Source organism: Lissotriton helveticus, chromosome 4_1 (genome assembly GCF_964261635.1).
Source record: "Lissotriton helveticus chromosome 4_1, aLisHel1.1, whole genome shotgun sequence".
Lineage (NCBI taxonomy): Eukaryota > Metazoa > Chordata > Amphibia > Caudata > Salamandridae > Lissotriton > Lissotriton helveticus.
Window position 1 is genome coordinate 1,601,852,329 of NC_136063.1, and position 1,153,433 is coordinate 1,603,005,761.

The 1,153,433-nt window shown below is 45.1% G+C and overlaps 2 protein-coding genes and 1 pseudogene across 3 annotated transcripts; 1 reads left to right on the plus strand and 2 right to left on the minus strand.

Moving 5' to 3' along the window:
- Positions 1-229,764: 229,764 nt before the first annotated feature.
- On the minus strand, positions 229,765-755,335 carry SEPTIN7 (septin 7). 2 transcript variants are annotated; one of them, XM_078688224.1, is made up of 14 exons: positions 755,116-755,335; positions 595,161-595,263; positions 485,607-485,713; positions 431,685-431,785; positions 377,664-377,798; positions 361,412-361,529; positions 350,278-350,370; positions 331,960-332,056; positions 326,905-326,956; positions 296,615-296,740; positions 277,890-277,910; positions 272,122-272,257; positions 250,844-250,983; positions 229,765-230,457 (listed from the first exon to the last, which is right to left on the minus strand). In XM_078688224.1, the coding sequence occupies exons 2-14, from the start codon at positions 595,168-595,170 to the stop codon at positions 230,418-230,420; spliced, it is 1,176 nt and encodes a 391-aa protein (XP_078544350.1). In that variant the 5' UTR covers positions 595,171-595,263; positions 755,116-755,335; the 3' UTR covers positions 229,765-230,417. The 2 variants fall into 2 exon arrangements, with proteins under 2 accessions (XP_078544350.1, XP_078544351.1); XM_078688225.1 differs by lacking the exon at positions 277,890-277,910.
- Positions 755,336-915,880: 160,545 nt separating this feature from the next.
- LOC144828186 (uncharacterized) lies at positions 915,881-916,693 on the minus strand (annotated as a pseudogene).
- Positions 916,694-954,431: 37,738 nt separating this feature from the next.
- HERPUD2 (HERPUD family member 2) lies at positions 954,432-1,150,921 on the plus strand. The gene is made up of 9 exons (XM_078688226.1): positions 954,432-954,629; positions 971,954-972,342; positions 995,800-995,877; positions 1,030,406-1,030,519; positions 1,049,850-1,049,989; positions 1,060,815-1,060,919; positions 1,083,541-1,083,867; positions 1,123,509-1,123,626; positions 1,149,455-1,150,921. Exons 2-9 carry the CDS (start codon positions 972,196-972,198, stop codon positions 1,149,614-1,149,616), a joined length of 1,191 nt encoding a protein of 396 aa, XP_078544352.1. The 5' UTR covers positions 954,432-954,629; positions 971,954-972,195; the 3' UTR covers positions 1,149,617-1,150,921.
- Positions 1,150,922-1,153,433: the final 2,512 nt, after the last annotated feature.

Below are 1,153,433 nucleotides of genomic sequence, written 5' to 3' on the forward strand. Positions count from 1 at the left end.
TCTCCTCTACCTTACGGGACACACTCAAACTGACCTTTACTTCCCTTACTCAAAAAATTCAGTCGCTCCTTCTACTATGGTCTCCCCTTTTCCTTTCCTGGTGGGGTCGTTTAGACACCATCAAAATGATGATTTCCCCACACATTTTATACACTGTATCCATGCTTCCTGTGAAAATCCCTAAACTGTATTTCAATCGGCTAAACTCCATCTGCTCCAAATTTCTATGGAATAATAAAAGACCTCGTCTTGCCCTCCATAAACTTATACGCCCAAAATCTGAAGGTGGGGTTCGCTTTCCCGATTTCCAATCATACCATTCTGCCTTTTTAGTAAAACAAGCCTTCTCTCTGGCATTCGATTTTAATGTTACCCCCTTACCCAGATGGATTGTTATTGAACGGTCCTTGTTGAAAGACTTTTCTTTCCAACACTCCCTTTTCATGTCAAATTGTTCATTCTTGTCTACACACCCTGTACTAAAATACTCCCATACCCTATTGCACAACATCTTCTCGAAAGACTCTTCCCCCCTACAAACATTTCTTTCCTCTAGTGTATGGTATAACAAGTATCTTAAGTACAAGGGTAAATCTTTCTATTTCAAATATTGGAAAGAAAAGGACATTATGTTTGTGCACCAATTTTTTTCTGATTCCTCCATCGTTTCATTTGATGTAATGCAAACTATGTTTGATTTACCTGCACATTATCGCAAAGAATTTGACATTATTACTTCTGCCATTTTATCTCACCTGTCTACCCTTCCTACCTTTGATCTCCTTCCCTCCCTTACTCCTTCCACTCCTTTATATCCTATCTTTACTAAACAAATACCCAAAGCTGCTCTGATTTATAAAATGTTACAAGAGAATGTTGGTCTTAGACCTAAAACCGTTACTGAAAATGTTTGGGAAAATGATTTATCTTTCTCGTTATCTGTTGATGTTTGGGATCGCTTATGGACTAAACTGTTTAAGACTTCGATTTCAGCTCGTATTACTCAGTCACTTTTTTTTCTTTACCATAGAGCTCTTATTACCCCCGTAAGCATAACTAAATTCTCCCCTTCCTCCTCACCCCTTTGTTGGTCCTGTTCCTCCCACCGAGGCACGCTCAAACACCTCCTATTTGATTGCCCTTCTGTTCTTACTTTTTGGAACTCAGTTTGGAAATATTGTTTGCGTATTTTTCATTTCTCTGAACCGTTTTCATCATTGCATATTTTTCTAGGCTCCTTATCTGATGTTTTGGACCTGCACTCGTATAATGCTAAATTGTTTGATCTTCTCATTGCAACTGCGTTCAAAGTAATTTTGTCTTGCTGGAAGGACAACTCTAAATTGTCTGTGCATACATGGTGGAATTTTGTATGTGATGAGCACAGAATTGCACTTGCTTCTGCTTCTTCTGTCGCCTTAAAAATTAAAACTGATCTTACCTGGCTGCCTTTCTCTACTTTTCTATCCTCTTCTTCCTCTCCATGACTATTCCTTTCTCTTCTATCTCTTCCTCTTTCTCTCTTCTCCTTTCTTCTCTCTCTTTCCCATTACTATTATCTTCCTTTGCATTTTTTCTCTGAACCTTTTTCATCTCCACTTTTATTTCATGATTATCGTATATTGGTTCTGTTCCCTGACTTGTTGTTATATTATGCTGTACTATTTTTCTTAAACAAAATAAAACCTTATTAAACTGAAAAAAGAAATTTCTGGAATCTGGTATACTATATAATAGACTGCCACCCGCATATCCCGGGCCATATCCGGCAAATAATGTTCAAAACAACGAGTGTTTCCTCCTTCTCCATGAATTCCCTCACTACCACTCACCAACAATGCACCTCCTCTCTCTATAGCACCTTTCTGGCAAACATATAATTTTTTTATAGTGCTACTCATAGTTTCATCATACTCAGGGGCATATGTACAAGTCCCTATAGACACCACACATTCACTTTTTACGACGTTGTGGTGGCGATAGGGGCATTGCCATATTTATAAGGCAGAGTTAAGCCACTTTACTTGGCTTAACGCTGCCTTGTAAATAAGGCCCCCTTTCATGCTATGCTTAGCGTGAAAGGGTGGGCAGTGGGTGTTGCGGTGGGTGTTCCACTTCAACAGGCACTGATTTTGATATTGCGCCCTATTTACAAGGGCAGCGTAAAAGTGAGGCAGCGTTAAAATTAAGAACAGGGAAAACCTGGTCTTAAGCTGGCGAAACTAGGAGAAATGCATTATTTCTCCACATTTTTGCTTCATCCATGTTTGCTGCCTTGTGCAGCTCACATGGAAAAAGCAAAATACCTTGTATTTGTAATCTTTAAAAAAAATCCATTTTGTGATTTCTGTGTGTGCTGCATTAAGCAGCACACATGGAAGTGAGACATATGGCATTTAAAGATTCTTTATGTACAGGAAGGTCCCTCTTCTATACATATATGGTGCAGCCTTCTGTTTCTGAAGTGGCGGAGGGAGGCCTTAACCCGTGGATGCTAACACCTCACTCTGCAACTTCCTTGAACATATGCCCCTCAGTTCTTTGATCTGCATGGTACACCTTCTTTGTATCAGGCCCATTAACCCTCTGTGCTGTGAGGGTGGCAGGAGTGCTCATGTGAGTGCACAGTTAGGTATGCGACTGTGTGAGAGTAGGGTAAGCGGAGTGACTACAGGGTGAGTGAGGTGACCATATGAATTGTGTGCATGTTAGTGCAGAGTGGGACTAATGAATGCATGGTTAGTGATGGGCTTGTTTAAGTGAGATTGCAGATTGAGCAGTTAGGGGGACAGGTGAGTGAAGTGTCACATGAGTGCAGGGTGGGTAGTGTGCTTGTGTGGCTGCAGGTTGAGGTACAGGGAAAACCATGCAAGTGCATTGTGAGAGCAGAGTGATCACTGAGCACTGAGTGCAGGGTGAATGTTGTGAGTACATGGGGGTCAGTGTGAGGGAATAGTGATCGCTGTGAGTGCAGGGTGAGCATGAAAGTGAAGGGCGAGAATGAGGAGCAAGTTATCTGAATGCAGGGTGCATTCCCAGACACTTGCAGTAACTCAGCATGCTATTGACGGCAGCGCAGGGCTTCCGATATGTTAAACTATTGCTATTGCAATTATGGCATTAAACAGGGATCGAGGGTGGAGGAAATACATACTGGGCTGATCTTGCAACAAACTTCCAGTATTATGATTAGGGTTGCCAGCTCATTATTTTGATGTCCCAGATGGTACAAAAATAAGCAGTTACCTAAAGCTCTATTTTCAGCACTTATCTGTGCATACTCTGAACAGCAAATATAAATAGAAAGCACTTTAAATTGTGTTTTAGGGCTGCCTGAATGATATGACTGATAATAAAAGGGAATAAAGACAGAAAAGTCACCTCATAAATGAATACATACTTCTTTATAACCCATATTTAGTGTCAAGAGAAGCAATTTGCAGGCTGTTTAAACACCTGACTGGGATTTGTCTTTTGGCAACTTAAAACCCTTTTAGCCCTGTGATCATTGCGCTCCTGCCGGTGTAATTTAAAAAGCAACATTGTCGCCTTTCTGGGAAGAGCTGTCCCTCCCTGGACGGGGTTAAATTCCGAAAGCAAGTATGAGACATTCATTTCATCTGCAGTGTGAGGCAAGGAGTCTTCTCTACTATTTATTTATTTTATTTTATTTTATATGCTTGTATAGCGCCTGAATAGACCCCCGAAGGGGTATCTCCGCGCTTTTGCCAACAGAAGGAACATAGATTATCCCAGTTCATGTTAAAAAGTAACTGAGGGAATGAAGAATGTTTAACTACTTGTAAAAAGATGGGTTTTGAGGGGTTTTCGGAAGGATAGGTGATTAGTGATAAGTTTTAGTGTTTGTGGAAGAGAGTTCCAGAGAGCAGGTCCAGTGTGTGCCAGAGCACGGCCTCCTTGGCGAGATTTTTTAATTCTGGGAACCTGTAACAGTTGGAGGTTGCTGGATCGTAAGGAGCGACCTGGGACATAGGGTTGGAAGGCCTTTGTTAGATATTTGGGCCCCTTTCCTATCAGACATTTGTGGATAATGCACAAAATTTTAAACTTAGTGCGTTGCCGCACTGGCAGCCAGAGGAGTTTAGTCAGTAGAGGTCGGGAGGGGGTCCTGGATGGAGCGTTTAGGACTAGCCTCGCCGCCGTGTTTTGGACTACTTGCAGTTTGTTAAATTGGCCTTCGTTGGTTGATAAAAGAAGGTCCTTGCAGTAGTCCAATCTACTAATAACTAATGCCTGGACTAAGGTCTTCCTATGGTTGTCAGGTAGGTAGGGAAACACCCTTCTCAACAGTCCAATGGCCCTAAAACATGTACCTGCAACTTGGTTGACATGGTCTTTAAATGTCAGGGCTTGGTCAAATATCACTCCCAAGTTTTTCACGGTCTGTTTTGGGATGGGAACAGGTCCCAGTTCTAGGGGCCACCACTCATCAGACCATAGTGTGACCGCTTCCCCAAACAGTAGTACTCCTGTTTTGCCTACATTGCATTGTAGGCAGTTCTTAGCCATCCACTTTGACACAGCCCTCATTCCTTCTGCAAAAGATTTTTGTAGAGCAGGTGTAAAGGTTTTAAAAGGAAACAGAAGTTGGGTGTCGTCGGCGTAAGACACCGGGGTAAACCCAAAGGACCTCACTAAGTCAGCCAGGGGGGCCACATACACATTAAATAATGTGGGGCTTAGACATGAGCCCTGTGGCACACCCCTGGTGAGCTCCCTAGAGATGGATTTATGGGAGCCCAATCTGACTTCTTGAGAGCGGCAGGAGAGAAAGCTTTCCATCCAGGACAGAGCTACACCTCCCAGTCCCACATCCCTCAGACGACCGAGAAGCACTTCGTGAGACACCGTATCGAAGGCAGCGGATAAATCCAACAGCACCAGAATCATAGACCCCCCACTATCCAGTGTCATCCTGATGTTGTTGGTCACTGCTAGGAGGGCTGATTCGGTGCTGTGATTAGGCCTGAACCCAGATTGTGAATGGTCCAGGCCTTCCGCTGCCTCGATATGATTTGATAGGTGGGTGTTCACGTGCTTCTCCGTCATCTTACCGATGTATGGTAGGAGGGAGATGGGCCGAAGGTTAGAGAGATCTGTTCAGGGGGAGGCCGCTTTTTTCCTTATTGGGTTTACCACCGCAATCTTCCATTCCCTTGGGACTTGTCCTTCAGTCAATGAGATGTTCATTACAGACTGGATGGAGGGTCCCAAGAGGGTGATCAAATGGGCGACCATTTTTGCAGGGAGGTAGTCATTGGGAGAACCGGTTTTTATGTGGTTGATGAGGGTTGGCAGGTCTAAATCACTGACTGGAGGGAAGGTAAGTAATGAGTTTTTATTCTGTGTGGGTGGGTCATTGGGGAGGGAAGTCGTGGTTCCTGCACCCCTAGAGGCTAAAATTTAGTTGTAGATGAGATTAATTTTGTCCTCAAAGAACATAGAGATCTCATCACAAAGTGTTTGTGAAGAATCATCGGGGCTCTCACTAGCTGTGGGTTTTACAAAACTCTGTAAGATTTTGAACAATTCCTTTGGACAGTTGCCTGCCTCTGCAAGTTGTAAGGAGAGATTGTTTTTCCTCGCTTGCTTTATGTTTTTATAATAGATTGACTGGGCCTCTTGGAAGATTTTCCTTTCCTTTTCATTTTTAGATTTCCTCCATGCTTTTTCTAACCGCCTACATTTCTGTTTTTCTATTCTAAGATCTAGAGTGTACCATTTTTCTTGTTTGGTTGGAGAGTACTGCTTATGGAGTTTTAAAGGAGCCAAGGTGTCGATGGCTAGCTTAAGTGAATTATTACATTCTTCCAGTGCAGTGTCTACTGAGTCTTCATCTGTAAATGATGGTTGTTGCCAGTTTTCCCGCAATTTTACCACTGATATTTTGTGCCATTGGCGGCGCAGAATTGGCGGGGGCGGTGTTCTGTGCAGTTGTTTAATCGGTCCAGCCAAATGGAACTCGATCAGAAAATGATCTGACCAGTGGACTTCTTTGGTGGGTAAACATCTTATTTTAGTACAGTTGGTGAATAGAGAATCCAGCGTATGACCACCTGTGTGGGTAGCACCACTATTTATTGCATTTAGCCCAAGGTTAGACAGGTCTGCTGTTAGTAGGATTGTTTCAGGATGTGTAGGATTATCCATGTGTATATTGAAATCCCCAAGGAGGATAAAATCCTCCTTGGCTTTGATGTGTGGAGCTAGTAGCTCCAGAAGGGATAGAGCAAAGTCTGGATTGGGGCCTGGTGAGCGGTACACTAGTGCGCCTTTCCAGGAAATGTTACCTGCTAAATTGATCTTAAAGATCATAATTTCCAGTTGAGGACTAGACCTTTGTTCTAAAATTGCTACCTTATATGTGTCTTTAAATATGATGGCTAATCCACCACCAATTTTATTTGGCCGGTCAAAATTTATGATCTTGTAGCCTGATGGGACCCCTAGTGTTATTGCTGTTACCGTGTGTGGTTTCATCCATGTTTCGGTAAAAAAACATATATCAGGCTGCATAGTGAAGATAAGATCCCAAATCTGCAGTTGATGTTTTGGGAGGGACCGTACATTTAAAAGGAAGCATTTTAGTTCCGCTGGAGGTGTTACTTTAGGAATATTCTCGTTGGTGCTCTTCCTTACCGCATGTGATTGAAAACGACATTGTAGGCACGAGAAACAGCCCTCAAGCTGTTTACAGGGTAATCGAATGTCACAGTTTCCCATAGGGTGTAGAAGATGAAGAGTTTTGGCGGGGTATGTAATGAATCTCGGGCCTGTGGTGTCAGGGTCCATAGTGGTTGGGCCCATAGCCCCTATGCCTCGTACTGTCGCGGACGGGCGCAGACGGGCAGCTCTTTGGCTGGTCTTCGGCGTCGCTTCGGCGACGCTGCGCACGATCGCTGCGCGCTTATAGGGGGCGATGGCTAAATAGGCCCTCAAGAAGCATCCACTAGAGCGCTGACCGCTCGGGAGGTGCCCCCGCAGGAAGTGACTGGCTCTCCCTGACCCGACCTCCGCGCAACGGTAATGGCTACCACGTCGGACCGGGGAGGGCAGGAGTAAAGACGAGCACAGGCTTCTAGGCTTACTGTGAGTATTCCCTCCCCCTTGTAATCAGGGTAAGGAAGGTGGTACAGATCGCACAAAAGCAGCAAGTGTGGCGATTTTACAATGCGTGCAAATTAATTGAGTGAGTTTTTAAAAATGAGTAAACAAGTTAAAAGTTCCGTTTTGCATTTAACACAGAGACATCGTTTTTAAATCAACAATGAATTTTAAAATTATGCAGGCAGTTCACGTGTCTTACATGCATCAGTACTCAATACAGCGCGAGGCACGTTCGTATTTCCTTCAGCAAGCAAAGCGGAACGGGGACTCTGCCACCGTCTCCGCTATGAAATCGTTGCTTTCAGTTTTAGCAAAGGGGGCTCCTTGCCTCCCACTGCAGCTAAAACATTTCAGCTGTAGGAATTAACCAGGATAGCCCCTCCCCCTCCCAAACCCGGTGTGTGGCAGCCTGGATGAGACACCTTCCCGGGCACGCACACAGCCGCACCGGAGTATTTCACAGGTCTTTAAAAGACCTTTTCTTGTTAATGAGGCTTTGATGGTTTTAACCCCGTCTTAGGGCCCTGCAGCTCCACTCTGCAGTTTGTTTGAAGAATCAGTAGAGGACAAAGGTGAGATTTTAGGGAGGAGTGCGCGCCCCCCCTGAGACGGTGTCGCAGAACTCTGCCTTAGGGCATGTATGTGTGCCACATGTGCACACATGCACGATTCAGGGGTGCAACAGGGTGTCAATGTGACACCCTGCCACCCTTGAATGTGTTCCCCCTATTACCGATTCGGTATTTACCGAATTGGTAATGGTGAATGGCTTCCCATTCATTCCTATGGGCCTCCAGGCCCATAGGAATGAATGGGAATTATCGATTCAGTAAATACCGAATCGGTAATACCGAATTTTACCGATTCGGTAAAATTTACCGAATAATTACCTACATACTATTTACCTATTCTTAAATACCGAATCGGTAAAATTCTGTATTTAAGAATAGGTAAATAGAGATTACCTACATATGGCCCAAAGTCTGAATACTTATCAAGTTACTTTTATCTAAATATTTCAAAATATGAATGGTCAGTATACAAGTACATAGGAAATATCAATTCTTCATTGTTTTGATATTACAGGTAAATTCGCAATAAGGAAAACCAGTTCATGACATATACATCATAAAATTCAATAACAGGTGTGAGAGGGAGACAGATAGAGAGACAAAAGAAAACAGATTTCTTTGCAATGTCAGTATGCAATTTAGAAATTCATATGAATCTAGATCAGAGAAAACTAATGCCCAGCGTGCAAAAGTTCAGCAATAGCTAACCCTACGGCCGAAAAGGTATAGCTTGAGCAATATCACCAGCCGATGAAGTGCAAAATAAATAAGGATAGTCTTGCTCAGGTATTGCAAGGATAATAGCCAGCCAGAGTAGCATAGAGGGTGTAGCAGCAAAGTTCTCTTCTCATAGAAATAGCTACTGCTAAGCTTTTTTCTCTTGGTAATAATTATACCCAGAATGTTTAAAAATCCAACCCGCCATAGTTGCAATTTCACAGTTCAACACAATCTTATTGGTCAAACCTATGAGATGATCTTTGTCTCAGTCAGGTCATCTGGATTTCTTTGTTAAAGTTCTTTATTAAAATGAATATCATCATCGCTCTTCTGAAGCAGGAAAGGAAATAGAGATTTCTTAAAGTCCCTGCGCTCGCTTCCACATCAGCTTGCAACAAAGTTGACACCATTATTCATAGAAAGAAATACTCTAACCGTAGAAAGGAAATCCTAGTGATATGCTTTGTGCACAACTAAACAAATAAATTAGCATTTCCGAAATGATGAAGGACAAAGTACATTCTTCTGTGGCTTACGTTAGAAGGGAAAATTAACTCTAGCAGGTTTTGAGGCCTTCATAGAGAAACCATAAACCGTTGGTTTTCTGAAGAATACAACACACTTCAATGAAAGAGAAATACAAGAAAAATACATACAATAATCAATATTTTAAAGGATTCATTATTCTAATTAAGCTCATAAGTATAATCTAAATTTTCAATGTTCAAGCTTTAATAATCAATTATATTTTCTCTTGTTACGAGGAAGGGATAAACATTTCACGAAACATTTTCTGTAAGCTGTTTATAATATTACTATTTAATATTTTCTATGTTTAAGTTACTAATGCATATTTATCAAGTTTCTCTCTCACACTACGTGTGTTTACTTAAAACCCATATTTTTCATTGCTTTCTGCACAGTAAATCATTGTTGCTTTTGATTGTTAAACGTGTCATCTTTCTTGAACATTCTTCACGGAAATCTTTAAAATAACTATGTTAAAATGTTCATACCATTAGTTATTGTTTTGTTAATAACACAGTTATGAGTAGATTTGATCAAGCAAGATTATTTCGCAAAAATCATTCTTTATCACAACCCACCAAAAATCGGCTAACAATTTGAACAACGCTATTTTAGATAATTCTCATGCCTCCAAATCATTGGATGGTTAATATTTTCGCTGTCGTAAATGAAAGAAGCTATCTGTTCACAACAGCCAATTGCTCCACCCAAGTGGTGCCCCCACTTGGTGCAGGAAATCTGGTATCAAATTGTAATGATAACATATTACAATGTATTAGTATTATTGCTCCTCTAGAGAAGGTCCAGAGAAAAGGATAAAGGCACAAAAAAATACGGGTATATCCCAGAATTAAGACAGATGAAGAAGGATCTGCAATTTTTAGAACTGAGTCCTGGAGCTTAAAACTCTGACAAGAAGCAACCGCATTTATAAAAAAGGCAATTAAGCTCTGCAAAGCAGCATCCTAAGCTGAGAATAATATTAATACTGCAAATCAATCACTCATGATCTTCTCAACTATGAAGGAAGTTATTGAGTCTTTCCATCCCACTGACACACCTAGTTCGACCAAAAGATGTAATCAATTTGTGGATTACTTTATTAATAAAATTGACAGTATTGCAATAGCTCTGAATACGAGAAAACAGCTGGTTTAAGTCAGCATTTCCTGCAGCTGGCCCTACCATGACCAGTTTCCCACTTCTTGGTGGTGAGGATTTTGCCTACTTGGTCCAAACCTGCCACCTCTCCGGTTCACTTGAAGACATTCTTCTATCTCGAATACATAAGGATCTACTATTGACGGAGGGTGATCTGGGGAAACATATTATCATTTCTTCTTTACTAACGGGACTGGGTCCAGCTGAATAGAAACCATTGTTCTTCCCATTCTAGAGAACCTGTCTTTGGACCATAATCTATTGATAAGCTGTCTCCCAATTTCAAAAGTCCATCATCTCTCACATTATTCCCCCACTCTGTGCAAGCAGGCAGCGTCGAGAGAGTGGTAGCCACAACTTTGGATGAACTAAGATGATCCATCGTCATGGATCATTCAGTAGCACTCATTTTGTTTGTTCTATTGACTGTGTTAGACACCATAAACCATGGCCTCTCAATAGATCAGCTCGTGAGGATTGGTGTACACAAAACCACATTGTTTTGGACCCAAGATTTCTTAGATGCTTGAACTCTGAAAGTTATTTGCTTCATTTTTCTTGACTAAACACAAACTCACATACAGGGTCTCCAAAGAGTCTACCTCTTTCACACAATTATTCAACCTATGTATCCTATATCTTTCTTTTCTCATTCAATTGTTCCAGCTTCTCTTTTTATGTATGTGGACAACGTACAATTGGTCATAAAAAACAAAAAAGATCAAAGGGCAATCAAAGAAAATCTGCTTCAGTGCCTAATGGGTTTTATACTTGGATGAGCTTCAACCAGGTGAAACTGAATGGAGATGTCCCTCCCAATGTCTCATCATTTTTCTGGCAACTTTCCTTCTTCCCACTAGTAGTGGGTTACTGCCCCACACTATAATCTTGTGTTAGGAGCTTGGGGGTTACGTTTGTTGCGCAGTAGTCTCCTACATTTTAAATTAGAGCAGTGGTCAGCTCAAGTTTTACAATCACAGGCAAACCAAATTGTGATCATGTTACACCCTCACTCGCTCTACTGCAATGGCTCCCTATTAAGTCAAGAGTGATATTCAAGTCTATGTGCCTGATGCATAAAACTCTGTATGAATGAATGAAGAATGAAGAGATATTTATAAAAGCGCAACTGGTGATTCAGAAGAAGCACTCTGTTGTTTGCGTAAGGCAGGTAGGAGAGGAGTCTTACAGCTCACCGAACCTCAGTGTTTTGAACTGTGCCTTGAACAGGCTTTCGGAATATATGGGAGGGAGGATGGGAGATTGTTCCAGAGACCTGGAGCCAAAGCAGAGATACACCTGCCTCTAGATCTGACTATGCAAAATATGGAGCTGCACAAGAGGTTTTGGTTAGGAGAACAGAGAGCCCGTGCAGGAGAGTAGTATTTAAGCTTGATCTTGGATGTAGCAGTGACCCCTTTGGTGAAGTGCTCTGTGAGTGATCATAAGCATTTTGAACTTTATCCTAGAGTTGATCGGTAGCCAGTGTAGTTCTTTGAGCTATTGACTGATAGACTGACGTTTGGTGATATTTCGAATAAGGGCCTGTTTTAGATCTTGGTAGATGGATTGATCCGTCACAATGGTGATGGATATCCCGCCTGCCGAAATATAAATCCCAATATGTCCGATTTATATTTTGGCGGATGGGATATCCTGTCGTGACGGAGTAACTCGTCCGCCGAGATCTAAATCAGGCCCTAAGTCTGGCTGTGGCATCTTGTACACACTGCAGTCGAGACATCAGATTCTGGGAGACATCTAGATAGAGTATGTTGGCATAATCCAACCTGGTGGCGATAGATGCATGTACAATCCCCTTGTGGGTGTCCAGGGGCATATATTCTAAAAGCTTTCTCATGGAGTTTAAGAGACTGAAGCAGGTTACTGCTGTGGCATTGACATGGATTTTGAAGAAGAGGGCAGTGTCCTTCATGACCCCCATGTTCCTAACAACTGTAGAAGAGGTGGAGGCCGGCTCTAAGTCAGAAGGCCAGAGACACAGAGTGCCAAGGGGGGATGAAGATCCAAATATCAGAATTGTCGGAATTGAGTTGTGGACAGCTGTTATGTATTCATTGCGCAACAGACTTAAGACAACCCTGAAAGTGTCCAATTACGGTGTCGTCGAGTTGATGGAAGGATAGCACTAGTTGGGTAACGTCTACGTAAGAGACGATGTTCAAACCTCAACTTTGTGCAACTAAAGCTAATGGGGACAGATATACGTTAAAAAGGGTCGGACTTAGTGATGACCCCTGAGGGACACCACAGCTAATGGCTCTAGACTGGGAGGTAAAGGGTGAAAAAAAAAACTGTGTGTTGTCTATCGGCTAGAAAAAAACAGAGACATTTCAGAGGGCAGCTCCTGATACCCGCCTGCTCCAGCCTTTATAAAAGGATCATGTGACACACAGTATTGAAGGTAGCGGAAAGGTCTAGTAGGATGACCCCTGCTTCTGCCCTAAGTTGAGGTTGCCTCTGATATAGTCGGTGACTCAGAGAAGAGCTAGTTCTGTACTGAAGTCTGCACAGAAGCCAGACTGGGTAGCATGTAGAATCTTGTTCTGTTCCACATAGCTGGTGATCTGATGGTTCACCAGGGATTCTAGCATCTTGCCAAAATGTGGGAGGAGAGAGATGGGCCTATAATTACTCAGGGTGCGTGGGTCGGTATTTGTTTTTCTTAACAGGGGAATCACCAGTGCCTTTTTCTAGTTTAGAGGCACTTTTGCACACTCTAAAGACAGGTTATAGAGGGCATTGATTTGCGGATTAATGACAGGAGCAGCCTTGGCGAGCATGAAGGGGGCAGGAGATAGGAGTTGAGTAATATTTGATTTTATGAATTTTTTGCTCCGAATCGGCTAGTGAGATTGACTCAAATGATTCAAACCGTGCCATCATCTTGTCTATGGTGGTGGGAGAGGCTGACTTGGGAAGGGGATTCGGACTGTTTGCTAAACGTGGAGTAGATTTTTCCTCTTTTGGATGGAAGAATAAGACGATGTCTTGTGACAGAGACTGAGATGCAGGCACACTTTGTTTGCTGGCCTCTTGCTGCAAAAAGGTTTTGACAATTTGGAAAATCATTCTGGGGGTTCTATCAGTGGCTGCTATTTGTGAAGAAAAGAAAGCAATTTTAGCATTTTTTTTATATTTCTACAGAACTGTTCAGGGCTGTGCTATAAGCCCACTAGTTCTCAATGTCATAGTTCCTACGCCACTTGCGTTTCAATTGCTTGCATTTGAGTTTTTCTTCCTGTAGACTAGGTGTAAACCAGTTAGTAGACTGTGTAGTTTGCTTACTGGAGAAGGTTTTGGGGGAGTCAAAATATTAAAGACTTGTCCTAGGGCATTGTTAAAGGAATTGATTGCATTCTCCATGCCTTCCGAGGGGATCACCTCAATTTGAGAGAACATATGTGATAAGTTGCACTCAGGGATGTTCCGCCCGGTTCTGGAAATGTTCATGGGCATAGTAGGGCCCGACTTGGCGAAAATGATACAGGGAAGGGCACTAAAAAGTGATCTGTCCAGACAAGTGGTAGGGGGCAACCAACTGTAAGGGAGGGGTAGTTCGAAAATATAAGATCCAGAGTATGCCCACCACTGTGAGTGGCCCCCGTTACCAGTTGAGGAAGGTTAAAGTCACACATGGCCTCACTGCATTGCTCTGTGGTCTACAGTTAGGATTGTTCATGTGGACATTGAAATCTCAGAGGACTACAACATTGGAGTATTGTAGGTAGAAGGGGGTAGGTTCAGTGATAAGAGTATTGAGGGCTGAGGCAGAGGCTTTTAGAGGGCAGTAAACTAAAGGGCCTGATAGGGAGAAATTGGGGATTTCTCGAGGTAAAAGACCAGTCCCTTAAGAAGGTCTATGCCCTCAAGCCTTGCAAAGGTGCAGCTAAAAACAGAACTGTAAAAGATAGCGATCCCACCACTCAATCTGGCGGCACAATTAATGTGAGTGATTGAGTAGCCTTCCGCGATGGCCAGGGCAATATCTGGGGCTGAGTGGGTGTTAAGCCAGATTACCATTAAGAAGAGGATATCCCAGTTATTGTCATTTAGCAAGTCCCAAATGTAGGTTTTGTGTCTGGGGAGGGATCTTATGATGATTAAATCAATATGAATATAATTTTGGGAGAGGGAGGAGGATCTCTTGCTACCCTTATCCTGAGATGGTACACAGGAGCTCAAGGTGTTACATGGGGCTGCACAGGAAGAGGGACAATTAATGTTATCGATAAAGAAGTGGGACAAAAGGCGAGCTTGCTGGGCACGAAACAGCAGGGTACAACAAGGTTCAGGACTGAGGGCCATGAAGGCATCATAACCATAGTGTAGTTTTGTTGATTGGGTTGGGGAGAAAAGGGCAGCATGGCGGGTGCTGTGTGCGCTCTGGACGCGGATGGGCGCAGATAGGCACAGATGCGCTTGTGTTTGGTGCGACGGCGGCACACCCGCTAGACATGGCCGCTGCTCGTCCTTTCCCTTACTGACATAAAATAGGCTGAGAGAGCTCTGGTGGCCTGTTGAAAATGGCAATGTATGTGTACATAAGTGGCGTTCATTTGTGTTCACTGTACCCCTTGTTAGCAGACCGAATAATTACAAAACACTGACTGTGTTATCCCGCCAGCATAAGACCCATGCACATATGTACACGACAGCTATTTTAGGCACCATGGCCTCTCTGACCGTTTGCTAAACCCCCGACACCCCTCCCCGCGCGCACTGCTCATGCAACGGCCACAAGACCCTCTCCCTCTGCGTGACCCTGCTCTAGAAGTTAAAGACAAAAATGGTTCTGTCGGGTGAGTAAATTGCTTTTACGTGAAGGCTAGGTTAGCTCATAACAAAAGATAACAAATAAAAAGAGAAGACCTCTCTGACAACAAATATAATTCAAAATTTTTATGAAAGAGCAAAGTCACATTAAAACACCGGAATTACTTCATTCCATTTCAATTTCAATTATAAGTGAAAAAGTGACTGTTGGTGAACAAAGTGAATAGTGCAACAATTTCAGTGACACTTATTTACAAATATATACAAAGTTTATACAAGGAAGAATGGGCGAGGGGGAAGATTTTTGGCGGTCAGAGTTCTAAGTTAATACTCCAAGGAGACAGATGGTGACTGTGCCCGTTCCCGGAGGGTTCTTGACCAGTATTGTGCGTCGACGTTTCGATCCTAATGTGCCCCGGTTGGTGGTCACGCGGATCTTTATCAAGACGGGGGGGGGGGTTGGTACAAGGGGAGGGGGGGGGTGACTGGGTTGTTTTGATTTTCGGATACACAGGAGGCGACAGTCACACACTGTGCGTAGGCCAATAGGTCAATCTAACATGGAGGAACACTTTCCAAATGAGCAGGGTACCGGCTTTCATTGCTCGCGGTCGCTCGATCAAGCGAGATGCTGGGCGCGCAGTGTGTGACTGTCGCCTCCTGTGTATCCGAAAATCAAAACAACCCAGTCACCCCCCCCCCCTCCCCTTGTACCAACCCCCCCCCCTGTCTTGATAAAGATCCGCGTGACCACCAACCGGGGCACATTAGGATCGAAACGTCGACGCACAATACTGGTCAAGAACCCTCCGGGAACGGGCACAGTCACCATCTGTCTCCTTGGAGTATTAACTTAGAACTCTGACCGCCAAAAATCTTCCCCCTCGCCCATTCTTCCTTGTATAAACTTTGTATATATTTGTAAATAAGTGTCACTGAAATTGTTGCACTATTCACTTTGTTCACCAACAGTCACTTTTTCACTTATAATTGAAATTGAAATGGAATGAAGTAATTCCGGTGTTTTAATGTGACTTTGCTCTTTCATAAACATTTTGAATTATATTTGTTGTCAGAGAGGTCTTCTCTTTTTATTTGTTATCTTTTGTTATGAGCTAACCTAGCCTTCACGTAAAAGCAATTTACTCACCCGACAGAACCATTTTTGTCTTTAACCATACATACCCAGGTTCTGAGGGACACAGGGTTACCCCTTCTTGGTAAAAACCTGCTCTAGAAGTAGCACTCCTGCTTGACCCACACCCCCCCATTTCCTCCCAGGAACACCCTTCCCCTCAGCTGACAACCCCCCCCCCGGCTGCACTTGACCTCTCGACCCGGTCCCAAGTCCTAAGACCAAGCCTCGTGGATGTACATCCCCCTTTTCCCTGCCCAGCATAACAAAACCGTGATACACCAACCGAAGTGTCCGACCTTATCACCTGATCAACCTTTGACCTGATCATCCCCCTCCTGCCCTCGTGCCCTGTAGGAATGTCCAGCTGAGAGGTCACAATCTCTTGTTACATTCAGGAGGGGAGGATGACATCTGAGCGACTGGTAGGGGAATAGGCCTGAAGCTGGGATTCCAAGCATGCCTTTTCCCACTTCAAAGCGTCTTTATTGTAATAAGGAATGTTTGTGCATCATAAACATGTGTATAAAAGACGAAGCCTCAGAGAACTTGTTAGAGCACCTCCTGAAGACACTATGCGAGTGTCCGAAATGACAGGCTCTCCTCATGAGAAATAAAACTCTATTCTTGTCTTCCTGCTTCCAGCGCCCGTCTCTTTATTTGGTAATTGTTCAAGATGGGAACTAAGAGGCGTCCTGCGCCAGCAGCCTGGGCATCAGGTGTGTTATGGGCTGACTTTTCATCAATTGGCGCCCAACGCGGGGCCCATCAGCGACATAAGGTCCGGTAAGAGAGGTCCAGACGATGGGGTGAACATCTAAACGATTGGAGTATACCTGCCTTGAGAGGGCCCTCGTCCGGCTGCCGATTGAATGAACTTCACCGATTCTGAACGGACCTCTCTCAAGTGACCTACTGTCCTGACTGGAATCCCACAGGAATGCTGCGGTAAAAACATGGAGAAAGAGAACGATGGGGCGCTGGAGAAAGGAAGGCGAAGAATTGCCCACATGGTCCGGTCCGGGTAAGGTTAAGTAGGACGTCTATACGTCCGATTGGTAGGATGGCTTTATCCATCTGATTGATTGATTGATTGATTGTTTTGAAATCAGTATTTAAAATACTGGTATTGTTCATTGATTGGTTCATTTAGCCTCGGTTGCTACTTGAAGTATTGGTTCTCTTGGAGACATTCTCCGTTTGCAAACAGCGACGAATAGGAACGTTCCTTTCTCTTTGCAAATAGTGAAGGATAGGTAATGCGGACTTTTGTCCCCCGTTGTAATCCGTCATGCCTATTTTTCTCCCCGCTGATTGATTGGTTGCTCTGTTGCTCTTTGAGACATTCGCTGTCTACAAACGGGGAAGAATAGGAATATTCTGTCTCCCTTTGCAGATAGCGAAGGGTAGGTAATGCAGACTTTTGTCCCCGTTGTAATCCGTCATGCCTATCTTTCTCCCCATTGATTGTTTGTTATCGGTTTTTATCGATTATTGCTCTTTGAGATATTCCCTGTCTACAAACGGGGAAGAATAGGAATATTCTGCCTCCCTTTGCAGATAGTGAAGGATAGGTAATGCAGACTTTTGTCCCCGTTGTAATCCGTCATGCCTGTTTTTCTCCCCACTGATTGATTGATTGTCTGAACATTTATTGTTCAAGGAATAATTCTTTTGAGGCATTCTCTGTTTGCAAATAACGTGGAATAGAAATGTTCTGTCTAGTCTTTGCAAGTAAGGAAGGGTAGGTAATGCGGACCTTTGTCCCCCGTTGTAATCTGTCATGCCTATCTACTCCCCACTGATTGGTAAACCAGTTCCACCCGGACCATTTATTGGAGGTAGGTCATCTGGCTCGGCCAGGAGGGTACCCCTAATACAAAAGGACAAATATAAAAATGCGGATTAGCCGCTGTATCGTGCTAGCAAATAAAAGAGAAAAATATATATATAAAAATCGTTAGGGAAAAGAAAAGGAATAGAGTGAAATCAGTAGGCCGCTGATGAGATCTCTTTTCAACCTCGCTGAAATGGAAACATAGGGAACAACCCCTCAGGAAATATGAAACTGGTGAGGAAAGCGGAACTTAACGCTATGACTTCGAGACAGCTTGGCTCCACCACCCACCCCGCCCAATTAACGACAAAACTTAGGCGAATAATAGAAAAATATATAACACTCTAGCGAAGTAACAGGTGAACACGTTTTAATTTTTTAACAAACAAAAAAAACATTTAAGCAACTATTTACATGACAAACTGCTGCAACAACAAACGAAACCCACAATGCATTTTGCCGTCTGCCTGACGCCGTTCCAGCCCTTCCTTCCCCAAAGTAGCAATGTTGGGCTACTTAGGGCTACTTTCTAGTAGTTTTTGGGAGTTTTAAAGTCTACAAAAACCGTCAGGGGCGGTGGGGTGGAAGGACCACTACGCGAATAGCCCGAAGGCGGCGCCACACGCCAAGGCCTGTCCGCCGGATGAACCAAGGGACCCGTTCCTGGGGCCAGGGCGAAGAAGCGTCCGGCCGCCATCGGCTGTGGGCCCGGCCCGAAACCTGCCATGCGTCCCCACTTCTTTAATAATGGCTGCGACAACACTGGGGGGGGATGTCTTGCCCATGCCTCCGACCCCCCCCTCGTCCTCATCGCCTGGTCCGGCCATAACAAATGTCAAGCAAGACGCCGTGGGGTGCACCGGGAGGGAGAGGCGGCGCGAACGAGCCTCTCCCACCTCCCCAGGTGAAGGCTCCCCAGCTGCACCCGGCAAAGGGTTCGTCCACTGTGGCGATGCTGCAACGCCTCGCCCGACAGGTTGGAGCCCGTCTGCTCATTTGACCCCGCGATTGCCGGTAGCTGCCGAACTCTCAAAATGGCGGTCGACCTTGGAAGAGCGGGCCCAGCATGAAGGAATGGCCCGGTTGCTTGTTGACTCCACCATCATAAAAGTTCTCCTCGACCTTGAAGATTCTATAGGAGCCGCGGGAGTCCCCGACCCCCGCAGATACCCCCGATGGGGAATGACTGCCATAACTGCCCGCGGAACGATGAAAATGTAGCCGCGGGACGTCGGCGCTCCCATGCTGACGCCAGCCTCAATTTGAATGACTGAAATCCTGCAGACTACAGTTCGGATCAGTTCCGGTGAAAACGCGGTATGACCCGGTAGAAAAATGTTGCTTCCCTCCCCCCTTTTTGACTGATGGTTCATACTGCTGATCCCTTTCTGTTGCCCTTTAACGGAACTTTTTGGACTGCCGAAAGAGGTTCTGGGCCAACCACGAGTTGGTGGAGGTTTTGACTGTGCCTGGATCTGCCTGGCTGCACCCAAAATGGCGCTGGTACAAATGAAACTTTCAACTCCTTGTTGTACCCCGATTGCTCAGCCTTGATGTCATGAAATATGTATACAGTTTTTAAACACAATGAATTAAAGTGAGATGGGTGCTGATTGAACCTTCGGACAATGAATTGTTGTTAAGTTTGGCGCATCATGACTATTGAAAGTTCGAATTGCAACACTTATGATACACGCTTACACTGAAGTTTCGATATGATTTTATTGCACTTGTCGCACTTTTTCCAATGACCACCGACTCCATTAGGTTTTGCACTGATAAGTACCCCCACATGTACAGTTTTGGCCGGCCCACAGGGTTGTAGGCCCATATTTATGCACCGACATTTTTATTAAAGATTTTTGGAGAAAAACGAACGTAGTTGTCACGTGTGAATTGGTAAGTCTCGAATAACTGACCACTGTTTCCGATATAACTGAATTACAGGTGAAATGGCTCAGCCCGATTAGTTAAGGGTTAAAAAGTATAGTACGCAGAAATATTGCAAATATGAATGGTCCAGGTTTTTGTTGTATGTACTTTGCACATTTTTGTACAGCCTAAAGCAACCGCTAAAAGACCCTGGAATTCAGTCTATACTTTATATGCTACCTGTATCAGGAAAATTGTGCTAAAATGTCCCTAAGTCGCCCCGAAGGAGTGCCACCTGGCCTCCCTACATCCGGTCCGTAATACCACACTTGGGTGACCTATGCTATCCACCGGCTTCCGATAATCATCTCTCCCACACTAAAAGGTTCATCTGGGCTTAAATGCCGAGTTGGCAAGAACTGCGTTCCGTGGAGATAGACCGAGTATGTAGTAAGTAAAAGCCTTTTCGGGTTTATGCGCGCTGATGTGTTTTTAAATGCTGCCCCCGCCCCCTTCTTTTTCCCTCTTTCTACAGGTCACTTTGGAACATCGATTAAAAATACGAAAAAGAAAATGGTGATCTAACGGACGAAGAGACGGGAAAAAGGCGTTCGATTATGGTGCCTACGCACCCCGAATAATACAACCAAAAATAATGTGCACTCATGATTAAGCACTCTACACTTAGCTAAATAGGGAAAGGTTTAAAGAATATTCTGAGGTGAGGTTTACTCTAGTACCCTCCGCTTGGAGGACTAGGAATGTTGTCAGTGTTTGGAAATTACTACATCCTTTCCTCACCCTCATGGACCGGAAACTCAAAGCTGCCCTATTGTTCCCCCAACTGACACCCACTGTTGCCTCAGCCTGGAAACACATTAGCCCGACCAGGTTAGTTCTTGACTGGTTGCCAAAGGCGTAAGTGTGTGCAACCACAAAGACCAGTAAAGGCAGCCGACAATAAAAGGAAAGAAACGGGTAAAAAGAGCGTAGGATGCTAAGGATGCGCAGCATACAGGAAGAGATCATTATGACCAATAACGGTTATATGTCTTGTCTTGGATTTTTTTATATAATACATGTACTGTCTCCCTCACCTGAGTATGTGTGTACGTAATGTATGGAGCTACGTCATCCCTCTGCCTGTGTTTCCGTATTACTTAACTCCTGTTGTTCTGTGTTGTGCGCGCACTGAATGACCCATTATTGTACACGTCTCTCTCTCTCTCTCTTTCTCTCTCCATGTCATACGTGTACCGAATGGACCATTTAGAGTGCGGTCTCTCTCTCTCTCTCTCTCTCTCTCTCTCTCTCTCTCTCTCTCTCTCTCTCTCTCTCTCTCTCTCTCTCTCTCACTCTCTCTTCCTCTCTCTCTCTCTCCAAAAGCCCCCTGCTCCCTCTTTCCTTGTATGGTGACGTTGTGCCCCCCTGGCACAAAACTTAATTGGGTCTCCTCGAACAAAAAGGTGTTCGGCAAAAATTGACAGGAACTAAAAAAAAACGATTGTGACTTGCCATATTACTACCTCTCCTTTCTGCAAAACGATAGAACCCGAGTTGGTAATAAAGGAAAGGACAGGTAAGACGACGGATGTCCCCTAATCTGGCCTTTTATAGGGGGACTATAACGTCAATGGCCTTCTGTTTTCCAGTTCGCTAGAAATGCAATTCCCAATGCACCGATCACTTCACCCCTCTGCACTTAAGTGCGGATGTCCAAAGCGCCCCCGCTTCTCCCGATTGACCCCAGCTCCCTGTCCAAAGCGTCCCCGTTTCCCCCGATTAACCCCAGCTTCATGTCAGCTACCCTCGAAGCGTAATTGATGACCTTGATTAACGGTCGCTCCCAAGAAAAGCATGTTTAACATCTGCCCCCTCCCCCTTCTTCCTGACGATAACGCCCCTGCTTGCAAGAGTTAGCCGACCCCAAAGGGAAATGTAAGATTGTCGGTACTTGGGTTAAAAAAGAAAAAGGGCGAGTCTCTACATAAGGACTCGATTTTGAGTTTGATATAATACACTGTGTATAAAGGTCCAATTTCTCTCCACATACGTCACGAATGAACGCCAAACAGGTTTATGAATTCAATGGTAATGCCCTCCTACTTACTCCATAAGTGATGACTTCTGACTGTGACCATGAACTTATATCCCACCTACATAGGATTGGGGACGGAATTGAGATGTATAAATGTTTTCTCCTGCCAGTTTTTCTAAAACTTATTTTTACCCATTCAAAGATACAATCACCGGAGGAGAGGAGCTGGACGTGACGCACAGCCTGGCCATGGATCATGAAGCACGTGTGACCGCGACCAAAGGTGGAGCCAGCGAGCAACGAGACGCGGGACGAGGCACCACTCTCAAACTCGGCAGATGAAGGAATAAAGGGCCGCCTTGAAGCCCTCGATTTGCTGACCCACTCGTGCCTGAAGTCCCCGTCCCTTTTTGAGCCCGACTGATGGGCCTGCCTGCTCGTCATCTTTTGCTCCTTTTGGTCCCTTGATGTGCTCAAAGATCTGATCCCACTCCGCCCTCTCTTCCCTTGATTATTCAACAACATCACACTTTTCGCATAACTTTTGACTATAGAATGAGGTTTTGCCACGGAAAAAGAAAGACACGCAGGTGCCCAGCATGAGGCACCCCTAAGAAAATCAGTTAAGAAACAGGACTGTGATCTAACAGCAGAGGACTGATCGCACCCTGCAACGTGTAAGGATGAATCCGAGCTGGACCTATAGCTCCACCGCCGGTGCTCAACAGCGCCAACAAAAGAAGACGGACTCTGTTAAAAAAGACATTGTGACGAAAACCCCCCTTCCTGAACTTTCTACTCACCCCCTTGACCAAATTGCTTGTATCAACTTGAACTCCTCCCTCAGCCATTTTGTATTGCTTTCTAAAATGTTTCATCGATCACTCATGCATTTAGTTTTCCAAAAGTCTCTTATAGCACTGACAAGACCCGAAGGTATCAGAGCTCTTTCTACTGTATTTTGATGTCAGCGGAGAGAAAGCCAGAACATGATTCTATAATGTGTCTGAACGTTTTTCTTGATTAACCCCGACTGAAGTATAATATCGATCTCTAGACTTGTATGAAGAACCCAACAAATGTAAATTAACATGTATTGCATTCTGCCTATCGTATCGACTATATAGAATTGAACTTGCTTATGTAAAAAAGCGGCGACTGTTGAAAATGGCAATGTATGTGTACATAAGCGGCGTTCATTTGTGTTCACTGTACCCCTTGTTAGCAGACCGAATAATTACAAAACACTGACTGTGTTATCCCGCCAGCATAAGACCCATGCACATATGTACACGACAGCTATTTTAGGCACCATGGCCTCTCTGACCGTTTGCTAAACCCCCGACACCCCTCCCCGCGCGCACTGCTCATGCAACGGCCACAAGACCCTCTCCCTCTGCGTGACCCTGCTCTAGAAGTAGCACTCCTGCTTGACCCACACCCCCCCCATTTCCTCCCAGGAACACCCTTCCCCTCAGCTGACAACCCCCCCCCCCGGCTGCACTTGACCTCTCGACCCGGTCCCAAGTCCTAAGACCAAGCCTCGTGGATGTACATCCCCCTTTTCCCTGCCCAGCATAACAAAACCGTGATACACCAACCGAAGTGTCCGACCTTATCACCTGATCAACCTTTGACCTGATCATCCCCCTCCTGCCCTTGTGCCCTGTAGGAATGTCCAGCTGAGAGGTCACAATCTCTTGTTACATTCAGGAGGGGAGGATGACATCTGAGCGACTGGTAGGCGAATAGGCCTGAAGCTGGGATTCCAAGCATGCCTTTTCCCACTTCAAAGCGTCTTTATTGTAATAAGGAATGTTTGTGCATCATAAACATGTGTATAAAAGACGAAGCCTCAGAGAACTTGTTAGAGCACCTCCTGAAGACACTATGCGAGTGTCCGAAATGACAGGCTCTCCTCATGAGAAATAAAACTCTATTCTTGTCTTCCTGCTTCCAGCGCCCGTCTCTTTATTTGGTAATTGTTCAAGATGGGAACTAAGAGGCGTCCTGCGCCAGCAGCCTGGGCATCAGGTGTGTTATGGGCTGACTTTTCATCAGGCCCTCCCACCTCAACCGCTCATGTGCAGTCCAGAGTAAAAGGGAAAAACAGCGTCTGAGTGGGAATTACCCCAGTAGAAGGACTATTTTCCAACTAAAGTGCTTGTGCATTAAAAGAAGCTTATTTTAGCACTGCATGTCTGCGCTCTTACTGACATGAAAGAGGCTGGGAGAGCTCTGGTAGTCCCTTCCACCTCAACCACTCTTGTGCTGACGAGAACACGAGGGAAAAATGGCGTCTGAGTAGGGATTACCCCAGAGGAAGGACTATTTCCCAACTAAGGTGCTTGTGCATTAAAAGGAGCTTTTCCCAAAGGAGTCGGTATTTAGCAGCAATAGTTTTCAGAGTTTTCACACAACGCTTTCACAAATTTCACAATTGTAACAGTTTTTGCATAGATTAAAAAAATATGGCAGAGTAATGATCCTACATGTCTTAGCACTCTTATTGACATAAAATAGGATGGGTGAGCTCTGGCAGCCCCTCCCACCTCAACCACTCGTGAGCTGAATGGAGCTAGAGGGAAAAATGTAAGCTTAGTGGGGATTATCCCAGAAGAAGAACTTTTTTTCCAACTAAGGTGCTAGTGCATTAAAAGAATCTTTTCTTAAAAGAGTTCTTGTGTGCACGAACTAAGACACCTCTGACAGAGCATCTCAGTTGGTACTGTCTATAATGACTGTTAAGATCTCAGCATCAATGACTTCTTCATGGTCTCAAAGTTAAGCGAACAAGAATTGATGGCCAGGCCTTCTCGTTAGTCACACAATGGAATAGCCTTCTCTTTACTTTGCAGTGTGAGCCGAATGTCCTGAATGTTCAGAAGTATTATGAAGCTTGTTATATCCATTTAATACTAGCTATCTAACTAGCTGCTGTCCCTGCCTCAGAGTCTAGGTGACATCGGATAGAAAAGTGCTCTATAAAAGCCTAAAAATAATGAAAGGAGTGGCTCCCTGGCTTTTCATTGTGAAAGAGCATTTTTTTTGCACCAGATAATATTTGTGATGTGATTGCTGGACACATATATTTCAGCAGTGGAGAATCAGACAATATTAACAGATCAGAAGTTGCAATGAAATTTATGTTACCTAATGCACATGCCATGTTTACCTGAAGTGTGGCATGGGCTTATCTAGATGTGTAGTGATGGTATATCAAGCACTCAGTTGGATGCTCAACACTTTCTTCTTTAGTTCCACCTTTTATTCCCTCAATGCTACAACTGATTATATTGAGAATCTGCTCCTCGCATAAAGTCAGTTCGACTCCGGTGCACTTTCACCCTCGGTTCTAAGGGTTTCATGTCTGTATTTGAAAAGGAGGTCCCTGACATGGTGTTTGTAGCCCTGAAACATCTTCTTGCCATCTACAACAGTCCAAGGGGACCTGGAGGCAGCAGTGATCTTCTGTATAATGTTATGCCACATCTACGGTCTGACCTTCATTCAGGCTAGTCTTGTGAAGCAAATAACCAATGAGCCTGCGGTCTTCCTTTCTTGCTTATTCAGCAAGAACCAGCAGCAGTTTAGGCTCACTAAATTTAGCCATTTGCATTCAGTCAGAAGCCATGGTAACCAGTTTGGCGTTTTTAAAGTCTGGATTGCTTTGCCTTTTGAGACTGGAATGGATTTTAAATCCCAGAATGGCTTTTAGTAAACATGTTCATTAAAAGCGGCTTCCACAAACGAGCAACATATTCAGCAGGTTGCAGTAGTCAAACTGGCATTCATCCACATGATGTTTCTTGACACTGGCAGAGAAGATGGCATCCAAAAAATTGTTTTTTTTCCTGTATTTTTACGTGGTTTCCTGGTGATGCGGTGTCATCGTGCATGGAATTGCTGGTCAGTAATATTGCCCGGTGTTACCAGCCGCAGATTGCTTGCAAAATTATTGTATCACAGATTTGATTTGATTTGAAAATGTATAGAGCGCGCCTATGCCCGAGGGGGGTCTTGGCGCTAGGGTCGATGTAAGTAGGATTGCCGAGGATGCAGTGATCTGACTATGGAGTGAAAAAACTGTTTTTTTCGGCTTTTCTAAACGCCAAAAGCGAGGGGCTGTTTTTTATCGAAATTGGGAGAAAGTTGCAAGTCTTAGGTGCCTGCAACATATAGGTTCTTCCCCCCCACCTGACCTGTTTGAATTTATGTACCTGTTAGAGTTTTGCGTGAACAGATCTCAGGTACCTAACTGGCACGTACCGTTTCAGATGTGTTTTTAAAAAGTGTGGTCCTGAACCATGAAGGGCCTTGTAGGCTAAGCAGACTGTTTTAAACATTATCCTCTTCTCCATCGTTAGCCAATGAAGGGCTCCCAATCTGTGGGCGACTGGCTCTGATCTGGAAATATCCAGCACCAGCCTTGCTGCTGCATTCTGTAAAGGCTGATGTTTAGTTAGCTGTTGAATTTGTATCCCAGAACACAAGGCGTTGCCGTAATCCAATCTGGACAAGGCCAATGGCGTTACCAATATTTTACATGGCTCTTGGGGGATAAAAGGTTGTACCACACAGTGGAGGACAGTTTATTTTTCTGGGCGTTAAAGGTCAATTTATTATCAAATATAACTCCCAGGTTTCTGACTTTGTCTCCTGGGGTTGGGCACTCGCCCAAGCTATCCGGCCATCATTTTGGTGACCAAAAGTTCATATCTGCCCCCTGTAGCATAACTTCGGTTTTGTCACTGTTCAATTTTTTAAACAGTTGAGCTGCTATTTATTCAGCAATTTTTCCAACACTTCGGCTGGGAATGGGATTCTTGATATTGGTCTGTAGCTACTGGGTTCATTAGGGTCCAAATTAGGTTTTTTAATGAGAGGGAGGACTGAGGCTGTTTTCCTTGCATCTGGGAAGTAGCCGGACTGTATTTTATTAGGTGAATACCGAATTTAGTTGTTCGCTAAGCAGTTCTGGGAACATATGCCTAACCTTAGGTGGACAGGGGTCTGTTGAGTCCCCAGACCTAATTGTCATCATTGCCTGGCTGATTTGTTCCGCTGATGGGGGTGAGAAACAGAACCCAGAATCGGTGTCCTTGCCTCGTTCTGATACTGTAGGACCTGAAAAAATGTATTACTTCTGGGTATTGTACATGGAGTTAGTGGACGGAATTGGAAGTACTGGGTCTGGTATAAGTGCCTCTGATTTCCACCCCACTCATAATTGAGAACTTGATGCTTTAAATGGAAACAGAGGGGTGAAAAATAGAGTAAGGCAACCCAGCGCAAATCACTGCGATGCCTTACTCTGCCCTGGGTAGGTGTTCCATGGGCAATGTGTTGGGTGTTTCCAAGCAACTCCAACAGGTTTTGATGCATTCCCAAATTTACAAAGACATGCAAATCTGGGAACGCTCCAAAATCTTACATCTTTCCAGGGTGGTGTAACTAGGAGAAATAGCTTTATTTCTCCTCGTTTTTTCCTGTTTCTATGTATACTGCATTCTGCAGCACACATAGAAAGAGGAAATAGCCCCTCAGGATTGTTTTTGTGCAAGAAAGTGTTCCTTCCTGCACAAAAACAATCCTGCCCACAACAGATGAACCCTTTTGCTAGGCAGCCAAAATGGTGCCAGCGCAAGGGAAGAGGACAGGAATGTGCTGTATTGGATACATACGGCTCATTCACTCCCTTTCCCTGTGACACAGGGCAGCGCAGCAAGGTGAATTTCTGAAATGCTCTGTGCCACAATTTTCATAAATATGCCCCCGAATGTTCACTCTATGCTAAGTAGAGAGCCAATGAAGATAAAAAAGACTACTGAAGAACAGACACGGTATAAACCATATGAACCACACCGAAAACGATCAGCAGCAGTTTCACAAATTTGTGGCAGTGACTCGTTTCATATCTTCTCCTTATGCTCCTTTTCTATATCGCCCTTGTATATTCCTTATGTTTCTAGACAAAATTAAAATATACATATATCACTGATAGAACAGTAAGCGTGATTCATTTATTGCCCAGTTTTATATTGCTCAGACCCTATCCCCGCCTCTCATCAGCTGACCCCTACACCAGGCTGCAGATCTAGCAGTGCAATTAAGAAGCAGGTGAAGGGTGCTAGCAAGAAGAGGGGTGCAGTCTAATGCTTCCACTGCCTTGAGATGTGTGTGACCCTCCTGTTGGCTTCATCGCTTGATTAGGGGAACCCAAAGATTGTGGCTGCGCAGCTCAACATGTGTAGACGAGAATGGAGAGGAATGTCTATGGTTCCATGATTCACAAAATGCAGCTTGACTCCTGTGCTGCCAGATGGGTCTCCTGCCTGGCCAGGTGATGTCCAGTATCTCCACGTGGGAACCCTTCTGCTAGGCTGGTCTTCACATCTGACTTGTCGATGATGGGACCAGCATTGAATTAGATGACGGGGAGGCACCATGGGATCTAGCGGAAACAATGCTGCCACCAATATCTTCTGAGTTCAGGGCTGGACTGGCCGGACTGGGCATCGGGTGTTTTCCCTGGAGGCTGGAAGTGTGGGGGACAGTTTTGTTACAGGGGGATGGTTTTGCAGCGGTACTGCTATATTGGCCCCCAGTAACAAAAGCAGCAAGCAAGCGTTTCTAGACTCCAGGGACCAGGCAGTGCTTCCCCCAGGGGCTGGTCTGATGAAATTGCCAGGGCTGCTTTGGGTTCTCAGTCCGGATCAGATTGAGTAGGGGCCCATGCATTTGCTTTAGCCATAATCTTATTCAAATAATGACACCCTTTTGTTTTCCGTATTACATGTTCAATAATATGATATCTGCTATCTTATAGAGGCTGTCTTAGAGCAAGCAGAAAGAGGACACTTGATACAATAGGGCAGGATGTAGGCGTGTCTAGTAGGGCAGGGAAGAGACATCTGTTGAAGCAATGGGAGGGGTAAGGAATAAATAGCCAATCAACTATTTCTTCTGAATTATGTTTCCCTGAAAATCCAGTCATTAACCGATAAGGAGACATTTATTGCAGTATGGTTATTTAATGCACTGTAGGCATGTTTGTTCACGTTCTGAACGTCAGCTGCTTTTGGAAATGACACAGTAAACGTCTTACAATATTTGGTTTAAACAATTATAAGGTGCATAGTTGTGTATTTATTTCACATTGAAGAATTTACATTTAGTTCATGTATCTGCAGCCATTGAATCTCTCTGCATGATGTGAGATTGTAAGGAATTAAATACCTTCTGATGTACTTTATAAGGATATTGAAAGTCATCTTAGAGTTTTATGGTTTTAAAGGAGGGACCCATGGGTGACGTGCAATTTCCATACTTGGCTAGATTTAGAAACACTTTAGGGATGCAGCAGCAGTGGCACATTAATTATTCACACTCACGTATGGCACAGACTACATGACATAAGAGGTAGTAACTAGTCTTATTGGCTGGCTCTGAGGTTAGTAATACTACAGGAGGCTTTCCTGAGTTGGATTCTCACTGCTAACCCATGTGGTGATCTGAAGGTCACCAGCTCGAATATCAGCAAGGCAGAGTCAGCCTTCCATCCATCTGAGGCCAGTAAATTGACTACCCTAAATTGATCTATATGTAACATCTGTAATTTAAAGCATTTAGAAACAGCAGCAGTGAGGAATGAAGGGACTAAACAAAAAACATGTATTATTATTGTTATTATGGTTATTGTTTTGGTTATCTGGTTATCAGTAATAGTAGTAGCAATAATAATAATAGGACTAATAATATTAATAGGAATAATAATAAAAACCATAATAATTACAATAATCACAATAATAATAATAATAATAATAATAATAATAATAATAATAATAATAATAATAATAATGATATTATCAACAATAATGTTATTATTATTATTATAATATCAATGCCCATATGTTCTATGAATGTTCCTGATTCCCTACACATTGAAATTCTCCTCTGCACTCAAGCTGCTTCACGCTACAATTAAAAGATGTGGCTCTGAACATATTTTGATCTACATTTCGCATTACTCCATAAATAAGTCCCAGACACTAGAGTGCTACAGGTGAAGAGACCATCAGATTGCTTTAAAGGTGCTTGGGAGGTAATGCTGTTATATGAGACCTGATTGGTTCAGTAGGAACAAATATTTAAAATGCCACAGGACTGATATTTTAATATGAAAAGCTATGATTAACGCTGACGGCCCAACATATTGATTGCAAAAAACATAAATTAAATGTAGTAGGTGTTATTTCACTGTATTAAAACCTACAGTTGGGAATTTCATTTCACAAAATGTCACAGATTATTTGTTGGGAAGGAATTCAGCAATGGTTAAAGTCTCTAAAAAAAACTCTAGGGGTAGAATAATAATACTGTATAATTCTTGCTAGATTCTCTTCGTAGCTGTCTGCCTGGATCTTGTAATAAAAATAACTAAATAATACATACATCTATGTATATAAATACATATCTATATAGATACATAGCTGGCCTTTGGGGTGTCTATGACCTGCCATTGGTCTTTCTGACTGTCATTTACAGATGCCTCCATCCTCGATAGCACTGCATGGGTTAATGCTTCATTCCACATCACCCATTGTCATGCTTATCTTGTCAAGGTCATCACAGATGTACACCCACCTGAAAATGAGTGAGCTTCAGTGTCATGGCTTAAGTTTAAAATGTTCCTCTTTTAGTTCCACTTTCATTTCTTTGCTTCTTCTCTTTTTATTTTAATATTTCTGAAGAGGATGCTACTGTCCAAATTCACAAAGGGTTTTTGTTGGGCTTGTGTTAGTCCTTTATCAAAATCCCAACACAAAATCCTTTTTGGGGTTTACAAATCAACGCAAATTGGTATTTGTGTTGGTTTGTAAGAAAAAGTCATGCAAACCAGTGCAAGTAGCTGCTTTGCATTACCCTGCATCTACGTGGCGTTCCTTGGGTGGTACATGGGCGTTTCAGCACAACAACCCATGTTTTTCGATGCAAAATCCTACCTACTAACATTAGTAGACAGGCTTTTGCACCAAAAATGAATGCCACTTAAGGACAGGCGTTAAAAAAAGGAGAAATGTTTTTATTTCTCCTACATCCAAAGTGGGAAAAGTTTAAATTTAGTTTGAGCATAGTATTTTGGACTGGATGGGTACCCTTTCACTACAAAACTTTTGCTAGACTCATGCAGACTGTTTTGCACTATGGTGCAAAGATGAGGGCGTGGAGCTTGGCAGCCTGATTGTACGTCAGCGATAGGGAGAGAGTAGGATAGTGCCATATCTCTTTGAGTGCTGCGCTGCATTGTGTGACAAGTTTGTACATTTGTGCCCACAGCTTTCCAGGCAGTGCTATCGGGTTGCTTCCTTGCTTCTCATTTCATTAGCAGTGCGCCACATACTACATGGCCACTTCATAAATCAGGAGACCATTATGGAACATTATGGAATGCTTTTGTCCATAGTGTATCATTGTTTTACCAGTCCAAGACGACCAACATGTTGTCTATATATGTGGCGGCCATGCTGGAACTTTAAAACAACTATACACTATTTACTATATCTGTGAAAAGATGAACACCTGCTGCTACATTTAATTTAATTATTGAATGCATTTTCCCCCCATGTTGAGAGAGCAGCATGTTTTCTTATTTCTACTTGTATTCTTCTATTTTATTGTGTATATGCCTTTGAGTTTCTGGGTGATTTAAAGCAGTTGTGTCAGAGGACGAATGCAAAAATGAGTCAGTAGGTGGACAAATGGATGCATGAGTTCAAAGATTACATACATGATGACTCATTGAGTACTAAAACTCATCTATGACACCAAAGGCAATTTTACTAATAAGCCTTACCTATTGGCATTACCAATGCTTGTTCAGTGTTTTCCAGTTTCTAGCTGCTTTAAACAGCAGGAGGAGGCAACTTTGTGTCTGCTGCTGCTGTAAACACTGCATGATGGATTGCGGGCCTAATGTGGTTTGCTTACATGTTCTCCAGCACCGGATAACTATGCACTTGAAACCCTCCCAGTATACAATGGATACAAAATGCCTGGGAATAGTGACGTGCATGCGCACCTTACTTAAAGCAAATTACATTTCCACAGCACTTGAAGCTAAGTCTTCTAAGTGCACGTCTTTGTTTGACGATATATTACATTTATGTAAACTGTGTACTGGTGAACTGTAAAGCATTACTTATTGAAATCTATCCTAAACATTCGAAAGTTCACTGGCGCAGTGCGGGGTACCGTCTGTCACGCGCGCAGCTTGGCCTAATTAAAATAGCCTGCAGTCGTAATCAGTGTTACTTTGGGCATGGCCTGTGTTTGTCATCCAATATACAGTTATGCTGGTCACGGGTGGAATGTGCGTATGTACATCTTTGCATTGCAGCAAATCACCAGTAGGCGCTCGCTGTGCGTTCTGCCTGGCAATAGCCTGACAGGGGCTAAAATTGGTTGGCTGTTCCCCTGGTGACCCAGGTTTCCAGTCAAAACACCCACTTGTTTTCAGGGATGTGCGTTTTCCATGACACGCTGCATTGCTGGCATCGGGAGGTGTACCCTTACTGGAGGTTTGCCACAGATCCACTGTACGGCTCAACGCACACAACCCTGTACTGGAATATCTGCTAGAAATAACCAGCAGTGGGCTTGTCTAGGTCAGCTATTTACAAGCTAGGGGTTTACAAAATGTCTCAAGTTAAAATAATTCGAGGTGACTATTTATGATGCCAGAAACTCGGTGGGAATTTGGAACCTACTCTTTCGGAAGGGAACAATCAGTCATCATACTAAGATAACACTGTGCTCACAAAAATGTGCATGTCATAAGTAACATATTTGCTTCTTGGTAAGATAAAATGCAATGGCAAAAACACTTTTATTTATTGCAAGTAACAGAACAAACTCACTTCCGTATCAATTTAGCCAAAGTAAAAAACTAAATGTTTCTTAGTTATTAGTGATGGAGCGCGATGGTGCTCTTTAATTTGTAGGGGTGCATTATAATCACGAGTAGTCTGCACCTACATTTTTTGCTTTGCTGTGTTAAAATTTGGTCATTAAGATGTACTCTGTTATAACATGTGAGAGTGAAATGTTAGAACTATTATGTGCCTGGTAAAGAAAAACGTGGCAGCTGTGTTTTGAATACTGTAATCATTTTGCAATTGCTTAATAAAGTTGAATATAATGCGAAGAGATAAACGTGCACTAGATTAAAATTGTACTGGCAACTCAAATCTAAATGTGTAGAAGTTATCAGGCTGCCTATAATTATTTGCACATTCAAATATGCTTATGTAACATGATTATTTAGCAATGCTTAAAGAAAACTGTTCATTTATATTTATTCTCATAGGGCCTATGTGCTTTATTCTTATGTTGGCCGATTTCTGTAGGCCTGAAGTGTATTCTCCCTGATGGCTCTCATAGTGGGGTAGAGAGATGAATTTCATGTGTTGGAATTGTTCTGTTCTCACACTTCTGTTGCTGGTGGAGAAAGTTGTCTTTGTTAGTTAGAAAAACGTCTTTTGTCTTAGGAGTTAGGCTCAGGGAGGAGATGATACTGTTATACAAGAATGCTGATAATTGGGAGCCCATGTTCTTTCTCACTGAAGAAGGCCTTCGAATCAAGGTCATTGAGGCAGGAGCTGGGAGTATCGAAACTAAAGGAGAAAATCACCTATGAGAAGTGCCCCGCAGGATGAGGTGATCGAGATGCAAGCAGTGGGCGTGTTTTACGTTTTGTGTTTTGACTTAGGGACAGTGCCCCTGGGGTTGAGTCAGGAGAGGAGGTGAGGAGGTCGATGGAGAGGAAAGGAGCATCTTAGAACGAGCGCTATAGCTTTGGCTACTTGACTCATACAACATGACTGCACTTCTTAGGAAGTTTTCACGAGCTGATCTGGCCCAGGGAATGCTAAGTAAGGGTGTCAGGGTAGTGGTAGTGTAGGGAGAGACTAATGCTTTTCATTTATTCTCCCCAAATGAAGACAGATCTCGACGTGGGGCAATCATTGCCTGTGTCCTGGGTCTGGAATTTGTCATTATTTTTATGATCCAGCGTCTTGGTCTTGCTCGTAGATTTGGATTTGTATTAGTTTCCATGTACTTTTACAACCTCGTCTTGAGGTGCATGTATGTCCAGTTATTTTTGGCTTTGTAATAAACCCACTAACTTGGAATTCAGAGTCTGTGATTCTTCAGAGCCATGGTTCTTTAAAGTTGTTAAGCTTATCATAATGAGTTATCTCTCCCCTCTACACTTTTCAGCAGGCAATAAAGATTAATTGACCATGGGTTCCAGAGTAAAACGGTAGTGAGGAAACCGGCCACATCATTAGATTTGTCACTGTCCTAAAAGAAAGTACAGTGATACCTCTGAAAGGTGTATGAGAAGGATGGCCACTCATCCATGCTACCAGCTTACTAGCAATTGCCTGTTTGATGACGTGTTGCTAAAGGTCATGCACCAAACTAGCTCCAGAGTAAAATGAATACAGGTCCTCATAATGCTGCTGAGGAATAGCAAGTCAAATATTAAAAGCAAGGTTTCCAGTAATTCCACACATTATTCCATATTTTTGGGAAATAACGTGGGAATCGGATTTTACTTTCTAGCAGACGAAGCCTCCAGGCAAAATACCCAAGGTATGCAGTGTTCCTTAAAGGCTTAGAATTCCCATGGAGCAGGTGCTCTCATTACTGTTCAGGTCAGTTCATTATACTTTACTGGTCTTACTGGAATTCTCGGGTCACTAGGTACACGGTGCACAGGAGTATGCTTTCGGATACACAGACAACAGCACAACAAAGGATAGCACATAAAAATGTCACTGGGTGCTAATACCAAAGCCTCTGCATACGTGTGAAATAATACCCACAATGTCTCAATTTTTAAGAGTTGTCCTGAGTACTGATTGTCAGCATCATTAAAAGACGTATTTGGTTGATACACTTTTTGTTAGTGCACTAACCTTAAGGATGGTATAAAGCCATGTTTTCTCCTTTTAGGTGCGGCGTTGCAGAGCTGGTGTTTCCTGCTTCACTGGATTTCCAGGGGAGATGATGTCCGCAGCTCAGAGATTCATAGGCGATCCGTCTGGCGTTACAGGGATGGAGTTTGCTGCGTTGCTGGATTTGCAAGGCAGAAGATGTCCACAGTGTTGGAGAGTTGCAGGAGAGCCATAAGGCAGAAGAAGCTCGGCATGGTCGTGGAGACGTTCAAGTGAGTGGAATCGCTGAAGAGGATCCATCCTCTTCAACCAGTGGGTTCCTGGTTTGAGTGTGGTATACATACAGTTCCCAAATGCTGATGAGTCAGCCCAAATATCTCCAAAGTCATGTGCCTATGAGTCAGCCCAAATATCCCCATAGTCATGTGCCTATGAGTCAGCCCAAATATTACTGTAGTCATGATGAGTCGGCCGGAAGGCCCTGGGGGATGTTACTGTTAGTACTTTGGTGTTTCATGACTCGGTAGCCGAGGGCCTCAGGGGATAATTACCATGCCAAGAACGTTGTCAAGTCTATGGGACAATGAGTTCCATGAACAGCTAGGAAGGGATTGAGACGTCTGCTCAATCCCACAAGCCCCCACACAAGGTATAAGAGGAGTGAGAACACAAGGATGTCAGGGGCATGACTGCCTTCAGTTGTAATGTCATACTTCAGATCTAAGTTTACCTTTTTGAATTGGGCCCTTAGCTTTCAAACTTCACAGAGAACAAAAAAGGAGAGGGATGCTGGAATTGCATCGCTGCTTATCATCAGGTTCTGATTACATTAAGGTTATGCTTTCTCCACTGCAGAGTGTGCTAGGTGCATTTGCTCAGACAATCAAGGAATCAAGAACTGGTGAAGCATTCTCTTGTGGTTACCTGTATTTTGATAATTAAAATTTGGGGATTTAAAATTTGCAAATTGGGTTTTACTCTTCATACCAACTAACGATTTGCAAAGTACATATTTTGTCTGTGTAGTTGGGTGAAGTGAGGCAACTTCACTTCGATGAAGGCAGCAGTTGTGTAACTTTGCTCTACTTTGCCTGAAATAGGCCCACATACACATATTGGTACGGTTTTTATTGGGAGACATGTGAGAACATTTGGTAGTAGGACTTTTACCATTTGTCTACATTTTTGGAGTTTTCTGTCACAGAAAATGGAAGAAGTTGTGATCCATGGCATGTTGGGATTTGATGCAAGCGACATCACAGTGTGCTCTCCTGTTTCTCTGGTTTTCAGAAATGTCTGAGAAAAATTGGTTCTCCTGGGTGTCGACTGGCCCTAGGTCCTCTTTTCCACTATAATATTACAAGTACTGTGTCCAAAATATCCTGAAGTGAAGAATATCATGGGCTAGAAAATAGCAGGCAAGAATATAATTTTGATTTTTTTAAAATATAATTGTAAAAAATATCACCATGTTTGATATTGTTGTAATCTATATCATTTTTTATATGCGTGAGTGTTTTGTTTTAAAATATTTTTGTAGTTTTTTAAACTGCATGTTATGCTATTGCATGTTATATCTTTTAATATAATTGTTGCAGTGGGATGTGGGGTTTAGAAGGAAAAAGTGTGGGGAGTATTTTTTTTACTTGGTAATTTTTTATATATACACCATTTGATAAAAAATAGCTATTTCACTTCAGTGATATATTCACTTTTTAAAAAAAAATTGAGGTTAATTATTAATAATATAAAAAATGTAGATATGTTGTTTATGTATGATATTTTGTCCTTTGGCTTTTTTGGTAATGGTATGCTCTTTTTTATTTAATTGGGGTAATTTTTTAATTTTATCATTTTTTATAATTAATGTGAAATCAATATTTAATCTGAGATTTATTAATACTTTCAATGAATTTTAATTACAATTCAATAATATGTTTATATAAAAACCATTATTTTTTACAAATTGCATTATTAGATATATGTTTATGTTTAGGGAATTTGTTGAGCGCACGAACACTGAAAGGTCTCTTGGCGCTAATTGGAGGTTGGAAGCCGTCCCGAGGAAGGATCTAACAATAAGCTTGGGTGAACAGCCACGTTTTCAGTTTTTTCCTGAAACCAATGTAGTCCGGCGTAGTCTACTATCAATTGGAAGAGAGTTTCACAACTTGGGGCCTAGTATAGAAAAGCGTGAGCCACCCATTCTCTTATGCTTGAATCTAGGAGTTGTCAGCAGATTCATTGAGGCTGATCTTAGATTCCGTTTGGGATGGTAGGGCGAAATCTTTGTGGAGATAAATTTAGGGCCCCTATCATGGAGTATATTGAAAATTATGCAGCCTGCCTTGAACATAGACCGCTGAATCACGGGAAGCCAGTGAAGCTGCTTCATCAATGGCTTAGTGTGGCAGTGTCTTGGCTGCTGGAAGATGAATGTGCAGCTTTGTTCTGTATTAGCTGCAGTCTGTGCGTTTGATTGACTGGGAGACCCAAATAGATAGCATTGGCATAATCCAGCCTGGACATGATCATGGCCAGCATGAGCACCATACTTGCCTCCCTAGTAAAGAATCTCCTGATTTGCTTGAAATTTCTTAGCTGGTAGATCCATGATGATGTGACCAGGCTAATCTGTGCATGCATAGATAGGTTGGTGTCAATCTGGATGCCCAGACTCTTTACAGAGATCTTAGGGATAGGCGAAGTGCCTAAAGTAGCCAGCCAGTGGCATGGCGTCCAACGGTGGAGTCTGTTGTTTGAAATGACTATCTCTGTTTTATCAGAGTTCCATTTGAGGTGGTTATGACCATATACAATTAAACTGCTTAGTTGTATTTAGTATATTAGAATTTATCAATATTGTAATTGAGGTTTTTATCTGTTTTAAATTAAAAGCGAAATTTTAAAAAACAGAAATATTCATATAGGGAATTATTCTTTTTAATTAAATTACATTTTTAGCATAACATTTTTTTAACCCCTTCCGTGCTCCCGTCGGCCATTGGCCGACGGGAGCACTACCTCGCTGGTGCTGCCGTCGGCCAACTGTGCCCCACCCACTCTTTAGAACGCCCACGCCGCGGCGGAAAAAACGCAGCGGTTAAGGCGTTAAGATTACGTGTGAATTAATATATAGTTTGTTTTTAAAACTAAAATATAGTTTTTTTAGATTTTTTTTTTACTTTGTATCTGTAATATTTATTTATTCATGTTTTATTATAGTCTCTATTGTATTTTTTGTATTCTTTTATTTGTTATTATACATGTTAGGCTTACCCTAAAGTCCAACACTTTCCCCAATGTGGCTAAGTTTGTGTGAGTAGCAAATTGGGCCTCTCCAAAGTCCAACGCTTTCCCCAGTTTGACTAAGTTTGGAATGGGAATAGTGAATCTGACTTCTCCAAAGTCCACTGCTTTCCTGAATGTGGCTGAACTTGGAGAAGTAATAGTAAATTTGACCTCCCCAAAGTCCACACTTTCCCAGAAATGGCTCTGTGTGGTGTGGGAGTAATAAATTGGACGTCCATGAAATGAAACAATTTGCCAATATTTGTAATTTTGTAATTTGGGTAATTATAGCAATTTTTGGCATTAAATATTTTCTAATTTACTCACACATATTATATTTATATACTATGTATATCCATATGTATATATTTTATTACATTTTAGTTAATCACGCCAACTTTCTATTCTATTCTATTCAGGAGTTTTAGTATCGCCCTTAGATACCCAATCCGGCATCCCAGTGCTCCTGACAACTTACCAGCCCGTTTGCTGGATACGCTTTAAGGTCGGACTACTGGGGGGCGCAAGCTACCAGGCTGCTTGGCTTTCGCTCTGCTGGGTAAGGGGAAGGGCATCCACGAATGGCAGACCCTTGAAGGTCACAGTCACTGGTGGGGTGAAAACTCTTTGCATGAAAGAACAGCCGAGGCTGGTCAAGCAGTCCACCCCTAAAGGGACCTAAACAAACTTTTTGGTGACATCATTTTATTAACACAAAAGAATCTGTTTTATAGTATACAAATATTATTTTTTATTTGTCCACATACCTTTTAACATGCAATTTATTTAAACATTGTATACAGTAATGTTTACTATGAAAGTCTTTTTTGCACATTATTTTTATACAGTGTTATATATAAAAAAGTATGGTAAAAATATTACATTTATTTTTTAGTTTTTTTAATATATCACTTATTTAATTTTTTTATCTATTCTACACAAGAAAATTCAATGTAATTTTTTTCCATGCTGTATATTAATGGACAAACATTAATAATAGCTGTTTGTTTATTCGTTCTATTGTTTCTTGGGAGATGTAAGTCTTTATATGTCAATGCTGTTGCCTGTTTAACCTTGATTTTGTAGTCTGTCTTTGTCAAAGTCAAAGTTTCTTTATTCGGTTAAAATTTAAAACCATCAAAGCACAAATCACATCACAACTACCTAATATATATTATACATTATAATTACGACAAACATCAATACATAAATCAAATTTAAAAGACCATTTGCCATCTATTAGTACGCCCCCCAACCAAAAACACCCTCGGCTTTCAAATAAATAGATTAAAAAGTTTGTCACATACCAAAATACATAGGTTTAAAAATCTAATTTTACATAAAAACTTTAAAAAGGAAGAAGAGAAATAGTACTATGTTTGAAATCTATTTCTTCGCCTAATTGCCCCAGTGATATAACTAGCAACCCCAAAGCACACAACCGAGGAACAGAGCATTTGCAAATAGGCTAATGCTGGCCTAACTTGCTCAAAATTAGCCCCTCTTAACAATGATAAAATAAAATTCCTGTGCAGTGGTACATAAAAATCACAGAAAAAAACCATGTGGAGGGTGTTCTGCTCTGAAAAATTATCACAGGGGCATGGACCCAAAGACCCCTCTTTTGAAAAGCCTTTTCGGAATGACAGCAACCAGGGGAGCATGTTATACTTGAACCTTGTTAACACAAACAATTGATAGGGTTTATTTATGTAAGTTAAGTATGGCTGTATTTCTCTACATAAACTCAACATAACAAAACTCCTCACCGAAGGTTTTACTAATTACGCCTCCTCCCTTGCTGATATTACCCTGTTTAGGAACTGGGGCTTCAAGTCTCTAATAGCCGCCTTGCCAAGAGCTCTAGGTTTTAAAAATAAATCAGAACAGCCCAATAAATCCAATTGTGTCTTAATATAGCAAATCCACGGAATATCAGATCCTCTATCTAAAGACACACAATCCTGAATAATCAACTGATTCAGATTTGGTGGTGGCTGCGCCCAGATTCTTAGCCAACATAATAATGGGGCAACCCTAATCTGGTCTGAGATAAATCCGGCACCTAGATCCTCATGAAGATTATAAATTGGAGTGGAGGCTGGGAGCGATAACAGCTTACGGAAAAAAAAAAATTCTGCTTTCTGTATTCCACCAGTCTCCGTATAGCTCCATATGTGACTCCCACACGTAACCATCGGGAGACACTTAGCATTATAGATCTTCATGAGCGCCGGGAGTGGTTTAGAACCTATCCTTTTTGCGAATCCTAATAATGACCCAGTCGCTCTGGCTAAGGTATTCTTTTTATGAGCACGCTGCATAACCCATGATCGCCTTTCGTCAAAAAGTACGCCTAGATATGGGAAAGCAGGGACTTTTGTAAGTTCAGTACCCTTGCAATAAAATTTTAGCCCATCCCTTTCCGATAGTCATAAAGTGTGACTTTTTTGAGGTTAGTGATTAAATCTAAAGAGTCCATAAAATCAATAAAACAATCTAAAAGGGATTGTAGCCCCCACGACGTCCTAGCCACCAAAACAGCATCATCTGCATACAATAATGCCGGAATCATTTTTGAACCTGCTCTGGGGACGTCCTTGCAGGAAGAGATCAGGGCATCACCCAATTTGTTAATGTAGAGTGTAAACAGCAGGGGTGCAAGAATGCACCCTTGTCATACTCCTCGTTTCACTAGCCATTCCTAAAGTTAGGCTTCCGTTTTCATTATAGCGGACAGCCGCCGTGGTATTTTCATGGATGGCTGCCAAGAAGGAAATCAACGCCGGTTCTAGCCCAATGCAATGAAGGGAAGCCCAACGTTTTTGCCTGTTTACAAGGTCGAAGGCAGTGGATAAATCCATAAAGGCTATATGGATATCCCCCCGCTTAGTGACCATGTACTTCCCTATAACTAGGTGTAAATTAAGGCATTGTCCCTTCGTGCCCTTTCCCTGCCTAAACCCATACTGCAGGTCCGATATGATGCTGTTTTTGTCTAACCAATCTGTTAGACGGGTGAGTACGGCCTTCCCCATTATCTTAGCTGCAGAGTCCAAGAGAGAGATCGGCCTATAACAGGCCGGATCCTCTCTTGCACCCTTTTTGAAAATTGGAATTATGACAGCTTTGGCCCAGGACTTGGGCGCGGCATTAAAAACAAGTGTCAAAATTCTACCCCATACAATGGGATCGGCCCTATAGAGGTCTGCCTGTACGCCATCTGGGCCTGGCGCTTTACCCTTTAATGTCGACATAATCGCCTCAGTCACTTCCTCCTCTGTAAAAAGCACACTTGAAACATGTCTTTGTCATTTTCGGCTGCTTGTGGACTTTGCAGAAAAGAAGGGTGGTTCATTTAAAATAGCATTTTCTTTTTACTTGTTTCTCCAGTTTTCCTAGAGCATTTAAAAAAATGTATTATGTGGGTTTTGGATGGATTCCCTGGATTAATAACATACTATTGAATGATTTATTTTTGTGTGGTTTATTTTTTCATTTTTTTGAGTATCTTTTCATGGACACTTTTTTGGAGATTACTTTATTTGGGATGTGATTTTATTTAAGAGAACTTCAACGAAATTGTAAGTGTTATTTGAATTTATATAATTTATATTATTGGATGGGAAAAGTTAATGTGCCGATGTTTTTTTAGATATCATGGTATTATGTATTCCTATATTTCTTTTCTATGTGAGGATGTGTGAATAAGTCATAGACAATGGTTTGGCTAATCAAATCACTTAAGATCATGCAGGTTTTTATATGTATTTATTTATAAATTACTTGCAATTTTCTTTATCATTTTGAACAATTAGGTATTGAACATTTACTTTTGTTTTGAGATTGATATTCAAAAAGGGTTTTAATATTACTTATACAAATATTTGTAAAATATGTTTTTTATTATTTGAGAAGGTTTATAATGTGTTGATGTTAAGTGTGGTGGTTTTAAAGCAGTGTTCTTGCAATTAAATCTAGATATGGTAGGCCTAGCTAAATGCTAACATTTATTTGCTACAATTTAATTCATTCCTTTAGTTTTGTTGGATGTTTTTGGATTGCCTTGGGTTGGGGATTGCATCATTCTTAGTTCCTTGCAGCTTTAATCTTCTTTCAGCAATTGTACAAATTGGTATAGTGCAGAGTGGCTTTTTTCGAGGAACTGTGCCACATTTCCACTGCGTTATTTTTGTTTGCTTATTGGGGAATGGTGCTGTGGTGCGCAATTCACCATGAAATCTGATACCTGGATTGGCCTCTGTGTCCTGGCCTCTGAGTCCTGATCGGTGCAGGCGACCAACTCATGTATCTTAGAAGTAATCCACTAATGGGGCTTATTTTGTTTGAAGCTTAGAATATCATAATGTATAGTGGTTTATTTTACAAGGATGCTTGCTAAAGGTGTATGATTTGTAGTCTCATGTGTAAAATCTATGTTAGCTGCATACTCTAAACTCAGGTTGGATTTTTGTAGGTGCCCCCATGTGCTCTAGTTAAAATGATGCTGACACCCCTGAATTGGAGTGTGTGGGTAAGTTTTCTGTGCAGTATAAATTATTGTATGTTCAAAGTTTGTGATGACTTCCTGAGGTTAATATTTCTATGTTTGTTCTTTTCTTTCATATGTGTTAGCATTTTATTATAAGTTCACTTTGTTTGTTGGGTAACATTGCACACACTAATGAGATTTTGGGATTTGGGTATTTAACATGTATTGTGTACATTTGATTGAAGGGTGGAGGGCACAACTTAAATGGGCCATCCATCATCCATGTAATACATTGTGTTAAGGTTACTAAAATGTTATTAGTAACATAAACCTTAATTTATCTGCCATTATTGTGGGTTGTCATATAGTAAGCAAGTGCCATTTTTATGGGTGGTTCGTAAGTGTTAGGGCATGTCTATTCCTTCATATCTTCTGGGTGCTACTCCTGTTTCCCTAAATGTTCTATGTGTTCTGGTGATTATTCTTTTTTTGATATACCAGGGACTTTTGCCTGTTCACGAATGTATGGAATGATATTTGTCAGTATTAGTCCTGCTGATCCTTGTGAGCCTCTACTGGCCTCTTTCAGGTCCTGTAAGACATTTCTTTTTTTGTAACATTAGGGGAATTATTATGTTCCCTAACGTTTTATGCAATGTCATATTTAGTGGTAGCCCTGCCATGGCATGCAATTGAGTAACGTTTGGTTCAGTTCCATTCTGTTTTTCCACTGGTGGTGCTCTCTTTACTGTAGAGATATTTCTTATAACTTAATATAAGCTTCACTTCTTGAGATTTGATGCGTATTGCTGCTTCTGTCATTTTATCTGGGTGTTTTAAAATATAAAAAATCTATATTCCTTTAAAAAACCCAGATATTACGTATTTTAATGTTTGTGTATACATTTATTCGTTACAACTGCACATTTCTACTTACATTTTGGATATTTTCTCTACTTAGGCTACTCTATACATTTCTGTTGCAAAGGGCTGCTTCCGTCTGGTTTTGATGCAAGTTGGCATTTCTTTCAGTCTGTTGAGATGAAGAGCTATATTAGTTGTGCTAGTTTATTTTGTAGTAATATGTTCTGTTTTTAATATGTTAGTATTTGTTTAGTTTAAATTATGTTAGGTAGTTATTTTGCTTACTTTTGAGTTTGCCTTTCTTCGACTTGTAATTTTCAAATATCTGTGGCTTTATTTTCTTTGTCCTTTTCTTCCTTTTATTATTTTTTGTGGAGATACCTGTGTTTTGGAGATAAAAATGTATATTATTGTTTTAGTTAATTTTTTTAGTTGCTTAATGTGTTTCTTTTTTATTGAAGTTACTATAAGGTTACAATATTTGTATACACAAGGAGATAATGCACAGAGTGCTGAAACATTTCAGACACTCACCCCCCGTCACAGATTTCGGTGAATCCATCGTCGTTCTTTTTTTCACTTCACCCGTCAGTTCAGACCCAGCTATATGAAAATCAGTCTTGCCCCTGTGCCCTATTGGAACAGTTCAGCCCGAACTGCCAAGCCAGGTCTTCCCTGAACCGGAAAGAAGCATCTTGGAACCTGTTTCTGGGTAACACCCATCATCAGCCAGGCTAGCTTGAATCCAGTGGCAAACTGAGCAAGGGACCCATGTCTGGGCATACCCTGCCAACTTAGGGCGAACAAAGCAAACACAAGGAGATGATGGATCGTTCTTTAGCTCACTTTGCCACCTCAGTTCAGACCCAGCTATATGCAAATTAGCCAGGCTAGCTTGAATCCAGTGGCAAAGTGAGCATGGACTCCTTGTGCTTGCTACATTATTTGCATAACTTACTTGATGGGTTGGGGAACATCCTTTTCAACGCAACTTTTACCACGCAGTGCTTTTACAACGCAGGCTTTACCACGAAAACCATTACAACGCATTGCACTGGGGGGCGCTCTAGGATAAGTAATAGTTTAATTTACTATCCAACACCTTCCCTACTATCCACGGGGACTGGAGTTGGAATAGTAAATTAAACTATTCACTATCCAGCACCCCCCAAAGCAATGCGTTGTAATGGCTTGCGTGGTAAAACTTGCGTTGTAACAGCATGTGTGGTAAAAGCATGCGTTGTAACAACGTACATCCGATGGGTTGAAAGTAATATTCTTTTGAAGTGTAGCAATCTTCTTAAGTGGAGTTTCAATCCAGCTTAGTGATTCTTTTCTGCTGTGGTTGCTTGTTAGGAGGCTTTTTGGTTGCATGTTTTGATGTCCTTTTATACTATTTCTAAATTGGAAATGTGTTTCTATTTGTTAATTGCTTTTTTGCTTAATTTCATAAGATGTTTGGAAAGTAGTTTTTTTTAAAGTGTATTTAAATTATATTTTTTTAAATATATTTTGGGACATTTTAAACATTTTCATTATATACGTTTTTTGCTGTTTGATGGTTTTGTGGTTATTGTTATGTTTCAATAGCTTTAATGTAGTCACAATATTTTTATTTCTTTTGGTCTTGTTTTTGGTATTGTTGTCCTTTAGATATTATTCAACAATATTTTTGTTGTCGATTTATGTGTATTTCTTGTATACGTATAACGTCACAAAAGTTGGGCTGTCAACAGTGTTGGCAACATTTTTGCATTTTTATATAGTTTTTTTCAATATAGTTTCATACAAGCCCTGGGCTCAAATACTACAGACATCCTTCATGGGATCTCCCCATGAAAAATATTTCCTGGAGCCTAGTTTGTGAATCTCCGCTCAAACTCATGGATAGCCCTACTATGTCTGATATCCTCACACTCATAAGAACAAGAACATGCTTTGGGTTGGATATGTTCCTGTGTGTGAGAAAGCCTGAAGCAAACTATGATATTTTGAGGAAATAAGTGCTTTAGCAGAGATGCGTCAAGTCATGAAAAACTAGAAAATGTATAGCTTGAAACCTTCTGCATAGTCTTGAGGTGTATATCTGTCATTAAATGAACAGTGCAACTCTGATTCCGCCACAGTTTTAAGTCCTGGGCTAATACTAAATAATTGATTATACAGACTACATTACCTAGTAAAACCCACACATACTTTTTTTTAAACTCAAGTTATCCCAGGCAATATTTCCTTTTTAATAGCATATCTTCAAGATGCAAGAGGTGTTGAAACAGGCTTTGCACCTATATGGGACCCTGAAGTTGTTAAATAAAAGCCATATAGTTTGTATGGGTGAACAGAGAGGTACAAATGCTTGATCAAACCTATTGCTCCTTTTTTAAAGCTCTGAAACAGAGGTGTGCAAACCTCTTGTCATTGAAAGAGCTAAACTGGGATGGGCCCACTGCAGGCTGGATTTCCTATGATAGGATGTCTTGAAGTCAGGAAATTTAAATTTTATTTGGGGAAATGACAGGGAGACAAGCAGCAACTCTTCAGTGCATAAGTATGAGTTGTACAGAGGGAAAGGGGGGAATTGAAAGTGTGGAGGGTGAAAGCGGTTTTTCCAGAAGGCAGAGAAGAGCTCAGTGGTGGGATGCTTTGGCAGACAAAGGCTGTGCAAAGAGTGGACCATCCGGACTTTGCTCGATTGGTGGAGGTCTTGAACAGTCAACCACCAGCTGCAAAGAGCCTGTGATTACAAAAAAGTGGTCGGCTACATAACATTTCATAGCACAATTTCATCAATGAATGCTAAAAAAGGTACACAAAACTGAGGAAATTTAGAACTGAATTTAATTCAGTTGTATGCACTGATGTCAATTACTTTCACATGTGTTATATTTCACATTTCATTAACTACATAGTAATTTCCACCATAGTTCATAGAGTCATCATTCAATAAAGTGCTCAGTGGGTGTCAAAGAAAAGGGGGTTTGATTAAGTAAGGTAGGGTGTGGTTGGAATAGGTAAAGGGACAAAGAAAAGGAATTGTGTCCTGTGAACAATTCTGCATCAATCCAAGAACATTTCCAGTCTTAAATAGATCACAAGGTTCCCTACATAAACATTACACGGGGGCCATATATGGCTAATTATGTCTTGGCGTGTATGTTGAAGAAGATACTGTCGACGTTTCGACCCCTGTGGTAAGGGCAGGTTATTCCTCAGTCTAGGGTCTTCATCAGGAAAGAGCCTGTGAGGCTTCCTTTTAAAAATAAAAAAATAAAAAATACTTTGAGAACTTCACACATTGTGAAGCTTATAAAGGTTAAAAAACTGAAAAGTTTTGAGTTGCCCCTTGTACCAATATGAGTCTTGTAATTGTGAATGTATTTATATAGTGATTATGGCCCCTGATGAGGCACGGAAGTGCTTTTTTGGCACATAGAACGTCACTCCAGAACATAAAATTAGTAGTTTAGTCATTTTTTTTTCTTGTGCATTAATTGTGCTAGGTTTGTGCTCTTGATTTCTTGTGTGCTTGATAGAGTTTGGCGTAGCGATAGAATGAATAGAATGAATTTGAAAAGAGGAGTTTGGAGTAGGGATTGAATTATAGGAATGAATTTGAAAAAGGGACATAGTAAGTGTTGGACTTGGCCCTTCTGGCAGGTTCACCCCTAAACTTTTTGCTTTTGATATGTGACTTGGTGTTAGAGATTTTTTGTTTCTGCGCACTTTACCACTGTGTCCCAGGGTAAAGTGCATGCGTGTGGTAAGGTTGGCCCGCCCTCCCGTAGGAATGCATGGGGAATGTATGTGTACCTGGTAGTTCCTGATGCGTGGGGAGTGCAGGGTCGAGTTTAGTATGTGCGAACTCGTGAGAATGAATGCTGCGCGATGATATGTGTGGCGTTCGTGTGTCTAGTGTGGAAGTGCCACTTCTAGAAGTTGGCATGTCTGTGTAATTTATGTGAATTGGCTGTCTGGCTTGTGATTGGCTGGAGCTGGCTGGTGAGCCTGGCACCAGGAGTCAGGATGGGTCTGCCCCGGTGGTGAGTGGAGAGATCTGTATGACTGATGTGAGGGAGGAGTGCACCTGGGACCTGAATAGGGCTGAGCTTTCCCCACACAATGCTGGCTCCGCCCCGTGTGGTGCGACTGATGACCCTAGCCTGTCCTGTGAATGGGAAGAGGGACTGAGCAAAACAAAGCGCTCCAAAACCAGCTGGGTCTGGTTTTCCCCCGCCCTGCACTCTAGAGACAAAGGGATTTGGTGTATAAAAAGAGGCTGTGACCTCATGTTAAATGTTCTTGTGTTCCTACTTGAATCTACCAGGGGCGTGCTGCTGCTGGGGCACAGGGGAAGGCTTGCCGCACTGGGCCCTGCTTAGCCCCTGGATTGCTGATGGACTTTGTGCTGGCACCCCTCTGCCTTGCCTGGGTGCTGGAGGACTTCTCTTGGACCCTCCTACCCTCTGCACCTAGGAGGACCTTGTTGCTGGAGGATTTCTTTGGGACCCTTCTTTGGTTACTTTTTGAGGTTTCATAAGGAAAGGGCACACAATCTAGGGTAACACAAATATTCACCTCACAATTTAGCAAAATATATCATTTATACAAACTATGTTAATTCAAAAGGTCAATCCAACAACTGATCATAATAAAAGCAAATTTCCCTGCGTGATATTTGCCTAAGGTGTTTAGGATTGCATAGGCGGTACTTACCTTTTACCAGTGGTTACTGTTTGTGTGCTATATGTGTTATTTGGTGCTACAGTTATTATATGTGCTAAGTGTTAATCCTACAAAGTGCTAATTCTACCAAGTGCTAGTTCTAAAAGTGCATATTCCTGACAGTGGCCCACGTGGCCCTGTCCGAGTCCCATGTATATAATCCCCTGTAAATTCTGCCCGTGCCTATGGCACATTGTAAAGTGTGTGTTTATTATCTAATGTGTTTGGTATAATACAAAGGCTATTTTTATATATATAACCTTGTGTGGAGTTCCTTTTGTGGGTGGTGCGTGCGCAAATACTTAACTTACATTGCCTCTGGGATAAGCCTTACTGCTCGTGTCACGTTACCTAGAGGGTGAGCAGGGGTTATCTTTGGCGTGTAACTCCCTTGCCCTGACTAGAGTGGTGGTTTCTGCCTGGCTTTGGCAAAAGCCTTAGCCAACTGGAAATCCCCAACAGTAAGTTGTATTTGTGAGTATAAGTTGGGTGTGCTTGTTAGTTGGGTGATCTGGCTACAAAGGCATGGTGAAAGTTAGAAAAGGATGTTTGGAAGTTTATAGTAGTCAAAAAGGTTTGGGACGAGTCAGAGGGGCAGAACAGATTATTTGAACAGCAAAATATAAATAATTTATATGTACAAATAAATATATCCACATGATGCTTGTTAAAATTGTGTTTGCTTGATTAAACCCCTCTGTATAAATACCCATATGTCTACTGAAGCGGTAATATTTACATGGTCTGCTGTTTATATTATGATATATTTTTTATGATTTTAAATAATTGTAGTTAACTTATAAATACATAAATATACACATGCCACTTATTGTGGTTATTAGTACCAGGCGTTATCCTCTATATATGCACATAGAAGCAGCAATTTTGACATGGTCTGATGTATCTTGTGGTGTAATATATAATGTTTCACTCATATAAATGTATCTGCTTATAATAGGGGCATAGTTCAAAGTACAATGATATGTAGTTCTATAACAATTGCTCTTTTCCATACTGTTTATAATGTCTGAGTATATAATACATTCTTGATTTGTGAGTATAGTCGTCATGTGGGGAAGAGTCATCTTGACTAATCTTTTGAAATGGAGATGGTTGTCTGTGGAGCTTGTGTTTGTGGGGCGGGAATTCCATAGTATGGCTGCATGAACAGAGAAACATGTTCCAACCATGTATTTTTTCTTGTATGTATGAATTATGAGGCAGAAAGGCATTCTTGAGCATAGGTTACTTTGATGTATGTATTTGTTGATTTTCTTCCTGATGAAGAGTCGTCCTTGCCATGTGTTCCTTTGTGTGTGATATAAAGAAGATTGAAGAAGTATCTTCAAGCAACTGTTAACCAGTGTAGCGCCCTCAAGGCAGGGGAGATGTGGGCTTGTGGCTTTACATGTTAGAAGAGTTTAGCGGCAGCATTCTTTGTGAAACTAACTTTCTTGTCAAAGCTAATAAATACATTTGTAACCCCTTTAAAAAAAAGATGAATTGTGTTTTAATAACTCCATAATCATGTGAAATGCATCTATGTTATGCTGTGATTATGTGTTTAAGAAGAAGAGAGAAAACAGACTATATTTTTAAATGTATAATGTGATGAAAATTGGTAGCTAGAACCAGTTGTTTATTTAATCGTATATGTGAAATTATACATTTTAATGGAAATTACTCAAGAAAATTCCTTTATAGAAAAGCTATTATCACACTACAATCAAGGTGAATACCTTGGCTTCAGTCAACTGTCAGTCACTTTAGATCTCTGTTTAGTTCAGTGCTAGCATTATTGTCCCACTAGTGTAGACTTTGGTTTGGTCTGACAAGTTTGAGAAAAGCGTTTGAGATATCCATTTCTTTTCTCCTGAAACAATGTAATGCTTTGATCAAAAAAGCTCATGATTTGCCTCTATTGTATTGGCACCTCTAATTTCAATTCTTCAGTTTTCTTACAAGTATCATCGGCATGCACCCTGATGCAATGGCGTGTGTTTTTCAGTACTCTGGGTTAAAATTTTCACCACCACATTTGAGGCTGTAGTAAGGATTGCTTGGGAAACTTGGGTAGTCATGTAAAATACTGTGATTTAGGAGGAAGAGGTAAAGCCAAAGGAGAATTCCCCACAGTGGCAACTCCTGCTTCCTGGTACTCGTCGAGTTTTATGGGACCTTTGACATCACCAGTCCGCTGAATTTGCTATAGATTCCCTTTATATGCACTGACATCAAAGACACAGTATTGAAATGGTTCTACTTCCTCTTTGACAGAGAACAATTCGCTGAGATGGACGCATCTACATTTTGAGTGCTGCCTGCCACATGTGGCACCTTAAAGTGTTAAATACAAGCCTCCATGATTTTTATCGCTTTATGTGATTCAGATGAGAGTATTATTTTACCAACAGTATTTTACACTTTACAAATAGGCCAATACTAGTCGTTTTTACTTGAAATTGTCATCAGACAACGAAGTTCTAAAGCTAACATCAATCCGGACTTATGGCTTCAGAAGTCTATTCAGGAGTTGTTTTTGGATGGGCCCTGGTTCTATAGTGCCTAATATGGGGGATACGCTCTCAGTGAGGACTCACAACAGTTTTTAGGCTTCGCCTAGCGAAGCAGCGCATGCGCTGCTCGCTCTTGGCGAGATCTATTGTTGTCAATTTAGCTTGCGAAGCGGGGGTGGAAGCTCCACCCATGCTTCTTATTGGCGTGGCTCCCAAATGCATGCTTTTTATTGGGAGGGAGGCATGTTTAGTTACCTCCCTGTCTCCTGCTCGGCGTGCCTGCCCGGACAGAAGCTGTGCACGCGCACGGCGTCTTCTTTGTTCACGGCGAAGCACGTGACTCTGGAGATCCTAATCACCAAAATCTGCGAGTAGGAGTAGTGCTTGTTAACTATTCCAATAAAACATAAATGTATGTCACTGTCAGGGATACTTCGGTACACAGTTCAGGGTTATAGTCGCTTCCACAACGATTGCTTCACTCTACAATTGGTATGAGTCCTCGTTCTGAACTTAACGCCGTTTTAAGAGGAGGACCAGCATGGAGGTGGACACAAGATTTGTGTCCAAACTGCACCCGGCAGTGGATTATGCAGCAGGAGCGTTCTTGCTTGCGATAGGTGAGTTTGGATCGAAGGAGCAGAAGCTTCAGTGTTTTGGGTGTTGTGAGTACCTTCTCTGCCGAGCAGAAGACGTGCAGTTACCGAGATGCCGATTGGTGCACCGACATTTTGGCAGGTAAGGGAACTGGGAAGCCAGCAGAGATAGTGACCTGCACAAAGTCAGACAATTTGTGCACGTAGAGGAGGCACGATTCTTACTGGGTTCACTTAAGTCCCAAGTGCACAAACCGAAACAGTGCTACACAGTCAATGGGGGGGGGGAGGGACAGAAAATACATATGCTCAAGGATAATGCAGCGAAATAAGTTTTTTTGTCGTGGCTTTTATAAAGCCCATTTCTACCCCAGCGTCATCTCACATTTTTAAACAGATGAGTGTTACCTACCAGAATTTGTTTTATCGACCTTAGAAGGATGTAAGGCAAAGTGCACCGCTGGAGTCAAATCTGTGAACGGGTGAGTTGATTCATGAGTCATACTCCCCATAGTTGGGGTGAAACGATGCACCAGGCGCCTTGCAATGAACATCAAAATAAGGGCGACATAAAATGGTGAAAAAAGTGCCGATAACTGAGGGAGCTTATAGTTTGTTCTATATACGAGCTGAAAATGCAACAGGTACAAGAGCTGTTCAATTTCGCATTCATTTTCATGTAGAATAGATGCTTGTCGCAACATAACAAATGCTAATGTAGTTCTAAATTCAGGGCTCTGTTAGCCATGGTTAAGCTGTCACAGTTTCCGACAGCAGCTACTGTATAAATGCATGCCTGATCTTCTCTCCTCTCTGGCACTGCTCTATGATGCGCTCCTCCATCCACTGATTAACACTCTGTCACTTAAACGCTCGCTGCTGACACACGCTGTTACCTACTGGTCGGTCATGGCTTAGTGAGTTGAACGCAGGTCTCTGAAATAGGCTGTGATGTGTACAGGAAACGCACAGGGAGACAGTTGCATCTCTGCACGTGATTTTAGGGTAGCGGTTATGCAAGGGACAACCTATTAAAGAGATAGAGCCACCTACAACGAGAAATTGTAACCAGTTTATGCAGCTGTATACACACACTCGCGCATGCATGTACGCGCACACACACACACACACACACACACACAGACGTGTGTAATGTATAAAACCACTAACCTTAGTTTCTGGATCAGCGTGCTACCCACTGCAAAGCAGTTCAGTGCCTCGTCAGGGGTATTATGCACTATACAAATGCAATTACTATACAGTACAATACAATATACATCAACGGCACACTACATTTTGGGGCATGTAGTTTCATTGGCCACATTGCAAGTCAAATCATGCAGACACCAGACTTGGATTGAGTGACCCTGGTGACCCGGCCACTCTTGGCAGCCATGTATTTTTTCTAACAACATTTGCAATGCAATAGGTCTGGCATTTTCGCGCGTTTACACTATTGGCATTGTAAATGACTGCCTTTTATTTAAATTTTAAAAACAAAGAAAAGGCAGTAATTTACAATCTCAATAGCTCAAACTCGTGTTAATGCGAGACCTATTGCATTGCAAATGCTTGTTTTCTTTGAGGTGAGCGGGAGGGTACCTGTCTTTAAGGTGCACACCTTATATTAGTTGGGGCTGTGTTCAGGAATAAATGCATCTGGTTAAAGCCTGTGAACATAAAAGCCTCATGTAATCACTTTTTAAAATGCATTTTGTTTGAAGCCCATGGCAGATTTGTCTTGAGTAGTGCTTAATTTTGTAGGAAATTTTCACTTCCTCACAGGTGCACAGATTATATTAGTAAGGACTGGGATGAGGAAGAAATTAGAATATCATTTTGCCACTACAAGAAGCAGTCATCCCCTGCATGACCATTAGAGGGTTATTCACCGAGGCTTGGGTTTTTTCAGATGTTTGTCCAAACGATTACTTTGAATTTGCACACAATGAAAAATCACTTTCCTAGAAGACATTTTACAACCTCTTCCGGGTATGGACTTCCCAAGATGCTGCCGCACCCTTTCCCTAAACTTAAAATGTTCTGAATGTGTGTGTGCATAACTCTTTGAGTCTCCACAGCCCTCTATAGTCCAGGGACTCAACATGAATTTCTGAATGAGCTTTGTTACGTTACATTGATGTTAAATGAACTGTAAAATTATGTTTGCCTACCTGAGATAAGAGCCCAGTCACTCAGTTAGCACGATCGGATCTCGTGCGACCTTTGTGCTGTCCTGCTGGCACTGTAAGTTAAGAAAAAAAAACACTTTGAACTCGATATACAACGTAGGTTTAAGACCTGGAGTAGTGTTCCACGCCACAGCTAAACTCACACAAGCGAAGCAAAAAACAATGCAACACAAATCACCACTGCTTTGTTTTCACCAACTAACAGCCCCAAAATGTATGCTATCATATTGAGTTGAACAAAGCCCAATAAATAGGTTAAAATTGGAAGGTCTCCATGTGGTGGTGATGAGTACCAGATTGTGGAACAAACAATCTCAGCCCTAATGAAAAGAATATTCTGTTGGTTTGAAAAAATTACTAACATCTAACCTCTGTGGGAGAGCCTGGGCTAGGCCCAACATGAATGGGACTCCCTGCAAGCAATTATGTTTTGGGGCAGATTGAGGCAGATTGTCAGGCCATTATGACTCCATGTCCTGGAGCATATTCTGAAAACATCCTAATAATACATTACGGTATTATTATGTCTGTGCTAGATTTTTCAATACTAAATTGAGACCGATGTTTTAATGATGTTCATATTTATGACAGACATTCCTGCAAGTAAAATTGCCACACAAGAGAAAATGTAGCAGTTAGGACACAAGGGACAGAATAAATATTAAGTACTCCGGTGTACAGTTTAGTCTGCGCCGCAGTCATACTGAGCTATATCTAATTTTGTTATTTTTTGAGTTTATAATCTTAATTGGCCACAATACCATTTCTATTATTGGTACATGCGAGAGCCTGCTATTGTCCCAGGTCGCCATTTACCCAAGAGCAAAGTGACGAATCAAAATGTAATGTCAGTTTACCTATGGTCCACAAAAGATGCGTTTCTCCATTATGAGGCAGGGTAGCCCCAGGGTGGGGTTTCCGGCGTACCCCCATTCTATTTTTCACTTTAAACATGTCACATAATTTCGGAAGCAGCTACCAGTTGCCAGTTTCCTGACAGAGCAAAGTGTGTTGATGTTCCCCACAGAGCTGCTGTAAATTAAACTAAGGCTTTTATTTATTTTTTCTCTTTTAAAAGAGGTCAGATGGTGACATGAAAAATGCACTTAATAAAATGCGTACTCTTTTTTTCCTACATTTTAATACATAAAATATGAAAAGTGCCATTCACTGTTTGCTCCCTACTTATTGATCAAAAAAGCATTTAATTTCATCCCTAATCCATTTTGTGCTACGGAATGCGGTACATTTTGACTTGTTAAAAAATATATATGGACTGCACCTTTCAAGCACATTATGTACCTCTATGAACCCCTCTGTAGGAATACACCTATTTACTGCCCACAATCTATAGACACATTTTCGTATTTACACTAACATTTTCGAATACAAACTGGGGAGAAGGGTGAGGAAGAGTGAGCAGAGGTTTAACAATCCTTGTCGAACCTGGGAAGTTTGAAGCAAATTTATCCGGGTTAAAAGGGGTGTTATGGCCTTACAAGAGAGTAGTTACATTCATATGAACGCCGCATAGTTATCCTTAAAGGATCAGAGCTTAATTGGGTGGATAGGAGACAGGTTGGATGGTGGCTCCAACTTGCATGTATTGTGTGTTCTTTGTAGGTGGGGGTGTTCTAATATTGTTGACTTAAGGCTCCAATAGAGTATCCCATGCCATTGCTATAGGGTTCTTGTGCAGGCCCTTATCCTCCGTCTCTGCTCTCAGCTGCAGCCCAGTTGAATAGAGTTTGAATCCAAGTTGCCTCTGAGGCTGGGAATTAGAATTTCCAAAGCAGGGTAATGTTGCACTTTGCAATGAGAAGGGTAAGATTATCTATCTTGTAGAAGCGCAATCTTTCTTGGATAATTCGTAACTCCCAGCTCAATTGACTGCCAATCATGGGGAATAGGTTTTGCTGTGATGATGGAGAGAGAGTTTGTGATGTAGGTCCAGTATGGTCTTAGGTAGGGACAGGACCAAAGCTTCTGATCTCAAAAGAGCCCCGGGGGCAGGAGGCAGATACTGGAGGGAAGCATTTGTTGACAGTGGCAGGAAACAAGTAGTCTCTGTGTGGGATAACATAATGAATTAGTTTGAAATCTGAGTTATGGAATTCGAGGGCCTGTGTCTACTCTCTGTCACGAAGGACACTGCTCACATAAATTTCCTATCTATTAGTTGTGACTGCAGTATTGGAGGAGGCGGGGCAGTGGGATCACGGTTTATAGAACTGGGATATATGACCACACCCATGCCGCACAGTATACAAGGCTTGGCCAACCGGGTGCAATTCCGGTGCAGTGGCAGTAATGAACATTTACATAAAAGTATATACTAAAGTATATACAAGAGGTCTCGAATACTTGACCTAAAAATGTGCTTCACCTCAAATGTTCTGAGCGAGTCAGGGACATTTTTCTTCTGCTATTCACCAACAAACACCCTCGATGGGTAAGCAGAGGTGAGGATATCTGCCAACCCCACAGGCAAATGGGTGGCACTCAAAGCATGAGCCCTAACATCATAAGAGCCTGTTGAGTCCTGCATCCACTGTTTGGAACTGAAATCTAGCCCAACTGAAAAGTATTCATACGCTATAGCCATTTAATTACCCTCTCTCTACAGCAGACTCAGATGTCAGTATTCCCATTGATCTCTTGAGATAGGAGGGGAACGAACGGATTCATTTCCCATTAGAAAGGGGGTCAGGCAAGGGTGTGTCCTGGCCCCTTTTCTTTTTAATCTCTATACAAATGGCCTCTGTGAAGCCCTAATTAAGATCAACCGTGACTTTCCACAAATAGCAGAGCGTCCCCTACCTGCACTTCTCTATACAGATGATGCAGTTTTAATGTCACGTACTCCGAAAGGCCTACAACAGGTTTTAAATAGCTTTACTAAGTTTATGGGCCAATTGAATTTCAAGGGTAATACTGCGAAGACTTATATCATGAGATGTGGGCCTGGGAGCCAAAAATGCAGGGATATGTTCCTGGAGGGTCAGAAAATAGAGTTTACCTCCAGGTTTGCTTACCTGGGTATATTGTTCGATCATCATGATTGTTGGTCTGGTGCAATTATGGAAAAAAAACTCATATTGGCAAGATCAACAATGGCACTTGCAAACTTGGCAAAGAAACTGGAGAGGAGACCAACACGGGAGTTGCTGCAGATTTACAAGTGTGTTTCTGCTGCCATGTATGGAGCGGCGGTTTGGGGCTTTGTGGACACGCAGTCACTCCAGACAGGGAAAAATATTTTTCTGAGATATGTTTTAGCCGTCCCTGAGAGCACATCGGCATATGTTTGCCATGCAGAGTTGGGCCTCCCATTTATTTCAGATCTGATCAAAATGGAGCCAATCCTTTTATGGCACAGAATCTGGTCAAGGCCGGAGACTAAGCTTAATCAGGATATTTTAACTGACAGCATGAAACTTGAAGGTGTACAGTTGATCCCGTGGCTGAGGTATATCAAAAATGTTATGTCTGACCTCGGTCATCTAGAGTACTATAAGTCTCCATGTACAATGCAGTCGATTTCAAGAAAGGATGTAAAAAACAGGGTCTGATTCTTTTGGACAGTGTAAGGCTGGTTATTGAGAGTACACAATCCTCCGTTCAGCACAACCAATTGATTTTATCTTCTTTTAATATACAGCCGTATTTGTACTTGGTGGCTACGACAGATTAGTACTAACTTGTTTTAGATGTAACATTTATCACAGGCTAGTGAGTTTTCCATGTATGAACGATTGGGCACGAACTTTAGGCCCATGTCCGTGCGATAATTGTTCAGAGCAATCGACCATGCATGTTTTCTTATTCTGCAGATTTTATAGTACTTTGAGGAACGTTTGGCTTGTCCCGATAATGAGGGAGTTGGGTCTGAGACAATGTCGTCCCGCTTTTCTCGCACTGCAGATCTTAGACAATATTCGCAGGACCTGGAGGATATGTATGTTTTTAAAGAAAGTACTTAGCCACAGGAAAACAATTGTACTGTAATAACGGACTATAATATATTCTTTTAAATGATGATTTTTAATTGTGTATATATTTCTCACATTTTTATAACATTTAATATGTTTTTTATTGTGAACATGTACTTTTATGATTGTATTATAAAGCAATTGAATAAAGTCAGATTTGATTTGATTTGATTTGATATTGATCTCTTGAGAGTGTGAACTTACCTGAGATGTAACAAATTGGTGTACAAGAGAACGGATATTGGTGCAGGATCCTTTATATTGAGCATTTAGCAGTAAGCAAGAAGTGGTACCCGATGGGAAGGTTCCTGTGTTGAGGTAAGGACAGCCAAGAAATTATGGTCATTATCGATGATGGATGAGATGCTCCTTGACAAAGCAAGCATTGTAAAATCCATGATGCATCTTGGAGAAGACTTAACTCCTTGTCTTTTTTCCTTGTTACACTGCTTCACATAGAGTCTGGTGATCTTCTATTTTTTGAGTTTGGGCAGTCTCCCAAGGTTGTATGTTTTCCACCCAGATGTAATGGAGTACTAGATGCTACCTTATTGCATTTGATGCATCAGATTTTGAGACTAGCGTAGAATTGTGTGTGCTGAGGATTGCATACACGGGTATAAGAGAGTGTTCCAGTATCAGCCTATAAATCTAAAGTAAGATTCAGGCAGGTGAGGTTATATTTCCAAAGGAGAGTAATAGTTGTTACTGCACTGTCTGGATCGTCTTATCATTGTGAGTTTAGAATAATAGGCTGCTGTCAATGAGGATGCCTAGGGGTTTAGTACTGGGGGAGCTTTTGGGTAAGAATACACTGTGCCCCAACTTAGTCACTCATTTCCGGATTTTGGCTAGTTTGTTGTTAGAGATGCATTTATTTAGTTTGCATACTTTTCAAAAGTTTGGACCAAGTCTCAAGGTTGTCAAAGACAGTCAAAAGAATTTGAACTTTATAGTCCATATTAAAAAATTCAGGTGATGCTAGAGAGTAAAAATAGATGTGTAATTCAATCTATGACATGTAAAAGTGAGAAGTGCAAAGAATTGATGGATCAATACACTAGAAAATATGATGACAAAACAATATTTTGAGAGGGCCTGGGAAGCTATGGCTAAGGCATAAGGCCAAGCAAGAGCATGGAATGAACTTTATTTTATGTGGAATGAGCTTGGCATAAGTGATTTTCAACCATGCTTGCATCAAGTTGAATCATTCTTTCACACAATGTATGTAGTTTATTGAAGAGATTTTAGATAAAGTTGTGTATCCTTGGCATACTGAGGCACTTTCAGTCTGTTATTGGCAAGAGACCACCATAGGGAGGAGAATTGATCTCTGGTGCATGCCACAGGTCATAATCTCTTGAATCTGGATGAAGTGATTTAGATGTATTAGTAGAATGGGAAAAGAACCCGATGGCAATGATGCTTTTCGTTGCATGATGGTCGATGGGGTCAAGGCCACTGCAGTATTCAATAGCACCAGGAGGCATAAGCTTTTTGAGTCAGTGATATACATGGCATTGTCTGTCACTTGGATGGGAGCTATTTCAGTGCTGTGGCTTATATAGATCAATATAGCAAGATGATCAGACCAGTACAGAAGCACGGGCAGTTGAAAGTAAACATTGCAAGGAGACGAGGACCCAGTCGCGGGCATGACCTAAGTTGTGTGTGGGTTACGTAACAAGATGATTGATATTTACTTTGTTCAGTAGATCAATCAATGTCGGTGAAGATGTTGATACAATGGTTAACACAGGATGTGATGATGAGGTGAAAAATGTCTTCAGAGTTTCTTGGTGCCAGGTGGTCCATAGACCAGACGGAAGGTGACTCTCTGAGCAGTGGAGTATGGCAGGTAATGATCTGCAAACAACAGAAAGTGTTAGTTTTAATCATGAGTCATGATAGGAGGAGGGAATGGATCAGTTTTCTTTTGGGGAAGACTTTGTTAGTGTTGGTGGTGGTGAGGTTTTCTACATTGATAGTTTCACATTAAATTGAAGTTGGACATAACTAGAATTTTTACCTGTTCTAGTGGGAAACGGTATTTATGATGGTAAAATCAATGTTAATTTGATTGGTGATGTTACACATGCGTGTATTTTAGGTGTGCTTGATGTGTTGTTCTACCTGTAGGAGAATGAAAATTGTGAAATGGAGACTATGAATAAGTAGTACACGATAATATGTTAAATGTCATCTATTCTAGTAAGACAACTTTAACTGTACATTTTATTTACTCCATTCCCCATTACGTAACCACCAAAAATGCATTCGGTCCATTTTTTACATAAGTGCAACACTTTACTTCCTAAGGTCCGTGGTGCATGTCAAACCTGGGAAGTGCTGTTCCTGGACAATTAAATACCCGCTCGTCCAAATGAACAATAGCTACATTTGTTATGCTGGAATTTCAGGATCACTCTTGACTATTAATTAGCGTCTTTTTTATAGCATAATTTATTCATTTTCATTTTACAGGTTATAAATGCCAGATGAGTCACGTGACCGAACATACAAATATGCATGTTGGATTATTAAGATCATGCTTTCCTGTGTAGGACTGAGAGTTAATGTCGCCCATTTAATTATTTAGAATGAGTGTCACTCCATCACACTTATCAACCTGAAAATTATAATTGTAGGTTCTAAGTAAAAGCTTCTACATCACCTTCTATTTTTCTATGCCCCTGATAAATATCATCAATGGGGAATGGGAAGGTGGATTGTCTCAGACGTGGCTTGACAACAACTATAATTTCATATATTCAAGTCTGGCCGAATGATTCAGTGTTATTGGTAAAACATGTTTGCAAATCAATCCCAAAACGTATATCTCAAGATATTATCAAACATGGACAAAGTTTGATACCAATTCAGATATCATCTATATCTTGTAAAACTTGCTTTCTGAACCTCAAAGCCAATACATCCCAAAAGATCTATTGGCTATGCCAGTGCTTGTTTATTTTGGTTTTGGCACTCCTTAAGCCTACATATGTGTTATTGCTTTCTCCCCCTCTCCTCTGTGTGCTGCTTCCCTTTTCAAATTCTCTCCACCGCATTTGCTCCATGTTGTTCTGTCTCCAGCAACTCATGTAAAGCGCTCTGATACCTCCGGGTCTAGCCAGCGCTATATAAAACTCTGCAAATAAATAAATAAATAAATCAGTTACTTTCCACAATCCCCCCTCAGCTTATTTTATACCCCTTCATGCTCACTGCTACTTGTTGACAAAGTTGGCTTGCTTCCCCCACCTTCCTATTGCCCTCCTTCCCTGTTCTGCCTTATTTATTTATTTATTACTTTTTATGAGGACCCTGCGGCTACAATTTGCTATTGGACGATCCTCTATATAAATGCACCTAGGAACTCCTTATATATTTTTTTAACTTGCCACTCTAAGATGGACGTCTGCTTTCTTTTAACAGTAAATAAAGAAAAAAAGACAATGTGGGTATTGCACAGTGGCGGCTCGCACAGGGCGTGCCTAGGGGCAGTGGGGTGGGGTGGGGGAGGGCCAGGGAGGGGGGTAGTAAGCTTGGATATACGACGGAACGGAGGAAAGTAATTATTACTTCCCTCCGGTCTGTCGTATGTCTGAGTTTACTACTCCCCAACTCTGCCCCTCCCCCGCCCAACAGCACGCCCTATGCGAGCCGCCACTGGTATTGCATAATGACAAATGACAAATGTCTGCGTTATGTGTTTTTATTTTCAAATGATTAGTATGTGGCATGTTCTCGGCCATGACTTAGGACCTGATTACGAGTTTGGCAGTCTCGTAGCGGGCAGACACTCCAGCGTAACTGCAAGACTGCCAAACCCGTAGTCTGAGCGCCGGGCAGATTATGAGTATAATTCTGGCGGGCAGTCCTGCGATGGCGGTGCCTTTCTTAGGCTCAGAGGAGAGCCTTAAAAAGGCACTGCTCTAGGCGTGCCACAGCCCATGCCTGCACGGACAGAAATGCACAATGTTTTGCATTTCTTCCAATGCAGAAACAGGGGGTGCAAAAATACAGGGGGGTAACATCATGTGCCCCCCTGCATGCACCCCCATGCACAGAGGCATCGGGGGCCTGTATAGGCCTCCTGAGTTGCCTTACCGCCGTCCTTTACATTGTGGGGCGCACCACCGTGGGTAGGGTCGCAGTGAGTCAACTCGTAATATGCTTGCAGTGAGGCAACTCAAAATATGCTTGTTGGTGCTGCAGCAAAGCTCCTTCACAAACAAGGAGCTATAGAGGGGAATATAACTAAAGCCAGATCACCCTCCACTCAGCCATCATTTAAACAACAAAGACCTGGCTTTTGAAGTGGCAACACTGAATTTCTTACAGAAGAAAGGTAATTTAGGGGGTGTTGCAAAGTCATCCTGTGCCCTGGGCACCCCCAACGTTTTGCTGACTGGAACTGGTCTTAACTGACTCTGACTGACCCTGGGTTCTGTTTAACCAGGCCCAGGGCCAGTGCCAAGCTAAAAGGAACACATTAGAATACAGTTAAGGGGGAGGAGCCTAGCTCGCGACCGAGATGGCCGCGTTTTAGCTCGGCTCCGTTCAACCGCCTGCTTCTCTTCGTTTATCCTGTATTACTCCTGCCCCGGGAAGCCCTACTTGCTGTGTGTGGTATTTAAGTCGCTTCGCCGACACTTACCCGTTGCTCCGGTGATCCTGAGTGCTGTCGATCCTGTGCAGCGATCCCGCTCGGAGCCTCCGGGGCGGACTGGCCGGACCTCATTGCGGCGCCGAGGCGTTACGGAGCATGATGCTCGGCCCTTGCTGGCGCTGTGGAGCTGGACGCGGGGGCTGATGTGCGAATTGGCCGGCTGTGCCCGTTGGCGACCCGATTGACCTGGGCCCAGAGGTACGAACGCTGCCCCTCGCGGGAGAGCCTACTCAATTGTTCGGCTGGGTCCCCCTTCTGTTCCCCGGCCCGGCCATTTTGAATTTTTCCGCCCGGGCCCGGAGAACGGGGCCGGCGGCACGGGGGGACCGACGGACATCCTTCTTCTGTTGGCTCTCCTTCCTGCCTTGGGGCGCCTTGCCGCAGTTCGGCTGACCTTCCTTTGCTCTGGTCTTACCCCGGCCGGGGTCCCCGAAGACCGAGGACTTGCTGGGCTCCTAAGATGGCGGCCGGCCCTGGGAGTCTCTGCCGGGCCTGGGCGAGCACTGGGGGCCCGCCGCATGGCCCGGATGTCGGATCTTGTACAGATTTTCCTACGCTTCAAGTTGTCCTGGATGCACTGAACTCCTGGCGGACTACCGTGGCGGCGCCTGATTCCGCTGTGAGGGCGGACCCTCCTTCTGGACTGTGCGGGCCCCCGTCATCAGGTTTGGCCTCCTCGTTGCTGGTTGCGGCTGGAGTGCTCCTGGACTCTATGCTCCCGGCCGGGACTGCATCCTTGGGTCGGAAAGTCTCCGGCGCTCCTCGTCATCCTGTTCGGTTGCCTCGGCCCCTGGTCTGCGGTCCGCTTATCTCCTGGCCTGGCCTCGATGATCTTTCCAGTTTTTCATCGCGTCTACACCCCGGCCTACAAGCCTGTGCCGGCCCGGCTGGGCTTGCCTCGTTCGCACTGTCCTTGGAACTCAGCCTGCGATGCGACTGTTGTGCTATGCCTTTCCTGGACCTTCAGTATTTTCTTTCACGTTTCTTCTTAGGACTGCCGCGGACCTTACTCCTGTGCCCTGTGTCCCTCACTGTTTGCTCTTTGTTTGTTCGGATGGTTACAACTTTGGACAAAAGCGGACAGGGCTGAAACTATTTCTATATGCGGTAGTCTTGCTTCTTTTGATATGTGACTGACAAGTGCTGTTGTAATGTTGTGTACTTTATTGAGACTCCTGAAACTTATCCTAATATCATTGACTTTCCGTGGGCTCTACTCCTCCTTGTAGCAGGTGGCGGGATGGACGCAGATGATCCTGTTTTTTCGCCCTCCCCCCGTGTGCGCTGTTCTCTCCTTCCCCTGTCCCTTCCCTTTTGTCTTTGTTTCTAGCCTGTTTCTTTCTTCTACATTTCGGGTTCTATTTAGGGCGACAGGCACGCTGCCGGGGGGTAGGCCGTAGCCCTCTGCAGGGGTGTAGGGTGGGCTTGTGGGGTGGGTGGGAGGGTCTGTTGTTGTTTGTGGAGGGAGCTTCTGTCTCCTCCTCTTTTTCTCCCTTATTGGTTCTATGGCCCTTGTGTATCCCCTTTTTCGGGGCTCTGTCTCGTCATCTATCCCCCTGGTGTCTTTCTGGTATGTTTCCCCGGTATTGCAAAGATGGGGATTTGCTATGTCTGTTTTCCTATTTTGTGATCGATTTTGTACCGGACTTTAGTTTTTCCTGTTTTGTCACCTGGGGGCGGGTGCTTGGGTTGGGGTCCCTTCTTTTCTTTTTTCCCCTTTTTCCTTCCCCCTCCCCTTTTGTGGGGTTTTCTTCTACCTGGGGGTGCGTTTCGTATTGTATTGGTATTTGGGTCCTTTATTGTGCTGATTGGTGGGATGGGTGGTGGCTGCGGTGGGCGGGCAGTGGACAGTGTGCGCAGTTGCCTTTCATCATGCTCGTGGTTTGCCCGGTACTTATTGGTATACCTCTGTCGTACTTGCTTCTCCTGTGTCTTTAAGATCGCTGTGTGGCTGCCCGCCGCGACCCCGCCCCTCTGGTTTGTTTCCCGGCCCGCTATGCGCCTGCCCTCTCATACCCGTTCCTTTTAAAAGAAAACTACCTTCTATTTGATTGCTCCTTAGACTGCTCTACGATGCCTGTTCTTTCCCCTGACTCGTTGCCTTTGTATACTGTGACAATTGGTGTATGACTCCTGATACGTTTGCTATGTGGTGGCCAGCCCTGGTGGGTTGTAGGCCCGTATTTGTGAGCTTTCTCTGTCCACTAAAGGTTTTCCAAAAAAAAAAAAAAAAAAAAAAAAAAAAGAATACAGTTAAGATACCCAACATACACTAGGGTACACTATGGTATGGTGGGGTACCCCTGTAATTGGCATGACCTACCAGATAAGCCCCTAGTATGTAATAGGGCAGGGGATCGAAACTACCTAGACGTCTCCAGTATCCTGGGGCATGGCAGTTTAGAGGCCAGCAGATTTTCTGCACTAGCATGTGTGCAGTGCTGAAGCCTGAGGTCCGTTTAAAAGCATCCCTGGTGGCCAGGACAGCTTTTAAACCTTAAATTGTGCCCAAACTCGACTTTGGGGGTAGGGGCCCTTAAAAATGAATAACCTACCATGTTTATGCATATTAGGGACCTCCAGGGTCACCCCTAGGTATCCCAGTGGTGGGGGGTCAGTTATCTATAAGGAGCGCCCTTATAAAATGAGTTTTTATATGCCTGGGTAAAGTGAAATTTTACATTTCACTCCCCACATTGTATTAAAGAGCTGCTCAAATTCGACTTTGATGCTAGAAGGATTGGGTAAGGATGATCTGCAATATGTCTGCAGATTCAGAACCCCTGAATTCACCCCTAGTTGCACAGGGGGTGGGGGTCCTGTAGAAATTAGGAAAATACTTATTAAATATGGTTTTATAAGCCCTGGTTCTTGAAAAGTGGCCCAGGTCATTTTCCCTATTGCAAACCCCATGGCCCATAGGTTAAAATGGTAGGAAGTGATTGATTAATAAATATTGATAGGAGAGGACTAGCCGTACAATTCAAAGACTTCCCAGAATGATAGTAGTAAATCCAACAATATTATATTGTTAAATTTCTCCTAAAGTGTACATACAATAAGTTGTGAGACTTTCTTGTTTGTAAGTCCAAATTCAGCCTTTCAGTGGTCTGCCCTGATGGGTCAGAGTTAAGTGGATTAGTCAGGTTGCTGGGAGGGCAGTGTGTTGTTCAATAGGAATGCCAGGCCAGGAGGTGGCATCGTAAACTACGCTCTTCAAAGGCAATAGGGGAGGCCTGGGTTTCAGTCCACTATGACAGCCCTGACCCAGAGTCAGGGCTAGGTTTAAGAAAGGTATGTGCTGATGGTAGGGGGTGTGTTTAGCCAGCTTTTACCTCCATGCTGGAAAATCAGCCATTATGGATTTGGATAAATGATGCACTCTGGGACAAACTAATGCCACACTCCACAGGATGTGGTCATAACTATGAGGAGTTGCCCTGATCTCATTGGTCAGCAGTGACCTGGTGCTTGACCCAGAGAATTTTGAATAAGTATCTGAGAGGGGCAGAGCCCTCCGAATCTGCTGCTTGAACCTGAATGAAGCAAGAAGTACCCTGCTGAAGTTTGCTGTGCAAGGAACTCTAAGGCCTGACCTAAGAGGACTGCACCATTTGAAACTACAGCCCTGTGGATTACCTTGCTGCCAAAGGACTAAGAGTGGATTCCCTGCAAGCTACAGGTTAACAGAGCTCACCTGGACAGCCCCACAAAGAATTAAAAGCCTGGAGTACCAGTGGATTTGTAAGGGTTTTTTTCATGTGGATTGTGGAAATGAAGTTTCACCCTCTTGGAGATTCCAGAACCTTGAATTGTGTGTTGGATACTTTGGGACCCGCAAGCAGAACGCCAGGAAGGTGTTCTAACTGGACCCCGCTTGCTGAAGAAGGCGCCCACTACAATGGTGAGAATTCTTCAGAACAATTTATAAAGGTGTGTCCCTGACAGAGAAAACGAAATGACTTAAAGGGGCGCTGTTGGTTTCTAAGCACTAGAAAGTGACTAATCTTTAAAAATTCATATCTATTTTTGTTTTGGTGTCATTTTAAAGATAAAAATATTACCTATTGTTATAAATTGGTGTTGGATTTTTATTTTGTGTTGTGTCTTAATTATTTACTGAAATTGTGTTTTTAAATGCTTTACATACCTGTCTTTGAAGTTAAGCCTGTCTGCTCGCAGCCACGTTACCAAGGGTTGAGCAAGGAATAATTTTCTAAGATCTATGCTGAGTCCTATCATGTGTTAGTGGCCTTATTGCCAGTGGCAGACCTACATTTGCCCCTACCAATAACCCACTTTCCAACAGGGGGTATCTATCTCTACCCAACAGCTGATAATTTGTCCAGTCTAAGCCAATCCTAGGTCCCCCGAACTTTCAAATGACTTAAAATAAAAAACACTCTGCCAACATATACCCGTAAACCACAATAGGTGAGTATAGGACACATCAAAAAATGACACAAAAAATAATAATAAGTGAAAGAGTGAGAAAGCACCTCACGTACGCTATACCAGGGGAGCTACCGGCAGGTTCTCACCAGCATGCACACGTCTATCATCATCGGTTGCTTTCTCACTGAAAAAACAGAATTTGTGTCCAGTAAAGAGACAAAAGAAGTGAAAGATTAGAAATCAATATCTCCAAAGCAGAAAAACCATGTGAACTAAACAAGACAGTCTGTCACAGAATAAAAATTGAGTTAAGACTCACAATTGGCTTTGCCCTCTTTATTCATATTCGTGAGCTTACTCAAATTAAAAGCACAGCATGTTGCAAACCTTTTCAAAGTAGGGCAACATGTTTCATTGCCTATGCTTCGTCGTATCAATTTCGTTAGGGCGTGAGGTTAATGGTCACCTCACTGGACAACTGACTTTGGGTGCGGAGTGGCAGGTGGGAGCCAAGGGCGCATGTACCAGCTTCCACCATACCAGCAGGGTGTATATTCAACAAACATTCCCTTATCTTAAAGCACTTCTGTTGCTTTTAGTATACTGCATATGCAAGTCTTGTGAGGATTGTCTCATTAGAGTCAGTTATCCAGTGAGACGACAAACTACCAGCTGTTGGGCGGAGATTGATATCCCCCAAATTACCTTTCCTCTGTAAGAAATTGAATGCTGCCCCTTCAAAAGCCAGATCTTTGGTGTTTAAATGCTGCAGCAAAGCTGCCAGTATAGCGCTGCCTCAGACGGCTGTGCCAACACCACGGGATCAAGGTAGCAGCGGTCCAACCACCCTACTAGAAGTATGGCATGGGGACCACCACCATGAGTTTGGTGATCCCATGGACCCCCAGACTCATAATAGGACCCTTAGGGCCTGATTACGTGTTTGGTGGTTTCGCAGCGGCCCACAATGCCAGAGCCACACTACGAGTCCACCAAATCCACAGTCTGACTGCCCGATACATTATGAGTATAATCCTGGCGGGTTGTACAACGGGGGTGTTGCCTTTCTAAGGTTCCTAGGAGGGCCTTAAAGAGCCACCGCTATAGGAGCTCCTCAGACCGTTCCTTCCACTGTCTAAAAGTTACCACAGGACTACAATACAAATTTGCTTTTAGATTCAAATGTATTTTAGAATTGACAATATTTCAAGATGTTTACAATTCTTATTAGGGCCTTGGTTAAGTCCCTGTAGCATTTTTAAAAGTTTAAAAAGTCTACAATAGTTGGTGACAAAAGTGCATAGAAGTTTTTTCAGTCCTTTTAAGAAGGTCCCAACTTTAGTGAAATAATGGATACAGAGAATATGGTTGTGGAGCTCAACCTGACCCCTTACCTCCATCTTGGCATGAAGGAGCTGAGGACACTCTGTTGACTTAAGAAAATTAAAACTGGTTCCAATCCTACCAAGACCAAGTTCCAGGAGCTCTTGGCAGAATATGCTAGGGAACACCCTTCTGAAGAGGAGGTCCTCTTTGCAGAAACTAGTGTTGAGGGGGATCATTCCCAACCTCCTCACCCACACAGTGAAGATGTGGTCCCTGCACCCATCTTTCCAAGTGTAGTACAAAGGATACCTAGCTCCCAGAAAGGTGGGTCAGTCACCCCAAGCTCGAGGGTCGCTTAAATGAGGAGGACATCCTTTTAGCCACGATGGCTCATAGAATAGCCCTGGAGGGTCTTGTAGTGAACACCCGTCTTCCACCCTCTCTTCTGTCAGATGAGGAGTCAACATCTCAAGCTGAGCAGGTTGAGCCCCCCGCCCTCCAGAAGCCTTGAGTTATGACTGGTACTGGAGCAGTACCTCACGTTGGCTCAGACCAACCTTTGGGTGGTCTTTCCCGAAGAGACAGTCAAGAGGGAGGTCTTTACTGACTACCACCCTTCTCCAACTAAGGGACCCAGCTATTTCTAGGGACACTACAGCCACAGGCCTAACAGTGACCTCCCCTAGAATAGCCCTTCATCTTATTGCCTCACCTAGCACGTACTGGTTTGAGAGAACCAACCTGTCATGCATCACAGAGTGACTGGCACAGGTTTCTCTCAGAGTAGTGGCTGGGATTCAATTCACCAGTAGATGGTGGAAGTGTCTACTCCCCTTTTGAATCTCCCACTCACCTTTTTGGCCCACTTTCTAGTTGAAGGCTAGGAGGACTTCCTCATCTAAGGAACCATCCACAAAGGCAACACTGACAACCACTGAAGTTGCAGTTGAGGTTTGGTTTTTAGGACAGCAAGGGTCCTTAGATATGTGCCCTGTCTTGTTGCACTTAAGGCACCAAGCCTTCTTAGGGTCCTAGTTCTTACCCTGGTATACACTTTTGTTTTGCCATGTGTCTTGGGCCCACCCTCCTGATCAGGTTTTTATACAAGGGATTCCTTACTTTTATCTTTTTTAGAGTTCCCTTCTGTTTTGCCTGGGGGGTCTTTTTGGCCTCAGTCTTTTGGTCACTCCCACCATATTGAGTTTTGGACACCTTGGGTCTTACCCAATGACCAGTCTTCTTCGCAACTCTTGGGGAGAAACTGACCCCAAGTCTACTAGATACGTATGCAACATGTAATTAATGCAATTACTTAAAATGTTTTCTTTCATAAGCAGATTATATACACTTCACTTCCAGTTAACCAGCCATCTATTGTTTTTACTGAGTAGTCTATAAAATCAACCCAGAACTGACTCAAAGCTTTGTGAGCCCCCACAACCTATAGTTTTCAGTGGTGAGTCCAAAGCCCTCAAACAGGGTAGCCTTCATGAGGTCATAGAACTCAACATCTGTTGCAGTAAGTGTCAGTTGTCTATCCCAGCACCTACCAATGAACAGGTCCCAAAGCAACGTTCTCCAGTGTGACTTCTTCACATATCTCCACCCACAGGCCCTGTCAAAGGCTGTGAACCATTTTGTGATGTCATCACATTCCTCATATTTAGGGAAAATCCATTGGCATTTTAGGGTCATAAGAATTCTCTCTGTCCTCAGGTATTATGTTGCTACCACTATTTATGTGCTCTAGGCCCCCATTCCCCCTACTCTAAAACAGCAGACAGGCCATCTGAACCCAAAGAAGCCTTCAAATTAGCACCTTCACCTATCAGTGAAGAGCTAAAGATGTGGTTCTTGGCACTGACAGCTGCCATTGGCCTCTGCTGGATGTTAAACTTCATGGCTGCACTGCCGTTGGTATGGTGGTCTGACCCCATGCCAAATAATAAGTTAGGCCCCCCCCTGACCCTGTTTTCATGGTGGGGTTACTAAAGCTGTTGGCAACCTCTGTGGGTAAGATGGGCATTGCCCTGGCTAAGTTAGAATTTGCAGAGGTGGACACCTCTGGTCCTAATCTAAAAAGAGATTGTGTAAAAACACTAAAGAGTTAGGAAAAGAGAATTGTAAGGTAGGTTCTGATACTGTTGATGTAGGCCAGTTCCCCAAAGGGACTGACCTGGACAAAAGGGTGTGAGGCAAAGTATGCCCTGCAGCATTCAAACAGCTTTCTCTACTCTTCCTCGCCTGACAGACTAGGAAAGACTCTTTCAATCAATCAATCAATCAATCAAGAAATTTATATAGCGCGCTACTCACCCAGAGGGTCTCAAGGCGCTTGGGGGAGGGGGGGTCTGCTACTGCTCGAACAGTAGCAGGTTTGGCGGAGTCTCCTGGCCTGTGGGGTGGGAGGGGGGCTTGTGTAGGAAAGTGGTTTTCTGTTGCATCTTTGACTGAGTGAGCGTTGAGTTCCTGCTAACCAGGTTTCCAGTACCTGTGCTCTTTCCGAAAACCGTTCCTTTCTTTCCACAAATGGCACACCTCTAGCCCCTATATAAGTATTTGTAAAAGCTACCAGTGGTTCCAAGGGCATTGTAACCAGAGGGCATTGTAACTAAGGGCTATAGCATGTATTATGCCACCCTAAGAGGCCCCTCACCAAACACATTCACACTGCCACTGCAGCCCACGTGTTTTGGTGCAGATAAAAGTGAAGAGTCAACCTGGCACACATCCCTGTGTGCCAGGCCTACCAGCACTGCAAGAGGCATAGTTAAGTCACCCCTACAGGAGGCTTTACAGCCCTAAGGCAGGGTGCACTATACCTCCAGTGAGAGCATAACTGCACAAGCAGATATGCTCCTATAGTATCTAAGTCCATTTTTAGACATTATAAGTGAAAAGAAAGTGAAGCCATACTGAGTACATGGGCTTGGAGCTTCTCAATAAGAGTTCCACAGCTCCATGATGACTTCACTGAAGTCCAAGATGTTTGGTACAAAACATCTCAGCTTAATAAACCCACATTGGAGGCGGAGCTTGCCGGCAACTAAGATGGCCGGCTAAACCCAGAGCTCCATCTCGTTACATTTATAAATCCTTAATTATCCTGCATTAGTCCCAAATATTGCGACTTCCATTGTACCCCTTTAGACGGAGAACGACTGGAGCTGGCAGCGGTGTACCCGCGGCTGCGATTTGGTGCCGGAGTCCCGCAGTCCTGACACGAGAAGGGGAGGCTGCGTGGAGGGCCCTCAAGCCACGCCCTCGAGTGTGGAGACTGCTAAGGCGGCGTCAGTGTGCCTGCGTGCGGCCGGAGAGAGGAGGGGACCCGGGGGCGGCCGGCACAGTGTCTCCGGAGCTGAGATCGGGACTTTCTCTCCGCCGCCCTGGCCCTGTCCCGCCTGCGGTGTTGGCTGACACTGCACGCCCCCCCCTCCAACCCTCCCTTTTGATCGGGGACCCTACACATCGCGCTGCCACTGGGTCCTAGTGAAGAGAGGCAGACCCCCTTCGTGACAACTGCGCCCCTGAGTGCTGGGTGGGGGGCGCCCTCCAGAGAGTGCATAAGGGTGGCCCGAGCCTCGGTGCTCGGTGAAGCACAACCTCGGAGCGGCTCGCCTGGGCGGCAACGTGACCAGCGGTGTGTGCAGTCGGAGTCTTTGCCACGCAGCCTTTATCCAGCTTGAAGGGGAAGCGCCCTCTGCCCTGATGAAACAAGTAGACATCGTCAGTGAGTGGTCTGGAAGCGTGGGCAGGCCAGAATTTGAGCCCACAAGTACTAGATATAGCTGGAGACCCTTGGGGGAGACGGGGGACGGAGCTGCTTCATCTCGCGGGATCTACTTTCCACGCATCGGTGGGTCCTTTGCTGGACACGTAAGAGCAGTCTACAGTGTGAGTGCGCCCCCCCGAGCCCTGGGACTGTGGATGGTGGCCCATCTTTCCTGGTCTGCGATTCGGCCCTGGCACGGCCCCCTTTGCTGGACACAATTGCCCCATACTGTCGGAGGTGCGCCTGGTGGTAGGATTGGGGACCTCTAAGCGACTGGCGGATACGGCCGTGGGCGGGGCCGATCGAGCGTTGACTACGCGGGTGAGCCCACGGCCACTGGGACGATCTGGCAGCCGCGTAGACCTCACATAAGGCCCGCCTGTCCACCACTTGGTGCTCTCACAGATTTTTGAGGCTTGAGACTGGCAGGTGATAGAAGCACTTCTCCAAGATGGGGCGAGGCGACAAGACCCAGAGTAAACTTTACTTCGACCAACGGCACTCTAAATCACAGGATCCTGAGGGCGCAGGCAAAGCCGCTATGCAAGCTGAGGATGACGCCAAAGGAGGCTCGGACATTAAGAGCATGTTGCTAGCTATGGAAAAAGACCTCCAGAACAGCATGACATCCTTAGGCTCACCTACAGAATGGACAGAATGGCGGAACGGATTGACAAACATGCAGAACGACTGGATATGTCTGAGAGACGGTTGACTGAGGTGGAGGAGGCGCAAACGGAACTCGATACGGACCATAAAAAAATTGAGAAATTGATGCAAGCCCTGCAGGATAAAACGGAAGATTTGGAGGCGCGTTCCAGTCGCTGCAACCTACGTATAACGGGTCTCCCGGAAACGACCTCGACGGGCAACATGGAGAGGTTCATCGAAAAGCTTTTGATCACCTTGCTATGAGAGGAGATTTTTTCCCCAATGTTTGTAGTGGAGCGGGCTCATCACTCCTTCGGTCCACGTCCGCGTCCGGGTGCCCCTCCGCGCCCTATAATAGCCAAGCTCTTAAACTATAGAGACAGAGACGCAGCCCTATGTCAGGCCAGAGACAAGGGCACACTACAGTACGAGGGATCGGAGATTTCTCTCTACCCCGACTTCACTGCCAGAGTACAAGAGGCCCGCAAGCACTTTGTCCCGTTCAAACGTCAACTACGGGAGCTCGGCCTGGACTACGCCATGCTGTACCCGGCAAAACTTCGAGTCAATCGACAGGGACAATCGCACCTGTTCACGGACCCTCAGGCCTTACAACAAGCTTTAAAAGGCTGGTCGAGGGAACACCGCAGGGATGCTAATGTACCTCCGGACGAAGCTGGCAGCAGCAGTCAACTCGATGAACAGGAGTGACCGGCCTCTACGTGTTATTCACAGAAGGTGGTAAGGTGCATAAGCTGATGTAGTGAATAGTGATACTCTGGCGGACTCCTGTGTTGTTGGTCAACGGGTGGGATGGGACATATCAGGGCACTGGGTGTGACCGTGCAGTGTGGCCCCTTCATGCTGAGTAGTGGCGTGGTGGGGCGAGTATCGCCGGGCCCTGCGGTCTATGGACCCGGACTACGTCTACGGGCAATTGAACTACTGGCTGAAGGAGGTTTGCCAATTGATTGTCAGATTCAGGGACGAGGGTAATGGTCATATGTACGCATAGGTTTACGGAATCTCAGAATTGGTTCACAGTCTTAAAACCACAAAAATTGGCTGATGCACGCTATTAGACGGAGCGAGAGGGGAGCAGGGTGGCTCCAATGGAGTGTGTGTGATCGCTTCTTACTGGTGTGCTGGCAACCTCGGACCCTTCGCGTTATGCACCTGTTTGACTCTTTGGAGTTCATGATGTTTGGGGATGGGATGGAGGGGGGGAGGTGTGGGAACGCACTCTGCAAGGCCAAGTTGGGGGCGATCTGCTGTGGGCGGGGGATGGGAATGTTTCGCTGTTTGTTTCTCCAGCTGGGGGGGGTGTACTCTTACACTTCGCACAGCCAGCCCATGGCAGGCGTACAAGATAGCTCTGCATGCACACGACATAACACTAACCACCGCGATGAGCGCAGCTGATCCGGATGGTCGAGACCCATCGGCATCGATTTGCGCTCTAACATGGAAAGTCCGAGGCCTTAACAACTACCGCAAGCTACGGAAGGTGCTAAGCTACCTCCAGCGGCAGCACGTAGACATAGCGCTGCTCCTGGAGACCCATCTCCCACTCACAAGTAAGATGTTACACAGTAAGGGCCTGGAGGGCAATGTTACAGCAGCAGATTTTACGACTCATTTCAGGGGAGTATTAACCTTGGTGAACCCTAAATCAAAACGTACTCTGTCGCTATTGAATGCTGACCCTGAGGGTCGTTATGTAGTATCAACCTGTAAAGGCCTCGGGCTGGAACTGGTACTCGTTAACACATATGGTCCAAATTATGATTCCCCGGAATTCTATCACTCTTTAGCGCACTTGGTTCGTACCTACACTACTGCGCAGATCCTCTGGGGGGGACTTCAATTTGGTACTTAACCCAGATCTGGACAGAGCTGCTGGTCCGCCGCGTAAGCCTTTGGCGGCAGCACAGGCTTTGGGTAGTGTAATCACTAGTCTAGACCTAGAAGACGTGTGGAGGTAAAGACATGCAGCACAGGGAGGATACACACACTACTCGGCCTACCATGACATTCACACCAGAATTGATTACTGGCTAGTGTCCCTTGCAGTGATGGGACGCCTGAGGGACTGTAGGGTTCTGCCTCGCATACTGTCAGACCATTCGCCCATCTTATTGGTCCTGGCCACTACTGCTAAAGTAATCCCTCCGTTCACTTGACGGTTTCCACCATATTCTTTACTTGACCCCCTCTTCAGGGGTGAGCTGGCGGAGGCGATTGATATCTTCTTCGGAGCTAATATTGGCTCTGTGGATAACTTCCAGTCCGTATGGGAGGCCTTTAAGGTCTACATACGAGGCATAGTCATGTCCAAGCACTCTAGTGTTCTCAAATCTATCCGACAGAGGCTGTCAGACCTGGAGCGCCGGCTGGCGTCCCTTGAGGAGCAGCACCTGCGACACCCTGACCCTTCTCTGGCTACAGAGATGAAGACTCTGATAACTGAATACAATGAAGAAGCTCACAGGGAAGTTAAACACATGGGAAAGTACGTGGTAGCTCGGACCTATGGTGAGGGGGACAGGCCTAGTTCTCTTTTGGCTGGACTATTGAAGGGCAGCAGGGGGAGGCCGCAGGTCACTGAGTTAAAGGACCCGGAAGGCCAGGTCCTCACGGACGAGTCCGATATAGCTAACACGTTTCGTAGCTTTTATGCCGACTTGTACTCCTCCAAATGTGGAGTCCTTACTGATGAAATACTCGAATACCTGGAACACCTAGCTCTGCCCACGCTCACTAACACACATAGGGAATTCCTTATGCTTCCCATAGAGAAGGACGAAATAATAGAGGCGATAGCGAGCATGCGCTCGGGGAGTGCGCCGGGTGCCGACGGACTCACAGTGGGCTTCTATAAAGCTTTTCAGGAACAACTGCTCCCCCATTTATCCACGCTCTTTGATGATATTTGTGAAGAAGGTTGTATGCCACCATCCATGAGGGAAGCATTACTAGTTACAATACTTAAGCCTGGTAAAGCCTGTGGCGAATGCGACTCATATAGGGATCTCTCCTTGCTAAATGTTGACGCCAAGATATATGCTAAAGTGTTGGCGACCCGCCTCGCACTTCTCGCCCCCCAATTAGTTGGGCCGGAGCAGGCAGGATTCATTCCCAGTAGGAATCTAACCTATAATGTTTGCACGGTCCTCTGCACAATGCAACATGTCAAACAGGATTCCAAGGCTATTGCAGTGTTCCTTGACATGGAAAAAGCTTTTGATTCTGTTGAGTGGCCGTTCATGCGACAGGTGCTACAGCGGATGGGTCTGGGCATGCCATTCCTCCAAATGATAGGCGCTCTATACAACATGCCATCTGCCAGGATCCGAGTTGGTGACCTGGTTACGGATCCCTTTCCGATCGGCAGGGGGACCCGGCAGGGCTGCCCGCTCTCCCCCCTACTCTACGCCCTTGTGGCGGAAACACTCGCCTGCGCACTGTGGGAATATCACAGCAACGAGGGTATACAGTTCCCCACATACAAAATAGTGGTCTTGATGTACACGGATGACACCCTGCTTTATGTTCGTGACCCAGAAAACAATTTGACCTTGATGCTTAGAGAGGTGGTCCGGTTCGGGGCTCTCTCGGGTCTGCGGGTCAATTGGGCGAAATCATTAGCCTTCCCCCTCACCCTGGCTACCCGGAGATTCGACATGGAATATCCGCTGCAGTGGTCTCTGGATCCGATTAGATACTTAGGTGTCCGCTTACACACTGACCCTGAGATCTTACTGAGCGAGAACTATGAGGTAGCGTTCAGTAGACTTGAGGATGATGTGGAGACTTGGTGCAAGCTCCCACTGTCGCTGATGGGACGAATAGCCATCATGAAGATGGTGGTCTTACCCAGACTACTGTTTCTGTTCAGCACCATACCGATGGTACTGTCGAAGGCCTTCTTCTGGAGACTGACGCAACTCATGATTAAACTAGCATGGGCTGGTAAGCAACCCGGAGCAAAATGGACACTCCTTACCCTGCCATATCATATGGGCGGTGTTAGAGCCCCGGATATGGAGCTGTATTATAGAGTGGCACAGGCAGCACACTTGCATACTTGGATACATGGTGATGCACACATCCCACATGTGCGAATGGAGCGTGTATTTGCTGACCCACTTACGCTTCCAGCCACTGTATTCCAACCTACGGATCGTAGAGTAGGTGTTTTAGACTTGATTACCGCGACTAACCATGCTTGGCACTCCCTTTTGCAGGCACAGGGAGGGGCGCTGCTCTATTCTCCTAGCATGCCTTTGGACTGGGAACAATGGCTATCTTCTATCGGCGAGAAAGGTGTGGTCAAGGCGTTGCAGACACTGGGCATTCACCTGGCGGCCGACCTTTTCCATGATGGTAAAGTTAACACCTGGGACCAAGTGGCGAATAGCTGCGGGGACACTCCCTTGCTGCCCCGGTTCCAATTCCATAGAGGGCGTAGTGCCCTTTTGGAGTTGCTGGGTCCAGACTTAGCGGAGCCGCCGGAGGTCCCGGAACTCACGTATGCTATCAAATCGGAGACTCCCTGCAAGCTTCTAACGAACCTGTACAAGATCGCTATGTCCCACAGAGACCAACAGCTTATGAAAGCCAGGGTGGCATGGCAAAGGGATCTTCAGGTCACAATTGATGATGATATGTGGCGATACTGTTGTGTGAACACTAAGAAGTTATCCTTGAATGGAAAACATAAACTGGTACATTTTAAGTTTCTCCAGAGAGTATACTACACCCGAGAGAGGCTCCATAGGTATGGACTCCGGCAGTCTGCTGAATGTGAGAGGTGCCATGAGTCGATAGCTGACTTTATGCACTTGGCATGGCTGTGCCCAGGAGTTCAAGATTATTGGGGTAGTGTATTTACTGAGATGAATGCGATCCTGGAGCTGGAGTTGACCCCAGATCCTAAGCTGGCGCTCCTTGGCTATTCTAGGAAACTCCCGGTTGCGATCAGGAGACTCACAGACATGGGGATGCTTATTGCTAGGCGAGTGGTTGCAATGTGCTGGATGAAGGGGCCACTTCCAACGGCGAAACGCTGGGCACACGGCATGCTTTATTGTTGCACGCAAACTGAACATTACAGCGAGCTGCTTCCCACTACAAGCTGTCCGAAGAATTTTTGGGGTCTGTATCAGAAGGTGCTGCAGAAGTCGCACCAGAGGATGGTCCTGATAGCAGAGAACCCCATCCAGAGTGAATCATGGGGGTAGTTACGAGGGTATCTCGGGCCGTAGAACCATGGCTCCCTAGCTCTTTTGGTGAGGGGCGAGAATGGACTGGTGGGGAGTATGTCGAGATAGGGCGGAGGGCAGTATTCGACTGTCAGAGCCTGTTTGATGTGCAAGGGATAGACGGCCCACTCTTCAAATATTGAATCGGGGGACTCGATGCATGCCTGCTCTCAGGTAGGCTTGTTGGATGGGAGGGGATGCCCGATGGGAGTTCTGCACTGGGCAGCAATCGGGGGATCTTGTGTGTGTGCTAAGGGAGGGTGGGGGGTGGTTGTTTGTTATTGTTCAGGGTCTCAAAAGCTTAGTGATTTACCTTTTTGCAGCAGAGTAGACGATAGGGTATGGAGGGTCTTCACCCAATCACATGTGCATTCCTATAAGCTCTATGAACATTATGGCGTATTACTTTTTTCCACAAGCATTCATGTTGATTGATCTGCACGTACATGTCTTTATTTTGCCGCCGGACCCCCGGGTTGTCGGCTGAAAGGCTGTGTTCTCTCAGTAGAGATGTGATTGATTTTCTTCTTTTGCTGCCGGCCCCAGGGTTGTAGGCACACGGATGTTACTATTCGTACCTATCAATAAAGGTTTTTGAAACTTCAAAAAAAAAAAAACACACCGATGCCAGTGTAGGATATATTAAGAAATGCACCCAGAGGGCACCTCTGAGTGACCAACCCGCTAGTGTGTGCCTGTCTGGTCCTTGCTAGCCTGCTACCTCTAGAAATGTTTCTGATTCCCTGAAGTGGAAGTCTTATGCTCTTGTGGGTCAGAAATAAAGCCTGCTCTGGGTGGAGGTGACTCATACCTACCCCCAAGCAGGAACTGTGTAGATCGTGGTGAGCTTCAAAGGCTTCCTGTCCTTTGTTATGGTGACTAGGGTCTCTCCAGCTAGCGGAGATACCTCCCTGACCAAGGCCCATTTTTGGCAGCAAGGTCGGTGGGTAAATTAGTAAACAAGAGAGGTGTGTCCCACCTCATCCAGAACCACTGCTAAGGTGCCCTGAGCTGAAGTGTCCCCGTTCATTGAAAATCCTCCATATTGTTTTAAAGGATTCTAGCCAATAGGGTTAGCGGCATGCCCACCTAAACGGAGTGGACATTCAAAGGGTGTAGTCACCCTAAAGGTAAGTAGCTAGTTGGCTGCTACCTTCTAACCCCAGTAACACCCCTAAATGTAGTATTTAGGGGCACCCTGAACCTTAATTCTCAGATTACCGACGACCTATGAAAAAGAGGACAAAGAAGAGCTGTACAGAAGCAAAGACTGAAGACTCAAACTGACTTTTCCCCGGCCAACCCGGCCTGTCTGCAGCCCTCAAAGAACGTGCTAAAGAAGAGCTACTTGCCCCTCAGCCCAGTGACCTCCAGAACACTGGGAACCCTGCTTGCCTTCTAAAAAGACTCCTAATATCCCATGAACAGCGGACCTGTCCAGACGGAAACCAACTTTAAAGACAAAAGTGCTCTGTCTGATGAACCGTGAAAAGGACTACGTCTGCACCTTATGCCGATGGCCTGAATTCCAGTAGCACACCGGTCTAGCAAGAGTTCCCCAGTGATTTAGACCAAGCTTCCACCATGGATTGACCCCTGTCAGACTCGACGTCGACGCTTGCAGCCTCTGCACGGTGACCACCCCCAACTGCGACCTGCATCAGTAAGTTGATTTCCGATGCAGAAGGACACCCCTCCACCTGGAGCCCCTGTACCTTGGGGAGATCAATCGACAATGTCCCAACACCCCAGCACATCCCAACTTAACTGTGCAGCTGTAGGTTTCTTTCGTCCAGTCTCCTGCCCTGAGCCTACAGTCTTTTGCTAACTTCAAGATTCTCAATTTGTTTTCATTGAGTGCCCAACGATGTGTTAGCACTCTGCACCCGGCCGCCACTGTGCCCCTGAGGGTGTAAGTTTGGTGCTGCATTGTGGCCCCCTGTGCTTTTACCTTAAACCCCTGAGACTGGGTTACCAAACTGTTCTACTTATCTATAAGTAGTAACATTTTGATTGCCCCTTTCTCCACTGGATAACATTGGCACCAGATCCCGAGTTATGTTATTATGTTATGTTATGTTATTAAAATATTTATTGAGCGCACTATCACCGATTGGTTTCTTTGCGCTAGAGTATGACCTCTGCACCCGCCACCCCAGTCCTGCTGGTGATTTAGTGAGGTTACTTACCTGGTACTGATTCTTCATCCAAAAGCTCAATATCGTAAATCGTTTACTTACGTACATATTGCTGATTGTGTTTCCTCCTACAGGATAACATTGCATTGATTGAAAAATGCACTGTTGAATTTTTACAATCAAAAACAGTGATATTTCAAAACGTATTTTACTGCAACAACTTATCTTAGGTTCTTTAACATAAATATACTGAAAACAATATTTTTACAAACCATTGGTCTCAGATTTAGTCGATGAGTGTGTAATAATTTTTTGTTTGTGCGTGTACAACAAATGCTTAGAACTTACCTCTAATAAGCCTAACTGCTCGCCCACACTGCCAACTACCACAAAAGAGAGCATTATTATTATCTACTTGAGCTTCAGTAAAGCCTCTGGGAATCCACTGGACTCTGTGCACACTATACCTCATGTTGGTATAGTATATACAGAGCAAGCTTCCTACATACCGGTTTCCCCAAGACCCGTCTCTCTCCCTTCAATCTATCCTAAATTTGTCAGCACGCTTCGTTTACAGGGCCAAAAGAAATCATCACTTTACACCAATGCAGCTTACTCTCCGCAGGCTGCCCTTTGAAGCCACTGACTTATTTATACAAAACTGCTTGTATCACACACAATGCGCTACATATGTCCACTCCACACTACCTGGCTGACAACCTAAAGATCTCCAGGGGCACCGGATCGTCACGGAATACCACAATACTTCTACTTGAACACCCAACCTTTAAAAAGAAACGACTCATGGCACAATCATTCTCAGGAAGCGCAACCATAATATGGTACTCTTTACCTCCGAACCTATACACCACCACTTTGACCACTGTCTTCAAAACCGAATGATGCTTTTTATGGCTTTAACTACTCTTCTCGATTTGGGCATCTTTAGGCAAGCTGCTACCTCCAGTAATGAACCTACTTCTTGGAAATATCTGATCTGTGACTTTATATGACTTTTAATCCTATGTCTCTAGCACCTAACACTCTAGCACCTTGAGTAATATACGTGCTATATGAAAATGCATAAATAAATAAATATTATAGGGCAGATTTACTAAGATTTTATGCTGTTTGCATAACAAAAGTGATGCAAATCAGCACAAAATCTTCGCATGGTTGTTCCCAAGCAACATCCCAAGGCTTCTGACGCTATATTCAATTTCCTAAATAAAGTAGACAGTGTTTAGTGCCAGGAAATAGCACATCCTTCAACCAGGTGCTATGAAAGAGAAATACTTTTTTCTCCTATATTTTTCCGACTTTGCATGTGTGCTGCACTGTAAAGTACACATACAAAGTGGGGAGATATTTAAAATGGGTCTAATCATAGTATTTTGTACTGGAAGGATATCCTTCCAGTAAAAAAACCTATGCTTGACTCAGGAAGATACCATGCACTATGGCGCACAGGTGTGTCTTCACCATATTTCTGTAAATTTGGCGCTCTCCTGTTCTTTCCTTATGCAGCGCAGCATTTGCGGCTGCTGCACTGCACTGAAATTCATAATTTGCCCCCTCATGGCGGTTACGAGAGGTTGATGGATTTCCTATATGAAATGATGTTCCTGCCAGAAGTTCAGGAAGGGAACACCTAATCAGGAAATGTTCAGAACTGGCAATCATAGACCTCATTCAAAGGTCAGTACCCTGTCTTTATAATCCGAACAGTTTGGCGAAGTTTACAAACAGAGGATATAACATAGGTAATGATGAAAACATGATGACATAATGATGAAGCTGCACACTCAGCTGTAAATGAAAGGGCATATGTACAAGCCCCTATCGCCACCACAACGTCACTTTTTCCGACATTGTGGTGGTGATAGGGGCTTAGCCTTATTTACAAGGCAGCGTTAAGCCTCTTAACATGGCTTAACGCTGCCTTGTAAATAAGGTCCCCTTTCACGCTATAGTTAGTGTGAAAGGGGTGGGCAATGAGTGTTGCGGTGGGCGTTCTACTGCAACACCCATTGGTTTTGACGATGCCCCCTGTGTCGTCAGCAGATCGACTTTTCACTTGAAAGAAAGAGACACATAAAAACACCCCGGGAAGAGAGCATCATACATGGCCGAGGTTCGGTAAACAAACGCGAGCGAACAAAAGGAAGAGGCGTTCTAGGTGACAGCTAAATGCTGTAGAAAAGGTAACAGGGAGATACATTTCACCTAAGCACCGGCAGTGCACAAACTATTTCCATTTTCTGGATATAATCCGAGCTCAGTGGGAAAGAGAGGTCCTGATACAACTTGAAAATTACCTCCAGCCCCTGATGACTCTAGAACCCGATGGATTTTGAATAGCCCTAGTCCTGAAGAGGCCAGAATTGATTGGCTGAAACGCGTCGACTGTAAAGAGACAACAGATATATAAAAAACAATTTTGATTAATTTAAATAATTTGTTGAGGAACTAAAAAAACATTTGGTTGAAATAAGTTTTACCTATTTGTTTTCCTCACATTATTCTGTTTGATCTCGATAGGAATGTCCGGTTTATTCTTTCATTGTGACATCCTAGTTTGGAAATGAAGGGCTTCTATTGTATATATGTAAAAATTATTTGTATATACAAATGTGTTTGAATTGAAAACAAGAAATATTTTAAAATCTCTTTACTTTGATAAAATAAAAAATAAAAAATCAATCAGTAATAGTCTAAGGCGTGGTTGTGGTTCATGACGAGACAGGAGATTGTAAAAGGTAAACATAGATAAAGTGTGGCCATAGTGATATAAACACTGAATAGGGAATATTTTAGTTTTATTCCTTATTTCAATTCAGAATTTATACCGAGAACCAAGGTACCAGTTTCATATTAATTTACCCTATGTCCAAGGGCAGCGCCAAAATCAAGACCAGGGAAAACTTAACTGGGAGAAATAAGGAGAAATGCTTTATTTCTCCTTGTTTTTGCTTTTTTCCACACATGTAAAAAGCAAAATGCCATGAATTGTTTATGTACATAATTGTTTCCTGTACATAAAGCATCTGGAAAAAAAATGCAATTTTCTGGCTTTCATGTGTGCTGCATTAAGCCGCACACTTGAAAGTGACAAAATGGCATTTTAGGATTGTTTATGTTCAGGAAGGGAAACCTTCCTATACATGAGCAATCCTCCCCTGCAAGTAGACACCCTTGCACTATGGTGCAAGTCTGCGTGCGTTGGCGCTACACTGCTAATGTAGCGCCAGCGCAGGGGGAAACACAAGGCTGCACTGCATTCTTGTAAATATGGTGCAGCCTTGCGTTTCAGAAGTGGCGGAGCGCGGCATTAAGCCATGCTGGCTAACGCTTCACTCAGCTAGCGGAGCAGTTTGCGAGGGCCAGTTTCGGCCGTTTTTGTTACCGGGGGCCAATATTGCCGACCCCCGGTAACAAAAGCAACCCCCAAGGGACCCAAAAGCATCCCCCACCCTAGCGGCCTACCAGGGAAACGCCTGGTGCCCGCTATGGCCAGTCCGGCCCTGCTTCCTCATACATATGCCCCGTAGTCTCATCTTTCCTATAAGGTACTTAATCCTCGTCACATTATTGGCGATAAATTGACAATATCTCAAACTTTAGGAGGCAGAAGGAAATATCCTTCTGGGAACCGTGCCCTACTATTGCAGCTGAGCTAAATGACAGATGAATTCTAGGAACACGAGTAACACCTAGCCATGCCCTTTCCCATTAATTAGAGGCCATTTGGCGTTGGTGTTTGTTTCCAATGTTTTTTTTCCCCAGCGATTCATTCTTTTGAGAATACATTCAGAAATCACCGCCACGTGTCTGCACAGGCACAGTTCCTTAGAAGCATAAGGCGTTCTGAATTAGTTAGTCCATGGACTGGACTGAACGTGAGTTTTGAATGAGCACCGCTAAAACGTGCGGATAGTAAATAAACTGTAAAACGGTGCTTGCCTCCGGGAGATAAGGGCGCAGTCAGTCAGTCCGCCTGCAGGATGGGAGCCGGTGTGACCTTTGTGCTGGCCTGCTGCCACTGAACATTAAACACGCTCTCACCGCGTGTAACTCGATATGCGCTGCAGGCTTCAGGACGGGAATAGTGTTCAAACCCACAGCTGAGCACACACCGGCCAAACAAAAACCAACGTTACACAAAGCAGAAATGCTTTGTTTTCACCAGCTAAATAGCCCCGAATATTATGGTGTCATGTTCAGTTAAACAAAGACCCAAAACACGGTGAAGTTGGATGGTCGTGCCAGGGCGGTGATGGGTGTCAGATTTTAGAACCAACTACCTCTAGGCATAAGAAAACATGTTTTGTTGTTTAATTGGCCTCTTCAGGAGAGCTCGCACCTGGGCTGAGCTGGAATGAATGTTGCAGTACGTAGGTGTGTTGTGGGCAGGCCCGGTTCTAGAGGGTGGGCCGGGTGGGCCAGGCCCACCCAAACATGAGCCTGGCCCACCCAAAAATGAACCTTGGCCTTTGCAGCGACATCAAGAAGGCAACAGAAAATGTGCACTATAATTTAAAACGTTCCACTGAACGTAATTCATCATCTCCTTCTAGGAGTTGCGTGATTGGGCCTGGGCTCTCTCACAGGCACCCTAATCACGCATCTCCTTTAGAAAGGTGAGCTGTACCCCCGCCCACTCGTGTAGGTAGAATAGGGCATGGCGAAGGGGACAAATCCCTTCTTTGGCACCAGGTGACCTTTGCGTGCTGCATGGATATTTCCTTCTTTTCAGCGCTGGAGAAAAGGAGTCTGTTTATCCTGATTCACCTTTCCTGGCCCCCTTTAGCTACTTATCAGGTCGGGCTGTGAGATAGATTTCCAACCCTGCAGGTAAGAGAATATGTGGCTATTCCGTTTTAAAAAAAATCTGCAAAGGCCCAGCAAGATACAGACTTCATGTATGCTCCGAGAATATGTGGCTATTTCTTCATATTTTTAAAAACTGTGAGGGCCCAGCAAGACACGTACTTTGTGTATGCCGTGTATATTTCACTTAAATTATTTGTATCATTTTCATGACTGGCTCTGCCACAAATGCAAGACAACAGTACAAATGTCCAGATAACTCTGGTGATTAATTGTCCTGTTGGAGAGCAATCTTTTGTCTGTTTGTAGTTTTGGGATGCAGATAAACTGTAGTTTATGTGGATATGTCAATGGGTTACTTTACTGTCTTTGTCACAGAGATCCTTTTGGTACTTGCATTTCGGAAGTTACAGATCTAACATAGGACAGTGACCTATGAACTGTATTCAAAGATCTGCATACAAACCTGAATGGTATAATTAGAAATTGTTTTGTGTGTTGCAGTGTAGTTAGAATTTCCCCAGTCTTTCATTAGTCTAATGTTGCTATAAAGAGTTTGTTTGGGCAGATATACATTGTTATCAGTAAAGACAAACTCTAACCACTGGGGTATGCTTTAAATCATGAGTTTGTGCTTCTCCAGACCCATCCCTCTTAAAACATACTGCCCACCAGTATGGATGACATGTGATTCCTACACCTGGTAATCCTCATTGGATTATGTGACATTCCCTATAGGCTGATTTACATATTTGTATGATTCATTGTCTCTGCATAAAGTGTGCGTGATATGAAGTACTGTGAAACCCTATACTACGAGTAGCGCTATACAAAAAATGAAAAGCATATGAGAGAGTCGCTACGTAGAGGTGATGGGCACTGTTGGAGGATGGCAATGAGAGCATCCGATGAGGAAGTGAATATGGGCAGAGTCTATGTAGAGATGAGGGCACTGTTGGAGGGTAGCAGTGAGCTAATCAGAGGAGGATGTCATGGCGGGGCTACGCTGAGATGAGGGGCACTGGCGGAGGGTGGTAGTGAGGGAGTCTGAGGAGGAGGTCATGCGGGAGGGGCTATAGAGAGATATGGGACACTGGTGGAGGGTGGCAATGAGAGAATCCGAGAAGGACATCCTGCGGTGGAGGGGGGGGCTACAGAGAGATGAGGGGCACTGGTGGAGGGTGGTAGTAAAGATATCGAGAAAGGTCAGTGGTGGGGAACCAATAAAGACTTTCATACCAGCGCTAAAGACGGCCCTGTCATGGTTTTTCTGTTTTTGTTTATTTAATTAGCAATCTGGTCATTAGGGCCACTGTGGAACACATTTTAAAGTGTGTGCTAATTATATTTACTGGTATATTTAATGTTTTAAGTTTGAGGTGGATTTTACTAATGTTTTTTACCAGGAATAATGAAAAAGGATCCTGATGGTGGCTGATATGGGACTGGGGCACAAGGTCAGCTGTGAGATAAGGTGCACAACAGATGGATGGTAGAAAATGGATAAGTCCAGGGTCAGGTGGCGTTAGTAATGAAGAGAGATTCTCTCTGAAGGCTGGCAACAAGGGAGGCTGGGTGGTGTTATTTGCCTGATACTCCCACCTTTGAAACCTCCTCTTCTAATCAAAGGAACATTACCTGGGATGCATTTTAAAAAGAAAAATGAAACCTCGGTTTCATTTTTTAAGAGCAGGCAGCGGTCCGTGGGACCACTGCTTGCTCTTAAAAAATATTTTCACATCCTTTCACAAAGGGGAAGGGCTCCCCTGGCAACCCCTTCCTCTTTCCGAGTGGCTTACCACCTACTTGGAGTAGGTGGTAAACTTCAAGTGTTTTGTGACTTTAATTGTGATTGCAAAACAATGATATATACAAATGCGGCTCGCTATTAGGAAGGGACGCCCCTTTGTAATACTGTCTTGCACAATAGCGTTTGAACATGCGAGCAGGGCAGGGCAGCATAGGCCCCTGGCTGGGTGGCGAACTGACCAATCACAGCGCAGCCTGGCTGTCTGCTTCCTGTTTTTTTAAAATTAATATTATTACATTGAACCCCTCCCCACCAGACCTCTGTGCGCGACCCCCTCCAACTCACCATTCCTCCCCCCCCTCCCGCGAGTCGCGACTGCTGCAGTGGCCCACCCGAATGCACCCTTGGCCCACCCAAATAAAAATTCCTGGAGCCGGGCCTGGTTGTGGGACAGGCCACCGATTTCCGCTGAGCCAAGGACTGTGAAAAGGTGAAGCGGTCTGACTCAGTGGCGGCTCCTCCGCGTCACCCCACTGACCAGTCCAAAAGGAATAAATCAAAATGATAATAATTATTTGTTATTATCATTTTATTCTTCCCCTTGCTCAGCTGTGTTGTAGCGGGGCTGCTCTGCTCACAGAGCAAGGGAGGAGTGGTTTGCCCACTCCAAGTGCGCATCACTCTTTGGCTGGCCGTCTCGGGCCAGTCAAACAGTCATGCGCACTTTGTATGTTTTCCACAATTAGAACATGCCCAGCCTCCCATTCTCTGGCCGAGCGCCGATCCACGACGCTCAGACCAATCACAACGCTGCATTGCAGGATGAAGACGAGGAGGTGGCGGCTGCTGTGGCGGCTGAAGACAGGTAAGTGTTTATTTTAATTTTTTTCATTCCCTACAATCTCCCACAACACACACCGAACGCCGTTGAATAGCAGTCGCCACTGCTGTAGAAGGCAGCAGGAAAAAAGTCCTAGTCACATTTAGCCACATTCACTTATCCATCTTTATTGATTGTCACATAGACTTCAAGCATCATTCTTTTAATTTAATTTCATATAGATCAAAATCGTATTAGATTGTCAATCGAGCACAAGCATTGGCAAAGCCAATAGGTCTGCCATTGTCTGCTGTTTTGTTTTGTCATGGTTTTTGCAAAACTTTGTTTGAGAAGCTGCCAGGCGTTTATCAATCTAAACAAAAAATTATCTAAAGCCAAACTCTTTTTTAATCTAAAAAAAGCACATATTACCATACCATTGCCTGTTTCTGGAGGGAACTACTTCATGTGAAGATCTGCTCCTTGTGAGCTAACTCATAGTGAGGTCAGCCAATAGCTGAAGCGAGGTGAAGCATTGTCCCTTGATGCACGTTTGAGTGGGTTGGAGAAAAATTTGAATGTCACAACAAGGAAAAGATGTGATGCAGCGGCCAGAGTGGCTGACTCTGGAGCACAGGGCTCATGGTCCAATCATCGGCGGCAGCTCAGTTCAGCACCCTGTGACTCTGGCCCCCAGGACCTTAAGAGACCGGGGGTGAGTATTGTATTGTATTGTAATTGAATTTATATAGCGCTTACTACCCCTGATGAGGCGTCGAAGCGCTTTTTCGGCGAGTAGCACGCTACTCCGGGACCCATAGAGGATTAGTGTTGAATAAGTATAGTGAAACACGCAAGTACATTTTAAGTGGTGGATAGGTTAATCAGTTATTTGGATTTGGAATGATAGCAGAATGATAGAGGAGGACAAAGGTTTGTATTTATATAGCGCTTGTTGACGCACGCTATTCAGGAAGCCTATAAAGGATTAGTGGTTAATTAATATGGTGAAATATGATGTAATTTCCGTGGTGGATATTAGTCCGTTAGTTGGAGTGAGAAGAATAGCAGAGGGATAAAAGGGGATGAAAGATTTGCATTCATATAGCACTTGTTCCCCTGATGGGTGTTGAAGCGCTTTTCTGGTGAGTAGCACGCCACTCCGGAACCCATAAAGGATTAGTGTTGAAAATTAGTATAGTATAAATATAAAGTAATTTGAGTAATGGATATGTTATTCAGTTACTTGGGTAGTATATTAGTATAGTTGAATATGGAATTTGAAAAACGAACATGTTAGTCTGTTGATTTTGATTGAAAAGGATAGTGGAGGGATAAAAGAGTGAAGGATTTTTATTATTTTTTAGGTCTTAGCAGTAGGAGGAGGCTTTTGGATGAGTAAAAAGGAGTTTTGGAGGGGGGAGTCAGAGGGAAGGGTTTAGAAAGGTTTGTTTGAGGGGATCGATGTAGTAAAAAGAGGTGTCAGATGATGCAAGGAGGGGTAGAGTAGGAGAGACTTCAGAAAGGGTAATTTTGGCGATCATAGTAGTGGTATGGGGTTTGAGATAGATGAGAGAGTGGATGTAGAGGATGTATTGATAGATGTATAATATGAGAGATAGGGTAGTGCATTGGAAGGAGTAGTAGAAAGAAGTTTGAGATGAGTCAGAAGGTTGGGCTAGAAGATATATTGAGCGAAGTATAGGCTGAGAAATAGGGTAGTGCATTGGAAATGCTAAATTAGAAGAAAGTGATAAATATATAGATCCATAAGTACATTGAAAGTATATAGACAAATAAAGGAGGTAAGTATATGTAGATTAAAGATATGGATAGAGGCACAGGATGAGAAATAGGGTGGTGCATTGGATATGCTTTTTCAGGAGAAAAGTAACAGACACACAGATCCAAGTACATGGAAGGTACATAGATGCACAATGGAAGTATGTACATGTAGACCAAAGATGATTTTTATTTATTTATTATTATTTTCTCTCTTCACATAATATTATTTTACATGTTTATACAAAGTAATACAAAAAGATAGGTACATATCTATTGTGAAACAATTGCTTATATATTGTGGTGCAGGCTGGTACATTACTCTGTGCATAGTGTTGTGCATGGTGTACATTTGGTGTGAGTGTGTTGCTCTGTTTGTGGATGTGGATGGTGTTGGCTGGGTATTGCTAAATGAGAAAAAGGGCATAATTTCTGGCCCTAGTGCCGACCCGTCTCGAACAGGATCAAACAGGCAACTGCCCTTGTCCTCTCTGCCCATAACAGTATCAAACAGGCAACTGCCCTTGTCTTCTCCGCCCATAACAGGATCAAACAGGCAACTGCCCTTGTCCTCTCCGCCCTTAGCCATGACGCCTGGACTGAGATGCCCTAAGCCTGGCCTCCTATAGCCCTAGTAATCAGGTGACCCCTTCAAGCCAATGGGAACCCTAGCCCTAACACTATCCAATCACAACACTAGCCCTAAAATCTAGAACCAATAGGAGACCAGGACCGTACAGCCAATGTTAGCCCTAGTCCAAACAACCAATAAAGAGGCAAACCTGCCATTTCTGTCCGCTTAACATGGCACAGACAAATTCATGGAAATATCCAGCCAACAATAGCACAGTTGCTTAATTTTTAACCATTATGGGTCATATTTATGAGCCCCTTGCATCGCAAGTGAAAAAGAGACTTATAAAGCCACACAAGGCCACCTTGCATTTCCCTGCGTGGCTTCATACATCTCAAGTAATGCAATGCAGAGCAGATCGCTGAGTTGCATTATTCTGCACCAGAGAGGCGTTTCCATGGGTGTTGCGTGGTTATTCCCATGCAACATCCATGGATTTTGACAAATCTCCAGATTTACAAGAACTTTTAAATCTGGGAATGCGCAATAAGATACACCTCCCCAGGAGAGGAGTAAACAAGGAGAAATATGTTTATTTCTTTGCTTATTTTCCTCTTTCGATATGTGCTGCATTCTGTAGCACACATAGAATGAGGAAAAAGTCTCTCAGGGTTTTTCTGTGCAGGAAGGTGCCGCTTCCTGCACAAAAACATTCCTGCATGCAACGCAGGCACCCATGCACCATGGTGCAATGGTGCCTGCGTTGGCGCTAGGCAGCCCATTGTGCTCCAGCGCAGGTGAAAAGACTGGAATGCACCTTATTACCTTAGATATGGCACAGTCCTGCCCTTGCCCAGTGACGCAGCGCAGTACAGCAAGGTGACTTGCTGCGCTGAAACACTTTTTCAAACATATGGAACTTAGTGTATTGAAGAACTTTGAAGGAGTCAGACAGTCTGTTTTAGGAAGTCCATAGCAATGAAGAACTTTTAATTAGAGGTGAGGGTAGCCTGGGGAGACAAATAGTTTCTGAATACTTCTCATTATTAGCAGGCCAAGAAAGAGATGCCGATAGTCTTTCATGTGCTTGAAAAGGAAAGCCAGAGGCCACCACCAGTAAGTTAGGATAACAGGCTGCTCCCAGGGTGCTAGTCATGTCTCACCAAGGAACAGCATGTGTAGAGGCAGAATCTGGTTAATTTTAGGTGCTCCACTGGGATAGGCTGTCACAATTATGTCATTAATACACAATACCTGTTTGCTAGCTCTGCAACCATAACATGAGAATTGAGGTCCAGCTGGATTGGCTACGTTGTGGAGGGGAGCTTGGCATCAGCTCCACTCAGACTTTCTACTATGTCCTCCATAATTTGAAAATGTAGGTGTGCTGCACGATGGCCACAAAAAAGCAATGCCAGTCACCTTGCAATGCAGCCTGCACGGAGAAGGGTAAAGTACGCATGACTGGTTTGGGCAGCCAGAGAGGGCTGACCAAACAGTCTTTGTACACTCAGGAGTGGGCAAACCATTCCTCCCCTGCTCAGAGAGCAGAGAAGCCCCGCATACCCGCCCACCACCCGCAAAGCAAACACAAAATGGTAATAACTTTTAGTTATTACCATTTTATGTGTTGGCTTCTCGCAATGCGAGAAAGCAGTGGGACAATGCTCCTCCACTACATTGGTGGAGCCGCCTCTGACCCTGAGAGGGTACTTACAAGCAGAGACGCTGAACATATGTTTGCTGGGGTGCAAATACAAATGACATTTTTTCCTAATTCTGAAGTGTGATGGGTATATAGATTTTAATACTATCAAAACAAACCAAGATACTTTTCATGGTAATTTACAAATAACAAATATTCGCTGAAAGCTAATTTCCGTACATTATCCTTTGTGCAGTATATAGTTTTGTCAGTAAAACTGTATAACTGTGCAAGGTTAGGGGCATATTATCAAGAACAGCATTAACATTATCGCTGGTTTAGCGGCAGAAAACTGCTGCTAAAGCGGCTATAACTGGCTTGATAATATGCCCTGGAGAATTCCAATAGAAGCCCTTGTTCACACTAGAACATGGACTTCTATTGGAATTCTCAAGGGCATATTATCAAGCCCATTATCGCCTCTTTAGCGGCAGTTTTCTGCCACTAAACCGGCGATAATTTTTAACGCCGTTCTTGATAATACTCCCCTAGTGGTAATTTCAATGGAAAATTTACTGTCTGTAAATGACAGTGTGTTACCACAACATGCTTTAGTAATATATGTATGACAGCGTGGTCCTAAATGCCTCACAAGCTGCATAGTACACTCTTACCACTCTCTTTCTGAAAGGATCTGGATCATTTACGACACTTGCTCTTTGTGTGATCTTTGGATTTTTCAGAATCCCGATGAGTTCAGTGATGTAACATTGATGGCAGCACCACCAGTCTGAGAATTGTTCCAGTACCAGTGCCCACTAGAGCTATAGTAGCTCCTTCTGCATTGGGAGCTTTCTCTCAGATTCGTCTGATTGCTCAGCTGCAGGAGTCAGACTCAGAGCTGCAGAATTCACTGAAGCACCTGCAGGGGCACTGTGAAGGCATCATTCATTGTGCATCCACTGAATTGCAGAGCAGTGCGTGTGCTCACTTTTGTCAAAGCAGAGTCCGCCATTCTGCCCTGGTTGCCTGCCACCAACCAAGAAGTAGACGGTATGCCCATGCTGCTTTGCTTCTGAAGACAGTCATAGTAATCACTGCGTTCAGCCTGACAGGTGAAGAGCAGATGATGGCAGTTATTAAAAGTACAAAGACTACAAAGAGCTGGAACTGAGAAAAGGAATTTGAGTTTTGTTTGTTTCATTTTATGCTAAAAAAAAAGGTATGATAATTTTAAACCAGCTTCCTGGAGTCACTAAAGCACAATTTGTCCTTATTAAAACCAGAAGTAGGAATAGTTATTCTTCTGAGACCCATGTAAACCTGCCAGAATCTCGGAAAACATGGTGTTGCTCCCCAGAGCGAGATAATGAGAGAGAGGGAATTTGAGAAACTGTTAAACAGGGTACTGTAGTAGTGTTGCTGAGCCAAGAAATTAACAGTGAAAGCCAAGCCAAGGGTATCTCTTGGCTCTACGAGCCCAGGCACTAGCTGAGCCATGGGAACATTTGGGATGGAATTGGCAACACATATTTTCTAAAAATATGATAAAGTGTCTTAAAAACTAAAAAAAAATAATTCTTTAAGAAGTGTTTTACCTTAGTACATCAGATTATACCACTGCATTCAGAGACATTTATTTAAAGTAATAGTTTTTAAACATGAACTTAGAAACATTTATGCCCCCTCCCAATGACAATGCCATTGGTGAACTTCGAGGCAAGTCAGTTTGGCATGTGCAACCTCTATGTGGGTTGTATTTTTATTTTACATGGAGCAATATTATAGCCAATTACTTCAAACACAAGAGAGACTCTCTTACAGCACAAACACTCAACATTTTTTCATATGCAATAATGAAAAATAGGAGGCACAAAAAAGTAATTAATTGCCTAGGGTCTCACAATTTAGTCAAGTGGCCAAGCCGGGATTTGTACCAGGTTTCCAGTTTTCACATTATGTAATTCAGCCCTTTCTCGCTCCTGTTTGAAATTAACGTTTATTGCTATGTCTTACATTTTTGGTGCATGAGGTTAGATAGCAAGCAGAAGCTACATGTAAGCTCAGCTTATTTTGGGCTTGAGGGGTTAAGAGGATCACAAGCACCTACTCTTGATTTCAACTCAGAGACCAGGACACTTAACTAATTGTTGCCCCTACGAAGGAATTTTCTAGGGTCTATTAACAATAAATCCCTGAATTAAGGGTGTTTATGTAGAAAACAAGGATTCTCTATTGTTCATTCTTTTTGTCCCTAGTATGACAAGAAATCTGTTTTGATTTTATTGATTTGTGTAATATATGCCAGGAGGATTGTATTGAGAGACCGGCTTGGTATGTCTGTTTTAGTGATTGTGAGTTGGATTGTGGTTGTTTCAGGGTTGATGGAGCCTAGGTTTTCCCAGGGTATGTACATACTGTTATAAGTATTGTTTGTTGTGGTATGGGCAGTTGAATATATTGTTTATAACCTTTCCAATATTATAATAATCCTTGGAAATTGTGAATACATTTTTTGTATTCAATTTCTTGATAAAAACAGGGTTATAAGAGTTGTTTTTGTACTCAAATCTTTGGGCTGTGCTGCGACGTATTGCACACTGAAATCATTGATGAGATATACTTCTTTTATTCATTTACCCGGCAGTTTATTATTTTTTTTCAAGGATCATCAGCAGAACCTATACTTTACTCTGGGTATTGTAGCAGGGATTCTGCTCCTACACAGAACTGTGCACAGAGACCCAGGACCTCATTGAATTGTGGTGTACCAAAAAACTCACCTTAGTGTCTAGAAACCCTAACCAGCTAGCATCAGTGTCACATTAGCTCTTCGTCCTATAGCTAAAGAACCAATGATTAGACAACCCAGAACATGCGACTTAGGTTATACTCAGGAATGGTGGGAAGCAAGAACACTCTTTCGTTATACTCTCATACCAGTCCACAACAGGAGTAAAAGAGACACGGAAAAGGTTAAAATATTTATTTTAACGACGTGCTCTAAGATGCAGTATCTTTGCTAACATAAGCAGACATATGATTAGAAATAATATGATCAGCATTGTTACAGCTCCATAAAACGCAAAGGGAGAAATCATATTACAATGATGGTGAAAATAGGTCCTAGAGCGCCTAGTAAATCAACCTCCCTAGCTAGGAACTATGTTTTATAAAATATAGAAGGTCTCGTAGGCTTGTGTGGGGGACCCCATACCTCTAGAATCAGCAGGAATGGATCACATCACGATCTGCAAAAGCTCTCTGTCGCTCTGGAAAAATGGGATTCTTCCAAGTGTCTGAAATCATGCTTACAGTGCAATATTGAAGGTGCCAGAATCACGTTGGCTGCAGCTGCATATATGTTATGGCTAAAATGTGAGCCGTTCAGCCCGAACAACAGCTACCTTGTTATGATAACCTTGGAGGCTTTAGCACTCAGTGTGCAGACTAGAGTCAGGATGTAAGTCTAGGGATGCTGAAAACAAGCCATTCTCATGTGAAGCATTTCACGCAGACTAATTTGCAACAACAGTTTATATGCAGTGTCGTGTGCAAAAGTAGCAAAAAGGTAAATGGCGTTCAAACCTCTAATAAGCCTCTGCTAACATAGCAATGTGCGCAACAAGGCCCAGCCCACACTACAGTATTCTGTGCCTAACATAAACCTGGACACTGCTGTCAGTGTGAGAACTGTTTTGTATGAGAGGATATCATAGCAAATCTGAAAAGTCACAAATGTATTGTATTTAATGGAGGCATTAAATGGTGCTGCTAATGCGACACTTGCTCCATGTCTTTGAAGGAAGTTTGCTTTGGTTGTTCCTGCAGTACCACACTTGTGCCATGTCTTTGAAGGAAGCTTGCAGTGACCCTGCAGTGCCACACTTGTTCCATGTCTTTGAAGGAAGCTTGCAGTGGTCCTGCATTGCCACACTTGTTCCATGTCTTTGAAGGAAGCTTGCAGTGGTCCTGCATTGCCACACATGTTCCATGTCTTTGAAGGAAGCTTTGCCTTGGCTGGCCCTGCAATACCACACTTGTGCCATGTCTTTGAGGCAAGATTGTACTGGCCCGGCAGTAACACATTTGTTTCATGTCTTTGAATTAAACTTGCACCGGCCCTGCAGTACCACATTTGCTTCATGTCTTTGTGAAGGAAGCCTTTTTTTAATATATTTAATTTGTATTACTGAGGTATGTTAAAACACATTACAAATGAACTAGGCATCCCCCAGTTCGTTAAATTCACTGGGAGTAGCAAATAGTAAAACCACATCCAGTAAGAAGGCACGGTGGTAGAAAACAGAGAAACCCCAACAAATGTCGCTCTCAGATTTATAAAATCCAAATAAACAGCTTCATCTTCAGCCACCAAAAGGCAATCTCATAATTCCCCAAATTGTTTTAATTTGCCCACGCTCTCCCCTTATATCCTCTTTCTACCCCTTTGTCACAGGATGAGTCCGCAGACCAAGAGGTTTTATGTTTGATATGCTATTTATTGTTTAGACATGAAGCGACACCCTCCAACAAGTCCTGACGAAGGGTAAACCAGTTCTCCTCGTCTATGCTTCCGTATGTCCTCCCGACCGTCTCTCTGTAGTTACTTCACTCCCTAAGTGGTTCCTCTGAAGCCAGGAGGTCCTCGGGGAAACAAAGGCACAGGCGTAAATAACTGCGCCCTTTAACTGACAAATGTACCCTTCACCATCATTATGATCGTGCACACTCACGAAGGACTAGGAAGTGTTGGATTCATCAGGTGTTCTTTTATCAACTGTGTCTCTATTTAGCAGAGACGTGCTCTTTGGTGATGGAGTAAAATGGCGTGGAGATGAGGTGTCCGAAAAATAACGTGTCTTGCTCCCAGGACATCGCCTTACACCGCATTACACCCTGTTAGGCCTAGACTGTACCCTGAAACCCCTACCCAGCTGCTTGCCCAACCCGCAGAAGCCCGCAGCACTTGCCTGAAGCCGTGGCTCCTCGACAGAGCCACGGCCACCACGTCCGGCACGCCTTCCTGTTGGCCATCCTTGCTCCCGTCCTCCACCCGTTCCTTCTCTGTCTATGTCAGTGCATCCCATCTGGGGACAAAGTACTCTTGTCGGACTGCTCGCTCTCCACTCTTATTCTCCGCTGCCTCGCTCTCCTTTGGATCGTGCGTTCTCCTCCTTGCGCCAGCATGTCCACAGGTGCTGCTGACTCTGGAGATGAAAATGCCGATCCTTCCCTCTGCACCAGAAGTTCTGGTCCCGCAACAGATGACGCGACCAGAAATCAGGTTTTCTCTGTGCCCCTGGGACTCCTGTCACAAGCCCCCAAGGCCTCTTTATCACACCCTTACTCTCAGCATTGTCTTGAGCCAATCAGCAAAGTGTGGCACCACTTTGGACCTACAATTTTGTAAAACCTACGATCTTGCCACCAGTATAGAGAGAAGTATTACCTTCTGATGCCCATCGCTAACAATGTCATATGACCCAATTTTGTACAATGCCAAATCATATGAGACCAGTTTCTGTTATCAACCTCATCATACCTAAAACATTGATTCAGATGGTCTTTATTTTATTTAAAAACTGTGGAATCTGATAAATTAACCACTTGGGAATAAAATGCATTCTGCCAAAATTAGCTACCCCCGGGTTTTTTAAAATGTAATTCATTCTATCTTTGCCAGATGTCTCTTGTCAATGTTATCCCTTTCTCCTTAATTAATGTTGCTGAGATCTGGCTATAGGTATCTATTTTATCACATGACAACAGGTACCAATGCCAATACCTACTTTCCTCTTCTGCGAAATACAAATCACATTTTCTGTTAACTCCTTTTTCTCTACCAGGGCCTCGGGATCAATATGCTGTAGATAACCATACATAGCCCTAAATGACTATTGGAGCCAAGCTTTATTACCGCCAGGTTTTCTGTTTTTCACTCCCCAGGCAATCATATAATTTAACAAACCCATTGGCTTGCCAGCTTTTAACATTGTGGGCGTCCATAACTGTCCCATTACCCCACTCAATATGCCCTATAGTTGATTCAGAATTTGTGTAAGGGAGATAATTTCTTTTAAACAATAGTGCTTTTCTTTAACAAAAAAACAATTGTAGAGTCTTATACCTCACTTTTTTAGGAAATGTAGAGAAATATAAGGGATCAAAAATGTGGTTCTCTGAAGTCATTATATCCTCAAGATCATTGTGCAGATGATTAAATAACAAACAGGGGTTGCTAAATCTAAAAGAATAATGTGCAAAATAGGTGCTCAGGCCCGGAGTTCCTATATAAAACTTCTAATAATAGTCTATGACTACCTTTAACCCATAAAAATTATATTTCAAAGAAACCTGCACTGACTGGCGCTGCAGTAGCACACTTGTTCCTTGTCTTTCTGGGAAGGTTGTGCTGTGCTTGACCAGTGCTGTATGTCTTACGCTTATGAGCCAAGGGCCCTTTGCACTCCTACTCCCTGTGCTCTATCTATTTCTGTGTATTTTAGATCTGACCAAAGACTGCTTTAGCTGTCTCACCAGCATGATGTATTCTCAACAATAATACATAAGCTTGGCTTTGGGTAAACCCACTTCAGTTAGTCATCAAACAGAGTGTCAGTTACATATTGGGTCAGCCGTTCAGAACAGCATACATACCATTGGGCCATGTATAAGTTCTCTTCAGATATTAGCTTTTTTTGCAATATTTGGCCCTGCCTAGTAAACAACCACTGACCTTTAGGGTGTAAGGTAGTCTGAGTAATGCCTGTAGTCTGAGTAACAGTATTTTGCCTGCTTGCTCTGTGTTACTCTTCATCTAGAGGAGTCCTACCTCAGGAGATATTTCCTTTAGTTCATCCTTCAACAACTCACCTGTAACTGCAGACTAGAGCTAATTGAATAATGGAAATGCCAGAAGCTTCACTGCTATTGCTTGCTACTGGGCTACAACGAGGCATCCCTCCTGCAAGCTTCAAACCCATGACACCATCTTGAAACAGTATTCCGAGTACTCTACCATTTTTACTGTTCCATGATGGCAGACTAGTGCAAAGTATTACTTTTGTTTGTGTAGGTGGCATATGTTTGCATTACAAAGAAAACAACCTCCTTGTTTTTTAGAATTAAATAAATTTTTATTAGCAGAACACTTGGTAAAACATTACATTGCATCGCTGCCTACAACCCAACGGGCCGGCTGCATTGAGGTCATAAAATCGGAAGAAAACCCATGATGTACAGCAAATCTGTATAGGTTAAGTACACAGCAAGCCATCTACAACCCAATCTGGGCTGGCCGTGTCAAAACTGGGATAGAGAGCACGAGACGGCCAAGGTCATACTGAAACCAATATGAAAGAACACCTCAGTGTGACGTATATTTGCTCCTGTAAAAAGACCATGGGGCCATAACAGCAAGACCAGGGCTACTAAGTCTGCCTTTTCCAGAGCAAATAAACTAGAACACAGCAAAAGAAAACATGTAAAAGCCTGTCCTAATATGACCACAACACCCACCGCTCCTTTCCCTCCCAAACCCTCTGCAGGTGATTCGCGAAATACAGGCATGGGCTCGAGGCGGCCCGGCAAGGAGGCCACAAGCAAAACATGTCACAGAGGAAGCCCAACAGGGACCAGCAAACTCAGCCAACCCCCTATGGGTCCTGTATCAATTTCAGAGTGGCCATGGGGGTGATACCCAAGAGAGACCACAGATTATGGAGCCATTGGGTGTGGTCCAGAACCGTATCTGTTTTCCAGCCCTATAGGATCACTCCATGGGTGCCATTTAACGCCAGAGCAATCTGCCTGCCTTCGAGAGAATGCAGAGGAAAGGTCAAAGCGTTGGGCAAACCTAGTAAAGTGTGAGCAGGTAGCCTGGGAATGGTGATATCAAAGGCCCTGTCTATCTCGTCAAGGATTCTTTCTCAATATCTCATAATTTTCGGGGAGTTCCATAGCAGAGGAAGCGAGGGAACCAGGGCTCCCACACCCCCTCCAGCAGAGACCTTCACACTGAGGGTTCCATTTGGCTAAACGAGCCGGAGTGTAATACCAGTAAGATTATGATTTTATATGATGTTTCTGTGTGGCCCATGGAATGTGCAGTGTGGTGAGTCCTGTAAGGAACATCCTCCCACTCTTGGTCTGATAGTGTGCACCCAATTTCCCCCTCCCATTGTTTCTTCCCCGCAGTCCGATCCCTACGAATACCCTGGGAGAGGAGCCCATATATTTCTGAGATAAGTTTGTGGTCATACTTTTTCAGTAAGAGCCATTTTTCGAATGAGAGCATGGGCCTTCTTGCCAGAGGGTGTATTTGAGAGCCCAACACCCAGTGCAGCATCTGTACATGAAGGAAGGGGTCTGAACAGGAGAGGTTATAGTCAACTGCAAGTTGATCAAAGGGAATATGGCCCTCGAGGTCGAACAGGTGGCCCAGACGCTTGCAGCCACCCGCCATCCAGCGCGAGCCCACCCCCTTTGTCATACCCGGAGGAAAGTCAGGGTTCAAGAAAATGGGGGACAAAGGAAAAAGAAACGTTGTGAGGTTCGCTGTAGAGGACACCCACCACACCTTGTTTTTTAGAAGGCAATAGGGACTTTTTTTTATGCCAAGGCTCTTCCCTGCAGAAGTCCACAGAGATCAGACTGACATAGTCTACAGTGCTCTTCCAAGTGTGGCTGATGGGGGATCAGATAACCTCAGGACACATTCAGGCTCCAGTGTGGCTTACCTCAATTGAAGTGGATCATACTATAGGACAGATGCACAAAATGCTCAACCTGTGCCTCCTATGCCACCATATGTCCCAACTCTGCTCATTCCCAATGAGCGGTGTACCTGTGGATGAGCAGTGTGCTTGTGTGAGGGCAGGATAGCCACCTTGTTTTGAGGGGTGTTCATGTTTGAATCTAGGATTAGCATTGTCTTTTGTGAGCGCAGGTTAAGTGGTCTACAGCTTAAGGGGTGTGATATTGCTGTAGGGTGAATGTGAGTTCCCTGAATGTTATATCTTTGTATGCATGCACTTTGCAAGGGCCAAACCTATTGGCTTTGGTCATGCTTTCTAGGGTTATGACTTTATATTGCATAAATGCAGTGCAGAGAGAGGGAAATACAATAGTGTGTGTATGAGAATGCTAGTGAGTTTTGATATGGTAGCTGCACACTATATTGAAGGAGGTCGAGGCATGTCGGGGACAGTTGACAGACTGAGATGTCACCCTAATAGGGGGCAATTAATTTGCTTGCACTTACTTACACTAGGGCCAATGGAAGCCTACCTACGTCACTGCACGTACACAGGAAAAATTGAACCGGGCAGTCTATTGAAGGCAATGGTGATTGAAGTTTGTTTTAGAAAGGTTACATGGAGCAATATAATCGAAGGGTCATAGTTGGCTCTGAAGTTTACCTTATCTACCGGGGTCACTAATCAGCAGGGTACTTCCATCAAAGAGAAAACAAGAATAAGAGACGCGTAAGTTCACTGACCGGTTAAACAAATAGCATGAGCATAGGCCCATCTGACGTCACATTCATTGCCCCGGTGCTGGAGCAACGCCACCAAAGATTAACTTGATGGTATTTGTACAAAAGCAGACCTCTATAGTGCCAGGTCTGGCTTGAGTGAAATACCAGGATGTAGCAACCCACGGTACAATAATGAACATGTTTTTGATTACTATTAAAAATATGTGTCCAAACCTTTTAATAAAAAAACGAACACACTTAGTGTACATTTGGGAAATAAGGTCAATAAAAGATCAGTGCTGACTGAAGAGATTATTTTGTATTGTATTGTACTGCGCTTATGATCCCTATGTGGGCGGGGGTCTGAAGTGCTTCTCGAAGATTACATTTTTTATTGGGTTTTATCAACTTTAGACATTAGCAGGTCTAGCAGGATGAGATCAACAAATGGGCAGCATCCTTTTTTTAGACATTAACAATTGTAGCAGGTTAAGAACCAAAAACGGGTAGCAATTTACAGATACAATACAATTTCAGTACATGAAAGAAATCAATGTTCAGTACCTGCACAAACAATAGGCTAGTAGTGAATTGCACAGGCTCATAATGATGTAAAATGTCATTCAGCTACGTGATGCCATGTAAAAGCTTTCTCCCTATGTTCTAGGAGGAGGAGGGAGACTCAATGAAAAATGGGGATGGGTTGCAGAACTTGGGAAAAGAAACCAGGGAAAGCATGAGTGATAAAGATATAATGCTTACCATATTATGAAGGAGGTGGTGGGTAGCCGGGGACCTGTGGCCTTTAAGTTTGGCCTGCATAGCATAGTATCCCAGGCAGCGGCTATAGGAACCCAGCGTATATGACGGGCCTTCTCCCAATGCAATGCAGAGCTTTCTGCCTCTCCCCATCTAAGTCGTGCCTTGTTCAATTGGGAGAGAGCCGGGGGACGTTGGGTTCTCCAGTGCATTTTTAGTAAACGCTTTTCCAACAGGAGGGCGAGGTGTCGAAGCGCACCCGAACCCTATGATTTGTCTGTGGCCAATACCTATGGTGGTAGCTTCCCATGAATTTAACATGGTAAATTCTGTGACTGTGGTTATTGAAGTATTATTGGATGGATTTGTCAACAACAAAAAAGGAGAAGGAAAAAGGAAATGCAAACAAACCAAAATAATTTTTAAAAGTTAGTGGTTTTGGCTTTCTAGTCATATCCGTTGACTGTGCTCAGTTTTCATTTTCGTAATGTGAAGTTTTCTACTATGCGCTGTGAAAATAAAGCATGCCGAATATTCGGTCAGGATGGAGAAAGGTACCTGGCTGGAGCCGACTGTATATACATGAAGCGAGAGACACAGTTTGGAGGACTCAACATTTTCTATCAGGACTTAAGGACTGGGGGACAATTTAAGTAGTAAAAGAACAGTGGCAGCTCCTCCGCTCAGGCGGAGGAGCGTCGGCCCACTGCTCACGGAGCAGTGTAAAAGAAAAAAGAAAATGAAAATAACTGAAGTTATCATTTTATTATTAGCATTGTCCTGGTTGGGCAGGGTTTGGCTCCCCTGACGTCTAAAGTGTGCATGACGCTTTGGTCGGCCATTTCGAGCCGGCCAAAGCGTCATGCACACTTTGCATGTACTTCACCCAGGCTGCATTACAGTCTAGGTGGAGAACATGCTCAGGCCCCCAGCTCCTGTCTGAGCACAGAACCACGGCGCTTAAACCATTGCAGCATTGTGATTGGCTCAGGGGAGCCTGACTGCTTACCAATCACAAAGCTGCATTGCACCATTGTGATTGGCTGTGGGGAGCATGGATGCTTCCTGGAAGAGACATGATGTGGGAGGGACGGAGGAGAGACGTGGTGAGATCAGGTAAGTCAATTTTATAAATGTTTTAAACCCCCCCCCCTCCGCTTCGTGTCCCCGGTACCGTACTGGCCACCACTGTAAAACAAGCTCTAGAAAATGTTGTAATAGCAGCTGCACAGTATGGCTCATGATCTAGGATAGCAGAGCATACTTTGAAAGTTTGGACACAAATTAAACCAAATAATTCATTTCACATCGCACGTTTTGGAAGTTACAGCCACAGGTTTCACTGCACTTTTCTGCGGAAACTTGTGCAAATATCTCGATTTGTCATGGTCTGGCACAATACTAGAATCATTTGCCTGGAGCAGTAAATGATGTCTATGCCTATGAATATTACTGTGCCCTATAGAAATTCCTAATGCACAGCAGACAGATATTTCTACCACTGCTTAAACAATGTAATAAAAAGGAAACAGTATGCCCTAACTGAACTAAACTAAACTAAAGGGCCTATATAAAATCTATCAGGAGAAATACAACTAGTATTAAATATTTCACCAGGATATCTATTCTTCATTACTGTTCCTGTGCACGTTATTAGCCAGCCAAATGTATGTGCTAGTTTAAAAACGTTGGGGAAATTTATGAAAGGGGGCCCAAAATGTGATTTATGAAGCCATGCAAGGCCACCCTGCATGGCCCTGAGTGACTTCATATATCTGGAGTAACAGAATGCAGCGCAAATCACTTCATTGCGTTACTGTGTACTTTGAAGGCGTTCCATGGGCATTGCGTGGGTGTTTCCATGCAACTCCCATGGTTTCTGACGCATTCCCACATTTACCAGAAGTGGTAGATGTGGGAAGGCACCAAAAAGACATGCCTTCGCAGGAGATGCGTAACCAGTAAAGAATATGCCTTTCTTTTTTGTGCAGGCAGGTGTCCCTTCCTGCACAAAAACAGCCCTGCATGCAACTCAGGCACCCTTCTACCATGGTGCAAGGGTGTTTGTGCTGGCGCTATGCAGCCAAAATGGAAGCAGTGCAGGGTCAAAAGCAGAAATACGCTCTATTCTTTTAAATACAGCGAATTCCTGCTTTTCCCTTTCACGCAGTGCAGTAAACTGACTTGCTACTCTGCATGATTTCTTTTGTAAATATGCCCCAAAATATCAGAGTGGATGGTATTTCATGCCAGGTTCAGCCATCACATGCCAGGCTACATCTGGGTGTTGCTAAACCTTTCAAATATGCTGTCAATTATATTAGGATGCTGCTTGAAATTTCACATGATGTTTCCATTAATATAATGCTCAATGTGCTAGCATTACTTAGATATGAATCGGACTGCTGGTAGGTTCAAGTTGCAGACAGCAGCTAGCTATCCATCAGGTTACACACTACTGTGATGCGACATTCTCAGTCTGTACAGCATGCATTGCCATGCCAGGTTCCACTGTGACCCTTTGTGTACAGGACATATATCCATGGCAGTGTCCCCATCCCCCCATAATGAAGGAGAACACTGCAATGCTAGTTTCCATTTTGGCTCCAGTGTGGGTACTGCACCACTACCCTATCAATGCCAACATTGTTCCAGGTTGGAAATAACCATAGCAATGTCAGTTTCCACAGTGTCCCAGTATGTCAGGAACACTACTAAGCCAGTTTCCACATTGCCCAAGTACATCGAGCAGTAGCAGACCCCCTCCCCCCAGCGCCTTGAGACCCTCTGGGTGAGTAGCGCGCTTTATAAATGCTTTGATTGATTGATTGATTGATGAAGGATCATTAAAATATTTGTGGCTCCATTGCACTCATATGTACATCATAGGTAGATTGTCAATGTTTACATTTCCATGAAATAAACAGTACATTGCCATATTCATGTAAATTTCCACATTACCCAAGAATAATACATAGATTGTGGTGCAATTTTCTACATTGCCACAGTATATAGATCAACATTTCAATAACATAACTTAACAACATTTTTCAAATTAGCTGGGTCTGACAAAGCACCATTGAAATTTGAGAGTTACCATTGGCACAATATACAAACATATCATGTCAATTCCCACAATCGCATGGTATGTTAAGCGACATTGGGCCAGATGTAGCAAAATCAGAAATACCGACTCTTAATTACCGAATTTTACCGATTCGGTAATTAAGAGTAGGTATTTCTAATGTAGGTAAAAAATCGGTAAATTTTACCGAATCGCTAAAAATCGGTATTTACCGATTCGGTAAATACCGAATCGGTAAATACCGATTTTTGCAAGCGTGCAGGGGGTGTCACTTTGACACCCTCTGGCACCCCTGTTTTAGGCTTGTGTGCCACATGGCACAGGTGTACATGCACAGATGTGCATGTACACCTGAATCGGTATTTTACCATGCAATTGTATTGCATGGTAAAATACCGATTTTCAAAGCCCTGTGTCAATGTAAAACTTGGCACCTACATACCAAAAATGCATTTTCGGTAATTTTACCGATCGGTATATTTACCGATTCGGTAAAATATACAGATTCGGCAATTTTACCGATTCTGTAATTTTACCGAATCGGTAAAATTACCGATTCGGTAAAATTACCGAAAATGCATGTTTTTTATCCCCCTACATCTCCATGGCCATTGGCCCATTGTCATTTCCCATGGTCTCACTCCTATGCTGGTAAGGAGCATGCTGGGGCTGCTCAGACAGACCATCGCTCACTGTCCAAGTACCACTTGGCTCACAGCGGTTCGTTCTTAGATCCAAGCCATGAAGTCAATTCTAGAGCACATTTCTAACATGGGCTGGAGAGAAAGTAGTTTCACAGGTAACTTGTAAATACTATAGAAAGAAGCAAGTCACCTGTGAAACCAGTTGATTTTAACCTAGTGAGTCTCTGGTGCGAGGAACAAGTTGGTCAGCCACTGTGTTGCCGCAGGAGAGACGAGGGAGAGCGGGTTCAAGAGAGATTTAATCAAGAGGGAATTAGCTAATAATCCCTCCCCCTTCTGCCTGACCGTATTATCGCCTCAGTTATATGTAAAAGTCCTCAAAAGAAGGACCCATTGTGTGTCTTCTATGATTGTTCCTCAGCACAGAGCACATTTTATGAGACAGGCTAAAAATGATTGAGAGTAAACCAACCAAAGGCACACAGTAGATGAAGCCGCCACATTAGCAGCCACTCTAAGCCATAGAACTACCAGGTGCAGGTGGGAGGGACATCAGGGGCGGTTGGGTTGTGACACTTCAAATACAATCTCGTTTTGGTAGTTGGTTCAGGGGACCCTGAATTGGGTCTGCTATGTCTGTGTCAGTTCTTCCCTTCATTCTAATTTCCAGACGAGGTTTTTTTAGTATAAAAAAATGGTCTATTTATAACCATAAAAAGCAATATCATCACAAGGTAGTCAGTTACAACGTAGAATCCAATGAAAAATAACACAGTTAACAAAAGCATAATTGAGTATTATATTGAGATTATCAATATAAAGTTGCATAGCATTTCTGTGGGTTTTATATTTAGGAAGAGAAAGGGAAGGGGTAGAGCTTTTCAAAAGAACCATTTATCGAAATGTATATCATTCACCAGTAAACAAACAAGCTTAAACAACTATTATATATTTGACTTTAAGAGGGGCAAAATACAGGAGTGGCTCGTATTGGGGAAAACAACGGGGTGGGGCCGGGGGAATAATGGGGACAACGTAGATAAACAACATAGATAACAAGCATTGGCATAGCCAATACGACTCACCTTTGGGAGCTTATAAGTGTTTAGCCATGTAACAATTGATGTTATTGCACAAAGGATATTGTGCTGGATAACTAAACACTTATTAGGTCCCAAATGCGAGACCTATTGGCTATGCCAATGCTTGTTTCGCTTATGCAACTAACAACCATTGACAAAGCCAATAGCGTTGCCTTGTTGTAGCTAATCCTACTTGTTGTATGATATATATGGATGCAATGACAGAAGCAGAAAAATGTCAGGCATGTGGCACATTATGCTAAGTACAGATTTTTAGCTTAGGCGTTTTAAACCACGCCCTTAACTGCATCAGCCACACTCCTTTAAGAGACTCCCCAGATTTTTCATCTCACTTAAAGCCCTGGGTTCAACCTTTAGACAAGCTTACCAACTGCGTCACTTCAGGGCAGGACTGGGAACCACAACCGGCCCTGGCAAAGTGCTCGGCCGCCCCCTCTGGGAGTTGGAGGTGCCGCCGACCCCGATTTTGGTACAGGGCCGAAACACGGCCCTGTAACAAAAACGGCCCCAAGGGGCCCAAACACGGCCCCCACCCGTGCGGCGCACAGGGGGATTGCCTGGTGCCCGCTATGGCCAGTCCGGCCCTGCGTCACTTGCTGCATGGGGTTAGCGGACGACGCCAGCGTGTATCATTGGCTTTTCTTTGTGCATCTTTGCACGTTGCCTGCATGACTGCTTCGGTTTGAGAAAGAGGGGATTGAGACCTTCTTTAATCGCACTCACTGAAGCGTCCCCGCTTTCAGCCCTAATGGGAAATGAGAGTCCAGCTTAAGATATTATATGATATAGGGGTCGGCTTTAAAGCCAAGTAGGGTTGGTGGATCGCTGGATGTTAGGGACATTCAGGATGAACTACAACATTGAGTGAAATTAGTACCTACAACTTTGCAGCTCCCTCCTCTCCACCCGCTTGATCTTCCAACTGCCTGTTACTATTTTCCCCCTCTCCTCTGGCTGTCTTACTCAACGCCCCCTTTTCTCTCTTACTCTCACCTACTCTTTCTTTCTACACTCTTAGCTGTCTCGCTCCCCTTTCTATCCCTTACCTACACTTCGATCTTGCACCGTTCCGATGTTTCTTTCGCCCCGCCCTCTCCTCCTCTCTCTCTCTCTCTCTCTCTCTCTCCCTCTTCCTGCTTTCTGTCTTCCTCACTCGGTCTGCCTTCTTTTACTAGCTCCATCATTCTTCGACCTCTAGTCACGCCTGCCCCCTTTCCCATCTTTCATCTTTCGCCCCTCCATTCCATCTCCTCTCTACCATCTCCTTCTCTCTTGAAGGTTCTCTCACACCAGCGTGCGCGTGTCTGCAGACATTCATTTTACTGATTGACATATGCAGCCGTTTCTGAGCTTTCACAAGCTACGAGCCTGTACACCAGAAGAAATATTTCTAATTTCTGCTTGATTTATAAATATGTTGTATTCTATGTAAACAATTCCTTGTTTCCGTATTGTTACCGGAAACGTGCCTAAAAACTCAACGCTTCCTCCGGTCGTTGTTCAAGACTGTACATCCAGTTCACAAATAATGAAAAAAACTGTGTCGAATTAGAGGGGCTACATTTCCCTTTGTTTCTATGAGGACTTCTTTGTTCACTAAAACCATTTGTGAATCCTGATGTTACCCATTGGCGACCTAGATAAATAGTTTAAATGTAAGACTGCAAAGCCCCTACTTGGGTGCGTCTTTGGTGCAGGCAGCAACATTGTACATAATGAGGGCATGTGGGAATATGAGCATATGGTATTAGGCAGTGCTCTAAATATTCTTTCCACTTACGCATACAACAAAGGAGTTCCATGCTATGCTCTGAACATAGTCAGGGTACACAGTTACACCCACCAACACAGTGGTTAACTGTAAACAGACACCCACTCTCTTCACTTCTCTAAACTGTGTGATCTTGAGCAGATACCATTGCCCTCCCGGTTCCTTCACTTTCCCTCCGTCTCATGCCTAGCAGAATGGAGAATCCTTATGAACAGGATGTGTGGTGGTGTTAACAGAATTTACGCAAGTCTTTTACGTTGAGAAGATGTCATATAGAAGCGGTGCCAGCTTCACAGCACTGTGCCTACGTCGCTACGTATGCTCTTAGAATCGAAAGACCGTCGAGGCGCTTGTCGTCAAAACCCTGCTAGCTGCTGACATGCCATTTCTCTAAAACCTCGGCGGGGAGCAGAAGGGTTGAGTTATTCCAAAGGAAGAGAAAAGAGTTTTCGACGAGGTGCGCAGCCCGTCCCGCTAGTGGTGGGTGTGAAAGTGTGAAAGTGAAAGCATGCATAGTGTGCTTCAAGAACCAAACAAAACTAGTGTACACAAACACACTGCCTCCTGTGACCGTTTGTAGCTGTGGAATAGAATAAAAAAAGTGCTTATCCACTAATTAGAGGACAGTGTCTACAACCACCAGTAAAACATCCAATCCCGGGGGGGGGGGGGCGGGTCAAAAGAGGACAGGGTGGCAACAAGGAGGGATTAAAATGCCTCCGGTGCAATCATTACACTATATTTAGCATAATCCGTGACGACAAAGGACACGCACAAAAGAAAATTGGGGATGGAGCTGAGACACGACTTCTGGAACCGTATTGATTCCAAGAAGCCCTCACTAGGCGTTAGCCGCGCATGCACGCAGCTAACGCCAGGCGAGACCTAAAAACAAATGTACACAAGAGTCAGGGGAAGGGAGACAACAAATACAAAAAAAGAAAAATTAAATCTTACCTGCTGCCCTCTAGCATGGCGTTGTGCTCTTCGGCTCCTCTCCACAGCTGCAGGCAGGCAGGCAGGCACAGACTCCCAGCCTACCCTGCGGCCAAACCTGAAGCTGCTCTCAGATGAGAGCAGCTTTAGGATTGGGCTAAGCGCCGATAATTGCACTCCAGGACAGACTGGGAGTCTGTGTCTGCTCTCTCCAATCCAGCAATGCAGCTGGGGTAAGAGAGGGATCACTGCGCATGTGGTTTTTGTCCGGCCTAAGACCGCCGGCCAAAAAACACATGCTCAGTGTAGGTAGAGCACACCACTCCCCTCCAGCCTATCATGACCCTGGCCCCGCCCCAAGCTAAATAAAACCATAATAAAACGTGTATTAAACACGTTTTATTATCGTTTTATTTTTGCATTTTTTAAAGTGCTGGAGGGGAGGCAAGGCTCCTCCACCATAGCGGAGGAGCTGCCATTGGCAAAATACCCGGCTTTCAAGAGATGAACCTTCAACATGACCTAGAAAAAAAGGAGCACAGATGTCTCCACAACAGGTCCCTCTTAATCATATATTGAACAAAAGATGAATGAGCCCTACCGAGTCTATGATTATGACACAATACGTTCCACCATCTTATGAAAGTAATCTGCATAGTGTCTTTCCAATCTTAACTTATTATTGGCAAGGTAATAGCAATATGAAGGTCCACAAACTTTCCAGTCATGGTATCAACAATTTTGAGAGGATCCTCCTAGAAAAATGGAAGTTATATCCAATGGTAATTTGGTTCGTTTGAGATGGGCTAATATAATTGATTTGAACAAGGAGAAATATTCATGTTCAAGTCTTCAATTATTTTTTAAAAGGGAAGTAGTTTCAACCGTTGCAGTTGTTTTCTTGGCTGCTACGTAAGGAAATATTTTGTGTGTTACTGAGTGAAATTAATTCCTCAAACTTAGCAACAAAAGATTTATCATTTAAAAAGGATTATTAAAAAGACATCTATTTGATTTAGGAGTGTCAAAAACAAGATCCCAGTCTATAGTAGCAGGGGCATGATCTGAAATAAGAATATCATTTCTGTCTGCATTTTTAAATAATTCTAACAAGGTGGGACTCAAAAAGATGTAGTCTATCCTGGATCTAGACTGGTGACCGAGTGAATAAAAGGTATGTTCCAAGGTTTCAGGATTGGAAATACCCCAAGCATCAATCAAACCCCTAGATTAAATAGATTGTTTTAAGGCTTTTTGCATTTTAGTAGGTGTAAATCGTGCAGTAGAATTTCTGTCAAGAAATGGATCCATAATTCTATTAGTGTCACCTCCCATCACCAAATTGGTATTGGAGCAAGACATTATTTGAATAAAATATTTTGCCAAAACTTCAAATCAACCCCAGTGGGACCATACACATTGAATATCGATAAAGGTACATTGTTTATCTAATGGTGTAGCAAAATCCTTCTACCTTCAGCATCCATTTCTTGAAGCTCCACAGTGATCAAAAAAGATTTGTGAAGTAAAAAAATAACCCCATTCTTATTATTGACAGCAGAAGAGCAGAAGTAGTGGCCAACCCAGTTTTTTTTCAATGAAAGTACGTAATTTTCCATTAGATGTGTCTCTTGCAAGAGGGCAATTTGACATTTTAATTGCATTAGGTGAGAAATAACCCTTTGTTTCTTATCTGAATTGAAAATATCTGTACTGTTCAAGGAAAATATTCAAAGTGAATGCATAGCTACAAGTACAGATTGTTAATATAAAATAGTCCAGAGAAATAAAATCAACATATCAAAGCAGCATACCAACAATAACAATTCTGGTGAAAAATAACATAAGGTGAAACATATAGGCAGCAGAACAAATATGTAAGTAATAGGTAAAAGGAGATGAGAAAGAAAAATGAAGAATGAACAAATAGGAAAGAGAAGAAGAAGGAAAAAAAAGTAAAGTAGGATGCGGCCAATAAGTTCCTCTGAAGATAGAAAGAAAAGAATGGCAAAAGGATGGAGTTACCCAACTATAATAAGGGCACAAATGTAAAGAAAAGATAGAATTGGAACCGAGAAGTGATGAAACGCAGAGGCAAGAGCCTTCAAGGTCCCAAAAATTCAAAGACTTTATGAGTAACAATCATAGAAGATAACAACAAAAGTACGCAAGGAACAATATGGAAACACTAACCAGCCTGGAGAGGAATAGAAAATAAACAGATGGGTAAACAGAAGAGACATGAAAGATGCAACAACATTGTAGGTATATCCCTCCACTCAGCTGACAAGACAAGAGGAACCTGTGGCGGAGAGGAGGAAAAACAATACTTCAGTAAAAACATAATGAACCAAGTTCAAAAAAGAAAAATTGGACACTATTCGAAGGAATAACGGACTATGAAGATATTTCAAGACCCATAGCATCTCCTTGATGACGGTGTAGGAATTCTCATGGCTGGGCTGGAGACGCACAAACAGTGGTCTTGTCTTGAAAAGTAACCTTGAATAAACATGGGTGCAAGAAACCAAATCTAGCATTCATTAATTTCAAGGCTGGACGTATTACAGTAATTCCTTATGATGAGTGGCTGTGACCTGTGGCACGCCTTGAGCAATGCAGACTTTGTGACCTAGCCTTAGCATCTGCTTCCTATGTTTTGCCACTGAAAGAATCTTCATAAGATCAGTATTTGTAAGAAGAAAGCAATAATGTCCCTAGGCAGGGCATATTGATGTGCTTGTTGTATATTAAAAAGAGGAACACTTGAGAGATTAATCAATTTAGGAATAGCAGACTGAAGAAAGGTAATCATTTTAGACCCCTCCTCTCCTCCAGGAATACCTTATATGCTCAAATTATCATGCCTATTTCAATTCTTCAACACTTCAATTTGCTTTTTGATGAGATGAATTTCCTTAGACATGGAGTCCACCTTGGTGATGACATCCTGTGCATCACTAATGTGTTGTTAAACATTTGCTGTCCTGGACTCCAAGCTGCACCATTTCTCTTCAATTCATTTCAGTGTGAGATTGGTTTTAACTATGAATGCTTTTACGTTCTTAATTTCCTCCAGAAGATTCTCCAAGGTGAGAATAGGTGTTGATTTAGGAGGTGATTTGGGGTCTGTTTTATGGCATTTGTTGCCTCCAACAGAAGAGCCTTTACGAGGTAAGCCTCTGAAGTAGGAGAGGTGAAGCGTTTCGGGATAGATATTGCTGAGTCCATTTTAGTGGTTATAGACTCGGACATATCAGAAGAATTAACACCACAATGAAGGGTACGAGAAAATGTGCCACTGTGGGGTGGAGTTTTACTGATTGATTTGTGACGTGTGGATCTTTCCATCTACATTTGAGAGTGAATTAGCCAAAAAGATGATAGAGTATAGTCTCACAAGTGTAATTGCATATGGAAGAAAGTTATTCTGCCTTCTATCAGCAAAGTACTTAGAGAATAAAAAAATGGTGAATATAGAGCTTAGTGAACGTGGATAGCTTGTTTATTAAATGTCTGATGCACAAAAATCATCCAATGATGATTATCTGCCACAATCACCACTGGGGTGAAGATAACATGCTTCCACAATATAGGTCTACAAAGAAGGCACCAGTAGTTGGGTTATGAAACTTTAATACTTTAATACTTCTGAAGGATGAATCTAGAATTGTGTTTGATAATCTGAAAGGAAATACTGTCTATTGTGCAGAGACTAACATCAAAAAAAAACTCATTTCTGATTTTCCTTGTCCCTGATACATAAGCTGACCACGGCTTGGCCTCTCTTTCATCCAATATAATACTGCCTATTAGCTTGCTGAGCCAACACTCAGAGTAGACTCTATACATTGCCTGTTAAGCAACAAAAGAGGATTGCAGAATAGTGTCTGAGAAGAGGAATAGTTTCTTAGCACTAAAAATATGTTGGTTTGGATCACATGGACGAAAGCAGACACACGTTAAACTTATCTTAAGTAATAAACGAAAGAAGCCAAATAGGGATTAACTAAAACCGTAATGAAATGTTCAAAGAAGAGCGGAATAAAGAACACAAGCGCCAATTCTAATAGACATTTTCGCACTTTTTGTGCATTTTTAGTCAACACATCTATAATTTACCTTTGTCTGCCTCAACATCTTGGATTCACTAGGCAGGGAAAGTATGTATTTTTTATGCAGTCAGAAGCATTCTATCTCCTGAGGAAGGCCATAGATTCGAAAAATTGTAGTTGCCTGGCAAGTTCATGCCTTATCCTGTGGTTTTAAAATTGATAACAGTGAAGACATTTTGCTACATGAACACATAAATTAACTGACTTATTAAAATGAGTGAATAAGTAATATCTAACTTAAAAAAGGGTTTTCTTTATAAACTTGTGATCAGTTCAAAAGCAGAGTGAAAGTTTTTTTGCTAGAGGAGAGAAAACAGGTCTATTGTGTATGTTATTAATTTGAAAGATATAGTGGTAAAAGTGGGCATTTTAAACCACATATGTTTTGTTTGGGGATTCTTGTGTATGATAGCACACTTTTCTAATCCTGTGTCTAATTTATTCAGTTTTGCCCCATGCTCCTAGTGGTGCAGGTTTTAGTCTGTCTAGTGCCTCTGTTTATTAGATTCATATTGTATTTTGGGCTGGATGGCCAAGATTGCCACAAAAACATACTGAGGACTTCTAAGATGTTACCGAAGAAATATTTGATGGGAGAAAAAGAGTCTGTTAATTCCTACATTCAATCTCAGATGAGTCTTTGCAGGATCTAAGGTGGTACTGTCAACAGGGAAGGCTTGCCCCGGAGTGACAATGCGGGCCAACTAGAAGCAAAAAAAGAGGTGCAACGCAGGAGTTGCATAAAAGTTCCGTCAAGGTACCACCTCTCTCTGACTGGCTCCTTGTATTCTTCCAAGAGTGCTCGCTCTCCTGGAACTCTTTCTTTCTTTCTTTTCATGAGGCACTCCATGAGAGCGTATGTCGTTTCAGCTGTCTCTCTTGTATGCAAGTTGAGGAAACAGTAAACTGCTGTATTTCTTTGAAAAGGTTTTCCTGCCCCCTATTTTTCAGCTTAACTGATTCTATTTATCTATTTCTCATATGCCAGTGATGAAAAATGTTCTGTCTATGAGCTAGTTTAGTTTGGCCAGTGCTATTTACAATTAGCATAATGTAAACAATCCTCTTCCTCAATTTCACACCTATGCCATAGGCACTGGGCGTAGTGGAGTGGGAGGTGCTGAAGCACCCTCAAAATAACCATGCTAAAGTACAGATGTTAAAAGGAGCAATGAGGAGGCCGTTACATTTTATTTTTATCCTGTCACATTTGCTAAGCATTTACAGACAGAGATCAAATGTCAGGCTTTGTCTTCTGACAAATTGCTGTTTATTCTTTTTAAAGGGAGCACGTGGGAAACAAAAATGTTCCTATAATCAAAACAAATCAATAGACTAGAAGATGCCAATTTCCACACATTATCATTTGTGCAATGTATAGCTCTATTAGTAAAACTGAATGTCTGTTCAAATGTACTGCTCATTCAGATGGAAAATATGTTGTCCGTAATGGCAGTGCACTACCACACCATGTTGGAGTGATATAGTTTTTCACATAATGTGCTCCAAAATGTACCACCAGCTACATACCACATCCTAACCACCCTGCTGTTGACTATATTTACTATGCTTGTTCTTTTGTGTGACATATGGATTTATTATAACCCCTATGACTTCAGTGATGTAACATTATTGGCAGCACCCCCACTCCATAAATTGTTCCAATACCACTGGTTCATATCAGTTGTACAATGTCAGTTCATACAAGGCCCCTTGTTGATACACATCTTTTCAACTAAACTGTTTTGTAAGCAGGTCTTGAGTGAAGCATCATACTGTTATTTAAATAGCTCAAATATCTGGAGAAAACTTATCAGCTTTTACTTCAGTACTGAGTATTAACACAAAAGTGCTGAAATAGCCTAGTGTTCATCAATGAAGCATACACTGTGTTATTCATAATTCACATGTCACAAAGCATAATACTTTTTTATAGGATCCACTGAAAACAGTGCAGGGACCCATTCAGAGGACTTTACACAAGTTTCTAAAACTACACAGTCATTTAACCGCATGCGTGCGGTGCAGATTTCCGAGCTGCGCTGAGTTTTTTAAAAACCCGCGGTTCATGACGAGCTCAGCTCGTCATGAACGTACGAGAGGCGTAACTCATGACGAGCTGAGCTCGTCATGAGCGTAGAAGGGGTTAACCAAAAGCAATAAAGGAAATATGTGCACAGACATTACAATTGACTGTTAGAAAAATCCCAACCCAATATACTTCTTTTATCATCAACACTGTTGGACCTGGCTCTTTTGCCAGGGTTATCCCCAGTCTTTTTGCCTTCTTCTTCCTATTGTTTTTTACCCTTTTCTGTATGCTTTAGGACTCTGGGCACTTTACCATTGCTAATCAATGCTAAAGTGTGTGTACTCTCTCCTGTAAAAATGCTATGATTTGGTTTACACCTGTATAGCCTATTTAAATTACTTGTAAGTCCCTTGTACAGTGGTATCAAATATACCCAGGGCCTATAAATTAAATGCTACTAGTGGGCTTGCAGTGCTGATTGTGCCACCCACAGAAGTAGCCTTCCAAACCTGTCTCAGTCCTGCTACTGCAGGGCTCTGGTGTGCAGTATACTGCCACATTGGCTTGGCATTTAAAACGAGTTGCCAGACCTTAAACTCACCTTTTACTATATATTACTCACCCCTAAGGTAGGCCCTAGGTAGCCCTCTGTGCAAGATGCTGTGTAAGTAAAAGCTTGAAAATGTGCCTTTATTGTGTGGCATGTCCTGGTAGTGACAAACACCCTATTTTGCTTCTCATAGCCTCTCATAGGCTAGCATTGGGAATTCCCATAAATATAAATATTTCAGTGGTAATTCCTGATCTGAAAATGTTTTGAATAGTGGTCAAAAATCCTGCTTACTGTAGCAGGTGGATTTTACATTACTATTTTTGGAAATGTCACTTTAAGAAAGTGAAGCGAAGGAGAAAACTAGAACCTATGCCGTAGACACGAGGTGCACTACTATAATTACCTCAAAGAGTGTACACCATTTACATTCAAGTAATGATCAAGCTTAAACACTATATATTCAAGAATTAGAACCATGAGCAACATTCCAATGCACACAAGTCCATCATAGAATCATCACTGAAGCGCTGGATGTAGCTCATTCATGCTTTTATTGTACAAATGTAGGCACATCACAGGAAGGTTTCTTCCACATGAGATAGAAGGTCTATAAGCAGTTCCCACGTTGATTAAACAAATCCGAATGCATTTTGGGTATGAATAATAGCCCTTTATCAGGGGAATCCAGTACCACCGAACATTGGGGTCGGGGGATGAGCCAACGACTAGAAGATCGTGTAAACGTATTTTCACTTCGGTGCCGATAGAGAGAGGCTTCTCCTCTCTTCACCTCGGTATCAGGTTGCATGACAGATTAAGCACCAGCTTTTCAAGTAGACGCTGTATCGGGTTGACCGCGCCCTTTCACTCTTTCCTAATTTCAGTTTCGGTTGTTGACACTCATATGTACAAGGTGATTTTCTAGCCGCTGTTCGGAGGTACTGAATTCCCCTCACGAAGGGCTATTGTTTATGCCTGAAATGCATTGGGATTTGTTTAATTGACATAGGAACTGCTTAGAGACCATCTATCTCATGTGGGGGAATTTCTCAGTGCTTATGACTCTTTGTGCTTTGCAGCCTGGCTGCTATCCATGTCTGGGCCTGGTTGACAGCTACACTTTGTGCATACTTCCCAGACAGTCCTCACACTAGAAGGGTTGGGTGTGACAGAGTTACATCTGCATACTGATGGCCTTCCTGGGTTGGGAGAGAGGGAGGCGGGGCACACTTAAATTTGTATAGACTGAGATTTACCCCCTACTGATGTCTGGAGCCAGGGCTGGGATTGAAAGGGAGTGTTGTGCACTTCTAAGGTTTCTTTTGAAGTGTCCACTAGATCAAAGACATTTTGAGTATAAGTACAGTGGCTCTGACCCCATGTTTTCAGAGCATTTTTGAAACTGGGACTGAACCTCATGTCAGAAGGACTGCAGCGCTAAGGACTCATCTAGACTGCTTTTCTACTGTTGCCCAGCTGCCTGCTATCTGCTGGTGCGTAAAGGGCTCACTGGATTACTTTTTTGCTTGTTGGCCTGCTGTCAGCTGCTCCCTGACTCTGATTTCACTAGGGACTGTTGGGCTGCCAGAAGGAACTGCAATATAGCCTATTTGCCATATTGTGCTGGCCTGCCTGCCTGCCCCTTTGTGCCACCAAGGTGTCCTCTCAAGAGCCCCAGTGTGAGGTAAACATTGGTTGCTGCTCCTGTTATGTTATGTTGTTATGTTAAAAGTTCTTGTATCGCGCATGAATCACCCAGGGGCATCTCAGCGCTTCACCTGGAAGGAAAACCGACAAAGGGGCCCCTGTTCTCCCTCCAGCATGTGGTGGGCGCTTGAATTCCTGTTTCAAAAGCCTAGTGTGCGTACATCGCTTTGAGAGGCCAGAGGATTGGTGTATTTATTTGCCTCAATACGTCGGTGTCCGTCGCCAAGCCCGAGTCAGCAGAGGGTGTCCATTTAAATTAAAACCAGACCTGATCTGTCCCTATTTTGCTGCATTGCATTCTACCAGGGAAGAGTTCTGCCCTTTAAATCAAAACTCGACCCAAGCGGTCCCTATTTTGCCATGCTGTGCTCCGGCAATGAGGAATTTTTGCCATTCAAATCACACACCACACCCGAATTGTACCTATTTTGCCATGTTGCGTCCCACATGGCAGCTTGACCATCCCTTGCCAATCACCTGAACCAGCAGCCACTTAATTAGAGAAGTGCACAGCCAAGAGGGACCAAGGGAGACCTCGTGTGGTTGCACTGGGCATACTCCATATTTAAAGATCCCCAGATCATTCACTGGGACCTTTGGGTGCTTTGCTTTTCACGCACCAAAGGTGTCCGGGGATTATTCAAATGGTGTTCGTGGAAGGCGAATTACCGTTTTACAGGTACTAGGTGCCCAGGTGTTCTGGTGCCCTACAGTCTAAACCTAAAGGGCGCACCATTCAGTAGCGTATGAAGAGTAACATATAAGACCTAATAGGAGCACAGATGCTCCTATGCCCCATGTTTTCTGGACACATTTGACATTCTCCTTCAGAAGTGCCTACCTGAGGAAGTTTTTGGGAGTACTTACACTTAAAATGATATGCATTCAACGCTGACTACTGCTTAATTCACACAGTATTTATGACTTCATATTGTTTTGACCTAACTGAATTCCCCTAAAGAAGACCTGAAATACCTGAACATTGATTATAGTTGCTTAGGGATACTTGGTGGTTTATGTGGTTTCCCTCTAACCTAACTGCTCCCTTTCATGCCCTGCTGTCATGGTTTATGTCATGTTTCCTTGCATTGTCAGGATAATGAGTCTTGTCCCAGGATTTGCATGGTATGCACAATATTTCTAATTCATGTTGTTTTAGTCTGTGATTTATGTATAAACTGCTTTATATTTTTATACAATCCTGTGTGGACTCTCTTTTGTGGTGAGTTCATTGTGCTGCTGGTGTGAGGGTTTTGAGCAAATACTTTACACATTGCTTCTAATGATAAGCCAACCTGCTCTGCGTCAAGCTAACAGTGGGTGAGCACAGGTTATCTTTGGTGTGTAACTTACCTGCCCTGACTACAGTGGTGGGTTCTGTCTGGATTAGGTGTATACCCTAGTCAACCAGAAGCCCCATTTCAAACAAACACTTATAGTGCAAGTCGGAGAGATCTTCATCAAAGAACTTTTATAGCACTTGCTATCTTAATGGAGCCTGTTTCTAAGCATTCCTAAAGTTTACAAATGAGAGACCAAAGGAATGAGGAGATTGTGAGGTATAGGATACTCTTTCATTCCAACTCAGTAACCAAGTTACATCCTTTGCACACTTGACTCACTAAAAGTAGCAATAGCAACAGAGAAGGCTTACCCCAGTGAGTGGTAGAAGGACAGCAAATCAGACACAGCATAGCACACAGTATTGTCAAATCTGTGTCACATCTAGAGACTAGGGGCATAATTTATATTATGGAAGGAAACCCTCAAAATAACTCCACGACTCACAGTCCACAGCATGTACATCTTTCACTACACTTACACCACCGTACATCCACCTATGGCCTGGCCGCCCAGCCTTTTCCCTCAGCCACTCTACAGTCCATATTGTTGGGAAAATAGTTACGAGTGCACAGCATCACTAAAAACCACTGACAGAGCCTCTGGGTCCCAAAGGTGAGAACTATTTGCTTTTCCAATGTTTGTTATTAGTTTAAAAGGGGTGTTTTGCTCATATCGGGGAGAACAGGAATATCATTACTTCCTCCTTATCGTTTCCCAGTGCTGTATTAGAAATGTCGAGCTCTAGATGTGCCAGCCACTAGGGGACAATTTAAAGATTTCTTTGTATGTTCGGATGGAGGAGATTGCAGGGCCCAGTCTTGAGTTTATGTTGCTGATCTTTAAGGTACTGAAGAATGAATTTATTGAGTGTGCAAGTGGATTGTGTGAGCTTTAAAAAAAAATATTTGAGAGGCCGAATCTCCCTGTTAAAGACGTTGCTTCTCTCATATGGTAGAAAGAGCCCTTCCTACTTGACATTTTCCATTGCCATATTAGGGTGTTAGTACTCTAGATGTGCCAACAACTGGGGGACTATTTAAAGAAGCTTCCGGAGTGTTGCTGTGGCGGTGCACAGTGTGCCAAAGGCCAGGCCGTCTTCACTCATTCACGCCTGACCAGGGCTAGGAGCGCCCATTATGCTGGAAAACGAGTTGATTCAGCAGACAAACTCAAAGCTTTGAGATATGGAAGTTTGCCAACAACCACTTGATTTAAATACCACCCTATTGAAATATGGTATCCATTAATGTGTAACAGAAAGGCGAATTAAAAAGGTAGGGGGGTTGCTGCAATTATAAAATGTCATGTTCTGATATCAGAGCTGTCCATTGAACTGCTTCCAGATGCAGACACGCTGCTGTAGAGGCTGCATCTCTTTAGTAGCTCACGCACGATTTTACGTACATATCGCCCACCTAACTAAATGTGGGTTTTCCTAAACAATTTTTGGAACTTCTGTGCTCTCCACCGATTCATCATTCATTCGCATTTAATGATAATTGACGATTTCAGCTACTGGGCCAAAGGCCCAAGGGCACGACACAAGGACCTACAATTATGGCATTAACTCTTGTTTAATTTTAAAACTCTTGCCTTGAATATTTCCCCATGTATTTGGTCAGACTGAGTTCAAATATTCAGCAGGTAGTAGAAGATGAAGCCTGAGGCCATGATTACTACGCTCAGAAACACTCAGCCTAAGCTGAACTTAAAAGTAGATAATGCTGAAAAAGAATTTACATTATGGCTAAAGAAGCAGGTAATTTACTTGCTCCTAGGGCCAAGAGCTAAATATTAAAAACAGTTCAACTGACTCCACGGTGTGCTCCAGCTAGTAGTAGCTAATACAGAATGATGCCACCTTCAATGTCAATCGTGGAAAAATTATGATGAAGTACATTAGAACAGGTCCAAACAAGAAATGATGAACTGGAAACTTACATTATATAGGGTAAAAACAGCATATTACACCAATAAGAATTCCGAAGCCTCCGACCTCCAGAAAGAGGTTTTTTAAAAATGTGAACAAACTTTCTTCAGCACCCAGAGCCTCACCAAGATTTACACACTTTCAAAAAGTTTTTCGATAATTGTTTTATTTGAATTTTAAATTAATAAAATAGCAGCAATCAGATAAGCCAAGTCAAGTTGAATTACTGTATATTGAAACTCATAATATATCTATATCTAAATGTCAACTGATTGATATGGAAATGCTAAAATGTTTGATGACAAAACTAAGACCGGGTCCTCTTTATGACCGTGACCCCCTGAAACTATGAAAATAATCGAGTTTGCAATCATGGAATCCTTTTTGACTAGACTAGCCTTAATGCCTCACTCACCTCACAATAACTCACCCCCACAGGGCATAGTATCAAAATCTTTTTAACATGCCATTGAAATCCCATTGTTAAAGAAACAGATGCATTTCTTTAATTGCTAAAAATGATCGGCCGATCTCTTTGCTACCTTTTGGTGGTAACATAGTAGAAGTGCGTGTAGCGCATGGTATATGATGTCATCTTCAGGCCTCCAGCTATCTTGATCCCTCACAAGCTGTTTTTTGCCCAGCACATAGTACAGAAACTGTGCTACGGTCAGTTATGAATGTTCTATGAAATGATATAGACAAGTGATTGGTTGCCCTATTGGACTTGTCGGCCGCCTTCTACAATGTCGACTATGATGTTCCGATGGTGTGGTTGAGGCTGCAGGTCTTAGTATTCCCCTTTGATTTGAGTAAAATCATTTCTAGAGGCTCATGCAAAAGCTGCACAACTTTCACCTTTTTTGGCAACAAGTGTGCCTGTAAAATGTGGAGTCCATCAAGGCTAATATTTAAACCCTAATCAATTTATTATATATGTCAGACCTTTAGGCTAGACAGATGACTTGCAGATCATACTATGTTTGAATGGTAAAACTTCCTCACCAAAGGATTTTCAAAACATGATGCCCTTCATCAGTGGATGGGAAATAACCACTTGATGTTAAAAGCAGAAAGAGAAGAGTTTGTAATTATTGATAATAGACTCGACCTCTGGCATCATCATTACTGATCCATGGAAATGGATTCCCTCCCCATACCCAAAGACGCAGCAAAACGTCCCGGTGCAAAATGGACAGCAACCTCTCAATTTCTAAATCATTCTTTCTGCTATGTGTGTTTAGGACGCCAGTGCCCTTTCTTTCTGAGGAGGCTCTTAAAGTGGTAACCATAGCACTCATTGGGTCAAGGCTAGTTTAAGCAAACTCTCTGTACCTAAGACTCCTCGGAAATTACATATAAAAAATGCAAGCAGTGCAAAATACAGCTGCACAGTTAAGTACCAAACAGCTTCATTGGTTTGCATTTAGGCAGATAATTCAGTTTAAAAGATGCACCTTAAAGGCACTACATAGAAAGGCACCCTCATTTTTGGCTATACGTATCACTCGATATGAACCTACTCGTGCCCTATGCTCATCATCAGAGAGCAACCTAATGTTGCCCAGATATACCGAAGACAGATCTTGAGGGAGCAGTTTCCCTGTGCAAGTGCCTGGGTTGTGGAGCTCTCTAACTGATCAGTTCCAAACTGAACGGGAGTTCAGTTTCTTCAGAAAGAACTTAAAAACAAGAGTCTTCAAACAAGTCTACACCTGCACAGTCGTTTCTCTGCTCAGTGTTCTTTTCAGTGTTACCTCACAGTTAGTCACACAAAGAGCTATGTACCTAGCGCCAAGAAACCATTGGTGAACGTATGCTACATTAGGATTCCTTAACATAACAGAGCATAACGTTTTGGTTTTAAGCCAACCACAGCTCTTAGGTACCTTGCCCACTCTCACCATTGACTTCCTGTGCAGACTTGCAGTCCTTGGCCTCCTGTTCAGACTGGTCAGTCTGAACCTCGGTTCCAGCTCCACTGTGCTGTGGTCCTACAGTAAAACGACCTCCCACCCAGTTCAAAGGGCTCAATGCCACCACGGTGCAGGCATGAACCTCAGTCTTAGGTGAGGCTTTTGACCGCCTCACTGGATTTTGCAAGAAGAGAGCCACCACACCCTCAACTCCTTCCGCAGGGTGTCAATTCATACACACTGAGTGCCCCTTTGTGCAAAATTACTTCCCATGCTTGAACTGTTGTGAAAGGGGAAACAACCATTCCAACACAGTCATTACAATGTACTACCTTTACAACGCAGCTGTTACAACGCAACTGCCTTTACATCGCATGCAATTACAACGCATGCCATTACAACGTATGTCACTAAAACGCATGCCATTACACCGCATGTCACTACAACGCATGCCATTACAATGCATGCCATTACAATGCATGCCATTACAGCGCATTATAAGGTAAGTAATGGGGATTTTTTTTTAGGGTGGGTATGGGTTTTGGGGTGCATGGGGATAGTATTTTTACCCCTACACTATCCAACACTTACCCTACTGTTGCACTCACTGGAGTTGGGATAGTAATTGTTACCCCTACACTATCCAACACTTACCCTACTGTTGCACTCACTGGAGAAGGAATAGTAAGTTTTACCCCTACACTATCCAACACTTACCCCACTGTTGCCCCAAAAGTATTATGCGCTGTAATAGTATGCATTGTAATGGTAGTTTCTAAAAATGCTTTGTAATGGCATACCTTGTAAAATCATGGATTGTAATGGTAGTTGCGAGGTAAAATCCGGGTTGTAGAGGCATGCGGTGTAAATGTTTGCATTGTAACGTCATATATTGTTGCGGAAGAGAATGTATTCTCACTCCAAACCTAGTGCATGCAGATGAGAGCCAACGGCAGAGCTCCAGAAGGAGTCCTCCTCCCCAGATGTCAGCTGCTCCCCTTCTGAAAACTATTGTTTGCTCAGTTGTTGTCAAACCAGAATACCTTTAAAGGATCAATCGCAAAGAGAGAGTCAAGGGGGTTAAATCTCAATTTTTTAAATTTAAATTAATGTTTCCTAAATGTGCAATACCATTAACTTATCTCATCATGTCTGGGTTTGATCCTGACCTGCGTAGAGGAGGACAAACCTCCCTGGTTCAGAGTGCGGAGGAAAGCAAAGCAGTATCAGAATTCATCACATATTTGGTGCCTCCACCTGGTTAGTGGGGTACAGAAAACTCTATTTACATTAATCTCTCTGGCTGAAGAGAAACATATGCTCTGCTCCCACATGTCTCAGCAGTCCAAAGCTCCATCGACTTGTTTACACCCAGAACTCTTCAGAAAGTAGAAGGCGCATACATCTCACTCACTCGTCTGTGGAAGCATGTTGATCACCAATACCAAGCAAACTGATTTTTGTGGCACTCATTCATAAGTACAAGGCAGCATTCCATTATTTCTTTCTTCCTCATCTTGGATAGGGCAACATCTTTCCTCTCTGGAGGCCATCACTCAAACGTGTCCTGCAAGAGGGCCATTACTCCAGAGTCCAGAGTTCTCATCTGGAAAGCTTGCGGTGGTCTGACGTAGAAGGGAGCCAATATCTGGAGGAGGTTCTACCCTTGGATAGCGGTCATGATCTGACATGGTACCTTAAACCTCACCCACTGGGTTGGTGGTCTTATCAGTAGTGACTAGCGGTGTGTTACCCACCTACTGCCTACACAGGAATCTGCAGGCCTGGGTACAAATGACTCCTCTTCATCTTCTGCATCCTGTACCTGGTGAGATGGGCTGTGATACAGATGGCCCCAGGGAATGTACTCCTTTCAGACCTGTCCTAGCACCACACAGATCCAGCCATGGGATGCTCAGGGGTCTCTGGTGTTAGTGATTCTCCCAGAGGCAGATCTTTGATCTTCACCGGGTAGTGTCCAGAGCCAGTAGGACTTCAAAGCAGAAAGAGCTCTCGCTCTCAGATCTCACGCAGAACTCTGTGTAAACTTTCAGACATACACAGTCTCACTTGGCTGTCTCTCCTTGCAGAAACACACTGGTCATAATACGGTAGATTGCGTGACACCCGGAATGGATTACCTTACCTTTCCTTCCTGACTCGACATAAACGTTCTTAGAGATATATGTTATATCAGGGATGCCCTAAATCCATTTTTAAATTGTACTTTAAATGTTTAGTGAATGTCTTTTGCAAATAAATATTTTACATTTGTTTAGCCTTCTTTCTAATTAAGCTCAAATAGATTCAACTAAATCTATTTTAATTATGGTAATTACGTTTTCATTCTCTTAAGTATGAGGTATCTTAAGTGTCTATTACAAGTATTTTTACATTACATGTTAGGTGTATTTATTAATTAATTTTAATTACAGTAAATCATTTTGCATTACATCAATTATATTAACCTTTGACTATGTAGTGCCTGTTGTATGAGTGGTTAACTTGATGCAGTATTGGTGATGTGTTGATTTTCTGACCTCGGCATATCTTGCTCCTACCTCCTTTACTCTTCTTTTCTCACTTCTTCCTGCCATGAATCTTGTAGAGCTGGCTTTTTTTTTTAACCAGATTTTATTGGGTTTTAAGAAAGATGTTTGGTCACACGGGCCATAAAGTAGATACAGGATGTTGAAATGAATATACTCAAAAGCGAAAACAACAACAGAACTTACACAGTGACACTTACCCATCCCACCCAAATACCAGGTGACATCATGTATGTCTCGCAACAGAATAAGCATTAGTTGTGGCTCTGTATCACAAACGTCCTCTTCCAGAAGGGAATCAGCAGAGCAAACCGGATCCAAAACACCTCTCCAGGCACGCTGCAAGTTCTAGCCCCATACAATGATCCATCCTCTTTTTCCACACCCCGGGGGATGGAGGCACATCAGCTTGCCATGTCTTGGCTACATCCCTTTACGCCAGGGTAAGACCCGTAGTGCTGGCTCTTGACTGTGCTTTCTTCATTACAGGGCATTCACCCTTTCACCTCCTCTTTATGCCTCTCCCACCCAGCCCTCATAGTCTCTTACCTATAGTTGCTTTCCACCCTTTCTTCCTGGAGGTTCTGCCTGGCCATCCTGTTGGCCCTCGTTTCCCCTTTTCTGCCTCTCTTATTGTCTTTCTAATTAGTTTCAGCAGGTCTGTGTGAGAGAAAAAGATTATGAGGGATCAGAACTCTGTGGGTGTAACTAATATTAGTGCAGTGACACTAGGGTGTGTGGGGCCCCGGCACCTGTTATGCCTACATTTGACTAAACTACCAGGGGGGCCACTAGAGAGCGTATGTGCTGTCTGTTGCAAGACATATTGTTAACTTGCAGTGGGTTTACGGTCAGCCCATTGCTTGCCATTGTTTGCTTTCACTGTAACTCTCAACAGCTTGCTTCTTGTTCCTTATATTGTGTGGAGTTCATATGTGTTTGTCCCTCCCCTGGACCATCATGGCCGCATTATTTGTATCCTTCCACTGCTCATTTTTCAGGCACTTTTTCACTTTTTATTTAAGCACTCCACAAGGGTGCCTGGGTTCTCCAGCTTTCTCTCTTTAGTGTGCTTATTTTCCTCCTGGTCCATTGCCTTCTCACTCGTTTACTTCCTCCACAGGGCTCCACATTGATGCCTCTCCCTGTTAGTTTGCTTCTCTCCACACATTCTGCATGTTACTTTCTCCCTACGCACAGTGGCTTAACGATAATTGAGGGAGCCGCCCTGCAAGTTACATAGAGGGGCCCCCTCCCGACTCTATCAGGAGCTCTCTGGCCGAAGTACTGTGCTGAGGGGCCCCCTGTAGCTTGGGGCCACCCCCACACTGCGGGGTCTGTGTTAGGCCCCTGCCTACGCATATCCCTGTGTTGTGTATGCCCCACCCCCTGTTTTGCTTCTCCGCGCCTACCTTGCCCCCACTCTTATCCTCTGTGATTCCTCCGCCCATCCTCAGTATTGCTTCTATCCCCCTGCACACCACGTTGCTGTCATTCGCCCATGTTGTGTTTGACTCCCAGAGAAGCTGAGGAGTGTCTCACCCAAGGCACTCCTCAGTGAATGTCCAGAAGTAGGAGACAGGAAGGAGGAAGGTGCCTGGTTTGCCTGGAGAAGGACCTCAGGAACGCAGAAGTCGGAAAAGACGCCAGGAGAGATGAGAACGCCATAAACTAAATCAACGCCACTGAATCGGAGGCAGACACAGAAGAGTGGACCAGAGATTGGTGGCTACCCCCTGAGGACGCGGAGAGGCCCGCCGCAACGTGTAGCGTGTGAGTCCAGATAAGCTGGGGTTGGATCAGCTTTGTGGGGAGGAGAGTGGACCATTTCACGGGATGGGCACTGCGGGTGTAACATAGGAGGACTTCACTATTGAGACATGTATCACAAAGACCTCTTCACTGTGCCTCCCTTTATTTCACTTTCCTTTCTTTTGTTTTGCACAATAAACAAAAGCCCCTTCTGTAGAATATCTGTGACAAAAGAACAGACCAACCCTTGATTTTATTACATAATAAGAAAGGAGATATGTTCCCTCCTTTTGCAATGTTTGAGTTCTTTGTTTTGTTTCTTCACATTACTTCTACAAACTGGCATTCTTGTCTATAAAAGCCAGGATAAGGAAACGTTCAAGGTGATCTGTTGTTTAACCAACTGTAATACCACAAATGTGGTGTATGTGATCAAGTGTCCATGTGGGCTGTTGTATGTTGGGAGGACAACTCGCAAGGTGTGTGTCCGCATCTCGGAACACTGCAGCACAATTAGGTGCAAAAGGGACGCCACCAAGCTCACTGCCCACTATATCGAGAAGGGCCGTAATGCCTATCAGCTAGAGTGGTCTATCCTGGAGAAACTGACACAAAACCATTCGGACATGACAAACGCCCTGCTCCTCTTTGAACAAAGATGGGTGCATAGGCTTCACACAGATCGCCTTGGACTCAATGATGATATTCCGTGGGGAAGCCTACTGGCAGTATGAAAAGAAAGCGCTCACTTGGAATAGTGACAACGACGGGGTATGTGACAACCTCTATAATCATTGCCCTCTGGGTAAACATAATAATTCCCATGATCCCAGTCGAAGTAGAGCATACTTGGGATCTATATATTACTCAAGCATGTTTAGCCTCAGTCCAGAATAAACAAAAACAAAATGATACATAAAATAATAATTGTTAGCTTGGTTATTTGTCATTCTGAGTGGTCTTTGGGTGAGTTCTTATATATCCCCCTACGATCGTTCGGGCCATATATGGCTACCAGACCAGGGTAGGGAACTACATCCTCCAGACTCTCTTGTTCACACACGTCATTACAATCCATGACATCCACGTTCAGGCAATGCCCTGACGTACACGCCTCAACGTTGTATTCCAGGAAGTTTATCAGCCCCTCCGCTTCGGCAATGTGTTGTACCAGCAGCGAGGAGCAGAGAGCATTAGGTGATCCTTGAGTAGCTTGCCTTCTAACGAAGTAAGGAGTGCAGGGTGGGTTTGGTCTCTCCATGATGACTAAGAGATCCATAGTTACCATGGGAGAGGAATTGTATAGCTTTGCAGAGAGCCGGTCACACATTGTTTTCGGTCATGTTCTGCTGCGGGATTATTTCTCAAAGAACCATCCTATTATACCTATCTCGATTTAATGTTTTGCATCTGTTAGTTATGGTTATACTTTAATACAAGCGTGAGAGTGTTTCCATATCTCTGGCATAGTAGATCGTTAAGACCTGCCAACACAAGACTCTAGAATAATGTAAACACATGAAACCAGTGTTCGACTATTATATATGAAAATACCAGAACATACTATACCAATTTTAGTTCTGGAGTTATGTACTATTTTTAACAGATGATGTTGTCATCTTCTGAGGGGGATTCCTCCCAGCTGTAATATTTTGATTTGTTTATGTTTTCCTCCCCTATTTGTGTATCCCTGCTTTCATTAGTGTGTGACTACAAAGGACACCACCCCTTCCTTGACCGATTCTCTGGTATCCCTTAAAGCATAGGGTAAGGAGTCTTTACAACTATGATTAATTATCAAATACTGTTGACATTTTAGGACCTGTTTCACATAAACATGTGATGCTTTGCTTGATATGGTTAATAACAACTAAATGCTTGCTTGAAGTCTTATATACAATTGATGTAATGACACCCCCTCCTAACACAAGGGGGGACCTACTACATGAACTACACGCGCTCACAAACCACTGTTTACCCTGACTAGCTGCATGCACTGGGCGGGGTGTTAATCAATCATAGGGTGCCTTTGTAAATATTCATGCAGTTCATTAGATAATGTTTTTCGGCATGTATGTGATAAGTGAAATATGGATGCAAATTGTCCTTCGCTCTTTCCTTTTGTGTGTTTTCCCTGATCCAGGTGAAGGACAAAATATGGATATTAGTATCCCAGGTAGGATCACTTGGGTAAACATATAGGTGTAATTTCTCACATTAGTATGTAAAACATTGGTGGACCCCTATAATTGTTTTGATATGGATCCTATAACCCTGATGAATGCCCTAGACCTAGTAGGCTAAACAATATGGGCAGAAACATGTTGGTCATTTTAAAGATGGCAATACTCTCTAAGGTTCCATCACTCAATTTGATTTTAGTGTACCTAAGGTCCTCACTAATAAAGGCAATAGGCAAATCACTTCTTCTGTGGTTAACTTAATTAACTCCTCCCTGCACCCACCTCACTCACCTGTTAGGAAATATGCAGTTAAACAGAGGTAGAAGTTGGTCAGGTATATGGGGACCAGGGTGCTCATGTGTTTTTAATTTTACAAAAACAGTTCCCATACCGGAATTGTTAATGGGGATCTGGAGGAACCTCTGTATGAGAGTGAAAAGGGGTGGGTCAAAAGCGGTTAAATTTATGGAGTCCCTTGAAGCGTCATGATGACTAAAAAATATATATATATTTTTAGAGATAATGTAAGGATGCTGAGTTTTGGAAAGTGTCCTTTTAATGGACTTCTAACAACATCTGCACTAGGTACAGTCTGGTTAGCTATTAGTATTATGTGTTTTAAGCACCTGTTTTATCATATATCATATGTACTAAATCCTTGTGTGGCAGACTATCTTATACAGCGTGCAATACAATTTTAAAAATATGACTTACATGTTTACAATGCTTCCTGTTACATATTGGGACCTCATAGCTCTATAAATACACAAGTCACCATTATACACTGCACCAACCAGGATTCAAATCTGTGATTCTCTGGTCTCACAAACAGACATCTGCTGTGTTTGCGTTAACCAACTGACGTTTGATAATGTAAAAGAGTGCATTTCCCATCAATTAGTTCAATTTGCATTTATTTTTCATTTTAGGTGCATGCATTATTTGAAATGCTTATAGACTATTTTGTTGTTTTTAGCCATGTGTTTGACACCACCGCCACAGGGCTCAGGATCAAAGTTGGCATACTTTTGTTATGCACTGCAACCGCTTCATGTAAATAAAGTTAGCCTAAAAACACGAAAAATAAACAAAGTCGCATTTCCAGGCCATCTTCATTTACAAGTATTTACTGAAGGATTTGTGCACCCCTTGAAATGCTGCAATGGACCCTCAGGGCTGGCGCGCCCACCAATTTGAAGACCTCTGCGGATTTAGGACTGTTTAACTTGGTTATGTTTGCGAATGTTCAAGCACATTCTGCCCATCTCGTTTTGTAACGCTTGCTACCATTGGAAGAATTTCTTTGGAAATCACTTGTAGGTACTTTTTCAGTAGCTGAGATGTGTTACTACAAGCAGTGGAGTGTTTTCCAGAGCAGGGGGAGGTACAATTTGACTCCCTTAGCCTTTGCACTGAATTGTGGTCTGAAGGAGTGCTGGGAGTCAAAGAAAAAATTGCTAGACTTCTTAGGGTTGAAGGAGGCATCCATGGTCTGATAGCCAGATGAAGGCAAGAAAGGTGGCTTCTGATCTGTGTTGTTCCTCGTACACTTGATGGCCTGAAGCACTTCTGGGCTGAGTAGTAACCATTCCTCATCATTAACAAAACTTGATGGCCCCTTCTGGTTGCACTAATCAAGAGGCGCATCACATCTGACAGGAAGTGACATTACCAGTGATATGAACCAATTAGAGATTTACTACAATAGTGAAGCCAGGTCAGGTGAGGCGTCTCGGCTTCTACTGCTGGAGGCCAGGTCATTTTCAGGGTCTGTCTAGCATCGAAAGCAACACTGAGGGGGTAGCACATCAGTGTCTTACAAATGTGATTGATTTGCTGCTGGGGAGAAATACACCGTGCCAGACCCTGATCAATTGGAAGACTGAGAAGCTGCAAAACTATTTTTAGGCAATATATTTGTAATCTGAAAAACTGTACACTAAATAATTTTCCTTTATTTTTTTAATACAAGTTTAAAAAAAAAACATTCTTGTTGCGAGAACCAATAGCCTAACTCCTTCAGAAGAAATTCGGAGGTAGTCTCTGCACTATGAAGCCGGCACCGAAACATTAATCATTTAATCCGTTGCCACTTTTTAAAATTCTTAGTCCTGTTGTGCCTTTGACAAGGATTTGGGGCCTGCGATGTCCTTATGGTACAGCCCTCATCTGTTTCACCCACCCCAATGCTGGCTTTGTCTTGCTGATGAAATGACGAGTACTGAAGAACAGCTACCAACACAGATTTAAATGAAGCAAAAAGAAACCAATATGTTCTTGCATCACATTCCGCGCATTTCAGATGTAAAAGTTGATACATAAAATGCAACTCTGCAAAAGAGGAACTCTGACTGCAAAACACGTCTTCACAGAACTGGAAGGGCGAGATTTTGATCGATACCTTAGCACTATTGATCTAAACCTCGATCTGGTCGATTGAACCTTTGTTGCCTGTCTTTGAGGTACGAGGTACATCTATTTCCAAGTTAGTTCACCCAATAAAGGACTCTACTCCCAAAGATCACAAACAACTTCTAGCTTTCAAAAGTTTATTGTAAGGAAATGATAAGCTGCAAATACAGACATCTCAGAATGAGATTCACGAGATACACAGGTCCAATTACATACATGTGCTCTCGGAAAGCCCTCAGACGAGCAACGGAAATCACTAACACAAGTTCTAAGAATAATAAAGCTATCAGCATAGACGCATATCTCTCCTTCATTTAAGTTGGAGGAAAACGCACAGGTTAGGCTGTCCCTACCCTGCTCTAGATGGTATCCCTACTTAACCAAGTCCCAACCTAACAAAGGTGTCAGCAGTGAATGACCCCCAAGGGAAGTCACTCACTCTAAGTCTCTTGATGAAAACCTATAGTTCTCCAGTCATGACCCCTCTCTGCCTACCCATCCGCTCTCTCAAGGGTCCTCAGGTATCTGCTCTAACTCCACCCAGGGGTGCTGTCCCTAATACAAAACAGTCAACAACATTTGAGACGCCCCTTTCGAGACGCCCCTCACGTGGTGTAGCTTCTGGCTTTTTCCATGATGCTTTGTATTGGGCCTCATACGTTAGAGTTGACCTTGCTTCTCAGACTCTTCTCCGGCCCGCTGATACCCCTTAAACATTCCGGAACCCTCCTCCATGTCTGGGCCGTCCACTGAACAGACCTCTATTCATTCATTTATAATTGGATCCCCCCTTTTCCTTTGCAGACAGATATCTGCAGCCAAGAACCCAACTCTCATAGACTTCCAAAAAGGCCTGCAACATTTCTCAGCCCAGACATGTACGTGTAAATCAATGTTAAAACATTTCAGGCCTACAATATTTCTCATAATGATTATAGCATTCAATCTTCTTCATTAATTAAAGCATGTTAATACTCTTATTCTATCATTCAGTAAACATTTTATAAATCGTGGCCCATTAATGCAATGACCAAAACATTAATACAATCTTTGTCGTGAAACGAAACACCTTCCCTTTTAGCTCTGGCCCTGAGGCCTACCACATTCTGCGTTTAACCACCTACCATCTTACATTTTAACAGCTACACGACATGGATTCAGGAATAATCACATCTAATAAATCATATAGTGTCACACATTTCTGTATTAGTTCCACTTCTACTTAATCTCTATATTAGCTATACATTTAGAATATAAATGCAGATACTATTAGCACTCATGGCATTTCTCCTCATGATTTGTGCTTACTACAGGTAAGTGTGATGCACTCATACATTTAGGTCAGTTTGCGCTCTCTCAGTTCCCCCCTTTGATGACCTCTCGGGGTCATCACTAACATCTAAACTGCAGTTATTGGTAGCATAACTTGCCTCTGTGCTTCCAGAGCCCTCAGACTCCTGTACTGATTATCTTGTATGGCAGCCAATCTCTGCAGCTGCTCTCTTTGGGCCCTTTCTGACCTTCTTGCTCTGTACCATTTGAATACCCTCACCAATCCCCACAATATGATCCCACAGATCAATATTATGATGACAGGTTTTAGAATATACCACACAAAGCTTTTGCCTAAGGTGGAAAACCACCCACCAACTGCACTCATTCCGTGGCCCACCTTTTCCCAGACATTTTCTTTACTCAAGTCTTCGATCTCCTTGTGAATATCAGTTATGTTCCTAATAACTTTCTCAAGGGGTTTTGAATTGTCTGGAATGTAAGTGCAACATTCCTGGACCTTCAAAGCCTTACAGACTCCGCCCTCTTTTGCTAGTAGGACATCTAATGCAAGACGGTTCTGAAGAACCATAGCCCTTATCGATTGCATCTCTCCTTCTACCAGCATTAAGGACTGAGCAGTGCTGGCAGACAACCTGTCGACAACTGTTGCCAGTCGTCTAATTTTAACATCATTAAGGATTACTCCCAAAAGAGGGAACATAGCTCCAAAGACATCTCCAACCATTTCTGCATCACCTATATCTCTCCTTCCCCTCGAAGATGTCTTGCCCTCAATGATCACTAAGTCTTGTGCATGATATATTTTGGGGAAGACAATTGCTAAGTAACATGATCCATACCAGTTGTCAGGTAGTCTCACGTAGGCATTTCTTCCACATACAAAATACACATTTGGAATCACTTGCATTCCCTTCAGGAAATCTTTAGTATAGTACTCTATATTGAAAGCATGTTCACAGTCGACTTCTCCAACGTATACATTTTCATAATACGTTTTGGCTCGGTGAAGACATAGCTTTCCTCTCTGCGTTTTATCTAAAGCTATTGGACCACTACTACCCTTTCTCTTGTGTGCCTTTTCTTCCTCGGTCCAATCTGTTTTCCATTGTCCTGATTTTTTCAAAATCTTTTGTCTCCTGTAACGATCATCCACCTGCCCTATGAACTTCTTCTCGACTTCTGACACCTTGCATGTCAGGTTATTTCTACGGGCATGTGAAGTGTCTAAGGTAATCCAAGGAATGAAGAACTTGGCCAATCTGTCTTCACTCTTCCAGTAATCCCATTTGTTCATCTGCTTATAATTTGGGACTTCTGGCAACACTGAATCATAATTGGAGAAATAGTATTCAAAACTATCTCTCTCATAAAATATACTAAGCAATAAGCTACATGTAATGCCATATGTCAGCGGGAGGTGATGATATCGAATTCCCTCATCTACAGACGCCGGCAACTGCATGCAGACGTAGCAATCCTTAACCTCCATGGCATCCACGTATTCATATAAGAGTTTAGCATAAGCATTTGACCTAAAGTCTCCTTGGGACTCATCTACGTGTAACCTGCGGGCTTCTGCAGCTAATAACGCTCTCTCTTGAGTGTTTTCCCCTTTTTCACCAACAACAGTAGGTGAAAGCGTTTCTACAGAATTCACATCAGTTACCTTTGCCTCTTCCTCATGTCCCTTTACATAAGAAATTGTTACCACTAAAGCTATTAATATTATCACTCCTACTATTAGTGTACCTATTATACATTTAGCTCTGCGGTTCTGGGTGCCGGCCTCCATTTCATCAGACAATATGGCTCTCTCTTATCTTAGCAAAAGTTCTTTTCCTCTCGTTCCTTTACAGTCTCTTTTTAATCCTTTTGTCTTTAGAATCCACACAACTGGAAGCTGACAACCTTCTCCGCAAAAGTCCTTTAACAGTTCAAACAAGACAACCCTAGCCCTTCTCCATCAACTCAAGGGAAGTTCCCTAATATTCTCTGCTTCCTGGGCGCTAGGTAATCTTCTTTTTCTGGTTGCTTTATTTACAAAGTCCTTAACAATCTACTATCAGATTTGTTGTTGCAGCTTCAATAGCATAGTTCAATATTTCCAAACGAAGATTGTGCTCTTCATGTGCTGTTATCGTTGTACCAAAGTCGGGGAATTGCAATTCTGAAAGAAACATGTGTTTTAACTTGCTGAGGCGGGGAGGTCTGGGGAGCATGAATGTTAGTGACCCTTCTTGTTCGACACCGGGTACCAACAGTCGTATTTCCACGGTGATAATGGGCTCAGAACTGGACACCACCACCGCTCGGATCCTCCCTGTCTCCGGTTTCACAGACATTTGTCACCAGATATGTCCACTCAGGTGTGGAGTATCTTCTGTTAGGCACACGCACTCTTCTTGACCTTCTTCGGTCCGGTGCTTCAGCGCCCTGAGCACCTTCTTCCGGATCAGAGTCTTCTGATATCGGAGGAAGGGTTACTTCTGGAGTTGACCTCAGGCTAGAGCTCCTTCTTTGCGGCCAATTTGCTTCTCCACGTGCCCTTCTACTCCTTCTCCTTCTTGTCTGTTCTCTCTCTCTCTCAGACCTGTCTGTGTCTGACTCGTACTCCCAGCTACTTTCTCCTTCTGTAGCGTCGTCTGTTTCACTGTTGTACTGACCGTCCTCAGCTTGGTCAGACTCTTCCCCTGCTTCCGCTGGCACCTCTACAGCTTGGCTAGCCCCCTCTATGGCTTCTCGGTCCTCTGCTGGACGTCTATCCGAGAGAGGAGCTGTTTCTTCCAGAGGTGCTGGAACCCTTCGCGTATGTGACGCGTGGATCCAATTGGGCAGGCCTCCCACCTTCACAGCTGTGTTCGTGATCAGGATGATCTGGAAGGGCCCACGCCAACGAACATCCAGACAGCTTCTTCTCACGTGTTTTTTCACCAGGACCCAGTCCCCAGGATACAGGTCATGGCACGGGCCCTGGCACGATGGAACCTCGGCAGCCTGCACCTGAAGGGACACAGAACGAATGGCGTCAGACAGCCCCTTACAATAGTCCAGGATCATATCATCTGTGATATTTAACAGTGCAGCAGTTGGGACAGATGGCAGCCTCATTGCTCTCCCCATTAACACCTCATGTGGTGACAACCCTGTTCTTCTGTCTGGGGTACTACGAAGGCTCATGAGGACCAATGGCAGGGCGTCAGGCCAACTCAGGGTCGTTGAGGAGCACACTTTCGCTATCCTGGCCTTGATCGTGCCATTGATCTGCTCCACAATCCCTGAAGCTTCTGGTCGGTAACTGCAATGCAACTTCTGGTCTATATTGAGTGCTACACAAATCATCTTCACAAGCTCGCTGTTAAAATGCGTTCCCCTATCTGATTCCAAAAAGGCCGGCACCCCGAAGCGCGGAATGAGTTCTCTGAGCAGTAACTTGGCCACGGTGAGGGTGTCGCACCTACGTGTAGGGTATGCCTCAACCCATCTGGAGAACACACAAACAACCACCAGGACATAGCGGAGGCGGTTGCATCTTGGCATTTCAATGAAATCTATCTGCATTCTGTTGAATGGACCTCCAGACCTTCCTATGTGACTCAGTGTAACTGGTGTTCTTTTTCCTACGTTCAGCTGCTGACAGGTCACACAACGCTGGCACACTGCTTCTGCTGCTATTCTAAACTTAGGATTGTACCAAGTCTGTCTAAACACTCTCAGCATAGCATCTCTCCCTAAGTGTACGGGACCATGTATGAGTCTGGCCATAGGACTCACCATCTCATTGGGCAACACTGCTCTGCCGTCTGCTGAGACCCAAAAATGGGACTCACCCATTACACATCCTGCCTTTTCCCATGTTTCCTTTTCAATATCAGGAGCATTTTCTTGCATGTTTGACAGTTCATCCCAAGTATCAACAGTTTCCAATATCATGGCTAATTCAGTTCTTACATTTATTCCGCCCACTTCCACCTCTGTGAAAGAGTACCCTTGCTCCGCGCAATACCGCGCAACTTCATCTGCATATCTATTGCCTTTTGAAACAAAGTCCTCATTTCTGGTATGTGCGGTGCACTTTACAACTGCGATACCTGCTGGGCATTGCAACGCCTCTAACAACAGGCGCACAAACTCTCCATTGCGAATGGGAGAGCCTGAAGAGGTCATGAACCCTCTTTGAGACCATAACTGCCCGTAATCATGAACTACCCCATAGCCATATTGGCTGTCGGTGTATATGGTGACTCGAATTTGATTGCTTGCTAAGCAAGCACGTGTCAGGGCAATGATCTCGGCTACCTGAGCGGAGTGTACTCCTTCCAGGCACCCAGCTTCCACAACTCCAGCAATTGTACAAACAGCGTAAGCTGCTCTCAACTGCCCAACTTCGTCTCTTACACATGAGCCATCGACAAAGAAAATTTCGTCTGGGTCGGTCAGTGGCTCATCTACGATGTCGGGTCTGGGTTTGGTGCATAGTTCAGTCACATCGAGGCAGTCATGGTCTGTACATTCATCATCATCATCGATATCATTTGGAAGTGGCATCAAGGTGGCAGGGTTCAAAACAGAGCATCTCTTGAGGGTCACATTCTCTGCAGCAAGAATAACTTGCTCATATCGCGTGAGCCTGCTGTTGGTCAGATGCTGTGTTTTGGTCCTGGTCATCAACAGTTCAACAGAATGGGGCACGCACACCTCTAACGGGTGCCCCATGACGATATTTTCACATCTTTCAATGCTGACACCCGTTGCAGCAACGGATTTGAGACATCCGGGCAACGCTGCGGCTACTGGGTCTAAAGTAGCCGAGAAATAAGCAACTGGTCTACGGGCATTCCCATGGATTTGGACTAACACAGACAACGCACAACCCTCTCTCTCACAACAGTAAAGAAAAAATTGTTTATTGTAATCAGGCATTCCCAATGCCGGAGCACGACACAGGTCCTCTCGCAGCTGTAAGAATGCCATCAAACAGTCTTTGTCCCATGGTACCGGATCGCTCACCTCCTTGTGCGTCAGTTTTTGCAAGGGTTTTGCTTTCAGTGAAAAGTTCGCGATCCACTGTCGGCAATAACCCACCATCCCTAGAAACATCCTGACCTCTCTCTGTGTCTTAGGCGCATTCATTTTCATGATCGCCTCTATCCTGTCTGGTGACACCTTTCGTTTGCCTTTCTCTATTCTGTGTCCTAAGTACTGCACTTCTGTCAGGCAGTACTGCAATTTTCCCGGGGACACCTTGTGCCCATTGGCAGCTAGGTGATTTAACAAAGCAATGGAGTCCTCCCTGCAAGCTTCTTCTGTTTCTGACGCCACGAGGAGGTCGTCTATGTACTGGACCAGAACTGACTTCTGGGGCAGCACTAGACTTTCAAGATTTTTCTTCAAAAGCTGGTTAAAGATCGATGGACTCTCTGTATACCCCTGAGGGATACGACACCATGTTAGGACGCGATTTTCCAGCTTAAATGCGAAAAGAAAATGGCTTTCTTCGTCCAGAGGGATCGAAAAGAAAGCCTGACAAAGATCGATCACTGTGAACCACTCTGCTTGAAATGGAATCTGAAACAGTATCACTGATGGATTCGGTACCACTGGACAACACGAAACAACTATATTATTAATCTTTCGAAGGTCCTGCACTATCCGAAATTTCCCATTTGGTTTCTGCAGACCCATAATCGGGGAGTTGCATGGACTACCCACGATTTCTTTCAGTATTCCCTGTTTAATCATGGACTCGATCACGGGTTTTATGCCTGCAATCGTTTCTGGAGTCAATTTATATTGGGGTGTTCTTGGGAACTCAGCATGCGGTTTCACTACAATTTTCACTGGGTCCACCCCTTTGACCAAACCTATCTCTTCCCCAGTGAAATCCCATACTTCTGATGCCACTGTCTCCCTCAAGTCCCAGGGGAGCTCATCTACTGTCAAAGTAGGATACAGCTCCACGCATATTCTTGAGTTTGCAACCTTGAAATCTGCGTCATCATCATTGGTCAATACCTCCACTCCCTGAGGTGTACAGTATATTGTACAATTCAATTTACACAACAGGTCTCTCCCTAGCAGGCACACAGGGCTTGAATCGCAAACCACAAATTGGTGCTCATCGCTGTACTTCCCTATTTTCACCTGTACCGGTTCTGTCAATTGGCTGGTTATTCTCCTATTTGCGACCCCTACCACTTGTATGGTCTCTCCAGACATGGGCAGGTCTGGAACTGCAGCTGATCTGATCGTGGACCTAGTGGCTCCTGTGTCCACCAGAAATGTCGTAGGGCACCCTGCTACTTCTGCTTCGACATAGGGTCCCCTCTGGTCCACCTCTAAGGCTGCCCCAAGGGTGCAGTCTTCTCTTTCCACTCTCTGTCCGGTTAATGGGTCCACATAATAGCACTCTTCACCTTCCACAAACAGGGGCATTTGTCTATAGGTCTTACCCACAGTCCCTACTCGAGGAGGCTGCGGGAACTGGGCTCGGGGAGGAGCCCCCCCCCCCTTTGAGCACCTTTCCTTGATATGGCGTCGCCCCTCTTGTAGGTGCGCTCTGGACCTCTTCCTCCTCTATCTCTTGTTCTCCTATCTCTACATTGTAGGGACACTCGCGTTTCCAATGCCCCACCTCGTTACACTGGTGGCACCTAGTCGTTTTCTTCAAGGCAGCTATGTCTATTCTGGGTCTAAAGGTAGAACTCTCCTCATTGCCCTTGTTCTGACTGTACTGCTTCTTTCCTCCTGTACCTGTTCCTTGCTGCTGTTGCTGCGGTCCCCCCTTTCCTGCTGCCTGCATCTGTACCACCATCAACTTTTCCTTTAGTTTCTTAGCCTTGGAGTCTATCTCATCACAGCAGTACCTGGCATATCTCAGTATTTCGTCTAGGGGTTTACTTTGCCAACAAATCGAGTGTTGCTGAATCATTAAACTAATATCCGGTCTCAGTCCCAGGACGAACTTGGACACAAATTGCCCTATGTCCTTTGGATCCATTACATCCAAGCCGCTATACTGTTTAAACGCCTTCAGCAATCTCTCGTAATATTCGTGGACTGTCTCTTTGGGTTCCTGTCTGGTTCGGTCTATTCTGACCCAATCTATGTCTTGCATTGGCACTTTCTCTTTCAGCCAAGTCATCACTCTCTCGAATTTTGCCATCACAATCTCGGACGGCCCATTAGTCTTAGCATCTCTCTCTGGCTCCGTTGTGGGCCACTCAGCGCTAACCTTGCATGCTGTCCACAGATCTCCTGGTACTACAATGTCAAACAGCGTGTTCAGATCTATCCATAGGACCTTTGAGATTTTTACAAACCTCTCGACTTGCTTGTACCACTCCACGGGGTTTTCCCGCAATTTGGGGAAGGAGGTGGTAAAAGCAGCTAAATCTCCCCTACTCCAAGGGACATGCACATAGTTCCCATTTGCGACTTCCCGCAAAGGGTATGCTTCTATTCCCTGCAGTCCTGGTGTCATACCAAGCGTGCTTCTCCTGCCGGTCCCTTTCTTGGACCACCTCTCTTCCCACTTATCTAGTGCCCTCCATGTCCTTATTCCAGCGATCAGTTCCCTTATGTGCGTTTTCAGCCCAATCGTTCTCCTCTCATCTAGGTCTCGATCTGTGTAATGTAGCCTGTGGTTACCCTGTAATGCTTTGGTTCTTGACAGATCCACCATATATTTGCCTGCTAGTTCGACTAACTTCTCATGGACTGCTCTCGCCTTTCGAGTAATGTCCTTTGCCATATACAGTATTTCATCCTGTTCATACATTTCCATTCTTTCTAAAGGCAGGGTACCATCTACCATGTCATCCAGATCTGACCTTAAGCTGGCGACATCAAGTCTCTTGGCTTTTATCTCAGCTCGCAATATGTCTTTCGAAGGGGGCTCACTGGTCTCCCTACCATCCCAACTTCGAGCTCTGCGTTTGGGCTCGGGAGAGTTAATGGGTGCCCTCCCTTGCTCCCATCTTTCCAGGTCCCATGCTCGGCCATCCGATCTTGGAAGGTGATGGAACACGGGCCTGTTACCCCTACTCTTGCTCTGCCCACTCTCTTCTTCTTCTCTCCTCTCACCGTACACCTCTCTGTTATTTTCCCTCTGGTCGCTACTCTCCCTTTGCCTCGTATCGCTCAGTATCCGATACGATCCTTCCTGGTTCCCCATATTCCCTGGGCCGCGCTCATTTCCGTCATCACAGGGTCTATGGTGCGTCCTCTCACAACTCCCATTCAGTTCTCTGGTGCCAGGCACACAGTGTGGACACTTAAAGCTGTTTCTGTACTCTTGTGCTCTCCTCTCCCCTTCACTGAGTATTGGGCGCGCCACCCCTCCACTCCCGGGGCCCACGTTTTCCAGGTCTGTTCTATCTCCACTCCGGGCCCAATGGGTGACTCCCCTACTATCTCTCTCTCTACAGTCCCACTCCGGGCTACTCTCCCCAGCCCCGCAGTGAGTCCGAGCTCGGCTGTCCTGACTTTCCCTTTCAGCTTCCGCAGCTATGATGTTCTTTTGAGCCTTCACTGCCTCATCCCACTGCTTCATGTACTCATTTAGCTCTTGAAAGGATTTTCGTCCAGATCCCCTCAAATCCACTGGCCATCTAGGGCCCCCAGGATCTCCTCCTGGGTCCCCTACTGGGTGCACCGGAGTGCTCCATTCTCTTGGTATCGGCATCTGACTTGGGGAATTAATCGTATCGTTCCTTCTTGCCTTCTCTGCTCTTTCTCTGTCCTTCCGTACCCGTTCTTCCCCTCTTGCTCTCTCTTGGTCATATATCGATATTATAGGACCTATGGTAACAGGTACCTGTAGTGCATCTGGTAATGCGTAGGATGTGGCGCTTTCCGTTTCCGGCACTCTTTGTACCACAAACCTACCGACCACCTGTTGCACCTGACTAGGCTGGGACAGCTCTTTCTTTGCCTCAGGATCCCACTCTGAACTGGGAAGCGGTCTATGCTCTCCTGCATTGCCCCCCTTTTCTCCTTCTGTATGCTCGACCTCTCCCCCTGCTCTATTATACGGGGGTGGCCTGTCTGTCAATAATCTGTTTATCAGGCTGTCCTCTGTTTCGCTCTCATCATCTTCTTCTAGGGGGCTTTTATTTACGGGCACCTCTAATACTGGGTACAGTTTATTTACTTCCAGGTTATGCACTCTCCATCTTTTAGCATCCGCATCCCACCTGGCATCCTGCACTGCCCTTACCGAGCGTTTCACCCTTTCTTGTCGTCTGTTCATATTCTTTTCATGCGCTGCCCTAATCCATGCTTCAAGGGCTTCAAACTGGGTCGGTCTAGGCAAGGGTCTTATTGAGGTCATGACTGATTTTAATCGATGTAACACCTCTAATCTGAACGTCCCGTACTTCGGGAACGTCAGTTCCTCATTTCCTTCCGTAATCTTACTCCACTCTGATATCCAGAGGATCGTATGCAACCCAACATTCACTGCCATGTAACGAGCTGGCGTACCCTCCGGCGGGGCTTCTTCCCCTTCATACGATCCCCGCTTCTCTTTTTTAAACACCGCTTTCAACCATTTAAAACACTTCATAATTATGCGCACAATATCCAGCCTCGCTACTCTGTTTACTTCCTGATGACAATCCACCAATCCTGTCGCGGCTTTGCTAACTTGGCCTATCACAGCGCGGTCTTTCTCCGGTCGGCCAATCACGTCGCGACACTTTCTGACGTCACTTTTCTCCGCTTCGCAGCAGCACCCCTCCTTTCTCAACTCGTCTCCCGGTTATGCATGCGTCCCATTCATACACCAAAAAATGACTACTTCCGACCAAGCGGTCACTTCTCTCGACTGTACGTCCACAGTCTATATGTAATTGTCAACGTAACTGACGAAATGTCTATCGTCTCTCTGATAGGTTGCTTACACACACAGTAACTTCCGACCAGCGTCCGTTACTCACGCACTCACTCTTACGTTCCCCCTATCTCGGTCTTTCGGGTGATCAATGGTACCTCATGACCCCCTTCACACTAGTTGACAATTACTCTGGGTGTCCGATACACCCGAACCACTTAAGCTCTCCTTGAACTTAAGATTTCCACCGGTTGCGCGCGCTCACAACCTGTTCCCCAGTCACTCTACAGGCATTCAACTCCGCCAGACATTACAACATAGATACAATACAAAACACCGCAATCTAACACGCATAACCCTTTATACTCACTCTCGACCGATACTGCTGCTTTTTCTGTCTCACGTCATCCGGATCTTCTTCGGCGGGCTGTTCTTCCGATCATCGATTTCTATGGGCCTTGGGGTAAGCTAACCTGGCCTAGGTTACCGTCCTCAAGAAGGCAACCATCCTCTATAGCTACCAACTGGAAGGGCGAGATTTTGATCGATACCTTAGCACTATTGATCTAAACCTCGATCTGGTCGATTGAACCTTTGTTGCCTGTCTTTGAGGTACGAGGTACATCTATTTCCAAGTTAGTTCACCCAATAAAGGACTCTACTCCCAAAGATCACAAACAACTTCTAGCTTTCAAAAGTTTATTGTAAGGAAATGATAAGCTGCAAATACAGACATCTCAGAATGAGATTCACGAGATACACAGGTCCAATTACATACATGTGCTCTCGGAAAGCCCTCAGACGAGCAACGGAAATCACTAACACAAGTTCTAAGAATAATAAAGCTATCAGCATAGACGCATATCTCTCCTTCATTTAAGTTGGAGGAAAACGCACAGGTTAGGCTGTCCCTACCCTGCTCTAGATGGTATCCCTACTTAACCAAGTCCCAACCTAACAAAGGTGTCAGCAGTGAATGACCCCCAAGGGAAGTCACTCACTCTAAGTCTCTTGATGAAAACCTATAGTTCTCCAGTCATGACCCCTCTCTGCCTACCCATCCGCTCTCTCAAGGGTCCTCAGGTATCTGCTCTAACTCCACCCAGGGGTGCTGTCCCTAATACAAAACAGTCAACAACATTTGAGACGCCCCTTTCGAGACGCCCCTCACGTGGTGTAGCTTCTGGCTTTTTCCATGATGCTTTGTATTGGGCCTCATACGTTAGAGTTGACCTTGCTTCTCAGACTCTTCTCCGGCCCGCTGATACCCCTTAAACATTCCGGAACCCTCCTCCATGTCTGGGCCGTCCACTGAACAGACCTCTATTCATTCATTTATAATTGGATCCCCCCTTTTCCTTTGCAGACAGATATCTGCAGCCAAGAACCCAACTCTCATAGACTTCCAAAAAGGCCTGCAACATTTCTCAGCCCAGACATGTACGTGTAAATCAATGTTAAAACATTTCAGGCCTACAATATTTCTCATAATGATTATAGCATTCAATCTTCTTCATTAATTAAAGCATGTTAATACTCTTATTCTATCATTCAGTAAACATTTTATAAATCGTGGCCCATTAATGCAATGACCAAAACATTAATACAATCTTTGTCGTGAAACGAAACACCTTCCCTTTTAGCTCTGGCCCTGAGGCCTACCACATTCTGCGTTTAACCACCTACCATCTTACATTTTAACAGCTACACGACATGGATTCAGGAATAATCACATCTAATAAATCATATAGTGTCACACATTTCTGTATTAGTTCCACTTCTACTTAATCTCTATATTAGCTATACATTTAGAATATAAATGCAGATACTATTAGCACTCATGGCATTTCTCCTCATGATTTGTGCTTACTACAGGTAAGTGTGATGCACTCATACATTTAGGTCAGTTTGCGCTCTCTCAGAACCAATTTGATCATTTGCAATGCAAATAGTGAATGATTCACATTTTTCTTTCTTTCTCTATATTCAATTTTTTAGGGGAAGAGTTCAGACAGGACTCCGTGAACCCGAGAGTTCGATGAACCCGTCTTGGCTCGCGCTTTCACAGAAGCAGCGCTTTGTCAGCAAGACATGAGGCCATTCTGACGCAGCCAATCAGGGAGCAAAACGTAATCAACGAGAAGGCAGCCGAGGCCAACAAGCAGCCCACTTGGCAAAATGTGTATCGAAAAGAACTGGCGGAAAGGGCAACTTCACTTCCTGGCAATGCATTAGGCTGTGTTATGGTGTCCGTTGGAGTTTCCTTTACTGAACGTGTTAGTTAATATGTGGGAATTTGTCACAAGGCAGGATTTCCTTCATGATTCGTTTTAGACGAGGAAGACAAGATTGTTGTCAGGCATTTTATTCCCAAGTGTGTGCAGTGACAAGGACATTACACACTATTAAAACGAGAGTGTTGCCCGGACGACACACACTACCTCTGAGATGGGAAGCTGGCTTGGCCTTCCTCCCTGGCTCTCCAGGTAAACGTGGACGAGCAGAGACATCCTAGTTCCAAGGAGGTGGAGGAATGCGTGTAGGTACAGTACAACACAATTACACAACACAATTTTAATAAAGGAGTGAAGGCCCTTCCCACGTTTTTGTACATACACACTTTAATAATATTTTAAAATATATAAATATTGTATAGTAGAATGGGGATCAAATGGCATAAAGTACACAAAACACAATGAAAGCAATTATGAAACTAGCAACAGTCTTGAAAATGAGAACTCATAACACAATACCACCACAGTTGCTGCAATGATGGAATGTTCAAAATATGTACTGTTCGCAATTGCTCCCTGATCACAAACACAACACGGTAAAATGGAGAATCACAAATCGGCTCTCCAAGCTGACAAACTTTATTAGGGATCACATATCATTATAACCCAACACATACATAGAGCAAACACACAAACCAAGTGAATCAAAGAAAAATAAGTGGCCCTCATAAGTTAAAGTAGGGAGAGCCCACATCCTGGTATCCCTAGATGCTCCAGGTCAGTGGTTCCTCTCCCAGGGGGCACCAACCTCAATAATGAAGGGCAGGGGCGCAACTAGGTCTTAATTTCAGGGGGGGCTAAAATGGCAAATGAAGGGGCGTGGCTAATGTTAATCAATGGGGCGGGGCTAAAATGGCAGATAATCAGGATCGATTAATGCTTAGGTCAAGCGGAGAAAACATGCAACCCTAAAATTACCCCCTCGCACCCCAAAACCCATTACCACCCTGAACCCTGAAATCATCCCCCTAGAACCATAAATCCCATACCCGCGCTGATCCCTAAAATTACACCCTTACCCCCCAAAACCCATACCCACCCTGAACCCTAAAATTACCTCTGGCACCCCAAAACCCATACCTGCACTGATCCCTAAAATTACACCCTTGCCCCCTCAAATTCATTACCACCCTGAACCCCAAAATTACCCCCCTAGCACCCCACAACCCATACCCACCCTGAATCCTAAAATTACCCCCTGGCACCCCAAAACCCATTACCACTCTGAACCCTAAAATCAACCCCTGGAGCCCCAAAACTCATACCCGCGCCGATCCTTAAAATTACACCCTTGCCCCCCAAAACCCATACCCACACTGAACCTTAAAATTACCCCTGGCACCCCAAAACCCATACCGGACATTAAATTCTCCCCTGGCACCCCAAAACCCATACCCACCCTGAACCCTAAAATTGCCCCCTGACACCAGAAAACCCACACCCACCCTGAAATCTAAAATGTCCCCCCCTCACACCCTAAAACCCATACCCGCACTGAACCCTAAAATGAACCCCATGGCACCCCAAAACCCATTACCACCCTAAACCCTAAAATTACCCCCTGGCACCCCAAAACCCCTACCCACCCTGAACCCTAAAATTGCCCCCCTGACATCCAAAAACCCACACCCACCCTGAACCCTAAAATTCCCCCCTGACATCCTAAAACCCATACCCACCCTGAACCCTACAATTAACTCCATAGCACCCCAAAACCCTTAACCACCCTAAACCCTAAAATTACCCCTAGCACACCAACACCCATACCCACGTTGAACCCTAAAATTACCCCCTAGCACCCCAAAACCCATACCCACCCTGAACCCTAAAATTACCCCTGGTTCCCCAAAACCCATACCCACCCTGAAGTGTAAAATTACCCCTGGCACCCCAAAACCCACACCCACTCTGAACCCCTAAATTACCCTCCTGGCCCCCAAAACCCATACCCGTCCTGAACCCTAAAATTGCCCCCTGGCACACCAAAACCCATTACTACCCTGAACCCTAAAATTATCCCTGGCATCATAAAATCCATACCCACTGAGAACCCTAAAATTACCCCCTGGCACCCCAATCCGTAACCCACCCTGAACCCTAAAATTACTCCCTGGCACCCTAAAACCCACACCCACCCTGAACCCTAAAGTTAGCCACTAGCACCCCAAAAAATGAACACTACAAACTTACACTACATTTGCATATTCGGAGGGAACCCTCCTCTTTGACGTTTCCATGTATGTAAGTCAAAAACAACATTCACTTAGAGTAACCTAGATATGCAGGCAGTAGGTAATGCTGTGCTGAAGAATGCATTAATGTTACTGAAACTTACATAAAAAAGGGCTGCCCACTCTTCTGATACTATTCAGTTGAGTTGGGCTGATCAGCAGCACTGCGTCCTGGCATCCAGCCCCTCCCGAAAATCTCACAGTGTGGACAGGTGTGGGTCAAATATTTCGTGGTTTCTCCTTGCCAGGGCCTCCTCTGCTTCTGCTTCGTTGGTGCCCTTGGATGCAAAAAGAGAAAGGGCCCTGTTCACCTTTTATCTGGTGAGCGGCGCCCTGGATGTGAATTCCCTACAAGTGCACAGACAGCAGGGGGAAAGGGATGTCCAGTGCAGGTGAAGCTTTTTCTTTGTAAATTAATTCCTGCTGGCGTCATAGCCGAGGGTTTGCTGCCTGTGCACTTGTATGGAATACACATCTATACAAGTGCACAGAAAGCACACCCTGGGCTATGACGCCAGCAGAAATTCCTTTACAAAGGAAAAGCGTCACCTCCACTGGCCAGCCCTTTCCCCCTGCTGTGTGCATCTTCCCACTCCCACCCCATGCTGAACACATCAAGTGCTTAGGTGAAATCCCTGCCTTCAGGCAAGGATATCACCTCGGCGCCAGTAAAGGAAAACAAGAGGTGGGGGCAGGAGGTTCACCGAAACTGTTCAGAGGCTGGCTGGCTCGGGCTGCTGGGCCTCAGAAAGCATCATAAAAATGACATTCTCAGCTCCGATGCGCGGTCATTTCAGTGCGTGTCAAATTAGCCCGGGCTGAAGAAGACGACGGGAAGGGGGGGGGGGGGCTGAAGCCCGGTGAGCCCAATGGGTGTTGCGCGCCTGATGAAGGGGGACATATTGCAATTTTGATTCACAGGTAAGGGTGTACAAGTCTCCAATTCCCATCGACAAAAATAAACATCTCTTTGGTTAAATAATACATTTTGTTAAATTTCGTTTTTCCCCAGTTATGGGTATTTCTATATATTATTTAAGTAAATTGGTTAAAATAGTTTGTGGATCAGTCATTTGAGATTTGTTTTGAATATTTTATATCATAATACCAATCGAGTAACTGTTTGCTAATCAATTTGCTGGTATTAAGGGTTTCTATGGGAACAAAAGTTATGTTATCGCTACAGTAGAAACCCATCGGCACATAACATCCTTATTAGACCAATCAAACCCTTCTCAATCCAGCCAGCAAGGAGGCCACCCAGATGATAAACCGCTGCACAAATTCGAGGGTCAACTAAAATCAAAACAATAAAAAATTGTTGCACGGAGCCAGTTTCTTCTGCAGGCTTAATCTCCATTCAGCTCATTTGTCCTAAAGATGTCGTTTCTCGAGGAAGCCCCTTTTGATTTTTTGATGAGGGACTGAAAGGGCTTCAAGGCATCTCTAGACTCATTGGGCTGGCTGCAGCCTTCCAAACAGCCAAGGTCAGCACAGTGGACCAACAGCGCTTCTTTCCAGCCAAGAGGAAAAAGGTAGCACCACATTCTGGAGGCACAAACAAACATCAACCGAGTCCAGAGCAAAACACTCTTTCAAGATGGTGGGATTATTTGTATATTTTGCAGTCTTACAAATGTGATTTAATACATTTTTAATTTTCGTCTGGTTTACCTTTCTGACTTCGCCCTCCAAGAACAGCAGGCCTCTCTCCCTGTAACATCACCTGGTGGCGTTGTGTAGGACAGATCTCAGGTCAAGGGTTTCCACTGGCATAACCTGACGCTTCCTCAGTGGAACGCCTGGAATTCCACCACCTCTAAATGAGCAGGGCCACTCCAAGTTTGGTGGGATAGTTGAATCACCAATTTATGACGTTTCATATGCACCACCAAACTTGACCGTTGGTCAGGTATGAATATTTTATGGGGAGTTTAGATTGTTCATTGTCCATAAGAGCTGCAAAACGACCCCTTTGACAATAAAAATGGCACTCTGATGATCAGTAATTTTTCTTACATATTCTCTTTGGATAAAAACCCACAAACATAGGCTTGAAAAAGTCAAGACTATGACGCGATCTGTTTCCACCTGCACATAGAGTAGATTTTTTGGGTTTTGGGATTTCACCCTAGAAATCTGTGACGTTGTATAGTAGAGAAGTGTTCCTACTTCTTAAAGTGAACTAATGCAGATGTTTATCCTATACTCGCATAGTCGAATTATAGAACTCTCAATAAAGACAGGCCTGCCCTTTAGTTATTAGGTAGTCTGGCAAAAGGCCTATATTTGTGAAATGGAGTATGAAAGAGAGATGAAGAACGGGAGCAGCTTTGGAGTGTGCATTTATTTTGATATGGTTGGGAGTCAGGAGTACATGTTTTGATTGGGCAGAAGTTGTGTGCTTCCACAAAAAAAGTGCTTGCACTCGACACACCTGTGATCATTTTGTTTATTTATGCAGCTATCTGAGCTTGAACTTTCAGGAGCACACACATGACATTGGACAATTTATGATGTTGTTCTCTGGCAGCACTACAGATGGGAGAAGGGCAGCTATTAACCTACATGGAGTTTTAGGTCTGGCTTGACAGTTCAACCTTCTAACCTACACCAGCTTTATTCCACAGTTCTTTGCTTCTACACAAATACATATCCATCCCCATGCTATTTACTTGTAAAGCTCCACATTACCATGCAACTTTAAAGCCAGTCCTACAGGCATTGCCAATGGTTGTTTAGATTCCGGCTCCAGCATGGAAGCCGTTTATTTTATCAGTATGAGCATTAGCATGGAAGGCCCAGGTTTGAATTCCAGCTCTTTGGTGATGCAATCCAGAACTGTGTGTGGTCATTTGCATTCTTGCCCCTGCTGCTGCTCTCTCTTCCTTAGCAGCAGTGATCCTCAGCTCTGTATTTTCCACTTGCTCGTTTCAAACCTGATTTATAAAGCTGATGAACTCAGCCACCGCTCTGTGAAGATTGCAGCCAAGATCATTCATCAACTGGGTAAAGGAATTCTTGGATTCTCCACGCTGCAGGATTGCAAATGACGCCCTCCAGCAATTTCTTGTAAAGGCTGAAGATGCCTGACCTGCCAGGTATGCTCTGCCAAGTCTCTCCAGGATAAAGCAGAGTTTCTTCCAAAGCAAAATGTGATTTACTCCTCTCCTGGCACTTTAAAATCATTCAGTTTACAGAACCGTTTCTCAATAGATGTCTATTCCTAATCATCACCCTCTATTCTGTGCTCTACGGGACAGCTCAGGATATATACACTACAGCTCTTTGAGCTTTGATTGATATTGCTTTTATCACTTTTAATGTTGCCTCCTTAGTTGTTGTGTGTGAGAGACTGTGGTGCATCTGGAAATTGGGTTTAGCTTTTTATCACATTTTTAGCTATGTGTATTGCCAATCACTCAGAAATCAGTAACACACTTGTAACATTCTTGCTGTAATAAAACTCTGAAGAGTGCTATCAACACATGTCCAGCAGGTCTAGGTTTGGGGTAAGTATCTGGGCTTCGGTATTTTTGAGATTTAGGTTAGTATTGTGGTTAGTTTTCGGGTTGGTGTAGGAAATTGGATTGGTTTGTTCGGGAATGTGAGTTGATGTTGAGTTAGTGTTACATTTAGTTAAATTAGGTTTAGGGAAAGGGTAGGTCACGGGCAAGGTTAGATTCATTTATATAGATTACAGAGGTGACAAGATTTGTAACTTAATTGAGGCACAGTGTGTGTCCTTTGATGTATTTATTTTGCTGAATGTCATTTTTATAGCTATTTCATGACTTTTTGGTTAGTGTGCTTGCTCTTTGGATGCATTACCAGCCAAAGTGAAAGTGCTGATCACAATGTTTTACTTTTCAGTCACGATAACATATTTTGCGTGCGCAAACGTTGTCTAAAAGATGCAACTAAAATACTGGTCCTTTGTCAAACATATCTACTATGCAACATCTATCACGTATGCCTTTTAAACTCACCACTTTAAATACAACCTTCATCTTCTAACTCGATTTCATGACATTCTTCTTTGCAGGCGCAGCTTATCTCTGTTAATGCTGTTTGTGCAGCAACGGGGGGTTGTAGCCCAAAGTGTTTGGCATTATGAGACTCTCTTTCTAGAGCAGCTAGAGGCAACATACACAAATCCTTGCCGTCGTCAGTTTTGTCACTTGCTTATTTCACGCCCTCCAACATGGAGTACAAAACAATTGTCAGGACTAGAAAGCAGATTTCTAATTCGGGACCTTTTTAGATGGTAAAAAGAGATCACTCCAAAGAATGGGGAGGAGGCTGGGCAGTGAGGAATATGCAGTTAGATAGAGCATTACAGAAGGTAAGTTACTTGTTTTTCTGATGGATACTTCTAACCATAGATTCCTCACCTTTAGAACAGATAAAAAAGCAGTACCTTCTAAGGTGGAGGGTCCGTGTAGTGAGCTCACACTAAAACATATTTTCTGGACTGAACCGGAAAAATGCCATTCTCAACAGACTTGGCTGTCAAATCAGCAGTGCTTCATGATCGTGTGTGCTGATGCTCACATTGTGGGCAGGCATTTGCCCAGAACAGGCACTCTGCACGCCAACGCAGTGGTGGGAGCCTTTACCCTATGGCATCGCAAACAGCTTGGAAGGGAATCTGTGTGTCAAATCTTGAATAAACTGCATCATAACAGGTGACTTTGACAAGGATAGTTGATCAGGCTTACGTAAAAAGGCTGACAAATAACCTCTAATAGTGTCCACTATAAGACCTTAGTGGGCCAAAGTCAAAGCAAACAATAAAGCATCCAACAGTTTGGCTTATATGGAGTCTGTGTTTGTTCACTACACACCAGGCCACAAATATGTCCCACTACCCGATGTAAATAGACTTTGTAGAGGGATGTGTGGCAGCAGGGATAAAATCCATATCCTCAGGTGGAAGATTGAAGACAGTCAGCTGCCTGCTCAGAGGATAGATACTCATGCCCAGAAGTTCTGGGTACCACATGCTCATGGCCCAATTTGAAGCCATTAAAATAACTTGGGCCAAGTCGTTCCTCATCTTCCACAGAACCCTGGGCAGGAGGGGCAGGAGGGGCAGGAGAAGCAGGAGAAGCAGGAGAACAGGAGTCCTGTAGTCCTTGTTAGCCGGAATGTTTCTACCACAAAATCTTTCTTGGGAACTCCAATGCGCAAATGTTTTGACACACTCCGCTCTTTATGGTGGCAAAAAAGATCCAGCCAGGGTTCTCCCCACTGTTGGATGATGCCCTGTGCAACCACCTTTCATGATACACTAGTAGGCTCCCAGCAGAGCATATACACCCTGCTATTTAAATATCCTTCTAGGTGGTTAACAATCAGGGCGATATCCTTACACCCCAACTAACTCCATAGGTGCAGTGTCTTTGAGCACCGAACCCAGAACCCCTCTCCATCCTGCTTGTTGCAATACTGTATGGTGGTGTTGCTGTCTCTGTGAGAACCTGGTGAAGCCTCCCTTTGATGGATGCCAGGAAGACCTTTAGCACCAGGTGAATGGCTCTCAACTTCAAAAGAATGATCTGGAGCCAGGTTTATGCTGGAGGCCAGAGTCCTCAGATGTCCACCTCCCCCAAATGACTTCTCTACCCCAGCAATAACTGGGTGGAGCAGGGAAAGGGGATCTGCAGTTTCTCAAATTCCAGTCTAGCAGCCACCAGTGCAGATCTCTTACAGTCTCATCCAAAACCTGGATTGAATCAGACAGCTTTCTTTGGTGATGGGCCCATTAAAACTTCAAATTCCACTGTAGAGCCAGCATATGCCACCTAGCGTAGTCAACAAGCAGGATGCAGGAGGCCAATAGGCCAAGAAGCCTCAGAACTGCTCTCACCGAGATCCAGGACCAAGGATCATAGCCTGAATGTCTGCACTCGTGATGGGGGGGAAGGCCCTGAACTCCACCATATTCAAGACAGCTCATATAAAAGGAAACCTCTGAGAAGGAGTCAGGTGCAACTTCAGCACTTCGATTGAGAACCCCAACGATGTCAGAAGATGTGCTATTATCTGGAGGTGGTGCCTTACTGAATGTGGTGAGCTGGCACTAGGCAGCCAGTCATCAAAATAGGGAAAAGCTGGTACCCTCAAACTCCGAAGATGGGCCGCGACCACCGACATCACTTTCATGAACGCTCAAGGGTCGCTGCTGTGGCAAAAGCCAAACACTGTAAATTGAAATGATTCTGGTCTACCTTGAATCTCAGGTAATGTCTGTGGGACTGCAGGAAAGCTATATGAAAATACACATTCAGCAGGACCAAGGCACCATCCAGTTGTCTGGATCCATGGTGGACAGAACCTGCGCCAGCTTGAGCATTTTGAATCTGTCCTTCTGAAGGCAATTCAGAGGACAAAGGTCTAAAGTAAAACAGAGGCCTCCATCCTTTATTGTCATAAAGAAACAGTGGGAGTAACAACCAATCCCTACTTTTAAGCTGGAACTCTCTCAATGCCTCCTTAGGGAAGTAGAAATTGCAACCCTTGCAGCAAGATGGAAACAGTGCTACTCTGAGAGCTGCACTGATGTGTGAGGAAGCGGCAGTGGGCCGTAAAGGAATGGAAGGGCAGAGCCCTGCTGAACTATCTGGAGGACCCATCTGTTAGATGTGATGAATCGCCACCCTGCCAGAAAGTGTTGGATACTACCTTCCACATGGTGGGTATGCTCAGCTAAGGACATACTAAAGCGGCTTGGCCACAGATGCAGCAGGAGAGGTGAGACTGAGAAGATTGCTGCCCTCAGGGACCTGTATCATGGCTGCTTGATACTTACCCTCAGCCACGAAAGGACTGGGGCAACAGCTGAAGGGTTGGTGGGCCTGGAGCTTCCTGTACGCCAACCCCCTTGAGTAGCCCCAGAAAGGCCAACATTGGTGGGGAAACTGTCTGGCAGGGGGTGGAGAGACATAAAGAACATTCTGTGGCCTGGCCCTTTTTTAAATGTTATGAGGTGGAGTCAACCTTTTCAGCCAAAAAAGCACCCTCCATCTAAAGGCATATCTACATGGGATGCCTGCATATCTCCTGAAACTCCTGTTGACTGCATCCACACATGGCGACAGAGCATCCCACTAATGCAGACTGCTTGCATTAAGCAATTGTTCATATCCTGGCCAACATGAATGACTTATTTCACAGCATCCGGACCACCTTGATTGGTTTGAACAACAGCCGGTCAGTACTCTCTGGACGTGTCAGGTGCTATTCACATGGGATGGGCGCCAGCGGCCGAGTTCTGCTCAATGGTTGAAAGATATGATATATTGCCAGGAGCAACTGGAACTCTACGCTGATTAATAACAGAGGTCCTCTCGCCCTAAGGACATCTGGGCTCCCTTACGGGAATATTTACTAGCTAGGAGTGAACAAGATGGGTGACATTGCTGGGTTTACGATGTTCACGGGATTATATTGTTTTGTAATGCAAGGGTGTGGAGAGCATGTGTATGCTGATCTGTGCGTTATTTGCTCATAATGTACTGCCAAATTATTGCTGTCATTTAACACAGGAAAGAGTTTTGTGGGGGTTTGTTATGTTGGAAGCACTACAATTGTAATGTGTACTCAAGAGCTGTATAAGATGTGCACTGTTGAAAAATTTGATAAAATATTTAAAAAAAAACAAAAAAACTCTCTGGACGTGTCCCAGAGGGTATCTTTGTGTTGGTCTAATAGGAAAACTTTATTAACTGAGTTAAACATCAAGCTGGTCAAAGAGAACATTTGCTTCCCTAATGTCTCATTTCTCTTTAATTCCCTGTCCAGATGAGTCTCAGGGAATTAATTGGGATCCACTTTGCTGGTGGAAGCCTGGACCACCAGACTCTCAGGAGTATGATGCAGCATCAGAAAACCAGCATCGCTTGGCAACGGTCTGTGGCATCTGGCCACCTGTGTGTTCACCAGTGAGAAAGAGCAAGGCTTAGACCAGGTGCCCACCAGAGTATCCATTAGGGCTTCTTTGAATGGAAATAATGGCACAGAGGAAGTTGTCTCAGGCTTGCGTGTAAAACAGAGTAAATTTGTGTCTTCCCACAAACTCAAAGGGAGAGAGTTCCACAGTTTGTGCTCTGCTGTAGAAAAAACACAGTCTCCATAACTGACCTCTCTGGTCCTGGTTGTAGCAAATAGAATTGATTTGCCTTTCTCAGGCAGGATGACGGTTGATATTATGAAATGTATTGGCCAGAAAGTAGGGTTATCTGAGATGTAGGCCCTTATGGGTAACTGTTAGGGCTTTAACGGCTACCCAAGATCAAATAGACAGCTAGTGTAGCGATCGCAATGCGAGTGATATATGTGATCTTTTTGCAGAATGAGAACAAAACAAAGATGAGAAAGAGAATGACTTGTTTTGTGCTCCAAAAGATGTTGAATAGTTTTGAAATTATACCATTGAAGCACGACTAAAAACGAGCCTTGATATAGGCATAAAGGGCAACACAAGACAAATCACATAACTTAATTATCCTCAAAATGTCTTTTGAGGCTCAAGGTTAAGCAAGACCCTTGACGTATGCAGGAATTTCCACATACCAATGATATTTATCGACTAATGTTACTGTATCCAAATATACCATCTCACAAACTACATAGGTATTGGTTAGCTAACGGAGTAATTTGGCAGGTACTTCATGCTTGCATTTCGTTCAAGAATTTATAGTCACGTAAGTAGGGTGATGGTTCTACAGAGCACACATTGCTGGGGATGTCTGCCTTCCACTGGAGTAACAATTATATGAGAATGTCCCAAATCGGGGGAGAGTGTATCTCTAATAGTTTGTTGTGTTGTATGCTTGACACAAGATGTATGATTACATATGGAAATAGTTTTAATATTTCTTTGAAAATCTATTTTTCTAGTAAAGCGATTTTATGACTTATAACAGCTACACCTCCAGTGTCTTGTATTTCATGGCAACTCCTTGAGAAAGGCAATTTCATTTGATAGTATGCTAGATTCCTGAAAAGTGCTATGAAGAATTTGGAAAAGTTATCATTAATTGCATTGTCCTTAGAGACGATACATAAATCTATATAAATAAATAAATAGTTGGCTTTGAGTGAATGAATGTTGTGTTGGAAAGTCAGTTTACATTATACACTAGCTTTCCTCCATTCTTACTGACTCCCAAACATTTGATGTACGAAGAAGAGGGTAACTGTTGCTCTCATGGTATAGATGTTATTTACATCATCTTAGTCTTTCCAGTTTGCCACACGTCTGGACTGGGGTCAATTTAGGAAGCGTCCTCCTATTTAAAACCTTAAAATTATTTTTGGCTTTACTGTTTTTTCCCAATGTTCAATAGGTGATATGATATTTTCCCCTACCAAAGCTTTGGGGGCTTCTCAAATCATATACACATTTTTAATACTTCCAGAACAGTTGCAGAACACCGAAAGCTTACCTTTGATATGATGCACGGAGACGTGTAAGTTCCATTGTGAATGCGTTAGTTATTGTAGGAGGAGAGACAGAGCTAAACTAGCAAAGGTCTAGAAACAAAAGACATACCTCTTATGTCTGAGGTCATGATTTCATTAGTTTTTAATGTGTTTATTGAGAAGTAGTCAATGCAAGCATAAGATTGTGAAGAGCAGAGAAGCGAGTGCATTCTCTTGTGGTGGGATGGTTTAGTCACTATCAGTTAAGCCTAGATCTTGTTTGAAGGAGATTAAAGTCGAGATGTCACTCTGGTCTCTAATTTTTGCATTTTTTTTCTGTCTTGAATATGATGTGAGGTTCCTTTCATCACAATGCCATCACACACAATTTGCAACAGATCTGATAAGACTAGCTATGCATTAATAAACATTAACAATACGTATCGTTTCACTTTCTACTCCTCCCAACTGTGAAGTCAATTAAGAGCTTCAAAATCTGAAAGATGTGTATTGGACTGGATCCACTCCTTCCTCAATAGCCGGAGTCAGCGATTCATACTATCCCGTTCCTCTCAGAAGCTACAGAGACCAGCTGTGGAGTGCCCCAGCGTTCCTCCCTGTGCCCCACCATCTTCAACATCTAGATGGCCCCCCTCGTAGCCATCGTACGAAGCCACTGACTCAACATCGTCTCATATGCTAATGATACCCAGCTGATCATCTCGCCCCATCAACAAACCCAAAACTGCCCGAACCAACTTCCACAGCAGAATGAAGGACGTTGCTACATGGATAAAACATAGCTGCCTCAAGCTCAACTCAAACAAGACTGAAATACTCATCCTGGGACCCACCTCTTCAGCCTGGGATGACTCTTGGTGTCTAGTCGCTCTGAGATCTCCTCCCACCTCGACAAACCATGCATGCAACCTCTGCATCATACTGGACTCATCGCTCACAATGAACTGCCAAATTAATGCAGTTTCCTCAGCCACCTTCCACATGCTCGCTTGCTTCGAAAGACATTCAGATGGATCCTCACAGAATCCAGAAAGATGGTCACACACACACTCATCACCAGCAGACTTGACCACAGCACTCTAAGCTAGTGTAACTCAGAAACAGCTCAAGAAACTACAGAACGTCCACAACGCGGCAGCCAGACTGGTTCTTGACAACCACCTCCCCAGCCACATCATGCAACACCTCCTCTAACTCCACTGGCTCCCAGTCAACAAGAGAATCACCTTCAAGCTTCTCACACATGCCTACAAAGCTCTCCACAACGAAGGACCAGCATACCTGAACAACCGGCTCACATTCCACGTACCAGCCTGACAACTCTGTTCTGCTCAACGCACCCTAGCCCCCCGTCCCAGGGATCCACAAGACCAGAGCCAGAGGAAGATCCTTCTCCTATCTCACCGCCAAGACCTGGAAAACCCTGCCCCTTCACCTCAGTTTTTGTTGCTTGTGGATCCAGGTTGGGGATTAGAGACTGGATGGGGGTGGGGGTAAGATGTCGGCAGCCGCATCTATTATCCTTTTCTCGCACCCTCTCCAATGTGCTCTTCTGCTCCAGGAACTAAAGGTCCCATGAGCACATGCTCCCAGACACCCTTATAGCTAATCCCAGAGCTTCTCGAGAAGCTCTGGGATTGGCTTGAGCAGGATTTCTTTCCGCTCGAAAGGGGACTGGAAGTCTGCGCCTGCTTTTCTCTCCCCCCGGCAATTCAGCTCGGGTTAGGGAGATGTCAGTGCGCATGACGGTATGGCCGTCCTGAGACAGCAGGCTAAACCGACATGCCACTGACAACAGTACCTACCACTTCTACTGCTGATGGCCCCGCCCCCAAACTGGGCTCACGCTACAACAGGTAAAACATAATGATAATAAAGCAGTTTTAATAATTGCTATATTATCATTTTTTTCGCGTTTTGATCTGCTGCTTCCAGCAGTGCGGCGACGCTCCTCCGCCATAATGGAGGAGCCGCCCCTCAGAATAAGGAATTACATTCAAGGGATCTCACTAATCCATATCACACAACCTTCTTCATGCATTACTTTATCTGGCATGTGCTTTTTGAAAGTCACTAACAGAAAAATGTCTCCTATAACTCGTAGAGTAAATTCTTAGCTGGTTTTTTTTGTGTTCACTTTTCTCTTAAATTCGCCAGTCTTTCTATAAACAAGGAAGTGATGTGATTAAGATGATGTTTTAGTTCCCAACCACACTACTTAGCAAACACATTTAGTACCAAGACGGACAATATTCACCCAAGACACACACAAAACTGACACAGAAGCATAATATGTATTTTGACCAACATGAAAAAAGCACATGGATTATTCTGCTCCCCTCAGTGTGAATGCTCACTACTACTACCAAGCATCGGGATGATAGCCCTCATTCATGGTTGTTTTCTGAAAGCGACCCTGCACATTGAGACCAAGAATAATAATGCTAACATATTTTAGTTCTCTCCCAGGACAGTACTATAATCACCTGGATAGAGATACACCGAAAGCGTATTACCCACACATACTGGAGGGCAACTAATGTCCCCTCAACAGGCCATGTTGAAACTGACAGCAAGTTTGAAATGGATGAAAGTTAACCACTAACTGTGGGAGAGGCATCTACCGACTTCTTGGTATAATCTGTGCACTCTTGCTAACTGGGACGATTTACTAAGTCCTCTTCCTGTAATGAATTGTGGCATCCGTAGACGCCACCAGTTGTAGATGGGGTCATCTGCAATGCCACAATGCATGTTGCAGAAGATAGTGTTTCCCGCCATTGCCTTCCATTTTGGATAAAGAGTATCCATCTGGATCCAGTATTTTGCAATTTTTTGGCCTTTGGAAGAAGTTCTGCAATTCCAGCCAAGACGACAATGTGCTTAAATAAAGCTTTCCTCAATGCTAAAACTAAGCCTACGAATGAGGGACAAAGTATACATTACTGCACTTGCTTGAAGAACAGGCGACGAGTTACCTGGTAAGGTGACTATCTACCCTTGAACAATAGGATAACAATGCAGATGCTCATCTGAGACCCATTTCGAGAGTGACTTGAGGAGCTGCAACTATATAGATCTTGAGCCCACCCTAGATAAACCTTAGTGAGCCTGAAGCAATTGCATTATCACATCACACGAAGCGGGAGAATGCACGAGTGAGCCTGCATTGTCCCTCAACATGCCCCCAGAATACCTGTTGTACAGAGCCTAAGAAAATACTTGGACCAATGAACCAAAGCCACAACTTTCTTAATAATGTGAACAAAACCTTATTTATAACATGTTATAAGCTACATTAATGAAAATAAATTAAACCTTCTAAGGATTCAAATTTAGGCACAAGACCCACTGAATTTTACCAGGATTGGAATTTATGACCTGCAGTTTAAGCAAAAACTTCTGCAGTGGATCAATTCCTGAGATATCTTATTAGCATACAACTCAGTGACACTAAGCTTACATCTGACACCCTACAGCATGCACATTTACCCTATAAGGTTCTGTATGCCAATTTGCAAAAACATCTCAGGGGAGGAATATGCATAACCCTCCACTATCATAAAACAAGATCTGCTTGTCACGTTAATAAGTAAACCGGAGGAGTTCTGTTATGACGTTTCTCCTATATTTGTTAATTTCTCTGGTAGCAAAATTTGAAAATATTATGTGTATGTACTGACAGCTTAAAAACTCTCACTGGCTCCATCCTACATTCAGGGACTGCATTAGCGTCAGAGGCACCTGGTACCACAATTTTTTGGGGCGTCCCCGGGACACCCCTCACCTCCCAAGACCTCCTTCTCCACAGATTCCCGCACTACCAACTTCCAACAGTGCCACTCATTTCGCAACAGCCCCTTTCCCACATGCATCTCATTTTATTTATAGTGCTACTCATAACAACCCTACTGTGTCAATTCAGAGGCAATGAACTATGGGTATGGGAATTATTCTATATGAAATGTAACACAAAACAACAAAGAGTAATCACCGTTATGTGATCTGCCTGTACACATTCTTTGCAGCAGGTATATTAACCCTCTGTACTACACTATGACGAGTCAAAACTGCCACTAGACAAAAAGCCCATCTCTTTCCAGCAGAAACAATAATCACCTGGTTATCTTGACATTTTTATTGCTGCCTGAAAAATGCTAGGCACGCAAGAAAACAGCAGGTGCTTTTAAAACTGAAAGTTATTTCAGAAAATGAACCCAGCGCCTCTTCCGAGCCAGGTGAGCCTGCACGGGTCGCACCGTCCTAAAGCCGGCCTCCCTACATTAGCCCTATCCTCCCACCCAAATTTCTGAAGCTGCTCTCCAGATTTATTAGGCGGTGCTGTGCTGGCATTAATACTTGGAAACATGATATTGGTCGTTATGACTAGGCATGGATTGGTTGCTAATCACTTCAATTTAGAGGCTCCCTGGTCGCCGATCTAATGGCAGTCAATACTTTTCCAACAACAATCAATACTTATCTTTATGCGCCCAAAGACCCTTTCACTGAAGAGACAGTGGGCTTCAGAAATATCATCCCACTTGCCACCACAATTCCACTCATTAAACCGTACCTTTCCCTCAATGACCTAATGATGAGCCTCAATACAGCGATAAGGTGAAGCTCACATATCTACGCTGCCTGAAACCAAAGCAAAATAGGAGTACGTCACCCAATTCCCAGCACCTTTTTAACGACTGAGTTGCAGGCGCTCGGGGTATTAGCCCTGCTGGTTTACCTGTAGGTGCTCCGACTGGCTGTATCGCTCTCCCTTCTACTCCTTCCCTGGTTCGTATGTGGATTGCCAGCCTTACCGGCATTTCCGGTTTTCATCGAAAGTCGAATGCACGCATGCAACCCAAACAGGGTGGATCGGCGAGCTATGGAACGTCTATAGCTGCAGAACTATCATATCACGAAGCGGGAGTGATAACTTGGTTGCATAATGTATATGCTGTGCGTGACGTACTGCAAGACAAAAAGCTGTAGAACCTGTAGCATTCCATAGTCTCACGATGGTGGTAAGAACTTTTTAGGAAACTATAATCTAGCTTGTGGTCAAAGGCAAGCACAACAAGCGCTGAAAGACAAGTGCGGCCCCTCAAGTTAAAGCGACACGCAGCGTTTACCTTACGGGAGCGCGCAGTGGCGGGTCAATAATTGCAAACAGATGTGCCGCTGCTTGCTCATGCAAGGTAAATGCCGTACATGCATGAGGGCTCATTGGAAACAGTGCAGTACATGCACGAGTTTCCAAATAAGTACGGAGACATTCCAAAAGGTCACTCCAAAGCAGCGCTTGCGTGCTGCATAGGCGAGACCTAAAAAACTGCACTACTTTTTTCACAGAAGAAAATGAATTGAAATAAAGTGCTGAAAATGACACCCACAACTACAAAATTAGAGCAAGGGCCTTATGAACAGATCACACAGCTGGTGTAACCCCCTTTTTAGGTCGAGCCTGGGCAGCATAATGCGCTGCTTTGCGAGGCATGCTGTATTCAGGTAGGAACTTGAAGCTCTGCCCACTCTCCCCCTATATTGTTCATTGGCTTGTGTCATTGTCCACTGTAAACTGGAGCTATTCATTGGTCAATAGGCTTAGTAGTCCCTTCTTAGTACCGCCTTGTCTCATTTTTTTATCCTCCCAGGGCGACACGCCCTGTTACATGTGTTGTTACTCGGTTGGCTTTAATTACAGTCTCCGAGCACTATTTTCTCGAATAGCTTTGAACTGCCTACTGTTGCAGGCAGGACACTCTCTGTCCTAACGCTTTAAAAAATAGTTTATAGCACAAACGCATTTACAATGCAATAGGTCTCGCATTTGCAAACGCTTAAGCTATTGGCATTGTAAATGACAATGCCTTTATATATCTGTTTTAAAAACAACGCAAATAAAAGAATTGTCATTTACAATGCCAATTTCTCAAACTCTTGTAATTGTGAGACCTATTGCATTGCAAATGCGTGTTACCACTTATGTTTCCCTGTGCCTTAAATATGTTTATATGGCCCAGAGATACTCAAAGTACAGCCCAGGTGTCACCTGCGGCCCTCCTGACCTTTATATACGGCCCCTGAGCAGCAGCACTTAGTTGCTGTATACTCAACTCAGCCCTAACATGAAAAAAAAATTTAATATTCAGCAAGCACTTATTTAAAGGGTGATGGCAGGTAAACAAAAGGAAGTAACAAAAGGAAGTAACTCCCTCAAAAATCCTTAACACCACACACAACCGCTGAAGATCGCTCCCTCTCCAGTGCCGTACTCATAGACCTCTCCGCACCTCTAACCATCTCCGCCGACCTATGCAACTCCTACCTTCCTAATGTACCAACCACCAACCGTCCACTCCCTATGCCCCCATTCCTGTTATTATAGGTACAAATAGAAGCCCCTCCTCCTCTGCTTCCCCCAGACCACCACCCCAACTCACGTCAATCCACTCTTGCCCACATTCTATATATAACCCCACACCACTGAAGTGCATGCTCGTCAAGTGTTGCTCCGCTGTCCCACATGCAACTGAAATTTCAGAAACAATCCTGAGTGAATCCATTGATATTGCATTCCTCACAGAAACCTGGCTCAATGATCCGCGCCACCAAGAAAAATGCATACAAGGACCGACTGGACAACAACGCACACAACTGCAAGGAACTCTTCAACATCGTGAAAGAGCTCTCCAACCCCAACGCCGGAAACAACGACATCACACCGTCGCAAGACCTCTGCAACTCCCTCGCGTCCTACTTCCACAACAAGATCACGGACATACACAACAGCTTCAACAACCAACCAACGCAAGCCACAACCGCAACGACGCCACCATCCACCACCCTCCGCACCTGGACCCCGATCAGCACCGAAGACACCATCCGCACCATGAACTCCATCCATTCCGGATCTCCGACTGACCCCTGCCCTCACCACGTCTTCAACAAGGCCGACGCTGTCCTCGCACCCCACCTGCGGGACATCATCAACACCTCCTTCGACTCCGCCACCTTCCCTGAGAGCTGGAAGCACGCCGAACTCAGCGCTCTCCTCAAGAAACCCACAGCAGACCCCACCGACCTCAAGAACTACCGTCCCATCTCGCTCCTCCCGTTCCCGGCCAAAGTCATCGAGAAGACCGTCAACAAACAGCTGGCCGCCTTCCTCGAGACGAATGGATCCCTCGACCCCTCACAGTCCGGCTTCCGAGCGAACCACAGCACCGAGACCGCCCTCATCGCCGCCACCGACGACCTTCGAACTCTGATGGACAACGGAGAAACAGCGGCCCTCATCCTCCTGGACCTCTCCGCGGCTTTCGACACTGTCTGCCACCGCACCCTAGTACAGCGCCTCAGCAACATCGGAATCCAGGAGAAGGCACTGGAATGGATCACCTCCTTCCTCGACGGAAGAACACAAAGAGTCCGCCTACCACCGTACAAGTCAGAGGCCACCAAAGTCATCTGCGGCGTACCCCAAGGATCCTCGCTGAGCCCAACCCTCTTCAACGTCTACATGAGCCCCCTCGCGGCCATCGCACGCCAACACAACCTGAACATCATCTCCTACGCCGACGACACCCAGCTGATCCTCTCCCTGACCAACGACCCCGCCACCGCCAGAGCCAACCTGCACGAAGGGATGAGAGACGTAGCCGAATGGATGACGACCAGCCGCCTGAAACTGAACTCAGACAAGACGGAGGTACTCATCCTGGGCTCCACGCCCTCCGCCTGGGACGACTCCTGGTGGCCCCCCGCCCTGGGCACCGCACCCAAACCGACGGACCACGCACGCAACCTGGGCTTCATCCTGGACTCCTCCCTCTCCATGACCAGGCAAGTCAACGCCGTCTCCTCGTCATGCTTCAACATCCTGCGCATGCTACGTAAGATCTTCCGGTGGATCCCCACCGAGACGAGGAAGACGGTCACCCAAGCCCTCGTCACCAGCCGACTGGACTACGGCAACGCCCTCTACGCCGGAACCACTGCCAAACTCCAGAAGAGACTCCAGCGGATCCAGAACGCTTCGGCGAGACTCATCCTCGACATCCCCCGACGCAGCCACATCTCCGGACACCTGAGAGATCTGCACTGGCTCCCGGTCAACAAGAGAATCACCTTCCGGCTCCTCACCCACGCGCACAAAGCCCTACACGACCAAGGCCCGAGCTACCTCAACAACCGGATCAACTTCTACACTCCCAAGCGCCTCCTCAGATCAACCAACCACGCCCTCGCCGCCGTCCCCCGCATCCGAAGAGCGACAACAGGAGGAAGATCCTTCTCCTACCTGGCCGCCAAGACCTGGAACTCACTCCCGACCAATCTGCGCCTGACCCAAGACCACCTCTCCTTCAGGAAGAAGCTCAAGACCTGGCTGTTCGAGCAGTAGCGTCACCCCCCCCCTCCCAGCGCCTTGAGACCCTACGGGTGAGTAGTGCGCTCTACAAATGACCTGATTGATTGATTGATTGAATGACCACTCAACGAGCATACTTAACCTACTCTCCCCCGGGAAAGATAGACCTGACAGAGTTGGGGGTGGGCTAGCCATTATATTTAAAAATGAACTTCAGATATCCCTTGTCACTAACCCAGGCTACTCCTCCTGTGAATACCTGGAAGCTGAACTGTCAATTCAAAACTCCCTCCCAATTCGCCTACACAACATCTGTCGCCCCCGGGATCACCACAGCTCTTCATTGAGGACTTATCGGAGCTCCTGATGCAATCCACATTATCCAACTCAAAAAATGTCTTTCATGGGGATCTTAACCTCCATTCGAATGATACCAATGACCCCACTATCTCCCTCCTCACTACTCTTCTTGAGATCAGTGAACTCAAACACCTTTGCCTATCCCCAACACACACTAAAGGAGCCATACTGAACGTCATTCTGTATAACGAAGAACTGACCTCCGAGACCAATATAATCCCCATTGACTGGTCTGACCATCACCTTATACTGTTCACCATTGCTACCTCAGCAAGCCTCCCCGCCTCTTACATTAACAGACCTAAGAAATTGACCAGAAACCTAAAATGTATCCCCCAGATGTTCTCCAATCTAAACTCCAAGCTCAACTTCTTCTCATTCCCCCCTCACAAAATGCGAATGAGCTCACTGAACTCTTTAATAATACTGTCACTGGTATTCTTAACCAACTGGCTCCGCCTAAACTCAAAAACCAAAGAAACACCCCCTCAAACTCTTGGTTTAATACCGAGATAAATAATGAAAGACGGGCATTCAGACAGTCGGAAAGAACCTGGCGACACCATCCCTCACCCTCCCATCTTGCACTTCTCAGACGTGCTAGATTAACGTACAAAGACCACATCCTCAAGGAAAAGGCATCCTTCTTCCGCACTCAACTTGATCGTGCCAAAAACAGATCAAGGGAACTCTTCAAAATCATCCGAATCCAAACGTCCCCCGCACCTCCAAATATGACAGCCTCCTCAGCCAGATGTGAAGAAATTGCCCACTTCTTCTCAGAAATAATTGCCAAAATTGATCAAGCCTTCCTTCCCACACAACTACCCTCCGTCTCACTCCCTAATGACCCTTCTCACCCACCCATTTCCCTACACCCCCCCCCCCCACTACTCCACTGGCCGCTCTCCTACCACATCACCGGTAACCAACTCACCTAACTCACAACTAAAGAACAATGCCTCCTTGCTCAACTTCCTCCCCGTCACTGAGCTAGAAGTCCTTAAAATAATCGGCAATCGTAAACCGTCCTCCCACACAAAATACCCCATACCCTCTAACCTTGTTCCTGCCCTTAAGCACATCATCGCCCCATTCTGGACCACAATCATCAACACCTCTCTCTCCACGGGCTGTGTCCCCACGCCTATAATCAAAAACCCCAATGACCTAAATAAGCTCCACCCCATCACTAACCTCCCCCTTCTCTCAAAGGTCTTTGAAAAATGTGCCCTACTACAACTAGACAAACACATCGAAAACCTCAACCTACTCGACCCCCTTCCATCTGGCTTCAGGAAAGGCTGCAGCACCGAAACAGCAATGCTCAATGTCGTAGATGACATCCATCAATCACTTGATAATGGCAAGACCTGCCTTCTTATCTTTCTTGATCTCTCCACAGCATTCGATACAGTCAACCATTCAGCCCTACTTAATATACTTAGGACCCGTTTCGGCCTTAATGGTACCACCTACAAATGGTTCATCTCTTACCTACAACACCAAAATCAGCAAATCAAAATTCAAAATTGTCTCTCTAACCCCACTCCAGTTTCCCTTGGAGTCCCCCAAGGATCTATTTCTCTCTCCCTCCCTCTTTAACCTCTTTATGGAACCCCGTTCAATCATGGATTCCTGACCTTAATGTACTCAACTGCTCATTCACTCTGTCCAACTCCGTCAAATCTCTTGGTATTTCTATCGACAACACCCTAACCCTTAACATTCACATCAAAAACTCTGCCAAAGGAGCCCTCTTCACTCTCCGTCACCTCAAGAAAATCAAACCATTCATACCCACCGATGATTTTAAACTTGTAGTTCAGTCACTTGTTCTTTCATGTATTGAGTATGGTGACCCCATTCTCAACGGAATCCCCAAGGTCCACCTTGCTCCAATCAAAGCTGTGCTCAAACTTGCAGCCAGACTCCTCACAGACTGAAAACCCTTCGATCATATCTCCCCAGCTCTCAAATATCTTAAATGGCTCTCTATCGAAGGCAGATATGCTTACAAAACTGCCTGCATTAGTCATAAAGCCCTCCACCAAAATACTCCGCAGTACCTCTGCTGGCACCACTCGACCTTTGAGAAGCACCAACACCCTCCTCCTAATTCCACCTCTGCATAAAAAGAAAGCCACACAATCTCGCACCTTCTCAGGCAATGCCTCTACTATCTGGAATGCCCTCCCAAAAAACCTGCGCTGTAATCGCTCCTATTTCAGTTTAAAAAAAGACCTCAAAACCCACCTCCTCAATTACTATTGGGGATCATAACCTGTTCCCTACTCCTGATCTCCTATCACCATACTATATTTGTTCAGTAATATATGTCCTTCTTCCTGTACTCCATTCTCCCTAATTACTTGAAATGTATAGCTCCAGCTCCTGTTTATCTATCTTGATTTGTATAATGCTCATTGTTAGATCCGGGGGTCTCTAGTTGGCAGAGGTAGGTACCACTGACCAAATAGGGACCCTTGCTTCTAGTCAGGGCAAGGAGATAACCCTCTGAGATAACCCCTGCTCACCCTCTCGGTAGCTTGGCACGAGCAGTCTAGGCTAACCAGAGGCAATGCGTAAAGTATTTGTACCAACACTCACAGTAACACAGTGAAAACACCACAAACTGACTCCACAACAGTTTAGAAAAATAAAGGTATTTTTTTTATCTAAACTACACAAGACCAAAACGACAAAAATCCAACATACACAGTTTAAGAATATGGTTTCAAAAAGAGTTCTTAAGGTTGCGTTAAAATTCTTTAGGTTGCGATAAAATTCTTTAGGTTGCGATAGAATTCTCTACGTTGCGATAGATTCTCTACTGATGCGTGAAAAGTTCACAGTTGCGTCACGTTTACTCACAGTACCTTTTAGTTGCACAAAGTTCCAAAAGCAGAAGCTGGTGCGGTGGAAAACAAGCGATGCGTTGCTCCTGAGACCCTGGGGAGGCGTTTGCGACAGCCCCGCTGCAGCAGCGGGCGTGTTGCGACGAATCCGGTCTGTATGGGGAGGAAGGCCACTTGTATGGATTCCGGTGCGTAGGTTTCCGTAGGAAGTCTGTTCTCGCAAAGGCACGATGCGACGATCTCGTAGGGGCTGCGACGATCTCTGGGGCGACGATGCGTGGTCCAGCGATGATCCTCTCTCTCGCAGCTCCTCGATGCGATGGTTCTGCGACGATGCTCGCAGCAACGTGATGCGGTCCGCAAGCAAGCGGTGCGGCGTTCTCACCCAGCGACGACAGGTTCTGCGAGGACTCTCGCAGCGGTGTTCGATTCTCCCGCACCGGTCTGGTGTGGCCCGCAAACGAAGGATGCGACGTCTCTGGCAGCGGCGTCAGGTGCTGCGACGATCTCGACCTCCGTAGCGGTGGGAAACTTCTCGCACTGTCGGGGATGCGCTCCGCAAGCGAGCGATGCAACACTTTTCAGTTTCAAAAGTCACTCAAGCTTAGTTTCAAGTTTCTCAGCACAGGTACAACTTCCAGAGGCCCCACAACTGGATCAAGCACTCTAGGAAGGACAGAACTCTCTCAGCAGAGTTCAGGGAAGCTGGGGGTGAAGTCCTTTTGTTCCTGGGACTTCAAAACAGGGAGCCAGCTCTTCTCAGGCCCTTGGAGATTCCTTCAAGACAGGGGACACAGCTCAACAACAAAGTCCTTCCCCTCTCCTTGGCAGCAAAGCAACAGGTCAGTCCAGCAGAGCAACAGCAGGACAGTCTTCCTTCTTCAGTTTCAGCTTTCTCCTTGGGCAGAGGTTCCTTCTTGATTCCAGGATGATCTAATTTTCTGTTGTCAGGGGTCCTGTACTTATACCCCTAAAGTCTTTGTTCTCTTGGTGCATGTGGGCCCTGAGCCCGGTCTGAACCAGTTCTGGGTGGATCCTGAGCACTTTGTTTTGCTGGCTGCATCTTTCCTTTCAGAGTGAGGGACAAGGTCCTCAGCCGCCCAGCAGGAGGTGGAGCCAGCATTGTGGAAGGCAGGCACAGCCCTATTCAGGCCCAGGTGCTAACTTCTCCCACCACTCCAGTTGCAATTGCAGTCATTCAGCCTAGTGCTGACTCATCCAGCCTCCTGGGGAATACCCCAGCCCCTGTCACTCTCAAACCAGACAGTCAATACACAAACAGGCCCAGGCACACAGAAGGGTCAGACAAGAGAACAGCAACTTTCTAAAAGTGCTGTTCTCAAACACAGGATTTAAAAACAACCTTTCCTAAAAGATGTGTTATTAAATTCTGAGTTCAGGGATACTAGATACTTATGTCCTATCTTGTTCCTATGGGAAGAAATGCTGTTAACCACTGTAGCCAGCATCCCCCATGTTAACCTATGGAGCAAGATAGCCTTACAGTAGTGAAAAACGAAAATGGCTGCCATTCACTACCAGAGCATGTCACCTGCACCAGTACATGCTCTACCTTTTACATACACTGCACCCTGCCCAGGGGGGTACCTTGGGCCTTCCATAGGGGTGACTGATGTGTGCAAAAAGGGAAGGGTTAGGCCTGGTCAGTGGGGACACTGACCAGGAGGACATGGCAGTTCTAAACTGCACACAGGCACTGCAGTGTCAGGCCTGAGACATCATTTTAGGGCTACTCCTGTGGGTGGCACAATCAGTGCTGCAGGCCCACTAGTAGCATTTGTCATCACCAGCCCTGGCACACCCAGTGCACTTTACTAGGGACTTCATGGTGATACAAATATGCCAAACATGTATATTCAATCAGAATAACAATTTACACAGGGAGCACTTACACTCTGGCACTGATCAGCAGTGGCAGAGTGTCCAAAGCATCTAAACCAGCAAAAACGAAATCCAGCACAGCATCAAAAATACAGGAGGTAGAGGCAAAAAGATAGGGGAAACCACGCCAAAGATGCCACGTCTAACACTCATGTTGGTTTTACTCTGTATATTTCACATTGTTGTTTCATTACCTTTTATATGCTTTTATACCATGTTTGCATTACCTTTTATATGCTTTTATACCATGTTTGCCTTATACTATTCTAATCATGTAAAGCGTTGTGATACCTCTGGGTCTAGCCAGCGCTATATAAAACTTTTAAAATAAAAAAATAAAATAAGTAACTAGGCCATTAACTTTAGGAACACCTTCATTTTTAAAGACAGCAAACTTGTAAAAATATGATAGTCTTTTCAAATTTTTAAAAGTGTATTTCATTGACTTGTAGAACAATTTCCCCTTAGTAAATCAAAATATAGCAGTGCATTCAGAAGTAATTTTTGCCGTGATGGTTTTCAAACATGAATTTAGAAACATTCATGCTGCCCCCCCTGACAACAATGCAATAATTGATTACATCCAATAACAGGAGATGGTTTTGTACAACACGCATCCTGAAGTAATGTATTTGGAGGTCCTTTTATATGTGATAATGAAGAAAAAGGAGAGAAATTGAAATAAAACAATTGTCCAGGGTCACACAAGTTGATCAAGTGGAGAAGTCGGGATTCATCCCAGGCTTTCTTGTTTCACATTGCGCAATTGAGTTAAGCCAGTAGATGTACATGCGTTGCTTCCCCTATACCTACTTCATACCCCGCCCCTCCCCACTGGCAATAGTGCGGCCCTCGGTCACACCAAAGACCAAACTTTGCGGCCCCTGGGAAAATGTTTGCGAGTACCCATGATCTAGCCAGTGGATTTGTAAGGGGGGAGGCAGGCAGAAAGGGGTCTTTTCCACCCCACCCCCTCTTTTGCATAGTTTTTATTTTTTTTATTTACCACTCTGACATGGACGTTCTCTATTTTGGATTGGGAAATTATATTTTCAGAGGGCCTGTCTGCTGCAATTTGCTACTTAGCTTCTTCATGCCCTATAATGTGCTTTTGCATAGATTGTTTTATTTTAATTTATCACTCCCATATGGCTGTTTTCTGTTTAGGACTGTGAAATTATAAATAAACAAAATGGGTTCTACAGCGTAATGATGCTTACAGTGTAAGTCATGTACATCATCACAATGGGGTTTAGCATTCTGACTTTTTTTTTTTGCCAATGTTGCAACAATATGTTTTTTTTGGCTGATGCGGTTCAGTGCCGACAACAAGCATTGGCAAAAGATCAACTAATGTGTTTGCAATGCAAGACTTATTGGCCTTGCCAATGCTGGCCTCTCTTCAAAATAAGAGGGAACATAATATTTCCCATGGAGAAACTCCTTCCCCTACACCCCCTACTAGATTTGGGAGTGTCCTTATTTTCCCCCACCATGAGCAAGAATTCACTAATGCATTTGTCAGGAAAGCATGTGCAACCTTTGCCAGGGAAGGGGTTAGAGAGGTGTTAGTGGATAGCCACAAATATGCAAGTTTATGCGTCCCAGGGCATTCCAGACCAGGAAAGTACACCCGCTTCCCTGAAGTAGATTTGCTTACGTCAAAATCTTTCTGTAAGTTAATCCTTTTACAAGAGCAGAACTTTCATTTGTGGATTCAAGGGAGAGGGGTTGGCCTAACGGCTAAGGCGTTCGACCTCGGACCTTGGGGTTCGAGTCTCGGTAACGACGCCATAAACCTCCTGTGATTCTGGGCAAATCACTTAATCTCCCCGTGCCTAAAATGAAAGTGTGTCCTCATGTAACGTAACTGGTGCTATGTAAAGCGCTCTAATACCTGATTCGGTTCGGGTCTAGTTCGCGCTATATAAAACTCAAAAAAAAAAACGCACTTGTAAAAAAGGACTTCTGCATGCGTAAGCCAAACCTACACACTCAAATATCTTCATGAACAGTGGCTAGCAGGTACAGAACTCCAGCTGAAAGTGGGGAGAACTGCCCACCCTCTTGGGAGTTCTCTTCACTAAGGCGGAAAAACCTGGACAGACCATCAGCATTGGCGTGTTCTGTGCCAGGGCGGTTTTCCACCGTAAAGTCCATTCCCTGTAGGGAGATGGACCACCTCAACAGCTTTGGGTTCTCAACCCTCATCTGCATTAACCATCTGAGGGGCCTGTGGTCGGTCTGAACACGGAAGTGAGTCCCAAACAGGTGGGGCCTCAACTTTTTCAGAGCCCAGACCACAGCAAATGCTTTTCTCTCAATCGCACTCCACTTCTGTTCCCTGGGGAGTAGTCTCCTGCTAATGAAGGCTACCGGCTGGTCTCCTCCCTCCTCAGTGATTTGTGAGAGTACTGCTCCCACACCATGCTCTGAAGCGTCTGTCTGTACTATGAACTCACTGGAAAAGTCAGGTGCCTTGAGCACGGTGCGGTGCACATAGCAGTTTTCAGGGTTTCAAAAGCAGTTTGGCAGGCGTCAGTCCAGTCAACTCTTTTGGGCAACTTCTTGGAAGTGAGTTCTGTCAAAGGGGCGACAATGGTGCCATATCCCTTGACAAAACGTCTGTAATACCCGGTGAGTCCTAAAAAGGCTCTCACCTCTGTCTGGGTCTTGGGGGGCTCCCAAGCCAGAATGGTATCAATCTTCGCCTGTAGGGGCGCCACCTGGCCGCTCCCCACTTGGTGTCCCAAATACACCACAGAACCCTGCCCTATCTGGCACTTGCTGGCCTTGATAGTGAGGCCTGCCCTTTGCAGAGCCTTCAACACTTCACAGAGGTGTTGCAAGTGTTCCTCCCACGTGGAGTTGAACACAGCAATGTCATCCAGGTATGCGGCGCTGAATTCCTCCAGCCCGGTCAGTACCTGGTTAACCAGTCTCTGGAATGTGGCAGGGGCATTTTTCAACCCAAAGGGCATGACTCAGAACTGGAAGTGCCCCTCTGGCGTTGAAAATGCTGACCTCTCTTTGGCCCCATCAGTTAAGGCAATCTGCCAGTACCCAGAAGTCAAATCAAATGTACTGAGGTACTGGGCAGCTCCCAACCGATCCACAAGCTCATCAGCTCTGGGGATGGGGTGTGCGTCAGTCTTCGTGACCGCATTGAGCCCACGGTAGTCCACGCAAAACCGGAGTTCTGGGGGGGCCACCGGGCGTAGCAGCTTTCTTGGGTACCAAGACCACTGGGCTAGCCCAGGGGCTGCTGGAGGGCTCAATCACCCCTAGCGCCAACATCTTGGAAACCTCTTCCTTGATGCTGGCCCTGACCTTGTCAGCTACCCTGTAAAATTTTTGTTTCACAGGCAGACTGTCTCCAGTGTCCACATCATGGACGCACCAGTTGGTGACTCCTGGGGTCAGGGAGAACAGGGAGGAGAACTGACCCAACACTTGGCGACAGTCACTCTGCTGTTCTGGGGTCAGGGTGGGCGAGAGGACCACACCATCCACTGACCCATCTTGCTCCTTAACGGCCAGGAGGTCAGGGAGAGGATCACTATCCTCTTCCATTCCTGCATCTGTAGCCATGAGCATAGTAACTTCAGACCTCTCAAAGTGTGGTTTGAGGCGGTTCACATGCAAGACTCTCAGGGGCTGCCGGGGAGTCCTCAGGTTAACCAAGTAGGTTACCTCACTCTTCCTTTCCACCACCTCATATGGCCCAGTCCACTTGTCTTGGAGCGCACAAGGCTCCACTGGCGCCATCACCCACACTTTCTGCCCAGGTTGAAATTCGACCAGAGTGGTATTCTGGTCATACCATCTTTTCATTTCTTCCTGGCTTGCTTCCAGGTTCACCTGAGCGAGCTTCCTGAAGCGTTGTGTCTGGTTGCGGATGGCCAGCACATAGCTGAACACATCCTGGGGGGTTTTCCGACGGGACTTTTCCCAACCCTCCTTCACCAGTGAGAGAGGTCCTCTAACAGGGTGGCCATACAGGAGTTCAAAGGGACTGAACCCTAAGGACTTCTGAGGCAACTCCCTGTAGGCAAACAACAGGCATGGTAACAAGACGTCCCACTTACGTCTCATGGGCTCCGCTAGGCCCATAATCATACCTTTCAGGGTCCGGTTGAACCTTTCAACCAGCCCATTTCCTTGAGGGTGGTAAGGAGTGGTGAACTTATAAGTTACCCCACACTCCGCCCACAGAGACTTCATGTACTTAGAGATGAAGTTGGTACCCCGGTCGGAGACCACCTCTCTGGGGAACCCCACACGGGAAAAGATCCCCATCAATGCACGTCCCACCACGGGTGCTGTGATTGTCCTGAGAGGGACTGCTTCCGGGTGGCATGGTCCACCAAGACCAGGATGAACCTGTTGCCTAAGGCTGTCTGGGGGTCCAGGGGCCCTACTATGTCTATGCCCACCCGCTCGAAAGGGGTGCTCACTACTGGGAAGGGTTGAAGGGGTGCCTTCAACTTCATTCCAGTCTTGCCACTGGCTTGACAGGTTTGGCAAGATCTGCAAAAGGAACCAACGTGCTTTCTCATCTGGGGCCAGTGAAAGTGGGTGACAAGCCGGTTCAGGGTCTTGTCTTGCCCCAGATGTCCTGCAAGAGGCACGTCATGAGCCACACCCATTAGGAAGTTTCTGAAGCGCTCGGGTACCACCAGCACACGTGCTGCACCGGGCTCAGCAAACTTAGGCTCGCTATAGAGAAGGTCATCTTCCCAGTAGATAAAGTGATCTCTGGCTGCTCCACCTGCTGCCTGATCTACAGCCTGTTGCCGCAGACCATCGAGAGAAGGGCATTCCTTCTGCGCCTGGCAGAACTCCTCCCTGGAGGGACCACCTTCCTGCTGCCAATGGGTCAGCTCAGGTAGGTCTCCCAGTTCGGCCACTTGTTCCCCTGTAGGTTCCAGGGCATCCCCCTCAGGTTCTGCTTCCTCCTGGACCGTCGGAACGGCTGGGGCTGGTTTCCCACGCCCTCTGCCTCTTCCTCTCCTGGCAGGTCTCTGGGCCACTGTTTCAGGCTCCAGTTCTGCTGAATCACCTTTACTGGCTGCCATAGCACGCGTGGTCACGCAGATCCACGCAGGCAGACGCAACATTTCCAAATGAGTTCTGTGCTCCACATCCTTCCATGGAGAACTCTCCAGGTCGTTACCTAACAGACAGTCTACAGGCAAGGCATCACTGACAACTACCTCCAAGAGACCAGAGACTCCCCCCCCCCCCATGCAAAGGGAACACGCGCCAGCTTGCAGAGGTGCACTGAGCTGTCAGCTGCCACTACAGGGCGGAGCGCGCCAGGGATGATTTGCTCTTCAGACACCCACTGACACCTCACGGATGTCACGCTGGCTCCTGTGTCTCTCAGAGCCTCAATCTCCCTCCCATTGATGGTCACCTTCTGCTCATATTTCTTAGTGTTAGAGGGCAGTAAGGTTTCCTGGACCACCTCTTGGTCTCCTAGAGATACAAGGGTCATAACTGCTAGCTCCCCCCAGTCACTAGAAACCAAATGCCCTCCCAAAGCTACACTAGCTAACGCGGGGGCACCAGTGGGTGCTTGCTTCTTCTTGGGACATTTTGGAGCAATGTGGCCCACCTCATTGCAGTGATAGCAGGTAGGGGGGCCTTGGTTATCCCTTCTATCTCTATTGTCCCGCCTGCCCTTAGAGGGCATGGCTGTTTAGGTTTGGGGGGTTGGGATTCCTTTCCCTGGGAATTATTTTGGGGCCGTTGTGAGAACTCCTTTTGATTACCCTTGTCCCCCCCACTCTTCTGCTGGGGACCCTGCCCACCTTTGGCTGTGGTACCCACAATTCCTCTGTGGACCCTGGTACTGGTCCAGCGGTCCGCCTCCTTAGCAAGCTCAATGGGGTCTGTCAGCTTGCTGTCTAAAAGATGCTGGCGCAGCTCTGGAACACAAAGACTACTCAAGTGCTCCCAACTGATTAAATGCAACAACCCCTTAAAATCAGTTACTTTACTGCCCTTCATCCAACCTTCCAGTGCACGCGAGAACAAATTCACACACTCCATCCAAGTCTCAGACTCTCTTCTTGGAGTTCCTAAACTGCAGTCTGCACTGCTCTGGAGTAAGGCCACACCTGAGACATAAGGCCTCCTTCATATTGGGGTAGGTCATGGCACCTCCTAATTCTAAGGGCTCTAGAGCACTCCTCCCAGAAGCCTCAAAATGTTTCCACAGGCCCACCCCCCAATGCTGTCAGGCACACCATTCATTCTCAATGCAATCTCATACGAAGTGAACCAGGCATAAATATCCTCACTCCTATGGTAATTCTGCACCAGGTCCTTGGGAATGTATACTTTACCCCCCTGCACTGGCTGCGCACTGCCACCATTAGAACTGGCATCCACCTCCTTGGCTTTAAGATCCAGTTCTCTCATGCTCAACTCATGAGTCAAAAGCAATTTCTTTTCCTCCAAGGCGCGGGCACTTATGCTCTCCTCCGCCGCCTTTTCTCTCTCTTTATCCATTTCCAATTGCTTCATTTTCATGACTTCCAACTCATACTCTCTTACTCTCTGATTTTCTTGTAACTCTTCTGGGGAGAGGCCCCTGCTGGAATGGTTGCTGCCAACTCCTGCACCTACTTTGCCCACTGGCAAATCTGTGACTTGAAAGCCATTTTCTACATCCACATCATCCTCTCGCTCTTGTGCCTCCCAATGGGCCTTCAAGATTCTTTGCAGCTCCTCCTTTCTGTAGGCGCTCTTTACGGGGCACTCAAACTCAATGCAGAATTTCCTCAGTTGCTCAACTTTGTATGAATACAAATCTCCAATGACAAACTCCAATTCTGCTTCTGCCTCCTTACTGGGTGCCTTCCCATGCAAAGACATGATGTATTAGACGAGTTACTCAAAAATAGAAAAATCAAAATCAAAAACCAGTAGTATGCGGTGGCGTAGTGGTCTGCACTCACTAGTGATGTACACCAATTACTGTGGGTCAAGTACAAACATAAGTTCAAATCCCACCGCCTGACCACCAATGTTAGATCTGGGGGTCTCTAGTTGGCAGAGGTAGGTACCACTGACCAAATAGGGACCCTTGCTTCTAGTCAGGGCAAGGAGATAACCCTCTGAGATAACCCCTGCTCACCCTCTATGTAGCGTGGCACGAGCAGTCTAGGCTAACCAGAGGCAAAGCGTAAAGTATTTGTACCAACACTCACAGTAACACAGTGAAAACACCACAAACTGACTCCACAACAGTTTAGAAAAATAAAGGTATTTTTAATCTAAACTACACAAGACCAAAACGACAAAAATCCAACATACACAGTTTAAGAATATGGTTTCAAAAAGAGTTCTTAAGGTTGCGTTACAATTCTTTAGGTTGCAATAGAATTCTCTACGTTGCGATAGAATTCTCTACTGATGCGTGAAAAGTTCACAGTTGCATCAAGTTTACTCACAGTATCTTTTAGTTGCACAAAGTTCCAAAAGCAGAAGCTGGTGCGGTGGAAAACAAGCGATGCGTTGCTCCTGAGACCCTGGGGAGGCGTTTGCGGCAGCCCCGCTGCAGCAGCGGGCGTGTTGCAATGAATCCGGTCTGTATGGGGAGGAAGGTCACTTGTATGGATTCCGGTGCGTAGGTTCCATAGGAAGTCTGTTCTCGCAAAGGCACGATGCGATGATCTCGTAGGGGCTGCGACGATCTCCGGGGCGACAATGCGCGGTCCAGCGGTGATCCTCTCTCTCTCGCAGCTCCTCGATGCGATGGTTCTGCGACGATGCTCGCAGCGACGTGATGCGGTCCGCAAGCAAGCGGTGCGGCGTTCTCACCCAGCGACAACAGGCTCTGCGACGACTCTCGCAGCGATGTTCGATTCTCCCGCACCGGTCTGGTGTGTCCCGCAAACGAAGGATGCGACGTCACTGGCAGCGGCGTCAGGCGCTGCGACGATCTCGACCTCCGTAGCGGTGGGAAACTTCTCGCACTGTCGGGGATGCGCTCCGCAAGCGAGCGATGCGACACTTTTCAGTTTCAAAAGTCACTCAAGCTTAGTTTCAAGTTTCCCAGCACAGGTACAACTTCCCGAGGCCCCACAACTGGATCAAGCACTCTAGGAAGGACAGAACTCTCTCAGCAGAGTTCAGGGAAGCTGGGGGTGAAGTCCTTTTGTTCCTGGGACTTCAAAACAGGGAGCCATCTCTTCTCAGGCCCTTGGAGATTCCTTCAAGACAGGGGACACAGCTTAACAGCAAAGTCCTTCCCCTCTCCTTGGCAGCAAAGCAACAGGTCAGTCCAGCAGAGCAACAGCAGGACAGTCTTCCTTCTTCAGTTTCAGCTTTCTCCTTGGCAGAGGTTCCTTCTTGATTCCAGGATGATCTAATTTTCTGTTGTCAGGGGTACTGTACTTATACCCCTAAAGTCTTTGTTCTCTTGGTGCACGTGGGCCCTGAGCCCGGTCTGAACCAGTTCTGGGTGGATCCTGAGCACTTTGTTTTGCTGGCTGCATCTTTCCTTTCAGAGTGAGGGACAAGGTCCTCAGCCGCCCAGCAGGAGGTGGAGCCAGCATTGTGGAAGGCAGGCACAGCCCTATTCAGGCCCAGGTGCTAACTCCTCCCACCACTCCAGTTGCAATTGCAGTCATTCAGCCTAGTGCTCTCTCATCCAGCCTCCTGGGGAATACCCCAGCCCCTGTCACTCTCAAACCAGACAGTCAATACACAAACAGGCCCAGGCACACAGAAGGGCCAGACAAGAGAACAGCAACTTTCTAAAAGTGCTGTTCTCAAACACAGGATTTAAAAACAACCTTTCCTAAAAGATGTGTTATTAAATTCTGAGTTCAGGGATACTAGATACTTATGTCCGATCTTGTTCCTATGGGAATAAATGCTGTTAACCACTGTAGCCAGCATCCCCAATGTTAACCTATGGAGCAAGATAGCCTTACAGTAGTGAAAAACGAAAATGGCTGCCATTCACTACCAGAGCATGTCACCTGCACCAGTACATGCTCTACCTTCTACATACACTGCACCCTGCCCAGGGGGGTACCTTGGGCCTTCCATAGGGGGGACTGATGTGTACAAAAAGGGACGGGTTAGGCCTGGTCAGTGAGGACACTGACCAGGAGGACATGGCAGTTCTAAACTGCACACAGGCACTGCAGTGTCAGGCCTGAGACATTTTAGGGCTACTCCAGTGGGTGGCACAATCAGTGCTGCAGGCCCACTAGTAGCATTTGTCATCACCATCCCTGGCACACCCAGTGCACTTTACTAGGGACTTCATGGTGATACAAATATGCCAAACATGTATATTCAATCAGAATAACAATTTACACAGGGAGCACTTACACTCTGGCACTGATCAGCAGTGGCAGAGTGTCCAAAGCATCTAAACCAGCAAAAACGAAATCCAGCACAGCATCAAAAATACAGGAGGTAGAGGCAAAAAGATAGGGGAAACCACGCCAAAGATGCCACGTCTAACACTCATGTTGGTTTTACTCTGTATATTTCACATTGTTGTTTCATTACCTTTTATATGCTTTTATACCATGTTTGCATTACCTTTTATATGCTTTTATACCATGTTTGCCTTATACTATTCTAATCATGTAAAGCGTTGTGATACCTCTGGGTCTAGCCAGCGCTATATAAAACTTTTAAAATAAAAAAATAAAATAAGTACTAGGCCATTAACTTTAGGAACACCTTCATTTTTAAAGACAGCAAACTTGTAAAAATATGATAGTCTTTTCAAATTTTTAAAAGTGTATTTCATTGACTTGTAGAACAATTTCCCCTTAGTAAATCAAAATATAGCAGTGCATTCAGAAGTAATTTTTGCCGTGATGGTTTTCAAACATGAATTTAGAAACATTCATGCTGCCCCCCCTGACAACAATGCAATAATTGATTACATCCAATAACAGGAGATGGTTTTGTACAACACGCATCCTGAAGTAATGTATTTGGAGGTCCTTTTATATGTGATAATGAAATAAAACAATTGTCCAGGGTCACACAAGTTGATCAAGTGGAGAAGTCGGGATTCATCCCAGGCTTTCTTGTTTCACATTGCGCAATTGAGTTAAGCCAGTAGATGTACATGCGTTGCTTCCCCTATACCTACTTCATACCCCGCCCCTCCCCACTGGCAATAGTGCGGCCCTCGGTCACACCAAAGACCAAACTTTGCGGCCCCTGGGAAAATGTTTGCGAGTACCCATGATCTAGCCAGTGGATTTGTAAGGGGGGAGGCAGGCAGAAAGGGGTCTTTTCCACCCCACCCCCTCTTTTGCATAGTTTTTATTTTTTTTATTTACCACTCTGACATGGACGTTCTCTATTTTGGATTGGGAAATTATATTTTCAGAGGGCCTGTCTGCTGCAATTTGCTACTTAGCTTCTTCATGCCCTATAATGTGCTTTTGCATAGATTGTTTTATTTTAATTTATCACTCCCATATGGCTGTTTTCTGTTTAGGACTGTGAAATTATAAATAAACAAAATGGGTTCTACAGCGTAATGATGCTTACAGTGTAAGTCATGTACATCATCACAATGGGGTTTAGCATTCTGACTTTTTTTTTTTGCCAATGTTGCAACAATATGTTTTTTTTGGCTGATGCGGTTCAGTGCCGACAACAAGCATTGGCAAAAGATCAACTAATGTGTTTGCAATGCAAGACTTATTGGCCTTGCCAATGCTGGCCTCTCTTCAAAATAAGAGGGAACATAATATTTCCCATGGAGAAACTCCTTCCCCTACACCCCCTACTAGATTTGGGAGTGTCCTTATTTTCCCCCACCATGAGCAAGAATTCACTAATGCATTTGTCAGGAAAGCATGTGCAACCTTTGCCAGGGAAGGGGTTAGAGAGGTGTTAGTGGATAGCCACAAATATGCAAGTTTATGCGTCCCAGGGCATTCCAGACCAGGAAAGTACACCCGCTTCCCTGAAGTAGATTTGCTTACGTCAAAATCTTTCTGTAAGTTAATCCTTTTACAAGAGCAGAACTTTCATTTGTGGATTCAAGGGAGAGGGGTTGGCCTAACGGCTAAGGCGTTCGACCTCGGACCTTGGGGTTCGAGTCTCGGTAACGACGCCATAAACCTCCTGTGATTCTGGGCAAATCACTTAATCTCCCCGTGCCTAAAATGAAAGTGTGTCCTCATGTAACGTAACTGGTGCTATGTAAAGCGCTCTAATACCTGATTCGGTTCGGGTCTAGTTCGCGCTATATAAAACTCAAAAAAAAAAACGCACTTGTAAAAAAGGACTTCTGCATGCGTAAGCCAAACCTACACACTCAAATATCTTCATGAACAGTGGCTAGCAGGTACAGAACTTGGCATGTTTATGGTTCAGCAATTATGCTTATGGCCGGACTAGTCATTTATCTCAAAGGACATCTTCCAGGGGGATACATGAATATCTCTCCTTCTCGCCAGGGTACATCTCTCTCAGGAAGCACAAGGGAGACAGAGGCGAGGGAAAGAGAAACTGAGGGTAGGAAAAGTGTAGGTACATTAATAGAGAAAGTATGGAGAAAAGGAGCGAAACAGAGAATGGATGAAAGAGGGAGAAGGGTGTGGTAGGTGGGGCTAGTTAACTTTTTTTTGCAGGGGCTGCCTCATTGCTTCATTTGAAAAAGAACAAGTAGGGGGCCACAAGGTTTGCTCAGAAGCACGAGGCCAGTGTTATCAAAAGTCAGGGTGCTAAATGCCAAGGCTGCGGTCTTGATTCCACCTCATGTCTTTCTAATCCAACACCAGACACTCCCTGCCTCTTTACTTGGCTCGCAGATCTTTTTTTAATCCCTGATTTCTCTCTTAGTCACTTTATCCCCCCGTTTGTTTTTTTCTCTTTCTTGCTCTGGATCAAAGCCTGTTGAGGAAAACTAAGTGCCAGTCCACAAAAATGAGTACTCTTTGGCCCCATCAGGGATGTAGCTTCAGACCCCCCCCTACAAAATGTATTCTGTAGTAAATAGTTGAGGACACGTGCTCTCAGTGGGGTCTGGCGAGGTGTCATTTGAATTTCTCTCTCTCTCTCTCTCTCTCTCTCTCTCTCTCTCTCTGAAAACTCCCTCTCTCTCTCTGAAAACTCTCTCTCTCTCTCTCTCTCTCTCTCTCTCTGAAAACTCTCTCTCTCTCTCTCTCTCTCTCTCTCTCTCTCTCTCTCTCAAAACTATAATTTTAAGTACCCTAACAATCCGCACTCCTCTCTTTCCACTGCCTCTTAAGCCCCTGTCGTGTCGTGTCCTGTCCTGCTTTTCATAATGTATTTTTAACAAGGTATGCCAGAGTGATTGTTGGGAAATGTGCAGCTTAACACTCCCCCACCTGTTACCGACCAAGGTGTGCCCCTGGGCTCCACTTGCAACCACCAGTTCATATTAAGCGCTGGGCTGTTTTGGATTTGCAGTTTGACCCTGGTTATGCTGGGCAGGGCCTTTAGCATTTGGGCGCTGGGCCCACGCCCAGGGCGCGGACCTTCAGGGGGGTCCTGGAGCTCCCCGCAGCAGTCTCCCTGCACTAAGGTCGAAAGAAAAGTGTGTTTATAAAGTTTTTCTGACAGCTGCTGGCATCCTCATTGGTGTTTTTTGTTTGGTGGTGCTCTTGAATCTTGCCACCTCACCTTTCTTCGACTCCTCCCACATTTTCAGTAAATAGACATATAAAGAGGACAAGCAGGAGAAAGCATCACATTTGGTTTCACCCAGACAACTCCCTGAAAAAAGGCCACCTCTGATGCTGGGGGCTGCGCAGATAGTACGTTCATCCCAGCATATTTCATATCAGCACCCCATCATTTAGCCACCTAACAGACAAGAAGTTGCGCTCACTTTCCGGTGGGAAGCAAAATGCATTCTGTAAGCTACTGTAAGGAATTATTATATCTGCCCCAGTGCTGGAAAGTAGGAGGATCCCACCAGATCCCGGTTTTAGCAGCTATTTTGGTTCCGGATCTGGGATGCAGCTGACCCAAGGAATCATGCTGAATTTGTTCTAATGACAGTATCCAACACCTGGACATAATTCAGCCCTGTCCGCAAGTTGTCTGCATTTGTTTGAAGCAGCAACCTGCAGGCAACGAGTGGGCTTTCTAATTTTCACTTACAACTGGGCACAGACAAAGGCCTGATTTAAAGCACCATCACCCCTTCTTTTGTTAAAATATCACCCTGGATTAGAGATATCTGGGGCCTAACCTCTAGACACCTAAGCAGTGGAAGGAAACAAAGGAGCCGACAACAAGAACTGGCAAAAGATCAACTAATGTGGTAAAAAGATCTACTGGCTAGGGAAACAAAGGAGCACAGAATGTTATCACTTCACAACTTCTTAAGAGAAACTACCTGAGAAAAGTTGTTATCTTTGTTTAACACCCTAAAAAAAGAGATGTGCTTGCTCTGCAAGAATGCAAGATTTATCTGTCTGAGTAATTTGATAAATATTGATTTAAAGGGCACATACCCGTTTTTTTAAATGTAATTCTTCTATTGCGATTCTCATTCCAGTATACGGTGTCATAGTGCTTTACATCACACGCATGATAAATCATACAAGTATGTATATCAATGTAAGGAAATGTTGCATAAAACAATGATGGTTATAAGGTGTAGGAATTACTCATCATCCATACTCGTAGACTGTATATGTTAAGAGTGAATGGTCAGGAGAAACACAAGCTCAGGATATAAAAAGTAACGCAGTGATTGGGGTTGTCTGTACTAACAAGACTATTACTTTCCAAAGGAACCTTTCTTCTCAATCTTAGAACAAGAACAGATTGAGAAAAAAAAACAATAAGAACTTAACACATGACAATTTGCTTGGAGCCCCTTCACGCCTGAAGAGAGATCACTGTGCTCTATTAGAAAGCTTCCAACTTATGAATGGGAAGTCACAAAATGATTTCAGTGTCAAAAGCAGTAGCACGCTTGTCTATACATATAGAATGCAAATCTGTGATCTGCATGTTACACGATATGCTTTGCAGTAGGCACATTAAGCCTCCATTCTACTTTAGGAGTCAAAACTGTGACTGAACACAGAAGACTCAAAGAACTGTGTTACACTTGTGTAGCTTGGTCAGTAAGATTGGGGGACGTGAGGTTCTAATTTTCCAACAATCACATTGGGATATAATATTAAAATACATGTTACAACAAGCAGGGAGCATGAGAGGGTTAAAGGGGCAGTGGAAAGGGAGATAAGTAGGATTGGTAGAGGTACGAAGTGAACGAACAGCACAATTCTTTTAAAGAATCTCTATTTTTGAAGTTTTTAAAAAGGAGAGGGAGTGTAGTGTGTGCGTTTTGTCTGTGTGCATGGAACAATTTCTGGTGAAATCCAACAGAGACCTCAAAATACTCGAATGAAAGCCCATGTACACAACTATTTACCAGAACATACATTTACTAGGGATGTGTAACACAAGCTACGCCCCTGCTGTGTTAACCACTAAAGTTATCTCACCGCTATAATAATCCCCCCCAAAATTTCCTGAGCACACAAGGATCTCTGCAGCAGGTGTCTTAATTAACCCTGTAAGGTATTTCCAAATGCATCCTCTTTGTGAACAATTAAGTAATCTAGAACTGATTTACTGTCACATATGTCCTTGTTCCCAAATTCTTTGCAGCAGATACAAAAAATAATAATAAACGTATCAGACTCTGCTTTTCAAACTATGGCCCTCGTGAGTCCACCCTCTTTCTCTGCCACACCTTGACAACCAATTTATGAGTTCATGGAGTTAATTTTCTCCTATTTCATCACCGATCCACCCCATCTTCTTTAAACTAACTGCTTTGAAATGAGATCTTAAAAAACATACCTTTCGCCGAACTGCTTACGTACAACTGAGTAGAGATTGCCATCTGGTGGCTCACTTAGGAAGAACAATACGAGTCATGTAGAAGTTCTAACAACTTTTTGTTTAAAAACCAACGGGGTGTCACAAGTGCAAAAGAGATATTGCGAAGCGGTTTCCCAAAGAAATCACAATATTTGAATATGCTTTGGTAGCAGAGGGTCATAATCTAAGTAAATCTATGAGCTAAAGCATTGTTTATATGACTCTTCTGAGGCCAAGGAGTAACTGCCACACGAGACTGATCTATATATTAGTCCCAAATCTATCAAATCCCTAAAGATTATTTTAGTTTTCTTCTTGACGAAAAAGTGAAATTAACTCCTTTACTCCTTGGGCCAAGGTTGACTATCTTGAAGCAGCATTCTTTGCTATTAATTCATCTTTTGTCTTCTACATGGTGTTCCCAAATGCCTAGCGTGCTTTTAACTCATTAGAACCAAGTATTTTTTTGGGGAACTCACAAAGTATTCCAGGAGTACTCTGGGAAGCTGCAGAAGTCAGAAGGTTACAGGATAGTCCTGATTTTTTTTAAATTCCCGTTTATACCAAAGTGAAAGAATATTTGCCTTCATAATCGTGCACAGTGCCCATTTAAGTATGCATAAATGTGACGCATTAGTGCAACTGCACTTTAAAATTAAAACATTTTAATCTAATAATATTCTTCCTCCTGGAGAAACTCTTCCTCTTGCAAACCCACCAAGTGTTGCTCCTTCACCCTGTAGACATCCTGGGGAAAAGAAAGTTGTTGGGTTCAACGGTGTCTGTTGACTGACCTGGGGAACAAAAAACTACCATGGCAGTCTCCAGTGCTTGTCACATGGAGGGCACCCCCTCCATTTTGGCTGTGGCTCCTTCTGTATATCGAATATGCTAGTTGACGGACAGTGGTTATTTGAAGGTGGGGCTCCTGATGGAGGGCTGTACTTCTGTTCCTCACTTAGGGGTATGGCAACTATGGGGTAGAGTTAGCGGTTAGCCAATATCAGACTCTTTCTGTTACACTGAATACTATTAGCCCCACCTCTGAGTACAATATCCATTTAGAACTGTGACTCATAATATGTGCCTTCTTCCCAACTGTCAGTCATGCACCAAGAACTCACGCTCACAACCTTCCGTGGACCCGGCACCCAGCCCATCAAACGTCCTGGGCTAGGTCACTCACCTTACCACCACCAGTATTGTGACCTCAGTCCTCTATCACTTAAGTACATCAAACTTCCTACTTGACACAGTCACTGCGCAAGGTTCTAGAATGAACAAATGAGAGGATCCTGGATTTGGTAAGCTTGTGAAGGGACAAGCAAGGGAGCATGGTCAGTAATGAGTTCAAATGTCCAGCCTGCTAGATATCAAGGGAGATAGTTAATCACACACTTGCATGTGATATATAACTTTACAGTGATGGGGTAAGATTTCTCATGTGCCAAAAGTTCCAGACTTGTAGAGAATGGGCTATTTGGAATGGTCAAGAACTTGTGAAAGAACGATAGACAGATCCTTGGCCGAAGCATCCATCAGCAAAAGAAAAGATAGAGAAAAATCAGGTGTGATTAGCACAAGGTCTTTCCATAGGGCATGCTGTAAATCTCAAAATCCCTCTTCTGCCCCAGAAGTCCAAAGGACCAATTTTGGTGCATCTGTCCAGAGTAACGAAGTAAAGCTCTAACTTGATCAAATATATTTAATATAAACCGTTCATAGTATTCAACAAGCCCCACAAAAGCTTTAACATCTTTTTTTACATTTGGGATCTCAGGGTCAGCAAAATGGCCTGTACTCTTACAATGAGGTTAGAGGTTGGATATAACCACTTTCTTGCACGGCCAGGCATACTTGGGTTAGGCAGACAGTCGCATCAGGTAGCACTAGAGAGGATGATACTATGCAATTAGGCTGCCACATAGCCCTAATGGTCCTGAAACACTTTGCTCTTTATACATTGTAAAGTTGACGGTGTACCATGTGAGTCAAAGGACTTGGTTCTAAAGTGGAAGAGGCCATATGGAATATCAAATACAGTTTTTTCCAATCTTCAGAAGGGAGGACACTTTGTCAACATTTCTATGTCTGGTCTCTGGCCACCACAAGTGTGGAAGGGTATGCTCAGACATGAGTCCCTTGCTCACTGCTCACTGCACCATCAGGATTCAAGCAAGCCGGGCCGAAGACGGCTGTAATGCCAGAAACCGGTCCCCGGAAGCTTGTTTCCTTTCCAGTGAAGAATTGGCTTGGTAGTTTGGTCTGCCCTGTTCCCATGATGCACTGGGCCAGGGACAGACTAATTTGCATATAGCCAGGTTCTGAACTGGGATGGTGCAGTGAGCTAAAAAACGGTGATGGATCAAGCCCTGATCTGTTGACTGGGTAGGAGTGTTCTGATTAACTCAGATACTCTGTCCATCACCACCCCCTTTTTGTAATTATTTTGGCCACCACAAGTGTGGAAGGGTATGCTCAGACATGAGTCCCTTGCTCACTGCACCATCAGGATTCAAGCAAGCCGGGCCGAAGACGGCTGTAATGCCAGAAACCGGTCCCCGGAAGATTGTTTCCTTTCCAGTGAAGAATTGGCTTGGTAGTTTGGTCTGCCCTGTTCCCATGATGCACTGGGCCAGGGACAGACTAATTTGCATATAGCCAGGCTCTGAACTGGGATGGTGCAGTGAGCTAAAAAACGGTGATGGATCAAGCCCTGATCTGTTGACTGGGTAGGAGTGTTCTGATTAACTCAGATACTCTGTCCATCACCACCCCCTTTTTGTAATTATTTTGGCCGAGTGCACATATCAGTGCAACATTGATCTCACCACAACTCCTGTATTAATGTCGTATCGTACGTTTTCGGGTCCAAAAGTACAGGTAGAATGACGGAATGCTCCTTACTTTTCCAATTTTACTTTCAACATTCATAACACTTCATGAGTTGTCCACTAGGTACTAACAAAAAGGGGTAAGGCTTCTGGAGCATTAAGGGCTTTGACAGCAAATAAGAAGTAAATTAGCAGGTCTTCAAGGTAGCCACAGTTGGATCTCACAAGTTTAATTAATAACCCCTTGAAGGTTTCACGCTTTCAACAAGACCATCTGTTTCTGGGTGGAAATTGGTGATTTTTATGGCTTTTATTCATGGTACACATTGAATTTCCTTTATTACTTGAGGGGGAAAAAACAGCCCCTGGTCCATTTTCAGTGGAAAATCAAACAAAAATAATCTGGAGTGTGGTTGAAATCCTTGGAATACCAATATAGATGTATACCCTCTTTTGGAGAGTTTATAGGGCTCACTAAATTAAAGTTATACAGCTGATAGACACTTCAATGATGGGGAGCAGTTGAAAGCATGCTTAGAGGATTTTCTTTTGACAACATTTCTGACAAATCTTACAAGCTGCCCTGTGTCTCTGGGCTTCAGCCAAGACCACTGATCAATAGAATCATTTCAGCATAATTTTGGTCACCTTTTGAACACCAAAGCTGTAAACCACAGGTTTTTATGTTACTCCTGTTCCTTTTGTATTTGGTTCATCCGGTACAGAAGGCCTTCAAAGAAAAGGAGGGCTGTCTTGAAGTGGTTCTATCTTAATGAGTAAATGGTTGCGTAAATATTCGACTTAGGTTGATTTATTTTCTCTGTCCTGGCCCATATGTAGCCACTTGTACACAGAGGTAACAGATGCACCAAAAATGCTTATCTTTGAAGTGCGCACTATGCTATGGTACCTTAGTAGAGGGTTGTAATAGGAATGGGCTAATTGGGAAAAAGAAGCGTCAGATGTCCAAGGGTGCTGCAGACAGGAGAATTCATTTTAAAATCGTTCCTGGTGAGCGTACTACATGGGGATTCTGGCATTAAGGCTGTCAGCCTTCATGTATCTCCACGCCTTGCATTCATATACATTACAACAGATATACTGGCGAGGCTCCATTAACAGGTGATCGTGACATCCGAACCTTACTCTTGAACACAGAACAGATACTTTGTGCTGATAAAGATACTCAAGGAGCTCATCAGGAAGGTAGTCATTGTGTACGTCATATCATGGACTCATTGAAGCTGATGTTCTAGTGTAAGTAAGATATGCACGAGAGTAGGCAAGGCTTCTACAAATTGCTTGGAGCAAATCCGCCTTTTCTGAATAGTCTCCGAAGATTTTCCTCCTTTTTCTGGAACTTATTTTTGCAGGCTTTAAGACTTTGTGTACTTTGTCACTTCTAACCGGTAATAAAGTGCCTGTGCTTCCCCTCCAAAATGCATGCTGTACATTGGAATTCCAATTTAATGCCCCTATAAAGTAAATTGTAAATAGTGCCTAAGGTGTGCCTATGGCTGGAAAAGTTAAATGTCATAAGCGGGCTCAAGTGTAAATCTACTTGACCCACATATGTCGCAAAAAAAGGTCTGTCAGAGAAGCTCCACTGTACTCTGGCATGGCTTTACATATAAATGCACAGGAATGACACATGGCAAGGAAAATGCCTTTGTCATGTAAGCAAGTCCTATTTTTATATATGCAGAAGTAACTCCTAAAGTGTACCATATAAGTCCACAGGGCAGGGTTCCGATAGATACAAAATAGGACACTTTTACATATCGGGTTAGTGTGCCTTCACAATGAAATAAAAGCAAAAGGCTTTTCACTGTGTGGGCCTGACTAGACTTTTCCCCAAAAGGTCTAGGTGAGATTAAACTCTTTATTTTCCAATCCCTGTTATGAAAGGGCTATATAAATGCTTCAGAGTTTTTTGCTATTTTGATAACTTATCGAAAGAACTTTGTAAAAATTGCCATTAGGCTTTCAAAGCCAGAACTGGCTTAACATCAGTTCTGCCACTCATCACATCTCCAGACCTGGAATACACATCCTTGGCTGGGAGAGTTAACAACTTTAGTAGAAAGAACAATGGCCTGCCTCTGGGCACAGGAAGGTGTGGTATCTCCCACCTTTGTGCTCCCCCGGCGGCTCCGCATGTAATGGAGCTGCTTGCGGTGACATCACTTAGAATGTCACCGCGACCAGCATTCCAAAGCGAGCGCCGAGGGTTTGTGCGCGACTGACTCGTGAAGCGCGGCTTTGGCTGAGGTCCTAAGTTTGTCACTGGACTTACAATAAACGTCTTGTGCCAAGTTCTAACTTCGTCCTGGTATTTGTGGAGCTTTTACACTGGCGACGAGGGTGTTTCGAGATCTACGACCTCAACACGCACTGAAGTACGGAAGGAACTACAAGAAGTAAAGAGCATCCGTACGCTTTTGGGGAAGACTAAAGTAGAGAAGAAGTAGCGGAATGAGGAGCGACTGTGGGACAGAATGAAGAAAAGTACCGGTCCCGGGAAAAAAGAAGTAAGGTAACATCCGTCAGCTGACCATAAGCGTGCCGCGTTCATAAACGCCAGCTGTCCTTATGCGTGCTGTGTTCACCCATCTGTAGCTGTGGTGAACTGCGACAAGGTGAAGGAAGCGTGAGCTGTGACAAGCGTAGTGGCGGGCTGACGAACCTTGAAGCGCAGAGCTGAACGATCGTGAGGAGTATTGACGGCAGGTCAGGGGGTACCTAAGCAGCTGTCCGTGTTCGAGGAAGTAAGGAAGGTAACGCCAGTCTGCTGTCTTGAGACGCGTTGTGGGTAACTGACTAGCTTCAAACTGTCCGCGATGGACTTGTGGCAGAGGTTATGAGAGCAAGTGAAGTGGCTGCAGTAGCGAGCGCCTGACTGACTTTTACAAAAACCGCCAGCCCGACCTATCCTCCAACCAGCGGGTGACTGTCAGTTTACCGCAAAGCCAGGCGCGCTGTGCCCTTACCTTCAAGGGGAGACTGATGCGAGTTTGTGACAGGCTGTCACAGAAGTGTGGTGAGCGCACACCTTAGTTCCATGTCTAACACTTGTGCGTTGTAGCGCCAACGTCAGGGAAACTAGAGATGAATAGCATGGCCTGAGAAGTCTGCAGAGAGGTTATCTTTATGTGGATCTGTGGCAGAAACAGCGCGATTATTTGTCTAATTACCCTCCATTGCTCAACATCGTTTTGGGTTGCCCTCATCAGGAAGTGGCCAGCGTTCCAGGACGAACATCCTGTAGCCATCACCTTAGCCTGTATTTACACGGTGAAGTGACTTGCAGCGTAGCAGCGCTCTACCCTTTGTGTTTTGTTCAATTTAAAAGGTAAAACCTTTTGCGCCCTCCCAGTTGTGAATTTCGTTTTGGCGCAACAGTTTCGTGAAATTAAAACGATATTCAACCCTGAACTTGGTTTGGACTCCCCTCACGAGCCTTTGGCATTCTGCTCTGAAGGGGGTTGGCCGTGCTAGACACTTTGACTAGTCGTTGAATTGTAACTGTGGCCCCCCCACTGTGGTTGTAGAACACTGTGCAATTTCAAGGGACAAGCTATCCTCTTATACACAAATTTGGTATCCACGTGAACTGGCGCACTCGCCACTGTGCCTAGAAATGTTTTACATGCTTCCCAGATGAGAAAGTGCAGAATATGTGTGTGAGTTGAGTCTATGCACCCTGTAATATTTTGAGACTGGAAATACTAGTGTGCCCTCCTAGTACGCCGTTGTCTAGCTAACTTACATGGCTTCTTTGATCCTTCTCCTTACCACATTGCTCAGTAAAACCTTACCATGCAGAGTGTGACACCTCCGCCTTTTTTCCTGACTAACCCCGGGGATCCCACTATTCAATGGAAAAAGTGGAAAAAAGTGTTTTTGAATTATGCTACGGTGTGTGGGCCAAACCTTGGACTAGAAAGAAAGGTAGCATTATTGGCGTATTACCTAGGAGCAGAAGGGGAAGAAGTTCTAGATCACCTCCCAGAACTAGGGACGCAGGAAGCTAGGGGTCTTAATGAGCTAGAAGTAAGTCTGAAGAAATTAGATTTACACTACCTCCCTAAGACGAGCACCATAATAGAGAGATATCATTTTGGAAAAAGAGCACAGAAGGAGGGGGGATCTATTGAAGATTTTGTCTCTGATTTAAGGAAACTAGCTGCCACATGCAAGTTTGGTGGTGCTAGTGAGGAAAGGATTAGGGATCAATTTGTATTAGCTTGCAGAATGGAGCGTGTACGGGAGGAGTTATGGCTTAAGGATGACCCACCTTTGAGGGAGGTTTTAATTATAGCCAAACAAGTTGAACACATGTTATAGTGCGTCAAGGAAATAAAGCAAGACACTGGGGAAAAAAGAGGCGAAGAAAAACCCAATGTGAATGAAGTGGTGACCGAGTGTGAGGCTGTTTCGGTAATCAAAGGCCAGAAAATAGTGAGTAAAGAGCAGAAGGAGAGCAAAGTGGGAGGACAATTCAAGGGCACCTGCTATAGATGCGGTAAGCAAGGGCACCTAGCCAATGACAAAGTGTGTCCCGCCCTCAGATTCACTTCCAACAAGTGCGGAAAGAAAGTACATTTCAAGCAGTATTGCAAGAGTGGACAAGGTTTCAGTAGACAGAGTAGAGACAGGACGAATTTGGTGTGTGATGAAATTGTAGTGCAAGTGAACGAATGTCAGATCCAATGTCTTACTGACTCCACATGTGAAGAAATTGTTGTGCAAGTTGAGGAGGGTCAGGTCAGCAGCCCCAGTGACACCATAAAGGTGGAAAGTACCGAGTTGGAAGCATTATTTGATTCCTGTTCTAGGATAACTATCATTAGTGCAAAAGAATTCTCCAGAGTATCCAAGGGGAGGAAAATCTTGAGGAAAATGGACGTGAGGCCAGGGGGGTATGCAGGTCGTCCCATCGCAATGAAAGGTTACTTTTGGGACAAAATTGAGTACAGGGACAGGACAACAGTGTCCAAGGTGTATGTGTCCACAGTCGGGGAAAACATTTTGGGTTGGCAGGCACAGAAAGAGTTGGGGATCTATCTCAATCCTAATAGCAATCCCCAGATCTTGATACAGGAGGTACAGGAACAAAATGAAGACCTGGTGACTGAGTTCAAGGAAGTATTCAGAGAGGAACTAGGATGTTTGAAGAACTACTGTCACAAAATAAAGTTGAAAGAAAACGCAAAGCCAGTAGTGGCGAAGGTCAGGAAGCTCCCTATTGCCATCCAAGAGGAGGTGAAGGCCGAACTGGAGAAACTGTGCAAGGCAGGAATCATCGAACCGGTGGAAGCGACGGAATGGTTGGCGCCAATCGTGGCCGCAAAGAAAAAGGATGGGTCGGTTCGGCTCTGCATCGACCTGAGAGCGTTGAACAAGGAGGTTGTGGTCGATCGATTTCCACTACCGAACATTGCCCAGATGATGAGCATGCTAGAGGGGGCTAGGGTGTTCTCCACGCTCGACCTCACCTCAGCTTATTTCCAGATCAAACTGCACGAAGAGTCGCAAGAACTCACAGCGTTTGTGACACCCATGGGCGCGTACAAATTTAAGAGAATGCCTTTCGGGCTGGTCTCGGCGGCAGCCGTGTTTCAGAGGCTCATGGGGAACATCTTGAAAGATATACGTGGTGTTGTATGCTATCAGGACGATGTACTTATATTTGCAAAAAACCATAAAGAGCACAATGAGAGACTGAGACTTGTGCTGGGAAGATTTAGGTCGCAGGGACTAACTGTAAAAAGAGAAAAGTGTGTTTTTGACTGCGCAGAGCTGGATTTCTTGGGACACAAGGTGACTGCTGAAGGAATCTGCCCCAAGGCCGAGCTCCAGAACACTATTGTGAATTTGGTGCCCCCCACGAGCAAAGAAGAGATCAAGTCATTCATGGGAATGCTGGAGTTCTATGGAAAATTCATACAGAACCTGGCAGGAAGGACATACGCCATCAGGTTGCTACTAAAAAAAGAGACAGCGTTCAACTGGAGTCAGGAGTGCCAGAGAGAGTTTGAAGACGTGAAAAAGGCACTTGCAGAAGCCCCCATCCTAAAGTCCTACATACCCAACCGTGCGACTGTGGTCACCACCGACGCAAGCGCAAAGGGGCTGGGAGCGGTCCTCACTCAAGTAGGCAAAGATGGAGAAGAAACGATAGCCTTCGCCTCAAGGTCACTCCAGAAGTCGGAGAACAACTACTCAGTGATCGAGAAGGAAGCTTTGGCAGTATCCTGGGCATTAGGGAAATTCAGAGACTTTTTGTGGGGCACACAGTTCACCCTTCGTACTGACCACAAGCCGTTGGTGGAAGTCTTCAGCAAGAAAGGCCTGGATGCTATCTCCAGTAGGATCAGGCGTTGGGTGGGCAGTCTACAAGAATACACTTTCAGGGTCGAGTACGTCCCAGGAGCACGTAACCTTGCGGCAGACTGCTTGTCAAGGCTCGTAAATGAAAATGAGGCAAAGGAAACACACGACAGGATGGAAGATGATGTAGATGGAAATCAGATGGAAAATGTCTGCGCAATCCAGAGAGCAGTAGGGGAGTTAACATGGAAAAATGCACTGAAGGAGGACGAGGTCCTGGAGAAAGTGTGCAGAAGGGTAAAAGACAGATGGAAACACGAAGATAGACGCGAGGAGGCGCTGCGGCCATACTGGGTTATCAAAGACGAACTGTCCATAGTCGATGAATGTTTGTTCAGGGGGACGAGACTAGTACCACCCACATCTGTGAGGGAGAGCCTGGTCGAGATGGCTCACGAAGGCCACATGGGCATCACCAAGACAAAACAGAGACTCAGAGAGAGCTACTGGTGGCCGAGCATGGACCTGGCCATTGAAAGAAGAATAAGAGACTGTATTGCGTGAAGCAACAGCGACAAAGTCCTGAAACAAATGACACCTCCAATGGTGTGCAGGCCGCCACCATCAGGACCCTGGGAAGAATTAGCACTGGACATTGTGGGTCCACTGACTGGAGAAGTGCGCACGCCGTACATTCTGGTGCTCATGGATTTGTACTCCAGGTGGCCGGAGGTGAAATTAGTGAGTGAAGTCACAACCAAGGTCGTCATCGAGTTCATGAAAGAGTTGTTTGTCAGTGAAGGTTTACCCAGCAGCCTACTCACGGACAAAGGGGTGCAATTATGTTCTAAAGAGATGGAAGACTTCCTTGAGGAGAGAGGTATCACACACAAGCATTGTGCTCTGTATCACCCCGAGACCAATGGCATGGTCGAGCGTTTTAATAAAACCCTCAAGGAGAGCATCCAACTAGCCAAGGCCAGTGGCCTAAGCTGGAAGGAATAAGTTTGGAAGCGAGTAGAGGCGTACAGGTTCACTCCACACCAAACAACGGGAGTCACCCCTTTTGAGTTGCTCCGAGCTAGGTTACCCAACACCAAGCTTTCCCCAGGGTGGATGGGGTGGCACAAGGGATGGTCGGATCACTCCAAAGAAGCGGAAAGCCGGGTGAGACAAGAGGGAGCCATGGCAGAGAGGAAAGAAAGGTATGACAGGTTCAAATCCACACGGGAGGCCGGATTCAAAGTAGGGGACGACATCAAGATCAGGACCCCTACTGGTAGAGCAAAGTGGTCGGAATACAGTAGTCCAACCAAGATCACCAAACTGTTCAGGAATGCTGTAAAGACTCAAGAGGGGAAAATCTGGAACCTGGGAAGAGTAGTAAGATTTCACCCACCCGTGCATGACCCCAGTAGCGAAGGAGAAGGCGAAAGCAATGGGGAGGGGAGCAAAGACTAACACAAAGAAGTTGTTGCTGGTTCCCCACCCTGGTGGAAGGTCTAGTAGGAGAGTGACCAGACCCCCCAGACATTTTGATCAATATGTTATGATGTGATTTTCTAAAAGGAAAAGTTTCTGTTCTCTTTGTTTATCTTCCTGTTTCAGTCCGTAGGGGAGGGGGGTGTGTGGTATCTCCCACCTTTGTGCTCCCCCGCGGCTCCGCATGTAATGGAGCTGCTCGCGGTGACATCACTTAGAATGTCACCGCGACAAGCATTCCAAAGCGAGTGCCGAGGGTTAGTGCGCGACTGACTCGTGAAGCGCGGCTGTGGCTGAGGTCGTAAGGTTGTCACTGGACTTACAATAAACGTCTTGTGCCAAGTTCTAACTTCGTCCTGGTATTTGTGGAGCTTTTACAGAAGGTCAATGGGTGCTAACTGCTGACCATTTAGTAGAGATTAGCTATCTGGGAGTGGACGGAAGCAGTTTTCAGAACAAATAGCAACTTTAGCTGTACATCATTTGACCTCGAGATGCCAAGAATAACTTATCCTATTAACTCCCAAGCCTCTCCTAGACAGTGAGGCTCCAACCACAGTAGGAGGTAAACTCGTTTTGGTCCTGGCAGGTAGGGGGAGACCAAAAAGCTAAGCACAGATCTGCCTGATGGCAGTTGGGTTCTGCCATGTTAAAACAGGGGATCCCAGATAAATATGCAGTAAGGCAAAGAGGAAGCACTGGACAATGAGGTGGGGTGGGACCGCAAGAAAATAGTATTGGGTAGGAGATTTTCTCCAGTCACTGGCTAGAACACAGGATACATTCAGCAGCTCACCCACCACCTCCTAAGAGCAGAACTTAGAAGACTCCATCTGAAGGAGAACCTGCTTTAGAAAGAATTCCAACTTTTGACTCCTGCTGGAAGAAGACTCACAACAGGACTCCTAAATTCTGCTAGCACCCAGGAACTCTAAGGGTCTAGTTGTTGGTCTCCTGTTTACTTGCTTCAGAGAGACAAAAAGCAGAAGGACTCCTGGCCCCAAAAGGGCCCTGCAGACTAAAGAGGAGTAGATCCTGCAGGAGACCTGGCTGGAGAGAGAACAAGGTGCCCAGAAGAAACGTGCTCAGAAGAAACGTGCCCTGAGGAGCTAGGACCAGCAGGACTCACCAGTAGAAGATTTCCAAACAGTTGGAGACCAAATCTGAAAGTAAAATCTGTCAGGGACAGGCCACTTGGTGTATCCAACCTCCACTCCAAAACGGTAGGACTGAAATTGCGCCTAGGTTCCATGTTTACCGCAAACAGTTTTTTCTGTAGTAGTCGACTTCTTTCTAGGCACTTTTGGCCTTATAACTTTATGAAACCATATCACCGGTTCCTCTTAAACCATTTTCATGACCTTGGGGTCTTTTTGCTCATTCAATTTTGTAGATTGGTTTAGGGGATTTTATTGTGTGGTATTCTTTACATTTAAATTGCTGGTATTGCTTGAACTTTGCACACACCTCTCTAAGGATTGGCTTCTGCTTGTGCCATAGCTACTAGATGTTGAACAGAGATTCTCTAAGAACTATGTTTTTAACGAACTGGAGTGGGGTTATAGGTGTACACTATCCTAAATAAATAACCCCATTTGGGACAGTGATCCAAATAGGCTTAGTTCAAAATTAATAACTTACTTACCTTTGGTAAAGCCTTATCTGGTAGAGACAGGATCTAGCCGCCAATTCCTTACCTTTGAATTCTCCCCAGGCGTCAGACTGGATCCAGATTTTTTTTTTCTTTACAGCAGTTCCACCTCTGCGCATTGGTAGAGGACATCAAAGGACACTGTAGCAACATCGTCCCCCGTAAGTGGCATCGACAGAGTCCATTCTAAGCTCTCCCCTGAAGTGCTGATAACAGTTTTTTCCATTACTAATTTCTGTGCCAAAAATGCAGAGCCACTTAAAGAAACTGCCTATGGAAACTGTGTGCCCAAAAGAGTCACCTTTATGCCAAAACAATTACTAAGACTTAATGAAAGAAATTAGAATGCCCAGAAATTGATCTTGTAGGTAAAAGGAGAAACCAGTTTACAAAACGGGGAGGATGGGAGGGTCGGTAAGGAATTTGCAGCTAGATCGTGTCTCTACCAGATAATTGCGTTACCAACGGTAACTTATTCATTGATAGAGACATCTAGCCGCAGATTCCTTTCCTTTGATTTAGATGCACAAGCAATACCATGCCCGGAGGAGGGTCTGCAAATGGATCCCACCAAAGATCCCTGAATAGGACTAGCCGGTCTGTAACAAGACAGAGTGACCGGGCTGTCTTAGAAATATAGGTGAGGAAAGGGAGCAGTCTCACCGGAAGGACTGTCTTCATGTCTGTAGGGAACTGAAGTCAGTAAGACATTAAAAAGCATGGGGAAAACATTACCCCTGGTAGAGGAATAAATGAGTGTCAGAAGACAACGTTCCATACAAACAAATACTATGCAGTTCCCTTGATTGTATCCGAACCATGGTTGGACATGGTAGAAGGACCAAGAACAACAGCCAGTGCCACTGAGCCAGAGCTCCATGTCGTAGAAAACAATTATATGCTATAAACCTGCCCTGAGAAACACAGGGAAAAGGGAATCTCAGAATCACATAAGGACTGCAAGAAGAACAACTATTGGTATAGATCACTCGAGTTCCGAGAAAACACTTCCTGAGAAAAGGTAACCCTCTGGGACTATCTAACGTAGAAGCCAAAGAGAAGGAAGGAATAAACAATTGCATATGCAACAAACAAGTAAAGGTCCCACTGGAACACAAAGAAAGGTGCAGTTACTTAAGCAGATACGTAATCCCTTTGAAAAAAGTCAGTATAATAAAAAGATACATATAATTACACACATACATCGGCCATAGACTGAAGCGGTCAAAATTATAGATATACGAGGACCGAGTTGAGTAACCAACAACATGGTACCGTGTAAGAGGATAGAGGACATCACACTCGCCAGAAAAATAATGGCTATGAAAACAACTCTATTGACTGGTATGGCTATAATCAGGCGGTTGAGAGATGATCATAAAAAAAACAGGTGTGAAAACCCTGCTAGACTAGAGAAAGGAAGACCACCACCGGGGTCTAGAAAAGATTAAGATGAAACAAAGGCCAACACATGGAAGGCCTAGACAGATAACTAGCCTCAAATCTGATAGAAAAAGAGATGTCAGAAAGAGCAGGACCTGACTGAAGCATTGGATAAGAAATAGAGTATATAGTAGTGTAGGGAAAAGGCTCCCACTGAAGTTGAAGTCCGAAAACAAAATACCAGTATGAAAAAAAACGGAAGTAACAGATTTGCAATGCAAGCAAGTGAATAATTGTTGAGGCCAGGAAGGAATGTTTTTACAGGAGACAGGACCCAGGAAAATGACTGGAAGGTATAGTCTAAGTATAGCAAAAAAACCTTAATTAAACCACAACTAGGGAGGAGAAAAGACCCAGCATCTTCCAAAGGAAGAGAAGGTCAGAAGAAGAAAGAGAATCCTTCAAGCAGAAGGAATCTGCAAAATAAAGTAGAAGTGGTATAACTAGCCCTATAGGGTTAGAAACCTTATGACGTCCTGTGAGGAGTGAGAGGAACTCTCAGGAAAAGAATCTGAAGGGAGCACCAAGCCTCCTTGAGAGCCAATCACAAGAGAGATGGAACCATAATGTTCAAGGAACAAGCGTTTGAGAATGGAACTTGAGAGAACAGCCACGACACTGAAAAAATGGGGGTAGGTGGCAACATCTGAGGAACAACCCTTTCAGTAACCTAATGCCATGGTTGGTATCTGAACTGTCATAGAAATGTTGCCTGTGGGAACAAAGGTACAAGGCATGTCCCCAAAACGAAAAGTAAAAGCCGGGTCTTGCAGGGATAAAGCAGAGTAAAGTCAGCAAGATGGTGGCACAGGAGAATAGAGTTGTGAGCGAAAGCCACCTATAGCCGAAATATGGAAAAGATACCTCAACAAGGGATCAGTGGCAGGAGCGATTCTTGCCAATGCACAGCAAGAGTAGCAAAATAAGTGCCAAAACGCACTAAAAAATGACCTAAGTTGGAACACTTTCTAGGCCAGGAGCGGACAATATACTGTAGGCCAAGGACTAAGCCACCAATCCTGCTACTTTTGCTAGGGAAAGAAGGACGGCAGACAGTTTAAGAAATGCCCCATGGTGAAGATAAATGCACCTGACAAAAAAGGAGAGAGGGGCACTGATGCAAGGCAGTAACATTTGCACTATCCTTCCAGAGATACATAAATTGACGTCCCCCATAAGGGAAACTAAAGTGCCCATAAGGCATTCAGAAGATGGTCCCCGTAGAACAGGGAATAAAACAACAGTGCATCTGTACAATACTAATTTTCCCTCCACCAGACAAAGTGATGTGATCACTTCCTCCCTAACCACCTGACTTGACTGGCCCCTCGATTGGTGTTTGCTATGGAGGCCAACACAACCTGCCCGACCGAAGGTTCACTCTCTCTAGTGAGCCCCAGTACCTATAAGATCACCTATCCCCTACACCGCTCTAAAAATACTTCTAAAAAATGTAAACATATCTTAATCAAAAGAAACCCGGAAACACTTATTTCAGATACTTATTTCAGCATCTCTAATGGCGACATCATATCAGATCTAATCTTCTTCACTAACAAAAGGGCCCAATGCAGAAAATCTCTACTATCCTTCTTCCAGTGCAAACAAATAAAGAGAACTCCCCACGGTTTTAGTCTTTCCACTACATCCTCTCCTATTTATAAAATAGATCTCACCATTACTATCTACAATAATGGGATCGTACTCATTCAAGCTTCCAATCGAAACCTAGAGCAATTTGACAAGCTCTTTCTGAAGATCAAAGGTTCTATGGTGTACAACTCATCTTATGTACGAAAAGACCTAGATCTATCCTCCTCTAGCACCATTCAAAGCGATATCCTCATCTTCTCCTCAAATTTACCTCCCCCTTCACCCAATCTCCTTCCCTTGCCCCTGCCGATCCCGGTCTTGCCTGAACCTCATAATACGAGGCCATTAACTCATTCACCACTACCAATCTCCGGGCCATCACATTCAAGAACTCCTATAAGAATCAATGAACAACCTACTACGCAGGACTCTCCTACTAACGTCTATGACCTCTCTATCCCACATAGACATCCTTCCCCCTCGCCAGATCCTCAAACCCAGTTTACATACCGGTCAAGGCTTTCTTTAACTCCGCTCACACCCAATGTCCAACCTTCTCCATTGGAATACCCCTTCACCGCCACAGATCTCTCGAATACACCTATACTCCCTCCCCCCTCTCGGTTCTCCACACTCAACTTCCGTCCAGCTCCCACCACCCAGATGTGCTGGCACAATTGGATGATATCTCCCTCCATTTGAAACTTCTCTCCAACGAAATACACGTCTTGAAAGCACTCTCACTTGAATATCTCCCCTTGGTAAGTCCCCTCCTCTCTCATCCAAACTGGCCCGGTACCACCATCACAGATAAAGCTCCCCAGGACCATCCCTCCTCCCCTTCTATCGTCCCTCTTCTTAACACAGCTTCTCTCCCCAGATGCTCGTTGACAAGGCCTGCACCCAACAAATTTGATAGCCTATGCAAGCCCTTTTCTCCAAACACGGACACCAAATCAAGTACAAAGGGAATAATTCAAACAATTCACTCTAAGCCGAACAGAGAAGTCCACCATAACCGCAGAGTCATAAATAATGACAACCTGAGGAGAGTGAACATCATTCAACCTCCTTTCACCCAGACTCCGGCCACACTCAAATGCATACTACTCAACTGCAGGTCTGCCTACAAACATGCCTCTGAGATTTTCGACCTCATACAACATAAAGAGTTAGACATCATTATACTCACAGAAACCTGGCTCACCTCCTCTTCCACTCCGATTCTAGACCTATTGGTGCCCCCCTCCCATGACATAATACGTCTAGACAGTTACGAAATTGGGAGGTGGCCTAGCCTGTATACATCGAAACACACTTGGGATCTCCCTTTGAGAATCCTCTTCCCAATCATCCTGCGAATACCTTTGCCTCAACAGTTCCAGTAACAAACGGATGGTTTGCAAACTTCATACATTCGATTACCCTCCGGGTGACAACCTACCATTCATTGAACAATTAATGCAAATTATAGCAGATAATGTGGGTTCAGTGCAGCCCCACATCTACCTGGCAGACTTTAACCTACATTGGTCAAACCCTAATGACCAAGTGGGAGCATGCCTCAATTCCTTCTTGAAGGATCACGACTTGGTTCAACACTGTGACCAGCCTACCCACAGCAAAGGGGAAACTCTTGACCTCATCATCTCCAAAGGTCACTCAATCACTTTGGACTCCATCATACCCTGCGATTGGTCAGACCATCACGTCATTTCCTTCCAAATCAACTTGGAGGTTTCTCAGAGTAATTCTCAACCTACCAAACCAAAGATGTGGAAACGTGACCTCAGAAACAAACAGTTGACCTAGCAACCCGCTGTAAGCGTGCCCTCTCTCCTCATAGAGACCTAGTTGAAGTACATTCACTCACAGACTTCTATAACTCCTCTATTTCCAGCATCATGGATGACGCCCCTTTGCTGGGGCAGCTGTGCGCTATAGAAGTTGTGATAACATAACATAACATTGCTCCACTCCAACAAAAAAATGCTCCCTCAAAGATATCAAAATCATGGTTCAATAGCAACCTGAATTCAGAACGTCGCAATCTAAGGGCCCTAGAGCGCTCCTGGAAATCCACTCCTTCAGTGGACCATCTAAAAAACCTCAGATCAGCTAGAAGCTCCTATAATAAACAAATCAAGACAGCCAAGGCAGAATATTTCCGATCCCAACTTAATCAAGCAGCCAATCGACCCAAGAAACTGTTCGAACTGGTCAAATAACAATCTGTCATAGCCCCCAATCGTTCAGCCTCGGAGGTCAGTCCCCCCTCTTGCTTTGACTTGGCGGTATTTTTTACTGAGAAAACAAGACGGATTAACACTGATCTAGAAACCAGGAGGCCTCTCTTAACTTCCAACGGCACAACACCCCGCTGGTCAGACCAGACAAGGTCGCTTCACTGAGCAGCGGTATCAAACAACGATTCCTGGGACACCTTTACCATCCTAAATGAAAACGAAATCAATAAGGTCCTTCGCAGTATTAACCCATCTAATCACTTCAACGACCCTCTTCCACCTAACTTCTTCAAAGAAATTAAAGATTCTATCTCTCCCTTCTGGACAAAGATTGTCGATGCTTCTCTCTCCCAGGGTACGATCCCGGACTGCCTGAAGAGAGGCCCAGGTAACACCTATTCTAAAAAAAACTACAGCAAACAGCACGGATCTTAACAATTTCCGCCCCATCTCCAACATCCCCACTCTAGCCAAACTCTTGGAAAAATGCGTCCAGTCCCAATTATGTGCGCACATTGAAAATTACCATCTCCTGGACCAACACCTATCGGGCTTTCGCAGCGGGCATAGCACGGAATCGGCTCTCTCTCAGGTCATGGATGACATCCTAAGAATGCTTGACAGAAATGACTCGTGCCTCCTTATCCTACTCTACCTCTCCTCAGCTTTTGACACAGTTCATCACGAAAACCTCCTAGTTATTTTGGAGCAAAGATAGGCCTCTCTGGACAGGTGCTGAAGTGGTTCTCATCCTTCCTCCAGCATAGATCACAAAGAGTTAAGGCGAACCATTCTCTATCCCAGCCATCCCCTGTCACCATGGGGGTTCCCCAAGTATCCTCCCTATCCGCCATTCTATTCAATTTGTTTCTGGAACCACTAGCTAATGTACTAAAATCCATGGACATTCACTTCCATCTGTATGCAGACGACACCCAACCCTACCTGAAACACTCCCTCCCGGACAACATCACTACACTCAACTCCACCTACACAAAATTGGCTAACCAAGAACAACCTCCTGCTAAACACCTCAAAAACAGAATTCCTCCTCATTTCTCCCCCGAAACGCACTCCTAATATTGACCTCTGGATGAACCAACTCACAGCCTTCAACTGCTCCCCACTCATTATTGACTCAGCGAAATCTCTAAGACTCACACTGGACAAACATCTAAATATGAAGACCCATATCAGTAACGTAAGCAAGGGAGCTAACCACCTTCTGAGAAACACTCAGGAATCTCAAACCTTTCCTACCTCAAGCTGATTTCAAGCACGTGGTCCAAGCTCTGGTTCTACTGAGAGTGGACTATGGCAGTGCTACGTTGTGCGACCTCCCCAAATACACCCTGGCTCCTCTAAAGGCTTCTTTGAACGCTGTGGCAAGACTGATTACGGGCACCAAGCGAAATGCCCACATCTCACCGGTCCTAAAATCACTAAACTGGCTGCCCAACGAAGCAAGAATTCAACTGAAGATTGCATGCTTAGCGCACAAGGCCCTCCACTACAAAACCCCCAATTACCTGGTGCAAAAGTTAACACTATCCAGAGGGGGTAGACCGTCGAGGAGTGCTAACTCCCTCCTTCTGAAACCCCAGATCTTCCGTAAAAAGAGAACATGTCAATGAGCCTTCTCGGGTTCTGCTCCAAAAATCGGGAACTCTCTCCCACCGGAAATCCGGAGAATCTCCCCCAAGGTTACATTCAAATGGGAAGCAAAACGATTCCTCATGAACAAGTTCTTACCTTCATAAGACGTGCGAATGTCAGCCATTAGCGAATCGGACACACTACAAGAAAGGACATCATTCTGGTATTTTACTGTTGTATTGGCTCCCCTTTGTCGTTTTGTTTCAATGCATAGCACATTATACTCCTAGCCAAGGCATTTCTTGAGTCTTCTACATGTACAACTATTGTATTGCTCTTGTATACTCCCTATATGTCTCTCGTACTGTTACGTTACCTCATTCCCTCAAGTGTAAAGCGCTCTGATATCCTTCGGGATTAAGTTCGAGCTATATAAAACTTTATAAATAAATTAAAATAATAGACATTGAAACCCACATATGGCCACAAAGTAATGCACGTCCCTGAAAACTGGAACCATAGCCTGTCAGTGACAGTTTAAGAAAGAAGAAGAATACCTGCAGAAGGCAGGAACACCTCAACGGGTGAATAAGTAGGTTGAATAGGCACTTTGATAATATAAAAATAAACAATGGGATTTGCCCTAGAATGGCTAATATGTGAAAGGAATCAAAGAGGAACGTCCCCCGTACAAGTCTAGTACGGGAGGAAGTAGGTAAACAGACGCTATAGAACAACAGATTTAAGATTCTGTTCCTCCCCAACTGTATGAAAAACGCTGACATGCAGAATCGGCCCGAGTGCCAAACGGATGTACACCATCGAAGGCATGTCTATCAAGGTGGCTTAAACTGCTTTCAGAAAACCAGAGTTGCGTAGCCAGGCATGGTGGTGGAGTGCCACTAAAAGAGCCATGACTTGCCCTACATAGTCTGTGGTATCCATACCACATCCTATCAGCAATTTAGCTGCTTGTTGCCCATCGTGGAGTATCTGGGTAAGATCATTCAGGGTCGCATCCGGAAGTGAGGGTAGCAGGCGCATGACCAAATCTCACCACGCTGAAAAAGTCGACCAGAACACAAGAGGTATTAACTGACCATAAGGCTGAACTGGTGGTAGTGAAAATATGCCTAGCATAATTGTCGGGACTCCCTGTCCGGAGGTACGTAAGGAAGGGCGCTTAGGAGGCTGTAGCGGCCTCCACCACAAAACTGTGCAGAGTAGGCTGCCATAGAAGGTAGGCTGGGTCCCTGGGGTCAGGGCAGTGTCTAAGTACTATAGGCCGGTTCACAAAGGCCGCCCGTAGCGGGCTTAGCCCAGGACTCCAACAAGGTAGCATATAAGGCTCCGCTGTAGGGAAGCACAAGCTCAACCCGTTTGACCCTGATGAAGCACACAAATTAATGGATCAGTGGTGAATAAACACTGTCTCTTCTCTTCTAAAAACCTGTTTTCCCGGGGGTAAAACAGTAAAGGGCACTTCAGAAGTAGGGCAGGTGTCCGAGGTGAACTGCACTTACGGCCCAACCCCTGAAGCCGTCTGGTGAAGATGTGACGATGCCGTCCGGCATCAATGTGACGACGCTGTCTCGCGTCACTGGGGTTGACGCGCTCCAGCATTGGAGAGGAGAGAGGTGAAGCGTCAATCTGCACCACCAATATCAAAGTTGGCTGATCGGGCACTAGCATCGCAGGTTGGAACCCCGAAGGGCTGTGCACTGGAGCAGACATGGATCCAACTACGGATCCAGTGGATCTAACTGAAGCAGAGGGTGACCCCAACAGTGTGGATTCAGTCAAGACTCCTCAGACCTGCTTGTGGCTGAAAAGCACACAAGAAGAGGAGTAGACCCAGAGGGAGGAGTATACCCAGAGGGAGGAAGAGACCCAAAGATGGCACCCAGGGAGGAATAATACTCCCGCATCTGGTCCAGAGACGCCCTGGCTCCAGGAAAGGTAGGGAGGTGTGGGGTAGACTCTTGCCCCAGCTCCTCAACCAGAGGCCAGGAAGGGTCATCAGAGATGCAGTGTGTACACTTCAAAGTCATGGAATGGAGTAACTTTCACTGCTTGCATCTCAACTTACCTTTGGACATCAAGGTCGAAGGACGCCCTTGGGAAGGACATCTGGAGTGGGCTCTTGAACTTTCTCTGGCACGAGAATAATATCACGGACATTGCGGAGCCTGCAACAACCGCGCCGGCAACAGCTTCATGCAGCATTTCCGCAATGCCTTTGGGCAAATTTGGCAAAAGGAGTCGCACTCCTCAGAGTCATGGTGCTCCCTGAGGCACCACATACAAAGAGTATGAGAGTCTGTGGCCAATAGCTGCCATCCACAGGACCAACAGGGTTTGAACTACTAGTACATTAGCCAAAGGCACACTGTTCCGTCTACATAAATGTCAAGACAAGAAACAAAAGACCAGGCTTTTTTGTGGTCCATCGGAAATGGCGCCTCCCATGTGTAACATCCATATATAACTTGGATACCTAATCTGACGGTGCCGACAGAAAGGAGGAGAACCCACAACCTCCAATAGGGACCAAGATCCACAAACAATTGATACAACAGGGATCTGTGCACATGTCTACTTATTGCAGTGTAAATACTGTAAGTAATAGCACAAAGAAAAACAAGTAACAATAAATGCAGAGAAAGTCTTGATTGATGTATTTCTTCTATTCCAATTTATTCACAACGCCCCACCAACACGTGTTTCGTCAGGGTACTTTGCCCACGACTTCATCAGGGTTCCAATGGGCAGTGGTTCCAAAACTTTTGTCGCAATGGCTATATGCTCTCTGCCGGTTCTACTTCCGTCCCGGCTGTCGGGTAATATGGGAGATCATGCTAAAAGTGATCAGCAATTCGTAGGTTGGTCAGTACCAATTCTTAAGGAACACCGAAATCGTATCCTCCTGCGTGGCAGCTCGAGTCTCGCTGCCTTCCTGCCTGTCCGCGTGTGTACTTCCGCATACACACGCGGACAGGCAGGAAGGCAGCGATACTCGAGCTGCCACGCAGGAGGATACGCTTTCGGTGTTCCTTAAGAATTGGTACTGACCAACCTACGAACTGCTGATCACTTTCAGCAAGATCTCCCATATTACCCGACAGCCGGGACGGAAGTAGAACCGGCAGAGAGCATATAGCCATTGCGGCAAAAGTTTTGGAACCACTGCCCATTGGAGCCCTGATGAAGTCGTGGGCAAAGTACCCTGACGAAACACGTGTTGGCTGGGCATTGTGAATAAATTGGAATAGAAGAAATACATCAATCAAGACTTTCTCTGCATTTGTTACTTGTTTTTCTTTGTGCTATTACTTACAGTATTTACACTGCAATAAGTAGACTTGTGCACAGATCCCTGTCGTATAAATGTCAAGACAAGCCGGAGGAACCACTCTCCAGATCCACATTGGAAGAGTTGAAAAGAAGATTCTTTACATTAGCACCCAGCTTAGCATGACTGTACAAGACTTAAAAAAATATTAATCTATGATTAAATCAACCCTTTTGCGATTAATATGTTAACTTGGAAAAGGTACATAGATTACACAATCTTGGAGGGTGCTACTGCTACAGATGAAAACTTTATACATTGGCTCAACAATACCGACCATCACCTAGATTTCACTCAAAACCTTAGTACAGTCGACATACCATTTTTGTACCCATGTTAAACTCAGTTCACAGGAAACATATCAGTTAAGTTTATAGGAAACATACTGATAAAAAAAATTCCGTACTACTCTATCACAGAAATCATCCAAAGGCCTTCAGAGATAATCTCTCCTAGGACACATTTTAAGAATTAGGAGAAACTGCTTTACCTAATAACCTTTAATGCAGAACGTAAAACTTTGGCTGAGAAATTATGTCATCAGAACTATCCCCATTGAATCATTAAATTAAAAAAATCCTATAAAAATGTACAGATTTATATTAAGGATGCCTTACTTGACTCGCATCAAAGACCTCACTGATAGAATCACCTGTAACACAACTTTCTCCTTAATTTGCAAAAGAATTACGGGAAAAGATTGGAGTATTCTAAATGCAGGCCCGATCTCTAGGAAAACTTTTGTCCTTCTCCAAATAGGTAATAATTTACTTGGCATATTGATCCATACAAAACCCCATAAAGCAGTGGCTCCTGACGTTCAAAAGACACTGTGGTCTTTACCAGATGTGTTTGGCAATTTTCCTTGTGGGAACTGCAGTGTTTGCAAGTACTCTAAACATACCAGTTCCCTTGATCTGGGGCTCCCCTGTGCATGGGTAGCAAAGATCTCAGACCAATTACAGCACTGATTCTGTAATTTACCTGTATATGGGCACTTGCATCCTACAATACATTGGCAAGAAACGTTGGAAGAAAAGACATGCATCATCGAACATCACACTAACATTAAATTCAGGAAAGTTACCCACAGAATTAGTATCTCATACTAAACAAATGGTTAATTCCCAAAATATTTTACACTGGACAGTCATTGAGAGGGCCGCTAGGTCGAAATAACGGACAAGTTACTTACCTTCGGAAAATGCCTCATCTGATAACCGTAGATTCTTCACCTTAAAATATCCCTGAGGCGTCATACTGGATCCGAAAAATCTTAAGTACCTCAGAGTGCAGGTAGGTGGTATCAAGCGGCTCTGCGATGAAGCCGTTCAAATCATAAGTACTGTTGCACTGCCTTCATAAGCGCCATCCCGACGGGCTGACATCAGTTTTTTTTGTTTCCACGCTAAAAAACGTGGACCTATATTAAACCCAATGTACCAGTGGTGACCACTGTGCAAAATCTAACAGCATCTTTTGGAAAAGAGCCCAGTTCGCTGAGCAGTGAGTATGGAAGGGCCATTGAGGAATATGCGGCTAGAGTCTATCCGAGATAAGGTGCTACTGAAGGTAAGTAACATGTCCATCTGATACAGACTTCTAGCTGCAGATTCCTCACCTTAGAATAGATACCCCAGCATTACCTCCCCGGGGGTGGGACTGTGAATTGCCTAGACAAAAATTCCTGGAGGACTGAACGGGCGAAATGCCCATCATGCCAGACCTGGCTGTCAAGGCAGTAGTGTTTGGTAAACGTGTGCAGTGATGCCCATGTGGCTGCCTGAAAGATGTCCAGGATGTTGACCTTGCATGCTAACGCAGAGGTGGCGGCTTTAGCCCTGGTGGAATGGACATCAAACCCATCAGGTAGTTATTTCTCCGCCAGTGCTCAGCAGATTTTGATACAAATCACAATCCACTGGGTGATGATGTGCTTTTGAACGACCCAGCCCTTCTTTGACCATCAAACCGAATGAAGAGCTTATCGTCCATCCTGTGGGACTTGGTGCGATCAATATAAAAGTGGAGAGGTCGTTTAGGGTCTAGTCAATGGAGTCTCTCCCTTTCCTTGGAAGTGTGAAGCGGGGCAGAGAAAGCAGGCACAGTGATACTCTGGCCAACATGAAGGAGGGTGACCACTTGCAGGAGGAAAGAGGCACCTATTATAGGGACCAGCTTCTCTGTGAAAAATGTGGCAAAAGGAGGGTCCACAGACAGAGCTTGAAGCTCGCTGACCCTCCTGGCCGAGGTAATGGCCACACATTATGAACACATTTAGGAGTACACATTAGAAATGTCAAAACAAGGTTTAGATCCCACTGGGACATAACAAATGAAGCAGTAGGAAAAAAGATGCTGCAAACATTTTGGGAAACGAGTTACAAACCGTGAACCTAAGAGGGAAGGTTGATTCCGCAGCCACAGGATGTCCGAGATGGTCTACAAATAATCTTTGATAGTGCCCAAAGCAAGGCCTTGTTGAGCAAAGGAAAGAACAAAACCTCTGACAGAAGTGTAGAAAGAGGATCCACCTGGTGTGTGGAACACCATGCCACAAGCGTTTCCCAACAGCAAGTGTAGATGGATTAGGTAGAAGGACACCTGGTTGCCAAGAGGACATCACAAACCTTGAGAGGAAGATCAAACACCCTCAACTGTCACCTCTCCATCTCTACACATGAAGTTGAAGGGTACACAGGTTTGGGCGCAGCACTTGCCCTGTTACTGCGACATGAGGTCCTACTGTAGGGGCAACCTGATAGGAGGAGCAAAGCTTAAGCTCAGGAGATCTGGGTAGCACAACCTCCAAGCCTAATCCAGAGCCACTAGGATGACTTGGGCCCGGTCTCTTCTTGAGAACTCAGGGAAGTAGTGGTATTAGAGGAAAGGTGTACAGGACTCCTGAACTCCACTTGAGATAAAATGCATCTCAGAGCAAGAGGTACCGTGGAAACTCCAACACGCAGAAGCAATGACGTTGCGTATTCTCAGTGGTTGCAAACTGATCAAACCAAGGCTCCCCACACTCCTTAAAAAGTGTGTGGAACCTCTGGTTGTAAATGCCACATTTGTGGTTCGCCAGGCACCTTCGGCTGAGCATCCTGGCTTTCAAAGAGCCTGCCAGGTGCTGAACATCCAGGAAAATGTTCTAGTGCTCAAGCCAGTTCCAGAGGTGCAGAACCTCTTGAGAAAGGGCCCATGACACCACCCCACCCTGCTTCTAACAATGCCACATGGCTGTAGTGTTGTCTGTGAACTCCTGAACCAGCCGCCTTTGATGGTCGGTAGTAAGGCTTTCCCTGCCAGATGGATTGCTCCATAGGACACTAAAGTCCTCTGTTCTCCATCTATTCCTGATGGCTACTCCAACCCAGAAGTGATGCATATGTTATTGGGATAGGGGTCTGCCACTCAACCAAAGTTGCTAAGCCACCACTGCAGCCTTTTGCAGTGCCCTCTGATATCGGAGGCAGGTCGGAGAGATTCCCCTGATGCTGTGCCCTCTGGGACTTCAGGCATGTTTTACCTGCAGCAGACTGTGAGGCCCAGCAGTCTCAGAGCCAGCCTCACCGAAATCTAGGATAGAGGCGGAAACATTGGTATCATAACCAGAGTATGCCGGACTCACAGTTCCGGAGAATAGGCTACAAACTGCACTGTGCTCAGAATGGCTGTGATGAAAGGGAGTATCTAAGAGGGAGTTATGTAAGAATTCGACCTGTTGGTGAAAAACACTAGCAAATGCAGGTGGCTCACTATACGCTGGAGGTTGGAGACTGTCTGGGGCGAGCACGCCTTCAACAGCCAGTCATCGAAGTAGGGGTGGACTGGAACCCATGACCTCCCCAAATGTGCTGCAACCACCTTGGTGAATACCCTAGGTGCACTGGTGAGGCCAAAAGGGAGCACTGCAAATTTAAAGTGCTCATAGCCCACCATGAACCACATGCAACATCTGTAGGCAGGCAGGCTGGGGATATGAAAATAGGCACCTATATGATCGTGCAAGTGCAAGGTCAGTCTCCGGGATCCAGGGCCAGCAGAATCTGAGCAAACAAGAGCATTTAAAACTTCTCTTTTTAGAGTAAGTAACGGAGATGGCACAGTTCTAAGAAGGGGCAGAGGCCTCAGTCTTTCTTCAGTACCCCATTGGCCAAGAGTGCCTGCTCTTCCAGGCAGAATAAAGGGAGATGGTCCTCCTTTAACCATACTCAAGATGGTGGCAAGTGTTGAGGGGGTGTCCATCAATAGTAGGGCGTACTGCTTCCGCACTGTCTGGAGCCCCCACCGATCTGATGATGGACCAGTGGGACAGGTGATCTCTGATCTTGCCCCTCACAGAGTGCGTGTGCCGTTTGGAGGGAACACTAAGAGGCTTGAAGGCTGTGGCGGCAGGGCACTGGGCAGCTTGCTGGACATGGTTCACATGTCCTCTTTAGGCTCCGCAGCCCGTTCCCTGAAAGAACTGGGCCAGCTGTTGTACTGGCTAAGGCTGGCCACTACATGGTGGTCTTCTGGGAGGCATGCCTCACTGTGTGAAGGATCCACGGAATTGCAATGCTCCCATTGCCTGCCCAGTTTCATTGTGCTTCTTGATTTGTTGCAGTGCCAGATTGAGGCTGGGCTCAAAAGGGTGTTGCTTGAGAAAGACACATTAAAGAATGAGGCTTTAACCTCTGTCTTGAACTCCGAGACTCTCAGCCAGGCGTGGTTTCTAAAGGTTGTTCCGGTGCACATCTGCCTGCTGGTTGTTTCTGTCGCATCGAGAGCCAATGTCTAACAGGTGTTGGCGATTGCCTTGCCATCCTGTATCACAGTATTTGCTCTTTTATTATACTCCTATGGGAGACGCTGCATATGCCTCTCTAGCTTTTCCCTTTCTTGATGGACATAGCGGTTGACAAGGGTGTTGGAGTTTTAAATTCTCCAGAGAGTTGCTGCACCTCTCTCAATCTTCCTCCTCACCAGCTCCATGAGTTTTACTTTGCCTGTATGGCGGGCCCTGTTGATGTGCCTTGCTGTGGTCATGATGATTCTCAGCAACATTCCTCTAATGTAGATGCGATTCTGCAACGAGTGCTTGTAGGTCTTCGACACATGGTGTCACAGTTTACACTGTAGTTAATGTGTCACCACATAGCTTGGTGACATCCCTGTGTCTTGTGCACACCTTTGGTGCTCGAGCAAGCAAGCTTCCACAATGTAAGTTGTTTTTACAATGTATTCATATTTCATCATTAGTTTCATGATGTGAGCTGATTATTCTTATTTTGCATATTATACATTCTCGAAACGGCTCCAATGCATTTCCGGTGATGTACCCTTCGTCAGGGAGCTCGTGTACCCGGTGTTATACGGCATTAGTGATTAGTGTGCTCCGCGTTCTGAGGGCTGAATGCATTGGAGCCGTTTCGAGAATGTATAATATGCAAAATAAGAATAATCAGCTCACATCATGAAACTAATGATGAAATATGAATAAATTGTAAAAACAACTTACATTGTGGAAGCTTGCTTGCTCGAGCACCGAAGGTGTGCACAAGACACAGGGATGTCACCAAGCTGGTATACAACCTTTACCACGCAACTTTTACAACGACCTACCTTTACCACGCAATTTTTACAACGCAGGATCCATTACAACGAAGTACCATTACAACGCATGTTTTTACAACGCAGATACCTTTACAACGCATACCATTACAACGTAAGTATTGGTAAGTATATAATGTTATTAAAAATATTATATGTTTGGGTTTTTGGGTAAATGGGTATTTTTAGGGTTCAGGGCTAGGTTTGGGTTTTTGGGTAAAGGGGTATTTTTAGGGTTCAGGGCAAGGTTTGGGTTTTTGGGTAAAGGGGTATTTTTAGGGTTCAGGGCTAGGTTTAGGTTTTAGGGGTAAAGGGGTATTTTTAGGGTTCAGGGCTAGGTTTGGTTTTTGGGTAAAGGGGTATTTTAAGGGTTCAGGGCTAGGTTTGGGTTTTTGGGTAAAGGGGTATTTTTAGGGTTCAGGGCAAGGTTTGGGTTTTTGGGTAAAGGGGTATTTTTAGGGTTCAGGGCTAGGTTTGGGTTTTTGGGTAAAGGGTTATTTTTAGGGTTCAGGGCAAGGTTTGGGTTTTTGGGTAAAGGGGTATTTTTAGGGTTCAGGGCTAGGTTTGGGTTTTTGGGTAAAGGGGTATTTTTAGGGTTCAGGGCTAGGTTTGGGTTTTTGGGTAAAGGGGTATTTTTAGGGTTCAGGGCTAGTTTGGGGTTTTTGGGTAAAGGGGTATTTTTAGGGTTCAGGGCTAGGTTTGGGTTTTTGGGTAAAGGGGTATTTTTAGGGTTCAGGGCTAGGTTTGGGTTTTTGGGTAAAGGGGTATTTTAAGGGTTCAGGGCTAGGTTTGGGTTTTTGGGTAAAGGGGTATTTTTAGAGTTCAGGGCAAGGTTTGGGTTTTTGGGTAAAGGGGTATTTTTAGGGTTCAGGGCTAGGTTTGGGTTTTTGGGTAAAGGGGTATTTTTAGGGTTCAGGGCAAGGTTTGGGTTTTTGGGTAAAGGGGTATTTTTAGGGTTCAGGGCAAGGGTTGAGTTTTTGGATAAAGGGGTATTTTTAGGGTTCAGGGCAAGGTTTGGGTTTTGGGGTTCAGGGGTATTTTTAAGGTTCAGGGCTAGGTTTGGGTTTTTGGGTAAAGGGGTACAGGGTAAAAATTAAATAAAATTAAATTAAATTACATTAAATTAAATTAAATTATATTAATTGTAATTAATTTACATTAACAAAAATATTATATACTTACCAATACTTACGTTGTAATGGTATGCGTTGTAAAGGTATCTGCGATGTAAAAACATGCGTTGTAATGGTACTTCGTTGTAATGGATACTGCGTTGTAAAAATTGCGTGGTAAAGGTAGGCGTTGTAAAAGTATGCTATGTGGTGACACATTAACTACTTGTATTATAGACGTGTGCGGGACGGACACTCCACCTGTATGTAGCACCCAACCTTTCAAAAAAAGCACATCAAAAAACTTAAAAACTCAAAAACCCAACACAACCCGCTGTGCGCCCCCCAACCCACATTTTCCAGACAGTTTACACTGTGGCATGCTCCCAAAGACTCCCACTTCTGGTCCCCTGCTCCCAGCATCTTCTACCATGGCTACGCCATAAAGGAGGCTGTGTGCCGATTATGCGGAACAGCTCAGGAAGACCTGCTGCATTTACTATGCTCCTGTAAAGAACTCCTCAAAGAACGAAAGAAATTGTTGAAACAACTGTTTAATCTACGAGGGATTTGAACAAGGAGGCAAGCCCTGTTGGCATGCTTTGCGCCTAGCAATCCACAACTGAACTGCAGAGCAGTAAAGTTTCTGAGACTGTGAGGAAGTAAAATGCCAGAAATGGAACCTAGCCCAAAAAAATATAAGCTAATGTGCAAGGTAGCTCTGAAGATATTTTCAACCCATAATTTAAGTAAATAAAACTGACAAATTACTATGCTGCTTTAGTTGTTCAAAACTAGCGACTTTTTTAGCATGGTTTCAAGACATAAGCATTATGAAGGAATACGTTTTATGTATGTATAGGACAGATTTTTAATTGAATATATTTTTTTGTACTGCAACGGTTTTAATTAACGCTGCAAAAAAAAATGCGCTTACCCTCTTCTGGTCGAGGACATTCTGTAACATGGGAAGATAGAAGTTCCTCTCTTATGAGGGCATCAGTGTCTCTTAAAAGGAAAGAGGAATCCTTTTGCTCCTCGAGTTGCACCGTTGTTCTCTTGACAAGCTTATTGTAATAGCCAAGTCATCTGGAGGAGAGACCAATGAGGGATATGTGTCAATGCTCTTCTCAGGAGAGTCAGTGTCAGTATCGTGTCAGACTCCATCCTGTTGTTCATGTCCCTCTAAGACCGTGGTATTAGTCTTCATAGTCAAAGAACACCTCCTGCTCTTCTTCCCGAGGATCCATGTCGAAGGTGGTTTGATGTCCAGCTGTTCGTCCTCCCCTCTTCGACTCTGAAGGTTTTGGCGGTATTAAAAACCCACAATGGTTTAATTAAAATCTTTTTCCTCTAAACTGTGGTTTCGGCCTTGAGCCGGTGCTTCCTTCAATCTACCTCAGGCACCCTTAGTACAGTGTCTGTGGAGACTTATTTCTCAGAGTTTTCGTTTCTTGACCTTTGGCTTCATTCCTTCATCCTTTTTCGGAAGCTTCCCAGTGCTAGAATGTTTGGAAGATTTGCCCCCTTCAGTGACCATGTTTTTGGACCAGAGTGGGTTCTTTTGTTTTCGCCGTCCTTTAACTATCAAAGTGCTCTTCAAGGACTTATATGAGCCTTTTGACTCTTTAGTTACCTTCTGCTGCTTCTTGCAGTTTGCTTCCTTTGCTGTCTTACTTGCAGCCTCCAGTTATTTAATGCCAAAGATGCCTTCTTCAGCATCCAACTCTCCTCCCTGTGCCAGCTTAGTGTCTTCGATGCTCTTCTATTCTTTCTGGTCATTGCATAGGCCCAGCTCCTTAAGTGAGGCCTGTTTCTTCTGGGTGTCGACAATGGCATAGTGCCCCCAACGTTGTGTCTCCCTCACCTTAAATGTCTTAGGCTAGAACTCTGAACAGGCCTCAAAGTCCTCAGAGCCCCTTGGGAGGCAGAGATTACAGGTCATTCTGCATTGGGGTGGGAGCTCAGGCAGAATTTAAAGGGAGAATTCTCCGTTTTCTACCGTTGCCTACAGCGGCGGCAAGCCCGGATCGGAGGGAGGAGGTGGAGGAAGAGGGCAGCAAAAAATAAAATAAAAAAACGTATCTTCTCGTCACTTCCTCACTGTGTCTCTCCTCCAGAGTCCTCCTCGCTGACCTAAACAGGAAGTACACCCAGGCAATCACAATGCTGCCCTAGCATCATGGTTATTAGTCTGAGCGCCATGTTTCAGCGTTCAGACGCTGACTGGGAGCCTAGGCATGTTCTCCATGCATGCTGTAATGGAGCCGGCATGGAGAACATGCGAAGTGCGCCAGACTGTTTTGGGCAGCCAGAGAGGGACGGCCAAGCATGCGCACTTAGGAGGGTGCTACCACTCCCCCCCCACGCAAATCAAAAGTAGGAGAAAATAAAAGGATAATACCGCAAGTTATCATTCTATTTTCTCTTTATTTCATGGCTAAAGAGCAGAGGGTGAAGCTCCTCCGCCTTAGCGGAGGAGCCGCAACTGGTTAGCTAACCTCACTGCATTCTCTAATCACGTACTTCTTTTTTGAGTACTACCTCTTCATTGGAAAGAACCCTTTTCATGTTTCTTCACAGTATGTGGCCTTTACTGGTATTCTGTCATTTTATAAAAACAGAGTTCCTTCTCCTGGATTCAATAAATCATTGATTGTGTTAAGATACCAACAAGGGATGTTTGCACTTGCGAAAGGGGTTACAATGTTGCACCGGTTACCAAATTTACAACTACATGTATATAGGGCCTAAAGACACCATGAAAAACATGAAACAGTTCTAGTTTATAAAAACATTGTTCATTTATTTCAAAAAGATTAAAATTTGATGATAACATCTACAAGTCATATATACAATTTTTCATAAAATTTAGAAATTAAAAGTTAAGAAAGCATACAATATTCTTTAAAAATTGCTATTATAGCAATATGTAACACAAACATTACAACATCACATTAACAAATCAATAGATTGTTATAGGAACGAAATTGACGACGCGGCGTTTCGGTGCCTCTTTATCCTGCACCTTCTTCAAGGACTCGTTCACAGCTTAATTTTATCCAGGTAAGATCTTCCTGGTTATGTTTTATAGATTTATCCGAGCACATTTTCATCCGCTCATGTTTCTTTTATCCTTTTGTTCTTGTATGTGCGTTTTGTCGAAACTTCACTCGGGTTTCGAAGAAAATGGACCAACTTCAATCCAGTCCTATTTTCCTGTTCTTATTAGATGGTTGGAGGGACGCCTCTGGGAGTACCTTCCGTTGTTTCATAAACCACTTTATCTTTGTGGTAAAATGAATTGCTTTGTGTCTAATCCTTATGTGCTTTCCATCATTGGGTCAGGGGTCACCTTTTTGAAGCTTTTTTTAGAATTAGCTGTCCACTTTGTAACTGGTAGCTGAACTACGCGGCGTCCTCCTCCTTCCCGAGTTGTTCCAAAAAGGTGACCCCTGACCCAATGATGGAAAGCACATAAGGATTAGACACAAAGCAATTCATTTTACCACAAAGATAAAGTGGTTTATGAAACAACGGAAGGTAGCTCCCAGAGGCGTCCCTCCAACCATCCAATAAGAACAGGAAAATAGGACTGGATTGAAGTTGGTCCATTTCTTCTAAACCAGAGTGAAGTTTCGACAAAACGCACATATAAGAACAAAAGGATGAAAGAAACATGAGCGGATGAAAACGTGCTCGGATAAATCTATAAAACATAACCAGGAAGATCTTACCTGGATAAAATTAAGCTGTGAACGAGTCCTTTAAGAAGGTGCAGGCTAAAAAGAGGCACCGAAACGCCGCGTCGACAATTTCGTTCCTATAACAATCTATTGATTTGTTAATGTGATGTTGTAATGTTTGTGTTACATATTGCTATAATAGCAATTTTTAAAGAATATTGTATGCTTTCTTAATTTTTAATTTCTAAATTTTATGAAAAATTGTATATATGACTTGTACATGTTATCATCAAATTTTAATCTTTTTGAAATAAATGAATGAACAATGTTTTTATAAACTAGAACTGTTTCATGTTTTTCATGGTGTCTTTAGGCCCTATATACACGTAGTTGTAAATTTGGTAACCGGTGCAACATTGTAACCCCTTTTGCAAGTGCAAACATCCCTTGTTGGTATCTTAACACCATCAATGATTTATTGAATCCAGGAGAAGGAACTCTGTTTTTATAAGATTGTTGACCCAATCCTTTTCCTGTCAGAAAGGGTAGCTCCCAATATACATATTCTGTCATTTTAAACACCCATTCTCTTGGTTTCTGTTTTCTTCAACAATCTGTTGTTTTATTAAAGATTTTCTCAGAGGGACTCGGTCTTGCTTCCACTGCTTGTGAGACTGCTACCTGGATATGATAGTTTTGTCTTTGAAGGATGCTTGCAATACTGTAGCACCTGCTGTGTTTGTAGTGTGTAATAGAGACTGCACTGCTTCTACCAGTGTTAGGTCTTACAGAATGCACTTTCACCTAGGAGGTGGCTTTTATGTGCTGCATCGGATTAAATATTTATAACAGAATATCATATGCCCTTTGAAAGAGAGAAGTTTTCAAGCAACGCCGGAAAAAAGGGCGATCATCCACTTTATTTTTAGTTGCAAATGATTGCATTCCACATTCTGCATGCCTATACCACAGACGTGGGCTCCAGTGTGCACATAGGCAAAATTAAGTGTACCGTTCGAAGACATTTTTGAAAGGTAAATTAAAAAGAAAGGTACGTGTTCAATGCTGTGGAAAAAGATCTGAATGGCCAGTTACACAATTTAAAAACAAGTAAATAAATCAAGAGGGGTCGGGGCGAGCAACTGATCAACAACAGTGTAGATTTGGGGGGTGGATCAGACAGACAGGAGACAGCCATGGAGTTCCAATAGACTTCCCTCATGTCATAAGCAGGATACCATTCATCCAATCAAAGGACGGTAAATAAGCTGTACTGCAGTAGCAGGACAAAAACATGAATATGGAGAAGTCTTTGAATCTTAAGGAGGGAATAGAGCTAGACAAGAACACCATCCCATAATGAGCAAGGGCTTGACCGAAATCCCACTCTGGGCATTGTATTGTTTACAATAGGTTTTTCAACAATTAACAGTAAAAGCAGTCTGGAGGTGAAACGTGAAAATTAGAAGGGGAAAAAAAGAGGTGCGCTGTTTAACAGAGTATGATGCAAGCTTGCCCAACAAATACCAGGGCTGTGCAAGGTGCAGTTTTGTGTGGTCACATTTCTGCAAAGGAAAATTATGCTACTGTTTGCACAGCTGCACATGTTCAGTGCTTGTGTATGTGTGTAGCTTGTGCTGCTGCTGTGGTTGCAATGTGAGCCCCATTCATTAACTGTTTCAGTGTGTTAAGGATATTAGTACAGCAATGCACTGCTGCTTCAGTGCTTAATTTGAGCCACCGGTTTCCGAGGCCTGGCCCCTGCACTTAATTGTCAACATAGGCACTTATGGCAGTCAGGCACATGGTGGCGCTGTTGATCTAATTTAGAGATGAGCACAACAGTGGTTTATTAATTCAATAGACATACAAAATTACTAATACCTGCCACCAAAGTCATTCTTATTGCTGTTGGGGCCTGGAACAGTCTCAACTGTCACACTTGTAGGAGTCTGATAGTTAGTAGCTGTGCTGGTATTGTCATTGCCAGTCCTAGCAGGCGAAATGGGTGGTGCAAACTGCAGTGGCCTCTTGACGAGGGCTTGGACACTTTAGTTTTTTCACAAAATCAGTTCTGTGCTGCTCTTTCACTGCATCTACTGAAAGGAAAGTTTGTAATGCTGCCTGTACTGTACCAGGTGTATCAATGACTTTTAAGCTCTTCTTGCCTGTGTTGTCCTTATTGTGTGCCTGTAGTGAATGCATTCACATGGAATTGTGCATTGCTGCTGCCCCTAGTGTGTACAAGTTCAGTGTGTAGTGCTGATCACTACAGCGGCAGGTCACTTTTCTAGTTCTGTGCACGTATTTAGAAAATCAGTGTACTCTTGTATTTAAAGTTAAAAATGTGTTTAAACTGACCAAACTAGACTAACAGAGCTGTTGGACAGGATTGGTAGTGGGAATATTCGGATCTGTAGCTGTCGCAAATAACTGAAGCCTTCATCTTGCAATCCAATCTCTGAACCATGTCCTGCAGCCCAGAGGGAGACTGAACAATGCACTGCTGCTAGCTATGAATTTCTTCACTGCATGTGTGTAGGAAACTGGGGTTCTGTTGCAGTCGTCCCACCACTTTTTGCCCCCTTTTTAGCTACTGGATGCAGATTTTCGACTCTGACAGTGCACTGAGGCCTGCTAATCATACCTCAATGCCAGAGCTCTTTCCCGAAAACAAGGTGTTGGCTAATTGTGCTACAATTGGTTAAGGACTTTAGCACCCCTGTAAGTCCCTAGTAAATGGTACCCATGGCATAGGTGCTAAAGAGGGTGCCTGAGGGCCACAGCATATACTATGCGACCCAAGGGAACCAACTTAGAAATTCCACACAGACTGCCATGACATAATTGAAAATATGACAACACACTTCTGTGCGTCATGCCAAAGTCGCTGCATCTAATATATATATATGTTACCCCCTACAGCAGGCCCTTGAGCCCCAAAGCAGGGTGCATTATATTTTATGTGAGGACATATCTGCATGAGCAGATATGCCCCTGTGATGTTTAGTTCTATCACTAGATATTGCAAGTGAGCAAGGCTGCCATCTTCAGGTATGTACTATGTACTGGGTACTGGTCAAAACGAGTTTCCCGCTACATAATGGCTTCACTGAAACATATGGTGCTTGGTATCCAACATCTCTTGATAATAATAAACCCACACTGATTCCAGTGATGGATTTATTAATACATGTACCCAGAGGGTACTGGAGATACCCCCTAGAAACCTACATGCCCTGCCACCACAGATGAGTTTCTGCGCCACTAAGAGGTGATAGCCCCGCTCTCAGAGGACAGAAACTATGCCTGTTCTGGGGAGAGGTGTTATCACCGGTTTCCCCATGAAGGATGGTAATTTAACCTTCCAAGGCATGGAGATTCAAAGAGCCCAACGCCTTTGGTATGCTAATCTGGCTTCCCTCAGAGGTGAGGGGATGCCAACCCCCCTGTTCAGGGCCCATTAGGCACCAGGTCAGACTGGAAAGTTACCTATGCAGGGGGTGTGTTGCACTGCCAGTCTGCACACACCTCTAGGGTGACCAAGCCAGGTGTAAACAAGGATTTAGAAATTCCTCCATCTGGTGTGTGGTGAAATTAAGAATTCTGAGACAGGGTGATGTCCACTACCCAAAGGAAGTGGTCATCTACGGGGTCTAGCGACCCCAGGGGTAAGTAGCCCATTGGCTACTACCACTCAGTCCCCTGAATGCCCATAATTCAACATTTAGGGGACCCCCTGATACCAGGACTTCAGATTTCTACAGACCAAAAGAAGTGGGCAAAGAAGACTGCTGACCAGAGGACCAAGGAGCACAACCGACTTGGTGCCAACCCTGCCAGCCTGCTTGCTGCACGGACCAAAAAGGAGCAAATGACTCGTCCTGCCGCTGTGCAGACCTCAAGAAACCTAGAGAGCTGCAAGTGCTTCGCCAAGTGCCAAAATAACTCCCTTGGAGTAGAGGAGCTACTCCCATGCAGCTGCAGGCACCAAAGAAGCCAGACCCGGTACACCGACCAATAGTCTACGGGGCCTACTGGCACAGCAGCCGCCCAGGAAGAAGTAGCAGTGCTCCTGAAGGTCAGATCCATACTCCCTCCTAGTGAGGGGACACCAGGACCCCTTGTAGCAGCAAAGGATAGATGTGCCCACACCGGATACCAAAGTTGAGGAAAACCGACCTGCACATCGCTGACTTCAGGGACAGTGAAATCCACATTTTGAGTGGCCCAGGTGTGCTGTTTGCCCATCTTCAGTAGAAATCAAGACAAAGTGAGTCTGCAACTGCCATTACCCGTCGCCTCAAAGTACCAAAGCATCCACTCTCTAGAGCCAGAGTCCAAGGGAGGTGACTGTGTCAACGGGGTCCTCAGACCCACAAGAGCTAAGCCCATCCTTGTTATTTGCGCAGACTGACCTTCCATTCGCCACCTGCAGCTTGATTATGCAGGCCCCCTCCAACCACAAGAGATTTCAGCACCAGACTGGATGCCAAAATAAACCACTGCGCCACAGACTCACAGCGTGCCAGAGGATCTCGAAGGTCGACACCCTGCTGGTTCGCCTAGACTGGCCCCTAGTCCCAGCTTGCAACCTCTTTCTGACTTGACTGTTCCATTGAAGTGAATGGGGCACCGACGCCATCACACACCTCTGCACTCGGACACCCCAGAGGCTCCTGAGGTGATCTTTTGGTGTGGCCTTAGACCTTGCCCATACACATCTTTAGTACAGAAGATCAGTCCCGTAAGTCGTTGTGAAGTGCCCCGTTGGAGAACATGACCGCTCCCAAAAATTCTGTTGTGTCAACTTTTGCAAACTATAAAAAGTCATAACTCGAAAAGTACTTACCGAATTCCGAACATCTTGGTATTTAAAATCATATAAATGTGTTTTTTAATTATAAACTGGTGCAGGATTTCTAGGAGTGTGGTAAAGAGGCAGACTAGTGCGGTCTTTACTAAAAAAGTTTTTTTTTTAAACGATTTCCCTACCTGTGATTGCATCATCTTATTTTTTCTTTTAAAATTTCTTTAAATGTCTTTGCCTGTGTTTGTTACAGTTTAAAATTGTAGTTTGAACCTGCCAGTGATTGCATAGTTTATCCCATGTTTATGTTTAAACTTGTGGTTTTTCCCGCCTGTGACTGCTTCCATTTAACCTGTTGAATTGTGGGATTTGCCGTCCAAACGCTGTAGTTTTTGTCGCTCATTCCCCGTGACTATCAGTTTTTCCCTCCAAATGTCTCCTTTGCTCTGTGCTAAGACCTGTAAGTTAATCAGTGCACCCCCAGCAACCATTTTGTGTTTACATGTCAGTGAAACCAGCCTCCCCTTCCCCCCGAGACAGCAGTAATCTGCTGTAAGCCGTTTAAACTGTGTTTAATAGGGACTCTGCACTTCGTTTTTTGGCCAGGCGAGGGAGTAACCTTTTATACAAATAGTGTTGTTAGAGGACAAGTTTGTTAGGGCCTTACCAAAGTGTGGATTGAGCCTGTCCGTCTCCAAGGAGATTTCTGAATAGAGGAGCAACTTCCAACTCCATGGCCAGCAAACCTTGTCTGAGGTAGCTGGGACCTTATATAGTCTGATACTGTTTGTTACATGGTGGTTGTATCTGATGTTTCTAATGGATTAGGGTTAGTGTCCTCATTGGTGGGTATTTGGGGGTTCGGATTGGTTTCAGGGTCTGTGATTCAATCAATGTAGGGTTTGGACTAGGGCTAGGATTTCTATTGAAAGTAGGGACTAGGGCTTCCTGTGTTATTGGGACTAGGGTGGGACTAGGGTGGGACTAGAGTGGGACTAGGGCTAGGGTTAGGCCTTTAATTGTAAGTAGCGATTAGGGTTTCTGGTGGGATTGGTTGCTGGACTAGGTGTGGGAGTAAGAGTAGGGTTAGGCTTTCTACTGGAAGTAGGGACTATGGCTTCCTGTGCCATTGGTTGCTTGGACTAGGGTTGAGACTACTGGTAGGGCTGAGGTCTCTATTGGACGTAGAGATGAGGGTTTTTGAAGTTGATTGGGTGCTTGGACTAGGGGTAAGATTGGCTGTAAGGTCCTGGTCTCCTATTGGTTCTAGATTTTAGGGCTAGTGTTGTGACTGGATAATGTTAGGGCTAGGGTTCCCAGTGGCTGAAGGGGTCACCTGATTACTAAAGTTATAAACGGCCAAGGGCGTCTTAGTCCGGGCGTCTCAGCTAAGGGTGGAGAAGACAAGGGTGAGTGCCTGTTTGAGCCTGTTCGATACTGGTCGGAACCAGGGCCAGGAATGCTGCCCATTTTCCCATTCATTAATACCCACCCTATGTATTTGTTCCTCTGTATATAAGCCTTTATTTTCACTATAGATATGTGCCTATCTTTGTATAAACATGTACAATAATTATGGTATAAAAACAATTATCTTTGGTCTACATGTACTTGCTTCCATTGTGCACCTATGTACCTCCATGTACTTGGATCTGTGGGTCTGTTACTTTTCTCCTGAAAAAGCATATCCAATGCACTACCCTATTTTTCATCCTGTACCTTTATCAATATCTTTAATCTGCATATACTTACCTCCTTTATGCATCTATATACTTTCAATGTACTTATGGATCTATATATTTATCACTTTCTTCTAATTTAGCATGTCCAATGCACTACCCAAGTTCTCAGCCTATACTTCTCCCATTATATCTTCTAACCCAACTTTCTGACTCATCTCCAACCTCTTTCTACTGCTCGTTTCAATTCACTACCCTATCTCTCACCCTATAAATCTATCATTACATCCTCTACACCCACTCTCTCCTTTATCCCAACCCCATACCACTACTTTATTCCACAAAATATCCCTTTCTTGACTCTCTCCTACTATACCCCTCCTTGCATCATCGGACACCTCTTTTACTATACCAATCCCCCCAAACAAACCATTCTAAACTCTTCCCTCTGACTCTTTCCCTACAAAAATCCTTTTTACTCATCCAAAATCCTCCTCCTACTGCTATGACCTAAAAAAAGAAATCCTTCACTCTTCTATCCCTCCACTATCCTTTTCACACAAAATAACCGACTAATATGTTCACTTCTCGAATTCCATATTCCACTATACTAATTCACCACTAATCCTTTATGGGTTCCAGAGTAGCGTGCTACTCGCCAACAAAAGCGTTTAAACACCTCATCAGGGTTACAAGGGCTATATAAATGCAAACCTTTTTTTCTTTTTTACCCCTCCCCAACCCTTCTCAATCCAAATAACTGACTTACCTACCACTCAAATTACTTGATATTTCACTGTATTAATTTTCCACACTAATCCTTTATGAGTTCCAGAGTAGCCAGCTACTCACCAGAAAAGTGCTTCAACACCCCATCAGGGGTAACCGGCAATATATGAATGCAAACCTTTCTTTCCCTTCTATCCTTCTCACTCCTAATAACTGACTAATATCCACCACTCAAATTACTTTCATATTTCACCATACTAATTCACCGCTAATCCTTTATGGGTTTCCGGAGTAGTGTGCTACTCGCCCAAAAAAGCGCTTTAACACCTCATCAGGGGTTAGAAGCGCTATATAAATACAAACCTGCTTTCCTCTTCTATCCTTCTGCTATCCTTCCGAATCCAAATAACTGACTAACATGTCCACCACTTAAAATGTACCTGCATGTTTCACTATACTAATTCAACACTAATCCTCTATTGGTCCCGGAGTAGCGTGCTACTCGACGAAAAAGCGATTTGACGCCTCGTCAGGGATAGTAAGCGTAATACAAATGCAATTACAATACAATCTCACTTACTGTCTTAGTGTGTGCAATAAATGCTTAGCACTACCCTCTGATGCCTAAATGCTCGCACACAATATCACAAAAGAGAGAATTTAGGGTGTCATTGTGCCTCTGTATTCCTTTGGGGTTTGCCTGGACTCTTTACACAGTATACCTCTTTTTGGTCCACTATATCAACAGCCAGCTTCCTAATATATGCTAACATTAATTACATGATGTGATAGCACAAAGGTGGTCTCATAGCGCAGGGCCTTGTTCAATCACTGTAGACAAAATAACATGGTTGTAGAATAATCTATGTGGAAACTATACTCTGAATCATGCATATGGTTGCTTCACTGAGGCATACTTGTGTAGAGAGATGTGTGAGGGAAACAGTTAAGCGCAAATTGTTTTCAGACAACTCATCTGTATCCGTAGGACTGGTGATTGAGTCGTTCCTGATCAACCAGGACAGGCTCAATTAATGACCCACCAGTGTTGGCCAAGAAAGGTTTGATGGACCCAAAAGTATATTATCATTTCCACAATGTGTGAACTCTGGCAGCCCTCCTGGGCAGTGCCTGCAGCATGTGTTGATGTGGTTCTAGGCAGTCCTAAAACAAAGTTCCCTCATGCCAAACTCAAACATGGGCTCAGCAAGAGAGGAGCAGCACAAAGCTTTTTTTTCGCAGTGTCTGTTCTAACGCCTTATTCTGCTCGCAATATTGTGGTAAATAGATTTTTTAGCAAACCCATTTGTTTATCCAAGGAGTGTTAATGTTCGGTTATTATCAGTGCGTGAGTTGCTCACATTTGCATTTGAAAGCCTTTCTCTCACCTCGCACCCACTGGACTGAAAAAGTCAGGAACTAATTTTTATTTAGCATTTCTGCACAAGCCTGCTAAATAATACTCTGACGTATAATCAAGGCCACTGGAATTACTTGTTTCTGCCGCCACAATATTTTACAAATAATCTAGGATTTTCCGGATAGTGTAACAAATGCTGCATAATTTGAATGGTTCACCAAAAAAGAAATGTTTCTATCTCAAGTGGATCAAAACGTATTTAACAAAAAGCTTAACATGTGGTCTATAGTTTTTTCTTGATAGCTGCCATTATGAGATCAAAACCCCAGCATGCACAGTGTTGTTAGCTACAATGCCATACATTTCCTTAAGGTGTTATACATGGCATTAAGCCGCTTTCCAGGTACGTTTTACACTTTTACAAAGTAATCGGGTCTATTTAGTAAAAAACCTTGCTTCTTTCATACAAAGCCAAACGGAAAATCTGCACAGATGTTTCTCGAGGGTTCACGGTTTCATTCACATCATGTAAATAAAAAAGCATCGTCATTTTGTCTCTGGTGTTGTGTAATGTTTAATATGAAGGGTGGCGGCGGCAGCATCAATTTCCTTAACACAGTATAACACGGTTCACAGAAACAGGATTGACATCACATGGTTCTTTCACATATAGCAGAATAGATACAAAGCAGGTAGCTAACACAATAAAGAAAGAGTGAGGGGAGTTAAACTACTATTACATGCCCTCCGTGAACAGACGTAAACATGCAAGAAATATAACAATCCTGGAAGAAACAGCCAAACGTCCCATGGAATTATCATAGATTCATGTATTCAACATAGGGTGATGAACCCTCACCTACCTATGGCGATACGCTACTCTTTACTGGATGGAGTTTCCTAGTTATGGCTTCCCTAGTTTGAGTAAGGCTATGTCCCTCAAACTAACATTTGAGTTCTCTCTTTGGTAAACTTAGGTCTATATTTAAATTGTGTGTAGATGAGCTAAAAATGTTTGACTTATGTCTCTCCATTACAAGAATCAAAACAGGAGGGTCAAGCAACGGACATTACTTCTGTTTCGCGTTACCATGTTTCGAAGCTCAACTATTGCTCCTATGGGATCAGATACCTTCCTCAGGCTTAAAGGTCTTGGTATCTTACATTAAATATTTGAAACAGTTCTTGATTCATAGGGCGTATTATACATGTACCTTCGAAATATCATTTGTTTTATGATGGGATGGGACAATAGCAGTGCAAACAGCTATTGTACTATCCTCTTTTCTCACAGCTACTCTTGAACTCAATTATTCATCCTCTTCTTTAATGCTTGAGCCTTAGATTTTTTATTCTTACTACTCTAACTCCCTTTCTCTCACATGCATCCCTTTTCACTCACATTTCTATTTCTGTCCATCCTGACATTCTTCTCTTCCCATCCTTTTTCAATTCGCTAAAAATCACCACACAAACAACTCTTTCAGACATTTATCTAACTATTGCATCTCACACATTTCTTTATCACATCTTTCTTTCACATATCTACTAGTTGTACCTTCTTCACACACCCAGTCTTTTCTGTCACACACACACTCCTTTTACCATCCTATTTTCACTTGCACTCACACTGTTACCGCTCAATGAAATGCTCCTCTCACAAACACATGCACACATTACATTCCCTCTTTCAAATCCACTTTCCCTTGCAAACCCCACTAATTTCAGGATTACCAATTAGCCAAAGTAGGCACCAGCTTGTGGGACTCACTCCTTTTAGGGGGCGCGACAATAGATCAAAATAATATTGATTTGATCTTGAAAGAAAATTACAATCTAGCTTTCTTGAATATTCTTTGCAAAAGATAGAAACGTTTTATCATCTCAAATAAACGACAACTTTACATTAAAGACTATAGAGAAAATACTGTATTCATGTAATGTACTCATTAACAACAAAGTACATACACCAGAGACATCAGATTCACATAACAGCTTGTCTCTTAAAAGCTCATCTTCTGGCAACTGTCAGTTTGTTAAAAAAAATCCGGTGCATGGGGTTTTAGGAGATACTTTGCGAGGGGGCTCCTGAACTTTAGACTGCCTAGGGGCCCCTCCACAGGGCTTAATCCGGCACTGAACTTGTCCTTCTCACACACCTAAGCTCCCTTACACTATGCTCTATGTTTATCATATTCTCTTTCTCAGCTTTTGTTTCTCACAACACTTTCACTATTTCACGTTCACTCTTACACAGACACGCACACACTCAAGGATGGCTGTGGTCCCTTTACCAGTCTAAATGATGGATGATCATTTCTGAAAATTTCCATGAAGAAAATAAAGCTGTTTTTCACAGTGACCATACTGACTTGTAGGCCCTGAGAGAAAATCCTATGTAGGATTGCAGACTCAAATCAATGCAGTGTTCATTTCAAGATGGAACATGGCTATTTTGTAATACAATTGGACCAAAAGGAATGTTTGGGGCCCTTTACAAATTACTGGAGTTTATGTCGATTATTTTTTTTAGTTTTCACATGTGTTGAGAAGAAATATGCTATATATTGGAACGTGTGTGCCAACCTCCTCGTACAGGAATTTGAATGTAAGCGCACCACACATTGTGCAATCCCAGCCTCGGTGTTCTACCTGTTCAAAATGCTGAGGTCAGTCAGTGAGTGAGTGTAATGTCCATTCCTAAGTGTCGGTATGTTAATAGCAGCCACCAACTATCAGGAATACTCAACTTATGCCAGTATGCATATCAGACACACAAAAATAGTCACTTTTCCCAAAAAAAACTGAAAAGTTGAAAAAATGTACCTCTCACTAACTTAGTCGAGCATTACATTGAATATGAAGTCCTATCTGTCTCACTTAAGGCAATGTTGCTCAACACCAATTTAGCTGCCAAACACTGCCATGAGGTTGCAGGCCTCATTGAGTAAAACTTCTTAGACATGATCAATCTTATGGAAACTTGGCTTTCCACACTGTCAGTGCCCCTACCTTGGAACATTGAATGCTGCCGGACTGCAAATCTTTAGCGGTGTCTGCACTAATCGGTGAGGAAGTCCTATGGCCATCAGTGGACCATTACCAAGATTTTTTGGGTAAACCGGACTAAGAATAAAACTTATCCAAACTGCTCTTTTCGACACTGCTCTCTTAAGGTCTTTGCTTAATCTCTACTCGATTAATCAAGGTATCACTTCAACAAAAAAAATAAGTGGACAATTCACGTAGCATCCGCATATCTTACAAAGTTTTGTGTGTGATTTTACAAAACAAAAAAAAGTAGAAAACAGCTCAACATGAATACAGCTATATTTGGCTTAGTAAAAGACAGTGCTGGCTGAAAATGATGAGCAATGCCAGTTTTATATTGAGGACATTATGAAAAACGGCCTACTAATGCATCCATATACTGTGAGGCACAAAGCACAGAAAAAGAGGCAATTAAAACACGCATCGTGATCTGTTTACATAAGAGAAGCTACTTTTTTTTATTTGAGCAGACAACAGATGGGCTATAACACATTTAATGGGTGTTACAGAACTCATTTAGTACTGAATCGTTTCAGGCTAAAACATTACATGACAACAGAATATGTTTACAGAACACTTTAAAATGAAGTAAGAGAGGGCGCTATAAAAAGCCTGAGGTACATTGTAAGCATATACCATTTTCACCACCGAAAATGTCGAAATAGGCTCAATTGAGTTAAAGGTAACTTGCACCAAGCTACTTTGCAAGGACATATGATACTCTAGGCATGTAACAGTCGTAGCATATTATGGAAAATTCTAATCCAGACACATTCAAAGGTTTTGCATAATGGTATATCCTGCAAAGCAGCAAACACCAGAACATGATTGTGCATAAGTAGAATTATTTTATTTGCTTAAAAATGATACAATTAATTTTACAAGAAAAAGGACTTGGGATGAATAGCTTGCTTTGCTACACCCTAAACAGTTCAAGGCATCTCAATTTATCACGAATTATACAAAAAATGTCATACTGTTAAATCCATTATTAATGGTACAAATGGTGCAAAATTGGTCGATTGAGCCCAACCAAAACAGATGTCCCGGCTGGATTTGGGCCACTAATACAAGTTTTGTGCTCAAAATATCTTTCCTTTCTTCTTGTTCTTTTCCAAAGTTCTAAGGAAAATGAAAGAAAATCATTAAAGCGTTAGCATTACAAATCGATAAACAGGTTTAAAACATTGTATGCAAATAAACACAAAACAGATGCTGTAAAAAGTACAGCTGCGATTACCCAACATAGCTCATTACGCCCTTAATGCACAATTTAAGTTAAGCAGTCAAGTGCTTCTATAATTAAACTTCTGAAGTTCCAATCTGAAATATTTCTGGTTAACCTCCCTTTTCTACTCCTAGAGGCTATCTTGTCTTTGGGAACTACAAATAAAAACAAACCTGGCACAACTAGAACACACAAGACACGGGCTCTATGGATTACACATCAGCAGAACAAGCACAATTCTTAAGGCAAGATGGTTGGGGATAGTACTACGTTTAATTGACACTCATTCCAGAGATTTGGACCTAGAAATCCCAAGGGGGATCCCCCTACACATTTGACTTAAAGTGCCCTATAAAAGTAAAAGGAACCGGGATCAAGGAGAAAGGAACAGGTAAGACAATAGTAGAAATCATGCATTAGGCAGAGATCCGTGAACGCAACCTATTGCTTCACTGGTAGCCAGTACAACGCTGTGTATAATCCCGAAACATGCAGAGACGAGGATGCATCTATGGAAAAATCAGCTGTGATACAGCAGGTCTCTTAATGATCACCTGGTGTTTGTAGCTTAGTTAAAAATAACATTTCTTAACTGATCATAGCTGGAAGCATGGATGAGAGAACGGGCAATGCATGACAAAGCATGTATATCGTCACTAGCGGAAGCGTCTCTTGTCCATGTGGGCAGGCTTCGAAATAGAAGATTTAGTAATGCCCTTGGCCTCTCTTAGTTTCTCTTCATTTTGGTCCATGCATAGAAGACCCTGGCAAAAAGGACTTCGTAAAGAGCAGCTATTTTGATTTGTTGATAGGTTTTTATTACTTTAACTGCCTTACTGATCCAACCCGCTCATTGCGTCAGAATCCTTGCACCACTGTTTTAAAATACCTCTGTCTTGAGCCAGAACAGCAGCAGTGAATAGCTGTACCACAGACAGCAACAGAGCCAGACAGCAATTTCCCTAGGTTTTTTGCGAGAGCATAAGGCTGAACGCAATATTTCCTAATCTTAGCCTGCATGGGTCTACTGGCATACCAGCCAGCCACCTATGAATTTCGTTTTGGCTTACTCTAATGCAAGAATTTGGTTACTAGATAATATAAGGAAAATCTTACTCATAAATAAAGCGGAGAAACTTAACCATGCTCATAGTAAAGAGTGTTTTACGAAAGAACCACTAGCCCACCCATAAAGAATGTTAGAAACGTTGGTGCTAAATTTAAGTGATCATTTAAAACCAGGTTGCTGAATACTGGCCAACACATCTGGCCTGCGACTGCAGTTAATGCGACCAGGTCCTAAAATGCTCTTATGCACTTTAATCCAGATTCACAAAAACGTTGCTATTAGTAAGTTTGACGTACCTTTCTTGTACTACTACCTTACTCCTGAATTCCACGAGTAAGGCATAATTAATCCTGGCTTACTCCTGGAATTCAGGAGTATCTCAAATTGTATATGGATGATCCATTAAACAGTGTTTATTTTTTTAAATTAAACAAAAATGTACATCACTACTTGCAAGTATGTAATGTTTATCAGCGAGTCAAGTAAATACATTTCTTAGACAACCTGTCCTACTACCTTGTCATTACGCAAAGTAGGCCCCCCACCCGAAGTCCTCTTTCACCTTAGATTCTTTTAATTGAAATTTTTGGCTACCCTTCTCTTTCCAGTATTTTCCTTTACTCTATTTATAGTTTCCTGTTTGTGAGACTCCTCATTTCCGGAGAGGTCGCAGGATTTCAAGTGAATCTAGAAAATTCTTCAAATTGCAAAGCTACTCCTATAGGAAAGAAACCATTTAGTGTGCCCCATTAAATCTTTTCTGGATTCGCATGCAGTGCATCGTTTATGTAGCTGTATTGTACATCCCAGAAAGGTTGGGTTGAAATGAGTTTGAGGATGTTAACAGGTGTTTTTGTACTTTCAGTCCCACCTGTGACTCTTCTGGCATGGATACCCACGTTGCTATTTTTTTTAAGGTGTGCACGAGAGACCATGTGGCTGCCATACAGATATCTTTAATGAAGACATTCGCTATGAATGCTAATGTGCTCCTTTTCTTCCTTGTAGTGTGTGTGCTTGGTCTCTGTCCTAGCACTACTCCAACTGTTTAGTAGCATGTTTGGATTGTTTTATCTATCCACCTTGCAATGGTTTCCATGCTGACCGGTGCACCCTTATTGGTTGGTGCAAACAAGATAAAGAACTGGTTTGCTTTCCTGATGTTTTTTGTAAATAATACATGAATGAATAGGTCTAGAGTGTGTAGGGCTCTGTTTTCCTGTGTTTTAGGATCTTGAAACACAAGCTGGCAGCTGTATTGACTGCTTGACATGGAAGCGTGAGATAACCTTTGGCATTCTGCATATATTTTTAAGAAGGGTTCTTGTGTTCCAAGTGCTTGCAGTTCATTAACTCTTCAGAAGGATGTGACTGCAATCAAGAAGACCATCTTTATTGGCCATCTTGAGTGCAGACATTTGAGATCTACTGTTTAGCTCCGCTCGAATGGGGGTTTCAGGAGTTGTGTTCGCATCCGTTTTAGATACCATAGCAGTGCGGGCACTGCCCTTGGTGGAACTATCCTTTTTGCCCCTCCCAAAAATCTTTTTTATCTCTGGAGTATTGAATGCACTTATTCCTATGACCCCTGAAGTTTTAGCTACTATGGCAGTAGTGTGGATTAGAGAAGCATATGATAACACCTTGAGGTGAGTGAGGTACTTGACCACCGTGGTGTTGTGTCGTTACCCTTTAATCTTTGTCACACCAGTATATGGGCATTTCCATGATTTTCTTTGGAAGCCCTAGTTGACCAAACGCAATTTTCTCAGTAACCATGCTGCAAATCTGAGGGTTACTGGTTCTGGGTGGGATATATGTCTTCTTTTCATAGATAACATGTCTGGGTAAAGTGGCAATGACATTCTTCTGCCATCTCTACTGGGTATAAAAATGATGTCGGTCTGGCCTACTGAGAAGCGATGAGTATCACTGTCATAGGTACCTGTTGGCATGTGTTTATCACCAAAGATATCATTGGCATTGGGGGAAGGCATATGCAAATCTCTCTGATCAGCCTATTGACAGGGAATTCCCTTAGACCACTGGTTTGTTTGGGAACCTGGATGCAATGTTTTGAAATTTTGCATTCTCTTGTGTTGCAAAGCGGTGTATCTGTGGTTTCCTTTACTGGTGGAAGAGGTCTTCAAATATTTGCTGCTTCAGCTCCCATTCATGGGAGAAGTTGGTCTGCTTAGCCCATCTATTTTTGTGTTTTGAACCCCATGAAGATTGACAGCTACCAATGTCTTTTCTGAATGGCCCGCCTCCATAGTCCTGCACTGACTGGGGCAGTGCGTGACCTCGTTCCCCCGTTTATTGTGATAAAACTTTGTGGTTGTATGGTCTCTTTGAATCTGGACTGTTATTCCCATGACATGTTTTTGGAACGTCTTCAGTGCCAAGAAAACTGTCTTGAGATTCAGTATTTTATGTGCTTTACTGCTTCTCCCTGGACCCACAGGTTCCAACTGTTTTTTTTCTCCATATGAGCTCCTCAACCTCTTTGGGATGCGTTTGTTGTGATGGTCAGTGACGTTTTTTGTGTTCCACCACTGTATCATTTGTGTGCCAACCCCTAGATTTTCCAAACTCTCGCTTGCCTGAGAATATCGACCCTGTAACCCTGACCTTCTTATGCTTGTTGTCCATCAGGGCATGGAGGGAGGTGTCCGCAAGGTCTATGGTTGCCATACTTTCTCCCTTCCGCAGGTACAGGATATGCAGCTTGCCGAGTGACCCTTTCGAACTTTTGCAGCTCTATGAATCTGGTTAATGCACTCCAGTACAGAATAGGTCTGAGGGCAATTACTGGCTTTGATGCCAGGAAGTAAATTGAATAGACTCCTTGGTTTTCCAATGCTGCTGGTACCTTTTCTATTTCACATTTGCTTAAAAGCTCCTCGACCTCTTGCCGATGTTTAAGTTTCCAGTCTTTGTTGCAAGTTTTTTTTTTTACAATTCTTTACAATATCCATGTTGTGTTATCTTTAGAGTCCATTTGCCATAGGTGATTTTTTACCCCCCGTTCTTTGGGGAATTATCAGTTGTTACCTCCTAAAAGTGATGAATGTAGCGAGGGCCCAGATTTTAAATCATTTGCTTGGAGGCCCTGCTTCTCTGGGTGGGGTGCCTTTTCCTCTATCCCTTCATTTAAAGGACTGCCTTGACACACTGGGTATTACCATTGAGGTGGTATGTATTCTGAGCTGGCTGTCTTGCAGCACATAGCTAATGTGAAGGGTGAGTGGCTGTGATCCTCACCATGCCGATGGTCCGTATGGTTGGCATTGCCCAAAGGAGAAAGGGGAGGGAGGGATTAAAGATAGACTACCAAGACAATACAGGAGTCAGGCACTATATGGTGGAATAGGGCACAGATTGGGAATCCAGAAATGAGTCATGCTGAAAAACCTACATGTTCTACACTGCTTCCCTTAATGTAGACCTCACCTACTAAAATCCTTGACTTAGGCGTGAAATAAGGGTTCCGAGACAGGCTTTTGCTAGTGACAGGAACCTCTGACTGATGCATACCTTTGACCTGCCATGGTGCATACACTTGTGAGTTGGTGCCCAATATGATCCTGCAGTCCAGTCACCTGTGCATGTAGATTATTTATAGCATTCCTCATTAGCAAGGGTGCAACCTCTGCCTTGTCTACGTCGTGATAGGGAAACCTGAACGCAAGAAGCAGCCCTTACCCTTGCAAATGTTTGGCTATAGGTACAAGGAATCATCTCCCACATTTTGCCTCCACAGGACTACCTCTTCCATTCACCCAACCAGTCTATCTCTCAATGTCTATTGATGAATGAAACAAGTACAGCCTGAAAGAGATCATAGCCTCCATACTGTATGGAAACCAAACATTCATGGATAAAATTGAGGACGCTGCTTCTCAACTCATAAGTTTCTATGGGCAAACTCACTGACTGAAAACAGTACGAGTGAAGTGGACGATATAGACTTCCCTAACAAAAAAGCCCATCAAAGCTCTATAGCAAGCTTAAAAAATTCAGCAGCAGAAATTTAACGAACCAGAAAATGGCTGTGTATAGAGTCTCACTGAAAAGACAATTAGGATGAAATTCAAGATGCACTTGCTCCGAGGGGTTATCACATAAAAGGCCAAATTGAAAACCATGGTGGCTACATACTGAAGATCAAGAGGGTCCCATTTACCAAAGACTCTGTATATTTGCTCTACTTGGTGTCGATTGCCTTTTAAAAAGGCACATTCTGCTCCATACAGGCCACGATTTTAAAATCTATGTTCCCGATACTAAATGTCTCATGGTATGAGCAACTATCCACATATTTAGATGATCACTTCTTCAGAAGGGGGTGACTTAGCGAGCTCTGCACCCAGCAATAGATTAGACCCAGCAATAGATTAGCTCAGATACTATGCCTACCATCTGTGTACACAATATATTTCATAAACCCTGTTGGTTTACGCTTGGACTGTTCTGAAACTACTCCAATGTCATTGACAGTTTTTTCCAAATGTATCATTATATAGTCCCCCTAAATAGTACTTGCTGGAATGTCTGACACTCAATATCTGAGCAAAAGGTTCTCCGATCTCATTTACATCTTGGTCCCTACCCCTGAGCCACAGACATACCAAGAGCAAACAGTGGAAGCCAAAAATTAGAGATCCAGTGCAACGAGTTTATTTATAGGCTGTTACAGGGAAACTTCAAATTCAATTCCCTGTAAATGTAAATTGTAAATCGATACTTGTATAGCGCACTACTCACCCGCAAGGGTCTCAAGGCGCTTGTACGAATACCGCTGTGGAACCCATCCTGGCTTTCCCTGTGAGGTGTCCACTCCTGGGCACCCCCAAGGTGGAGGCCAGGCATCCTTAGCGTTGTGGGGGCAGTTGTGGAGATTAAGCAAGCTATTGCCCAGAGTTGCAGAGTGGGACTCCATGATTGGAATAGGCACCGAGGCGAGAATTATCAGGTCCGTGGAATTTTTGAGCTCAAGACCCGCCGAGGCGGGGAATTGAACCCTGGTCCCGGGCTAGACCCCTGCATCAGCGTCTGCCGCTCTAACCATTGAGCCACACTTCTCCACTGTCAGCATCAAGTGGAGGAGACCTTTCAAGAAATACATTCACAGTATCTACATTTACACTGAACGATGTCTGTACGAGACTAACACCAAACATCCTGTTCCCTCCTTCTGAGCTCTGATGTTGGTATCAAACTAGGACTGGTGGACAACAAGAAAATCAGTATGTTTTCAGCTTATCTGAAAATGATCTGTTCTATTATGACTTTCAGATCAGGATCTAATACTAGGAGTAGGTGGGTTGGGCTTCTTAGAGAATCCAGTCCAGGAAGTGATGACATCTCAAGGATCACTGGTGAGATTGGAGATTGCAAACAAACTCCTTTCTTGTTTTTTAATGAATTTATTTTTAAGTTCAGAATTTTTTTATTGGGAGTTTAAGAGATGATCAGCATGTAAAACAATCTTAAGTACAAAGTAATATTACATGTAAGAAACAAGAAAACATGAAGGAGGCGAACTCAAGGGAACCAATAAGGGGTACAAAAATTACATAAATTACAAAATACATAAGTGACGTGCAAGAAATCATATAAAGAATAGAATACAATATCGTTGCAACATTACATTGGTGTGAAGGTAAGTCAACAAGCAGGACTACAGGATATATATGAGCGTAAGCAGCCGTATTTTAAGAACGCTAGTGTAAAAGGAGGTCATGGTGGTTTGTGTAAATCAAAGTATTCATCCAGGGAAGTCCAGAGTTTCCTGTGTGGGGGGTGCCAGGGGGTGGAGAGGCAAGGGCTAGATTATCGGCTCCTCTGAGATTTGAGACCCAATTGAGCCAGTGGGGGAAGGAGGCTTTAGCAGTGTCCTTCCAGTTGTTTAGTATGATCTTAACCGCCGCCGTCAGTAGAAGGTCAAGAAGGGCATTGTCATTGAGTGTGTTGGTTTTGGCAAACTCCAACACGAGGGTTGAGAATTCTCTCGGAATTGAAACGTGTAAGACTTTGGTGACGAAATCAAAGATTCTGTCCCAGTAGGTGGTGACACATGGGAATGTAAGAATTAAGTGTTTGAGATCCCCGCTTTCTACCTTGCAGTTCCAACAGATGTCATCTTCCCTGATGTTGTGCAGGAATAGCCTCTTAGGCGTCCAGAAGGCTTTATGGAGAAGCCAGAACTTAGTTTGGGACAAAGTGGGGCTAATTTTGTGACGTGTGGTGGATTCCCAAGTTCTGGCCCACTCCATGTCAGAAGTTGGTGTTGATGAATAAGAATCCCAGAACACCCTCAGAGAGTCAGTCAAGGTGGAAACTTGTGGGCGGATTAGTTTGTAGATTCTCGAAGCTTGATGGCAGAGTTTGTTGAGTGTACGGAGAAAGTCGGGGAGGGAGGGGATGCGATCACTTAGGTTTGCCTTTGTGAGTGCCACTTTGATGTTTAGAAAGTTATAGAATTCCATGTGTTGGAGTTGATATCTGGTCTGTAATGCGCTAAAAGGGAGCGGTGACGAGCCCTCATAGAGTTGGTGCGGAAAGTGTATCCCTTTGGCTATCCATGAGGCGAGGTGTAGTGGTTTCCCCTTGTATGTTAATGTGTTGTTCTGCCAGAGTGATTCCCATCTAGACTTCCGGAACTGGTTTGGCAGATGTTTGCTCACTTGGAGTAAGGCCGTTTTGGTAATCTTAAAAATGGGGCAGGAGCCTAGGGTTGGGTTAATTTTAATGGTGAGAAGGGTGGCGGGATCAAGGCCTTGGAGGAGGGATTTTTTCACAGACAACCACACCGGGGTGTAGTCCGACTGTGGCGTTAACCAATATGAGCCTTGTTTGGCTAGGAAGGCAGTTTGATATAGTTTAAAGTCCGCCAGATTAACACCTCCTAGGTTTTTATCCAAACGCAGCTTTTTTAGGCTAATTCTGGCTATTCTGCCTTGCCAGAGGAAAGAGGAAATCAATTTGTCCAGCTTGTTGTGGATTTCTTTGGAAAGGACGAGGGGTAGCATCGTGTTAAGGTAGTTGACTAAGGGGGACACCATCATTTTTATGGTCTCTACACGACCCCACCAGGTGATGAACCGGGGAGACCAACCATCGAGTAGGCGTTTAATTTTGGTAAGGGTGGTGGATTCATTATGTCTAAGTGTGCCCAGAAGAGAGTCGGTAAATTCCAGTCCCAGGTATTTAATAGCGTCCGTTTGCCACGTTAGTCCTGAGTCTCCTAGGACCTCCTTGTTAGTGTGGACATTTAGAGGCTTTACTTCGGACTTATCTCTATTCAATTTATATCCCGATAGGGCTGAGTATTTCTCGATGGAGGACATGAGTCCAGAGATAGAAATAGCGGGGTCTTCTGTAGCGATTAAGATGTCGTCAGCGTAGGCTGCTAATTTTACCCGAGTGGCACCGAAAGAGACACCAGCTATTTCTTCGTTGTGCATTATGTCAGTTAAAAGGGGTTCAAGGGCTAGGAGGAAAAGTGCAGGCGAGAGTGGGCAGCCTTGCCTGGTGCCCTGGTAGAGTCTGAACGAGCTGGAGAGGGTACCATTAATTGCTATTCTGGCTGATGGTGAGGAGAAAAGGGCCATCACCATTTTAATGAAGGATTGACCAAGGTTGAAACTGTGCATACATTGTTGGAAGAAAGACCATGAGACCTTATCGAAGGCCTTTTCTGCGTCCAAGGTTATCGCTACCAATGGGGAGGTAGAGGTCTTAGCTTTTTCTAATAAGTGACACAATAATCTAGTGCGGTCATTCGACATTCGATGTTTTAGGAAACCAACCTGTGCTGGGCCAATCAGTTTGGGAAGGAGAGTATTTAATCTATTCGCCAAGATTTTGGCATAAATCTTGCAGTCAACATTTATCAAAGATATGGGGCGATAATTCTTGGTGAGGAGATGGGGATGACTATGATTGTGGCTTCACTCATTGAGGGGGAAACGCTACCACTGATCGCTGTAGAGTTAAAAAGGGAGTGGAGCGCGGGGTTGAGTTGGTTACTGAAGGCCTTATAAAAGGCCGCGGAAAAGCCATCCGGCCCGGGGGCCTTATTGCTCTTTAACGTTTTGATGGCCGCCGTAATCTCTTCGCGCGTGATGGGGGACCCTAATTGAGATTTATCGTCTTCCGATAATTTTGGAAGATGTAGGGACTCAAGATATTCAGTGCAGGCTGTCATGTCCAATGATTCATCGTTTTTGTATAGCTCTTCGTAAAAAGTTTTGAATGTCTCAAGGATTTTTGGCTGTTTTGTATGGGTGTTGTTTGCGGAGTCCTTTGTCGAGGATGTAGTGGTTAATCTCTGTTTATGTTTGAGATACGAGGCTAGGAGCTTACCCGCCTTGTTACCCTCGCATAGTTTCAGGGCGATGAAGCGATTGATCCATACACCCGCTCTCTTACTAGTGATGGTGTTGTACTCATATTTCTTTTGGGTCAAAAGATCTAGAGAGTTGGAATCGAGGGGGTCGGATTTATGGCGGGATTCTAGGAGCCTGATCTGGTGTTCTAGCAGTTCTAGGTCTTTATTTAGAGCTTTGTTAGCTTTAGCTCTGATGTTGATAATGACCCCACGAATCGTAGCTTTCAGTGCGTCCCACAAGATATTAGGTGAAGTGTCTTGAACATCATTCAATAATAGATATTCCTCGATGGCGTTAGCTACAAGTAGTTTGTTAGAAGGATCGGATAGCGTTTCCTCGTTAAATCTCCATCTCTTAGGGGGAAGAATTGAACGGGAGCCAGCAAGTTTGGTGCGGATACAGGCATGGTCGGATACTAATTTAGGGGCTATTTCAGTTTCCTCTATTAGGTGTGTGTAGGAGCTTGAATGTAGGATGAAATCAATTCGTGAATACGATTTATGTGGGGCAGAGAAGAAGGTATAGTCCCTACCGTCTGGGTTTTGGAGGCGCCAGGAATCTTTCAGGCAGTATCGCTCACATAGGCGTACGAGGGATGCGTGTGATCGGGAGGGGTGAAACGTGCATTTGGATTGTCTGTCTAGAATTGAGTCTAGAGGGAGGTTGAAGTAGCCCCCACTATGAGTAGGTCGTCTTGTGGGATGTTTTCTATCGAGCGAGAGACTGAGTCCCAGAATTCGGGGTCGTCAGAATTGGGGCCTTAGATATTCACCACATGGATAGGATCGTCTTCCCTTAAGAGGTATGTCACCAGTAGTCTACCCATTGTATCTTGTGTGTGTGAGACTAGAGTCAAGTTGGCTTTTTTCGCTAGTAAAGTGATAACACCTCCTTTTTTGTGTGTCGCGGGGGAGCTCAGAATGTGCGATGACCAATGTACGTTCAGGAAACGCATGTCCTCCTCTGACAACTTAGTTTCCTGGAGTAAGATGACATCCCCTTTTGTTTTAGCAAGGTAGTCGAAGATTTTACGTCTTTTAACCGGATGGATAAGCCCTTTGACATTCAAGGAGATGACGGTAAGGTCGTCAGCTAATGATTTGGTGCTAGCCATCATAGTGGATCTTACTCGCTAAGGAGCGAACTGGTGGCAAAAGTGTACGGTTAGCGTGGCAACGTGTTTGCCCTCGTGGTTCGAGTGGTGAATGTAGACCTTGACTTGTTGTATGTAGAAGGTGTAGCTTGCATATTTTACTGTTTGGAAATGCAACTTTAACTAACGGGACCAGGTTGCAGCATGTGGACAACGGTGAGTGTGTCAAGAAAAAGTTGGTGCTGTACCTGCAAAGAACAAACATAAGCATAAAACAGTACAAAAAAAGAGCTAGAAACTCTTGGTTTCTGGGTCATCTTAACTCTCTGGATCTCCCTCCCAGCCGATTTCACCCAAGGATCCCCCCCCTCCTCCCTCCCCACCCATCCCCCCCCCCTAATACGTACGTAGGGAGTACGACGACAGTACCCTGCTAGGTAGAACAGGAGTAACCTTAATACAACATAATAACATTCCCAGTGATGAAGTAATGTGGGATAGTGTAGCCCCGCTGTAATAGCCGGAGTATCCAAATGATAAGCCATCTAAGGCGGTAATAAAGTCGGTCAGAGTGACTAAGTTGGGAGCTTGATGTGTGAGAACATTGGCATAGTATGATAACCAAACAAACCAACATAGGGTTGAGGAACCCCAAAGTCAAGTAGATAACAAGGATGTAAACGAATTACAAGTCTGGGTACATAGAGACAGACTGATTGCGGCGGAGGCAGCTTGTGGAGAAGAGTACATCACAAGAGAACAGAGTGTGCTATGTACAGTGTTAGTGGCAGACACCCCAACTCTTAAAGTATTAGATTATAAACTCACAGACCGTGGGAACACTTAGGCATGATGCCGCACTTCTTGAGTATAACTGCTTCTGTCTAGGAGTCCATACCGTCGAGCACATCTCGGGTCTGCAGATAGCAAAACCTCAGGTGTGACAAAGCATGACATCAGTGGAACGCTGAGGCTGCATCATGAGAGATTGGGGTAGTAGTTTTCCTTTTGTTGGAGAGTCCGGTAGATTGGTCCATTTCTTGTGTAGAGTGATCTTCGAGTAGGTGTGCAAGGATCTTGGGATCCGTGAAGAATCTGGGACGGCCGTCCAACACGATCTTGAATTTGGCGGGGCCTGCGAAGGAGAAGGTTATGTGTTTGGATCTGAGCTTGTCGCGCAGGTCTAGAAACCCCTTGCGCACTTCCACCGTGTCCTTCGAGTAATCCTGTGTGAAGATGATTCTCTGGCCCTCCCATAGTATGGAGTGGTTTTTCCTTGCGTATTGAAGGATCATCTAAACGTGCTGGAACCTGAGTGGCTTACAAATCAGTGGTCTGGGGCCTTTGGAGTTTTTGCTAGTGAAAGTGGGGATCCTGTGTGCCCTGTCTAATTCGAGGCCATGAGGGAAGACTAGTTTGGTGACCATGGGGATCCATGACTCCAGGAAGGCAACGCAAGAATCCGCATCTTTCTCAGAATTCTCTGGCACGCCAAAAATTCTAATGTTCCCCCGTCTGTTCCGATCTTCTAATTCAGCGGTGTGGCGTCTAAGAGCGTCAGTTGCAACTTCTAGTCGTTGGATTTTCTTCGTTGATTGTCTCGATAGATCCTCCACGTCGCTAATGCGTTGTTCGGCCGCTCCCAGACTCGTGTTCAGGGCGCTCATGTCTGCCCTAAGCGCTGTCAATTCGAGTTGCATTGATTCAGTGTTAGCCTTGGTAGATTTGGAGATCTCGTGGAGGTCCGCTAACTTCTTAAGGATCATGTCCATCGTGGCCGCCATGTCTGCTTTGCTTTTTATAGGCGATTCTGAGATCGTTGGTTCCGGCTTAACCTTCTTAATAATGTTTCTATCTTCCCTGTTAGACATAATGGCAGAGAAGAGGCGACCAAAACGACAGGAAGTGCAGAAGGACTGGTAGGATTTCCAGTCGCAGTTATCACTTTGCGTGAGTAGTTCAAGCGTGCTGAAAGGAGCCGGAGTTACAGGTCTTCGCTTATGTGGAGGTTAGCAGTGTCCGGACCTGACGAGGAAGTGTGAATGAAGGCGAGAGCTATGAGCTCTACTAAGAGGCAAACAGAAGTGGCCCGCACCTGTATAGTATCTGGTAGGGCAGGTGAACGCAGATGGAGAGCTGGCTGGTAGCACAGGATATGGGCAGCCCTCCTCGTAGTGTGGAGACAGGAGGGGCTTGAAGATCAGCACCTCTGACAATGTATGGCAGCTCCGAGGTGCGGTGAACCCCTTGCAGTGCTTAACTGCATTTTTGATGGGCACAGGTTTTCTTTCTCCCCTGTAGGGCCTCACAGAGAGATCATTTGGTGGAGGACGGTCGCGCTATGGAGCGAGTGACTACACCATTAGTATTGATTGAAATAACATCGGGGCTCCGAGGGCGCCGCCATTTTGGGGTCAGGCAAGTCGGGCCGATTCTCAGGCTGTGGTGGCGTACACGTGAAGTCCTCTCACCTCAGTGGGGGTCCGATGGTAGTGGAGGGTGTGCTGCCTCATTTCTGTGCTTTGTGGATGGCGAACGTTGGTAGGAAGAGCTGGAGTAGCCTGCTGCGTCAGGCCGAGATTCCGAGACCGGGCGCCGCCATTTTATGAGCCTCTCGGGGCCGGAGCGCGGGCTGAAGCAGTTTCGAGCAAATACCACAAACAGAGGTCCAGGACTGCAAATCAGGGCACCGGAGGGTATTGTAGGACTCCGTGCATCGTTGGCTCTGGTTTCCGCTCGTTTGTATGTCGGGGAACACCGGGAATAAGACTGTAGTCGCTCTCCTGACTACGGAGCTCCGGATTAAGCGGCCATTGCTACCGCCATCCAAGCCACGCCCCCGGTTTTTTATGAATTTATATACATCAAAGCACCTTCAATTCGGTAAAATAAGACGGGACCAACACCTTGCGCATGTAGCTCAAGTATCAGTACCCGAATACAGTACACCCCAGGACCCTTGATGCACTGCATACTCTGGCTGAGATTTTCTCACTAATTGCCTCCATGAATAGAGACGGTCTCTTGGGGAGGTTGGATGGGGTTGAATTATACCCAGCCAGTGTCAGATTTCTAGCCTCTCTCCTTATATCCTTCTGACAAGTTGCTTTGTGTTAATGGAGGACTACCTTGTACCATGCTCCAAGCATATTCATTTGCATAATAACACTCAACAAGGATCCCTCAGGGGCATCTAAATTTGCCCAATCCCACCTACTAAAGGAGACGGATATGGGCAAAAGCCTTGACAAACAAACTTCATCAGCCCTGCCTGGTCTGATTTTCCCTGACCAGCTAGCTTTACCGCAGCTTACTCCACAGGACTACACTACAACAGAGACCACTCTCTATTCATTGTAGTGTCTGTCAACACTACTTTAAAGTAAAAAAATATCAATCTTGTCATGGTGCTACTAGCATGGTGCTACTACAATATGGTCTAGCCTTCCGCAGCATCTGTACAAGCTAATTAAGATCATACCCTTTAAAAACTGGTGTCACCAGTGATTTTTCTCACGGTGATGGAGTTACTGTCACGTCTGTCCTAATCACAGAGGCATACTTAACGAAAGACACTGTGGCACACTTCTCATTCATCTGTGCTCCTGATATCATCCTCTATGTCGACATTAGGGTTACCCTCCATGCTTCTCTGAAATACCTATCCAAAAGCATCACCTTCTGCAGTGGATCCCCCTCGCTTCTCCTAATGCGTTTTGTAGGCCTTGTCAAGTTAATGGTTTTCCCCCAGTTTCTTGAAACCTTTCTTTGTACCTCCATTGTGAGTCCAAAATAAAGATATACAACACTACACAGAAACCTTACAGATTTTTCCTTGGGTGAGAAAAATGCACAGAATAAAACTGAATACAATGTTGCTCCATATGTCAGATGGAAAAAAACTTTGCAGTACCTTCCTTTGAAGGCTATAACATAACTGATGTCCGTCTCATTGATTGAAATACCACCCCAATACAAGCGGAGATATTCCAAAGCATTCATAGCCACTATCCACTGAAACAGCTGGTTTATCTAATCACATGCTAAATTAACATATACAAACAACCATTTGCGTCCACTCGTATTGCGTGTCATAGGCTTGTAAAACACATTATACTTCTCAATAGATTTCTGCTGTACATACAGATGTGGAACAATCTCGCCTTTCACCACTCTTACAGACAGTAAAATATGGCATTTAGTTTCAAGTTACCAAGATCTGTATTTAGACTTGTCACTTAAGTCCTGCAAAACGTTAAGTTGAAAATGGATATCACCACAACACAATTCTAATCCTATGAACACCTGAAAAAGGTCATGATTCAATACAGTATCACCTCCTGTGCCCCCTTCTACTATAATTATAGCAGCTTTTATCTAATCTGGAAGACTGTATCCAAACAATCCCAACACTGTATTAAAAGATCTACCTGGGATCCCTAGGAGGCCTAACTAGATGTCCAAGGAAGACAGAAGGTGCCCCTTGTTTGTGCAGGTTTCGCTCGACATATGCCAGACATGGACAAATCCTACACAGGGAATATTTTATGCAGGCTTAACTATATAGCGTGGATTTGTCCAACCCACTAGATGTCCCTGATTTTCCACTCTAGCTTCTACATTCAAAAATATAGTCTGGGATTTCCCAGACGTGCACAGCTTTTGTGTATAGAGACAATAGGATTCTGAGCACCTTCACTAGGACCTTATTGCTCCAATTCAATAGTATTTGTATACTAGGCTTTCAAAGGCAGACATAAAATCCAATTAACATTGTAAAGATATCCTATTTGCCCTCTTCATAATACAATACCACACAGTTGTACACTGGCTGGAACCAGTAGCTCCATGATATCTCCACTGACTTAATAGGCTTATGGCTAACGTTGATCTGCTGAGAAAGTCTGTTTTCACTGTCACCTCCTGCAGTGAAACCACACATCTAGAATGTAGATTTTACACAGAAGAATCCTGGGTTCAGTTCAGAGAAATGCCTTCTCTAATTGAAAAAAGTCTGATTTTCCAACAAATCTTTAGTCTCCTTTTACGATATATCGAGTTGTATCTCTCCAATTCAAAGGGGGAGGTAATGTAGTGTATACTTTCATCACTGTCCACCTACTTTACTGTGCTGTAATACCACGAGTAAGGCCAGTACGTCTTACACTATTAGTCCATCTGATAGGAGCAGCTTTACAATGACCAGTTGTGGGTTCACGGACAATTAGGAACCTGATATCCCAGAATGGTGATTAATTGTCCAATATTATCCACAGAACTTGAACCACATGTCCAATTGGGCTAATTATCTGCTTAGAGGAAGGGCATGGTATGATATGTGGTGCCAGCATGCCGCTTGTAAGTGCGTGCTGTTCCCGTAGTTGCTGCTACATTCTTAATTTGCACTTGTAACATTTAAAAAAAAGATTTTATTTCACTTGTTTTAATTCAATTCTGTTTCTGATCTGGCGTTTTCCGTCTGTTAGAGAGGACCCGCTGTGCTCCGAGGTCAGCTTTCTAAGTTCTTGGGCCATAAAAAGTCACGCTGGCGCGGACGTGCAGCCGGCACGCCAAAGGCACGCCTGTCTGCACCTGTCCACACACAGCGCCAGCCATGCTGTCCGATTGGGAAGGTGCATTGCAGGTAAGATGGGGTATTGCTACATGAATAAACAATTGCGAGCTGGGAGGTGGGGCAGGGGAATACAAATTGGCGGAGACTGCTGGACTTTGTGAGAAGGGATACCCTTAGGTGTGGCCTGCTCAATGTTAGACAACTGCCAAAGCACTATTTGGAGATCCAACTATTGCTGGAAACACATGATCTGGATGCACTGTTCATGACAGAGACATGGACGCATTCAGGATCTGATTGGAACTGGGGTTAACGAGTCCACCTGGGTATAAAGCATGTCATAAGCCGCGATCAAGTGGTAGAGGTGGTGGGGTGGGGATTATTTTGAAAGAGATATGGGATATCAGCTCAATGGATATCGATAAGGTGGATGGTATGGAACTTTTAGCTTTTTCTTTAAATGAGCACAAAGGTCATGCAGTATAGTTTGTTATTGGCCCCATGGGGTAGCCAGCGTGCAACAACAGCAGGACCTAATTGATGTCTTCAGTAATATGGCGCTCACCCACACTAGATTGCTTATCTTGGGGGATTTTAACTTATGGGCTAATGGGAGCCTGGATTCAGGTTATAAAAATCTCCTCCAATCATGTGAGAACTGGAATCTGCAACAATGGGTTGCGGAGCCTACACTTAGGAGAGGGCATGAAATTAGACTTAATTTTTGCTGGCATAAACTCCATAGGAGTAGAAAACATCCTGCCTGTGTGGTGGTCGGACCGTTACTTGATTAAGTTCTGGGCACACAAGCCCAGGTTGAACTCCTCAACCACCGGTGTAGTAAAGAACTGCCATGGTATGGAATGGAATGGATTGCTGAAAAAGGAAAAATTATCCCCGGTATTTCATACTAACGGGCCTTTTGATACTGAGAAACAGGTGGAAGAGAATTATGTGGTATTCTGCGAACTGATAAGAAAAAGGTTAATCAGATAGCCCCTTTAAAAAATCTCAAAAAATCGGGTAGACCCTCAGCACCATGGTATAATGAAAAATTGAGGACGTTAAAAAAAGGGTTGCAAGCAGGCTGAACGGAAATGGAGAAAGGCATATGAAGATAAGGATAGAACTGTCTGGAAGGTGACAACAGCTGACTATAAAAAGGAGATATCCACTGCAAAAGCAGAGTACTTTGCAGATATCATTTTGAAGGCACCTAATAGTACTAGGAATATTTTTAAAATTGTGAATGATATTGCTAATCCAGACTGTACCAAAAATAAGATTCTTCCTGCACAAGACCCCTGCGATAGTCTAGCGACCTTTGATTGAGGACAAGATTAGTATGGGCTGAAAATGGGCAACATGGCTCATAATGATGATTCTAGTGGTGCAGCCAAGTGGCCACTACCAAACCGGAAGGAGGGGTGTGTAGATGAGGCTAAGTCCTTAGATCAAGTGGTCTGTTTAGATCATTTTGAGACACTCACTGAGGAGGTTTTTATTAATGTAGCTTTAAGTGCCTCCTCAGGCTCTCCCCTATGGACCCATTACCTCACAAAATATGGAAAGAACTAAGCTCAGAACTCTTCCCGGTACTTCGCATGATCTGCAGCCAATCCTTTAGTAGTGGGCTGGTACCGACCTGCTAGAAACAAGCAATAACCCCAACTTGTTTGAAAAAGCTACGCTTGATCCAGCATGTCCAAAAAGCAAAAGACACATCTCTTTTACCCTATCCGGTGAAGATCACAGAGCGTCTGGTCAGTAAGACACTCTCCCAGTTCCTGGAGGTTAATAACAAATTAGAAGATGTGCAATTTGGTTTCCGTCCAGGACATGGAACAGAGACTGCCTTGGTGACCGTACTGAACGATCTTCGAATGCGAGCAGACAGGGGACAGTCAGCTACATTGATTTTGCTGTACCTGTCTGCCGCATGCGATATGGTTAATCATGAGGTCCTCTTGGAAAAGTTGGAAGGAGTTGGGGTGAAGGGCATGACACCGAAGTGGTTTCAATCTTACCAGGCCAACAGACGTCAGGCAGTAGCCCTCCCCTCCACCCCCTACCAATCCGATATTGTTCAATGTCTACATGAGCCCTCTGATCGCTGTCAAAAAGTCGCATTACATCAATCTTATGAACTACGCAGATGACACCTAGCTTATCTTGTCACTGGAGGGGAATCAATCGATATCACTGGAAAATGTTCATGCCTGTATGCAGGACACTGCACAATGGCTAAAAAAGAATTCCCTGCAATTTAACGGCAACAAGATGGAAAACCTATGCTGTGCAGTTGGGAAAGTTCCATTCCTACTCCCAACTGGCTTCTGGCCTATCCCCACAGCCACATCACTGATACCCTCTGAGACGGTGCTTAATCTGGGAGTCAGTTTCAATGATAGGCTGAGTCTAGAGGATCAAATAAACAAGACAGTCGTGAGCGGATTCGCCCTCAGAGTGCTTCGGAAGATTCTGCCAATGTTACCAACTCATGCTAGAGCACTGATAGTAAGGAGTGTCATCTTGAGTAGGCTAGAATATTGCAATGCCCTATTGCTGGAGTCCCCAAGGTATTTGATTGGGAGAATCCAGAGAATTCAGATGATGGCGGCCAAATTCGCTTTGATGAGATCACGACGCTCATTAGCCTCCCAGGCGCTAATGGAGCTTCATTGGCTTCCAGTCTCAAAGAAGATACAATTTAAGTCTCTCTGTATTGTTTTTAAAGCTCTGCGAGGTCTGAGGCCTAAACCGCTGCAGAACAAATTCAAATGGTATATCCCTATCCGTAGTCTTCGCTCTTCATCAGCTAAATAGGTGAAAGTCCACAGATTCCAAAGAATAAAATCGGGAGGAAGAGCCTTTACTATTGCAGTGGCATGACTCTGGAATAAACTTCCAACTGATTTGAGACAGATGGAAGACCTGCTGAAGTTTACGATGGGTAGGGGATACGTATCTTAGCGCCAGGATACCCGTTGGGTCACAGTGCGCTTTATAAGTATTGATAACATTAACGTGGCCGACAGCTGTAGGTACCTCGTTCTTGAAATTCACTGTTTGGGTGTAAGCTGTATATCCTTCTTTAATATAACCCAGAGTGGGCCTGAAACACTCATCTGCATTTAAATCTCTCATTTCTTTTAACTTGCAACTTATGAAGAACATCACAAGGGGATCACCTAATAGGCCTATACTCTTACAGTACTCTCAAAATATAGGCATAATCAAGTGCTTAATGGTTATGGCTATTCACATGGGTCTGGGAATCTTGGAAGGACAGCAAAAAGCACTCAACATTTTAATTATTTAATACAAGAGGGCAAACGTGTGCCCTTCGATTATGTTCATTTTCAAATTCCCTGTTTGTAACAGTTACAGTTTTCATGTACCCTCAGGTCCGACAATCTATATTGACAGTCACATAAGGTACAGTAGAAACTGAGTTGAAAGATGAAGGGAACTTGCAATGGTGATTTAGAATACATAGACAACTAACCAGCCTTGGAAATGCTTCGGGCATCCTTGTCAGTTTCCTAACAAATAGGACCATAATATGAAGCAGACAAAAAACTCACATAAAACAGAATATTTCTAGGCTTTAAAAAATCATATTGCAACACATTTTGCCCAAGTTACCCTACGAAAACAGAAGGTGCTATACACAGCAACTACAGTTGTACAAAATAAGCGGTATTAAAGAATGACCTAAGAGACCGACATTTCTATCAGTGAAAGATGCACGGCATAGTCCAGTCAGCTAAAGAGGCTAGGAGCCCTCCTCGAACGCTAGAGGGAGTGGACAAGATGGCGACACAGCCTGGTGCACTTGGTATGACTTTGACCGACAGCAGGACTGAATCAGGCTCACATCTATTTTGCCAAGTCACCACACACCAGAAACGGTACATGCATCTTAATGTATCCATATTGTACGTTCTTAGCTGAATTCTTGCCACTTCATATTGGCAGTTTGTGCTCTTTACAATCAAAACTCTTCAGATATTTATAAGTACTAATGAGCAAATAATGCATAAATGCCTTAGACGGGGAGAAGCTAAGGGGTGGAGTTTTTCATTTTCCCATTGGAGACGCTTAAAATCAGTACAATTAACAGAACAAGATTTCACTGCAGTACCTGGAGGAGTTCTGCTGTTCCAGAATACGCTGTTGAGCTTCCCAATTCAACTTCTCATCTTCAAACTGGCGGCGCTTCTCCTCCAATTCTTTGTGTTGTGCTTCTAAATTCTTTTTCATCTGCTCATGACGCCGCTGGAGCTGAAAATCAAGAAAAAAACTCTTATGTTTTGTGGTTCTGTTTCAGGCTAAAATCCCACCTCCACAGACTACAAACGTGTTTGCGGCATGGCCTCCAGTAACTTATACAGTAGACTACAAGAGGAAAGTTCCAAAAGGTCTCTTTGATAGATGAAGGACTTTGTTTTTGGAATGGGGATGTTGTGTGCAAAGTATATTAACTAAAAACGTATTTCTTTACATATTACAACTATATATATATATATATATATATATATATTATATATATATTATTTAAAACACATAAAAGTAGACTGGTGGATGTGAAATAAAAATAAAGTTCCCACTCATGCCTAGCTCTGCAAACAACACCTACACCAAATGTAGTGCTCATGTCCAAATAACAAATGATCTCACTAGTAACATGATATATTACCTTTCCATTCACATTATGAATGGCACCTATGGATAAAATGTAAGCTCTTTGAGTAAGTGTTGTAATTTAAAGATGAGGTGTGTAGTCCACCTATTTTCTAAAATACATTTTTCGAGGTCTTGAACATTGCATTTGGTGCGCCAATTATGGTTTGCATGGCAGGTGTGTGAGCTATGGTTTGCGGAATTTCAGAGAGTGTACTTAAACATAATTGGACTTTGTTTTTTTTAAAGTGAATTTCAGAGGTTTTTATGAACACACATCAAGCCTTCAGCCGTGCCGAACAGGAGCTGGTCACAAGGCCTTCAGCCTAGACCAATGTCGAACCCTCCACTGGTGGCCAACCTCGACTGTGTACAGCTCTTGGTTGTGCGTAAAGGACATTGGCTAAGCCCAGCCCTGCGACCAATGCTCCATGGCCAGTCGAATCCCACTATACATGCTTTCAGTGGTGAGCTGAGAGAGATGGCAGCACAGCATGACCTATGGCCCTGCAGCCAACCCTCTGAAGTTCATCCAGCAGTAGCTGTGTACTGGAAGCAGGGGCCAACCCTCCTTAACAGTTGCATAATTATTATTATTTTTTTAAAGAAATTTGCTTTAAAAATAGCGCTATCTTAACTATTAATTAAGTAGATCCTATATGGATTCGTAAATCGGCAGAATATTCTCTATTCCAGTTTGAAAAATGAAGGCATGCTAAAGGGCAAGAGAGGTTTTCCTCCCATCAACCACTGCAGATCGGTTGATCTTATGCCAAATCCAAGCGTCCACATGGTCTGCCTGGCTGGTCATCACAGAAATATTTATGTTGCTATTGTCATTGTTTAAAGTAGTGCACTGAGCACCATAGTGTAAAATATAAATATGGTATAAGGGGACAGGGTGTGTATGCCCTGACCCCAGGCCCATCTTGGAAGCTCCAAAAGGACCCTTGTACATTAGAATAAAAGACCTATAAAATTATATACTATAAAATGATGTGTATTGAATATGCTACTTACCAGTATGCATCTGTTCTTGGCATGTAGGGCTGCTAACATTCATATCTTAGCATTAGATCGCCGCCTAGTGTTGGGTCCGGATGATCGCACATTGTTGTCCTGGAAGAGTCTTCGAAGTATCCTGAGATAGGTGGCTCCTCCCCTGGACTACAGTGAGCATGGGCATCGGCTCCATCCCCAGATTGTTTTTCGCCATTGTGGCAGAAGATGGAGTGAAAAGTGTAAAGGATGTCCATGCTAATGATTGAATACAATAGTATATCTGCAGCTGCGACAGGCACCGGGGAGGAGGGTGGGCGATATGAATGTTAGCAGCCCTACATGCCAAGAACAGATGCATACTGGTAAGTAGCATATTCAGTTCGAGGCATGTGGGCTGCTAAATTCATATCTTAGCATAGAATACATAGCAGTCCCTCCACCAGCGGCGGTTGCCCGTGCCAGCTGCAGAAACCTGAAAAAGTGTCTTGAGAACAGCCTGTCCTACAGCAGCTTGCTGCTTGGAATGCACATCAACACAGTAGTGTTTTGTAAAGGTATGTGGTGTAACCCACGTGGCTGCTCTGCAAATATCCTCTAAAGGAATGTTCCCTAGGAAAGCCATGGATGCCCCCAATTTGCGTGTGGAGTGCGCCCTTGGGGGTATCGTTAAAGTGCGCTTGGCCTTTTGATAACATATCTGGATGCACTTAACAATCCACCTGGCTATTCCTGCTTTGGAAATAGGGTTGCCTTTGTGTTGTGGTGAGAAGGCAACAAAAAGTTGTTTTGTTTTCCTAAAGTGTTGTGTTCTGTCAATGTAGTACATCAACGCCCTCCGTACGTCTAACGTATGGAGCATTCTTTCCGCCACCGTTTGTGGGTTTTGGAAGAATGCCGGTAAGTCAATAGTTTGGTTGAGATGAAACTGTGACACCACCTTCGGAAGGAATTTGGGGTTAGTACGTAGCACTACCCTATTTGGATGAATCTGAATGAATGGCTCTTGGATTGTGAGCGCTTGCAGCTCACTAACACGCCTTAGTGACGTAATAGCAATTAGGAAAGCCACTTTCCACGTTAGGAACTGGAGTTCACACGAGTGCAGTGGTTCAAAGTGTGGTCCCATCAGCCTGGTGAGGACCACATTGAGGTTCCACACCGGAGCTGGCGGTGTTCTTGGGGGAATGACTCGTTTCAGACCTTCAAGGAAAGCTTTGATGGCAGGCACCCTGAAGACAGATAGATGCTGCCTATTCTGAAGATATGCTGCGATGGCGGATAGATGTATCCGAATGGAAGTGTACGCTAGATTGCACTTGTACAGATGTAGCAGATAACAAATGATGTTAGGGATAGATGCATCTAGCGGGTTGATGTCATTAGCTGTACAGTAAATGACAAAACGCTTCCATTTTGCAGCATAGCATGCTCTGGTAGTCGGCCTCCGTGCCTCCTTGATGATGTTCATGCATTCTGGAGGCAGGTTAAGGTATCCGAACTCTAGGACTTCAGGAGCCAGATCGCCAGGTTGAGCTGTTGCGGATCTGGATGCTGAATTTCTCCATGGTTCTGCGTCAAAAGTCTGGGCGTGAGGCGCAGTCTTTGATGCGGCACCACTGAGAGTTCGAGGAACGTGGTGTACCATGCTTGGCGCGCCCACGTTGGAGCAACTAGGATGAGAGTCATCGCGTGCTGCCTTAGCTTTCTTGCCACCAGCGGTATCAGAGGGGCTGGCGGAAAAGCGTACGCAAATTTGCCTGACCAGTTCATCCATATCGCATTCCCCTGCGACTGTGGGTGAGGGAACCTGGCGGCAAAGTGTTGGCATTTTGCGTTTTCCTTTGTTGCAAACAGGTCTATCTCCGGATGACCCCACTGCTGGAAGTACGGGTGGAGTACAGATGGGTGTAACTCCCACTCGTGCATTTGATGGCTGTGTCTGCTGAGCAGATCCGCCATCTGATTGTCCTTGCCCGGGAGGTGTTCTGCCATGAGGAAGATGTTCCTCTGAATGGCCCACCGCCACATGCCCTGAGCCAGATGAGACAGCTGTGGCGAGTGGGTGCCCCCCTGCTTTTGAATGTAGTACATCGCGGTCATGTTGTCCGTCCGGACCAACACTACCTTGTTGCACAGATGTACAATGAAGGACTTGAGTGCCATGAAGATTGCCATCAGTTCCAGATAGTTGATGTGCATCTTCTGTTGCTGCGTCGTCCATAGTCCCTGCACAGTGTAATTGAGCAGATGAGCTCCCCATCCCTGGAGAGATGCGTCCGTCGTCAGGGTAATCTGTGGCACCGGCTCCTGGAACAGTCGGCCCTTGCAAAGGTTGTGTGGAGTCCACCAATGCAGAGAGTCGTATGCCCGACTGGTAACCAACACTAGGTCTGTTAATTGTCCCTGAGCCTGTGTCCACTGATTTGCTAAGCACTCCTGGAGCGGGCGCATATGTAGCCGTGCGTGAGGGACTATGAAGATGCAGGAGGCCATCATGCCTATCAACTGCATGAACACTCTCACTGGAAGTGAGTGTTGTGGTCTGAATTTCTGGATCAGAGACTGCATGCTTCTATCCTGACTTGGTTTGGTTGGGCCACGGCCGTCAGGGTATTGATCGTTGCGCCTAGAAACTGCCGGACATGTGCCGGTTGAAGGTGCGACTTTGGGTAGTTCAACGAGAAACCTAGATCGTGAAGGAGGTGAATGGTAGTCGACATGTCCGCGGCGCACTGTTGTTCCGACTTGGCTTGAACGAGCCAGTCGTCCAGGTAGGGGTAGACATGGATGCCCTGCCTCCTGAGGTACGCGGCTACTGTCGCCAGACACTTGGTAAATACCCTTGGGGCTGTGGTGACTCCGAAGGGTAGGACCTTGAACTGGTAATGCTTGCCTTGAATAGTGAACCTGAGGTATCTCCTGTGGGACGGGTGTAGTGGAATGTGGAAATAAGCATCCTTGAGATCTAAGGTTGCTAAGAAGTCTCCTTGGTTTAGTAAGGGAAGAATCTGTTGCAGTGTAAGCATATGGAAGTGTTCTGATAGTATGTACAGGTTGAGGGGACGTAGATCTAGAATGGGTCTGAGAGATCCGTCCTTCTTTGGAATAAGGAAGTACAGGGAATATACCCCTGTGCCTTCCTCTCCCACCGGCACGAGCTCGATTGCGCCTTTTTGCAGCAACACCACTACTTCCTGCTGCAATAAGTGCAAGTGCTCTGCGGACATAGGCCTTTGCCTTGGCGGGATGTTGGGTGGAGTGGATTTCAACTCTAGGCAATAACCATACTGGACTAGTTGTCGCACCCACCTGTCTGTGGTGATGTTTCTCCAGACGGGCAGGAACTGCTGCAGTCTCCCCCCGACAGGTGTTAAGTGGTCGGGGGGCAGTGACAGGGAGTCACTGTTTGCTTGGGGTAGAGGAGTGGGAGCTGTTGTTTCCTCTGCCACGACCTCTGTTGCTGTTATTTCTGTAACCTCCCTTGTTCTGTTTTGTGAACGAGGATTGTGTTCCACCTCTTGAGAATTGAGATTGTTGACCCATTTGTCCTCTGGTGACTCCACGTGCACCTGAGCGACGAAAATTGCTGCCACGAAACTGTTGTGACTGTAGGGCCCCCATGGACTTATCAGTTTCTGTGTCCTTTTTTATTTTTTCGAGGGTGGTGTCAACATCTGGACCAAACAGTCTATCAGGATTGACTGGCTGATTAAGGATGGTTGTCTGAATATCAGGTTTAAACCCAGATATGCGGAGCCAAGCCTGTCGTCTCAGCATGACGCTAGTGTTGATCGCCCTAGCTGCTGTGTCTGCGGCGTCAAGTGCACACTTGATGGCTGCGTTGGAGATCAATTTGCCTTCCTCTATAAGCAGTTTTGTGCCCTCTTGAAACTTTGGAGGCAGGTGTTGTATAATCTGCTCTAGGGTGTCATAATGCGCCCTATCGTAACGTGCTAAGAGTGCTTGTGTATTAGAAATACGCCAAAAGTTGGCAGCCTGTGCAGCTACTCTTTTGCCCCCTGCCTCTAGCACTTTGGACTCCTTATCCGGGGGAGGAGCTTCACCCGTTGTTTGGGAGTTGGCCCTTTTGCGGGCATTGGCGACCACCAGGGAGTCTAGCGGCAACTGTCCCCGAATGTATGCAGGGTCTGCAGGTGCTGGTCTGTACTTTTTTTCAATACGTGGATTGACCACTCTCGCCCTGGTAGGTTCTTTAAAGATGTCCGCAGCATGTTTGAGGACTCCCTTGAGCATAGGCAGTGTCTTTACAGTCCTCTCAGAGACTGAAAAGGTGTCAAAGAGAAAGTCTTCTTCAACCGGGTCAGCATGCATGTCCACATCATGATTAGCAGCTGCCCTCTCAATTAGTGCATGAAAACCTGCAGAATCCTCTGTTGGGGATGCACGTGCACTGAAAGGTTGTGGGTCTTGCCCCACACTCTGGGTGCCTTGGTCACCAATGTCATCATATGCATCTGGATGTGCATCTGGTTCATTGATGGGGAAGGTGTATTGGTCCTCTTCATCATATCCCTCACCCTCAGATGGTTCTGGTGAGGGAGTAGGGCTTCTACTAGGAGGAGGCTGAATAGGCTCTATGAGGTTAGAAGCGTCCTGAGGAACCCTTTTCTTCTTTAGTGGGATGACATAGGAGTCCAGAGGCTCTGAAGTGATCCTCCTTTTGTATAGGGTTAATTTGCCGGTGTTGGCGTCGATGAAGTGCTCAGAATCGTCCTCTGATTCGAGTTCTCGACCTGAAGGTGCTCCTGCCGTAGAAGAATCCGACTTCTTTGGCGTCGATTTCGTGGAAAAGGCCTTCGGAGCCTCTTTCGGCGGCAGAAGGAAGAGAAGCTTACTCTTAGGCTTTGCCGGAGCGTCCTTCGGCGTCTGAGGCGACGGCAACGGAGCCGACGTAGCAGCGGCCTTGTCCCTGATTCTCTGAAGCGAAGCGGCGATGGGGGACGCTTCACTCACAGTGGCTTTTGGCGCTGACGAGGATGTCTTGACCTTCCCCTCGGATCCGACGTCCTGGTGGCCTTTCTTAGGTTTGGACGCCGATGCAGTTGTCGCTGACCCAGAGTCCTTGGATCGATGCGCAGATGTGCCAGCTGTCGATCCGTGCGCCTGCGTCGGTTCCGTGCCCACTACGCGACCGACTAACGGAGTCCCAGGCGTAACCGGAGCCGTGCCGCTGGCCTTGGCGTGCTTAGACGGTGTCGCCCCGGTTGATCCGTGCCGACCACCCTTTGTAGAGGATCCCTCCTCTTGCGCCGTTTTTGACCCTTTGGAATCGACCGACTTCTTCGACTTCTGCGGACCGGAGGTCGACGGAGCCGATGCGGCGGCGGGTGCAGTAGTTTTCTGTGGGCCGGCCGCCATTTTAGGGACGCTCGAGTCCATAAGTTTCGGTTTCGTTTTCGGGTCGGCCATTTTAGGTGTAGTCGACACCGTAGGTTTCGGTTTCGATTTCGATGTGGCCTGCTCAGCAAGTATGTCCGTGGCCGGGCCTGATGGCGGGGCAGTGGCTTGCGGCACGGGGTCTTGGGTAAGGCCGACTGGCGATCCCGTGACCCGATCGTGATCTTCGAAACCTTCGGGGCATAGCTCGTCCCCTGAGCTATCTTCCGCGGCCCCATAAATCTCTTCGACGTCCCCTACCTCGTCGACGTATTCAAGGCCTTGACCCGCGACTCCTTCGTTGTCTACCGGATCCGCCTCGACCTCCGTTTCGGGTGGGGATATCTGGAGATGATGACCCTGTTCATCTTCTTCTTGGTCGCCGAAGATGTTTTCTGGATCCGGGGCCGCTTGTCTGGCCTCCATGCGCACCGCGCGCCGGAGCTTAAGAGTCTTCTTAGACCGGAACTGAGCGCAAGCCTTGCACTTGCCGTCGTCATGGTCCGGTGAAAGGCATTTGTTACAGACCGGGTGCAGGTCTATATGTGGGTACTTAGACCCACAGAGCGGACAGTACTTAAACGGACTCCGCTCCATGCTGGAAAGTTGCGGTCGTGTCGCGATGAGAAGGCCTCGACGTCCGAAGAGTGAAAAACTCCGCTGAATCCGACTCCAAGAGTTGGAAGAACTCGAGACCGTGCGCAAACAATACCGACGCTATAAAATATAAGACCTTTTGGCCTTAAAAAGTTAGTTTTACTCGGTTCCGACAGAGAGAAGTCGAGACCGCATCCGAACCCAATGGCGGAAAAAAACTATCTGGGGATGGAGCCGATGCCCATGCGCACTGTAGTCCAGGGGAGGAGCCACCTATCTCAGGATACTTCGAAGACTCTTCCAGGACAACAATGTGCGATCATCCGGACCCAACACTAGGTGGCGATCTAATGCTAAGATATGAATTTAGCAGCCCACATGCCTCGAACATTATAAGAGACCATAACTCTCTCTGGACACCCACAGATCCTCCTGGAGTTTTCAAAATGTGAAATCCTGAATAAATGCTTAAAAATAAAAATAAATAATCTGCACCTCAGCTATACATGCCTGAGGGCCATGCACAGCAGGGGTTAGCCACTGGCGAAGGGTAGGGTGCAGGTTTTGGCTGACTGCCAGGCCATGTGGTCAACTGCTGGTACACAGTCAAAGGTCCTATGCAGACGGCGTTCGCAGACTGTTGAAGGCTCGATAGAGTGCCTGGTTGCAGACTAGGCCTGGAGGCAAACCCCAAGTAGGCATGAACCATGGATGCACATAGAAGAGAATGGCCACCCATGGAAGGCAGTACAAAGGGCCTGATGATAGGCCCTATGTACAACTCTAGTTGTGCATGGCCTGATAGACGGAATGGATTTACCATGACAACAAATCTAAATCTGTTACCTCAAATTTCATGCAAACCAATGAAATGGTCCCACATTTATTAACACATCATACATTTACCCACTGTGATCCCTGCAACAGGCTTAATTTGAGAAACCAATAGCAAATGTAACGATTAATTACCTGCAAAATTTTGGGCAGGAGTCAAAACTTGCCAACATTAGGAAATTAACACTTTTTGCCCCTCTTAACCATGCCCTTTGACAGATCTACATAAACCTCACCATATTAGGAGTAAAACATGTAAGGTATCTGACACATTTCGTGCAAATCTATGAATGGCACCAACTTTACTGGCCATTCAAAGACGTTTGACCCGCCCCACCATCACTTTGTAGGTTCCCATCGGATTTCAGTGAAACAGATACGTTTTTGACACCCCTGCTTTTCATTTTAACACCCTTTACCTTTTCAGATCTACATGAAAATTCAGTTATTTACCTCAGTGATGCTACTTTTGGTGGATGGAATGTCGAGCCATGGATCTCTCATCTTTAAGATGTCCCCTTGTGTTTCTTTTTCGCATCCTCATGGGCACAGTGTAGAACAATTGTTGGCGACAGAATTGCCAAAGGTAAGAAACTTGTTCTTCCGATGGATACTTTTAATCATGGATTCCTCACCTTTAGACTAGACATCAAAGCAGAACTTCCCAAAGGTAAGGTGTGGCGAGTGAATGTAGCATGGCAGATGTCAAGAATAGGCACCCCTCATGCTAATACAGTCTTCTTGGCCTTGACCCGGTTAGCTCTCAGACCAGAGGGAGGCTTTTTAGCTAGTGTGTAGCAGGTCTTAATGGTGAGTGACTAGCCTACTTGACAGGGTCCTCTTTTGCCCCACCCTGCCTTACTTTGAATCCGAGAAGTTGATAAAGATCTGTCTGGTGATTTTTTTGTCTTGTTGATGTGAGAGCTCAACTCCCTCTCTGGATGAAGGTGAATGAGCTCACTTCTTTCAAGTGGCGGGGAGGAGTGAAGAATGCAGGCAAGGCGATCCGATGGCCACTGTGAAAGAGCATTACAACCATCACGACGTTACAGAGGAAAGCCTCTAGGTTCCTCACACCAACTTGACAGAAAAAAATAAAGTATTGACTGTTGTATGGACAGTGCCTGAAGCTCACTCGTGATAACCATGAGGAATACTTTTTTCTGCATCAAGAGCCTTAAGGAGCAGCTGAGCACAGGGTTGAAGGGTGTACACAAGGAATGTCAAACCAGGTTATGGTCCCAATGGGGTATTACAATTTTTTTTAGAGGAAACGGGCCAATCCTTTTATGAACACTATCACAGCTGGTGGCCTAAATAAGGGCGGTTAGCGGGGTAAATAAAGAATGGCTGAAAGGGCGGAAGAGTAACCTTTCACTGTGACCACTGTAAGGCCTTGCTGGGCTAAGGAGAGAACAAACAAAGGATGACAATTCAAGCATTTTAGCCGCCACTGTTCAGTCTCTATGCATGGAGGGATAAGTTGAGGAGATTCTGATGCAGAAACGTGTCCTTGTGCTAAGACAGAAGATTTACCAAAAGTGAAGCCTGAATGGAGGACAAATGCTCAGAATGTTTGGGTACCACACTCTTCCTGCGTAGTCCAAGGCAAACAAAATGATTTGGGCCTGATCTTCTTCGGAACCAAAGGCAGGACAGGCATCGGTGGGAAGGCATACAGGAGCCCCTCACTTCATTCTAGCCGGAATGAGTCTCCCAAAAAGTGCCTTGGTTAAAATGAGCAAAACTGTTGACACTGCATGTTCTCGATCTCGATGGGACTGTAAAACGGGTACATTAAAATATACGTCTGGCAAGCAGGGATACCATCCAATCTTCTGGGACTAGGGTGCAAAGGCTCTGAGCCATAGTAAGCATTCTTTATTAGTTGATCTACAGAACATAATTTAACCTGCGAAGGTCCAGGATAGGCCTGAGGCTCCTTTCCTTTTTTGAGAATCAAAATGTAGCACTAATAACAACCACACAACCCCCCCCACCCCACCCCTGTACACGGAGGGTGAAAGATGTACCTCCTGCATTAGGATTGTTAGGTATGCCTCCAAAATCTGTTATATCAAGGGAAGAAGATGGGGTGGGTAGGAAACAAATGGCAGGGCATAGCCCCTTTGAATTATCTGTATGAACCATTGGTCTGATGTACGGGATCTCCACATGGGGAAGAAATGTGGAATCCTGCTGCTCACTGACCTGCCATGGGCTGCAAAGGTCAAACTAAAGTGGCTTGGTAGCCATCGCAGCAGAGAAGGCGGAATTGGTGGACTGTTGACCCAGCTGCCCTGAGCTGTGTTTGATGATGCCACACCTATGACATGCCACACCTAATATCTGAAAGGACTGGACAGTTTGCTGTGCCACCAGTTGAGAAGCTGGACGTTCCCTACAGGCTAGTCCTCCTTTAATTGCCTCTTAATTTCCTAAATTGATGGTGAAACGGTCTCTGGCGTCAGTAAACCCAGACAGCATGCAGTAGCACAGATATTCATAAATCTTTATTACACAGATTTTGTTATGTTATGTTATATTGTGATTTGTAGCGCGCACAACTACTCCGGAGTATCCTGGCGCGAAGCAGTCTAGCACAACTGGCGAGAGAAGATGAGTTAGTAGGCCTGTTTAAAAAGGTGGGTTTTAAGTAATTTTTTAAAACATCTTAGGTCTTGAGTGTGGCGCAGCTCTAACGGGACGGCATTCCAAAGGATGGCTACTTTAACCGATAGAGACTGACCGCCCATCCTAGCTCGGCGAAAATGAGGAATTACCATCAGTCGTTGGGCAGCCGACCTAAGCGGGCGTTGGGGAATGTAAAAAGCCACTCTCTTCTTGATGTAGGAGGGGCCGGAGTCGTGTAAAGCTCTGTGTGCAAGGACCAGAGCCTGAACTTGTACCCTCTGAGTCACCGGCAGCCAGTGGACTCATTGAAGGGCATATCTATTAGGGACACTTACATAGCACCTGAAAACCATGTCAACCTTATCCATGTGTGCCTTTGGAGCACAACACCGGTCCCAACAGCCCTGTCAAGGCCTTCAGCAGTATCCAGGTTTGCACGGATGATGCACTTCACTGCATCCTGTCATGCATTGCCTGAGCCAGAGAATTTCCAATGTTCTCTGGCACTGCTAGAAAGATCTTGCTGACCATGTCTTAGAGAGCATGTGTGTACTTGTCTGTCAGTAAAACCACATTTATGAATCTAAGAACCAGGCTTGCAAGTGAGAATATAAAAAAAAAAAGTATTCCGTCGATGTCAGCCATGATTGAAGAATTGCTGATAGAACGGTTAATTTCATCTCAATGGAGGGAAACTGAATTTCTAGCAGCTCGGCTGCCCTCCAGACCACTGCCACAAATGAAGAACTTACTTCAATTTGTGTCCATGTAACAAGTCAAGCTTTATCTCAGAGAAGGTATTTAGCAGACTTGCATTTGTATATCCAACATAGCACATCTTCAGTATAGTGAGGGGCAGTAAATCACCTTGCTCCTTCTGTTATCAGTATCTTGGGTGATCCTATGTGTTTCTAGTACAGGGTCAAAAACAAAAAGAGTGAAGCTGCTGTTAATAGCTGCATAGCCACAGAAGCACCAGGTGAGAGTCAGGCTGCATTAAACCCGGTTGCCCTTCCATGCTCTTGTACCACAACATTAGTTGAGCTCAAGCCAACATCAGTTTGGGGTCAGACATGAGAGTCAACACCAGCTCTTTCATTGGTGCGGTGGAAGTCTGTACCAGAGTTGGTAGGGACCCAGGATCAGGTTCCAAGACGACAAAGTGTTGGAGGACACGCTGAAGGCAATATAACTGGCGGCCCGCAACTCGATGCTGCCTGAAAGTGCAATAAAGGGAGTCAGGATTGTGGTGGGATGGGTCAAAGTCTTCTTTTGCCTTTTTTTGTTTGCGCTTGGACTTCAACTTACCCTAAAACTGAGTAGGAAGTGGATTGATTGACGGAAACACCCCGTCACAGGGACTGCAAACTGAAGTAGGAGTTAGACTTGTATTTCAACTACAACCTCTTGTGAACGGTGATGAAGAGCTTCTCCTCCTGGTCCTTCATCATCTTTGGGTGCTTGCGGGCACACATGTTTCGCAACTTAAAGAGTCATGCCAGGAGTCCAAGCACCAAACACACCTCATGCAGGTCCATACCAACACCTGCTCCCAGCACCCTTAGCATGGCTTTATGCCTGGAGATTTCAGAGGGGTTATCATTTCAGAGCACAATGTCGGAAAGTTATTAGAAGTTGTTGGTAAAACAGAAAAGCACAGAGTAAAACTCTGTATTCACTGTCAAAGTTGCAGAGAAACAGAAATTGGCGCCAGCACACAAGTGTGGCGTTTACATGCAGCTCTGCTCCTTCAGTTCCAGGGCAGTACAGAGCAAACACAGAGCCGGACACGACCCTCACCTGCTGGCACGTAGGAGCACAGTTGCTGAAACTATGAATCCAGTTTGGTACCTGGGGACACTCAAAAGATGAGGAACCTGCATTTAGAATTATCCATCGGAAGACTAGGATTTCTGCACTAGGCTTGTCTTGCGAATAGCCCATTACATTGTATACAGATTGCTTAAACAGCACCAAAGTAATAAGTAAACAAAAATGTCACCCTTTTTTTTTTACTTTGGGCCGATTTGATGAACCTCCTGGAAACTTGTTCTACCAAAGAAGACTAGAAATGGTAAAAGTCTGCCAAATATACCATAGTGGTGCATAATTTTACAAAAGTTTGAAAACATAATGTGCATTCATTCAACAAAAATGCTATACATATTTTTGTACAACAGGAAGATGCAAACAAATTAAGTGAAGAACATGAAGTGTTTAATTAAGATTTCTCCTTTTTCTTTTGCTTAGTTCTTCTGTCAGATGATACATTACTTCATGTACATCCCATCCTCTTTTTCAGCTAATCCCAATGCATTTCGGTATGATTATACCTTCATCAGGGGAATACTGTAATTGAAATCAATACAATGACAATGATCAGAATTCAAAATTGGGGAGCCCCAAACTCCACCTCGTGTACATTTTGACTATAGTGCAAGTTTGTCATAACGAGTACCAGCTCAGCTAAACCCTCACCTACGTGTGCTCAAAAAACGTGTGCTCAAAATGCGTCCCAACACCACAGTCATGTTATCTCCATACCCGGAGTAATCTGATGTGCACATGTACCTGAATCTGTGCACTGATCGACTTGACTTTTCAAAAAGATGAGGTTCCTGAATAAATAAAGTACAAAAGTGACTCCCTGTCCAAGCCGTAGCATAAGGGTTATGTCTATACACATGACAACTGCTAACCCACCGCCTCCTACCTGTGTCAGTTCGTGTCCTCTCATATAATACCGCCTGAACCTTGTCCACGTTCTCGCTATCTGTGGGGTACATAAATGTCACCATAAATCCTCCGTTACCGAGACCTGCCGTCTCTCCGCCTTGCGCCTAACCCCTTATCCTGCCATGTACCTGCTAGCGGAAACTCCTCGCCTCTGCTCGTCGTCTTGCGTCTGCGAGCCGTTACATCACCGCCTTCCTTAAAGGAAAGCCGGCGATTCAGGGTGGACACTAAAATGCTGTATCCTCCTATGGGCGCCATTACTACATGGACGTCGGTGCATGAATCTAGTATGAAAATGCCTCATACAACAAAGCTAAAAGTGCAAACTTGAACATAAGGACCTTCAAAACGAAACAAAGAGATAAAGAGATAGTATTCTAATACTAAACTAAGTAAGTGCTGGTTGTGACAAAATTGCTAACAGTGTTACCATGATAATAACAGCCACAGTGAAAACAGGTGTTATTCTCAAATACAAACGCTTATTTACAAGAAACAAATTAATTCAATTTTTTCGTTAAGCCCATCCGGTTCTTGCGTATTCAAATGGCGAATCCAGTATACCTCCCTTTGTGCTAATTGGCGGTTGGAATCAGCATGTTGCTCTTGATTAATGCTCTCTAGCACTGTGAAACGCAATTGTGGGATTGTGTGGTGTCTCTCTTTCCAATGCATGGCTAAACTGGATTTAGTATTGCAGGTTCTTATAAGGCTCTTGTGTTCTGTTACGCGAACCTTAACCTTTCTGGTGGTCTTCCCAACATACACCAGCCCGCAAGGGCACTTGATGGCGTAAACAACCATGCTGGTGTTACAATCCGACGTGTGCCTTAATTGTATGTGCTTGCCTGTCTGAGGGTGTGTGAAAACGTCCCCTACCATTACATTTCCACAGTGTCCACAATTATGACACTTCACCATGCCTCTGTGTCGGACATCTGTCCTTCTTGTCTGAGATTGTTTTAATATCTCCTTTAAGTTCTTGGACCTCGTATGTGCAAACATTGGTTTGTCAAAGAACACATCTTTAAAATCATTCTCTTGTTCTATGACTTCCCATCTTGTCAGAATACTTTTCTTGATATGCCTACTCGATGTGGAGTGTTTGATTACGAAAACCTCCCTCTTCAATGGTTGTTTCACTGTTTTTACTAGCAATTGTTGTCTGTCTTTCTGACGAGCTTTCTCTTTAGCCTGCTGCAGTAGTGTTTCTGGATATCCTCTCTCTTTGTATGCCTGAACCATGACATCCATCTCATGTGTGCCTTGCTCTTCCTGTGAGCAGATCCTCCTTGCTCGTAAAAACTGCGAATAGGGTAAGTGATTCTTCAAGGAAAAGGTATGAAAGCTGCTATAATGCAATGCGCTGTTGCGGTCAGTGGACTTTTTATACAGCCTAGTGTGTAAACCATCTCCCTTGTTCTCTATGAGTATATCCAGATAGTTAATGGATGCACTGTCGATGGAGTATGTGATCTTGATTTGATCATGACAACAGTTCAGTTGAGTCAGTAGGGTCACTAGTTCTTCACGTGTTCCATCCCACACCATTAAAATATCATCAATGTACCTAACGTAAAGTCTAAGATGTTCCGACCACTGAGAGTGCTGTAGGATGTTGTCATCTTCATATTTTGCCATAAATATATTAGCAAAAGTTGGTGCTCCGGTAAAACCCATGCTCGTGCCTGTCCTCTGAAGATAAAAACTGTCCTGCCATCTGAAATATCCATGATACAGACAAAAATGGAGTAGCTCTAAAAGAAACACATTTGTGCCTTCCTCGTAATCATGTCGCAATAACATCCATTCTACTGCCTCTATACCCTCCTGGTGAGGGATGGAGGTGTATAGAGCTGCTATGTCATGGTTCAGGCATACAAAGAGAGAGGATATCCAGAAACACTACTGCAGCAGGCTAAAGAGAAAGCTAGTCAGAAAGACAGACAACAATTGCGGTAACGGAGGATTTATGGTGACATTTATGTACCCCACAGATAGCGAGAACGTGGACAAGGTTCAGGCGGTATTATATGAGAGGACACGAACTGACACAGGTAGGAGGCGGTGGGTTAGCAGTTGTCATGTGTATAGACATAACCCTTATGCTACGGCTTGGACAGGGAGTCACTTTTGTACTTTATTTATTCAGGAACCTCATCTTTTTGAAAAGTCAAGTCGATCAGTGCACAGATTCAGGTACATGTGCACATCAGATTACTCCGGGTATGGAGATAACATGACTGTGGTGTTGGGACGCATTTTGAGCACACGTTTTTTGAGCACACGTAGGTGAGGGTTTAGCTGAGCTGGTACTCGTTATGACAAACTTGCACTATAGTCAAAATGTACACGAGGTGGAGTTTGGGGCTCCCCAATTTTGAATTCTGATCATTGTCATTGTATTGATTTCAATTACAGTATTCCCCTGATGAAGGTATAATCATACCGAAATGCATTGGGATTAGCTGAAAAAGAGGATGGGATGTACATGAAGTAATGTATCATCTGACAGAAGAACTAAGCAAAAGAAAAAGGAGAAATCTTAATTAAACACTTCATGTTCTTCACTTAATTTGTTTGCATCTTCCTGTTGTACAAAAATATGTATAGCATTTTTGTTGAATGAATGCACATTATGTTTTCAAACTTTTGTAAAATTATGCACCACTATGGTATATAGAGCACCCGGAGGGGGCATGTGAATAGTGCGTCGCTTTCAAACAGGATCTGTTTGTGTTTATATTTTGTCACTGACTTGAGCCAGTCAGGTTAGGCGACAGCACCTGTATAAGATAGAACCAACATTTGATGGTCAAGCGAAACACATTTTCAATAAGGAGTGCAGAGTGTCAACTTCATACATATAAAAGTCTGCCAAATGACATGTGGATTCAGAAAGGAATGCAATAATAATTAGCAAATTAACACTTCTTAAGATCAGCCTTTTATCTGTGGCCCCCACCCAAAAATCAATCTGCATGAATCTAAAAACGAGAAGGGTAACCTAAATAAGCACCAGATTTCATATATATTTATCCACTGCGCTGATCTTGTAGGCAAACCAAAGAAATCATCTTCAACTGTTAGTGACCTCTCTATAATTTAATCCTTTGAAGCCCACTCAACATTTATATTGTAATACAAATTTCTCAAAAACTACTAAACTGATTTACCACAAGTCAAGCAAAGGCACTGCTCCGAGTAAAGTTCAAGTTTTAAAGCAAGCCTGGTGTAAGTCCAAATAATATTTTTTCCTCTTTAAAGAAGAGCAACGTTTACTATTTTGTTCTACCCCACCCTCTTTTACACACTTAAGCCGCTGATGGAGTTGGTCTTGAAGGTTAAAGTGAATTTATGGTTAGGAGTGCTTATAACACTTCAAAGAGGTTAGAACCACAATCCATAACTTGCTCAGGAGTCAGCAAACCATAACTCGTACACCAAAGCACAAATATTTGTTGTACGAAATGACCAATGTCTCATACTTCCAGGCCAGATAAACGGAGATCAAAATAAAAGGTACAGCGTACAGGACTTAAGCAGTTACTAAATAAGACAACTTTCACAATCGTATCTGCCTTTTTTAAACTTCTGGAGAAAAAAGGGGTTATTTGCTCTTCTCAAACCCTCCCACACATTCTCAAAAAAGGTTTAATGGAAAACTTTCCATATGACAACTAACATTCGACTGCCAAAACAGACCACTGAACTTAACCTGGCACTTTAACAGAACACTGTGCATATAAACAGTGTTAACCACTTTAGCAGACATTGTTCTATTTATATTTTACTCGTTGAGTAAAATGTTGACATTTTTCTAGAGTGACTCAGTCTCTTGACAATAAGCAGAAAGACACGAACCTCCCATTACCTTTCTCAAGCCACCCTTTAATGATTCACGGTCAATCGCCTCCAGTAGTCAAGCTTTGGGTGAATTCCCTATGCGCTCCTGCAATAGTATTCGATCTAGTGTGTTGTGGTTTGACAGTGGTACAAAAGGGGGTGGTGATGGACGGAGCATCTGAACCAATCAAACACTCGCACCCAGTCAACAGATCTGGGTTTAATCCATCACCGTTCTTTAGCCCACTCTGCCACCCCAGTTCAGACATGGACATATGAAAATCAGTCTGACCCTGTGCCTCATGGGAACAGTCCAGCCCGAACTGCCAAGCCATGCCTTCCCTGGACCGGTTTGACAGTGGACACCGGAGCTAGCATTGAGCAAGTATGCCCTGTACCAGTAGAAGATCGCAAGTGTATGCCACTCTCAAAGGAAAAAAACACCAAAAAAACATTAAACTTTAGATGCAAGTAAGGCTACTCACCTTCTAGACACTGTGACAGACATAACCCTTATGGAGACCTTTGCTTAGGCCAAACAGAGCTCAAGATATATTGACACCGCTGGGGTAATGTTTCATACAAAAGCAAAAAGGGCTCTATCCACTATTATTTTCTTTTCAGGGGGCAGGCACAGACAATTCCGACCATGAGAGTGTGAAACGTCGGGCTAGTAGGCCAAAATCATGTCTGGATTCCCAAAGCATCCCCATCACCGTAAAATAACTTCACACAGCACAATATATCACTGTTTATTCACACGCGCTGTTAAACAGGAAGTGTGCCATTACACTGTTCTAAGTTTACTGACAGGTGTCAGAAGCATTAAAGGTGGATTTACAAACTCATGACCTGTTGGTCTCACCAGAGGTTAGCAATGACCACTTAACTTGCGGAGTCATCTTAATTACTTAGTGTGCACCCAAAAAAATTCAATGCTTGGAATAGAGTGCCAACTTCGAAGTGACAACACTAGAAATTCTTAGCCTTCTTAAGAGGCATTTATGTTACTAGCATTTGTTGATCGCACTTGTCAAAGTGCCATTGATGAAAAGGGGTAGGCAAATGTTCCTGACCAGTCTATCGACAGTGCATTCCCCTGGGATAGGTGGTGAGGGTACCTGGAAACAAAGTCTTTGTATTTGCAGGTATTGTAAGCAGGTCTATTTGTGGTGTTCCTCAGGCTTGGAAGATTGTGTCTATCACTCTTGGATTAACTGACAATTGTGCAAGATTCTTATTGCCTACTTAGTCTGTCTGCTGTTTGTGTTGTTGTCTACCAAGAGAATCCTCTTTTGCACCAACCATCTCCAGATGCCCGGAGGTACTTGGATAGAGCATTTGATCTTGCGCCCCTCTCACCGCTCCCCACACCTCCCCCTCCTGTTCATGTGTACAATTGGGTTGGAGTGGTCTGTGTGGATCTGCACTACTTTCCCTGTGATCGTTGCAGAAGGTATTTCCAAAACATTTGGGTTGTTAACCTTTTGCTTGCAGCCTTAGCTGTCTCTTGATGTTGATTTTCTTTCAGCGACTTATCCTTTTAGGTGTCCTCATTTTTGGCACGGAATCTTGACTCTCTGCCATATCTATGCCCTCGCATGCTTCATTGTAGCTGTAGGTATCTCCCTGGGGATGTATTTCTGCACCTGTGCCAGGGCATAGTTAGCCAAGTTCTGTTTTTCTTAAGCCTTTAGTATTTTTGGCTACAACTCCGTACAAGCGCGGCAGTCCTCTGTCTGGTGGCACAAGTTGCATACCCCATGATTGACCTCTTGTTTAAAGTTGTGGTGGCAGGTAGGGCAGAACCTTAATGGCATTTGCTCCATCCCCGCACTACATTCTCCTGTGGACAAACTGGTGGGTGACAAGGATTTAAAACCAAATTTTGGGAGGGAAACAGTGATTTTCATGTAGGTCTTGCAGTGTTTTGTCCTCAGATGAAAACAACAGTTTAATTTCCTGAAAAAACAAACTACTTTCTTCTGCTCGTCCAGGAGGAGCTCCTTCCTTAAGATCCAGACCAAACGGTGAAGGAAAAAAAAAAGATCCCAACTACACTGGAAGGCTTGCGGGACGTATGTCCGAGGACAGTAAAGGCTAGAAATAACACCAAATGGTAAACAGCGCATACTCACTCAAAAAAAAAGAGAGAGAAGCACTATAAGGATAAACAGTTCTGGACCTAATCATTAGACTTGTGAGGATGTCCAAAATCCATATGGTGAGACTCACTCAGACCATCCACCTCCAATGAAACACCCTTCTGTTACAAATGGTCACTGACCCGAAGAACATCAACATTTAATCAGACCTTATATGTTGAAATAAATACATCTCAATTTCCCTTTCTGGGTAGGAATCGACAGATTTATAAAAATTATTTCATCCTCTGCCTGTACAGCACACTTATGAAATTCTACTGCAAGGACTCTACCACATTACATTACATCAGACAGATGCCCCAGCCATCTGAATCTAGTGAAGACATGTATTCCCAGTCTGAGAATGTTGCTCAGTCACTGTAGATATTAAGGCCTTAGGATTCTACCACTCCTATACTAACCACACTTTGACTCTGACAGCAACCTTCTGTCCATACATAAAACATCCATATACTGTATCCTGCAACCCTTCTGATCTCGTAGCATTCCCCCAACCCTTTGCTAATTAAAAAAACAACAATGCACAGCTAGTTGCCCCTCCCCAATAACCCCAACCTGCATCTAAAATATTACTAAATAATTAACAGGTGTTCGGTAAACCTGTTCTACTAACCTTCCTTGTGGATCCCCGAAGGCCTTGCTCTGCTCCGTAGACTAGAGCAGAGAGCCTCAGCCAAGCTGACTGTGGCAGGTCTTGAAGAGTTGAGAAATCGGTTGTCTTCTGGTGCGCACTGAACCACGCAAGGCCAGGGAGAGGGGGCACCTGCTTTTCCACTGGCTGCCTCGAATATTTGGAGACCAGTAAAAGGCTGAGAAAGCATTTGGACATCCACATTCCATCCACCATTCTACCAGCTCCATCAGTTCTCTGGATATTGAGCGGAGGCAGAGAATCAGTGCCAGCCCACCAACCTCTTTCATAAGGTCTGTGAAGACCTGGGTGAGGAAGCTACTTGCATCATGGCTAATCCACAGATAACAGCAAGTTAGAAGTCACCTCAGTTAATACCAGGATACTGATTCTGGTATTCACAATAGGGGCTTCATACGAAAGCAATACACAAAAAGATAATTAAATATCATACATATTTTATTACTGGAGCATGCTATCATATGCCACTTCAAGGCTCTTCGATTCACTGTAAGATTGGAATAGAAAACACAATAAAAATCTCAAAATGATGACACCGGTAAGGACTTGCAAGCATCTTCTACAATGGTTAATAAGGCACACTTCAAGTGAATGTAAAAAGCACGTGAGAGAAGTGAGACCTTTGACAAATTTATCTGGAGCCGGAAAAATCATTATTTTAGGATTTAGTAACTCCAAGGAGAAGTTAAAATATGGGAGAGGATGATGTCCCCATATTGTGATATGATTTTTAAGTAAAGCATCAGTACAAATTTGATTCAATGAACATCACTAAAACATAAGCAATTGGACATGTTTGTTATTTCACAGAAGATGAATAAGGTGTGTAGAGTAGAACATGTGCAAAGTTGTATTAGGTAATTTGTCATTAAATACCTCTGCTTCGGAGTCCTTCAGTTTCTGAATTTTTTCTTTAACCTTCATTTCAAAAACCTGCTCCATTTCCATCTCCATTTTTTTCATCTTGCTTACGTGGTCTCTTCTCTCCTCTTCCATTTGTGCAAGCGGGCTCCTATTTTAAAGCCAAGGACAAAAATCAGGTCCATAAACTATGACCCTTTTGATGCACAATAAAAAACATGCTGTATGCAAAGAAAAAAATGGCACTCACGTTTTAATTGAGCAACATCTAAAAAAAAGTAAAGACATCAGGGAACCACACTAACTTCAAAATTCCATCTTAAGTATCAAAACATGAGTGATGCTTTATGAATTTCTTGCGAATACTTCAGAGAGGCGTAGAAAACCACAGCATTTTCAAATGAATCACTCACAAGTGCACTGGCTTAGGTTTATCTGATCCTTTAGCAATTCCATTTGGCTGACTAGTTAAAGATTCAGTTATGCATAAACAAGGGTAAAAAAGGACATGAAAGTTTGAGCTTGGAAAATAGTCCCAAGAGACTCCTTAAATATTTAACTTTATGAGCTTGCCAGCATTGAATTGATAGTAAGCACACCACTAAGATGGGAATAAACGCATTCACGGCAAACTACAGCAATGGAAAATTTAGTCCACACCTAAACTTCACAAAAGACCTTTAGAAAGCATTAAAATACGCCACAGCGTGTTCAGTCCATGACACGAATTAACCAAACATAGCATATTTGGACAATTTTGAGAGTTAAAATTCAGCATAATAAGTCATCTCCAAGTTAAAGATAGCAATTTTTTTAACACACTAACTATCTTGGAGGCCTTTTCATCACAAAAGAACACATTTCTAATTTCAAAGAAGAAATCAGACCACCTTGGAGCCAGAAATGTGACTCTGCCTACTCGTATACTTCAAAGACAAAACAACCCACAACAACATAACTGCTTCCTTATCATTAATCGAAGATAATCTGATCACAACTATAACAAGAATTCAGCAGTTTAATGAAGCATTTAAAGAACCTACAAGAAATACTTCGAAATTGTAAGGTACAGAAACCCTTTTTCCTCTACTAAATATCTAATCCCGCCTAGGTTCTATAAGGGTTTAGAAAGGGGGATTTCGCTGCACCGACATTCTTGCAGCACTCAATTTTCCATTCTTTCCTTTCCCAAAGAATATATTTGACCTTGTTTAAACTTGCTAGATTTGATACCTAAATATACGGACCTTTTTGCAGTTTAATTATTTTAATGGCAATGTACATGCACGTCAGGAATTTGAAAGAAGGCAATGAATAAATGGTAAAATGAACAACTACACATAACCAAATCACAACTGTCAACTGAATGGAAAAGAAACCACTCCTGCTTAATCTTGCTTGGGTTATCTCTGTAATAAGCATTGGCAAAGCTAACCGGTATCACAAGAAAAAGAAAAGAAAAAAAGACTCCCGCTGCTTCGCCATTCCATAGAAGCGTGCAGGTGTCACTACGCATGTCTGTGCCTATGGAACGGATATGGGCATTTTTTTGTATTGATCTATTCAAGATAGAAATGCGGAGCACCTTGGCAACAAATAGCAGCTGCCAGGCCCTCTAAAAAAAGTTCAATTAAATATGTTTCTTTAAAGGACCTAGAGAAAAAGGGAGCAATGGAGGAGCTCATGGGGACAGGTGGGGAAGCAACAGGTAGGCGGGGTGAGGTAGCAATAAAGGAGTGGAGCAGCAAATGGTAGCTGCTGGGCTATGCCCCTCAAACAAAAACGACATTCAAATATTTTATTTAAAGGAGAAGTAAGGGAGCAATGGGTGAGAAGCAGGGAGCAGTGGGTGAGCAGCAGGGAGCAGTGGGTGAGAAGCAGGGAGAGGTGGGTAAAGTAAAGTAGTCAGGTACTTTTTTTAGGGGGCGCACACAAGAGAGCAATAAACACATGAACTCAGGGTGCTTAATGAAAAAACAGTTCTTCAATATAATTTGTGAGAAGTGGAATGGTACTCAGAGAATCTAAAGGATGGAAAAATCTGGCTCCCAGGGGACAGAAACACAAGTCAAAGTAAGCCATTGAATAAGAAGCAAACAAATGGCACTGCAAACATGTACAAATATTAACTGATGGCTATGCACAGTAATGTCTTTAACTCCCTTGTGCACATCATTATTCATATATTGCTAAAATGTACTTCAGTACCTAGGGCCCAAAAAGGCCTTGTTGCCAAAATTAACAGACCCAGGGGGGAGAGTGCACTCTGTTATTTTCTCTATTCATCTAAACTGTACAGACCTAAATCTACTGGCAACTCTGTTGGACTGGGATTTCACCTCACTAGTACGAGTGTATTCTCTGAATTAAGCATAACATTATTATTGGTCCTACATAGCCCCTTTATTAATACGTTTGCAGCAATTTTATACACAGTTGAAAGAGATGGAGAGTTTCAGGGATCTCTTTTTGATTTTAGCTTCATGTGACCAGCTAGTATAGCTGCAAGTAAATTTCACCGATTGACTCCAAAAGTAGTTAATAAAATAAGTTTCCCCTTTATAGTCACAGTTTTTGCAATTCTTTTCCTTCTTATTGTCCCTTTCCATTTCATTCACGGTTCTCACAGTATTGTTCCACCAGTACTGTCAGACCCAGTGGCTCTCAAATGTCTGCACAAATTCAAGAGATGGATTTTCAATCTGAAATTCTCATATGCAGTTTAATTTGAGCTGCTCCTGAAAGTGGGAAGGTTAAGGTGAAATTTCCAAAAGGCAACGATCTCACTTCAGGTTTCACTATTGCTAAAATTATCTTTGTAAAGCTAAGACTGCTGAGGCTGCAATTGTGAATACAATGTGTGCAGTGAGGCAATACACTGATAGGGGACTCTGAAGTCAGGGTGACCTTTTTTTATTACACCTGTTAATGGTTTACAGTGGTAGATGAATTTAAAATCCTGTAACTAAATTAACTCTAATGTTTTTTTTATTTTTTATATAACATAAGTGTAGCAAGGAAACGACTGATCGACAACTCTCAACTCCTTATAAATAAACAAGTGCCTTCTTCAAAGTTTCCGACAAGGTGTTACTGATGCCCTCCCCACAGAGAGGCACGTTTTCTGCCAGTCGGACTAGAGTCAGGACTCAGGAATGACTTGTAGGCTAATCATTTCACTCAGAAAGCGGATATTTTCTCTAGCCCAGAAAGTCGCAGTACAGACCATTTGGTGGGCAAGTTAAATTCCGCTGAACTGTGGCAGGATGTCCAGTTTCATATATCCTGGCTATTATTCCACCACTGTGTAGGGCAAACTTAAAATTTCCATTACTCTTAGGCGTTGTCCAATTCTCCGACTGCAAACACTGAACCAGAGCCATGAACATTTTGCTTAAGTTGGAGTGACCTACTGTAGTAGTACTCCTGTATTCCTCGAATGAGTGAACTGGGCTGATTTCTGAAAATCTGACAGAAGCACAGTACTACTGCGTAAGGCGAGGCAAAATCTTTGTAATTCGAACATAATGCATCTGACAGGGCACTCTAATCAGGCTGCATCAGCTAATGGACGGTCTGCTTCTTGTACGCAATGAGGGTGAGATGGTGACGGCATAACTTCATTTCAGCATTTCTAGGCTTCCAAATGAAAATAAATTGCGTACTATTTGTTGTGCACATGGAGACTAATGGGGTTTTCAGGTTTTGGAAGTCGTACAGATTAAATACATTTTATTTGGTTGCATAGTTATAAATAACATTTTTGGCATTCCAAAAAAGGGGAGAGAAGGAGACACTCTTACACTATACCTTTTCCACCTTTAACTCTAGAACTAATAATGCCTAACTGATCTTACTGTATGGCAAAGAGGAGTAGTCTCCTGTGACACTGGCTAAACACCACCCTTACTATTACTCTATATTAAACTGGAAAGCCTGGTACATAATCATACACAATTGAAATTGGTTTGCAGAAAACATCTCAAGTAGGACCTAGGTCTAGATGGTGGCCAAAAGTGCTTCAGAGCTGCAGATGATCCCCCCTAGTCATGCTCCACTACAAACGAATTCCCCACAGGGAAAAGCTGGTGCAGGTGGAGCTAGACTATTATGTGATGCCCTACGATAAGCAATTATTACCCATCGCACAGAACGGTCTCAGAGTGGGCGCTGGCACAATTAGTATCTGATAGAGGCTCCATGCACTCAATGCCACAATTTGCTGGATGCAGTCTATAGGTCATTTGTTAAGAGAACCCGCTGACAAGTATCCTAAACTAGTTGTTTCATCCAAGTTTTTTTAAGTTGGCGTATCTGTCAGTTTCTTGCACACTGTTCAGGCTGCTGGCTTTAGGAGTTCAAAGAGAATGTAGAAAAGTCATCAAATGACAAGGGGTTTTTGCAGAATGTGACTAGGGTCAAATCGAGAAGAAAAAAAAAGGGGCACAGTTCCATTCTGTTATGAACAGGCTAAGCCCAGTGCATACAGGGGCAGAACAACATACTTGTGTGTGTGTTGTACTATCGCGCTACTGACGCAGATGGTATTTGTGCGCTTTATAGAAAACTGTAGTTACATGTGCACTATATGTTTAAATTCGGCAAACGGGGCGAGAGGGGCAAAAAGGAGGGGGCGAGAGGGGCAAAAAGGAGGAAGCGAGAAAAGCAGGATGAAAGAACATGTCCCAAGTAGAAGGATCGATATAGAAAGGCGGAGTGAATAAAGGTAAGGGTTATTCAGTAAACGACTAAAAAGATCAAAGCAGAAAGCATTGTCCTCCGTGTTGCTGAGGGCTCATCCTTTGGTGCGAAGTGCCTACCACTGAAAGTCAGACTGGGGGTTACGGACCTGGTTTTAATGCAGAATAATTGACAGCGATTTGATTAGGGAACAGTGATTACCCCTTGTGATTTTCTATTCTTGAGCCAAGTTTATGCAACTCTACTTAGGAACAGATGAACATTGTCCCTTTCATGCCATTAGCACATGATAAATAACTGCCTGAAAATGATGTAGGGTATGTGACGTCACAAACAGTATCAACAGACATAAGTAGTACATTACAGGATTCCATCCGCTTACAGACCAGTCTATAGCAAAGTTATGATAACCTTGGAAGCTGCAGACAAATTATTCTTTCAGATCGATTTAGATTCGTGGGGCATTGCTGTAGAGAAAGGTGTGTATATTCTCGGAGATCTAAGAGTTAACTTCTACTGTTCTGGTTTAACACAACTTATTATAAGGTAGGTGTGTAATGTCACTGTCATACAAGCAAGTAATAAAACACACATTCAAGAATGCTTTCAGTTATGAAGGGTATGTTCTGAAAGGGTGGGAGGAAAGAGTTTGCACATTTCGTAAATATGACGTGTTAACACTATTCATGCAACACAACATCCTCGGAGTACAACAATGACAAAATGGCACAGATGCTGCAATTAAACGTTATTTCCAGATGGTTCACAATAAATACCGAGAAAGTCAGATCTGCCAACGTAGAAATTTGGAGGGACTGTTACAATAAGCAACTCTCTACAGTACTGAACATGACTTTAGACAGTTTCTCCAGGAAATGTTGTGATAACTTGTGGATATTTTGCAGTTTGAGGGGTAGTAAAGTTAACGTCACAGAGAAGATTAAATACAAATGTGCATTAATGATTACATAAAAATGTGCATTAAAGATTAAAAGAAAACTTGCATCTTGAAAAATCATATACCATTTTATAATATTAAGTAGTAGCATCAGCCTTTGAAATAAATTAAAAATACCACTTACATGCCGTCAACAGTGTCAAATCTAAAAAACAAAAATATAAACTCAGCATGCAATAAAGCAATCAAATTAAAAGAACATATTGCAAACAAGGTTCAATTAAAGAAGCAAATTAATGTAAACACAGCAAAATCAGTTGGAAAAAAACAAATCTATGATTAGGAAAAGTGAGTTAGACCATAACAATTAGTTTTCATTAATAGCAGGTGTTTCATAAAACGCTGCACAAAGCAGATGCTTACGAAATGACATCACTATTACACATGCATACACATTGTGTGAATTAGTATATACAAATTCCTCAGAGACATGATAAACTATATGTTTTTCTGCTACATTAAATATAAGCTCTTTAAAGTTTCAATATCCTTTTATGAACTAAAGCTCTACAACTCTAATGTGTATGTGTTATGTAATGCAATATACACATTACATGTATATTATTCCTATAAAGGATGTTACTTAACCTGTAGGCATTTTTTTTTGGCATGTGTGGCTGTAGATTCACATGCTTTGCATACTCCTACCATCTAGTGGAGGTGGAGAAGTGTGGCTCACTGGTTAGAGGAGGCAGATCCGGACGCTGAGATCAGACCCGGGACCAGGGTTCAATTCCCGACGCGGCAGGGTCTTGAGCCCAAAATGTCCACGGACTCGGTAATTCTCGCTTCGGTGCCTACTCGAATCACAGGTTCACACTCTGCAACTCTGGGCAATAGCTTGCTTAATCTCCACTACGGCCCCCCGCGGCGGGATGCCTGGCTTTCACCTTGGGGATACCCAGTAGGGGCTGTCTCACAGGGAAAAACCAGGACGGGTTCCCAATGCAAAGCGCTTTGAGACCTGGCGGTGATATTGCGCTATATAAAAACCCATCCATCCATAGTGTTGGGTCCGATGTGTGCAAATTGTTTTTCTTCATAGAAGTCTTTCCAGTCATGAGGGTAAGTGACTCTTCCTCTTGGTGATAATGCACATGGGCATCAACTCCATTGTTGGATTGTTTTCCCGCAGGAGAAGGGAGTTTGAGCAAGCATCAGTAAAGAGATGTCCATGCATGTAGAAAAGTAACAACCTTTTACAATGCAATGGTCTCGGCAGCATTAAAGGTAGAGCTATTGGCATTGCTCATGATTTTTTTAAAATCATAAATAAATGGCATTGTCATTTACATTGCCTATGGCTTCATCGCTTGCATATGCGAGACCTATTGCATTAGCACCCACACAGAGTAAGTAGTAGAATGAGATGTTGATAGTGAGTAGGAGAGAGTTATTAGTAAAGAGTATTAGAGAGCGCATCAGAGCTGTAATAATAACAGCTGTGAGCCCGTGCCTTAGGTGCATTATCAGAGCTGTGTGAATAATAACAGCCGTGAGCCCGTGCCTGAGGTGCATCATCAGAGCTGTGTGAATAATAACTGCGTCAGCCCGTGCCCGAGGTGCATCATCAGAGCTGTGTGTATAATAACAGCTGTGAGCACCTGCCTGAGGTGCATCATCAGAGCTGTGTGAATACTAACTGCGTCAGCCCGTGCCTGAGGTGCATCATCAGAGCTGTGTGAATAATAACAGCTGTGAGCCCCTGCCTGAGGTGCATCATCAGAGCTGTGTGAATAATAACTGTCAGCCCCGTGCCTGAGGTGCATCATCAGAGCTGTGTGAATAATAACAGCTGTGTGCCTCTACCTGAGGTGCATCATCAGAGCTGTGTGAATAATAACTGCGTCAGCCCTGTGCCTGAGGTGCATCATCAGAGCTGTGTGAATAATAATAACAGCTGTGAGCCCCTGCCTGAGGTGCATCATCAGAGCGGTGTGAATAACTGCGTCAGCACCGTGCCTGAGGTGATGACCTGGAAGACTAATCGTTTTTTAAGTATTTTACTCACCAACAATTTCACGCAAATAGGGCTTTTTCCGATCAACTATTGTTTTTACCCGACCTCACGTCATCCACACGTTTTTCGTGCTAAATCGTGAGCCCGTGCGTGAGGCGCGCGCGCAGGTCAAGGCACGCACATAAGGCCAGATGAGAAACACTTCAGACCACTTTCATTAAAACTATACGAAGTTTTCCCAAATACTTTACCAAGCACGTCAGTATTCTCAAGTCACTCGCAGGGGTGATTAATGTCGCAGCCCACCGTGAAAAAAAAAGAGCTGGGGGAAGATAACGAGTCTGCCGGGATCCCTCTGTCCTCCCTGTGAACCCCTGCGCCTGTGAGCTCCGTGCCTGCCCGACATTCCGACGCACGCCTTTGGATTGGGTCGCGCGCGTGAGCTGTCTACGTTACAAGCTCACACGCGCGACCCAATCCCAAGGCGCGCGTCGGAATCCGCCTCCGCCATAGACAATGCTGCGCGCCTGTCCAGCTCTTGTCTCCACTCCTTGTCAGGTCTTGTCGGCTGAGCAGACGACTATGGTTCTCTGGCGAGAACGCGCTTCTAGCCGAGACCCAAAAAGGAACTGCAACAGCCACAGGTGTACGAGGAGGAGGGTGGCTCATGTGAATCTGCAGCACTACATGTCAAGAACAGATGCTTACAGGGTAAGTAACCTAATCCGTTTAAGGTTTGTGTGGCTGTAAATACACATGCTTTGCATGGACTGTAAAACCATTTGGGTGTTGTGGTTGTTTGAAAAAGAGTACATAGCACTGGCTGACCTACATTAGCTTGCGGACATGCTAGAACATTCACACAATAATGTTTAGTGAAAGTGTGTGATGTCGACCATGCAGTTCCCTTACATATATCAGCTATTGGGATATTGCCTGGGAGACCATGGAAGCCCCTATTTTACAAGCAGCGTATGCTCTAGGGGGTGTACGTGAAGTCCTTTTAACCTTGAAGTAACATGTCTGAATACATTTAATTATCATCTAGAAATGTCAGATTTAGACACGGATTTTCCTTTGGGAGGAGACAAAAAGCAACAAAGTAGTTTAGCTTGACAGAAATCTCGGTTTCAGTCAATGTAGTGCATTAGAACTTTTAACATCAAGTTTATTAAGAGCCTTTTCGTCAACTGAGTCTGGTTGAGGGAAGAAAACAGGCAACTCATCTGATTGGTCAAGGTGGAAAGAGGAAACCACCTTTGGAAGGAATTTTGTGTTATGCTAAGGACCAACCTATCCCTATGTAGTTGAAAGAAAGGTTGTTCTAAGGTTAGTGCCTGGAGCTCACCGACATGCATAAGTGAAGTAATCGCAATTAAAAAGGTGACCTTTCAAGATAAGAAATTGGAGCGGACAGTTATGTAATGGTTCAAATGGTGGCCCCATAAGTCTGGTGAGAACAATGTGAAATTCTGGGTGGAATTACCCTTTTAAGGCCTTCCATAAAGGCCTTAATAACTGGCACTTTGAACAAAGGTAAGAATTGCCTGCTTTGTGTGTGGGCAGCCACTGCAGCTAAATGTACATGTATTGAAGTGTAGGCAAGGCCAGAGAGCTGAAAATGAAGGTAGCAAACAATGTTGTGTACAGTTGCATTAAATGGATCAATGTGCTATTAAAGCAGTAAAAGACATATTTTCCATTTAGCTGCGCAAGAAAAACTTTAAGCACTAATTCTTCACCAAGAAACGCTATTCGTAGATAACTACCGCAGTCTCACCTCTATCATAAAAACCAACTATATCTTCTACTCCAAGCGCCCCTCTAAATGGAAAAGCACCTTCCTTCACCACCTCCCCATCACAAAGTCATGCAAAATCCCATATGGCTTGAAACTATCTATCTCCCCTTCCCCTACTTTTTGTGGCGAAATAGACATCTCCATTTTCAAATCTGGAAATATCCTCATTCAAGCCTCAGAAAAACATCTCACCATCTTTGAACTCCATTTCAGCGCCTTAACCTACCTACTCTCGACACCATCCTCTGACCCATCACCCTCCCATTCACTATCTGACCCCCACGCCTCCTCTTTCACCTACTCCTTCCCACCCTCTTACAGACTGTGAAAACACCATGGAAGTCTCCCAAGCACTGACTCTCATTCTTTCCCATAACTTAACTGTCCCTCCAAATGATTCACCAACTGACTATGCATCCACCCTTACTCTCTCTCCCCTGCGTGAGACTCCAACATCTTACAGCAGTCCCCCCCTTCTATCAGCCTCCCTATCGCAATCGGACCCTACGCCTCCTCTGTCACCTACTCTAACCCCCCTCTAACACTTTGAAAACACCATGGAGGTCTCCCAAACACCATGGAGGTCTCCCAAACACAGATTCCCAGTCTATCCCCTACCTTAACTACGGTCCCTCCTAATGATTCACCAACTGCCTAAACAACCACCCTTACTCTCTCCCCACCTATTGAGGCTCCAACATCTCACAGCAGCCTCCCCTCCCATCTTCTTCTTCCTCCCAGCCCCCTCAATTTGACCTCTCGCCGACTCAAGCACCTGCTCCAACTTCTTCCCCTCTAGCTGACCTTCATCTTCTTAACCAGGAGGTCCACTATCCTCACTTCCAACGAGCTCCCCTTCCCTTCTCCTGACTTTCTTGGCCCCCATTGACTGACGCATCCCACTTCACCTCCCTCCTTTCAGCCATAAATCGAAACTCTTTTCTACACTCCCCACCCGGGCTCCCTTCCCTCCCTCTCCCCAGGCCGCTTGTCTTGACTAACATAAATCATCCTCCAAGTCCTCCTGAACTCGCATCCCCATACCCTTCAACCTTATTCCCCAGACGCTTTTTAACCTAGAAATCCATCTCGCTAACCTATAGTTTGAACTCTGCTTTCTCAGAAAAGATGTTAACTCCCTCTCCTCACTTAACCGCCCCAATCCTTCTAGTCCCCTGTGGACTGATCAAAACTACTCTACATTCACCCAGCAACAGGATACTACCCCCCTCCGAACCCTCTGCGCCCCGACCCTCCCCCCGCCTCTGATATCCCAGACACCTTTAATCCTTACCCCCCTGCTCTTATTCTCCCGACCCTTTGAACCCACAGGCTCCTATCCCCGTGATCCTTGGGACTAACAGAATTCCAACTTCACCAAGACTTCCCCAGCAATTGACCACAATCCACCCCTGCCCTCCCTCTACAAGCAACCCTATACCTTTGAATTGCATGCTGGTTAACTGTCGCTCGGCAGTCCGACATGCGATTGAAATTTCAGAAACCATCCATAGCGAATCCATTGACATTGCCTTTCTTACTGAAACTTGGCTTAAAGATCACTCCTCTTCCATTCTTCATATACTCTCCCCCCCTGGCTACTCCATCCTCAGAAAAGATAGACCTGTCAAAATTGGTGGCAGTCTAGCAATAATCTATAAAAACGAACTCCAACTCTCCCCTGTGCCTATCCCCGATCTTTCTACTTTGGTATACCTCGGAGCAGAACTTAAAGTGCTAGTCTCCCCTCCAATTAGACTACACAACATCTATAATTCTCCCGGCGACCCTCTTCCTTTCGTTGAAGAGTTGTTGGACTTTCTCACCCAGTCCTCCCTTTCCAACTCTAAAAACTTCTTCCTCTGAGATTTTAACGTCCATTGGAACAAAACGACGATCCTATGGTTAACCTCCTCACTGATCTACTCACTGATCTACTCGACATCAATGACCTTAAACAACTGTGCCACACTCCCACTCACTCCAAAGGAGCCACTCTTGACACTATCATTACAAACATGAGTTCCTCCATAGTTCCCATCGACTGGTCCGACCACCACCTCATCCTTTTCACGATCACCAATTCGGTTCCACCCCCTCCACCCAAAACCATCAACCAGATGAAACAGACCAGGAATCTTCACCTTATCCCCCCAGGCGAACTTGAGGCCAAAGTCAAAGGTCAACTTCAACTCTCTCCTCCCTCCCAAAATGCTAATGACCTCACCGAACACTTTAGCAAATCCATCGTTGAGGTCCTTGACCAAAGTGCCCCAGCCAAACTAAAACGAAAGAAAAACTCTTCCAATTCCTAGTTCAATCCGGAGCTCAACAATGAGCGGCGTTCACTTAGATCGACTGAACGCTTATGGAGGCAAAACCCTTCCCCCTTTAACCTCTCTCTCCTCAGATCCGATAGATCCAACTATAAAAAACACATCCTCAATGCTAAGACATAATTTTTCCGCTCCCAACTCGACCGGGCCAAAAACAGACCTAGGGAACTCTTCAGCATTGTGAAAAACCAAACTTCCTCTGCAGCCCCCAAGGGGATTGCTACCACTGAGAGATGCGAGGAAATTGCCAACTATTTTTCAGAAAAAATCTCCAAAAATTGATCAATCCTTCGCCATAACCCCCCTCCTTCTTAACCCACTACCCTCATCAGACATTTCCTCAAATTCTCCTTCACTCTCTACGCTCCCTCAAGACTCCTTATGAATCCCTCTTATCTTCCCTATTCTTGAACCAGGCCCCATCGTACTTGAACTAAAAAATAATGCTTCTTGGCACAACTTCCATCCAATCACTGAACTGGATGTCCTTAACGTCATTTCCAGACTGAAACTATCATCTCACACTAAAGATCCTCTCCCTCCCAACCTTGACAAGATCTAAAACATATATATCATTGCCCCCTATTGGACCTCAATCATCAACTCCTCCTTTACTTCTGTGTCCCTGCGTTCCTCCAACTGGGACAAATCACTCCCATCATAAAAAATCCCGCTGGTGACCCTAATGACCTAAATAACCTTTGTTTTATCTCTAACCTCCCTCTTCTCTCAAAAACCCTTGAAAAATGCGCCCTGCTCCAACTAGATAGACACATTGATTCTTTCAATCTTCTAGACCGGCTCCAATCAGGCTTCAGAAAGGGCTGTAGTACAGAAACAGCAATGCTAAACATAATTGATGACATCCATCACTCCCTCGACAAAGGCGAATCCTCCCTACTCATTCTCCTTGCTCTATCCGCTGCTTTCGACACTGTTAATCACTCTACGCTTCTTAACACACTTAAAGATCGTTTTGGCATCAACGATTCAGTCCTCAAATGGTTCACTTCCTTTTTCCAACATAGAACCCAGCAAATTAAAATCCACGACTGCCTTTCTAAACCTCCGCCCGTCTCTCTAGGGGTCCCACAGGGCTCTATCCTCTTCCCCTCTCTATTTAATCTCTTCATGGAACCCCTCACCCTCATCCTTAAACAAGCAGGAATCAATTACCACCTATACGCCGATGACACACAACTTTACTTTAAGATTCAATCCTGCTCAGACGTCCTTCACCTCAATGATGCCTTGAGTAAGATTCAAGCCTGGTTCCAACACAACCACCTCAAACTCAACCCAAAAAAGACTGAAATCATTCATTTCTCCCCTAAGAACAACTCTCTCCCTATTTTATCCTGGATCTCGGACCTTACAGCACTCAAATGCTCTCTCACTATTTCTAACTCAGTTAAATCCCTCGGTTTTAACATTGATCAGAACCTCACTCTTATCCCCCACATAAAAAGCTTGGCCAAAAGCGCTCTCTTCACACTCCATCACTTAAAGAAAATAAAACCCTACATTCCAGCTGACTTTAAATTAGTTGTCCAATCGCAGGTCCTGTCAAAAATCGACTATGGTAACGCCATCCTCGCTGGTACTCCTAAAGCCCACCTCGCCCCAATCAAATCAGTTCTGAACCTTGCAGCTACGCTCATTAGCGACCACAAACAGTTTGATCACATCTCCCCTACCCTTAAAGCCTTAAGTGGCTGCCCGTTGAAGGAAGAGCTTCCTACAAGACAGCTTGCATTACGCACAAAGCCCTGCATCAATGCACCCCGCAATACCCCACAGATAAACTTCACTCAGCCGGCTGCTCTAGACCACTGAGAAGCTCCAACACCCTCGCTCTTGTCCCTCCTCTATTAAACAAGAATACCACACAATCTCGATCCTTTTCTGGGAACGCACCATACTTCTTTAATTCCCTTTCCAAAGATCTTCGTTGCAACCCCTCTTACGCCAGCTTAAAAAAAGACCGTAAACTTCTCCTGCTTACCAAATACTGGGGTACTTAAATCCCCTCCTGCGCTCTCTTCCCTCCCCTACCTCCTATTGCTCTCCTCCCAATCTCTCATCTTCCTTCGCCCACTAACTCCTCGCTCCATTCTTTCCTATATGACCTGCCTCATCACACCTGGTATTACCGAAACCTCCCCCACCCAGCCTCCCTCCTTTTCCTTACACTTCCCCCCTCTTCTCCATCCTCTCCCCCAAACGCTAGCCTAATCTCTCAAGACTTGCTGTAACCCTTTGTAACTCATGTAATGTGATGGTATAATAACTAGAGTTGTTTTCACCTTCTTGTGGGGTTTCGAATACCACCTCATTGTAAACCTATTATATGCAAATAATTGTATCTATTTATAGCTGTTTCAAATTGCCTTAACTATCCCCCTCCTTTACCTCTCCCCTTCCTTACCCTTCCTCCCTATTTGACATCCTTCCCCTCTCGCTCTAGCCTAATCCCTCATGATTTGCTGTAACCCATGGCAACTTATTTAGTTTAATTTGATTGTGTAATATTTAAATTGCTTTCTATCGTCTGTATTAATTCTGAATACTACCTCATTGTAAATGTTGCTATATTACAATGTATACTCATGTAAACCACTCTGATACCCCCGGATCCAGCTAGCGCTATATAAAACATGTTAAATAAATAAATGCTCTAGTCGTAGGCCAACAAGCTTCTTTAACAATGGTCATACATTCAGGTGGGAGATTTAGGTAACCAAATTCTATTACCTCAGGAGCCAAATCGCAAGGTTGAGTTCCCTTGAATTTTGATGCCCGATTTCACCATGGTTCTGAGTGAGACAGTCCGGGTTGAGGTGAAGCTTCTTATGGGGAACTACAGGGAGTTTGAGTAGTGTGGTGAACCAGGGTTGTCGAGCCAAAGTGGGAGCTACTAGAGGGAGGGATGTTTGCCTGAGCCTCCAAACCAGAAACAGGGGAGGCGGATATGCATAGGCAAATCTCCATGACCAGTTCATTGACCTTGGAGGCAAAGCTTGGGCATTTTGTGTTGTTGGATGTGAACATGTCTATCTGTGGAAAAACCCACTTGTGGAGGTATGGGAGGAAGACCTGGGGTGGAGTTCCCACTTGTGGACCTGCTGCTGCATTCTGCTAAGGAGGTTGGCAAAGTTGTTCTCTGTCCTCTGGAGGTGTTCCGCTAGCAAATGGATGCTGTGAAGTATTGCCTAATGCCAATTAGTCTGACATTGGCATGATAACTGTAGAGGGTGTGCCACCCCCCTCCCCCCATTTTTGTACATGCTGTCATACTGTCTGATCAGTCTAAAACAACCCTGCCTATCAGATGTGGTAGGAGCGCTTTTAATGCTAGGTGAGCAGTCTGAAGCTGGAGGTAATTGAGGTGGAGACCCTGGTGTTTGGTGTTCCAGAGACCCTGAACAGTGAGATCCTGTAGGTGAGCTCCCTATCCTGTGAGGGAAGGGTCCGCTGCAGAACAATTTGTCTAACAGGGTCGAGAAATGGTCACCCTTTTAACAGGTTTTGTGTGTTCCACCACTGCAGAGAGCGATGAGTTTGGCTATCAACATTAGATCTTCTAACTGACCCTGTGACTGAGACTACTGTTGTGCTAGACATTCCTGCAGAGGATGCATGTGCAATTGTGCATGTGGCACTATGGTCATGCAGGAGGCCATCATACCCAGCAGACAATTATTTTGACTGTTAGTTTTTGATTGGCTTGAAAATGTGGTAGTATTCTCTAGAGTTGTTGAATCCTTGCTACATTGCGATAGGCCAATCCCACCTGTGTGTTGAGAATAGCCCCCAGATATGGCTGAACCTGTAAAGATTGAAAATAGGATTTTGTGCATTGATGGCAAACCCTAGTTGATGGAGCATATCTATAGTGACCAACAAAATGTCCATGGGTCTAATCGAGCCTTAAAGTCGTTTGCAACGCAGCTGGCACAAACAAAGGAAAAGAGAGGAGAAGAGAAAGGACCCTCTGGTGTGGTCTGTTCTGTGGAAAATTCTTTCAAAAGGAAGGAATCCCATCACTCACCGTAGTGACATGCTTCATCATCTGGGATCTCCTCTAGGTTGCATCTAGGTGCAACCAAGGGCTACAACCCCCTCTCTAAGAGGGAGGAGCTCACGGATGTTTTCAAAATAGAGTATCTTTAGGATTTGCTACAATCCAGCAGATGTGAAGACCAGAAAGTTTCCAAGTGTAATGGGCGCAGTGCTGAAGTGTCGGTGATTTTGTGCAATTTAAAATTGGTTAACAATAGAGAACACCTTTATTCCTCATCCAATGATCACCAAATTAAAAATCAGTGCAAAAACAGTTTGAAATAATAACTGCCTGAGTTCGAGTCAAGGTCTACATGTTTCAGCCATTCCGATCAAAAGAAATGTTGGCCTTCCTCAGAATCTAAATCAGATAATGCTACTGCGTGAAAAAGTGAAAAACATCCAGATAGGTTGAACCAATTACAACCTACCAAGTTGACGTGAGTTCTCTGTAGAATATGGTGTAATGATGACACCTATAATGCACGAGAGAACAGCTTCCCCTCCCCTGGTAATTACGTTTACGGCTCAGGCGTGTCCCGAGGTACCCACGGACAGAGCGGGGCCTCATTTCCTGAGTTGTTACCAGGGGAGGCGAGGCTGTTCTCTTGTTGCATATCTATAGTGTCGCGAGTGTGTTGGTGAAACAGAGAAAGGGTACTGCCCTGGATAAGTCAGTTGTCCAGATATGGGAAGACATGGAGGTTTTGTATGCGTATATATGCTGCTACCACTGCCAAGCATTTGCTGAACATCTGGGGTATAGAAGTCAACCTAAATGGGAGGACTTTGAACGGAGGTATTAGCGGTATTCTTGATAGATTGTGATATGAAAATAGGCATCAAGTCTAGTTCTGGTAAAGTCACCTTGTTGGAGAAGTGAGATCACGTCATGGAGGGTGACCATATGGAAATACTCTGATGGGATGTGATGATTTAAGGGCCTAAGATGGGCCATAGTTAGCTGTTCTTTTTGGGGGTGAGAAGGTATACCCCTGACCCTTGATGTTGAAGAGGGACAGGCTCTAAATCTCCTTTGAGCAAGAGAGCTTGAACTTCTTGTTTGAGCAGCTTTTGATATTCCACAGAGAGTTTGTGTGTGCAAGGTGGAATGTTTGGAGGTGTGATGAGAAGCTCCAGTCAATAACCATGTTGGATAATGTCCAACACTCACTGATCCAATGTTATAGATCACCTGGTTGGGAGAAATTATTGTAGTTGGCCCACACAGGTGTTAAATGATTGGGGGAAGAGAAGGGAGTCACTATTTAGTGGGGGAGTGCACCCATGGATTTAACAACGTCCATGTACTTCATCTTTTCTAATGCTTGGTCAACTTGTAAACCAGGCAGATGTTCCTTGTCAAATGGGGCATTTAAGAGTGCTTGCTGAATTTCTGGCTTAAAACCAGTTATGTGCAGCCAAGAATGACTTTCCAGCAATACACTGGTACTACTATCCCTGGTAGCACACTAGTATTAATATCCCTGGCAGCTGTATGCACAGATTCTAGGGCTTCTATAGACTCTTTATGGAGCTGGACCTAGTGATATGCTGCAGCCCTGCAGAAGAGGTATTATCAGGTGATGTCATCAGGAGGCAATAGTTTAGCAGGGTACAGGTCTGGATCAGTGTCCAATGGGGGGATCAACAACAATCTGGTATGGGGTCTGGGGATGTGGTGCATCATGAGAATCATCACACCCATGCCCGTCTGTGAGGAAATGTGGGGATCCCTTTAGAGTAATATCTAGCGGATCACTCTAAGAATGAGGCAGAGATGGCGAAAGTGGTGAAATGAACGGTGGAGGAGGTGACAGTAGTAGTGGTGGTGGGAGGGGTGGTGGATAAGTAGATAGAGGAGAGTGCAAGGGACTAGTAGCCTCGTCTCCCTCTTTTTAACAATGCACCGGCAAATCCATTACTTCTCCAAAGGAAAGTTACCATTTTCATGGAGGTGGCACAGATATCACAATCATGCCTAGGATGTGGCCAGCCTGAGGCTGTATGTGCAGCTATTTATGCCGTGGATCGAGCAGTTCCTGCATTGTTTGGAGGATTGGCTAGACTGAAGTAGCGTAGTAAAACCAGATTTTGATGCCAGTCTCGGAATTTTCGGTACCAAGAGTGGTTTCAGGGTGGACGTGGTCGGAGCCAAAGATGAAGAGGGCTGACAATGCGGAAGCAGATGGTTTTGGCGGTGCTTGTGGTGGCGAGCCAGAGATCAAGGCCTACGTAGCAGATGTTCATTGAAGACCATGGCTTGTTGGCAGTGGTTGCCCCGGGAGACATGTTCAGTCGGAACCAAATGTTTTGGCGGCAGGACAGGGACGTTAGTACTTAAGGTACGCTGACCCAGTGGAAAGTCCTGCATCTGGAGGTCGATCGCCAAGTCAGAGCCTTCTATGGAAAAAGCCACTTCTTCGGCCACAGAGGCCTTAAGGAGTTCCTCCGCCTCTCCCTCAACATCCTGTTGACCGAAGAGGTCAGGTGTCTCTTTAACCTCCCTACAGTGTATCTCCTGCGACGTGCCTGTCAGTCCTTAAGGATTTTTTCAACCGAAATGATCAGCATGATTGAAAGATAAGCATAGGTTGAAAAACTGATGAAGGTCGGTCCATGGGTACTCAGTGTGGCACTTCGGACAAAAATGGAATGGAGTCCATTCCATCGGCAAGGCATTCTAAAACGAAGAATAAGAGATAGAAATACAGGCCCGTAAGGACAAGGCCTGAAGGCCACAGTTGAAGCACGTAGATCCAACAGTCGGTAGTTTCCTGAATTTCAAAATGCAAAGATGGGAACGCATTCGATAACAATACAAACGAGGGTAAGGATGGATTATGAACCGAAAGGAGTCCGATACGGTCTTGAATCGGAGCGCAGTAAAACATGTCTGAACCAGATGGCGGAAAGAAAACAATCTAAAATGGAGTTGACGCCCATGCACATTTTCACCAAGAGGAAGAGTCACTTTACCTCACGCCTCGAAAGACTTCATTGAAGAAAAAGAACTTGCACCACACATGCAGACCCAACAGATGGTAGGAGTATGTAGAGCATGTGTATTTACAGTCAAACACGCCTCAAACAAATAATTTATAAACTTCTAGCCATACACAGCCTGGCTTTCTAGTAAGACTTATTATGGTTACATATTCAATAACCACAGTTATTTTTAAGCATTAAATTAATTGAAAACAGAAAAGTAGCATTTGAACAGTTGAGAGGTATATTTGATGGCTACGATAATTAAAAGTAGTTAGAGAGACATAACCTATACCTATTAAGGCGTCAAAACTGTTGGGAGATACCAGTGTTGCTAAATCTTCCTCACCTCAGCAGCGCCCTTGACTGCTAATAATTGCCGATCTGAACATGGCTTCCTGGGCAAACAATCGCTTACATGGCTTAAAAGAATTTAAAGAAAAAGAGTTTTGTAGTTTTTATTCAGTTGTCTTTTTTACAAATGAATCTAATGTGTTTTAAATTGTAATGGTTTTAAGTAATCAAACATAGTCTTATTATTATTATTAACCTATAGCTTCAAGTGTCATACTTTGACATTGTCAACCAATAGTGAATTGCACTTAAGTGTTACATTAGCACTTTGAAGCAGCAGAAGCAAAGTGAATAGAGTGTTATAGAAGTATGTCAATGTTGAAATAAAGAAAACCTGCATTCGTGTGTCCACATAACTTTATACATGAATTAAAGTACAATGCACTGTGTTTGCTACTACTAGATTATATGTCTGCAAAAGAGGTCTTCAGAAGCATGGAGAACTCATTTCTAGATAAACAATATTTCACATACACAACCTCTTTCGTTTATCAGCTCATTAAATGAAACACAAATTCAACCGGAATACAAAGATGCTTTATGTCTGCATACTTTCTGGGGCCAAAGTTCATTTCCCTGGGAAAGCGGCTCTGCTGACGATCCTTTATGATTCTCCGACTGTTGGAATTTTAGTTTCCGGATCTGTAAATGCCAAAGGAAAGATAAAGCAGGCGCATGACATCCATTTCCGGTGCTTGATCAAAAGACAGGGCCCGGCACTGTGCTGCTCTAAAAACCAGTCCATACAAACGCTTTAGAGGTTGAGCAGGAGTACACCCTCTCAGTATTGTGAATTGCACGGTTTGATCGGGGACGAGGGAAGGGAGCTAAGGCTGCTAAATGATATTACATTTCTGGTTATGTCTAAGTCACGAGCTTTTTGTAAAGAGCGGAGGAGACTTAAAAAATGTAAATCTTATTTATTTAAGATTGAATAAAAGACCCACAGGTGTATGAGTTCAGTAGTCTAGTCAGATCAGCTCTAACCGCTTTTCTGACAATCCAACTAGAACTCCCCACAAATACATTCCATATTGCATACCTAGCATTCTAAGTGATGACTAAAGAATACTGTCTCCAAACTACAAAGAACTACAATGATAATGAAAGAAAGACATTTACCACACTTTTAATCTCTAACTCTCTATCCAGTCACAATAGGGGACCACAGTAGAGCAGAAAAGGGGGTATCCTCTAGCCGAGTTTGCAAGTTTCCAAGATGGAAGCCGGAGGAAAGAAACATGCCTGGAGCAGACTCCAGTAAGAGCTATGAGAATGGAGGACAGCGACATTTCCTTGCAACATGCATGCCAGGGCAGATGAAGACCTTCAGGAACAGGGGTGGAGGGCAAGAGATAGCGGGGTAAAGATGCCTATGACATGTGGTAACATCAGCAGGGTCAAAGTGAGGTCCCTCTGTTTGATGGCCAAACTTGACTGGGTAAGGAGCATTTTGCTGGACACTATTAAAACAAGCATTGGCATAGCCAATAGGTCTCGCTTTTGGGACCTTCTAAGTTAGTATAAAACTTCACGTTTACATTTACTTCGTATTTAGGATGCAGTAAATGTAAACGTGAAGTCTTACACTTCAGTTTTTTTATTACTTACAATGGTCTCAAACTCGGGCTGGGTGGAGAAGAGGGAGACTATGTTTAGGCATTAATGAGTACCTAGGAGTGTACAGAACATTCAAAATGATGCTTCACCATCGCTACTCTATTTCCCCGTCTGTACTTCCAGGTCTTTGCAACTCAAAGGCTTTCACTGGCTTCCTATAAAGACACTTGCTCTTTAAATGATTGCGCCACAAGCAAAAGCTCCGATTGGCACGGGCCCACGCTATCTGAGTAGCAGCGGTGCTAGAATAAAGGGGGAACCAGTTGGACTGAGGGGCAAGATATACCAATAGTTTATTGTTAGGAAACCAGCTCCCCTACTTAGTCGAGACGGTTAATTACGAGTTGAAATGCTTCAGCTGAAGTGCCATTCGGGGAGGCTCCTGTGCTGTGAAACTGAGGGAGAGAAACAGCTGGACAAGCCTTCTTGCCATGAGGCTTGCCAGAAGTGTAAATGTACACAACTGGTCAGTCTGCAAACGTAATGGGCGCCTAAAATCCGGTAGTGGCTTTAATTGATGGTATAACTTGAAGCTTCCTCATAACACGTGTTCTCTGTGAGATATTGTAAGGGAGCCACCAGCTAAAATGTGAAGAATGCGCTTTAAAAAGAAAGTTACCAAAATTAATTGCTTACTGATATACATTCTTTGAGGAGTATTGTAACTCCCAAGAGCTACCAGCTAAGTTGTGGTATTAGCTTTTAAGACAAAAAAATATATACATTTTGAAAACCCCTTTTATCCCAAACCTTTTTGCACATTCTGGGGCAGCCTCTTATACTGTGTGTAATGCAAGTTTAAAAAGTGTATTTGTAAAGCGCAAGCTCACTGAGAAGGGCATCTTGGCGCTGAAAAGATGTTGGTTATCCAACTCAATGGTACTCATTAATAAATGGCGCACATGTTCAGTGCTTTCTAAAACAGACAGACCATGTAGCACTAAACACACACAAGTCACGAGTCTCCACTGCATCAACCAGGATTTTGTGCAATGCATTAACTATTTGAGGTTTCATCATTTATATTAGAATTAATTTAAGCTGCGTGTTTTATATGTAGCTACCGAAAAAACGTAACATTTTTAGCTTATTCCCGCCCACTTATTACGCCCCCTACCCCACCCCCTTGTGCGCAGCATCGCAGTTCCCATACCACTTTGTGCTCCGTCACCACTGTTAGCGGATACATTTACCTCAACGCGAATAATAAAAATAAAAATAAATAAGAAATGTGGACTGTTAGGCTGCTTTTCATGACTCCGCCCCTGCCGACTCCACCCTCTTTTTTTAGCCACATGTTAACCCCGAATTGATGGATTCCCAGAGTAAAAAGTTTTCCCCGACCTCATTATTTGCATCGGTCCCCCGCAACCACTATACAACCACGGCGGCCGCTCCTTTCCCTTCCTGGCAGCTCGTAATTTAAATACCCTAAGCTCTCTATCTCTGGCTGAGCCATCACTAATCTTCAAGGAACCGCTGAAGACGTGATTTTGATTTATATTCTCGGGTCTGCTGTTTTCTACATCGAGCCCAGTAATTTGATCTTCAGTGCTGGTGGGGGTGAGGCTTTACAAACCCCAAAAAACGCTGCGCGATGGCGAGTTACGCAATCTAATTGTTTTGTGAAGCGGAGGCGTGGGTGCAAGACAAAGTGGATCCAAGACCGTTTCAGAACCCCGTCCCTTTGGACAATGTTACGACAACCTCTGCCTAAATAATGTTAATCTGCAGAACCACAATCAAAAGGAGTTCGATGACCGCATGTTCGATAATATGAACACCCTTCGATAACAGGGAGGAAGCAGCGTTGAAGACATGGAGCAGTGTTGTGGTCCCGACTCGCATTACAGTTTACACTAACGTTCGCAATTCTGTCCCATTCACTTCGGGGTTTCAATGGTCAACAGTATTAAAGAGGCTTTATCTTGATCGGTCCATGACACTGCTGCCGCCAAATGCCCCAATTCCATGTGTTTCCCTGCCTTCGGTTAAGGGAAGCAGCGGACTAACAGTGGTCAGACAGTAAGTACGAACGTTCAGCCGGTTAACTCAGCTTCTTTATACTGTCCTAGACAGGGCATATATGAATACGACAGGGAGGGTGAGCGATGACAGGAACAAGCCGAAAGTGTATTCTCCCTTATCAATAACCGCGCACAAAGACTACTATGTGGGATGTATGTCGTTAAAACGCATGCTTTTTCCACGCATGCCTTTATAACGCAGTTTTTACAATGCAAGTCGTTACAACGACTTGCGTTGGGGGGCGCTGGATAGTGAATAGTTTAATTTACTATTCCAACTCCAGTCCCCGTGGATAGTAGGGAAGGTTTTGGATAGTAAATTAAACTATTCCCTATCCTACAGCGCCCTCCAGCGTAAGTCGTAACGACTTGCGTTGTAATTCCTGCGTTGTAAAGGTACTGCGTGGAAAAAGTTTAGTTGTAAAGGATGTTTCCCACTATGTGCAGTCAAAGCACGTGCGAAACCATGCCCAGTAGTGTGTCTGATGGTGGGCAGATTTATACTGAGTCTAGCCCACTAGAGCATACAGGCGGTCGTGTGCATACTGGTATTGTCTAAAAATATGCTGCAAAAATGCTGACATTTTGCGCTCACCGAAATGCTTGTAGCCAGCATATATACTACACCCATGAAACATCAGTAATAATTTGGACAAACTTGGACACTCAGTTAAAGTGGGGGAAGTGTGCCTGCAGAAACAGACGAGCAAAAAGATTAGAAAAAAAGACCCACAAAGTTTCTCTTGTGGGATCGAGCAGGGGCACCATCTGTTTGAAAGTTAATCACAAACAGATGTCGCCAAAAGCTCGCTCCCGCAAGGGAATTGCCAAACGTGCACGTGTTGCCATTGAAAGCATTGCAAAGAGTGCACGTTTTTGGGGGGGAAAAGCAAATTGATTCCTAAGGGTCTCCTCCTATGTAGCGAAATTCGTTTTTTTTGTAGTTCACCATGAAGGCGGCAAGGGTTCGTGGACGATGATGGAGATGATTTGCTGACAGAGAACCTTGTGGAAGGGCAGAGGGAAATGGTGGCGGTTTCACTGACAATTCTGAGAAAACTGGATAGAGGTAAGAAAATCACTGTGGTAATGGAGTCCAGACTGGAAGTGATGGAGAGACAGGTGTCCGAAACGTATACACATACACACACACACACACACACACTTGAGGACGGACAGATAGACAAAGGTTTGTGGGCATGTGGAGATCCAGGGATATTGTTTGTGATGGACGGCAGGATAGAAATATAGGCAAGCATGAAACGTGCAACAAACATGCTTTTGCTGTTTCCTGCCACCGTTCCAAACAGCACGGTGACAGGGGCATTGTAGTGATATTTTGCAGAGCAATTGCTTCCCCCCATCTCCCAATATTTCCACCACCAGGAAGGCAGTTTGTCACCAGTGCCAAAATTAGTTTATTGAAAAAACAATTCCCTTTCAAGGTAGCCGGAACAAGTATCTCTGAACCTATTAGTCGAGTAGTTATTTTCAAATTACAAAGTAAATCAGGTCACACAGTCGCTTTTTTTTGTAATTCTTGTTAGCAAAATTAGATTTCTATCTTCATAGCAATCAGCACAGGACTATATGCGGAGATAAACGGATTTGACTTTATGAAGAATCATTGCTTTTCTAGCGAATGCATTACCAGTAATAGGAAGATTAAAAACTGCATATGCACAGCACATCAATACCTACTTTGTGAGCTGGCCTTTATTTTTGTTGTTATCTACTCCATTGCATGTCACAGCTGCCAGTTTTCTGCTTCTGTAGTTCTCGTAATGTACATTGTTTGTAACATCTTTTAGGTCCTGCATGTGAGTTCTGTGAATAGAAATCCAAATGCTGGTTATACTAGCTGTCCATACCAGGTGCAGCTCACTGAGCTCTCTCAAGCAGTAAGGCCAATTGCTCTGGAAGAAAAAAAAGTTACTTACCTGGAACTGTAGTTCTCCACAATTGGTACCTTTCATAGACTCACATGTTTGGACCATCCCAGTCATCAAACTGGGGGTTTCACAGAAAGATGAAATTTGCAGTTACACATTGAATTTATAGGGAAGTGAAGTGACTTCATAGCTTTGACTGTGCTACTCTTTAATAGTTATGTGCCCGGCCTGTAAGCATGATATTGTTGTGCACACCCAAACATATTGTTCCTCAAGATAGTGGGGGAGGGTGGACTGCAGACATTTTACAATTGCCTTGTGAATGTTAGATCTTTACCTAAGAATGGTATAGATTTATTTGCCCTTCTATCACCTGGATATCATTCTCCTTACAGAAACCTGAATGACTGAACTTCACTCCCTGATATTGCGAATGCTATACCTCGCGGTTACCCGATTTCCCATTTTGATCGACAGGATCGTAAAGGAGGTGGAATTAGCATAATAGACATCTTTAGAGTGCAATGCAACCTATTTAAATCAACTAAACGCAGCAGAAGGAGCTGTTTAACCATTAAACTACGGTTATATCGCTCTCTCGGGGGCACCGATATATCTCTCTCCTGGTCACTACATGGAGTTCATCAACTCTTACAGATATAATTGCCCCCTACTGCACTCAGTTTTCTAATTTTACTACATTTTATTGGATTTTAACCTCCATAGCTATGTCCCAAACAAAACATAGACCCGAGCATTGACTGGTGTTTTCCTTGCTTTGAATTTAAATCTATTGGTCACTTCTCCGACTCTCACAACAGGACACACACTCAATTTGATATTTTAGAATAAGCCATGTATTATAATTGCCATGTCTCTCCCGATTACATGGGCAGATCATTTTCCTGTGCTTTTTCATTTTAAAGATGGCAACAACCAGCCCCTGCAACACTTTGATTTTAAACCTAAACTTTAGGCTTGGAGCAAGATTGGTGAACAGTCCCATTATCGTTTTAGTCTTCCTTCCCCTCATTGGAGGGCTCTTTTCAGGATAATGTCAATCAGTGTTAATAATTGGCTCATATCGGCTGTTAATATCTTAGCCCCCTAAAGTAAAAGTTTCAGGTTGCCGCTACACACCAGGGCCATGGTTCTCACAGGCCTTGAGGGAAGAAACAAGCAAGTGTAAAGCACTGGAAAGAATACGGAGATGGAATTACATCCTTTCGGACAAATCCTTCAACAAGGGAGAGTTAAAGTATCAAACTTATCAAGAAGACATAAGGAGACTTTTGTATGCAGAAAATTAATGAGGTCCCTAATGGCCCTAAGGAAATCTTCACAACTGTTAAATCTTACTTAAACCCTTGGGTGTGTAGTCCTGCCGTTACTGCCCTCCTTAGACCTTTGTGAATGCTTGCGTCCGATTTGTTTTTATTGACAAGAGAGAAAATGTACTCAGATTTTGTTTTTAGCTCCTCCAGGTAGTATAGACACTTTGCCTGCTACTGAGCCAGCTGCTTCTCTTAACCCCTTCGGGGCTGATGACGAGCTCAGCTCGTGATGAGCATAACCTGCCGTGCGCTCATGACGAGCTGAGTTCGTCATGTAACGCGGTAATTTCAAAATTACCGCGTACAGCAGGAAAAGCCGCCGCATTGATGCGGTTAATGGGCCGCAGCTCTTTCCATTAAACATCTGGTTGGAGAACTTGGCACATGCTTTCCTAAAGTGAAGATCCGGCTCCATGTTTGAACTGGGGGGGCCCACAAGTGCTTAAGAAGGCACTGCAAGTCATCAATCTGAAGCTTAACACATGGTTTAATCAATCACTGAAGACCGTGACTTGCCCTGACTGCTGGAAGCATACCTATGTTGTACCACTGCTAAAAAGTGGATTCTAACATCCTTTCGTACTATAGTGCGATATCTTGGTTACAAATAGAAGCATAGAGGCTCAAAATGTTGGTAAACTATTAGCTGTCTACCTAGAACAGTGTTTCCCAAACTGTGGGTCGCGTTCCATTGTTGGGACCTGAGCCAATTTTTGGTGGGCCACCAAAGTCCAGGAAATAAAGATGCATTTAAATTCGGTATTTATTATATCATGTTAGACCTGGCATCTTTTGGTGTGATTTCACCTGTCTTTTTGCTTCTGACGTTCTGTTTTTGACTGTGTGCTGCATTTAGTTTTTGCTGGTTTTAGGACTCGGGGCACTTTACCACTGCTGACCAGTGCTAAAGTGCAAGTGTTCCTGTGTAAAAGGTATTGGTGATTGGTTTATCCATGATTGACACATCTGATTTACTAGTAAGGCCTTAGTAAAGTGCACCAGGTGTGCCCAGGACCTGTAAATCAAATGCTACTAGCGGGCCTTCAGCACTGATTGTGCTACCCTCATGAGTAGCCCTGCGTTGTGTGTATAGTTTGCCATTACAACCCAGCAAGTGTACCCACTTACCAGGCCCAAACCTGCCCTTTTACTATATATAAGTCACCACCAAGGTGGGCCCAAGGCAACCACATGTGCAAGGTGCAGTGTATTTAAAAGGTAGGACATGTGCAGGTGTGTTTTACATGTCCTAATAGTGAAATACTGCTAATTTCGTTTTTCACTATTGCAAGGACTTTCCATAGGGTAACATGGGGATTGCCTTCAAATATCTTTTAAGTGTAATTTTCCAGCAGATAGAGATTTGGAGTTTGGGGTCTTTGAACTCACAATTTAAAAACACATCTTTTGGCAAAGCTGTTTTTTAAATTGCATGTTTGAAAATGGCACTTTTAGAGAGTGGGCATTTTCTTGCTTAACCATTCTTTGCCTCTGCCTGTCTGTAGAATGCACGTCTGGATTGGCTGACAGTTGGGCTTGAGTGAATACACTCAATACAGTCACACAAAGGGAGCTGCGGTGTGCCTTGCATATCCTGATGGCCCATCACAAGGTTGATGGGCCTTGCTGAGCTAGAGTGGTGGGAGGAGTTGTCACTGACACCTGAATAGGGCTGTGCCTGTCCTCGCACAAAGCTGTCTCCAACCCCCTGAAGTGTCTGGAGCCAGGACAGGGAAAGGCAGGGTCGTGTGCACTACAAAGACTTCTCTTTAAAGTTTGTCTACTTAAAAGGCAGAAATGAGTATAAGTATTTGACCTCGGACACCCCAAAAGCAGAACACTCCTGGACTGAGGTCATTTGCCAGGAAGAAGAGCTGGATGCTGTTGGAGGGACTGATCTCTGCCTGTTGCTTTGTTGTGTTGGCCCGCTGCTTCTGATGGGGAGTTAAAGGACTGGACTTTGCTTTCTATATCCTGCTTCCAAGGTTCTCCAAGGGCTTGTGTGCGCTATCCTCCTGTTAGGAAGTCTCAGGGAGATCAAAGACTTCACTTGGCAGTGCCTGGGCTCTCCTGCTGAGAGTCCTAACTTGCCACGTGGTGCCAAATTCAGTTCTGGGCCCTTGAAAGTGTAACCAGGCTATCTTAAGGAGAAGATCCACACATCGACTCCCAGCACCTGTTTTCTTGACACACTGTTGCAAAAGATTGATGCATTGTTGATGTCTGCACCGGAGCATGGTTCCCACTCGACGCACTGACAATCGCTTCCTCTGCAGACCCCAGCATGGCAGCGCATCAGACAAATCGCCGCAGTGTGAGTCCCAAGCATTGTGTCACCAACATCTGTGACACCCACTCCGGCACAGCACCTGCATCATAGCGCAGGAATCGATGCAGCGCTTGCTTCGCGGCTGTGAATTAGAGGCAGCACCTTCATCGCCGCAGCCTGTCTGGATTCTCGAACCATTGTTCCTCGACACTGTTTCTTCATTAACACCGCACCACAGTAAGGAACCCAGGCCACATGTCCGGAAACTGATGTATCACCTTCTCTGCCAGCAAAATACTGATTCTTCACCTCCCCTGCCTACAGTAAGGAACCAACATCACCTTACCTGCCAATAAGGAACCGAAGCATCACCTCCCCAGTGTAGTAAGGAACAGACACATTGCTTTGCTTTCCAACACCTCAACTCCCCTGTGCCTCACACTGTGTCTTCGATTTTTGACGCATCCAAGGAACTTTGTGCTAAAAAAAACACATTCATTGATTTCTTTGGACTAAAACTTGATTAATCTCTTAAAAGTGATATTTTGACTTGTGTATGTTGGATTGTTGTCATTTTGTTCTTGTTTAATTCAGATAAATATTGGCTATTTTTCTAAACTGGTGTGGATTCCTTTTGCAATGATTTCACTGTGTTACACTGTGTTTGGGTACAAATACTTTACACATTGCCTCTGAAATAAGCCTGACTGCTTGCACCAAGCTACCAAGGGATTGAGCAGGGGTTATCTTAGCTGTGTGACCTCCTTGCCCTGACTAGAGTGAGGGTCCTTACTTGGACAGGATGAAAACCACTGATAAATGGAGACCCCACATCTAACATATGACATTTGCTGCTGCTTTAAATACAAAGGTCAAATGCCATGCCATGTCTTCAGATGCTTATTTGTTTTAACACAAACACTGATGTTTACAACGTCCTGTCACTTTGCATTCAGAGAAAGAAAAGTAAAGGAAATTATATGGCTCCTACTGGGTTACATGAAGTGTGGAAGGAAAGCTGAAGGATGTAATTATTTGTAAAACAAACCAAATGTAAATACCTCTAAATGAAATGCACACATTCAGAAGATAGTAAAGTAAAATGGAGCATATTTTGTTTTTTGCAATTTTGAAGGGTGATGGAAACAAAGATTTTAGTAGTATCAGAACGAATCAAGACTCTTTACTTGGTGACACACAAAATACAGTTTCACTAAAACTATTTCCACACATTATCATTTGTGAACAAGATAGTTATATCCATAAAACTGTATGACTGTGCACATTTAGTGATCATTTCAATAATAAAAAAAGTGTACTGTCTGCAAACAGCAATGCATTACCACACAATGCTGTAGTTATATTAAAACAATTGCTTGCCTCATTGCCATTAAAGCTCAGTGAGTTGAGAAAGTTTGCCGTACTATAAAGTGGGTTGTGGTTCTAAAACGTTTGGGAAGCACTGATCTGGAACACAAGCTTTGCCATTGTTCCCAGGCCAGTTTTCGTCCGACTCACAGTAAAGAATAGACACTGCTCGAAGTTACCAAATGTATTTAGTTCAGCTTGGATCAAGGTCACGCTACTGCTCTGGTGCGGTTAGATTTATCCACATCATTCTACAGTGTTGCACTCCATCTGGCTTACACAATTTGAAAGTGCTTGGGTCAATGGGCCGGCCCTGGGCTGAATAAAATCTTTCCATTCTAACACCAGGTTGTCCTTCTACCCCCCCCCCCCATACATTGACCACTGCTGGCACCTGTTTTTCTTTGCTACATTCCTGAAAGAGATCTTTGGACATCTTGCCTGTCTCAATGCGATAGACAGTCGTACATGCTCTGGTTGCATCCAGAGTGGATCTATTCTAACTCTCTTCATTAGTGTTTGGTTAGGTGGCTTCATCTGTTTCAAAATGATGCAGCCAGGCTGCTTTTTAAAATACCACATCATCGTCGTAGCACCACATCTCCGATCCATACACTGGCTTCCGGTGAGCAAAATACTTCAATTTAAATATCTCGTTCTTACATATCGGGCTTTTCATGATATGGGTCCCAGATATATGAGTGAACGTGTAAAACATTGTCCAATCAGGGATTTCAAATAGTCAAATGCATGACTTAATTCCTAGGCTCAAGCAGGTGAGAAAAAGTGTCCTCTTGGCAGCAAAACTTTGGAATGATTTTCTGTTTGCTTTAAGTGGAATTAGCAATAAAATTTGCTTCAAATAACAGTTGAAAGCCTGGCTCTTTAGATCTGCTTAACCAATGCTCACATACTCTCATTGTGCCTCCGACTACTCATTGTAGTGCCACGATGCCGGCTTGGGTAGGTGTGGAGTTTTAAAATGGACCTACTCATTCATTTAAAACATAGCACTGAACCTGTGACAAATCATTCACATTATTAAACAAGAATTGAAAATGCAATAGGTCTCGCCTTTGATTAAGTTAAAGCCATTTGCTTTGCTAATGGTATTGTATTCTAGCTTTGCATTATTTAGTGTACATTTGTGATATGTGCATATATTTGCTTTCCCCTCGCCCCTTTCGTCTGCCTCATGCTATTGTAATACTCACTATACAAAATTTAAACTACTACACAACTAACAAAACAATTCTAACTACATACAACCATAACATATCACAAATATACACTAAATAATGCAAAGCTAGAATACAATACCATTAGCAAAGCAAATGGCTTTAACTTAGTCAAAGGCGAGACCTATTGCATTTTCAATGCTTGTTGAATCCATGCTCTCACCCATGTATGTACTCATTTACTTGTCTATTCACTCAGGTAATCACTCATCGATGGGATGAGACACCCATTCATTCATACATCTACTCAGGCAGACATCCATCCATCCATCCATCCATCCATCCATCCACCTGTTGTCCTGTTCAGCCTCACACATAAAATTCGCCATTCATAAGAATCTGTGTTATTTGAAAAGTGAAGCCTATTGGTTTTGGTAGTGCTCATTAATTAAAGGCAGTCACTGTCTGGGCTCATTGACAGGCAGAGCAGAATGGGTGAGACGCTGTTACTTCCTTTATGAACTATCTGTGATTTCTCTCACATGGCTATCATCAGAACTGGAGGAGAGTACTGGCAGCCTGGGCTTGAGGCAGCGCAAGTGGAGGCTGGCTGTCTGGGTGTCCCACGCTCCAACTCTTTCATAGGACGAGGGGGGCTTCCCTAGGACCCGCTGTGCGCTCTTGGGGTTCCTTCTGTCGCTTTTCAATAAGGCGTTATGAATTTCCCTCTTATGCACCCATTGCCCCATCAATGAATGCACAACAGAGGATCAGCGAGGCAAAAATGATTTCATAAACACCCACCAGACCCACAAAAACAACCTCCACACTACACAATAACCCAATGAGCTACAGGCACAAAAAACACACCTGTCTAAACATGCAACCAAGCGCACAAACCGCAAACACATCGGTAGAGCTGGTATTTAAGGTTGTTGTGACAGGATACGATTGCACCACTGTAACTGGATACAGTTTTCAGTAAATTCCTGCTACACACTGCTAAGAAGATTGCAGTGAATGGAAACAGCCCCGGACTGTTTAAACACGACTTAACTTCACACGCTTGTGTTAAGACGTGGGGGCGGGCAGCAGCGGGTCAAAGCTATCAACAGTGCAGCAGGTAAAATGGCACCAGGTTCTAGGATGTTGAGGCGCACACTGCACCCTAGTTGTGGCAGTGTTTATAACGGTCAGTCAAACTGAGGAATGCTGGAGCGGATCCATGAGTGCCTAGCAGAAAGTTGCTGGACTCGGACCTGGAACCCTGGCCTACTAAAGCCGTATGCCACAACCTCAACTTTCTGACAGTGGCGTGCATAGCCAGTGTGTCATGGGCCCGAGTGCAAGGGAGGAAATTATACCCCCGTCAGTGGTCGCTGCCTGAACTGTGAATCATAGCAATATCCAGGGTACAGTTGGACCCGGAGGGCACTGGTGGCACTGCACATGCGGCATCAATGGAAGCCACGCCCAGCTTTATGACGCTTTCATCTGGGCATCTACGTGTAAGTGGCTTCGGTCACCCTCTCCCTCCGCACAGAATAAGTTGATACAGCTTTGGGAGGGAGGGACTTCTGGGACAGTCCCCTCCTCCCGCCGGAGGCTCTGGGAGCTGAGCTCTCGCTACCCCAACCCCCACCCCCTGCCATGGCAGACATGCCTGGTGGACACACAACCAGAGCATTCATTTCTGAGGAAGCTTTAAATAGCTCTGCGGCACATGCAACTCCCTGTGCTGTATTTTTAACTAACAGCAACATGGGGATGTGACACCTCCCAAGCGGAGTGACAGGGAGACCACAGGGGGCGACGCAGTCTCCAGAAATAGCGGCGCATTAACACCTCATCTACAAACTGAGTATGACACACACTGGCCCTTTCTCAAATGTACTGCGTTCACTGTGGAACAAGCTGGATAGGAGCGATGCACCGTATGCTCCTTAAACTGAAATAATCAGACCCCCCAGGATATAGCGGCATAGATTTGCAAATTTAGCGGCACAAAAATGTAAATTTAGCGGCACAAAAATGAACATTTAACGGCATTATTGCGGCACTATTTTACTCTTAATCATTCATTTTCAGCCTTAAATCTACGCAAACTGATTTAGCAGAGTATTTAACTATGCAATAGGCATTATAAACTTCGAGTTTTTTTGCTATATTCTCCTTTGTGGTAACATTCCAGGAGTATAAGCTCAGTCAAGCACAAATAGACCCCAGGGACGCCCCTGACCATGAAGACGTCAGAGACACTCCGGACCATGGAGATGTTGGAGACACCCCATGCCATGGAGATGTTGGAGACACCCCATGCCATGGAGACATCTCCTCACCCTCTGTTCCGACAACAATGCTGGTTCGGGAAAGAGACAGCACTATTAACTGGCCCAATCTGTAAAGTGGCGCTAATGTCTTTGCATGTGACAGAAAACATTCTGGTCACTTTGCAAACACTTTGTCTAGTTGGATGCAGTTATTTTCCATGTATTGTATTGTATCTTATTTATTTACCCCTGTTGTCCCGAGTCTGCAGCTCGAACAGAATATGCCAGGGAAAGATCAACAAAATGTTTCTTTCCTTTTTTGGATCCATTTCACAAGGCAACGAATGGAGAGTTAAGAGCCGCTTGCTGAAGTCACGGTTTTCCTTCAGCAAGCTTGGATGTGGGAGGACATAGGGCTCCACGGACCACTGACCAACAATCCTCCCCAATCCCCCCCCGCGTCTCCCGCCCCTTCCTTCCTGAGGCTGCCGTAGGAACAGAAGAAAATGCCCGAGAAAGATGAAAGAGCACTTTCTCGAGCTGAAATTCAAACACTGCCTGGCTTTCAACGAAATTCTCGGAGACTCACCTCATCTTCCAAAGCGCATGGATATAAATCCCTTAATGCAATAAAGGCGTGCAACAGAAGTTATCAGGCTGTTACGGCTGTACAGTGCCACGGAGTGACGTGCGCGCGTACAGCCAATAAGATGTCACCATCTTTTTTGCTGCCTGCCGGAGTCCATTTTTTGCGGCCAAAATGTTCAATATCGCGGCCATCGCGCTCTTCTGCTGATTTCGCGATTATTTTGCAAATCGCGAAATCGCGAAATGCTGGAGGGTCTGAATAATGGAGTGGAGAACTGGGAATGCAGCCCCATCTGTGTAGTGAAGAGATTGCAACTTTGTCACGTAAAACCAAGATGTTGTCGGAGTGTCCAGATGGGCCGTCCGAAAAATGGAAAGGGCAGTAACAAAAAAGCCAGATATCCAATCACACGCCACCGTTTACCATAAACGATGACGCAAGCCAATGGGAAAGAGGGGCAGGCTTCAAGTTCCTTCCAAAAATGTATTGATTCCAAAAGGCCCTCACATGGCAAGAGCAGCGCATGCGCGCTGCTAACGCCAGGTGAGACCTAAAAAGAACCAAACTTCAACCAATCAGACACAGTCAGATTGAAGACTAAACCCTGAGACAGCACCTTACTTTAGATTTCATAAAGCACTAGTGTGAAGGAATATTACCAGTAGGTGACACCCACTAACAGGGAGGAAGGTGGGTCACATATGAACCAATAAAAGATAACAATTCTGGAGAACCACAGTTATAGGTAATTAACGTGTTTAATCTCCAGAATAGGATCTTTCATAGATTCACATGCTTGAATGAAAAGCAGTCATTGATATAATACAATTATTTGTGAACAGAGGGTAATTGACAAGAAGGCTCACCTATATTGAAACAGCTGGCATAGAATGGTGTGACCAACTGCAGCATTCCTCTGTGCCATAGAGTCTAGGCAATAGGTTTGAGTAAACGTATGTCTGTTTTATACATGTTGCAGGACAGAGGTCTGCTATCAACACTCCAGTGAACTAAGCCCTTGATGTAGAGACACTTTTTGCTGAATATGCTAAAACTCTTCCTCGCAAAGGATTGCGAACCTTGTCATGGCAGACTCCCAGCAAGCTATACTCTGTTTCAAAAGAGATTGTCCTTTCCTAGGTGGACCATACACTATGAACAATTGACCACATTTTCCAAAATTGGCTCGTTCTAAGTAAACTTTAAGCAACTTATGACATCCAGAATATTAAGAATTATTTCTGCTGCAGTACTGGAGTTTGTTAAGAAAGACTAAAGCATTACAGGCTTTTTCAAGTGAAAATCTGATGGCACTTTAGGTATGAAGCATGGAATAGTTGCTAAAATGATTACTGTCAAATTTGTAGATTAGGTTCTTTTACTATAAAAGCCTGAATTTCTCCTACTCTTCTTGTGGAGGTTAAAGCAAATAGAAGAGCCAGTTTCAAAGAGAAAAATTTAAGGTCTTCTTTAAGTTAAGCTATTGAAATATCCTTCTCACGACCCTAGTAGGTAACACCTGCTGGAATAACAGTAGCATTTTTTGTTTAGATTTGTTGGAAATGGGTCCAAATTCGGCTTGCCCCAGAGTCAGATCTTGGTTTGTTGAGATTGATGATATTGCGACTCTTGGCATTCCTTTTATATTCTGTTTAACCGCATCGTGGCGGCACATTTTCCCCTGCTGTGCTGGAATATGCAAAAACCCATTATTCATGACGAGCTGGGCTCGTCATGAGCATGCGAGGAGGCTACCTCATGACGAGCCCAGCTCGTCATGAGCGTCGAAGGGGTTAAAGAGTCTGTCCATGTATTGTCTATTCCAGGAAATTGCTCGGCTTCTAACAGAGTATAGTGCCAAATCCTATATAGTTTGAGCTTTTTTGGATTGAGTAAGAGATAGAGTGCCTCTGATTGTTTGCAAAGTACGTTGAAGCTGTACTGAGCCTGTAGATCAATACAAAATATTTTTTTTATTCTGGACAGGAAAGACTGCAAACCTAGAGGGATGGCACTCATCTCTGAGAAATTGATTTAAAGGGAGTTTCGTCCGGTTACCATGGTGCAGCGGCCAGGACAGCTGACTTCGGAGCACAGGGCTCACGGTTCGATCTCCGGCTCCGGCGACAGCTCAGCTCCATATGACTCTATAGCTTACTTAGTTTCCACGCTGGCCCCCAGCCCCTTGAGACCTGTAAGGGTGAATAGTTTGCGCTTTACAAAACCGGATTTATTATTATTATTAGTATTATTGCCAATCCTGTAGTTGCACTTCCCAGACGTCAAGGGAGGTATATATTGTCATCACAAAGCAAAGTATTTGTACCTACCACATCACCTTAGCTACAGAAATTCTGTTGTGGGATATGAATTAATACATGGCACTTACATTTGTTTTCCTTACTTGGCTGCTGCTGCCTGTGTGGGTGTGTTTTCACGAATTTGGAAGCACAAGTGTTTGCAGTATTAACAAGCTTTGCCAAAGTCAATAGGTCCATCTATTGGAGAGTTATTAGCTTTACCAATGTCTTTTAGCCATGTTGTAAAGCAGCATGGCTAAAAGTTATTTTTTTTTAAAACTGCTATTACACAAGAAGGTTACAAAACACGTATAGCCCTTTTTTAAATAACTTTTAGCCATGATGCACAGCAGTCATGGTGCTCTAAACCATGGTTAAAAGACATTGCCAAAGCCAATAGCTCTCACATAAACTGGTTTCTTTCTGAAGTTTCTGTATTAAGTTGGTTAAATGAGTCACTGGTTCTCTGGATGGAAGAGATTTGCATAGGTCTGTATCCAAAATTGCTCCCAACATTGAACTTTCTCTGGAGTGTAAGCACTAACTTGTACTTGTTGAGTGTCATAAGGGAGCACCATAAACTGAAAATGCTCCTGGCCTATGGTGAACTGCAGATAACATCTGTGGGCCTAAAGGACAAGAATATCAAATCACCCCCCCTGAAGTTTTATATGGCGTGAACTTGACCCGAAATCGGTTATCCGAGCGCTTTACCTGAGCATCAGTTGCATTACACGAGAACACATAAATTTTTGTTAGATACGGGGAGATGTTTAAAAAAAATTAGTAACTACATTTTTAAGTACAACTCTTGAAAACCAGAGTTTAACTAATACATCTTTAATCTACTTATACTTACTTCCTTTATGCATCTCTATACCTTCCATGTACTTGGATTTATGTTTTTATTACTTTCCTTCCCTCAAAAAAATGCATATTCAATGCATTAGCCTATTTCTCACCCTATACATCTATCAATATCTTTAATCTACATATACCTCCTTTATTCATCTATAAACTTTCCATGCACCTATGGATCTATATATTAATTATAAACACTGCAAGTAAACCTACCGCAGCGCCGTGAGGGAAACGGCAGGACCGACGGGCACAGGGGAAGTGCCGAGAGACATCCCAACTCGGCACCAGGCACTACAAGCCCCAGAAGCACCAGGGGCGGCGCGCCCGTGACACGCTCGGAGCGCCAGGAGGCGACTCCTCAAAAGGCTGACTCCCCGGGAGCCCAGTGGGGGAACACCACTCAAACTGCAAGTAAACCTACCGCAGCGCCGTGAGGGAAACGGCAGGACCGACGGGCACAGGGGAAGTGCCGAGAGACATCCCAACTCGGCACCAGGCACTACAAGCCCCAGAAGCACCAGGGGCGGCGCGCCCGTGACGCGCTCAGAGCGCCAGGAGGCGGCTCCTCAAAAGGCTGACTCCCCGGGAGCCCAGTGGGGGAACACCACTTAAACTGCAAGTAAACCTACCGCAGCGCCGTGAGGGAACCTGCAGGACCGACGGGCACAGGTGAAGTGCCGAGAGACATCCCAACTCGGCACCAGGCACTACAAGCCCCAGAAGCACCAGGGGCGGCGCGCCCGTGACACGCTCGGAGCGCCAGGAGGCGACTCCTCAAAAGGCTGACTCCCCGGGAGCCCAGTGGGGGAACACCACTCAAACTGCAAGTAAACCTAAGTGCCAGGAGGCGGCTCCTCAAAAGGCTGACACCCCTATCGCCCCGCGAGTCGCGCGCGGGAGCGCCCCGGGGCTAAGCCCGGGCAAAGGGCGGGCAAAGGGCGGGCCCTCTGTGGCCCTCAGTGGACAGCAGTGGTTGGGCGGGCAACCCCCCTTGTCTTTAGTTTACTTTATTTCGTGAGTACTTTTTCAATTTAATTAGTTTTTAACTTGTTTACCGGCTCTTACAAACCCCACTACCATTGGCATAATGCCTCCAAAGGAAAGTAAAGGGAAGAGCGTCACTGTTGCTTTTACGGGAGCTCTGGATCAATTTATTAAAAGAATGAACTGCGTGGTGGATGAAAGTATAAATATTATGGAAAGGAGGGTTTCGCAGGAATTGGCCATCGGCCATTGGCCATCGTGAGGAGATCTTCCCTTGGACCAATGGCACATGTTCAAACACCTGCTCCCAAAGACAGAATTAAAATAGCAGGAGAGACTAATGGTTCCCTAAGTAATGAAATCATTTGTGGATACAAATACTAATAATGATACACTGAATGTCTCTGAGGGTAGTTCTCTAAATGTCTCAGAATCTATATTGCAATCACCTAATAATTTACCTAATGCTCGTACTGCACCGGTACCCATTGAGTCAGCTAAAGTATACAACACTAGGCAGCAGAAAGGGGTGAACGCAGGGGCAATTCCAAAAAATAAGCAAGGGCCTACCACTAATATTGGTGGTAAGAGGAAGAAGGGTCCTAAACAGCCCGCATCACCTAATACTAGTTTGGACATAGCGGCTGTTGGTAAAAATAAGGATATAGCAGACCATGGGCCCCTGGTACAGGTTCCAGGGGGATTGCTGCCAGCAGGGATTGGCGCAGAAGGGGGGGATTCTGCTTCTACTGTCATACTTGAAGCACTAAGGCACCTACTACGCCCACTAGAGGAGAGATTGAGTAAAGTAGAGATATTTTTAAAACGTATAGAAAGGGACATAAAGGGGATATTAGACAACCCACAGAAGAAGTCTAGTACTAATCCGCAACTAACATTGCCAAAAGCTATGTCTGCAAAAACCCCAGATGTAATACTAGTGCCTAATGAAAAAGTAACACCTAAATCAAATGTGGGGGACCCCATGACATCTAGAGAGGTATCCACTAATAAACCACAAAAGCAAAGTGCACCAAGCACAGCAATAGGTAGTAAGGGGGTGGTAAATGGAAATAGACCAAGTAAAGACCAGACAAAGGATGTATTTAACCTTCCCCCGGAGGTCTGTCCATTTGTGGTAATCCTGACTGGAGTTCCAGAGTTAGGCAAACAGGAGTTGGAAAGCTCAACTTTCCTCTGGAAAAGGGTGACTCAATGGCTAAATATTAAAGTTACCCCCTGGCCTGATGGGTAACATTCTAAGCATCAGGAGAACACCCTGGGTGGGCTACTTGGCGAAAGACATAGAAGGTGATAGCATAGTTATTAATTTTGACAATCCAAGAATAGTTAATTACATCTGTAATTGGAAGTATCCCAACCCAGACCCAGCCACCACCATACAACCATTCAAACTAACATACTTTTACCCACCCGGTTACTTTCACTCTAGGACTGATGGGTGGACCATGGTAAGACACCGTGGCAGGAGGCACCAAGGAGGAGGTTGGTTAGGACAAACACATCATCTTCATGATTTCTTCTCCCATAACCAGTTTGATTGTCTTGAGTCTGTCGATTGACTACAGGTAATTCCCATCGACCATCACACCTGAGGTATCTTCATTACATTATGTAATTCCCAAACTTAGTGTAGTAGAGTGGGGGGGTCAATATACCACTTAATCACCAGGATATTGGCTGCGAAAAAGTCTGCAATAGCAATAACTTGGTAGGGAATGGGCACGAAGAAACCATGAGGCCATGTGATTTGAAGAAAGGAGATAGTGAAAATAGCGAGTTATTAGTGGATAGGTACGTGAATATCTGTACTATCGTTGACGAAAATCTACTCCCCATTATTAAACCTAGTACCCATTGTTTAAAAGAGGGACCCCCCATTGATAACATTAGTTTCGTGGAATATCGCTGGAGTTGGTACAAAAATGTGTGACCCTGATTGGAACATCTATATGAACACATTTGATATCTGTGTGCTACAGGAAACCTGGGCCACGGACCAGTCCATAGAATAGGATATAGAACCTACCAAGTGGCGGCCGTCCCTTCAGTAAGAGGGCGAGCCTCAGGAGGGTTGGTAATATGGATCAGTACAACCATTGATGTGGGGGTAAAAATGTTAAATACCGATTCCTTAGATATACTTGGACTGAAACTAACAACAAGAGATAAGAGGGTGATAAACCTCATAGATGTGTACAACAGACCATGTCCCGCCAATAGGGAATCACCATGTATTGAGAAATTGGAAATGTTTATGGACACTCTAGATCAAGATGTAAGTATCATTTTATGTGGTGATCTGAATTGCAATTTTGAGCCAATTGTGGGGATGGTTAAATTGTACGAGGATGAGGATGTTGCTAATGGGATACCAGTACTGAATAATGGAACTGTTCCTGGGACCACATTAGCACTACAGATCACAAGGCTGCTCACAGGCCATGGTTTAAGGGCTTGCAATGGGCGCATGCCATCAGACTCCCCGAAAGCATTTACCTTTAGTACGGGGAATTGTAGGAGCAAGATAGATTATGTTTCTGTTTCTTTTAATTTGTGGCCATGTACAAATGACTTAAAGGTTAGAGAACGCTTTGAGAGCGATCACTTTCCGTTGGAAATGAGTTTTTTGTCTAGTATGCTGAATGAACAAGGTGTTACTGAGGGTATACTTAGCCCAGTAGCCCCGTTAATTTGCGACAATGTCGTATTAAGCAATAATCGAAGGGCCGTCAAATGGGCATACATTCTTGAAAGAGAAGATCTGTTGGCTAACATTTATTACACATTTGTGAATATATTCGAATCTTATAACGTGGATGAATGTACTCCTGGTGAATTCATTGGACTGCATAAATCCTTTTGTAAAAAACTGTTGGACCTTATCACTAAAAAACCTAGGAAAGGGAGCGGGTTGGTGAATGCAAAACCTGTAGGCAAACCCTGGTTTAACAGGGAATGCCGAGCTGCCAAAACCGACCTGATTAATGCAGTAAAAAGTAAAGGCTCTGTAGAACTTAAAGCAAAAAGGAAAAGCTACAATAAGATAATAGCTGCAGCCAAAGCATCCTGGGATGAGGATTTATGGTCCAGTATGTTATTAGCTGCAAAAACAAAAGATCACAGGCAGTTCTGGGAGCTAGTAGCCAAAGGGAACAAACCAGATAAAGGTTCGAGGGAGGTTTTCTTAAACGAAGCCATATGGGTTGATCACTTTACATCATTATATGCAGCCCAAATTATAGAGGAAAAGCTCCCAGAAAACCCAAATCAAATACAAACCCAGGTAGAGAATGAGGAATACCCATTGGTAGTCTTTGATATACAAGAGACTGAAACAGCAATTGCTTCTGTTAAGCAAGGGAAGGCCCCTGGTCTGGATAAGATCCCTGGTGATCTTTATAAGCATAATACTGATATCTGGGCACCTTACTTAAATCATTTGTTTAATGTCATTGCAGCTGGTGACCATATCCCTGATACATGGGACGGGGCAGAAATTATCACTATTTTTAAAAAGGGGGATAGAGATGAGCCAGCGAACTATCGCCCCATCAGTCTTTTAGATATAACACAGAAAATGTATGCCAGGCACATCCTAAACCGCGTAAATACATGGCTGGAGGAAAACTTGGTTTTATCTAAGTATCAGGCAGGGTTCAGGGAAAAGACAGGGACCATCGATCAGGTATTAAGGCTATGCTGCCTGTATTGGAAATATGTCATCATCCGCAGAGGTAATTTATATGTTACCTTTGTAGATCTACGAGCAGCATTTGACCTTATTCCTCGTGATTTACTGTGGAAATCACTGAAAAAGCAGGGGTTCCCAGGTGACCTATTGAAACTAGTGATTGGGTTACACCAGAATAACTATGCTAGGGTAAGATGGGGCCCAAATGGTGAACTCACAGATCCAATCCCTATCAAGAGAGGAGTGCGCCAAGGGTGCGTGCTGGCGCCCACACTTTTCCCTTTTTGTCAACGATATTGCAGTTTATATGGAGAATTGTGACAACGATTCACCTCGCCTGGGGGGGGAACGAGTACCGTCCCTCCTCTTTGCGGATGACACGATTCTCATTTGACAAACCCCACGGGGCCTACAGATCCTATTAGATAGGTTCCAGCAGTATTGTATCACAAAAGGGTTAGAAATTAATATAAAAAAGACTAAATATATGGCTCTTAATCCTCATAAAAGTTTCAAAAAAAACCTAACGCTGAATGGAGAAAAGCTTGATTATGAACAAAGTTTTACTTATTTGGGGGTACTATTAGATTCATCATTAAATTGGAGACCCCAATTAGAAAAATCAAAAATTGTGTTCAAACAAAATTGTCTTCCGATTCTGAAAAGACATAATAAATGTGCAAATAAGGCAGTTACCCCAGCATTAGAGCTCTTTAGATGCAAGGTCCAGTCAGCAGTTTTGTACGGGGCAGAACTCTGGGGACCAGTGTGTAGAAAGACTTTCGAAATCTTGGAGAACAAGTTCATAAGGGGATTACTAAAGGTTCCTAACACTCCATTACTACCCCTACTCCTCGATATGAACATACGACGCACTGATCTACATGCAATATTAAGACCGTTATTGTTATGGGTCAGGTTGTGGATTACCCCTGAGTTAATTGAATATAAAAATGGACTGGTTGAAGTTTTGAAATTAGATACAGGTAATAAGATTTCTTGGTTTAAACATGTCAAAACATGGTTAACAGCCCGGGTGGTGGTGAATGGGCGTGACTCGACCCCCTTTGCTCTTGGTAGGGGGACACGCCAGGGTTGTCCTCTGTCCCCGCTATTGTTTGCCCTTGCTCTGGAGCCACTGGCGGCTTGGTTGAGATGGGAACCGTCCTTGAAGGGCATTAGATGGTCCCCGGAATTTGAGGATCGAATATCTCTGTATGCAGACGATATACTTTTGTACCTTACGTCACCTCGTAAGTCGTTAATCGTCCTTTTTGACGTTTTGACTTCTTTTCGTAAAAATTCCGGTCTAGTTATCAATTGGTCAAAATCCTGTATTTATGTTCTTTCTGGTGATGCTCCACTTCTGCCACGTGGCTGTCCCATCTCGGTGGCACTGGAAGGTTTTAGGTATCTGGGGATCTTTATTACCCTGGACCCCGTGCTTCGATATGAACGCAATCTGCTGCCCCCTCTCCAGCACCTCCGTGCAGATGTTGGAACGTGGAGTAGGCTTCCTCTCTCTCCTCTGGGACGAGCAGCGTTGTTTAAGATGATGTCGCTCCCCCGATTTCTCTATGCGCTTCAAAACACGCTTGATGTTGTACAGGCTGGCTATTTTCGGGAGATTGAAAGCCTCCAGCGGCAATTGCTATGAGGAGGCCGTTGTCGCTTTGCCCTTTCGAGGCTTACGCTCCCGTGGTACTATGGTGGCATCGCTCTCCCTGACATCCGTCGCTATTATTGGGCCTCTCAGCTGGGGGCCATCAACCATGGCACCTACATTCCTTCGCCAAACCCGGCCTTTGCAATGGATAAATGGTTGTTGCCCGGTGGTGACTACAACAGGGCTCTATACGCGAAGTCGACCGTCGGGTCGCTTACGGGGCCCACTAAAACAGTCGTGCAGGTGTGGCATCGGGCCACAGCTGCTACAGGATGGGCTGATAAGCTGACCCGTGCCACGCCGCTTTATGCTTCGGATAAACTTGGCTCCCTCTGGCAGTCGAAGGGGTTCGATCGGTGGGACATAATTGGGATCAGCAAGGTTGATGATGTGTGGATCAAGGGTAGGGTCAAGTCGTTTGAGGAAATGAAAGTTGAATATGGACTGAATGATCGGGAATCCTTTAGATATGCGCAGGTCCGACACGCGGTCCTGTCTGTTTTTCCCCTGGGCTCGGCCGTTCCAGAAGCGTCCCCGCTTGAAGATCGGATACTGGATGGGCATGTCCCTGATAGCACGATCTCGCTCATTTATAAAAAGTTAATCAATACCAGGACTGATCTATTGGATAGCCTTCGAGAGTTGTGGACTAGTGATGGCCTGGAGCTGGATGATGAGGATTGGCAGGCTACGCTCTCTTCTCCTAAGGAGGTAGCTATTCCGGCACGCCTTCGATTTGTCCAGCTCAAAATTCTTCATAGGGTATATGTGACTGGTCCGCGTCTGGTGCGCATGGGATTCTCGGCGGATGGATTGTGCAGACGTGGTTGCGGTATGGTGGCCACGTTCCTACATATCATTTGGGAATGCTCTGTTGTACTGCGCTATTGGGCTCGCGTGCATGATGTAATGAGTGAGGTCACAGGTGTGCGGTTGATGCCTGAAGCGCGGAGATGCTTGTTGAATGTCTGGGAACCGAATGATTGTACCCAAGCGCAGCTTCGATGGGTGACGTTGGGTAACATGGTGGCCAAGCGTGACATTGCCCAGCTTTGGGGCGCGCAGAGGCCTCCTACGATTCTGGCATGGCAACAGAACATGGACTGGTCCATGTTTCGTGAAAAGACTGTGTATGTCTCCCGAGGCAGACCTGGCAAGTGGGGGAAAATTTGGACTCAGTGGAACGCATACCGTGGAGATATATGTACCCCCCCATTTCGGAATTTGCTACCGACCTGTCTTCCTCTCAACCTGATGTTTCCTCCGCAGAAATATAGATGTATTGTTTGCTTCTGTTCTCCTTCTCTTCCCCCCATCCCACAGTATGTTTTGAATGCAATAATGTCTGCTTTCCATTTGTACCCCCCCCGCGCACCACATGGTGACACGCTTGTACCGTACTGCCTTGTTTTCTTTTGTTTCTCTGTTTTCTTGTTCTTTAAATTCAATAAAAAGTTTTCAAAAAAAAAAACATGGTTAACAAAATTGGGTCTATCCCATTTTTGGAGCCAGCCAGAATCTTTGACCGTGTCCTCAAAGAAAATAGTCAAACTTTCTTTTTGGGCCCTTGTGAGCCATGACGCAGTATACGTTGGAGCGCATGGCCCCATAACTGAAAAATTTTTAATGGTAAAAAATGTGGCCCAGTTTGAAATGTTTCTTGATGAGATTCGGCCACCATTGGCGAAAACCTTGAATCTAAAATATAGGTATGGCATACTAAGAACTCGGTAAACCGAGACAAAATGGGGGAAAATTAGCAACGATAAATGCACTTTATGCACAAATAATGCAAGAGAAGACATTTTTCACATACAATTTTTTTGTTCATGCTATATAGAAACAAGAAGGAAATGGATAGTGCCATTGTGCCGTAATATCGGATCAACTTCGCATAAGGAAGCTGGTAGAATATTAATTACGGACACTAGTCAAGTAATTGTGTTAGGCATCAGCAGATTTCTCTTGGCTGTAAAATTCATCAGACAAAAACTGTCTCTGCCATTTTAAGCGTATCTAGCGAGAATTGTTAACTGGCTGTTATAATTCAATTTAATGCATTTTTTTAACATTGTAAATATTTTTACAATTTTTTAACTATATTTATTGAAGTGTGTTTCAAGCCCCAACTCACGATTTATCTGTGTAGGGTTACGATAATTATTTGGTTATGCACCAGCACTTTTCTTGACTGTATATTTTTTGTACATCTGTCGATAATAATGTGGTCATGTCTATTATGTATTTTGTATATCTTTTATGATGCAATTGCAACGAAATAAAGATTATTGAATTGAAAATTGAATATTAATTACTTTCATCTAATTCAGCATATCCAATGCACTACCCTATTTCTCACCCTATACCTCTTTAAATATATCTTCTACCTCAACTCTGACTCATCTCAAACCTCTTTCTACTACTCTTTCCAATGCACTACCCTATTTTTCACCATATACCTCTATCAATATATCCTCTACATCCACACTCATTCATCTCAAACCCCACACCACTACTATGACCCTCAAAATATCCCTTTCTAGACTCTACCCCTCCTTGCACCTTCGGACACCTTTTTTACTATATTGATCCCCCAAACCAGCCTTTCTAAACTCTTCCCCTCAACATCCCTTTTTTCTCATCCTAAGCCTCCCACTACTGCTATGACGTTCCCCCCCCAAACATTCTAAATCCTTCTTTCTTTTATCCCGCCACTATCATTTTCAGTCAGAATAACAAACATATCCAATTATCAAATTTCATATCCCACTATACTAATTCACCACGAATCCTTTATGCGTTCAGAGTAGCGTGCTACTCGCTGAAAAAAGCGCTTCAACACCTCATATGTGGTGGCAAGCAATATATAACAAGCATTGGAAATGCAATAGGTCTCGCAGCATTAGAGTTAGTGCTTTTAGAATTGTTTATGGGTTTTTGTGTAAATCTTTAGCATTTTTGTTTCCTGTAGCCAATGCTAAAGAATTTAAAAAAAAAGCCATAAACATTTCTAAAAGCTCTAACTCAAATGCTCCGAGACACTGTATGCACCGATAGGTGTGAGAGGGGGCTGGGACACACTGGTATCTCCATAGCCCCGGGTGTGAACTGGGGTGAGCCGGGATAGGGGGCTGGGCTGCACACAGACCCCCTGCAGGTCTCAGGCCCTCGCACAATACTTCTAATCAGTTTAGCTTTGGAAGTGAACCTCTGAATTGCCCCCCTCCCGTCTCTTTCATCTCCCACACAAGGGCACCCAGGGAGCGCACTTCCTGAGGGGAGAGGCGGCTCCTGGGCCTACCGTTTTAATCCAGTTCACACCAGATCTGCACTTGGCCTGGGGGGGGGGGGCGGCTCCAAATCTGAAACCGGTCTCACTTCCAATCTGGCACTGGACGGAGGGGCGTCCAAGGGCAGCGCATTCAGGACACCATTTTAAAATATAGTGGATTGTTGAAGTTGGAGCGACGGCCCCATGAAACGGAGGGATGAGTCCGACGAGGGAGTGAGGCGCCCCCGGCAACAACTCAAGATCGCCGCTCCCAAGACGGACTGAGTGAGCTCAGATATGCCTCGCGACGCCGGAGACTTTCAATCGAGGTGAGCCCGACCCTCATACCCCATCCCAGGGCAAGCAAGAGTGAGCATGTGAGGGTGACGAAATCCAGCGGGTATAAGCACGGTGGCTCCATTCCGGGCCTCAATTTATTGCATGATCGCGAATAGTCATGGTTAACTTCCAAGTCGAGCTGAGGTTCTATTTTCTTACCCGAATTGAGAACTTGGTGCCCCCTAATGACAGGAAGTAATGTGATCTTCCTACTGTAGTAGGGTGGAGAGGCGCACTTGAATTGGGGCATTAACTTTGTGTACCTAGAGCTGGGCCCACATCGGGTACGAATATATAAAAATTAACCGTCATTTTCATTTTAAATAAATGTCGTCGGGATGGCGCTTTCAGGCTGAGGCACGGAAGTGTGGAGAGATTGGTGCCTACGCCGTCGGGTAATGGGGGTGGGGGGTGAGCGGCCTGGTTGCAGCTCGGAGACGGGCACCCAGTCCCGACAGACCTGCTCTCTGGCTTCGTGCTGATATTACCCCAGGCAGGCAGGAGAGGAGAGGAGGAGGGGGGAGGAGAGTAGGGGAGGCACGGCCTAGCGGCCGTGCAATCAAGTAGTGAGGGGGCGGAGCTGGGGGAGGCTGTGGAAGAGAGTAGGCAAGGCGACACGGCGGGAGGGGGCGGAGCGGGTAAACAAAGACGGACATGCACGCGCCCGTGACTTTTAAGGTCAATGCGCATGCGCATAAGCTTCATGCGCATGCGCATTGACCTTAAAAGTCACGGGCACTGCAAGGAATCGCCACGATTCCTTGCAGTGTGGATAAAGAGTGGATAACTCGCAATACTCTCGCCTTGCTCGATGCGCATGCGCATCGACAGGCGAGACCTAAAAACGACCCTTTTCTCCTCATCTATCCCTCCACTATCCTTCTCAATTCAAATAACTGATTAACATATCTTCCACCACTCAAATTACTTTCATATTTCACCATACTAATTCACCACTAATCCTTTATGGGTTCTGGAGAATCGTGCTACTCGCCGAAAAAGCGATTCAACACCCCTACAGGGGTAACAAGCGCTATAGAAATGCAAATCTTTTTCCCTCCTTTAGCCCTCAGCTATCCTTCTCAATCCAAATAACTGATTAATATCCACCACTCAAATTACTTTAATATTTCACTATACTAATTCACCACTAATCCTTATGGGTTCAGAAGTAGCGTGCTACTCACCAAGAAAGGGCTTCAACACACCATCAGGGGTAACAAGCGCTATATAAATGCAAACCTTTTTCCCTCTGCTATCCTTCTGAATCTAAACAACTGACTAACCTATCCACCACTCAAATTACTTTCATATTTCACTATACTAATTCAACACTAATCCTTCTTGGGTTCCGGAGAAGCGTGCTACTCGCTGTAAAAGCGGTTTGACGCCCCATCAGGGGTAGCAAGCAGTATATAAATGCAATTACAATTAAGTGATTTGCCCAGAATCACAGGATGTGGAGTGTCATTACTGAGACTCGAACCCGGTTCCCTAGATTGGAGGGCGACTGTCCTAGCCGTTAGGCTACATCCTCTCCCATAAGTGTCCTGCACGCCCATCCCCAACACTACCAACCAATCTTCATGATTCAAAGTAGACTGATATATTTAAGATGCTTTTGCTAGCCCATGTTCAATCTGCAAAAAGGCGTTGAGAGAGCGCAGATTTAAAATAGGACAAAGACCTTGTTCCTTCATCGAAACAAGGAAGTGGGTGGGGTGGCCAGCATTGGAGTAAAACTCAGTTAAACGCTTCGGCAGCCGGCACCCTATCTAAAGTTCGCTGGCTAAAAGGGCCTGCACTTTTGGCTGTAAACAGACATGTTTCTTTGTCAGCCACCCTGATGGGGGTGAAAGGTGTAGAGGGTTAGAAAGAAATGGGTGGCAATAGGCCTGTTTTATACATTAGAGTGCCCATTTGTTGGAACTAATGTCTTCCCAAACCTGGAGGAAAAGACTGATCTTGCCTCCTGCAGAGCGGGTGTGCGCCAGCAAGGATATATTACAGAGGTTTTGAAGTTGTGGTTACCAAAGGGTCAGGGACTAAACTGTGCATTGTCCCATATGTCCTGTGAATTGCCTCTGGGAGCCACAGCCCAACCTCAAAAGGTCAGTGGTGCCTTCTATGTGGATTCTGGCTACGTTGATATACCAAACTCCTGGCAAACCTCTCCTGCCCTCGCTGAAGGGCAAGGGAAGTTGAGTAGGCGCCTCTGCCAGGCTGAAAAACCTCTAAGGATGCTCGTTTTACCCTTCAGAGTCGGGTGGTAACGGTGAAAGACCTCGGCAGCCATTCTGATCACTATAGCAAAATATGCATTCTCCTCTGTAGCAGGACTAAAGAGAGGGACTAACCCTGTATCTGGTGAAGTATCCAGACTACTGACATCCTGGAGTCTTCGTACCGATTGTCCTTATCGTATGTCCCCATCATCTCCAAAATTCTGCTGTTAGTCTTAATCTGAACCAAAAATTTGATGTAGCGTCTGTGCATGACTGAGTGGTTAAGGCAATGTGTCAGATTCAGAAGGATTGCCAAAAGGCTGTGCCCAGATAGGCTTAGCGAGTGGCCTTAACTGAAACTTGTTCAGCTCAAGTCAGAGATCAGGTTGTGGATTCTTTTCCAGTGCTAGCACTGCCGACGTCAAAGGAAAAAGTGAAGTGTGTGGCACAGGAACCAAAGTCAATTCTAAAGCTTTTGCGGAACACAAGGTGGGTTTGAGAGGCACAGACCATGCTAGGGCGAACGTGCCAACAGAAGTCTAAATGAGCACTTGTGGATCCTTGGAATCCAAAGCTGCATTAGAGGGAACCAGATGCGTGCTGCAAATATGTAGCAAAACCTCCCTAAGGGCCTCAATTTGCTGCGACATTGGCAATGGACCTGGAAAGTCGTAAGGCATTTAGGCCGCTCAGGGATTCAGGAGCAAAATTGATGTTCTTGCGCCTTCTCTGGAGATTGATAATTGAGGAAGGCGAAGATTCCTGCTTCCTTAAGACTTCAACTACAACTATGCCTGCCACAGGAACAGGACCACCCTTTCGACTTCGAGCTGTCATGGCACAGAGTCTTGTGGTGTTTTGTGACAGAGCTCTGCCTTGCGTTCACAAGCAGCCTTTGGGTTCATCTGGGCACAGTCGACGCAGGTTCAGAAATCCTGCTCTGACCCCAAGATGCATATCTGGTGGAGATCCATCACAGTAATTTGTTTGGGACAACCCATACAAGGGTCAAACCCTGTTGTTTTACTCACTAGTACCGTCAATGAAGTTTATTGCCATGAGCTACAAGTGTGATCTCTTGCAAGAAGGGGACAGCAGGGAAGTTATCAACCTAAGGATACACTCTAAGAAGATTTCTCCATGAGGTGAAACAGAGAGGAGAAGTCACATGGAGTGGATACCTCCCTGTGCCTCTGTGCTACATTGTGCCTCAGGGGGCGCATGGGTATCTCAAAGCCCTGCAGCCTGAAAAACTGTTTCAATACCATTGTGCAGCTGACCTCGGACAACCAAGAAGGGTGGTGGCACAACATAATAAGGCAACAGAGTCTATGGTGCAGGTGAGGGCTTGTTTCTTCAAAAGCCCTGCATTCAAAGACATTTTGCACTATTACCCTGTACTTTAACAATCAGATCCCTCAGAAAAAGGTTCTAAGGCAGCAGGAGACAAATGGCTATGCAACTTGCCTAGGTGAGAAGGGAAGTTAGTTGCTGTCTCCCTGGGCTCGAATGTTTGTTATGCGCAAATCAGCATTTCTTGCCACTCGCTCTTGTTCTGAATTTGACTTGCATTTTAGCTTTGTTCTTTCCTTCGTTTTTAACACAAATCTGCTGCTGCTATTCTTTTTTACATTTAACATTGTTTTGGGAAATTGATTGTTTTAACACTGACTTAAATCGGACTGCTTACTTGCACTCTGCCCCATGCACACACTGGAATATTGGAGGGACACTGCTTGCTTGGCCGCCATCTTGGGAAGGGCGTGCTCTAGCAGCTGGGGGAATTCATTATAAAGCATGGGCACTGCGCGGATTCGACTAAGGCAAACCTGTCTCCACCAGTCAGCGTCCCGGAAGAGGCCAGCACCACTCATGCTGCCTGTTTTTCCTCTAATGTTCACTCTGTACGTACGTCCTGGAGCAGGGATAAATGGGGGTCAATTGGTGAGTCCCTGAGCAAGTGCGTTCACGTTTGGACCGTGCACGAAAATATGAATAGCATTTGCCTGAGCTGTAATTTGACATTTTAGATTTCTTCACATGGGGGACTCTATTCCTGTTACTAGCCATATTCCTCCTATCCCTTTGGCCGGTCAAAGTATTAAAGCAGACTTGATTAATGCACGGTCTATGGCAAAACATGTGTCTGATATCTTTGAGCTTCTGGTTGATAATCAGCTTGAACTTTTATTTATAACAGAGACCTGGTTAAATGATTGTTCGGCCCCGGTTATCACCTTGGCCATCCCTATAGGGTTTAAAATTGCCTGGGTTGACCGGAAAACAGGGGGGGGGTAGCGGTAGTTTTTAGGGAAAATTAGATTTTTACACAGGGGCATTCCCAGGACTTTACAGAGGGTGAAGTGTTGGATTTCTCCCTCACTCTTTCTCCGCATTTTTTTATGGGAGCCACGCATTGTTACCGCGCCCCCTAATCCTTTCCGCAAAGTGCTGGATGAAGTCATTGTGCCTAGAGTTTTAAAGTATTCTAACTATTATTCCTCAGCAATTTTAATATACATTTTGATTGTAGAGAGGCTCCTGATATTCACACCCTTAATGAGTCCCTGGATCTCGCCCAATTGACACAGTGGGTCAACTCCCCCACCCATAGTGGAGGTCATACTATTGATGGGGTTTGCTCCAACTTCCCGTTAACCGTATTTGACCCTCTTCCGGTCACTTGGTCGGATCACTTTCTAATTAAATGTTCCTAGTCTATTAAGCCATCCGCCTCTTCTATGAATACTCCGGTGGCCAGACCTCCCCTTCGCATCAAGCCTGCTGCTTTTGGTATAGGCACGTCAGGGGATCTACTGGAAGCAGTCGGCAGACTCAAGATTTGGTTGGTCGATGCGGTGGAGAATTTCTCTGTTCCACCTGGTCATAAAAGAACGGGAAAATCCCCGTCCCAACCCTGGTTCTCTAAGGAGTTAAAAGAACAAAAATCTTCATGTAAGAAGCTAGAGCGGCACTGGAGACCGTCGTACGGTCTTCTAGCCAAAATGGCTCTCAGGAAATCTCAGAATAATTATTAATCTATGGTGAAGGTGGCCAAAGGCCACTTTTTCGCAGAGAGCATTGCCCAATCGAAAAATAATTCGAAAGAAATATTTTCAATTGTTCAAAGTTTCCTGGATCCCCGGGCTGAACAGAGGACTTTCCCCGGTTCTAATGATTGGTGTGAGCAGCTCTCGGGGTTTATCAGTAAAATTAAAGCCATACAGGATAGTCTTGGGTCTGTCAATCAGCTTCAGGAGAATAATCTCCATCACAAAGTTGCAGCGTCTGGTTCAGTGCACCCATCCTTGGCTACATTCCCTCTCATTCCACTGTCTGACAGCCTGACTATTCTTAAATCGCTAAAAATCAGGCTCTCCTACTGACCCTTGCCAAGCAAGGTTATTGGCGGGAGTTGCGGATGTAGTTAATCTGGAAGTTAACAAAATTGTCAATATGTCCCTTCTGACCGCTATGATCCCACCTGAGTGGAAACAGGCTAAACTCCTCCCCCTTGCTAAAAAAACCTTCACTCAATCCTACCACCCCGGCTAGCTACAGCCCAATCTCAATTCTCCCGGCTGTGGCGAAGGTGTGTGAGAAGGCCACTCATAAGCAGCTCTCAGAGTTTGTTGAGATCTCTGGCGCCCTCCACCCCGCCCAGTCGGGCTTCAGGGCCTCCTACAGCACTGAGACGGCCTTGGTTGAGATGGCGGAGGCTATTAGAGAGTGCCTGGATGCTGGCGGAAGAGCAGCATGAGTGCTCTTAGATCTCTCTGCCGCGTCTGACACCGTGCCTCATCAACAACTTTTGGCACGGTTGTCCCATCTCGAGGCAGGTATGAAAGTGGATCAAATCCTTTCTAGCCAACAGATCACAGCACGTATGGCTGCACCCTTTCTCTTCTACTCTGAGAAGTCTGAATATGGGATTCCCTCAGGGCTCTACATTGAGCCCTCTTTTGATTCATTTTTATATGACACCCCTTGTCTACTTGGCAGAGGAGCTGGGCGCTAAGATTACAGCTTATGCAGATGATACCCAGCTGCTCTTCACGTGGAACAAAACGGACTCCTCTCCAACCATTGCTAAAAATTGTCTTGCTGAGGTCTTTAAATGGCTAGCAACGGCCAAACTGAAATGCAAAGGGGCAAAATCAGAGGTGCTCCTTTATGGTTCCTTCCCCCTGCATTTCAGAGAGGACATTTGGCCGGCGGGCTACCCCATGCCCAGCTCTTGGGGTGTCCGGCGAAAAATCTGGGGGTTTGGGGAGGATCTGAAATTTGTGCCCCAGATTAATAAGCTGGCAGGTGTGTGCTTTGGCACACTGAAACGCTTAAAGAAGTTCCTGCCTCTCTTGCCCAAAATGGCTAAGGAAAGGGTGACCCGTGTGCTCATCCTGTCAAGGCTAGACTACGCTAACGCCGCGTACATTGGTCTCCCGGCAGAACAGCTAAAAAAGCTACAGATTGTTCAGAACGCGACGGCAAGAGCTCTGTTGGGTATGCCAGGTAGATCCAGTGCCAGCCAGAACCTTCGAGATCTGCATTGACTTCCGGTTGAGCAGCGGGTACTGTTCAAGGCTCTTACACTAGCTCATGGTGCCCTCTATAAGGCAGGGCCTCAATATCTTAGATGAAGTTTTTCTTTTTATGTGCCGCCTTGACATATTAGTTCTACAGGCCAATGCCTTGCTGTTACTAGGTACCGCCTGACTAGATTAGGCGGCAGCTCCCTTTCTGTTAAAGCGGCTATGGCTTGGAATGCCCTGCCCATTGAACTACGAAATATTGAGAGCCTCAGGTTGTTTAAAAAAAACTGTTAAAAACCCTGCTATTTAAGTAATCTTGTGTCAGGCCAACCCTTTCTTTCTCCACCATTGTGCACTCGCGCCAGGACACTTTCGAGTAACCGTACGCGCTACAAATGGAGGCTAACATAACATCCTCTTGCACTGTACCTGTGTACAAGCCGATAATTGTTAACTCCATATGAAAAGGTGCCTGTGGAGCGGTTTCACTGACAGAAGGATGCTTGGCACAGCGCCTGGATACCTTTTAATGCCTTGTCTTAATGTTAAATCAAATTTCTGTTATGGGTAGGATTGTCATTACTCTGCATGCATAACAGTTGGCAATTGAGGGACCGTTAACTAAAGGTAGAACGCAGAGAACAGGAGTCTAGAAGAGAGATCTTGTTTGTAAATGAAAGAGAAGTACGATTACCTACTGCAAAAAGCCAGTGACATGGAGCAAATGGCTTGAAGCCTAACAGATGCATACTTTACCTTAAGTAAAAGTAAAGGCAAAGAGAAACTAAAAGACAGCAATAGAATCTTGAGGTAAAATAATGCCAGCCCACAGTTTTCTGTTCATCAAGTCATGAGGTGTGTTTTACAGGATTGCTCTGGTTCACTTTAGGGGGTAAGAAAACATTTGCAACATTAAACGCCACATGCAAATTAAGATGCAATGACATTCAACTATGAATATTTGTATTATCGTATTTGATAATCCTTTAGTAATATCCAACTAGTTTGCAGATTCTGCACAAAACATATAGCTTGCAATTTCCTTCAGCATTGTGTACTGCTGCATTTAAACAGTATCTTGGGTAAAATCTGTGGATTTGTCCAACCTGTAAAAATATTTTGATTAATATTTTAGCACAAGGAGACGTGTTATAAAAAAAATACCAAAGCTAAATTTTCTGCAACAAAAAATGCTTACCTTATCAACATATTTCGTAGAATTGTAAAATCGCAATGCTCACCATTTTCAACTAAACAAAAAGGAAACTTTTATTAGGTAACAACATATATATATATAATTTACAATTCCTTTAACTACATCAATTCATTCAATTCACACAAGATCATAACTTGTTAAAACAACCATAATTTTGATATATTTGGTCAACTATTTGTAACCTCTTGGAACTGGCATCGATAAAACAAAATGAAAGCCAACACTTGTCTTTATACTGAGCAGGTTGCACAAATTCTGAAGTTAGAAATATTTGGAAAATGGACAAAGCACTTCGTAGAGTGAAGACCATTAAACTATTGTTCCCAAAATCAAAAATTAGGGTCAGACACAACGTGTTTTGGAACTCTAAGTTGAGGATGGACAAAAGTTTCCTTACTAAATTATATAAAATCGCTTTAAATGTTGTAACAGTGTGATGGCTCTAAAAGAGATTCCCGCCAACAGCTCCTGAAAAGTAGAACAATAGAGGAATAAAGCAGTTCATGTAGCAACATCCACCAAAGGCTTAACACTGTCTAGTGGCAGTAGCATCATGCACAATCTAGGAAAGGGAGGCATGTGCACCATACATGTTTTTGTGATGAGAAGTGGTTTAGGTGGGTGCATTAATAGTATGATTTTACTGTTGGAGGAAAGCTATGGACGGGGATTGAAGAGTTTAAGTATTCATAGCCCAAAAAGTGGGAACAGGTATGCACTAACAAATCCTGCCAATGAGTTCTGTTCCCTCTCACATGGGAAACTAGAGACTAGATTTATTCTTGCTCACCAGCTGGGTCTTTTTTCCTCTGATCAGCACCTCTCCACCCTCCCCACATCGGATTATGCATTCTCATTACCAGGCCCATTCGTGCTTTGACATCCGTTTACCTTTTAGACCCTGCTACAACTTTGTACCACATCATAACCACATGATAACAGGCAGCATTTCTACAAGCAACTGTACCAGAAGTCAAATGTTGCCAATAATTAAAATTAGGAAATGTGTGATATCATAACAGAAGACAGAAGAGATATGAGCCGCAAATGGACTTCCATTAAATTCAGCTTCTACATTTGAAAAAAAAAAAATCAATTCAGGAGCCAGCTAGAAGTGGCGGTACATATGCGCTATGAGTCCAGTTTGTATAAAGGGGAATATGGCATATAGTGAAATCTCACTGCTTCGAAGAACCTGTAAGAAACTCATCAGTTTGGTTTGGCAAACAATTTCAATTGCCTCACAGAAATAATATCCTGGAATGGTAAGATGGAACTTATATGGACAGTCAAGAGTCAAAAGCAATCACGTTAAACATATTAAGTGTTATGCTACCTTTTCAGAAAAGTCATTTTTTGGGAGTCCATCATTCACCCCGCAGCGTGCAGACACTAGAAGATTGATGCATCTTATGCTGTCCTTTAAATAATACGGATATACCCTAGTCTTCCTCAATGGTAAAAGGCTAGGTTTAAAGTTGGTATGCAAAAAAAAAAAAAAAGAATGTGACGGACACTGACAATGCTGGAACAGACAAAAGGGATGGCAAGCTCAAGCAGAGATGGAGAGTTGGAAGATACACTGACTTCAATGTAAACCTCTCAGCCAGTGTAGAGGGTCCAACCAAGGCCAGAAGTGATGCAACTGATATAGTTGCTAATGCAGTGTATACACAGTGCGGCAGAACACCTGCATTGGTCCAGCATTGTTATCACAACCATCATGTTTTACAATATCGGGCATTCTCTAGTTACATTGGACACCTGGCTGATAAGAGTCCAGGTTTGGACACTGCAAATGATGTACAAGGTCAATCATTGGGCAGATGCCCCAGTGATATGTGGCACAGAGATACACCATGTGTGAACCCGTATTGAAATTCAAAGTCAACAGTACATATGTACTGTAAGAAGGGGGAAAAAATCGAATCCATTTTATTTCTGGAAAAATGCAAATATAGGACAGGTAAAAAATAGCAACAAAGGTAGGATGTACATAAGAGATAATTTGCAAGACATAAAAAAAAAAACCTCAAGAATTTTGCCCAACAGGGATGTTAAAAGGAAAAACCAATCATAATAAATAATACTAACCTAATTTGGTAGGAATTAAAGTGAAATTAAGAGAGCTCAAACAAACAAGCTTTTTCGGTGCTGGTTTCAAAACATTCTATGTCCTTACTCTCTTTTGTAAAACGTAACTGTTTTTAAAGCTTTTAAAAAGCATGTCCCCATTTCCTCAAATATCTGCTGTACAAACGTCCACTATTTAGATCTGTGAATATCTCACGTTGAGACGGTGGCTTTGGAAGGGTGGATGGAAGCATGCATCCAAATGGACGGAGCTGATTTACAAGGTGTGCTGTACTGTTTTTTTCCACTGCACCACCGGCAGTGTGTACTCTCGGAGAAGTACGTTTGAGCTCTTGGCTCGAAGCACATACTGGAAATGTTCATGCATATGGCACTAAGATATCCATGAAGCTTTTTCCGCCGGGGGTGGAGATAGGGGTGGTAGAAAAGGGAATACAGGCACCCGTCCTCTCCTCACGTAGAAGGTGTTGCAGCCCCATCCAATAGTGTAGTCAAGGTACGGCTGCCCTCCCTGACCACCAGTGACCGCTAGTGTGATCCTGGACAAGTATCTCTGCATCCCTGCGCTTCAGTTTACGGAGATGCAATGGGTAGCAATAAGACAGATTACGACGAGGCGCACATGTGGAATAAGCCAGAGTGCGGTGTCTGTGAAGAGGCACCACGCTCATCAATAAAGTTAAAAAAAAAAAGAAAGAAAGAAACTGAGCACGGTGTCCCTGAAGCGGGCACCGCGATTAACATTATAGTTAAAAAAAAATGTTTTAGTGGTATGGTGTCCCTAAGCGGCCGCCGGCCTCAGCATGAAAATTGTTACAAAAAAAAAAAAAAGGGGAACAAACGTGCTGTGTCCCTGAAGTGGACTCCGCTCTCTTCTAAAAAAGTAATAATAATTTAAATAAAGCTTTGCCATATGCCGTGAGTGCTGTGGGGGAAGAAGGCAGCCACTTTTAAAGTTAGAGCGGCATAATGCTCTATACGAAAAGCGGTGGACGCACTGCAAATACAAAAAAACAGCCGCCATTGATTGTTCCCATAGCCAATAAACAAAATAGTGCTCATCCACATATAACGCAGACCGTGTAACAACGGAAGTAAAAGGTCCAGTCCTTGTGGGCGGTAACAAATGGAGACAAGGCAGTACCAAGGAGGGAGTAACAAGCCTACTTATGAATCAGAAGCCAGCATTTATGAAGGACAATGACAAGCCAATGACAAATATTGGTGGAGAGTGGGAGGGGATTCCAGTGCATACTCCAATATAGCATGCCTCGCAGAGCAAGCAGTGCATGCGCGCTGCCCTTAGGCTCGACCTAAAAAAGCATGGCAACTGTGATCCTGAGTCCTATTGTGGCGGGGTCAAACACATGGCTAAAAAGAACGTGCTATGTTTTAAACCTTTACAGCTACTGCATTGAAACCAGTGCTTTAAATAGGCCGGTACTGTCTGGTATCGAGTACTGGCACTTTTTTATTTTGAGAGGACCAGTACCTGCCCTTCTCAAGAGTGACGTAATAAGTTTAACTGGAGAGTACCAGCACTTCTCAAAACAGGCAGGTACTCTGGTACCTGCACTTTTATCTTCCCATTTCATGCACGGATTTAAAATAATGTGCACACTTTCAATGAAAAATACATGGAAATTAAAACAATTGATGGGAAATTTACTCTTTTACATTATATGTCAGTTGGTTAATGCAAACACTACAGATGTCTATTTGTGAGACCAGAGTCACATACTTGAATACTGGTTGGTGCAGTACAGAATAGTGACTTGTGTGTTTATAGTGCTATGAGGTCCGAGCACATAACAGAAAGCATTATGAATATGTAACTTATTCATTTGAAATTGTATTACACACAACAAAAGATAGGCTACCACACAATGATTTTATGAATATAATAAAAACAAGTGCTCTCTCTGTAATGCCAGAAACCGGTCCTAGGAAGCTTGAATCCGGTCCAGGGAAGGCATGGCTTGGCAGTTCGGGCTGGACTGTTCCCATGAGGCACAGGGTAAGACTGATTTGCATATGGGCATGTCTGAACTGGGGTGGCAGAGTGGGCTAAAGAACCGTGATGCATTCAACCCAGATCTGTTGACTGGGTGTGAGTGTTTGATTGGTTCAGATGCTCCGTCCATCACCACCCCCTTTTGTATTACTTTATAATAATGGCATGCGGGAAAGCATCAATGCAGAGGCCACCCATGCTGCAATGAGGAGGCAACACGCGGGAGCTCATTTTCTCTGAAAGGGAGAGAGCGTGTTTCAAGACTAGACTGATGGCCAGGTTTGGTGGGGAAGGGGTTAACGAGCAAGCAGGGATGGACTCAAGACACTCTGCAGGTATCAGTAGTGCAAAATTAATTGGAAAAGTGTTTTCTGCCTATTTCAGTTCTTTTAAATTTATTTCCACTTCCAAAAGTCTCACATTTAGTGTGGATTATGAGCTACTGAAAAAGAACCCTGGGAAATGATCTTATAAGCTGCATCCCCCTGCGTTCAACTCTGCCCATCCCATGTTTTCCATAAATTTTTGGAGGGGTGGGCCGACTTTAAAACATTTTGGATAAGGGGAATCAGTGCGAAAACTTTTGAAGACCTCTGAATGTAAGGTTACCCATTCAATATCTTAAAAAAATAATCAATACCAACCACTAGGTGGCATAGTTAAGCAAAAGATGCCAACGTTTTACATGTGCATCCTGCATACAAGACAAAACTATGATTGTAATGGTAAACGAGAGTCGGATCAATACCTGCGAAATGGGAGATGGAAAGAGCATTAAACAGAGGTCGATTCGAAAAGAAAACAAATGCCACTGAGCTGACAACCAAGAGTAAAAAGTGGTGGTAGACTGCAGCATAAAAAGAAAGTGATCAACAGCATTTCGGAGTATAGCTAGCTACAGGAACCAAGCGAGTCGTGCAAATCCTTACCTTCTGCAACTCCCCAAGGATACTGTCGCCCGCGGACTCTTTTACCATTCACTTCAATGGTAGTATTACTACCAACCACGGCAAGAGGTAAACGGTCCTAAAAAAAAGAGGATATTTAAATAACTGTTTTTATAAGCTACTAAATTAAACGTTTTGAGGTGCGTGTGCGTACGTCAACAATGAGTAAAGTCTAATCAGAAAAATACGCAGCAAAATGTGTTTTCTTTTCATATTGGCATTACATTATGCATCTATATACTTTCAATGTACTTATGGATCTATATATTTATCACTTTCTTCTAATTTAGCATTTCCAATGCACTTCCCTATTTCTCAGCCTATACTTCGCTCAATATATCCTCTACATCCACTCTCTTATTTAACCCCAAGCCCCATACCACTACTATGATCCCCAAAATATCCCTTTCTAGACTCTCTCCTACTCTACCGCTCCTTGTATCACCTTACACCTCTTTTACTATACCATTCCCCCAAAACAAACCTTTCTAAACTCTTCCCTCTTTTCTACCCCTCTTCAACCCTTCTCAATCCAAATAACTGACTAACATATCCACCACTAAAATTACTTTCATGTTTCACCATACTAATGCAACACCAACCCTGATGGGTTCCAGAGTAGCGTGCTACTTGCGCTTCAAAACCCCATCAGGGGTAGCAAGCGCTATATAAATGCAAACCTCTTTCCCTTCACGATCCCGCCACATACCCTTCCCTACCCAAATAACTGAACAACATATCCACTACTCAAATTACTTCATATTTCACTATACTAATTTTCAACACTAATCCTTTATGAGTTCCGGAGTGGCTTGCTACCCGCCAGAAAAGCGTTTCAACATCCATCAGGGGTAACAAGTGCTATATGAATGCAAACCTTTCTACCCCCTTTATCCCTTCGCTATCATTCTCACTCCAAATAACGGACTAATGTCCACCACTAAAATAACTTTCATATTTCACTATATTAATTCACCACTAATCCTTTATGGGCTTCTTGAATAGCATGTTTCAACACCCCATTAGGGGTAACCAGCACTATATAAATACAAACCTTTTTTTCCTCCTCTCTCCTTCTGCTATCATTCCAAATCTAAATAACTGACTAACCTATCCACCACGTAAAATGTACTTGCATGTTTCACTATACTAATTCAACACTAATCCTCTATGGGTCCCGAAGAAGCGTGCAACCCGCCGAAAAAGCGATTAGACGCCTCGTCAGGGGAAGTAAGCGCTATATAAATGCAATTACAATACAATATCTACGGAGCTGCTCGCACCCCCCACAGCGCTGTGAGACTCACGGGTGAGTAGTGTGCTTTAAATCCCCTGATTCATAAGAAATAATTTGAAAACAATGTAATAACCTCAATAACCACGTTGCTGACAACATGGGGGCAAGGTCAGCCTAGATCAGGACTGGTGCTGACTCTTTGAAGATCTTACATAGCATGCACAGAGTGAGGAAGCAGGCAGAGGAGAAGGCGTGGACCTGTGATTTCATGATGATCTTTTTGTAAATGATGATTCCGAGGTTTCAGGCAAGATCGGAGGGAGAGGGTGCGGTCCCTTGGTGTGATGGCCACCAGAAGCCATTCCATGTGTCACTGCTATTGTCGAAGATATTACTTCCGTCTTGTCCGTGTTCCGCTGCAGGCAAATGTTCATACAGTCGGCGACGCTGGTCATGCATCTGTGGAAGTTGGTTCTGGTGGTGGTAGTGGGGTCATCGGTGAGTGAGAGGATTAATTGGGTGTCATCTGCATGGGGAATTATGTTCAGACTATGGGATCGGGCAATGTTGGCCAGCGGGGTAATATGTGCGTTGAAGAGCGTGGGGCTGAGTGATAAGCCCTTGGGGACATCACAAGTGATCTTCTTGGCTTCGGTGATGAAAGGTGGGTTCTTCCGGGGAGGAAGGAGGTGATCTATCTGAGTGTGTCCCCTTGGATGCCGATGTGGTGGAGTCTTTTGATCAGAGTGTTGTGGAATACAGTGTCAAAGGCTGCCAAAAGGCTGAGGAGGATCAAAGCTGCTGTTTCTCAATGGCACGGAGGGTTCAGATATCGGTGGTGGTTGTAATCAGGGGGGTTTTGGTGCGGTGATTTTATTTATTTATTAATTGATTTTGTTAAGCGCGACAGCTACCCAGGAGGGTTTACCGGCGCTAAGAGACAGAACGACAACATAAGGCAGAAGATTTTAGAGATCGAATAGCCAGGTCTTCACCGCTTTGCGAAATCGCATGTGACAGTTTTCCATCCGTAGGGCCAACGGAAGTGAATTCCACAGTCTGGGTCCTAAGTTCGCAAAGGAGCTACCGCCCATTCTGACAAGTTTGAACCTAGGTACATTAAAGAGATGGTGGGATGAGGAACGGAGAGAGCGAGCTGGGAGGTAGGGGCTGACAAGGGCCTGAAGGTAGAGGGGTGCTGATCCGGTATTTATCTTATGCATAAAGCTCAAAGCTTTAAACTTGATCCGGTTTTCAACACGAAGCCAATGCAGCTCTCTCCGGCGTTCTGAAATGTGGTCACGTTTACGACAGCCAAAGAGAAGCCGAGCTGCAGCATTTTGTACTAGCTGAAGGCGACGTATGACGGCCTTTGAAGACCCCAGATAGAGTACGTTGCCGTAATCCAGTCTGGAGGTCACCAAGGCGTTAACGACAGATCTCTGGGTGTTTTTGGGGAGCATCCAGAAGATTTTACGCAGCCATCGTAGAATGGTAAAACAAGTGGCTGTGACTCTTTTGACCTGATCTTTCATGGATAGTCCCATATCAATAATTACTACCAAGTTTCGCACTTGTTCAGATGGAGTTGGAAGGGGACCCATGGTAGTGGGCCAGTGAGTCAGGTTCCATAGATCGGGTTTGTTGCCAAGAATCAGGACCTCCGTCTTTCCGCCGTTTAACTTGAGTAAGTTGTTGTTCATCCATTCAGATATCTTGCTGAGTCCAGTTTGCAAAGGAGAAGGAGCCATAGGATCAGTTTGAGAGAGTGAGAAAACAATTTGTGAATCGTCGGCATAAGAAAAAAGATTTAATCCAGAACATTGTGCAACATAAGCCAAAGGTGTGACATAAATTAAAAAGAAGAGGGCTAAGAATAGACCCTTGGGGTACCCCATGGGGAGAGGGGTGGCTCTTAGAGGATGATGACTTAGAGAAAATTTAAAAAGTGCGGTCAGACAGGAAAGATGCGAGCCAGTCCAATGCTTTGTTACCAATGCCCAATGGCAGCAAGGGATTTGAGAAGGATACTGTGAAGCACAGTATCAAAAGCTGCGCTGAGATCGAGTAAGATCAGCACAACTGTTTCTCCTCGATCCAAGAGCAGACGCAGATTATCTGTAACGCCCAGCAAGGTCGTCTCCGTAGAGAAGCAAGGGCGAAATCCCGATTGGGAAGGATGTAACAGGTTGTTGTCTGTTACAAATTTTGAAAGATGGGAGTGGATGTGTCGATCCAGGACTTTCGGGAATGCCGGTAGTAAAGAAATGGGACGATAATTGGCGGTTATTTTGGGATCCGCCTGTGGCTTCATCAATAGTGGGGTGACCATGGCATGCTTCCAACAGCTAGGAACAGTAGCAGTCTCAAGTGAGTGGTTTAGCATCTTACAGATGGTGGATAGATGCGAAGAGTTCAGAAAGCGCAGAATCGGGGCGGGCAAAGGGTGCAGTGGGGATCCTGATTTGATTTTGCTCAGTGTTTCTGAGAGAGTTTCCGGGCAGAGATCAGGCCAAGACAGCAGTAGAGGCGAAGGTGACCCAGAAGAGTTTGTGGCCACATTCCCAGTCTGAGGAGAAGTGGAGGATGCAGTTATTTTGCTTTGAGAGAAAATGTCCTGATGTATATTCGTAATTTTGGCAATGAAGTATTGGGCGAGCTCATCACATTTCGTGTTAGATAATTGGGGAGGTGTAGGCGTGGTCTGTGAACCGGCGAGCTCCTTCACCACGTTGAACAGGGTTTTTGATTTATTTATTGCTTCGTTTATGGATTTGTTGACATGGATGGGTCTGGTTGTAGCACACGCCTTATGATGATAGCATTTCAGCTCAGATTTATAGGCGGTACCGGATGTAAGAGAATAGTCTTTCCTCCATAGGCGTTCTAATTTCTTACATTTTGATTTGTGCAAACGAAGCGACTCATTATACCAAGGAGCGGGTGTTTTGTGAATAATCCCTTTCTTGCGGGTAGTGGGAAGGCAGGTATTTAAGGCTTCCGAGAGCCAGTCGTTTGCAGCGCTGGCCATTACATCCATATCATTGGACGTAAATATATTATCTGGCTTAAGATCAGATAGGGTTGTATTGAAAACAGCAGGGTCGAACTTTTTCCAGTCCCTTTTCTGTGAGTAGGTATCAAGTTTGTGAGTGGGTGTATTTACATAGTTAGTGACGGTGAATTTGATTAAAAAATGATCAGACCAGATGATTGGCACTGCCGTGGAACACTTTACATGGACACTATTGGAGAAGATTGGGTCTAAGAGGTGACCGCCTCTATGAGTGGAACCCTTGTTAGATAAGCTGAGGTTCATGGAAGCAAGGTCTGCAATAAGGTTGCAGGCCAGATTGTCATTTTGATCGTCCAGATGTACGTTCAGATCACCAATGACGAAGAAGTTGCTAGATATAGATACAGCCGGGGCTATGATTTCAGAGAGTTGTGACTGCCAGGCGTTGCTAAGACCTGGAGGGCGATACACTAGTAGACCTGAAAGGGTAACTTTAGGTTGGAGAGCCAGCTTAAAAAACGCTGCCTCACAGCCGTTTAATGGAGCAGGATCCAGATGGCATTGATAGGTCTTTTTAAATATTATTGCAACACCGCCACCAATTTTCCTGGGGCGATCATGCCTTACGATCGCATATTGAGCGGGAAGAGCTTCTGCAATATCTGGTCCGGAGCTATCACGGAGCCACGTCTCTGTAATAAAGAGTGCGTCAGGAAATTCATCCGTGAGGAGATCAAAAATCTCACGTTTGTGCTTGGGTAGGGAACGGCAATTCAAGCTGAGGAAGGTGTAGCTTGAAGAAGAGTGGATTGCTGCTTGGGAAGCTAGACTACGACATCGTTGTGGGGTATCCAGATGGAAGGAGCAGTGGGGACAGCATTGTGGAAATTGATCTAGCATATTAAGAGTAGCTGTCGAATGGTCCAAATTAGAACTAAGAGCGAGGATCTGATCAGCGTCATAGCATAGTCGAAGACGTACCGTTTGACCAGGGGGTATGGCCCCTGGGCCCAGAAGGGCGCGGACAGGCGCAGACGGGCTTGCCTTAGGCACGCCCGATGCGCCCGTCCGCTGCGCGTACGGGGAAAGCTCATCATTAATAGAAAGGGAAGTGAAGGAAGGGTGTGGCCTGTTGGAGGGGGGCGTGGCCAGTGGCCTCTGGACAATGGCGGCGATGATGTTGTGGTACCGCTGCAGCTCTACAATCAGCTGCGCGGGACTGCTAGAGCCTTGAAAGTTTTTAAAGTGCAAGTGCTCAGGAGGGGGAAGAAGTGAGTAAAATACAATCAAGAATCACAATTTTAAAAGAAATAATAAGTTTTGCTATCTCCCGGCTTCCGCCTTAGGAGTTCGGTTTGCCTCTGTGATTGCAGCGGAAGCCGAATTGAGATGAGTCGAGTAGCTGGTTCTGCTCCAGGTGTGCCATGAGTTGCTTGTCGAGATCTTTTCCAGTACCTTCACTGGGAATGGAAGCATGGAGATTGACCATTAGTTTTTGAGTTCGGTGGAGTCAGCGAAGGGATTCTGGGTAGTGGTCTGACATCAACATGTTCCAGGTGTCTGGAAATATTGCGGTGGTGATAAAGGTGTTGAGCAGGGTGGTGAGTTGCTGGCCGATCCTTTGGTTTCAGAGGTTGATGCTGTGGGCATGGGTCTATGGGAGATACCAGGTGGATGAATGTTATGGTGAAGGTGGTTTCCTGGGTAGAGTGGAGATTCCAGGTGGTCAGCCTGTGTTTGTCGGTTGTGTTGGTGGGGTATCCGTCGAGTAAGTCTGTAGGTGTGGGCTGGGGTTAGAGGTTTCTGTATATGGTTATGGTCTTGTCATGGAAGAAGTCGGTGAGGCTGGGGCAAGAATTCACTGACACCCAGGATGAGAAATTCCTTAATGTTGAAAAGTTCCTTGGGGGTGTTATGGCTGGTTTCGATGCGTATGGCTAGGACTGTCTACTTTGTTGCCCTCAGCAGGGGTTGGTAGAAGTTAAGAGAGGTCTTGAAGGCTGCCATGTCGGAGGTGCTTTTGCTGGTGCGTCATCGCCTCTCCAGCCGTTTGCGGTCTCGTTTTGCTGTTCTGAATTATTAGGTGTACCAGCTGCTCTTTTTTGGAAGATTTTCTCTGGATGTCGCTTTTGATGGGGATGATGCTCCCTGTACAACTGGTGATCCAGGCGTGTAAGTTTGTCTCTCCCTGTTCAAGGTTGGTAGTGGGGTTGTAGGTGTTGAGAGCATCTGTCCAGCTAGTCTTTGAAATTTTGTTCCAACTGGATGGGGGGGGTTGAGGAGGGAGGAGACTGGTTGTCTTGGGGGTGGCGATGCAGGGCTGGAGATGTTGAAGTGGACAATGGAGTGATTGGTCCATCTGAGTTCTGTGGCGTGGCTCTATTTGACGCAGCTGCTGGAGGCGAAAATGGAGTCTAGCATGTGTCCTGCAGTGTGTGTGTATGTAGGGTCTTGGGCGATCTGAATCAATCAGAGGGTGCTCATACTGTTGAGAAGGTGTTGTCAATGTAGAAATGTAGGTTGCCGAGGAAGATGTAGTCCTTTGAGTCGAAGGTTAGGGGCTCAATGAAGTCTGTAATGGTGTTACAGATATTGGAGGCGGGCTTGGGGGTCAGTATGCCAGAGTGCCTCTGATGGTTGACTTGTCCTCTATGTGGAGCTTTAAGTTGAGATGTTTTATGGGGGTGGTGGTGTTGGGGGTGGTGGTGTTGTGGGTGGTGCACTGTATGGACACTTTGTGGGTGATGGCTGTTCCACCTTCAGGCTTGTTGGTTCGGTCATGGTGAATGATTTTATATCAGGTGGGGATCGCTGTGACAATGTCTAGGAAGATGTGTGGTTGAGCCAGGTCTTGGTGAGGAAGTCTATGTTGAGGAGCGGGGGAGGCGATGAGATCCCACAATTCAGATGAATGCTTGCATAGTGAGCTTGTGTTAAGAAGGGAGCATGTGAGTTGATGTTTTTGTTCGTGGTGTCTGTGGTATGTTCTGGGTTAAGGTGGTGGGTGGACTGGTGTGTGTGTTGTGGCAGGTGAAGTGGGAGTGGGTGCAGCTGGAACATCCTACAGTGGGGAGTTGATGTTTTGCTTTAGTGTTTGTTGCAGCATCTGGGATCAAGGGTGTCTAGCTCAGCGATGGTGCATCTTCAGGGAGCGAGAGGGCCCAGGGGGGTAGCGCAGAGCACGGATAGCTTTGTCTTTGTCGCAGCAACGGCGAGCCTGCTGCGTGGTTGACTCAGGCCTGCATCAAGTATATCCTGGGTTGGGTGGGGCTTCTTTTGGTGGGAGGAACAGTGAGTGGGAAACCCGGCCGGGAAAACTCCAGCAGAAAACCCAGGCAGGGGCTTAGTCACTGGATCAGTCTGTAACATGCAGGAACTGGAGGCCACAAGCATGTGGTAGGCTAGGTGTCCAGGTGCCTGGATAGGAACACCATCACTATTTAAATATACAAATTTAAGATAACTGCACATGCCGATCCAGACAACACTAAAGGCAAACATGTGCAGCAACACAGCATCAGCAAATTAGAATGATTGTGCGATGTGGGTTAGTGAACAAATGTAAGGAATCAAAGAGGACTACATTTATATGTGAGTTTATCCATCAACTAACACCAAGATAAAACAACAAAAGGGAAAAGAGTGTGGATATGCCACAGTCTTCCCTCTCTAAGAACTGGATAAAACATGTTTTCAGAGGGTTCAGAACATCTGCCTTTTTCGGAACTGCTATATTATGCAACATTAAACTGCACTTCTAACTTCACTTCTTCACGAATTTAGGACTTCCTAAGCTTCTGAAAATTGCTCAATGGGTTAAGAGCCAACTATGTGAACTGCACATCACAGGCTTTAATCCCGGCAGGACAAAGTCCTCAATACTGTGGCAGCAAATACTGCAAGTACTCAGAATAGCTCTTATTCTAGTTTAATTACTGTCAAACTGAAACCAGGAGAACGTTTTTGCTTTGTGTTATATCACGTTCTGAAATAACAAATTCTTTAATGCCTCCTTGAGGAAGTAAGTCTAGTGAATGCCAAATCTCTCACAGTGGCTCGAGCTTGTGGTCTGGTACACACTTTTGAGGGCAAAGTGTGCCTACTAAAAACGAATTTAAGGTACTCATTGTCTAGTACCAGTGAGTTTGTGAAAGGTAAGATTCCATCGAAATACATGTCAACTAAGACCCATGCTAATAGTCTGCAGGATAAACGTGTTGCTGTACAACATTCTCAAACGCTCAGTAAACCTGCATTTCCAAAAGTGGCAATGCAGTTACTGGCACAAAAACAGGAAAGGCAGATCACACTATGATAAGTGGGAACAAGAGCGTGTTTAAGGGCATATGTGTAAAAAGGGTACATCTTCAAGTACGCTCCCTTACAACGGTTGTCTTGTATGCTGAAAATAGTTTGTCTTCCCAAGTCACCAAACAGCTGCACAAATCAAAAACAAACAAAAAACAAGCATCGGCTGCGTGGAATGCACAGATGGGGGCTGGAGCGGAAGAGAGGCGGAGGGAGTTGGGTGCGCGTGCTGCGCGCAAAAGCACTTAATGAGCCATGACGGCTCAAACTGTAAAACAAGACTTAATGAGATAAGAAAGCAGATGGCTGCGCGCGTTCACTCGCACATGCATGCAAGCTTTAGGCCAGGAAAAGCTTGTGGGTAGCACTTTGAAACCCCCCTTACTAAAAGTCGAGCAAGCAGCGCATGCGCTGCTCTAGGCTCGACCTAAAGAACTCCACGAGTTTCAGTTTGGAGTCGGCGGTCACCCCCCACTCTTACCTGCCGTCTCGGGGGCAATAGCAAGAGCACCCCCCTCCAAACACCCCTCCCCTGCACCTGCTCCTCAATACATTTGCCGCAGGGCGGCAAGCAAAGCAACCTCGCCAGCACCCCTCCTACCCACCCCCCTACTACTCCACGGGCGGCCAGAGGGCTAGCTTCTCCAGTGTGCATGAAGCAGACAGTGTGAAGTTTGCGAAATTAGTTTGGTGTGCCTGAAAATCCTACATTGCTGATCACTGGTGAGTTGCAGCTACTACTGCTGAAACAAAGCCGATGGAGGTGCCAATGGGAGAGGCGGACTGGCCTCAAGGGCAAGGCCGGCATTAGCGCTGGTGAGGCCCTGTGCAACAAGGTTTTTTGTGTCCAAAATGACCACATCTGCCACGGATTACATTATCACCCTTTAACAGTGCCTCTCAAGTAACCACACTTTCTCTCAGATGCATTTTATTTGATTTATAGCGCCACTCATACCAATGTAGTGTCAGAGCACTTTACATCACACACATTACATAGAAACAATCAATTATACGTGTGTAAATCATTGTACAGGAAATGTTACCCAAGACCAAGGACTAAAAGGTGTAGGAGTCACATGACAATCACACTAGTAGGCACTATAGTTTAATAGAGATTGGTATGGAGATACACAAACCCAGAATTTAAAACAATACCATGGCTGGGGGTTCTCTTTAATAATCAGAATTGATTTATATCCGAAAGAACACTTGTTGCAACATTAGGATAATCAAAGACTGGGGCAAAAACCATGAAGCTCTAATTTATACCTTGCAGTTCGCATGCGGTTCTTAGATGACAGTTAATAGCTCACTGTTCTATGTTAGGGTTTTAACTTATAAACTGCAAGTAACAAAAGGATCTCTCTTACAAATGCAGTAACCCACTGACCTTTTTAAATTATGTGCACTTTGTAATCCGCCTGGTACATATTCTTTGCAGCAGGCACATTAACCCTCTTCGCTACCTTTCTAATGAAATTTTCATTAGACAAAACTCCAATCTCTCTCTCTCTCTCTGAAGAATATTCATCACCGGAGTTATGACATTTTTAATGTTGCTGAAAATTCCTGTAGGCCAGGAAGGAGACAGCAAGCGCTTTTAAAACCATAATATACTTGCAAACACAATGCCCCCACCCAAAGTCAGCAGCCGGTGTGGTCACAGCGGTCGCGAAGCCCTAGAGTCTTCTCAGGAGTCTTGTGACCTCAGTGACAGAGTCACTTGCTCTAGGGTGTGCTGCTTCATAGGCCTGCCCACAACACTGGAGGTGATCTTCAGTTGTGGTGGACAAGCCTTCAAGATTAACCCACACTTGCCACTGCTAGGGTCCACCTGCTGGTGCTATGACACCAGGGCTTCTAAAGTCTTGCAGCGCCTTTTAAGGTCTAGCATTTCCTCAGGAGAGTGGTCTGGGGTACTGGTCATGAAGACTAAACCTGGTTCCCCAGTTCCAAATTTGGCAGCTCTGACCATAGTGCCACATCCTCTCCCCCACTGAACACCATACTGCCCGAAGAAACTCGCACTTCCTTCAACTACAATCCAATTGTACCCCGCTATAATCACCTGGATGCGGCTCAATACAAATTAGGCACTAGACAAGAGCAAAATGCTGCCTAAAAAAGTAACATCCTCGAAAAAGCAATTACTAATAGGGAATACAAGATTAAGTAAAGCATGTGAAATGTAAGCAGAAACAACGTTACCTTAACGCTTGTGCACGCATTATTCAGTAATCAGTGAGTGGTTTTGCCTGAAAAGTTAAGTCCATGACTACAGGGCCCAGAAGGGACCCGTTTAAATGACCATTGCTTATATCCTTACAAAACTTAAGTAGTAAGGTAAAAAGACCACATCTGTTAACACAGAGCTGCGGTACACATTTTGTTTTCCAATCCACCCAATCAGGCATTGCAGGACCTCCAGGATTGGTGCACTGCCCCACTCAGGGAAAACAATGCTGTTCAAAGAAAGACAAGAAAACAAAAGTAGCGCTTCACTGGCAAACTCTGTAAAGTAGCGCTAATGTGTTTAGATGTGAATAAAATGAATCTGCCCACTTTGCTACCACTCGGTCTTGTTTTATTCAGTTATTTTTGACCTTTTATTCCTGAGGCTGCATTTTGGAATCGAACAATGTCAGAAAAAGACAACATTTCCAGCTTAAGTGGGGTTTTTTTTGGATCCATTTCACAGGGGAACAAATAAATGAAAGGAGGAAAAGTGGGTGAGAACCGTTTCTTGAAGTCACGGTTTTCAGTAAGTGAGGCGGAGCGAGACAAAGAGAGAAAAAAAGTGGAATAAAGGGGGTAGGGTGGGGATCGACAGCTGCCAGTGGCAAAGAAGACGCGGACATGGTCCTTGTCTTCCCTGGTCAAGAAGGAAAAGAGAGTCCTTTTCCTTCTCTGCCCACCAGCCCATCCCCAAGCCTAATCTGTAGGCTTTGGCTATGCCGTCCTGGGACGCATCTTTAGAATAAAGAAGTAGGGGAACAGAATCTATGGATTTAAAGAAGTAGGGGCACGCCGTGCGCTGCTGACACCGCCCACTTCGACCACTGCAAGGAGGCTGTTCTAGACTCTAAACCCCGCTTCCAGGCTGACGTCAGTGACAGATATGTAAAATGTCTTAAAATAATCACGTTTGTTTCCAGATTTATTTTGCTGTTGCAGTTTTATATAGTGTGAACTTGACCCAAAGGTATCAGAATGCTTTACAAGAGCACCAGTTGTGTTACAAACGTTCATTTTGTTTTAGGCACAGGGACATTAAGTGATTTGCCAAGAATCACAGAATGCTTGAGCCTCCCGCCAGATTCAAACCTGGTTCCCCAGCTCCAAAGTCAGCCACACTGGCCGTTAGGCCACATCTTCGGGCTTCACTTTCAGGACTTGACTCGTCCACCTGTGTGCATTAACGGATGAGGAAAGTTACAAACCAAATCTGGGTTTCAAGAAAAATGGAAGCTGCACTGGGTAGGGCTTTGTCTCTGTCCAACCAATTTAGCAAATCCAGCAGCTATGGAAGGAAGGTAGCATAACTGAGCAGAAAATAATACATCCAGTGGGACACTTAGCAATGCCGATGGTGAAAAATCACCTTGCAAACATCAACCGGGACAAAGGTCCCAGGTGGGAGTCTCGACGGAAGGTCCACATCGGGGACAGAGGTCCCAAGTGAGACTCTGGATAGTAAGTTCACAACGGGAACAAAGGTCCTGGTCCCATGAGAGTCACTGGACGGTAAGTCCATAATGGGGACAGTGGTCCCAGGTGAGAGTCTCGGTGATAAGTTCATTACGGGGACAGCGGTCCCACGTGAGACTCTGGACGGTAAGTCCACAACGGGGACAGAGGTTCCAGGTGAGACTCGGGACGGTGAGTTCACAATGGGGACAGAGGATCCACGTGTGACTCTGGACGGTAAGTCCACAACGGGGACAAAAGTTCCAAGTGAGTGTCTGGACAGAAAGTCCACAACGGGAACTGTGGTCCTAGGTCAGAGTTTGGACATGAAGTCCACAACGGACACAAAGTCAGTAAACCCGTACTTGGTACTAAGGTTCCAAGATTTACAGCAAGGATGGACGAATCCATCTTTTGGAGTGAAAGCTTCAAGAAAGAAAATGATTTTCATTACATCGCTTGTGATACTGCTCTTAGTAATCTTCTCTTTGGACAGTGTTTCCACAACGAGGGGCTAAAGTCTCTGAAGAGACTCAGGATTGTAAGTCAAAAGTGAGCCTCTGGACAGCGAGTCCTCAATAGTAGTAAAAAAAAAAAAAAAAACAAAGGTGTGTCTCTGGACTGTAAGTACAAGGTTAGCCTCTGGACAGTAAGTCCGCAACGAGAAAAAGTTCCTGGGGAGACTCGGGATGGCAAGTCCCAAGTGAGTCTCTGGTTGGTAAATCCATAACGGAAGACAAAGGTTCCAAATGAGAGACTCTGGTCAGCAAGTTGTAAGTGAGTCTCTGGACTGTAGGTCCACAATGTTGACGAACAAGAGACTCTGGTCAGTAAATTGTAAGTGAGTCTCTGGACTGTATGTCCACAACGTTGATGAAGAATCCAAGTTAGCTACAGAGAAAAGTCGATATGTGTTTCGGGACCGGAAAGAGACAAGAATTTCAGTGTCTAGCTGGGAGAGGACTAAGTTTACCGTCAAGTGTCTGGGACTGAAATTGTACTGATGGTGACTTCTAAACTTAGTTAAATCTAAATTGAGACTGTGAGTCCTGGAGCATGTCACTGAAGCAAGGTGAAGATTCTGTGTCGGAACGAATCCAGGAAGAAGATTTGAGACTGAAGAATTTCAAGATATTCCAGGTCTACGGATTTATGACAGCGAATTGTTACAGAGAGGTTCTGAGAAAGATCAGGATCACGAGCTGTTGTATCTTGTTGTTAGGCAGCTCATTAGCTTGTATTTTGGGGGTCTATGTGGAAAGTGTGTGGCTGTTCTTTCCCATGGCGGTGTCTTTTACCCAATGGTGTACCCTTCTTTGGGGAGGAGGTGGGGCCAATCGGTACCCATAGTATACTCTATGTAGGACGTGTTGGTATATATATATTCCAGGTGTGAATCTTGTGCAACGTTTGTTGTAGCTTGTATTTTGGGGGTCAATGTGGAAAGTGTGTGGCTGTTCTTTCCCATGGCGGTGTCTTTTACCCAATGGTGTACCCTTCTTTGGGGAGGGTGTGGGGCCAGTCGGTACCCATGGTGTACTCTACGTAGGGCGTGTTAGAGTATAAATTCCAAGGTATGAACCTTGTGCAACGTTTATTGTCACCCTGTTTTGTTGTGTTGTTGCTGGTTAGGTCACCGAGTTTGTTAGTAAATGTTGCATTATTGTGAGAGGTCAACACCAAGTGAGTGATGATGGTTTCAACGCGTCTCTTCTCCTTTTGTATTCTTTATTATGAGGTTACACTGATTTTTTTGTGTCTCATTCTAATCTGAAGGGCCATTTCCTCCGTTGTACTCTATCTAGGAGGGCTTATGTAGAGTGTTTTGGGGGTCAGTGTGGAAAGTGTTTTGAGAGCTGTTGTGTCTCTACTTTCCTATGCTGGTGTCTTTTACCCAATGGTGTACCCTTCTATGAGGAGGGTGTGGGGCCAGTTGGTACCCATGGCATACCCTATGTAGAGCATGTTGATGTATAGGTTCCAGGGTGTGAACCCTGTGCAACCTGTGTGAGTTGTTGTTGTTGTACTTTCCTATGCTGGTGTCTTTTACCCAATGGTGTACCCTTCTATGAGGAGGGTGTGGGCCAGTTGGTACCCATGGCATACCCTATGTAGGGCATGTTGATGTATAAGTTCCAGGGTGTGAACCCTGTGCAACCTGTGTGTGTTGTCGTTGTTGTACTTTCCTATAGTGATGTTTTTACTCATTGGTATACTCTTCTTTGGTGTGAGTGTGGGGCCTGTTGGTGCCCATGACATGCTGTAAGGTTTAGTTTCAGGGTTTGTACTCTGTGTTGTACCCTTCTGTGGAGCAAAAGTGTTGGAAGTTAGTCAATCTCCAGGTTAACCATCTTGTGCTGTCTTGTGGTGTAGTCTACTTTGGAGGGTGTAGAGTCGGTGAGTAATCAATACCTTTATTAGTTCTCCAGTTGTCTGGTTTAGTTCTTCTGAAATGGGTTGTAGGGTGAGTGCTGCTCTTATTGGTCATTACTCATCTGCTCTTATTGGTCATTGCTCATGTCAGTTCCCTGGTTGTCTATCCTGAGGTGTGCCCTGTTTAAGGAAAGTTGTGTTATTTACCAGGCTTGGTTCCTTATGTTGTTCCTCATTTTGAGAGGTCTTGTTTACACTGTCTGTGTGTCCGTAAAAAGGGAACTTTTGGTTTCTTTAACTTTCTTGGGGTAGGTTGTGTTTCTCCCAATCTCTAAGAGAGGGGGATGGAGTGTATTGATATTTCGAATTTATTTCGTTATTGTACAACATGGGGTAGGTGTTGTTTGAGTGTTTTGTTTCATCTGAGTGTTTCGTTTCATTCTGTGTTTCTGAATACTCTTTTGTCTTTGTGGTTGTCGTTGCAGTCTTTTGTATTGTAATCTTTGTTTCCTTTATTTCTTTTCTATTAAGGAGGGAGATGTGTTGTACATTGATTCTTCATGTATTATGGTTGTCTTTTGTCTTAGTCCTTTCTTTGTGTTTTCTTGTTCTCTCTCTACCACAATGCCTATGTATGTTCTGACTTCCACCTGGAGAATTCCACGAGTGTCAGTTGGTGGTCTGGTCAGCTGACGAGGCTTGTGCTCAGCTGTGTCCTACAATAAATCTACATGTAATCAACTAGAAGTTTCCTGTCATCACTTACCATCCTATCTACAACAAGAACCTGCCACCCAGAAGGCGGTGACTGCTTGCCCTTGCTACCCGGAGAGTTTTGTGCGGAAACGGTTGTACTTGGCCCAGTTTGTAGAGGCATAGTGAGATCGCCCCAGTGGCAAATGACCTTAACCACCACACTTGGGGCCGAGTAGCTACGGCCTGTCCTGTGCCCCTCCCCGACCAGGATCTGACAGTGCAAATAAACATCCTAAAACATTTCTCAAAGTACTGACCATGCTTATTTTAATAACTTTATGTATAGCGCTTTCTACTATGAAAGTATTCTCTGTCCCGTAACCAAAATAAAAACAACTCAAGAATGATGAAGTGGTCGGCTATTACAGAGATGTGGACATAGTCAAAGAAGTTTAGAGGATAATGATGGTTTTCAATATGAACAGGAAAGATAGGAGATGAAAAAATTACTCAAGCTGTAATACTGGTTAAATAGTAAAGTGGAAAGGGCCGATGACTTTTACAGCAAGTTAATAAATGGCCATTTTTATCGTATACTACTTGCTGCTTCCTACCGATGCAGCACGACGTAATGTAGCAATTACATTGTTCTTAAATCACTTACCTGGTAGGTAAGAAGCTCAGAATCAGCCCTGAATTGATTTGGACGCGAGACATGTCCATCACACAAGACACCAGCCGCAAATGCTCAGTTGAGCGCTAGCTCATGGACAACTTAAACCACTGAAGGATGCAAGCCAACAACACGCAACTCCTTTGCTACGTTTCATCTTTTTGGGGACGTTTCTGCAATGGCCTGGTTAGAAAAAGCTGTAGCTGTCGAGAGAATAGGAAGCACATGTCTGAGCTGCTCAGTTCCTATTATGTTCAAATGTGATGCCAGTCGCTGAACTAGAAAACAGGGTCATGGTTCCAGGAATGTAGGAGTTATACGTTTTGGGAGGCCTGGAATCCTTATCAGCAGTGCAAAAACAATTGATGAAACAGGACAGATTGTGACGGCTTCGTATTAATAGCCCCACTGCCTGAAAGGTCCACTCTCGGGAAAGAAAACTGCCCTTATTTTGAAACGGTTACCAAGAGGGGGAAAGGCGGAGAGTCAATCGAACGCCTTTATATCTGCATTTGTCATGTCGGCGTTTTAATAAAGTGCCCCTAACCACGTTGACCCATTTTTTCTGGTACAGGAGTGTGCTTATAAATCAAAGGAAAAATGAAATGATTAAATTCAGTTCTGTATGTGAAGGTGAATCTCACAGGACTTCTTTACACATATGTAACTACTTGTATATTTCTGTTACACTGTACTTTTTAGGTCTGGCATATAGACTGCTTTAACTATCTTAATAGCCTAAAAGCATTATATAAAACACACACAAATATATACCTCCAAGGGGCCTTTAGGTCAGTCCTATACGTACATTGATCTATTCAGATGTCATTAGAAGTTTGCCTCAATCCACCCCAACATACAGCTTAGTGAAATAGGTGAGTGCACACCAGCCATTTGCTCGCTCACATTGTGAGTAATGGCATTTTGCTTTAAAAAAAAATTCTAAACAAAATTTTATTGTTTTTAATTATTACCAGCTGTCTGTCACCAAATATGACAAATAAATATTAAATCTCGGCAAATGGTAATGCTCTGACCAAGCATAATACCTCTAGTCCTCCCGGTCTCAGTATCTTAGACTTTCCCAATATGTAATAGCAAAACTACCAGATTGAGGATGATGTCACATCAACCTTGCATCATCGTGAGCATCTTAGGTTAGCTTGCTCCCCACCCCGAGTGTGCCATGGCTGGGCATGCTAAGAGTTAGAATGCAGCAGTCAGACTTTTTCTCCATCGTGGAATGCAGAGGGTGTTGGACGAAGCCCTATTATGATTATTACTCAAGCCCTGAAATCCTCTACGAGCGCACATATGAGGAAGTTCCCAACACGTGTGCTCAGTTACATTAAAATTCTCTAAAACCCAGTCTAGGCTCACAGAGGAACTGTTAATGATGGTGGTAAAGCAGAGTGCATTAAGGGACACAGATTAGGGTGACTTGGACTCTAAAATCTTACTTCACGACCAGTCAAGGAAGTCATCATGGAAAGTGTTAGATACCTATTGAATAGTTCCCAGGCACAGGGGGTGCTAAATGTGCCCATCACGGACGTAAAGGGACTAGTAAGATACATTCTTAAGATGAGAGCTTGCAACCCAAAGGACGAGTAAGCATCATCACATGTGAATAATGGACAATTTGAAAAACAAGCATACGCCTGTTGAAATTACTTATACATGGCATTTAGGAGCTAGGCCTGGGTTGTGAACTCCGCTCTGCGTAGTGAAGCAGTTTTATCCCTGCTTGCAAATGGTAGGTTCACAAGCTACAACTCGGGCACAATTTCTACCAGAGTGGCAGTAAAACCAGCATGAACAGCAGTTAGCACAGCACTCTACCACTTGCGGAACTTCACGGAGTATTTTTGTCACAGAGCGGAGTTCTGCATAGCAAAACTCCACGAACTACGCCCAGGCCTGTTTAGGACCCAGGATCTCCACTTCAAACAATGTGTCCTTGGTTTTGTGGTCAGCAACTGGAAAACAATTCTACTCTTAACACTGATGTGTTTTTCGAAGACTACGAACAGGCGCAAAACCATTTAAGGCCTATCACAGACCTCAAAACAGGTCAGAGCGTCAACGTCCTGTGGATACCAAAAAAACTGTCTTTGTACATATGAATTTACAGAGGATGACAGAAAGTGTCACTTTCTAATGCAGAGAAAGCTTGAAAACAACTTATTTCCCCAGTTTGAAAAAGGTTTTTCAAGTTCACCACAGCCCAGAAGAGAGATCAGATTGTAGTGCACAGTGGAAAGTAGAATCATAACAGAATTACCTTACTTTAACAGGTTTATGTACCTTGATTTTTTTTACAATCCTGTTTTCTTCTTCATCGTCTGTTTCAGGAAATTCGTAAATCTTAATTTTATGTTCTTGTATTTCTTTCATTATCTAGAAAATGAAAGAAACAAGAAAACATTTTTCAGTTCTTTTCATTAGACATTTTTCACCAACTTGAAATTCTCAACATTAGGATTTTGCGACGTATTGCTTGTTTGTTAGCTTTGAGTTGTTTTGATAATGCTCAAAGTGTGCTTATTTCAAGGAAATGTAGTACTGTAAAAATAACGGAACAGAAAGCATGCAGCGAAGAAGCAATTATTACATTAACCACAAGCAGCATTTTAAAATTGAGTTTCATCAGGGCCTTACAACACACGGCATACAGGTCTATCAATCAATATAAGGTGGGGGCAGCTGCATCGCCAGTGAGAGTCTCAAGGCGCTGGGAGGGCAAGCTGCATGTTCTCCTATTGGTTGATCATCCAGGTCTTGAGGTCCTTTTTGAACTGCTGGATCAATGGTGACGCTAGGAGGTGTAGAGGAAGGTTGTTGCAGGTCTTCACCTCCAGGTGGGAGAAGAGGCGGCCTCCACTGATCACCCAATGGATGCGTCGAGTGGCTGCTAGGGAGAGGGATTCGGAGCAGAGTTTCCTAGTAGGTTGGTGGAAGTTCAATCCATTGTTGAGGTACGCCGGTCCTTCGTTGTTTTGTGCCCTGTAAGCTGCGGTGAGCAGCTTGAATTAGCATTTCTTTGCGACCGGTAGCCAGTTAAGTTTCTGAGGTATGGGGTGATAGGAGTCCATCTGGGGAGGTCGAGGATGAGTCTCGCAGCTGTTTTCTGGATAGTCTGGAGTTTCAAAAATGAGTTGGGCAGGTATTCCTACGTAGAGGGAGTTCCTGTAGTCTAGTCTGCTGGTTACAAACGCTTGCTTGACTGTTCGCCTGGTGTTGGGTGGGAGCCATCTCAAGAACTACGGAGTATTCGGAGGGTGAGGAGGCGGTGTTAACCAGCTTCTTCATGGATAGCTGACTGTCGAGGATAATACAGAAGTTGTGGGCATGTTCAGTGGGTTAGGCCCAGCTCAGGTGGCCACCATGTGTTTTCCAGAGGGTGTCCTTTCCTTTCCTGAAAAGGAGTACTTCTGTCTTGTTGGTGTTGAGTTTGAGACAGCTGTTGTTCATCCAGGCGGCCACGTCTTTCATGCATCTTTGGAACTTGTCTTTGGTGATCGCTCGGTCATTAGTCAGGGAAATTATGAGATGAGTATCGTCGGCGTAGGAGATATTAAGTCTGTGGCTCTTAATGATGTTTGCCAGGGTGTCAGGTATAAGTTGAAGGAGGTTGGGCTGAGTGATGAGCCTTGGGGTACACTGCAGGTGATGTTCTTAGGGAGCAAGGAGTAGGGCAGGAGGATGACCTTCTGCATTCTTCCAGTGAGGTAGGATGCGATCCACCTGAGAACCGCTCCTTGGATTCCAATCTGTGGGATTCAGTGTGTGGTGGGATACGTGTTGAAGGCTTCTCCGTGGTCTAACAGGATTCTGATGTGATCTGTGGCTCCGACTAGGGTGGTCTCTGTGCTGTGGTTAGCTCTGATGCCTGTTTGGGAGGGGGCCAGAAGGTTGTGGTTCTCCAGAGGTTTAGAAAGCTGGACGTTGATGGCTTTCTCAATGACCTTAGCTGGGAAAGGGAGATCGGTCGGCTTTTCTTAGGTTCCCCTGGGTCCGCGGATGGCTTCTTCATCAGCAGCTTCACTTCAGTATGTTTCCCTTTCTGGGGGAAGTGGGCAGTGGTGATTGAGGAGTTGAAGACCGTGGCGAGTTCTTTGCTGATGGGTTGATTGTCGAGATTGAATGAATGGTGTGGGCAGAGGTCTGCTGAGGCTCTGGAGTGGATGGACTTCATGATAGACTGCGCTTCATTCTCATAGAAAATGTTCCACAAGGTGGGCTGGTCTGGGTGTATCACAGTTGGCCTCATACGGGTGATGCTGTCCTTGAAGGGTTGGAACACAAAGTCTTGGGCAATGGCACTGATTTTGTTGTGAAAAGAGTCTGCAAGGGTGTTGCAGAGAGCTTGCGAGGGTGTAATATTTTCAATTGTTAAGGGGTTGGTGAATTCCTTAACTATGTTGAAAAGTTCCTTGCTGTTGCTGGAGTTGTCCTTAATGCGGGTGGCTAGGGTGGTCTTCTTGGTGTTCTTCAGGAGGTGCTGTTATCGGTTCAGGGCATCTTTGCAGCGTTCTAGGTCCTCGAAGGTCTTACTGGCATGCCATCTTCTTTCCTTCAGTCTGCAGTCACATTTCTGGATTTTCAGTTCTTCTGTGAACCAGTTGGGGTGTTGTGTTCATTTCTTGGGGTAAGTGGGTTTCTTTGGTGCGACTTCATCGGCGTTTGCAGTGAGTCAGTTAGCAAAGTTGCCCACCGCTTGTTCTGTGTCTCCAGTGGTGGTGGGTAGGTGGAAGTTCAGGGCGTTGGTCCATCGTTGTTCTGATATCTTTGCCCAGCGGCACTGTGTCTCGCTGGCGGTAGAGGCGGGAGGTGTTAGTGGTTCTAAGATGAGAAAATGGATGCTGTGGTCGTCGGTCCAGGATAGCTCCTCTGAATATATTATCCTGTTGCTGGCTGAGAAAATACAGTTGAGCGTGTGCCCCGCAGTGTGGTTGGGGTAGGAGACCAGCTGTTGAAGTTCACGGTTGACCATACTTTCTAGGAGGTCAGCCGTGATAGCATCTTCAGTGTTCTCAGATGGAAGCATGGGTCTCCTAGGACGATGTAAAGAATCAAGCAGATGGCCAAAGGGTGGATGGAGTCAGAGATGCCGTGGCAGAAGACGGGGCAGGGTCCCAGGGGTCTGTAGAATCCGAGACACCCTTGCCTACAGACCCCTTGGTCAGAGATTAGAGTCTCTCCAGCATTATCAAATGTAACTTGTTCTTTTAATTGAAAATTCTAACTACAGACTCCTCATCTTGTGAATAGATACCAAAGCACTGTTTCCCCAGGTGGGTATGTGAAATGATTCAGACCAGGAAATCCTGCAGGACTGACCAGCCAAAGAGCCAATCACGCCGGATATAGCTATCCAGGTAGTAGTGCTTTGTGAATGGATGCCCACATAACAGCCTGCCAGATGTCCGAGACAGGTACAATGCACAGCAGCACCTTTCGCTATGGTGGAATGAGCATGTAGGCTTTCTTGAGGTTACTAGTGCAAAACATATCTTGCTACACATGACAAGCCATCTGAAAATGGTCCTTTTTTTGTACAGCCTTCCCCTGTTCAACCCCAGATAACCCTACTAAGAGTTGATTGTCCTTCTGATGTTGTTCAATGTGACTGATGTAAAAGGTTAGCATTCTCTTTGGGTCAAGATGAGAACGACTTCCTTCCTGTTCAATCATGCTCCCCCCGATGCCTCCTTTACCCTGAATTACTGCCCCGCTTTCGGGTCACCCCCACAGGTTGAAGGTTTCATTTATCCTCTTCTACCAGATCCATTCCGCCTTCGTAGGGCCTCTGAGCCAACTAAGTTTGGCTGCTGTACAAAACACTCTAATGCATATAGCTCCAGTCGAGCCATCGAGTCTTCAATGTTTGTTTAAATTGCTTTATTAACTAGGTTTGTCAGTTTATGTCATTGTCATGTAACCGATTATTAATCGTCCATGTTTATTTTACACTGGTGAAACAAGAATGTCAGTCTTTGCATGCTCCTTCCTTAATTACATAGTACCCGCAAGCGTTGTAAAACATAAAACCTCAATAAAACATTTTTTTTTTAAAAGGAGGCAGGGTGAAGAAGGCAGGGTGATAAACTGTGGGAAGGCATGATAACTTTCAGGAGAGGTTACGCTTTTGTACTGAGGACCAGTTTGTCCAGGGAAAAGGTGGAGTCCAGCTGCTAAACAGACAGTGCCTGTAATTTCCTCATGGGATGAGCCGACGTGATCATTATGAGGAAAGTCATCTCGAGTTCATGTAGGCGCAGAGAGCAGCTCTGCATTACTTTAAATGGGCCACACATTTGAAAAGTGAGAACTAAATAAAGGCCCCATTGAGGCATTACAAATGGTGTTGGCAAGAACATATGGGTCAGCACTTTCAAAAATCTCATCAAAACAGCTGATTTGAATAAAAGTGGCTGACAAGACTAGGAAGGCCAAAAGTTGATCCTTAACTGTTGTCACAGCAAGTCCTTTTTTAGCAAGAGAAAGAAAACAACAGTATGTGAAACAACTGTGCTGAAGAGAGTGGATATTTTGGGAGGAATACTACCGAGCAACAAACTTCTCCCAGTGTCCCACAGAAACTGTTTTGGTGGAGGAGTCCATGGCTGCTAAGAAGAAATTTACTACTTCAGTAGAAACTCAAATTTCATCAACCGTACCCGCTCAATTTCCATGCATGGAGGTGTAAGTTGTGCAGGCTCGGTGCAAGACATTGTCTTGCGGCTGCACAGGTCCTTCTGAAGGGGCAGCAGATCGGAGGATAGATGCTCATGGTCAGAAGTTAAAGGAACCACTTTCATCGACTAGTCCGGAGCCACAAGGATGACGTGGGCCTGGTGTCTTTTGATCTTCAGAGCTGCGACACACTGACAATTCAGCCACTTCCAAAGGTAGAAAGCTGCCTGGCACATAACCCACAATCCCACTCTGCCCTGTTTGTTGCAGTAACACATGGAGGTAGTGTTGTCTGTAAAAACGAACCCCTGTTCTCCTTTAAAAGACAGGAGGAATGCCTTCAGTGCCAAGCAAATCGCCTTAAAATTTAACAAGTTGATGTGGAGACGGACTTCTACCGGAGAGCACAGTCCTCTGATTTCCACCTCTCCCAGGTGGTTCCCCCACCTTAGCCCCCTATTCATTAGTCAGAACCTTTATCTCTTGGTGGGGTAGGGAGAGGGGTTTGAACTAAACTATGGTCTAGTAGCCACAACAACATGTCTTCTGTAGTCTCCTCCAACACAGAGATAGAATTTGACTTGTTTCCTTGGTGCCAAGCCAACCGAACTTGGCCCAGGGTGAGCATTTCTAACTTGAGCTTCCTGAAAAAGAAGTTCAAAAGCAAAGGTCGAGGACATGGCAAAGGCCTCTGTTCTTTTTGGGCACCAAATAGTAATTAACGAGTGTAACAACACGTCCAGACTTCTGTCGCTGGTACCCTCTCCATGGCTCACTTGTCCAAGAGAGCCTAAACTTCCTCTCGCAGAATGCACAAGTGGTCCTTGAGGAGGAGGCATGGTGTAGGAGGCATATCATGAGGAGTAAAAGCGGAGGGCGTATCAGTTGTAGATAATTTGGAGTACCCACTGGTGTGATGTGATGCTACGCCATCCTTTAAGGTAAAAGGTGAAATAACCTTCCACCAGGAGTTCATGCACCACCACCAATACAATACATTGGTTACATTGGTTATACAGCAGCTGCAAAGGGGATGTACAAATTGGGTTTGTTTGTTGCCGGTGGTGCGATTCCCTTCCCTCGAAAGGCTTGGGAGGCATGTACGGACATTGCCTCTGCAGAAAGGGCAGGGATAATACAGGCCTTTAAGCATCTTGCCTAATGGCACTAGGATTTATAGATTCCCTGCCCAAAATTCTGGAGTGGAGGGGATACTTAACCAACTTCCCCTGCCTTGAAAATAGTCGATGGGCAATATGCCATCCTCCCCCCCTCACTAGGGTATCGGGAGTTCTTAAAAAACGCTTTTGCATAGTTGGCAACTGGGAGGGACCTTCATGGCCCACAGAATTCTAAAAGTAATAAGCATTTGCAATGCAATAGGTCTCGCATTAGGAAAGTGTGAGCTATTGGTATTGTAAATGACACATTTTTTTAATATGTGTTGGCTTTGAAAATAGAGTGATGTGGTGGTGCCCCCGAGTGATGTGGTGGTGCCCCCGAGTGATGTGGTGGTGCCCCCGAGTGATGTGGTGGTGCCCCCGAGTGATGTGGTGGTGCCCCCGAGTGATGTGGTGGTGCCCCCGAGTGATGTGGTGGTGCCCCCGAGTGATGTGGTGGTGCCCCCGCGTGATGTGGTGGTGCCCCCGCGTGATGTGGTGGTGCCCCCGCGTGATGTGGTGGTGCCCCCGAGTGATGTGGTGGTGCCCCAGAGTGATGTGGTGGTGCCCCAGAGTGATGTGGTGGTGCCCCAGAGTGATGTGGTGGTGCCCCAGAGTGATGTGGTGGTGCCCCAGAGTGATGTGGTGGTGCCCCAGAGTGATGTGGTGGTGCCCCAGAGTGATGTGGTGGTGCCCCAGAGTGATGTGGTGGTGCCCCAGAGTGATGTGGTGGTGTCCCAGAGTGATGTGGTGGTGTGATGTGGTGGTGTCCCCGAGTGATGTGGTGGTGTCCCCGAGTGATGTGGTGGTGTCCCCGAGTGATGTGGTGGTGTCCCCGAGTGATGTGGTGGTGTCCCCGAGTGATGTGGTGGTGTCCCCGAGTGATGTGGTGGTGCCCCCGAGTGATGTGGTGGTCCCCCCGAGTGATGTGGTGGTCCCCCCGAGTGATGTGGTGGTCCCCCCGAGTGATGTGGTGGTCCCCCCGAGTGATGTGGTGGTGCCCCGAGTGATGTGGTGTGGCCCCGAGTGATGTGGTGGTGGCCCAGAGTTATGTGGTGGTGGCCCCGAGTGATGTGGTGGTGTCCCCGAGTGATGTGGTGTGAAAGACCAACAGAATGAATGTACAGAGTAAAGGGACATGGTGAAAGATGATGAAAACCGAATGAGCAACGAGGACAGAATGACAACCTACCATAAACGCACAACAGAGTGAGAAGGAGTAGAAACGTGATGGATGTACAGGAGGAGAGGACAGGCAGGGGCATGTGGTGAGTGTGGGCAGAGGGAGGTTGTGTTGGATGGAGAGTCGGGGGAGGAGGAGAGACTGAGGCTCTGTTTTGGCAGGTTGACATGATTAGAATGACGTGACACGTAGAGTTCATGGTTGAAAGGGTATCGAGCGAGATAGAGAAAGTCTGCAGGGTGAAAGAGACAGGGTACGAGTGGAGAGACCGCCTGCAATAGAGTACAATAAAGAGAGACAGGACATTATTGAGCGCAGGTTACTGTGAGAAAAGAGCACCCCCCAGCGGCGGATGTAGAGACAGGGTGAGAAGAACCTGATGACATCCCCCGCATCATCATTCATTGAATTAATTTAGGGAGGTGCATAGAGAGAGGGCGTGACACTAACTGCTGGTGTAAATGCTTTTCTTGTGGTTAGAATAGACATCTACGAGTGGGTGTGTTCGAGAAACAAATTGAAACGTAATTTTGGAAGGTTCTTTTTGAATTCTGTTAAATAAGGCCATCTTTTTTTTCCCAAATGTAGCCTTTAAAAAAAACGAAACGTTAGTTTAGTTTAGAGCAGGCATCATGAACATGGAGAAAGAGGGAGAGAAGCTGGTCTTATCCTGTTTTTTTAACTGCATTGCAAAGTGTACACAGCAAACAAGTGCTGTTGAAGGTAACTAAACGCTGCACCCCACAGGGTTTTGGTGTATGTGAATAAAATGGAGTTGAATTATACATCAAAAGGACATGGACATACACACTATATGCCAAGTTACATACCAACAAACAATGTGTTGTAGAGATCTGTGACTGGCTGCAGCTAGACGTCTGTGCTTCTGCTAGACTCTTGGGTACTTTGCCGAGTCATATCAACTGATTGTCCTTCCAGACCAAGTGTACACATCAGTCATTTTTTTAAAAGAGAACATGACGATGAGCACAGTGCCAAGTAAGAGCACAGCTTCTCATAGCATAGAAGGATGCAAGAACTCCCAATACTCGCACAGCAGCTAAAGACAGGGCAACTTACAACAAAACAATGCACTTACTGAGGCAACTACTAAGGTCAGTGTGAGCTCAGGTAATTTAAGCTGACAGCAGCGTTGTTGCTGTATTGGATCGCAGAGGACGCACCGGAGGGGAGCAGGGCTACTACAATAATGGAAATTAATAAAACTTAATTGAGCATTAACTGACCAGGGTTGTAAAGGAGCAGAAACAACTCGGTATTGGTGATATTACTTACTAATAGGCCGTGAGGCCTAGGGTGCAAGGCGGCGAGGAAATCGACAGGCTGCAGGCATGCGGTCAGGTCAAATTAGAAATAAATAATGCACACGTTGTTAGTGTGCAGGCGCTTTGGGAGAAGAATTAACGAAGTGAATGAAAGCAGCTGCCGCGAGTGAAGGAAAAGGAAGGTAACTTATAAAGGGACTTACATTGAATTGGTGCTATCGGTCGTGGACGCTACTCTTTTGAAAATACAAATGCTGCAGCAGTGAAGCCCGTACCCAGTAGGTGCCCATGAGACCTATACATGGGGCTGTTGGGGGTGAGAGAGGGGTCGGGCAAAGTAGCGAATGGCTGTGGATGGAAATGCTTCTACAAACGCTATATTTTTAAAAATACAAATGCTGCTATGAAGCCCGCACATTATAGGAGCTCGCAGGACCTGTGCATGGGGTTGTTGGGAGCGAGGGAGGAGTTGGGCAGAGCAGGGAATGGCTACGGGAGGGAGGAGGAATGAGGGAGCGTTGCTGCTTAATTGAGAAAGGCTCCATTTGTGTTCAGAGGGTGGGGGAGGGCTCATAATGCGGAGCAGGAGGGGGAAGCAAAAACAGCTTCAAGCAATACGCCGTGCCATGCAAAGCAAAAGATAGGCGGCGCAGCTGCAAAAAGTATGTTATCCATGCTTCCGTTGAAAGTGTTAGCCTGTGTGTATTAAAGATAAAACATGGTGTGCATTTTGAAAAAACAAAACGTTTTAGCTACACAATGGGCTCTGCGTCATGCTTCCCGCTTGAATGCCTGAAGTCGAAAGGGTGGGAGGGGTAGTGAGGCTGAGTGCGCGCAAGTCGGATGGGGCTCGCGCCTCGGGCATGTTTACTGCGAACACATGGGAATGCAAAGCCATTAATCAAGCAGGATGGCTCTGTCTGCCTTCAGGCCCAGTGGCGCCTGTTGTCTGCTTACTGCGAGAATTAAAGAGGAAAAAGACCGAAAAGGAGAGAGACATTCAGCTAGTAGACTGTAATATGTGACGAATGTACTATTAAAAAACTGCTTTAAAAAGTCATTCCCGTTGTATAAAATACTAAGAAATATTCAATTGCAGAGGCCTTTTTACATAAAAATGAATGTTTTTTTCCTGGGAGCCCTCTTTTGTTTACAAAAGAAAGTAGCATTTCACTAGATATCGTGCACTGAAGCGTTTTGTCAATGACAATGTTCTGATTAATACGGTTATGAGGGTGGCTGGCCACTTTGCAGGTTGGGAGTGATCTGTGGTTGACGAGCTTTATGATTTACAAGGGCTGACTGCTGCATAGCGGCTCATTGCGTGTCTGGTCTCAAATTATATGTGTGCGCTGGCTGAATTCAGAATTGTATTGTATGTTAATGCCCATGTCAAACAAGCAGAGCAGCATGAGTCACAGCGATTTGGAATAAGTGTCTAGTGAGAAGTACAGGCAAATGAAACTAACCAAAAGGGAGGGGGGAGATGCGAGCAGAGCCAACAAAAAACAAGCTCTTGGCATTGCTGTGAAGGGGGGGGGGAAGAAATGCGAGTGGGCGGGGGAGCGGATCCCTTTGAAGTGGGAGTAAGGCGGCTCGGGAGCAAATGGTAAAAAGCACGTGTATGAGAACATGCACTGTACGAAATCCGCAATGGTTTCAAAGCTTATTTGGCCCACAATACTCTAGTCTATTTATTCCTTGCGGAATAGAATAGTCGAGACCTAAAAATCACCTATCCTCCACAGTGTGCCACTTGCCAGTGGATTGCTAGCAGCCTAGCACTGATGGAAATGAGTGGCACAAGTATTGGAAATGGGTGGCAATTGCAGAGGGTGCCTGCAGCTACCCTTTTCCCAAATTCAACACACAACAAGTCCGACACACACAGGGGTCACAGTAACTGCTTCCTCACTGTCAATGAAATGTGTCTTTCAGAGGTCACATGATTCCTGCATATCTAGGCTGAGTCACACTGCAAATTTGCTTTTCCACTCTTCCGGCATGGTGATTTCTTTTTCCCACCGCTATGTTTCAGGATGGAGCGTTTAGGCCAGTTCATTCACGCTTCGACCTCCGTATAATGGATACAAACTCCACTGAAACTATGTGAGAGGCATTAATAATAAGACTTTTAAGAGACAAGGCGACAGCATGTGGGAGTTTTAAGAGACAGCGACTCTGTATGCAAGTCAGAAGCCCGGTGACATTCACAGTACAAGAGATTTTGAAAGGTGACTCACAAAGGACAGGAATGAGTCTAGATTCTTAAAGATAAATCCTGCTTCAATGATGGGCATCTCAGAGACTGCATAAACAAGACACTGGCTTAAGGAATTTGTGTACAGGTGCAGGAAGAGACAGACCAATATTTCACAGGATTTGAGGGAGTCTCTCTGTTCAGCTAATAATTACAATTTCACACCCAAGTCCTTCATGGTCTTTCAATCCAACCTGTACTCTCGGGCAATAATTCTGCCAGAATGTTGGGGCAATAATTCCGCCAGAATGCTGGGGCAATAATTCCGCCAGAATGCTGGGGCAATAATTCCGCCAGAATGCTGCTCCACCACCATCAATCGCCTTCTCTGGGTCAATGTTCATGACCTTCACCAAATCAGGACCTCCAACCCTACTTCATAACAGCACCTAGTCACTCTTTAGAGCATATACCCGTTCTGCCCACTCATACCACACCGATAGGACCAAGTCACTACCCACAAAGGCCTATGGCTGCCATCCATGTAAATCCAGTGGAGGAAACAGTCTGTCTGACCTATCACGACTAAGTCTCAACTTAAGGTGTGGGCAGAAAAGCAAGACTTATTACTGTCCTAACACATTGCTTTATTGAGGTCTTGGCTACACGTGGCTCTAGCAGCAGAAATCAATACTTTTCACGCCTACAGAGCAGAAAAAAGGGTTTTCAATTTGGCCTAATGTTTCATTGGCAGACAGTCAAAATCAAGGGCTGAATACACCATAGGGAGTTCGGAACAGTATTTTTCAACATTTAGCTTCCAAAGTGAAGCAACTCATTTATAGGCACTTCAACAGAATGGTATGCAAACAATCTAAGAATTGTAGCAAACAACAATCTCCTTCCATCTTACCTGTCTTTTAAACTGTTGGCATTCTTCTGGCGTGAGTGTGTCAGCTTTGGCAATAAGTGGAATGATATTAACTTTTTCATGCAAACGCTTCATGAATTCTATATCCAGTGGTTTTAATCTGGAGAAAAGTTAAAAACACAAATATGAGAAATGCTGCAATAACACTACACCCAACATTTCTTGCCGAAATAGTCTACTTTCACTTTAAGACACAAAATGTAATACCCGTTTACTAGCCACCCATTTGTAATGTCATGCATCTGCAACAGTTGTTTTTATGTTGCCCAGAAGTTAATTAATCATAACGGATCAAATTAAGAAATACCTTACTGCAGGATACTACATGAAAGTTTCTGGTTTTAACTAGGATGGTTAATGTGGAGTAAAATGGTCACACATTTGATTATTTAGTGCAATACAAGATAAAAACATCCTTTGCTATTTAGACCTATCCTAGGTTCTCGAAAGCTCGAAAACATTACATACTTGAAGGTACTCAAAACCGTGAAAATATTATTTGCTTGAAAAATACAGAAGACGTCCCTTAACCAGCAATGTACTGCTTGCTGCCAAAAGGCTTTTTACTGCCCTGGAATTAATGGAGGGAATCATCTATCACCTATTATTGTGCCCAACCTGTTTCCAATGAACACACAAGCACGGCCAGGCCTAAACAGCTTGTGCCTCACACATGCAAACACAAGAAAGCCAAGGGTGATGTCTAGAGCTTTGGTAGCCTAGGCCATGCTGCAATGGGACTGGAGAGTGCTGTGGTTTGTTCTTTAGCTGGCGGATAAAGTTATTTCTCACTAACTATTAGTTCCTGTTAACATCGCCTTGTCTAAGGATTGGGATTCTTCAGAAAGCTGTCTATTCCGTTAAACAAAATCCACCTGTCCCTTTTGGTGTCACCTAGGAAGGTGACAAATTATGGCAGAGTGCTTAATATATCAGCCCCCTGATAACAGACACTTTGACTATGACAGAGCTCATAATATTTCAAGGTTTGACTCGGATTTTGCCACATTTCCACAAATTTACATACAGGGTCTGGAAGTGGGCAGGAAAGCCAGTTACAGTGTGGGACCGCCCTGTAAGTCTGTGCATAGCCATAATGATTTTAAGGGCATTTACCAACTTCCCTCAAATCTCTTCCTGCACTGGAAAAGGTTGGAAAAGTACTCCTGACAAAGGCAAGAGTAAAACCTTCCCAAGAATGAGAAAAGGGGACGCAGGGTAGTGAATTTACAGTCACTTAGCAGGTTTACGCATGAATAGCTACAAGTGAATATTTGGTTATGAGGAAATTAAATTCACAAATGTTTGCCAGGAGTACAGTGTTGATTCAGAAAAGGGGGTGGTGATGAACAGAGTGCCTGAATTAAGCAGACCACTCTTACCCAGTCCAAAGATCAGGGCTTGATCCATCACCGTTTTTTAGCTCACTGCACCATCCCAGCTCAGAACTTGGCTATATGCAAATTAGTCTGCTCCTGTCCCAGTGCATGATGGGAACAGGGCAAACCAAACTACCAAGCCAATTCTTATACTGGGAAGGAAACAAGCTTCCGGGGACCGGTTTCTGCCATTTCAGGCGTCGTCGGCCCGGCTTGCTTGAATCCTGATGGTGCAATGAGCAAGGGACTCACATCTGAGTATACCCTTCCACGCTTATGGTGGACAAAATGATTCAGAAAAGGGGGTGGTGATGAACAGAGTGCCTGAATTAAGCAGACCACTCTTACCCAGTCCAAAGATCAGGGCTTGATCCATCACAGTTTTTTAGCTCACTGCACCATCCCAGCTCAGAATTTGGCTATATGCAAATTAGTCTGTTCCTGTCCCAGTGCATGATGGGAACAGGGCAAACCAAACTACCAAGCCAATTCTTATACTGGGAAGGAAACAAGCTTCCGGGGACCGGTTTCTGCCATTTCAGGCGTCGTCGGCCCGGCTTGCTTGAATCCTGATGGTGCAATGAGCAAGGGACTCACATCTGAGTATACCCTTCCACGCTTATGGTGGACAAAATGATTCAGAAAAGGGGGTGGTGATGAACAGAGTGTCTGAATTAAGCAGACCACTCTTACCCAGTCCAAAGATCAGGGCTTGATCCCATGATGCACTGGGCCAGGGACAGACTAATTTGCATATAGCCAGGTTCTGAGCTGGGATGGGGCAGTGAGCTAAATAACGGTGATGGATCAAGCCCTGATCTTTGGACTGGGTAAGAGTGGTCTGCTTAATTCAGACACTCTGTTCATCACCACCCCCTTTTCTGAATCAGGAGTACAGTGTTAACTCCTACCACCTCTAAAATTATAATTCCGACCAGGTTTTTAAATATAAATGCAAAACTATCGACATAAGAATCCTGCACATTTTTTATGGGGACTAAGTGCATAATTAGATCATTCACAAGGTATGGCAAAACCCAGCCCGCCATTCATCTGCCACATAGCATGGGACAAATATTTTCAATCCCTATTGGATTGGGGCATCTATGCGGCTGGCATGAGGTAGTATTATTGGACCTCCCTTCTACCTCGGACTAATGACTGTATATTTTGAAACAGGGACTCAATCAAGCTCACTTAACCTCCTATACAGTGGTAGGATCTCTGAATTACTACCATCTGCCAACCAAAATGTTCTTGAAGCGTTGGGGGCAGTCCTGAAATGGATCGTGTGGCAGGATAGACTCACTGGTGGATTTTATTGCTGGGATCTAATTGGCATATCAAAAGGTAGGAATCATCTGGGGAGGCCACACATCTTGAGCCATATGAACAAATCCCTCACAAATCTGATCTTCACAGAGGTCAATTCTTTAGATTTTTACAACTGAGACACGCTTTGAGTGTTTGCAGCTCAAAACTAGAGACTTCATGAATATAAATCCGGAGAAGCGAAAATCACTATTTAGCACCATGGTAAGAAATGAATATAGCCACTTCGAGCACAATGGGAAAGGGGCATCCGACAACTCTAAGACCATGAATGGGTTTCAGCCAAAATGCCACCCAGGGAACCGGCCATCTCTGTGCTCCTGTGGTTGATATGGTTTAAGATTTTCCAAAGATAATATTATACCCCCAATACCCTTGCATAAAATTGGACCATTATCATACATGCAATGCCAAAGATATAACAGACTTCTGTACCTGGTATGCATGCTGTGTGGGTCTGAGCGCACATTAAGAAATATTTTGACAATATCCAAGAGACAGTAACTTGGGCTCTCTTGGTCCAAGTCACACGGTTATCAAAGACAGAAGTTAGGGATCACAGTTGAGGGTATACACACAGACAAGCAGAAGCTGATCGATAAGGCAGCTTAATCGCAAAAGAGACATCAGCAGCTACTGGTTGAGTAAGACTCTGCCGCCTCTCTACGAGCGGCAGCAGGGGAGGGATAGACGTGCTCAATTGGAATGAGAAATATAATATAATTGCGGCTGCCTGACCAAATACGAGAAAATATGGGGGCTCTGGCACCAACTCTTTGAACTTGGCTAATAGCATGCTGCTGGCTTGTGGATTAAATGGTGAGCTAGAGGCGGCAAGGAGATACTTCAGGTGCAAACTGCAATTTTGAGATGCCTTCAAGGTCGCTGTATTCTGTGTCAAATGTGTGAATTGTCTATGTACAACACTGTTTGTATATGCATTATAACTTTTGTTCCTCTCTATTGGAAAACAAATAAAATGTTATTATACCATCGAAAACTTATGAATTCCTGGCAGTCCGCACCAATGCAACAACATACACCTGGTGGTGGCACTGCTGCAACTTTCTTTGAGACTAAGGCCCCCAAATTAATTTTCATTTTACCCATAATGTTTGTATTTCTTAAACATTGACATGCCTCAAAAAGTAATTATAGTTGCACGATAGGTTAGTAAAACATTTCCATGTGAGATTTTCTTTGTATACTCACTTTCATGCTCATGGATTTCTTTTTTTCCCCAGAATCAGGGACAACTCTCGGAGTATTGGAAATATTCTCAAATTCTTACATTTGCAAATACGTATAGATATTGGAACCACTGGCAGTAGTGCAAGCTGAGCTCGCAGCATTTTCTTAGAATACTTGCCATAATAGCAGAGGTATTGCATTAGTGAATCATATATCTATCTATATATCTATCGATATATATATATATATATATATATATATATATACACACACACACACATATATATATATATATATACACACATACATACATACACACAATACACACACACAGTCTAAGCAGCTTATCCATATGGATATAAGACTTGCCTTATTGGCAGACAATTCTCTTACACAGACCCATACCATGCTACTGGAAACATGCATCCAAAAGATTTGTGCTGCATAGAGTTGGTCCTACTTTTCCAGTGGACAAAATAAACAAGGCAACTTGTTCTCTTGGATCCCAATCAATACACCCGAGTTTTGGATGATAGGAATTACACACCCCTGCCTCATGCTCAAAGAGGTTGCTGGTGAATCATGGTTAATTCTGTTGGATTCCGCTCTCGATTCATCATCGATCAGCTATGATACTGGTTGTAGTGTCCTCTTTTGCTCCGTAGCCTCACCTATTTTCGGTGGTTAAGTCTTTTCCTTCTCTTATCGTTATGATTGTGTCGAGAAACCTTGGCATATTTTGTGTAACATGCATGAGCCAAATAATACTGGCACTGATAGTAGCCAATATATTTCTGGTTACTGGTTAGACCCTTGTAATATTAATGCACAAATATGATTCATGGCACAATACGAAGCAGTGAAATCGAAAACTATTAAACTTATTTAGCAAACAAAGTTTCAAACATATGGCATCATATATTTAATACTGATAACTAAGACACATGAACATATTATAATAAGGACCTTTGTTACGTTAATGGGATATGCAAGTATATGTCCTGGCAATTCTAGGTTGGACTTTGTTTTCACAAGCAAAACGGTCTAAGTGACTTATCTGCACAAACAAATTAAAACCATCTGTTTTAAATACATAACAACGCATGGGGCCACTGATGGTTTATTTAGCACCAAATTGTACCCCGAGAAGGTATACTGTAATTTTTCGCTTAAAGACTCCATTGACAATGATTGTCCTATGGAACTTTAGGTGCTAGAGTTCAACAACCCAACTTTTGAAAAATAACACCAATGGCTATGCTGGACCACAAGAACTATTAAAATCTCCAGTGATTTACAAATGTGTACTTCAATTTAGTTTACATCTTGAAGTTTGAGTGATCCCATGGACACAGTACATTTAGGACATTTACAGCACAGCTCTCCCCTGAGATAAATGTAGTCTTTCATCTAATAATAACTCCGTTCCAATTCAAATGTTGCATCTCATATCATGAAAAAACTATTGAGTTGCAGGTCACAGGCATTGCATACAAGGGAAAAACAAAAATCACCAACTGTCTGTTGGAGTTCCAAAGTATTCGAATAGTAGTAGTCAGTCTCTGAACATCTGGGACTTTTCAGAGCTGAGGTTCTACTTGTAGATGCGTGCTTCTGCGTGGATTTACACAATACAGTACTTACAAATCTTCAGTCATTAAAATAGACTTGAAATAAAGTTCCTTGAAGTCAATAGCTCCGTCTGGGGCTATCACGGTGTCGTGAACGACAAATCCAAACAGTTCTGGCTGACAGCGGCGTCAAAGGCCAGCTACAGTGTCAGGAAGACCCGCAAAACAGTACCTTTAGGAATGCAGGGCGTCTGCGACCTCTCGTTGAGCTTCGAAATCACGTCGTCCACAAGCGTCGGTTCCGGAGGCTGGTGCAGGAGTCGCCGGGCCCTTGAACTCATACGTGTTGCAGATCGAGCTCCTCGCGGTTGAAGTCGGGAGCACCGGCGTCGGCAGGTGTCAAGGGCTGCAGTGCGATGTGCAGCACGCGGTGCCTTCAGGTTGTGGTGCAGGCAGCAGCTCGGTGACGGTCGTCCAGCTGGGTCGGTGAGACCAGGGCTGTGGTGCAAAGTGATGCGGTGCTCGTCACTGTGCTGGCAGGTGACCGTGCAAGCAGGGGCGTTGATGTCGGCGTGGAGCATCGTTGTCGGTGATACCAGGGCGACGGCATGTAGTGAGGCGGTGCGGATTACGGTGCCCACAAGTTGTGGTGCAAGCAGCGGCTCGGTGGTGGCGGCATGTGCTGTCGTTGGGGAGTCCAGGGTTGCGGTGTGGCGTTGCAGTGGTGCCTTCAGGACACAGAGTCAGCAGCGGCGTCCTAGACTGCGTCATGTTGCTTTTCTTCTGTTGCAGCACATAACAGTCCCCAGTGCTCATGGCAGAAGACTTTGAAGTCTTTGCTGTTCCTGAGACTTCTTGAACAGGGGGCAAGCTCTACCTCAAGCCCTTGGAGAAACTCAATAAAGAAGTTTGCAGAAAGTTCAGTCCAATCCTTTCACTGCCCAAGATGGAAGGAGCCACTGCAGGCCAACACAGGAAAGCACACAGCAAAGTGGTAGTTCCTCGCGTGCAGGCGGATATCAAGACATGGACCCGAATGCCACTGATATACAGCAGGTCGGCAATATTCAAAATGGTCGCACTCCCCCGCTTGTTGTACCAATTGCAGAACCACCCGCACCAGATTGCGCACAAATGGTTCCGGCTGGTGAATTCGGCGCTGGGACAGTTTCTTTGGGGAGGAGGAGTGGTGCGTGTTGCATTGCGCACATGCTTTCTCTCCACATACTGTTGAGGTCTTGCGACATCCTATATCCTTACATATTATCAGGCCTCGCACCTGTTGGTCCTCAACGAGTGGTGGTATGGAGATAGGGGGGACCCGGCCTACCCTGTGGAGCGTTAGCTGATGGGGCAGTTCACTCTTCATTCGATACTTTATTCACCAGCGCTGCGCTGTGCATTGCCACCGGCCACGAAAGTAATCTTTCAGATTTGGCACCAATCTCTGAAGCGTATGGGGTGGTGGAACACACTTACGGAGGAAAGCCTCTCCCCTGTGGCACAATGGGCGTTTGCCCGACTTAACCCCCTTCAGGGATTTCGGGGCTGGGATGCCATTGGCATATCCACCCTGGGCGACGTGCGGAATGGCTCCCTCAAATCGTTTCACGATCTGCATGAGGAGCTTGGCATGCCCCAGACGCAATTTTTCAGGTACCTCCAGCTCCGGCAAGTGCTCACCCCTATTCTGGAGAGTCTTGACTCTATACCGGAGTTTAGTCAGCTAGAGGCAAAAGTTTTTATGGGAGACCTTGAGACCAAAAAGATATCGCACATATATCAGACCCTGGTCACCCATAGTGTGTCCCAGTTGGAGAAACTGAGGGGGGCATGGGAGGAAGATGTGGGGGTCTTGGAGGAAGAAGATTGTTGGGAGGCCTTGACCGCACCTCGGGGGGGGGGGCAGCCATAGCTATGCGTCTCCGCCTCATCCAATTTAAATATATCCATCAAATTTATTTTACATTTTACTCGGGTGTGGCGGGCGGGGCTGGTGGCATTCCCTGAATGTCTCCGGTGCGGTGGGTCGGACGCCACATTCCTACACACCGTCTGGCAATGTTTGTCACTGGACCGGTTTTGGAGAGGGATATTCGCCTGCCTGTAGGAGGTCCTGGGGTGGTCGCTTCCACGTACTCCGCAGTTTGTCCTTTTGCATGTGATGGAGGGGATCGGGGCAACCTTTATAAGCGGCATTTGCTACTGTAGGGTCTCACATTAGCGAAACGTGCAATCGCCCAGTTGTGGAAGGATGTGCAGGCCCCCTCGGTGGCTGCCTGGAAAAATGGATTAGACTTCTGCATGGGGTTGGAGCAGCCAATCTTTGTGGCCTGAGGGTGTCCGCGTAAGCACTTCAAAATTTGGAAGAGGTGGGCTGACTATAGGGACCTGTGGCTGGAGTCCCCGGCTGAAAGACAATATTTTGCTGGAATGTGGATAGGGACAGGGTGGGGGGGCCTGGCGCAGTGTGAGTGGTTGGTTGTCGTGTGTGTGTGTGCTCGGTGGGTGGGTTTCAGTGGTGGTAGCGCAACTCGGGGGGGGGGGGAATAGTTGGGGTTTCGGGGGGTTGTTATTTTCAGTAATTCTTACTGTTGATTATGCTGATAATCTTGTTTTTCTTCAAAAGTCAATTGCTGATCCATGCCTCTGTAATGTGATGCTGCAGTGGACTCTGGTGTACAGGGTCATGCGCCTATTGTGCAAATTGACGAATAAAGATATATATATATATATATATATATATATATATATATATATATATATATATATATATATATATATATATATATATATATATATATTTTTTTTTTTTTAAAGTGGTAGTTCCTACTCACAGCTTCTCCAGCTCTTCTTCTTGGCAGTCTTCTTGGTGCAAAGGAGTTCTAAACTTAAGGGGTCGGGCCCCACTTTTTTATAGCCCAAAATCCTTTGTTCTCAGGGGCAGTGTGTGTCTGTGCCCAGCTAGAACCAGTGCTGTCCTCTCGGTCCTCAGCTTCTGGCAGGAGGTGGAAACAGCATTGTCAGAGGCAGACCAGGCCCATTCAGGTGAAAGGAAATCTCCTCCGCCCCTACTCTAAATGCATCCCAGGTCTGTTCAGCCCATCCCTGACCCATCCAGACTCTCTGGAGCCACTGCTCCTCCCCAGCCGCTGTCATGCCAAAGCCAGCAGTCAATACGCAAACCCAGCAGAGGCACACTGGATGGCTGAGCAAGAAAAAACCTGCCTTCTAAAAGTGGTATTTTCAAACACAAAATGTAAAAATCACCTCAACTAAAAGAAGCATCTTTAGATTCGGACTTTAGGCACACTAAACTTTATTTTCCTACCTTGTTCCCAGGGGTAGTAATGTGTATAAAATGTTATAAGCAAACTCCCCACTCTGTACTTTGGGAACAGGTAGCCTTGCAATAGTGAAAAACTACATTGGCAGTAATTCACTATCAGGACATACCACACACACCATGGCATGTCCTACCTATCACATACACTGCACCCTGCCCACAGGGGTACCCATGGCCTACCTCAGGGGTGTCTGATATATAAAAATATGGAAGGTTAGGGCCTGGCAAGTGGGTAAACTTGCCAAGTCGACATGGCAGTACCAGACTGCACACAGGCTTTGCAATGGCAGGCCAGAGTTACATTTATAGGCTCCTTGTGTGGGTGGCACAACCAGTGCTGCAAGCCCACTAGCAGTACAAAAGGGGGTGGCGATGGACGGAGCATCTGAACCAATCAAACACTCACACCAAGTCAACAGATCTGGGTTTAATCTATCACCGTTCTTTAGCCCACGCCACCACCCCAGTTCAGACATGGCCATATGCAAATCAGTCTGACCCTGTGCCTCATGGGAACAGTCCAGCCCGAACTGCCAAGCCATGCCTTTCCTGGACCGGAAACGAGCTTCCGAGGACCGGTTTCTGGCATTTCAGCCGTCTTCAGTCCGGCTTGCTTGAATCCAGTGGCAAAGTGAGCAAGGGACTCACGTCTGAGCATACCCTGCCAACTTATGGCGAACAAAGCGGTACAAAAGGGGGTGGCGATGGACGGAGCATCTGAACCAATCAAACACTCACCCCTAGTCAACAGATCTGGGTATAATCCATCCTAGGATGCTTGATTCCAGTCCAGGGAAAACATGGCTTGGCAGTTCGGGCTGGACTGTTCCCACGAGGCACAGGGTCAAGACTGATTTGCATATGGCCTTGTCTGCACTGGGGTGGCTTGGTGAACAAACTAACGATGGATTAAACCCAGATCTGTAACTGGGGGTGAATGTTTTGCCATTGTGCAACATTCCGTTCATCATCTTGTGTGTTTTGCTTTTCAGCCCACTAGCAGCATTTGCTTTACAGGGCCTGGGCGCACACTGTGCACTGTACTAGGGACGGACTAGTAAATCAAATCAGCCAATCATGTAAACCGCAGCCAATAACACAATCTACAACAGGAGCACCTGCTCTTTAACACTGAACGTCAGTGAGAAAGTGCGCAAAGACACTAAATCAGCTAAATCAGAATCAAAACCGGGAGGTCAGAAAGCAAAAAAAAAAAAAAGGGGAAACACGCCAAAAATGCCAAGTCTAATAATGTATACATAGCACCCTCAAAGAAACGTCCATAGACCATTTTATCCAATGAATGTGCAGGAAGGGTATTTATAATCAGTGGTTCAAAACAGTCAATTTGTTGTTATGAATATAGTCAGCAATTTCTTTGAAATATAGTATAATTGAAATAAAATAAAACCATTATCAGTAAAGACACCTTAAGAATATGTTTACAATAATTTCTGCATATTATCAGAGAAGATCCTCAAATAGGATATCAGTTTAACGTGACTCCCTTTATGAACCAGAAGCCTACAAATCACCAACTCTTAGTACCTTACTCAGATAATCGCTGGTCATAAGGGCATATTTTTGAGAACGAGGGAAAGGTAACACTTCCCATTCAACCACATAACACTAGAGCAAAATTAAGAAAAGAAAAATCACAGCTTCATGCAGCCAACATGGTATAGATTCAGTAAGTAACAGGTGCGTTATAAGCCCTTTAAGTTCTTGGTAAGTCCACAATGGTGATTTGCAACCAGATAGCTTGTGCTGTTGAGCTGGCTCGACCCCATAAATTATTCAAGATAGATATTCCTTAATCTACATGATATCTAGGAGTACAAGATCAAGATCCAACTTTATCAGAATGTTAATGCGATTCAAATATATACATTAAATCAATAAGTGTGATATTCCCCTTCCTTTCTGCTTTTCCTCAATTTTAACCATCCTTCTTCCCAACACGACTGCATTTGTTAATAGATTGCATTGTTTTGTCACTAGTTTTAGATTACTTTTTATAATAAAACAAATCTATTAAAAAAAAACTACACTGGAGATCAAAGTTAGATTGACTTGTGGCTTTCTCCGTTAACAACTTCTATTCCATTCAAGGTTTTCGGTATCCTTGTTGACAGAGGCAGTGTTAGAAATGGGGGTCTCTGGTTGGCAGTGGTTTGCATCCTGACAAATAGAGACCCTTATTCTAGTCAGGGTAAGAGGATTATGCAGCTAAAATAACCCCTGCTCACCCATTGTTAGCTTGGCACAAGTAATCAGGCTTATCTCAGAGGCAAGTGTAAAGCATTTGTACATATACACACAGAAAAGGAGAAAACACTACAAATGGACACCTCACCAGTTTAGAGAAATAACCAATATTTATCTGAATGAAACAAGACCAAAACGATAACAAACCTTGGCATAGTCAATAGGTCTCGCTTTTGGGACCTTAGAAGTATTTAGTTATGCAGCACAATATATTTGGTGCAACAACATCCACTGTTGCATGGCTAAACACTTATAAGGTCCCAAAGGCGAGACCTATTGGCTATGCCAATGCTTGTTCGTTTTTGGTTTTCAGCACTTTTAGTAGATATGCATAATAATTCACAGGAGCACCATTGGTCTTTATATATTAACATTATTTAGTAAGCGGCATGTATCGGACTCATGTTTCAGCAATCTGCATACAATCAGTATCCAGTAATATATGCAATATCCATACATATATGTGATGAAGAAGGCATGTAATGGTTAACTTAGTTTAAATGAGTAACAACTGTACAGTTATAGACAAGGTGAGTCTTCTAAGGTAAGTACATACAGTTTTGTGAGGGAAATCAGAAAACGTGAGGCTGTGGGATGTACTCAAATTGTGGCTAGGTAAAGGACATTTGTGATTGCATTGGACATTTTGGAACTAAGGGAGGGAGATTGTATAAATTGTGTTATGTCCAGTCGTTTTTTAATATGAACACCTCGCATAAGTAAATCGGCAGACGTTTGTAATTATCAGGGGGTCTGGTATCCTCTTTAATGCAATTTTAAAGGAGAAGAGCAATAACAAATAAACCCTCAGTCCGGCAATAAGCCGTTTTCGCAGACACCAGGTCTCCTTTATCCTCGGAGAGACAGAATCAACTTCGGCCCACTGTAATACAGTAGAGTGCCATTGAGACTTACCAGGTAAGGATGAGGCCCTCCATCTCATAGTGACTGAGTGTCTACCCAGTAAGAAGGGTAGGTCTAAACACCTGTCCGCAAACTTACCAGACATGGGGCACTTGTAGAGGCCCAGTATGCAATGTTCTAGACTATGAAGTTCCTGGGGGCCGGTGACAGATGACAATATGGTGCCAAGATCTCCCCAATAGTTGACTTTGTCAGACACATTCCAGAAGATGTGCTTGATATCTGCCCCATTGCAAGGCAACGAGGGCAGTTTCAACTGGCTGTAACCTATTTTACTCAACCACATCTATGACAGATAGGCCTGATTCTAAATATCATGGTGCATGTGTTGAAATCTAACAGTTGCAGTCCTTTTTCATTTAAATTGAGCCAACTGGACCAACACACTTGCTAATAATATGTGAAAGCATAGCCAAGGATTGGAAAATGGTGGCTGGTGGTAATAATATGGCAGCAAATGAGAGTTTGAGCCCTGGCATTGTTGATATTTGATAAAAATAGATTGGCTAAAGTTCTCTTTTAGCATTTCTGACTCATCACAGTGAACCAATCATGTGATGAAATATCCTAAAGGTCTTTAATGGTTTCTTTCTTTGCTATTCTGACAGAGGGCCATTGAACATCTAGAAAAAGAGTCATTGTAGTTCACTGCGTCCCTGTTCCCAGTAGCTTGTACGCTAGGGTTGTGTGTGGCAGGCCAGAGTGTTGTGTGTGCCCTGTTGGGCTTCAGTATTTAGCATTCAAGCATTCAGAGCAGTGGCTTTCTGTTTTCCAAGTTGGCACCGCTTTGCAGCAAAGTTTGTTTCTTTACATAGCGTTGTGTTTCCTCTCCGGAACGTGTGCCGCGAAGGGCAGACCCCAAAGTGACTTTACAGGCCACCTCTGCGCTCCCTGCCAAGTTCCCTCCAATGAATGGCACAACAGTCAGGAGTTGAGACGGCCCTCGAAATACCTCGGAGCTGAGGCGCAGCTGCCGCCGCGAGTGAAGTGGGCGCTGTGTAATAATAGGCCAGCCAGGGGGATCTCTGGGACTCAGTGCTCAGACCAGTCGGTGCACCAGAGGAAATTTAAATGAAATATGAAAGTATGAGGATCAAGGAGATCTCTTTGCGGCAGGATCCCGATCTATGGAAGGAGTTGGCGTTGCTGGCCCGGGGCTGTGATTTTGTCTTGCCCTCTAGGTTCAATAAGATACCAAAGGCTTTTCAGCAACTACAGGTTTGATGCTGCCATTTTCCGCTGTATTCTTTTTTTTATTTTAATTGTACCCTACACGCACGCTCTGTGAAGTAGCAAAATGTATTTTTGTTCAGACTGCCTACATCACAATGTTGAGAATTTTGAGAAACTTGTGCGCCTACCTTTTGTTTGTTCGGTTTTTCCCAGTTGTGTGACGGGTGGCGTCTGTTGCCACTAGCTGACCTAGAGCAGGTTTAACAAACCTTGCTTTGCAAACAGTCGTGTCCGTGCACGTTTAATGGTGTGAATACACAGCTATATGCATGTTTAACAAAGTATATATGCTGAAAGCTAGATTCAGATGTGCACACATTTCACAGATTGTTCAGGCTAAAGTTACTGAGCGACGCGATCTGTGGAGGGGGAGGGAATTGAGCAAGCAAGGCGGAGAGAGGCACGCAAGGCTTAATAAGCCTTGACAGAAACCCACATGGCGGCTGCACGCGTGAACGCAAGCTTGAGGCCAGCAAAAGCCTCTGGTAGCATTTCAAAAAGCCACTCACTAAATTTCTCGCAAAGCATGCGCTGGCTCAGCGAGACCTAAAAATCCAACAAGTAAAGACATCACTTTTAAAATGTTCAAAACAGTTTAGTCCATAGGAAACTAAATATGCGTCGCTTATCACAAAGTGCGTGGGATGCGTAAAAATCAAAGTTTAAACTGGAGCTGGGAAGGTGACGTACTGCAAAACCAAAGCGATGCGCCTGTTCCTTACTGCCAGGGGAGGTGATGCGTCTCTTCCTTACTGTCAGGAGAGGTGAGGCGTCGATTTCCAAACACACTGCTTCTGCTCCTTACTGCTGGGCCACGTCGAAGAAGAACTTGGCACAGAGGGACAATGCGTCGAAAATCCGGATGCGCTAGGTCGATGTGGCTGAACAAGTGCTGGGTCGATTTCTCAGTCACAAAGCAGGTGATGCGCTGATTTCTTCAGCCGCACAGCAGGGCCCGCATCGGAGCATGAGCCAAGGATGTTGGTGGCACAGTGCTCGGGACCCTAGCTGCAGCGATCTTTCAGCTGCACTGCTAGCGCTGCATTGATTTATCAGCCGCGTGGGTTTTTCTACCGTACGGAGATGCTGCTTCAGAAACACAGGCGCGGAGAGTCTATGCATGTATTTTCTGAGTTCTTATCAGCAAAACCACCTCAAAGGGGCCAGAACTGGAATTGGCACCACATGGCAAGTCAAAACTCCCAGCAGATGAGTTCAGGGGCTGCAGAAGAAGTCTTTGATGGCCTTGGGATTTCTTAAGAGGGAAGCAAGCACTCAAGCCCCTGGAGAACCCTGGAAGTAGGATATAGAAAGCAAAGTTCAGCCCTTTCACTCCCAGGGCAGAAGCAACAGGCCAGCACAACAAAAACAAAGCGACAAGCAGAGTGGCAGTTCTCCTCCTACAGCATCTAGCTCTTCTTCCTAGAAGAATGTCCTTCAGTCCAGAAGTGTTCTGAAGTTATGGTGTCACAGCTCCAGTACTTATACCAGTTTCTACTTTTGAAGTAGGCAAACTTTGAAGGAAAGTCTATGTAGTGCACAAGACCCTGGCTCCAGACACACTACAGGGGGGTGGTGAGAGCTCTGTGTGAGGACAGGCACAGTCCTATTCAGGTGTCAGTGACAATTCCACCCACCACGTTAGCTCAGGAAGACCCATCAGCTTGGTGGTGATGGTCCATCACGTTACACAGGGCACACCATCAGCTCCCTGTGTGTGACTGTCTACAGTGAATGCACAAACAACCCAACTGTTACCCTCCCTCAGACGTGAATTCCACAGGCAGGCAGAGGCACAGAATGTTAAAGCAAGAAAATGCCCATAAGATGATGGATGGATGGAGTCATGAAATCTTTCAACCACTTGCCCCCAGTCAAGAGATCTGGGATTAATCCATTGTTCTTTTGCTCACAATGCCACCCAAGTTTGAACCCAGCCATATATAAATCAGATTTCACCCTGCTCCTTATGGGAAAAGTCCACCCCGAACTGCCACGCTAGGTCCTCCCAAGACCGGAAACCAGCATCCTGGGACCATTTTCGGGGTATCACTCCTAGCATGCTTCATCATAGAATAATAATAAAACCTAGTGCTTTCTCTGTCCTGTGGAGGATTAGTTTACTACGTACGGACGGGCTCTTTTGTTTTTGATGGTACAAGTCAATAGAAGGACGCGCTCCTCAAGGAAATTCCTCTTATCTCCCCCTTTAAGTTGAGACTGGCTAGAACACTGCAATGTCGTCAGTGTAGACCAAAACTCTATTGTTCTGCAGAAACAAAATAAGCTGGTTTTGGAACAGAAAGATCACCTACACAGAAAGCAGCCTGAGCTGGGCAAGGGGAGAGTCATAAGGCATTTATGCCATCAACATGGGAGAGGATGTGCAACTTTATGGTGGAGCAAAAAGTGTAGGCCTGGGAATAGGGTTGGATTCTTTGTTCGAGGCTCATGGCATTTTTGGGGAGAGGATGTGAAACTTTATGGTGGAGAAGAAAGTGTAGGCCTGGGAGTAGGGTTGGATTCTTTGTTGGAGGTTCATGGCATTTTTGCAGACGGGTTGGGTCAACAACTTGGTGCTAGATTTGTGGAGCAGAGGGGAAGTGGGGAAGCTTTTGTGACATATGGATTTCAACAAAAACTTCAAGATTACACCTCAGCCTTGATGAGGATGCCGTCAATCTCAGCTCATGTGACTACAGGTAGAATCAGAACATCCAAGACTGGATAGTATCCAAGCAGTGGCGTGGGTCCTGGTTGTCAGCTGGCACCTAAGTTACAGATTAATGTCATTTGCACTGTAACAGGGCAAGGATCCGTGTGGATAAAAATGCCACGAACGGTGGGGATCGGAAGATTCAGTTCAAACAAACTGCTCTCCAGTGCCACGTGAAGCACTGGGGTCATACAGAACGTCAGCACCCACTTCATGAAAGACTTAAACAAGTTAAACTTGTCATTTCTACCACGTAAGTAACTTGAATACTGACCCATGTCCTGAAGGGGCGATGAAGTATAAACAACACTGAACTCTGTTGTCAGGCATCTGTCGTCTGTTCACACGAGATTCAGCATTTAAGTAGTCTTCAAATTTACTGTCAATGTAGTCAATGACAGGCTGCCAGCTACAAATAGAAAATGTAAGATTTAAAAAACAGAGTACATTTTGACCACCATTAACTTTTCACAATCACTCAAGCAGCAGCTAATATAAAGGCATGAGCAAAATTTAAATTACACAGTGCAATTTGCATAATTCTGGAAATTTTACATTGCGCTTCGTACGAGAAATTCCATCATCACGCTACTTTGTGTAACTATACAGCATTTGCAGGAAAAATGTACAGTGACGCTCGCCATTTGCGACCACAAGAGTGCAACAACATGAGCACATGCTAGCAGTGCTTTTGTTAAATGCATCCTTGCATCAAAATTTAAGCGAGGACGCATTACGCGCTAAAATGTAGGCTCAGAATGAAAGATTTGCATTTCACTTAATTACATGTCATTTTGCATGATTTTGCTGACATTTTGGTTAACTACAGAAAAGCAAACTACGGAACGTTAGCACACTATTAGGTATACATGTTTAGAGTTTCCTTTAAGGCTAGAAATCTGGTTTATATAACACCATATCTACTTAAAATCGAGCAAGACCTACAACTTGTTACTAAAGAGAAAATAAATGTTACGATTTACTACACTTCCTTTTTCAACCATCCGGTCCACGTTTGAGTTTTTGTATATGATCCCATGAGACCTCTGGACCAAATAAAATCAGAAAGATGTTATTTTGTATTACTAACTTTATACTTCACAGTCTCAAAGCAAGGCTGTTCAAGACTTAGTAAAGAACTGGTGTTACGCTTAAAGGGGAAGTTTTACCCAATACATTCTTGATCCACAATTTAAAATTTCATACGCATAAAAATATTTCATATCTCCTGGTAACTACTGTCACTTCCTCCCAGCTTCAGGTGAAAAATGAATAGACAAAACTGATAATTTATAAGATGGGTCATGTACACCTTCAACGTGTAAGATTTTTGCTGAAAGTGAAAGAACTGCCAAGTATTTGGTTTGTCCAAGCTTATGATTGTCTAAGAGAGCTACCTGCAAACAATAATAAATGTGTGCGAAAGAACAAATAAAAACACCTAGTCTGGACTTCTTACGATGACAATTTTTTACGGTAATCACAGCATTTATAGAATGAGCAAATGCAGAGCTGGAGGCTAAATGCAGTCTTCTTTGTTTCAGGAGCACAACAATGGGCACACCTCTTAAGTCCAATGGACCTCATTTAATATAAATGTTTCTGTAAGTCATCACATGCCGGGATCCAGCCTGTGAAGTTGCTGATAATCCTTAGCTCGAACTTGAGGAGGGGAAAAAAGATGAACTTGTAACATACCTGGCTGTTTGATACACAGACACCATGAAGGGTAAAAAAGGATGGGTATGTGTAAAAATACAAATGATCTGGATAAAATACTGTGACAGGTGGACAAACTGATAGTGCATGAAATTCTTCGACCCTAAGAGCTGAAGTTATTGGCAGTAACAAAACGGTCTTTAGCGTAAGAATGTATTTATTTATGTGACTTATATAGCGCCTGAATCACCCTGTAAGGGGTATCTCTGTGCGGAGACTGCTTGTGGCCCTACCGAGGAAGATTAGAACAATTCAGTTTTCTGAAGACCAAGAAGTTTGTGCACTGGTGCCTCTGTATTGGGGAGTTTTTTCGAGTACCGGGGGCCAGATGGGAGAAGGCTTTGCCTCCCGTGCGTGCCAGTTTGAAAAGGGGAATGCAAAGAAGCGCTTGATGGCTCGACGTTAGGGGCCTGGTCGGTGTATATCTGACCAGCTTTTGGGCTAGATAGCTTGGGCCTATGTTGTGTAGTGATTTGTACACCAGGCAACAAATGTTGGACTTGATTCTCTTTTTTATTGGGAGCCAGTGGAGTTTGCGGAGAAGTGGAACAGAAGGTGTTCTGGGAGGGGCATTTCTCACTAGGCGAGCAGCATTGTTCTGAACTATCTGCAGTTTATTTAGGAATTTTTCTTTAGCACAAATCAGCAGGGCATTGCAGTAAGCCAGGCAGCTGATGATCAGTGCCTGGATTAGGGTTTTTCGGGTAGCTGATGGCAGTAAGGGGAAAAACCCTTCGGAGGATGCCAAGAGTGTGAAAGCAAGTCCTGGCTGTGATGTTTACATGTTCCTCTAGCGTTAGTACCTGATCAACTCTTACTTTCAGGTTTTTCACTATCTGCTTTGGGGGCGGGGCTGGTCCTAATTCTTCTGGCCACCAATTGGGGGACCATCTCAATATTGCTTCTACGAACATGATCTCGGACTTTTCAGTGTTCAATTGGAGGAAATTAACCCTCATCCACTACGCAATGCCTTTCGTCCCTTTCGAGACAATGTCTTGGATGTGCGGGTCTGATTTATCTAAGGAAAGGAGGAGTTGCGTGTCATCGGCGTAGGAGATGGGAATGAAGCCTAGTTTCCTCAGTAGCCCTGCCTAGGGGGTGACAGATATTGAACAGCGTGGGTCCCAAACAAGAGCCTGTGGAACCCCCTTGGTAACTGTGGTGTTCTCGGAGCGGTAGGGACCAGGGTTGATTGTTTGTGTCCTATTGGTTAAGAAGTTGGTCAGCCAGTTCAAGGCTTTACCCCGGATACCGATATCCTTAAGACGTTTGAGCAGGACCTGGTGGGATATGGTGTCAAAGGCAGCAGACAGGTCGAGCAGCACCAAAAGCACTGCCCGACCGCTATCTGCTGCCATTCGGATGTTATCAGTAACCTCCACCAGTGTCGACTCTGTGCTGTGCTTTGGGTGAAATCCGGACTGTGATTGGTCAAGGCGATTAGTAGATTCGACGAACTCAGATAGATGTTTGTTTATATGCTCTTCTAGAAGTTTGCTGTTTAGGGGAAGCAGAGAGATGGGGGCGATAGTTGGTGACATCTTCTGGTGGGACCTTTTGATTTTTCCTTATTGGAATAATCTGTGCTGCTTTACACTCAGTAGGGACGGTACCTTCCTCCATGGAGCTGTTGAGGATTGAGCATATTGGCCTCGCAAGAGTATTAGACAAAATGGCAGAGATCTTGGCAGGTAGGGGATCTAATGGGGACCCATATTTGACAGTTTTTAGGAGAGTGTCTGCTTCAGTAGTAGTGAGAGCTGGAAAGATTTCTAGGGTGAGGGTGTCAACTACGGTGGGTGGAGGATCTATGTGAGGATCTGAATGGCGAGTGGAGAAAGAGGTAATTTTGACTCGGGAAACAATGTATCAGCTCAACTGAAGAAGCAAGTCAAAATGGGATTTAAATCCCACTTAGGAACAATAAAGGAATGGAGGAAATAATGAAAACAAACCTTTTAGAAATCGCACCACATGAGATTATATAACCGGAAAGGTTGATCAAGCAGACACATTTGGGAAGGCATAGATCGTCAGATAGTCCTTAACGATAGCCAGCAGTAGTCCCTGCTTTGAAAAAGGACAACACAAACAGCAAGACAACAGAAAGGTGAGGTTTGAAAGGGTTGATGCACCCCTACTTGCATCATTGAAAGAACTCTTCCCAGCAATCCCCATATATGGGATTAGAGGTTGATTCCTAGACTTCAATATGACCTTTGTGACTTCATGAGGAAGGTAAAAAATGATTACCTAGCACTAAATAATCCCCATCTGTATAACTATAGCATTTAGGTGCTAGGGTGGAGGACATGACCAACCTGCTGCGACAGCAGAATGACACTGCACAGGAGAGGAAGGGGTAGCCAGATGCTGAATGCCAACACACCAACATTCCAAAACACAATCTGGGGCAATCAAAATCAGTTGAGCTTGTTCCGCCCGCACCTTTTGCAGTATTTGAAAGAAGGGGGAGAATCTGTGAAAATGCATCACAAGCAGCAGACCTGCAGACCAGGTGAACCTGTGCGATGTCTGTTAATTTAGCTGGTGTTCTAAGACAGAACTGCATGTTGCTACACGAGTTGGAAGAAAGAAAATACTTTATTCTAAGACAGACCATCTGAAGCTACAGCTGATTGATGTTTATTCAGGCAGTGATGAGATGTGGTCCAAAGGCCCCAGTACAATCATGTTGTCCAGTTGTACACCTCAGCCCAGCGAGGAGGCGTCCATGACATTGGCATGGGGCCTAATGGACTGTGCGTCAAAAGGTTGGAGGGGTCCATGAACTGATGCAGAAATGGATGAACAAAATCTGAACCTTGGCCATGAGACTCTCCGGACTCCGGAGCCATTTAGACCTCTGACACCACTGAAGGTCCTAATCCAGCGTCTGGCGTGTGCCACCAACAGGATGCACAAGGCCAAGATGATGCAATTCCTGCTGAACCAGGATCCATGCAGGAGTCCGAAATCTCAAAATCCTCGGAGGTGGATTGAAGGGCCTTCTTGCATGTCATGTCTAGTACGCCCCCTATGAAAGTTAGCCTTTACAAGGGAAAGAAGTGGTACCTCAGGGCCTTGATGGTAAAGCACGAGTCCTGAAGTAGTCTCGTCATACGCTAGTGGTGATACCTGACCTGTGCTAAGGGCTTTGCTTTCACTAGCCAGTCATAGTCATTGAAGTTAAAAAGTTGATGGATACCAGACTATTGTAGGGATCTCACCACACCACCGGCACTGAAGTAAAGACATGTAGATCAGTTGATAGTCTGAACAGTAGAAGGGTGAACTAATAGTGCTAGGACCCGCCCCCCCCCGTGAAGCTCAAGTAGTGTAGCCCAAAAGAATCAGGGTATGGAGGTAGCGAGAGATGCCAGCCAATCTCCTGCGATCAGCATCAGAAGGACTTGGTTCAAGGACAGCATCCTAAGGGGGGGGCTTGCACCAGAGAGCAATGGCTGCCTAGACGGTCAGCTGCGCACTCCATCCACTAACTTCAAACTTCCACACAGTCCATCCGGACAAATAAAATGACCCCACCATCAGCCAGACATTGCAGCATCCCGGTAGTATCACTGAAGTGGTCAAGTTGGCTGGGAACCCTCCTTTATCCCCTGGAGCCTCCAACAACATCCTTACCCAAGATGGCACACACCATCTCTGCGAGCCTCTCACATTGGCTCCATCATTCCATTCAGGCCCTATGATCAGCGATTGCATCGACCGGCTGATGCTCACAGCCTTCAAGAGGCATCTCAAATGCAGGAGTCAATGCCATTGCCTCCATACTACTACATCTGCAACACACCTCAATACAATACATTGCTGGCTGTACATCACCTCCTACATAAGATAAGTAGCTGGCTCTCCACCTGCCGCAAGCAACTGATCTGCCCTGCTCCACTTTTCTCTCCCCGGGCACCCAACCGTGTGCCACTGCACTGTGCACTTGGAGGCTGCCTTCCCGAAGCCCAGCGGTGCTCCCACTGCAACACAGGCTAGCATCCTTAAGTCGGCCATGTGGACGTTAGAGGTCTAAGCAATCTCCCAATGCACCGGTACCCTGAATTCTCTATCTCCTTCTTGACCATCCTGACCCAAGAGTACGCTCTAATTACTACATTTACGATCTCCCTTAACCCTTTGGTAATGCGCGCACACCGAATATCCCTGCAGCTCATCTGAAGTGCACCACTCAAAACGGCGACCATATAGCAGTGACAGATTGCTCTGTGCTTATTCTGAACTTACTCTGAGCACTGCTTGGCACTGACAGCAGAACCACAGAATCCCTACAGTTTCGCCCCAGCTTCGACACCACACCTCTCTTCCGCTTTCCACATATACCTTAAGTGGCAAAAAGAGTCAACGGCTGACACCAGTTAGTTGGCAAACAAGCTGGCAAGCGATTCTCCAGGCACTTATAACAGCAAGCAAACAGGCAATAGGCATAGGCCAGCAACCAGTAGGCAACAGCCAGTAGCCAACAGCTGCCAGCAGGTGGTAACACTGTTCACTAAGTGCTTTTTGTGCAAATACTACAGCAGAGAAACATCAGGTAAACATGAGGCAAACAGTCATCAGACAACGATCAACAGAAACAATAGCCAGTAGGCAACAATAGACAATAAGTAGCGGTTAGCTGGCAATAACTTTTATCACCATATGCACCCCAAGCACACTCTCTACGATCAGAGTCTTCCAACAAGGAAGACCAGCTGTCAGCTTTTTTTTTTTACAACTTTTCTCCCTCTTGGTACAGTGCCCATACCCATCAACCTGTGTGGCATATACTCTGGTTAATACCCTGCTTCTCCTTCCAAGATGACTGATCATAAAGGGAAAGACTTAAAATATCTCAAAGAGCCCAAGGACTGCATAGCTCATCACAAGGGACCCAAATATGATCCCCCTAATTAGTGATTTTCCAATTAGGCCCAAAGGGGATATGTCCAACAAACAATTAAGTCATCATTCAGCACCTGGGTGCTCTCCATGACTTAGCCAAAGATACTTATTCCAGCACAGACGCCATGCGACAAGATATACATGCTCTTTGCAACAACATGAGGGGTCTTTCCAGCAGACTCACTGAAGCAAAGTCCAGAATTAGCTCCACAGAAGATTCCAACACCTCAACTGTAAAACGTTTGGCCCGCTCATACCGCTTAACAAAGACAATGGCGTGAGAGCTCTCAGAACTTGAAGAGCGTAATCGGAGATGAAATACAGGTATCTTCGGCTTACCAGAGAAAACCAAAAAAAGACACCAACTCCTGCACTGAATTCTTGGAAGCTTAGATACTCCTCACCTTGCACCTCAGGTTCGACAAAGACTTCGAATGGGAGCACAGAATCCCTTCGAGCAAATTGCCAAACTTCACATCTGGTAACTCCACTCGTCCAAAAACAATTATCTTCCTGCCATTACAATATTATCACACTGAAACAATCCTCGCGCACATGAGAAAAAATATCAACAAATCGAAAGGAACGGGTCTCTCATCACAATTACCCAGGACAACTCTGCTTCTTGGCACTTCAAGAACTGAGTGAGTGCAATATTGCTTTCTCCATCGGTGCAGCAAGATTTTGTATAACCTATAAGGGCAAAACAATATTCTTAACCGCATGCGTGCGGGCGGAATTCCGCCCGTACGCTGGGTTTTTTAAAATCGCACTTTACGTGACGAGCTGGGCTCGTCATGAGCGTGCGAGGAGGCTACGCCATGACGAGCCCAGCTCGTCATGAGCGTCGAAGGGGTTATGCACTCCTGCCAACCTGCCAACCTTCAAGCCTTTATGGACACAGCCACCCAAACAGATATGACCGTTTGATCCTACCACTCCTCGGTCATCTTGGTTGATCGCAACAGTAGACTTAACCTAGACTCTTAATGTTCTGTCATGTTCGGTCTACAACAAACTAGTCTTGCTCATACTACCGGACATAGTTTAGTACTACTGTCCATGATACCCTCCGTTGCTATGCTCCTTTGTGCTTTTTGTCCATATATGTGCGCTTGTGCCTTTATGCTTCTGTGCATGCCTCTCTGCATGAATCCTCCAGCATATTTCTACCCTGCATTGTTGAGTAGCTAAATTATTGTGGTCTTATAATGGAAACTCTCAGCTGGTTAACCCCGGCGTTTGCCAAGCATTGTTTCACATCACAAGTAATCCTGCTGTTTCTTTCCACATTATCCCGGACAATTTTAAGTTGCTCATATTAGAGGAATCAACCTTGATCTTCAAATGTTTTCTCATGACCGATTTCACAACGTACCAGTTCTGCATTGCTTGACTTTGTCGAGTACTATTGTTTAGCGCTATTGCCTATGATACCCTCAGTGTGCTATGCTCCACTATTCTTATGTGCATGCTCAAGTGCTTTGGTGTTACTGTGTTCTTGCGCATGCTTTTCCGCACAGCTCTACCATCACTACACTACTGAGCATTGTTGCACTGATGTGGTACTGCTAGCTTCCATTGCTTTCTTTCTGCTTGAGGTATCATCCACATGCCAATCAATACTTCTACCGGTCCCAGGATACTGGTTTCCGGTCCAGGGAAGACCTGGCTTGGCAGTTGGAGCTGAACTGTTCCCATGAGGAACAGGGTCAAGAATAATTTGGATATGGCTGGGTCTGAACTGGGGTGACGAAGTGAGCTAAAGAACAATGATGGACTCAACCCAAATCTGGAACAAGGGGGTGAGCATCTGAAAAGTTTCAGCGCTCCGTCCATCATCTCCTTTTGTTTGCTTCTATCATTCTTCTACATAATACGTTGATTATGTCCATGTTACATTTTCTACTGTTTTCTCATAGTTGTAGCTCATAGTTGTAGCTCATAAGACTATAATGAGACTAAGATGAGTCCGTAATGAGACAATAAGATGTTTATTATGTGATGTATGTTCCAAACTAGGATATTCCAGCATTAAGAAGGAGCCATCTTGCACCTGTTAAGGACTGGCCTTCTCCTGGCCTCCCTCTCCTCTTTTCTAGATAGGGTGGGGAAATGCGTCTCGCCCGCATTACGAGGGATGGGTGGTGGGCGGTTTAGGTTTTTGGTCTGTATTCTGTTTATGTTCTTCTCACTCCTACTCTTCCTTCTCTTCCTTGCTTCTCTTTCCTTTCTACTCCTCACCTTAGCCCACTTCCCCTCCAAGAAAGAACTGAGTATCCCGGTCTTTCAAGCAGGCCTGCAAGGCGTTTCACACAACGTGTGCACTCATCTCTCTACCCGCTGGTCGACAATCCAGACACCCGAAACATTGAGGAGGTATGCCCCACACAACTGCACTAAGTTAGCTCGCAGGTTTTTCCACCACAACCTCAGGTCACATCACTTACGCCTCTGCAGCCCCTCATGACCGTAGCTGCATATGCACACCATCAACCTACTGACGATGGCAATGACTAACCACACCCTTCATCAAACCACTTCAAAACCATCATAAACGTCTGCCCGACCAATGCACACGCACCATTACACAGGCTCATCACCTCAAAGGTTATCCCCACCTCATAAGGCTTGTTTGCGCACTCCACCATACACAACAGCTCTCCACTACCCATGCCTCCTCACCTCTAAAAGATGGCTGGCATCAGAATTCAATCACTAAAGGCTTCTAAAACCCGGTAAAATGAAAAAAATATTGCTAATTACGGCAACAAAATGAAAGGAGACAAAATTCTCCTCCAAGACACTCATATAGAGTCTACTTAAGATGCCAGATTCTATTGCCCTTGGGTCGGGGACATTTTAATCTATCCTGTCACAGATTAGAGTCATCACCCTATTTGCAAACAATAAGGAAATTTCAGTCATCTCCATTACACACCATCATCAAGGACGTTTAATAAATAACCAGACTCGTAAAGAAAAACAAAGATCACCATAGTTATGCACCGAACGATAACTCCGTCACGATAAGGCAAGATCTGGACAAACACCTCTGAAATACCAGAGGCCCATACTAATTAGCGACCATGTGTGTATAGCTCTTGATCTGTTACACCCACCCACAAAGATTTGACACCTTAATTACTCACTCTCGGATTCAATTAGGTGGGATGCCCTGAATGTTACCCTCAGAGGCACCTTAAGGAACCTAGCTTCTACCAGAAACAAATCCCTGAATAAACTTCTCAACTCTATCGAATCAGAGATCAAATCCCTAAACAAATCCATCAGATGCCCGCGGGCTTTCAAGACATACCTAAGCTGTGCAAACTACAATAAGAATACAAACAATAACTAAGTATTAGAGCACAGACACATTGCCAACTTTGAGAAATCTACCTCTAGAAACAAAGCTGGGAAGGCCATTTCTAACTATTTGAATTACTCCAAAAACAAAGCTGGAATTAGTTACTTCCCCAGTGGCGAATCTGGAGGTCTTTCATAACTTCTATTCTGACCTCTACAACCCCAACAATACAATCAACCCCAAAGATTGCGTATTGTATCTCAACACCTGTTAACTCCTATCAGCCTCTACAGAAGACAGACCCCAATGCACCAATCACCTCTGAGGAAATCCACTTGCCCATTAAATCCCTCACGCCAGGTAAGGCTCCAGGCCCTGAGGGGTACGCAGTAACTTTCTACAAACTGTTCCTCGCTTTTCTGTTAGAGCCTTTATTAATCCTGTTCCAACTGTACGCTTCCACCGGGTCTCTGGTTCGGCCTCTGAGGCCACAATAGTTGTCATCCCTAAAGAAGGAAAAGAACCATTGGACGTCAAAAACTACAGTGGGATATTATTAATCAATATTGACTGTAAAATATACGCCAAAATCTTGGCCCAAAAAATAGAGAAAGTGATACTAAAACTCATTGCTCCAACCCAAACTGGATTTTTGAAAGGTAGGATAGCCGCTCACAATATCAGAGTCTTCTGCCACGCTCTTGAAAAAGGTATGTCATTGCCCTTGCAGCGATGGCTCTTGACCCAGAAAAGGCCTTTGAAAAGACTAGGACAACACAAATCCCAACTAGGCGAGAACTTCGCCCAGATGGTGATGGCTCTCAATGCAACACCGGTGGCAAACGTCAGGATAAACAGTCACTTGTTCAACCATTCCCATTAACCCAAGGTACCATACAGTGATGCCCCCTCTCTCCACTCCTGTTCCTATTAGTTATCAAACCCTTCTATGCGCCCTAAAAGATAATATCAAAGGCTTCCAATTTCAATCCGGCAGGCAACTTGTTCCAGCTTAGCCAGAAGACATTCTAATCTTTAGTGAAGATGCAGACAAAGCTATTACCCATATTATATTTGAAATCAAAAATTACTCTAAAGTATTTGGCTACACTCTTAACAGTCACTCAATACTATCAGGAGCCTCAGGGGGGAAAAAAGGAAGCGAAGAAAGACAGGCCACCCCCCACTCATATCATTATCTACAAATAGTGGCCTTCCCTTGTGTACTTTGGGGTAGACAGGGTGAGCGGAAGCCAGACTTGTGCACAGGAACGAGACCGACCGACAGGCGGTACACCGGACCCACTAATGGTGTAGGGGTGCCCTACAGTCCCAGATTCTTCCACGGGGGCCGGTAGGCTCGAATTAAGAGGCCACCTGGTACAATAAAGGGAGAATCCAGAGGTGCAAGATTTACGCTGACCCTAACTAAACCCCGAAGAAATCACCGGTAAAGTATATGTTGGTGATGAAACATGTCGGTTGTGGTTTTTAATAGAGTGAGCAAACAGCACAGAATAAAGGTGTAGTTGCCAGTTTAGCTCAGCTCTTTTTACACAGCGGTCTTGCAGAACTCTAACAGTTGGAGATTTGTCAAACCACGTAGGGTCATTTAACACGTGTAACACATACTGGTTTTTTGGTTTCATTGCACACAGTTTATCCCCTTTTCTTTCATGGTTGACAGAAGCTGATGATGATAAGTGGGGATTCAGGCGAGTACCAGCCTGTCATATCCTCCCCTGGGTGTTGCTCCCGTGAGGCTATGTCAACCTCCCCTTCCCCTTTTTCACAGTAGAAAGGTGTAGTGAGGTGAGAGGATCAGCTGTGGGCTACACAGACACACACACACAGGGTTTTAAATTTTCATCAGCAAAGACAGTGACTAGGAATAGCACGCATAGAGAGAAGGTTGATAAGCACCCTCTGTCTGATTGTACCAACAGCAGAATCTATTTGGGGTTGTCTACCCCAAAGTACACAAGGGAAGGCCACTATTTGTATTGTAGATAATTACACTCTTAACAGTACCAAAACGGAGATCTTCCCCATGTATATCCACTGCACCCCCTTGCCTCTTGGTAACTCCGGCCTGCAATGTCAACCTGGGGCACTCTAATATCTAGGCATCTGATTTGGCAAATATCTTCATGCCTCTACCTCAATTAAAGTAAAAGCCTTTCCAAAATTAAATTAAACTCTTGGTCCCCCACACACCTAACATGGTGGGCAGGGCTGACACATCGAAAATGATGATAGCACCACTAGTCAATTTTCTCTCCAGCATTCTGCTCTTAAATCTATCTAACTCCTTCTTCAACGCAGTGAACAAGGCTATCTCGAACTTCATATGGAAGGGGATGAGGGTTAGGATTGCTGATCCCTCCCCAAAACTGAACAAAACCAGAGGAGGCCTAAACATGCCTGACTTCCATAGATACCAACAGGCGTTTCTGGCCTGGGAAGCTGGTGGTTTAACAAAACCACTGACTCACAACCACCCCCCCCCCCCCCCTTCCACCCAGGCTCCAAATTGAATCCCAGCTTCTCTCCCCATCCCGCAAAACTCCACGCTGATTGTTCACAGCCTCCAAAAACTACCCTCGGCCCACTCATTCCCCATAATAGCAGATATGGATCAGCCCTTATTTGTGTTGATAAAACATTGACCAACCATCTCTTGAACTCTACTGTGGCCTCTGCCAAATTAAACTAGAACGCTGAACCCTATCCTGGAAACAATGGGCAGAAAGAGGAGTTAACTCCATTGGTGACCTAGGCACAACACTAAACCCTATTGCCCTTGCTGACCTGTGCCTGTGGCATGCCCCCCCCCCCCATTGAACTCAACAACTTCTTAAAACTCAAAAACAACATTAGGAGGCTCCCTAAGCCACACAATCCAGAACTTCCCGAACCTAACAGGAAACTCAAACGCATAAGTCAAGCCGCATCTCACATCTGTTAGACCCACCATGATTACACCCCCCTCAAAAGCATAAAAAAGAAATGGTCCTCATATATCCCAGATGACCTAGTCTCACACTTCTCACTACCTGGCACAGAATCTGGCACTCTCCTTAAATGGCTTAAACTACACCTGCAGTGAAACAATCCAGATTCTGGTCGATACATAAATCCTATTGAACTCAATCCAGGCTACACAAACTGGGGATCCTGCAATCAGACAAATGCTCCCACTGTGAGGAATCCCTGGCTCGCTTGAACATATGTTCAATACACGTAAATTGCTTTATCTGCTATGGTCCAAAATACAACAAAGCATTCAAGACATCTTCAAAATTAAACTCAATCTAACCCTTCTGACCTCGACATTTGGCCCTGCGGCACACCACCCTAACATCAGCCTAGCCACAAATGACTCGCTTCTACTCGACCATATCCTAGCCCTTGGAACGAAAATAATTCTACTAGAATGGAAAGCCACCACAGAAATCCCCCTCAAGAAATGGTGGAACATTTTATGTGACACCAGAAGTGCAGACAACATTATGCATAAAAATATACAGCAAACACACGTGTGGCCTATGGAATACACCAGACCTATATCTTCAAAAAGTGGACCCTCCATAGCTCTTGAATTTTAGTGCGACAATCATGGCCACTCCCCTTGTGCCTTGTAGATTACATTCACCTGTTTTCCCACACCCCAGGGCATGTAACCCCCGCAGCAGCCCCACTCCCCCTCCCTGTTTTTTCTTTTTCTATTTCGCCTCCTCCATTTCTACTTCAACATCCTGCACACTCAAGATTTTTAAATATGGCTCCACATATAGTGCTTTTGCTTTGCTCTCCTCCACCATTGGGTACCCCTCAATGGTCCCCCCACATCTGCTCCCACTCCACGTTTGCTACTGGCACCCCTGATGTCAACTCTCCTCTTATGGTTAGTATTTTGTAAGAAGTAAAGGGAAAAGAATCTCAAGACCGTTTCTTCCAGGGAGAATACTTTTATGGCCCCTTCGTCCATAAGGGTCAAGAACTTCCACTTCTAAAACGTAGGTTTTTACTGGAGAGTACGTACTGGTGGGAGAGCGGCAGTCCACAGGATGTGACAGGAAGGGCAGGGTGCAGTTTGGTGTGGGAACAGAAGTGGAAGTATTGAGGCAGCAAATGTGGCAGAGAATGGAGGACACTACATCTGCTGCTCCTTTTGGATCCATCCCCTATATCCATTGTGGTCCTGAAAGAGATGACATAGCTGCTGGGGTATCTGAACAGGCTGAGAGGGCTGTCTCTATGGGCTGCACTGGCCCGGAACAGCCACAAAACTTTCCGTACTGATGAAAGAATGTGCTGGGAGTTCAGGTCCAAAAAGTGGGCTGTAGCTCTACTTTTTTTTTTTTTTAATTTTTTTAAAAGCTTCAGACAGGAATCTGATTTTTGCCCTTAACAGTCACTTGCGATCCAAGGGAATGTCCAAGACGTTGGCTGATCCAATTCCACAGAGTACAGTGGAAAACTTCTCTTAGTGTGCAGAGGCAACATGACAACTGGGCCGATATATCAAGTGTTTTGACATTTCAAGATCTGTTTGGATACATCTAATCTGTCTTTGATTACATCTGTAAACATCTTTTTTATTTGTCTAGAAAGCTATTCACTAAGTTTCCCCAGTTCCCACAAGGGAGAACATACTGACCAAGAGTGTAGGTGGCATTACCATAGGCGAGGGCCATGCCACGAGAATCAAATACTTTAGTCAATCAAATCAAGTTTCTTTGACTGTATCTTGAGACGCCCTAGAGAAGGTATTTAGGTTCTGCTTAAAAGACGACGTTTGGGCCCCCAGACATTCCAGTGTCAAGTATGAGGACAAGAAGTGGGGATCACAAGGCGCAGGGATATGACATTTGGCAATCTGTCTGTGGAATACTGGGTTTGAAAAGTTTTTTTCCATGTAACCAGTGGCTTCACTAAATAGATGCAAGGGATCCGATCCCAAGGAGGAGGTTGCTAGAGCTCCCACAATGTTAGACTTCACCTCTGCAGAGGATAAGACTTCAGATGCTTTCTGTACAACAGTTACAAATATGGACATTTCCTTAGAGCTGGGGTAGAGGAATAAGCGGTGTCCTCTTCTAGAGAAGTGTCCAGGTATACTATAAGTCATCATCAATATTACAGGGAGGAAGATGGTTTATTTGATAATATGATAGCTTTGGAGCCGAAGCTGAAAATCTCTTCCATCCTGGCAAATTTCTGAACTCTTTGGGGGAGCTCTGACAAGAGAGCTTCATTGAGGAGGCATATTGGGGTTGAAGCCACTACGTCTACAGAAATGTACACTCTTGAAGGGCAGCCCAAAGGATCCAGGAGCCATCCTGAATAGATAAAGCAGAGTAAGCCAGAAGGCCTCAACATGCTCAAAGGTAGGCAGATTGACCCAGAAACTCTGCTCTTTTTCAACTTTGGAATTTTGTCAGCTGATGAGAAAGGATTTGGCATTTGGGAAAAACACCCAGATTTCCTACGGTCATGGAAAAGAGACCATTCGCTGTAGGGAAAAAGAGGACCGTTTATTAGACAGAAATGGCTTGGGTCCTGCTACCTAGTGGCCTTCAAGTGCATAGAAGGCACAAGAATCTCAGACTGCAACCTTGTGCTCTCTTCTCGGTCACCACATCCATTTGCCCTGTGGATACAAAAGGGATGGCATCTTGTTTTGAAGGAGACATTTGCCCTAGCCACTGTCTAATGTGGAGGAATTCGGTTTGTGAGACAGCAAGGAAACCTTGAAAGGACTTCGAAGCATAGGAAAACACAGAACTGACTCCACAACGCATGTTGGCGCAGTCTATACTCTGATGTCACTATATCCGGAGGCAGCTGCATAGCAGGACCTGGTGGCACTGAAGAGCTATTGCTGGCTACTGCAGAGGAAAAGCTTTTTTCGAACTACTGAAAGCCTGGTAGGGATAAAGGGGAGGACTGTGCAGGCAGATGCATCATCAGAATGCACTCTTCTACAGTGGTTTATATGGTCTAAGTAAAAAAAGGGAATTAAAAGACAAAACACCTGCCATAGCTCTCTCAATCATGGATTTTTAATGGCTTGCTCCCATTATGACAATGACACAAAATGGAGAAAAGGCCAGCCTGACAAAATCAGACTGCAGAATCTCCATTGTGGGGGCTTTTCATAAATGAGGACTAGATTTCTCACAAAAATCTCATGATTTTTATTGAAGTATTTTTCGAACCCAGGTTGGAATCTAAATCTAAAACATGTTTAATAAAGGAAACACCTTTTACATTAGGAATTGTATGAATAATTACGCTCAACATTTTTCCCCCCACTGCTCGTATCGTCACTTTCCCCACTGCTCAACAGATGGCAAAACATCTGCCACACAAACAGACCTTCCTCAAATGTAAATGGTATCGTCAAGTCCAAATCCATGAATTGAGATTTGGAATTTGCACCTTTGAATGTAATTTGTGTACTTTTATGGTTTTTATTAACTGAATAAAGTGGTTTGACTGACTGACTAAACTAGTGTACTTAAGTGCACAAAACATTTTGTGAATCTGGACCTGGATGATAACTTGATTTACAATAAAGAGAGAGCTCAGTTTAGCAGCACTGAAAACACCTTGACTGATGCTGCCACTTACAAGAAAGTGCAATTGCAGCGTGAAATCACGAGCTAGTATTTTTAGAAAGTGTTAAATTTTTTGCTTTTATAACGATTCTCTTCTAAAAGGAATGCCATACGCAATTATTTCAAATGAATGAGCTCCTTTCTAAAGCAGGCGTCTCTAAATTTAAAAACATTGTTATCCTTTGTAATCATATTAAAATTGATCACTGGATTTAGAGCAGTCAGCCAAGGAATGCTTTGTGCAGGTGCACATGGATTAAAGTTTGACAGGACACAGAAGTGGTTTGGCTAGATGCCCAGGAATCCTGGAAAGGGAAACACATTGCATTTCTCAACTTGGATAATAGTGAGGCTGAAAGCAGGAAAACATGAATCTTTCACACAATAGTTGCCTCTGGATGAGAAGCTTAGTCTCTTAGTTTCAATCTGGTTGTAGAACTATAGAGTACGAGTAGAATACGGAGTACTTAAAAATCCTAGGTGTTTTTTTCCATCTCTGCTAATTAGCGGTACATTTCCGATTTTCTAGTTTGTTTTGCACTTGCAAAGATGCATGCTTCTATTAGTGTCACACAGGCCCATTTCTGCAATCCACCCCACAGGACTTGATGTGCAGTTTGCAAGAATACGTTTTATGCAATGGAACCCTACATCACAGGAAACCAAGGGGAGTAGTGCAGCAGTTTTTAATTTGGTTAAAACATACTTTCTAATCTCTGGTTGTTTATGAACCAATTTCTCAAATTCCCACACATAATAAAGTTCAACACGATGCAGATCAAGTGGGATTAATGAAGACTAGCTAACCTACATGTCATTCTAATGATATCTGCTTTCTTTTGCTAACTTTAGGAGACCGCATTATTAAAACTTACTAACAGTCAACGGGAGTGTATGTCATTTTTAAACAGATATTTGCAAAGACACTTCCTTTTTAAGACTGGTTTGATAGCGCAGCTGACGCTAGCCTAATGTGATCAGAAAAAGCTTTCAGGAGTACTAATTGTGATTGATCTTTTGGCCAACACATGTCACTGTAATGGATGGAGCGTGCCCTTTAAGGTCACACAAATGCCACTGTGATGCTATTAAACAACATCTCCTAGGTAATTATATAATGATGGTGTTTGTTATTCGCTGGTTGCCTTGTAATGAAACCTATGCTCCGTACAGTAGGACATTATTGATTATGATGGCAAAACAAAGACCAAGGCTAGGAGCTAGTTAGTCAGCCAATTACCAAGGCTACAAGCTAGATTTTTATTATGAAAAATGATGAGTCAGTAGACCACACATTTTTATTGTGAAAACGACATGCTAAACTTAACAGGCATTTAAGGGTGGGTACAATCAGGGGGAATTGTGAGCGCGCTGCTCACCAGTGAGGGTCTCAAGGTACTGGGGAGGGGGGTAAGCAGCTCCGTTCAGTCGAAGAGCCAGGTCTTGAGTGTCTTCCTGAAGATGTTCAGGGAGGGGGGCGCGTCTGATGTTGATCGGAGCTCGCTCCAGGTCTTTGCCTCAATGTAGGAGAAGACACTTCCACCTGTTCTGGCTCCTGTTCTGGCTCTGCGGATGCGTGGATTTCGGCGAGAGCAAGGTCGGGGGATCGGAGGTTTCTCTTGAGTACATGCAAGGAGATTCTCTCGTTGAGGTATTGGTGTCCGGCATTTGTAAGCATGGGTGAGTAGCTTGAAAGTAACTATCCCCAACGGGGAGCCGGGGGTGGTTACGCAGGTGTTGGGCGGTGTGTTTGTGTCGAGGGATGCAGAGGACGAGTCTGGCTGCGGTGTTCTGTATGGTCTGGAGTTTGCGGAGAAGAGATTTGTTAATCCCGGCGTAGAGTGCGTTTACGTAGTCCAGTCTGGTGGTTATGAGTGCGTGGGTGATGGTCTTCTTTGATTTGGGGGTGGTGGTGGAATCCATTTAAAAGTCTTTCGAAGGATGCAGAGGGTGTTGAAGCAGCTGGAGGCGACTTCGTTGCCCTGTCGGGTCATGGGGAGGGAGGAGTCTAGTATGATGCAGAGGTATTGGGCGTGGTCCATGGGGGTGGGAGTGCTCCAGAGGGCGGTGGGCCCCAGGCCGAGGGGGAGTGTCCGAGGACGAGGACCTCCGTCTTCTCTGAGTTGAGCTTCAGGCAGCTGCTGCTCATCCAGGATGCAACGTCCTTCATGCCTTCCTGGAAGTTAAGTTGAGTCTGGTGGTCTGGTGGTGATGGGGTCCTTCGGTGAGGGAAAGGATGAGCTGGATGTTGTCGGCGTAGGATGCTATGAGGAGTCTGTGCTGTCTGATAATGGCTACGAGGGGGGCCATGTAGATGCTGAACAGCGAGGGACTGAGCGACGATCCTTGGGTTACTCCGCAGTTTATTTGCGTGGGTTCGGAGAGGAAGGGTGGCAGTCGGATTCTTTGGGTTTTGCCGGTGAGGAAGAAGGGGCTCCAGTTCAGGGTGGTTCCCTATATGCCAGCGTCGTGGAGTCTGGTGGTGAGTGTGCGGTGGGAGATGGTGTTGAACGTTGCAGAGAGGTCGAGTAGAATCAGAGCCGTGGTGTGTCCTTGGTCGTTATTACTTTATTAAAATCTGAAAAGGTATTTTGTTACATGGATTTTTAACAGTTTACAGTAGTGGGCAAGGATGTTAGTGTTTGTTACCCTTTGTAACAAACCGTGTGGGTAGAAGATATTCACTGCGATAATAATCCTTATTAGGCCCTCTTAGAAGGCTTTACCAAAGGCAATGCTGTTTACATATCTAATTTGGTGACTGTAGGCCTGATGGTTGCCTTGTTGGATAGCTTACTTTCAATGCAGCTGTCACAACTTGCTCCCTGCGTTCTCGTGTCCACCACCATGGGGCTGAACTGTGGGACTCTCCAGTGTTCTAATAAGCTTCCAGATCCTCCCCTTCATGTACATACTGACGTCCAGCCATTTGGACTCTACTTGAAAATGGCCATCCATTGCCAATCCATACCGGATTTTGTGGAAGCCAGTCTGCTCATTCAAACTCCATTACCTAGAATTCCCTGCTCACTGCTTCGTCTCCACCTCTGCAGGCCAAGGAAGGGAGGAAGAATTCAGCTCACCTGTGGCTAAGCATGTGATTACTGTGAGCTCTTTTAAGCCCCATCTCACTTCAGTCCAAGGTTGGTCATTGTAGCTGTATATCAGTGAGACCGGCCCTTGTTTCCAGTGTTTCCTGAGCTTTTTGATATTCTGGTTTCCTGAGCTTTGGATAACCTGGTTTCCAGTGTTTCCTGAACTTTAGTTATTCCTTGTTCCTGAACTGCTTCTGTTTCGTTTTCCTTGTTCCTGAATTAGCCAAACCTGCATTGCTACCTTGACTCCTGAGCCTTAGCATTCCCTATTCCTGATCTGCAGCAGTTTTCCTTGTTCCTTAATTAGCACTGCCTGCAGTGCTACCTTGACTCCTGAGCCTCAGCATTCCTTGTTCCTGAGCTGCAGCAGTTTCCCTTGTCCCTGAACTAGCTCTGCTTGCAGCGCTGCCTTGGCTTTTGAGCTTTTGCTAAATTCTTGTTCTTGCTCCAGCACAGCCTTTAGCACTACTTTTTTTTCTTGACTCCTGTTCCAGCACTTTTCTAGGGTACCCATGTAGCCTCCCCTTCTGTATATCCTTTTCCAGTCCCTGCCTTTCTTCCCATTTCCTCGGTTCAGTTCCTTGTTTGCTGTCTTTCTATTCTGCTGTCTTGCTTCTATTACCTTGTATGTTTGTTACTTGCTTTCTACCAAGTGTGCCCTGTGATTTCCTTCCTTTCCTGTTAAGCTTGTGTATAGTTCTACCCCTTTCGTATTCCTGTTTGATCGCCAGGATCCGTGGGCACAGATGACTACCTAGGTGTTTTATTGTTCAATGTGAGTATTGTCTTTGAGTTACGTTTATAACATCACCATAGGTATTAGCTCCACAGACCTTGCCTTTGCATGCATATCCTATATGTGGGTATTTGCAGTCAGTATCTGTAACAGCAATTGTGGGTGAGGAACTTAGTGAGCTTTAGTCTTACCATGTGGAGCTCCTGAGTGCTTTACCCTACGTTTCCTTTATTGTTAATCCATCCTTGGTGAAATTATTCTGAATGCTAAATCACTTCTTGAGTGCCTATCCTTTCGGAGTTCTAGCTACCTTGTTCCTTTGTGCAGGCTTCCCCTTTGTGTCCTTCGTGTGTGATTGATTCTGGGCAGTGCTGTGTTCCCCTTTCTGCTTATGTTTTCTACTGAGTCCCCAATCCTTGCCCAAGTCCCTGACGGTGTTCCAAACAGTCACTTACAACAATAAGCCCGAGTTAGTTATGGTGCTAAGGCTATGATGAAGTATACAGGCCTGATAGGGTCACTGGAAAAAATGTCCAAAGCCACAGGACTGATCTATTTATTATAAAATGTTATGGCAAAGGTAGTTGGGTAATTTTAATGGGCATTGTTGTGATATTACGACAGCACATGTGTGGGTTAGGTGATATGGATGGGGATGCAATACTTAATTTTAGCCATAGTGAATATGCTTAATAGGTTTTTAATAACTTGGAATATTGAGATAAACATTATGTCAGATCCCGACACAGACTTGCTCCCAAAAAACTTTGGGTGTCGAAGTCTGGGTCTACCATAGAATTATACTATCTTGCTGGAAGATTAACCCAAGCTGAACCATTTTTTCCCGTATTTAGTGCTCATGCGCCTCTTTCCAATAATATGGTATGGCAAATCCGTAATAGCTTAGTAGCAGATAAAGTACCCAAGCCAATTTTAGCAAGGAAGAATGGGTACTCACTAAAATGGGAAAATATTGATAAAGACAGAGTCGTTCCACTTATAATACCCAAAAAACTAAGTTTAGGTTTAGGTATGTTTAGATCCACTCCATAATCCGTAAGGCTTAATAGCGTTTGCAGATATACTAGCTGAGATTAAAAATAATCTCTTCCGGAAGAGTTCCCCCTCATGTCACCCCCTGTGGTTGGCTGGTTTGAAGTGGCCTGTTCCAAGAACGTAAAAAACCTGCACATTGCCCTCAGAACCAATAAAAGAGATCAAAAACAGGTGAGTGCCATGTGTATAGCATATGGCGAGGCACAGAAAGTAAGGGGCCTGAGGGAGGATGCATGGGTAAACCAGTCACTTGCAGTGGTTACAACAAACTCTAGTGATTTCTGGAGAGTGATTAATGCCCCATTTCTTAAAGATAAATCCGATCCTACCTTAGTGAGTTGGTGAGGTTAGATGGGTGACTAATTTTAAGTACATTTTTGGGGCTGTTGATGTGCCTACAGAACTTCTCTACAACTCTATGCAGTTATCCTGTAAGGAGAACTTGATAGTTGATAAAGCAGAGGTGAGACTGGGCCTGGCTCAATGTAGCGCCTTAAAGGCACCAGGCCCGGATGTGCTACCAATAGATTTTTCTTAGCACATCAAGAGATCTGAACTCCACTTTTAACTAATATTTTTAACACCATAAGCAAGGTGGGCCCACCAGCCTCATGGAATACAACGATAATTCCCATCTATAAAGAGGGGGATAAGTCAAACCACAAAAGTATAGACCCATTGCCCTTTTAAATGGGACGCCTCCTGTTGAACAGGTTGGAGGATCAGGTTAGAGAGAGGAACATCTTAATACCAGTGCAATATGGTTTCAAAAAAGGTAAGGGAACAATAGACCAATGCCTCAACCGCAGTCTGACCATAGTCAATTATGGCAAAATCTGAGAAAAACTATATGACCTTCATGGATTTGTCGGCTGCTTTTAATTGTGTTTCCCACCCTAAATTATGGATCATCATGGAAGAGATGGGCAGTGATCATTTTATCCGTCATATGTATGCCCAAGCTACTGCCTGTGTTGGCTATGGCAGGAATTGAGAGTGTACAAGGCATTGCAAGATAAAACGGAGTGTAAGACAGGGTTGCGTTGTTGCTCCCTTTTTATTTTCAATATACACTAATAGGGCCAGGCAGCCGTGACCGGAGCCACAAAAGATGAACCTATTTTCAACGCAGCACCCCTCCCCGTACTACTTTACACAGACAATGCTGTATTAGTAGCAAGAACCTGGGTGGGGTTACAAAAACTCGTGGCCTATTCAAACTTTATTACTGGTTTGGACCTTTGTGTTGAAGTTAAATCCTTTGCACTAGTGGCAGAGACACACCCTACAGGACTTCCAGCATTTAACAGTCAAGTAGGCTGGCAGTGGTGGACACCTTTTCCTATATGGGGGTTGTGTTTGACACAAAACACACCTGGTTAAATAAACATGGTGGACAACAGAGCTCTAGTTCTAGAAAAAAGCATTAGGGCTATAAATTATGCTGGGGTCTAAGACGATCGAGGTAACAAAAAGGGCGTATGCTGAAAGATCAATTGCTATAGAAACGTGTGTAGCAGGGGTGTGGGGGAAGGCAGCGATTGATCCTCTACATAGACTAGAGGATGGTTTTTATAAAAGAATACTAGCCTTTCCAAGTAATTGCTCAAATTTTAACTATCACGCCGAGCTAGAGGCCCCATACCTTTCAAATATATTGAGACTAGCACCTATTTTGTTATGTCATTCGATTTGGAAGAGATGCACTTTTAGCCTGATCCAAAATATCATCAGGGAATGTTTAGCCCTAGATAATGTGCATAAGATCACTTGGTTGGAATATGTGAAATCTAATCTTGAAACTATGGTTCTGGGAGATCTATACGTTAATCCATCTTGCTGCAGGTCTGTGTTCAAAGCAAGAATCAAACACGTTTTCCTAGAGAAGCCTGTAGGAGAGAGAGTGGAAGCAAGTCATATTAAAACCTCAGTAAAAGCTGTACCTCACTTGTCCCCTCTCAACTAAGGCTGGCGAATCATACTTGGTATTTGTGTCAAATCCCCAACATCGTTCTATTTTAGTGGGGTTCAGTTTGAACGTGTCACCTCTAATGATGGGTTCCCCAAAGGATATTCGCTAAATGACTTACCAGTTTGCCCTTGTGATAAAAGGTCAGCCCAGTCAGATTTGCACATAATGTTTTTTTGTAGTGTTACAACTTACATAGGGAAATGTATATTCTCCCCATTTTGTCATTTTGTGTAAATAATGCTGCCCTGAGTTCCATTTTATAAAGCAACTGTCTAATCCCTAGTTTCTACGGTCCTCCTTGGTTAGTAGAAGGAACATGACAAAATGGGAGAGCAAAGGTAAACAAATGTACATTTTTGTGGGGATTGTCTTTTTAACTTTTGGATTTTAAACACAGATTTTAATTCTGTCTCCAAGAGGCATTTTATATGATATGTACCCCTTTTATTACAGATCTTTTTATTTTGTGTACTTTATATGCATTGGAAACATTGCGAAATAAAGGATTTTGATGATGATGACAAAGGTAGTAGGTGTGTCTTATTTATAGCGATGGCACCTTTAAAGCCAATTAGCCTTTAACAATGGATTGTTATTACATTGTTATCCCAGCTATGTTACAGGCTGTAGACCGGTATTTAGTATCCACAATAACCGTCTGCATGGGGCAACGGGTCAGCCATTTAAGACATTGACTAGTGGTAGCATTTTTCTGATCACGTTCACATCCAACTGAAAAGGAGTTTGCTTCAGTTGCATTATTTTTAGTGCATACTGCAGCTCAGCGGGAAGCGCTAACAGTCTGCTTGCTTGTCATCTATTTGATCTGCTGTGCACTGCATCCCACGAGGCCACATCCTCTTGACCAGGCTACCATCATGGAATGGTATTGTCTACATATTCACGGTTTGAAAATTCCAAGATGGCCAACAGATTGGTTTTTAAAGTGGCGGCCATGCTGGTAAACAACAAAAATGTAACCTCGAATATTGTACTCACTTTTAAATGTTTAACTTTCCATTCAGCACTTTCACTTTACCAGCCTTTACAGAAAATGTTTTAAGCCTGTTCAGTCCAGACCAGGCTGGCCAGGCCTGACAATCTAATGCTTCACTTCTGAATCAGCTTTTCAAGGTCTCCCAGCTAGACTTTCTGAACGCTAAACGTCATAAAAGAGTATCTACTCAGCAGGTGAAGCACTTAAGTAGTTAGTTCTTCGGCAAACTTTGACAACGGCAGATTCCTACAATTGCCACATTTGTTTGTAAACTATTGCAGATGGGTCAACCACAAATTGCTACTCGCCCGGGCTATAGCACTCGCACACCTTTTAATATGCTCTTGATAATTCATTCACTTTAACCTATAAAACTGCAATTGCATTGACCTCATTCAAATTTTAGTTTAGGTGATATGATGCGATTTAATGTGTACAAAGAGGGACATTAAAAAGCTACGCTGGGCACCTCCCCATCTTCCGTATATGGTCACGTTGTTTATTTTAGCACAATTTAATTGTGAGACAAATTTCACAGCACAAGCATCTTGTGCCTTCAACATAACTTCTAGTGAATCTTCATTATTTACATTTATTGTTGCGTTAGTGTACGGACACTTAAGCGGACGTACTATAGACTCTCATTCGGCTTTGTGAAGTGTTTCCATCTGTTATCAAGCATTTACGAACATGTACCTTTACCTAACCAGTTTTCATTTCAACAGAAGCTCCTCAAGGTCAGTACACTCAATCTCTTTAGGCTGAACTCTGCAGTGGTTGCTCAATGTATGGTGTTTGCAAGCATCACTTCCATTTTTTGGTTACATTTATTGTCATTGTTCGAAAGGAATACGGAGGCTTGGAGACTGACTGGTGCTTCTGATTTCTTCAAGGTTGTTGCCCACGTACTCTTATTTATCCTATCTTTCGCAGTCTTGAGAAAGCCCCAGGCTAATGAGCCACCAGAGGGCCAAACACGTGTCGGCTGGTTTTGTATTAGTTACCCTTTGGAATGCTTTAACAATGTTGGATTAATGACAATTTTCACTGTAAATAAAAAGCAAAACTGAAAAAATAAAGTAAGGAACGTATTCAGTCTCATTTGTATGGGAGGACACTCAAATTTTGGCTTAACCAGTGATAAAGAGGCACGGAAGTTCCAAACCTCGAGTAGCAGTCCACCCACAAGAAACTGGGTATTGCCCAACATGGAGGGAGAGTTGGACCTTTTCGCTATATCACCACACTTACTTTTATATCCACAGGTGATCACTGCTTTAGTCTGTACCCAACTGTGAACACAAAAACAAATTCTCCCCTGCAAACAGCATAATCATACCAATTGAACAACTTTCTTTAAGCACTGCTTCAAGTTCATCAGTTTAAATGTAAAACACAGGTGTTTTATTCTTTTCCTACGCATCTGGTTCAGGTTTATGTATTTTACTACCTTCTGCTGCTCATCATCTTTAAGTTCATTGAGCTCCTCCGTGCTACCTTTTCTCAGGATTCTGTTGGCTTTTCTATCAATTAAATGTGAAATATGTTCCAGAAAAACGTGCTCTATATTCTTCTGCTTTCACCAAAAGGATAGCAGAGCGGCAAATGAAACGTAGATACTGGTTTCTGTTAAGATATCATTTATTTACAGGTCAAGTTACAGGCTAGTAAATAAAGAAAATCCCCCTAGCATGTGTGAAGGTCAATGCCACAATGGAGGCTAGCCCAATAGTTTAATCTGACCATATGATATTTATAGGGTATACTATTTGTCTTCCAGAACACATTAAACATATTTTACATTTACTAAGCTGTACAGTAAAGCAATATGTCCCTTGAGCAGAAGATATTTTGTTTTAAAAACAAGCTGCATTGAGATGCTAAGTAATCAAATAAGACTCAGAATTCTAAAACAAAAGCAAAAAACAAAAAAAACTGCAGCTAAATAGAACTTTTGTATTAACACTTTTATTTATTTATTTAAACTTATAAGGCGCACGGCTACCCGCAATGGGTTTCCCGGCGCCAAGGGATAGACTGAAGAAGAAAGAACTACCAGACATCAATAAGTGAAGCTACCAGAAGGCTGTTCAAAGTTATTGCTGAAAAAGCCAAGTTTTTAAGCCCTTGCGAAACCGAAGATCTGTTTCCATCTTCAGCCTCACAGGCAAGGCATTCCAGGATTTGGTGCCCAAATGGGAGAACGAGCAGGCCGCCCATCTTCACTAACCTAAATTTAGGAACAGTGAAATCTCCTTTTCCTGATGATCTCAGACTGCGACTACGTATATACGCATGAATGAGATTCTGTAGATAGTTCGGAGCAGAGCCCTGTTTTATCTTGAAGATGTAACATAAGGCCTTAAATTTGATTCTATTCCTTATTCTCAGCCAGTGCAGGTCACAGAGGGCTTGAGAAGCAGATGTTTTCCGAGGAACATTGCATAACAGCCGTGCGGCTGCGTTTTGAACAACCTGAAGTTTGTTCAAGGTTGCAAATAGGCACCAAGATACAAGACATTCCCGTAGTCCAGGCGAGATATTACCAAAGCCTGGACTACCGTCCTTTGTGTAGAGGCAGGGAGCATCCACAAATTTTTTTAAAGCCATCGTAAGGTTGCAAAACAGATAGAAGCCACCTTAACGGCCTGTTGTCGCATTGTAAGTTTTTCATAAACTAAGAATCCGAGATTGCGAACCTTGGTCACGGGTTGCGGGGTAGGACCCATACTCTCGGGCAAATGTTGAGGGCCCCAGAGATCTTTATCCTTGCCCAGGATCACAATCTCGGTCTTGTCTCCATTTAATTTAAGGAAATTCTCCTGCATCCACCTTGCCACCTGGGACAGGCCCTGCTTAAGAGCCGAAGTATTATTACCTTCCCTGTTAGAAAGGGAGAAAATAATTTGTGTATCATCGGCGTAAGAAAATGAAGTTAAACCGGCTTCCTCCACAATAGTGGCCAGGGGTCTAACGTAGATGTTAAAAAGTAGTGGGCTAAGAATAGACCCCTGGGGAACGTCATGCGCCGATGCACACATTTTTGAGGATGCTTTAGACGAAAAGACCTGGAAAGTGCACTCACTTAAAAAGGAAGCAATCCAAGTCAAGGCTGAACCCCCAACTCCTAGAGATTGGAGAGACGTGAGAAGAATGGAATGGGACACGGTATCGAACGCTGCACTTAAATCCAAAAGGATAAGTGCAGATGTTTCCCCGCGATCGATACCGTGCCGTAATTTCTCAGTAACTTCCAAGAGTGTAGTCTCTGTGGAGTGGTGAGCTCTAAATCCAGATTGAGATGGATGTAAAAAATCCGAACTCTCTACCAAGAGAGATAGTTGTGAATTTATGTGCCTTTCTAGAATATTCGAAAAAATAGGCAACAACGAAATGGGCCTAAAATTGGATAAGTTTGAAGCATCAGCTCGGCCTTTTTCAGCAGAGGGACTACCATCGCGTGTTTCCATTTTTGTGGAACACATGATTCTGTCAGCGAGGCATTAGTAGTTTCATCACCACGCGACGAGAGTTCAGGTCAAGCTGTTTTAGAATTTTTGCCGGTAAAGGATCACAAGGAGAGCCAGATTTGATGCTCTTAAGACAGTAGGCAAAGGAGACATCATCAAATAGTGACCATTCAGAGAGTTTAATTGTCGTAGGGGATTGGCAGTCTTGCACTGGCACAAGCATAGAGGTTAAATCTATGCTTGAAGGTCGAAGACCCAGTGAATCGTAGATCCGTTCCACCTTGGTGATAAAAAAACTCAGCAATCAAGTTACATTGTACCTCATTCAGAGCTGGAGGGGCAGGAATAGAGTTTGCACCTGTTAGTTTTTTCACAACAGAAAATAATGTACGCGGACAATTCTGGGCATGTGTTATAGTGTTGGCAATGTAAGTAGCTCTAGCGATTCTACATTGTTTATGATAATCTCTTAGAGCCACCTTATATGCCGCTTTACAGGAGGGAGAGTAAGAACGCCTCCATTGTCTCTCAAGTACCTTGCATTGAGATTTCGTAGATTTTAAATTCTCCGAAAACCATGCTGCGGGGTGACGATGAGGCAGGGAATGCAAGGGTGCCAGGGGAACAAATTTATTCACAGCAGTTGTCAACCAATTGAGGACAGCCGCCTCCGATACAAGAAGAGATGAATTGACATTTGGTGAAGTGTCAGATAAATATCGGTTAAACTCTGTGATATTAAGCTTGCCCCAGCAGCGTAATTTACCTCCTGAATCAATAGCATCAACTGCTATGTTCTTTGAACACAGGAGAGAAAATTTGACTGCCTTGTGATCCGACCATTCCAAAGAGCGAGCGGCCAGTTCACAGTCATATGCTAGGTTCGACAGAACAGGGTCCAACAAGTGCCCCGCTGAGTGCGTGGGACCCGAGTTGCGCAGTAAAATATTAAGAGCTTCTAGATCCACTAAAAAATGTTTGCTAGTCATGCATAGAGGATCTTCCAGATAGAAGTTCAGGTCCCCCAAAATAGTGAAATTGGCGGCCTTCAGGATCAATGGAGCAACAATTTCAGAAAAAGATGTCACCCATGTATTGGAATTCCCTGGAGGACGGTATATCAATAAGCCAGAAAAAGTCATCTGGGCATTGATAGCTAATTTGAATTGGCCAGCCTCGCAGCCTTGCAATGGGAACGCTTCAAAGTTACAACTGTAATTAGATTTAAATATTATGGCAAAGCCGCCACCCCTGCCAATGTCTCTGTCTCTCTTTACCAGAACGTAGCCAGGGGGAATTGCAAAAGCAATGTCTGGTCCAGAGCTCGCATGGAGCCAAGTTTCCGTAAGGAAAATGGCATCTGGTTTTTCATCAACTAGAAAATCATGAATGTGATTTTTATGCTTCGGAAGAGACCTACAATTTATACTCAAAAAATGGAGTTTAGAGTTAGTATAGGAAGGTTTGGTTACAAGCGGTTTACCAGATATATGTGGGCGTTTCCTCCTTTTACATCTACTCATCCTCCCCAGAGAGAAACCACAATTATTACAATTGAACCCCTGAATAGGAAGAGTGCAGGTAGAACAATACGTATTGGGCAAATGTCTATGGGAAATCAAGTCCCCTGCAGCATAGGTAATGGTCGTACCTAGAGGAGCAGAAGTGATGTCATCAGTAGTAAAGTTGCTGGCCCCATGGCCCTGCCTGGCGCGGACGGGCGCAGACGGGCAGGACTTAGGCTCGACTTCGGCGCGCCCGCTGTTCGCGTCCGCTGCGCAGAGATGCGGCCATCTCAATTTGTAGTCCCGTGTGCAGCGCAAAGGCGCTGGGACTTGTAGATCTTAATGGATCAGGCTACCGTGTAACGCAAGAGACAAGGGGCGTCTCCGGCCACAGAACCCAATTCGTCTATGGCAGCACGGAAAGGACAGTGCGGGCAGTAAGAGAGAGTCACAGAAGGTTTGTGATTAATATAAAACAGTAAAACAGGCGCAAAGGAAATATAAGTGAAAATATTATTTTAAAAGCAACGAACAAACTATCACCCGGCTTTCCGCCTCAGGTGAGCTAAATCCTAGCAAAGTGCAATACAGTCCTCAGGAGCAGCACACGTAGTCTGAGTTCCCCCGATAGCCAAGAGTTCTCAGGTTTAAAGGCCATAGCAGTCAAGGTCTTAACGCCCAGTCTCTACGTTCTAGAAAGATAAATAGTCCAAGTGAATTATAATGTTGGGAAACCTCAGAAGACTTGCACAGGGGATCAGATGGAAAGATGAAATGGAAGGAAGTAAAAGGAAACAAAGTAAAAGCATGATTAAAGGTGCTGGAGTGTTCCTTCGCTAGGATTGTTGGAAACACTCCTGATCACAATCACACACAAAATAATGGTTTTTTTTGAAGATCAATGTGAGCAGTTAGGCATACAGATAGAGTCTGAGTGATTGTGCTGCCCCGCAAGGAATGAACTATTGCTAATGTTTCAATTAGTGATTTCAAGGTTTGTTTCGGAGCTGATCGATAAGATTCATCTCGCTGAGCTTCCCGTAAACTGGACTCTGAGATGAATAACCATTGGCATTCTAACTACAATAGATGAAAATCTATAAATGACATTCATAAGCTATCTTCTCTTATAATCTTCCTTTTTTAAAGATATTTGGCAGTAGCTCAAGATGGCGGAAGAGACTGCACAAAATGACCTGCTGTGGAAGAAGTCAACTGACTGCTGTTAATGGCCAGCTCTGTAATTAGGAGCACAAGCCAAACGTGAAGGGATGTATGGGGAAAACTGCAATTACCAGCTGTAATTCCCAACATCCTGTTCCTTTAGGTAATGCCAAGGCATTTGAATAGCAGAGATTCTGCCTTGTGTATGCCCTTTTAACACTACTGGTGATTATGGTGGTTTTCCATGTGGTTTTGAGGTTTACACTGCAGACCAGAATCTCATTTCGCGTGTGGATGGTTACTGGTCTAACTTTTACGTCTTCCTGGGTTACTTGGCTGCATCATATTCACTTATTGTGGCTGGGTGTACGCTCTTGCTGTGTGAGAGGCGAGTGCAGATGACGTTAAAAAGTGATTGAGTCTTCTAGTTTGGTACACATGCCAGATACCCAGCAAAATGGCTATTTCTACATTGCCAATAAGTTGCTATATGTGCTTCTATATACCATAATCGTCAACTGCATGGCTTCTGTGTTGTACTGGAAGTAATTAGGAGTGTTGCCTAATATTTTCTCTTGTAAGGTAAATAACACAATGATGGCCGAAGTGCAGTTTTCAGCGCAGTAAAAAACAACCAAATGGCTTTTGCAGAATTGGAATAGGCTAATGTTTTCCATCAGTATGATTTATTACACAATAAGAAATGGCAGGAGGAAATCGTTAGCTGGCACAGGCATACAAGTGCGGTGTTTGCTCTAGCGATCTCTGTCGGATATTGGAGTGCCCAGCACCAGAAACACGGATTCTGCAAGATAGGAAGCTGCTTTGTTGGAAAGCACTTGCTTCAGTCTTGACGACGTGGAATGAAACCAAATGTTTGGTAATGATGCATTTTTATTTGACTTCTATAAGTCACAAATCAATCTATGCAGTCTGTAGAAGTAAAACATGTTATTAGAAAATAGTGCCTAGTACAGGTTTGATGTAGTTAGCATACCTAGAGCGCATTAATACGGTATTTACCACATTGCAGAAAAGTGCTTGTTTATTTGTTGCGCCGGATCTACACACATTCCTATATTTATTATTTAGTGAAAATCAGCTGCAAAAAATTGTCTCTGTCCTTGGGTGCAAAAGTAACATATTTCTCTTCCTCAGGAAGGGATGTACTTGTATTGCAACACTGTAAGGTTATGATTAAAACCTCTTATGAATGTGTACAAGTAATTATTTTGTTCTCCTTTGTTTTTCCATTAGTAAAACACATGATTTCTTCAGTTTAACAAATAATTTAACAGCTGAGGAGAATGTGGAAATACATATTATTCCGTATTTAATAATGTGATTGGTGCTGTGCAAGTAAAATTTCTATTACTTACTAACCGTAATGCCCACTGGCATGGAGGGCACCAACAAATGACCTCTTGTCTTTGGCTAATCTCTGTACAGTGCCTCAGCTGTGGTTCAGGCTCTTCATTTTGGTTTCATTGTTCGGCTCTAGGTGCTCTTTGGCTCGCTTGTCTTTTGTTTGCTTTCTGCGGTCCAGTGGAGAGCTGTTCTTGTGATGAAGTCTTGTTCTCTTCTAATGGTGCATCCCCATCCATCTCCACCTTCTCATAATGATGGTGTTCATGCTCTCTTGCCTGCATCTTACAAGCAGGTCCTGGTTGGAGATGGTTTGTGTCCAAAGAATGTGCAAGATTCTTCACAAGTTACTGCTGTGGAAAGTTGACAGTTTGGTGATGTCCCTTTTCATTATCGACCATCATTCTGATCCATACAAGAGTGTGGACAGAACATAGCTCTGAGAAAAGCCTCAGCTTGTTGTTTGGGTGTTGGTGCTATACTGAGATTAACTTCACACATGGTTAAGCATCCTGAAGGTGTTCCTGGACTTGCCCAGTCTGCTCTTGATGTCACTGGCTGCCTATCCATCAGGTCTGATAATTCTGCCTAAGCAATACTCTTCAGTCATGGCTACATCCTCTCCATCCACCTGTACTGGCAAATATTTCCATGCTGGCTATTAGAAAAAATCCATGCGTTTTGCAGAACGTCATTAAAGACAGGTTTTTTGGGAAAGAACCAGACTTTTGATATCTTTTTCTTTTCTGCTCATTGCACAGAGAGGGATAGATGCTTGAGGTCCTTTCTGTAACCAGGTCTCTATACCATCTTAATTTGATTGTTTGTCAGATGTGCTGTGCTCCTTTAATTTCTTAAAGTCACACTGCATTAGTGCATTTATTAAGACTTTGGTTTTGTGCCAATTTCATTGCCTCGAATGACTTTTGCTTTTTGCAATTATGCACTGTTGCAAAGTCATCCTGTGCCCTGGGCACCCCCCAAATTTTTGCTGACTGGAACTGGTGGTAACTGACTCTGACTGACTCTGGCCTCTGTTTAACCAGGGCCAGTGCCAAGCCAAGCCAAAAGGAACACATTAGAACACAGTTAAGACACCCAACATACACTAGGGTACACTATAGTATGGTGGGGTACCCCTGTAGTTGGCATGACCTACCACCTAAGCCCCTAGTCTGCAATAGGGCAGGGGATTGAAACTACCTAGAAGTCTCCAGTATCCTGGGGCATGGCAGTTTAGAGGCCAGCAGATTCTCTGCACCAGCATGTGTGCAGTGCTGAAGCATAAGGTCAGTTTAAAAGCTGCACTGGTGGCCAGGACAGCTTTTTAAACCGTAAATTGTGCCCAAACTCGACTTTGGGGGTAGGGGCCCATAAAAACTAAAAACCTACCATGTTTTTGCATATTAGGGACTCCCAGGGTCACCCCTAGGTATCCCAGGGGTGGGGGGGTCAGTTATCTATAAGGAGCGCCCTTATAAAATGAGTTTTTAGAAGCCTGGGTAAAGTGAAATTTTACATTTCACTCCCCACAGTGTCTTAAAGAGGTGCTCAAATTCGACTTTGATGCTGGAAGAATTGGGTAAGGGTGATCTGCAATATTTCTGCAGATTCAGAACCCCTGAGGTCTCCCCTAGTTGCACCGTGGGTGGGGGTCTGGTAGAAATTAGGGAAATACTTATAAAATATGGTTTTATAAGCCCTGGTGCTACAAAAGTGACGCAAGTCATTTTCCCCATTGCAAACCACATGGGCCATAGGTTAACATGGTAGGAAGTGATTGATTAATAAATATTGATAGGAGAGGACTAGCCAGACCATTCAAAGACTTCCCAGAATGGTCGTAGTAAATCCAACAATATTATATTGTTGAATTTCTCCTAAAGTGTACATACAATAAGTTATGAGACTTTCTTGTTTGTAAGTCCAAATTCAGCCTTTCAGTGGTCTGCCCTGATTGGTCAGAGTTAAGTGGATTAGCCAGGCTGCTGGGAGAGCAGTGATCTGTTCTATAGGAATTCCAGGCCAGGAGGTGGCGTCGTAAACTACGCTCTTCAAAGGCAAGAGGGGAGGCCTGGGTTTTAGCCCACTATGACAGTCGTGACCCAGAGTCAGGACTAGGCTTAACAAAGGTATTTGCAGATGTTACTGGGTTGGTCCATGGAAATGAGATATCCCAGGAGGTGTGTTTAGCCAGCTCTTACCTCCTTGCTGGAAAATCAGCCATTATGGATTTGGAAGGATGATGCATTCTGGGACAAACTAATGCCACACTCCACAGGATGTGGTCATAACTAGGAGGAGTTGCCCTGCTCTCATTGGTCAGCAGTGACCTGGTGCTTGACCCAGAGAATTTTGAATAAGTATCTGAGAGAGGCAGAGCCCTCCAGATCTGCTGTTTGAAACTGAATGAAGCAATAAGTGCCCTGCTGAAGATTTTGCTGTGTGCAAGGAACTCTAAGGCATGACCTATGAAGACTGCACCATCTGAAACTACAGCCCTGTGGATTACCTTGCTGCCAAAAGACTCAAGAGTGGAAACTCCCTGCAAGCTACAGGTTAACAGAGCTCACCTGGACAGCCCCACAAAGAATTCCAAGCCTGGAGTACAGTGGATTTGTAAGGGTTTTGTTCAAGTGGATTGCGGCATTGAAGTTTCACACTTTCAAGGACCCTCTTGGAGATTCCAGAACCTTGGATTGTGTGTTGGATACTTTAAGACCTGCAAGCAGAACGCCAGGAAGGTGTTCTAACTGGACCCAGCTTGCTGAAGAAAGCGGCCCACTACAGTGGTGAGAATTCTTCAGAACAATTTATAAAGGTGTGTCCCTGACAGAGAAAAAAAGATTTAAAGGGGCACTGTTGGTTTCTAAGCACTAGAAAGTGACTAATCTTTAAAAATTCATATATTGGGTTCCCTACAGTGGATTATTTTCGTTTTGGTGTCATTTAAAAGATAAAAATATTACCTATTTTTATAAATTGGTGTTGGATTTTTATTTTGTGTTGTGTCTTAATTATTTACTGAAATTGTGTTTTTAAATGCTTTACATACCTGTCTTTGCAGTTAAGCCTGTCTGCTCGCAGCCACGTTACCAAGGGTTGAGCAAAGGAATAATTTTCTAAGACCTATGCTGAGTCCTATCATGTGTTAGTGGCCTTATTGCCAGTGGCAGACCTACATTTGCCCCTACCAATAACCCACTTTCCAACATACACATTTTTTAATACACCTACAAATACTGAGAAACTGGAAAAGTCTTGTTGTGCAAGTTTTATTAATGTCTTTGCTTAAAGTTACAATTCAGGATTCTCCATTTACTGCCTATAAACCCTCCTTAATTTATTAGTGGTGAAGAGTCAAGAAGTTCAATACAAATGGATATTTCATCAAGTCATCACACTTTCTCCCAATAAGGTTTCTATTTGTCATATTTTATCTCTGTATTTCAAAAGAATGTAAACATCAGGTAACACTGCTCAATTAAGATGGAGTGTCAACCTAACACTCTTTACTCTGCAATACAAGATGGGTGCATGTAGTCCAATTGTATCTGAATGTTTCCAAGCATAGCACATTAACCCCTTCGACGCTCATGACGAGCTCAGCTCGTCATGAGTTACGCCTGTCGTACGCTCATGATACACGGGTTTTCGCAAAAGTCAGCGCACAGCAGGAAAGCCCGCAGCGCGCATGGGGTTAAGCACTGAAAGGAAGAAACGACGTGAAAACTGAAAAGCTGACTCCTGTGGGCTGATCAGGTCCAGAACCATTTTCAATCACAGAACCGCAAAGGATTCCTGTGACCACAGCCAATATGAAAAAGCTTCTTCAAAGCAGCAGGGTCAAAGAAAAAGCAGAGACAGAGGAACAGGCAACAAGACTATCACCATTCTAGCTTCTAATCTTGCCAGCAAAGGGAAATACAGGGAGTCTAAGTGACCGATTCTCCACGGCTGCTTTATGCTTCTGCTTCACATGATAACTCAACTTAAAATGCAGGCAACCAAAAGTTGGACAGTGCCTTTTAAGAATACTTCTTCGATGAACCAATCTGAGAATTCCACAGAGAACACGAACAAAGGTTAAGCGGGCTAATATATGAAAGCCTGACCTCCACCCACTTTGCAGTACCATGATATGGACTCATCACACCTTTGGACGAGTTCCCATTTTTATCCTATTATGCTGCTGTCAATGTTATATGCCATAGGGAATTCATACCTGCTACTCCAATATCTTCAATTGAATACTGGTAATCCTTAGTAATCCTTTTGCAGGCCCAGTCTCAACTGGTTCAACTCAGGGGAATGAGCAATACAGATACATGTTCTTGATCACAAAACTATTCTGACTCCCCAGCTAAAGACTAGGGGTTGATATGAATTATGAATGGAGTGCAATTGTCTTTTCTCATTACAAATGCATGTAACCAAATTAAAAACTAAACAGGACAGAAAAGAGGTGAGTCTTCTACGCGGGAGCCCCGACCAAGCTCAAACGACTACAACGCATCCAAAACGCCTCTGCACGACTGATCCTCGACGTACCACGCCACAGCCACATCACCCCCCACCTGAGAAACCTGAACTGGCTCCCCGTAAATAAGAGGATATCCATCAAGCTCCTAATCCACGCACACAAGCCACTCCACAAGACCGGCCCAGCCTACCTCAACAGACGACTTTCCTTCTACATCCCCAACCGCCTGCTCCGCTCCGCCGACCTCGCACTCACCACCGTCCCTCGCATCCGAAGAACAACCACCAGCGGGAGATCCTTCTCCCACCTCACCGCCAAGACCTGGAACACCCTCCCACTGAGCCTACGACAGACCCAAGACCTGCTGACCTTAAGGAGGCTACTCAAGACCTGGCTGTTTAACCAGTAGACCACCCCCCCCCACCCCAGCGCCTTGAGACCCTCGCGGGTATGTAGTGCGCTCTACAAATGACTGATTGATTGATACCAAGTTTATCACTTTCTGGATTTGTAAAGATTTTGGCAAGGTATTTGGGAGATGTTTGATGGTTGGTTTTGATAAAGAAATTTATTCGGCCAGCGATGAGGAGCCCTCACGGAGTGTAGAACTTGTGGTAAAAAAACAAAACCATTTTTTAAACTGCCATGAATTCAGCAGCAAGTTCTGATGAGGACCAACATGGAAACCGATCAAGATTGCGGTCTTGCGTTGATTCTCAATAGGGCCATAGCCTGTAAAACTGATATAAAATTTGATAATGGTATAAACATGCTGCTAGCAATTTGGCAACATGGTCGAAATGTTTGAACCTGTCTAATTTGAAGGTGTAGATAAGTTGAACTGGCTTGGTTTTTCAATTTAGGAGTCACGCATTTAGCAGTCTGATGATCATTTTTCCAAATGGGAACAAATTTATAGAATGTTTTCGTCTTAAGCTAGGAGTACCTTTATTACAGAATCTGCCTTGGGAAGAGATTTAGCATGACAGTCTCCCACAATTTAAAATTATTTTAATTGCCATCAAGGACAGTATCACTTATACTAGCAAATCAGCTGTATGCTGGTGGTATTAGGAGTCCTGTGCTAGCTAAGGCGGTTTTCAGGAGTCCAATATACAAATTATGTAAGCAGACAAACGGGTATAGCCAATTGCATTGGTTTTTGTACAGTGCATGATGATTATCAGGCTTCTACAAGACATTCAACAGGTAACATGTGCAGCAACACAGCAAAATTTCCTCACGCATTTAAGAGGTCCAGCATACACAAAGGCAATGTAAACTTCATTGAAACAAAATGACTATATTTTACAACAGCTTCTGCTCTTTTTACAGGGAACAGGTAACTCCTAATCAATTTACGGCTAAGGTGTTGATTAGACTAGGGAGTAAGGAAGAGCAGTGCTATAGAACAATTAGCGGTGGATAGCATAGAAACACATATAGGAGGCACTGGATGCCAAGTCCAGGGAAGGCGTTGGGCACATTTGTACATAAAGTATAGCTAGGGAGGCAAGGAAACCTAAAAATACTGTGGAATGATAGAACAGGTGGAAGGTAGTGTCAGACGTGTGCCGGGCAGAGTGTAATCAAGAGATATTATTCTACCCAACTCAATACTGTACGTTTCTTTTAAAGAATATGCCGTTCAGATGTGTAGTCTCATATACGAGCCTTTCTGTGGTTGCAGACCTATACAGAATACATATACGATAGTGTTGTATGTTACAGTATCACATCAACTGCCGTCGGTAATGCCTTGTCAGGAGGACACTAACTGCAGATTTTTCACCTTATGAATTTCATCAGGAATAAGCATGAATTTGGAAAATGTTGTAGTAATTCCCATGAGCGTCAGTAGATGGCATTGAGCGGCTCCCTTTGGATACGTCCCACCCTGGACGTTGGTGCCACCATAAGTATGCGCAACTTCTTCACTGGTGTCAGTTTCTTTCTGATCTCCGTCCGCCCGACTGACGGGGCAATAGAAACCAGAATATGGCAATGTGCAGACTTTATAGATTGGAATCTTATTAATGGACCATGAGTACATTCCACAAAACAGGGAGGAGGGTGGTCATGTGAGGAAAATGCAGTTAGGGTCTTTATATAAAAAAAAAAGGCGTGACCGAAGGTAATTAACTTGTTCTTCCCATAGAAACTTCTAACTACACTTTGTGAATAGATACTAAAGCAAATGCACCATAGGTGATGGGTCTGTGGAATGGTTCAGACCAGGAAATCTTGTAGGACAGATCAAGAGAAGTGCCCTTCCTGCTGGACCTGGCTGTCTAGGCAGTAATACTTGGCGACCATTTGCAGAGACTCCCATGTAGTAGCCTACCACATATCCATAACTGGCACACCACATACCAGTGCAGTGGTAGCAGCTTTTACCCTGATGGAATGAGTGTGCAAGCCTTATCGGACTGCTTCATGGCTAGCCCATAGCAGATTGTGATCTATAAAACTATCCATCAGGAGATGGTTCCCTTTTGCATTGCTTTGCCCTTTTTTGCTCCAGGTAAAATGAGGTAGCCTCTGATCCAACCGGTATAAAAACTTAAGGGTCCTCTGGGGGTCAAGTCAGTGAAGCAGTTCCTCGGCCTGAGAGGGGTGAGATGGAGCACAGAAAGCAAGCAAGCAAGGTGATGGATTGACCTTATTCCGGAGTACCAGTTTGTCCAGGAAAATTTAAGAGTATGGTTGTAGGATTTATAGCCCGCAGTAAATTCACTCACCTGGCAGAGGTTATTGTGATAAGAAACACTGTCTTGATAGTCAAAAGACGTAAAGGACAACTGTGCATAGGTTCAAATAGAGTGCACCTTAGATAAGCGAAAACTAAAGTAAGATCCTACTGTGGCATCACAAAAGGTGTTGTTAGAAACATGCGGGTCAACCCTTTGAAAAAACGCATCTGAACAGGTGACTTGAAAGGGGATGGCTGACCTGGTAACCATGTTAAGACCAAAAGATGCAACAAATAACCTTTACTTGTGGCCACCGCGAGGCCTTGCTGGGCCAATAAAAGACAAAACAGAAGGATGGCTGACAAACTTGGTTGCAAAAGTTGAACATGATGGAAGGAACACCACAGAAACTTCTCCCAGCGCTCTGGATAAATACATTTATTGGGAGGGCTCCTGGCTGGCAGAATGACAACAAATGCTTCAGGAGAAAGATCTAAAGTCTCCAACCGTTGCTGCTCAACCTTCACGCATGAAGGTGTAGGTTTAGCAGGCCTTGGTACAGGACCCGGCTGATGCTGGAAGCCAAAACGGAGGACGTGGCCAGACGTTCTGGGTACCACAGTCTCCTCTCCCGGTCTGGAGGAGCTAGGATAACCTGGGCACAGTCTTTCCAAATCTTTTTCAGCACTCCTAGAAGACTAGGTTGGGGCGGAAAAGCATACCAGAGTCTGGATCTCAAATGCGGACAGGAGGAGTCTACTAGGGAGCACTGCCTGGGGAAATTCAATGGGCAAAAGTTAGGACACTACATTCTTGGCAGCTGCAAATAAGTCAACCCTAGGTTCTTCCCATTTCTGTCATACGCCCTGTGTCACCACCAAGTGTAGCTGCTATTAGTGATCCATGAGGCAATGTCTGCTAAGTTCTGCCTTGGCGATTATAGATCCCGATAGGTGCTGTGCAATCAGGGAGATGCCCTGAGCATTCAGGCACTTCCAGAGATGTAAAGCTTCCTGACTTAGCAATCACAGCCCCACTCTACCCAGTTTGTTGCAGTACCAAATGGTGGTCATTTTGTTCATTAGAACCGGTTTCCGTTCTCCCTTGATGGTCAGGAGCAACCTCTTCAATATCAAGCAAATTGCTTGCATATCCAGCACGTTGATGTGAAGTCAAGCTTGCGCCAGGGAACTGAGTCCTCTGATCTACACATCTTTAACATGAACTCCTGAACTGAGCAACGATGCAATCATCATGACTATTAGCTCGGCGTAGGACAGAGAGAGGTCAGCCAAGGTCCAAATGCGGCCAAGCAGATCTTTTGAAGCCTCCCCCAACACTTGTAGGGGCTCGGAAATGTCCCACTGGTGGTGAGCCGACCGAGACGTCAGATCCCACTGCAGAGCCCATATATGGCTCCTGGCTCATTGAGTCCCAGGTTAGAGGTTGAAACCTCTGGATCATATACCAAGTGTCCTAGACGGGTTGAGGCGGAGGGATGGCTTGGAAAAACACTGTATAGAAGATGGTTTAAATAAAGTAGGTGTGACTTTGGCAAGTTGATGGTAAAGCCCAATGAGGTCAACAGGTCGGCCGGAAATTCTACTGCATCCCAACACCTTCCTCTTCCACACTCCTTAAGAGTCACACACCCCAAATGGGAGTTTTGACCCTCGAACTTCTCATGAGGACCCACTGACCCTAGGTCTCCTGGATCCCCTCCCCAGGACAGGCTCAACTATCTAGTTTATTCATCACCCATGCGTATGGATTGCAGCTCTGAACATTTCACCTGTTTCCAATCTACAACCCTGACTTGATTCTTAAATTTCCACTCTTTTTGCCAATTGCGTATGTCGTATCACCACAGCTAGGAAGGCCGATTCCATCCTCTCGGCTTTTGGTTCACATCCAAGGTTACTGCTGCCCATTCCATCTGAAGCACTGAAGTATGGGATGTGGAAATAAGCTAGAAGATCTAGGATAGAACAAAGGCCTTCTCCCTTCTTCGGTAGCAGGATATAACAGGAGTAACAACCAGTACAGATCTCTGATGTTCCCACCCTCTTTACTGCACTCTTAGCCAAGAGAGCATGAACTTCTCCGCAGAGTATGGACAAGTGGTTCTCTGGTTTGAGTGGCATGTCCTGGGGATAAGACCTGAAGAGTAGGGGGAATCTGTCTTCCACAATTTGGAGCACCCACTAATCTGACATGTTTCTCAATTTGGGAAGGTGAAACGTGACTCTACCTCCAACCGAGTGATCGTGTGCTGCTAAAGGCAAATTAAAAGGGTTTTATAGCAGCTGGGCGGTGATAAGCCTGAGCCTACAAAATCTGTGAAACCTAAAGTACAACTTAGCTGTAATTTGCCTCAGCATGTAGGCTTACTTAAAGGTGTGTGCATATCAAGATGGACAGCTTTACTCTTAAATGCCTGCGCGTGTAACACTTCTGTAACACGAGGAACAGCTCTACTGTAAAAGAAGTTAAACTTATAACATCTATTTAAATTTGGGGACAACTTTACGACCAGAGCCAGCAATCTGCAAGAGGATCTGTAGTTGGAAAGACAGCTATGAAGTTACAGGTATGGACCTGTGAGCATTATGTAACCTGGTGGATTACTATCTCTGGAGTTCCTTTAGGGGTTGGCAGAGTGGGAGAACTAGCATAGGTCAGTGCGTTTCCCTGCTGTATTATTGATGTTGAAACAGCCATGTTTCCAACAGCAGATCCTTAGTCAGCTTTGCAGTCAGAAACCTTCAGTCAGTGGGAGTCTGCAGTCACAGGGCCACCAGCTAACGAACGTTCAATGTTTTGCTCCATTATGGCAGGTTTTCCAGTGTTTACATTTCTGCGAGGGTTGCGATTTCAGCCTTGACAGACCTCAAAGAGGGGAAAAACACACAAACAGAAATAACCCTTTCACCTCTGTAAGAATGGTACAAATACGTCAGCAATTTTTTTTTTGTTTCACAGACACAAATTGTTAGGGTGAAACAAAGAAATGCCAAGTAAGTCACCATGACAAGGTCACCCAACCAGCATTACATTCGGGTGGAATGGAAGCACTTTAAAAAAAATGCTTAGGCATGTTGGTGCTGAATTCACAATAGTGGCTTAAGGTTGTCCCAGCAGGGCAGAGGTGGGTTCTCTGTCCTACCAGTGGCTTGGTGGCCAGCCCTCTTATTTCAACTGAGCCCCAATAAGCTCTGTTACCTGGGGGACACAATTGTTGTCCTAAGTTAGAGAGATCTGTGGGACATATTGGGTAGCTCAGCTGTCTGAAGTGTGAGTTTATACAATTAATTGACAGCTCTGAGATGTCAGCATACAAGATTTCTGCAATGTATTAAAGGTGTGTTAAATGCTCACTTGAGATTGGAGTGTAAACTCTAGGGTCACTTTCCTGCATGGAGGTAGAACCTTCATGGAGATCTCCTTAAACTAAAATATTGCGTTGGCCTCTAAATACTAAATCTTTATTTTGTGAAACCTAGATGATAGCTCTCTTCTCCAAACATTTCAGGTTCCGACATCTGTATTGTTCCCAATTAATTCCAAATCTAAAACCTCCATTTACTGGTGGGAACTGGATTTATCACTATGCCGCCCATTAGTGAATAAAAACAACTCCTCCGCATAAAATTGCACAAAAATCACTGTGTAAATTGCAAGTTACACACTGTAATAATAGCTAACTAATCTGCTTGTCTTTAATTACTGACAAACCGCAACTTAAATACAAGTAGCGCAAAGCTTCAACACATTAGTGTAGGAACCTGCTCCCTCTTCTGTAGTGTTAACAAGCAATATAATTAACCCGTACTTGCGAATAACTCTGCTCAAATAATTTTAGATCAAACAATATATTCACATTATAGAGGAGTATTATTAAATATTCTTGAAAAAAGCTGAATTAAGCCCATGTTTTATCAATTAAACACATCTCCTAAATGTATTATGTGCATGTGAGCTAACCTCCCCACTTTTTACGTCTCGCGTCAGCGAAAGACCTATTGCTGCCGGCTTGCTGGGAATGTGAGACAGGGGATGTGCACGCGCTTTCCCTCAGCGATTTCATCTCTAGGACGCGAACGCCCAGCCCAGCGCCGTGCACATCCCCTGTCCCACATTCAGAGCAAGTCACCCTTTCAAAATTGCGCGCACACAGAGACACACACACACACACACAGCTACACACACAGCTACACACATGCACACACACGCACACACACGCACACACACACACACGCACACACACACACGCACCCCCCCACCACCCCCTCCCCACTACCACCACCACTACCACTCACGCACCCCCCCCACCACTCACACACGAGCGCACAGACACGCACACAGACACACACATATTCCCCCCTCCACTTACCGGGCTCTTTCTCCGCCGCCTCACCACACACGGGGCTTCCCTCGCGCCTGGGAGCCCCACGTCACCTCTGCTCTCCGTTGGCCGGGCTTCCCGCAAAAAGCGGAAGTCCCGCCCCACGACGCGACGCTCCCGAACTTCCGGTAAGCTGTTCCTAATTAGCCAGATAAATATGTGAAATTTAAGATTATGTGCAAGAGTAAGCAGCCCGCAGTGGGGTGCCAAGCCCTGTGTGCCACCTTTGATGGTTTATATGAACCGGGCTAGGAGCACTGCTCAAGTAGCGCCTTGGCACAGCCCCACACAGCTTGAGCCCACTTCTTACAGTGTGCGGAGTCGGGACAGAGCAACTTTTCCTTTAGTTCAACAAAGTGTGTTCTTGTGGGTTATTTGTTGCCCAAGGTACCTTTTTACAAAACCACCAGTTTTCAGCACTAGTCAGGGGCCTACAAGTACTAATAGATACAGGTCTAAAAATACTTGTAAAGTAACATTACAAGTGCATGAATACGCCACTTCCTGTTAGACGCTGAAACAAGTTCCGCTACCTGTGTAAGCTCAATTCCATTGCCCGATGTGTTTGTTCATATTACCGGCCCTTTTCAGCCCGCACATTGTCTGAAGAAGTGCACTCAGGGAGTAAGACTCACGCAGTACTCTCCAGCGATATGTACAGTGTGGGCGCCTCGGAGCCATAGGGCAGGTAGTTGGCATATCCCTGGCTGGCGGCTGCCGTGTAGGGGCCCTGAACCTGCCCAGGGTGGTGCTGAGCTCCGTCCTGGCGCCGGCCAACAGCCGGTTCTCATAGGGCGAGCAGCAGAGTGTGGCAGCTGGGCTGGGGCCCGATGAACTGTCCGGAAGCGACCTGGAGGCAGACTCACAGCAGCTTGTGCTGGGGTTGGTAGCTACAAAAAACTATAATGAAAAATGTTTGCTATGGCTTTTGCAGAGTATTTCGTAATAAAACAAGCGGGGCAACTACTGTGAAACAATAAAGTGAAACATGCATTTATCAGTCTCTATTTCGCTGTGAAGTGTTTTGTGCTGCTCACTGTGCACTCGTACCAGTGCTCCTGTTGATGCGGCAGGGCCTCTTCTCAAGGCGGCCATTACCCACCCAAGCAGCTGTTCTAAAGTAGACATGTCGAGGAGGCACCATTCACAAAACCGAGAGACGCCGCAGCAGGGAACTGCACAGGTAGTTAAACCATGGCATTGCAACGCTGGGGCATGGCAAATGTCCCACCTCCCCCTGCTCTCCCCTCCTCTGTCTCTCACCACTTCTGCCTACATTTACATACATCTCTTCAAATTCACAAAATCATATGGATTACTTCCAGGCATACTACTTTCTCACCCTCACAAACAGTCTCACCCTCACACACCCCCTCACCCACCCTCACCCTCACATCCCCTCCCCTCACACACCCTCAAACCCCCTCAACCTCACACACCCGCTCACCCTCACACACACACTCTCACCCTCACACCCATCCTCTCACACCCTCACTCACCCTCACACCCCCCTCACCCTCACACCCCCTCACCCTCACACCCCCTCACCCTCACACCCCTCAACCCCACACCCCCTCACCCACCCCCTCAAACAACCTCTCACCCTCACATCCCCTCACCCTCACACCTCCTCACCCCCACATCCCCTCACCCTCACCCACCCCCGTCACCTACACCCAGTCACCCTCCTCCTCACACCCTCTCACCCCCTCACACACCTTCTCACCCTCACACACCCTCACCCCACACCCCCTCACCTCCACACCCTCACACACCTTCTCACCCATCCTCACACATCCTCACACCCCCTCACCCTCACCCCCTCCCCCTCACACCCCTCAACCCCACACCCCTCAACCCCTCACACCCTCAAACAACCTCTCACCCTCACATCCCCCGACCCTCACACCTCCTCACCCCCACACCCTCACATCCCCTTACCCTCACACCCCCTCACCCTCACACCCCCTCACCCACCCTCACCCCTGTCACCTACACCCCATCACCCTCCCCTCACCCACCCTCACCCGTCACTTACACCCCATCACCCTCCCCCTCACACCCTCACTCACACTCTTACCCTCACTCACCCTCACACACCTTCTCACCCTCACACCCTCACCCCCACAACCCCTCACCTCCACAACCCCTCACATCCCCTCACACCCACACACCATCACCGCCGTCACCTACACCCCGTCACCCTCACACCCCCTCACTCTCACACCCCGTCACCACCCCAGACCCTCACCCCCGTCATTCTCACCCTCACACCCCCTCACCCACATACACCCTCACTCACACCCCTCACTCTCACCCTCACTACCCCTCACACACCCTCTCCCTCAAACCCCCTCACTCACACACACCACACACACCCTCACACCCCCTCAACCTCACTCCCTCAACCTCATCCTCACACCCCTTCTCCCTCACACCCCCTCACCCTCACAACCCTCTCACCCTCACACACCCTCACTCACCCACATACCCCCTCAAACTCACATCCCCTCACCCCCACCCCCTCACTCACCCTCACTCCCCCTCACTCACATACCCTCTCACCCTCACGCCCTCACTCTCACATGCCCTCACTCTCACACCCCCACTCACCCTCAGTCACACCCCCTCACCCTCACAACCCCTCACCCTCATACCTCCCACCCCCTCACCCAACCTCATCCTCACATACCCTAACACACCCTCACCCTCCTCCCTCGCCCCCACAACCCTCACCCTCACACACCCTCACCCTCACACACCCTCACACACCCTTACCCTCACACCCCTCGCCCTCACATCCCTCACCCTCACATCCCTCACCCTCACACACCCTGACTCACCCTCATACCCCCTCATCCTCACACACCCTTACCCTCACACCCCTCACCCTCACACCGCCTCACCCTCACACCGCCTCACCCTCACATCCCTCACCCTCACACACCCTGACTCACCCTCATACCCCCTCATCCTCACACACCCTCACCCTCCCTCACTTTCACATGCCCACCCTCACAACCCACTCACCCTCACAACCCACTCACCCTCACCCCCCTCACCCACACACTAACACACCCACACACCCTCACCCTCACACACCCTCACCCTCACACACCCACACACCCTCACACACCCACACACCCTCACACACCCTCACCCTCACACACCCTCACACACCCTCACACACCCTCACACACCCTCACCCTCACACACCCTCACCCTCACACACCCTCACCCTCACACACCCTAACCCTCACACACCCTCACCCTCACACACCCTCACCCACCCTCACCCTTACACACCCTCACCCTCACACCCCCTCACCCTCACACACCCCTCACCCTCACACACCCTCACACACCCTCACCCTCACACACCCTCACCCACCCTCACCCTTACACACCCTCACCCTCACCCTCATACCCCCTCATCCTCACACACCCTCACCCTCCCTCACTTTCACATGCCCACCCTCACAACCCACTCACCCTCACAACCCACTCACCCTCACCCCCTCACCCACACACTAACACACCCACACACCCTCACCCTCACCCCCCTCACCCACACACTAACACACCCACACACCCTCACCCTCACCCCCCTCACCCTCACCCTCACACACCCTCACCCTCACCCTCACACACCCTCACCCTCACACACCCTCACCCACCCTCACACACCCTCACCCTCACCCTCACACACCCTCACACACCCTCACACACCCTCACCCTCACACACCCTCACCCACCCTCACACACCCTCACCCTCACCCTCACACACCCTCACACACCCTCACACACCCTCACCCTCACACACCCTCACCCTCACCCTCACACACCCTCACCCTCACACACCCTCACCCTCACACACCCTCACCCACCCTCACCCACCCTCACCCACCCTCACCCTCACCGACCCTCACCCACCCTCACCCTCACACACCCTCACGCTCACACACCCTCACCCTCACGCTCACACCCCCTCACCCTCACACACCCCTCACCCTCACACACCCTCACCCTCACACCCCCTCACCCTCACACACCCCTCACCCTCACACACCCCTCACCCTCACACACCCTCACCCTCACACCCCCTCACCCTCACACACCCCTCACCCTCACACACCCTCACCCTCACACACCCTCACCCTCACACACCCTCACCCTCACACACCCTCACCCTCACCCTCACCCTCACACACCCTCACCCTCACACACCCTCACCCTCACCCTCACCCTCACACACCCTCACCCTCACACACCCTCACCCTCACACACCCTCACCCTCACCCTCACACACCCTCACCCTCACCCTCACACACCCTCACCCTCACCCTCACACACCCTCACCCTCACCCACCCTCACCCTCACACACCCTCACACCCTCACCCTCACACACCCTCACCCTCACACACCCTCACACACCCTCACCCACCCTCACCCTCACCCTCACACCCCCCTCACCCTCACACACCCCTCACCCTCACACACCCCTCACCCTCACACACCCCTCACCCTCACACACACCCCTCACCCTCACACACACCCCACCCCCTCACACACGCCCCACCCCCTCACACACGCCTCACCCCCTCACACACGCCCCACCCCCTCACACACGCCTCACCCTCACACCGCCTCACCCTCACACCGCCTCACCCTCACACCGCCTCACCCTCACACCGCCTCACCCTCACACCGCCTCACCCTCACACCGCCTCACCCTCACACCGCCTCACCCTCACACCGCCTCACCCTCACACCGCCTCACCCTCACACCGCCTCACCCTCACACCGCCTCACCCCCACACCGCCTCACCCTCACACCGCCTCACCCTCACACCGCCTCACCCTCACACCGCCTCACCCTCACACCGCCTCACCCTCACACCGCCTCACCCTCACACCGCCTCACCCTCACACCGCCTCACCCTCACACCGCCTCACTCACCTCACCCCCACAACCCTCTCACCCTCACATTCCCTCACATCCCCTCACAACCCTTACTCACCCTCACACCCCTTACCCACCATCACACACCCTCACACACCCTCACTCACTCACACACCCTCACCAGCATAGCATAACAAAACATAGCATAACAAAACACAGCAGAGCATAACAAAAAAAGCATAGGTTAGCAAAACATAGCATATCAAAACAACGCATAGGATAGCAAAACAAAAGATAACAAAACGTAGCATACCAAAACACAACATAGCATACCAAAACACAACAAAAAATAGCATAGCATAACAAAACATAGCAGAACAAAATATAGCAGAACAAAATATAGCAGAACAAAATATAGCAGAACAAAACATAGCATAAGATAACAAAACATAGCAGAACAAAACATAGCATAACAAAGCATGGTATAGCAAAATATAACAAAACATAGCATAGCATAACAATACACAACAAAGCATAGCATAACAAAACAAAGCATAGGATAGAAAAAATAAGCATAGCATAACAAAACATAGCATGACAAAAAATAGCATAACATAGCATAGCAAAACATAGCATAACACAACACATAGCATAACAAAACATAGCAAAACACACCAAAACATAGCATAGCTTAACAAAACACAACAAAACATAGCATAGAAAAACAAAACATAGTAGCATCGCAAAACATAGCACAGCATACCAAACTCAACAAAACATAGCATGGCATAACAAAACAGAGCAAAACAAAGCATAACATAATAAAACACAACAAAACATAGCATATCATAGCAAAACATAGCATATCATAACAAAGCATAGCATAACAAAGCATAGCATAGCAAAACATAGCATAACAAAACATAGCATAACAAAACATAGCATAGTATAACAGAAAACAGCATAGCATAGTATAACAGAAAACAGCATAGCATAGCATAACAAATAAAAGCATAGGATAGCAAAACAAAACATAGCCTACAGCATCACTCAGCACCACCACAGCATCACTCAGGGGCACCACAACATCACGATATGCTACCACAGCATCACTGAACGCCACAGCATCACTCGTTCGCCAACACAACATCACTCAGCGCCACCACAGCATCAATCTGTGCAACCATTCAACAACAACTGGTTCAAATATGTTCTCTCAATGTTTCAAGCTTTATTACAAATGTAACAAAAAGATGTTAATATTTCACTTCTGTTCTTGGATTTTCGGAACAATAAAATACACATAAATTACAATAACTTTTATTTAAGTATTAATTATTAAAAAAATTGAAAGCCATTGTTATTTGTAATATCAATACATGTAAGTCACGTAAATACGACACATATTGCATTACAAATGCTATAGGTGTCACATTTGCGAAAATTATAACTATTGGCATTGTAAATGACAACGCTATTAATTTCGCCATTTTCAAAAACAAAACATAAATAAAAAATGTGTCATTTACAATACCAATAGCTCAAACTTTCCTAATGCGAGACCTATTGCATTGCAAATGCTTGTTTATTTATTGTTAGAGACCTTTTGGGCCTAAATGTTCTATATAGTAGAACACAAAATAAGATGGGGCTAGACCTAGGCTGTTGAGACACATTGCACTCTCATCTCTTGGTAAAATTAGGCCTGTATTTTAAACAAGCCTTTACTCCCCATCTCTTACCAAAAAGTAATTTAAGGATGTAAGGAATTGCCTCTTTCGCATTATCACCCACAGATTTTTGGACTAATTCAGCTGGGTTTCCAACTCTGAAGGCGCACAGAGGCATGCTAAACAGACTTTGGCGTCAGTGCCCTGACCCGTAAAAGGTATATGTCTGATTGGTTCATCCACAATTTGCATAGGTTAACTTACTTATGAGTCCCTAGTATATTGTAGGGTACCCAGGGCCTTTAAGTTAAAGTGTCTCTTGTGTACTGCAGCACTTATTGTGCAAGCACGAGTGTGGCAAAGCAAAGTATGACTCGTCACTGCTCGCTGGCAGAGCATTTTAAACTGCTAACTCTACTTTACCTTTCAAAGTAATACCAAAAAGCCCAGGCCTCTCTTTTTAAAAGTCACAGCTAATACAGACCTACAGAGCCGCAAAAGTAGGGTGCATTCAATTAAAAGGCTGGACATGTAGTTTTAACTTTACTTGTCCTGACAGTAACAAAACACAAATTGTCATTTGTACTATGGAAAACCGAGTAGCCCCATTGGCGAGTACAGAGTTACACGCTGACAACTCAGCAATGTTAACTTTTGACTGGGACTACTAAATAGGATACTTCAAAATATCAAAAGAATAGTTACCTTAAACCAGAGTTTATCATAGCTGCTACACAAGTGTCTCCTTTAGTACATAGCCATTTTGTTGCCCAAAGTTTTCCAGTGACCGTTTATGGTTGCTGGCTACTAGACAGCCTTTTGCCATTCTATGGAGGTTTTGGGGGGTGGGTCGGTGAACAATCCTCAGGAAGTAACAGAAAGGGCCTGCTATTGGGCGAGGTGGTGGAAGGAAGGCCAAAGAAGGTGTGAGCCCTAAAGGCCTTTGAAGGGCAAATGGTGGACACACACTAAGGTGGTTCTCTTTCTTTTGTTCGTGCAGACAGGTTGGCGTCAAAGACAGAGAGGGGGAAGCTGTTGTAAAAAAGGTTTTTCCAGGGACATGTACCCCCTGGTAGTCCCACCTCTGGTATGAGCTAGGGAGCTCCACGCACCAAGAGAGGGGTTATGCCATCTTGGGAGTGGGCAGAACAGTGTATTCTGGGATAGCTAGATTCCACAATTTACAGGAAGTTATCAGTTAGTGGGAGGCAGCTTATTAGCCCATAGGCTAGTAGCTGCTACATACGCCAAGCGCACTAACTGGACAGTAATGTGTCTCCCCCGACACCCAGACCTCAGATCGTCTGAATTCGTCTGTACTTATGAGTAGACCAAATAATGTCTGACCTGCTGTTACCTGGACCCAGTAAATAAAGATTACACCAAGATTGAACCGCACTTGCTGCTCCTTGAGCTTGCAGAGAGGACTGTGCCTGCAGTGCCCTGTTCAAGGAAATGTCAAGCCCCCCCCCCAGTCTGAGGCAGAAGAGGTAACTCATAGAGTCAGTTGGTTGACTTACTCTTACAGCTACAGGAGCACAAAAGCTGAACTTGGCGAGTGGGCACCCAAGAACGCCCGATTTCTGTAGTGCAACCCATGAGACCGAGTCAAAAGGTGCAGGAGAGTCTGCTGGACCCACGAGAGCCATTGGAGTGCAGTTATCCCCAATTAAAGGGAACAGATGCTTTTGCTGTAAGTGGAGACCGGATGGCAACTGGCTTTTGACTGTACTTCACGCGAACTTTGAGAAACATCAACCCTGTGGCCAAAGTTACCCCACAGTGACCGTGGAAAGAGGGCTAGTCCCAGGAAGACCCCACCATCATTAAGTCATCATCCTTCATCATCCTGTATCCCTTGCATCAAGACCGCTCCATTAAAGTCTTTGGTGGTTCATCCATAAGCCTGGAACTCGGCTGGAGACTGCAAGGTAACTGTCCAACCAAGCTTCTTTGGCCTGTGAAACTTGCTCCCAGCCGGAATTTGTCTTCCAAAGCGGGCCAGAGTAGTAATTTACAATTTTATAAACGTTTGACCTTGAGCGCAGTTCATTGCAATAATTTATTGCATTGATTTAAAAAGCAGTGATTTATTGATCATTTAAAAATTATTCTCTTCGGAGCCCTTCGGTGGATTTTTGTCATTAAGGTGTAATTTTAAACACGAAAGTACAACCTCTATTTATAAATTGGTGTTAGGTTTTTATTGAGTTTTGTTTCTATCTTATCCAACTGTTTTGGTACTTCTTAACGCTTCGGACTACTCAGAGCCACACCTACCTAGGGTTAAGCTAAGTTTTATTAAAACATATCTGACGGTACCCAGTACAGGTAGAGAGTCTATTTTCACTATATTGCAAGTTTCACAGGCCAAAGAAGCTTGGTTGGACAGTTACCTTGCAGTCTCCAGCCAAGTTCCTCCTAATCTCACCTCCCAAGAAAATATCTTCCGCACAAACATGGCTTAAGCACCTAACAGCACTCAATGTCCAACCGACCATCGTGGACTCAGCTAAATCCCTAGGCATAACACTAGACACAAACCTCAGCATGCAGCAGCATATCAGCAAGGCTACTAAGGGGGCGAACTTCCAAATAAACACCTTGAGAAAACTGAAACCCTTCCTTCCAGCAAAAGACTTCCAAACAGCAGTAGAAGCTCTAGTCATCCCTCGCATAGACTATGGCAGCGTGGCCCTCTGCGGCCTCCCCCTAACGACAACTGCACCCCTAAGAGCGTCACTAAATGCGGCAGCAAGACTCATCACTGGATCAAAAAAGCATTCGCATATCTCTCCTGACTTCAAAGCCTTGAACTGGCTGCCTCTGGAAGCCAGAATTCAGCTGAAAATTGCCTGCATGACGCACAAGGCTATACACTTGAAATCACCCAGCTACCTCACTCATAAGTTGACAATCTCAGGTGGGTCCAGAACCACCAGGAGCACGAACAATCTTCTGCTGAAACCGCGAAGATTCCGGAAGGAAAAAACCTACAAACGCTCCTTCTCTGGTATGGCGCCCAGGATCTGGAACGCACTTCCTCCTGAAACAAGACTCATCTCTTCCTCCCTTCTTTTTAAGATAGAAGCTAAAAGTATCCTTATGGCTAAATACACTTGAACAATTTTGCGTGTTTTACATTAAGAACAGTATTACCAGTCTGGCGCTATGATATTGCCTATATATTCCTATGCACGTGTTTATTTACAGCGAATGGATGGCCTACGCTCCAATTTTGCCTGCTACCTCGTACCTGTACTATACGTTATATGAGTACTATGTTATATACTATATTGGTGCTATGTACATGAACCTGTTGATGACTTACGCTCCAACTATGCCTGCTACCTCATACCTGTACTATACGTTATATGGGTACTATGTTATATACTATATTGGTGCTGTGTACATGAACCTGGTGATGACTTACGCTCCAACTATGCCTGCTACCTCATACCTGTACTATACGTTATATTGGTACTATGTTATATACTATATTGGTGCTATGTACATGATCATGTTGAGCTACCTCCCCACTATGCCCCCTTGTTCCCCTACCCTCCACCTGCCTTTGTAAAGCGCTCTGTTATCTGCAAAGATCTTGTTCGCGCTATATAAAACTCTCAAAATAAAATTAAACAGTGAGGTCTCACAACCACGCCATATAATAAAAAGCTTTCCCTACAAAAGACAATAAAAGGTAAATGCCCCATTCTAATTCTGAGAGAGAAAGTTTTAAAGTGCATGCAGAACGAATTGGCTGACTTTTAGTATGAAAACGTTATTCTACAAAGACACAGTTTGGGGGAAAAAACAGAAAAATAAAGACATTCAGCTAGGAACAAATATGGAATGCAGGTCTATGAACCAGTTACTGTCTTTATACACGAAAAACAAACAATGGTTTATTTGCTGTACCACATCAACAGCAGCTTCTCCATAGCAGAGTTTAGATTTAGACACGGTTTCACAAACAATCCCTATTGCAATAAAGGAAAAATAATAAACAATTCACATTGCGTTAAAGGTGCCAATTCTTAATAAAAAAATCAAACATCACTCAGCAAACCTCTTACAGAATTGCCACTGGAAACTCTGAGGTGCAGGATTCAACACCATTGACGGTTGGGCACATTTTACAGCAAATTCACAATTACAGAAAGACGTTTTACAAAATACATCACACTCATGGGTACATGACTTACCAATTGCTATTGTCCACCGCATCTCCAAATCCTGGTGTATCAACTATGGTAAGCAGTAACTGTACACCGCCTTCTTTGACCAAAACCTTCGACTGTTCAACCTTAAAGAAAATAATCAAGGGTTCATTTCCTAAACCTACAAAGCTGATAATGCATGGAATTCACTGTAATAAATAAGGAGCTTGTTCAGGGCCAAGAGGTAAATTCAAGAATTCCTCACAACATACATAATCTGCCTAGAGTTCACAGTAGCTATTCTGGGTGAAGTTTATCAGGTATCGCAGTTGTGAAGCAGATGTATTGTATGCATTCAGCAACCTGTCGGATAGCATGCCAGATGTCTGTCTCTTGAGAGGAGAATAACTAGCTGCGGATACCAACCTGTGGAACCATTTTGCCTTTCCTGCAGCCGTCCACATTCTTTTCGTTGTTACACTTAGCGGAGTAGGAGGCGATTTTGCATTTTTGAAGTAACAAGTACAAGTCAAAACAAGCAAAACAACATTGCTGGAAATGAACCAACAGCATAATTAATCAACCTGTAGGATTCCTGGAACATTTAGTTCCCGAGTCATGAAATTACTCGATTTTTCAAAAATCAAGGACCCGACAACAGCTAAACACATTCACTGGCTAGCACTTTTCTTCACTCGCCGAACATGTTTTGCTGGATGGGATTATTTTCTATATGATCATTTTCTACAAAATGCTGTTGTTTTAAATGCTGCCCCTGTCCTGTCTACATGTGGTCCTGATTATGGTGAACACCACATTTACTGTCCCCCCAAATCATGCATTAAAGGAGTTAATCAAGTTTTACTTGGGTCACATGCACTTTGAATTAAAGGCACTCCAACCTCAATACAAAAAAGCATTTTTTTGTACTCCAAACCTAGTCATATTGAGCTAATTATTTAAACGCTATTCCACAGCCTGAGCCACGTTGTCACCTACAAAAGGCATGCATCATTGGAGCCAAGGGGTCTCTCACTGATGCAAGAGGATCTGTCCACCAATAAACAATGCCGTTTGAAGAACCAAAGTTGACCATTTAACCACATTTCGAAAAATGAGCATTCATATCAGCTGAATAATCTTAGCTGGTCAACCCCCCCCCCCCCCTGGCCAGATCAATGGCACTGAGTGGATGAGTCACTCCACTCAATGGCCTTCCCAGTCGGGTACTCTCATCTTACCTTTGTCTCTAGAAGTTATGACGGATAGTATCTCAGGCAATTTAGTTTCTTTCTGACCACATTTCCATTCAGCACCTCAGTGCCCTGCCCTGCCTACCTTCTGCAAGCATTGAATTACAACATGTATATAGGAACTGTAAACAAATTACATATTTTTATAATATTACTCCATACAGCACCCTTGCCTTTTCCAAGTGCCATATTTTATTTGTATATGTACATACACATTTACGCACACATTTACACACACATATGTACACACACACACACACACACGTTGAAGGAAAGCCCCTGGATGTACATATACTATATATTGTTTTTATTGACTTTTGTTTTCATTGACTTTTGAGTTATCAGGATGCAACTGTTGATTTCACTCCTCTTCGCAAGCTTTGTTTTAATTTTTAGCTGCAACCTATTTAGTGGTTTACTAAACTCGAGCTGAAAGGTTATTGACCATCCATACACTAACAAAAAGCCTTGAAAGATCATTTTAACTCAATTTAGTTTCTATACTGCGATTTTAAATAACATAGCTACACCATGAGAAAAAAATCTTCCCAATAGCCTCAGGTTTCTGAAACTTGAGCATTACTTACAAACAAAATCTTAGGTACAATAAAACATTTCGAAAAACACTTAGTTGCACCCCTGACACAAGCAGAATAAGTTATTCTGTTTTTATAGGAATTTAGCTGCATCTATACATGAACATTATTGCATGCCACAGGGTTTAGATTGCGTTTAGCAGAATGATACTGCTGCATTATGACGGACTAAGCCAGTCTCCATCGGGTACAGATGTGAGAGACAAATATTAGAAACATGTCCCAAGTCTACTTGAGAAGTTTGTTTTCCTTGGTAGAGTGTAGGCTCAGGAGTGCCCATAAATGGTCAAGCACAAAAAACACCAACATCTGGAAAGGATCCCAGAGAATAACTCACTGTAAGCTAGTGTCAGTCACAGAAGAGAAGCAACTGTATCCGATCAACCGACCCCGAAACAATTCCCAGAGAGATGAGGGAAAATAAATTAGCCCAAGCAAAGGAATGCTGAACTTTTCTTAACAAATCTTATCTAAATATTTGTTTTCCCATGCACCCATGAGAGGAGGTCATATCAGTGCGTTTTCTTATTTTAGAAATAGTTTTCCGACGGGATTTGTTAATGATACAAGATTAAGAAGGGGGCTGTGCTGCTAATTAACACATTAAAAACTGCACAGAGCGACTAAACTGGGGCAGCTTCCAAACTACACATGTGAGTGGAGAAACCCTAATCAACTGAAACCCTTAATCAACTGAAACCCTTAATCCACTGAAACCCTTAATCCACTGAAACCCTTAATCCACTGAAACCCTTAATCAACTGAAACACTAAAAGTCCAAGTAAAGTGTGCAGACGACTGTAACACCACCTTTGAAACCGACTTTGCTGCAATACCTTAAACCAGTGTGCTATTCTGCATTACCATCATTACAAACGTTCAACAAATGGGAGCCATTGTGTATATGTAACATGTCCACAAAGTCAGAAACGAGTAGATAAAGGCAGGTCAGTCACCTCAATAGAGTGACGTCTGCGGAGCTTTTGCAAAATTCAAAGTTACCCAATACCACTGTCCCAGCCACTGACCTTTTCCAAACCTGTGCATCCTTTATTCAATACAAATAACAGTTTTAAATTCTTAATCCAGCGTTGCAGTTAGCTGCACCAAGACTACAAACCCCAGAAAGAACTTTTAAATGGAAGCCCAAAAAATAAATAAATAACTAAGTAAATATATATGTGTATATATGAGCCACAATGCAGCGGTGTAGAAAATTGGCCTGCTCTCCAAGCTGGTGCAGTGCAGAGACCGACCATCTTCCCCGAAGTTATTCATAACAAACAGAAATGCTGCACTCCGTGGCCTGTATTATCCAAAAATCTTTAATCTGATTAAGACAATTGTACCGACGCGTATCGACCTTGCCGGTCTCTCTCTCAGTTGGGGAGTCCTTTGTTAATTTTGACTTATGTACAAACAGCCCGTCCTATCCATTAGGAGGCATTGTAGGCTATGTAGTCATGCAATTAAAATTCAAACGAAAATACAGTATGAGCATTTTGAAGGAATCGCCACAAAAACCTTCACGATCACTCAATTGATGCAGGTCATGGTATAGTACCATCTTCATATCCTGTCTTGATAGTTACACAATGTCGTCATGATCAATCGATTATAGTCCCCTCAGACCTCCTGAGATAGTGAAAATAGTCGAATTGTGAAGATCATTGGTTAACCTTAATTGCTGTAAAATATATAACAATCAAAGAAAAGTACAGAACTTTTGTTTCCTAGCCGAATCCCAGTGATTTCCTGCTCCATTTAATCAAGGTGTGATTATGTTACAAGATGACAAAAATATCTTTCAAATCTCGTACCTAGTCAACAAAGTGCTCTCAAACATATCTTTCATTTAAGTATAGTACTGTTTAATTCCTCAGCATATCTAAGTGACACTGAATTGATACTTAAATTATTCTGCAAGACTTTGATTAGTTACTCAGCATTGTAACATTCATTACTGGATTCTGTATCGTAATCATCTGCCTTATGTAATACGAGCACTATCTAGACTGAAAAAATAACATTATTACTCATTAATGTCCAGTTTTCAATCCTTAGACTTTAAGATCAGTTTTCACACTGTTACAATTTTCCTTGCAGGTATACATAAAGTTCCTCTTCATTGTTCAATCCAAATGCAGTCTTAGTTTTTAATCTAATGATATATTTGGATTCCAGTCTGCGTAAAGCGTGAGTCTGATTGCCTCCATGTTCATGGTTTGATACCATGTCAATGCCATAATACCTCAGTATACGCCACTCTTTGTAATGACATTGAACCTGATGTTTTGCAACTGCATTTGTCAAGTCTTTGTTTTTAACTGAAGTGATGTGTTCCAAGATCCTCTTTTTGAGCATACATGTGGCGCTTCCCATGTATTTGAGGCAACAGGCACATTCAATTACATAAACTAAAAACTGTGAGTTGCAAGTAATTTTATGTTTGATTTTTATCACTTGGTTCATTCTGTCCATCCAAAACTGTATTCATACGGACTCCAATTTTGCAAGCTTTGCAACTGTTGCACTTAGTAAACACAAGTTGTAATTTGTTCAACCACTTTTTTGCATTGTGATGCGAGAAATGTCTTTAATCCAATTTATTCTTGAGTGATGGAGCTCTTCTGAAGGCTACTTGAGGTTTACTACCCACTCGAGGGCCAATATCAGGATCTGTCAAGATTAAGTGCCAATCTTTTTTTAAAATAAGGCTAATCTTGGAACTTTCTTTAGTGTAGTCCTGACAAGTTAAAAATACAAAGACATCCTGGTAAACAAGAGAATCTGACCATAAAAGAATGCACAGCACTTCAAACCTTAAAGGATAAGGATTTGATCATCCTCAAACAAGCTGATAACAGGGACAATATTGTCCTCCTAAATAAATATGATTATGTGAAAGAAGCAGAGAGACAACTCCTAGATACAATCAACTATAAAAATTGACAAACAATCGGATTACTCAGATGACAGCTACTTTGAATGATAAATTAAAATAGTGGCTGACCTACTGATTAACAACTAGGAGTACACATTTATCAAGACTGAATACCCTAGGATGCCTACAATATACTTCTTACCAAAGATTCATAAAATGCTGTTAAATCCACCAGGCAGGCCTATAGTATCGGCCTGTGTCTCTTTGTATGAGAAAGTGTATGTTTATGCGGATTACTATCTAGCTCCTATTGTAAAATCACTAAGCTGAAAGAGAAAATGTATTTACGATGTGGAAGAGGTAGGGCTAAAATCAAAACAAGGAGAGATAGAAGCTTGTAGAGGACCTGGTCTGGGAGCTAAAAGCAGCCCTGAAAATGTTTTAACACCCCACCAAGCGAGTGAGTCTACCCAGCTTGGACAGAGGAGGAGGTTGAATAAGAAATTGAGTACCACTACCTTTGTGCTTAGGGCTGGATTGGATGGATTTATAGATAGATGCATGGGATTAGGGCCCTCCAGTTCACCAAGCCCTAAAAGAAGCCCTCTGTTCTTAATCTCTGACTGCGTGTCATAAGTGGCCCATCAAGTACTACTGGAGAGGTAACGAAGCAAAGGGAAAAATAAAATTATAGTACTCAAAACAGAGTTGGTACACGAAGAAGGGTGAGCATTCAGATGGTGCAAAGAATCACAGCAACAGGTAAACTGTAATCTAGGTCTATTAAAAGGCAGAGGAAAAACAGGGAAGGTATTCATAAGAGATCAGGTGCACTCAGATGTCAATAATCTGTATAAGTGTCCTGGCTCATATCGGCACCACTTCTAGAAAATGAGACATCTGCAATTGCCCTATATCTGTTGCATCCTGCAGAAACCATAGATGCTCACTGGCATGGCCTATTTGCTCTACCTGGTGCAGGTGAACAGACTTTACGTGTGTGCAGCGTGTGACCTAGGTATGACTATGAGAGTACAGGCTAGGTATAGAGGGGGTTCATGACCCTAGAGCAGGAGGGAATGCTGCAACTCTTTAGTGTTTGAGAGAATATTGAACTATTGCCGTCTATGCTTTAGCCCTTCTGTGAAAGAGAAAAAACTTGCACTGTTTCAAGCAGCTGTACGAAATAGAAAACAACTGCCTGTTGTGTATTGGAGTGAAATGAGGAGACGCAGAGGTATGACAAACTGAAAATGGAAGAAAAATATAATTGCATACAGAACAAAAAAAAAAACACTTAATTGTTGAAGCAATACTTAAATTTGTATTCGCAACAGAAGGAAACTTATAAGGCTTACAAATTAACTAAGAACAAATGCGTCGATGGGAAAAGGTGACTGGTGGCTTATTGGCATAATAAAGGAGTTTTTATTTTATTATCAAACACTATATAAAAATAAATTCAAAATAAGATTCACAAGTAAACAATATAATAGACCTCCTCTATGCACTATAGTTGAATAGATTTCATAACGAAAAAGTGTAATAGAAGAATTAAGATACAGGGTAATGGTTAAAGATGTGATGCAGCAAAGAACATTAAAGGAGTATTGAGAGATGCAAAGTGCACCACTAACAACAATGTAATATATATATATATATATATATATATATATATATATATATATATATATATATATATATATATATATATATATATATATATATATATATATATACATAAAAACGAATGTATGTTTGTCTGTCAGTTTGTCCTTTATGCATTACTACACCATTCATCCGATCGCCATGTAAGTTTGGGAAGTTGTTGAGTACACTCCCGCGAAGGTTTCTGGCATAAAAATGTTTTAAATATCGCCCCCCCTCCCCAGGGTCCTCATAATCTTTCGAATACTGATAAACGCTTACAGTTTCCGGTGCGACTCGCTTTTGGAATGACCATCAACAAAGCACAAGGACAATCGCTGCAAGTGTGTGGACTAGATTTGGAGAATCCGTGCTTCTCACATGGACAATTGTATGTGGCCAGCTCAGGCGTCGGAAAACCTTCTGATTTATTCGTGTACGCACAAATTGGAAAAACAAAAAATATTGTGTATCCACAAGCACTCGAATAAATAAAGAGAATTAAAACACTTTGAAATGTTTTCCATATTAAAATGAATACGTTTCAATAAAAATGACAATGTAAATTGAATGTTATCATAACAAGTTTCCTTGAATTTCCTTTCTTCTGAGATCGCAGCAACGCGCGACGGGTAAGCTAGTTGTTCAATACAAAAGAGAATCCGAAGAGCTGCAGAAAGGTGGAAGTGGTCCCCACTCAATAACAGTGATAGCAGGGCGGACGTTGGAAACTGTCGGTCTGTCAGCATGCCTTGAATGGTGGATAAATATATATATAAAAATCTACATTTAAAGGAGATATTAGTAGAACATCTTGCAGAGAGTAGGAACCGGTACATTGCTAAAATGAAGACAGAAGAAAAATGAAAATAAAAAATAAGGATTACTTCTATCCCAATGTCTTGGAACTTTACTGAAGACAAAATCCCTGTGAAATGTCATTTGCTACTTTCAATGAATGCTTCCACAATCTGTATTGATATTTCATAATAAGAAGGTTTAAAGAGAAGAAGGCCTACCAGAGAAATCTACTTTGGGAAGAGCAAAGATCAAGTCATAAAGGTGTCTCGTAGAAAAGTTTAACAGACAGAGTGCCCAGCTGAAAAACCAAGTGGGAACTGCCTAGCCAATGTTTACCAAAACCTATGTTATACATATTTATAAGGCATTCATTCTACCAATATGCAGCAAGCTTGGTGAGATGTGCATTGAGCACATGATACATTTTGAGTTTTGTGATAAAAAAAAACCTGACGTTTAACAAACAACGTGCATCTGCATTAGGATACCTGCTGCTGGTAAATAAATTGAAGGAGGTTTGGGGGTGAGAAAGCTCACCATCGCTGGAACAGTTTTTGAAGAATGCTAGAAAGCGAATGACTAGAAGAAAGTAAAAGACAACTCCCTCCCCCTATCATTCGGTGCACGATTTGACAACAAATTTATATTATGGATGGGCACACAGTGCTATGCTCAAAGGAAGCACTCTGGAACTGGTTTGGAAGCACTCAATATTACCCATTATTAAAGTGATTTATCCCAGGTTTACCAATGCCCTGCAGAAAATCAAATCCCTGGGGAAAAAACATGTCCATATCTGTTCACTGAATGCTTGGTGGGTAATCCACAGAAGGGAGGGTAATTATCAAGGAACTCTGCTAACCTAAAGACGACTCAACAAATCCCTCAACAGAGCTTTCTGGCTGGAGCCACAACCAAGAACACTGAAGCACTAACACCCAAGTGAATCTCACCCAAAGCTATTGCTCATTCCACCCATACTCCTCTTGAGCCACCCTTCAGTTAGTTGCTGAAATAGACTCATGACTACCCTACGCCCTACTTCTGTTACTCAAGCTGCTGAATACCACTTGCAGTAACCAATCACCCTCTGCAGTCTTGTAATTCAACCATTACTTGAAAGAACACCGAACCCTATGTTCTACCACCAAACTCTACCTTGTCTTTTCCTTTCAAATGCTTGTATTTACATTAGATTATACAGCTTGTATTATCTCACAGGTTTCTCGCTCGGTTTTGATCTCGAGTGAATCCTGTGATATTTCTATCCCTCTTTCAGTGTGTTCCTGGGTTTAAGTTGCAAGGTTATATTTTATTAAAAGTATGGAAAAAATAAGTATGGCAACGCACTGGTGGTCCCGCAGGGCAGCACCAGTAGCTGGACTTGTTCGAGGCAGGTTGATCATAATGGTGATGCACATGCTCCATCCAAGTCACTGTAAACTCATGCCCAGCGCCTTGAAGCCCTCACGGGTGGGTAGGGCGCTTTACCAACCCCCGATTGATTGATGCCAGGAGGAGGGGCACAAACATATTTTTCTTTTGCATCTTATTGTACACACGCAGTTGCTGCTGCTCACAATGGTCCGGTAAATAACATTCTTTTTTACATGCCTACTTTCCACTGAGTGTTAATGTTCTCCCATTATCAGGGATATGCCCTTATTTGCTTTTGAAAAGGTATTGCTGCCATCTTACCCACTGGGCTGATTAACCCACAACGGTCCACCAGAAAGGCAGAAATGTAGGAGCCGAGTTTTATTTGGAGTCTGCCAAGTCAGACAAAGATATGATACCATCAGCCAATCCTGGCTTTTTATCAAACAGGATGTTGCACTGCAGGGCTCGTCGTTCAGTGTTTTCAAATGTTCGCGGTGGCCTCAAAATCACATCCTGCAAAGTGCTGCTGGCTAAAACGCCAGAATTTGCAGGTGGTATTCACGACATGAAGCCACTTTTCAGCTAGGCTTAAAATGTTTAGAAAGCTGTTTGGTCTACAACATATACTGCTTGTTCAACATGCAAGACTAAAAGTTATCTCTGATCACATATTTTGTGGAAGTGCGTGCACATCATGCATTAAACAACCATTGGCAATACAAATCGTTTTGCCTTTTGCGTAATGGAAAGTTTAATGCAGAGCTTCACAGTGCAAACAAGGTACAACATGGACAGCAGCAGCGCACCCTTCTCTAACAAAATGAACAAGTAAAGGACAAGTGGCAGTAGTAGAAGGAACATCACACGATTCACTCACATACAGTACAGGCGCAGCATAGGTAGCTAAAATGAAAGCGGCAGTCGGAGGCGTTAAAAGACTGTTGCATTAGTTCTGTAAGGAGGCAAACCACACGAAATTGAAAACTGCTAGAAGAAGAAGCTAAACCACTTGTACTCACATAGAATGATGAACCCTCACCTACCTAGTATTTAGTGTGGAATGTTTCATCAGTCGGTTACACATCTAGCACTGGGAAGCATCCAAGAGTACATATACTTCTTTGACTACAGTCTTTAGTTATGGATTCCCTAGTTTGGGTGAAGTTAAGTCCCTTAAGTCGACATTCCTTCGTTACACTGTCAAACCTATTTAAAAAAGTTATAAAAGTGTGTACTGGGCTTGGAGAGCTGTGTCAGTCTCAGGTTTCCAGGCATACTACTGGCATTTAAACCCCTCAAAATGTAATGGGTAGAATACTTGAAAATTAGTATAAGCACCGTCAATCCCTCTTGGTGACATTCCAAACCACTTCTTTCGTCCTCTGTGCAGCACTAGCCAAAGGATCGGATTTAGGGTTTGGCAAATGGAGTAAAGTTAAACAGGGTGGCTGAGGACTTTTCGTATGGCACCCTGCCTTTACTCTACCTGCAAAATTTAGAGATGTCTGCCGTACCTACGGGCATCTGTACACATTGGCAGGAACCAATGTCATGGCAGTTCCTGTCAATGTAGGAAATGTTTGACAGGTGGCTCGGTCAACCATTACTGCTGACCATCAAACTTTTCCTAAGTTTAAAAAAAAAAAAAAATCGCAGACCCACTCCCGCAGTAGGAATTTGTTTTTTCAAGATATACCTGGCAGTGATGGACAGTCAAAAACAAAGAAGCAATCCCGTCCACTCTAAACAGAGGTAGTTTTACTCAGATGGAGGTCATTTAACTTCATTAGCATAAAACTTGCAGTCCACCCTACACAAAATCAGGTGAGCAGACCTCGACTTTGGCAGAACGCCTACCCCATTGCAATGCAGTACCTGTCCACTAAACTCTATAGCAACCCAGAGGACCACCTAATCAAATCAGCACAGACCCTGGCTCCTCACCTAATGCTAACAGTCCATCCCAAACCTAATGAAAAGCAACTTGGACGGACCCAAGCTAAATAGCTGTCTGATACTGCACTGCCTGGCACCACAAGGGTTTGTTAGAAGAATCCTCACACACCAACCTAGTTGGTGTCATGCTTCATCAACGGGTTCCCAGATGAGTAGCCAAGGACTACCCAGCTGTGCTGCGACACCTGGTTACGGTGTTTTTTTCTTCTTTTTATTAGTGAATGTGATGAAGGGGTGTGGCTTCTAAAAAATACCTTTGGGGATTCTTAGTGACAATTATTTATTTCCAGCAGCCCAACGTATGTTTAAAAGCAAGATGCAGATAATTTTTAAGACTAGTGATTTGATCTTAATTATCCTTGGTTTACATGTTTCAGCCTTATATGAAAAATTGTAATGCTTTCTTCAGGACCTAACAGGTGTGCAAATGGTGATTAAAAAGTGAAAAAGTGAGCGGTAAAAATTATACCATGTGTATTTGCATTTTTAGCACAGACGCTAAGGTGTGCTGGGCATGCTGTGGACTGACCGTTTTTTTGGGTCCACTGCTAGAACGTACTTGAGTCGTCAGATTTCCACAGCTAATCTGGTCCCGGGAGGGGCGAGCCCCTATTGTCACACTTTCGTCACGGTGCTTGCCCGCTTGTACACCTACTTCGGTCTCCTCTGGAACAGGATGGGTCTTCTAACAAACCCTTGTGGTGCCAGGTACTGCAGTATCAGACAGCTATTTAGCTTGGGTCCGACCAAGTTGCTTTTGATAATATTACCCAGGGATAGGGACGGTCCCACACAACAGTCCTTGCTCTCTTTTTTATTCTTCCCATCCCAAACCCAAGTCATCTCACCCATTCACCTGCGGTCCGCTGCTTTTTTATTTTCAGATTGACACCACATAAATCTCACTTATTAAGCGTTGGCTTATATGATATTTCTCATCAGAATCCTAAAGGTCTTGCTGCTGTCACTCAAGAGACTGCTGTTTGTGGTGATTCTTTGTTTTTTCAGGTATGGAGAAGTTGCCATTACTTAGTACGCAAATGATATTTGGAGCAGCCTAGCTAAAGCCTACGTAAACTATGCCTTAGACAGACACAAGTGCCATCATATTTTAAAAAGTTTTTGAATAAGGGTCTGAAACGCTATGAAATTCCTGCCTTGGTGGGACCATTGTTCAAAATGTCGATGGCCACAGTGTTGTGATGCTTTTACACCAAAGCAGCGTTAGTCCATTTTAAAATACGAAAGAAAGGGAGTAAGGAGAAGTCATTACATGGCCCAGGACATGCACTATTCTCTTTCTGTCCTTACACTAACCACTTGGGAGTCCATGAGTTCCAGCAGAAATATCAATTTGTCAATCTGCAGCTCATTTATAGTGCGAAATCAGCCGGCATGACGCAGGTGTAGGAAACGCCACGCCCTAGGGGGAACATTGGCGCCTTTTGAGCTGAAATTGTATTTGGCTATTAAAGCTTTCCAGGGATTCCCACAGGTCCCGTTTGGCGGCAACACCTGTCAGAGCAAAAGGCAGCAAGGCAAGAGGTTTCCCACTGCTTTTGTTTCAGATCAGTGAGTAAAAAAACCTCCAGGTCACACTGCTGTAGCCTGCGTTGGCATATGGAGCACAAAATAACATGCAATCTTTCAAAATGTCAAATAAAAATCTTTCTAGAAAAGATGAAATGTCCCTTTGTAGGGAGTCCGGATATCTTAACACAAGAGGTCAACTTACTTTGTTAACAATGTTCTTAATGCTGGATCTGACCGTAAATTGTTCACGGATCCGTTATTATATAAAATATTGGTAAACTAAAACTATTCTGAATTGAAACTTAACTCGCACTGGAAAGCTGGATAAAAATCAAAGGGATGAAAATATTGACAGAGCAGTCTGTCTTGAGCACACGATGTATATTAGGTCCAACTTTAAATACACAAGTAGCAGCACCAAACCAATCCAGTTCCATAATGGTTCTCGGATCTAAAACTCGGCGAATTTACACCAGCTCCACAAATGCCAATCCACCTCTCCTTAAAACGCACATCACCACGACAACCCAAACAACCTGGCACCCGCTCTCCCTTCCATACACACTAGACACACTAGAAGGGCAACTTCCTGAATCGGACTCTCGTTATTAGTACAAACCTCGCAGGAGGAGGAGAGGGGGCAGGGGTCAGAATTATGAGTACATTCTATAATTACTGCACAGAACACTTACTCCAGGCGGTTGGTTCTTTACTGGATGTGGTGACCGCACTTCTACAAATGTTCACCCCGACAAATTTCCAATAGCAAAGCCATCTGATACGGATCAGGGAAAATTTGCAGTGCAGGAAATATGTCATCCATGATATAGCTCATTTCAAGGCCCATACCGCCTGGTAAATACTGCAAAGTGTTTAATGAGTGCAGTACATGCCTCACTCCATGCCAGGCCACTCATTTCAGGGGCTCAAACACAAAATCCTATCTGCATGGTGGCAACGCACTACTTGTTGGAATCCACTGTCCACCTCAAGTGAAGACCGGATTGCAAATTGTTGTGTACTTGAAAGGGCTAAAGGAGAGAAAAACCATCACTTTCACCCTAATAGACCAGCACAGGTTGCAGCAACATCCACTGCACCGCCCTAACAGACCGAGAAAAACCATCTCAGAAGGAAAGTGAAACTCACAACACTGTCAGATCTGAAATCAAGGACAAAATGCAAAATATACCAGACCATCTTTCCCTAGCTATTCACCGAAGCTCTCAGTAACCCAGCCTTACATCAGCCTCATACTACCTCCCGCCACACTTCAGAAACAAAAACACAAGTGTTGAAGGAGCATATCTTCCTCCACAGAAGGGAACCTCCTTGTTTACTCTGGCCCACCAACATTTCACTTCGCCCACTCCCTTCTTTCTTTAGTACAAATTCCGAATAATTCGCTCCACCTTACTTTACCGCCCCATGTACAATGTACAGTGCTCTGTTGCTTCCTGAAGAAATTCTTCTCAACTAGGTCATCCACGAAACTTGACTCAGGACCAATGTTCCTATGTTCATTATCATAAAAGCAGGATTACCTCCTCGTCCCTCTTGCTCATTTCTATTTCAGTGAGGCCTCTGTGCCTCGTAGACACTTACCTACCCCTATAAAATGTTCACGCCCCCCTCACATCTCCTGTTCTTTTGTGTCTGTAGACATGTATGGTTGAGTGAGGTGCGCTTGCTCCAGCGAGGGTTAATTAGAGTTGGTTCTTAAATCTTGGCAGCTCTTTTTCTTCAGCGGCATTTCTCCCAACCTGGATCCTTTATTATTCTGCCTGAATGCCTCCCTTCCGTGTGTGTCTTGGGAAGGGCAGAGACTCCGGAAGTAGCACAGCGTCCTCAAGGCCGGCCTGCACACGTCACAGCTGTGCTCTGATACAGGTGCGGAAAAATGGTGCGGTCATCAGCCAGCCTGAGAGGCCTGACTTAGAGGGACTCCTTGGGATATGTAGCTTCCAGGGCGTATCAGGGCACTTCAGAGCAGTGCTCCGCCTGTCTCTGACGGGATGGTGCAGAGGCGGAATGGTGCTGCACACTTTTGGCCTTTTCTGTGTGGATTATGGGAGTGCTGTGCCTCTCGCGGTTTGGAGTGCATGAGAGCCTGTTGGAATGCGGCGCTCCTTACTGCTGGCAAAACAGGTACTGAAGGTAGGACAATCTTTGTAAGATAATGTATAGCTGTGCTGTACTTTTGTGATTGCTTGTTTTCTGACCAATGGCCTGGCCCTGTTCTAATTGGTTGTTGGTTTGCCTCAGTTTCTTCTGATTAGTTTTCAGGGACCATATCAAGGCTTGGGGTAGTATTTAAGCTACACAGAAGATGGGTTTTCAAGTATAATTGTTGGTAACCATGGAAGGCAACCGTGCAGAGAAGACACAGCAAATGGAGTCTGATTCAAAGACTCAGGAGGCTGGGGCTGCTACTCAGTCTATTGGTGGCGATACTTACTTTCAGCTACGGAGGTGCAGGCCATTATCAATGATGCGGTTGCCAAGGCGTTGGCATCAAAGAAAAAGTCTAAATCCATGCATTTAGACAAAACTGGAGAGTCTGACTCAGACTAATTTGTCTTCCTCTTTGCCTAAGGCTGCTGGTGGGAAGTGTGTTTCCCATGAGGAGGCGTCTCTTATATTGGTACACATAATTGCAAATCTTGGTTAGGAGCCATCTGCAGTGCCCGAGCATGGGGAGATGTTTCGCCAGTATTCCTATCCTGCTGGGGTGGCTTTGCCTCTTCTCCCTCCGATTAGGAAGTATATATTTCGAGGGTGGAAGGAACCCGACCATTTACAGTTCCCCAGATTCCTGATGAAGGCTTATGTTCTGGAGTAGGGGGGGGGGGGATTGGCAACATTCGGTGAAGGTGGATACTATCCTGGCTCCGCTGATTGGGCGTTCTTTCCTGAGTGCAGAGGACTGCTCCCAGACTGATCAAGTGGACAGGAAGATTGATGGGGGCGTGAAGAAATCTTTTTCAGCTGCTAATCTGGCTTTGAGAGCAGAGTCTTATGCAGGCCTGAGTTCTCAGTCTTTGGTAAAGGATTTTGGCTGATGGACTGCAGGAGGGCTCAAATGTTTCAGATGACTTGGTGAGCATGGAGCTGAAGGCTAAGCGGTTGTCCAATGTTTCTGCAGATGTGATTTAAGCAGCATCAGTGGCACCCAAATGCTATGGTTATGGCGCAGAGGCATTTGAGGCTGTGGGATGAGAAAGCTGATTTTGCTGACAAGTGTGCTTTCTTAAAGTTGCAGTTTAATGGGCACAGGCTGTTTGGTGACCAACTGGATGAAATAAAAAAACTAAAGATAAAAAGCTTATTTGCCCCTTTAAATCCTCTGCTTCCAAGTCTTATATATCCTGGAATAGGACTCCATTGGACAGTAAGGGAGTAAAAATTCTATGCGGCAAAGAGTAAGAAACAAACGGGGAAAGGCTAAGCTTTTCCTACCAAGGCCTGATCTTCTAAGCATCGGGCCCGACTATCCTGTGGGTGGTCAGATTATGCACTTTTCCCAGATCTGGGCATGTTCAATTTCAGATCACTGTGTAGTGAACATTGTGCAGAATGATACATTTAAGGAATTCAGTTCTTGGCCTCCAGACTCAGGTTGCATTCATACACATGTCCCTCGGAAGCCGGAGAAAAGGATGGCGTTGCTAGACGGTGTTACAGCATTACTTTATAAAGGGGCAATTATTCCAGTTCCTCCTCAAGAGCAGGGTCACAGAGTGAATGCTATCGTGCTTGTGGTCGAGAAACCTCCAGGAACTTATTGACCAGTGCTGGACTAGAGAACACTCAATTAGTGGGTCAAGAACATTGATTTCAGGATGCTGTCCCTTCAACAACTGATTCCGCTGGTGGCTCCAGAGAAATTAATCGCAACTATAGACTAACAAGATGCGTACCTACATGTCCCGGTGCACAAGGACCTTCAGAGGTACCTCCGCTTTGCAGTAAAGGACCGGCACTTCAAGTTCTAGGTGCTTCCGTTTGGGCTAAATTCGGCTAGAGTGTTTACCAAGGTACTGGCTCTATTGGTAGGTGTTCTTCATCTGCGAGGAAGGAGTAGTTTCTGTCCTGTAACTCCAGTTCTGTAGTAGGGGTATCTCTGTTATAGTCATAATCTAGTGAATAGTCCCGCCCATGTGCGTGGACCCCGGAGCATTCAAAAATAATCTCTTACAGTGTCAAAAAATGCAGAAATGCATAGACACTTAAGAGAGAATTTAAAGACAGATAATGCAGCCTAAAAAGGCTACACTGTCCAGTACTTCAACTAGAAATTCCACCAAAAAAATCCACAAAACAGCAAAGCCTGTACAGATTTCCCTTGCTTTACTAGCAAAATCCCTCAGGAATGATAGAGAGAAGAACCTGGACAGACAAGCCCCATAGGCTGCCATTATGTGGCTCAGAACAGGATACTGTGCCTTTAAGAGAACTTTCCAGAACATCACAGTATCCCAGAATGCCCTGCAGGTCACAGTTACTTTCAGTTCTTTTTGAAGGCGTAAAACGCCAGACCTGTAGCATTCCGTACATGAATATCTCTCTCCACCGGGGAGGAGGGCGGGCGCTTATGACTATAACAGAGATACCCCTACTACAGAACTGGAGTTACAGGACAGAAACTACTCCTTCTGTAGTAGGGGATCTCTGTGTATAGTCATAATCTAGTGAATAGAATGACAAGCCCATCCCCACACCATGCGGCTGTGGAGAAAGAGAAATAACGCCACTATTGTGCGAACAGATTCCGCAGCGAAGCCTGCCCAACCTGAGCGTCTGCCCTGGCATCAGCGTCCAGGCAGTAATGCTTAGCAAAGGTATGGACCGACTTCCAAGTGGCCGCCTTGCAGATCTCTGCAATGGGAACATTACGAAGCATAGCTGTCGTGGCAGCCTTGCCCCTGGTGGAATGAGCCTTAGGTTTGCCCCCTAAGGTCTTATTAGCTTTGCAGTAACACAATTGTATGCAGGACACAATCCACCTCGAGATGGACTGTTTAGAGGTAGCAAGACCAGTCCTGACTGATCCATAATTGATGAACAATTGGTCTGACCTACGAATATCTTTGGTCTTATCCAGATAAAACTTCAGCACCCTCCTCACATCCAGGGAATGTAAAGACCTTTCCGCTGGAGATGAAGGATTCTGAAAGAACATAGGTAAAGTTATAGTCTGGTTGATATGAAAATCAGAAATAACCTTGGGAAGAAACTTAGGGTGAGTACGCATAACAACCTTAGCAGCATGAAATACAGTATAAGGTTCTTGGCAACACAACGCCTGAATTTCACTCACCCTGCGGGCCGATGTAATGGCCACAAGGAACGCCGCCTTCCAGGACAGGTGCTGCAACGAAGCCTTATGAATGGGTTCAAAAGGCTCCTTCATCAATCTGGACAGCACCACATTCAAGTCCCACGAAGGCGAAGGAAGCCTGACAGGAGGGAATACTTTCTTCAAGCCTTCCAGAAAATCTTTGATCACAGGGATCTGGAAGAAGGAAGTCTGTGAAGGGCATTTCCTGTAGGCAGTCAAAGCAGCCAGATGAACCTTAATGGAATGAACATTAAGGCCAGACTGCGCCAAATGTAGATATGGAAGGATGACATCCTCCTTGCAGGTCGTAGGGTCATAGTTCTTAAGACTTGCACCAGATGCAAAACCTCTTCCACTTGTAAGCATACGAAGTCCTAGTGGAAGGTCGCTTAGACTCCTTCAGTATGTCCATACAATCCTCTGGGAGACTCAGATGGCCATATTGCACTATTTCAGGAGCCATGCCGCCAAACTGAAAGACGAGAGGTTGGGGTGCAACATCCGCACCCCCGAACTTCGTGAGAAGGTCCGGCCTGCACGGCAGCTTCAAGTGAGGAAGGAGAGACCGGTGAAGAAGGTCCGTGAACCACCACTGTCTGGGCCATTCCGGGGCAATCAGAATCATCCGCGCCCTGGACTGGGACAGCTTGATGAGAACCGTCGGAATCAGGGGAATGGGCGGAAAAGCGTACAGAAAGCTGTTCGACCAGTTGATCCATAACGCGTTCCCCAGCGTCCCCGGCTGGTAGTACCTGGAGGCGAAGTCTCGGCATTTGCTGTTTTCGGCGGTGGCGAACAGATCTACGTCTGGAGTTCCCCACCTTGCGAAGACTTCTCCTAGTACTTCGTCGTTTATGACCCATTCGTGGTTTTCCTGAATCAGTCTGCTCAGTTTGTCTGCCTGAACATTCTGCACACCTGCATTCTGCACACCTGGCAGATGGGTGGCCGTGATCGTCAGTCCTCGAGCCAGGAGCCAGTGTCAGACCGCCTGCGCCTCCTGCGATAGAGTGCGGGATCTCGAGCCCCCCTGCTTGTTGAGGTAATACATCGTGGTCGTATTGTCCGTCTGTACAAGCAGAGAGTTGGTCTGGAAGGACGGGTGAAAAGCCTTCAGTGCCAAATGAACAGCTCTGAGTTCCAGGAAATTGATATGGTACGTGGACTCCCATCGGGAACCACGTCCCTTGAATCTGTTGGTCTCTGGTGTGCGCTCCCCATCCCTGGAGAGAAGCATCCGTCACGATAGTCTGTGTGGGAATGTCCTTGTGGAAGGGAACCCCTCTGAGGAGATTCTCCTTCGAGCACCACCACTTCAGAGACTGAAGAGCATGTAGAGACAGCCGTATCTTGTCGTCCCAAGATCCTCTCCTCTGGTCCCACTGATCCTCCAAGCATTCCTGCAGCGGTCTCATGTGCAGCCGCGCATGTGGCGTCAGGAAGATACAAGAGGCCATCGACCCCAGCAGAGAAGACACCATCCTCACTGTCGTCGATGGAGTGGACATGAGAGCCTGAGCCTTTTGAAGGAGACACGCTTGCTGACAGCGTATTGATGGAGGCTTCCAAGTACTGAATGCACTGGACCGGAGTCGGAACAGACTTGGACATGTTGATGTGCAACCCCAGCTTGTTCAAAAGAACGCACGTCTTCTGGAAATGCGCCTGAGCTTCCGAGAAGGAGGAGGCCTTGATCAACCAATCGTCCAGGTACGGGTAGACAAACACCTTGTTCTTCCGTAGGTGTGCCGCTACCACTGCCATGCACTTCGAGAACGTCCTGGGCGCAGACTTCAGCCCGAACGGAAGTACCGTGTACGGATAGTGATTGGCGCCGACTTGAAATCGCAGGAACTTCCTGTGTTTGTGTGCAATGGGCACATGGAAGTATGCATCCTGTAGGTCTATGGCGCAAAGCCAGTCCCCCTGTTGCAGCTGAGGATAAATCTGATGCAACGACAGCATGCAAAACTTTTCTCTGCGAATCCACTTGTTTGCCTGTCGCAAGTCCAGAATGGGCCTGAACTCGTTCTTGTCCTTCTTGCGGACCAGAAAGAACCGAGAGTAAAGAACTCTTCCTCTTTGAGACAGAGGTACGTCTTCTATCGCCCTTTTCCTTAACAGGATGTCGGCCTCCGCCTGGAGCTCGCGCAGCTGAAACCGCGAGCTGACCGGAGGAATCGATGGAGGCGGGCTGGTGAACCGAAGACTGTATCCATTGCAAACAATATTCAGCACCCACTTGTCCAGAGTAATTTTTCTCCACTCTGCCAGAAAAAATTGAACGCTTCCCCCCACCGGAGCGGGTAACGGATGAAGGGGAAGTAACCGCTCAGGGTCGAGACCCGGCCGGGCCCTTGTTCACGGTAGAGGACTGCTGTCCACCTCTACCCCTCTGATGTTTTTGGAAGGGCCTTCTGAACTGCTGCTGTTGTTGCTGCTGCTGTGGGCCAGAAGACTGTCCTCTTCCCTTCCCCTGCGAGCCAAACCGACGTTGGAACTGGCGGTAGGGTTTCTTGTCTTTGGGCTTCTCCAAGCCCACAGCCGTCAGGGTTTCAGCCTCTGCCTTCATCCTGGCCATTTCGTCATCTGCGTGTTTCCCGAATAATGTCCCACCGGAAAACGGCAGATTAGCCACTCGCTGCTGCGCCTCAGGCTTGAGAGACGCAAGTCTGAGCCAAGCATGGCGTCGCTGATTAATACCGTGGCAGTATCCATGTGCTGCCAACAGGGAGATATCCGCCAGAGCGCTGATGGCCTGGTTCGAGACCAGCATCCCCTCCTTGACAATCTCCATGAAGTCCTCCTTCCTGTCACGCGGAACAAGGTCCGCAAACTGCTCCATGGAATCCCACAGCGCTCGGTCGTACCGACCCAGTAACGCCGAGTCGCTGGACGCCTTCATAGTCGTGGAAGAAGTCCCACACGCCTTCCTTCCAGCCGAGTCAATCCAGCGGCTCTCCTTATCCGGAGGCACAGTGGAGGACGGGGAGGTAGTATGTAGTTTCCTAGCCGCCGTCACAATCACCGAATCGGGCACTGGATCCATCCGTAGGAAGGCAGGGTCCGAGTCAGGAGCCCTGTACTTCTTGAGAAGTCTGGAGGGGGCGGCTTTCACCACCGCTGGCGTAAGGAAGAGCTGTTCTGCAGGCTCAACCAGTCCTGGCACCAAAGGCAGTAGAGGGCGAGACAGGTGCTTTTTGTGCAAAGTCTCGAATATCACGGACGTCGTAGGTGTAGGAGCCGTCACCGTGATACCCAACTTGGCAGCCCCCCTCAGGAGAACCTCCTGGAACGTGCCAATGTCATCGATAGGAGACACCCTAGTCTCCGGTGAATCCGACAACGTAGGAGAATATGAACGGGTCCTAGAGGTTGACCGGGACCTGGACCTATGCCTCCTATGGCGATGTCTGGATCTAGTGGAGGACCTGTGTCTGCTCCTAGATCTTTCTCTCTTCCAGGAGCGAAACCTCGATCTCCTGGGTCTGGGACGTTCTGCCGGTTTCCCCGGGACGGACGTCTTGGGCTTAGGAGGGTCCTTTGACTTAGGAGTCTTCTTTGGAGGCGTCGGAAGTCTGGGCAATGACACCGACCTCGGTGGAACCGGAGGAGGCGTGACAGGCGCAGGGGCCCGTGGTCCTGATGGAAGAGGAGGTAGAGGAGGCAACGGAGGAGGGGTTGGAGCCCTCGGAGGAGGACCTCTAGGTAAAGGAGGAGGAGGCGTAATTGACTTCTTCGGGGTATACACCTCCGAGTACACCGATCCCGGTGACCCACCATCCTTCCCAGAATGAGGGGAGCCCCCCACAGTCCTTGGTCTGTCCGGACGACCCCTCGACCTCGATGACCGGTGTCCAGACGTCGAGCGTAGCTCCCTCGACGTCGAGCGCCCCTTCGGCGTCGACCGTTTTCCATGTTTCAGCGTCGACCGGCTTCTATGCCTCGACTTCGATCCTGACCATATCGACGATGAGCCTTTATGCCTCGACGGCGATCGCTTGCGCCTCGACAGCGACCTCTTCGACCGCCTCGACGGCGACGTCGACTTCTTCTTTGCCAGAGACCTCTTCTGCCTCGACGGCGATCTCTTCCGCTTAGACGGCGGCCTCGACGACGAAGATCCCCTTGACGACGACGATGTCCTTGTCCTCGACGGCGAACGGCGGTGTCGCCTCGACGGCGAGCGCCGACGCCGGGCCCGTCGACGCCGTTCACTCGACGTCGACGACGATGATATAGTCACTGGGTTCGACGGCGGCCTGTGTAAGCTCCTAGACGTCGACGGGCGACGTTTTCTCGACCCAGAGCCCTGAGGAGACCGGGAACTGGCCGTGGACCTTCCTCTCGGCGTCGTGGTCGGAGCCACCGACCCAGACCGAGACTTAGGACGTTTGCTGGACTTCCTGCCCCTGGGGAGCCCCCCCAGAGGCCTCAGCATGGGCAGATGAAGCCCCACCAGACCCACCTTGAGCCTTCAGCCACCTTTCCTCGAGGCCCTGAAGTCTGATCTTCATCCTGTCCTTCAGGGTCCTGCCAGAGAAGCCTTTACAGATTTCACACTCCTCTGGAACATGGGAAGAGGGCAGGCAGAGGATACACACCTCATGAGGGTCTGACTTAGCCATCTTCCTGGAGCACTCAGGGCATTTGTCGAATAAAGAAGGCATATTCGACAAAAAAAGAGTCCAAACACCAAGAAGAAAAGTCACAAAGTACTTAGAAAGTACTTCAAATCGAATTTGCAGTGAAAAAACACTAATAAACCCTAAAAAGGGAGAGCTCAATGCTCCAGGGTCCTGCTTGCAGGAGCCGGAAAAAAGAACTGAAAGTAGCTAGGACCTGCAGGGCATTCTGGGATACTGTGATGTTCTGGAAAGTTCTCTTAAAGGCACAGTATCCTGTTCTGAGCCACATAATGGCAGCCTATGGGGCTTGTCTGTCCAGGTTCTTCTCTCTATCATTCCTGAGGGATTTTGCTGGTAAAGCAAGGGAAATCTGTACAGGCTTTGCTGTTTTGTGGATTTTTTTGGTGGAATTTCTAGTTGAAGAACTGGACAGTGTAGCCTTTTTAGGCTGCATTATCGGTCTTTAAATTCTCTCTTAAGTGTCTATGCATTTCTGAATTTTTTGACACTAAGATTATTTTTGATTGCTCCGGGGTCCACGCACATGGGCGGGACTATTCACTAGATTATGACTATACACAGAGATCCCCTACTACAGAATAGCAGTTTATCCTTATCTTGACTGGATTGTGGTAGATCCTTGCTTTCTGCATGTGAAAACTCATGTTCAGATGGTTCTGCAGTTGTTACAGGATCACAGGTTTATGTTCAATTAGAAAAAGTCCAATCTGGTTCCGGTTCAGGATCAAACGTTCATTACGGCACATTCCTGGACCACAGAAGGGAAAGTGTTGTTGCCCAATCCCTGGGGTGGACTCATCGGTCCCATATCTTGGAGCTCATGTCAATGTCTCATCCTCCTCTGTCCCTGTGGAAGAGGGTTCAAGGGGATTTGCCAGCGTCTCTGTGGCTCCTTGGGTGAGGTGGCATTTAAACATACTGTTGCTTTTTCTCTTAGCTCATTGGAATCTGCAATCTCAGGATCTGACTCAGGTGGTGCCCATGACCGAGGTAATTCGTCAAGAACTGGGATGGTGGCTGCAGCAGGGGAACTTGGAGAACGGGGTTTCTCTGTGTCAGGTGGATCCAGTGGTCGTAACTACCGATGCCAGCGAGACAGGTTGGGGAGCTTGGTTGGGATCCCATCAGGTTTTGGGGCTCTGGTCTCCGATCCAGCTTGGAGCTCCTCCAATTGGAGGGAGCTTCAGGCAGTGTGGCTGGCTCTTCACTATTTTTCAGAACTTGTTCGCGGGAGGTCTGTGTTGATGCGTATGGACAACATGACCACCACAGCCAATCTCAATCATCAGAAGGGGACGAGAGTTTCGACTATCATTAAAATCTGATCTGATTTTTGCTTGGAGACTGGAGACAGTTTTTTCCCTAAAGGCAGTGTACACTCAGCGGTGTCTGAATGTGTGAGGGGATAAGTTTAGCCAAGTGATTCCGTCCTCCCAGGATCGTCTGGCTCCCCAGATCTTCGCCCAGATTTGCATACGGAGGGCGATCCCTTTCTGGATGTTTTTTGCTTCAGCTCAGAATTCTCTTCCCCGGTTCTGTTAGAAGGGCTGCGTGTTGGGGGCTCTCGCCGTGGAGGCGATCTCGTGTCCATGGCCAAGGAGGTTGCTTTATGTTTTTTCCCCATTCCTTCTCTTACAGCGGTTTCTTCTTAATCTTTGGAGAGAGAGGGCTTGGGTGATCCTGGTTGCTCCCCTCATAATGGTTTTATCTACTAGTGGAGATGAGGGTGGGTCAGAAGTGTGTGTGTTCCTGCTGGCTCCGTCTTCTCTGATGTTCTCGGTTCTTCCCTTGGAATCCCTGGGCAGGCTCCTGTTTACGGCCTGGCATTTGAACAGAAAGGTCTGAGGGCGCAGGGGGTGTCAGATTCTGTGGCACTCTCTATTCAGGCCTGTAGGAGACTGTCTAACCAGATATCCTATGCTCGTCATTGGGCTAAGTTTGGGATGAAGAGGTAATGCTTCTATTACTTAACGGTAATTGCATTACTCTGAGTCCTACTCTGTCTCTCATTTCCATAACCGCCCTCCCTCCCGGTCGTCAGGCAAACTGTGTTTAGGGCAGCTTGGGACGAGCAAGAGAAGTGAGGAGGGTGTGAACATTTTATAGGGGTGTAATGGAAATAAGCAAGATTAGGACTCCGAATAATGCAATTACTGGTAAGTAATAAAAGCATTTCATTTTATTTATTTATTTATTTTGAGAGTTTTATACAGCGCGAACAAGATCTTTGCAGATATCAGAGCGCTTTACAAGTAAAAATACAAAGTAAAAATACAAGGTAAGAAGCGTATATACAAAGTAATATATGAGGTAGTTAGGTACAAGGTGCTAGTTACATGGGTAGGTCAAAGGACATGAGGTAGGTCACAGGTGTGGTAGTGTAGGTACACTGAGTATAGACAAACAATTGTGTCAATAGCATAAAGTGCAATAACAAGGAGCATATACTTGCTTAAGCGTGTTTAGAGTATTTAGAGTTTAAAGGTGGGCCTAGTTGAGGGGGGTGTGTGCAGGATGTATAGTCCCACAGGTGCGACAGTAGAAGGGAAGTAAGGATCGTTGAGGTGGAGAGGGTAAAGTGTGCAAAGTCAACCAGGTGCGTCAACAATATAACAATATACATAATCAACCAGGTGCATCAAACATTATAACAAAATACAAAGATTGAGCGTATACAATTACGAACATTCATAGTGATACGTAGAATAGGTCATGTGTATTTTGCCATGGCTTTAACTTCATTCTTAAAGATTGTGTTGGAGGAGATGAGCCTTGTTTCAGGAGTCCAGATCCTGGGTGCCATACCTGAAAAGGAGCGTTTATACGTTTTTTCCTTCCGAAATCTTCTAGGTTTCAGCAGAAGATTGCTTGTGCTCCTAGTAGTTCGGGAGCCACCCGAAATTGTCAACTTTTGAGTGAGGTAGGCGGGTGAATTCAGATGCACAGCCTTGTGTGTCATGCATGCGATTTTCAGTTGAATTCTGGCTTCAAAAGGTAGCCAGTTCAGTGATTTAAAGTCCGGGGAGATATGCGAGTGTTTTTTTAAGCCTGTGACGAGTCTCGCTGCGGCGTTAAGGGACGCTCTTAGGGGTGCCGTTGTAGTTAGGGGGAGCCCGCAGAGGGCGGTGCTACCGTATTCTATGTGCGGGATGACTATAGATTGTACTGCAGTTTGGAAGTCTTTGGCCGGAAGGAAGGGTTTAAGTTTTCTCAGGGTATTGATTTGGAAGTTCGCTCCTTTGGTTGCCTTGCTGATGTGCTGCTGCATGTTGAGATTGGTGTCAAGTGTTATGCCTAAAGATTTTGCTGAGTCTACTACGATGGGCTGTACATTTAGAGCCGTTAATTGCTTAAGCCATGTTTGAGCCGTGGATATTTGAGCGGGAGGTGAGATCAGGAGGAACTCGGTCTTCAGAGCATTGAGTTTGAGGTGATTCTCTGCAAGCCAGGATTGGGTTTTTTTATGATCGTGGTGTTCAGCAGCATGATGTCCTTGGGAGATTGTATTTTGAGATAAAGTTGGGTGTCGTCGGCATACATGTGAAAGTGCACATTAGAAGCCTGTAGCAACGTGGTGAGAGGTTCCATAACTAGGTTGAACAGTGTTGGGGAGAGGGAGGATCCTTGAGGGACGCCTAGCGATACCGGTACCGGAGAGGACAGCAGGTTGTTGCTTTTGATTCTTTGTGTCCGGTTGTGTAGAAATGAGGTGAACCACTTTAGAACAGTCCCAGATATGCCCATTCTTGTGTTTAACAGTTCGAGTAAGTTCTCATGTTTAACTGTATCGAATGCTGAGGAGAGATCCAGAAGGATGAGGAGACAGGTATCGTTTTGGTCTAGGATTTGGAGGGCATCGTCCACTATGTGAGTCATGGCAGTTTCGGTACTGTGCCCTGCTCGGAAGCCTGACTGATGAGCGTTTAGGAGATCAAACTTATCTATGTGTTTAGTCAGTTGTAGTTGTACGCATTTTTCCAACAGTTTAGCGAGAGTGGGAATGTTTGTAATAGGGCGGTAATTGTTTAGATCAGTGGGGTCTGCTGTTGGTGCCTTCCAGATTGCTCGAGGTTAATATAGTTAAGACTGAAAAGGTTTTTATATTGGACGCCGTTAAAAGTATTAAAGAAATTAAAGGTATAGATGCATCAACAATGCCATTTGCGACCCCTTATTAGCGAAAAATAAGGATTCGCTAATAAGGAATAGCAAAGGCTATGCATGAAGAAATCGCAAAAAAATTGCGATTTCTAAACATTCCTTAATTGCAACTCGCAAATTGCGAGTCGCAATTAAGGAATGTCTCCCCATTCATTCCCAATTTGCGATTCTCAATTAGTAAATCGCAAATTGAGAATGCAATTTCAAGAGTGCCAGGGTGTCAAAAGGACACCCTGTTGCACCCCTGAAATCTGCATATGAGAACATCTTGCACACACACATGCCCCAAGGGCATGTGTGTGTGTGTAAAATGGAACTTTGAAAAATGCATGTAATGAATAAATCAACAAAATAATATACGGGGATGTGGTGATAGTGCATTTTTCAAAGTTTTTGCAAATTACCATGAAGTTCAACTTCATGGTAATTTGCTCCCATTATTAGCGAAATTGCAAATTTTTTTCATATGATGCACTACATTTAAGGAATCTCAATTTGAGATTCCTTAAATGCAATCACAATTTAAGTTATCGCAATTTTGCGATTTCTTAAATTGCGATTTTTGCATTTGGGATGATGCATCCCAAATGCAAAAATACTGGTTGCAAAGGGGCAGATTCTGAGAATCTGCCCCTTTGCGACTGGTTTTTCCTTTGATGCATCTATTCCTTAACCTTCTAAAGGCACTTACAATTAACATTTATATATTTATGTGCCAAAAATAAAGCTATATCAACTTATGCCAGGAGGGTACGCTTCAGCTACCACACAAATCTAATTCCATGATGACCATGAGAGGCTCTGTGAAGTGTAGTGATTCCTCATTTCGCAATTTTCATTCAGCATTTGGGCAGAGTGTGTTGCGCTGCGGCTTCCTAGTGGCGATTACAGACATTGCAGAGTACTTTAAATCCGGAAAACAGGATGATAGACGAGTTTCCATTGATATTTTCATAAGATACTGTATAATTTCTCTGTACCCGGGGTACGTGTATTTCACTTTGTATTAGGGTAAGGCAATGCTATAGAACCACCATATTTTGTAGGTTCTCTCACTGGTATGATTATACTGTTTTAAGGTGTGATGAGGGGGGACTCTTATAATAAAGGCTTTTAAGCCAATGTTAAAATTTGTGTTTATTATATGGAGTGCAACACAAACACCAGGTTGCACAAGTGTAGACTTTGGTACTGAGTGTATGTAGACTGTGTGTATGTGCTGACCTTAAGACCATGTAGACCTCTGTTTGGCATGTGAGCAGACACCTGTGTTAAGTGCATGGCTACGAAGGAATTGCATGCAACCAGATCCACGGTTGCACAAGGGCAATGCAGTTTCTAGGTTTATAAAGATCTGCAGTGCTTGCACATACCTCAGAGCTGCACCAGCACCATGTGAAAAGAATGAGAATGGACATTATGGCACCCGAGCTTCCAGTGCTAAATAGGGATAAGGGCAATGTGCCATGTTCTGCCAAATTAACATAATGGAAATGGCCAACTAGGTGCCAATTGTGCACAAGGATAACGAAGCTTGACTTGCTACCAAACAAAAAACACTAGCCACAACGTCCCACCTTTACAGTAGTGAGAAGTATATTAGACATGGACAGTTACAGACTCATCAGTCATAATGGGAACTGCCTAAGAGCTAAATGGACATAAAGGGTTAACGATGTGCTAACTTTACATACTGCAAAGCAATGTCTGATTTGGGCAGAACTAAAATTTACCTCGATATCTAGCTATGAGGTGTTAACTTTGCATCATATTCATTGGCCATGATGCAGTCACTTTAGACTTATTAGTAAGCGGGCATGATGGTGAAAGGGCAATCATAGAACTAGGCAGTGTGTGTAACTAGGTTTAATTGCAAGTGGCCATAATGTACAGACTAAGGACTGTTGGAATTTATCATAAAGTGATAAATGTCATTTTGTTATCTGGTCATGACCTGCAAACTGTGCGTAATGGAAACTGGCCAACATGCAAAAAAGTAGCATACTGGAAACCGGTCATGATTTACTATCTGTGCACACTGTGTATTCATGGGTATTTACAGAGTATGGACATAGCTAGCACCCAATACAGCCCTGGACAATTTTGAAGTTTGTAAACAATTTACGATAGTTTACAGTACAGTACATTGGGGAGAAGAGGGGACATCTGGGCAAAGAAGAATGGGCACTGGGATAACTTTTGTAGCTCTTTGATGAGATGTTGCTTGAAAATTTGAGTCACCAGATCCTTTCAGAACTGCAAGAAGGATGTCCATTGGCGGGACGGTGTTTCAGATCCTTGGTGCACAGACCAAGAAGGTTTGCCTCTAGCTTAATTTCTTATTTTCAGGCATGGCATGGTTGAGGATGATTCGTGCTGGCAATAGTATATTTTTAAAAAATATTTTAGGACTTAAATGGGAGCCAATGTAGGTCCAAACAAGATTGAAAGGGGGGAGAGGGGGAGGATTTTAGGGAGAGAGGGGGGGGATGCAATATTTTTTTTAAAATGTTAGATGACTCTAGCGGTGCCATGAAGGATAAGAATCAGTCAAAACTGGATGTATGAAGAATTGGCTGTCAGTGCATTGCCTGGACTGTGGTTTTAATATAGCCTTATAGCCCGCCGTAGAGGGCTATTAGAACATTGGAATGTTGGGATCTCCATTGAAAACAATGGACTGCTCTGGGCTTATATTGGCTGGTATAAGCCTGGAGCTCCAACATTCCAATGTTTCTTTGTTCACAGCTCTGGCTGTGAACTAAGGCTTCAGGGAGCCTGAGGGGATTCCAATCCCCTCACGCTTCCAAAAGGCTTTGTTTTTTTTTGTTAGAACATTCTACCCTTTGGTGGCAGAATGTTCTAATAGCCTTAAAGCCCTTCGTAGATGGGCTATACCGCTATTAAAGTCTCTCTGCCTTGTTAAAGGCCCTCGCCTTCGGCTCGGGGTCTTTAACGCTGGAGAGGGCCTTTAATAGCCAGTATAGCCCTCTACGGCGGGCTATTAGGCTATATTAAAGGCCCTCTCCAGCGTTAAAGGCCCCAAGCCAAAGGCGAGGGCCTTTAACAAGGGAGAGGAACTTTAATAGCGGTATAGCCCATCTACGAAGGGCTATAAGGCTATTAGAACATTCTGTCACTAGAGGACAGAATGTTCTAACAAAAAAAACAAAGCCTTTTGGGAGCGTGAGGGGATTGGAATCCCCTCAGGCTCCCTGAACCATTTGTTCACAGCCAGAGCTGTGAACAAAAACATTGGAATGTTGGAGCTCCAGGCTTATACCAGCCATTATAAGCCCGGAGCACTCCATTGTTTTCAATGGAGCTCCCAACATTCCAATGTTCTAATTCGGGATAAACTGTTTGACATGTCATAAGCTTGGTATCAGGTACCAGCAGGCTTGAGTGGTCTTCTCAATGTAGGCCTTGAAAGAAATGAAACCTAATGAACTGCCTTGCAAAGGCACTGTTGGATCGAAGCAATCAAGCTTCACATCACTGAGGCATTACTAGAGACTGTCTCCAACTATCTGCATCATTTGGTGTAAAAAATAAGGGGTGCACAAAACATTCTGATGATTGTATCAGAACATCTGAAAGCATAGCAGAACTTCAAAACAACAATTCTGACAAACACGGACATTGTGATCTTGTACATAAATATTGAGGAAGTAACAGTTTTGTAAGACTGGTGACAGGGCAAGAGATTAATGGCGATTATGTATACATTTTGCAGTAACGTTTCATTTGTACTGAAAAATAATTCTCAAATATGACGGCAGTTTTTCTGTGCTAATGGGAGCAGAAGAGCTCCTAATAAGGTCGATATTTGTTTGCAAGCGGGGAAAAACATTTTTGGCAAAGGCTAGCGCAATTACAGTCTGTCAATAGTATAAATGCATTGAAGTAATGCAGTGGGATGGCAGAAAGGAAACACTATTGACGTTTGCTGAATTACTGTCCTCATGACGTTCACAATGAACATTGGTAAAGGAGGGGTTTAGGACTGCAGTATGCCGGGTAACTCATAGAATGAGAGTATTGCTGACAACATCTCTGGAGTCGAAGAAACGGCAATAATAAATTAAAAAAACACTTATTACATTTCGATGACAGTAGTGATGCTACAGTTTAAGTATCCAACCCATACTGAGACCAGAGCGTGTACGGAGATTAGCATACATCAATCTTCTTCAGCAGCTCCATGGGTGGAGTAGGTATAAGGGTTCTTCGGTAAATCATTTATTTAGTTTGTGGGAAGGATTCACAGGTACCATGCCACTAGGAAGATGGGATCTTATCCTCCAAACAGTTTGAGTCACTGGAAATCATGGCATTGCCTTTAAGTTATTACTGGATAAACCTTCCAAGAGTTGATGAAAATGAAATGAAACTGCATCGGCACAAATGTGGTATTTAAAATTGTAAAAATTAAATAAACAGGTTTATTAAACAAGAAGACTTTTTTCCTTAAGTGTGCATGATCATACAGAAGATAACTTAGAATAGTACATATTGACAAGTGTTGATCTGTACCCGTTGATGTGCCAAAAATATGCATCAACTTTAATCAAAGAAAGTTGAGGTGATATTCAAAGTAAATGCTGGACTCAACCCAAATGTGTTCATAATGGAAAGTGTCCACTGTGAGGTAAATAGGAACAGCAGAAAGATGCAATATACAAATTGGACTTCACAGAAAAGTACCATGGTGCACTAACATGGCATAACATGCGTCCATAATGTACTAAATAAGCCTACAAGAAACAGGTCTTTATGTGCTAGCTAACTGGGCATTCGTAACCTAGAAAAAATTGAAAGTGCCTATCCTGGGCTAACTGATCACACAAAATAGCCATCCGGTACTAACTGGGTAGAGTGGAACTGTTAATGAGGTGCACAATTGGAAGATTTTTTTTTTTTTTAAATTCTTTTATTAAACAGGCTCATGAAGTTACATATACTGAAAGACGCGCGCATACATTCAAATGTTCAAAATGTAATAACAAAGCACCTTGTTACAGGGTCCGTACACCATTTACATTTCGGTCTAAATCTGGTAGGTTGCCGCTCGACTGAACCAAATAGGCAGTCTGTATGGCCTTGTGTCTTCTTCAGTCGCAAGCCGCGCTTGCACCCTCTGACTCACATACTGTTGATTCCTCACCCATGTTTCTGTATTTCTCCCAGGAGGACCATATTTAATCAAATTTTTTCCTGCAACCCCTGCTGTCATATATAATCTTTTCCGCTTGGTGGCACCAATCAAAGTCGGTCTCACAATCTGCCACCGTTGAGAGGCGGGGGGGGGGGGCGTGTGACCTTCGTGCTATGTTACGCTTTGCCACTCCTGTGGCCAAGGCCAGCCAGGTTCTCGTGTGCCGAGGCCAGTCTTCCTCCCCCTTAATCAGTAAAAGACCCTTGGCGTCTACAGATACCTTTTCTCCCATGACCCTTGACATTATCTTCGCCACTCCCTGCCAAAAGCTGTTGATTACTGGGCATTCCCATATAATATGGAAAAAGGATCCCTCCGCCTGGCAGCGTCTTATGCAGTGCGACAACTGTACTTTCCCATCTGTACAATAGTATGCTGGGGCAGTAGGAGCGGTGCAGATTCATGAGTTGTATAAGTCTGAATCTTGCCCTAAAAGCTATTTCTCTAGGGTCCTGCAAAGCATTGATCCACTCTTCGTCCTCTATAGTGCCTAAATCCGCCACCCAGGCTGTTCGTAGGGAGGTCAGGGGGTCTGGTGCGTTGTATATTCGTTTTTTATGTATTGTAGAAGACCCTTTGTCAGGTATGGGATCTGCTAATAGTCGGTCTTCCAGGGGAAATAGTCAGTGATGGTCTCTCCTAGTTTTATAGGTCTATGTAGTGCGTGTGCAAATTGTGTGTAGGGGAAGACCTGGGTAGGTGGCCTATAGCCCTCCACCCGAGACGCCCGCCAAGGTGGTTACTTCCCTCGGTTGGTCTCCCACCAACAGTGGAGTCATTGTTGTCAAATGGCCATGACATCCCAAATATTTGTTCGCTTCAGACCAGCATTCTATTACTGTTGCCGTATGAGCCAGAATATCTCGAGGGGGTCTTACGACATATAGAAGGGCCTCATGATTCCCGTTGGGCATTGCTTCTCTATCCATTTTATAGGCCGGTTCTTCTCTAGCAGTATATATCTATTCATTTATAACCATAAGTTGGGAAGCCCAATAATACAGTCTAGCATCGGGGATCGCAAGCCAGCCGTCGTAGACTCCTCTTTGCAATTTATTCAACGCTATTCTAGGTTTCCCCCCCTGCCATATTAAGATATGGAGTTCCTGAGCTATCCGTCTAAAAAAGGTGGCCGGGTAGGGTGTGTGAGAGTCACCATTTTGTACAATGCAGCTCTTCCCATCAAAGATGGAGGGAGCATGCGCCAATGTCTCTGCATGGAATCTTTGTAATAAGGGATAGAGATTTTCCTGTAGTAGTGACTGAGAATTCTGGGTTACGTATAGGCCTAAATAATTACAGCATCTCTCTACCACAGGGGCCATACAGTTTGCCGGTAATCTCGGAGGGGGTCCCACTAGGGGCAGAACAATCTATTTCATAGTGAAGCCCGAGTAGCTACAAAATGGTGCAAAAAGGTGGAGCACTCAAGCTATGGAGAAGTGGGGCCTCGATAAATATAGGAGTATATCATCGGCTTAAAGGGAGATGCGCTCCTCGCAGCCTCCCGGTGCCCGAATACTCCATATCCTCGGGTCTCTTCTGATCCAGAGAGCCAATGGCTACAGTGCCATAGCAAATAATAGTGGCGACAGGGCGCAGCCCTACCTGGTTCATCTCCCAAGAGAGAAACACCACGATAATGCCCCATAGACTCGCCTGTGCGAGCGGACCTTGATATAGCAGTTTCACCCAGCTGCAGAATTTTGGGCCGCAGCCCAGCTTAGTCAGTACTGAAAATAGATAGGTCCATTCTAAGATATTAAAAGCCATTGAGGTGCCCAATGGCATCAATGCAGATTGAGGAGACGCGGGGGATGTCTTCATGTGTAAGGCTTCGTAATGTCGTCGTAGGTTGTGGTGGGTACTTCTAAGCAGCATGAAGCCCGACTAGTCTATGTGAAAAATAGTCTTGAGGGCTACTGTCTATTGGCTAGGGCCTTTGCTAATGTCTTTGCTTCGAAATTCAGGAGGGAGATTGGCCTGTACGAGCTACAGTTCTCTGGGGGTTTCCCCACCTTATGTATCATCACTATCATGGCCATACGTTGATCAATTTGAAGTTGTGTGATAAATGGTCATAACAGAACCAAAACAATGAGGTGCCAACTGTCTGAAAGTAGAACATACTCATTACACTACAACAATAAGAAAATCTAGCAACCAGCAATACGATTTATTTAAGCAAACGTATAGTCCCCTATAGTGACATGGTCACTGTGGAACACACAAGTGCACAGCCACACTGGTACTGCTTTCTGCAACCTAACCATCACCTGACATTGATCTACACACTCTGTCCCTTGCCATTCCTCCAAAGCAGCAACTCGCGTCTATTTTGACATTGTTGCTTTCTGTCCACCACTCTTTTTTCTGCTGCACCTACAGCAGAATGGAATCTTTCTCTCCCTCTACAAATATGGAACATGTCTTCCTAAACCCTCTAGTAAGGTTTCGCTTCCCTTCTTCAATGGGTCTCTGTTGCTTCTCCTATTTACCACCTGCCCTGCTCTAGAGTTAATGTTCCTGTCATTTCACACTGAATCCTCTGCTAAATAGAGGTGTACAAAAACGTAAGCACATTCATTTGGCTTGCGTCTTTGTTACTCCTTCAAAGCCACATGCAGTGCCTGTGGGCCTCACAACCGTCCATAGTGCAGAGTTTTAGAAACGTTGATGCACAGTAGGTCTCTGGATCTAGTACAGCTTCCATGCACTCACATTCTCTCAAAACATGCTCAGAGCAGTTCTTAAAGGTCATCTCAAGAGGTTACAAACTTCCAATAGGTGGGTCAGTGTTCCATGTTTTGTACCCAGTTCCTCCACAATGAGAGACCCCGCCTGGACAATCTCGGGGAATGCTGACCTGGGTGGAACACTGCAGCATTGGCTCTCACTAGCCCTTTCTGATAAGTCAGTCAGTTGTGGGCAGGTCACTGCCTGAAAAGTTCTTTCATAAACGTCTAATTATTGCAGAAAGGCTGTCGGGTGGCCAGCTGGTCCCTACTTTACCTTCTTTGTGCAAATAAAAAAGTGTGGGAGAAGGAGGGCCTGCAGCTGCTGGTGAACACAGGGATACATCATAGTCCTCTCTAGATTTTATACACTGGCCAGGGGTCTTGTGCAAAGCAGCAGTGTTTAGACTGCTCCTTACCTTTGCAGTAGGTCACGATTAAAGGGCTGCTCCCAGGATTATGTTCAACAATTGTAGGAATAAGACCCACATCCTCTTTCGAATGAGTACTTGCATTGGTGGGGGTAGTAGTAAAACTTTTGTCAAAGAGGCAAAGTAACTCAACCCACATATCACACATAACAAAGACAGCGGAAACCATGATTTCCAAACCTCAAAACAAGGGATGAGATAATGCCTACACATTTTTTAACAAAGCAATCATTAAACCTTCTTTGCCCGATCACATCTCGCACAACAACTCAACCAACATAACCCCCCTTTACATTTCCCTTACAGCTGTCCCCACACAATCTATACTGCCCAACTTTCCCTAGCAGATGCCATCCGCACCACTCTTAAAGGGCCCAACACCTCTTCACATGTTCCTGCATACTACCCAAGGCCACTCTAAAAGAAAATCCGCGGAGCTCACTGTCCTTACCTGCCGTAAAACACCATTTAATTCCAAATGTGTCAGCAATGCGATACCAGAGATCTGCCAAACAATAGAACACATCAAACCCCTCCAGTACTATCTATGGTATTGAAACTATGGCACAAAGGTCCTATTTCATGGAATATTGATTAGTGAAGACTGGCTCAATCAGCACTCATTCCTTGGTCCAACGAGGCACCATTCCCTGACACAGAAAAGACCTACTTTAAGTCTGGTTCTGCTTCCAATGACTTCCCCGAGCACGGTCAGGGTTATTTCACACCAAAGCACTGTTTAATTTACACCACAGGGAGTCTTGTTTCATGGTTCAGTGGGGCTTTCCTCACTAACACAGAGGATTATCGGAAATATTCTCCCCTTGTCAATTGACTATAAAGCCAGCTCTCTAGTCCTCACATCGAGGAAATCAGTCCAAAGCAAACTTTCAAGCTCATCAAAAGACTGTCCCTAGCAGCAAGCGAGAAAAATCAAGTGCAATTCTTCTATTTGAGAGCGCAAAGCAGTAACGTCTGGGTAATTTGGGCAATTAACAAAATGTGCACTGGTCTACTTGCTGATTTTACACCTTGGTACAGACAGCAAATATTAATTGAACCCTATCAAGTATGAAATAAAGGTTCTCAATACAACTTTCGTGATGCATTCCATTTTACCTTAATAAAAAAAAAAAGATCCTGCTTCACATCAAAATAAAACACCCGGACAATAATTTAAATTACCAGCAGTATAAATTATAAGTTCCAAGTTTTTTTACCTACAAAGTACCCCCCAACCACGAACTCAGGCTTAAAAGGGGGTCAACTGCCAATCCAATGCCTGCCTGAGTGACCTTGTGTGATATTGCATGAGAATGTTTGTCTTGCATGGATAAATGTAGTCATGCATATTCTAGTCTGATGTTTGGACTGCTGAGGCGAGTGCCTCTATCTACGCGATGTGTCAAAATGGTGAGATGAGGAGCGCTGCCAGCTTAAGCAATTGGGGAGCCGGGACCACAGGGCAAGGAGTGTATCCCTGTTCTTGAAGGGGCTTTATTTTAGCTCTTACTTACAAATTCACTGAAAGATGTTATCTCTCTTCATAATACACCCTACAGAAGATTGACTAGTACCCAGGTAGTAACAGAGTGCAGATGTTACATTCTTGAAAACCACAAGCACATTGAAGCGAGCTGTAGATTACAAAGTTCTCTTTAGGTTCTTCATGATTATTTGGGTTAACATTTTTAAATACTAGATACAAGTAGACGGTAACATAAGGCAGCATAGGAATCCACCACGAACAGCCAGTCGCTCCCTGGTCTGCCTAGCTCTTCCCCCAGCATTCCACCTTCCATGAAGGATTCTAGGTCATGCCCCAGGGGCCGCACAACATCAGGTAAGAATACGTATTAACAAACTTTCATTTAACAAACACCCATTGAAAGATGTTCTATGATGATCAGTACCATCTACACATTAGCAGGAAGGAAAGCAAGTGTTCAAAGCAACAACGGTGGAATGCCTCTGATCTCACAGAAAATTGTAATCTGCATTTACAGCAAAACAAATAACTTTTCCGCTTTGCCTTTCATTTCATGTAATTTCCAAGTCTGTCTTCACTGGCTCAGTTTACCACTGGGAAGTGGGATGCATCATTCGTCGCGCCATATTAGGGGACTATTCTGCCTGTCAAATGTAATGTGAGGAAGGCACAATACAGAAAACGATCATCCAGGACGCACGTTACTAAAGAAAGCTACTAACGACTGAATGGGAGAACTAATGTTTTTGAGTAGATCTGAGATAGAAAAATAATCAATTATAGACTTGGAGTAGAAAAGCATATTCTAAAGTTACAAAAATGGTAGACCTTATCTACTAGAAATACAATATAAAGCTGACAATTCATAAATCTCCAACATGTTCATGATTCCTCTCAAGGTCTTCAAGAAGGCCAATGATGTTACATGCTAAACAACGCAACATTTGCATCGTTGTTTATTTTCAATTAGTCTGGTCAATTAACAAACATTGGCAACTGTTTAGCTTTGTTTGAAATAAAGGACAGTGTTCACTGGAATTACATTTACGAATGTTAGTGCTTGCTGGAGTAGGCAACGTTTAATAATCTCCAGAACTCAAGCCAAAATCACTCAAGGAAATCTAGGACTGCGGATCTACAGAAAGAGCAAGTGACTGTAGATTTTCATTTTTTAATATTAGAAATCCTCTGTCCTCGTTATGCAGCCAACACCTTTAAATGGTCACAATAGTAACTGCATCCTTCAATGATGCCCACTAGGAGTGTTTTTGACAATTTCTAGACTATCCTCATTGGGTGAGTCTTGCATGACTTTATCCAACATATTCTGAGCCCAGCCATGAGGTACTACCACCTTTTCCTTTACCAGGTCACATCAACAATCTCTTTATGCCCTCTAGGTCAAATCTACGACAAAAGAAACAAGGCAATGCAAATGGGAAGTTTAAGGTTAAGAACGCCAACATAAACAACAAAGGTTTGATGCAACAGTAAGACAGCAAATAAAAACTAAAATACTTAAACAAGTACATTAAAAATCTTTTAACGATTACCTCAGAACAAGCAGACATGTTTCAGCTGCTACCACCGTCTTTCAGAGTCCTTTGTCAAAGAGCCCAAACTTCACATTTCCAATAAAATTATTAATATAAGGCAAACAAACCTCGAAACAATGCACAATTGTCTGCTAAATGGACTGTCCTGACACGTAGACTTCGAATATACATGCTCTTCACTTACAACTCTGTCTTTAGTATAATTTAGACTTTCTTAAATGCCATTAAGAAAATTTCACTTCACAAGTTATTTCCTCAACCACCCTCTCTGATCACATGGATACATCCCCGTGGTCCCAACACAGAGAATTCTTGGTCCCCAAATGGGTTGAGCAGAATTTGGGTGCTATCTGCATAGGTGTGAAAGGAAAGCCAAAAGCAGCAATCAGAAATTTCAGGAAATGGACATACAAATTAGAAACAAGTGAGCAAAGAGATGAGTAGCTCTTAGGCACATGACAAACCAGAGGCAAACATTCTGGCAAAATTGGGAGTCAAAGAGAACACGTGGGAGACTTCAGACAAAATGGGAGCCAGATCACAAAGCAAACCTTTTAAGAAAGAAAAATACTTGGTTTCCAAATGCTAGAACAATCTGTGAGCCAAGACATTTCAAACTGTTTGGACAGGGGAGTAGTGTTTTTTACTGACTGAAGCCAACGTATAACTATGTATACGTAGGGTAAAAGTAAGCATACAGGCTAAAGTAACTGCACTGGTTTGTCACAATGAACAAAGCCTTCCTAGGAGTGAGAATATGGCGGTCATGAGGAGTAGGTGGGTTCTCAGATAACTCATTTCTCACTAACCTTTGAATTAAAGTACAGAAAACTATTCAGTGGTCTCTCCTGTTCCCTGTACATGCCCCACATTCTTCACAGACATTTCTTCATTTAGATTATCATGCAACTTCAACACATACAACTGTTGGAACTTTACCTCATTGTATTCCTTTTTTGATCTCCAAACTGACAACAACTGATAGAACTCCCCAACTCCTTTTACATGAACACTTCAAAAAGAGAAATACAGGGGGCTTGGCCAAGATGGCGGCCTGAGCAGTCGCAACCGGCGGAGGCTCCTCGTCCCAAATCCCCACGGCGACACCCCCGCGGCACTTTCCCACAACTTCAGGGGGTACTGAGCTGCAGGAGGTGATCCGGAGACGGCCCTGCCCTGAATTGTCTGAGTTGGAGGCAGCACAACGGCCCTGCGACAGCCGCTCGCCGTCATCGGCAGCCGGAGAGGACGGTGAGGCGGGGCCGCAACACGCAGCGGTAGGCCGATTTTCCGCACCGGAGTCAGCCAAAGTCCGAGCCGGAGAGCAGTGGCCTGAGCAGACTGCTAGGGCTCGGCGGAGATCGGAGCCCGCTAGTCGAGGCAGCCCACCCAGCGACCGGCGGGGCGGAGGACGGCGCAAACCAACGTGACGCACTGCCGGAGGCCGGGACAGAGACGGCCGTTGCGGCCCGGCGCCATCCCGAGGAAAGTGAGGTGAGTTGTGGGCGGCCAGAGCAAGTGTGGGAGGCGACTCGGGGGGCGGCCATCGAGCCCCCGGGGAGGATAGAGTCCGCCCAGCCACAGCGGCGCACAGTGGGGCCCGGCAGCGGACGGCGAGACTGAGGCAGGCAGTGTGAGGCGGCGTGGGCCCGAGCAGCCGGAGACAGCGTCTGCAGAGTTGGAGACGGGGAAAAAAGGCGGCCTAGTCGGCCACAAGCCCACGAGCTCGGAGTCCCAATACAGAAGACACACGTCGAGCCCCTGGCGGCAGGCAGCGCAGAGGCGCAGGACCTGCCGGGGAGGAAGGTGAAAGTGGGGTGCGAAGGAAGCCTAGGCCGCAGAGTGCGCCGGGGCCTAGACGGACGGCCGGGGTGGCCCATCCAGCATTGCCGGACGGAAGTCGTAGAAGGGGAAGCGCGGCGATAAGGCCGAGTGGTCCTGGCTCGGCGGAGCTGGCTTCGAGGGGCACACGCCGGTCCCCAGGTGGCGAAACAGCACGACAGCTAGGCCCAAGAGAGGCCGAGGTACCCCGACACAACACGTGCAGTGACGGCGTGTGGCGCGAAAGAACCCGGCAGGCCAGAGACCCCACCGCACAGACAGACACGACAGCACGCCAATACACAGTGTATCCCCCACACTGACCTCCAGGATAGCACGGAACACCCCCAGTGGGGCCGGGCCAACAAGACGCCGAGACGGGGCTGCGGCGGAGGGGCGGTAGTCGGACCCCAATCGACCCGTGCAGCTGGGAAGAGGTAGTTGGACGGGGGACCTGGCTGCAGGGCACACGCCAAGACCAGAGGGTCCGGGGCCAAGAATTCAAAGTGCAGCCACCACCCACTTAGGTATCGAGGCACGTACACAGACCAGCTGACGGTCGGCGAGGACGGGGGAGCTTCTGCGCATAGAGGAACACCAACCATGTCTTCCACGAACCGCAGGGCAGGGCGCACCATCCATGACATGCTCTCCAAAGGATCGCAAAAGGGGGAAAAGAGCCCTGACAAACCAGCGCCTCTAGCTCCACCACAAGACAAAGACAGAGGAGATTCTCCAGCGACGAAATAATTTATGGAAAATCGGTTTGAGTCTCTGAGGGAAGACATTCAAACCCTACGGCAGGATATGGCAGGAGGATACAAAGAACTACGGCAAGACATAGACGACATAGGGGAAAGGGTAGCGGCAGTCGAAACCTCAGAGCAAGCCAGGAGCAGGGAGGTGGAAATCCTGCAACAAGAAATCATCAGGCTCCACGAACAACAAATGGACCTACAGGCACATGCGGAGGACCTGGAGAACCGCTCCAGACGCAACACCATCAGGGTCCGCAACGTGCCGTCCAAAGCTGAAGGGGGGGACATCACGGAGTACCTGCAGGATCTGTTCCGCGAGATACTAGGAGAAAGCGAAGACTTCGACATCCGTATTGATAGAGCCCACAGGGTGGGCCTAGCACGTCGTTCACCTGCCCCTCCACCAGATATTTTGGCTTTTCTGCCGGATTACCCCATCAAGGAGCGTATCTTGAAGGAAGCTCGTCAACGAAGATCCATCACATTTCGGGATCACGCACCTGAGCTCTTCCAGGACCTGTCCGCGATCACACTGCAAAAGCGCCGGGCGTTCAAGGGGGCAACTACCTTCCTGAGGGACAATGGGGTCCCGTACTCCTGGGGCCACCCCTTTAGACCGATTTTCAAGTGGAAAGGGGACCTCCACCAGCTCAGATCACTAAAGGACGCATACAAAGTCCTGGGCATCCCACATGAGGACGACGATCCGGACGATGTTGATACAAGAGGGTGGCCCTCCCGCCAGAGCTCCTCGCAACAGATGAATAACGAATGGCAACAGGTGAGACGCAGACGTTCACCCAAGAAAGGATTCAAGCCAGACCCCGAGACTGTGGCACACGAACATGAAGCAGCTATACTGGAGGTTTCCAAAAACACCAACGCCGGATCATGAGCACACAAGAGAGGGGGTGCATATTCGCCTCTCAGTAGCATTGTCGGGGGGGACGGGACGGGGGCTTCGGGCTCGCCATGGACACGCTTTCCCACAACCAGACAATATACCACAGGCCTGGACTGCGGTCGGAGAGGCCTGGGACAATGTTCACCAGTTGGGGTTGGGATAAGGGGGGTGGGGTGGGGGGAAAAGGGACTAGGGGCTCGGTGTGTTCGGTTTCTTCAGGAGGTACACAGGACGGTATGGGGCAGGGCTAGACCACATCACCAGCAGGTAGTGCATACATCTCTTAATGGCTGAGGGGCACATCCAGATCCTCACCCTTAACGTAAAGGGGCTCAACAATCCAGTTAAAAGGAGGGCGATTATCTCATTCTTGGAACATTCGGGGGCGGATATATGTCTTCTCCAGGAGACACACTTGCTAGCCAAAGACTGGCACTGTATGAAATCCAGGGCCTTCCCGCACCAATACTACTCCTCTACAACTGAGAAAAAGGCGGGGGTGGCCATCCTGGTGGCGAGGCACTTTAGGGGGCGACTGGGCGACAAAGTGACGGAAATCAAGGGCAGACTACTGGCCCACACAGTGCAGATTGGCGCTCTAGCGTTCACAGTAGGTTCCATCTACGCACCTAATTCCAAACAAGAAGCCTTTCTTACAGGGGCACTCTCCGAAGCACTAACCTGGGACGCCAGACACATATTGATAGGGGGAGACCTAAACCTTGTCATGGACAATGAAATGGATAGGTCAGGACGGCGATTCGGGGACTCAGGGGCCCTCTCCACCACCGGGAAACAATGGCTAGCTGAGAGGGGGTTGGTAGATGAATGGCGCGCGAAACATCACACTGCTTCAGGGTACACTTTCTACTCCCACGTGCACCATACATACGCCAGAATAGACCACTTTATCGGGTCTACTGACCTGTCCTCCATGGTGGAGGATGTAGAAGTCGCCCCAGCGGCATTGTCCGACCACGATGCAGTAATCCTTCATCTGAAAGTCCCGCACACGCGTAGTCACAGGGGCAGATGGCGCCTTAGAGAAAACATACTCACCCGCAATGAGGTTACGATGCAACTGTCCCAGAGTATAACTGACTACCTAAGCCGGAATGACACAGGGGAGGTGACACAGGCGACAGTTTGGGGAGCACTGAAAGCGGTTCTGAGAGGGGAAATAATGGCGATCACGGCGGCGGACAACAAAGAACGGAAAGAGAGACGTAAGGAAATGGCGGGACAGGTGTTGGAACTGGAAAGAGTTCATTGCTGGACGGGGCCCCCCAGAATTTGGCGGAAACTGAAGGCTGCCAGAGCGCAGCTTGCGAGCCTAGATTTGGATCGGGCGGAGTACGCGGCACTCCGCCTCCGCCACACTTATTATGTGGGGGGGGACAAAACTGTCCGCCTGTTAGCCAGCAAACTGGAAGCTAAGACAGTCCGCTCCAAGATCCCACTCATTCACGTAGAGGATGGAGTAGAGATTACAGAGGAAGACCACATCGCGGAGGCCTTTCGGGCCTTTTATGCCAAACTCTACACGGCAGACCCAGGTGTGGATCAGGGTGCCGGAAGTGAGTACCTAGAGTCCGCAGATGTTACGGCCCTAAACAAGGCTAGCACTCAGGCACTGGAGGCCCCGATACGCCCGGAAGAGGTCATTTCAGCGATAGCAAGACTCACACAGCTGAAGGCACCGGGACCAGACGGCTTCTCCGCTGGCTTCTACAAAACATTCTGCCCTCTACTGGCACCGGTATTGACGAAACTCTTTAACTCCTTCCAAGGCCCCGGCTCGATCCCGCATGAGATGCTAGAGGCCAACATTATTGTCCTACCGAAACCAGGTAAAGACCCGAATAGATGTGCGGCATACCGGCCGATATCACTCCTTAACATAGACCTGAAGTTGTTCACCGGGATCTTGGCAGCGAGACTTGGCCCCTGCTTACCAGGGGTAATAGAACCGGACCAGGCGGGCTTTGTACCCACCAGGCAAGGTGCAGACAACACTAAACGCCTGATGCACATCATAGATAAAGCACATTTCAACGCCTCAGATGCGGCTCTGTTGTCAGTCGATGCTGAAAAAGCGTTCGACAGGGTGGATTGGCGATACATGGACAGCACACTAGCGATATTTGGCCTAGGGGATAGATTTCGGGTCTGGGTGGCCAGCTGCTACGCGTCCCCCAGGCGACGATCAAAGTCAATGGGACAAGCTCCAAGCCATTCGAGATTCAGCGAGGCACCCAACAGGGTTGCCCGCTGTCACCTCTGCTGTTCGCCCTCTACATCGAGCAGTTTGCCCAGCACTTTCGGAATAATAAAGATGTCCAGGGCATCAAGTTCGGGGGGGGGAGGAACAGACTATTAGTCTATACACAGACGACATTCTGGTGGCGGTGGACAACCCCAGGGTGTCTGTACCGGCATTCCTGGCGGAGATGGAGAAGTTCGGGGCGGTCTCAGGATTTAAGATGAATGTGGGAAAGTCAGTAATTCTCCCCCTGGGCAGGAACACTCGCCAAGCCCACAGAGGAACGCTCCACATAGGGGGACTGGCCGTGCAAACTGCACTGCCTTACCTGGGAATTGAGTTGACTCCTCCACAGCCCAGACGGTGGAACTAAACTACTCCAAACTCCTGACAGGCATACAGGGAGACATCTCGAGGTGGCGGCAGCAACCGCTTTCATGGTTGGGCCGCGTTGCCGCTGTCAAAATGACCCTGCTACCAAAAGTGCTCTACCTGTTTCAGACCATCCCGGTCACCCCCTCCCCTGGGCGTGCTTAAAAAATTGCAGGACACCATACTGAGGTTTGTTTGGGCAAATAAACGCCCCAGAATCCGACGCGACTTGGTCACTAGAACGACGGAGGAGGGTGGGCTGGGGGTACCTGACCTGAAGTGCTATTTTCAAGCAGCGCAGTTGAGATATCTTCTGGAATGGTCCAGACCACTCTCAGAAAAGCGTTGGCTTTTTCAGGACAGGGCAATGGCGGGGATGCCGCTGTGGAAGGTCCCTTTTCTGGCACGGGCTGAAAGGCCAACTTACCTCAAGAGGTCGCCCATCACAAAAACACTTCTCCAGGTATGGGACGCAGTAGCGGTCCCTAGAGGTCTGACATCCTATCCGTCGCCAATGACGCCCCTGCTTGACAACCCGGCGTTCCCCCCGGGGATGACTCCTGGCTCCTTTCCCCAATGGCAGCAAATTGAACACTGCTCCATAGGACCCTTATTCGATCTGCAGGGCTTTATGACGCTAGATACGATGAAGGAAGCATATGGGTTTGAAAAGCCACGCCACTATCAGTACTTTCAGTTGAGGCACTGGCTCACATACAAGGACATAGAACCTCTAGTAGGACGACCCCTTACCCCATATGAGAAATGGCTTCTCACTAAATCTAAAGACTCGAAGGCCATCACTTAACTATACAAACTGCTAGCACACGCCCCGCCCAAAACGAGATCAGCGGGTCAGAAGAGGTGGGAGAAGGAATTAGGACGAACACTATCTGACAAAGAATGGGGAGACATTTATTACCGGGCGCACCACACTGCTAGAAACACAGCCAGCAAAGAATCGGCGGTGAAAGTGGCCTACTACTGGCACCTGACACCGGAACGCCTACACCATGGTAACCCGCGGCGAGACCCCGCTTGCTGGAGGGGGTGCGGACAAGTTGGGACCATGACAAACATACTGTGGGAATGCGTGGAAGTGCAGGAATACTGGGAGGGAGTACTCAAAGATATAGATGCACATTTTGAGACAGAACTTCCCCGTTTTCCGGCGTACACGATCCTTGGCCTCCCCAACAGCCTCACGTTCCCACTCAAATCTATCAGAGGAAAACAGATGGGTCTGGCTTTGGGAGCGGCAACACAACACATCCTCTCCTTATGGGGAACTTCAAGGAAACCCACACACACGGGATGGCTGCACCGACTGTGGTACATAATGGGGATGGAGAGGATCCAACTTCACTTACACAAACCTCTGACACGTTCAAAGAAATATGGCAGCCGATACTCACCCTGCTTACCCAGGAATTCACTGAGCTCACATGCCCTAAATACCTAAGGGTTCTCAGACTTTCGGATGAATTCCACAATAAGACGAATGAGGAGGCACATAAGGCCTAGACGCAACCCCCTTAGACACAGGCCTAATTTGAACACACCGAGGGGAGGGGGGTGGCTGGGATTGGGAGGAGAGAGTCGGTTGGGGTTAGGGAGGGCCGAGGATATGGAGGTTCTAGCCCGCAAGGTTTACTCGAGCTTCCATCACACGAGCTTACATGGACACAAGCCAACCGTCCCCATGGTACAGGACTGCGTGGTATACGAGCTGCTAAAGGAGGGGGAGGGGATGAAGGGTCCTCTTGAAATGCATTATGTGTTGTATTGGTTGGCTGAACCCAATAAAAACAAATTTGATCAAACAAAAAAAAGAGAAATACAGTCTTCGATGCACAACACATTACCTAAACATCTTAAGGGGCGCAGATTAACACTGGCATCTTGATCTGCAACATTGGTCTAAGGATCCTGTACATATTTTTCTTTTAGTTGTCGCAATGTATTCTGCTGCCCATGTGCCCAATCTGAATTGAGTCAGCGTCAATCCTGGAACTCCATGTCGATAGCTCTTTTCAGGACATGCACAACGAAAGGCCTCACAAACATGGTGGTGATTTTCATGTTTTGGCTTGGCGGCAACTTTGAAGCAATAATAGCAAAGTAATGCAGTGATCTTACAAGATGTGAGCCCCATATAATACTTCAACACTTCCAACCTCCTGAAAAGAATGTTATGCAATGTGTGATGACCTTTAATGTGAGAGGGAAGTGTGCATTGCTGATGCATATGGTGTGGCAGTGTCTGCTATAGGAGAGTATGTGCATGTGTAAGTATGACCAGTTGAGGACTATCAATACTGTCTTTTTTTTGTCTGGGCTTTGAAAGGGCAGCTGTACAGCAAGACCTATTGCTAACAATATACATTGAGCGAGATTTGGGCAGCCCCTTTCAACCACTTTCTTTCTTTGAGCAGCTTTTTATGCGCTGGTTTGAGACTTTGTCAATTATGCCTTGGCACAGCCCAGTGGAATATTCATCTCTCACCCCGTGTTAATGGCTGTATCTTTCCACTTAAATTTGAGTGCTTGCGCTGAGCCACAGAAGAAACAATTTACTCGGTCTGCTCCTGTTTTGGGTCTCTCTAATGTGGTAAAAATGTATGTGTTAGCTCATTGAACCCAATCTTACTGGCTTCACCAACGCTCGTTATACCATGCACTGCTGCGGACCATGCTGTATCTATTTAGGACATGCAAATAAGTCGAGGTTAGGGGTAGGTGTGCGAGTCAGTTTCTTGGCACTGCTGCTTTACATATCGTACCTGTGCTATGCGTTATTGAAACTTAGTAAAAACCTTTTCACTATACTCAACAAAAGCTAAAACAATTATCAATGCCTTTTTTTAAGCCATTGAGCATCAGGAAATGAACGAGAAGTATTCAGCATGTCTCCTGTTCTTACAATAAATATCATTGGCTTGTCCACCACAGTTTCAAAATTAGATGGAATGCTGAACTCAGGGCACTTGCATTAGAACAAGCCATTAATGAAAGAAATAGGAGTTACCATGGCGCGTTACTATGGTGAGTAAGAACCAGTTTACCTCGATTGTTTATTTCATTTATTCCAACATGTTTTGGAAAGTTCTCTAAAGGCGCCACTTGGCTTCCACTCAGAGAGGGCGCTAATGAAGAATGCTAACATTTATACACCACAAAAACTTCAACAGCAATTAATCGGGCGTTAACAAGAAATGAACCTAAAGTGTGCAGACAAAGGCGGCAGCAAGTATAATTCCTTCACAATTTCCATTAACACCAACGATAATGCAAGTATCGATCGATCTTCTGGGAGCAGTGTACATGGTTGATGCCTATGTGCGTCACCAACTCTGTTAGCCCTTGGCTAACCTTGATTAACTCGTAGCTACCAAAACCCTTTCCTCATAAGCTACGAGACCAGAACAACCTTGGAAAAGTGGGACTCAATTTCGAGAAGTGCTCATTGTATTATCCAGAGAGGAATGGAGAGAGAAAGGTGGTGCGAGGTGGAGAGGCAGAGCAGGCTGTAATAGCCAGAGTGCAGATGAAGTGCAAGGTTGTGGGGTTTACTGGAGAAGTACAGATTAACATAGTCGCACTGCTCCTATGTTCATTCCCTTTCTTTTTAAGAAGGATTTAATCCTTAACCAAAATTTTGCAGCTTTGCCTCTTAACTCCACATTATTTCTCAAAATCGTTTTCCCAGTGTCCCTCCGGCCCCCTCCACCCCTGCGATCCTTTTTTGGCAATCACACAAGGATCATATTTTTATCTATTTTTCAACCAAAAGCACCCTCCGACAGAAGGTCTGCCGAGAGAAGCAATTCACTGTGTGCCTGTGGCAAACAACTGATATGGCTTTATAAAAGGTAAGACCGCATCACATTCCCTTTGTGCTTCTGTTACCGCCACACTCACTTTGCAGTTCCCTTCTTCCACCACCTTGCCTTTCCCATCCGTCCATCCATCCATCCACTTTTCCTTACTTCTCTCTCTCCAGTTCCTCTTTTCTATTTTAAAGCAGCCTTATAGTGGAGTGCGTGAAATAATGGTAAAAAGCTGCAAGGCACATTAAGGCATGACATTGTAACTCTCTGAAATGAAGATACCTGCAGAAACCAAGCCAAGGGTGACACCATTGGAAGACTGCACCCAAAGAATCAATTATTGAAGAACAATTGGTTGAGGACACATCTGCCCGTTTCAAATCACAAAATGAATGTTAGTATGACAACTTTCATATGGTTTACTACAATAAACAAGTATAGGAAATATCAAAAAAATATATATATATCAATCACGCTATAGCAAAAACAACAGTGGTTTTAAATGTTGTTTAACCCGGTGGGTAAAAAGGAATTTTTGGTCACTCATCTTTGCTTCTAACACTGTCAAGTGTTTACTTTTCATGGCAGGTTCTCTCTACATCTACCTTATCATTATCTTCAATTCAGAATAAAAAATTGTTAGTCCCAGGAGGTCAAATCCAGGCCAGACTTATATACGAAAACAACTTTAAACACAACAAATCGAAACTGAGTTATTTACATGGTCCATGGTATTCTTGAAAGTCTGCCACAGATTCAGCCCTCATGTAACAGTTGTGGATTGCTGTTCCAGCCAATTACAAGAGATCGGTCCCTCATCACGAGCCATCATTCCAGCTAGGAATCATCTCACCCTTCTCCAGCATTCAACTGATAAATATTGCCCATCCTTAATCAAGACAGAAAATATCTTACTTTCTGATTTCACTGGATTTAATAAATTGGCATCAGGTAACTAGGAGTTTTAGCTCACAACTCTCATTTAATAGTGTTTTCTTCTCTTCTGACAATATGTGATATACTTCGCCCTCCTTTACATCTTAACTACTGTCTCTCTTTACAAATTCAATGCATGGCAAATATACACCAACTCCACGATAGCAATAAAAAAGTAATTTTTACTTTCTTTACAACTATTTGCACTGGATCCGGGATATTTCTTCCTAGATGGATCCTTTGGTACACTTGCAAGTTTATTTAAGGGAAATCTTAGTTCTATTAAGAATTGTTGACATTATAAAAACTCCATGGGTCAATATAGATTTCTATAATAAATGTCTTATAAAAACATTTCTGTGGATTGTTTTTTAACTTGTTGTAGAAAGGTATCACAACCTCTTACATGGACTACAATTGGGTTGGGCTTACCATACAAGAACAACCGTTTCTTGAAACACAAGAAAATACTATAGGTTTGGGTTTTAACAGCACGGCTATCAAACAGACCTATTGCTAACAATATACATAGAGTGGGAATTTGAGCCTCCTGTTTCAACAATCCGCTTTCTTCAACCACTCATTTAGATATTGGCTTGAGACTTGTCAATCAGATCTTGGGTCAGCGCTGTGGAAAGTTCATCTTTCAACTAATGCTACTGACTATTTGACTGTTATCTTTGATCTCCACTCAAGTGCTTCCATTTACTTGCAGGGTGGCTTACTTTACAACTGCAGCCCTATCTGTAGGCTCCAGCCTATGTCTGGCTATAATGTGCCAATGCTGCAAAACCAGACCTACTGGTTTTGTCAATATGATAACTTCTATTGTTACCATAACAGAACAAGCATTTACAATGCAACGGTTTCGCCTTTGCAAAAGTTAGAGCTATTGGCATTGTAAATGACAACATTTTTATTTATGTGTTGGTTTTGAAAACAGATAAATAAATGGCATTGTCATTCACAATGCCAATAGCTTAATCTCTCGCAAATGCCACACACACACCCACAGAGAGCCCCCCACACATTTGAAATCACCTTTAATTCAAAGCTTTGGACAAAAAAGTGGTGGTCGGTCTTCTTTGCCAAGTGCAATAAACAACACTGCCTGCATGAAATTTAAAATAAGCTTCATTACATGGAATGAAACTGCACTAGACCACGTGGGATAACCTGCTTAGGATAGCAGATGAAGAGCACACAGCTACAGGCGTCCTTCTAGACAATTCTGCACATGCTGTCTAACTGGGATACATCATCAGCATTCATCAAACTAGCCCACAGGAGTAAGTAGCCCAGAGACCTTCAAGGTTTATATAATCTTATTAATGTATACGTCACTAGCAATGGGATTAGAATTGCACTCCGAGTAACTACCCAACATCATCTAAACAATGTATGTATGCTCTTGGCTAACAAATACTTCCACGGCATCAAGACATATGCCGAAGGCAAGATATACCATCAGAGCACGTAGTATACTCCAGATGTCGAAAGAAAGCAATAAACAGACACGTTTTACTAGCATAGATTCATTTTGTCGTGCCATCTACAGTGCACTATATTCAGTTTCTGAAAACAGAGTATCAACATTGGTAAAATCAGATCCATAAACAGTACTCCTTTGTCTTATGTAAAAGCAAAACAATTTGTCACAGTGTGTGTTGCAAAAACCATCCAAGAGCATAATATAAAATAATCCCAGAATGGCCCTGTGTAAGGATACGGGCCACCAAAATGTCACAGGGGTGTGAACTCTTAAACCCTGGGGCCATAAAAAGCGAAAGAGGCAAATAAAGAATTTAGAAGCAACTGAGCACGCTTCCCGCATGACCATAAAAGCAAAGCATAACATCTCCCAGTGAGAGCTCTGGCACCGTGTGTCTGACAGAAGTGCACAGTGAGATAACAAGGCGAGTTCAAATGAAACATGCCATTCCCTAAAGCAAGCAAGCGTGCCAAAAACGTGTTTGTTTTGCAATTCCATTTCCAAGAACGTACTATTTCATTTTTCAGCGAAAGCAGCAGGAATTCACAGGCTAAAGCTGCAAAATGTCGTTTAGGAGTAGAGTGCCGCCTCTAACGAGCATGCATCGCTGCACTAACGCCACTGCCCAATGTAACTTAGATGGACATGCATCATTACCATCTGCAGCTCATCAACGCTTTCTGTAAATGGTTGTCACTGCGGGCTTAATTTTATTTCCCACTGTTTGTTAACATCCAGGGGCCGGGCCGTATTACATACGTAAAATAACCTAACCGCTGGTTTCGATCCCACCTTCAGACTGCATAAAACAGGCTGCTTCGATCAGATCCTAGGGCGTGCTGTTTCCACTATCTATTCAAAGAAAGCTCCCTTTAAGGCCAGGCTTTCGGAACGGATCGAGCATTCAGTGCCATGATGGGAACGGCGCGGCTCTTAAACAATCGGCAGGCTCGCTCTTACTGTATTGTAGATACACCCGATGAAAGCCCGGGGCCTTTTTTTGGTAAGGGCGAACTCCCACGATCTGCGTCAGGCGAACCTTTAGCAGGCGTCCCCCCAAATCCAATAAGTATTTAAAAGCAGTATTCTGCTACCGAAAAGGCAGAACAGCGGGCAAAAGGCAGCGTCAGAAAGATTACTTTTTCTGCTGCTGGGCGTTTTAGCATGCCGACCTTACCTCCAATTGTCAATGTTAACTGCAGTCAGACCACCCTCTTCAGCATTTGCAAGAAATATTAAAGAAATGTACAAACAAGAGTATGAGATTGATTTTTGTTTCAATACCCGAGGAGTCGAAGGTCACTTGCAGCAGCAGGTAAATATAACATTTAAATGTCTATATTTTATGGAATCAAAACCGTTCTATAATACAAGAAATAATCTCTGCGAGAACGACTAACTTCTAGCAAACTAGAACAAGTCAGGTCCCGGGCCGGCAGCCAATCACAGCGCGGCCCGGGGAATGACGTCACGGGGGTGTCCCGGCCAGCAGCCAATGACAGCGCGGCCCAGGACAAAGGGACGGGACTTAAAAAAAGACTGAGAAACGCCCCCGAATCGCGTTTTCACGGGAAAGCGTGATTGACAGCCTCTGTCTCCCAATGGCTAGCCTCCATTTATGGAGCTAGCCAATGGGAGACGGAGGCGGGACCAAAGCCCCATATGTAGGATCATGAGATTTCGCCCTGGGCGGAGCAACTGCTACGCAGTTGCAACGCCAGGGCGAAACCTAAAAATGTTAATGCAATGGAATACGCGATCTGTAATACATCAAAACTGAAAGGATTTACATGATTCCATAGAGCATCTTTAAACTTTGCAAAAATGTAGAAATTAATGTTATACATTTCTTTTTTTAATTAAGTGGAAAATTTGCAAGCTGTAGGTTTGAAATATTTGCTTTTTTAAACAACTTAATATTTTTACTGTATGCATGTACTATAAATATATATTTAAAGACATATATATGCGCACACACGTACCAATACATTCATACACCTACATAAAAACATACACTGACACACAAACAGAAGTGTGCCCATCATGGAAGAAGTGGAGTGTGCAAGAACCTTGCCCTAGAGATACAGGGTGTGCACTCGCAAATGTACCATTACTTCCTGGTGCATCAATGTGAAGAAATCCAGTTCGAGGCACCCAATAGATGCTACAGAGTGATATGGAATTTTAATTGAATAATGTTCCATTAGTAAAGTCCAAATTTCATCAGAACGCTAGATTTCCAAGTGAAAGTAAAAGGTACATAAAATCCAATTACAAGGTCAAGACGTATTTCAGAATCATTTAATTCCTTTCTCAAGACCATAAGTAAATCACGAAAAATACCTTCAGGAATATGCAATAAAGCACAAATTCCAATATGAAAAATCCATGATAAACCTCCACACACAGTTCCACACTTAAGGGCCTGAAGAAACAAAAGAGTTACATGTATTTAAGGAATATTATACCAATGCTCTAACCCTGCCTCCTCTACATAATTTCAGCCTTCTTTCAGCTTGTTTTCATCTTCGTTTATGTCGGTTGAGTATTTTGTAGAACACGGTCCTGTTTGTTTTCCTATATTTGAAAGTTCAAATTATGAGTCCCCGGATTTTCATATTGGAGTTACACTGTACACAAGTTATTTTCCTTGTATAACTTAGTCAATTGATTGATCAAATTATTCAATGGAACCATTTACAAACAAAAAAGAATGTAACTTTTCTTGAGCAGATGACGATTTTTCCATGACAAAGTTACACTAAGGGCCTTATTTCGACGTTGGATGGACGTAACCGCTGCGGATACAGGTCCAACTGACCTCCGGGCCCAAACGCTGAATTTTGATGCAACAGCAAATGGGGCAGTCACACGCTCCCTTTTCTGTATGGGAGCTTGTGCTGCACTCGGAAACCGGCCGAAGCACAAGTTCCCATACAGAAAAGGGATCCTTCCACGCGGTGCAGGAATGAACAGGTTCCCCCTCGTCCCCCAACGAGAGGCCGTTGGCCTCCTAGGTGCCCCCAAAGTCACTTTCCAACAGGGTTTCCATGTCAGGAAGACCAGTATGGGAACCCTGCCGAAACAGAAATCATAATCCAGACGGCGTAAAACGCCTTCCATAAGGATTACGTGCCGGCTCTGACTGGCATACTGGCACCCTGAGCACGTCGAAAGCCGGTGGGAATGTCCAGCCGGTTTCTAAACAGACAGCCTCCATTGTAATGAGGCTGTCTGTTCTGAAACCGTAATAAGGCGTGGAAAGCATCCGAACGGCATTCGGAGGCTTTCCAAGCCTCATCGTAATGAGGTCCTTAGTGTGTAATCAGTTTTTGAACTTTGGTTCTATGAGTTGCACAATATTTTCACTAGATGACAGATTTCATTCTCCTTTCACATGCCGGGGAAGCATGAAGTACTGGTATTACCAGTTGGGAAATTGGCCAACTCATGTTAACAATGAACAATATAGGATACCTTATGGACAGTGTAATTTGAGATGCCTTCACAAACGTGAAAATTAGGCGTAAGATGCCATAGCTGTTGGAGATCTTTGAGGGTGACTTTCTGAACCTTTCATGGTTGTTGGGCATGTGGAGTAGAGAGGTGGAGACCATATATTTCGATAACTAAGTAATTATGCTCAGGAAAAAGCTAAAATAAAGACATCATTTAGGCTTCTTTAAAAGAAATATCAGACACTTGGGGCAGCCCATTACTGTTGTATTTGAATAAAGTACACAGAGGGATCTGTGAAAACAATGCCACACCGATGTACCACTTCTCTAAAAATTAAATACACTGAGATTTCTCTCGTTATTTGTGGCTACGGATGCCTTAAAGATTAATTACCAGGAGGATCAGTAGATAGACACGGGACCTACATTGATCAATAAAGAATGGAGAAAAACGATCAATAAAAAAATTGAAAGAACTAACAAACAAACACAATCACACATACCTGCACAGTCTTTTTGACTCGATGCGAGGGACCCGGATATTCTGAGGAATACAAGTCCGTTAAGAATAATGAGTTGATGAGCGTCGATTTTCCCAATCCAGATTCACCTAAAGGAACAGAAAGGCAAGATAAGTACTGCGGTTTATTTTTATTTGGTCTCATCTTTACATTAAATCAATAGTACCATAATCTGCGAAGCTCAATATATTTACAGACAGGAGAAAGTCACCCAATTCCATCCAGATTAAGGAGGAAGTTAACACAGGTGCGTGTGTTTCTATTAAAAAAAGAAAGTGCTGTTACTGCTCAGATGTTTTCTGAAACTTTGTAAATGATGGCTCGGATTTTTAAACGTGATCTAAGCAATGCAACAAGCATTCAAAAAAAGGCATTACTAAGCACAAAATAAAAATGCAATTTGGTCTTGAATAAAGTCAGCCTGAATTTATGTATGCTGTGAATTTTTAGATGGTTCACCCTCATTCCTATTTCTCAATTCCTAGTCCTATTTCAAACCACAACTAATTGGCAGCTTTGATTACGTCAATAGAGGATTGCATTTAAACACTTGCTGGCAATGCAACACATGTAAACTCCACGCGACAGCGAAGTGTCTTGGCCTAATTCAGCTTGGTGACTATATGGGGTGTAGTGTCCTTGATAGACAGTGAAAGAAGTATGCACACACTGGCCTAAAGAAATCATGCACTCTTTTAAAATGGCGTTCCATGACTGAAGACCATATTCCAAAGATACGATACAACATTGCTGCTCTGAAACTAAACACAATTTTTCAACGGAAATCCCGTTTTCTTCTTTTAAACACATGATTACAATCATAACAAGCATTTACAATGCAATGATCTCGTCCTTGTTAAAGTTAGAGCTATTGGCATTGCTCATGACATTATTTTTGTTTTTAAAACATAGAAATAAATGGCAGTCATTTACAATGCCAATAGCTTAATCTCTCGCAAATGCGAGACCTATTGCATTTGCACCCACACACACACACAGAGCCACACGCACCCACAGAGAGCCCCCCCCCTCACACACACACACACAAACACACAGAGCCACACACACAAGCAGGGAACAGAGGAAACGATCACAAGCAGGGAACAGAGGCACTAAAAACGATCACAAGCAGGGAACGGCTACAGGCAGTACTTGAAATGGAAAAATAGAAAAAGTGCTGGTACTTATTATCCACGCAGTCCTCATGCACTCCTCCTAAGTGCCGCTGTTCTCCCATTAAATGTACTGCAGCAGAGCTGAGAAGTGCAGATAGTCTCCCTTTTAAATTAAAGTAGTGCAGGTACTCCGTACCTGACACCATCTGCCCAGTTAAAGCAATAGTTTATAGGAAGAAGTTTGAATTTAATGATCACTCTGGTAAGGTGTTGCAGCACGGACTGGCAATTTTACACTAGAAAGAGCTGTGCCAATTATCTGTGGCACTGCAGTGCAAGCAGGTGTAAAGTGTAGGATGAGAGGAGATTATGCAAGTGTATCAGAGCACTTCGAAAAAGGGAGTTGGTGTTTTGAAGAACTACGTGGTATTGCTTTTGGCACCTGTTGAAGAGGACTGTCCTTCCATTTCTTTTTTTTTTCTTTTTTTAAAAACCTTTATTGTACAGAAAGTGCTCACAAATACGGGCCTACAACCCAGCGGGCTGGCCACCACATAGCAGGAGCATAGTCAGCAGTACAAAAGTATCCACAGGATATACAACAAGAACACAGGAGATATAGGCCGAAAGCCATAGAGCAACCAGCATGGACAGGATATATGAAGGTTGATTTTATATTATGGGAACGGGAAGAACAGGATCATGACGGGCAGTAAGTCAAGCAAAAAGGGAGGGGCCGTGGTGAGCCGCGAACAGGCGATCATAGAAAGTACAGGATAAATCCAACAAGAACTAAACATATCTGTAAATACAATCCCAACGGAAGTACCACAAGGAGAGGCAATTGTGCTCGCCGTCCAGCGCCCACCCACCACAGCTACAACCAGACTTAACAAGCGGATGTAAAAAAGATCCCATCGTATCATTCAATACGGTACACTCCCCGATAAAAGGAAGGAAATCCCCCACGAAAGAGGGAGGGGAAGGAAGAAAAAAGAAAAAGGAAGGGACTCCTCCTCAGACATGCGCCCCCCGGCGACGAAGCAGAAAAACAGAAACCGGTACACGGCATCCATGAGAGATTAGTGACAGAACACACAGTGAGCCATAATCACAATAAGACCGGCAGGGCAGTGCATCAGAAACACCCCAGGGGGACACATGACGGGACAGAGTCCCGAAAAAGAGAAGACTTAAGAGCCATAGAACAAAAAGGGGAGAAAAAAGGGGGGGAAAAAGACCCCCCAAAGGGACAGACCCCCCCCACCCACCACGCAAGCCCACCCTGCACCCCTGCAGAAGGCTATGGCCTACCCCCCAGCAGCGTGCCTGTCGCCCTAATTAATACCCAAAATATAGAAGAGCAAAGGCAAGACGGAAACATAGACAAAAAAGGGGGGGGGGAAGGGAAAAGGGAAGAAAACGCACGGGAGAGGGCCAGAAAACAGAATTATCAGCACCCACCCACCCGCCTGAGAAAAAGGCAGAGCCCTCGGGAAGTCAAAAAAGTATCCGGATACACTCCAGGAGCACCACAAATTCACACATCGTCATACCGTTACATGCCGATCATCCAACCAGTACAAGACCACCGCACACAGAGGCAAGTTCGTCTCAGCCCTGTCCTTGTTTGTCCAAAGTTGTAGTCGTCCGATTCACTAAGAACCAGACCGCGAAGAACAGAAGGCAAAGAACAGGGAGATCAAACGGCAGTCCAGACAAGATACGTGAAGTAAAACCAGGATGATCCGGAAAAGTCAGAGAACATCGCACGCAATGCAGGCACAGTTTCAGGGACAGTTCGAGAAAGGCCGACTCAGCGGGGCCAGCACAGGAGCCAGGGTCGGTCATTCGAGGCGAAGAGAGGCAAAAAGAACCATCGAGTCCAGTCCAGACGGGATCCGGCCCCCGGACCAGTGGCGCCGGAGATAGCACAGGACGATGAAGGGCAACGGAACTTCGCACACCTGCAGACGCGGCAGTCGCCGGGCCCATGCTTCCCAGGATAGTTCCAGCCGCACCCTGCAACGGAGAAGCCGCACCCAGTTTAGGGGGCCCGAACGGCCCGAAGAGAGGATCCACCTCCAGGGTGACAACGGGTGCGGCCACCGAAGCTCGCCAGGAGTGTAGGGCGTCCAGGATGTCCTCAAGTGTAGGAAAACCTTTACAGTATCCGGCACCCGGGCCATGCGGCGGGCGTCCAGCGCTCGTCCAGGCCCGGCTGAGACATTCAGGGTCGGCCGCCATCTTAAAAGCCCGGCGGGGCCGCGGCGTCCGTCAACCCCCGTCCGGGCAGCAGCGAGGCAAATGAAGACCAGCCGACCGGCAGCAGGGCACCTCCAGAACAGGAAGGGGGGCCACCAGAAGAAGGGGGATCGCCGGCTCCCCAGTGCTGCCGGTCCCGTTCTCCGAGTCCGGGCGGAGGAAATCAAAATGGCCGGGCCGGAGAACAAAGGGGGAGCAAGCCGAATGTACGGTCAGCCCCTCCACCCAAGGCCACCGGCCCACCGGACCCGGCCAGCAAGCCACAGCCGGCCTATACGCACAACGGCCTCTACGACCACGTCCACTGCGCCATCAAGGGCCGACCATCGCGCTCCGCCCCGTCCGGGCGCCGCCGAGAAGAGCCAGGCCAGCCTGCTCCGGAGACCCCGAAGCGAGCGGGAGCGACGTGCAGGATCCACGGCACCCAAGGACAACCAGAGCAAAAGGTGAGTGCCTGCAAGGTGTCTTAGCACTACAGCATAGCAAAGAAGACTTCCCGGGGCAGGATAACAGCAGGATAGACGATAAAAACAGGCAGGCGAACGGAGCCGAGCTAAAACGCGGCCATCTCGGACGCGAGCTTGTGTCCTTCCATTTCTGACACTCTGCAGCATGTTTAAGATCCTCTTAAAGAGTTTCTCGTTGCCCAAATTGGTGTAAGTTACGATATCTAAAGGTTTCCCCTCCTCTCCGTTACTCGAAAGTGTCACTCATAGTCGTTGAATGTCACTCATAATTGCACTGAAATTCTGAAAATGTCACAAAAGTTATCTGAAACCTTGGAAGCTGTGCTGATGTGCTGAACGCGAGTTTGCAGCATTAGCCATTAAAAGTGCTCAGTAGCAAAAACAACTGCTGTAGATGTCGGTGTCTAACCCCGAGTCTTCAGCTATGAAACAGCGCACTGTCTTCCCTCTGTTTGAGGTGGATAAAACGAGCACTGTGAAGTAAGCACTTACTACACCCAATGCTGAAGCGTCAAAAGACAAGTAAGTGTTTGGTGGGCGCTATATAAATTATAAGCAGTAACATTAGCAAATAACGGCATAGCAAAGGATGCCCCATTGCCAACCCCGCCCCCTACTATAAAACCAGTTGAATGGAGCAGGTCTGACTATCAAATACCCAATTACCGCATAAGATGTGGCTCACCTCATCAGGACGTTGTAGGAACATCTCTGCCCTGGAGTCAGAGAAAATGATGAGGATAGCAAAATGTTCGGGCTCCCCTAGACAACAAACACAGCTTCCTCAGGGTGATATAATGTGCGGTGTATCGTTCTATTGCGCATGCGCAGAGCAGTAGCTACCGATTTGTAGAACATGCTCAGTGAAGGCGTCTGTTCGAAGCATGCATCTTTGGAAGAAGCCGAAATGCCCTGATTGAGAACGTGCGCGTCTTTTCTATGCAGGTGGCCGATTCAGGGAAAATCACCTCTAATTGTCGTTTCTTTTTGGTACACGATTGCGCCTTTTGTGGAACTTGGGTTGATACATTTTCCAGGCCAATATACCGGCACTGTTCGGAAAATATAAACGTCGGCGCGCCCCCTTCCCTTCCTATTTGTCACTTGAGTACTGAACAGAAGCCACACACTTGGCGAGGATTGGAACCGCCTAGGGGGCGAGAACCATCTTATAGTCAGGCAAAAGCCCTTCCCTTTTACGCTCTAACGCATACAATTTCATGACTCCAAAAGGGCCTCCGCCTGGGACATAACTGGTGCATGCGCTTTCTTTTTCCCGTGCTCGTCGTCTTACAACTGACAGGCGCGTGCTTCCTTAAACGGTCTGACAAAGGCACGTTCCCGACCCGGCAAAAGCGTCTACGGGATTGGCGCGAGACTCCAACCTTCAGTCAGTTGCAGCAGCGTGAAGGGGAGAGAGCGTGCAACGGAGCGCGAGACCCAACAGACTCTCACAGCCGGTTCAAATCATTTCAGGGCGCGAGACTCCAACCTTCAGTCAGTTGCAGCAGCGTGAAGGGGAGAGAGCGTGCAACGGAGCGCGAGACCCAACAGACTCTCACAGCCGGTTCAAATCAATTCACGGTAAGACAAGCACTCAAATGGGGCGGAGGACTCTGCGACTTCTTCCGGCGGCGGTCGGGGCGAAATGGCATAACAAAAGCGCCGCCGTTTTCGCAATTCGGGGGCGTGTTTTTAGCAGTTGAGTGACGGATCACGTCACGGCTAAAAAACTGCAAAAAACACGCCCCCAAATCGCAAAAAGACGGGGCTTGAACTGAGTGACGCCCCTCTCCTCCAATGGCTGGCCTCCGTTTAGGAAGCCAGCCAATGGAGAAGAGGGGCGGGTTCAAGCCCCCATACTGCCAAAACAAAAAATCCTGGACTCCGCCCACTGCGCGCAGTGCGACGCTAGTCCGAGACCTAAAAGCGGTGTTATTGTAGACTAATAAAGCCACATTATTACTTTTTTACTTTTGTGCTTGTCTGTAAGCAGTATACATTTCGGCAAGCATCATTCATTTAAAACCGCAACATAAAATGTAATCTATTAAGAGAATTTGTTATAGCCTGATCAATCAGGCCACCTTTTTATTACAGCATATCATTTTGCCAATAATTCACGGGGAGCGATTTTGTCTTGTGACCTAATATACAATGTTTTTGCCCTTGAACTCTTTATTTTGAGTTGAAAGATTTAGAGATGTAATACACTTTTGCATAAATGCATGATCACCCACACATCTGTCCCCTTTACATGATCCGGCTCATTTCGAAAAATCCTGGAATAAGGAAGAAGAGGACCAATCCGGTGGTGGCTGCAATGCTGCCAATAGCAGAGCAGGGTGCAAAAAGAAAGTGACCGATCACAAAGATGAACATATAACATACCAGATTAATGTAATCATTGATCTGCTTGTGTGTTCCCATGAGTCATGTCTATAACCGCATGATAGGGAACATCTGATGGAGTTATCCTAGCCTCTCGGTGTTGACATTGAAGAGACCAATTTCAAACATGAAGGGAGAGCTGCCTGTCTCCTTATGTGATTGTGATTCAGGCATGTCCTAAGCAGTGGTTCTAAACCTGTGGTACACAACTCCTACTCTGGAACCCTGCGATTACTTAGAAAATTACATAATATTAGCACACGGATGAGGTATTTAAAAAATAAAAATAAAAATTGAAACATATCTGGTAATGTTAAGATATTTGAAACTGGAGGCAAAAACATGTAATTGATGTCCTTTTCATGATTCGTGGGTGCAGCATATGTACAGCAGACAGAATCTAGTATTGACAATTTGTGTTCTCAACTGAAACACTGATATGCCCGACAAAAAGACAGCATGCATTAGCAACAGAAAGGCCTAAGTGAAATGCTAGAATCTAACAGCTTTTAGTAATAAACTGTATTTTGAAAATTTCTAATCTTTCCATTAAAAAGCTGAAATTTGCATTTTTATGGTTTATTATACACGATTTCATAACCTGTATTTGCTTCTGTATTTTGTGTGTTGCTTTGAAGTTTAAATCATAGAAATTGCTTAGGTGGAATACGCCGCCTCCAGCACTGATTCAGTTGGGGTCCACATAAGTTCAAACGAAGAATAGGAAGCTGTAGCAAATAGGACAAAGCACTGATGTTTGCAAAGCAATTCCCTTTTTTATTCACTGCCACATTCCGCTTGCCGTCTTCACATTATTACAAAAACAACCTAAGGCGGGGGAGCAACACCCCCACTAAGTAGAAAAAGAAAATGATAACGCAATGTTTAACCTTTTCGACGCTGATGACGGAATTGCTCCGTCATCAGCCGCGGTGGCGCTCTGCTGATGACGGAGCGGTTCCGTGATGGCCCGGCCGACGCGCCTGCGCGGCGCTGATTTCGCACCTGCGCAGGCGCGTTCTATTGAGCGGGCGGGGCCATGACAGAACCGCTCAGTCATCAGCACAGCTCACCCGAGGCTGGTGACGGAGCGGTTCCGTCAACAGCGTGAGCGCCACGCGCCCCCCCGCCCCCTTAGCGATGCGGCGGAATAGCCGCCGCAGCGAAGGTGTTAAAACGTTACATTATAATTTTCTTCTTGGAACCAGCCAGGTTAGGGTGGGGATGGGCGTGCCTGGGAGAGGGCAGAGGAGTGGTTCCTGCTGCACTTAAGTTTGCAAGACTGTTTAGCCGGCCCTCTTGGGCCGGCCAAACCGTCATGTGCACTTTGTATGTTCTCCACCCAGGCTACATTACAGCCTGAGTATAGAACATGCTTAGCCTCCCAGTCCCCGTCTCAGCGCCAAACCATGGCGTTCAGACCAATCGCAATGCTGCCTTAGCAGAGCTTGGATTAGTCAGGGAATTCTTGGGATCCCGGAGTACAGTTTCAAATCCAAGGTTAATTTGAAAGGTTCCTGTGCTGGAAGCAGTCCGACATCTTATTTGGCTTGAAAGCAACACAATCTAAACGTATTTATTACGTCTGAATAAATGCGGGGGATATGGGGGATGCATCTGATCATTGTTTAACTTTGAGAAGTAATTATTTTGAGGGCGTAGCCGAAATTATATTCATAATGAATATATTCTATTAGTTTGTCACCTTGGATGAAATGTATGCTGATCCACTACAGTTCTCTCTTTCAGAATGTATTTGTATTTTTATCAAGCACCACTCCCCGCTTCGGAGTGTGCTTTGTACATGACTAATCACAGGAACAATTGAAAATGACATGGGTGCTATGAGGACATAGAGAGCCTAATCAGAATTTATATATGGAAGTAGTTACAATATATTTATTCGGAAAACGGATTTGTGATTTGAATATCGCCAATAAAATGCCTTTATTTAAAAAAAAAAAATGAATGAATCAAGTATGCTCGCTCAATTGAACTGATCGAGCAAAGCATGAACAAAACTGATCAATGGGGACATAGCCTGGAGCCCATGAACTAGCACGCACATTGCTTGGGTACTGCTACGCTCTGCCAACATCCTGATGCAACAAACGCAGAAATCCTAACCAAATGCAATTGCGAATTTAGAAGATGAACCGAAAAACTAGAGTTGGGGGGAGAACTTGTGTCCAAACTGTCAACATGACAGACACATTCCAATAAAGCTCACTCAGTCTTGGTGAAATCCTCCAACAAAGCCACCTGAAATGTATGAAATGTGCACTGCATTACTGCGAGTTGAGCAAGTGATGCGACTGAAGGACAAGTGAGACAATGGCTGATCGGTCCAGCTTGTGGAACGGGGCTGGAAGCCAAACAAGGTGGAGAGCAGCTGCCTTTGACCAAGGGCATGACAGAAAAACGTTGTGTGCCAGACTGCTGGGGACCCAGGCCACACATGTCACAATGAGCAGAGGTCTGGGGCGAAGCATTAGCAGAGGAGCCCAAGACAGAGTGCACACCTAGGTGGAAAACATGCACAGCCTCCCAGTCCCTGTCTCAGCGATGAACCACGGCATTCAGATCAATCACAACGCTGCTGTAAGGCAGCGTCGTGATTGGCTAGGGGAGTCGGGGAGCCTGGGTGCTTCCGGGAGACAGGATACAGCAATGAAGGAAGAGAGGCGGCCCGCAGGTATCTTTTTTTTTTTTCCTATCTTCCCCCCACCCCACCACTATCCCGACCAGCCGCCACTGGCCCCTGCATACCCAGATCAAATATTCCACGAGAACAGGAGAAAGGGAAACCACTGTGCCCAGGTCTAGGATAACAGCAGGTACCCCAATGGAATACATTTAGGAGCTTGCAGGGTTAAGAAGCCTCCTATAGATTGAAATATAGGACTTCGGCTGGCTGGGTGAGCCCTCCCTAGTTACAAGGTGGAGGTTCACTGGGAATATGGGTACCTCCATACCGGTTCACCGAATCAGCCCAAAATTAGGCCCAAGTTGCAACAGTACACAATCGTGAGAGATAAACCAATGCAAACATCCCAAAGACCCAAAATAGACAAATCTTCTAAACCCACAGCGGTGAGTGATCGGACTTCAAATGAGAAATGAGAGGGAAGGCAGGAGATTCGAGGAAGAGCGGCACCGAGAACAGACACCATGAAAGTACTGCCAGGAATAGACAGAACTAGGCAAGTACTGGCAATTAACTTAGGTGAAGTAGGATCAGACTTCGTTCACCTATGGCAGCATTTGACGAAAACTACTGAAAGGCACATAGAGGCAGAAGACTGAATCACAGGAATGGAAGACAATTCAGAGCTTAAAATCCAAGGTCAGCTAGCTATTCACTATGACCAAAAGTCTCCTTGATACAGTGGAGGATGCATAAGGAAGAGTCTGTTGTAAGAACCTGTGGCTTGTGGGCTTCCCAGAAAAGGCAAAGGGAGCCAAATCAGGTGCTTCCTGGTAGGCGCTCCACCTCAGCTATTCATCAATCAGGTACTGAAACATTTAAACAGGTATCCACCTTGCAAACAGCACAACAACAGTGAACCCCCTCCCACCTGTAACTCCTCTAGGATCCTAATATTCCTGCACTATACAAAGCTGATGTAGTAAAGAAAATCATTTGTGAGGATGAAACAAAAATTGCAGGCCATGCATTTGGATTACAGACTGCTGTATCCTGCCATTATCGTAGGTGCCCTGCTAGTGTAATGCCTTCTTTGACAACCCCAAAAGTGCTTGAGACTGTGCAGCAGAGTAAAACAAGCATTTACAATGCAATGGTCTCGGCATTATTAAAGGTAGAGCTATTGGCATTGCTCATGACATTTTTTCCATTTTTTTTAAAAACATAAATAAATGGTATTGTCATTTACAACGGCAATAGGTGCGCATTAGAGAGTAGTAGAGAGTATTCGCGGACACAGAGCCACACACACAGAAAGCCACACACACACACACACACACACACACACACACACAGAGCCACACACACACACACACACACACACACACACACACACACACACACACACACACACACACACACACACAGGGAGAGCCACACACACACACCGCAGCCAGAGGCAACATCAGTCCCCCGAGGCACACAAAAACTCACTGCAAAACCCAATGATCTAACAGAACGCGACACACCGACCCAGACGCTGCGATCCGCACTTCCTCACTGCCCCCAGGTTTAACCCCTTTGCGCCGGCAACAGCGAGAGGGGAAGTACTCGCAACAATTTCCACTGCGGTGACCAGTAGACCTGTGCCAGGGAGGCGACAGTGTGCCACGGACTACACAGGAAGCTGAGGGTTTTTGACAAACGAGGAGAGAGGGGGCGGGGGGAGGAGGAAGTGGGAAGGAAGTGTGCTGCAATAATACGTGACAATTGTGACTAAACAAAATACAAGAGGTAGCAAAAGGTACATAACATGAGGAATAGACTGGGACCTCGGCGAGAGGGAGGGTGTCCCTGAACACCACCATGTTTCTCCGAGGCGATGCAGAAATGCCTCGGAGAAAGCATAGTCTTTTTCAGATTCGGGGGCGTGGTTTTTGTTCTCTCCTCTTCCCATTGGCTGGAAGGTAAAATTCCAGCCAATGGGAAGAGGAGAGAAAGAAAACAAGAAAGAAGGTAAAAAAGACTCCCCTGAATCCGAAAAAGACGGGGCTTGAACGGAGTGACGCCCCTCTCCTCCAATGGCTGGCCTCTGTTTAGGAAGCCAGCCAATGGAGAAGAGGGGCGGGTTCAATCGCCCTAACTAAAAAACATTAAATCTTCGACCGAACTGCGCAAGCGCAGCCTACGGTCCTCGACCTAAAAAGGGCATTGTTTGTGCCACCCAATTTTGCATAACTCCAGATTCCTTATGACCACCCTGTGAAAATCACTTAAAATAAGAGGTGGCACTTGTTAGAGAAACAAAAAGGTGCTTTGCACAAAAAATGGTTTAAGTCCCAAACCTAAAACTTCAGCATCTCTGATCAAGCCTATATTGCATTCTTTTGTGTCTAATTAAATGACTGAACCCAAAAGAGAAGATAACTTCTTCCACGGGAGTGAAGCAAAGGCCAAGAAGTAGTTATGGATTTACTTAATTCACGTCAACTGGGTCTAGTCATTTACATCTGGCAGCATTCACTCATATTCATATAACAAAATAACTCTTCCTCACGAGGTTACTACTCGGCTACATGGATGACTATGTCTTTACTTCTCTCTTAACACTGCATGCTGCACTTTGATGAAAAGCAGAAATTCTCTATATAAATCTAAAAAGGAAAACAAATTCCAGCATTTATTCTCACGAGTGATTTACGCTTGGTCATCTGTTCTAGCGCTTTGAGAGTAAGAGAGCAGGTAAGGTTAATTAAATGTGTGGCAGATCTGCATGGCGCTTAATTCCGATCTTCTAAGAAGAGTCTTTTATATTTATGCCCTTTTGTTAACTGAGTATATTTTCCCTAGCAGTTGTCCCAAAAAATCAGGTTAGGGGCTTCAGCACCATTCCTTACTCAAAACCAGGGCAAATGAATGTATAAGGAGCCAAATAGCTAACAATGAAGACCCAAGTCCTCCACATTGGTGTAAACCTTCCATAAACCTCTAGCAGCACATAGTGCATCAAACCTGCTTAGGGGGGTGGAAGAAGGTAGTACGAGCTCCATAATCATTCAGTGTCTGGCCTCTCCTTTGGCCCAATAATATAGGTGCCAAGGCGTGGCAACTAAATGTGAAGAATAGATTTGACCACTGAGCTGTATTCATGACATAAGACACCGAAAAAAAACCCAGAAGATAGCATTAAACTGATCGAGTCTGAACTGCATCAAGTCTGAACTGCATCAAATACTTATCTGAAAGTTAGAAGCGCCATGGTACATAGCCAAACCGTTTAATATGTTTAGTTCCTTATTTTAGGTTCGCAACAAGAACATTTTTTGTCGGATTGGTCGTTTTTACAGCTCGGATGCAAATAGACCGCTTAAGAACGTAAAGCACACTGATGAAAAAGATTTGTGCATAACACACGGTGCGGGTATCTGGCATGTACACAACCCTTTCCCGTTGATGATAGAGAGCCGCCCATGTCCAAGTACTCCTCTCACAGCATCCAAACATGACCTCAGCCCGCCACCAAGCACAGACTTCCACCACCCCGCCCTCACATACATGTGCGGGATGGGGGTGAAGATAGAGAAGCATACACATCCCGATGCAGCTCATCCCAAAGAAAACACCCCTGCCCTTCGAGACTCACAAACTGTAGGGATTAAATGAGCTGAGTACAGATAAACACTAATACGAGTTCTCGGGGTGGGGGTTTTCACGTCTCACGCACAGGAACCGCAGCACCATGGGTTAAAGAACGGCGAACATTGATAGAGCAAAGCCAGCAGCACCACCCACCCACTCGAAGTCTGGAACCCTAAATCACGTGTATGCGAACCTTTGAATCCCAAGTTCACCGCATTCCTCGACAAGAAGGGCTGCAGACAGAGTGCAGCCCACTGCAGAGCCCCTCCTCCCACGATCATGCGTTGCACGGCAGCAGCATGAGCAGAGTGCTGCAGAGAAAGCACACGAGCAGCACAGCACAGCACTCCTCATGACTGATCCCGTCCCTCCACAAACTGCGCCCAGGACAGAGGCATGCACACAGACTGCAGATACCGCACGCTTGCACTCTGCACCCCACCGTGGCTTTAGCGCACAGTCCTCGCAGAGGCGTAGTTCCCTCTCCGCCCCCTCCTATCCCCGCCCCTCGTATCCTCGCCCCTACCCCGGTATACCGCCCCAGCAGTGACCAGAGAGCACGGGTACCTTGCAGACACCATGGGAGGTCCTCGCACCCCTAGCTCGCTCCGTTCCCCCGCCGCCGGCCGTGCAGCAGCTCCCTCTCTCCACCAAGGTGCTCCTCCTCTACGTGTTGTTCTCCTGGTCTCTGTCCAGGCGCTGAGGAGGGCGTCACTCACAGCTGAGGCGAGCGGCGACGTAGTCCACCTCTTAGCCCTGTAGGAACAAGGGGGACAGGGGCTGATGGGGGATTGTAGTTTTTTACCGACGCCATACCACGTGCAGTTTTTGGAGGCGTGCCCGAAAACACTACAATCCCCAGCAGACCTTTTCTGCGCGAGGAGTTCGGATGGGTGATTTGAGAGTCAGGCGCGAATAGCGTGTTTGGCGGGCGGTTGTTTAAGCAGGGCTTTTTAGACTATTTAAGAAATAATCAGTTTGGGATGGGTAGCATTGTGTGTTTTTTCTCAGTTATATACATACCAAGTATTCCTAAAACACTCGTGAGTTGAGCAAACAGCAAGATTACCTCCTTTAGTGGGTCACGGGGATTCAGTGTTCTGCCTGATTGAATGGTGCAGGCTCAGTCTTTCAAATGTGAGTTCGTGAGGGATTTGCTTACACTTCATAGCAAGCATAGTCTTTTTCAGATTCGGGGGCCTGGTTTTCGTTCTCTCCTCTTCCCATTGGCTGGAAGGTAAAAATCCAGCCAATGGGAAGAGGAGAGAAAGAAAACAAGAAAGAAGGTAAAACAAACGCCCCCGAATCCGAAAAAGGCGGGGCTTGAACGGAGTGACGCCCCTCTCTCCCAATGGCTGGCCTCCGTTTAGGAAGCCAGCCAATGGAGAAGAGGGGCGGGTTCAAGCCCCCTAACTAAAAACATTAAATCTTCGGACCGAACTGCGCAAGCGCAGCCTACGGTCCTCGACCTAAAAAGGTACTAGAAAGAAACCAGTGAACTAGTAAACTAGTCGACTACGACAAAGTCCAAGTCAAAAGTATGGAAAAGGAAATAAGGGCAAAGTAGATTGAGGGGGAGTGGAAGAGAGTCTAGATCTCATCCTGCAGAGATTATTACTCGGTTGAGAATGCCAATAAGGAAGGGATCCTTCCTATTCAACTTTGATGTAGAAGATAGAACACTCCCCCCTCTCCCCCCAGGCATCAGAAAAGTGTAATTAATCAATGGTGTTTAATATATTACCAGGACTCATGCAGCCCCATTTTGCCCAGAAAGACGGACAAGAGGTGACAGGCAGCTTGGGGCCCGAAAAATTGAATAAGGACAGCTTCAAGACTTTTATGTAGAAAGATGCAACTTTGTGGATTCTGTTATAGCTAAACCTAATCAGTTAATAACTAATAACTGTGGAAGAGGTGTGGCGCCGCGGCCAGGGCAACTGACACTGGAATCTGGGGATCACGGTTCGATCCCCGGCACCGGTGGCAGATTAGCCCAGCACCATGTGACTCTGGGCAATACCTTGCTTAATCTTCCCGACGGCCCCCAGCGCCTAGAGACCCTTACGGGTGATTGTGCGCTAAAAACAAAAAAAAACAAAAAAATAAATAACTAAGGAGCACTAGCAAAGGTATAGGAGATGGCACTTAACACTTTGGTGCTATGCTACTGATTAAAGGGGCGAGGGGCAATTGGTCTATCCGAGCTATGACCCACTCAAGGATACTGTAGTAGTTATGTGAGCTTCGGAATGGTATAGGTATCGGGGAATCCTTTATTTTTACAACTATTATGGTTGAGAAATGGCACTGAGAATTATTAACGAGAATTAAACTCTCATACACTCAGCCCCTGGGAGGCAATAATGAGGAAATGTATTTATAAAGAGCGTCTGCTATCCCATAAAGGGTGTCCTGGCACTTATGATATGGACGACAACACACAACTGGGAACACAGTAATCTGGAATATAAACGGACTGCTTAATCAAATTAATGAAATCCAGTACTTAAGGCTAACAAGCTCTGTAACATGGTTGTTCTCCTACAAAAAACAACTATTGGGGAACAATGCACCTTGCTTGCCCGGCATTCCATGGCACTCTGCAGAATTTACCAGAGACTCACGGGTAATCGAAAGGCAAATATGGAAAAACAGATTTTCCTTTAAACCTCTTCATACATGACAACCACCACGCCCCAGCAACGTGCATTGTCCACCATCTCCCAGGCATGCATTATTTGGCTATCACAGCTCCCAACCAGGGAAAAGATTATGTGCATGGACAGTTTTGGTTAGCTGAAAAATCAGGGACAAGAACACCCATCCAAATACGGTCCACACCCCTCACAAATTTTCTAATAACATTGACATGTGATATAGGACGTCTCTTCACCTAATCCAGAAAGGCTGTGCCTTCTTCTAAACTGCCCATAAATCCTTCTCCAGATTAAACTGCTTCCTGATGCCGGAGATAGACTTATGGGATGTTATGCAGACCTTCGGCCCAGGACTTCAGACCATTCACGAGTGGAACTCACACTGGAACAGGTGGATCGGAAACTAAGGGTGGGACGGCGTCTCAGCGCAATGGGGTTGGCATATGAAGATTTAAAATGGAATGGAAGAAGGATACTTTGCACAGAACCACAACTCCGTGGAGTCAATGTTTTTTTTTTTAAACTCTTTATTCGTGACTGCGATCAGATATTACATTGTACATACATGTGTTAACCATCCTATACAGTCTTTTCTCTTATTCTCCCATTTAAACTTTAGGCAACTGACTCATTAACTCTCGTGGTTGGGTCCGTATAATTCGTCTGTAACAGCGTGGGCAACTCTATGTAACAATATTATTTCTTTACAAATGGGTGCAAATTGCCCATGCCCGATCACTCCTCAGCGTGTGTACATCTGTGGACCCATAGGTTAAGACATTGCCAGTCCCCATCCCTCCCAACATCCCTCCCCGTTTCGTATGTCTCCTGACATCCCAGCGTATTCTGTGCTGTACTTCTGAGCCTAGTTATCTCGAAGGGCTGACAGATCCAAATAATTGTGATCATCATCCACTGGCAAACCTGTACACACCATGGACAAGGCTCCATCCGTGGTCACACCCTCTCCCACCCGACGGTCTCCGCTACAAGGACTCCACCTGGGAGGGCGTCAAATCCATGTCCTCTAACTCCAGCAGCATCCGTTCCCAATCTTGTGCAATCAGGTGTTTCCGTAGCCCCCTCTCCTCTTCCCTCCGGAGAACTACACCCTCAGCCCTACCCCACTTCAACACCTCGGATCGCCAGGTCTCTACAGTTGGGGGTCGTGCAGATTTCCACCTCATGGTCAGTGCCCTGACTGCCAATAACAATGCTAAGTCCAGGAGCTTCAGTGGGGCCCTATGTCCTTTGGGTCTTTTCCTGTGTCCGAGCAGGCAAGACAGCGCCCCCTCTGGTATCTGCATGCCCGTGGCAGTGTGGAGTATGTGTCGTACCTGTCCCCAGTAGCCGTCTATGCGTGTGGCAGGACCACAGCATGTGGAGAAGGCCGGCCTCATCCGCTTCACACCGGGAACAGCAATGGGAGGAGGCAGGAAACATCCTGTGCAGTCTTTGGGGGGTAAGGTATGCCCGATGTAGTACCATGGCCTGTATAAATTTAAACTTTACATTTCTGGACACTCTTCTAGGGTGTTCCTGAACAGCCTTCCACGCCGCATCTGTCACAGCCTCCCCTGTGTCCAACGTCCAGGTGTTCCTGAGTGTAGTAAGAGGCGTAGCAGCGTGTTCCCTAATGCCAGTGTATAACCACCGTACTAGGTGTCCCCCAGTCCCCACGTAGTAGAGGAGGTGCACCAGTTCATGTTGCTCGGGTTCACTACGCTGTGGGGCCCATGTATTACGTATGTAGTGTGTCACCGTGGCATGTAGGATGTATAGTCGTGGTGGGGCTCCTGTGGCTTGCACAAAGGAAGCGGGATCTAACAGTGTGTCATCTCCAAACAGGTCACCTACTCGGTCTACCCCTGCATCCGTCCAGGGCTGTAATCTACGTTGCGTCAGTCGACCCTGTGGCGTCGGGATACCCAGCAGGGGGATGTTATCGGCATAGGGCGGGGTCGTCGATGTATATGCCAGAGCTTTCCGCCAGCATATCAGGGCGGTATGCAAAAGAGGGTGGCAATCCCGGGGTACACCTTGGCCTTGGGAAATAGTAAGGAGTGCAGCTCTCCCCGTGCCATCTGTTCACTGGTGAAACAGATTTCATGCAAATGTCTACCCGCCACCCAGCTTGACAGCCATTGTAATTGACTCGCGTAATAATAACCGCGAAAGTCTGGTACGCCTAGGCCTCCCAGTCTGGTTCCCAATTGAAGTTTCTTGAGACTTACTCTCCGCCGACCAGATCCCCAGATGAGGGTGATCAAGAGTGTATTCAATGTATTAAAAATATGTTGCGGGAGGAGAACCGGTAGGTTTACAAAGTAATAAAGCATGCGGGGGAGCATGACCATTTTAGAGACGGCTATCCTACCCATGACGGACAGTGGCAGAGACGTCCAGAAATGCACACTACTGCGGAGGCCGGTAATGGCCCGCCGGATATTGCCTTCAATCTGTTCTTCCGATCGTCTATAGACATTTATGCCTAAATACTTGAACGTAGTCTGCGCTATCGGAATTTGGGAGGCGCCAAATTGTATATGGGCAGGCCGTTGTCCGTCATGGAAATAAAACCCTACCGATTTCGCCGGGTTGATCGCCAGGCCTGACACATTTGCGAACCGGTCAAAGATCGTCGCTAGGGCCGAATGATTCTCCTCCAGATCCCGGAAATACAAAAGGATATCATCGGCGTAACTTGATATCAAATTGGGTGTTCCCCTGATGGAAATGCCCTTCTCAGCCATCCCGGTCCGGAGGGCGATCGCCAGGGGTTCAAGGGTCAAGACAAACAGGGGCGACAGCGGGCATCCCTGTCGGGTACCGCGATATATGTTATAACTAGAGGAGACTTGTCGACCCGTGCGCACCCTAGCCGTTGGGCGCATGTACAACAGCCGGATCCATCGTATCAGGGAGTCGGGGAAACTCCGTGGAGTCATGGGAACTTCTTTGAGAGGACTTCAAGACTTTCATGCTGAGTACGACCATAGGCTATGTGGCAGGGCACCATAGATGAAAAGAAGAGTGTAGTTGAGATGCCACTCTCATACAGTTAAGCTCCAAATACACAACATCAGCAGAGTCTGAAATCCTCAAGTAAATAGCACTACTGTATTAAACTCCCAAAAATAGCTAATGAGAGACGCAAGAGTGGCCTCACCAGCATCCCAGAGTAAGGTATACTAGTGGGATAGCAAAGCGAGCAAACTGTTACAAAGTCATAGCCAATGTGAAGACACCACAAGATATACAAGTTTCATCAAAGTCCTAGAAGCATAGTAGATAATGGGACCTCACCAAACTGCACCAGCAATAGCAGTGCAGTTATATGCCAAAAGGTGCCCACCTGATTAGGCTGCATTTTATTAACTTTTAAGGGACCTTCCAGTGTGAAGGCTCACAAACAAGGAGAGCAAGATCTCCTTGATGAGGAGATTTGAGGTAGAGGAAATGTCAGACACCTTGAGCCAGTTACAAAATGGGAAGCCACCCGATTCCAGCAATTCCCCAGAGGAATTTATTTTATCACATGACTTTCAGCATCGCAAAGGGCTGCTGAAACATACAGTCACCAAGGTTCGAGCCTCGGGGGTCACGTCCACATCCTGGGATTCTGGGCAAATCACTTAATCTCCCAGTGCCTACCAAACAAAAATGTATGTGTCCTTGTGTAACGTAGCCGGTGCTCATCAAAGGTGGGTTTGGGGGGGTAGCGGACCGGAGGGAGGTCCCTCCCCCCCCCCGGATGGTTTAGGAGGGTGGGGGCCTTGGTTAATGATTTTATTGATGAGGAGGCGGCCTCAGTTTCATACTTTTCAGTTGACGTGGCCATGTCACTGGTAGTGACTGCAGGCACAACTGCAGCAATGGCAAAATGTGACAAAGTCGGCATATCGGTTGCTTCCAGTCCAACCAGATGATTGGGATCTTCGGAGTATCCATTTCGAGAGTAAATGAAACGTGGACAAAGCTTTACAGATGGGTTGCTCTATGTCGTACACTTTGTTTGGGTGTTTTAGCACCTTTTTGCAGTGGTATATCACGCAGTGCACAGGTCACAATGGAATGGCACACTATTTGGATGATTTTTTCTTTGTCGGTTCACCAGGCTCCACGGAATGCCAGACAGCACTGGACACTTTCCATGAGCTCATGGATGAACTAGGGGCCCCTTTGGCACCGGAAAAGACGATGGGACCCAGCACGGCCATGTCTTTTTTGGGTATTGAAATTGATTCTGTGGCTATGTGGGCTCGCTTGCCAGCAGATAAGTTGGAGAAAATGCTAGAGCTATTGGAGAGGATGGTCTCTAAACAAAAAGTGACAGTGAAGGCCATACAGGTACTTTTGGGCCATCTCAATTTTGCATGCAGGGTGGTCATAGCGGGCCGCAATTTTTGTAGGAGGCTGGGGCGAGCACTGGCAGGACATCATCTACCTCACCATCACGTACGCCTGTCAGTGGGTGTGAAGGAGGATTTACGCATGTGAAACGTTTTCTGCAATCCTTTAATGGAGTGCCGTTTTCAAGGGGGGACGATGTAAATTGGGATGTCCAAATTTTCTCTGATGCAGCAGGCAGCGAAGGCTTTGGCCTGTTTTAGCAGGGTAGATTGTGTGCTGAGCGGTGGCCGCAGCAGTGGAAGGATGGGGGGGGGGAGGGGGGAGTAGCATAGCCTTTCTGGAATTCTTTCCATTGGTAGTAGCACTGGCGCTTTGGGGGCAATAGCTGGCTCACAAGGTGGTCTTGTTTCAGACGGACATGGCAGTTCTGCACATTGTGAACAGCCAGTCCGCAAGGGCGAGGAAATACTGGAACTGTTACGAAATTTTGTGTTGAGGTGCCTTCGACATGATATTGCGTTTCGGGCATTGCATGTACCTGGTGTGGACAATGACATAGCTGATGCTTTGTCTTGTTCACAGTGAGGGAGATTCCGTGGGCTGGCCAAGGAGGTGGACATTACACCGACCCCAAAGCCCGCGCATCTGTGGTACGTAGGCAATGTAGGATGTTACAGTTGGTGGTAGGCTCGTTGTCAGCGTCCACATAGTCAGCATATCAACTGTCCTGGAAGGAGTTCTTGGCATCGGTGCGCAGAGGCGCTCGGAGCTATGGCGACGGTCCGAGGATTTCATTCAGTTTATTTTGGACCTCATTGATCGGGGTCTTTCCAGGATTACCATCGCTGGGAAGTTGGCGGGCTTAGCATTCATGGGGAAGCTTTTATGGGCTATTCCCCGTCGGCGTGTGAAGTGGGGAGTAGGATGCTAGAGGGATGGGCCAGGGAGAGGGGGGAGCATTCAGTTCGGAGCCCTCTATCTTGGCAAACTGTATCCAGGTTGCTCGAGGAGTTACCAGCGGTATGCAGAGATGGATTTGATACATATTTGTTCTCCACGCTGTTGGTGTGGATGTTTTTCGGGGCATCTCGAGTACCCAAACTGCTGGGCAGCAATGGAGGGGTTGTGTGCTGTTAGACCTGGCATCTTTGGCATGGTTTCCCCCTATCTTTTTGCCTCTGCCTCCTGTATTTTTGATGCTGTGCTGTATTTCGTTTTTGCTGGTTTAGATGCTTTGGACACTCTGCCACTGCTGATCAGTGCTAGAGTGTAACGGCTCCCTATGTAAAGTGTTATTCTGATTGGATATACATGGTTGGCATATTTGTATCACCATGAAGTCCCTAGTAAAGTGCACTGGGTGTGCCAGGGCTGGTGATGACAAATGCTACTAGTGGGCCTGCAGCACTAATTGTGCCACCCACAGGAGTAGCTCTAAAATGGTGTCTCAGGCCTGCCACTGCAGTGCCTATGTGCAGTTTAGAAACTGCCATGTCCTCCTGGTCAGTGTCCCCACTGACCAGGCCTACCCTTCCCTTTTTGTGCACATCAGTCACCCCTATGGAAGGCCCAAGGTACCCCCCTGGGCAGGGTGCAGTGTGTGTAAAAGGTAGAGCATGTACTAGTGCAGGTGACATGCTCTGATAGTGAATGGCAGCCATTTTCGTTTTTCACTATTGTAAGGCTATCTTGCTCCATAGATTAACATGGGGGATGCTGGCTACAGTGGTGAACAGCATTTCTTCCCATAGGAACAAGATAGGACATAAGAATGTAGTATCCCTGAACTCAGAATTTAATAACACACATTTTAGGAAAGGTTGTTTTTAAATCCTGTGTTTGAGAACAGCACTTTTAAAAAGTTGCTGTTCTCTTGTCTGACCCTTCTATGTGCCTTGGCCTGTTTGTTTATTGACTGTCTGGTTTGAGAGTGACAGGGGCTGGGGATTCCCCAGGAGGCTGGCTGAGTCAGCCCTAGGCTGAATGACTGCATTTGTAACTGGAGTGGTGGGAGGAGTTAGCACCTGGGCCTGAATAGGGATGTGCCTGCCTTCCACAATGCTGGCTCCACCTCCTGCTGGGCGGCTGACGACCCTGCCCCTCACTCTGAAAGGAAAGAAGAAGCCAGCAAAACAAAGTACTCAGGAAACACCCAGAACTGGTTCAGACCGGGCTCAGGGCCCACATGCACAGAGAGAACAAAGACTTTAGGGGTATAAGTACAAAACAACAGAAAATTAGATCATCCTGGAATCAAGAAGGAACCTCTGCCAAGGAGAAAGCTGAAACTGAAGAAGGAAGACTGTCCTGCTGTTGCTCTGCTGGACTGACCTGCTGTTGCTTTGCTGCCAAGGAGAGGGGAAGGACTTTGCTAGTGTGCTGTGTCCCCTGTCTTGAAGGAATCTCCAAGGGCCTGAGAAGAGCTGGCTCCCTATTCTGAAGTCCCAGGAACAAAAGGACTTCACCCCCAGCTTCCCTGAACTCTGCTGAGAGAGTTCTGTCCTTCCTAGAGTGTTTGATCCAGTTGTGGGGCCTCTGGAAGTTGTACCTGTGCTGGGAAGCTTGAGACTAAAGCTTGAGAGACTTTTGAAACTGAAAAGTGTCGCATCGCTCGCGGCGTGCATCCCCGACAGTGCGAGAAGTTTCCCGCCGCTACGGAGGTCGAGATCGTCGCAACGCCTGACGCCGCTGCCAGAGACGTTGCATCCTTCGTTTGCGGGACGCACCAGACCGGTGCGGGAGAATCGAACATCGCTGCGAGTATCGTCGCAGAGCCTGTCGTCGCTGGGTGAGACCGCCGCACCGCTTGCTTGCGGACCGCATCACGTCGCTGCGAACATCGTTGCAGAACCATCGCATCTAGGAGCTGCGAGAGAGAGGATCACCGCTGGACCGCGCATCGTCGCCCCGGAGATCGGCGCAACCCCTACGAGATCATCGCATCGTGCCTTTGCGAGAACAGACTTCCTACGGAACCTACGCACCGGAATCCATACAAGTGGCCTTCCTCCCCATACAGACCGGATTCGTCGCAACACGCCTGCTGCTGCAGCGGGGCTGTCGCAAAACGCCTCCCCAGGGTCTCAGGAGCAACGCATCGCTTGTTTTCCACCGCACCAGCTTCTGCTTTTGGAACTTTGTTGCAACTAAAAGGTACTGTGAGTAAACGTGACGCAACTGTGAACTTTTCACGCATCTGTAGAGAATTCTATCGCATCGTAGAGAATTCTGTTGCAACCTAAAGAATTTTAACGCAACCGTAAGAACTCTTTTGAAACCATATTCTTGAACTGTGTATGTTGGATTTTTGTCGTTTTGGTCTTGTGTAGTTTAGATTAAATACCTTTATTTTTCTAAACTGTTGTGGAGTCAGTTTGTGGTGTTTTCACTGTGTTACTGTGAGTGTTGGTACAAATACTTTACGCATTGCCTCTGGTTAGCATAGACTGCTCGTGCCAAGCTACCTAGAGGGTGAGCAGGGGTTATCTCAGAGGGTTATCTCCTTGCCCTGACTAGTAGCAAGGGTCCCTATTTGGACAGTGGTACCTACCTCTGCCAACTAGAGACCCCCAGTTCGAACATGTGCGTTGGCTAGATGTGACCCCTTTGGAGTCCGGTATACATATTTGGTTGGGAAGATCTAAAACAGATCAGAGGGGGAGGAGAAATGGGGTCAAGTTGGAAGCACCAGCGCCAAGGGCGATGTGCCCGCTTCAATGGGCCGGCCGCTGGTGGGGGATGTCAGGCGGTGCTGGGGAGGAGGTGGTGTTTAAACATGAAAATGGGCGGAGGGTGACTGACTATCAGCTGCGCGTGGTTCTAAGAAAGGCATTAAACAACATTGATTTGGAGGGGGCTGGTTATGTGACTCATTAGTTCCGAATTGGGGCTACAACGGAAGCGAGTAACCAGAGCAGGTCAAGGGGCGATATAATGCGGCTGGGGCACTGGTCCTCTGAATGCTTTCAGCGCTATGTTAGACGGAATGCGGGGGAGGCCCATGCGTCATCCCCCTCTCTGTGAGGCAACTTCTAGGTTCTCTCATTTCAGGTTCAGTGGCCGGCCCTCAGGTGGATGAACCATCTATAAGGATAGTGGGACATTCTTTTGTAAAATGGGCCCACTTACAGGCGTGCCGGAATTATTTTGTTTCACATTTAGGTTTTAATGAACGTTTGCTTTGAATTGTCTGGCATGGGAAAGGAGGGATGCTCTGGAGGGAACTAACTCCTTGCTTAAACAGATGGATGTCAGGGGGCAGGTGCCTAGATGTGTTGCTAATCCATTTAGGTGAAAATGATTTGTGTAGGGACAAGGGAATTGTCTTAATGAGGGCAATGGAGAGGGATCTGACACCACTTAAGGAGCAATGGTCCGGTTGCCACATATTGTGGACTGAGTTTGTACCTCGGAGGGTGTGGAGGGGTGCAGTGAACCCTAAGACCATTGACAAGGCTCGGCGTAAAGTCAACACGGAGATGTCTAGGTTTTGTAGAAGTGCGGGTTTTGGCAGAGTGAGTTACAAGGATATACATTTTGACGCTGTGGAATTATTTTTTTTTTAAGAGATGATGGGGTTCATTTGTCCAGGATGGGCATGAACCTTTATTTATTGGAAATTAGGGAGGTTCTGTCTAGGTGTCTAAACGTCCAGAAACACTCAGCATATGGAGGCTCATGGCTCCCTATTATGGGGGCAGAACGGTGGGGGGGGGGGGGTCAGCCCCCTTCACTTTCTGGGTGACCGGGGTTATTAGAAGTTTGCCAGGGTAGGCATAGCTTTTGGGGCATTGTTGAGGTTGGGTTATCGACAGGAAAAGGGTGGCATGTTATTTTAAGTTTGGTTGGGCGATTTACAGTTGTAAAAGAGGCAGGCAGGCAGGGGAGGTTGTTTAAGGGAAGTGTTGATTTAAGGGGGTCTGGGTTATTGCAATGCTTGGAATTGTGTTGTAATATTGTAATGTATGGGTGGGGGCAGGTTCAAGGACATTTTAGGAGTGGGGTCAGGTTTGTGGTTTGTATTAGTGAGGTTTATAGTTTTGTGAGGCGGTTTGCCAGGGATGTTTAATTGTTACGTGCACCTGTTTCTATAAAGTGGCCTTTTACACACAATCTTCAGGTTTGTTGTCTGCTCCCCCTCCCCCTCCAGATAATTGTGGCGGCTTTGTCAACCTCTTCCATGCTTGACGGTTCAACTAATGTCGCACCGTGGGCGTTGTATTCTGTTCCCACATAAACGGTGTTGAGATTGGGGGGCTGCGCCGCAGCCTCTGCCCACTCTGCGCTCGTCTACCTTATTCCTTCGTTCACCGTTGCGGCACGGGATGCAGGCTCCCCTGTCCCACATACTGTTTCTGGGCTCCTCAGATTGGAGATTGTGAGTAAAAGAGAACCCAATTATCGAGTAACTTTTAAACTGCGACCATAGGCTGTGGCCCCGCGCATCGGCAGCTGATGCCCCATGAGTATGTGTGAGTTTGTTTGTCTTGGAGGAGAGTTGGGGCATCTGCTGCCGGATAGCCTGTAGATTATGGCGATCTACGTTGTCTGTTATTTGTAGTACTATCGACCTTATGGGTTTGGAAGATGGCAAGATAGTTCCACTGGTCAGGGCACGTGCTACAAACCTCTCCAAGAAATTTCTCTTGCTGTAGTTATAAAGGCACTAGGTTAGTGTTCTTCCATTTCTAGTGCTCTGAAGCAGTTTCAAGTGTGAAAAGCAGCAAGTCTCCTAAGACCCCCAATGCTGCCCAGCGCAGGGACACCTTTAATTCACTTGTGATTCGCTATCAAAATAACCAGGCAGACGCTGGTAAGTGGAAGGCAAGAAAAAGGTTTATTACTCCAGAGGAGAACACATCAACTCAGACACCTGGATGGCTCAGGGAGGTGCTCTAACAACAGCTCTCCTGCAGGTCACTTTTATACAGTATCAGGACAAAGTAATCTTTATGATCAGTGTCATGTAAGCTTGGTATCCCTGCCCCGGACAGGATGCTATACAAGCAGGACAAGTTGGTTCATACCCTCCCAGTCATAAACAATCGGACAAGTGATGTTATCTGCCAGCTGGTCCTTGCCTCAGGGTCGAGAACATGTGAGACTGGTCAGATTTTAGTGTCTTTTACTGTTGATAGGAAACAATTTCCATTGTCCGTTGAAAGGTGAATTCTTTGGGGTGCAATAAACCATGTTTGTACGAGTCCTCTTGGTAACTGAAATCTTTGGTTGCGTACACAGGTGTGGGAAGGCCAAAAGAATGCAAAAAGTTCATTAGTTACTGAGGACAGAACGAGGTGGTGGTTTAGCAAAAGGGCGCCACGGTTTGTTGAGGCAATAGGGTTTATAGCCCCCAGCACATATATCAGGTTTGGTCAGAGAGTCAGAAGGATGCTAGCAAGGACAGGGTGAAGCAAAGGTGACCAGCAGAGTACAAATTGGCTGTGATGGAAAAAATGGCTGCAGCTTACGTGCACACAGAAATTCCCACTAAACAAGATGGTGCAGGCAATGTTCACGATCGTTATTTTACTTTTAACAATATGGCTGTGGTGAACGCCGCTTATGTACACCTAAAGTTTATCGATTTTAAGACAAGATCTTTGATTTCCTGTTGCTTAAATGGGTATAATTTCTGATATATGTTTCCCTGAACTTCATTACTCGATTTTGCTTGTGTTAAAGTGCCACTCTAAGTGTCACACACAGTCGTTGAATGTCACCAATAAGTACACTGAAAATATGCAAATGTCACACGTAAGCAATTTGAAACTTTGGCAGCTATGTATCCAGGGGGTGACACAGGGCGCTGCAGTGAAGGGAGGCCCCCAACCCTTCAGTAGCACCCCCTACCAACACTTCAAAGAGGGTGGTGGTGGGACATACCTCCCACAGTCAATGAATATATTTGCAATACGGCAGACTCAGAGGGCCCGCGTCACATTCTCGGGAGGGTCCGCCATTTTACGTTACGTCACTGCTAGTAACAAATTATCAGGTCGCTTGTGCACCCGTTCGGAAATTTTGCAGTCTGCAGCAGCCTCCTGCTAAAAGACCCACTGACATCACGAGTGAGAGAAAAGCTCTTCAGAAAATAATGTGTCTTTATTCTTGGGCAGGGCAAAGTCTAATAATGGTGTGGGAGGAAGCCAGGGCTGCAGTCCAAGGTAAATGCAAGTCACTGAGCAGCAGCCAGAAAGAGGGGTAGCGTGGCTACGGAAACCAATCTCTAAACCTATAGTCAAAAGTAGAACATGTTTTTGTAACTCACAAGGCGTGCCTGCAAGTGCTAGAGTCGAAAAAGTTACCAATTACTGAATGTAAAGTCCCACTGACCTCTGAATGAAGACACATTAAACAAGCACTCACCAGAATGCATATCAGCGAATGACAAAGTGTCTGAGCAGCCTACAACATCGATAAAACGAATACTTAAATAAAAATATATATAATTCGGAAATTATTTTAAACGTTCCACAACTTGAACAAGTGAAGCCAGTGTCCACGTTTCTCTCCCAATCAGAAGTACAGCAAACGAAACGGCAGCTCAAGCTCCCAACACACACAAAACAAGTTACGCACAAAGATCAGCGCAAGGGGCCTGAGAAAGGCTGGGGCACAGCACAGTCGGAAGCTGTTAAGGCACTCCCACAAATGGGACAGCTGCAGCACAGACCATGACAATGCAAGCTTCCTACTCGAACTACAGCACAGGGAGTAGTAGCCAAGCAGCTTTGGTACATTACAAACACGAGTCGATATCTTACACAAACACCCTTGTCTACCTACTACAGTAGAAACATATCGAAACCCAACATCAACCCTATGCCCTACCAGCTATTTTGCTAACTAGTAATTGTCAAGCTAATGAACAAACATGTAACTCATTAATGACTGCACTTTGTATGAGTAGAGGCAATTTAGGCACTTAGAAATTTAAATCATTTGGATAATATTGAATACGTGCCTCACAGTGAACAGTTTAGCAACTACACCAACTCTCCTCAAAGGAAATGTTAGTGCAGTCATTTCACGTTCTTTCTCAACAATAGAAATGAGAAGCTATCTATCATCAAAGACCTTTTATAACAAATGTAAAAGAGATAGCCAAACATTCACCATCTACTCACCTCACAATGAGCAGGCCGCAGCGTGTATAGTTAAATTTGAAAGAAGACTAAAGAGGTACGGTGTTCCTGGGTAGCATGTTGGCCACTAAGGGGGAGAGCGTAATTTTTGTCAGATTAAAACAAAATAGTCGCCCTCCCTTCTTTTTACTTTTTAATCAGGTTGTGAACTCTTCACAATAAAAATAATTATAGGAGTCCCTTACCTGTTTTAACCCACCCACATCTACATCTTACCAGGCCCCTCACACCCACAGCACCTATAAGGCAAGGAACAAAAGATCTCCGATAAAGAGCCCCTTTATGGGTGCCCGTCGAGCATTGCAGCGCCGGCTCGACGAGGAGCAGACCCATATGATGAAGCGTGACACCTAGCTTGCTGGGTGTGTGAGGGTCCTAGTTCCGCAAGGAGGTATTCCCCCACCTGCCCATCACTCCGAGTACTCACCAGGTGGCCAACTTGCCACCCAGGAACACCGTACCTCTTTTGTCATCTAGTTCTACCCAGGGCAAGTACGGTGGACCTTTATCAAGACCTCATTGTCCCCCGTGTTGTTTACCTAGTTACATTTTATAACATATTGTCAAGTTAATACAAACGTGGAACAAAGCTTTTTAGTTAGTTTAAGGTTTGCACATTCTATAGCAAACTGATCGTTTTCTGGAATCTTCTGCAAAGTTGATCCGAGCAGTGGCAGCTCCTCCGCTAAAGGCAGAGAACCGTCAACCCACAAGAAAGAAAATGCTAATAATATTATTCTTTTATTTTTCACTATTGTCTGGCGTTGTAAATGTGCGGGCAGGGCTGTGCCACCTGCAGAGCAAGGGGGGGGGGTGGAGAAGAGGCAGAGGAGAGACAGACGCCGGCAAGGTAAGTGCATTGTTCTATAATTTATTCCCCCCTTTACTTTTTTTCAGCACCCCCCCCCCCCCCCCCCAACACTACTCCCCGGGCTGTCTTCTGATGCTGCATCAGCAACTAAAGTACATTCATCACCAAATGATTGTCAGAAGCAGGAGAAGATATTTGGTTGCGAGTATTTTCAGACTACCACAAAACATCACGGTATTTAAGCAGGACCGTCTGAATCAATATTGTGTAAGAAATGTACTGTATGAGAAAATAACTGCATTGGGAAATGTGGTCTCGCACTGAAGTACAATAATACGAACCAATTGAGATTCAACAAAAAGATGTTCTTGGGTTAATATTTGTTTCTCTTTAAAGTCCTACAAACATGCAAGGACGGCAGGTCCACAAAGGCAAACAATGCAGCTGTAACAGGTGGCAAGATAAATAGGCTTCAGAGGATAACATATAATCCCATTGAAAAAAGATTGCATTATAGATTTGGGGGTGCAGGATGCATGACTTGCCTAAGGTACTAGATAAATACAGCTAGTTCATTGTACAATACAAGGTAACCATGAGTATCTGTGGCTATTGTGATGCACATATTTGTGTAACGTTTCTCTTCAAAACGCCATGATCAAAATTATTGGCCCTCTGGACAAACAAATAGGTCTAGAATAGCTCATCAATTAAAGACCAAACTGTGCATGTGTACCAGTACAATTGAGGACTGAGATTCAAACTTTGTCTGACTGCTGCCATCATGTTAAACAAGTGCAAAGTCAGGAGCAAGAATCCAGCTTAAATTGCTCCTCTACTTTTCTAAAAGGACGGAGTGCCTGATGTGGAAACAACTAAAGTATACAAAGAAAAAAACTAGGGCCTATGGAAACAGCTGGGAAGTATGTGCCACTCCAGGACACTTGGTAGTCCAATATGTAGAAGGAGAACCCAAAATATTTCTGTAGCATATGGGCACAGAGGAAAATCTGTCGCCTGTAACAGTTGTTGTGGGAAATGCATGATCCCTGAAAGTGTCCATGATGTAGGGAAACCAGTGTGCTCCTTTGAGAAGCCTCAAGGAGCTTTGGGAAATATCTCAGCTCCCTCCAGGTCTAGGGGTTTCAGAGGGGGAACCTGAAAGAAGTTGTCTGGATTCCAGAACATTTTCTTTATCTTGCTTGGTGAGGATGCCAGAGTGTAGCCTGGATCTGCAGGGACTTCTGGTACAAACAAATTCCAACTCTGAATTGCGGTTACAGAAATATAGGTTCTGTTTAACATCTTGTGCTATGTGCAGGAATTCCGTTTTATGAGCACCAGAAAAAACTATAGCCCCTCGACAAAACCCACAGATTTGTGAACTCCTGCAAAGTCACAAGGTGGTCATGAACACTCCCCTAGGCTTAGCACTGGCCCTAGACTCACCATTAAAGGGGAAAAAAACATATCAACTTAAGAGTTCTAACAATACTTCTGGTGCGGTCCCTGGCCAGGTGTGAGCTAGAGAGTTCTGGTTTTCTTTGTGCATACATATTTTGTGTGTGATATCTATTTTGTTGTGCATTAAAGTACTTTTCTTTCAAATAAATCATTGATTGGACACCCACTTAATAAGCCGTACCGTGATGTTTTACTGTGGTATAAGTGTCTAACCCTAATTACCTCCTTGAGTAAATCTTGACACACTGTGCCTCATATCCAATGGGACTTAAGTGTTAAAGGGAAGTACTTGGTAATTCAGCTGAGGTCTCCAGTAGCCCTGTTGGGCCAGACCCTCAGCAGTAAATAACTGCAAATGTCACAATAGGAGGACAATAACGCCCGACTGCCTGAGACTATAGGGTAAACCTTGAAGCCTTACTACAAGTGAAAATGACTCATTTTAAAATTATAGTACTCTCAAGTGTTATTTTGTACAATAATATTCTGGTAGCAGACAATTGATATGGATTTAATTTAGACAGTCCCTAATTATATGGAACATGTGCCACTGAAACGAGGGTATAATGCAAGAACGAAATGCAGTCCTCTGATGCACTAAAATAGTAGTGGTTTATATTTTGACTTCTGTAGACCCCCCCATTTACTCATTACTGGCATTCGAGTACCCCTACTAAATCATTTCTGGAATCCAGTGATACCCCACTAAGACATTACTGGATGTCCAGGACCCTGGTTTAAACAATGTTGATGATTTAAGCCACAAAACAATACACAAAAATACAGAAACAAGCATTCAAACACAAAAATTATATTTTATTTGATTCACAAATATATATATTTTTTAAAACACGTTTTTCATTTTTATTGGAAGGTTGGGACTTTTCTAAACTCAGCTAAGGCCACCCATCGTCCGTACTATATTCCGTTTGATGGTTTCGCACGGCAGGCATGAATTATTTTGAGGACCGCAACTTCATTTTAGCCTTGCGCTCCAAAGTCCTTCACGTTGATGGAGTTTTAAAATATTTAATTTCACATCTTGCTAGTTTATCTATATCCACTTCATTAAGATGTTATTATTTTAATTTGTAAGCAGTTCCAGGACCCCTAGGGGTCCCCAAAGCACAGGTTAAGAACCACTGTCCTAGCACATTCATTCCAGTTTTCACAGTGGTCGCGGCTGCAGCTACTCTGGTCTTGTTCCCATTTGTTTTGGAGCTAGTACTGTGTGATAAATCACCTTCGTTCTTGGGTCCTTTGTATCTCTGCTATATTCAGGTCTTTTTTTTCCTTTGGAGCACATTCTTTTAGACGCTCTTCTCACAATTCTCTAAATTGTTAGTTTATCTAATGTTCAGCGTTCGCTATGTATCGCAGCACAATATGGTGGGTGAGTGCTTGTGTGTCATGTGCAGGCCAAGACTTTCATGTTCCTCCACATTACTCCACGTATACAATACTCAATTTGTTCAAATTACGTAAGAAATGTGATCTAGTTCTGGCCCACAACGCGTGGTCCTTATCAAGAGAAAAACTTTTGGCCAATAGCACGTACTAAAATAGAGAAAATACAATCCAAGAAAGAGCTGGTAGGCATCCTCCCTCCATCCCACCTCTCTCCCGCCACTTTTCCCCCACTCCCGCCTTCCTAGAGCAGGTTGCTTTTTATTTTTAATTCTGTCAGCACCGGAGAAAAGCTATGGGATGGAAATGGTTGTGAGTTACTTTGAAACCTGTGCTGCCTGACAGTCCTCTTTATCACAAAGCCCCCAAGAAAAAGCTTTGTCCAGCGTGAAGCGCTGTGGCCATCAATGGTGGGATTGCAGGTAAGGCGTGAAGCGCTGTGGCCTTCAGTGATTGGTTTGCAGGTAAGGCGTGAAGCGCTGTGGCCTTCAGTGATTGGTTTGCAGGTAAGGCGTGAAGCGCTGTGGCCTTCAGTGATTGGTTTGCAGGTAAGGCGTGAAGCGCTGTGGCCTTCAGTGATTGGTTTGCAGGTAAGGCGTGAAGCGCTGTGGCCTTCAGTGATTGGTTTGCAGGTAAGGCGTGAAGCGCTGTGGCCTTCAGTGATGGGTTTGCAGGTAAGGCGTGAAGCGCTGTGGCCTTCAGTGATGGGTTTGCAGGTAAGGCGTGAAGCGCTTTGGCCTTCAGTGATTGGTTTGCAGGTAAGGCGTGAAGCGCTTTGGCCTTCAGTGATTGGTTTGCAGGTAAGGTGTGAATCACTATGGCTTTCGATGATAAGGCGTGCAGAGCAGCCTAACTCTGCTCCCAGTGGTGCTTTGGGTGCAAGGCCCTTTCACGAATGTGTCCACATGCATAAAACCTTGGTGATTAAGAGGTCCGCATCTTTAACGTAAACCGGAAATGCTACAGCCAACCACAATACTGGAAAAGTACTACAGTAAATATTAGCGTCGCAGAACCATTTATGTTAGCCTGATATTTGTCAGGGGTGAGAAAAAGCAGTAACACTATAAAAATCCTTCTCCCACCCCCGAATGTTGCGCAGTCCGATCCTATCACAGCAGCACTGAAAAGCGCTCCACTAGCTTCCTACCAAACAGGCCAAAATTCCAAACCCTCCTCCTAGATACTGAAAGCATATGGCATCATCCAAAAGTGCTTTTTTTTTTTTATTTTAAATGGAAATTCAAGGATGACAACTCAGCTAAGTATTTTGCTTGAACTGCTGCCAGCGGCTCCATTTACAAGCAGCATGGGGTGCCAGGAAAAGGCTGCTACTGCCCACCAAGCCTGACGTCATCCAATTGACTTCTTCCTGGAATACCCTGCAGGCCTCTCTTGTCGTGCCATGCAAAGACAGCACACCTGCTGTCAGTGGCAAGAAACAGTAAATAACGTAGGTGAAAAGGCAACCTCTAAGTGAAGGCTATCATTTTGCTCTTTTTTAAGGTGTTATCTTCGACCCACCGCAACTACTATATTTGTGGTCTGTATTTGCACGATTACCGCAACAGAAATAAAAGAGAATCCGTGTAAAGTATGCCTTGTCAGGAAAATTAAACAAATCCGAAAATTTGAATTTGCATTTAGCTTATGCATTTACAAATACTGTAACATGCTTGCAGGTATGAACAACTTTATATTTGTTATGGGTATTTTAGTCTTCTTCTTTATAGGTCCCAAATTGCCCAACCTTTGTATGCAACAATCCCCAATGCCATGGCTACTTTTACCAATGTCAAACATGCTTACAGGCACACATTTGAGAAGCAACATGTTATCTAATCGCTGCTAAGAACCTTCAGTGCCAGGTTTGCCACCTTCAACCAGTACTGCTTTATGTATCCAACAGCACCTTGCACGCTGGGATAGGTACGCCGACTCTACCACTGGCAAAAACAAAGCGATACACCCCAGGAACAAATGTGCCAGTGACTAAAAATTCAAAAAACGCTGAGGTGTCAAACGAAATGGATATTCATGTCACTGCATAGGTTTCACTACTAGTGTTCGCACATTACTTTATAACCACCGAGAAGCTGTGTAAGCGGCATAAGTGTTCAGTCCCTTTTAAGGGCATTTCATAAACTATGTGTGTAAATATTGTTAATTGAAGAGTACATAGAAACCTAACATGCGGGGACTAATCTCTTCAGGTGGAGCTCTGCCTTACAAAGGGTCGGGGAAGGAAAGTGTTGCTTTTCTGTAAATAACCCTCACACACTCTAATAGTGCAATGCTTCATGATCTGGTTCACCCTTACTCCTAAAGGGAGGGGAGGGGGTTTGGGAGGGTATCACGACAGCCCTGCTGGAGGAGGTCATTAGTGCTGTATGAGACAGGGATGAGGAGGGAGAGGTGGGGTCAGTACCACCGAGGTTCAAGTCTCATAAAAATGTAGGCCATTTCCATCGTTCAGCCAAGTACATCGTATGAAACTACTAAACGTCAACGGCATTACAACACAGGAACGCTAGGTGTTAAAATCCATAAGATTTGTAATACCTACTGCAAAGCAGCCTGGCTGTTAAGTAGAGTCAATCTGCAGAGACTGCTGTAGGATAATACTTTTTTCTTCATTTATTATTATTTTATTTTTTAACTAAGCACAGCTGCGGTTTCCACTAAACAGAAGGTCCTACATTTCTTCAGTTCGTAAACAAGCAAACCAAAACGCACACAAAACTACATTTACCAGAAGCATTCCATTTAGTGCCCTGCACTTGTCAATCACCTGACAGTTGGCAAATCCTCATAATGTGATTATTTCTGTCCTCGTGGATTACTTTCCAGGCAGGCTAATCCTTCGAGGCAATGTAAACAAGTCTCCTGAATGCAATTCAGAGGGAGAAAGTAATGGGGCAGCTAATTGGTTAATCCACGCACTTAAGTCTCTGAACCTTTGCATAAAGATCTGTTTTCTTTACGGTCTTGGGAGGCGAGACTTGTTTTGCTTTAACATGTCAGCTTTACCTAGTCCGACGGGCTGTTCCTCTGAGCGCTCTCTGCCTAGCAGACCCACCCCTACCCGGGCATGGACCCGTCCACATAACACATTCCTCACCAATATCATGATCATGTCTCCTCCGGCCTACATCCCGATACTATTTAAAGAGGAGGGAGGGGCGACAGATACGTTTACCAGCCTTTTCTGTGGTGCTGTAAAGAGAAAAGTGTTTGCGAGAAACCGTGAAACACTGAGAGTCGGTTATTACAGCATTATTTTAAAACAGGGAACACTGGAAGAGGAAATAGATGAAATAAGTGGATAAAAAGAACGGAGCTGCGCCCTGTGCACAAGAGATGACGAAAGGGACGAATCGATTACTTGTAATGAGAACGCACAGACGAGAGCGCGCGTTAAAGAATTAGAGAGACTGAGGTCCAATACTCATTCTTAGGAAGGGCTCCATGAGAACAGAGCCTGGAGGCGCTGAGCGACAACAGGCAGCGGGAAAGGGGCAAAAGGGATTGTATTTGTGGTTGTAGTTTAATGCCTATGGTGGCCTGTGTGTTTTGAAGTATATGTACTTATAAATGGCAGGAAACATTTTGGTATTTCACTGCACACCGACAGTACCTGGAGACAAACAGGTGTCAAATACGGCCGCAGTGCTATAAGCCTTGAAAGATCAGAGTTAACTGCCTGGGTGAGGAGGCGAAGCTGGCTTTAGGCATATAACAAGGCAGGACACAGGATCCACCCGGATGGGCTGCAGTGGCAAGGGTGGGATTACACAACTTTCAGGGTACAGAGGCGAGTCTGTAAGGATCTTCTGAATTTGAGGTATTCATTCTCAAGTCTTAGTTCATGAGGTAGTGTCTTCCAAAGGGAAAAACATTGAACGTAGATAGTTTGACCGCCCTATCTCCAAGTATCTGAACGGTGGGGTCAATAAGCACTGACCTTCGGCTTCTGAGCCGCTGGTAAGTCCTAGTTTTACAAGGTAGATCAGCAAGTCGTCTTGGAGTGCCTTGAGAATAAAGCAAAGTGTTTCATAGGTTGCTTCATCACTTAGAGGGAGCATGTACAAAAAGTCGTGAACGGTTTAGTCCAAAAGCAGGCGAGCTGCACAGATTTAAACCAGGGATGTGTCAGGAGACACATAAGTAGGCTACTATACTAATTGGGGCATGACATGAGACCACAAAAATGACAATTTTCTGAGAACCTCTTGTGAACCACTTGGGACTAAAAAGAGGCAGCCTGAGAAAGAGGCTGTATGAACAAGCATTTGCAATGCAATAGGTCTCGCATTAGGAAAGTTTGAGCTATTGGTATTGTAAATGACAATTTTTTGATTGATGTGTTGGTTTTTAAAATAGTGAAATTAATAGCTTTGCCACTTACAATGCCAATAGTTTTAACTTTCGCAAATGTGACACCTATAGCATTTGTACTGCAATATGTGTTGTATTTACGTGACTTAGATGTATTGATATTACAAATAACAATGGCTTTTCATTTTTTTAAATACTTAAATGAAAATTATTGTAATTTATAATGGCAATAGCTTAAACTTTTGTAAACGACTTTTGTGAAGATTATGTTCAGTGTATTTTATTGTGATGAAAATCCAAGAACAGAAGTGAAATATTAACATCTTTTTGTGACATTTGTGATAAAGCTTGAAACATTGAGAGAACATATTTGAACCAGTTGTTGAATGGTTGCACAGATTGATGCTGTGGTGGTGTTGAGTGATGCTGTGGTGATGCGATAGATAGACAGATAGAGTGAGGGCGATAGAGTGAGGGCGATAGACAGATAGAGTGAGGGCGATAGATAGAGTGAGGGCGATAGATAGAGTGAGGGCGATAGATCGATAGAGTGAGGGCCATAGATAGATAGAGTGAGGGCCATAGATAGATAGAGTGAGGGCCATAGATCGATAGAGTGAGGGCCATAGATAGATAGAGTGAGGGCGATAGATATATAGGCAGACAGACAGATATATATAGACCGATAGAGTGAGGGCCATAGATAGATAGAGTAAGGGCCATAGATAGAGTAAGGGCCATAGATAGAGTAAGGGCCATAGATAGAGTAAGGGCCATAGATAGAGTAAGGGCCATAGATAGAGTAAGGGCCATAGATAGAGTAAGGGCCATAGATAGAGTGAGGGCCATAGATAGATAGAGTGAGGGCGATAGATATATAGGCAGACAGACAGATATATATATAGACAGATAGAGTGAGGGCCATAGATAGATAGATAGATGGTTGTGTGTGTTTGGGGGGTTGTGTGGGGGGGGGGTCTGTGTGGGGGGGGGTCTGTGTGGGGGGGGTCTGTGTAGGGGGGGGGTGATTGGTGGGGTTGTGTGTGTGGGGGTTGTGTGTGTGGGGGTTGTGTGTGTGGGGGTTGTGTGTGTGTGGGGGGGGTGTGCGTGGGGGGTTGTGTGCGTGGGGGGTTGTGTGCGTGGGGGGTTGTGTGCGTGGGGGGTTGTGTGCGTGGGGGGTTGTGTGCGTGGGGGGGGTGTGCGTGGCGGGTTGTGTGCGTGGGGGGGGTTGTGTGCGTGGGGGGGGTTGTGCGCGTGGGGGGGTTGTGCGCGTGGGGGGGTTGTGCGCGTGGGGGGGTTGTGCGCGTGGGGGGGTTGTGCGCATGGGGGGGATTGTGCGCATGGGGGGGATTGTGGGCGTGGGGGGGATTGTGGGCGTGGGGGGGATTGTGGGCGTGGGGGGGATTGTGGGCGTGGGGGGGATTGTGGGCGTGGGGGGGATTGTGGGCGTGGGGGGGGATTGTGGGCGTGGGGGGGGATTGTGGGCGTGGGGGGGGATTGGGTGCATGGGGGGTTGGGTGCATGGGGGGTTGGGTGCATGGGGGGTTGGGTGCGTTGGGGGTTGGGTGCGTTGGGGGTTGGGTGCGTTGGGGGTTGGGTGCGTTGGGGGTTGGGTGCGTTGGGGGTTGGGTGCGTTGGGGGTTGGGTGCGTTGGGGGTTGGGTGCGTTGGGGGTTGGGTGCGTTGGGGGTTGGGTGTGTTGGGGGTTGGGTGTGTTGGGGTTGGGTGTGTTGGAGGTTGGGTGTGTTGGAGGTTGGGTGTGTTGGGGTTGGGTGTGTGGGGGGTTGGGTGTGTTGGGGGGGTTGGGTGTGTTGGGGGGGTTGGGTGTGTTGGGGGGGTTGGGTGTGTTGGGGGGTTGGGTGTGTTGGGGGGGTTGGGTGTGTTGGGGGGGTTGGGTGTGTTGGGGGTTGGGTGGGTGTGAGGGGGTTGGGTGGGTGTGAGGGGTCTGGGTGTGTGTGTGTAGAGAAAGGGAAACGGAGAAGCGAGGTAAAGAGATGAGCATGAATGTTGTGATTGGTGAGAGAAAAGATACATGAAGACAGATTGGGAGGTACGGGCGTGAATAAAGATTGTGGGAATGACTGCAGGGGGTGCGCTAAAAGGGCGTTAGGGATGGGAGAGGAAAATCCTAGGACCAGAGGAGTTCGTGAGAGAGGGAAGGCATGAAAGATTAGTAATTGTGAAAGAAGAAGAGAAGGGAACAGAACATGGATAAAAATGATGGGCAGACTCGAATCTGAGCAACGTCATGGTATTGGAGAAAGCTAAAGAAGTGAGGGATGGGAAACATAAGGAGCAGTAAGAAGCGAGATCTGGGAAAAGAGGACCCGTTTTATTAAGAATACATAATTCAATAAAAAAGCTAACCTGTATTTGACGATTTATCTCCTGTTGTGCTTCAGTTCACAAGCGGCCCATGCAGCCGGTGTCTGTTCACGAGAGGCCCTTACAGGAAGGAGCTCTTGGTGCACAAGCGGCCGTCACAGCAGTGTACTGTGCACATGTGATGTTTACGTTTTTATGAGAATTTAGGGTCGGTGATTGTTGGGACTACGATTCCACTAATGCGGTTGCATGCTACATACCAAAAGGACCGATTCAGGTGTGAGACATCCGTTTTTTGTGTGTGTTCCAAATTGGTTTATTTCAGCTGCCTCCCCCCTGCACTTCAACAGAAGTCAAAAACACTAGCCCCCGATTTTTTTCAAAATCTCCAGTTTTTCAATATTAAGATGTTGGCATTTATAAATGCAAAATGACTGTTTAGGACATACATTATTGCGTTTAATAATACAGACTATCAATGTTTACTAGTAGAGCTAAACTGGGGTCACGCTGACAATTTCTGTGCTGACTGATGTACTCCTAGAACCATGCGACAGTAAGAAACAAACATTTTTGGGCTTGTTGCACCCAAAACCGCACCTCGTGGTCCTCCCGCATGACACAGAAACTCTCCCCACACAGGATCAAAACAAAGACAATACCCTGCCAACCGCACACCCTACACAGTGTAGTATGGTACTCGTGTAGACCAGAGCATCAGGGCCCCCGCACAGGGTAACACGTGCTTATAAATGCTGCTGCACGATACGCGTTGGCACACATTGCAGCTGATATTTGAAAGGAGGCAGCCCGTTTCCCTCAGATATGCCGGTGCCAGTCCACACCTTGGCCCCAGCCCGACACCCATGTTAAAGTAAAGCAAAGAAAGTCGCAAGCATCCCCTTTTAACAAATAAAAAAAATTGGGAAATGGCTTGTTTTTAAATAAATAAATAAAACATAAGTGGGTCATGATTAACACGTCTATACTATGCGACGGCTCTGAGGAATAATGCTTCGCTCTCTGGGGCGCTTTGTTACCTGCGCGATAGTCAGCACGTCTGCTTTCTGTACACTGGTCCCACAGCCACACGCGACCTAAAAACAAGCACCACTGACCTTCAAAAGAGACCCAAAACATGCGCCAGTCTCAGTAGAAGAGGTAGGCGCTCTAGTTCTTTGTTTGAACACTATGGCTGGCGTTTGGCTAGAGTCGAAAACACGTACAGCGTCTTCCCGGCCCTGATTTTTTTGGGATGAGCGAGCGCGAACAGGAGCAAGCGCCTCCCCAAGCACGTAGGTAACGTTTGTCCGAATGTTTACGTTTCACGCGCGAGGCCTGGAGCTCGTCCAGCTGCTTTTAGCATGCCCCCTCATCCCATATCTGATTGAGATTTTGCATGCTTTTGGACAGTTATCCGACGTCGGGAATTTAAAACAAGAGACCCGGTGAGAGAGAGGGGGGGTGGTTTGTGTGTGGGCGTGAGCCGGGGGGGGGGGGGGGGGGGAGCGGGTGCGCGTGTGTGTATGCAGTGTGTGTGTATGCGTGTGTGTGCGCGCGCGAGGGGGGGGCTCTATGTGTGCGTGCGTGTATGTGCGCACGTGTGTGCGCCTGCGGGTGTGTGTGTGTGTGTGTGTGTGCCTGCCTGCGCGTGTGTGTGTGTGCGCGCATGAGTGTGTTTGCGCACTTCAGGGAATCTGAGGCAGGAGTTGTGCACGGCGCCGGCCACGCGTGCCCGACCCCTGTCTCAGATTCCCAGGAGACGGGCGACATAAGTTGTCGAGCTGGATGCAATGCTTCGCATTGCTTTCTCCAGCTCGACCTAAAAAGGGACGTAGGAGGATAAAGCAGCCTGTAGTATTAGAACATTTAAAACATACTTCAGCATATAATTTAAGAAAGCACATTTCGAAACCTTTATTTTGAGAGTTTCCATCCCCAATTAAAATCCTTTGACAAATCAAAACAGAAGTGTTTTAAATGGAAGGTTTGACAATCTTTTAAAATATTTTAGTGCAGAAGGCGAGAAGCCCTACATTTGCCAAAAAAGTGGTCTTTGCGTGTAAGGCAATTAAGTATGTGCCACGTAACAAGATTCACATGTACTCCTGACTAGATTAAACCCTACCTAAAGAGTAGTCCCTTCTTTGTTTTAATGATCTTTGTGCCTCAACTGCTGCAATAATTCATATCTGCTTTTCACATGTTTAACGCTGGTTCTGTTCTACCTATTTTCATTTTTTTTTTTAGTTATTTAGGCAAGCATTTCATCAAAGGCTCTTATTAGAGCACTTACTGCCTTTCCTTCGGATTCTTTATCTTCTCCTCCCTCGGGTTTCTTTGCAAACTATCTGAGCAGGTGCAGAGATATAGAAATATATAAAATGAGCCCAGTGGCTTGACTGCACAGTAGGCAAATCAAAGGCATGCCTATCTGTGTTGTGTGAGACCAGTAACGCTGCATTTTACTACCAGACGCCAAACTCTTCCACGGGAAGGCTACTGCTTTCTCCTTGCCTCCCTGAATCGGGTGTGATAAGAGCTGAACTCATCAACAGACTCTACGGTTCCTCTATTTTATTTTTTAACATAATATTGACCCAGAACAGCCAGCTGGCTGTTCCAGCTGTGGATTTACCTCAGCTGCTTCTTCAACTTGACCCTAGGGTGTTCGCATGTTGGCAGGAGAATGTGAGGATTATCAGTGATGTGGCTGGGAGCCGTAGGACAGCTTAACCAAACAATTATTAATAAAGTATGTCAAACATGTCCATCTGGCAACCAGACATATGGCAGTGGTACTAACCCTCCACACAAAACGCTATCTATTGAAAACTTGGATAAAAAGGTACGACACCTAAAACACACAAATGATTGACAGACGCAGCAAACTGCAAAATTATGGCATCAGAGTTTGTCCTAATGCAAGTCCCACAGTCTAGTCGTCGTGATATCTGTGGTCCCCTAAAAAACGATCTCAACCGCAACGAGTAGATCGTAGGAACATCAGTATCCACCAGCTAACCTATGAACATTATGGGTAAGGATTTGTTGGAACTCTATGTGGATTTAAGAGCATTACAAATACTATGGTTTGTTGTGTCTCCAAGGAGGTACATCTACAATTATAATGACATTTATGGGACCACAGGACCAATACACCAACTCATAATGAGGTGGTCTCTTCAAAGTTTGTGGTTTTGATAGCGGACCAGGTGATCTAGTCGCATCTGTGGTTCTGATAAATGAAAATAAGTTGTGGTAGCGCCTATATCTCTGTACTATATGGGATCTGCCAATGCTGGCTAGTTGATTTAGGTTTATGGAAATCTAAAAAAAGCTTAACACATTGCACGTCACGCCTCCCCATATCCAAATTAGTCTTGAATACTTTTGGGTATCTGCATATTTCTTCAGATTATGTCCACAATAGAGAATTATCACTAGTCATAGTCCTTAAGCTTTGAAATCCGCACTAATGAAGACGCATTTGATATCCAAACACACCACTGAGCTCTATGAGCTATTAACCAACCTCAAATTAGACCGGTTATTTCTAATGGAAACCTGGAACAATGACCGATGCTAGGATGACTTAAACTGCCCAGGCAGTTCAACCGGGCGGAAAGCACAGGGCTGGCATTGCCATTTTTAGCGAAAGGACTCTTACCATTTCTCCCCCCCCCCCCCCCACCCCCCACCAAACTAGCCAATTCGGAATATAGATCTGCTTTAGTTAATCTAATGTGGCCAGAATTCCTTAAATACTTTATAGTTAAATCTATTTTGTGTTGACCTCACATTTCTGTTTTCATTAACAAGTCACATAAAAGTGTATTTGTCTTTACTAAAACACAGGGCAAAAGATCCATTTACCTGCACAATTATTTTCATCTTGCAAGCCCTGTCGAATGGAAAGGTCTTAACCCCCAGCCCAGACAGCAATAATGCTTCTAAAATGTAAAGACGTTTAATGTTCTTTTTTGCAAATCGTCTTGCAGGGCAACCACCAAGCCACCAATCAAATAAATGGATTACCTATCTTGATGATAAATATTTCAAAAGTTATACTGCCGTCTACAATGGATAATGCATTAACACTGAATTGGCAACAGAGCAGGCTGCCGTCTGCATGGTACGCTGATTTAAGTGGTGTCAACATCACCTAAGAAAGACCTTAATCCAACCTGGATCGTACCAGCACTTAGATAAGAGTATTAAAATACCATATTGTAATACATCATTTTGGTTTCCTTATTCTGGAATTTTTCAAATGTATATTTTGTACAAGCCTCCGTCCAGTGTTAAACGAGGCGTGCACAGTTAACTAAGAGCGATTTAATGATATTGTGATGTAGCTTGTGGTGCTAACGAAGAGATAGCCAGTCTTAGTGGAGTTTAATTTCTAAAACGGATTTACCATTCGGAACTGAAATAAGACCCTTTGAGATGTACAAATTAGCAGTGGTGTACAGTAACTGGGAGACAAGTACCTGAGAAACAGGATCTCCCTGTGAGTCATATACATTTTCAGTGATTAACCACACCCAGGGGGTGCTTCAAAGGAGGCCCCATGTATTTTAGATCTTTTAGCAGCCACACACACACATACACTTTGTGCCAAGGTAAAACTATGGGCCCCAATCGCAGAAATGACCATCAATGCCTATTCGCCATGACAAATCAGAGAGGACTCTTATCAGTAAGAAGGCAATGAACATCGGTGCTGCAGCGTAGACAGATGCATGTAAGTTAGAAATTACCACATTTAGGTCCCAAAATAGGGACACAGCTTCTTCAAGAGTCAGAGCTATGATATAAGTGGAGCTGCAAGCATTACTGACACCCATACAATCCTCATAAAAGTCGGTTATTTGTACCTCAGTGTACATGTTACGAATAGGTTAAAAATAGGACCAGCATTCTAATTTGAATTGGGTAGAGCAGAAAGCATCAAATGGTGGCAGGGTACAGAAGGCTTCCTACTAAATGTTCTTCTGGAGGAGAAACTTCCACAGCTGAGAATAAGTATGGTCATTTTCACACCACATTACTTATTTAATGTTTTTAAAAATCTATCAAGCCAAATGCATTGGAGGTGAAGTCTAGCCTTCTACAAACAACGCTGGAAGCAAGGGGGTACTGTACATTTTATTATGGAGAAGAACAAGTCATGTTTGTGTATATGGCAGCGAGAGACAACTCTTCACAATTTTGGGCAGGGGTAAGAGGAGCCCAGAAACTCCTTATTAGTGGCAGATGAGGGCCTTCACAGAGATTTCCAGACTTTTCACTGCAGGACAAACACCCAGTCACTGTTTACGCCTCTGTTTGCCATGCAGTGAATGTTTTTTCTCCACAATCTCTTCTTTACTGTTTCCAGAAGTCTTACATCAGATGCAGACTCTCACACGTTGTACCATCATGTTTCTAAAATCCTTCACTACCTCAATTGTCTCAAAATTATCGGTGGACATTTGCAGATCAGATTGTTCTTTTTAGCAACCTTCAGGAAATCTCTCACACAGCACTTTCACAGACCGATATTGAAGACAGATCTACCAACGGAAGTCATTTACAACACTCTTGCTCTATCCTCATCCATCTTAAAAGTGCAGTCTTGCACCTACTCACTGCTGCCAAAACATGCAATCACATAAGCCATGCATTTCGAGGTGCTAACTTCTATTAATACCCACAGGCACTTCCTCATCTACGATGTGATGTTGACAACTCAGGGAGCCAATTTAAATAATTTCTGATAGGAATGTAACTCATAAAATTAAACCAAACCCATAAACCTTCAATAAGCTTCAAAAAGCACCACCACAATGCTATGTAGTAAAATTACACCAACCAATATTTACTAAATACAGTATAAAATGTGTTGCATCTCCATAAAATAAGGTAGTTCCCACATTTAACATGGGTTTACAATTACACCAACTGGTTTAGCATAATATTATAAACAACAAAACAATTGATTTACTGAAAAACTACCAGACTGAGTGGGTGGACTTAGTACTGTGGTAAAATGAGACATCAATAGTGGACAGGTCAAATAATGTAGATGAGAGCGAGGGGGTACATGTATACTCTGAATGGGGAGTTGACGGGGTCTGGCCTGCTACTAGGGATGTGGAGTGATAAAGGGTCTTAATGGCGATAGTCTACAGTGTAGTCAAGTTGTGGGGAGGTTCCCCAGGGTGGGTCATGGAACATGTCACAGGTATGGCCTCGTTCTTAGACCAGTCAATTATATCCCATGAGAAGATGGAAAAATTGTCAATAAGCTTTGTCAGGGTTAGGATCGAGGTCTTCAGGTTCCCAATTGTTATTACAACACTGTCTGCGTATAACATTAGCTTGAACTATCTCACTGCCGTACTGATCCTTGAGACATCCTGATCATGATAGCTATGGGTGCCAAGGTTGTCAGGAAAAGCAGTGGTGATAAAGGACACCCCGGTCTAGTGACTTTGCAGATCTGCATGATCTTTGGATATAAAATACTTGCAACTGATCTGCACTGTAGGGGTGTATTAAAGCCACTGGACTATTGTTATGAATTTGAATTCTAGGCTGAAACATCAATGTTCTGAACAGGTACATCCATTCCATCTGGTCAAACCCTTTCTCAGAGACGAGAAATAGCAGTACATTACAAAATGTAGATGTGTCAACAGTCTGCATATGGTTCCGAAAGTAACGGTGAAGTACAAATCCAACTTGATTCTTGTGCATCACGTTGTTCCTGATTGATTCTTTATATCGCAGCTGAGGAGAGCCATAGACCAAGGGGCTAATGCATGGGGAAATAAAATTAAAGGAGTCTCTTTAAAGGCTTTTTTTTTAATAAAGTGAAAGTGGTATCTCAATTGGGTCTGTATGGTAGGCTGGCCTAGGAAGGAAGAGGTATGTTAATATAAAAGCCAAAAGAAATGGGGAACAGGTATGAAATAGCATCAAGTTGGTTTCCTTTCTTTATTTTTAATGCATCTCGTTTGTACTAGGGCACTTTACAGTGAAAGTCTAATATAACATCAAAATAGGAGAGGAGGCAGAACATCATAATAGTTAAACATGTACTAAACATTAAAGAGAGCATTTAATGTTACTTAGCCTGGGTGGTGAACTTCGATTGCGGAGATTTCCGCACTCCGCGGAGCTCACGGAGTTCCGAAGAACTCAGTCAGCGGTGTGTTTTCCCCTCGCTCGCCAACATCTAGTTGGCGAGCTTGGAAAATCAACCTCCCGGCAAGACTTCTCAACGCTGGCGGTCAGATTTCTCAATGCGAGTGGTCGCGTATGATCGTGACCACTCATGTTCAGAAACCTTCCATTTGCGTTGAGAAAGCTGCCACTCGTGTAGAAAATCTACCAGAGTAGTAGAAAGAAAGCAGCGCCCTCTTGCGCTGCACATGGTGCCGCTCGCAATGATTTTCCAGCGCGGGACAATCACCGGCGTTGAAAATCACCGGCGCTGAAAATCACCACGAACGGCATGACCCTAACGCACTCAGTCGCTTGCGGAACTGCACGCTCGCGGCAGAGGTTTTTTGTATCTTCATGGAGTTCCGCGTAGAGGAACTCCTATCTTCGCCTAGGCTTAAATGTTACACGAAATTAAAGTAAGTAATGTCTAAGGGGGGGGGACTTTAATTGTTTCTGAAAACTAGCGATGCGATTGGTATCAATGATGTGGGTTCTTAAGGAAGAGAGTCCCAGGCTTAAGTCGCCTCACCGGAGAAGAATTATCTTTGAGCAGTGAAAGTTCTAAACTTGGGGGTTGTAAGAAGATAATTATGATTTCTTAGATCTCTGACATCCACAGATCTTAAACATATCAGACTAGCTGCAGACTTAAGTACTGCTTTGAGAAGGGCCAAGAAAGAGTGAGGAACGGCAGACAGTAGTGCGTTAAAACACACAGATTTTCAAATAAACAATGTATGAAGAGTAATTTTTAGTATATCAGGATTAAAAGGGGGACTTTTTTTGTGTAGGAGATGAAAGTTTATAGCTTTCACCTTTTGATAAAAATGAGGTATAAAATTGAGGCTGAGTCGAGTGAAACAAGGAGATTTGGCTGTTGAGCTTGGGGCGGGCACACAGCCTTCTAGTTTTAGAAAGTTGAGCTTGGAATGAATTTGCTTTTGGTATGAGGTGAAATTCTGTTTTGTGGGGATTGAGAAGAAGGAAGTTCGGATGAAACTATGACTCTGTATTTGATAGTTTCTGAGGAACAGGATGGCAGCTATTTTTGAAGTCTTAAGACAGAATGGAGTGTCATCCACATATTGGCGAAGAGCAACATCAGGAGTTAAAAAGGATCAGGCTCCGAGGGTCAATGCAAAAATTAAATCAAGTTGGACGAAGTCTTCAAGAACCACCATAGCACAGGTTGGTAGTCTCACTTCTTCACTACCTGGGTTCTATCAGCCAGGAAAGATTCAAGCCAACTTAGAACTCTGCCTCGGTATCCTACGCAGTGCAAGTACCTGAATAGGTCTTTTGTGGTCGATAGTGTCAAAGCAGCTGAGCGGTCTTGTTAAGTATATGGCCATTCCATCTAGAATCTTCAACGTGGTCGTTTTGATGTTGCAGACAGATCTAAAACCAAACTACTAGGTAGCCATTACATGATTGATGGGTGACAATGCTCTTGCTAAAATGTTGTCACACAGAGACTGATCAACGGCCGGGCTCGGCCGACTACTTTCTCTTTTTTGTCTATCCTAAATACTAATTTGCAGCACACATATATTTAATAGTTTCTCTAGTAACATTTAATCTTCTACAAACTTCCGTATTAGTTTTCCGAGGGCTCATGCAGTGCAAAATAAAAGAATAAGCCACTGATGGTAATCGAGCAAAAGGGTGCTTTAACTTTAGTTGAATAAGCCAAATTCTACAGCGTTGCCTTTTATTATACACCATCCCTTTTCAAAGGACCCGAATCTGAGCATTACAGATCAATAAACATACATGTAAAAGTCACAAAGTCTGGAATTTGGTGTACATCAATTCCGATGTAAAGAAACTAACTAAAGCGCGTGGTTTATTTTATATTAATTACATTACTTTCAGTGGTGCAGTTGGCTTTTCAAAAAGCAGAAAATAAACCAGTACAGAGCGTTTTTTGCATTCTTGGTCTCTGTAGCCTAGTTCCTTCCTTCCCCTGTACAGACCTAATGTATGCGCGCACTCAAATGTGTAACCACAGCCAGGAAGCTATCTGCCGGCACAGCTCATTCCGTAGGATAATCCGTATCCGGAGAAATCCCTTTAAAGCTCCAGCATTCTTATTTTCACAGTGAGTATGAGACATGGTACGCGACAAGCATGGGACCAACAATAGCCTTCGTTCACCCCGTCTCTTAACTAACAAGGAGTGGATCAGAAATCATAATTCAACTGAAAGATGGCATGTAATCTGTGGAGATATGTCACTGACTCACTGAAAATCTGCAATTGTAATGAAACTAGAAAAACTACTGTACTGTAGGCAACATCCTTTTTAAAATCTCTAGTTGGTAGGCTTAAAACGATTTATCATAATGAGATCTTTAACAAGCATTGGAAATGCAATAGGTCTCGCAGTAGGAAAGTTAGAGCTATAGGTGTTATATTTTTTTTTATGTATGTATGTTTTTTTGTAAATAGCTAAATTAATAGCTTTCTTCTTTACAAAGGCAATAGTTATAATTTTTGTAAATGTGACACCTCTAGCATTTGTAAAGCAACATGTTTAGTATGTACGTGACTTTTATGTATTGATATAAAAAAAATCAATGGCTTTTAATTTTTTTAAATAATTAATACGTAAAAAAAATGCATGTTATTTTATATTGCTATTAGCTTAAACTTTATTAAATATATTTAGTGAAGATTTTGTTTATTTTATTGTGGCGAAAATTCAAGAACAGAAGTGCATTTTTAAGATTTAGTTTGACATTTTGAATATTTTTTGTAACATTGGCAAAACATATTTGAACTATTGATGCTGTGTTGGCGCTGAGTGATGCTGTGGTGCTGAGTGATGCTGTGCTGCTGAGTGATGCTGTGCTGCTGAGTGATGCTGTGCTGCTGAGTGATGCTGTTGCGCTGAGTGTTGCTGTGGCGTTATATGACGCTGTGGCGCTGATTGATGCTGTTGCGCTGAGTGACACTTTGACGTTGAGTGATGCTGTTGCGCTGAGTGATGCTGTGGCGCTGCGTGATGCTGTGGCACTGCGTGACGCTGTGACGCAGAGTGTTGATGTGGTATTGAGTGGTGCTGTGCTATTTAATTGTTTTATTGCGTTGACTGTTGTGGCGTTGATTGGTGCTGAGTGATGCTGTGGCATTGTTTTTGTTTATGGCATTGAGTGATGCTGTGCTATTGAGTGTTGCTGTGGCATAGAGTGATGCTGTTGTATGAAGTGATGCTGTGGCATTGAGTGATGTTGTAGCATTGAGTAATGCTGTGGCATTCTGTGGTGTAGTGTTATTTAGTGTTGCTGTGGCATTTAGAGGTGCTGTGGCATTGAGTGGTGCTGTGGTGTTAGAGTGTTGTGTTTGAGTGTGTATTTGGAGGATGTAGTTGGTGAGTTGATGAAATGAGTGTTTGTGTTGTTTAGGATGTGTGATGGTGAGTGTGCTATTGCGTTTTTAGTGTGTGAGGGTAAGGATGTGTGAGAGTGAGGGTGAGTGTATATGTTGAGTGAGGGTGTGTGAGGATGAGGTGTTGAGGGTGTGAGGGTGTGAATGAGTGAAGGTTTGAATGTGAGTGAGGGTGTGTGAGGGTGTCTGTGGGTGTGAGGGTAGGCGAGTGAGTTTTTGAGTGAGTTTTTGAGGAAATGAGTGTTTGTGTTGCTGTTGTGGTGCTGAGTGATGCTGTGGTGGTGCTGAGTGATGCTGTGGTGGTGCTGAGTGATGCTGGGGTGGTGCTGAGTGATGCTGTGGTGGTGCTGAGTGATGCTGTGGTGGTGCTGAGTGATGCTGTGGTGGTGCTGAGTGATGCTGTGGTGGTGCTGAGTGATGCAGTGGCATTGAGTGATGCTGTGGTGTGGCGTAATGCTGTTGCTTTGATCTATGCTTTTTTTGTTGTTTCTGTGACGTTGAGTGACGCTGTTTTTTTTGGCGTTGATGGATGCTGTGCATTGAGTGGTGCTGTGGCGTTGTGGTGTGTTGTGGCATTTTGTGGTGCTGAGTGATTTTGTGGTGCTGAGTGATGCTGTGGCATTGAGTGGTTCTGTTGCGTTGAGTGTTGCTGTGGTGTTGAGTGACGCTGTGGCATTGAGTGAGGTGTGTGAGAGTGAGGTGTGTGAGGGTGATGGGTGTGAGGGTGATGGGTGTGAGGGTGATGGGTGTGAGGGTGATGGGTGTGAGGGTGATGGGTGTGAGGGTGATGGGTGTGAGGGTGATGGGTGTGAGGGTGATGGGTGTGAGGGTGATGGGTGTGAGGGTGATGGGTGTGAGGGTGATGGGTGTGAGGGTGATGGGTGTGAGGGTGATGGGTGTGAGGGTGATGGGTGTGAGGGTGATGGGTGTGAGGGTGATGGGTGTGAGGGTGATGGGGTGATGGTGAGTGATGGTGTGTGAGGGTAATTGGGTGAGGGTAAGTGGTTGAGTGCGATGGTTATTGTGTGTGAGGGTGAGTGGTGTGTGAGGGTGAGTGGTGTGTGAGGGTGAGGGGGTGTGAGGGTGAGGGGGTGTGAGGGTGAGGGGGTGTGAGGGTGAGGGGGTGTGAGGGTGAGGGGGTGTGAGGGTGATGGGGTGTGAGGGTGATGGGGTGTGAGGGTGATGGGGTGTGAGGGTGATGGGGTGTGAGGGTGATGGGGTGTGAGGGTGATGGGGTGTGAGGGTGATGGGGTGTGAGGGTGATGGGGTGTGAGGGTGATGGGGTGTGAGGGTGATGGGGTGTGAGGGTGATGGGGTGTGAGGGTGATGGGGTGTGAGGGTGATGGGGTGTGAGGGTGATGGGGTGTGAGGGTGATGGGGTGTGAGGGTGATGGGGTGTGAGGGTGATGGGGTGTGAGGGTGATGGGGTGTGAGGGTGATGGGGTGTGAGGGTGATGGGGTGTGAGGGTGATGGGGTGTGAGGGTGATGGGTGTGAGGGTGATGGGTGTGAGGGTGATGGGTGTGAGGGTGATGGGTGTGAGGGTGATGGGGTGTGAGGGTGATGGGTGTGAGGGTGATGGGTGTGAGGGTGATGGGTGTGAGGGTGATGGGTGTGAGGGTGATGGGTGTGAGGGTGATGGGTGTGAGGGTGATGGGTGTGAGGGTGATGGGTGTGAGGGTGATGGGTGTGAGGGTGTGAGGGTGATGGGTGTGAGGGTGATGGGTGTGAGGGTGATGGGTGTGAGGGTGATGGTGTGATGGTGAGAGATGGGGTGTGATGGTAATTGTGTGAGGGTGAGTGTGTGGGGGTGACTAAGTGTGTTGTATGTGTGTGTGTTGTTGTGTTGTGAGCCTGTGTGTGTGTGGCAGTGTGAGTTTGTATGTGTGTGCGTTTTGATTACGGAATTTAGCATAGTCCTAGAATTAGTCCCTTTTCCCTTTTTTTTTTGTTCGTGCGTAAACATTGCGGACGCTACCCTGTGCCATAACGCTACCTATGTTATTTAGGTTAGCGTTCTAGTTTATTTTGCCGATTTATCTTGGATTTTGATTGACGTGTATTCCATCCAATCAAATTGCAACGTTTTCTTACGTAGCGTTGCAATTGCGTCACGTTAATTGGGAAACTTCCAGATCTTCAGGAACCGGCGTATGTCTAAGGCGCTTCATGCTTCCCGCGTTGTAGCCGCGTCGTTTGACAGGTAAGTTGTCAATATAATAATTTTTTGTGTTGTTTACCTAGTGTTTCTGTACTATATATATATTTATTAAGTTTTGTAATGTTTAGTAATGTTTTTTAAAGAATTAACTTTGCGATCGTACTTGGCTTGTGTATGTACCTATTGTACTTTTATGGAATGTTTCTAATTTCCCTTAGTTAATGTATTTTTGCTTACTTTTATGTAATGTATGTTATGAAGAAAACGTTTTGGGATGTACTCTTTCTACATGTTGCTATATTTGTTCAGTTGACAATGTGTTATTTAGACGGTACTTTTTTTATTGTTCCTTGTGTTTTGGTGTTGATTAAATTGTATTTATGTTTTCTTTGTTGTTTTGTTTTCCGTATACTTTCTGAATTTCGCCCACCTTTAAATATTTCTATTTATTGTACTGGTACGTAAAAGCTATATTTGCTGTATATTTTGAAACCTACATGTTTTTGCTGCTTTTGAGCACCAATTCCTTATGTATGTTTTTGTAAGTACTATAACATTTTAAAGCAATACTTATGGAGTGTAAGCTTATACTTTTCAAAACCTGTATTTTTTTTATCAAAAAGAAATGTTATGTTTTCAATACCATTTGAATGACTTTAAAGTACTATGTATGTTAATTAATGGTCAAGTATACGTATGAAGCCACCTTTATTAATTGTTTATAATTTTTTGGTTACTTTGAGTGGAATACTTTATTGTAGTTTTGGAAGAATTGCAATTAGGCTGTGAAGTCTCGTGCTTTTGTGATTACGCACTTTGTTTGTGTTTTGGTTTTATTCAGGCATTGTTTAATGGTTTATTTTCCCTTACTTTAGTAAGTGCTTTCTGTTGTGAATTTGTGTCCTTTAGATGGCTTTGTCCACTTTTAAATTGTTGTATTATTTGCAGTATATTCAGATGTTTCCCTATTTTGTGTGCATTTATGTTTTTTGTTAAAAAATGATTTATTTTACAATCTCTTTCTGCATTTTTGTGTATTAATTGCTGCACTGTCCTCGCGATGCATTACGTTTTTATATTTGAATAGCTACAAGCGTGTAATCCGATTTTTACTAAAATAAATGTTGCCTAACGCTATTTATGTGTGGAGTTGGAGGGTGGAGTTGTAGTTGTAGGGTAGAGTTGTAGGGTGGTATTGTAGTTATAGGGGTGTAGTTGGAGGGTGGACTTGGACGGTGTGAGGGTGAGTGGATGTGAGGGTCCGGGGGTGTGAGGGTGTGTGCTGGTGTGTGAGGGTGATTGAGGGTGATTGAGGGTGACGGTTTTAGTATGAGTGAGGGTGTGAGTGTTGTGAGGGTGTGTGAAGATGAGGGGGTGAGGGTAAGGGGGTGTGAGAGTGTGTGATGATAGGTGTTGGTGAGTGAGGCTGAGAGTTTGAGGGTGAGTGTTGTATGTGTATGTATTTTGCGGCACCATCGGTCAGAATAGTGTTGTGTTTGTTCTGCTATGAGTATGTTCTACACTTAGCGAAGTTGTAATTTAGTAAAGTGCCACCATTAAGATTGGTGGAGATACAACATGGGTGCTTTGATTTTTTTTGGCTGCACACTTCTTGTAAACAATGACGACTTTCCGCCCTCTTTCTGACCATAAAAACCTTTTTGATAGTACTTTTTGCCTCATCTGCTTTTCTTCCTGCCCATGTCTATAGCAAACATACATGTTTTGAAGCGGATGCCTGACAGTCGTATGCTGGACCCCAAACTGTGGTGTGTAGGCGGCTGTGGTGTGTGGGTGGTGGTGGTTTGTGGGCATGTGAGAGAGAGTGTGCGTGGGCGAGTGTGCGTGGGCGCGAGAGAGTGTGCGAGGGCGTGTGAGAGAGAGTGCGTGTGCGGGTGAGAGAGTGCGCGTGCTTGGGTGTGTGGACTTGCTGTATCATTCAACTACTGTAAGAGGTACATCTCAAGGTTGTTCATGCTGGAGAATATGCTAACTCTGGGCCTTACTCCAGGGCTTGTGCGTGGATTCCAGCCTCTGGATGACGGCAGCAGCAAGTGCAATAATGCAAACGCTTTTTGTTTTAATGCTGAGTTGTTGTAGCTTTGGACTTGTATGGTGGGTGCTTATACTTCCACACAATGACCCGACAGTGCTACGAATACAATCATATAAAGGCTGCACTGGGGGACGCTAGTTGGCGCCAAACCAAGATGGCCGCACTGTAGTGAGGCTCTCGCCAGATCGAGCCTTTGAACTATCCTTTTGACCATCCTGACCGGGAAAAACAACCCAGTCACCTCGCCATTGTGCCTGCGACGCTTCACTGATTACAGCGGTGCCAAAAACGTCAAAATGCCCCAGCCGTAGGCGGAGATATCCGTCGACTTGCCTGGAGGCGGACTGAGGCGCCGGTCCGTGACCTGCCGATCCGAGGGCCAGCCTGCTGGGAAACTCCGTGGCTTTGCGGCCTCATCGGAACTGCGATACCATCTACCGACGGAAAATATCGGCGCCGCCAATAAACCTGTGCCAGCGCTTTGCTGTGAGAGGACCTTACTGTACTGCAGGTGAGCCCTCCTTAACGGAGACGAGAAGTAAATAAAAAGGAGGAAAACCAAAAAAGACAAGAGAGCGCGAAAATCAAATCCATGGGCGGAGACCGCCGGCAAGCTTAACTGACCTGACATCTGCAACGTATTACGGCCGGCGCTCCACTGCACACTTAATTTTCGGCTGGGACGTTACATGCGAAGCCCGGGGCACAGGTTTCGCCGAGCGCTACGTGGCATTCAACACAGCAGCGAATAGCGACCGAACACGCCCGCTCACCAACCGCGGCCTCCCCGCGGCCTACACCTTGCCGGAAGCGACCTGCGACCGCCCCCGAGGCCTTGTGGCCCAGAAATAGTGCTTGTGAGGCCGGGTAAGCAGAGAGAGCTACGACATTACCTAACACTCCGCATTGCCAAATAAGATAACGGGGCCCGTCCGCTCTCCTGCAGCGACCTTCCCGCCGCCTATTGCCCGCCGGCAGTTGCCCGTGGCCTGGAGCCGCACTGGCCCATCATTGTCACCGGCACCTGATTTTATTGACTGGGGGAAGCGGCGGACAGCTAACGGATCACCCGCTTGCCTCGGGGAGGTCACCTACCAGGCACGACGTGCCCCATCAGATCACTGCGCAGTTGCATGGCCGCGAGATACCGGGAGTAACCCGGTGACTGCTGTTAATATATACTCGAGCCACCTGAAATCACGTGGGGACATACTTGCTGCAGGGCGAGCAACTGCCGGTGACTCCATCAGTCTGCAACATAACACCACCCTCATCTGAGTTGGCTCCCTCCACTTGTGGAGAAGTGTGGCTCAGGGGTTAGAGGCAGCAGACCCGGAAGCCGAGATCGGTCCTGGACCAGGGTTCAATTCCCCACCTCGGCGGGTCTTGGGCTAAAAATTCCACGGACTCGATAATTCTCGCCCCGGTGCCTCCTCGACTCACGGGTTCACACTCTGCAACTCTGGGCAATAGCTTGCTTAATCTCCACAACGGCCCCTCGCGGCGGGATGCCTGACTTTCACCTTGTGGATACCCTGCTATCTCACAGGGGAATACCAGGACGGGTTCCCTAAGCAAGCGCCGGGAAACCCACTGCGGGTAGCTGTGCGCTATATAAGCTCAACTACATTTACACATTTACATTTGTGGCACTACTTCCCCTTGTACTCACCTGCTGCTGCCTGGATAGGGGGGAACCTCACTGCGACATTAGAATAAGCTCATAACCAACAGAGGCGCTGCGAGGGGTAATCTGTCCCACAACTATCTCCTGCTCAAACTGAGGCTGGTGGCAACGAATAGTTAGACCCTCTGTCCCCATTTATGTATCGTGGGTCGAAGAACTAAAGTGCGCCAAAGGAGTCACTACTGATGTGAACTGTACCCCGAGTGCCACTCACGGGAGGATCGCTGTCCGCAGTCCCACTCTGCCCCGTCTACTCCCGGACAGCTGGACAAGGAACCACTTCACTGCACTCTGGCTGCTGCTGCCACATCGGCTTCGCGTACGCCTAGACGCGACATGTGCCGAAATGATGCCAAACAATCTAAAATACCGTTTGAAGCCAAGAAAAACCCCAGAGGTGCACAGGATCCCGAAGGTAGCCCTACCGCCCGAGGACCCCCTGACGAAGACTGGAAAGCCTTGCTGATAAGCATGCAACAGAGCTTGACGAACATCGATTCCAAGATTGACACGATAAACACTCGCATGAACAGTGTGGTCACTAAGCTGGAACACCACGACACCACAATCAAGGACGCGGAGGACAGGATTTCGGAACTGGAAGATGGCGCCACTTCTAATGGCAAACAAGTGACCCAAATGGACAGGCTCCTAAAAATCATTGCTGAAAAGAACGAAGATTTAGAAGCGAGGTCCCGACGCAACAACATTCGCGTTTTGGGCCTTGCGGAGTCCACCAACACAGGGAAAATGGAGGTGTTTATCGAAAATGTGGTCATCGAACTTTTTGGTAAAGAATCATTCTCCTCGCACCTTATAGTAGAGCGTGCCCACAGATCCTTAGCCGCACGTCCACCGCCAGGTGCCCAACCGCATCCCATCATTGCGAGATTCCTAAATTACAGGGACCGAGACGCGGTGTTGAGACGAGCAAGAGAGATCGGCACCGTGGGATACTGCAATACTACACTCTCCTTTTTCCCTGACTTCACCCCGGCGGTACAAGAAGCCAGGAGGAAATTCTCAGGAGTGAAAAAGAAGCTTCAAGATAAAGAGATGACGTACGCCATGCTATTTCAGGCGAAATTAAAAGTCTCCTACCGGGGCAAGCAACACTTCTTCCAAAATCCTCAACAGGTGGAGGACTTCCTCAAACAACACAAGAAAGACAAACCCAGAGAAGATGCTGAACGTCATCGCTCTAGATCCCCCTCGCCTATGAACCTGCAAGAATAGAAAACGGCCACTACGGCTGCTACACCTAAGATGGGAGGTGACGAGCACGACTCCAATAATCTGGTGAGGTATAATTTAACGCTGCTGCTTAACCTGGTCTATGTACTTTTTGGGCTCGATCGCCCACCTCCGTCCCACGTAGAGAGATCAGGTACATGCCTGGCTCCAAGTGGGTGCAAGTAGGGAGGTGGATGGCAGGTTGGGTGCCCCTAGAACAGACCCCCGATGGGCGAGCCCCAACACCTCCCTTCTGTTCGTAGAATGGGGGGCTATGTGACATTACTTTTGATTTTAAGTTGGGGAGTGGGTGGGATTGTTGGGAATGGGTGGGTTCCAAATGCCCAGCGGGTTGGGAATGCCGGAGGGGGAGGGGAAATGTTCCAACACGATGCTTGCATGAAAGAACTGTTTATCATTCATTCCAGGTGTTGGGCAAGCCAAGAGGGTAGATGGGGATCACGTTACATATCTGATGCCACAAGCTATAAAAACATGGATGTTGTAGACCTTTGTTATGCATATTTCCTGAAAGAGATATGGGGGACGTAGCTGAACCGAAGTCAGCCTCGCAGTTCCAGGTGGCCTCCTGGAATATACGTGGGTTAAATAACCCTAGGAAGAAAAGACAGATTTTGGGGTATCTGGACAGACATGGGATATCCATTGCTATGTTGCAGGAGACACATCTGACTCCAGGTGGATCCCCCTCATTCGCTTCCAAGTGGGCAACCTGCAAGGCTTTCTCATCTTACTCTAATTACGCTAGAAGGGTGGCTATTCTTGTGAGGAGAGGGACACATTTCACTCCGGCTGGAACTGAGATAGACTCCGAGGGGCGGTATTGTATGATCTGGGGGAAATGGCACGCACATACAATATTGTTTGCATGTTACTATGGCCCTAACACAGATGACCCGACTGTCCTTCTCACACTGTGGGGGAAAATACAGGCCCTGGGGATAGCTCATGTGATACTAGGGGGAGATTTTAACACGGCTCTAATACCCACACAGGACAGATCATGCCCGCAAGCCTCTCACTACACGAATACTCAACGCTCGCTTTTGGGAATAGTGAATGACCACCACTTGGTAGATGCGTGGCGACACCTACACCCCACTGCCAAGCAAGGCACCCATCACTCAGCATTCCACTCCACATGGGCCCGCCTAGACTATATATTTGTGTCAGCAGGACTGTCCCCATAGTTAAACAAGGCATGCCATCTGGCTCGTACGTTTTCTGATCACTCACCGGTCCTTCTTTCCCTACAGATTCCCCTCAATATCGCCCCTTTCCTGAACTGGCGCCTGAACCCCGCACATCTCACAGATACTGCCTTTGCTGCTGAACTAGAACAGGAGATCACAGGGTTTTTTGAACGGAATGTTAATTCAGTTTCTAGCCTCACTACGGTTTGGGAGGCCTTCAAAGTGACGATGAGAGGGAGTTGTATAGCCAAGGGAGGGGGAGTTCTCAAGGCATTGCGAGCAGACATACACAAGCTAGAACTCGAGCTCCGACAGCTAGAGCGGGAGATAGCTCGAGGAGACAGGGACCGCGCGACGCAGGCTCAGCTTAGGGAAAAACTAAACGAATACTCTGAATTGGCAGATAAAGAATGCAAATTTCTGGGAAGGTCCTTCATGGCTCGAGTATATGGAGAGGGAGACAGACCGGGTAAAGCGCTTGCCACTGCAGTCAGAGCCCCTAGGTACCAAAATTACGTCCCTACTTTACTAGACAAACACGGCACACCACAACGAGATCTTAAGAAACAGCTCCAAGTGTTAACTGAACACTACACCTCGCTTTACACCTCACATAGAACTGACAGACTCAGCTTGCAGGAATATCTGGATGACACCGCAATTGCATGGCTGGGACCGTCCCAGCAAAAATTCCTTCATCATGAGCTCGAACTTGATGAGATCAAGGATGCAATCATGTCCATGAAGTCTGGGAAGGTGCCGGGTTCGGATGGCCTACCGATTGACTTCTATAAAACCTTTATACATGTGCTAGCACCCATACTGAAGCAAGTCTTTTACGCCGCACTAGAAGAAGGCTCACTCCCGCTCACAATGCGAGAAGTACTAATAACGTCATTGCTGAAACCGGGTAAGCCACCAGAACACTGCGACTCATTTCGGCCTCTTTCATTGTTAAATACAGACAGCAAGATCTTAGCAAAAGTTCTCGCTACGCGTCTCAACCTCCTTATGGAACGGCTCGTTCTTCCCGACCAGGCAGGGTTCGTCCCAAACCGTGCCACGTCCCATAACTTGCGTACTTTACAAGCAGTGCTGCAAGATATTAATCCCAATTGTGAAGCAGCTGCTGTGTTCCTGGACGCCACAAAGGCGTTCGACTCCCTGGAGTGGGATTACCTTCTTACACTGCTCGAAAGGATGGGAGTCCCCTTTAACTTTTTAGACCGGATTAGGCTATTATACTGTAAACCCCAGGCTGCGGTGTTGCTCAACGGGGCCCGCTCTGCTCCATTTGAGATTCAAAGGGGCACCCGGCAAGGCTGCCCATTGTCCCCGATACTTTTCGCGATTGCCATCGAACCCCTAGCCGCTAAACTCCGACAACACCACAAACATCGCTCCCTCATTTACCCGGAACGGCAACTACTGATCGCATTATATGCAGATGACATGACCCTCTATGTGGACAGACCACAAGAAAATCTAAATCCCTTGCTACGGGAGATCACCAAGTTCGGAGCAATAGCGGGGATACAGATAAACTGGGCAAAATCGGCTATGTTCCCCTTGACTGACAGGAACAAGGAGTTTCCTCTAGACTACCCCTTAGTGTGGGAATCTGACGAGGAATCAGAATCACCAGAAATCGGGAGGCCCTTATCAGAGCAACCTATGGAACGGCACTAGACAAACTGACAGACAACGTAACCAAGTGGATACACCTTCCACTGTCCATGGCAGGCCGCATTTCGCTAGTAAAAATGGTAGTTCTCCCCAAACTGTTATATCTTTTTACTAATATACCCTATAACCCCGGCTCGTGTTTCTTTCGCGCCATCGACTCTCAGACATCGCGCCTTATCTGGGGAGGCAAACAGGCCAGACTCAGTTTGAAGACCCTAATGCTACCCTACCACCAAGGAGGGTTTGAAGTCCCAGACTTCCGAAAATACTATGACTGTGCTCAAGGACATTTCGCTTCATACTGGTTCCATCCCCCTCCATTCATGGCCCACCTGGCAGTTGAAGATGGATACATGAGACCGGAAAAACCTTTGGGGTATCTTTACACTACAGTCAGTATGACAGACAGAGACCCGACTACAGTAGACTGCACTGTCAGGGCTTGGAAGCGTATTGCAGAGCATATGGAAGTGCAATTCTTTTACTCACCTTTGATGGTGTTGGCAAACGATCCCAGAGTGAGTGTCGCCCGTGAAGAAATAGGACGTAAATTCCTTGCCAAACTCGCTATTTACACCTGGGGAGATCTTTACCTCCAAGGAACTTTCCGCACGGCAGCGCAGCTTTTTGGGGACAGTTCCCCCACAATGATGGATACTTTCCTTTATGTCCGTCTCCGGCAAAGTATTAAATCCGTCACACCCAACTTCCCGGATGAGCCGGAACTTATGGCACCTCTGCATTCCCTGCTACAGGCAGATACCCCGAGACATGTGGTCTCTATGTTGTATAAACATGTTCAAGTAGCTCCATCTCCACCCCCCTCAGAGCTAGGCAAGACTGGGACGCTGACCTAAACGATCATATGACGGACGAGCAATGGGAGATGAGCTGTTCTCACACACACGCCGTAACAGGCAACGCTCGCCTTAGATTAGTGCATTATAAATTCCTGCACCGGCTCTACTTCACACCTGCTAAATTGCACCGTCTGGGTCTCAGAGACGACGATCGCTGTCTCAGATGTGGCAGATCGGGGGCTGACTTCATACACCTAGCATGAAAATGCCGAGCAGTTGCCTCGTACTGGATAGAAGTGTTTGAGGCTATATCGGTTATGATCGGAATACCCACGGACCCTTGTCCTAAAATAGCCTTACTCGGACTCACTAACCCTGCAATAAAAACACACTGCAAATTTTATGCGTAAGCCTCCGGTTGGCTAAACGACTAGTGGCGTGCAGATGGGGCAGGGGACGGGCGCCTAAATTTAAGGACTGGCTTAGTAATATGTCTACTTGGCAGGAACAACTCCACAATTATGCTGACCTCTTACCACATAAGTCACGCCCCAAGGACCTATGGGGCCCCCTCACTACATACCTGCTTCAGTCACAAAATGATGATGAGTCCGGTGAGGAAGATAGCGGAGGGAGGAATGGCAGTAACCGCACCACCGCCCCCTCACCCAGGCCCCACTCCCCTGCACAACGAAGTGATATAACTCCCACACACACCCTCTAAATTTCCTCCCCCTTCTGGAACCTGCATACCCTAGGACCTGCAAGAACAGACACACAACGCACCGACCGTGACGCCCCTAAACGCGAGCCGCCAACTGCACGGAGGGCACAAATTGCGAAGCTGCTAGCACCCCCCTTAGGTTTTGTTTAATCACGGCTTGTCTCAATCCGGGAAACACTCACTGCAACACACCCATGGCAAGGCACAACATCAGATTCTTTTACTGGTAGGACAAGTTATACCTTCCCCGAAATTGAGTTATGTTTAAAGGATGTGTAACTGCATTACCGGGACTGCCCGGCACCACACACTGGTATGGGGCATCAACCTTGCACTCCACACTACAAGCTCCATCACGCCACATATTCAGCAGGGTGGCCTCCTTCGGGGAAGGAAAAGTGCATAATGTGTTGTAAAGTTGATTGAAATGTTAAAAGTAACCTCAATGCTTTGTTGCTCATAAACTGCATTGTGATCATGTAGGTACTATAAAGCTCCCTCTATGGCCCACGTCTAGATACATCGCGGCCGGCCCGAATGGGTTGTAGGCGGCATGCTGTGTTAGCTGTATACCCCCACCGGAAATACGTGTACATCTTCATAAGGAATGTTATAGCTGCCGGCCTACTGACGTGGGTTGTAGGCATTATGCAGTGTACCATGTGATAATGACCAATAAAGGTTTTCACAAAAAAAAAAAAATATATATATATATATATATATATATATATATATATATATATATATATATATATATATATATATATATATATATATATATATATATATATATATATATATATATATATATATATATATATATATATATATATATATATATATATATATATATATATATATATATATATATATATATATATATATATATATATATATATATATATATATATATATATATATATATATATATATATATATATATATATATATATATATATATATATATGCTGCACTCTTATGTCAAGCATTGCACTTGCTGTCCGGAGTGATATTTGGTTCCTCCAGTCTGCTCCTGTATGCATATCAAATCCCCAGCTTTTGTAACAGAGTCAATAGAGGACATCAATGCTTGGTCAGTTTTTGCAAAGTTTACTTTCGAAGATGTAAGTGAGAGCTCAGGTTTTGTGGATGTTCTCAACACACAGCGCTGCTCGCCGTATCACAGCAAATCATTTTGTTTTTCTCGAAACAGATGGATTTCTTTTCAATCAAAAGTATAGAGATGGGCCTGCTGCTGCCTGCCTCTTGCAATCATTATGTGCTCAATTTTCCATTGCATGAGTGGATTTGCTTTCATCAGTGATTATTTGTTTGTTATTATAAGTGATTGCCGTTAGTTATCTGTTTGTTTAGTGAGTCTGTAACATTGTATGTATTTTGCTGCACCATCGGTCAGAATAGTGTTGTTTTTGTTCTGCTATGAGTATGTTCTACACTTAGCGAAGTTGTAATTTAGTAAAGCGCCACCATTAAGATTGGTGGAGATAGAACATGGGTGTTTTTTTTTTGTTTTTGGCGTCCATAGCTGTCCATAGCTGTCCATAGTTGGTGATTTGCTTAGATTTCAGTGGAAATTTTAACAAAACAACTCTGAGTGATAAAACAATCGTCACTGAAATCCACTCAGTATGGAGAGGGAGGAGGTGGGCTGCCTGCAACTCGAGCGAGCATATGGAGGAGGGGGTGGTCTGCCTACTAAGTGTAATGCGTGTGGCAACAGAGGGAGAGCGCGGCGCGCGCTGGAGAGGGAGGGGGTGGGATGCCTGGTCACTTTAATAGCTTTGCTCTGTTGGTAGTGGTTGTGCAGGGAGAGAGAGGGGAGGTGCTGGCGGCCGGGGAGGAGAAATGCGAGCCTGGCTGTGTACGGGGGGGGGAGGTGATGGCGGCTGGGGGCTGGGGAACAGATGGCGAAGGCTGGTGAATTTTTTAAAAAAAATAGTCTGTTATCTCGAGTTGTGCAGGCTGAGGCGGTGGCGCTTGGAGTCGTGGAGTTGCGGGTTTAAGACGAGACACGGCCGTGAAACTGCAGGGAGAGAGAGGGGAGGTGCTGGCGGCTGGTGAGGGGGGAGGAGAATTGTGAGCATGGCTGTGTGCAGGGAGAGAGAGGGGAGGTGCTGGCGGCTGGGGAGGGGGAGGAGAAATGTGAGCATGGCTGTGTGCAGGGAGAGAGAGGGGAGGTGCTGGCGGCTGGGGAGGGGGAGGAGAAATGCGAGCCTGGCTGTGTGCGGGGAGAGCGAGGGGAGGTCCTGGCGGCTAGGGGTGGTGATAGCCGTGGGAGAGAGCCTTGTCGCTTTCATGTGCACGCGCTTTTAATGTCAATGCGCTTGCGCATTGAGCTTAAATTTGACAGGCACTGCAAGGAATCGCCACGGAATCGCAAGTTGGTTAAAGTCTGTTTAAGCCCCTATAGTCTCGCAAGCTCAATGCGCATGCGCATTGACAGGCGAGACCTAAAAATCAGTGCCCAGATCCTGAATGTTAGTTACAATATAAAAAAAAACACACACAACTTGATACCAAAGGATCCATCGCTTCTTTAAGACTAGCCTAGGGTCGCAATAAAAATACGTATATATAATAACATGTTGATACAAGGAGTGTAATTTGCTATTTATTAGGACTGTTGAGTATGGGGAGGGCCATAGTTATAAACGTCAGTGCTTAACCTTAACAGACAAATGTGTACAGTGAGATAAAAATCACATCACACTAACTAGGCCTTGTGAGTACAGTCCCATTTACTTTCTTTTGTACAGTGATTTTAGAATTGAACTCGAGGCATTAAGCAGTATTTTATCAAGTCTCACCCTCTACTACCGTAATAACACCTTTGCACTGTAGTAATATATGGGTGAAGCGGCTTATTAATGCACAGGTTCCAAATAACGTTTTATTGGGCCACATATTATATACACACGCCCATAAGTGCAAGAATACCTACATACAGGCACTTTTGGTATGGCCTGTTCATTCGTTGATCTGCCAAAAAAAAAAATGGGGAGACAGAGGAAAACAGAGGACTCGTCCTCCAAATTATTTGCAAATAAGCAAAAAGAGTCCCTCCTAGGAGAATAGAAATTAATATCAGCCTCGTCGTGGGAAGAAAAATGTTTTCCTTTTAACTAACCCTCCCCCACCAGGGTTACCCCTTGGTGGCATGCTTCATCATAGGGTTCATCCCTAACCTTCTACGGAAAGGGGTGTGCTGCGAACTGATGCGCGGGAGCACTAATATGCTGGTTGTTATGGTATTGGGGTGTTTTTTTGTGTATATAAAAAAGGGGGTTAAAAATATCTGCCTAGTGGGAAAAGAGTTCATTTATTCACTCCCCTAGTCCATATGGTTAAAATATGGGGATGGTGAGAAACTCCTAGGGTATATGGCATTCCTCCCCATAAAAAAAAAAAATGTTGAGGGCCTAACCCAGGGGAATGGGATCCCCAGTGCCTAAATAGGCCTGGGGAGGGGTGCCACGCAGCCCCCCTCCCATCTGAAAAATAAAGGACGGCCCATGGAGATGGGGGTCCCCGGGGCTGAAATCTGCCCAGGAGGAGGTTCCCCCTCCCATTTTTTAATAAGAAATTTAAAAAAAAAAAAAAAGGATCAGGTCCCGGAGAATGAGTTCCCCGGGGCCCAAAATGGTCCGGGGAGAGGGGGGCCACGCGGCCGCCTCCCTTCCTAAAACATTACAAAAATTAAAAAAAACTCGCAGGAGGCATCACGCCCCTTTTTCTACTACCCAGTAAATGCGCCTCCTAGTTGGGGGATTAAGTCCCCTTGGTTGCGGAGGGTCCTTAGAGGCCAAGAAGACCTTCTGCTACCTCCAGTAAGCCCCACACAGCTCGATTGCTGAGAGGTGGTCAGAGGCCACGCCCCTTTTTCAACTCCTCTGCAAACGCGCCTCTCGGCCAACTGCTGGTGGTGATGGTGGTGAGGGGAAGGGAGAGGTGACGTCTACTTTGCCTCCTGAGGGCCTCAGGACTAAAGTGGACTTTTCCCCCCAGTTGGTGTGTAAGTGGTTGTAGGGGTTCGCGAATAGGTACATGAGATGCTTTATGGGTTATTGATTGGTTGCCTGAATACCTGTATCAGTGTATGAGTCTCTGGGTGGGGGAGGGGGTTTGTGACTACCAGCATGGATGGATGAGTGAGTGGGTGGGTGGGTGGGTGAGTCAGTGGCTGCATGGATTTGAGAGTGCATCTGTGAGGGGCTGTATGGATGAGTGAGTGTGCATATGGCTGTGCCGGTGAGTGAATGGATGGGTCAGTAGTATAATGGTGGGTAACTGTATATGTGAAAGGCAGTATAGTTGAGTATATATGTGACCATTTGTGAGTGAGTGACAGAGTGAGTGATTGTGAGAGTGGCTGTATTGGAGAGTGTGTGCTTGGGTCAGTGACTTTAAAGGTGAGTGAGTATGTGCTAGTATCTGAATGAATACGTGAGTTAGTGTGTGTATAACTGTACAGGTGAGTAAGTGGCTCTGTGATTTGACTATATATGTGTGTGTGAGTAGCTCTATGGGTGGTTGACAGTGTGTGAGTGGCTTTATGGGTGTATGAGATAGATCAGGGGCTGTATTAGTGAGTGAGCTGGTGTATGAGTGGGTGTATGGGCGACTGAGTGGATGTGTGTGTAGACCTATGAATTAGTGAGTCGGTGTACACGTACGGATAGGATTGTGTCAATGGTTTTGAGAATGGTAGTGTGGAAGTTTGAGTGGGTGAATGAAAGGTTATACTGGGGTGTGAATGGGTGTGCGAGACATTCTGTGGATAGTGTCATCTGAGATAACATCTCAAATACATCACTGATGACATCAGTGACATCACTGACCACGTCATGAGAGTCGTAATATTGGAGGTCATAAGCAGTGCATTGTGAGGGCGTGAGTTATAATCAGCTTAGCTAACTAGAAGTATGGAATTTGTTTTTTTTACAAGAGAAAAATGTCAGCCTAACTAGAACGTCCCTGTAACCTTTGGCTTTTTCAGTATATATATATATATATATATATATATATATATATAATCATGTGATCAAGGGTGGTATCTCCCGAAACACGTTATGGCAGCATTGGCGAAATAAAGTAATGCACTTACAAAGATTGGGTCCACGCTGGTCTGTTCGAGATCAGATTAGGAAGTAAAGGCGAGATGGATCGATATATATATGACTCAAAATGTGATTGTTTATAAAAGATTTATAGACTATATTTTCATTTTGTGGGAGGGTAGTGTGGAAAGTGCGATGAGGTTTACTGAAAAACTGAATGAAAATGCATTAAACCTTAAATTTACCTGCAACACAAGTAGGGAAAGCATACAGTTTCTTGACGTAGAACTGTTTGTCCAGAATAACAAAATACAAACACGCACGTATCGCAAACCCACCGCTGGCAACGCGATCCTGCACGCCAACAGCTTCCATCCTGCACCACTCAAACAATCGATTCCCAATGCAGAATGTCTTAGGATGACACGCAACTGTAGTACAAGTGAAGGACTCGCTGATGCTAAACAAAATCTATTCACGAGACTCAAGAAAAGAGGGTACACTGATAAAACATGTAGTAATGCCGAAGTCAAATGTAGTACTAAAAACCGACATGACCTACTGTTCCCAAAGGCAACAGAAGTCGAGAATGTCCCACAAGAAAGACAACCCCCTAGGTTAATCACTGGTTTTAATCGCCATCATGCAAACCTTCGCAAAATCCTCAGAAGGCACTGGCCTTTGATCAGCAATGATGCAACCATAGGGAACCTAATGGGCGGGAAACCACTAGTTTCCTTTCGGAAAGCGAAATCAATGCGGGCGGAATTTCTTTGTAATGCCCCGGTTGTCAAGAAAAAGAAAAACTGGCTACAGTCCCAAACAGGCTTCAGAAAGTGCAGTAAATGCAAGGCATGCAGTCATGGAATCAACACTACTAGTGTGGTGGCACCATTTAGAGAACAACCGTTCACCATCAGAGACCAATTCACATGCAAGACAGATTTTGCCGTTTACGTACTCACATGTGAGTGCGGCAAACAATACGTGGGATCCACTATCCACCAAGCACATGTGAGAATCCTGCAGCACCTGCGAGCCATTACTAATAGGGATCAAACCTATCCAGTAGCACGCCACATCCATGAAGTTCATGGAGGTGATTCAAAGGGTTTGACGTACTTCGTCATAGACAGTATCCCCAAAAATGTGAGGGGCGGGAATCGCAAACTGGCACTACGCCGCTTAGAATCGAGATATATTATTCTCTTGAATTCTAAGATCCCGTCAGGGTTAAATGCAGACGAAGCCCTTAGTGTCCATATATAAAACAGTCATCCATTGACAGCCTCCTCCCTTTTCTTCCTGAGTACCCCTACAAGAACATCCGCCATTCTTGCACCATCACTGTAAATATGTAATACGATGTCACATTGGGTCTATGTACGCACTGTAGTCACAGAGACAGCATCACTATGACACGTCTTCCGACTCCCATTCCCCCCCAAAAATAATCTCAACTCTAGAATGACTTCGAGATATGTAGTCATCCTAACTCCATTGCCGCCAGAGGCACATAGCATTTCCAACATTTAGCCAGCGCATAGTGAGCCCATGGGTACGCACTTACCGGCACTATGCCGCAAACAGGGACACCAGTTCCCATGTAGAAATAAGTCGAGCCCTGGCTCCTTGAACAAGCAAACAAACCGAGTACTGGCGGTGGGGTTTCCATGGTTATTGACATGCTATAGGGCACATCCAATCAGAATCGTGGTTCCATTCCCTTCCATAGCCAGACAGCGAATCATGTGAGTGAGTACGGACAAAAGGCAAAACTGAGATTTGTAAACAAAATGTCAGCGCATTAACGATTGATTTATATGTGATGTTGTTTTACTTGAAACAGTTAACTTTACGCCCTTGCGAAATGTAAAGTCAAAACATGAAGGTAATGTTTTAGTTAACATATGATTTGACGTAGAAAGAAGTGAAAACAGACTGCCATGAAATGAATGTGCTGAGTCGTATAACTGTTCACGTCACCGCAAGGGTGTAACCAGATTACCATAGCAACCAACAATGCCAATTAGCTATGTTAATTGAAACCCATGACATGATGTATATGTATATATAGTGCACAGTAAAATGGTCAGATGTTAGTGAGCAAGGCGGGAACAGGCCGCCGAAACGCGTCTGAGCAGAAACTGATCGAGAAATAAACGTTTGAATTGAGATACACGGAGTCAGCGCCTTCTTTGATGGCAAGTGTGGTATGGTGATATATATATATATATATATATATATATATATATATATATATATATATATATATATATCTATTTTTTTTTTTTTTTTTTTTTTTTTGTGCAAATTCAGTAGCAAAGCACAGGATTATCCCAATAGAACAGGGGAGAAAAGACCCAATATCAAAATCAAACAGTTGCTCAATTGTAACTCCGAGTATACTGTATACTGCCTGACCTGTCCCTGCAAGCTGCGATATATCGGCAGCACAATAAAACCGGCAAAACTAAGAATTCTTGAGCATATGCGGGCCATTACAAATAATGATAAGTCTTATCCTGTTGCCCGCCATTTTGCTGAGTACCATCAAAGCAAATGGGAAAAACTTAGTTTTTACTGCATGGATCAGGTACCCAAATCAGAAAGAGGAGGGGATAGGGAAAAATCCCTTCGAGTACTAGAGTCAAAATACATCATCAGTCTTAAAACCATGACTCCTTGGGGGCTAAACAACAATGAAGAACTTTGGGTGCACTTGTAAGTACGGTACTCTAGGTATCAGTAGAAAACATCCACTTGCTTTGCTAATCTGTATATAGAGAAGAAGTGTTTTCAAAAAAAGTGAATTTGTCCTTACTAGAAATGTTTTTATTGCTTATGGAATTGCCCATTCAGGGCGTAATGAAGACACTGTTGCACTTTAATGAATGAGAACAAATCAAAAATGAAAGAAATATATCTTTTTGGTGCTACTGAATTCAATATAGCAAAAAGTGATTCCCGCTGTGTATATGAACTAAATGAATTATTGTACATAGAATGGTTAATCCATATGTTTTTAAACACGCACTATGCACTTTTCACTGCACTCGCCACTTTCAAGCCAACAATGTAAATGCCATTTGCACGTTATAAGATGGCCACTGTAATTTTGCAGAGTTGTTGTCCTTCTTTTATGTTGATCAATATGAACAGGACAATTGGCTTTATAAATGGCGACTTTAACCATACACTGTGTTACACTGACGAAGCCTGCGAAGGCGAAACGCGTCTGTAAGGGGTGAGGGGGGTTGGTGCTATTAAATTTTGAAAACCGGATTCCAGTGTGCCTGCCTTCTTATTTCTGCAACCCATGGGATTGGATACAGAAACGTGTATTTATATTCAGCGTCTCACCAGCGCTGGTGTGTGGCACCCGGGGAGTTGAGGAGCGACGGCGGTGAATCCAACGTGCTGCAAACTAATATGGCCGTTTGCCCCGAGGCATACTAAGCGAAGGAAGTAACGAAACATCGGACTAAAGAGTGGCGTTTGACACATCCGACCACACACGGAAGCGGGAACAAGCGGGTCTGCCCTGGGCGATTGGAGAACTCGTCGGCTGCGTTTTGGGCGACTGACGGTTACCAAGAACCGAAGGCGGAACCGGTGAGTGAACGCCGAATGCAAAACTTTATAAAAACGCTTAGCCTCATCCCCGAAGGTTCCGTAACCCAAGCACCTGACCCCCAACCTTAGTGACTGCGTCACCACCCCTGCTTGTAAATTGATGTACACAGCTAAAAACGGTTAGACACGGGAATGGCCAACTCAGATGGTATCACGGGAGAGAGAGAGTCGGCGGCTAACTTTATGTTTAAGAGCTCCGCTACAAGAGCAACGCAACCTACCAAATCAGCAATTCGTAATGCCCCTGCAAGCACTTTGAAGATACTATTTACCAAACTTGAAAAGGCACAAGAACGCGAAGTCCGGAAATGGTGGGAGGCCACCTCATTAGAAAGATACATTGAGTGTGGCAGAATACCAAGAGGTCTACGCATTTACACAGTACCTTCTTATGAGAACCCAGATCCGGAACTGCTGAAAGACTGGGCTGAATATACGGCAGAGTCAGCTAAAGGAATGGTGCGCATGCTAATAAAGTATGCATGGAGCGACAGAGATAAAAGTCTGAAAGACATAACGGACCTGGAAGAGCAAATAGCCAAAGAAAAAGACTCCAAAGACAAGGATGACCTAAGAGATACCATGAACAGAAGAATAAAAGATTACGAACTGACAATCAGGAAGAGAAAACAATCGAAATTCCTCAGAGACGAGCAAGATTACCTCACAGGGAGAATATTAACATTCGCCAAAAAATTTGATGCCACAAGAAAACGGATGGCCCAAACAAATCCAATGTCTGTGGAACAGGACACTGAGGAATCTGAAGTCTCTGAAGGTGAGCAAACCGAGGGCACAAAAGAAAAAACAAAGGCAGCTGAGGTCCCTTTTTTAGACGAGTTCGAGGTGATCAAGGAGACTCGTCTACGCCCCCAACAGAGGAATCACCCTCCGGTGCCACAGCAAAATCAAAGAGGAGGACGCGGAGGGGCAAGAGGAGCAAGAGGTGCGGGACAACAAGCAATGAGCTCCCCGAGAGTCAACAGGAGCGGATTGAACCGCAAGAGACAATAGACAAACAAGAAAACAACATCATTAATCTTTCTAAGAGAATATTAACTGAGGAAGAAATGTCTATTTTGAAAAAGGGCCTAAGCTTTTGTCCAGCCAGTGACTTTGACCCTGTGAAAGTGCGAATCGACTTATTCAAGTACATTAGGAAACTTAAGTTCAAGAAAATTTTCCTTCAATCTGGGAAAAGGAATATCACTTCAGTGAACTCTAATGTTTCCAACGCAAGTCAAAATGAAACTCAAACATGCGAAGTACTGGCAGAATTTCTTTTAACGTCTACCCAAGAACCACGTGGGAATATGCCAAATGCCGAGACACCATCACAGACCATCGTCACACAGAAACGTGACCCCAGCTCTATGAAAAATAAATCAAAAAAGTTGCCCATTACAAACTATGATGCTATCGATCTCTTCAATGAAGCAGTTCTGGAAGATCTGGACAGGATTTCATCAGAGACAAGAAAGAAAATAAGTCAAAAAACATCGAACATTTCAAAAAAAGAATGGCAAGCTATTAGGTCTTTGAAGGAAGACACAACAATTGAAATTAAACCTTCGGACAAAGGAGGCAATGTGGTTATTTTTGATCGTGAGCATTACCTAACGGAAGCACATAGACAATTGAAGGACAGGGATTGCTACGCCCCCATACAAAGAGCGGAGTATAATAAAAGCATCTTGTCTTTCCACACTATGTTAGAGAACTGGCAGAAGGAAGGTATGCTCACAATGGATGAGTTTTTATTCTTGAGATGTGAAGCGCCAATTGTACCAACATTTTATCACCTGCCAAAGGTACATAAACATGCGAAAAGACCTCCCGGACGCCCAATAGTGTCCAGCATCGGCAGCCTGCTTGAAAACACATCCAGGTTTATAGACTCATATTTGGCACCCTTTGTTAAAGATCTTTCATCTTACCTCAAAGATACTCAAGATTTTTTGAGTGTCATGGACAGTATCACCTGGGACCCTGGAATGTTGTTGATCACACTTGATGTGGTCAACCTTTATACATGTATCGATCACGAACAGGGTCTGGTTGCCATCAAATGGTTCCTGGATCTCAAACCTGAACAGTTTTTGAACCATAGCTCGATGATATTGTCTATGATTAGATTCTGTCTGTTCAATAACAATTTTTTATTTGATGGGACAATGTACAATCAGAAGAGAGGTACCTCCATGGGTTCGTGTTTCTCCCCCAGCTACGCGAATTTATTCGTAGGCTGGTGGGAGAAGCACGAGGCCTGGAGGGACTCTAACCAAAAATGGACCGAAAAAATCTTGATGTGGACTAGGTACATAGATGACCTGTTCATAATATGGCAGGGTGATCGTCAGTCAGCAGAAGAGTATATTACAATCTTGAACACAAACATTCTCAATTTAAGGTTTACAAGTACCATCAGTGCCACTAGTATTAACTATCTGGATTTGGAGGTGTTTGTACATAACATCTTGCAGACCCGCCTGTATAGAAAACCTACGGCGGGGAATGCTGTTCTACACGCCAACTCTTATCACCCCAAAAGCTTAGTGAAAAATGTACCTTATGGCGAGTTTCTACGTCTAAAGAGAAATTGCTCTCTGGACCGTGATTACAGCCTCGCCATAAGGGAAGCACAAGAGAGGTTTGAGGATAGAGGGTACAACAAGGAACTCCTCAAACAAGCAAAAACAAAAGCCTCTGGGGTTAACAGGAGGGATCTCCTAACTCCGAAGGTGAAAGAGAAGGCACCCGACGAGGTGCGAATGATTACGGAATTCAGCACCAAATCGTCAGAGGTAGTTAACATCTTCCAAAAACACTGGCACATACTAACGGCTGACAAAACGTTGAAAAATAGTCTGCCAAAGAGACCCCTAATAACCTACAGGAGATGTCCTTCGTTGGCAGACCACCTGGTCCACAGCCACTTCAAACCATCGGTCCAACCCATCAAGGTGACAAATATAGTTGGTTTCTTCCCGTGTCTAAAATGTAAGGCCTGCAAATTCAGTAGCAAAGCACAGGATTATCCCAATAGAACAGGGGAGAAAAGACCCAATATCAAAATCAAACAGTTGCTCAATTGTAACTCCGAGTATACTGTATACTGCCTGACCTGTCCCTGCAAGCTGCGATATATCGGCAGCACAATAAAACCGGCAAAACTAAGAATTCTTGAGCATATGCGGGCCATTACAAATAATGATAAGTCTTATCCTGTTGCCCGCCATTTTGCTGAGTACCATCAAAGCAAATGGGAAAAACTTAGTTTTTACTGCATGGATCAGGTACCCAAATCAGAAAGAGGAGGGGATAGGGAAAAATCCCTTCGAGTACTAGAGTCAAAATACATCATCAGTCTTAAAACCATGACTCCTTGGGGGCTAAACAACAATGAAGAACTTTGGGTGCACTTGTAAGTACGGTACTCTAGGTATCAGTAGAAAACATCCACTTGCTTTGCTAATCTGTATATAGAGAAGAAGTGTTTTCAAAAAAAGTGAATTTGTCCTTACTAGAAATGTTTTTATTGCTTATGGAATTGCCCATTCAGGGCGTAATGAAGACACTGTTGCACTTTAATGAATGAGAACAAATCAAAAATGAAAGAAATATATCTTTTTGGTGCTACTGAATTCAATATAGCAAAAAGTGATTCCCGCTGTGTATATGAACTAAATGAATTATTGTACATAGAATGGTTAATCCATATGTTTTTAAACACGCACTATGCACTTTTCACTGCACTCGCCACTTTCAAGCCAACAATGTAAATGCCATTTGCACGTTACAAGATGGCCACTGTAATTTTGCAGAGTTGTTGTCCTTCTTTTATGTTGATCAATATGAACAGGACAATTGGCTTTATAAATGGCGACTTTAACCATACACTGTGTTACACTGACGAAGCCTGCGAAGGCGAAACGTGTCTGTAAGGGGTGAGGGGGGTTGGTGCTATTAAATTTTGAAAACCGGATTCCAGTGTGCCTGCCTTCTTATTTCTGCAACCCATGGGATTGGATACAGAAACGTGTATTTATATATATATATATATATATATATATATATATATATATATATATATATATTCAGACAAGTGTCATGGACAGCGATTGCACCTGTTTTGCCCCAAGCTATGCGAACTTATTCGTTGGCTGGTGGGAGGAGCAGGTGCCCAGGAGCTGTGAGGTGGGACAGGAGAGTGGAAAGGTGGTACGATGGTACCGCTACATAGACCTATTCATTGTGTGGCAGGGGACAATGAGTACGGCGGAAGGATACATTGAGATCCTTAATAACAACAAGTACAACTTGCACTTTTCAGGGTCCATTAGTCCAGTGGCAGTGGACTATTTGGACCTGAGGGTGTTTGTTGACAGGGGCCAAATCCACACCGCACTTTTCAGAAAAGAAACTGCTGACAATTCTATCCTCTTTGCCAGCAGTAGTCATCCACCTCAGTTGGTCAGGAGTATACCCTATAGCGAACTTCTAAGACTTTGTAGGAACCGTTCAAGGGACCAGGATTTTGAGGCGGCTGCCTCAGAATGCCTTGCACGATTTAGTCTTAGAGGGCATGACAAGAAGGTGTTAGAGAGCGCACTTAAGGTGAGAAGAATCCAGAGGAAAGAACTTTTTGGGAAAGAAATCTCCAAACAGTGAAACTGCTAAAGACGGGAAATTCAGGATGGTGACTCCATTCTCTTCGGGGGCCAACCAGCTGAGAGCAATGTTGAGGAAGAATTGGCACATTCTCCTGACGGATAATGTGCTGAAGGAGGACTTACCACGACACCCCTTGGTGACCTTTAGTAGAGCAAGGTCACAGAGATATGTTGGTGAGAAGTCACCTAGTAAAACACACACCAAAGACAAGCACCTTGAGGGAAATGAAGGGATTTTATCCCTGTGGCCGCTGTAAGGCCTGTGCAGCAAGTAGAAGGGTACTCACCTATGACATACCAGATACAGGTAGATCTATGAAGATACAGAAGTTCATCACGTGCAGTACCTCTTTTGCAGTTTATTGTTTGGTCTGCCCGTGTGGCTTACGCTACATTGGGAGCACAATCAGCTCAAAATGAGAATACTTGAACATTTACGGGCCATTGACAAGGCAGATCCTGCATACCCGGTGGCCTGTCATTTTGCAGAACGGCATAGTAAGGACAGAAACAAACTGCAGTATTTTGGATTGCACTTTGTACCACAGAGTATCAGAGGAGGGGACCGTCTTAGACGACTGTGGAGACTTGAATCTAGATACATCATAGACTTGTCGACCAAATCTCCCAAAGGTCTGAATAGTGGTGAGGAGTTGGCAATACACTTAGGGAAGTAAATAGGGAAGATTGAATTGGAATATTGTTTGGTTTGCTGTGACAAGGCTCTGCTATGCTAAATCTTTATCTTTATGAATTTTGATGTACTTATTGATCTGATGAATTGGATTAATTTTATGAGTGTAATTGAATGCTGCTGAATCTGATGGGTAGGAATGCACTAGATGTATTTCTATTAACTGTGCTGTGACTGTTATTATTTACAGTGTTGTGGCTACTTCATGAGTGACTTTAGCCGATCCACTACAAGACTGTATGGTATGTTCCATGTAAATGTTCTTATACCCTCTGCAATTGCAAAGGAACAGATACACGGTTTAACAAAATTTGAATGTGAGGGTGTATGGAGTAACACACTCCAAGATGGCGTTCCATTGTATGCAGAGGTGGTAGTCTCTTGTTTATTGCCACTAAGTTGAAAACTTTATTAACAGGTCACGAGCTGAGTGCCATTGACACTGACGAAGGCTAAACGCCGAAATGCGTTTGTTTCCTAAATTAAAGCGTTACGAAATTGCCCCCTACGGAGTGCTGTTTTTTCTTCTGAGTAGAGGAAAATTTGAGCGTTTTATATATATATATATATATACACATACATATATATACACATATATACACATATACATGTACACACACACATCACCAGAAGATAGTTATAGTTGGGACCTAGTTTCCATAGCAAAAGCTCGTTTTGACTTGCTATATCTTTTTAGCCGTATGACAAATCTTCACAAATCCACCAAGCATGGAGCTGAGAAAAAAAAAAGGGGGGGGGTGTTAATAAAAAAAGACCGAAACATTGAACGGAATCACACCAAATTTGGTAGAAAGGTATATCTTGGTCCAGAAAGCAACCTGTTTGCGATTTGGTGTCATCCGTTCAGTAGTTTGAGATATTAACTGAAATTCAAATATGTACATCAAGGGGTGCGGATCCTCACTGGATCCGTGAATACACGCGCCAACAGCAATGCTGTGATTGGCTGGCCCCAAACTGAGAGGAAAGTTGTAGCCACCATTTTGTCCATCGGACTGGGCTTCCAACGGGGAAAATAATATTAAGTGATAAGGGTTCAAGGTAGAGGTACCCTGACACCATGGGGCTAACAGATGGGTCTTTTTAAGGGACACCTTAAATAAAATAAATAAATAAATTGTGTGTCTTGTAAAGCGCACTGCTACCCGCATCGCAGGCCTCGTAGCGCTATAGACCGCTGGGGAACCCGTCCTGGCTTTCCCTGAGAGATAGTCCCTCCTGGGAGTCTCCAAGGTGAAACCAGGCATCCCCGGCGTTTGTAAGGGGCCGTTGTGGAGATGAGGCAAGCTTAATGCCCAGAGTTGCCGAGTGTGATCCCTGGTTATAGTAGGCACCAAGGCGAGAATTATCGAGTCCGCTGATCCTGGCAAGGAATTGTCCAAAAACCTTTTTATTTAACCACGCAAGGATCCATAAATCCTCCTGGATTTGTGTGGATATGTGGCTCCAGACTTCATAAAAAAAACACACACAAAAAACATACAATCCCTCACAGATCCATAAACCTACTCACACACCCACTTACACACTCAGACCCTCAAAACCACTTACACAGCCACTTACAGACCCACAAACCCATACACTCACTAGCACACCTACTCAGAACCTCAAAACCACTCAGCCAGTCACACACATACCTACTCACTTACACACCCACACAACCACTCACACACCAAAGTTGAAGGGACGTTATATTTAGGAAATACAATTTTAATAAACCCTAGAAATTCACTGAAATAACCAAAGGTTAAAGGGAAGTTTTCGCTAGGTTCAGATTTTACACACACAAAACCATTGTGATTCAGCAGTTCTAGTTATCTCAAGCAACTATAACTCGTGCACTAGGGTAATTTTAACTTGCGCTCTCGTCATGCACTGCTAATTATCCTTCTGTGTGCTCACCGGATGCTTTTTTTTTTTAATATATAGAGGTCCAGCACAACAACGCATTGCAAATGGTGAATGACCTCAGTCACTCCTGTGCTCGATCAGAGTATTTAGATGATGTGTTAGTACATTATATGTGCCCAGCAGAAGCGGGTCATCTCAACAGTCTAGCATTCCCATTGTTGGCGATCGACAGAAGCAACCTTCTAGGTTGCCCAATGTTGGCTATCGACAGGCAGGGATAGGCAAAAATAACTCTTCTCCTAACTGGATGGCCTCATAAACTGAGTTTTTTAAAGAACGTACAAAGGAAAATTTTTAAAGTGGACTGGGGGACACCAGCAAGTCACTGTCTCCTCGACAGATACAAACAGCTGGGAGCACTACAAACTACAAGTCATGGCCTCCAGAACCATACATAGCTTGAAGTAACCACAAACTTGTTGCATATTCAAATCCTCTTTACCAGCCTCTGCTGTTCCTGACACAAATTATCATCAATGACCTGGAAATATTCTTGCATCATTTCAGACTACTGTAATGAGATCATTACTGAATTGATGTTTCAGCAACACATGAGGAGATCCAACCAGATCTTCCCTGCCACATCATCCTCATCAAAGTACTCCATTCTCTAATGACAGTCTGGGCTCTTTATAAAAGCCTCAGTCTGGTGCCCGAAAATTATATTGTTGTAGACTTCAATATTTGAGCGCATCGTTCTCCTTACTAGAAGGCCAGGTGACAAAGGTAAACTTGCCAAAATAAATGCAGAAAAGACACGTGGTAAGGAAACAATGATTGCAGAGAAATACAAAAGATCTTAATTTCCGTAAAAGATCATACATTGCTTAATGGGATTCATAAAATAGGTTTCTTCAGTATCAAGATACCACGTGTTTGGCAGGAAGCACTTAAGTAATAAGTTACTAACTGTAAGAAAAGGAAACGGGGCACTGCTATTACCAGAATAGGGTAGAAAGGACTTGGAATCCAACAGTTTTACAGGGGAAGTCAAATTATGCCCTGGAGCAGTAGAAGCTATACTCGCGTAGCTAAGCATAAGCGCAAATGTAAATATAAACGTAGGTATTGAATTACAATATTAATATGTCTTCGAGAGAAGACCTGTCCAGCCTCATCAAAAAGTCGTATGCGATCCTAGTAACACACCATAGAATTCTTTACATTTTTTGTACGAATTATTATTATTATTATTTTTTTAAAATAATGGCATGCTTTGAATACAATCCACAGTACACATAAGTAACGATTGTGCAATGCCCGCTTTCTACACCTCAGAAGATATTCACCAAGACCTAAAGTATACCCGGTTGTAGTAACTGAAAAGCATGGTGGGTATTTCGGCTGGACGTTATTCACATGGGCATTTTAAGACCGATCCATTTCACCAATAGGGTGGTGTGGAAGACATGAAGCTCGGGATAGTACTGACGCACACCCATTACCTGTCTAATCAGGACTAAATTATCACCAAGGTTGGTAGACAACCACATACACAGCTACCTCTCACTCTACTATGCTCCACTGCAAGCATAACCACAGCTAGACGTTTGCAGCAAACTAAGAGTGGACTTCCCAATGCAATCAAGGCAATAAAACATTCTGCGTATACAGAAGCTACCTTCAAGACCTCTCTATCTGTACACTAATGCTATATGCGTAAGCGTACTAACTGTTGTTTCATTTTACAAAAGGCATATGCAAAGGAAGACAAACTAGCTAAGAGCATGACTTTAATCATTCCGACATTGAATAAAACTGCCATTTAACCCACATCACAAACCCACACTCTTCTAGACAAGCACATGTATAGGTAGTCTGCTACCCATTCACAAATGCTCGCCGGCATGCTGCGTGGGATATGGGGAGCTATATAAATGCAATACCAGTAAAATATATTACACTTACCAAGACACTGATTAATGTGCTGTATGCAGTAACCATGCTGTGGGTTTATCTGCAGATAACATGGAGTGTGGCCACAAGCTTTAAGTCATACACAAAGTATCCATAGGGCATGGTATGTACATATTTTACATAGGTTGTAGTCAAGGGTCTCTTACAATACAATAGGACATGGGTCATTTGTAGCTGCACTTTTTTTTTCTCCAATGTGTTTCAAAGATGTCTGGGTACCAGAAGAGCGGTTTGTGGCCTTCCAGAACCATCTTACTTATGTTAATAGTAAAGGTCTGGCTGAAAATGCGCAGTACCACACATTTGGGGATCACGGTTCCCCATTACTATCAATATGTGCCACAAACTCCCATAAATGATATCCATTAAACAACCATACTTTGGATGTTTATACAGTTAAGAATTCCACCCGTATCGTGACAAAACTGTCCTCCAACTCCCTTCAAAAGTCATCGACAAACAGAGCCTCTGTTGTGATTCCTTAGCTTCTCAACAATCAAAGCACTAGACTTCATCCTCTGAAAAAATAAGTCCTTTACCAACCTTTTACTCTACAAAGCCTGAACAACAAGATGGCTTCTATTTTTAGCTGTGAAAAGTGTTCATCCAAACAAATCAAGGTCATATTAGCTAACCTTCCCCTCACCTGAGCCTCTAAAGGATAAGCATTAGGAATTTTGAATAATCCAATAATCCATAACAGAAGCGGGCTTCAGGAACACAGTTAAACACATTATTAAAAACCCTTTATGAATTAAAGAAAAGCAAATTCAGATAAGCCAGAAAAGTACAGGCCAATGGGAAATCTTCCAATCCTTTGTGAGGTTACAGAAAATAGTTGAAGGACAATTACATATATCAAGTATACTCTTCTTCTACATCCTTATCCACCACAGTTGCATTGCGTCTGTCTGGGATAACTAATTTCAACCTTGAAACTGATCCCACTTTAACTCTGCAATATGCCTGGACATAGAAGGTCCACCAGCTGCATCTTGACAGACATATTGATCCCAAACAGAGAAAAGAAAAAAATGCTTACATTGAGCACACACATTCTTAAGAACCGAAGATCCATCAAAGATCACAGTTCAAGCTGCATGTACTGAATATAGATAAAGGAACCATTTGTTCCACTTATGAAATGCTACATAATGAATACTACCCTGAATGGGCCTGGAAAACTTTTCAGAACCGTATTACACAGACCCTCACATGGGTAGTGTTAAGTTTAATGTAACTCCGTGCTAAAAACACTGGGGTAATCTTTCATCGGGTTGTACCGTTCTCCCAGTCAGCTATATGCAGTCTCTCTCGCATGGTGCAGTGCTTTCACTTTCATTGTCTTGGTTATAAGAAATATATGTAAGCAAATAGATTTTTTTTATTTACCAAGGTACCATTACGATAATACCATGTATTCTCTCGCCCACAGAGTCCAGCCGATGTGGGCGAGAGCTAAACATGCACAATTCTCAACAATTACTGTCTCTAACGCATGCATGAGATAGTTTTACGCACTAGCATCTTATTGGTTTTATGTATATAGGGAAATGCCCAAACATTTCATACCATTTAGATAGTCAGAGATTATTATAAGTCCTGACAAAGGCTGCTGGCCCTCAGGGCATAATGAAGAATGGCTGAAACATGTTTACTACACCAGATGGCAGCGCAATAATAACCCACATCCGTTGCCAAACACTACAGGCAATTTTCTTTTATCCCAGCACGGACATTTCACAATAAATAATTTGAGAGGATAATCCTAGACTGCTTTCATTCTAAATATTTATTCTGGAACATGAAAAAACATTTAAAAAATAAATCCTTTCTCCTATGTTATGTGGTTTAGCACAGTTGGTCCTATACGAGGCCCAGTTGTGAGAAGCCCAATGATGAAGCATGCCACCATTTGTGGTGGAGGGTCTTGCTTTTTCTAGAACTACTGTAACAATATACAGGGTCTACCCAATAACCTACGAACCAGGGTAATGAAGCTAAATTAAAAACAAACAATGACAATGCAATAGGTCTAGCCTTTGATTAAGTTAAAGCCATTTGCTTTGCTAATGGTATTGTATAGCACAGCAAATAGCTTTAACTTAATTAAAACCAAGACCTATTGCATTTTGAATGCCTACATTTATTTTCAAAAACTGGAAAAAATACAAAAATGTAGGCCCTTTTCCTTGACTTTCCATGCGGTCTTTCCTTAGTAGCAAGCCAATAGCTAAGTAGATAGACAGAATAGGGAGTTAAAAATACAGAATGAGATTTCCTTACATAATGGTGTATGTCAGCATACATTTGTAGCATAATGCCAATATTTACCTGAGGGGCTATTGTAATGTTCGGTTGCTTAATTTTGTAAAAACACATCAGGCATCGAAGTATGCGTGCAGGTTTATCGGTTAAATAAATGTGGAAACATACAATTTTACAACCACATTTGTTCACGAAATATACAATAAATATGGATAAATACTAACAAAATTGCCCAAAAATAAATATGGATAAATACAGACAGCAATGTTAAAAAACAAATACCATAAAAACGGAGCCTTAATTATACTCCCAAAACAAAACAAAAAACTCAAGCATATTTCAGTCACAGTACATAAATCACCAAACCTAGTACAGACATACATCTCAAAGTCGCCAGCACATACACTGGGACAATTGCACGCACACACACTCAAACTATAGCCCTCTTATGATTCGTATAAATTTACTGTATGTGACCCGCAGCCACCAGCACAGCTACTACAGCCCCAGTCTGGTGTTCATGCCTCATCCCTCCCATTATCCCCTCACAGACCCCAGTACATGTGTCAGAGTTGGAAGTACACGCCTCTCATTGTAAGTCAGTAATTCCATCCCAGGCCTCGTCCATCACAACCCCCAGTTCAATTGCCAGAGTCCTGTGTACCTGTTACTACCCGAGTGGACGTATTTAATGCAAAGTGTGACAATTATGAACACTTGGGCAAAAAAGTAAGAAAATCTTAAAGGAAATGATCTCCTTCAAACCTAGTCAATCAAATATAAGACAACTTAAAGGAAAGGAACTTTCCTCAGTGCATCATCTATAAAGGCCACATGTGAAGAAGGGCAATTTATTTACGTGTTGTTTGGACACATGAAAGTAGCAGCTTGGCATCACCTCTCTGACTGAGGCGTTCCCCAGAACAGCTGATTATGGAAAACCAGATCAAAACACTTCCATTTGCACGCAGATGCCTCCCTCACTGCTCAGCTTGTGAAATGTTCTCTAGAACTCTGCCAGTCTGCCAGGATGTAATCGCATGGTCCCTCCTGTATATCTTGATTAATGACATCATTTTAAGTTGCTTTAGTAGGGCCTCACCAGTGGTTAAGAGGTCAGAAATTCAATTATTTTCGGGTGTTGTGGCAGAGCCTCTCCTTGCAATGGTATTATAAGGAAAAGTCATTTGAAAGTGATTTAATAAGGCGTCCCTAGACAATACTGCATAGGAGGAGGAGGTGTTTTAACAGGACTTAAAATTTAGCTCGTATATAGGGTGCGCCTGGCAGCCCTCTGAGAATCTTTATCGAATGCATACTTTTGATCGATTTGGCATGCCCTCTACATTAAATTCTGTATCAGGGCTGGTTTTAGGTTGTTGCCTTGCCAGGTCCACCCATGGCACTTGTGGAAAAAGTGGGACATTGTACTAAATTGCTGAAGGGCTCTTCTTGTTTGTAGCTGTATTATGAGAAAGTGAGCGATAGTTTATCAGGACTTCTCATGTAAAAAAAAAAAGGTTGGTGATATCGGGAGTTTTGGGGCAAAACCATTATGTGAATCATGCTGTAGAAGCAGGGTCATCTTAGAGTGTTGTCAGGTAATTGGATGATTAATATATTTTTATCATGGCCTCTGAGTGGGTCACTAGAGCTTGAATGATGTATGCTGTGGGGCAGCGTCTACAGGGGAGGTGGAGCTTGATTTAGGGTGTTTTGGCAAGGCCTCTGCTTGAGTATTATGCTGGGAAGATTGTGATTTGAGGGTGTTTTGACTGGACCTCTTTCGTGGACCTGCATGAGAAATATTAGCTATTTTGGGTCCCTCCGGTAGGTCACAGGGTGGAGAGTGGGCCGGTGCTAGCCGTAGGAAGGGTTGCTTGGGGCTGCTGTTTCTGTCCGGGGCCCAGTGTGACAGTTGGGTGTATGCGGCCTGTGCCCAGTGGGAGTGAGGAGTATAGGGATGTGCCCCCCCTTCCAGTACCTTTATAGTGCACCCGCAGGTTGTTGTGCGAGAGGCCGATGTAGCAGAACTTGTCCTTAGGGCTCCAGGCTCAGGGCAGCAGCGTCTCCTGTTCATCCATGGCCGGGTAGAGGCATCGGAGCCTGCGATGCAGCTCCTTCTCCTGCTGGTTCAGGGCCGAGTCCCGCGCGGGTGTGTGGGCTGCAGAGGCTGGCGGGGGGCTGTGGGCCCAGGGCCGGGGAAGGCGGCGGAGGGGGAGGGGTCGCAGCAGCAGCGGGGCGGCCGAGCACTGGGACGAGAGCAGCGAAGAGGACACAGAGGAGACGGTGCCCGTGACCGGCAGCGGGGGCGAAGGCCCTGACATGCTGTGCTGGGCCCGGGGAGTGGTTTCACGAGAGAGCTGAGGCTGCGTGAGGAGAGCAGGGCCCTGGCTGGCGGGTGTGCCGAGAGGAGGCGGACGCTGATCCCGGCTCAGGCGCCGCGAGTGTACTGCACTGCGGCCTCTACTGCCTCTGCCAGCCTTGCACAGCGCAGACCCGCCGGCCCCACAGCAGCACAGGCAGGCTCAGAAAGTCTTTCTTAGAGAACACGCACAAGTTCTCTGAACTTCCTTAGTGAAGGGCATCTGCAGAATCTAAGCTCAAACCCATGATCGCAGAGACTTTGCTAAACCTAAGAAAAAGAGACGGTAACCTGTTTTTAAAGGCCACAACTGGTAAGACATGATAGCCAAGCCCTGTAAGGCCGGAGAGGGCGATCCATGTCAAATGTGAATCCGGAGGTCACAGTGGATATTACCAGGGTGGGACTAATGTCCCGAAGATACTCTAATAACATCATTTCGTATTTAAAAGCCACACGGGGCTCGAGGGCAAACATTGGCGGAGTTTAGAAGCCAAAGGAACAAGGTGTACGGCACAGCTGCAACCCAGGGAGCAGCCACTATATTTAGCACACACTCCTAGATTAAAAGTAAAGGGCGGGTGCCGCTCGCCAGGAAGCATAATTTTCAGTTTTCTGCCGTCCCACTTGGACGGCCTCGGCCTGCTGGCGTAAAAGGTTTATTATCTTCTTTATGGGGCCATCTGCTTCGCCCCATAAAGAAGATAAGAAACCTTTTACGCCAGCAGTAAGTCAGGGAAGTCCATCCGAATGGGACAGACTACAAAGAGAAAAGAGTCCGTCATTGTAACCTCTTTTCCAATGGCTGGCCACCGTTTAGCATGAACGGTGACGCCAGCCAATGGAAAAGAGGGGCAAGGCATAACCTCGCTAGTGAAACGTACTCCAACTCATTAAATCTCGCCAGCGACACTGCGCATGTGCGCAGCCTATGCTAGCCGAGACCTTAAAACTAGGGTTCAATTGGGAAAATCTAAATTGGAGAAACAACCAAGATAAACCAAAAATTATCCATGGACAAACATTATTACAGGTTCCGCATCAAATGACTGCAAAACATGCTTGGCAGATTTCAGAAAAACAATTGATTACAACTTTTATTTTTGTTTTACACAACCTATTCATCTCATGAGAAATTATAAAATTAAAGTCAATACCTTTTCCATAAAATAATATGGACTGTAAAATTTGCTCGAGTTACAAATGAATAATTTCAATTGACTATTTGACATTTTCAATTGATTAGTGGACATTATTTTGTACTATTCTTTAATTGCAGCCTATTATTTTGTATTCTATATCAGTACCTTTTGATTGCACAACAATCTTGATTTTTCTGTATTATTGTTTTGTCTTTCTAATCTAGTAATTTCTCACGAAATTGTTTTTCTGAAATCTGCAATGTGTTTTGCAGTCATTTGATAAGGGATTTTTTGTATATGGGTATTTTTTCGTGTACCTTGGTTGTTTCTCCAATTTTGATTTTCCCAAGAGAACCCTAGTTGTGTTCCATAGTTTCATAATTTACATCTGCCTCAGAATTAGTGGGTAGGAGCTATAATAGTCCTATTCTTTCTCATTAGAGTGAATATAATCTTTTTTGGGCCATCCAAGCTTAGGAGAAACACTGTAGCCCATTCCATTCAGTTAGTGAACCACAATTTATCACCAGCTGAACATCAGGGACACCCACTGTATTTTGGGAAGAGGGTCCTTTTATCATTCATCAAATCAAAGGGACAGTGAACAATGTTTTTTTCCGGCTGCATACAATTTGATGAAACCCGAGTCATTTCAGTGCCTTTTCGCCACGCTCACATTGCCAAATCTGACTTTGGGCAGATGGCAACAGCTTGCCAGGCTCAGGAAACTGCAGGTGAACTCACACAGACTCAGTAATAGGTAGGGGGATCAACTGATGTCACCTTAACAGAAGGTGAGCAGCAAGTCATTGGAACAGGTGCAAGTACAATAACCACTTAATGCTAAGGTGAAACAATTGTAGATGGATGAGACTTCAGGAAAGGAGGTACCAGCAGAAGGCTTCTTGTTCCACAGGCATGGAAGACTGGCAACTTTTCTGTGGAGAACAGAGGATTCCCTGAGGTGGCATGAGGGTACTGTTTGAACTGTGACTGAAGCGAACCCAGAAAGCCAGTGATGTTCCAGCGCCAGGAAGAGGAGGTGTTGTGGAAGGAAAATAACTCAGTGAGGTAGCGTCTTCCAACTGACCCTGAAATTGGCTGTGCAGCAGAGTAGAGATAGATTAGTGTCACAGCAGAAAAAGCTGGCAGCCAACAGCTAAAGAAAGATAAAGAGCTCCCAAGGCTCACATGCATGTAAAGAAGACCATGGCTTGACAGACAACCTGGGAAGGTTCAACTGGAAATTAAAGCATCCGTGGACATTATCTGTAAAAGTTTTAAAAGGTTTGACAGACATCAGTGGCAGAGTATTGGGCTGTGAGCACTCAGTGAAGTCACTGTATACGAGGATGGAGAAAATGGAGAGCTGAGTGGGCCAAACTGGCTCCAAGCTCAGATGGCACACTGAGACACTGAAAGATGCATGTGTACGGTTCTACTTCAGAAGTAAAAGTGATACACTAGGCAACTTAAGGAAGGCTTCAAACGTTATTGGGCCTTAGGATTTATGGCCGTGGAGCACTTATTCTCTGAAGTGATGCACTCTTCTTTGCGTAACACAAACCGTCTGTGCATCAAGGAATATTTGCTGGTGAGAAAGGTGTACATGGCTCCAGCATGTCTTCAGGACTCTAGAAAGGCAAGGATGACGGGATGATAATGTGGGTTTTTGGACACTGAATGCTAAGCGGATTTCGATTTTCCCAGACTTGTGTGAACATCAATGTTAGAGGAAGAAGCAGCAAATGTCATGTAAGTAATCCGTGTCTGGGTCCTAAAACATCCTGCTGTAAAATCTTTTCACAAAAGGAAGAAGCCTATATTTATTAAACATCATCAGGGGTATTGCACCGTCAGACCATTGCTCAAACTCTGCTCACAATGTTGGTTGATTAAATAGGGGAGAGGGGTTGGCCTAACGGCTAAGGCGCTCGACCTCGACCTGGGAAACTAGGTTCGAGTCTCGGTAACGACGCCAAAAACCCCCTGTGATTCTGGGCAAATCACTTAATCTCCCCGTGCCTAAAATGAAAGTGTGTCCTCATGTAATGTAACTGGTGCTATGTAAAGCGCTCTGATAACTGATTCGGCAACTTTTCTGTGGAGAACAGAGGATTCCCTGAGGTGGCATGAGGGTGCTGTTTGAACTGTGCTCGCGCTATATAGAACTGCCAAAAAAAAAAAATTCTGTTCTGTGTACACCGCTTAACGTCTCTTGTTAGAGACAGAAAGTAGGGATCTGGATTTGGTGGTTTCATATATTACAGACACAGGAGTTGTTTTTTTACGCTTCTCAACCTTCCTCCCTGTCGCACCTCCCTTTCTCATCTTTTCCCTTTGTTCCATTGCAGTCTGCCTTCCGCCCTTACTCCCTGGCCAGATTTCTTCATTCCTCTCTCCCACAGTGTTCAACATGCAGTATTTTGCAAGTTAAATATAAAATCTCTGTGGTCAGTGTGCTTTCCCAATAGTCCTGAGCTCCATCCGAATGTGGTTATGCTGGGAATATTTTTGGGATATCATTGGCTTTGAGATGTTGTGTTCGCCAATAAAGAATAGACTATATATCATAACACTGTTAGAAGTAGCTTTACAACCTTAGACATTAGCTACCGATGCCAAGGAATACCCCTGCTCTGCTGGCTCGAAGAATCAGCACATACAACATCATTTTTTTTTAAGGTGGGGGTGTGGGATTGTTTATTTATTAAACAAATAGTCAGCTAAACATCATAGGTACACAGAAATATCAGGTTATGGTCTTTCCAGGACAACACAGTATCAATGATACCACGCCCACTGACATTGAATTTAGGGGAGTAGTCACGTCCTCCCTTCTCATAATACTGCTCACTCTTGTGGTGCTTCAAATCCCTCCTTATTCCACCCACTTACCCCACACCTTGCTCCACTTCCTCAGGCACCCTCGGCTTTGGTATACCACTTTTCAGCTGTGCAGCACCAGTTAAGGTCCGTCTCCCATTCCCTGACACTTGGGGGTTGCGCCCCACCCATCCCCTTGCAACATTCCTTTTAACTACATTATCGGCTAACATTAACCATATCATGGTGTATTAAAGTCATGTGGTGTCCCCTGTCGCGCATAATATATGCCTTCGAGCATCCAATGTGACCTCTTGACCCATCACCTTGAACATCACCCGAGCTATCTCACTCCAGTATTTTTGAAGCAGGGAGCAGTCTTACAGTGTGTGAAACACAGTACCCACCTCACCACAGCCAGTCATGCAACTGTCCGTATCGCTTCGACCCATTCAGTGGAGCATCGTCCTGGTGGTGTATGATCTGTGTAAGATTCGGAGTTGTACGAGGCCAAAGGTCTTATGGCCACCTTACTGGGGTCCTGTATTGCCTTCAGATACCGATCTCTGTCTCACAAGCCACCCGGAGGGTCCCAGGGAGTCAGGGGCATAATTCATCATCTTTTTGTATACAGGGAAAGTGGCCTTTTCTGGGACCGGCTCTAACAGCACCCTGTCCTCGAGCGGTGCATATTCAAGTTACTGATCGCTTATCGGAATGTGGGTCTTTAGTGCATGACAAACAGCTGTGTCACTAGTTTTAAGATCTGCCACCCTTCTTTCGGAATTCAAATACTAATTGCTTACCAAAAGACACTGTCATTTTGTCAAAAAAGTATAAAATTACAAAATGGACTCCCAGATATTGTGTGTAGAAAAGAAAATTAAGGTGAGACCGCCGACTGCCATAGTTTCAGGCAGGTGATCGACAATGTGTCGGCGGTCCCACCTGACCGATTTGGATAGAGCCACCCTGCAAGCGCTCGTAAAATGATTTCTTTCTACTGCAGCTTGTGCTGAGGCCCAGGAAAAAGGCTGCAGTACAAGTCGCTGTAGAAAAAGGCACTTTGTGCACATCCATGCACCGTGTGCCAGGCACCATATGGTGTATGGATGTTTTGGGGGCCACAACAGATGCACCCCAGGCCACTGAGCAGTGCCCCAATGGAAGAGACCATGTAGTACTCGGAGTGGCAAAGAAGTAGCCAATACAGAAACAATCTGACTAGCTGCTAGGTAAATCGGGAAAGACATGGCACTAGTTAATAGTAACAAAGAGTGGGCTCATATTTCTTCCCAACCCCCATTACCAAAATTGGAAATCTTTACTCTCCCAGTTCGTGGACCAGGTTCTCAGGTCTAGCATTGGAAGGGAGGGGTACAGAATCATACTGTTTTTCATGTCAAGAAGAGCAAGAGTCCGAGGAAGGTTGAGTACAATTAAAAGAGATGGGCCTCTGCCAAATCTTGTTCGTATTATGAGAACACAAATATACATTTCCAGAGAACAACCAGTGAGTGTAAAATCTTTATTTGGTTATAATCATAACCTAAAAGAACATAGCATCAAAATACATGTATATCATACCTAAAACATCCTATACACAAGATAAAATACTTATTAGAAGTATGATAATAAAATCAACAGATAAAACCCCATTAAAATTGCAATTCCGAAATCACCCAAACAATATCCAATAGCAGCAACAGTTACATCAGGCATAAAGTACCTCAATCTCATTACAGCTCTTAAAAAGCAGGAGACTTTAAAAAATAACCTGTTTATTAGATAGAAGCTGGAGGAACAGAGGAGTAGGCCCTACTTGCATAAACGTCAGGAATTTCAAATGAGTAATGAAACATTCTCCTGGGTAGCCTAAAATAGCTACAAACCATCATGAAACAATGGGTATCCTGCGGAGACATGGTCGTAACGATCCAGAAGGTCTCCTACCACTAGGTAAGGCCAGAAGATAATGCAACATATTAAATCTAAATCTGGCCAGCAGAAATCTCTCCATATCCCGATTTACAATTAGATATGATTCCATGGTCTGAACTGAGCCCCTAGACCACAGATTTTATCAGTCCGGACTGTTCTCTATATAGTGAATTACGCTTCAAAAAATGGTCCCTCACCCACTTCAATTCTGAGAACTACAAAGACTGGGGCTATAAATAAGTCCTCCATACCCAGGCTGTTGGAAGTATCTGTGACATATGCAATCCACAGGTTCTTGATTGCGTTGGCAAGAGACAAACAGTCCCTAAGCATCAGCCTGTTCAACTAAGATTCTCTCCTGGTCCACACAGTAATCCAGCTTAACAGTGGCCTGAGAATAATTATAGCTTCTATATATTTTTCTACTTCAATAGAATAGGCACATTCAATCTTGCCTGCATCAACAACACAGGAAGGTCAAGAGCTACCATTTGAAAATGATTGTTTTCTGTATCTGTAACAAACATTGAGATTGGATCTTGGTCCACCACACCACCCTATCAGTGAAAAATAAAGTTTAAAAAACATACCCTAAAACTTCTGCTCACTGGGCAAGTTTTCAGGCCCACTAAAATAATAGTTTGAGTACAAATCAATGGAATAAACAAGAAGGGGCATGTGGGAAAGTTAAGTCAAATTGGACAGAGGAAGACAAATAATGCATGCATTTTAGAAAGCTAGAATTGAATCTCAAGTTGTGAGACAGAAGAGGCATAACTGTTCTTATCAAGAGCTCAACCGATATCCTAGAGGAAGTCTAGAGCTACAAATGTTTTTGTGTCACTGCCACCTTGCTTCGCAAGCTGTTGAAAGTTCGAAACCAGTTAAATGTAAAAAAAATGAAGTGTCAGCACTGAGTGACTTGCTTGTGCCTAATCCAAATCAGCATCTCAGCAACCTTTCTTCAGAACAAAGTTAAAAAAAGATTTCTCTGGCCAAAGAAATGTCTATGAGGAGAGGGAAGGGCAAGGAAACAGCAAGTTCAAGTAAGTGGGAAAGGAGATTAGAGAAACGGACCAGGGGGAAGGCTACGAGGGAAGGATGTTGTGCAGTGCATGTGTGGTGTACATGTACTAGGTGTATAGATGCATGCGAATGGTACAATACAGGGATAATGCAGTACTGTGCAATGCATGTTATATGTATGTGGGTGTATGTGTACCTATGAAAGTAGTTTTCTGATAGATTCAGACTGAGAATAGAAGTGGTACACTACATGAAGGATGTAGTGCTGTGCAGTGTGTGTATGTTATACATATGTGCTCAGCATATATGTCCCTTCAAGTGGTACAATACATGGAAGACTCTGGGTTCCATTTTGGGAGACCCAGGGCTGCATGGTGATACATACATGAGGAAAGGAGGCAGAGGAATCACACAAGACACATTTGTGTATTGCTGTGTTCCTGCAAGCTGGGTGGAACACACTGGAGCGAGGAAGAGCCAGGCCCCCCCAGCACACTGATTCAGAAAGAGTCACACTTAAAGGACCTGGGCTGACCTCAGGAAGGAGATGCTACTAATAAGAGAGTCCTAAAGAGTACGGCTGAGGCCCGAGCTAAATGTTTGATAAGATATCACTGTGGCTGGCATTCAGTTGTGAACTCTGGTCACCAACAAACTTCAGAGACTCAGACTACAAACCAAATGGAATAGAAGATAGGGAGCTTGAGACCCCAAAAATAGTCAAGTGTCAGGCTGCCGAAAGAGAAGAAGCTCTGCAAGACTCCTGCCTGTGACCAGGATGGGGCCATGGCCTGCTAATCTCCCAGCTTGGCGAGGGGACATCACCCAGGGAATCCCAGATCACCTACCCTGGAGCTTAAAGCAGAAGCACCTGCTGGCTTGCCATGACCAGTGTTCTCTGTGATGAAGAGGGGAGCATTGGAGGGAGCGAGGCCCAGTGGGGAATCCTGCTGAGTTGATTCCCTTAGCGAGGTTTGAGGAGACAGCTGCTGCTGTAATCGGGTTGATGCCCATGTGCAGGGAAAGTCTGATCTTCATATGCCAGAAGAGGTCTGCCATGAAATGAGACAGGGTTGTTGCTATGCCGAAGGGGTCACAGCAGTGAGGAACAAGTGGCCCTGTATGGTAGGAGGGGGCGCCGTAAGGAGATTGCCGTACCAAGTGTGCCAACGCCCATGTGCGGAGATGAGATGAAGACCCACGTATGCCAGGAGGGCAGCAGTGAAGAAATCTGCTGTACAGATCGGGTCGTAGCCAATGTGCAGTGGAGCGACTGGTTCCATGTACCAGAGGAGGCAACTGGGACCAAGCAAGAAGTGTGACCTGATCAGGATTGTCACGGGAGAGAGACCGCCATGGTGAATCCTTCTGCCCTGACTGAGGATCAGCATCAGAACTTCCGCACTCCCCCTCCTGTCCCCAAATCACCTTGGAAAGGACCAAAGAACTTACCTGGCTTGGAGGAGCCTCTGGCCACAGTGGCTGCATTACCGCGTATGAGGAACTTGAGGTTTCCCGAGCACAGGCCACCTGGGCCACATACAAATAACTTAGTAGCGTTAGCCATGGCAACTCTGACACCCATGGAGGGGCACACTCAAAGACTCTAGTCACTCCAGTCCTGCAGGCGCAACTTTGACTGAGCAGGGGAACTTGCTTGCTACATAGTGCTTCAGCACTAGAACACTGACTTTTATACAGAGTCGGAGTGGGACTCATGAGACACTGAGTAGTGGGGCTTCACCTGAATGCTGCCTACATTGAATGGGGAATAACCACCACTACTAGACCTAAGAGGGAGCGAGACTAAGGAAGCTACCCAAGAAATACTAGAGCACAGACCTCAGGGGACTGTGGAAGTATTTTTATCTCCCTTTGTAGTGGTAGCTTTAAAATAAATGCTTGTATTAATAAAATCAAGAATTTGACTGGACAATCATTTATTGCTGCATGTATTTTGAGTTGTGGGCCTCTATTTCCATATCTACCTCCCCCCGAGAAGATCTGAACTGCTCATTCCATGCTACTACTGAGAGTCAAGTGCTGAAGGGTTCTTGGCCCAGTTGCTAAGGACCCGTGGTAGGTCAGCCCTAAGACAGTAAAAGGCCTCAACCCCCATGGCTAGACCCGGGGTTCTGACGTATGTTAAACAGCATAAGGGCTATGATGGAGCCTTATTGAACAAAATAGATTACTGGCTCCAGGTCAGAGACTTAGCCTTCTGTCGTTACAAGTTCAGAACATGAAAACCAATTGAAAACGATGTACTTGAATCCAAAGTACCATTCTAGAAGAAAAAGCATTAAAGTGTGATTATTTGTATCAAATATTGCTGTAGGATCATAGTGAACAAGCAGACATGAATCGATGCCATTCAGTAGTCGGTCCAATATTTTTAACGAAGCAGATTCAATTCTGGGAGCCACTCTCAAATACAACTGAGACGGAATAGGCTTCCATCTTTGATGAACTCCGTGACACAATCCTTTTTCTATGGGCTGCCCTACCCAAGTTATGTTACACATGGGACAGTAGTTTTCCAATAGATTCGGACTGAGACTGGAATTGAGATACGGATTGCGCTTTAGAAATGGGGATATTAAGGCACATTTTAGAGTGTCTAGGAAAGAACCTTGGTTGAAGGAAGCATTGTTTTTGCACCAAGCCTCAGCAAATGGAGCAAAGATAACCTTAAATTATGGTTTGGTGTGAGGACATTTAAGTAAGAGGTTATTTTAAGGATTTTGATGACAATGAAGAGGTCATCTAGTGTGACCAGTTTTAAGACATTCCACGTATCTGCAAGCCCTGGAAATGAAGTGGATCTTGGAGCTCCTGGGAGTTACAGCGGAGTGCAGACACAAGGTTCAGTCAGAGAAAAGGTTATCAGGTTTTGCACTTGTTGGGAAAAGTATTTAAGTGTGGTCTGGATAGTTGAGAGATGTTTGAATGAATTGGAAGAGCGTCTTCGCAGGAATAGAGGAAGAATAAATACACTTCTAACCCACACAGCTACTACAAGATTGCCCCAGTGCTGTGGCAAAACACTAAGGGGAATCTACAACAGATGGGTTTTAAGTGGTTTACGGAAGATGGTTTCGTCTGTGATGCATCCGAGTTGGGGTGAGGGAGCTTGATCCAGTGCTTGGCCACCAAAACAGAACATGCTGAACCACCAAGCTTCTTTTGCTTAGTGTGTGGGAATCCTAACATCCTGGCAACCTGCTAATGTAAGGCTCTGCTTGGGCAGTATTCTTGTAACCTTTTTGTTAAGTATTTAGGTCCTGACTCGTGAAAAGCTCGATAAGCAATGGTAAGGGCTTTGAAAACAATCCTTTTCCTCACCTTAGCCACTGCAATTGGTATGTGGTAATACGACACCAAGGCATGTTAGAGGATTTTGAACAAAAGGCGGATTGACGTATTCTGTACAATTTGCAGCCGTTGGATTAAGTAATCCGGGACCACCACATAGAGAACATTGGCATAATCTAATCTGGACTACTGATTTCTGAGCTTCCCGGGCAGAAAATCAAGACATTTTCTTAACATTCTGAGTACCCAACCAGAAAGTGGGATAAGGCTGACCTCCCCGCGATCTGCTCTTCTCTTGCAGCTTCTAGTCCCGAGCTTAGTGACCTACCCCTTTCCACTCAGCTCACAGCCATCAACACCTGGCTGCTAAAAGCGTGCAACACCACCGTCCCCCTCAAGAGAGTGGCTATCAAACGTGCCCATGCGGCCAACAGATGGTTCACCCCCTCCCTCAGAGATGAAAGGCTAGTGACACGCAGAGCCGAACGAGCATGGCGACGCTCCTACTGCCCCTTTCTTAAAGCAAGCTACTGCTCGGTACTCAACGAATACAAAAGGGACATACTAAAAGCTAAAGCGGAGTACTTCTCTGGCAGAATCCTGGCAGCGGAAAATCAATCTAAGGAAATATTCGCCACAGTCCATGAGCTCGCTGCCTCCGACAGGGTGACTTCTAAAATCCCCCCATCCCAAACTCTCTGCAACTCCCTTAACTCCTTTATTGAGAAGGTAGCCCTTATCAAGGCCAATATTCCTTCATCACTCCCGGTACCACCTGATGTTCACTCCCCCCCCTCTGTTTCACCCCTCACTCAGTTCCCCCCCTTGACACGAGAAACTCTCCTTCCTTTACTGGCCCAGGTAAAATCGGGTTCCCCTCAGGACATTGGTCCGGCATTTGCCCTGAAAGAGTTCTTTTCCAACTGCTGCTCCCCTCCACTTACTCTAATCAATCACTCCCTCACAACTGGCACTGTCCCCCATGCTCACAAATCGGCAGTCATCATTCCGATTCTGAAAAAGGCAGGTGCTGATCCTTCCCTGCCTGCTAACTACCGTCCCATTTCCCTTCTCCCTTACCTGGCGAAGGTCTCAGAGGCTTATGTCACCAGGACTCCGAGTTCCTTTGTGGAATCGACGGGCCGCCTTTCTTCCCGTCAGGCGGGCTTTCGCCCGCTGCACTCTACCGAGAAGGTAGTTGTGTCGGTGATGGACAAACTGAGGGAAGGCATTGACACCGGCCTCCCCCAGGCCCTGGTCCTGTTAGATCTGTCCGCCGCCTTCGACACGGTGGACCATGACATTCTGTTGACCCGTGTCGAGGCGGCGGGCATTGGGGGCATGGCCCTGACCTGGCTCCGATCCTTTTTAACAGACAGGGAGCAGGCCGTCCATCTGGCCGACTTTGCTGCTCCACCTCGGAGAGTGACCTGCGGCGTCCCCCAGGGTTCCTCCTTGTCTCCCTTGTTGTTTAATTTATACATTTCACCCCTTATTTTTTCTTTACAGCAGATGGAGCTCTCGGTGTTCAATTACGCCGACGACCTCCAACTTATTTTTAACCTTTCCTGCTCCCCCACTTCTGCCCGGAATTTCCAGAAGGTCATGCTTTTTATCCAAGGGCGGATGAACTGCAACCACCTTAAATTAAACCCCGACAAAACCGAATTGGTCCTGACGGGTGGTGGTTGCAGTCCCTGGTCCTCTGCCTTTTGGCCCCATTCTCTTGGCCGCCCTCCCCTTCCAGTTCCCAAGGTTAAAACCCTGGGCATCTTCATCAATCCCCTACTCACTCTTCATACACAGATTAACTCAGTGGTGTCGGCTTGTCTTTTTTCCCTCCGCAACATTCGTAAGGTCTCCCGATTCTTCTCTGTCGCTGCACTTAAGCTCATTCTCATGGCCATGGTGCTATCGCGCCTTGACTATGGGAATGTGATCTACAATGGCGCCCCGGCCTACCTGATCCGCCGGCTTCAATTGATACAAAATCAGGCGGCCCGCCTGATTTATGGTCTCTCTAAATCCAACCATGCGACTCCTCTGTTGCAGTCTCTGCACTGGTTACCGGTGAGGGAGAGGGCCCTCTTTAAACTGGGCTGTATCACGTATCAGGCTAGGGCCGGGACTGCCCCTGCGTTCCTTTGTGAAGCCATCTTACCCTACCTCCCGACTAGAGAGCTCCGCTCCACTCACCATGCTCTCCTGTCAGTCCCCCGTTTCAGGAAACAGAAGTCCGGGGGGGCCAGATTCGCAGTGCAAGCTCCATCGTTCTGGAACTCGCTCCCTCTTGCACTTAGGACCTCATCCTCCTACCTGGAATTCCGCAAACTACTTAAGACTGTCCTGTTTTCCCGATCTGTAGCAGCCTAGACCCCATCTTGGCCTCCACTGATTCATAGCGGTCCAGCGCCATGAAACCGTCCCGGTATAAGTGCGCTTAAGAAATATTTTAAAATTCAAATTCAAATTCAACTGGAGACCTTAACAACTGAAGAGATCTGGGGTTGATATCTCCCCCTAAATTATTTGCCACCTATGTTGGTGGGTATAGGGGGGGAGAACAGCTGCTCGGCCAGGCCCTCGACCAATCGCAAAGAGGGTCAGTGTCAATGACCAGGTTCTCCATTTTGTTCAGATTAGATTGCAGGCGGTTGGCTTTAAGCCACCCACAATGCGGGCTGAGAAACTTTCTTTGGCTATGGACGAGCTGCCCTAATAGGCCAGCAATAGCTAGGGTCATGCTCGCATGGGACAACTTGGACACCAAAGGATTCAATCAAGAAAGCAGATGGAGACATGTAAACCATGTTAACGAATGTGTGCGTGAAAAGCTGGATTTGGCTAGCATGAGGTTTGCTTGTAGATCCTCCTTAGTGCCTTGGGCTTCTTACTGATTATTGGAATTGTAGAATCTCTATTCTCTTTACCCTACTGGATTTCGCCTCATGGAATTGTGGTCAAAGGAAAACCACTGTCGCTTTAGTTTAAAAAATATAATTATGTCATATTAAATATGTCCCTACATGGAACTATGGAAAATATAAGAAGCAGGGGAAATTGACTCAGCAGAGAAAAATGTAGCTACAGTCAGGGTAAAATCGGAGAGCAGTCCAGCGGTACCGACAAGCGAGAATCACTCCAAGCCCGGCCCTCCCGAGCTGGGGAGCGGTCCATAGAGTGAGTTAAAAGACAAGCAGGAAGGAGCTCTGTACTTCAAAGCCTGCGTATTCTTTGCCAATTTACATTAGCCGATGCCTGCTGAGAGAGCGAGAGCAGGAAAAACATCCTGGACATGGAATTTATTATGGGAGCAAAAGTCCATTACTGGCAGCACATTGAAGGCAAACGATACATCCAGTGCATATCCAAGACCCAAAACCCTCTTACTAATAAACATAGCTCAGACCAACTTTGCTGCAATAAATAATAAAACATTATTGTGTCTGCGAGGCAGAAATTTCAGCAGAAGTGAATTCCTCGCTTTCCCTAGCTCTCGGCCCAGAGTGCATGAATGAAAACACAGGAAGTTTCCCACCCTCAACCCAAGCCGCTCCACACACAATCCTCTGCCAAGAAAAATACTTTGTCCTAACTGAAGGATGAATAAGTATCAAGGAACGTTGCTCAGTGCGTTTTTCAACAAAAAAGGCAATTAAAACATGAAAATAATGCACAAAGGAAAATTTTGCAAAAACGTGCAACGTTTGTCAGCTGCTTCCCTATTGATTTAAACAACATCAGAATCACGGGTGTCTGGCTGTGGGCGCTTACACGTACAAATGGCTAAAAGTTAGTACGCGCTCTGCCGTAGAACTGGCAGTGTAGAAGCTCGCAGGGGCTTAATTAAACGAGATGTATTCGCCAACCCATCTGTAAACCCAAACCCAGTGTTCTGTCAACGCCGTTTAAATAATTTTATTTTATTTTTTAACATTGCGACCGACAAGGTGCACCAGTTTCCCAAGTCACACAAACCACAACAGTGAGAAAAGTATGCTTTAAAAAAAGCACAGGAAGCTTCTAACCACAAATTACTTGTATTAAAAGGAGAAAATAACATGAAATGTTTACTCCAGTAACCAATAACATTATTAATGTGCACAGACAAACCATTTATGTACAGCGCTCCTTAGCCTGATCTTCTAAAAAGTGATTGGCTGTGTGATTTGTACACAAAAATATTTTCAAATATGGTAAATTCAAAGTAATTATTTTCACATGCAGTAAAAATATAAATTATTTCATACTAGAAGAACCAGAAGCTTACTACATGTATGTAATCAGTGTATCAAAAATCAAAAACACAACATTTTATACCTATACAACTAGGAACACACATACATATTCACAGAAACAGTTCGTAGTATTTCAGTATCACACTATTGTTCGACACCATATATGACCCCCCGCCATGTATGCAGGATTGTATGGGCTTCTCCACAATTACGCCAATGCAGTCCACTAGTGACTTTCACTTAAACCTCAATTTTTGGATCTTGTCCATTGCTGCTTAGGACATGGTGGAGTTGACCGCAGTCTCCTACAGAGTGCTGCTCTGAACACTGAAATCACCCCTGGAAAAACATGCAATAACGGCCCATATGGTGCTACGCAATGATTGCGGTCAACCATGTGTAGTAGGGTGGCTAGGGGCAGGCCCCTACCAAAAGGCATAATTCTGTTGCAGCCGCAAAAGCAACCCAGCCCTTTTTAGAGGACATGGCCCAATTACATATGGAGTCCCCTTCTCCAGTTAAATATTCCTTCCCAAAAACAATTTGCTAACAATCGATAACCCCGCCTCCATTCTATTCATCCACTGCCCATCATCCATCCATCCATCCATCCATCCACCCATCCATCCATCCATCCATCCATCCACTGCCCATCAGTCCATCCATTTATTCATGCCTTGATTTATCCATCCGTCATCCATTTATTTATCCATCCATCCATCCATCCACTGTCAAAACATCCATACGTCCATTCATTTATCAGTCAGTTCAGTTCAAAAGCTTTATTCGAAATGTTAAAAACAATTCATAAAAGCATACATACAATCAGGAAAGCAGAAAAACTAATTCTTGTTACAAAGACAGTATAAAAAATCCATGTATATGCTAAAATTGAAACGACATGTGGGAATTATGGATTCAGTAATAAATAGAGCATAACCTCGAGCGGGACCGTTGTATCATCAATGAAACGTTGCTTATTCTAGCGTAATGTCCCGTCTGGATTTCAATATTGCTCTTAAATACATCATTACAGTATTAATTGTATAGTAATCTTCCAGGGATCGCAATTTATTATATGCTTCTCTCGATTTTCTTATGCCCCACTTTAATAAAAGGGGCCGTAATATTTGTCGCCTTGGAAGTGCGTATAAAGTGCAATATAAAGTGCAGTGAATATTGGATTGGACTGACAACTTATCACAGGGGCAAATTAGTTTAGCTTTGGACCAGTCGTTACACCTTGGAAGAGTAATAAGTCTGAAAAATGTTTCCAATCGGAAAGATGTTAATATTCTACGATAAAAAAAGGGTTGGTCAACAGTAAGGTACAACTGGATGTTTCTATGAAGTGTCACTTCATCGTGATTTCTGACTGACATCTTGACCCTTTGGGTTTTCCATCTATTTGATTCACAATGTTCAGTCAGTATTTTCTTTAGCGCGGATCTGGAGATAGAGTCCATGGTGGCTGGGTTAGAGAAATATTCTGGACAGCCGATCTCAAAGCACAGACTCTTAACATAATTAAGCCACATGATGTTTTTTACCCCGCAGCACTGCAGGCAGTCCTCTGCTACCGCTCTGTTGAGATTTGTGGCAGGGTTGGTCCAGATGTTATGCCACAATAAGATTGGTGCCATCTTAATGGTATCAGAGATATGTTGTATGGCCAATTCTGCATGCAGGACATATATTGATGTGCTGGGCGGGACTGCCAAGACATACCTTAAGAATTTGTTCTCTATTCGTTGGATGATTTCCACAGACTGTATCCCCCATAACCCAGCCCCATACGTGCCAATGGAAAGACATTTAGATTTATATATTTGTAAAAGTTCCCTTGGTGGCCTTGATCCAATCTTCTTCGCAAAATTGAGGAGAGCTCCCGTTGCTTTAGTGAATGCCAACGCTCTTGCTTTCACTGCTGGTTTCCAATTACCTTGTCTGTCCATATGAACCCCAAGATAACAGAAAATGTCTGATAATTCAACACACTTATTATCCAAATTTATATTACATGGAGCTCTGAGTTTCCGTGGGCCACAGGACATGGTGAAAGTCTTGGACACATTTATAGATAAACCCCTCTTATTCATGTACTCAGAGAATGTATTTACTGCGTTTTGCAGGCCTCTCTTAGTCTGTGACAAGATAGCCGCATCGTCGGCGTAAAGGAGTATGGGTATGGGTTTTCCTTTAATCACTGGATAGTGATTATACTTCTCTGATAGCAAGGTTCCCACATCATTTATGTACAGATTAAAAAGCAGGGGTGCAAGAATGCACCCCTGCCTTACTCCTCTACGGATAGGGAAGAAATCCGAACATTCGCCTCCCTTGCCGAACCTCACCCGTGCGCCAGCCCCCGAGTAGAGTTCTTTGATAAAGATTATGATCCTGCTATCTAGACCGATATCTTCTAAGATCTGCCACAGGGTGTCATGCCTTACACAATCGAAAGCAGAACTGAGATCTACATATGTTATGTACAAATTAACCTTTTTGGCATGAACATATTTTGACATGATAAGGGCAAGATTTAAACCTTGTTCAATTGTTCCCTTTCCTCTAGTAAAGCCGTACTGCATTGTAGATAGGATATCTTTTTCTTCGAGCCACTCCTGCATCCTGGTAAGGATGATTCTGCCTGCTGTTTTCATTAGGCCATCTAAGAGCGAGATGGGCCTATAGCAGGCAGGATCATTTCTATCCCCTTTTTTGTGTATAGGGACCAGGATGGCCTCCTGCCAGGTTTTGATGAATCCGACTTTATTAGAGGAATTAAGGACATTTGTTAAAATTGGGGCCCAAAGATCAGGGAGATTTTTAAAAACATCTAATGGGACCTTGTCTGGTCCTGGCGCTTTTGCCGCTGGACTTTCTTTTAAAGCTCTTTGAACTTCTTCTAGGGTAAAGGAAATATCTATTGGAAAGCTAAAACCCTCTATTACATTTGTAGATCTTGTAGTCATGTGGTCCTCATCAATAGGGACTGAACAGCTATAAAGTTTCTGGAAGTGTTGGACCCATTCCTGTGCTGAGATTGCGTTGTCTATTGAGGGGCCCGCCCGCTCCTGGTAAAATGGAGCGCTCACGGCCTTCCAAAAGGCAACGTTGTCCCTTTTGTTACATGCTTCATGCAGGTTAGCCCACGCTTTTAATTTCAGTTCTTTTTTCCTAAAGCTTAAGGCAAGGCGATAGTTCCGTCTCGCAGTTCTAATCTCTACTCTCGTAGATGAGCTACAGTGCAGGGTATTTTTTAATGCAGTAAGGGCACTTCTGCATTTCTTATCAAACCAGCCGAAAGGACCTTTTTGTTTGTTGGATTGGGTTCTTACAAGGTTATCCTTAATTTTACCTGAGATGTTACCAAAGGATCTAAGGACAGTTAGTGGGTCCTCATCTAGAGATAGACAGATATTAAAATCATCCAGAGAGGAGCTTATCAGGTTTTTATTAAAGGTTTCTGGGATTACCTTTTCCCATTTAATTGTAAACCCATTTTTTTGACCTAAGATCGGGGTAACGTCATAGCAGCTGCCAAGAGGGTGAAGTTGATTGCTAAGTTTAAAATTATAAATAGAAAGGATAGGAAAATGATCGCTCATAGGTGAATCGAGAGTACGCCAATCAATTACCTGAGCTGAATACCGTGCTGAAAATAGGGCAAAATCGATTATTGAGTTGGCTCCTCTTCCTTTAAAGGTAGGTGTGAACGGTTTAGATGGAGTACAGAGCTCATTTGTAAAAGCCAAGGAGTAGTGCCCCATGATCCTATTCATCTGATCTCCAAATTTTGTATGACAGAAGTGATGATAAATCATCGCCTCTTCGTCGCCCTCCCAACCGCACACCCCCTTTGTACTCAAGGGACATAAGGAGCAGTTAAAGTCCCCCACCCATATAATTGTCATATCCTCTTTTGATGACTCTTCAATACCATTAAGAGTGGAATCCAGTTTCTTAAGCACGTTTTCCGCTTCCAGAGGTGGGATATTATTATAAAAATTTATGATTAATAGATTTTTCTGAGAACCCCATGTGGAAAGAAGTATTTGAAAATAGTTATCGTCCAGAAGTGTTTTTTGAATCACTGGGCCCGAGGTTATAGATGTATATATAGTTAGACCTCCCTTTGGCCTACCTCTCCTGCTGGCTATAGCTGGGGTAAAGAAAGTTTTATAGCCCAGAATATGGACTGCCTCGGTAGCCCATGTTTCTTGGATCGCGATCACAGGATGAACTGTTGTGATCGCCTGCCATTGTATGTCATCAATCTTTCCTGCTAAACCTGCCACATTCCATGAGACTACAGACATATGGATTTCTGTGCATTCCAAATGGGACGGGATATTTTGAGAGGTATGGGGTGGGTCTATACCCCTATCCTGGGTGCCCAGTTCAGGGATTAAGTTTGCCACCAATAGTAACGATGATTGACTAGATGTTTGGGGATCTACAATGAGTGATTGTAATTGCGGACTGGGTATGGGGGTGGAAGATCCCTGGGTGCATCAGTCTAAGAGATCTGCTCCCATCAGTGCCTGATATCTATTTGATAGGGATAGTGGATAATAGTAATCCTCATGTTGAGGTCTCTGGTGCCTCTGATAATTCCACTGAATAGGTTCCTGCTGGGGCCTAATGGCTACCAGAGACCTAGGGTAAAAGTATGTTAATTCCTGAAGTTGGATACCCAGGTTATCTCTCTCCTGATACCACTCTCTTAGATATTTCATCACTCTATAGTCTTTAAAGTTGATGATTATGACATCCCCACTGATGTCTTTTGGTCTAAGACCCAGCCATTTGGCCCTTCTGACGAGGAGAATATCCCCGTTTATATCTGGTGGCAAAGGACGATTTTTTTTAAGCCAATGTATTATTTTGTTTTTAAGGCTCCCATAGTCCTCAAACTGATTCGGTAGAAGCTCAGGGACCCCGGTCAGGATGGCCACGAATGGGGCTGATTCCGGTGGAAGAGTAATTTGTATCTCTCGTTTTGGTCTAGTTCCTTTGTATGTTTGAGGTGACCCAGTGTTTGTAAATTCTGCCGCATTGGGGTTATTTCTAGAGACTGGAGCGGATGTAGGATTTTTATTAAGATTTTTTGTTGCGGGGTCTGCTCTTTTGGTTTTTTCCCCTATATTATTCGCACCTTCGGATGATTTAATTAAATTGCTGTTATTGGTTTGAGGCTGACCTGATTGCAATTGGGTCGACCTAGATTTTTGAGTTAAGGAGTTGGAGTTTTGTTGATTAGTCCCTGATTTGTCTACAGGTCTAGCAGATTTCTCGGTGGGGGCTGAAGTCGTATTGGGTTTCCTAACTCCTGTGGTCTTGTCTCTCTGATTCACAAGTTGTCTGGTCAGTTCCACATTAGTTTGTGTAGTGACTTCTAATTCACCCAATTTTTCTGTAATAATTTTTAAGCGATGAACTAGGGGTAAAATTAAGGAAGTGACCAAGTGTTCGAACTTCTCTACCAGCTCTTTAATTGGGGCGGTTTGTATTGGTGGATCATTAATGATGTTTATTTTATTGGTGTTGGGCTTTTCTACTACATTCTTATTGGGTTTACTTGTAGGGACCATTTTCTTACTAGCTTTGGCCCTTCTACCTTGATGTGTTTCTATGTCCCTTTTCCTCTTTCTGGAGTTGGGAGGGTTTTTGGTATTTAAAGCTGTAGTAGGGGAATTGTTTTTCTGCTTTTGCGATGATATATTTTGAGGGCCGCGCTCCTGAGATTGAGTCTCACTCCCTACTAGATCTATAATGGGGGGAGGTGAAGTGGTTTGATCGCGTAACTGAAGGGGGATACTGATATCCCCCAATATTGCTTTGGTAGGAGAGGGATTTTTCGGGGAAATAATTTTATTAACAGCATCTACAGAATCCAGAATATCATCGACCAAAGGAAAGGATAGGGCCGTAGAGTGAAGAGAGGGAAAATCCAGAGGACTAGCCTCCCTTTGTTGGTCTTGGGTGAGTGGATCCAGTAAAATATGAGGAGCACAGGGAAGAGAGACAAAAGAAGGCAAAAGGTATGAATCCTGGGAGATGTTAGTAATATCAGGTAAAATAGTACTGGACAGAGGGGGTAATGTTCCAGCAGGTAGGGATAAACGTTTTTCAGTCTGTTTTATGACTGTTGTCACAGCTCCTATGGTCCTCTGCAGCATGCGATCAATGGCTGTGAGAGTTTGTACAGAGTTTTTCAAAGGTTTTACAGATTTAGCGGGAGGCATGATAGGTGATCCCAATTAGGGCAAGGACTGGTAATCCCCAAACAAAAAGATACTAAGCAGGGCTTACTGGCTCCGATGAAGTAGGCGAGGACCGATGAGTAGATCTAATACCTAGGGCGAAAAGGGGTTGCCCAGCCCGGCCTCCTTCGGCCCCCGAACGGCCACAAAACGGCCCGCTCTTAGCCCGGTCTTCGCGCGCGTCCCGCGTCGCGGGTGATTTGATGGTGTTTATGTGCTTGTGTACTTGCCGGCGGTGGGCGTGTCCGTGGGCGTGTCCGCCGGGGGAAGAGGAACCAGCTGAGCAACCTAGGGTTTGCTGGTCCTCGCAGTCCCCCGGCTTGCAGTTCGTAGTTTTTGCCCAAGCCCAAGCCTCTGACCCTAGGACTCCAGCTGGGAGCGCTGGGCTGGCTCTGCCGATTGCAGAGCTCGCTCACACCAGCGAGTCCTTGGGGAGGCGGCAGTCAGGGAAAACGAGCAACGAGCAGCTCCCAGCTTCACACGGACCTTGATTTTCTGCAGGGACAAGTGAGTGGCACCCGGGAAGCGGGTGTCACGAAAGTTTAATAGTTGGCTCGAGGGTGGGCGTGTCCGTGGGCGTGTCCGCCGGGGGAAGAGGAACCAGCTGAGCAACCTAGGGATTGCTGGTCCTCGCAGTCCCCCGGCTTGCAGTTCGTAGTTTTTGCCCAAGCCCAAGCCTCTGACCCTAGGACTCCAGCTGGGAGCGCTGGGCTGGCTCTGCCGATTGCAGAGCTCGCTCACACCAGCGAGTCCTTGGGGAGGCGGCAGTCAGGGAAAACGAGCAACGAGCAGCTCCCAGCTTCACACGGACCTTGATTTTCTGCAGGGACAAGTGAGTGGCATTTATCAGTCATTTTGGCCCAACTCCTTCACGTGAAATAGTTTATCCTGGCTGCCTTGTCTCAACTCTAGTAGGAGACTGCCACAAGATGACCACCACTAACACTCTCGGTTACCATAGTCAGAAAGCACAGAAATGATAAGTTATCAAAGGCGAGGAAGCCCAAAGCAATGTTTATTCCCAGGTTTTCGGTATCTGTTGAGGCGCACCAGATTCCCACAGATGCTGTACTTTTCAAAGAATAGCAGGCGCTTGTGGGAAGCAGATGCTTAAGTAACTTGCTCATGGCTTGTGCAAAATCGTACTCTTTTTAAATTAATTTCGGTACAGTGAAACATAGGACTGTAGGAAATCCACGTTTTCAGCTTAGTCAACATATATTTTTTCCCTTCTGCTGGACCCTCTACATTGTTGCTTGCTTTAGATCTCTGCGAAAACAACCGTTGACGGACAGAATGCAGAAAAATGTCATACATTCACCCTAAGTACAGAGATCTGGGCCTAAATCCATAGTTTTTTTGCCCACCATGCCATTCCAGTTTGAACCCAGCCATATGCAAATCAGTCTTGACCCTGTGCCCCATGGGAACAGTCCAGCCCGAACTGCCAAGCCAGGTCCTCCCTGGACTGGAAACAAGCATCCTAGGACCGGTTTCGGACTTTCAGCCCTCATCAGCCAGGATAGCTTGATTCCAGTAGCATGGAGAGCACGGGGTCACGTCTGAGCATACCCGTCCCACTCAGGGTGACAAATGCAAAACAAGCATTTACAATGCAACGGTCTCGCCTTTGAAAAAGTTAGAGCTATTGGCATTGTAAATGACAACATTTTTATTTATGTGTTGGTTTTGAAAACAGATAAATAAATGGCACTGTCATTTACAATGCCAATAGCTTAATCTCTCGCAAATGCCACACACAGACCCACACAGAGTCCAACACACATACATACCTACAGTCACACGCAGAGCCACACACACGGCCACACACACACACAGAGCCACATACACACACAGCTACAGACACACACACACACACACACACACACTTCAGCCACCCACTAAGTCCATCCACCTAGCCACCACTCAACTCCATTCATCCACTGACTCCATCCACCCAACCACACCTTGTCAGGGGTAGTAAGCAGAGCGACAAGTACACAGGTGCCCACCCATTGGAAGTGGCCTTGAATGTACGCGTGCACCAAGCACTGTGCAGTCCCAGTCTCGGTGCTGCACCTGTCCATAGTGCTGAAGGCAGCCACGTCACCCCCACCAAATAAACGGCAAAGCCAATTTGTCACAAGCATTCAAATACAGTATGTTTACATCCAGGTCGGAAACTTTATATTTGTCACTAATACAGACCAAGATTAAACAAAACCATGAACAAACCAATCTACACTGGCCACACACAACATGCAGATAAAAAAATAACAAATCCGTATGTATAGAATCCGTACCCCGGAAGTGCTGAGGTGCCACACATTGACAGTGTATTCTCCAAATGCTGATAACGTGACTTTAAAAAGGTAAAGGTGCTTCTCGGCCACCTATAGGCTGCAGGTGGGTCCCGGTGCGGCTGCACTGCATGCCGTCCTGTGCAGAGTGCTGAGCAGAGCTGCACTGTCAGAGGAGGGAGGGAGGGAGGAGGCGATCTCGGGACATGGAGAGACTGAAGGGGGAGGGAGGGCGGCTGATCCAGACTGGGGGAGCACAGCGAACGAGGGAGCAGGGCAAGGGGCAGCAAGCACAATGAACGCGGCGGGAGGGGGGGGGTGGGCAGGACAGCAAGCAGTCACCCGAGGACTTCTTCCGGCGACGGTCGGGGGGAAATGGAAGCCAAAAGCGCCGGCAAAAAAAAAAAAAACGCCCACCTCCGAATGACGGAGAGAAAAGGGGCGGGACTTAAAAAACGACAAACTCCCACGAATCTGCTCCCGCTAAGATTGACACATCTCTCTTCCAATGGCTAGCCTCCATTTATGGAGCTAGCCAATGGAAGAGAGAGGCGGGTTAAAGCCCTGTACTGAAGATCAAAAGATTTCGCCTGCGCGACACTGCTTGCGCAGTGAACGCCAGGCGAAACCTAAACAACAGTTGATGGACAGAATGCAGAACAATGTCCTACATTCACCCCAGTACAGTGAGTATTCTTCAACACTCCGTCCATCATCCCCTTGTGTTTTGCTTTAGATCTCTGTACACATTATCCCTGCTAACCAGTGCTATAGTGCCTATGATCCCCCTTTAAAAATGGTCGATTTGGCATACTCCGAATTGATTTGCCTATAAGGCTCTAACATATTATACAAAGCGCACCCGGGACATGGAAGTTAAATGCCACTACTGGACTTAAGCATCTTTTGTGTCATCCACTATTGCAGTGCAAATATAGCTTCAGGCCTACTAATGTAGCCTGGCTGTAACAGCTAAAAACCTCCCTTTTAAACATAAGTAAGCCACCCCTGTGTGAGCCTTTTAGCCCACAAAGTAGGGTGCGTGATATGCAAAAGTGAGATGGCCCTAAAAGCTAATTTCACTGTGGTGGGTCTAGCTGTCCTATGGATAAAACAAGAGTACAGATTTAAAACTAACATTGCATTTTAGGAATGGGACTACGTAGCAAAATAATCACATCACTATTTAAAAGAAATATCAATTTAATGGTGAAGTTGGATTTTAATAAATGTTAAGGAAAACCACCTTTTAGAAAACTACCCTTTAACTACTTGCAACAGATGGCTAATTAGCTAATTATCAGCTCTCACACCGTGCTTAGCCTTGAATAGGTGTGAAGAAGTTTTAAATGCCCACAAAGGGCAAACAATAGGCAGACTGGAATAATGATTCATCTGAACTCCAAAGAAATTTCAGGGTGGGGAACAAAGACATCCTTTTTGACACTATAGTGTCAAAGCCTGGTCGACACGTCTGCGGAGCCACACTAGGGCACACTTAAAAGGGAGGGAACAGGATGCCAAGACAATTCTTGTTTTTCCCCTGCTTGATTGCTAGAGTCCAACCAGATTTCGGTCTCTGGGTTTGCTGAGGATACAATGCCTGCCTCAAACTGGATTTCTTAATTAAATGTGGGAGGACCCTAGGAATACCATAGTACACTCCCCATACACACCCCAGCCCTCAGAGCCCTTGTTTAGTGTGTCGGAAGACTTTCAACATCTTGAAAATGTACTGAAACATGCCATTTTGGGCCTGTTTGCAGTGAGGCAAACAGGAACTGCTGCAAAACTGGGTAGAGTGACCCCTGGGAACTTCAACACCATTTGTTAGGGTGTAACCAGGAGTAATTCCCACCCAATATCTGGTGCCAAGCATAAATGTGACACCTCCAGGCACCCAATTCAGAACACTTTCTGGTCCTGGGGAAGATCATAAGAGGAGTGGACTTGCGATATGTGACCCGCTCCCCCTTGTACTCAGGACAGAGAAGTCAACTTTAAGGGTCAGTTGCCTTTTCCTGGAAATACTGGGCTGACCAGAACCCTGCTGTTGGCTATTGCCTGACATCTTGCAAGTCTCCCCTGAAAGGTCCATGGGGGCTTAAGAAGTGAACTCTTGTTAGGGATTGGGACCTACAAGACTAAGTAAGAAGGTACAATCTTTGACCAGGATGAACCGGTTTGGTGTATCTGACCTCGAGTTCCACAGCAGTCAGCCTCAAATTGCACCTAGGTCCCGGTCTACCATGACCATCATGACGTTTTGGAGTGCTGTTCCTACTTAAAAAAAATATGTTTACGGTTCCCCCTAGTGGATTTTTGTAAATGTGTTTTTTTTTTTTTTAAATATTGAGTCAATTCTAATTCGATTTGCGATCCTTATTGTTTTGCATTTTGACTTTATTACTGTTTTAGTACTGCAAAAACACTTTATACATCGCACTGAGTTAGGCCCATCTCCTCTGTGTCATAGCTGCCAGGGGGTTGAGCTCAGGTTTATTTAGTGGCGTGGAGGGTTCACCCTGACAAGAGTTGGTATTATTCCTTGAATTGAGCATTTATCCTTCTCAAATAATAATAATCCAACTTCTTACAGACACAACTGCAATGTGTCTTTTTTCTTATGGAACCAGCTTATAAACAAATATATAGCGACATCTTCTAAAAGAGACCAACTGTGAAGTATGTGGGTCTGCTGTCAAACACACTTGTAGAAACCTCTGGTAGGTACTAATACAGCCTTGACATTTCCCATCTGCTGCATAAAAACACATGGCTAATCATCTGTACATGCTTCCGGAATATGAAAATGAAAAAGTTCAAGACAAAGGACACAGTTAAAAAATAAAACAGAAGATAAGGCTGTAATTTTTGTAGTCTAAAAAGGAGTACCTGTGCTGGGTTAGATGCAAATCATAACTAAATGGCTATCAACATGCAACAAAAAAAAACATGTTCAAATAAAATCACAAGGAAGGGTTCAAATTATTAATGTACTATGTAAAGGCATGGCGATGCAAAGAGGAAAATAAATTAAGGATGAATAGTACCGTCAAGCAAAATAAAAGCCGGGACCAGATTAACTATTTAAGTATAAAACTTCCAAGCACACAATGTATCACTCAGTAACAAATATTTCCACTGCAGGTCTTTGTAGAAGCAATCTGAATCTACAAAAATCAATCAGGTTACTGAAAATATTGAAATTTCACTTTGAATGGGATGATTGACATACAGCATATGTGATGTCCATTGAGTGCTGTTTTTTAAGGCAGGAGAAATGCTTAATTCAAACGTTCGATCAGTCCACTTTCAACACCTCATTTGCTATTGAGCGGTACACAACGTTTATCTTCATAAACAAAAATAAATAGTTAACTACTGAAGCGGAAGGTACTTTAATTTGGATATTGCTTACTTATTTGTGCTTGAAGGTTTATGTGAAGCAATGTTATGTGATGTCTACTGCGCTAAATATTAGATTAATTTGTTTGTCTCAGCACTTCATATAAAAATGTCTGAGGTCAAGGACTCATCCCTGGGGCTGAGTCACTAAGGAAGCATGTGTTTGCATTTCTAGTTTTTATGAATCGTTTTATTTTTGCATTATTGCTTAAGATGTATTGTCGCATTCAGAAGAGAGTGCAGCAGTGTTAAAGTACAAATACTGAGTAAAGTCAGATCAAACATTTGAATAAATAAGTTAAAAAACGGACTTACCTACAACCATAAGCGTGAACTCAAATCCTCTTTTCACAGACTTTCTATAGACTTGATTTGGAAGATTTGCAAAACCCACATATCCTTCAAGGTTCTTCTGTTGCTAAAATTAAAATTTGCGTGAGATTAGTCATTCTGTAAAGAAGGATATAAGAAAAACATCTAAAAATCATTTATCTCGATTCAAAATAGGAAACTTTAGGATAAAATTATTTTTATTGACAACAATCACAACAGTAACTCATTTGTGCAGGTTTATCTGCATAACTCAGGAAATTTCTCCCAGGATATTTACACAATGTTAATAGAATGTTTTCTACTGGTGTCACTATGAATGAGACATCTGCGATAGCACTGGTTTGGAAATTTAAGGCATGGAATTAGAAAGAGGGGGAAGGAAAGGAAGAACAAGCATTTACAATGCAACGGTTTCACCTTTGGAAAAGTTAGAGCTATTGGCATTGTAAATGACAAAATTTGTATTTATGTGTTGGTTTTGAAAACAGATAAATAAATGGCATTGTCATTTACATTGCCAATAGCTTAATCCCTCGCAAATGTGAGACCTATTGTACCGTACGGACGAGCTCAGCAGACAGCAATTACTACAACACACACACACACCCAGAGCCAGCCACACACACCCAGAGCCACACACACACACACACACACCCAGAGCCACACACACACACCCAGAGCCACACACACACACACACACACACCCAGAGCCACACACACACACCCAGAGCCACACACACACACACCCAGAGCCACACACACACACACCCAGAGCCACACACACACACACCCAGAGCCACACACACACACCCAGAGCCACAAACACACACACACACACACACACACACACCCACCCACCGCCACACACACACACCCACTCTCCCCGCGCCTAACAAATCAAGCCCCAACCGCTTTGTGGCACTCTACACTCTCTCTTGTATCAACCGGTGGTGCACTTTGGCCATAGAGCCTACTGTTCAGTGAACCAAAGAACTACCTTCTGTGGGCACAGGCCCAGTAACACATTGTCCACTGAGGCAAACACGTCTCTAACCCCTGTATGGTGGTGGTGGCACGTTCGTCACTGTCCTGTACCGATGACCATCCCTCACCCCATGAGACAGTGCCCACTGCCCTGGCGAGGGAGGGACAGCGAGAAGACTTCGCGGCAAGAGTGTGAATAGGAATTCCTTATAAATGCACTAGGGGGAGACATGCGTCTGCTAGAACACATGTACTGCACTGCTGAAGTGTAACTTCCAGAGGTCGCTATTTCACTGACGAATGGCTTGTGATAGGAGGAAACATATGGGTACCAGATGCTACCACGATACCGTTACCAGGGCAAAGGTACCAACGCCCTGGTGCAGCACCATCTTTCAGTAAAACTGCCCCTTGTGTCGTTTGTAATCAACATCTCTGATCACTGTTCCACATCCCTATAATGCTAAAGCAGCACCCCTTCATCGGCTGTCCGCTTTCTAAATATAAACCGCTGCTGATTAACATATCTTTAATTTGATTCCGATATCAACTCTACAGCCAGATTCATTTTCTTTTTATAGCCCAGCATACTTCTGCCACTGCCCCCATTGGTTTTTTTTTTTTTTTTTAAACCTTTATTGTACAGAAGGCGCTCACAGATACGGGCCTACAACCCACCGGGCGGGCCACCACAATAAAGAGACATACGAGGCAATACAGGAGAGACAACAGGATTTCTAAATAGCTCATATGAAAGGCAAAGGCAACAAGTCTTTGAGTCGCCATCACGGACAGGATAAAAATAGGTTAATTTTATAATAGAAAAAAGGGTGTCACAGGATAATGACAATCTGTAAAGTCCAGAGGGCCGTGGTGGGCCGTGAGCAAGCCGAAGTCTCGAATACAGGAAAAGACCAGAAGAACAGTACATTTTGGCAAAGGCAGAACGTGAGTCCCACATCAAGAACAATCACAATCGCTGCTCAGCACCCACCCACCACTACCAGGGCACATCATAATAAAACAGTGAAAAATACGCTTACAAAGCTAAAAGCCCTCCGTTACAACAACCCAAGGGAGGAAAAGAAAATGGGGGGGGGGAAAAGGGAAAACAAAGGGAGGAAGAGGACATCAAAAAAAAAAGGGAGGGGGAAAGTGAGGGCGCAGCGTCAGTGCACGCCCCCCCACGGCTAACAAAGCACCCAACACTAATTCGGCACATGGAACCAGTGGCAACAGGAGAAATGAATGCGTAGTAAACCGTGACAGGAGACATACCAAAAGGGCCATGCCAGCACAAACACCCCGGGGGGCTACGTGCCAACACCGCGCCTCGAAATTAGGGGATACATAAGAGCCATAGAACCAAAAAGAGGAACAGGGAAAGATACAATAAACAGACCCCCCCCACCACCCCGCACAGCCCACCCTGCACCCCTGCAGAAGGCTATGGCCTACCCCCCAGCAGCGTGCCTGTCGCCCTAATTAGAACCCGAAATATAGAGAAATATAAGAAAGAAAGAATCACTTAGAATAAAAAAGGGGGGGAAGGGAAAACAGGGAAAAACAGCGGGAGAGGAGCCACATAATCAAAACCGCTTCGGCTCCCACCCCCCTGCCCGAAAATACTCAGAGCCCACGGGAAGATAGTAAACACACGGATAAGCTCCAGGAACGTAAAGACGTATCAAACATAATCATACAATTATGAACGGATCATCCAAACCATACCACAAAATAACAGTCCACAGAGGCAAGATCGGCTCAACCCTGTCCTCGTTTTTCGCAAACTGTAGTCGTCCAACGCACCAGGAACCAGATCGCATGGAACCGGAGGTGAATAACAGGGAGTCGAATCAAAAATACACTCAAGTTATAGCGATCGCGACCCGGATGATCCAGAAAGTACAGTAACCACTTCAGGCAAAGCAGGCAAAGTTCCGATGAGAATACGGAGAAAGCCGGTCCAGCGGCGCCGTCACAGGATCTTCGTTCGGCCATGTGAGGCAAAAGAGGAAAAAGAGACCCATCGAGGTCGGTCCAGACGGGATCCAGCCGGGGAACCTCCGGAATAGAAGGAGGCACAGGACGAAGAAGGGCAGCGGACTCCCGTACATCCACACCAACAGCAGCCTCCAGGTCCACGACCCCAAGGAAAGTTCCAGCAGCACACAACAGAGATGAAGCCGCACAAACCGAGGGGGGTCCGGCAGGCCCAACAAAGGGACCCCTCTCCAGGATAGCGGTCGGAGAGGTCATGGGTGCCCCCCAGGAGCGCAGGGCGGCGAGGATGTCGCCAAGCGTAGGCTCACCTTCACAGTATTCAGCAAACGTGCCGCGCGGCGGACCCGCATCGCCGGTCCCCGCAAGGCCGAGAGTCACGGGGCCGGCCGCCATCTTAGAAGCCCGGCGGGGCCGCTGCGAACACCGACCCCCGCCCGGATATCAGCGGGGCAAAACAGGATACCGGCAACCACCAACGGAGGTGCCACCAGGGCAGGAAGGGGAGCCACCAGAAGAAGGCGATGCGCCGGCACCCCACACGCCGCCGGCACCGTTCTCCGAGTCCGGGCGGAGGAACTCAAAATGGCCGGGCCGGAGAACAAAGGGGAGACGAGCCAGATGTACGGTTAACCCCGTCCATGGAAGTCAGCTCCCCAACACCAGGCCGCAGGACCGCCGGACCAGGACCGGGAGGCCGCAATCAGTCCAGTAGCACATCGGCCCCTCCGACCGACTCCACACCACCACCAAGGGCCGGCCACCGCGCCCCGTCCAGCCCGGGCGCCGCCAAGGAGTGCCAGGCCCGGCCGCTCCGGAGGCCCCGAAGCAGACAGGGGCGTAACTCAGGATCCGTGACACCCAGGAATCACCGGAGCAAACGGTAAGTGCCTGTGAGTTATCGTCGTTCCACTGCACATCGTGGAATACTTCCCGGGGCAGGATAAAGTACAGGATATTTGTTGCAGACAGGAGAGTGAACGGAGCCGAGCTAAAACGCGGCCATCTCGGACGCGAGCTTGGCTCCTCCCCCCACTGCCCCCATTGTTGATACATTCCTCGAAAGTCGCCATACGTCAGGCGACTTGCTCCTAATTTTATAAACATGCCAAGCATCTCTATGCTGTATTGTTCCATTGACTTGTAGGTATTGCTATTCGCCTTCTTAGCATACACAGCTCTTATTTAAAAGCTAGTACCGCGATCATGAACGCAAACTACCACTTTACCTGGTGTGGGGTATGCTACCACCCGACACACCAGGTGCAAAAGCTAAAATACTCAAGCTATATGCCTTTTCAGCTCTTGAATCATTTTCACTTAGGTGCCCGCTTAGAGTGCAATTCCTCTAAGAGAGGTGCACTCTCCACCAGTCACGCACTCACCTGGTGCAGGGAGGTCAGCCCGTCCACATTGGCAGTGTTGATGTCCGCCCCACGAGCCAAGAGCCGCTTCACCTCCTCGGTATCCCCACTGGAACAGGCAGCTAGAAATACGGCGCCGTCCTCAAAACGCACCCGGGGCCGCCGCTCCCCGCTCTCCTCCAGGGCAGCAGACGCTGCCTCAGAGCCCCGCCGCTGCTCGGCACGGCGTGCCCATGCAGACTAACCCCGCCGTACCCCCAGCTCCGGCTCTGAAATCCTGGGTGCCGCGACCCACGAACCGTTCGACTGACCCTCAGAGCTCCCCAGCCGCCATCTTACTGTTCCCGAAGCATCTCAGGAAACCGACTGACGCCATCTTACTATTCCTGATGTACCTCAGAAATCTGAGACTGCTACTTTACTGTTGCCAATATCATCGGACTCCAACAAACAACGTCGTACAGCTTACAGGGTACACCGGAATACATAACAATATTGCTCCTATTTGGGAAAAAGTTTATTTTGTAATATATTTTCTATTGACGAATAGCATCCCGGCTTTCTAAAACGCATTGAAGCATAAGGATGAAAGTAGCATTTTTCCCAAATTGCTGCTTCTAGTTCTAATCCACATTTTAAAATGCCTAAAATACGAACAGCGATGATCTGATGACACAGCTGTCAAAACGAAATGGGCATAATATAATGTTTCATAACTTGTCACCATTAAACTACTTGTCATCACATTGAAATCCATTGAACATATAATTACACATTGCAAAATAAAACAAGCGAAAGCACAGCGTGCCCTGTAGGGATTCGGGGGCGTGTTTTTCGTGCTCTCCCCTTCCCATTGGCTGGAAGGTAAAATTCCAGCCAATGGGAAGAGGAGAGGGCGGGACTTAAAAAAAAGACACGGAAACACCCCCGAATCGCGTTGTGACGGGGGAAAGAGTAATTGACAACCATCTCTTCCAATGGCTAGCCTCCATTTATGGAGCTAGCCAATGGAAGAGAAGACGGGACAAAGCCCCACACTGTAGGATCATAAGATTTCGCCTACGCGAGCACTGCTGCGCAGTGCTACGGCCAGGCGAAACCTAAAAATGAGACAAAATGGGGGAACGCAGTTAGAGAGGGGAGTACACTTTTACAGGACCATAACTACCCCTGGGACCTGTCGCCCAGGAATGCAATGTTTAGGAAGACATGTAAGTGATATCACAATGCAGGGTTTCAGTGCTAAAGCTATAGCTGCAGAAGACCCAATTCAAGTTACCAGAATAAGTCCATCAATAAAGGATAGTACGCCATCCACGTTACACAAAATGCACTTCTTTTCAGCATGCCAGGATTTTAGTATCACTGGGTTCTGAACAATTTCTTTTATACTAGAGCCAACAGTTCTTTGCAGAGGGGCTGCATCCAAATGGTCTTTTGTTGTGTTAAATTTCTAAATTCCAGGAAAGGCAGCATTTGCCAATCACCTTTGTGAAGTGAACCCCACCCGCCTCCCCGACTATTGCCCGCAGAAAGCATGCCCAAACATCTGGGTCCCACAGAGCTTCCATTATTGTACCTCTGCCAGGAGGGCATCCTGACGGAGACTCTAGAGGGCATCACCTTACCATCATCAACTTGGGCACAACCCTGATGCTCCGGGTAGATTAAGCGTACAACTAAAGGAGTTTTGGGGAACTGCAGGGAATCCCACGGGTCAAACATTAGCTGCTCTCTGCTCGTTTTAAAGTATTTCAATCTTGTTATCTAGCAGGACTTGTTATCCAGCTGGATCCAGCATGGTACCTTCCACCACCAAGTTCCTAAAATCTCTGATCTGGTGCTTGAGATTCAAGGTTTTTATTTTGCTGCAGCTCACCAGTGAAATAAGTGGCTCCTAGTGCAGAGGAAGGAATAGACTCTTAGGTTTAGGAAGGCTTTAAAAAAATCTGTTGTTGCAATCTATATCACAATGATTGAGATTTTCAGTTATTAATCCACTGTTGTAGTGCCTCATATGTATGATTTGCTAGAGCTTCAGGATACCCCTATATAGGGGAGACTGAGTCACCCTTTAAAATTGAATATACACAAATACAAAACAGGTCCTTTACCTGTACACTTTGGTTCACCAGTATTGATATCTTTCATACACTCACAAGATCAAATCTTTCTCGTCGTTGTAGGGGTCATGCTGCAATTATAACAAGTGGTAGAGAGCTAAGCAGTACACAGTAAAGCCCAAACGCGTGACATTGTTAGTCAATTCACATCACTTTGGGAAAAACCAAACTTCAGCCAACCAGAGAACAATTCTTGAATTATCTTTCCCACTCAAGGGTCACAACACCTCAGATTTCTAAGCATGAGTGTACAAAAAAGATAAATGATGTATTTAATGTTGTGAGCCACGCCTAGGGGAGGGTCACATGGAATTTATGAAAGATAGCAAAATTGGAGAACCAGTTTTTTCTCTAGTATCGCAACTTTCATAGATTCACATGCTTGAATTGCATAGTAGGCAGTAAACAACCCGACGAATAAAGAGAACATGTGGAGTTGGGAACAATACAATGTACAAAATGGAAACATTTCTTTTATAGGAAAAAACAGAACAAAGGTGACTCAACTCATTGAAATAAGTAAAACAACTTGCTGGCGTTGAGGGCTAAAAAATGTGCGCACTGGTGTGTGATACGGGTAATTTATCACTGCGCTCCAAACACCCTCATCTTTCTGTGGTCCCACTGCCACTGGGCCACTTACAACCAAGCTACAACCTATACAAAAAGGAGCGCACAGATCATTAATCCTTCACAAGCAAGGTGCTTAGAAGTAGTACATTTGACATTCCCATTCAAAGAAAGTCCGTAGGGAGGCTTTTATTAATGTTCCAAGTCTTTGTTTATTTTGTTAATCCATTATTTCATCCAGAAAACATCACAAGCCAACACATTTCATCCAAAGTGAACATCATCAGGGCTCTCTATTTCAAGAATATCACAATCTCTGTTCTGCCTATTGGGCTCTGCCCATTAATCCCCGCGGTAAGGTGCTCATCTGTAGGCTTCCGCGTTCCTTCTCACGCGTTTCTGTCTCGGGCCTATTCGATAATTCCCGCCGTATTCATTGAAATAAGTAACAAAGAACTGCTGGTCTGGCAGCCGCTTCTTGACTGGGAGTAGAATCTAGGCAGTAATGTCTAGTGAACATATGCCAATTTATCCACATGGTCTCTCTATATATATTAGATAATGATACTCCAGCCAACTGTGTCATAGAGGTTGCAACACTTCTAATCGAGCGAGATCTAGCTTCAGTGTCCAGTGGTCTTCCTGCCATTTCATGATAAGGCTCAAGCTGCCAAAACCCATCTGGCTATGCTGGTTCTTGTCAAGGCTTGGTCCTTCCTTTTGGAGTGCACGAGCAACTAGAGGTTGGTCAGACTTTCGGAAGGGTTTAGTTCTTTTGATATAAAATTTAAGGCACTATTTCATGTCTAGAAATGCAGTGCTTTTTCAGCTGTATTTTATGGATTTCGAAAATGTGCTTTTAGGACAACTGGTTCATCAAGATGAGTCTGTTGGAACTTTAAGACTAAAGCAAGGGTTAGTCCATTAAGTAACACTTTCCTTTTTAAATTGAATGTAAAGATTACTGAATTGTAAAAGGCCTGCATTTCACGAATTCTCCTCGCTGACATATATGCTAGGTGAAGAACCATCTTCCATGAAAGATAGTTAATATATGGCTTACAAATTGGTTCGAAAGGCCTCATCATTAATTGGACTAGCACTGTATTGAGCTGCCATGTAATGAGAGGCTTCTTGATCATAGGGTAAGCTCTAAACAATCCTTTACCAGCTGACAGACCATATGCACTCTGATTCAAGGAACGTCTGAACCTAGAAATCTCTGCAAGGTGAACTGAGTTGTGCAATATGGCAGGCTGACCCAAATTAAGCAAATATGGTAGTATTTGAGCGGAGGTTGAGGAAAGAGCATGGCAATTGTTAGAGGAACATCAATTGCAAACCTTTAGCCATTTTGCTCTGTACGATTTGTTTGTAGAGTCTGCGCTTGCTTTGGCAAGGGTATCTGTAAAGATGCGAGGCGGAGCGCTACCGAGGACTGGTGGTCTCCCATTACTGATCCTGTCATACCTCCTTCCTTACAGACTGACCCCTGGGATACAGGACTGGACGACGTGGAAGAAGAGCGCGGCGCCTTTAATTGGGCGTACTCTGAGGAGGTGGTGACCCCTCCTCCTGTATTCGTCTGCGAGGCCAGATTGGATAAAGAGCAGGAAGTACAGACAGAAACGTGTGACATCACCTCGGAGGAGGAGGAGGCGAGGAGCGGCGTCGGAGAGCGGTTGAAGAGAAGCGGAGAAGTCGGAAAAGAAGGACACCGAAGGAATTCCGAAGAGCAGGCCGAAAGAGACGAACCCCACGGAGAGCCAGGAGGCCAACGACCCTGTGAGCCGCCGTGCCACTCTCCCGGGGGAGGAGCGTGGCTATCCCAGGTACGGGACCGTATGGCGGTGTGGGTGGGAAGACGGCGTGCGTGTAAATAGTGTATAGCAAACCCCGTTTGTGTTTCCTCGTACCCCTCTCCTCTTGTGTTCATTACCCCGCGATTAACCCTCACTTTCTGTACCCTCCCCACGTCACCGACTACATAACAGTAAATCCGACACTGGTGACCTTTCTCCACTTCACACGGCCCCAAGGTGCAAGTCCCCCAAAGACTGTAGAACTAACGGTTCCCTCTCTGTTGGTCTTCCTTTCTATGGGCTCCGGAACAACGAGACGCTACCTTGACCAGACCCTGAGGACAAGAGCGGAAGACCAAAGACCCCGGAGAAGGAGAATACCACGATTCAAAGACGGATCCCAGTCACTTTGCTAGGGAGAGACTTACGTTTAGGACCAGGAGAACATTGCAACCAAACCCTAAACGTACTATACCAATAAAACCGTCCTTACTCCCAAGACCTGTTGTCCAGTCAGTTTCTGCTTCAACACCGGAGTTGCCTATCAGACCTGTCCCAGAGCCTATTCTCGGTCCTAAGGTTAACCCCTCACCCCTACACCCGGTCACAGTATCTTTTCTAATGAAGAGCCAGGACGCTGAGTTGAGTGATTCTGGATTGGAGATAATCAACTAGCCATTGTTTCAAGAACAGAATGTGCTGAATGGAAGAACGTACGGATCACTAATGACCAATTTCCTCGCATTTAAAGATAGTGCACAGCATGAATGCTTTCTTGATGATACGTCCACCACTTGCTAAGACATTGTATATAAAATGCAGATACGGTACACTAAGGATAAATGCAAGTGTAGCGAAGTGGTCTACAGATAGTAATGACATATGCAGTTTATGTTCTAGTAGAGCGAGGGAGGACGATTTCCATGTGGTACCTAGAAAGAAATGGATTAGACCTCTCTGTTTAAACATAGGCATAACATCATACAAAGAGGCAGGAAGGATCTTACAAATTGATACTAGTCAAGTCATTGTCTTTGGGATCAGTAGATTTTTATTAGCTACAAACTATATTAGAGCTAATTCGGGCCTGAAATTTTAATTAAAACACTTGGACTTGAAAACTATGATTTATCCCATCCAGAATTGTTTTAAAGGACCTAATTTTAAATTGTATATGCCTTCACTAATTTTTTATTATTATTTAATAAGGTTTTTAATGCAATGATAACTGTCCCCGTAAGTGTTTCCAATTTTTCTACCAGTATTGTATTTTATCACGCTTGATATTTTTTAATCTATTTGTATGTCTTGTTGATGCATCTTTTATGGGACAACGTACCGAAATAAAGATTATGAATTGAATTGAACTAGCCATTGTTCCTAGAGAGCATTCCTGGAACTGGTCTGAGTGGAATGTGGTGCTGTTCTGACAGAAAAGAGAAGTTCTGTGAACCAAAATTGCCTAGGCCATGCTGGGGCTGTTAAAATAATTTAACAAGGTTCTCTCTTTATCTTGTTGAGAATTTGAGAAACCAGAGGGAGAAGTGGAAAAGCCTAAACAAATATTTGCATACATGCAATCTGAAAGGTGTTCCCTCACGACACTTTGTGCGGAAAGCTACTTGCATAATATGGGCATTTTCAATTGAGAGGAGTAGAAAACAGGTCTAGTGAGGTGTGTCCCCATTTGTGAAAAATTGTTGACAGCACCACAGTATGACTCATCTCCCACTTGTGGCATTCCTTTGAAGATCTGCCTAGATAGTCTGTCCACCGGTAGTTCATCCCTTGGACATGTGCTACACTTAAGAAAATCTTGTGATGCAGAATAAAACTAACAATATCTTGTGCTTCTTTGGATAGTAGGGGGAATTTCTTTCCGCCTGGTTTGTTTAGATAAAACATTGATGTGGTATTATCTATGCGTTTTAGGACAGAAGATCCTTTAATACTTGCTAGAAAGGAGTGCAGTCCCAAAGCCTCTGCTCTTAATTCTAGGAAATGTAAGTCTTCTCTTCTCCGTGGTTGAGCGTTTTCCCTCTTACTTCGAGGTCTTGCAGATGAACTCCCATAATCCCTCTATGGAGGCATCTGTTGTCATTATAAAGCGTGGTGATTTGTTGAAGAAGAAAAACTCCAAAGAAATGCTTTTTTTATCCATCCACCATTTCACAGCTGTTTTTATTTCCTGTGTTATAGTGAGGACATCGAAGGATCCCATTCACTGCATCCATTGTTTGTCAATTTATTCCTACAGTGGTCTCATGAACAAGTGATAATCGGGAATTAATGAAATGCAAGAGGACATCACCCACAGGATTGATTTGTCATCTCCTGACTGCAGTTCACTTTTTTCTTGAAAGCACAGAAGTCTACAGCATCTTGATAATTCTTTCCTTTGTTGGAAAAGAAAAGCACACTCACGAATCCAGAATTGTTCCGAAGAAAGTAATTTCAGTGCTCTGAACAAGGCAGACATTTTCTGTTAGTTTGAGGTCCAATGTTTTAAGATTTGAATGCTGGAGTCTGTTGAAGAGAGTGCTTCCTGGTATGATGGTGCCTTTATCAGCCAGTTGTCTAAATATGGGAAAATCTGATTACCCTTTCTTTTCAGGTATGTAGCAATTGAAGCCATGCATTTACTAAATATTCTTGGGGCAGACTTTAATTCAAACAGGAGGATTTTGAATTAATAATTACATCTGGCCACTTTGAGATACCGCTTGTGTTTGACATAGATAGGAATATGAAAGCAGGCACTGAGTTGGTCTAATGATGCCATAAAATCTACTGGCTGCATAAGGTGGAGGATATCTTGGATCAGAATTTTTTATATAAAAAAAGTCATTCAGGATGTTTAACAACTGTGTCTTTCTGTTTTTTTCTTTAGAAGAAAAAAACTGAAGTAGAAACTTGTGTTTCGTTGTGCTTGTAGGACTTCTTCTAGTGCTCCAATGAGTATAAACTACTTTATTTCTTCCTTTAACAGACAGAGGAGTTGATGTGTCCTCCTGCAAGGTGGATTTCTCAGAGGTAATTGAGTACATAACAAGGTGTGACCCTGTTGGATAATGTCGAATATCAAACGGTCTGAAGAGATATTTCACCTCTGCTCGTAACAGAAAGAGTGTTGCTTACATTCAAGGGAGTTGGACATAAAGGGAAGACCAGAGTCATAAGGTTGTCACATAAGGTTGTCACTGTCTTTTGAAAGGCACAGGTCCCCTTCCTGTACTGGCAGATATTCTTCTGGGGGCCAGTCTATTGTAAGCTGCAGCCGGGATAGCTTGGTATTTTTGTAAAAGTTGTAAAAGTTCTTGGCTATATCCCTGTTGAAACTTCTCACAGCATTGATACCTGTTGGTTTGGTACCCTTCCCTGAATAAGTACTGTCCTCTGCCTCTGGTTGCTCAAAATGGTTGGAATCAACATAGTTGAAGCATTCCTAGAGACCTTCCTGTCTCCGTAATAATCTGGATTGATTTGAGGGCATCATCACATGCTTTCCAAAAAGTTCATCCCTATTGCATGATGTATCTAGTACCTTAGACTGTACCACAGGTTAGAAAGAGGTAGCCTTCAGCCATCCCTCGCATCTTAAGACTGCTACTCTAGCCAGCTGCCTGAAACCAGTTAATGCCACATCAACTGCTGTATCAATAACCCTTGAAGATGTCCTTTTTTCTTCCTGAAGGATATCTCTTTCCTCATGTCTTCCGGTGAAAGGTTGTTAAACTGCGCTAAGTCTGCTGAGATTTGCCAGTCATACCTGCTCCATATTGCAAGGGCGTTACACGCTCTTATAGACATTGCAGCCATAACAGAGAAATGGTTACCAATATTATCCAAGCTCCAGCCCTCCATTTCAGGAGGCTTGGAACATGGAATGGTGGAATTTGTTTGATATGGTTTGCGATTATCACTGAATCCGCCTTAGTATGTCCTATTAAACAAGCTGGAGAATTGTTGGGGGCTTTGCATTTTTTTATTTATCAATACTAGGTACTACTGCAGTGACCACTGTAAGGATTTTTATTTTTTATTACATTAAGCCCTTCTGCCATATATGATGTATTATGAGTATCAATTTCACGGATTTCCTAGTGGTTTCCTTGAAATCATGTAGACCGCAATCCATTTGTTGTACTGGCACAGGTCATTCAATTGTTTTGTTGCCCTTTCCAAAAGCGCATGGAGACCCTCCCCCCCTCATTCATTAGCTGTAGAATTGGTAGCCGAAGGCGCGGGAGAGTATTACACAGGGGACATAGAATTTCCCTATTCAGTTTCCTGGATAGTAGCCCAATCGTTAGGTATTTGGCCTTCCTTGGGTTAATCAGTCAACCCTGTTCCACATAATCGCTGTGGATAATAACGGGGTCCATCTGCCGTGGTTGGGGCACAACAAGTTGCTGTATAACAGGGTTTTCCTCTTGCACTAGGAGTTGACGAGAATGGGGAGGAATACAAGCAGAGGGTTGTGCTGCTGCTGTCGAGTGGGACTTTCGATTTCCAGAAATCTTTTGTAGTAATCATTAAGCAGCTGCCGAAAAGCAGATACTGGAGCTATAGGATCCTGCATCATTGGCTATTGAAACAAGTGCTCATCAAAGGTAATTTCATATCGATATTGCTCTTGAAACTCATCAAAAGATCTTTATTTATCCTGAAACTAGCATACTTCAGGCAAGTAAGTTGTTCCTGCATGCTCTTCCTCCTCGGTCCCCCTGACATTTAACACCCAGTTGCGATGGGGTACTCACTGCCCAAAAGGTCCATCAGAATCCGTACTATCTAAAGAAGGCGGGCAGGTGGCAAATGTGAATCCTTGCTTAGTTAAGTCGGATATGGTTTAGGAGTTAGTTATAATCGTTGATGGTGCTGGCCATGTGGGAAGTGATATAGTCTGTGGCTGCGGAGCCTTGGTTGGGAGTCGTCGACAGGGCTGCCGTCAACAGTACCCATCGACGGAGTCGATAACTGAGTCGATGTCAATGGTTTTGCTCTTTAAAAAGCTGTCAGACGGAGCAGTCATTGGCTATCTTGCAGACAAAGTGATTGTCAATAGTTGTGACACTTGTATAAACGTAGATGGTCTCATCAACGAAGTCGTTGACACTGACGAAGATGCCACTGATATTGTGGTGGTATCGTCGGTGTAAAAGTTACTTCTGACCTTGTTTTCCTCTTTTTAGATGACCCAGGAGATGATTGCTGGAATCCACAACACAGATCCAGCCATCTGTCATTTCCTTTTTCTTTTCTCTTTTGCCAGCTTCTTAGAGGGCTCTTCCCAGGATTCTTTTTCAAACCTTTCTTCATTTTTCTACGTTGGAGTGGACGTTGCCTGCTCATTATAACAGGAAACAGGAGTTGCTGCAAATTTTTTCTTCTGTAAACACAGAAGTCTTGCCTCCCTGTCCTTCAGAGTTTTTGCAGAAAACGTTCTGCAAGTCTACAGCCTTGTGACCAAGATTTAGTCAACAGACTATCATTGTGAGGGTCCTCTGAGAAAAGACTCTGTTTTTGCAAGGTCTAAATAACTCATTTTTGGACCCTTCTGACAGGTTATAAAATGGTCAGGAAAATCACAGATCCAGTTTAAGTACAGAAAAAATACAAATAGCTTCTCAAAGAACGGAGCAGAGTTCAGGGACGCTCCCTTCACACGACACATGGTTAGAAATCTGAGGTGTGGTGAACCTTGAGAGGAAGGATGATTCAAGAATTTTTTCCTGATTAGCTGAATTTTGGTTCTTCCTAAAACGATATGAATTGTCTAACAAGGTAACTATTGGGCTTTACTGTGTAATACTTCAGTCTCTACTACTTGCTATAATTCTCATGGGACTCCCACATCGACGAAGGAGAAGATTCAAGCGTGCAAATCTATTAAAGATTCAATACTGGAGAAACAAAATATTTTGGGCTATGAACTGTCCACAACCCCAACATACGAAGTATGGCCTGCTCATCAGAAATGGTACCCGGGCTGATGCAGGTGGACAAGAACAGATGGGCACTGGCGGAACTAACGGTGCACAAACATCTGCACACGAGAGGCAACGGGCCAGATTCACTGAGGTGTTGGGCCACCTATTCAGAAAAACTTGAGGCGAGTACAGATAATCAAACCCCCTGAAAACGTACTCTCTACCTTTGGTAAATAATACACAACCGGGATTTCACCTCTCACCCAACGCTGATAAACACCTCATTGGGATTGAAAATCCAGGCATATAGGTGTGGGCACCACCCATGGACCGCCATCGGGAGACAATTAGAAGTAAATTCTCCTGTCTACCCACCTATCATGCAATGCCAACTCAGTAGATAAAGCCACATATTTCTTACCCAATGTTAGAATTACACATTTGACTCAAGGTGTTATTATTCTCAGCACTCCGTAACGGGTAGCTTTGGAACTTGCCCAAAAATCCTAAAAGTGTGAACTTTGATGGAGTAGTATGCTGTATAGTTCAGGTGTTCACTGCATTATGGAAGTCCATTTAGCCACTGTTGGATATTTGGTGCTCGACCACCCCAGTTTTGGGCCACCAGGCCTTTAGCTAGGAGAAGTGCTAAGGTCGTGAATTGGTGGTTGGTATATGGGATTTTTTGTACCCATCCAAGGAGTGCCACCAGTGGAGTCTTGTATGGGAAAGTTAACCTCTTCAATGCTCATGACGAGCTGAGCTCGTCATGAGCCACGGCGCTCCGGTGCTCATGACGAGCTCAGCTAGTCATGAGCCGTGGAACGCTCACACGCTGGGATAATTCCCCTGCTGTGCTGAGCGTTCCACGGCAGGTAATGCACCTGTGACGAGCTGAGCTCGTCATGAGCACCGGAGCGCCGTAGCTCATAACGAGCTCAGCTCGTCATAAGCATGGGGGCGCTGTGCGCGCCCCCCTTCCTCCCCAGCACAGCGGGGGATTAACCCCCGCATCGAAGGGGTTAATAATCTTTTGCTTACTTAACAAGATGTTGAACAAAACATTCCTGAATTTTAGCACTTATTCAGGTGGGATGCAAAAAACACAAGCCACATTCACAGAGTAGGCTACTCTGTGAATGTATCTAGAATTTATTCTTATTATCCTGATTTTGGTTAGAGTTCGCCCATCTGAGCACAGCAATACACCCACATTTCACCTGTAGGGAAGGGAATTTAAAACAACGTTCCAGCCTACTCTGGCTAGGCAGTCATGTGTGGGTAGAACCTCCTGTATCTCTCTGTATAGTGTGGCAATAGGTTTACTGGGACTTTTTCCTGTGTTAAGCGACTCAACTGGTTAAAATTTATTAAGTTCCAGGAGGAAATAAAGTGTTATTCACCTGCATTAAAAGCATCACATCATATACTGCCAGATGTACGCAAAGATAGCAGCCACGGCCCGGGACCATGGCCGACATTCCCTTAAGCCCCAGAACACTCACAAACATTGAGCACTATGATCACATTGGTGGTCGGCGGAAGTTTGTAACCCACCTATATAGGGTGTTGAGGGAGGATAAAAGGGGCAAGCCCCTTAAGGTTGAGGAGAGATGGCAAGAGGCCAGTGACTAATCACTAACGCTGACAGAATGGAAAAAAAAATACATGAAGAAGTCAGGAGTGTATCAGTAAGTGCCAGGTTTAAGCAAATACAATATATTATCGTTCACATGACATACCTCTCACCTCGGCAACTGCATACCATGAATGCAACACGAGACCCGCAATGTCCCCCATGTCAACACACACAGGCCGATTTCATACATATGGTCTAGCACTGCCCCAAAATACAAACATACTGGACTGAAATACTAGAACAACTTAACAGGATGACGGGTTTGTAATATGACCCTTGAAATACAGACTTGTCTCCTGGGATTGATACCTAGAAATCCAAAACGAAAGACTAGCAAACGATTTCTGAAACTTGGACTTACGATAGCTAAAAGGCGAATAGCTGTACACTGGTTAACCTTGCAGGTCCTAACTATAGATAGGTGGAAGACAGACCTGAAGGAATGGGCAATGACAGAAGAGGACCACATGAGGAAAACTAGAAGGAACGAGACGTTGTAGGCATAGGGTCGATGATTCAAGAGGTAGTAGACCAAACCCCACCCACACAACAAGATCCACCGGATCAGCAGTTTTGTCGACTTCCGAGCTGCTATTGGCCGAGTCAAGTCATCATATAGGAGAAATTACACAGACTGGGTAGTCCATTAAATAGGTTATCTATGCTCCAGAGAAAGGACGCTAATAACTGGGCTCAGACTGAAAGATTTTCAGGCACACTTTTAAAAAAAATCCCAGTGGATAAAAGTTTAAGTTACGGTTGACTTTAGCCCTCCTAATTTTTTATCTTTTTTTTTCTAGGATTTGCCAATTGTCCTGGCAAATTCAAATCCCCCCCCCGCCCCCCCCCAAGAGAGAGTTTACTTGTCAGCTGCTTTATGTATGCAGACAACTTGGTTGGTTTTAATGTACTATACACCTGTAGACTTACAACGAAACTTCAGACCTTGCTGCGCATTGCGTATTGAATAAACGAAGACTTTGAACATCTCAAAGTGTCCAGAGTATTTTTCTTGGTATCTAAATAATGTTCTGTTAGAACAGTTTATGTAGATATTTAGGCCTTACATATATATACCAGTAATCTCAAATAGGATAAACATAGGAAAGTTAAGAGTTCAAATTTTTGGCAAACGTTAACGCTTTGAATACGTTTGATTCTCGTAACAGGAGTTACGTGCTAGGGCCTTCAAGGAAGGCCATCTTAGACAAGCTTATCCCACAGATACTTTGCAGATCAGAGGTAATGCTTGTTGACTAGTGTGTAGAATTCAATGATGCATGAAATAAGGCAGGAATTTGACATTGATGCTTGGACTCTATTAGAGCAGATATGGAGTGTTATGGTTTCTGTTTTGTATTAAAGGTTGTGGTAATGATTAAACACTTTCCTCCTTAATGCTACGAGATATAACGTCACATGCTGATGAGTTCTCACAGCTTATTGGTAAATTTGTCATTGTGGATTGAGAAATTGGCATTTTTGAGATGGACTCCTCTATGCCCTTAAACTAACTTTAGACTGGTCTTAAAGATGGGGTAAGGGAATCTACTGTACTTCTAAATAGACCATATTTAGAGACGAGGCAATTAGTAGTGCACATTATTAGAAGCCTTGGTGATGTTGGGACCTTTCTTCATCTGTTTAGGATCCATGAGAAAAGAATAAGGAATGCAATTCTCTGTTTCTGTATAGGTCCACACAAATCATAGAAGTCTTACAAACATTTACATTTTTATCATAAATCTATGATAATTCACATTATGTTGACACCTTTACACCCACACATAAGTAAGGATAAATAAGGAGAACAAGAAGAAATGCGAACAGTTTAAAGTGATTTCACTTATTGTGTGCAGCACTAAACACTAAAGTTTATATTAACCTTAAATTTATATTACGTCAATTTCAGCCTTGAGAAAGACCCAGCTGGCAAGTCACTTTAGGGGCAAAACAGGTGTAGGCTGTTTCTGATTCATTACTAGACGTTTGTTTAATCACCAAGACGAATAACAGCTGTATTTCATCTATTACCAAAGAGAAATAAAATAAAACATGACTGATTTTAAAAGGCTATGTTTAATTTACTATCAAGGAGAACTACGGGAGAATTTGATTCAAACTCAAGAAGACATGATTAAATACGACCCTGTATGGACTAAAATATGAGAAATAAAAACTAGAATAAGCAAAAAACAACTGTTCTCGTGAATCTTTGAAAAACGTTGCGTAGCTACTGATATCTCAACCTTCTCCAGAAGGTTTTTTTTTTTGTAGATTCATATGCTTCAACGATGACGAACAAATCAGTATGAAAAAAACGTGGGAGGCAGGACTGGGGTGTGCCTTAGCTTAAAGGGTTTCGACACTGGGCCAGTGAACAGTTGCTTCAGAACCCAATTAGATGTCAAAACAATACTGTCATGAGAAGGTTTGACAGACTAAGTTCAGGCTAGGTAAACCCCAGAAAAGAGGCTCTGTAGAAGGCACTCTAATGGTGAAATGTGCTATAGCCATTTACTTAGGCATTCACACTTTAGCATGACTCAGCACAATACAGGCTGTGATCTAGTAAGCGAGTCCATGCAATGATAAACTTGGGTTTTTCGGGATGCCCAAAAGCCATAAATACCTGTTCAAACATGCAAATAGGTTTCTCTGCCTGGGTCGCAGAGTCTTAAATGAAGTAAGGAGCTTGGGTAAAAAGGCATTTTGAGAACAGCCAATTGGCTAATTGAGAAAAGTCAGTTCATGCGCCATGTGTGGAGTTCTTTCTTGATCACCCCAGGTAAAGGAGAATAACTGGCTCCAACTACCTACTTCAACCAGTTTTAGATTTTTTTAAAGATTGGATGGCACTGTGTGCTTTGCTCAGCTGGAGTACAGTGCTTTCTACGAATAAAACACAAAGCCACAGAGGTAAGTATGATGTGAAGTTGTACACCTGAGGGTGTGGTATATCTATGCTTTTTTAATGGCATGATGCTAATGGAAAAGGTAACTTAGAGGAAGCCAGACTGTCTAGCCAACTTACTAAACCTACTATTAACCAGCACCAAATCATTGCAACTTCTCTTGGAATAGAGCCTTATTTGTCATACGTTCCTGCTACATTGGATAGAATGTTATTGATTAGATGCAGGTTAAATATATTTCACAGAATGGTCTCGTGGCCCAAATTGAACGATTGGTCTAGACATCTCGAGCTGTGTCCATGTGATTACCGTTCATGCCAGTCTACAATCCATACTGTTTTCTTCAGCAAATTTTATTCCGAATTGAGAAAAGTGTGGCTGGTCCCGCTTGTAAAAGCATATGGATTAAGACAGTGTCGCACCGCTTTTTTAAAACTACAACAATTAGAAAATAATTATGCAGTTTGGAGACTTGCAATGTTTTTAAATAGAGTATTTTATTCAAGGAAAAGACTAATTAATACTGTTGAATTATACATTTTTATTTGTATGGTTTTTTTTAAACCTGTATGGATAAACTTTGTTCATTTCTGTTGATAGCGTTGCTTGCACAGTTCAGAAGCTGCCACTCTGTATACATTTTAAAAAACTGTCTAATATAATAATGATTTTTAATCTGTGCTTTTATGATTGTAATTTTGTAACACATCGAATAAAGCTTTATGAACTGAACTTACTTGTAACAATGGTTTTGCATTCTACAATCCCAAACCACATATTTTTCCATTGTTTAAATCAACTATCTCCAGTGGATAAAGTAAAAGAAAGTGCATTTCAAGATGAAACTGCCACAAACAGAATTAACTTGAACTTATGTAATACTGGATTCAAATTCCATACTGGATGTGGTGTTCAATCCAGTTGGTATATTCAGCTCACGAGCCTTGTCTCGGGTTAATCACACCATGTTTTGGCAAACAGTGAGATTCTGCAGCATTACTAAACCTTCGGCTGCATTGCCCCTATTGCTCTAGCAGTCTTTGTGCTTTGTGAACCCCTGCAGTGTGCCAATTAAACTAAATTTAATATATTACTTTGTGCCTCTGATCTGAATGAGGAAATTCTGGGTCCATTCATGTTGCTTGCTAACAAAGGCTCTGTTAAACTGCCTTCTGGCTGTGTCTACACACTCTAGTGAGGATTATGGATACATTCTTTCTCGTTCTCTGAAGCAGTTATTGCCTTCTTTCGGTCTTTCCCGTAATGTTGTGGCAAAACGCCATGCACCTCTTTCCCAATCCGGTGCAATATTTCCTTAATAAAGCATTAGAAGTAGACCTGAACCATTAAGTAGCTGCAGCTCTCAACTTACTTTTCCCCAGTGCCCCCAGGCGTCAGCATCTTTTAGGGAGAGATGGCCCTTTGATTCTATGGGGTTTATCGCCCTCCTAATAGCAATTGGTACAGCGAGACAGTTTCAGCATGTCGTAACATGTACAGTGAGCCCTGTTGTGATGACCTATTATTTCTCTCCAATCTTGCGGATACTGCATCAGCTGTAGCCAGGGTCATACGTTTCTTACCCTGATGTATCACACTAGGTGGCTTGAGCTACTGAAACTCTTTTCAAGTGGGCTCTTCGTCTCTAAAAATCAACAACAGTAAGGCTCTATTTTGACACTAGGCCTGTCCTGCATGATGTGTACAAATGTAATTTGGCATTGAAGCAAGGGCAGGATAAGTCGGCGCAAGGGCAGGATAAGTCGAGGCAAGGGCAGGATAAGTCGAGGCAAGGCCAGGATAAGTCGAGGCAAGGCCAGGATAAGTCGAGGCAAGGCCAGGATAAGTCGAGGCAAGGCCAGGATAAGTCGAGGCAAGGCCAGGATAAGTCGAGGCAAGGCCAGGATAAGTCGAAGCAAGGCCAGGATAAGTCTCCTACTTGTGGTCAGAACATGTTAGTTCCTACTCATGCACATCATGTCTATCCATTGGTTCCTGAACATATAGGACACCCTCATGGATTTCTTCCTCTTACATGAGTTCTGGAGAATGCTACAATGCAGGGCAATGGCCATTAAGAGTTAACATTTCCCCTTTAAACTTTACTTTGGGAAAATTACAGTATTTCAAAGCCTCATTCAAAGGCTTCTTTAGTATGATAGTCTTTAATGCTTAAAGTCTTGACATGTTTTCCATTGCGATTCTGTTCGAACCCTGAAGAAGACCTGCAATATTCTGCCAAGTTTTAATTTCATGGCTTCAGATCAAATTTAAGCATATTTATTCCTTGGCAACAAAAACCCTCTCTTATACTTTGCTACTCCCCAATTATTTTTCCTATTTTGACACCAAAGTTGTTTTTCAGTGTATTCTTTGATGTGCAGTGTGATCGGTGCCTACTGAAGGACACTTTCTTTTAAGTTAAAATAATTTACAAAGATCTAGGTTGGAAAGCTTGGCCGTTAACACGCTGTATGCTGGAGATATTTTAGGTAAAGGGTTTTAAAAAAAAGAAAACACAAGCATTTTCAGATCTATTGTGTACTAGTAACAGACTCCTCTTCCTGTTCTCATCCAAAAGAGATAGGTTTACTACACTAGACACTATTATCTTCAATGGTGCTTGGATTGAAAACAATGACTTCTCCAGCTACCCAGAAGTAGGTTTCGGTCCCATTGCACAACTGGCCCATCACCTTTTTACGTCGGCTTTGAATGTTTTTGCCTTAAAAAGGGAATTGGCCTGCTACAGAATATTATCATGATCCAGTGTCGATGTACCAAAGGGTATAGACAATGACATAGTGCTGAACAAAAAGAATTTCTGGCGTTCAAAATAATAATGTGTTAAGGAGAGAAAATTGAAAAGCAATCATAGCAGCTAAGGTTAGTATAAATTAATTGTCACCCTTGGGTATCAAGGCACTCCAATAACCTCTAGGAAAGGAGATTTGCTAGGACCTGTACAAAGTGACAACTGTTAAGCTGTTTGGAAAGGCCATGTTTTCAGAGATTTGAAAATTGTCAGAAAAAAATCAATGTGTAGATTTCTTGGCAGGCTATTCCACAGTTTAGGCGCTGCCACTTGACCACCCAGAGAGGAATGGGTCAATCTAGGTCCTTGGATCCAATATGCTGCTTCTGATCTAAGGAGCTGTTTTGTTTTATACATCATGAGCTTCCTTGACAAAGCGACCTGACTACTTTTATTAAAATCTTTATGAACTGTGTTAAAAAAAATTCTGACTAACCGATTGTTGAAGTCTGACTTACACAGATGAGACTGAATACATTTTTTTCAAACTGAGGATTAGTCTTTCAGCTCCATTTTGTGCAAGCTGTAGTTTCTAAGCATTTTTCCAGGATAATCAGGATAGATAGCATTGCAGAATTCGAGCATTGCCGATATAAAACATTCACAATTTGGATCCTTTTAGGTACAGAAAATAGGAGTGTTAGGTGCTTCAAAGTGTGTAACTGACAAACAGTTTCCTACCACTATATTTACTTGCTCAAGTCTCGCGAGCTGCTTATCAAACTGAACCCCTAGATCTTTCACCTTTAAACCCCAGGTAGGTTTTTCTCCCAATGACTGGTCAGAAAGAAAAATCTCATAATGTGGGTGTAGTAATAATCCACGCTTGAGGTAAGAAGAAACTTCTTTATTTGTCATAAGCATAAACTGTACACTCAGCTTGCCAGTGCCCAAGTCGTCTCTCAAGAGCCCAAGATTCTAAAGCTGCCTTCACCTGAAGGTTCTAAGGGTGTGCCAAAGGGCTACCTTAAGCGGGGGTGGCGGAGTGAACCAAGTGGGGAGATTATAACACATCATCCTCCCTAGGGAAACCAAAGCGAGGGGGGGGGAGGGACAGAGGAGAGGTGGGAGAGGTGAGAGAGGGAGAGGGAGAGGTGAGAGAGGGAGAGGGAGAGGAAGAGAGAGAGGGAGAGGGAGAGGGATGAAGCGAAGGTTGAAGTGGGGGAAAGAAGCAACAAGAAGAAAAACAATTCCTTGGTCTTGCGCAGAAGACCCTTAAGCATTGCATGTGGAGAAAGGTTACAATAATAATCACACCATGCTGTGTTCCTTGTGCCAGTACGGTGAGAATCTGTCTCTTGTCCCTCTTCTAACTTGACACTCCTCCCTCCTGAGACCCATGTCAGAGGAATTCCTCACCCCCTGGTGTCCCTCATCTTCCCGGCCAGGTGCCACCTGATCTGGACTCCACATTTTCCCATCTTCCAAAATGACCACATTCTTTTTAACCTCCCTGATCTTTTTGGATCAAAGTATTTGTCCCCTTTGCTTCCTATCCTGAAAGGTCTACGGATGTAGACACTTTGCCCCTGTCTGAAATACCTATCCTTGGTACCACATTTATTGTCGTACCACTCTTTGTATTTCTTTTGTTTGTAATCCACCTTTTTACTGAACTCTTCCTGATCAACTACCACCACATCCTTCGAGCCCATCCAGTTGGGAGACAACTTCGAGCCTACCTTCCTCCCCCTTAAAACAGCTCAAAGGGCGAGTGACCTGTGTTTAAATTGGGTGTGGTATGGTAAGACCATAACATATCTCTAATGGCCTGCTCCATGTTTTTCCCGGTTTTGACTGCAAGTTGAATGCATTCTTTTAACATACGGTTTTCTCTTTCCACCTTCCCCATTTGCCTTCGGACAATACAGAGGTGTGCGAACATGGGTTATGGACATGTCCTTGCGAAACTCTCATTTCCTCCGACACAAACTGTACTCCGTTGTCTGTGATCATGGTAGAGGGAATGCCTTCTCTCGAAAATACCTCACTCAAGAACTCAATCAGGGACTTTGTGTTGATGTTGTTCACAAATTTGTGTGTAATCCAGTCTGAGTAATAATCAATGAGTACTAAGAGGTACTATTCCTGAGGACCCCTCGCATGTATAGGGCCAGCTATGTCGAAACTGAGCTTGTCACAAGGAACTTTGGGGACCTCGACCAGTATGAGCGGTGTAGGTCTGGTTCTTTTGGTCTTGTCACTTAAGCTGCAGGCGTAACAATCCCTCACCTTGTCCTCAATTAAATGATCCATACCCGGAAACCAGTATTCCGCTCTCAATCTTGCTTTGCTGAGACTGCGCCCCAAGTGTCCTTCATGTGTGAGCTCAATTATATGGTTCCTTAGCCCTTCCGGCGGAATCACCTTCCCTGACTTAAGGAGGAACCTCCCATCAACAGACAAGTCCTCTCTAACGTTCCAATAGGGTTGGACATCCGAATCGAGTTCCTTGCATTTGCTGGGCCATCCCTTTATTATGTATGACCTGACTTTCTTTAGGATTTCATCCTGCTCCATGTGTGACTCCCATTGATCTTTGGAAACCGCTGCCATCTTTACCTCCAAGACCGTTTCACTGTTTATTGTTTCCTCCTCTACTCCTTCCACCGGAGCCCTGGATAAATAGTCTGCAACCTTATTTTGTGGCCCAGGAATATAAACCGTTTTGAAGTTGAAACCTTGAAGGCCAAATACCCATTTAGCGATACGGGGGTTCATGCTTTCCATATCTTTTTTTGAGAACTAGGACACCAAAGGCTTGTGGTCTGTGTGCATTTCAAATGGCACTCCCCACACATAGAATCTGAAATGTTTTATGGCCCAAAAGACTGTGAACGCCTCCTTTTCCACTGTTGAATATTTGGATTCAGCTCCAGTTCGCGTTCTGGATACGAAGGCTACTACCTTCACTTTGTTGTCAATCCTTTGTGCTAGAGTGGCACCAATTCCTTTATTGCTTGCATCTGTTGAATTTTCCTATGAATGGTGCGGAGATGATTGCTTCTTACATGCTTTCCAACGCAATCTCTTGCTCTTTGCCCCAGACGAACACGTTGTCTTTTTTGATCAGATCTCTGAGCGGTTGTGACATCAGAGTAAAGTTCCTAATATACTTTGCCATATATTCTGCCAGCCCTAGGAATGATAACATTTCTTCTTAGCATGAGGGAGTAGGTGCCTTTCTCACAGCTTCTACCAGGTTGATCTTTGGTTTGATGCCCTCCTCTGTGATAGTGTGCGCCAGATAGTCAACCCAGCATACTCCTAGTTTGCATTTGCTCTTTTTAGTGGTAAACCCTACCTCCCTGAGTTTCTGGAGAACCTTTGTGGCGTTGGCGTTGTGTTCCGTTTCACTTGACCCATAAATCAGAATGTAGTCCTGGAAACACATGGTCTTTGAGCAGTCTTTTAGGACATGTTGCATCACTCGTTGAAAGGCGGCGGCGGACGCCAACCCAAATGGCATCCTCAAGAATTTATAATTGCCAAAAGGGGTGGCGAACGCTCTCAGTGGCTGTGACTCCGGGTGGAGCTTAATTTGGTAATAGGCCGATGAAAGGTCAAGAAACCTAAAAAAATGTGCCCCCTGAATCGTACTCAGCATCTCATGAATCCTTGGTAAAGGATATCGGTCAACCCAGATGTTGGCATTAAAATCCCTCAAGTCCACACAAAGTCTTATATTCTGGCCACTGTCCTTGGTTGTAATAACTACGGGCGCCAACCATGCCACACTTTCAATTTCTTTGATGACCCCTTGGTTGACCAGGTTCTCTAGCTCCAATCTCAACGGTTCCCTCATGAGCAGGGGAACAGAACGAGTTTTGTGCACCACTGGCACTGCTACCTCTTTTAATGCAATCTTGTGCATGTAATTTTTTAACAAACACAGATTTTCGTTAAATACCTCACGAAATTCTTTTGTGAGATTGGTACAGACCCTGGGCGGTTCAACCAGTAGGACTTGCTCTCTATTATTGGGGTCTAAGGTGATACCTAATTCCTTCTGATGTTTCCACCCCAACAAACTTGACCCCTGCATGGTAACATACTTTTTTCCCACCGTGTGTCTGTTTTTAAACGAAAATCTCTTTCTGGCCGTTCCTTCTAGTGGAATGGGTTCCCTATTGTATCCTGAGGGACTTGTATCTGCCTTTTCTAACTTTATATGTGTTTTGAAACTTTTTCTGCAAAAATACTTTAGTCAACCAGGGTAAACGGAGAACATGAGTCTGCATACACCTTGAATTTTTCCCCGTCTAGACATATCTCACACGTTGGATAATTAGTGTTTTCATCTACATACTCATCAATTTGAAACACATAAGATTTTTCTACCTCCTCCTCTCTCTCCAGTTCCAAAATACATGCCATAGAAAATATGATCACTTTGCATACTTTCGAAAAATGCCCCCTTTTATTACATTTTCTGCACATAACATTCCTAGCAGGGCACTTCCAATTGTTAGCCAAATGGTTAGGACTACCACATCTGAAACACAGAAACCCTTCTGTCTTAGAACGTGGAATTTCTTTGACTTTATCCACCACCTTAAACACTGCCTCCTCATTGGAAGAGCTCTTAGAATCACACTTTTCTTTGCTCACCCCCTCATGTAATATCATCTCCCTCATACACAGAGCAGTATGTTCTATCCCATTGGCTGTACTGATGGCTTCTTCCAGGTCAGGATTTCTTGTAAGTAATTCTTCCTGAACCTTTTGGTCATTTGTACATCTCACAAGTTGCTCCCTGATTAGAGAGTCTGTCAGGGCACTAAATTCGCAAGTTGCAGATAAGCCCCTTAAAACCGCCACCTATGACTATACTTTCTCATCCTTCCTTTGGATCCTTTTGAAGAATGTGTGCCTTTCTAGGACCACATTCAATTTAAATCTAAAGTTGGCTTTTTATTTCCTCAACTTATATTCATAGACATCTACACCTTCTTCATTGTGTTCATCCTCTATTAGTCTTCCTGTTATGTCGTCAAAGATTCTCCTACCATGAATACCCTGGTTGTGCAAAAGTATTTGTTGTTTACTTACATTAGAGAAATTACCTCCCCCTATGGCAATTAAGTAAGATTTAAAGATTCCTTCCCACCTCCTCCATGATATGTCAGGCTCTCCTAACTCATTCTGAAAAGGGGGGGCTGACTCATCCCTTCACCTGCCTAAATATAGCTACCACCCTCCTATGGGAAAGGTAATGTTAAAGGGAATACTGCACTCCTGCAAGATTATTTAAAACACATAAAACAAAAGTTATCAGAATTCTCCCTTTTTCATGAAATATAATTTTTCCATACTCAAGCAGTCATTGAACAATGTTTAAGTTACACTGGAGTAAGAACTTTTACTTCTCTATGTAAGCGTCAGTCCTTTCTGTGCCAATGAAATTTCCCTTCATTAAAAGAAGGGGAAGGGTTGGAGGCGTGAACTTCCTGTGAGGAGAGAGCACTGACGGAACAGGCAATGCAGGTGACGTGCAAGGAGGTTCTACACCTACGAACTGGATGTCGGGCGTATAAGATTGCAATCCGATGTCCAACTCTTGAAAGAAAAGGGATCCGCTGTAAGGCAAATCTTCCTCGTGTCAGGATGCAGACTCTAGCTCAGCCCTTTAATAAAGACAACTGCCGACGGGCTGTCCAGAGACCCTTTCAAGCTCGCCTGGCCGCTCCCTACGCAGCGTTCACCTCGAGCTCGGTGCCACTACGCCGCCTCACAGCCGCCTTTCAATGCACGTCTAGTACGATTCCTCAAAACTTCAAGGCCTCCCCGCTACAACGCCGGACCTCCGCCTGGCAACAGGACAGCGACTTGGGCTCCCTGAAGGTTAGAAACCTCCCTTCGCCAATTGCCGCTAAGACCAGGCTGGGACTCCTCGCAATGCTGCGTCGCCGCAAGGAAGAGGGCTTAACACCCCGGTGGCTCACCAGGTCGCCGAGACAGACACCAGGAGTTCAGGGTGATAACAGTCCGGAGAGAATCAAGTGGGCATATAGATATCACACGGAGGAATAGAAGACTCAGAATGATCTTCACATGGGACGAACAGCACCTCACCGCTTTGGAGAACGTGAAGAGAAAGGTCCTCTAATGACGAAACTTCAGCTTGCCCTGACCAGTACCCGTTCCTCCAGGCTACCAACAAGACATCACAGCATCAGGGGAGGGTACAGTGCTGTCCCTGACACAGCCCCCTTCTCTCGTCGCCAACAATGTAGTAATAATCCACGTTTGAGGTAAGAAGAAACTTCTTTATTTGTCACTAGCTTACCCGTCGCGCGTTGCTGCGATCTCAGAAGAAAGGAAATTTAAGGAAACTTGTTATGATAACATTCAATTTACATTGTGTCATTTTTATTGAAAATTATTCATTTTAATATGGAAAACATTTCAAAGTGTTTTAATTCTGTTTTTTTATTTGAGTGCTTGTGGATACACGATATTTTTTGTTTTCCCGTCTAGTGCGTAGACGAATAAATCAGAAGGTTTTCTGACGCGTGAGCTGACCACATACAGTTGCCCATGTGAGAAGCACGGATTCTCCAAATCTAGTCCACACACTTGCAGCGATTGTCCTTGTGCTTTGTTGATGGTCAGTGCAAAAGCGAGTCGCACCGGAAAGTGTAAACGTTCAGTATTATAAAGATTATGAGGGCCCTGGGTGGCCGAGGGGCCGATAATTTAACAAATGTTTCTTTAATTTTTCGCCAGAAACCTTCGCGGGAGTGTACTCAACAACTTTCCAAAGTTTCATGCCGATCAGATGAATGGTGTAGTAATGCATAAAGGACAAACGGACATACTTTGGTTTTTATATATATAGATAAGCATAAACTGTACCCTGTGCCCAAGTCGTCTCTCAAGAGCCCAAGATTCTAAAGCTGCCTTCACCTGAAGGCTCTAAGGGTGTACCAAAGGGCTACCTTAAGCGGGGGTGGTGGAGTGTACCAAGTGGGGAGATTATAACAGTGGGCTCTTTGTATGTGACTAAAATCTCAGCGACACTCCCTTCCATAATGTGTGCAATGCAGAAACTGAGCCAGTTTCTGCTTGGAAGGAAGAGACAATGTGAATGAAAATCATACAGTGCGCTCCCCACGGCAGATTTCAAAACCGACCTACAACGCCCAGAAGAATCACAACTTTTATTACAATCAGTGGGCATAGGCAGTAGGGCTTGTCGTCCACCTATCCTCCGGAGTACAACTTTCCAGTTTTTTTACACGAACTACATGACTCTTAAAGGTAATGCATAATGCCACAGTGCACGATAATCCTTAACTGCTAGAAAATAGTAGCTTGATTAGAGACTCTAGTAATCTATAGAATATTTTTAGAGAAACGGATGTATTTTCAATAGGGTTGAGATTCTTTTTATATCGAGGACCATGTTATAACAGGTCAAAATGACTAAATACTGCCACAGAAAGTGCTGCATAGTTTGCCTTTAATTGTATAATATTTGGCATAATTTGCTTTTCATGGCCTTGTTGCTCAGTCCTTCATCGTCTCAATCTCAGGAGCCATTTTAAAAACATTGCAATGTCTCCCTTGTGTGGTTACATCAAGACATCCGGATTTATGCCCTATAGCTTGAGTTGATTCAGATCATAGTATTCATTCGAAATTTGTTTGAAAGCAAAACTTAGGGGCTTGCTCGACTTTATAGGTACTACCCTAAGGGTCGCAGACCAGACTTACGTTTCTAACTGGCCTCAAAAGTTGCTGTGACCTATTCCATAGAAGCGCTCTTGTAGAGTCGGTATTCCAAGGTTTCCATCATTTGCCGAGCTGTAGAGTCTACCTACATCTAAGACACGGGCCTGCCATGAAAGTCCTGTGAGTGATCCAGGGTAACAGAGAACTCATATGCAAGAAGGGGGAAAACCTCAAGGCATTTAAACTCAAAATTCCACCATGTTAAATCCGCAATATAGAGGGTGTAAACTACTAACATATGTCCTCCGTTTTCCCCTAAATTGTGGCCAGCTTCTTCAGCTGGTAGATACAAGGCCAAATTGTCAAAACAAATTATTTCAGAGTTACTGGGAGATCGCCTGCAGTACCCTGAACACGTCCTTAGAAATGGGAAATTGCTGGGGGAAATCTGAGAATATGGGCCCGATTGCAAAGAAAAATCATTTCTCCTCAGAATTTCTACCCGAGATCTCGGCTGCAGCTTCCATGTAAAAATAAACAGATCTGTGTTGTTGCTGTGGATCTCATACTTGCATCGGGGCCATTAACTGCTGTGGTCGGCCCCATCAGAATTAAGAAGTGAATACTGATACCGTGTAAAACTATGTTGCACATGTCTGGCGCACCTTGACCCACTGTGTAGGTGCAACTGGCAACATAACACGGCCATTACCTGTGCACACATTTTGAAGAATGACACCCACTGTGCATTTGTTACAGTGCTTAGCATGTATGTGCCATGTCAAATTCACACCAGCATCTAGCTGGCAACAGATTGAAGTATGCAAGTGCATAGGTCTAGAGGAACGGTTTCTTGCTTAAATCCAAGCACAGAGGAGCGTGAGACAGAAGCGACAGGAATGTGAAGGAGGTGGTGGTGGGTGGGGGGGGGGGGGTGGGGGGTGATGAAGAACGAGGGGGAAAAGGCAGCTCACTAGCTTCTTTTGGCATGGTGCCCAGGGTGCATTTTCACCATTCAAAGGCCATGGAAAACTGAGGTAGGCATTACTGCAAGTGCATCTGAGCAACAGCCTCGAAAATACTTTTGCACACACATTTTAGAAGGCAGCCCTGCCAAGTACTACGCATCAGGCGTTAGACTAAAGCATTTTAGTGCTGGTCCGCATCCCTGCACTAAAATGCGAAGTCACCCATTTGTAGCACCTCCTGAAGCTGTCAAGCCGGAGCGCTATAATTAGCACAGAGGAAGGCAGCGTGCAGTCGCACTTTTCTGGTAGCCACAGAGTCATGTGACTCACAAAGCCTGACTGCTGCGGGCCTGGGGCGGCTCAGCTCACTGGCTCCATTAGGCATTCACATGACAGGATAGTGTCACAGAGACTGCAACAATGTGTCCTACATTCGCCCAATGCAGAGAGAGGGCTCATAATATAGGGTGGGCCTCACGTGGCGCAAGGTGAGCGGGCAGCAGCTATTCGATTGTTTCAAAGTTAGACTGGAGTCAATGGAGCCTGCCACTGCTCTCACACTTATTGTTCCGCCGGCCAGTATCAATCTCTTTATGGTTCGTTATCAGGCTTCCAATAGCCGCCGGGAGCTGCTCAGGCTCTGTGCATGGGCTGGAACACATGGTCTCACAGTAAATTATATACAGCACTGGCCTGCCGATAACCGTACATAGATCCATTCCAGGCAGCGCCGACCTATCTGTGTTGTTTTCTGGCACCGCAGATCATGAGGAGATCAATTGCCACTGGCGATTTCAAGTGATGGGTCTGTAGCTTTCTTTTTCCTTTGAATGCATAACACCAATGAATGCCATCTGCTGGCCCTGAATGAGAAGTTAACATACTCTCACATCACCTGACCGCCACGTGGGTTTGTTGGGTGTCCAGAAGGGTGCGGACACTGTCTGGTCCTGCAGCATACATTTAACAATCACAACCCATGAACCCCAGTCCAACTGAGCCACGCCTTGTGAAAACAGCCCTCTACTAGTGCAGCTCCCGAGCTCTGCAAATGCCCTCTTCGGCAGGTATACACATTAAAGCTCCAGCTTCTTGCCCACAGCAGCACACTATAGCTCCTGAATGAGGACCCAACAGGACCAAGGCCATCAAAGTGATACAGCCGCTTAGCGCAGTGATTAACAGTACATCAACCAGGAAAGCCAACTCTCTCAGCAGCACAGACAGCCACCTACAGCCAGTCTACAGAACTACTGGCTGCAGCTTAAGTGACTCTCTTCCCAACAACCCGTGCAAAGATGCTCTACGACACACCCTGGCACTAAAGGAAGACATGTCATGGTGGCACAGGCGAGAGTCCAGCAGAGCACTGAAGTAGTCAATGTGATGTCTGTGAGAGTGTCGGAGCAGGGTCATTATGGCTTGATAGACAAAATATTCTGGATTGTTCAGGTGCACTTATCAGTGATATATAGGTCTTTGAAACACACTGAAAACCGGGTCCAAGGGAGTGGGAGGGCCGGCAGAGTGTCTGCCACTACAGGAGCACTACTGCACTGCACCACTGCACTGAGCCTGCCCAAGAAAGTGTGAGGACACCTTGTACCTGATCCTTCCGGGTAACCACCGCAGGTGCACTGGTAGGCTTATAGAGGTCTTTCTGGGACACACATCCTCCAACATGAACCAGGCATATTTGCTAAACTGTATTTTATGAGTATTAGCTGCGAGTTACTGCTTTTTACTAGGTTAGCGCTCCTCCATTTCTGGTGCTTTACATCAGTTTAAGATCTTCAAAGAGTTTCTTGTGCCTCAAATGGGTGTAATTTCTGATATTTATAGGTTTCCCTTGTCTTCATTGCTTGATTTTGCTTGCGAGAAAGTGTCACTCAGTCGTTGAATGCATCTCATAATTACACTGAAATTATGAAAATGTCACACATAAGCAATGATAAAGCTTGGCAGCTACGAAAAGACCCCTTGCAGATGGATGTATTTAATTATTTAGAAAGGTTTTATATAGCGCTGGCTACACACATAGGTATCAGAGCGCTTCACATAAGTATGAAGATAGTACAGTCGAAAAGTATTAAAAGATTTGCACATTTTAAAGTAACAATACAGTAGAAAAGTGCAATAATTAGATGAGATCAGTATAGGGAACATAATAAACATAAGATTTGCGTTAGTAGATAGGCGACGAAGGGGATTGATTCAAGGAAAAGATATGAGTATACACATTGTTTACAACAACGAGGATTAACTGCATGGTCAGTGTATATAAGGAGCAGGATTGATGTGAGCGGAGGGGGAGAATGGGTAAGGAAGAGGGGGAGAAAAAGTTAAATAGGGAGGAGGGAGAGGTGGATAGGTGGGACGGGGGGAGAGGGAGAAACTCAGGAGGAGAGAGAGAAGGTTTAAGGGCCCCAATATTAGTTGGGGCAGGTAGAGTTTGAGGTCTTTTTTGAAGCTGAAGTAAGAGGGATAGCACCGTAGATCTATGGGTAGGGTATTCCATATGTTGGGAGCATTACCAGAGAAGGAACAAGATTGAAAGGCTTTGTTTTTTTGCAGAGGGGGACGAGGAGGAGAGTGTTGGCGCTTCTCATCAGACGGGAGCAGCCCGCTTTTTTGAGTTTACTCGAGAGGTAGGACGGGGACTTTAGGTGAAGGGCTTTGCGTGTAATGCAGGCAATTTTGTTGGCAGATCTGCCTTCAAGAGGGAGCCATTTAAGGACTTTAAGGGCAGGAGAGATGTGGTTGAAACATCTAGTGTCAGAAATAAGTCTGGCCGCAAGGTGGAGTATGGTTTTGAGGGGGGGCCAGGTGGACTTTGGGGGTTCTGAAAAGGATAGCACTGCCGTAATCTATTTTCGGGAGGACAAGGGATTGACTACTCATTTGAAATCTTCAGCAGGGATGAATGGTTTAATATTTTTGAGTTGGCGGAGTGTGCAAAGTACTCCTTTGGCCGAGTTTTTTTATGTGTGAATTGAGAGTGAGTTTATTGTCGAAGGCCATGCCCAGAGTTTTAAATATTTTGAATAAGGAGAGTGGGCATTGAGGTCAGATCCATGATTGGATAGGGAGTGGGTTATTTTTAGGGGAGAAAGGAATAAGTTCAGTTTTACTAGGGTTGAGTTTGAGATGGTTGGAGTGGAACCAGGATTGGATCGAAATCAGGGTGTTATTTCGGTGCAGGACATCAGCATGGGATTTAATTTTATAGTATAGTTGAGTGTCATCGGCCTATAGGTGGTAGTTGATTCCGGCTTGTTTTAGTGTGGCAGTAAGGGGTTCCATAAAGAGGTTGAAAAGTGCTGGAGAGAGAACAGAACCTGGGGGCACATCAGGAGAGACCTGAGAAGGATTTGAGAGACAATTTTGGATTTTGACTTGTTGGGTTCTGTGTTGAAAATAGGAAGTGAACCAATTAAGGACAGGGCCATTAAGGCCGAACCGACATTTGAGTGTGTTAAGTAGGGTTGAGTGGTTGACTGTGTCAAATGCAGCAGAGAGGTCAAGGAGAATGAGTAGGGAGGACTTGCCTTTATCCAGGGCATGGTGGATGTCATCAACGATTTTTAGCAGTGCGGTTTCAGTGCTACAATCTTTACGGAAGCCGGATTGTAGAGGGTCAAGTAGGTTAAATGTGCCAAAGTGTTTGTCCGATTGGAGAAGGGCGCATTTCTCAAGGGCTTTGGAGAGGAGGGGGAGGTTGGCGATAAGGTGGAGGTTGTTAGGTGCATCAGGATCAGCTTTAGGGTTTTTGAGAATGGAGGTAATTTGACCAAGTTGGAGGGAGACTGGGACGCACCCCGAGGTAAGGGAGGAGTTGATGATATTGGTCCAGTATGGGACGATGACATGTTTAAGATCTTGTACAAGGTTAGAAGGGAGAGGGTCTTTTGTGTGAGTTTTAGTTTAGAAAAGATATTAGAGACTTCATATTCGGAGCCATGGAGGAAATTATGCCACAATGCTTTGTTTTTAAGTTGTTGGTGGGCGTGGTTGATTTCAGGTGTGATAGCGGCAGGGAGGAGTGGGGATGGAACAGGGGTCAAGGTGGATAGGGCGGGAAGTACAGGGGTGGCTCCCGGGGTACCCGGACGTAAGAGGAGGTCTGAATTTGAGCGAAAGATTGGTCGATCTTGACAATTTTGTTTGGTGAAGTAGTTGGCGATTTCTTCACATTTGGTAGTGGGGGCCGTAAGCTTAAGAGGGGTGGCTGAGGTTTGTTTTCTAACAATGTTGAACAGTTCTCTGGGTCTATTTTTGGCCTTGAGAGTTGCAGACGGAAAAAAATATGTTTTTCATTAAAGATGTGTTTCTTGAAGGAGGATCTGGCAGCTCTGAGGAGGGCAAGATGGGAGGGAGAAGGTTGTTGTCTCTAAGTTATTACAGTCTTTCTATATTGAGGTCTAAGTTAAACCAAGATTTAGAGGGAATATTTTTTTGACTTTTAAGTTTAGGTGAGTTTTAAGTTTAGGCGGAGCTATTTGTTCTTGAACCTCAGAGACCGATATATTGAAATGCTCCGTGAGCTCATTGGCGTTAAGAGAAAGAGGGGTGAGGCGAAGTTGAGCTTGGAGTTTAGACTCCAATACTCCTGGGGGGATGAGATCAAAGTCTGACGTTGAAAGGGAGGCCAGGTCATTGTTAGAGATGATGACATCAAGAATGGCACCTTTAGAGGAGGAGCTTTGCGCGCATCCAAGATGGCCGTGTGAGCTTAGGGCTCCCGAGACCCTCGTAGCCCCACGAATATATCCTGTTATTTATCCTGACTACTGTGGAGTGCTTCTTGCAGAGGAACCGAAGGAGACTCTAAAGCTGAAAACCACGTCTCGAACGTTCCCCGGAAACCGGAGTTACAGGATCGTAGAGTTTGAGGCCTGTTCCCCTCGGACGACCGGTGTTTTCGTTGGCACTGTGCCCGAGTAGTAATGCAACAACATCGGCTTTGGGCACCGGAAGTGACTGGATCGGCTCCGCTTCTCCTGTTGGTTTCACTTTCGATTTTGCCTGAGATGCCCTTGGGTCCACTCTAGATCATCTTAGACCCTTATCGGTGACAAATGTGCCTTGACCTAACGTAGCTGCAACAGATGGCCGCCCTCTGAATTGGCGTTTGAGGAGTTTTGGCTGATTACTGCGCCACATCGATTACTGATCATCACGTAGTCACGAGAGGCCACCGTACTTTCATAAGATTTGACAACGAAGGGCGTGTTGCTGGTCTGAATATTGGGAGTTTCGATCGCTCTTTCCCCTGAACCGGACGGTGAACGTTGATTTGTCTCACAATGGCGACCAAGCCGGAGGGAGATCAGCGACAATCGAAACTGTCAGAGGGGGAAGGTATACTCAATCTAATAACATGGACCGATATGCTCAGTCGAAAGGGTCGCCGAGTGGACTGGGCAAATCTCAAGAAGGACTTAAAGACACCTCTGTCCTGGAACCGGAGATGACGTTGCAAGATGCTATGGCCGCCATTGATGGTGTCAAGTCCACTCTCGGACTAAAGATGGAGACTCATGCGCATAAGTTGGACATTGTATCTATAGAAGTGAACTTGATTCGGGCAGACCTCACGAAAACTAGTGAGAGGGTGAAATCTCTGGACAAAAAAACTGCCAGTCTGCCGACTGATGTCACGGAATTGCAAACAGAAGTCCGGAATTTGACGGCCTCGAATGACCTGGCTCTCCGTAGACTGGAGGATTTTGAAGGGCAGGCCCGGAGGAACAATGTGCGTATTATTGGTGTACCGGAAAAAGCAGAGGGGCAGTCTGTGGATCTCTTTGTTGAAGAGTTGGTACTACAGCATCTTCTGCCCAAGGGTCTTGGACATTTTTTTACTGTTGAAAGAGCGCACAGGATTCCCGGAGGTAGGCCTCGTGTTGGTGGGCCACCTCGGCCTTTGATAGCGAGAATATTTAATTTCAGGGACAGAGATGCGATCCTCCAGGCCTCTAGATCTAAAGGCCCTTTTCAATACGAAAACTCATCCATCAGTTTTTTTCCGGACTTCACACAAGCAGTCCAGAAGCATAGAATGAGCTTCATGGGGAATAAACGGAAGCTTCGCGACAAGGGACTCAAGTACGCTATGATGTACCCTGCCAAGTTGAGAATAGAACATGGCGAGAAGGTCTATTTTTTTGATGAACCCGAAATCGCGGCGGACTGGTTGGACACGCTAGTTGCTCAAGAGGATCCTCGCAGACAGAGTGGAGATGAAGGAGGGGGTGCGCAGGAACAAGAATAAGTACTGCTGCAGTGAAAACTCTGAAACTTGTCGAACGAACTATGGTTCTACTCTTTATAATATCATGTTCTGCCACAGTCATTTAGGAGGGTTAACGGGCTGTCCGTGGGTCACTTTCCTCCTCATATTTAGTTTTTTTGTAGTGTAGTTTAGATGTTGGGGCGACAGGCACACTACACTGCGAGTTGGGGTGGCTGGATAACATGAGCAGGGGTGCAGGGTGGGGGGTGGCGTAACTGTTCGTTCACTGGGGGGTGGGGGGGAATGTTTTTTTGTGTTTTTCCAAGGCATTGTATACCAGATTTGTTTCTTGATGGTGTGAGGACTGGAGGAGGGTTGGGCCTTTTTTTATGTTTTTTGATGGGGGTAGGGGGCTGAGAGTATTGAGTTGGAATGTGAATGGGTTGGGGGATAAAATTAAACGCGGTGTGGTTCTAAAATTCCTCAAAAGGCACTCTCCGGATGTAGTTCTACTTCAGGAGACTCATTTGGTGGAAAATGCTTGTAATGCGATGCATAGAAAAGGCTACCATCTGGTGGCACATGCCGGATTTACTTCGGGGTCGAGGGGAGTTGGATCCTCCTTAGAAAATCTCTTCCGTTTGAGGTTGACTCCATCACAGCAGATGATAGAGGTCGATATGTAGCAGTATCAGAACGTTGGGAGGGATACACTCTCTCCCTTGTTTCGATTTATGTCCCCCCCCGGTCTACAAACCACTACCTATGCTGAGCTGGGGAAGCTCGTTTTTGATCTCCCAAGAGGGTTGCTGATTCTGGGTGGAGATTTCAATGCTGTAGTCTCTGGCACCATGGACAGATCCCCGCCCCGTGACAGGGGACGGACACATAGATGGCTTCCTGATTTTCTAGAGGCTTTGGGCTTGATAGATAGCTGGAGATTGTTCCATCCTAATCAGCGACAGTATACTTTCCACCCCAGCGCTCATGGTAGTCTCTCGCGCATTGATTATAGTTTAGTACCGGCTGCCCAGGCGTCGTATATTGTTGAGGTGAAACATCTTGCTAGAGGAATTTCGGATCACTCACCGCTCTGGATCAGATTTGAAATGACCCTGGGTACTGGTGGTAGGATCGCCCCTATAAATCCCTGGTATTTGCGTAATCCTAAGGTTCGTAAGGAACTTTTGAAAGTATTGGAACATTATTTTCAAGACAATGAGGGTTCGGTTTCTTAGTCGATCTCGTTGTGGGAGGCCTTCAAAACAGTGATTCGAGGTCAAGCCTTGTCCCTGATTTCGGGGGTTAAAAAACAGACAGAGGAAGAGGTGTTGGGGGTTGAATCGGACATAGCTAATATTGAATTGGAACTGGAGCAGGGGACTACCCGTGCTAAACTACATGCCTTGCAACTTAAACAGGTTGAGTACAGGACGTTGGTCACTGATAGTGCGAAGGCCCAGAGTCGAGAACAACAGGGGCGTTTATATGATGTAGGTGATAAAGCTGGTATGCTGATTGCTTGGCTAGACAAAAGGGATGTTGCAGATCAGGTAGTTCCTGAGATTGAGAATGCGGGGGGTGATTGTATAACTGATCCACAAGGGATAGTGGATGGTTTTGCGGATTACTTCCGTAATGTGTATACCTCTGTCTCGGATAGACCGGAGGCAGACTCCTGCCAATTGCTGAGGGATATTCAGCTTCCCTGTTAGGCTGAGAAGGACCGCGATTTCATGGATAGTAAGCTTACGGTGGATGAGATTGCTTTGGCGGTGCGCTCCCTGAATTCGGGGAAAGCAATGGGTCCCAATGGTCTTCCGATAGAGTTATATAAGCTTCGGCCGGACAGGATTGCCCCGTATCTGAGAGATATGTTTTTGGAAGCTCGAGAGCATGGGATCCTACCCCAAGATCAGAGAGTGGCCTCGATAGTAGTTATACCCAAAGATGGGAAGCCAAAATCTTGTTGTGCCTCGTACAGGCCGATCTCGTTGCTGAATTCGGAACCTAAGATATTGGCTAAAGTGTTGTCCAATAGGTTGATCAAGGTTATTAGTGAACTGGTACATCCCGATCAGTCTGGCTTTATTCCTCATAGGAACACGGCTTTAAATCTGCGCAGATTGCACGGAGTTCTTGCTAGGGCGCATACCTTACGAGAACCGGCCATACTAGCGTCACTTGATGCTACGATGGCTTTCGATACGGTGGAGTGGCCATATCTCTGGGCTGTTTTAGCTAAATTTGGTTTTGGTCCTGAGTTTGTTAGCTGGGTGCGGCTCTTGTATACCGAACCTCTGGCCCAAGTTGTTGTGAACAATCAGGTCTCGGCGCCATTTTGTCTTGGGCGTGGCCCTAGACAGGGATGTCTGCTATCCCCCTTTCTGTTCTCGCTGGCTCTAGATCCCCTGGCGGCTTGGATCCGTTGGGAGCCTTCGATAAAGGGTATCCGTTGGTCCCCGCAGTTCGAAGATCGGATTTCTTTATATGCCGACGATATATTACTTTATCTGACTTCGCCCAAGAAGTCCCTTAACGTAGTCTGCGATGTTTTATGGTAGGAACTCGGGATTGAAAATAAATTGGACAATCGGGCCAGTGGAGGAAGAAGGTTCTTATCATATCGAATTGTGGGATCGAGTGAAATATAGATCCCAAGATATTTAAATCCGTCCCTAGCTCACTGTATAGGACAATTACGAGGCAGTGTAATGGCGGCCGTGCCCCTTTCCTTAGACGCGGCTCGTCTAAAGAAGGGGGCGTTGCCAACATTAACATGAAAGCGTGGCAAGGGACAATTTACCAAGAAAAGTTACATTTTAAAAAATAGGAAAAAAAACCAACATGCGCCTGCAAATAAATCAAAGGTGTGGCCGCCCCGGTGGCGTGCTGTGTTATGAGGAAAAAAAATAAAGCCTTATGAGAAAATGATGACAAGCATTTAACAAAATAGTGAACGGAGGCTGTAATTAAAGCCTACAGAGAACAAACACACGTAACAGGGGGACGTCCTCATGGGAGGTTACAAATTAAGACAAGGCGGTACTAACAAGCCTATTAACGAATTAGAAGCCTACATTCACCAAGGACAATGACTCTCGCCAAGGAAAAATTGGGGTGGACAGTGGGCGAGTTTCAAGTCCATACCTCAATACAGCATGCCTCGCAGAGCAGCGCAGGCACTGCCCAGGCTCGACCTAAAAATAACTCAAGTAACTAACCCACAATGCATTTCTTTAAACAGTGTCACTGCAGACACCGTGCCATGAGTGCATTGTCTGTGGAGGTGTGCAGGAATGTTCCAGACGTCACAGGAGTACTGAATGCTGATGCTATCTAGCACCTGCCAGCACAAACTATGCAACATCATCTGCCTGAAAGGGGAAAAGGAGAAGATATGTGCCCTCTTCCCCGCTGACATCATTAGATTGTTTTATTTAACAGCAGAAAACAGGCATTTTAAATGGCATTCAGGTAGAAAGGTGATATGGGATACTCACAGCTACTTTGTAAACAACACATTTCCGTCATTCCAGCGTTGCAGATAACCGGGGAATACATCCACAAGGGCGCAGTAAAACATGGAATTCCAAATATTGCACATTACAGCAACCAGTTCAGGCAGGAAAAACAGCAAATAAGCAGGCCGGAGATATAGAAGGGGGGGGAAAAAAGGAAAGTTACTTACATGTGCACAATTATAAATTTCACACAACCTTGTCAAATAATTATCAGTAAACTGCATACAATACAGAAAGGCCATTTTGATAGAATAACAAAGGAGTGGTTCTATTAATAAAGTTTAAACAATTATGCCACCTATATCTGTATGTCAGACAATAGCCGTCTTGAAAGCTATAAGTACTTATTTCCGATCAACAACAAATCATGTAGCTACCATCCATACCGAATACCGACAAAGGAGACTGCAGTATGACACACTATTAGTGATACCTCCATGCATAGCATGATTTTCGGTAAGTAATTCCGGTATTGCTCCCAGGCTTTGAAATGACCTACCTCTAAACTTTAAAAGAATATAAGAAAATTCTGACATGTCCTTAAGATCCAAATGAACAGAAGCATTGGCAAAGCCAATAAGTCTCGCCAATGCAAGAAGCTATTAGCTTTGCCAATACTTTTTAGTCATGGTGTACACCAGTGTGACTGCACTTCAGCATGGATAAATGTTAGTGGGGTAAAGGAGTGGAGTGTAGTAAAATCGAGACGAATGGAGTGTTTTGGAGTGGCGTAGAGTTGAGTGATGTAGATTGTCATGTAGTGGCATAGAGTGGAGTTGTGTAGAATGTCGTGGAGAGAGTAGTGTGTTGCAAAGGGAGTAATGTGTTGTAGAGTGGTGTTGTGTCAGGCTGAAGTAGAAAGTTGTGGAGTGGCATAGAGTGCCTTGGAGTGGTGTAGACCAGAGTGTAGTGGCGCAGAGGTTGAGGAGTAGAGTGATCTAGCGTAGGGAGACTCAGAGCAGAGTAGATTGTAGTAGAATGGAGTAGTGTAGGAGAGTGGTATGGCAGAGTGGAATTTAGTGAGGTACAGTTGAGTGGCATAGAGTGGAGTGTCACAGAGCAGTGGTTCTTAACCTGCAGTCCGGGTACTCCTGGGACTCTGCATAGCCTACTCAAGGGGCCCGCGACTGCTTAGAAACTGAAATAATATTAACAGATTTAAAAAGTGTACAGAAACAACAAACTTATTTTAAAACATTCTGAAAATGTGAAGGAATTTAAAATAGGAGGCTAAAAATTAAGTTAGTATTATCAGATTGATTTGTGTGAGCAGTGCAACTGCATCAAGCAGAATATAGAATGAATGATGGCCTCGATTGAGTTTAAAAAAGCTTCAACCTGTTCATTAAAATTTTCATTTTTTTAATATTGGTGTGTGAAATAAATACAATATTTCATTATTTGTGCATTTGTTTGATGTGTTCTCTTTTTTGATAAAAAGAACCTGCTCCAACATTTGGCCAGTTGTAGTTTAATTAAACAGATGAATGTTTGTTTCAGTATTTTTGTTTATTACTTTGCAGTTAAAATCATCAAAAATGCTTGGCTGGGCCCCTCACTTCCAGTAATTACTCAGTTGTGGTCCTCAGATTATAATAATGTTTGAGGGGGGTCACCAGGTTCCAAAAATGATTAAGTGGAAGTCCACAGAAGTCAAAAGATTAAGGACCACTGGATAGAATGTTAAAGTGGAGTCGCACAGAGTGGAGCAGTGTGGTATAGTGTGTCGCAGAATAGAGTGGAGTAAGGCGGCATGGAGTGGTATAGAGTGTTGTAGAGTGGAGTGGCATAAATTGGAGTAGAGTGTCCCAGAGTCAGTATTCTGGAGTGGAATGTCGTAGAGTGAAGTGGCCTAAAGTACAGTGGTGCAGAGTAGATTGGTGCACTGGTTTCGAGTAAAGTGGCGTAGAGTCCATAGGTGTTGTATGCAGCATCACGGAGTGCAGTGGCAGAGAGTAGATTGTTTCAGAGGGTAGAGCGGTGCAGGGTAGAGCGGTGCAGGGTAGAGCGGTGCAGGGTAGAGCGGTGCAGGGTAGAGCGGTGCGGCATGGAGTGCAGTGGTGCAGAATACATTAGAGTAGCCTTGAGTGATGCGGAGTAGTGTGGCGTGGAGAGGCATAGAGTGCATTGTTGTAGAGTGGCATTGAGTTTAGTGGCAAATAGTGCAGTCTTGCAGAGTTGAGTGTCTGAGTGCAGTGGCATAGAGTAGAGTGGTGTGGTGTAGAGTTGAATGGGATAGAGGTAAGTGGTGTACAGTGCAGTGGTGCACAGTAGATTACAGTGGCATACAGTGGATTGGAGAGGAGTGCATTGAAGTGGCTTACAGTTCACTGGCAGAGTGCAGTGTTGCAGAATAGTGTCGCAGAGTGCAGTGGTATAAGGTAGGGTGGTGCAGAGTAGTGCAGTGGGGTAGAGTAGATTGTTTCAGAGTAGAGTGGTGCAGAGTAGATTAGATTGGATTGGATTGGCATAGAGTGCAGAGATAAAGAGTGCAGTGGTATAGAGTTGTGTAGTGTAGAAAGGCATAGAGTGAAGTGGCACAGATTTGAGCCGTGCAGAATAGAGAGCAGTGATGCAGTTTGGAGTGGAGGAGTGCAGAGTGAAGTGGGGTAAAGAAGAGTATGCATGGTGTGGCAGCACACTCCTATTACAGACAACACATCTTCAATTAAAATGATCTTTACATTTGTACTCACATTGTTTTACTGACAAAAGTATGCGGCACATAATGTGTGGAAATTTCATCACCTAGCGTATTGGTTTGTTTTGATCATATTAAATATGCTTCCACCAGAATTCAGAAATACAAAAAATGGGCTTTATTTGTGCGTTCCACAACCTGAAATACCTGCACAGTTCATTTACAGACATTAACATTTTGTTTGGTGCTAGAAAAAAAATAAACATCGTACATCACACCTTGAGAAGCCAGCATGAATATCACATAAATCCTCTCACTTTGAAGTCAGGGAAAGAAAAGTAAACACCAAGTTCCCTGGAAGACAGAGTCTGACATTTGACCTCTGCCTTTGTATGGACATCAAATGTGACAAAACAAAAACAAGGCGTAAAAGCTTACTTACAGAAAATCAGTACTGGTGGAAGAACACACAAAAAAGGATTTGGGCAAGGGAAGAGATGAACTAAAGCTGGACAGCCTAAAACAAAGTCAGCAAATGTGAGTGACTGACCACAAAGCCAATGGTAAGCGATGGGCGGAATGCATTCTTAAAAAATATTTCCGAATGTCCCAGAGAGAACGTCAGCGAACCAGACAGCTGCACTATCTGGGTGGCTTCGACCTAAACATGAAAGTTGAATTACGAGGTTTACCTGCTTCATACTACATGGTCCCTACCCTAGCTGGAGCGAGAAACCCAAAGAGGCAGCAGAGCTTTTTGATCATGCCTTTGAAACCTGAAAAGAATCATGTGATTCTAGGCAAACCACCTAGCCACCCTGTGCATAAAATTGCAAAAATGCAAAATAAAATGCAAACGTGTATTTCAAATTTGTAGAATGCTCACGAAGCACACTACCTGGAACGTCACTCCCTGGCTTAACAATAATATGATAATTATATTTCTTTTATTCAATATTTGTTATTTTAGTGTTTTAAGGGTCCTTCTTGCCTAAAAGATTTTATTCCAACAAAAGTTACCCAAATCGAAATTCAAAACCAGTAAATGATCCCTTCGTCTGCACACTTCAAATTTTGCCAAAATTCCACGAGTCTCCCAGAAGCTTGTTGGGATTAGTAACTTCTGAGCTCCGTCCTCCACCTTGGGTCTTGTTGTCAACGGACATAATCTGGAGTTCAGTCCCAATAAATAACTGCTTAGTCAGCACACATTCTTTCCCTGCTGAAACAAACAGCAGTGGCACCATTATCTATGAATCCTTCCCTTTGTGTCCATATCTTTATTAATATACTATTACTTGTGGCTAAAGCCAGGAAGAACTACTAGTAAGTCAGCAACTCCAATACCAACTTTACCACTCAAAAGCCGTAAGCTGTGTAGTTCAGCTTCGATCTATGGAGAGGGATGCTGAGAGCATTTCTGTGAGCCCTCGACTTGTAGATGCACTGAATAATTGTCACCCTCCCACATTGTATGAGCATTCAGCATTAACATGACTGAAGGGGAGGTAGCTTATTATGAGGCAAGCTTATAGAATGTGGCCTTGGAATTAATGGCTACTTTACTGTTAGGGTCAAGAGCATGAGGCAAACAAACCCAAGCAATCCATTCTTTCCTGAAAGCATGATGACACATTGGATCATCACAGTGGCGTAACGAAAGTTGAGGGGGCCCCCCTGCAAGGTACACAGAGGGGCCCCTCGTTCTGGATTTAATCCGGAGCGCCAGTTTATTTATATAAAAGGGAATGTGCTGTGTGAGGCCCTATATTGAAGAGTGCAGATCAGTTAAAGGAAGCCAACAGCTATAACATCACCAGATGCCACTTCCGCAGAGGGCTTAATTGGAAATAACTGTGCGAACAGCGGAAGATTCGATCTTTTCCTTGCTCTTAGTTACACATTACGTTTTTTGTTTCAGTTGAATTTTTAATATGATGCATAGGAGTAACAGGTTGTAAATCCGGATGTACGTTCAAGTGTATGTTCGTCAACTACATTTTGCCGCAGAAAGGAATAGAGCAGTTCTTGTCATATTCCACGAAAAGCGTTGTAAATTGCAGAAAGGCAGGAAAAGTCATCGAAAAGAGGAGAAGGGTGGGCAGAGTTAAGGACATCAACAACACCGTATCTGTTCTGTAGGGCTAGGAAGAAGAAGAAGAGTGGTATTGTAGTAGTCATACTTTAGTAGTACAATAGTAGCAGTAGTACAGTAGTTGTAGTAGAATAGTAGTAGTAGTACTGTAGTGGTAGTACTGTAGTAGTACAGTACCAATAATAGTACAGTAGTTCTAGTAGTACAGTAGTAGTAGTACAGTAGTAGAAGTACTGTATTAGTAGTAGCACTGTAGTAGTACAGTAGTAGTAGTGCAATACTAATAGTGGTAGTACAGTAGTAGTAGTAGTAGTAGTAATAATAGTAAAACTATAGTAGTAAAGGGCTCAATGTTTTTCAAAGAAGCCTGTCACCTGACCTGCCGAAATTCAGGGTTGCAGAATACATGGGCTAATTCCACCTCACGCCTCTTATGTCCACCTTCCCTATACTTGCTGTCTCCTTATCTCACTTTTCCTCATTAAGCACTGTGCTTTTTACCTCTACATTCTGTACTGCCCTGGTGTGTCTGCCCACACCCGAGCATGGTGTGCCTGGGTCGGTGGTGGCTGTTTGCATGCGCAGTGTTGGCTGAAAGCAACAGCACGCCCACCATTCTGTGTTTGTCCGCAGGTTAAAGTGTACACTGAGGGTCCCTCAAGGGTTAAAATGCACAATGGAGGTCCCTCAAGGGTTAAAGTGGACACTGAAGGTCCCTCAAGGGTGGGAACAGGCACACACTGCACCTCCCATCATGAGGGTCTGCAGGTGACCACAAATGCGCGAGTGCCGCTTCACAGGGATTGGCAGTGCGATTCATACTTCATACCTCATCCAGCACTGGAAGGAGGCCAGTGACACCCTCCTGAACAAGTGGGAGCTCCCAGGGGTCCATGGCACTGTGCATTTTTCTTCCCAAATGGTACCTAGAGGTAGCATATGTACCACTTATCCAGTGATATACATTAGGGCACCTCCGGGGATGTTTCCGGGGAGGAGGGGGTGTTGTGGGTTTTTATATTCATTAATATGAAGCATGTGTTAAGAAAACAAATTCTCCCATCAGCATAGTGCCGACCTCCTATGAAATGGAGGGCATTATAACTTTGGCGTGTGCACCTACATTCTATATTAAACAAGCATCAGTAAAGTCATTAGTTGAGCATTCACTTTCAAAAGGGCTGCTGCAGAAAAAAAACATTTGCTATCTATGTGCAATGCATTTATGAGAAAATGTTTTAATGTGTAATGATTCAGTGTACTTTTGAGAAGTATAGTAGATTGCAACACATGTACTCCATAGCAGGAGATATGCTACACCAAATAGCTAATAGCATGAGGTGAGAACAAGCTACTCCTCTGGGTGGAGCCAAAACCCACTCTATATTTCAAAACATTTGTGACAACTGCACCGTCAAAACAGGTCTGCAAAGGGTTCTCTGGCCCCTGTTTTAATATCAGTCCCCTCTCCCCCGCAGGACAGAGGGCCAAGAACAGAAGACAAGTTACACAGTGAGCACAGATTATGTAGTTTGGCCCCAGAACCTCCCTGTTTCTTCAAGGGACCTTACCGAAACACCAAAATACTGCCTATCCACACCTATCTCCATTTTTTTTATTCTGTGGCGTAAAACTAAATGAATATATTAATAAAATAGTGCACAGAAAAGCAAATCTGAGTTTTGCTGCGGCGGGTGTCTGACCCAAGCCCTGCGCATTGGGATGGGAAGGTATTGCTAATGATGTGAGAGGTCTCAGAAATGTATCACAGCACCGTAGCTGGTACCTGGCAACACTACGCACTGTAGTGCTGGCACACTTTGGCTGCTGAGTGCAAATATCCCCTCTGAGAGGGATCCCGTTTGCAAGCAAGGCGAGGCGGTTTATCCGAAGGCTGCGCCTGCAGAAAGAACCCAACATAAATTTACTCTAAGCTTCATTCACGTTTTTAACATTCCCTCTGGGCGCTTAGTTACCATGCTCTGCGTTGTGATTCCTTTATCACCAATGCAAATTATGCCATGCTTGCAAAGCACAACACAATTTCTATCCTCGTGTCTCATCGCAGAGGCTTTCGAGCGTTTTTCGCCTCACTTCTGTTCTTGAGGGTTATTGTCTAGTATAATTAATAGTCTTCAGGAAGAGGACGGCTGAAGGTTACATCACATTATTTTGTAATTTTTACAATTATGGACAGTATTATGCATTGAAAAATCAAGCAATGTTGCCAACCGAAACATGTGCCATTGTTTTCAACTAACCCTTGGTAATGCAATGTTTTGTGACTTTAGTAGGTATGGGATTGCGTTCACTTCTACGAGGGAGTCCGTTCCCACCTCGTAACACCCACTTTGCATCAAGGACTTCGAAATGTGTGAAACAGTGCCATTGAGTGCTGTGCTCGCAAAGACTTTTGTCTAAAAAAAAAAAATGTGCAGGAAAGTGGATTGATGTTATCACGCACGCCGCTTTGCGCCACACAAACGCTCTCTCAAAACATTTAGTAAAGCTGCCGATATCTGGGCTGAGGGGGCCCCCTGCAGCTCAGGGGCCCCCGCACCGCGGGGGCTGCGGGGGCCTGTGTTACGCCCCTGGATCATCACCTTTGTAACCTAACATTTTCCACTGCCCATTTGCCAATACCAATTCATCTCCATCAACTGAAGTATCATGTCTAAATGACATTTGTGTTTTCCCAGTAGATCATGTACATTTGATCTGTCGGCTTGAAGAAGGTGGAGTCGCAAGCAGATTCTCGAATTCCAGTGTCGAAGTATCTCCATTAAAAAGCTGTAGCCGATGGTTCTGAAAGCTACTGATACCGACACAACCAACTGTCTCAAGACCTGCAGAGCTGAGAGTCCTACAGCTCCATGCTTATAGCCAGCCAAACTCCAACCTGAAAGGGATCAAGTATCATATTTGTTTCTTCAAATGTCTGAAGTCGATATGTTACCGCATTTTCTGACACCTCTGATGTATATGGCAGCAACAAAATAAGCCTGGCATTCAATTTTGGGGGATTTGAGACATTTTTCTAGGAACTGAAATCATAACTGAGGCTTTAAATTTAGGAGGTAGCAGGCCTAGGATCAAGAAGAAAATACAAATTGTGAAGTGTCATCAGTCACATAAGACTACAGACACACGCTATTCCAACCATTGTGCATCCAATTTAAGAGCGCCTAAACAAGAGATAAATTAACTGTTCTCTCTTTTGGCCAACCCACCAGTATACTCCAAGGTTTGAACATGCGCTATCAAATCATAGGCCGTTTTCAAGATATCGACCGCCATTAGGTGAGTGGATGGGCTGGTGCAGTACTTACTATTTCTTTAATGCCTCAGATTTGTGAGCAATGCATTCTCTGAGCAGTTCAATATCAAGTATTTTCCAAATCCTGAATCTCGCTCGAAGCTATTTCCTACAGAAACGTATTTTTCCCTATCCCCCCACCCCCTCAAGTACCCGCAGAAAACATAACTCAAGGGGAGGGGGCGGGGGGATTTATGGGTTGACCTGTTTTTTTGGAACACCTTTTTGTAGGCAACCTTAAATACTGCTAAATCTTTTAAAGGAAATTTACAAAGCGTTTTAAGCAATGTGCAGACACGTTCTTAAAACCCCAGATAACATAACGTGCTCGAATTGAGGGAGGTTCAATAGAACTGTTCAATTAACCTCGACAGAAAGTACAGTTTTGCTACTGGAGGATGATGTTAAATTCTGGAGGAATTATTAAAGGGCCTTGTTGAACTTGCAACATAAAAGGGGAAAGTCTACTTATTCAATAAATGAAGTGGATTTCTAAATCAAACCTTTGATGAACTATACCCGCCACACCTGCAACAGAATGGTGTTAGTATCTGCAACATAATTTTACAATTCTCTGCCTCTAGTGCAGAGAGACAAGGGGAACTGTCCTCAGCAATCCAACCTTTGCTTATAAACAAATCAAGCGAGTGCATTTCAATCAGATCAGCTATAACCTATTTTCAGAGCAGATCTATATTAATAAGCATATCTTAGGCTAACATCAGACTCTTCACTGGAGGAATGTGGCTTAAAGATACAGGTTGATTCAAATGCTCAGCTTTTAACAGGTGAATCCACTGGATTAAATTGTAATCGTGCAATAACAATACCAGGATGTTTTTGATAGAATACCTTTTTACATTTTGTTTACTGACTCATGACACGTTTGTACTTGGCACTGGGTGGCATGGTCCTTGTGGGCAGGCACAGACAGGGGCGGCCTCTGCACATGGGTACGCCACAGTTATTAGTGCCCACCTGTCATCAGTCATGGATTAAACCCCTTCCACTTGAATTTGCATATAGCTGAATAAAGTTTCAAACTGCTGATACCTCGGTTACTTAGCCAAACCCAGAGTCACCAAATCACGTGTTCTTATAGCATACCACCAGTCTTGGTGTTACTACGTACTGCTAACAGTAGTGCTCCTGACAAACATTTCCAGCTTGGAGTCCCACATGATGGAGGGCCAAATTTAATCAACTTCCAATTAACCTTGTTTATAGGCTATAATTCCAGAAATCTCAGGGGAAAAACGTTCCCCATCTAAAGTGCATCCGTGTGAAAATATACTTCTGTGAGTTTTGTTACTTGGAAGCAATGTTTAATTAAAATAAAAAAATCAGCAAATGATAATGGTAAGGCACTCGACATTGACACGCAACATGCCAACGCTTTAATGGTTGGCAGGCACGGACTGCTCGTCAGCCAATGGTTCTAACCTAGTGCTGTACCCACTCATATATTCAGTGCACACAATGCTGCCCGTCCACTTTGTATCTCTGTTTTAATAAAATGAGCTTCACCATTATTAAACCTAGAGTGGAGTGAGACATTTGTTATTTGGGTGAAGACCTAGCACAATGGTACAGTTTCTTTTAGTTCAAACCACCTAAAAGACGCTAAACGCTGATGAGGGAAACTAATCGAAGCATACCTGGTAGCCTTCCGAGAGAACTCTGATGAGGTGAAAACTACTAGTGTTTAAAAACTTTGATTGTCACAGTATCAGCGGATACTATACAGTGTTTTTGCTGCAGCTCATTCAATGGCTGAGCATGAGTAACAACGAGAGCTGAGACAGACAACTGGCGTGGGTAGTCCAGGCTTTCTGACAGCAGAAAAGTTGAGTGAGGTAAGGCGGCCTTGAATCGTCATCATCAATTATAAGCGGTCCTGCATATCCAGGTGTTTCTTTACTCTATATTGTCAGAAACCAAGCTTCTGTTCCCTCAACATATTCTGTAGGGATATCTTTTTAGTCTAGACTCGTTGCAAGTTAAGTTACATTGGTGATGGAACTGTAAGAGGAACACATAAAAACACTGAGCAATCAATTCATCTTTTAGAGCCTCCTTATACAAAAAGAAGTTAGAAGGTTGGTAATTAGGAAGTATGCTACAAAGCCCGCAATAATATAGATGAACAACTATCAGTAACAGAGTTATGAATGTCTCAAGTGAGGCAGTGGGGGGCGGGGCACACTGGCCTTCTTTTAACTATCGTGTCTTCACAGACCCAAAGAAGGCAAGAGAATAATGGTGTATTGCCTGCGCCAACCGCAACCACCACATTTGCAGTTAGCTGCAGGTCTGCAGATTTGCGCTGGCAGGAAACCTGCTGCACCGAGAATCAGCTCTCACAGAGCACAGACTCCTACCCTTAATGTGAGAACAGAGCGCGTGCTTTGATCAGGAAGGCGAAGAAGAGTAGTAGAGGGTGGTGGAGTGAGCGCAGGTGGCCAGTTCTCATTTTCAATTTGGCAGTTAAGGTGGGGACATAAGAAGAAGGTAATATGGAGAGTGGCAGAAGGTTAAATATCCCCCCCGCCCAATTTGGGCGAAGGGGATAAGAGGAAGGTGTTTGTGGGTGTGGAAGAATGCCATGTACTCTTTTCAACTTTGAGTGGGGATGGGTCGGGCAGAGGGAAGCAGAGATAAGTGGCAGGACACCAGGCGAATCACAGACATAGTATATAGTGGCAGGTGGGTAAACATGAATAATATGGGGGGGGGTTTCAGGGACATCAGACAGCTTCGCTCATGTCTATTTGATGTCAATCAGATTTCCTTAGTGGTTATTCACGGTTACCCATCTATAACCCTGCATATTTTTCATCCAGGGGTGCCAAGTCACCCAACAGACAACACAAGCAAAGCTCAAGTTGTTAATAATGTCAACAGGAACACATGACCAGAGTTCTATTTAATACACTGAGTCCAGACTGAAACACTGAATTAAGACATACAAGACAATCTCTACAACAATGACAACTTTAAAGACTTCACTGACTGCACTAGTCATTAGAGTGCAGAATGAGGATAGCCCCAGTCTGGTAGGTTAAAAAGGAGTAGTTTCTGTCCTGTAACTCCAGTTCTGTAGTAGGGGTATCTCTGTTATAGTCATAATCTAGTGAATAGTCCCGCCCATGTGCGTGGACCCCGGCAATCAAAAATAATCTCTTAAATTGTCAGAAAATTGCAGAACTGCAAAGACACTTAAGAGAAAAGTTAAAGACAAATAATGCAGCCTATATCCACAGGCTACACTGTCCAGTACTTCAACTAGAAATTCCACCAAAAATCCACAAACAGCAAAGCCTGTCCAGATTTCCCTTGTTTTTACTGCAAAACCCCTCAGAAATGATAGAGAGGAAGACCTGGACAGACAAGCCCCATAGGCTGCCATTATGTGGCTTAAATAGGATACTGTGCCTTTAAGAGAACCTTCCAGAACCTTCTCTCAGTATCCGAGAATGCATAGCAGGTCCAACTTACTTTCAGTTCTTTTTGAAGGCGTAAAACGCCAGACCGGTCGCATTCCTTAAGGAACCTTTCTCTCCACCGGGGAGGCGGGAGGGCGCTTATGACTATAACAGAGATACCCCTACTACAGAACTGGAGTTACAGGACAGAAACTACTCCTTCTGTAGTAGGGGATCTCTGTGTATAGTCATAATCTAGTGAATAGAATGGCAAGCCCATCCCCACACCAAAGCGGCGGTGGAGAAAAAAGAATTAACGCCACTATTGTGCGAACAGATTTCGCAGCGAAGCCTGCCCAACCTGAACGTCTGCCCTGGCATCAGTGTCCAGGCAGTAATGCTTAGCAAAGGTAAGAACCGACTTCCAAGTGGCCGCCTTGCAGATTTCTGCAATCGGAACATTACGGAGAAAAGCTGTCGTGGCAGCTTTGCCCCTGGTGGAATGAGCCTTTGGCTTACCTCCTAAGGTCTTATTAGCTTTTTGGTAACATAGCTGTATGCAGGACACAATCCACCTAGAGATAGACTGCTTAGAGGTCGCAAGACCCGTCCTGACAGATCCATAATTGATAAACAATTGGTCAGACCTACGAATATCTTTGGTCTTATCCAGATAAAACTTCAATACCCTCCTAACATCCAGGGAATGTAACGACCTTTCCGCTGGAGATGAAGGATTCTGAAAAAACGTAGGCAAAGTTATGGTCTGGTTGACATGAAAATCAGAATTAACCTTGGGAAGAAATTTAGGGTGAGTACGCATAACAACCTTAGCAGCATGAAATACAGTATAAGGTTCTTGGCAACACAACGCCTGAATTTCACTCACCCTGCGGGCCGATGTAATGGCCACGAGGAACGCCGCCTTCCAGGACAGGTGCTGCAACGAAGCCTTATGAATAGGTTCAAAAGGCTCCTTCATCAAACTGGACAGCACCACATTCAATTCCCACGAAGGCGAAGGAAGCCTGACAGGAGGGAACACTTTCTTCAAGCCTTCCAAAAAATCTTTGATCACAGGGATCTGGAAGAAGGAAGTCTGCGAAGGGCATTTCCTGTAGGCAGTCAAAGCAGCAAGATGAACCTTAATAGAATGGACATTAAGGCCAGACTGCGCCAACTGTAGAAGATAAGGAAGGATGACATCTTCCTTACAAGTCGTCGGATCATAGTTTATTTTATTTTGTTTTTATTGGTGTAAGACGCGGATTGCACTTTCCAACACATATAAAGAAATACATTGGAGTCGCCTACAACCCCATTGGGCCGGCTACATGTACTCACAACAGAGAAAGTTGGTGTTAGTTGTACACAGCCCATCAGCCGACATCCAACGGACCAGCGGCGTGTTGTCAGATAAACCACAAACTGTCGTCAGTGCCATACTCGCCTACATACTCGTCAGTAGTCTTACATTTTCACATTTTTGCTTAACAGAACTAAAATTAACAATATACTACCCAACTTGTAATTCTCCTCTCGCTACCAATACTCTGCATCACAGCATCCTCCCTCCTCAGTACCAATACTATACAGTTGTTCGCTCTATGTCCGCACCTTCAGATTTATACATTACTCAGTGTCCGCTTCCGAGTCCGACGCGCCATGGTCTAGTAAATATGCACGCAGGAACCCCCAATAGTCTTTAGGTCTAGATCTGATCGGCAACTCCTCCTCGTATGTGTTGAGCGTGTCTCGACAATAAACCATATCCTCAATCCAGTGCTTTACCTCCGGGGTTCTCCTGCTGTTCCAGTGGAGGGACACCCTTCTTTTGGCTAGCAGTAGTGCAACTGCACAGAATTTGCGTTTCAAAGCTCTAAGTTGAGGAACAATACCCAACAGACAGACTTTTGCCTCACACATCATGGAGACTCCGAGCATTTCATTTAAAACTTGCACGACCTGTTCCCAGTATCCCGCCACTTTGCGACAGTGCCATGCCAGATGCATGAAGTCTGCATCATCTTGTTTACATCTGCAGCATTTTGAATCGTCCCTCAAGCCGTATTTATATAGTCGCTGAGGCGTATGGTACACTTGATGCAAATATTTGTAATGAATGATTTTCAAGTTACCGTTTGGTGTCAACATGCCAGTAAGCATGCATGAGGAATCCCATTCTTCGTCAGTTAGAGGTTCAACCAGCCCAGCGCTCCATTTGTCCTTTGCCTTGTTTGTGTTACCCCCTACCGCACCCTGTATGCTTGTGTATAGCTTAGATACTAGGTGAGAGGCTGTGGGTGTAGTGAGGAGCAGTTGTAGGGGTGCAAGTGTTTTTGCTTCTTCTGGGTGTGTAGGGTAGTGTTCACGAAGTGCCCTTTGCAGCCTGTAGTAGTTAAAGCTGAAAAGCGGGGACGGGTTGCTGATGTATTGCAACTTGTCCAGGGTCTGGAATTTACCATTTGTATACAAGTCACCCAGTGTGTCTAAGCCAGCTCGCTTAAGCAGATCCATGCCAACCTGCTCTTGTGTGACTGAAAGGGCCGGGTGGTGCGCTAGTGGAAGCGTTGGTGCGTAGAGTGGCAGGCTGTCTGCTGCCTTTCCCATCAACCTCCATGCCTCCGTGGTCGCATTAACCGGATTGATATCGTGGTCGTGTAGCCTAGGGCGTTTATGTGTCATTATGTTAGCTAGTGGGATCGGGTCTGCATCGCCCGCTTCTACAGCCACATGTGTCATAAAGGGTATGTCATGGTACCAGAAGTGCGCGAATTGCGCTTGAGCGCATAGGTAGAAGTCTGGGACCCTGAAACCCCCCCTAGCATATGGCAGTGTCATGGTGCGCAGTTCCATCCTCGCCTGTTTCCCTGCCCAAAGCAAACTGAGTACCAACGAATTGATATTACGGAATACTGCAGCTGGAGGTTTTATCGGAATATTGTTGAATAAATACAGGAACTTCGGTAGAAGTACCATTTTTACGATCGCGGCCCTGTCCGCCAAAGACAAGGGAAGTATATTCCATCTTTTAATTTTGTCTTCAAGGGTCGCTATGGTTCGCCCGTAATTCGTCCGAATGACCAATTCTGGGTCTCTGTGAAACCATATTCCCAGATATTTCGTTGGTTCCTCCTGCCATTCCAGCGGGTAGTCTAACTGAGTTGGGCGTGTGCCGTCCGTCAATGATAGGATAAGGGATTTATCCCAATTTATCTGCAGTCCGGATTTTTGACCAAATTTTATGTATTCTCTTAAAAGCGGATTCAAGTGCTGTTCAGGATTTTTTACATACAACACCATGTCATCCGCATAAAGCGAGATGTGTATGGGTCGGGATGGCATTTGAAGTGCCGTGTAGTGATGGTGTTGCCGGATTTTACAGGCCAGCGGCTCCAAGATTAGTGCAAATAACATCGGTGAGAGTGGGCAACCCTGCCGAGTACCCCGGCCTATATGAATGGGTTCCGAAATGTACCTGTTCACTCTGATGCGTGCAGTTAAGTTGGTGTACAGCATCAATACCCATCCCAGAAAGATCATCGGGAACCCCATACGCACCAGTACTGCCTGAATAAAGGGCCAGCCAATAGTGTCAAACGCCTTAGCAGCGTCAAGTAACACTGCCACAGCCTTCGTCTCAGGTGCCAAATAGTGCGCCAATTCAAACAATGTGCGGGTGTTATGTGTGGTGGCCCTATCAGGGATGAATCCGGATTGGTCGGGCCTTATTAACAAGGGCATAAGCGGTTTCAACCTATCAGCCAGCAGACTAGCTATTATTTTAGTATCCACATTTAATAGCGAAAGGGGGCGGTACGAGTCACATTTGTCTTCTTCCTTGCCCAGTTTCAGCAGTGTGACGAGTAAGGCCTCCCTCAATGATGCCGGTAGCGTCTGGGATTCATGAGCCGCCCCATAGAGACGCACCAAGTGTGGGGCGAGTAAGTCAGCATACTGTTTATAAAATTCCGTTACGAAGCCATCGGGCCCCGGCGCCTTGTTATTCGGCAAACGCTGGATGGTGTCCGTGACTTCTTCCACTGTTATCGGGCGCTCTAAGTATTTCCTATGCCCATCTGCTAGCCATGCCATTTCTACATCCTCCATATACGTCAGTATATCAGCCTGTGAGGGTGACGGGCGCGCCTTATAAAGCGTGCCATATGTGTGCATGAACTCTTTCAGTATCCCCTTAACATCAGTAATCACCTCTCCGGAGTCATTACAAATGGACGTAATATTTTGCGGTGATTTACCTGAGCATATTTTAGCGGCCAGTTCCCTGCCCGGCCTGCCCCCTCACCATATCTCCTAGCTGTCGCCCGTCTAGACACATACTGAAGCTCGTCTGTTGCAAATTTATTATGTTCCGTCAGCAGCGCGTGAATGTCCCCCAGCACTTTTGTGTCACCTGTCTGGGTGTATGTCTGTTCCAGTGCTTGAATGGCCTGTTCTCGTGTGTGTAGTTGCTGTCGGATATCTTTGAGGATGCCTGAGGTTGTACTAATGCAGACTCCCCTAATTGTAGCCTTAAAGGCCTCCCATAGCAAACCCGGGTCCTCAGTCGATGGGCCGTTTATGTCAAAGTAATCTACTATCGCCTTATGTATGGTGGTAACATATACAGGGTCTCGCAACGCAGCTGCATTGAAGCGCCATGTGAAGGGCGGTGGGTCATAACGTGGGATACTAACTTCCAGCATCACCGGGTTGTGGTCGGACAGTGTTCGTGGTAAGTGTTTGATATCTACAACCCATGATAACATTTCTCGTGTACCCAGCCAGTAGTCCAGCCTGGACCAACTGTTGTTTGCCGCATTAATGTGTGTCGCCGTTGTCATCCCTGGGTTACGCACCCTCCACAAATCTACCATATGCAGGTCTTCCATGGCGTCCTGCAGCATCGTCCTGGCATTCCCATGTTGTTCCAATGTATGTGGTGCCCTGTCTAGAGTGTCCTGTAGTGTAACATTGAAATCGCCCCCCCATAGTATGTGATCCGTCTGTAGGTCAGCGATGGTGTGCCATACATTACTGAAAAACCCCGGATCATCTACATTAGGGCCATACGTGTTCACCAACAGTATCCTCTGTCGTCTAACCGTGCCTGCCACAACAACGCTTCTCCCATCTGTATCCCTGTGTATGCTTGTAATCTCAAAGTTCGTCCCATTCCGTATTAAGATGCTCACCCCCCTAGAGTAAGATGAGTAGCTCGAGTTGGTGACAGATTCCGCCCATTTAGTACCCAATGTGGATGTGCCGTCACGCGCCAAGTGCGTTTCCTGTAAGAAAACAATGTTAACATTCAATCGGTCAAAATATGCAAATAATCTCCTAATCTTTTTCGGGTTGCCCAGACCCCGCACATTCCAAGTGAGGAATTTCAGCGCACTATTATGTGACATTACTCTCGACATTTATACTGGTATTTATGACCATAGATCTCACGAGGTGCTGTAGCATCTTCAGGTGCAATGCAGTCACTGAGCATTGGGGTGTACAGTGCCATATCCATAACAGTGCAGAGCGATGGAATTGAAAACCTGCATGGCTATGTATGGTCAAGGAGATCGCCATGCTTCTCAGATACAGATTTCGTAGCTCGTTAATCCCTGGTTCCTCCTCCCTCCCCCCTCCCACTTTAGCACCCAAACTTTGCCAAAGCCATCCCTTAACAAACAGTAACCTTATTTGAGAACTTGGTTTGGGGCGCACCCGCCTGGGGGTGTCGCCAGGTTCACACATCTCCATCCACATAGTGGACGTGGACAGACGCTTATGACGTCTTCAATGTAGTTTGCATAGTAATTTACCCTTCTCCCTCCATCCGCCATCAAGAAATAAGAACAGTATATAGTCCAAACCAGAGCAGCAAGCTCTGTTACATCCCAGTCCCATAGATCGGCAGAAGTTCGAGTCAGTGCCATTTATAGGGACCGACCCGAGGGCCTGCCAGTGTAGGCCTTCCCGGAACACAATCGTCAGCTAGGGGTGCAAGTCAATCCCCCGAACCCGGTGGCCTGCCACATACCCTCCGGAAACCGCCGGCCCCCTGAATACTCACTGCGCGGATGCCCATCCCGGGCCTTACTGCTGGAATCGACAGTTCGAGTGGCGTGCCACTGTATGCACCTACAGTCTCTAGGTTGGGTCTGGCGCCATCTTAGCGCCACGCGGCAGGGCAGCGCATCTAGTCTCAGCAGTCGGAGGACCTCTGCAGTCTTGGAGCATTTCTAGGGATATCACGCAGAAATCTCAGCACATCTCGTCATTCCACATCGCTCGTCGATTCCGCTCGTTCCTGAGCTTTTCGACGCTTCCCCTGTTGTTTGATGAAGTCATGTGCAGCCTGCACCGTCTGCAGAATAACAGGTTTACCCATGTTCGTGATTTTGAGTTTCGCGGGGTACAGCATTGCGTACTCCAGACCCAGGTCTCTCAATTTCTTCTTCACTGGAGCAAATTCTTTCCGTGCCAGTTGTACCGCCATGGTGTGGTCAGGATAAAATTCCAGAGTGTTCCCTTGATACGTGACTTTGCCCTGGCGAGCCTCAGTACCGTGTCCCTGTCTCTGTAATTGAGCACACGGGCTATGATCATTCGTGGGGCAGCTCCCGGCTTTGGTACAGGTGCCAGTGAGCGGTGAGCTCGTTCAATCAGAAACATCGGGGAGAGTTTGTCAGCGCCGAATAGGTCTTTCAGGAGCGTTGCGATATAAGTTTCCATTCTCCCAGTGTTGGTGGATTCCGGAAGGCCCGAAATTCGGAGGTTGTTCCGCCTGGACCTGGCTTCCTGGTCCTCCACCCTAGCGCGCAGGGTCTCCACCGTCTTCTCCAAGCCCCCGCATACCCTCGATGTAGTTTTATGCTCGTCTTCCACTTTGGAAATCCTCTGTTCCGCCTCAACAATCCGCTCGTCGTGTTTCTCTATCTTGGCCGCCATGTTGTCCACTCTCTGCACCACGCTATCTAATTTGCCATTCATCTCCTGCAGGCTCTGCTGGATTGCTCGTAGCACCGACTCCATGCCCGACCCCTCCGCCATTTCTCCGTCGCCTTCCACTTCTGGGGTGGTTACCGTAGTTTTCAGCTGTTTTCTCGTTTCGAATGGGAGCTTGGTCTGTTGTTTCGCCGGCTTTCCCATGTTCCTCTGTGGCAGAGGCGAGGTACGTACGGTCGTCTTTGGACTACCTGCCGGTGGCGTGCTGGCTGTCAGAGTAGTGTGGTTCGCCGGCGTCTTGGCTCCCCACCTTGGGGTACGTCTATTCATCAACCTCAGCGGCCGCTAGGAGCGTCGTTAATGGAGCAGTTATTCAGGCGGCAGTCGGACGCCAGGTCTTATGCATGCGCGGCGTTTCTAGTATTGTACAGCCCCCGGTGCCTGGCATGTGTTGGGCTATAACGTTAGGTGTGGGCTATCTCTGGTGAGCACTTCATGTCCATGTGGCACTGATACCAGTTCTATGCGCTTCCGTACGGCAGGCTCTAATCTCCACCTTCCTTGAGCGCTCGGAGCTGCAGGCAGGCTATGCTGGGGGCCGCAGGACTGCCGCCGCCGCAGTTTCTACCGCAAGGTACACTCACCCTGCGTTCACTTTTTGTGTTGCCAGCTGCTACCCCACAGCGTTCAGAGACTCCGTCCCGCCTGCTCCGTGAGTGGCCGTTGCTGTAGTTCATGTGCGTTCCAGCGCCTCCGCCATCTTGTCTCAGCTGGAACGCATAGCGAAAGTCAATGTTACCCGCTGTAATGACCGACCCCCGTTGTCCGCAGCCCCGCAACACACTCGGCACCTCCCGTCCGCTAGGTCACCACTGTGTGGCCGCTCTCATCAGTCGCTGGTCCGCCCTCAGTTCCGATGCCGGTGAGCGCCAGGCGTGGCCATTTTGATTCCGCACCGGCAATGTCCCGTTCTTTCGCTGCTCTCTCACTGTTTGGCCCGTGGTCAGTCACAGAAGTGCCACACTTGTGTCGGCCTTACATTCAGATGACGGATGCTGTCCGTTTTTCAGCTGTAGCGGCGGATTAAAGGGGAGAAAGGGCCGCCATAGTCGCGTCCGTCCGGCGGAGCTGACACATTAGCCAGCCATCCCGCAGTGCGCCCTCTAGCGCCCCCCAAGTCGTCGGATCATAGTTCTTAGACTTGCACCAGATACAAAATCTCTTCCACTTGTAAGCATAGGAAGTCTTAGTGGAAGGTCTCTTAGACTACTTCAGTATGTCCATACAATCTGCAGGGAGATTCAGATGACCATATTGCACTAACTCAGGAGCCATGCTGCCAAACTCAAAGACGAGAGGTTGGGGTGCAACATCAGCCCCCCGAACTTCGTGAGAAGGTCCAGCCTGCACGGCAGCCGAATGTGAGGAAGGAGAGACCGGTGAAGCAGGTCCGTGAACCATCACTGTCTGGGCCATTCCGGGGCAATCAGTATCATCCGCGCCCTGGACTGGGACAGCTTCATGAGAACCGTCGGAATCAGGGGAATGGGTGGAAAAGCGTACAGAAAGCTGTTCGACCAGTTGATCCATAACGCATTCCCCAGCATCCCCGGCTGGTAGTACCTGGAGGCGAAGTCTCGGCATTTGCTGTTTTCTGCGGTGGCAAACAGATCTACGTCTGGAGTCCCCCACCTTGCGAAGACTTCTCCTAGTACTTCGTCGTTTATGACCCATTCGTGGTTTTCCTGAATCAGTCTGCTCAGCGCGTCTGCCTGAACATTCTGCACACCTGGCAGATGGGTAGCCGTTCTCGTCAGTCCTCGCGCCAGAAGCCAGCGCCAGATCGCCTGCGCCTCCTGCGACAGGGTGCGTGACCTCGATCCTCCCTGCTTGTTGAGGTAATACATTGTGGTTGTATTGTCCTTCTGCACAAGGAGAGAGTCGGTCTGGAAGGACGGGTGAAAGGCCTTCAGTGCCAAGTGAACAGCTCTGAGTTCCAGGAAATTGATGTGGTACGTGGACTCCGCCGGAGATCACGTCCCTTGAATCTGTAGGTCTCCAGAATGCGCTCCCCAGCCCGGGAGAGAAGCATCCGTCACGATAATCTGAGCGGGAATGTCCTTGTGGAAGGGAACCCCTCTGAGGAGATTCTCCGCTGAACACCACCACTTCAGAGACTGAAGAGCATGCAGAGATAGGCGTATCTTGTCGTCCCAAGATCCTCTCCTCTGATCCCACTGATCCTCCAAGCACTCTTGCAACGGTCTCATGTGCAGCCGCGCATGTGGCGTCAGGAAGATACAGGAGGCCATCGATCCCAGCAGAGAAGACACCGTCCTCACTGTTGTGGATGGAGCGGACATGAGAGCCCGAGCCTTCCGAAGTAGTGATAATCGTCGCTCCTCCGAAGGAGACACGCTTGCTGACAGCGTATCGATGGAGGCTCCCAAGTACTGAATGCACTGGACTGGAGTCGGAACCGACTTGGACATGTTGATGTGCAACCCCAGCTTGTTCAAGAGAACGCACGTCTTCTGGAAGTGTGCTTGCGCTTCCGCGAAGGAGGAGGCCTTGATCAACCAGTCGTCCAGGTAAGGGTAGACAAACACCTTGTTCTTCCTTAGGTGTGCTGCTACCACCGCCATGCACTTTGAGAATGTTCTCGGCGCAGACTTCAGTCCGAATGGCAGTACTGTGTATTGATAGTGATTGGCGCCGACTTGGAACCGCAGGAACTTCCTGTGTTTGTGTGCAATGGGCACATGGAAGTAAGCATCCTGGAGGTCGATGGCACACAGCCAGTCTCCCCGTTGCAGCCGAGGATAAATGTGATGCGACAGCATGCAAAACTTTTCTCTGCGAATCCATTTGTTTGCTTGTCGCAAATCCAGAATGGGCCTGAACTCGTTCTTGTCCTTTTTGCGAACCAGAAAGAATCGGGAGTACAGACCTCTTCCCCTTTGAGACAGAGGTACGACTTCGATCGCCCTTTTCCTTAACAGGATATTGGCCTCCGCCTGGAGCTCGCGCAGCTGATACTGCGAGCCGACCGGAGGGATCGATGGAGGAGGGCTGGTGAACCGAAGACTGTATCCATTGCAAACAATATTCAGCACCCACTTGTCCGGAGTAATTTTTCTCCACTCTGCCAGAAAAGATTGAATGCTTCCCCCCACCGGAGCAGGTAACAGTTGACGGGGAAGTAAGTGCTCAGGGCCTAGACCCGGCCTGGCCCTTAGTCGCTGGTGCCGACTGATGGCCGCCTCTGCCCCTCTGGCGTTTCTGGAATGGTCTTCTGAACTGCTGCTGCTGTTGTTGCTGCTGTTGTCCAGAATACTGTCCACGCCCTCTACCTTGACCACCGAACCGGCGTTGGAACGGACGGTACGTCTTCTTGGTCTCCTTGGGCTTCTCCAAACCCACCGCTGTGAGCGTCTCAGCTTCCGCCTTCATGCGGGCCATTTCGTCGTCAGCGTGCTTCCCGAACAGGGTTTCGCCAGAGAATGGCAGATTGGCAACCCTCTGCGGAGCGTCCGGTTTCAGAGACGTAAGGCGGAGCCAGGCATGTCGTCGCTGGTTTATTCCGTGGCAGAAACCATGCGCCGCCAGAAGAGAGGAGTCGGCTGCAGCGCTGATGACCTGATTCGCCACCAACATCCCTTCGTTAAGCACCTCCTGGAAGTCTTCCCACTTGTCCCGCGGAAGAAGTTCCACAAATTGTTGAAGAGATTCCCAGAGGGCTCTGTCATACCGACCCAGCAAGGCCGTGGTACTAGCCGCCTTCATTGAGGTCGCCGAAGTCCCACAAACTCGTCTCCCAGAGGAATCCAACCACCTAGATTCCTTGTCTGGCGGAACTGTGGAGGAAGGCGTGGTGCATGTTGTTTGCGCGCCGCCGTCACAATCACCGAGTCTGGAGGGGGCTCCAGCCGCAGAAAGGCTGGGTCCGAGTCGGGAGCCCGGTACTTCTTCTGCAGTCTGGAAGGCGCCGCCTTAGTCACCGCAGGAGTAAGGAAAAGATCCAGGGCCGGTTCTTCCAGGCCCGGCACCAGTGGCAGTAACGGCCGAGACAAGTGCTTCTGATGGAGCGTCTCAAAGATGACCGAGGTCTTCGGAGTGGGCACTGTCAAAGTAATGCCCAGTTTCGCTGCACCCCGTAACAGCACGTCCTGGAAGGACACCAGATCGTCGACCGGTGAGACCCGCGTGTCCGGCGAATCTGACAAGGTCGGGGAGTAGTCCCTGGTCCCAGACGACCTGGTCCGTGAACGATACCTGTGTCTCCGGTGGCGCCGTCTAGATCGCGTTGAAGATCTATGACGCGAACGTTCCCTTCGTCCGGAGCGGGAGCGTGACCTCCCAGCACGTGGGCGCTCCACCGGTTTCCGTGGAGGCGTCATCCGTGGTTTGTCCCTGGGCTTCGGGGTAGGCGTACCCTTAGGAGGTGTCGGAAGCAGAGGCAGGGACACTGACCTCGGAGGCCTATGAGGAGGAACTGGCGGCAGAGGCCGCCCCTCAGTAGACGGCGGAGGCAGGGAGGGGAGAGGCGGCTTAGCCGGAGGAGCCTCCTTCGGTAGAGGAGGAGGAGGGGTCACAGGCCTTGGTGGCGTATAGACCACCGAGTACCTCGTGCCCGATGACTTCTTCGAGGAGGGGGCCTGTGAGCCAGACCCTCCCGAGCGTGAGCGACGCCTCAGACGTCCGCCACCAGATCCGGCGTGACTGTTGGCGCCAGAATCCTTCTTGCGTCTCTCAGAGGAGGTTGAGACCCCAGGAGACGCCGATCTCTTCCTGCTCGACGTCGAGCGTTTCCCATGCGTGGAACGGCTATCTCTAGGCTCTGGCGTCGAACGCCGCCTCCTCGACGTCGAGCGTTTCTTCCTCGACGCCAATCGTCGCCCCCTCGACGACAAGCGGCCAGACCTCGACGGCGAGCGTCGACTCTTCTTTCTCGAAGACCGCTTCCTCACTGTCCTCGACGCCGAGGGTCCCCTCGACGTCGAACTTGTCGACAACGACCGGCGGTGTCGCTTCGACGGCGAGCGCCGGTGTCTTCGTTGACGGCGATGCGTCGACGACTCCGACGGCGGTGACTTCGACGGCGGCCAGGGCAGGCCTCTCGACGTCGATTTCCCACGCTGTCTCGACCCGGAGCCCCGGGGAGAAGGGGAACAGACCGTGGTCATCCCTCTCGACGTCGTCGTCGATGCTATCGACGTCGACGGAGACCGGGATCTTTTGCTGGCCTTCCTGCCTCTGGGGAGCCCCCCAGAGGCCTCAGCAGGGGCAGAGGGAGTCTTTCCAGCCTGCCCAGACCCACCTGCAGCCTGCAGACGCCTCTCCTCCAGGCCTTGGAGCCTAATCTTCAGTCTTTTCCTCAGGGTCCTTGTAGAAAAGGCCTGGCAGATGTCACAACCTTCAGGGACATGCTCATCAGGGAGGCAAATAATGCAGACGTCGTGTGGATCAGTCTTGGCCTTCTTCCTTCCACATGCTGGGCACTTGTCGAATAAGGCAGGCATTTTAGATCCCTAAAAGCCTGAACAAACACACAGCAGTGAACAGGAAACACCAAGAATCAATGCAGAACACTTTTAAAACCAAAAAGTGTCAAAAACTCCAATAAACCCCTGAAAAGGGGAGAGCTCAATGCACAGGGTCCTGTAAGCAGGAGCCGGAAAAAAGAACTGAAAGTAAGTTGGACCTGCTATGCATTCTGGGATACTGAGAGAAGGTTCTGGAAGGTTCTCTTAAAGGCACAGTATCCTATTTAAGACACATAATGGCAGCCTATGGGGCTTGTCTGTCCAGGTCTTCCTCTCTATCATTTCTGAGGGGTTTTGCAGTAAAAACAAGGGAAATCTGGACAGGCTTTGCTGTTTGTGGATTTTTGGTGGAATTTCTAGTTGAAGTACTGGACAGTGTAGCCTGTGGATATAGGCTGCATTATTTGTCTTTAAATTTTCTCTTAAGTGTCTTTGCAGTTCTGCAATTTTCTGACAACTTAAGAGATTATTTTTGATTGCCGGGGTCCACGCACATGGGCGGGACTATTCACTAGATTATGACTATACACAGAGATCACAGTTAATCAACAGGGAGGGATGAGGATTTAAAGTGTCCGTTTCTTTCCCCAAAGTAATCAATTTATAATCAACAAAATTGGACACTTGTTACACTGCTCGACTTTTGGTTCAGTGCAAATAAGGAAACCCTCAGAGAAGTCAATGTATGATTGGAAATTGCGGTATATTGTTTCATCCGCCCCACATTGACATTCACGCAGTTATCATAGGGTTATTCCTGTTAGTGTGTACTGCTAGCCTCATCCAGAGTCACCTCCAGTCTCGAGTGCAGTGTCCAGAGACAAAAGGACTTTCCCAAAAAAAGTGTGGTTAAAAAATGAAAATGACCGCCAGAAGAAATATTATAGGGCAGACTTTCATTGGTTAAAAAAATTATGAATACTCAGTTATTGGCCGATTTACTAGGCCATGTAGTATTACTGGGTTAGGGTTGTCGACATGTTTCAGCTCTATTGGGCCAGGCGGTCTGTAGAGCTTTCGTCAGGACTTACATAAAAATAGGACAAACAATATTTACATATATTACACACAATAGAGCTGAAACATGTCGACAACCCTAACCCAGTAATACTACATGGCCTAGTAACTCGGCCAATAACTGAGTATTCATAATTTTTTTAACCAATGAAAGTCTGCCCTATAATAAAATTTCTTCTGGCGCTCATTTTCATTTTTTAACCACACTTTTTTTGGGAAAGTCCTTTTGTCTCTGGACACTGCACTCGAGACTGGAGGTGCCTCTGGATGAGGCTAGCAGTACACACTAATAGGAATAACCCTATGATAACTCATGAATGTCAATGTGGGGCGGATGAAACAATATACCGCAATTTCCAATCATACATTGACTTCTCTGAGGGTTTCCTTATTTGCACTGAACCAAAAGTCGAGCAGTGTAACAAGTGTCCAATTTTGTTGATTATAAATTTATACACAGAGATCCCCTACTACAGAAGTATGGTAAGACCACACCAGCACACAAGGAAACTAATTTCATTTAAAAGATAAGAAACGCATGAAGAGATATGTCTGGAGGGTGTGATACTAGATGTCACACATTTGAGGAAACAGAAAAAGCCAAAGCATAGAGCTTCTCACAACACAGGAAGGGATTGTCCTAACGTGGGCCGCTGCCAAATGCTGACATGTGCTCAGTCAGACCTCTGGGAGGAGCTCTAATAATGACAACAAGGGAGGACCTGCTTAACACGATGTGAAACTAATTAACGTGTCAGCAGCTCTCAAGTACAAGCATTTCTCGTTCACGGTTATGTTTATCCAGACAAAGGATCGGTGTTATGGAAAGCTTCTATCCCAAAAAACGTTGCCACTAAGGAGTGTCTTCCTGGAAATCATGCACCTAGTGCATATCATGTGATATAAAATGATCGACCAAAAAAGCCTTAATGTATAGCTTTGTAGTTATCTTTTTGCACAGCAACAATGTAGGGCTGTTTAATGTGCTTATTTCCAGCTAAACAAAATGGTTTCTGGGAATGTTGCGCAGTACCATGCAGAAAAACTAGAGGCACTGTTCTTCAATATTTAGAACCAGACTCACTACTCGTTTATCCAGGCTGCACAAAAAAGGACTTTTATTTGCTCTGTCTGCTCTATGCTTAAAAGGGGTATACATTTTTCCAATAAATAAAAATGCTTATTATTATTTATGTTAAAGCCTCCCTGTTTTCCATTTTTACAGAAAAATACAGACAGAAAGCCACGTATTTTCCGGTCTGTATTTATTTTTAAATGTGAATAAAAAACAGAAATTGTAGGAGTGATTCCTAATGTTACCACTTGTGACTACCAGGCCAATAGCTGTGAGGATTGACAGGTAAGAGGTTTGAAAAAGAAAGATACTTCAGTAAAACGTATTAAAACACCAGTTGATATTCACAAGGTGGACACTTAAATGTGCATAGAAGTGCACTGATGTATCTTCTGTAGGTGTTTATCTCCCTGAAACCAATCAGGTATTCAAGGGCAAGTGCACATTTATTGGTTAAATAAATGTGGAAATATACTAATTTCAGCTTTATGTTTTCACAAAAAAACTATTAAATAAATATGGATAAATACAGACAGAAGTGTCACAAAAATAAATACCAGGACACCGGGAGCCCTATTTAGGTTTTCGCTTCTGACGAAGAATAGCATCTCATACAAACCTTTTTTGGGCCATCTTATTTTTTTCATTGTCAAGCACTTTTCTTACTTAGGCTTCCCTCCATTTTGTGACCTCCACTCCGGACACAGGAAGTGAGAGGACATTGCCTTCAGCTTGTGTACAATAACAGGTGAAAAGTAAGGAAGTAGCATTATCGGTCCCCATCAAGATATTCTACTTAACCACGGGTTTCAATTGGTATTGGCAAATACCTCTGCAACCCAGATTTTCTTTAAAGCTGATCTGCTTTTCTCTCCTATTGAGTATAAGTTATTGGGTAATGGTGGCAGCAGAAAAGGAGACAAGAGCCAACACCTCAACAAGGAATGACCATATGAGGTTGTCCTTCAGTAACAAGTGGAACTGAAGATAAGGCGTGCTGTAGGTAGTAAAAGATAAAGAGTGTCAGAGGGTCTGAGATAACAAGAACAAGAGCGCTAGATGTGCATCTAGAGAGTACTTCCAATATCATGCTTCATATGAAATTATAAAGACAGTCAAGTCAAGTCAAGTCATAACATTTATATAGCGCACTACATACCCAGAGGGTTTCAAGGCGCTTAGGAAGGGGAGGAGGATTATTTGTCAAATATCCACGTTTTAAGCTGCTTTCTGAAGGCTAGGTGATTCTGGTTGAGGCGAAGGTAAGCGGGGAGTGAGTTCCATGTTTTGGCAGCCAGGTATGAGAAGGATCTGCCTCCCATGGTGGTCTTGTTGAAGCGAGGTACAGTGGCGAGGGCTTGGCTGGAGGAGCGAAGTTGGCGGGAGGGGGTGTAGAAGGACAGTCGGGAGTTGAGGCAATCTGGTCCGATGTCGTAGAGTGATTTGTGTGCGTGGGTAAGTAGTCGGAAAGTAATCCTCTTATTAACGGGTAGCCAGTGGAGGTCTTTAAGGTGGCCAGAGATGTGTTCGTTGCGTGGGATGTCTAATATGAGCCTGGCTGAGGCGTTTTGGATTCGTTGTAGTTTCTTCTGGAGTTTAGCGGTGGTACCTGCGTAGAGGGTGTTTCCGTAGTCCAGTCGGCTCGTGACTAGAGCGTGGGTGACTGTTTTCCTTGTTTCGGTGGGGATCCAGCGAAATGTTTTTCTGAGCATGCGAAGAATGTTAAAGCAGGAGGAGGATACGGCGCTGACTTGTCTGTTCATTGAGAGTGAAGAATCCAGGATGACGCCAAGGTTCCGTGCGTGGTCTGTCGGGATGGGTGCATTTCCGAGGGCTTCCGGCCACCAGGAGTCGTCCCATGCAGAGGGGGATTTACCTAAGATGAGGACTTCTGTTTTGTCTGAGTTCAGTTTCAGACGGCTTTGTTTCATCCATTCGGCGACTTCTTTCATTCCTTCGTGTAGGTTAGTTTTGGCGGTGCTGGGGTCCTTGGTGAGAGATAGGATCAATTGAGTGTCATCCGCGTAAGAGATGATGTTGAGGTTGTGTTGGCGGGCAATGGCCGCGAGGGGGCTCATGTATACGTTGAAGAGGGTGGGACTGAGTGAGGATCCTTGTGGTACGCCGCAGATGATTTCAGAGGCCTCGGACTTGAATGGTGGGAGGCGGACTCTCTGGGTTCTTCCGGTGAGGAACGAGGTGATCCATTCCAGTGCCTTTCCTTGGATTCCGATGTTTCTGAGGCGTTGTAGAAGGGTGCTGTGGCAGACTGTGTCGAAGGCTGCAGAGAGGTCGAGGAGGATGAGGGCGACTGTGTCTCCATTGTCCAGTAGTGTTCGAATGTCGTCTGTTGCTGCGATGAGGGCGGTCTCAGTGCTGTGATTGGCTCGGAAGCCAGATTGTGAGGGGTCGAGTGATTTGTTGGCTTCGAGGAAGGCGGTGAGCTGGTTGTTGACGGCTTTCTCGATGACTTTGGCCGGGAATGGAAGCAGCGAGATGGGGCGGTAGTTTTTGAGTTCGGTGGGGTCTGCTGTTGGTTTTTTCAGAAGGGCGGTGAGTTCAGCGTGTTTCCAGTCTTCTGGGAAGGTAGCGGAGTTGAAGGAGCAGTTGATGACGTCTCGGAGGTGCGGAGCTATGACGGAGTCTGCTTTGTTGAAGATGTGGTGAGGGCATGGGTCTGTGGGGGATCCAGAGTGGATGGAATTCATCAGGCGGATGGTGTCCTCAGTGGAGATTGGGTTCCAGGCGTTAAGGGTGTTAACGGGGGGAAGATGGTCAGCTGATGGTAGGGTGGGTTGGCTTCCGGGTTGGTTGTCAAAGCTGTTGTGGATGTCAGCAATCTTGTTGTGGAAAAAAGAGGCTAGGGAATCGCAGAGGGCTTGAGAGGGGGTGATGTCGTTGGAGTTGGCCGAGGGGTTGGAAAATTCCTTGACGATGTTGAAAAGTTCCTTGCTGTTGTGGGCGTTGTTGTCAAGTCGATCCTTGAATGCTGTTTTCTTGGCTTTTCGGATCAGTTGGTGGTGAGTACGGATGGCGGTTTTGAAGGCGTCCTTGTTGCTGGTGGATGGGTCTTTTTTCCAGGCCTTTTCAAGGGAGCGGCACAGTTTCTTGGACTTCTTGAGATCATCGTTGAACCATGAGGCCTTCTTGTTGCCAAGTTTGTGTTGACGTTTTTTCAGTGGTGCTAAGGTGTCGGCGGTGTTGGATAACCAAAGGGTGAGGTTGGAGGCGGCTTCGTTGGCGTTAGAAGATAGGGTTGGGGAGGTTTGAAGGAGTGATGTGGAGATCTGCTCCGTGGTGATTTTGTTCCAGTTTCTTTGTAGAGTTGGTTGGAGGTGGATGATGGGTTTCGGCTTGTTGTAGGTGAAGTGAACGCAGCTGTGGTCAGTCCAGAGGAGATCCGTAGTGTGGCTGAAGGAGACATGGTTGCTGGAGGTGAAGATGGGGTCGAGTGTGTGACCTGCGATGTGGGTGGGGGAAGTGACCAGTTGTTTAAGTCCGAGGTTGGCGAGGTTGTCCAAGAGGGTGGCGGTGTTGTGGTCGTTGATCTTTTCAAGATGAAAGTTGAGGTCTCCCAGAAGGATGTAGTCTTTGGAGGGGAGCGCGTGTGGAGTGATGAAGTCCGTGATGTCTTCACTGAATTTTGCGCGGGGTCCTGGTGGTCTGTAGAGGAGGGTGCCTCTGAGTGTGGTCTTGGGGTCGATGTGGATCTGGAAGTGAAGGTGTTCGGAGTTGGCGAGGTTGGCGTCAGAACTGGTTGAGATGCGGATTGATTTCTTATGGACGATAGCGATTCCACCTCCTGTATGGTCGGTGCGGTCCTTGCGTGTGATCTTATAGTCATCAGGGATAGCGATGGCGATGTCAGGGGCGGAGGAAGCGTTCATCCATGTTTCCGTTAGGAAGGCGACGTCAGGAGAGATGGTGTCTAGTAGGTTCCAAAGGTCAATGGCGTGCCTGTGGACCGAGCGGGTGTTGAGAAGGATGCATTCTAGGTGGTTGGGGTCTGGAATCTGTGGTGTGGTCGTGGCGGAGATGTTGTTGGTGCCGCTGAATTTGCAGGAGTAGCAAGAGAAAGGTCCATGGGTGCGTCCAGGAGCGGCTTGGACGCAGTTGGGGGCGCGACCAGGGTTAAGGGCTAGGAGGGTGGTGGCATCGTAGGTAGTGCGGGGGGGCTGGGGAGCGCGAGGGGCAGGGGGTCTGGCGCTGGGCGCGGTCCAGGCGCGGACGGGCGTAGACGGGCTTACCTTTGGCGCACCTTCGGCGCGGATTGGGCGCGGTCGCTGCGCGTGAACGCTGCGCGCGGGAGCAACTGTCATATGTGGATGGTGGAGGGGGAGGGGCGAGGGCGGCTCAGCTGGGAGGCGTGGCGGGCTCAGGGGAACACAACAACAGCACTAACAAAATGGAGGGGAGGTCAGAGCAGGGCGCCGGGGGAAATCACACACAACAATGCAATTCAAGCAATCTAAGCGCTGTGGGATAATAGCGCTATGAAATAACGAAGCTTACAAACAATTCGGGCTATGCAAATAATACAGCTTGGTTACAAAGCGCTATGCAGATAACTAATACAACTTGGTTACAAAGCGCTATGCAGATAACTCTAATATAACTTGGTTACAAAGCGCTATGCAGATAACTCTATTTGGTTCCAATGCAGCAATACAATACCACGCTGTGAGGAGCAGCGAGGGGAGCGATCACTCAAGGCTGGAGCAGCGAGTGGTCACCCTTATATTAAACCCAACAGGTGATCATATGAGGATGCCCATCAGTCACCACACGGAACCGCCCTTCATCATTTGGGTTCCTTCTAAGACCACTGATGGTGTTATCTATTCTATTTCTCATGGAGGGCTATGATTGTAAAAACCCTCTCATGGTCAGATAGATTAACGTGGTCCTACTTCTCAACTGAGAGGATGTTAAGGAAGGGGACTGATGTCGTAGTGCAAAAAATAGTGAAAAGACAAGAGAAAATGTGTGTGAAATAAAATTGGATGAGGGGGTGCTGAACGTAACTTTATTCTGTTGCTACCCACTCTACCAATATTAAAAAGTAGACAGGGACAACCCAATTAATCTTGGATCATCTGATGTATTCTAGGGTCAACATGTTTCTGCAATAATTGACATGAGTTGTCATTGCTTTCATCAGGACCGCTATACACTATTTGCTACTACGAACTAGTGCTCTTAAAGAAAAAAGTGCTCAAGGTTATAAATAAATTTCAAACCCGATACTTGGATCACCTGTATCCACTAGATGTCTGTATCGGTGGTTTCACCATTCCAAGTTGGAAACTGCTAGAAATAGTGAAAACATGAAGTTGTTAAATTGTAGTCTTGTAGGAGAAACACAGCATTCCTGTACTTGTGTAAACATACTAGGTTTCACTTATATAATCCTAGTAGAAAGTAAAAATTTTTAAAGTAAAATTCTTCCGGGCACAATCATAGAGCCATCTTATATAGTGCCAGAATCTCAACCTTGGATCGAATTGTCAAAATAACCAAAGGAGATTAGCATCTTACCCCACTTGGAAGATGTATGAACCTCACCCCACCTGGCCACGGCTCAGGGTAAAGGGGAAGCACCGCTCTGTAAAAGGGGCAGAAAACAGCAAAGCTGAAAAAGCCACTTGTATCTCGTGTTGGCAGACAGTAATATATAAGCGCCGGGAGCGCTATCTAATATTCCACTCACGTACCGTAATTAGCCTTATGAAGAATTCAACTGAGCTATCATGGTTTGTCACCACAAAGTAACTCTCTATTTCAGCATTGCATTATAATACAGCGCGCCCCAACATGGAATAGATATTGAAGCTTGCTGGGAGAGCAGAAAGTTACTTGTGCGCCACAATCCCAGTGTGAACTGTAGTGCTAGAGCTAATTCTAGTATTCTAAAAGGACCTCATTCCTGCAAATGAGTCTCTCCGCTGCTTGTACACGCAGTCATATATTACTCGCAGCGCTAGTATCGCACGGACAATCACCTCACCTCTCCGTCGGTACTTCGTATCGGCGTCTGAGCCGATCGGGGAGGTGGGGGAGTCCGCCTGAGCTGCCGTATATAACGCAAAGCGTTATTGGTCAGACGTGCGTCACGTGGGTCAATGTGTGAGGCGTAATTGGCTAGACATTGAACCAATAGAAGTGAAGTATTGTCGTTGGTCGAAAAGGTAAACAAACAAGAAAAGAGAGAACTCATTGTATGTTTGTTCAACCGATATCTAAGCAATTTGGCCCAGCGCACGTTAAGTTTAGTTAAGCATGTGGGTGCATCGCGTGATTGTTAACTATTTTGTCACACTTATTGTGAGCACGTGTTGCATCGCTTAGTTGCTAACTATTTCACCACATTTAGAAGTAAGCTCTAAGAACTGTGAGTGGTGAGTTCACGCCCTGTGTTGTTATGATTGGACAAATGGGTATTACACTAAGTGTTTTGAAGACAGATGTTGCCAAACCGTGTGTCTCAGATTATGGATGGCATACAAGAAAGTAATGTGTGCAATGTCTCGGGTCTGTGAACAAAGTAGAGCCAGAAAAATGGTCACAGCTTAGGCTAGGGAAGAAATCATAAACTACCCCATGGTATGTCAACATTAAGCCCAACACGGTTGGTGCCCAATTTGAACACCCACTTTGGTTCTTTCAAGAATCTGCCTATGTCAGTAATATGTGCCGGGATGCTGGGTTGTTCGATCACAGTCCACTGGAATGCAGAGGATGGATGGCGTGCCTCCAGGAAGTGATTCGTCAGTTTGGTGGCTTGCCTCTTACACCTAATGGTGCTCTTGTGTTCCGATATTCTCACTCTGATCTTACGAGTGGTCATCCCCACATATTAGAGGCCACAGGGGCATGTAATCAGGTATACCAAATTATCACTATTACAATTCGTGAATTTATTTTGGATCCACGGTCGTGTTGTGCCTATGTCTATTTCTGTTACAGGATGCGGAGTACACAGAAAGGAGGCCTCTTGGGATGTGATCCATCCTTCAGATACCGTGCTGAATGCCTCCGCCAACTAAGCGATAGGAAATCATATCGCCCCCTTGATGTTTATCCAACCGAGGAACTAAAGACCATCATTTCCACCATGACGGAGGAAGCCCTATCTGAAGGATGGATCACATCCCAAGAGGCCTCCTTTCTGTGTACTCCGCATCCTGCAACACCTTATTTTTACGCCTTACCAAAGGTACACAAGGAACAGAGACCACCACCTGGCCGCCCCATAATATCGGGCATTGGTTCGATTCTTGAACCGTTATCAACATTTGTGGACTTCTTTTTACGCCCTATGGTGCAAGAAATGCCGAAGTATTTAAAGGATACGGGTGACGTACTACGCCTTCTACCTGAAATTGAATTTGATCGTACTATGGATCTCCTGGTTTCATTTGATGTAGAGGCCCTCTACACTGCAATACCCCAAGATGGCAAAGAATTCCTTGTTATGCTTGGACAGCCATCACCCCAAATTCTTACGGGAGAACCTACCATATGGACAGTTTCTTAGAGTTCATAGGAACTGTTCTAGCGCTGGAGCCTTTCAAAACCACTCTATGGCTCTTAAAGAACAACTGATTTCCAGGAAATATCCAATGAGGCTGGTGCAGCGATCGCTTAGAGCGAGGAACAATAACCGTTCGGCTTTGTTAGAACCTCCAGTTCAAAATCCTCCCCTTGAGAGGTTAACCTTTGTCACCACTTTTGGGACCTTGTCCAATAAGATACAGAGGGTGGTCAAACGCCATTGGTACATTTTGAATTCAGACGAGTCTATAATACAGATGCCTCTTTTCCTTTAAGAGAGGTCCCAACTTTAAGGACCGTCTGATTCACACTAGACCGCGTAGTAAAGAACCCAGGGCTCTGGGTACATTATGGGACCTTCCTCCTGTGACAGGTCACCATCCATGCGGTTCTTGTCATTCCTGCCCACAAACAAAAAAATCTACAGAAATAGACATAGGCACAACACGACCGTGGATCCAAAATAAATTCACAAATTGTAATAGTGATAATTTGGTATACCTGATTACATGCCCCTGTGGCCTCAAATATGTGGGGATGACCACTCGTAAGATCAGAGTGAGAATATCGGAACACAAGAGCACCATTAGGTGTAAGAGGCAAGCCACCAAACTGACGAATCACTTCCTGGAGGCACGCCATCCATCCACTGCATTCCAGTGGACTGTGATCGAACAACCCAGCATCCCGGCACATATTACTGACATAGGCAGATTCCTTTTTTTGAAAGAACAAAAGTGGGTGTTCAAATTGGGCACCAACCGTGTTGGGCTTAATGATGACATACCATGGGGTAGTTTATGATTTCTTCCCTAGCCTAAGCTGTGACCATTTTTCTGGCTCTACTTTGTTCACAGACCCGAGACATTGCACACATTACTTTCTTGTATGCCATCCATAATCTGAGACACACGGTTTGGCAACATCTGTCTTCAAAACACTTAGTGTAATACCCATTTGTCCAATCATAACAACACAGGGCGTGAACTCACCACTCACAGTTCTTAGAGCTTACTTCTAAATGTGGTGAAATAGTTAGCAACTAAGCGATGCAACTCGTGCTCACAATATGTGTGACAAAATAGTTGACAATCACGCGATGCACCCACATGCTTCACTAAACTTAACGTGCGCTGGGCCAAATTGCTTAGATATCGGTTGAACAAACATACAATGAGTTCTCTCTTTTCTTGTTTGTTTACCTTTTCGAACAACGACAATACTTCACTTCTATTGGTTCAATCTCTAGCCAATTACGCCTCACACATTGACCCACGTGACGCACGTCTGACCAATAACGCTTTGCGTTATATATGGCAGCTCAGGCGGACTCCCCCACCTCCCCGATCGGCTCAGACGCCGATACGAAGTACCGACGGAGAGGTGAGGTGATTGTCCGTGCGATACTAGCGCTGCGAGTAATATATGTCTGCGTGTACAAGCAGCGGAGAGACTCATTTGCAGGAATGAGGTCCTTTTAGAATACTAGAATTAGCTCTAGCACTACAGTTCACACTGGGATTGTGGCGCACAAGTAACTTTCTGCTCTCCCAGCAAGCTTCAATATCTATTCCATGTTGGGGCGCGCTGTATTATAATGCAATGCTGAAATAGAGAGTTACTTTGTGGTGACAAACCATGATAGCTCAGTTGAATTCTTCATAAGGCTAATTACGGTACGTGAGTGGAATATTAGATAGCGCTCCCGGCGCTTATATTTGACTGTCTGCCAACACGAGATACAAGTGGCTTTTTCAGCTTTGCTGTTTTCTGCCCCTTTTACAGAGCGGTGCTTCCCCTTTACCCTGAGCCGTGGCCAGGTGGGGTGAGGTTCATACATCTTCCAAGTGGGGTAAGATGCTAATCTCCTTTGGTTATTTTGACAATTCGATCCAAGGTTGAGATTCTGGCACTATATAAGATGGCTCTATGATTGTGCCCGGAAGAATTTTACTTTAAAATGTTTTACTTTCGACTAGGATTATATAAGTGAAACCTAGTATGTTTACACAAGTACAGGAATGCTGTGTTTCTTCTACAAGACTACAATTTAACAACTTCATGTTTTCACTATTTCTAGCAGTTTTCAACTTGGAATGGTGAAACCACTGATACAGACATCTAGTGGATAGAGGTGATCCAAGTATCGGGTTTGAAATTTATTTATAACCTTGAGCACTTTTTTCTTTAAGAGCACTAGTTCGTAGTAGCAAATAGTGTATAGCGGTCCTGATGAAAGCAATGACAACTCATGTCAATTATTGCAGAAACATGTTGACCCTAGAATACATCAGATGATCCAAGATTAATTGGGTTGTCCCCGTCTACTTTTTAATATTGGTAGAGTGGGTAGCAACAGAATAAAGTTACGTTCAGCACCCCCTCATCCAATTTTATTTCACACACATTTTCTCTCGTCTTTTCACTATTTTTTGCACTACGACATCAGTCCCCTTCCTTAACATCCTCTCAGTTGAGAAGTAGGACCACGTTAATCTATCTGACCATGAGAGGGTTTTTACAATCATAGCCCTCCATGAGAAATAGAATAGATAACACCATCAGTGGTCTTAGAAGGAACCCAAATGATGAAGGGCAGTTCCGTGTGGTGACTGATGGGCATCCTCATATGATCACCTGTTGGGTTTAATATAAGGGTGACCCTTGTCTTTATAATTTCATATGAAGCATGATATTGGAAGTCCTCTGTAGATGCACATCTAGCGCTCTTGTTATCTCAGACCCTCTGACACTCTTTATCTTTTAGTATTGTTGGGGCCGTATCAGAGTGTGGTCTCTAAATCCCCTTTGACCCTCCATAAATGTGTGTTGTTGGTGCTGTAGGTAGTGCCTGATGAAACAACTTACCACCTGCTCCTTCTGTAGGATAGGAGGGTGGGCTAGCAAGCAAATAATTCAGTTTTGAGAAATTGTTCCAGAAACAGGAATTTTAACAGGAAAATGCTCAACTAAGTGTACCTACCCCCAACTAGTAACAGAAAAACAGAAACGTCTTCTACAATCTGTGTGCAAGGCCATAACCCTCTCCACTAAAGAAATATTCACTTTAAAGAAAAAGTAAAAAAGTAATTTCTTTGGCAGGACCTCAAAAGTACACTATTTCTAACAACCTCAGCAGGTGTCGTTCAAGTAACTATTATCACTAGGGCACGGACTAAAAAGTGGGTACAGAGGGGCTGGTCTCAGTTAAATGCAGTCAAATCAGAACTTTTGATGCTAAAAGGTCTAGTAATAGCAAAATAGCTATCTACCAAGTATAATACCAGTCATTAAATGCCATCTACCCCAGCTATAGGCCTGAACTGTAGACAAGGGCCTACGGTGAAGGTTAAGCACTTGACAACTGGTATATCCTGAGCCATAAAGGCTATGATACTAATGGAACATTCCAACTAATAAGGATAGAATATCCTAAATGAAACCCTAAGAACTATATTTACACAAGAGATTCATAGCTACGATCAGAGACGAGACTCGTTATAGTGCAACCTACTGTTCGCATCGGATTGATTTATAAAAAAGATCCTGCTTTTAGGAGTCCATCACACTGCAGAGCAACTGTTGCCTACACTATCCAAATTCAATATAAAACACTTGCTACAGTTTTTGAGTGACCCTTTAACAGATCAACATAACCCACCTACCTTCTGTCCACCCCATTGCTTCCCATGATGGAAACACCAGATATGGAACACGCCCCGAACACACCTGAACGATTGCAGCAATAAATCCCATATGGCCCCAGGATGCAATACCTGAACAAACAAGTCAGATGCACATATTCCTAAACCCAAACAAATGCACAGCAGAGGTCCACAATAGCCAGTCAGTTGTATAAATCAGATAAGGCCCAAACAAAGCCCAATAGTAAGTGTCACCCTAGATAACCCACACGACATATCCGGCAACCTGGACTACCTTAGAATGTGACTTCCAGTTGGTATTTATGGCCCCTTATGTCAGGGTGGGTTCATGCATCTAAATACACAACTTATGGCCCACTGTACTGGTATTTCCCGCCCAAAGCAGGATGAGCTTCTCTTTACTGCACCTGCGGTACAGTAAAAAAACATGCCATATACCTACTGCAAATGAATTGCAGCACGCAACTATAAGAGATGTGGCTGTTATTCCAGCCGTTCTGGTTTAATTAAACTTAAACTGTTCCAATTGCCAAGCCTCGCTGACTATTAAGTCAGACCCTGCTTCAACATTTGGCGAGCCAGCATAGGAGCTGATACTGGCAGACACCCAGACCGCAGCCAGGGGACATGAGGATCCAGCCACCCGAGCCCACTCTACATGCATTTCCGAAGAAAGAGGTGCAGCAGGCACCGCTCTACTGCAAGCATGCCGGCCCATAGTGGGCTGGATCCGTCCACTAGCGGCAGTTGGACAGGGTAAGACAACGCAATTCACTTTATCTTTCCTAAATAATATGAACAGTAAAGGATGGGAAAGAGCATCGATAAGCGTAGAAATGGATTCACCTAGCACTCCGATAAGAGTTGCCTGGAGGTACTTTTCCATATTATTTATTGTCTACTAGTAACCCGGCACTCCTGAACTCAGTGGCCTGGAGGTACTTTTTCATATTATTTATTGTCTACTAGTCACCCAGCACTCCTGAACAGAGTGGCCTGGAAGTACATTAGCCTCAACCTCATATTTTTTGTTTAACCGCGGGCTTTGTGCAGGAGGGTTTTCTTAACCTCCCTGTAACTGAAAGGCATGTTGAAAGGGGAAAAAATAACGGAATAAGCCATTTTCAATTTGGACCAGGGACAGTGTACCTAGGAGAATAGGCGTAACTCTAAAAGAGCCCAGGAGGTGCAGTATAACAATTGTGCCCTAGAATTATATAGATGCTGTATGAAGGAAGGGTGAGTGTTGCCTGAATGAGAGAAGTCTGTGCTGCAGGAATGCACGGATATTGGTTGCGTTGCCGGAGTGAGAACCTGCCCTGCCGAAGAGCATTCTCATTGTTTGCATTATTTTTGTCTGTGGTCAAGAAGAACCTGCTTCACAGGATTGCATTATCATTGTGCCTCGCTTTTAAGTGCTATCTTGATCAACTGTTTATCTTGCCACGAGCACCCAATTAGTACAACCCACCATTTATAGACCGCTTTTTATGTGCCAGCTACTCACCAAGCCTCGCATGCACTTTTAAACGGCGCGCCCCAGCTGACAAACACTCTACAGTCATGCAGTTCACCCTGATCTCAAAAGACACATTTTCTTCTGTGTGTGTTACTGTTTGGGGTCCTCTCATCTGAATTCTGGTCATACATGCACTCTGAGTGCGTACTGACACCATGTTCCTAATTTAATTCCCATCACACGTGTCTGCCCCGGAATTTTCAAAACACGCACTCTTGTGCGCACGTGATTCATTGAGGGTTAGTTCACGCGACCTGCTGAAATGCGCATTATGTTCTCCTGCGTACCGTCTCTCATTCTATCCCTCGCCCCCGCCATCAGCCTCTCACTACTGTTACTACTAAAATAAAGCAAAGAAAGGTTTTATTGTCTATGAAATGTTTAAGATTTTATGCATGTAAAAAGTACTTTTTGATTGCCATTGTATTGCTTCAGGTTGAAAAGTTTTAGCCGCTAGCTCCCAACAAAACTCCCCAGCTTACCTGCTTACTCCCAGCCCACCACTAAATGCCCACAAAGAACCTACCAGGGTAAAACCCATGCCCCTTGTAGTAAAGGAATATGCAGAGTCCAACTCTGTAAGTAGGTAAATCCTTTATTGTAGATCCCTTCTAGGTTAGATGGATAGGACAAGATAATAAGTACAAATATAATAACCCCACCAGGAGCCAGCTGTTAGCAGCTCAGCCTGAGTTGACCAACTGCCAGTCAGGTAGAGAGAGACCCTGTGAGCCAGAGAGCCACCCAGGCATTCTATGACGTCACAGAAGTCATAGTACAGTCTATCTAGTGGAGGACAGTGAAGAAGTCATTTACTACACATCCTCTCTCCTTAGGGAATGACACAGAATAGACGAAAATATAGGTAAGATACCTCAAATAGAACATTCGTAGGAAAGTAAAAAAATGAGATAAACAAAAACTAATAATGTACGATATGAGGTATCATTCATATGAACAGAACTACGATACAATGCTAAACATTAAATGAACAAAAATACAATAACATGCCACATCCCCCTCCCTTAGTGAAACAGCATGGTTTAGAAGAATCAAGACCAAGGCAGCTAAGAAAGAAGGTCACACTCACAACCTCCTCAAACATGGGTACAAACAGGGTAAGCACCCTGGAAACAAAAATGAGTGTAGACACAAACACTTGAAAGAGATACAACAGGGGTATAAGTGTAAACTCCATAAGAAAATGATAAAAACATGCAGACAATGAAAATAAGATAAAGCTCCCAACTCAAAGTCCAACCAACATGAAACCCTTGGCCACGAGTTCCAAGAAGGCGGACTTCAAGCAGAAGACAGTGCCCAAACAATCTCCACATAAAACAACTCAGGGAACTAACTAAGTAAAATACGACAACCTCCCCTAATTAGGGTACACCAACCAAAATGGGGAATGGACTACCCGCAAAGACATAATCTCCCCTGAGGAGGGTACACCACAAGACAATAAACCTGGGAAGCAAAATGGGGGCATGGACTACCCGCAAACACACAACCTCCCCTGTGTAGGGTACACCACAGGACAATACCTTGGAACCAAAAATGGGGCATGGACTACCCACAAACACACAACCTCCCCCAAGTAGGGTACACCAGAGGACAATACCTGGTAACCAAAAATGGGGCATGGACTACCCGCAAACACTCAACCTCCCCTGAGAAGGGTACACCGAAGGACAGTAATCCTGGGAACCAAAAATGGGGCATGGACTACCCGCAAAAACTCAACCTCCCCTGAAAAGGGTACACCACAGGGTAAGTAGAATGACCATGGGAAGAAAAATGGGGCATTGACTACCCAACAACACACAACTATGGGGCATGGACTACCCGCAAACACTCAACCTCCCCCAAAGAACACCAATTGGGCATTGACAACCCACAAAGACACAACCTTCCCTAGATAGGGTACACTTCAGGATACAAACCCTGAAAATATGGATGGACATTGACTACCCAACAACACCAAACCACAACACACTATACATAAGAGCACCACAAATTTGGCATATTAAAAACACACACACCGCTTTCCAAAACAAGACTGTGTTAAATAATATGCAGTGATAAGCAACAGCTACGCAAATAAATACACTAAATAACATTAGCTCCGGTGAGCGGTCTCTCACCCGGGGTCTCTGTACACAGCTCTCCACAGTGGTCGCTGAATGTTGCCATAAAAACGATATCTCAGAGAGTCAATTAGGAAAGTCAAAAGCTCCGTTGTGTTGCTCTATGCCTTACGGATAGATGTCGTGTTCAACCAGACACTCAGATTGCCCAAAACGTGAAGAAAATGTAGCACCAACCATGCTTTCCAGGAAGCAGACAGCACCACGTTTGCAACAACTTCTTCACTGCGATTGCTAGGGCTAGGAAAGCACACCGAACACGGACGGTAATCTGAAGCGTTTAAGGAAATGAAACAAATCGGGGCCAAAATCAAAATGGCGGCACGCTGTCACATCCACGCCGGATGGTTCGCAGAAAAGACTTGCTGTCCAACATTGCATCGTAGCAGGCAAAGAAGAAAGCGGCACAGAAAGCGGCACAGAGGAGAAGATGATGGCATCACAAGACAGGTAAGACTGTATGTCTCGAGAATGTGTGTGCGGCAGAGCTCGTGACTCGTTTAAAATGTGGTGGTTCAACTGCCATGAAGCCAAATGCACCAGGAGTGCAGAAAATAGTAAATAAAATTGCCCACACACTCACCGGCAAAACACAGTCCAGCCTCCTCAAAGGCACGCCTCGGCAGACCGGAGGCACTGTACGTAACCCTGTCCAGCCTCCTCAAAAGACACGCCTCGGCAGACCGGAGGCACTGTACGTGTTTAAAGTTTCAACACAAGAGTTATGTTGCCGCTTGACAAAAGAAACCACTCTGGATCCACCCAACACCTTTGTTTCTTCCAGAGGAGACGCAAACTTCCACAGCAGGTCAACACGTAGCGTTAGAGGACGTTGAAAGGCTTCCCTCAACATGCCATGTTGCCCAGAGTGTAGAAGTAACTCCCTTTTCCAGAACAGGCACAAGCTGCTGTTAGACAAGAACACTTCGCACACAGGTTGAAGGCAAAATAGAAAACAAGAGAAGACAGCAGAATGAATAAACATGTCGCGCCAGTGAGAAGCTAGTTGCTGGGAAGACTTGTTAACAGTAGAAGTCTTCCAGAAGTCAACAGACACCAAAGAATCCCATCATCGTCGCCAAAATGTAGTAAAGGAAGATGCAGAGTCCAACTCTGTAAGTAGGTAAATCCTTTATTGTAGATCCCTTCTAGGTTAGATGGATAGGACAAGATAATAAGTACAGATATAATAACCCCACCAGGAGCCAGCTGTTAGCAGCTCAGCCCAAGTTGACCAACTGCCAGAGTCGGGTAGAGAGAGACACTGTGAGCCAGAGAGCCACCCAGGCATTCTATGATGTCACAGAAGTCATAGTACAGTCTATCTAGTGGAGGACAGTGAAGAAGTAATTTACTACACCCCTCTCACCACAAAAGTACGTATGCACTCATCTGTAGCATATGCCGGGAGCCTTCCCCAACGAAAGGACACAAATTTGTAAACACTGCGATATGTGGCACTTGCAAACCAAAGCGCACACATACCCGTGGCCTAAGGAGGGAATGTTTGATCCCAAAATAATTGAACATACCAAAACACACAATTACCAAACAAAAAGGACATAAGATGGAAAAGAGGGAGGCAACTCTTGACACTGTTCGAAGAAAGGGCAATAAAGTACCCCACAGTTCAGCCCCCTGTCAAAGCTTCAGCACCGCTCACTCCATACACTGGCATGTGTGGTTAAACCTGCAAAACTAGCCTAAGGGTACCTAAACCCCTTCCCCCCATAGTAAAAGCAGAGAGGCCACTCACAAAAAAGGGATCCCGCGTAAGTGGAGTCACCTCAGACAAGGGGGATCCCAAGCACCCTGACCCCCTAACCACTCCACAGAGCCGAGGCCTGCCCCAGTCCAAGTCCCGCTCAGGAAACCAACTCGTACTGCATCACAGCGGAGCAGGACCTCCGCCCCCTAAAGGGGCAGATTAGGCAGGGTGGTTATCTGGTGATTTTTAGCCGTCCTAGATGGCAAACCTGCAAGTTTAGGCAATGAAGGAAGCTCTAGCTCCCCAGGGTCACAAAGCGAATGCAGATCTGCAGGCGTCATAAGAGTGACAGAAGAGACACCCAGTGGGGGAGCACAGGAAATACCAGGACAAACTTAGGCAGATCCGAATGCAGGGATGTAGTTAGGAAACACGGGGAAGAAAGAACTTCCTGTGCCCTGGAAGAGGAAGAGAGAAGTGGGGCCAGATGCAGGGAGTAAAGGGAGCAGAAATTGGATGATGAGATACTACTCTCCAGTCTAGGGTCACAGCGCAGCGAACCACTAGCCATGTTCAAATCACTGAGACATAGGGCAGATGAGGAGATCAAGAGGCACAGTCATCTGATCCTCACTGGACTACGATGCTCCGAAAAATAAGATACTGATAGCATAGAGACTTAGCCCCTTCCCAGAAACAACAAACTATGGCATGACATGGGCACTTATGAAGAGTAACTACACCCCAAAGGAAGTAATTGCTTGGAGGGAATGCAAATTTTATGAGAACCCTTTTTGTAGTTTGCTAGCCCAATAGACAAGGGGAGAGGGCAAGTACGCTTGGACGCGGTCACGAGATGGGTCATTTGAGCCAGAAGACATGGTCATGGCAGAGGATTGCCTTCGGCATGAGAGGAGAAAACGAGGATTAAAAGCCAGAAGAAGATTGAATATAACAGATCAATGAAAAGGTATGTATGCTCAAAAATATTTGTTTGATTATCGTCTATATGAATAGTATATAGTATTCCAGAATACTGTGTTGGAGACTTCACCACTGCATAGATTGTGTGCACTCTATTTGTGTTTGGATGTTATGTATGAGTGAAGATACAAATGTAGTGATCCATATTGGATAGGAGTGTGATAATTCATGTTAGATGAATAAATACTGTTCATGTATACGATCACAATAATAAGATTGGGGGCAGCATCAGGACTCTCTTTCCCACCTCCCACTGCGACACTACACGCCTGTAAAAGGTGCTAGGAGTCCAGTAGGGCTGTAGCTGCCAATGATACCAGCGGCAGCATCAGGACACGCGTTCCCGCCTCGACACTATAAGCCTTTAAAAGGCACAAGGAATCCTGCGGCGTTGTAGCCATCAACATACCAAGGGCAGCATCAGGACTCGCTTTCCCGCCTCGCATCGCGCAACTACACACCTGTAAAAGGTGCAAGGAGTCCCACAGTGGGACGAGCGCAGTGACGTGCCAAGGGCAGGCCCGTCCACGCCAGTCAGAGCCCAGAGGAAGCTGGGGTGGGCCCCCCCATCTAACATCCAACGCCCAAGCTAAGGTACTGTCTATTTATTTATTTTGTTTACAAAAATGGTAGAGGAGAGGAACTAGTGAGAAAGTGGGCGGAGGGACCGTAGCAATACCGAACGCATTTCTGTTCAGAGCAGCAAGTGTACTCACCCACGAGATGGAGTTAACTGAGAGGCGTCTATCAATGGAACCTCTGCCCCACCCGCTGAGGACTTCTTTAGGGGGTTTACCTGATGATAATTCTTCTACTAAGATCACACAATTATTACCATTTGTTAATCTTTCACAAAGAAACCCGGGAACTTCGACTGTTACATCAGCCTCACCTGCTACTTCTAGTAGGGATCCTGAGCATTCATCCCACCCAGACCCCTCAAATGATCCTCCGGCTAAGTGACGCAGTCGTGGTGGGATTTCAAAGCCTACCAAAACTACGCAAGTCCCAAAACCAAAGGGAGCAAACAGCAAAACGGCAACTGGGCTCGTCACAGTGCGTTCTCCAATAGCGCCACAACTAGGTATCCCCCCCCCCCCATCCCTATTACTCAACCATGCACTACGGGCAGGAGAAAGCAAAATGATGGCTACCTTATTGGACCCCATCATAGCCAAATTAACACAGATTGAAGGTGACTGGCCTGTGTAGAGGCTCAAAGTATACCTACTCAGTGCACTTTGGATTACCTAAGAGCCAGGTCTGCACGACTAGTTATGGAAAAAACAACTCCCAGCGCGCACTGAGTAGGGTCTGACTGTACCACCTATCTCATCCATCTGATTAAATCTCAGCCATACGATCTTGCGACTCTCACCCCGTAGTTATTGGTCATTCTAACTCGTAGTCGAAGGATCCAAATTTATTGCCATCAGGCGAAAGGGATTTGATTCACCAGGCACAACCAGCATTGGGGGATACAATAACTGCCCCTGGTCGTCAGGGAGACCAGATAGACTCACGGCAGATATAGATTACTGCTCACACCAAGTTCTCCATTTGCAGCGTCCCCACTAGTACAGGTCCTGGCAAATGTACCTCCTGTGGGGGAAAACTGTTTGAATCAATGACGCAGCTAATGGACAAATGCCTGTACTGGCTATCCTGCTACCTAACTGATTCAGGGATAAGTAGTTGTTCACTGTGCAAACAAATTAATAAGGCCAGGAATTGCAAATCTATAGAAAGCACATATTTGTTAAGGTTTCTAGAGCATTAGCCATAATTTCTAGAACATGAAACCCTTCAATTGGTTCATCTACTGTAGTCTCATCCACAGGAAAATATTTTAGTCCTACAGCTCCTTTTCAAACAACATAGCATTCAAGAGTTCCTCACTTGCTCATGAATATAAAAATGTTAGCACTATAGGGGTTCATTTGAACACTGATGAAGCTGCAGAACACTGGGGAAATCAGCTGACAGACTATTGCTGCCGGATGTGCATGTTTTACACAACACAGCATTGATGAGAAATATATATTTGTGATTGTATACAAAATGTGCCCCCATTTTAGCTTCTGGGGCACCACCCATATTTCCATGAGAAAATAATGAGAAAACTGTTCCCTCAAACGTTGTTCATTAAATTCCAGCAGAGGTTCAACAGGTTTTATAGATTCAAATGACCTAAGAATGCACCAAGATTCCTAAAATTGGTATGATGTCCCAACAAATAATTTATATTGTGACTAAAATCTGCCATCACCCTTTCTATGTACTCTATTTGTGCCCACAAATCTATACATTCACCACAATGCATTTCAAAAGGGACAAAAACTACAGATCCTTATTACCCACAGAAATCCATCAAGCGATATCATCCAACAGGGAAGGACACTCATGGGTAGTCATGGGCCCTCGGCATGGCTTGGGGCCCTCTGACAACACTTCAGTCAATGAATACCTGGGACTACCCGCCACTGTAAAAAATATTGCTTTATTATTTACCCTCGGTCACTTGATTGTCTTTAATGGGGGCTCATACTTTTCCAAAGTTCTAGCTTGATTAGAGCAGCTGGAATAATGTCCATCATCTCAAAACAACCAGTGACCCTTGTACATGAAGTTAAGCATGTAGGGGTTACTCTGGGCTAAGTCATGGCCTTCCACCCACAGCTCACAAGTGTAGCCAAAAATATATTTTTCTTCCGGCCCAGGCTAATGTATGCTAGTTTTGGTCTCTGCTGCCTCCCGACATATCAAGGTATGGTTCTATAAATAGCTCCAGAAATGTTATAAATAGCCTGCACCTGGACATGACCAAAGATAAATATTGACAAGCTACAAGTAGTACAAATTGCTAAGTTTTTTTACTGATTGTGGGCCTTGAATAAAATGATTGTGCTTCGTCAACACACTCTTCCCTCTGCTGCTCATCCATCTAGTAGAGTGCATTACATTCAGGTACCCAAGGATGGTTTATATGGGTCTACTAGATGTGGCGCCACATATCTAATGAGCAGGTTTAGTGGACACATTCTAATTGGAATCAAGGTAAATGGAAGGTGGAGAGAGCAATCGGACTCTATACACTCTTGGCGCCTACAGACTGGCCTTAATTGGCGAGACATTAGTCTCTAAAAGTAGCCCAAGTTATCTAATAATGGTCCACTCGCCATCAACCAGGAAACATCGCATACTCGTTTATAGAAACCTACTTACTCAAACTTTTCGATTTTCGTTTAGCTGCCAGCAATTAAAGCACTTGGAAGACAAAGGTTAGACTGCCATTCCTGTGCATTGCAAAAGCTAATTACCTCACTCGGAGGCAACACATACACTATACAAATGGATTTCAACAAGCCAAGTCAGAACTAACTGGAATAAATATTAAAGGGCTGTATCATGTTTTCGATTTTCTTAAGTGCACTTATACCTGACGGTTACATGACGCGATGAGTAAGCAACACACACCCTTGGACTGGCAAGTAAAGAATCAGCATTAACTGAAGATGTGGGTTATCAAAGCATGGCAACCTGTTAGAGAGCCCTAAATAGGAGCGAAAACGAATTCTAAAGGGGGAGTGGGGGGCAGAGCAGCACTTTTGCAGCACTAATATAGGAGTGCTTACATCTGCAATTGGTAGAAGGCAGTTGAAATTCTAAGGGCGTACCTAGTTATGTAGGGGAAAGGTTTTTCCAAATAAAAGCAGAAGTCAGTCTGCGGTCGACTCTGTGTAGATGCAATGCACCTTAAAAACAACCCTGTCTTGTATGCACAGCCACTTCTGGACTTTAATGGCAGATTTAGCAGGACTGAGGTGAGGGGAACTGGTCACAATGGGAGTTACTAGATTTTGTCCTATCATTAGGACGCTTTAGGATTCTGGTAAGAAGATTAAATCTAATCATGCTTGGCTGTAATTTCAGAAATGTGGGCAAGCATCTAAGAGAAACCACTAGAACAACCTTTGGGAATACAGATTCTTCATATATGTAGTTTCTGTGGCCATCACAAACAAGTTACAAAAGGAGGCCCTACAGAACATCACCAAAACAAACAAAAAATACATTGACAACCGTACATCATACTTAATACACAAACACTGAAATGGTGACAAGCAGGCTACTTTACCATGCGACCAAAATAGACCATGCTAGAGCAGTGGATATACGCTAATACTTCAATCACAATTAAAATAAATTGCAAGAAGAAGCATTACGAAAGACAAGGGACATTCATTTGTACCCCCACTTTGTACATTGGCACTGCTTCCAAAATGCACATACATCTTTCTGATCAGAAGCAGCAAGGATACAAGAATTTAAGGATGATCTCCTTGTGGAAAAGTAAATTTTGCCATGTTATATGTGCCTACGTGTTCCCCATGTTATGCCATATGTGCATGATCGATATGCATGTATTCCCCTCTGATCGATTAAAGACGCAATTACAGTTGTGTCCATCTCTAGTATGCCAGTTTCTAGTCCTCGTGAATACAACGAATATCAGGCCTATGTAAAGCTACGTTGCCACGTTTTACAGTGTGCACGTTAATTCATTGAATTGTCCCCGTTTCTAGGCCTCAAAAGGGCCCGGACTCAGATTCAGCTCCTGTTTCCTGAACCCTCACTGAGGAGCGATACAGCCCCCACCTGTATCCCTGACCCTTAGCTTACTTCCATGCCTCACAGTGCCCGGCTCGGCCTGGCTCTGCCTCTTAGTCTGCCAAGAGTATGTTATGATTCTAGTTATCAGTCCAGCCCTCCTCCTCTGCATTCCTAAGCTACTGAATCGCATCAATAGTTTCCGTCATGGTCTAGCCTTTATGTCTCCATGTAAGAGAAATGCTGTATTAATATTCATAGAATATTCCTCGCACACACACTACATATAGGATTATGCATGCATCAGTCTTAATGTCTGTTAGCCTTTGCCCTGATAACTTTTGGATTCTATCAACATGTTCTCTAAACATTAGATACTAGATAGGCTTTAGGTACATGTCGCTCTGACACTCCAGACTTTTCGTCTCCTCTTCTAGCGCAGAAGTCATAGCCCCCAGTTCTCCCTAGTAACACGTCATTGCCAGTTTGCGCGCACCACTAGGTTAGAGGTCCCAGCTGCTCAGGTAGCCCCCTCCATGTTTCCGCCCCGTTTATGACATATTCTGTTACGTTTGCATCACATGTCTATGTATACGCCCTGTACACGCCTTCTTGTTACCTCATTCTGCTCTTATCTTTCGCGACTGCTACAAACCACGCCTACTGCTACGCCTACTGTATTGACTGTAATGTAAATGTTTTAACTATATATACTTGTGCACTGTTATTAAAAGCTAGCCATTCCCAGATCCTGCCCCGGCAGCTGCCGGGCCCTGCCATCCCATCCCCGTACAGGCTGTCCTGTTCCAGTCCTTTATGCTTAATTAAAGCCTGTCAACTCTAGCTACCTCGTATCTTGACTCTTATTTATTGAGCTATCTATTTGTATGAGTATCCTGAAAAATAGTACCGGTAATTAATTATTTATTTACCACATAATGGCGCCCGAATAGGGACTTGCCCTTTCCCCACGCGCCGGAGAAGCCACGCAGGCCCCCTGATCCTCTGCAGCCGTGACGGAACCATACCGTGCACGTGCAGATATTTCTGCTTCAAGTATCCCTCAGGCCCACGGAGGAGACGGAGGTTGCGGTCCAGCATCCAGACGAGGCGGTGGAGGAACGCGGCGAGTCCCGACCAGAGCCCAAGCCGAGAGTCCAAGGTCCGAGGTATCCGGAGGCCCACCTGTAACTGAAGTCCGAAGTTCGTCCGTCCGTCGTCGTAGCAGTCCAGTCCAGTCCGAGGCCTTCCGTTCTTGCTGCCGGGTGAGTACCGTTGCTGGGGTAGTATCTAGACAGGGTCAATTAATTTGTCTCTGGTCCGTGGGTTTGGGTACACAGATCCAACACGAAGTGTCCACCTAGGTGGATGCGGGTCCTGACGTGTCTCTTTATGAGACCGGTAAGTTTCGTACTGTTTTAGCAGTGCATCTAGTCATTCCAGTAAGTTCTGTTCTCGAGAAATCCATGTGTTCTGTTTTCAGTATTTCAGGTAGTATTCTGTCCGAATTGTTATTTTAAATGTTATTTCATGTGTTTTCAATGTCGTGGTATGAGTGATTTGTTTTTCTTAAAGTTATTATTGTGTTTTTCGTGTATTGTATTGTGTCCAGATTCCAGTCTTAGTTATGCCTTTGTTCTCGAAACTACGTCAGTTAAAAACTAGAAAAGGTCTGCTCGAGGAAGCAGTTCCTGTCCCGTCTAGGGACAGTCCAGGTCATTTTATGTATCATAAACATGGCATAAGTGCCATATTATATCTAGACTTATGGGTCGAGTATACTAAACATCTCGAAGAGAAATATAGATGGCCTGTATCAGGCACATGGGATGCCGAGTGCATCATGCGAGTAGAAGAAGCATTATGGAAAAAGAAATCCAGACAGTCCCAGAAAGATGCCATCGAGTTATGGCGCAAAGAATCTCATAAAAGAACAGAGAAAGAAATCAGAAAGTCAGAATTAAGTAGAGAATTCTCTGAAAGAGCCCAAGAAAGGGAATTAATAGAAATAGGTGAACGAGTAAAAGCCGAACAGTCAGACAGACAGAGAAATGCCCTTATTAAGGGTATGTATCCTCTTCTTGCCGAGGGCTTGCCAAAAGCAACCCCGGAAGTACCATGTAATTTTCCGCCGCCATTAGTTCAGATTAAGCTACGTCACAAACCGACCGCAGCTGATATTTTTCTCTCGTCCTATTTGGACGACACAGTCCCAGAATATGCAAATCCTGTTCCGCCAGCTCCTGTAAATAATGTAATACCTGTTCCTCCAGCCACCGGGGCACCTGTTACAGCACCTGTTACGGTACCCCCGGTCCAGCCCACAGTACAAGTACCCGCTACATCGGTCACTCTGCCAGCACGGAGAGTATCCGTCGACGATTCCAGTTTAGGGGCCGCGGGGGGAGGTCCTCCTGGTACCCCGCCGCCACACAAACGTGTAACATTAGTCGAGTTACATGAACGTGCGTTACAGCGTACGCCCAAATATCAGTCCGTTGCAGACATCAGACGAGCTCATTGCTCAAGGAGTGGTTGTAGAAACTGACTCCAATGTATGTAATTCTCCTATCATTCCAGTCATGAAACGTACTGATCCAAATGCACCTTCAGTATATCGATTAGTGATTGACCTTCGAGAACTTAATAAATGTATCATACCCCAGTATCCAGTAGTCCCAGATATTTCATCTCTGTTGACAGCTATTGATTCTGAAGCCATATTTTTTACGGTAATAGACCTCAAGAATGCATTTTTCAGTGTTCCCATTCATCCAGACAGCCAGTACCTTTTCGGTTTTTGTTTAAATGGAAGGAGCTATAAATTCACACGAGCTCCTCAAGGTTTCACAGAAAGTCCTAGTATTTACAGTCAAGCACTTAAGAGACAACTAGACAATATTCACATGCCAGCTGACACTGCCCTGCTCCAGTATGTCGATCTACTGATCACAGCCCGTTCTGAACGTGACTGCGAGCGTGCGTCACTTACAGTTCTGTATTTCCTAGCCGAGATGGGGCACAAGGTGTCCCCTTCGAAGCTCTAGTTCTGTGTCCAGCAAGTGATCTACTTAGGCCACTTACTGTCCAAGTGGGGTAGGCAGTTGACACCAGACCGTATCCAGTTAATAGCGAGTCTTCCTCAGCCCAAGACCCAGAAGGAGGTACGAGCTTTTATCAGCCTTACTTCTTACTGCAGACAATGGATTCCTCAGTATGCATTTCTAGCAAAGCCACTGATACAGTTAACGACACAGGAGGCAGCCGTATCGACTGTCCTCCCTTGGACATCTGAACATACACTTAGTTTTAATGAATTAAAGAAAGCCTTATGCCAAGCACCTGTTCTAGCTACACCGAACTACAGTAAGCCTTTTACACTTTTTGTCACAGAACGTGATGGTACTGCATTATCTGTTCTCACACAAGATCAAGCAGGACAATACAAGCCCTGTGCTTATTTTTCGAGCACATTAGATCCAGTAGCCCAGGCTTTGCCTGCGTGCCTCAAGTCAGTTGCAGCCACAGCTCTAGCAATCAGACAAAGTGATTCCATAGTATTAGGACACTCCCTGACAGTACAAGTTCCACACTCCGTGGAAGTTCTTTTAAACCGAACACAGACTCAGCACTTGACCATTGCACGTTTAACAGGTTATGAACTGACATTGTTCCAGCCACACATAGAAATCAGACGCTGCAACTTTTGAAATCCCGCTACACTGTTACCGTCAGTTACTTCAAATCCTGCCACACATGACTGTGTGGAAGTCATTAACACTATGACTAAGCCAAGACAAGACCTGACAGACATTGCATTACCTGATCCCGACCTGACACTTTATGTGGATGGTTCATGTATGAGAACTAGTACAGGAGAACTAGTAGCCGCGTACGCAGTGACTACTGACACTGAAGTTATTGAAACACACCGTATTGACACCCTGTCTGCTCAAGCAGCAGAGCTAGTTGCTCTGACCCAAGCCTGCATACGTGCCAAGAACCTGAAAGTAAATATATACACAGATTCACGTTACGCATTCGGAGTTGTACACGACTTCGGAGTGCTCTGGCAGGAGAGAGGTTTCATGACTTCTCATGGAACCAAGATTCAGCATGGTCTCCTCATTCAAGCTCTGTTAGATGCAATACATTTACCGACAGCTATCGCTATCATGAAGTGCAAGGCACACACGAAAGTTACTGATATTATTTCCCAAGGTAATGATCTAGCAGATCGAACAGCCAAGCTTACAGCTCAGACACCAGACATTCCAGTTAACAAGACACCGACATTCACTCCAGAGCAGACTACTTGCATGACAGTTAAGGACCCTACACAGGATGTCATAGACATACAGTTACATGCTACTCCTGAAGAAATCAAGAAATGGTCCGAACAAGGAGGGGTCCAGACAGATCAGGGATGGGTGACGAAGGGAAAAGCCACATGGTTTCTCCCCGACTCTATGGTTCAAGTCATTATCAATACCGCACATAGTCCAGTACATTTAGGAGAAAAAGCTATGTTAGACAGTATCCAGAACCTTTGGTTCAACAAGCATTTACGAGCTGCAGCCAAGCAGAAAGTCCGCACTTGTATGATATGTTGCCAGTTCAATCCAGGTAAAAGTGTCCCGGTGGAACAAGGTGGATTCCAGCCCCCTGACCACCCTTTTGAAGTCCTCCAGATGGATTATATTCAGATGGAGCGATGTCGAGGTTTCAAGTATGTCCTTGTAGTTGTATGCGCTTTGTCCAGATGGACAGAAGCATATCCAGTTCCAGATTACACAGCCGCGACCACTGCCAAGCAGCTGGTTCGTGAATTCTTCCCCCGCTATGGACTCCCTAGGGTCGTGTATTCTGATAACGGCCAGCCATTCTCATCTGAGCTCATGAAACATGTTTCCCTTCTGTTAGGGTACCAGTGGAAGTTCCATTGTGTGCGCCATCCTGAAGCAGCCGGTCTCGTAGAGAGACATAATCAGACCTTGAAAATCCGTATTGCCAAGACATGTAAAGAGAAAGGTGTAGACTGGCTAGTTGCCCTGCCAGTTGCTCTATTCTTTATGCGCATGGTCGCACATTCCAGATCAGGTCTGTCCCCTTATGAGGTCGTATTCGGCCGCCCCCCAAATATGTGGGGTACACCTAGACCCCGCAGTATTACAGATGTTTCCAGTAATATGTTGACAGATTACCTAGCTTCCTTGATGTCTGCCCTACACTCTTGTCGTTCACAGGTTGCCGCTGCATTTCCAGACAATACCGAGGTGAAACCGCATGAAATCGTTCCAGGAAACCTCGCATTGGTCCGAAATTTTGATCGTTCAAGTCCGCTGGAGCCCCGCTGGAAGGAGCCGAAACTAGTTCTTCTGACCACCCGTACGGCCGTGAAGTTGGAAGGCCGCAAGGGTTGGGTCCATCTGTCGCATGTCAAGAAATTTCATGGACTCCGAAACAAGACTTTTAATGACATTTCTACAGACATTTCCATTTCCAAAGACTGCCTGAAACCAGACTCTAATTCTGACATTAAGTCAAATCCAGAACTGAATGTTCCTCTGTTAGAGAAAACTCCGCAGCAGGAGTATAAATTAAAACTCCGGTCTAGTAAAACAAGTCAGCCAGTTTAATTGTCTAAGTCCCTCTCGGGTGAAACGGTTAGACAGGTATCTGACATGTATGAGATAGACCCCCATAGTGAGAGAGTTAGTCAAAACTCTATAAGATGTATCGTTTTTCTAAGTTTTATATTGTTTCTAAGTTTGATGGTTACCTGCACAAGTTATGCATTGCATTTATGTTTTCCAATTCCTCATGTAAATAAGTCTTCTAATGTTACAGTAGAGCACACATTTAGTGATCTGCCTCCTCACGAGTTATCCTATCGTCTTGCTATGAGAAATAACACATTCATCAGAATGTTACACTATTCACACCAGACCAGCAATGCCACTAATTGTTGGGTGTGTGGTCGACTCCCCCCTTTCCAGACTCCGAAGGGAGTTCTGCCACTCTTTCCTTATCCGTTTTCACATAATGGTTCGTGTGGAGCATGGTCCACTTTAACGTCATCCTCCAATGATATGTCCCTTCTGAATAGAACATGTTTTCCAGACAAGCAAGGTCTCCCCCATAGAACAGGGTTAGATCTAGAAAATGAAGTTTACAATTTAGGTAATTATTCTTCGAATTTCATGGTCCTGAATGTTCAGTCTGATACTACTCCAGACTTACCTGCTATTTCAGTACTACCAGTCAAAGGCGAATTATGTGTCAGAAAGAATGGTTCCGCACATGTAGGACATAGTGATTGTACTACTACTGTCGAGTATAGTGACAGTGGGAAATCTATTTTCAAAGCCTCACGTCATTCTTATTTTGTTTGTGGTCAGACCGCATATGTTCGTCTGCCCCTCGATTGGGATGGAACATGTTACATTGCCTTCCTACTGCCACCAGTTTTCCTAGCCCCATCCGATTATCATAGAAACACACATCTAGTACACGTCAGACATAGAAGGGAGATTGAGTCCCCAATTGTCGATCAAACTGAAACTACTCTAGAACAATATCAAGACTTTAATAAAGGTTTCTTCTTCTTTATAGGACCTGTCCAGAATAGTAAGTTAATACGTAGACTAGCCAGAACCCTTGAAGCAGTAGTGAATGAGACTACTTCTGCTCTAGGTAACTTAACCGAAGAGCAATCTGCTATGAGATTTGTCGTGCTCCAAAATCGTCTCGTTCTTGACGTCATACTGGCCGATAGAGGAGGAGCATGTAGAGTCATCGGATCTAGTTGCTGCATTTTCATTCCTAATAACGCGCCGTCTGTTTATTCAGCTATAACCAGACTTCATAAAATTGCCCATCAGTTACACCAGAATCCAGGCACCTGGACATGGTCCGGTTGGCTCTGGAGTATCCTATCTGCCTGGGGATGGAAAGTATTGTCATTTCTAGGTATTGCAGTAATGATCATATTCAGTTGCTGCCTCTGTATACAATGTGGCCCTGCGATTTGCGGCATTTGTGCTACCTCTTGTATTCCTAGTCCTAAGTCCCGTTCTAAATCCCGTTCCAAGACAATTCGAGACGAGCAAATGATGCTATATGAAATGATAGATGGTATCATGAATATTGATGTTTCCTGATGGAAACGTAGGGCACAAGGAGGGAATGTGGAAAAGTAAATTTTGCCATGTTATATGTGCCTACGTGTTCCCCATGTTATGCCATATGTGCATGATCGATATGCATGTATTCCCCTCTGATCGATTAAAGACGCAATTACAGTTGTGTCCATCTCTAGTATGCCAGTTTCTAGTCCTCGTGAATACAACGAATATCAGGCCTATGTAAAGCTACGTTGCCACGTTTTACAGTGTGCACGTTAATTCATTGAATTGTCCCCGTTTCTAGGCCTCAAAAGGGCCCGGACTCAGATTCAGCTCCTGTTTCCTGAACCCTCACTGAGGAGCGATACAGCCCCCACCTGTATCCCTGACCCTTAGCTTACTTCCATGCCTCACAGTGCCCGGCTCGGCCTGGCTCTGCCTCTTAGTCTGCCAAGAGTATGTTATGATTCTAGTTATCAGTCCAGCCCTCCTTCTCTGCATTCCTAAGCTACTGAATCGCATCAATAGTTTCCGTCATGGTCTAGCCTTTATGTCTCCATGTAAGAGAAATGCTGTATTAATATTCATAGAATATTCCTCGCACACACACTACATATAGGATTATGCATGCATCAGTCTTAATGTCTGTTAGCCTTTGCCCTGATAACTTTTGGATTCTATCAACATGTTCTCTAAACATTAGATACTAGATAGGCTTTAGGTACATGTCGCTCTGACACTCCAGACTTTTCGTCTCCTCTTCTAGCGCAGAAGTCATAGCCCCCAGTTCTCCCTAGTAACACGTCATTGCCAGTTTGCGCGCACCACTAGGTTAGAGGTCCCAGCTGCTCAGGTAGCCCCCTCCATGTTTCCGCCCCGTTTATGACATATTCTGTTACGTTTGCATCACATGTCTACGTATACGCCCTGTACACGCCTTCTTGTTACCTCATTCTGCTCTTATCTTTCGCGACTGCTACAAACCACGCCTACTGCTACGCCTACTGTATTGACTGTAATGTAAATGTTTTAACTATATATACTTGTGCACTGTTATTAAAAGCTAGCCATTCCCAGATCCTGCCCCGGCAGCTGCCGGGCCCTGCCATCCCATCCCCGTACAGGCTGTCCTGTTCCAGTCCTTTATGCTTAATTAAAGCCTGTCAACTCTAGCTACCTCGTATCTTGACTCTTATTTATTGAGCTATCTATTTGTATGAGTATCCTGAAAAATAGTACCGGTAATTAATTATTTATTTACCACATCCTAACAAAGCTTAGCTTTCATAAAGTACTGCGGACCATATATTTTATTGCCTTCTCCATCTATAAAAGTATTTCTCCTCACTGTCTCAATATCAGCTTGAAGCTGCTCTTCTAAAATCAAACCATACAAGTCTTAAAACGAGACAGAGAAGACACGCTCTCATCTATTGAGATTAATCGACTTTGGAAACGTAGAAGTACAACAAAAACACAAATTAGTCCCTTTTACACTGCTGCCCAATTCAGCAAATACTCAAGCTAAAATCAGTCTGTACAACAGTAGTAACACATAAAGAATTCCAGAATTGGGTGTTTTATACTGTCAACTGAAACCATGTTAGAAGTTAACCTCACTGTGGAATTTATTCTCAGACCCAATTTTATTGTGATATGATATATTCCAAGAAGTAAGGAGTAGTTTCTGTCCTGTAACTCCAGTTCTGTAGTAGGGGTATCTCTGTTATAGTCATAATCTAGTGAATAGTCCCGCCCATGTGCGTGGACCCCGGAGCAATCAAAAATAATCTCTTACAGTGTCAAAAAATGCAGAAAATGCATAGACACTTAAGAGAGAATTTAAAGACAGATAATGCAGCCAAAAGGCTACACTGTCCAGTACTTCAACTAGAAATTTCCACCATAAAATCCACAAAACAGCAAAGCCTGTACAGATTTCCCTTGCTTAACAGCAAAATCCCTCAGGAATGATAGAGAGAAGAACCTGGACAGACAAGCCCCATAGGCTGCCATTATGTGGCTTAATTAGGATACTGTGCCTTTAAGAGAACCTTCCAGAACCTTCTCTCAGTATCCCAGAATGCATAGCAGGTCCAACTTAGCCTCAGTTCTTTTCGAGGGCGTAGGAAACGCCAGACCTGTAGCATTATGATCATGAACAACACTCCACCGGGGAGGCGGGAGGGCGCTTATGACTATAACAGAGATACCCCTACTACAGAACTGGAGTTACAGGACAGAAACTACTCCTTCTGTAGTAGGGGATCTCTGTGTATAGTCATAATCTAGTGAATAGAATGGCAAGCCCATCCCCACACCAAGCGGCGGTGGAGAATAAAATAACGCCACTACTGTGCGAACAGATTCCGCAGCGAAGCCTGCCCAACCTGAGCGTCTGCCCTGGCATCAGTGTCCAGGCAGTAATGCTTAGCAAAGGTATGGACCGACTTCCAAGTGGCCGCCTTGCAGATCTCTGCAATGGGAACATTACGGAGCATAGCTGTCGTAGCAGCCTTGCCCCTGGTGGAATGAGCCTTAGGCTTACCTCCTAAGGTCTTATTAGCTTTGTAGTAACACAACTGTATGCAGGACACAATCCACCTCGAGATGGACTGTTTAGAGGTAGCAAGACCTGTCCTGACTGAGCCATAATTGACGAACAATTGGTCTGACCTACGAATATCTTTAGTCTTATCAAGATAAAACTTCAGCACCCTCCGCACATCCAGGGAATGTAAAGACCTTTCCGCCGGAGATGAAGGATTCTGAAAGAACGTAGGCAAAGTGATAGTCTGATTGATATGAAAATCAGAAACAACCTTGGGAAGAAACTTAGGGTGAGTACGCATAACAACTTTAGCATTATGAAATACAGTATAAGGTTCTTGGCAACACAATGCCTGAATCTCACTCACCCTGCGGGCCGATGTAATGGCCACGAGGAACGCCGCCTTCCAGGACAGGTGCTGCAACGAAGCCTTATGAATGGGTTCAAAAGGCTCCTTCATCAATCTGGACAGCACCACATTCAAGTCCCATGAAGGCGAAGGAAGCCTGACAGGAGGGAACACTTTCTTCAAGCCTTCCAAAAAATCTTTGATCACAGGGATCTGGAAAAAGGAAGTCTGTGAAGGGCCTTTCCTGTAGGCAGTCAAAGCAGCCAGATGAACCTTAATGGAATGGACATTAAGGCCCGACTGCGCCAGATGAAGCAGATATGGAAGGATGACATCTTCCTTGCATGACGTAGGGTCATAGTTCTTAGACTTGCACCAGATGCAAAACCTCTTCCACTTGTAAGCATAGGAAGTCCTAGTGGAAGGTCGCTTAGCCTCCTTCAGTATGCCCATACAATCCTCTGGGAGATTCAGATGGCCATATTGCACTATTTCAGGAGCCATGCCGCCAAACTCAAAGACGAGAGGTTGGGGTGCACCATCCGCCCCCCGAACTTCGTGAGAAGGTCCGGCCTGCACGGCAGCTTCATGTGAGGAAGGAGAGATCGGTGAAGCAGGTCCGTGAACCACCACTGTCTGGGCCATTCCGGGGCAATCAGAATCATTCTCGCCCTGGATTGAGACAGCTTGATGAGAACCGCCGGAATCAGGGGAATTGGTGGAAAAGCGTACAGAAAGCTGTTCGACCAGTTGATCCATAACGCGTTCCCCAGCGTCCCTGGCTGGAAGTACCTGGAGGCGAAGCCTCGGCATTTGCTGTTTTCGGCGGTGGCAAACAGATCTACGTCTGGAGTTCCCCACCTTGCGAAGACTTCTCCTAGTACTTCGTCGTTTATGACCCATTCGTGGTTTTCCTGCACGATTCTGCTCAGTTCGTCTGCCTGAACATTCTGCACACCTGGCAGATGGGTGGCCGTTATCGACAGTCCTCGAGCCAGAAGCCAGTGCCAGATCGCCTGCGCCTCCTGCGACAGAGTGCGCGATCTCGAGCCCCCCTGCTTGTTGAGGTAATACATCGTAGTCGTGTTGTCCGTCTGAACAAGCAGAGAGTTGGTCTGAAAGGACGGATGAAAGGCCTTCAGTGCCAAGTGAACAGCTCTCAGTTCCAGGAAATTGATGTGGTACGTGGACTCCGTCGGGGACCACGTCCCTTGAATTTGCAGATCTCCGGAATGCGCCCCCCAACCTTGGAGAGACGCATCCGTCACGATGGTCTGTGTGGGAATGTCCTTGTGGAAGGGAACGCCTCTGAGGAGATTCTCCTTCGAGCACCACCACTTCAGAGACTGAAGAGCATGTAGAGACAGTCGTATCCTGTCGTCCCAAGAACCTCTCCTCTGGTCCCACTGATCCTCCAAGCACTCCTGCAGAGGACGCATCTGTAGCCGTGCGTGAGGAGTGAGAAAGATGCAAGAGGCCATCGATCCCAGTAGAGAAGACACGGTCCTCACAGTCGTAGACGGAGTTTTCATGAGAGCCTGAGCCTTCCGAACGAGTGATAAACGTCGCTCTTCCGAAGGAGACACGCTTGCTGACAGCGTATTGATGGAGGCCCCCAAGTACTGGATGCACTGCACCGGAATCGGGACCGACTTGGACATGTTGATGTGCAACCCCAGCTTGTTCAAGAGAACGCACGTCTTCTGGAAGTGTGCTCGGGCTTCCGAGAAGGAGGAGGCTTTGATCAACCAATCGTCCAGGTACGGGTAGACAAACACCTTGTTCTTCCTCAGGTGTGCCGCTACCACTGCCATACATTTTGAGAATGTCCTGGGTGCAGACTTCAGTCCGAAGGGTAGCACCGTGTACTGATAGTGATTGGTGCCGACTTGAAAGCGCAGAAATTTTCTGTGTTTGCATGCAATGGGCACGTGGAAGTATGCGTCCTGTAGATCTATGGCACACATCCAGTCTCCCCGTTGCAGCTGAGGGTAGATCTGATGCAACGACAGCATGCGAAACTTTTCTCTGTGAATCCACTTGTTTGCCTGCCGCAAATCCAGAATGGGCCTGAACTCGTTTTTGTCCTTCTTGCGGACAAGAAAGAACCGAGAGTACAGACCTCTTCCTCTTTGAGACAGAGGTACGTCTTCGATCGCCCTTTTCCTTAGCAGAACGTCCGCCTCCGTCTGAAGCTCGCGCAGTTGATACTGCGAGCTGACGGGAGGAATCGATGGAGGAGGGCTGGTGAAACGTAGACTGTATCCATTGCAAACAATATTCAGCACCCACTTGTCCTGAGTAATTTTTCTCCACTCTGCCAGAAAAAATTGAACGCTTCCCCCCACCGGAGCGGGTAACGGACGAGGGGGAAGTAACAGCTCAGGGACGGGACCCGGCCGGGCCCTTGGTCGCGGTAGAGGACTGTTGACGACCTCTACCACCCTGCCGCTTCTGGAAGGGCTGCCTGTACTGCTGCTGCTGCTGCTGCCTCTTGTGTAAAGTCTCAAAGATTACCGAGGTAGAAGCCGTAGGCGCTTCAACCTCAATGCCCAACTTCGCCGCACCACGCAGGAGAACCTCCTGAAATGTGCTAATATCGTCTATCGGAGACACCCTAGTCTCCGGCGAATCGGACAGCGTGGGCGAGTAGGAACGGGTCCCAGAAGGAGAACGTGACCTGGACCGGCGTCTCTTGTGATGATGCCTGGATCGTGATGAAGATCCGCGGCCACTCCTTGATTTGTCCCGTCTCCCCGAGCGAGACCTCGACCTCTTGGGCCTCGGACGCTCCTTCGGCCTCCCAGGGTCAGGAGCTCCAGGCTTCTTAGGAGTCTTCTTCGGAGGCGTCGGGAACTTAGGCATCGACACCTCCCTCGGTGGGATCGGGGGTGGAGGAGCAACCGGACGCGGGTCCCGCGGAGCCGGCTTCGGAGGCGGGGTAGGGGCCTTCGGAGGAGGACCCTTCGGCACAGCCGGCCGCGGAGGAGGCGTAGACGGCTTCATCGGAGTATCCACCCCGGAATGCGCCGGTCCCGGCGAGCCATCACCTCTACCAGAGAGTGGGGAGCCCCCCACAGTCCTGGGCCTGTCCTTAGGACCTCCAGACGCTGAAGACCGGTGTCCAGACGACGACCGATGTCCCCTCGACGTCGAACGGTCCTTCGGCGTCGACCGAATCACACTCCTCGACGTCGAACCGTGTCTCCGTCTCGACGTCGACCCTGACCAGATCGACGAGCCACGAAACCTCGACGACGGGCGATGGTGCCTCGACGGCGACCTCGACCTCTTCGCCGGTCTCGACGTCGACTTCCTGGATCGCTTCGACGGCGACCCTTTGGACCTTCTTGACGTCGACCTCTCCGACCTTCTCGACGTCGATCTCCTCGACCGTCTCGACGTCGGCCTTTTGGAATGCTTCGACGTCGACCTCTTCGGCGCCGGAGATGCCTTACGTCTCGACGGCGACCTTGACGACGAGGATCCCCTCGACGACGATGTCCTCGACGGCGAACGGCGGTGTCGCCTCGACGGCGAGCGCCGACGCCGGGCCCTCCGATGTCGATCACTCGACGCCGACAGCGACGACGAGGATATCGACACCGGCTTCGACGGCGGCCGGAACACGTTCCTCGACGTCGACGGGCGACGTTTTCTCGACCCAGAGCCCTGGGGAGACCTGGAACTGGCCGTTGACCGTCCCCTCGACGTCGTGGTCAGCGCAACTGACCCAGACGGAGACCTTGGGCGCGGGCTGGTCTTCCTGCCCCTGGGGAGCCCCCCAGAGGCCTCAGCATGGGTAGAAGGAGCCCCTCCTGACCCACCTCGTGCCTTCAGCTTTCTCTCCTCAAGGCCCTGAAGCCTGATCTTCTTCCTCTCCTTCAGGGTCCTTCCAGAGAAGCTTCTGCAGATCCTACACTCCTCAGGGATGTGGGAGGAGGGAAGGCAGAGAATACAGACCTCATGGGAGTCTGTCTTGGCCTTCTTTCTTGAGCACTCAGGGCATTTGTCGAATAATGCAGGCATTATTGGACAAAAAAGAGTGCAGAAACACAGAAAGAAAGTCACCAGAGTACTTTAAAAGTACCAAAAATCGAAATCAGTGTAAAACACTAACAAAAACCCTTGAAAGGGAGAGCTCAATGCTCCAGGGTCCTGCTTGCAGGAGCCGGAAAAAAGAACTGAGGCTAAGTTGGACCTGCTATGCATTCTGGGATACTGAGAGAAGGTTCTGGAAGGTTCTCTTAAAGGCACAGTATCCTAATTAAGCCACATAATGGCAGCCTATGGGGCTTGTCTGTCCAGGTTCTTCTCTCTATCATTCCTGAGGGATTTTGCTGTTAAGCAAGGGAAATCTGTACAGGCTTTGCTGTTTTGTGGATTTTATGGTGGAAATTTCTAGTTGAAGTACTGGACAGTGTAGCCTTTTGGCTGCATTATCTGTCTTTAAATTCTCTCTTAAGTGTCTATGCATTTTCTGCATTTTTTGACACTGTAAGAGATTATTTTTGATTGCTCCGGGGTCCACGCACATGGGCGGGACTATTCACTAGATTATGACTATACACAGAGATCCCCTACTACAGAACAAAGCCTTTCATACTATGGTCGGTTTCATTCTGGGATACCAAAGCAATCACATTGCTGACTTCCATATATCTATGAACAAATGTTTGTACTTGAAATCTTTTTTCTTTTAAATAAAAGGCCTTGGCTAACAGGCCTAAAATATTTTATAACCATATTGCTAGATTCAATGTAGAAGTTCCAGGACAAACACTGCCAGACTTGGAGGACAGAAAAAGATGACTGAGAGCCCAGTTGGAGACATATTAGATAATTTCACACACAGCATCAGCAATTTTCAAGTTGAAATAGGAAGACAGATAGTCATCAGCACCAAGATGAGTTCTATCACATGGCAGTTTTCTTGTTTTTAAAGAAATACAAACACAAAGTTTGTCCATTTTAAAAACAAGTCCTCAGGAAATATGCGAACCAGTTTCTAGCTTTTATGGGTACTGTTAGAAATGAGATTACTGGCTAGCTGAAGCTTGCGTCAAAGCGAGGCAGAAACCACCACTCAGGATAAGGGAGTTACAACTCCTAAAATAACCCCAGCTCACCCCCTTGGTAGCTTGCACGTGCATTCAGGCTTATTTTAGAGGCAGTGTGTAAAGCATTTGCACATAACCAACAGCAATACAGTGTACACACTACAAAAGGACACCGCACCAGTTTAGAAAAATAGCCAATATTTATATATACTTTAAGGCAAGACCAATTACGATAAAAATCCACAATACTATACTTAAAAATCTGCAGTTAACAAAATAAGTTTCAAACACAGTTCCTTGACGTCGATAGCTCTGTCCGGGGCTTTCACAGCGTCATGAACAACAAATCCAACAGTTCTGGCTGGTCGCAGGCCAGCTACGGTGTCAGGAAAACCCGCAAACAGTACCTGTGAGAAATGCAGGGTGTTGAGGCACTTGAAGTCACTCGCGTTGCAGGTCGAGCTCCTCTCGGATGGAATCCGGATCGCTGGCAGGTGTCGGGTGCTGCGGTGAAAAGTGCAGTGGTGCGGCGTGCGGTGCGAGCAGTGGCTCGTTGACAGCGTCAGATGGCGTCTGAGACCAGGGTCGTGGTGAGAGATGAAGGCGGTGCTCGCGACAGTGCTAGCACGTCACAGTGCAAGCAGTGTCGTCGTTGTTGCTGAAGTGCTGTCGTCGCTGACGAACTTGAGTCGATGGCACCCACGTCGGTAGGCCAAGGCTGCGGTGCAGGATGAGGGCAGTGCATCGGGTGACTTATGAGCTGTGCCCTCGAACCAAGGTGCAAGCAGCGGCGTCGATTTCAGCATAGAGCGGTGGCGTCAGAGAGGCCAAGGCGTCCTCGTGACCCAAGGTGGTGCCGAGTGCAGTGCCCACAGGTCGCGGTGCGAGGAGCGGCTCGGTGGCGGCGTCAGGCGGTGGGACCAGGGTCGCGGTGCGACATTGCGGCGGTGCCCTCTGCAGTGCCAAGGTGTCGTCGTGAAGCGAGGCAGTGCGGAGTGCAGTGCCCACAGGTCGTGGTGCAAGCAGCGGCTCGGTGGCGGCGTCAACAGGCGGCGTCAGTGAGACCAAAGTTGCGGTGCGGCGGTGCCTTCAGGACATGGATTTGGCAGCGGTGTCGTAGACGTCGTCTAGTTACTTTTCCTCTATTTGCAGCACAAACACACAGTCCCTAGTGCTGCGGGCAGAAGAGCTTGAAGTCTTTGTTGTTCCTGAGACTTTGGAACAGGGGGAAAGTTCTACCTCAAGCACTTGGAAAGACTCACAATTTAGGTTGCAGAAAGTACAGTCCAGGCCTTTCACTGCCCAAGACCGAAGCAGCCACTGCAGGTCAGCCCAGCAAAGCACCCAGCAAAGCAGTTGTTCCTTTTTGCAGCTTCTCCGGCTCTTCTTCTTGGCAGTCTTCTTGATCTAGATGAGTTCTAAAGTTCAGGGGTCTGGGCCCCGGTATTTGTTTCCAAAAATCCTTTGATCCTCTAGGAAGAAGGTGTCTGTGCCCAGCCAGAACCAGTTCTGCCTTCTCTGGTGTGAATTCCTGGCAGGAGGTGGAGCCTGCATTGTCCGAGGCAAACCTGGACCTTCCAGGTGAAAGGAAATCTCCTCCCCCTTCCCCCATTGCAGCTCAGGTCTATTCAGCCCTTTCCTGACTCTAACTGGACTATATGAAGCCCTCCTGCTCCCCAACCTTCTGTCATCCAAAACCAAGACAGGCAATCCACATTCCTGCAGAGGCACACGGGATGACGGAGCAAGAAAATACTTACTTTCTAAAAGTGGTATTTTCAAACACAGAATGTAAAAATCACCTTCACTAAAAGATGTATTTTAACATTCTGAGTTCAGGCATACAAAACTTGAATCTCTACCTTGTTCCCTGGGTAAGTTTAGGATTATAAGATGTTATAATCAAACTGCCCATTCTGGCCTATGAGAACAGATAGCCTTGCAATAGTGCAAAACGAAATTGGCTGTTATTCACTATCAGGACATGCCACACACACCCGGGCATGTACTACCATTCACATACACTGCACCCTGCCCACAGTGGTACCTTGGGCCTTCCTTAGGGGTGACTGACATGTAGAAAAGGGAAGGTTTAGGACCTGGCAAGTGTGTGCACTGGCCAAGTCGACATGGCAGTTATCAACTGCGTGCAGACTCTGCAATGGCAGGTCTGAGTTACGTTTTTTAAGGCTACTCACGTGGGTGGCACAATCATTGCTGCAGGCCCACTAGTAGCATTAGATCCACAGGCCCTGGCACACTCAGTGTACTTTACTAGGGACTAACCAGGAAATCAAATATCCAATCGTGGAAACACCAATCCATAACACAATTTACACACAGAGCATATGCACTTTAGCACTGATTAGCAGTGGTTAAGTACCCAGAATCCTAAAACCAACACAAACAAGTCAGGAAAATATAGGAGGAAGAAGCAAAAAGTTTGGAGATAACCCTGCAAAAAGGACCATTTCCAACAGGTACCAAATGCAAATTGTTCTGCCCAACCACCAATCAGACAGCAATAGCTTTGGAGACCTTATCAGTAATTTTACATTGAAAAATATTTCACAGCGTAATGATAACAAAAGGGTTGTTCGTAGATAGTGTTGGTTCTAACACAAATTGTAGAACAGGGTAGGTGTAAAAACGAGAACGGGTTGATTCAGAAAACTAATTTCTCTTGATAGGAAAATAAAAGGTCACTGTCACCTTAAACACCCTGGGACTATCTGATGGACTAAGACTGTAACCTAGCAAATAAAATAACCACTGAAATAGTCCAAAGAACACGGAACAAGGATGCATTCAAAAAAGTAACATTGTAAAGAAAACCAAAATGTAAACACAATTTTTTTTTACAGTTTCTATTCACAGCATTTCCTTTTCAGTTAACGGCCCTCCCTCCCTGGAGCCTCCTTTGAAAACTTTAGATATTTTACAATGGGTGAGTGAAAAACAGAGTACAGTTTACCACAATCCTTGTCTGTGGGTCATTCCTCTGCCTCTAAACCAGAATGTTTTAATCAAACAAGAAAGCAGCACGTGAGACTGGGGGTAGTGGAGTGTGTTCCACTACTCCCACTAAACTCGACAAGCATGCTCGAAAGGGGTGATGTCACTCCTTCTAGTGAGAGACCTTTTACAATGCCTAGTCAGACTTACATAGACAATACTTATTTACTGCCAGATTATTTCAACCTACAATTTTGAACCTACAATCGGTGAAAATAGTGTTAAGAGTACTGAAGGGGGGCACACTTTTTTTTAGCCCATTCCAGGCCACTGCTTTGTGAGCAGCTCAGCCAGAGCAACTATGCCAGATTGAGCATCTACTTTGTTTTAAAAACTCTCCAGACTTCTGTGTTTTAAACTGGAGAAAGGGGTCAGTTGATCAGTTTCATTAGTGCTTGCTTGCCCACATGTTAAGCATTATACAGGAACTAGATGATGAGGCAGACATTTTTGTGTGCTTTGTAAATATTCAAATTGGTGTTCTTGTTTTTAGTCCAGTGTCAGTCGTTGGTACTTCAGTAATCTAAACGTGCGCACACTAGGACATCTATCCTACTGCAAACAGACCTGCCAAGTGCCACGCATCAGGCATTTCAGTGTGGTGGTCCATGTCACCGTACTGAAATACGAACTCACGCATATTAGCGACTGTGCATAACTTTCAAGGCGCTGCGGCCAGCCTGATCGCTGCTATTATAAATGCCAGGCACAGCTGCAAGCGGTGCACGCTGCTTGGCAGACTTGGGGGAGCTCGGTTGGGCTGGGCTGGCCTCCCTACAATGCAGCATAATAAACATTGGATTGATTCCCATTCTTTTATATTTTAGTAATTCTTTTTATTAACAGGTTAAAGTCAATCACTGCGGTACAACACACTTTAAGGTATTCATAGTTACACATGTGGGTTAATACAGTCATGATTGGTACATTGTTATCATAAAACATTTATGGTGATTTATGGACATCTATGTCTGGCAGTTGGGGTGGGGGGGCACAGATGGATCTTCGATATATATTCAAAGTGTTCCAGATGGAAACCCATTTGCGGGGACAACCTCTCGCTACATACACCGTTTTCTCCCATAACATACAACAATCCATGTCCCTTATCATGGCCTCCTCGGTTGGGGTATGGTCGGCTCTCCAAAGTTGTGCAATGTTTCTTTTGGCTATCCTGAGGCCAAGCATCACCCATGTCTTCTGTGCCCCTTTGAGGTCCGTGGATTCCCACACATTTAACATGCATTCTTTGCCTCTAAATGATTTACCCAAGTCAGTACGTCTCTCATAACTGTGTGGATCTTACCCCAATAGTGCTGTATGTTATAAAATTCCCATAGTATGTGTAAGAACGTACCCGTTTGGCCACACCCCCTCCTACACTCACTCCCCTCTTCCCATTTTCACCAGGCAGGGTCCTGTTATATACACTCTATGGAGTATCTTGAGCTGGACGAGGCGTAGCCTAGCTGAAATGGCCACCTCCCTTGGGGAAGCCACTGACTCTGTCCAGTCTTCGTCATCCAAGATTATCCCGTCCTGTTCCCATTTGACTCTCGTAGGACGGAGTGGATCCCCAGTGTGATTGATAAGTTTCTTATATGTTAGTGAGATTGTTTTTGCGGGTAGGTAGCCATCCAACAGCCTATCCTCCAAGGGGGTGGAGTCCGGGGGCGAATCGCTGCGTGGTATGTGCGTCTGCAATGCATGGCGTTCCTGTAAGTAGCGGAAATACTCTGTTTGCTAGCTCAAACTCCTGTTGGAGGGACCCGAAGGCTTTAACTCCTCCCTTCGCCGATAGGTCGCCTATTTTAGAAATTCTAATGAGGTCCCTACGAACGAAACCCTTGGACTGCCATAAATTGCCCAGTACTTTTGAGTCCCATAGAGGTGTTGCTAGTGTGGTTTTGTGTTCCAAGCCAAGGCTACGGGTGGCCGTCGCCACACCTGCACCGAGTGTGGACCGCCCGGTCCGCAACCCCATGCTGCTCTTGGAGTACAGTGCCCTATTGTAGTTCCTGCTGGGAAGTAGCCAGCGGTCCATGGCGTATCCAGGGTCGTCTGCCCGTCTGTATGTACCTTGGTTTATAGCTGCTAGATGAGCCGCCCAGTAATAGAGCTTCAAGTCTGGTAGGCCGATTCCCCCGTCATACCAGGAGAGAGTGAGCTTAGCGAAGCTATACGGGCCCTGCCCTTCCACAGCAGGCTTCTCTGCATACTTTCAATTTCTCTGAAGTAACTCGCTGGGGGATTGATTCCCATTCTTGATTCAACCACCGCAGGGGCACAGCATATTTCACTGACATCAAGTCAGTGCCTACCAATGGGTACCTCAGAGACATCAGTGTGAGGTCAGAGTCAGACAGTTCTGTTAGACTCACAGTTATGGTCGTTAGTTGACTTCCGCCCTCTCGTGGCGCGAACTGCGAGTAGTTCAGAATAGGCAGACTGCTGTTGATTAGCTGCTAACAGCAACATGGTAATTAGAATTCTCCTGCGGGCCGCATCACATCAGACATGGACCCGACCCAACTGGGCCAGGCCCCACCTGAGATGCAAGCCCAGGTGGCGGGTGTGTACGCAGAAATGCAGCAGCTCTCGCGGACCTGGCAGCCGCCGGCCGTTGAAAATTCAACTAAGTGTGTCGGACTAGACGGGCCCACCGGAGTCTAAGTCAGGCCAGGGACATCAATGAAAACAATTCATGCTTCACAGCTTGCCTTGCCTTCCTCCAGCAAGTTGCATGGAACAGAGGACGTGGACACACGCACTTGCAGCCACACAGACTTCACCTGACTTAGTTAAGACACTTCACACGCACAGCTATGTGCAAACCAAGTTGCTTGAGAGCTGTGATAGGAAATTGGATATATGGCAGTAGCTTGCTTGCATAAATACTACAATCTAAATGATTTAGTGTGATGAATCCATAATTAACAACAGTCAATGGATTAACAAACTAATTTAACTAAACAAACAAAATGAAGGCCACTATTGCTGAAATTCACCAGACATTACAAGACTCAATACCATCCAAATACTTTAGCACAATGTTTTTATTAAACAGCTTTATAATCCCTCAATTAACCTTACAAATGTCGTTGGGATTAAGGAATTCTGTTGCCCTTCATGACAGTGGTGAACTGGCGTGCACTGCTGCTCACCAAAGGACTCTGTTTAACTTGGGCTCTTAAAGAAACATTACTTCAAAGACCCAATTGAATCACAGCCTTGCATCTTCAGCAATGTGTGCCAAAAGCAAATGAAGCATCTGAAAAACACAGCAAGCGACAATTTTCAAACACAGGTCACCCGTTACCAAAATTAAATTTCCTATTAACTCAAGTAAAACAAATGTACAAAGGAACCAATGTACTAACTGATGTCATCGTCAGGTTTGTTTTTCCTGGGTAACCGATTCCAAGACCTCATGGGCTCAGTTCAGAGAAAATAGGTAACTTCAAGTTAAGTTCAAGGAAGGAAAGTTAGTGCTTGGAAAATAAGGCACGGACTGAAAATGGCTGCACTAAAAGTGTTCTACAAACGTTTATTTTTCATTGAAAGCCCCCTACTCATACACGTTTAGATCATTGAAGGACTAACGACTGACACTGGACTATAAACAAGAACACCATTTTGAATATTTACCAAGCACACACACATCTCATCCCCATCAAGGGCCTGTATAGGCTTAACACGTTGGCAAGCAAGCACTAATGGAACCGAAAGACAGACCCTTTTCTAGAGCTTAACACACAAAAGTCTGGAGTGCGTGTTTAAACCAAAGGAGCTGTTCTATCTGGCATATTTCCTCTGGCTGCGCGGCTCACAAAGCAGCAGCTTGGCATAGACTAAAGAAAACTGGGCCCCCTACATACTCTTAACAGAGGTTACTTTTTAGGGGAGCGATGGATAGCGAGCTACGAGAATGAAGAGTGCCGTTAAGGGGTAGGTAGATGATCAAACATTTTTTAGAACTATGCTTCGGACTGCCCTCACACAAATAGGGTGAACAGGTTTTAAAAAACAAAAATCGGAACATTTCACAAACAGAAAAAAAAACTAACATTTTGCAACCACTGAGGAGCACAGAATGGCTTAATTGACAGCACTCACCAACAGAGAAGAAGTAAACAATGAGGCACTGAAGGGAAATAAATGAAACGTGTACACACAGTATTGTCCGTGTTAACTAAATTGCATCCTGCTAGAGGCTGATAACTAATTCTTCACTAGGATGCATGACAACTTGCCTTCCTCTATGTTCAGTTGAAGCCCTCTACGAACTGGGTGTGCCAACGTTACCGAAACCTGTAGGGGTAGAGAGTAGGAGAAAACACTGTCACATCACAGAGAAGCATTGTCACCTCAATGGAGGTACCAATACCCTGACGCCTGCAAACATCTCCCTCAGTGCCGCAAGATAATGTACCAACCATTAAATACAAACCGGTACATTTGCAAGAATCCGATAAGGCAAAAAACAATCTCCAACCAGGAGATTGGGAGCTACCAATAAGCTCCAAGAAACCTTCAGAGTAGCTCCCAGCCTGGAGTTCATTTTTAACTAAGAAGTGCAATAATAAGTGTTGTGCTATCATTTGAAATTTAAGGAATGACTACCTTTACTTTACGTCATTATCAGGCTGCTGACAGCAGAGACTGATAATTAGCAGTGCTCCACTCAGATAAATTGGATACATTTAAAGTGAAGAAAAATGTTTCTAGGAAACATTGTCTTAATGTTTTTCTCTACTTTAAATTAAGCCAATTACGTTCTGCTTTATGAAGCAGATTCTTTCACTTTAACTCTCTCAAATTTAAGCATCTTAAATGTATTTGCCTGTTATAAATATGGCACCATGTCTACAGGCCACTAGGAGAAATATACGTGCTGTTTGAAAAGACATTTTGACAAGGGTGAATATTAAAATGATGTGTTACGTAATGCAAATAAACAAAGTTAACTCTTCAGTTTAATTTTCTACCATTTCAAAAGTGTTGGATTTACACACAGCATGCATCTAGCTCCCAGTGGCTGGTAGAAACGCTGCCATATTTATAACTGAAAAATACAGCAATTTTGTTAAATGGGAGAAATTTAAAGTGCAGAAAAATGTTTCTTATTAGGAACATTTTTGCAAAACGTTTTTCTGCACATGAAAATGTTTCCCATTTAAAAAAATGGTTTTAGGTTTGTGGTGCACATATATATATATATAACACAAGAACATATGACAGGCTCTCGGTCACTCAAACACATATGTCCCATTCATTCACACACATGTTCACACATCACCCACAGATCATGCACTCATTGTGGCACATCGTAGCCCTATCAGAGTACCACTACCCAACAGTATTTTGTTCAAACTATAGTATCGGGCTCCATGGAGATTAGCTTTAAAGTCAATGAAGCTGGGCGAGGGGGTGTCTGGTAACAATGTGCGAGTTACTTGACCCTTAGTAGCTCACGACGATTTTCACTCATCAGAAGTAGCTCTCACTACAGAAAAGTCTGGAGACCCCGGATATAAAGGTCAGGGAGCCCAGTTATCTGATGCACATTTTTCATCAAAGACAAGTGCACAACAAAGTCGATGCAAAAGGTCTTTTGGAAAACCCTCTGCGTTCAAGAATAGACCGACATTTAAAGTGAAAAGTTCCAAGCAAATTCTTTTCTTTAAAGCACAGGCAGTAAAAAGGCAACAACATAATTGGATGTTTATCACAAAAGTAGCTATCCCCAAACATTCAGCGCTAAGACTTGTAGATGAGAATGGACACAAGAGATTTCTAGCCTAGAAGCACACTGCTAATCACTTATACAAGATCAAGCTTTTATTAAATTTTACATCTACAACAAGATCAACAGTACCATAAGACAAAATTTAATACAATAAAAATGCTTTCACACATACAATTTTACGCATTCGACTACATAAGGCAGCTGATTAATACATGTTTAAAAAAACTCAACATTAAAAAAATATGATAACGTTTCATTTACCGAATTATAAACATAAATAGCGGGTGCTCCAGCTGATTTATTATCATTTGGCTAAAACAGTGGTTTTAAAAAACGACATATGGCAAGCTTTAAAACAGGGCAACCAAATAATACATGATCTGAAACTGCACCATTCCATAAATTACACCTCTTATCAGCCCAACTTACTCACTGCCACGCATTCACAACACAACTTAAGTGGAGGCAATTTAGTCTCAACCTAAGCATGCAGCAGTGAACCCCATGCTCTATGTTCCACCTTAAGAATGGATGTATGGTTAAAACACTTCTTGTCCTCATTACTTACTCAGCCTTTTTATTCTCGCACAGTGGCAAACATCCTGATCCATAGATCTAAAATTCATGGAGAATTTTAGGTAACCTCAAAGGCAACAGTAACTCACATCTTGCATGTCTACCAATTTCAGGCTAAAGTGCTCAATTCCTTGAATAAAGTTCAACATCAAGAGTATATTCTCCCTTTGTTGAACTAAAACATTCAACACTTATAAGTTTCCTCAGGGAACTCTTTTTTGAACGCACAAGATGAAAGCCCCAATGTACTAAATATGCCAAGCCTCTTACAAAGGTAGTGACCAACCCCATTTTGATACATAGTGCATCTATTGACGCCAGAATGTTTAAATTACAACTTGATCACACTATTTTCCCTTGTACTTTGTTCTTAAAGTGCCAGTGTTTAGGGTGTATAGATTCCACTCCATAGAATAGAGTAGGGGGAATTTTTGTCTTGTAAACCGTCAACAAGTGAATAAAGCGCATTCAGTCAGTAGGGCCCTAGGATGACGAAAGCGCATATGCTTGAGATAAAGCCTCTAATGGACAATATGTTCTTTTTCGCTCAGATTTTCTGAAACTATTTTCCCTAGGTAGGGGTAAGATATAACTCTTTCTATATATACAGAACCCAAGAACCATCTATCGCTCGTCCTCCTATGGGCTCCTTTCTGCTGGAATTTCATTACTTGACTTTTATTTACATAAACCTGCAAGTAATGACTATATATGCTAAGGCTGATAACAATGAAGACGCTTCTGCAAACCTTCGTGGTCAAGTCCAATAATATATCATCTGCATATAGGAGAGTCCCTTTCAGGTAGTACCCAACCATTGGGCAATTTCCTCCTACGCGGTCCATCTGCCATGGCAAACCAGCTATGTACAGTGAGAAAAGAAGGGGCGCTAATAAACAGCTTTGTTTTAAGGCATTTCTTGTTCCAATCATGGGTGCAAGGCCCAGGTTGCCCTCTAACATTACTTGCCACCATGTGTTCCTATGCAAGGATACTATCAGTTTTAAAAGACCATCTTGAATACCCAGATCCAGAGGTTTCCTCCAGAGTATGCCTGTCCATATGGTCAAAGGTGGTAGAAAAATCACTAAATGCCAAGGAGAGTGACATAGTCGGATTCAGGACATACTGTTCCATTAGGATGTGCAGCATGGAAATATTATCTAGGGTGGAGCAGTTAGGTTGAAAAATAGCCTGTTCCAAGGGCAAGATCTGCTTTTCTTTTACCCACTCCTGTAGATGCATTAATACAGATTTTGCAAATATTTTTATAATTGCGCCTAGAAGCGCGAATTGTCTACAATTACAAGGTATATTACTAAGGCCTTTTTTATGCAATGAGAGTAGAATACTACCCCGCCAGGAGTTCGGAATCTCCCCAGATATGTAGAAGAATTTAAACAAAGCAGCCAGATAGGGCGCCCATGAATTAACCTCTAACTCAATCACAGTGATAGGCAACTAATCAGTCCCTCTTGACCCTGTACATCTTGCACCCAAGATAATATTCTTACTTTGTAGCACAGATGGGCAGAGGGATTGCCTCTGCCCCAGTTTCAGGACTGGATTTTGACAAGTTCTGATCCTTTAAAGGGCTCAAGAACATTTTACGGTGTACAAGCCGAGATATACTTACTCCAATCTACACCCGAGATGTTAATTTTGGGGTTACATGTGCGCCGGCTGCATTCCCCAATGATACTCCAGAAGGAGCTACAATTTGTTTAACAGCTTCTGTAATTTTTACCCATCTCCTATTAGCATCTTTCCTTTTTTGTGTCATCAATTATCTTGATTGGGCTCAATGAAGCCCTTACAAATGTTTCCATATCCTTAGTAAAACAATCTGCTGAAATCCACCCTCGTGCAGGAATTGCTTCTACTGCCCTACACCGATCGCTAGCTAGGGTAGGTTTATTTGCTGAATTCTGGGAAACCCTACCATTAGCCACCTTTAACTGTACCTGCTCCTCACCTCCAATATACCATAGCGAGATAGCCTTGGGTTTACCTATAATGGGAAAAGAAATAATACCATAATCACTCCACTTATTATCAATTACTGCCACAGCCTTTATAAGGGAAATGGCAGGGTAAGGGCTTATAATGTAATCAATTATGGTGCAATTATAGTGCAATCACTTATTGCTCCTACGGTGGTTTCCTTAGCAGAGCCTTTTATTAGCCTACACTCCACCAGTAGTTGGACAAAGATATCCAATCTCTAGCACGTCATGGGCAAAGCAAAGAGGTGCAGCTTTCTGTGGACAAATATATGAAAAGCTTGATCGGATTGCCCTTTTAAAAAAATATTAGAAAATTGGGGAGACCTTTTGACCCTTGGTATAATGAAAAACTGAGTAATTTGAAAAAGGGATGCAAACAGGCAGAGCGAAAGTGAAGGAAGGCTTATGCAGAAAAGGATAAAGCCACTTGAAAGGCAAAAATAGTCAGTTATAAAAAGCAGAGTACTTTGCAGATGTTATTCTGAAGGCACCCAATAGTACTAAGAGTATTTTTAAAATTGTGAATGATATTGCTAGCCCAGATTGCACAAAAAACAAGATTCTTCCCACACAGGATTTATGTGATAGTTTAGCAACCTTTTTCGAGGATAAGATAAGCAAAATCATTGAAGGGCTGAAAGTGGATGACTCGGTCATCTCCGGTGGGGTGGATAGTAGGTCAACACCGAATAAGCAAGAGGGTTGAGTTGGTGTGACCAAGCCATCAGATCAGGTGGCCCTTTTAGATCATTTTGAGTTACCCTCAAAGGAGGGCTTTAATAAAGTAGCCCTAGGTGTCTCCTCAGGCTCCCCTATGGACCCCCCTCCCTCATAAAATATGGACAGAGCTAGGATCCGAACTCTTCCCCATACTCCGACAGTTGTGTAGTCAATCTTTGAGTAGCGGGCTGGTACTGACATGCTGGAAACAAGCAATAATAACAACTCTTTTGAAAAAACCCACGCTTGACCCAGCTTGCCATAAGAGTTATAGGCCCATCTCTCTTTTACCTTATCCAGTGAAGATCAAAGAGCGCCTGGTGAGCAGGGCACTCTCCCAGTTCTTGGAGGTTAATAACAAGCTAGAGGATGTGCACTTGGTTTCCACCCAGGACACGGGACGGAGACTGCTTTGGTAACCATTTTGGATGATCTTCAAATGCGAGCAGACAGGGGACAATCAGCTATAGTGATCTTGCTGGACCGTTCTGCCGCTTTCAATACAGTTAACCACACGGTCCTTTTAGCAAGGCTGGAGCGAGCAGGAGTGGTGGGCTTGGCTCTGAAATGGTTTCAATCTTATCTGGCCAATAGACGACAGGCAGTGGCACTCCCCCCCTTATCAATCAGATTTTGTTGATATTAGGCACGGTGTCCCTCAAGGGTCTACGATCAGCCTGATATTATTTAATGCCTACATGAGCCCTTTGATTGCTGTCATTAAGTCACATAATATCAGCCTTGTGAATTATGCTAATGACACACAGCTTATTCTGGGGCTGGAGGGTGATCATTCCGTCTCACTAGGAAAGTGTTACGCCTGTATGCAAGATACGGTACATTGGCTGAGAAATAATTCCCTGCAATTTAACAGAGACAAAACAGAGATCTTATGCTGTACCGCTGGGAAGTGCCATTCTCACTTCCAACTGGCTTCCGACCTATTCCCACAGGAACACCATTGGTATCCTCGGAGACGGTACGCAACCTAGGAATTAGCTTAAATGACAAGGTGAGCCTTGAAACTCAAGTTTGTCCAAATGAGGTCGCACACTGCTCGTCCCATCAGCGTGTGACCCCGGAGCATGATGGTCGATGCAGTCGGTATCAGCGGGTGCGCTTCTACCCGAGTGTTGAGTCTGGAGGGTGTTCACTGGTGTGCTTGCCATCCCTGGACACGTGTTTCGCGTTCATTAACGCTCATCAGCAGGGATTAGGCGTGTGCACGGGGTTGCTGCGTGGGCTGCCGAAAATATTCGTAGGTCCAGCTACCTCTTAAGGCGCGCAGGTGCGTTGTCTCGAGGTCGTCACCTCCACCGGCTCAAGGGAGCCTGTATAAATAGTATGTCCAAATGAGGTCGCACACTGCTCGCCCCATCAGCGTGTGACCCCGGAGCATGATAGTCGATGTAGTCGGTATCAGCGGGTGCGCTTCTACCAGAGTGTTGAGTCTTGAGGGTGTTCACTGGTGTGCTTGCCATCCCTGGAAACTCAAGTTAATAAGATTGTGGGGAGCAGTTTCTCTCTCATTAGAGTACTTCGGACGATTCTTCAGATGTTACCAGTACAGGCCCGAGCACAAGTACTAAGTAGTGTTATTTTGAGTCGTTTGGATTATTGCAACATTTTGCTGCTGGAGTCTTCGAGGTGCCTGATCGGGAGACCCCAGAGAATTCAGATTGTGGTGGCAAAGCTTGCTTTAATGAAACCACGGTGGTCATCAGCATCTCAGGCTCTGGCAGAGCTGCACTGGCTCCTGGTATTACAGAGGATACAATTTAAATCGCTCTGTATTGTTTTTAAGGCGCTGCACGGGCTTGGGCCTAAACCATTGCAGAGCAAATTTGGATGGTATGCCCCCATCCGAAGTCTTCGCTCTTCCTTGGCCAATCTGGTAAAAGACCCAGGAGTAAAAGAACAAAATTGGGTGGGGGGGGAGGGGGAGCTTTCAGCATTGCGGCTTTGGAATGGTCTTCCCACTGTTCTTAGGCAGGTGCAAGACCTGTTGCAGTTCCGAAAGAAAATAAAGACCTGGCTCTATCCCAGAGCACAAGCATCTCTATTGTAGTATGGCTCTCCTTTCAGCACTTTTGGTGGTAATGCACATGTATCTCAGCGCCAGGTTGCCCGTAGGGTTACAGTGCGCCTTTGTAAGTACTGAAAATAATAACAATCAAAGACAAGCGAGTAGGAAAAAGCATCTAACCCACGGTCCAACTGAGGAGAATCCGGTCAGAAACAGAAAATACAAATGGCCCAAAATATAAATTTGAAGACAGTAATGACAGCGTTCAGGGGCATGGAGTACAAACTGCATAAGGGAGACTGACTGGTTACATTCCTGTGACAACAACAAACAGAACCGGGGGTCTTGAATCAGCAATGACAACGATTGCCTTAACCTACTCTCAACAATTAGTCCAAGAAGGTATCATACCAAAAAAGAAAGAAAGAAAGAAAGTGAACAAACCAGGAGTGAAAAAGCATGACAGAGTTGCCTTTACTTCGAGTTCATTACTGAGCATGATCCATTTGATTGATTAAGAGGATGACATATCGTTGCATAAGCTTTCCCACTATGATTTGAGTAAGATTAGAATTCAGTAGCATTGGGGGATGTTCACCGAGCGTTGTGAGCACAGAGGGTGCGAGGAGAGAGGCAGGAATAGTAAATGTCAGCCTGTTTGGAAAGTAAGCATTTGGATAGCAACAAAACAGGGAGGATCATAGGGACAGAGGAAGTTAAGGAATGAGTGGTCAGACCATTTCCTCTCTGCTATAGTTTCCGTTTTGTTTCGATATCCTGAGGAAGGTCCAGGTGAGGCGAGGTCAGTCCCCGGTCAAGACGGGTGAGGAATCAAGATACACTTATCATTAATATGAAAGCAAAATAGTGTTGTTAACCAGCAAGTGAATAGAACAGGATTCATGTTTTACTTATGTTTTTTTTTACTAGATGCCATCTGTATCCCTTAAAGCGGAGGATCCGTATAAGTAGGTTGTATTAATTCCAACCTGAAAAGGATGTTAGTTTTTTCCACTATATTTATTTGGTGTATACATTTTGACATATTGGTGTTTCTGCAGTAGCAAAGGTTGAGAACAGAGGCCCTGAAGAAAGCCGAGGGCATTGATTCCCTATTGGCTGAAACATGTTGGCCTTATTCATTGCAGTTTTTTGTTGAAACTGCTTCTTGCACTTCTGTTTTTAGATTAGGGTGGGAGGTGATATTTAGAATAAAAAATTCTGTTACTTTTCTCCTCACAACTCAATTTTAATATCGCCACTTTTTGTTTTGCACTGCACCGAATTCCCATGTGGTCTGGAATTTAGGAACTGATTTTCGGTTCTTTCCTTCTTTAGGATTTTGGTTTGATCCAATTGAGCAAATTTCCTCGGGATGCTAAGGCTCTATGATCAAGAGACACACCATCCATATGGGTGGAGGACCAAATGATCAGATTGATCACAACGATATATTGATGGGAATCCAAGAAGTTGCTCTAGGCTTTTTCACTCATGGTTTGTTCACTTTCTTTCTTTATTTTTCGGTATGATACCTTCTTGGACTAATTGCTGAGAGTAGGTTAAGGCAATAGTGGTTATTGCTGATTCAAGACCCCGGTCTGTTTGTTGTTGTCACTGTAGTAATTGGGTATTTGAACTGTGGCAGGTCTTTAAATATCCCTGTGACCCTACACTTCTCTGATGTGTTTTTTGATGGTTACATTCCTGAACAGAAATCACATCAGGCGATCAGACTTTTTACTCTAGCACACAAGAAATGAATTTAAGATTCCAACCATTCCATACATGACTGTACATAGAGCAAGCAGTCTTTGCTTTATCTTTCCTACCCTGCTGATTGTTGCACATAAGGTCAAAAGAAGTTGGAATGTCACTGTGTAGTTGGCAGTTGGCGAGGATAGGCTAATCAGAGGACTACTCCTGGTTGGCATTTGAACTAACTAGTAACATCTTCTACAAGAAACCTACAACTTACTTTACTACATAAACAGGTTACCCAACTCCCGCTTTGATAGGCAGTATCTTCATTATAACAAGTGGCCTCTAAAGAAAGCATTAAAGATTTCTAATCAGCGTAAGCATGCTAGAGCTTTCTGCAATTTTATATTAAGAGCCCTCAATCAGCCCCAAAGGGTGGATCTCATAGGGGGTGTCGGGTGGGAGATGGATATGATTTGAATGAAAGACAACTCAACCCTTCTACCATAAAAAGGCCACCGATCTGTGAACCCATTCCGCCCTGCCTCTCTTCCGAAACCCTCCCCTACACCTCCAAAAGGAAGGACTGAACTAACAGCACCTCCACCATATACTTGGAAGTGGATGGGTCATTTCACATTTGTCACCATGTGTTGTGTGGTCTGGCGAGGAAAAAATAAAGACCCACAACTTGCAAAGTGGAGCCGTTGTAGATCTTTCATCTAAGTGGTCTGCATGGCATGGGTGATGGGCACAGGGCTCGTCTGGCTATTTCAGCACTCTGACATTTCCTAGATTGCAAGCTACACGGCTGATTCTAGCGAAGATGAGCAGCAGTCAGCAGTGAACCAACCATGTGAAATGGTCAATTCTACTCACAGCTTCCAGCAGCGAGGGGCTAGTTCTCTTGTTTTTGGAGAGGCTGTTTTTTCAGTTTCCAATTCTGCAAACAGCCACATAGGACAAGGCAGGAAAAATCTGTCAACCTTTTATTTCCCAGGATTGCCACAGGCATCCTGGCACCCAAATCTCCACCATTTTAATAATAATAGTGCGTTTTTGGTGGCAAGGTTAAAGATAAGTTGCCGTTCATCAAGAATTCAGGCTTGCAATCAGCAGTTTATGCTTTTCTGGCTTTTTAGGTTTAACACTTTTACTCTTCATCAGGGACCCGTTGTATCTCGTGTCTCCCAAAGTTCTGTATGTCTTTGTTGGTGTTCAGATGCAACAGTACGGCGGTGTGTGGAGGGATATTGGCGAGTGCGGGTTTTGCATGTGTACAGTGGATGTCTGTAGATAGTGACAGTTGATGGAAGGATGAGGTCCTGACTAGAGCTATGTACCCAATGCTGTACCAAAGGGACTTGCAAACACAACAGTGATGGACAGAATGTGGATCAATGTCACACATTCACCCCAGTCCAAAGATCTGGGCCCAAATCCATCGTTTTTCCACTCCACACCACCCTGGGTTAGACAATGGCGATATGCAAATCAGCGCTGACCCTGTGCCCCATGGGAACAGTCCAGTCCGAACTACAAAAGCCATATCCTTCCCAGAACGGAAACAAGCATCCGAGGACCGGCTTCGAGGTAACACCTCTCATCAGCCTGGCCCCATGGGGCACAGGGTCAGCGCTGATTTGCATATCGCCATTGTCTAACCCAGGGTGGTGTGGAGTGGAAAAAAGATGGATTTGGGCCCAGATCTTTGGACTGGGGTGAATGTGTGACATTGATCCACATTCTGTCCATCACTGTTGTGTTTGCCAGTACCAAAGGGACTAGCACGTCAATAAACTTGATACCCTCAATCTACCAGTCTAGCTCCTGACCCATCTATAGGACCATTTCTTGAAACTTTACAGGCCCAGCTTCCTTAACTCGAAGCTGCTCTTTCGCTTGGTTTTTGCATGTCAGGCGCAAAGTTAGTGGTGCTTTGGTGCATCTATAGCTTAAAGTGCACATACAAAGTATAAGTACAATCCCCTTGAAACCTTTGGCACATCGCCAATATGAACACATACCATAAAAGGTAAGAAACACTGTGCAGCACTCCACAGTCTGCATGTCAGTGTCTGCAGTGTGGGCCCCACTGCAATGCTGCAAAAGTTTTGATTTCCTTTACTATGTTGAGTGCAGGACGTGATGAAATAAGTAAATGACGCATTTGCGAATTTATCAGCATTTCCATTATATGCGTGCAAAAAATACGAGATTAAGAAGGCTACACAGTAAAGTGGAAATTATTTAATAGTTTAGTGACCACTTCTCTTAATCCCAAATGCTATGATCAAAATGTGTTAAACTGTCCCACTGGCTCTGGAGGCTGTAATCATGGGCCTTATTTTTTTTTTACTATACACCCCCTACTCCAAGTACGGACTGCTGGAACAAGCCACCCAACACAGATGCAAAGAAAACGTACATTAGGCTCTGCCAATCCAACCTACGGAGGACGATCCGATTTCTGAACGTCTCTTGTTGCGAACTTCCCCCACCCCTCCAAATCCACGACCTCCTGTGTCAATGTAAAAGATGCACTTTCAACCTTCAAAGGGCCCCGTTGCAATGGGAATGACGCTGCGCCACGGGGTTCTGCAGCTGTCGCGGGCAAACTCGCCCGTCACATCCACTTCTTTGAAGGCGTAATGTCTTCTCTGGAACCGTCACAACTGGAGCTTTCAAGCCGCTCGCATGGCCAGTGCAGAAGGACAAACGCGCATTCAGTGTCCTCGTTCCGCTGTCCCTCCCACTTGCACTGCCTTCCGCTTCCCTGGCGTCGGTGCCAATGCTCCGGACTCAACCACCCCTGGCAGTATCATTTGCGCGTCTAATTCTTTTTGTCACATGTCGTGCCAATAAGGAGCCTGGCTGCCGTTCTAACACTCATCGAAACCAACTTAAAGGCGCACAATTTTCAGACCACATGGAAAATATACAGAGCGTTCAAGTGTAAGAAAAAATACAAGTTCAAATATACACTCTGCTTTCAAGGAGGAGTAATGTGTGCCAGGAAACTACTATCACGTGCGCCAAAATTTGAGCCATCGCCCAATAGAGACGCCCAGGGCGCATGCACGCTGCAGGGAATGGAAATATGAAGCCACTCGAATTAAAAGTAAATGCATACCAGCAATCTGAAACTAGCGATTCTGTCACAATCACTGCTACCGCTAAAGTTGAGGCACTGCATTGACTAAGTAAATAAAAAGCAGATGCGTTACCTACATACACAGTCACAGATGGACATAATCCCATACACTGACATACAGGAATCTTTGCACTCAGACCAAAAACGTGCAGGCCACTTGCCGTACACTGACTAAAAGATAACAATCTAGGTACAAATTACAATAAACCCACGTACTGACATGTGCACAAGCCAAAATAAACAGTCTCATACACAGTGACGTGTATCCATGCACACATGACCAATACACATTATAAGCTGTTTACACGTAGTAATAAATGCCACACCCGGACTTTTTTAAGTTATATAAATAACAGGTGTTACTAATAGCTAATACATAGCACATAATGTGCTCCTTGGAAGGATAAAAGGCTCAATCTGCCATGCTGAGACTCATCCTTTAGGCCTCCAGAACACCACATTCGTCAGTGGTGAACGTTCTGCTCACTGAGCTATCTCCTTTCTGCAATACAGGGCCTCACATGCAGAGGTCCGACATACAGGCACTATAACAAACAGCCATATAAGTAGACCAAAATATAAAATAAGATCCAGAAGGCACATGGTGGGTCCGCATTGGTTGTATAACGGATGGACCTACGCACATAGGGTAGTTGGGTTGCTTCGGAAATTCAGGGCTATTCATTTGGCCCTCTGCAAAGGAAATCACATTTGATGTGACAAATGCGAGAGTATCAACGCCTGTTGAATCTGTGGCCTCGCATAGGTAGAATCACAGGGTGATGGAGTACTTTTGTCTCCAGACCTGTCCAGTGTTTGCCTTCTTAGGAATGATTTGCACCGCAACCAAAAGGTTGTCAGCGTGTTGTACATCAGAACAAAGAAGTAACAAGAACGTGTAGTAGGTAAACTGTCAAACAAGAGCCATACAAATTTAACAGTATCTGAAAAATAGATGGATAGAAAACCATCAGAGATTCGCACATTTTGATGAATGAAACATGATTTGGAGAGGTTTAGGTAAACTCTCTATGGTATAAGAAAACATTATTCCAGGGGTACAAAGTATAGACTATCCTGCTATTGACTCTCCAATGAATCTCAGGCGTAATAAAAGGCCCAATTTCATCAGAGACGTTTACAAGCACACAATGCTTACAATATGGATTTCCGTTTAGCACAAATGGAGTTGGTATTGCAACCCTGGTTACAATGCAGTCAGCGTACATTTACATTAGTAGGTCATAATTTCTAATCAACACACACATTTTGCTTTCATCAGGTTGGCAATTTCTTTTTTTTTTTTCCAAAATGTCAAGTATAATTCAAGTTTATGTTCCCCACTTTGTGACTGAAGATGGGAAAGTACACTTATTTACAAAAATGTCTTTACTCTGCATGCTCCCAAAAAGTTTTTATTGGCTTCAGTTCACATTTCCATGTAGATTAGAAGTATCCTATGCAATGCTCCATTTTAATGGGGCACAATAATAACTGCTGAACCACTTGGGAAATGAGGAAATATTTCTGAGAAGCAGTGAAGTGAATGGTTACAAGAACTCAGTGACTAGCCCCTAAATTGGTCAGTGCTGAAGGAGGCAGTGCTTAGTAGAACCATCAAAGACAAAAGTAGATGCCCCACTAGTTTCCATGGCAAACATAACACTTGCATATCTCTAACTTTAAACAAAGGCAACAATATCTTGTGTGCTATATGAAGTGCTGTATTAAAGACAAGAATGCCACAAGTGATGTTGAGAGAAAACAAATGCAAGGCATTAATTTATTGCATACACGCTTAAAGAGTTCAAAGATAATTCATGGATATAGAAATTTTTAGGGAGAGCAAAATACTGGGTAATATAGTAAGCAGGAGAAACAAAGCATAAATAGAAAACAGTTTGAGATCATAGACCAGTTCCTACGTAAACAAAGTAGTTGACTTGAACCTAGGAGGAAAGCAGGTTCTAGGCGTACTGCCATTGTTTTTAAATTGGGGAATCAATGGCTGACTACAAAATATAGAAGATACTAGAAAGAAAAGGCTTAACCGTTAATAGAAAAACAACAACACTGTAATGGAAATTTAAGCTAATGATCCACTGGTCTTGGCATTTTTGGAGATTTACTGATCTAGTAAGGACAAATTTATAGACTTAAGAATGTTATAGGACACAATCAATTCAACGATAATAAATCAATACACCGGGAGCAGGATAAAGGTGGTTGTGGATAGAAGAGGGGGATTTCAAGCGACAGTGGGCAGTAACCGAGCCATTCTGTGTTATCACAGATAATACACAAGCAGGGCATGGGCGACACATCTTAAGCACATATGTCGTTGCCTGCCAGTTAAGGAATACTGTTTACTAGTGAGAATAGAACTCTTTACCATAGCCATGCACTTAGTTTCTCTTCACAAGCCACCCTAAATGTATTCAGAGTTGACCAGAAGTCAGCTCTACAGCACTGAACCTAGGACAATCTGGCTCTGTTCACTTCAGTTATACATTCAATATCCTGCCGGATGTTCCATTAAGCTCTTAACTGGCAAAATTGCTAAGATTTTAACCACTCCTTCTCAAGTCCCCAACACGAATATGTGCTTGCTCAGAGCCTTAAACTGTGGCCCACAGGGCTCTACACAATTGACCTGCTAGATCATATTTATTGGCTGAATGCTTCTACAGTAAAACACATCCCCCTACTTTTTTTCTTTAATAATGTATTAATTGAAACATAATGACGATCAGAAGGTCACTGCACAAAAAGAATGAACTGATCCCAATACATAGGAAAAGTGTACATTACAAGAATGCTGCATTTGGATTGGTTCCAATCATGTCATTATCTACTAGAGTCATAGCCAGAAGCGGAGACAGGGCTTATTACATTCACAACCCAAACATTACTACACTTAGTGAAGATGTAAATCACATGTTATGGAAACAAAGTATTAATAATTAACAAGAAACGTAACCTAGCTCACAAAATGCACCAGCCCTTGGCACTCATGCTGCTGAACACAACAGCTCTGAGATCTTCACTTTTTAAACTACAGGCTAAATATGCAGATGAAACATTCTCCCCTCTGATGCCACAACTTTCATAACAAAAGACGACTCCCAAAAATGTTTTATCTTTCCATTGGTTCCTCTTATATATTGAAAGTGTAGGACTGTGAAGATTCCTCTGAAATAGGCAAGTCAGTGTATTTTAATACCGCCAGCACGGATCTGGAATTCCTAAAGCCCAACGCCCAGGACACATTGTTTGGGGTCAAGGGCAACACGTTTTTTTTGACTGCCATTCGCAGTACCACATTATGGATCAGCGAAGGGCATGGTCTGCAGTTAAGGTAATATTTTTGTTCATATGTTAATACTGTTCAAACTTATATTTATGGTTCATTAATTGAAAGTCTTTATTATTAGGGTGAGCGCTCTAAGTAAATGTTGTAAGCTCTGAATTCACTACTGACAGTAGTTACAGTATAAAAATGTGTGCACACTTTTTCAAAGTTTAGTAATATGAGGCCATGAATAATGTTACCAAAACGTGCTCTGATTTGATGCAAATACTTGCAGAAGCTTGAAAGCCAAGACTGAAGCTTCTTTGCTTTCAAAATAAAATGTTCATAAAAAAATGAAAGCAGGAAAATAAATTTTTTCTAAACTACTGTAAAATTTCAGGTACTATTTCTTTGCAGCATATTATAGCAACATTTGTTGATGCATGCTTGTATTTCTCAAAATATTCACAATGGAAAATCAGTGTAACCAGTTTCAATAAGATTATGGGAAACAAAAATGAACGAGCATTGGCTAAGCCCGGTACGTCTGAAATTGGTGGTCAGCTTTTTAGTTTTGTCAATGTCTGAATTGTTTTGGCATGGTTTTTGTAAAACCTTATTGGTATAGGAGCTGTTGGGCCCTCACCATTACGACAAATATTGACAAAAGCAGAAAATATTTTGGTCTAAAAAAAGCACACACTGGCACTGAACAAAACTACTTTGTGTGCCAATATTCTGCCTGGGAAAGAGCAGAATTCGGTCACTCACAGTGAAGCCAGCCGATACAAACAGAGAGACAGAATTTTAATAAACGCAAAAGGTCATGGTCAACGCCAGACCAAATTAGGAGCCCAATTAGTAAAGAAAGTCTCAAAAGTGCACCCATAGTATAAGTCCTCGCATTCAGTGCAGCTGTGTGGCTTTCGTGAATTCACAAGAATTTACTAAAGTAGGCCAAAAAAATAGTACTCCTAGAAAATATTTGTGAACTGCATTTTAGAATGGGCAAAAAATGCATGTGTAGATTTTCTCCCGCGAAAACCTGAATGTTTGCAAGTTCACTTTCCCTCCAACCACTGTTTTCCCCACTCTGGAAGAAGGTTTACGTCTGCCATTGTCAAGAGTAAATTTCCAACATTTCTCAGTATGGGAAAAGATTAGAGAAGAGTTGTTGAAAACCCTTAAAACATGCAAGTTGGTAGGTTTGTACAGACTCCAAAGGGCATTCTAACCTTGGAACTATTGCATACCACTACTTTCAGCCCCAGTATGTAGATCTGCAGAAGCTTGGTAACATAAGGGGATTGCAAGTATTCCAGCACTACTATGGTATGAGCCCTAGCATAATCAAAGACGCTATATCCGGGCTCTTAAATAAAGAGATTGCTGCCATAATTTGTCAACGCACTACACGGCACCAAAAGGACAAGTGGATTTTGTTACAGGACAAATAGATTTATGAAGCAACCTGCCCCATGGACATGTAGATATTTTATTAAATTCCACCCCCCCCCCCCCCCCGAGTCTGTATATTGAAAGAAATACCCCAGTGCTCAAATGAATACATACTGTATCAGACTGTAATCTGAAGAAGCTATTAACTATAAATGTAAATGTAATTTGCACTTGTATAGCACCTATCACCCAGAGGTCTCCAAGCGCTGTACGAATACCTCTGTGGAACCCTTCCTGGCCTGTTACTGTGAGGTGTCCATTCCTGGGCACCCCAAGGTGAAGCCAGGCATCCTAGCGTTGTTAGGGCTGGTGTGGAGATTAAGCAAGCTATTGCCCAGAGTTGCAGAGTGGAACCCATTTTGTAACTCGTTCTCGCTTAAATTTTTAATCTGTTTCATTGTTTTGTTTTCTCATGCCTTGTAAAGCGCTCTGATACTCTCGGGTCCAGTAGCGCTATATAAAACCTTTGTAATAAATAAATAAAATAAAAATAAATAAATAAGAGTAGGCATCGAGACAAGAATTATCGGGTCCGCGGACATTGAGCACAAAACCCTGCCGCGACGGGGATTGAACCCTGGTCCTGGGACAGGCCTCTGCCTCAGGGTCTGCCGCTCTAATCAGTGAGCCACACTTCTCCACTATGTCTTTCACAGATTTTATCTTGCAGATTTAAGGAGGCTGCAAATTGGAAATTTTGGAGTACGCATACAGATACCAATGCACACGTAATATTTCAAACCAGAAACATTATTATTTAGCAATCAAGGTAAAGCACACTGTTTATACCTATACAGCCATATATGACACTGTACAGTAAAGTATAAGACAATATTACTGCATGAGCTAAAAACACAATTTAAAATGTTACTAAGAGCACTGCAACAAAAGCAGTATATTAAGGAAATGGCTAAAGAAGGAAAGGTACAAATAATTTTGGATACAAAGTAGAAGGATTATCTCTAACCAGCACAGGAGTAGGCTTTTAACTCTCCACTGTTACATCTATTTGCTTCTGTGACCTAAATGTGCAGCAATTCATATCTCTCCATGATAAAAACCCTTGTTAGAAAAAGAAAGACTTATTTTAGAACAAGTAAATTAACTTTAAATGTTTTTATAAAATCGACCTTGCAGACCTGTGCTTACATGTAGCAATATAATTTCTGTACATTTTACTCAAGAAAAAAATGTTTCAAGCCTGTGAGATAGATCAGGATTCAAAAGAAAGCTACTGAATAGGAAATTGAAACTGCTCAAAAAACTAAAATCTTGTAATAACTCGAAGGCACGAGGAAGGTAAACAGTAAATGCTTTATTTCAGTCCCCACGAGCACATCATGACCATAGCCGGATACACATGAAATGGCCGACACCGGCCACCAACTGTCAACACCTAGAGCGTGCCAACGGTCAGCACGAGACCTGTGCCTCGGGCGTCACGCGCGGGCTGCGCTAGACGGACGAGACCACTACAAATCTCCATCCAGAAACTTTCAGGAGTGTGATCTCCCCTTTGAGTGCTAAACTATTCATTTTAAACATGAGACCCGTCGGCAAACAGATTCCTGCCCCACTACAAAAAGAACTCAAAGTCAAATACATAACAATGAAAGAATTAAAATACTCATTTATATAGGGATTTGCCACTGGACCCCCCAGTTGACCCCGAGGAAGAACCCTAGGCCTCCCCCATTGCGTGGGCTTGTGTCTGGCGCCAGACCGACCACTCTATACACTCTATACTCACTTAATGCTGTTCCCTCTGCGCATGTGCACGGGGTTAGGGAGGGACTGTGGGGTGGGAGGGCGTTGGGGAAGGTAAGGGGTGGGGAGTAGTTTTGAATAAATGCGATTTGAAGTATGTTTAATTCAGATTACGATCCTGCTCTATGTAATGTCTTTAAATGCTTGGTGGTTTCTCCTGACTGTGGGGTACCACACTCATTGCCTTGCTTGATTATTCAATAAAATCTGTTGTGAAAAAAAAAAATACTCATTTACGAAACTCCATAGTTAAAAAAAGAAATTCATTATGTATTAAGTTAAAGACTGTCCGAGGAATCAGATGTGGAAAAGGGTTTGTGCAACATGGGTCGTAAACTCCCATTTTACCCTTCAAAACTACTTTATCTAATGACTAAAACATATGTAACTCGAAACGGCAGTTTTTTTTTTTAATATACTGGTTACTATTAAGAAATGTCACAAATTAGTTTCAAATCCCTTCTCCATCGTGGGTTACATCAGTTTTCCATTAACGTTGTTTTAGGCAGTCTACGCAAAAAAAGCTTTTCACGGGTGGGGGTAACCAATGATGACGTAAATATGAAAACGGATATGATGGAGAGTCTTATGATACAAGCTCAAAGATTATTGTGTTAACCAAGAACTGCTTGACCTCAATGGATTAATCTAGGCTTCAGGTTGGTAGAAGCCTTTGTAAAAGTGCTACAGAAATGAGAACACAACGTAAAGCTAAGAAGTTTAGTTAATCATAGCAGCTCTGTGTCCCAGTTTAAGAAACGTGTGTGATAAAACTATTGAATGCGAATTAGTTATCTGACAGGACATCATTGTTGCTTGTATACACCACGAACATAGTCTAGCACAGGCACTGTAGGGTTATAGAGAGGTATTTGGAAAATAATGGCATTGTATTATTTCTAACAACTTTAACCCGTTTACTGCGCCCACGATTTTGCGGAAGTGCAGCACTTCCTCAAAATGGGCGGGGCCGCGTCAGCCATTAGCCGACGGCAGTACTGGGGAGGTAGTGCTGCCGTCGGCCAATGGCCGACGGCAGCATGGAAGGGGTTAAAATGTGTATCGTTCTGTCCTACAACTTCAGATCGGTGGGAAGTGGTGGTCGGAAGTCCTCGATGGGAACTATGAATATCCTATAGAGTTTTAAAAGGCACTTCAGCATGTGTTCCAGTAGGTCCCCTTTTTTTTTTTTTACAAAAAAAGATCAGAAAAGATGTTATCCCCTATTCTTCGAAAGTGCTAGGACAGTGTGAAGCAATTAAATATTTGTATAACCTCGAAGGAGCAGTTCACTTTAAGCCGCATCTAAATCAAGTCCATTTATGGAAGAAAAAAATTCTGCCATAACACGTTTGATCAAATGAAATAGAACCATATTCAGTTTGCTCAAAAAGAGAGACAACAAGCATTTATAATGCAATGCATTAAAGATAGTTTGAGGTATTGGCATTGCAAATAATAATAAAATGCCAATAGCTCATACTTTCAGTAATGTGAGACTTAGTGCATTGCAAATGCTTGCGTAGTGAGCAAGGAACCAGCATTGCATATCTCAGTGCAGTACCGCTAGCGGCTCCTAGAGGTCCCTAGTAAGCAAGGCACCAGTACCTCATGTCTAGGTGCAGTACCGCAAGCTGCTACTTGAGGCCCCTAGTGAGCAAGGCACCAGCACGTCTACAAAGTTGGAGTTATTGGCGTTATAAATGGCAATGTTTTGTACCTACCCATGTTGCAGGGTGCAGTACTATATGTGGCCAAAAGGGGACCTCATTTGGTCACATATGGTACTGCACCCTGCAGAAGATATGGTAAATCCACGCTACCCATAATGCATGGCATGCAAGACATTACTACGAGTACATTCAAATAGCTATGTCCATTTATACAATTAGTAACTTTGATATGTGACAAAAGAATTATTATATTAATTTCGGATTAGGTTGTACTCTGTGTAGAGCAGATGTAGGGAAATTTAGATGGCCTCATATAAATGTGATGTTCTAGTGAAGAAACTACTGCCAGCAAGTTTAGGACCAAGTGTGTGTACTATCAGAAACCTTTAAAAAAAATTATGCCCCGAGGCTGTAATTAAAACCTACGGAGTAACAACACTTGTAACAGGGGGTGTCCTCTGGGGAGGTTACAAGTGGGAGACTACTAAGCCTATTGACCAATAAAAAGCCACCATTTACAAAGGACAGTAACATGAGTCAATTAAAGAGATGGATGGAAAGTGGGTGGAGCTTTATGCCCATATCCTGAATACAGCATGTCTCCAAGAGACAGTGCAAGCGCTACCTTGGCGAGACCTCAAAATAAAGGGGAGGTAGGCTGGGGGTGTGCTCTGAGACGAGACAAAAAGTGGTATAAGATCTCAGGAAGTTTTATTATTATAAGAGTTTTTTAGTTACAGCACATAAATTAACATTTATCATATGCAATCGCATTCCATAGAATATATTCATCCTCCAAATACTAACTTTTACATTCATTCTGATTAGTCTACAAACATGTTGAGGCAAAAGACTGAGTATTTTTGTTACACAAAATGAGGATTTCTTTTGTGAATGGCATATGTAAAGGTGTGATAGCCATGTAATACAAATATCTCCAATAATAAGAAAAAGATAAGACTTTTTTTTAAGGGGCAAAATGGGAACATTGGGAAAAAAATTGCAAGCTTATGGTTTCATCATCATTAGTCATATTTGCTGGTGGAAGCAAGAGAATTTGTTATTACAAGCCCCTCGCCCAGACATCAGTGGAAAATGGATTCTCTAAGCAGGTCATTAAGTAACAGTGTATTTTAGGAGTAGATCTTAAGATCTGCCTGTAAACACGTTTGCCTTTTTGACTGTTTTAAAGATCCTCATGCTGTGAAAAGCATACTTGGTCTCAATTTCTTAAACATGTTTGCATGTAGAGTGGTGATAACTACATTAAATCAACAAGGAAGCTGTGGGGAGCGATGGCTTGCGCATTTTGGTAAGGTGGTTAGTCCCCACCAGTCATTTCAGCATCCATCAAGGTTATAAAGAAAAATTATAAAATTAAAAAAAGACTCCTTAGTTGACGTAAATATAACCCTGGTTGCACAGTCATAAAAGTACTTAACAACTTCAGTTGCTGGGCTTTTAGAAAAGATCATCATGTAACAACGCTGTAAAACCCTCCACTCACGCTTTGAAGATCATATGGAATACTGAAAAAGCTGCTCAGTTGAAAACCAAAAATGTGTGCTAGATATTAAACCCAACTCTTAACATTATTTGTTCATGTCATTTTAAAGTTTACAGAGTTTCTGACTGAATTAGTCTGTCAATGGTGTTACTTGTACAAGAAAAGCAACAGTGAATTATTAGATTGCAAGGGCTCTTTAACCCTGTAGGACAGGAAGACAAGCAGACAGAGATCCACCCCTTCAGTTAAATGTCTGGCAAAAAACTCAGGAGGGTTTACATTTGAGTGACCTCCCTAAAGGTCAAAGAGAATCTTTTTCCAGAGGCGTCTGGTCCCGATCTTAGATACAGCGACAGAATAAAGCTCATTCCTGCGCCTTCAATTTAGGCGCAATTAACAGACCCACTCGGGTGCAGTCACATGAAACGTGTGCTACTCTGTGGGTCAGTAACCACGTTCTCCTTAAGGCTGCCAGTAAAACAAAACAAGCATCGCATCAACGAAGCCAAAAGGTCTGGCCTTGGCAAGCATATCATTATTATTTATTTGTTATTTGCAAGCGCACGTAAACAAATAGCAAATATATCACTAGAAAAACAAAGAGGCATTGGTAAAGCTAACAAATCTCACATGCGCGATCTACTGAGTTTGGTATTGTTTTTTCACTTATGATTCATGGAATTGAATGTATATCATTGTATGATTCGGTATGGTCTTTTATTGTATAGTGTGGTATGGCTTATTGGATAGTATGGTACTCCTGGTGTCAAACTGCAGTCTTGTTGCTGCAATTTCCTTGAGCTCCAGCTGCTGTCATTTCCATTAATATTTGACAAAGGCTAGGACCAACACAGAGACCTTTCCTACTAATGTGAAAAGGAATGAGCGATGAGAGCGCCCAGTATTGCTAATTTAAATTAAAAAAAATGGCTAAAACCATGCCCCTCTACTGCTCGCTTGTTCTCCACCCATAATTGCCTCATTTGTCGCATATATAGTCCCCATATCCATTAGATATTCCTTTCTCTTACTTTTTCTATCCAGCCTCTACCCATTCTCTCCTACCTATCTTTTTTCTCTTTCTCCTTTTCTTCTCCTCCATCCCTCTAACATGCAACTCTTCAGTTTACATTTATATCTTCAGTCTTTTCCATTTCACCTCAATTTGTCTTTTCCCCTTCTCCAAACATAACAGCCCTCATGCCCTGCATTTACATTTACCCCCTCACATTTTTTTATACCAATTTAATCTAGTACTCCTATCTCTTTGCCGCACTCGTCTCTTACCCATGCTATCACCCCCTATATTTCTCGCTTACCCCGTTCTGTTTCTTACTTGTCTCTAGTGCTTTTATCTCCATCGTCTAGGGCCAGCACAAGGATGTTTGCCATCCCTTGTTGAAGGTACAACTACTCTACCACCTGCTATATCAATGGTGTCACATTTACTACTTGTACTCAAATTATGATCCCCTGCTGGTGGAAGCGTAGGCATCCAACTGAGAGAGAGAAGCTGCAGGCATGGCACCATGGAGATCACTAGCCTGTCTCTTTTTAAGAGTCAAAGACACAGCTCCTCCCCAACACACAGGCCGATGTCGGCGAGAGAGAGCACACGCATTAATGCATTAAGATGCATGACTATGCATCTCAATGCATGGATGCGGACCACCACATTAAAATACGTAGTCTGATGCGTAGTACTTTGAAGGGCTGTCTTCTGGGGACCCTGGCTATTTCCTCGATCCTTGTATGACATGTAAAACATGCACTCTGCTTCATAGCACCAAGAAACGTGTAATGGTGACTGTACATGGCCAAATACTGTATGCTACAAGCAGGGGCGGTGCGCCCATTATGGTGCATGGGCATTGCCCCCCTACCAACGCCACCGAGTGTTGCCGTCAGTCACTCTCTCTGACTCTTGTCTCACTCAGTCACACAATGCAATCATTCTATCCCAGACCGCCGGAGGCAGTTGGCTCGGAAGGGGGTGGGGCAGCACTACAGGAGTTCAGCTGCTGCAAGTGTCTGAATGATTGTCATCCACATGTATGTATCACAGGTGGTAGGCGGAGCACACAACACCAAGAGTGTGCATGCTCTGTTTAGGGCTTAAAAAATGTGCGACCAGTCCGAACATGTACAGTAGGCGGTGCTCATTAGAAAAGTAAGGGTTGTTCCATGCCGCTCTTCTAATGACCAGCCTAGTGCGCATGTCCCGGCTGGTCACAAAAAATGTTAAGCCCTAAACAGAACATGCGCACTACTGCTCAAGCCAATCCTGGCACTGCATCTGAATTGGCTGAGACAGACGCAGGCGGTACTTGCCAAGGCGCCAACGCGGGAGTCGGACCCCGGCCCACGACACAGAGGACTCGCAGAGGCGGCGCGGACCCGTTAAGTTTCGTTTGCCTAATAAACAATGCTGCTTTATTTTAATCTCCGCCATGCCGTGCGCAACCCCCAACATCACCCCCCCCCCCCCGCGAGTATTGGAGCTCGAGCCGCGACTGTTAGGTGGTCATATCCCTCAAACTGGATTTTTTTCGAGAGCAACCCCCAACATCACCCCCCCCCCGCGAGTATTGGAGCTCGAGCCGCGACTGTTAGGTGGTCATATCCCTCAAACTGGATTTTTTTCGAGAGTAGAGACCACTCAAAGTCACCGCTAGACAACAGTTTGAAGCGCACCAAAAGTATTCTAAATTCTGTTTACTGCGGTGTCCATGTTGCCTTAGGCAGTCAGAGTAAGCAACCCACAGGGACACGTATGTATTCTTTTGGTGTGGAAAAATTATATTTAATCATTTCGAATTAGCGACAGGCGTCTCTTATTTAATTTAATTTGCCAGTGACTTGTTCTAACATTCTGACACCAAATGTCCCCGTTCTGCGTTGTCCATTGAGAACTGGGAAACGTATGAAACATTCAGAGAAACATGATTTCAACCGTTATGTTTTCCACGATTTTCTAATTACATTTGAAATAACATATTTATTAACAAACGTCTTGTTTGAGAAATCATGACTCGCATGTTCGGGGATCTGGAAACTGGTGTGGGTTGGAAAAGGCGCCTAGGCAAAACAGTTCAAATAGGTGCTCATATCCCTATCGACTTTCATGTTATTCGATTATGCGTTCAGTTCATTTTTGTCGCGGGCTAGGTTGGTGCAAACTAAACGCTGAAAAACTGCAATTTTAGGAGTAAGGATTATAGAAAAGGAAAGACAGTTACGCACATTCCGAAATACACAAAGAAATAGCGCTATAAGTGGCAGGTGACTGATGGATGAGAAGGGACTTTTATTCATTTGCCTTAGGAAATTTTCTTAACTGTACGAGTGGTTTAATGAATGTAAAATGGCAATCAAAAAAGGGAGCACAGATTATGGATCTGGAAATTAGTTGTTTTAAAGACACAAGTGTTGTTCATTTACGTTAAAGCTAAGGATTTTTTTTATTTACATTCCGGGAATTGCAGTTTTCCCAGTTATAAAAAAAAGGTGTATAATTACAAAAAGAGCAAATATTGGGCAGCGATGAGAAAACTTCAATATGATATTGTGAATGAAAGAGAAGAGGATGATCATTCTTTCTGTTAAATTGGCACCATTTATTTACAGGGGAGAAAGGCAATTTGATTAGTAGATACAATAGTAACATTATTTTGTATTAAGGCACAAAGAAACTCACAGCTTGAACAAAAACACAGCTGCAAACGGCACAATGTCATTTGTGACATCACTTTAATCAGTCCTGGGGTATTTGGGCATCAGTGTTAAATATGTTAGGATCAAGACTTCTATCAGAAAGGTTAAAGCAAAACTACAAGTCCCAGAATTGAACGCCTGTGTCAAAAAGCCAGAAATAGCAGACAAGTTATTAGGGACATGGATGGCTGAATGTAATATTAAGAAGGAAAAAAAAAAAAATCACACTCTCTCTTTATTACGAAGGTAAATATTGTTTTCAGAGCTGTACAATTTTATCTTCATGTTCAGCGTTTGCATTCCGAATAATGCACGGCTGCAGTAGTAAATTTAAATTGGTTTCATTTAGCCTGCTCCCCGAATGTTTACTTAACCCATGTTTAAGTTTCAGTCCAGGCACCATGCACTGTTACAGAAAATGTAAAGGATAGCTGATTCTCTGCACTTTGGTCGGGAAATGCTCTGCCAGACTTCACTGCCAATTATTTCTGTGGAAAGAAGTTTACTTCCCAATCAATGGTAGAATGATTTTGTTAAGTATTAGTGTTGCAGTGCCGAAGAACAAACGTTGGCAGCTCAACTGATCGTAAAGGAAACAGTTGACCCCCCCCTCTCTCATCAATGATTCAATCAAACAGCTTTTGGAGGAGCGCAGCACTGTCACCACTAGGTATTTAGGCGCTGTGTCCCCAAAAAGCCAGGTCTTGAGTCTGTTTCTGAAGTCTGCCAGCAACAGGGCTGTGCGGAGCTGGAGGGGAAGGTAGCTCCAGGTCGTGGCAGCGATGTAGGAGAAGGAGTGGCCACCGCTGCTACAGCTGCGGGGGTGAGTGAAGAGGACACAGATGTCTAGCGGATTAGTCTAAGTTCAGTTGATGGTTGAGGTAGGCAGGTCCTAGATCATGGAGGACTTTCTAGGCATGTGTGAGGAACTTAAACTGGCATCTTTTCTGGATGGGCAGCCAGTGGGCGTCTCAGGTGGGCGGCGATGTGGGTTCATTTGGCGAGGTTTAGGATGAGCCTAGCTGCAGCAGTCTGTATGGTCTGGAATCTTCTGAGGAGCTGGGTGGGGATGTCGGCATAGAGGGTGTTGCAGTAGTAGAGGTAGGTGGTGACAAGGGCCTGAGTGACTGTCTTTCTGGTGTTGGCTGGGATCCATCTGAAGATTCTGCGGCACATGAGAAATGTCTGGAAGCAAAAGGAGGCGACTGCATTAACTTGTCGTTTCATGGTCAGTTGGCTGTCGAGGATGATGTAGGCGTTGCGTGCTTGGTCTTTGTGTGTGGGTCTGAATTCTGCAGTCCCTCTGCTGTGGTCCCATGCGGCGGTATTCCTACAGAAGATCAGTACTTCAGTTTTGTCGAAGAGGAGTTGAAGGCATGTTGTCTCATCCATTTGGCTACGTTGATCATGGTGTTGAAGAAGTTGGTTTTGGCATTGGAGGGGTCCTCGGTGAGCAGGAGGATCAGTTGAGGGTCATCTGCGTAGGAGTTTGTTGAGTCCGTGGGATCAGATGATATCTGCCAGAGGGTGTCATGTAGATGTTAAATATGGTGGGGCTGAGGATTGATCCTTGTGATACGCCACATATGATGTCTTTGGGTGCAGAGGTGAAGAAAGGCAGTCAGATGCTCGGTGCACGTCTTGCGTTATGCCTATATTGTTGAGTCTGTTTACATGGGTGTTGTGGGAGACTGTGTCGAACACCGCAGAGAGGTCGAGGAGGATCAGGGCCACGGTTTCTCCATGTTCGAGGAGTGTTCCGATGAGGTCTGTGGCAGCAATCAGTGCTGTGGCGGGCACAGAATCCTGAATCAGAGGCGTCAAACAGGGGGTTTTGTTCCAGGAATTCAGTGAGCTGCTGGTTGATGGTTTTGTCGAGAACTTGGGCTGGGCAGGGCAGCAGGGAGACTGGATGGCAATTTTTTTTAGATGGTTGGGGTCAGCGGAGGCTTTCTTTAGAAGGTGTCCGATATCTGTGTGGTTCCATCTGTCCAGGAAAGCTCCTTTGGAGCTGGAAGTGTTGAGGATGCTGGTGAGTTGCAAGCTGATTTTGTTTGTTGAGGTTGCAAAGGTGGTGGGGGTAGGTGGGCGCCCCGGAGTGCATGGAAAAAATGGTGGCTGAGGTGGTCAGGATGATCAGTGACCAGGTGGTGATGGTTTAACTGATGGTTGATAGTGGCGGGTTGAATTTTGGAATTGTTGCATATGTTGTGATCTTGCTGTGGAAGTAGTCAGAGGGTATCGCTGAGATCTTGGGAAGGGTGGATGTTGTTTTCTATGGCTGTCAGGGTGGAGAACAATCAGACTATTTTGAAGAGTTCCTTTATGTGGTTGGCTACGGAGTCTGTACGGGTGGTGATGGCAGCTCTCTTGGCTTCTTTGATGTGCCAGTGATAGATGCGGCGACATGTTTGTGAGCTGCTCTGTCGGCAGAGTTCTGGGATGTATCAGCTGGCATGTTTGGGGACCTTGTTGGATTGCGTAGATTTCAGTGAGGCAACTGTCAGTGCTGCTGGTGATCCAGGCAGTGAAGTTCTGGACAGCCTGGTTGAGGTCTGTTGAGGCCTCGGTTTGGGAGGTTGGGAGGGCCTGCGACCACTGAGTTTCAGTGACCTTTCTCCAGCTGCGTCAGTAGGAGATCTGATACCTGGTGATGGTGTGCTGGGCGTCCGTGATGGCGTAGTGTACAATGGTGTGGTCAGTCCAGGTGAGTTCTGTGGTATGGAAAAATTAGATTCGGTCGCTGTAGGTGAAAATGTGGTCAAGTGTGTGTCCAGCTTTGTGTGGGTTCGGTGAGCAGTTGGGCAAGGCAGATGTTGCTCAGGATCTCCAGGGGGGAGCGACGGAGTTGGTGTTGTCGATGTGGAAGTTGAGGTCACTGAGTAAGACTGTGGATTGTTAGGGGTGCAATGAGGTTAGGGATGGTGTTGCAGAATGTAGCTCAGGGTCTGGGCTCTTTAGGTAAGGGTGCCTCTTATCATGGTCTTTGCATCTGTTTGTAGTAGGAAGTTGAGGTGTTCAATGAGAGGTGATGGTGCATCTAATGGTTTCCTTGAAGATGAAGGCGATGCCGCCACCTTGTTTGTTAGGGTGGCCACAGTATCATCTTGTACCCTTCGGGAGGGGCGGTGGTGATGTCAGAGTACGGGGAGGGTTTAAGCAATGTTTTGGTAATGAAGGCAAAGATTGTATAGAGGGTGGTGATGTTATCCCATATTTCTGTTGCGTGTTTATTTATTTTATTTATTTATGGCAGAGTGAGCGGGCGTGGAGCACGATACAACGGAGTGGTTGCAGTGTGTTCTTGTCGGCAGGAGTGGACCAGGATCTTTAGTAGGTTGTGTAACAGGATAAGAGACAGGGTCTGCAGATGAAGGGTCCTTTGGTGGATCTTGGGGAGGAGGAGATGCAGCTGTTTCGACATCTGAGGTCCAGGGGTCCTGGATGTAGTAGGCAGACAAGCAGGGAATGTAGGCATGTGAGGAATCTTGAAGGAAAGGAGATGGTGATGACTTGAAGGACTTTATGCTCGATGGAGGAGGGATTATGGAAGATTATAGTGGCTCAAATGTGGCAGGGACGAGTAGCGTGGGTGGGGGGAAATGGAGCTCCTAAGAGAGAATGGCATTTACCAGTCAAGCATAGATGTAGGCACAACATTACTTACTAGTAATGGATTTATTCGGAATAAAACAGGTTTGCTAAAGCACCAGAGAAGCATTAGGAACATCTTCGGCTGAGTATGAAGCCATAATAATGGGATAGTATGTGAAAGCATACAACTTATGTAAAAAAAAGAAAAATCAGTAGCCAACCAAAAATCATACGCAATAGCGCTAAACACATTGTTTGTACCCCCCCCCCCCATGCACGCCTCCATGATACTTCATGTATCACTATATGGTTATAATTATTGGAATGGCGATAGCGAGGAGTCCTCAGCTATCTGACTGCGCCACAACATTCAAGATAGGCATGTTTGTGAACTGTTGTGGCTCTACTGCGTGTCATGATACTAACAAAGATGGCACTCCTGCGGTCGACACAACAAGACCTGTAGAGGTCACCAATTCAGCCAAACCTGCCACAACTGACAGGAGACAGAAGAAACAACTGTAATCAATATCTCCTCATGCACATTGATTAAGGGACAAGTGTCAGTACTAGATGAAGGAGTTTCATTTGTACCTACACATGGTTCAAAGACATTCTAGGCGGACATTGCTCTCTATAAATTCATAAGAAAATTACGTATGCGTTACTTTTTTGCTAACCTCAAGAACACTCATTTGGACCAAGAAGTTACGTAGTACCGTGAATTTAAACCTAAATGCACCTTTGTAGTACCTACAGCGCATAAGGTCATTGACTCATTTGAAACTCGTCAGATCGGACTTCAAGAAATTACTGGATACATCTACTAAGCATCATAATTTATCTAAGAATGATAATCAAGCTTTAAAAACACAAAACTAGTCTTCTCACCACCTGATTATGGGGGTGCTTTGGTCGTCATGGATCGCACTTTTTTACGAAAACAAGGTAAACATCATGTTGCTTGACGGATCCACCTATCTGCCATTACCTCAAGACCCGACTGAAGAGTTTCAAGGTACCCTCATGAACATTTTGACACATGCCCAGGAATGGGGTGGATTACAGATAAAACTCTGCAATTTCTCTTCACTCGCTACCCGCATCGCCCATCTGTGTAAATGCTTCCAAAAATCAACAAATGTTTGAATGATCCTCCCCTTAGGCCCATTGTCGCTGGGTGCGGTTTGCTACATGACCCTTTAGGTTACTATTTGGACTCATTTTTACAAATCATCATACAAGGTGGTTCCACATACTTGCAAGACACAACTCATCTGCTACAATTGTTTCACCAGGTCGTGCTACCTGTCATCAAAAATTTAGCTGAGCACCATTGATGTGGTTGCCTTATAAACCTCTATTGCACATTCCACTGACATTGAAGCAGTTGAGTGGGCTCTTCTCCAACAAGATGAACGAAAGGGTAAGAAGATCTTCTTACTTGAGCTGCTGCAGTTCTCTTTATACTACAGCTATTTGAATGACAAGATCGATTTTTTCTTCAATCCAACGGTACATCAATGGGTTTTTCTGACGCTCCCAGCTACGGCAACATCTTTATGATGAAGTTTGAGCTTGAAACACATCTTATCTGACAGAAATTGGACAGACAATTTACTACTCTACCGTAGATACATAGACGACATTCTTATCATTTGGCATGGTACAGCAGCTTTATCACCTTCATCACCGGCCATCAGAAATGTGATTCTTAAACGTTGGGATCTACTTCAACTGAAAGCCGATTTTCAAGGCATTTTTTCTCAACCTCCTATATTTGCCTATAAGAGGTCTCAGAATTTGAGACAGCTGTTATCTAGATCAATCACAACAGACACAATGGAGTATATAAGGCATGCGCACATGCCGTAATTGTTCCCCCTGTAATAACACATTGGTTGGTAGTAGCATTACCCACCCCTGGTCAGTCAAAACGTATCAAATTTCAATTTTCAGCCGATTGTAATAGTCATCAGGTCATTTATGCCATCCATTGCCCGTGCGGTCTATATTACGTGGACCAGACAGAAAGAGCTTTACGCACTAGAATCACTGAACACAAAAGTCGAATACGAACAAAGACTTTAAGCTCACCTCTGGCGGCTCACTGGCTGGACCATCGTCACACCACTGCTCAACTTAGATACACTATCCTCGAGGTGGTGAAACCCCAGGTGGATAAAGATATGTCCAAGGGGATACGCACTGGATAAGTTTTCTTGACACTGAATCCCAAAGGGCTAAATGACCGGATCGAATTTTCTTCTTTCCTGTAATGTACTCATGTCTCTTTCTCATTCATATCTCTTTCTCATTTGGCTTTCTTTCTGATAGTCAAGGTTACCCTTTCTACACATCACTATAGGCTTGATGCCTTTTTTGTTTCAAATGTATGTTTACTTTTTGGGTTTCGCCTGCCGAAGGCTGCGCTCTGCGCAGCTTTTCGGCGCAGGCGAAATCCATTGATTACAATAAGGACTTCAGGAACGTCCCCCGGCTCCCATTGGCTAGCTCCATAAATGGAGGCTAGCCATTGGGTGCCGGACCTGTCTGTCAAGGCCGGACCAGATTTGGGGGCGTTCCCGAGAATTTTTCTCTTTTGGCCACGTCATGCAGCGGTGGGCGGGGCTTTTTTTTTGGACTCGTCGAGGTTTGTTTGGGCCATTTGGTGGCCGACCGAGGAAGTCCAGGTGAGTGGTTCCTCTCCTGTCCCCCCTCCCGCTGTCCGTTGCTTTCCTGCCCCCCCCCTCCCGCTGTCCGTGTCTTTCCATAGCATGAGTGATGTGCCCTCCTTCCCACAGCTAGGCCAAGCTGCAAGGAGCTGTACCCACGTGGCTGGGAGCTGTATTCGGCTGAATAAGACGTGTCTGTTTCACAAGCACCATGACTCAGACGGAGAATTGAGCCTTGATAGGGGGTACCAGAACGGCGCCAACTTCCTGAGAGTTTTACCAAAATAGTTAAAAGTGTAGCCATGATATCCCAGAGGCAGCCTCGGATTGGGATCACAATTAGTCCCCTGAATTGCACCAAAAACTGCGCCAACATCTGGTTAGTCTAATTAGCTTTATACAGTGTGAACACATCACAAAGGCACTGACTAGAGCAATGCCCTTAAGCACCAGTCACATTGAACATTTCAAATGTATTTTTATTTTAGGGAAACTAATTTTACTTTAGGGAAGATACAATGATTTATCCATAATCACAGGATGTTGAGCTGATGCCAGGACTTGAACATAGTTCCAACATTTGCAGCTCTGACCATAACGTGGAGTATGAGATTTTGTATGACTTTCAACATTCACAGTTGATTTTAAAATGTTCTTTGGTTGGTCAATTGCCATCTGAAATGTGTTGACAGTGGTGAGGTTTCTTGGATTTTTCATTCTTCATTTATACATTTCATACTGTTGCTGCTTGCCTACCAGATAGCTTTTAGCTGTCTGTAGGCCAAAGACTTATGTGTACCAGGCCAGAAACCTACAGTGGGCTTACAGCTTTGCTATTGCGTACCATAGTTTGGCTTTGTTATTACTCTTGCTTGCTTCTTAATGGATGGCTTGTCTTCTTGTGTTTGTCCCTTCTCTGAAGCATTGCCTCTTTGCTCTTTTTACCACTCTTTTGATTGGCTACTTCTATTCTTCCGCTGCAAACATTTAGGTAGCTAAATTGTTTCTTTAGCCCCTCCATGCTCTCTCCCTTATGTGCTTCTCCCCCCAAAGGCCTGCCACACATGCTTCGTGTTGCTCTCTACTCCCCCATCTTCTCTTTCCCTCATGTGCAACTGTTTCCATAATTCCAGCTTCATCATCTCTCTACTTGCTTTCACTCTGGTGTGCTATTCTTCGTGTCTATATATCACTACGTGTTCCTCTCTTCTTTCCAGCCCCACCATTTTATTTATTTTTTATACAAACCCCCGCCCCTTGGCTGCGCTTGCTTCCCTGCCCCCTTGGCTGCGCTTGCTTCCCTGCCCCCTCGCTGTGCTTGCTCTCCTAGGTGTGTGTGTGTGTCTCTGGGTGTGTGGGTGTGTGTGTGTGTGTTAGTAATTGCTGTCTGCTGAGCTCGTCCAGTAGGGTACAATATGTCTTACATTTGCGAGAGATTAAGCTGTTGGCAATGTAAATGACAATGCCATTTATTTATCTGTTTTAAAAAACCAACACATAAATACAATTTTTGACATTTACAATGCCAATAGCTCTAACTTTTGCAAAGGCGAAACCGTTGCATTGTAAATGCTTGTTTTATTGTGTTCCCTTCATTACGATTCCCTCATGGTGTCCCACTCATTGTTACTCATGTAGATGATCAATAGTTCTTTTGTGTGACTGGCTCTTAACATAAAATATATGAGCAATATTAATTGTCTAGATTTGCTGTCCCTATCAGAGGTTGCATTTGTGATGTTCTCTCAGCTAGTGCTCGGATATATTGTTTATTTATACTTTGCGTTTTCCAAGATACAGCATTGTATTTCCCTTGACTATGTGTTTCTGAATATATTTGCATCGCTATATCTGAACTTTTTTTTAAACGTAGTATATTTGTCATTCTGCATATACATCGCAGAGCTCTGCACACTAGAGCCATCTGCCAAATCAGACCATACTTGACCATGGAAGCAATCTACTTTTGTTTGCAAAATCAACAATGCATAACAGGGACTCATTAAATGATATAGAAACCTCCCCCAACGCCCCCCCAACACCCCACCACCCACCCACCCCCAACCCCTTAAGATCACACTAAATCCACAAAGTCCTGTACACAGCCTTGATGTAAAAGCAAGTAATCCCAGCATAAAAACACGCCCCCTCCTGGCCCCCAAACCGCCTCCATCTATACAGACCCAGATTCTTAGCCAGGTAACTGAGGCTCCGCTACCTCTGGCGGCTCCAACCATAGGCCCAGATACTCCGCCCATCGATTCCATATTTTATAATGTTTGCGCGGGCATCCCTTGGCTACAAAGATAAGTTGTTCTAACAACATGCAATAATCCAAGCCATTTTTCCAGACAGCCACCGAGGGAGCCCGCGCCACCTTCAATCCTTTAGCAAGGTCTTGTTTCGCCAGTGTGAAGCCTAATGAGATGTCGTTTGTAGACATTGCAACCTATCCCCTCCATAACATGAAGCAGGGCCAGCTGCGGCGTACGAAGAAGTTCCCATCCCAGGACGTCAGAAAGGCATGCAAATACCCCCCTCCAGAAGCGTTTCCGGAGATGTGCACCGCCAGACCGTGTGTATGAACGTGCCCCCCTCCCGACCACAACGAAGACACTCTGGGGAAGCAATCAGCCCCGCCCGCCAGAACCGTGCCCTAGTAAAGTAGACCCTGTGGAGATATTTCAATTGGATCAGGCGGAGTCGCATTGCTATAGCTGCCCCCCAAGGGGCCGCCAAGTCCTCCTCCTCCTCCTCCAGACTGCCCACATCTCCCTCCCAGTCCCCCCGGAGCTTTTGAAGTGAGGTGGGGGAGCAATGAGTGACCAGGGACTGGTAAATTCGGGAAATCTTCTAAATCTATCTGAGCTTTTTAACCATGGCAGTTTTCATAATTCTTCTCCAGTATGTTTTGTCCTAATTTCTTTGTATCCCTTTCTGCATTCTTTTTTTGGTATTTTGGTTGTTGCATTTTATAGATCAACAACCTTTGGGATCCCTTTGCACGGGCCACCCTTTTTAAGTCTGTTTTCTTCACTACTTTCACACTTTCTCCAAGGAGTTGTTGAGTTCACACGCTTCCGCCTCCGGTTTAAGCTTCTCACGCCGCAAATAGTGCATGCACGTCATGCCGGGATGTAGATCTGCTTGTGAGTCACTGGTTTCTGTCCTGTTCGGCCCACTGCTCTTAGTTTGGAGCGGGTAAGTCATGGCTATGTATAGCCTTTGTTTTTTCTTTTCTGTTCCCGTCAGCGTGGTTTACTCACTTATGGCTTCATTATATTATGTAGAACGGTGTCCCCCCGGGCCTCCGCTCAAGCTTTTTTGTCTATATTGAATGATCTCTTGCTGGAAGGTATGTGTTACTTTCGCCTCAATAGCACTCTCTGCAAGTCTGCATGTTTAGCATGTCAAACTGGTTATGCATGTTTGATTAAAACAGATACATTTCCGATTTTCTCATCTTGGGTTTTCGGTTCTGGTTCCCGTGGATTTCACAGTACAAATTGGACAATGGCACTCATTTTTTTAGGTCTCGCATGCGCTGCAAAGGAGGGCCTTTAGCCGTCGCTCTTCACTTTTTCAAGCACTGCACTCGTGCTTGTGTCCGCATCCACCTTGCGGGAGCGCGCAGCGGCACGCCACAAACACGAGTGCAGTGCTTGAAAAAGTGAAGCCTGCTCTCCCAAGTGCGCGCCCACCTATTGCTGCAGCCTGCACGCCTTTTTTTTGTGTTACTTTCAGCGCAAGGTGTTTTGCTTTTAGCATTCCAAGGCAACACATGTTTTTATTTCTTCTCTCCATTCTCCTTTGTGTGCCGTTTCCCCTTTCACACCTCCACCACTCTGTGCTCTCCTTGTTGTTCTCCAACCCCCCAGATCATCTGTTTTTCTACCCGTCTACAATCTACTCCACTTTTTATCTATTTAATATCTACTCCCCTGTTCCTCTGTTGCTTCAAACCACTCCCCATGTGGCATACTATTTTCATCGTCACTCCTTCCTCTGCTGCATTACAATGCTGGGTGCTTTTACAATGCCCTGGTCTATAGCGGCGACCGGCCAAGCTAAAAGTATTCTTTTAAGACCTCCACCACGTTCCCTGATGCAACATTATAAAGTAACACAATGGCCATCAGAAAAGTGTGAGAAATGCTGCTTTCTATCATTTCTATGCTCCAAATACGTCTGCCACATTGCATCATGCAACATCATAACAAGCGTCATCACATTGCATCACCCAATGTAGCGCCCTTCTTGAGAATACAGAAGAAAGTCCAGAAAACAGTGTTTTTGATACGTTCCAGACAGCCGCAATGGTGTGTTGTCGCTTTGCAACAGGAGATCTGGGGGACAATTTGTAAGACTAGAAAACATGGTGTTTTATACTTTTAGCACAGCTTCGTCTCCTTTGTTGAATTTGCAAATGACAGAACATTATGGTCCCTCCCTCGGTCGGCCCTCCCGTGACTTTTTCGTCATGCTTGCTTAACACTCGATCATTAGCTAAACACCACTTAGAGACGTTCAGCTTTCTTCATCAAGTTCAGCCCAATTGTTTTTTTCTGACCGAAACCTGGCTCACTCCCTCATCTTCGCCTGATATCCTAGCGGCCATTCCGACAATTATTAGGTTTTGCACTCAGATCGTGCGCCTGGAAAACATGGGGGTGGGGTGGCTGCTATTATTCACTCAAGATGGTCATTCTCTCTAATACCCTCTCCGGCGATTCCGGCAGTCGACTATTTAGTCATGAAAACTTCGTCTGTCTCTCCTCCGCTTGTTTGCGTCTTATTTTATCGCCCCCCTCAATCTATGCCCGCCTTTTCAACCCTGGTAGGGGATATTCTTGCTAACTTGACAGTAAATAATGCGCATATTGTGACCCTAGGTGATTTTAACTATTGGCCTGGTGATACTTTGGAGGACTCCCATTCTAAGGAGTTTTCCGATCTACTTACTCACTTGAATTTGACACAATTGGTTGAGTCACCCACCCATAAGTCTGGCCCCATTCTCGACCAAATTTGGTCAGTTAATTTAGATGTTTCTTTACTCTCGGTTCTTCCTTGTTTGTGGTCTGACCATTATCTGGTTTCTTTTTCCTTATCATTAAAACCCACTGCTAGTACCCCTCCACCTACTAACATTAAAGTGAGGAATTGGGGACGGGTTAATATTAATTCTTTGTGTGCTTCGCTCTCTGACTCTAGCCTGCTCAATGGAGACTATTTAGGTTCCTCTCTCCATGACCAGGCCTTGGCTATCAACGCCTGGCTTACTTCATCTTGTGACGAGTTGGTCCCTTGGAGATCAATTCGACTTAAGCGTTCACATGATGCACAAAGATGGTTCTCTCCCTCTCTACAAGCTAAAAAACTCCAGCTTAGACGGGCAGAGCGTAAGTGGCGTCGGGGCTACGATCCATCTGACAAAATGACCTATTCCACTACTCTTAGGGAATATAAAAATGACATCCTTGCCACTAAAACCCAATACTTTTCTGCATTGATTCTATCCTCCCCTAATAAATCTAAGGAATTTTTTTCTATTCTCAACAGTCTGTCTAAACTCAATCGAGTGCCTGCCAAACCGCTTCCACCCCAGGATCGTTGTGATTCTCTTCAAGACTACTTTTTCACTAAAATCTCTACAATTAAACTACATATCTCCCCCCTTCCTCCTCCTTTGATCCTCCTTTACCGCCTTCTAGCATGCTTTCTATTACGCATTTCCCCCCCATTTCGACTGAGACCTTTCTCAGTCTGGTGAATTCCACGAAATCGGGCTCTCCCACGGACAGCTGCCCTTCACACATCCTTCGGGAGATCTTTTCGATTTGTTCTGATCCACCTCTTGCCCTCCTTAATAAATCTTTGTCATTAAGTGTTGTCCCTGGTCTGTTCAAGTCAGCAGTTCCGGTTCTGAAAAAGGTAGGGGCCGACCCTACTGTTCTTTCTAATTTTCGCCATCTCTTTGCTTCCTTTTCTGGCTAAGGTGTTAGAGAGAGATGTCACTCATTGCCCGAGTTCTTTCATCGAGGCCTCCAATTATCTGGACTCCTATCAGGCCGGCTTTCGGCCTACCCATTCTACAGAATCAGTCATCCTCTCGGTCTTAGATGATCTGAGAGTGAGTGCTGACCATGGTTCCTCTCAGGCCCTGATACTCCTAGATCCATCAGCCGCCTTTGACACGGTCGACCATCTTCTTTTGGTCGACCGTGTCAAATGTGCTGGCATTTCGGATGTTGCCCTGAGCTGGGTCTCTTCCTTTTTGGAGAACTGCCAACAGGCGGTCCAGCTGTCCTTTTCTTCTACTCCCCGAGCGGTAACCTGTGGTGTCCCCCAAGACTCCGCCCTCTCTCCCCTTCTTTTCAATCTTTATATTTTTCCTTTAAATTTATGCTTTGCGTCACCGGGAGGTTACAGTGTTTAATTACGCTGATGACCTTCCACTCATATTCACCCTTTCTTCCTCCCTGGATTCTATTTCCCATTTTCAGAACACTAGGATTTTTATCCAGGACTGGATGACCACGAACCATCTGAAGTTAAATCCCGATAAGACGGAGCTAGTCCTGATCGGAGGCTCTACCAATCCCTGGTGTTCCAACTTCTGGCCTTCCTCCCTTGGACCAGCACCTTCTGCGGCTAAATCTGTGAAAAGTTTGGGCATTAAAATTAGTGATGACCTTTCGATGCATACCCAGATCAGCATGATTGTCTCTTCTTGTTTTCTATGTCTCCGTACCATTCGGAAGGTTTCCCGGTTTTTCACCATTGATGCACTGAAGTCTATCCTCCTTGCCCTTGTCATCTCTAGGGTGGACTAAAACAATTCTCTTTATTTTGGCATCCTTGCTTACGAATAACGCCGACTTCAGCTCATTCAAAATCAGGCTGCTAGGCTGATTCAGTCGGTCCAGATTCCATCAAGCCATTCCGCTCCTGAGGCAATTGCACTGGTTGCCGGTTGCCCATAGATGCCAATTTAAACTGGGGTGTCTTCTTTTTAAATCACTGGCGGGTTTAGCTCCCCAATATGTGGCATCCATGTTCTTTACCTACACTCCTTACAGAAACTTACAGTCTTCCTCCAAGAACCTTTTGGTCGTCCCACGTTTTGTCAGGAATAAACACGGGGGGTCGAGTTTTTCTTTCTTGGCTCCCAGGTTCTGGAATGCTCTCCCTGACAACCTTCGATTCTCTCAATCATATTTAGAATTCCGCAAAGGTTTGAAGACCTGGTTATTCACCAGAGCGTTTGAGGTCTAAGTGTTGTCTATTCTGTACCGCACTGTATTAGCGCCATGAAACCTTTTTGGTATACGCGCGCTTTATAAATTCCCTCAACTTCAACTTCATCTTATAAAAGCATCTGGCATAAGCAAAGGCACTATTCGGCAGCCACAAAGCTTTCACTTATTGGCTTTGTCAATGCTTGTTCACTTTAGGCAACAGGCCCACCTGACTGGAGTTCAGGGTTTGAGTTGGCAGATAAGGTCTGAGCTTGCTTCCTCATAAACAAGCATTGACAATCCCAATGGGTCTCACCTTTGGGGCCTATTAGCTTTGGCAGTTCATTCTGCTGGACTGTTCAGGATCAGGAGACACTGGCCAGCATCTTTGAAATAAACAAGCATTTGCAATGCAATAGGTCTCACATTTAAGCACGTTTGAGCTATTGGCATTGTAAATGGCAATGCCTTTATTTATGATTTTGTTTTTAAAACATAAAACAAAGGCATGGCCATTTACAATGCCAATAGCTTAAACTCTCGTAAATGCGAAATTTATTGCATTGCAAATGCTTGTTACTTTTGCTTGCGATTCTCTTTCTATTGATCCTAGCATTAATCTTTGACATGTGTTTGACTTGTTGTTAATGTGCATATAATATTGCCTCTACTAGACCTCTTTTCTGCCTATGGAGTTCTGTATATTTTGGCTATTCTCACAGCTATTGCGGATATCAGCAAGCACTTTTGGTTCTTTGAGCTTCAGTTTTTTGGCACGTCTGCTGAAATGTATTTAATAATGCATTGTGTTGAATGTATTGAGATATACATCATTATTTCCAGATTCCCATGAAGAAAGGCTATTGTTTGAAGCCCGAAATGCATTGGGATGAACTCTTCATTTATGCAAGAAAGTTGATTGCCTTGTTTACCCAAAAAGCACACTTGACGAGCAACAGGCGGAGTTTGGTTTCGTCCCCTAGAAGATGGGATTACTATGAATATAGACATTGGACATTTAACATAATCCTAAATTAGTTCAAGTTATTTTATTGTTGTAAAAAGTGATGATTACACTGCGTTTACACTCGGAGTGATTTTTTTGTAGTGCACCAGCAGGCCCGGACTTGGTCCTAGGTTTCTTTTTAGGTTTCGACCTGGCGTTGCAACTGCGTAGCAGTTGCTCCGCCCAGGGCGAAATCTAATGCTAGAACAGTATGGGGGACTTGAACACGCCCCTTCTTCCATTGGCTAGCTCTATAAATGGAGGCTAGCCATTGGAAGAAATTGGCTGTCAATCACTCTTTCCCCGTCGGAACGCGAATCGGGGGCGTTTCTGGGTCTTTTTTTAAGTCCCGCCCTCTCCTCTTCCCAATGGCTGGAATTTTACCTTCCAGCCGAAGGGGAGAGCACGAAAAACACGCCCCCAGCTCTTCGACCGCCGCCTTGGGTGAGTGCTTGTTTTCATATATTTTATCCTTTCAGTCCCTACTCTCCGTCCCTTTCTTTCGGTTTCCATGCTGGGCTCAGCTGTGGAGAGAGCTGTGCTCTCAGGGCACCTCGCCAGATGGCAGTCCAAGACACGGAGCCGCCATGTTGGGTCTGTCGACTGGTTGCAGGCCGTCCTCGCCGGTCCTGTTCACTGTATTTGCCTGGCTGAGTGCAGGCTCAGCCTCGGACTGGCTTTGTGTTAGCGGAGAGAGGGTGGGGGCTTTTGGTAATGAATTATCGGTGTGTGAGCGCAGCTCCCCGTGCCGTGCTGCAGACGGCCTTTTCCGGAGAACCCCGTGTGGCACTGGATGCTGCTTAAAGCGGTGGTTTCCCGCATCATCACCGGATGCAACCTCCTTCTCGCCTCATGCATCCCACCGAGACCCAGTGAGGGAAGCGGAGCAAGGTGTCTCGTGCCCTCCAGGAAGGTGAGACCTCGGCTATACTTAGTGCAGTAATAAAAACATGTTTTATAAAGCCGAAACCAAACGCCTCTGTGTGCCTGCCTAAATCTCGATGGGTGTGTTCACTAGCTCACTGAGCCGGTCACTGCGTCCAACCCAGGGAATAGTTATGAATTCATAGAAGAAAAAAAAACTGTGTGTACAGCTCGCCTAACCTGCCCGTTGCCTCACACCCAGGGTAGATTCCTGTGTGCCTGGAAACCAGGCAGCACCTTTCACTGTCTACTACCGCTCACGGGCTCACTGCGCCTTTTCACTACTGAAAACTCGCCAGGCATGTCCCAACCCAGTGGGTAGCCCTGTGTGCCGGAAACCACTGGGCGCTACTTCCCTAAAATAACTCCCTGCGGCTGCTCACTGCCACCGTGCATGACACTGCCTCGCACCTAGTGAATCTTTATTTAACTGACACAAACTGGGTCTTCCTCACTGCCTGTGATTCAGTGAGCCTGCTCACTGCATAAAACCGAGACTATTCCCTTCACACAAACTCACTGAATCTAGCCGCCGAGTGGAGCGCAGGGTGACACACTGCGCGATTCAGCTCTTTGAACCCACTGGGCGTAAGGTGCGGCTTGAATTTCAAGCAATCGTGTTCACTGTCAGACTGTCGCTTGTCAGCCTCAATGACTCAGTGTCACTAACTCTTCCTAATTGCCAGGAACTGACTACCTCATTTTCACTGCAATAAACGCAGACGCCTATTCCACTGTATGAAACTCGGTATGCCTCCTCGTATCTCACTGAAGCTGCCTCACTGGATAAAACTCGCTGAATGGGCGCATTATTTCGCAGGAACTCAACTGGCTTATTTGAAGATCCAGAACTCAACACATCTCTTTCATTGATTTGAAGGCACTGAATCGGTGTCACTGTTCTTAATTTAAAGGAAGCCTCTCCCTGACAGTAGCGCCCTAGATGTCTCTGAAGTTGCAGTGATAATTCTGATGGCTGACACGAACTTTAATTTGGTTACTGCCAAGGCTGGAACAATTTAGTGGTGCAATTGCTCATGTAAAAGGTGCTCTTTGAATTTGAAATATGCGCCAATATAGTGCAAATGCTGCATCTGCAAATTTAGGTTTAGAGGTGAGCTCGCTAGCATTTTAAAACTGGCCTCTTGCAGAAATGAACATCTACAAACTCGGGCGTTTTTGTGTGTTCAAATACCTCGTACAGATAGTTACTCACCGCTGCGACGGAACATACATTTGTGACTGTGGAGTAAGTGCTTTTCTAAGAGGGAGAAGGGGGGACGCAGCACCCTAGTATTTGCTGAGGGAGTAGAGAAAAGGGTTTTATCCTAAAAATACTTATCCAGTGGAGATAAGAAATGATTACATTTGAAGGTGGATGAAGTGAAGCTTCCATCAAATGATATCACACAGTGACACGACCATTGCACACTACATGCTCTGTTCTCGCTGCATGCGCGCTCTAGTGTTCACAATCTCTCCCTGGGCACCTCGTGTCTGTGGTACTTAGCAGACTGCCTCGGAGTGCGTGGTGTGGTGGTTTATTTTAGCGCCCCCATCATCCTGCTTTGTCTGTGCCTGTGGTTACTGGCAGGCTCTGCTAGTGTGCCTTCTTGCCGCCTCTCATCCTTTGCCCAGACTCTCACCCCAGGCTCTCGTGCCAGTAGCTATATTGAAATGGACACCTTGTGCTGTTAATTCATTACCATGCATGTCAACTCGCAGGGTGCCACTGTGCGACGCACATAGCGACTCACATCACACGGTGTCCCGGTGAGGAGCCTATGTCACATGGCGGTAGAGAAAAACAGATGAACTCCACTGTAAATACTGGGGGGGGGGGCTCTGTGTGGGTGTGTGTGGGGGGCTCTGTGTGGGGGGCCTCTCTGTGGGTGTGTGTGTGTTGCATATGCGAGAGATTAAGCTATTGGCATTGTAAATGACAATGCCATTTATTTATCTGTTTTCAAAACCAACACAAATACAAATGTTGTCATTTACAATGCCAATAGCTCTAACTTTTGTAAAGGCGAAACCGTTGCATTGTAAATGCTTGTTTACTACTGCTATGTTAGCATTTCCCAATAGTTTACCACTCTCCACCCTACACACTAAAGATCCTCACTGGCACCCTTTTGGTCAGTAATTGGTAAATCAAGTCTAAATAGTTCATAACACTCGCTCAGATAATTCTCACCAAATTGAAAGAAAAGTATCTAGGCATTTAATAAACGCACTAGCGAGACTCGCTCTTTAGAAAGTAACATTAGCGGACTTGTAATTCCACATCCATCACAAGACAATGAAGCCACTAATTCGATTGGTGAGTTGCCCACGGAGATGCGCACTTTATATTTGGTGCTGGAAGCAGATCACTGGCTTGGTCAATGCTTTGATAAAAGAAAACTATAGGCTCCGTTCAAAATCTTCACAAGTTCTGCAGCGAAAGCAGAAATGTATGCTCCTAAATAACTAACAGGTAGTGAGAGTTCTACAGTTCATTGTAGTACAGCCTAAGCCTCACCCTACCACAATCGTGGCACTCTGAAAAAATTAGAACAGACGAGAGGAGTACCCTTTCAAGCACGTCACGTTAAAACATCACTTTCCAGAAACAAAGGTTACTTTATCAGGCCAACAAATAATCGTTCCACTGCCCTCGGACAACGAGCTTAATGTTTTTCACGCCAAGGGCATCGCGTCAAAATATGTTTTAGCCTTGGTGGCAAGAGTGGGACAAGGAGTGAGCAGAAAAGCACACACATTAAAGTATAATAAGGCGAGTTAGAAGACCGGGTGGAATAGCCAGACACAGAATATATGCATGGAGGGAAGTCTAACAACAGATTACTTATCACATTTGTTTTCACATACAAGGTTTTTTATATTATTCAAAGAACAACTATAATGTGCATGGTTAACTCGCGTTCATGTATCAATTGTGCCAAATTACTTCTATAAAAGAAATTTGTAACATTAAAGGTAGTGCATTTCGCCCTAGAGGGTATCAACATTGCTGTACACCAGAGGGGACGCGGGATAGACTGTGTTGGCCATGCACACTACCACGAACATTATAACACCTCAAGCTCTCAAACCTGCAGCAGTAAAAATCAAAAAGAAATATGGAAAAAACCGTTTGTTGTAGGGAAAAGCACATACACAAATGGTTTTAAATAAGCAGCATAAGATGCATATTAGCTCATGGTCCGCCACAACATACAAACACGTTATTCTTTTAACTGTAAGCTAACAGCAAGATGTTCTTAAATACAATGAACTAAGAACAAACATCTCCAATTTGAAGAGATGCGCTAGTGCACTTCACAGGAAGGCTTAAAACACTAGCAAGGCCAACATCCATTATATGCCAGTATAAACAAAAGCAAGCATTCAGCCGCACAGAAGGATGGCATACAAAGGCAGATTGGTTTCTTAACAATGTAATGCATTTAGGCAACACAGCAAGACAAACACACGAAGCAAACATTTTAAGTGGAAGACTGATGCTGGAAACTGACAGGAGTTGGCAGGACATGTAGGGCAGGTCTACAGGAAGTATATTATGAATGGTAATTTTTCAAACAGACATGAAAATGAATTCTGTAGACTTCCCTTCACTTAAGATGGAAGCAGTGAGGCAATGGGAAACATGATTGCTTGCTGTGGAGGTCAAAACCGATGACCATTCCACCTTGAGCCTACTGACTGATAAGTGTGCACTCACCCATAATCCATTCACGGATTTCGCTAAAATGCTCATGCTCTCACTTTTCCCTACATCGACCACTACTCCCTCCTAGTCCTTACTCACTCCCGCCTCCCCTGGGAAGGGCCTCTTCCTGCCCATGCACGACCACTCACCTACGCACAACTAGTGGTCCAATCACTTTATCGCTCTCTCCAGACTGCCTGCCCCACAGACCCTTCGGCAAGTACAATGGAGTCCCTCTCAATAGTAAATCACACCCACACCCACACCCCGGTGGCATAATTGATTGTTGTAGCATTACAATGAATATGTATGGACTGAACAGGCTATGCCTAGTATACCTGAAATGTAGAGCTCTCATTTTATTAGATCGTTATTCCCCTTCCCCCCTAACCCCCCATTTTCATTTCTATCCCAATACTTATTCTTCTCCTACTTTATAAAAATGTATGGTTAGAAAGTACTTGTTCCATCCTGTGTCTCAGAATGTGTCCGGCGAACAAAGGCTGAAAATCCTGTAAGTGACATGCATCCTCCTGGCCCCACTCACATGTACTTGAGGCTGTATTGCTTCACAAAGTGGAGTGGCATACAGGGTGTTGCGTGGAATCTAGTATTGAAGGGTAGAATGACGTAGAGTGGAGCAAATTGTCATGGAGTAGTGAAGGAGAGTGGAATGGCAGAGCAAAAGCAGAGTGGTGGAGTGGTATAAAGTGGAGCACAGTGGAGTAATGCGTTGTAGAATAAAAGTGGAGTAAAGTTGTGTAGAGCGGAGTCATGTTGTAGAATGTCAAGGAGTGGAATAGAGTGTTGTACAGTACAGTGTCAGAAGATAGTGAATTTTGGAGTGGTGCAGGGTAGAGTGCAGAGGTGTAGAGTGGAGCAGGGTAGAGTGCAGAGGTGTGCAGTGCAGTTGTGCAGAACAGATTAGAGTGTAGTGACATACAGTGCATTGGGATAGAGTGCAGTAGAGTTGTGTAGAGTAGAGTGCAGTGGCAAAGAAAGCAGTTGTGCATAGTAAAGTGGGGTGGTGTGCACTGGCAAAGAGCAGAGTGGTGCAGATTAGAAAGGGGTAGAGTGAAGTGTTGTAGAGTGCAGCACTAGACAGATTAGAGTGGCAAAGAATGGATTGACCTAGAGTAAAGAGGTGCGCAGTAGAGTGGCGTAGAGTGCAGAGGAGAGTCTGTGGCGCAGAGTGCAATGTCATAGTAGAGCATAGTGGTGCAGAGTAGAGTATTGGTTTTGAGTTTAGTGGTGTAGAGTGTATTGGTTTTGAGTAAAGTGGCATAGATTGTTTCAGAGTAAAGTGAAGAGGCGTAGAATGCAGTGCTGCAGAGTAGATTAGAGTGGCTTAAAGGGGATTGACGGAGCGCAGTGGTGCACAATAAAGTATTGTGAGGTAGAGTGCATTGGCATAGAATGGTGTGGTGCAGAAGCACACTGCCATAACAGAAAACACATCTTCAATTGAAATGATCATTACATTTTCCCAGACATACAGTGTTACTGATATAAGTATACAGCGCATAAAGGATAATGTAAGGAAATGTCATCACCTAGTGTATAGATTTGTTTAGATCATATTAAAATATGTTTCCAACACACTTCAGAATTACCAAAAACTGAGCTTCATTTTTTGCTTTCCATATTCTGAAAAATCTGCAGTCTGCAGAATTTGGCGCCAGCACGCCCCCTTCAGCGGGGGCGGCAAAGGCAGAGACCACCGCTGGGGGCAGAGTGCCTAGCTACGCCACTGAGAAGCCGGACATTTGACCTCTGTCTTCTAATGCACAGCAAATATGACAAGAAAAAGATTTAAAATCCTGTTTACAGAAATCCAGTACTGGTGGAAGACTACAGTAGTGTTTGGGCAAACCAAGAGACGAACTGAAGCTAGGCAGCCTAAAATTTTTAAAAAACGGGAAAAAAAAAAAAAAAAAAAAAAAGAAGAAAGCAAGCAAATGTGAGTTACGAACCGCAAAGCCAATGGTAAGCAATGGACGGAATGCATTCCCAAGAAAGCTTTCCTATGGTCCCCAAGATGGTGTTAGCAAACCAGACAGCTGCACGGTCTTGTAAGCTTTGACCTAAAAAATTACTTTGGGTTAATAGTTGAATGAACTGGAAGAAATGGTAAAGATTGTCGCACAAATCAGGTGAGCCTTTCTTGTAGGTCATAAATGCACTTTTCGGCCTCAATGGTTTAGTGAAGTGATTACATATCCTGAGAAATTAACTTACTCAAATGAATACAGAGTAGAACAAAAATGTGTCACACTTTCCGGGTATAAGATCGCAGTGGCACCTGCAGAGTGTGGAAAGTCCAATATGCCTAAATATTAGCCTTGGTGTTGCCTTTTTGTTTAGGAAGAGCTAAAGACAGGACAAGTTTCTCCAAAAGACCCACTAAAGCTATATCTCTCAATAAATTAATGTTTAAAAATCCTGTAGTGGTGATTAACAAAATGACTTGTTATAGATATACTTTGTTTGTCTGTTTGGCCTTGTGTCGTTAATTGAAATTGTAAAAGTGTAGAAGACTTTTTTTTTTTTAAGTGTAGAAGACTTGGCAGACATCGGTTCAAGCAGCAGTGGCGTGATAAGTAAGACATTAGTGTGGAGTCTTGCTACCAAATACATTCTCCCTCAGCAAAAATATTCAGTAGATAGAGAAATTGTAAAATGACCGGAGAAAATGCAGGTAGGGCAAAGTTCGTTTTTCCTCTTTTGGCTTCTCTTTAGTTTACTTTAATATCACAGAACATGATTAGTAACAGTGTATAAAAAGTATCCTTGTGATAGGATTACACGATATACCTTAACTTATTAGAAAGTTTGCAAAATGACACTGTTTAACATGTATGATGTTTACAACATAACGTTCAAGTAGGGGAGCAGTTATTTAGTAGGCATTAACATGTGAACATAAATGCTACACAAAATAGTGACAGTACATATCTCACTAATTGACAGGGTAATGTGGTTAAATCAACCACGGGAATAACTGTTCGAGGGTATAAACTCGAGATCTCATCCCGCAGTGCAATGCATTATATAGAAATAAACATTTCTCCATTATGTAGCCTCTAACATGCCGCTATCACCACTACGTGAACTCGAGGTCTGCTGTGCCTATCTTGCTGGAGGAAGTTGCTTGGTGACATCAGGCACCATTTTCTGCAACTCTACCACTCTGACATCTGGCGTAACAAGCTCCAATTGTTTGACACAGCAACAAGAGACCACATTCATTAAATTCTTACAAGTGCACATGTTTTCTTCATTCTCTGGAGCAGAGGAGGGGCAGCAGCTTGCCACACCCGACAGGCAGCAAAACGGTCCGTGTAGGACGAACTCTGACGCCCGGCCAGGCGCCTGCTGGCCCTGTTCACATTTGTCACACTTGGTACGAGCACATCCAGAAGCCCAGCCCTGGCCCCAGGCTCTTCTCACTCGGTCCCTCCCTCCGCTCAGTTACGATGCCGAAACGGCTGCACCGTAGTTTGTCTGTTCCCCTAAAAAATGTACACACGCTGTGATTTAAACATATGTTGAAAGGGGCGCAAATTGTATTGCAGGTTGTGACCCTGCCGGGAGCTCTTCACAAGACACATTCTTGTGTAGCATAAACAGAAACATCAAGAATAACCATGATGGGAGTGGGCTGAAAATAACAAGAGGGAGGTGGTAGTACAAATGCTCCCGGGTTCAGTGTTCTGAGACTTGGGGCGGGGCGCCATCATACATATGATTTTTAACAGCCCCTCGCCAAGAAAATAAAGTTATGTTTCTGAAGTTATCAAAACATTCACACTAAACCAATGATGGGACTGAAAATACAAAGCTCACACGGTCAAACGACCATACCTTTCAAAATAGTAAATAATATGAGGAACATAGGCCCTTCCAATATGATAGAAAATGAGATACAATACGTGAGCTGCTCTACACACCCAAACACAATAGTAACTATCCGCGTCACGAGGCCCATCACAAACATGTTCTAAATCAAAAATGTCATCATCGTTCACTTATTTTGGCAGGAGTTCAATCATTAACTATAACATTTGCGCTCGTTTTGTTTTTAAACATTAATTAAAATTAAGAGTACACTTATGGAAATGCACTGCGTCAAGACTCAAAGGTGATGCGCAGGACGTACGAACTGACATTTACAGTTACATATCACGACTTTTCAAATGGGGTTCAGTCTGGTATGCAAGGAATCCCCTAGTATCGAGGCGGCCTCACGCACAGATCCTGCTCGCCTCCACCCAATCCACAGGATATGAGAACAAGAGCAGCTGCACAGATGTGAAAAGAGGGGGGGGGTTCAGATTCCACAACGAACTAAATTGGATACAACTCCATGCACCGCTCCGTATTTAAAGTTCGTTTCCCCACAGACTTGAAAATTAAGTCTCCCTTCAAGTAATGCCGACTCCGGTAGGGTACAGGGGCAATGCCTGCCCGGAGTATGCGGACTATGGAGCAGATATCTCTGCTGCTACTGCCGCCTGAGCGGCGGGAGACACTCACCCATGGTGGATGCCGCTGCGAAGCCAATACGCTGCCGTTAAAACGCTCACGCCGCCCGCCCTGACTGCTCAGATTCACCGTCTACGACCGACAGCCCAATGCCCCGCCCATCCCTCCAGTCAATTTAGGACATAGATCCGCCCCAGCAGACAAACTCCACCCTCCACCCGGCATGCAGGGCCTGCCTCCTCCGACCGGCTGGCGGCCCCCATGGCCCATCAACCAGGGGCAGGTCCCGCCCCTCCGGGGACCAATACACAAACTCCGCCCTCAAAGTTCTGAGCCGGCCCCTCAACCTCTGACCAGACCCTCCTGTCCTACCCACACAGCACTTTGACTCTTAGACCAATCATTTTCATCTCGAAACATCCCAGACCCCGCCTCCTGAAGAGAGCGGTATCCGTAACCAGTCCTCTTTCTATCGCCCCTCACGACCGGCTGTTTCTGTCCCACCGCTTTGCAAACAGACTTTAAACTTGCAACACGAGTCCCGTCCTGCCTTAAACTAGACGCCAATCAGAATTTCTAAACCACGCCCTAAGATGCACTGTGTCTCCACTTTCTAAAACACTGACAGCAAGCAACGGCCTGGCATCTTCTGCTTCATGCAGGCAAAGCCTCACTGGATGCCAGGCTGTCATAACTGAAGTTAACGTGCACTGCTTATTTTGCAGATACACGTGGTACCCCGACTCGAGTCCTGGATAAGACAGAAGCTTTGCGAACAGCTAGATACATTCATTTTCTAACGGTAAGATATAGTTATACTGATAGTTTGGAACCTAATACAATTGGACGCCGTTTAATAGGTTGTGCCAAACCTCTTTTTCTAATACATAATTCTTCATCATCTTACCACTGGATTGAAAGTAATATTTTCTTAAAAATTACAGTCAGTTTTTGGATTGAGAATAGCTATGACAAGATGGCCCCTTCTCTTCCAGGGTCATAGCACGCCAGCTTTCGTCTGGGTAAATATGGCTGCCATATTGAACTGTGAACAATTTCGTTGCTGAATTGAGCATTTTCTTCTCCTCCACGTTGTCATTTTAGATAACAGTTACATTGTTTAAATTTATTACTGGTGTAAAAAATCTAGTGTTTTGTTTGTATATATCATCTTTGGACGTTTCTCGCAATTGTGCAAATTATTGTTTTTGGTATAAACATGTTCTGCCTAAAGGGAGTGCCCAATTTCCAAGTTCAATTTAAGTGCTTTTAAGTTTGATGAAAAAGGTATTGTGGTCTCCAAAAGAGACCTGGCAAAAGTGCAATTTTAAGGAAGTGGGTTAGTATTTGGGGTGGGTGACTTTCAACCTCTAGGAATAATCGCAATCCTAGTTGGGGTGAACCCTCAAAGTCACTAAATTAACCTGAGCTCAAACTCCTGGTTGCTATGGCACATAACAAATAGTCTTGACTTAGGACCAGGGCACAAGTCCTATAAAAAGAAGTGGGGGGACTGACCAAGTTCGACACTAAGCAAGTGACATTATGACGTGTGCCATCACAGCACATGACGTAGCGCTAGAAAAGAAATAAAATAGTACTATTTAAATTATGTGTGTAAATACTGGGACGGACCACCCCATCTGAGTCTTACAGTGTCTACACTTATATACATGGACAGAGAAAAGGCAAAAGCATGCATCTCTTAAGTACCCGTGAAGAGATATCAAGCTGCGTGCCTTTGTTTCCTTCTGTGCTACCCTTCCCACTGTTTGTCACTGTTGCTGTATGGGGAAAGGATCACTTGTCCTGCTTAAACCCTGGTTTTGCAGGTCGAAGAGGTGGTATCTCCCAAAATATGACCCTCATACACGTGTATGTTGGAAACTTCTCTGAGCGGTATATACTGTGTCCCCGCTTTGTTACACGTGCGTGCGTAATCATTGGATCAATTTTTGTGTGTGCACCCTCCACCAGGAGGTTCTTACCTTAGGTTTAAGGCAGTAGTGATCGTGGAATAGTGGGGGGATTAGTGGTGATTTTGTTATAAAAAAGTCCGGACAGCCAGAGGGAAATAAATTTAATGAATCTGGATTCGGACTATTGATAAAATTATGTGTGCACCATTCGAATTGATAAGGAATTCAAGTGCACTTTTTGTAGGGTTTAAAAAGAGGTCAACATGTTTCAGCCTTGGGTAGTCAGTATATCAATAGGCTTTCGTCAGGACCAATGGGGGTGAAAATAGTGAAAAAATTGTGAGAAGAATAAAGGGTTATTGACCTGATTCTTCGTGAGTTTTAAGGCTTCATTGTACCTGTAAAAGAGAATAGACAGACATACACACAACAACAAACAAGGAGATAGGGTATAGGAGACATATAATTATGTACAATAGTACCCTTGTAAATTCAAGGAACTAGAAAATGGCAATACTTTTCATTGAATCAGACTCATTTCAGGCGTCAACTCTCCCATTGTCATGCTTCGGCGGGCATAGGTGATTCGGTTAATACTGTAGTGAGGTGCCCATAGTTCTAAGATATTACTTGGCTTTGTGCGTGGTCTATGGTGAAAGACGCTATAACTTTAACCGCCTCGTGATTTGGTTTAAAAACGCTTTAAAACGCTGCATACATTCAGTGCTGGGACAGTAGGTATTTTTCAAAGCGTAAGGTGCTTACGCAGAACAGCAAACTGTACATGCTTCTTGTGGCCAAATAAGTTCCTTTAGTTAGTCTTGCATCATTATCTCGTAATTCTATAATGCGTGACTCGACACTCTTTTCACGTTTGGATTATATGTAAAATACAAGATACTTTTTTCTTAAAATAGAGTCACAATTACTCTCTAAATCCAACCAGGCGTCGTGGTATTTCGTAGTATTTTTTCCATGACTACCGCCATAGAGTACATATTCACCCGGAAACGTACAGACTCCTGTTCCGGGTGACGACAGGCAGAGTCAGCACAAGCTGCCAGGACTGAGTAGAAGGCACTAAGGTAATCCGAGACAACGCGCACGTTCAGGATACAAGAACCGCAAGTAAGAGACCCCGTACCGTAACATCTTTCTCTTAATAACCCCACAGTAAGGCCTCTCTCATCCAGCCTAACTCCCCGAGGAAGTAATTTCTTGACAAAAATAAGGTACGCAATAAAATCGATAAAACCATATTACCGCCAGCACCAAAAGCGCACTCATTACGATTCGAGTCACGCATTATAGCATTACGAGATAATGATGCAAGACTAACTAAAGGAACTTATTTGGCCACAAGAAGCATGTACAGTTTGCTGTTCTGCGTAAGCACCTTACGCTTTGAAAAATACCTACTGTCCCAGCACTGAATGTATGCAGCGTTTTAAAGCGTTTTTAAACCAAATCACGAGGCGTTTAAAGTTATAGCGTCTTTCACCATAGACCACGCACAAAACCAAGTAATATCTTAGAACTATGGGCACCTCACTACAGTATTAACCGAATCACCTATGCCCGCCGAAGCATGACAATGGGAGAGTTGACGCCTGAAATGAGTCTGATTCAATGAAAAGTATTGCCATTTTCTAGTTCCTTGAATTTACAAGGGTACTATTGTACATAATTATATGTCTCCTATACCCTATCTCCTTGTTTGTTGTTGTGTGTATGTCTTTCTATTCTCTTTTACAGGTACAATGAAGCCTTAAAACTCACGAAGAATCAGGTCAATAACCCTTTATTCTTCTCACAATTTTTTCATTATTTTCACCCCCATTGGTCCTGACGAAAGCCTATTGATCTACTGACTACCCAAGGCTGAAACATGTTGACCTCTTTTTAAACCCTACAAAAAGTGCACTTGAATTCCTTATCAATTCGAATGGTGCACACATAATTTTATCAATAGTCCGAATCCAGATACATTAAATTTATTTCCCTCTGGCTGTCCGGACTTTTTTATAACAAAATCACCACTAATCCCCCCACTATTCCACGATCACTACTGCCTTAAACCTAAGGTAAGAACCTCCTGGTGGAGGGTGCACACACAAAAAATGATCCAATGATTACGCACGCACGTGTAACAAAGCGGGGACACAGTATATACCGCTCAGAGAAGTTTCCAACATACACGTGTATGAGGGTCATATTTTGGGAGCTACCACCTCTTCGACCTGCAAAACCAGGATTTAAGCAGGACAAGTGATCCTTTCCCCTTCCTGATTAAGAGAGTTTACTACGGAGACTGAAAGGATTCTCACTCTGCCTCCCCCGTCCTTATGATTATATATACTGTTGCTGTATGTCCACACGTGGGTCCCGTACTCACTACACCACTGGATTCACGCTAGCCTGGCTGATGAAGGGTGATGCCCTGAAACCGGTCCCAGGATGCTTGTTTCCGGTCCAGAGAGGACCTGGCTTGGCAGTTCGGGCTGGACTGTTCCCATAAGGAACAGAGTCAGGACTGATTTCCATATGGCTGGGTCCAAACTGGGGCGGTGTGGTGAGCAAAAGAATGATGGATTAAACTCAGATCCTTGTGACTGGGGGTGAATGTTTGCATTGTCAAGCATTCCGTCCAACAATTGTTTCTTTTGTATTTGTTTCCCTCTGTGGTATTTACATTTTTGTGAGGTTCCAGGCGGCCTCCAATCAAGATATTCAAACAAAAGGAGGCCTGATGGCCCCTTAACTTCAGCCTGGCTGGAGGTCAACAAAAAAAACACCCCTCGTCGCTGCCTGCACGTTGCTGCTGGAAATGGAAAGCAGGCAACGTGCAGGCGCTGCTGAACATGTCCTAGTGTCTTACACCAGGACAAGTTAAGCGTATTTCTGCGGGACCCAACATCTTGGCAGGGGGTACGGCGTCCACTTTGTGAAACTATTGGGTGGACGCGATGTACCTGCGTGTACCCCCGACTAGTGCCTTGCTTAGGACAAGTATTAATGCAGTTTTAAACAGTAATAAAGTCAAAATGCAGAGCTGTAAGAATCTCATCCTGAACCAGAAAACAGTTACATTTAATAAACAAAATGACAAATCTCCAATAAGGGGCCCAGAGATATGATTTAAAAAAAAAAATTGCGTTGAAATAGCGCCCAAAAAAGTATGACACGTCAAAGATAACCAGTGGTTGAGGTAGACCTGGACTTAGGCATAATTTGAGCCTGACCACAATGAAGTGTGGGCCGGTTACACCAATCATGTTCATCCTGGTAAAATATTTTACCTTCTGACTTCATCTTTTAAGTCCGAATCACTACAGGAGTACACACCTAAATCCCCAAAAGACGTAATGGGAAGCACTTAGAGACTCAAAGGGTGTTAGGCAGCGGCAAACAACAGGGTCCAGTTTCCACGGGTCTGCTGGGTAATTCCAGGAAAAAGCCTCTTGCAGCTTGTTGTCACTCTGTATCCACACAGGAGGTCAGCCAACTGTCCCTTTGAGTTCACTTCTTTGCCCTGGGCACAAAAAGGAGTCGGTGCAGTCCATCAGGGCTCCTCTCAGGTCGCATACTGCAGGTTCAGCCCCTGTCTTATCTTTGTCAGGTCCACAAAGTGTTCTAAAATAGGTGCCTGGAAATGTCACATTTATGCCTAACATGAGTTAGTTGGTGGAGTGACCTCCCTAACCAATGAGGTAAAAGTTCCCAGAGCCAACCTTACCCACTTTTTCAGTGGTTCTTGTTTGCCTAACTACAAGCTGGCCCAACATGTAATATGTCAGGGCATTTTCAAGATCTTGAAGGTCTTCGGTCAAACTGAACTTGGGCTCTGAGGGCTGAGGATATGTGGGGAGTGTACTATGTTAATCCTAGAGTTGTGCGGGGGTGTACTAAGGTAACCCTAGACTCCTGCCACATCCAACACTAAAATCCAGTTTGGAGCAGGTACTGTACCCACAACAAACACAGATAAATAATTATTGTAGGACAAAAGCAGGATTCTCCAGCAACCAGACAGTGGATACATATGAACTGCCTTGGCATCCTGCTCTCTTCCTTTCAAGTATGCCCCAAGTGTTACTTGTGGCTCAACCAACTGGTCAAGCAGGATTTGACACTGTAATGTCAAAAAGGATGCCAACAGTCCACATCCTGAATATGTTTGTGGAGTTGAGAGGAGTCATGTCTACCGCTTAAGATGAGCCTACTGTTCGCTCCTGGGAGGCATTTCACACCCTTTTCACATCTTTTCAAGGCTGAGCACAGGCTGAGAGCTGATTGTGACTTCTGCTAATTCACTTTGTGACAGTTCAGACAGGTATATTATAGCTTTCTAAAAGCTATGTTGCCTTAATATTTATTAAAAATCCGACCTCCATTGAATTGGATTTTTTTAAATATAGGTGTTTATTTTTTTTTTCTAGCTGGTCCCTAGGTACAGTATTAGTATTTAATATTGCTTCACAGTGTTTCTCTATGGGCCAGCCAGCCTTCTTACAGTGAAAATTGCTTTTGGATGCTAGTCACTCTAAGAACTTATCATTAACTTTCTACATTTCTTATTTTTAAATACCATGAATCCTGCCTTGAGAGTTACAAGACCAACATGGGATGACTTATTAATATTTAAAAGGGAGGCCCTGATCTGTCAAAATGGTTTATTTTGGCAGCTCAAAATGCAGTTTTTACACTCCTGTAGTCCGTCTGAAATCTGCAGTGGTAGGCCTGAAACCATGTTTGTACTGCCACTGTAGTTGACAGCATAATACGTGCTGCCGTCCACTATTGGCATTTAACTTCAGGGCCCTAGGTACACTTTGTCACATACACATAACCCATCAGGGGTTAGAAGCGCTATATAAATATAAACCTTCTTTCCTCTTCTATCCTTCTGCTATGCTTCGGAATCAAAATAACTGACTAACATATCCACCACTTAAAATTTACTTGCATGTTTCACTATACTAATTCAACACTAATCCTCTATGGTTCCCGGAGTAGCGTGCTTCTCGCCAAAAAAGCGATTCAACGCCTCTTCAGGAGTAGTAAAATGCTATACAAATGCAATTACGATACAATACAATATACTAGGGACCTTTTGGCAAGTTAAATATCTCAATTAGGAGTGTACCAATTCAACCATGTTGAAAAGGGGGGCACAGACACTTTACTACTGGTTATCAGGGGTAAAGTGCACAGAGTTGTAAAGCCAGCACAAATATAGGGTACAATAAAAGGCGAAATATCTGAGGTGACATTGCAGACAAGGCTGATTTCCTACAACATTTAACCAAGGAAGCTATATAAGGTGCTGCCTACATAACTAAAAGGGTATCCTAAACCCTCTCAACTGGAATAATAATCACAAGTGGCACATATGCAGAAAGGCCAAGAATTGCATGAGCCAGCAGCCATTATAGAACCACAATAATCATAATAGAAAAAATGTTCTTTCCCATGAATCTTAGGGATAGGAAGAAACAACACCAACATCAGTCCATCCAATTAGGATCCAGCATATTCCCTCAAGATCCTCTGTAGACCTCCCCCCCTCTTTCTTCCTATAACACATGCCAGTGAAGATGCAAGTTAGTCCTATGTAGAAGACTCTTTCCCTACAGAAAAAATGTAAAAACTTGTGAGTACGGTTATGTCCTGATCTCTGGACAAACACCTTTTTTTAACAGTCTGGCAACAAGAAAACATCTGGCCATCTTAAAGACAACCTTTTGCAAGTATAAACAGAGCATAACTGTCTGCGACAAGAAAAAGTTTGAAAAACTACTTACATGCAAAGCAGTGTCAATCAAACAAGATCGTATGACCTGGCAGGCCAGGTAAGGGTGGTATAATCCACACCTCCGTGTGCTCAATAGAGTTTAAACTTTCCGATACGACAGCTAGGAAATTTTACATTCACAGTCAGGACCGGAAGCAAGGATTACGCTGGTTTAAAGCTTCACCACTACCAGCGAGGCAATATTAGGGACTGGTTCAAAGTAAAACCTTTTAAAGGTAGAGTTGAAAGACCAGTCCGTTGCATTAAGGATGACTTCAAGACATGCTCGTAGCATAAAAGTTTCGGAGACCATAACTCCTTGTGCTGAATGTGCCCCAAAACATGAGTGTAAATGCCCGTCTCCTGCATGACCCATTTCACCCACCCAGCAATGGCGAGAGAAGAGACCGCCTTATGTGGCTATGTCAATGCAAGGAGCAGTTGTTGTTTCCCAGAGGGACGAATATCCTCTGTCATGGATTCATACATCTTAATGGCCTTCACCACTCATTACTTAGGGGCATCTGGAAAACTAGGATATGAAACCACATGAGAATTACACTTAGTTCTCCTTGAAATATTAAAAGTAACTCCATCTGGGGTGAATACTCTACCTATTATGTCTAGGGTTCTGACATCTGAAACCCACCTGCAAGAAATGAGGCATAACAAGGTAGTCAGTTTTGCTGACATTTGTTTAACGTGATAAATATTTATTAGAATGTCATGATACGAACAAACTCAGTACTTTAATAACATCGCACAACATGGAGTATCTAGGTTCTGGAGGAATGGACAGAATCCACCTGAGGAGTTTACGTACCAAATGATGTTCCCCCTCAGGGTGATCACCAATCTAAACATGGCCCGCAAAGGTCACTAAACGGAAGATATTGATGAACATTTAAGCCATTCTCTCTGAAGCCAAAGAGGCAAGTATATTAAAAATGTGGATGATTTTGATACCCTCAGGATCAAGATGTCGTTGACTGCACGTGCCCAGCCATCTAGTCCAAGCTGAGTGGTACCGTTTGATAGTGCTATCTGCCCATGCCTTGGAGAGTAAGTCTGAAACTTGTCTCGAAAGCCCTGGGACTTTCCAACGCTCCCTGTAATCCTCCAAGCCGTGAGATTCAGAGAACCGTCCAGCACCAGATTGTGATGGTTGCCCAGGGGATCCTTGATGAGAGCTACAAATAGGCATAGATGGATTGGAGAATCCCAAGAAAGTTCCATCAGAACTGGAAACCATGCCTGATATCTCCATATTGGGGAAATCACAACCACATCTGCTTGCTGTTATAGTACCTGAGAGGAGAGTCTCATTATCCTGCCAAACAGGTGAAAAATGTACCCCGTCTCCTTCCTCCAACCATGTAGAAACGCATCTGTCGCTGCCGCACTGGGGTCCGTCCTCCATTTGAAGAATCTGGGATCTTGATGATCCAGGTGGGAGACGCACAGACCCACTGTGAAAAGACACCACATACTCTGAAGATCTCTGACACACAGGAACCCAGTTTCCAATCCGCCACCTGATTTGACTGACTGGGGATATGCTCTGCTGTTACAGAGATCTGATTCTTTAGGCAGTATTTCCAAAGGGTCGGGGTCAAGTCCAAAAGAGCTTAGAACCTCGTTCCTCTGAGGTGATTGATACACCGGACTGACGCCACGTTGTCCATCTTCAGAAGGAAGCAGCACTGGATCCGGTCCTTGGTCCAACATTTTACCCAGAAGGGCATGGCAAGGTTCGTCAAAAACCCAGGGAGTGCAGATCATCTTTATCGATGCCTGGGCTTTATCCAGGGAATTAAAAGTGGCTACAAATTTCCCAAATTCACCGGATGAAAGGATCCCCAAAAAGATTCCCTTGGTCAATGGGACTGGCTTCTCAGGTCACCAAATCGCCCAATTTGGGATTGATCTTTATTAATAGTGGCAACGCTCATTGGAAATTGCGCGATTCACATTTCCCATTAGTTTAATGGCTTGCTGAGCCCAGCCTGATAAGGTTTCCAGGGAAATCAAGGAGCCAGATGTCTTGGCGTCCTCAGCCATAGCCAATATCTTGGAAAGGGGGCCAGACACATCCAGAAGTTTTTCTTGGCATGAACGCCAGGAACTACCTATGCCTTTTTTTAGGGTCTTGAATATATTTGTATGGGAAGGTTGCGTCAGTTTCTGGCATCAACACCAGTTCGAGCTCTAGGGAAGGTCATGGGCTTTCCTCCTGAAGGTAGTTGCAAACTTCCTTATTGATTGGCTTCCGTGGGCGACCAGCCACGTAGGCAGACACCTTAGATGCTGGTGTCCAGCCTGCTGAACATGGATGTAGGAGGTCATCTGGGTCTAACATATCAGACTCGGCGTCACTAGGACCTTTGTCCTCCCTCAATTTGTCATCAGAGGGCACAGCAGTGGCCAAAGGGCGCCAAGGCCTATCGGGTAACTCGTCCCCGTCTGAAGCGTTAGGAGAGTGGTCATCTGCAAGCGGATCCGGAGGAGGGAAGGAATTTGGAGTGGGGGAAGGTGCTTCCCAGATGTAATGGGTTGGGAGGGGCCAGGAGGGTCAACAGGCCAAGACTCTGAGTGGCTGAGATTTGCCCTTTTTAATCTATCGAACACGTCCAGATCATCGTTCATTGCTGTCTGTGCACTTCTCTCGGCGGGAGGGTTTTTTGGCACTGTGCATTCATAAACAGGTGTTTCCTCCTCTCTAGGGACGCTAAAGCCGCAGATATTGCTTTGGTAATGGAGGCATCCATTACCTCACAAAAATTGTTGTCTATGGGAAGGTAAGTTACGCTCCCCTCCTTCAGTTAGGTAGATATAGCATCTTCCATCATCAGGTCTTATTAATTACAGGGGATACCCAGGTAAGTCACAGTCTGAGATATGTACTCTGAAATGTAACACAGTTTGTGCTCTGGACTCCCACAAACACCCCACTAGGTTTACAGGGGACGGTGTCTGATCACTGCTGACTTCAATGTGACATAAGAGAAAATGTTTAAGGACCACCAAAGGCACGTTCAGACTCCAGGTGACGGCTCCAACGTATCAACAATATTGGCCGGCTAGAAGAACACCCGCAGAGAGGATAATGACCAGCCGGGCTTCTTTTTTGTGTTGAAATTGTTTATTAGCATTTATTAAATATAAGACAATAAAAGCAATAAAATATAGAAATGTGCAATATGATATAAATTCCATTGGAAGTAATGCATAAAGTTAAATATATATGAATTCATAAGGATGAAGACGGTATCTTATTTTAATACAAGTAATACAATAATAAGATGAAAGGTAGATAAAACAATTCAGTCGTAAATAAAACAATAAGCTATTTGATTGAAAAACTCTAATGACTTACGGTGAGATAAAAAGTAATTTTAATGAAAAAAAGATCAAGAACTTGCAAACAAATAAGTGAGAGAAAGACAGGAAATGTGGGTAGAAAGAAAGTGAAGACTAATGATAGAGCGCGCAGGTCACCCGACTACAATTTACCAAATACTCTCATGGGCCCATTATTCAATTTTTCACAGTTACTCGATCAGGTAACCCACACTCTACTATCAGTCTATTTATTGCACTACTTCCTATACCATTCATTTACCAATCCTTGTCACTGGTACCTATGACCACAATGGATCAAGGAGTTAGTTGTAAAGAAGGCAGTCAAATACCAAATAACTTTGCACTCATGTAATAACCACAGACTCAGGAAAGTTTTAAACTCTTTATCTAAATTTCATCAAAGGTCATAATCCAGAGATTAAAAGCTATCATACTACCAATAACCAACATTAGAAACAGTGTATAGCTATGCAAAAGAAATATTATGCCGATCATTTAGCAATATAAAGGGAAGGTAAGAACAGGGAACATGCTATTGAAAATTAAAACAGAATTGCATAATTTGTCTAAGGGTAGGTAAAGAAATGGAACATACTACATATTACGACTTCAGAAGATTGTTAAAGGGAGGGTAAGGTAAAAGGGACACAAAATGCTATCACAAAACAATCTTAGCATATGACTAAAGGGAAGGTAAGACATTGGAACACGCTATATAATCAAATGACCAAACTTTTAGTATTTCTAAAGGGAGGGTTGGAAAGGGAACAAGAAACATATACTATGCAATCATGAGAACATTTCAGCATAATCTATAGGAAGGTAAGAAAGTGGAACATGCTAATTAAACCAATAACGATTTTGTTAATTCAAAAGGGAAGGGTAAGAAAAGGAAAATATATAATCAAAGCTTTTATCGATTTAGGGAGGGTAAAGAAAAGGACGCAAAGTATAGTGACAAATACCCACACAGATATATATTTACCTAGAATGGTGTGAAGACCAACCCTGGCCACGGGTCAGTTAAGGACAGAAAAGAACCCCAAAGGTTGCAGTCGCCAGTAGGCCAGCAGGTGCAGATCAGAATCAGGACAGGATAAACCAGATTTGGATCAGGACCAGACCACCAAAGGTTAAGACCAGCACCCGCAGTTCAGTTGCAACGCCTGCGCTACTCCCTCTCTGCAGCTAACAGTCAGAACCCCGATTGGGTTATCGATTTCACCAACAAAGTGTTCCACCAGCACTTCAGCTTCCCGGACTCCAATTGGGTCAGCAAACCCTCCGACAGAGTGCTCGGCAGCCCTCTGCTCTTGGTCACCTATTGAGTGCGTTGGGTCAGTGACAGGTCAGCTATTCAGACAAGTCGGACAATTTCTCTAGCTAAACCTAGGCTAGTTATACTATTTTCCAGGGCAGTGTACCACCCCCCAATGTTGCAAGTGTAAGGATCCCCAATTTCGATTGGACAGTAGAGGAGGAGAGGTCATCACACCATACCAAATTTTAGACTTCTACCGTCTCATATTCAAATTTACGTTCCCGCCCATCAAATTCAGGTTCACATGGCATCGTGATTCCTCCTAACAATGGATGTTCTATTTACAAATACATTGTATTTTTCTAGAGTTCATTAGGGCAGGTTCCCAGGAGCATCTTCTCAGTCAGTCAGCTCCTTGGCTATAGTCCAAAGGTCACTGTTCCAGAGACTTGCAATTCTCGCGCAGTCGCAGTTTCAACAAACATGGAGTACAGCATTGCGGGACAGGCCAGTTTTCAAAGTGTAACATGAAATGGAAAAGAAACAGTTTTAGAACACAGAAATAAATGAATACACTGTATACCATGAATTTCTACTCTATGCCCATTATCTTAATTTTAACTATAGCATTAGGATTAGGCAGAATGAACAGCTTAGCAAAAGCAGCAGTGCAAGCTTCTTGCATGTGAGAACACAGAGCAGCCGTATTAACACTACTGCGCAGAAGCAACAGATTCCCTCCAAAACTGCAAGTACGTCATGTCACATGGGTATGACAGATGCATGCGCAGTAGAAATTTCCGCGTAGCAGCAGCCATTTTAAATGCAAGCATATTAGGATTAGTAAACACATAAGCAAGCTTCACTCGGTTACCATATATTGGTGAAAAAGGGACAAATTAATAAGACAAACATGTTGATTACATAATTAGAGTTATTTGAGGTTCATGAGTTCAAGCAAGTCGCTTTTCGTGCGAATCCTTGCTCCATCAATCCCCTCTTTGATGATATTTTATATCATCACCAACTAATGAAACAGATGCCAACTTCTCACATTTCACCCATTTCAATCTTTTCAAACTTTCTATTCTGCTTTTGCTCATTATTATTATGAGAATTTTTCATCTTCTTATAGATCTGGCTATTCAATTCTTCCAATTCAAGCTCTTCAATATTTCTTTTCACTCCTCGCTTATTCATAGAATATTCATTTTTATGTTTTCGACATTTGCAACAAATTATTATTCCTAATACTAATAAACCTATTCCCGCCATTGGCATCAGTATTCTACTCACAAAACTTTTACTTAGATTAGAAAACCAACTACCTACTGCGGAGAGACCATCAGTAAGCCTCTTCCATGCACTATCAACCTCCAGTGGCTTAAGCTCTTTTTCCAAATTAGTATTATTTCTCACATACCTTTTAATTTCAACACTTTTGTCTGGTATGTAAGTGCAACAGTGTTGCGCTTTCAACATTCTACAGACTCCGCCCTCTTTTGCCAATAATGTATCAAGAGCAAGTCGATTTTGTAAAACCATAGATCTGATCGCAACCAATTCGGTATTGACCATTAGGAAACCTCCAGCAGTGTCAGTTGATAACCGATCCACCACTGTTGACAATTTGCACATTCCGTGTGTATTCAGAGCCACTCCCACTGTAGGTATCAATGCACTAAATATATCACCTACTATTTCACAGACACTAGCTCTTTTGCTACGCACTAATCCATTAGTTTCTTCATTGCTTCCAGTGATTTTATCCACATGGTATATCTTTGGGAAGACAATACCAAAATAACAACTCCCGTACCAATGGTCGGGCAATTTGAAATAAGCCTTGTTCCCACATATATAATAAATTCCAGGAAACACAGGTTCTGACCCATCTTTAAAACCCCAACCTCCAATTACCTTGTATTTGTGTTCGCATTCACTGGAACCAATTAATATATTGTTATAATAACTGGTTCTTTCTCTGTGAAGACAACGTTTCCCCTTCTTTTCAAAATCCAACATCATAGCAGCATTAGCCCCACCATTTGAGGTGCTCCCTATGCTTTCAGCCCATTTAGGAATTTTCTGATTCTTGTCATTTGCTTTCTTTTGGAAACTCTCTCTTCTTTTCTCTACCATAATCAAAAACATTTTCTCCTTTTCTTGTAATAAACATGTTAGGTTATTCTTGTGTGCGTCATCTATATTTATTTTACCTACAGTTAGAAAATATTCACTCATGTAACGTGCCACATCTCTAGTGGTATGTACAGGGTTTAGGTTTCTACGTACAGGGAGTTCAGAAAATATCACATCTAAGTTGGAATAATAATACTGTAAAGGTCCTCTCTTGTAAAATAAACTAGCTAAAACACGACAGGAAATTCCATAGGTTAGTGGCAAATGGTGGTAGGCTACACCTTCAGCCAGTGAAGTAGGCAGCTTCATACAGACATAGCAATCTTCTATCTCCATAGCTTCTACATAGTGTACTAATAGGTTTGCAAATACATTTAAATGAGTTCTGTTTTTGATTTTGTTATAATGCAGTCCTTCCTCTTCTGGTGCTTCTAAATCTACTTTTATTTGTTTAAGTCTAAGTGCTTGCTCTGGTATATCTACTCTTTGTGGTGTATCTCTTGTTTGTAGCTCTTCCGTGTCCTTTGGCAATGGCTCATTAGTGTATGCTTTTGTGTCTTTACTCATCATATAAGGAACAGCTATTGTTAGTCCTATCCAAAGTATAAGTACTATTGCTATACTACATAAACATACTCTACAACATGTTTTTAAAAAGTTTCTTTTCGGTCTTCCATTAACAGTATGATCAGCCATTTCTGACTAAAGGAGATTCAACCCCTCTTTGTAACTTCTACACCGATTTACCCAGTGCGAATTTCAAGTTGGTCTCACTTCTTCGTCAGTTTGATCAGTAATCAATTCTTCATCACTTTTATCACTTATGTCTAGATTTTCGAAATTTTCAAGAACGATGTAGGTCCACTCAGGGCCCTTGTATTTATTATTAAGTCTCTTTAATCAGGGGCTTCTCCTTCTTGGTTGTATCACAGTGTGACGGGCGCAGGAAGAATAGGTAACAAGTGGGTCTTTGTTGTCTTGGTTTTTATTTTACGATACAACAAATCGGAAATCTTCTTCTTGACATGTAAGGTCCGACGCGGTGAACGACTCCTCTCGGACTTTTTAGGGCAGGGCTGGACTGGATCAGCTCGACGGGTTCTCTCTGGAGTCCGTCGATGTAAGGTTTCGTCTGGTTCCGTCTTGGCGCTCGGAACAAACAGAATGAGATAGCACGGTGTAAGTATAGTATTCTCTTTGTCTATCACTTTTGGGAAAAGGGAGTGAGGGAGCAACAACCCGTGCAACACAACTATTTATAATGCCGACGTGAGGGGTTAGTGCTCAGGGTAGGGATAAACCGGGGACAGGTGGATACCAAGGTCACGCTGTGGAATCGCTCTTACGCCTGACCCAGCCCTTGATTTTATTTTGTACCTGTGTGAGCCATACACCTCCCCCGGGTGTATGGCTGGGCGACTCGTGAAGTTGTTGGCCTCCTGGCTTCTTCTTCTCTGCGTCTGTTTCTCCACCTCCGGTCTCCGCTTCCTCGAAGTCTCCCAAACTTTCCTCCGCTTCGCTTCTCTCCTCCGTAACACTCCGCTCGGCAACTCTCTCCCTCCGGATGAACAAGCACACCCTCGATTGGCTGTTCTCGGTATAAGACGTCTCCACGTCTTTCTGTAGCTCCTCCCACTCGTTGGTCGTGTCCAAATTAAAGGGCCAGTGTACCATATCCTTCTCGTGTTCCTGTAAGTCAATATCGACGTTCTGTGGGAAGTAGAAAGAAGGGGAGGAAGTAGTTGACAGCTGGTGAAGTGATCCCCGGTCATAACCCTGAGTATACGGTATTTCCACGCCGTTACACACAGGTTGATCAACTTGACTTGAGATTTCATTTACTTGTTCAGGTTCTTCATTAATTGTTTTTAACCGAAGTCTCAGTCTTTTGACAAATCTAGGCCACTTGTCTCCTTTTCTAAATCTTTTTGATGGCACAGTGCTTTGGCCCTCTTCAAATGTTCTTTTGTTTACGTTCAGTTGTGGCACATCAATGCTGTTGTCTGTTTCCCTCTCTATCTGACTAGGTCCAGGTCTTATTTCTGTTTCTTCTGCCTGGTCACTAATCTGGCCTTGTTCAGGTATTTGCTGAATTTGATTTTTGCTTGTTTCACCTTCTTTGTCCTGAACACAATTGTCTATTCCTGCCTGGTCCTGCTCAGGCTCTTCGAACCCTTGATTTTCTTCTGCTTGAGCCTCCTCCCTAATTACTGTCTGTCCCTTTTCAGGCTCAGGAGTTCTTGGTGGAGTATCGATTATCTGGTCTTTCCCTATCTGATCCTCCTCAGAATCACTTTTGACTTGGATTTCTATGATCTGAGTATCTTTTTCTTGATCTGTCTCATCCTCACTATCACGCTGTCTATCTAGATAAGTTTGACTTCTTGTTCTCACATATTCTGCAGGTATGTCAATTACTGGAATCCAATCATCTTGACTGGTGCTCGGCTGTTCCTCTTCAGCTACTTCAGGATCGATCTCTTGAGATCTCTCAGCTGCACAACCTTCAGCCTCAGTTTCATCAGATTCCGTCACCTTCTTGGTATGACTTGCTTGGATCCAGTGTGGCACTCCTGCACACTTTACAGCTGTGGTGGTAACCAAAATCACTTGACGTGGTTTACCCCACCTGGGTGCAAGACAAGATTTCCCAGTGTGTTTCTTTATCACTACCCAATCACCTGGGTTCAGGTCATGTGCTGGAGTTGCTGGTCTGGCGACAGCGTCTTCCCCAACCTGGCGAGAGATAGAACGCACCTGGTCAGCCAGTTCTTTGCAGTATTCCAGTACTAAATCATCAGATATGCTTAGCAGTTTGTGCCCTGGCACCCATTCTTGCCGCATCGCTCTTCCCATCAGTATTTCATGGGGACTCAAGCCTGAGTTCCGGTCTGGAATACTTCTAAGTCCCATCAGAACAAGTGGCAAAGCATCTGGCCACTCCAATCGAGTTGACTCATACATCCTTCCCAATCTTGACTTGATAGTGCCATTCAATTGTTCTACCACTCCAGAAGCCTCTGGGCGATATGCACAGTGCAATTTTTGTTTAATTTTGAATGCTTCACAAATTAGACCCATTATTTCACTGTTAAAATGTTTTCCTCTGTCTGATTCAATTGTTACTGGAAAACCGAAGCGGGGGATAAGCTCTCTAAGTAAGAGCTTAGCCACAGTGATGCTATTGTTCCTGCGTGTGGCAAGTGTAAGGATCCCCAATTTCGATTGGACAGAAGAGGAGGAGAGGTCATCACACCATACCAAATTTTAGACTTCTACCGTCTCCTATTCAAATTTACGTTCCTGCCCATCAAATTCAGGTTCACATGGCATCTTCATTCCTCTTAACAATGGATGTTCTATTTACATATACATTGTATTTTTCTAGAGTTCATTAGGGCAGGTTCCCAGGAGCATCTTCTCAGTCAGTCAGCTCCTTAGCTATAGTCCAAAGGTCACTGTTCCAGAGACTTGCAATTCTCGCACAGTTGCAGTTTCAACAAACATGGAGTACAGCATTACGGGACAGGCCAGTTTTCGAAGTGTAACATGAAATGGAAAAGAAACAGTTTTAGAACACAGAAATAAATGAATACACTGTACACCAAGAATTTCTACTCTATACCCAATATCTTAATTTTAACTATAGCACTAGGATTAGGCAGAACGAACAGCTTAGTAAAAGCAGCAGCGCAAGCTTCTTGCATGTGAGAACACAGAGCAGCCATATTAACACTACTGCGCAGAAGCAACAGATTCCCTCCAAACTGCAAGTACGTCATGTCACATGGGTATGACAGACACATGCGCAGTAGAAATTCCCGCGTAGCAGCAGCCATTTTAAATGCAAGCGTATTAGGATTAGTAAACACATAAGTAGGCTTTCCTGTTTTCAGTTTCTATTTTGGGTAAATTCTGGTGGTGTTTTTTCAGTGTTTTCCAGTGATTTTCATACCTAAAAAAAAACAGTGCTTTTCAGTGTTTACTCATTTTCGCGCCATAAAAAACAACTGAAACGGTGTTTTGCCGGTGTTTATGGAACGATTTGCTTTTATGATTGCTTTTTCAATTTTTTCTCAGAAACTGTATACTGCTCTACATTTCAGAAGCTTAATAAAGTCATGAAATACTTTCCATTGTCCTTTGATTCTGCAGCTCAGATTTAACAAGCATTTGCAATGCAATAGGTCTCACATTTATGTGAGTTTAAGCTATTGGCATTGTAAATGACAAAGCCTTTTATGTTTTAAAAACAAAAAACAAAAAAAAGCATTATTTTCAATGTGAATAGCTCAAACTTGTGTAAATGCAAGACCTATTACATTGTAAATGTTTGTTTAAAATAAAAGCGTGCATTTGTCACTCAACAAGTGTTTGTCAAATATACATAGAGAACTTTTTAAAATGCTATTATGAAATTGCAATGTGGCCGAAGGGGCACATGCAAGTCAAAAAAATGGGGTTAAGAAAAAGACTTCCTCTAGCAAAAAAAAATAATAAGTATTTGGAGCTTTGTTGTTGCACTTGATTTTTTTTTGTCCAACAGTGATGGTAGCTTTTGCTCTTTTGACTGCTCTCCAAAAGGATTGTGTAGCAACTGCTGAAATGGAACAAGGTACTGTTAGGTGCGCCATGTGCTGGGCTGCATGTGTTGTGGACTCCAAGAACATGTGGGCGGCTTGGGAAGGGATCAGTATGCTGGGGAGGAAGAGGCAGTGTATTACCATATTTGTTTACAGTTAATGCAGAGTTGCCATCATGCACACTTCGCTCCACCACCTAGGCTAAATTCATAGTGCCCAGGACTAGGCTGTCCCGTATGGGTGGTTGCTCCTTTGCTTACCTGGGCCCCCCTCTGTGGAATGCTCTTCCTCTACTACTCCGGAATGAAACCAGTTATACGCACTTTCATAAGTTACTCAAAACCTGGTTGTTTATTCAGTAATTCCTTTCCTGCTCCTTCTCTGGCTTGGCGCCGGGAAACCCTTTTTGGGTAGCTGTTGTGCCCGATATAAATTTAAATAACATAACATACTGCACCATACTTTAGTAATATAATTGCGACAGTGTGCCCAAAAAATGCATCACCACCAGTTACATACTACGCCCTTACCACCCTCCTGAACAATTGTAACTCATTTGTGACACAGGTGCTTTGTGCTACCTTTTGATTTTTGTGCTACCTTTTGATTTTTTACATTCCTTATGAATTTGTTATGCAACATTGATGGCAGCACCGCACCCTGACAATTGTTCCAGCACACTACGTACGGCGTGTAAATATGGCACAATAATCATGTCTTGTGAGTGCGCTGATTAGAGTCCTGTCAACAATCGGGTTGATTCCAGCTAATACCAGACTTCTGTGAACTGAAACAATATAGACAGACTAGCAAACAGGCCACTAGCATCAAACCCGCTCAACACTCACCTCTCACAGGGTAATTCTAGAACTTTCTAGAGTTGTCTGGAAGTTGGCACAAGAGCAGAAAGAGCATGGCATCAATCCAATCTCCGCTGGAATAAGTGTGTAACTATTCCTTGCACTGATGGGTACAGGGACAACGATGCCAACCATTTGGAGTATGTGTAAATGATCTTTCCCGGCCAAATGATATATTCAAAGCTTGCATCAGACCAGGAATAGCAGCTAGTGAGGCCCTCGGAATGCCAGGTAATTACCTCCAGATATGTTCATGGAAGCAACCACATTAAGGAGGAAAACCGGCAAGGGGAAGAGATGGGGAGAGAGCACGGAGTGCGCGCCTCACTGAGTACAGATGGAAAGTCTCCGGAACTCTTCTGTAGAAAAGGAGGAAGAAAGGAAAGCGAGATGGACCGCGGTGGGGGTGGAGGGGGGTATAAGTGACAGAGGAAATTAGGTGATACTGTGAGAGGAAAGTGAAGAGGGGGGAGGAAATAAGGAGAATGCAAAAATAACTACGCAAAAGAGAAGAAGAAGGGAAGGAAAGAAGCAAAGGGGTCGTTAGAAATGAACTAGATTAAAAATTATCAATAGCAAGGAAAGTGACGAGGGATGGAAAGAAGAACGAGTAGACTATGAAGCAGATTAGAGTGGCTCTAAAGCCAAAGGAAATTAAAGAATTAAAGTTGTAAAAAGTAGATGAAAATTAATGATTCAGGGGAGGTGGCAAGCAGCCCGAGGAGACAGAATAGAATGAAAAATATTCATACTTTGTGTTTGCGTAGTTCTTCATGTAGTAATAATAGAAGATATTAATGCGCAAGCCTGTAATGTTTTACTGGTCCTGCTCAGGTGGATGAAGGCCTGAGCCCGTCTTGTCAGATTTGAGCCCGAAGTGACTGCAGAGGGTACAAGGGTCTCTCACACAGCGCCGAGCGGTTAACTCGCTGAGCTATTTTACTGACTGAATGAATGTAAATAGGGAGTAAAGATAGAAGGGGAAGGAAAGCATGGCGGCTGGTGAAAGATCGCAGCAAACCCAGGAAGAGTAACGAGACGTGCTCCTCTTCCCCCACGTGAGCCAGGCAGGCGGCCTGGTGTTACTCTGGCCCTTGGGCCATTCACACCTCGGCTTTCCATTTGAATAAGCAGTGTTTTTTCCCCTGACGCCTCCATGCCAGACGCCCCCAGGCAGGCCAATGGTTTGTATTACTGTGGCTCCATCAAGTGGACAAGAGACGCAACAACAATGAAAATCAGTCAGACTCGGTTTAAACCGGGTCAGCTGCTTTTCATTCGGTAGTGTATTGTCCAGCATAGTCGGTTTAAACCAAATTCCGGACAGCCTACACATAAGCAAGCTTCACTCGCATACCATATATTGGTGAAAAAGGGAAAAACATGTTGATTACATAATTAGAGTTATTCGAGGTTAATGAGTTCAAGCAAGTCGCTTTTCGTGCGAATCCCTGCTCCATCACTAATAAAAGAGCGGTATCAATGCAGTAAAATATAAAAGAATGGAACATATAGTATAAAAAATTATATAGGGAGATTAACTAAAGATAAAAAGGAAGAAATTGGAGGAAATAAGAGGAGAGCAGATATAGAACAGGTTTTCAGTGTTGGTATGTAAATGCATGACAGTAAAGGTGAGAAAAGAAGAAAATTAGAAGCGAGAGTAAAATAGAAAGAGAGAACAAGTTATGATGCAGTGGAATCCACTATAGAGTGACCAGAATAGTCTATCACAGAAGGATTATTCAATTGTAGAAAGGGGGCCCAAATTTGATTAAATGATTGTGTCTGATCTTGCAAATTGTAGATAACTCCTTCACAAGAGGCAGTTTGAACCATAGCCACCAGCCAAGATTCCGAAGAGGGTGGAGTCGAAGATTTCCATTGCCGTAGTATGCATATTTTAGCTGTGGTTAGGGCAATATATAAAAGATGGCATTGTGGTTTGGAAAGGTGTGGTAAAGTTCGTAAATCATGCAGAAGAATGATGGCTGGTGTTAACGGTAAATCCAAAGGCAGAGTGTGTTGTAAAACCTGACCTATGTAGGACCAATAGGATTGGATGATAGGGCGAGAACAGAGGATGTGGACTGTGTCATAACCAGAAATAGCACATCTACAACAATTAGTATGAGGAAGAAGTCCAGCTTTATGCAGTTTTGAGGGGGACCAATGCCAGTCATGTAAAATCTTGAATAAGCAAAATTTCTGTTGTGCTTCTCTGACTCCTCTGGTTAAAGTTTCCAAAAGAGTAAGCCAGTCTTCATCGTTATATGTAAGTGAAAGGCGTGTTTGCCGTTTGAGACGAAGAGCTCATGATAAGGATTGGGAGAATAAATGAGATGTGAATATTTTATATAAACCAGAAATTACCCCTTTATGAGTCCCCCAAGTATATAATATTTGGCTTTACAATTATCCCAAATCACTTACATGCTGGAAGATAATTCTCATACACCACAATGGGTGCACGTAGAGCGTCATTTACTATCCACTGAACCTGGTCTCTCGGTTCTTTATACCACAGGTACGAGTCGCCAAGACCCTCGCAATCCACTATTGGCTTCAATGCGTAAAACGTGGCAGAGAGCTCTTCGCCTCTTAGGTTCTAACCCACGTATTCATATTAAATCTCCAATATGGAACAATACTGCCATACGTGTCAAAGGCAAAACCATTTCCTGGCCCCAATGGAAACAGGATGGTATTTCTACTCTAGATCAACTTATACATACTGGTGAGCTTAAACCCTTCACCCAATTAGCTGAAGAATTTGGTCTTCTGTCGCATCAATTCATGAATTATACTCAACTTCATCTCTTGTCTTACCAAAGCCTTGGGGGCATGCCCATGGTCTCTCCAAACTTCACCAATCATATCCTAGCCAGCCGGGCTTCTTGCTTGAATCAAAGGGATGGAGGCCGGCCCTGCGGGAAACAAGGCACGCTAAGCATGAGAATCAATAGAGTGGCGCCCTTCACGCGGAGGCCGTATTTTTGCCAGAAGCAGCCAGAAACTAAAGTGTGCGGCCTCGAAGGAGCATTCCAGCTGCAGCGCTAAACGGGGAAAAGAAAAGTTAAGCACACAAAACAATGAAAGCGATGGAGGCCAATTACACGCTACTGTATCTAACGGAGTTGCATTATAAGTAAAGACAATAGTGTGAGGGGAAAACAATTAGCCAGTAACAAATGTTATCAGTCCAATAAAGCACAGAAACTAAAATACTTAACTGCCGGCTACTGGATCAGCAAACAAAGAGAGGGAAAGAAGGTCGTCAGAGGCTCTTGAAGGAATATGCGGGATCCTGATTGAATGGGCTCCTGTTGATGTTGTTTTTTCCTCTAAGACTAATGGGAAATGAGGATTTTGTCTATTCCGGTTATTGCGGTTCTTTAATTGCTGCTGGCAAACACAGTAAGGAAAGAAAAGCGTAATCCTTGCCTCCGGTCCTAACATAGAATTGCTGGGCAGTCCTTACTAGAAGTACTGGTAGAATATTGCTACAGCAACCAGCAGTAAAATGCTTATGACGTACACTGCACTAGTGAGAAATGCTGTTTGGTTAGTCAGCAGTGCTGTGAAGTGCTTTACAGTATTACTGCACTAATGAGGCTGCTAGTAGATGTGAAAAGCTGGCTTGGTATATGGTGTACACTTATGTAAGTGGCACCATGCACCAATCCAGACAACCCTTATGGTGATCTTAGTGGTGTTAGACAACCTTAGAAAGCTCTCTAAGTGGTAGCTGTGCACAGCAGCCTTCAGGCTTAGTCCACAAGGAGTGTAACGCAGCTTGTTTTACCAGAACATAATCTTATAAGTATAGAATAAGTGAAATAGAACCACACAATGTATTTATAAAAATAGGTATTTATTATAAGACACTCACCTACATATACAGATATCCCCTACACAGAGACATACACAATGCACACAATACTTTACGATAGAAATAGGTAAGTAGCACTTAATACACAGTGGTCACCAGAGTGGGACCAAACCATATACTAAATAAGTAGAATGCGAACCACGACTTGAATCAAGACTATACCCAGAAAATATAGAAGTGTCGGAAACACGACCACGTGATCAATTCAAGCCAATGGGTAAGTCGCAGTAGCAATTTTAAAGAATAAGGATGCTTCCCAGCGGACCCTGAAGAAACCCCGTGGAAGACAGAAGGTTGGAGAGCCACCCCACCCGTGAATACCCTAGGAATCAGGGAAGCCGGGTGCATAGGTGGGAAGTGGCGTTGGAAACCACCGTCAAACCCAATGGAGGAGTTCAGAAAGATGCCACTGCTGGAGAAGGTGAAAGTGTTTGGTGGAACCCAAAGGTGGATTCAAGATGTGAAGAACCTGCAAGCAGAAGGGACAGAGTCTGTGCCACTCAGTAGTGTCCAGGAGGCACGGAAGACTAAAGCCCACCGATGTCGGGTGTTGCAGGGAAACTGACGGTGACCTTTAAACTGCAGCTGTACGGACCAGGTGATGCTGAAGATGACCATGAGCCGCATACGAGCTGTCCCACGTCGGATGTCGTGAGTTGAAAGGTCGGTGACCGACATGAGCACCAACAAGCCTTGGCAACTGCAACCAGCATGGAAGTTGAAGAAGGTGCAATGTCGGGACCAGCAAGGTCCAGGAGGCTCACCACAAGCATGAGAGTCAGGGCCAGCCCCAAGCAATCAGGGAAGCCCAAAGAATACAAAGATGACCCTCAAGAGGACCCACAGGCCGGAGGCACTGGAGTCGCAAGAGGACCTCGAGCAGCTCACCAAAGATGCAAGCCCATGATGCAAGAAGATGCGGAGAGGATGAAGATTTTGTCACTGGCGAAGCTTGTGGTTGGGGCTACTTTGAGGCCGTAGACCTTGGTGGAAGGAAACCAACAAGCCTTTGCAACTGCAAGTCGACGCAGTGCACAGGGGTTTTGGTTCCAGCGGCTCCAACAAGGTATACTGGCCTCAAACTTGGTGACAGGACAGGCCTCGAGGGATGTGAAAAACCACCACCTGTGTTGCTGAGCCTTTTGGAGTCTGTGGGAGCTCAGGATCAGCAGAGCGGTCAGCTTAGTTGCGGTGCCTGCAGATGCAGGAAAGTGACTCCTTCAATTCAGGGGAGATTCATTCAGGTGTCTTGGATGTCCATAGCCCTTGGAAGGTTCCTGTATGATGCACAGGCACAAACGTTGCAGCAGACGAGCAAGGCGACGCGATCAGGAGCAGCAGGAGTCTTCCCGGTTGCAGACTTGATGCCCAGAGCGTAGACTAGAGTGCCCAGACGGTTGAAGAAGAAGTGGTGTCAGAAATGCATCCTGTCCCACGATAAATCTAGCGACCCACCCTCAGGTAGGCCCTTAAATACCCTAAGAAAAAGGTTGGGATGATACAGGGGTCCCTCCCTAAGGAGGGGCTGGACAAGGGGGAGGATACTCCCCTGTCCTTAGTCCAGGTTCGAGCCAGTGATGGAGTCAATACCTCCCTGAACTGGTTTGAACTGGACTATGCATGGAGGGCACCAAGTGTGCACTGCATGCAGACTATGTGGTGCTAGCAAGCGCTCCCACCCTGCCCAAATACAGTAAATTCTGTCTGGGATGTGATCACACCTCCCTGTGACAGGATACCTATTGTTCTGCCTCCCTCTGCCCGAGCTTGGCTCAGCAGCAGGGGGGCAGAAACATGTCTCTGGCCAGCAGAAGCCCTAGTTTGCTGTCCAGGTCTGGAAGACTGGTACCGGGAGCACCAAGGGCCTCCCAGAGGAGCTTCACGGTGCATGGAATCATAACTCCCATTACGGTGTGGGAAGTATGATTCCAACATGTTTGATACCAAACCTGATAGGATTAGTTGAAGCCAGTTGCGAGATGGTCACTGCATAATTTATGTATTTATTTATTCGAAAAGTTGTATATAGCGCTGGCTAGACCCGGAGGTATCAGAGCGCTTTAATGACACAGTGCACCTCTATATGTCAAATGGCTGTCTCACTTACAACCCGGGGGAATGGACTCCATGGGCTGTAGGAGTGTCCTGCTCATGCAGGGGCACCCTCACACTCAGAACCAAGCACTCTGCCTTCAGAATTGAAAGGCCTGCTCTAGGGGTGACGTATAGGTTTTAAGTGTAGTGACCTTAGATATAGTGAAACCTATATAATTTGTAAGTTGTGCTAGCACCAGCTTACCCAGGCTGCAATGGTAGGCCTGTAGTTGCAAATTGAGTGGTCTCTCATGGGTGGCATAATACATGCTTCAGCCCATGGGGAGAACCCCGGTGTACCTATGCCCTGGGTACCTTAGTACCATATACTAGGGACTGATAAGTGTACACCAGTATCCAATATGGGTTGTATTTAAGTACTTACCAAAACAATTTAGGTGAGAAAGCACAGAGACTGGGGTCCTGCTTAGCAGGATCCCAGTCAGACTAGTCAGAAACAGCATTGTATCAAGCAAAAAGTGGGGGTAACCATGAAAGTAGATACTTCTTTCCTACAGTAGGGTAGTGCAACTCTGTAGTGAGGTGTGTGCAACGAATTTCAACGACTTAAGGTAAATCTTATAAAATCCATCTAACACATGTTGATAAAATACTGCTACCCTGATGACAACTATTACTCTAGCTTTGTACCCTATCATGAGAAATGCTGGTAAAGTTGTGCATCTAAACTGAAAAGCACTGTTCAGTAGGTCTGCATTCTGCAATTCTTTTACTTAGTCTCCCAGAGGCTGATGGTGAGTCCTGGAGATTCCAACCAGCTCTTGCAGATTGCCAAACCAGGCCGGGTCACGGGGCAGGAAACGCTGCTGTAGGTATGATCTCTGCGGATCAGTTTAGGGCTTTACGCCCTAGTAGCAATAGGAAATGCACTGTTTTACAACCTTCCCTTTCCGGTCTACAAGCCTGTCCTCACTGTGCTTTTACTCTGTCTAATTTTCAGCCTCATCCTGAGGTTAAAATTAGTTATAGTGCAATTACTCAACCCTCTGACCTTGATCCCTGTGTTTTCACATTCTATACTGCTAACTGTAGATCCCTACCACAGCATAAACTAGATATTTTCCATCTATTATCTGATGAAAAACCATGTGCGGTGTTCTTAACTGAAACCTGGCTACATGAAAGTGCAGGTCCAGATGTAGCTGCCTCCCTGCCCACGACCTATGCCATTGCTAGAGTGGACAGAGTGAGACAAGTAGGGGGTGGCATTGCTGTGATCTTTAACAGGGATTTTAAGTGCTACCTTGAATCGGTTGACATACCTGGTTGCGAAGCAGCATTTTTAAAAATTTCACTTAACCCTAATTTTATGTTTTCTGGTTTTTTAATTTATCGGCCACCTGGAAATAGTAATGCTTGGGCTGCTAATCTTGCCAATTTTATCTCACCTTACTATCTCAACGCCCAAAATTTAACCATACTGGGAGATTTAAATCTTCACCTGGAGGATAAATCAAACACTATTGTTACGAACCTCCTTGAGGACCTCGCCGCTTTTAATATGACTTTGCGAAATGAGGGCCCTACGCACAAAGCTGGCCATTTGTTAGACCCTGTCATATCGAATATAAAGGAGCTAAAGTGGCTAAAAACCGACCCCATTTGCTGGTCAGATCATTTTTTAACACTTTTTAGTATTACCCTCAGAGAACCCACACACTCATGTTCCACCCGCCCACCGACTCTCATGAGAAATTGGAAAAGGTTGGATTTGACTGAATTGCAGATTGCATTGAAGAAATCTCCCCCTGTTCTGGGTTGCGACATGGATAATAACGCGCTTGTAACTCATATATGGTTAGAGAAGGCGGTTGATACTTGCCTGCCCCTTGCTAGGTGTAGAGGGAATGTTCATCGTCCACCTGCTCCCTGGTACACTGAAAGTCTTAAAAAAGAAAAATCTAAGTGTAAGGCGCTTGAAAGACAATGGCGTAAACACTATGACCCTTTAAAAAAAGAGACCTATCGCAGGGCTAGAAATCTTTATCATTCGGCCTGCACGAAAGCTAAAGCCTGTTATGTAACGGAAACCATCAATACTGCTGCAAATAGATCACGTACCCTTTTATATACGGTGAAAGAACTAGCTGGAGCTAATTCAATGGCTGCTGCGTGTCCTCTAACTACCCAGAAATGTCAAGACTTGGCCACTTACTTTGTGGAAAAGATTGAGACCATCATCACTAACATTAATCCTCCTACTACGGATGACAGAGGGGACTTTCCTCCGATCACAACTGGAGGGTGTCGGCTTGAGTCTTGGCCTCTTATTACGCTGGACACTTTGAAATCTCTAGCTACCTCCATCAAGTCAGGTTCCCCATGTGATCCTCTTCCTATCAGTATTCTGAGCCAGTTGGATGACCCCGCCCTGACTATCGTTTCTGAGACACTTAATGCCTCTATTCGATTCGCGAAAGTTCCAGCGGCATGGAAACACGCCATGGTGAGCCCTTTGCTGAAGAAGCCTACTGCCGATCCTGAGGTGTTAGCCAATTACCGTCCTATCTCCCTACTTCCTGCCTTCTCAAAAATCTTGGAGAAGCATATTCACAGTGCTCTCAGCACATTTACGGAAAAAAACGGCTTGCTCCATTTCTCCCAGTCAGGCTTCAGGGCTGGACATTCCACCGAGTCCGCCCTTCTGGGAGTCACTGAGAAGATTAGGGAGCTCTTGGACGATGGGCAAACGGTTGCACTTGTCCTGCTCGATCTTAGTGCGGCCTTCGATACCATCTCTCACTCCAGACTGCTTGCCAGGCTGGGTGAGGATGGTGTCGGAGGGGCAGCGCTGGATTGGATTGAATCCTATCTTTGCAACCGTACCTTCCAGATCGCGTCATCTCAGGCTCAGTCGGACATTTTCAGCTCGCCCCATGGCGTGCCTCAGGGTTCAATTCTGAGCCCGCTATTTTTTAATCTGTACCTTCGTCCCCTCGCTGACTTAGCGGAGCGAGTTGGCTTAGAATTGATGACTTATGCGGATGATTCGCAGATTATTTTTTCTCTCTCAGAATCTGACCCTTCATCTCCATCTGTGCTTAAACTTGGCCTTCATGAAGTCTTCAGCTGGATGTCAAATAACCAGCTGAAGCTCAATGGGGAAAAGACTGAGATTCTTCTCTTAGGTAAAAATAGGGACCTCTGGAAGGACACTCATTGGCCGCCATCCCTGGGTGCTTTTCCTACACCAGCTACCCAGGTTAGAAACTTAGGGGTGCACATCGATGACACATTATCGATGAAACAACAGGCCAATAAAGTAGCTGGCATCTGCTTTACAATTCTTAAATGGCTGCGCAAGATTATATGGATGCTGCCCTTGGTCACCCAGAAGACCGTAGTCAATGCCCTCATTACATCACGGCTTGACTACGGTAACATCCTTTACCTGGGTTCCAACCAAGCTGTTATTAGACGTCTCCAGCTTGTCCAGAATTCTGCAGCCAGGCTGTTGTGCAAAATCCCTAGAACAGCGAGGATTTCTAAACACCTTAAGGACTTACATTGGCTCAGGGTGGAAAACCGGGTACGGTTCAAGGCCCTGAGTTATATGTTTAAAATAAAGGCAGGTACCGCACCAAAGTATCTGCAAAAACTTGTTAGGCCTTATCTCCCCACACGCAATCTCCGCTCCTTAAATGCAGCGAATTTTGCAGTGCCCAGATTTAGACTGGCTAGAGTCGGAGGGAGGTCCTTTTCCTTTTTGGGACCGACCCTTTGGAAGTCCCTTCCTCTTGTTATACGAAAGGAGGAAAACTTTGCCAACTTCAGGAAAAGCATTAAGACCTGGCTTTTCAATAAATAATCTGGTCTCTAGTCGTTTTTGCTTTTGTACAGCTCTGGTTCCATAGGCCTGGCGCCGGGAAACCCTTTGTGGGTATCTGTGCGCCTTACAAATGCAAAAAATAAAATAATAAATATAAATAAACCACAACCCCCTCAACTTGGACCATTTTTGCCTGACATTGCTGGGAGGACATGGTCTCTAACCCACTCTTGATGTGGCACCTGTATAGACCAACATATATACTGTTTTGGGTCTCTAACAAGAAGGTGACTTGCAGGAAAAATAAAATGCAAGTATTTTTTAAACTTTAAATTATTGAAGACTTGCTTTGTCCTCAGCCTTCCACCCCAGTATGCGCACACCAGTGCGTTCATACATAGAGGTTGTAGGAGGCTGGCTTAGTATATGGTGCTCACTTACGTAAGTGTAGCACCAAGCATTAATCCAGACAACCCTTTTGGTGATTTTAGTGGTCTTAGACCACCTTAAAAAGCTCTCTAAGTGGTAGCTGTGGAGAGCGCCTTCAGGCTTAGTCCACAAGGAGTGTAAAGAAGCTTGTTTTACCAGCACTTAATCATGTGGTATGGGTTAAGTAAAAAAGAACCACACAGTGTAGTTATAAAAAATATTTATTTATTATTAACACTCACTAACTTGATCCAGTATCTCCTACAAGGAGATATATGCAAAATACTAGGCGTGGGCGGAATTTGCGTAATCGCGTTACGCAAATCTCTGCGAAACGGTAAAAAATCTCTGCGAACACGCGTAATTGCTTGTTCGCAATGCTTTTTTGCTGTTCGCAATTGCTGTTTGCGTGCTCGGGGGGAAATATCTTGCAAACACGCATTTTGAGAACTGGAACAAGCAAAATAAATTCGCAAAGTCGCGGAACACAGAATTGTGGACAATTTTGCGTTCTCCGCGGAACGCAAAATTACCCAAATTCCGCGAGCAGAATGGAATTTACCGCCCAGGCCTACAAAATACACACAATACTTGTCAATAGAATAAGCGAGAAGCACAAATACACAGTGGCCCCGACGGGGAGACCAAACCATATACTAAAATAGTGGCATGCGAACCACAACTCAAGACAAAAGTGGACACAGAAGAAGTAGAAGTGTCAGGGACCCAAGGAACCACCCAAGGTGAGAATCTAGGAAGCCCACGGAGGTAGTGTGCAGTGTGGGAACACAACTACATACTGAATTCAAGTCAATGGATAAGTCGCAGTTGCAATTTTAAAGAAGAAGGACCCTTCCCAGCGCATCCTGAAGAAACCCTGTGGAAGACGGAAGGTTAGAGAGCCACCTCACCTGTGATTACCCCAGGAACCAGGATACCTACACCAGGGAAGCTGAGTGCATAGTTGCAAAGTGGTGTCGGAAATCGCCATGGACCACAATGGAGGACTTAGGGAAGATGCCACTGATGAAGAAGGTAAGAAGAGTCCGGTGGAACCCAGAGGTGGATTCAAGGTGAGCGGTACCTGCAACCAGAGGGGACAGAGTCAATACCACTCAGGAGTGACCAGGAGGCACGGAAGACGAATGCCCACTGATGTTGAAGATGCAGGGGAGTCGACGGTGCCTTTGAAGTTGAAGCTGTGCGGAACAGGCAATGCCGGGGAAGACCAGGAGCTGTTCACGAGCTGTCCCTCGTCGGATGTCAAGAGCCAAGAGGTCAGTGTCTGGCAGGGACAATGAAAAACATTGACAACGGCTACCAATGTATTGTAGAAAAAGGTGCAGTGTCGGGACTAGCAAGGTCCAAGTGACTCACCACAAGCAGGTAAGTCCTATGAGCCCAGAGCAAGCAGGGGAGCCCAGTGGAGCCAAGAAGACCCTCGAGAGGACCTACGGGCAGGAGGCACAGGACGCGCAAGAGGACCTCGAGCAGCTCACCAAAGGATGAAAGCCCACGTTACAAAGGATGCGGTGCAGGCGAAGATCTTGGCTGTAGGAGATGCTTGAGGCTGGAGCATCCTGGAACCCATAGATCTCGTGAGGAGAGAGTCAACAAGCCTTGGCAACGGCAAGGCAACACGGTACACAGGGGTTCTGTTTCTGCGGTTCTGACGAGGGATACTGGCCTCAGACTCGGTGACAAAACAGTGCAGACCAACCACCTGTTTTGCTGAGCCTTTTGGAGTCCATGGGAGCCCGGGATCAGCAGACCGGTCAGCTGTGTTGCGGTGTCTTCAGATGCAAGGGAGTGACTCCTTCACTCCAAGGGAGATTCCTTCGGGTGTCTTGGATGTCCACAGGTCCTGTGAAGAACCTGTATGGAGCACAGGCACAGACGTTTCAGCAGACTTTCAGGACAACAGTTGAAGTAGACATGGTAATGGATCTGAATCTTGTCCCACGACAAATCTAGGGACCCACCCAAAGGTAAGCCCTTAAGTACCCTAAGGAAAGGGTTGGGATGATTAGGGGGTCCCTCCCACAGGAGGGGCTGGACAGTGGAAAGAATACTCCCATGTCCTTTGTCCAGTTTCGCACCAGTTTACAGTGTGGGGGGTATGATTCCAACATGTTTTGATACCAAACACGTTTCATTATGCCGTTGGAATACTTTTTGCCTGATAAATCTGCAAAAGTTCCTCCGGGGGTTTTCTCCCTAATTTCTTCAAGAACTGGGCATGTGCGGTGATAGTTAGTAGGAAGGCTAACTTTATTGATAAGATGGCCTGGGTCCACAAGTCATCTTCATGGAATAATATTCCTAAATACGAAAATGTCTTAGTTGCCTCTATTTTTTTGCCATTCATGAAAATATCTCGACATTTTCGGCTTCCTCTGCCACATCTCATAACGAACGTCTTAGAAGTATTCACCAGGAGCCCTAGATTAACCATAAAATCAGTAAAACCATTTAAGACCTTTTGTAAACCTAACTGTGTCCGTGACATTAGCACAGCGTCATCGGCATAGAGAAGGGCGGGAATCGGACGCCCATTTACCCGAGGGTAGTCGTTTTGTTCCTTCACCAATGCGACTTCCAGGCCATTTATATAGAGGTTAAAAAGAAAGGGAGCCAAGACACAACCTTGCCTGACCCCCCCTTCGAATTGGGATTGGGGCGGTACAACCGCCACTTATGCCAAATCGTACTCTCGTCTTAGCATTACAATCAAAACGTCTCAAAGTGGATGATGTGTGGATGTACACCTATATCATCTAAAATATCCTAAAGTTTAGCATGTCTGACTGAGTCAAATGCAGCAGTGAGATCTACAAAAGATAGAAATAGTCTTCCTTCTTTTACTCGTGTGTATTTACCCACCAATAGGGCTAAATTAAGGCCCTGTTGGGTGGTTCCCACACCTTCACGGAACCCAAATTGAAGATCTGACAGAATATTGTTGTCCTGTGCCCAATCATTTAGGCGCTCTAAAATTATGCGGCCCACTACTTTGGTGAGTGAGTCCAACAGCGAGATTGGTCTGTAGCATCCAGGATCCTGGCGGTTACCCTTTTTAAAATGGGGACTATTAGTGACTCTACCCAGGTAGGCAAAAAAGATAAAGAACAGCTTGCATTAACTACCTGTGTGACCACTGGTCTCCATAGATCGATATTGGATTTAAATAGATCTATTGGGACACCACCTAGAGCTTTTCTTCCTAATGACACCAAAATGGCCCTTTTCACCTCCAAGGTGAATTAGAAGTTGGAGTATTGGGTAATATTGACTGACAAAATTTCATCTGAGTTATTATTCGAGATGTCTTCCTCGTTAAAAACCCTGGTGAAATGTTGGATCCACTCGTCCTCTGTAATAGCAATCCCTTCTGCCTTAAAAAAAGGAGCTCTACCCGTTTTTCAGAAAGCGCTGCTATCTCGGTTTAAGGCAGCCATATGAAGTGAATCCCATGCTTTGTTTCTCAAAATAAGTTTCCTTTTCTTAATTGCTGATTTATACATCCCTCTTGCATGTCTTATGACATCCCGATTTTTAGGGTTAGTGTGGAGGGCATTTTTTAGGTTTGAATACACTTTGGTACACTTTGAGTTCAACCACCCAGATGAATTAACGTAACTTTATTTATGTACGTGTAATACCACCCTCACCGAGCTGGAAATAAGTGAAAAAGAATTCAGTATATTCGTGGGAGTTGATGTCTCACGCAAACAGACTTCAAGTGCGTTATCTACCACCTGTTTGATAACACGTTCGGGACCCACCATGGACCATTTCAACATGTAACCTATTATGTTTATCAAGAGCAATAGAGTTTAGGATCTGATCATGTTTGTTACTGTTATTTGGGTAATTCAACCACAAGGTGACTGTGAAGCATAGTAGAAAATGGTCGCTCAGGGAAATATCGTCAATGAGAAAATAATTAATTATTGAAGCATAGTTATTTGATAAGAGTATAAAATCTATGGTAGAACACAGGCCCCTACCATTAAAACTATAACGTATTGCAAGAGGATTTGGGCACATATAATTTTTTAACCCTAGATCTAGAAGACACAGCATCTCATTAAATATCTCCCCCTGGCTAGAATGACAAAAATGGGTACTGCTAAACCCCTCTTCAGCTTCACGACCACAGATATTGTTTACAGAATGGGTACATAAAACACAATTAAAATCCCCAGTCAGGATAACAACCGTTTCTTTGGCCGATTTTTTCCATAAAGATTATATGTCGTTACATGGCTTTTTAATGACATATTTTATGCTAGGCGCTGGGATATTGTTATAAAAGTTAGTCAGGATCAGACGGTGCTTACTGTCTAGTTCAATCCTAATTATCTGGTAATAGATGTCCTCTATATGAAAGTCACCCTGAACATTAAACTGTTGAATATATAGGTACAGAGCCCGCCTTTAGATCTTCCTCTGTGTCCTTCAATTGCTCTAGTATGTAAAGTTTTAAACCCATTAATGTGAATCGCCTCTCTAGTCCATGTCTCTTGGAGACAGAGGAGATCATGATTTAGTAAAAACTCACCCCAAATGGGCTCACTCAGCTTTGAGCGCAAACCAGCAACATTCCAAGACACCAGATTACAAGGAACTTTCTCATTAGTAGCGAGTGAACAATTACACATTATGGGGGTTGATTCCGGAATATCAATGATATCCGTTGCTTGTACTGACCATAATATTGGCGTATTGATACTAGAAACTTCCTGGCTCTTAGTGATGGAACTCGGACAGTCTATCTGTAGTGCTGACTCACTATTTAGCATATCTGTTGTGGGATGGGCTGTGATAACATTATCAGGTGAGGACAACTCTGGGTCAAAAAGTAAATCTATGTCTTCTAGAGAGTTAAGGATTTCATAATAATTATTTGTCGGTACCGCATAGGAATTTCGCCTATTCTTCAAGGATAACCTTCCTCCCTGCTCACCATGTAAGGCAGTGGTGGGTTGATAAAAAAAACCCAGGGGTAAGATGTTAATACCATTTGGATCCACCTGCCAATTCCCTGCCCTGTCAAAAATATGCTGTACTAAGCGGGGAGACCCAAAGGTTAAGATCACACAGTCACCTTGTAGGCACTTTGTGGACCTGCCTAACCATGAAACCCCACGAACCATTTTAAACTCTGAGAACAGAATATTCTTTAGCCCAGTTCTAGAGCTCACTAAATGGACTGCTTTATTACGTAGTGTAGACCAGTGTTCAGGAATGTTTGAAGCTAGGGGTGGAACATTCGCTAAAACAACAGTGTAAGGGGTTGCTTCTGGTGGGAGATTTAAACACAAATTAAAAGAAAAATCCTTATCTACCATATGTTTCACTCCCTGCACTTGTGACTCACCAACGTCCCTTGTGGCAACCCCGTCTCTAAAACTTAGGCTATGACTTATTGAAAACGGATACGGAGTGTGTAATAAGGGATGTGGTCTCCCTTCTGAATGTAGGGATCTGATACGTGTTGAATTACTTGTACTAGAAGAGACAGGTTAAACACTAAGACAGTGGTCATTGGTTGTAGGACCATCCCTTACATTACTCAAAGTCCTCATCAGTGGAGGCTCAGTCCGAGTGGCTACGCCCCCGCAATTACATGTACCGGGATTAACTAAGTGCACTTCAGTGCTAGTTTGCTCTAGCTTATTCAACCTGTCTTCTATTTGGCACAATTTCTGCAATAATGGGTCTAATGGGGTGGAAATCATTAATACTAACCTTTTGCATATATCATCCTCACTTGCCCATAGCGTGCGCGTGTTAATATTGGCAGTAGTAGCCACTGGTAATGAAGTAGTGGTAGGTGTGCTACAGCTGTCGGAAATATTAACATGTCCTTCAGGTTTATGACCTGGTCGTATTGATTTTGATTTTGGAGCCTGTGTTTTATTCTTCCTAGTGGCAGAATCCTGTCCTTTTGTTAAACTTGGCTTCTGCCCTCTAGTGCTTACTCGCTATGTGCGGTTGGTCATTAGTTGACTTCCCTAAGGGGTTAGTTTCATCGGTTAGCAAGTCATTAGGTATCACACCTGGCGAATTTGAGACCCGACTTTCCACACCCATGACTGTGCCAGGATGCTGGAAGAGCTGAGATTGAGGCTCCAATGACAGCCGACGCTCTGTAAGCTCTATCTCATGCATAAGAGCAGATTCTGCTCGGACAAGAAAAGCATCAAGAGTCCCTACCACACCCACTCCCACCCCTGACTTACGCCTACTCATAGTCTAGTTATATTGGAGGTGGCAAATGAGAAAGCAGGTATCTAGTAGAACAATACCTCCTAGCCCACACAAACAAGTTGTCAGGTCAAGCAGTCCAGAGCCAGTCCGTAGATGTCAATGACTTGGCCCAGCCTGGCCTCCTTCGGGCTCAGACGGGCGCAGACAGGGGCTGGGCAGAGGTGGGTGGAGTGCAGTGTCACAATGACATCAGGTCTGCTGAGAATTGAAGTTCAGCCGTTTTCATTCACGTTCCCCTCACGGCACGTGGGAACCAGCGTCTGCCGTTTCCCTCATGGCATTTGGTAGTGTGACAGTGTGGATGTCAGCAGGTAAGAGCCGCCCACCTCATGGCGGCAATTTCAGCAGCAGCAAGCCTCTAGTCCCTTGAGATACGAAACAGCCCTCGAAGATGACTCAATCTGTATCCACTGAAGGAAGTTCATCTTCAAGAATCACACTATATGGATTTTCTACCATACAGCAGAAGATCACTAAGTGTCACTGTTCCCAATGCCAAACCAGATACAGCAACTAAAGTCCCCACAGTCTAGGCATTATCAGTATGGATGGCCCTTCAGCATAGCATTTCAGTGTGTTGGCAAAGGTACCGTTTGTAAGTGGGCAGAGTGGGTAATAATGAACTTACACCGCAGCACCTATCAACAGCGCAAAACAGCGGCAAGAATCCTGTGAGCAGAGCTTGATGGAGAGCAGAGCAGAGGAGCTTGGCCACACAACTGGACAACTGTGGTAAATAAATAAATAATACCCTATTTTTGACTAGACTTATAGCATAACAGATAGCTCAATAAAATAAGAGTCAAGATTCGAGGTAGTAGGAGTTTCTGCAGGTTTATTACAGCATAAGGACAGGATCAGGACAACCTGCATAGGAATAGGACAATAAGGCCCGGCAGCTGCCGGGGCTGGGTCTGGGATGAGCGCGCTAACATTCAATAACAAAACATTGACTTATATACATAGCGCAAACACATAGCATTACATTGCAGTAGGCATAACAGTAGGTGGAGTAGAAGGCGTGACGCGTAGCAGTCGCGAGAGATAAGAGAAATAAGAGGTGTAACTGGGAGTTTACTTAGACATGTGATGGAAAACGTAACAGAATATGTCATGAATGGGCGGAAACTTTGGAGGGGGCTACCTAAGGAGCCGGGACCTCTAACCTAATGGTGCGCGAAAACTGGCAATGACGTGTTACTAGGAGAAGCTGGGGGCTACGAACTCTGTGCTAGGAGCAGAGACTAGAGTCTGGAGGGTCGGAGCGACATGTACCTAAACCCTATCTGGTATCTAATGTTTAGGGAACATGTTGATATAAACTAGAAGTCATGAGGGGAGAGGCTAACCTGACTCTAAGACTGGACCATGCATTATTCTACATGTAGTGCGTGATGAAGAATACTAAATGACCATTAAATACAGTATTTCTCTAACGTGGAGACGAGAAGGCTAGACAATGACGGAAACTATTGATGCAGTTCAGTAGCTTAGGAATGCAGAGGAGGAGGACTGAACTGATAGCAGGAACTATAACGTACTTTTGGCAGACTCAGAGGCAGAGCCGGGGTGCACCGGGCACTGCAAGGCAGGAAGTAAGTGAAGGGTCGAGGATACAGGTGGGGGCTGTATCGCTCCTCAGCGAGGCTTTCAGGAGACAGGAGCTGAATCTGTGGTCCGGGCCCTTTTGAGGCCTGGAAACGGAGACTTTATAATTGAATAACGTGCACACTGAGAAACGTGGCAACATTACTTACATAGGCCTGATATTCGTAGTATTCACGAGGACTGGAAACTAACATACTAGAGGTGGACACAACTGTAATTGCGTCTTTAATCAGAAATGGGGAATAACATATGCATATTGGTCATGCACACATAACATATGATGGATGAGGCGTAGGGACACAGAACATGGCAAAATTTACTTTTCCACATTCCCTCCTTGTCACTACGTTTCCATCAGGAAACATCAATATTCATGATACCGTCTATCATTTCATACAGTACCATTTGCTCGTCTCGAATTGTCTTGGAACGGGATTTAGAACAGGGCTTGGGACTGGGAATACAAGAGGTAGCACACATGCTGCAAATCGCAGGGCCACATTGTATAAAGAGGCAGCAGCTAAATATGATCGCTACTGCAATACCTAAAAAGGACAGGACTTTCCATCCCCATGCGGAAATTATATTCCAGAACCAACCGGACCATGTCCAGGTGCCTGGATCTTGGTGTAACAGATGGGCAATTTTATGGAGTCTGGTTATAGCTGAATAAACAGACGGCGCGTTATTAGGAATGAAAATACAACAACTGGATCCGAGAATTCTACAGGCCCCGCCCCTATCGGCCAGTATGACGTCAAGGACGAGACGATTCTGTAAAACGACAATTCTCATAAAGGATTGTTCTTCAGTTAAGTTACCTAGAGCAGAGGCAGTCTCATCTACTACCGCTTCAAGGGTTCTTGTTAACCTACGGATTAGCTTACTATTTACAACTGTACCTAAATAAGGGAAAACACCTTTATCTATATCAATGAATTGCTCTGCGGCGGTTTCAGTATAATCGATAATCGGGAGATTTCTCTTGTGTCTAGTGTGTACTAAGAAAGAATTCCTATGATAGTCAGGTGGGGCTAGAAAAACAGGTGGCAGTAGGAAAGCAATGTAACAGGTTCCCTCCCAATCGAGGGGCAGACGGACATATGCAGTTTGACCACAAATAAAATAAGAATGACGTGAAGCTTTGAAAATAGATTTCCCACTGTCACTATACTGGATAACAGTAGTACATTCACTATGACCTATGTGTACAGAACCATAACTACGGACACATAATTCGCCTTTGACTGGTAGTACTGAAATAGCGGGTGAGTCTGGAGTAGTATCAGACTGAACATTCAGAACCATGAAATTCGACGAATAATTTCCTAAATTATATACTTCATTTTCTAAATCTAAACCTGTTCTGTGGGGGAAACCTTGCTTGTCTGGGAAACATGTACTGTTAAGAAAAGACATATCTGTTGAGGATGACGTTAACGTGGACCATGCTCCACACGAACCATTGTGTGAGAATGGATAAGGAAAGAGTGGCAGAACTCCCTTCGGTGTCTGGAAAGGGGGGAGTCGACCACACACCCAACAATTAGTGGCATTGCTGGTCTGGTGTGAATAATGTAACATACGGATAAATGTGTTATTACGCATGGCGAGGCGGTATGCATATTCGTGAGGAGGCAGATCACTAAACGTGTGCTCTACTGTAGAATGAGCAGACATATTTACATGAGGAACTGAAAAACACAGATAGAAAGCATAGCTGGTGCAGGAAACCATTATGCTGATGAATAATACGAAACTCAGAAAAACGATACATTTGATTGAGCTTTGACTGACTCTCTCACTATGGGGGTCTATTTTATACATGTCAGAAACAGTCTAACCGTTTCACCTAGGGGAGGACTTATACAATCAAACTGGCTGACTTATTAGACCTGAGCTTTAACTTATACTCCTGTTGCGGAGTTTTCTCTAACAAGGGAGGGGTTGTAATAATGTCTTGTGCGGGACAGTCCTTTAAAACAATGTTCTGGCAATCCTTCGAATCCTGGGAAATGTTCTTGGAAATGTTTTTGAAGACTGGTTTCGATCCTTTGAAAAGTTTTACATGAGAAAGGTGGACCCACCCCTTCCTGCCTTCCAACTTGACGGCAGTTCGGGTGGTCAAGAGGACCTGACGTGGCTCTTTCCAACGTGGTTCCAGCGGACTTGATCTGTCGAAATTTCTGATCATCACAAGGGAGCCTGGAACGATCTCGTGCGGCGCCACCTCGGTATTGTCTGGAAATGCGGCGGCAACCTGTGAACGACATGAGTTGAGGGCAGACATCAAGGAAGCTAGGTAATCTGTCAGCATATTACATGAAACATCGGTAATACTTCGGGGTCTAGGAGTACCCCACATATTAGGGGGGCGGCCGAAAACGACCTCATACGGGGACAGACCTGATCTGGAATGTGCGACCATACGCATATAAAACAGAGCGACTGGCAAAGCTACTAACCAGTCCACACCCTTGTCTTTACATACTTTTGCTATACGGATTTTCAGAGTCTGATTATGCCTTTCGACTAGTCCAGCTGCTTCTGGATGGCGTACACAATGGAACTTCCACTGGTACCCTAACAAAAGGGAAACATGTCTCATGAGTTCAGATGAGAATGGCTGGCCGTTATCAGAATATACGACTCTAGGGAGTCCATATCTAGGGAAAAATTCACGAACCAACTGCTTGGCAGTGGTCGCGGCTGTGTAATCTGGGACTGGATATGCTTCTGTCCATCTGGACAAAGCGCATACAACTACAAGGACATACTTGAAACCTCGACATCGCTCCATTTGAATATAATCCATCTGGAGGACCTCAAAAGGGTGGTCAGGGGGCTGGAAACCACCTTGTTCCACCGGGACACTTTTACCTGGATTAAACTGGCAACATATCATACAGGTACGGACTTTCTGCTTGGCTGCAGCTCGTAAATGCTTGTTGAACCAAATGTTCTGGATACTGTCTAACATAGCTTTTTCTCCTAAATGTGCTGGACTATGTGCGGTATTGATAATGACTTGAACCATAGAATCGGGGAGAAACCATGTGGCTCTACCCTTCGTTACCCATCCCTGATCTGTCTGGACCCCTCCTTGTACAGACCATTTCTTGATTTCATCGGGAGTAGCATGTGACTGGATATCTATGACATCTTGAGTAGGGTCCTTAACTGTCATGCATGTAATCGGATCTGGAGTATGTATCATATTAACTGGAATGTCTGGAGTCTGTGCTGTAAGCTTGGCTGTGCGGTCTGCTAAATCATTACCTTGGGAAATAATGTCAGTGACTTTCGTATGTGCTTTGCACTTCATGATAGCAATAGATGTCGGTAAATGTATGGCATCTAACAGGGCTTGAATAAGGAGACCATGCTGAATCTTGGTTCCATGAGAAGTCATAAAACCTCTCTCCTGCCAGAGCACCCCGAAGTCGTGTACAACTCCGAATGCGTAACGTGAATCTGTGTAAACATTAACCTTCAGGTTCTTGGCATGTATACAGGCTTGTGTCAGAGCGACTAGCTCTGCTGCTTGAGCGGACAGAGTATCAATACGGTGTGTTTCAATAACTTCAGTGTCAGTAGTCACTGCATACGCGGCGACTAGTTCTCCTGTACTAGTTCTCATACATGAACCATCCACATAAAGTGTCAGGTCAGGATCTGGTAACGGAATATCTGTCAGGTCTTGTCTTGGCTTTGTCGTAATGTTAACTACTTCCACACAATCATGTGTGTCTGGATTTGAACTAACTGATGGTAACAGTGTAGCAGGATTCAGGACGTTGCAGCGTCTAATTTCTATGTGTGGCTGGAACAGTGTCAATTCATAACCTGTTAAACGTGCAATTGTCAAGTGCTGAGTTTGTGTTCGGTTTAAAAGAACTTCTACTGAATGTGGGACTTGTACTGTCAGGGAATGTCCTAAAACTATGGAATCACTTTGTCTGATAGCTAGTGCTGTGGCTGCAACTGACTTGAGGCACGCAGGCAACGCCTGGGCGACTGGATCTAATGTGCTCGAAAAATAAGCACAGGGCTTGTATTGACCTGCTTGATCTTGTGTGAGAACAGATAATGCTGTACCTTCGCGTTCAGTAACGAAAAGTGTAAAAGGCTTACTGTAGTTCGGTGTAGCTAGAACTGGAGCTTGACATAGGGCTTTCTTTAACTCGTTGAAACTAAGTGTATGGTCAGATGTCCAAGGGAGGACAGTCGATACGGCTGCCTCCTGTGTCGTTAACTGTATCAGTGGCTTGGCTAGAAATGCATACTGGGGAATCCATTGTCTACAATAAGAAGTAAGGCCGATAAAGGCACGTACCTCCTTCTGGGTTCTGGGCTGGGGAAGACTCGCTATTAACTGGATACGGTCGGGTGTCAACTGCCTACCCCTCTTGGACAGCAAGTGTCCTAAGTATACCACTTGCTGGACACAGAATTGAAGCTTCGAAGGTGACACCTTGTGCCCCATCTCGGCTAGAAAATACAGAACTGTAAGTGATGCACGCTCGCAGTCACGTTCAGAACGGGCTGTGATCAGTAGATCATCGACATACTGGAGCAGGGCAGTGTCAGTTGGCATGTGAATGTTGTCTAGTTGTCTCTTGAGTGCTTGACTGTAAATACTAGGGCTTTCTGTGAAACCTTGAGGAGCGCGTGTAAACATATAGCTCCTTCCATTTAAACAAAATCCGAAAAGAAACTGGCTGTCTGGATGAATTGGAACACTAAAAAATGCATTCTTGAGGTCAATAACAGTGAAGAACATGGCTTCGGAATCAATGGCTGTTAACAGGGAAGAAATGTCTGGAACAACTGGGTACTGAGGAATAATACATTTGTTAAGCTCTCGTAAATCAATCACTAATCGATATACTGGGGGTGCATTTGGATCAGTACGTTTCATGACTGGAATGATCGGAGAATTGCATACATTGGAGTCAGTTTCTACAACTACTCCTTGAGCCATGAGCTCGTCAATAATTTTGGATAAGGCTGCTACAGCCTCAGGTGGTAATCTATACTGCCTGATTCGTGGTAACACTACACCTGGTTTGAGAGTCACACGATAGGGTGTGATTTGCATGTAACCTACATCAGTTGGACCTTGCGCCCATAAATGCTGCGGAACATTAGACAATCTTGAATCAAAATCTCGTAATACATAGTGACCCTTAAAGTCACGTAGGAACAGACGTATTCCCTCTGGGGAACAGCAAATAACTGCACCTAATTCTTTCAATGTCTTAATACCTAATAGATTTTCTGGACATGACTTAGTAAGTAACAGATCAGTAGTACGGGACAATGGACCTACTTCTAGAGTAACTGGCTTAGATATTTCATTAACTATGGGTTTTCCTGAAAATCCAAGGGAAACATTTCTTGAGCCTGAGAGCGGAGCCCCTGGAACTTCGGCGTGACTAATTGTGGTCCTACTTGCCCCTGTATCGATCAAAAACTTTCTGTCTTTCCCTAATACTTGACTATGAACATAGGGACCTTCTTGGTCTACAGGTATCTCGATGAGAGGCAAGCCTACCTCCCTCTCTAGGCTGTTTCATGAATATGACTGGTACTCTGGATACTCGGACTGTGCATACTGGTACATCTGCGATGTAACGTGCTGTGTTGCAGCAATAGGCTGCGGAACTGTAACTGTCTGTAGTGCATTCTGTGACTGAGGAGTCTGTGAAACTTGTTCTTGTCTCGGCGGACGTGGTCTTTCTTTAGTCTTACCAGTAGCTATGTTGTGTTTCAGAACTGCACACTCGTTTATAAAATGACCTGGCTGTTTACAATAATTGCAGTTCCCTTTAACGGGAGCCGCAGGGTGACTGGCTTGATTCGGACCCCTCTTCTGACTGTCTTGAGGAATAGATTGTGCAACTAGCACTTTCATTTTTGTGTCTTTCATACGTTTTCTTTCGTGTTCTTGCTCTTCTCTAATTCTATTCTGGTGATACTGAAGCATCTGGAGCATCTGGGACGGAGTATTTGCTTGCCAGGTGCTTTCGACTTTCAAAACTCGGTTTTTAATTTGTGGACTTGAATTCTCGACTAATTTGGTAACGAAAAGATGAGGGTATGACTCACTACTTGTCTTGAGACCACTATTAATACTGAAACATTTCTCAAATCTAGAATAAAAATCACTAATATCCTCATCTTGTTTCTGTTTACAGGCTGAGATTGCATCCCAGTCTTCTTTCCTAGTTGTTAATAATCTGGGTAAAACTTGAATCAATAATTCTGGTAATTCTTTACATTTATCTCCAAGACCGGTACCTGGTACTCGTGCCTTGTCTTCAGCTTCTAGAGCTGCCCAATCGATCTTTTTCTCTCCCACCTCCCATTCTTTTTCTTTTAACTTTTCATACACCCCTGCGGGTAGCAGGACCTTTAACATTTTAATGATATCTGGGTAAGTGTATTCTCCCATACGGAGCATGTCTTTTAATTCTCTATGGAACCCCGCTGGATCTTTGTCATGACAGGGGATTAATTTCTTCATTTCAAGAAGTTCCATCTTTGATATCGGAGTGTATACAAACACTCGTTGCATTACGCCACCCGCCCCTTGGACTGGGTGGACTTCTCGTAACGGATTCTGTCTGTCTATGTAGAATGGTTTACTTTCTGGGGGTGAGACATGAACAAAATGCGGGTTCAGGAACGTTCTATACTTGTGGCGCTGTTCTAGAATGACACTAATTAAATCGGTACCTAGACCTCTCCATCTATACTGGAGTAACTCGTTCAGGATATCGTGCAACGGGCCTGGATCAGAATGTTGACCCTCATACAGAGTAATGAGGTGCTGGATCATATACATACCCACCAGTCGTTGCTCGGCTGGGGGCAATTTCAGAAACATTTGTGCCACTATTTCGTCTGGAAAAGTGGTAGAATCAGTAATCCATCGGACTGCTGATCGGGCTAGTTCTTGTTCATGCATGGTACTTAATTCGCTATAACCGACTCGTGATTTCAGAATGTGATCGGTAGCTTGAAATACTTGTTCTAGGGAACCTCGTTCTGGTGCTGGATGATGAAAAATAGACTTAGGTTCTGGACGTAAATGGCGATCTGGAAATCTGGATTTTCCTACATACGCTATTCTGGCGGGATTCTCGTTCTCTTCCTCTTCAGGATCAGAGATACTTTCTTTCTCGCTTACTTGTGCTGCTTTACGCTGTTCGTGTAACCTTATTATTTCTTTACGAATTTTCTTGTACATACTTTCCATGGCACTAATGGTCTTGTGCTTACCCTCGGCTATATTATCACTCCACCTTGTTAGGATTCTCATTTCGGCGGGATCTTTAGACGGGTAATCTTGTTCTCTTATTAAACAATTGATCAGGAACTTTAATACCATGAGCTGAATCTCGGCTTTTCTTTGAGACATAATCTCGCCAATACTTTCTGGATCATCCCCTGTACGGATGAAACGATATATTCTGTCTAGATCTTCTTTCATATTTGGTAAGGTGACTAGATACTCGGTCACCCTTCTTACGCGTACGGAATATAAAACCATATTATACTCGCCTGGGACTGTGTCATAGACACATTCGTTAAGGGCTTGCCTGATTTCTGTAACAGACTTATTACTTTTTGGAGTACGCTGTGATGCTTGAGCATGTAATTCGAGTGCTGATAAACGCTTGTGTGGCGGTGGGGTTTGAGGAGGACCTCCTCCTGCGGCCCCTAGACTGGAATCGTCGACTGACATTCTTCGTGCTTGCAGGGTCGGTAATTGTAACGTGGGCTGAACTTGTATGACAGGCTGACCCGGGGGTACCGTAACAGGTACTCCGGTGTCTGGAGGAACGGGAAGTGCCTGATTTACAGGGACAGGCGGAGCGCGAACTGGATTTGCATATTCTGGAACTGTGTCGTCCAAATAGGACGAAATAAAAATATCAGCTGCGGTCGGTTTGTGACGTAGCTTGGTCGGAACTAATGGTGGCGGGAAATTACTGGGTGCCTCTGGGGTCGCTTTTGGCAAGCCTTCGGCAAGGAGAGGATACATACCCTTAATAAGGGCATGCCTCTGTCTGTCTGACTGTTCGACTTTGACTTGTTCACCTATCTCGATTAATTCTCTTTCTTGGGCTCGTTCTTGGGATTCTCTACTTAACTCTGACTTTCTGACTTCCTTTTCCGTTCTTCTATGCGCTTCCTTACGCCATAACTCGATGGCATCTTTCTGTGACTGTCTGGCTTTCTTTTTCCATAATGCTTCCTCTACTCGCATGATACATTCGGCATCCCATGTACCCGATACGGGCCATCTATACTTTTCTTCTACCTGTTTGGTATATTCTACCCATAAATCTAGATACAATATGGCGCTTATGCCATGTTTCTGATACATAAAGTGACCTGGACTGTCCCTAGGCGGAACAGGAACTGCTGCTTCCAGCAGACCCTTTCTAGTTTTTAACTGACGTAACTTGGAAAAGAGCGGCATTCTAAACTTGAATCGGAACACAATACAATACACGAAAAACAATAACAATTGGGAAAACAATTCAGGCATACCACGACATTGGAAATACATTAAACAATATCATAACATAACAGTTCGAACAGAATACTACCTGAAAATACTGAAAACAGAAACAGAACAGAATTCTCGAGAACGGAACAGACTAGAGTTACTGGATGCACTGCTGTAACAGTACGGAACATACCGGTCCCATAAAGGAACGCATCAAGACCCGTATCCACCTAGGTGAACACTTCGTTTGTGGGCTTGGGTACCACCAACCCACGGACCAGGAGTCAATTTAGACTGACCCTGTCTAGACACTACCCCAGCAATGGTACTCACCGGGCAGCACGGAACGGAAGGCCTCGGACGGGACTGGACTACGACGACGAACTTCGGACTTCGGACTTCAGTTACGGGTGGGCCTCCGGATACCTCGGACCTTGGACTCTCGGCTTGGGCTCTGGTCGGGACTCGCCGCGTTCCTCCACCGTCTCGTTCGGATGCTGGACCGCCTCCTCCGTCTCCTCCGTGGGCCTGAGGGATACTTGGAGCAGAAATATCTGCCAGTGCACGGTATGGTTCCGTCACGACTGCAGAGGGTCAGGGGGTCGGCGTGGCTTCACCGACGCGTGGGGAAAGGGCAAGTCCCTGTTCGGGCGCCATTATGTGGTAAATAAATAAATAATACCCTATTTTTGACTAGACTTATAGCATAACAGATAGCTCAATAAAATAAGAGTCAAGATTCGAGGTAGTAGGAGTTTCTGCAGGTTTATTACAGCATAAGGACAGGATCAGGACAACCTGCATAGGAATAGGACAATAAGGCCCGGCAGCTGCCGGGGCTGGGTCTGGGATGAGCGCGCTAACATTCAATAACAAAACATTGACTTATATACATAGCGCAAACACATAGCATTACATTGCAGTAGGCGTAACAGTAGGTGGAGTAGAAGGCGTGACGCGTAGCAGTCGCGAGAGATAAGAGAAATAAGAGGTGTAACTGGGAGTTTACTTAGACATGTGATGGAAAACGTAACAGAATATGTCATGAATGGGCGGAAACTTTGGAGGGGGCTACCTAAGGAGCCGGGACCTCTAACCTAATGGTGCGCGAAAACTGGCAATGACGTGTTACTAGGAGAAGCTGGGGGCTACGAACTCTGTGCTAGGAGCAGAGACTAGAGTCTGGAGGGTCGGAGCGACATGTACCTAAACCCTATCTGGTATCTAATGTTTAGGGAACATGTTGATATAAACTAGAAGTCATGAGGGGAGAGGCTAACCTGACTCTAAGACTGGACCATGCATTATTCTACATGTAGTGCGTGATGAAGAATACTAAATGACCATTAAATACAGTATTTCTCTAACGTGGAGACGAGAAGGCTAGACAATGACGGAAACTATTGATGCAGTTCAGTAGCTTAGGAATGCAGAGGAGGAGGACTGAACTGATAGCAGGAACTATAACGTACTTTTGGCAGACTCAGAGGCAGAGCCGGGGTGCACCGGGCACTGCAAGGCAGGAAGTAAGTGAAGGGTCGAGGATACAGGTGGGGGCTGTATCGCTCCTCAGCGAGGCTTTCAGGAGACAGGAGCTGAATCTGTGGTCCGGGCCCTTTTGAGGCCTGGAAACGGAGACTTTATAATTGAATAACGTGCACACTGAGAAACGTGGCAACATTACTTACATAGGCCTGATATTCGTAGTATTCACGAGGACTGGAAACTAACATACTAGAGGTGGACACAACTGTAATTGCGTCTTTAATCAGAAATGGGGAATAACATATGCATATTGGTCATGCACACATAACATATGATGGATGAGGCGTAGGGACACAGAACATGGCAAAATTTACTTTTCCACACAACTCTGGACAGATGGGGGCCATGCAGTGTGGACATGTGCCTTCTTATGTCCCCTTCATTTTATTTCTCCTTTTGTAGGTGTTCTAGGTGTTGTGTAGGACCTGCGCACTCCTGTGTGCCCCTCAATGTGAGTGTGTGGGCTGGCCGAGCAGCAGGCGGTGGCAGCGCATAAGTGAGGTGGCCCCCCAGGGAACGCAGGCACTCGCCAACAAGCAGACAGATAGAAGCTCTTGCCGCTCCAGTGCAGGCGCTTGGATCTTGAAGCACGTCACCACTGGGGGCACTGGAGCATTTTCGGCCAGCCACAGAAGCAGGCAGTCGAGGTCCTCACGGCAGGCAGGCTGGGCCGCAGTGCCTGTACAGAGGTGGGCACCCTGCGGGCCACAGCATTCGTGCGATGGCAACGACCACGCGCAGGACGTCACTGGAGGAGCGTGGTGCCCATGCCCATGCCCATGCAGGGGTAAACTCCCTGTGGGCTGCAAGCACGGCGGAGCAGATGCCTTCACGGACTTCACGGAACCGGGGCAGCCGATGGCAAGGAGAGTTGTGGGCGGAGCTCACCAGGTGAGGCTGATGCGGTTCAGGCAAAGATCATGGCTGTAGGAGATGATTGAGGCTGGAGCTTCCTGGAGCCCTAAGATCTCGTGAGGAGAGAGACAACAAGCCTTGGCAACGGCAAGGCAACACAGTGCACAGGGGTTCTGTTTCTGCGGTTCTGACGAGGGATACTGGCCTCGGACTCGGTGACAAAACAGTGCAGACCCACCACCTGTTTTGAGGAGCCTTTTGGAGTCCACGGGAGCCCAGGATCAGCAGACCAGTCAGCTGTGTTGCGGTGTCTGCAGATGCAAGGAAGTGACTCCTTCACTCCATGGGAGATTCCTTCGGGTGTCTTGGATGTCCACCGGTCCTGTGAGGGAACCTGTATGGAGCACAGGCACAGACTTTGCAGCAGACTATCAGGACGACAGTTGAAGTAGACATGGTATTGGATCTGAATCTTGTCCCACGACGAATCTAGGGACCCACCCACAGGTAGCCCTTAAGTACCCTAAGGAAAGGGTTGGGATGATTCAGGGGCCCCTCCCACAGGAGGGGCTGGACAGTGGGGAGAATACTCCCATGTCCTTTGTCCAGTTTCGCATGCCAGCTGCGAAGGGGTTAAACTTAATATTAGTATCTTCATTCCCAGCATTTATTACTCCCAGATAGATGGAAGCCCTGGGGCATATGTTTTTTCATGACATTCCGAAATGAGGTGCAATTAGTAATACGTATTTGCAGCGTGAATATTACTTTTCTAGATGCTTTCATCTGTTTTATGTAACATTTCCATGTAATATTTTGAACTCGGGTGCATGTAAAGCCTCCCAATTCATGCTGTTTAATATGTGTTGTCCATGTAGTGTTTCAAGGTGCATCGAACTATAGCTGATTTACATAGGATGTCGCTCGGCTCATGTTTTTCTCCCACTCAGGCGTCACACCACGCTCTATATATTTTTCATTATTTTGTACTTCATCCGTTTTGTGCCTTATTTTTCAGCTCTTTCCTATTACGTCGTTGTAATAATTTTTGGAGGATTTTGAATCCAATAATCCACACTACGGTTTCTCTTATGAATTGTGTGATGTCACTGATACCTTGTTTTTATGATGCAACTTTTCACTTCCATAGGGTTTTCACTCACGTGAGGTGTTTTCCCTGCGCTTTTTACCTTTGGTCTAAGAGCGCGTCATGTGTATATTTCCAACACTGTACCATGTCTTTTATTCTTTCCCCAGCCCTGAAGAGTCACAGGCTCAATGCTCGTTTGACGAAACACGTGTCGGCTGGTTGTTTTGCTTTGATGTCTCTCTTCCAAAAGGAAGACCTAATACATTGCATTTAAAAAGAAACCATTCGCGTGTCTACCTTGTTTCATTAATTACGCATTTGCTTATAACTGTTTAAAAAAACTTTCGATATTGATTTAACGCAACATGTGCACAGGACTTGTGTTGTTTCTATTGGGTGGGCCCTGCCACCACTTACAGAGGTTTGGGGTCTCCTGTGACCTTGTAGCACCGTTCTTATCTTGCTCTTCATTTTTTACTTACTGCTACCAGCCCAGGCGCCATTCTTCCTTCACACGCTAAAACCCTACACAGAACCCTCAGTACCTTCTGGTTCCAGGACAAATTATAATCATCTAAACATGAGCTGTAGTATAGAAACAACAAACCAACAGAGATAATGAATACTGTCTCTATCCTTAAGTATAACTAGATATCAAAGGAGCTATACTGTTACACCTTACCTACCCTTTGTGTTATGCAGCATTGATTCACAGGGGCGAGTATACCACAAAATGCTGGAACCACTTCCAGCCCCTGTGTAGTAATCTAATAAAACAAAACAACGCAGCTGTAAGTGCATATTTCTGTCATAGCGCTATAGAATCCATGTCTTGAGAACTATCATCCAAGATTTTATCAAAGGACACTTATTTTCAATGCCCAAGATTCGAGGAGTTGAAACACCACTTTGCAGCACAAACACATTTGGCTGACAAACACGTTCTCCTCAAGTATTCATATGCACATATAGAGTCTCTGATCCAGTTCATGAGACTACTCCATTAATCTGCAAGGTTCAACCATGTATACGTCCCCCTCCCGCAAGAGAGCCTCCTGGTTCTCACCAACCGGAAGGGACTATGCAGGGAAATGGACACTGGTGAACTAAAGAGACTCCAGAGGCACCCAGACTATGTCTTTATCCCACAAGGGACGCAGAGAGAGGCTGCGCTGGAAAGCCACAAGCCTTCCCCTCCTAATCCCAGCTTGAGCAGAAGGATCTTCCGGCAAAGTCTGGAAGGGAGGCAAAGTATGCTTAGAGACTCACCGCAAGAGGCCCATCTACACTCAGGCCTCGCCAATGGGAGCTTCACCGGGAGTAGCACAGCAGCACGTTGTAGTGAGAGCGCTTCTGACACCGGCAATTTGACACGCCGGCAGTGTCACAATCTAAACCCAACCGAACAAGAAAAAATAACTGAAATGGGGTGCCAGAGCACCTTACCAGACCAGCCCAAATTTCGCGTGCACTGGAAACTTTAATTAGTGGCCGCGTCCTCGGCGGTCGCCATGTTTTTACCGGCGGATATGACCTCACGCTGACGTGCGTGTGTCTCCTCCCATCTCTCGCATTAGTTCATGGGGTTTGTAGTCTTGATGGTCCTGTTAACCTCTTGACTAGTTTAATGACATAAAATGTATCTATAATCTCCTGTCAGGCCTTACAGTGTTCAAAATGACAAAGAAGAGCTAGTAGGTTGCACGAAAAAAATAATGACACCAGCAAAAAGTGGGGGTGACCATGAAAGCAGATCCTACTTTTCTACATAGGTCAACGTAGGCTTGTGCTCACATTCACTTAGTTACACATGGTTTGAGGTATCCTCTATCCTCTCTCCTCTCTTCTCTCTCTCTCTCTCTCTCTCTCTCTCTCTCTCTCTCTCTCTCTCTCTCTCTCTCTCTCTCTCTCTCTCTCTCTCTCTCTCTCTCTCTCTCTCTCTCTCTCTCTCTCTTCATGATTGAGTATAGCACTGCCAACTACCCTTACCACTAGTGAAAAACGTGCATAAGCAGCACATCACTAGAGATCTTTGAAGCCCATTTGAAAGCCTGCCTCTTCTGAAGAGTACTGCTTGTTAAGTTCTAATACACAAACTGCATGTGTCAGTTGACCTAACTTAGAGGCTAGGTCAGACATGTGCAGTTCGATTTATTCCTGCTTTTACTCTGAGAGTTTGATGCAATGTGTTGCACAGCATTAGTGTTTATTCTGTCAGCCTTAGGATGGTCTTCCCCCAAACGTTTTGCCTTCCTCCGCCGTCTTTTTTTTTTAGTTGATCCCTTTTTTGCTGGCCTTCAGACTTTGCGCACTTTACATCTGCTAACCAGTGCTGAAGTGCATGTGCTCACTCCTTAATAACATGGTAGTATAGGCTTATCCTCAATTAGCATATTTTAAATTACTTGTAAGCCCCATATAAAGTGGCACGCCCAGGGCCGGTAAAGTAAATGCTGCTAGTGGGCCTGCAGTTCTGATTGTGCCACTCACTTAAATAGTCTTTTAAACATGTCTCAGGCCTGCCATTGTGGCCTGTGTGTGCAGTTTAACTGCCATGTCGACCTTGCAACATAAATCTTTTGCCAAGCCCAAACCTTCCCTTTTTATACATATACGTCACCCCAAGGGTAGGCTCTGGACAGCACAGAGGGCATGATGCAGTGTATTTAAAAGGTAAGGCACGTATTTTTAATTCTTACATGTCCTGGTAGTGAAAAACTCTTACATTTTGTTTCACTACTGCAAAGCCTACCTCTCCCATAGACTAACATTGGAGTTAACTTATTAGATTTAATAAGCTTAAATTTCTAAATGGGATCAGGTACCCTGTTCATGTCTGGTGTCTTTGGAATTGTAATGAAAAATCCTAACTTATGGCAAATTTGGATTTTAAATCACAAATTTGAAAATGACACTTTTAGAAAGTTCAGTACTAAAAAAGGAGGGGCCTTGTACCACACAGCCAGATTGGGCCAATAAATACAAAAAAGTGAAATATCTAGCTGACCATTTAGTTTTGCTGTCAACTATTCAACAGACTCAGGCCAAAATCAAGAACAAGAGAGTCTACATCATTTAATTATTCCCTATTGAAAAATTATTATACATGTTTTAGTAGTACTCCTGGCGGAGATAGGCAACACTTCACAATTTACACAGTGTAACAATTAGATTAAACAAAGTGAACAAGGAACATAAATGAAACAAAATACATTTGTGATTTCACAAAGGAAAACTTCACAGTGCAAAATCAAGTGAAGACACAACATACAAATTTCATTGGAAACTATTACCAGTCAAGGAAAAAGACAATAAGGTGCCCCATATATCCACTAAAACGTATTTAAATGGGACACATTTGGGCTACCCTCCAACTGGGGTGATTAGCTTTTATGCAAAAGGGGATATACATTTTGGAACCATCGATCTCCTCAATTGCTATACACTTTTCATATAAAACATACTATTCCCCTGTTGGTAAAATTGTGCAGCGTTTCAAAACCCTTTTTAGGTCTCGCCTAGACGAAAGCAAAGCGAAGCTTTGCTGTCTAGGGCGAGACAACTAATGTTGTTACTTTTGGGGGAATGTGGACAGCAAAGTGCCACGCGCTTTTTCAGGCCGAGATTTGACCTCGTGAGCGCGCACGCCCAGCCGGCACCGTGCACATCCCCGCCGTGCACATCCCCTGCCTCTGATTCTCACCTAAACACGCAGTCAGGCACACACACAGACGCAGGCACATACAAGCGCGCGCATGCACACACAGCCACACACGCACCCCCCCCCCCCCCCCCCACAGCCACGCACGCACCGCCACCACTCACGGGCGCGCACACACACACACACACACAGATACAACCCCCCCCTCCCACTCACCGTGCTCTTTCTGCCTCGTCCGTGTCCCTCTCTCCCTCGGCAGCCATTGGGTGTGTCTCGGCGTGGGAGCTCCACAGCGCTGGTGGTCACTCGGGACGGGACCCGGGACTTCAGCTGCCTTAGCGCCGGGGCTCCCTCTCCAGCAAAGAGTGCGCATGCGCGGGCAGCCCCCGCCCTCAGTCGCAGCCCAGTCCTGAGAGCTGCTTTCGGTTTCATAGTAGTGCTGTCTGTGGAGGACTTTAAGGATCTTGTGAAAGGTATGCCATCATGTACGTGATTCTTATATTCGTCCTTTTAGGAGTCAAATCCATTGTATAAGCCTTGAGTTATTTTCGCCCGTCTGGAAACTAAAACTCCGCTACATTTCATGTCTTACTTACTGGACTGAAAATATAATGCAACCCTGGTACAATGCCCTCCGAGTCGCTGCCTCATTCAGAACAGGAAGGATTTTCACTAATCAGCAACTATGCTCCAGGAATAAAGCAGTATTGGTAACCAAATGTATTGCTTTTACTAAGTAATTTTATTTATTTCTCCACGTAGTTGAAGTCCGTTTCAAAGCTGTCACAAATATCACAACAGTGTAACAGCAGGTACAGAAGTGTTCGTATAGTGCTTGTTTCACATAGGGATAAATTATTTCCGTGTATTGCGTGTGTCTCTACTGTGCAGTCATTTCACTTTATGCGCCTCATGCGAAGTTACTGCTGTTGGCACTTTATAAACTATTTCTCCCTCAAAAATATAAGCTAGTCAAAAAGCAAACAAAAAGCAAACAAAAGTCTCCCTCTGCCTTCCCGAACACGCTCAGCAGCTGGTTTTTCCCCCGTCCCCCAATCAACCCCCTCCCTGCTTGATAATGGCTTTGCATTTGCACGGGATAGCAGTAAACATGCCCGAGGCGCCAGCAGAGGCCAAGCTACATGGAGACATTCTCCTTAAGTGTTGTTTCCCCTGGGCAGAGTAATTTTACGCTCAACTCCAAACCTACAAAAGGTTGTACTTTTTTCAAATTATTAATAAATACCACCCTAAACAGTAATGTTTGTGGGGTAAAACTGGAACGTCACTATGTTCATCTCAGTATTTCACCCTATCAGCATTATGTTGGGGGTTTAAGCCGATGTAAGTATATATTTTTTTCTAAAATACTTTGATAGTCACTCACAACGTAAAGGAGTATTTAACGTAAAGGAGTATTTGTATTATTTTGTTTGCACTACATTATCTGTCAGTATATTTGCCGTCGATTGCACCGTGCTGCCAGCATGAGAACATACGTGCAGGCAATTGCACCACGCTGCTAGCATGACAACATATGTGCAGGCAATTCCCCCCCCCCTTCCCGTCCCATCTTGATGCTCCATGTGCAGTTGGTTACACTCTGTGCCATCCTGACAATGCACATGCAGCCAGTTTCACTCCAAGCCATTCTGACAATGCACGTGCAGTTGATTCCATCCTGACAATGCACATGCAGCCAGTTTCACTCCAAGCCATTCTGACAATGCACGTGCAGTTGATTCCTACTGACAATGTTCGTGCAGTCAGTTGCACCCCCGGTGCCAAACTAACAATGCACGTGCAGTCAGTTTCACTCTGTGCCATACTGACAAAGCACGTGCGGGTGGTTCCACCCTGTGCCATCCTGACAATCCACGTGCCATCTGTCCCATCCCAGTGCTATACTAACAATGCGCATGCAGTTGGTTTCTTCCACCCTGTGCCATCCTGACAATCGAGGTGCAGCTGGTTCAATCCCGGGGCTATTATTACAATGCACATGCAGTTAGCGGCACACAATGCCATATTGACAATGCCTGCACAGTCAGTTGCCCTCTGTGCCATACTGACAATGCACGTGCAGTTGGTTCCACCTTTGCTATTCCGACAATGCACATGCAGTCACTCTGTGCCTTACTGACAATGCACGTGCAGTTGGTTCCACCCCGTGCCATTCCGACAACGTGCGCGCAGTCTGACAGTGCACCACATCCAACCAATAGAGTTGGAAAAGAGCAAGCCGGTCTTATTTTTACACTTTTGACATTGCCCCTGTATTCTACGAAAGACCCAATATTCAGTTTGTGTACAAGATTTTGAATGGTTGACTAGGCCTAATGGCTCAGTGAGTTGAACGACGGCCGAAAACAAACGCATTGATGTGGAAATCATGAACTCGAATACCGGCAAGACTCCCCCCTCCCCCTCAGCAATATCAAGAGCTTTCCCAGCGCGCGCCACTCTCTCTCTGTTGCCAAAGGCATTAGTAGGCAGCCCACCCCCCTCCCCATTGCTCACTGGTTGTTTTTTACTTCCTTAATTGTAGTTGCTGGACGCCCGTTATCCTTGACGCCGGCTTTGTTTTCCCAGCCATTAACTCTGTTACCATTTGTTGGACTCACAATACTTCACACCGTAAACAGCATCACTCAGCACCACTCAACAACACAGCATCACTCAACGCCACAGCATCACTCAACGCCACAGATTCACTCAGCACCACTAAATGCCACAGCACCCCTCAACGCCACAACACCCCTCAACGCCACAACACCCCTCAACGCCACAACACCCCTCAACGCCACAACACCCCTCAACGCCACAACACCCCTCAACGCCACAGCATCACTCAACGCCACAGCATCACTCAACGCCACAGAACCACTCAACGCCACTGAATGCCACAGCACCCCTCAACGCCACAGCACCCCTCAACGCCACAGCACCCCTCAACGCCACAGCACCACTCTATGCCACAGCACCACTCTATGCCACAGCACCACTCTATGCCACAGCACCACTCTATGCCACAGCACCACTCTATGCCACAGCACCACTCTATGCCACAGCACCACTCAACGCCACAGCATCCCTGAACGCCACAGCATCCCTGAACACCACAGCATCCCTGAACACCACAGCATCCCTGAACGCCACAGCATCCCTGAACGCCACAGCATCCCTGAACGCCACAGCATCCCTGAACGCCACAGCATCCCTGAACGCCACAGCATCCCTGAACGCCACAGCATCCCTGAACGCCACAGCACCCCTCAACGCCACAGCACCCCTCAACGCCACAGCATCACTCAGAACAACTCAACGCCACAGCATCACTCAACGCCACAGCATCACTCAGCACCACTGAAGACCACAGCATCACTCAGCACCACTGAAGGCCACAGCATCACTCAGCACCACTCAACACCACAGCACCACTCAGCACCACTCAACACCACAGCACCACTCAGCACCACTGAACGCCACAGCATCACTCAGCACCACTGAACGCCACAGCATCACTCTGTGCAACCATTCAACAACAACTGGTTCTAATATGTTCTCTCAATGTTTCAAGCTTTATTACAAATGTCACAAAAAGATGTTAATATTTCACTTCTGTTCTTGGATTTTCATCACAATAAAATACACTGAACATAATCTTCCCAAAAAAAAGCTATTGCCATTATAAATTACAATAACTTTTATTTAAGTATTAATTATTAAAAAAATAAAAGCCATTGTTATTTGTAATATTAATACATCTAAGTCATGTAAATACAACACATATTGCATTACAAATGCTATAGGTGTCACGTTTGCGAAAGTTAAAACTATTGGCATTGTAAATGACAAAGCTATTAATTTCGCTATTTTCAAAACCAACACATAAATAAAAACTTTGTCATTTACAATACCAATACCTCAAACTTTCCTAATGCGAGACCTATTGCATTGCAAATGCTTGTTATTTTAGGGCTTCTCTTCAGAGCTGTGACTGGATTCTGTTATTCCTTAAGAATATATCTTCCGAGTTGTAAGGAGCCTGGTTTATTCACACTGAGGACCGTGAGACTTGTGCCTCCTATTATTGTTGGCAGAGCTAGAGGGTTTTGAGTGAGGTAGGTTGTTGTTGTTTGGAAGCCAAACGTACAGGGCCATCCATTTTATTCATTTCTTTAAAGGATGCTGTACCGAGAAGGCATTTCACTATGCCAGCTTCAGTCTGAGCGTTTAGTTTCCTTTCACTGAAAATTACTTGACCTGACAGCCTAAATTATTTACATCATGCCGCAGGGAGTGTGCCCCATTTCTTGCACAAGTCTGGGACAATGGTCTGCGGAATGTGTATTCCCAGTAGATATACTGGGTAGGCTGTTGTTTGACATGTTAGTACTGAAAGAAAGGGGGAGACCAAAGGAATTCCTAGAGGGGCCCGTCCTTCTAACCGCGTAAACACAAAAAAATAGAAGGCCTACTCTGAACTAGAAAAGAACAGTGAAACATCTCAGAGGTCGCAAAAGGAGGCTGCTTTTGTTAGTGTAACCCTCACCCACCAGGGTTTCCCCCAGGTGGCATGCTTCATTATAGGGTTATTCCCGGTCCGCTGCGGAAATGGGCATGCTACTACCAGTGAGAGACACGGGAGCACTTGAGTGTCAAATACCCAGTGAATGATGGAATAGGAGTAGGAGGGGTTGGAGGTGTAGAATTAAAAATACCTGCCTGATAGGGAAAATTATGTTATATTCCGCCCTTCAAGCGGTATGAAATGGGGAAGAAATATAGAACACGCGGTTATAATGCACCAGGTTTCTGTATGATCTATGTGTTTTAATCCACTCTTCCCACTGGCTAACTTCAGGCCCAAGGAACTAAACTCCATATATCTACTCCTAAATCAAATGTTAGTATCAACTGTCGTGATAGAGGGAGAGCATGCTCATTTAAAATAATAATATAGTGAATAAGTCGCATCGAGAGAGCGAGTACAAGAATCCCAATTTAGAAAGCAGTCCTGTGAATGTAGCAGAGGTAGGATAGTAAGGAAATAATGAAAAGTAAATGCAACTTGAATTAATCTGTGGAAAATGCTTTTTTTTTTCTAGTTGGACAGTTTGGATGGATAGTGTGATCACTTCAGACATCTGTGGGTGTAGCCAGATGGTCGCTGATTTGAATGTTTGTCGGTGCCCTGATCAAATGCGCCAATTGTAGCTAATTCGAACCTTTTTTTATAGATTTGCTTTAAAATGGCATATTCCAGATTCTAGCAATCAATTAAAACCTGTAAGGGGGGCGTGGCTAGCTACCAGCCAAGATGGCCGCAGAATAACGGAGCTCTGTGACTGAAGAGCCCTCTCTCGACAAATCCGCTCATTTATCCGCGTAATTGCAACTCCTGCTCCGCACCGCCTGACTCGGCTAATCCTCCGGTGCGCGACGAGCCGCCCTGTGTTCCGGTACACAACTGACTCGAGGAGTTACACCGCGGTACACCCTGAGGCCTATTTTGCCGCCTGCAGCCCCGGACTAAAGTGAGAGGCGTACCCGGCCAGGCAAAACACTCTGAAGCATGGGTGGGCGCGTACCGCACACGGGTGCGCTACCCTCCCGTAACGATACCACAGCCTCCGTAACCCCAGCGAGGCCCCACATAGCCCCTGTGCGAACGCTGCATCGAGGGGAGAAGGCACAACAACGGACCAGTGAAGAGGGACGGCCACCGGCAGCCGCGAACCCACGGGGAAGTACATCGCGCGGCCGCAACTGATCGCCGCACCCTGGTATCTCCCACAGCCGCGCCGACTCCCTAACGGGGCACCGGACCACGGGCCACTACAGCACTCCAACCGCCAGCGACCGGACACATCCCAGGGGTAAGAGGCGCGAAAACCCGCACCACCCGTTGCGCCCCGACCTGCCTAAAGCTGATCTAACTGCCAACAGAGCGACCTATCTGCCAAGCCCTGGATTCTCTACCCTGTGCCCTTGTGATGTATTCCTATAGGTACTGTATCAATTCCCCTATTCCTGACCCTGGTCTGGTTAATAATTAACTAGCAGCCATCCAACGGTGCAAAAACCGTTATCTGATTAAGCCACACCACGGCACAGAAGCGCGTTATCTGATTAGGTCATAACGCATGCCATCTAATTAGACAAGCGATATTCCTCCAGCCCTTGATAAGGCATACGGAGTTCTCAAAACAAATCAAACCTACAGCGACCTGGGAAATTCCCATAGCCATTGTTTTGATTTCACCGAGAACTTCAGCAAAAGAATGTGAGAACGAGCCCGTTCATATGACATCCTTATTGATGTATATATGTCCATCCTTACGTCAATCTCGGCACCTTTCACGTATAAATATTACCGACATTGCCTTAAGCAAACACATGCGGTGGTGACGAGATTGGAGCAGCGAGACGTGCCGAGGAGCCCAGCAGAGAGCGAAGCCCACAGGCGCTGCCCCGCCTTCCTGACGCGCTGAGAACGAGACGCTGCCTTTCTCCTGCTGAGAAATCCAGCTCCGGCGCTTCCAAGCAGCCCTCGCAGGCAGCTGAAATATCAAGACCTGGGATAAGAGATACCAGCCCTCCATCATTCTAGATCTCAGGTACAGAACTGAATAACCCCTTGCAGAGAATTCTCGAGTCAGTCCCTTGGCAAAACAAACTTAACTTAAACTGCTACTTATCTACTCCCGCCCACGTATTAGGCTTAGGTCAGGTACACTGGGGTAGGCGTGATTAGAAGCACCAGTTGAGGATGATTAGTTAAATGTATATATGTATGTATCTATTTTATCCATTTTAAAGTATCATATGGCTTAGAAACCATATCAATGCTTTTACAGTATTATTTTATAATTCTGTCTTTACTGTATGCACTTTACTTAACTATAAGTATTACAATAATAGCGATTCATTTCTCTTGTATGAGAAAGGAGACTGATCAATAAATAACATCTTTTATTGAACACGCCCGTCTTTTCCTTTTCTCTACAATCTGGTGAAACTAAGAATGCACTGAACTGACTGAGTAAAATAAGTTGTCTTTTGTTTTCACACGACTCTAGAGATACACTCTTGATTAAGGGAGAGCAAAGTTGTCATGTTCTATGGTTGTCAGAAACTAAATCCCTTCTTGTCTATCCAGGGAGGTTAAAATCCTCCTTGCCTATTCGAGAAAGTTTCTAGTGAACTCTGAGCTAGCTGGCAAACACAAAACTTTAAGTCTAATATCGTCGGTAGAAGACCAAGTTAACCTCTGCCCTAGGTCTATACTATTAAAGATATTATTCCAATGCGCAGAGCCTATTGGGATAATAGGAACTACACTACATGGCGTCCAACGTTTGGATAGACGATAAAACTAACGCAAGACATTAGAGTAACTCAGTCGTGCTTTTTCACACAGAACCCCTTTTTTCCCATAATACTCCAAAGACGTCTGGAGTGGGTGAAAGGTCATATCCGCCAAACCTCGCAGGAGGAGACTCCTATGTATGGTTCTTGGTTTATTCAACGTTGAAGGATACACAGTTCCAAAATATTGTGCATCTAATCTTTGTTTCCATAGAAACCTGATCTGCAAACAAACAGAATAACCTTCCTGTCAGTAAAATGACAGAAAGTGAAGAAGAAAGGGAGACAGTTAGAATAGCAGCTGAACTCCTAGTAGCAGACAATACTCTGCTGCAAAATGACCCGGATATAATACTCATCCCGGTCAACATAAGGAAATCTATTGTCACGATTCCCCCGACCGCTGGTAAATCACTGCCTGCTCTTTGGAACTGAACAGGTTGGGGAAACTACATATCCCATGATCCTTTGCGGCGGCGCGTTCCTATGACGCTGTGCGACTGGAGTGGTTAATACTGCGTCTCAATGGAGGCGCGCTGCCGATTATTCCTGTTTGGCGAGGAGAGTCTCTGGTTGTTGTTTCCTGTCTCCTTGGGAAGGTTCTTTGGATTGCAGCGGCGGAAAGCGTTTGTTCGCTCTGTCCGGTATTCGTATTCCCGAGGTGGGGGCTAGTAGCGCTCGCTACTAGCGCTGTGTAACAGCGTGCTTTACTTGTTTGCTTGGAATACCCTGGTGGGGCTTAGGAAGCGCCTACTACGGAGAGGTCCTCTGACGTCTGTGCATTTGATTCCTGGGATTACTCTGGTGGGGCTTAGGAAGCGCCCGATTGGACACCGGACTACTGAGAATCAGGTTTTTCCAACAAAACAAGTGTGGGGCTAGAATCTCGCTGGTGGAACCAAGGTTTGGTGTACTTCTCCTATGTATGACCGCCAGTGAGCTTTTGATCTGGGTTTTGCAGGACACCTGGGCTTGGGTGCCGCGAGACCAGTCATCGCACTATTTCATTCCTCAGCGCTTACAGAGAAGGATCTGTAGAGACGCTTTGTTTATACTTTAAGCTGGGCATATATGTGTTCCTTTTATTTCTTTCAACACCTAACGAATAGGGATTGTATGCATCATAACTGGGGTTGACTCGTCCTGAACTGCCCAGTGAACAGTAGTATCATACAATTCCTAGGACGAGGAGCCTTTTGTTACGTACGGACCGTGAATGGATGTGATCACCTTTCGTTTATAGTTTGGGCATTTGTTTTTGGGTATTCTTTATCCCAAAGCTGGGTAGGTGTCCTGATATCAAAGCTGCTTTTTCAAGATTCCGGTCACATGATGGGAGGGAACATGGGGGTTGTCTAATGTTCTCTGTCTTATGTCTTCTAGTAGCACATGCCAGGGGATTTAGAAGCAGCCCTGTAGATTCTCCATTCGTTCACGCATGCCTGTAGGGTATACAGGTGAGGTACCATGTGTTATATTCCTTAACAAATCTTCACTGTTAGGGTTGTCATTACATTTACCCCTTGCTTCTGTAATTACAGGTCGAGGTCCCAGTTGCCCAGCTGTTCCCCTCCGGACACTTCTATTTTCCCCCCGCTTGATCTCCTTAACAGTCTGTGACAATTGTCAGGCGGACTTGGGACGATCTAGAGGTGGGCCCCTTTATAGCATCGACCCGATCCTGAGGAGCAACCACGGCATACCTGACATCTATAACCTTAAAACTTATAGAAAATGGACTGACACCAAGAGGTGGTACAGTCATATTCGTAATTGAGGCACACGAATATCGGCAGACAGAGGTATTCTATTCATGGATAAACTTTCCAGCAGCAAACGCTGTAACAAAGGAATTCCACTATTACAAAATAGAGGAACCTCCTAATGATTACACTCCTTTCGAGGAGGTGGAAATACCACTCAAATTCCAAGAGCACCTGCTCTTGTTTCATGGCGCCCTAAAACATAATAATCACATCACCAGGCTCGGTCCACTAGGTAGACCAGGAGCAACGTGGCCGGTCCTAGCCGGATACACACCACATCCAGACATTGAAGAAATGCCTGCACCAGAGCTTTTAGCACAGCTAAAACAATTAATAAAAATACATAGACAATTAGTCCAATATGTAATGCGGACTTCAACAATCCAACCGGCAATTAAAATTCCACAGCTGACCACTCATCAGGGGAACACAAATAAAATTACACCACAGAACATACAGTCCTGTCTAGGTAAAGTACCCGCAAAACGGGAACAAATTCCTTTCTGGCTAGCACAAAAAATCACTCAAATAGAGGCGGTGTTTCCAGATACCACCCCTGTTGAGAAACATAGGATTCTGACTATCTGTCTTCCAATGGGAATCGCACCACATGTGGAGGACTGTGACACTTGGGGAACAGTCTTTGCTTCCATTTACACAAAAACACATGGTGTACCATCCATGTCAGTAATACCAGATGTGCTAAAACAGATTCAAGATGAATACGGTCCAGAACCCGCCTTAACTCTCGGTATGAAACTACTGAAAGATTTCAAGCAGGTCTCGGCAATATTATTAGCCAACATAAAGGGAGAAGCAGCAAATGTGGCTATTCGCCAGAGGTTAAAAGAGACAAATATAGCAGATCAACCATCTGAAATTGCCAGAATCATAGAAAAATCCTATGAAGAACTAGGAAGAGATAGTTTGGGTGGAATACCAGTGAAACCCCAACTATTTGAAAGTCCTGAAAAGGTATTTATAAAAAATAATTTAAACACTCAAAAAAAGAGCTGGGATGGAAATAAGCAATCCAATCCTAAAGAAAAAAGATTCCAGTCCAGAGGAAGGTCTCCTCGGCGGAGAGAAAGATCTCCTGATCAAGGATGCAAGTCTCCCCAAAGGGAGCCCTCTGTGAAAAAATACAACCTTAGAAATAGGGATAATATCAAAAAAAACTGATAGATATCAAGATATTGATACACGTCTCTCTCAATCTTTTCAGACTTCCTCGCAGAAATCGGAAAGAAGAGGACGATCAGAACACAGGGAAGAGCACGTCAAGTCCAAAGACAAAGAACCTACTCATCTGAATAAAAAATTACAATTTCCAAAAAAGAAGGTAGCCAGTATTAAAGTAATCAACAATGCCGAGAATACTGAGGACACAGCTGAAAAACAGAGAATGGGCTCAGACAATGCTAGACAGCGCAGCAGAAGTGAGCATAGCTCGCAAAGTCCTTATGAATCATCTGGAGACAGTGGACACGAATGAATACATTCAGGTGGAAACTGCAGATACCAGGGTTAGCAAACCTCATAAAATATATGAAATAACATTGCGTATAGAGGGGGATAAGACTAGAAAAATAAGGGGTCTATTTTGGGATAATCTCTCCAAGGGCTATGACATCCTTCTAGCTGAACGAGACTGGCCTCCAGAGTTTGTCAGGGAGTGCCCACATGGCGAAGAAATAATTATGCCTGCCTTCTCAAACAATATTCCAATTCATAAAAAATATACACTTGCAAGAAAGTGGGCAGTAGCTCAAGCCCCTGCCTTATATAAAAATCATGTGGGATGGGATGAGGACTCTCCTCCTCACAAAATCCAGTTAAAATCACAACCTACTGCACAGAGGCAGTACCCGATTAAGCAAGAAGCTAAAAAACAGGTAAAAGAGATCCTAGATCAACTTGAATACCAGGGGGTGATTGAAACTTGCACCTCACAAATGAACAACCCTTTGTTTCCTGTCTCCAAACCAGACAATTCATATCGTCTTGTTTTGGACTACAGACACCTTAACTCATGTTGCAAAACATTTGCAGTACAAAACTCGCATAGTGCTGCACTAATGAATAACATAGTGCTCAAAAAATACAAAACCACATTAGACATTTCTAATGGATTCTTTTGTCAAAATATAGCACCAGAGAGCAGATATTTGACGGTGTTCTCAATAAATGGCACGCAAAAAAATTTCTGTCGTTTGCCCCAGGGGTTCAAAAACAGCCCAGGATTATTCTCAGCGAGAGTAACAGAATTACTACAAATATATGATGACGAGGCATTATCTTATGTCGACGACATCTATCTAACAGATGATGACTTGGATACTCACTTGAAAAGAGTGAACACCATAATACTTGGGTTCGCAGCAGAGGGTTACAAATTCAACTTTAAAAAGTCAAGGATTGCCCATCTAACAGTCCTGTTTTTAGGATATGAACTATCAAGTGAAGGCAAAAGCCTGGCTGACAATTTCCTAGAGAAATGTGCTGTAATCCAAGCACCTAGAACACTGAAAAACTTACAATCAATTCTAGGCTTCCTAAATTTCGGAAGAACTTACATTATAAATTATGCAGAGAGAATTAAACCTCTTTATGATCTTATAAAACCAGATTTTAAAAGAATCAATTGGACTAAAAAACACACAGAAATTTTGAGATCTTTACAAACAGATATGTTAGTTAAAACAAAATTACAAACACGTGACAATACACGCAACCTTGTGATTCGAGTCATCCCAGGAAGATGCGCATTCACATACCTGACCTCTAATGAGGGAGAGAAGGTACCAATAGCATACAAATCACATTTGTACACAGAAGCTGAAAAAAGGTTCAGCATTAAGGAAAGCATTGTTCATGCGGTTCAAACAGCTGTAGCAAAGGAAAAATGCCAAGCAGACGGTAGACAGGTTACAGTCAGAACAGCAGAATCAGCTTTTGAGGCATTAACAACACCATGTAATTTACCGACAACTGCACTAAATCCAGAATGGGTACAATGGGTAAATTCTGTTGCTACAGACAGAGTAAAATACTATTTTGACCCGGAAATGAAAGAATTAAAATTTCTAAAATATGAGAAAGAATACCCTCTGCCAATCGACATTCTGCCTTTACGACAGTATGCCTGTGTAATATATACAGACGGTCATGCTCAACCCCCAGTTTGGGGAGAGCTGGCTTACAACGCCACATGCGAAATTGTAAAAGAAGTGTGGCGCGGAGACAAATGAAGACCTCTACTTACAAAAAACCCACTCAGTGGAAAATAATTCAGAACAACAAACTGAAATAATAGCATTAAAAATGGCGCTAATTAATGCCGATCGCGAATTCCCGACACTTATTGTGTGCGATTCGTATTACTGCGTCAAATCATACAATAACGATTTGCAGAAATGGATTCAAAACGGTTACAAAGATGACACAGGTGCCACAATAAAGCAGAAAGCGCTTTGGGAACAATTAGTTCTTTTAAAGAAAGAACTACCAAAAACTCACGTGATACATTCACTGAGTCATCAGCGTGATGGCGTTCACGTTGCAGGGAATTAATTGGCTGAGACAGCCACAGCGGTAGCAAAAAAATCGGCTTCCGTAGCTACAAAAAAGCGTGCAGTAAAATACATTGACGGTGAAACTGTGCTGGTGGTGAAAACGTCATCAAAAGGCGACTGTTCAGCACTACCGATCAATTATCCACTCAATTATACATACATAATCGATGCAAACTCAGTCCCTTTTGCTCGAATCCCTGGAGTGGGGGATAGAGTAATTCCAAACACGGACAGGAGAGGCTTGTTAATAGCAGACGCACATATGGGTGAGGGTCTCAGACACCTTAAGCTAAAAGATTCTCTGGAAGAATTACAATCAGTGTACTGGTGGCCAAGCATGAGCCTGCATCATCACATTTTTGTAAAAAACTGCCCAGACTGCAATAGAGATCGCAGTGGCGAGCGAGGAGGACTATTGCCATGTCACTTCGCTCCAGAAAAACAACAACAATAAGAAAGTACCCATCACGAAAAAGCGTTATATTAACATAAAAAGACTAATTTTCACTTATGATGTAGACCCCAGCGCTCGGCTGACGTCTGGACTGTTATACAAGGATTTGCAAGTCTATAATGGCATATACGCTAGGAGCATGCTACGTTTTGAATAATGTATTCCCTTTAGCCCTCAGGCTTATAGGGAAGCATGGCCAAATGAGCATTGCATAGCGGGACTCTTCTCACTTCCTTCCTGAGGGATACAGGATGGTGTAAAGAAAAAACCAAGACATAAAGCATCTATAACGGAAAAGGTATTAGGTTCGGGAGCTGGGTGGGTCAAACATTTAATAAGTGTCCAACGTAGTCTAAATAACCTGCCAAGGAATTCTCTGAAAGGGTTCAGTCCGTACGAACTATTGTTCGGGACTAGAATGATGATCCAAGATCTTGATAGTCAGACTTCAGTGGTTAAAGACAAAAGCTTTGATATCAAAGATCGTTTGGCTATTTTACAGGACTTAAATGAAACAAGAAAAGACCTGAGCAACATAAAGTTGAAACAACAGCCAACAACCACTGAAGAGAAACCAACTGTCCCAGCAAGGCCTGTCTGGATTCCAAAAGTCGGGGATCTAGTCAGAGAGAAGATCGCGGTAAAGAAGGAATTTGGGCCTTCTTACAGAAAAGCAGTTCCTGTCTTGTCTGTCAACGGGACAAGATCAGTAGTACTACCGCCCCTTGCTGGTAAAAAGGAGAACCGAGTTGTATCCATCGACCTGGTTAAACCACAATCATGTGGCCGATAACAAACAGTAGGCCAAGTGGACTCCCAAGAAGTAGCAGAACACCAATGTTTGCTACGAATACAGACGCTCAAACTGGAAGACTGATCACATTTGCAAAATCTACAGTGAATCAACAAGGACTATGCAACAAAGCAATGGAACTTGAACCTCTTAAAACCCAAATCAAAGCTTTTCATCAAGAAACAACAACCTATGATGATGTAACTGCAGACTTTGCTAATGAAACAAAGCGAAATCCAAAAGCAATTGGAACAATTGACAGAACAGCATCCGGCTACTTCATCAACTTCGATGATTCATCTGAAGACCTGAGTGAAGCAAAGAAACAGCCATCAACAAAAACTTTTAAAGACAAAGCTAAGGAACTTTTTCAACAGCTGAAAGAAACCTATCTGATTTCTCCATGGATTGAATTTTGGGTGGCCTTCGGTGCATTTATCCTCATTCTTTGGCTCATCATGGTACTATGCTTGGGACATTTCATTGAAGGAAAATATGCTAAAATGGACACAGCAAGCCAGAAAATCAACTTGGTCCTTAAACCACACACATCTTCACACATCGAGAAAAGAGAACTTTCTTCAGTGAACTTCACAGCCAATCCTATACCAGGCGGTGTAGCATGGGACAAAACTGATTATGAAATCTATGGTCCGGTTGAAATCCTGAAGTATCCACACCAATTCAAGATCTCATTGAGTGACTTTGTAAAACCAAGCACATTTGCTGATGATTGGGACTTTGAAAGTATTAATGATATGATGTCTGATCTTGTGATGTCTGCTAAATTTACAGAACATGATTATTTGCAGGGTTCGTCTAATTATGATCAGATGTTCTGCTACAACCACTATGGTAACCATTATCTACATAAATCTGCACAACCTAGAAATGTTTTAAATTATAACCAATGGGAACATTGTGCTACTCCTCCAAAAGATAGCTCGAAAACATTTTATGATAAATATTCATACTTTTCAGGGTTTAACACAAGTAATGCAGAAACATTTTATTTCAAATTGTCAAATAAGACAGGTATGAAGACCATGCTTACAAACACAAAATTGATATATTCCGATTCATTCTTTGAACAAATGAATACATTTGGGTTTGATTTCTGGAACAATAATATTGAAACAAAAACTGTTTGGGGTACAAGAGATTGGCAAGTACAAGGTATAGAATCATTGTTTAGAGCCTGCATGATCCCAGAACAAATTATATTTTTGAACGACACTATTCAACAAACTACCTTTCTTGGCTTAGCCAAAATCAAAGATTTGAACAAACCGTCTATTCCAAAGCCAACAGTGAACAGTAATAGCTCTATAGATGTTGAGATAGACGTAAACCATATATTAAACCAAAACAGAACACATCCTGAATGGAAAAAATGGTTGATCTGGCCCACAGATACAAATAACTGTCAAGACAGATTCCTGAACAAAAAACAGGGGTTCACATTGACTAGGCCAGACCCTAGATATTCCCAAAGACAACATCCAGGGATAGTAACCACCTACAGCGTGGGCAAGCTCTGCCTTCAATGGCTACAAACGTCCACACTGGCTGAAATTAAGCAACACCTAACTTTACTTACAGAAGGTGCTGACTTGCGTGATTTTATTATGGGACCACGCAAACAGCGTCAAAAACGTTTCATAGCGGCCTCTATATATGCAGCTTATAACGAAGTCTGGAAAGTAACTCAAATTGAGACAGCAGAAAAAATACGGGAAATTGACCGTATTAATTTGGAAAACGTTACAAAATCTGCGTTCTGGCTATGTGCCTTGGCGTTTAATCAACACAACGTCATTATTTGATATCTTTAACCTTACTGATAAACAAATCAGTTTGGCGCAGAAGGGTGCTGACTATACAATTCTGATTTCAAAAAGGGGGTGGTGATGGACAGAGTATCTGAGTTAATCAGAACACTCCTACCCAGTCAACAGATCAGGGCTTGATCCATCACCGTTTTTTTAGCTCACTGCACCATCCCAGTTCAGAACCTGGCTATATGCAAATTAGTCTGTCCCTGGCCCAGTGCATCATGGGAACAGGGCAGACCAAACTACCAAGCCAATTCTTCACTGGAAAGGAAACAAGCTTCCGGGGACCGGTTTCTGGCATTACAGCCGTCTTCGGCCCGGCTTGCTTGAATCCTGATGGTGCAGTGAGCAAGGGACTCATGTCTGAGCATACCCTTCCACACTCATGGTGGCCAAAATAATTTCAAAAAGGGGGTGGTGATGGACAGATTATCTGAGTTAATCAGAACACTCCTACCCAGTCAACAGATCAGGGCTTGATCCATCACCGTTTTTTTAGCTCCGGGTCCCCGGAAGCTTGTTTCCTTCCCCGTGTAAGAATTGGCTTTTGTAGTCTGGTCTGCCCTGTTCCCATGATGCACTGGGCCAGGGACAGACTAATTTGCATACAGCCAGGTTCTGAAACTGGGATGGTGCAATGAGCTAAAAAACGGTGTTGGATCTAGCCCTGATCTCTTGACTGGGTTAGAGTACTCTGCTTAATTCAGAGACTCTGTCCATCACCACCCCTTGTTGTAAATAATTTTGTCCACCCTAAGCGTGGAAGGGTATACTCAGATGTGAGTCCCTTGCTCATTGCACCATCAGGATTCAAGCAAGCCGGGCCGAAGACGGCTGAAATGCCAGAAACCGGTCCCCGGAAGCTTGTTTCCTTCCCCGTGTAAGAATTGGCTTTTGTAGTCTGGTCTGCCCTGTTCCCATGATGCACTGGGCCAGGGACAGACTAATTTGCATACAGCCAGGTTCTGAAACTGGGATGGTGCAATGAGCTAAAAAACGGTGTTGGATCTAGCCCTGATCTCTTGACTGGGTTAGAGTACTCTGCTTAATTCAGAGACTCTGTCCATCACCACCCCTTGTTGTAAATAATTTAGTCCACCCTAAGCGTGGAAGGGTATACTCAGACGTGAGTCCCTTGCTCATTGCACCATCAGGATTCAAGCAAGCCGGGCCGAAGACGGCTGAAATGCCAGAAACCGGTCCCCGGAAGCTTGTTTCCTTCCCCGTGTAAGAATTGGCTTTTGTAGTCTGGTCTGCCCTGTTCCCATGATGCACTGGGCCAGGGACAGACTAATTTGCATACAGCCAGGTTCTGAAACTGGGATGGTGCAATGAGCTAAAAAACAGTGTTGGATCTAGCCCTGATCTCTTGACTGGGTTAGAGTACTCTGCTTAATTCAGAGACTCTGTCCATCACCACCCCTTGTTGTAAATAATGACTATACAATTCTGAGCATTGAAAGACTTGAGAGATTACCATTGACAATGTCAGAACGACCTGTCATTGAATGGATAATACATGGAATAATAAATATTCCGATAACTACTTTCCAGTTTCAATTCTGCCAAAAATATATACAGGCAGGCCAGTATGAAAGGTTGGGTAAAGGGTACATTGAGTCAATATGGAACTTGCCCTATACACACGAATGTGTCAGTAATAAAGGCCAGAAAATGTTTCTCAGTGGCAATAATTGTGCAAAATCACTAAGCGGTACACTTCTGTGTCAGGGTATTAGCTTGCATGGAGCCTGTGAAGGGACTTCAAATAACCTTTCATGTTACCAGCTAGGCACACCTGCAACACAAATAGAACCATTCTCTAGGAGACTCTCGAATGGGAGTTACATTCTAATAGTAGATCGCAGATGTTGTAGTTTGCTGCCCGGAAAACCTTATCTCATAACCGTGACTAGGAAGGTCATGTGCTGTGAACGAGTATTGTTCCCGAACGATTCTCCAGACAGGGAGGCAAGGTTATGGCCCGATTTGAAAATTGCTTCTATTCAAATAGATACTTTAAGCAGAATGAAGTCTGTGCTCCTACAGACGCCGACCAGGCTCACGTCATCAAAAGAAACGTATGATCTCCAAGTTGCAAGGACAACAGAAGAGATTCATTCATTATTATCAACTAATTCCCCCATACATTTTGCAGAAATACTGAACGAAATCTTAAATATTTCTGATACCACTGGTGTCTCCAGTGTACTTAAAGCAGTGTTTTCGGGTGCTTTAACTCCATTCAAAGCCATCCTGGGTATTTTTCCAGACTTTGTCCATTCCATTTTTGGCGGACTTCCACTCCTTTTGGGACTAGTAGCGGGTATTCTATTTTTGATCCTGTTATTTCGCTATGGCAAACCATGTCACAGACAAAACACCTATGACAAGGGAAGAAATGATCCTAGCCATTGGCTACCGGGACCGGGTAACTAAAATCCTTGGACTATCCCGGCTTAGAGACCTGAACATGACTTGGTCTCTTTCATTTAGACCAATGTGGCAAAGTTGTGTTATGCCTGTATTAAGGTGCTTGCTATGCGGCGAAGAATGCGTGTTGGACACCTGTCTGGCACTACTATCGGATGTGCCAATGGACGCAGATACCTTGTTGGGTCCGGTAACGGCTCATGCATTGTGCTGTCCCCAGCTGCTACCAATCCTGATGACGGCATTCGTGGAGACTTCACCACTACGATTGAGGGGTAGTGAAGTACAAGATGAAAGCAGCATCGATCAGGTACGACCTTCAGTCAGCTATGCTGATCAAAACATCAATGGAGGCAATCATGCTCAGGCTCATGAATGCATGGTAACAACTTTTTCAGAATTAGTGGAACTTACGCAAGAAGCTGTTGACAGTTTTTTCAACAGTCTAAATGATATGATGTTTTCACCAGAGCAGCAGGAATAACTTTGAACAAACTAGCACTCGGAGTTCCCTACATGCTGAATTTGGCCTTCAACTTCTAAAAAGCGATATGAAAAAAAAAATTCTCATCATTTTTTCAGACTGCAAGAGCTTTTTCCCCAATTCAAAAATATTTACGATTTTTTGGGACACTTATCTTCTGCTTAAAGTAGACATTATTCTTAGAGAACTAAATTTCTATTTTTAGGTAGTCACGAGACATTCGCTATCCTCTAGCACTATTATACATAACTTTATGATTGTGATGAAATGGTCTCGCACCTTTTTTTCTGTATTAAGAGCCATTTCATGTGTATTTTTCGCATTTTTTCATGATAAATTTAAAATATGCATTATATGTTTAGCATTATTAGACTGCTTGTGCATATAGTACATGTGATTGTGTTGCATATATTTCGTAGTTCCAATTTTTCAGTATACATATGAATGTATTTTGGGGTGGTACGATATACACAAACGCTACTGGTTTCACTATGCCTAGATTTGTAAATATGGACATAGTCTACGTGGAGTGGGTGTGATGTATTCCTATAGGTACTGTATCGATTCCCCTATTCCTGGCCCTGGTCTGGTTAATAATTAACTAGCAGCCATCCAACGGTGCAAAAACCGTTCTCTAATTAAGCCACACCACGGCACAGAAGCGCGTTATCTGATTAGGTCATAACGCATGCCATCTAATTAGACAAGCGATATTCCTCCAGCCCCTGATAAGGCATACGGAGTTCTCAAAACAAATCAAACCTACAGCGACCTGGGAAATTCCCATAGCCATTGTTTTGATTTCACCGAGAACTTCAGCAAAAGAATGTGCGAACGAGCCCGTTCATATGACATCCTTATTGACGTATATATGTCCATCCTTACGTCAATCTCGGCACCTTTCAGGTATAAATATTACCGACATTGCCTTAAGCAAACACATGCGGTGGTGACGAGATTGGAGCAGCGAGACGTGCCGAGGAGCCCAGCAGAGAGCGAAGCCCACAGGCGCTGCCCCGCCTTCCTGACGCGCTGAGAACGAGACGCTGCCTTTCTCCTGCTGAGAAATCCAGCTCCGGCGCTTCCAAGCAGCCCTCGCAGGCAGCTGGAATATCAAGACCTGGGATAAGAGATACCAGCCCTCCATCATTTTAGATCTCAGGTACAGAACTGAATAACCCCTTGCAGAGAATTCTCGAGTCAGTCCCTTGGCAAAACAAACTTAACTTAAACTGCTACTTATCTACTCCCGCCCACGTATTAGGCTTAGGTCAGGTACACTGGGGTAGGCGTGGTTAGAAGCACCAGTTGAGGATGATTAGTCAAATGTATATATGTATGTATCTATTTTATCCATTTTAAAGTATCATATGGCTTAGAAACCATATCAATGCTTTTACAGTATTATTTTATAATTCTGTCTTTACTGTATGCACTTTACTTAACTATAAGTATTACAATAATAGCGATTCATTTCTCTTGTATGAGAAAGGAGACTGATCAATAAATAACATCTTTTATTGAACACGCCCGTCTTTTCCTTTTCTCTACAATCTGGTGAAACTAAGAATGCACTGAACTGACTGAGTAAAATAAGTTGTCTTTTGTTTTCACACGACTCTAGAGATACACTCTTGATTAGGGGAGAGCAAAGTTGTCATGTTCTATGGTTGTCAGAAACTAAATCCCTTCTTGTCTATCCAGGGAGGTTAAAATCCTCCTTGCCTATTCGAGAAAGTTTCTAGTGAACTCTGAGCTAGCTGGCAAACACAAAACTTTAAGTCTAATATCGTCGGTAGAAGACCTAGTTAACCTCTGCCCTAGGTCTATACTATTGAAGATATTATTCCAATGCGCAGAGCCTATTGGGATAATAGGAACTACACTACATGGCGCCCAACGTTTGGATAGGCGATAAAACTAACGCAAGACATTAGAGTAACTCAGTCGTGCTTTTTCACACAGAACCCCTTTTTTCCCATAATACTCCAAAGACGTCTGGAGTGGGTGAAAGGTCATATCCGCCAAACCTCGCAGGAGGAGACTCCTATGTATGGTTCTTGGTTTATTCAACGTTGAAGGATACACTGTTCCAAAATATTGTGCATCTAATCTTTGTTTCCATAGAAACCTGATCTGCAAACAAACAGAATAACCTTCCTGTCAGTAAAATGACAGAAAGTGAAGAAGAAAGGGAGACAGTTAGAATAGCAGCTGAACTCCTAGTAGCAGACAATACTCTGCTGCAAAATGACCCGGATATAATACTCATCCCGGTCAACATAAGGAAATCTATAACCTTAAAACTTATAGAAAATGGACTGACACCAAGAGGTGGTACAGTCATATTCGTAATTGAGGCACACGAATATCGGCAGACAGAGGTATTCTATTCATGGATAAACTTTCCAGCAGCAAACGGTGTAACAAAGGACTTCCACTATTACAAAATAGAGGAACCTCCTAATGAGTACACTCCTTTCGAGGAGGTGGAAATACCACTCAAATTCCAAGAGCACCTGCTCTTGTTTCATGGCGCCCTAAAACATAATAATCACATCACCAGGCTCGGTCCACTAGGTAGACCAGGAGCAACGTGGCCGGTCCTAGCCGGATACACACCACATCCAGACATTGAAGAAATGCCTGCACCAGAGCTTTTAGCACAGCTAAAACAATTAATAAAAATACATAGACAATTAGTCCAATATGTAATGCGGACTTCAACAATTCAACCGGCAATTAAAATTCCACAGCTGACCACTCATCAGGGGAACACAAATAAAATTACACCACAGAACATACAGTCCTGTCTAGGTAAAGTACCCGCAAAACGGGAACAAATTCCTTTCTGGCTAGCACAAAAAATCACTCAAATAGAGGCGGTGTTAACAGATACCACCCCTGTTGAGAAACATAGGATTCTGACTATCTGTCTTCCAATGGGAATCGCACCACATGTGGAGGACTGTGACACTTGGGGAACAGTCTTTGCTTCCATTTACACAAAAACACATGGTGTACCATCCATGTCAGTAATACCAGATGTGCTAAAACAGATTCAAGATGAATACGGTCCAGAACCCGCCTTAACTCTCGGTATGAAACTACTGAAAGATTTCAAGCAGGTCTCGGCAATATTATTAGCCAACATAAAGGGAAAAGCAGCAAATGTGGCGATTCGCCAGAGGTTAAAAGAGACAAATATAGCAGATCAACCATCTGAAATTGCCAGAATCATAGAAAAATCCTATGAAGAACTAGGAAGAGATAGTTTGGGTGGAATACCAGTGAAACCCCAACTAGTTGAAAGTCCTGAAAAGGTATTTATAAAAAATAATTTAAACACTCAAAAAAAGAGCTGGGATGGAAATAAGCAATCCAATCCTAAAGAAAAAAGATTCCAGTCCAGAGGAAGGTCTCCTCGGCGGAGAGAAAGATCTCCTGATCAAGGATGCAAGTCTCCCCAAAGGGAGCCCTCTGTGAAAAAATACAACCTTAGAAATAGGGATAATATAAAAAAAACCTGATAGATATCAAGATATTGATACACGTCTCTCTCAATCTTTTCAGACTTCCTCGCAGAAATCGGAAAGAAGAGGACGATCAGAACACAGGGAAGAGCACGTCAAGTCCAAAGACAAAGAACCTGCTCATCTGAATAAAAAATTACAATTTCCAAAAAAGAAGGTAGCCAGTATTAAAGTAATCAACAATGCCGAGAATACTGAGGACACAGCTGAAAAACGGAGAATGGGCTCAGACAATGCTAGACAGCGCAGCAGAAGTGAGCATAGCTCGCAAAGTCCTTATGAATCATCTGGAGACAGTGGACACGAATGAATACATTCAGGTGGAAACTGCAGATACCAGGGTTAGCAAACCTCATAAAATATATGAAATAACATTGCGTATAGAGGGGGATAAGACTAGAAAAATAAGGGGTCTATTTTGGGATAATCTCTCCAAGGGCTATGACATCCTTCTAGCTGAACGAGACTGGCCTCCAGAGTTTGTCAGGGAGTGCCCACATGGCGAAGAAATAATTATGCCTGCCTTCTCAAACAATATTCCAATTCATAAAAAATATACACTTGCAAGAAAGTGGGCAGTAGCTCAAGCCCCTGCCTTATATAAAAATCATGTGGGATGGGATGAGGACTCTCCTCCTCACAAAATCCAGTTAAAATCACAACCTACTGCACAGAGGCAGTACCCGATTAAGCAAGAAGCTAAAAAACAGGTAAAAGAGATCCTAGATCAACTTGAATACCAGGGGGTGATTGAAACTTGCACCTCACAAATGAACAACCCTTTGTTTCCTGTCTCCAAACCAGACAATTCATATCGTCTTGTTTTGGACTACAGACACCTTAACTCATGTTGCAAAACATTTGCAGTACAAAACTCGCATAGTGCTGCACTAATGAATAACATAGTGCGCAAAAAATACAAAACCACATTAGACATTTCTAATGGATTCTTTTGTCAAAATATAGCACCAGAGAGCAGATATTTGACGGCGTTCTCAATAAATGGCTCGCAAAACAATTTCTGTCGTTTGCCCCAGGGGTTCAAAAACAGCCCAGGATTATTCTCAGCGAGAGTAACAGAATTACTACAAATATATGATGACGAGGCATTATCTTATGTCGACGACATCTATCTAACAGATGATGACTTGGATACTCACTTGAAAAGAGTGAACACCATAATACTTGGGTTCGCAGCAGAGGGTTACAAATTCAACTTTAAAAAGTCAAGGATTGCCCATCTAACAGTCCTGTTTTTAGGATATGAACTATCAAGTGAAGGCAAAAGCCTGGCTGACAATTTCCTAGAGAAATGTGCTGTAATCCAAGCACCTAGAACACTGAAAAACTTACGATCAATTCTAGGCTTCCTAAATTTCGGAAGAACTTACATTATAAATTATGCAGAGAGAATTAAACCTCTTTATGATCTTATAAAACCAGATTTTAAAAGAATCAATTGGACTCAAAAACACACAGAAATTTTGAGATCTTTACAAACAGATATGTTAGTTAAAACAAAATTACAAACACGTGACAATACACGCAACCTTGTGATTCGAGTCATCCCAGGAAGATGCGGATTTACATACCTGACCTCTAATGAGGGAGAGAAGGTACCAATAGCATACAAATCACATTTGTACACAGAAGCTGAAAAAAGGTTCAGCATTAAGGAAAGCATTGTTCATGCGGTTCAAACAGCTGTAGCAAAGGAAAAATGCCAAGCAGACGGTAGACAGGTTACAGTCAGAACAGCAGAATCAGCTTTTGAGGCATTAACAACACCATGTAATTTACCGACAACTGCACTAAATCCAGAATGGGTACAATGGGTAAATTCTGTTGCTACAGACAGAGTAAAATACTATTTTGACCCTGAAATGAAAGAATTAAAATTTCTAAAATATGAGAAAGAATACCCTCTGCCAATCGACATTCTGCCTTTACGACAGTACGCCTGTGTAATATATACAGACGGTCATGCTCAACCCCCAGTTTGGGGAGAGCTGGCTTACAACGCCACATGCGAAATTGTAAAAGAAGTGTGGCGCGGAGACAAATTAAGACCTCTACTTACAAAAAACACACTCAGTGGAAAATAATTCAGAACAAAAAACTGAAATAATAGCATTAAAAATGGCGCTAGAATATGCCGATCGCGAATTCCCGACACTTATTGTGTGCGATTCGTATTACTGCGTCAAATCATACAATAACGATTTGCAGAAATGGATTCAAAACGGTTACAAAGATGACACAGGTGCCACAATAAAGCAGAAAGCGCTTTGGGAACAATTAGTTCTTTTAAAGAAAGAACTACCAAAAACTCACGTGATACATTCACTGAGTCATCAGCGTGATGGCGTTCACGTTGCAGGGAATTAATTGGCTGAGACAGCCACAGCGGTAGCAAAAAAATCGGCTTCCGTAGCTACAAAAAAGCGTGCAGTAAAATACATTGACGGTGAAACTGTGCTGGTGGTGAAAACGTCATCAAAAGGCGACTGTTCAGCACTACCGATCAATTATCCACTCAATTATACATACATAATCGATGCAAACTCAGTCCCTTTTGCTCGAATCCCTGGAGTGGGGGATAGAGTAATTCCAAACACGGACAGGAGAGGCTTGTTAATAGCAGACGCACATATGGGTGAGGGTCTCAGACACCTTAAGCTAAAAGATTCTCTGGAAGAATTACAATCAGTGTACTGGTGGCCAGGCATGAGCCTGCATCATCACATTTTTGTAAAAAACTGCCCAGACTGCAATAGAGATCGCAGTGGCGAGCGAGGAGGACTATTGCCATGTCACTTCGCTCCAGAAAAACAACAACAATAAGAAAGTACCCATCACGAAAAAGCGTTATATTAACATAAAAAGACTAATTTTCACTTATGATGTAGACCCCAGCGCTCGGCTCACGTCTGGACTGTTATACAAGGATTTGCAAGTCTATAATGGCATATACGCTAGGAGCATGCTACGTTTTGAATAATGTATTCCCTTTAGCCCTCAGGCTTATAGGGAAGCATGGCCAAATGAGCATTGCATAGCGGGACTCTTCTCACTTCCTTCCTGAGGGATACGGGATGGTGTAAAGAAAAAACCAAGACATAAAGCAATCTATAACGGAAAAGGTATTAGGTTCGGGAGCTGGGTGGGTCAAACATTTAATAAGTGTCCAACGTAGTCTAAATAACCTGCCAAGGAATTCTCTGAAAGGGTTCAGTCCGTACGAACTATCGTTCGGGACTAGAATGATGATCCAAGATCTTGATAGTCAGACTTCAGTGGTTAAAGACAAAAGCTTTGATATCAAAGATCGTTTGGCTATTTTACAGGACTTAAATGAAACAAGAAAAGACCTGAGCAACATAAAGTTGAAACAACAGCCAACAACCACTGAAGAGAAACCACCTGTCCCAGCAAGGCCTGTCTGGATTCCAAAAGTCGGGGATCTAGTCAGAGAGAAGATCGCGGTAAAGAAGGAATTTGGGCATTCTTACAGAAAAGCAGTTCCTGTCTTGTCTGTCAACGGGACAAGATCAGTAGTACTACCGCCCCTTGCTGGTAAAAAGGAGAACCGAGTTGTATCCATCGACCTGGTTAAACCACAATCATGTGGCCGATAACAAACAGTAGGCCAAGTGGACTCCCAAGAAGTAGCAAAACACCAATGTTTGCTACGAATACAGAGGCTCAAACTGGAAGACTGATCACATTTGGAAAATCTACAGTGAATCAACAAGGACTATGCAACAAAGCAATGGAACTTGAACCTCTTAAAACCCAAATCAAAGCTTTTCATCAAGAAACAACAACCTATGATGATGTAACTGCAGACTTTGCTAATGAAACAAAGCAAAATCCAAAAGCAATTGGAACAATTGACAGAACAGCATCCGGCTACTTCATCAACTTCGATGATTCATCTGAAGACCTGAGTGAAGCAAAGAAACAGCCATCAACAAAAACTTTTAAAGACAAAGCTAAGGAACTTTTTCAACAGCTGAAAGAAACCTATCTGATTTCTCCATGGATTGAATTTTGGGTGGCCTTCGGTGCATTTATCCTCATTCTTTGGCTCATCATGGTACTATGCTTGGGACATTTCATTGAAGGAAAATATGCTAAAATGGACACAGCAGGCCAGAAAATCAACTTGGTCCTTAAACCACACACATCTTCACACATCGAGAAAAGAGAACTTTCTTCAGTGAACTTCACAGCCAATCCTATACCAGGCGGTGTAGCATGGGACAAAACTGATTATGAAATCTATGGTCCGGTTGAAATCCTGAAGTATCCACACCAATTCAAGATCTCATTGAGTGACTTTGTAAAACCAAGCACATTTGCTGATGATTGGGACTTTGAAAGTATTAATGATATGATGTCTGATCTTGTGATGTCTGCTAAATTTACAGAACATGATTATTTGCAGGGTTCGTCTAATTATGATCAGATGTTCTGCTACAACCACTATGGTAACCATTATCTACATAAATCTGCACAACCTAGAAATGTTTTAAATTATAACCAATGGGAACATTGTGCTACTCCTCCAAAAGATAGCTCGAAAACATTTTATGATAAATATTCATACTTTTCAGGGTTTAACACAAGTAATGCAGAAACATTTTATTTCAAATTGTCAAATAAGACAGGTATGAAGACCATGCTTACAAACACAAAATTGATATATTCCGATTAATTCTTTGAACAAATGAATACATTTGGGTTTGATTTCTGGAACAATAATATTGAAACAAAAACTGTTTGGGGTACAAGAGATTGGCAAGTACAAGGTATAGAATCATTGTTTAGAGCCTGCATGATCCCAGAACAAATTATATTTTTGAACGACACTATTCAACAAACTACCTGTCTTGGCTTAGCCAAAATCAAAGATTTGAACAAACCGTCTATTCCAAAGCCAACAGTGAACAGTAATAGCTCTATAGATGTTGAGATAGACGTAAACCATATATTAAACCAAAACAGAACACATCCTGAATGGAAAAAATGGTTGATCTGGCCCACAGATACAAATAACTGTCAAGACAGATTCCTGAACAAAAAACAGGGGTTCACATTGACTAGGCCAGACCCTAGATATTCCCAAAGACAACATCCAGGGATAGTAACCACCTAAAGTGTGGGCAAGCTCTGCCTTCAATGGCTACAAACGTCCACACTGGCTGAAATTAAGCAACACCTAACTTTACTTACAGAAGGTGCTGACTTGCGTGATTTTATTATGGGACCACGCAAACAGCGTCAAACGTTTCATAGCGGCCTCTATATATGCAGCTTATAACGAAGTCTGGAAAGTAACTCAAATTGAGACAGCAGAAAAAATACGGGAAATTGACCGTATTAATTTGGAAAAATCACTTTCTGTGGTGGACAATGGGTTAATGCCTCTGTCCTCCAGAATATATTCTCTGGACAGCATTGTGTCTTCAGCAATCGATATAATATCGCAAGTCTTACTGATGTTACAACACGGTCAGTCCCAATTGCGTTCTTTTGTACAGCTTGGCTGGACGTTACAAAATCTGCGTTCTGTCTATGTGCCTTGGCGTTTAATCAACACAACGTCATTATTTGATATCTTTAACCTTACTGATAAACAAATCAGTTTGGCGCAGAAGGGTGCTGACTATACAATTCTGAGCATTGAAAGACTTGAGAGATTACCATTGACAATGTCAGAACGACCTGTCATTGAATGGATAATACATGGAATAATAAATATTCCGATAACTACTTTCCAGTTTCAATTCTGCCAAAAATATATACAGGCAGGCCAGTATGAAAGGTTGGGTAAAGGGTACATTGAGTCAATATGGAACTTGCCCTATACACACGAATGTGTCAGTAATAAAGGCCAGAAAGTGTTTCTCAGTGGCAATAATTGTGCAAAATCACTAAGCGGTACACTTCTGTGTCAGGGTATTAGCTTGCATGGAGCCTGTGAAGGGACTTCAAATAACCTTTCATGTTACCAGCTAGGCACACCTGCAACACAAATAGAACCATTCTTTAGGAGACTCTCGAACGGGAGTTACATTCTAATAGTAGATCGCAGATGTTGTAGTTTGCTGCCCGGAAAACCTTATCTCATAACCGTGACTAGGAAGGTCATGTGCTGTGAACGAGTATTGTTCCCGAACGATTCTCCAGACAGGGAGGCAAGGTTATGGCCCGATTTGAAAATTGCTTCTATTCGAATAGATACTTTAAGCAGAATGAAGACTGTGCTCCTACAGACGCCGACCAGGCTCACGTCATCAAAAGAAACGTATGATCTCCAAGTTGCAAGGACAACAGAAGAGATTCATTCATTATTAACTAATTCCCCCATACATTTTGCAGAAATACTGAACGAAATCTTAAATATTTCTGATACCACTGGTGTCTCCAGTGTATTTAAAGCAGTGTTTTCGGGTGCTTTAACTCCATTCAAAGGGATCACTGAAATAATATCGACTACCAAAATATCGACTACCCAAAATATCGACGAGAAAATATCTACAACCAAAATATCGAGTTTGTATGTACAAACAGGTAAGTACAAAAATATCGAGTACAAAATATCGTTAACAAAAATATAGTTGTAAAAAATATCGACTTTAATAAAAACAATGTTTAATTACATTAATATAAAAAATGAATTACTAAAATATAATTAACAATACTTAAAATAACTTTTAATAATTAAATAATTAATGAAAGTAAAAATATAATATTTTTTTAATCATATTTCTTAAAACATATATATATATATAGTAACAAAATTTAATTAAATAATAGCCAATATTATTAACGTACAAATACAAAAGAGTAAAAATTACTATTCCCACTGCAAAGAGTGCAACAGTGGATATATGACGTTACAACGCAACTTTTACAACGCACTTCCATTACAACGTAAGTATTGGTAAGTATATAATATTTTTTTTTATTTAAATTATTTAAAATTATTTAAATATAATTTAATTTCATTTCATTTCATTAAATTAAATTAATGTAAATTTAATTTTACTTTATTTTTACACTGTACCCCTGTATCCCTGTACCCCAAAACTGACCCTGAACCCTAAAAAAACCCTTTACCCAAAAACTAAAAACTGACCCTGAACCCTAAAAATACCCCTTTACCCAAAAACTAAAAACTGACCCTGAACCCTAAAAATACCCCTTTACCCAAAAACCCAAAACTGACCCTGAACCCTAAAAATACCCCTTTACCCAAAAACTAAAAACTGACCCTGAACCCTAAAAATACCCCTTTACCCAAAAACTAAAAACTGACCCTGAACCCTAAAAATACCCCTTTACCCAAAAACTAAAAACTGACCCTGAACCCTAAAAATACCCCTTTACCCAAAAACTAAAAACTGACCCTGAACCCTAAAAATACCCCTTTAATTTAACATAATTAGCAATTAATCAATTAAATTAAATTAATTACCAATTACATTTTAATTAATTAACAAATATTTAATTACCAAATAATTAAATATTACTACCAATTAATACATTTACATATTTAATAAATAATAATTAAATTACTTCCCACCCTATTCCCCTATAAACCCACAACCCGCTACAGGAAATACATTATTTTAATTTACATAATTAGCAATTAATTATTTAAAATTTAATTGGTAATTAATTTAATTTAATTTATTAACATATAATATTTAATTACCAATTAATTAATTATTACTACCAATTAATAAATTTACATATTTAATTAATTATAATTAAATTACTTCCCACCCTATTCCCCTATAAACCCACAACCCGCTACAGAATAAAATTACACAATAATTTTAAAAAAATCATTAATTAAAAATAATTATAACATAAAATGACACTTTTCACACATATTATAACATAAAAACACTATAAATAATTACATATTATATAAAAAACGATATTTTTTACTATCGATATTATTTACAGTCGATATTACTTCACTTACCTTAAAAACGATATTTTGGCTGTCGATATTCTGTCCTGTCGATATTTTCTCCAAACGATATTTAAAACTCGATATTCTGTCCAAACGATATTTTGGAGTCGATATTATGTCTGTGCACCCATTCAAAGCCATCCTGGGTATTTTTCCAGACTTTGTCCATTCCATTTTTGGCGGACTTCCACTCCTTTTGGGACTAGTAGCGGGTATTCTATTTTTGATCCTGTTATTTCGCTATGGCAAACCATGTCACAGACAAAACACCTACGACAAGGGAAGAAATGATCCTAGCCATTGGCTACCGGGACCGGGTAACTAAAATCCTTGGACTATCCCGGCTTAGAGACCTGAACATGACTTGGTCTCTTTCATTTAGACCAATGTGGCAAAGTTGTGTTATGCCTGTATTAAGGTGCTTGCTATGCGGCGAAGAATGCGTGTTGGACACCTGTCTGGCACTACTATCGGATGTGCCAATGGACGCAGATACCTTGTTGGGTCCGGTAACGGCTCATGCATTGTGCTGTCCCCAGCTGCTACCAATCCTGATGACGGCATTCGTGGAGACTTCACCACTACGATTGAGGGGTAGTGTAGTACAAGATGAAAGCAGCATCGATCAGGTACGACCTTCAGTCAGCTATGCTGATCAAAACATCAATGGAGGCAATCATGCTCAGGCTCATGAATGCATGGTAACAACTTTTTCAGAATTAGTGGAACTTACGCAAGAAGCTGTTGACAGTTTTTTCAACAGTCTAAATGATATGATGTTTTCACCAGAGCAGCAGGAATAACTTTGAACAAACTAGCACTCGGAGTTCCCTACATGCTGAATTTGGCCTTCAACTTCTAAAAAGCGATATGAAAAAAAAAATTCTCATCATTTTTTCAGACTGCAAGAGCTTTTTCCCCAATTCAAAAATATTTACGATTTTTTGGGACACTTATCTTCTGCTTAAAGTAGACATTATTCTTAGAGAACTAAATTTCTATTTTTAGGTAGTCACGAGACATTCGCTATCCTCTAGCACTATTATACATAACTTTATGATTGTGATGAAATGGTCTCGCACCTTTTTTTCTGTATTAAGAGCCATTTCATGTGTATTTTTCGCATTTTTTCATGATAAATTTAAAATATGCGTTATATGTTTAGCATTATTAGAATGCTTGTGCATATAGTACATGTGATTGTGTTGCATATATTTCGTAGTTCCAATTTTTCAGTATACATATGAATGTATTTTGGGGTGGTACGATATACACAAACGCTACTGGTTTCACTATGCCTAGATTTGTAAATATGGACATAGTCTACGTGGAGTGGGTGTGATGTATTCCTATAGGTACTGTATCGATTCCCCTATTCCTGGACCTGGTCTGGTTAATAATTAACTAGCAGCCATCCAACGGTGCAAAAACCGTTCTCTGATTAAGCCACACCACGGCACAGAAGCGCGTTATCTGATTAGGTCATAACGCATGCCATCTAATTAGACAAGCGATATTCCTCCAGCCCCTGATAAGGCATACGGAGTTCTCAAAACAAACCTACAGCGACCTGGGAAATTCCCATAGCCATTGTTTTGATTTCACCGAGAACTTCAGCAAAAGAATGTGCGAACGAGCCCGTTCATATGACATCCTTATTGACGTATATATGTCCATCCTTACGTCAATCTCGGCACCTTTCAGGTATAAATATTACCGACATTGCCTTAAGCAAACACATGCGGTGGTGACGAGATTGGAGCAGCGAGACGTGCCGAGGAGCCCAGCAGAGAGCGAAGCCCACAGGCGCTGCCCCGCCTTCCTGACGCGCTGAGAACGAGACGCTGCCTTTCTCCTGCTGAGAAATCCAGCTCCGGCGCTTCCAAGCAGCCCTCGCAGGCAGCTGGAATATCAAGACCTGGGATAAGAAATACCAGCCCTCCATCATTTTAGATCTCAGGTACAGAACTGAATAACCCCTTGCAGAGAATTCTCGAGTCAGTCCCTTGGCAAAACAAACTTAACTTAAACTGCTACTTATCTACTCCCGCCCACGTATTAGGCTTAGGTCAGGTACACTGGGGTAGGCGTGGTTAGAAGCACCAGTTGAGGATGATTAGTCAAATGTATATATGTATGTATCTATTTTATCCATTTTAAAGTATCATATGGCTTAGAAACCATATCAATGCTTTTACAGTATTATTTTATAATTCTGTCTTTACTGTATGCACTTTACTTAACTATAAGTATTACAATAATAGCGATTCATTTCTCTTGTATGAGAAAGGAGACTGATCAATAAATAACATCTTTTATTGAACACGCCCGTCTTTTCCTTTTCTCTACAATCTGGTGAAACTAAGAATGCACTGAACTGACTGAGTAAAATAGGTTGTCTTTTGTTTTCACACGACTCTAGAGATACACTCTTGATTAGGGGAGAGCAAAGTTGTCATGTTCTATGGTTGTCAGAAACTAAATCCCTTCTTGTCTATCCAGGGAGGTTAAAATCCTCCTTGCCTATTCGAGAAAGTTTCTAGTGAACTCTGAGCTAGCTGGCAAACACAAAACTTTAAGTCTAATATCGTCGGTAGAAGACCTAGTTAACCTCTGCCCTAGGTCTATACTATTGAAGATATTATTCCAATGCGCAGAGCCTATTGGGATAATAGGAACTACACTACACCCTATTGCTGCGACGACCTGGCAGACTAACTCACACTGACAATAACTGCAGCCCACATTACTGGCACCAGAGCACGACCGCCCTGCCCGACTCACCCAGGGACTACGACACGGGACCCGCTGCCCCAATGAGACTCTGACACAACCAGGGGCGATTATCAACTACACTCAGGGGGACAAATCCTGTGTGATACAGAATGAGTGGCAGGGGGACAAGGGGCCAACAGACCTCGAAGCTGGACAAATTCGCATACCACAAAGACCCGCCTGACAATTCCAGAGGGGACGCACAGCGAACATCACCTCAGCCCGGTAGCGCCCCCAATGATACTGAAAAAGTCACCCTTCACGATGTGATGGCCACCCTAAAAATGATGCAATCCTCAATGGGCACCATATCTACGGACGTGTCCCTGATACGGGCCGACTTAGCAAAGATGTCGGATTGCCTTGGGGAGGTGGAGAAGACCACCACAGGACTCGTTGGGGACACATCGGATCTGCAACGTAGGGTCTTACAACTGGAAAATGACAATACCACACTACGGGCCAAACTTGATGATCAAGAAGGGCGCTCCAGGCGCAATAACGTCCGCCTGATAGGTGTGCCAGAAACTTAAGGTGGCCCGGCCCTGGATCTATACATTGAGGACCTCATACAAAAGCAGATCAAACCCAGGGGATTGTCCAACTACTTCTCGGTGGAGCGGGCCCACCGGGTACCCGGTGGAAAGGCCAAACCAGGGGCCCCACCCCGCCCCATTTTGGCACGCATCTTCAACTTTAGGGACCGGGACGCCATTTTACAAGCAGCACGAACACGCCCGCCGATCAAAATTGACAATTCGGACGTTAACTTCTACCCAGACTACACAGCTGCAGTAGCCCAACAAAGAAGGAGCTTCATAGATGTGAAGAAAGAATTGCGAGCTCGAGAACTTAAATACTCAATGATCTTCCCGGCAAAGCTCCGCGTCGAATCGGAAGGAAAAACATGGTTTTTTGAATCGCCGCGGGACGCCCAAGAATGGCTGGAAGGCTGGAGACCGGCTAGAGGACCCCAAGAATCGCGACCCACGGCAGAACAACGGAAATAGAAGCCCACAGATCACCGACGACACCGAATAGACAGGAGACAACCCACAGCCAACATGGCGGTTTGTCTTTCACTCGGCACGTTGGATACAGACTGATTGACTAGACACTCCAACCATACTCTCCGATGGGACAAGGAGTATGCCAACGGCGGTGACACTGCTTGGCCGTATTCGCAATGGCGAACGTGGTAAGACTCGGACCGAGGGCATAAGAAATCATGCAGGTAAGAAACCCTAATCTGAAAGACATTGCATGATATTTGCGGAGAGAGGGACTCTACGAAGACCACAGAAGTCTCACCCCCACGCACAATACTCATAAGTTGGGACTATAAGCACTCTGCTCAGTTGGGGAGGTGGGAAGTTCTTAACCCATCGGGCAGGGAGGCAGGGAGGGGGGCAAGGGGTTTACACGTAATGTACTTGTTCTGTTTTTGTTCTAGGTTTATGGCTTGGTTAGCTCTAGCATGTATACATGCAACACTCACTATGGTTCTCCCTCACACACTCAGACGTACTGCCTCGACCGAGGCCGACTCACATCATACATTCAACACTCGCTACTGGCACTTCACCCACCCAGCGGGATGAGTGTCTATAGCTCGGATTCCCTCCCCGGTCAGCAGCTTGCCACCGGCTGTGACACAAATGCCCTCCGCACTACTACGGACACACCCACGTACTGGACACTATGGTGGATAACAATTTAATGGGCCCTAATTCCCAGTTGCAGAAATTGACATCCCCCCCACTGACAATTATTTCTTGAAATGTGAACGGTCTAGGACACAAAATTAAACGGGGGCTGGTCCTGCAATACCTAAAGCGAAGGGCACCCACGATTGTCCTCCTACAGGAAACACACCTCACGGGCAGAGCCAGTCAAGCAATGAATCGTTGGGGCTTCAAAATGGTCACACATGCTGAGCTCTCCTCCGGCTCCCGGGGAGTCGGAGTCCTAGTCAGTAAGAATGCTCCATTGATAATCAAAAACACATGGACGGACGTCCAAGGGCGTTTTGCAGGGATTACATGTCAATGGGAAGGACGGGCCTATAATGTATTGTCGGTATATGTCCCCCCGTTGCTACATCAAAGAGTGCGTTGAGGTGGCCTCAAGATCTTGGCCCGGTCCCTGTGCCCAAAACCGTGGTAAAAGATCTGGGAGTTAAACTGGACCATGAGCTTACCCTCACACAACACACCAATCAAGTGGTGGGCTCATGCTTCCATGTCATCGGGCTTCTCAGGAGAGTATTCCCCCTGCTACCAGATACCACCAGGAGAACGCTGGTCCAGTCGCTAGTTTTAAGCAGGCTGGACTACTGCAATGGATTAATGCTGGCTGCCAACGAGGGCATTTTTTCTAGATTGCAGGTTGTGCAAAACACGGCTGCACGACTGGTTCTGAATGTCCCGCCCCGTACTCCCTCGAAACCATTGTTGGCCAAATTGCACTGGCTTCCAGTTAGGCAGAGGGTGATGTTTAAGATCTGCTGCGTCATCCATAAATGCCTGATCGGAATGGGTCCTGGTTACCTCACTGAGAAATTTACCCCTTATGTGCCGTCCAGATTCCTGAGATCAGGAGATCAGGAATTGTTATGTGTCCCCAGGGCCATGAAGGCAAGAAAGGGGGGAAGGGCCCTATCGGTAGCGGGTCCAAAGCTGTGGAACTCACTCCCGATGGAAATTAGAGTATGTAGGGAACATTTCCCCTTTAGGAAAAAACTTAAAACATTCCTCTTCAATCTCTAATTTGATCTCTTGCATATTTCATTAAAATGATGACGAGTGTCTGTTCTCTGGTTGTGGCCTAAGGCGCGGAGATACTCCTTCGGGAGTCGATTCACAGCGCCATATAAACTTGTAAATAAATAAATAAATAAATAAAGGACCTTTCAGGATCTAGGGAAACTACTACTCGAACTCCCTGAGGGAAACCTAATCATTGGGGGCGACTTTAATGCAGTGCTTAATGCCGCTATAGACCGTCAACCTCCCCGAGACATGACTGGACCGAGCCAACTCTTTAAAGCATTTCAGGACGCAATAGGGCTTGTGGACATGTGGCGGATTAAACATCCTGATGACCGTTACTACACATTTCACTCGGGAGCACACAACAGTCTCTCCCGTATAGACTATATGCTGACACTAGCAATACCCCCTGAAACGGTAACTTCCATAGAATATCTACCGAGAGGGATATCGGATCACTCCCCAGTTCACCACACAGCCCACAAGGCGACAGAGAATCTATCCAATTTACCCAGGTTACCTGAAGAATCACAAAACTGCAAAAGCTTTGAATACTGCAACCACACACTACTTTGAAGAAAACCTATCATCAGTTGACTCGCCGTCAATCCTATGGGAAGCATATAAAACGGTCATCAGAGGACAAGCCATTTCCACTATTACCAGACATAAAAAGAGTCAGAGGGAGACCATGGAACAATTAGAATCAGCCGTCCTCACAGCAGAACTAGCCCACACATCTGATCCCACAGACGACACAGCGCAAACGCTTGCCCTGCACTCGCGCGAATACAGGGCATATGCAGAAGAGATGGCCAAAGCTAGGCACACTGATACCCTACATAGGATCTACGAGCTGGGAGACAAAACAGGGAAAATGCCTGCCTGGCTCGAAAAAAAGGGAAAAGCTGACAGATGGATAGCCCATCTAACACTCACTGATGGCACACACACTACCTTCCCCCAAAGAATAGTTGAAGAACTAGCCTCATATTATGAAAAAGTATACACTGCACGTAGCACTGTGACAGAAGAGGACAGCACACAATTCCTACATGACATACCACTGGTCACTCTATCACAGGAAGACGCCCAAGCCCTAGACGATGATCTAACGGTGGAAGAATTGGGGAAGGCGCTAGCAGCCCTACACACGGGCAAAGCAATGGGGCCAAATGGCCTGCCGGTGGAACTATATAAAACAATGGCCAAACAACTCATCCCTCACATGCTTCCCATGTATAATGACTGTCTTGAATGGGGTATATTGTCAGAAGATCAACGTTTGGCCACTATTGTCGCTATACATAAACCTGGCAAACCACCTGACCAAACGTCCTCATATCGTCCGATCTCACTAATGAATACAGACGCAAAAGTTCTAGCGAAACTCTTGGCACTACGGCTACAACCGCACCTCACAACTTTAATACACCCAGACCAAGCGGGCTTCATGCCCGGGAGAAATACATCTCTCAATCTGAGACGTCTTAACGGCGTACTTCACCGTATTCCAATGCTGCGTGTAGAGGCGGCCATTCTATCCTTAGACGCCACTATGGCATTTGATCTGGTGGAGTGGCCTTTTCTTTTTGCAGTGCTCCGGAAGATGGGATTTGGGCCCAAATTTTGTAACTGGATTAAATTGCTATACACGGCTCCCCTGGCTCAGGTGGTTGCCAATGGCCACACCTCACGTACGATCACGCTGGGTCGCGGCACAAGACAAGGGTGCCCACTGTCCCCACTCTTGTTCGCGCTCATACTGGAACCATTAGCGGTGAAAATATGCACAGAGCCGCAGATCCGGGGATCACATGGGAACCGGGATGGGAAGACCGTATCTCCCTTTATGCCGATGGCGTATTGCTTTACCTAATGTCCCCGACCACGTCACTGTTGACCCTACTAGACGTCCTGGAGAAATATAGAGAAATATCGGGCTACACAATTAATTGGACTAAATCACTCCTGTACATACTACACGGTCAAACGCCCACACTACCTCCTACGTGTACATTACAAACAGTAACCAGAGGGTTCCGGTACCTCGGAATCTACGTCACGCCACAAAATTCTGTCTTTATGGAAGAAAATCTGTTAAAACCCCTACAGCGGCTCAAATCGGATGTGAAACACTGGCGCTCCCTCCCTCTGACACTATTAGGAAGGGCAGCACTTTTCAAAATGCTCTCGCTTCCACGATTCCTATACGCACTGCAGAATACCCCATTTCCGATCCCCCTCACCTACTTCAAAGCGATAGATGCAGAAATCTCCTCACTGTTATGGGACGGTAAACCGGCTCGTATAGCACATTCCAAACTTATCCGCAGCTGGTACGATGGAGGGATCGCACTGCCAAGTGTTAAATTATACTACTGGGCCGCACAACTAACGGTCATTAACCAGTGGTTACATGCTCCACAACACGATCCAGCGTACAGCCTAGACAGAACTATCCTCCCCACAGACAAACTGATGAAAGCCCTATACACCAACAAACGACGACACACGCTCACAGGCCCGACGGCCCATACTGTCAGGATCTGGCCCACAGCTCAAAGAGCCTTGGGATGGGAGGGAGTATTTACACTTGCCACCCCACTCTGGGACACACGGCGCCTTGGTACCTTGGCTAACACTAAGGGATTCAGACAATGGGACCTAATAGGTATTTCAAAAATAGGAGACATGTGGAACCGGGGAGCAGTCATTACATTTGAGGCCCTTAAAGAAAAGTACGGAATGACGGATACTGAACTATACCGCTATACACAAATCAGACATGCCTTACAAGGTGCCATTCCATCAGGGACCACACTAGCTGACTCCTCCCCACTGGAGGATAGACTCCTTACTGATCATCTGGAAAAAAAGGCAATCTCGCTCATGTACCGTAAACTCATAAACAATCTTCCAGACCCCACGGTAGTACTTCGGAGCAAGTGGGAGGTGGAACTAGGGGACATAGATGACAAAGACTGGTTATATGCACTAGCCTCGGCAAGAGACGCCTCCATACCATCTCGGCTAAAACTCATACAACTAAAGATACTACACAGGGTGTACTATCCACGCACCCTTTTGCACAAACTGGGACACATACCGGAACCCGAATGCCTGAGAGGTTGTGGATTACGAGGTACATACTACCATACACTGTGGGACTGTCCTAAAATACAAACATATTGGACATATGTCATGTCGGACATTTCTGAAGCAAGCGGAGTAGAACTGCAGCCGGAACCTAGATGCTGCATATTAAATATATGGTCACCCACAGACCTCAACCGGGGGTTACAAACATGGGCTACACTAGGCATGGCTCTAGCAAAACGAAATATCGCTAGACAATGGGGATCCAACCTACTACCTTCGAGAACCCAATGGGAAAATGATATGGATGCGGCGATGGTGGCAGAAAGGGCGGTCTATGTCCATAGGGGATGCCCAAAAAAATGGTCCAAAATCTGGGAGAAATGGAACATATACCGAGGTAACATATGTGAACCCCCGCTTGAACTGTCAGAACCTGAAATAAGCCCGTAGGGTGGGATACAAGCAGTAATATCTGTATGATGACATCATATTCATGAGCAAGAGGGGAACCAAGAGGGAATTAGAATACTATTGTTGTTGATGCGACTATTCATTGAAGTACTGTTATCGGATACGTGATACACGGAAAAGTTGTATGTAGATGTAAGAACATTTGGTAACCCCGTATATTGTAGGAATACATTCTTATGTTGTATACTACTGAACAAAAATGCAAAGTAATGATCCAACCAAAGAGTGAACTTTACTGAATGTTCTCATAAGAGTGATAACGACCTGTACCTGTATTGTTACAATGCTAAAAAGCCAATAAAAACTGTTTAAAAAAAACAAAAAAAAACCTGTACTGGTTCAGAAGCAGCCTTCAAATTTGCAAATTAACCAACTGCACACATTTACATTTCTTTCAGATAGCAGGCACCCTAGAGAAAAGGCTTGTTTCTTCTTAAGCTGTCTTTCCTTTCCCACACTTCACAGTATGGAAAAGCGCATACTTTAAGAAGCGCGCCATTGAGGCATGAACCCCCCCCGGGTCCCAGCCATGCCCCCGTGGCTCTCGGAGACTCGATTGGTTATGGCGTAGGTTGCCAAATCAGAGTCCAGGTGAGGAGCGTTGTCACTTCAGCCGGTGCAGGTGTTGAGGGGGATGGTGGGGGAACTATTTAGTGCACCTGGCCCTGGTCCTCGTCCTCTTTACCCTCAACAATGGCCCGAGAGCGGAGGAGCGTCACCAAATCTCCCACTCACCCATCCCTTTCGAGGTAGAATTTCTAGGTGTGTATTAAGTTGAGCTCGAGTTGTGGTAAGGAGACCACATAGATTGCCTTACATTGTTAAGGGGAGTCCTCCTGCATACTCCCTAGGCCAGCACTGAGGGGGAGAGATGGTAAGCTCACCCCAGAGAGAATGGGTACACCGGCTGGGGGCTAGGGCACTAGGTTATACAAGCTAGGGCATGGGGCTACTGCCACTAGTTATACCCTACGAGCCCTCTTTGGTCAGCCTGGTGGTGGAGGGTTGCGCCCCTAGGGATGTGGACAAGGAGCAGATGGCACAGGCTCACCTCTCAAGGACGCAGGTGGGTTGCACCTGCGTGGTTCTCCTTTGTGGGGGGGGGTGCAAGCCAGAAGGCCCCTAAGTGCTGGATTGATAGATAACATGCGAGAAACTCACAGATTTGTCTTGTGTATATAAAAATGATTCTGCCATTTCTTCAGCTATGATTTTTATGCTAATATGAACATACTTGTAAATATGATTTGAGGAACTTGTTTTTTAATGTCAATGTCATGTTTAATTTTAGATCATGCTAGATATGTATTGTCATGTTGATTTGTGATGCTTTTAATAAACATGGCCTCTTTCCCTCACAATACTTGCTCGTAAGTCATTGATTCGTGGGATTGATGGGGGTGGGGCCAGGAACAACCTGGGGGTCTGTGTCCTGTGGAAAAGCACATACTTTAAGAAGTGCGCCATTAGGGCACGGAACCCCATGGTCCCGACCACGCCCTCGTGGCTCTCGGCGACTCAATTGGTTATGGCGTAGGTCGCCGAATTGCGTCCGGGTGATGAGCGTCGCCACTTCCGCCGGTGCAGGTGTTGAGGGGGGGATGGTGAGGAACTTACTTAGGGCACCTAGCCCTGGTCCTCATCCTCTTTACCCTCAACACCGTCCCGAGAGCGGAGGAGCGTCGCCAAATCTCCCACTCACCCATCCCTTTGAGGTAGACATTCTAGGTGTGTGTTGGACTTGGCCCTTTTTGGCTAAAGTTTGATAAACTTTTTGCCTTCCCCCTAGACCTTTTGTCTGACATGGTGTTGCCAACTTAGGGCACTTTGCCAGTGCTGATCAGTGTCAAAGTGCAAGTACTCCCTGTATAAAGTGTAATGGTAATTGGTTGTCCATGATTGGTATGTTTGTGTTACTAGTAAAGTCCCTAGTAAAGTGCACTATGTGTGCCAGGGCTGGTAATGCAAATGCTACTAGTGGGCCTGCAGCATTAATTGTGCCACCCCCACCAGTAGCCTTAAAGAGAGAACTCAGGCCTGCCACTGCAGTGCCTGCGCACAGTTTGTTAAACTGCCATGTTATCCTGACAAGTGCACCCACTTGCCAGGCCTTACCCCTCCGTTTCTTTGCAATTCAAACACCCCTATGGTAGGTCCAAGGTACCCCCCTGGGCAGGGTGCAGTGTATGTGAAAGGTAGGACATGTACTTAGGTGTGTACCATGTCCTGACAGTAAAATACCCTCCATTTCGTTTTTCACTGTTGAAAAGCCATCTTGTCCATAGAACAGACTGGGGAGGCTGTGTAATTTGTTTCCAGCCTACCTTCCCATAGGCTTAAGATGGAGAGGTGAAGTTTTGTATGCCTGAACTCACAATTTAATAACACATCTTTTTGTGAAGGTTTTTTCAGGCATTGTGTGTTTAGAAACCACACTTTTAGAAGTGGCTGGTGTTTTGTGGTGTTACATTTCTGTGTGTCTCTGCCTGGTTGTGGATTGACTGACTGGATTTGAAAGTGATATGATCTGGGGAATGTCTTGAGCCAGGGGAGGAGGTTAGACAGCAACAGCGACCTGCATCTGGAGTGTAGTGGGGAGGAATAGTACCTGGAGTTGAAGAGGTCTGGGCTGCTGCCATAAAACAATGACTCAATTTCCTGCTGAGTGATTGAGGATCGAGACCCCCACTATCAAAAGAAAGAAGGTGTCATTGGCAGGGAGACACCCAGACTGCTTTGGACCGGGGTTAGTGCCCCCCCTGAACACACAGACTTCAAAGACATTTAGAGGTATAACAGCTGAAGAGACTGAAGGAAAGGACTGCCAGATTGTTGCATTACGCATTGCATTATTTCTACATAACAAACTACCTGATTGTTGCACAACGCATTGCATTATTTTTGCATCTTTTTATATAAACATATACTTGTGTTTTTTATGAAACTCGTGTGGAGTCCATTTGTGGTGTCATCATTGGGTTACTTAGAGCGGAGTTGCAAATACTTTACACATTTGCCTTGGAGATAAGCCTGGCTGCTTGTGCCAAGCTACTGAGGGGGTGAGCAGGGGCTATATGAGGTGTCCTTCCTTTCCCTGACTTAGAAGCAAGGGTCCCTATTTGGCCTAAGGTACCTTCCTCGGCCAACTAGAGATCCCCAGTTCTAACACTGGTGGTCAGAGGTTGGGGATTTAAACGTGTATTTGCAAATTCACTCACAGTAATTGGTGTACATCACTAATTAGCGCAGACCACGACGTAACCACATATTGTGTTTGATTTTTGGTTGTATTATTGAGCTTAAGCCTCACATCATGTCTCAGAGGAGCCAAGTAGCCAGTGAGTTTGCAGAATTGGAGTTCGGCATTGAGGCATTGCTTACCTTCAAAGTTGATCAATTGAGGCAATTCTGCAGAGCTTTGGGATGTCCCATGAAAAGTAGCACCAAGAAGGAGGAGATGCAAATGGCCTTGAGGGCCTGGTGGGAAGCCAAAGGGGCTCAGGTGACAGGTGATATTGAGGTGGATGAGAATGACCTAGAGAATGGATTTGGTCCACAGGATTTGCCAGTGGAAGGACAAGCCTCAGGGGCTGGTAGTAACCATTCAGAGGAGCTGGAGGAAAACCAAATGGTCAGAGAGCATGAGTTGGAGGTTTTAAAACTTAAAGCTCAAGTCGAGGAGAAAAAGCTGCTCATTGAAAGTGAAAAGCAAGCAGAGGCGAGCAGGAACTCTCTTGCCTCGGAAGAGAAGAGGATCCTCTTAGCTCATGAGTTAAGCATGAGGGAACTGGACATTAAGACTAAACAGGTGGAGTCCAGTTTCGAATGGTGGCAGCGCACAGCTAGTGTCAAGTGTGGATGAATACAAGTGTGCACTGGATGATTGAGTGATGGTTAGCATGGCAAATGATTTGAAAGGGTTGCTCAGTTTGGCCCTCAGGGAGCCTAGGCTCAATAATTGTTTTCCAGAATTGCGCCAACCCTTGTTAGGGTGCTAGCTCTTTGATTTACGGGAGCTTGTACAAGAGTCCGACCCCTGGTCATGGGTCCAAGGGTATGAAGAGGCATTAGGGAGGGAAGAGAAGCGAAGTAGAGTAGTGGGGGAGGGGGCATGCGGGCTAGCACCCTGTCTCAAAGGAGAGGGAAGGAGTATGAGCAGCGTCACTAGGGGTCACGACCCCACCCCAGAGACTAGAGGGTTCCTTAGAGGAGCACCAGGTTGGAGGCCTAGAACACCTAACGTCGGGAGGGCTTGGGGCATCTGTAACCAGATCTCCTGCCGTCCTGAAGTTTGTGGGTGCCATTCCTGAATGGCAGGCACAGAAATCTAAATGGAAGGGTAAGGGAGGAAGGTGTCGCCCCGTGGGAAAACCCTTGAGTCCAGCCAGTAGGGCTAGGCCCCCTAAAAGTGACCGGGTTACACCCACCTCTAACCTGGAGGGCAGGATAACTGGAGACAGTATCTTGACGGATGGGTCTTCCAGCGGTACCGCTCTAGGTGGGAGTTGTCAAGGGACAACACTCCCGGAGGGCCCCCGATTGCCAGGAAGTACCCATGGAGCAGCATAGTTGGCCCACGGAGTAGTGACCAAGAGAACCCCCTGGGGTCAGGAAGGCATAGAACAGGAGGGTGTCCCTGCAGTAGCGGGCCTGCGTCTGTGTTCTATCGCCTCAAGCAGGGAAGTCCATCAAGGTAGTTGGTTGGTCTACCCTTGCTTTAGGCTGGGAGGGGGTTGTGTTGGACTTGGCCCTTTTTGACTAAAGTTCCCTAAACCTTTTGCCTCCCCCCCCCTAGACCGTTTTTCTGACATGGTGTTGCCAACTTAGATGCTTTGGGCACTTTGCCACTTCTGATCAGTGTCAAAGTGCAAGTGCTCCCTGTGTAAAGTGTAATGGTAATTGGTTGTCCATGATTGGTATGTTTGCCTTACTAGTAAAGTCCCTAGTAAAGTGCACTATGTGTGCCAGGGCTGGTAATGCAAATGCTACTAGTGGCCTGCAGCACCAATTGTGCCACCCAAACCAGTAGCCTTAAAGAGAGAACTCATGCCTATTACTGCAGTGCCTTTGCGCAGTTTGTTAAACTGCCATGTTATCCTGACAAGTGCACCCACTTGCCAGGCCTTACCCTTCCCTTTTCTTGCGCATCAGACACCCCTATGGTAGGTCCAAGGTACCCCCTTGGGCAGGGTGCAGTGTAGGTGAAAGGTAGGACATGTACTGAACTGTGTACTATGTCCTGACGGTGAAATACTCTTCATTTTGTTTTTCACTGTTGAAAGGCCTCCTTGCCCATAGGACAGAATGGGGAGGCTGTGTAATATGTTTTCAGCCTATCTTCCCATAGGTGTAAGATGGAAAGGTGAAGTTTAGTATGCCTGAACTCACAATTTAATTACACACCTTTTTGTGAAGGTGGTTTTTGCATTGTGTGTTTAGAAATCACATTTTTAGAAGTGTCTGGTTTCTTGTGTTCTGACGTTTCTGTGTGTCTCTGCCTGGTTATGGTTTGACTGTCTGGATTTGAAAGTGATAGGATCCAGGGGAGGAGATGAGACAGCAACAGACTGACCTGCATCTGGAGTGTAGGGGGTAAGAGTGGCCCCTGGAGGTGAAGAGGCCTGTCTGCCACCATAAAACAATGGCTCCATCTCCTGCTGAGTGATTGAGGATCCAGATCCCCACTATCAAAGGAAGAAGGTGTCACTGGCAGGGAGACACCCAGAACTGGTTGGACAGGGGTCAGTGCTCCCCTGAACACAAAGACGTCAAAGACATTTAGAGGTATAACTATGAGAGCTGAAACCCCTAGACTTTGGAGTGATCAAGCCTGAAAAGGATTGAAACTACTTTGTGGTTAAGAGGAACATCTGCCAAAGATGAAACAGCTGAAGAGACTGAAGGAAAGGTCTGACCCTTGCTGTGTGTTCTGGGGTTGGCCGGTAGTTTGCTGATTTAATCAAGGAGAGGCTAAGGGACTTTGCTGTGTGCTGTGTCCCCTGCTTGAAAGAACTTTGCTCTGTGCTGTGTCCTGAAGTAACTTGTCCCCAACGGCCCGAGGAGAGCTGGCTCCCTGTTGTGGAAACTCAGGAACATAAAAGTTTGCAGAGGTGTCTCAGCGACTCTGTGTCCGTGTGATTTTTGCAGCCTGAGACCTTCGTAAGAACTGCCCCATGATTCAAGTGAATCTCAGCGACGCTGTGTGCTTGTGCTTTGTGCAACCTGAGACCTTCGTGAGGATTGCCCTGGAATCATGTACACCCGATGCTCAAGTGAGTCTCAGCGATACTGTGTGCCTGTGCTTCCTGCAGCCTGAGACCTTCGTGAGGATTGCCCTGTGATCGTGGGCCCACGGAGCTTAAGTGAGTCTCAGCAACACACTGTGTGTGTGTCCTGTTGCAGCCTGAGACCTTCGTCATTGCCATTGGCCCGGACCGGCAGCCCCCGAGGAGCTGTGCCGCCGGTCTGAGCCTGTCTTTGCCAAGGAGGGACCTCGAACCATCCCCGTCGTTGGGGGGGTAAGGAGAGCCGCGTTCCACGGCCTAAGATCAACAAAGTCACATCGGAGGCCCAAGTTGCGAGGAGAGGAGAGTGAGATGGCACCCCCCAGGTAACGCTCAGCGAGCGTGCGTGTCGCGCCTGGGGCGAGATGTGGGCTACTCACTTTGCAGCGCGAGCCTCCGGTGAAGCTCATATTGCGGCCCGTACTTGCAGAGGAGTGGCGGTATCAGAGCTGGAGTGTGGAGCTACACTTTGTTTTACACCATACCCGTGTTGGTGACATATTTTGGCAGTAGCTGACCGTGAGTCAGCAGGAGTGGCATAGAGACCGTCCAGAGCACCGTGATCGGTGACGGAGTACATTATTTTGGTATTACGAACTGCCTGATTGTTGCATTATGCATTACATCATTTTGGTTTTACGAACTGCCTGATTGTTGCATTACGCATTACATCATTTTGGTATTAAGAACTGCCTGATTGTTGCATTACGCATTACATCATTTTGGTATTACGAACCGCCTGATTGTTGCATTACGCATTGCATTATTTGTGCATTATGAACTTCCTAATTGTTGCATTACGCATTGCAATATTTCTGCATAATGAACTACCTGATTGTTGCACTATGCATTGCATTATTTTTGCATAACGGACTGCCTGATTGTTGCATTACACATTGCATTATTTTTGCATGACAAACTGACTAGTTGTTGCATTCCGAATTGCATTATTTTGGCATTACGAACTGCCCGATTGTTGCATAACGAATGGCATTATTTTTACATTATGAATTGCCTGATTCTTACATAACGAACTGCATAGCATTGCCTTAGGACTGCATTGGATAATCTAGAATTGCTCATTAATACTGCAAGACCTACAAGGGCTTGCTGGCCTAATAACCGCCCGGGTGAAATATTACCAGTACGCATATGTTGGATTTTTATCGTTGGTCTAATCGTATATCTTTTTGATATAAACATATACTTGTTTTTTTATGAAACTCGTGTGGAGTCCATGTGTGGTGTCATCATTGGTTTACTGAGAGAAGGGTTGCAAATACTTTACACATTTGGCTTCGAGATAAGCCTGACTGCTCGTGCCAAGCTACCGAGCGGGTGAGAAGGTGTCCTTCTTTACCCTGACTTAGAAGCAAGGGTCCCTATTTGGCCTAAGGTACCTACGTCAGCCAACTAGAGATCCCCAGTCCTAACAGTGTGTAGTAAGTTGAGCTCAAGTTGTGGTAAGGAGACCACATAGATTGCCTTACATTGTTAAGGGGAGTCCTCCTGCATACTCCCTAGGCAAGTACTGAGGGGGAGAGATGGTAAGCTCACCCCAGAGAGAATGGGTACACCGGCTGGGGGCTAGGGCACTAGGTTATACCAGCTAGGGCATGGGGCTGCTGCCCCTGGTTATTCCCTACGAGCCCTCTTTGGTCAGCCTGGTGGTGGAGGGTTGGGCCCCTAGGGTTGTAGACAAGGAGCAGATGGTAGGGGCTCACCTCTCAAGGCCACTTAGTGCTGGATTGATAGATAACATGCGAGAAACTCATGGATTTGTCTTCTGTATATAAAAATGATTCTGCCATTTCGTCTGCAATGATTATTATGCTAAGATGAACATACGTGTAAATATGATTTGAGGAACTTGTTTTTTAATGTCAGTTTCATGTTGAATTTTAGATCATGCTAGATATGTATTGTTATGTTTATTTATGATGGTTTTAATGAACATGGACTCTTTCACCCACAGTGCTTGCTAGTAAGTCATTGATTCGTTGGATTGATGGGGGTGGGGCCGGGAATCACCTGGGGGGGGGGTCCGTGTCTTAAAGGAGACCCTACTTCTTCCTTTTCAACCTGAGGCAACTCAACCGTTCAGGAACACTTGTTCTTAAAATAAAAATATGGGAAATATTTTGATCAAATTGATAAACCTTGGAAAGCCCATTCCCCCCCCCCCCCCCCATTACCTAGCCCACTCCGACCTCTGCTTAAGAGATTAAATCAGCTAGGTTGTCAGTGCTCTTGCAATACCTCACTAAACTCTTCCATATGCAACTTTAGCAGCTTCACTGTTGAGGTTAGTCTCCTGCCTTTTGCCTCTTTCACATTTCATGCTGGAAATTGTGCCTGATTTAGAGTTTGGCAGACAGGTCACTCCGTCACGAATGTGACTTCATCACAAGTGTGTAGTAGCCTATGTTACTTGTAGTAATGGGTTCCGGATATCCGTCGTGTTTATTTTTTGTACCTGTCCGTCAAACTCAAAATCAGGCCCTTGGCAAACTTGAAAGCCAAGGCTGGGCAGGGATCCACAAAGTTGCATTCTGCAGTAGTTTGAGGAGTTCTTGGCTAGACCACTGACTATTTTCAAGTTCAGCATACAACACATTTGATCCTGTTGCTGTACTGGAATTAAGCTTTTCAGGTTAAAATCTGACCAGTTAGTGTTAGTAAATGGTGTTATATTTACATTGTCGCATTCAGACAACAGATTCCTGGTCAAAAGGCGTTTTCACCTTACATTGGCTGAAGGTTTGTTAAGTGTTATTAAGGAATTTTGAAGCCCAGTGCATCTGGACGGGTAGAGGATAAGTTTGTTAATGTCAAGACTACAATATGGTAATCCTGAGAGAATTGAGGTGACCTGATGTAGTATCTGCATAGCATGTAAACAAGTATTGTAAACAACGTATTCAGTGAATTGCTGCAACCATTTACGCTGGGCTCGAGTCAGGGCACCACGCGGGTGGACGGCGTCCCTCCACTTATTTTACCGGGTGGACGCCGTCCCCCCTGCCAAACAGCTGGACTTCACTCTTTGGCCTCTCTGGGACGAGATCGGAGCTCACAGCACACTGCTCACGCGCTGACTTCTCAGATGCAATCGCATCTAAGGGGTGAGCGTGGGGAGGCAATGAGCCCGATGGTGCAAGCCACCTTTCGTGATGTCACTTCCTGTTGTGACGCCACTTCCGGTGACAGCGTCCCCCCACTTCTTTTTTTAGGACTTGTGCCCTGCATTTACGTAGCAATTGTGCTGGAGGGAATGCGACATCTACTCTATTTGGGTGACACATTTTTACTTTCTGACGATATTTACAGGGAACAACAAAGAAGAGGAAACAATGTATATGCCCGCTAAACTTACTCTCTCTGTAGTTATTCTGTCCACTAGATCTGTGCTTGAACATAGCCCCCTTGGATTCCAGGCTAGTGCTAATTTAAGGCTCCAGCGCTGAAGCTAATGAACCCAGGGTAGGACTGGGAACCAAAAGCAACATTGGCAAAAATGTTCAAACAAGCCGCTTTTCCCCTTCTGGCCCTCTCCACTGCACCTGCTGCAATCAAGCCCCGTGGAGCCGGAGAGTCATTTTGTGGTCCCAGTGGCAGCCCTGGTACCTCTGATGCCAGTCTCCAATGCCCCAGCTCCCCTGGAAAAGGCCAGGGGGTTGAACGGACACTCTGGTTTAGCTTGAAGCATGGCATTCGAGATCGTAGCTGCAGTGGCATTAGGACATTCAAAAAAAGATGTCTTTGCCATACTGAATGCGTTGCTCTTTAGTTGTGAGCGAGAGTAGACATATGTGTATGATGAAGCCATGCCTGTCTATTGGGACAATGCCATACATGGCTGTATTTACATATTAATTACACAGGTTGATGCACTTATGACTCCTACCAATAAAGAAAATGATAAATTGTGGTTGTACCACAGTTACAAGCGTCCTCTGTATGTCTTTTGAAAGTTTCTCATTCGACATCCATGTTTGGAAATCTGATACTGCATGCCAAGTAGCATAACCTTATGAAACAGAAAGAAGATTTAGTGGTCAAACCACGAATGATTCACAAACTTACTGCAAATCTTGCTAATGCAGTTTCCTATTACACTGTCAGGCGTGTCGACCAATGTCATAATTTCAAGCTTATTAGGCTCCTGGGCTCAGACATAATGCTAATCTTTTAATTGCATACACACCCTCATGTCTGCCTGGTGCAATAAAAACGTACACATGTTGTAATTCTGCAAACGTTGCAATCAAGGTACTTTTTTGGTTATGGACAGTGCTTAGTTAGTAAAAAAATGAGCGGTGGTATTCACAGAGGTGCTCAGAAACCTGCGGCCGGCGCCTTTAAACGTCAGCGCGCCGAATACCAAGGCTGCTTAGATGCGAATTGACCTCGTGGCTCTTCCGTCCTGTATCTCACTGGGCACGCCCCTGTCTCCTTTTGAGACGGGTTTTCGGCTTCCCCTTCCTCCTTCTTCTCCCTTTGTATGATCTGCCCTCTTTTGCTTGTGATCAATGTCTGATTACTAGACATAATAATTCTGAGCTCACTATGTACCGCCCTCTCATATCAAAATGATTACAATTCTGCAAATTTCACTGCCAGAAAGTGAATAGAAAAGCTCCTAACCAGTCAAACAAGCATTTGCAATGCAATAGGTCTCGCATTTTTTAGAGTCAAAGCTATTAGCGTTGTAAATTAAAATGCCTTTTACCTATGTGTTTTGGTTTGGAGTGTAGAGATGTACGATTAGAGACACAGCTGCTGCAGTGCCTAGAGGACTTTGAATAATAATTTACTACTGGGACCACAGAAGCAACTGCACCACTGTGTTGGATGCATAAGGAAATAGTTGTGTTTTATGGGTGCCTGGTAAATAGATTCTAGGTTTGTGGATGCATAAGAGAAGTTTTTGTGTTATATGTGTGTCATTAAATTACATAAAGCAAACCCACATAGCGGTTGCTTTTGAGTGCCCATGATGCAATTGGAGGCAGCGTGGAAGATGAGAGCGACTGTGGTGTAAGCCAAACACTCACTCAAACAACTGTTTTAATACTGTTTTCATAATTCAAGGTAGTTGTCAGTCTCTCTAATTTCCTCATGGAATATACCTCCGAATACGTATACATGCATATATGGAGAGGAGATGCATGGGTGTTCATGTTGAAGTCTTTATGTAGGTAAGTATGTAAGCCTATGTGCGTGAGCGTCTGTGTGCAGTTGTTATAACTTCACAGTAAAAGCACAATTTGTGAATCTTCTCTGTGCCTGTGGGTGCTTACCATGGGGAAATTAAAGAAGATAGGACGCTGGGCTTTTAGAAAAACACGATTACTGGAGGCAGATACCCTACTGATATACTAAGTAGGATCTACTCCCTCATCATCCAGAAAATATAGTAAACAAAAACCAAGTAAAACTGATATTAAACAGGGGAAATGTGTATGTTTTTCATCGTACCATGCAGATCGTGGTGCGTTATTCACCAAAACCTGCATGTTAGTCCCAGAAAACTCGCAATAGGCCCTAAAATATCTGACCCGGTATCGTTATTTATACGGTGTGATGAATAGGGCCTTAACTCCTGATCCGGCTCTTAGAGTTTTTCTCTGACTCTTGTTTGTGGATAGCAACACAATCCTGCCGTTGGTCCTTTTCTCTGTGTTGGTGAACATGGCTTTCACTCGAACTAAGAAAGGAATGTGATATTATGGTCTTCAGGGCCAGCATGGAAGGAAAGTAGAGTGCTACCAACCCACCACTCTTTATTTCTTTATTTGTCTAGCTCATGGATACTCATAGTATGGCCCCCAGGCCACCAGCGGCCCGTCAAGCCTTCCTTGGCGGCCCGCGGACCTTGCAGACATCGTACCTGTGTTTTAACATTTCTTTTGAAATAGTGTCAGCAAACACTGCCGGTTGCAGCAGCCTTGACTCTCAGAGACTCTGCTCTGCGGGGGCCGGGGGATTCCAGTGATTGTCAGAGTGTAGATGCAGGGGCGCTAAAAGGTGAAATACAACAAAGCTTAATTAACATGTAAATGGTCTTTTAAAGACCTGTGTGAAGTACTCGGGTGAGGCTGTGTGTGTGTGTGCAGGGTAAGCTGTCTCAGCCCGGGCTGAGGGCTGACACACACAGGGTGAGATGACAGAGGGAGGGAGAGGGAGACAGAGGGCGAAGAAGGGAAGGAGAGGGAGGGAGACAGAGGGTGACTAAGGGAGGGAGAGGGAGAGGGAGGGAGGGAGACAGGTTGACAGAGGGAGGAAGACAAAGGATAACAGAGGGAGACCGAGAGAGGCAGTCAGGGGGAGACAGAGGGAGTGAGACAGAGGGAGGGAGAGGGAGGGAGAGGAATGGAGAGAGAGAGTGGCAGAGAGGGAGGGAGACAGAGGGTAAGAGAGGGAGGGAGAGGAATGGAGAGAGAGAGTGGCAGAGAGGGAGGGAGACAGAGGGAGGGCGAGGGAGACAGGGAGGGAGACAGAGGGAGGGAGACAGAGGGAGGGAGACCGAGGGAGGTAGACAGAGGGGGTAGACAGAAATACAGTCAGGGGGAGACAGAGAGAGGGAGGGGGGTTATGGAGGGAGAGGATGAGAGGGAGGGAGGGGAAGGGAGACAGAGGGAGGCAGAGGGAGGGAGTGGAAGGAAGACAGAGAGAGACGGAGGAAAAGAGACAGGGAGGGAGAGGGAGACAGGGAGGGAGACAGAGGGACACAGAGAGACAGGGAGGGAGACAGAGGGAGACATAGAGAGAGAGAGGGGGAGGGAGACAGAGGGAGGGAGACAGAGAGAGAGTGGGAGACAGAGGGAGGGAGAGAGAGAGAGAGGGAGACAGAAAAGGAGGGAGACAGAGGGAGGAAGACAGGGAGGAAGACAGAGGGAGGGAGAGCGAGGGAGGGAGACAGAGGGGGACGGAGACAGAGGGAGACAAACAGAGGGAGACAGAGAGGGAGACAGATAGGCAGTCAGCGGGAGACGGAGGAGAGAGGCGGAGGGAGAGAGGGGAGGGAGAAGGAGACAAGGAGGGAGACAGGGAGGGAGACGGAGGGAGACAGGGAGACAGGGAGGGAGACAGGGAGGGAGACGGAGGGAGACAGGGAGGGAGACAGAGAGGGAGACAGAGAGAGAGAGAGAGAGAGAGGGAGACAGAGAGAAAGAGAGGGAGACAGAGAGAGAGGGAGACAGAGAGAGAGGGAGACAGAGAGAGAGGGAGACAGAGAGAGAGACACAGAGAGAGACACAGATACAGAGAGAGAGAGGGAGGGCGACAGAGGGAGAGAGAGACAGAGAGGGGGAGAGAGTTGGGGAGAGAGTTGGGGAGAGAGAGAGAGAGAAAGAAAGAAAGAAAACACAGACACAGTGCCAGAGAATGGCTGGCCGCGTCCACCCAAACACCATCAGAGCCCCCTGGGAGCGGCCATGTTGTTAAGCGAAGTGCACAGCAGCGACGTGAGAGAAGCACACAGGTTAAAGAAACACTGCGTGAGCACAATCTCCAGTCCTGGTGGGCGAGCCGGAAAGGAGATGTGGACTGGAGAAAAAAGCCGCACTGCAAACCAAAGGCGTGTGTTTAACATAAAGTGTGACGTGCGCCTATGAAAAGCAGAGGCGGAGCTTCCACCCCACTTCCACAAGCAAACCGGCGACAGTAGATCTCGCAGAAAGAGCAGCACATGCGCTGCAACGCTTGGCGAGACCTAAAAATGATATGTGAAGGAGTCAAGCAGTCATCATTCAGTGTTCTTACCTAACGAATTGGCTTTAAATAGTGCATCAACATTTATTCCAAGAATGACAGTCTTGTTAGCGTTAGAAATCACAAGTGAAATGTCCCACAGAAAATGTCATAGTGTACTATCACTTGCTGCAGAGGAACCACTGTAATAATGTCCAGCTGTAGGACAGAGCACATGGACCGCAAGATAGCATCACTTGATTCGATTCAGCTCTTTACCGGTGATTTTGTCACAGGCATTTTGCATAGCACAAACGTTTAAAACAAACATTGGCAAAGTCAATAGGTCTTGCCTTTCATATGTGTAGATTATGCCAATGCCTTTAGTTCATAAATAGAAAAAAAAACATGATGATGCATCCATGGTGGCAGCATCATGTTGGAGGCCCACTCATGTTTCATGACGCATGCGCATGACGTGGATGTCATTTTTGTAAACTTACCTAGATGTATCAGTAAATAAAAAAAATATGAAAATTAAAAAGCACAAAAGCATTTTTATTTCTAAAGCATGAGTGTTTGCAGTAAGCTGCTGTCTAGCCCTGCCAAAAAATAATACATATATAAACAGGACTGGGATGGTGACAGAGGAGCAGGTCAGGGGTATCTGGTGCAGGGGGGACGGGAAAATAAGTACACACGGAAGAGAGCAGAAAGGAGGGTGAGGGAGATGCACACAAGGGAGAGTACAGCACCAGAGCAAAAGAAGAAACACATGGGTAACGGCAACACAGAGCAAGGAGGGGCAGAAGCACATGGGCGACACATAGCAACACGCACTGAGTGTGGAGGAAGAGAAGCACATAAATGAGAGAGAGTAACACACTGCACGTGGGGTAGAAGCACACAGATGTGAGAGAGAGCAAAACTGAACACTAGGGAGGGGGGAGACACCATGGATGGCTATACATCCTTTCCAACCACCATATATCACTGTCCATACCCTCCTTTAGGACTTGTCTCCAGACCACAATTCCTCTTAATGCCATCCCTAACACCCTAAGTCCAATTCATAATAGCCTTCCGTATGTTGGCTGGACATCCTTTGATCTTTTCAACTGCACTCTGGCTTTCAACTCTCACCCCACCCCCCCGGCCGCTTTCCCACTTTCATCAATCGACACCAGTAAACCATCCCCAAAAGTACACATTTATTCATATGATGACTTTTTCGCATGCAAGAACAGCTGGACTCCTTCAAGACGACCTTCCCTCCGCTGACCACACCCCTTGATTCATAAAAAATCTGCACCCTAACTTCCATGAACCCTCACCCTCTGGTGCAACCCTCCTTTGCCATGCCCTAACACCATTCAGACCAATTTGATAACCAAAGAAGCCACTACCTATTTTTGACTCTAAACTCTTCACTGAATCATTAGGCATTCTTGTTAGGCCCCTCTTCCTTTTACTTCTGAGATCCACCCGCCTCCCAAACAGGGAAGTCTTGTCCATATGGACTTTGTGGAAGTGTGACATCCCCATGGATACTAATTAATATCCGTAATGATTTTTTTTAAAAATAATTTTATTTTTCAGTTTACACAACATAAACAAGAACACCTAACTGGCATCATATCAGTGTATGTAAACAGATTGAGGACCTCATTATCGGCACTTAGGACTACAGGCAGCATCAGGAGGGGAACGGACTCATGGGGAAGGAACACAATAGTAGACAATTAAAACATTGTGAGGAAGGAACCAAGCACGGCAGTTCTGCAGATGGTGAATATCTCTAGGGGCCACCACCTCGCTCCCCGTCAGACTCAGACCCAACTGGCATATTCAACCCACTGCCCCCACTGTCAGACGCGTCATAGGAGGAAAGCTCCTGGTCTGCTAGCAACGATGCTCACATGACTCGCCAGGCCAGTAAGTCGTCCAGCAGCTTCTCATCCCTCCGACTGAGTTGCATGTGAGTTTCCTCAGCCAGGGACCACTCCCGTACATCTCTGAGCCAAATGGGCACCTCTGGAGCCCTCTGCCCCGTCCAAGTAATCGCCACCCTGCGTCTGGCTAGCACCAACATTAATTGTAAGAGCTTATACAAAAGTTTCTTTTTCTTGGGTTTGGGGAATAACGCAAGCAGACAATGCAGGCCTGTAGCTGTGACTATGCGCTCCACCACCCCCACCCAGAAACGCCTGACCGAAGGGCAGTCCCAGGCTAAGTGTAGGAAGCCCGCTTTCTCTGCATTACATCTAGGGCATCCGTCTCCTCTATCCCCAGAGATATGCCTCAGGGAAACTGGGGTTAGCTAGGTGCGGTGTAAAAAAATTAAAGTGTGTCAGTTTAAACCTTGTGTTTCACGAGACCTTGCACGTGAGGGAGCCTATGCGCTTCCACTGCCCCTGTTCCAGTACAGTGCCAAGATCCGCCTCCCAGGCCGCCCGGGACGGCAGCACCGTGGGGGGAATCCTGTTTCATGGCCTTATACATGAGACAAATGAATTTATGCCCCTTGCCGCAGGAAAGGAGGATGTCTAAGGTGTGAGTCAGTGGTGGAGCGTCCGGGTACTGGGGCCAGGTAACCTTCATTACATCTTGGAGTCCCCGGAAGTGTAAGTATTGTCCCCTTCCACGGCCAAAGGCCTCCTCTGCTTGCTCATAAGTTAGGAAGGACTCGGGGTAAAGGTCAGCCAGAACCTCGCAACCACCCTCCCTCCAGGAGTGAAAGGACATGTACTTTCCCATGTCGATGAAGGGGGCCAGTATCCTTTTCGGGAGCTCCCTGTGAAAGGGTGCCCTCCGTAAGACTCTCTCAACAAACCGCTGCCATATGCCGGCCGTGTGACGCACAACATAAGGAAGAGACGCGTCCGCCCCTCTACCCTGCATTATGGCGACCTGCAGCATCTGGATGTCCGCCCTACCAGAAAGGAGGCGCGTCTCCCAGTTGTCCGCGTCTGTAAACCAACGGGCTGCATGTTGTAACTGTGCCGCATAGTAATATAAGTCGAAGCGTGGCGCTTCCAGGCCCCCCTCCTCGTAGCTGCGGACAACAGTGTGGAGAGCTAACCTACTGCGCCGTCCCGCCCACAGCAGGGACGTGAGCAGCATATTGAGAGTGCGGAAAACTCATGTTGGGAGCAGACGCAGTGAGTTCTGGAGGACATATAACGTCCTAGGAAGCATTACCATCTTGGCGACGGCCAGCCGTCCCATCAATGAGAGTGGCAAAGAATTCCAAAAAGACTCCGACTGCTGTAAGGACGTGAGTATACGATCCACATTCCGGGCTAGCACCTGCGGGTCTGTCAGAACCACCTGTATTCCATGATAACGGAACCACTCTCGTTCTCATCGCAGCCCGAGGTCTGGTAAGTCTCCCAAGGGCACTGAGTCAAGCCCCGCCAGTGGGAAGATCAAAGACTTACTGCGGTTAAGTCGTAACCCCGACGCCTCCCCAAACCGATCTAAGTGTTGCAGCAGTATCGGCAGTGCATCCCTGGGAGTAGTCAAATAGAACAAGGCATCGTCTGCATATCGGGAGATGACGTTGCATGTGTCCCCCACCGTGATACCCCATTGTTCCATATCAGTACGGACTCGGACAGCAAAGGGCTCTATGGCCAGGGCGAACAGGAGCGGCAAGAGGGAACACCCCTGGCCTGTACCCCGTCCCAGCCACCATTCCTCGGACCGTGTGCCCCCAAGTTTCACCCTGACACGAGGGGGCATATACAGGATGCAAATCCAATGACAGAAGTTGTGACCCAGCCCCACAGCGCGGAGAACCTCGAGTAGATACCCCCAATCGACTGTGTAGAACGCCTTGGCGAGGTCGATAGACACCAACACCATTTGCTCCTCCTGACCACGCACCTCATGTATAATGTGATTCAACTGCCGCAGGTTCATAGCCGTATTGCGCCCTGGAATGAAACCGCACTGATCTTCATGGACCAAATGAGACATATATGGCGCCAAGCGCAATGCCAGTAACTTGGATAAGATCTTTACGTCCGTATTGATCATCATGACCGGACGATACGATGAAGGTTCATCAGCGTCCCCCCCTGGTTTCAGGATCCTACATATCTCCCCCAGCGTCATGCTCGGCGGGAGAGTCCCGCTCTCAAACGCCTCAAGATACACCTGCAATAGGAGTCGCGAAAGTGTACCCTCGAATGTCTGGTAAAATTCAGGAGGGAATCTGTCGCTTCCCGGGGACTTGGCCCGCGGTAGGCGCTGCAGTGCGGTACTCACCTCACCCAATGTCAGAGCTTTGTCTAGGTCCATTTGCGCTGATTTGGGAATAGACCGCAGGGTCAACTCGCAAAGGTAAGGGAGATAAGAGGCCTTGGAAACTGTGGGGTCCGCGGCGTACACCCGCTGGAGGTGAGATTGAAGGACTCGTAGCAGTCCCACTTCAGAGTGGACCACGCCCTCCGCAGGGCCACAATTCTCTCTGGAGCCTGTTCCCGTCGAAGAATCCAGGCCAAAAGTCGACCGGATTCATCACACTCCCTGTGAAGGCGCTGTCTGTATTGTGTGAGGGTATACTTATCGAGCCTCTCCCGGATATCATGGATACGCATCCAAGTGTCCTGTTCCCCTTCTCGTGTCATAGCGTCAGAAGTCTCAGAGGTCTGCAGACCCAAGAGGCTGCTCTCTGCATCCTGTGGAAATTGATAGTGGGCGACCCAGTATACCCTTGAGGGTTTGGGCAAAGCGTATGATGGGGTGAGAGTACCTTCAAGGGATTTTAATGAACATAGGAATTTTTGATCACTTACAAGATGCAATCGTGTGGATTTAGTCATTTAGATCCACTAATGCTATTTATGCAACACCAGAAATGATAAACGTTCAAATGCTGTTACTCATGAGTAATCAGTAAGGAGAGAGAGCACACAAAAATTGATATTAAAGAACAGGTGTGTATAAACAAAGGATATTTAATCTTTTTACTTTTTCAAAACAGGTTAAGGCGCTGTCTTTATTGTGTGAGGGTATACTTATCGAGCCTCTCCCGGATATCATGAATACGCGTCCGAGTGTCCTGTTCCCCTTCTCGTGTCATAGCGTCAGAAGTCTCAGAGGTCTGCAGACCCAAGAGGCTGCTCTCTGTATCCTGTAGCACTTGTTGGAGCTGCCTCCGAACCCCGTAGGTTATGCCCATTCACGCCCCCCCTCACCACCGCCTTTAAGGCGTCCCAATTTGTGGCCAATGTGAGCTCCCCCCCCCCCCAGTTAAGGACCACATAGTCGGTTATCGCGGTTTCTATGTGATGCTACCCCACCTGGTCCTGAAGGATCTCCGTTTGTAACCTCCAGGTCCGGGGGCGACATAACTGGGCCCCCCAATTCACAATATACGTAATGATTTAATGTGTCATTTCCTTTTACATAGCCTGTCTCCCTATGTAGATTCAGACAAACGTTCTGTTCAGTCATGGAAGGAGACAGCAGCAGTCATTATCGTCCATTGATTGTCCATTACCTGAATTTTAAAAATGGCTAATGTATTACTATCTGTACTGCCAAGCAGTAGGGGCAATATGGTCTCTCTTTCTCTCATATCAAGCTCCATTCCATGGGATTGCAAGTCACCTAGGGACCCACTCCCACGCCACATGGATGGCTGGGAGACCCTGTCTCTCAGCTCTTTAAAACTGCTCCAAATAGGATCAGCAAAAAAATTGCCTTTTTCTTGGACGTGTTTCCCATTCTGCTCTCAAAAAAGCAACAAGAGTTGCCCTGTAAAATTCTCGTGGAACCTTGGTGTAAAGAGATAAAGAGCATCAGTGTTTACATGAGGTATAGAAGTCTAAAATAAAAATAAGTGGGCGTAAAGAGGTGTATTGAATAAACCAGGAGCAGTTATTACCTAAAAAATATCATGAAAAAACTAATAATGAAAAAGAAAAACAACCAGAGAGCCATGTAAACAGCAGTTAAGTTCCTTTGTTACAAGGCTAATTCCATAAGCTATGAATAAACAATATAATTTATCGATTGTCGTGCAGTTGTGGGCTACATTATATTGGCCTCACTTCCAGAAAAATCAAGGTTAGTGTCCAGGAACACATCAGTACCCTCAAAGCAGGGAAACTCACCACACAACTTCTCTGTCATTATCAGGAGATGGGTCACAATTATAGGGACCTGAGATAGACTATCCTGGAGAAGGTGACAGGAGCAGCACATGCCATTGAGAATTTGCTTATTTGTAAAGAGGCTCGCTGGATTTATTTCTGAAAAGGCAGACCAGGAGGGCTTGAATGGTTCTATTGATTGGCATACGGTAGTTAAATGATACCAGTTACTTATTTCTGGCTCTGATTCGCTGTGACGGCCCCCTGTATGATGGCTTCACATGTAGTGCTGCCAGGATCTTAATGGGACCTGTATCACTAGGCTGAAAATAGCATATGGCTTATGGGTACCATATGTTGCGAAATGCATTTTACTCACTCTTAATAGGTTCTACCCCATTATGTTAACTGGTTGTTTGGCCCCATGGATAGATCAGGACACATGTAACTGAACGTGAATCAAATATGCTTTTTTTTCTTCTTTTTTTCTTTTCATGAAATGGTTGATAATTAAACTTGCCCATTAGCTGCCTTTAACACCACTCTAAGATGGCGCCCCTTTTTTGTTTTTTACTTGACAAATTGAATACTTTCAAGATGGCCCCTAGAGTGCACCGTCCGGGACTGGGGCGCAAGCTCATTTCTAGTTTGTATTGGCAATCCACTATCGGTGTGCGAGTACCAGCCATAGTGATCAGATGGGTTTAGAACGCATTCAGAGTCCTTCTGGCTTCGAGGGTGTGGCTTCAGACCCCCTTCCGTATCGGGCTTGGCCGATCTGTATTTTACACACGACTGATCCCGCGGTTACTGTTGAGCATTGAAACGTAAGCACCTAGCCCGGCGGTGAGTTAGTACAATCTCTGAGGACATGAGAGTAATGTGTATGTGTGTGTGTGTGTGTGTGTTTTTAAGCATTGTTTCTTGAACCCTATTTGACCATCAAAATTTCACATTGGTGCAACAAGGTTTTAACTGCTAATCTCCACGGCACCATTATGGGGAGTGTTATGTTGTGCACAGCGACCTGTGCACCACCAGATTCAGGTACTGGAACACTGCAAAGGGACCCTCGCAACACAAGACACGGAGCCACTTCGTTTAGGTTACTGCTACCGCGTGTGCGCGTGTGCTGACGTCGCCAGCGTGGTAGGTGTATTTATTAGGCTTATTTATTATCTGGTCATCACGTGACCGGGACCATACCACCCGGCCCGGTCACGATAGGGGTATTCAATAAACATCCCCTAATCGGAACACACTAATGTGTGCAACTTCTCTGTCGCCGCTGTTACCATCACAGCTGCGACAACACATTCCTCCCAAAAACAAAATTAGACTCCAACATTAGTCCATAAACCCTGCCACTACTGTCCATCTCTAGGAACATATTCATGACAATATTCTAACCCACATCCGTAACATAAAAAGGAACAATCTTACATAAAGTAGTCTTAACTTCCGGGTCGACTCAGGATTGCGTCGAAACTGATACCGGGAGCTTCTTCTCCCACTGAACTAGACTACCAGCTCCTCCTCCAACATCGGGGTCACAGTGTCTCCCGAGTCCTCGAGCATTTCTTCATGCTCTACTACCACAGTGTCAGTGTCCATTGACACTCTGGGACTGGTTCCGGATACTGGGGATGACACACCCTCTGCTATGTGCCCACCATTCTGAGGCACTGGGTAAGTAACTGGGACTGGGGTCAGGTTCTCAGAACTTTGGCTTAACGCATCCGCCTCCACAAACTGACACTTCTTGAAGTGAGAGATGTTCCTCGTTACCACTTCCCCGCCCCTTCGAACAACGATTTGTGTGCCTCTTATGACAGTCCAAGGGCGCCTCTCCTATGGCAGCTGGAACTTGCTTTTGTTCATGCGATTTTTAAGCAGCACCTTGTCTCCTCTTTGCAGCTGCACGTGTTGAGCTCTTCAGCGCTGACTGACTCGCTTGTGCACCATACGCCTCTGGTCATCTATCCAACGATCCTTAGGGTTTTCAGGGCACCATCTGGGATGATGAGGAATCGAGTCCACGACCACTCAGCCCATCGACAGGTGTCCGGGAGCCAGTACTGTCGTAGTATGAGGGGTTTGGCTATAGTTTCTCAAAAACGTGAACAGAGCTAACTCTAAAGGCTGGTATCTGTCATGTGCAATACCGATGACCTTATTCAAGCTGCACATGAACCTTTCCACCTCCCCGTTAGATTGTGCCCAACGAGGAATGATCCGCCGATGTTTGATTCCCAGGGAGGTTAAATAGGCAGCGACTTCTTGGCTTTGAAACGATGGCCCATTGTTCTTTAATAATGCCATGTGTCGCCATTAGCTTCTCCAGCTTCGGTATGATCTCCGCTGCACTCAGGGTACTCACGATCTTGATTTCCGGATACTTGGAATAGTTGTGTATGGCCACGAAAGTGTGCCGTCCGTCTGGCATACTTCTGAAATCAAGACTGAAGCTCATCCATGGACCTGCTGGTTTTGGCTCCGTGACTTAGCGGGGTTAGGGCTTCCTCCAGTCACCTGACACGACTGGCACTCACGGACAGCGGCCTCCATCAGCTTGTCCACTAAGGGAAACCACACTTTGGACATAGTCTCAACTTCGTTTTAACCATTCCTTGATGTTCCACATGGGCCAGTTGAATGACCCTATCCGTCAATGAGGAGGGAATTATCAGCCTGTGTCCTCGCATGAGACAACCTGAGGTGTTTTCCGCCTGCTCTTCCCGAGCATGGTATAAGCTCTCCAGGATTCTGCGAGCACCCTCGGTGAGTATTTTTCATTCATCTCGGGCTTTATGCCAGTTACCATGTTCCATCGCTCATTTAATTCTTTGCAGGCACTCGTCATTATCGGTTTCGCTCTTCAGGTCACACATCGATAGAGGAATGGGGCACGACCGTTCCGTGACACATCTTACATATTCCTCGGTGTCCGCGGCATCTTCCTCTTCTTGGGCGTAGCATTTCTGGGGTGTCTGGATAGATAATCTGCAGGATTATGGCTTCCCGGTTGATACTCAATGCAACAGTTATAATTCAGTAACTGCAGCATCCACTTTTCTATCCTCAGCGGAGGCTTTGAAGAAGCACCGGAGAACAGTGGCAGCAGAGGCTTGTGGTCTGTGGTCACCACAAAGGGATTCCCGTAGACGTACAGATGATAATGGTGACACCCCCAGTGAATTGCAATAGCCTCCTTTTCAATTTGGGAGTACCGCTGCTCTGTATCCGTGAGTGATCGGCCGGTGAATGCCACCGGGGCCCAGTCTTCTTCCTCCGTCCAGAATTGCATGAGTACTGCGCCCAGTCCCTTTGGGCCTACATCCACCGCAAACCTAGTGAGCTTTTGTGGGTCAAAGAATGCCAGGGTAGTGGCAGCCAACAGGGCATCTTTGATGTCCTGGAAGGCCTTGGCTTGTGGTTTTTCCCACACCCACAGGACTGAGTCCTTCGTGAGCTCCCTCAGAGGCTATGTGAGGGTTGTGAGATCTCTGATGAAATGCCTGTAGTAATTCACCATGCCCAGGAAGCATGGTGAGATGTTGACGGGGGCCGGTGCATTCATAATGTCTTTGACTTTGTCAGGGTCAGGATTCACCCCTTCGGCAGAGAAAATTTACCCAAAAAACTGCAGCTTGGACTTGAGAAATTCACATTTTTCTTGGTGTAGCATTAGCCCAGCATCTTTTATCCATTGGAGGACTTGCACCAGGCAGGAATGGGATGGACTTGTCATGCACCATAATGTCGTCACTCACGTTGATGAATCTTAGGATGTCCATGATCAGTTCATGTATGACATTCTGAAACACTTCTGTGGCGCTGGATATTCCAAAGCTTAACCGAGTATACCTCCGAAGTTCCACATGGGTGGAAAATGTTGTTATGTTCCTTGACTCCTGATCAAGGACCAGTTGGTGGTATCCTGATCGTAGGTTGAGCTTCGAGAACCAACACGCCCCTGCCATGTCTCCGATCAAGTCATCAATTGTATGGGTGATATGTCTCTCCCTCTTTATAGCCGCATTGGGTAGCCTCATGTCGACACAGATTCTGACGGCGCCAGGTTGCTTTGGTTTTCGTGCAACAACAATCGGGTAGACCCATGGCGTGGGACCAGAAACCTTTTCGATGATACCCGCCTGCTCCAACTTGAGCAATTCCTGCTCCACCAATGGGCGTAGATGAAAAGCCACACACCGATGCCACAGGGCTACAGGTTGTACAGTGTTGTCAATATGAAGGGGGATTTCTTTCCCCCGGTACCTTCCAATACCTTCGAAGACTGACTCACACTCAGTGAGTATGTGCTGGATTGCATCCTGTTGAATGCCGAATGCAAATGATACGATGCCCAGGTCTTCTGCTGCACGGCATCCCAGGAGCATACCTTGTCCATCCTTGGTGACATACACCGTGGTGATGATTGATTTGTCTTCATTGGTGACGGTAGACTTAAATTTTCCTTTCATTGCTAACGGCTTGTCTTGTCCGTACGTGAAGACCGTGATGTTGCTGGGCTGCAGAATGGGTGCCGTGTGCATAGATCTGTGTAGAGCAGCTACCATTATACGGATTGTGGCTCCAGTGTCCACGACGGCCGTGTTCTCCTTTGTTCCCACCTGAATCCGCCATTGGGGTAACCGCCTGTTCCTGCTTGACGCCACTCCAATCAAGTGCACCTTGTGAACCACCTTCTCTTTCTCCTCATCATCGTCCATGTCTCTCGCCTCATTACCTCCTTCGGCGGCCATGTTAACGGTTTGCTTGGGCTTTCGGTATTGCTTAGAACAACATACCTTCTCAAAGTGGTTGAATCGGCCGCAGCCTGGGCATTTTTTGCCCTTCGCCGGACAATCTGCTACTTTGTGAGGTGGACCACCACAGTATCCGCAGTACCTGGTGATCCACCGGTAGCTGGCTTCTTGTTGCGACGGTCCGCTGGTTTGTCGTGACCGCATTTACCAGTTCCGCCTTGACCGGTGCTTGCAGCGCCGCTTCCATGTGCGCCGCCCTGGCCTTAGAGAGCTCCTTGGTGCGTCCCAGAGTTAGAATGGCTGCTAGCGGCTTACCTGACTCTTCCAATATTCTTTCGCGAAGCTTCGCCGAGGCACACCCTTGAATAATTTGCCCTCTAATCTACAAGAGTTTTCGGAAGCAGTGAATGTCTTTTCCACCCAGGTGTAGCAACATGGACCTCTTCTGGTCTTTATGTACTTTTGTGGCCTCAAAAAATATAATAAGGCATTCCACCCATTCTTTCCATCTGGATGCTTGGGCAGAGGGGGCCACTTTCACAACAAATGGCTCAATTTGGGGAATATTGGACATGATGGGTCGTCCCTTTGGCACCCTGCAGCAGTGGCATGATGCAGTGTGCACTTTCCCTGGACCAGATGCTGAAAACACCTGGAACCCTGTTGCTGGCCAATGTGCGGCTGTCTGCTTCCCACAGTATTTCTAGTCCAAACAGGAGCCAGGGGGTTAATGTACTGAACAGGAGCGTGTGGTAGCACGGTAGTGTAACGTCCTGATCGTCCTCCGCGATGTGCGGGCCAATGCGCATGCGCACAAGTCACTCGGGCCTAACGCGCACTGCTGGCGCCTGCTGGGACACACTGACAGATTTCCCCGCAGCGCGAATGGCACAGGGCACACCCCCAGCTGCGATGAGGTCTCTGACCTGCTCACTCCTATCGTGACCGGGACCATACCACTCCGCCCGGTCATGATAGGGGTATTCAATAAATGTCCCCTAATCGGAACACACTAATGGGTGCAACTTCCCTGTCGCCGCTGTTACCTTCACAGCTGCGACACCACAGGGAGCTTCAAGAAAGCTAGCTGTACATCATAAGTAGTGTGGTGTGTAAATATGTGGATTCAGGATGTAATAACATCCTTAGAAAGGACTTGGAGGAGAAAAACGAACCCTTTTTCTCCCTACGCGGATAACGTGCACATATTCATTTACAGGTGTATGCACTTGGCTGCATTGAGTTGTGAGGGGCAGTTACCCTTTGGGTCATCCCCCAGTGAGTAGCTGGTAGGAGTCCACCTGGAAACCACTTGGTAATTATGTTTTATCAAAAATTAGAAATAATGCTGAGGCTTGTCAAAACTTGAGGCTGTTAACCTGTATAATGTTCCTTTAAATAAGTTTTTTCTTTGTCTCTGGCACTATCTTTCCTTCTCTTACTTTTATCAACCATTGCAGGTCCAGTGCATTTATGAGGTGGAGATTTGTCCCCGTGCCCTGATGAAATTGCTGCAAACTTAAAGGGCAATTAAACATGTCGGACATTCAGGTTAAAAGGGTCTAGACATGCCCTTTTTAATTGAGTGTGAACACTAGTTAAAATGAAAGCAATATGTGGGATAGATTTTCACAACTCTATTTTAATATATGGGGAGTTCAGTTCACTCTTTTTTTTACATAACGAGGCTTAGCTGGTAGATAGATGTCACCTTCATGTATACACCTTACTTTTTCACCACATTAGTCTAAGAGTTATTGCACATTTTTTTTCTGTCAAGAAAGTGCCGATGATGACAGAGTGAGCAAACTGGTGAGAACCAACTAGTAGCTGCATAGATGGTGCTTACGTGAGGCACTTCACAATTTTTTGAATTATAATTTATCAGCCCATTTCGAGACCATTGGCTGATGGGCGGGTGACCTGAATTGAGTGGTTGATGAGTTTTTAACAACGACTAACACATGGGTGGGCATGACTAGATAAGTAAGCATAGCATAGCCTGACCAAGGAATAAGACATAATACCCAATTGACTGAGATTATTTATGGTTGTTATGTGCTTTCTGTAACCAAGCCTTTTATTGTGATGAATAAACAATAGCCGAAATGTAAGTGCTCAATGCAATAAGTTCTCACATGTTGCAGGTGATATAAACATGTTGCCCAAACATGATTAAAAAAGGGAAACTGATAGATTAGGACAGCAGGTTGCAGAGTACTGGGGTGCAATCTCCATCACGAAATACGAAACAATTGTAAGGATGGAGAAAGATTGCACCTGCCGATTCTTAACTTCACATATTTAAGTAAGAACGTCCCCGTTTCGTATGGCGGGATTGCGCATTTGCACATTTTACCTTTTTCCGCCACATTGAAACTAATGTACCAGGAACAGAAAAACCTTCCTCCAAGATCCCCTTAAATTATCTGGACGTTTACGATATTTCCACACCTCATTTGCACTGTTATTCCAGCATTTTTGCATCTAAGTGAATAGTCCTTGGGAACATTAATGAATACACACAAAGCTATGGCTTTCCTTTAATATTAGGTGTTCACCGACGTCCTAGTAATCATTGCCCTGCTCCTGGCCTGGTAGCAATTGTCCCACCTTTAACCCTATACAGATGACAGCGGACAATTCACAATTCTGGCGTTTCTCCAGAGACGTTTTAAGGCGGGGGCAAAGTGGGCTTTGGCCCAGGGCCCCCACCTCACAAGGGGCCCCCTTGCAAAATCCCAAAGTCCCAGGCCCCACCTCACACGGCACATTCAAAGTACAAGCACGCAGACATGAAGCACTTCTTGCCTCGGACAGTGCAGCTGCATGTCTTTCCTATGAGGCTTCGATGGGGCATGCCTGTCACTCTCTTCATCCCGATATCCTATCAGATAGCAGGATAGAGGAGGCGTGCTAGCCTCCAACCCTATCCTAGCATCTGATATGGCAGGCAGTTGTAACTCGCTTGCCAGGCCAAGATGAGCAAAAGCTATGACTCATCATGACAGCTTCCGCTTTTTCAGACTGCCTGGCGCGCAGTTTGTGGGAGGCAGAATCCAGGAGAAAGAATCAGAGAGATGTCTTAGAGTGCCGACTTCAGAGGTAAATATTTCTTTCTTTCTTTATTGACAGTTTTAAATAGCATTTGCTCGACCCAAGGGTATCCGTGAGGTTTACAGTACTGTGGAACAGGCCAGGATCATAGCATTAATGCAGGGATTCAAGGGGATAAAAAACAATGCAACATTATTATATGTATATTAAAAGTATAAAAATTACAACATTATACCTCTGTGGAATTAATGAATGATTAGACGCTGCGTCAAGGGGCCTTTTCCATGCTCATGTTGGTGTGCTGGGCTCATGTAGTATTTGTTCAGCAATAGCAATTTGGGATTTTGTTTGAAGAAAGTATAGGAGGGATTGCAACGGAGATCTATCAGAATCCATGGATCAGTATAGGATAACTAATGTGCATGATCTAATGTAGCACTTTGATAATGTAGTAATGTAGTTGATAATGTAGTGAAATATATTAGGTCACGGAAAAATAAATGATGTCCCAGCTTTATATGCCAAAAGAACAGGACTCACCTTCCTTTCACTTCCATTTTCTGTGTTACATTGAACTGTGCAGTTTTATTTTAGCTCACTCAGTGGTAATGTGTAGTGTGGATATGTGTAAGACATTCTGCATATAAATAAGGACAATTAGATTTGTGCTTGCTTGAAACAGTATTTGTAAAATGTTCTACATGTAAAGAAAGAATAACTGAATTTGTGTTTGCTCTGGTTATTACATATTAAGGATATTACTTCCTGGAGGTATGAGGTTTTCAGTTTTTTTTCTATCTTGCTTTCAGTTTATGAATGGTTCAGACTTGCAAGGGCAAGTATGGCCAATAAAACAAACAACGAAGAATCATTTTTTAGAACTGTAATCTTTTCCAACAGTATCAGGGCCAAACTGGCTCAGATGGCCTCTATTCTAAAACAAGCTATCCAATCACCCAAGCAAGGGCGTGACTCAAACCATACTCTTGGGGGCAGATTTATGAGGCCCTTGCGCCACGTTTACGCCGCTGTTGCGTCACGCAAGGCGGCGTAAACGTGGCGCATCCCTACGAACGATTTACAACGTGACGCATCTAGGCAGATGCGTCACGTTGTAAAGCCCTGCGCCGCTTGTGGGCGTTCCGGCGCAGGGTGGGTGTTCTGGGGCAGGTGCGCCTCGCAAAAGTGGCTGAGTGAAATCTATAAGATTTCACTCAGTCACTTTCAGGCCAATGCTGCGTCAAAAGCCTGCGCCTGCTTGAAGCAGGCGTAGGTCTTGATGCAGCATTGGTCAGATAGGGCACCCCCCGAGCCTTGCTGGAGCTGCGTTGCGCTTGCGACGCAACTCCAGCAATGCGCCGCCTTTACGGCACAGATGCGTCACGCATCTGTGCCGTTTTTGCCCCATGGGGCGCCGCATTGTAAATGCGGCGCACCATGGGTGGCGGAGCTGTGGCGCACTGTGGCGCACATTAACTGGCGCATCCCTGGGGATGCGCCAGTTAACATAAATCTGCCCCTTAGTATATTATTACACTACTGGAAGCAATAGGTATAATACAATACAAGACACTTGTAGAGCGCACAGCTGCCTCAGAAGAGGCGACTCGGCGCTAGCGGTAGCTCCAGTGAAAGACTGGCCTAGGTATGCAAAAAATACCAGCTAGAGCTTTTTGTAGAGAGACACAACAAAATGAAAAAATTAAAAGATTTCACAGCGCCTTGACTGATACCAAAGTAATTTTTACATTCATCTGATCTTCATACAACTTGAGTGCTAGTGAGGTTTGTTGTCTTGAACCTTAAAAAATCACGGATCTCGGTTTTCAATACTTTGAAGCCAGTTAGAATGTATGCTTTATGTAAGTGCAACTTGTGCGCAGATAAAGTGCTGCATGCATAGGCCACTAACTGCTCAATCAGTGCTAAAGTGCTTAGGTCCTTACATTTATTGGCGTCGTTAGCCTCTGATTATTACTATATCTGTTTGCTGAGGTTTAGTGCGGGCTATGCATTTAACCTTTTACTACTTGAGGCTTACAGTGCCTTCAGCTCTTCGGATTCCCTGATCTATGTTTGCTATGTCTGTTTACTTCCATTAGTACAAATTAGCATACAGCCTAAGAAAAATACGCTGTTTAAAATGCAGTGGGGTATGTGCAAAAGTGCTTTGAGCATTGAGCGCCATTGGGGGCAGTGAACACGATTTGTTAATTTACATGCGGTTTGCCATAGGACAAACATGTTTTCCATTTTTAAAATACAATATGTTTATTCAGTTCCCTCTTAATTTTATGTTTTTGAGGTGGATTGCTTCCCCAATTAAATGCTTATCATTTTTAATAAACTCAACTAGAAAGTAGAACACATGGATAAGATTACTCGTAATAATTGCTGAACAAACTGTCGTAGTCTTGTGAGAGGCCTGCAGAATTGTAGGGTGCGAGGTGGGACCTGGGGAGAGCTAAGGGATGGGAGAGAGCCAGAACTGTTATTATGCAATTCATTCGTAGCCCTGGCCTCCATTCATACGCACTTAAATCCCAGATGACTCTGTGTCATTTGTTCTAAAGTCTTATCATGCCCAGTTGTCTAATGTTAGTCCTCGGTACTCTGATTGATGCTACATTGATGCTACATTTTTTATATTGAATTTTTGCTTTTACAACCGTAACATACAGTTGTTCAACTACATAACCGCACGTGTCAGCACACTGGAATTTCAGTTTGTTGTGTACACAATTACACATTATGTAGAATAAGCATCCCCATCACCCCGCTGTCTGGGCGTTGTAGAGTGCACCAGTATCCTAACAGGCTAGCTGTCACGCTGTACAGGGTTGCTCTGTCAAGGCCACCCGCCTCCGACCTAGCAGGGTCGTCATTGCCAACAGTTTCTTGCATTGTTTAGGGGAATCAAGGCTACACCCAGCAGTGCCATCATGGGAGACATAGGAATTATTAGCTCTAGCGTGTGAATTACCTGGGACCGAGATGTTGCAGCTGCTGGGAAGGGCGGGAGCACACCAAGTGCTCAAAATCTCTCTGACCCAAGGGCAGCACACCCACAGCATTTAGACCCTGCCAATAATCTGCCTTTAGCATGCACACACCAAACGGATCATTATTTGTCAGTATTTTTATTACTTATGTCTTTGGACCAAAGTATGCAGGTTAATCCAGATGAACCGTGATATACAACATTTTCAGCAATGCTATATGAAAAACTCATCCTTTCAATAAAGCTGCCATCTTCATTGCAACCGAGTGCTGCTAGGCACCTACCTTGTAATTGTGGTCCACATGTTTGTTAAATATGGAATGACAGAAGGCCCTCTCATAATGAAAACAGGCATCGGTAGCACTGCTATAGTAATGACATTCAAATTAAAAGAAAAATGCAGCTATCTGTAGAGATCTAGTGCCACACTGTAGGGGTTTGAGCTCCTTTATCAGGGGAGTGGGCTTTGAATGTCAAATTAGTGCACACCTGCGTTACTGTGCTTTGAAAAGAACTGAAGGGCTTCCCAGCGATACAGAGCTTTGCATGCGACAGAAGGGCATTTCTAATTAGTGCTTTTGTACTTTCAGTGGGTCAGTTAGTCACTCCAGTGCAACTTTGCTTTAAATGTAACAGTAGGGCAATTCTCACCAGTGCAGTTGTACTTTCGCAGGGACCGCAGGGCACCCCAGAGCTACTGCGTTTTAAAGGAGATAGTAGGACACTCCAGGGTTGCTATATTTAAAGTGAACAGTAGAGGACTCCAGTGCAACTGTGCTACAAATATGGTGGAAGGACACTCCAGGGTTATAATGATTTGAGTAGAACTGTTTAGTTTTCCAGCTCTACTATAATTTGAATAGGAAAGTAAGGCGCTTCTCATTAGTGCACCTGTACTTTCAGTGGGACCGTAGGGCTCTCCATGGCTAATGTGCTCTGAATGGGACCGTTGAGAGCTCTGGTGCTAGTGGACTTTCATTGGGACTCTAGGCCATTCCAGTGCTACTGTGTGTTGAATGGGACAGTATCACACTCAAGCGTCACTGTGCTTTGAATGAGGCAGCATGGCACTCCAGCACTAGTGTACTTTGAATGAGACAGTAGGGCCCTTTTTTTGCAGTTTTATATAGCTACCTATGTTGTTATATGCCCTATCTTTATTAATGTGATAATTGCACTTTCACAATTGCTTTATTAACCTTCTTGCTTTCTCAAATTTGCTTGAAAATGCACCATTTGTCCACTCTTTTTTCAAATTATCTGGGGGGAGAACCACCCCGAGCCCCCGTAGGTTGTTCAGGCTCGTTCACTTTGCTAGTTCGCCACAGTGCAGTAGGCCAATAATTTTACACCTCACCACTTTCAAATGTCACCAGCCGCCACCCCCATAGCCCTAGCTATTTTGGCTGCTTCATGCAGCCAAAATCTTCAGGGGAAACATGACAGAGTCTCCACAGACTATGTAACACCTAATGAGAATTCTAGATGTGGTCAGTAACAGTTACCAGCACCATTTGGAATTTTGAAACCACTTCAGAGCATCAAATGAAAATATGAAAGTGTGGGTACTCATTATCCTGGAGTATCTGTTTGCTCCTGAGATGTAAATGTGCTCTCCCATTAAGAGTATTGGCAGTCTGCTGAGGAGCATAGGAACTCTCCCTTTTGTATTAAAGAAGTGCAAGGACTCAGTACCTGACAGTATCTGCACTCATAATGCGGCCCGAAACATTGACATACTCAGAAGTGGAACTGTAATCTAAATCTGTACAGAGATACCACATTTATGTCACTGGGACAAAAGATGCCCCCTCCTTCTTGGCTTTTCTATTAAGTTAATCCATGGAAAAGAAGCAGCAGAAAGTTAGATATGTTTGATGTGTAGGTTTGTGTGTGTGTCGAGAGAGAGAGAGTAAAACATAATTATTCATTATTACTGTAAATAACTTTGACAGTAAATAAAGAGTAGAGCCCTAACTGAGGTCCATAAGATCGAGCTGCCACTGTGTTCCTGGCACTGATTTAGCCACCTCTGAGGCCAGGGATCACAAGGCCAGTACCAGGGATAACAAAGGGCAAGCCAGGGGCCCTAGCTGCCATCCCGGTGACTCCTAAATGATGCCCCTGGTGTACAAATCATATATTATTGATCCCAAATAATGTACTAATTTATTCCTCTTAAGCACATAATTGAAATATTGATAGACACTGTATTTACCAAGTACATTAGAAATCCAAAGGACATGCTTTGCTTAATTTATTAGCTAGTTGAGTTGCCTGTATTTAACTTTTCTTTTGTGTTATGTTTCAATACATAGCTAATTTGGAAATCCCACTCCCGTTAGAAATTGACTCACTGTGAATATTTGGATGATGTGTCCAAAATAAATGTATCAATACTAATATGTATGCAAATATAATTTTAAATGAATCATAAACCTGCCCTGTCTTCATGTGAAAAATTAAAATTGCCCAAAAACAAATTAAGTCCCACAAAGGAAAGTGATACCTTTCAATTGCTCCCTAAGTAAAATAAATGTGAGTAATGTTCATGCAGTTAAATTTGTAACTGAATGCTAGTTACTTTGTGCCCCAACCTCCCACCACCCTGCTGATAGGGAGGGTAAATTTGAAATGTACATATTTTATACCTTGGCCTAGTAGGTCCAGAATGTTTGATCATGCTTCAGGATTTCCTGAACATATTTGTATGCCCCACATCATAGTCTGCAATAGTGTGTTGAACAAATGGTTACCAATATAAATAACAAACAACAATGTACTGTTTTCTTACTTCCTCAGCTCGTGAGCACATATATAATCTGATAAGTTGCTCACTGCACAAAATGAGGCGTTCATATGTGAGTGGAGCTACGAAAAGGAAAAAAAAATCTGAAGTAAAACAGAAGCTTGCAAAGCTTCAAAAAGTAACTTCATTTTTTCCGGTACAATCGAAATGCTGTACTGATAGTGCGGCGCAGTCACAGTATGAACGAGATGGTCTTGTTGCTAACGAGCCAGTAAGAGAATGTACTGAGGATGTATCTGCTTCCACTTCCTCTAACATTATAGATTTACAAACTATTGCCGGAAATGCTTCTCAGAGTATGATAACAGATGACAGCCAATGTTCAAAAATTCCACAACTAACAGCAGTTAGCTACGCAACAGATCCCGCCTTATGGAATCTTATCACAAACGAAACACGATCGTATTGGGTTCAAAGAGGGCCTTCAACCTGTCAAAATCGAAATAGTGATTTTTCCAGTTCTGCTCGTGTTTATCAAATTGGAGAAAAGAAACACAAGCGGAGTTTATCCGATGCTGCTTTCAAGCAGCAAATGCAAAATGGGGAATTTGTAAGCCGTACATGGCTATTATATTCTCCTTCACAAGGATCAGTGTACTGTTTTGCTTGTCGTTTGTTTTCTAGTACAGATTCTGCCTTCAGTAGATCTGGTTTTAATGACTGGAAGCATGCAGCCCGTCGTATTTCTCAGCATGAAGCTTGCCCTGAGCATCAAAAATGTATGTTAGTATACACCACCCGTCAAAAAGAAACTGGTAAAATTGATTCTGAATTAGAGGAACAGATAAAACATGAACAAATATACTGGCAGGGTGTGCTGAAAAGAATTGTAGCAGTTGTTAAATTTTTAGCAGCAAGAGGTATGGCATTCAGAGGAGAAAACCAGATGATAGGATCACTGCACAATGGAAATTATTTGGGAATTTTAGAACTTCTAAGCCAATTTGACCCGTTTCTTGAAGAGCACATCAGGAAATATGGAAATGCTGGAAAGGGCAATCCCTCATACCTATCAGCAACAATTTGTGAAGAATTTATCACATTAATGAGCAAGAAAGTTTTCTCTGCAATAATATCAGAAATAAAGGAAGCAAAATATTATTCTCTCAGTGTAGACTCCACTCCAGATGTGTGTCACATCGATCAGTTGACATTCACAGTGAGGTATGTAAAGGGTCACGTACCAAAGGAGCGTTTTTTGGAATTTATCTCCATTCATGGTCATGGGGCAGAGTATCTTGCCGATGTTGTAGTGAAATTCCTAGAGCGGGCCGGTATTCCATTATCAGATTGCCGTGGTCAGTCATATGATAATGCATCTAATATGTCTGGTCAGTATTCGGGCTTACAGGCAAGACTGAAAGAGATCAACACATTTGCTGTTTATGTGCCATGTGCTGGCCATTCCTTGAACCTGGTGGGTATAAAAGCTGCTGAGTGCAGCATGCAGGTTGTTTCTTTTTTTGACTTTGTTCAAAATTTGTACACTTTTTTTGCTGCTTCTACTCATCGTTGGGATGTGCTACTTCATTCTGTAGGCCCAGATCACAAGGTTGTAAAACGCTTGTCTGATACTCGATGGTCAGCTCATGCAGATGCCATCAATGCATTGTGTGGTGGCTATGAAAGAATTAAAGCTGCTCTTGAGTCACTGGCAAATGATCACATTCAGTCAAAAGATACAATGCATGATGCACTTAGTCTCCTTAGAAAAATGGACAAGCTGGAAACCATTTTTTTGACCATTCTCTGGAATGACATACTGATGCGTTTCAACGAAACAAGCAAGACTGTACAAAAAGAAGATGTTAACCTATCTGTTGCAGTCAACATTATCCAATCTTTGAAGTCTTATGTCCAAGAGTTGAGAGACCAATTTGATGACTATGAATGCAAGGCAAAGGCAAAAGCTCCTGATACTCATTACAGAGATTTTGGAAAGCGTACACAACAACGAAGCATTAGACAAACTCGGTTTGAAGGGCCCTCTAGTGACACCGTACTTGAAGGGCGGAACAAATTTAAGGTAGAAGCATACTTACCGATCATGGATGCTCTGATTGATGGTTTAACACGGCGAAGTGAAGCATATAGAGACCTAAATAATCGGTTTGGCTTCTTTATAGAATTAAAAAACATGAACACCAAAGAAATCGAAGGGTGGTGTGAAAAGCTTGCCTCTTTGTACTATAAAGACCTGAACAAATCTGATCTCATCAAGGAATGCCAGCAGTTCAAACATTATCCTGTACACAAAAATGAAACAATTTCAATGTCTGGTCTTTACAGGAAAATAAAAACTGATAAACTAGAGAACACTTTCCCTAACATTGAAATTGCACTGCGGATATTCTTGTCGATGATGGTCACAAACTGTAGTGGTGAAAGGTCCTTTTCAAAATTGAAGCTCATAAAAAATGAGCTACGTAATCGAATGCTACAAGCCAGACTCAATTCTCTGGCTCTGCTGAGTATTGAGTCAGAAATGCTCCAAGAAATAGAATTTGCTGATCTGGTTAATGAGTTTGCTGCTAGCAAATCCAGAAAGAGATGCATACTTTAAGTAGTGTCTTACAGGTGCCTAATATTGTACAGAGATGCTCCAAGGTTCTACTTAGAAGCTTTATTTTGCAGAAACACATTGTGACATTTTTGGTATTTATTGAATATAAGTAAATATTCATAAAAACACATTTACTTTCCATTTTCTAAAAATCTGCATTAAGATGTTTAACTTCCACAACCTAACCTGCACTTAAAATACCCCAAGATGCTCTGGAATCACAGCACATTGTGCACTTATAGCATTTGACCTTATATGACAAGAAAAACTGACAAATGGGAAGAAGACCCAAGAACAAAATCACTTTGAATAATGTTCGCAAGAAAATACCAAAAACTTATTTTATGTGACAAACAGCATCGTCAAAATTCAAGCCAACAGCATAGAGTTCTTGTACTCAATCTTGCCTATTTCATCCTTCTCCAACAACTAAAGAGGGCCTGACCATTCAGGAAAACAGCATGGATGCCTTGCAGGCATCTCTAAGATTGAATAGACCTGAAAAATGGTAAATCATAAATAGGGTCCATCTGAGCATCTTAAAATTATTGTCAGCAGTTCACAAAAGCCTATAGGTTTCTATGGTCTATACCTTTCTACTTATCATTGAAACTTAATTCAAGCCTTTGATACAGGCAGCAAACATTGCCATCAACAAAACTTCGAAACCCAGCAGCATTTATGTTCAATTCCTCAAAATTAAAATAGAACTCCTTAACACAATTACTGCACAGGTCAGGTGTAGATAACAAGATTTGCAGAGAAACAAGATGAGGTCAACAATGATAATTTCTCAATCATGTCCTGTTTAACCTATGCACCCTGATGTATATGATATCATCCAAACAACTACCTATTGCACAGAACACTTTGAAGAATGTTGAACGCCAATGCTTTTCTGTATTTATTACTGTTTTCTGTCAGCCCATGCATTAAAGTTCGTCCCAGAATCAACATGTTTAAGGTCTTAAACAATTTGAAATTCACCATTAAAATTTAGTAAAAAGTATGTCTGAGGAAAGAAAGAACCAATGTTAACAATAGAAAGAATGTAAGAAGAACAGCACTGAAAATAGTAAATGCATAGAAAGCCCTATACCTCAGGCTGAAATGAATGAAAACTAATATCATGGAACAAGACATTGATTGAAATCTAGACAGGTGGATACATAATCTTGCTAGAAAATGGGACAACATCATTCTGGCCTACTTCAATAATGTTATATGTGATACTTAGAGTGACTGAGAGAGTGGCTTAGCACAACCAGAGGACCCCACAGATCTTCATTTGTCTTCAGGAGTGGATTCAAATAACATAATCACTATAAAATGTAAGTAATTACAGCTCATTTTTCTTCTTTTTTTACTGTTTCATACATTTTGAATGTGTCATTACATATTGCGTGACATAACAAGGGTGTGAATGAACGTATAATGGAAAGTGAATTCAAAGGTATTGCGAACAGGGGCCCCCAAAATATGTTTGGCCCAGGGCCCCCAAAATCCTTAAAATGTCCCTGCGTTTCTCATGATCATAATGCAAAAATCCTCTGAATCAGGGATTGGAAATTCCAACTGCTAATCCAACTTTTTCTGTCTAAATCAATTGGCTATCTAGAAATAAAATCTACAAAAGATATATGCGGCGACAACACCAAGCCATCCCTGTTGCCTGTACGGATTGCTCCAATTCAATTAATATCCGGACCATGTATAATCTATATATTACACACTGCTGCACGCCTCACACTGCTGCACGCCTCACACTGCTGCACGCTGCACGCCACACACTGCTGCACGCCTCACACTGCTGCACGCCACACACTGCTGCACGCCACACACTGCTGCACGTCTCACACTGCTGCACGCCACACACTGCTGCACGCCACACACTGCTGCACGCTGCACACTGCTGCATTACTCATACTGCTGCACGCCACACACTACTGCACACCACACACTGCTGCACACCACACACTGCTGCATGCCTCACACTGCTGCACGCCACACACTGCTGCGCGCCACACACTGCTGCACACAGACTCACTGCTGCACGCCTCACACTGCTGCACGCCACACACTGCTGCACACCAAACACTGCTGCACGCCTCACACTGCTGCACGCCTCACACTGCTGCACGCCACACACTGCTGCACGCCACACACTGCTGCACGCCACACACTGCTGCACGCCTCACACTGCTGCATGCTGCATGCCACACACTGCTGCATGCCTCACACTGCTGCACGCTGCACGCCACACACTGCTACACGCCTCACACTGCTGCACGCCACACACTGCTGCACACCACACACTGCTGCACACCACACACTGCTGCACGCCTCACACTGCTGCACGCCACACACTGCTGCACACAGACTCACTGCTGCACGCCTCACACTGCTGCACGCCACACACTGCTGCACGCCACACACTGCTGCACGCCAAACACTGCTGCACGCCTCACACTGCTGCACGCCACACACTGCTGCACGCCACACACTGCTGCACGCCACACACTGCTGCACGCCACACACTGCTGCACGCCTCACACTGCTGCACGCCTCACACTGCTGCATGCCTCACACTGTTGCACACCACTCACTGCTGCATGCCTCACACTGCTGCACGCCACACACTGCTGCACGCCACACACTGCTGCACGACTCACACTGCTGCACGCCACACACTGCTGCACGCCACACACTGCTGCACGCCACACACTGCTGCACGCCACACTCTGCTGCACACCTCACACTGCTGCACGCCTCACACTGCTGCACGCCACACACTGCTGCACGCCACACACTGCTGCATGCCACACACTGCTGCACGCCACACACTGCTGCACGCCTCACACTGCTGTACGCCACACACTGCTGCACGCCACACACTGCTGCACGCCACACACTGCTGCACGCCACACACTGCTGCACGTCTCACACTGCTGCATGCCACACACTGCTGCATGCCTCACACTGCTGCACGCCTCACACTGCTGCACTCTGCACACTACTGCACACCACACACTGCTGCACGCCACACACTGCTGCACGCCACACACTGCTGCACTCCACACACTGCTGCACTCCTCACACTGCTGCACGCCACACACTGCTGCACGCCACACACTGCTGCACGCCACACACTGCTGCACGCCACACACTGCTGCACGCCACACACTGCTGCACGCCACTCACTGTTGCACGCCACTCACTGTTGCACGCCTCACACTGCTGCACGCCTCACACTGCTGCACGCCACACACTGCTGCACGCCACACACTGCTGCACGCCACACACTGCTGCACGCCACACACTGCTGCACGCCACACACTGCTGCACGCCACACACTGCTGCACGCCACACACTGCTGCACGCCTCACACTGCTGCATGCCACACACTGCTGCACGCCACACACTGCTGCATGCTGCACGTCTCACACTGCTGCATGCCTCACACTGCTGCATGCTGCACGCCACACACTGCTGCATGCCACACACTGCTGCATGCCACACACTGCTGCACGCCACACACTGCTGCACGCCACACACTGCTGCGCGCCTCACACTGCTGCACGCCACACACTGCTGCACGCCACACACTGCTGCATGCTGCACGTCTCACACTGCTGCCTGCCTCACACTGCTGCACGCCACACACTGCTGCATGCTGCACGCCTCACACCGCTGCATGCCTCACACTGCTGCACGCTGCACGTCACACACTGCAGCACGCCTCACACTGCTGCACGTCTCACACTGCTGCACACCACACACTGCTGCACGCCTCACACTGCTGCACGCCTCACACTGCTGCATGCTGCACACTGCCGCACGCCTCACAGTGCTGCCTGCCTCACACTGCTGCACGCCTCACACCTCCATACGGGCCGCTCTATTCGCCACCATCGGATGCCCGGGCTGTCGGATTGCTTTGCGCATTTGACTATTTTCATTTATCGGCTCAGATACTTCATTAAGGTGCTGATTCTTCCCCCTTTTCCGCAAGTGTTTTTTATCCAGTCTTGGTCATCCTGTATGCGTTAATTCAGATTATCGCTACTTTTTCATCATACTTCCTTCTGGTCGTCTAAACTGTCGAGTTTCAACCTTCAAGTGAATCATATACTTGTGATAAGGAAACCCTGCCATTTACTCAGGGCCTGTTCTATTCTATTATCTTGTCATTTCCTTCACATTTCAGCAGTTTTCGTGCAATAGACGGTTACCTGATGAAGGCCCAGAGGCCGAAACGCGCGTAGTTCCCATCTACCGCTTTGCCTCCATCGTTTTCTTGTCTAATGCTCTGTCTATGTCTGTTATGTTTTTTAGGAGCTTTTGTGGTGTTGTTTTGTAAATAGTCTATCGCTCCTCTACAGTCAAAGAATAATGTGTATGGATTTCACCAAAGATATTTTTTGTACAAAATCAATATTTGATTAATAAAATTTATAAATATTTTTTACCCATGTGGTGATTAGTCCTTTCTACGTGGGCTCTCTCTATTGAATTTTGGTTAGTCACCTAGCTTTATTACTCTTATTACTATCTTTTTCATTGTATATTTTGCTGTTGTTCTACTTTGCTATAGACCTTTTTCAAAATCGCCTCACACTGCTGCACACTGCTGCACGCCACACACTGCTGCACGCCACACACTGCTGCACGCCTCACACTGCTGCACGCCTCACACTGCTGCACGCCTCACAACACCACCACATCACTCAGGGACACCACCATATCACTCAGGGACACCACCATATCACTCTAGGACACCACCATATCACTCTAGGACACCACCAGATCACTATAGGACACCACCACTTCACTCTGGGACACCACCACATCACTCTGGGACACCACCACATCACTCTGGGACACTACCACATCACTCTGGGACACCGTCACATCACTCTGGGACACCGTCACATCACTCAGGGGCACCACGACATCACTCGGGGCATCACTCAGGGGCACCACCACATCACTTAGGGAAACCACCACATCACTCACAGACACCACCACATCACTCAGGGACACCACCACATCACTCTGGGACGTGATACCACCACATCACTCTGGGACACCACCACATCACTCATCCCAACCACATCATTACTCAGCACCACAACAGCTCTGTCCTTGCTTGCTACCAACAAGCATTGCCATAGCCAATAGGACTCGCATTAGGAAAGTGTAAGCTATTGGCTTTGTGAATAACAATGCTATTAATTTATATATATCATGGAGCCAACTGCGGTCGGAGGCGGAGGTTAATCGTGACGGGGATGAGGCAACTTCTATTTTCTTCAAACGCATTTGTATTTTGAAAGGGATGTAAAACCAAGGTGGTGTACTGGATATATTACGGGCATTGACAAAGATCTTTTGAAAATGTGGCGTCCCCTCTACATTACAATCGAAGAGTAAGCTAAATTTAGATTCTTGGAAAAGCTGACCTCGGCCCCGATCTGCCACCTATTGAATAGTTTCAGCAAATAACGACTCTACACTCTGATAAGAAGAGTATGAACTCGGTCTTCATGATATTTGACATATTCAGTAAATAGCTTCAGATCATGCGGTCGAGGAGTGTAATCCAGTACGATCAAGCACACCTTAAGAGATACTTAACGTATTTCTTTTAAAAAAGATTCGATTGCCAGGTCTAGAGATCCTATACCGAATTGTCTCTGGTTGGTCCTGAGGAAGGTGGTCCCGACTGCTGTGTTTTCCACCGAAACCCGTCGACCTATTTTCTTCACCTTTAGATCTAATGACTTTGGTCACATATTGGATAACAGATACAATGTTATAGGATGTTGAATGTTTACTTGGAAATGGAATGGATGTTTAGGAAGTATGTTTGAGTATGAGTGTGTGGTTCTCTACCTGGTTTTGTATAACTGATTTTGTCTTTTGCATGAATTTGTATAAGTTATGATATATATGCATGGCTCCAGCTTGTTGAATTTTTTTCCCTGGAGTTACTTTGAAGAATGGCTAATCTTTTTAATTGTAGTATTAAGAAAAATGACATAAAAAAAGGAAAAATAAGTTTCTTACAGAAAAATGAAATAAAATGAGTGAAAATCAATTTATAAGTGTAAGACATGTTTTGTGTACGCCCTGTAATTGAGAGGTATCACCAGTGGTAAAAGTATTTATAGGTCAAGAGGGATTTTTCTAGTTGTTTGTTTTATATTTTCAAAGCCAACACATATTTTAAAACAATGTAATTTACAATACCAATAGCTCACACTTTCATAATGCGAGACCTATTGCATTGCAAATGCTTGTTTTATGGTTGCACACAACGTCTGCCCAATCAAAACATGTATTCTTGACTCCCAACACGTGGGCGGAGCCAAAGCCCCTCTCAAGGGATGCTCACATAACTAACTGTCTGGTGACAGCTGCAGCCAGACCATCAACATTATATGATCTTCAAAAATGATGCAAACCACTAGCAGAGTTTTACAACTGGAAAAGCATTCCAGTGGGTTCCTACTGACCTTTGCTTAGTTAATAGTAGCTACTGCTGGGAGGCAATTGTAAGATTTGAATAAAGGAGATTCGTCACTAACTTTTCCAAACAAAATTGTAAAATGTGTAAACCGTTTGGGAAAAAAGGTAATGATGGTAATGTGTCAGCCTCACACTCAACGTTTGTTAAACTTCTCAAAGGTAAGTTACTGTTGCCTTGTGGAATGCTATTGAAATTATTTCCATTATTTTGTATTTAAAATATTTTTCAATAGCCTGATCCAAAGTGTTTGCGGCCATGTGCCTTCTGTGAGGCCATTGTGCGGTTTGCAGGTCATTGGTTTGATTTTAGGCAAATTGCAAATATATTCAATCAACGCTAACCGTGCTATTTGAATTCCAACACCCTTGGTGATCGTGCGCGGCTGTGCAGTCCCTCGGGGTGACGGTCACATAAATGCACTGAATAAGATAAATAAAAGAATGCAACGAACAATGCTACATGAAGCAGAGTTCTCATTACTGTCTGAGTGTAAAAAGTGGGCTATTCGTACTCACATTTCGAAATGTGACAGACATCTTCAATTTCTGACTGATTTTGTTCCTCCTTTGCTTAAACCCTACAGACCAGTGGACAGTACCCATTGTTTCGTTTTAGCATAACTGAAATGTTTTGTAAACTATGCATTGATTTTCATTACTATGCACAAAGTGTTTGCTTGTTATATATTTTTTAGTGTAAATGCTGCCACCCTGTGGCAGAATGAAAACATGCACATGAGCCGCTAAGCAGTGCCACTAAGCAGGGCAGTGATGTTTCCCACATTAAATCATCACACTAACTATTTCACAAGTTCTTGCCTTCCACTTCAGCTCTCAGCTCAGGACCAACACGACAGCACAGACTTAGTCTCGCTAGGAATTATGTTCTTCACGTGGAGCATCCTCGGGTTGGATTGAGGTTTTCAGATCACCAAATATTTCAGCTCCATGACCTTTTAGATAATGAAGTATGACCCTGTCTATTCATTCTCCAGCCCCCCCAACCAAAGACAAAGTGATACTTCAGACCTGCTGTCCAGAGGTTGATCTGGTGGCTTTGATGTCTCAGCAGTAGTACAGTTAAGATGGACTCGTTTCATTATTAGTCCTGGATTTCTCATTTTGGCTTAAACTACCACAGCTTTGCTGTGAATTGAGATCTTAAAATGTACTCGCACTCCTTTTCCTGCAGGCATATTGAAACTACGACATGATGCTGTAAAAGTCACACAAAGAAGTAAAGCCTACCTTATGGTCTACCTCCTTGTAAGCAACCAGGAAAGATGGAGGAACCTAGCCACTTAACGTTCAGGCTTATGTTTTCAATATATATGTGACAATAGTATGTTTGCTTGCACAATTTTCACGACTGTGCAGAATCAAGAAAAGCTAAGAGCTGCCACATGTGAGGGGTGCTCTCAGCAGAGATAGGTGCCAGAAGGGAAGCAAGCTGCATCTAACATCATTGATTGGGTGGTTGGTGTGCTGTGCAGCAGCCTGTCGGTGTATATGTGAATTTTATTTTCCCTCTCAAGCGCCATATGGATACAAAGACAGCAATCCTTGGAGTTGTTCCTGGGCTGAAAGCTGGCATATCAGATCACACATGGTAAATGCAGCACAGCGGGAACCTTGCACCTCCGCTCTAAATCCACTGCTTGTCTCTTGAGAAGATATCAAGAGAAACACAGAGATGCTTATCTCAAGCTCTGTTCTGGGGTAAGATATGCAGGACTTTAAATTCTGTAGCGATATCAGGTATGTGTCTCCATGGTGTACTTACATTAATAAACAATCATATAGCACAAAATGATATTTTTCTCCTACTGCATATCTGAGGGTTTTAAATGCTTAAAAGAAGAAAGTTTACTATCATCCAATGTAATGATTTTTAATTCACCAACCTCGGAATGATGAACGACTAGGTCGGCCTTGCAAAGATTCCAAAAGTGACTAGCTGATCACCACATATATCATCAGCAAGCATTCTCCGTGAACTACCCAGCTTGTATACTAAACTATTTTTGGCACCAATTAAGTGTTTAATGCTCCTTACAAAAACCAGTTTACAAACCTTACAATGACAAGTTTGCAGCGTGCTCATCATGCACTCAGCTAATTGTAACTGTTGACCTACAGTCTACATAACGATTTCTCAAACAATGCATTAACCCTCTGAGCTACCTTACATACACTGCAAATATGTGGCTTTGACACCACATGCAATAATATAAAGTATATATATTAACCATCAAAGGTATATCTGTTACAGCGATTACACACGCTGGTATCTCCAGAGAATGATCCCCCAAGTTGTCTCAACAGTATTTTATATTGAGATTTTCTGGCTACAGGTGGATGCCTGGCAGCTGGCTTAACCTCCAAAACTGACAGTTTATGACAAGTCAATAAAGGCAGGCTGATAGGGGAAGGTATGAACCATCCACGTTACTATGGCCACCATGATCATTTACTCACCCCATAATATGAGGAGGTTGGGAAGGCCTATGGCCATACACATGATACCAAGTCGAAGGTGTATGCCTGGAAAGTTGTTCTCGTATTGATGGGAAGTCAATCGATGGACTTCCACAATACAACTGAACCATACATTTGGTGTTTAAATGATTTCCTTTTCTGCTTTCTGAACAGACATGTGAGAGGGTGACAAAAGATGGAATCCCCTAGCACACTGCCACTCTCTGGGATCATAATGAGGTGTGAGGAGCTGCTAGCGAGGCGAGGGTACAGCATTCCTTTAGATGAGCTGGGAAAAGGCTTGCTTAATGGAAGGTGTTATGCCTTAAGTTTAAGAGAGTAATTTATCTTTAGTGGCGCCCTTAAACAGCAGGGGACCCCCATATACCAACAAGATGTGAGCTAAGCCTCAAATAAAGACCGGCCTGCAGGCATTAGCCTATAAAGGCAATAATAGCCTGTTGTTTAAAATTAAAGAGGATCTTTTTTTTTTCTTTCTTTTTTTCTCTTTTTTTATTTTTATTTATTTTTATTTTTATTTTTTTTGCCTTTTGTAACAATTTTTATTAATTGAAATAATAAATGTTTATACACACTGTCTAATAATCACAGATCAAATTAAATTTACAAAAATTAGAGCTTTTCAATAAACATTTGAAAATGCATCATCATACATTTGACAAATTAAAGGGTTTGATCTGTTTCCACAAATTCCCTAGGAATTGAAGTGGTTATGCTCGCGGTTACCAGTTACATCTCTAACTATGAAAGGTTATGGGCTTAGATGTGGTACTGCGAGCTAGCTAAAAACCAACATTTACTAATGATATTATTAGATTCAGTCTCTATATTGTGAAGATTTTTGACCTAATACAAAATGTTTCTAAATTATTTGGAACCATGTAACATGGTACCTTGTTAACGGGTCTCCTGCGCAGGTTTCTTGCATGTGCACAAGGCTCCTTTATTACCTTTACACAGAGACATCCAGGGTGATAAGGACTGAGCTTTAATGGGAAGCACTATATATATATATATATATTTTTTTTTATTGAACAAGCCGTAGGAAAACATTGGTACATTAAATTCTTCATAGTTGGACAAAAATTTACAAACAATATACAAGAGACAACCCTAGATAATAAAATACCACAGCAAAAATACAACAACTGCAATAACATAGCGATATTAAAGTGCTAGTACATGAGAAACAACTGATATTATACATCGAACTTTCTACTATAATTCATATAAACATTCATATAAACCTACCCCCATAATAAAATGAGGATATACAAAGATGTTGTTGTTATTCTTAAAATATTAGTACAAAAACGTGCTGAATTGACTAATATATAAACATCTAATAAAAAGCATCGAGATTACTATGCGGTTTATAAAGTGCTAGTGCAATAAAGTGCGAGAACCAGCGATTTAAAGTAGCAAAAATATTATTGTAATTCTCAAAGTGCTAGTGTAGTAATGTGCAAAATTAGCTTATATAAAGTGACTAGTACAATAAAGTGCAGAAGGAGCAGATGTATAGCAGCAAAAAATAGTATTACCTTTCATCGATATATTGCAGCTGAGATATTATTAATTTTTTTTTTAAAGTGCGAATGCAATATCGTGCAAAATATGCTAGTATATACGAAAAAGTACATTAACCACTAGCAAAACAACATAAATATGTATTTGCGGTTTTTAAAGTGCTGATGCAATAATCACTAAAAATCGATTCAAATAAAATAATCAACTTCCTTTTATCAATTCAAGATTCTCAAAATATTTCCAATTCCTTTCGAATCTGGCTATCGCGCCCACTCTACCTGCATAAGCTCTCTCAAAATTGCATGTTCTTCTCATTTTATTAACCCATTTCAACTGGCATGGGATCACCATAGATTTCTAATTTTGTAAAATCAGAGACCGAGCTACTGCAGTAGAAATAAAAATAAACACTTCTTCTGATTTATTAAACCTATTCCTTTCTTTGCAGATACCGAAAAGGGCCACCTCCGCTTCTGGTAATAGAATTTTCCCTGTTGCAATCTCCAAGTCTGCAAAGATCCCCTTCCAGAAGGATTCTAACTTTGGACAAGAGAAGAAGATATGATACCAACCCCCCTGGCCCCTAGTTTTGCACCTAAAACATTTATTTTCACATTCAGGGAATATTCTCTGTAAGGTTTCTGGAGTGTAGTACGCCAGCCAGCGAGAGAGAAAGGACATTCGTTTATAATTAGCTGCTCGGAGGGCTTTATTTCCTAATTGGCATATTAGCTCCCAATCTTTATCTGAAAAAACGCACTGTAGCGAGAGGCTTATCTTTTCTAAATGATCAGTAATTATAGGAGATAAACCGGAAGGCATTAATTTTTTATACCAGAATCCAATACTCTTGTGTTTCTCCCCATATAAAGCTGTTAACAAGACATTGGGTGTTGTATTTAAGCCTCCTATTTCTTTTCTTATAAAATAAAATAAATCAGTTGTAAGTATTTAAAAAAACATAAGCCTTCTGGGGTGTGTTCTATCTATAACCAACTGCCAACTGATTACCGTATTTTGAATGAGTAGGTGCCTTATTTCACAAAATCCGGCAGATTCCCATTCTAACAAGTGATTCGGAGATATCTTGAGACCCATTTTAGTGCATTCCGACAATTTCAAATAAATGGATCCGTCTGAACCATATTTTTTAAATAAAAACCGTAATCTGGATGAATACTCCATCAATGTCTTATATCTTGTTTTCTTAGGAAGTTTTGCAGTTTTTAAAAAGAAAAAAAATTGAGAACCTGATTCCTTCAGCATTTTATCCCAAAAAAAATTGTCTCTTGTCTGTCTGTTCCTTAATAATCCTGCCACTATATCGAAAAAGGCTGCTTCATAATATGTCTTAAAATGGGGGAGAGCGAGCCCACCTTGATTTACAGATAGTTGTACTACAGAGAGCTTGACTCTTGGGGCCTTTTTACTCCAAATAAACTTCCTCAACATAGATTCGAGTTCATTAAAAAAGGCCGTATTGACTTTAATTGGGATATTGCTAAACAGAAATAAAAGCAACGGCAATACATTCATCTTTATCAGAGCTACTCTGCCAATTAAAGAGGATCTGTGCATGCTCTCAACATGTTTCTGCACGGCAAGAGGAGAGAGGCTGTGGGGGGCCCACTGTAGATGGAACACAGGTGTCACCAGGGCTTTAAGTGGGCCTGGTCCTGCTGGTGCTCAGCACCAACAGTTTGAACAAGCATTTGCAATGCAATCAGACTTGTCTTTGGGACCTTATACGTTCTTAGCTATGCAAAGAAAACAATGAGTATATATTCTATATTTTAGAATGCCAATGGATGCCATAACTGGTTAAGTGCGATTATGAAAATCTAGTCTTGGATATTACGCTGCCTCAAACACCATGATGCTATTAAAACAAGCACAGAGAAGCAGTACATCTTTCAGTTGTCCTTAGTAATATGCAACTAACAGCCATTGACAAAGCCAATAGTCCTGGCTTGTTGTAGGTGTAATGTTACTTGTTGTATCATATATGTGGATGCTGTGACAGAAGCAGCAACATACGAGTAGTGTTGCACACTATGCTCTATTAAAATAAAATATCCCTTGGGATCAAAACTCAAAAATACATTTCATTCATACATCCATACATTCACCTCTCACTTAGATAGTGCTACTCTATTGTCTCAGTACATGTGTGGTACTTAATTCTCAATACTCCTATCTTAGGACTTATAAAGGTGCCTGAACAGTGCAATATTACAATCTGTACGTTTATTGATATCAAAATTTCATTAAAAACCATTAAAAATATCACGATAACATCAATGCATAAACAATACCATTACAAAAAAATAAAATAAAAACCGGAAAGAGCCACCAAATTCCGTGATTTTTGTCAATAATCATCGGTGTATCAATTCAATCTTTTTTTAATCTGTTTACAGACTCCAGGATATACGCGGCCGTACATTCCATCAGGATCCTCCGTATATGGGGACCTGCCCTTTGAAAAACGGCAAACATAGTTTGAAGCACCCCCAAGAAATATCGTGGGTTGAAATACCTGTGAAAGTGTACCTTCGTATAACCCAGGACACGCTCTATAGATAAAAGTCTGGGAACTAGGCACCCGATTCAGAAATTTCTATCGGCATTGGACGGGGTCCATTTTCTATTAAGCAACGTGTGTGGGGTTGAAATACTTAAAGCAGCTCACCCCACCCTTTCTCTCCTAGTAACACTAGTGGGATCACAAGCGAGTTACATCTTAACCAGCAGCAACAACGGACGTATACAAAGTCCTGTAGCATTAGATAATTTTATCGAATATTATTACAAGCACGAAAGAGATAAAAAATTGTGGTCTTGAAAAAGGTGTTTTTATGGAATTACACACCGAAACGTGTCGACGCACTTGTTACATCCGTCAAATTCAAGGAACCAAGTCCCAGAATTGATCGATTGGATTGTGGACATTATGTGATTCCCTTGAATTGATACACCGATGATTATTGACAAAAATCACGGAATTTGGTGTCTCTTTCCGGTTTTTATTAAAAAAAATTGTATTGGTATTGTTTATGCATTGATGTTATCGTGATATTTTTAATGGTTTTTAATGAAATTTTGATATCAATAAACGTACAGATTGTAATATTGCACTGTTCAGTCGCCTTTATAAGTCCTAAGATAGGAGTATTGGGAATTAAGTACCACATATGTACTGAGACAATAGAGTAGCACTATCTAAGTGAGAGGTGATTGTATGGATGTATGAATGAAATGTATTTTTGAGTTTTGATCCCAAGGGATATTTTATTTTACTCGAGTATCTGGCACCCTGTCCCTTGGATTGCCAGGCAATTCCCTTTTATTTTCCACACTATGCTCTATGCTAAGCACAGATTTTTAACTTATGTGTTTTAAGCCACGCCCTTTATTATATTGGCCACGCCCCTTTGAGAGACCTCCCCCCCCAGTTTCTTCATCTCACTTAAAGCCCTGTATATAAGTTTCAATAAATCATTTAATCATATCATTTGTAAAGCGCACTCAAGGCGCTGGGGTGGGGAATACTGGTACTGCTCGAAAAGCCAGGTCTTGAGGAGTTTTCTGAAGGTGTGCTGATCTTGGGTCTGCCGTAGGTGGATAGGGAGGGTGTTCCCGGTATTTGCGGTGAGGTGAGAGAACGATCTGCCGCCGGAGGTTGCTCTTCGTAAGCGGGGAACTGTGGCGAGGGCGAGGTCGGCGGAGCGTACCTGGCGGGTGGGGGGTGTAGAAGCTGAGTCGTCATTTGCGGTACATTGGTCCGGTGTTGTGGAGTGCTTTGTGTGCGTGGGTGAGCAGCTTGAAGGTTATCCTCTTGTTGACCGGGAGCCAATGCAGGTCTCTTAGGGGGGTATGATGTGGCTGCGGCGAGGGATGTCGAGGATCAGGCGTGCAGAGGCGTATGGATGTGTTGCAGCCGATGGCAGGAGTTTGGCCGAGCCTTCTGCATAGAGGGCGTTTTCGTAGTCCAACCTGCTGCTGATGAGGGCCTGGGTGACCGTTCTTCTCGTTTCAGTGGGGATCCACTTGTAGATCCTGCGGAGCATGCAGAGGGTTTTGAAGCAGGAGGAGGAGATGGCGTTGACTTGATTAGTCATGGAGAGGGTGGAGTCGAGAAGGACCCCTAGGTTGCGTGCGTGGTCGGGGGGATGTTGGAGCGGTTCCCCGTGCAGTCGGCCACCAGGAGTCATCCCAGGCCAAAGGGGTGGATCCGAGGATGAGGACCTCCGTCTTGTCCGAGTTCAGCTTCAGTCGGCTGTTCCTCATCCATTCAGCAATGGCCTTCATTCCTTTGTGAAGGTTGGTTTTGGTGGTGTGGGGGTCCTTGATGAGGTAGAGGATCAGCTGGGTGTCATCGGCGTAGGAGATGATGTTGAGGTCGTGCCGGCGGGCGACGTCGGCGAGCGGTGCCATGTAGATGTTAAACAGAGTTGGACTGTGAGATGAACCCTGGGGTACGCCGCAGATGATCTTGGTGGCTTCGGAGCAGAAGGCGGACGCTCTGTGTTCTGCCGGAGAGGAAGGAGGTGATCCAGTCCAGGGCCTTCGCTTGGATCCCTGCGTTGTAGAGGCGTGTTCGTAGTGTGTGGTGGCAGACTATGTTGAAGGCGGCTGAAAGGTCCAGGAGAATGAGGGACGCCGTTTCTCCATTGTCCAGCAGGGACTTGATGTCATCGGTGGCGGCGATGAGGGCAGTATCGGTGCTGTGGTTGCTACGGAACCCGGACTGGGAAGGGTCCATGATGTTGTTCTCCTCGAGGTAGCGGGTCAGTTGTTCGTTGGCGGTCTTCTCGATGACCTTTGCCGGGAACGGGAGCAGGGAGATGGGCCGGAAGTTCTTGAGGTCTTTGGGGTCTGCCTTGGGTTTCTTGAGTAAGGCGTTGATCTCAGCGTGCTTCCAGCTCTCCGGGAAGGTTGCTGTCTCGAAGGAGGTATTGATGACTTTCCGGTGACGGGGTGAGATGGATGTGCTGGCTTTGTTGAAGATGTGGTGTGGGCATGGGTCTGACGGAGATCCGGAGTGGATGGTGTTCATGATCTTTTTTTTTTTTTTTTTGTTGGTTAAAAACTTTTATTGAGCAACAAAGTCATGTGTACAGAGATGGGCCTACAACCGCACGGGCTGGCCGCTAAAATCGGAGCATAACACGGTATAAAACAGTGGTCGCCACTCTGGCGGTCAGGTACAATCCGGATACAAAATGTCGCCCACAATATGGAACAGGATAAGACATTTTTCTTATTTTAAAGCACACCAGAAACAACAAACAACAAAAACTAGGCGAAGGAGTAATACACAGAGAGTCAGCCCTGGAGGGGGGGGGAAACCTCACTAAGCAGGAATATAAAGTCACAATCGGTAGGCTAAGTCAAGGCGGGGGGACAGCGGGGAGGTCAATCAAACCAAAGGACAGTATACGAAAGTTCAGGAACGCCAACCTAGGGTGACAAGGGAACATCAGGGGCCTCCACCAGGGGAGGAGCAGAAGTATATCAAACCAAAGGACAGTATACAAAAGTTCAGGAACGCCAACCTAGGGTGACAAGGGAACATCAGGGACCTCCACCAGGGGAGGAGCACAAATATCCCCGCGATAGGCATTCCACTGACACCAGATCTTCGTCCATGCCCTAGGTCTGCCCCTGGCTGTGTAGACAGTCTTTTCGCGGAACATAGACCAGTCCATGTTTTCTTCCCACACGGAGACAGTGGGGGGCCTGTGCGAGCCCCAAAGTTGCGCTATGTCCCGCTTCGCAACCATATACACCAGGGTCGCCCACCTGGTTTGGGCCACCGAACAATCGGTAGGTTCCCAAACATTCAACAAACATCTCCTTGCCTCCGGCACCAGGGCAATTCCAGTCACAGCAGCCATCACCGCAAGTACCCCCGTCCAATAGGCAGCCACCCTCGGACACTCCCAAAGAATGTGAAGAAACGTGGCACTCATCCCACACCCACGCTTGCAGAGGCCATCCGGGGAAAAACCCATCACAACCAAACGAGGACCAGTAACATACACCCGGTGGAGGATCTTGAGCTGAACCAGACGGAGACGGGCCAGAATGGCGACCTCTTTCGGAGAAGATAGCGCCACTTGCCAATCCTCGTCATCCAATTCCAGCCCGTCGCCGACCCATGCCTCCCGAAGTCGAACGAGCAAGTCCGTGCGATTGTGAATAAGCTTCTTATAAATCAAGGAGATAGTGCAATCAGGGATATGACCGTCCAGGATACGATCTTCGAGGGGGGAGGACTCGGGGACAGCGGTACCGGAAGTCAGAACAGAAGTGAGGGCATGACGGACCTGTAAATATCTAAAAAATTCCCTATCACTCAGGTCATAATCACTCCGAAGGGCCTCGAAAGACTTCACTGTTCCATTCGCACACTTGTCACCCACTCTACAGATCCCAATCATGTCCCAGCGGTCAAACCCCTTCGTTGTCCAAAGACATCCCAAAAGCTCAGACGCGAAAAGCGGAGTCGCCAGCGTCACTCGTTCATCCCACCCTAAGCTCACATTCGCAGCGCGCCACACACGAACCGCGATCCTAGTCGGTCCCGTAAGGTGGAGCCCAGCCGACCTAGAGTAAAGCGCTCTATTAAAGTCACCACCCGGTAGCTGGAGTCTGTCCATTTCAAAGGCCGGATCCGGACCCGGGGAATACATCGAATGGTTAATGGCAGACAGTTGCGTAGCCCAATAATATCTCCTGATATCAGGAAGTGCTATGCCCCGTCATACCAAGGGATGGTGAGCTTCGCAAGTGCAATACGTGGGCGCCCGTCCCAAATCAGTTGCCTTTGTAGACTCTCGACCTCTCGGAAATAAGTAGCGGGGATATCGTCATAGCACTTCTGGAGCGCGTAAAGGAATCGCGGCAAGGACATCATCTTGAATAGGGCGGCCCTGCCCAGCGGCGACAAGGGTAATTTACCCCAGCGAGCCACGTCCAGCCTCAATCTATGAAGCGGGGGAAGGAGATTACGTTCAAATCTGAGCGACGAATCCAATGTAATAAAAAAACCCAAGTATTTGAAACCAGACTGAACAACCTGGATGGGAAATCTATTCGGCAACGGGGGCAGATCACCCGAAATAGCATAGACGCAGGACTTAGCCCAGTTGATAATCAAACCAGAATTCTTACCAAACGAGGCGAGAACGTCAAACAGGACATTCAAAGATTTACGCGGGGAAGTAAGATAAAGAAGAATGTCGTCCGCATAAAGCGAAACACGGTCCTCAAAATCTGGGGACCAACGTATACCCTTGAGAGAAGGTTCCCAGCGAATCCACGCAGCTAGCGGCTCTAACGCGAGAGCAAAAAGTAGTGGAGACAAGGGGCACCCCTGTCTGGTCCCCCTACCAAGGGGAAAGGGAGCCGACACTCGACCGTTAACCACGACCTGTGCTAGGGGGTCGGTATACAGCAGCTTCACCCACCCGATGAACCCCGGGCCAAAACCAAACTTCTCAAGAGCCGCCCAAAGGTAGGGCCACTCTATCGTGTCGAAGGCCATCGAGGCATCCAACGAAGCCAAAATGGCCGGCTCCGTCAGAAGCCCCGCCCTCGCGATGGCTCCATGAAGGCGACGCAGATTAAGAGCTGTGTTACGGTGCGGGATAAATCCGGATTGGTCAGGATGAATCAAGTCACTAATGACCGTTAGGAGGCGAGTAGCCAGGACCTTGGCAAGAACCTTAGGCTCGACATTCAACAGGGAGATGGGTCTATATGACGAACAAAGATCCCGGGGCTTACCATCTTTAGGAATTACCACAATCGTGGCCAGACGCTGGTCATAATGGAGAGCACCCCGCTCACGGGACTCCGAAAACATCGTTCGAAGATAGGGCGCAATCCGATCAGGGCGCAGTTTGTATAACTCGATTGGCAAACCGTTCGGGCCCAAAGCCTTGCCCGAACGGAGAGAACGAATAGCAGTCGCGATTTCGTCCGTAGAGAACGGGGCCTCCATGGAGGACCGCTCCAAGTCGGAGAGGCAGGGCAAAGCTATGTCGCGCAGCAAGAGGCGAGAGTCGTCGTCATCCCTTACCGACACTGGGGAGTAAACCGCACGAAAGTAGTCCGCAAAACAGTCCACTATTCCAACCGGGTCCGTTACCCGCACACCATTCAAAGTCTGAATCACAGGCACCACTCGATTCTCCCTCTCTTTCTTGTCCAACCAGGCAAGCAGCTTACCCGCTTTGTCCCCAACATCATACAGACCCTGTTGCTCCCTAAACATCATTTTGGCCGCATCTGTGACCAGAGACTTATAGGCAAATTGCTTCAGACCCAGGGCATGGAGTTTGGCACGAGTGACACCCGATTCCAGGTCAGCCTCCATCTCAAGTATTTCCATCTCAAGATCCACCACCTCCCGATTCCTTGCCTTTTTGGTTTCAGCAATAAGGGACAGGGCCTGCCCACGAATTACTGTCTTAAAAGCCTCCCATAGGGACACCGCAGAAGAGACAGACCCCTCGTTCTCCAGAAAGTAATTGTCCAGGGACGCAATCAATTGACCACGGGTCTCAGGGGAGGCCAGGTACCAAGGGTTGATAGGAGCCACCCGGCCCGCCGCCTCCACCCCCACATCAAAACAGAGCCAGAGCGGAGAATGGTCCGAGATGCCCCGGGGGAGGTGCCTAATCTCCCGGACAGCCGACGACTGTTCAGCTGGCATGAGGAAGTAATCTAATCTAGACAAACTCCCATGGGCCCCAGAGTGGAAAGTATACTGAAGTTGAGTGGGGTGCATAAGTCTCCAGCAGTCCACCAAACCAAAGGTATCCAAAAAGCCACCCAGCCATAAATGAGTCGAAGGAATATCCCTAGGGGGGTAACGATCACTCAGACCAGAGAGAACAGAATTAAAGTCACCAGCCATGAAAAGAGCACCATCAGGGAGTCCCAACAAAACTCGGCCCAAATCAGAGAAGGTAGAGGTCTGCAGGCCAGGGGGCACATAGACGGTGAACAGGGAAAGGGTCTTGCCCTCATATCGTCCCACGAGGACGGCATAACGCCCCCGATCATCAAGGATCACATCATCTATCGCAAGGGGAAGAGAAGCCCGGACAAGGATGCCCACCCCCCTAGAACCCGTTGTAAACCCTGAGTGCGCAGCAAGACGATAGCCCCACCTATTCATCGCGCGACAAGTATTGCCCACTAGGTGTGTCTCCTGCAGAAAGACAATATCGGGAGACAAACGTCACAGGTATCGCAACACCACCCCTCGCTTTATACGATCCCCTAGACCATTGACATTCCATGAAATAAACCTCAACCCGCTACCCCCCATCCCACGAAGTAATGCAGAAACCACCCCCCAATGAGCATGACACTGAAAATACAATTAGCAAAATAGAATCGCCTTGAAAAAACAAAACACAAACTACAAACGCCCCAACAACCCCCCCCAACACCCAAGGAAACACCCCCCACCCTGCACCCCTGCAGTAGACAAAAAAGCCACCCCAACATGCAGTGTGCCTGTCGCCCAAAAACCCCCATTCTACAAAAAGACCCCGGAGGAGGAAAAGGCCCTGTCCCACCCGCCACCCCGACAGAAATAAGGGGAGAAGAGAGTACACAGAAAACAAATCACTCAAATACAGAACCCAGGAAGAAATTACATGATACGGAAACCGGGGCCCAGATAACAAGTTCAACTCTCCGCGCCACCCTCGGCACCACCAGGGTGCTCGGTGGGATCAGCGAAATTAGGCCGGTCCGGCAGAGAGTCCAGCCAGTCATTCATCGAATCAGGTCGATCAAAGAAAAGGGTCCGTTCATTGTACTCCACTCGCAGCCTGGTAGGAAAAAGCATGGCGTATCGCAGACCCAGGTCCCGAAGACGCTTCTTGACTCCACGGAAGCCCATTTGCTGCCTCTGCACCAGCTGTGAGAAGTCCGGATAGAAGTTCACCGTGGCATTTTCGAAGGCCACCGGGCCCTTAGCTCTCGAGGCCTGCAGGATAGCGTCTCGGTCCCTATAGTAAAAAAGTTTTGCGACAATGGGCCTCGGCGGGGCGCCCGGCTTGCCCTGGCCACCGGGAACACGATGGGCACGTTCCACCGCAAAGAATTTGCTCAATCCGGATGGAGAAAGGTAGTTTTGTATCAAGTCCTCAACCAGGAGATCAACAGAATGCGGTGCAGGATTTTCCGGGACACCAATAACACGTACATTACAACGCCGTGCCCTGTTTTCAAAATCCTCCAAGCGCTGAGTCATGAAATCGTTCACCTTTCTGAGGTTGCCGATCTCCGTCTGTATCTCCGAGACGTCGGCCGTGAGGCTAGATGACTTGAGGTCCAATGACTTCACCTTCTCATTGGTTTTAGATAAGTCGCCCGAATCAGGTTCACATCAATAGCCACAGTATCAATTTTGTGGGCCAGAGCTTCATACTGTTGGCCGATGGTTTCTCTCATACCCGAGATGGCACCCATGATGTCCTGCAGGGACGGCTCCGCCGAAGCCTCCGAAGGGTGCCCCACGGCACTCGGGCCAGACAAGGTGGCACCGGGGGACACCTTCGACTGTGTGTACCGGTCCATGATATTAGACTGGACCGGGCCCCCGCGAAGGGGCGTCTTGGTCTTCCGCCGCTCTTGGTCCCCCCTGCCAGTCATATCGGAGACCGCGTCCCCACGGGACCCACGCGACCTGGTGAAAATGGCCACAGGAAGACAGGGCGCCGGAGCCAGAAGTCAGCAGCGAGGGCAAGTCGAGGTGTGAACCGGCCCGGAGGGACACGAAGCAGACAAAAGGCTCAACTGCAATCTTGCGCCGCTGGACTCAGTACCGGCCAGACACCTCCGTTGGAAGACGTAGCCTGAGTCAGAATCGAAACCGAAAGTTAAGAGGGGGACCCATGAGTCGAGTCCCCCTGCCGCTGTTGTTCAACTCCGACACGGCAACAGAGCCTCACCAAGACCCGGGCGCGCCACCAAGGTGGGCCCCGAAAGTTTGAGTCGATGTAGCTTCGGTGCCCCTTGTCCAATTCAAAATCCAAAAACAATATTAAGATCAGCCCAGGTTCCTCTCCATTAATCCTTGTGAGAAATCAGGATATGTTCAGGATATCATGCCGGGAGTGGCGGGGGTCCGGAGAGCGCTGTGCTCACGCGGCCATCACGGATGCCCGCCAAGCTCCTCCTCCTCGGTGTTCATGATCTTGACGGTGTCGTCGCCGTTGATGTTGGTCCAGTAGAGCAGGCGGTTGGTGCGGATGGTGGTCGTGGGGGCGGATGTCTCAGTGGTTATTGGGGCGGTCGTGGCATTGAAACTGTTGTGGATGTCTGCGATCTTACGGTGGAAGAAGGTGGCCAGCGAGTCGCACAGGTCTTGGGAGGGTGGGACGTCGATGGTGGTGGAGCTGGGGTTGGAGAGTTCCTTCACCATGCTGAAGAGCTCTTTGCTGTTGTGCGCGTTGTTGTATAGGCGGTCTTTGAAGGAGGCCCTTTTGGCGGATCTGATGAGGTGATGGTGTCTGCGGGTGGCGTTCTTTTGGGCTGCGTGGCTGTCCGGTGTTCGTTCACGGAGCCAGATCTTCTCCAGCTTTCAGCAGGTTTGCTTGGACCAGTGAACCAGCTGGCTTTCATGTTGGTGTGACTGTTGGAGGGTTTCTTGATCGGGGCGAGGGTGTTGGCGCAGCTGTTGATCCACTGTCTGAGGTTGCGGGTGGCGGTGTCGGGGTCGGTGGTTTCGGCGGGTGGGCTCTGGGCGAGGGTGGGTTAGCTGGTCTTTGGTGACTTTGCTCTAGCAGCGGTGAGGCATCTGTTGGGTGCGGTGGTGCATGGTGGGTTTCTTGAAGGTGAAGTGGATGCAGAGATGGTCGGTCCAGTGGAGTTTGGTGGTGTGGTTGAAGGAGACGTGGGGCCTTGCGGAGAAGATGGGGTCAAGCGTGTGACCGGCAGAGTGGGTGGATGTTGTGACGAGTTATCTGAGTCCGAGGTTGGCTAGGTTGTCGATCAGGGTGGTGGACTTGGTGTCATTGTTGTTCTTGAGGTGGAAGTTCAGGTCCCCGAGAAGGATGTAGTCCGTGGAGGCGAGGGCATGTGTGCTGACGATATCGGCGATGGAGTCGCTGAACTGTGGTCAGGGTCCGGGGGTCTGTAGATGAGGTGTTCGGCGGTGCTGCGGGTGTCGTCGGTGTTTTTCGAGACTCTGAGAGTGTTCCTGTGGACGATGGCGATTCCTGCTCCTTTGGTGCGGTCCCTGCGGGTGATCTTGTAGCCTTCCGGGACAGCTATGGCTATGTCGGGTGCCAAGGCGGGGTTCAGCCAGATCTCCGTCAGGAAGGAGACGTCTGGGGAGCTTGAGTCGAGTAGGTCTCAGAGTTCAACGGCGTGTTTGCAGGCGGAGCGGGTGTTTGAGAAGGTTGCATCTGAGGTGGATGGGTTCTTTTCTGGTTGGCAGCATGGTGGGGCGGATGCTTGTGAAGCTGCAGTTCCGGCAGGTGAAAGCTCAGTGGGTGCGCTTCGGGGCGGCCAGGAAGCAGGTGTGTGATCGTCCGGTGTTGAGTGCATGGAGGGTTCTGGCATCATAGCGGTGTCGGGCGTCGTGTCGTTCGCAGGGTCCAGGGGTCCGGGCGCTGGGCGCTGTCCAGGCGCAGACTGGCTTGCCTTAGGCACACCTAAGGCGCGCCAGCGGCGCACGCTGCACGCGTCTGCTGCGCGGCCTCCATATGAGGGGATATGGGAGGGTGGAGCAGCTGGAAGGCGGGAGCGGGGCGTTGAATGGGATTGCAAGGACGCAGCGGCAGGAAAAACGGGCAGTGCCGCAGGAGAACTGGGCACAGGAAGGAAAAACAAGTTTAGGCAAGAAAACAAGTACAGGCACAGTGGAATAAAAACAAGTCTGGGCAAGAAAGCAAGTACAGGCACAGGGGAATAAATACAAGTCTGGGCAAGAAAGCAAGTTAGGCACAGAGGAATAAAAACAAGTCTGGGCAAGAAAGCAAGTACAGGCACAGGGGTATAAAAACTAGTCTGGGCAAGAAAGCAAGTTAGGCACAGGGGAATAAAAACAAGATTAGGCAAAAACAATGCAGGTAGAGCATGCAGAAACGTGGGGAGCAACCTGCCTGCGAGCAGGGTCAGAGGTCGCTCCAGACCTTGTTTTAATGAGAGTATACTAGAATCAGAGCAGAAAGCAAACATTGCAGAGATTATATGCCTTTGCTGCTACAATTGAAAAAGTTCTGTCCCCAGACAAAAAGAAGATTTGTAATTGGGTGTTCATGTTTTTGCCATAGCTCTCTAGCTCATGCCAATGCTGTAAAAGGCATTTACTTGCATTGGTAAATCTATGGCTACACACACCGAACAACGATCAACATTGCAACAATCCGACGACAAAACTTAAACACAACATCAACATATTAATCACAACAGATCCCACTCACCCAATCAGAAAGAAGAATCCGGTGTGTAATTGAATGCTTGAGATCAAGGTTTGAATTCACCCGCATCTGACAAGGACACACTAGGGCAATACAACGAAATGCAAATCTGTATAATGTACAATAACATACCACTTTCTTCCCTTCCGTTTAGAATTTCCAATGTTATTTCTTCCACCTCTCCTACTGGTTAGCAGTGGTGCTTAGACCGGTCACTTCGTGCCAAATAATTTCTCCCTCCCTGGCTGTTTCCCTGTTGCAGAGATGGGCGAATCTCATTAGAACACTTGCAAAGTTGGCTGCAGTGCGCACAGGCAGTCCTGACTGACAGCACGCAGCAGCAGGCATTGAGTCAAGAAACTGTTTACTTTTATGTGGCTCAAATAAACACCGATCAAAATAGCAAATAAAAATCCCCCAAAACACCAGAGACTGCTACCAGTTTTCCAAACAACAAAGCGCGCCGTTGTCTGTGTTTTGAACACTTCGTTTGAACTAGATTTGTGAAACCACTACTTAGATATATTAGTGAAAAGACTGTGGCACTTTTGAATACCTGATTTGATGCAACTCCCCACTCAAACCACAGGTGAAACGAAATTAAGAATAACAGAGAACAGCTGTGCAAAAAAAAATCTATTTTTATTTAGCACAGTGCGATGACTAAAAAAACTATTTATAAATGGCTGCAATTAGCCTGGCTCCGCTGAGGTTGTGGTTATATCTCAGAATCAATTGAAATACGGTAGCAAATCAGAAAGACCAACTGAGGCTATTTTGCCCCATCTGACTGTGCGCGACTCACCTGATGGGATAAGATGGTTTGATGAATCTTTATTCCCAGGAGCTTCCACGAGAGATAGCAGACACACAGCAACTACAGACAGCAATAAAGTACGATAAAGCTGCCGTTTGCCTACTGCATAAAAATGACATTTTCACATAGCGCAAATGTACTTTTGTGTAGTCCTCCCTGAAGTTCCCAAACGTCAATCCATATAGTTTTGCTGAGTTTGCTCAATATGCCACCACTGCTTTACCCATCTCCTGCTATGGGAGCCCTACTGCGACCTGCTGGTGGGGAGAAAAAAAAAGCAGCCATCTCAGAGGGAAGCTGGGGTGGGCAAACACAGCCTACTATAAATTAAACAACAGTGCGCCGCAAGTGGTGTGTGCGAGGGTTGGAAACCAAACACCCTCCTATCCACATCACTTCCTGTTTTTCCTCTTGCAAGACTTTTGGCGCATGCGTACGATGTAAGGCATTGCGTGCATGTTAATGCACACTACTTTAAAAACAAGCATTTGCTATGCAATAGAACTCGCATTTACGTGAGTTCTATAGCATTTGACACGGGAGTGCGGGCGGGCAAAAAGGCACAAACAGGAGTGCTGGGGTGGTGGTGGTGGCCTGAGAAGTCACGCACTGCGAAAGAGGAGGGGGTGAGCCACAGGAACAAAATTGTTTTTAAAGTAAAGGGGCCGATAGCCATGGAAGTATAAAAATAACAACATGGCCGTCAGAAGGAGGGAATAAGAAGCTGGAAACCAATCGGAATGCAGCAGTTAGGATGTAAGCCAATCAAAAAGATGGTCGGAAAGTGGGCGAAGCTTCCAAGAAGCTTCCATGCTATAGTGTATACTGCATACCTTGCAAAGCGAGTAGCGCATGCACGCTGCAACGCTAGGCGAGACCTAAAAAGTAGGTGCTGAGGACGGGTCCCTTCGGGCTCTCCATTTTTGACCTCACCCTCAGGTTGAAAAAAAAATCTTAACTCTGCAGCAGTACCACCCTTTGCTGCCTTTGATGTAATTGCAAACAGACTCGTTATAGTTCTTTCATAGTCTCATCATTTCAGAACGGAAGCATTTTCAATCATATATTCAACAAAGCCATAGTTGTTGCTTATTTATTTTATGCAACTAACAACCATTGACAAAGCCAAAAGGCCTGGCTTCTTGTAAGTGTGATGTTACTTGTTGTATTCTATATCTGGATGCAATGACAGGAGCAGCAAAATACCAGTGGGGCGGCACACTTTGCTAAGCACAGATTTTTAGCTTATGTGTTCTTAAGCCACACCCTTAATACCATCGGCCAAGATCCTTTGAGAGACCCCCCAGTTTTCTCATCCCACCTAAAGCCCTGGGTGCCACAGTGTCTTTGCTAGTTCATCCAGGGCCCTGAGCATCACATTAAAGATCTTCTCAGACATTTTCAGCAAGCCCTCTGGTTTTGGGTGGAAATACGTTGAAGTTGCATAGGTTTTCCCTCTTCCAACCCACTTGCCTTTTAAAATCATTTTCTTACTACATTTTGCTTTAAAAGTAACATTATTTCTTCCTTAAAAAAGAAAATAAGATCAGGGGTAATTAACATTTGATTTTATGCGACCATATTAGATTGTTGTATATCTTTTTGAATACCAATTTGTATTGATACTGGGTTATTTAATATATATATGAGCATATGAAATTATATATGATCTTATTATGGGTCTTGGTTTTATGGTATTTATTTTATGGACATCTCATTCTGCCTATGTCCATATTTGTTTTTTCTCATTCTCATATGCTTGGTGTTTAGCCATATTTATTTTTCAACCAATTCGATATTAGGCTGCAGCTGGCATATTTTCACAAAATGTATACTCTTGATTTGACGCAGGCAGAATTTTAGTGTGCTAATCGTCATAAACAATAAAACTGTACACTCATCCGAAAACGTTTGCTTTGTAGTACTAGCATATTTATAGGTCTTCTTTGTTTTTGCTGCTGACTCATCAAATAACTGCATCCTTGTTCATTACTTCAATCACCTACTTGGGTTTATGTTGCTCATCCTGTCTCCCAATGAAAATATAAGTGAGCACATTTTTACTTTATAGGAAAGAATATTTGATTTACATTTGTTTGTTGGGATAAGAAGGTTTCAGTTGACAGAACTAGGCTTGGTCAGCCTGCATTGACATTCGTTTTACATGAACGAGTTTCCAACATGAACCTTTCTTGAGTGTTTTTTTACCTTTCAGAAAGTATTCGAAATAGAATTAATTTAATGCGAGCGTTTATTTGTCGTGCTGAAATTATTGTGTGTTCCTCGATAAGGAAGCCATGTGCAGAATGTTTGTGTGTGCTGCAAATTAAAGGCACTTTTTCTGGGTCTACTCTAAGCAGTTGTACTGTCTATTGTTTTTATTTGATGCACAAATGTCATAATATTTCCTTCATTTCTTATGTATGTCTTTTTATAATTATGCATGAAGGTAGGTATTCTTTAATGTTTCTTTTTTGAGGTATCACATTTTGTTAATTTATACGTAGAATTGAATTGAGCAGATTTATACTCATCCTCTTGCTAAATTAGATTTTATTTCAGGATACTACTTGCTTTGGAGGTTAACCCCTTATTGGTCATTTCTCTTGCAATTGGCATTATTTTATGTATTATTAGTGAAGGTTTGAATTTGACTTTTGTAATTTGACTCATTTCGCCTTTTGTAATGTCTCTTAAATTTGAATAAACCATTATGGTTTTGACTTTGAATTTGAAGATTTTCTTTAATGGCATGTGCCTGTTATTGAGACTCACATGGACCTGATCCTGCTCCTCAACCCTTTTAATTTATTAGTTCAAAAGTAGTGACAAGAATGAGTGGTGGTATGGAGATCGGGGTGATCCGGCCAACGCCCTGGAGAGGTATTTGATGGAGCCAGACACCCTACATACGCTATTGTACTCGGCAGGGAAGAGGAAGAGGCTCCCAGTGGTCACACAGGTGGTCTTTCAGGTCTGGCGACGGGCGCTCTGTCGCATGGGATGGTGGAACAGATTGACTGAGGTGATCCCGTTGTGGCAAAATGGTCGCTTACCGGCCTTGGCGGCCTTGCAGGGGTTCCTTGGCTGGGACGCAATAGGGATCTCGATGCTGGGCCATGTAATGAAAGGCACGATCCTTAAATCATTCCAGGAACTGAGGGACGAAAATGACATGCCCCAAACCCAGTTCTTCAAATATTTGCAGTTCCGGCATGCCATCTCCCCTGCCCTGGAGGGTCTAGACTCCTTACCTGAATACAGCCCTTTGGAAGCTAAGTTATTTATGGGAGAATTAGAGGACAAGAAAATATCCCGCATCTTCCAATCGTTGGTTATCCATTGCTCCTCCTCTCTAGATAAATTGAGGACTACATGGGAGGGAGATGTGGGAGTGCTGGAAGAAGAAGATTGGAGGGAGGCTCTTGCTGCTCCTAGGGAGGCGGCCGTTGCCGTGCGATTGCGCTTCATCCAATTTAAATATCTACATAGAGCTTACTACACTAGAGAGAGACTGTGGCGCGCCGGTTTGATTGCATCCCCCGACTGTCTGAGATGTAGCCGGGAGGTGGGCACATTCCTACATACGGTATGGTCTTGTGGGGCACTGGAGAGATTCTGGACGAGTGTGTGGGACTGCTTAGATGAGGTATTGGGCTGGAGGCTCCCCCGTACATCGCAGCTGGGCCTTCTCCATGTAATGGAACAAGTGGGTGGGAACATCTACAAACGACACTTACTGCTCCTTGGCCTTACTGTGGCCAAAAGGGATGTGGCCCGCGCGTGGAAGGACCCTAGGGCCCCCCCAGTAGGAGTGTGGAAACAGGGATTAGATTACTGTATGGGACTAGAGCATCCAGTGTTTGAGGCCCGAGGTTGCCCCAGGAAGCACTACAAAATATGGAAGAGATGGGCCGAGTACAGGGGGTTGTGGCTGGAGCCGCCGGCACAGCGGGATGTCGCTGCTGAACAATTGTTATGAGAACCGGGATGAGGGAAGATATGCATCATCAGTTTATAATGACTATTTTCTTGGACCTGTAAGGACATCGTGAAAGGGGCTAGGGCGGGATCCGGGAGGGGGTAGTTATTGCGGGGCAGGGGGGGTGGGAGAATTCCAACAAGTATGTTTTATTCTTAACTGCTGTATTGATTGCTACGCTTTGCATTTTGATCATATACTCACAGCTCCTCCGGTGTTCGGAGTACTGTGGTTGCCTTGCAATCTCACTCAACAAAACAATAAAATTTTGTTCTGAAAAAAAAAAAAAGTAGTGACAGGATTTTGGTGGAAAACAAAGCAAACAATGGCGGCAGTTAATTAGCATCATTTGCATAATTAATTAACTTACTTAAATTAGTAAAAATATTTGACCCCAAACATTGTCAGAATGGAATCGCTTGATGTTATGCTGGTATACCTGTTGGTGTTGTCAGGAGTTGAGTTATGTGAATATTAGTGGATATTAATAGAGCATTGAGTGATGAATTGCCTAGTTCGCAATGTGTTGTCTTGCATATTGTGATTTGGAGAGACACCATATGTTTTGTGCTTGCTGCTCAGTGTGATAGCTCAATGATGTTACTAAGACCATAAATAATATTAACATTAAGTATAATTGGTCTAATTCTAATGTTAACATTTTTAGAAGCTGATGCTTGTTTTGGAATGAAATTATTTGTTTTTCACCCACCCCACGATGTGTTATGTTAATGGTGTTTTGTTTTGCGCATGCATGAAAAACTGCATTGCCTTGTAATGTGTTGCGCAAATTGCTAACATTATGTAAATTGTGGTTTTGATGAAAAGCTATTGCTATGTGCAAAGGTTTTTGGATTTATGTAAAGGTTACAGATTTATTGAAATCTAAGATTTTTACGTAACCTTACAAGGTTGTCTGCTAAATAAAGGTGCCTTTGCATCACACCAGGTTATAGATTTAAGTCCTATGAAACCCTTAATAGTCTAGCTGTGTATGAGAATTAATTCTGGGTAGTGGTGTTTATTCTGTGCATGAGGATAATCACGCTGACTGTAAGTATATGTCCAGGCTGGGTGAAAGTCTACAGTGGTGTGACTGGAAGCACTATGGTGCTATCGCCTTTGCGTTGTGAGTTTGATATTCTGTTCCGTACCCTGATAGACATGTAGAGGTTTGATATGTTTCATTTTGAAATCCTATTGTATTTGGTTGTATTTGTATTACATTGTTAGAAATGGTATACCTGTTTGGCTGTGGTATACACCCAGGCCAGGCAGAAACCACCACTCTAGTCAGGGTAAGCTAGATACACACTAAAATATAACCTGTACTCACCCTCTGGATACTTGGCACAGAGCAGTCAGGCTTATGTAAAGAGGCAATGTGTAAAGTATTTGTGCAACACACACACACACAGCAATACAATGAATATACCACAAAAAGACTCCTCACAGGTATAGAAAAATAGATAATGTTTATCTGAGCAAAATAAGACTAAAACGATAAAAATCCAATTAGTAGAATTCAAGATATGAATTTCTAAAGATTAAATGCAAAAACAGTGCTTAAAAGTCAATAGTGCTAAAAGGTTACTTGAGGTTGCCCTAGGGCAGGCCTACTACAAGACTCAGACAGGTCCCGCTAACAAAGTACCTTGGATGGAGCAAATTGTTGATGTTGAGAATTCGAGGCGAGGAGGCGCAAGGTTGATCCGTTGATGGAAGTGAGCGTCAGTACTGATTCACGTCGCCGATGGAAACTTTGGTGTCGAACCTCTTGGCGATGCAGGCGCTGTGTCGATGTCGAGCCGTGCCGGCTGTAGAATCGCTATTGTCAAGCGGCCACTGCTTCGGCATTGAAGGAGATGCATAGGTTCCGATTGGCGAAATGTCACTGCTATGTCAATGTATGAGCAGGTGCAAGAACGCACTTCTGAGGCCCAGAACATGGGAGGGCACCTCAGACAAGGGCAAGACTCACAGAAGGCAGAGTCCAGCTGCACCAGTAGAATTGCAGGATGTCTTTTGTGCTCCTGAGACTGTTGCCGGAGAAAGAACGAGACAACACGACTTCTGTTGACAATATAGTATTGAGTTTATCAAACATGCGCAGGAGGTCAGTCAGCTCCATGAAACTGGAAACTGAACTCAACTTACAACATAACAAGCATTTATTTATATAATGTAAACACCAAAAATAAATGTAATTTGCATATCAAATCAAGCCCTTCCTCAAACACATCGTTATCTCTTATATTTCAGCAAAAAGCAATAGTTTCCACAAAAACATCTAACTACACGTTTATGGAATGCGACTCAAGTGCATGTGTTACTGATATATTTTCAAACTCACTGCACTACCGGTTGTCCTTGACTCTCTCGTGTTTTGAAGCCTAGCAATGCCTTTCCTCGCTACGAGTCTACTGTTCTGTAATGCCTAACCTCCTACTTAACTATTTCCTTTTGTGTCTACTTTATCTACATATTATCTCAGAGACGTGTCCTCACAATGCATGTCTGCGGTGCAGGCTGTGACTTTCCGTTTGTGCAGTGTTTACTAATTATAATTCTATATTCTACTGAACCTAGTTTCTGCTTTCCTCCTGGGCCTCCACTCCATTCTTGCTCTCTGTTCTGCTATTTTAAATAGCTTGGGCCTGTGTTTTTCTTTTACCACGTCATTTCTACATGTCTTTCTGCTGATGCTTGCATTGCCCTAGGTGGGCTTTCTCCATTTTTTACATTCACTATAACATTCCCTCCTTTAGTTGAAATGTCAACTATGTTCACACCTTCCCTTTTGCTTAGAGTCATTAATGTGTATATATGTTCTCCTCAATGCCCAGCATTTTATTGACCAATCTAGTGGTGAACATACCTTCCAACCTCTGACTAACCCTTTTGCAGCATCACTATCACTAACTGGAAGACACAAAACATAAATACCACTACTACAAAGATAGGCAACAAGGCCTTAAATAGTCCTGACACCCAGGATGATATCTAACTAAACCACCCCGAGAACCATTCGTCGGGGGCATCACCCTCATCCACCATCTTCTTTTGCAAGGTATGCAGAGTTTGTATGGCCTCTGATAATGTTCTATTATCTGCGTCATTGGCTGGAATGTACGTAAAGCAGGCAGTTTGCATTTTGGCACATACTACCCCCTCCATGGCTGTCATTAAGTTCAACACATATCTATGCTGCATAAGCATTATTCTCCTAGCTCACAACTCTAATTTGATTGCATTGAAACCATCCTCAGTGGCATTTATGACCTCCATTAGTTCCCAGAGGGTAATTGGCAGCCAACATGTAGTTGCTTTTGCTTGAATGAACGGAAGGATGCTGCCGAAAAATAGCTGTGCATCATTACACACACTGTGCTCCTGCGGGACGTCTTCCCAGGCTGTAGCACCAAAATACTCTGCAGCTCTCTTCATCCGATGATGGTGCAGCAAGGTAGTTGGATCGCTCATGGGATAGTCATATAACTGGGAGATGTCCACTCATGGAATTACCAGAGAGGGATTGTGCACGGTGACGAAAGAACAGAGAACACTCCAACAATTCTCCGCTGTTCCAGTAGTAGTCCATTAAGCTGGAGGTGCCCTATTGCATGTCAGGATTAAAGGTTGTAGTATTGTAATTGGTGTTGTTTCCAACTGGGGCAGTTCCATTTCCCCTGAGACATAAAGAGAAAATAATGGGGTTTCTACCTGCTTGAAGAGTTGTAGGTGTTTCTATCCAAGTTAATCTATATATGTTCTCATCCCACACTGCTTGGCACTTCTGTCATGTGCTATTGTCTCTAAGGTTTCCCTTCCGTAGAGAAAGGGCACTACACCCAAATGTGGCGCATTGGTGCCAATGACCATGAATGTATACTGATCCTTTTACTCGGAAACATGGCCTCTCTTGACAGTCATGTGGTCGGGGTGTGTTGGAGAAATTCTTACACAAAATTGTAGGTCGAGATACCCCCTAATAATCCCTGTTGCAATATTTTAACTCTCCACATTTCACCCTTGTACCTCATAATCCCTGTTTTAGCCATTACGTCTAACTTCGCTACTAGCTCTATTTGCTCTGTTAGGATGTTTATTACATCTGCTAACTCTTTTTCACATTGCATGGCGTTTACTAGGAATTGTCCCTGTTTTACCTGCAGGGGTTGCAACTGTGCTCGTATTCTGCAAAGGAAAAGGTATAATAGACATATGGTAGTATTCCAGGGTGCCTCTTTGGATGAGTGTAACCTATCGGAGCCGGTGGCGTGTGGAATCAAGGAACAAAAAAAACACGACTCCTCAGAAGTCTGCGTACCAATCTCCTTCATATGTTGGTACCACATATTATCTAATAAGCTAGAATGAATACCACGGGATATCATTTTCTACTCGGGTACTGCTCTCTGCAAATGTGTGATATTTTGACATAATGCCATATGTGAGGTAAAATATCATTGCAATGTAGCCGCCAGCATAAGAAGGCATAAAAAGAAAAACAAACAGCAATACATAAATGTTTGCTAGCAGAGTTGACTAAATACTCCACTTGCACTTTGAAAGGAGACATTGTTACAACTGTGTCTCTCTTTCCTCCTCTTGTTCCCCTTCTATTAGTGGAGGTGTTTGAGGCAAGGTGGGGTCCAGTCGAACATCCGACAGGTGGATCCATGGCTTCCTGCCATCCACTTTTACTGCTGTGGGGATACTCATTGTCACTGAGAAAGGACCTTCGAACTTCTTGTTGCATCATTTGCACACAAAATTACGGATGTAGACTCAGCCAACGGGTATCTGACTGGTCTGCTTAGCTGTGGTGGTGTAATACCGGTTTACAGAATAACTTAGCAGACTTCATTAACTCAGACACGTAACAACTATTTTTATCCCCCAAAACATCAGCCATCGGGCATCCGTCTTTTGCCACACCATGGTTAAAGGGGTCGGCATGGAATGTCCTGTCACTATTTAATGCGGGGTCAAATGGTGATTGCTTCCTGGCTGATTCCTGAGGGTGTACAAAGTCAGTGGTAGGCAATTCAGCCATTTCTTTTGCGGAGTAGCACACAGTTTGCTTTTTTTATTCTTGAGGGGGCAGTTTAGGCACTCCACAATATATTTACTTTGGGGGTGTGTGACCTGGCGGGCTTACCTCGCGCTGAAGGCTCTGAGACGGAAGACTGGTGGAGCGCAAATCCTCCCTCTACACCTGTTATTTCTCCCCAACAGGACTCGTGGACTTCGGAAACCAGAAGCCCGTTCTGCCTCGAAGAGTCGTGGGAGGGGAGTTTCTTTGAATGGGGAGACCCGAAAGATGAGACTCCGCCCCGTGACGTCGTCTCCTACGTGCCCTTAGCTCAGAGAGAATCCCGGAAGGGGGCGTGGCATATTTAGAACCAGGAAGACGCGGAGGGAGGTGAGACGCTGGTGCTGATCTGAGACGCGAGTGTCGGGAGACAGGAAGACGCAGCGGAGAAAGGAAGCCGACGATCCCAGGAAGAGCCAGGAGGCCAACCACCCTACGAGCCGCCCAGCCATGCTCCTGAAGGAGCGTGGCTTGAGCAGGTACGCAAACGCTTCACGAGCTGGGTGGGGAGGAGGGACAGAGTTCCCCAGTAGCGCTAGAAGCTGCGTCCTCACCGTAACCTTTTCTTTTTAGGTTTCGCCCTGGGCGTTGGCAACTAGTTGTCCAGCCCATGGCGAAACCTCATGATCCTACATATCGACTTTGGTTCAGCCTCTGTCTCTCATTGGCTAGCTCCATAAATGGAGGCTAGCCATTGGGAGACAGAGGCTGTCAATCACGCTTTCTGGTGAAAACGCGATTCGGGGGCGTTTCTGGGACTTTTTTTAAGTCCCGCCCCTTTGTCCCGGGCCGCGCTGTCATTGGCTGCCGGCCCGGGACACCCCCGTGACGTCATTCCCGGGCCGTGCTGTGATTGGCTGCCGGCCCGGGACACCCCTGTGACGTCATTTCCCGGGCCGCGCTGTGATTGGCGGCCGGCCCGGGACCTGACTTGTTTTTAATATTTTAGACTTTAAGGGACAATTCTAAGAAGATCCTCCATCCATACATAGGCATAGTAATTATGTACTAATAATGCCTGCCAGGCAGACAACTTTATTGAATGGAAAGTATTGTTAAACTCATTAGTTGATATAGAAAAGCTGCCATAAAGTTTGCAGTCCTTGAGAGCTTGCATCAGTTTTCAAAAATCACTCTAAGGGAAGAGATACAATGTACTTTTTCAACGCCGTCCTTCAAAGTGTTTTTATTAGATTAAGTGTCTGTAACATTAAAATTCTTTGCACTTCAAAGCAAACATTTTAATTGCAAAAAAAGTAGCTTCATGCCATCTTATTTAGTGGCAGATTTCAATTGGTAATCGATTTGTTCTGCTTCGAAGGATGAAAGGATCCCTTGGACTTGGTCGGATTTTAACGCATAGGTCTAATCTTGGCACAATTTGTCTCTGAAGAAAATTGCTTTTCTCCCGAGCACGTGACCTTCTCGACATTTTGAAAACTCAGGTCGTTAGAAACCGTTGGATTTGACGGACATTCTCTGCCATGATGACAGAGCGTCCAGGGTTCAATACTGTGTGAGTAAAGCGCCTGGTATAAAATAGAGGAGGTCTCTAATTGTTTATAGAATAGGTGCTCTGTAAAAATTATGGTCATTACACATGAAGGTGTTTTGCACTTACACCTACACTACAGCTGCACCGAGCAGCAGTGTTGCCCCTCAGCCTAATGTGTAACGTGATACGTGTGGTCTTGTTAGACAAAGGCCTCCTAATTGAGACCCATCCATTGTCACTCACTGATGGCAACAAATAAACACAAATAATAGGTTTCTTGCCTGCGGCTGCTGAAAAGCCTTGTTATGATGCTCAGGGTGAAGCACTGAAGGCCGGAATAGTGGACAGCAGAATCAGACAAGTGAACATGGCGTCTACTGAAGGAAATGGGCCGCAGCAGATTTCGACACTCATGAACTAAAAAAAATAGGTGTGTTGACGTCCAACATAACACCTGAGCTGAATGCCTACAGGCAGTATCAAGGAAAGAGATTGTATCAGAGATATTTGAAAAAAAGCTATTTGTGGCAGTTCATTGGTGCTAGATGTCAGTTGCATGTTGGGACATACAATTCATTTTCTGTTGTTCCCAGCGGTATTTCAATAAATATAATTTTGCACAAATTACTGAAGATAAATTCAACGAGAGCAAAAGTGTAAATGGAACTCTGTTTGCATGAGACGTTCAGCACTGTTAAAAATGTCAAATGACATTGGTAGAAATCTATTCAGATGAACCAGTCGATACTGCCAACAAAGTACAATAATACGAAATAAATCTGTTTATGTGACTGTTAATTACATGATAGGGCCATTACTGGACTGAAGACGCAGCAGTGCTTTTAAACCCTTGTTTTGGGTGAAGGACGGAGGAGAAGAGTGAAGTTTTCTCTGATTACAGCACAGTTAGAAGGCTTACAACTGCAGACTGCAGGGAGCTCAGTATGGATCGGGCATTTGAAATAGTGTCACAATAACTAGTACTTAAATAGACTTTTTAGGAAGTTTTTTTGAGAGATCAAGCACTGCCAGGGTTTATTGGAGTCAGACTGTGTCAATCAGAGACTTTACCACTGCTGGCCAGGGACTCAACTTTATTGCTGGACCCAAAACCAATCACTGAGTACGCCCCTTTAGCAGTTGACCCTCAGGGTAGTGAACTCGAGCAGTCAAAGGCTTACTCAAGGAGGTGGTGTGGGTTTTGAGGCTCAGCATTCAACAGAGACCAGGTGACAACTTCACTGCCCACTTAGAAATAGACACTATACACAATTCAATGGAGGGCAGTAATGAAGGCACTAATTGGAGCAGTACATGCAATAATTTATCTAGCAGTCTTCTCGAATACATTGCAAAAGCTCTTGATCCTGTCCTGAGGAATCTTACGATACTTTCAAGCACAACAAAATATCCAATCCGATTCCAGTTGAGTTCACTTGTTCATCCTCTTGGGGAACAATGTCATACTACCTTTCTCTGTGCGGGAGTTAGAGTTTGTGATGTCCTTCCTCAGGTGCTGCCTATGAGTGTTACCATCAACGGGGCTGTCCTTGCTCTGGTGGTGTCTGCCTGGTGCAAACCACCAGCAAGGATGCTTCTTTCACAGCCCCAGCCCAGCCGATGAACTTTGTGCTTCATGTCATCATGTCACCCCTAGCCAAAGGTAAGCCATGGCAGTGCCAGGAGAAACCAGTCTCCATTAGATAATAATAATAATAAAATAATGATAATAATGATAATATTAATAATAATAATAATAATAATAATAATCCACATTTTTAAAGCGTGAACAATCACCCGTAAGGGTCTCTAGGCGCTGGGGCCATCGGGAAGATTAAGCAAGCTATTACATGGTGCTGGGCTAATCTGCCGTCGGTGCTGGAGATCGAACCGTGATCCCCAGAATCCAGCCACGGCGCCACACCTGTAGTGAACGTCAGCACCACCCTGGAGGCACGAGGCGCTGCATCTTCACGGCACCCGACCAGGGTGCACACATGCCTGAGCGGTGACCTTTCGCAGCAGCACCACAGATCATCCCTGTTGATGGAGGGGCTCTGTGTGGGTGTGTGGAGGGCTCTGTGTGGGTGTGTGGGGGGCTCTGTGTGGGTGTGTGGCGGGGCTCTGTGTGGGTGTGTGGGGGGGCTCTGTGTGGGTGTGTGGGGGGGCTCTGTGTGGGTGTGTGGGGGGCTCTGTGTGGGTGTGTGGAGGGCTCTGTCTGGGTGTGTGGGGGGCTCGCAGTGTGTGTGGGGGGCCCTGTGTGGGTGTGTGTGTGGGGGGCTCTGTGGGTGTGTGTGGGGGGGCCCTGTGTGTGTGTGTGGAGGGGCTCTGTGTGGGGGGCTCTCTGTGGGTGTGGGTGTGTGTGGCATTTGCGAGAGATTAAGCTATTGGCATTGTAAATGACAATGCCATTTATTTATCGGTTTTCAAAACGAACACATAAATAAAAAAATTGTCATTTACAATGCCAATAGCTCTAACTTTTCCAAATGCGAAACCGTTGCATTGTAAATGCTTGTTTTATTTTGTTTCCTCCGGCACATTCACTTAGAGCACTGCGTCTAAAGAAACCCTGTCACGAGTGTCTCACGTGTGTACGGATGCCCCACTCACTACCTCCCCTTGCACTTCAAGCCAAGGGACAAGTACATTTACGCTTTTATTCCATTTATTATGTTTCTTGCCGCATGGACCTGGAGCCGATAGGAACCCACCACCAGTCCAGAAGGGAACAAGGGAGAAGAAGAAGCGAGAGAGAGCGAAGCCCCTACTATAAAGAGGACTTTTAAAGACATTTCTCAGACAGTCTGAATAGAAAACGATAAACTATATTGAAATCAATAAAACCTTCTTTACCCCTACTAGGTGTCTGTGGCGGTCCCTTACCCACGCAACAGGGTGGTAGACAGATTACAGTTTTTTGTTTTATTCCTAGGGCGTTTCAAATGTGTTGAAATGCTGCAATATCAAAGTTGGGCCGTTATCGAAGTGGATCACTTCTGACATGCCCCACATAGGTATTACCTCTCTTATCAGAAATTTGGCTGCTGCTTCAGCATCATAATATACACATGGTCCTGCATCAATCCGTTGTGAGAAGGGGCAAACAATTATTATAAGATATCCGTAATTGTTACATCTTTCTATCATGTCAACAAAATCTGAGTGTAGATTTTTAAATAGACCTATTGGGCGTGGTATTATTGAAGTGATCATTTTTATTGTATGCTTAGGGCTATACTGTTGACATACTGTACATTCTGCAATGTACACAGTGATCAGTTCAGATAGTTGTGCAATAAACCAATCTGCATGTATTGTAGCAAGAAGATACTCTTTTGTGGCATGTGTTGGGAGATGAGGTTGCTCTAGAGCCGTGTACAACAGGGCTTGTGGTATTACTGGCTTGCCTGTACTCTCTTTTGCCTATAAATGAAGTCTGTTGGTGGCTAGGTGCAGCCTCGCTGTTCCCACAGCTCCCTTTCATGAGGCAGTGCTTGTTCTTGCGAATGTAACTTTGCTGTCTCCAGAGAGGAGGGGAGGGGTAATTCAGTGGTATCCTGTTGCCTGCTTGTCATAATATGTAATATGTGTTCATCTTGTTCATTATAATTTGGGAATGCTTTGCCTGCTTCTTTTGCTGTCCAATCTGCCAGAGCATTACCCCTGGAGATAAGGTCTTGCTGATTGGTGTGCGCTGCACACTTTATCACTGCTACTTTAGAAAGAAGAGTTAGAGCTTTTATTAACTCTGCCAATAATCTTGGTGCATCATGAGGGACCCAATAGATTTAAGAAATCTCCTTTCCCATCTGTGAATGCTAGAAACAATGGGGGTGACTAATACTGAATCTGAGTTAATGGTGACCTCTAATCCCTCAACTTGCTGCAATGCTTCCATAATGGCCACTAATTCTGCCGCCTGTGCTGAAAAGTGAGAAGGTAGTGGCATCTGGCTAACAATCTGTAATGTATCAGATGATCCATGCTGTTCAGCTCTTACAACTACTGATCCAGAATGTCTAATTTGCCACTCCACTCTACTCTATGCCACTCTACCCTACTTTCATATATTCTGCTCCTCTCTCCCATATGCTACTCTCCTCAACGCCATGCCAGTGACTTCTAGGCATGCTGAACAGCCGCCACACTGCTGTAAAACATGGATAAAAGACATGGAAAATGTCAATGCTCTCACACAGGGGAGACCTACTGGCTTTGCTAATGCTTGTTTCATTACCTTTCACCCCCAGACATAGGGCCAGATGTACGAAGCAGGCATTTTGAGACACAAAAATTGCTTTGTTTTGCAACTCGCAATTTGCGAATCACAAAATGCAATGTACAACAGTGCCTCACACACTGTTTGCAATTCCCAATGGGGTCGCAAATTGCATGCCTCATCAATATTCATGAGGCAAGCGCAATTTGCCACCCCATTGGGAATGGGTAGCACTCTCAGGGATGGTGGCCTGCTGGGGTCAGCAGAACACCATGTCTGTGACTGCTTTTTCAATAAGGCAGATTTTTTTTAATGCATCCCATTTTCCTTAAAGGAAAATGGGATGCATTTAAAAAAGAAAAATGAAACTTTTCAGTTTCATTTTTTAAGGGCAGGCAGTGGTCCTCGGGACTATGCCCTGCTCTTAAAAAATATTTACGCACCCATACACAAAGGGGAAGGGGTCCCCTGGGGACCCCTTCCCATTTGCGAATGGTTTACCACCCTTTTGAAAAGGGCGATAAACTGCGAGTGTTTTGCCACCGCAAATGCGGTTGCAAAACAATGGTACATGCCATTTGCACTCGCTGTTAGGAAGGCACATACCTTCCTCATAGTGAGTCGCAAACCATATTTTGCGAGTCGCTAATAGGTTAGCGACTCGCAAATTATGGTTTATACATGGGCTGACTTTTTTTGGGGTCGCAAATGGGCTGAATTCTCATTTGCAACCACAAAAAAACAGTCGTACATTTGCCCCCTTGTTTCTAATTGAGGTTCTCTGATTTATTTAATATGAGGATACCTAATTTGCCCTGTTCCCTAATACCCTTGAACGGACCTTAGTTTCATTACTTAAAAATACAATGAGGTAACAAAATCAGAGCTTGTAGATTAGATCATTCCATAAAGTTGATGCCCCGTGCATCTGGAATGCTATTAACAACAGTGTAAGAATGGTTAGAAATTCTTCTAGAAACAGCTTAAGTTTCTAGGATTTCAAGCTTTTAATAGCCCTGGCTACCTCTTTTTTCTGTGAATACTTGTTAAGGAATTCATTTAACGCCGGTTTAGAGGAGAGCAACAGAAACAGAGCCAAGAAACGCATTATTTGATCAAATGAGCATGTCTTTTAGTATAGAGCATTGTTTGAAAATCACAAAAGCAGCCATACATTCTACATATAAACTTTTTTAGCACAAATATTAGAAATTACAATGTGTGACCTTTAACTAGCCGTCAGTCCTTTCCCACAATAGTCTCCTGTTTGCATTAAGTCTTATCACATTCAAATATTGATGTATGTACACTGTCTTGTTGTCTTGTTATTTTAAAGGTTCCTCGTGGTATTTCTTAAAAGAACAGAAAACTCATTCATTCCCAATTCTCAGAGATTTCATTGCTTTTTAGTTGTAGTAGCCAGGTGATTTCATTAAGGAAAAACGATCAATACAACCAGAGAACTGCCTTGATGGAGTCCCACAATATTGTGTCTGATTGTAAATCCTTTTCAAAACCAACACAAACATGTATACTTGAGTGTGTGTGTATATATATATATATATATATATATATATATATATATATATATATATATATATTCACTTAAAAACATACGTTTTAGAGATGTTATAGTTAGGAATTAGCATTTAACAAACGTTTGAAATTCACAAAAAAAAATTGTTAGTTGGACATTTGACTCATATAAAACCAGAGAAATTCTCCCGTTCTAGTTAAGCTAACTATAACTAGCGTGCCCGCAATGCTCTGCTGATGACGTCACATATTACATCACTTATGACATGGTCAGTGACATCACTGATGACATCATCCACGTGATAATCTGATGCACATACTGATGCCCTTATATAAACTTTGATACACCCACTCTAAAATACAGACTACTATTCTTGAAACCATACACACAACAATGCCAGATACTACATACCACCCTCTATTTTCTAGATCTACACACATATCCAGTCACTTATACATGCAGTTACTCATCAATACAGTACTGTAATATGCACATACAGTCACACTCCGCCACTCATCCATAGAGTTATTCACACACCTAGTCAGTCATGCAAAGAATCAATCACATACCCATTTATTTTTTTGGAAAACAATTTTTATTGCAGAATCAGAAATGTACAATCATTCGGACAGTCCCGCCCATCTCCACATATCACTGGTTTTCAGTCGTGAACAGTATTGTACACAGCCATTCAGCCCACATCCTGGAGGTAGGGCGGCGACATCTAAGAATCCGTACAGAAACCAGGTGACAATACCGCAGCATTAAAATTCACTTGACATCAATATAGTTAGGCTTGTGTAAAAAATCCGCTTTTTCCCTACCTACTCAACCCCTAACTCCAACAAATAACCCGTTCCCCCGGTCACCATAGAGAGTAGTGAGCAAGTCTCATGTCCTTCGTCCCACCTAGTAGAACTTAGCTAGAAAACCCATCATTCTACCACTAGCTCTCGAATCACTCTCAGCAGTCAATGTCACTCTCTCGGTAGTGGCCTTCCATCCCCCCACCTCCCACCCACCCCCTAATTTTCGCTGGTGTGAGCCGAATTCAGGATTTAATCTCGTTAAACAGGAGCCGAGGGAACAACATTCATACAGTCGTGCGTCACCTGGAGTTCTCCGTTAGCCCTCTTCTTCCTGATCTCCCTCCCATGACCGGTACTCATGTAGGGCAACTACTAGACCCTCCCACATCCGTGCTGCCTCCAAGCCCTTTTCATTATCCGTGCGGGTCGCCTGTCTAAGCCGGACCATATTTTCTCTTCTGGCCCACTTTTCAAATTCCGTTGCCCAGCGCCTGCTGGACGGGCCCTCCGATGACTTCCAGTGCCAGGTGATCTCTCTCTGGGCTAAAATGAGTCCTAGGTCCATGAATTTACTGGTGATCTTCGTTTTCTTCGTGTGCGGGAACCAAAGGAGCAGGCAGACTGCCTTATCAAAAGTCATTTGTCTATCTGTCACCCCTTTCAATAGCTCTCCTACTTCTGTCCAATACAAGCCCAGCTTCGGGCAATCCCACATCATGTGATCTAGTTCCGCCCCTACTAAGAAGCACCTCGGGCATGCCGCCCCCAGCGCCTGAAAATGCCTTTGTATCTTGCCAGGTGTTAAATAGGCCCTATGTATTATAAAGAAGTGTACCTGTTGGAAGCGGGCATTCCTACAACCCTTCCATGTTCTCCTCAGGATTTGTCCCCATGTTGCATCTGGTATGGGTTTCCCTACACTCTCCTCCCATTTCATTTTCAACGCCGTCAGGGGGGTTAGGCCTTCATGAAGTATTCGGGAATGCAAACACGTCACCGCTTTAAATGTCCCCGCCGACATCATCACGTATTGGCACGCCATTGTGGTCGTTGGCTCTGAGAGCCCCACCTTCCAATGTTTCCTAATTGCCTTAGTCACAGCCATATATAATAGGAAACTCCCCGCCGGGATTCCAAATTGTTCCTGCACCACTCGAAAGGGAAGCATCTCGCCGTCGGCGTACAGGTCCCCCACCATGTGGAGCCCCATCTCTTCCCAGTCCATAAGGGGCGACCAATCCCCCCCATGCGGCAAGGCCGTCAGCATACCCAGGGGTATTTCCGGGGCATACGGATGTACCACTCCTGCTCGCTTTTGACTCCTATTCCAGCACAACCTCAACGTCTTTTCCTCGAGCGTGAGGTCTCCCGCATCAAGGTGTTGTTGCAGGACAATATAGGACAATACATGCCTCTGTATCCCGGTCCCTCGGAGCAGGTCAGGGCCCCTGAATTCTCTAGCTACGTGTTGCGTAAGGATCTGCAGCTGCGCCGCCAAATAATATAATTCGAAATCCGGCACCGCCATTCCCCCATCTGATTTCGGCCGGCGCAGTGTATCCAACGCCACCCTTCTCCTTCCGCTCCCCCATAGGAACCCGATAGTAAGGGTTCGTAGGTCCTTAAAGAACCGGGGTGGAACCCACACCGGCAACGTCCTGAAATAGTACAAAAGGCGCGGTACAGCCACCATCTTGAGTAGTGCCACTCTGCCGACCACTGACAACGGGAGCGTGGCCCAAAATGCCACCGAGCCCTTCAGTGCTCTAATGCAGCGTCCAATGTTGCCTTCTAACAAGTCTTCAGCCCCACGGTAGATCCTCACTCCAAGGTAGGTAAAGCAGGATCCTTCCCAGAGCACATCCGCCGGCAGTGGCGGCTTGGGCGCGTCTGCCCTCAGAGGGAAAACACAAGTTTTGCGCCAGTTTACCCCGAGGCCCGACACAGCTCCAAATGCATCTAGCATAGCTACCGCCTTCTTCAATGCTCCCGCCGCGTCCTCCGGGAACATCAAGAGATCCTCCGCATAAAGCGAGATATAATGATGCTCACCTCGGTAGACGATCCCTCTGTATGCTTCTCCCGTCCGAGCGCGAATCGCCAAGGGTTCGATCGCCAGCGCAAACAACAGAGGCAACAAGGAACATCCCTGACGCGTACCTCTCTGTACCGGGTATGCAGCTGATATCACTGAACCCAATCGTACCCTAGCAGTGGCCGAGGTGTATAATACTCCCGTCCAGCGCCGGAACTTGGCACCTATGCCAAACCTCTCTAGTACTTTATCCAGATAAGCCCATTCCAAGCTATCGAACGCCTTCTCTATATCAATAGATAATACCGCCGGCCATTCATCCGGTTCCAGATCACTCCCCAAGACACGTATCAAGCGTCGGATATTAGCCGAAGTGTTCCGGGTGGGGATAAAGCCAGCTTGGTCCTCGTGAATCAATGTCGTCATGTATGGTAGCAATCTGGTAGCCAGGATACGGCTCAAGATTTTATAGTCCACCGTCAGCATGGACAGCGGTCTGTATGCAGTCACGTCCGTGCCATCCCTACCTGGCTTCAGCAGGGGTACAACCAGAGCCTCTCGCATAGAACCGGGTAGGCAGCCTCGCTCCAGTGCTTCATTGTAGACCACCAGCAACCGGGGCGCCAAGGTATCAACATATTCGGCATAGAATTCTATTGGAAAGCCATCCACCCCAGGAGTCTTCCTCCTCGCCATCTGTTTAATAGCTCCCCTAATCTCAGCCAGCGTAATCGCAGCACCCAGGGTCTTAGCGTCTTCTTCCTCTAACTGCGGAAATCGAATATCCGCTAGGTAAACCTCTATATCCTCAGCCCCCGCTATCAATCGACTCCGGTACAAGGTCTCATAATACTCCGCAAAGCACGTGAGGATCGCCGTCTGGGAATAGACCGTGTCCCCTGAATCTGTCCTCATGCTCAAGATCAAGCACCCCCTCGGGTCCGGGTTCGCCAGCCTCGCTAGCAGCGTTCCTACTTTGTCACCCTCATCATGGACCCTTGCCGTATACTGCTTATAGTCATAGCAGCGCAACCTTTCTGTTTCCGTTGCGACTAATTCTTTAGCCTCCATAAGCTGTGCCTGCAACGCTCCCTGCTCCGGTCTTTGCTGCTCTATTTTCCTCAGTTCCTCCTCTGCCCTCATGACCTCTCCTAATATCACTCTCCTGACCCCGCAATGTTTACCAATACACAGGCCTCTCGCTACCACTTTAAATGCGTCCCATTCAAGCCCTCTAGTAGATGCTGACCCCTCGTTAACTGCAAAGTATGTCTCCACTCCCTCTTGTACTTCAGTCCGAAATACCTGATCTTCTAGTGTGTCCGGGTTCAATCGCCAATTGGGAATCGCAGTTCTCGCTTGCTGCCATTGGAGAGAGAGCAACTGGGGATTATGCACAGAGTCACACATTTCCCAACCCACCCACACAGATACTCCGGCACCCATACAGATACTCAGACAACAAATCAATAACCCATGTAGACACTCATGTAGCTACTCACCAACCCATGAAGCCGCTTACACACCAACGGAGAAACTAATACAGACTTTCACACTGTTTAGTCACTAACCCATGCATTCAGTAAGACATGTTCAATTACTCACTTTTACAGTCAGTCACGCACCTACTAAATAATCCATTTAGGCACTTGTAAATCCACTCATTCTTCAATACACCTTGGCATAGATATATATGAAAAATATTTAAACTTTACAGAAACACGCTTTCACTGGATGATGTCATCAGTGATGTCACTGAACATGTCATGAGGGTTGTAATATGTGACATCATCAGCAGTTGAGTTATAGTTAGCTCAGCTAACTATAACGGGCGAATTTCTCTGGTTTTCTATGAATCAAATGTCCAACTAACTATAACGTCCCTGAAGCCTATGTTTTTTTAGTGAATATCAAAGTTTTTTTTATTGCTAAACTCGTAAATGACACGCATTTCGTATCCGATGGGTTCGTGGCACCGCGTCCCGCGTAACATCATATACGTATGAGGTTGCGCCAGCTGCTACTTTGGTATGCGACGGGTTCGCAGTACCAAGCAGCGCATTATGTCATGTATTTATGGGGACGCACCCGCTGCGTGTTGCGTATACGATGAGTGCACACTGCCAGGCCCTGTGTTACATCATAGACGTATGGTGTAGAGCTGGGTACGCCATTCCCTCATTTTTTTTATGTCTCAAAACTATATCTAAATACGTTTAAACTGTATATGAGAGCAAGCAATAATCAAAAATATTTTAAATATTTCTAACTGTAATAAACGTATATTATGATAAATATATTTTCTCAAAATCGCGTCGGGTGCGGCCTCCTTGCGCACTCGGAGTGGGACTGCATATGACCTTAAAAAAAAGCATTTGATTTGTTCATAACATTTCCCACTGTAACAGTTGGAGGACCCACCCATTTTAGTCATTCTCTCTACAGCGTTTGATGAGAGACACCTCTTCTGCTTAGAGAGCTTTTTTGAAAAGTTTTTTTGCTGTGTACACATATCTTATACTACACACAACATGCAACGATCATCTTGATCAATATTCATGGTCTGTACATTAGCCTTCCACGTTTGATGGCCATGGATCTGAAACGTTACATCAAAAAACAAATGTATGTTACACGATGCCCCTGGTGTGTGTGTGCGCATTATTGTGCTGCCTTTCGGCCTGGGTATTGGTGGCTCGAAGGGGTATCATCAGCCACAGGCAGTGTGCACATCCTAGATCACATGTGAGAAAGAGTAAAGAGTAATGTGTAGATTTGTGTTGCAGTATGCTCTGTTGTCTGGCTTTACCAGTATAGTAGTGTGTCATATGTGAGACTTTCAGATTCACGTTTGACATGCATTGCTTGACTGTAATGAGCGTTATGACTGTGTATGACGTAGCCTCACTGCTGATCCTTTCTCCATCCGAGCACATTCACGTGTGTGCGCTTCGCGATAGCAACACTTTCAATAATGCTGCACACCATTGACATGCGTGTCTGCGCATATCCACAAGCTTGCCAACGACATGTGATCTTGGCCATTCAATGTTTTCGGACAGCATTTCATTAGCGATAGTTGCCGACCTCCCGGTACATGCTACATTAATGTAAATTGCGCATTCTGAGACGTTAAAACTGCAACAGGGACACATATATAAGTACACTTCCTGGCCAGGCTGGAACTAAACAATGCCCAGGTCCCCGGAATAATTATTCACGCCCCTACGCTGCCCTGGCGTACGCAAGCCCAACCCACTTTGCGAACGTATAAATAGGATAACGACGACGCCACATGTCCCAGTTCTTCCACACTGCCTCAGGTGATATGGCCGCATCCACCTCGCACATCACAATGCACAAAAAAAAAAAAAGGGATCTATGAGGTGTACACCATCCTGGCAATCCAAACTGGATCTGAATTGTGAACCCTGCTGGCCGTCATGTTTAGACACACAAGTAATATCAGCAGGTGAGCAGTGGGGCCTAGGTGCACAGGGGCTGTAATTGAGCATGGTGCGGCGGGAGGAGTAAGGTGCATCAGCCTGGGTGCGCAAGTGCGAAAAAGCGATGTTGCCCTGTGTAATGATGTGATCTCTGACCCATTCAGTCACATCTTTGTCTCATTTTAAAGACCTGCTGGACCGTACTGTAGGTCTGAGCCAGCATGCAGCGCTGCCCTACAGACACGTGGCGTTGGCTTTGGGGCACTGTAGTGAGCTGATTACTATGTGTACATGCGCACAGGCTTGCGCCACTGCATTACACGTGCACATTATGCTTCTAGCATGCGCTCTGTTCCTTTGTATGTGAACGTCGGCATAACATATTATTATTTAACCTTGTGTATTCTTATGCACTCCAACTCCTCTTTGAACCACGATTACCCCTAACAGTTGGTAGATCGTACTTCAAGAAGGAAGGATGCACTCAATTAGTGTTCTCTATTAAGCTTGAAATAAACCTTCATTTACCTCAAAACGTTTCCAGCATTATATTATTTCTCCCTTTTCAGACACTGAGTTGGTTGCGCCAAAATGGGCGGAACGGGTGCTCATCCCGCGACGATACCCTGGGCATTCTGATGCCTTCCATCGTGGTATCAAGACACCATCCCCGACCGGAGACCTGCTGTGCCACCCTGAGAGAGGCACCCCGGAGTCGGAGCTCGCCCCGGCGCGTCGTTGGACACACCATGGTGGCAGGTGAGCAGTGAAGCCTCGGTGCGCAGGAGCTGCAATTGAGCACAATGCGGGGGAAGGGGCTTGGGTGCAGCAGCCTGGGTGCACAGCTGCAGGCAAGCGATGTTGCCGTAGATAATAATGTAATCTCTGGCCTCATTCATATCTGTTTCATTTTAAGAACTTGCTGTACCGCACTCTTTCTCGCGGACCCCAGTGTCCCAGACACACGGGTGACGGGTGGTGAACAGTGAGGGCTGGGTGCAGTAGGCCGATGCTCTGTCTCCTCCTCCCTCTGTTCTTTTGACTCTCCCTCCCCATCTCCCTTCCAACCACTCGCTCTCTGTCCCATTCTCACATTCTTCCTTTCATTCGGACTACCTTTCTTTTTCTCTTGGACATGGCACACATACTTATGTTTCTTTTTTGTCTTGCAGGTTTTGTGCGCTGCTTCCGGAGGAGTCTCACCCACTTATTTCATGTTATACTTTTGTTTGTTCGAATAAAGTTGCATTTCCATTTATTTGTTTTGTTTTAATAAAGGTTATTTTTTTACCAATAAATAAGTGAGTGTATGGGTCTTCTTTTTCTGACAACACTTGTCTGTAGTTTATTGTGAAAATCGGCGGTTGATAGGAGGTTATGAGGGAAAACATTTGTAATTTTGTGGTCCACCTACCAAATATAAAACAACAGACTATTATATAAATGAAGCCTGGGTAATTCTACAACTGCAAGGGTTCTATGAGTGTATCACTTTATAACACCACAAGTACTGCCCGTGTGATTACAGAACCAATAAGGCACTGCCTAGGGTCACAGAGGCTTCAGGGACTGGCGAGGCCCACCCTGCATATTTAAGTAAAGCCCCGGAGGGTGGCGATCCCTGGACTTGAGTTGGCCTCGAAGCCCCCCGAACAATAAGAAAGCAATACCCGGGGACATGGCGATCCCCTAGGCTGCGAAACGTCTCTGTGCCATTCTGTGCCTAATTTACATGTGAGATTAAGGGCCCCAGTGCTGCAGAGACCAGGCAATATAATAATAGGATTGGTTCCGGAACATTACCCACCAGGGGGCTCATTTAAATGAACGGGTGAGACCCGCTTAATTTTTTTTTCTACATGTTTACCATCCGGATCCGCTTTATTGAAGCGATACGAAGTTTTCCTCCTCTCGCTTCAACGAGGCAAACCAGGAATTGCTATCACAGGGTGGAAGCCATACACCCATCCTGTAATAGAAAACATAAATGTCCCGCGGATGCACACCCCAGGACATTGTATGAGCAGCGCCTGGGAGGTGGCGCTCCCTAGGGCCATGATGCATTGGCTACTGCATAACTACAGAATTAGTATAAATGCATACTAACACTACTTGCACAATTGTAGTACAACGACCAGAGTGTATTGAAGAGGCAGAGGAAGCCCAAAATCAAAACATATGAATCCTGACGGAAGTCGGATGACATAGTTCAATGAGCCAACGACCCTGGGATGAGTAGAAACAGCTTTACGAAGAAAACGGGTCTTCAGCAGAATGCAAGGAAGCTCGAAATATTGGTGAGTGCTGCCTTCTTTTTACCTTCTCCCGCTCGTCGCCAAATTTATGTAGTGAAGAGGCAGACAGCAGTGGATTTATTGCAGGAAAACAAGACAGCTAAAACAGACACCAACAGGAGCAGACATCAAGGCAACCGTCTTCTTCAGCACCGTGTACAAACTCCCCAAGATTCCCCTCATGACAGCCCTACATTCTAACATTACATACTTACATTCTAGTAGCATTACATACTAACATTCTACTATGACTTACATTGGAATACTACACAGGGCACATGACTTTACATTAATGAGCTCATGGTTTCATCCACAAGTCTTGAGACCGGTAGGGGTGAGTAGTTCGCTTCCCACTCCCTGTATTGTATAAACGCAAACTAACACTACTTCCACAGGTATGCTACAGCGCCCAGAGCACATCACTTTACAGCAATGAGCTCACGGTTTAGGCTCACGGTTTATTCCCCGAGTCTTCAGACCAGTAGGGGTGAGTAGTTTGCTTCCCACTCCCTGTATAGTATAAACACATACTAACACTACTTACACAGTTATACTACAGCGGCCAGTATGCTACAGCATCCAGAGCCCATCACTTTACAGCAATCAGCTTGGTTTGATCCCCGAGTCTTCACACCGGTAGGCGTGAGTACTTTACTTCCCACTTCCTGTATAGTATAAACGTACGGTAGGGGTCAGTAGTTCGCTTCCCACTCCCTGTATGGTATAAACGCCTACTATCACTACTTGCACACGTATGCTACATAAAACCAGAGCACATCACTTTACAGCAATGAGCTCATCGTTTAGGCTCCCTGTCTCATACCCGAGTGTAGCAGCATTTCATCTCAGCACCATGTCACTCTGAGCAACACCGCACTTTTAGACTGGTAGGAGTGACTACTTTGCTTCACACTCCCCCACAGAGGTTACAGTGCTCCTATCCTCCTGTTTTCTACTCTTTTCGCCCTTTTTTCCCCTTACTCGTTTCAACGGAATCACAAAATGGCTGCCAACACTTCCTAGTTGCAACTGCTCGCAGCCAATAAGCAGCAAGCTCGTACTCGTAACGCCTCAGCCAATCAGATGGCAGAATTCCCAAATATCGATATCTGTAAAGTTCGATATTTCTCCAAAACTACTGAATGGATTTACACCAAATAAACAAAAGCGTGCTTTCTAGATCAAGATCCTCCTCCCTGCCAAATTTGGGGTAATTCCGTTCACCCGTTCGACTTGTAGCCTTGTCTAAAGTTTCCTATGGAAATTAACATGGAGAAAACAGGTTTTGGGACCCCTTTTTTCTCCACCCCCTTGATGAATCACCCCCAAACTTTCAACATAGGAGCTGATCTGAAAAAAGAATTAGTTTGGAAAATTAAGAGTCGTTAAACAACGCCAAAGTTATAATCAAAACAATAAATGCTCTTCCTATGGAAACTTGGTCCTAACTACAGCTACCCACTGGCGGCCGCACATAAGGGCAATCAAAAACCAGGATCCCCTATACCCAGTATGCCCGCCATTTTGGTGAGAAGCATAAATTAGACCCTCAATATTTAATGTACTTTCTAATAGATGGTGTACCGTTGCAAAAAAGAGGAGGGGACAGGGTAAAAGCGCAGAGACGATTAGAAACCAAATGCATTCTAGAACTTGATTCCAGATCCCCTATGGGTCTCAACATTACTGAAAACCTATACACTTGCCTTTAAATCAATCAATTTTGAGAAAAAATAGTATTAAACTAATATCACAAAAAGAAAATATCAAAAAGTGAGCTGCTGATAACAGTATATCCTAAACATTAGTGTTTTAATTGACCACCACCAATTCATTCTTCCATATAATTTTACACATGTTTTTTTAAGGTAATAGGTATTTGTTTAGATGTAGTTTCATAGATAGAGAGGCACTTGGCACTTTTTAGCAAATTTTGCACATATTTCTGTCTACAAAATTTAAATCCGCACTTTATTGTCCATAGTACTGTATCCATCTAATTATTATGCAACTTCCAGAAGATTGGAAAAACATTAGGTCAATAAGCATGATTCTGAGGGGGTCTTTTAGATACTACTGCATTTTATTGATTAATATGTTTTAATCTTGTTTATCTAAAAATGTGTTGGCCCCTTGTATCTATCATGTTATTTATTTATCATGTGACTCTTGCACATTTGTGTTGTTGTATTTCTATCTAGGACCCTAATTCGATATTCCTAATTTCTGCCCTTATATTGTTATAATAAATAATATCCTTATAAAGGCATAAGAATCATATCCATATTTAGTCGTAGCCCATGCAGTCCACATTAAGCAAGGCTACTTCCCCAGACTCCTAGAAAGTACAACGTGTTCTTTAAACCAAGCAAACCTCCAGCAGCCTGGGAAATCCCCATGCTTCTGTTTTGATTTGTCCTAGAACTCCTGTGAGCACTGAAAGAACGGCCAGTTCTTAGTGACATCTTTATTGACGTCTTATGTCCAACCTTACGTCAAACCCGGCACCTTCCAGGTATAAATATACCAACGTTGCCTTAAGCAAACACACGGTGGTTTGGAGCAGAGCGGCTATCTACTTGCCTGTGAGCCCAGCTGATGCGAGAGCCCACGGACGCCGCCCCTCCCTTTTGACGCACTGAGAGAGACGCTGTCTTTTTCTCCAGTCGAGAAAATCCAGCTCCGGTGTTCTCAGCCGCCCTTGCGGGTTGCTGGGATATCGAGTCCTGAGAGAGAGATACCAGACCTCCTGCTTTCTATTACCCAGGTACGGAGCTGACTAAACCCTTAAAGAGAATTCTTGATTCAGATTCTTGGCAAAACCAACTTAACTTAAACTGCTACTTACTTACTCCTTCCCACGTATTAGGCTTAGGTCAGGTACACCGGAGTAGGCGTATTTAGAAGCACCAGTTAAGTACGTTAGTCAATGTATTTATGTATGTATATATTTTATCTATTTTAAAGTATCATATGGCTAAGAAACCATATCAATGCTTTTACAGTATTATTTTATAATACTACTTTTACTGTATGCACTTTTACTTTACTATAAGTATTGCAATTGTGGCAATTCATTTCTCTTGCCTGAGAAAGAAGACTGCTCAATAAAATAACACCTTTTATTGAAAACGCCCGTCTCTCTATTTCTCTGCACTCTGGTGAAACTAAGTATGCACAATTGACTGAGTGAAATAGCTGTCTATTGTTTTCACACGACTCTAGAGATACACACTTATTCTGAGGGAGCAAAGTTGTCATGTTTTATGGTTGTCAGAAGCTAATCCATTCTTGTCTATCCAGGGAAGTTAAACTCCTCCTTGTTTACTCGACAAAGTTTCTAGTGACCTCTGAGCTAGCTGGCAAAACTAATTAAGTCTAATCTAGTCAGTAGAGACCTAGGTGACCTCAGTCCTACGTCTAAACTGCTGTTTATATTATTCCAATGCGCAGAGCCTATTGGGAATATAGGAACTACACTACATGGCGCCCAACGTTTGGTAAGGCGATAAATCTATCGCAAGACGTTAGAGTAACTCAGTCGTGCTTTTTCACACAGACCCTTTTCCCGTAAATACTCCAATAGACGTCTGGAGTGGGTAAAAGGTTAAAATCCGCCGGAACTTAATGGGAAGAGATTCCTATGTATAGTTTTTGGTTTAGTCAACGCTGAAAGATACAGTGTTCCAAAATATTGTGCACCTAATCTTTGTTTCCTTGAAACTTGATCTGCAACAAAAAACTTTCTGTCAGTAAAATGGTGGAAAGTGACGATTATAGCAGCTCAACTCCTAGCGTATGACACAAGTGTCCAAGAAAATGACCCGAATGTTATACTCATTCCGGTAAATATAAGAAGAACTATAACTCTTAAACTTATAGAAAATGGACTAACACCAAGAGGTGGTACAGTCCTATTCGTGGTAGAGGCCCATGAATATCGGCAGACAGAGGTATTCTATTCATGGATAAACATTCCAGCAGCAAACGCTGTAACTCATGAATTCCACTATTACAAAATAGAGGAACCTCCGGATGAATACACTCCTTTCGAGGAGGTTGAAATCCCATTAAATTACCAAGAGCACCTGCTCTGGTTTAAAGGCGCCCTAAAACATAAAAATCACATCACCAGGCTCGGTCTACTAGGTAGACCAGGAGCAACGTGGCCGGTTCTAGCCAGCTACACACCACATCCAGACATTGATAAAATGTCAGACCGGGAACTTTTAGCTCAGCTAAAATTACTAATTAAAATACATAGACAATTAGACCAATATGTAATGCGGACTTCAACAGTACAACCAGCTATTAACATTCCACAGCTGACCCCTCAGCAGGGGAACACAAACAAAATTACACCACAGAACATATAATCGTGTCTTGGTAAAATACCCGCAAAACAGGAACAAATTCCATTCTGGTTAGCACAAAAAATACCTCAAATAGAGGCAGTATTTCCTGATACTACACCTACTGAGAAACACAGAATTCTGACTACCTGTCTTCCAATGGGGATCGCACCACATGTGGAAGACTGTGACACTTGGGGCACAGTCTTTGCTTCCATCTACACAAAAACACATGGTGTTCCGTCCATGGCGGTAATACTAGATGTACTAAGACAGATTCAAAATGAATACGGTCCAGAACCTGCTTTAACTCTGGGTATGAAATTACTGAAGGACTTCAAGCAGGTCCCCGGTTTGGGGATAATTGAGATTACGGCCTCAGCCATCGTTCCCGACGTTTCCCCGGCTTCCACCATGGCGTTAAAAATGGAAACCAGGAAGTCGCTCACCTCCGATGCGAAAGTTTGATAGAACAGAGCAGTATAGCCATCTGGCCCAGGTGCTTTATGTGGCTTCAGGTGTTTAATAGCCTCCAGGACTTCCTCTCTGGTAAACAGGGCTGCGAGCAATTCATTCCACTCCTCGGAAACCCTGGGCAGCAGAAGACTATCCAGGTAGGTCCGTTGACACTCAGGGTCAGAGGCCTCCCCCCTATAGAGCTCCACATAGAAGCGCCCGAAGAGATCGGCCTTGATTCCGTCCCGATGGTGCAGAGTCCCCGCCGCATCTTGGATGCCCCCAATATACTCCCGTTCTCGTTTATCCCGAAGCTGGCGAGCCAAGTGTCTCCCCACTTTGTTCCCCTGGGAATAGGAGAGGTGTTGAAGTTTCAGCAGAGTAAACTCCGCCCTGTTGTTATAGTGGGCCCTGAGCTTCCCCCTGACCGCCGTTAATGGGCGAAGGGTCAACCTAGAAGGGTTCAGTTTATGGGCCTGTTCAAGAGTAGCGAGTTCCCCCTCCAGCTCCTCACGCTCCTTACGTCTCAGTTTATTAAGATTGGGATTGAGGGCCAAGCAAGTGCCTCTCATTGATGCCTTAAAGGCATCCCAAGTGGTGAATATCGATGTATCGGATACGGGATTAAGATCGAAAAATTCACGCATGGCCTTACGCAGCCCCTTACAGGAAGTTTCATCCCGAACAAGCGAGGCCGGGAAGTACCATTTTCGTAGACCGTCACCCCTTGCCGACCAGCTCAAGCACAGCACGAGTAGGCTGTGGTCAGAGACAGAGAGCGGGAACATAAGGGCCTCGCGGACATCCCCTCTAAGGGCTTGGCTTAAAAAAATATGGTCCAGGCGGGAATAAGTGTGATGGACGTGGGAAAAGAAGGTGTAGTCCCGAGACTGGGGATGGAGAGAGCGCCAACCATCCACCAGCCCCAGTTCACCTATCAGGCACTGTGTTTCAGTGGAGAACACTCCAGTATCGGATCTTCGAGTATGAGAGCTATCCATTTCCTTGTGCCAAACCAGATTGAAGTCCCGCAACAAAAACAGGTCACCCTCCACAAAATCATCCGTTTTCCGCAGCAGGTCTTGGAGAAAGCTATTCTGGCCTGCATTCGGAGCATACACTACCACAAAGGTGCACATTCTATCATACATCAACCCCTTGACCATCAGCCAACGACCTTCCCTATCGCTGCGCACGCCCATGGTTTGAAAGCGCAGGGTAGACCGGAAGAGAAGGGCCACCCCCCTATGCTTCGTGGAAGCCGATGACCTGTAAATAAGGGGGAAGTTTTTATGTTTGAGGCGGAGCTCGTCCTTGCGTGCTAAATGAGTCTCCTGGAGGCCCACCACATCTAGCTGGTGATCATGCACATATTTCCAAACTTTCTGGCATTTTTGCGGGGAATTCAGACCTTTCACATTCCATGTTCCTACATTAAGTGGCATTACACAGTGAAGACTTCATCCCCTGCTACTTTTATGCAGTAACGAGACCTCTCAACCGCCCCCGCCCAAGGCCACCAAAATTCACGTCGTGCCAATGCATCCCAATACGCACATCCACAGACAGCCCAATCCAGGGGAACGTATGACAGCCAACACCCCTCCGGGCCTCCCCCCTCACCCCTCGGCCACAATGCTCCCCATGAACCCAGACCCGCCGGGTTGGAAGGCAAAAACACAGCACACCACCATCTGACATCCATCTGCATACACACACCTTCTGTCACCATCACTGTACCCCCAGTCCCCAACTTCCCCACCTCCCACAAGAGCCCCCCCCACAAATCTCCTCCCCACCCAACCCCTCAATCCCCGCCAAAGAACAACTGAACAGAAGGAATCAATAGGGAAGTTCGAAGGAAAGTCTCACCATACAGGTCAGAGGGATCGACAGTCCCAAAGCTTGGTAGTCTATAGGTACCCTCAGGGAACGGGGGCCTGGGTAACAGTCAGTGGGCCCCCAGTGGTCCGGACCGGGGTGTCTTCCCAAAAAGTACATAAGGACCCACGGTACCTGAATCGGAGGTGCCCCTCCGACGCCATCTACTCAGCCGCTCCGGGCTCAGGCTGCTCCAGAGCTGCCCTGTGACGAAGCCACCGTCACTGTGATCACAGAGGCAACCGCTGCTCCCCTCTCCTGCAAGCTGGTCGTGGGATCCGGTCTCCTCAATGCGGTCGCGTTGCCCACTCTTTGCCAGGACGGAGAGCGTCGTCTCCGCCGCGATGGGGAGCCCCCGCTCCTCGGGGAGGGGACCGCGTCTTCCAGACCCAGGAGGTCCTTGGCAGGGAGCGAATCTGGACCAACCTATTTTGCCATCTGAAGATGAGCGCGCAAAAAAGTGGTAACAGGCCGGAATTTGCGTCTCTTCTGAAGCGTCGATGCCGCTAAGTCTTGGAACAGCTGAAGATGATGGTCCCGAAATTGCAATGAGGGAATCCCACGTGCTTTCCGAAGTATGCGCTCCTTCAGTTGGAAATCGTGGACGCAAACCAGGATGTCAGGGGGGGGAGCTCCACCGCTCCTCAGCAGGCCAACTCTGTGGATCCTGTCCATACGGACTTCGTGGAGATCTTCCTCTCCCAAGATCTGCAGGAAAAGGGCCTCCACATAGCCCCGCAGGTCTCCAGCTTCTCCATCCCAGGGCACCGCCCGGATGCGGATGTTATTCCGGCGGGACCTGTTTTCCAGGTCCTCCGCGTGGGCCTGAAGGTCTAAATTCTGTTCCGTGAGGCGGATCACATCCTGCTGGAGCTGGTGCACCTTGCCAGCCATTCCCAGATCATGGTCCTCGAGCGTAGCTACTCGCTCCCCAATGTCATCCACATTCCTCCTCATCTCGCGGAGGTCCGAAGTGAGTTGGGAGCGGACCTCCGAGATATCCTCTTTAATTGCGGAGAAAAGTTCTAGCATGAAGGCTTTAGTGGCGGGTGCTTCATCGTCCCTTAGTTTGGGCGAGGTGCTAGGGCCGGGTGATGCCGTCGGCTGAGACCCTCCCGGCGGGGCGTCCTTGCCCGGTTTCTCCTTACGAGGCTTGTTGGACATCGCCTCGACGTCGTCTGAACCGCCACGCTAAATGGAGCGTCAGCTCAGCGGCCTTGCCGCCGGAGGGTCCGTCGCCAGCCCCCCCCCCAAAGCTCCGCAGTCGTCGCTGCCTCCCGTAGGCCCCAAGTCCGAAGCAGGGCAGATTCCCTAGGCGGCGAAGCTAGTGTGTGGTCTCTCCGGCTGCGTGCCAGGGGGGGAGAGGCCCGCCAACGCAATCCCAGCTCCCTATTGTCGTCGATGCCACAGAAGGCCAGCAGAGTCATCAGGTGATGTGCAGCCAGGGGGATCTCCTCCGGCGGAAGCAGGGAGTGACTCGGCTCCACCAAGGAGGCAGCAACAGCAGTTCGCTACCCCCTCGTAGCTCGCAGGGCCCAGGTGGCAGGAGTGTGCTAATTGTCCGCACCAGGTAGGTGCCGCCTGGGTCGCATCCCTCAATCTCCTCAAGGGGCAGAAGGCCAGAGTCCAGGCAGGGAAGAGGGCGAGGGCCGCACAGGTGGAGAGCGCGGAGCGCGGTGTTGCAGCAGGTCGGGGACGCCGGCGGTCCGAAGCCAGCATGCGACCCACACAGGGCCAGGGGGGGAAGGGTCGGCCCCTGTCCCGATGCAAATGCCAGATGCCCGCACCCCCCCAGCGTCAGCACCATGCCGCAGAAGGGCCCACAGGCCGGAGATCCCCAGAGTCAAGAAGCGCAGTGGTCCCTGCAGCTAGGCGTGGCACAGCGGGCACTCACCACAGCAGCACCGGTCTCAGGCGATCCCCTCCACGGGGGGTCAGAAAGGTATTTCACCCTCTCCTCGGCCGAGGTCCTCCAAGTCGCCACTCGGCGCTCGGGACCCGCGTCCCACTCCTCCGCGCCGCTAGCCACAGGGCGCAGGCACGGGGCGAGCTCTCGGCGGCGCTCCGAGTCACCAGGCCGGGCAGCACCACTCAGCAGGAAGTCTCCGCGGGCTGCAGGCGCTCCTGGTGCCCCGCGGAGGCAGGCAGGCCCTTTCCTCGGGTTCCGGCTCCTCAGCTCTGCCCTGGACGGAGCGAAGGCCCAGCCCCCACGTCCCGGGCTCTCCGAGGCTCTCCGAGGCTCCCCCGGCAGTGGGTCAAGAGTCACCAAGAGGGGGCCTCGGTCCCCGGCAGCAAGGATCGTGGCCAACCCTCAGCCAGCGCTGCGTCACAGTCCGACCAGCAGGCCGTCGGGACGGGCCGAATTAGCGTGTCAGGCCCGGCCCGATCTCCAATCCCCGGCCTCAATTACAGTGCGTCGCCAGCTTGCCGCCAGTTACCGTCCGGAGGCACACCACGGGGAACAGCGATGAGGACGTCGGGGCAAAAGCGGGCAGCAAAAGTTGCGGCCGCCACCTCCCGGGGCGCTGCCCAAGAGCCACAGGCAGCGGCCACCGCAGTCGTGGCAGGAAGCGTCCCCTCAGCCGCCGCAATGAGCCACGCAAGACCCCGGCTTCAACGGTCCTGCCACATGGCAGGCCTCCCAGCGGGCAGGGGCCGATCTCCCCTCAGGCAGGTCCGCGGAGGTCCGCAGGCGGCTCAAAATGTTCCCAACCGGCACCAAAGCGAAAACCACAGGGCAGCCCCGTCTAGGCGGGGCCCGGAGGGGTGCTGGACAAAGCTAAAGCAGGTGTGGCGTCGGAGGGACTGAAAGCACGTTCTACACGGTCGCCATCTTGGACACGCCCCTCAGTAGGTCCTTTTTAATAAGGAACCGGGGATAAGTGATGGCCTAACTGCTCTGATTAACATGAGCGGACTCCCAAGCATTAAACAAAGTGGTATCATTGGCTTGTGCGAAACGGAAACTATGGTCTATTAACCAGGGGTCCGGGGATACAAAGTCCGGTAAAGGGTTCCCTAGTTCCCCCTTCTGTCTTCCTATTTTAACCTGGAATAGGGAGAGAAATTCAGGATTGTCGACCCCCAGAATGATATCTTCGGGCAGGGAATCGACCCCGCCCACTTTAACCGTGCAAGGATCCCTGTCTATGGGTACCATAGTTATTAGGGCCATGGGGTATGGTTTTACATCTCCGTGCACGCAACGGATGTGAACCAAGGTATCAGGGACATACTGGGTAGGGAGGATAAGGTTTTTCTGCACCACTGACTGCTTACACCCTGAGTCTGAAAGGGATTTTACCATTTTACCATTCACCCGTACATGTACATAGAAGGATGTTCCCATCTCTACGGAATACAGTACGGCTTGTGGGAGGTACCCCACTGCCATCGGCTCATCTGCTGGTTTTTTCCTGGGGCAAAGGCAGGCGATGTGGCCCTAGTCGCCACACTCGAAGCACTGTGGCCCTCAAAATGTGGGGACCTCCATTCTGATGCTTTTAGTCTTTGGTGTGTCCATCAGGGGTTTTAACTTCTTCTCTGGTTTAGCAGGCAAAGTCGATCTGTGAGATTTTTCTATGTCCCACCCCATGGTCCGTGGTTGGGCTCTGGAGTAGTTTGTGGCCATTTCTATGGCCTTTTTGGCTGAGAGGTTAGAGTGCCGTAAGGGAGCGCCTCCATGAACTGTTCAAGATAGACTCTCGTCATAATTTCTTCTTTGGTGCTAGTGGCTGGCTTTAGCCACTTGTCAGCAGCCATCTTGAGGCGAAAAAATAGCGTTTTGGGGTTCTCTCCAGGCACACCTCGCTCCTTTCTGAACCATACTCTGTAGGCTTCAACATCGAGCCCAAGATGATCTAGAATCACCTCTTTGATCCCTTGGTATGTAGTGTCTCCCATAGGATTGGCGACTTAGTAGGCGAACTGGGCTTTGCCTGTCAGCAACGGGGCCAAAAAGAAGGGCCATTTGTCTTCGGGCCAACCACATGCCCTGGCGGCCCTCTCACAATTTAGCACAAAAGCGTCCGGGTCTTCCCCAGGGATGTACTTCTGAAGAGCTTTCCCTGACGGGTTGGGAACAGGCGCTCGCCTCTCCACGGGGATTGGTGTGCCAGGGTCGCGTGCCCCCTTTTGCATGCTCTCTATATGGGCAGTGATCGTGTTCTGGAACATTTCGCGGTCTGCCTGGGCTGACGTCATCTGTCTTTCAACAGCCCACTCAAGCTTCTCTTGTCCTTTAATTAAGGGCGTCCATCTTGGGTTGGCAGACGGACTGGGATGTTAATCCCACTTCTGACACCAGTTGTGGCGGGGTATCAGTAATTGAGAACAGGCTAGGTCGTTTTAAGTAAGGTTTTATTTTGGCAAACACTCGCTTTTGTCGACTGGTCAGTCTTTCTTTAGCAAAGGTTGAGGGATCCGTTTTGACTCTGGGTGCAGGGGCCACTCTGTGTGGAAGCTGTCGTGTTCTGGAGGGTCCTGTCAGGTTGTCCCCTTGGTCCGGATGTCCCGTGGCAGTACCAGCGGCCAGCAATAACCAAAATAAAAATAAAAAAATATATATCAGGACACTCGACCTACTGGGAGGCGTATACACCAGGGCCCAGGGGTGAGGGAGACACCACACTCTAGTGCGCAGAATGTAGTCACACACTAAAGGCGAGAATCAGTGCTCTAGTGCTCGTGGGTGGGGAAGGGGGTTATTTACAAGGAGTGAGGTAGTTGGAGGAGACTTTAAGGCTAGACGTCCGGGCTGTCTCTTCTCCCTACCCAGCACGCTACTTTGCCCCGTACCTGTTCCAGCCACGCTCCTCCCCTGGGAACGTGGCACGGCGACTCATGGGGTCGTTGGCCTCCCGGCTTTGATGTGGCGGCAATGGGGCTCAGCCTTCGCTCTCCCTCGTCTTCTTCCTCTGCAGTCTGGTCTCTCGATCTTGTTCTCCACACCGTTTCTTCCTCCTCTCCGGTAACGCTGTACGCCGTCTTCTTGGAAATCCCTGCATTTGATGGACCGGGCGTCATGACGTCATCTGGGGATGGAGTCTCGACCTGCAGGAATCCCCAGTTAAAGGCGCCAGCTTATTGTTCTTCGTTAGCGCTCAATAAAGTTTGTGATTGTGGGATCCATTCCTCCTGCTGAAAGGGGACAAGAGGAGGACAGAGAGGTACAGCGGTCCACCAGTCTCTATTTGTCTTTACCTCCTCACAGGATTGTCCCACCCCGTTACAGTCTCCTATGCGATATGTCTATTAATTCCCCATCCGAGATTATGGCATTTAAGGCGGTGCTGGCTGCCGGGTGTAGGGGGTGAGCCGCACCCTTCCTGTCCATGTCATCGTCTAGGATAGCATTAAAATCTCCTCCCCAAAGTATTGTACTGCAACCTGTCGCTCTGATCTCCGTCCAGATATCCTTAAAGAAGTTGGGGGTATCTACATTTGGGCCATATACTGCTCCAATAACCAGGGAAACCACCCTACCCCTCCCCAACACACCATGTAGCAGGATATATCTCCCTTCTGGATCTCCATGTATCTCACCCTCCCGCCAGTCCATTCCCTTCCTGACCAGCAAAGCCACTCCACGGGCCTAGTTAGAGTAAACAGAAGAGTACACATTGCTCCACCTGTTATGTCGCAGCCACTGCGATGGTGTTACATTTAAGTGTGTCTCCTGCAATAAACACACGTCTATATTATGTCTGGATAAGTAAGCATGTACGGGTCTAGATTTCCTGCTGTTGTTCAACCCTCTGATGTTCCACTTAAGAATATTCAGTGTTGTGGCGTGATTTCGTGTGCAGTACCCGGACTCTGGCGGTGTGAACAGTGGAGGTGCGACAGCTTCCAATTCAGACTATGCATTCTGACCAACAAGATGCAATCATACTGGCAACGAACAATAAAACATTCCCAACCCTCCTCCCACCTCCCACTCCAACCCCCCAATCAGGTTGTAGAATACCCACCCTTAACAAACTTAGTCTCAGAAAGCCACAGAGTGGTACAGGGAACCTTCCCATGGGGAAGCAGCGGCACCGGCAAACCTCCCTGCTGGCACAGGGTGGCCGGGAGTACTGCAGAGAGTGTTACAGGTCTATATCAAAAACATTAAATTGTACAGAATAACGACACACTGTGTAACCCGCAACCCATAGCAACAAAATAGTCAGCGCCTTCCCAATCCGGTATAATAGCATTACAGTCACCCAGGCTGATGATCTATACAATACCTATATCAGTCATTGTCACTAAGTTGGCCAGCTACAGACATCTCAGCTCCCCGGGTTTCTTTGTTTTTCTTCCCTCCGACATGTTTGGCAAACTTCAATGCGGACTTCGGATCAGTGAAGAAGTGGGCTGTGCCATCATACGAGACCTTTAGCTTGGCTGGGTATAGCAGGGAATAAGGGATCTGTGCCTGCAGAAGGATACGCTTGGCAGGGAGAAATTCTCAATGTGCCGCCTGTACAGCAGGGGTGAAGTCTGGATAGAACGAGATGGTGTTGCCTTTGTGTGATAACTGACCCTTCTACATAGCCAGCCGCAAGATAAGGTCCCTATCTTGATAATTCAATAGCTTCGCCAGGATAAGTTTAGGTGTTGCCCTGACTGGAGGTTTCGGCCCCAAGGATCTGTGTGCTCTCTCCACCATGAAGACAGAGGATAGGTGGGGATCAAAAGTTTGTGAAGTAGATCCGCTACGAAGGTCTCCATTTTGGATATGGCAGTAGTTTCCGAGATACCAGTAATGCATAGGTTGTTTCTACACGACCTCGCCTCCAAATCATCGTTATTTGCCTGGTTAATTCCAAGTAATTTGTCCATATGTAGTAGCTGTTCTTTAGTTTCCACCTGGAACTCGTGAAATTCGGTGTGGCGGTTTTCCAGGGCATCAAGGCGGGTCTCATGTACATTCACCTGGGTCTTGACCGAGTCCAGTTGCGTAGTCAGGGTATCCAGCTTCGAGTCTATATTTTGCAGGCTAGAGCGCTTCTCCAACATGAGGGTACGCAGGTCTTCACCCTGATCTTCCATGTGCGTGTCGTGTTAGCCGTCCACCGGTGCATCTGGTTCTGATTCAGTATGACACGTGGCACGTTTGTTTTCAAAAGTGAGTTTTGGTTGCTTAGCGTCTTGTTTACCCATGTTTCAGTGGCAAGAAAGAGGTATATATCACAAGGAGGGTCAAACTGCACTTGACACATCCCGTCGGCAACTGACTCCAGCAAGAGCGTCGCCAGGTGTGCCTGTACTCTTCTCTCCCTTAAGTGCCTCTTCATTTACCCCGCGCCTCATGCCACACATCAACCCGTTCCGGCCTATCAGTAGGTGCGCGGGTATTCCGTACCTCAACAGGGGTCTGTTATGGGGTCACACCACATATGCTGCTTGCCTCCACAGAGCCACTCCACAACTGTCAGTGCCACAAAGTTAACACGTTATAGCCGGCTGCATGGGTGATAGATGGGCACCATCCACCAAGGATACGGACAGGATGTTGCGTGCCAGCACTTGTAGCCTGCTAAAAGGGCAGCTGGGTGACCATCCACCACCAGCCTCAGCCCGAGGATCGCCGAAGCACTCAGCGCCAGACAAAGCGCGCAGGGCTACAGACTCACTGGACTCTTACTCTATCTCCTTCAATGGCACACAACACAGCCTCCGCTGAATAACAATTTCTCCCTTCGGGTGGTCCTTCACAGTCATAGCCAGTCTAATCTACAAATGGCGGACTCTCCTCCTATAGCGCTATGCACCTTCTAGAGCGCTCCTCTCCAAGTCCAACATCCACGCTGGAGCCACAATTCCTCTCAGTGCTGACTCGACGGTATCAGCGGTCCTGAGCCTTGTTGCATAACCAGGCTTCTGACCCTCTCCCCCGCTGCAAATCTCGGCCTCAGTACACTGCGGTCCCAAAATGGCAGCACAGGGTTCTGGATATGTCGGCCCACTCCTCCTCACACGCAGAGACAGGTAAAGTCGGTCGCAGTCAAACGCTCCGCAGTTCCTCCGTCCACTTCAGGCTGCGCACATACCTCGAATCTCAGGAACACTGCTGGTAGGGTAATCTCTCCTTCTCCCCAAGTCCGCGGCTCACGGCCGACCAGCAGCCGCAGGCTCGATTTTTAGGCTGCCTGCCCTCAGCTCGGTCTAGGGTCCGGAGTACCACGGGCAGTTTGCGGCTCCCCAAATCTCTACGCAGCTGAGCCCCAGTATAGCCGCGGGGCACAGGAACGACAGCACAGGGGTCCACTAGTGTTCTGCCACCCATAGGTAGTAAGAACCACCTCAACATCTCTTCAAAGTTCGGCGTAGGGTTATTGCAATGTTCAGAAATAGCTCGGCGCTCAACAGAAAGTAGGTATGGGGTGATTGCTGTGGTTGGTAGTTGTTGGTGCTGCTTGATCAGAGATAACCCTATTCTCTGCGAGAGAAGGGCGAGAGGAGCTCTGCCTTCTATAAATCTATGTGCAAGGTCAAGCGCACACAACCTAAGTCTATTCAAAAGTTGGTGATGTGTCTTTTGATGGAAGGATAAGACCAAACTTCTCTTTAGTTGTTCCTTTCCTTATTTATTATATCAAATGACAGTATTTGTATACATGAAAACCAGCCGACACGTGTTTCGTCAAAACGAGGTAGACCCGTGACTCTTCAGGGCTGTAGGGTTTTGAGCTGAGGGCAGTATCGTCGGACCGGTGATAATTCCAACCCGGTCCTAATCGGGTGTAAGAAAATATAAGTGGACGTGATGGAGGTGCTCCTTTTATTAAGAAGTACAGGTTGTACCGCCGTTAGGTATGTGGTCGGTCACACAAGCAATTCCGCTTGGCCCATCCTTAAGGCTTGTTCGCAAGCCAGTTACGAAAAAAGAGTTCTGTCGGTTCTTCGGAGTGTTAGCAACCGACCACATACCTAACGGCGGCACAACCTGTACTTCTTAATAAAAGGAGCACCTCCATCACGTCCACTTATATTTTCTTACACCCGATTAGGACCGGGTTGGAATTATCACCGGTCCGACGATACTGCCCTCAGCTCAAAACCCTACAGCCCTGAAGAGTCACGGGTCTACCCCGTTTTGACGAAACACGTGTCGGCTGGTTTTCATGTATACAAATACTGTCATTTGATATAATAAATAAGGAAAGGAACAACTAAAGAGAAGTTTGGTCTTATCCTTCCATCAAAAGACACATCACCAACTTTTGAATAGACTTAGGTTGTGTGCGCTTGACCTTGCACACACCTCAACATCTCTCCATATGTAAGGATTTTACGAGGATTAGTTCCCGGCCAGCGGAGCTCACTCACAGAGCGGCCATTCCGCTGCGCGGCAGACCACGCCCCCCCAGGAGTGGCCATCTTAAAGGAATCTGCTGTTTCAATCGAGTCGAAGCCCGTCTGTAGTAGAGAGTTGTGAGCCTGTTTCCACTTCCCTGTATCCACTTCCGCCCGAGGGAGCCTTGGACTGTTCGACCACACTTGTTTCTAAGAGTCAAGTGCTGAAGGGGTATTTGGCCTAGTTGCTCAGGGTGCATAGTAGGCTGCGCCCCAGGACATAAGGAGTAAAATTCCTCAACCCCCACAGCTGGGCTTAGTTGCTCCTGCACCCTGGCCCTTTGAACAGGATTCTGACACATTATATAAAAAGTCTCGGGTTTTGGGTTCACTCCTTGTTCTTTAGGAGACTCTACATCGGTATGACCTCTGATTTAGAACTTTGATTTATTCTTTAGAGCTGAACTATATTAATATTAAATTATTTTTTCCTTTTTGTAATGATCTGAATCCTTTTAATAAACCTTTATGATTTTAATTAAAATGATTATCTTGCTTTCATTGTAAAGCCTGATGTGCTTTACTATTTATGTAGTAATATGCATTGAGACAGGATCGGGGGTTATGGGCTCTGCTGCCGACTTTAAACTGGGGAACCAATTTTGAGTCTTGGCATCTTAGTATTGTTCAACATTCTATGATTTTGGGCAGATTCCTTTAATCTCCCTGTGTAAAAAAAAAATAACGTGACCTTTTGTGGTGCAACTGGTGATCATATGAAGTATTCCAATACATGGGGGTCCAGTTTGTGCTATATTAAAAAACTGCAAAAAAGACATTGAATCTTGTTGGACAGATCCAGTTGAAAAGCAACAAAAATCCTTAGGCAATTAACACTTCTCTAGGTCCATCAAATGGCCTTTACCTTGACATACTAAGAAAAAGCACTAACAGTTCCTTGGAATATTTTCTCTGTTTCCTACACTCATTTTTAGGTCTCGCCTAGGCAGCGCATGCGGTGTCTCTTCGAGACTGCTGTATCCAGTGTATGAGTTTAGAGCACACCCATCGTTTCTGATTTGTTCCTTTGTGTGCCCTTAAAAAATCCTTGCTTTTCTGTGGTGCACCTCCTACATTTGTCCCGCCTCTTGGTGTATTGTTACTGCCCATGGCTACTGGCCCTGTTACTTGTAGGCTTTCACATCTGGCCATTTATATGTTTCAGAGCACTATTTCATTTTTTTGCTTCCGCTCATTTTATAGGATTGTCACAAAACACAGTCAACCTACCCTGTAAGTCACCTCCTTATCTTGTGTCTTGTTTTCCTTCCCCTGTCGACGTCCTTGATATTTCCTGTCATCCGCATGGTCCCTCCCTCTCCTCCCTCGTTTTTTTTTGTAGTTTGTATACAGCGCAAACTCGACCCAAATGTATTGGAGCACTTTACATGAGCGCAATTATACTAAGGTACCCCCGGTTTCTTCGAGGTCTAAGAGGAGGGGGAAAATGAATACAAAATAGAACAACATCTTATCTGACCTATCTGATTTAGAAAAAATGCCAGTAACTCTAATTACAATATTCACTGTACAGCATAGATACACAAAAGAGAAATGATTTTCATGAGCATTGTATTTATTTATCAAAAACGAATTTTTTGTATATTTAGTTTTTTATATGCATTTTTACATTTTCTTTATAAAGAGTTTTTTACATTAATAGACATACTGGCAGTACTACCACGGAGGACAACAGACGTTATTGGAAGCCGTAGACTCGGATCGGCTCTTCCTGGTTTTAATATCACAGACACCCTTAAATAGGCGGCAATGAATACTCTCAAAGGACCTTTAAATAATACGTAATCCTGTTTTCACATTTAGGTTGAAAGCCAAAATAGTCCTTTATATCGGGACAATCATTGATGATCCAAGCATCTTCCATATAAGATCTTAAATATTGCGTAGAAGACCTATTTTTCTTTCCAATTGTCGACTGCCTAAATTTCGTTGCGGATATCCTCACACTCTGGAAAAAGATTACACGTCTTCAGACATACAGAACCCCCAGACAATTTTAAAGATGGAACGTGTTTTCTATTGGCCCTGAAGAAGGTGATAACAAATTGTTTTCACCTAAACATACGTAGGCCAGCAACACACATCTGTGGAACCCACCTAAGAATCACGACACAAAAACGATTATTCTAAACCTAAAAGACGGAGACATGTCTGTGCTCTGGAATGTAACGATATAAGGCAAATTGAATTTTTGTAGCAGGATTTTCATCCCAGATGTGTTTTTTTATGAATTTGTTTGCATTTTACATGAGCACCGGTTGCATTCAGGGCACGAGTCGGAGGTATACGTGGTTGGACGGCGTCCACCCACTTCTTTCACAGGGTGAACGTCGTCCACCCTGCCATGAATTTGGGCCCCACTGAATAATGTGCTGAACTCGTCCCAGTGTAATTTTGAAACACCGGGACACTTTCAGCTGCACCTGCACGTTGTCTGCTTTCCTTGTGCAACAAGGTGCAGGCACCGACGGGGCTTTCTTATTTAAGACTCCTGCTGGGCCCATAAAAAAAGCCAAATTTGAGGGGTCATCAGGGCTCCTTTTGTTTGAGTCTTTTGGCTAGGAGCAGTCAGGAGCCGCACACCTGATGCAAATGAAGCAGAGGGGAAATTAAGGCTCACATCTTGTTAGCACTTCACACATACTTATGAGAGGCAGCTTTTCACTTTTTTCAGTTCCCCTTTAGGAGATATGCATGCACTGTAAGAACATCAGATGTGTTGGTCTTTCCTAGTATTTACACAAAGCAAATTGCATTTATATAGAGCTTGCTTCACTTGAGGAGGTGTTGAAATAATGTAAGTACCACTATTTCTTCTTGTATATCCCTATTCATTCCAATGCAGGGTGTCAGAGCGCTTTACATCAACACATGCATAATACATACAATAAATAATATGTCTGTACGGGATGTGTTACATAAAACTGGGGGATTACAAGGTGTAGAAGTCACATATCTTCCATAACTCACTGTGTTATTATCCTCGCAATGCCCTCAGATGTACACATGATAGACCTGCTAAACATATATGTGAGGGTTTTAGATCTGATGACACTTCTTGTGATGCCATTTTCTGTAAAGTCGTGGCTTGTGTTGCCACTTTATATGATGTCAATTCCTGTGATGCCATGTGTGATGCCATGCGCTGTAATGTCGCGCGCCATGATGTCACTTGCATAATGCCTAACTAGGTTAGTCCCCCCACTTCTTTTTTTAGGACTTGCGCCTTGGTTACATTACACAAGGACACATTTAATTTTAGTAGGGATGTTGAGCCGACGTGGAGACTCAAATTAGGATCCCCAGATCCAAATCAGCAGCCACATCCTCTAAACAAGTCCATCTAGAATCCAGATTGGGCACATCTCGCATTTCAAAGGTATGCAAATAACATCATTCAAATATGGCCGCTCAGCACCAACAGAGACTCTGGCTTCTTTCTAACTTCTCTCGAATCTGATGACAGCAGCGCTTCTTGAGTTAACGTTCAGGTAGGTTTGCAAGTGGCCCCTGCTGCAGTCTATGCTTATCAGCTTATATTGTGCCCCGAGTGTGTTCATTCGTAGTGTGCAGTTTTAGTTCCTGCGTCTGTTCTGTTATATGCCGTACAGCTTGTTCTGGGTCACTGAGTGGCATTTGCTGCTGTAAATGACTCATCTGCGAAGGACTGCGTTTAAAGGGGCAGGTTCGATGCGATCCAATCAGCAGACAGCCGCACACCACAATAAAGACCGAACCTATGACTGAAACGTCCTGTTAATTGCCATTGTCATTTACAACACAAATTACTCTCTCCTCTCCCTCTGTCACACTGCCTGCCCCCAAACACTGTCCTGGAAGCAAGTTAAGACAACTATTTATATTTATTCCCCTTTGTTTTTTATTTCGAATATCATTACATTTCCCTACTCTATTATAAATGAACAAGGAAATGAAATTCTCACTTACATTTCCTTTCTGTGCTTTACCAAGTGTTACGTCCTGGTAACGTTTTTGAAATTCTCGCTTACATTAATTTCCTTATTTGTGCTTTCCCAAATGTAGGCATGCACGTCCTGGTGACTTATTTTTGATGAATTTCAAACTCGGACTTTAGAAGAACCTCTGTGGTTAGTTACTTTCGTTTCTTTCTGCAGGACTAGTACATCCAGCCGCTCTTCCGGGCTGGGTAACGTCACTAGCTTGTTATTGTCAGCTGCTCCCTATACCGGTGACGATAGGCGCACTCCCGTGATCCGCCTGCTCCGATGGGTAGCATAGGTAGAGGGAACCGGGCAAGTGACGCGCTTCCGGTTTCCATTTTACTTTCGGCAGTAGTCTTTGCGCAACAAATGAAAACAAAATTAACCAAGGACTGTTGTGGCCCGCAGGGCGGGGCTGGGACCTGATCTGAAGGTAACGGAGGAGTCCCGCATTGGAGGACAGGTGAGGAGCGGAGGACTGATTGAAAAACATTGGAATGGAGGGGTGTGCCGGGAGTATTCCATTCCTCTCTTTCGGAGAGTCCAGCTGGCAGCGGTCACTGAAAAGACCTAGAATGTGGATAGAGCGCCATTGAGTGCACAGAGGCTGAGTCTTTGCTGGCTATGTCTTTCTTGTTTCCGGGAGAATGCATATATTTGTAAGGACACTGAAGGGTCGCTACAGCAGCCATCATCGAGGCACCTAGCCTGACCATTTGTGCCCCCACCCACCCCCTCCTCCCTCCACGGGATTGGGCATGACTCACAAAGGTGTATTGTCCTAGTCCCTAAATTATACATTTGTCCTTGTATATCGTCCCTCCCTTACACTCAACATAGACCATTCCCCCTTTAACCCGATCGAGGTTACATATGTGGTGTGTGTGCTTTACTTGCCTAGCCACAGATTCCTGACAATGTCCCATCATATGCTGACAGCTGAAACGCATGTAAGTGCTCTGGTAACTTGAACTGGCCCAGTCAGGGTGGCTCGTGTTTTTGATTTCAGCAAGTGATGTGCTTGCCATAAGCCACACTTTTTCCTTCCATAATCTTATTTGTCAGGTTAGTCGATGTCCAAGTTATTTTAAATACCCATTGTTTACAATCTAAATTATATTTAGCGAGATCCCCCATTGTCCAAGTATGTTTAATCCTCCTTAAAATTAGGTGCAGTTACTTTTTTGTGCTTCTGCTGTGGACCGCCTCATGAGCTCCCGATACACCAGAAAACGCGGATCTGTTTTCCCATACAATACCAGAGGACGTTTTCGCTGTTCCTCTCACGTTCAGAACAATTCTAGGTTGATCCTTTTGATTCTATTTTACAAGCGAGTCCTGGTATCCAATTCTGGAGATTAACCAGTTTACGAAAGCACTTATACATTTTTGTTTCTTTATCTAATAACATTAGCTATTTATGATTATAATGATAACTTGCTTTTTATTTCGCTACGGAATGTTTGCAATTTCTTAAGCTCCCGTAAAATAACGTGTTCATATTTCGCAAGTTATAGGTATTCAGGTTATCGACTTTGGAGTGATTGAAGTCTGAGATACAAACGCACATCTGAGATGTGCGCAGCAGACCAATTCCCTTGGAGTTTTATAATATCTGCTTGTCAAAGGGAGGTGGAAATTCAGAAGTCTACTATTCTTTTTTTAAAAATATTTTTTATTGTTGTTTTTTTAGAACATATACAGCATATAAAAATACCAAGCCACTTGTAGTATTGCTTCTGATTAATATCTCCCTCTCGAATTTCGTGGATGTTGGTTTTGGCGGTGCGTGGGTCCTTGGTGAGGGAGATGATGAGCTGAGTATCGTCGGCGTAGGAGATGATGTTGTGGTTGTGGTGGTGGGCCACTTGTGCGAGGGGGGCCATGTAGATGTGGAACAGCGTCGGGCTGAGGGAGGAGCCCTGGGGGACGCCGCAGATGATGTCGGTGGCTTCGGTTCGGAAAGGCGGGAGCCGGACGCTCTGGGATCTGCCAGAGAGGAAGGACGTGGTCCAGTCGAGGGCCTTCTCTTGGATACTGGCTTCATGGAGGCGAGTCTTTAGTGTGCAATGGCAGACCGTGTCGAAGGCGGCAGATAGGTCCAGGAGGATGAGGGCTGATGTTTCGCCGTTTTCTAATTGGCGCCTGATGTCGTATGTAGCGGCGATGAGGGCTGTCTCGGTGCTGTGGTTTCGTCTGAATCCGGATTGGGATGGGGATGGGTCCAGGATGTTGTTGTCTTCTAGGTGGCGGGTTAGTTGCATGTTGACGATTTTCTCGATGACCTTCACCGGGAACGGGAGAAGGGAGATGGGCCGGAAGTTTTTGAGGTCCTTGGTGTCCGTCTTGGACTTCTTGAGGAGGGCGGTGATTTCGGCGTGCTTCCAGCTTTCCTAGAAAGTCGCTGTTTCGAAGGAGAGGTTGATGACCTTCCGTAGTACATCCCTCCTCTTTTCGCACCTAGGCCATGCCCATCATTCAGGGTTTTTCAATCTATGGTCGTAGTGCATCCGGAGGCGTCATATGGCATTATTCTTATAGCAGAACTTTGGTGATAGTCTCTCTGATTATGTTATGGCTTATATTGTATCTGGTTTTAATTTCTAGCTCGGTTGTGATTTTGCCAACTTTTCACAAATAAAATACAAATACAGGGGCGAGAAGTGGGCAGAAAAGAGGGGTTCCAGCTTTGACATGCCCTATGAGCCACCCACAAACAAACTTGTTTGAGGGTATTAACCAGCTCCTCTCCAGTCTCTTCCTACAGTGGAAAATATAGTACATTTACTCCTTCCAAATCCATGAGTAAAACGTTTTCTAGGGTGGGGAAAAAAGGAAAGTGATTTTGCAATCACTCAGCAGTTTTTCGCATGAACGAATATACACTCGACTTTGCCCAGAGCCCTGTGCAGGACCAAACTTGAGAGCCCTTAATCCCCCACTTTTCATCCAAGTTGTAGGCGGGGATGTGGTGTTACTACCACAGCTGCCAACTTTGGAACTGGGTAACCAGGTTCAAGTCCTGACGTCTGCTCAACATCACATGATTTTGGGAAAATCACTTAATATATCCACTATTTATGTAGTGTGGGACCACACTCCTTCTTACATGTACACCTGGAAGACATTCTACCAAGCCATTTGTGTAAAAGCCTTACATTATCATATAACTTTTAGTACGTGCATGTGGTTGCATGTGCTGAGAAGTTATTGTCTTCTTGAAGTATACATGTATTTCATCTCAAAGTGGTGCTTCACCACCATTTTTCTTTTCCAAATGTTTAGTTCAAACCCTCTAGGGCCCAGTTAGGAGTGCCTTGTAATGTTCTGACACCCATGAAAACCACTGTTTGCAAGGGTGTTGGAATTATCAGTTAGTAAATTTTTTTTATGCAGTATATTTCGCTAGATCAAACCAAGCACTAGAATCCTCGTGTCATGCCCCATGTTCAGGTCCAAACCATAATCATCGTTGTTTATTTTTTCCGATAAATCACAAACCCCATGGTATTGTTATTTATTGCATGCAATAAATAACAGTATAATTACGACAAACTTGTAACTGGGGCCGTTTCCTTGAAGCAAATATTTATTGATTCCTTATAGGCTCACTCTGGCTGAATTGTGCCATAGAAAGAACAAAGATCCGACTAAACTGATTTAGCTGTATGTTCAACTTTGTTCCCTGAACCACCTATAGATAACTTGCCACCTTACCATATCATCCATTTGTGGGTTGTGTGTTTAAAACGTTTTTGGCAGATTTTCAGCTTGGCTGCATTGGCACAAACTCACTAAATCTCCTCCATTATTCACAGGACTGCTGAGAAACTATGACAGTGGGCAAATAGATCATAAAACATTTGGTACATGTGTAACATTCTGTTTTGTGTCCTGCTTCGCATCTTTTTCGCATTCTATGGAACCTTCGAGGATGCTATTGTTTGACGGACTCCAGTGTTCTTTTATAGTACCTTATCAATTATGTGCCTTAAAACTCGGGTTATGTATCCGGCTCAGAAGATACTAGAATGTTCTGTTTTGTGGCGGTCAGTATTTTAACTGATCCACTTGACCTGCTTGTAAAATAAATAACTATTGTTTTAAGATGTTCATCCCTGACAGGGGTTTGAGTGGAAGTGTGGTTACTATGTCAAACCGTAAATGAGTATTAAACATACTACGGCCTGCTGGAGTAAACATTGACTGCATAAACCTGTTATTCTTTGAGAGTTCAGTTAAAAGAGGTGGTGACTTAGATATTCAGTTGGAGAAAAATAGTATTCAAAGCCTATGGATTCCTGTGGTAAATGACCACTACCTACTAATGATAAAGCCCCAAATGCCAGAGAAAAAGTCTCTCAGTAATTGACCCTCTTCCTGATTTCCTCGTCCCCCTTTTAGGTCTTGACTGTCCCTTGAGAGGTCTTTTGTTAACTTAAACATAGAGGTGGCTTAGAGCCCGCCCATACGTACTGTTGGTTGGTTTCATTGTCACTCTCATTTCCTCACTTCTCATTGGTTAGCACATAGCAGTTTCACGTTGTGTCTTCGTGTGTTTTTCTTCCAGGAAGCATGGGCCAAGTACTGAGTAGTGTCATTATTAGTGTCCTTCCGCTGCTCGGGCTGTGATTGAGACACTTTGGCACTGTAGGCATTGACCTATTAGGGCGATACTGAAACACTGTTATTTTTCATAGTCCATCTTTTCTTCACCGTTGCTTTTCTGTAGTCCAGGGTGACACTGAAGCCACTGACTTATTTAATGTTTAAGAGCATTTTCTTTTCAGCGTGCAATTTTACTTTTTTATTAAACCGTTAGTGCAACTGCATATTTTTTGTCGCCTGTGCATCTTCTCAATGCTAACACTGTAGCTATGTATGGACTTATTTAATGTTTAAAAGATCCAGGGCAATACTGCAGCAACAGACTTTATTTAATGTTGAAATACATTTTTTTAATTTTTTCTAATACAATCTTAAATACAATGTTGCTTTTAGACCTTTCAGGACAACACTTTACCCACAGACTTATTTAATGTTTAAACGCACGTCCTTCTTTCCCAACATGTAAATACACTTTGTTTTCTAAATGCAATTTTTACTACAATGTTGCTTTTACACCCTCTAGGGCGACACTCTAGTCACAAACTTATTTAATATTTAAAAAGCATTTTCTTAGTTATCAACGTGAAATGCTACCTTTGTATTATACCAGTTTGTGCGACTTAATGTTTTTCTTTGCTGTGTCTCTTCTCCATGCCAACAGTATATAGCCATGGAGTTCAGTTTGTGCTATACCATTCAATACAAGTGACAATACCGTACTATACAATGACAGGCCATACAGTAATCATGCTGTGGGGTGCTTGTCTTGTGGGGGACGTGCATCCTCGGGTCGTTATGTGATGCACCCGATTTCAGATGTGGGGATTGTGGTGGGAAGACAGTTATTCCTAAAACTGACAACTTGATGAGTCACTTGGCGATATAAGAAAGAATGAGTTGGTAATTGCGAATTCGCTGAATTGATTCCGGACATATGCACACATTATTTTGCCTTTTGAAATTAATGCCCTGAAGAAGTAAAGACGTTGGCTGAGTCTTTATTGTTGTTGTTGTTATTATTATTCTTATTATGAAAACAGAAGGAAACTAAGTGTTTTATTATTTGGAGATGAAATAAGAAGACACAAAACCTTCAGATATTACGATTGGACTATTTCTTTTGTGCACCAGTATACTTGTAACTTTAGTCCATACCGTACTACTAGACAAGGACAGGCCAAACTATATCCCACCATACCATATCCCACCATACCATATCCCACCAGACCATATCCCACCAGACCATATCCCACCAGACCATATCCCACCAGACCATACCATACCCTACTATAATATACAATACAATGACAGCCCATACCATACAATAACAGATCATACTACGACAGTCCATATAATGTCATACTATACAATAACATGTATATATACAATACTATATCCTCTTTCATGCTCACGACGGCTCCCGGCCGTCATGAGTCACGGTGGGCGTGTGCTCATGGCGGCCGGGAGCCTTCGCGACCACGCCCGCGATTGGAATGTCTAGCACTGCGGCGGAATAACTGCTGCAGTGAAGAGGATATAATGACAGGCCATACCAGACCACACTATACAATGGTGGGCTAAACTGTACCACACAATACTACACAATCACACTCCTAACATACCATACTATACAATCACAATCCATAGCATACCATACCCTACCAAATAATACAGACCATGACAACCCACAGCATACCATTCTAAACAATGACAGCCATACCATACTATGCCATTCAATAGAAATTCATACAATACTGAACTATACAATACCATCCCAAATCGTACCGTACCATGATATAAAATGACAAGCTATACCATAACATACTATACAATAACAGGCCATACCATACTAAACAATGGCAGGTCATGCCATAATAAGCAATGAAGGGCCTTACCATACCATGCAACATAACTTAACAAAATATAATTGAGCCAATAGATCTATCTGTGTCAATGCTTGTTTTGCTTGCCCTTCTGCCATGCATAGTGCTAGAAGATCAAAGGAAAGGGTGAAAGTTGCTGTAGTGGATATGGAGGTCAAGCCTCGCCCGGAAAGTGATCATGACCCATTGGTGGTGGAATTAAGGGATTTTAGCTTTTCTGGGCCAATGAAAGTTATGTCCAACTTAGTCCAGGATGAAGTCGTACTCACTAATGGTATGAGAAGGGTACGTTGGCCAAAAATCTCTGTAGACGTTGATGCACGCAAAAAGATTAGATCCTTGGTTTCTAATACACTGGTAGAAATTTCCAAATGTGACTCACAGGAGGCTATTAATGCATCCATTACTGATTACCACACTAGTTTGTTCTCAGCATTAAAAAAACTGTGTACAAAATCTATTTCCAAACGGGGTAACAGGGGGAAACTGAAAACTACCAATTGGTTTAATGATGAGTGCCGCCGAACTCATGGAGACCTGTTTAAGGCATTAAAGCTTAAGAATCCTATTTTAATCAGGTCCTGTAGGAAGGCATTCAACGTTGCAAAACGTACAGCTAAGGCCAATTGGGACGAAGAACGGTGGATAATACTAACAGAGGCATGTAGTTCTAGGAACCTGCAACGGTTTTGGCATCTATTAAAATGGGGTTCATCTCAAGAAGATCGTCCTAGTCCAGCTTCGGTTGGTCAACAACAGTGGGTACGATATTTCGAGGAACAATTTAGGTGCCTTAGTAGTGCACAGGATAATATTATCCGTCCAGTATCGGTTGATCAACTGGAGTTTACTAGTAGTGAAGTCAAATCTGTTCTGCAATCTATTCCAAGGGGCAAGGCACCTGGTCCTGATTGTATTCCAGCTGACCTATTCCAACAAGACCAGGATCTATGGGTTCCCTACCTACTTCAATTGGTTAATGCCCTGGCCACCGGTGCAAGGGCTCCCGAGTCCTGGGCAGGGGCTGAAATCCTGCCAATATACAAGAAAGGTGACCGGTCGGTTCCCTCCAACTACCGGCCGATCAGCCTTATAGATGCGGTGCAAAAAATCACAGCCCGCCTTGTTCTTGGCAGGATTCAGGATTGGATTGATGAGTTCAATATCCTAACCCCTCTCCAAGCTGATTTTAGGTCTCATGTGAGTACCTTAGACCAGGCCTTTCGTTTTATTCTTCTTTATTGGAAGACGGTTTTTTGGGTAAAGGTAAACTCTATGCAGCCTTCGTGGATCTAAGGTCTGCATTTGACCTTGTTCCGAGGGCAGGTTTGTGGAAATGTCTAGTAGAATTGGGTATGCCAGCTCCTCTTGTACGTCTCCTGGTGAATCTGCACGCACACACTTATGCCCAAGTTCGCTGGGGCAAACCAGGGGAGGTAACGGATAGATTTCCCGTTGCTAAAGGTGTTAGGCAGGGGTGTGTATTAGCCCCTACCCTTTTCTCTTTATATATTAATAGGGTCACCAAATATTTTGACAACTACCCCACTGATGCCCCGTCACTAGCTGGAATGAAAATCCCCTTGCTCATGTTCGCTGACGATACTCTTCTAATCTCAAAAACTAGACATGGTCTTCAACATGCCCTGATGAGGTTTGAACTATTTTGCAGCGAACATGAGCTTGAGGTGAATGTCTCTAAGACAAAATTTATGGTATTAAGAGGACACAATTCGATTACAGCAAGGGTTACCATGGGGGGTACTTCCCTGGAACAAACTAAGCTGTTTACTTATCTGGGAGTAACATTCAGTGAGACCCTAAGTTGGTCCCATCAGGTTGATCTTATGGCTTTAAAGCATATGCAGATAGGAGGTGCCCTGATTAAAGAGCATAAAGGTTCCTTTACGCTGCCAATCTCGCCACTAGTTAAGATTTATGGATCAAAGGTTCTCCGTTCTGTATGGGGCGGAACTATGGGGCTTTAGTAAGCTGGATCCCCTGAAAGCAGCCCAAAATAAATTCCTTAGGATGGCAACGGGTCTTCCACAGTCAACACTGCTGATCCCGCTTTTGTATGATCTTGGGTGCCAGCCTGTGGAGGACCAGGCCAGGTTTCGTCCACTAGCATTCTGGCGCCGTCTTTGGACAACGCCGGAACTCCATTTATATGCAAAAGCCTGCCTGGAGGTCAGAGATCTTCCAGGCTCTTTTAATATAGGCTGGTTTAAGGACTTAAGATCCACCCTGGGTGCCATGGGGTATGGAGAACTGTGGTCTGATCCCGCTTCTGTAACTTTTCCTTCTAAAAAGGATTTGAAACTACACTATTGGGACTGGGTGGTTCATAAGAGAAATTCGAGTCTGAGCTCTAGTAATCTCACTGGCCTGTTTGTTGCCATTAAAGATGCTCCCAAGCTTTAAAAATATTGGGATGCCATAACCAAGCCCCTGGACCGTAAACTATTCCATCAATTTAGATGCGGTTCGTTGCCTCTAAGGGAGTTTACCAAAAAGTGGGGCTGTAGTGGGACTGGGCAATGTCCTAAGTGCCCCGGCCAGTGTGAAAGTCTAAACCATTTTTTGTTTGTTTGCCCCTTGTATGTTGCCCCTAGAACCAAAATGGTTAAGTCCTGTCTGTAGAAGCTTGGGAACGCGTTCGGCTGTTAATGCCAGTAGAATATTAAAAACAAATTTGTCCCCTCTAATTGTAACGGGTGTAGCAAAATATTTGGGATGGGCCTGGATTCTAAGAACCAGGTTCATTAAACTAACTTAGGTGTCCATCCACAATCCCTTGCGCTTTAGTTCATGTGTAGCCCATATTGATTTGTGATACTGTGGTAATCTAATGTGTTTTTATCAAAATAATTTTTTTTGTTATATATTCATTCAAAAGAAGCCTGTATAAGTGATTTAATATGATCTTAGATGTTTTTATTTTGTTAATATTAATTGTATATTTCTTGTGTATGTTGTAATGTATGTCTTTTATGATGTATTAATCGAATAAAGACTTCTTTGAAATTTGATTTGGGTGAACAAATAACAGTTCCTTTCCTAACTTCTTTTCTCAGATGCTCTTTCACCACTTGCCTCTTGCTGGTTTCGTCAGAGCAGCTTAATAAACTTCATCACTCATTTCTATTCAGGTGTGAAATTGTTTCTGGTTCCCGATCTCTGCCTGTACAAAAAAATACTTGGTTGGTTGTGACTTTTTCAACTAAAAATAGACCTACTGCCTCTCAAAAAATCTTTAAAGAATTAAATAAAATGATGGTCCACCCATGCCACCTGAAAGTTTTTTTTTGTTTTAGAACTTTAGCCTCGTTCCATTCTCGCCATTAATACAGCTTGTGGAAATCGATTGCATTGGGCTGAGTTCTCTGAAACAGGGCCAATTGTTTTTAATTGTTCTTTTGGGTCTGACTCTACCTCTGACACCCATCTTATTGGGTTGTGTCGAACTGGTGGTTGGTGTATCCAGAGAGGCTTCATCATGAACCCACTCTTTACTGTACATTTTGAAGATCTTGTAATGGTTTATTTTCTGACATTTGGAACCTGTCTGTTTGATACATTGTACAAACCTCTTTCCTGAATGCTTTTACGATGTGTAAGTCATGGCACACACATTTTGTTTACATGCTCCCAGATTCCACTGCTATAATGATGTCCTAGTAGTACTTTAATGTACCTGCACTTTTGAAGCAACTACGATCTTTTTCTTTGTTTCTAGAAAGCCAGTTTTTCCGTTGCGTTTTCCCGGATGTTCCAAAAATGATAGCATTCCATGAAGGAGAACCATTTAAAGCACCCCTGATCCTCTAATACGTGATTAAGTAGTATGATAATCATTACAATGAAAGCAGTATTTAACGAGTGTTGTGCAGATTATTACAGGCAGATCCAAAATTGAAAGGCTGCCATAATAAGTGGTACACAAGGAACTACCTTCAACTTGTCACTGTTGGTCAAAGGTTTTTACTTCAATATACGTGCATCTACAACCATTCTAATACATTGTCAACTGAGTTAAATAAATAAACTCTGTGTAACTTGATGTCCCCAAAAAAACTTGTAACATGTGCTGTCATAGTGTTATGAGGAATTCTTCAGCCTACTGTGACACTGATAAACGTTACTGTCTCCTAGTAAATACCACGGAGTCCTTTAAGGCATTATGCTTGATGTACACATTCGTAGTCCAATTACCCTAAAATAACTCAGAACATTTCCGGTGATAGTGTATGAAGGCAATATGTAATTTCTTTGGTAAATATATATATATTTTTTATCAGACAACAAAAATATTCAGTGATGTCTGTCTTCCTCCCCACCCCCTACCCCTCATGACGGGGAAAACATGTCTCTGGGCACCACAAGGACTACATTGTCCTCCCGAGTTACAGATCGAGGCAGTTGAGTACCATGTCTGAGATTCAATTCCCTCTGTTCTTCCCTTGTCTAGTGTCTATTAGAGGTCCTTCCTTAAATTCTCCAGAGCCTTCTGATAGGATAAAGTCGGAGGCCCCCTCCATGCCCCCAGTACCAACAGTGAGGCTTGATGCATAATTGGAGGCCCCTACTGCTACTTCCAGTTGAGTTGCCACTCCCTCCCAGAACCTACAGATCCCTGGTCAATCCCACAGTGTGTGCGTAATGGACCCTCTGTGGCCACAAGCGTGCAGGCATTCATCATTCTCCACTCTATTGTATGTAGGAGTGTCCTAGTGTAATAAATTCTGTGGAGAATTTTAAATCTAATCAGCCGGTATCTTGCATGTATGGCCACCTCTCTCTGGAACTGTAACGCTCCTGTCACTTGTCATCGAATAGGCCACCCATATCTATCTGCCATTTTCTCCTTAGGTGTGTTAACTCTCCCTGTGTGTTTGTCATAAGTGTCTTGTAGGCAAGGGAGATTGCTTTAGTCATCATGTGGCAGTCAAGGATTTTCTTTCAGGGGGGGACTCTTCCATATTGTACTTTTCCGGTGTGATACTCCCCCGCAGTGCATCCCTCAATTGGTAATAATTGAGAAAATATGAGGGTGCCATATCATACACCTCTTGAAGATAAGTGAATGACACTATACCATTTGCATCTCATACATTCTATAGTGTGGATAGGCCAATAAGATCCCATCCTCTAAATCTTGGCAGGGTTAGGTCTTTACCCATTTTCGTGCCCAGCCACAGCGGGGTCTTAAGAGTCAACCTCTGCCCCCAGCCCATTTCCTTCAGAAGAGCCTTCCAGACTGCAAACCATGTTGGTTGCCAATGGTGATTTTGCCTTTGTAGAGGACATAAGCTATTCCTTGGCCCCCAAGGTGTCCTAATCATGGTGATAGGCTCGGTCCTCTAATGTCGCATATGCCCGCTCGTTTAATATACTAATATGTACAGCCTCATAATATTTGCATACATCTAGTAGAGCTATTCTGCCATCATATGGAGTGGAGGAGTGTGGCTCACTGATTAGAGTGGTAGACCCTGATGCAGAGGTCTGGCCCGGGACCAGGGTTCAATTCCCGACGCGGCAGGGTCCTGAGCCCAAAAATGTCCACGGACTCGATAATTCTCGCCTCGGTGCCTATTCTAATCATGGGGTCCCACGCTGCAACTCTGGGCAATAGTTGCTTAATCTCCACTACGGCGGCCCACCCGCTGCGGGATGCCTGGCTTTCACCCTGGGGATACCCAGTAGGGGTTATCTCACAGGGAAAAGCCAGGACGGGTTCCCAAGGCAAGCGCCTTGATGCCTTCGGGTGATACGTGCGCTATATAAGTCGCAATACATTTACATACATACATTTACATATGTAGATCTCTGGAGGATGTACATTGTTAACTGCGGGTGTCCGTTCGACCGCAAAAGGGTCCGCACACAGCTCAATCTTGCGAAAAAAATGTCTTGTGTATCCAATGGGGGCTGTTTTGTGGAACATATGTAATTTTAGGAAGAACAATCATTGTAAACAGCGTGGCCCTGCCCATCAGTGAGAGCGGAAATGTCTTCCAGTGGGAGGTGTCGACCTCCAGTCTATGCAGAAGGGGGGGCCAAGTTATCCTCAAAGTGAGCCTGCCAATCCCTAGATATTCAAAGACCCAAGTATCTGAACTTATGTATCACCTTAAGCGGCGCAGGAGGAGCTTCTCCAGCCTCCCATGTATCCAGAGGGAATAGAAGTAACTTATCCCAATTTATACCTAAACTTGAATATATCCCGTACCCGTGAATTTCTCCCACCTGTGCCATGGATAGCTCCAGCTTTGACAGATACAATAGCACTTCATGAGCATAGAGCAATATCTTTCCCTTCCATGTATTCCCCCCCCCCCTAAATCCATCACCAGGCCCAGACTTCTGTGTCAACCTGAATCTATCCCACCAGTGCATGTATGTCTCCAAGGTAAACCCTGTATGGTACCTCAACCTATGGGGAATTCCTTTAGCTTTGACTCGGACCCACAGAACTCCATGTAAGAGTCCAACCCAACCTCTAAATTTGGGTCCAAAGCCCATTTTTTTCCAGTGGTGCAAAAGGGAAGGGCCACTCTACAGAGTCAAATGCTTTGTTTGCGTCTAGTGATGCCACCACTGATGGAAGTTCAACACCCTGGAAAGCCGCATTATTATTATGAAGAAACGAGATTGAGGCATGTCGATCTGTGCGGCATACATCCATTCTGATCTGGATGTGCCAGGTTCAGTGTTATTTCATGCAGTCGATTCGACAGTACCTCCGAAAGCATCTTTGCATCAGAGTTAAGCAGGGAGTTTGGGTGGTGTGAATCCCACCATTCCAGTGTCTTCCTGGGTTTTGTGATTAAGACTGTCGTCGCCAGGTTAGCACTGTGAGGGCCTCCTGTTAATATGCTTCTTCATACATTTTACGAAGGTGTGGAGTTTCCACATGAGCCACCTTCTTAAAGAATTCTGCCGGTAGTCCATTGGGGCGCTGCATTTTCCTGGACTGTAGCTAGGTCTGTACTGACTGCACATTCTCCACAGTCAACTCTCCCTCTAGGGCAAGTGACCTTTGGCATTCAAGTCGCCAGCACGGGCAATCCTGCACAAAACCGCGCAGGTCCTCCATGTCCAACCGCATCACTCCCATAGAAACCTATCAGATGGGTTGCCATGCCTCCGCAATAGCCTCGGATTCCACCACTAGCTGGATCTGTTTTATGTGGTTCTTTCCCTGGTCCCGCCTGCTGAACGATACTAACATCTTTCCTGCCTTTTCACCTGCTTCGTATATGCAATTCTCTTGTATTATGTATTCTTATTTAACTGCTTCTGCTATTTAACTGCGTCTGCTACCAGTGAGCGGTATTCCTTCAATTTACGAAGTAGGCGAAGAGTGCCGTCAGACCCTCTATATCTTATTCCCTAGGCTGTTCAGATTGCAACTCAGTGAATTAAGGGTGTGATGTTTAATTTCTCACATTGGTGTACCCCCTCCCTGTGTCTCAGTAACTTCTCATGGTCTAGATGTCCGTCCGAGCTGGCAGGGAATCCCACATCACTGCAAGCCATTAAACCTTAAACATTATTTCAACTATCCCTCCCTCCCTCCCTTAACCTACTGCGGCCTCTGAACTGGCTGCCCCCTCAATTCACATTATGCCTGTTGCCCTTTAATGTTAACTGACTATAGCACAAAATCAGGTTACTGTATTTACAGGTCCCCTACTCTGGGCGCAAGGCATGGCCGGTAGCATCATTGTGTCCTCTCTGGCAGTCACACGGTGACCAATGTGGCCAGGATTCACCACAACTACGACCAAGAGGCTGCCTCTCAAAGGATCTCATTCGCTTTCATAAGTGTGACTCGAGGCGGCATCCCATCCTCCAGACCACCCTCACGGGACTCCATCAGCTATAGATTCCGGCCCTACCATAGCCAGGGACACTCGTCTACTCTTGGTCTCTGGCCAGGGAGGCCCTTCCAAGTCAGCAACCACTCCCGCCCTCTCAGACTCTGGCTGAATCTTCGTTGGTGTTTCCTGCATCCAAGTCTTTTGTCTTCGACACCTTTGTTGTTCCTGCCAGGGTTTGGTCTGAGGGGGTTCTCCCCTCTTATCCGTTATTTGGTCTTCCCTTTGTTCGTGCCACTCACAGACCTCTGCCATAGAGGTGAAGAAGTGAGTACAGTACTTTTCAATGATCCTCAATATTGCTGGGAATAATAGAGCGTATCCGATTTCCAGGGTTCTGATTTTGTAGTTTGACCCATCTAAAGGTCTCTCTCTGTCTTTGAATTTGTACCATATAGTCTGGTTATTTATTAGCCTGTTGTCCTATAGTGTATGGGCCACGTGTATGTGCCATCCACAGGATTGTGTCCCTGTCTCTATAATTAAACAGACACACTTTGATTGCTCTCGGGGCAGGAAAAGGGGGGTAGGATCCTAATGGTGCCAGTCCACATGGCATCCTATGTGCCTTCTCCACACTGAACCACTTAGAGGTTCTTCCCCCCTCCAATCACCATCAACGCCAGCCAGTCCGCCAGTAAGACATCCATGCTCAAGCCTTCCATCCATTCTGGGACTCCCACCAAACTGATATTATTGCGGTGGGAGCGGCTTTTAGCATCTTCCGTCTTCAGGCTGTGTATCCGTGTGGTATGTTCAAACACTGTTGTCATTTAAGTGCCAGCGTAGACTCTGCCTCGGCCACCCGATCCACCAATTTCCTTGGGGCAGTCCAGAGCAAGTTCACTTCCTGTACTATATCAATTTTATATTCCAGTGTTGTCTTGTGTCTTTTATAGCTACTAGAATGGTGGCTGTGTGGGATTCCAAATTTTTGTCCGACTTGGCCTCCATTAGCTTCTCTTGAACTCCGATGTGGTGGGTCCTGTTGGGGAGCCCTGAGCTCTTTAGGCCTCACATTGTCCTGGCTTGGGTTCTGGTGTCCCTTTTAGTTCTCTGCCCAATATCTTTGTCTAGGGCCACCACCTACAGGCTTCCGCTGTGCGTAATTCACAGTGATACAGAATTGGGCTCAAACTCCATATATACAGTTCTTTTGCAGTTCCCGCAGGCAGAAACCAAGGCACAAGCACCCCCTCTTGGTATCCCCTTCAGTTAACTCGCAGGCATTTGTCAGTACTGTATGTCCTCGAGAGTGGCTCCCCATGCTCCAATATTGTATAGGACACCTCACCCCTAAGTCGTCTGACGTTTGGACCTCTGCCTGGTGTAGACAGTATCTGGAGACACCTGTGAGAGATCCGGACTGCACTCAAAAGTTCCTCCAGGTTGTCACTTAGCAATGAAAAAAGTAACATGGGGGGGAGGTCCCCACAGGCATGATTAACTACAGTTCCAATCCCTTGACTACATCCCTTAGCCAGGGGTAAGAACAGCCACTTTTGTTTGAGCCTCTTCCCCCTCTACTACGCTCATGAGGTGGCTCCCTGATCATGAGCACCTCCATCAGATATATTCCAACTGTTCCCTACTGGGGTCACCTCCTTTGCTGAGTCCCATCTCCAAAGTCTCCTTGAATTAATAGGTACTCACCATTGGTAGAACAGTGATGCGAGCACTTGACTGCCTGGTCTCACTGCTTTAATCCTCACCCATAGGACCCCGGACCCCACAATTGACGTGGACACTGTCAAGTCCCCAATGGCATTCACCAGGTTCTATGTGCTCCAAGTTCATTTCGGCTGGCCTACATCCCTACCTTCGGGGTAAAGAAATTACAGACTTGTGCTCCTTGTATTAAATACTGCTGCTTTCCCGGGTCTTTCTACTGGGTGACCAGTGGGCCCTCCACTGTTTTTTTTTATGCCACCCTCCCACCCCGCTGTCAGGTTCTCAGGCCCCTCTGAATGTTTTCCCTCTTGCTGTCTCGCTGCTCAGTGGCCTCTTGGAGCTGTCCTAATCTCAATTCCTCCCGGGCCCCAATAAAATCTCCTGGGCCCGTCCCTCTCTCTTGCTGCTCCTCTCAAGATTTAGCACATACTGCCATCTTTAGCGCCTGTGCCTTCCAGTGGGTTCTTGTGCTCCCCGTGACCTAATCCAGTGGGAGTCGCTCCCGGCAAGTAATGGTGGACTCCCCCCTCTGTCACCTCTTCATCCGCATAGTGGTTGATGGCCGTGCTGCCATCCTGGGTGTGGCTCCGTCCCTTGAGCACTGCGGCGTTCCAGAGAGGTCTTCAGGTTTTACTGGGTGCCGCCGCCACTCCGCTTGCTGCCTAGGCCCTCTTGCGACTTGTGGACTCGTTCCCCACTGGTTGAAGTTCAAGCGGTCCCAGGATAATTGTTCCTCAGGCTACAGCCACCCGGAGCCGGAGGAGAAGTTAATTTATTTTTGATTAGCTTAAATCTTAGTGTTAGTAAGAATAAAAATGTCATGAAAGAAATTAATTTTGCCATTATTGTTAATATCGCTAATATTATTAAAATAGTTTTTACATATTTACATTTATAGGGAACCAACAAGGAACAATTTCCTCATATAATAGATAAGAAAGTTTTCGTTACATAAGGCTAAAAGTAAGGTCACATAATATGTCATTATCGTTTCCTCACCTCTGATACATGTTATAAATATACAATTCAATTCCATATCAGATGGTTTAAGGCATGCTATCACCGCTTGTCTGCATGAGCAAATATCCCGAAGCCGAGCTGGCCAGGGGCTAGCTCCAGGTGCAACTTGGCCATTCCTCAAGGCAATATGTTAGGTCACCTGTCTAAGTTACATTTTTTCCCGTTTTGGCACCTGTTATTTAACTGTTTAGGGCGCATCTGAACAATGTAAAGCTGGGTTTCTGCACTACAGTCAAACACTTAAAGTCCCAGAAATTGCCAAATATTAGTGTCTAGCTACTTATCTCCCCTTCATTAGTATTTTTCAATAATGGCACGTACAGACAGTTTTTGTGTGCGTGCCTTGTTGAAATATTTCAGTCGTTCAATGGCAGTATGTTCAGACAGGTGTTCTAGAGATGTTGACCAGCACCGCCATGCTCATCGTCCAAATAATAATAAATAGGAAAATGGCTATTTGCAGATTATAAATTGTAACTATTCTTGTTGTTTAGGTCCAAAATATGCCCAAGAAGACCATTTGTTTTCTAATGCATCTCTGCATCCAAAGTGATTTAATGCTATGTTTATTACTTGCTATGTCGTAAATGCTTTTGATCTCCTGATCATCTGTATGATGGGCAAACCATCGAGCTGTTAACAATTTTCCGACTTTTGTTTTGATCGATTTTAGATATCTCTTTTCAGTATTGTATTTTTTTTTTGTGCATTTTTTACAGGTTGATACAAGACTCGTGAAAGGACAATGGCAGTTGCTGAATGGGCAAAAGTACCCTTCTTGTCTTGTGTGCTGTGAGAAGGCAGATATCGTTCGTGATGGATTGCTACCCACCTAATCTACACATGAGTGAATAAGTAGACATTTTCCTTATTTTTTTTTTTTTTAACCCTCGACTCTGGAGCCACAAAGCAAGACCATTTTAATTACGGGCTCTTTCACTGTGAGCACTTCTTCAGCAACATGGATCCAAGTTTGATGGACAGCCCAGTTACCCTGGTGATTAAAGCCCCCAGTCAGAAGTATGATGATCAGACAATTGACTGTTTTTTAGACTGGACAGTTGAAAAGTTAAAACATCATCTTACTAAGGTGTATCCCAGTAAACCGGTATGTTTTTGAAGAATTATGTGATTTGTATCCAAAGTTTTGTATTCGCTAGCCTTGTTATCAGCTTAAATACTGTGTACATTGATGCTCATTTCTTTTCTGTTTATGGCTAGTTTCATAGACCTCAAGTAGATTGTAGACTATACCAACCGTATTTAGTTTTGTTGGCTTGAACAGAAAAGGAACACATACAACATACTAAGAAATATGATTTTAAAAAAGCATTTCATACCTCTTTTGTGACTCATCAATAACCACCAAACACAAGCATTATTGCCTAACTCTTGAAGATCTTTTTCGCCATCTATCTCCAAACCATATCTCCTCAGGCAATGTGTTTTGTGCTCAAAATTACAGTGCTATGAAAAACGCCCTCAGTGTGGTAGTGGTTCTAAACATGCTTGATGATGGTGACAACTACCTGCTTATTCTGTTTTGTTTATTGGTGACTTTTGACATGGTTTCCATCAGACTTAATCTCTATCCTTTTCACCCGAACGTATCTGGTGTAGGGTCTTTGATACTGATGTTTGCCACTAACCAAGATCCGGTTAGTGCACTTAAACTCTTCTACTCCCTTCTCCTATGCATGCTCTGCGGAGTGCCTCAGTCATTCTTGTGACCCATGCTGATTATTATTTGGTAAGCACACTCCCGAATCACTATTGATACATTTGCTGATGACACTCATTACCTTGGCCTCAGGTGTTCTCAGTGAATGGTATTCACCTCCTTAACCACTCTTGGATTTATACCCACTCTGTAGCATGTCTGCTGGTAGCTGGAAACGGTACACTTTCAAAGCTGAATTTCCTATCTTGTTCTTCCTGCTGTAAAATCATTAAGAAATTGTTCTCATCTCTCCTACTGAACTGGATCTCCTCTTCTGATGTCATATATGCTGAATTTCTAGGATTGGTGCTTGATCCTTTCACAAATGTTGAATTGCATTTAGGCAAATCTTGCCTGTTTTGTCTTAATCTGTTAAAGTAAATTAGATCATGTATTCTAGACTTTTCTGAAACATTTTTCTGTGTCTAATAATCTAAAGCCTGGAGTTTGCCAGTCACCTGCTTGCAGTTTTCCCCTCAGTTCCTTATTCATTTGATGCCATACTTCAGTCAGTTACCTGACTCATAACCACCTCAAGATGAAAAGTGGTCATACAGTACTAATATGCTCTATGATTTTCTCTGGGTTTCTCTTCATGACAGTATTGATTGCAAATATTGCTATATATTACAAGGGTTTCAAAACCAAGCAACCTAGGTACCATACAGCAAAGTTATTTGTGTTGCCTTCCCATGCAGTAAATGTGTACTTTATTGGAACATTCCACTTTATTTACAAAAAGCCTCCCAGACATTATATACAAATGGATCCAGACTTTTCAGCACTTTCTGAAGGAGTGATTGTTTCACTCCACACCACCTTTTCTTAAAATGCCTCTTCAAGAAACAATCTGTTTTCCCACCAATTTCAAAACCTCTGGCTCATTTAGCCCCTCAGCCAATATATTGCTCGAGCTACCACAGATAGCTTGCACCCGGATTTTAAAAGCTAAAGTTTTGCTTGTTCTTGAAGGTTGTGCTTGGACCATACATGCTTGGATTACAATTGCTCGTACTACCTCAGATTGCCTTACACCTGGTTTTTAAAAGCCTTTACTTGGTCTCCTAATATTAGAGCCCCATGGATGTTGTTCAGTAGAAGTGGACAATTTCACACCTGATTTGGCCTTGGATCTTTCATCTGTGATCTCCTTACTAGCACTCAATACCTGCTAGTAGCCTATGGTCATCGGTCAATCAATGGGCTGATGCAAGGCGTTCACCACATGAGGAGCACTCCCCCTTGCTAAGGTTCTCATTTCATAGCTGGTTTAACCCTTCTGGTCTCGCCACCACTACTTATGCAAAACCCAATGCGAGTCCCCAGGAGATCCTTGCCTGTGGTTTCTCTTCTTTCCAGAATGGAGATAAGTCCCGACCCTAATGGTCTCGATGCCTTCATCATTAATTACCCAACTGACCTCTCCAAGAACGTGGCAAAGAAATACAGACATCGCCTACTCAAAGCTAGACCTTAATCTTAGATCACTATTTCTGCACCAACCATAGGTTCTGTGGTTAACGACCTCATCTTTTATACTAGAAAGCGGGCCTGCTGGCGGTCTGTGCTCTACGCCATGCTTCGAATAACTGTATCCAAGAAAAGTGCACATGGCCTCAAATTAACAACGTCTCCCTCCTCCTTTCTCAAAGCCACCACAACTGTCACCCTCTACAATAATGGTATCATCCGAATCCAAGGTTCTAACATCAACCTGGCAAAGATAGCGAATATTTACCCAACTCTCAGGAAAGCGGTCTATAGTGACTCCCCTGACCCTTTGTCAACCACCACGTCCCTGCTGGGCCTGAATATTACTCTTCCTGCAACATCATTAAATACCCCAGCCTCCCTTAACCCCTCACCTCCTCCTACTGAGTCCACAGCTTCCACGTCACCAGTAGGATTACCTCAACTCAGTAGAACACCCTCTTTAACTGCCATGACCATTCCACTCTCCCTATATCCCACTCACATAGCTACCTTGTCCCCAGTCGGATCCCATCATCTCATTATTTCGCCTCCCCAACTGGAGGATGAACCTATGGCCGCTATCTCTTCACTGACTGTCACCTCAACACTTGAGGAGTTCCGAGTGGAGATACCTCACCAAGTCACTCAGTCCTCCTATTTAACAGACATTGCCCCTGTCACCAACCCTAAAACTCTGCCCCATACTAGTCTTGAGTCGGGACATTGATCCACCTTACATGCCCCAATGGCCTCTTCTTCCTCCCCTTCGGTTAGCTTGTCATCAGTTGACCATAGAATGGAGTTGCTCCCTCTAGTCCCAATGGCTTCAATCTCCTACTGTCAACTCGACACAGGAAGACTCTAGAGTGGAGTTGCTCCCTCTATTCGTACAGCCCTCTCTTAGTTCAGATGATGTCCCCCCTCCCCTTCCCTATAACACTGCCGCACACTAGACGTGAGCTCGGGCTTCGAATGCCACCACTAGCCCTTTCAGGCCTTCCTCAAGGTCCCCCGTCGCTGATCGTTCTTCCCCCACTCTTGCCTCCCTTCGCCCAACACTCTGACCTGACTTCACGTCTTGATGATATCTCTCTACAGCTACACCTTCTCTCCTCTGAACTACATGAGCTGAAAGCCCTATCAACAGATCTCGTCCCTAGGATTATTTCTCTTCTCTCCTCTGCGAGCGGGCCTAGAGAGGCCTCTAGGACTATGGATCACATAGTCCAGCTTTCAGGTCCCTCCACGTCCGAATCGATCCCACTAGTCAACACCAATGCCTGTCACATGGGAGATGAGATCCAACATTCGACCACTCATCCACGTGACTCGCTCAACACTAACACGTCCTTTTCCAAACTTACCCCAAGACCTAACGCTTGTCACAGTGGATTTGAGTCCCACCTTTTGACCGTTGATCCAGATGTCTCTCACAACTCCAGCACGACCTTGTCAGAACCTAACCTAGACCCGCCGAAACAAATTCCTTCCATTCCATTTAACCCGTGCAGAGAACCCTGTCGCAATCTTAGTTGCAGTAACGCTAACAACCTCCCCTGTGTGAAGATCTCCCAGTCGTCTCCCTCCCCAAATCCACCCCGTCTTAAATGTGTACTACTTAACTGCAGGCCTGCCTGTAAACATGCCACTGATATCTTCGACCTCATCCAACACAACGATTTGGACATTATCATCCTTACTGAAACTTGGTTAAATTCAGCTTCCACTCCCATCTTAGACCTCCTAGTACCCCCCACTCATGACCTAATTAGGCTTGACAGAGATCTGAAACTGAGTGGGGGACTAGCATGTATTCACAGAAACACACTTTTGGTTTCTCAATCAGACTCCTTGAAGCCTACCTCCTGTGAATACCTCTGTCTCACTATATCAAGTATGAACCTACCTGTCTGCAAACTTCACACCTTTTTATCACCCCCCGGGCGACAATCACCCTTTCACTGAGCAACTAATGGAAATCATCTCTAGTAATGTGGACTCAGCGGTATCACAAATCTTCCTTGGTGATTTCAACCTTCATTGGTCTAACACCAACGACCCCGCTGCATCCTACATTAAATCTTTCTTAACTGATCAAGATCTTACTCAGCACTGTATCCAACCTACTCATAACAAATGAGAAACGCTAGACCTCATTATCTCTAAAGAACAGTCTATCTCCATTGAGTCCATCACCCCCTGTGACTGGTCCGACCACCACTGCATTCTCTTTTATATCAACAGGGAAGTATTGATGAGAAAGGTTCAACCTCTAAAATCTAAGATCTGGAAAAGGGATTTAAGAGATATATACTCTGACGAACTATCTGCCCACTGTAAATTTGCCCTCTCTTCTCAAGCTGATATATTTGAGGTACAATCCCTCACCGACGCCTACAATCCAACCATCTCCAACATCATGGAGAATATTGCTCCACTCCAACTAAAAAATGCCTCAACAAAAATATCCAAACCTTGGTATAATAAAAACCTAAACTCAGAGCGCCGCAACCTTAGGGTATTTTGAACAGTCATGGCGAGTCAATCCCTCTTCGGACCAACTAAAACTCTTTAGAGATGCTAGGAGCCGTTGCAACAAGCAAATCAAGAGTGCTATGGGGACCTACTTCAGACACCAATTGGATCAAGTGGCAAACCGCCCCAAGAAACTCTTCGAACTGGTCAAACCACAATCTGTCGTTGGGTCTAACCAATCTGATCCTGGTGGCAACCCACCTTCTTGCGATGATCTTGCCGCTTTCTTCACGGAGAAATTTCAAACCATCTCCATTGACCTAGCCGCTAAGAAGGCTTTACTTCCTTCTCCCATTACTACCTCACCCATTGACTTCTCTGTGAGGTGTAAATCGACCTCCACAAATCCCAAGAACAATGCATCATGATGCACCTTTACCACCTTTAGCGAATATGATATCTTCAAGATTCTTCAGAATATAAACCCTTCCAACCATTTCAGCGACCCATTGCCCCCTTCTATTTTCAAATAAATAAAAAATGCTCTGATCCCCATATGGACTAGGATTGTTAATGCTTCTCTAGCACAAGGAATGATTCCTGAATGCCTCAAAGGAGCTCAGGTAACACCCATACTAAAAAAAATAACGCTGATAAATCTGATCTCAATAACTTCCGCCCCATCTTAGCGAAACTACTAGAAAAATGTTTGCAATCTCAACTCTGTGCCCACATAGAGAACTACCAACTCCTAGACCAGCACCAATCACGCTTTAGGAAGTGGCACAGCACCGAATCGGCTCTCACTCACGTCTTTGATGACATCTTAATTATGCTCGACCAAAATGAATCCTGCCTCCTGATCCTCCTTGACCTTTCCCCTGCATTTGACACGCTTAATCATGACAACCTTCTATCTATCCTGGAAAATAGAATGGGTTTTTCTGATCAGGTGTTATATGGTTCTCATCCTTCCTTCAGCACAGAACTCAGAGTCCAGGCAAACCACTCTCTCTCCCAGCCCTCTCCCGTACTCATGAGTGTCCCCAAGGATCTGCTCTATCGCCTATCCTCTTCAATCTTTTCTTGAAACCTCTTGCTCACTCCCTAAATTCCATGAACATTGTCTTCCAAATGTATGCGGACGACACGCAATTATATTTGAAAATCTCATCCTCGCAAAACATCATCTCACTTAACACTACCTTAATGTTTACTCAAAACTGGATAACCGAGAATCATCTACTGTTCAACACCTCTAAAACGGAATTCCTGCTCATCCCCCCCCCCCCCCCCCCCCCCCAATCTCATCCCCAAGTTATACCTCTGGCTGAGACACCTCACTGCTTTCAACTGTACGCCTCTTATTGTAGACGCAGCCAAGTCTCTCGGTATCAATATGGACAAGTACCTGAACATGAAAGGTCAAATCAGCAATGTATGCAAAGGAACCAACCACTTGATGAGAACTCTAAGAAATATCAAACCTTTGCTTCCCCCAAATGATTTCAAGCAAGTGGTTCAAGCTCTTGTTTTGCCGAGGTTCAACTACGGCAGTGCTACCCTCTGTGGCCTTCCCAAATACGTTCTGGCTCCACTAAGGGCTGCACTTAACTCAGCTGCTAGACTGGTTACGGATTCTAAGCGAAATGATCGTATATCACCAGTCCCAAAATCCCTCAATTGGCTGCCCTTCGAAGCACAAATTCAATTAAAGATTGCTGTTCTCACACACAAAGCCCTTCACCTAAATACTCCTATGTATCTTGCAGAAAAACTTACCTTATCCTGTGGAGTAAGAGCCTCAAGAAGTGCCTCTTCCCTCCTCTCGAAACCACGTATCCTTAAGAAAAAGGGAAGCTGCCACCGAGCTTTCTCCGGAGCCGCCCCAAAGATTTGGAACTGTCTCCCACCGGAAGTTCGCAGAATCTCCTCATTGACGGCGTTCAAAGTGGAAGCTAAAAGATTTCTAATGAACAAATTCATACCCTAATAGATTAGTCGCACAGGCTTGTTGACATTTCTCCTGCTGACTTTGTTCTTATTCTGTTACAGCTCCCCCTTGAACATTGTGTTTCACCTTGTTACCCGCCTACTCTTGTTTTATTGTATTACCCTCCTAGTTGTATTCTGTAATGTATTCTCTTTCTCTCCCTTACTCTTTTGGATAGTGCCTCAGATATTTTTTGCCTTCCTCCCTTCATATTGTAAAGTGCTCTGTTATATCTCGAGAATATGTTCGCGCTATAAAAAAACTTTATAAATAAATAACTTTAGAAGAACCATTTTTCCAACTACATAGGGATAGGGTGGTTCTGTGTACCAACCCAAAAGTCCTTCCAAAGGTAGTGTCCTCTGTCCACATCAACCAATAGGTTAAACTACCGGTTTTCTTCCCTCAACCAGATTCTGTTACAGTGTTCATCCACTAGATGACATAAGAGCATTACTGTATTATATTTAAAGGAGAAAAGACTTTTACAAAACGACTCTTTGTTGCGTTTGCATCCATAAAGGAAAGCCCATTTCAAATTCATGCATTTCCAGATGGATCATTAAATGTATTCAAACTTGCTATATCAAAGCCTAAAGAACTTTGTCTATACCCCCTAGAGCACACTCTACTCATAAAGTAGGGGTATACATGGCTTTCTTCGGCAACATCCCTATAGCTGATATTTATAAAGCAGCTATATGGTCTACACCACACACTTTCACTAAACACTTTTGTGTGGATGTTCTAGCACGCCAACAAGCTACTGTAGGTCAGGCAGTGCTACATACACTTTTTCAAACAACTGCAACGTCCACTGGTTAGCCACTGCTTTTGAAGGACACAGCTGTACAGTCTTTGCAAAGCATTTGCATCTAAAGCCACACATGCCTTGAACGGATTACGTTACTTACCCTGTAAGCATCTGTTCTCTGCATGTAGTGATGTAGATTCACATGCGCCCACCATCCTCCCCAGGCTCCTATGGTCATTGCAGTTCTTATCTATACTTTCAAATACATGGACATCTCTTTACTGATACTTATACTCCATTCTCACCCTCTTGTGGGAAATCAATCATATCAATGGAGTTGATGCCCTTGTGTACTATTACCAAGAGGAGGAGTCACCTTACCTCCTGACTCAAAAGACTTTTTCTAAGAAAATCAACTTTCACACATCTGGATCCAAAACTAGATGGCAGGAGTATGCAAAGCATGTAAATCTATAGCACTACATGCCAAGAACAGATAGATATAGGGTAAGTAAAAAAAACAAAAAACTTCCTTTTTGTTTGCTGTTTGATGAATCTTCACAAATCTTTCAAATAAATGGGTCTTATCCTTCTCAACTCCTTTCTGGCAAGGAGTTAGCTCTCAAGTGGTCACAGAGAAAAGGGGGGCTGCCAAATTCTTAACCCCCCCCCCATGCAGTTTTCATACGGAAAATTGAACAGCGATACTGCAAAAACGGCTGAATGGAATTACACCAGATTTGGCAGAAAGCTAGATCTTGGTCCAGAAAGTGTTTTTTTGTGATGTGGTGATATTTTGAGCAATTGAAGCTCATAATGTATGCATATATCATGCTGCAGATGATCCACAGAGCAGACTGCTCTAAAGATGAGATCCGATTGCCTGGCACCATTTCAACAAAGATGTGGCGATACACATTTTATCTCTCTGAGACTCAGTCCCTCTGTCCTGGGAAACAAATTAAAAAATATGTTGATGGGCAGAATAGGGATACCCTACCCCCCCTAGGCCTGGTGAGAGGACCCCTCCGGGGCCAAAAATTGCATTATTTTTTCACACTGCAGATCCCCAGAGGATTCTTGGTGCTGTAAAAAAAAAAAAGAAAATTCTCACCTGGTAATGCCTGGGCCCTGGGATCTGGCTAAAACTATTATTTTTTTGAGGGGAGAATGAGTCACCCCTCCCTAAACATCATATTAGTATGAGTTGCACACCTTTGCTTTCACCTAAGATTCTCCGAAATTCTAAACTTGAACTTTAACATGGCGTGCTCAATTGCGTCGTGCCTAGCCCAGACAGCAAGTATGAAACTAAAATCCAACATATATGGAACACATTTCTGCCCCAAACCATTGGCACAGCCGAGATTGCGTTTGCAATGTTATTTTTTCTGTTCATTTTCCTCATTTCCATTTTTACAACGTTACAACGTTATTTCGTTCCATTGATAATCCACATATTCACTTGAAATACTTTTGGTCTTAATGCAAGGAAACGCCGTTTTCCAAATTTCTAATGCTCCTGCCGGGCCATCCGAACCTCACGTCAAGAACACGACTAAAGCCGAATTCATCCATAGCAGTTTAATAAAATCCAATGCATTTCGGGCCTCTAGGACCCTTCGTCAGGGAAAACTAAAAATAACAATAAGACATATTTTAATGTGACAGCCAATATGTACACTTTAACATTTCATGCCTAAAGTTGCCCGCTATTCTTTATCTCAATCAGTTAATTTAACTAAAATATGTTCTTTCCATTCCCCCTAATATTTCTGTCATCCTCAAACCCCGTGCAAAAGTTTTGGGAGGGTCAAGTTGCATTCAATGGGTAATAAGGAAAGGAGCAGATTGAGATCAGTAGCAGTCTGTGAGAAAGTATGGTAATTAGCTCACTGAGTGACATGAAGCCATTGATGTGAAACTGCACGGGGTTCGAAGATATATATCAAATGATCTATCAGGGAAGGACAGAACAACATCAACAACAACAAGGTCAGGGTGTATAGAGAGGGAGAGGAGGCAGAGGCCCCCATGACACTTATGAGACACATAAAAAACAACCATTCAGAAATTCAAAGCTGCAGACAGAGTACAAATTGTGAACAGAAATCAATTGTTAAGCCCGCAACACAAAAGTGACGAACAAATGTCAGTTTTTGTCTCTAAATTCTCCACAAGAAGCCATTGCATCAAAAAAGTCATTCTAAAACACTGGCTGTTACTTACGTTGGAAGAGGATTTCAAAGGAATTTTTTCACGTCACCCCAGATTTGCGTATGAACGCACAAAAAAATCTCAAAGAACTGTTAAACACCAAGGAAATCACAACTACAACGAAACATCGTGGTTCCCTTCCAGGTCACAATTGTGGCAATTGTAACGCCATAATCAAAGGAACTAAAATGTCACATCCCTCTAAGGGAACTAAAATTAATCTAAAAATTACAGGCACATGCAACAACAACAATCTAGTATACATGTTAAAATGCCCTTGTGGATTAGTCTATGTTGGAAAAACTTCAAGAAAAATAAAGACGCCAATTGTGGAGCACATAAGGAACATTAGACTGAAATACCAAATCCACTTTTCAAGCACAGTTAAGAGTAACTTGTATCTGTGAGCACCTGTCACTGCCGCATGTTCACTTTTGTGTCAACACGAATGTATGTTTCAATAACTGTTTAGGAACAAGAGTATGGGGTGCGCGAGGAGCACTCTCAGTTTGAAGTTCAAACTCACTTTTATGTTGGTGCTATGATTGTTAGGATTGACACTCCTGAGTCAAACAGTGGTTTTGACTAGCCTATAGGTTAGTCCAATCATGCACTTTTTACTCGGTGTTTTCCTACACCTGCTCAGTTTAATATATCAATTCACAATATCATCAAAGTTCACTCTTTTTTTTTTTTAAAGTATGTTTATTGAGTTTTGAAACAGGAGAAACAGGCATGGCATGGCAATAGACAATCAGCAGGCAGGAAAGGCAAGCGAGACAGACAAACACGTCTTCTCTTAGAAGCATTAAGTGAGCAGGGTGAACATGCCCAGATGGCGAGGCGCTGCCCGAAATCGAGAAGAGCCCCTAATTGGAGCAGCAATTAAAAAGGCCAGCCTTAAAAAAAACACAAAAACCCCGCCCCCCCCCCAACACCCAATTCAAACACCCTCCCCCCGCCCCTACCAGTACGCCATACTTCCGTAGTGATCGTGTGCGTTATAGCCAGTCCAAGTGTAACAGGGTGCCTTCGGTCGCTCGTGGTCCAACATGCACTCCGTAAGGCGTAGGATGCGAAGGTACTTTGGGCAAGTGATTTCATGGAATTCCCTGGAGAGTAACGTCAGGAGCGGTTGCCAAGTGGTTCGGAATGAGTCAGGCGTGTGTGTGAGCGTAGCCTGAATCCGTTCCATGCCTAACGTGAACCACAACTTATGCAACCAGCCTGTGTGGGTGGGAGAGGTGGTGGAGCCCCAGAGCGACAGGATGTGTTGGGACGCCGCCTGCATAGCGATGCCCATCTGTTTGCCGCGAGCTGATCTCAAGGGAAACGTAAGCGCATTAGGGAGCCCTAGGATTGTGTAAGCTGGGAAGCGCGGGATTTCAGTGTCGAATGTGGAATCAATGTCGTCCAGGACGGCCTTCCAATATTCCTGCAGGGCGGGACATTCCCATAGAAGGTGAGTCAGCGTGCCCCGGCTGCCACAGCCCCTCCAACACAGCGCACTTCGGGTCGGGTTACCCTGGTTGAGTCTCGCTGGGGTTAGGTGCCAATAGATCGCCAGTTTTATCGCCGATTCCCTAGCTTTAGTATTGCGGGTGGTGTGGGCGGCTCTATAGTGTATGTGGTCCCATTCTAATGAGGAGAGAGTTCTCCCGAGCTCGGTTTCCCATCGTCGCTGACCAGCAGTTTTAGCAGGGTCGGCAGCAGGGGTGAGCATCCGATAAAGGTCTGAGACAAGATGTTTATCTGAGTCTTTGGACACAAGCCAGCGTTCGAACGGCGTCATTTGCCGGCCGACCAAGGGGGCAACATCTGGTTGCAAGAGCCAGTGGCGAATTTGGAAATATTGAAACATGTGTGGTTTATCCACCCCGTAGGCTTGCGAAATGTCAGCGAGAGAGAGAAATCCCTCCAGATCAAAGAGGTGGCCGGCCGATCGGCAAGGTGTATCACGCCATTGCAGGAAAGCTCGAGCGTCCGTGCCAGGTGGGAATGCGGGATTATCAAAGAGAGGGGTAAGTGGAGACGGGAAGGTCGTGAGGCCCCGTTTGACCGCCACCATGTCCCAGGTTGCCATAGTGGTCCGAGTGATAGGGGAGCGGAGGAGATAGCGCGGTCTGTGCTGGCGAGCAAGAAACGGTACCTTCCACAAAGAGGTCTGAGCCATTGCCCTATCCTGAAAAAGCCATCTCTTCTCTGATTCGGGTCGGTACCATTCCACCAGGTATCGAATTTGCGAGGCCTGGAAATATTGCAATAGATTCGGGATCCCAAGGCCGCCCTCGTCCACGGTCCTGTGCGCTACTCGTCTATGTAGTCCGGCGCGTTTCTTCTCCCACACAAATTGGTGAATGTCGTGTTGGAGGTCAGCTAGCATTCCCGGAGGCGGGGATACCGGGAGGGTCTGAAAAATGTATAATATCTTGGGTAGGACCGACATCTTCACCGCCGCGATCCTGCCGAGTAGGGAGAGGGGTTGCTTCGACCAGCGCGCGAAGTCGGCCCGGATCTGGGATGTTAAGGTAGAATAATTATGATTGACCGTCGAGATCGTGGAAGAGGTTAGGGTGATCCCCAGGTACGGAAGCCGAGCAGTGGACCGTAATTTGCAGCCGAAGGCAGGTGACGGGCTGTTGGGAAGAGCATGGCTTCCCAGAGGCAGGATCAAGGATTTCCCCTGGTTAACTTTGAAACCGGACACCGCACCGAATTGCTCCAACTCCGCCAGGAACGCCGGTACGGAGCTGGACGGACGGTCCAACGCGGCGATTATGTCGTCCGCGTACAATCCCACCACGTGGGGTTCGTTGCCAAAAGACATCCCCGTAATGTGAGGGTTGTCCCGTATTTTTTGCGCTAAGGGTTCCACGTACAAGGCGAATAAGAGGGGCGAGAGAGGGCATCCTTGGCGGGTACCTCTCTGTATCTCGAAGGGTTCTGATTTGAGGCCACCCAGCCGGACACGGGCCAAGGGACGGTGATAGCAGCTCGCGATCCAGGCCTGAAACGGGTCGCCCAGGCGGTAGCGTCGTAGCACAGCCCGCAGGTAGGTCCAGTCGACACGGTCGAAAGCCTTCTCTGCATCGATGGCTAGTAGGGCAGAATCCGAGACCTGAAAGTGAGCCTTGTCCACGAGATGCAGGAGCCTTTTTGTGTTGTCGCTGCACTGGCGATTCGGGACAAAGCCCGATTGGTCCGGTTCGAGGATGCCCGGGAGGCATGGACCTAAACGAGCCGCAAGCACCCCCGTAAACAGCTTCAGATCCAGATTGAGCAGAGAGATGGGGCGGAACGCGGAGCAATGCGTCGGGGGTTTGCCCGGCTTAGGCAGGACCACGATATCAGCTGCCAGCATATCGGGCGGGATGGAACTCGGGCCTTCAAAGGAGTTAAACAGCCTGGCGAGGATAGGCGCCAGGACCTGGCCGAAGGACTTATAAAAGCCTGCCGAGAAGCCGTCAGGGCCCGGGGATTTAAGCGGACGAAGGCGCGCAATAGCAGCGAGGATCTCGTCGGCACGGATAGGGGCATCTAGGGCTTCCGTGCTCGCCGGGCATAGCGGCGTGATATCAGCAGATTGCAGATATGTATCTATGTCAGCCGGTGACGCCCCATCCGCGCTGTACAGAGAGGCGTAGAAGGATCGAAAGGCTGAAGCAATCTGTGCGTCCTCCGTAACAGCGTCGCCGGCGTCGTCCAGTAGTGTCGTGATTTTGGAGCGTTGGAGTTTGGCTTTCAAGGCGCTGGCCAGAAGCCGGCCGGTGCGGTTGCCCCCCACATAGTATGTGTGGCGGAGGCGGAGAGCGGCAAATTCCGCTCTGTCGGTGTCGAGGCTGGCTAATTGAGCCCGGGCGGCCTTAAGTTGGCGCCAAATTCTCGGGGCGCCTGTGCGGCTGTGTGCTCTCTCCAGCTCTGCGACCTTGTCGGACAGGTCATCTCTCTTCTCCTTGCGAAGTTTAGCGTCCGAGGCCGATATTGCTATCAGCTCCCCCCGGACGACAGCTTTCAAGGCTCCCCACAAGGACGACACCGATACATCAGGGGTATCGTTGGTGGCCAAATAATCTGATATGCATTTATGAAGCTGGTGGGCTACCGCCGGCTTCTGTAGGAGGGTTTCATTAAGCCTCCACGACCCCGGGGTGCGTGGCGACCTGGGCACGCTGAGTGACAGTTCCAATGCCGCATGGTCGGAGAGGGCTGCCGGGACAATTGACGCTGTGGCGATGTGAAGAATGAGGCCTGATGATCCCAGGAAGTGGTCTATGCGCGCGTAGGTATGGTGTACGTGTGAGTAAAATGTGTACTGCGTTGTGAGAGGGTGTGTATGCCTCCAAAGGTCCGAGATGTCTCTATCATGCAGCCAAGTAACGCCTTTTTGCGAAAGTGCCCCGGTGTCTCCATAGCGGTGCCCCGATCTATCCCTGTCGGTATCCATGACGAGGTTGATGTCCCCCCGGAGTAGCATGTGGGTGTGAGGAGCTTGAAGCGCTTCAGAGATCGCGGAGATTAAGAAGGGTTCTTGACCTGTGTTGGGGGAGTAGATGGAGCCTATTGTGTATGCAGTGTCGCCTATTAGGAAAGTGTGGGCTAGAAGGCGTCCTTTGATTTCCCCTATTTTGGCCCCCACCTTGCCCTTGAAGCGCCGCGATATAAGGATAGCCACCCCGGCTTTCTTAGATGGGAGAGAGGAGAAGAATTCCTGCGGGAAGGCGCGGGAGCGCAGCCGGTGCCAATCTTTAGCTAAGAGGTGGGTTTCCTGTAGCAAGCAGATGTCGGCTTCAGAGTTCTCCAAGTAAGAGATGATAGCCCTACGCTTTATCGGATTGTTGAGGCCCTTGACGTTAAGAGACATGATTTTAATTGTATCAGTCATCACCACGGCACAAGGGAACAAGCTGGATTATGAGTGCAAGGCGCTGCGCAGTGGCGTAAAACATAGGGAGCCCGTGGTGTGTGTAAAGGCCCCATGGCGTACTGGTCCCCTCCCACAACTCCCTCCCCCCCTCGGCCACCCTAACCCCAACAGAGTGGACCCTCCCAACTCCCTCCAAGTTCTGAACCCTTGTCCCCCAAACCCCCCTCCCCCTCCCAGAACAACCCCCCCAACAACAACTGGTAAAAGTCTCGGGCCTAGTCGTGCAGGGCACAGGTCCGCAGAAAGTCAAAGAAAGGGGTACCATGGCTGCAGCTCAATTGGCGGCTCCCGGCCCAACCCCCAGTTAAGCTATGTGCGAGTGAAAGCACACCCCCGACAAGGTCAAAGTTCTACAGATCGGGTGCTGTGTTATCTGCCACTTCCTGTACTGCAGCTTCACGTTCCTGGGCGACCGTGATCGGGTCCGGTTTTGGGATGGGTCTCGGCGTTCTCCTCCTGCGAACTGTCTGCCAGCCGTCTCTTGTAGGGCGAGACGGGTCTTCCTGTGACCGGGACGGAGAGGCGTCTCTGGAGTTGGAACCTTCCGGCATGTCTATCCCTAGGAGGGAACAGGCGTCACGGAGCGATCTGAGCTGATGAAGGGAGCCGTTCCATTTGAAGATCAGGCGGAACGGGTGACCCCAGGAGTAGGGTATCCCGGCATCTCGCAGGAAGTTCGTCACGGGTCGGAAGGATTTACGCTTTTGTAAGGTGATGTTAGAGAGGTCTTGAAAAAGGGCTACAGGGTCATCTCGAAACCTAATGGGCTGTGCTTTCCTGGCCTCTCTAAGGATGCGTTCCTTCAGAGGGAAGTCCGGGAGGAACGCCAGAATGTCCGGAGGTGGCGCAGGTGTTCTGCGTGCTATGCCTACCCTGTGAGTCCTGTCGATTCGGACTTCAAAGTCGCTCGGCTCACCCAGGATGTCTCTGAATAGGTCTTGGAGATAGCTGGTCACATTGTCTTTTTCAGCCTTCAACGGAACACCCCTGACCCGTATGTTATTCCGCCTGGAGCGGTTCTCCAAGTCTTCAGAGTGCGACTGTAAATCCACCTGTTGATCCTGAAGTCGTAGGATTTCCTGCTGGAGTCTCTCCACCTCCCCGCTGCGGGATTGATCAGCGTCCTCCAGAGAGGCAACCCGCTCTCCCAGGCCATCAATGTCACGACGGAGTTCGCGCTGCTCCCCGGCCATGTCCTGTTTCAAAGTCTGGAAGTCCTCTCGCAATGTGTTGAAAAGGGAGGCTAGGAAGGCCTTCGTGATTGGAGCGGAATCCTCGTCCAGCGTCTGAGGGCTCGCGGGGGGCTTCGGGGACGACTGTGGTTGGGTCTTATCTCCCTTCGCCGCTGCCTTATGCATGAGTTCCACAACATTCTGGCCTCCTTTGCGAGTAGAGTGCGTCATGATGTCCCAAGCAGGATGAGGGGTTCGGCCAACGGGCGTCGTCGGGGCCGCCGAGTGATCGCCCAGCCACAGAAGCGAGGCCAACCGTGAGGGTCAGCGGGTGATGCGGAGCCGGCTCTGGGTAATGCGAAAGGTCAGGTGCGGCGACTCAGCAGGGGGGTCCGCAGGCTAGTCCGGGGGCGGCTGTCCGGAGGAAGAGTCCTTCGTGGGGAGTCGCAAGGGCGGCACTCAGAGTGCGTAGTAGCTAGTGAGAGATTGATGGTAGGGGGAACCAGATTGTCCGGGCTAGGGCAATGTACTACGCCGAGCGAAGGTATATTTGGGTGGATGAAGAGCAATACGGGCCCAGGGGGAGCGTCTAGGCGCTAGGCAGGAGAACTGAGCCCCGGTACTAGCAAGAAGAGAGTCTCGTGAGCTGGATGTCGCAGAGGGAACCACGGACTGCGCGGGGGGTCCCGATAGATGGTGGGCAGCAGGTAGCCGGCAGGCAGCTGGAGTTAACGGCCCCGCCTAACAAGTCCGCGCTTTTGTCCACAGCAGCTGAGGGCCACCTCACAGGAAATGCAGGGCCCGGGGGAGGGGAAAGGCTGGTAGTCCAGGTCGCAGGGCGCAGCTCACCTTATGCCTCCCGTCCAGAAGGCCGTTACCAACATGGGAAGATGCAGCTGGGTGGCGTCCCGCGTCGTCGGAGTGCTTCTCCACCGGCAGGCCAGGGGGCGGGGAGGCTGCAGGGCGCAGGCGGCAGGCCGATGCCGCCTCGTGTGATGACCGCAGCAGGTGGCGTGGTGGACGGTGGGCCCTCCGGCCGTCCAGCAGGCCCACGCCTGGCAGCTATCGGAAGGGCCTGAGCAAGTAGGCCCCAGCACAGGTGAGACCCCTCCGCTGGAGGTCTGAGGCGTGTGGTGGGTTCCGGTGGGTCGTGGGGGCGGCGGGTCTGGTCCTGTGCCACCGCCCGGTAGGCCCACGCCGGGACCTAAATTGTTCGGAAGGCTGGCGCTGCCTCGTAGGGTGACCGCCGTGTGTGGCGCAATGGGCTGCGACTCTTCCGGCTGCCCAGCAGGCCCGCGCCGGGGCGAGGGTGAGTAGAGTCCTCCGGCGGGGCTCGTAGTCTTCGGAGAGTCCGAGGGGAGTAGGCCGCAGCACAGGTGGGTCCCCCCCGCCGGAGGTCAGAGGTGCGAGGGGGGTTCCGGAGATCCGTGGGGGGCGGGCGACCGATGGTCCGCCCGGTTTATGGCTCCGGGGGGGCGGCGGGGTTGAGTCTGCGCCACCGCCCCGTAGGCCCACGCCGGGGCCTAAATTTGTAGAGGGCCTCCGCCGGAGAGCTCAAGGCCCCGAGAGGGCGCAGCCGCCGGACCTGGAGCGTCCTCTCCGGAGGCAGCCGATGAGGGGGGGGGCACTGGTGGAGGTGCGCCGGGCTGGCGGCCCGTGTTCTGCGCAGCGCAAGCCCCCGCAGGCCCGACAAGAAAAGGCGCGGGTGATCGCCTGGAGGCCCACGCCGGGGCCTGGAGCGGCCCCCCGCTGTTGGACGCTCAAGTCGCCTCTCTGTGTTCCGCCGCTCGCAGGTGTGGTGCTTCGGTCAGCGTCCGCAGCCGCCGATGCGTGGGTGTGCGGCGGAAGGGCTCTAACCTTCGTCGCCGGCGCACCGGTCGTGGCAGCAGCGGGAGAAGCGGGGTTCTAGCGGTCGTCGGCCAAAGAAACTCGGCCAGTGGTCCCCCAAGGGAGCGAGGTTGGCATGAGCCGAATTTGGGCAGGGACGCAAGGGGGTGTCAGCCAGGAAATCGTGCGGTAGGGACACAGGGCCGGGGAGCCTCGCAATCCGCGTCCTCTCAAGCCGCCATCTTGGCCACGCCCCCCCAAGTTCACTCTTTTTAATATTCTTAGTACTCAATAACTGTTTAGACATGTACTTTTACATTTATGCTAAATGAAGTCAAACGAATCTATCGCTAAATCGTGCTTTACTTGATTGCTTTCAGAAATTAAGTCCCCTGAAGAAGGGCACCCGCCCGAAATGCATTGGGCTGACCATATAAATAAGCTTGTCATATTATGAACACAATAATATGAAGATAAACTTATATGAAAAATAAAGAAATCAACTCTTACACAAAGATTTAATGAACTTTCATTTTGAAAACAAAGTGTAATTTACTAATTGAGTGCCTATTGGAGACGTTATTCCTCCGGGAAACAACGCATTCTATTATCTTTTACAGGAAACTCCTTTGACTGGAGGTGAGGTGGCTAACCTGCGCAGGCAGTGGAGAGGCCGAATTTTTGCCACTACTTACTCTGCTTTTGCTAGGGAAGCACTTATATGGGTGAGGCCTGGGATACCCTTTGAACACATCTGCACTAAGGTAGATAGTGAAGGCAGGTATGTTCTGGTGGCTGGGAGGGAAGTTATGTTTGGGAGCGTGTATGCACCAAATGTGGACCAGTTGGTATTCCTCACCTCGCCTTCGATCTGTTGGTCGACTATGCTGGGGGGCATACAGTGATTGGTGGTGATTTTAACTGTATGACGGATGTTGTGATGCAAAGATCCCACCCGCCACTGTTCGGGGCTCAGACACACCGAGTCGCATCGGGGTTTCAGAATTAGATTAGTCACTGGGGCCTGGAAGATGCCTGGAGGCTACAACACGCGACAGATATGGAATACTCTTATTTCTCCCCCATGCAACAGGTTCACACTAGGTTGGACACCTTCTTGTGCATTCCTACCTCTGTCGCGCGTACAGAGTACCTGGGTAGGACTTATCGGATCATAGTCCCCTGCTGCTGACGTATCAGCCTGTTGGGAGGCAGTCCCTGGTCCCGCTGTGGAGACTGAACCGGCTGGCGTTGGACGATGCCCCCTTACGAGACTCTCTGAAGTCCCTTGTTGAGACATATTTCTGCGTTAACGCTGGGTCGGAGTCCTCTGTCTTGGTGTAGTGGGAGGCATTTAAAGTGGTGGTACGTGGCCACTGCCTGGGGTAATCAATTGGTGCACAGCTGGAAATTAAGCAAGAATTGTTGGATATGGAGTGTCGAATCCGGCGACTAGACAATGTTCAGGGGTTGGAGGCTACTGCTGCGGAGTGCCTGCAGGTGGCCCATGCCAGCTACAACGAAGCGTTAGGAAGATTGAGGTGCATAGTTACTGCGAACATCTTGACAGGGTGCAGAGGGAGGAGGGGAGGTCCGGGCGACTCCTAGCGTGGTTAATTAGGTCTGAGAGCAGGGGAGTGCCGATCGGGCAGGTTCAGACAGGCGCAGGGGTGTTACTTCATGACCCCGAGGCTGTTAACACCCAGTTTTGAACATTCTACGAGATGTTATATTCTAACCCTGGACCAATCTCTCGTTCAGATATTTGGGAATTTTTGGAGGCGCTGCCATTGCAGGCACTGGATGATCGGGTGCAGGAGGATCTAGGGAGCCCAGTGACTTTACATGAAGTCAGGGCAGCTATCACAGCCATGGCAAGGGGGAAGACGCAGGGTCTGGATGGACTCCCGGTGGAGTCCATGGGAATAGTCAAGGCTGAACTGCCAGGCCTTCCCTGAACTGTAAAACAAGCATCCTGGGACCGGTGTCGGGGCATCATCCTATATCAGCCAGGCTGACTTGAAACCAGTGGCGTAGCAAGCACGGGACCCATATCTGGGCATACCCTTTCCACTTACGGTGAAAATGCAACACAAAAACATGATTGAACATATTCAACATTCTGTCCAGCATTCACCTCCCGTCACGGATCTGGGTTTAATCCATAATTATTTTGCTCACCACATCATTTCTGCCATATCGGTCTCAGGATGCTTGTTTCCGGTCCTGGGAAGCCCTGGCTTGGCAGTCCGGGCTGGACTGTTTCCATGAGGGACAGGGTCAAGACTGATTTGCATATGGCTGGGTCTGCTGTGGAGTGGCTAAAGAATGATCATGGATTTAGCCCAGATCTGTGACTGGGGGTGAGCGTCTGAAAAGTTTCTGCGCTCCGTATATCATCTCCTTGTGTTTGCTTTGTTTTCCGGAGTTGGCAGTGTATGCCCAGACGTGGTCCCCATGCTCACTTTGCCTCTGGATTCAAGCTAGCCTGGCTGATGAGGGGTGTTACCCCAAAACCAGTCCCAGGATCAGTCCCAGTTCCTCGCTGTCTCCCCTTTTGTTCAACCTCTACATGCTCCCCCTGATTCAGTCCCTCAAAGCATTCAAAGCCGTCACATTCAACTACGCTGACGATCTCCAACTCATCTTCACCATCGACAATTCCCCCGAATCCATCCAGGAGTTCCAGAGCACTATGCTATACATCCGCCATTGATGGACTCCAACCAGCTGAAATTAAACCCCGGCAAGACCGAACTAGTCCTCAATGGCAAAAGCCAACTATTCTGGGGCCCGCACTATTGGCCATCTGAGCTCGGATCCCCTCCCACTCCCTCCACCTCGGTCAAAAGCCTGGGGGTGTCCATTGACAAAGATTTGTCACTAAAAACCCAAGTGAGCACGGTAGTGTCCACATGTTTCTTCCAGCTCCGCAAGATCAGGAAGATTAGCCTGATGCTCACCCAGCCACCCCTGATCCAGGTGGTGATAGCTTTCGTACTGTCACACCTGGATCACGCCAACTCTATCTATCTGGGTCTCCCTCTCGCTCTCAGTAAGCGCCTCCAGATGGCTCAAAATCAGGCCGCCTGATTGATTCATCGTCTGCCACGCTGGCAGTCAGCAAGGCCTCTATTAAAACAACTTCACTAGCTCCCCATTCCGCAACGAGTCACATTCAAAATGGCCTGCATCCTCATCAAATCCCTTCACGCCCGTAGCCCCCAATTCATCAACAACCTTTTGCCTAGATACACTCCCTCCCGTAACCTCCGGTCTGCTAATCAAAATCTCCTGACCATTCCCCCTTGCAAACTCCAACGCCAGGGAGGTCGCAGGTTTGCCATTCTTGCTTCCAAACTATGGAACTCCCTTTCCATGGAAATCCGTTCCTGCACTAATCTCCTGATATTCAGAAAACAGCTTAAAACCTGGCTGTTCACCCAGGCTCATGCATAACTCTCCCACCTCGATAGCATCTGTCAGTCAGCGCCATGAAACCTCTGGGTGTACGAGCGCTATATAAAACCTTGTTAACATAACATAACAGGATGCTTTTTTTCTGCTCCAGGGAAGACCTGGCTTGACAGTTTGGACTGGATTGTTACCATGAGGGTCATGACTGATTTGCAGATGGCCGGATATGATCTGGGGTGGCGAAGTGAGCTAAAGAACCATAATGGATTCAACCAGATCTGTGACAGGGGGTGAATGTCTGAACAGTTTCAGCGCTCAGTCTTTCATTTCATTGTGTTTGCTTTGTATTATTCATAGTGCCAGTGGAGGTACATTGCGCGTCGGTAGGTGGCGTAGGTCGACTCCGCGTTTGTCATCTTGATTGCCGGGATGCCGTTGCGGTGTCTACTTAGACGTCGCCCCTGTGTGCTGACTTCAGTTCTTTCTTTTTCCTTGTCAGCCAGCGCAGTTCCGGAGAGAGTATGCCCCTTAGTCGTTTTTTGAGTAACCTTCTTCCAAATTTTTGTGAACATCTTTTTTGAGTCTTCGACTCCTGATGCACGAGGGGTCTCCCATCGCCGGACCCGTTTCAAGCCCTGTGACTGCTGTCACAAGCTGATGCCTGTCACCAATCCGCACCTCGTGTGTCTTAGGTTTCTGGAGCGTGACCACGATCCGGAGTCGTGCTCAGACTGCCTAGCCATGAACTCGAAGTCTTTGTGGGAGCAGTCTCGTAAGCTTTTGGAGGCCCAGCAATCCGCTCAGTGTCGTTCAAGGTCCTGGTCAAGAGGAAGCTTGTGGAACCGGTCGCGGAGTCATCACCATTCATCCTCGAAGTCTTCGCACTCCTCTGGTAAGTCGAAGCACAAGAAGAAGGCAAAGAAGCATCGTCACTCTCCGCCTTCTCCTCGTCCGTTGGGTGACGCGACGTGGAGAAGGCGGGGTGGTTACCTCTTTCCACATAAGTCAGACCATCACATTGCCCACCTAATTTCACGCTCTCGCTCCCCTCCAAGGAGGAGGAGAGACTCCACCGTCTGGACCCAAAACCTGCGCTGTCCTTCTACCTTGACCGTACTAAAGCCTTCCGGGTGGAAGATCAACTCTTCGTGGGTTATGTGTGTACCATGAAAGGTCGGGCAGTGCACAAACATACCATCTCTCGATGGGTTGTCTTATGCATCAAGATCTGCTATTCTTTGGCAAAAGACGATCCTCCAATAGACTGCACGCTCACTTTACCAGGGCGACAGTACCCATACTGTATTGAAACGTGGAGTTCTGCTGGTTGACCTCTGCCAGGCAGCCACGTGGGCATCCCTGCACACGTTTACAAAGCATTACTGCACGGATAGCCAAGTCCAGAGAGACCGTTTTTTTGACTGTTCTGTTCTCCAGGACTTCCTGGTGTGAACTTAGTTCGCAGAACCACCACCGGGGTTGGCATTTCTGGGGTATCTATTCTGAGGTAAGGAATCTATAACTACACTATCTTTCAGATGAACAAGTTACTTCTCTTCTTAAGAATGTATCCATAAGAGACATATGTAGTTATAGATTCCTTACTACCTCACCCATCCTCCGCTTTCTGTGAAAGGACTTCTAGGGATAGGGACTCCCTGACAGGGCCCTAGTTACGTGCACCAGTGGTCAGTGTCTTGCATGGCTCTGCTTGCGTGGAAAGTCATGTCATAACTGACGTCGGCGAGCAGGGGCAGCGTCAAAGTAGACAACGCTACATCATCCAGACGACTCCACCTACGGAAGCTCAGGGGTACTGCTACGAAAAAATGTCTCTGGATCCAGTCTGACGCCTGGGGGTAATTCTAAGGTAAGGAATCTATAACTTCATATGTCTCTTACAGATACATCATTATTGAAGGTAAGTAACTTGTTCTTCACTGAATGGGCGCTACCCTCAGGGCAGGCATGGCTTCCCGGCTGTCCAGAGGGCAGCACAGTCATTACTATAGGGCCCACAGTCCCATTTTGCACCTGATTAGAGGGGCGCAGTGGCACATACATGGATGTTACACCCTGCCTGTAATGGGGCCTCTAGTCCATTACACAGTTATTTAATGAATTTACTTTGAAACCATTAAGTAGATACCAATCTGTAGTGCAAATAATGTTCATACTTCACTGTTTTAACAATTTAACATTGACACCATGTTTTAAATAAAGGCTATGTATGACTGACTTTACAGTTTTGATGTATTTAAATTTCTGCTTCTTATAATTGCCTTTTTGCAACCTCTGTTCAAATAGCTCTTTTAATGTTTGCTTAAAATGCTCCAGTTTCTGGGAGATATTTTCATGCCAACATATGGAACATCAGATTACCATTCTAGAAAGCAATTTGAGCAGTGGAACATTAATAGTTCCATTTGTGCAAGGTTCATGACCATACATAGAAACCATTTTTGCATGGTCTTTTTTTACATTTTCTAGACTGGAGGTAGTTGTCGTTTTACACTTACTTTAACAATGTCTCTATAATCATTGCAGCTTTAAATCTGTGTTTTGAAAAACTAATTTCCCTTATTTTTCCCAGTCTTTAAAGGATCAAAGGCTTGTGTATTCTGGTAAATTACTTCTTGATCATCTCCGGCTCAAAGATGTTCTCAGAAAAGTAAGTGATTTGCAAATGCAGTCTGATTTGGAGGTTCATATGGGTTGAATGGATATCTTGTCAAGCCACTTTAACTGTTGAGCTAATATAATAAGTGTAATATATTAAAATATATACTTATTTCATCCTTTGATTTCTTGTGTTTGATAGTTGTGCAGTAATATGTAAAATAATGTATCCTGTGAAAGATGTGGTCCTACCTTGGATTGTGTGGGACATTAATGAAAGGGAGGTTTCTTAGTATTTTTTCCCACAAATCCTTCTGCTCACCCCATGCAATCTCTGCAGAGCCACATAAAGCATGAAGAAGGCAAGAAGTAAAGTTTTTCCGCAGATGAATATGAATTTGCCGCCTTCTGGGCCCATTTTACTCCATGGTAACCTGAGTGTAAAAAGGCTTGTTGACTACTATAAAACACTTCTTTCCCAATTTGGATTAGTTTTATACTGTATCCTGATCGACATTTTCTTCATTATAATTTGTTGCAAAGTGTTTTAAAGATCGCTTTATTGGATTGTGTAATTTCTATTTGGAGGTAAGATATATTTTCTATATCAAAAACATTTGCAAATTATTTTATCTCCTGAAATGTGTGAAGATAAAGTTCTGCCATATGGATGAGAAGGGCAGCAATAAGCTCACACATTTCATTGATTGTAATTTTTAGGTAGGATATTTATTGGCAGAGATATAATAAATCTAAAGTGCAGAGCCTCTAGTGTGTTCAAGAAAATGGAAGCCGTTTGGATTAGCTTGGTCTTATCTAATGCCTGTGCCAACAAAGCTGGTTTTGGATTGGTTGAGTTGTACAGAACTTGCCTTGCATCCAACCCTCGATGGCACCAAACATAATATTGAGATGCTTACTGGAGCAAGGATCTAGGAAGAATCTAATATAAATCTGTGTGCTAACCATACATAAGACATTTTCTTCATTATAATTTGTTGCAAAGTGTTTTAAAGATCCCTTTATTGGATTGTGTAATTGCTATTTGGAGGTAAGATATATTTTCGATATCAAAAACATTTGCAAATTCATTTATCTGTGTGCCAACCATACATAAGAGTATAAACTGAAGTCTTTTGCTAGAACAAAGATTGGTGTGAGATATTTGATAATACAGGACACATCACAAATCCCTGTATAGTGCCATATTCTGAAAGACTTGGGGCTAATATAAATGACCCCAGAATATCCTGTTGTACCGTCTAGCAAAAACTGAAGCCATTAAGTAGTTACTGAAGAGGCCCTGCTTACAGTAGATTGGCACTCCAAAAGATTGCCATGATCCTTTTGAAAGCATCCAATGTTTCCGTCATCGCCTTTGATTAATGAAGTCCACAATGCCATCACCGAACCCTACTAATGCTGTCTCCATATCATGTAGTACTCTGAACCCAGATTGAAAGGATGACAAAAAAAGATTGCATTTTAAAAGGCACAACCGTTTTCAGATGTGTGGCCAAGTGTGGTAGGGTAGTAGTAGGCTGATATCTAGCTGGGTCTGATGGAGACAGATTGGTTTTTTTGTATGGTTTATGAGCTCCTCCTGTAGTGAATTATGGACATAGATACATTCATAGATATTGTATTGTAGAGTTGTTTACAGGGTCAAACATGGTGGCATGTTCTTTGAGTAGTCAATCTGGGACTGAATCTCTCGTAGCTTTGGTAGGTATCCCTTTATTGAGCTGTGAAGAATACAGGTTACTACATTGAACACTAGCACCAAGTACACTTAATATGCATGCACAGCAACTACTACACTTACAGTGCATTCTTTTTCCCTATAATGACATTTACAGTTACAATGCAAACTACAACCACACATTACATTATATTGCATTCTATCAAGTTTACATACGAATAGATTTTTAAAAATAATCCAGAATAGCCTGTAACATTACACAACCCAAAAATATACTTGCATCTCCTCAACACTACTCTTTTCTAAACAGGAAAACATTTACTACTCCTCAGCACTACCCATCACTGAACCCTAAAATAAACCCTTATTACTCCTGTACACCATTCCTGTTTGTTGAATTAGAACATCAGTGTTGTGCTGTCTGTTAGTATTTGAACTGTTTTGCATTGCCTTTAGCTCTGAAAATGATTTCAGTGCTTGGAGGGTGGTTTTCAATTCCAGAGGGTTGACAATTTCCTGTGCTGACCAGAAGCTCCTTATCATGAGCACACACATATGTACTTCCCACTCTGTGTGAGGTGCCTGTTGTTATGATGGCTTGTGGAAGGGCTGCTATGAAATGTTTTTCCCTTCATCATGACTGCATTCCAAAATTCGATTTCCTTGCTGACCTTGGTACTAACAACCATTAGATCTTCCCAATTCCTTGGTGTTTGCGACTGTTGGTTGGTTAATCTTTTGAATTGTCCTCTTGTGTAGCCTTTCATTTGAAAGGAGGTGGATGCCAGATGCTGTAATTACTAGTATCTTCATGACTGTCCTCACCGTTGGCACTTGTGACGTCTGGTAAAGGTGAACCTGCCTTAGGTTTGCTTGTACTCTCTTTGATGTTGGGTAAGTTACTGTCCAGATCCACTCCCAGAAATGTTTTCTTTGTGTCTAGGATAGATGACTTTCCCAAATTTCCAGTGAATTCTTGCTTGTGTAACGGGGATACCACCCTTGTGAATTATGCGGACACTGGTAGTAGGTGCTTGCCCTAGCAAACTAGTTATACAGTTAAGGGTAGACATGTATGTAGGTCTCCTCAAGTGTTCTTCCACCACTGCTAGTGTCATTGTGAACACTGTGTGGATTTGATTCTGATTAGCAGTCCCTTGAAATGGTAATGTTCCCCTCCTATCATATCCCTCTATGTGAGGGGTGTATGGGTATCTGAAAGTAAGTGTCTTTCATCTCTACTATTGCCAAGCAGAGCCCTCTTCTCAACAATGGAATAAAATCTGACAATGTTGCCATTTGGAATTTTTGCAATTCTATGTACCTGTGTACAAATGTTAGGTCTAGAATAGGCTGCATGATTATGCATTGTTTGGGGACTAGAACATCATTTCTCAAACTGGGGGGGGGGTTCAGGGTTGCAGAAGTCCAGGCAATAAAGATACCTTTTTAAATTCTTATTTATCGTATTACGTTTACCCTGCTTCAAAGACAAGGGTCAATAGTCAGGCTATGTCTTCTGACAATTGCTGCTTATCTTTTTTTAACATGGGGATTGGTGTTTACAAACTCCTTTCCCTTTGCAGTCAGAGAAGGAAAATTAAAATCGATTATGTGAATTACATTTTTGCTGGATACATCTGCCTGTGGATTTCTCACCTTTTGAATTCACCCTTGCACCAGTGTTCCACTGAAGGTTTTTTCACAGCTCTCCCACGTTGAGCAGGAGGTTACAATAGCACGGTTCATCATCGGAGCCATAAGAAGACCTCGTCGGCGTGCTGACGCCAGTTCCCTTTTTTCTGTGCCGTCGACACAACGTTTTTCTAGGACTCTCCATTTCTTTGTAGGTTAACATTGTTACAGTCGATCTGTAGTTGTAGCAGTACGATGGCAACATATAAAAGTCAGGGTTCAAACCTTGTAGGGAATGTGGGGGGCATATGCCCCTCACAGACCCCCACGAAGATTGCTTTTAGGGCCTGTTGTCAGATCATGACGTCGAGGTATGCCCGTCTTCTCAATGGATGAATCCAAAGGCTCTTAAGGAAAGGGAGGCAAAGTTATTTATGGCGTGGGTGGAGAAGGAAAAGTGTGTCCGCAAGTGGACTAAGTTGAAGTCACTGACCCTGCACACCTCGAGGTTGTCCGAAAAATACAAGAAGAAGCGGTCTCAGGGGTCCAGATGCTCTTCTTCAAAGGGCAAGTTATTGAGGTCAGCTTCACCAGTCCAACGGCGTCATGGAAACGATGACATCTGGCCTTTCCCCTCTCCTTCTCCGCAGGTGACTCTGGTACATTCTCCGGTGTTGAGGGATTCATCTGTGCCCAGGGAGGCGTCTCCTGCACCCCTGACTTCACCAATTCCAGCTCTGGAGTCTCTGGCACCTCAGCCAGAAACTGCCTCACGGCCTTGGACAGAACCAGACCAGATGGCTCTGGATCCGTACCCACCTTTTCCGGTTCCAGGTGCGGATCCATCGCATTTTCTTAATGCAATGTTTGGCATGTTTGCCAGGGCGGCTAACCCATGCGGGGCGCCGGCTGGGCCCGTGGGTCCGCTTTCCTATAAGTTGGGCTTCCCCTAGCATTATGCCCAAGCAACATTCGTGCCTTTCATGCGGACGACTTTGTCATGGCCTCTCTCGACGCGGAGGTTCTCGACTCCGATCCTGTCTCAGGTTTCTCCATTGCCAAGGGGCTCTGGCCGGCGCCTTCCCAACTTTGTGCAGCGCCGCTGACAGCTACTGAGGGACCTCCTTCGATGCCTGCTCCGCTGTCACTGGGGCCACCAACACCATTCCAAACATGCGATCCAGGACGGAGCAGGCTGAGTAGGGAGAAATACTTGAGTCTGTGGATAATATTAATAATATAATACCAGCATTTGTAAAGTGCACAGCTACCTCGGGGGAGGTGCCCCGCCGCTGGGGGCCGGCGGGAAGATTAAGCGAGCATTGCCCAGAGTCACAAGGTGCTGGGCTAACCTGCCACCGGCAATCGAACCGTGAGCTCCCATTTTCCGTAGTCAGCCGCCCTGTCCGCTGCACCACACCTCTTCCACTTTGAAGGTCTTCAGGAGGCCAGTGGATTGGACATTACTCCAGAGTTGGAGTTCTCTTTTGCCAAGGCTCTGTCTTCTCAGGACGTGGCTCCATATCACATAGTTATAAGGAAGGCTGTGACCTTTTGGATCTGCAGATGCCTACTGCGGAGGTCAGGTCTAACATTCTGGCTGAGGTTTTGCCTTCTCCTTTGGTGGTAGAGCCATTACTCCCATTCAATCAAGCTCTGACGGAGCCGATTTTGGGGGTGTGGCAGAAGCCAATGTCAGGCCCGGCAGTTTCCAGAGCAGTGGCAAGACGTTATAAGGCTGCACCTGGAGATCCAGTGTTTTAACCTCATCCTTCACCAGAAAGCTTGGTGGTTCAAGCTTCATGTTCTTCCAAACAGTCAGCAGGTTCCTTTACCTACACCCCGGGGGATAGGGATTTAAAAAATCCGGAACAGTCGGCTAAGAAGGTGTTCTTATCGGTAAGCATTGCTTTGAAATCTAATAACTCCACATGCCTGTTAGGAAGGTATATCCATGCTTTGATGGACACAGCCAAGGAGGTGGCTCCTAAGCTGCCTGAGGATCTTTGAGGTCACTTTATGGAGGTGTTGACTGATACACAAGGCATGTTATGTATCATTTTAGGACCCTATTGTAAGTTTCCCTGATTCATGCCCTTATATAGGTATAAATCACCATATACTTATATAGGCATAGAAATCATAACCATATTTAGGCATAGTTCATGCAGTCCAAATACGGCAGGGCTACTTCCACTAGTTCCGAAAATCCACAACGATTTCTTGGAAAACTCAGCTTCAGCAGCCGGGGACTTCCCCTTGCTTGAATATTGATTTGTCCAAGAACTCATGGACTTTTCAAAGAACAGAGGCTCTTTGATGACGTTATTATGTCCAACTGTACGCAAAGTTGGCACCTCCAAGGTATAAATATGCCCATACTCGCCCAAGAAAACACACGGTGGTTTGGAGCAGTTCGACTATCTTCTTGCCCGACGTGCCCTGCTACAGCAAGTGCCGAAGGAAACCGACCCTCCAGCAGATGCACTGCGAGAGACGCTGTCTTCTCTCCTGCCGAGAAATCCAGCTCCAGTGTTTCCAAACTACCCTTGCGGGTTGTTGGGAAATCGAGTCCCGAGACCAGCCTTCTCCATTCTAAACTAAGGTACGGAGCTGATTAGACCCATAGAGAAATCTTGAGCAGATTCTTGGCAAAAGAATACTACATTTATGCTACACCTCACTTACTTCTTCCCTCGTACGAAGCTTAGGTTGGGTACACCGGGGTAGGCGTATTTTAGAAGAACCAGTTGCGTACTTTTAGCCTCTGTTATTTATGTATGTATTTCTATATGGTTTAGGAACCATACAATGCTCTTACAGTATTATTTTATTCTACTATTTATACTGTACGCATTATATTTTAAACTGTTACGATTGTAGCAGTTCATTTCTTATGCTTGAAAAAGAAGACTGTTCAATAAAACCTTTTATTGAAATCGCCTGTCTTTCTACTTTCTCTGCACCTAGTGACTGAGTGAAGTATCTATCTATTGTTTCCACGACTCTGAAGATACGTTTTATCTCGGGGAAACAAAGTTGTCATGTTTATGCGGTTGTCAGAGACTAATCCCTTCTTGTGAATTCGAGAACGTTTCTCGTGACCTCTGACCTAGCTGGCACACACAATTAAGTCTAGTATATTCGATAGAGACCTAGTCGACCTCAGTCCTACGTCTAATCTATAGGATATATTATTCCAATGCGCAGAGCCTATAGGGAATATAGGAACTACACTACATGGTGCCCAACGTTTGGTAAGGCATTAATTTAACGCTAGATACCAGAGTAACTCAGTCGTGCTTTTCACAGAGACCCCTTTATCCCGTAAAAACTCCAATAGACGTCTGGAGTGGGTTAAAGGATAAAATATCCGCCTTAAACTGAGTAGGACGAAAAATCCTATGTATTAGTTTTTGGTTTTGTTCACCGTTGAAGGATACAGTGTTCCAAAATATTGTGCACCTTATCTATATTTCCTTGAAACTTGCTCTGCAAACCTTCATAAAAAGTGACGAAGAGTTAGCTAGAGCTGCAGCAGCAGCACTTGAACAAAACCTAGATTCTACAGGTTTTAATGAGAATGACTGGGATGTTATACACATCCCGGCAAATGTAAGAAAATTATAACTTACAAACTCATAAATAATGGAGAGTCATCGAGAGGTGGTAAAGTAATATTTGTAATAGAGGCACATGAATATCGGCAGACAGAGGTATTCTATTCATGGATTGTCTTTCCACAAGCAAATCCAGTAACACATGAGTTCCACTACTATAAAATGGAGGAACATCCAGCGGAATATGTTCCTTTCGAGGACGTTGAAATTCCACTAACTTACTAAGAGCATCAGCTCTGGTTTAATGGCGCCCTACAACATCAAAATCACATTACCAGGCTTGGTCTACTAGGTAGACCAGGAGCTACATGGCCAGTACTAGCCAGCTATACACCCATCCTGATATTGAACAAATGACAGGACCAGAATTTTTAGCTTAGCTAAAACAATTAATTAAAATACATAGACAATTGGTACAATATGTCATGCGTACCTTAACAGTCCAACATGCTATAAGAATTCCACAGCACACCCCTCATCAGGGGAACACAAACAAAATCACACCCCAGACTATACAGTCCGTAATGGGTAAGTTGCCTGCAAAAAGGGAACAAATTCCATTCTGGTTAGCCCAGAATATTACTCAAATAGAGGCAGTATTTCCCGATAGTATACCTCATGAGAAACACAGGATTTTAACAATCTATTTACCAATGGGGATTGCACCACACGTAGAGGACAGTGACACTTGGGGTACGGTCTTTGCTTCAATCAACACAAAAACACATGGTGTCCCGTCTATGGTGGTAATACCAGACGTTCTTAGACAGATTCAAAATGAATACGGTCTGACCCCGGCCTTGAATCTTGGTATGAAATTACTGAAATATTTCAAACAGGTTTCAGCTATATTATTAGCTAACATTAAAGGTGAAGCAGCATCAGTGGCAATCCGCCAGAAATTAAAAGAACTTGATATTACTGAGCAACCGTATGAACTTGCCAGAATTATTGAAAAATCCTATGAAGAACTAGGAAGAGATAGTTTGGGAGGGAAACCTGTAAAGTCTGAACTAACAAAAAATCCTGAAAAAGTTTTAATCAAAGATAATCTAACTACTACTAAAAAGAAATGGGAAAATAGTAGACAGTCACTTCCTAAAGAGAAGCACTCTCAGTCCAGTGGTAGATCTCTTCAAAAGGAGCACTCGGAAAAGAGATATAACCTTAGAAATAGGGATAATTCAAGAAAACCTGCTAGATATCAAGATACTGATTCACGATCCTCTCGTACCTTTCAGACTTCCTTGCAGAAATCCGAAAGAAGAGGACGATCAGAACAAAAAGAACGCTTGAAGCCCAAAGACGACCAACACGTTCCAAAAAATAAGAAAACTCAATTCTCCAAGAAGAAGATAGCAAGTATTAAAATCAGACATGCCGAGGATCTTGAGGACACAACTTAAGGACGGGGAGTGGGCCCAGACAATGCTGGACAGCGCAGCAGAGGTCACCATAGCTCGCAGGATCCTGAAAGATCATCGGGAGACAGTGGATCGGAATGAATGCATTCAGGTTGAAACTGCCAACACCAGGGTTAGTGTACTCCATACGTTATATGAAGTAACACTACGAATAGAGGGGGATATAACTAGGAAGATAAAAACACTCTTTTGGGAAAAATGATCTAAAGGTTATGACATCCTTCTAGCTCAAAAAGACTGGCCACCTGAATTTGTCAGGGAGTGCCCACATGGCTAAGAGATCATTATGCCAGCCTTCTCTAATCATATTCCTATTCATAAAAAATACACCTATGCCAGAAAATGGGCTGTGGCCCAGGCTCCAGCATTATGTAAAAATCATGTGGGATCGGATGAGGATTCTCCTCACCATTAAATCCAGTTAAAAAATCAACCTACTGCTCAGAGGCAGTATCCAGTAAAGCAGGAAGCTAAAAAACAAGTCAGGGAGATCTTAGATTAACTTTAATACCAAGGGGTGATTGAAACATGCACCTCGTCAATGAACAATCCTTTGTTTCCTGTCTCCAAACCAGCCGAAACATATCGTCTAGTTTTGGATTACAGACATTTAAACTCTTGTTGCAAACCTTTTGCAGTACAAAATTCACACAGTGCAGCACTGATGAATAACATTGTTCCCCAAAAATATAAAACGACCTTAGATATTTCAAACGGTTTCTTCTGTCAAAACATTGCACCAGAAAGCAGGTAATTGACAGCTTTCTCAATAATGGGGACACAACAACACTTCTGTCGTCTCCCCCAGGGATTCAAGAACAGTCCTGGATTATTTTCGACCAGAGTAACAGAGTTACTAAAAACGTATGATGATGAGGCATTATCTTATGTCGATGACATCTATCTTACAGATGATGATTTGGACAGGCACTTGAACAGGGTGAACACCATAATACTTGGGCTCGCCTCAGAAGGGTATAAATTCAACTTTAAAAAGTCCAGAATTGCCCACCTCAACATCCAGTTCTTGGGCTATGAACTTTCAAGTGAAGGCAAAAGCCTGGCAGAAACTTATTAGAAAAATGTGCGCTGATCCAAACTCCAAAAACGCTGAAAACCCTACAGTCAATTCTAGGATTCCTAAACTTTGGAAGAACTTACGTTCTGAATTACGCAGAAAGGGTAAAACCTCTCTATGAACTAATCAAACCTGATTTCAAACCAACTAATTGGACTCAAAAACACACAGAGATTTGGGTTCAGTGCAAACCGACATGTTAGCAACAAAACACTTACAAACACGCGACAATGTACGCAACCTTGTAAACCGAATCATCCCAGGGAGATGCGGATTCACATACCTAACCTTTAATGAAGGTGAAAAGGTACCAATAGCTTACAAATCAACTTGTACACACAAGCTGAAATGAAATTTACTTCAACAGAAAAAATTCTGACAGTGGTTCAGACTGCTGTAGCAAAGGAGAGAGCCTTCGCACAGGGTAAACGCATTGAAATCGTTACACATGTACCTGCCTTAGAGGCAGTGACAAAGGCAAGCATTCCAAATGCAAAAGCTCTACATCCAAGATGGATACAATGGGTTAATTCTCTTGCTGCAACAGATGTTGAATACGTGTTTGACCCTTACTTGAAGACACAAGAATTTCTCCAATACGAACAAGAATGTCCTCTGCCTACTGAAATTTTGCCTCTGGAACATTACGGCTGTATAATATATACAGACGGATCAGCACAGCCCGCAATTAGGAGTAAACAACCCTATAGTGCTGCGTGCGCGATTGTTAAAGGTCGCTGGCACAATGGTAAATTCAGACCTATGGTCACAAAAACTCAATCTCTCGGATATTGTACAGCTCAGCGTGCTGAACTACAGGCATTCAAGATGGCGCTTGAAAATACCAATCGCGAATTCCCCACACTCATAGTGTGCGATTCGTATTACTGCGTCCAGTCTTACAATGAATATCTGCTGAACTGGGTTCAAAATGGTTTTAAAGATGCAAAAGGTGGCACAATCAAGCATAAAATGCTTTGGGAACAAGTAGTTCTTTTGCGGAAAGAGCTACAAAAGACTCACATGATCCATACACTGAGTCATCAGCGTGATGTCATTCACGTTGAAGGGAATTCATTGGCTGATGAAGCCGCAAAGGCAGCTGTGCAAACGGCTTCCGTAGCTGCTATTACTCGTTCAAAAACGAAAATAGACAGTGAAATAATGCAAGCAATCACTGCTTCAATAAAAGACAGCGGTAAAACACTACCGAAGGGCTTTCGACTCAAGTAATCATATATAACTGATGTGAATAATGATTCTTTTGCTCGAATTCCTGGAGTGGGGGATAGGGTAATTCCAAACATGGAACATAGATTAGGACTAATTTTAGCAGCACAGGAAGGGCTCGCTTCTGCACATGCAGGTGTTTCCGTCACAGTCTCATTATTTAAACAATGATACTGGTGGCCGCGCATGACGCAACAAACCAGAAACTATGTTTTGGAATGTGAAATCTGCCAGAAAATGAAAGTTTCAACAGTAAAACACCCGGCACAGACGCCCCTTCTAATTTCAGATAAACCACTAGCGCGTGTTTACCTAGACCACTGTGGTCCCTTACAAAGGGATGGCAACTATAAATATATCCTGATCGCAGTGGACTCATGCTCGAGATTCATTTGGATGTGGCCTCAGCACTCAGCTAACGCACTAACTGTTATAAAAGATTTGTGAGTCTTTATCGGCACATACGCAATCGGCACGCTACATTCTGACCAGGGTCCTGCGTTTAGCTCTAGGGCTTACAAGGAGGCCATGGCCAGCTTCGGCGTTGCATTGCGATTTTCGAGTCCATTCCATCCTGAAGGAAATTCTGTTGTGGAGAGAAAAAACCGTGACATAAAGCAATCTATAACAGCTAGGTTATTAGGTTCGGGTGATGGGTGGGTCAAACATCTAATAAATGTCCCACATAGTCTTAATAACCTGCCAAGAAATTCTCTGGGCGGAATCACTCCATATGATATCCTTTTTGGTACTAGAATGTTGGTTGAAGATCTTGGTCGTCACACTAAAGTGGTGGAACAAAAACCCTTTGATATCAAAGATAGTTTGGCTGTTTTACAGGACTTAAATGATACAAAAAGAAGTCTAAGCAATACCAGCGAAAAACAAACGACCACTGAAGAAAAAACACCTGTCCCAGCAAGACCTGTCTGGATTCCAAAGATTGGGGATCTGGTCAAGGAGAAAATAGCAGACAAGAAGGAATTTGGGCCTTCTTACAGAAAACCAGTACCTGTGCTAGCAATCCACAGATCGAGAACAGTACTGCCGCCCCTTGCTGGAACCGGTCTGTGTCAATTGACCTGGTAAAACCACACCATGTGGCCGATAATAAGTAGTAGGCCCAGTGGACTCCCAAGATGTAGCAGACAACCAAATGCTACTATCCAAGAGGTTCAAACTGAAAGACTCATCACCTTTGAAGATTCTAAAGTGAGAAAAGAAGGACTATGCAACAAAGCCATGGAACTTGTGCCTTTTGAAACCCAAATAACAGTTCGTCAGGAAACTTCCGTCTACAATGATGTAGCATCTGACTATGCAAACATGTCAAGGGAAAAACAGCTCCAGCGATTCCAAATAATCCGGATGCAATACCAACAATTGACAGAACTGCCTCTGGCTATTTTATCAACTTCGATAACTTTTCTGAGGATCCCAGTGATCCTGAAATTACGCCAGCAAACAAATCTTTCAAGGAAAAAGTAAAGGAACTTGGTCAAGAGCTTACAAATACATATATGGTTTCACCTTGGGTTGAACTTTGGATTGTGTTAGGTGTACTTTATCTCCTGCTATGGCTCATTCTTGTGTTAAGTTTGGGAAAGCTGATAGATGGAAAGCACATTAAAATGGACACAGCAAGTAAGAACATCAACTTGCTCCTGAAGCCACACAAATCATCTCATCGTGAACAACGAGACCTGTCATCAGTGAACATCACAGCTGTCCCACTACCTGGTGGAATAGCATGGGATACAACTGATTATGACATTTATGGCCCTGTTGAGCTGCTAAAGATTCCTCATCAATTTAAGGTTTCCTTGAGTGATTTCGTCTCACCTAGCACATTTTCTGATGATTGGGACTTTGAGACTGTTAATAACATGATGGCAGACTTAGAAATGTCAGCAAAATTTACAAAACATGAATACTTAGAAGGTTCATCAAATTATGAAGAAATGTATTGTTTTAATCATTTTTGCCATCATTACTTGCATAAATCTGCAAACCCTAGAAATGTTTTAACTTATAATCAATGGGAGCATTGTCCAACACCTCCAAAAGGTAGTTCTAAAACGTTTCTTAGAACATTTCCATATTTCACAGGTTTTAATGTTACAAACCCAGAAAGTTTTTACTTTAAAAATGTGAATAAGACAGGCCTGAAAAGTATGTTGACAAATACTAAACACATTTATTCTGCTGCCTTTTATGCTCAATTGTCAACCTTAGGTTTTGAATTTTGGAAAGACAACATTGAGACAAAAACTGTTTAAGGCATAAAAGACTTTCAGGTACAAGGTTTAGAAGCATTGTTAAGAGCCTGCATCATCCCAGAACAAATGATGTTCCTAAATGACACTGTTCAACAGACATCTTGTCTTGGCATTGCTAAGATAAGATTTAAACAAACCGTCCATACCTAAGCCCACACCTGATAGTAATTTAACTTCAGATGAGGAGGTAGACGTAAATTATATTTTACAAAAGAACGGAACAAATCCTGAATGGAAAAAATGGTTAATCCGGCCCACAGACCCGAATAACTGTCAAGATAGATTCCTGAACAAGACACAAGGGTTCACAGTAACTCGCCAGATCCAAGATATATCCAAAGACAACATCCAGGGATAATAACAACTTACAGTGTAGGAAAACTATGCCTTTAAGGCTACAGAAATCCACACTGCCGAAAATAAAACAACACTATCTTTGCTTAAAGATGGCGTTGGTTTACGAGGATTCTTACTTGGACCTCGTAATCCACGTCATAAACGTTTCATATTCGCCGGTATATACACTGCTTACAATGAAGCTTGGAGAGTCACGCAAATGGAAACAGCTGAAAGAATATGAAAAATTGATCGTATTAATTTAGAGAAATCACTCTCTGCAGTTGGCAATGGGATAACAACTCTGTCATCCAGAATTTACTCTTTGGACAGCATTGTATCATCTGCCATAGACATAATGGAACAAGACTTGCTAATGCTACAACATGGCCAGTCTCAATTACGTTCTATAATGCTATTAGGCTGGACGTTGCAAAACCTTCGTTCTGGCTATGTGCCTTGGTTTTTAATCAACACTACGTTACTGTTTACTGTATTTAACCTTACAGATAAACAAATCTCGTTGGCACAGAGGGGTGCAGACTATACGGTGCTGAGCATTGAAAAACTGGAGAGATTACCATTGACCGTTTCTGAGAAACCATCAGTTGAATGGATAATACATGGCACCATCACGATACCAGTGACGACTTTCCAGTTTCAGTATTGCTTGAAAAACATACCAGCAGGCCTGTATGAAAGGTTGGGTAAAGAATACATTAAGTCGCCTGGGATTTACCATACACACACAAATGTTGGAGTGGGGGAAAGGAAGTATTTCTTAGTCGTAAAAATTGTGAGGACTCACTAAGCGGTACACTATTGTGTCAAGGTATTAATTTACACAGAGCCTGCGAAGGTTCTTCCAATAACCTTTCTTGCCACCTGCAGGGTTCGCCCACAGCGGTGATCGATCCAATTTTCAGGCAGCTTTCCAATGGTAGCTATGTTATGTGAAATGATCACAGCTGTTGTGGAATGATGCCAGGAATAAGCTATCTTGTTACTGTGTCAGCCAGGGTCACGTGCTGTATGCAAGTATTGTTTCCTAAAACTAAGACAGACGGGGAGTCGCCACTATGGCCTTCACTGAACATCTCTTCTATACGAATTGATACTTTAAGCAGAATGAAAGCCATTTTTTCTCAAAAAACTGTGCCACTGACCTCGTCCAGAGAGACGTATGATCTGCAAGTTGCAAGGTCCTCTGCAGAGATACATGCATTATTATCAACAAACTGCCCAGTATATGTCGCAGAAATGTTAGGTCGTATCTTTAACATGTCTGATACCAGCGGTATTGCACATGTATTTAAGACGATTTTTTCGGAACTGTTAGCACCCTTTGAAGCAGTCGTAGGCATTTTTCCTAACTTCGTTCTCTCTGTGTTGGGCGGCCTGCCTCTCATTTTGGGACTCTTGGCATGGATCTTAATTTTATTCCTCTTGCTCCGTTATGGCAAATCCGTCCACCAGCAATACCCAAGTCATCATGGAAAATGCGAAGCAGGCTATGAGGTACCGTGACAGAATAACACAGATCCTTGGCTTGGCTCGTTTGAGAGATCTGAATACCACATGGTTACTGTCATTCAAACCAATCTGGCAAGATTGCATCTTACCTGTTCTACGATGCCTGCTTTGTGGAGAGGAATGCGTGTTGGATATCTGTCTAACACTACCATCGGTTAAGCCAACGGATGCTGACGCATTACTGGGTCTGGTAACTGCTCATGTGTTGTGTTGCCCCCAGCGGCTACCAATCCTGATGACGGCATTCATTGAGATCTCACCGGAAAATCCAACTGGAGGTGGGATACGCGGATCAACAGGCTCAAAGGTACCATCTGCTATGAACATTGCTAACGCGGCAACTAACGCTGACGGCGATGCTTCGCATCTGTGCACAATTGACCTTCTTAATGAAGTAGTCGAACTTTCATCTACTGTGGTACACAATTTCTTTGCCAGTCTTGATGACTTAATGTTTTCTCCTGACACCGAGAATAACTTTTAAAATTAGCACACAGCGTTCTTTGAACTCTGAAATTCGACCTTCAATTTTTCAAAACAAAAACTACCAAGTTTGAAACTATTTTAACAACAGATTTATTTGACTTTTTCCCAAAAAACAAACTGAACTTTGGCACAAAAAGTAATCTGCTTAAAGTAGAACTATTCTTAGAGAACAAGAATTCCTTGAACACTTCCTAGAAACCATGTTAGCCTAATCCACAAACAAAAACAGTTTGTATATTCCGCTATGGGATGGTCTGGACCTTTTTATTCTGTAACCAAGAGCCATTTCATATATGTAATTTTCGTGATTCATTCAGTTAGCATTGCTAATGTCATATGCATATAATGAAGTCATTTTCATTAAATGTGTACTGTACAAAATACTAATTTTTTCGTGTGCAACCATTTCAAATGCATTTCTATATGATTTTTGGGGGTTGTAAACACATGCTCTAGATTGTTTTAGTGCTTGAACATGATAACGTGGAGTGGGTGTTATGTATCATTTTAGGACCCTGTTGTATGTTTCCTCGATTCATGCCCTTCTATAGGTATAAATCACCATATCCTTCTATAGGCATAGAAATCATAACCATATTTAGGCATAGCTCATGCAGTCCAAATACGGCAGGGCTACTTCCACTAGTACCGAAAATCCACACTGATTTCTTGGAAAACTCCGCTTCAGTAGCTAGGGACTTCCCCTTGCTTGAATATTGATTTGTCCAAGAACTCATGGAGTTTTCAAAGAACTGAGACTCTTTGATGACGTTATTATGTCCAACTGTACGTCAAACCCGGCACCTTCAAGGTATAAATATGCCCACACTTGCCCAAGCAAACACACGGTGGTTTGGAACAGTTCGACTATCTACTTGCCCGACGCGCCCTGCTACAGCAAGGGCTGAAGGAAGCCGACCCTCCAGCAGATGCACTGAGAGAGACGCTGTCTTGTCTCCTGCCGAGAAATCCAGCTCCAGTGTTTCCAAGCTACCCTTGTGGGTTGTTGGGAAATCGAGTCCCGAGACTGACCATCTTCATTCTAAACGAAGGTACGGAGCTGATTAGACCCTTAGAGAAATCTTGAGCACATTCTTGGCAAAAGAATACTACATTTATGCTACACTTCACTTACTTCTTCCCTCGTACTAAGTTTAGGGTAGGTACACCGGGGTAGGCGTATTTTAGAAGCACCAGTTTAGTACTTTTAGCCTCTGTTATTTATGTATGTATTTCTATATGTTTTAGGAACCATACAAAGCTCTTACAGTATTATTTTATTCTACTATTTATACTGTACGCATTATATTTTACAAACTGTGTTACGATTGTAGCAGTTAATTTCTTATCCTTGAGAAAGAAGACTGTTCAATAAAACCTTTTATTGAAAACGCCCGTCTTTCTACTTTCTCTGCACCTCCAGTGAAACGAAGCATGCACAATTGACTCAGTGAAATATCTATTGTTTCCACGACTCTGAAGATACGTTTTATTTTGGGAAAACAAAGTTGTCATGTTTATGCGGTTGTCCGAGACTAATCCCTTCTTGTGAATTTGAGAACGTTTCTAGTGAACTCTGAGCTAGCTGGCACACACAATTAAGTCTAGTATATTCGATAGACACCTAGTCGACCACCGTCCTACGTCTAATCTATAGGATATATTATTCCAATGCGCAGAGCCTATTGGGAATATAGGAACTACACTACAGTCAGGTGATCCAGTCCGGTCTAGATACAGCAGATTCAGTCGCCAGGGTGATAGGCTCTTCGGTGGTAACCAGGAGGCATGCCAGGTTAAGAGGATCTGGTTTTTCTCTGGATGTTCAAGCCACTCTGCTGGATCTTCCCGTTGATGGCTCCAGGCTCTCCGGGGCAAAGGTTGACTCACCTCTGCAACGTTTTAAGGATAGGATAGGGCTACTGCTAGATCCTTAGGCCTGCAGTCTCAGCCTAGGGGTTTTGGTTACAGGAGATTTCATGGATTTGTGAAGGCTGCTCCATTTCAGGACGTCAGCAGCAGCAGCAGAATCCCCTGTATAAATCATACAGAGGGAGGGAAGAGGTCGTCTGCGAGGGGGCCGCTCGCCAATAGATCTCTTCCTCCTCTTCCTCTCCAGTCCCCCCACCCCACTGGTTCAAATCCCCCATCTTGGAGCATGATGGACCCGTAGGAGGCCGGGTGTCCCATTTTCTACAAAATTGAAAATATGTTACATCAGAGCTTTGGGTTTTAAATCTTGTAGAAAATGGGTACGTCGTTCCTTTCTAGGAGTTTCCCCCTTCTTCCCCTCTTTGACTGGTGTTCAGAGGACCATCTGTTGCTTCTGCTGCAAGAGATCCTGTCTTTGTAACAAAAAGGTGCAATAGAGGTGGTTCCGGAGCAGGAAAGGGGTCAGGGGTGCTATTCCCAGTATTTCCTGATCCCCTAAAAGGACGGGTGGTTGAGACTGATCTTGGACCTCAGGATCTTTAATTTTGTACTTCAAACAGGAGAATTTTAAGATGCTGCCCCTAGCTCAGGTTCTTTTGGCACTGCAGCAGGAAGACTGGATGGTGTCGATCGATTTGCAGGAGGCACATTCTCACATTCCCATTTTGAAGTTGCATCGGAAGTATCTCCGTTTTACTGTAGTGTCTTAGCACTACCAGTTTGCGGTCCTTCTGTTTGTCCTTACTTCCGTACCTAGGGTCTTCACAAAGGTGATGGCGGTGGTGCCAGCTCATCTCAGAAGATCGGCGATTCCTGTATTTCCCTATCTGGATGACTGGCTGCTTAAAGCGAAGTCGCCAAGGTTGGTGCTGCATTATCTGCAAATAACAGGTCGGCTGTTGTTCGACTTGGGTTTTTCGATAAAATGCACCCAAATCTCACCTGGTGCCCTCTCAGTTCATCCTGTTCATAGGTGCAGTACTGGACACTACTGTGAGTCATGCTTTCCCACCTCCTCAGAGGATTTTAGACATTCAGAATATGATCCCAATGTTTAAGGATGGAGCGGCTGTTCCAGTTCTGAAGGTTTTAAGCTTGCTCGGTCTGTTCGCTTCCTGTATACTGTTGGTCAACCAGGCACGCTGACACGAGGGCCCTCCAGTGGTGCTGCCGCAGACAGTGGTATCAACACAATTGAGATCTCAGGGAGGTAATCAGAATCTCCAGAGACACTGCAGCGGATCTGTTATGGGGTTTCAGGCAACCTGTCTCAAGGGAAGCGGTTTCAACTTCCTTCTCCGGTGGACACAGTGATAATGGATGCCTCCACTCTGTGGTGGGGGCTTATCTAGGGGATCTGGAGATCAAGGGCCTTTGGCCTCCAGAGAAAAGATTGATTCACATCAATCTTGTGGAGTTGCCGACAAGTCCTTTAACTCTCAAGGCCTTTCTACCCTCCATTCATGGCCAGTCAGTTTTGGTCCTGACAGACAACACTACCACAATGTGGTACACAAACAAACAGGGAGGAGCAGGGTTGTATTGTCTCTGGAGAGAGGTTCTGCAACTCTGGTCCTGGGCTCAGGTCCATCATATTTGCATGATTGCATATCATCTGGACGGAGTGCTGAATGTGCGTGCGGACAGTCTCAGTCGGCGTTTTTCAGCCAATCGCGATTGGCATCTTTATCCGTAGGTGGTCGGTCACATTTTCAGGATGTGGGTGTTTCCTCGGTTGGACCTGTTTGCCACTCACAAGAACACATACTGCCTGCCGTTCTGCAGTTTCCAGTATCTGATGCGGGGAGCATTGGGGGGGCGCTTTTCAGTTAGATTGGGGCTCACAGCTTCTTTACCCTACTGGCCAACATAATCCGGTCCCACTGTCCCAACATAATTTCCTACCCAGATGACACCCAACTCATCCTCTAACTCACCAAGAACCCCTCCACCACCAGAACCAGAACCAGCTTCCACAGATGCATGACAAACGTCACTGACTGGAAGAAGAACAGCTACCAACAGCTGAACACAGACAAGACGGAAGTACTGATCTTTGGCAACAGCAGCAACACATGGAACAACTCCTGGTGGCCATCAGACTTAGGACCCGCACCCATTCCCACTGACCATGCAAGAAACCCCGGAATCATCATTGCCAACAAACTCACTATGAAATCGCAGATCAACGCAGTCTCCTCCTCTTGCTTCCTCACTCTGTGCATGCTTCGTAAGATCTTCAAGTGGTTACCCCTGTTCACAAGATGCACTGTGACACAGGCTCTCTTTACCAGCCAACTGGACTACAGCAGCATACTCTATGTAGGAATTGCCATACATCACCTAGAGGTGCTTAAGAACCTACAGAACGTCGCAGCCAGACACCTCCTCGACCTTCCACAATGAACCCACATCACACCCCACCTCAGGCAACTTCACTGGCTCGCCATACTGAAGAAAAGACAATTCAAGACGTTGACCTACGCTCACAAGGCTCTACACAACCAAGGACCAGCATACAATAACCACTGCCTGAACTTCCACCCACCGTCCAAAACTACGCTCTGCCTCCCTTTCACTTGCCCATACTCCCCGCATCAACTGGAGCAGAAATGGAGAACACTCCTTCTCCCACATTACAGCAATGACCTAGAACAGCCTCCCCATGCACCTACGGACCATCACCTCACTTTTCGGAATTCCGAATGGCTCTCGGTACCTGGCTGTTCGAATAAGCTTCCGGGATCTTCAAGCACCTGGATATCCTATCGGGTGATTAGCTGCTCTTTATAAATACTGATTGATTGAAATGACTCTGCAACAGCTAGACAAACCAATTATAAAATAGGAGACAGAATGGGGCAAAGCTAGGTGCCGACAAAGATGGCGGCTCACCCTTCACTGTTCCGGGGAGTGGTAGGTCGCCCTCCTGTTCTGAGAGTGGAGCAAGGTCCAAACGGCCACATCATGAGGGAGCTGGTGCACTGCATGGCCGAGGAGCTGTTTCCCCGGTGTCTCGACTTAGGAGAAAACTCAGCGAGCCCCCTCAGTCCAACACTGTTTGAGGTAGTGGTGCCATGGAGCTGGAGGCCGTTGTGTGGCAGAGGTCATTTATCACCACCATCATCTGGTCTGGAACTGTGCCAGTTGCCATCAGCTGAGGACTAAATCAGTGGGATTGGAATCACGGGGACATCAGCGTAGATCGTTTGTCCCGCAGACATAGGCCATCTTTTTTGCAGCTTCCCCGATTGTGCCACAGTGCACGGGCCCCAGAGGTGTTGAGCCTCTCCTCCTGCAGTCTGGACCACCGGCAGAATATACTGCCAGACTACATAGCTCCCACTGTTGATTTCTACTCACTCACAAAGGCCCCAAGGGGGTGGGGGGGGGGGGGGGCGCTGCACTTTGTGGGGCATTTATTGGGTAAACAGCACCTATATGCCTATGGAGAACTTTTTTTTTTTTACTATGCAGCTGATTTTTTTTCTCCTAAGCACACTGCGGCCAGCTTTATGTCATCCTGTGGACTTAGGGCCCCCCTATATCTGAGATACTTTGGGAAAGGCTCCGCATTTGCTGTATGAATTTTGCTCCTGTTTCAGGTGCCATTTTTGGGTCTTACCTCTGTGAGGCGTGGATGATTCCCCTCAGCCTTCCGCTCTGTTGTCCCATTTACATTTCTGAAGGACTCTGGCATACTGGGTGGTCTGACCGTCTGGCTCTTCTTGGCTCTTATCTTGATCACCTACCTGCCTCCTTGCATTTCGAATTCCAAAACTGCTTGTCAATATTCCCGGAAGCCATTGACATTGTAGCCCAGGTCTAGGCACCAATCACTGACTCTTCCTCAGCTCCCGCTATTCCAAAGTCCGCCCTCACTATCCTCCTGAATGAACTAGCTGAGATTAAACATTCTACTGCACAGATGTCCTCCACGGTCTCTGCAACTAATCAGGTCAGACTGACTACTGTTGAGGCAGCAGATAAATGTGGAATCTCGCCTAGATGGATTTTCGGACTGGGGTATTGATATCTGGTATCTTCAGCAGAACGTCATTGACTTGAAAGACCGCAGTCACGTTGAAAATATTAGGATCTTTGGCATATCGAAATGCATTGAGAAGGATCATATGTCCCACTTCCTGGGTGCTTTAATCCTGAATCTCCTGAATCATACCCTTGCTGGAATGCCAAAGGACCAACAGGGTCTGCTCCAATTGGGTTCCTGACGACTATTATCCACGCCATGTCTTGACGTGTTGTGTATGGCATTAGCATGCTAGACAATTTCTCCAGTAAGCAAAAAAAAACATGGTCCCTATTGCCATGAGAATTCTCAAATTGTGTTAGTAGAGGACTTTTCCCCCCTACCAACGTCCTACCGTAAGGTTCCTGCCTCTCTGACTTAAGAAGAAGGACATTAAATACAGATTACTGTAATACGCTACCATACATATCATCTTTCAGGGCACAATGTCGGAATATCATGAACCAAAGGATCTGGCGTCCTTTTTGGATACCTTAGATGACACTAACATTGAGGCTGCTTCCTCTACGGCTACATCTACCTTCTCTCCCCCAATCCAGCAGGGTGTGGCTCAGGGGGGCACCTCCTCTTTGGATGAACTTGAACAAGGCACTTGGTCACGCAGAAATGGTCTCAAATTGCCGGCCACAATCCGGAAAGTCTTCACAACCAATAGATAAATATATTTATTTATAAATCTACATCCATTTCCATTTCCATAAATCGAGATCACCTCTTAAGACTTGATAGGACCCTCTAGTGGCATTTGGTGGTGCTTGCTCTGTAACATATACTTGAGCTTTCTTTCTGTGACTGCATTCGTCCCCCTCACTTCTAGATTGTATAATGCTGCATAGGTTGATGTTGTAGATCACCTAGTATATTGTTCCTAGGTAATTGTTGGTGTTACATTTCAGGGGTGGGAGACTTGGGGGTGGCGATGACTGTATTGATGTTGCAAATTTGATTGCAGCCCCGGGGCCCTGTGCTCCCACTCCTGCTCTCCATGGCTGTATCCCCTCCTTACTGTTTCTCCTCCTAGTGCTTTGTTCTCTCCAAAACATACTACACTAGGTTTCTCTCTTTAGCAGGTGGCCTCTCTTCCTTCAGTACCAGTGCCTCCTCTTGCACCCCCGTTCTTAGGTTCAATCGTTGGGTGTCATCACCGCCCTGGTACCTATCCCTGCCCCAGTCGCAGGCTTCCCCACTACTACTGGGCGATTATGATGGCAATATCTAACCAATAGTCCCTCCAGCTTGGTGCGTACCTGTCTCACTAGCTTGACCCACCTTAATAGCCTGCTCTTCTGGAGCCTCTGGCCTGCTGGTTGACCTCCCCCATGGGCTTATTCTTGCAACCCTACTGCTCATATTGGCCTCCTGGCGATCCCCCTGCCGCAAAGACCCTTGAAAGTATTTTCTCTCAGAATACATGACACTTCATCAAACAAAAGAAAATACTCACTTTTTTGGGCCAACACAAACCTGACATCGCCCTCCTTTGAGAACCCCAACTGTCCACATCAGAGAGCGACCAGCAGCAGAGGGACTGGGTGGGCTGAATTCTACATGCAAGCATTTTACCCATATCATGAGGTCGGGTTGAGGCGGGTGGCCCACCTAGGAAACAGGGTGTTGCTATATTTCTCCATAAACACCTGTCGTACAGACTCCTCCAAACTTGGTCAGATACCGAAGGCAGCTATGTGTTTACCAAACTCTCAATACAGTGGATGACAGTTATTGTGGTCTCTTTGAATGCCCCAAAGACATCCAAGTCTGGGTTTCTCTACCACATCAGTAGGTTAGTGATATTATTTGGCACCTCTAGAGTCATCATTGGAGGAGACTGGAACAGGATGCACAACCCTTTCCTGGACAGTTAGGGCAAGCCAGACATGCATCATGACGGGGACAGGCATACCCTGCCAGACCTGATGCAGGATCATGCTCCCTACGACCCTTGGAGACTCTTGCACCCAGGAGCCAGATACTTTATTTTTATCTCTTTCCCACACAATATTCGGACTCTCATCGACTGCTTCCTTAGCACCCTTTTAGTGATCCAGAATTTAGCAGATGCGAATATAATCCGCTGCGAGGTCTATGTAGAAAGATACTTGGAGGATAACAGGGGCTCGGTGACCTCAGTGCAGGTGTTGTGGGAGGCAGGGAAAGCCACCCCTCACAGCATGCTAATGAGGAAGTTGGCGCTGACCAGACAGAGGTTTTCGGACTCCTGGTGGAAGCTGGAAGCACAGATCAGGTCCCTGGCCGCTGCTTACTCCTCCTCTTTGAGTCCGCCGCTTCTCTGGAAGCTTCTGTTGGCTAAATATCAATTGAACACACTCTGCACAATGAATGCAGAGAAATGTCTCTTTCTAATACAGCAGAAACATTATGAAAGGGGTGAAAAGGCAGGTCAGCTATTGGCTTACCAACTCCACCAACAAAACTCTTCTAGGTTGATCCCTGCCATCTGAAACACTGAAATTCGCCTCTTCACACATCCGATGGCAATAGTGGTGACATTTCTAAAATATAATGAATGCTTTTGCACGACTGGAACGCCTCCGTCCCCAGATGCAGAATCTTCCCTTTTCATACTTCTCCAGCTACCGAATCTGACCCCAGCCTAATCTGCGCAATTGGAGAGAGTGATCACGTTGGAGTAAATCGCCTCGGTGATCAATGTCATGCCCATTCCCATTTTTTATTTGGTTTGTCACGTGGTGGTTTTTAAATATAGAACACCGTGGATTCTCTGTGAGGAGCAAAAATTTCCTTGAAGACTTTCATTATTCAAATTAAGCTTTTGATTTTGACCTCCAAAGCTCTTTTCTTCCTCTCGACTTCGATGACAGAAGTTTTACTGTCTCCTTGTGGCTTTCCGCCAAAGGGCACCTGTCTCTTCTTCCTCTTTTGTCTTTGATCGTTTTCCAACATTGAAGTGATGCCCTTTGGTGCATCTTTAGCAGTACTCTTCTGTCCTCAGGAAGGAAAGAGAGTGTCTCAAGTTCCTTTGACTGCTGAGTTTTTTGGATGCAAAGGGCTTAACTTTTTGTGTGTAGTTTCTTTCAAAGACTTTTACTTTGGAGTCTTAGGCAGTACTATGGGTGTCTTATCCTTCAACCCTTCTGAAGGCTGTCGGGCATTGGGGGCTGGAAGTTTATGGCCTGGAAGTTTATGGCCATGTTCTCCAACCTAATGTGGTGAGGCTTCAAGGACTTAAGTCTCCGCGTTCCACCTGCGCTTCCTCAGCACTGTCATTTTTGGAGAAGCTGTTCTCTTCCATGAACGGAGAACTCTTCTTATGTCGTTTTAATTCCGACAACTCTGCCATGTCTCTTGTAGTCCAATGTGCTCGAAGAAGCTTCTCTGTGCACCAGGGTGTAAAGCTCAAAAAGCGAGCATGCAAAGCAATCCTTCAACTTGTGGTCTCTTAGGAGGCAGTAGCATACAGGCATAGCGTTCAACGTTTAGGGCAAACTTTCTGTGGCAGTTCTAGCAGAATTTGAAGAGTGTGCTCATGCTCAAAACTATAGTTGATGAACCTCAGGGATCCAAGGTTGACTAGATATCATTTTCCAACTGTCAAATCCCTAACTAGCAAAACCCTGAAAACCTCTCTCTAGCATCAATCCCGAACGACCTCTCTCAAGCACCTTTTATCTTTTTCTTGTTTATTTTCAACAAAAGTCACAAGCTCTTTCTACGAACCTTCGTGGCAAACGGTGGAAAAAATAATCGAGCCTGGTGGACACGCACAGGTGCATTGTGGGCATACAGTTGACGTCCTAGGAATGATCTGCCAACCTCTTTTACCAACAAAGAACATTTTACAAGACACTTCAAGATCCAACAACTAGATGGTGGAATTGTGCAACACATGTGAATTTGGTGGAGTTTCAAGAAGCAAAACGATTATTTCTTGTAGGTAAATGTTTTGGTTTTACCCCTATGCTCCACCCATCACTGAACCCTCGAAACCTCATGCTACCTGTGTGCATCAACCATCCCTGAGCTCTAAAAACGTCTTACTATCCTTATGCACCTCCTATTTTTGAGACCTAAATCTACTTACCACTACTTATTCCTAAAACCTAAATAAACCCATTAATATTACTTTGCTGTACCCATTACTTCTCTATACACTTCCTTTTCCTCTGCCCTAATAATCCTTACTACACATTAAAGCTACCATTCCTTTAAACTTAAAAACAAACTACTACCCCTTAGCACTACCCTTCCTGTAAACCTACAAACTCCTTACTATGCCTAACGCTACCCTGATTTCTAAAAACACCCTAATACTCCTCCATACTATTCATCTCTGACCGCTAAAAAATTACTTATAACCCCAGTACAATGATCTTGTAATGTTTTGTAACTCACTTCTTAACTTACGTCATTTTAATGGTAAGTGTATTTTTTTTATTGTGTATGTGTTGTAATGATCACCAACTGCAAAGAAATAATGAAATCCATGTCAGCTGAATTACGATGAAAAATAGATTTCTCCAACTGAGTGGTAGGCTCTTTTCCAGTCCAATGGCTGTTTAGGTGTCTCAGCAAATGTATGATGATTTTTGTTCGTTTTCTGATTGAGATGATCACAGAAGCTGTTACAAGGTCTAAAACGAATGTGCTGATTTCGCTTAGGTGGGGGATAAAGTGTCATGAACATAGTCTCAGATGTGAATCGATTGCCTAGTATGCAACCCATGCATTTCCAAACTGTACAGATCATATAAATCAAACAGAACTATAAGGAAATATGGTCATTTAATGGTTTTGCCAAATACACTACCCACACCCTTTTATTTGTTGTGATGTAACAGAATGGAGCCTGATGACTTGAGGTCTATAATGGTCGAGTCTGTACCATGTATTTGTAGAAAAAAAATCTAAATGTGGTGATATGGCGGGCCCATCATCCCGAAGAATGACCATATTCCTTTTACTCCGGAGCACATTCTAGCGTCTCCTGTATTGATCACATCATTCTTGATTGATGCAGTATAGGTAGACTCCACAATACCGGTTACTAGCGAGACCGATATATGATCACTCACCATTATGGCTAGATCTGAAGGGATGGGATGCGATGTCCTACAACAGATTGTAGAATGGACCCTTGAATTCTGAAGGATAGGGCAAAGGTAATGCAACTTGGGGAACCAAAAGACCTTTTTTTTTTAAACTGAGAATCTCCAATCCATGCCCCCTCGAAATACAGTCTAGGAGACCAACAAGACACTTATCAGGGGGCAAGTGATTTCATTAATGACTGCCAAGGGGCTGACCGCATTAACGACTACCAAGGCTAAGTGCATTGAGATGGTCATGCTTGGGCTTGAAAGGAGGCGTACACTGGGGAATGACCAACAACTAAAACTTGAACCACAAATGAAGCAAAAGGAATGCCAGGATATAATGACGAGGAAGCAATAACAGTTTTCTAGCCACCCAGAGACATTTCTATGATGTTGGAAATAAAGCTAGTAAACTTCTAGCATTGCTAGGGAGACGAGATCAAAGTCATATTTGAGTATCAACACTTACTGGGATGGAAGGGGTGAAATAACCAGAAACTCTGATATTGCAGCGTCATTTGCCGAATACTATGCAGTGTGTTCTAGAGTGGTCTAGAGGAATTGGTTTGCGTTCTGCGGGATGCCAGGCGCTGCCGCTGGAGCCAACCTAGCTGAAGCCTGTGTGGTCGGCGGTGGTCGGAGAAGCCCCAAGGAAGAACCGTCCATCTCCTCCGCAGATCAGCGGGAAGAAGCAGCTTCCAGGATGTCGGCAAAAACAAAGTCAGCTCCGAGGTCCGTGGAACGAAGTCAGCTCCGAGGTACGTGGAAAGTTGCAGCCTACTCCATCCCTGCCAGAAGGCCTTGAGTGGTGGTCTGTTACCCAACCAGTCAGGATAAGCACAGGAAGACAAAAGAAACACCTTTGTGTCCATTTCCCTTCCTTGATGCCCCTTGGGACGTAGTACGATTGGATTTTTTTGGGTTAATATGCCTAACTTCCCGGCAGTATGAGCCCTGAAGAAGTCAGTAGATACATCCACGGAGAAGAAACCCGTGTTGGCTAAGAGCTGTCTTGCTGTTGGCCGAAGTTACTGGCTAATACTGTTTTGCAGGTGGCCGAAGTAACCATTGGAGTACAGAACTTGGAATGAGCAAGATCTAAAGACGACTTCTATGAAGAAAAATTGTTTGGACATTTTAATTCATTATGGACTCTTGTTGCTCAGGATATTGAGTGTTGAGTTTTGTACATATGTAGACTTCTGTCTACACAGTTAGCAATGCTGGGTGGTCGTTACCCAATATCCTTTGAGCACTTTTCATATGAAGTTATTGTATACTGCAGTACTCTTTCACAACTTAGCGCATACCATACCCATCCACCTGCCCTTTTGATTTCTAATAACAGGACATTCTTGCCAATGCTAGGTCATTCTTATTCATCGTTTCTGGGTTTGAAAATAGGTCAGCTCTTCCCAAGCTTGAAAAGCATCCCTTTATATAATTGAGCCAGGGGATATGGTAGGCATGGGGAGACTGGCTCTGGCACACCGCTTTGGCCGTCACCTACCCAGCCGGTCTTCGGACATTTGTCTCGCCTTCTCCTCGGCTGCTGTCTCCTTCCTCTGGACTTCTAACTCTCCCTGATCTGTTTTTTTCCCCTCCTCTTTGCTCTTTCATTGTTTTCCCGTCGAGACCTAGCTGTTTGGCTGATGCCCGGTGGAGCTACCCGTTAGCTAAAGAGGAGATGGGCTGTGGACTTCCTCCTCGGCCGTCACCTACTCAGCCGGACTTTGGGCAGACTCTCCTTCGTCTCTCCACCCTATCTACCTCCTACCCGCCTCCTACCCCTTTACCCTTCCAAGCTCCATCTATTTCATCTTCTACGCTCTTCAATTGTTTTTCTGGTAACTGATGTAACATGTAAATGATGTAATTTTGTAATTCCTGTGGAACCTTTTGTAAAGCGCTCTGATACCTCCGGGTCTAGACAGCGCTATATAAAACTCTCAAAATAAAAATAAATAAATAAATAAAGGAGAAACGATATCAGTTCCTTCCTAAAAGACCTCTCCCTCCTAAAACTGACCCTTGACAACAGTCTCCTTCTAAACGCAGGCATAATTGGGGCTGAAATATGAGAGAAGATCAGATACCTACAGCCTGAGAAAGGGACATGAAACAACAGGCTACCTATGGAATTATATAAGAGATTAGCGAGTAAGATAACTTTACACCATATGTTTGAGGAGGCCTTCAAGGAAGGGAAACCATATGTATGACCATGATGGTGTTTACACTCAAGAAAGGACTACTTTCGATTTCTGTGGCTCCTATTAGCCGATTTTGTTGTTAAATGTTTGAGATACAGATTCTAGCTAAGGTGTTGGCCTCTTGATTGAGGAAAGCAACATTAACGCTGGTGCACCTTGACCATTTGGGGTTTATGACAAACCGAAGCATCCACCTAAATCTTAGATGCCTATTTGGCTTCTTGGAGCGCGTGGCAACCACAGTGGAGCCAATTGTTTTCCTGGCATTAGATGCATCCAAGGCACTCAACACCCTGGAATTTTTTTTATCTTCCAAGTTTTGGATTGTATGGGTGTCAGCCCAGACCACATGGCGGGGCTGAGGCTGCTAGATAATGAACCATGAGATGGGTTAGGGGTAAAAGTCTTCTGTAGCCTTTTAAGCTAGAAAGAGGAACACTACAGGGGTGCCCATTGTCCCCAGTGATATTTTCCCTGGCAATGGAACCTTTGGCTTGCTGGATACATAATGATGCATTATCGAGGGGACAGTACTTGAGAAGAGCTTATCTCGCTGTACGTGGAGGATATACTGCTATATGTGGAGAAACCAGTGACTGATCTGTGCATACCTGCAATCTTTGGTAGTTACTCAGACTGCATATAAACTGGAGGAAATTGGTGCTATATCCACTCTCTACTGGGTGCACTTTGGTGCACCATCACTGTGGATGCGGCCATTTTTCAATGTTTGGGTATCTACATCACACAAGACATAGAAGAGTTCCAGTATGGAAATCTTTTTACGGTCTTCAACTAGTTCCAGGCAGATTTTAGAAATTGGGAAAGTCTTCGTCTCCTTGGTAGGGCGTCAATTTTCAAAATGATTGTACTACCCAAATATATATATGCTCTTTAAAACACCCCTTAAGGGTTTCCTCCTGATTTCTTGGAGAAAGTTGAGACCAAAATAAGAACGTTACCGTGGTATGGCAAGTCATCCATAAATTGCACTGAGAAAGCAAATTAAAGGAGTGTATGGGGGTGCATTACCCTCCCGCACCTCTAAGCATATTATTGACCTCCCAGATAATAACAGACAACAAATTATCTTTTCTCCGCTTGACACGCCTTCACTGAGAATAGATAGATGTGCACTAGCGCCACAGGGACACTTGGCTGTGTTAGGTTATAGAACAGCACTCCAGCAGCACACTCAATTAGTGATTAAGGCATGAGATACAACCACAGAATACATGAAATGAGAAGTGATCCTGACGTAAGAGACACCAATGTTGGCGAGTGAGTTGTTGCAGGAGGTCGGCGACATGCAGGGTTACAACATAATTGCGATTGGTAATCTAGAAGACTTGTGAGGGGTAGATTGAATTGTGCCATTTGATACACTCCAGATGGAATACTAATTAGTGAACTCAGACGTATAAATATGTAAATTAACGAAAGTCCAAGCCGTCCATGGCCCAACGAGAATGACAATTGAAGACTTCGCCCCTTTGGCGAACTGAATACAGTCGGAATCCCCCCAACAGAGTTCTATACCATTAATCTACAGGAAAATAACCACTAACCCTTCAGATCCGTTAGAGGCTCTGTAGGAAAAAGACCTAGGGGTATTTCAGGATGGGGAAGGGGAGGAGGCACTTTGCGCCCCAAGAGAGGGGTCAATGAGTTCTAGTTTCTGGCTGGTACAACTTAATATTTTACACAGAGCATATCTCTCCAGTACACTCCTGGTAAAGATCAGCAGTGGGTTGTCTGGTTAATGTCTGAAGTTTTGTAGGATAAAAGCCAGCTTCATTCAGACATCTGGGTGTGCCACGATTAAGAGACTTCTGGAAGGGAGTGGAAATTGTCTCGCCGAGCTCACGTTTTTTCAGAGTTGTCCACCACCGTATTCGCTGCAATAGATTTATGGGGAGAAACCACCTCCAGAAATGTCAGAATACTATACAGGTTGGGGCTCATGGTGGGAAGAAGGAATGTAGTCAGATGGTGGGGTTTTGCCCTTACCCTGGAAATTGAACAATGGATGACAGACCTGGACATAAACAATGACACCAACGCACACACACACTGCTGTCTCACTGCAATCCCTGATAAGAAAGTCCAGTGTGGTTGTGGATGATAATTAATTCTTCCTGTTTAATTCACAACCAGATTCTGTACATGTTACGCACCAACAAGAAGCAGCTGACACATGTTTTGCGCACTGGATCTTTCCAGGGCTGAACGTATCTCTGATAAATGGTATGTATCACGGAAGTCATCACCCTGATAAGTTCAACTCCCAATGCGTAAGGGCTTGGTGAAATATAATATCCAGACAAAGCCCCCAATATGTTAGTACCCAAATGTAAGCATCTCAGGGGGCAGGAAATGCATTTAGATCTCGGCGTTCATGGGCTTTTGACGCTTGTCAGCAGGCTTTTTAATGGTCCTGCGGAATAAACTGCGAGCCGCCTGATTTGGCGACACTCTAATTTGAATTACTGACGGACCATTGCTCCCTCTGATACCTACGTTCCTGTAGTTCCATAAGACTGTAGATTATCTTGGGTGCAGAACACACTGTTGAGGATCTACATTGACAGTTGGCCAGGAGCATTTTCAGTTTGCCATGCTCCCCTTTTGCCTCACCAGCATCTCTCAGGTATTCACTAAAGTGATGGCAGTAGTTGCTACCCATCTTCAGAGGTCTTGAATTTCTGTATTACTGTACCGGGACGACTGGCTGCTGAATATGAGCTTACAGCAATCGATTTTAGACCATCTCAATTATGACATAGGGATTTACCATAAATTAGTCAAAGCCCCTCCTGATTCCATCACAGAGTCTTCCATTCATTGAGGCGGACCTGGACACGTTGGAGTTCAGTGCTTTTCCTCCGCAGCAACAAGACTAGTACATGACTGAGGCTTATTGACCTCTTAACCGTGTTGCATCCTCCTTGCCCACTATGCCAGATTGCACATGGGAGCCCTGCCTTGGAACCTAATGTCCCTGTAGGCCCAGAATCGAGGCCCCCTTTCCAACACAATCCTGGTTTTGGAGGCGGCAGACCAAGATCTGCAGTCGTAGCTGACCAGTCACAGTTGGTCCTGTATCAGGCAAATCTCTCCCCCCCCCCCAACCCGGGCTGACAGTAGTGATGGGAGGATTATTCTGGGGTCTGATGAGTCCTTTCGAAGAGGTTAAGATCAAAGGCATCTGGTTTCCAGCAGAGTCCACTTCAAATTAACCTGTTGGTGCCATGGGACATCTGTTTTGTTCTGAAAGCTTTTCTTCTTTCATGAGTCATGTGGAGATTGGTGCACATGTTCAGGACCACACTGCCGCCATGTGTTACTGCTGCAAGCAGGGCAGAGTGGGGTCCTGCTCCAGTGACCGAAGGTCCTGCGCCTCTGAAGGTGGTCTTCTCTGAAGGCCAGAGCGTATGAACTGAGCAGACTGACATTGTCTGGCATAGCAAAGTGGTATCTACATTTTGAGGTGACAAGGGTGTATTCAACCACTGAAGTAAACCCTGTCTAGATCTGTTCGGCACCATTGAGAATGGGCAATGTCAACAGTTTTGCATGTTGGAATTTCTAGAGAAAAACTCAGGGGGTGCACTCTGACTGCAATAGAGGAAGGGACTCGTATATTTTTCCACCACTGCCTCTCATGACCCGAGTTCTGAAGAAAATGAAGGATGACCGGACTCAGGCCAAGCTGCCGCCATACTAGGCCAGAGACTGTGGTACCTGGAACTCCTGAACATGAGCATCTACCCTTCTATCAGGCTGCCGCCTGGTAGGACCTAATGTCTCAGCAGGACAGGGTCATCCACCCGAGCTTCTCAACTTACACCTATATAAGGCAGGCAGTTAATTGTATTCGACTTACCACCTGAAGTGGTGGAGTCTTCCTCTTTGCCAGACACACCTCTACTAAATCCATCTATGCTGGACACCTGGATAAGTTCATAATATAGTGTGGTGCATGGAACACAGACCCATTTTAGGATAAACTGTCAGAGCTTCTTGCTTTGTTTTCTCGTTATGTCCACAAAGTCTTACAGTGTGCATTGTAACAGGGTATTTGTTGACCCTTTCAACCTTTCTGCGTTTCTGGGCAAACCGTTCTTCTTTAACTCACCTTTTGTGATGAGGTTTATTAAAGGCTTCATACATGTGGTACCCTCCCAAACAGTTTGTGCCCCAGAGTGAGCCCCCACTTGGTCTTCACATTCCTCTCGGATAGCCCCTTCAAGCCTATGCGTTGTTGCTTTCTGCGTCTCCTGACTTGGACACTTTTCAGTGCAACTGCCCTACACCACCTTCTTTGAAGACAGATTGGTGATGACTGGGGTGGCCTTCTTACAGAAACTTGGCATTCCCTTCCACGTTGGGCATGTAAATGACGCTACCAGCTTGTTTTGCCTCTCACCCCTCAAAAGAGGAGGAGAGGCTTCATCGGTTGGACTCCAAAGGACTTTATGTTTTTACTGTGATCATATCAAGGAACAATCCGCTGTTTGTGGGGTTTTCTTGAGCAAAGAAAGCTAACACTGTGCAGAAGAAGATCCTGTCAAGGTGGATAGTCCTCTGTCTCAAGATCTGTTATGCACTGGCCAAGAAGCAACCCCTGGAAGACCTAAGAGTTCAGTCTACCAGGGTCAAGGCTGTTGTTTTGCAGAATGGGTCCCTTTTGTTGATATCTGCCAATCTGTGATGTGGACTCCAGTGCAGTAGTTAACCAAGCACTACTTCCTTGAGAGCCAGGCCTGCAAGATTCTTTGGATGGAGCCTAATTCAGACCTTCCATCTTGACTAGGTACTGCTTTGGTATCTATTCCAACATGAGGATTCTGCTCCTAGAAGTATTTATCAGAAGAACAAGTACTTAACTTTGTTAATTCACTTTATGATGGATACTCTATCTAACCTTAGATTCCTCACTGCCCTTCTATAGGTCTCTTCTGTGGGATGGCCTCTTTTTAACATCTAAAAAATCGCCAAGTTATTGATCCGCACACTGTTACCAACAATTGTTCACACTCTGCTCTGAGGCTGTGGAAAGTGAAAGAGACAAGAAACAGACCTCTGTACATGGGAGGGTACTTCAAAGCGGCTTCGTTCTGCCACTTCTGAGATGAGTGGGAGTCAGAGTAGATCCTCATGATGCCACCTATCTGTCAGTTCTGGCCGGGCTGTTCCCATAGGGAACAGGGTCAAGACTGATTTGCATATGGCTGGGTCTAAACTGGAATGGCATGGGGAACAAAAATATGATGGATTTAGGCCCATTTATCTGTACTTGGGTGAATGTTGGACATTGTTCAACATTCTGTCCATCAATTGTTCTTTTTGCACCGATCTGTAAGCATGAGCACAGCTACAAAAAAATTCTCCAAATCCAGTCAGTCTGCCACCTGGGAGGGTATTCTAAGTTGAGGAATCTGCAATTGGAGTATACTCCAGAAAAAGCATTATCGAGGGTAAGCAACTTGTTCTTCAGTCCTTTTTCCTTAGATGATCTGCTTGACATCCCTGCTTTCATGCATAGAATTCCTTGGTGATGATCAAACTAATAATAGTAAATGTGGTGAGGGCGTAGTTTGGGAGAGCGCGAGAGAGAGCGCGAGAGAGAGCGCGAGAGAGAGCGCGAGAGAGAGCGCGAGAGAGAGAGAGAGAGCGAGAGAGAGCGAGAGAGAGAGAGAGAGCGAGAGAGCGAGAGAGCGAGAGAGAGAGAGAGAGATATATATATATATATATATATATATAGATATAGATATAGATATAGATAGATGCTTTATCTGATGTGGAATTGTTCCTGCCCCTTCCCACGGTCAGGGAGCACGTCCTGTCTGTTTCAAGGAAGTGAACTGCAAGAGTAAATGTATAAGAGTTGCTAAGCTTATCTATATTGATTTGAAAGGCATTTATAAAAGATTTAAATTTTGTTTTTTGTAACTGAATGATTGTTTTCCTTTATGATTTATAGCAAGACGAATATCATATGGTCCATCTTGTGTGCTCAACCCTGACTCCGCCCAGTTCGCCCAAATCTAATACCAATAGAAAAATTACTGGATCATCGGAAGCCATCAGTAATTCTGTGAGTTGCGATTTGCTTCTTAGTAAACTTTCTGTCTTTGAGTTTTGTTTCTACATTTCAGATGTACAGCTTCTTTGAGAGATTGAGGTGTGCATTCACAGTCTGTGCTAATGCAGACTTTCTCCTGTTATCCACAGCATACCGAAATATTTTGGGTTTGTGGCTATTTTCTCTCTTCTCTATATACACTGCTTATTTCCTTTTGGTTGATCGCTGTGATTATGTATTCACCATTCTTTAGTTGGTAACAACTGTGCTTTTCAGTGTTTTAAAAAAAAATATTGCTAGGCCAAAAATTTAGCAAAGTGATTTTTCATTAAGCCTTTTTCTCTTTATTAAAGAAAATTGTCGATTTCTCATTCTTTTATAATTATATCTTATTGCAAGCATTTATAAAGCGCTTCCTACCCATATGTATGGCACTGAATCGCTTACCTACTTGGGCAGCAAGTAACGCCATGCAGAGCTTTGTTTGTTTTTCAATCCTATGTGGAAAGTGTTTTAATGTTGTGCTTTTGACCACTGAGGTGTGGTTACCATGTTATGGAATGCAGTGCTTAGCAGTGAGTTGGATGAAGAGGTGTGAAAGATAGATGGGCAGTTTATGGTTTTGGTTAAGCTGCCAGCTTTGAGCAACTCTACAGGCCCCTTTATGTTGTTTCTTATGATCATAGTGTACTTAGCTGGTTACTGCACTGGATTGTCGAACCTCATATTTGTTTAAAGGTTTTGGTCCATAGCAGGCGTGTATGGAGAGAAATTGTGTGGAGATCTGCTGGGATGGTTTTTGTTGCTAATATACAATATCTGAATATTATTGCGAGACGTAAAGAAGTGGTCATAGTATTTAGCAAGTTGGGACTTCCAGTGGGAGATCAGATCAGAGTCCTACAATTGACCAACAGTAAATGACATATCTCTTCAGTTATTCCATGCCTATTTAGTTGGTTATGGCAGCTTTATTTGCTGGTATAGTACTGGGTGAGGAACAACCCGAAGCAGGTATCTGTTATGTGAGTGTAAGAAGATTAAGATATAGTTGTCTGCCGTCCACGGACTCTCATGGTAGTATGTGTGCCGAATGGGTTATATATTAATGGACATTACTACATTATGCACATGCTAACCATGGGTCAGCCCTTAGCTTGCCTTGATATAGAAAGTAGTGTGCTAGTTGAGTTGTTTTATATTTGTGGGCTGTAATCTGTAGATTTAACTTGAATGTGAGAGTATCTTTTATTGTTTTATGCCTGAGCTTTGGGATGATGTAGTTATCTTGATAATAGCTATAATTAAAACTGTTTTGACATGTATATGCTCCTGGATGCTTCGAATCTTGCATAGTAGCAAGTTTTAGAGCTTGCTGACTTGTAATAAGAAAGCAGTGCCTCCTATAGATTTCTTATGGTAAGGTGGTACGATGATTATTGGTGCAATCCTGGAGCATGGTGTCTTATTTTGTTTGTAGTGCTTGAATTTAACTTGTGGGTATAATGGTTCTTTTCATTGGTAGCCTCTGTATACAATGCTGAGTGCCTTGGACATTGCCCTTCCATCTGTAGGCAGCCAGTGGAGTGATTGCAGGACTGGAGTCTTGCATTTTCTTGGGTGAAGGCAGGGAAGTTGTGTAGGAAGGTTGACCCCTGACTATGGTTGCCCCCAACTTTTTGCCTGGTGTTTTGCTGGTTTTCTGACTTAGTTGACCTGAGGCCCTGCTATTCAGGACCTCAGGCCCACTGCTCTCTCTGTAAAATGGATTCCATGTACCTTAGGTGCATATCTAAATTGGATACTGAGCCACCTTATCAGTCCCTGTACAGTGTACCTTAGGTACCCAGGGCATAGGTGTACCCAGGGCCTACCAGGGGCTGCAGCATGTATTATGCCACCCCTGGCTGGCCATCCAAATCTGACACAACTGGCTGCACGACAGCTGGGGCAAGGTGGTGTACTCACCCTTTGCTTTAGATATAGTATACCTATATCTAACCCTAAAATGGACACACAGATCTCCTATCAGTCACTCCTATGGCAGGCCTTAACAATCCTGAAGGCAGAGTGCTTGGAATCGTGTGAGATGGTGCTCTGGCATGAGCTGAGCCTGTCTGCGGCTTTCGGGATCCATCCCTTAACCGTTTCCATGATATCGCATACCATATACTCTTAAGTGCATTATAATCCTCGCGGTTATGTGCCAACTCTGGTATCGCTTTATCAAAACATGTCGAGTAAGGTGTCATACGAATTGGAATACTAACCCCTCGCCAATTCTGGCGACGGGGTTAGCATTCCACCCTTCTAGAGGGACACGACATGCCTGTAACCTATAACCCGGTTAAAAGTCAGACAGAGCCTTAGCATCCACAAAATGGATGCTGCCACCGAGACACAAGTCTGCCCTCCTGCTGCTGGGAGTCCTCCCAGAGCAGGAGATAAGGACAAAGGGTTTCCTGCCAGGGGCGGTGCCAGCACCGTCCCAGACAGGGTTTTGTGTATTGTAGGTAGGCAGGGCTTTAGAGGAAGGTGACTGCAAGTAGCACCCCGGTGCTCACTGTGCATAGGCCGGCTTGAACCAGTTCCAGGGTCACTCCAGACCCTGTGCTGGGGAAAAGCCCGCCAAGGAAGTGGGTGTAACCACCCCCCTCCTAGTCCCACCCATAGGGCAGGACTTAGTCGCGTGCCAGCCCCTTTTTACAGGATAAAGGTAGAGACTGGCCCCCTTCCAAATCAGATCATCTTTGAATCCTGAAACTACTTTCTGCGAAAGGAACTCAAGACTTCTTCCTAAGATTTCTCCCTTGTGACTAAGGAGTAGTCACCCTGCATCCGCAGGCACCATCTAAGAACACTGCGGTCTGCTGCAAGTCCTTCCTCCGGAATCCGACTGCCCAGCTCGACGAGAACCGGCTTCCCTGGCACCTCTGACCTCTACCCACCTCTACAGCCCAGCTGAGAACCGTGGGTGCGACGAGACCTCAAGGGACCGGCCATCTGCAAGACTGCACGACTTCTTTCCAGCAAGCCCGCCGAGTGAATTCCTGGTGAGTGCTTTGGGGTCCGAGAAGCCCCGACTCTGAGCAGCTCCAGCCCCGAAGTGCAGCCCCCCAGCATCTCCACGATCTGCGTGGGGCCCTTCTGCTTTCCGCTGCTCACCGCGTTGTTTGGCTACTAGCCCGTTGGCTTGTGGCCTCCCTGACGACGCCCGACGACATTTCTGCTGCTGGTCTGGTTGCTCCAGACTGGCCCTTGCTCCCTCCCAGAAGAGGAGCACCCCGGACCCTCCTGGTCCACTCAAGACGCCATTTTGAGTCCACCGCGTGGGCTTGAATTAGCCAAGGCTTGTTGCCCAATCCTGGGTAACTTCGACGCCAACGACTTCATCCTTCGTGGGACAGCTCGCACCTCCATCCTGGTCGCCGACAACGCCTCCTGGTCCGAGAGACTGCAGAGCCCAGCAGCGCCCACTCACCTGACTGCGGTGACTTCGCCCGGTGCCATCCTGGTGCCCACTTAATCACTGGCTAGTGATTCAAGAACTTGGTCCCCTCTGCTTTCAGGTTTTCTTCTTCCTTGATCCAGGCTTGGATCCATCGAACTTTTCTTCACTGGTCGCCTGCCAGCAACTTCTTCCTTCCAGGCTCCTGGTCCGGCAACGAGATCCCCGACGTCTTTTCAGACCTATGCAGCTGCAGCCCCTGGGCTAGGTAACTTCGGCACTCCGGTGTCCCAGCATAGCCTCACTACCCTAGGGTCAGGATCCACTGTCGTTTTCTCCCTACCAGGTCGGGTTCGCCCGTGAACACTAACTTTGTGAATTCTAGCTTCCATAGACTTTGTCCCGCATCCCGCGTGAGAGTGCACACTCTGCACCCGAGTCCCCTGGGCCTCCTAGTAGTAATCTAACGATTCCCTAGTCCAGTCCTAGCGATTCCAAAGCCTATTAGAACTGTTACTTACCTGCTAGTAATTCGCATTCCACTTTTAGCGTATATGGTTTTTCGTGCCCCTCGGGCATTTGTGTAACGTGCTAACTTAAAAGTATTTTCGTAAGAGTTTTGTTGTGTGCTTAGCACCCTGTCCTCATAAAGAGTACAGGGTTGTTGTGATTCTAATAAATACATTGTTTATTTTCATAACACTTGTGTGGTGTCCTTTCACTGGGTGTTCAAGGGGTAATGTGATGGTAAAACAGCTGGCTTAACACGCCCTCTAGAGTCTTAGCCTTAGACTGCTCGTATCCATGCTACTAGGATAGCTGGTCTATAAGGTTGACTTACAACCAATCATCAATAAGGGTTGTTTGGACTGATATATAGTGATCACTAGAATAGTGAGCACTGCACATCAGGCCAACTTCTCACAAGTTGTCTTGCCAGTAACATTTTGGATTCGTTTAAGGATGATGATTGTGGGTTTGGCAGGGTATAAGCTGTTGGCATAGTCAAGCTTTGAGATTAGGAATGTGAGGATTTTGTTGTTATCTAAAATATGGCAAAATGTGAGTCTGAGTTTTCATTGTGTAGTAGGCACTCTTTGTGGCGTTAATATGTGATGTCAGGGTTAGTTCTGAATTCATGATTACCCCTAGGTTGCTGATTTCTCTTGATGTTGGAAGGGCCTCTAGATCCTTGGACCATAAGGGAAAGTCAGTAATTTTGCCATTGCCCATAGGTCATGATATCTGGCTTTGCGGTGTTTAGGTTGTTACTTATTATCCATGTGTTTATGGCGTGAAGGCAGTTGTCAAATTGTGAGCTCCTGAGGTATTCTCGCTCATCTATTGGGTGTCATCAGCTTAGTTGTAACAAGTGAGGTTTAATGATTTAATCAGGTTTGGTAAGGGAGTTAGGATAGATTTTGAATAAAAGAGGGGGTATTATGGATCCCTGAGGGATGCCACAATGTGTGTGAGGAGTTGATGTAAAAGGTGGTAGGTAAACTACACTACAATATATTGTTAGTGAGGGGAATCATATGATCATGGAACAGCAAGGGGGAAGCACACGTTTTTACGGGACTCAATGCACCAGTCAATGTGGAAAGATGACAAATGCTTTATGTTGGTTTTCTGAAAATAAGAAGTTATGCTGCTTCTGCCTTCCGAAGCCAGAAACACAGTACACCAAGCCATCCTCTCCTCAGTTGATTATGCTCTGTGGCAGGAAATGCAAAATATCTCCTGTTTCTCAGCATCAGATTATTTAAATGGTCACCTAATTTTTGGTATTAGCCATGCACTTAATAATTGACCACCTGGTGAAGCTGCATTGGCTCCCATTGAAGAAGCACACCTTCAAGCCCCTTTTATAATACACCACCCTGTTCATTGCATTGGACCTTTATTTTTACAGAGCTAGTTTGACCTTCTCTTCTAGGGTCTTCCCTCAGATCCACTGCCCTGCCACTTAAGCAAGATTCAGATATTGCCAGGCTTGGCTGAGCGATCTGCAGTTTTCATGCCTGGCAGCCAAATATTTGGATTTTTTCCACTCTATTCCTTGGATAAAATAATGGTAACCTTCTGTTCCCAAAAACCTTATAACTTTGGTACTCTTGGCAAAAGTCTAGTCTTTGACCATATTTGACCAACTGGTAAGAGTATGATCAATAATTGGAACCAGTCATTCAGTCAATTAAATGACATGTCAACGTTTTGCCCCATCCCCCAGTACAAAAACAGGGCCTTTCAGCAATCCGACAAGTGATGCAGAGGAATTATCTTGGCATCCTGTTCTCTGCCTATCAAACTTGCTAAAGGGTGATATATGTGCCTCAACAGAACTGTCAAGCAGGATTTGACACTGTAGTGTCAAAAAGGATGCTTACAGACACCACCCTGCATATTCTCTTGATTTCCGAGGAATCGCCTCTACCCATTCAGGTCAGCCTGTTTGCCCCTCAGAGACATTGCACACCTCTTTCCCACTAGTCAAGGCTGAGCACAGAATGAGACTTGGCTGAGAATTATGGTAATTAGCCTTCTTCTAGTTCCTGGTAGGTAAATGGTAACTTTCTAAAAGATACTTTTCGTTAACATATATTAAAAATCCACTTCACCATTGAGTTGTATTCTTAATACCTACCAAAAAATAGTGTCTGGTCCAATTCCCGGGATACAGTATTAGTATTTTAACCCGTACTCTGATTTTCTACTTAGTACAGTTAGCACTGCCACTGTGAAAACGCTTAGATCCTCCGACACTGGCCTGGTCACTGTCCCCAAAATCCGCAGAGCCCGCATGGGTGGAAGATCGTTCCGTTTTCTTGCAGCCAAGAATTGGAACTTACTGCCGACTGAACTACGCCTGGAACCCTCCGAGTCCAAATTCCGCAGAGCCCTGAAAACACATCTGTTTCGCCTAGCACTGCCCTAGTTTCTCTTCCCTCACTTTCCTTACCTTATTAAGCAATTCAGCGCAGGGACACGCCGGTGAGCGTAACCAAGCGCTTTATAAAATTCCAAAATAAATAAAATAGATTTTTAAGGGCCTTGTCACTGTAAGGTCATGGTAACAATGTCCTTCATGTCCCACTTTTAAATACCATCCACCATACCTATAAAGGGGTGAGTTACTGATATTGAAAAGTGAGGTTTTTACTTGGCAAAGTGGTGTATATATTTTTTTTAAGTAGTATTCGTTTAGGTTTATAATTAACATGAGAGCCACATTTACATTTCAACAGGTTTTCTAAAAAGAAACCGTATCAACATTTACAAATGTGCACCTTGTATAGGTCTGAACCCTTCAACAACTTAGCAATATCCAGAGGTCGTTCAACCCGCATCTGAATTCCAAGCAAAATCCACTGGCAACCTCTGCGTACCTTATAGTTCTCAATGTTCTAATATTTTAGTCAGTTTATTGGGCAGCTTCTTCCTTCGTAAAGTAGCCTTTCAGCTACTGTACATGTCTCTTTTCCTCTTGTCTAGTTCCAGTGGGCAGGTAGCACCCCACTGACAGGCAATATTCTTTTCAGCATCCATCAATCCAAGGGTGGTCAGCAATGTGTGTTTTTTCCCTAATGGAGCCCCTTGCCCCCAGATATTTAACAAGGACACACCATAGGTGAATCTGACACCTGTTGACCGTAACCTGGCCCAGGAAAGCACAGATGCCTTCCCGAAAGGACACCAGAGTGGGACATGCTCCAACTAGATGAAGGAACATGTTACGTTACGTTACGTTAAAATTATTTATATAGCGCACTTTCACCAGCGGTTTCATGGCGCTCATTGACAATAGCGGTGACCCGGGCGAAGGAGTTATTGGTACGCAGATTGGAAGAGCAGAGTTTTTAGTAGTCTGCGGAAGGTGTCATAGTGGGGGCATAGGCGAAGTGAGGGTGGCAGGGAGTCCTTCTGACTTTATGCAAATGTCTCTTGCCACATTTTTAATGATGTGACTCTAGCCTGGTAGGACCCGTGTAGTATGCGCAGTTGCACTAATCAAAACCCGGTTGAAATTGCAACATCTCCCGGGTATCTTAATTCCTCTCTGAACTACTCATCTAACTCAACTAGGTCCTCCTTTCAGTCTGCTTTTAAATAGGTAAGTGGATCCAACAAGTTATTATTTTCCTATATCTCACAGATATGGCCTGTTTCAATAAGGGCTCTCTGAGCACTTTATCCTTTTATGGAGGAGGTAGATATATCTATGCCGCTCCATCAATTTGTGTTTGTAGTTCATGCTTAATTTGCAGATCCCTAATGGCCTCAGTGTTTGATAACTCATATTCCTCCTGTAAAGTCTCCCATGGATTTGTGGCCCTGCCATATATCTTCCATAGTGATGTTTCCAATTTTATTCCACTTGGCAAATCCATTGAGTTTTCTCAACTCTACCATGGCGTTTCTGTCCCAAAGTGTGGTTCTTGCCTTATTTTCTTGTGCCACCCCAAGTATTTAGCAACCGCCTTTTAGGTATCCACTACCGCTCTTGTGTAGATGGAGAGACTTCTTGCGTACTTTGAATTGTACAGGACTGCTGGATATCCCTTCTCCCCAAAAGCCTTTTGGCCAGCTGTCAGTGATAGCTCCTCGTTAGCAGCAAATGCCCATTCATTAATCACATTAAGATGCGAGGCCCAGTAATACTTCCAGATGTCGATGAGTGCATTGTGCCATCGTAGATCCCCATAAGCTTTGCTAGGATGATTCTAGCTGTACCCTGTTCCACAAAAGGAGTCGAAGCTCCGCTTCCAGCCAACAAAAAACTCTTGAGGGATCTTGAATGAACTGTTCTGGAGTACATAAAGCAGGGAGGGTAATCATTGTATACAATGCAGCACGGCCCATGAGGGACCAGGGGAGAGCCCTAAACTGTTTAACATCCCTTTTAAACAAGCCTAATATGGAGTACGTTTGACCATGTAGCAATGTGCTAAGATGGAAATTACATTGACTCAAATGTTTCTTATGTATATGTATGAGCAACAACTATGGATATTGTACTGTATAAAAAGAAACACGTATGACGTAAGATATGTTGTAAACGTAAAACAAGTGGACCATGTTCGATTTTGGTTCAAAAACCCAATAAAAAATATTTTTAATATGGAGTACAAATTCCTGGTTAAGAACTGTACTGTATCTTTCGTAATGTATATGCCAACATATTTAACATCCTCCTGGGCTGTTGCCATCTTAAGAATTTGAAGAAGTTGACTAGGCCAGTCAGTGAGTAGACTCATATCGGTTTTTCCCCAGTTGATTTTATATCCAGAACAGGTACCAAACATTTGGATTATAAGCAGAAGTCTAGGAATAGTAGGGTCAGGTTGTGCTATATAGAGGAGGCTATTGACTGCAAAGTATGAGATCCCTCCCGCCTCAGCACAGGCCACACACTAGTGGGTGCTCCCTAACCCAGCAGGTCAGAGGCTCCAGCACTAACAGCACTGGGGAATGTATGACGTTCCAACGCAAACATTTACAACACATATTTTACATCGCAACAGCCATTACAATGCATGTTTTTACAACGCGTGCCATCACAACACATTTTTAGAAACTACATTTACAACGCATTCCATTACAATGCATACCATCACAACGCATACCATTACAACGCATATTACTTAGTAGGATAAGTGTTGGATAGTGTAGGGGTAAAATTTACTATTCCCACTCCAGTGAGTGCAACAGTAGGGTGTGTGTTGGATAGTGTAGGGATAAAAATTATTATTCCCACTCCAGTGAGTGCAACAGTGGGGTAAGTGTTGGATAGTTTAGGGGTAAAAATTACTATTCCCCATTACTTACCTTATAATGCTTTGTAATGGCATGCGTTGTAGAGACATGCATTGTAGTGACGTGATGTAATGGCTGCGTTGTAATGGCATGCGATGTAAAGGATGTTGCGTTGTAAAGGTAGTGCGTAGTAATGAATGCGTTGTAAAGGTTGTTTCCGGGCACTGGGAAGGGGTCCTCTCTCGAGTTGAAATGGGTCTGACCAGACTGAATCCACCTTGACTCTAGCAAATGGCTTTTGGTACAGCAATGTGACCCATTTATTTGGGGCCGATTCCCACCATCTCGAACAATCACCATATATAGGACCGCTCCAAGATGTCTAAAGCTTTGTCTACATCTGTGGATATCCCCACAGTGGGGTCAGTCGCTTCCACCACGCCTTCAGTGTAGGCAAACAGCCATGTACTGTTCAACCTAGTTCCCTGTCAGGCATGACCTGTGACTGGTCAGTCTGTGCTCGACCCCCCCCGAACCACCCATGCCGTATAGTTGGTATTTTACCAGGATCTTTCAGTCTGCATTAAGCAGTGAGATAGGCCTATAAAAGGCACAGTTGCTTGACATTTTACATTCTTTCAATATCTTGATTATTCTGGCCATATGCTGGTCCCTGGGCAAAATCCCTACTGCCCCAGCTTCTTGAAACATTCTGTGCATGTACAGGGTGCTGGCTATTCCCCTGTACCCCTGTCAGCTACCCTGAACTGGCAGGGTGCCTGTTGTCCCTTAAAATGCATTAACTATAAGAAGAGTGTCTCTGTACTTTTTTAGTAATTGCTCCCTTAATTAGACCCCCATGTTATTGATGCGAATACCCATTTCTCATTTAGGCATTGGTGTCTTTCCTTCAGTGAAAATGGTTGTTCTGAATTCATGTTGGGTATTTATTCACCCATGGATTGGACCCAGCCCAGGGAAACCTTCTCAACCAGTCCCATCACCTATGATGCAAAGTGGAGCCCTTCTCCCTCCAGGTTGTCCTCCTTTTCATCGGTTCCATTTGGTAAATTTTCTCTGCTCTTGGAGTCTTTTGTCGCTTTTCCCCAGACGTCAGAGGCTATTTCTCTGTTGCCTAGTTTAATTGGTGCTCCTTTAACGGACAAGGGTATCTTCAACCAACTACCATGTTGACTTTGCCACCTGTCTGTCCACTCCCAGGCTTCCACTGGTGTCGCATAAGTCCCTGAATTGCTATCTGCGATCATTTGTAGTTTGGCAGAAAACATGAACATGTATTTTATTTCTTATTCCCACAGCAGGCATTTCACTTCTCCAAAGCTACACCTCTGTCATTCCACTTAAAGAGCAAAGTCTGTAAAAATATGTATTTCTATGTTTTCGTATTGTTGGTGCTCCTGCACTCATGCCCTCTGGAGGATTGTGTGTCTATTATTAAAAATATGTGCTATTTATTGTCTCTTGGGGGCTCCAGACCTCAGTGGTGGGACGGGGGCTTGATGCGCTTGCTTAGTTGAGCAAAAGTTTGAGATGCCTTTTGACTGTAGGGTATTAAGGATGAAGTTCTCAAGAAACAACTCAACACCCGACCCTTCTAACTTTCCTTGCAATACCACCACCCTGATATTGTTTCTTCTGGAGTGGCCTTCCATATCCTCAAGGCGTGCTTGGATTACCTCACTCTCTTTCTGTAGTTTCTCATCTTTGGGCTTAAGGGTTTCAGGTTTCATCCTTGAGGAGGGTTATTGTTTTCTCTCTGTTTGCAGTTTTTTTCACTGACTTTCCAGATACTCGCTTGTAGGAGGTTCACTGAGTGACTGAGCCTATCTTGGATTTCAGCAACTTCTTGATCGCGTAGATTGCTGCCATTATTTCCTTTAATGAGGGTTACTTTCCCTTCACTGCCTCGCTGTGGTGCATTTTCTAGAAATTCGCCCTCTGTCGGAGATATTTAACTTTTGCTGGCATATGGCACTGCATATCTATTTTATTTTGATGGTTAATTTGCTTCCTTTCCTGTAGCTTGTGTTGCTCCTGCTGGGACACGCAGCATTCCACAATCCAATATGATGAGGGTAGGGCTCACTGAAGCTACCGTCACCTACCACCTGTGAGAATGGAAGTTGCTCCCTAAGTGTTTTCCAGCTCCTCTCCCCAGTGGTCTCTCGGTTTTCTCACCCCACCAGGTAGCCCCCCGCACGCTATTTGTTCTTTGTTTTAGCCGCAGATAGCCTTGAGCAGGGTTGTGCGCCACCAGGCATCAGGAAACTGTAGATAAGGCCACTCATTGCAATTTTCTGCGGACTCCCCACTGGGCATTCCCACCCCATACTCCTCTGTTACGGCAGCGGTACAGTCTGTGTTGGAAGGAAAGCACCCTGTCAGCAGGGCCCTATCCATTGGGTTATCACCCATTTTGTTCTGTTATCTTCCCTGAGCAACAGTCCTTTGTAACTAGTCTTGGGACCGTGCAGAAGCGTTCCAGTTGGCTTGACTTTTCCCTTGACTCAGCGCGGTCTAATCACAACTTGGGTTGATGCTGCCTCTGCTAATCTCAGCACCCCTAAAGCACAAGTTTACAAACGTTAATGAGGCAGGATGGGAAGGGATGGGATGGGGGGGAACGCTGCCACCACTGGCTTTCCCAGCTCGGGATATCCTTTAGCAACTGACTCTAGTCTGTGGCCTTACTTGTGTCTCCAGGCCACTTATTGTCACACCAGTTGGCCCACCACCAGCTTTGTAAGTACTAGCCCATTTTTCCGTAAAATGCTTAAAAAAAATATATATATATAAAAATATAAATGCATGTCACTACCTCTTACCACTTTAATAAAGTGGTGATAGGTAGGGCAGAACAACAAAACCTTATACGTAAGTATATCCAAGACTTTAAACCAGAACACAGCCAAAGTGTGCAAAAAAGTATGACTGCCTTTTACATTTTGTAAAGACAGCCATTAGCTAATCATATTTTGCCTTGTTATCGGCATACTCTGCGCTGCCACTCCACTCCACTCCACTCCACTCCACTCTGCGCTGCCGCTCCACTCTGCGCTGCCGCTCCACTCTGCGCTGCCGCTCCACTCTGCGCTGCCGCTCCACTCTGCGCTGCCGCTCCACTCTGCGCTGCCGCTCCACTCTGCGCTGCCGCTCCACTCTGCGCTGCCGCTCCACTCTGCGCTGCCGCTCCACTCTGCGCTGCCGCTCCACTCTGCGCTGCCGCTCCACTCTGCGCTGCCGCTCCACTCTGCGCTGCCGCTCCACTCTGCGCTGCCGCTCCACTCTGCGCTGCCGCTCCACTCTGCGCTGCCGCTCCACTCTGCGCTGCCGCTCCACTCTGCGCTGCCACTCCACTCTGCGCTGCCACTCCACTCCACTCTGCGCTGCCACTCCACTCCACTCTGCGCTGCCACTCCACTCTGCGCTGCCACTCCACTCTGCGCTGCCACTCCACTCTGCGCTGCCACTCCACTCTGCGCTGCCACTCCACTCTGCGCTGCCACTCCACTCTGCGCTGCCACTCCACTCTGCGCTGCCACTCCACTCTGCGCTGCCACTCCACTCTGCGCTGCCACTCCACTCTGCGCTGCCACTCTGCGCTGCCACTCCACTCTGCGCTGCCACTCCACTCTGCGCTGCCACTCCACTCTGCGCTGCCACTCCACTCTGCGCTGCCACTCCACTCTGCGCTGCCACTCCACTCTGCGCTGCCACTCCACTCTGCGCTGCCACTCCACTCTGCGCTGCCGCTCCACTCTGCGCTGCCTCTCCACTCTGCGCTGCCGCTCCACTCTGCGCTGCCGCTCCACTCTGCGCTGCCGCTCCACTCTGCGCTGCCGCTCCACTCTGCGCTGCCGCTCCACTCTGCGCTGCCGCTCCACTCTGCGCTGCCGCTCCACTCTGCGCTGCCGCTCCACTCTGCGCTGCCGCTCCACTCTGCGCTGCCGCTCCACTCTGCGCTGCCGCTCCACTCTGCGCTGCCACTCCACTCCACTCTGCGCTGCCACTCCACTCCACTCTGCGCTGCCACTCCACTCCACTCTGCGCTGCCACTCCACTCCACTCTGCGCTGCCACTCCACTCCACTCTGCGCTGCCACTCCACTCTGCGCTGCCACTCCACTCTGCGCTGCCACTCCACTCTGCGCTGGCTCTCCACTCTGCGCTGGCTCTCCACTCTGCGCTGGCTCTCCACTCTGCGCTGCCACTCCACTCTGCGCTGCCACTCCACTCTGCGCTGCCACTCCACTCCACTCTGCGCTGCCACTCCACTCCACTCTGCGCTGCCACTCCACTCCACTCTGCGCTGCCACTCCACTCCACTCTGCGCTGCCACTCCACTCTGCGCTGCCACTCCACTCTGCGCTGCCACTCCACTCTGCGCTGCCACTCCACTCTGCGCTGGCTCTCCACTCTGCGCTGGCTCTCCACTCTGCGCTGGCTCTCCACTCTGCGCTGCCACTCCACTCTGCGCTGCCACTCCACTCTGCGCTGCCACTCCACTCCACTCTGCGCTGCCACTCCACTCCACTCTGCGCTGCCACTCCACTCTGCGCTGCCACTCCACTCTGCGCTGCCACTCCACTCTGCGCTGCCACTCCACTCTGCGCTGCCACTCCACTCTGCGCTGCCACTCCACTCTGCGCTGCCACTCCACTCTGCGCTGCCACTCCACTCTGCGCTGCCACTCCACTCTGCGCTGCCACTCCACTCTGCTCTGCCACTCCACTCTGCGCTGCCACTCCACTCTGCGCTGCCACTCCACTCTGCGCTGCCACTCCACTCTGCGCTGCCACTCCACTCTGCGCTGCCACTCCACTCTGCGCTGCCACTCCACTCTGCGCTGCCACTCCACTCTGCGCTGCCACTCCACTCTGCGCTGCCACTCCACTCTGCGCTGCCACTCCACTCTGCGCTGCCACTCCACTCTGCGCTGCCACTCCACTCTGCGCTGCCACTCCACTCTGCGCTGCCACTCCACTCTGCGCTGCCACTCCACTCTGCGCTGCCACTCCACTCTGCGCTGCCACTCCACTCTGCGCTGCCACTCCACTCTGCCACTCCACTCTGCCACTCCACTCTGCGCTGCCACTCCACTCCACTCTGCGCTGCCACTCCACTCCACTCTGCGCTGCCACTCCACTCTGCGCTGCCACTCCACTCCACTCCACTCCACTCTGCGCTGCCACTCCACTCCACTCCACTCTGCGCTGCCGCTCCACTCTGCGCTGCCACTCCACTCTGCGCTGCCGCTCCACTCTGCGCTGCCACTCTGCGCTGCCACTCCACTCTGCGCTGCCACTCCACTCTGCGCTGCCACTCCACTCTGCGCTGCCACTCCACTCTGCGCTGCCACTCCACTCTGCCACTCCACTCTGCCACTCCACTCTGCCACTCCACTCTGCCACTCCACTCTGCCACTCCACTCTGCCACTCCACTCTGCCACTCCACTCTGCCACTCCACTCTGCCACTCCACTTTGCCACTCCACTCTGCGCTGCCACTCCACTCTGCCACTCCACGCTGCCACTCCACTCTGCGCTGCCACTCCACTCTGCGCTGCCACTCCACTCTGCGCTGCCACTCCACTCTGCGCTGCCACTCCACTCTGCGCTGCCACTCCACTCTGCGCTGCCACTCCACTCCACTCTGCGCTGCCACTCCACTCTGCGCTGCCACTCCACTCCACTCTGCGCTGCCACTCCACTCTGCGCTGCCACTCCACTCTGCGCTGCCACTCCACTCTGCGCTGCCACTCCACTCTGCGCTGCCACTCCACTCTGCGCTGCCACTCCACTCTGCCACTCCACTCTGCGCTGCCACTCCACTCTGCGCTGCCACTCCACTCTGCGCTGCCACTCCACTCTGCGCTGCCACTCCACTCTGCGCTGCCACTCCACTCTGCGCTGCCACTCCACTCTGCGCTGCCACTCCACTCTGCCACTCCACTCTGCCACTCCACTCTGCCACTCCACTCTGCGCTGCCACTCCACTCTGCGCTGCCACTCCACTCTGCGCTGCCACTCCACTCTGCGCTGCCACTCCACTCTGCGCTGCCACTCCACTCTGCGCTGCCACTCCACTCTGCGCTGCCACTCCACTCTGCGCTGCCACTCCGCTCTGCGCTGCCACTCCGCTCTGCCACTCCACTCTGCGCTGCCACTCCACTCTGCGCTGCCACTCCACTCTGCGCTGCCACTCCACTCTGCGCTGCCACTCCACTCTGCGCTGCCACTCCACTCTGCGCTGCCACTCCACTCTGCGCTGCCACTCCACTCTGCGCTGCCACTCCACTCTGCGCTGCCACTCCACTCTGCGCTGCCACTCCACTCTGCGCTGCCACTCCACTCTGCGCTGCCACTCCACTCTGCGCTGCCACTCCACTCTGCGCTGCCACTCCACTCTGCGCTGCCACTCCACTCTGCGCTGCCACTCCACTCTGCGCTGCCACTCCACTCTGCGCTGCCACTCCACTCTGCGCTGCCACTCCACTCTGCGCTGCCACTCCACTCCACTCTGCGCTGCCACTCCACTCCACTCTGCGCTGCCACTCCACTCTGCGCTGCCACTCCACTCTGCGCTGCCACTCCACTCTGCGCTGCCACTCCACTCTGCGCTGCCACTCCACTCTGCGCTGCCACTCCACTCTGCGCTGCCACTCCACTCTGCGCTGCCACTCCACTCTGCGCTGCCACTCCACTCCACTCTGCGCTGCCACTCCACTCTGCGCTGCCACTCCACTCTGCGCTGCCACTCCACTCCGCGCTGCCACTCCACTCCGCGCTGCCACTCCACTCCGCGCTGCCACTCCACTCCGCGCTGCCACTCCACTCCGCGCTGCCACTCCACTCTGCGCTGCCACTCCACTCTGCGCTGCCACTCCACTCTGCGCTGCCACTCCACTCCACTCTGCGCTGCCACTCCACTCTGCGCTGCCACTCCACTCTGCGCTGCCACTCCACTCTGCGCTGCCACTCCACTCTGCGCTGCCACTCCACTCTGCGCTGCCACTCCACTCTGCGCTGCCACTCCACTCTGCGCTGCCACTCCACTCTGCGCTGCCACTCCACTTCACTCTGCGCTGCCACTCCACTCCACTCTGCCACTCCACTCCACTCCACTCTGCCACTCCACTCCACTCTGCGCTGCCACTCCACTCTGCGCTGCCACTCCACTCCACTCTGCGCTGCCACTCCACTCCACTCTGCCACTCCACTCCACTCTGCGCTGCCACTCCACTCTGCGCTGCCACTCCACTCCACTCTGCGCTGCCACTCCACTCCACTCTGCGCTGCCACTCCACTCTGCGCTGCCACTCCACTCTGCGCTGCCACTCCACTCTGCGCTGCCACTCCACTCTGCGCTGCCACTCCACTCTGCGCTGCCACTCCACTCTGCGCTGCCTCTCCACTCTGCGCTGCCGCTCCACTCTGCGCTGCCACTCCACTCTGCGCTGCCACTCCACTCTGCGCTGCCACTCCACTCTGCGCTGCCACTCCACTCTGCGCTGCCACTCCACTCTGCGCTGCCACTCCACTCTGCGCTGCCACTCCACTCTGCGCTGCCACTCCACTCTGCGCTGCCACTCCACTCTGCGCTGCCACTCCACTCTGCGCTGCCACTCCACTCTGCGCTGCCACTCCACTCTGCGCTGCCACTCCACTCTGCGCTGCCACTCCACTCTGCGCTGCCACTCCACTCTGCGCTGCCACTCCACTCTGCCACTCCGCGCTGCCACTCCACTCTGCGCTGCCACTCCACTCTGCGCTGCCACTCCACTCTGCGCTGCCACTCCACTCTGCGCTGCCACTCCACTCTGCGCTGCCACTCCACTCCACTCTGCGCTGCCACTCCACTCTGCGCTGCCACTCCACTCCACTCTGCGCTGCCACTCCACTCCACTCTGCGCTGCCACTCCACTCCACTCTGCGCTGCCACTCCACTCCGCTCTGCCACTCCACTCTGCGCTGCCACTCCACTCTGCGCTGCCACTCCACTCTGCGCTGCCACTCCACTCTGCGCTGCCACTCCACTCTGCGCTGCCACTCCACTCTGCGCTGCCACTCCACTCTGCGCTGCCACTCCGCTCTGCGCTGCCACTCCGCTCTGCGCTGCCACTCCGCTCTGCGCTGCCACTCCGCTCTGCGCTGCCACTCCGCTCTGCGCTGCCACTCCGCTCTGCGCTGCCACTCTGCTCTGCGCTGACACTCCACTCTGCTCTGCGCTGACACTCCACTCTACTCTGCGCTGAGACTCCACTCTGCGCTGACACTCCACTCTGCCACTCCACTCTGCGCTGCCGTTCTGCTCCACCCTGCGGTGCCGTTCTGCTCCACCCTGCGCTGCCGTTCTGCTCCACCCTGCGCTGCCGTTCTGCTCCACCCTGCGCTGCCGTTCTGCTCCACCCTGCGCTGCCGTTCTGCTCCACCCTGCGCTGCCGTTCTGCTCCACTGGGCGCCGCTCCACCGCTCCACTGGGCGCCGCCACACCGCTCCACTGGGCGCCGCCACACCGCTCCACTGGGCGCCGCCACACCGCTCCACTGGGCGCCGCCACTCCGCTCCACTGGGCGCCGCCACTCCGCTCCACTGGGCGCCGCCACTCCGCTCCACTGGGCGCCGCCACTCCGCTGGGTGCCGCCACTCCGCTCAACTGGGCCCCGCCACTCCGCTCCGCTACCAACCAATTGTTTTTTTTTTCACATCTGATAGTGCATACTTTTCAGATAAATGGTTAATCCATTTTGCGCTGCCACTCCACTCCACTCCACTCTGCGCTGCCACTCCACTCTGCGCTGACACTCCACTCTACTCTGCGCTGACACTCCACTCTACTCTGCGCTGACACTCCACTCTACTCTGCGCTGACACTCCACTCTACTCTGCGCTGACACTCCACTCTGCGCTGACACTCCACTCTGCGCTGACGCTCCACTCTGCGCTGACGCTCCACTCTGCGCTGACGCTCCACTCTGCGCTGACGCTCCACTCTGCGCTGACGCTCCACTCTGCGCTGACGCTCCACTCTGCGCTGACGCTCCACTCTGCGCTGACGCTCCACTCTGCGCTGACGCTCCACTCTGCGCTGACGCTCCACTCTGCGCTGACACTCCACTCTGCCACTCCACTCTGCGCTGCCGTTCTGCTCCACCCTGTGCTGCCGTTCTGCTCCACCCTGTGCTGCCGTTCTGCTCCACCCTGTGCTGCCGTTCTGCTCCACCCTGTGCTGCCGTTCTGCTCCACCCTGCGCTGCCGTTCTGCTCCACCCTGCGCTGCCATTCTGCTCCATTGGGCGGCGCCACTCCGCTCCACTAGGCGGCGCCACTCCGCTCCACTGGGCGCCGCCACTCCGCTCCACTGGGCGCCGCCACTCCGCTCAACTGGGCCCCGCCACTCCGCTCCGCTACCAACCAATTGGGCTATTTTTTACATCTGATAGTGCATACTTTTCAGATAAACGGTTATCTGTCATGTGGCATGTCATGTGATCAAGATCGCAGTTTGCGATCGGAATGCATCATGGCAGGCACTATGCCTGAGCTATATTGGAGTTTTCACACTTTGAAAAATAGTGCAAACATCAAATACCATGTTTCCAGCACTGCAAAATTGACTGTTGAGTGTTCACATACTGCCTGGTACATCATTTTTTATAAGACTGCAATTCTGATAATAGTCATGCAGTCTCTTAAGTGTGATGTTAACCTTTCTGCACAAAAATAACCTGTGCATACTTGCTTTTGTTAAATAATCTTCTTAAAGTAAACACACGACAAAATGCCATGGTACATACATAGCATGTATTCAGATGCTCATAAATAAGTCTTGGCCCCTCCCCACACTATTCTTACATTGGTACTGGGGTTCCTTGGAATAGAGGGTAGCCACTGTCACAGAACCTGGGAACAAGTATATATTGAAACAAGAAGTACAGTCATTTGTTAAATAATTTCAGTTTACTCAGCAGATGAGCCTCTCTATAGGTTTATATATCATTGTGTGCTATATCCGATTTAAATGCTCAAGGCATTATTATTAGATATGAAAAATGACTGTGACCGAAACAATATATGTGTGTATATGTTTATTTTTATTTATACATGTTTAATTTTAAGAATTTAGAGCGTTCGGATTCAACAACCCCTTCACCATCAACAGAGCCTAATCTGAGTTCGGAAGTCCTGAGGCAACGTAACCTTCCGTCTGCACAGCCTGGACCCATGCAGAATCCGGCGCTTCTGTATTTTACGCAAGGGTAAGCGAAACTTGCATGCAACAGTGATAGATTTGCCTTGAGTTTCACATTGTTTAATTGGTATTTTAATACGTATTGCTTTTTAGTCAGCAACGAAAAAAAAGTTTCTCCAGTGTTTTTACCTTTTTCTCTTGTAAATATTGGTGGGCTTCCAACTTGACAGCATGTGAATTTATTATTGAATTCACCTTTTGTTTTCTCTGACATTTTAGCTTGAAAATAGCAGTCTAGCTTAACAAGCGATAAGGAACATCATAAAATACAAGGTGCCGTAAACAGAACTATTTTTAATTGATCTGTTTTTTGTCCCTTCGATGTCACTTCGATGTTAGGTGTAAATTATAGAAGGAATTCACATTTTGTTTTCTGCAACCATTTTTTTTAATAGGATTTTGTTTAATGGCTGCAGTTTCAACAATGATTTTTATTGTGGATTTCAGCAACGGAAATCTTTTTGTCCCTTTGCAACAGTGTTGATTTTCCTTTGCATCACCAATGTAACATTTTGTTGATACTGAAAAAAACGATGTCCATATGAATAACGATATATTCATTTATAAAAACAAAATTGCATCTTTCATGATTAATCCACCCGTTGCGAACTCCACGCCAACCCCAACTCAGAAATATGTAGTCAGGCAGGCTCTGAGACCCTGGCCCGAGGTCACTGATTGAGAGGTCACAGTTGAAGTGGCAGGTGGGAACAGGAAATCCCAGATCAGCTATACCACATGGTCCAGGGAGATTTGCCCCAATAAAGCACACATGGCCGGACTGGTGCGTGCGCTCCCAACACACAATAAAGTCAGATACCTCATGAAGTTAGGAACACTTAGCCAATCAAGACACAGCACACAGTACACGCAGACTGAGGTACACATTCCTTACCAAATAAGCATTTGCAATGCAATAGCTTAAACTTTTGAAAATGCGAGACCTAATGCATTGCAAATATTTGTTTGTGTAGTAGTGCCCATGAAGCTCTTTCACATCCATGGAGGCTGCACCCCTTTCTTTAGACAAGCCGCGTCAAAAGAAAGGGGCGTGGCTGACATTAAAGTGAAACTGCGGCTTGGGGCGTTTTGACAAAAAAAAGCATTTGTTTGTCAAGTTGACAAACTGTTTTTTTTTTTTGTAAATGCACCCATGCCGTGCTTTCACTATAATAGCGTCCGCGCACCGTTCTTTAGATGTTGCTTGTCCAAAGCAAGGGGCATGGCCTCCATAAATTTGAAAGCGCCGCATGGGCCCTAGTGAACAAAAAAGAAAAATAACAAGTGCGGCCTGTATACTTAAAAAAGACAGCGCTGTTAAAATAAATGAAAGAAACTCAAATCATTAAATAAAATAGTGCTCACAACCAAGATAAAGCTGACCGTGTAACAAGACAAGCAAAAGGTCCAGTCGTTATGAGAGGTAACAAATGCAGTCTAGCCTAATAATGACTCAGAAGCCAGCGTTTATGAAGGACAATGGCACAAGCCAATTAAAAATATGGCTGGAGAGTGGGCGGGGCTTCAAAGGCATACTGCAATGCGGCATGCCTTAGCAGCAGCCCATGCACTGCCCAGGCTCAACCTAAAAATTATTGCATGAACCATTTTATTGCATTCAATGAACTGTATAAATGTCTGTCACACAGATTGTAAATTGAGACAGTCCTCAGACTCTATGCCTAACACGGTGTTCCCAGCCGCATTGTTAAGTTAAACAAACTGTTCATGTTTTTCCAAATGCCTCTTACCTCATTTTGGCGAGCCACCATTGGAGCTGATTGGTACCTCAAACCCAACTGCTTCCAAAGAAAGGGGACCTTGCCCAGACATATTCACATTTGCGCAACAAGGAAGGTGATTAATTGGATGTACTGCTTAATCTGCGGGGCAGAAGTCCGTCCTAAAGCAGCCGTCCGAGGATAAGCGACTACATCAGAACCTTAGTAGTGCATGTGGCATTTGCCAAACTAGTAAGAAGCGTAAAAAGATACCCTGGGCGCTCTGCCACTGACAGAAATCTGGCATATTACCTATTTATATGTCCTAGCTGAGTAGTCGCATAATATCAGCTATAGGTAGTCTATTTGAGGCAACTTCCCGTTGTACAGACTACTTTCTACAAGAATTTGTCAAGGGTCTTCCTTCCTACATCCAGGACACAAGGTATTTTTTAAGGAGGTTACATAATTTCTTCTGGGACAAGTCTTTTCTCTTAATAACACTAGATATAGCCTCGCTCTATATGAGCATTTCCATTGAGGATAGACTCTGGGCTTTGAGAAATTCTTAGACACAAGATCTATAAATCTGTACCAACACTTAGAAATAATCTTGGAGGTAGCTAGGTTGTGCCTTGAGAATAACTTTTTCTTGTTTAGTAAGGATACATAGAGACCAGTAAGGGGGACAGCATTGGGTACCTGCTTCACCCCCAGTTAAGCCAATCTACACATGGGCTGGCGGGAGATGCAGGTACTCAAAGTCAAGTTTGCCATAGAATGCAGGGAGTATGTTGTCATCTTGACAAGATTTATAGATGAACTATTCATCCGCTGGAAGGGCTTGCAGGAATCAACAAATAGGTTTGTGTCTGCACTGAATGATAACTCCTTAAACTTAGATTTTACTAGCACTATCAGTGATTTGCAAGTCTGTTTTTTGGACCTTGAGGTATTCATGAAGAATGAGAAAATACACACACGAACACATAGAAAACTCACGGCAGGAGACTCTATTTTGCTTTCATGTAGCTTCCACCAGCAGAAACTCAAATATAGCATCCCTTATGGGGAGCATTTACGCATGAAAAGAAATTGCAGTGAAATTTCTTCCCTGAGAGATACCCAGAAAAGACTGTCACAGAGATCTACTGAGAGAGGTTACAGCATTCAGTTTTTGAACCAAACCCAAACCAAGGTGGAGGAGATCTCCAGAAATTCAGTATTATTCCCAGAAAAAACCGGAGGATCCAAAAATGAAATAGACGAGGACGATTTAAGAATGATCACGGGGTACAAAGCCTATTATGTCAATGTGAGAGATTGCATGAATAGACTTTGGCACCCATTGAAGAGTGATCCCATAGAAGGCAGTATCGCTCCACATAACCCCCGTTTAACATTTAGAAGGGCAAACTCCATGATACAGCAATTGGTGGTGAGCAGACCAAAGGTTGTAGAAATGGAGGGTTGGCTGAGAGCCAATCCGGGTTTTGTAAAATGTCAGAAGTGTAAGGCCTGTCAACATGGCATCAATAAGAAAGAGATCCAATCACACATGCTTAAAAGTCAATGGAAAATTTTCTGCTTCTTCAACTGTAGAAGTGATTTTGTAATTTACATCTTGCAATGTTCTTGTCTTAAACTATATGTGGGGAGCACCTTTCATATGGTGCATGTAAGAATCCTCCAGAATTTAAGGGCTGTGAAGAATAATGAGAAAACGTATTCCCTTGTTAGACATATCAATGAGGTTCATGATGGAAATATCAATAAGCTTTTTTACTTTGTAATTGATTCGGTTCCAAATAGAAGAGGGTGAAATCGACTACTGAAATTAAGGCAATTGGAGTCAAGATACATCGTAAGGCTGAACACTAAGATCCCGTATGGCCTTAGCTTTGAGGAAGATATGCATGTCCACATTTAGAGGGAACCTTCCTTGGTGCCATAGACATGCAGCAGGAAATCCCAAAAGAGAGTGTAAATAATGATGACATTGAACAATGATTCATACATATTTTTTATCTTGGTATTTTTGAACTAGGAAATGGCACATCTAGTCTTAAGATAGTTAGAGCCATGCACTTGCACTTTTTCGAAATAGGACAGATGCATCTGATCAGAAAACATCAGTGAGACAATATTCCAGCAACTATCAATGTATAATTGGTGTGACATTCTGGCAGCGTACATGTAAGAATCTAAGTTAGGAACACTTGAACTTCCACTTTATTATGGATGACGTATGTCATTTTAAGAAGCTGCATACAAGAAATGCCAGCAATCCCTTTATTTTGGATATAAAATTTCTGGGATAAAGATGAGTCTACCTTATGCAATATTGCACTTGCCTTTAGGTATGATAGATTAGGCGGTCTACCATAACTATGTATAGTGAATGGTGTCATTATCCAACAAAAATATGCACAGAGTGATTAGATGAAGACAAGCAGTTTGGTACACAATTATTATTAATTTTCATTTATGTATAAGCACTTTAGCGTGATGGCAATGGTTGTACATTTAAGGACTTGCACTTTTACATTTTTTAATTTTAACATTCAATGGATCTATGCATATTCCATATCAAGTGACATTTTATAGTAACCTAGCACTTGCATTTTTATACTTCTTAAGATATGAAAATGTTATAACACCTAATGAATCTATGTCAATGATGTACTAAGCAGCAAGGTTTCATATGCACATGCACTTCAATACGACAAACTGTGTCATTCTGCAATATTTATTAACACTTTATGTCTAGCACATGCACTTTAATTAGTCAAAAGAAACGAGAATGTGCAAAAATGAATTGGAAGATTTCCAGAATAAGTTAGGGAAGATAACAGCCAAATGTTCCATCTGATTTTACATTTGAGGCATACAAAATTGATTATAAGAAGCATGAAGACAACCTCATCTGTATAACAGACATGCATCTTTTGTCGTGTTAGGAATATACAGGTTATTCTTATATTCATTTTTAATATCTAAATATATTGTAATACCCCTATAGAAGACCCATATGCATAGGTACATGCACCTACCCTATAATCATATATACATTACCAAACATATGTATTATTGTACTAAAAAGCATAATCCCATATATAGATATTTGTGTACATACGTTATACGCATATTTTGACATACATAAATATGTAACGCATAAACGTACATTTATTGTTGTATACATAAATGTTTTCTTTTTATTTATATATACATCTTATTTCCTTATAGATAAATAATCACAGGAACATAGATATATCTCATCTGCATAACCATATTACATAGGCTGACATACATTCCATCTAATGCATCCACATGCATGGATTCTCTGGATCATGAATGTTTTCGTAATGTAAAATATGTATCCAGACACATGTGAATAATTAAACATATTGAATGTTTCAAATATACCTATGTACATTCACCCACATACACACTTAAGCAGGTACATCCCTACACAGGGTCTAAAGTCCTATTGATGCACACATGCATATGTACACAACAATAATAATAATAATAATACTGATACTTGTAAAGCGCGAACAGCTACCTCACTTGGAGGTGTCCCGGTGCTATGTGAGCAGCTAGCTGAAACCAGTAGTAAAGAGAAGAAAAAGAAAGGCTAGATTTGCTGGGTAAAGAGCCAAGTCTTTAATTGCTTTCTAAACCCAGATTCCGAAGTTACAGACCGGATGGAGGGCGGTAGGGCGTTCCACAATTTCACCGTACCAGCAGAGAAGGTCCTGCCTCCAAGTCGGGCCTTTCTGGCTCGCGGGGCGTGGAGTCGAAGTAAGGAATTTGAGCGCAGGAGCCTCGCCTGATGGTAACGGGGGAGTCTCAGTTTTAGATAGTTAGGGCAGGTGCCCTGTAGTGCCCTAAAAGCCAAGGTCAAAGCTTTAAATTTGATTCTGCTTACCACTGGGAGCCAGTGCAGATCGAGCCGATTCGGAGAGACACGCTGTCTAAAAGGGATATGCTTCATCAGTCTCGCAGCCGCATTCTGCACGGTCTGCAATCGTTGAATCAATCGAGAACAACTGTTCTATATTGCGATATATACATGTGGTGCATAAATAAACGTCTATGCACATATACATAACTAAGTATATGTGTGTGTGAAAAAAAATGATATATATATATATTCATCTCGTCAGGGAGTGAATGCAAGCAGGATGCTTTCTGCCTGACAATGTGGGCTTGCACTTCTGTCAAAAATCCAGCCAAGGTTTACAATCACACAAACTAAACGGCAGTACACCAGAGCTCGTTGATTGGTTTTATTGAAATTTACGAAAGGCACATTTCAGCTAACACGTAGCCTTTGTCAAATTTTAAGTGATCCGCCCACAAGTTGGAAATAAATGATGTACAGGGTATGGACATAAACAACATACTTTTATACCAATTTCACTTCAGCATAAAACAATGCTGCAATGATCCTCAAGAAAACTCGACATTCGAGTATTTCAAATTGCAATCACAAACTATCAGCAGAGAACACAGGGCATGCGCCAAAAATGTTCCTTATATTCACTACATTTAGACCAAACGATCACGCACTAAATATTACCAGATTGTCCGAGGACTCTGTGGTCACACCGACCGAGGCATCAAAAAAGCTGTCCCTAGCAAAAATAGGAAGTGACGATCAAAACCTAAAGGTACACGGTGATCACACGAAGAACAGTACAGCAGAGTCAACACAAGACAGAAAGGACAAAGCAGCAAGTAGTAAGATGAATGCGGGCACTGAGTCGCAGAAAGAACAAACACCAAACCCACATAGCAGCCCTCGCACAGAGGGCATCATGGAAATAAATGCTTGTAAAGGCAACATGGGTAACCACCGAACAAGCGAACACACGGATTGCCCACATAGCACTGAGACAAAACATCCAGGAAAAAAAGAAGGGCAAAACAAAAAACCCATGCAGCGTGGGCCCAAACCCTGTGTCAAACTGGAAAAGCGAATGGAAGGAACAACATGTTCCTCACCGGGTAAAGAGACATTAAACCCTCAACAGAGCAAGACACAAAGCAAGGTACGAGGGAACAAGGATCGAACCAGCCTGAATGCCCAGGCAACAACCAAGAGAAACACCTATTACTACAAAAACCCCGAAAGGCAATGAAACAAAGAAATCCCCAGGTGGGACACTTAAGAGCCCACTTTCAACCTCCGCTTTAAAAATTGTTCTACACCATGGAGGCCGAAGTGTAAATATAAATAACAAGGGAAAAGCAGTCACCTGAGAAGGTGCACTGGCAACCCACATGAGGGAACGAATTCCCAAAAATAACACCAACAGTGTAATTGTGAAAGAGAATAACCAGGGCAGCAGGCCAAGGATGACAATTACACTGCAAAACGCCGAAACAAGCGCTAACCCGAATAACTGAAAACGTTTAACACAAGCACCCACCACGACGGGGCTACACAGGACAGACCATGAAGCGAGTTACGGCTGCCGGATTCGAAAGGATGTACAACACCTCCAACAGCTGCTACTAACTCCAGAATATGAATCTCAGGGGTTGCACGACACACTAAATAGGGGCAACATACTTAAACTGTTTGCAAACATCCAAGGGCTACAACACCTAAACTCAGCCCATCTACTCTCAGTGGAATTCTGTAAGTTAGACCACAACCGCAGGCATTACATTGCATGCCATTACAACGCATACCATTACAACGCATAGTACCCCTACACTATCCAACACTTACCCTACTGTTGCACCCCCTGGAGTTAGAATAGTAATTTTTACCCCTACACTATCCAACACTTACCCTACTGTTGCACCCCCTGGAGTTAGAACAGTAATTTCTGCCCCTTCACTATCCAACACTGACCTTAAATGCAATGTAATGGTATGCGTTGTAAAGGTATAATGCAATGTAATGGAATGCGTTGTAAATGTAGTTTAAAAAAATTAGTTGTAATGGCATGCAATGTAAATGTATGCGTTGTAAAGGATGTTGCGATGTAAAAACTGCGTTGTAAAGGCATGCATTGTAAATGTATGCGTTGTAACGTCATACATTCCCTTAGTAGACTTAGGCTTTCTGTATGTGATGGCTGAAAAATTATCTGTTTCATTTCCAATGACAGTATCCACTTTGAGGAGATTTCAATGTTTTTTAATTAATTTCACGATTCATCCTTATTTTTTAATATAAGTAGTAATGAATCTAGGAGATGTCGCTGCATTAGAGGTCGGTCCTTTACCTTGAGGTTTAGCTTTAAACCAGACATTTTCTTGTGTTTGACATCGTATTTTTTCTTGAGCTTGTTTAGGGACCTTATTGGGATAACCTCTTTGTTTGAAACTTTCCAAGATACTGATGTTCTCTTTCTCAAAGCCACAATCTTCACTGCAAATGCTACAAGCTCTCAGCATCTCCCCATAGAGGATGCACCATTTAAGTTGGAGTGATGGCTTCCACCGTGTAAAACGCTGTTGCCTGCAGGCTCTTTTCTATGTACACTGGTACTTATATTCTTGTCTTTCACTCGCAGGGTAACGTCTAAGTGTGAAGCTTAGATTCGATTCATTTTGCCCAAGCTTGAAGATAAAATAATTGGCGGGTGAAACATCACCATCCCACATGAAGAATAAGTCTTCAATTACGTAATCCATATAGGTATATGACAAGTGTATTCTTCATTGGTGTCAGTCCAGACCTCATGCTCCTCCCACCAGCCAAGGAATACATTTTCTCAAACAAAAATATATTGTTAGCTAGGCAAAAGGTCATCATTTGTTCAAGCATTCTAGTGTGGTCATGTAAAGAAATAGTATGACTTCTCAGATACTGAATGCATGCTTCAAACCTTCTCTTTTGTTAAAAGAAAATGTGTACAAAGAACGCACATCAGGTGTGATCATATTAGAAGTGTCCTCCTATTCCATGTCATGTATCCTTATCAGGAAATCCATACAATCGCGACAGAATGATCTTAAACCCTCCTTGTAGGGAGCCAAATAGTAAGTTTTAGGTAAAAGATTTAAACATGGTATCTTGGGAACTGACTCTCTGAGATAATTATATTTATCCTGATCTGACAAGTCCCTATTGTGCCAGTCAAGTAGCAACTCATGATATGTGTGTATGGACTGTTTGTATACCTCTCACGTTGTAGGATCATAGCAATTGATATCAGCCAGTTGCCGGTGAGCTTCCATTCTATACTCAGTAGTGTTTAATTCAACAATATTGACCCCTTTATCAAAGGGTTAATGATAATGGATGAGTCATTGGCCAGTTTCCTTAATGCATTTTTCTGACTGTATGTTAAATTATCATGTATGTATGTCTCCCCATAAAATGTAATCCATTCATGTTGCATGACACTGTGGAATGCCGAGTTGCTTTGTATACTCGTGAACCTAGGTAGGATTTCGGACGGAAGTGTATCCGTTGCTGGCACCCACATCGTCAGGGAGGAAGCAGCCTACTTGCAATCACATGTTGACTATATATAGACCGATTGGCTTCACGGCGCTGCTCAAGGAGATGCCGGAGCCCTATTGATTTAATTGTATGCTTGTGTGAACAACCATGTCTTGAGAAGTTTTCTAAACCTCAAGAGATCAGTTCAAGGTCTGATGCCCAAAGGGAGGGAATTCCAGAACTTGGGTGCCAGTGCTGTGAACCTGCAGCCACCCTGTCGCTTCAATTTGTAGGAAGGTGTCACCAACAGTTTGATATGGGCTGAGCATAGGTTGCGAGTTGGTATGTGCCTTTGAATAAGGACAGCGATGAATTTGGGACTAATGGATTTGAAGATAAGGCAGCCAACTCTGAAGCCCCATCGCTGTAAAATGGGCAGCCAGTGCAACTTCCTCATGAGGGGTGACGTTGCCATCTAGTCTGCCGGAAAATCAGTCTAGCAGCCTGATATATTATACACACAGAGTTATGTATATGTGCATATATGTTTATTTATACACTACGTAAATTATGTATATCACAATATGCAACAGTTGTTGTGTACATATGCATTAGTATGACTTTAGGTCCGAACGTACATAGGTCTACATGATTATATATTCAAATGTGCATCTGAAAATCATTTTAAAAAACATTTATGATCAGGAGAATGAATGCATTAGATGAAATGCATGTCAGCCTATGTAATATGGTATGTACAAGTAGATGAGATGTATCTGTGTACTTGACATTATTTATTCTATAAGGAAATAAGATTTATATATACATAAAAAGGTATATATACAACAATACATTTCTTTATGCTTTACATATTAATGTATGTCAAAGTATACAGCTAATGTATGTACACATCTCTGTATGCGGGGATGATTATAGGGTAGGTACCTGTACCTATGCATATTAGTCTTCAAGCTTTCCTGTAACGGTATTACAATATAGATATTAAAAATACATAAGAATAACCTGTATATTCCTACCCAGACAAAATATTTGTCGATTATGTAGATACGGTTGTCTTCATGCTTGCTATAAGTGTTGCAGTTAGGATGACTGACCAGATGTCTTCTCTTCCCCCGGAGGGCCTCAAATCTGATCCCTGAGCTACTGCAGATGACTGAAACATGTTCTGAGTTATTTAGAAAGTAATTTAGGCCTTGGCAAATTCTGCTCAGAATTTCATGTGTATAAACTATTTGAAATGTAAACAGCCCCATTTATAAAGATTGAAAATGTTGAATTCAAAGTACAGTTCCGAGATATGTTAAGATTCATTTGCTTTTCCTCCATATTTTGAAATGCTTTTCTTTAAATTGGGAAAAAATACTACATGTTAAAGGATTTCTAAAGCGCATGGCTGCCCGTAAGCGTCCCATGAACAAGCATTGGCAAAACTAATAGTTTGGCATTCTCATTATAAAGACCAGACACATTGACTTTGCCAGTGCTTGTTTCTGTCAATACCTAATCTTTCCAACCGTCTAGTGTACAATGAGGTTCTTGCAATAAGTGGATTTCCACAGTGTAAACGAAAACTTCATATAAATGGGCCATAAATTGTAACTTTGTATTAGCTAATTTAAAAATAAAATAACGAATGTTGTGTACAAACTCCGTTTCTGATACTGTTTATTACATTTCAGGTCTGTCAGAGGGCAGTCTCCTGGACTTCATCAGTATCCTGCAATTAACCACCTTCACATGATGTGGTGGCAACAAATGTATGCACGCCAGTACTATATGCAATAGTAAGCCACTTTAATCTTCTATTAGTCTTCCAGATCATTTTCTGTTTTTTTAAAATATATTTTTATTTCATTGTGATAAATAACGTAAGCATACAGCCATCGCAGCAATAACATCGGTCGCGTACGCTACATTCATCAAGGACTTCATTCACTTCAATAAATCCACATAAAATCAGTAAACAATTGAAAAACAAAGTGCTTTCCACTTCCATAACCCGACATAAATTCAGTGGCAACATGTTAGGTTCAGATCTAAAGGCCACTTCATTGTGGGATAGTATCAATGTATATATTTACAGATGACATGGGCTCATTTGAATCGTCCAATAGGTCCAAGCCATAGTATTGCATCCAGGTACGCTATACCTTATGAAATATTTGGGGGCAGCCCCTGCTGTCATACGTGGTACCTTCGGCAGCCATGTAGATATCCACCCCCCTCCTCCACTCGGGGACCGTAGGGACCTCTGCTACGCCCCATCGTCTAGGCACATCGCGCGCAGCCACCACCACTAGACTTAAGGACCGGAAGAGAAGTTGAGCCCTGGTGACATCAACATCATTTTGAATTCTAAAGAGAACAAACCTGGGGTCTACAGGTAAGGACACTTTCATGGTCGCACCCAGCTCCTCAATGATTTCCCTCCAGTAACCCTGGATAGCGGGACAGAAACTTAATCTCTCCCTACCCATCTTGTGTCATAGTGTATTCTGTGCAAGATTAAGTATTGAATGAGGCCGCCGCGCAGCTGGCGCGTCTCGAACCGGAACAAGGGGACAGTCTTGGCAGTGAGATCTCTGTGGGGGAAATACGCGCGGCCATCAAACACATGGCTCGCCGCAAAACCCATGGCGAGGATGGCTTGCCAATAGAGTTTTATGCGGCTTTTATTGATGTTTTGGCCCCGCGGCTGCACGCCGTCTATCGGGAGGCCTGGGATACTGGTACTCTCCCCGCCACTTCCCGGGAGGCTATCATAATACCTCTATTGAAACGGGGGGGGGGGAGCTGGCTCTTGCTCTTCCTATCGCCCCCTATCTATGCTCACGACTGATTATAAAATCCTGAGCAGGGTCCTCGCAACGCAACTTCTTGCCCATATGCGCTCGCTAGTTCAGCCGGACCAGGCGGGCTTTATCCCCCAACGCACCACGGCCACCTGTGTGCGCCGTTTGCTGCGGGTCATGGGAGGCGACTTCGAAGGGCTTCCAGAGGCTGCAGTGCTTTCGATTGATATCGAGAAGGCCTTCGATAGCGTGGAGTGGCCATACATGTTCCGGGTCTTGGAGGCGTTTGGGTTAGGAGAACGATTTGTGATATGGGCGGCTCTGTTGTACAATGAGGCTACGGCTAGAGTGAGGACGGGAGCCACGATCTCCGCAGCGTACCCAGTTGGCCGAGACACACGCCAGGGCTGTTCCCTGTCCCCCTTGCTGTTCGCGTTGGCCATTGAGCCGCTGGCGGCGCATGCTCGGATGGGGCAGGCCTATGTGGGCCTAGCGCTGAGGGGCGTATCTCACTACATCTCTCTGTATGCGGACGATCTGTTGCTGTTTCTGGCTGATAGTGGTGGTTCCCTACGTGGGGCCAAGCGCCTTCTTCGTCGCTTTGGCGACTTCTCTGGGCTGCGGGTCAACTGGGGGAAGTCCTGCCTTTTCCCGGTGGCTCCAAGGGACTGTGAACCCCAGATGGAGAGGAACCTTCGCTGGGAACATCGTTGCCTCCCTTACCTGGGCACTCAGATTTATCACACCCAATTGGACTTGTTAGAAGGCAACATCCACAGAGCACTCGGGAACCTGCAGGGATCCATGGGATTCTGCCGAGCCCTGCCTCTCTCGGCGGCGGGCTGGGTGGGGTTGCTGAAGATGATTGTTCTTCCTCGCCTACTATACTTGTTTCGTACCCTGCCAGTGTGGGTGCCAGCTTCGTTCTTTCGCAAACTTAGATCCCTAACTATGGGGTTTATTTGGGGAGCGGGCAGGCGTCGTGTCGCTCTGGTAACACTGATGCGTCCCAGGGCTGATGGGGGATTAGCGGTCCTGGATTTTGAGTGGTACTACCTGGTAGCGCAGCTTCAATGGCTCACCCAGGCGGTGGCATGTGAGTTTCGCGGGCCGGAGGGACCGCAGAATAGGCTGATCCCAAGGCATGTCCTCTCTTTTATAGTTATGGGCCAGAAGTTGGAGCTCGGCCACCTCACTCTCGAAGAACGCACCCTCCGTCTGTGTTGGCTCCGGAGCCACAGGCGCACGGGCTCCCCCCGCCCCTATGCCCCGGAGATTCCCCTGGGGATGAGTACGGCCCTCCCACACGGAGGGGATTGGTCGGCGTTGGCAGCCTGGGAGGATCTTGGGCTGCACATGCTTGGAGACCTCTATCGGGATGGGGCGTTGCTGACCTTTCAGGAGTTGCAGGACGCTTACGGTCTCCCGCGGGGGGACTATCTGCTGCACGCTGCCCTGGTGACCAGTATCCAGAAACACTGGGGCGGAGGGCTTGCCGAACCGGCGACCTCCTTGGGGTGCCAATATGTGGTCATGGCGGCTGGCACTTTTAAGGCTGTCACTTGTCTCTACCGGAGACTATCGACGGAGGCCATAGTACCCTTGGATGGGTAGCGTGTCAAATGGGAACTAGATCTTGGGAGGCCCATCCCCGAGACGACGTGGCCTCAGCTGGTGCGGCGCGCATGGAAGGGCACGCGGAACGCTCGGTTCCATATGGTCCAGTTTTTCACGCTTCATAGAGCGTACTTGACGCCTGTTAAGATTTTGCACTATTATGGGGGCACCACCTCCACCTGCCCGCGGTGCGGCACGGAGGGAGCTGACTTTGCCCACATGTTTTGGTCTTGTGCAATACTGACAGCTTATTGGACTGCGGTGGTTGATTGTCTGAATGCTGTCACGGACCGGCAGATAGAAGTTGACATGGGCGTTTGTCTGTTGCTCTGGTTTCCGCACACCCCCGCACGAAAGTCACTAGTAAGTTCTACGACCTGGGATTAATCCTAGCCAATCGGGCGCTTACCATGCACTGGAAGTCGCGCACCGGTCCTAGCTATGAGCGGTGGAAGGCGTGCCTCCTGCGTTGGGCGCGAGCTGAGAGCTCTCTCCGGCTGCAGCAGGCGAGACGACAAGATAACGACAGGGCATTGGAAGTGGCTAGAGCGTGGGAGGCACTGGTGACAGAACTACAGCGCCCGGTGGATAGCTCGAGTGACGAAGAGGAAGGTGTGCTATAGGACTGGAGGCTGGCTGGGAGACCCGACTTTGCAGCGGTTAGGTCTTAGCGCATGGTTGGAAAGTGCATGTAGAAGTTGTCCCCCTTGTACCGATTGATATGACAACACACACGGCTGGAAGGAGGGTATTCCTGTTTATTGCTCTAATATAGGTTGAGCGAGGCACACTGACAGGGGTGGGGAGGGTTGTTGGGGGAGGGTGGAGGGGGGGTTCAGGTCATAAAAGGCATGAATAACACAGATTGCGTTGTATTTCGGAATAGCAGAGTGTTACTATCAAGTGATATGAGATGTTCCCACTTTGATAAGAATGCCAATAAAAATTATATTTACAAAAAAAAAGGCTTCCATAGGTTCTGAAGTGCGGGGGGGGGGCTTACTGCTGCTCCTGGTCGCCCCAGCCATCCACAACTTGTACCATGGTGCTTCTGCACTTCTGGGCCTCGCATACGAAATATTGAAATTAAGTGGCATTTGTATTTTGTATTTTGGAATTTTATAAAGCGCTAGTTACGCTCACTGGCGTGTCCCTGCGCTGAATTGCTAAAAATGAGAAGAGTGAGGGGGTGGAACTAGGGTAGTGCTAGGCGGAACAGGTATGTTTTAAGGGCTCTGCGGAACATAGTCTCGGAGGGTTCGAGACGAAGTTCAATCGGCAGTGAGTTCCAGTGCTTGGCTGCAAGAAAACGGAACGATCTTCCACCCATCCTGGCTCTGCGTATTTTAGGAACCTTGACAAGGCCAGTGTCCGAAGATCTAAGCGTTCGTTCTGGTCTATAGGGGGTAATAAGACCGTTGAGAGGAATGGGTGCCCTGCCTCCTAGAATCCGGTGGCACACACATAGGGCTTTAAATTTGATCCTTTGACAGACTGGTAACCAGTGGAGAGATTTTAAGGCTGCTTTAGAGGAAGTGCGTCTCGGAAGCCGTAACACCAGCCTGGCCGCATCGCATATGAAATATTGAAATTAAGTGGCCCCAGTGCCTTCTGGGGCATGCCTTTTCTTTCTGGCTATTCCTTTTATGAAGAAACTGCTTCACTTTACGAAATGGATTTTTTCCTCATTTTTTGATAAATAAAAAATGTTTAAAAAAAAGAAAAAAAAAGTATTGAATGAGGCGGAGTCTTGCTTTAATAGCTACCTCTCTAGGGTGCAGTAGGGCTGCCTCCCAGTCCGCATTTTCCAGAGCTCCGAAATCCTTCTCTCGCAGTCTCCCAAGATTATCTGGTTGTTATTTATCGTTTTATATGTGAGAGAAACTGCTTTGCTTGTAAGTTCCTCCTTTAGTAACCTCCCCTCCAGTGGTGCGTGTTTGGATAAGCCCACACATATTATGCTCTCAGCTAGCCATGCATGGCGCTGTTGTGCATACTTGATGATTTGGGACTAGTGTAGCCCATATTCAGTACAGAGAGTCGGCCAAGACTTAAGTTCCACTTTGTCGACAATGTCACCTATCGTTGAGATACCCACCAAGTCAGAGGCCGATTATTCGAAGCATCCCCCTTTCCATTATGGTGTTGCCTTGGTAACCTTGTGTCCATACAATAGATCTTGTGATCCTTTCCCATACTTCCCGGGTTACCTGTGTCGCGGGAAGCAGTCCAGAAACTCCCTTTTCTCCGTAGATGTAGTGCAGATGAGTGTGGGGTTCCAATAATTCCTGTGTTGTATGTGCCCATTCGTTAATAGGGATTACATTTGCAGCCACGTAATTAGCCTCTGTATATGGCAGCACTATTCCTCCATGATAAGAGTTCCATTTTAGTGTTTTTGGGGCTATTCTAGGATGACCTTCATGCCATAGCAATGACTGCATGTCTCCAACCAGTCAGGCAAACGCCATCTGAGCGAGTGTATGATAGGTATTATGAAGGGTGCAAAGCAGTTGCAGTAGGGTAATCATTTTATAAACGTCTGCCTGCCCGAGCAGGGAGAGGGTGAGATCTTTCCATCTCTCTGCGTCTTCCTTAAACTTTGACAACACTTTTCCGAGATTACCGTTTCTACATACCTCTCTATGAGGAGTGATTTAAAATAACTAGATATTGAAAGCCTTTACCAGACACCTTTAAATCCCCGGGCAGAGGCGCCCATGTTACTTTCTGGCTGGGACAGTACAACTTAGACTTATTTCACTAGATATTATGCCCGGAGTGTCTCCCATATTCTTCTATAACACAGAAAAGGACAGGTATGGTTGCCTTGGGGTTTGTGACATAAAGAAGAATATCATCTGCATAGAGGGAGATCTTTTCTTTTGTATCATCAGTGGAAGTGATCTTGAAACCACGTATCTCCAGATGTCTGCGTATAACACATGACAAGGACTCCAGTGTAAGTGTAAAAAGGATTGGAGAAAAAGGACACTGCTGCCTTGTTTCCCGACCATTGGGGAAGTCTGAAGGCAGTTTACCATTTACTCTTACGAAGTAGTTGGTGTCTTATATAATAGTGCAACCCAACTCCTAAATTTTGATCCAAATCTTACTAACTTTCAGTCCAGGAATGGCTAATGCACTGCGTCAAAATCTTTTCCTGCGTCCAATGACACAGATATGTGTGGGACATCCCCACCCCTAACCCTCTGTGACGAACTGCTACCAAGTCAGACTGAAGCACCGGGCACTACAGCGGAGCACTTTCTCTGTTACCTACGTCCGTGTCCTCTCCTCTATTTTCAGACCACGACTATGGAGAAGGATGTGGACTGTTCCTTTAAGGAACTCAAGCTATGGGATTCATTCCCCGGTCATGTGACTAGGTCATGTGATCTAGTCAGCACCAAGAAGGAAGAAGCGGGTCTTTGCTGGCATTCGTCTGGAGCAGCGAGGGCGGAAGAAGGCGAGCCAAAGGAAGAAGAGAGGAGTATCCAGACCTCCTTCGTGACCCCAGGGCTGCAAGGAGCGACGGTACCCCAAGGTGTGGAGACAAGGACCCCCGAACGGGAAAGCCAGCACAGAGGTGTCGGGGAAGAACCAGAGAGGGAGCCGGACCCTATTCGGCACCACGCAGGCGGCAGCAGCGTCCCAGCTGGGACGTGGCTACACAAGGTATGGCGCTTACTCGAAACCATATGGGGGAAGGGGGCCAGGGCCGCCAAGGAAGGGGCGGGTGGAGGGAGCGCAGTACAACAACGCACTAATGCTATTTGGCCTAAAAAACTGCACGTAAACGCTGTTGCAGAAAGAGCAGCCGAGAGCACTGGTGCCGGTATCGGGTGTTATCTCCCTTCACTCTTTTCCCCCTTATCAGAGCTTAGAACCACAGAGCCACGTCCTTACAGAGTTTTTTTCTGTTTTGTTGTTTTTGTTCTTATGTTTGGTCGCTGACATTCCGGTGGGAAACCCCCACCCCAACCCCCCCCTACAAGCACGGGACAAAGGAGAAGGCCGTAACTCTCCCACTCTCTAATGTAAGAGAGAGAAGACTGCACCTGTCCCTAAAAGACCCCGACAAAAACCCACTGAACAGACGACCTGTATACAATACTCCATAAAACTGTTGTCCTACTAATAAAACAAACCCAACTTGATTATCGTGTCCGTCTGCTTCTCCACCACGCCACACCCTCATTAGCCAGTTGTGTCCTGCGAAAATTCTGGCATTTAGCGCGACCTGGCTTGAATCAAGACTGGTCGTCATGGATGAGAGATGTAATATGCTTCAAGAGGCGGGTTGTCAGGACTGTGGCCAATATCTTGACGTCAGTATTTAATAGGGAGATGACGCAATATGAGTTGCATCTGTTTTGGGGTTTGCCGCCTTCATGTATAGCCACAATCGTGACTGTCTGTAGGTCATGGAGGTGAATGCAATACTTATATGCATCTTGGTAGAGACACAGTAGGTGGAGGCCCGGAAGGTGTATGCACCATTTGTACAGTTCATCAGGTATACCATGTGGACCTTGGGTTTTCCCATGTCGTAGCTTAGCCACTGCCTCCTGTGTCTCTGTCAATGTCCGGTCTGCCTCTAACTCTTTCGCTTCTTCGTCCACCAGCACCGGGGTCAAAATGGCCGCCAGGTAATCCTCTATCTCCGAAGTACTACTATGTGAGTGTGTCTCATAGATTTTCTTGTAGTATTCTGCAAAGGCACTAGAGAGTTGTCGTCTACAATATCCCTCACCCTTCTGGCCTGCGTTTCTTTTTTACTAAGCCAGGCCAGGAGTTTCCCAGCCTTACCTCCAACTTCATAGAGTCGATGCAGCGTTGCCAGTCTTTTGCTTCCTAGTGTTATCTATGTTGGGGCCCCTGAATGGACCGAGTTCATGATGGAGGTGGTGTACTGTGGGCCGACCTGGCTCCATTCGGTTAGTCGGATGTGTGTGGTGGTAGCAGTGTTGTTGTGTTGCTTGAAGAATTCTGTGGCCTTGGGCTGGGGTTTGAAGGTTCTGTAGATGTTGGTGATCATGTTGTGGAAGAAGTTTGCAAGGTTGTTGCAGAGCTCCTGTGAGGGGGTAATGTTGTTTGTTGCTGCTTAAGGTTCGGAGAATTCTTTGACTATTTTGAAGAGTTCTTTGCTGTTTTTGGAGCTTGATTTGTTGCACGAGGCTAAGGCTTTATTCTTAATGTCTCTCAACTGTCTGTGGTAAAGGTTGAGGGCTGTCTTGAAGACAGCCTTGTCGGTCATGTCCTTACTAGTGCGCCATCTCCTTTCCAAGTTGGTTACAGTGTTGTTTAGTGGTTCTGAGATCTTCAGTGTACCAGCTAGCCTGCTTGGTGGACTTTCTACTGCTGTGGCCGATAATGGCGACACAGTCGTTGCAGTTGGTGATCCAGTTGTTGAAGTTTCTGACGTTCTCATCTAGGTTGTTGGACGAGATGGGGTGGCTGGTGTTGAGGGCATTGATCCATGTGTCCTTTGAGACTTTGTTCCAGCTGCGGTGGGGGATCGTTGGGCAGACTGGGGGCAGAGATCTGGGAGCTGGTGATTTGGCGATGTGGAGTGGTCGGTCCAGGTGAGTTCCATGGTGAGGCTGTACCTGATGTGGTCGCTGGAGGTGAAGATGTGGTTAGTAGTGTGTTATTTTATTTGGAAGCATTCAACCTGCTGCAGATTTTTCAGTCCGGCTTCCGTCTTTATCACTGCCCATAAACCACTCTGGCAACTTTCTTTGACAGCTTTAGGCTTATTTTTAACCAGGGGGGTGTTACAAACTCTTCATCATTTGATACGGTTCGCACTCCATTCTTCCCACTTGTCTGTTCGGACTTGTGATCTGTAAACAGACACTTATTTGCTTAAGTTCTTCCCTCTCTGTCAGAACTCTGCTTCTCTGTCATCTTTTCCGGCTTAGACTACAAATCTTAACTCTGGGGACCTACAGAGATCTTTATTAAACTCTACAGTATTTAATACTTCTGTTACTCCTCTTACCATACTGGTACAATTATTTATCCTCTACAAAATCTTGTAAGCCAATGACACCCAAACAATCACAACTGTCTCTAAAGATCCTACACAAACTCGAGTCTACTGTTTCTGCTTTAGCGAGGTAGCCATCTGAATGAGAACGGTTTGCCTTAAACTTAGCTTTGACAAAACTGAGGTTGTCTTGTTTGGTTTACAAGTAATTGACTGGAACAACTCCTGGTGGCCTGCCAAATTAGGGTTGTGATCTGTACCAACTGAAACTGTTTTGAATTTGGGTTTTGTCTGTGATTGCAGTTTGTCTTTTTCTAAACAGATAACTCTGATCACAGGTTACTGTCTTCTTATGTTTGAGGAAGATATGTTTTTGCTCTCAATCTTATTGTCTCAAGTACCATGTGTAGTTACTTGCTATTTTAATATCGCACCTGCCTTCTGTATTTTTGAGAGTATTATATTAGCCCACTGTGACTCCTACATAGGCGTTACAAAGTCTCCCTACACTTGATCTCTAAACCTATCTAACGTGTGTGAAACAAACAGTAACCTTTATGTGTGGGCTTCTATACACCTCACCTTGAATTCGCTACCTAACGCTCTCATCTCAAACTTGATTTGAAGTGTTCTTAGGGCTATCCACAATTATGTAGTGTGAAATGGGGACACTAGCCCTGTCAACTTCTGCCTCATCCCACCCTGCCTGGGCCCATCCATCTTCTTGTGTAGCTGTTGTGTTAGTTTCAAAGACCTCCAGTGGTTGCTGATTAGTAATGGCTTTTCTCACCCATCACTTCGACTGACTCTTCAGAGGTGCTGTATCAACCTTTGCTGGGTTTGATTACATTAATGTTGGAATGCTTTCTTTGTGTCTCCGGGTAACCCTTCTTCTCCAGTATTAGGGGTGTCTTTCATAGATTCACATGCCTGAATCATTCCCCGTCGTCGGAGTAGGAGTCCCACGGTACATAAAAAAGCAGTAATATGCCATTTGTACATAGCAAATAACAGTTATACTAAACCAGGAAGTAAAGTAGCCTCAGCTACCAGGGAAAAAACTTCCACATTAGTGACTATCCAAGTCATTATGTTTAGACCAAACTGCAGCCACCAGAATACTCTCCCCAGAGACCCAGGCTGTCAGATTTTTTACCGCACGTCGTGTGATAGGGAGTCTCTCTGAGCTTTGCTCAGGTTTTTCTCTATTTTTGAAAGTTCTCACTTTCAAACATGTCTAAATCAAAGTCCCTTTTCAGGGCCTGTGAATCCTGCGGCAAGGCAAGGCTGTTCAAGGAGGATCCGCATACTCTCTGCATCTACTGCTTGTATCCAGATCATCAGGCTAAGGAGTGCAAGATTTGTCGCACTTTTCCTGCAAAAACCCTCAGGGACAGAGAGGGTCGCCTACTGCTGTGGATACAGCGGCTTAAGGATAAGGATATGCCACTCTCTGAGGTAGGAAGTTTGGCCTCCGTGTCTTCTATGGGATCTAGGAAAAGGTTGGCTGAGGGTAAGGTGACTACTCCTAAGGCGAAGGTGGCGAGGCAGGCCCAGCTCACTCAGGACGCTGATGAGCCTTCTACCTCAAAAGTGAAGAAATCCTCTGAAAAATCTGTGAGGCCACCAGAATCTAAAAAGACTGTGTCTTTATTGTCACCTCAGAAGCCCGTAACCAAGGCAGCAACTTCTCTGCCGGTTTCCTGTCAAACAGCCACTGCAGTGACTTCTACTATGACTTTTTCCTCACCAAAACCCTCTTTGGTGATGTCCTCAGCGTCCTCTCCAACTTTTGTTCATGTCCAGATTCGTCCCATCTCGTCGACGAAGAAAGTTTCACCAACCGTCGACGAGCCTCCGTCGACGAAGCACATATCAGCGTCGACAAAAAGCTTGCCGTCGACGACAGCCTTACCGTCGACGAAGAAGACCTTACCGTCGACGACGACACCGTCGACGAAACAGCCGTCGATGATCCCATCGTCGACGAGGAAGACCCCGTCGACGATCCCATCGTCGACGAAGAAGACCCCGTCGACGACCCCGTCGACGAAGTCGACGTCGACGGTCTCGTCGACGAAGAAGATAGTTCCGTCGACGGCTCCGTTGACGAAGAAAATGGTCCCGTCGATGAAATCTAACCAGCCTCAGACGTCGACGGAGCAATCATCGTCGATGAGTGCATCGTTCACAACGAAGTCTAAGCCACAAGACTTTCCAGTGGCTCAAGAGAACCCCATAACACCAAAGCTGTCATCTTGCACAGATATCCAAGTCTGGTCAGCAAGAAGCAATGTGATATCGCTGCCATCTCCAGCCACCACTGCGGCACTACTACAAAAGCGCCCATCCCAGTCTGCATCTATGTCGCCACTAACGCTGCCAGACAGGCTCTTGGATTCTGAGGAAGAGGACTCTGGTGATGAAGTGTTTCAAGCAGCCAAGAGTCCATCGGACTTGCTTATACTAGTAAAGGATCAGGAAGAAGAGGAGCAAGTGACACAATCGCCCAGGTTGGATACTGCACCAACACCAGGGATGCAAATGCCTATGGAACTTTTCCAAAATTTACAGTCCATGTTGAGCGATTACTATCGCCGTTTTCCGCCTTCAGAGTCTGGCGAATCACAAATCTCTTCTCCACAGCCTAGAGTGACCCCGAATTCAATGCCTACTATGCCAGAAGAAACGGGGCATAACACATCCATACCGGTGCCCTATAACCAAACGGAGGATGAGAATACTGAGGAGGAGGCTCAGGAAGAAGGTGAATTAGATAAATCGGATTCGTCGGAGTATGAAGATTATCAAGCTGACACACCTTCTCCAGATGAACAACCAAAGGCTGAGTCACCACCGGTGGATATTGCAAATTTCCATAGGATTATGGACAATGCAACCAAAAGATTTCTCATTACCATGGAGACTAAACAGGACGAATGTTTCCTGTACGACTTGTCTCAGAGGCAAAGTTGGTCTATTCCTATTATAGACTTTATTTAGAAAGAAGGTCTAAAGATCATGGCCACGCCAAATTCTTTACCTGCGGTTTTACCGCGAGTGGATAAGAAGTACAGAGCACCAGCTTCTTCACCTGCTTGCCTGATCGGCCAGGCCAAGACGGAGTCGGTCATTGCGCAAGCAGCTCAAAAGAGAGCAAAGAACCCGTCGTCTCAAATCTCTACCCCAACGGACAGAGACGGGAGACGACTCGATACCATTGGAAAAAAGGTATCAACGATTGCAGCGACCACAGTTAGGGTTGCTAATTCAATGGCAATTCTCGGCAGGTATGATAGGCAAATGTGGTCCGACATTTCGCCCTACATTAAGAAACTGCCTGAACCGGACCGGACCGAGGCTATAAAAATTCTGCAGGAAGGGGAGTGTGCTTCGTCTGAGATCATTGATGCTGCAGTGGATGTAGCAGCTACAGGATTCAGACAGTTGGCAGGAGCCGCTGTCCTTAGAAGAGAGGGATGGTTGAAATCTACATCCTTTAGGCAGGAGGTGCAAGCCAAGGTGTTAAACATGGCTTATGATGGCGAGTACCTATTCGGCTCGCATGTGGATGAGGCTTTGCAGGCCATCAAGAAAGATACAGAAACTGCACGATCGTTAGGTACTCTGCAGTATCGGAAATCTTCCTTTCGTGGTGCTAGAGGAAGGGGGAACTTCACAAATAGAGGAGGATATTACCAACAGCGTTCCTATACGAACACCCAAAATACCCAGAGGTACCAGCCATATAAACAACAGCCTTATGGCCAGAGAAGAAATAATTATTCACAGCCCCGAGGGAAAACGACATATCGGGGTAGAGACAACACCAGCAAAAAGTGAGAATCACTTCCTGCCGCCACTTTGTCCCAACCAGAAACGAATTGGAGGAAGAATATCCCTACATTGCTCAAAATGGTCAAATATTACCACAGACAAATGGGTGCTGGATGTGGTTTCCAAAGACCACATATTAGAATTTGTAAAAACCCCTCCAAATTCACCCCCAAAAGGGCCGCCCCCAGCACATCTCAAAGAGCTATTCATCCAAATCAATACAATGATTCGAAAGGGGGCAATCGAGAGAGTACCTCAACACCAGAGAGGAAAAGGCTTTTACTCTCGTTTTTTCTTGATACGCAAAAAATCAGGGGAATGGCGCTCAATCCTCGATTTGCGTGCCCTCAACAAATACATCAAAAAATTAACGTTCAGAATGTTAACGCTCCAAGAGATCCTCCAGTTTTTGGCAGAAGGGGACCACTTGGCAACACTCGACCTTCAGGATGCTTACTTCCACGTACCCATTTTCCCCAGACACAGGAAGTTCCTAAGGTTCAGAGTGGCTGGCAGGGATTTCCAATTCAAGGTGCTTCCCTTTGGACTACGTTCAGCCCCGAGGGTATTCACAAAGATGTTGGCACCTGTAGCGGCCCACTTACGATTACAGGGTATTCAGATATACCCATATCTGGACGATTGCCTTATCAAGGCCAATTCCTACGCCACAACAAGCAGACATGTCCAGAAATGCCTTTACCTGCTTCAAAGCCTGGGTTTTTCAGTGAACTTCGAGAAATCAGATCTGGTACCATCACAAAGGAAGTCTTTCCTAGGAGCAACGCTGGATTCCAAGCTCGCTCAGGTCTTCATTTCAAGCGAAAGACAGGAGAAGATCCAAAAAATGGCGACTACACTCCTCAGAAAAGAGTGCGTTTCTGTTAGAAAATTCAAATCTTTCCTAGGGATGATCTCATCGTGCATCCCTCTCACTCCAAACTGTCGTCTGAGGATGAGACCCTTACAAGAGGAACTCAGTCACCAATGCGTGCAGGTATCAGGTTCCTTCGAGGATATCATCACCTTAACACCTCGAATGAAAAATACAATCCTGTGGTGGAGTCAGAAACACAACCTGCAAGTGGGTTGTGCTTTCCTCGCAGAAGTCCCCAGATTCATAGTAACCACAGATGCCTCGCTAGAAGGTTGGGGCGCTCACCTTCAAGGGATGACGATCAGTGGCAAATGGGACAGTCATCAAAAGACAAGGCACATCAATCTGTTGGAATTAAGGGCCATTTTCCTCGCCATGAAATCCTTTCAAGCGATTCTAGAAGGCTCGACAGTGTTAATTCGAACAGACAACACAACGAGCATGCATTACCTGAACAAGCAGGGGGGCACAAGATCAGCCCGATTGTCCCAACAGGCTCAAGAGATCTGGAATTGGGCTCTGACTCACGACATCAACTTGTCAGCGGTGCATGTTCCAGGAGTAGCCAATGTGCTGGCAGATTCACTGAGCAGATCCAAGAGCAGCACTCACGAGTGGGAACTGCATCAGCCAGCGCTGGATCGGATCTTCCAGAGATGGGGTCACCCCGATCTGGATCTTTTCGCAACATATCAGAACAAGAAATGTACACACTTTGCGAGCTGGATTCCCCACAGAGAATCTTGCGGGGATGCTCTGTCAATGAATTGGGAGCGGATATTTGCCTACGCCTTCCCGCCAATTCCATTAATTCCCAAGGTCATCAAGAAAATGAGGAGACAACCGTGTCGACTAATTCTGATTGCTCCACGGTGGCCACGACAGTATTGGTTCACACAGCTTCTTCTTCTATCAGAACGCGAACCAGTCCAACTGCCTCAAATTCCAAATCTTCTGACAATTCAAGAAGGCAGGGTGTATCATCCGGACCCTCATTCTCTGAAATTATCGGCTTGGCTCCTCAACACCATGAGTTTGCACACTTGAACATTCCGCATGACTGTCAAGAAGTCCTAGCCAATGCTAGAGCACCTTCAACGAACAAAGCTTATAAGCTTAAATGGAAGCGCTTTTGTGTTTGGTGCCAAACTATGAATTTACATCCCATGAATGCGGAACCGGAAAAGATCTTACCCTTCTTTCTACAGTTGGCTAAATCAGGTTTGGCGCACTCAACACTTAAAGTGTTTTTAGCGGCCATATCCCGATACCGTCAGGATGGTACGAATTCTCTATATTCCTCAAGAATAATCCAGCAATTCTTTAAAGGTTTATTTCGTATGTTTCCTCCAATACGTCGGCCACCCCCATCCTGGCACTTGAATATAGTACTAGCTCAGCTCATGCGCCATCCCTTTGAGCCAATCCATAAAGTTGATCTCAAGTTCCTCACTTGGAAGGTTGCATTACTACAGGCGTTAACATCAGCCAGAAGGGTGAGTGACATGCAAGCGTTCACGTCTAAGCCACCTTTCTTGCAATTCACAAATGACTCTGTGATACTACGCACCAACCCGAAATACATGCCCAAGGTGCCATCGGATTTTCATTTAAATGAGCCAGTGATACTTAAGACATTCTTTCCCAATCCGCAGTCACCAGCTGAGCGGACTTTACACACATTAGACATTAAGAGATGCCTTAAGTTTTATCTTTCAAGGACGGCTGCCATCAGAAAAACGGATCAGCTATTTGTTGTGCATGGCAGACCGAGACAAGGCTGTGCAGTGACAAAACAGACTATCGCCAGGTGGGTCTCATCCACGATAGGGCTCTGCCATCAACAAGCAGGTAAACCCTTACAGACCTTACCTAGAGCGCATTCTACGAGAGCAGTCTCCTCTTCAACTGCTTTGTTTGCTGGTGTGCCTCTCCTGCAGATTTGCAGAGCTGCAACATGGTCCAGCAGGCACACATTCACGAAACATTACTGTCTGGATTCTTCAAGTGATACCGATGCCTCGGTGGGGAGAGCAGTCCTGCGTAATCTTTTTCAATAAGGTGAGCCTCTGATGATCTCTCCCACCTCCTATTGCTCTTTTGACGCTTTCATATGTTATTGCATTACTTTATTTTCATGCATGAAAACTGTTTTCCTTGGCGTCTAAGAGCGACATATTGTATTACTGCTAACTACTCGGATTCAGGCATGTGAATCTATGAAAGACACCCCTAATACTGGAGAAGAACAATAGTTACTTACCTGTAATCTGTGGTTCTCCAGTATTGGTGTCTTTCATAGATTCACATGCACCCACCCACCTCCCCTCAGAGTCTCACCCAGACTGTTAAGATATATTTATATATATATACTCTGGTACACTCCGGTGCTACAAAAATCTGACAGCCTGGGTCTCTGGGGAGAGTATTCTGGTGGGAGCTGTGGCCTGATTGGCTGCAGTTTGGTCTAAAGATAATGACTTGGATAGTCACTAATGTGGAAGTTTTTTCCTTGGTAGCTGAGGCTACTTTACTTCCTGGTTTAGTATAACTGTTATTTGATATGTACAAATGGCATATTAGTGCTTTTTTATGTACCGTGGGACTCCTACTCCGACGACGGGGAATGATTCAGGCATGTGAATCTATGAAAGACACCAATACTGGAGAACCACAGATTACAGGTAAGTAACTATTGTTCTTCACTTCCCTTTTATGATTTCCATCTCTCAGGGATCAGCTGAGGTCCGGTTCTCTCCTGTCTCAGCTTCGAGTCCCAAGACAGCTTGAGCCTTTCTGAGTGATGCCAATGCTGACAGTCAACCCTCCCACTCAAATATCACTTTGAAGGGATGACCCCAGTATGTTTTGATGACTTTAGAGTTCAAAAGGTCAGTAATTGGCTCCAAGACCTTTTGCTTTACAAGAGTGATGATAGAGAGGTTTTTGTAGAAAATACTCCTGTGCTCATTTTAAGTATATTGGTCCTCCTTGGTATGTCTTAAACATAATAGCCTCCTTTTTTAGGTCTCGGCTAGCCGCGCGAAGCGCGTCTCCGCCGAGCCCCTTTTGTCGGCATGTGTGCTTCCCAGGAGACAGTCCTGGCCGCGCGCATGGAGGCGATTTGAAACTGGCACGCGAACGAGCGCTGCGGCCATGCGCTGTCTCCTGTGAAGCACACACGCATGCGCAAACACACACAAGCGGCCACATACATACAGAGAGACTCCCCCCCCCCCCCCCCCACATACACACACGCGCATACAAGCTGCATTCATTGGTCGGTCCCAAGCACCCTTCTCTCCCTGCTCCCCGAACACCAGCCCAGCTCCCTCCCAAGCTCCGGCTGCGGCTTTACCTTTGCAGCAGCGCCGAGCCGGATGCGCGCTCAGATCTGAAGGAACAGACCCCCGGAAATGTAACCGGGAGAGCGAGCGAGCTCCGCCGGGAGGCTGACATCGAGAGGCGCGGGGAGTGGGGCAGCTGCAGTGCGCTTCCACCGACTGCAGGGGGGCGTCACCGAGCGGCTTGCCTTGGAAAGCGGTGGGAGGCAGGGCCGAGCTTGCGGGAGGAGGTAAGGAGAGGAGGGAGGAGAAACGAGAGCGCGCTCGAGACAGAAGCACGAGGAGGCAGGACTTCTCACGAAAAACAGAAGTGAGCTGTAGTTGACACCCCCGGGGTACCAAAGAGTTGTCGGCGTGAAGGAGTAGAAACGTCTCGCCCTGGGGGTATTAACGTTTTAAAACTTGGTGACGCTACTCTCGTAAGTTAATAAAACGTTGCCCATCGCAAATCTTACCCAAGCCACCACGCGTACCTCTAGAAAACAGACCCCTCAGCTTGTGATGTACCACACCTGACCCTTTAGTGAAGATATGTTAGGAGCTCAGGCTCTTAAAGTTTTAAGGCTAGCCTGACTCAAAGAATGAAGGCGGTGTTCTTACCCTTGTGCAGAGTAGTGAGTGTAGAGTGAGTGTGTAGAGTAGTGAGTGCAGAGTGAGTGTGCAGAGTAGTGAGTGCAGAGTGAGTGTGCAGAGTAGTGAGTGCAGAGTGAGTGTGCAGAGTAGTGAGTGCAGAGTGAGTGTGCAGAGTAGTGAGTGCAGAGTAGTGAGTGCAGAGTGAGTGTGCAGAGTAGTGAGTAGTGAGTGCAGAGTGAGTGTGCAGAGTAGTGAGTAGTGAGTGCAGAGTGAGTGTGCAGAGTAGTGAGTGCAGAGTGAGTGTGCAGAGTAGTGAGTAGTGAGTGCAGAGTGAGTGTGCAGAGTAGTGAGTGCAGAGTGAGTGTGCAGAGTAGTGAGTAGTGAGTGCAGAGTGAGTGTGCAGAGTAGTGAGTGCAGAGTGAGTGTGCAGAGTAGTGAGTGCAGAGTGAGTGTGCAGAGTAGTGAGTGCAGAGTGAGTGTGCAGAGTAGTGAGTGCAGAGTGAGTGTGCAGAGTAGTGAGTGCCGAGTGAGTAGTGAGTGCAGAGTAGTGAGTGCAGAGTAGTGAGTGCAGAGTGAGTGTGCAGAGTGAGTGTGCAGAGTAGTGAGTGCAGAGTAGTGAGTGCAGAGTGAGTGTGTGCAGAGTGAGTGTGTGCAGAGTGAGTGTGTGCAGAGTGAGTGTGTGCAGAGTGAGTGTGTGCAGAGTGAGTGTGTGCAGAGTGAGTGTGTGCAGAGTGAGTGTGTGCAGAGTGAGTGTGTGCAGAGTGAGTGTGTGCAGAGTGAGTGTGTGCAGAGTAGAGAGTAGTGAGTGCAGAGTAGTGAGTAGTGAGTGCAGAGTAGTGAGTGCAGAGTGAGTGTGCAGAGTAGTGAGTGCCGAGTGAGTAGTGAGTGCAGAGTAGTGAGTGCAGAGTAGTGAGTGCAGAGTAGTGAGTGCAGAGTAGTGAGTGCAGAGTAGTGAGTGCAGAGTAGTGAGTGCAGAGTAGTGAGTGCAGAGTAGTGAGTGCAGAGTAGTGAGTGCAGAGTAGTGAGTGCAGAGTAGTGAGTGTGCAGAGTAGTGAGTGTGCAGAGTAGTGAGTGTGCAGAGTAGTGAGTGTGCAGAGTAGTGAGTGTGCAGAGTAGTGAGTGTGCAGAGTAGTGAGTGTGCAGAGTAGTGAGTGTGCAGAGTAGTGAGTGTGCAGAGTAGTGAGTGTGCAGAGTAGTGAGTGTGCAGAGTAGTGAGTGTGCAGAGTAGTGAGTGTGCAGAGTAGTGAGTGTGCAGAGTAGTGAGTGTGCAGAGTAGTGAGTGTGCAGAGTAGTGAGTGTGCAGAGTAGTGAGTGTGCAGAGTAGTGAGTGTGCAGAGTAGTGAGTGTGCAGAGTAGTGAGTGTGCAGAGTAGTGAGTGTGCAGAGTAGTGAGTGCAGAGTGAGTGTGCAGAGTGAGTGTGCAGAGTAGTGAGTGCCGAGTGAGTAGTGAGTGCCGAGTGAGTAGTGAGTGCCGAGTGAGTAGTGAGTGCCGAGTGAGTAGTGAGTGCCGAGTGGTGAGTGCAGAGTAGTGAGTGCAGAGTGGTGAGTGCAGAGTGGTGAGTGCAGAGTGGTGAGTGCAGAGTGGTGAGTGCAGAGTGGTGAGTAGTGAGTAGAGTAGTGAGTAGTGAGTAGAGTAGTGAGTAGTGAGTAGAGTAGTGAGTAGTGAGTAGTGAGTAGAGTAGTGAGTAGAGTAGTGAGTAGAGTAGTGAGTAGTGAGTAGAGTAGTGAGTAGAGTAGTGAGTAGTGAGTAGAGTAGTGAGTAGTGAGTAGTGAGTAGTGAGTAGAGTAGTGAGTAGTGAGTAGTGAGTAGAGTAGTGAGTAGTGAGTAGTGAGTAGAGTAGTGAGTAGTGAGTAGAGTAGTGAGTAGAGAGTAGAGTAGAGTAGTGAGTGGTGAGTAGAGAGTGGTGAGTGGTGAGTGGTGAGTGCAGAGTAGTGAGTGGCTGGCCCTGTTTCTAGCTCAAGCGGCACCGGCACCTGTAGTCTAAAGATAATACCTCTGCCTCAAGTGAAGTACTCTGGTACCCAAGGATGACTAGCAAACAATATTATTCACAACGTTGCTTACTATTCAGCAACATTTGACAGTTTGCAATCAATCTTTATAAAACAATTCAGAGTTTGATAACAAATTAATGCAACACATTGTAATATACAATGCCAATAGCTCAAACTTTAATGCTGCGAGACCTATTGCATTGTAAATGCTTGTTATCTAGAAGCAAACCTGTACATCTGGAAGGAGGGAGCTTGTGTGGGTCAAAGGGGCTTTTCCATGTGGTATGTATGTTTTTATCAATTCGCGTTCTGCTCTCTCGAGTATAGCATCACCAAGGTGCCAAATGTATCCCTGTAGGTCTTTATAGGTTGTTTCTCAAGGGTTTCAGTGGATACATATATTGTTTTGTCTTGAGATATTCTCCATGCCATCATATTTCACCTGAAGACTTACATATTTAGCATGAATTTCTGTAGTTCTTCACTGCCGCCGATCTGTTAAAGATTAGTCTCGTCTGTCTGTCTACTAAGTCCTTGATGTCTTTCCACATTTTTTTATAGTCCAGCTTGATGTCAATTTGACCACCGTTTATCTCTTCTTTGAGTTCATGTAAGGCTTGCACTAGGATGTCCTTGGTGATAATTTGGTCTGTCCCCCCTTCAGGATTCAGGGCTCTTCTTAGTCTCTGGCATGTTACCACCTGTATCATTGCCTGTCTTGCAGGTTATGTTTTGTTGCAGTAGGTTTCATAATTTTGAGTGTTTCTCCCCCATGCCCCTTTTAGGTTATCGATAACTTGTGGGCCTCCTCTGAGCTTATTGTGAGCTATCCCTTTTGTCTCATGTGGCTGCTCTCTTTCATGGCCAGGATCTTATAACCTGAGCACAGTTTTCTCAGTACCCGCGAGACCCATCCTTATTTTTTATTTTTTTGATTGCCATCCTGATCCTTTTCAGTACAGCTTAAGTCTGCTGCTAATGGCGGCTGGCTCACTGTTCCGAGCTTCCTTGTTGTCAGAGAGCCGACATCTTAGATGCAGTGCCCAGGCCTCCCATCCGTCTCATCCACCCTGCTTCTTTCTCTGACATTTCTTCAGATGTCTGATGGTCTTCTAATCCCACTCATAGGATCTGTTCACTTTTCTGGGACATAATAGAGCCCCGTAAGAGATTAATATTTGGAGATTGTTGGCATCTGGCGAGGAGCCCAAAATCTTGCATGTTCATGTGCGCAGCCCTACTGTGCATGTTTAAAACCACCTGACGGCAGCTTTTGACACCATCAGTCATGATCTACTGTCACACCAGATGATGGATTTAGGTGTAGAAGTTGCTCCCTGGCCCTTGTTAGATCTTTTCTGACTGAGCAAAACTCATACAGTGGCCATGGGTGACTTCGCTTCAAAGTCTTTTCTTTCCCTGCGGGGTTCCTCAGGGTTCAGCGCTAAGTCCAACTCTTTTTAACATCTGTGTTGCACCGCTGGCTGCATAGGGGAAGTCATTTTGGTTTTCCATTGCCTTATATGCATATGGTTCCCAGATTGTGGTATCTCTTTCCAGTAGTGACCTGGATCTGAGTGATTCATTCCGAGCACGTAAGCGAGTAGTTAGTATCTGGATGGATGTGAACTATCTCAAGCTGAATTCTACATCAACGGAAGTTATTATTTTTGGTAACAACTCTTCCTTTTGGAATCCTTCATGGTGGCCGGAAGAATTGGGCTGAACAGGATGAAAAATCTGGGTATCCTGGTTGATGTTAACCTTACCTCCAAGTAACAGGTTAAAAAGGGAAACTCTTACCTCCTTCATGCTATGCATGACCTGGAAGATAGCACAGTTTCTTCCTTCCAATCTGTTGTCCACCGTGATCTTTTGTCTTGTAATCTCTAGGATTGACAATTGCAATGGCCTCTACGTTTGCCTTCCTAAGGCTCAACTGAACAAACTACAAATTCTACAAAATTAAGCAGCTAGACTGCCGATGAAAATTCCAAGCTTCATTGCATTGGTTACCTGTTCCTCAAACAGTTCTTTTTAAAGTGCTTTGTAACACCCATAAAGCACTTTAGAGTCAAGGGCCAGCCTCCCTGAGGGAAAACATCAGCAGGTTTGTACCTAACAGGACCCTTGGATCCAGTTCTGTGATGACTTTGGTGGTGCCTCTCTATTGGCTTTCCTCCTGGGGGGGTCAGGAGCTTTCTGGTCTGCACAACCCGAGCCTGGAACAAGCTTCCTTTAGTAATTAAATTAGCCCATTCTCTCCAGTGCTTCCGAAAGCTTCTCAAGACCTGGCTTTTTATTTAAATGTAATCTTATTCGTTCTGTCCTCCCTTCTTCAGTGCCGAGACATCTCTGGGGATTTGTTGAGCTTTATAAAATCAAATCAAACATGTTGCCTATCTGCCTTCCCTGCTCCCCCTTCCAAGTACACTAATATGATAGACCTTATAATTTCCCTCAGCCTCCCTCCCCTTGGGAATTATTCTCTTCACTGGCACCAACCAGTCCCTCGTACCGCCCAAAACAGTCAATGGAACACTGGCCTTTGATCCTTGACATGATTCTCTTTCCTGTTATGCAGTTTGTCTTTAACAGGAGCTAACGTATGTTGTGGGAGACAGATGGCTGCTGTGACAGTCCCCATTTGAGCACCATTGTTCAGTAAGTAATTAGCACCCCAGAAGTCACGCTTTCACCTATACCAAAAAGATATCCATTTTTGGATCAGTCTTCTCAGGACTGGTTACTGAATCTTCAGTGAACACTGCGTCCATGAGACTGTAGTTACTAAGTAAAGCTCATTCAAATCAACTTGCTAGTAAATGCCCTCGGGTGATGTTGAAGGTTGGTGTGGCTGACTGCTGAGGGGGGGACAGGAGTGAGCATTTTCAGTGTTGTCCGCAACTACTTTCAAATTGCATTACCTATTACATCGTTTGTATTGGGCAGTTTTGGAAGAGTTCTCTCTAAACCTGGTGAGCACGTCTAGTACGATGAAGTGCTTAAGATTTAACTTTTTTCCCTCCATGGGACCTATGCGTTTGAACCACGTTCTGAATAGAAGAGGATTGGTATGTAGAGATAGTGTTTTCTTTTTATGTAGATATTCCCATGTAATGACATCACATATTTCTTCAGTTGCTTCAATTTATGCAAAGTAGTCTCAAAAGCACAGGTGAGTAAATGATCTTGCTTACAAAGAGTTTGGTTCCTGAGTGATATTGTTAATTGGCACAATCCGGCGTTAGTATTTCATCACAGCCTCTAATAGTGTCTGTGGATCAGCAGCTGAGTCGTTCAAGTGGCTGTTTGAAACATTAGTGAATCAATCTTCAAGAAAGCAGTTGACAGATTTGTTTTTTTAATATTTCAGTCAAACAGCTGCATTTTCTGCTGTGCCAACATCAAGTGATCACCGGATGTCACCTGCAGCCCTGCAGCCACCTATAAATTCAGATGTTGTCCGGAATGAACGTGCAGCAGCTCCAAACTTAGCACCACAAGAGAACAGGGAAGTAAACCAGAATGTGCAAATGAATGCGCAGGGTGGACCAGTGATGAATGAAGAGGAATTCAACCGTGATTGGCTTGACTGGATCTACACCTTTACCAGAGCTACCATTCTCTTCAGTATTGTCTACTTCTACTCTTCCTTCAGTCGCTTTATCATGATGATGGGTGCCATGCTTCTGGTTTACTTGTAAGTACAATACTTTTGCCTTGATGGTTTATTATTGTTTAAAGGATCCCTAGGTGTGTTGGACGTCTCCTCTATTGTCAGTAGTGTAACATTAAGAAAATTTTTGACTCAAACCCAAACTAATTACCATACAACACCTTCTTCGATTGGAGCAGAGTCTTACACCATGATCTTTGCCATCTTGAATTTTATTTTCCGTTTCTCATAGCTTTTCAGTCTTTATTGCATAAACCAAAACAAAATGATGGTTCGCGTTAGAGATGTCAGTGAAATTGTACATCTTTTATGAACGGCGATCTTGTACTGAATAGAGACAGGAGAGCTTTTCAGGTTGCCAGAATAATTGGGCAATTATTTCTTCTTACATTCCAACTATGAGAAGTCTTTTTGGCTCACTTTTTAACTGTGTGGACCTGTGACGTGATATTTTTGTCCAGAAAAGAGGCTTTTGTCCTAGTCAATGTTTTGGAAAGAAGAAAATTTAATATTACAGTGCTGTCTGTACTTTAAGCTAGATGCTTTTTTGTTTTTTGAGCAGATGCGTAACATTACAATCAAGTATCAGAATTCATATGAATATATTATAGGAAAAAGAAATGGATATACCAAAATACAGTTTATATAGATTTGCCCAAGAAATATTTCATTTCAGTTATAACTTTAAAAAAAGAGAAGGGAACAGATAGAGAAAATAATTATGATAGTAGCCTAGCTAACATCCAAATAACAAACAAAAAATATAATAAGATGCATTTCTAAAATTCCATATACTACGAAGACAATAAATATAAAATGTTTTGAAAGCATGTTATACTAGACAGGGCTTACTACAAAGTGCTAAAGTTTAAGTAAAGTGCCTTGCTGTTGAAAAAAAAAGTGCTATGAAAAGTGAAAAAAGGCAAAGAAATTAAACAAAGTGTCATACTGTTATTAAAGGGCATTGATAAGTGCAATTGGTGACAAATCCTACTATCTCAAATAATAAAACCAAATATTTTATGACATGAGGCCCAACCTGGTATCTATGCCTAAACAGACGGGATTCATAGTGAGGCTGCACTTTCTCGGTCTAAGGACTCTCCGGTGTGGTGCGATCTAAACTTATTCACAACCATAACTGACCTAGCTGTCCTAATTGTTAATTATATCCAAATGTTGCCAAGAGGCATTGAATCTCTTTAACCCCCTCTACCCGCTTGGCATATGCTTCCTCAAATTTTTGTTCTAATCAGTTTACTAAACCATTCTTGTACTCCACTTTTGGAGAATCAATGAACGAGCCTCTGTCATAGCTATAGCAAAAACATCTGTCCCGATTTAGATACATTCCGAGATTGTCCATTATGTAAACCAGCATCTGCAATGCAAGAGGTCTTGCTGTTGCGATAGTTTAAGCTATTGCTATTGTAAATGACAATGCCTCGTTTTTGTTTGTTTACATAACCTGCAAGCGGTGCGTAAACACAGATTGCAGGTTTTGTAAACAATTAAATAAAAGACATTGTCATTTACAATGACAAGAGCTTAAACTCTCACAAATGCGAGACGTTTGCGCCACCCGCGGTTTAGCTTTACACATCTTAAGGTAAAGCGCGGGTGCTGTGATAGCTTGAAAAGTAAAGCAATAGGAAAACATTTTTCTCTATTGCTTTACTTTTGAAACAATTGCGGCACCTGCACTTTAGCTTAAGATGTTCAAAGCGAAAGTGCGTGTGCCGCCATAATAAAAAAGTAAGTGAATATGAAAAAAAAATGTGAGGCCGCATACTTTACTGTGGCGGCACCCGTGCTTTTGCTTTGAACAGCTTAAGCTAAAGCGCGTGTGCCGCGATAAAGGTCTTTAAAAAAAAAAAAAAGCCATCCTCAAAGCTTTCAGGAACTTTCAGAACTAAATAAAAAAACGATTTTGTTTTACCAAAAAAAATAAAAAAAAGTAAACAAACAGAAAAAAAAGCATATATTATTTTCCTACTTATTTACTTTAAAAGCAATTGTGGCACCCGCTCTTTAGCTTAAGATGTTAAAATCTAAAGCACAAGTGCCGTCATGTTGAGGAAAAAATAAGTAATTAAAATACAGTAAGCCATGCGATGCATTGAGCCAACCAATATAAAAACAAATAAAAGCGCAGCAGCCATTCTGCTTGAGGAGTCATGCAGCGCTGAAAAAACAAATCAAGCATAGCAGCAGGCAGGACAAAGCTATTCGAGAAAATAGTGCTCGGAGACTGTAATTAAAGCTTACCGAGCAGCAACACACGTAACCGGGGGGTGTCGACATCGCTAGTTACAAAATGAGACAAGGAGGGACTACTATGCCTATTGACCTATGAAAAGCCACAGGGTCCAAAGGACAATGACACAAGCCAATGAAAAATATGGGTGTAGAGTCGACAAAGCTTCAAGTACATACCTGAATACAGCATGCCTCGCAAAGCAGCGCTTGCGCTGCCCAGGCTCGACCTAAAAACAAGAGAATACCAAAGCTGGATCTAAACTAAAAGACACATCAATAGCTGAATTCAGAACTGCATCTAGCTTAGACCAGAAAGCACTTAATTGAGGACAGGAAGATAAAAAATATGAAGCCAGTCCCCCTCCTCCTACAGCTTGCAACGAAAGCAGCAGCTATCGAGATCCGGAAACATTTTATTTAACGCCTCAGGTGTATAATAGGCCATCCAGCACAAAATAAATCACATTCTTCTCGAATTACATCGCAGTGTGTTGTTTGGCGTATTTTGTTTAGCATTTTGTTACTCCCTTTGAGGTGTGTCCCTAAATTGTGTATTAGCTGATACCAGTTCCCTATACCAGCCATCTTTGACCTGAACAGATCTTGGCATAAAATATGGATCACCTGAGCAAGATCAGAGCAATAGTCTTTAAAAAAAAATGAATTAATCTGATACGACAAAAATAAGCCATGGGCCTTGTTCACTACTGCGAGCTGAGTTTTCGAGACAGGTCATCCGTCTACCCTGAAGAAAGAAATGACCAACTTCTCTAAACTCGGCTTGCTCCCAAAGTGCAACAGTGGCCGATGGAATTGCCAAGCCCAAATCCCCTAACTCCCTAAGCGTGAGAAACACCCAGCCTGAAATAATTTTGTTACATCGAAATTAACTCAACAGCCTGGCAGTTGAATCTGCTAACACTTTATTTCTTGTCTTCAGAAATTTAGGAACCGTAATAAAAACTGGTAAATGGATGCCAGCGCCCCTCATCATTCTGTCTAATTTTTTATTTTATTTTTAAACATTACTCCACTACTGTCCAGAATTCTAGCACAAAGATCGAGAAGAGAGTCTTGATAATAAGTTTGGAGACGGGGAGACGCCAATCCGCCATGTAGAATATCGAGCCGGAGAATGGTGAAAGTAGCACATCTAAATCAGTAAAAAAAAATATTCTTGACTTTAATAGGGATGTTCGAAAATAAAAACAATAAAAGTTGGAGGACTAACATCTTAATAAGAACTACCCTACCTACTGGGAGCCAAAGGCAGCAGAGTCCATTTTTCGAGTAAACCCTTTATCGTAAAAAACATTAGTATGTAGTTTAGCTGGAACAGCTTAGAATAGTCATGGGTTACATATACCCCCAAATAACGAATTGGTGCCCTGCATGTACATGCAGGGCATGTACATGCAGGGCCTCGAGAGGAGGGTTAAAAAGTAAAACATCTGTTTTTGTTGGGTTGATCTTATACCCCCTCTATATCTTTAAACTGATCAAACTCATCTAAAACATGCTGAACAATTTGACTTCTGGTTTCAGATATAAGATGGTATCCTCTGCAAACCATTTCAATTTAAACATACAAGAGAGAGGTGGCTCTATATTCTGAGAAGACCTAATCCCAATTGCTAAAGGTTCTATAAAAAAGGGTAATAATATAGGCGATGGGGGGCAGCCCTGTCTGGTCCCCCTCTTAATTGCAACAATGCCGGCTAGATGAGAATTAACAAAAATCTTAGCCGTGTCTCCATGATAAATTTTAGAGAGCTAACAATTGTAGATTCCCTAAAGTAAGAGGATAATTGACCCCCCATCTTTAATATTATTAAGTAGATCTGTCAAGAAAGGGAGTAATTTGCCAGCAGAGGCTTTGTAAAATTCGTCTGGAAAGCCATCATTACCTGCTACCTTACCACAGAGCATTGAAGCTAAAACCTCTTTTAATTCGCTAACTAATAATTGCCATTAATTGATGCGCCCGGGTAGCCTCGATGGATGGAATTTTAACAGACTGAAAATACTGCGCTATACTTATCAGAGAGGGGGAATAGCTGTTCTCAGATGAAAACTTATAATGATAAAGGAAAACATTAGATACTTGATCTTTATCTGTAACGAAATCACCAGAAACGGGGTCCTTTTATTTCCTTACATGTTCAGACTCCTGTTTTTGTCAGTATAACTTTTTATGCTAGTGTAAACTGAATACCTATTGCACTTATTAAACGTGCTTTAACAGGGGTGTGGGGTTTAATAAAATATCTACTTTCCATGAGGCAGGTTGCTTTATAAATCTACTTGTCCTGTAACAAAATCCACTTACCCCTTTGGTGCCATGTAGTGCAGCGACAAATTATGTCCGCAATCTCAATCAATCAATTAGGGATTCATAGAGTGCACCACACAACCGTTAGGATCTCAAGGAGCTGGGGGAGTTTGGGGAGGGGGGGGATTTCAGGCAGCTCCAGTCATCCATTGTATAAGAGCTCTAATATAGCCTCTCTGATTATGCCAGGGCTCATACCATAGTAGTGTTTGAATACTTTCAATCCCCTTATGTTGCCACATTTCCACAAATCTACATACTGGAGATGAAGGAAGTGATAACCAATAGTTCCAGGGTTAGAATGCCTTTTTGAGTCTGTGTAATCCTACACTTGCATGTTTTAAGGGTTTTCAACAACACTAATATTTTCCCATACTGAGAAATGTTGAAATTTACTCCTAACAACGACAGATGTAAAACTTCTTCCATAGTTGGAGAAAAAAGTGGTTGGAGGGAAAGTGAACTTGCTAACACTCAGATTTTCGTATGAGCAAATCTATACGTGCATATTTGCTCATGCTAAAATGCTGATCACAAATATTTTCTAGGAGAACTATTTCTTGTCCTACTTCTGTAAATTCTTGGGAATACACAAAAGTCATATAGCTGCACTTAATGCAAAGACATATAGCATGGGTGCACTTTTGAGACTTTCTTTAATAATTGGGCCCTAATTTGGTCTTGCGTTGACTGTGACTGTTAGTGTTTATTACAATTCTGTCTCTCTCTGTGAGTGACATCATTCTGCTCTTTCACAAGGAGCATATCTGTATACAAAGTAGTTTGGTTCAGTGCCAGTAACTACTGTGGCAGTGTGTGCTTTTTGAGACCAACAAACTATTTTTGCTTTTGCCAATGTTTGTTATAATAGGGAGGGCCCGGCAGCTCCCACACCCATAAGGTTTTACAAAAACCATGCCAAAACTAGTCACACATTAACAAAACTAAAAAACTAACCACCAATTTCAGACCTATGAACTTTGCCAATGCTGGTTTATTTTTGTTTCCCATACTCTTATTGAAACTGGTTACATTCATTTTCCATTATGATTATTTTTAGGAAATACTAGCATGCATCCACACATGTTATTAAATGATGCTGCAAAGAAATGGTAACTGAAATTTTACAGTTGCATTTTGAATGCAAAGAATCAATCTTACTTTAAAGCTTCTGCAAATATTTGTATAAAATCAGAGAGCATTCTGGGAGCATTATACATAGCCTCAGATTGCTAAACTTTGAAAAGGTGTGTGTACACATTTTTATACTGTAGGGTAGTTCCTATATTCCCAATAGGCTCTGCGCATTGGAATAATATATCCTATAGATGTGACGTAGGACTTATGTCTACTAGGTCTCTATCGAGTATATTAGACTTAATTGTGAGTGCCAGCTAGCTCAGAGGTCACTAGAAACTTTCTCGAGTTCACAAGAAGGGATTTGTTTCTGACAACCGCATAAACATGACAACTTTGTTTCCCCAAGATAAAACTGATATTCAGAGTCGTGGAAACAATACTGGTTGCAAAGTATAATGCGTACAGTAAAAAGAGTAGGATAAAATAATACTGTCAAAGCATTGTATGGCTCCTAGATAAAAACATATATAAATAACAGAGGCTAAAAAGTACTCACTGGTGCTTCTAAAATACGCCTACACCGATGTACCTAACCTAAGTCTAGTACGAGGGAAGAAGTAAGTGAGGTGTTGCATAAATTTAGTATTCTTTGCCAAGAATCTATCCAAGATTTCTCTAAGGGTCTAATCAGCTCCGTACCTTGGTTTAGAATAAGAAAGGTCAGGCACAGGACTCGATTTCCCAACAAACCGCAAGGGTAGCTTGGAAACACTGGAGCTGGATTTCTTGCAAGAGAAAAGACAGCGTCTCTATCAGTAAGTCTGTTGGAGGGTCGGCTTCCTTCGGCACTTGCTGTAGCAGGATGCGTCGGGCAAGTAGATAGTCGAACTGCCCCAAACCACCGTGTGCCTGCTATGGCAAAGGTGGGCATATTTATTCCTTGAAGGTGCAGAGATTGACGTAAAGGTGGACAAAACATCATCAAAGAGTCTCAGTTCTTTGAAAACTCCATGAGTTCTTGGATAAGTCAGTATTCGAGCAAGGGGAAGTCCCTAGCTGCTGAAGCAGAGTTTTCCAAGAAATCGTTGTGGATTTTCTGAACTAGTGGAAGTAGCCCTGCCGTATTTGGACTGCATGAGCTATGTCTAAATATGGTTATGATTTTGTATGCCTATATAAGGATATGGTGATTTATACCTATATAAGGGCATGAATCAGGAAAATTACAGTAGGGTCCTAAAATGCAATACAACACCCACTCCACGTTTATCATGTTCAACTAAGTTCAAGCACTAAAACATATTCTAGAGCATGTTTTCCAATCCCACCCCAAGATACATACAAAATGCATTTTGAAATGGTTGTACACAAAGAAAGAAAAATGAGCATTTGTACTGAACGCATTAAAAGGCAATGATGCCATAGTAAGCACATAATATCATATTGGAAATGCTAACCGAATGAATCACGAAATTACATTTATGAAATGGCTCTTATTTACAGAAGAAAAGTCAAGACCATCCCATAGCAGAATATACAAACTGTTTTGGTATGTGAATTAGGACGGTATTGTTTCTAGGAAGTATAAACAAATTCTTGTTATCTAAGAATAGTTCTACTTTAAGCAGATTGCTTTGTGCCAAAGTTCATTGTGTTTGAAAAAAGCCCAAAATATTTCGTTAAAAAAAAAATAGAGTCCCAAAGTTAGAACTTTTTTAATGAAAAACTGAAGGTCGAATTTTCAGAGTTGAAAGAATTCTGTGTGCTAACTTCAAGAGTTATTCTCGGTGTCAGGAGAAAACATTAATTTGTCTAGGATGGCAAAGAATTTGTCTATCACAGTAGATGAAAGTTGAACCACTTCATTAAGTAGATCAATCGTACACAGATGAGAAGCATCGCCGTCAGCGTCAGTCGCATTAGCAATGTTCGCGGTTGATGGTACCTGTGTGCCTGGTGGTCCTCGTATCACACCTACAGCTGGAATTGCCGGTGAGATCTCAATGAATGCCGTCATCAGGATTGGTAGCCTTTGTTGGCAACACAATACATGAGCCGTTACCGGACCCAGTAATGCGTTGACGTCCGTTGGCATAGCTGATGGAAGTGTTAGACAGATATCCAACACGCATTCCTCTCCACAAAGCAGGCATCATAGAACAGGTAAGATGCAATCTTGCCAGATTGGTCTGAATGACAGGAACCACGTGGTATTCAGATCTCGCAAACGAGCCAACCCAAGGATCTGTGTTATGTGTTCACGATACTGCATTGCCAGAAGAGCATTCTCCATGGTAATTTGGGTATCGCTGGTGACTGGACTTGCCATAACGGAGCAGGAGGAATACAAATAGTATCCCTGCTACGAGTCCCAAAATGAGAGGCAAGCCGCCGAAAACCGAGCGCACGAAGTTAGGAAAAATGGCCAGAACTGCATCAAAGGGTGCGAACAGTCTTGAAAAAATCATCTTAAATACATGTACAATGCCACTGGTATCGGACACGTTTAAGATACGACCTAACATTTCTGCGAAATGTAAGGGGCAGTTTGTTGATAATAATGCATGTATTTCCGCAGAGGACCTTGCAACTTGCAGATCATACGTCTCTCTGGACGAGGTCAGTGGCACAGGTTTTGTAAAAGAATGGATTTCATTCTGCTTAAAGTATCAATTTGTATAGAAGAAATATTCAGTGAAGGCCATAGTGGCGACTCCCCGTCTGTCTTAGTTTTTGGAAACAATACTTGCATACAACAAGTGACCCTGTCTGACAAACTAACGAGATAGGCCATCCCTGGCATCATTCCACAACAGCTGTGATCATTTAGCATTATGTAGCTTCCATTGGAAAGCTGCCTAAAAATTGGATCTATCACTGCTGCCGGGGAACCCTACAGGTGGCATGATAAGTTGTTTGAAGAACCCTCACAGGCTCCATATAAATTAATGCCTTGACATAGAAGTGTTCCGCTTAATGTGGTTTTGCAATTTTTACCAATAAGAAATACCTCCTTTTCCCCACTCCAACATTTGTGTAAGTATGGTAAATCCCAGGTCGACTTTATGTATTCTTTACCCAACCTTTCATACAGGCCTGCTGGTATGTGTTTTAAGCAATACTGAAACTGGAATATCGTCACTGGTATCGTGATGATGCCATGTATTATCCATTCAACGGCTGGCTTCTCAGGAATGTTTAATGGTAATCTTTCCAGTTTTTCTATGCTCAGCACCGTATAGTCTGCTCCCCTCTGTGCCAAAGAGATTTGTTTATCTGTAAGGTTAAATACAGTAAACAATGACGTGGTGTTGATTAGACCCCAAGGCACATAGCCAGAACAAAGGATTTGTAATGTCCAGCAGCATTATAGAACGTAATTGAGACTGGCCATGTTGTAACATTAGCAAGTCTTGTTCCATTATGTCTATGGCAGAGGATAGGATGCTGTCCAAAGAATAAATTCTGGACGACAGAGTTGTTAATCCATTGTGAACTATAGAGAGTGCTTTCTCTAAATTATTACGATCAATTTCTCGTATTCGTTCTGCAGTTTCCATTTGCGTGACTTCCATGCTTCATTATAAGCAGGGTAAATACCGGCTTATATGAAACGTTTATGACATGGTTTGCGAGGTCCGAGTAGGCATTCTCGTAAGTCAATGTCATTTTTAAGTAAAGTTAAGTATTGTTTTATTTCTAGGTGTGTCGAATTTTGTAGCCATTCAAGGCACAGTTTTCCTACACTGTAAATCGTTATTATCCCTGGATGTTGTCTCTGGACATAGCTTGGATCTGGCCTAGTTATTGTAAACCTTGTGTTTTGTTCAGGAATCTATCTTGACAGTTATTTGTGTCTGTGGGCCAGGTTAACCATTGTTTCCATTCAGGATTAGTTCTGTTTTGTTGTTAAAATATAATTTACGTCTACCTCCTCATCTGTAGTTCTATTACTATCAGGTGTGGGCTTAGGTATGTACGGTTTATTTAAATCTTTTATCTTAGCCAGGCCAAGACAAGATGTCTGTTGAACAGTTTCATTTAAGAACATTATTTGTTCAGGGATGATGCAGGCTCTGAACAATGCTTCTAAACCTTGTACCTGCCAGTCTTTTGTGCCCCAGACAGTTTTCGTCTCAATGTTGTCTTTCCAAAAGTCAAAGCCTAATGTGGACAATTGAGCATAAAAGGCCGCAGAATAAATTTGCTTAGTATTAGCTAACATATTTTTCATGCCTGTCTTATTAACATTTTTAAAGTAAAAGGTTTCTGGATTTGTGACATTGAAGCCTGAGAAGTATGGAAATTTTCCATAGAATGTTCTAGAGCTACCTTTTGGTGGTGTTGGACAATGTTCCCATTGATTATAAGTTAATATATTTCTAGGATTTGCAGATTTGTGCAGATAATGATGACCAAAATGATTAAAACAATACATTTCTTCATAATTTGATGAACCTTCTTAGTATTCATGCTTTGCAAATTTTGCTGACATTTCTAAGTCTGCCATCATGTTATTAACAGTTTCAAAGTCCCAATCATCATAAAATGTACTCGGTGAAACAAAATCGCTTGAGGAAACCTTAAATTGGTGTGGAATTTTTAGCAGCTCTACTGGGCCATGAATGCCATAATCAGTTCTATCCCATGCTATTCCACCAGGTAGAGAAACAACTGTGGTGATCACTGATGACAGGTCTCTTTGTTCACGATGAGATGATTTGTGTGGCTTCAGGAGCAAGGCGATGTTCTTACTTGCTGTGTCCATTTTACTATATTTCCCTTCTATCAGCTTTCCCAAACTCAAAACAAGAATGAGCTATAGTAGGAGAAAAAAATACACCTAACACAATCCAAAGTTCAGCCCATGTTGATACCAGGTATGTATTTGTAAGCTGGCGAAAAGGTTCTGTTACTTGTTCCTTGAAAGTTTTGTTTGTTGGCGTTGTTTCAGGCTCACTGGGATCCTCAGAAAAGGTATCAAAGTTGATCAAATAGCCATAGGCAGTTCTATCAATTGGTTGTATTGCATCCGGATTATTTGAAATCGCTGGAGCTGCTTGTTGCCTTGACATGTTAGTATAGTCAGATGCTACATCATTGTAGACGGGAGTTTCTTGACAAACTTATTTGGGTTGCAAGAGGCACAAGTTCCATGGCTTTGTTACATAGTCCTTCTTTTCTCACTGCATATTCTTCAAAGTTGATGAGTCTTTCAGTTTGAACCTCTTAGATGGTAGCAAGATTTGGTCATCTACTACATCTTTGGAGACCACTAGGCCTACTACTTATTATCGGCCACATGGTGTGGTTTTACCAGATCAATTGATACAGACTGGTTCTCCTTTCTTCCAGCAAGTGGCGGCAGTAACTCTGTTCTTGATCCGTGGATTTCTTGTACAGGAACTGGTTTTCTGTAAGAAGGCCGAAATTCCTTCTTATCCGCTATTTTTTCTCTGACCAGATCCCCAATGTTTGGAATCCAGACAGGTCTTGCTGGGACAGGTGGTTTTTCTTCAGTGGTCGTTGGCTTTTGTATGGTGTTGCTTAGACTTCTTCTTGTTTCATTTAAGTCCTGTAAAACAGCCAAACGATCTTTGATATCAAAGGGTTCTTGTTCTACCACTCAAATATGGCGATCGAGGTCTTTGACCATCATTCTAGTACCAAAAAGGATTTCATATGGAGTGATTCCACCCAGAGAATTTCTTGGCAGGTTATTAAGACTACGTTGGACACTTATTAGATGCTTGACCCACCCATCACCCGAATCTAATACCCTAGCTGTTATAGATTGCTTTATGTCACGGGTTTTTCTTTCCACAACCGAATTTCCCTCAGGATGGAATGGACTTGAGTACCGCAATGCAACGCCCAAGCTGGCCATGGCCTCCTTGTAAGCCCTAGAGATAAAAGCAGGACCCTGGTCAGAATGTAGCATACCGATTGCATATGTGCTGATAAATAACAGTTAGGGCGTCAGCCGAGCGCTGAGGCCACATCCAAATGAATCTTGTCCTAGTATTTGTGGGACCGCTTTTGTCCATGGGGACGTCTGAGCGTGGATAGTCTAATGCTATCTAACAATGGTGTCTGTACTGGGCTGGCTACACTGTAGTCAGGAATCTGGTGGCGCTCTAAGCTGTGATCTCTATAGCAGACATCGCAATTAATTCTAAATTCGTAAATGTGGGCGCTCATTCCTGGCCACCAGTACATCTCTTGTAATTCTAATAGAGATTTAGATCCCTTGATGTATCGGAACCTCTCCCATATGTGCTTCTTGAATCAAAGCACCTCTCCGATTCCTGTTTGGGATTACCCTATCCCCCACTCCAGGGATTCCAGCAAAAGGAACGGAGTTTGCATCAATTATGTATGTATATTCGAGTGGATAATTTAGAGGTAACGCAGCTCCGCTGCCTTTGCTTGTGGCATTGACAGCTAGCATGGTTTCACCGTCTATTTTTGTTTTTGAACGAGTGATTGTAGCTACTGAAGCCGTTTGCACAGCTGCCTTCGCGGCTTCATCAGCCAATGAATTCCCTTCAACGTGAACACCATCACGCTGATGACTCAGTGTATGGATCACGTGAGTCTTTTGTAGTTCTTTCTGTAATTGAGCTACTTGTTCCCAAAGCATTTTATGCTTGATTGTTCCACCTTTTGCGTCTTTGAAACCATTTTGAACCCAGTTCTGCAGATATTCATTGTAAGATTGAACGCAGTAATACAAATCGCCCACTATGAGTGTGGGTAATTCGTGATTTGTATTTTCCAGCGCCATCTTGAAAGCCTGTAGTTCAGCTCGCTGACCTGTACAGTCTCCTAAGGATTGAGTTTTTGTGACCAAAGGTCTGAATTTACCATCGCGCCAGTGACCTTTAACAATCGCGCACGCAGCACTATAAGCTTGTTTTCCCCCAATTGCGGGTTGTGCTGATCCGTCTGTATAAATTACACATCCGTAATGTTCTAGAGGCAGAATCTCAGTGGGCAGAGGACAATCTTGTTCGTATTCTTGAGTCTTCAAGTAGAGGTCAAAAACGTATTCAACGTCTGTTGCAGCAAGAGAATGAACCCATTGTATCCACCTTGGATGTAAAGCTTTTGCATTCGGAATGCTCTCTTTTGTCACTGCCTCTAAGGCAGGTACAGGAATAACGACTTTTATGCGTTTACCCTGTGCGAGGGCTCTCTTTTGCTACCACAGTTTGAACCGCTGTCAGAATTTTTTCTGTTGAAGTGAATTTCATTTCAGCTTGTGTGTACAAGTGTGATTTGTAAGCTATTGGTACCTTTTCACCTTCATTAAAGGTTAGGTATGTGAATCCGCATGTCCCTGGGATGATTCGGATTGCAAGGTTGCGTTCGTTTACGCGTGTCTGTAAATGGGTTGTTGCTAACATGTCTGTTTGCACCGAACGCACAAATTTCTGTGTGTTTTTGAGTCCAATTAGTAGGTTTGAAATCAGGTTTGATTAATTTGTAGAGAGGTTTAACCCTTTCTGCGTAATTTAGAATGTAAGTTCTTCCGAAATTCAGGAATCCTAAAACTGACTGTTAGTTTTTCTGCGTTTTTGGAGGTTGCAGCAGCGCATATTTTTCTAGAAAGTTTGCTGTCAGGCTTTTGCTTCACTTGAAAGTTCGTATCCCAAGAATAGGACGTTGAGGTGGACAATTCTTGATTTTTTAAAATTGAATTTGTACCCTCCAGAGGCGAATCCAAGTATTATGGTGTTCACCCTGTTTAAGTGTCTGTCCAAATCATCATCTGTAAGATAGATGTCATCGACATAAGATAATGCCTCATCATCGTACATTTGTAGTAACTCTGTCACTCTGGCTGAAAATAATCCAGGACTGTTCTTGAATCCCTGGGGGAGGCGACAAAAGTGTCGACGTGTCCCCATTATTGAGAAAGTGGTCAAATATCTGTTTTCAGGTGCAATGTTTTGACAGAAGAAACCGTTTGAAGTATCTAATGTCGTTTTGTATTTTTTACGCACAATGTTATTCATCAGTGCTGCACAGTGTGCATTTTGTACTGCAAAGGTTTTGCAACATGAGTTTAAATGTCTGTAGTCCAAAACTAGACAATATGTATTGTCTGGTTTGGAGACAGGAAACAAAGGATTGTTAATTGACGAGGTGTATGTTTCAATCACCCCTTTGTATTCCTGTTGATCTAGGACCTCCCTGACCTGTTATTTAGATTCTTGTTTAACTGTATACTGCTTCTGAGCAGTTGGTTGATTTTTAGGTTTCGCCTGGCGTTTACTGCGCAAGCAGTATCGCGCAGGCGAAAGCTTTTGTAAACAAGTATGGGGCTTCGTTCCGCCTCTCTGTCCCATTGGCTAGCTCCATAAATGGATGCTAGCCATTGGAACAGAGATGAGTCACTCATTCCCCGAGCAGATTCGTGGGCGTTCCCACGATTTTTACTCATCCCGCCCATTTTCGTGCGTCATTGCGGCGGTGGGCGTATGTTATTTATTTTTTTCGTATCGGCATGTTTGTTTCATTTCAAACATGTGCTTTGCAGGGGTGGGCTGCGCGATTTCACTTTGCAAGAGTTGCTAGCAGGTACGTGGCATATTTTACTATTTTTGTTATCCCGTTCCCGCCCCCCCTCCCGCTGTCCGTCCCAACCCCCCGCCCTCCCCCCCGCACTGCCATTTCCCGTGAGGCGACTGCGAGTGAATATGTGGCTGTATCTCAGCGGAAGCACGAAAGAGATGCCGAGGATTACGTTTATTAGCCACTGCATGTGTTTTCACAATAGCGTGCTGTTCTTGAAGTGGTAGTTTTCCTCAACGCAGTGGTGTAAACAAAAGTCCCGCGGGGTTCTCCAGGGGGCATCTTCTGGCTGTCTCAGATCCCAGAGCTGAGATCTTCGAACTGGGTTCGGAGCGAGCCGTCCCCCAGTTTGGTTACGTCACTACCTTAAGGGCTACAAACGATCTTCTGCGGTATAGCGCCCTGACACTGTTTTGGGCTTGTTCGCGCTTTTTAAAAACGTAGTACATTAAACAAATCTATATGCGCGGGGTCAACACGCCTTAGGAAAGATTGAGGGCTTTCTTCGTGGCATGTTTTTCTTTGAGTGGATTCCATTTTATGTGGGGCTTTTGGCGAAGCCCGGCCACTGGTCCATTTTGGGTATTTAAGATCTCGAGTGCTGGCCAGTGCGCTTCCTTAGCAGGTTTATGGATTGCCCTCTGTGATTTAAAATCTTAACTGGTGAATTTCCACTGCTTCGGAAACATGTACCCTGCTGACTGCGTTTTCCACAGCTCTGGCGACATCCTCTTGGACGCTATATACCCAACAATAAATAAACGGTGGCTTGCTGTGACTGCCATGCGACATGACTTTTGTGCGTGCCTTCCCAGCCATCAAATCTCAAAAGCTTCGGCCAGATTTTACGTTCTGCAAAGCGTTTTGTATACCTGAAATCAAGCACCCAGGATTAGCGCATTGAAGTAATCCCCGCGCTCGAGACAGCCCCACCCCCTCGCCGTCAGAGGGGATATAAATTTGGCTGCTTACAAAGGCCTCCTGTGGCGCTCTGGGAGGTGTATGCAAGGAGGCATGTTAGTATAGCTATGCATGAAAATAACGAATCTCGGCCATGTTGCGTTTCCCGCCACCTAACTAGACTCGTATGGGACCTATTGACTAGTGTTTGTCCGGTTACAGAAATATGAAATTACATGCACTATTATTGCAAGTGCGGTTTTAAAATATATATATATATATATATATATATATATATATATATATATATATATATATATATATATATATATTTATATTTATATTCTGAAACGTACATTTGTGCAAGGAAGATGGTGAAAGACATTGCCACTTTGATCAGGCCCATAGAATTTAGTTCTTCAATAAAGTGCAGTGAGCTTTTATATGATATATCTGGTGCTCTACTGCAGGCACGATGTGCTCTTGTTGGACCAAAGGCCTGTTTTCTCAAACATGAGCAATTTAGTATTATAATCCGATTAAGCTCGTAGATTTGTCAAAAGTACGGAGTCTGGTGATACTCCACTCCATTAAACACACATGCATCCGGAGTCTAGTTAACATCCATTTTGCACAACTGCTAATTTGTGTGGTGCTGCCTAACCCCTACTTAATGATGTTAGAACCCAGATATCAGCAAACAGTTGTTTATTGAAGGGTTACTAGTCAGATGCAAGTTGGCCTCATTTCTGATGAGAATACTTTGAATTTTGTAGAGGACTTCTGCAGAACGAGGTTTCATTAATACTTAGAGTTGGCAATGCACTCGCCTCAGTCATTTGTTAATCTTCTGAACTTGTGTCTCATCTAGCAGACTGGTTGGACCGTATTTCTTCAGACTGTTTGCGAGAGATTAAGCTATTGGCATTGTAAATGGCAATGCCATTTATTTATCTGTTTTTAAAACCAACACATAAATAAAAAATTTGTCATTTACAATGCCAATAGCTGTAAATTTTACAAAGGCGAAACCGTTGCATTGTAAATGCTTGTTTAACTTGATCTTATGGTGAGGAGAATCCTCATCCCATCCCACATGATTTTTATATAATGCTGGAGTCTGGGCCACAGCCCATTTTCTGGCATAAGTGTATTTTTTGTAAATAGGAAAATGATTTGAGAAGGCTGGCATAATGATCTCTTCGCCATGTGGGCACTCCCTGACAGATTCAGGTGCCCAGTCTTTTTCAGCCAGAAGAATGTCATAACCCTTAGATAGTTTTTTCCCAAAAGAGTGCTTTTATTTTCCTAGTTATGTCCCCCTCTAATCGGAGTGTGACTTCATATAACTTATGTGGTACACTAACCCTGGTATCCGCAGTTTCAACCTGAATGCATTCATTCAGGTCCACTGTCTCCAGATGATCCTTCAGGATCTTGCGAGCTATGGTAACCTCTGCTGCGCTGTCCAGCATTGTCTGGGCCCATTCCCCGTTCTTGAGTTGTGTCCTCAAGATCCTCGGCTTGTCTGATTTTCAGACTTGCTATCTTCTTTTTTGTGAATTGAGTTTTCTTATTTTTCGGAACGTGTTGATCGTCTTTGTACTTCATGCGTTCTTCCTTGTGTTCTGATCGTCCTCTTCTTTCGGATTTCTGCGAGGAAGTCTGAAAGGTACGAGAGGAACATGTATCAGTATCTTGATATCTATCAGGTTTTCTTAAATTATCCCTATTTCTGAGGTTATACCTTTTTTCAGAGGGCTCCTTTTGAGGAGACCTACCTCTGGATTGAGAACGCTTCTCTTTAGGAAGTGTCTGTCTAGTATTTTCCCACTTCTTTTTAGGAGTAGTGAGTGTGTTTTTGATAAAAACTTTTTCAGGATTTTCTGTTAGTTCGGGCTTTACTGGTTTCCCTCCCAAACTATCACTTCCTAGTTCTTCATAGGATTTTTCTATTATTCTGGCCAGTTCATATGGTTGCTCAGTTACATCAAGTTCTTTTAGTTTTTGGCGGATTACCACGGATGCTGCTTCACCTTTAATATTAGCTAATTTTATAGCTGAGATCTGTTTGAAATCTTATAGTAATTTTGTACCAAGATTTAAAGCAGGCTCTGCCCCGTATTCATTTTGGATCTGTTTAAGGACGTGTGGTGTTACCGCCATGGACGGAACACCATGTGTTTTTGTGTAGATAGCAGCAAAGACTGTACCGAGAGTGTCACAGTCCTCCAGGTGTGGTGCAATCCCCATTGGTAAACAGATTGTTAGAATCCTGTGTTTCTCATGAGGTGTACTATTGGGAAATACTGCCTTGATCTGAGTAATTTTTTGAACTAACCAGAATGGAATTTGTTCCCTTTTTGTGGGTAATTTACCGATGACTGATTGTATAGTCTGTCGTGTAATTTTGTTTGTGTTCCCCTGATGAGGGGTGTGCTGTGGAATTCTTATAGCAAGTTGGACTGTTAGAGTCCGCGTGACATATTGTACCAATTGTCTATGTATTTTAATTAATTGTTTTAGCTGAGCTAATAATTATACATCTGTCATTCTTTTAATGTCAGTATGTGGTGTATAGCTGGCGAGTACCGGCCATGTTGCTCCTGGCCTACCTAGTGAACCTAGCCTGGCAATGTGATTTTGATGTTGTAGGGCGCCTTTAAACCAGAGCTGATGCTCTTGGTAAGTTAGTGGAATTTGAATGTCCTCGAAAGGAACGTATTCCGCTGGAGTTTCCTCTATCTTGTAGAAGTGGAACACGTGTTGTTGGATTTGCTTGCGGAAAGATAATCCATGAATAGAATACCTCTGTCTGCCAATGTGCCTCTGTGACGAAAATTACCCTACCACCTCTTGCAGATAGGCCATTTTCTATGAGCTTTATAGCTATTGTTTTCCGCACATTTTCCGGGATGTTTATAGCATCCGCATCATCATGTCGGAAACCCGTAGTGTCAAAACCTGGTTGGTTTGCATTTACTGCAGTTCCACTGCCCCCGGGATTGTCATTGTATGACATTTTGTTAAGAAGTTTTGCAGAGTGACTTTCAAGGAAATAAAGATAAGGTGCACAATATTTTGGAACACTGTATCCTTCAACGTTGAAAAATCCAAAAACTAATAACTAGGATCTACTCAGTTATGGCGGATATTTTATCCTTTTAACCCACTCCAGACATCTATTGGAGTATTTTATGGGAAAAAAGGGGTCTCTGTGAAAAGCACGACTGAGTTATTCTAGTATCTAGCGTTAAATTAGTGCCTTACCAAACGTTGGGCGCCATGTAGTGTAGTTCCTATATTCCCAATAGGCTCTGCGCATTGGAATAATATATCCTATAGATGTGACGTAGGATGTCTACTAGGTCTCTATCGAGTATATTAGACTTAATTTGAGTGCCTGCTAGCTCACAGGTCACTAGAAACTTTCTTGAGTTCACAAGAAGGGATTCGTTTCTGACAATCGCATAAACATGACAACTTTGTTTCCCCAAGATAAAACTGATCTTTAGAGTCGTGGTTACAATAGATAGATATTTTACTCAGTCATTCGTGCATGCTTCGTTTCACCAGAGGTGCAGAGAAATAGATAGACGGGCGTTTTCAATAAAAGTATTTATTGAACAGTCTTCTTTCTCAAGCAGAAGAATGTACTGCTACAATCGTAATACTGGTTGCAAAGTATAATGCGTACAGTAAAAAGAGTAGGATAAAATAATACTGTAAAAGCATTGTATGGCTCCTAGATTATAGATAAATACATATATATAAATAACAGAGGCTAAAAAGTACTCAACTGGTGCTTCTAAAATATGTCTACCCCGATGTACCTAACCTAAGTCTAGTACGAGGGAAGAAGTAAGTGAGGTGTAGCATAAATTTAGTAATCTTTGCCAAGAATCTATCCAAGATTTCTCTAAGGGTCTAATCAGCGCTGTACCTTGGTTTAGAATGAAGAAGGTGAGGCTGAGGACTCGATTTCCCAACAACCCGCAAGGGTAGCTTTGAAACACTGGAGCTGGATTTCTCATCAAGAGAACAGACATCGTCTCTCTCAGTGCGTCTGCTGGAGGGTCGGCTTCCTTCGGCACTTGCTGTAGCAGGATGCGTTGGGCAAGTAGATAGTCGAACTGCTCCAAATCACTGTGTGCTTGCTATGGCAAGTGTGGGCATATTTATACCTTGAAGGTGCCGAGATTGACATAAAGGTGGACATAATAATGTCATCAAAGAGTCTTAGTTCTTTGAAAACTCCATGAGTTCTTGGACAAGTCAGTATTCGGGCAAGGGTAAGTCCCTAGCTGCTGAAGCCGAGTTTTCCAAGAAATCGTTGTGGATTTTCGGAACTAGTAGAAGTAGCCCTGCCGTATTTGGCCTGCATGAGCTATGTCTAAATATGGTTATGATTTCTATGCCTATATAAGGATATGGTGATTTATACCTATATAAGGGCATGAATCGGGAAAATTACAGTAGGGTCCTAAAATGCAATACAACAATACTGGAACCACTGTCAGTAGTGCAGTAGGGGCTTACAACATTTACTTCGAGTGCTCTCCCTATTAATAAAGGGTTTCAATGAATGAACCATAAATACAAGTTTGAACAGCATTAACATATGAGCACAAATATTGCCTTAACTGCCGACAGTGTACTTTACTGATCCATAATGTGGTACTGCAAAGTGGCAGCCAAGAATTTGTGCTGCAAGGGGTTGTGCCTACGTGTCCCAATGACAAAATACACATGAAAACTTGTTTCCCTTGACCCTAAACAATATGTCCTGGGCGTTGGGCTATAGGAATTTCACATCCCTGTTTTAAAATGTTTTGGTTTGAAAAAAAAATATTTTATTAATTTTCTTCAAGATGTCAAAAGATACACTTATACGGCAAGAGGATGCATATGTACATTCAAATGGTGTAAAGTGGTTATTCTGTAACATTTTGTCCTTGGCTAGTAGTTACAGTCATGAACTATCCAATACATTGCCCGTTCCAACCCTTCTCATGCTAGCAGTATATATGTTTTCTGCTGGTACATTTAAATGATTACAGTTCTTGATGAGAATGATATAAAAACACACATTTCAAACTATATTACCCCCCTCCCCCCCTCCGCTGATGGGCATCGAAAGTAAAAATAAGGGAAAAAAGGGGAAGGACTGGATTGTGGAGGCTGATTAAAGCATATCCGGTACATTTTGGCAACACATGATTTGTGAGGTGTTATGAAACGGTTTAGAATTTGTCTGTTTGTTCTTCGATACCTGGAGGTTGAGGAAATGGTGAATACCAATGGTGAGGACTTATGTCTGTAACCCGCGAGGTATGTTCTCGGGGTGATTTAGTTTTGTTTCCTGCATGGAAATATCTAGTTTTTGGATGTGAGGAAAATTTGTAATTAAGTGTTAAACTACTTTCCAACATTGAAAATGTCAGCGGATTTAAAGGACGTCAATATGGTGTCCCAGCACATAGAAATTAGATTCTTTCTTAGTCCTCTACCATCATCTCTGCGAATAGTAACACTTTCTGCTAGTCCCCATATTTCAACTTCTTCCTTACAGCTGTGTAATGTAGGGGCGGATGGTGATTTCCATCGCCTTGTGATAACCCGTTTTGCTAGTATAAGAGCCAAGTCTGCAAATCTGGCCTGCACTTCGTGACCTTTTTGTTGTCGATATAGTCCCAATATACATGCTTCGGCTGTTCGTACTCCTATATCTCCCACACTTCTCTAGGACGGTGGATATCCCTCCCCAGTATCCTCGCAGTCCATATTTTATGAGCGAGATCTGCGTCCTGTTCAGTACATCTGGAGAATGATGCCTTAACGCTGGGGTAAATGGAATGTAATTTGTGTGGTGGTAAATATGCCCTTTAGGTTATCATATATTGAACGAATTTGAAACACATGCTTCGGGATTCTTGTTTTGGGTATTCCAGTATTGTTTTCCATTCTTTGTCTAGTAGTCGTATGTTAATGTCCGGCACTCATTTGCTGCGTATTGGATTCAATGGGGATGGTTGATGTGTGTGATCGCGTGATTGAACCAGCTTGTGAGATGGTTACCCGTTCCCATAAGGTATTTTAAATGTACTAGCTCATTCATCTCGGGATCTGCTCCTTGGGGAGCCCAGTTTCTTTTTATATAGGCTATCAGGCTTGCGTGGGTTAAAAACAGTGTAACCGTGACCCCTCGCTTGTTTATGAAATCTGTGTGTGTTAGGAGCGTCCCTTCTCCACAAGAGGTCTCCTACTGTGCTTACCCTGGCTTGTGTCCAGGGTTCTAACTGTCGGTTGGCTAGAGTTTCCGTATTGGTGGAGATGCCCAATAATGATATGTTGCGACGAATGCTGTGATGTTTATAGTGTATTTTAGTGCATGTTTCCAATATAGTATTGCAATATTCAGCAATGTTTGAGACAAAGGCAGAATCATACTGCCAGGACATGTAATCTACCTTGTGCGAGCATTTGCTGTATATGGGCTATTTCCTGTACATTTTGACCTGCCAGCCAGTATGAGAGCCATTGCAGTTGTGTTTACGAGGCAGTGTGCATAGAAATTCGGGGTTCCAATCCCTCCTGCATCCCACGGGAGTTGCAGTTTCATTAAACTTAAATGATGTTGACCTGCGCCCCATATTAAACTAATTAGTAATGTGTTCAATGTTTTGAAAATACTTTTGGGGAACACTACTGGCAAGTTCGTGAAAAAGTATAGTAGATGCGGGAGCATTACTGTTTTTGCTACTGCTAGCCTTCTAACAACTGAAAGGGGTAGAGACGTCCAGAATGTGATGTGGGTCCTCAATGAGCTTATTTCTTTCTGCAGATTCCCTTCAAGAAGATCTTGTTGGTTCCTGTATATTTGTATTCCCAAATAACTGAAAGTAGTGTGTGCTATTGCTATGTTTCGGTTTCCAAAAAGGATAGTTTGTGTCGCTGGCATTGCCAAAAGGGAATGCATATGATTTTCTGTAATGTATGGGCAAACCTGCAATAGACTCAAATTGTGTAAAAATGTGTGCTGTACTGTTTACATTATCCTGCATTTTTCTTGTATACAGTATGTAGTCAGCATAAAGTAATAGTGCGTGGTGCGTACAATTGAATGTGATATCCCATCCAGTGAACTCTGCACGCAGTTTGAGTTAAGGGTTCTAGTGCAAGCACGAATAACATAAGTGATAGGGGACAGCCTTGTCTTGTGCCTCATTGTATTTGAAAGGGTCTTGATATATATGATCCGCTGCGCACCTTGGAGGTTGTAGAGTATTTGGATCCATTTCGTATATTCCCGGTGATTCCGAATTTCTGCAGCGTGGTTAACATGTATTCCCAGCCTAAAGTGTTGAATGCTTGAGTGAGATCTAGAGGGATGCAACTCGCTTTCGGCATCTCCATAGAGCAGGAAAACATTATATTGCATTGTCTATGTATATTGAGGGATGTGTTACGCGTGAGGACGAAGCCACATTGATCAATATGTGCTAGTTTAGATAAGAGGGGTTGCAATTGGTTTGCTAAAATTTTGCTTAGGATCTTATATTCTGTGTTCAATAAGGAGAGTGTGCGGTATGCAGCCAGTTTGTTGTGGTCTATTCCAGGTTTGGGAAGTTATGTTATCAGGGCCTGTGCTGTGGAGGGAGGTAAAGTGCCCGTCTTGTATGCTCCTTTGTATAATTTCTTGAGTTGGGAAGGGGGAGGGGGTCAGTTGTTGTGGAGGTATGATTTCTATTATTGGTGTTAGAGGGGGGGGCATTTCTAAGGATGTGTGCCAACAGTGTGCCTGGTCTATTCACTTCCGTGTGCACTTTATGCATATAGGAGCAATGGTCTATGATATGTAATTGATCCAATAGTTTTGCGTATTGAATGCGGGCTTCTTGGAATTCTGATTTCGCAGCAAAGTCTAAGGCTGCCTTGGCCTCGAGTGTACCTACTTTTTCATTGACCTGTTTTAGTTCCCTATTGGTCTGTTGACCGGCTCCTGTAGTGGTATTGATGGCAGCGCCACACAACACCACCTTAAATGCCTCCCATTCCATTTCAACTGAAGAGACCATGCCAGCGTTTTCAGTAAAATAATTTGTAATGGTGGAAGCTAGTGCTTCCTTGAACATCCCATCCTCCAGGTGTTGAGGGTTTAATCTCCATGTGGGTACCGGAAAGGGGACTCATCCCCACGTATTTTTAATTTCTAGTGCGCTATGATCTGATATCGTTTTACCTACGTTGGCGGATCGTGTGGTTTGTGTTAATAATGATGCACGGCAAAACATATGATCAATCCTAGTATGTAGATCGTGTGCAGGTGACTAATAAGAATATTCTCACATCCCCTTATTAGGACTGTGCCATATTTCCCTCAGGGACCAACCTTGTGCCCAATTTTGCATCAATTTGGATAAACGTGTTGTGGGATCTCCGGTGAGGGGGAGGTGGGGTGATCGTGCCAGTGTTGCGTCTAGGACTGCATTGTAATCGCCTCCTAATATCCAGGGGTATTCAGTACAGTTTGCTAGTGCGAAACTCACTTGAGCACAAAAAGGTATTTGGTCTGAATTAGGGTGTATAAACTCCCTATTACTACTACGGGACTGCCATCTAGGGTACCCCGTAGTACAACATATCTACCCTTCTTGTCTATTCGCTTTTCATACATTACAAATCGAACTCCTGATTGTATCCACACTGCCACTCCCCGGGCAAAAGCGGAATAGGTTGTGTTATGTATTAGTCCTCCATTTTTTGTAGCTTAGAGGTCTCTAACGATGTTAAATGCGCCTCTTGTAATAGCACTATTTGTGCTTCACGTCTAACTAATAGAGCATGTATTCTATGTCTTTTGTGTGGCGATCCCATTCCCCCTATATTCCAAGTGAGACAGTTATAGTGATGTCGATTCCATGTGTATTGTTATTGTAAAACAGTAATGTCAATCGAGTCTGAAAGGAAACTAATTAGGGCCCATCAGCTTTCCTGTAAAACTACCCAATACTCATTCCAACTTCAGAAATTTTTTCGACCAAACTTTATAAACAAGTCCTGTTATCTCTACATACTAAGGTTGGCTATTGCAATAGGGGTCATGGTTGATTTGTGATGTGTGGGGCTCTTGAAAGGTCCCAATAGGTTTCCCATGAGGGGTGTAGGCCCCTGGTACCTGCCCAACACCCGCCAGGTGCCAGTGTTCAAGTCTTTGGGCCGCAGAGTTCAAGGGGCCAATTTAATCCTCTTGTTTCGTGAAGACTTCCTGTGGTCTGCTTTAACGACAGTCTTACCATAGTACTTGGCAAGCCACTGTTTGTCCCGTTGGGTCACGCTGCACAATAAGGCAGTGCATGTGTCTCACCTCTGCAAGAAATGAATGCCGGATAACTTCTTGTTGGTCTGCATTGATCTTGGGTAGCAGCCCACCGCCCGGCTCCTGAAGACTGGTGTCTCGAGATGGCTGCCAGGGCATAAAGGTTTATATTTGCCGGGTCCTTAGTTAAGCAATTAGTTTATTGTCTTTGAAGATATAGATGAGAAGAGCAATTGACTGTTGGCCGGTTCCGATTGTACTGTGTCACCTGTGGATGATTCCTCATCCGTAATTACTCTTATCTCTCTGAATGTAGCTGCAGATATTATAACCAGCCGTGTCCTTCCAGCACTTGTTTGGATGTTGGAGTGGAGTCCTCTTCCTGTCTGTTAGTTCTCTGGCGCCGGTGTTGTGGTTGCCCTTTTCTTGACTGCGATTCTTCATTTTGTTGAAGAGCCGAACTGATGGGTAGGTCGGGGAAGGTATGTTCGAGCCATTCCCATGCTTCATATGGCGTGTCGGTAAAATTACTTTTTTGGTCGTGTAGAATTTTGAGTTTAAAATAAATACTACACCAATGTACATCACATATAGTCACTTTTATCCCTTGTGCAATTTAGCACTTTTAGTCCATCAATTTTGAGTTTAGCTGGGTACAGAAGGGCGTACTTCAGATTTATAGTTTGTAGGTGTTGTTTGATTCCTTGGTATAATGCTCTTTTCTTCTGAACTTTAAGCTTATAGTCAGGGAACAGTGTTATATGTACGTTGTCCTTCATGATCGGTGCTTTTTCTCATGCCACTTGTAGGATCTGGTTACGGTCTCTGTAGTTAAGCACTCTGGCAACTATAGGGTGAGGCGGCGTACCAGGTACTCTCCTCCTCGTGGGAACCCTATGAGCCCTCTTGACGTAGAAGGTTTCTGTTAATCTTCTTACTGGCATCAGTGATCGCACCCATGATTCAATAAACAGGGTTGCGTTTTGGCCTTCTGTGTTTTCCGGCATTCCCTATAATGTGAACATTGTTACGGCACGACTGCCCTTCTTCGTCCTCCACCCGTTCTTGTAGGGTTGTGATCTGGTGCTGTAAGCGTTTCAGTGTAGCAGAGTGTTCTTTCTGCTTTGGGATCAGTTCTTGTACTGCCGTTTTATTGGTGTTCACTTTGTCTGCAAGTTTTTTGTGGTCGTCTCTGATTAGGGTGACTTCTGCGGTTAGTTAACCCAATTATTGTTGTACTCACCCACGCCTAAAAATCCTTCCACAACATCAGACCCAAATACCTCAACGAAAGAGTCTCCTTCCAGGTACCCAAAAGGAACCTCCGCTCCGCCGACCTCTCTCTGGCAGAGACCCCACGCATACGCAGAATCAGAGCAGGCGGAAGAGCCTCTTCCTACATCGCAGCGAAGACCTGGAATGAGCTCCGGCTGTGGGCTCTCCATAGTAGGGGGGACTGTAAACGAGGATGCGGTGGTAGAGGGGGCATTAGTGTCTTCAGTGTCTTGATTTTTCCCCTTTGTGCATCCCATTGTGATCCATCACTTGTGATTGATTGTAGCGCGAGCTGTTAGTTAATGCGATTGGACTGGGGAGGAGGAGGGGGCGCTATCTGGCAGTCTGCTTCTTAGGGGTTCGACATGTCGGTTTTGCGTCCCAGCTCTTTCAGTCCAAGTAAGTTGCAGTTTCAGTGATGTCGCCCGATTTGGTTCGCCTTGAGGATTGGCAACGTTGTACACCTTCCAGGGGGCCCTTCTCTAGCACTACCGGTAGTTATTTTTGTTACCCATAGTTCCTTTTACCTGCCGGGCAAAAGTTCGCTTTCAGTTCAGTGAGTGTAGGATCAATGTTCGGTGGTAAGGGAGGTGAACCATTGTAAGTGCAACAGCTCCCTGAAGGCGTTGAAGTGGCTGCGGGTGTTATAGCAATGCCGCTCCTTGGAAGGACCCTCTTCCCAGCCGGTGGATGCGTCACCTTATTTGTTCTTGGCTTCACAACACTTGCTTGCGATAGGCCCAGTGTCTAGGCCCCTTATATTCCAGTATTGCTTCCCACCTACCGGTCCAGAAGAATGGCGCTTTCATGCCGGTCAGTTCGGCTCAATTCGACAGTCCCAGTCGGCTCTGCAGTGAGTGGAGTCTCGTCAGTGTGACCACCACCAGAGGCACTTTTCTTGAGGTGTTGCGACATCCCTCCGCTCTGCCCACCTGAGTGGGACCAATTAGGCCTCGGATGCAAGGTGCTGGATGCGGTCCGTGGTGAATGGTTCCGTCGATTGTCGATCAGTCCCTAGCTTCGTGCTCTGGAGGTTTGCGCGCTGGGTGGGGGACAGCGACTCACGGGTCCCTCAGCTGTTTCGATAGAAGACCAGCGCTTTCCCTGTATCGGTGGGAGATGGTATCCGCCATGTTGGTGCCGTCACCCCTTCTATGTCTTGCCGCGGGAGTGGGAATTTGGCACCGCCAAAGAGTACATTTAGTCCTCAGGGTCTAGCAGTTGTCAATACTAGTTAGCGGAGGCCTATGTCATGCATTTTCGAGTGATATAGGAGGGATGTCGGGTCGCGGGATGGGAGCTCCGCAATTATGTGTCCGCCATTTCGGCAGTTAGCCAAGTTCCCTGTTTAAAATGTTTATTATGAAGTTGAAGCACGGTCAAGGTTGCTAAAGCACCATTCTCTTCGCCTTTTTGCCAACAGAGGATTAACATGGTGACAGTAACCAGTAGCATTTCTGTCTCAGTAGTAGTAGTCCAGTGATATTGAATTGAACCCTCAGATATTTCAGAAGCCTCTGGAGTATTATCATTTTTAATTGCAGGAAGCTAGAATGCTTGGTAAATGGTTTTATATTTCTTCTAAAGTGCAATGTCCAGTTGCAAGACCACTTAGCTGCGTTTCTGGATAACTCGTACTTGAAGAGATGGACAATTTCAAATGTATGCAGGCATTGTAGTGGATTCATTTGTTGGCTTGCAAATGGATACAGGTTTTGAGAAGAAGCAAGTGCAAACTTATTGGAATGATGTACAGCCATTTCCAATAAAATGACAGCTTAATTTACTTTATATATAAACTGTAAAATGATCAGCTATAATTGTCACTATCTCCTTTACATTAGTGTCAAAATTAACAAATAACTTTAATATTGCAAACAGTTCTTTTAGTTATTACTAGTTCATTAGGCCAGTGGTTCCCTAACTTTTTTAACCCACGGCTCCTTTGACGTATTGCCAATTGGCCGCGGCTCCCCATTATGTTACTATTTTTGGGCAGGTGGGGGGATGTAAGCCCAGCCTCTGGATTACTTCCATTTTTCTTTCTGAAAATAATTGGGATGAAGCCAATGACACTATTACAATCATAGTTGTAATAAAATCAAAAATATAACCAACGTTTAATATAAAAAACTTTAATTACTTAAGTCAGAAACAATACAAGGAAAACTCTTCAGCACTGGGGTCTGCATATGGATGAATGGGTGTACAAAATACTAAACAATACTACAGGAATCTGGGAGATAAGTCTGCGCATTTAAGGCTATTGTCCTTGGAAATACAATCTTGTGTATATGTATCACAGAACTCCTTGGACTACATGGAACTTCATCAGTAACATATTCTGCTGAGATTACAACCCTAAAATCATCTGTGCTCTCTACTGGTGTGTGTTAAAGGAAGTACGAGGAGCTGCTGAAGGAAAACACCAGATTGGTGTTTGATGAGCTGTTAAAAGACCTTGAAGTTAAGACGTGATTAACTCCAAACCCCTCTGACCAGATCACACCTCTAAGGAGCAAATTTTGGAGATTACGAGAAAACACTCAGTCATTACATTTTGTTGGTACTACTGTGGCAAAGTGAAGGGCAACACAGGACATCACGCCTTTCTTTGATGAGGAAGATGTACCTTACAGATTGTGTTCTCCCTGTTAGTTAAGTGGAGCCTAATAACATTTGTTGGGCTCTGCCCTGAAATAAGCTAAGAAGAAACTGGCAGACAGTTATGTAAAATATTTTGGAAAGAGGAAAAAAGAAATCATTTAATTACAAAATTCACTTATTTATTAAACTGTTTAACATCTTTTTGGTGTTCATTATAAAATGCCTTTGCGGTAAGCAATACATTGGGAGCATGACCAGAAGTCTGAAAATATACTCTGCATGACATAACAGAGCCACAGAAAATAAAAATCTCAATGGTGCTACAGCAGAATTTTTTTTAGGAAAATCAGAGGATGGCGTTATATTTTTGGAATCGATAAGAATAAGAAGATAAGAATACTACAAAATATAAAGAGGGGTGAAACATGTCCGTAAAACAAAAAGAAGCAAGATTTACTTTAACCTATTGCCACTAAACCTTTTGTTTCTGTGCTACAGAATAATTAATATTGCTGTAAAGGTTATTGATCTTGTTGGAGGATGTTGAAAGCTTTAAGGCTGTTATTGTAATGAATGTTCTAAAATGAATCCAGTAGATGGCGATAAAGATAAAAAGATACCTTGCGTCTCTGAAGTATTTTGTATGGTTAAGCTCGGGATTGAAGTGCACTGTTAAAGCATGATTTATATTTGCTCTACCTTGCTTGCAGTGTCATCGGTGCGCATCTGTTTGCGGCGCCCCAGGCTAGTTTTGACGGTACACTAGGGTGCCACGGCACACAGATTGGGAACCACTGCATTAGGCCTTTGTCTTCCATGTTACATGGATTCTCATGCCCTCTCCTCTGTAGCAGATGGCTCGAAGGCAAAATCCGAGCCTTTCTCTGCAATTGTGCAGACTCATTTGTAATTGTAGTTGCAATTATATAACCCTTAACACCCCTGATGAGACGTTGAAGTGCCTTACTGCAGGTAGCACACTACTCCGGAATCCAAAGTTAGTGGTTAATAAAGTGGTTATTGTTGCTTATTGGGATTAGTTATTTTCTGTCAGGAAACCATTCCATGCATTTACTACTGTTTCTTTGTGGTAGATGAAATTAATAGGTGTTTAGTGTGATTGTTAGAAGGGGCTCTGTGGGTTCATGCTACTGGTAGGTGAGATGTATAGAGTGAGTGACGGTGATTAGGTATTGTTCGGTTGCAGGGTTAGTACCATTAAACGGGGAGCTTGTGATCTATGAAACATGGTGTGAGTCATTGTGAGAAAGTGCCATCTTTCTTGCATTGGTATGCCCCCACTTTTTTTCTGACTGCTAATGTGCTTTGACTGAGTGTGCCCTGGGCTCCTGCCAACCAAGTACCCAGGGCCTGTGTTCCTTCCCTAAAACTGTATTGAAACTAAAACCCAATTGGCATCTCTGGCCACCTGCTGAGTGCCTAAGTACAGACAAAGAGTCGACATGGCACACATCCCTGTGTGCCATGCCCACAAACCCACTGCCCTGGCATACATCAGTCACCCCTCTAGCTGGGTGCCCTATGTCAGTGGTGTGGGCACAGGTGCATGAGCCCTGTGCCCCTACAGTACCCAGGGCCATTCCTGGGCACTGTAAGTGCAGTGATGCCATTAAGAGTATATGGTGCTGGGAGGTCGACATTACGAACTCCACAACACCGTAATGGCTACATTGAAGACTGACAAGTTTGGTATCAAACTTCTCAGCACATTAAATGCACACTGATGGCAGTGTGGGATCTAATGAAAAATGTACCACAGAGGGCGTCTTAGAGATGCCCCTTGAAACCTAACCACAATCCACGTCTGGACTGAGAGGCTGCCTAGGCCGCCACACATCAGACATGTTGCTGGACCCCTGGGTGGAGAGCCCCCCGCTCTCCAGGGCCTGCAACAATGCACTTCCTGGGCGAGGTGCTAGGTCTTCTCCCCCAGGATGGCAGGGGGAAGCTTCAAAGCCTGCCGCCTCTGTGAGCTTCTCCAGACCATTTGCTGTACCCAGCAGCTGGTCCCCACCAGTCCTGACCCCCACTCTGGCGGGAAAAACTACATCAGGAAGGAGGGGTGCCAGCCTCTGCCAACCCCACCCCTCAGGTGGGGGAGACTAGGTGAAGCACGACCTCGGGCTCCAGCCATCTTGAAGATGGGGAGCCCTGCCCAATCACAGCTAGGGCCCTGCCCCCCTACCACAGGAGAGGAGCAGGCTAGGGGGGTGTACCCACCCTAGGACAGGGACCTATTGGTTCCTGGCCTTGCCCTGCCTGTAACGCCCCAAAATTCAGTATTTAGGGGCTCCCTGAACCTTCCTTCCTCAGATCCCGATAAGAAAAGAAGAAAAAAGATCAAGAAGAAGAAGACCCGCCGTGCAGCTGCTAACCACAGGACGACACCACCTGACTTGGCCCCAGCCCTACCGGCCTGTCGATCCTGGAACCTGCCCCAGCCTAATCCCGGCGACTCCTGCGGCCAGCAACCTTGGGACACCCTGAGGACCTGCCTGCCTTGACCCTCTTAAAGACTGGGACTCCCTTAAGCAGAGACTCTGCTCAACAATCATACACTTGGTGCCAGCCAGGAAGCTCCCGACTAACCCACTCCGCACCCGCCAAACCCGGCCCGTGCCCGAGTGATCCAAGATCAAGAGGACGCCCCCCCCCCCCCCGGCGACTGAGACCCAAATTCCAGTGCCCAAAGACCATCCTCGACGACCCCGACGACACCTGCAGCCTCAGGACAAAGGACCCCTCCGACCGCGACCAGCAGGGGGTAAGATTTCCTGACCTCAAAAGACACCCCTGCACCCGGCTCCCCACGGCCCCCTGTGCCCAACTCCTGGGGGCCTACCTATGCTCCAAGATCCCAACTTACCCCTCCAAGTGTTGGTCGCTCCAGACGGTCCTCCGTCCCCGAGCCTGCAGTCTTTGTTCCCTTTTCAAGATCGTCATTGAATAACATTGAGCGCCCGTCGGCTCAAAAGCACCCAGCACCCAGCCGCCCGAGTGCCCCTGGCAGTGCAACCTGTACCCTATCCTACTTCCCCATTTGCCCTGAGCAAGTGACCAGGAGCCCAGCTCCCACAGCTGCGGGGCCTGCTAGCCAACAGCCAGCAACCGAAGGCCCCCTGTCTCTCATTGGATAACATTGGGCCTAACTACCTCTGCACCCGACCGCCCCTGTGCCGCTACGGGTGTACCAACTGTACCTACCGGACCCTGGGGGACCCCTGAGTCTATGCCCAGAACCTTAACTTCACCAGTTGAGTATTCACCTGAAAACCGATAACTCACTTTCCTGCCATAGGATAACATTGACTGGTTTGACTCGAAAAATCTTCTGTGAAGTTTTGAAACTCTAAAATATTCCTATAAAATCAGCCGAGTAACGAATTTTGAAATACTCACCTGGAATCAGGAGAGGAGCCAGTACTGTACCTTTCAGCCCAGTACTGACCTGCAAAAGTAATTTTAACCGGAATTACCCATAACTGAATTTTCTTCCATAGGAAACCATTTACTGTTTTGCTTTGAAAATTCTTCTGTCTACTTTTGAAAGTTACAAATATTCCTTAAAAATCGTACCAACTACTGAAACGTAATTGCTTACCTGTCTTAGATAGAGTACCCAGTGCTGGACCTAGGAGCCCAGTACTGGATTAAAAAAGTAACGAGAATTTTCTTTACCTGTGACTTGAATTTCCTGTCATAGGATAACATTGCCAGTTTTTCATTGAAAAGTTTCTAAGTGTCAACTTTTAAAATACGTTTTTATTCATTAAAAATCATTGCAATAACCAGAACGTTTTTACTAAACTGTTTTGAGCTTAGACCCCAAGGCTGAATCTAGGATCCAGTCCTGGGATTACAAAAGTAATCTATACAGTAATCAACTGCATTATGTAGAAAAACCCATTGAGCTCAATGTTAAATTGTGTTTAGAATTGTGCTGCCTACTGCAACCCCCCACCTATTGTGTTTACAAAGTTTTTTGCCTTTCTGCAAAGTATTCATCTGAGATCACTCATATTGATAAAAGTATATTTTGATACCTGTTGGTTCGAAAAATAAAACAACTATATCTTTTGAAATAAAAACAATTGGCCTGGAGTTCAGTCCTTTTGCTGACTGAGTGTGCACAACAAATGCTTTACACTGTCCTCTGGTACTGCCTTACTGCTGGACCAAGCTACTACTTTAGAGAGTAAGGTCACACCTGGTTTCAACCTCTGTTATACCTCTGGGGTTTGTGGACTCTATACACACTGTACCTTATTCTGGTCCAGTATATATAGAGGCATTTTCTCACGGTCATTTGCAGAAATACAAGGTAAAAGAGATTAAAGCAGACATGCATGCGACTGAGGGAAAAGTACATTCAGAAAAGTTGGCATGCAGAGGATGGTAGGGTAAGGAGAAGAAGAATCAGATAAGGGTTGTAAGTCAGAGTCGATTTTTCAAGCAGAGTGTTGGGAATGTAGCAGAAACATACTTTCTGAGTTAGCATGCAATCTGAGGATGTAAAGCTGCAAAAAGAGCGAATATTTCTTAAACATGCAAGTCCGAGTTGGCAGATCATTTAAACATTACGAACTTGAGCCAGTTGTGTGCCAAGTCTAATGCAGACCTTTTAAACAGTCTGGATTAGGCCAACCTTTGTACAAGGTCTTTATACTGCACAAGTGAAGGTGGTATAGACAACTTCTTTAGGGAAAAGTCTGATTTAATAGTCTTTCCTTGTTGTTCTAAGGTCACTGCACTAAGAGATGGTTATGCTTCCTGAAAAGGAGTTATTTAGCGCTGACTGAGGCACCTCGCAAACAGGCAGCCAGCTTTATTATCTATCTGAACTAATTACATTTATTGTTTACTACTGAGGATCCATATGTACTTGTGCGTGTTGCTTACATAGTAATGGAGGCCTGTAGGTCCCATGTGTGATCCCGTGCACCTGATGGATGCACGGTTGTTTACCAGACCATGGAACTGTATTGCTGACTTTCCTGAGCTGGAGGGAGGAGACCTAGACATGAAAGTGCAAACAGAGGAGACGGAGATCCTTCAGCAATTAAAAAAGACTCTCGACTGTAAAGAGCTACCGATTAGTCTTCCTGTAGTACTGAGATTTGCTGATTGAGTGGCGTTGAGTGAGACTGCAGTTCTTTTTGTCAGGGCATGAAGACTACTTTAGAAGCCTTTTTTAGGTTTCGCCTGGGGCCGGAGCTCCTAGCTCCGCCCAGGAGAAATCTTATGTCTCTACAGTGTGGGGCTTAGTCCCGCCTCTGCTTCCATTGGCTAGCTCCATAAATGGAGGCTAGCCATTGGAACAGAGATCTGTCCGTCATGGCCGGACCAGATTCGTGGGCGTTCCTGCAATTTTTTCCCTCTCCACCCTTTTCGCATCGTCATCGGGCGGTGGGCGTGTTTATTTTTTTCTTCTTTTCTGCGGCATCCTTCCTCAAACCAGCCGGACAGCTCTCCATGTGAGGACGCAGACCTGACCGGCTCTCTACTCCGAGCTGACACAATGGAAGGTGATTTGTTGCCAGTCTTTCTCGTGCAGCTCACAGGGCTCTCGGTACGAGGCCGTGCTGTCCCCCTTGTGCTGGGAGAGAACAGGCGCTCCTTTCTTCCTATCTAAACACGGCCTTGGTGGTTTGCCTTTAATTCCGTACATGGCGCTTGCGTGCGTGCAGGGCTGGGTTTATTGCCATGGGTGTTAGGTTTGCTGTAATTTATCACATAAACATTTGCTCCAGTTTTCCGAAAAGAAACCGCAGCCCAGCCTGGCTGCTCCAGTGGCAGAACACGAAACTTCCCGAGGCCCGTTCAGCTGCAGGCTGCATCGGAGTCTCAGCTTTGTAAGCGGCTCTGGCCTCCAGGTCTTTGGACTCGCTCTCCCTGTGATGCTCACTCGCAGTCCCGGACCCGTCCCTTCCTGGATAGCGTGGCCCCCTCGAGTGACCGTGCACCAAGGGCAGAATCAAGCAGCACCCCCGCTGTCCAGTGGGTGCCTCGACCTGATCCGGGGGGGGGGGGGGGACCCCTCAAATTGCGAAGCTGGGATCATCCTTCCTTGTGCGGGGGCAGAGCGGCTCCTCGTAAGCTTTTAATTCTGCCCAAAGCTGCTGCGCCGCTTTGCCGTGAGACCTCATGTGCTGGTAAAAGAGCCCTCGGCTGCAAGGAATGCCTCGGCGCATCGCCGGCTCACGGCCTCAAAAAAGGGCCTTTGTGCGCCTGGCTCTGACCTCAGCTCCGAACTATGCCTCTCGCTGTCCGTGTGCCGTTAACCCGCCCCCTCCTGCTGTCCGTGTTTAATGCGTGTTTGGAGAGGTTTTCGGCTACAGAAGCACAAACGGAACTCTGAAAAGAACTGAATCTATTTTTTTTGTGCCAAGTGAATTTGGAAAGCGCTTCGTGATGGACTGTGTCCATTTTTGGAGAGCTAAATTAGCTGCTGCTGGGGCATTGTTTTTGTTGACGCATTGTTTTTGTTGTGAGGCCGTGCAGCTGCCACCGCAGTGGGCGAGCAGAGGAAGGAAGAGTTCTGGCCTCCGTTTCCTGGCTGTGGCATTCGTGCCCTGGGAGCCTTTCTCCTGATAGCGACCATCGGAAGCTGGAGACGGCAGAGTCCCCATGTCTGAAAGGCTCGGTGGTTTCTGAAGCTGTCCAGAAGGCTCTCTCTTCTCAAAGTTTACTGAAAGGTGTACTCACGGTAGGTGGGCAATGCTTCTTAAACTGCCACCGCAGTGGGCGAGCAGAGGAAGGAAGAGTTCTGGCCTCCGTTTCCTGGCAGTGCCTATCACACTCATGCTTCCTCGCAGCAGCTCGACAGTACTTAGCAGGGCCGAAAGAATGTTAAAAGTGAATGGGAAAGGGCGAAGTGCTTATTTTGTGTGTGTGATTCCCTTCTTCCCCCCACCTCCTAAAGTTCAAGGGCTCAAAGATTGGTTGTAATGGCACAACTTCCAAATGCTGTGATTTTCGAAAAACAAGGCTGTGCAAATTCCATTCGACCCCATTCTAACACCTTTCAATTCCTTCATCTCACTTTTGCAGGTTCTGCCTCTTCATCACTGCTTTCTCCTTTTTATCACCATTTTTCAGTTAAGTGAGCAGGGAAAGGTGCTTTTGACACACTTTCAATAACTTCACACCCGAGGCCAGGCCTGATATTGGTATTCAGTTGGGCAGAGAGTCTCTTTCTGATACGGACCTCTGCAGCTTGAAAATGTTTAGGGAACACATGGTCGCAATAGTGTTGATGAAGATGTGCATGAGGGCTTGCATATGTCCGTTTTAAACTGGTGAATTCAGTTGGGGAGGTATTTGTGCCAAGTGTTGATTATGCCACAAAACAAAATGAAGGTAGGTAGGTACGTACAACGTAGTATAGTTTAAACCACACGAAGAATGGTGGAGGGAGAGGAAGAACTCTTTGTAGATTACTAAGAGTTCTTTGGTCTAGTTATTTATAAAGTTTTGTTGGCCTGTAAGATGTAGTATCTAGAAGTTGAAGCCTGATTTGTTAATCAGTTGTGGACATGATATATGCACAGTAGTGGTTAAAGGGAGCAGTGGGCGTGTGTGTGACTGCTCCAGTGTGTGTGTGTATGTGATTGCTCCAGTATGTGTGTGTATGACTGCTCCAGTGTGTGTGTGTGTGTGTATGTGACTGCTCCAGAGTGTGTGTGTGACTGCTCCAGTGTGTGTGACTGCTCCAGTGTGTGTATGTGTATGTGACTGCTCCAGAATGTGTGCGTGTGTGACTGCTCCAGTGTGTGTGTATGTGACTGATCCCGAGTGTGTGTGTGTGACTGCTCCAGTGTGTGTGTGTATGTGACTGCTCCAGAGTGTGTGCGTGCGTCACTGCTCCAGTGTGTGCGTGCGTCACTGCTCCAGTGTGTGTGTGTGCGCATGTGACTGCTCCAGAGTGTGTGTGTGTGTGTGTGTGTGTGCGCGTGCGACTGCTCCAGGGTGTGTGTGCATGTGACTGCTCCAGAGTGTGTGTGTGTATGTGACTGCTCCAGAGTGTGTGTGTGACTGCTCCAGTGTGTGTGTGTGTGTGTGTGTGTGTGTGTGTGTGTGTGTGTGTGTGTGTGTGTGTGTGTGTGTGTGTGTGTGTGTGTGTGTGTGTGTGTGTGTGTGTGTGTGTGTGTGTGTGTGTGTGTGTGTGTGTGTGTGTGTGTGTGTGTGTGTGTGTGTGTGTGTGTGTGTGTGTGTGTGTGTGTGTGTGTGTGTGTGTGTGTGTGTGTGTGTGTGTGTGTGTGTGTGTGTGTGTGTGTGTGTGTGTGTGTGTGTGTGTGTGTGTGTGTGTGTGTGTGTGTGTGTGTGTGTGTGTGTGTGTGTGTGTGTAATTGCTGTCTGCTGAGCTCGTCCGTAGGGTACAATAGGTCTCACATTTGCGAGAGATTAAGCTATTGGCAATGTTAATGACAATGCCATTTATTTATCTGTTTTCAAAAACAACACATAAATACAAATTTTGTCATTTACAATGCCAATAGCTCTAACTTTTCCAAAGGCGAAACGGTTGCATTGTAAATGCTTGTTCTCTTTCCTGATCACTGTCTGAGTGGCTGAGGACTGCCAGATGCAGATTGCTCAAACCTCTGTTGTAGGCATTCTAGGCTTTAGACTACCCTGCTGTGAGGATGCAGTACTTACCCATTTTTGACCACTTTTGCAATTTCTCATACACCGTGTAGAGTTTTTCAACTGTCACTTTTTCACAGTTGATTTTATCAAGACTTAAGGCAGTCAACATTGTCCCTCTGAACTCCATATTCTAGGGTCTTGAGTCAGAACTTTGATTTTAGTTGTAACTTCCTCAAATCTCTCTTATGGCAAGTTCATAACTGGTTGAATGAGACAAGATACTAGGAGTCACCTCCTGGTCAAGAGGCACCTGGTATATTTTGGGCAGTTTTTTCCATCTGGAATAATGCACCAGACAACGAGCTAGGTTTAGGCAGGTTAAACTCCAAGCAGGCTGTGTTACCACGTGCTTTGGGTGACTGAATGCATTCCCTTTGAAATGAATTGCTTAGGGTACAAAGAACTCGGAGGAGTGGGCGCATTGGAGACTGTCGGGAGGGAGGGTGCATTTTTTAACCCTGCTTGGTCCATCAGCACTAACCTTTGGAGCCTACTTGTCCAACTTTTCACCTTTATTAAATTCGGGGCTTGATCCAGGTGTCGACCTTCTAGTCTGGACTTAGCTGGTTTGAAATAGTGAATGAATGTGCCCAAGAGGAAGAGAGAGCAAAAAAAGACAGCTGGAGGGAGAGGGTGCAGAAAAATACTAGCGGGAGAAAGGAAGACAATTAAACTGGGGACATGCTGTGAAAAATACTATGCACAGCCTAGAAAAAGAGTAAATCTGAGAACAGAACTACAGAGGATTAAGGAGTGGGACATGGTGATGAAGCTGACAGAGGAAAAAGTAGAGACAGGACATTGAAATAATCGAGGGAAGTGCACAGGTGACAGAACAGGAGAATGTGAGACATGAACTAGGGTGGAAAAAGCTCAGAAAGATAAAAAGCGGAAGGAAGAAAAGGATTAAATGGGAGTAGAATTAGGAGCCTGGAAGAGAAACGGAGAAGAGAGGCGATTAGAGGGAAAAGTTGACAGAATTAAATACAGAGAGAGGAACGGAGGAGGCAAAGAAGTAAGATGAAAAGAATAAAGTCTGGAGCTACCGCCTTCATCACAATGCTGCTGCTTGACAGTTTACTCACTGCCCACCAGTCCCTCTTATGCCAAGCATTAACGGTGTTGGTCATGTGCTAGGCATAAAAGGTGTTGGTGACAGTCTGGGGTTTTGGGGTTAATCTCTGCACACGAAACAGAGGATCTTTAGTTTGATCAGGCTGGAGTAGCTCCTGGATAGTCAGCCTTGCTTCCGATGGCATCCAAAGGGCTGAAAACGATTCGAAGTCAGATGGGGGCCTACTCGGAGCCATTAGTCCCAGGCTTGGCATCCGGAGGTGGAAGGTGCTCAGATGTGCCACTGCATCATTTGTGTTGCTTATGCTTACCATCTACAGGACAACAGCACTATCCTTATATATAGAACTATAGATGGTGAACAGTGAATTACTGGGATGTTTTTCACCGATGGGTTCTGAGTAACATCAAATAGACAACAAGAGCGAAACTCGAGTTGTCTTTGATGTCACTCAGAACCTCCGAGGTGAAAAACATGACCAGAATCTACTGCCATTTATAATTTTATTTTATGAATTCTCCACCCCCCACCTCACCTCACCACCTCACCTCCCTACCTCACCTCCTTCAAGTCATCTGCCTCTGCTTTCAACTGTTACCCAGGAGCAAAGTAGTAATGGGAGAGCCATACATAATGTAAAAATAATAATAGGGTTGATGCACAGCTGTGATAATTCTCACAATTCAATTATTACTCAATTTTTCTCAATGTTTTAGGTGCTCCACAAGTGGCGTCGAGTGTCCTATGACGTCGTCTGTAACATATAATGGTTGTGGGGCCTGTGGACCACTGGTCCCATCCTTGTGTGCACACTGATATTCCCCACACACAAATGGAGGTTACACACGTTTTTTAGCCGTTTAGAGCTCTTTCATTGTCTTTTATTCCCATCAAGTATTTTGTGAAGAGATTCAACATCCAATATTCAAAACTTGATTATTTTGTCAACATATCACAATCCTTTAGTCAAGTCCAATGCATTTCGGGCCCAGATTTTGGCCCTTCATCAGGGAAAGGACACTATGAATGTAAAACATAAACAAAAACCATATAAACAAGAGCCATACATAACACAGCCTCTCCTCCCTGTCCCACCAATTTTTTTTTTTTTTAAATGCAAGGTCTCGTGCGCCACTCACTACCACTCCCTCTCCTGCAGAAGCTGCGCTCCTTACTTTCTTGCGCTGCTTTGACAGGCTTTCAGAGAGCCCAGCCAGAGCAGCCTGGAATTCCTTTATAATGTTGCAACATTGGTTAACAAGTTCTGTTACCCACTGGTGCTAGGTCATAGCAGTGATTTACTGGATTTAGAATCTAATCCTTCACCCTAATAGCTCTGTATGAGAGCCATACATATCAAACTTTTAAGTGCAGCCAAAGTTTGTGTACAGTTGATTCTACATTTTTCAATGTGCCCAGTACATCACCTTGAAACCCGCTTTGGTGCAATATTTACTCATAACACAGTAAATAAATAAATGCGTAAAGATAAGCCACTGCTTTAATTTTATTTCAAGACTTCACATTCCAACTAAGCAATACACCTCTCTTCTTTTTTATTTTTCTAGGCACCAGGCAAGATGGTTTCCTTTCAGACAAGATGGGGAACAGCAACCGGCAGCCAATCATGATGCTCACTTGAACAATGACTTGCAAAACGTAAATAACCCAGACTTTCATGAGGTGGTAAGTTCACCCGAGTTTTGCATTTTCTATTGATCGTCTTTTATTTATTGTCTTACAAAACTCTTCTCCCTAATTTGTTTTACATTGTCCTGTTCCCGTTTTCTGAAAATGATTAATCTATAATGGTGTGAGGTGAATATGGTAACTTTAATTTGGCAAGTATTTCCCTACCAGATCTTTATCTGCTTTATTACCTTTTGCATAATCTACCGTCACTTGAGCATTGTATATTTGTTGATGAAAGCAAAACTATAAATTTTCCAGTACTCCAATTCATTATCCTTAATAGATGGTAATTTGAAAGAGATGTTACCTGCAGGATTTGACTTGCCATGTCCAGTTTACCAGTAGAATACCATAGACTTTGAAAATGCTTGTAAACCTTAAAGGGGTTTAGGTTTTGGAACACTGCTTGAATAAACCATTGACTAATATGTAGACCAGATTAAATTGTACACTGTATGTTCTCCGTGCTTAAGTAGGCAAATAGCCTTCAACATCTATCTCGTTATTTTCTGTAAGCATTACTAGTGGCCAGGGTTTCTATGAGACTTTTGCCTAGCCTTAGCTAGACCAAATTAGGCTTACAAAATGTGTTTATGAAAGTGGTGCGAGTTGAGAGTTAGGGCTAAACTTTTAAAGCTGGACACATGCATTTAAGAGCCACTAGGTTGAAGTGCTCAGGAAATCAGTGTGATACACAGATACGGGCACCCAGGAGATCAGATCATAAATCAGATCACGGGATGGTTGTAAATGTGTAGTCTTTTGTATTCTTTTTGTTATAATCACTCAATTGATTATGCTACAAATTTCAAGCCGTTGTCATCATCCATTTTCTGGATAAACAACTGTGCCCCTGAGGTTTCAATGTGTGGTATTTTGTCCCTAACAAACATCAACGTCAACAAAAAGCACAAACAAAAAGCTTTGTAACAGTACAAGCGAGGAACATTCTTTTCGAATTTCATGTTCTCAATAACGCGTTGAAGGATCAAAAATAATTCCTACTTCGGAGATGATAGGTCAGTGTTGCTCCTTGCAACTATGTAGAACATGATATTCTTGATCAGATATGAAGATTTTGTACTGATGGCTACTTCTAACTGCAGATTCCACAACTTTCGACTATCCCAGGCCCTAGACTCGGTCTGGAAACTTATCACCTTGCTCTGTCGTTCTAGTAGGGAATGTTGGGTCCATCTTAATGAAAGCAAGGTTGTGGTGACATCACTGGAGTCGTATAGCTCTCACATCAGTTCCTTCTTTTTCTCTATGCCCTTCGACACTGACTTGTAACTTCTTTCCTCAAAACCTCAGGTCAGGAATTTTTTTTGAAAGTGCTCGTCAGTGCAGTGCGGCTAGTATGTCATCAGCTAAAAAGTCAGGGTTTAAGCCCTTTTGCAGTTGTGACAGGCAAACGTCAATCACTCACCCTCACGGTGACTACTTGTGGTGCCTGAGGATCCAGGCACAACTTTAGATCTTGCGACCGGTTCCATATTGTAAACCCAAAGGCAATCAAGGAATACAAGACCAAACTTTTTATGACCGACGATGATCTTTGGGTTTAGTGCCATTTGGTGTCCAAGTCTAGATTTCTTTCCCACTCATCACCTTCCTCAAAGTCATCAGTAGAAAAAAGGAGATATTGCATAAAGAAGAGAAATCATATATGCTCTCATCAGCATCATTCCAGGTCTAGGGGTAAGCCTCCACAACACACCACTCCTCTGGATGAATTTTCTTCAGAGCCGGAGCTTGTGGGTTTTACTCCACCTCAAGACCCACAGGTAAAGCGGACTACGATTCTGGATCCACTACTGCCAATGCTCCTTACAGCACTGGACTACACAGACACAGAGCTCTCGGCGCAAGGGACTTGTGCAGCCCTTTTTCTCTATGCTGCTTAGAAAAGTTCCAGTGTGCCTCAGCCCCCCGAGGAGTGCTGTTGGTTTCCTCTGGCAAGTCCTTCTTCTGAACCACGCATCCCATGACGCCAGCCAGAGTAGTGCTGACACTGGTACCCTCTTCACCTCCTCCTTCGGCACCTGTGTTCCCTAGGACCTACCATTGGCACTACCCAAGACACTACAGTCCAGAAGAGAGAACCTAAGGTTAATGGAGAAAAAAAGATTCAGAGAGGATTGTGCTAGTTCTCACCATTATTATTGGCTGACCGTGATATTTTTTGTTTGAATTTGGACCTATTGCAGATACACTAAAGGGAACATGATGACAGAAGGGAGACAGCAACTCTGCTGCCGCCTCGCATTTGCAAAGCTGGTTACCTGAAACTACAAAATGCCAGACATAAGTATATCACCAGACATAGACATAGACCCACTTCTAGTTCTGGCCGGACATAAATGGCATCATTCCACACTGTCCTCAAAGGCAGCTGAGGTACTTGATTTCCCCATTCTCGCCATGAAATTAAAGTCAAATATGCTCGCTCACAATAGCAGAACCATCTGATAGAGACATCTAGCCACATATTCCTTACTTTAGAGTCCTCCCCAGGTGCGGGACCAGTTTCGGATATTTTCACCCAACACGTCCGCGCGACGAAAGGGTACGCAGCACGACTCAGTATCGAGGTCATCACGCGATGTGATGTTGTTGTCCATATAAACCCCCCGCCGACGCACTGACCACAGGTTCTTTTTATACGAGCTTGCAACATTGATCCAGAGCGGGAAGCGGCCGTTTTTCTGCACATCTCCTTATTTTGGGTGAGAAACTGTGCTTTTTTGACACCTCCTTCAAGGTTTAAACCCTGTGGATCTTGTGATAGAAAAATGGTGCTTCCAGATCCTCATACCATCTTTTTGTGGTGCCTGGCCGACCACCGTGACTCGGAGGAGTGTGGTTCCTGTCCGCGTCTGTGGCGGAAGGCGTTAAGAGAGCGTCAAATGAAACTTCTGGTGGCATGACTATCTGAGGCACCACACCTTCGTAGGTCCTCATCAAAGTCCAGAGACCGGTTGAGAAGCCGCTCGGGTGAGAGGCCGTCTCTGTCAAAATCAAAGAAGGCTCCGAAGCACCAATGGGTGAAACATAAGTTTGTTTCCTAGGCCATCTCCCAGGCTTTGGTTGCCGAGCATTCTTTGGAGTCCACCCCGCTCCTCCTTAAATATCCTGGAGCCAGGGCGACTCTAGGCCAAATGCGGGAATATTACGCTTCCTTGCATTAAGTCTTTGCGCCTCAATTCCCCTCAGGCTTGCTTTCTAGGCCAAGGAGGTGCCCCAACTGGATTCTCGCTGGGGGGTTCTCCCTTGGTGCCAGTTGAGCCCTCTGAATCGTTATTGGTACGATATGGCACTGGTGCACAGCCCTTCGGGTTCTTCAACTCCGGCGTCAGAGTCAGGTCAGCCAGTGACGTTGGCGACACCCATCGATGTTGCGCCAATTACTCTTCCTGATGTCGATCCATCTCCACGCCGTTGCCGGACGGTGTCAGATTGGGTCGGATGCTGTGCCAATGGAGCCTTCAGCTTTAAGCAACTTTCCAACTGTCCTTATACAGCCTGTTTCTGCTCTTCCTATAGGAATGCCTAGTTTGGCGGATGAAGGGGAGAATATAGCGGTACAAAAGGGGGTGGTGGAGAATATAGGGTGTCACAACGGAAGAGGTGGTGTGGCACAGTGGCCAGGGTGACTGACTCCGGTACTCGGGGGCTCACAGTTCGCTCCCCGGGGCTGGCGGCAGATCAGCCCAGCACCATGTGACTCTGGGCAGTAGCTTGCTTAATCTTCCCGACTTTCCCCAGTTCCTTGACACCCTCGGGTAATTGTTTGCGCTTTACAAATGTCCAAATTTACATTAGGAAAGTAACTACAAAATATTTACAACCCTTTGGTCAATACTGTCCAGCCTCCTTTGGAGGAAAATTGCCTCACTGAACTGGGTGAGGCTATTGAACTTGAGCCCTCCCCAGTTTCAGATTTACATCTCCGCCTGGTATGGCCACAGAGGTGAGTTCCTCTTAAGCTGCGGTATTGAGGAGGGCAGCTTTTGTCTTAGAGTGTCATCTTCCCTCAGTGGAACTATACACAGACCCTTTGGTTGTTGATCTTCACCAGAGTAAGATGGGAGTGGAACCCATACTCCCTTATAATGAGTCTCTACATGACGTATTGTTAGAGGTTTAGGTACAGCCGGTAACAGGAATGCCTGTAGACCGGGCTGTATCCTATAGGCATCTGTCTTTCTACTGGAATCCCAATTGTCTCTTCAAACATCCTTCCACAAAAGGTCTGGTTGTGCAAGCAGCTACAGCCTCTGCGTGCAAATATGCCCTCTGGTTCCACCAAGCACTAAGTCGAGCTGGCTGGAAATTGTGGAAGGACTATAGTCTCTTCCGTCACTGCAGCACTAAGGTCTTCAAACACAACATGTGTTCTCTGCAGGATTTCCTATGCTTGATCAAACACAGTGGCGAGTTTGCTGCCTTCTCTTCCCAAGGAAGCCAAATGGAAACTGCTACACCTGGTGCAAGATGGCAGAGAGGCAGCAAAATTCACCATAAAATGTAGTATGGACACCACTGATTCTGTGGGTAGAGCTATGGCTCAGACTGTTTTTGGATTTTCAGAGACTGTACGGAATACCTTGAAAGATATGCCGTTTGATGATGTACATTTATTTGGTGCACATGCTAATTCCGCGTTTCAGGGTTTTAGAGCTGCACGGTGTGATAATGCTTAGGCATGCTCTTGCAGGATCTGGTTGGATCTTTCTGTCTGACTTGTGTGGACAGAGGTGTTTAGAAATGTGTGAGTTGAAATGTGTATTCTAGTTGCAACCAGTGTGGTAGTTCTGCTTACTGCATGAGTTTATGGTTGTACAGCTATCTTTGTTGTTCTTTATACGTGTTTGACTAGCACTTCCTTTCGATCAGTTAACATTATAGTAGTGCATTCATTCTGCTGAATTATTTTCAGCAAAGTTGTATTCTTTACAGTATATTTCACGATACATGACTTTCTGGGTTATTATTTACTGGTTGGCGCAAAAGTCGTGACTTTCTTCTTCAGCTCTGTCGATGACAGTTTTCAGCTGTTTATTTATGTTGGATTTTCATTGGTACCTAATATACTTCTCTTGCAGTTTGCTGTACTCTGCAGAAGAGCTCAAGCTCAAGAGTTGATACCTTCATGGTATGTTCGGTACTGTGGGTGGAGTACCTTTTGTATGCTATATGAGCATTTCTAAATGTATATATATGCTGGGGAGGGATTCTAAGCTTGTGCACTATTGCACCCTCTTTTGGGTATGCCAAGTTCCGCACTCTGTGTCAGGTTATTCTTTGACATACGATGTTATACATTTGTGCAGTTTGGTATCCCATCTTGAGTACTTTTGATATTTGTACCTCCATGGGAGTCTCAGTATATATCATCTTTGTTGGCCACAGGATTATCATCTTGTGAACCTTACAACACTTTCTGTTGGTCTTATAGACATTGCTATTTGATTCACCATTCCACCCCTTTCTGTAGGCATGGTTGGTCTATTAATGTTCTTTGGACATGATTGTTTCTTTACTTGGCAGTGTGTCATCCTATAATTGGTGTCTAGAGATATGTTGTCTCTCTGCCGATTCTATTCTGTTATAAAGGGTACTTCATAGTCTTGACATTTTTGGGGTTGTTCTTGCGTTATTTCTGGGCATTCATTCCCCTCTATATATATATATATATATATATATATATATATATATATATATATATATAGTATATATATATATATATATATATATATATATATATATATATATATATATATATATATATATATATATATATATATATATATATATATATATATATATATATATATATATATATATATATATATATATATATATATATATATATATATATATATATATATATATATATATATATATATATATATATATATATATATATATATATATATATATATATATATATATATATATATATATATATATATATATATATATATATATATATATATATATATATATATATATATATATATATATATATATATATATATATATATATATATATATATATATATATATATATATATATATATATATATATATATATATATATATATATATATATATATATATATATATATATATATATATATATATATATATATATATATATATATATATATATATATATATATATATATATATATATATATATATATATAAAATCATGTTTATTTTATGGATCAGTCGGTTTCTTTTATTATGGAATCCTTTGTTTTTCTATTCCAGTATGGTAACTTTTTCTAGATCTTCTGTGGACAGGTCTCTCGCTTTCTTATTAAAGAGCACACACTATCCTTGGGTTTTCCTAAGCTTCTAGGTTTCTTTTGTATAGTTTATATTTTATTCAGCTTTATACTCTATTGCTTGTTGATTCTGTCCCAGGCAATTCGCATTACACTGACTGTTTGGATAGCTGGTGCTTTCTTACGTGGTATCATGCCCACTATAGTTTCCATACTAATATGTCAGCATTTTCTGATTGATTCTTCATCTTTCCTTTACTTTTGTTAAATTTCTCTCTTCTTTTTACATAGGTGGTTATTTATTTTACTCCTATATCACTGTATTTCTTGAAGATTCCTGGTGGTCTATGTATTATCTCTCTAAGGACATTACTACTTCTATGCCACTAGTTGCTATTGTCAGCTCTGGTGACTTAATGGACTTAATGTCCACCGTAGCGGTCTGTGTTTAACTTTTTTTGTCACAGGTTCCTATCTCGGCGACTCGGCCTTTCTTCATTCTGAGATCAAAATATGAGTACTATTGAGATGGGTAACATTAACCATCTGTTATTCAGCACCCCCATATCCTTGTGGTGGGCGTGTGCCTTTCAAATACACACATGACTGTTTTTTTATAGAGCTTTTGTTATACTTTCCTATGGGTGATGTACCTCTCTCGCTTTTATGCTGCAGGTCTGGCTTGGGAAGAAGTCTTTATGGCACATAGGTTTTCCTTGGGGAATCACCTGTTCCGTGTCTCACAAGTATCCAACTCTCCGTTCAAGTCCAGATATGTGCGGCGATACCTTATTTTATAGGGTTATTTGGCAAATTCGACTACTATCAGGGGTAACATCCTTCCCATGCCTTCATGACCTTTCTGACTGCCGTCTCTTCCACAGTGCTTCTGTGGTGAGCATTCATGGGTTCGGATCCCTTGTAGGGTGCAAGTAGTTTTCTATTCATCTTGTTAGTTGGCTTCTATCGCAGTTGTCATGCTAAGGTGGATAATCTTATTCCCATGCTTTTTTAATATCTTGTGATTTTACTTATCTGTGGTTCTTCCACGGGTTTTTTACATTGTACAGCAGGTTGTTGCTCACCTATGTTTTTATGAAGATATGGTCTTTTTCTTTGATTCTAGACCGGTTTTGTTCTAGTTAGAAGCTTTTAGTGGTCTCCGTTTGCATACCCTCCTACAGTGATGATATGTTTGGCATTTGATTCTAAAGTAAAGAATCTGCTGCTAGGTCTCCATCAGATGAACAAGTTACTTATCTTCAGTAACGCATTATCTGGTTAAGGCAGCATCTAGCCGCTGATTGCTTACGCCCCTCCTTTTCTCTCCACTCTACAGAGTCCTCTTTGGTCTCTCTAATTTAGTTGAGACTTTACATACTGAGCTAAGAACTATGTGTTTATTACGAGTGATTCCTCTTGCTTCTCAATATGTTAGTTGTAGAACCCACATACTAAATTATAACACACTGATTTCTTTATACAAAGGTGTCTCTTTTTAGCATACTGTTTCAAGAGGCAGTTTCTATATGTGGCTCCATGTTATGAGCACGGAAAATAATCACGAAAGAAACTGAAATCAGCACATCAGTGAGGGGGTTATTTGGACTCCTTCAACGTCACATTACCTGATGACATTGATACAGAGTCGCATGGCACCCTCTTCTGATGCACGGACGTGCTGGGGAAAAAATGTCCAGATCCAGCTCGCACCTGGGGTAGGATTTTAAAGTAAGGAATCTGCAGCTACATCCTCTCTCTACCAGATAATGTGTTATCAAAGGTAAGTAACTTGTTGATTACTGCCATTTAATGAGGCTCTGAAGGAGCCTATAATGGTTGCCTGGCAAACCCCAACATTGGCAGTAATAATAACATGGTTAGATGTTACAGAATAGTGCCAGGGGGAACTGCCATTCTCATTCAGGGGATACTCATAAATAGTCATAATCTATGAATAATCCCCGCCTACGTGCGGGATCCCGGAGCATATAGAAAATACATATAAATATATATGTATATATGTGAAAACATATATTTGAAGCCTAAAACCTTTCCCAACTGGCAAATCTGCCGCAAAATTACATGAATTAGCATACACACAGTAGTAGTCTCCTAACCCCTAAGGAAGAAAGAGAGCAGTAAACATTTGCATACAACAATGCTTTATTGCCATAGGAAAACCTGTAATTGCAGGCATTTGCCAGTAGGCTGCAGTAGAGTACAAAGAAACAAAGAAAAACTGACACCTTGCCTTTAAGGCATTAGAGTAGGGGTACCGTGCCTTTAAGACCTGAAGGCGACCCCCTGCTCCCATGATGCACCGCAGGTGGCAGTTTGGTCAGTTTATTTTTTCCGGCTTCTTCTGTGAGGATCCTGGAGCTTGAGCTCTTCAGTTTTTGACTGAAATTGTTAATTTGACTGAATTTTTTCAGAAAATTCGACATCTTCTGGTTTATTAAGGCTTCTAATTTGTTTTTTTGTGGTATTCCACTAAAATTTCCTGTCAGAATGCCTGCTTTATTCCGGAAATGTCCTTCTTTTGACAAGAAGATGGCACTGGCTGACCCACACCCAGTGTGCATTGTGTGCCTTCCATCTGCACACAACCCTGACCAGTGCCACCACTGTCAGAAGTTCTCTAGGCGGACTCTTCGGGACAGAGAACGTATCGGACTTCATGCCATGTTGGAGAAAGACAAAAGTCATCAGGTGGGTGGCCAGGGAGGCCCCAGGACGTCTTCTTCAAGCAAGTATGGCCAAAAACGGCGACATTCCGCCTCTCCTGTGTCCAGAAAGAGGAAGGAAGGACGAAGATGACCGTCAAAGAGGCCCAGGCGCTCTTCTAGATCATCATCGCGACGTCGAGAGTCTCCGCCGCATCCATGTAAGTCGGCGTCGAGACGCCACACTTCGGGCTCGAAGTCTGTGGCTGCTGGCATGTCCAAGTCTCCGTCGACGTCGAGGCTTCCGTCGACGTCGAGACACTCTCCGCCGCCCTCGAGGGGGTCAGCGCCGAGAGTTATGACGGCTTGCAGATCGCCGCCGGCTGGCGTGCCGCCATCGAGAGGGTCTTCGAGATCCAACCGGAGGTCGACGTCGAGGCGACGTCAGGAAGGGTCGACACGACTTCAAAGAAGGTCGTCGTTGACACGACGTCGAAGAAGGTCGTCGTCGATATGACGCCAGTGTGGTTCGCCGTCGACCCGACGCCGAGGAAGATCAACATCGAGGTCACCAGCTCGACACCGAAGATCGCAGTCGAGGCCACCGCGGCTTTGGCGATCAACATCGAGAGCATCAAGGACTTGCTCTACGCCGTTGGTCACACAGACGTCTTCGACGTCAAAGCTTTCGCCGTCGAGGGAGCAGGTCGCGGTCGTTGTGGAGTCACCTGGGTCCAGGTCATCAGGAGACAGATCTTCATCTCCTGGGTTGTACATCGTGGAGATCTCTCCGGAAGCTTTCCCCAGATCTGCGGACAGATCATGCAGTGTGTCATCTCACCGTCCTCAGGGGGCTGTATCGGGCGGTCGCAGTAGTCCGGGATTGGATTACTCCCTTTCATTCTCACCGTCTGGTCCAAGGACAAGTACTCCGGTCAGACCATCTAAGTCTCCCGCAGGGAAGCCACGACCCTCATCCAGACCAAGATCTCCTGCCAGATCACGCTCTCCAGCACGGCCAAGAACGCCTGCCAAGCCAAGATCTCCCCAGGCCAAGATCTCCCTCTAGACATATATTTATATGTATTTTCTGTATGCTCCGAGATCCCGCACATAGGCGGGGATTATTCATAGTTTATGACTTTGATGAGTATACCCCTGGATGAGAACTAGGATTACAGGTAAGTAACTAATCCTTCTTGTTTGTCCACCCCTCACTGAAGAGTCATGCTGTGTAGATCTCTTCCTGCACTAAAGATAACCTGGGATGCTTCCCGACCCGCTCTTCGGACAGAAAAATACAAAATCTAGTTGCATTGGGGAAAACAATTCTTTTGGCAGTTAGCCTTGTGCACCACTTGCTTAGCACAATCAGCCTGCTTGGGCAATACACCAACACTTTGTGTGATTTGGCAGCAATGATTGTGCCCAGTCTATTAGATCATCTTAAAGATAATTTTGTGGAAGTCACCAGCAACTGCCAAGAAATGTCATTAGATCTGGATTGCATTTGGTAGACTCCGTAACCAGAAACCATCTGTAGCCGTGAACAGACATGACAGGCTACTATCTACTGTTTTTTCTTGGGATGTCCAAGCCACACAAATGGACATTCTTTTTAATGGGGTGTGTCTCTTTGGAGATCAGGTAGAAGCGACCTTACAGCAATTAAAGATTGAGACAGCTAACACCCAAATGGTAGCAGATCAAGATATTGGGCAGGTGTGCTGCTCTATGTACTTCACAGTTCCCAAGAAAGATAGCTGACTTTCTCCGATCTTAGACCTCAGGCTCTTAAAAAAAAATAAATCTAAGGTCTGTCCCATGTCTCTGGAACTGTTGGAACTGGAAATGGAAAACTTGTATGGCGTGTATATCCACATTCCGATCCTACAAAGGGGAGATAATGGGAGTTCCTCCCGTAAATCTTGTTCATCGGCATTGCTTTTGTTTTTCTGGAAAATTCTTGCCTGCTTAGTTACTCCTATTCTTTGTACTGATTTATTACTCCCTTAAATATAATTGCTGGTTCTCTCTGCATATTGCTTACATGTCGCTCCTCTGCTTATTGTGTATACCCTGTTTATGCCAGAATGTAGTCACTTCCTTCTATCCATATCCATATTTATTGCCTATGTGAACCTTGCATACAATGTGCTATCCCTGTAAAGCACTCTTATACCCTAACGGGTCACGTTTGCGCTCTATAAAACCTTAAATGAATAAATATCGGAGTTTCATGGTAGGATGAATTCACTACTAGTTAGTGGTTTTCCTGTTCACTCTGGCATTGGCACTTTGAGTCTTCCCAAAGCTAATGGCAGTGGTTACAGTACATCTCAGGAGGGTTGGGGATGTTTGCGTTTCTGTGCCTGGACCACTGGCGCCTCAAAGCCAGCTCCCTGCAGATAGTATCACACCACTTGGAGACATCTGCTCCCTGTTTTTAGACTTGGATTTTTGCATCAGCATGTCCAAGTCTCACCTAGAGCCTGCTCAGCACCTCCTTTTCATAGGTGCAGTACTGAATACAACAGCTCTTTGAGCTTTCCCTCCTTCAGAGAAGATCCAGGACATTCAGGTAGGATTCTGATGTTTTTGGACACAGCTTGGACTCCAGTCCTGACGATTTCTGTCTGCCGGGTCTGCTAGCTGCCTGCATCTTCCTGTCACACATGCACCCCGGTACATGAGGGCTCTCCTATGATGCCTTGGAACGCAGTGATTCCAACATGAGGGTGAGATCTTTGAGAGGCAGTTGTGATTTCCTGGAACATTGTGGCAGACATATTCATTGTATGTCCACAAGTAGGAAGGAGTGACATCTCATTTTCTCTGACGATGGATATGGACACATCAACATGGGATTTGGCAAGTTGCCAAAAATCTGGGTGGCTCTCTAAATACCGGCGATGACCACTTGAGTCAACATCATTTTACCTATCACAGCTTGCATCTCCTTCCAAAGGTGAAACAAAACATCTTTGTTTCATAGGTGAAACTCTTCATAGCACAACTTGCCTGCAGTTTTGTACTCTCCAGTATCTGTTGCAAGAAGCTTAAGTGGATGTATTCATTTGAAGTGGAACTTTCCACTTCATTTTACATTTCCTCCCATATTTCATCAAGTTCTGATAAGGGTCCACATCAACCCAGTGTAAGTAGTCTACATCATAAGAGACTGGCCAAGGAGGGTGTGGCACGTATGCACCTCTCCCTGCGTCCTCCTTCTTGCCCTCTAGTTTTACCTCTCAGGGTGCTATTCCTCTTTCAGTTAGAGGGGCAGGTTCCACCTAAAATGCCTGGAGATTAAGCTCCTTCCAGCTGCCACCAGATTTGCTCAGCATGATCTTAACTGCTTATCGTCTCTCCACCAAATCAGCCTGTTCCAAGAGTGGGAACGGATTAATCATTTGGCGTGCTGAAAAGGACATAGATCCCTTGAGGGCTTGAGTGTCTTATTTTCTCGGATTTGCACACTTGCTGCGTGCAGGGCACTCTCAAGGAATGCATAGCAGCCTGCTATCATTACTCTGCCTCCTGAACCAGCCATCCATCTTCAAATTCACCTACAATTATGAAAGTTCTGAAGGGACTGGCAAATGTTTCCTCCCGTGCTCTTTGTCATGCCCCACTGTGATCTAAATTTTAGTTTTGACCTTTCTGATGTGGGTTCTCTTTAGGCCATTTCTCAGCTGTCAACTGTGTTTATGGACTTGTAAGGCCGTTTTTTTTGTTGCCATTATCTCACCAAGAAAAGTCAGTGAGTTTTAGATACTGAGCATCCAAAGTCGCAAAAACAATCCCATTTGGGTAGCTACGATCACACCACATTCATACTCAAAAGAGAATTTTTTTTCACCAAAACATCAACAACGGGTAACCATGAATCCCCCAAAAACTAAAATGGGTCAATTGAATATTGCATACTTATTATCCATACATTAACCCTTTGCTTGCTCATGACGGCCCCCGGCCGTCATGCGTCACGGTGGGCGTGTGCGGACGACGGCCCCCGGCCGTCCGAATCCCGCCCACTATGTAAATCACCCGCACAGCGGGAAAATTCGTGCCGCATGCAGGGTGTTAAAAACACAGAAATGTTATACAGCAGAATGAATTCTACAATTTCTAAAAACAGGGCAATTGAGAAAATCATACAGATGTCCATATATTGTCCAATTTTTACAGTCCACAATAATTCATAAAAACAGATTCTTAAAAATAGTTACTAAGCAGAAACCTAATAGTACAGTATGGGAGAACAAGCAAGAAAGTTATTTCTAGTCATGAAAGCACCACACAAATCTGACAAAAATCATTACACATAGGAATGACTTTTTCTCTCATCATTTGTTTAGTGTAACAGTTGTCCTCAAGGATGTAGGGTGGGCTTCATCATCAGATCATTGCGTTTCAATGGGTACTATTATTCGACCGCCTCCTTCGTCAGGAAAATACAATATCTCCCCAAATTCAAATCTTGGTCTGCACTTAAAATCTTCCAAGGAGTTTCTAGTCCACAATTGGATTGTATCTTAGTTCAAGGCAGGGGGTATATTTCTCTACCTCCCTGTACCACGGAATCTTCGATAGACTCGTGGATTAAACCTCAAAAATAAGGATTTAATATGAGAGTCCAATACCTTCTAGGCACCAATGGATAATAAAGGGCAGTATTTCTCCAGCTATCTTTTCTCCTGGAGGCATATACCCCGTGCTCCGACTGCTGTATGCAGATAATGATAAAGGATCGCTATCTAATATTTCTGTTGCAGGAAGGAGCTGAGAGAAATACTGCCCTTTATTATCCATTGGAGCCTCGAAGGGATGAATATTGTGACAGGGAGACAGAAACACGACCACTGGGGCAGGGAGACAAGTGTTATTTGGCAGGGAGAACACTGGGAATGGAAGACAAGATCATTGCCACTGGAGATCAGAGACACGAACAGTAGTAATGGAGACCCCGAGCCCACGACCCCTGAGATTTACGCTTGTAATAGTGTCAACTGACATGCACAGAAGTAAGTTACACGCACCCTTCTACTCCTCTGTAGTGCACCGACATGGCGATCCTACAGCTGCTGCGGGTGGTGGTGAACGCGGATCATGTGACACACCAGCTGGGTCCATCCAGGGAGGGATGGGAACCAGGCAAGGATGGATGTCCAGGAAATCTGCAGCGCGACACCGACGCAGAAGAAGGACTAGCTGGCACAAAAGGAGGTGCCATGCCACTGACAAAGGACGGAGATAAGTGTCTCAGCTGCTCACAGCACTTTGGGATTGATAGCACACTGTTGTCAATAGCTGGAACAGCAACACGAGGAGTCCCGCGGCTGGGATTCTTGATAATTGTGGTGGGGATCGACCGATGGGGTGTCCATGACTTTCCCCTCCAAAGTTACTGTATACGCCCCCTCCTCCCCTAAAGCTACAATAATAAAGTAAAGTGAACCAAGCGCCTTAGAACAGCAGGATGGGCGTGTCCCTGCCCCAGACCTCTCTTGCTCTGCCAGGGTACCTCTCCGCAGCTGCTGTGCCTTGCTCATCCTGAATATGCAACACAACCAACGAACGGGCCTGTGATTCCCCTTCAACTCTCCACGATCACCGGTACCGCCGCCGCTGGGAGTTTCAAATTAAATGACAATGCGCATGCGCTCAATGGCACGCATGCGCACTGAAAAATGCCAGAATCGTATTGAAGACAAAGTGCAGAATGTGGTTACGTTGCATGATGGGCATGCGCCCACACGCGGTGGGGAGCTCTTATAGACGGGAAGCTGAAAACTACGGAACACCGGGCAGGAACAAAGCACGTCATCGCGTGCACGCCAGAAGAATGTGCGGGGAGTAAAGGGGCCAGTAGCCTTGGAAGGATACAAATGACGATATAATCATCATGAGGATGGACTAACACGCTTTAAACCAATCTGAAGCCAGCATTTACTGACCTAAGCCAATGACAAAGATGGGCGGAAAGTGGGCGGAGCTTCCCCCACTATATTGTATACATCATCTCTCGTCGAGACAGCTCATGCGCTGCCTAGGCAAGACCTAAAAATTATGTGTGGGTCCCTCCCATCTACCAGAAAGCGCTCCATATATCCCATGACGATCCACCCAGGTGTTCTGGACTTGGAAAGTTAGGGCATCTGTATGCTCTCCCCTCTAGATCCCATGGTGTACCAAGCATGAACCACCATTTTATTTCCCCACTGGTCCAAAGCCTAATAGGTATTGCACTGGAGATGTGTATCCTGAAGGAGAGCAATATCTGGAGCATACCTCTTAAGAGATCGTAATTCTTCCCCTCTTTCAAGCTTGTCTCCTAGACTATTGACATTCCAGGACAATAGTTTGACAGCAGGTGCTATCCGAGACCTAAGTGTGTGTTGAGTTACAGGGTTAGTAGGCCAGTACGCTCTGCCAAGGGCAGAGACAGATGTCGCAGGTAGGGCTCATGAGAGAAAGCCTAGGCTGTGTCGATAAGTGTGCTGCACATTTAACATGGGGAAATATCAGAAGAAACAAAACAAAACACCCCCTTCCTTGCCTCCCTGCATAATGGACCTGAACCTGCCCATCTCTGCAACTCTGCAAAGCACCTTTGGACCCCACATAACATGCTTAACTAGAGGTGGCTTAAGCCAATACTAAAATGCTCCCTGTTCGCCTCCCCAAATAAAAAGCAAGTGTTTACTAAGTCCACTCTGCCTCACACGCCATCTTTTCCCTATCCTACCCAACAGCTGCAGCATACACAGAGATTCAGCACCACCCCAATTTTGGGGGAGTGGTCATGGCGACCAGCCCGTGAAGTTCATTCACAAGCAATCTGAAGTTACTCCAGGAGTAGCCACTTGGCTTTAACAGCATGTAAATCCTTAGGTCGTATCCATCCTTGGAAAACTGCTTTGGTCCCGCTGACTCCTATAGTCAGTCTGTTGCCCCAACTCGTCAACATTTCGGTGCTGCTGTCCAGGGTGCGATTGATGCTTCGGTCATCTAGCTGTCCTCCATCCCTCAAGACAACCTCTGGTGTCCTGTGTTATCATGAAGTACTGCATCTTCCCTTAAGCAACCACTCGCAGCCTTGCATGCAAAATCATTTAGCATTTTATTTCACAATCTCTTAAAGCCCTCTTAACTTCTAGAAAGCTGCAATGCAGTCTTTGTATGTGGAGAATGAAATTTGGAAACAAAGTAATGGTAGAATTTTAATAAGTGAGTGGCACTGCGACCCGTTTGTAGAATCTCAGAAATTGAATATTCTGGCTATGATCAGATGAGGGGGAGCTCCTGGACGCAGTGGCATGTTGGGAACACAATGAGCTTGAATACAGAGAGGTACTTGGAGAAGCCACGTGTTTGCAACATTTTTAGGAGGAGGTCCTCAACAAACGGGTCAACTGCCAGTCCCTCGAGCGTTCCAGCACTCTGAATATACGAATATTGTTGAGTATCGACCCGGCTTCATAGTCTTCCAACCTAGACTGCAGGGTCTTGGTTGTGGCCCGAAGCTTGCTAGCTTGAGTCTTTAGTGTTTTATTTTTTTTACGGAGTTTTATACAGTTCGAACTCGCCCCAAAGGTATCCAGTATCAGAACGCTTTACACGAGCACCAGTTGTGCTACATGAGGACACATTCATTTTTGTTAGGCATGGGGAGATTAAGTGATTTGCCCAGAATCACAGATTGTTGCGCGTCCTTGCCGCGACTCAAACCTGATTCCCCAGATTTAAGGGCGACCGCCCTAGTCGTTATGCCAACACCTCTCCCCATAGTTATGTCATGCCAACCTTGATTGTGGCAGTAGAGTCCTCCAGATCTTTCAGGTGGGTACCCCTTTTGCGCAGGTCAGCTCTCACTAGCGCGACCTCTGTCGCAACAGTCGATTCTGGCCTCCAGGGAGGTGCGTACTCCCTGTATTGCCTCCAATATGTCATGACGTGTGAGGGATCCTTGCCTCCAGTCATTGTGGAGTAGTAGGTCAGTGACAATCTGCTGGGCCAACAGCATCGACTGGTAAAACTAGGGGAAGAGGGGGTGTCTGCAGTACGCACCGCTGCCAGCCGGGGGCTTCCAAAGCTGTCCCCAGCAGCCTGTCTGGTTTCTCGCCGCTCAATCCCCTTTAGGATCCAGGTACTGCGGCACCAGAGACACGGGTAGGTAATCACAATGACAGCTTCCGATGTTCCCAAGCGAGCCCCCAGACTTCTTTATTTTATTTATAAAGTTTTATGTAGCGCTAGCTAGACCCGGAGGTATCAGAGTGCTTTACATAAGGATCAGTGCGTTACAGGTTACATACTTGCAGCAATTAGATCAACGAATAACGGAGGGAGGAGGGGGGGGGGGGACAGCGGGGCACGAGAAAAACAATGTCAGATGTCCGGCTGGGTAGGTGACAGCCAAGGGGGTGAATCAGAGCCAGACTCCTCTATAGCTGAAAAGAACAGTTCCACCGGGCATCAGCCAAGGTTGATTGGGCTCCGCAGTAGGTACAAAACAGTTTTGGAATCGGCAGGGGGGGCATCGTCATACCTCCATCAAAAAGCACCGGTCCAGGTATTTCTGGAGAGTTCCGTCCGCATCGTATTTGAGCTTACCCCCAGGACACGAGTGGTGGGTGGAGAGGAGGAAGGGACAGTTCCAAAGTCTGAAGAATTCACACAAAGAGCTGACCTGGGAAAACAGGACAGGGATCCCTGAAACCAACGCCAGTACTCCATAGCTGTAACCAGTCCGGATAGGACCAGGGAAACAGTGCTGGGATCCCTGAAACCAGAGCCCATTCTCTGTGTCTGAAGCCAATCCGGAAATTTGCAAACTCTGGCCTCACTGGAGAGACACTGGCGATCGGCATCTTCAGCCGTGAATAACTGGTGGATCGACGCAACTTCAGGAACAGCCTTTTGGTGGGGTTGATGATCATGGTAGGAGAGGAAGCCTGCGTGTCATCGGTGTTGGGGGCTGTTCGGAGGTTCAAAACAAACAAGAAGGGAGGCCCTTTGGGGGCGTCTGATTCATCACCAGCTCATTGTGGTGCTTCGAGGTAGATCGTGTTAGTTGTAGGGGAGGACAGAAGGGCGGGGGAGAGAGAGGTCACTCACCCTGGTCTCCCTATAGTGCCATGGGGTTCACCATCTTGCAGAGTGAAAGCTGTTGGCAAGTCGCCATCTTCAAATTGGCGTATCGTCATCATCTTAAAGGGCGGCCGCCGGTGGTATAGGCGATCAAGACAGATGGGGGGGCCATCGGTGAGGGGGGTTGTTTGGCGGTGTGACGCCGTTCAGGTCCCGGCCGGCATGATCCAGCAATTGTGGGTGTAGCACGGTAGCAGGGTGCAGATAAAGGTTGCAATGTCTGGGGCTGCGCGAAGGCCAGGCGCAGATCAGATCACGGTGCTCCATCAAGCACCGCGAAAGTAAGGCAGCCAAACCACCAGGAAAGGACGTGGCAGCGGTCGGAGTGGTGGGAGGGCCCAGGTCCAGCAAGGCCAGGTGTTGCTCGGCGGCAGGTCGTAGATCGGTTCACAGAGCTCCGTCGTCCAATCAACCAGGCATCCGACCGAGGCAAACACTTCGAGGTTTCACAGCACCAGCGATGCTGCTGAGAAGGCGACAAGAGGAGGCACGCCCAGCCTAGGGGAAACTCTGCCACCTATGGATCGGCGTGGCTGCCGGTGGAACAGCCCCGCATCCGTGCATCTGGGGGAAATGGAGTCGTTACTAATCCAGTTCGGAGACCCATTTCTAGGGGGGGAGCGGCTAGGCAGGCAGACTGAACAAGTGTCTAGTCGTCCGAGGTAATCTCCGAAAGGTAACACACACTGCAGTCATAGTCAGATGTGAGAGGAGTTGAGTTGTTTGAAGGTTGAAGGCGAATGGCCGGGTAAAGAAGGGATATCTACTGATTTAGGTAGTTCCTAACCCGGGAGCTACAGGGGAGAGCTCCTACTCGGCGGCCATCTTGGTATGGACCTTGGTATTTCCGTTCTCACACTAATCAGGGAAGCCTGTGGACCGTTAATGTAAGCATGAAGAAGGACCTCAAATTCACATTGATAAGAGCAGCTGATATGTTTCAAAAGAGGCTCTCAATTCAATTCCAAAGAAAGTCAGATTTGTTCCAATCCCCTGCAACAGGCATCTCAGCCCCAGATTAATTGCCCAGTTATGAATCCCCTGCCACAACACAAGATATGGTATATCTTGTGTTGTGGCACAACACAAGATATGGCTTAGTGCAGGCCTGGCGGGTCACTCTTGCAGGGAGGTAAATGGAAGCTCTGTTTGTATACTCTGTGCCCCCTGTGTTGCTTACTGGCGCAGCTCACCGCAACCACACCACCCAGGGAGCCCTGTGGATGTGACAGTTGGTCACTCAGTCTACTGCTCCGTCGCGGCCCGCTACTCCACTTCTTAATGCAGGCTGCAGTAGCGCTGCAGGCATTCCCCATGGCTGTCGCCAGCGTCCGGGTTCAGTACAACTGTTCCGCCCTCACACGTCTCACTAGCATGGCCGGCCCCACTGGCATAAGTGCTTTGCTTGGCACAGGGGCTCTGCTGCACTGCACTGCTCCTGGTCTGCGAGCATCCACCAGGGCGTTGGTGGCTCCTACCTGGTAGGGCAGTATTGAGGAAGAGTTCTCTCGGCTACTGTGGGGCGTCGCTGTAAGGGGTCACCAAATTCAGCAGTTTCAAGGTGGGCTTTCACCGGCCGCCATGGTAGAGATCAGAAGCGAGGCCGGGCCGCCCCTCCATACAGGCCATGTCACCATCCATCTCTATGAAGCAGCTCATTGGCACTCGAGACAGCTCTGTAGGTTCCTTACTTGAAATAGGTCTCGATCACAGAGATCGCTCAGCCCAAGGATGGATGATTATGTTGATATGTAGGAGGTAAAGCCAGTGAAGGGCGGGAGCTGCTTTAGGATGTGACCATCTTGATTGGCAGTTGGCCACGCCCCTATGTAATCTGCAGTTTTTGGTAAAATGTGAAGTAAGCATTTATTTGTGGTCACAAAAATGTGAAATCAGTTGGCCAGTGAATTCGAAGGTTGATTCAATAAAATACAGCTCCCCCAAGCATAGAATTATCACAATTAAATCTCTTAGTTGGTGTAACCTATGAAGAGAAGGAAAACGCTTGTATCCAGTTGTAGTTATTGAATACTTTGACATGGAAAGTAGGCTTCATCACGCCGTAGTTTCTTATCAGCATTTACTATACTTTGCGTCATGCTTAATTTCCCACTAATTCCTGCCAAGTCCATCCCGGTCTTTTCTCATAGGAGACGTATTCTTAATGCAGCCCCGTTACCCAGGGCTTTAAGTGGGAAAAAAAAAACTGGGGGTGCTCTAAAAGTGGCGGGGCAAACCTCTTAAAGGAGTGTGACCTATCCAAGTAGGGGCGTGGTCTACATCAAGATAACTAGCATTGTGTGCTTCGGAAAATCCTCTCCAATTATCCTACCTTTGGAAAACACTCTCTTTAAAGGATTTCCCTTCCTCCTACAACGCAGCTCACCTAGCATGGCGTCTCCACTTCTCATTAGTGAGCAAAATGAGCATGCGCACATCGATGTGCATGCTCTCACTGCAGTCCAATTTAAAAAAAAAACTGACTTCCTTTGCGAGGCCTGAAAATAGAGCCCTATAGAGACCCGTTTCGAGGCCCCCTGAAAATAACTGGCAATGCTCAGACCCGGCCACTTAAAGCCCTGCATCCATCCACCCTAAGCACTGCACCATCCAACCATCCAACCATCTTTCAATCCATCCGTACATTGCTACCTATATACATTTGTCCCTGCACCTATCCTAAGCATCTATCAGCCCACCCGCCTATTCTAAGTACTGGTCCGTTCATCCTTCCATCCATCCATCCATCTACCCATCCATTCATTCATCCACCGAGCCAGCCATCCATCCACACATACATACATACATACATGTGTCCCTGGACCTATCCTAAGCATCTATCAGCCTACCGCCTATCCTAAGCCGTGTGCCATCCATCCATCCATCCATCCATCCATCCATCCATCGATATGCCCATACATCCATACATTCATCTGTCCCAGAACCTATCCTAAGCATCTATCATCCCACCCGCCTATCCTAAGTGCTGGTCCATGCACCCACCCATTCATCCATCCATACATTCATCCATCTATCCATCCAGCAACTCGCCCTTTATTCACCTATCCTTCCTTCTTTCCGTGCACCCTCCGCCCGATCCTAAACACCCCATATTATACTCATCCACCCAGCCTCTTAATGGGCCGAAAAGGCTGGTGATAACCATTGACAGGCAGATGTTTCTGATAAAGAACAAGAAAGCTTTCAGTTGCTCTTTGTGGACCATAGCTCACCACCCTTCTCTGGTGGTGTTTTAAACAAAGAAATGTCAACCAACTTTTCAGGGTAAGACGCAAATTCAGAAACATAACCTTTTGTCCATTTCTATATAGGAACACTGCTCTAAATTGGCCGTGACTGACATATACTGATTACCTGTAGTTCTTACATTTGAGAGAGTATACCAAACAGCTAATTTGTGGTGGTGAGAACCTGCCCTTCTATATTTCCATGTGACGCACAGTATAGAAATATAAAGGTAATTCCAACGCTACTATCTTCATATTAAAGAGGTGGTGTGAGAACTAAGTGAGCCAGGCAAAGCGTGTGTTTTCGTAGCACTAAAACAAGACACTGTAAAAGGTCAGAGCAGGGCCGTGCTGGAGTTGGCTACCTGTGGTCGTCTCCAGAGGCGCAACTAGAGCCAAATTGCGGGTGAGGCTAATTCTTCCAGCAATAGGCAGGGGCTCTAAAAAAGGTGTGAAAAACAACAGAGCCTCATTTACAAGAAAATGGTCTTTTCAAAGACCTGTGAAGTACTCGGGTGCGGCTGTGTGTGTGTGTGTGTGTGTGTGTGTGTGTGTGCTTGTGCCCTGGAAGCTGTCTCAGCCCGGGGCAATGGGCGTTGTGCGCCTGGTCGTCTCTCTCCTAATCATCCCACAATGATGTTGCTGCTGCAGCGCTGCAAAAAGATAAGGGAAATCCTGAGAGAAAATCGCTCTCTTTAAAGCATTTCCTTCCCCTACAATGCGGCTCACCTGGCATGACGTCTCCACTTTTCAGTAGTGAGCGATGTGCATGCTCTTACTCTGCAGTCCAATTAAAGAAACTGAAAACGGACTACCTTTGCAAGGCCCAAAAATAGAGCCTGATAAAGACCCGTTTCGAGGTCCCCTGAAAATAACTGCTGGTGCTCAGACCCGGACAGACCCGGCCCACTTAATGCCCTGCCGTTACCCTTTTACACCAAAGTACATCACTACAAAATAAGATATGATACCCCAGTAATGCTTTTGAAAGCACCAGCTTGAGGCAAAAATATCCTCTTGTAGAGACTAGCAACTGCAATCAATTAAAAAAAGCATTTGCAATGCAATAGGTCTTGCATTTACTAAAGTCGAAAATGTGATTCTTATTGCATTGCAAATGGTTGTGTGCAAAAGTGCCTCGTGCAGCGCTTTCACTTCAATGACAGCCATTCCCATTTCCCTAGATGGGGCTCGTCTAAAGAAAGGGGCCTGGCCGCCATTAACGTGAAAGCGCCGCAAGCGGCGATTTTTAAAACAAAAGTTAATAAATATTTTTTTTAAACGTTCGGCCGTGTTCGGCGTCACAAATAAACCAAAGGCGCAGCCGCCTCTGTAGCTTGCCGTGCTATGGGAACAATAAATGAAGCCTTACAAGAGAGTGCGTCCTGCCTGTTTGCAGGCAGGTGAAAAGCATTTAACAAAATAGTGCTTGAAGGCTGTAATTAAAGCCTACTGAGCAACAACACACGCAACAGCGGGTGGTGCCATGGGAGGTTCCAAATGAAGACAAGGCGGTACCAAGGAGGGAATACCAAGCCTATTAACAAATCAGAAACTAGCATTTACCAAGGACAATCACACAAGCCAATGATAAATATGGGCGGAGAGAGGGTGAAGTTTCTCCATACTGAGAATACAGCATGCCTCGCAGAGCAGCAAATACGCTGTCCAGGCTCAACCTAAAAATATATACGTAGGGAGAAGTCCGAGCCCTCCCGTAGACCACATCACCGTAGCTAGTAAAAAGTACATTCTTTTGTTACAGCTGAAGTGTCCATTCTGATTTTCCCCAGTTGATTAAATATTATTGCCATACGCATATTTGCTTTGAAGTAGAACTTTATAAGGCCAGATTCACCTGACCAGTCAGCAGTCTTCGAAGATAACTACTGTCAGAAACGTCTTCAACGCCATATGCTCATGCCTCCAATGAGCTCCAAAGCAGAAAATATCCGTGTCTATTTCCTTCATTACCTTCTTGACCCAACTTAACCGATTGAGGTAGAATAGTGAAGCAAAATGCTTCCTAAAAGATGAAAGTGACCAGTTGATAGGAGATTCACTTTGAGTGAACCTTGATCATACTTGTGTGTTGTGCTGGGGAGCACCCATGTTACTAAATCACGTGGAACACCTCCAACTTGGACTATTGTATGAGTCTTCTGAGTAAAAAGACCTAGGTATGCTGGAAACTGATGAAGCCGTGAAAATGGTGACCGGTTTAATGAACCATGAACTGCTACTCTACAGACTGGGTTGGCTGTAATTCTACGGACTGCTGCATTTCTGGTAGTCTTAGTACATGGGTGCCAGTAGGTTAGTTGCGGTGTGTTTGTGCATTGATGCCTCTCTGATGGTCGAGGTTTCGTTCTCAGTCTGTTTGTGTGTACAGTGCATGTGTGCGTGCATGGTTATCTGTGTGATGGTCTACCAGCATACCTATCTGAGGACCTAGCCATCTTTTTCGTGAAAAAGGTGGATGACATTTATAGGTCCTTTCCGACCACTCATAGTAACGTGCAGGAGGCTAGCTGCTGTCAACAGGTTAATATCCTCCACACCTTTCCGCCGATCACGACTGATCAGCTGTCTGCTCTCTGCTGTAGGATCAAGTCAGGATCCCCCGTCAACCCGCTTAAACCAGACCAATTTAAGAAAGTGTTGTCGACAATTCTACCTTACCTGAATCAGGTGATAAATGGGTTCCTCGTGACCGCTACTGTGCCCAGGGCCTGGAAACAGGCTAAAGTAATTCAGTTACTCAAGAAACCTTCGCTCATCCCAGCCAAACCAGAAAACTACCGCCCTACTTCCTTGCTACCCTGGGCGGCCAAGATCACAGAGGATTATGTTAACTCCTTTCTATCGGGGTTTCTGGCCGCTAATAACATACTGGGCCCCTCTCAGAATGGTTTTAGGCCAGGCCACAGCACAGAGTCAGCTCTCCTAGCTGTTACAGAACATCTCTGGTCAGCAATGGATGAGGGTCAAACGTAGGCACTGATCTTGTTAGATCTGAGCGCCGCGTTTGATATAGTGTTGCATGATATACTGCTGAGACGTCTTGCGGAGGCTGGAATTACGGGCTTGGCTTTGGAGTGGCTTGGCTCATTTCTCCATGAGAGGTCATTTACGGTAACTGCCCCCCCGTTTACTTCTGGCGAACATCCAGTTAACCGCATGCGCGCTAGCGGTTTTCCCGCTGCGCGCTGCGATTTTAAAAATCCCGCGTTACATGACGAGCTCAGCTCGTCATCCGCATAGCGCAGGTTACGCTCATGACGAGCTGAGCTCGTCATGAGCGTAGAAGGGGTTAAATAAGGGGTGCCACAGGGCTCCTCCTTTAGTCCCCTGTTATTTAATATCTATGTTCAACCGTTAGCGGCAGTAGCCAGCAGCAGGGGTTTGACCATGGTCTCCTACGCCGACGATACTAAGTTGGTGGTGGCACTCTCTAATAACAACGAGCTAGACGCCATTAAGTTTTAGGGCGACCTTGCGGCAGTGGCCGAGTGGATGAACAGCAACTGCCTCCAACTGAATTCCAACAAGTCAGAGGTACTGTTAGTAGGTAGGGACCATGATCCGTGGAGTACTCTCTGGTGGCCAACTAGCCTAGGTAAACCCCCTTCCCCTAAACCGGCAGTAAAAAACTTAAGGGGTTTGGCTAGACTCTTCTTTAAGCTATTGAGTCTAAACAAAAAAAATGGCAGGGACCTGTTTTGGACTCCTCCAGGGGCTAAGACCCCTGTTAGGTTTTTTTGACGCATCCACGCGCCAGTTCATCATTCAGGCGATGGTTCTGTCGAGACTTGACTATGCCTGTTCCCTCTATCTAGGGTCCAATAAGGCGGAGGTCTCGAGGTTGCAAAGGGCACAGAATGCAGCTGCTTGAACACTCTTAGGTCTGCTCAAATTTTGCTCTGTGCCAAATGCCGTCTGCACTGGTTACCTGTGGCCAGGCGCATTGAATTCAAAACCTTATGTATTGCCATTAAGGTTTTGAAGCTGGCCACTCCTCCCATCCTGGTTGATCTCCTGTTGCCATATGCCCCTACACAGTCTCTCCGCTCACAGGGTCAGCACTTGGTGGTGGTTCCCCTGACCCGTAGAGTCTCCACCCTTTGGAACTCACTCCCTGTGCAGATTTGTGGCCTTGATAATTATTTTGCATTCAGAAAGGCCATTAATACCTATCTTTTCCCTGCATCCTAGTCCTTGCCTGCCTCTTGCTTTGTCAGTCTTTCCTGTGTTAGTGCCGGGACGCCCCTTTGCTGGGGCAGCTGTCGCGCTCTACAAGCTACGATAACATAACATTTCACCTGTTTGAATGTTGTGTATGTGTGCATGTGTAAAATCCAACCCTGTTGGCTTTGTAGGTTTTTTTCTGTTTTTTAAGTTCAGTGTTCACTGAATGAAGCCATTCTCAAAGCAATCCCTTTGTATTTTACAGGAGCGCCTAATGGATGATGGACTTGACGATGAGAGTGGGGAAGATGCTGTTGAAGACACACCGGCAGAACAACAGCCTGGAATTCTTGCTTCAGCTTGGACCTTCATCACTGCCTTCTTTATTTCATTAATCCCAGAAGGTCCTCCCCCGGCCCCAAATTAGTCATGCAAGGGACATTAGATGATAAGCTGTACTTGCAAGGAGGATGTTGTGTTCTTTAGGAAGTGTTTCAAATAACAGTGCAATTTCAAAAGATTTATAACCTAGTATTTTCAATCATGATATGCAAAAATGTGTATTTTTCCTTTTCAGCTTTTTGTTACAGATACATAAGCACGAGGACTACTCCGTCTCGTACTGTTTCTTTGGATCATTCCTTTTTATTAATCTAACTAGGAAGGAATGTGCTGTCTTCCATGTTTACATTTTAATTAATTCAGTTTAAATATATTAAGGTTTGTTTTAGGTTTTGTTTTAATTTCCATTTTGTTCCTCCATCCACATCGCCTATTCGATATTTGTACTTAATTCAAAATCTTCAGCCACCCAGTTGTTAATGATTTTATACACAGGCTTTCCCAAACATAGCCAGACTTTTGCACAAACGTTTGACGACGAAATGCAAAAAATGTCATTTAACTTCCTTAAAGCACATTTTGTTCTCATGAATTGGACCCATATCTTTTTTGCCGTTCCTGAATTATGCCTTCAAGCTGTTAGATGCCGTTTTTTTCCATGCTTGCATATATCGATTGATGCTTGTTTTGTTTACCTTCCATTATGCTTTGAGTATATTTTATTGGTCTTCCGCCTGAAGCTCCTTCTGTACAGGGAGGGCTTTACTTAACTGAGAAGCGTGCAACTTTCTGCCTAAAAAAATTGACTAGTGCATATAAGGCCTGGTTTTTTTAAGCGTTATGAGGATGCACTCCATATTCTATTAACATTTCTCCATATTACATGCATTTACAGAGTCTGGTACAACTTCACGTCCACACCAGACACAATATAAATACAGTGTTAAATATTTTGTCATAGAGAAACTATATTTAAACCTCTAAAGTATTGTAACTTCAGTTTTAAGTCCCCTTTTTATTGGCATTTCTAAATCTTCATCAGCATTTGGTATTGGCTTTGTGGTAAAGAGAAGGCAATCTGACTTGTAAAAAAATTGCTGGTTTGAACATAATATGCGTTTTCAAAAGCAATACACAAAACATTTGGGAAGATTTTTAATGCCTAACCCTTTGTGCGACTTTCTACAGTTACACTGTGCACTTATTTTGTTGTGAGCTGCCAGGGAGAAACGAAGGGCTATATTTTTTTAAAAGGCTCTTCAAAGTAAGCTGTAATATAATGGATGTTTGATACATGATTTTTTTTTATTTTACCTTCAGTTAAGAACTGAGAAACATTTATGTTTGTAACTAGACTGTTTTAAAAAATAAAATAATCAGTTACAAAAAACAATTGAAATATATTTTTTTGTATATCTTTGTTTGATTCTCTTGTGGGGGCAAAAATAATGTCCACATACCCGAACTATGTATGTTATCCAACGCAATAAATAACTGTAAAATGCGCATTTCGAAAGCAATAGGTAGACTATTCCTAAGTGAAAGTACTTCTTTGTGGATTGGCGAATTTGTGAGCGTGATTTATTAAATAGTTAATTATAGTTTGTGTTTCAGAGGTCTGTGTAATTTTCTGTTAGTCCATGTATTTTGTTCTGAAGTTTAAAGCATAATGATATGTGCGAAGCATGCATGGCTGTGGATACACATGCTGTGCATATTCCTGTCATCTAGTGTTGGGTCCGGATGTGTGCTAGCTGTCGTTTCTCAAAGAAATCTTTCGAGTCAAGAGATAGACCCCTCTCTGTGATAGTGCGCAGTGGCATCGACTCCATTCTTGAATTTTCTTTCCACTGTCTGGTTCAGATGTGTGCTCCTGTGCTGCGCTTCAACACCATTGCAGAGCTTTTTTCAGTTTACATGGTACCTTCCACTCTGTCTGTATTTTCTTCAATTGTGTTTCTTATTTTACCTTGCGTATAAATGGTCATATTTCCATTGAGCCGGACCCGTATTGGACGCCGCCCCTCCAGGACATCGCCCATCATGGCCCAATCCCTTCTCGATCACGTCTCTCAAGAATGCCTCACTTGTGATGGAACGGACAGCTTCTCAGTACTCTCCTTGCTGCCATGCAAAGTACCCTTGGACCGACTTACATCAGGACTGCAGTCTGTGCCTATTGCCGGAACACAGCGAGGCAGAATGCGTTGTTTGCGGCTCCTTCCACTCCAAGAAAACTCTTCACGACCATTGTGCTTGTCTGCTTGAAATGTAATGGAGGAGCATGAAAGAGACACCATACCTTTCCGGTCCTGGCGACATTGAGGGAAAACAACACCCTGAGCCATCAGCAGCAGAGGACGAAGCCTTCTCCATTGAAGGCATCTCCGGATCTGAGATGGAGGTTCTCCCACCTACTCAACAATCCATGAGTACAGTACCCCCTCCTTTTCAACACCATCCCGAACAGCCTTCGGCTAAAAAAAAGCTAGCCCCTCTGGCACACCAGACAGAGATTCCTCGCTCTGGCTTAACGCTATCCAAAAATTTGGAAACTAGGTTCCAGCCCAACCGATAGTAGAGTCTATCCTCCATCAATTGCAGGAATAGCTGGACTCTAGATGAAAACTACTAGTCATCCAGCCTCATAGGGGTCACAAGCTTGCCTCACATTATGCTGCGGCTGTTCCACCGTCCAAATGACAATTCTTCCAAGAAGCCCTGGACACTCCAGTTCCTGTAAAACTACAAAAGAAGGCTGATAAGTCTACCAGTCAATGACCTCTTGCTCCACCATCAGCACCACCCATTTCACCTCCTTCACCTTCACTGTCCCCTCATACTCCAAGGGACCCCCTTGACATTTAACCTTCGGGGTCTCCACAATCTGACATACCTGGCCATGGGGGGGAGGAGAGAACATTTTTGACATTCCTCCACATGGCGACCTGTTGGACACCTATGACATAGACCCACCAAGGGAGACAGACCCTGATCTCTACCCCGCACTGCCCTCTCTTCTTAATGAGACTTCATCATGTCAGGAACTCACTGGTAGGGCCACGTCCTTCCATCACGTACCCTTAGAGGATGACAACCTTTTTTAAATACTTTCTTCCACTCACTGGTCCATCCAATATTTTCCAATGCTCAAAGTAATTCGTAGACATACCACAGATCTTTTTAAAGACCCTGTCAGGGCTAGGGCTATAACAGCAAGGGTGGACAAAAAGTACAAGGCCTCCGCATCTGACACCATCTATATTCGGGATCAACTTCCACCAGACTCATTAGTCCTTACCATGACCTGTAAACTGTAAACTTCCAGGCCGGCGGCGATGCCCTGCCACCAGATAAAGAAAGGAAAGGAATTGATCCGCCGGGGAAAAGAGTAGCAGTGCAATCAGCCAACCATTGGCGTGTTGCAATCTCTATGGACTTCCTTGCTGGGTATAACCGTGCCCACTGAGACGAAATAGAGGACCTTCTCCAGTATCTCCATAAAGAGCATAGAAAACGGGGCCAAGAACTTGCCTCACAAGGCAAGCTTATTTCAAATACATCTGTTCACTGTGCCATAGATTCAGCTAACAATGCTGCTGGGGGAGTTGCGGGGGGGGAATGTTCGTCCGCACCAGCATTCTCCTTCGAAGGTATGCATGGCTCTGGCTTTACACCAGAAGTTCAGAAGAATCTTCTGAACATGCCATTTGATGGTGAGCATCTTTTTGGCCCCAATGTGGATCAAATTCTAGAAAAGCTTAAAAAAGATGCAGAGACAGCAGAAGCAATGGCGGCACTGAAGACACCAGTTGCGCATGGTTCCTGTCGCTGGCCCTCCTACCATGGAGGTTCCAAAACAACCTCCTCTAACACCTCCACCTCCTACCAGCGCACCCCGG

Excerpts from the sequence above, each read along its gene's own strand:
- SEPTIN7 (XM_078688224.1), bottom strand. Across the intron at positions 272,258-277,889 it reads TTTGACACTGTTGACGGCAT|GAGCCCGCTTGCACAAATGG; the intron begins GTAAGTGGTATT and ends GCTTTAAAATAG. Across the intron at positions 230,458-250,843 it reads GAACAGCAGAACTCCTCCAG|AACTTTGGAAAAGAACAAGA; the intron begins GTACTGCAGTGA and ends CATTTTCCTTAG.
- HERPUD2 (XM_078688226.1), top strand. The coding sequence starts at position 972,196 with ATGGATCCAAGTTTGATGGACAGCCCAGTTACCCTGGTGATTAAAGCC. Across the intron at positions 995,878-1,030,405 it reads TCAAAGATGTTCTCAGAAAA|CAAGACGAATATCATATGGT; the intron begins GTAAGTGATTTG and ends TATGATTTATAG. Across the intron at positions 1,049,990-1,060,814 it reads CTTCTGTATTTTACGCAAGG|GTCTGTCAGAGGGCAGTCTC; the intron begins GTAAGCGAAACT and ends ATTACATTTCAG.